General features: G+C 38.8%; 5 protein-coding genes and 1 long non-coding RNA gene across 19 annotated transcripts; 2 read left to right on the top strand and 4 right to left on the bottom strand.

Annotated features, from left to right (window-relative positions):
* Positions 1–566,987: 566,987 nt before the first annotated feature.
* On the bottom strand, positions 566,988–1,083,590 carry LOC138986259 (disks large 1 tumor suppressor protein-like). Of its 2 annotated transcripts, XM_070365272.1 has the most exons (4): positions 1,081,775–1,083,590; positions 1,064,599–1,064,730; positions 748,448–748,593; positions 566,988–567,163 (listed from the first exon to the last, which is right to left on the bottom strand). In XM_070365272.1, the coding sequence occupies exons 1-4, from the start codon at positions 1,081,791–1,081,793 to the stop codon at positions 567,044–567,046; spliced, it is 417 nt and encodes a 138-aa protein (XP_070221373.1). In that variant the 5' UTR covers positions 1,081,794–1,083,590; the 3' UTR covers positions 566,988–567,043. The 2 variants fall into 2 exon arrangements, 1 of the variants encoding a protein (XP_070221373.1); XR_011463121.1 differs by lacking the exons at positions 566,988–567,163; positions 748,448–748,593; positions 1,081,775–1,083,590 and adding exons at positions 1,062,520–1,062,583; positions 1,066,479–1,066,660.
* On the top strand, positions 1,083,460–1,090,332 carry TMEM126B (transmembrane protein 126B). 2 transcript variants are annotated; one of them, XM_005888484.3, is made up of 5 exons: positions 1,083,694–1,083,847; positions 1,087,182–1,087,303; positions 1,088,339–1,088,532; positions 1,089,600–1,089,711; positions 1,089,992–1,090,332. In XM_005888484.3, exons 1-5 carry the CDS (start codon positions 1,083,767–1,083,769, stop codon positions 1,090,173–1,090,175), a joined length of 693 nt encoding a protein of 230 aa, XP_005888546.2. In that variant the 5' UTR covers positions 1,083,694–1,083,766; the 3' UTR covers positions 1,090,176–1,090,332. The 2 variants fall into 2 exon arrangements, with proteins under 2 accessions (XP_070221372.1, XP_005888546.2); XM_070365271.1 differs by lacking the exon at positions 1,087,182–1,087,303 and having other exon boundaries at positions 1,083,460–1,083,847.
* Positions 1,090,333–1,101,984: 11,652 nt separating this feature from the next.
* Positions 1,101,985–1,110,222, bottom strand: LOC138986252 (uncharacterized). The gene is made up of 2 exons (XR_011463112.1): positions 1,110,088–1,110,222; positions 1,101,985–1,108,272 (listed from the first exon to the last, which is right to left on the bottom strand). It is a non-coding gene; the product is annotated as an uncharacterized lncRNA (long non-coding RNA).
* A 78-nt stretch (positions 1,110,223–1,110,300) lies between these two features.
* Positions 1,110,301–1,118,918, top strand: TMEM126A (transmembrane protein 126A). 3 transcript variants are annotated; one of them, XM_005888485.3, is made up of 5 exons: positions 1,110,301–1,110,443; positions 1,113,050–1,113,148; positions 1,116,701–1,116,894; positions 1,118,008–1,118,122; positions 1,118,677–1,118,918. In XM_005888485.3, exons 2-5 carry the CDS (start codon positions 1,113,057–1,113,059, stop codon positions 1,118,867–1,118,869), a joined length of 594 nt encoding a protein of 197 aa, XP_005888547.2. In that variant the 5' UTR covers positions 1,110,301–1,110,443; positions 1,113,050–1,113,056; the 3' UTR covers positions 1,118,870–1,118,918. The 3 variants fall into 3 exon arrangements, with proteins under 3 accessions (XP_005888547.2, XP_070221317.1, XP_014336811.2); XM_070365216.1 differs by having other exon boundaries at positions 1,110,341–1,110,519; XM_014481325.2 differs by having other exon boundaries at positions 1,110,341–1,110,522.
* Positions 1,118,919–1,120,873: 1,955 nt separating this feature from the next.
* On the bottom strand, positions 1,120,874–1,128,461 carry CREBZF (CREB/ATF bZIP transcription factor). 10 transcript variants are annotated; one of them, XM_070365213.1, is made up of 4 exons: positions 1,127,135–1,128,461; positions 1,126,481–1,126,920; positions 1,125,685–1,125,753; positions 1,120,874–1,123,932 (listed from the first exon to the last, which is right to left on the bottom strand). In XM_070365213.1, the coding sequence occupies exons 1-2, from the start codon at positions 1,128,208–1,128,210 to the stop codon at positions 1,126,905–1,126,907; spliced, it is 1,092 nt and encodes a 363-aa protein (XP_070221314.1). In that variant the 5' UTR covers positions 1,128,211–1,128,461; the 3' UTR covers positions 1,120,874–1,123,932; positions 1,125,685–1,125,753; positions 1,126,481–1,126,904. The 10 variants fall into 10 exon arrangements, with proteins under 10 accessions (XP_070221314.1, XP_070221313.1, XP_070221312.1 ...); XM_070365212.1 differs by having other exon boundaries at positions 1,120,874–1,125,753; positions 1,126,481–1,126,595; positions 1,126,843–1,126,920; XM_070365211.1 differs by having other exon boundaries at positions 1,126,843–1,126,920.
* An 11,604-nt stretch (positions 1,128,462–1,140,065) lies between these two features.
* Positions 1,140,066–1,147,031, bottom strand: CCDC89 (coiled-coil domain containing 89). Its single transcript, XM_070365104.1, has one exon. The coding sequence runs from the start codon at positions 1,146,846–1,146,848 to the stop codon at positions 1,145,736–1,145,738; it is 1,113 nt and encodes a 370-aa protein (XP_070221205.1). The 5' UTR covers positions 1,146,849–1,147,031; the 3' UTR covers positions 1,140,066–1,145,735.
* Between the last annotated feature and the right edge of the window lie 6,402 nt (positions 1,147,032–1,153,433).

The following is a 1,153,433-nucleotide window of genomic DNA, read 5'->3' as shown; positions in this document are numbered from 1 at the left end:
GAAAAAAAAATTCCATCTTAATGTACCCTAAGGGTATATAAAATATTTTTGACTATATTATGCTTTTATATGCAAAAGAATCTATGCAAGTGAAAATTCTGAAGTGTAGTAATAAAATAAAGACTAACTTTAAAACTACAAAAAGATAGGGGTTTGTACTCTACTCTCCACTATGAATCCTGTCTTTCTGTATATCTTTTGCTTTAACAACTGTCCTAAATTTTTTAGCGTTCCTTTTATGATTTTATATGAATCCACTCAAAAGATATTGTTCAGATTTGCTTGTTTTCTAGCTTCATGTACATGTTACTATATCAGTTTTCTTTGACTTAGTTTTCCCTATCAATATTGTTTCATTCACATTCATTCATTTTTATTGCTTTATATTATTCCAGTGTGTGAATATACTATAAAATATTTATACTTGAATCCCTTTGTTGATATGTTTTTGTGCTTTTCCAAGTTTTTATATATATATATATATATATATATATATATATATATACACACATATATACATTTTTAGGAACAAAGTTGCTGTGGCCAATGAATATTTAAAAATTTATCATGGAAGAGCCAAATCATAATGTTCAGTTTCATAAAACAGTATCAATTTGTCTTACAAAATTGTCCAGTAGTGTATAACAAACAATCACAATAGCATTTGGTGTGTTAGGCTTCCTAAGAGTATGCTCATATACATGGGTATAATATCAGTTCAGTTCAGTTCAGTTGTGTCTGACACTTTGTGACCCCAAGGACTGCAGCACGCCAGGCTTCCCTGTCCATCACCAACTCAATGGACAGTATGAAAAGGGTATAATATGAATCGGGCTTAATTTGATTTACTACATGGGCAATTTAGTATCTTGTTACATGTTTATTACAACAATGTTATGCTAACTTTCCTTTTTGAAATGTTTAAGGATGTCTCTTGACCATTTTTTCCACATATTGGTTATTTCATTTTTATTGGCCTGTAAGGATCTTTATGGGCTTCCCTGGTGGCTCAGGGAAGATTGGCTGGCAGATTTAAGAATGCCTGGCAACACAGCAGATGCAGGTTTGATCCTTGGGTCAGAAAGATTGCTGGAGGAGAGCAGGGCAACCCATTCCAGTATTCTTAACTGGAGAATCCCATGGACAGAGGATCCTGGAAGGCTATAGTCCATGGGGTCGCAAAAGAGTCAGACGGGACTTAGCGACTAAACAACGACAGAGAGATCTTTATACATTTTTGATAAAATTCCTTGTTGGCTCTTTCTGTTGCAAATCCCATTTTGGGATTTGGATTTCCCTTTGCCTTGTGGTATCTTTGATAAACAGAATTACTTTAATGTAAATGATTTCAACATTCTTCACTTACGGGTTTGTGTTTTGTTTAAGAAGTACTTCCTAAGACAAGATTATAGTGATATTCACTTATATTTCTTCTAAAGTGCTGCCAACCTTGTTTTTCTCACTTATGTATTTAGCCAGCCTTTCGTTTTTCACTGTTTATTAATTGGTCATCACTTCTTAAATGTTCTGCAGTGCTGTATAGGTGACAAATACTTATACCATGTGCCACGTATAAGCGTCTTAACTCAAAGCGAAACTTTTGTTTTACATCATTTTCCCTGAAGCTAGGAAAGACTGAGGGCGTGAGGATAAGGGGATGACAGAGGGTCAGATAATTACATGGCATCATAGACCCAATGGACACGGGTTTGAGCAAACTCTGGGAGATAATGAAGGACAGGGAAGCCTGGCGTGTTGCAGCCCATGGGTTGCAGAGAGACAAGACTGAGTGAACAACGAAACTTTACGTGTTCAGTTAACTCATTAAATCTGCATGATAACCTTTTTAGGTAGGTATTATTTTCATTCCTTTCTTAATAAGAAGAAAACAGAGGCATGGATGAATTAGTAACTTGGGTCAAGAACTGGTACCCTTAACTTCTTGTTTCAAGGTCCTCCGTTTGGTTAATTACTCTGCTTATCCAATTCTAACAATCCACTGTCTTCATTGGAATTGGTTTAGTATATAGTATTTGTTTTCTGGTTGGCCAAGTACCCCACCTAGCTCATCTTTTCAGGAGTGTTTTAGCTATTTCTTATCTTTTACTCTTCTCATTTATATTTTAAATTAGGTTGTCAAGCTTGTCAAAAAATCCTGTTGGGATTTTTATTGAAATTCTATTGACTCTCTGCAGGTCAATTTGGAAGAAATGGTATCTTTATTGAATTTTTAGATCCATGGCATGGCATGCACTGGGTTTAAATCTTATTTAATATATCTCAATAAAGGCTAACACACTTTTTTTTCTGTAAAGATTTTGTATAGATGTTGCTTGATTAATTCTTAAGCACCTGATTTTTTTAATGGTTTTATTTGTATTTTAGGTGGAGGTAGTCTACCATACCGGAGAAGGCAATGGCACCCCACTCCAGTACTCTTGCTTGGAAAATCCCATGGACCGAGAAGCCTGTTAGGCTGCAATCCATGGGGTCACGAAGAGTTGGACACGACTGAGCGACTTCACTTTGACTTTTCACTTTCATGCATTAGAGAAGGCAATGGCAACCCACTCCAGTGTTCTTGCCTGGAGAATCCCAGGGACGGGGGAGCCTGGTGGGCTGCCGTCTATGGGGTCGCACAGAGTCAGGCACGACTGAAGTGACTTAGCATAGCATAGCATAGTCTACCATACTACTAGAAATAGACATTTTTAACTTCTTGATTACTAATTCAGCAGTATCTTATAATCTCTTATTATGATGGTGATTTATTAATTTACCTCTATGCCTTGTTTTGCTTCCCATGAAAAGTGAAAGTGTTAGCTTCTCAGTTACGTCCAACTCTTTAGTAGCTCACTAGGCTCCTCTGTCCATAGGATTCTCCAGGCAAAAATACTGGAGTAGGTAGCCATTCCCTTCTCCAAGGGATCTTCCCAACCCAGGGATCGAGCCTGGGTCTCCTGCATTGCAAGTGGATTATTTACTGTCTGAGCCACCAGGAAAGCCCATATCTTAAGAATATTTTTATTAAGTGTACAAAAAAGTTTAGAATATTTTTTCATGAATTAAGCATTCTATTATTATATAATGATCTTCTTTAACTCTAATAGTCCATTTTATTTCAAAGACAATTTCCTGTATTTATAAACTATCCTAGCTTTTTTTTTTTAGCATCTACATAGTACATACTTTTTTTCATTTATTTACTTTCAAATTTTGGTGTCATATTTTAGGAGTGTCTCTTATCAGATGGCATATTAGGTGGGGTTTTTAAATTATTTAAATGCTAATTTTCCTCTTTTAGTTGGCAGATTTAATCTATTTACCTTTATGTAATTATTGTTATATTTGAAACTGTTTCCTATATTATATTGTGTTTCTCTTATTTTTTTATTTGCTTTTCTGCTTTATTGACTTTTTTGATCAAGATTTATTTTTCTAATTACATTCTATCTCTCTAGTAGCTTGACATTCATATGCTATTAACAATCTTTTAGTAGTTACTTATCAATATTAAAATTGGCCATGAGTAACTTAAAATATAAAGTTTACTGGCTTCTGAACCAACAACCCTGCACTCCCCATATGCACACTCTCCCACTCACACACACAATACAAAGACTTAAAATCCAATTATTCTCAGGTTTAGAGAGAAACCGCGTATTTGGCTTTACACCTTGGGACTCCAAGGCTTATCAGTAAAATCAGAAAAATAAAACTTCAAAGAAATCTTTCTGTAAAGAAATCTGAGTCGTTTTCCTCGGGGTAACTGACCTCCCAGTATCTCATGGATACTGGTTCACCGCTCCCTCTTCCAGCTCAGATCACTGTTATTCTGCTGTACTGCTGGAAGCACAAACCCAGGTGATAGTTTTTTGTCTGTTCAGTTTGAAAGGAAAAACACTTTTGGCTATTTCGATGAGAATGTAGAAAATGGGAGTAGAGTAGCAGGGTAAGAAAATCGTGGGTTTATTTTCTTTGGCTTATGTGTTACGGCTTTAACTAGGCTGAGTCTTTCTGTCACTGATTATATTAATATCTCCACCTTGCAGGTAATTTATGGGGGAACCTCTGATGAAAAGAAGGCTCCCAATTTTCCTCCCTTTCCATCATTACCCCCTGATGCCCCGTATCACATCGCCATACCCCCTCCCTGAGCCAACGCTCATATGAGCACATCCTGTAGAAGTCACTTTATGTATATTTAACAACACATAAATCATGAAGTCTGAAAAATGACAAAAGGGGGTACACTTTACTACATTTACTATGCATTTAATTTTCTATTAAAACAGTAAATTAAGCCTCATGACATGCATAGCCTAATACATAGATGCTTTTCTCTCATGACGTCCATTCTCTTTCATGCAGTTTCATTTCAGAGACAAAATAATGTATTTATTCTAGATAGCAGTTTTAGTAGTTTTTTTTTTTTTTTTTTCCTGGCCTTTAAAAATGCAGTTCTGGCATTTGAATGACCCTAGCACATTTGATGGCTGACCTACTCTAAGCTCCTGAGAGTGGGCAGGTTCATTCCTGGGTCAGATTCACTCCTGCAGGGTTTGGCAAAATACTCTTAGGATTTGGCTCCCATTCTTATGGATCTAAGGAATTCCATGAAAATCAGGTTCATTATGTTACCCAGTCTTTGCTCTTTAGCTCTCTTCTAACTGGTGGAGAATCAATGACCTCGCCATAAGGAAATTGGGGTTGTTTTCCTCTGGAGTCCCAGCAATTCATACCTTCCTCACAGCTCATCCGAACCATTTCATATCATAACTGGCCTTGACTTTGGTTACTCGCTTTGCCAGTGCACTTTCCATTCTGACAATATCCCTCTTCTGTTTAGCAAGCCAATGTGTCCCCCCACTGCCTACAAAATAAAGTCCAAATACGTGAGGATGACCCACATAGCTATGCTGCTTATGGAAGCCCCTAATCCCAGCTTCATTTCCTCATTCCTCCCACATAGGCTCCACATCAAACCTACTGCCATTTCCTGAACATATCTTCCAATTCCAGTTCTCCTAACATTTATTGAGGACCTGCTATGAACCAAACACTGGAGATACAGATAATATGAAGGTATAATTCCATCCCCAATATTTTGTGTGTGACATTCTTCTTACCGGTTACACATCTTTCTATTGTTAAACATGTTGATTTCTTCTGTAGTTATCTACTTAGCTCCCCCTTCTATTTAGCTTCCCTGGTAGCTCAGACAGTAGAGAATCTGCCCACAATGCAGGAGACCTGGGTTTGATCTCTGGATTCAGAAAGATCCCCTGGAGAAAGGAATGGATACCCACTTCAGGCATCACCGACTCTATGGACCTGTGTTTGAGTAAGCTCCGGGAGTTGGTGATGGACAGGGAAGCCTGGAGTGCTGCAGTCCATGGGGCTCAAAGAGTCAGATACAACTGTGCGACTGAACTGAACTGACTGACCCACTTCAGTATTCTTGCCTGGAGAATTCCATGGACAGAAGAGCCTGGTACAGTCGATGGGGTTGCAAAGAGCTGGACATGACTGAGCGACTAACTCTGAACACTTTGAGAACAGAGATCATATCTTAATTATCTATGTCACCTCAGGTCATGGAACAGAATTTTGCTAACCATAAGAGCTCAATAATCTTTATCAAACAACTCTCAAAATGACCAAATGTACATGGAAATAAACTACAGAAATGGAACTTATTTTAAAATCTCATCTCTTATAATACATTTCAACTGAGGTCTTTCCCCATACCTCCATATACAGATAAGACAAATATCACAGTGTTTTCTCACCGAAGCACATTATTTTCCACCATCTGAAATACGTATACAGAGTTAAATGTCTTCTAAGCATGGACATGAACTTTAGAAATATTTGCCTCTAAATATTATCTAAGAAAATGGAAAATAACTTGATATGGACACTTGTATATGCAGTCCTTTGTCTCCCTTTTGGAAGGGCAGTGGTAAGCATCTAGGTTTGCATTTATACTTGCTGTCACACATAACAATCACTGCAGGGCAAATAGTAATTAGTGTGTAATGAACAGTGTCCAATTGGGATCAGCTTCTCAATGACCATCTAAATGTGGTCATGGCAGAAAATTTGCCATGATTATTGCTGCCCAGCAAGTCCCAAGAGAGCCCATTCTTCTTGAGAATCTTAAGATATTTAGCACAATTCTTTCTCTGTTTTCTTAAACTATCATTTATGCCCATATCTCTTGTCTCTCAGTTTGACAAGCTCTGAGGTTAGGAGACATATTCTGAATTCTTACAGATCCCCAACAGCACAGGCCTTCATGCTTTGGAATAGAATAGGTGGGCACTCAGTAAACACAGACTGATGAATCTGACAGCATCCAGGAAAACCAAATTTAAAACAATCTTGTAAAAATATTTGCTTTCCATTTTCTGGAAAGGAGGTGATGGTATGGAGGGAAAAACAAACAGAAAATAAAGATCTAATTATAAATTCTGTGATTTAAGCTGCTGGCAAAGTTTTTCACTTTGGAAGATGAAGGTTTTCATTACCTTTATGCTGCTGATGCCTTCATTCAATAGATGCTGCATCTCTACTCAGCATCTACTGTACAGCCTTGAATAATGTCAGAGTCCTTCTCTCATAGAACACACAATCAATCTTTTTTGGGGGAAGATATACATCGATCCACCAACTAAACACAGAGATTTAAAGCTTGTGATGGGTGATGTGGGCAGAATGATAATTAAGACATGGGCCTCCTCCTGAGGAGTACAAACTAGGAAGAAATTGACATGACAAATCAAATGCAAACTGTATCACGCCACTATCTGATTCAAACACGGAAACCCCTCTCATTTCTCTCACAATAAAATTCACCATTTACTAGTGTCATACAAAACTCTCCAGGTGGGAGGCCCGATCTATATCTCTACTGTTATCTTTCAGCCCCCTCCCTCTTATCAGCAGCTCTGATGTATTGCTGCAATTACCCTGAAGACCATACTGTCATACTCCATGGTTCTGTCATGTTGACACCCTCCCAGCTTAAAAGGACCCTCCACAAATAGCACTCCAGCCTGCCTGACAAATGCCCACCTCGAAAGGCATTTCTCCACAAAATCTTTCTGATTCATCCCATTTCCCCAGCCAGAACTGATTGCAATTTCATTTGTGTTCCTCTTATCCTCTAAGATTTTTAATGTAACTATTGAAAAGTAGAGACATTACTTTGCCAACAAAGGTCCGTCTAGTCAAGGCTATGGTTTTTTCAGTGGTCATGTATGGATGTGAGAGTTGAACTGTGAAGAAAGCTGAGTACCGCAGAAGTGATGCTTTTGAACTGTGGTGTTGGAGAAGACTCTTGAGAGTCCTTTGGACTACAAGGACATCCAACCAGTCCATCCTAAAGGAGATCAGTCCTGGGTGTTCATTGGAGGGACTGATGCTGAAGCTGAAACTCCAATACTTTGGCTACCTCATGTGAAGAGTTGACTCATTGGAAAAGACTCTGATGCTGGGAGGGATTGGGGGCAGGAGAAGAAGGGGACGACAGAGGATGAGATGGCTGGACAGCATCACTGACTCAATGGACATGAGTCTGGGTGAACTCTGGGAGTTGGTGATGGACAGGGAAGCCTGGCGTGCTGAGATTCATGGGGTCGCAGAGTCAGACACGACTGAGTGACTGAACTGAACTGATGCTACACTTTGTATCTACATCACATGTATATTGGTCTTTTTCTAGTACGACTCAAGATTCATCAGGAAGAAGACCATGTCTTTTTTCTTTTTCTTTTTTTTTAGAAGAGGAAACACATTTCTTTTATTGTGGTAGAAGATATATATAGGGAGGACTTCCCTATAGCTCAGATGGTAAAGAATCTGCCTGCAATGCAGGAGACCCGGGTTCAATGCTTGGGTCAGGAAATGGCAACCCACTCTAGTATTCTTGCCTGAAGAATTCCATGGACAGAGGAGCCTGGCAGGCTACTGTCCATGGGGTCGCAAAGAGCTGGACATGACTAAGTGACTAACACAGAACAGATATATACATATATATATATATATATCTATCTCACATAAAAGTTATCATTTTAAACAGTTTTAAGTGTACAGTTCAGTGAAATTAAGTCCATCCACATTGTGGTGTAAGCATCACCACCACCCATATCAGAACTTGCTTCATCATGGTGCTAAGTGAAATAAGCCAGACACAAAAGAACATAAATTTGCATGATTCCACTTGTATACAGTACCTACAGTGGTCAAATTCTTAGACATAAAGTAAAATGTGATTTCCAAGGTCTGGGGGTGGAAGGACATGGGAAATTGCTGTTTGATGGGTACAGAGCAATTTAGGAAAATGAAACAAGTTCCTTTTTATTTCTGTATCTGCAGCACTTAGTTCTGAGGATGAATGAAAGAATGAACTTACACCCTGAGACAACGGGCAGCGGTTCTCAGCCCTGGCTGCACTCAGAACCAGTGGGGGTTATGCATTCCCAAACTCAAGCTGTACCCATATCAGTTAAATCGGAATCTCTTAGAGGTGGGACCCAGGCAGCCATACTTTTAAAGGTCCTCAGAAAATGGCAGAGTGGACTCAGAACTGAAACCCACTGACTCCCAGGTTCAGTGAGTTACAGTAACTTCTCTGAATATGGTTTAATGTACGTGATACCTAGAGAGTTCACTGAGTTTTAGTGTGAGCAGTGAGAAAGTGCAAGGAAGCAGTGCAGACCAGTAGAAGGCTAGTCTGTTGAGAGCTCCCTGTAGCCAATTAAGTCAGGAAACATGCCCCTTTGGTAGCATTAGCACATTGAAGACTGAGCAATCATTCAACAAAGAACCCTGTTTACTGTTGTTTAATTCACTATTTTACAAATTTACATGGCTTCAAAGCACTATATTTTCCTGTCTAACACCTATTAATTTTTCAGAGAAATGACGATAGAGACTTTTTTCCTTTTAAGAAATTAGGTGATAATGGGAGTGAAAGTAATGATACAGCTTTAGAGGAGGAAAGGGAGAGCTGAGAGAAGATTTTACATCTTTGAAAAAGGGAAGATTCAGTCATATTTGCAAAATGAAAGGAGGGGACACTGAGGAAGGAGAAATTGAAAATACTGTAGCATTTATTTAGCATCTTCCCTGTGCCTGGTTTCAATACTCTGGGGATGTAGAAAAGAGGTAAGGACCCCATTTGGGGGGCTGGCAAAGACCTTGACCAAGATGTGACATTTGAGTTGTGTTATCAAAGGCTTCCCTGATGGCTCAGCTGGTAAAGAATCTGCCTTCAATGCAGAAAACCTGGGTTTGATCCCTGGGTTGGGAAGATCCTCTGGAGAAGGGAAAGGCTACCCTCTCCAGGATTCTGGCCTGGAGAGTTCCGTGGACTCTATAATACATGGGGTCGCATAGGGTTGGACACGGCTGAGCGACTTTTACTTTCTTTCACTTTTCAAAGGCTGGCAGAAAAATTACCAGGAAGAAAAAAAGAGAAGATGACAGATATAAGAAAGCATGAGAAAAGAGCATGAGAGAGCAAGGTAGGAGTATAAAGGAAACTGTGGCTAGTATATGGGGTGGGGTGGACTGTCAGGGCACAGGGCTGGGCCATTTGGAGGGCTTTAAAGACTAGTTTGACGTACATGAGACATAAAATAGGGACTATTGTGCTACATTTGTCTTCTAGAAAAATCACTTTGACAGTGACATGAGTTACAAACTGGAGGTGGAGATGCCTGCAACAAAACAAACAGCTCTGATCCTATTGCAATTATAGGACCACTGCAGGTTTCCAGGGATACAAGGAAGCACAGAGACGCAGTAACAGAGCATGGAACATCATATGATCCTTATTAGTTTAAAGCAAACCTCTTACCTCAGGACTCTTGGGCATGTTTCCAAAATATAAACTCAGCATTTAAGTTAACTGTTGCCATGAAAGTTCTTTGGAATCATAGGGATGACCCTTCATGTAAAAAGTAGATCACAAAATGTAGGTCATTCAAAAAAAAAAAAAAAAAACATTTCACAACAGTGCTTTGCAAAATGGAGATTTAAAATGATACCTGTTTTAGGTTTATTCCTTGGGTCTCGTACTTTTCTTGAATGTATAGCTATGATAGACAAATTTTTATTTGGGGGTTTTATTTTGACACACCACCAATTGCATCTTAATGAAAGGCTTGGAAATTTGTGCTACTTCATGTAGAGGCAAAGCTCCTTTGCATAAAGGGAGCATGTGCTCTGCTAATTTGCATGGAACCAATATGCAGCCAGCTGACCCGTATCATGCCAGTCCCTTGGGAGAGCGAGACAGGCTCAAGGACTGTCCCAGATCTGCACTGACCAGTTCTACAAAGAGGAAACACTGTTTGGCACTCAACTCAAGGTAGTAATGACTTCACAGGTTATTCCGGTTTTAATTTTCCCTGAAGTGATTTCAAGCTTTATTCAGCTAGCTGATGAAAACTTAATATGTTTTTTCTTCTAATCATAAACAAAAGAACAAAAGAAGAAATGGCACAGCATTATGTAAATATTCCTGATGCTTTCTTATTTTTTAAGTAACATATGAAAGGCTGATTTTGAATCAGGGAGGTATAATAACCAGAACTGCAATATAGAGGAAAAAAAAAAAAAAAACACCAAACAAATATACATCATAAAGGTAAGAATTAAAGAAATGTTAACATAGAGAAAAAGCCAATGTTGAGGAATTTAAAATAGATATTATAGGAAAAAAGACCTAAAACAATTTTTTTTCTACATGAACACCTATATTTGGCCAGTTTTATGGTGAAGATATTTATTAAACAAACTATCAATGTCTCTTATCAACTCATAAAATCATCAGACTTTGTTGAAATCCCTAAAGAAAGGATGAAAATTGGGTGGTAAATATCCAATCAAACCGGCAGTCTAACGATTTTGCTAGATGAGATGCGCAGCAATTGGGAGGGAGGTGGGTCCTTCTTTGCTGGAACCCCAGTGTGCTGTCTCAGAAAGCATCACGGATGAGCCAGATGACCACTTGGTTCCTTTTAGATTTCGAGATGACATGTTGTCAAAGAGAATCAACTGAGGACTGAGCTCTTACTTGTATTGCAAGAAATCCATCACTTTAATCTTAATCACTAACTCAAAATGCTTTTTTCTGGAAGGGTTACTATGTAGGAGGCTCCACCAAGTTGGTAAAAGTACCAAACTGAAGAGCTTGTGCTCATGGAGCTCAGAGTACAGCCGGGAAGTCGGACACATGGTGCTTTAGTCGCTTAGTCGTGTCTGATTCTTGCGACCCCATGGACTGTAGCCTGCCAGGCTCCTCTGTCTATGCGATTCTCTAGGCAAGCATACTGGAATGGGTTGCCATTTCCTTCTCCAGGGGCTCTTCCCAACCTGGGAATCAAACCCAGGTCTCCTGCATTGCAGGCAGATTCTTCACCGATTGAGCTACCAGGGAAGCCCTCACATATACATTAATTATATACATATTAATTATAAGTAAGGATGATAACACATGTGTGTGTGTGTGCATGCATGCTCAGTCATATCTGACTCTGCCACCCTATGGACTGTAGCCACCCAGGTTCATCTGTCCATGGAATTTCTGAATACCGGAGCGGGTTGCCATGCCCTCCCCCAGGGGATCTTCTTAATCCAAGATTGGACCTGTGTCTCCTGCATTGGCAGGCAGGTTCTTTACCAGGTAAGCCACTAAGGAAGCCCTATGACAGAGGAAGCATGTGTATTTCTCTTCCTTATAATCATCATTATTATTTTTATACAAATACTTTTTTTTTCCTGAAAGATTGATATTGTTTCCAAAGTACTCCATTTTGTTTTCCAACTGGGCTTTACAAATGCTATAGTCCCCAGATCATAACACAGTATTGTGTTAATGAGAAAAATGAGGCCAGTGATGATGGACATAGTGAATAAAAGGTGAGGAATGATTTACACATTCTTGTACAGAGCTTAAACACTCTAGTGTTAGTATTAACACACTTGTAAAGTGCCGATGCCTTTTAAAAGAAGGCTAGAAGATACAGCAATCGTATCCATGAACCTGTTTAAATGAAAAAGTCTATCTTTAAAACCCTGGATTTTATGTATTATAATGGATGGATTAGGCTGACACCATCTCAACCCATTTATCAATAATGGCATCAGTAAAACTGGAACAAAGCATCTTGGGACTCCTGACGTGAAGCTATACCAAGTGGCCAGCACTGCCCGGAAAGTATTCCTGCCCTCTGAACACAGAAAACCAAACAAAACCAGAAAAATCTTCAATGTAATCAGGTCTCTACCCTAATTAGCAAATTACAGGAAACGGGGTTGGAGAGAAGGAAGAAATTAAAAGATAGAACACGAAGATTGCCAGACAACTCCAGCGTCTGGTAAATTATCCAGGGAGTGTATCCTAACTTCTTTAGCATGCATGGGAGGAAAAGGAGGGTGGGGGGAAACTGATAGATTAAGAGACATTTAATCAAGAGATATTTAATCACAGACAATTTGCAGATCTTGACTGAATCCTGATTAGAATAAACTGACTGTTAAAAAGACAGCATGGACTTCCCTGGCGGTCCAAAAGCAGAGACTGCCTGCCAAGGCAGAAGACACAGGTTCCATCCTTGCTCTGGGAAGACTTCACATGTGTCCACCCAGCTAAGCCCACAAGCCACAGCTACTGAAGCTTGCACACTCTTAAGCCCCTGCTCCACAGTGGGAACCACCGCAATGAGAAGTCCGGGCACCGCAGCGGAGAGCAGCCCCTGCTCTCCACGACGAGAGAAAGCCTGAACAAAGAAACGAAGACCCATGCCGCCAAAACGAAAATTTAGAAATAAATTTGAAAAAATTAAAACACAGCTTTTTTGTGGTATTCATTCTGTAACACATTTATGTATCAAATCATTACATTGTACACCTGAAAATTACATGTTAATAATATATGTCAAGTATATCTCAATCAAGCTGGAAAAAAGGCAGTTTTAAGACATTTGGGAAATACTGAACTTGAACTAAATATTAGACATCATTCATGAATCATTGTTAATTGTGCTTAGTTTGATAATTATAGTTTGGTTACATTAAAATAATACTTATCTTTTTGAAAAACCTGCTGGGCTGTTTACGGGTAAAATTATATGACTTAAATTATTCTATCAAACATATTCAAATAAGTGGCAAGGAGCAGACAGATGAAACAAGAATATGAAAATGGGGGTTGATTACTCTATTCTCTTACTTTGGTGTAGCTTTAAATTTTCCATAATGAAAGCTTTTGAAGAACACTTTCCCTTGGTGATAGGGAGATACATCTGATTCTCATACTCAAAGACCAGAGGAAATCCTTAGCTGTAAATATGAAGATTCTTCATCATTTCCAAAAGCTGAGAGATTCAAAAACAAGTTGGTACACAGATCATAACATCAGTTTCAGTAAATGATGGGAAATGAAAACCAGAAGCAATGTGAGGTTTTAGAGACTTGCTTTTAATGGAGTTTTGGTAATAGGGTGTAGAGGCACCTTCTGAGAGATGAAAATAAAGTGATATGGAATACCTGATGTCTGTGTCAAATAATTCATAAGACTCTGACTACAAGACTTGTTTTATACTTTGATGCATTTTAAGTTGATTTTAAAAATTATTTCAGGCACTGTTGTTATTGTTCAGTCACTCGCTAAGTTGTGTATGACTCTTTGTGATCCCATGAACTGCAGTTTGCCAGGCTTCCCTATCCTTCACTATCTCCTGGAGTTTGCTCAAACTCATGTTGATTGAGTTGGCAATGCTATCTAACCATCTCATCCTCTGGCACCCCCTTCTCCTCCTGCCCTCAAGCTTTCCCAGCATCACAGTCTTTTCCAATGAGTTGACTCTTTGCATCCGGTGGTCAAAGTATTGGAGTGTCAGCTTCAGCTCAGTCCTTTCAATGAATATTCAGAGTTGATTTTCTTCAGGATTGACTAGTCTGATCTCCCTGCAGTCCAAGGGACTCTCAAGAGTCTTCTCCAGCACCACAGTTCAAAAGCATCAATTCTTTGGTGCTCAGCCTTCCTTATGGTCCAACTTTCACATCTGTACATGACTACTGGAAAAACCACAGCTTTGGCTATATGGACCCTTGTCATGGCCAACGTGATTACACATAAGAAAATAAAAGTTTTGAGAAGGGAAGAAGAGCTGGTACCCCAAGGACAAGTGAACAGAATCAAGAGGAGAGGAGATGAATTTCTTGCAATGTGATAGAAGGAAAGAAAAGAGCAGACAAAGAAGCAAAAACATTGGTGGGATTGGTAGAAGAAGATGAGGGAGTTCAAAAGAGATGTCTTTCTTAAGGAAGTGGTGGCCTGGGTGGGCAGGGTAAGTATCTGAGAGTAAAAGAAGTGATTATAGTAACGAATGATGGCACCTTGTGGGACAAGAAAAATGAGTTTAAAAGTGAACAGATTGGTACTTAGAAAGTATAGGATTCAATGGATTGGAAGTCTATGTGCAATCAATGAATTGTGGCAATTGAGGGACTCAAGTAAATAGGCTTATAGATAAACCTCTAAATAATTGGGTCTTAATGTAACTTTGCTCCAAATGAGTTAAAGAAAGTAGAAATTTCAGGAAATCTTGTAGGGAAATTATTTTGAAGGCAAAATGATTGTATAATATAAGGAATTGGTACCAAATTTATCAGTTACATAAATTTTATTCTTGTTTAGGTATTGTTTTAGCATCTCCTAAATCAGTGTTACTTAATCTTATCTTCACATTAGAATCACCTCAATTCAGTTCAGTCACTCAGTCATGTCCAACTCTTTGAGACCCCATGGACTGCAGCACACCAGACTTCCTTGTCCATCACCAACTCCCAGAGCTTACCCAAACTCATGTCCATCTAGTCAGCAATGCCATCCAACCATCTCATCCTCTGTTGTCCCCTTCTCCTCCTGCCTTCAATCTTTCCCAGCATCAAGGTCTTTTCCAATGAGTCAGTTATTTGAATCAGGTGGCCAAAGTACTGGAGTTTCAGCTTCAGCATGTCCTTCCAGTGAATATTCAGGACTAATTCCTTTTAGGATGGACTGGTTGGATCTCCTTGCAGTCCAAGGGACTCTCAAGAGTCTTCTCCAACACCACAGGTCAAAAGCAACAATTCTTTGGTGCTCAGCTTTCTTTATAGTCCAATTGTCACATTCATACATGGCTACTGGGAAAAAACCATAGCTTTGATTAGACGGACCTTTGTTGGCAAAGTAATGTCTCTGCTTTTTAATATGCTGTCTAGGTTGGTCATAGCTTTTCTTCTAAGGAGCCAGTGTCTTCTAATTTCATGGCTGCAGTCACCACCTATGGTGATTTTGGAGCCCGAGAAAATAAAGTCTCTCACTGCTTCCATTGTTTCCCCATCTATTTGCCATGAAGTGATGGGACCAGATGCCATGATCTCAGTTTTCTGAATGTTGAGCTTTAAGCCCACTTTTTCACTCTCCTCTTTCACCTTCATCAAGAGGCTCTTTAGTTCTTCACTTTCTGCCATGAGGGTGGTGTCACCAGTGTATCTGAGGTTACTGACGTTTCTCCTGGTGACCTTGATTCCAGCTTGTGCTTCTTCCAGCCCAGCGTTTCTCATGATGTACTCTGCATAGAAGTTAAATAAGCAGGGGGACAGTAAACAGCCTTGATGTACTCTTTTCCCTATTTGGAACCTGTCCATTGTTCCTTGTCCAGTTCTAACTGTTGCTTCTTGACCTGCATATAGATTTCTCAGGAGTCAGGTCAGGTAGTCTGGTAGTCCCAACTCTTTAAGAATTTTCCAAAGTTTGTTGTGATCCACAAAGTCAAAGGCTTTGGCATAGTCAATAATGCAGAAGTATATGTTTTTCTGGAACTCTCTTGCTTTTTTGATGATCCAACAGATGTTGGCAATTTGATCTCTGGTTCCTCTGCTTTTTGTAAGTGCAACTTGAACATCTGGAAGTTCACAGTTTATACACTGTTGAAGCCTGGCTTGGAGAATTTTCAGCATTACTTTGCTAGTGTGGAATTACCTGGGGAGCTTTAAAAACAATCCTGGTATTCAGACTGCATTACAGATCAATTCAATTAGACTCCGTGGGAATGGGGAGCAGAAACTAATATTTTCTAAGGCGCTCAAGCTGGTTCCGTATCACACCCTAGGATGAGCCACTGGTGTTATGATAGTTCTTTACCTAATCCCATTCAACCTTTTTCCATTTTATCTTATCTCATTCATTATCAACCTCTGGGACCTTTTCCCAGTTACAGGGTTTATTTCCCAGGGCTAACCCCTTGTAGCTCGGATAGTAAAGGATCTGCCTGCAATGCAGGTGACTCAGGTTCAATCCCTGTGTTGAGAATATCCCCTGGAGAAGGGAATGGCTGCCCACTCCACTATTCTTGCCTGGAGAATTCCACGGACTGGGAAGCCTGGCAGCCTGCAGTCCATAGGGTCACAAGAGTCGAATACAAATGAGCAAGTAACACTTCCCAGTTACAGGGCCTAATCAAAGCATGAGTGTATAGAAGGGATTTTCTACCTGTTCTACCCATAATTCCATTACCTTAACTTTATTTATTTTGAGTAATCTAATAGGGTAGGCCTGAGGACATGCGTTAAGCCATGCAGGGCTTACGTCCTGTCTAGGGACAGCACCTAGAAGTTTCGCTGCCTCCTCAGGCTCCACGCTGTGGGTTCACCTCGGTGGAGCCCGTCTTCCAGGCCTCCTGGGCCTCTCCCCCTTTTCTTGCTATTGTGCCTTCTGCCTGTGCAGAGCTGAGCGGTGGTCCTGTGAGCCATCTAGGTCTCTCCCTCTCTGTTTTGGATACTCTGACCTGAATTTGAGCGACATATTCAAACATTTCAGTTTCATAAAGGAAAGAACAGGATACCTACATTATAGCTTCAGTTTTAAGCCACAATTTTTTTTTTCTTTTTACATTTTTACCAGACCTGTGCATTGGTAAAAAAAAATCCACCGAAGAATTAAACTTCAGTTATGAAGATGTCCTCAGAAGCCAGGGTAGCTTCTATACCTGTGTGTATGTGTGCGCTGTCTCTCAGTCGTGTCTGACTCTTTGTGACCCCATGGACTCAAGCCCACCAGGCTCTTCTGTCCATAGGAATTTTCAGGCAGGAAAAGTGGAGTGGGTTGCCATTTCCTCCTTCAGGAGATCTTCGCGACACAGGATTAAACATGTGTCTCTTGCGTCTCCTGGAATGGCAGACAGATTCTTTACCACTGCACCACCTGGGAAACCCATGCCTTCTGTATAGATTCCTCCATCAGAAATCTCATGGAAATCTGGGTGAGGTGCCAGTCAGACACAGGGAATTTCCTGGTCCCTGGCCATCATACCATCATTAGGAAAAAAAATTTAAACTAAACCCTATGTATTTGTTATTACTTTGTACATTCATAATTTCTTTTCTTCTTCTTCTTCTTTTTTTTTTTTTATCATTTACTTGCTAGACCCCAGCCACCACAAACTCTCAATAACTCTGTGGGGTCAGCATAATTGTTATTTTCTACAAAATTTTCAGGATTATTGAGGCTACGAAACCTGTTCTATAATAAAATTGGTGATGAGGCCATAACTATAACAAACACCTTGTCATTTTGTGAAACCCATTCTTCAAGAAGGTAAAAAGGGAATTTATCATGTATAAATATAATAGCAAGTGTTCAGTATCAGGACTTCACAGTTGATAAAGTAAATCAGAACTTCTGAGTATCTTTATTCCTAGCCTAGTCTAGGACTCTTGGGTGTTTCTCAAATAACAACAGGCAAATCTTCATATATCACAGGAATCTGTAAAATAAAACAAGGGCTTATCATCATTCATTAAAGAATGAGAGAAAAAAGATGGGAAAGCATGGTCTTTAATCACTTATCTCCCTAATTTGGTATCTGACAGGTGTTGAAGAAACATTTAAATGATTGCTGTAAATGCCCAAAGCTCAAATGTCCAAATAATAATTGGCTTAACAGAAGATCAAAATTCTTATCATAAAGAATTTCTATATTTGACTATTTAAAATGTGACCTTTGTTCACCTCATTATGCTGAATTGTTATAGAGAGGTAGTGACTCAGCTATGCTGAAGCTGTCTGCTCTTATTTTTATGGAGATTGTACACATGCAATCAGCATGTATTATCAAGAAAAGATAATGAGGAATGATGGTTTGTTTGACATGTTATTCTAGAAGCTACAGTGATGCATATACCTCTGAAACAATTACTTTGGAAAAAAGAAAAAAGGAAGAAGTTATCCTTCAATATTAACACATTTTTCTGATAATATTGGCATAAAAAATACACACAGATATTGCTTTTTAGAAAGAAACTGGTTAAGTATTCTAGAAAGACAGTGCTACTGTTAATATTTATTATTTAAGTGCTTTAAAAATGGACCTAACCTTTGATCCAGCTATTATTTCATATCTAATAATTTATTCAGAGTAAATAATCAGAAGACAAGACAGCAATTTTGCAAAAAAAAAATGTCTTGGAGCATTATTTATGAGAGTGAAAAACTGGAAGTTAAATATCCAGCAATAAGAAATGATAAAACTTGGTATCTCTGTCAAACTGAATCCTAACCGGCCATTAAAATGTTTTTAAATGATATTTAGTCACAAGATAATTATTCCTGGTAATGTCAAATGCAAGAGCCAAAGAAGTATGCCTAAATTTTGACACTTTATGTAAATAAATCATAAATCTATATTTTATTCTTAATGCAGGAGACACAGGAGACTCGAGTTTGATCCCTGGGTCAAGAAGATCCCCTGGAGAAGGGAATGGCAACCCACTTCAGTATTCTCGTCTGGAGAATCCTATGGACAGAGGAGCCTGGCTTGGCTACAGTCCATATGGTTGCAAAGAGCCAGACACAACTGAGGCGACTTAGCACATACGCACACACACATACTCATACAATTGTATTCTCCAAATTCTCTTGAATGGGTACATTTAACTACAGTTAAAATGTTGGGAAAACACAGTACTTATTAACATGTGTAAAGTCTGTGGTAGAATACGCGAGGCTGGAGGTTAGAAGGCCTGAGTCCCAGGTGGATCTGCTACTGGTTTTTCATCTTTGTCACTGGAGCCAATTCTGTAACACTTAGGGTCTCAATTCACCCTTTTGTTTAAAAGTGGCTTAGATTGAAGAGGTCTGGAAGTTAACACTTTCAGGGGTCCCTCAGTTAATATAAAGACATAAGGAAAGTCAAGTTCATACATTCATTCAAGAAAAAAATTGAGTGCCTCCATGTCAGGCATAGTACAGGGCACTGGAATTACAGTGGTGGGGGAAACACATGTGGCCAGCTGCTCATACTGCAACCAATCCAATCTTGATAGCTGTCTAGAGGTGGGCGCGTAGGGTGGGTCACAATAAAATGGTCAGATCCGTATTTTATACACATTATCTCATTTCATTCTCTCAATATCTCTATGAGATACCTATTATTTTCTCCATTTCCTCATTTTATTGGTTAAAAAAAATGAGACAGTGATCTTAAATGACTTGCCCAATTTCATAAAGATATTAAGTAATGGGAACTTTTGAAGTGTTGAATTGCAATACTAAGCAATTCAGTAACCTAGTATACTAAGCAACTGCTTCAGTGAATTGAACTGAAATGAATTCAATCTTTCTATTTAACACCAGTCTCTAAATAAGAAAGAGACAAATAAAATATTTTACTAGATTACCATTACATTTCTTTTTCAGTGCAAAAACCTTATGATTCTATTCTCAGTGTAAATTTAGTTCTTTAGATCATATACTGGTGACATCTTCTTCACATATTAGAAGTCTATTGCCTATTATCACCAAAATCCAGGTGTAATTTGATTTTGTTTTCATGTAACTTTGAGGATGCAATGGGGAAATAAAGCAATCAACCTGGGGCTCTGTGATATTCTCATTTGGACTCTACCTTAATTTGCTTTAAAAAGTCGCTTCTTCAACATGTTATCAGCTCTGCAGAAGATATTAAAAGTATGCTGAAAATTGTCACCTCAAACACTAATTCATTCGGTGTTTCTTCACCACAGAGGGCTACTGTTGCTGAGTTAAATTAAAGGAAGAAAGAAAAAGTGCAAAATAATTTACAAAACTAAAAACCCAAAGCTAAATGGTAGACATGCATTAGATAATGTCCTTTTATGAACCCATTGAGAAAATTAGAAAATTCTAATTTAGAAAGTATACCTTATCTTTGAAAGAAATATATTGAAGAAAATTGTGAAAAATGAACAGCATAAAAACCTAGGTCAAATGTAACATTGTCCAAAAACCTTCTTTAAATCTTCTGCAAAAATTGATTGCTCTGTTCATGGTCCTCCCAAAGGATATTATCTGAATCCTTAAGAAGTCTGTCTTGAACTTGTTTAACTGACTTTATCAATAAATAGTGAGCTGTTAATGGCAATGGTCAGGTCCTTTGCAGCTCTATACGCAGATCATGATGTTCTGTTCATTGTAGACATTCTGCATATATTTCTAAATAGGCAAGTTACTAATTTAAATAAAATTGTTTTCCACTGGGATTAGGAATTTCTATTCAAATACAAGTTCAAACAAGCCATTGACCTCTGTACTTCAATTTGCTTTTTGGTAAATTTGCCCTGCTACAACATAAAGTTTTAGATGTCAAAGAATACAATATATTTAAGAGTCCTTCAGGATAGATGTGAAAGCACAAGATAAAAGGTAATTCTTGCTCGTGAACAGGAAGGGCCAACACCGATCATCCATTTTATTCCTCTCTCTTAATGGTTTCATCATTTTTCTATTCCCCAGTACCTGAAACTGAGTCATCCTTAACTCATTCTTTCTCACTCTACTCCGTTGCCAAAATCTGTCTCCTACAAGTTCCTACAATATATTTTAACTCAACTTTATCACTTTATGCCAAGATTATTCAATTCTTCCATTTTACAAACATTTTCAACACTACCTACTGTAGGTGTTGTGGCTTCTTTAACTCAATGGTCTCAGCCTCTGATCCCATGGAGCTTGTATTCTAGTAAGATTCAAGCATATGGGGAATAATACACAATAATTAGTTAGTCAGTAAAGAATAATGGCGCCTAACTCATCCTGGGGTAGGGAAGTTTTCCCCAAAAGGTGGTATCGGTATTAATACAACTACAACACCACAAGCCACTGTCATAATCACCATCATCATCACCCTCATCATTCTAACATGCAACAAACTGCTACTGTGCATCGGAAACTGTCCTTAGTGCTTTTTACGTGTTAAGTCATTGTTCTCACAACAACCTTAGGACAGAGGTACTATTAATTTGCTTCCTGGTGGCTCAGATGGTAAAGAATCCGCCTGCAATGAGGGAGACCTGGGTTCAATTTCTGGGTTGGGGAGATCCCCTGGAGAAGGGCATGGCAACCCACTCCAGTATTCTTGCCTGGAGAATCCCATGGACAGGGGAACGTGGAGGGCTACAGTCCATGTGGTCACAAAGAGACGGACACGACTAAGCACAGCACAGCAACACAGCACAAGTATTTTTACTTTACACATAAGGATATTTAAACAACAACAACAAAACTTGACTAAGTTACATAAGTAATCTGATGTTTACATCCAGAGCCTCTGACCTTAAGCCATAATACTACTTAAAGATACCAGAGGGCTGAGCAGGATAAGGAAGAGAAGAAATTGGTTGATTTTCTAATAAGCAGGAATAACATATACAAAGGTCTGGAAATGAAAGAGAAGGGTATGTTCAGATAAGTGAAAAAAGTTCAATGTACACAGATCCTAGAAGGCATGGAGGTGGGGATGCTAAGATAACAAAGCTAGAGAGGCTGGAAGGAACAAAACTATATAGGGGTTTATAAGTCAAATTATGGTGTTCAAACTTTAAAAGCCAACAATTGCAATAGCTGTCCAACAGGCATTGACTTCATTCCACTGATTTATGTGAGGTTACTGCCATTCAACAATGTTCTAAGTGCCAGAGATAAAGTAAGGAACAAGATAAGTAAGGTCCTTAATCTCAGGAACGTAGTTTAAAAATAAGCCAGAAAGTAAGATATATTTCTAAATACTATAATGGACTGAAAATAGAATCATGTGATAGGAAAATACAAGGTCAACATTGGATGAGATGGAAACGTGTCTCAGAGGACACTGACTTTCCTCTTTGCCCTTACATTCATTCTGGTTTATACTCAAACTTGTAGCTAAAAAATGCTTTTAATCATTTCTTCTCAATAATTTATCAAAGTACTTTAATTTTTTATTTATAATTTTCACACCCATTTAAGAAATGTAGATAGATTGAAAGTGAAAGTGAAATTACTTTTTATTTCTACTCTGAAGTGATAACTATATTTAGCTATTTGGTATACACTCTTCTTGATAAGTTTTTCCATATGAAGTTTTTGCTTTCACATAAATGAGGTCAGTTACTATCTGTTTGGTTTGTTTTTTAACATATGATAAAGATCATTCCAGGTTAATACAAAACAAACTTATCCTTTTGGAAAACCAGTTACAAGCATTTTGTTCAAAGTTAATGCCATAATTTACTTATTGTGTGTGTGTATGTGTGTGTGTGTGTGTGCTTAGTCATGTCTGACTGTTTGTGCCCCCATGGACTGTAGCCCTTGAGGCTCCTCGGTCTATGGAATTTTCCAGCAAGAATGCTGTAGAGGGCTGCCATTTCCTTCTCCAAGGGATCTTACTGACCCAGGGATCAAACCCACATCTCCCATGTCCCCTGCATTGTGAGGCAGATTCTTTACCACTGTGCCACCTGGAGAACCAAATTTATTTATTGGGTTATCTTATAACCCAATTAATGGACATTTCAGTTGCTACGAATTTTGTAGTGTTAGTTAATATGCTATATTATATATATATATATATATTATATGCAATCACTTTTGAGTATCACTCAATTGTGACCTTAGGATATATCTGTATAAGTAGAAATGCCAAATATAAAGGTACCCATGTATTAAATACTAGTGCATTCCACTATGTTGTTTTCTAGAAACTTTATGTCAATTTCCAGTTTCACAATTATGCAAATTACATCAGTGGTGATATCTATTTTTCACTTGTCAGTGCTAACCACTATCAATCTTTTAAAATCTTTGTTTATCTGATAAATGAAATGATCTTGCTTTGCTTTCATCTGCATTCCTTTGTTATTAATGATATTGAGCATCTTTGAATATAAGCACCTCTTTATGAAGATCAATCTGTAAAACACTGCATAAGCATCCATCCATGAAAAAATCCTACAGTTCTTCCCTATTTAAAAATATTTGGAATGTTTGTTTGTTCCACAAAATGCTTGATTAGGTTTTGCATTCATTATGGAGTTGATATTTTTTCCAATTTTACTCATAATATAATTTCCATGTAACACTGTATTGGTTTAAGTTATACAATGTAATGATTTGGCATATATATTATGAAATGATTCCCACAGTAAGCTTAGTTAATATCCACTGCCTCACATACTTAATGTGACATTTATGGTCCTTCGTCTACAACTTATCTTTCTAAGCTTCTGGTCTACAATTTCTTTGCGTGGCTTCTGCAAATAGGACTGCTCAGTAATCTTTGATTATATATTTTGCTTCACATTTCTGCACTTGTATTTACATTTTAGAATTATTAATCTTATCTTTCAATCCCTAGTTCAAGTTAGGCCTCTCTTCATGAGAACTCTCTCATCCCTCCCATCATAGATTCTCTGAAATTCTTCAGTGCTTTTCCTGCTCTCTCCTTAAAGCATTGATTATTTTCCATTTGTCTTAATTTCCCTACTAGATCATTGTCTATCCCAAGTCACCTTTCATAAAGTACCTGGAAGAGAGCAGCTGCTCAAAAACCTCTAAAAGAAATAATCCCACCAAAAATTAGTTCTATTTACTCCACATACATTTTAAAGAAATAACAAAAGCTATCATGCTTCTATAATCAAGAAAAACAGATGCACAGGTACAAGGGAAGGGAAACGGAGAGGAAAAGGAAAATGAACTCTATGTTCTTGCTGTAGAAACGAGGAAGTACAAAGGGAAGGGGAAAGTCATAGGAGCAAACGATGGCTTAAGTTCTCCCTTTTGCCTGTGCAGCTTCTATCCCCAACCCCCACTTTCTGCCCCAGATCTATTAAACACCTCCCCTCCCCAAAAGGCCTTCCTTAAAGCCTCACTGTATCCATCTCTACTTTCTCTGGATTCTATTTACTGCAAACGTCATATTTTAAAGCATTTAATTTGTCTGTAAATCATTTCCACTTTTCTTTATCCTTTCTTTAAATCCAGGACCCAAGGGCATCAAGGGTAGGACCTTCAGACTTTCAGTCCCTTCAGTCTTCAATCATCTAAAACAGCAAGATCTTGTGGGTACTTAGCAAGTATCTTCAAAGGAGCTGCTTTCACCCAAACAGTGGGTCATCAAAATATCTCACTAGGAATGGAGAAGGACTAGAATTTATTCAGCTGTAACTATAATCCAGATAATTAACAATAACATTTTTTATGTCATGCTAACCTCACAAGCAAGGTATCATGCTCTCCATCTGAGAGTCACCAAGCATGTACATAGACAGAACTTAGCTCAACAAGGCTCCAAAGCTCCTGTCTTTCTTCCACAATGTACAGCTGAGAGAGGCAAATAATCTCTCAAATTCTGGATGCATAACTGGTGTAAACCGAACTAAATATGCTATAGTGACTCACTCAAAAGAAAAGGTGTGAGTAACCATTGGATCATAAAAGAAGAGAGGCCATTTCTTCAGGAAGGTGATGCCAATGAACTTCAAGAAACCCCTCATGCTGGCAGTGCCTCTATTAAAGAAGACTCTGGGTTTAGGATTGCTAAGATATTAAATTCATTTTTTTCCCTTAAAATGATCCCTCTAAGGAAATAATTCCTACAGTGGGAAATGCATGAACTTTAGAACCAGAGAGACTTAAGTTGTAATTCTGGGTTCTATCCTTTCCTAGCTCTGGACCTAATCAGGTTATTCTCACCTCAGAGTATTGATCAACAGCAGTTCCCAACCACCTGAAAGATATAATCACCCCACAGGGCTGACTCAAGCTTGGAGTAAGATGACCGTATGACTAACACGGGTCCTGGCCTCTGGTCAGCCACCTCAAAGTGTTAGCCGCCTACCTCTTACACATCCTTTGTCCATTGCAAAGAGAATGGTTCTTCACTGCACATTTTCCATTTGACTCAAAGTGTTAGGCCCCCTAAACATTTTTTTTTTTTTTTCAGTTGGGATGTATAAGGAGAGGCTCCTCAGTCAGATAATGATTCATGCAATTGTGTCAAGTCAGACTTGGGAAATCAACCTCTGACTTCAAGCTGAAGACGGCTCCTCAGAAGCGTTTCTCCAGAGACTGATCAACACGAGACTGTCCTGCCTTTCGAGGCAGAACCAGGGTCAAATTCTTGTTTGTACTCGGAGTACCTAGCACAGAGCCCATTACCAGCTAGTGAGCAATATTAGGGATTCAGTTCAACTCATTCAAAGCTAAATTCCGGCTTGAAGATTTTACAGTATGAAAGACCAAAATAAAATAATCATACCTGATCCTGTCTGTCTGTTTTTCCTTTCAGTATCATTCCCTAGAGATACAGACTTGACCAAGAGCAGAAGTGAACTGCACCACGTCTGCTAACAGTCCTGAAAAGGCACTCTTCACACACTTTTCTGCTGAAGCAGTGACTCATGAAATTCAGAACGTGCTAAGATTTGGTGAGGAGCACTTCATATAAAATTAACGCAAGCGAAAGGTTACTTCAGGGAACAGTGTACTACTTTTTTAGGTGACCCAGTTATGGCTAAATTTGGAAAGTTGGCAAGGCTGGCTCTTCCCTTTAAAGCAGATCTCACAGAAACACAAGATACTACTCAGCCTCAGGGCCCAGATCTTCGCTGGGCCATCAATAGTGGGAAAGGCCTTTGAAAAAGCCAGACAGTGGATGTGCTGGTCACCTCGGCTTACCATTGAGAACACGGCTTCCGAGAGGGTGGTTTGTGAGAGAGGAATCAGAAGAGAACTCATAAACTACAACCTATTTAATAAAACTCACACAGCAGTTAAGTATATGCCAGGCACTATTTAAAGTGCTATACAAATGCTTATTCCTATAACAACCTTACAAGGTGCTGTTATTATCTCCATGTGACGGATGAAGAGGTCAGAAATAGGGAGATTAAGTATCCTGCCACAGGGCAATGCAGCTACTAAGTGGCAGATCCTGGATGCAAGCAGACATAGTTTGGTTCCAAAATCTGTGTTCTTGATTCTTGCACTGCTTTTAATGTTATGCAATGTTACTACATACAGTAAGACAACATCTACTGTTTGCTCTCTGGCACAAGCTACAATTGTGCTCTGAGAGACAACGCTGTGGAAGTTCAGAATGCTGACTCCAAAGCAGACGGCTAGGCTTGCGGCCTGCGTTCTCTGCCCTTAAATCGAGAGTTCTGTGTAACATAGCTAATCTCTCTGTGCCTCAGTTTCCTCATCTGTGTATTGGGTACAATAATAGACCCTATACCGTCAGATTTGGAGGATTAAATAAGTTAATACCTATAAAGTACTCAGAACAGTACCTGACACATAGTGATGGTCAATGATTGTTAACTATGATCATTAATTTAAAAAGAGACACTAGTTTGCTTCTGAGTTACAAAAGAAACACCATCATTGATTTTTGTGAGAGGACATGTATAGATGGAAAAATATTACCTTTGATATGTGATAGACTCTGGTTAAAATTTTACTTCCAATTCAGCCTATAAACTTGGGAAGTTACTTAATCACGCTGAGACTTAGTTTCTTCATCTGTATGATGGGCTAGCATACCCCTGACACAGTTGAGGTATAAATTAAGTGAGATAATGTGTATAAAAATATGGAAGCTGAAACCTGGTCAATATTCAAATGAGATGACCAGATTCCCTGCCTTCCCTTAACATAACTGGCTGTAGTGTTGGAGGATGCTTATTGATTTTACCAGATTCTAACATTTTTTACCAAGCTGAAATATGTCATGACTGGAAGCATATAATTGATAGGCCCAAAGACATTGAAGGACTTAAGGTTTTAGGTTATTTATGAGGCTAAAATTTAGGGACTAAATGTCCAGGGATAGGAGGCAGGGTGGTTAAATGTGTCAACTATATGTTATTTTATGCATGCCTTTAAAATTATGACATTTGTCTAATCCAAATGATTATGCCTTTATAAACTCGCTTTATGTCAAACTAAATCTTGTATGCTAATATATATGTGTGTGTGTGTGTATATATATATATATATATATATATATATATATGACTTACCATGTAGTAATTGTAAAAGGAACAGCTGGAAATGACATTATCTATAAGTAGGACATTGATTAAATATATAAGGGTTTAGACACAATGAGATGTGCAGAGAGACAATACTAAAAGGAAAAAAATTTAACTATGCCACCTCGTCAATAATGTTTGTTTTCTTCTTCAGACTTTGATGATTTTCAACTTTTCTATAATACACATATTAAAACTCCTAAATGATGATACTACTTATTCTATAATTAGCATCTATTACTTTCATTATCAGAAAACAAATACATTACAGAATATTTTTAATATATTTTTACCCCTGATATGTCTTATAAGTCTTTCATATGAAACAAACATTAAAAAGAAATCTTTTATCAATATGGTCATCATCATTAGTTCATGAAAGGTCTCAGATTGTCTCACTATCCTGGTGGAAAGCTCAGGTGGCTTGTTAGGGTCTGAACCGAAGACATGAAGTCCATTCCTTTGCTGTCGAAGAAGGGGAGTGAGGGGTCAGCCAACTGTGGGTAGCCTGAGCCACAAGATCAGTGTCCAACCCTTCTCTGGCCTGGCCCCAGGCCTGCTGACGGTGCCCCCTGCCATCCTTACTCTTACCTCCCTAATCTCGCCAATCGTGCCTGGACAGTGTCAGCCTGCCTATCTCTTCTGAACAGGGCAGCCTTGGCCAAGGGCACCAGCTTGCGTATGTAGGCCTAGCCATTCACTCCCACACATCATAGCCACAGACACACCCACAGAATTTTGAAAGCCCTCCATTCCTTCAAGTGTCTTCTGCATGCTGTTTACATTTCCTGAAACATCCTCTTCCCTCTCTCTCTAAGTTTCATCACCCAACTCTTCCTTTTACAGTTACCAGCTAAGGCGTACTTTTTCTAGAAAGCCTATCTTAAAGCTTGAGGCTGGGATCCATGTGTCTGCTATAGGTTTCCCAATTGCTTATGCCTCTGGTTGGGCCAATCATCCCCTATTCTAATTTATTGTTTACCTACTGATTTCTCAAAAATTACTGTAAGCTTTTGAAGCCAGGAATTATGCATTATTCAGAGCTCTGTGCCCAGTATGAATCCAATGTTTGGTGTTCAGTCTAAGCTCAGCATTGTGTTTTTTTGAATGAACAAATGAATGGGAACTTTGAAGTAAAAAAAATCCATGCAACACCTTTTATACATTCCTTATAGAGTAAACATCACTGACTAAGAAGGAAAGTAAGCACCTAGACGAGACTGGATGAGCCGGGTAATTGACTACTGCACAGAATGGTTCATAACAAGCCACAGAATCCTTCAAGCTTCAACAGGATGAAACTGAGAACTTCCAGATGTACAAGCTGGATTTAGAAAAGGCAGAGGAATCAGAGATCAAATTGCCAACATCTGCTAGATCATAGAAAAAGCAAGAAAATCCCAGGAAAAAACATCTACTTCTGCTTCATTGACTATACTAAGGCCTTTCACTGTGTGGATCACAACAAACTGTGGAAAATTCTGAAAGATATGGGAATACCAGACCACCTCACCTGCCTCTTGAGAAACCTGTATGAGAGTCAAGAAGCAACATTTAGAAACTGGATGTAGAATAATGAACTAGGAATACATTAAGTCTGTAAATTGTCACCTTGCTTATTTAACTTGTGTGCAGAGTACATCATGCAAAATGCCAGGCTGGATGAAGCATAAGCTGGAATCAAAATTGCCTGGAGAAATATTAACAACCTCAGATATGCAGATGACACCATCTTAATGGCAGAAAGTGAAAAGAAACTAAAGAGCTTCTTGATGAAAGTGAGAGAGGAGAGTGAAAAAGCTGGCTTAAAACTCAACATTCAAAAAATGAAGATAATGGCATCCAGTTCCATCACTTCATGGCAAATAGATGGGGAAACAATGGAAACAGTGGCAGATTTTATTTTCTTGGACTCCAAAATCACTATGGATGGTCACTGCAAACAGGAAAGTAAAAGACAATTGCTTCTTGGAAGAAAAGTTATGACAAACCTAGACAGCATATTAAAAAGCAGAAACATTACTTTCCAACAAAGGTCCATATGGTCAAAGCTATGGTTTTTCCAGTAGTCATGTACGAAAGTGAGAACTAAATCATAAAGAAGGCTGAGCAGCAAAGAACTGATGCTTTTGAATTATGGTGCTGGAGAAGACTCTTGAGAGTCCTTTGGACAAAGAGATCAAACCAGTCAATCCTAAAAGAAATCAACCCCGAATATTCATTGGCAGGACTGATACTGAAGCTGAAACTCCAATTCTTTGGCCACCTGATGCAATGAGGTGACTCACTGGGAAAAAACCCTGGTGCTGGATAAGATTGAAGGCGGTAGGAGAAGGGGACGACAGAGGATGAGATGGTTGGATGGCATCACCAATGTAATGGACATGAGTTTGAGTAAACTCTGGGAGTTGGTGATGGACAGGGAGGCCTGGCATGCTGCAGAACATGGGGTCACAAGGAGTCGGACACAACTGAGTGACTGAACTGAGCTGAAGTGAACTGGGTAAGACTGAGGGCAGGAAGATAAGGGGGTGGCAGAGGATGAGATGGTTGGATGGCATTGCTGACTCAATGGACATTAATTTGAGTGAACTCAGGGAGACGGTGAAGGGCAGGGAAGCCTGGAGTGCTGCAATCCATGGGGTCACAAAAAAATCAGATACTGAACAACAACAACTTAGCGACTAAACAACAACAACAGGTCTCAAAGACTCAGACATGACAAGCAGCTTTGCACACATGCACACACAAATCGACAGGGGTAGTTCATGGGGCTCCTGAAACCCAGAGAGGGTTAAAATTCCATTGCCTGGAGATTTAAAATTCCATCTTTATTGGTCTCCTGCTTGAGACTCTTGGTTTAATATTTGTAACTCACTTTCCTCTATGCTACTATTCTTATCCATTACCCAAATGGTGGTACCCCAAACCAGTAATTACAATCATTTTTAAAATGTAACTAGCGAATCAACTATACACACAGTTCCCTTATGCTGCTGCTGCTGCTGCTAAGTCACTTCAGTCGTGTCCGACTCTGTGTGACCCCATGGACGGCAGCCCAGCAGGCTCCTCTGTCCCTGGGATTCTCCAGGCAAGAACACTGGAGTGTGTTGCCATTTCCTTCTCCAATGCATGAAAGTGAAAGTGAAGTCGCTCAGTAAGTGTCCGACTCTTTGTGACCCCATTGACTGCGGTCTACCAGGCTCCTCCATCCATGGGATTTTCCAGGCAAGAGTACTGGCTGCTGCTGCTGCTAAGTCGCTTCAGTCATGTCTGACGCTGTGCGACCCCACAGACGGCAGCCCACCAGGCTTCCCCATCCCTGGGATTCTCCCGGGCAAGAACACTGGAGTGGGTTGCCATCTCCTTCTCCAATGCATGAAAGTGAAAAGTGAAAGTGAAGTTGCACAGTCGTATCCGACTCTCTGCGACCCCATGGACTGCAGCCTACCAGACTCCTCCGTCCATGGGATTTTCCAGGCAAGAGTACTCAAGTGGGGTGCCATTGCCTTCTCCGACAGTTCCCTTATAAGAACACTTAAACTATAAGGAGTGAACTATAAATATTTTTCTGTGTCATTCCTGCCCAAAAAAAGATGATTTCATCATTAGTAGATTTTAAGATAAAGCAAATAATATATGATATCTTTTTGTTGAAGATGTCCATTGCAATGTTGTATATGACAGCAAAATTCTGAAAGCAATCTATATATAAATGAGTGGGGATAGTCTCATTCTTTAGTGAAATTTTTTACCAACACACATAATTTTTATTTTTACAATTTTTTAAATGTATAAATGATGCCACTAGCAAAGCTCTATAATAAACTACACGTATTTAAAGAGTACAATTTGATGAGTTTTGAGCTATGTAAATTTCTGTGAAGCCATCAGTTCAGTAAAGATATTGAACATACTCATCACTCCAAAAAGCTTCCTTGTGAACATCTGTAATCTTTCCTCCTCACCTCTTCTCATCCCTAAGCAACCACTTTTCTGCTTTTTTTTTTTATTACAGATTGATTTGAGTTTTCTAGAATCTCGCATAAATGAAATTATATGGTAAGCACCCCTTTTTGTCCAGCTTCCTCCATTTGGCATACTTATTTTGAGATTTGTTGTTGTATATTATTGTATGTATCAATAGTTTATTCCTTCAAGTGGGAGGGGACATGGGTAAACTTGTGGCTGATTCATGTTGATGTTTGGTAGAAACATAGTACTGTAAAGCAAGTATCCTTCAGTTAAAAATAAATAACTTAAAAAATAGCTTATTCCTTTCTGTAGCTGAGTAGTATTCCACTGTATGGATATATCACAATGTCTTTATCCATATCCCCTGTTGATGGATATCTGGATATTGTCACCATTTTGCTATTGTAAATAAAACCAGTCAAGGCTATGATTTTTCCTGTGGCCATGTATGGATGTGAGAGTTGGACTGTGAAGAAGGCTGAGCGCTGAAGAATTGATGCTTTTGAACTGTGGTGTTGGAGAAGACTCTTGAGAGTCCCTTGGACTGCAATGAGATCCAACCAGTCCATTCTGAAGGAGATCAGCCCTGGGATTTCTTTGGAAGGAATGATGCTAAAGCTGAAACTCCAGTACTTTGGCCACCTCATGCGAAGAGTTGACTCATTGGAAAAGACTCTGATGCTGGGAGGGATTGGGGGCAGGAGGAGAAGGGGACGACAGAGGATGAGATGGCTGGATGGCATCACTGACTCGATGGACGTGAGTCTGAGTGAACTCTGGGAGTTGGTGATGGACAGGGAGGCCTGGCGTGCTGCGATTCATGGGGTCACAGAGTCGGACACGACTGAGCGACTGATCTGATCTGATCTGATCTGAAACATTTGAGCGCAAGTCTTTGTGGACTTACGTAGACATATGGCTTCATTTCTCTTCAGTAAATACGTAGAAGTGGAATGACTGAATTGCTGGATAGAAAATGTCTATAAAATCTCATGCTTATAATGCAATACTAAGTGAAAGGCAGATTTTAAACATAGCCACATGAAAAATGACAAGAAGAAAATACACTAAAATTTAGAGTGGTTGTTTAATTTGTGTGGTGGGAGTATAGGCAACATATTTTCTTTTCTCATTTATAAATGTTTTAAAATATTGTCATTATTTTAAATATTTTTAAATACAGAGGAATGATAGTATATGTTAAACATCCACTACATGTGGGCATATACATAGTGAGATGGATCTCTAGCTATATCTATACTACTTTTTCTTTACAATGACTTTGTGAGCTAATTATGTTGCTCAATTTCACAGATGAATCAACTGAGGCTTAGAAAGATTTAAGTCATCTGCCCAGTACCCCATAGCTGTTAAGTGGCATGACTGCGATTTGAGCCCAGGACCATGCTGCTCCAAAAGCCTTGTCCTTTCAAATCCTTAAGCATGTATACCAGACCATGTACCTTACGAAACGGAGTGCATGGAGGGAATGTTATGCATTTCTGAATGCAAGTACAAGGAGACCAAGATTCCGTCGAACAAGCTCACAGTGCGGTATTCTGTGAGGCAGCCAGGCTGAACGGGAACACGGCAACACGCTGGGGACTGACTTGATCTAATTTGAATTCCTCCAAGCAATACTGTCAGGACAGCTGATCTCTCCTGAGGCACTAAGACTTCACAAAATGTTCAGGATAACCAAATCAGGAAGGAGATATTGGTATTTTATATCTAATCTATACTATTAGGCAGTTTACAAATACCAGATAGCAATTCATCAAAGTCATGCCAGGAAAAGGTTCTCTGGGATCTAAGTCATCAAAGAGAAACTCAGTTCCTGGCACGTAACCTCTAAAATTTCAGACGAAGCCAATGTGTTAACCAGCTCCCTTCAGAGGGGTGAAGTTCTGGCTCAGCCATTCACGAGCTATTTGGCTTGTGCAAGGTATTATATTTCCTCTGAAATTCAACTTCAACTATCAAGTGAGGAAAAGAGTGCCTATGAGAAAAATTGGTTTTGGGAGTTTAGAAAACACATATACCAGTCAACATGATGCTCTGTACAAAGTGAGTGAATAAAAAACTCACTCAAAAAGTAAGTGAATAGTAAACTTAATTATTATAAATTAAGTTTATTATAATTATATTATAAAGTTAATTAATATAAATATTTTATTATATTTATAATATAATATAAATTATAATTTATAATATAATAAACATATATTATAAATATAATATAATATAAATTATAATAAATAATTTCTATAATTGCTTTTGATGCTTTTAATAAGTACAACAGACTAAATGCCTCAATGCCAAGATAAAATGAGCTGAGAAGAGTACAGAACAAAAGTTTTTAATACTGTTTTGGAATTCTTCAAACTTTTTTAGAACCTATTATTCTAAGCTTTCTTATCTCAAGTCATTTCAATCACTGGGGGATATCCCTTGCCCAAGAAGAGCTAAAATGGTCAGATTTAGAGCACTCACAGCAAGAACATACATATTCTCAGGTTCAAGTGACGTCATATGGTCACCAAGCTGGAGGCAGACCTTTATCTTTCCTGAACCTCCCTATTCAGCGTTGTAAACAAGGGCCTGGCCTGCCTTTGCACCTCATGTTATTTCTGTGCTTAGATGGAGTAAGAGGCACAAACACATCTGATCAATTGTGAAGAACTATGAATATGTAACAGCGATTTCAGTTAAAGTGAGGTAGCATAAAGAGCATTATATATTATTCATTCATGCATTAACGTTTTCAATAAATATGTGAAGTGCCTGCTATCTGCCTGAAACTATGCCAGATGCAAGCAAAACAGAAACAAATGGGCACCGAGTCCAGTAAGGAGAAGGAGATTTACCAAAAAAAAGTGCTCTCTTTTGATAGAGAACTATAGAGACTGGGGAGACCATGGAAAAAGTCTTTTGGGGAAGAGCAAGAAGTGTTAGCAAATGCTTTTGAAAGCAAGTAATGTTAGCTCAGCAGTAAAGAACCCACCTACCAATGCAGGAGATGTGGGTTTGATCCCTGGGTCAGGAAGATCCTCTGGAAAAGGACATGGCAACCTACTTCAATATTCTTGCCTGGGAAATCCCACTGACTGAGGAGCCTGGCAGGCTATATCCATGGGGTTGCCAAAGAGTCGGACACAACTTAGTGACTAAACAAAAAATTTTTGAGCTGACATTGAACACAAGCAAACAAAAGAAACAGTGTGAGTAAAGAATGATACGGAAGCCTGACAGGAACACTTGCCAGGGTGAAAGGAAAATGGTTAAAATTAAGGTTGGAGAAGCAAGGAGGAGCTAAACCATGAGATGCCTGTAAAAAAATGTTATAGTATTTGAATGTTAAGTCATTTCAATGAAGGGAAGTAAGTTTTACATAATAGAGAAAGCAAGTTAAATTTGCAATTAGAACAATCTCATGTCAGCAAGGTCAACCGCAGTCAGGGAGACCATTTAGTGTGGAGCCAGACAAGAGCTAACTAACAATTTTTTTTCTAACTAATTTGTTTCCTTATCTCTGAAATACCTTTCAATTTTACAAGTTTAGTCATCTTGATATTATGTGAGTGGAAGTTTTACAAGATGAAAAACACCACATAATGCGAGATGTATAATGATCATTGTTATTCTGTCTTGCCATTTTCACCATCTGGACAATCAATTCAACTACAGGGGTTAAATCAATTGTGCTATAATCTACATCTGCTGTTTTACAGGACTTTCAATGCGGCCATATGAGCCCTGCCATGATTCTTCATTTTTCATGAGTTAATCCAATAAGAAGGAAATAAACATAACTGATTGAACCCTTAAGTGAAAGCCACACTTAATTACTCAGCCAAACTCTCAAGCAAGAGCTCAATTCATAAAGATGATACAGTTGAATGGATTGTTTCCATTGATTTGTTCTGTCACTTCTAATTGCTGTGGGTGAGAGTTACGTAGCATGGAAGGTATTAGGCATCATGATTGTAATTTTAGGGTGAAGAGACCAGTGAAAAATAAGTGTAGTTTAGTTTCATTGGATGAGTTCAGTAGCTGGGTACCTGCATAGGCAGCTTGCACATAGTGGAGCCTCAGTAAACGCAGACTGAAATAATTTGGAGTCACCAGGCCCACCGAACGCCACTCACTAACTGCTGCTCTTGGTCACCCTGAGCGTTAGTTCAAAAAAGTATGGAGTTGTTCACTACCTGGCACTCTCAGTAGATGATAAATGAAATTCTATTTGTGAAGGTGCTTAGTCAATCTTAAATAATTACATAAGTTTAAGCCTTTTGAGAGTTTATTACTGCTAGCCTCACTTTGAAGTTGATGGACTATTTCCCCTTTCTTGCAGAAGAGTAAATACAAGTATAAAGATGTGAAATAAGTTTTACACAGAACTATTGTTAGAAAGGTGAGTCTGATCTCATCATTCAGTTCCAAGAATCCCTTCTTCCTTCCTTTTCTTTTACATTTGCCTCCATTCAACAACGACCTTTAGGGCCTTTATAAAAGAGCCCCCAAAGAGCTCCCTTGTCCCTTCTGCCACGTGAGGACACAATAACAAGATTGCTCTCCAGAAAAAGTGAAGTAGGCTCTCACCAGACAGTGAATCTGTTGGGGCCTTGATGTTGGACTTTCCAGACACCAGAACTGTGAGAAATAAATCTCTTTTGCTTATAAGCCACCCAGTCTAAAGTATTCTGTAATACCCTTCAAAACTAAGAGATTTGCATATTTGATCACCCAAAATATTATGCATTGGAAATAGAAGAGTAAATAAATAAGCAAGCAATAAAGCCTTTTCTTTCAGAGCCTAGTGGGAAAGAACATGAAAAACAAACAAACAAACAAACAAACCAAAAACCAAAACCACACACAGACACACACAAAACCAAGCAAGGAAAGTAGTGCAGTGCTGTAAAAGCTAAAATAAAGGTTATGGGAATTTGGAAGAGGGCACTTATGCTAGTCTTTGGATTTAGAAAACACTTTAAAAAGGATATAATCTGTGCTCTGAAACTCAAAAGCTCAAGTATCCTGATAGATAAATAGTAAAAAGCCTCTGAAGCAGTAGAGTCTTTAAAAAGTGTCATATTCAGGAAACTGTAAACATTTTGGTATAGAAGAGTAGCGGGTCATATGGATAAGTAGAGAGAAAGAAGTAAGAGAGGTGGGAAGAGATGTGACTGTTGGGCCTTAATGTTTTCGCTAAAGAGATTGCTATTAAATCTGAAGGATATTGGAGGATTTAAAGCAGGAAATCAATGCAATCAAAATCTGCATTAAAATGTTCGCACTTCCACCAGTATTGCACACAGAGCACTCTCTCTAGTGTTGCAATATTCTTGTGTCTGATAAATTCTAACCATCACATTTTAAATGAATCACAGACATACAAGAATGTGAGAAAAATCACAAGAGCAAAACAAACCACAAACCATCAAGCAAAATCCTGTCAACCAACACCAGAAAGTGGACTGTAGGAAAATGAAATCCAGGGACATCAGAGGAAAAATAACGTTTTCAGGTCTGAGATCACAGAACATGAAAATCTGGAATTAAAAGGACCCTCGGAAGGAACCAAAGTAGTCCCAAGTCCAAAGAACTCTTTGGCTCTACTCAAAAGCAAAGTCTACTCCTTTCTGGAAGAAAATACCCCCTGGTTTTGACTGTCAGAATTCCCATTATTTAATTTCAGCAAAAACATAAGGTCATCATTAAGGAGACTTAATGAAACAGGCCACCATGAGAAAGAACAGATTTAGACTTACAAAGATTTCAGATATTAAGATTATCAGATAGGTAACTTAAAGAGACCATGTGGAGAGTTTAAAGAAACTCAAGTAGATATTTTAAAATAATAACAAATCCACTATCCAAAAGGGAGGTTATAAGCTGATCATATTGACTTATTGATAGGGTAAATTTGCACAAATTTAGCAAAGGTATAAAATATTTGAAAAGCATAACTAGCAAACTTTATCTACTGAATACAGCTAGAAACATATCCAACAATTAGAAAACACATGTTTCCAGGCAAATAGAGAAGATTTGCAAAATACTGACCACATTTTAGGCTAAAATAAATTTAAAAGAATATTTATTATACAACTTTTCCTAGGCATTATTTTATTAAACTAGAAATCAGTAACAGAAATGGTAAAAATCCCCAAAGTTTGGAAAAAAATTTTTTTAAATCTCTAAATAACTCTTGGCTCAAACAAATCACAAAATAAATTTTTGTAAAAAGTTTTATTTATTTATTTATTTATTTTATTTTATTCTTGTAATTTTATTAACAATGCATAAATGATTAACGGACAGGCATCACCAACTTGACTATCTTACCTACCCTGTTTCTGTTTTACAACTGACCTGATGCCTGTTCATAAGGTTAAATATATCATCTTGGACCCCAGGTTTATACAATAAATTAATCTAACATATAATCAGACATCATATTTTTTTAAAAACCTAAAAAAACATTTTTTAACATTTATTTAAATGTTAATAAAAATACTGCATATCAAATGCTATAGGATGCCAATGTACTAAAACATCTTATGGAAAATGTAGTGAATTAAGGGTAATATAAAGGAAAAGGACTGATCTAATGAGCTAGTCATCCACCTTAGGCACTCCCCAAAATAAAAAACTAAATCTAAACAAAGGTAGAAGAAAACCAATAATAATAACAGCAGAATTATGAAGTTAAAACAGAAATAGAGAAAGAAAAAGAAAGGAAGGCAAGAAGGAAGCAAGGAAGAAAAATTGACTTATATCAGGGATACAAAGTTGTTTTAACTTCTATGACCCAATCAGTGTAATTAGTCACCTAAACAGGGTAAGGGGAAACAATTATATGATCCTTTCAACAGATAAGGGACGAGGTAGATTCTGATTTTAATCTATAACCATAAATGAACATGATGAAAAATCCTACAGCAATTTTTCAGAACTAATGATTTTTTAAAATGTTATTTATGGAAAAATTATAAAACATTATTGAAAGACACGAAAGATCCAAATAATTTAAAAAATGGTCCAGATTTATAGAAGGAAGACTCAGTATCAGACAAAGGTCAGTTTTCTTAAATTAACTTATAGGTTCAGGCAATTTCAATGTTAATTCAAAGAAAATTTCTGCGGAACTTTCCAAGTTCATTCTATATGGCACATGAAAGGGTAAAAGCCAAACAAAGCCAAGATACTCTTGAAGCAAAATAACGTAGAGAAATTTGATCTACTAGACATCATGATTCATTATAAAGAAATCTTAATTAAGACAGTGTGGATTTAGCACTGCTGCTGCTAATTCGCTTCAGTCGTGTCCGATTCTGTGTGACCCCATAGACGGCAGCCCACCAGGCTCCCCCGTCCCTGGGATTCTCCAGGCAAGAGCACTGGAGTGGGTTGCCATTTCCTTCTCCAATGCATGCAAGTGAAAAGTGAAAGTGAAGTCGTTCAGTCGTGTCTGACTCAGCGACCCCATGGACTGCAGCCTTCCAGGCTCCTCCGTCCATGGGACTTTCCAGGTAAGAGTACTGGAGTGGGACAGGGGTATACAAACTGACCAATGAAACAGAGTAGAGAACACAGAAACAGGCCCACAAAGTACAGAAATATAATCCAGGCCCGAGTGATGGTGAAGATAACTAAGGGGAGGAGAAAAGCCATTTAATAAATAGTGATGACAATTATTCATCTGTTAAAAAAAGAATATACAAAAGTCAAAACCAGATTGACTACTTAAGTATATAAAACAACAAAAGTTACAGCTTGATATCTTTATGATCTTGGGATAGGAAGACAGAAAGTCCCAACTGTAAAAATAATAATAATAATAATAATAATACATTTGACCACATTAAAACCAAGGGCTTAATCTACAAAGTAGGAGAAGCTATCTGCAACATATGTCAATAGTGAATCCATATCAAGAAGATATCAAATACTCCTCTAAATCAATAAGAAAAAAAGGCAGTGTAATAAAATATAGACAAACAGCATTGAACTGGCATTTCACAGAAATAGAAACATGAATGTTAAATAAAGAGTAAAGGATCCTCAATACTACTCTTTGTCCAGAAAATGCCAAGTAAGTAAAGCAAAATGCTCAATGACATTTTGCACCTGCTAAATGGGAAATAAGTACACAAGCAAATTGGAAAAGCACTGAAAGCAAGGGCTGCTGGCTGATTCATTGCCCAGTTGGTCAATTCCTACTAACAAGCATTTGCAATTAGCTGGACGAAAGTGAAGGTCAGTCCAAGTGGGCAGCTGCAAATCTTACACTCACCAATGTGGGTAGTAACTCTGTCCTACAGGAACAGTGTGGGAGTGACAGGGTGTGCCGGGGGATAATTGAGGGGCGGGGGTGTTTGCTTAGAACACTCCCAAGCTGAAACCTATCAACATATAGTACTAGAACACGAACTTATTTACCCACCAGGAAGCATGAGGAATCTATAACAAAGGAAGCTGCTTGTTGAAATTGTGCATTAATACAACAATTTTTTGAAGCTGTTATTAGACTCTTAAAAGGCCAACAGTAAGTGAAAAGGTAGGGACCCCTCTCTCCCAGATTATACAGCAAAGGGCATTGTCCGATAGAATCTACCACTCACTGGTTTATCTTCAAGGAATGGACTGCTTTGTGTTTAGGGATTTGGCTACAAAAGCAACCCATGGAAAAGCCAGTATGATTGAGAGCAGAGAAGTGTCTTCCTTTGAAAAAGGAAGAAGTGTCTTCCTTTGTTTTCAGAGAAAAACATTGATATTGTGGAGGTACTTTTATCCTGAAATGACTTCTTTTTTGTCTAACAACTTCGATAGATTAATTGGTATAATTTTCAGTTTATCACCAGAAATAGTCTTTCTTGACAGGACTGTGTGACAACGCAGAACAGTCTGACAACAGCACCAGCTCACCAACATTAGGTATCATAAGAGGGATGAGTCTGATCATAAGGGTTCTCGAATACAGTCCAAAAGCCATCAGGTTCCTTCATAAGAATCTGATACCCCAGTGGACTGAAAAGTCTCAGTGTTAGTACTGATTACTGAGTAAAGCCTAATTTTTGCATATATTGATTTTGGCAAACATGTTAGCTGGGAAGGAGACAGAAATTCTAACGCTGGAGGTGGAGGTGGGGAGCATATAGCCAGGGAAAGGGAAAGTAAAAGTCGCTCAGTTGTGTCCAACTCTTTGTGATGCCACGGACTGTACAGTCATGGAATTCTCCAGGCCAGAAGAGTTCAGTGGGTAGTCTTTCCTTTTCCAGGAGATCTTCCCAACCCAGGGATCAAACCCAGGTCTCCTGCATGGCAGGCGGATTCTTTACCAGCTGAGCCGCCAGGGAAGCCCAAAACTACTGGAGTGGGTAGCCTATTCTTCTCCAGGGGATCTTCCCGACCCAGGAATTGAATCAGGGTCTCTTGCATTGCAGGCATATACCAGGGAAGCCCAATAACAAGGGAGATGACTATTTATCTAGCAATTGAAGGATGAGAACATTCTACATGTGTTGGAATTTGTGTTTCAGATAGAAGAAATAGCATAAGGAAAATGTTAGACATGGTCATGAAATGAGGAATGATTTACTGTGGCAGTAGCGTAGAATGCATTAAAAGGTGAACATGGCACATCAAGGCCTATACTTGGAAAGGTCTAAATGAATGTCATGTTCTGGCTCTATTTTGCAGTAAGTGGAGGATACCAGCTACTATGACACTTCCTCAAAGTTCTTTTGAATCAGTGTTGGCCATGCAGGTGTCAGAAGAGCTTGAGAGATGAAACACTCTCTGGAGAATGAATCATTGTATTATACCCACTTCCTCCTTTCTACTCCTACAGCCTCTAACCAAGTTCAGGATCTTTTAACTGTAGCCTCCTAACTCACTCTGCTCCTCTGATTTCCAGGGCATCCTATCAACTACAGGCAGAACAGTCTCAAGAGAGCTCTCTGGTCATGCTGCTCTTTTGCCTACTGTTGAACGGCTTCCTACTAACGACTAGATATACCCCAAGTAACTCAGTCCTAAGCTTTCCTATTTACATGTATTTACTTACGCCATGCTCCCCACCATGTGGAGAAGCCTCACTGTGATGACCCTACCCCATTTGCAGGGGAAGAAATCGGAAAGTTTCTGACCGCCTCCGCACAGATTCTTCTTCTCCATACACAAATTCTATCATTAAAGCTCAATATATGTAAAAAAAAAAAAAAAATCTTTCCACAAAACCTTCCCTGATCTTTCCAGATACATGTCATAAAAACACGTGTTAGGTAGCACTTTCAAGCTTATACCGCATTTTATAAATTATATAGCACTTAAATCTATGGAAGTACGGCAAAGATAGTGCAGGGAGACTATTACATTTCAACAGATGCTGCTGTTGTTTGGTTGCTAAGTTGTGTGCAACTCTGCAACCCCGTGCACTGCAGCGTGCCAGGCTTTCCTGTCTTTTACTGTCTCTCAGACTTTACTCAAACTCATGTTCATTGAGTTGGTGACTCAACAAATCAAAGTTTTAGTGACTTAGTGTTAATCATGGAACTTCTGACTCCAAATATCACATTCTAACCCATATAATTCTAAACCATATATATATATCATTCCCATCCAGAAAATCCTTAGGAATTTTCCCTACCACACATTGTTCTGATGAGTATTATCTTGATTAACTGTTTTCAATGCATTGCATACAAGGAGTATTTAATAAACTAAAGTCCTCCTAATATACCTATTTCACATGATTAGATCAGTCTGAAATAAACCCTGGTTTTTTCCCCCCAACCACGGCAGTAGGTTTATGGCCTTCCCATCACAATAGGAACATTTTACTTTCCATGTATTGCAAAATTACCTGCAGATTGCAGCGCATGCTACACTGTACTGTAATTCACTTAGCCTCCCATCATTCTATGCCAGTAGTTCTCAAACAAGTTCAGGGACCGCAATACACTCATCTCTAGATCCTCAGTGTCTAGTTGAGTGCTTGTGCACAGTAGGCACTGAAGACACATTAGTTGAGATGCTTACTAGGATGGTGAACTCTGATAGATAATCTTTGAAGAATGTGGCTGTGGTCACATGGTTCTTCTACTTGAGTCAAAGATCTGGGAAAGAGATCAGAAGACAACATCGAGGTTCTAAGGACTGTGGTGCTTTCTCAAAGAGCTTGGGAAAGTTGGTGTGCATATAATCCTGCTGCTCATACTATGCCTGTGTCGACGACACTGAGTGATAAAAACACTGTTACAACATTCTTATTTTTAATGACCACCACCATCACTACCACAAGTAAATCTAAAATGGGGTGATCACAGCATCTTACTTCAAAAGGCTATTTCCATTATTAAAATGATGGCTATAAAGCTTTCACATGCCCAGTAATGTTACTACAGCTTTAACATGCCTCCTGCTTAGTGAACATAGAATGACTGGATGTTCCTATTTTATTTCTGCTATTTTTATTATTGTCACTGTAGAAAACTATCAGAGTGACTACTGTGGCTGTAACTCCTATGATGAGTCGCCATGTATTGAGCAAGTTTTGTTCAGATACTGTATAAGATCTGTCATGCACATTATTGTTATTCCTCACGACAACCCCAGAAGGTCTGCACTGTCATTCCCATTTAACAGAGACAGAAGCTAAGGACTAAAGGTTTGCTCATCAGTATCCTTCCTGTGGCATCCTGCATCTTATTCATCGTTAGCATTTCCAGTGACCAGCATAATTCAAATATGTGTACTCTTCTCTGACCCACACCACGACCCCATCTTAAGAATGAGGTGTGTGTGCATGCTCAGTCAGGTCTGAGTCTTTGCAATGTTATGGGCAGCTGGCCACCAGACTCCTCTGTCCATGGGATTCTCCAGGCAAGAATACTGGATAGCAAGAATACTGGATTGCCATTTCCTCCTCCAGGGGATCTTCCTGACTCAGGGATCAGACTGGCATCTCCTGCAACTCCTGCATTGGCAAGGGAAGTCTTTTACCACTGAAATACCAATATCATCATAAAATTCTCAAGCGACACAACTTTCCCCCCCAGAAGAGATCCATTTTTCCTCCAAGTCAAAAGCCCTTAACAATTTGGAAAACTACAAATCTAAATATCATTCCCCTACCTGAAGCCACTACATATCCCCAAGACACCATTCCACACAAATCCCTCTTTACCAGAGTCTACTTATTCATTCCTGGCAACTGTGCTAGAAACAGGAAGCCGCAACTGGGCGGAATCACAAAGCTGTCTGCTCCAATTTTTCTGTACAAGCTGCTTCAGTATTACTTATGACGAGTTCCCATCAAGAGTGGGCTAATTATGTAGTTTCCTACTCAAGGTTGCTCTATGCGTGTCACCTAGAAACCAAATCACGGCTGGGGTTTCTTCTCAGTACTTGTGCTCCCAACTTCCAGGTACTCTGAGAATACAGTCATGCTATCCACAAAGTAGGTCTTCTAACTAAAAGCCAGACCCCGTTACTTTTGGAGGGAAATTATAAAAGCGCTAAGACTTCACACAGAAACACATTTAGCCTAGAGTAGCTTCACTGAAGACCCAAATGGCAGACAATTTTATAAAAACATCAGCACATAGACAATTTGAAGTCTGAGGTTATCTAAAGTTTTGATTATTTTTCTCAACGTATTAAACCTTGTACCTTTCCCATCGAGAGCCACACCATAGCCTAACATGTGAAAAAAAAAAGCATCTAGGAAAGGCTAGATACTGATTTAGATGATAAGAGAATAATTGCAGCTGCACTATCATATAATCTACTAATGATTTCACTATAGTCTCTTTTCCCTTATATTTTAAATGTGAAATTTAGTAAAAGCTTTAGGGCAGGGATAATGAATGAGATGTCAAACGTAGAACACACAGACTCTTCTTTGTCTTCATTACCATCATCTGTTTCATAATAATTACACCGGTAAGTGCCATTACTTACTGAGGACCGATTACCTGGGGACTAGTCTGGGTGATTTAGATGCTTCATCCTCTGAATACATAAAGCAGGTGTTTCGCCTCCATATTAAATTATGCGTCCCTCTTGCAACTATACCAGGAGATCTAAAAAGAATCCATGCATAACTCATCCCTGGTTTCCAAATTTATATTGTGGGGAGTAGGAGGCAGACTATCTTCTGTGGGGAGCCCTTAATCTCTGGCACCATTGGCAACAAATCCTGGGCAGGATTTCTCATCCCTTTGAAACACCATGCTGTGGCCCTTGAAGGCCGGGGTGGGAGGGGAGCCACGGGCAGCCCTCACAGCAGTGGGAAGGCCCCCTCTATCTGGCATCCTCCTCCACGCCATCGATTCATCCAGCAAATGTGTGCAGTTTTGGAAGCATGTGGGACCTGGGGCGGAAAGCTGGTGGAGTCACTCACTGCCCGTGACTCAGAGGTCTGAAGGCAGCGAAGCTTTTTGACATGTAAGGCTGAAAAAAATCATTCAGCCTGAAACGGAGAGAAAAAGGAAAGCAAAAAGATCACATCCTTATAAAGCCTAAAAGATGAAAAAGATGCTGCTTAGAAATCAGCAACAAGCTTCAGGCTGTGAAAACAGAAAGCCCACACTACACTGGCGGGAAGGAGCCGTGGGGGAGGCAGGTACCAGGGCAGCGAGCCCACCTAGTACTCCCCGAGGTTTTCTAAGCAGTGCTCTAGAAGCACTCTCTTCTCCACGTTTGTTATATTTATATTCTCACTCCCTTTGGAGGCCAGATGAGTCATCAGTTACACATTTAAAATATCCAGAGCACAGTATATCAAGCTATCTAACACTGGCATCTTGAGAAACATTTTCTTTAAAGACAAGGCTGTGCACAATCATTTATTCAAACAATCATTCATTCAATGGTCTCATTTGTTATCCATTTATTTTGTTTCATGTACCATTTACCAGTAGCAAGTTAAATATAAAGCTTCCCCAACCTATTAAATACAGAGGAAAAAAGCTAATTTTCAACTCCTTTTCTGTGAACTTTGACAGAATTTACAACATTTACTAGATAAATTAGCAACTGCTTGTGTAATTCCACATTATTCTATTATTATAAATGAATGTGCAGCACTCTCCACAAAGCAGGGCAGCAAAAATTTCAGTAAAGGTTTTCACCAAAGAGTAGAAATGTAGGCTGTAGAGAAAGACAGATCTAAGTTTGAATCCAGCTTCTGACCATATATTAGCTAAGTCATCAGGGTAAATTACTTGACTTCTCAAAGCCTCAAATGCCTATTCTGAAAAACAAATATATATATATATATATACATACACACATACATACACACACACACACACATGCACATATAGATATAGATAGATAGACAGATATGTGCTTCCCCAGTAGCTCAGTAGTAAAGAATATGCCTGCAGTGCAGGAGACACAGGTTCAATCCCTGTGTGGGGAAGATCCCCTGGAGAAGGAAATGGCAACCCACTCCAGTATTCTTGCCTGGAGAATCCCATGGACAGAGGAGCCTGGTGGGCTACAGTTCATGGGGTCACAAAGAGTCAAACACGACTGAAGTGACAGCACACATGCGCGAGTGCACGTGCACACACACACACACATATATAAATATATATATATATATAATATTTATGATGCTCAGATGCTCAGTCGTGTCTGACTCTTTGGAAACCATGGACCATAGCTCACCAGACTCCTTTGTCCATGGAATTCCCCAGGCAAGAAGAATGGAATGGGTTGCCATTTCCTTTTCCAGGGGATCTTTCCCACCCAGGGATTGAACCTGGGTCTCCTGCATTGCAGGTGGATTCTTTACCAACTGAGCCACCAGGGAAGCCTATTATATTTATATATTGATTTTATATTCTGAAATATATATACATATATATATACCCACACACACATACACACACACACACACACTTTGGCCACTGAGGTGCATAGTTGACTCATTGGAAGAAAATACCCTGAAGCTGGGAAAGATTGAAGGCAGAAGGAGAAGAAGGCAACAGAGGATGAGATGGTTGGATGACATCACTGACTCAATGGACATGAACTTGGGCAAACTTCAGGACACAGTGAAGGCCAGGAAGGCCTGGTGTACTGCAGTCCATGGGGTTGCAAAGAGTCAGAAACAACTTAGCAACTGAACCATAACAACAATTATATACATATATATATATATGTACACACATACACACCCTCATGAGGCTATTGTGAATATTAATTAGCATAATATATGCAAATCTCCTAATACAGGGCCTGGCCTACAATAAGAAAAACTCAATAGTCCTCTATCTTTCTCTTAAGAATTAATAATTCAACATTGCCAAGGATTATTATCTGATTATTCCAAAGTCTTCATTTACGGAGTGCCTATATGTCAAGCACTGTATTTCCTGCTAGCTACGCAAAGAAAATATTTTATAATCTCAGCCCTTGAGGAATTTCAACTATACCTTTCTTAACAAAACTGACCTTTTAACAAATGGTTGATTTAAAAGTCTTTCAATACAGAAGTTAATTAACTTGGCTGTATTCCAGTTTGTGCTAAAATTATCTCCTGCTTCCATCTTCTACCAACCGTGGCTCTATCATACACTCTTACCATGTGCACTGTGAAAACTTCCTAGAATTTTCTGAGTCCTTGATCATCTTCCCTGGTAGCTCAGAGAGTAAAGAATCTGCCCGCAATGTGGGAGACCTGGGTTCGATCACTGGGTCAGGAAGATCCCCTGGAGAAGGGCATGGCAACCCACTCCAGCATTCTTGCTGGGAGAATCCCCATGGACAGAGGAACCTGGTGGGCTGCGGTCCGTGGGGTTGCAAAGAATCAGACACGACTGAGCAACTAAGCACAGCTCACCTTCCTGCCTTCATACAGGCTACATCTTTTGCTTAGAATATTCCTCCCCATTCCCAGTTCACCTGGGAAAGTCTTCCTGGATATACTTCAAGTCTTTCTCTGGAACTTTCTCCAAACTCTTGAGCAATGAAGAGCTCCACCTCCTTGCATTTGTGATTTCCTCTATCAGCTTCTGTCTCAGAAGCCATTTGATTGGGGGGGTTAGGAGGCGGAGGGGTGTCAGCTTGCTGGTCTGTCTCCTCTATAAAATAAGGAGCTACTTGAGGGCAAGAGTTTTTTTATATTATTATTTATCTTTGCGCTTCTATACTCAGCAACATGCCTGGTGAATAGATAGTGATCAATAATTATTAGATTTAGAACTGAATGAAAAATGAATGGCCTGGCTGTGGCCCAACGGAAAGAGAGCAGGTGACTGGCCCAGTACACAAAGCATTTGTCTGTAACAGCATCCCTAGCTTTCTGCAGCAGGCCAGATTTCTCGGACAAGAACATTTGGTTTCCAAATTACATGCTGCACAGATGCCTCCGTCCTTCCCTACAACTGCCTGTTAATTATAGTGTCACCTTTTTTCTGTCTCTTCTTGAATCTCCCAATTCCTGAGACAAGGTAGCCAGTTTACTTAGGATATTCTGACCCTTAAATGCAAGTCCCTCTGCCCCAACCCCTTTTGTGAAAACTATTTTTAAAACCAGAAGAGTCTGATTAGAGTTCGAAGGCACTGACACATTATTAAAAAGTTATTTCAGGGTGAAAAAATACTCCCTTTGCTCCTTATTCGGGCTTCCCTGATAGCTCAGTTGGTAAAGAATCTGCCTTAATGCAGGAGACTCCGGTTCAATTCCTGGGTTGGGAAGATCCGCTGGAGAAGGGATAGGCTACCCACTCCAGTATTCTTCAGTTCAGTTCAGTCACTCAGTCGTGTCCAACTCTTTGCAACCCCATGGACTGCAGCATGCCAGGCTTCCCTGTCCTTCATCAACTCCTAGAGCTTGCTCAAACTCATGTCCATCGAGGAGGTGATGCCATCCAACCATCTCATCCTCTGTTGCCCCCTTCTCTTTATGCCTTCAATCTTTCCTAGCATCTGGGTCTTTTCCAATGAGTCGGCTCTTTGCATCAGGTAGCCAAAGTATTGGAGCTTCAGCTTCAGCATCAGTCCTTCCAATGACTATTCAAGGTTGATTTCCTTTAGGATGGGCTGGTTTGATCTCTTTGCAGTCCAAGGGACTCTCAAGAGCCTTCTCCAACACCAGAGTTCAAAAGCATCAATTTTTCACACTGGATAGTAAAAACTGCCCTGCTTTGGGGAGCAGCTGTGGAAATACAGGGAGCTGTCACTGGGGAGGAGATGCATCTTCAAGTCCTTGAAGCTGACAGCTCTGAGCAGCCAACTGAGAGACTCAACCGCTGACTTCATTTGATCACACTGGCAGAAGTACCTGGGAAAAGTTTCTGTTCTTTGTGCAAAAAAATTTCAAAGCTATCAAATTCTTTCTCAGGTTCTAAAACTTTGCAAGTATTCTGACAACCCTTTTGTCACTCTCTCTCTCCTTTTTTTTTTTTTTAATGGAGAAATACCGAGCCCATCTTATTATTGGTGTCTATGGTACCTAACAGAACTTGACAAAGTAGGTGTTCCCAAAAAAGGCATGTGAAAAGAAAGAGGGAAGGCTGTCACTGAGAGAGAAAGGAAAAGGAGGGAAAACAGAGAGGGAGAGAAAGCTACAGAGAGAGCTGCTAACGGGGAGGCAGGGAGAGGTGGAAGAAAAAAGACAGGGAGACGAAAGGGAAGAGGAAACGGAGGTCAAGTCCCTCCTACCTTTTCCTCATAAACTTGCAACACACTGAGCCTTAAAATAGAAACAAAACAACTCCAAACCACTTACAGTTCCTGTGAGAACAAAGCGTCCTCTCAGATGTTTACTGTCTCCTGGGGGCAAATGGATAAAGATGAGAGACACATTCAAGGGGTCTTGTCCTGCTTGAGAGGAATGAACAATAGCCCTCAAACCTTTCCCTCACTGACCCGTCAAGACAGCCCTAGCTCCATCCCAGGGCCATCCCGGACTATCCTAATAGTCCACAGAGGAGGGGATAGAACTGTAACATCCAGGGCTGCGCTAAGTCGCTTCAGTCACGTCTGGCTCTTTGTGACCCCATGGACTGGAGCCTGCCAGGCTCACTGTCCATGGGATTCTCCAGGCAAGGATACTAGAGTGGGGTGGCCATGCCCTCCTGCAGGGGATCTTCCTGACCCAGGGAATGAGACCGGGTCTCTTAGTCTCCTGCATTGGCAGGGGGTTCTTTACCACTAGTGCTACCTGGTCTGAGTTAATCATCCCGAACTGGCAGCAGGCTATTTTCAACTGTTCGGAGGAGTTTCTCCATATTTCTCTGGGCCTTTCGGAGCCCGGAGGTTAGGTTTTGGATAGTTCTTGCTGTTACTATGATTTTAAGTCTAGTTTTCAACCCAGGTACATTTTGCTTTGGGATTTGCAGCACACAGCCTCTTTTTAATAACAATTTTTAACTATAATAAAGTTCAGTTTTACATGACAAAACAATGAATGACTCCATTATAGAAATTTCACAACAAAGAACATTTTAAAAAACAAAGCATAATCTTATCTTTCAAAGCTAGGTCACTGATAATATATTAGTTCTTTTTATATACATTGAGACATATGTTGATTGTCTTAAGAATAAATTGATATTACACAGAGGTTCTAACGTATTTTAAGTGAAAAATGCATTATGAAAATTTTCTCTCATTAAAAGTCCACCTTAGTATAACTCTGATGGCTTAATTCTTCATGTTCTGCCAATTACCGGTCAGGAAAGGGGAGTGAAGAAACTTCTGGGTTTCAGCAGTTGGCTTCACTGTCTGTTCAACACCTGCATTCACTGTTTCCTCTTTTCCTGAAACATGGTGACAGCCAGTCTCAAGTGGTACCTTATCAATTGTTTGATTCATCTGTTAGTTTCTCCAAGATGATGCCAATCCTGTGAATTCAGTCTGGGTGTTTCTCAAATGCCTTCATCACACAAAAACATGCTGGGTCCCTCCTATGAGATACCCCCATGGAGTACCAAGGCTATCATAAGATGGCAGGTTGCACGCTGCAAATCACCAAGTTGCGTGCGCTCCTTGTAGAGTAGGAACTCATCTTCTTTTATTCTTATTCCTCTCAGGGCCTAAACCAATGATTGGCCCATAAGAGACATTCAATTTGTCAACAAATGCCTGTTGAATGAATGAAAACTAAGTGAATGAACATAAAGAGGCAGTGAAGGAGACTGGACATAAAATAATAAAATTTTCTGACTTTGCTACATGACTTTCAGGAAGAATGAAGTATCCTACACAGAGAACAGTGTAGGATTTAGTCAGAAATCCACTTGAATTGTACAACATCAATGCGGCTTTACTGATCTTCCTTTCTTGTGTATCAAAGAGTCACAATAACTAAGCATCTTCATAGGCCTGTTACAGTGATCAAATGAAGGGATAGCTTCTTATGTCAGAGGAACCTAGAACCTCAGGTTGTCCTAGGGCCTCAGGAAACCATAACCAGTTGCAGGTTCAAAGTTTATGTTACAATAGGACTGGTTCCACTCCAGTACTCTTGTTTGGGAAATCCCACGGACAGAGGAGCCTGGCAGGCTACCATCCATGGGGTCTCAGAGAGTTGGGAGCTACTCAGAGTCTAAACAGCTACAGCATTAACAACTACCCTAACTCCCAGTCCCAATGCATATGTGTAAAACGCAGTGATTACAGTAAAAAAATAATAATAATAATAACTTCACTTACAAGAAAGTTTTTAAATGGGTGCCAAGAAAATGAGCACCAGCTGGGACTACTTCAGATAGCATGAAATAATAAAAAGAAGATGGATTGAGAGATTGACCTGGGCACACATTTTGGTACTGCCACTTCTTCACTATATAATTTTAGACTAGTTGCTTTTCTGAGATACTACTTTTCTCTTTGATAAAATTCTTTTTAACAACTTGTAGTCTTTAGGATTGTTATGAAGATTAAAGAAGGGGTAACTGTCCTAGCATACTTGTTGTTGTTTAGTCATTAAATCACATCCGACTCTTTTCCGACCCCGTGGAGCCCAATAGGCTCCTCTGTCCAGGAGATTTCCCAATAGAGTTGGTTGCCATATCATCCTCCAGGAGATCTTCCCAAGGCAGAGATCAAACCTGCATCTCCTCCAACAGGAGGCCAATTCTTTACCACTCAGCCACCAGGGAAGCCCCCTAGCATACTGTGCAGTTCTGTTCAACTGCTCAGTTGTGTCGGATTCCTTGCAACCCCATGGACTGCAGTACGCCAGGCTTCCCTGTCCAACACCAATTCCTCAAGGCTACTCAAACTCATGTCCATCAACTCAGTGATGCCATTCAACCATCTCATCCTCTGTCATCCCCTTTTCCTTCAGACTCTTTTCCAATGAGCCAGTTCTTCACATCAGGTGGCCAAAGTATTGGAGTTTCAGCTTTAGCATCAGTCCTTCCAAAGAATATTCAGGACTGATCTCCTTTAGGATGGACTGGTTGGATCTCCTTGCAGTCCAAGGGACTCTCAAGAATCTTCTCCAACACCACAGTTCAAAAGCATCAATTCTTTGGCGCTCAGCTTTCTTTATAGTCCAACTCTCACATCCATACATGACCACTGGAAAAACCACAGGTTTGACTAGATGGGCCTTTGTTGGCAAAGTAATGTCTCTGCTTTTTAAGATGCTGTCTTAAGGTTGGTCATAACTTTTCTTCCAAGGAGCAAGTGTCTTTTAATTTTATGGCTGCAATCACCAACTGCAGCGATTTTGGAGCCCCCCCCCCCAATAAACATACTAGGTATTCGATAAGTATTATTTCCCTTATGTTTCCTTGTTGCCATACCGCAGTCCCAGCCAGAACCAATGACAGGAATATATTATTCATACTTAAAACTTTTGCCTAAAGGCTTGCCCACTATCAGACTTGAATGCCAACTTGCCAAACAGAAGTTTTTTTGTGTTGAAATATTTATACCAGACTTCAAATATAGGAACTCAGAGTTCAAAAGCTTAACACTTGTCATCAAGAACAGCAGAGACTCAGGAAATCCTGTCAACGTTGCTTCTTTTCCAAGAAATCAGACAAATCCTCATAGACCATTCCACAGAGGTAGCTCTAACCCTCCAAAATAATATATTTAAAATTACAAGTTATTTTATCATGTTTGAAGGGAAAAATATATTGGAAACAAGAACTTCAATTGAATCTTCTCATGTTGAGGTCAACTGACCTAGGGAAAAAAGAGTGCTCCCTTTCAGTCTAAAGCTTCACTTTTATGAAAAGTAAGAGATAACCTAGATATGGTTTGCAAATACTTCTAAGAGCAACATTTACAATAATAAGGCCTGAAATCAGATTTAAGTCTGAAGTGCTCCAACTTCTGGTGGGAAAGTAAACTGGTGCGGTCACTATGGAAAACAGTATGGATGTTCCTCAATAATTGAGAATTGCCATATGATCCAGGAATTCCACTCTTGGGCATATATTCCCACAAAACTATAATTCAGGAAGATACACCCACCTCTAAGTTAATAGCAGCAATATTCACAATAGCCAAGACATGGAAATAACCTAAAGGTCCATCAACACTTGAATCAGTAAAGAAGATGTAGTACATATATACAATGGGATACTACTCCACCATATAAAAAAATGAAATAACATGGATGCACTTATGTTGCATGTTGCAACAACATGGATGATTTATAGATTATCATACTAAGGGAAGTCAGCTAAAAAGAAAGATAAATACCGTACTATCACATATGTGGAATCTAAAATATGACACACGATGTTATCCATGAAACAGACTCACAGACACAGAGAGGAGAGATCTGCTTGCCAAGGAGGAGGGCCTGGGGGGGAAGCATGGATTACATATTTGGGACTAGCAGATAGATGCAAACTATTATAGAAACAATACAGCACAGGGAACTATCTATATTCAACATCCCACGACAGTAAAAGTGTTGGTGTTCAGTTGCGTCTGACTCTTTGTGATTCCAAGGACTGTAGCCCACCAGGCTCCTCTGTCCATGGAATTCTCTAGGCAAGAATACTGGAATGGGCTGCCATGCCCTTCTCCAGGCTATCTTCCTGACACAGGGATCGAACCTGGATCTCCCATATTGCAGGCAGACTCGTTACGATCCGAGCAACCAGGGAAGCAAACTATTATATACAGGATGTATAAACAACAAGGCCCTATTCTATAGCACAGGGCACCAGATTCAAGAACTTAGGATAAACCATAATGGAAAAGAATATGAAAAAGAAGGTATATATGTATGTATGTATATATATATATATATATATATCAGCAGAAATTACCACAACATTGCAAATTAACTCTACTTGAATAAAATACATTTTAAAAAATGTTAACGAAGTGCTTCAACCTCTACTAAGTGAGTTATGTGAGGGCAGATCATGCAGGCACATTTTCAGATCATTATTCTAACCCAGTTAAGCTATTCTTGAAGGTAAATGTTGAAATTATTTAATAACTAAAGCTTTAGACGCTGGGGCTTGGGCTTTTCCTTTAACTTTTTTTTTTCTTGGATGTTTCTACAAATCTGGTCATATTTTATAGTTCCTTCTAGTTCAGAAAAAGCAACACTCCCAATTTTTTACCTCTTTGCATTTTATTGCAAGTGATTTCTGTCTGGATAATAAAATCTATCCTGATTCACAAATGAAACAACAGAATAAACATACACTTTCTTCAAAAAACAGTAATTATGGAATACTTTTTAAGCAATTCCACAGCTTTTCACTCTGGAGCAAGCTCCGGAGACTTAAACAGGACTCTGCTCTTGAGGTCGAAAGAAGGACTGGCTACACAGAATTCAAATAATGTTTATGATCCATGTACATTAACAGTGTATCCATTTAGAGGAAGTCTGGGACTATTTAACAATAATCATTCTGGACTCTGTCCAATCAGTTCTCCATACTGCAGCCTGAATAATTTCTTCTAAAATGTATAATTGACTGAATTACTCCCCTCTTTAAAATTCTTCAGCAGCTCATCTTTGTGTTTAGAATAAAATTCAGAGTTCTCAGCATATTACACAAAGCTTCTCTTGATCTGGCCCCAGTCTACCTTTTTCAACAGTATCTGCGACTCTTCCTCTTTTCCTGGATCGCTTATTTTAACCACAGTAACTATTGGCCATTACCGTCACTCTGCTGGGCCTTTTTCCATCTTGTTCCCTCTATCTGGGATATTCTTCCTTTCATACCCACCCCTACCCACTGCTACACACTTTTTAAAACTTAAGTATCTCCTACTCATCGATGAAGATACAACTCACTCATTACTGCAGAAAACACTCCTTGTCCCACCTTTTCTTCTTCTGTCTCCAGACACCAATAGGGAGCCTGTCCTCTGCTCTCCCACGACACTGCATAAAAGTTACTATAGCATTTTTTCCACCTTGTATTGTAATTATCTACTAAGAAACAAGTTCCTTCATGGTAGGTTCTGTATCTTACCCCCTATTATACGTCTGTTCTGTACTAAGTCACTTGGAACACTCTTCGTCCCCCTCTGATGTCTATGTCAGAAGCTTTCTCTGTCTCATGTCATACTTTTCACGGAAACATTTCATGCAAAGACGGGCTCAATAAAGGACAGAAATGGTAGGGACCTAACAGCAGAAGATATTAAGAAGAGGTGGCAAGGACACACAGCCGAACTGTACAAAAAAAGATCTTCATGACCCAGATAACCATGATGGTGTGATCACTCATCTAGAGCCAGACATCCTGGAATGTGAAGTCAGTGGGCCTTAGGAACCATCACCATGAATGAAGCTAGTGGAGGTGATAGAATTCCAGTTGAGTTATTTCAAATCCTAAAAGATGTTGTTGTGAAAGTGCTGCACTCAATATGCCAGCAAATTTGGAAAACTCAGCAGTGGCCACAGGACTGGAAGAGGTCAGTTTGTATTCCAATCCCAAAGAAAGGCAATGCCAAAGAATACTCAAACTACCAGACAATTCTACTTATCTCACATGCTAGCACAGAGAAGGCAATGGCACCCCATTCCAGTACTCTTGCCTGGAAAATCCCATGGATGGAGGAGCCTGGTAGGCTGCAGTCCATGGGGTCACGAAGAGTCGCACACGACTGAGCAACTTCCCTTTCACTTTTCACTTTTATGCATTGGAGAAGGAAATGGCAACCCACTCCAGTGTTCTTGCCTAGAGAATCCCAGGGACGGGGGAGCCTGGTGGGTTGCAGTCTATGGGGTTACACAGAGCTGGACATGACTGAAGCAACTTAGCAGCAGCAGCAGCAGCACATGCTAGCAAAGTAATGCACAAACTTCTCCAAGCCAGGCTTCAACAGTATGTGAACCGTGAACTTCCCGATGTTCATGCTGGATTTAGAAAATGCAGAGGAACCAGAGATCAAATTGCCAACATCTGTTGGATCATCAAGAAAGCATGAGAATTCCAGAAAAACATCTACTTCTGCTTTATTAACTATGCTAAAACCTTTGACTGTGTAGATCACAAGAAACTGTGGAAATTCTTCAAGAAATGGGAATACCAGACCACCTGACCTGCCTCCTGAGAAATCTGTATGTAGGTCAAGAAACAACAGTTAGAATTGGACACGGAACAACAGACTGGTTCCAAATTGAGAAAGGAGTATGTCAAGGCTGTATATTGTCACCCTGAATACATCATGTGAAATGCTGGGCGGGATGAAGCATAAGCTGGAATCAAGATTGCCAGGAGAAATATCAATAACCTCAGATATGCAGATGATGCCACCCTTATGGCAGAAAGTGAAAAAGAACTAAAGAGCCTCTTGATGAAAGTAAAAGAGGAGAGTAAAAAAGTTGAATTAAAACTTAATATTCAGAAAACTAAGATCATAGCATCCAGACCCATCACTTCCTGGTAAATAGATGGGGAAACAATGGAAACAGTGACAGACTTTATTTTGGGGGGCTCCAAAATCACCATAGATGGTGACTGCAGCTATGAAATTAAAAGACACTTGCTCCTTGGAAGAAAAGCTATGACCAACCTAGACAGCTTACTAAAAAGCAGAGACATTACTTTACCAACAAAGGTCAGTCTAGTCAAAGCTATGGTTTTTCCAGTGGTCATGTATACATATGAGAGTGGGACTATAAAGAAAGCTGAGTGCCAAAGAACTGATGCTTTTGAACTGTGGTGTTGGAGAAGACTCTTGAGAGTCCCTTGGACTGCAAGGCGATCCTACAGGTCAATCCTAAAGGAAATCAGTCCTGAATATTCATTGGAAGGACTGAAGCTGAAGCCGAAACTCCAATACTTTGGCACCTGATGCAAAGAAGTGACTCATTGGAAAAGACCCTGATGCTGGGAAAGATTGAAGGCAGGAGAAGGGAACGACAGAGGATGAGATGGTTGGATGGCATCACCGACTTGATGGACATGAGTTTGAGTAAGCTCCAGGAGTTGGTGATAGACAGGGAGGCCTGGACAGGCAGTCCATGGGGTCACAAAGAGTCGGACACGACTGAGTGACTGAACTGAACTGATGTCACTCAGTCATGCCTTACTCTTTGTGAGCCCATTAACTGTAGCCCGCCAAGCTCCTCTGTCCATGGGATTCTCCAGGCAAGAATACTGCAGTAAGTTGCCATGCCCTCCTCTAGGGGATCTTCCCGACCCAGGGATCGAACTTCAGTCTCTTATGTCTCCTGCATTGGAAGGCGGGTTCTTTCCCACTAACACCACCTGGGACTGTTACCTAGTAGATAGATGTTCATTGCATTTTCATTGTTGCTGTTGAACGCTGGATGGATGGGTGGTTGGATGGATGCATGGGTGGGGATGTTTGGTTATGGACCAGGTTTATACACTAGAAACAGACAACTTTAGTGCCACCTTTAGGATGTAGGGGCTGAGTAAATCCATCACAGTGGCCTTTTCTCAAGTGTTGTGGTCCTGGTGAATTTGGATTAAGTGGGAGACAAATGGAACTCTAAATGTGAAAAATTAAATAACAATAAAAAGCAAGTCTCACAGGGCAGCGTGCTGCCTCGCCTCAGAAAATGAAAGAGTATAATGGGTAAGCCTGTGTCATTGACACGTTTACCCTTATTCTCCTAAAGAAACACGGATGGGCAGACAGGTGATAAAAGAAACAATGCTGCACACAGCTGCCCTATTGGTGTTTGAGGCATCTGAAGCTCACGCGTTCCAACGCCTGTGAAGAGTGTGTCAGGCCATCTGAATGTGGAAACCTGGGTTACAACGCCTGTGAAGAGTGGGTCAGGCCATCTGAATGTGGAAACCTGGGTTTGCTTTGCTTTTAGTCAGCTCTGCGGCCCTGGGTCCATCATTCTCTCTTCCTCTCAGATGAGGTCATTTTAGATTAAACAAGTATCTTCTCTTTTGACACTGTTTCCCGGGAGAGCACTTGACACACAGAAAGTACTAAAACTATGTGTCAAATGAATGAATGAGTCTCCCTCTCCGAGCTTTCTGGGTTTCACAGTGTGAGCTACAAACTAAGGCTGTGTCCTTCCAGCATTAAGTCTTAGCAGCACCCATTCTTTCCTCAATCTGTTTTATTGTTGTTCAGTTGCTAAGTCATGGCTGACTCTTTGCGACCCTGTGAACTGCAGCATGCCAGGCTTCCCTGTCTTTCACTATTTCCTGTTTGCTCAAACTCATATGCATTGAGCCAGTAACGCCATCCAACCGTCTCATCCTCTGAATCAGGGTCTTTTCAAATGAGTCAGTGCCAGGAGCCACCACGGGAGATCCCACCCATGACAAAGGTCATGCAGAGAGAACCTGACAGGCAAAGGCGGATCGGGCCTTGAGGGATTCCCTGGATCTGCTCGAGCATCTATCCCAAAACCAGAATCTGTCTGTCTTACTATTTTGTGCCTTTCACGAACTCTTCTGACACTAACAGGGGGCTATCCCCGACCACCTTTCTCTGGAAAAAGTGAACTTAGGGCTTTAGTTAATAAGTCTCCTGGGCATGAAAGGAGTGTTTCAATTCAAACCCCTCTGATGGCTTTTAGCTTGGCTGACAGGTTTTTCACAGCCTCCCAACCGTGAGAGACACGGGAAGCCTAAAACATTCTAAAAATATAGAGCCTTTCGAAGAGTTAAAAACTATTAGAGTAGTGCTGGTGTAAGATTTCATTGTTGAGCCAATGCTTGCTGCCAAGTGCCCATATCCCTTATCCATTATGTACCTGGGAGTGCATTGGTTAACATAGTTGCAATGTAAGAAAAACAAGCAGTAGCCTTGGAATTAACCACATCAGACCTTTGAGCTAATTGCGTCTTTCTTTGTTGTAACTCACTGCACCTTTGCTCTGTAAGAATGTAACTCTGTTTAGCACTTTCTGAGGCTGACATAGATTAGAAATGTAAAGAAAAAACACTTCAAGGGAAAACAAGTTTTCTGGCTGATCAACCTTTATCAAAAAAGGGTCATAAAATGTCCACAGGCCTCTAAGGCCAGAAGATATTACACACAACATTGTTACGGGAAAGGTATGCAGAAAATATCCTGGTTTCGATAAAGACAAAACAGATGTACTGTTTGGGCTGACTCTGCATGACTTTGCATCTTTCCTTTCCCTCTATGTAGAAGTCAAGGTATAAAAGTTCCTTTTGAAAATAAAGTTATGGGCCTTGCTCACTGAAGCTTGGTCTCCCCGTGTCATTCTTTTTTTCCTTTTCTTTTTCTCTCTCTGTTCTTCTTTCAGGATGACTCCTTGGGGCACAGGGGCTCTCTGAATTCACTTTTTTGCCTGGGCTTCTAAGACCCGATTGGGAAGGCGCCCTGCGTCTTCACCAGGGAGGGGGCGTCCTGCGTCCTCACCCCACTGAGAGGGCGCCTGTGGCCTTCGTGAACAGAGCAAGTTCCATGCCAGGAGCTTTATTGGCTTTCTGTGTTAATCAAGGAAGATCAAGCCTCTGTTCTTTCCGCTTTGCTATCCTTTCGCCTATGCCGTCATCCTGAGGGTACCCCTGGATCCTGCTGGGACTGGACCCCGGCAAGTCAGCTTTTTGCCATAGGCTGTAGGATAATTATTTCCTATGAACCTAGATGTGGTTCGTAGCTCTATCATAACATCTTCATTCAGTCATATTGAACTGAATGACTGTTTAATTACCTGGCTCTGATGCTAGACAGTGAGGAATTTAACAGCAGTGACTATGACATTCATTAAGATGAATTTCCTGTGTTAGGGTCCAACACAGAGAAGAGGCTCGCTTGACAAACAACCACAGGGAACTGAACTGGATTCACACGGAGCACTGAAAGGGCAGGTGATTAAAGAGCACCACAAAGTAAACCCCAGCGCTGCAGGGCAGAGGCAAGGCCAGTCGCCTGAGATCTAAGGGAGACAATGGGCAGAGAAAGATGATTTCACCTGTTCTGATTGTAGGAAATCTGGATTCAGGGCAAAGAAATGCCGAAGGCAAAAGTGCCAGACAGTACTCTCCAGACACCTCACCTCCCTCTGTGGCCTGAGATTCTACTCTGGTTTAGATCTGGGGTCCGTGGACCAAGATGACTTTAGTGTAAACCTTCCGGTTTACAATGCAGGCTCTTCAAAACATGGCCCAAGGAAGAGGTACGGTTTTCATTCTTATCAGACTTCCTAGAAAAACTCCATGTTTTTGTGAGGTATAGAAAACATTAAAAATTTAAGACATGCCAACATGAAGTTCCTTCAGCCCCTTTAGCACCAACGACACCAGTGCCTTTCTTAACAATACTGTTTGCCTTAGAGTTTCTCAATCTTACGTTTGCCTTAGAGAACTAGAATGGAAAGCTCTTTGCCTTATGTGTGCCTTAGAGAACTAGAATGGAAAGCTCTTTGCCTGGTTGGCTGATATCATCTTGAACAGCTTTAACCTCCACTTTCATTTTGATTCAATATTAGATGTGCTTTTTCAATCCATTGTCTTGAAATCTTGCCAGATTACAAATAAGCAATTTCAACAAGAGTAATAAAAATGAACAGGACATCATAAAGAACATCAGTTGTGACCTTTATTTAACCTCCTACATGGTCCAAGTGTGTCCTTGGCCCCAACTGGAAAGTGAAAAGGAAATATACACAGATAATTTTACTTCCACTAAAATTCAGTGGTTAATAGCACCACTGAAAGGATGGGAAGAAGAAATGAAATCAGTATTTCAAATGTATGTGCCAGGCACTATCCCTGGGCAACAACAAAATAAGCATCACTCTCATTTTTGCAAAGGAAGAAGTTCAGACGCAAAGAAGTTAAGACGAGCCACCACCCAAGGTCAAAAGCAACAAGATAATGGCACATAGACCCCTCCATCTGGATCTGAAGTCCATACTTCATCCTTTATAAAACTGAGCTTAAATTAAATCATAGAACTACTGTATGAACTAGTGGGAAACAGAGGAAATAAAAATTTTTAGAGACTTCATAATTTATCAACACAGATCTTGAGAAATAATTTGTTTCCATATTTTGCTTTCACGTGTGTGTGTGTGTGTGTGTGTGCGTGTAGCAACTAAGAGTTTTGGACAAGCATGTCATCAGCATTCTACTAATGGAATTCTAAGGTAAAATATGACGCCCTCATTAGCTTGGTTGGATGTTATCACCAGCATATTTCTATTGAAATAGTAAAGATAACTCAAGGACTTCCATTGCCACTCAGGGATATCCAACCTGAGGACCACTGAAAAAAGTCTGAAACCACCCAGTGTGATCGCACATCCCATCTGCATGAATATGGTCAGTTTCCGGTCTTACCCCTCTTTGAGTTTTTAATTTAGTTATTCTATCAAAAATGTTATGAGCTCTTTCTTATTTCTTTGAGTTTTCTCCTTTAATAAGCCAAATTTTGTAACGACTGCATCCCAGACCCCAGTATTTGGAAAAAGTTGTTCACTTTAACACTTTATTCTGATACTAGAATAAATCAAAAAAATAATATCATTCTTTTGGAAATTGTTCAACTAGCCATAATTTTTTGCTTCATTGATATTTTTTGGACTGAACATATTCTTTTCACATTTTGAAAGTGACAATATGATTGTGGCATATTTCAGATATCTGTTTTTGGCTAAAAAGTAACTTTTTGATTATCTTTATTTTGTAAAACCAAGGAATTATTAGAAATCATGAAGCCTTCTTTAAATAAACTATAAATGAATAACAGCTGTTATTAACTTACAACATTGACATTTTTAATGTTTACTATAAAGGTTTGCTTGGCCCCAAGGCTTTAAGGTATAAGTGGAAGCATTTGGCCAATTATTTCCAGGGTACCAATGAAGTCACTGGGCTTACTCCTGACACTCAAACCCAGTGTTCTTGGACTTATAGGCTAATGTCTGTCAGCCCCTTGGGGCTAAAGGGAGGCCTTTGGTTGCTCAATGCCAGTGTCCTTCCCCAGAACCAGAGCTTTCCGAGCTCTGTCACCTGGATACATTTACCACTTCCCGGAATAAGTTAAGTCTCTGTCCCAGGGAGCTCACTACACCTCCTCCCTGGGTTTCCCACTCCCCTCAAGTCTGACATCCCTCAACACTTCTATCATTTTCCTGAAGATGAGCCTATGAGTTCTTTTAATTCTATGAGCTTCACTGTATAGCACACGGAACTATACTCAATATCTTGTAGCAAACTATAAGGGAGAAAAATCTGAAAAAGAAAGTTCATGTGTATATGGATGAGTATGTATGTGTGTGTGTGCATATGTGTCTGTATATTTATTTATGGGCTTCTTTAGTGACTCAGACAGTAAAGAATCTGCCTGCAATGTGAAAGTCCTAGGTTCAATCCCTGGGCCAGGAAGATCCCCTGGAAAAGAGCAAGGCAACCCATTCCAGGATTCTTGCCTGGAGAATTCCATGGACAGAAAAGCCTGGTGAGTTACAGTCCATATGGTCGCAAGGCAGTCAGACATGATTTAGTGACTAAACAACAACAACAACACACACACACACATACACACACAGATAAATATGTGTGTGAGTGGTGCACTGGTAAAGAATCTGCCTTCCAATGCAGGAGACACACAAGACATGGGTTTAATTCCTGGGTTGGGAAGATCCCCTGGAGAAGGATCTGGCAACCCACTCCAGTATTCTTGCCAGGATAATTTCACAGACAGAGGAGCCTGGTGGGTTACAGTCCATGGGATTGCAAAGAGTCATACATAACTGAATGATCGAGCATGCACACACACACACACATACACATATATGAAGCACTTTGCTGTAAACCTGAAACTAACACAACATTGTTAATTATACTTCAATAAAATTTTTGAAAAAGTTTATAATTTTCAAAAAAAAAAAATTCTAAGAGTTTTACTCATGATCACTCTTCTCTCTGGGTAAACAGGGCAACCAAGATAACAAACAGGCTGAACTGGCAGAGATGCATGCGGGCTTAAGAGACACAGTCCGTGGTCTCTTTCCTTAGAGATCATAACAGGGTAGTGGTTAAGAGCACAGACCTTGACGCCAGGCTCCCTGAATCTGCACACCAGAGTCTGCCCCTCAGCTGCCCATTCTTCAGCAAATTATTCAACTTCTGTGCGCTTTGGCTTCATCATATGTAAAATAAAGATATGATGATGCATTTTTAAAGGGCTATACTGAAGATGCATGCATGAGTACTAAGTCACTTCAGTTGTGTCCAACTCTTTGCAACCCTGTGGACTGTAGCCCACCAGTCTCCTCTGTCTGTGAAATTCTCCTGGCAAGAAGATGGAATTCTCCAGGCAAGAATACTGGAGTGGGTTGCCATGGCTTCCTCCAGGGCATCTTACCGACCCAGGGATCTAACTCCAGTCTCTCATGTCTCCTGCATTGGCAGGCGGGTTCTTCACCCACTAGCGCCACTTGGAACACCCATATTGAAGATGAAGTAAGTTAATTCACACAAAGCATTTAGAATAGTGCCTAACCCATAGTGAACACTCAATAACTGCTAGCTTTTATTAGCTACTATCGATTCCTTTCTGAGATGCTTTTCTCAGCTGCTCTTCACTTTGATTTTCTGAATCCATTCTTATACTTGCTCTAAGCCTAATGATGAAGCAAGCTGCACACTGCCAGCAGGGAGTCAGCAGTCTTGGGTACTCTGCACACCAGCCTGGCCTTGACTTATCCCTCCTGGGTGCTTTTTCAGTGAGGCAGCATATTTTAAAAGGTTCAAGAGTCAGACTGCCTGCTTGGAAACTCTGGCTCCCTTCTACTTTTTTCTACGCGGATGACCTTGGGCAAGGACTTGATCTTGCTCTGCATAATGACAGCATCAAACTTAAAAGGTTATCATGAGGATTAAATTACTTCAACATTCATAAAATTCTTAAAACCTTACTTGCAAAGATCAAATTCTATATAAGTTGGTTAAATACATACCAATTCTGATTAGGAGAAAGAGAAATTTCATTTCTTACCAAAGAATGAAAATGTCTGGAAGTGGTGTTAAGAAGAATTGATTTCTTTTGGGGTTGCTATAAGAATCCGCCTGTCATTGCAGAAGACGTAAGAGGCAAAGGTTCGATCCCTGAGTTGAGAAGATCTCCTGGAGGAGGGCAATGGCAGCCCACTCCAGTATCCTTGCCTGGAGAATCCCATGGACAGAGGAGCCTGGCGGGCTATAGTCCACAGGGTCACACAGAAACGGACACGACTGAACCGACTTAGCACAGTACAAACTTAAGACCTCGAACTATAAAAATTCACTCCTAAAATACTACCAAACTTTCTTCAATGAATTTCAGATTGCTGGTGCTGTTTAGTCTCTAAGCTGGGTCCAACTCTTTGCAACTCCATGGACTGTAGCCCACTAGGCTATTCTGTCCATGGAATTTCCCAGGCAAGAGTACTGGAGTGGGTTGCTATTTCCTTCTCCAGAATTTCAAATTAACAGTAGTTATATTCAATAAATAATGTGACAGACTTGAAAAACAATTCTTATAGTAAATTAAATGCAACTCCTGTAACTCGGTATATATAAATCTTTTTCTTACCTAAAGTGCATAGGAATAAATTTATATGGGGTATAAATCAAGTCAAGATAAATGTTTCAATATAATGAGATCTTTCATAAGGTTATGAAAGTTATGCACTTTAAGTGAACTTCTGCAATCATTTGAAGATTTTAAAAATTTTATAATGACTACCTACTATGTACCAGCGTGTTAAGTGATGGGGGAACAATGGAGGATGCCTGCCTTTCAATGACTTGCCATTAAGAGTGTAGGAATAACAGATGGCAACAAATAGTCACAAGGTCCCCCAGCAATGAAGCCGGGGACAGGCCACACCTGTGCCTGCTGTGCCACCTGAAAACCACGCACAGCCCTCACTCACCCCACGCCCCCCAGTCTAATCCCCTCTTTACAGGAAGTCTTAGTTCCCTGGTTGGAGTGAGGGAGAGGGACAGACCTGGTGCTTTTCCTTTGGAAATACAATGCACATTGAACTACTGGCAAAGTGTCCAACTTTATAATAGCCTTGAGAAATGACACAAGGAAAAGTAAAGACAAGGTGTTTTCCTTGTCTATAAAAAACCAGACAGGACTTTCAGATTGATTTAGCTATTTAAAATAGAATCCAAAGAAATGACTCTCATGAAGAAGAAGGTTTAAAATATGTTTCAGTTCTTTTTTTTTTTTTCCCAAGAAGACTGTCTAAGCCAGCAGTTAAGAGAGTAAAATATCATTCTTTCTAAACTTAATTCCACTCTATCCAAGTTCTGGCTACAGTGAAATTGACCCTTTTTCCATCACCACATAAACATCTGTTAAACACATTTGAAGGTAGAGTCTCTGAACATCTCTGGGTATACAGTTGGCACTTCTGAAGTTTTGCTTGTTACTTGAGGTTCAGGAACTACTACACAATTGCACTCATCTCACATGCTAGCAAAGTATTTCTCAAAATTCTCCAAGCCAGGCTTCAACAGTACATGAACTGTGAACTTCCAGATGTTCAAGCTGGATTTAGAAAAGGCAGAGGAAACAGAGATCAAATTGCCAACATCCGTTGGATCATCAAAAAATCAAGAGAGTTTCAAAAAAAAAACATCTATTTCTGCTTTACTATGCCAAAGCCTATGACTGTGTGGATCATGACAAACTGAAAATTCTTCAAGAGATGGGAATATCAGACCACCTGACCTGACTCCTGAGAAATCTGCATTCAGGTCAAGAAGCAACCGTTAGAACTGGACATGAAACAACAGATTGTTTCCAAATCAGGAAAGGAGTATAACAAGGCTGTATAGTGTCACCCTGCTTATTTAACTTATATGAAGAATACATCATGAGAAATGTTGGGCTGGATGAAGCACAAGCTGGAATCAAGATTGCCAGGAGAAATATCAATAATCTCAGGTATGCAGATGATACCACCCTTATGGCAGAAAGTGAAGAAGAACTAAAGAGCCTCTTGATGAAAGTGAAAGAGGAGAGTAAAAATGTTGGCTTAAAACTCAACATTCAGAAAACTACGATCATGGCATCTGGTCCCATCACTTCCTTGCAAATAGATGGGGAAACAATGGAAACAGTGAGAGACTTTATTTTGGGGGGCTCCAAATCACCACTGATGGAGACTGCAGCCATGGAATTAAAAGATGGTTGCTTCTTGAAAGAAAAGCTATGACCAACCTAGACAGCATATTAAAAAGCAGAGACATTACTTTGTCAACAAAAGTCCATCTAGTCAAGGCTATGGTTTTTCCAGTAGTCATGTATAGATGTGAGAGTTGGACTGTAAAGAAAGCTGAGTGCCAAAGAATTGATGCTTTTGAACTGTGGTGTTGGAGAAGACTCTTGAGAGTCCAGAGGAGATACAGCCAGTCAATCTTAAAGGAAATCAGTCCTGAATATTCATAGGAAGGACTGATGTTGAAGCTGAAACTCCAATACTTTGGCCACCTGATGTGAAGAACTGACTCATTTGAAAAGACCCTGATGCTGGGAAAGATTGAAGGCAGGAGGAGAAGGGGACGACAGAGGATGAGATGGTAGGAGGGCATCACTGACTCGATGGACATGAGTTTGAGCAAGCTCCACGAGTTGGTGATGGACAGGGAAGCCTGGCGTGCTGCAGTCCATAGGGTCGCAAAGAGTTGGACACGACTGAGCAAGTGAACTGAGGGTCAGGATGGGGGTGGTTGGATTGTAGAAGCAGTCTTTCTGGCCAGGCCTCCTCAGGATTTGGGCTCTTTTAGTAAAGTCACTGAAGCTTTAACTTTCTAAAGGAAACCTCTGCAGTCTAAAAAGAATAATAATGCAGCTTCTGTAACTTCTTCCCTCAGAAACATGCAGAGCAGTTTTAATCATTATACAGGCAGCTGAATCCTAGGCTGTAGAGTCTGATGATCTGGCTCTATACTGCCCAGGTAAGTTACCTTGATTTGCTCACCTGCATTACTAAGGGACCAAATAGATTTTTCTAACAGAAAAAATACCATAATGCAGATTAGTAAAATCCCACTGTACACTGTAAAGTGTTTCTTTAGTTGTTATTCCTTCAAATCTGAAAGAACGTTTCTCTGAATCTGGAAGAACTTTAGCTCTTGTAAAGCAGCGGTTTCACATATACCTTGAGCATCAATTTAAAGCACTGCTGAGCTTTTTTGTTTTTGTTTGTTTGTTTTTTAGGATACAAATTCTCAGTGGATGAACACATGGACAGGTTCTCAACTTGTCTTTCCCTGCTTGGTACAACAGCAAAATGTCTTAAAGCAAAAATGTCTTGAAAGCCAATGGGCATAGGAGGCTGTTTCTTTTCTTTTTTTTTTAATGTTTTATTTTGTATTGGAGTATAGTGAAGGGGCTCAGCCATACATATACATGAATCCATGCTTCCCCAAACTCTCCTCCTATCCAGGCTGCCACATAACATTGAGCAGAGTTCCTTATGCTATACAGAAAGTCTTTGCTGGTTATCCATTCGAAATATAGCAGTGGGTGTGTGTCCATCCCAAACTCCCTAACTATCCCTGACCTCCACTCTTACCCCCTGATAAATTGTAAGTTCATGCTCTAAGTCTAGGAGTCTGTTTCTGTTTCATAAATAAGTTTATTTGTATCATTTCTTTTTAGATTCTGCATAACAGAATTTGCCATACTGAGTGAAGTAAGAAAGCTGCTTCTTATAAGGCAAAGGCAGCTATTCCTTAAATATGCCAAGAAAAATAACCATTAGAGTGACCAGGTATTAAAGCCCTACTAAGCATCCAGACATTGTGCCAGGGGGTTTATATGTGTCACTTTTAATTCTTATAAGCACTCACACAATCATTACTGATCATTCTCATTTTATAAATAAGCAAATAAGCTCAAAGTGTCAGTTTCTTGACCAGGGATACCCAGCTAGTCAACAATGCTGCTGCTAAGTCGCTTCAGTCATGTCCGACTCTGTGCGACCCCACAGACGGCAGCCCATCAGGCTCCCCCGTCCCTGGGATTCTCCAGGCAAGAACACTGGAGTGTGTTCCCATTTCCTTCTCCATAGTCAACAATAGATTGGGAATTTTAACCTTATCTGCCTGTTTCTAAAGATGGAGTCTTTGCTTCCTCAGCAACTGGCCTGCTACAAGTACAGACGCAGTTATGTTAAATCTCAAAAGACAATTCCTGAATTTATCTGGAAGCCAAAGGGTTTTAGACAACAGGCCTATTTGCATGCTCTAGGCCTGTCTCGCTGCTTTACCTCAAATGACAACTCAACCTGATTCAGAAGAAACAGAATTATATCCATGTGAGCACTTCCCTGGGTGAAAGAGGTTCCTTTAGTCCTCCAAAAGTAAGACATTACCCTTACCTCCCTGTCTAACGATGTTTTCTTTCACAAGAATGCCTTCAAAGGGTAGGATTGAAAAAGCACTAAAAGTACATAGAAGATGTCTGATTGGAGTGAAGTAATTTTTTTTAAAGTAGACCAAGGAAAGAAAATGGAGAATGCAGAAAAAGAATCATTACTCTAGATGCTGAACAGTGAGACTAATGTGGGTACCTGAGAAAGGCGTAGGTAAAGCAGGAGATTTGAGTAACTAAGTCAAAGGCTTCCCTCCTGCTTTTTGCCACTAATACAAGATATCCAACTTCTCTAGAATTTGGAACCTACAGTGCTAAGGAAACACAGTTTTCATCTATAGGAAAACCATATTGCACCCAATCCTTGATTATCTGCATCCCTAGAGAGCTGCAGCAAGAGAGTTAATATCCTAACATGGAAAATTTACCCACCAGCTTCTAAACCATGAGCTTTCCCTTCTTACTTCTACCTCTAAAACTGGATAAAGAGGAAGCAGTAAGGAAGAAGAAAGAGGGAACTGGTTTTGCAGGCAGACTCAGTTCATATTCTGGCTCCTCCAGCACCAGTTAGGTGTTTATGGAAAACTTTTGAACTTCATTGAAATTCAAAATACTAGCAATAAAATGGAGCTTATAAGACCTACCTCTTAACCGCTTTTCTAAGGGTAAAATGATACACACAAAATAACTAGCAAACACCTGGGGTGTAATAGTCTACATGAAGACTAGTCATGTTCACCCAGAGGCTCTGTAACAGACTGTACCTCCCTTCATCTAAAAGATTGCGAAACTGTCCCATCTTCAGTTCAGTTCAGTTCAGTCGTTGTCGTGTTCGACTCTTTGCGACCCCATGAATCACAGCATGCCAGGCCTCCCTGTCCATCACCAACTCCCAGAGTTCACTCAGACTCACGTCCATCGAGTCAGTGATGCCATCCAGCCATCTCATCCTCTGTCGTTCCCTTCTCCTCCTGCCCCCAATCCCTCCCAGCATCAGAGTCTTCTCCAGTGAGTCAACTCTTCGCATGAGGTGGCCAAAGTACTAGGGTTTCAGCTTCTGCATCATTCTTTCCAAAGAAATCCCAGGGCTGATCTCCTTCAGAATGGACTGGTTGGATCTCCTCGCAGTCCAAGGGACTCTCAAGAGTCTTCTCCAACACCACAGTTCAAAAGCATCAATTCTTTGGTGCTCAGCCCTCTTCACAGTCCAACTCTCACATCCATACATGACCACAGGAAAAACCATAGCCTTGACTAGACGGACCTTTGTTGGCAAAGTGATGATAACTTTCCTTCCAAGGAGTAAGCGTCTTTTAATTTCATGGCTGCAGTCACCATCTGCAGTTATTTTGGAGCCCCCTAAAAAAAAGTCTGACACTGTTTCCACTGTATCTCCGTCTATTTCCCATGAAGTGATGGGACCAGATGCCATGATCTTCGTTTTCTGAATGTTGAGCTTTAAGCCAACTTTTTCACTCTCCTCTTTCATCTTCATCAAGAGGCTTTTTAGTTCCTCTTCACTTTCTGCCATAAGGGTGGTGTCATCTGCATACCTGAGGTTATTGATATTTCTCCCCGCAATCCTGATTCCAGCTTGTGTTTCTTCCAGTCCAGTGTTTCTCATGATGTACTCTGCATATAAGTTAAATAAGCAGGGTGACAATATACAGCCTTGACGTACTCCTTTTCCTATTTGGAACCAGTCTGTTGTTCCATGTCCAGTTCTAACTGTTGCTTCCTGACCTGCATACAGATTTCTCAAGAGGCAGGTCAGGTGGCCTGGTATTCCCATCTCTTTCAGAATTTTCCACAGTTTATTGTGATCCACACAGTCAAAGGCTTTGGCATAGTCAATAAAACAGAAATAGATGTTTTTCTGGGACTCTCTTGCTTTTTCCATGATCCAGCAGATGTTGGCAATTTGATCTCTGGTTCCTCTGCCTTTTCTAAAACCAGCTTGAACATCAGGAAGTTCACAGTTCACATATTTCTGAAGCCTGGCTTGGAGAATTTTGAGCATTACTTTACTAGAATGTTAGATGAGTGCAATCGTGTGGTAGTTTGAGCATTCTTTGGCATTGCCTTTCTTTGGGATCAGAAAGAAAACTGACCTTTTCCAGTCCTGTGGCCACTGCTGAATTTTCCAAATCTGCTGGCATATTGAGTGCAACACTTTCACAGCATCATCTTTCAGGATAGGCATAAATCAGAGAGTAAATATCCACAATTATATTTAGTAACATCTTTGCATGAGCTGGTGAATGTCACAGGTGAGTGTTTCCTGTGCTTTATTTATTAATTGCCTGTTCCTCAGTGGAGCATGTATCCAGTGGGGGCAGGCGTCTCTACCACTCGGACTGGCATGGGAAACACCCGGCATTCAGACCAACTCACTGAAAAATGCATAAGAGGACAATTTGCCTTGTTTCTTCGACAAAGATAATGGTGTGAGACATCTTCCCAAAAATTTTCAAGAAGACTGTCAGCTTTGAAATCTTTAAAGCTTTTCTGTTTTGATTTTTGTTTCTAGTTTTCCTTGGAAAACAAAGCTGAGGGCCTTAAAAATTCCCAGGATGGGGAAGTGGATGCTATTCTCCAAACATCACAGGCTTCTAGTAGGTGGCAAGAACTTATGCACACGTGGTAGATGGGGAAAAAAAATAACCCCTTTCTCCTAAAACACAGGTTCTTTAAATGCAAATAACTCAGTACATACCATTTGATGCTACAGAGTTTGACCTGTGGCTGTAAATATAAAGGGTCTTGTCGAAAGCATTTGAACCAGGTACCAAATAAAGTGTGCCAGCTGTTTACAGAACCCAGCAGTTAAAATCGTGTCTGTGGGTAAGAAAAGAAAGCAGCTTCTTGACAACTTCTTTGAGCCTTAATTCTTTGAAGTTTATCTGATAGCTCTGTCAGGACCAGGCAGGCCTCCAGAATAACTTCTGAGACTTCTCATCACACAAGAGACAGGCACAGCATGAACCAACTGGATGCTTCAGTCTGACAGAAACAACCAGAATCCAATGCTTTAAGTCACTATCCTGAAAACCAAGGGCCTGGAAGGTCAATTTTGGTTTAAAAACAACAACAGCCATGAACCTCAAGGCATATGATGTCACACTCATAAAAAAGGGAACTAAACAAAAGTAAAAGTATTAGTCCCTTCCTAATGCTATGTACTGAGAGCTTGGTTTAATTAAATCCATCAAACCTTTACTGCCCTGCCTGTATATGTGATATGTACTATGATGGGCCCTGAGACACAGAATACTATCTGGCTGAAGTCTAATGAGAAAACTTGTTTCTCGCACATCAGCAGAGCAAGTTAAAACTAAGGCTCAGTCTCTGTCATTAAAAGGCTCACAATGTATGTCTTTGTGTGTGACCTGTGTGCATAGGTATTGAGACAGAAAGTGAGATAATATTAAACTGCTATAATGCAAATTTATAAATTCTAGACACATTTACAACATATCTAATATATTCTTAACACAGACTCGATATGCACTATATATAATAAATGTGATATGTATTAATGGTATATGAAGAGCTTTAAAAGTCCAAGGAAATAAACAATGAATTCTGCCTGAGTGAACTGAAGAAGGTTTCTCATAGGAGGGACAATCAACTGTACTTAGAATGGTAAGAACATTTTTTCCAGCTGAAGAAATAACAGAAGAGAATGTTTTGATCATAACAATTCTTACACCCATGACCAAATACTGGGTTGGTGAGAAAGTTTGTTTGGGTTTTTCTGTAACATTAGAAAACCCCAAAGGAACTTTCTGGCCAAACCAGTAAATGGTAACAATGACGCTCCCTGTAGATCTACAGCTAAAATCATCACTAAATTAATATCTGTCAATGAAATAGGTAATAATACATATTTGGCTACAATTTAATCAAGAAAATATACAGTGAGATGTGTGTGTGTGCAAAGTCGCTTCAGTAGTGTAAGACTCTTCGCGACCCTATGGATGGCAGCCTGCCAGACTTCTTAGTCAATGAGATTCTCCAGCCAAGAATACTGGAGTGGGTTGCCATGCTCTACTCCAAGGGATCTTCCTGAACCAGAGGCTGAACCTGCGTCTCTTATATTCCTGCATTGGCAAGTGGGTTCTTTACCACTAGCGCCACCCGGGAAGTCCACATAGTAAGATAGACAAGCATTAATCAGATCCTAGGTATGTCAGACCACAGTTATTCCTAACCAGGTATCTGCGATAGATCAGGGGTAGAAATGTTTTGAAAACTAAATATGATAGACATAATTCTGTTCTGTGTAAAGAGAACATTTCTAAGAATAATTCCATTTATCTGTTCATCTACTGCTATATTCTTTCATTTAAAAAGTCTTTATTAAACGCCTACAGGACGTCAAGCAGTCATTAGATAATACTGTCCTTGAGGGCACATTATGTTCTCATCAAACTGTCTGAAATGACTGGCAGGGGAGAACTTACACGTAGTTTGTCACACAGACAGATAAATAACATCAGGTCAGTATGATAAGCTCTCTTGCAGAGGTGTGAACAGTATCTGAGGGACAAAAATAACCAACCACTAGATCTGCTAGCATTTTATTACCCCAAATCCAATGTGCGTATACAGAGAAGTGATCTCCATGTCACTTATTGGGCAGAGCTTTGTGATAATGACAATGCTCATACATTCACTTCATTTCACCCTCACAACAATCCTATGAAGTAGGAGTTATCAGCTTCTTTTACAGATGCAGGAAAATGAGCCCCAGAAAGTTTAGATCATGTACCCAAGGTAACATGGCTAAAAAAGTATGAGCTAGGTTGTGAATAAGACCTTACTTGTTGCTGCCGCTGCTGCTGCTAAGTCGCTTCAGTCGTGTCCGACTCTGTGCGACCCCATAGACAGCAGCCTACCGGGCTCCCCCGTCCCTGGGATTCTCCAGGCAAGAACACTGGAGTGGGTTGCCATTTCCTTCTCCAAGACCTTACTTACTATTGCTAAAATCTGTGCTTTTCTACCTCATCATAGTTGGCTCTTTTGATTATAATTACTGTGAGAGTAGAGGCCACAGAAAATAAGCATATAAGAACTCAAAGGGACCTTAGAGATGGATTATTCACTCTCTTTACTTCACAGAGGAAGGGACAGGCTGGTTCTGTTATCCAGGTAACCAGGGACCTAGTTTGTTCTTAGTGCAAAAGGCGTGTGTATGGGTGAATAGATTTCGTGTAAATACCAGTTCTTTCTTGTTAAAAGCAGAGACCCAAGGAGACGAAGTACATGTGAGAAGCTGAAGTCTAAGGGCAAGACTCTAGCTACTTGACTACCATGTTCTTCTGTTTCATTTCTCTGTTATGTCATACTGCCTCACTTTTGGGTAATCACAATTTCCTATGAATAAATTATTATATTTTCTAAAGCAATCAAAGTTAACCAAATGTAAATTTTTAACCAAAGACACTTAGGGTTTTCTCTGATTTCTAGCCCAATGATTCAGTCTCAGAGCCCTGAAAATACTCAATACAAGGCCTTTGCCTTAAGGCCTTTTGCGAGGGGTAGGGGGGAGGGAAGTAAGTTTGCTCTTTGTTTTCTTCCCTGCATCTTGAGTACTGCGATGTGTTCCAAAGTTCCACAAACCTCTCAGCCCCTGAATATGACTTCTAAGAATTCTCTGATGAAAGAAACATTTGCTTGGTTCCCTAGTAACGTTTCTTTGTAGTGTCACAATGTACAAATATCCCACTTTCAAAAAAGGTTATAATAAAGGATCAAAATAAATTGTGATACTCAACAGAAAATACTCATTATTGATAATGAGGCCAGCTCAACACCCCATAGAATAAAACCCTAAGAGGTAGATATTAAGAGAGGTGCAGAAAGGCAGTGTAATGAGTATGGTGGTAAAAACGTCATGGATTAGATAAAGCCATCCAAGTGTTTGAATGTGCTGTGTTGATGAATTAGGTGTTAATACATAAAGCCACTCACAGTGGCTGTGATTCGTTGAGCTAGTCAGTGTTTTGTATTATGCTTTTAAACAAGGAAATCAAGGTCTTGTTTTTACAAAAGGGAAGCTATACAAAATATCCTCCTCTCTGTCTGATAGATTGAGCTTCCTACTGGAGCTAGCCTGAAGCAGAAACAGTGAGGAAGGGCTGTCTCTGGCTCTTTTGGTGTTGGGTTTCCTCTGAGACAGCCTGCAGCCTGGGTCCAAAGACATGCTCTATACCTGAAATCCTGATTCTGGGGCTTCCAGGGAAAATTGCAGAGCTGCTCTGATGCCATAAACCTACAATTTTCATAATCAGACCTGCTTTTAGCACTGCTCAGAAATTCTAGGCAACGACTCTAGGAAGCCCTCCTTTCTCACGTTTCTTCAGAGACCATCCCAACCAGCATCACACTCTTTGAGTCCCTAACATCAACTCCTTTCTCCTGGGGAGAGCAAATAGGAGGTATTAAGCAGGAACCCTCTTAGCTTCCAGGTATTTTTTCCCTATATGGAGGCTTTAGGCTTGTATAGTAGCTTCTGTTCCAAAATTAATGCATCCCCTAAGCTGAGAACCCTATCCATCCTTTCCCACCTCCTTAGCAACCTCACATCTTTAAATACACCTCTTTCCTCTATTTTAACTTTTCCTTCTACAGCTGCTCCAGAAGTCTTGCCAATGCCTGCTCCATCTCCTCCACACCTCTGACTCCTTGCTTCTCCCCCTACACTTGGGCTCTGCTTTCTCCCCCACTGAAACCAGCTGGTGGAGGTTGCCAGTAACTTCCTAGTTACCAAATGCAAAAGAGCCTGCTCTCTCCCTTTTGTTGTAGGTATCAGTGGTGTGGGAGTCCTGGCATGAGACTGAAGGTTTCAATTACTGAATCTGGAAAAAAATTTCAGAAAAACAAAGGCCAACTTGAGAGTTTATCTAAAACAAAGGAGAGTAGGAGAGGCACAGAGAAATGAAGACACTTTCCCAGGATTCTCTAACTGGTAGGTAGCAGTTCTAGACCAAGAAGCTAGGGCTTCTGCTTGTTTAACCTTTCATTGAACTGCTATTGGTAGTCTCCTGTTTTTTTTTTTCTAACAATGTGCATCAGACTTTCCGCATAAGTACGTATTGATTTCAGTGTTCAACACCCGCATTCTATTCTATTGTGTAGATATACTATACTTACTCAGTCATCCATTGATGGGTATTTAGGTCATCTTCAACTTTTCCTATAACAACAACCCAACAACAACAACAACAACAACAAAAAGATGTAGTAAACTTTCTCATAGATACGTTTTGTGCTCCTGTAGAAGTCTATTTGCATGATAAATTCCTAGAAATGAAATTACCGAGTCAAAGGGTCTATGCTTTACAAAATGAGACAGATACTATCAATTAAAAGATTGTACCAATGTGCATGAAAGTATGACTTTACTCAATATTTCTGAACTACTTGACTTGATTGACTTTCTTCTCTTTCTCAATGCCATCATTTTCGTGGCACTGTTTTCTTTCAGTTGACTCTCTACCTCTCTGGCTATGGTTTCTCCATATTTTTAAGGCATCCTCTTCCTCCGTTTTCTCCTCCAGTGTTGGGTGTTCCCAAGAGTTCTGTCTGTTTCTCTTGGTCTATAGCTTTTCCGCAAGTAATTACATTCATGTCCATTGTTTCAGCTATGACTTTCATGTGCTGATGCTGTTTAAAAAATCTAGTCCAGATCTATCTTCTTGGCTCTGGAATTTTGTATCCCATAGCTTTCCAAAATATCTTTCCTTAGACATTTCACAGACATTTTGATTTCAAATGTCAGAAGCTGATTTCATCACCTTCCTCCTCAAACCTGTTCTCTCCTCTATTTTGCCTGTGACAGTGAAAGCCACAATGATCCAGCTAATCTCTGAGGCAGAAGCCTGTGAATTATTCTAGATTCCCTCCGTCAGCCCACACAGCCGATCCATAATCAATCCTTGTTGAATCTATTTCTTCATTAACTCTCATTTATCTCCCATCCCTATGCCATCTCTTATTGAACTATTACAAAAATCAAGAAACTAAACAACAAAAATACACAAACACCCAGATGTCTTATTTGAAAATGAAAGTGAAAGTTACTCAGCCGTGTTGGACTCCATGGAGTTCTCCAGGCCAGAATATTGGAGTGGGTAGCTGTTTCCTTCTACCCAACCCAGGGATCGAACCCAGTTCTCCCACATTGCAGGTGGATTCTTTACCAACTGAGCACTGAGGGAAGCCCAAGAATACTGGAGTGGGTAGCTTATCCCTTCTCCAGGGCATCTTCCTGACCCAGGAATCAAACCAAGGTCTCCTGCATTGCAGGTGGACCATTTACTAACTGAGCTACCAGGGAAGCCCAAATGTTTTATTTGGGTTTGCATTAAACCTATGACTCACTTTGGAAAGAAGTGACATGTTTACAACATTTACTCTTCCAAGAACATGAGGCATTTCCGCATTTATTCAAATATTTTATGCTTGTTACTAAAATTTTATCACTTTTTTCTAGCCATCATTCTTCTAGGCTAATGCATTTTTTTTTTTTTTTTGCTTTCCCTCTAAAATTCTTCTGCCATATATTAATCCAGTCTTTGCTCATACATTCACTTGGATATTGTTATCTCCCAATGAATTTTTTTCACCTTTTCACAATTATGGCCACTACACTAGCACTGGCATTAAAACTTATATATTCTTATACTTGACTCTCTGGACTCTTAAAACCTATGAAAAACTTACGAGGCTGGGCCGATTTACAGCATTTTTAGCTTCCATGGTGCTTTTTAGGATCATGGTGGCAAGGTTATTGATGTCTCCTATCAAGCTAACCTGATTACATTTTCCCATAGGTTATGTACAGTAAAAAATAAACTTTTCCCCACTAAAAAAATTCCCAAAGTCTATCAGTTAGTTTTCATCGTATAAATGCAAGAACTTACATACCATATTCTGTTATCAAACACCAATCAGTCAGTTCAGTTCAGTCACTCAGTCGTGTCCAACTCTTTGCAACCCTATGAATAGCAGCACGCCAGGCCTCTCTGTCCATCACCAACTCCCGGAGTTCACCCAGACTCACATCCATCGAGTCAGTGATGTCATCCAGCCATCTCATCCTCTGTCGTCCCCTTCTCCTCCTGTTCCCAATCCCTCCCAGCATCAGAGTCTTTTCCAATGAGTCAACTCTTTGCATGAGGGGGCCAAAGTACTGGAGTTTCAGCTTTAGCATCATTCCTTCCAAAGAACACCCAGGACTGATCTCCTTTAGAATGGACTGGTTGGATCTCCTTGCACTCCAAGGGACTCTCAAGAGTCTTCTCCAACACCACAGTTCAAAAGCATCAATTATTTGGCACTCAGCTTTCTTCACAGTCCAACTCTCACATCCATACATGACCACTGGAAAAACCATAGCCTCAACTAGACAGACGTTTGTTGGCAAAGTAATGTCTCTGCTTTTGAATATGCTATCTAGGTTGGTCATAACTTTCCTTTAGCTCCATATTATTCTAGACTCCAACCATCTGTGACCACTTCAGGTAGTGCCAGCTTTAATGAGACAGATGAGGATTGACCTTTACCCTCAGCACATCTTTGGAGGTTTCTGTTTTGCCTGATGACACACAACATCTTCCTAGGAACACTGAAAGGTTTTCTGGATCTGGGTTTTACTGAATTAACTTCTCATCAAGAAGGTCACTTCAGTCCTTTCTTAATGCATTCAGAATTACACAAATCTTACTTAGTAACAGGAAAAATGAAAGTTTTCTAAGACAAAATGAAGTACAGTTTAACTGCTGCAGTTTGTTTTTTAACAGATATTTTAATAAAAAATAACAATAATAATAATTTTGTGACCCAAGTCCATTTCACAGACAGGACCAGGCTCAACTCTTATAGGCATCTTTTATTTAAACCTTTAGCCCCATTTCATAGATGAGAAAAGTTTCATCTTATAGTGAGTTGAAATGAGCTTTAGGGTAACCTTTATTCATAACCTCTGCAATCAATAGAACAAGGACCACAGTCTCATTATGCTATGCTATGCTAAGTCGCTTCAGTCATGTCCGACTCTGTGCAACCCCATAGACGGCAACGCCCTAGGCTCCGCCATCCCTGGGATTCTCCAGGCAAGAACACTGGAGTGGGTTGCCATTTCCTTCTCCAATGCATGAAAGTGAAAAGTGAAAGTGAAGTTGCTCAGTCGTGTCCAACTCTTAGCGACCCAATGGACTGCAGCCCACCAGGCTCCTCTGTCCAAGGGATTTTCCAGGCAAGAGTACTGGAGTGGGGTGTCATTATTTGAAGCCAGAGATCAGTCTCCTTATACTCACCACCAATGATTTCCCTATCACCTCATCGTCTTCTCTTGTTTATGCGTACTTCCTTTGACTGTCTCTTACAGGAACAACTGGACTGTCCCCCTTGGGCCAGCTCCCATTTGTGGGTTCTCCTCTTACACTATGGTGCCAGAAGCAAACTCATTTTGCATTCAAGACAGACTGTCTTGCCCCTTAGTTATAAGTCCTCCCAACTCACGGGACATAACAGCACATGTTTCTACTTATGTCTCAAGAAATTGTCTTCTCCTGCTCTATGTGTCAGGTAAACTCTTGGCTCCTGGATGCCATGAACTGGGTCAGAACTGATGGAAAAGATGGAGCAATTAGTAGCTTCCTGCCTCTTTAAAGCATTTTTAGGGGAGAAAGCATTTTTGCACCTGGATCACTCTGCAGGATTCTGAGACAGCCCTATAGACGGATCTCTAGTTTTAGTTTCCTTATGCACATCTAGCATTAACTATAACTCAGCTGTTCTGTTTGCAGATGGCTGTGTGCATAAACGTAAATGCTTTCTCTGTAGAATGAAGTGGTACCTTGTAGCTCTATCAAGTATAGTACATTACGTCTAAAGCTGTAACATGAGCCTGGGGACCCTATCTTGCAGAGATCTGAATGCTTTCTACTCTACTGTTGCCAGCACCAGCTCCCCCATGGAACCTCTTTTTAATCCCCATAATCCTCTAAATTTTCTGTGACCCTCACTTCATCTCACCTCACAATAAATCTTGGGGACTATCATATCTGTCTAATTCCTCCTCATTTACTATGAACTCTTCAAGGGCAGGGACTACGGGTCACTAATCTTTACATTCCCGAGTATCTAAAAGGATAACTACATAGGCATCCATACTTGTTTGCTTAAGGAACAGGTCACTTTTCTGTGGGGAGGGGGCTGTATGTCACTTGCCAGCTGGGCAGTCTTTGTCAAGTCACTTAACTTCTCTGACTCTGAGTTCTGCACCTGTAATTGGTAATGGATCCAATCGAATAATAAATGTACAGAATAAATCTGGCCCATTTTCACCACTTAATAGACCCTGTTACTCTTACTTCTACAGGAAGACTTGCTGTTTTGTTTCGTGATATCTGTTTATTTGTGTTCCTTTCCTGCTGGCTGGAGAGTCCAAAGTCAGAGCCTGAGTCTTACTAATTTTTGTACTTGGCACAAAAGAAATGTTTTGTTGGGTCAGAAGCTACCTGGCATCAAACTTTGGCTTCATCACGTTTGTTCCCTTACTATTGAAGGTCTCCTGGCACGGGACTCAGAGGGAGAAGCTTGCTGCCCCTCTCCTCCCGGGACTCCCAGGCAGCTAGAGCTCCAGCAGGCTCTCCAGCACTATCTTCCTCCCATTTCCTGTCCTCCGCATATCACTTATCTCCTCACCAGATGGAGCTTCCAAAAAGCTCTATCTTTCCTTACCCTGATTTCTTTAAAATGCATCTTAAAAAAAAAACAAAACAAAAACAAAAAACAAACCTTGAAGCAGAAATATGTCTAAAGCTTCAGAGACTTTCTCAATTTCTGTTCCTTTCCACTGAAGTTCTATTTGAAACAGAGAGACACATAAAGAATGCAACCAAATAGCCCTTGGCAGACAAATGGATAAAAAGGATGTGGTATATCTACACAAGGGAATGTTGCTGAGCCATAAAAATACGAATGTGATAATGCCATTTTCAGCCACATGGATGGACCTAGAGAGTCTCGTATTAAATGAAGTAAGTCAGACCGAGAAAGACAAACATCATATGATATCACTAATCTAACTTTAAAAAAATGATACAACATAAACTTATTTACAAAACAGAAATAGACTTATAGATGTTGAAAACAAATTTAGAGTTACCAAAGGAAAACGTGTATGTGGGGGGGGGGGGGAAACGGCGCATAAATCAAGAGCTTGGGATGAACAGAAACACTACTATATATAAGACAGATAACCAACCAGAAACTACTGTATAGCACAGGGAACTCTACTGAATATTCTGTGATAACCTGTATGAGAAGAGAATCTGAAAAGGAATGAATATGCACGTATTTATAACTAAATCACTTTGTTGTACACCTGAAACTAACATAAAATTGTAAATCACATATACTCCAATAAAGTTAAAAAGAAGAATGAAAATAAAAATAAAAGACTTGCCCTCCTGAAAAACGTGAAATGCTAGCCAGCTATCTCTGATACAAAAATGGTTCTGATCTGCCCCATGCATTGCATCCATTACTAACAGATTTGCAAGGTGACTAGATCCATTTTATCCCCTCCTACTCCACTGCCTCTCATCTCATATCTTACCAAAAAAATAGAAATAGAAGCAGAACATTGATGTATGACCTGGAGTTACTCAGTTTATACAAAAAGTGGCAACAGTCTCAGGACAAGGTGAACATATTTGATTCTGTGCTTTGTAATGTTGAGTAGGGCTTCCCAGGTGGCTCAGTGGTAAAGCGCCAATGCAAGAGACACAGGACACGTGGGTCAAATCCCTGGGTCTGGAAGATCCCCTGGCGAAGGAAATAGGAGTCCACTCCAGTATTCTTGCCTGGGAAATCCCATGGATGGAGGAGCCTGATGGGCCATAGTCCATAGGGTCACAAAAGTCAGACACTACTGAGCATGCCCAAGACTCTAGCCTCTAGAGCCTGCTTGGAGATTCTGAGGAAAAGTTTATTAATTCAATTACGCAAATAATCCTCAACCTCCTCTGAGCCAAGAGCTGAAATGTTCTGTTATCTTGAATGCTTTACTAGGAGTCAGATAAGAAAACAAAGTTCATGAGTCACTGAATGCTATTTATTAAACAACAAATACTGAGCCACTTTCACTTTCACCAAGTCACAGAGAAAATTGGAGTATTCAGAGGCAAAGGCCCAGGTTTGGAGAGAACAAGATGCCCAGAAGACAAAGCAGTAGTGTTTAGAGGCGGGAGATCTGGGTGTGACTTGTGGTTCTCCCACTTCATTTTGTGACCTTGGGCAAGCCACAATTTCTCTGTCCTCTTCATCCTCCATCTGTAAAATGACAACCAAAATCTACATTGTTTCTTTCACGGGGTAGTCGGGAGAATTAGGGGTATATGCAAATGCTTATAAATGGCAATAAACTATGCAAATGTTTCTCTCAGAGTGCCTGTTCGTTCACCCATGCACACGATTCATTTGCCAGGGCTCAAATCTTCTGGATGGCATTTTGCCAGTTCATTTCCATTCACTAAAACAATCAACATTCAACAATCAACAGCAGAATATGGATCTGGGCCTCAGAGGAGAAAGCAAGACTAATTTATTCATGACTTGATAACAGATAAAGAAAAAACTTATTACGGCAGGTCAGTTTTCACCATGCACAAAAAGGCGAGGAGACACATTAACAATAAATCTCACTCTGGCATATAACCTCTGTGTGCAGAGAAACATCACACAAAGAGACGATTGCTGTTCCATATGGCATGCATAGACGGCTCAGAATCATGATACATTCGGTTCCAATTTATCTGTCAGTAGCAAGAAAACTCTTCCAAGTGTATAACCAGTCCAGTCTTCCTAAAGTATCTGGAAATAGATCCAACATCTGTTCAATTCTCTGCAAAAGCATCGAGTAGACTCACTCAAACTAAGGAGGAAAATAAAAATCACCTCAAAATTGTATGTCTGCTTTCTAAAGAGGTCAATCAATACATAAAAAATGTGAATCGATAAAAACAATATAAAACACTGAAAGTTAACAAAAATAGAAAAAAAAAACACTTTATCTTACTAAGAATATTGCTGAAGGCTGTGAAAAGGAAGTGTAAGTTAAATATAACATAGACGAGAGGAGTGAGAAAGTCTTTGGGCTAACTATTAGAGCTCTAACAACCTACCACAAAATGTATTTGGGATCACGGAAAAGTCTCTAGGCTTTACTGTGCATCACTTCCTTAATTGAAAATAGGACAGTTGAATTTAGACAATCTAAAGCATAATGGAACAAGACAGACTGGGATTTAAATCTCAGCTCTAACACTAATGAAGTAACCATGGAGAATCAGAAAATTTTTAGACCTCTGGTATAATCATTTGTTAAGTGGAAATAAGATTAACTCCCTCAAAAGATTGTTACAGATATTAGATAACATGCATTTAAAATACCTGGAGCATAATACACAGTTGAAACTTTTTAATTATCCCCTTCAAGAGTCTATGTTGAAGATGTATACAGACATATGTATCTGTGGTGATCTCTTTGCTCGAAGCTCAGTTGGTAAAGAATCTGCCTGCAATGCAAGAGACCTAGGTTCGAGCCCTGAATCTGAAAGATCCCCTGGAGAAGGAAATGGCAACCCATGCCAGTATTCTTGCCTGGAGAAACCCATGAACAGAGGAGCCTGGTGGGCTACAGTCAATGGGGTGGCAAGAGTCAGACAGGACTTAGCAACTAAACCACCACTATTTATGGTGATCATGTCAAGATCAGATAAAGCTAATAGTTTTGTTTAAAATAATTGCAATTTATTGAGTACCAACACTGGGTCAGGTATTATCTATATCTCTAATCTTAACAACTATTCTGAAAGGAGGTATTATTGTCCCCATTTCACATATGATAAAATTGCAATCCAGAGAGATTAAGACTCTTACTCAGGGTCCTGTGACTCAGTAAAGGCTAAAGCAGATATTCAAAACCAGGCATGACTGACTCAGGTAAATGTACTAGTCCCTTTCCAAGTAGGACTTCAACTAAAAAAAAAAGAGAGAGAGAGAAACATATACACTAACTTAATGTCAAAAAAGTAAACCCTTGGAATGTTTCAGAGCGCTGTAGCTTGTGGAGTACCACATAACTGCATGTGGGCAAACCCAAGCAATGACAAACAGTAATCTGGGACTTGATGACCGTAGGCAGAAATGCTATGAGGAACCACAGCGGGAGCCGGAGCCACAGCCATGGCAGTGGCCAGCCTGGCGCCCTGCCCCTGCAGCAGTCTTCCTACAGAAACAGCCACCTGGTCTATACATCAGGCTAATCTCACCTGGAGGCTCTGGCTTCAGCACAATTCCCTGTCAGGACTTAATGTCGCTGTTCATTGACCCAGCATTGTAGCAGAGGCTGCTAATTATCTTCCTAGAGTAATTTGTTCCTTCTTCCTTAGAATATTGCCACAGTTTTTAACCGAGTACAGGACTGGTGTGTGTGTGTGTGTGTGTGTGTGTGTGTGTGTGTGTGTGTGTTAGTAATTCAGTCGTGTCCAACTCTTTGTGATCCCATAGACTGTAGCCTGCCAGTCTCCTCTGGCATGGAATTCTCCAGGCAAGAATACTAGAGTGGGTTACCATTCCCTTCTCCAGGGGGTCTTCCCAACCCAGGGATCAAACCCGGTTCACTTGCATTGCAAGCAGAATCTTTACTGTCTGAGCCACCAGGGAAATTACAGGGCTCATAACCATCTAAAATAAAGATGGCATTTCCCAGCCTTGTTGGCATCTAGGTATGGATATTGCACTTAGTGATAGACAATGCAGTTTAAGCATACTTGTTCTGTAGAGCAACTATTTCTAAATGGAGAGTGAATATAGCTTCTTCACCCCTTATCCCTCCTGCAGGAAGGAATGTAGACATGATGGCTGGACTTGAACTAACATCTAGAGTAGAAGATGGATTTCTTATGTTGACGCTGGCTGAACAACAACATAGAAAGCGCACAGGTCCCTGATAACCATGTTATTGGCATCCTTGATTGAACTGCTTATTTCTAGGTTTCATTAACATGAGAAGTAAAGGGACTTCTAACTTTTATTTCAAGTTTTCAGTCACTCACAAGCAAAGTGAATTCTAACTGACACAAGTCAACTTGTGGTGACTTTAATCTCATCTTGTATTTTCAGGGTGGAGCTTTGTCTTGATTTTGCCAGCTGTCTTTTGTTTGAAATCCTGTCTGTTTCGGGATCCTGGATCTGGAATGGGCTCTGTAATCTGCTCCCCACCCACCACTGGAACTCCTATAATACTTTCCCAAGACTCCACTTTAGTTTTCTTCGGGTCTAGACTGGAATGACATCTTTTTTAATGTACCTCCTGGCTACCAATGAACTTCTAGATGCAATATTTTGTGCTAGTTTCTGGGTACCCAGGTATGCCCATGGCGAGGGCTTCCCAGGGGGCACTAGTGGAAAAGAACCTGCCTGCCAATGCAGGAGATGTGGGCTCAGTCCCTGGGTTGGGAAGATCCCTTTAAGGAGGGCATGGCAACCCACTCCAGTATTCTTACCTAGAGAATCTTTCCAGTTTCCGGTCCTTGGAATTCTCTGGACATTCATTTTCAGCAGCACATCTATGAGGCAGTTAGGCCAACTATTAAGTTTTAGAGGGCACATGGGGAAGCCCATCCTCCCTTTCAACACCAATTGTAAGCTGGGAGGTTCCCCCAAACCACCCTCAGTTTAGATAATTCATTAGACAGACTCACAGAACTCACTGAAAGCTGCTATAGTAACAATTGTGGTGCATTACAAGGAGAAGATGAAGATCAAAATCAACAAAGGAAAGAAGTCCAATCCATCAAGCTGAGTCCAAATAAAGTATCCAAAATGGCACTTTTGCTATCTTCTCCTTGTGGGGTTTTGGGTGCATTGCTCTCCTGGCACCGAGCTATGATCACACGCACAGAGATTTACCAACTGGAAAGCTCACTGACTTTCAGGGCTCGGAGTTTTGCTGGAAACATACACTGCCCATATAGTTGACCTCTATTCTCCAGCCCTTCCAGAGGTTAAACTGATACTACAGGGCCCCGAACCCTCATTATAAATCACATTGTTAAGGCTTTCTGGTGACCAAAACCCCCAAGCAAAGACATTCTTGTCAGGTATAATATTTGAAGAAGGAAACAGCAACTCACTCCAGTATTCTTGTCTGGAAAATCCCATGGACAGAGGAGGCTGTTGGGCTATATTCCACGGGGTCACAAAGAGTCAGACATGACTGAGCAACTGAGCACACACAATATTGCAAGGCTGAGAGGGCAAAGCTGATCCTCTCCTTGGAAAAGGTTAGATCCTTTACCACACAACACCCCTCTCAGCTCCCAGGGTCCTGGACTTGATATTGGCAACTTCAAAATTTCACTAGACACCCTGACAATCCATTTGGATTATCTTCAGATGAACGCCTGATGTATAGTCTGATATCTCTCTCTCTTAAGTACTAAGGAAGAAATCTGATGGACAAACCAACCTGACCCAGAGTAGAAATACTATGATCTGAGGCAGCAAGAGAGAAGGATCCTTCTGTTGAATCCCAAAGAAAATATTCTTAGCTTTGAACTAGACTATGAAGGAACATGCTGTAAGAGAGGGAAAATGTCCATCTCATACCAGCCTTTTGATCTACGCTTTTTTACATGAAAGCCATTTTCATCAGCGCTATTGAATATGAAGAGATATATAAATACACACATTGACCCAGGCAATGGGAAATATACCACAGATATAGCTCTAATTCCTTCTGACAAGGGCAAGGTGACTGAGTAGGCCAGTTTCTTTTTCTTACTTCCTGAATTTATGCTTTAATTGAAATTGGGGCCATAAAATGTTTCACCGCACGTTATAAATAAACTCTTTGGCCTGAAGGAATCAAATTAACTTCAAGTTGTACATTTCTATAAAGAATACATTACAGTTTAATGTGGGAGTGGGAGGATCTAAATCAATTCAAGCAGTGATGATTAATTAAAGTTAGTCTGCAACATTTCCCAGGGTCTGCAAATGGATCAAAAAATTAAGTTTTATGACTCTGTTACCATATATACTTCTACTCAACTCACTATAGGTAAAGACACTTCGATTTTCTGCGTGTAGAAAACAATACCAGAATACAATGCTTTTTTGTAATTATGTTCCTTGGAGGTAGTATCTCCTTCTTCATGTTCTAGGGATGTTATGAGATGGTTTCCTGGTTTAAGGGCCCTTGAGTAACAATGAACGGTTTTATTTTTTTCTTCTGAGAGCATCAGAAGCATTCACCTTTTAGAATTAAGGAGAATAAGTTACATTCACAAATGTAAATTCATAATTTAGAGAGAAGACCAGATTCAAAGTGGGGAATCTTGAGTTCTACCTTTGAATTAAATGACATATGAACTACCCACTCCAGTATTCTTGGGCTTCCCTGGTGGCTTAGCTGGTAAAGAATCTGCCTGCAATATGGGAGAACTGGGTTTGATCGCTGTGTTGGGAAGATTTCTTGGAGAAGGGAATGGCTACCCACTTCAGTGTTCTGGTTTGGAGAACTCCGTGGACTGTATATCCATCGGGCTGCAGTGAGTCAGACACGATTGAGCGACCTTCACTTTCACATCTGAACATGGGGTTCACTTCAACTCCTGAGCCTCAGTTTCTTCTCACATAAAACTGAAATGCAACCAATGCCTTCCTCACAAGGGATTATAAATACGACATATTTGCAAAGTGAGCCTTCAAACTAGAGTGCCATAAAAGCATTAATGTCTATTATGTCTACTTTTCAGTAGAAATTTATCACCACTTAATAATGCAGTATTTACTGTGGGTCAAGACTTGAGGTAAAAACTCAGGATACAAACGTGAATAAGGCATGATCCCTCCCTGCAAATTGTTCATAATTTAGTATATTTCTGTGTGTGTGTTGGGGGGGTGGGGCTTTATCTAAGATTCTAGAATCTAGAAAAACGACCTGGTAGCATAGTCCTCGATCATTAAAAGTGTTTGATATAAGTGATTATATTTTGATCATTTAATGTAAATCTAGTAATTTCTCAACTTTGCTTAAAGATGAAAAGTATAACGCACACTGAATCAAGGTTAAAGAGAAAGGGAGTATAATCGTATCTAATCCACCTTCATTTTTATTTGATGCATACAAGGCTTTAAATTTTTTTCCTCTAAAATTTCTCTAACTAGGAAACCACAGATGGAAACATATAATGTAAGACAGCAGGGACTCAGGACCACGTCTCCTCAAACTATCTCCCTGTCTCTATGGCCATTCATTCAGATGTCAGTATCAGGCGGTCAGTCCGTAGACTTAATTTTTCTATAAACCTCTTTTTAAAACCTGTCATTTCTGAGAAGGCATGATTTACCTAATGGCAGTCCTGGTAAGACCCCTTTAGTCAGATATAAAACCTGAGAAGCCATGAGTTTTACTCTTAACAAATCGGTACCTTTCCTAAGCCAGTCAGTGAAAGTTAAGTCTCGAGAGGAAACATGGCATCAGGTCACAAAACACCAGCACCTTCTTCCAGTTTCCAAGCCAACAAGAACCCCTGCAGAAGCTGTATTATCCCCCCTGTTTATTACTATAAGGTAGCTTTTCCTCAGTAGGCTTCCTCTTGCACTCCACCACCACCTCCTCTTTCTCTCGCTCTCCCCTGATGCCAGGCTAGACCAGAGGCTGATGCTCTGGGCTTGAGCATAAACAAATCAGAACCTGTTCCAGCCATCTATTAACATGATAACTTGGAAGGCAGGTACCACATCTTATGCATCTGGGCTTCCACAAAGTAGACATAGAAGCACAGCAAATATTTGCTGAATAAATACATGAATGAATGGGACAAGATTACAGGATGGAACTTATGTGTGCTCTCTTTTTCTCTAGATCCTTTTACATCCTGTTTGTCGAGACTGTACTGATATATCTTTCACTCCCCCAAAATGAACAGGTTTGAATGATAAATTTATTTGGATGACAAATGTATTCCTTTTTTTAAGCCACAATCTTTTAAAACACAAAAAGATGTTACAAAGCCTTTTCCATCCCATTTGGAAGACCAGGTTTTGTTAAATGTATGATATCAAAGATGTAACTGTTCAAATCAAATACTAGAAAATGGAAAATAACACAAAATGCCCACTTTTATTAGGGTGAATTTATTTAATCTCAAAGTCAGAATTCATTTAATATCGGCAAATTTTAATTTAGGAGGAAAGCTCAATACCAACTTTCTTTTTTCTGTTAAATACTTTTAAATTAAGGTATAATTCATAGACCATAAAATTCATCTTTTTATAATTCAATATGTATAATTCATAGTTTTCAGCATCTTCACAACACCCTATTTATTCCTGAACCTAACTGTGGATCTTGAACCTTATATGGATCTTGAGTTTCTCCCATCCTTGGACCCAAGTTCCCATATCTAGTTATTGAACACATGCTTACCTGGGGAAAATGTCCTTTATTTCAGCAGGTCCCACCGATCTTATTCTTCCTCCCTGTCTCAGCTCAGTTCAGCTCAGTTCAGTTGCTCAGTCATGTCTGACTCTTTGCGACACCATGGACTGCAGCACGCCAGGTCTCCCTGTTCATCACCAACTCCTGGAGCTTGCTCAAACTCTTGTCCATAGAATTGGTGATGCCATCCAACCATCTCAGCCTTTGTTGTCTCCTTCTCCTCCTGCCTTCAATCTTTACCGGCATCAGGGTCTTTTCCAATGAGTCAGCTCTTTGCATCAGGTAACCAAAGTATTGGAATTTCAGCTTCAGCATCAGTCCTTCCAATGAATATTCATGACTGGTTTCCTTTAGGGTTGATTGGTTGGATCTCCTTGCAGTCCAAGGGACTCTCAAGAGTCTTCTCCAACACCACAGTTCAAAAGCATCAATTCTTCACTGCTCAGCTTTCTCTATAGTCCAACTCTCACAGCCATACATGACTACTGGGAAAACCATAGCTTTGACTAGACGGACTTTGTTGGCAAACTAATGTCTTCTTTTTAATATGCTGTCTAGGTTGGTCATAGCTTTTCTTCCAAGGAGCAAGCGTCTTTTAATTTCATGGCTGCAGTCACCATCTGTAGTGATTTTAGAGCCCCCCAAAATAAAGTCTCTCACTGTTTCCATTATTTTCCCATCTATTTGCCATGAAATGATGGGACCAGATGCCATGATCTTAGTTTTCTGAATGTTGAGTTCTAAGCCAGCTTTTTCACTCTCCTCTTTCACTTTCATCAAGAGGCTCTTCAGTTCCTCTTTGCTTTCTGTCACAACAGTGGTGTCATATGCATATCTGAGGTTATTGATATTTCTCCCCCGCCTTCCTCCCCCTAACTCGATTCAAAGGGATTGCAGATATCCAGACTTGTATCCATGGCGAAGCCATGACTATAGGACTTCTATTTTGAAGTTCCAAGTTTCCTTTATTGACAACCAGAATTTAGCTTTTTAATCCCAAAGTAAAGTTATAGGCAGAGTAGCAAAGGCTCTTTCATTCTTTAAGAGCTTTCCTTCTAAGTGAAGAGAAGTGGCAGCCACATTTCTAAGAAATATTTTAACATTTTTCAGTGACCCTTTTTATTCCATGCATAACCAACTTCCATAATCATAATTTAGTGCCAAGAATCAGCTGTCAATGACATCTGTGTACATATAGTCCCCTTTAAAAAGTTTCAATCAAGGCCTCCTCCTGAAATCTCTCAAACACAGGAAACCAAGCCTGAAATTATTTACTCACTTCAACTGCAAATTTCATCTTTTTCAAATGGCTTAATTATAAAGTCATGGAATATAATGAGACTGACTAACTCTGAGTTAGCAAGTACAATTATAATTAATAGGAGACTTTGACAAATGTTTATAGAGCTTTGAAAACAGGAGATCAAGACATCAATTACAGAGGTAACAGAAACTTTTTTGTTTTCCATTTATAATTCAAATCCAAGTGACCACATATTGTAACACGTGGCAAAGGTCCCAGCTTTTCAAACTTTAGCTTATAGTACTGGTGACTGACTCATAGAACAAAACAGAACACCACGCAGGACAGATTTTCATCAATCTAACAGCTATTTATCCACTAGCCCCCACCCTCACCCCAGGCTTTCACGGACATAGTCGATCCTTTCGTTTATGATGACATCACATTTCATAAGTACTTTTGTTAGTACACTGTTACTATTTTTTAAAATCCTATCTTCCTCTCGAGATGTTGAACTTTTCAAGGGTGGGAGAAATATTTCATTTATCTTTAAGTCCTGAGGGCCAAACAGTGTGCCTGTGACTGTGTAACTGTGACACAGTCAATGACCAGAAACAGTTTGATGAACAAATATAAGAATTTCAGTGGCCAATTTAATTTGTTTTTAAAGCCAACCAGAGAGAAATCTGGGAATAGATGAGCACTCTATTAGTCTATAGTTCTATTTTTGTGACTGAGTCCACATTCTAAAATAGTTACAGTGTTCAGCACATTAAATCCCCTCCATCTGTTGTATGATTTCCTTAGCATGGTGGAAGCTGTTCCCCCCAGCTCCCACCTTCTGAGAATTCCTACAGGCATAACCAGGAATTAGACTAAAGCACCACTACCTAAACCCCTTTCCTCCCACTGGCATTTCTTTGCCTCTCAGCCAGAAAAAAAAAAAAAAAAAAAAGTGGACCCAGAGGACAGTATGTATTTTTTTCAGGAAAGAGAGGCTTCATCATAGACCAATAGAGATTACAGTGGTTAATTTTATGTGTTAGTTGGACTAAGTCACAGGAACTCAGATGCTTAGTCAAACATTATTCTGGGTGTTTTTGTGAGGATGTTGCTGAACGAGATTTAAATCTGTAGACTGAGTAAAACAAACTACTTTTCATTATGTATGTAAACCTCATCCAATTAGATGAAGGTCTGAACAGAACAAAAAGCTGAACCTCCTTCCTCCAAAGAAGTGAATTTGATGAGGTGTCTGATGACCTCTGAAACAGCACTTGAGCTCTCTTTGGCTCTATAGCAGCTTCTGGCCTTTGGACTCAAATAGGGACATTGGCTCTGCAGATTTTAGACTTGCCAGTTTTCATAAACATGTGAGCCAATTCTTTAAGATAAATCTCTCTAGATAGATAAATGCTGCTGCTGCTAAGTCGCTTCAGTCGTGTCCGACTCTGTGCGACCCCACAGATGGCAGCCCACCAGGCTCCGCCGTCCCTGGGATTCTCCAGGCAAGAACACTGGAGTGGGCTGCCATTTCCTTCTCCAATGCATGAAAGTGAAAGTGAAGTCGCTCAGTAAATGTCCGACTCTTCGTGACCCCATGGACTACAGCCTACCAGGCTCCTCCGTCCATGGGATTTTCCAGGCAAGAGTACTGGAGTGGGTTGCCATTGCCTTCTCCAGATAGATAAATAGATAGATATAAATATAATAGATAATGATAGACATGAACAGACATCTCCTATTAGTTCTATTTCTCTGGAAAATTCTAACAAGTACAGGGATCAAATATCTAGAGACCTTCCCATTACCAGTGAACTAATTTGGTGCCAAATGAATATAATTTCCAAAGAGCCACCTCCATTTGCCATTATATGTGTGTTTATACATATACATTGGACTCATTGGAAAAGACTCTGATGCTGGGAGGGATTGGGGGCAGGAGGAGAAGGGGACGACAGAGGATGAGATGGCTGGATGGCATCACTGATTCGATGGATGTGAGTTTGAGTGAACTCCAGGAGTTGGTGATGGACAGGGAGGCCTGGGGTGTTGAGGTTCATGGGGTTGCAAAGAGTCAGACACAACTGAGCGACTGAACTGAACTGATACATGTACATGGTGTGTGCATATACATGATATACAAACATATATAATATATATTTATATTTAAATAATTTCATATATCTCAGACCAGCTTTCAGGGGTAATTATAATTATCCCCACTTAATGGATGAAAAAACAAGGTTTAGGAAGGTTTACTTAAGCCAAGATAGCCAAGAAGTATGGAACTGAGATCAAAGTAGGATCAACATCCAAATTCCATGTGACTCCAAAGGTCTAAGTTATTAATCACTACACCACACTTATTTAAATTATATGCAGAGTACATGTGAAATGCCAGGCTGGATAAAGCACAAGCTGGAATCAAGATTGCTGGGAGAAATATCAATAACCTCATATAGGCAGATGATACCAACCGAATGGCACAAAGCAAAGAGGAACTAAAGAGCCTCTGGATGAAGGTGAAAAAGGAGAGTGAAGAAGCTAGCTTAAAACTCAACATTCAAAAAACTAAGATCATGGCATCTGGTCCCATTATTTCAAAGTAAATAGACAGGAAGAAAGTGGAAACACTGGCAGATTTAATTTTCTTGGGCTCCAAAATGACTGCAGATGGTGACTGCAGCCATGAAATTAAAAGATGCTTCCACCTTGGAAGAAAAGCTGTGAAAAACCTAGACAGCATATTAAAAAGCAGAGACATCACTTTGTAGACAGAGGTCTAATCAAAGCTACAATTTTTCCAGCAGTCATATACGGATGTGGACCATAAAAAAAAGGCTGTGCCAAAGAACTGATGCTTTCAAATTGAGGTGCTGGAGAAGACTCTTGATAGTCTCTTGGACAGCAGGGTGATCAAACCAGTCCATCCTAAAGGAAATCAACCCTGAATATTCACTGGAAGGACTGATGCTGTATCTGAAGCTGAAATCCTTAGGCCACCTAACACAAAGAACTGACTCACTGGAAAAAACCCTGATGCTGGGAAAGATTGAATGCAGGAGGAGAAGGGGAGGACAGAGAATGACATGGTTAGATGGACATGAATTTGAGCAAACTCCAGGAGATAGTGAGGACAGGAAAGCCTGGTGTGCTGAAGTCCATGGGGCTGCAAAGAGTTGGACATGACTGAGAGACTGAATAGCAACACACTAATGAAAAGGCTGTATATTGTCCCCCTGCTTATTTAACTCATATGCAGAGGACATCATGAGAAATGCTGGGCTGGAGGAAGCACAAGGTGGAATCAAGATTGCCGGGAGAAATATCAATAACTTCAGATATGCAGATGACACCACGTGTATGGCAGAAAGTGAAGAGGAACTAAAGAGCCTCTTGATGAAAGTGAAAGAAGAGAGTGAAAAAGTTGGCTTAAAGCTCATTCAGAAAACTAAGATCATGGCATCCAGTCCCATCATTTCATGGGAAATAGATGGGGAAACAGCAGCTGACTTTATTTTTTGGGGCTCCAAAATCACTGTAGATGGTGACTGCAGCCATGAAATTAAAAGACGCTTACTCCTTGGAAGGAAAGTTATGGCCAATCTAGACAGCATATTAAAAAGCAGAGGCATTACTTTGCCAACAAAGGTCTGTCTAGTCAAGGCTATGGTTTTCCCAGTGGTCACGTATGGATGTGAGAGTTGGACTGTGAAGAAAGCTGAGTGCCGAAGAATTGATGCTTTTGAACTGTGGTGTTGGAGAAGACTCTTGAGCGTCCCTTGGACTGCAAGGAGATCCAACCAGTCCATCCTAAAGGAATTCAGTCCTGGGTGTTCATTGGGAGGACTGATGTTGATGCTGAAACTCAAATACTTTGGCCACCTGATGCAAAGAGTTGACTCATTGGAAAAGACCCTGATGCTGGGAAAGATTGAGGGCAGGAGGAGAAGGGGACGACAGAGGATGAGATGGTTGGATGGCATCACCAACTCAATGGACATGGGTTTGGGTAGACTCTGGCAGTTGGTGATGGACAGGGAGGCCTGGTGTGCTGGGGTTCATGGGGTCGTGAGAGAGTCAGGCACGACTAAGCAACTGAACTGAACTGAATGAAAATAAGCATTATTTCATGCAGGTGAAAAAGTATGCATTTCTGTATCTTCTTTAACTCAGTTTTGCCTGAATTACCTGAGTGTATATTAGCCCATATTATTTCACTTAATATTGCTGAGAATTACACCAGTATGAGCATCCATTACATAATCATTATCATGGAGGTGTTTGGGATATACTGCCTCTAAAGGGAGGTCTTTCCGAATACACAGAATTGGGCATTTTCTATCCAACTTTACACATGTGGACATTGAGGCTCAGTTTAGTAGCATGTCCAAGTTCAAGCAGCTAGAAAGTGAGTGAGTATTGAGGGCAAGGGGGCAAAACCAAGTCTGGCTTTACTCTTCTCCTTAGACTGTTTTCCAGAAGTAAGTCCTATAACACTCAATGTCCTCAAATGCTCTTTCACCCAACTACAGAGTTCAGTTCTGCTAAGTTTCTGGATTCAGAGAAAAAACATGGTGGGCTCATATTGCATGGGACTATAGCTTGTAGAGTTAGACTTCTATAGGAAAAAAGAGGGCATGATACAGGCTCCTCCAGAATTATATACACAGATCTGATATGCACTCTAACAGGCAGCACAGGAAGTAGTTAGGAGCATTGACTCTGGAGGACGGTTGCCTTGGTTGGATCCAGTCCTGTCACTTACCAATTATGTGACCTTGAGCAATCTGCTTAACCTGTGCCTCAATTTCTTTAATTGTAAAATAGAGCAATAATGTTGATCCAACAGGATTGTGAAAGTATAAAATGAGTTAATATACATTTTTAAAAGGGAACTTGTGATTCGCCCCTATCAGGCTCTCTGGAAGTGTTAGCTATTGTGGTTAATACCGAATACTTCATTCCTCATTTGCAATTTATGAGACTACTTAGAGAGAAAATACAAATGTGTTTCTAAATTCTGACACCATTTTCACTTGACAGGTAAGTAATCAACATTATAAAGTAGAAACATTAGGCTATCAAGATATTTCCACACAGTGATGGAAACTAATATATCTTGTAAAGGAGAAAGTACCATTATTATGAAGCTAAAAACATGGGTAATATGAAAATATGAAAAATATAAGCATACATATTAAAACACAGTAATGACAAAGTAAAAATTCTTGTCCTATTCTTAGACAAATAGAGTCTTTAAAGTAAAAACTGAAAGAAGTATGAGGGGATAGAACACAGATTGATGCTAATAAGTAGATTCTATTGCACAAAATTTACCTTTGTCCCTACCAAAAAAATTTATTTTGGTGGAAAGAGCACTGAATTAAGAGTCAAACAACTTGAGTTGTTCTGAATATATTTATTTGTGAAGGGTTAATGTTCTCTACCCTTGAGAAAACAAATTGAAATAACATGGACTCTGAGTCTGAGAGTTCGCTGCCACATACCTGCTGCATGATAGCTGCCAGGTAAGAAATCATATTGAATATGGGTGTCAGATGAAGACAACAATGCCTATTCTGCATGCAGTATTTTGCATAGGGTCCAATAGAGAGTACTCTTAATAAATACTTGTACTCTTATTTCCAGTCCTCATTTTCCTCACCTGTAAGTCCTTTCCATTATATTTCCATAATACCACGATCCCCAGTCCAACATTCTAGGCTGATTTTATTAAAGAAGTTGCTACCTGTATCCTTCTGGCATTTTCTATTCCACAGTGCATTTGTTTCTTCTTTAAACAGCTGAGTTTTAAAGACAGGTTTTAGCAAGTGTTTTCAGCATCCCAAATGTATCCTTGAATAATCAAAGAGAAAGAGAACAGCTTCCCAGACACCATTTCTGTGAAGAGAATTGCTCTGATCAAAATGCCGCCTTCACTGAATGACCTTTCTGATAAGACTAAATTGAAATGGCTTAAGTACTCATTATAGCTTTACTTAACTTTGTAGTTGATTCCTGCAAGCTGAATCCATTGGATGTTTGAATGGCATCAAAATCAGCATTCTGGGAAGAAACACTGAAGCTTTCAAAATAGTCCCTGGTGGTTTCAGGTGTGTTCTTTCCAAGCAATAGATTTTTCGCTCTGAGGCTGCCAGTCAAGCCACACCACTACTTACCAGGAATTGTTCTCTGCCTCTTCTTTCTTCCATGTCTATACCTAACTGTCAAACATTTTGTGGCAATATCTTTACGTCCAGTTGTTAAAGTAATATCTTTCACTTTCATGGAACAAGATACACGCAAAGCGCTGGACACAAATGATGGTCATCCATTCAAAAAATAGTTGAATATCTACAGTGTGCCAGGCACTGTTCTAGATGTGGCAGGTGGAAAAAAAAAATAAGCAAAATAGACAAAATTCCTGACCTCATAAGTATATTTTCAAGTGGGAGAGAACAAGTGAATAAACTCATCATGTAGCATATTTCATCTTGACAAATGGGATGGAGAAAAATTACACAGGGCTGGGAAGAGGAAGTCTGGGGGCCAGGGACACACTCACAGAGATAATGATGTTTGAGGCAAGATCTAAACAAGGTGAGGGACAAACATGCCGCTGCTGGTTTTCTCTTTCAAATCAGAGAAACAACAAGGGCCTGAGGCGAATCACATTTGGCATGTTTGGGAAACGGCAAGGAAGCTGAAACAAGGTGGGAAAGTGGCTGGGCATGAAAACAGAAGGTTCTTTGGTGCCCAGATCCTGACAAAAACATTCACCAGTCCTGGGGACTCTGTGTGCCAAGACAGGAGAATGGCAAGCATTGGCTGTTCTCTCTAAAAACCAGGTTGGCCATATTTTGTTAGCAATAATTGATTCTCAAGAGTTAATGCACTACCATCTATTTTGATATTGTACTCATCAAATCTACTTATTTGCTACTTTGTTCTCAGAAAATTCACGTATTCTGACAGAGTATTATAGTTAGCATCTATGGTACAATGTGCTACAGATTTAGAGATGAACAATATGCCCTCAAATATTATGGCAAAGACTCAGGAGACCCAGGTTCAATCCCTGAGTTGGGAAGAGCCCCTGGAGAAGGGCATGGCAACCCACTCCAGTATTCTTGCCTGGGAAATTACATGGACAGAGGAGGCTGGTGGGCTTATAATCCACGCAGTCGCAAAGAGTCAGACATGACTCAGTGACTAACACACCAAACCATGTTTTTCCCCGCCCCCTACCTCCACCACTGCCGAACATAAAGCTTGACTACATTTCCCAGTCTTCTTTGAAGTCAGTAAGGGCCCCCTGCCAAAGTTTTGATCAAATTGAATGTCAGAAGAAGTGATGCATTCTCTTTGCAGGCTTAGCCCCCTAAATAACTCCATGGAGCTCCTCCATGGTCTCTCTCTTCCCTCATCTACTGGAAAGATACAGAGAATCAGAGGGTGACTCTGAGACCCTGGGATGGTTGGAGTCATTGAAAGATCCAGATCTGGGGAAGAATATCTGTATGGAGCAGACTCTATTTTCTCTGCCACTCTCCACCCACCACATAGATCTGGGCTATGAAGAGAGAGAAACAAACTTTACTGTATTAAGCCACTCGACGTAGTGTATTAAGCCACTATTTGTTCAATAGTCTGCCTGCATTGATGATTACAAAAAACTTACCTTTTAGTGGAAAAAAGAACCACTTACAACGTTGGTAATAACAGCTACAGTAAGTGAAGTAGACATTTCTCTAGGATTCAGTCAATGTATTGAAAGGATTGGGGAAAGTCTAAAAAGAGTTTAAGCTTGTGTCATGATTAAAAGAAAGGGTAGCACTGACCTGAGAAAGAAAGGTGAAACAAGGATATCCCAGGCAGAGACCAGCACGTGCAAAGGCACTGAGGCACATACGGTTCCCACCTCCCATTGGGGTGGGAACTCAAAGCAAACGCCCTCTGACTGGAGATTAGGATGTGTTAGGGTGTATGGGGATGGTGGCAGGATGGATTGGTAAGGAATAGATCTTAAAGACCCTACACACCATCCAAAGGAGTTAAGACTTCATCTCGAATGAGCTGGAAAGAGAAATAATATGGGCAAACTCAAATCCAACCTTCCTCTGGATTCTATTTGCACTGTCTCAGCTTCCCTGGTTTTCTCCAAGATTCAGTGCATCTCTCATTAACAATATGTCCATATTCTCCAAAAGGTAAGTTTTCAGAGGGCAGGCTCTCTCTCTTCTTCTAATTTGGTTTTAAAGATAAGAAGTAGGCATTCAAAGTACTTACTGTATTTAAATTGAAAAAGCACTTTCCTTATATTTAGTTTTGATTCATAAGTAAACCATCAGGGGAAAAAAATGAGTTCAGTTGTATATTCTATGCTGCCTCTGCTCCAGGCTGGAGAAAATCAAAGAGTAGGGTGCTTATGATGGGATGTCAGGGTGTCTACCAGAAGCTCCAAAACCTCAAGTCATGGCTATTGCACAACAGGCTCACTCACAATTTCCCATTCTGTTTCTATTGAGTCTGGTAGCATAAGAATTCAAACATCAAATCAAACCATTTCTGATTAAACATATGCTGGGCATTTGCCATACAGTGTCACTAATCACAATACCAGCTGTTACTATCTTCATTTTATAGATGAGAAAACAGTTTCCAGGGGTTTCAAAGTCATATATATATACTAGCAGAGCCAGAATTTGAACCCGAGTCTGCCTGACTCAAAGCCCTGGTTCTGTCACATCCCCCGCAGTCTAATGTTACAGGAGCAGGATCTCTTTGCTTCAGAAAAGTCTGGGGGTTCCGAGTCCAAAGCACCATTTATTTTGAGACTCGTATTTTATCTTAAAATTCCTATGAACTCAGTATGCTTCTTAACGACAAAGCTGACTTTTAAAAAATTACTACTTTCCTGGTTTGAATTAATTACCATAAGAAAAGGATTACACATGTGTAACCTCGTCTCAGCAAGTCTTTAACAACAGTGACTTGCCGTGATTACCTTGGTTTTTATGCTTCTGACACGAGGCCACACACCCCTTAGAGGGTATGCTCCGGAGGTTAAGAAGCCAAACGCTTCATCAGGCAGCCCCATCACCTTCTGTCCAGGGATGTACCTGGGACAATACCACGCTTGACCCTGGAGCAGCAGGGCCTCTGAAGACTTGTAACTCTACAAATGCCCTCTAGTTAGAGGAACAAGATGACAGGTCTGGCGGGGGATGAGCTGTACAGTCTTCTTCTTGGGGGATGGCTTGTCAAATAAACACTGCTGAAAATTCCTATCTTGCTCAGTGTTCCTATCTGTTCACCTCTGCCAAACAGAATGACTTTCGTCTTGGCTATTGTCCATGTACGTCAGTCCTTAGCAGAGATGAAAATAAGATGAAGTAAAAGACGGCTTGTCTAGAAAATTCTGAAATAATTACTAATTCGCAGGCATAGAGCAGCAAATTTTAGTGCTCTTTTTCAGTGACTAGTGTGGGCTTCTCCCCTTGGTTTGATCATGACTTCTAAAAATTCACCTGAGTCAATCACTAATCTGAGAAAAGACTTAAAAGTGACTACAGCAACTTAGCAAGGAAAAAGCAGTTGGCTCCAAGCAGATTTATGAAGTTAGATGCTTTGTTTTGGTTCAGTTTTTTGTCCTCCTGTCTTTGTATCTTTGTTATTTCTTAGTGGAATATGGACTTCAGAGGCAGAGGCTTAGGTTCGTATCAAATTCTGTGATTATGGAAATGTCTGTTAATCACCCATAACATAATGATTAAAATTTTTTACATACTCCATTTAAAGTTATTGCAACATATTCGCTATAATCCCTGTGCTGTACAACATATTCTTGTGGCTTCTTGATATCTATGCAGGAGACATGGGTTCGATCCCTGGGTTAGGAAGATCCTCTGGAGGAGGAAACAGCAACCCACTCCAGTGTTCTTGCCTGGACAATCCCACGGACAGAGGAGTCTGGGAGGCGGGGAGGGGCTGTAGTTCATAGGGTCGCAAAGACTTGGACACGACTGAGTGACTGAGTGCACCCCTCTTAATCCCCTGGCCCTTTCTTGCTATTCTCCCCTTCTTTTTCCGCACTGATAATCACTAGCTTGTTTTCTGTGTCTGTGAGTCCCCTTCTGTTATGTTTGTTTTACTTTTTAGATTCCACATACAAGTGTGATGATGTACAGTATTTGTCTTTCTATGATTGTTTTACTAAGCATAGTACTTCTCAGGTCCATTCATATTGTTACAAATGAAAAATTTCATTATTTTTCATGAATGAGTAGTATTCTGTATTATACATACACACAACATCTTCTTTATCTATTTATCTATCGATGGATACTTAGGTTACATCTTAGCTACTACAGTGAAAGAGGAGAGTGAAAAAGTTGGCTTAAAGCTCAACATTCAGAAAACAAAGATCATGCATCCGGTCCCATCACTTCGTGGGAAATAGATGGGGAAACAGTGGAAACAGTGGCAGACTTTATTTTTTGGGGTTCCAAAGTCTCTGGAGATGGTGACTGCAGCCATGAAATTAAAAGACGCTTACTCCTTGGAAGGAAAGTTATGACCAACCTAGACAGCATATTCAAAAGCAGAGACATTACTTTGCCAACAAAGGTCTGTCTAGTCAAGGCTATGGTTTTTCCTGTGGTCATGTATGGATGTGAGAGTTGGACTGTGAAGAAAGCTGAGCACTGAAGAATTGACGCTTTTGACCTGTGGTGTTGGAGAAGACTTTTGAGAGTCCCTTGGACTGCGAGGAGATCCAACCAGTCCATTCTAAAAGAGATCCGTCCTGGGTTTTCTTTGGAAGGACTGATGTTGAAGCTGAAACTCCAATACTTTGGCTACCTCATGCAAAGAGTTGACTCATTGGAAAAGACTCTGATGCTGGGAGGGATTGAGGGCAGGAGGAGAAGGGGACAACAGAGGATGAGATGGCTGGATGGCATCACCAACTCGATGGACAAGAGTTTGGGTGAACTCTGGGAGTTGGTGATGGACAGGGAGGCCTGGCGTGCTGCGATTCATGGGGTCCCAAAGAGTTGGACATGACTGAGCGACTGAACTGAACTAGCTATTATAGTATAAATAATGCTGCTATGAAAACTGGGTTGTATGTATCTTAGCATTTCTGTTTTCTTCAAATATGTATCTAGTAGTAAGACGGCAAATTAGATGGTAGTTCTATATTTAGGTTTTAAGAAGCCTTCATACTCTTTTCCATGGTGGCTGCATCAATTTACATTCCAACCAACGCTGTGCAAGGGTTTCCTTTTGGCCACGTTCTCTCCCACATTTGTTATTTTTGCTCTTTTTGATAATAACATCCAGAATCTCATTTGAATATTCCCCACATTTTCAGTAAATATTAACTGCATACCAGTTGTATTCTGGACTTGATTTCAAGTGCTAGTAATATAATGATGGGCAAACTAAGGTCCTTATCTTAGGCAGCTCATTGCAATAATAAAGTGTGGAAAACTGCTTTGATAAAAAGACTTAATGAAAGATAGTATGTTAACGCAAATGGGGTGCTTAGTCAAATTATATCTTTCAAAAGTACAGAGAGATCTCTGAGAGAGTTCTGAGTCCACCATAACCTAAACCATGAGTTGGAAAGAGCCAGATGATGTAGCTATGTGTTGAGAAGAGAGGGTAGATAGGAGACACAGGATACAGAGACAGAGAATCACATCTGGCAGGTTAGAAGGAAAGATAAATGAAAAGTCAACAACTCTGAGGTTGTCTTAACTCTGTCTCAGGCTCAATATAAGTTTAAGCCTCAAATCCTCTCATTTCCACCCATCTGTTCATTCACTATGCCAGGAACTATTCTAGGTGCTGGAGTCACAAACACGAATAAGTCATAAGTAAGTGAAAATTGACGGACAGGACTTTCAGAAAAGTTCCTTAAAAAGGCACCTGAGACCTCACTTTTTCCATCCCTTCTAATTCTTCCCTGCCAACTGGAATGTAGATCTGAAGTCTCAGTGGCCATCCTGTGCCATGACGTGATTTTGGGAGAAGGAGAGGACCGGCTAGGAAAGGAGAGCAGGGAGAGTGTTGGAGTTACCTTCCTCTGAATTTCTTCTACATGACAGAGAACATAAATTGTTTTTAGTTAGTATTATTTGGGGGAACTTTCCTGGAGGTCCAGTCATTAAGACTTTACCTTCCAATGTAAGGGGTATGGGTTTGAACCCTGGTTGGAGAGCTAAGATCCCACATGCCTTGTGGCCAAAAAACCAAAACATAAAACATAAGTAATATGACAGTCAATAAATGCTTTATATTTTTATATTATATTATATATATTTTATACTTTATTTATATTTTAAATTGGAGTATAACTGATTAACAATACTGTGACAGTTTCAGGTGGATAGCAAAGGGATTCAGGCATACTGGCCCACATTGAAACAAAATCTTAAAAAGAAATTATGTGGAGGTTACGCTATATTCAGATGATACTAATTCATACTAATTTAGAGAGATAGCATTCCAAAGTTTAAGAAAGAGTAGTCAGACCTGAATTTGAATCCTGAGTCAGCCAAATATAACCTGTTTCCTCCAATCAAAATAGAACCTACATGACAGGGTGGGTAAAGGGATTATAAATATTATAAATAAGGGCCTAACATATTGTAAATATCCAATAAATTGTGGCATTACTAATAAGATTAGGTGGAAATTTTCAAACAAAAATACACCCCAAATCTCTTAGGAGCCACCAAAATCCCTAGATCCTAAAAATCATTCCATTAAAGCAGGGAGGGCTGTGACAGGAATAGGAAAGCTTCTGAGGAAGAACTGGAAGAAAATTTGAACTGAGATTAGAAAAATTACTGAATTAAGTATATTTCTAAGTAAGTGTATCTCTTTAACCAGTATAGGAGTCTGTAAGATATTAAAAGAGATAACTAATGGATTCCTCTTCATTCATTACTATTAATTTATGTTGAAAGTCACACTACTCGCAATGTATTCACCACAACCAAAGCACCATCAGCCTGGGAAAGCAGCAAAAAATGCAAATATTGGTTTGCTCTGTTCTGAGGAACACGGGTAGCAGCTTTCATTTACTTTCAGAGTTAATTAGTGTTGGCCTTAGGCCCAGACCCTGAATCATCAGTTCTTTGCCTCAGTTGCTTGCCAATGAGCAGCAGAGTCCACACGAGGCAGAGGATGATGGCTACATGACACACACGCTCCAGGGTTAGCCCCTGGGCAAATTTTTTGAGAACTGAAAGTTAAAAACAGAGCAGTGCATTACAGGGACAGTGATGAATGCCCCTCTAAATTTTGCCATCTTTCTGAATTCTTTTTAATAAAGACCTGATTATTTGTTCATGATGGGATTGTATTCAACAGCAAACTCTATCAGAGAAATGCATGTGGCCCCGGGTCACTCTCTGATTGGTTAACAGGTCCTCACACAGTCCACTTGATTAAAAAGCTTAAATTACATAAGCCTTCAGGACAAGACATTCTTCCTCTAGGAAAACTTATCATGATTGTAATACCACACGGATGGACACAATGGGCTTCACTCAATAATATTTATTGACTCTTACTTAGTAACAGGCACTGTGGCAGTTTATCTGCTCTTCTAAATTGGTGCTCCTCTCTCCTGCTAACTGCAGACTCATACATTTCTTAAACCTGCTGGGGAAACTGTATTTTCTTTTTCTACTATAGGTCCAGATGTCCCTGGACAATATTCCACACAAGTCTTAAGTGACCATAGTTCCACAGTGATATGCTCTATCCCACTGGAGGGATAGGAAAGACCTTTCAGGAATATCAAAGATTCTTTTGCAACTTCTTATTGATCTCCTTTCAGCCTTTGACTATAAGGACAGAAGCCAGCTCTGAGTTAATCTTCACAATGGTAACACAAGATTCTGTGTTCATATATATGTGTATATTACGTGTGTATGTGTGTGTGTGTGTGCACGCATTTTCCGTACAAGGACTCACCTCTAATCTCTAAGGTCCTGACTTTGTACTCTACTTCATTCAGCATCTGAGCCAAGCTTAAATGAGATTGTCCATATAATGAAGCTTTTCCCAACAGGTAATCAATTAAGTGGGCTGGAAGAAGCACAAGCTGGAATCAAGATTGCCAGGAGAAATATCAATAACCTCAGATATGCAGATGACACCACCCTTACAGCAGAAAGTGAAGAGGAACTAAAAAGCCTCTTGATGAAGGTGAAAGAGGAGGGTGAAAAAGTTGGCTTAAAGCTCAACATTCAGAAAATGAAGATCATGGCATCTGGTCCCATCACTTCATGGGAAATAGATGGGGAAACAGTGGAAACAGCGTCAGACTTTATTTTTTGGGCTCCAAAATCACTGCAGATGGTGATTGCTGCCATGGAATTAAAAGACACTCCTTGGAAGAAAAGTTATGACCAACCTAGATAGCATATTGAAAAGCAGAGACATTACTTTGCCAACAAAGGTCTGTCTAATCAAGGCTATGGTTTTTCCAGTGGTCATGTATGGATGTGAGAGTTGGACCGTGAAGAAAGCTGAGCACAGAATTGATGCTTTTGAACTGTGGTGTTGGACACAGTTCAAACTTGAGAGTCCCTTGGACTGCAAGGAGATCCAACCAGTCCATTCTGAAGGAGATCAGCCCTGGGATTTCTTTGGAAGGAATGATGCTAAAGCTGAAACTCCAGTACTTTGACCACCTCATGAGAAGAACTGACTCATTGGAAAAGACTCTGATGCTGGGAGGGATTGGGGGAAGGAGGAGAAGGGGACGACAGAGGATGAGATGGCTGGATGGCATCACTGACTTGATGGACGTGAGTCTGAGTGAACTCTGGGAGTTGGTGATGGACAGGGAGGCCTGGCGTGCTGCGATTCATGCAAAGAGTCGGACATGACTGAGCGACTGAACTGAAGTGAACTGAATCAATTAAGTTGTACTGTCGATAACTTTGTATTCTGGAATAACCCTGGATTTACGGAGACGCCCCACAGGGAACCTTCTTCGACCTCTACAGCATAAGCCTAGTATATAGCACCTAGCCTTCCACCTCTGCTTCCTCCTGTGCACAAAGCTACACCTGGAGGTTAGAAATAAACCTGACCTGCACGGCAGAGGCTCTGTGATCCAGTCCAGTGCTTCAGCACTCTGCCCAGGGTCTGGATTTTGTTGCCAAGATTTCCAAAACTGCCCCAGTTCCTGATGAGTGAATTTACTGAATACTTGAATTTCAGTATCAGAGGTGCTAAGAACCCTCGGCCAACCACCACCTTCTAAATTACACCCCCTTAGATAACAATGTCAAATCCATTGCATCCCTTTGGACACTGCCAGGCTGGCCTTTCCCCTTGGAAACTAGCCACACAGCTGGCTTAGTTCCTGCTACCCCTGTCTCTTGGCTAGTCATGAGGGGAAAGTTGCATTACGCCTGTTGGCTGAGTCTCCCTGAGTTATGACAAACACACATATGTGGCACTCTATTTATGTTTGCACACCTGAAGAGCTGTAAATATGAGTGTATGTATATGCAAATACTCTGACACACCAATACATATACACACACTCTCAAAAGACTCACAGTATTATGGCAATTGCTTTAGAAAACACCACCTGCATCCCATTGCCTTACTGAAACTAGTCATGAAAATAAGCCTCTTGGGGTAAAAACCTAAAAGAAATTAGGAGAGAGGAGATAAAAATATTACAATGGCTCTACAGAGCAGGTTTTGTCTCCTAGGGAGGCAACATTACATTTAGGAAATAATGTCAGAAACTCCAGGGAGGCTCCCCAAGCCAACGATCTTTCCCAGGGGCTCTCACGTGCCTTTGAATAAGTTAAGTGCTGTCCTGTGCGTAGTCAACTCAGTCATGTCTGACTCTGCAACCCCAGGGACTGCAGCATGCCATGCTCCTCTGTCGATGGGGATTCTCCAGGGAAGAATACTGGAGTGGGTGGCCATGCCCTCCTCCAGGGGACCTTCTCAACCCAGGGATCAAACCCAGGTCTCCCTCATTGCAGGCAGATTCTTTACCAGTGACTGAGCCACCAGGGAAGCCCCAAAATACTGGGGTGGGTAGCCTACCCCTTCTCCAGGGGACGACATTCCACAGGTAGAATTTAGGCTCACAGCCCAAATGCTCCATGGAAACCTAGAGCCTATAAATCCTGGTGACTCCTAGGTGATGTTTTTCTTTTTTTTCCCCCTCCCGTTTACAAAAACAAGCCAAAACAACAACAACAAAAATTTCATCAAATGCATTTTCTGGTTCCCATGGTACCAGCTGCCTGACACAGGTTCACTTCGCTTATTTCCAGAAACTGCCTAATCCCTAACTGAAATTTACTGAGTAACTGACATTTAAAGTAAAAATATTTTGTCCCTTCTTCCATAGTCACAGTCCTAGCTCACTGTCCTTCTATTCCTTTTCACAAAGGAAGACTGAGTTCCTGGATGATGGCGATCAGTCCAGGTTTCCTGAGTGAGTGGTTATTTACCACAGGTCTTGTGCACAAGGAATTTGGCCTCTTTCTCTTCCCTACTCCACCCAAATCAATGAGAGGTATGTTCCTGGGTATGTGTATCTCCTCTGAAGACTCTATGTACCTTGAGTGGATTGTTCGACTATCCTCTTACAGAGGTAGAAAGACAGCAGCCCCATTTGAATCTCATGTAAGAGCTGCCTCTTCCAATCTGCTACTCCTCCATCAGTAGCAAAAATGCTATGATATCTCTCCTCTTGCTGATTTGTTTCTCAATTGACACTGAAACCAGAGAGGGAAGGTGAGAGCTATTTATTGAGCCCAGTAAAGGATATAAGAGCTCTTCCAATGAGAAAAATTTGATGATGGCTTGGGTCTCTGTACCTAAGAGATGAAAAGCCACTGTAGAGGTGGAGAACACTTCAGACAGAAAGGCTGAAAACCTGAAAAAATTAACTTCATAATTAGCCAGCTCCTTCTCTTTTCCCTTTACTTTGGTTTTAAGGGAATCTGTGTTTCTGGCAATTTTTTTTTAATGAAAATTCTTATGAAATGCCTGTAAAGGTAAGAAAACTGAAGCCCAGAAAGATGAGATAACTTTCCAAAGATCACAAAGCAGAGCTACAGGTGGGATCCACGATCCTCTATCAGTATCTGAGGCCCTGTTTTATCAACATCTACTACAGTGAAGGTGACCATCCACAAAACATAAAGGCAACATACTGAATGGAGGATATTTGCAAATGATATGTCCAAGAAAGGGTTAATATCCCACATATATAAAGACCTCATACAATTCAGCAGCAAAAAAAAAAAAAAAGAATTTGATTTAGAAATGAGCAGAGAAACTAAACAGTCATTTTTCCAAAGAAGATATACAGTTGGCCAATAGGCACAAGAAAAGATGCTCAACATTACTAATCATCACAGAGATACAAATCAAAACTGCAAAGACGTATCACCTCACACCTGTCAGAAGGGCTGTCATCAAAATGACAAGGAAATAATAAATGTTGCTGAAGCTGTGAAGAAAAGGGAACCCTGGTGCACTTCTTGTGGGAATGAAAATTGGTGCAGCCACTGTGGAAAACGGTATGGAGGTTCCTCAAAAAATTATAAAATAGAACTACCACATACTCCAGCAATTCCACTCCTGGGTATTTATCTGACAAAACTCAAATACATTAACTCAAAAAATATATGCACCCCAGTGTTCATTGTAACATTACTCACAACAATCAAGATATGGAAGCAATCTAAGCGTCCATTGACAGATGACTAGATAAAGAAGCTGTGGTGTATATGCAATGATTATTGTGCTGTGCTTAGTCACTCAGTCATGTCTGACTCTTTGTAACTCCATGGACTGTAGCCCACCAGGCACCTCTGTCCATGGGGATTCTCCAGGCAATAATACTGGAGTGGGTTGCCATTTCCTTCTCCAGGGGATCTTCCCAACCCAGGGATCCAACCTGAGTCTTCCACATTGCAGGCAGATTCTTTACCAACTGAGCCATGAGGGGAAGACCAGGGGGAGGAGGATGGCAAAAAAAAGTAAAAAAGATGAAGGCAACTGAAAGGTGCAAAGTGACATTTATAAAATAAGTCATAAGGATGCAATGTACAGCTCAGGGAATAGAGTTACTAACACTGTAATAACTTTTTGTGGTGCATATAATCCACAAAAATATTAAATCACTAGATTGTATACATGAAACTAATAGAATATTGTAAGTCAGACATAATTCAAAAAATTAAAACGAACAATCTATCAATAAAGGGAAAGTAAGAACAATACCTATGACAACAGATATTTAAGTAGAAGCACTTCAGTTCAGTTCAGTCACTGAGTCGTGTCCAACTCTTTCCGACCCCATGAATCGCAGCACGCCAGGCCTCCCTGTTCATCACCAACTCCCAGAGTTCACTCAGACTCGTGTCCATTGAGTCAGTGATGCCATCCAGACATCTCATCCTTTGTCGTCCCCTTCTCCTCCTGCCCCCAATCCCTCCCAGCATCAGAGTCTTTTCCAATGAGTCAACTCTTCACATGAGGTGGTCAAAGTATTGGAGTTTCAGCTTTAGCATCATTCCTTCCAAAGAACACCCAGGGCTGATCTCCTTCAGAATGGACTGGTTGGATCTCCTTGCAGTCCAAGGGATTCTCAAGAGTCTTCTCCAACACCACAGTTCAAAAGCATCAATTCTTCGGCGCTCAGCTTTCTTCACAGTCCAACTCTCACATCCATACATGACCACTGGAAAAACCATAGCCTTACTTTATGCCAAATAGTCCTCTAAGTGCTTGATACATCAACTCGTTCATAACACATTTTGTGTGACAATGATAGACCTGATTCTGTACCTCATGCTGCAAAGACAGGCATGGACACGGAAGTGGTCCTTGTCCTTAGTCTAGAAGGAGTGACAGACGTAAGCACGGTGCACTGATTAGCATTTTCTTGGGCTCCAAAGTCACCACAGATGGTGACTGCAGATACAGAACTGAAAGACACTTGCTCCTTGGAAGAAAAGTTATGTCAAACCTAGACAGCATATTAAAAAGCAGAGACATCACTGATGCTGACAAAGGGGCACACGGCCAACGCTATGGTTTATCTAACAGTCACACACAGATGTGAGAGCTGGACCATAAAGAAGGCTGGCACCAAAGAATCGATGCTTTCAAACTGTGGTGCTGGAGAAGACTCTTGAGAGTCCCCTGGACAGCAAGAAGATGAAACCAGTCAATTCTAAAGGAAATCAACCCTGAATATTCATTGGAAGGACTGATGCTGAAGCTGAAGTTCCAATACTTTGGCCACCTGATTCAAAGAGCTGACTCATTGGAAAAGGTCCTGATGCTGGAAAAGATTGACGGCAAAAGAGAAGGGGGTGGCAGAGGATGAGATAGTTAGATAGCATCACTGACTCAATGGACACGAATTTGAGCAAACTCTGGGAGATAGTAAGGATGTGGATAGAACAGGGATTTGTAATAATCAGAAGACAAATTTAGGTGCATGGTTCACAAGGGGTGGAATCAATGATTTTGATTACAGTTTTCATTGAAGCAGGTCATGTAAATGTGGAAAAAGGGGTCTGCTGTAATCTCTTTTTTGAGTGTATTAAGTTAGTCAGCACATCCCCCAAGTGGGTGCATTCCAGGGCATTCTCATAGTTTCAGTTATACTGGACAGGCATTAAATAAATTGGTGGGCTCCTCTAAATACAGTGAAAGCATTATTATCAGGGAAAAGAAAACAATAAAAAGAAAGTAATATTTCTCTAGTGACCAGACTGGAGGAAAAAAGCCTCTTATAACCTAGAAGTTAGAATTACTTACAAGTCATTCTTTATGATACCATTCTTGCATAGAATCATTATAACCTGACATATCTTTCAAATTTTGACCAAACATCATTTCTGACCATTAAAAATTCTGCTAACTCAGAGCACATATACAAATTGCATACAGAAAAATATTGATCTAATATTCATACAAAATAAAACTCCACAGACTGAAGAAGAAATTCCAAAGCTGCTGAATGCCATTAAATTTCAAGGCAACTAATGAGTTGGAAAAATTCACTTGTAACAAATTTTCTGAAGCATTCATTAAAAGACTCCCTAGAAAAGCAGGCTCCCTCCACCAACCACGTTTTCCTCCATCCAAATCCAGATGGTGAGAGCCACTCCAGGACTCCATCATTGCTTCTGTGTTCCCTTCTCTCAGGCTCTGGACAATGTCATCTGTTCCCAAGGGCTTGTGAATCAAATGTGAACTCATGACACATGCATCTTTCCATTTAGCTCTGATTTTTCACCTTGAGTGTTGTTTTGTTCATGAACAAGAGCAACAGCAGCCCCACTTATTCTCAGTCTACGGTACCCATGACTTCACATGGCATGCCAGGGAGAGGAGGCATGCGTCTCATCCAGCCATTAAAGGAGCAGAACGTAGAGGTGATAAAACTGTGGTGTTTAGAGTCCAACAGACCTGAATTTGAATCCCAGTCCTGCTACTCACTGATGGTGTGACCTTTGACATACTCATCACTTCTAGGAGTGCCATTTTCTCCATGTATACATGGTGATAAACCCCATCTCTCATGAGGCTTAACTGAGATCATACATTTAAGATGATGCCTGGCACAGACTAGTATCTGAGAAAATTTAACTTCTCTTATCATTCTTATTAGCTTCCCTGGTGGCTCAGGTGATAAAAGCAACTGCTTGCAATGCAGGAGACAGGGGTTTGACCTCTGGGTCGGGAAGATCCCCTGGAGAAGGAAATGGCAACCCACTCCAGTTCTCTTGCCTGAAAAATTCCATGGATGGAGGAGTCTTGTAGGCTACAGTCCATGGCTGCTGCTGCTAAGTCTCTTCAGTCGTGTCCAACTCTGTGCGACCCCAGAGACGGCAGCCCACCAGGCTCCCCCGTCCCTGGGATTCTCCAGGCAAGAACACTGGAGTGGGTTGCCATTTCCTTCTCCAATGCATGAAAGTGAAAAGTGAAAGTGAAGTCGCTCAGTCGTGTCCGACTCTCAGCGACCCCATGGACTGCAGCCTACCAGGCTCCTCTGTCCATGGGATATTCCAGGCAAGAGTACTGGAGTGGGGTGCCATTGCCTTCTCCGACAGTCCATGGGGTCATTCTTATTATTACTCAATAACTAGCCAGCTTCTGATTTGTAAATATATATTTATACCCTGATCCAATACGTGTGCATGGCAGGAGAGGTTGATGTAAGAGACTAGAACTGAACAGAAACAAGGTCTATTTCCTTGCCCTGTACAGATTGCTACGTGACTTAGGTGAGTTATTTAAAATTTCTGGATCTCATATTTTTTTAATTTGTAATATGGAAATAATAATACCTACTGTATAAGCAAGTATTTATAATTCAACAAAATTTATGACTATATAAACTGTGTATCTACATATAAAAAAAAAAGTTTCTATTTCAGTCAGCCATTCAGGATTAAAGCATACACATTTTCACAGAATGATGGTTACAAAAAGCCCTTAAAGTTTACAAGCTAGCCCACAACAATATATTCACCTCAAGCATAGCTTAAACACCATTCTTTTGCGGTGGAAAAAAATATTTCAAAGCAACAGCAATGACTCCAATAAAAGAAGTGAAGCAAAATAGAATAAAAAGGACAATATAATTGAATAAGGAATGATGTTTTCTATCAAGTGCTGAGGAATGAAAATGTAAAGAAAGGTGTCTGCAGAGATTGATGGAGATGTGGAACTTCTGACATCATTATGGAGTGGACTGTGGAGACTGATTTCAGCTGGTTGTTTCCAAGGACATTTGGGTCATTTTTATTTCTCTTTCTTAATGTTTTAGGGTCCAAAATGAACCAGAGAGACAAACCATCAAACAGTTTTTTGTAAGCTAATAGGCAAGAATGAAAGAATTCAGGAAAGAAACAGTAGGAAAAGTAAGAATACGGATATTTATGTGAAGGTGAATTACCTCAGAAATAATCGCCAGAATTGTGATAAATAATAGACAAACAATTGAAGAATAGAGGAAAAAAAAAAAAAAAAAGTTACTTATTATAGTTAACATTTATTGAAAGTTTCCTTTATGCCAGGACCCATTCTAAATATTTCATGTCTATTAAAGTTACTTAATCTTCACTCTTAGACAAAAATGTGATTATAATCCTTATTTTATAGATGAGGTAACTGAGACCCAGTTATAAATACAGTAAATTGTAAAACCAGGATCTGAACCTAGATGATTTGGATCCAGAGCCCACACTTTCATGATAAGGCATATATATCAGGTTTGGGGTTATTTATTCATGTAAAGTATTTGATATCAGACAGCAAATACAGGGAACTATTCCAGCAATAGTCTGTGCCTTCGTGAAGCTTATAATTGAGCCATCTCAGTCAAACCTAAAGGAAATCAACCCTGAATTTTCACTGGAAGGACTGATGCTGACGTTGAAGCTCCAATACTTTAGCCACCCGATGGCAAGAGCCAATTCATTGGAAAAGACCTTGATGTTGGAAAGATTGAGGGCAGGAGGAGGAGGGGATGAAAGAGGATGAGATGATAGCATGGCACCATGGACTCAATGGACATGAGTCTGAGCAAACTCTGGGAGATGGTGAAGGACAAGAAAGCCCTGACATGCTGAGTCCATGGGGTCGCAGAGCCGGGCATGACCCACTGACAATCACCACAAACTGAGCCAACAGGTGGTCCTGTGCATGGACATAACTTGGTTGCCCAGCAACACCAAGTGAAGGGTATCATCAGCTTTCCAAAGTAGTAATCTGAGAGCCATTTCTAACTCTGCACTTATTTTCTCTTCATGTTATTAGCGTTTTTATCACTCTTTCCCTTGATCTGTTTCAGCATAATGGTCACCGCCTCTGTTTAACTCTGGGCAGCTCCCTTCCTCCTCCTCTTCACTAGTCTTCCTCCAGGCAAGACACCTTGATCCTTGTCAAAGCTGTTTGCCTTGGTCCCATCTGTCTCTTTGACCCTGTAAGAATTCTACTTTGTGCTGAGAAACTCTAAACCACTAAGGGACTAGGCAATCTGCCTAAGGCACTAACTGTTAGTTCAAAGACAATGATAATCTTTTTAAAGACCAACCATTGTCCTCTGGACTAACCAACACCCAGCCTCTTCTCCTCCTCCTCATAACTGCAAGGTAAATCTACCTATTCCTATAGTATGGGTCCTCTCAGAAGGGACACTCTTTTATTATTCCGACTGATCTTGGAATTGAGGAAATTATTTCACTTGAGGGGGTAAGGAGACTGGCATTTCTTCAGTTAAAATTTTTCTTAATTACTTATCTAACTTGATGTGGTGAAGTAGATAATGGCTTTGGATCCAGACACACATAGAATCAAATTTCTGTTCTTCTGCTTTTTTTTTTTTTTTTCTTTTTTGGTGTTTTTTCTTTATTTGCTTGCTTGCTTTTTAATTTTCATGGGAGTATAGTATGGCTGAATATACACACACGCACACGCAGTTGATTGACAAAGTTGTGTTACTTCAAAGTTAAGTCGCTCAGTCATGTCTGACTCTTTGCGATCCCTTGGACTGTAGTCTACCAGGCTTCTCTATCCATGGGATTTTCCAGGCAAGAGTACTGGAGTGGGTTGCCATTTCCTTCTCCAGGGGATCTTCCTGACCCAGGGATCGAACCCAGGTCTCCTGCATTGCAGGCAGACGCTTTACCCTCTGAGCCACCAGGGAAGCCCACCAGGAAAGCCCACCAGGGAAGTGTTACTTAAAGGTATACATTAAAGTGAATCAGTTATATATCCACCCATCCACTCTTTTTTAGATTCCTTTCCCATGTAGCCCTACTGCTAGACAGTAGGTTCTTATTAGTGATCTATTTTAAATTTAGCAGTGTGTATATGTCAATTGGGCTCCCCTTGTGGCTCAGTGGTAAAGAATCCACCTTCCAATGTAGGAGACACAAGTTCAATCCCTGGTCCAGGAAGATACCCCGGAGGAGGAAATGGCAACTCACTCCAGTATGCTTGCCTGGAAATCCCCAGGGACAGAGGAGCCTGGCGTGCCTCAGTTCGTGGGGTCGCAAGGAGTCAGACACGACTTAGCAGCTGAACAACAACAGCAATATTCCAGTCCCAATCTTCCAATTTATCTTCCCCCACTCTTAAGCCCTGGTGACAGAAACTTATTTTCTACATCTCTCTTTTTTACCTGTGTGACTTTGGACAAGGTTAACCTCTCCATAAAGGAGGAGCTAACACCAGAGCTTGTACTGGGTGTGAGAATTAAAGGAAATGAGCGCTAACACCATGCTTGCATGTAATGCTCTCTTTTCAGGTCAATTATCTTGGAATGGCTGTAAACATGATCCTCAGTCTATGAATTTTTAAATGACAGAACTCAAATTGAGCATGCAGAGAAAAGGAGGTACTGGTCATTCTGCCTTATTTAAATGCTTCCAATCGATGCTTTGAATCATGGTGAGTATGTATCATTCGTTAATTTATTCAACGAACATTTATCAAATATCTATTACGTGCCAGCCTCTAGTCAGGACGCTAGGATGCAGTAGCTAACAAGACCCACAAATATCTATAGAACCGCACTCTACACTGGAGTACGTTTTTTCTATTTAATTTACTTTACATTATCGCCTGAACATTGAATGCCTTTCAATATAAAGGCCAATTTGGGAAATGTACCCAATAATCATATTGGAAATCAGTGACTGGCAGTCCTGAGGATCATTTCAAACTGTTCACTCCCCCACAAGTCTTTCTTCCCCTGATAGGAAGAAATAGGGGATAGCAGTGAACATCCGCCTGTCTCTGAATGCTAGGTGATTTATCCCATTTCCTTTTTATTCATTAGTAACTCCATGAAGTAGAAAAATTCACAGATGGACAACCTGAAGTTCAAAATATCAGGTAACTTGAAGGAGGTCACAAAGCTACTAAAAGCCACATCTCCCTAGCTGCTTGCACACTCCTGGTTTGTGAGTTCAAAATGTAGGTACACAATGGTACACTTCAGGGGGTTGAGAGTCTTGATTTAAGTGTTAAGCATGCAATTTTATGCTCACAATGAGTAGTTCAGGGTCTCCTAATGGCAGAATAAAACTTTAGAACACAGAAAGAGGAGATACTGGCTTTTCTAACCATCACCTTTAAATGCTTTCAATTAATTCCTTAGATCTCTGCGGGTGGAAATTGTTGATGAGATGATCCATCTGCAGTCAATAATTACTTCACTTTACCATCCTGGGCCCCTGGCTAGTTGGGGCAATTAGTCCCTGCTGGGCTGCATGCTCAGTAATTCTCACTGCTCACTTACTGGGAAGAGGAGAGACCAGGATGAAAAAAACAGTACATGAAGGAAAGCTCTCCCCTTTCCCTTGCTGACTATTAGGCTTAGCATTTTTGCTAAGAATTTATGGAATACTGCTATTATCAAAGGCTTCCCTCGTGGCTCCAAGGGTGAAGAATCTGTCTGCAATGCGGGAGATGTGGGTTCAATCCCTGGATCAGGAAGATCCCCTGGAGGAGGGCATAGCAACTCACTCCAGTATTCTTGCCTAGAGAATCTCATGGACAGAGGAGCTGGGCAGGTTATGGTCCACAGCGTCACAAACATGACCCACGTGACTTAGCACGCACGCATACTACTATAAAATGAACCTACTAAGAGGCCATTTCCATGACAGATGAATCATAGGGGAACGAATAGATGATAACCAGAGAGAAGCTGGGCTGATAATTCATTAGATTGTGTCATATTGATGATGTCTGCTCTGCAAATGAGTGCAAATAAACTAGGAGGAGAGCCAAACAAGTGGTAAAAGATCTATACCACTCTTTTACAGAATAGACAGAACAACAGAAAGAAGATGCCAGAAATCCTGTAAATGGCATGATGGACACAGACCATGCTTTGTCTGGACCATCATAAAATCCACAGTCCAGAGAAAGCGTAGTTTATGATGAAGACTGTCTATGTAGGGTAAGCTCAGTAGCTGAGTTTTGTTTAAACTGGGATAATGCACAAAATGAGGGAGTGAATAAAACTGCTTAACCCCTACAAACTAATATTTATAGACTGCTTCTTATATGTCAGGTACTATTCTAAGTAAAGCCTGAAATAACTCATTTAATGTTCACTGCATTGTCCTAGGTGATAGATACTATCACTCTCCCCCTTATATTACTGATCTAAAACTGAGACATGCAGAGGTTGAGGAACATATCCCAAATCACACAGACAGTGAGCAGAGAAGCTGAGATTTGAAGTTAGGCAGTCTGACTCCAGAGTTGGGTCAGAGCAGAACTAGACCAAGATTCTGTTCTTGGATCTCTAATGCTAACTGTGCGCTGAAGGCTGGTCCGTTCATGCTGCTAAGACACTATCCTCCTCCTGTGGGACAGACAGATGGAGGAAGGTCATCGCCAGGATGCTTGGGAGATAGTCTGATGCAGTGAAGAACGCACCGAAGCATAAATTGGAAGATTGTCATTCTGGTCCCAGTTGCAGTCACTTGCTGGCTATGTGACACCCCGGTAAATCACTTAACCTCTAGGTGGCTCGAGTTGACAGCTGGAAGCACAAGGAGGATGAGAGTACCTGGTCTGCTGACTTGAGGGAGCTTTTGTGAGGGTCATATGAAGATCTTCTGGTAAAAGTCTTGGAACACTGTCACACAATATGCAAATGGAAGGAAGGTTCTGATTCTCTCCCCCAGGGGCTGGGTGAGGGAACTGCCAAGGGAAAGGTCCCGGAAAGGGCCTGGGGAGGGGAGAGCTCAGATCTGCTCCTCGGCTTGCCTCCTGGACTCTGGATGAGCCTTCGTTGGATTCGCGTGCTGACTAGCATGGGGGCCTACAGCTCTGGGACAAGGTCTCTGAAAGTTCTGCCACTGGACCACGATGCCAAGCCCCACTTCCTGACAAACCCCGTGATCTCAGTGAATGAGGTCTCAGACCAGCCTTGCAGCCTCAGCTCCAGCTCAGCACCAACCTAATATTCATCAGAGGACTCTAGGGAGCCCTAACTCTGGAGCTCAGTGACGCAGCAGTCAGAGCCCCAGCAGCTCTATTGCTCTGATCCCAGCCCCTGTTTCTTGTAGGTCAGAGTTACAAAAAGCAGGAAGTTTGGGCTGTCGAATTCTATGAATGTGGATTCCAGTATCAGATCTGCCATTGGGTCCATTTTAAACAAGCAGCATCAGCTTTCCAAACCTCAGTCTTTATCACGATGCAGAGATACATAGCCGCTACAGAGCAATTTAACTTGGGGGATTCCCAATGGGGTCTCTGAAAATACATGTTAAGTAACATTTAAGCAGGGATCAAACAGGGAGGAAATAAAAAGTATTTCTGGCAGAAGGAGGCACTCTGGGAGCACCAGAGATGACCCCACGTGGTGGCTGAGCAGGAAGACGTGCAGAAAGAAAGAAATGGTCAGGAATCAAGTCTGAAAGGTGCTTCAGTGCTATGATCAACGAGGAGAACTCAAGCAACTTTGAGGTTCGCCCTTATTGAGACTATCCACATTCTCCCAGGCTTACTTTCCTATGTCTGTGAGTTGGTGAATTCAGGAACCCCTGCTACATTAAGCTAAATTTTGCCTCTAAATTTGTGTCCTTTTGAGTTCTTCACTGCTTTACAGACAAGCACTCATAGTCAAGTTTAAGAATCATGGGCTACTATGATCTACTTCTGGGTATACATACAGAGAAAACAATAATTCAAAAAAGATACATGTACTCCTATGACCATAGCAGCTCTATTCACAATAGCCAAGACATGGAAACAACCTAAATGGTCATCGACAGATGAATGAATAAAGAAGATGCAGTACATATAGCCAATGGGATATCACTCAGCCACAAAAACGTGAAGCAATGCCATCTGCAGCAACATGGATGAACCTGGAGATCATCATACTAAGTGAAGTAAGCCAGGAAGAGAAAGGCAAATACGATACGATACAACTCATATGTGGAATCTAAAACACCGCACAAAGGGACCTATTTACAAAGGAGACACAGACTTGCAGATACTGAGAACAGACATGTGGTTTGCAAAGGAGAGGCGGGTCAGGGAGGGATAGATGGGGAGTCTGGGATTCAGTTCAGTCCAGTTCAGTCGCTCAGTCGTGTCTGACTCTTTGCGACCCCATGAATCGCAGCACGCCATGCCTCCCTGTCCATCACCAACTCCCGGAGTTCACTCAGACTCACGTCCATCGAGTCAGTGATGCCATCCAGCCATCTCATCCTCTGTCGTCCCCTTCTCCTCCTGCCCCCAATCCCTCCCAGCATCAGAGTCTTTTCCAATGAGTCAACTCTCTGGGATTAGCAGATGGCAACTAGTATATATAGAATGAATAAACAAACAACAAGGCCCTACTGTATATACAGCACAGGGAACTACATTCAATATCCTGTAATAAACCATAATAAAATAATATATATATATATATTTGAATCACTTTGCTGTATGGCAAAATGTTACAGAAATTAATACAACATTGTAAACCAACTATACTTCAATTTATACATTTTTTTTACAAAAGGAATCATGGGCTAAAAGTTTGATTTCAACCCAAGAATTAAAAACCCAAGTACTCTTAAGATTTTAGAAGAAAAACTGCCTTTGCTATATCAGCTGCTGAAAAGATAAGCAGCCAAGGAACAGGGATGAAATGAGAGTTTTCTACTCAAAGTTTATCAGCCTCCAAGCAACCCAAGCACTGGCGGGTTTGAGGACTCTCAGCTGAGCACGTGCAGCTGGCAGGAAATGAACTGAAGGCACAGCAGCAAGCCTGGATGAGCAGGCACACTGAGAGCACCAGCAAAGCCAGTGAGACGGGGTTCTGAGGGGAGAGGAGGGGTTCCGGGAAACAATTTCATGGTGAAAACAAGCTATGCGATGTCCTATTGCTGAGCCCAGAAGAAAAGGAGACGGCCTCTGATATGAACAAGTAATTTCTTAACACTGTTTTCCATATGGCAAAGTATCCCATGTTGACTTGTTTTTAGAGGCAGGTTTCAGAAAACATCTATACCAACCAAACCAGGAACAAAGCATTTTGAATTTACACATTTCAAGAAGAAAGCATGTGATTTCGCTTGGATGAATACAGCTATTCTGTCCCCAGGCAATTTGTTTCACACTGAGATTCCCTCATGAATAAAATATATTCTGGAAACTCTCTCTCTCTCTCTCTCTCTCTCTCTCTCTATATATATATATAGTATCACAGATATTTAATCAGGCATCAGGCATAGAATAGGGGCAACGTGTAATTATTTCCTACTTTTGCTACAATATCAAGGACTCAGAAAGTACTGGCAGATATGAAATGACAAACCATAGGAGATAATTCCTTGTAACATTTAGCATTTATATTCATTTTGGCCTTTCATTGAGTGTTAATTTTATTCTTCGTCTCAGCCTGAGTGTTCATCCGCTTTCAGTTTGCTCCCCTCACACCATAGTCTCTGTTGTCAGTGTCCTGACTTCCTTTATACCACTTTTCTTGTTCTCTGTCCAGAAATCTGTTTTTAAGCTTCTTTACCCCACTCACCAATACACAGGGTGCCTAGCGCTTCACACAGCATGTCTCAGAGCATGTTTATTGACAGACTACCTAGGTAACAATGAATACAGAACAGGCTTTGCACAGATACTTCTCTGGGGCTTGGTTTCCATGAAGTGTAGGGAAGGTTACCTGAACAGGTAAGTCAGTTCAGTTCAGTTCAGTCACTCAGTCATGTCTGACTCTTTGCGAGCCCATGGACTGCAGCATGCCAGGCTTCCCTGTCCATCACCAATTCCCCCGGAGCTTGCTCCAACTCATGTCCATTGAGTCGGTGATGCCATCCAACCATCTCACCCTCTGTTGTCCCCTTCTCCTCCTGCCTTCAATCTTTCCCAGCATCAGGATCTTTTCTAATGAGTCAGTTCTTCACATCAGGTGGCCTAAGCATTGGAGCTTCAGATTCAGCATCAGTCCTTCCAATAAATATTCAAGGTTGATTTCCTTTAGGATGGACTGGTTGGATCTCCTTGCAGTCCAAGGGACTCTCAAGAGTCTTCTCCAACACCATAGTTCAAAAGCATAATTATTTGGTGCTCAGCTTTCTTTATGGTCCAGCTCTCACATACGGTCCAGCTCTCACATCCACATATGACTACAGGAAAAACCGTAGCTTTGACTAGATGGACCTTTGTTGGCAAAGTAATGTCTTTGCTTTTAAATATGCTGCCTAGGTATGTCATAGCGAGCAAGTGTCTTTTAATTTCATGGCTGCAGTCACCATCTCTGGTGATTTTGGAGCCCCCAAAAATAAAGTCTCTCCCTGTTTCCATTGTTTCCCCATCTATTGCTAGGAAGTGATGGGACCAGATGCCATGATCTTAGTTTTCTGAATGTTGAGTTTTAAGCCAACTTTTTCACTCTCCTCTTTCATCTTCACCAAGAGTCTTTTTAGTTCTTCTTTGCTTTCTGCCCTAAGGGTGGTGTCATCTGTGTATCTGAGATTATTGATATTTCTCCCAGAAATCTTGATTCCAGCCTGTGCTTCATCCAGCACAGCATTTCTCATGCTGTACTCTGCCTAAGTTAAATAAGCAGGATGACAATATATAGCCTTGACCTACTCCTTTCCCAATTTGGAACAAGTCTGTTGTTCCATGTCCAGTTCTGACTGTTGCTTTCTGACCTGCATACAGATTTCTCAGGAGGCAGGTCAGGTGGTCTGATATTTCCATCTCTTGAAAAAATTTTCACAGTTTGTTGTGATCCACACAGTCAAAAGGTTTGGCATAGTCAATAAAGCAAAAGTAGATTTTTTTTTTGGAACTCTCTTGCTTTTTTGATGATCCAGCAGACATTGGCAATTTGATCTCTGGCTCCTCTGCCTTTTCTAAATCCAGCTTGAACATCTGGAAGTTCATGGTTCATGTACTGTTGAAGCCTGGCTTGCAGAATTTTGAGGATTACTTTGCTAGCGTGTGAGATGAGTGCAATTGTGCGGTAGTTTGAGCATTCTTTGGCATTGCCTTTCTTTGAGATTGGAATGAAAACTGACCTTTTCCAGTCCTGTGGCCACTGCTGAGTTTTCCAAATTTCCTGGCATATTGAGTGCAGCACTTTCACAGCATCATCGTTCAGGATTTGAAATAGTTCAACTGGAATTCCATCACCTCCACTAGCTTTGTTTATAGTGATGCTTCCTACGGCCCACCTGACTGCATTCCAGAATGTATGGCTTTAGGTTGAGTGATCACACCACTGTAGTTATCTACACATGGACATCACCAGATGATCAATACTGAAATCAGAATGATTATATTCTTTGCACCAAAGATGGAGAAGCTCTATACAGTCAGCAAAAACAAGACCAGGAGCTGACTGTGGCTCAGATCATGAACTCCTTATTGCCAAATTCAGGCTTTAATTGAAGAAATTAGGGAAAACCACTAGACCATTCAAGGGTGACCCAAATCAAATCCCTTACGATTATACAGTGGAAGTGAGAAATAAATTTAAAGGAATAGATCTGATAGACAGAGTGCCTGATGAACTATGGAATGAGGTTCGTGACATTGTACAGGAGACAGGGATCAAGACCATCCCCATGGAAAAGAAATGCATGAAGACAAAATGTTGTCTGATGAGGCCTTACAAATAGCTGAGGAAAGAAGAGAAGCTAAAGGCAAAGGAGAAAAGGAAAGCTACACCCATCTGAATGCAGAGCTCCAAAGAATAGCAAGGAGAGATAAGAAAGCCTTCCTCAGGGATCAATACAAAGAAATAGATAGAAAAAATAGAATGGGAAAGACTAGAGATCTCTTCAAGAAAATTAAGAGATACCAAGGGAACCTCTGTTCCTCCCATACACATATCACCCTTTGTTTTTCCTTTAGCTCACTCCTTTTATGGTGGGCTGCAGTTTTGTCTTCCAGAGGAATTAAAAGTTTCCAAACAATGAAAGGCACATTGAGAGAACATCAGAAACATGGCAGGATTTCTGAAAACGAAAACACATTTCAAAGTCATCTTTCATTCTGTATTTTCTGTATCCTTTGGGCCAGCCGCAATTCCCACACCCCAGGGAGCCTCTTCATTCATTTATAAGATCTGAAGCACTGAAAAGAGACCTTCCTTCAGGAGCAGTGCCGAGTGCGTCTGTCAGTCATGTTCATGAACAGGAAATCTGGCTCAAGTCAGAAGCAAATGGGCAGCTACTCGGTCAGCCTCCGACTCCAGCCCTGCCTGCTTGTCTGAGGTCAGACAGGAGGCACTGCCTGCGAGCACAGTTCTCCAGGAGAAGATGTCAAATCCATGTTTCTTGAGGTAATTGCCTTTGTCCAAAAATACAGCATGTTTTTATTTTTTTTGGGGGGGGATGGGGGATCATTTTTGAATACCTAGCTTCTTGCTAACAATTGTGTCACGTACTAGGCAACCTTTCCCTAACGTTCTGTACCTGCAGATCTCAAATAACAAATTACCCAGAACCTAAAGCACCTAGAGCTGTTTCTGTTTAACAAATTCTAGAACTTTCTAAAGTAGTCTCTCCTTACATAAAAGAACCCCTCTACTTAATGGCATTTCATTGCCCTTCCCAACCCTTAACCAACCCTCAAGTTTCCATAGTATTAAAAGTCTGAAGAATTAAATTATCATGAAATTGAGCTATGTTTTATCTCACCTCATAACCGAACTCTTCTCTGTGGATCTAATAAACAACTCACCCTGAGGTTCTTTTTTTTTTTCTTTTTTTTATTCCCCTCTGCTACACCATCTGAAATAGGAGAGCCAGAAAAACATCCACAAGAATAACAGGACTTGTGAGGGAATCTCGACCACACCTCCCTTACTTTTTTGTATCCTGTGTGTGTCCTAAGTCACTTCAGTTGTCTCTGACTCTTTGTGACCCTGTGGACTGTAGCCCCCCAGGCTCCTCTGTCCTTGGGATGCTCCAGGCAAGAATACTGGAGTGGGTTGCCATGCCTCCCTCCAGGGGATCTTCCTGACCCAGAGATCGACCCTGCATCTCTTATGGCTCCTGCATTGGCAGGAAGGATCTTTACCACTAGCACCACCTGAGAAGTCCCTTTTGTATCCTAGAAAGCACCAGTAGGGCTTGAAGAAGGGGAAGTCAAAGCTTTTGTCCCAATGTCCTTTTTTGAGGAAAAAAACAAATCTCCAGCAGCATCAGCACCACCTCTTCATTGGCTACAGCTCGGCTGAACAAGCAGACAGTAGTTCCAGATTCCTGTGGTCAATCCCCGCCCCACCCAACCCACCTCCGATCCTCAGCTCAGGAGGGAGAGTCTTTTTCTGCTGTGGTTAATCTCTAGGCTGCCCTGTCATTGCCTGCTTTTTTCCTTCTTGGCTTTTCCATGGATGGTGTAATTTATTCACTTTATTACATTCCTTCTATTTCAAATACTTAAAATTGTTTCTGTTTTCCTCATTGAACCCTGATACGCATTTTATATCATTTGTCCTTGTCTTCTACAGAACACTGTGTATTCCTCATCCAAATTCTAACTAGAGCTTCTGCTGGAAAAAGTAACCAGGCCTGAGTCCTCAGTTTCCTCACTGGTAAACTCTAACACTGTAACATTTTATAGGATTGTCCTGGTGACTGAATGAGAATATGAGTGTGTATAAAACTCTAGTGCAGTTTCCAATAAGTACGTTACTATTCATCTAAACTCAGTTTTTAAACACATGATTGGATACCTAAATTTCATCATTCAACTTTCAATATATTTTCCTAAAAAAATATTTTCTAATTCCTACATGAGCACCTCCATTAGTATCCTTTACTGTTCTAAAAGTCCCTACCTGCTTTTCTCCAATCTGTGCTAGGAACTTTTTTTCAAATTTCCTTGCCTTCTTAAATGAACTCAATTTCACTCTCATGATTCATTCATGCTATAGCCTCCAGGTATTCAAAATGTACCAGGTCATTCTGCACTTCTGAAACATTTTTAATGACTGACATCACCCTGTCTTTTACATACCAGTTTTCCCTCTGACTAAGGTCACAATTAATTTTCCCCTTCCTCATACACATACACATTAGATGTCAAACAACAAGGGATATTCAGTGAAAAGAAAAGGAGAAATAAATGATGCTAGTTATTGAGATAAATATATAATCAGGGAAGCAGTGTTTGCTACAGTTTTGCCCCATTAAGTGACAACTGAGGATGGAAGCATTTCAGATGCAAATGCGCACTACACCAGGTGGTATAATACAGCAGTTCTGCACCTCACACAGGGGGCATTTGTCTGCTGGCAAGCACAGCTGACTGCCACACTCAGGGATGCATTGGATGCATGCGACCCCAGAGGGAGAGTGGAAAACACCAACATGTGTCCCCAGTTCTCAGGTGACTTTGCTAAATGGAGACATCACTGAGCAATAGGAAAGAACCTGCAAACAAGAAATATTATAAAATATACAGATACTTTTTGTTGGGAAAACTGCTAACTACCCTAACCATGAGAAGAACCTGATATAAAGGCCTCTTGCAGCTTCCCTGGAGGCTCAGTGGTAAAGAATCTGCCTGCCAATGCAGGAGACCTGAGTTTGATCCCTGACCTGGAAAGATCTCACATGCTGCGGAACAGCTCAGCCCGTGCGCTACAACTACTGAGTCTGTGCTCTGGAGTCTGGGAGCCACAGCTGCTGAAGGCCGTGCACTCCGGGGCCTGTGCTCCTTAACAGGAGAAGGCGCTGCAGTGAGAAGCTCGCCACCAAAACCGGAGAGGAGTCCCCATTCTCTGCAACTAGAGAAAAGCCCCCACAGCATCGAAGACCCCGCACAGCCAAACATAAATTATTCTTTTTTCAAAGCCTCTTGATACACGGCACAGCACAACTCAGTAGGAAGTGGCTGTCAGTAGCTCCTCCAACTTTCCCATGTGAGAGTGTTACGTCTTACTATGGCTCACAGTTTTTATAGCCAAATGTATATAAAAGAAATCACTATGTCAAAGTTAAGAAAAAGAGAATATATATCTCAAGAAAGCCTTTTGTTTTCCTGGTAAAAAGTTAACTTTTAAAGTGCTTGACATCAAAGGTATGTGATTCAGTTATAAGAAAGATACAATCACATGGAATAATCTCATTTCCTTCATTTCTTTCTTCACATAGGTACTAAGCCCTTGTTCCAGTAGAGATGTATACAAGCACAGTTTGGGGCCACTGAGGGAAGAAACATTTAATATATACCTAAAATTTATCATGTAATCAAGAAACAAGGTCAGAGTGTTTTGGGTTTTTTTTCCATTAATTTGAAAGTTTATCAGTTGCATTGGTTTTCTACGGCTGCCATAACAAAAATACCACCAACTAGAACACCTAGACGGTATGAAGTTCATTTTCTCAGTTCTGGAGACTTGAAATCTAAGATCAAGGTACCAGCAGGGTTTATTTTCCCCACGGCCTCTCTTCTGGGCTTGCAGATGGCTGGCCTTTTGCTGTTTCTTCACATGGTCAACCCTCTGCACAAGAACACCCGTGGTATCACTTCTTCTTACAAATATATCATCTTTATGGCCTCATTTAAAGATTTTTTCTTTTAAATGTGGAAAATCTTAATTGAATTTTTTCAATATGGCTTCTACTTTGTACGTTTTTTTTTTTTTTTTTAAAGCCACGAGGCATGTGGGATCTTAGCTCTTTGCCAAACCTGCACACTGCACACCCTGCATTGGAAGGCAAAGATTCAACCCCAGGACCACCAGGATAGTCCCTATGACCTCACTTAACCTTAGTAATCTCTTAAAGGCCCAGTCTCCAACATAGCCACATTTTCTAAGGTATTGGAGGATAGGGCTTCTAAGTTTGGGGGGGCAGGGGACACAATTTCATCCATGACACAAGATAAAATAATTCTACGTTACATCTTTATTTTCTTAACTCACTTATATAATGCTACAAAGGAAAAGTCACTGGGAGCCAAACCACTGGGCTCTAGAACCTGCCTTTCTTCAGCGTCTGGACATTCAGCCTCTGCCCACTCTGAATGAATATCTCTGCCTGAGTATCTCTCATCAGTATGAGGCTACATGAATATTTCTAAAGTTATCTCTCTAATAGGCTGGGTTTTTAAACAAATCAATTTCAACCAACACATAGGCCATGTAGAAGCCCAACTGTCCATTTATTTTAATCACTATATTGTTTCCAAGTCTACAACTGATCTTTAAAAATACCTCATCTAGAGAGTCATAAATAAAATTCTCCTTTTTACACAATGTGTCAATTCAATGGGCATAAGTCTCTAAGACTGCTCACTGAAGTACCCAGTTACATGGGGCAGTCCCTGCCCGAAAATTCATACTCCAAAAGATTTAGCAGAAACCCTTCCTTTAATTGTTTTATAACGAAAACAATTATCCAGGATAATCAATATTAATAGCATTATGTCATTCCTTAGCACTATGGCATTCCTCTATACACCCAGGTTCTTGGTACAGCAATAATTCAGTGAACAAAAATAATGCAAATATAAGTTCTTATTTGTGGTAGTCATCTCTTAATAAACTCCATTCCCTCTGCCAAAATGTTCATCCTAGGCATTTCTCTCTCCACAGGGAAAAAACCCTTCAGGCAAGATGAGCTTAGATGTGACCCTTCCCGCCTTCCTTGTCTACATATTATTAGGAGTCTCTCCCACCCACCTCCTTTCCCTGATGGATTATGAGATACTCAAAAGCAAAAGGGACAGTATATTACCTGACAACAGTTTCTCCTTACATTAGCTATCTACACAGAAATCAAATGACCCTGGATTTGAATTTCCTAATCTGTAGAATGTAAGATAAAACCTTCTTCATTATGATGCCAAACAGATGAGAGATTATGTATATAAAATCCTAGTGCAGTGGCTGCAGTTCTTCTCAAAGCAGAACCAACATCCAAAATAAAATGCAATAAGAAAAGAAAGACTCTACTTTGGATCCTTTGAATTTTTTTAATGAATGTGTCCATTGAGAAACAAAGTTTCAAAGAAATAGCATGTTAGATACACTGTAGAATTATCCCTCCTCCTCAATAGAATATTTAACTTTAGCAACTATTGAGTCAAAGATAATGAGGACATGACTCACTTCACTGGTGTTAAATATAAGGGATCAAATGAGCAGGTTCATAGGTAATTGTTACTCATTTAAATAGTTAACTACTTTGAGATGAGTACCATGACATTACCTTTCTTGTAATTAATTCTATCCCCCCCCTTGCATACTTATACTATAGAAGTTTAATCAAGTTTCTCATCATTATAATCATAAGATCATAAAAAATCATACAAAATTTTGGTTCTACCGTAATTATATCTAGTCTAATAGGAGGCAGCAGAAATGAATAGCTAATCAAGCACACACACATGCACGCACTTGGACTCACACACATGCACACACCACATATAATTAATCTAGAAAGGGTGAATAAAGACAATTCTAAACTTTGAACAGAGTCATGTAAGTAACATTCAAAAAAGGCACTGGATGGCTTAGGTATGTTAAAATGCAAGTGTATTAGAAGGAGAAAAAAAGGAAGAGGAGTTCAGAGTTTTGCATTCCTTCTTCCACTCTCCCCTTATTTTGTCAAGAAAACTTAGGATGATTATCTTCCCATCCCTTCTCTCACTGAGAACAATGCGGAGCATGGGAAAGAAATTAAAAGGTAATTCTTTCTCAAGACCTATATACCATTTAATGACAGCTGTTTCTTGAACGATTATTTTGTGTCAGCCACAGTGGTAACAGGTACTTTATATTCATTATCTCATTTAATTATTATATCAGCTCTATGAGTAGGACATTATCATTCTTACCACTTTCATTTAAGGAAATCTGTTTTAGAGAGGTTACATGATTTATCACAAATCACACACCTTCTAAGAGGCAGAGCTGGTAATTTGAAGCCAGACTTGTCTGGTTCCAAGGCCACACATTTAAGCACCATACTCATTGACAATGAGAGCATGAAGTGGACAGCGGGCACTGTAACTGTGGTTTATATGATACTTTCCCTTCATATGAAAAGTCACATAATTTTCATGAAATAAATAAATGGCTCTTAGCCACAAAATAAAATGTCATTCATGTTCCACAGGACAGTTCCCCATATCTTTGCTTCTTCTTTATAGTATTGTGCCCTTTTACCTTTAAGTTATTTCCAAATATAAAAATCCTATTCATTCCACTGAGACCCAGCTCAAATGCCACTTTTTCTTTTAAGCCCTCCATGATATTCTCCAGTTGGAAGTAATTCCTCCCAATTTCAAATCCTCATACTTTTCTCTCATGATAACAATTATTGCTCTTAATTGTTTTTAATACTATTATATTTTCACCTCTGCTATGCTACACGCTTCCTGAGGTAATGATCTAAGCCCAAATCATGTTTTTGTCTCGTTGTGAACTACCTATGAAAATATGAACATGTTAAAGAATAAGATGAAAGACAGGAGAAAAGTATTTAATAACTAGAAAAGAAACTGTGCTAAAGCACTTTACATATACTTATTCATGTCAGTCAATAGACAAGTCACTGTTAAATATTTACTGAAGTAGATCTTTGCGTAACACTGTCAAAAGTATATTTAGTATTACTTCTTATAGAAAATTATTTGGCAATAGAAAAATAGCCTATTCTATATTTTCATTCATTCAGTTTAGATTTTTCTAGTTTAAATAGATGTGATGAACACAACCAATAAAATTAGAATTATATGTATACATGTTACTTTTACATACAAGGCTTCTATAATTATAGATTCCCAACATGCATACGCATACACAAAACACATGTATTTTCTACAAAAATAAATATAAAATGTTTTGTATGTGTGTATTTTCCTAGCACACATGTATGTCCATCACGCAGGGGATTCTGAAAATTTAATTTGGGTAGTTATTATAAATGTTACCACTAATTGAAGTAGGTATTGTATTTAAAGTCCAACCGACACAGTATAGCACAAATATCAGCCAATATTTCAGTCCTGCCTCCCTTTTACACTCCTTTTCCGTAACCTCCTCCTTCCCCAGCATTCCATGATATTAGCAAAGCAAACTGATTACAGTCCCAAAAGCTGCCACTCTCTGCACACCTCTGCCTTTTCCCTGCTCTTTGCTGGCTTCCCCTCTCCACAAGCAGGACCCTTCATAGCCCTCTATGGGCACTGATCGCGTGTTCATCTTCACACCAGACCACACACCCCTCCTCCAGCCTCACGGATTAGCAGCACTTTCAGTCTGCAGCAGTCTGTGTGGGTGCTCACAGATGAATTCATGAATGTGAGCCCACTTAAACTTCTCAAGGCTCAGGAATCACGTGGCTGTTGAAAAAGAACACACTTCCCGTTCCTACATCCTGCTGTCTTAAAGGAGCTGTGACTTTCATGTGTTCTGCTATAGAGACTATCCTTGCAAACTGTAAAATTACAGCTATTTCTATAATTAGTTATAATTGGTCACTACACAACTTAGAAGATTCTGATAATATGTATCTGTTCATTGTGGCCCTCCAGGAGCTAGAAATGCAGAAAGACTCACTTTGTTGTTGTAATCATACATCCTCAGTTAAAAAACAGTCTCTGTTCTCATTTTCTCCCAGTTTATACCAGGTGTGTGTGTGTGTGTGTGTGTATACATACATATATATATATATTTACATTTCATTTAGAATGAAAAAGATCTAGTTGTAAATATGTTATCTGAAGCCAGTTTGCTTTCAGGCTTAGATCAACTGCATGGTTAAATAAACAAAAGAATTAATATATAAATGAAGGATCTATTAAGGGTAATTTAAACTCAAATTAAATATTCATTAAGAACCATTAAAATATAAAACATTGTGCAAGGAGCTTTCACATTCATTTGAAATTCTCATCCATGCTTCCCTGGTCACTACATTGGATGTAGTGTATGAAATCACCTGAAATGCTATGCAAATCTTTGTGATACAGTAAATGTTAATGATACATTTACCGCTTAATTAATAGTTAACATTTACAAAGGACTTACTGTTTGCTAGGTACTAAGCCAAGCAGTTTATATTCATTATCTTATTTAATTTTCATTGCAACTCAATGAGGAGATTGAAACTTAAAGAAGTTACATAATTTACCACATACTGATACAAGTTTCAAGTGGAAAATTAACCCAGATCTGTTTGCCCCAAACCTTATGCTCCTAACCACTATGTCAATTGCTTTTAATTTCTGTGGAAATGGCCATAACTTTCATTAGTTTCTCAAATGGTCTGTGAGTTAAAACTGTAAGACTGTCTTAGAAGCATTCATTAGTCAATCCTCAAAACATACCCTTGCTCGGTCGTGTCACTCTCTCTATTAACTGACATGGAAAATTAGACAAACTTAAAACTTGTGTGGGTATCAGCTCAGATCAGATCAGTCGCTCAGTCGTGTCCGACTCTTTGCGACCCCATGAATCGCAGCACGCCAGGCCTCCCTGTCCATCACCAACTCCCGGAGTTCACTCAGACTCAGGTCCATCGAGTCAGTGATGCCATCCAGGCATCTCATCCTCTGTCGTCCCCTTCTCCTCCTGCCCCCAATCCCTCCCAGCATCAGAGTCTTTTCCAATGAGTCAACTCTTCTCATGAGGTGGCCAAAGTACTGGAGTTTCAGCTTTAGCATCATTCCTTCCAAAGAAATCCCAGGGCTGACCTTTAGAATGGACTGGTTGGATCTCCTTGCAGTCCAAGGGACTCTCAAGAGTCTTCAACACCACAGTTCAAAAGCATCAATTCTTCAGCACTCAGCCTTCTTCACAGTCCAACTCTCACATCCACACATGACCACAGGAAAAACCATAGCCTTGACTAGACGGACCTTTGTTGGCAAAGTAATGTCTCTGCTTTTGAATATGCTGTCCAGGTTGTGTGGGTATAGACTTATTCAAATGCAATGCCCCTCTTTAGTGTAATGCAAGGACTGCTTCTCTTGGTTGTTTCTGTGGTTGGTATTTAGAGAGAGCCTTGCTAGCAGCTGGCATTTTTCTGTTGCTGACCTAGCCCATTAGGACAGTGTTGCCAGGAAGTGCCACCATGCAATACCATGGCATAAGACCAAACTTAAGCCCTGTGGCTAACCTGAGATCCACAAGAGAATTCTATAACCTGAAACTTACTCTGAACTATTATTTTTCCTGCCAGATTCTTACAATAGTCTCATAGTTGGTCTTCCTGCCACCAGAGTCTTTCCAAAACAGCACATCCAGTTTCCAAACACTATCAGACGACAAATATTAAAACTTTCTAAAAGCAAGTTAAGGCGTCCTCCTCACTCCAGTATTCTTGCCTGGAGAATCCCAAGGACAGAGGAGCCTAATGGGCTGCCATCTATGGGGTCGCACGAAGTCGGACACAATTGAAGCGACTTAGCAGCAGCAGCAGCACGGTAGAAGAACTTTACTGGCTTATACCCCCTACAGGATAAAACACACAATCCCTCACATCCTTACATCATCTTACGTTCACCACCGCTCTGTGCTCCTTTGCCCTTATGATGACTACAGTTCCATCATAGGGATCTTTGTTTTAATCCCCAGTGATTCTACAGAACTTTAGAACTTCTCATATTCTACTCCTTCCACCTGAACTGTTCTTCATGACTACTCATCTGGAAAACTGATTCATTCTGCAAGATTATATTCAGGTCTTTTCCTCCACAGCTTCTCCAAACTAGACATTCAAGTTAATTCTTGTCTATCCTCACATATCCTCACATAGTCCCATGATGGATACACCTGCCATACCATATGCAATGACCTGAAGTTTATAGCTTCAAATAGGCCACAGGCCAACTAAGACTGTCCCTTATTCATCTCTGTATTATATCACTTGCAGGTATCACAGGGCTTATCACAAAGTGGGAGCCAAATAAATACTGGAGAAAGGAAGGAAGGAAGGGAAAACAGAAAGGAGAAAGAAGGGAAGGAAACCTCATCTGGTTCTCAGGACAGATCAACTGAACCCTGCTATGAGTGTTCTTTTCAAGAAAATTATTATAAGACAACTGTGGTTTTGTGATGTAAGACACAATACCTCGTGTGGTTAGTAGAGCATCTCACACCCAACAGAAAGTGTTCATGTGAGCCCTTGAATGAAAATTTAACAATCTCAGAAATTTGAGATGTGAGTTTTCCAGTTGTATAAGAAAACTGCACTGTAGACACAATTCACCTATTTTCTAAGCATTTCAAAATACCGGTCTCATTGAATTTATGTGATCCGTTCTAGTTCCAAAGTGGGTTATGTTTTATCTTTCTGTAATTGAGAAACTAAGGCAAACAGATAGACTGACAACATTAGCCTCATTCTTTACCTCAGTAGGTCTGTGACATGAATTCAATAAACTTTTTACTGACCCACTTTATTAGAGAATAAGCATAATTTAAAAATCCTTTTTTCTAAACCCTTGGATGAAAGGAAAAAAGACAGAGTGCATACCATGGACCTATCGCCTGATTTTCCTCTCTCTACTGGATCCTCTTTTTATTTCTATTTTATACAATAAATCAGATATTAATTCGGAATCAATTAAGTCCAAATATGGGTTTGTAATACAGAGTGGGGGTAATATAAATGAAACTCCAGAAGAACAGATGGATTTAGCTATTGTTAAGTTAGCAGTGGTTTCCAAGAACATTTTGTATGTTCCAAACTATCTTTTGCATACTGTTTTTCAACAGTTAACACTCAGAAAGTGGTTAAATTATTCACTCCATTGCTGCTGGGCTTTAGGATACCTTCTAGTATATTGATACCCATGAGCAAATTATTATAATACCTTTGTCAAAAATTATGATAGCTTTGTCATACAGCATGAGGTGAGATTTCAACAATTTGCGTGAAATTTTAGCTCAGCTGGTAAACAATGTGTCTGCAATGCAGCAGACCCTGGTTTGATTCCTGGGTCAGGAAGATCCCCTGGAGAAGGGATAAGCTACCCACTCTAGTATTCTTGAGCTTCCCTGGTAGCTCAGATGGTAAAGAATCCACCTGCAATGCGGGGGAACTGGGTTTGACCCCTGGGTTGGGACGATCCCCTGGAGAAGAGCATGGCAACCCACTCCAGTATTCTTGCCTGGAGAATCCCCATGGACAGAGGAGCCTGGCAGGCCGCACTCAGTCCATGGGGTTGCCAACAGTCAGACACAGCTGAGCAACTAAGCACATAGCACATGCATTTGTAACAGCACGGTCTATAATTTAGGCCACAATTACAACAAAGTATTTTAAATTTATTGCACATTTACTATGTGAATGATACTGCTGGACAGTATATCTCTGTTTATAATTTAGTCATAGTTTAGTAGGGAGATCAACACATAAATTATTTATTCATTAATTAACATACATTGAGCAATGATGGTGGTTTAGTTACTAAGTCATGTCTGACTCTTGCAATTACACGGACTGTAGCCCACCAGGCTCCTCTGTCCATGGGATTTCCCAGGCAAGAATACTGGAGTGGGTTGCCATTTCCTTCTCCAGGGATGTTCCTGATCCAGAAATTGAACTCTGGTCTCCTGCATTGCAGCAGACTCCTGCTTTGCATGTGAATTCTTTATCAACTGAGCTGCGAGGGAAGCATGTATGTGTTTTGCAGATACACAAACTAATAAAATATTGATCTCATCCTCACCATACAACCCTTTAATCCCACTATGGGCATATACCTCAAGGAAAACAGAATTGAAAGACACATGTACCCCAATGTTCATTACAGCACTGTTTACAATAGCTAGGACATTGAAGCAACCTAAATGTCCACAGGCAGATGAATGGATAAGGAGGTTGTATATACACAATGTAATATTACTCAGCTATAAAAAGGAATGCATTTGCATTAGTTCTAATGAAGTAGATGAACCTAGAGCCTATTATACAGAGTGAAGCCAGAAAGAGAAAGACAAATACTGTGTATCAATGCACATATATGCTCCTACATGCAGGGCAGCAAAGGAGACACAAAGAACAGATTTCTGGACTCAGTGGGAGAAGGAGAGGGGAAGATGACTAGAGAGAATAGCACTGAAATGCATAATTACCATATGTAAAATAGGTGGCCATTGGGAGTTTGACGTATGACACAAGGCACCTAAAATCAGTGTTCTGCACCAGCCTGGGGGGAGGGCTGCGAAGGGGGATGGGAGGTGGGTACAGGATGGAGGGGACATGTGTATGCTGCTAAGTCACTTCAGTCATGTCCGACTCTGTGCGACCCCATAGACGGCAGCCCACCAGGCTCCCCCGTCCCTGGGATTTTCCAGGCAAGAACACTGGAGTGGGTTGCCATTTCCTGCTCCAATGCATGAAAGTGAAAAGTGAAAGGGAAATTTCTCAGTCATGTCTGACTCTTAGCGACCCCATGGACTGCAGCCCACCAGGCTCCTCCGTCCATGGGATTTTCCAGGCAAGAGTACTGGAGTGGGATGCCATCGCCTTCTCTGGGACACATGTATACCTATGGCTAATTCATGCTGATGTATGGCAGAGGCCATCACAATACTGTAAAGTAATTATCCTCCAAATGAAATATTTTTTAAAAAATGAAAAAAAGAGACTGTACCTTAGTTTTTGTTGTTTATTAAAATGAAATGTTTTTCTGTATCCCAGGCTGCCTGCTCCATAAATACTGCTTAAAATTTTCTTTTAAAAATTCCTAGTAGTTTTCAAGGGAGATCAGCACTGATGTAAATATTCACTCCTTTTTTCCTTCAATAAACATGTATCAGTGATCTATCAAGAGCCAGTCTTCAAACCATGTGCAAGGAATACAAAAATGGATGGTCTAGGAAGAATTTTCACTCTGGTATATGTAAAGTTGATCACAATAAACTGTGGAAAATTCCTAAAGAGATGGGAATACCAGACCATCTGACCTGCCTCTTGAGAAACCTGTATGCAGGTCTAGAAGCAATAATTAGAACTGGACATGAAACAACAGATTGGTTCCAAATTGAGAAAGGAGTGCGTCAAGGCTGTATATTGTCACCCTGCTTATTTAACTTATATGCAGAGTGCATCATGTGAAATACCAGGCTGGATGAAGCACAAGCTGGAATTAAGACTTCCAGGAGAAATATCAATAATCTCAGATATGAAGATGAAACCACCCTTATGGCAGAAAGTGACAAAGAACTAAAGAGTCTCTTGATAAAAGTGAAAGAGGAGAGTGAAAAAGTTGGCTTAAAACTCAACATTCAGGAAACTAAGATCATGGCATCAGGTCCCATCACTTCATGGCAAATAGATGGAGAAACAATGGAAACAGTGACAGACTTTATTTTCTTGGGCTCCAGAATCACTCAGATGGTGACTGCAGCCATGAAATTAAAAGATGCTTGCTCCTTGAAAGAAAAGTTATGACCAACCTAGATGGCATAGTAAAAAGCAGAGACATTACTTTGCCAACAAAGGTCTATATAGTCAAAGCTATGGTTTTTCCAGTAGTCATGTATGGATGTGAGAGTTGGACTATAAAGAAAGCTAAGCACCAAAGAATTGATGCTTTTGAACTGTGGTGTTGGAGAAGACTCCTGAGAGTCCCTTGGATGGCAAGGAGATCAAACCAGTCAGTCCTAACGGAAATCAATCCTGAATATTCTGATGTTGAAGCTGAAGCTCCAATACTTTGGCCACCTGATGCAAAGAGTTGACTCATTTGAAAAGACCCTGATGCTGGGAAAGGTTGAAGGCAGGAGGAAAAGGGGATGACAGAGGATGAGATGGTTGGATGGCATCACTGACTCAATGGACATGAGTTTGAGAAAACTCTGGGAGCTGGTGATGGATGGGGAAGATTGGCATGCTGCAGTCCATGGGTCACAAAGAGTCAGACACAACTGAGCGACTGAACTGATATGTAAAGTCATGGACATAAGCAAGAATGTGATAACATGAGACAGTGTGTGCTATATCAGAACAACGAACTCAAGTCCACTTGTTCTTATTGTTATTCTTGAGCCTTTACTATGAGTCATGCACCGTGCTAAGCATTTACATATGTTGTGGCTTTTAATCTTCACATAATCCCATTAGATATGTCCTATTACTTACACAAATGTATAGGTATAATTGAACCTCAGAGAAGTTGAGTATTTGCCCAAGTTCGTTACGTTAAATTCGGTCATTGGGATTCCCACTTGCACCCTCTTGACTTTAATCTACTAATAGGGTAATGAGAAGGGAGCTTCTAGCTCTGTCAGTGGGGAGCTCAGAAGGTTTTCCAATAAGAAATGTCCTTGAGCTAAGTATGAAAGGTGAACAGAATATGCCAGACAGACAAAGGAGCTGAGAAGGAGGGGGTAGCGGTAACAAGCATGCAGAAGAAACAATAAACACAGGTATAAAAACAAAAACAAGAGCAAATGTCACTAGCTGGGTGAAAAGAAGTTACTTTTTATGTCTACCGTGTAGGATATACACAGAAGAATAATTGAGAAATTTTATTAAGAGATCTTAAATTTGAGACATCCTACAATGTGTCACACAGGTAAGTAAATATTATCTCATTGAGTTTTTTAAAAAAAACAATTGAAATAGGTACTATTATTAATTCTAATTTTACATGTAAGAAAACCAAGGCTAAAGACATTAACTCGCATGAATAAATAACAGAGCTAGGATTGATGACCAGGTCTGTTGACGCCAGAGCCTGAGATCTTCACGGCCGTGAAGACCTGGAGCTTCATTATCAGGGGCTTCAGATTTATTTTTTCTACAGGCCATGAGAAGGCTGTTAATCAGCAAAGGAATATTATCAGATTTCTATTTTAGCAAATCTCCTTGTTACAATGTGGAGGAGAGAGACAAGATTTGAGGCAGATGAGTTAGTCAAAAAGGTAAATTCAGTTCAGGTAAGAGGAAGTGAGTATATAAACTGGGTCAGTGTCTATGTAGGTAAATGGGAAGGAAATAAATTCAAAATATTAAGGAGATCCACTCAGCAAAGCTAGGTACCTGAACAGACTTTAGGGGTAAGGCAAAAAGAAGAGTTGATAATAATTTCCAAATTTTAGCTTGGGCCACAAGAGAAATGAAAACGCTGTTTTTTTTTGTTGTTGTTTGTTTGTTTGTTTTTACTCTGACTGTGTTTATATTGCAAACCAAAGCATCACAGAAACAGCAAGAAAGATATAGAGAACATAATTAGTTACTGGGCTTCCCAGGTGGCTCAGTGGTAAAGAATCCACCTGCCAGTGCAAGAGACGCCAGAAACTCAGTTTGATCCTGGGTCGGGAAGACCCCCGGGGGTAGGAAACGGCAACGTGCTCCAGTACTCCTGCCTGAAAAATCCCATGGACAAAGGAGCCTGGCGGGCTACAGCTCATGGGGTTGCAAAGAGTCGGACACGACTCAGTGACTCAGCATGCGCACACACATAATCACTTACTAGGTTTTTGTTTCCAAAACCTTAAGGGGCAACTACTGGAACGGAACACGGCAATGTTTTCTGTGATTGTGTGACTATAGCTAGATTCCCGGAGGCAGCGTAATCACAAGAATCCAACATGACAAGGCAACATCTCATGGAATAAACCTCTTCGTTCCTAACCTAATTGGTATCCCTATCTCTTCCTAAATATAGGCACATTTTGAATACAAAACAATTTAATGCTGGTGAACTTGGTTTTAATCAAATTCAGCTATAATTATTCAGATTTATAAAACACAATCAGGCAATGATTATTTACTTATTTAAAAACAAATTTTGCTGGAAAAAAAGAAAACACAATAAAACTGCTTTTGTACAGGCCTTGCAGTATAATTATATGGATTTGAAATACAATATACCTCTAATGCTTACACACTGACACATGCAATATGCCTGATGATTTTCATATATTATCTCAATTATCACAACAATTCCATGATTTGTACTATTATTATCTCCGTTATTTTAATGATAAAGAAACCAAGGCTTAGAAAATGTATTTATCCAAAATAATTTCTGTAGAAGAATGAATGTTCAAACTCAAATCCCTCTGCTCAAAAATGTATGTTGCCATCACATGTTTTTCACAGTTTTTCTTTTCAAGGTATTTTTATGATAAGGTGGCACACTAATAAAGAATCCACCTTCCAATGCAGGAGAAACAGGCTGGGTTGAGAAGATCCTCTGGAATAGGAAACAGCAACCCACTCCAGTATTCTTGCCTGGAAAATTTCAGGGGCAGAGGGGCCTGGTGGGCTACAGTCCATGCAGTCACAAAGAGTCAGGACTGAGCACTCCACTCCACGGTAATTTAAAGTGTGAATCAATCAAGTACACAGCAATGATGTTACAACTAGTTGGTTCAGAAATATGAGATATACTTGTTTTCCATTATAAAAAAGCAATATGTTTAGTCATGTTGTTTGACAGAAACATAATTACTCTTATACCAGTAATTTCTACAATGAATGACTTTGAAAATTCAAGTATTCACTTCAATTAGTTATCTTACTTAATGTGTATCATCAAAGAAACAGTATATGTCAGTATAACATTAAACATATTTCACTTGAAATTCTTAATTACTCTAAATATGTCAGGGGATTCAATTTGCTTTATAAAAAACACACAACACTGCTTAAATGGGGCTTCTTCAAGTAACTTACCAAAGAGATGACCTAAAAATATTAGGAGGGCAGAGACTCAAATAGTGAGATACAGATACTACTTCAAAGTTTTTAATTTATAATGTTTTTTCACATGAAAAATTGATTCACTTACTGTTTCTTTTGTCAAATTACATGTTATGATTATACTAAATACTTTACAAGTATCTCATTTACTCATTGTGGCAAAACAATACAGTAGATTTTAAATTGAGTCCCCAAATGAGGAAACTCAGGCTCAAAGAGATTAAGCTACTCTTTAGGTTACATAGCTATATGCAGCAAACACTGCAACCTGGTCATTTAGATGAAAAATAGAGTATATATATTTTTATAATTTTTAAGTAATTATAAAAGACAGTCTATGTAATGTACTTTTAATTTAGAATCTATTTTCTCCTATGTCATAGGTGTTTTAGACTTTGCTCTGAATTCAATTGTTCTTTTATAGCATATACGTCAAGATGCACATCTGAAAAAAATTAAACGTCCTTTTAAAGTAATCACGAGGATAACTGGAATGAGTGACATAAACAAGAATACCTTTTAAACATCCACTGCTTTAAAAATGAGGACACAGTTAATTTCTCCAAGTCAACCAAAAATACTTTGTATTTTTTGTTTTGCCATAATTCATCACTTTTGAATTCCTTTAGGGCATTTGTACTCTTGCCTGGCAAATCCCATGGATGGAGGAGCCTGGTGGGCTGCAGTCCATGGGGTCGCTAGGAGTTGGACAGGACTGAGCGACTTCACTTTCACTTTTCACTTTCATGCATTGGAGAAGGCAATGGCAACCCACTCCAGTGTTCTTGCATGGAGAATCCCAAGGACAGGGAAGCCTGGTGGGCTGCTGTCTATGGGGTCGCACAGAGTCAGACACGACTGAAGCGACTTAGCAGCAGCAGCAGGTATTTGTAGGTAGTCCTGAAAATACTCTGTTATTCAAACATTAAAAATAAAATTTCATCTCCCCATATGCATATTACAGTATAGCCATCAATCTTTGCAGCATTCCTCTTTTTATAACTGAGGATTTATAAGCATCTTATGGATAAAATCCCATAGTCAGGAGGCCATTACAAACTTTATTTTCTTGCCACCAACCTTTGTGTTCCACTCCCTGCCTCCATTTCTTTCCCATCTCACTGCTAACCATTCAGAATTCTCAAGCCCCTGCAGGACTCAGGTGTATAATCTGGATTTCTTCTTGGAAAAGTGCCAATGGATAGAAGTTAGAGCAGGCAGCTTGATGTAATGAAGAGTCAGAGATCTGGGCTTTGTTCATATCAACTGTCAGGGCTTGGACACATCCTAAATCTCTCCAAACGTTTGTGGCTAGGGACATGCTTCATTTGAAGAGATAGGGTAAGGCTTTCCAATAATGTTAATAAAATGTCAGATGCATGGGGGGATTTAATAACTGGTGGCTTTAATTTAATTGCTATTAATATAAGGAAACCCCTTCCAATAATCAGACTTGGGCAACAACATGATGAACTAACTGGTAAGGAGAGATAAACTTGCTGTCACCTAAAGGTCCTTAGAAGAGTTTAGACAATGATCGATCCTAGACTCAAGTAAAATAGTCAATTTAGTTTAGTTGCTCAGTCGTGTCCAACTCTGCGACCCCAAGGACTGCAGCACGCCAGGCTTCCTGGAGCCTGCTCAAACTCATGTCCATCAAATCGGTGATGCCATCCAACCATTTCATCCTCTGTTATCCCCTTCTCCTCCCGCCTTCAATCTTTCCCAGCATCAGGGTCTTTTCCGATGAGTCAGTTCTTCACATTAGGTGGCCAAAGTATTAGAGTTTGAGCTTCAGCATCAGTCCTTCCAATGAATATTCAGGACAGATTTCCTTTAGGATGGACTGGTTGGATCTCCTTGCAGGCAAGGGGACTCTCAAGAGTCTTCTCCAACACCACAGTTCAAAAGCATCAATTCTTCTGCGCTCAGCTTTCTTTATACTCCAACTCTTACATCCATACATGACTACTGGAAAAACCATAGCCTTGACTAAACGGATCTTTGTTGGCAAAGTAATGTCTCTGCTTTTTAATATGCTTTTTTCCCAAGAAGCAAGCGTCTTTTAATTTCATGGCTGCAGTCACCATCTGCAGTGATTCTGGAGCCCAAGAAAATAAAGTCTGTCCCTGTTTCCATTGTTTCCCCATCTATTTGCCATGAAGTGATGGGACCGGATGCCATGACTGTAGTTTTCTAAATGTTGAGTTTTAAGCCAACTTTTTCACTCTCCTCTTTCACTTTCATCAAGAGGCTCTTTAGTTCTTTGTCACTTTCTGCCATAAGGGTGGTGTCATCTGCATATCAAAAATTACTGGTGTTTCTCCTGGAATTCTTGATTCCAGCTTATGCTTCATCCAGCCCAGCATTTCACATGATGTACTCTGCATATAAATTAAATAAGCAGGGTGACAATATACAGCCTTGATGTACTCCTTTCCCGATTTGGAACCAGTCTGTTGATCTATGTCCAGTTCTAACTGGACAAGCAAAATATGGAATGATTATTGGGATTCTTCTAATTCAAACACTTTTGAAGTACTCTTACCTGATCTAGTCCCAACCTAGAGCTCTGGTGTTTAGCTTAGAGTGAGGTTATTGAAAAGGGGCTTTCATACAGAATGTTCCGAGTTCAGCAGAGCAAATTTTATACATTCATGACAGTGGTTAATGGGCTATGTTAGAGAAGGTGCATGAATTTGAATCTAAGCATATGTGGGTCAAACATGGGCTGTTCTATATTATTAGTATGACAGGAAGAAATTTACTTAACTCATCTGAACTTATTTCTTCATCTTTAAAATGGGCTAATACCTATATATTCATTTAGAATATAAAAAATTAAGGTATATAAAACACTTGGGATGGTTCTTTACATATAGTAGATACATAATAAACATTACTTTTCTTCATTTACTTTCTTTACTATTAGTTAAGTGTCTCTTAAACCAGCAAGAGGAACTTGAAGTTGGTAAAACCTCATAATATTTATTGAAAACATTACTTTGTAACCAACTGTATCATTTTAACATGACACTGTATAGTGTAAAGTAATGATATTTATCTTATTCATTACAGCTTCCAGAGAAAATAATTACTTAAGATAATTTGGAGTACAATGAAATACTAGGAGTATCCAGTGGAACCATTCTCAGAATACATAAATTTCTAAGTACAACCAGCAAAAAAGGCAACAACAAAAAAATCTGCCTTCATTATCATGAGCACTATATAAAAATGAATCGGTATTGAGACATTTTGAGAACTCTTTTTATACGATCAGGTTTTTGAAATGAAAGAATACAATTAGTCTGTGAGAAAAGCTGACCAAATACGGCTAACTGAAATAAGAGAATGCAAATTTCCACAGAATCAGGTTTCACTTGAATTTCAGATCAGTAACAATACGGTACAGTCACATTATTTATAAGCTCAGATCATTTCCTTTAACTAAAATAACATTTGCAGTAACCTGCAAGATTGGAATTAGTAGCCCACATGGCAACTGAGAAATCAGACACTGATTGGTTTGAGGCCTTGTTCCAGATCACGCAGTGAGTAGAAATGGTACTTGAATTGGAATCTTGGTCTGCTTTATTCCAGGGCCTCCTCTGTATTTGCATCGTGAATGACTACAGAAGACGCACTGGATAATGTGAGCAAGGACAGGCAGAGGCACCCACGCTAGCAGCCGGCGCCGGCTCCCTGACTCCTGGCCCAGCCCCGCGCCTGCAGGCAGCCCCGGCAGCACAGCGTGCCACCCGCCCCGGGCTCCCACTTAGACTTCCGCCAAGACATGTGTGCCAGCCCTGGATCCTGGACAGGCTCCAGTTCCTGCTTCCCCATTCTGGCTCTCAAGCTGCAGAACAAAATGCCATACATGAGACCAGTCACCGCGCTGGGGCACACCACACACCTGGGTACTGCCCCCCGGGTGGGGCTGTCTTGCCTTTCTCCGGGACCCACTGCCCATCACGGTGGGTCTAGACCTTTATCTCACTCTTCACGGGCCTTTGTTCCCAAACCCCTCTTCTTACTCCCAACATATCGTTTTCTATTTTCTTAAAGAGGCAGAATTCCAGGAGGAGAGAAAACGCTATCTTGTCTTATTTTCATGTCTGCCTGATTTGAATCTCAGCTTTTCCCCTCATTTGCTGGTAATATTGGTCAAATCACTTAATCTTTATGTACGCAGGCTTCTATTTCTTTAACATGAGAATCATGACATTTGCTTCCAAGAGTTAATGTAACTAACAATGTGTTTAGCATAGTACCTTGCTCAAAAGAGCTCTTAGGCCTATAATTATTATTATTGTTATAATATGTATGTTAGGTCCTATGTCCTCTTTCCTACCCTGCTCATCTCCTCTGGAACTTGTCTCCTTAAGTCAATACTCTACTCTCTAGGACAGTTAGAACTGGGAGGGAGTTTAGAGGTGTTTGAACCATCTCCATCTCTTTTTTACTTTTTACTGATAAGCAACATGATGAAGCCCAGAAAATAGAAGGGATGTGCTCATAGCAAAGCTGGTTTGGGAATTTAAGGCTTACGATTCCTAACACTGGGTGGTTTCCTTTACCCCCAACTCCCAGTGGCTTCTTTGTCACCTCTTTCTGCAGCACTGCCTGGGAGCCTCAGCAGAGCTTTCGCTAGGCCTTCCAGACCCCCTAGATCACATCCTATGGTCTCCCTGCTTTTCCTTAAGATTTCCTCAAATAATACACAGCTGTGCTCCTCCTTCCCCTATCCTCTGTCCCCCAAAGCACCCACAACTGAGCTTTCAACCTGCTATCTTGACTGAAATGACCAAATCCCAGTGTTTCTCAATAAGTTTTCTCCTCTTCCAGGCCATACATTTGCTTTGTTCATCGCAATGACCCACATGCCCATCACAACATCGTATGCGGAATAAAGTATTCAATACATGTGATATTCGTAACACTATTCTCCACATCCTCTCCTTACTTTGCTGCCTTGGTACTAAATCTCTCAGTCTTCTTTACTCAGCTTCTTTTACTCACCACCTCTCACTGCAGGGATTTTAAAGCTTCGATCGGGTAGGCCCCAAACCCGAAGGACATTTTGGGTCAGCCCAACATTTCTCTCCGTACATTCCCCATTCTCACGGCATGAACAGTTTCTGACTTTCACATCTGTGTGAACGCTCACTTGCTCCAAGGGCACTGCAACTGGTTGGCCTTCAACCTGGATGGCTCTGTGCCACCTCCAACCTAATGTATACGTGCAAATAAATTCAAATTCCCCCTCATTCCTAATTTCACTAGATCTGTTGACATTAATCCCATCCCCCCAGAATTCCAGGCTTAAAACATGAAAAAGTCCTTTGACTCTCTCCTTGTCTTCACTTCCCTCTTCTGTTTACTTGTCTCTAAGCTTGATGTACTTTGTCCACCTCATGCGAAGAGTTGTCTTTGGAAAAGACTCTGATGCTGGGAGGGATTGGGGGCAGGAGGAGAAGGGGATGCCAGAGGATGAGATGGCTGGATGGCATCACCGACTCGATAGACATGAGTCTGAGTGAACTCTGGGAGTTGGTGATGGACAGGGAGGCCTGGCGTGCTGCGATTCATGGGGTCGCAAAGAGTCGGACATGACTGAGCGACTGAACTGAACTGAACTGAAGGTTGATGATCCCCTCAAACATTTTCTTTGCCTCAACCTCCACCCACAGCCATTCTCCTTGACCTTCCTAATTCTAATTCATCCTTCCCAAATATTATTTCCTCAGTGAAACCTCCCATGAGCTCAGTTTAAACCAGGCTTTGTATAATTTCCTCTTATGTCTTTTCCTTCTTTTTCACTATTATTTTATATGTATTTGTTTAGTCATCTGATTAAAAATCCCAAGAAGGAGACACCATCTCTCTTTGGTATCTCTCTTTTCTTTATCGTTGCCTTCTCAAAGCCTCACAAATCGTCTGTCATGTGCAAAGATCTCCACATGCTTGTTAATAGGAAATTAATAATTATTTCTTAAGAATTTTGCCCAAAGAACTTTCACACCTGTTTTCATTTGGCCCTCATAGTATCATTGAAGCAGGGATGTTTTACATTAGATTTCTAAAGAGCTTCACCAAAAAAAAATGCTTTAAAAAATGTTTTACACACAAAAAGGGGGCTTACTTTATTTGAGGGGGAAAAAAAAGTGCCTAAGTAGAACCTACAATTTCCTTATTATACCAGATGAATGAGGTATTTCTATGCTTAGATTAATTCAGTCATCCATCTTTTAAAAATGAATGTGCCGTCATTACAAGAAAGACTCGAAGGAGCCATAGCTCATGAATCATGGTTTCAACTGTGTCCTTGTTGTAGGCTGACTCAGTTTCTCCAAAGAAAACCCTCTGATGCTGACTTGCTCTAAATCACTGACTTTTCTTTCTTCAAATTTGATTTAAACAAAACGGTAAGAAATGGAAGAATATGGTTTCTACCCAGATAGATGGGGTGCTGAAGCAAGTGGTTCGTCTGGTGGAAAAAGCAGGTATTTACCATTTGCATTTGCAAGGGTCAAGAAACTGCCTGCCGCAATCCCTTCTCCTCTGAGAAAAACAAACAAAGCTCAATCCTATAAAATCTCTCACCCTAAATTACCCTTTTGTCAAAACATTAACATACAATGGGATACTCAAAAGCCAGGGTTAGAGAAAAAGTGGTTTGGGCATACAAAGATGATAACACAAGCAAAGTAGCCAAGTCTTCAATTTGGAGACTATTCTCAGTTACAATGTTGAAGAAGAGAATGAAATAGCTTTGGGGCTAGGAAGGTCCATAACAGCCGTATTTGTTGGTCTCCTAAACTTAAAAGTAGATTAAAAAATATGCCACTTGCATTCAGTTGTGCAATGTTACTTATTTATTTTGGTGTAATCTATTCCCTTGAACAACAATTTTCGCATTGTTTTCTCCTCTGCATTATGTAACAGTTACACTATTAGTCAACATTTCTTAGTATATACCATACTAAATACTTATATATTTAATTTATAATCTCATTTAATTCTTACAATATGTGTTTAAATAAGTCACTAGTATCTCCATTTGGCACCTGCAAACTAGCCTTCAGAAATATTAAACATCTTGCCCATTTTCCTTATATCAATAAATGATGAAGCTGAGTTTAAAATCCAGATCTTTTGAATTTGCAAATTCACCTCTTCTCTGCTATGATACAGTATCTTTGCAAGTGCCAGTTCTTAAGGCATAAAGTGTCTAGACTTGTGTCCTGCAAAGTATATTTAAGAAAAGAAGCAACACTTCAGAGTACAGTTTTCAGAGTTAGACTGACCTGGGTTTGAAGCCTAGCTTAGCCTATTTCTCTCCTTAAATCTGTGGAAAGTTATTTATTTGTATACAATTATTTACTGATAAAGTGGGACTACTATCTTGACAGTTATTCCTTCATTTATACAGAAAATATTAATAAACATCTCCTATGTGCCAGGTATCATGCTGGATGGTAGGAATAGAGTGATACATGAGTAGAAGAGGCCCATGGCCCTCACAGAGTATGCAAGCTAGATTTCCAGAATTCATACCACTGTAATTATTCAAAAACATGGAGTATCTTAATATTCAAATGGTTTAACCACTACTGAGCAAAGGCCTTCCTAATTAATTAGTTAATTTTCCTCTTCTTGAATGGCTCTTCTATGCAGAAGCCCTGCTTAACATAAATCTATAGGTAATGACTCATTTACATATGCATCTATTTAAGTAGGCACGCGAGCATGCACACATGTGCACAGACTCACATCTAGAAAATATTCGAGGTGGCCTGCGAGTTAAATTAAGAACTTCTTAGCTGGTTGCCCTTAGCAACAGTCTTCAGCAGCTCTGCCTAGTTGGCCAGAACAATTCCTTAAAGGGAATGAAGCATTCAAAGTGATTCAGCTAATAAATGGAAGATAAACTACCTTTAACTGGACTTCATTCAGAAGGATGGACACAGGGGTTGATAATTCTACTTTAGTTGGGATGGAGAAAACGCTGGTGCTGAGAAGCTGGCCACAGAGAGGGAACATTTCCAATGATCTCCTTTCCCAGAACACCAAGACTGCCAGATCCCGTGGCAGCACTGAAGCCAGGCCTCATGTCCTAAAAGGACATGACCAGGTCATCTCACAGGCCCTCCGGCCAATCATTCAATTCCAGTAAAGACAACAGACAGACTCTGGATTCTGAGGCTGTCAGAGAGATGAAAGTCGGTGTCAGTTTATAAGCAATAAAAGCAAAAACAAATCCCTTCCAGCTGTTAGGAAATGGTACATTGTTATAAGATGGATTCCAACTAACTCACAGAATAACTTTACCATGGGATGCTGTGTTTACAGTCATTCATTTATCCATTCATTTCCTTACCAAGTACTTATCAACTAACTTCTCGCTGTCGGTGTTAGAAAATGAGGGATTTATTTATTTGTTCATTCAACTTATATTCATTGAGTACCTCATTTTCCCCTTTGCTTTCATGAAATGGAGAAGTTCAGTAGAAATTATATGCAGCTAAAAATACCCTAAAAATAAAATATGATGGATGTCATTTTGAGAGAAGTGAGAAAAGCTTTAACAAAACTAGGACACATCCTTCCTCTTTGAAATTAATAGTAGCTCTCTTTACTAAAAAATTCAACATAAAGATTACATAAACCATTTATTCCATAAACATATATTGAGCATTTAGTATGCTGCAAGCACCATACTACTACCTAAGTGTTAAAAATGATAAGCCCCAGTCTCTGACACCTTGTGGTATTTACAGCCTTGTGACAATTCCGCTTAATATGGTAGAAAGAAATTCACAACTCCATGGGAGCAGACAGATGACGTGCTGGCCAGGAATATTTTCCATGAGAGATGACACAAGAGTCCTGAGGATAAGGAGGGATTAGCCATGCTATTAAGATTTATTTGATCTCCCCACTTAGAACCCATACCATTGTAAGGCTCTGGGTAAGCATAGAAGATGATAAACATTTAATTTACTTACAAAATAAACTAACAATATTCTTCCTGGGCAGGGAAATAGAATGTTTATATGCAATCATTAAATAGCAGTACAAGATGCTAGATGATTCGAAGTCAACAGAAGGTATAAAGTGACTTGAGAGCTCTGAATTGCCAGCCTGCATGCAAGGCACACATTTTAAACTGTTCAAAACTTTAGGATTATTCACTTGAAGGTAAGCAACTGCAGACACGGGCTTCCCAGGTTGCTCAGAGGTAAATAATCTGCCTGCCAATGCAGGAGACACAGGTTTGATGCCTGGGTCAGGAAGATCTCCTGGAGAAAGAAATGACAGCCCACTCTAGTATTCTTGACTGGGAAATCCCATGAACATAACAGCCTGGCAGGCTATTGTAACTCATGGGGTCACAAAAGAGTCGGACCTAACTTAGCAATTAAACAACTACGCACCTGTAGACACAGCATGTGAACCATTTCACTAATATCTTCTGAATGGCATATGGGAACACCTTAATAAGTTCACTACAGCTTAACAAGAATTAGATTAAAGGAGTGGAACTGAATCTGTGACTGCTAATAAACGATCTTCAGAACCATCATCTATGAGGCACAACATCAAATTCTTAACATTAATACTCTGAGACTGATAACTAATTTTGGAAAATCTTCTTTCCCAGACAGGAAGTAATCTTGATATGTACCTAGTTTAAAAAAAAAAAAAAAGCTGAGCCTCTGTAAATCTATTTCAATCCATTCATTATCTCTTCATTTGCTCAAATTTGGTTGTATTGAAACTGAAGTTGCTGAACAGTTCTCCTAAACTGTTCCAGACAGAAATGACGTGAAATAAAATGTCATCAATTAAATGCAAAGAGGACGCATGAACCAATAACTGCAAAAGAAACATTAAGGTTTGCCAGATAGAGCTCTTCTCTACTGATATATATAAAAAAGGCTTCCATACCGATGCCAGTTGCTCATTCAAAATTCAGAACACCTAGCTGTGCTAGAGTAAAATAAAACAGCTAAGGTTGCCCTTTTGGGTCATAAAATTTAAGAATTATCTTCCATATGAGTGGAATGAAAAATATGCACCTGGATTTGGCTAAGCCTAAAAATCAGCTAAACCTACAAACATGGTCATGCAAGCAAACGTTTAGACTATGGTTTTGTTCATAGAAAGTTGGTTTATCTGAAATCAACTTTTTAAGCCATTTTTCTTTGCTTCCTTAGAACACAAAAAGGCTACCACCTAGACCATCTTTACACAGAAATGAAGCTTTTCATCTGTCAAGGATATTACTGCATCCAGAAATCCCTGTAACAGAAGTAGCAGAGCTTTGACACATGCAAATTTTTGTTGAGTTTCTTGGCTTAACATTAAAAGTATAAATATCTGATAACGGAACTATACATGAAACTGATTTAACTGGAAGTAGGAAGGTATGATGGGCTTCCTTTATAGGTCAGTTGGTAAAGTATCCACCTGCAATGCGGGAAACCTGGGTTCAATTCCTGGGTTGGGAAGATCCCCTGGAGAATGAAAGGCTACCCACTTCAGTATTCTGGCCTGGAGAATTCCATGGACTCTATAGTCCATGGGGACACAAAGAGTCAGACACGACTGAGTGACTTGAAAAAAAAAAAAAGAAGGTATGATAACACAGCCTTGGAATTCTTAATGGGAAATTTAAAAAAATTAAAGAATAACCAGAAATGTCTTCATTTAGCTTAACTGTATACCCTCACTTCCACCTATTCCAGGAGTATAAAATGCATTGCATTTCCAGGCTAGGGGCTACCTACAAGAGGTTAGAAATCACAGGAGGTAAGGGACAATTATCTGAAAGTCACTCAACTCTACTTCTGTCCTTACTGTCTGAAATCCTTCCCTGTCTTCAGGGCACAGAGACAATTTTCTTTACTTGACACATATTTGCTGAGTTCATGTACCATACATCTCAGCCCTTCAAGATTCAGTGTAGGTAACAAATATTCATTTTGATCATACAAATGACTTTCAGGGACAAGTACCAGTTCTGCCCTCTGCTCTTGGCAGGATCCCAGAAATGCCTTGGTTGAATGCTTTGGAAGCATGGTCAGTCCCTAGGAAATGCTTAGGGAGAGACAAAGAAAAGAGAGTCTTTCCCTGGGCTTGCGAACAGAAACCTGGGCTTAAATCCCAGGGCCACCACTACATACTTTGTGACTCTGGATAAGGCACAGTGTCATTTAGGAAGTATAAATATGAAAGAGACTAAAAGAATCCCCAGTCCATTTCCAACAAGTTATTTGATCACCTGAATTATATCTTGGAAAAAATCTCTAGCCAGATACTTGAATATCTGTAGTGAAAAAAATTTAAACTCAATATGCTTCAGTTTCCTCCTCTATAAATTATCAACTTCATACAGCTGCTATATTGAGAAATAAAAGATAACTCATTTCAGAATTCTGTCCACATAATGATGATGACTATTATTTTGAAATATGAATGAGATCAAGGTTAAAGTTTCTTTCTAAATAGTCAGATAAAACCATTACAAAGAGTAAGCCCTGCACAGAGCAAGCAAATACACAGTCCCAATTTCCAGCCTCTTAAACCCTCTGACCATCTTCATCTGAGAACTTTATTGGAATTCAACTTAGTACTTTAACAGAAGAACAAGGTACAGTTTGCATAGCCCTGGTTTCCTATTTCTCTACAGTTTTTTTTTTTTTTTTTCGTTGCAAACTTTTCAAGATAAAGACTCAAAACCCCAGAGAATGCCTGGGGTTTTGGAGAATGCCTGATCTCCCTTCAGCCAAAACAGGCATCCAGTTACTACAATAAATGAGATCATAGTTTCCCTAGTCATACTGCTGCAGATAAGAACCTGTCAGCATTTTCATTATAAAACCTTTTTCTTCCCTCTGGCTTGAGAGACCAACCATAGCAATTTGCTGAGGAAATAGCTCCAGCAAAGGGCAATGCACAAAGCTCAAGCACAGGGAGAAAATGTTTTCATTTTACAGAACTCAAGGAAGGTTTATTTGGGAATTAGGCAGGCTGCAGAGTTCCAAGGAGCATTTCCTCCTGATGGTCATTTGGTCTTTTAAAGAAAGAAAATAAGGTTTACTGGTATGTAAAGCAAAACTTTCTTAGGCAATAAATGTTAGGAACAGGGTTATCTACTTAATACCTTCAAGCACCAATATCTCAGGGAGCAACAGCTATGATAGCACACACACATTATCCAATCTGTGCTCACATGGAAGGGACTTTGGGGGTTGAGAACAGTCTCTCACAGACTCTCTGGGGTAAAAACATGGAAGGAAGGTTATGCCAGAACTACTTCTCACAGGAGAAAATGGATTATGCATGTTATAATACACTGGAGATAATAAATAAAATCTTCTTAGAAAAAAATGACGGCACAGTGGACACTCGGTAAGTGTGGGTTGATTATAGCTCATATCTCTTCTGGTTACACAGTAAGTATTTCTTTCCTTTTCTTGAATCCTAGATGTAAAAGTGAAAAAGCCCCTTTCTAGGCTCTTTCACACTATGTTCATATGAACAAAAGTGAGATGGGAAGGGATGGCATCTTCCCAGGGAAAGGAACAAAACTAATATCTGAAACTGAAATATGTTGTTGTTCAGCTGTTAAGTCACGTTCAACTCTTTGCTCCTCTGTCCTCCACTATCTCCCGGAGTTTGCTCAAACTCATGTCCATTGAGTCAGTCGGTGATGCTATCTAACCATCTCATCCTCTGCTGCCTGCTTCTCCTTTTGTCTTCAATCCTTCCCATGAACAGGGTCTTTTCTAATGAGCCAGCTCTTCACATCAGGTGGTCAAAGTATTGGAGTTTCAGCTTCAGCATCAGCCCTTTCCGTTAATATTCAGAGTTATTTCCTTTAGGATTGATGGGTTGATCTCCTTGCTGTTCAAAGGGACTCTCAAGAGTCTTCTCCAGCACCACAATTTAGAGCATCAATTCTTTGCAGCTCCGCCTTCTTTATGGTCTGACTCTCACAGCTGTACATGACTACCAGAAAAACCATAGTTTTGACTAAATAGACCTTTGTCGGCAAAGCACACATCTATTCAATGGCTACAATGTGCCAGGCATATTAATTGCTTTCTCATTTGACTGGTATAATGAACCCATTAAATAGACCATCTCCATTGCATAGATGAGGAAATGAAAGCTCAGAGAACTGAAAGAGTTTCCCTAGCATCACAAAGCTAACGGTCCAATCACAGGACACCTTCAAATACCAATCTCTACACTCAGGATGTGTTTCCTATTTCTGTTTGCCTCCCCAAGGGCACACTCAGGTTTAACTCACCCAGATTTAGCTTATCTCTCTGCTTTACCCAGATGACAGGATAGGCATTACTTTGCCCACAAAGGTCCGTCTAGTCAAAGCTATGGTTTTCATGTACAGATGAAATCATGTATGGTAATCATGTATAGATGTGAGAGTTGGACCATAAAGAAAGCTGAGTGCAGAAGAGTTGATGCTTTTGAACTGTGGTGTTGGAGAAGACTCTTGAGAGTCCCTTTGTCTGCAAGGAGATCCAACCAGTCCATCCTAAAGAAAATCAGCCCTGAATATTCATTGGAAGGACTGATGCTAAAGCTGAAACTCCAATACTTTGGCCACCTGATTTGAAGAACTGACTCATTGGAAAAGGCCCTGATGCTGGGAAAGACTGAAGGTGGGAGGGGAAGGGGATGACACAGGATGAGATGGTTGGATGGCATCACCGACTCGATGGACATGAGTTTGAGTAAGCTCTGGGAGTTGGTGATGGACAAGGAAGCCTGGCTTGCTATAGTCCGTGGGGTTGCAAAAAGTCAGACACGATTGAGCGACTGAGCTGAACTGAGAATAGGATCTAGTCTAATGCGCTTCCCCTCCTCCTCTTCCTTTCTCCCTTCTTCCACCCAGGGAGAAGGTACACCTTCAATGTCACATCATTATCTTCTGCTGTTATGTTCTTTCAACACTCCCAAAGAAGTGCTAGATCACAGATATCAGTAGTAGATGTGAGTTCAAAGCCAAACTCTTTTCTTTCTGACCTAGTTCAAGGTCTTGAAAAGACCAGATTAATTTGTTATCTCCAACAAAGTCTTTTCTAATATCCTAAAGGTAATCATTGATTCGCTGGTCCTCTCAGACAACCCTGTTGTCTGGAGTAGGGTTTCCTGTTGAGGTATAAAACTACTTTTAAAATATAAATGATTTTATGGATCCTCACTTGATATTAGTTGTACATATGAAGAGATGATATCACACATGGATTAATGGTTTTCTTCATAGAGCTATTTTGAGTAGCATGTGAGTTTACTTATGTGAGGTCCTTAGAACAGAACCTTGTGCATGAACATTCAATAAGATTTAACCCAACCTTCTGTGTTTATTGGGCTTCCCAGTGGCTTTCCCTTGTTTTTTGTGTGTATATTTCTTAGTGCTGGTTCAGTAGTTAAACTGAAAGCATCTCAAGGCAGCAACTATATCTTACTGTGTTTGAGTAACCATGAGGTACCCACCAGAATGCTAAATATAATAGGGAGGAGAGAAGTAGTTACTGATTCTGGACAAATGTATCTACCTGTCCTCAAAAATGGAAATTTTTGCAAAACATAAAGAGAATAGTTGGAGACACAATTCCAAGGGGAAAATCAAAGTCTTCTAATCTTAGACAGTAAACCAATATACATGCTAGTAGCTACCAACCATATTATTTGAAAGCTTATGGAAGTGATATCATGAACCTCCATTTACTGCTATCATTATTTGAGATGTAATGCAGTGATATTAACTCCTGGTTGGTTTGGTCTATGCTGTGGATATTAAGGCATTCAGAGTACATCAGACAGCATATTAGAGATTGTGACTATTCTCAGCATGCTCGCTCATCAGATAAAATGTTTTAAATCACCTCAGAAACTTGGATAAAATTTTAATAAAGATAAGGAACATCATCAAAAATAACATATTTTATGTTAGGAGTTACACACACATACACAAAAATGATGCTTAAAAATATTATGCTACTTATGAGGTTTCTAGAAGCTATAATTTAGGGCAATGTTCTTACTTCATTTGACCCACTCATTTAAATTTTCATAGGAAAAATGATTACTGAGTATTTAATCATCACTGCAATGTACAGTGTGTCCATAAGGCTAAAAAGAACATTCATATAGGTAAATAAAGATAGAAATATAGATGGAAAAATTATAAAAGGAGCATTGAATGATTTCTACTGTACTACATCTAGAGTTAAAATCTGTGATTTATATTGAAATAAATCCATGATCTTCCGAGAAAAAAGGCTTAAATGCAACAACATCCTCTTGGCATATTATATTTATAATCTATTAGTTCCTCCATAACTTACTAAACAAGAATGGCTTACTAGTGATGACATATCTAGGCATCTCACCCTAGACAGCAGGTATATCAGTCAGAGTTCTCAGAGAGAGAGAAAGAGGTTGCCTATAGGGAATCAGCTAACTTCATTATGGAGGCTGAGAAGTCCCGAGACGTGCAGTCGGCAAGCTGGAGACCAAGGAGAGCCGACATGTAGTGCTGGTCCAAGTCTGAAGCCCTGAGAACCGATGGTGAGGAGAGTCAGTGGTGCAAGTTCTAACCTAAAAGCCAGCAGACCTGAGACTCAAGAACTGAAATTTCACTTTGAGACCCAAGGTCAGAACAGACTGATATCCCGGGTCAAAGCAGTCAAGCAAAAGAAGTTTCTTCTTGCTTAGCCCTTTTGTTCTATTCAGATGTTCAACTGACTGAATGAGACCCACTCACCCACTTTAAGAAGCCCAATCTGCTTCATTCAGTCTAAAGATTCAAATGTTAATCTCATCCAGAAACACCCTCACAGAAACACCCAGAATAACTGGCCAAACACCTGGGCAGTTCATACTGGCCCACTCAAGTTCATACATAAAATTAACCATCATACCGGGGTAACACGTTGAGTAATGCCTAGTCTATGTTTCCGGGAACAAAAGTTCTAGGAAGTCTGAAAGCACAACAGGTTCTCAGAGGCAAACTGCTAAAGAAAAATGAGAAATGAAATAACAAAAAACACACCACTTATTTTTCAACAAACTCATTCAGCAAATCTTTACAGGGACCCACAGAATTCTCCCAATCATTCAACACATATATATTGGCTGCTTTGTATGGAACAGGCACAGGTCTATTTACTGGATCTTTTAGGTAGTATACTAAATAAATAAATAAATAAATGGCCCCTTACCCAAGGAGCTCATGGTTCAGATAGACAAATAGGATAGGTAAAACTGAATTTGCAACTGAACGTTAAAGTTAAGATTCAAGTATTAAGTACTGAAGGCTGAAGGAATCCAGTGGTAATTTAATCCAGAAGGGACTGGAGATGGTTTTACCGTATGGACTTTGGAACTTTACTTGAAAATCCCTAAGTGAGTAAAAGGTAAAAGGCTTCATAACAAATATAAAGAATAAGTCTGAGATTTTGCAAGATCTTCTAAATTCTAATATTCAACATTCCTTTTTGTGAACATATTTTAGTGACTGCATAACTTTAATCCTCTTTGCCTTTTGTTATTTAGAGTTTCTTTCCCCAAACGACTACTAAAAAATAAAATTTGAAAAGGACCTTGAACTGGCAAGTATACTTTGTCAAATAGGACACAAAGCCTATACAACCTGCTTCTTTGGGACATGCAGGACCTCTTTCATTCATTAGCTCATTTTTCATTTTCTCTTTCTGGGTCAGATTTAATCTAGGTTTTTGTGGGGGTTTTTTTCTTGGTGTGAATTATATAAACTTCTTGATTCTGCCTTCTGTGGCATTAAAACACTTAACAATGTGTTTGGTAGTTTTAAAGTACTCCTCATGTGCTCTTAAGTGAATTTCAAAGTGCTTGATTGAAGAACACTGTTCAGTTGACTATTAACAGTCTCCAAATTTTTCACCAGTCTGCAAAGTAGCCTTAATGAAACAGGAGACAAAAATATGCACTGAATATTTATCACATTTGAGGCACTGTGCTAAATGTTTTCATGTGTGATATATCACGTAAACCTTAAGGCAGTCCTGTAAACAAGCTGTTATTTTTTCCTGCTTTTTACAGATAAAACCTGTCAATTTCTCTTCTCTCACTTTCATTCTCAGAACTTCTAGCTTGTAGTTGGAGGTCATGGCATATAAACATAACACTGAGTTAGAAATTAGGAGACCCGGTTTCTAGCTGTGGCTCTGGGACACAGTGTGTGATCTTTAGAAAGTCACCTCCTGAATGCGTCAGTAACCTTATGTGGGAAATGAGAACATGAAAACTATAGGATATGGTATATTAGATCACACTCTTCTCAAAAAAAAAAAAAAAAAAAAAAAAGCATTTACTATAAGGCTGAATCTTCTTACAGATGTGCTTTGCATTCAAACTCAGAGTTATGCCCAGGAGAGAAGGTATAAATTAAAATTTTTGCAAATTGACTCCTAACATATAGGTCCAAAGAGGAAGTTGCCATTTGAAAGAACCCCATAGTTAATTCTGGAAATGAGTGTATGCTCTAGACATGAACTATTTGGGCTCAAATTTTAGATCTGTTATTTGAAAGCCATGTGACTTCAGGCAAGTTACTTAAACTCTATATGCCTCAGTTTCCCCATGTCTAACATGGAGACAAGTCTTATAACCCATTTCTGAAGATTATAATGAGAATTAAATGAGTTGACCTTTGCAAAGCATACGTAACAGGATCTGAAACATCTGCTGAGACAGGGATGAATGCCTTAACTGTGTAAATAGCTATTAACTTGATGTACCCATTTTGACCACTTGGATTTTTGGCATTTCAGAAATTTTTAAACTGGAATACACCAATATAGTCTTAGGAACTCACACCCCATTAACTCAAAGTCTGATAGAGTTTCAACTTTATTCAGAGGGAAACAAATTGATTACCTCTTATAAATCAACAAGGTAGAGCTATTTAAAGCTGGGGAATGTTATAACATATAATGTAACTTGCCATCACTAAAATGAATGTAGCAGTATCAATCACCAAGAGTCATAAAAGATTTAAAATATATCTCAGTAATTCTACTTATTCTAGACTATACAAAGGAAATAATTTCAAATAAGAAAAAGATTTATTCCTCAAGATATGCTTTTGATAGTAGAAAACTGGTGGGGAGGGGGGCAATTTTATCTTTTGGGCTTCCCAGGCGGCATAGTGGTTAAAGAATCTGCCTGCCAATGCAGGAGATGCAAGAGACCCGGGTTCGATCCCTGGGTCAAGAAGATCCCCTGGAGTAGGAAATGGCAACGCACTCCAGTATTCATGCCTAGAAAATTCCATGGACAGAGGAGCCTAATAGGCTATAGTTAATGGGTTGCAATAAGTTGGACACCTGAGTGACTGAGCCTACAGCACAATATTATCTTTGGGCTGAAGATTCAAAAATAAGAATGTTAATCTGTTATATAGCTATTAAAATATATAAAATCACTCAGTTGTATCCAACTCTTTGTGACCCCACGGCCTATACAGTCCATGGAATTCTCTAGGCCAGAATACTGGAGTGGGTAGCCTTTCCCTTCTCCAGGGATCTTCACAACCCAGGGACAGAACCCAGGTCTCCCGCATTGCAGGCGGATTCTTTATCAGCTGAGCCACAAGGGAGGCCCATTAAAATATATACACAAATTCTAATATTCATTTAAAACATTCAGAAGTAAACACTATGATACAACTAAATTTTTAAATGAAGATATATGTGGACCACCAACAACAAAATAGTACCAGGAAACTAGAAAAATATACATTAAAATATTAGTAGGTTTTATCTCCAGTTGTCTGAGACAATAGTGCTTTCTAAAATTTGTTTTCCTTCTGATTTTATGGTTTTTAAATTGATTTTAATGAACACAAATTATAAAATAAAAACAAAGAATATACCAACATAGACACTGGTAATATTCATATAAATAAAAACTGTTCTACAAACGACCAATATACATAGTGATATAGTGATTATTGCATCCTCTGGGACCACCCCTCTTTGTAACAAAATTTGCTGTTTTAAATAAACAAATGAGCAAATAAAACCACTTTACCACCACAGAAACTTGAAACTGAGGTTTGGAGAGGCTTGGAAACGCCTACAGGCTGGTGGGAACTGTCCACCAGAGAGGTGCTGACAGACTACAACCTTGGGAGCTTGTAAAATCATCCTCTGGATGTTGAGAGGCCACAGACCAGTTCCCTTTCCTCTTTCTCCTCTTTCTGATGTCTTTCTCCCTTTTCATCATCTTGTACTTTTCTTCCTTCCTCTCTGTCTCCTACTTTCTCTGTCTGGTAACTATGGAGATTGGGGTGGGGGCAAAAAATGACCCTTGGAAAGGATAGTATCCTACTATCTAGGAGAGTATCTAACCTTTGTAGATGTTTAATCATGCTGGATTATGTTTTTTCTTTCCTTTTACTTCTCTAGTAAAAATTTCTTCCTTCTTTTGATTCACTCCTCTTTTTCTCTATTTTCTTTCATTTAAATCTCTCTTTCTTAGTCTCATTGTTCTTTCTTTGGGGAGAGTCACCATTTAGACAAGAAAGAGGTTGATTTCTACCAGATGATTCCTTTCCTTTGAGAGATCAAGCATTTTTTGTAATGTCTACACATTCACTAGAAGAAAAAAAAAAAGCAGGTTGCAGGACTCTATAACTTTTCCAAGAACTTCTCTCTATCATAATCTATCAAAGGGGAAATTAAAGGCACTGAATGTGCCTCGGGGTCTTAATGGTTTGATTCTATTGAGTTGTTATATTAACAAATGACTATTTATGGGGAAGAGAGAGGTTCCTTAAGGTATGAGGCATATATCAATAAAATCTTACTTTGAGTTTAAAAGAAAGCAAGGCATAATTGCAGAGAATATAAGACTTTACAAAGCACTTTTATTAAGAAATAATAAATACTAGAGAAATATTAGGGAGTATGAAGATATTAGGAAATATCAGCAAAACTGACATCTTATCTTTTTATGTCTTGCCTGGGAAATGGCGAGAAAAAGGAAAAGAAGGAAAAGGGGTACATGGGGCTGCGGATCCTTGCAATGTAGTCAAGGAAAGAGAGGAAAACTATAGTCTGCTGTGAAATTACATTCAGAATTTTGATCTTTGCAGAGGGAGAAAACAGAGTTACATAAAGACAAAGCTAACGCTCATTTTCAGATAACGACACAGAAACTATTATGAGCAGAAAAAAGCCTTTCAGAAGCCCTCCTTTTCCATGCAAAGTCCATTCTCATAGGCAGCATTATATGGTTATACCATATGGACTGCAGCAAAAAGAGAACTGATGCAATATGAAAACTTTTTTGAACAACTGTGTTTATCTTGTTGTTGTTTTTCAGTCACTCAGTCATGTCAGACTCTTTGTGATCCCATGGACCACAACACACCAGGCTTCCGTGACCTTTGCCATCTCCTGGAGTTTGCTCAAACTCATGTTCATTAATTTATCTTATGAGACCTTAAGATCAGGTGGGACTGTGGTTTCTGTATTTTAGGGAAGGAAGTAGAATCCCTTCTCTCAATAGATGTGTAATTCCTGGAGAGAAGAATGGCATCATACTTATACTTGTATCTCCAATGTCTATCACAGAGACTGGGATAGAGCCTAGCCCAGAAAGACACTTCACATTTATGTTCATAAGTAATACAGTCAGTTAACTAAACTGAATGGTGACCAGGATGCAGCAAGGGTAGGGCTCTGGAGATTGCTAAGTGACAAAATAATATTATTTGGGGTTTTGCCTTGAAAGCTCAAATAACTCAGCACCCTTCAAGCCATTACTCCATTTGGGATAATAAGAATAGTTTAAGTACTTTTGAAACAGTCTGGCTTATACGCAAACAAGGTTTTAGACTTTGCCATACTAACTGTTTTCCAGGAAACAAAATAAATATCCATCCTAATAAACTTATTTTCAAACTTCCTAGATAATATTGAAATGAATGCACTTTCAGAGCCTCCATACTGACATACCTCCATGAGTTTTTAATTTTTTTCAACAGCCATTTAAATCCCACTTTCATTGATAAAGATTCAACTAAAATCATCATTTTATTTGTTTCCTTAAATAATGAATATAGTTAGTAGAGTTTGACTTTGAGATCATGGGGACAAAGCTGTTTATTGTCACAACCATCTTACTGGTTGCTCGGTAAGTATTTATCTTATCGATAAATACTTGTTAGTTGAATGGAACAATGGTATCAGTTTTTCATTCATTTTTATAAACACTTTTTGTTTTATGCATGCTTTACCAATATATAAACTGCTCTTACATTTTATATAAACACTTAGCAAAGAGGAAATAACTTCAGAGAAGTAATAATCGAGCTCATAGCAAAATGAACAATTTATCGAAAGAAATACCCTAAGAGTAAAAGAGGTAAAGAGGATCTTCTTATAATTGATGTACCCACTCCCCACAGTGAAGTTATGAAAATAACCAAGGCCATATAAAAGTATCAATCATTTGATGAATGCATATTTACTAAACATTGGATGGATCTCATTTAAACTGCATTCTTTCAATGAGATAGAAACATGCAATGTGGTAGTTATTACTGTGGCCATTTTATCTGTGAAAAAAACTAAGATTTAGAAAAATCATGTATTTAGTAAATGATACATCTAGTTTTGAAATCCAGCCTATAGGATATGCCACTTTCCCACATTTTGTTCTGTTATTATGTGTCAAATAGTGTTGAAGAACTTCACTGGAGAAAGGCTAGAATAGAAAGCTCCATTATTTCCATATCTAAGATTCCAAGGTGGGGACCTTATATCAGCCAGTAAATAATTAACCAACTGTTAAGTAAGGTTATAATATAATCATCAATCCCATTATACAAGGCTTTTAAGAATTATCTTATTCAAACATACTCAGCAAAATAAAATGGAATAGACCCTCTAAAAGTATTAATTTATTTTCAGAGGCTTGGTTTTTTTCCCAAAGAACATTATCTGCCAACCCACATGATTTAGGTATTTCACTCTACTGACACGGTTTTCTCAGAAATTTGACTTTGTTAAACTGAAACACCAAATGGAATAGAACTTAAAGGAAGTTAAACTAATGTAATTCTCCAGCATTAAAGAAAAAGTGTTTGTAATTATACCAGTTCCCTGCAATACAATCTGAAAATCAGGGAAAACTTAACAACATAAAAGAGACTTCTTTTGAATGCATATTCAACAACATTCTGCACACCAATAGCTTATCTTATTTGATTATTAGCTTGTATTTAATTGCCCCTGGCAAATAATTCACCTTTGTAACTAATCATTTTGCACTGCAAAGCAATTCTCATATATTTATTGGAGTGGATTTTAAACAGTAGCCATCGCTAAGAGGCTACTGGAAATATAATTAGAAGAGTGAGTAGCTAGATGCACGCGGGAAGCGTTGCAAGTTGTGTGAGGAAAGGAGCTAAAAAGTTAGTTACTGGTGCTGTTCAATTACATACATCTTCCGGACAGCGATGAACATGCAAACCTTCAACAACCCTCAGACCTTTTCAGGGATTTTAAAAGGAGCATGAGGCTACTGTTTAGTATGATCAATATTTCTGGAACTAACTCTAAGGTATAGACTATCAGATAAAGTAAAACAAAATAAAAATAAAACATATATCTCTGACAGTAACTTTATTATTAAATGATTAAATGAAAAACATCATAGGAGAATGTTAGGGCTGTAGAGGATTATCTCATCCATATCTTTCATTTTATAGAAGAAAACCCAGGGTCAGAGAAAGGAGATTCTCTAGGCACAGCCAGTATAAGACTTATGATTTTGACTCCGAATTTTTCCACTAAACCTACGCCTCCTCTGAGCATCATCCATGAAGTTGACTGTGTATGTTCCAGTAACCCCACTGCCTAAGGTGCTTGTCAGCATCCTGTGTAGTCAGTCATGTTATCCTTCAGAACAGAAGAGATCGTGTGGCTTTTAATCACTTATAAAAGTGAATTTTCAGCTATTTCATGTGATGTTCTTTCTCCCTCTCTTCCCCTCTCTCCTTAGAGAATCACCATAGTAGCCACAAAAGTGTTTTTACACAAACAGGCAAGACACCCCCATCCCTCACCACCACAGTTTTTCACAATGAGAAAAAAGTGAAGGTATGTCCCTAAGAATAAGAGGACATGAACTCGGACCATTAGGGGGCTGAGACTGCTCAAATTCCTGGCTCTGTAAGTCTTTCTCAGGGAGTGCCAGCTCCCAGAGTCTACCAAAAAAAGTTTCAGAGGCTGAGCAACGAATGGTAACCTGCTTCGGAAACCTTCAAACCTCATTTCCTTGGGAACACCAATCACCTTTACAAAAAATCTGGGGTGGGACAGTTATTCACAAGAAACTCACTGAATAATCGCGCCACCTCTGGATAACATTTCTGAGTGTTGACTTCGAGTGGATTGTATAAGCTCAGAGAAAAATACACAACTGGGGGCAACACGAGCCTGGCTCCAGGTTTTTCTAAAATAAAAATAGGCTCCTCAGTTTGCAAAGTGCCAGATTGCAAACTGATACGTTTCGTGTCATCTCAAGTCCATCCACCACTCCAGAAAAACCCTGACGGCGGGTCCTGCGGGTCCGGGTGAGTTCAGGAGGAGTGACAAGTTCAGGAGCTGGCAGCTCAGCTGTCACAAGCCCAGTCGCCAGCTAAGTATAGAAAGAGATCCCAAGCCGAGAGCCACCTAATGCGTCCCTTTCCGAGGATTTATCTGCTCTTGGAGCCTCTGTGCATTAGCGATCAGGGTCCCGTCATGAGTCACGACCGAGTTATCAAACCCAGCCACAGATGCCGGGACATCACTGAGGTCCCCGGGCCCCCAAACCCAGCCGGCTCCCAGAGAGAGCCGAGCAAGCCTGAGCTCTGTCACTCTCCCAACAGGCAGACACATAAACAAATAATAAAAGGAATTGTTTGTTCCCCTCCAGGGAGGCAGCATGCATTAAAAAAGACATGAACCTCATCCTACCTTGCATCCAAACATCAACGACAAAGTGTTGTTGGTGCAAGCAACTTTGCAGTGGCAAATCATTGGTGTAAAACAGTCAGGGTCCTGAACAACAAGGGACATTCCTTTCGAGCTGCGGCAGTGGCAGCTCGCTGGGGGACCCGACCACGGTGCTCACCCGGCACATGGAGCGACAGCCTAGAGGCGGCGGCCACTTCGATCGCTGGCCCCTGCGCCCCGCGCGGCCATCCCAGCGCCGGGGTAGAAGCCACGCCGCGGGCAAGTACCAAGCGTCTCGGGGTCTCCCTTCCCTGGGGAACGAGGCGTGGGGGGAGGGACAGAAACAAGAAGGGCTTTCCACCCCCCTCCTTTTGGTGAATTTGGGGGAGGGAGGTAAATTAAAAAAAAAAAAAAAATCAAAAAATAAAAATAAAAAGGAAGCCGGGCGCTTAGAGGAGGGTTCAAAGGAGGTGGGGCAGTATTACCATGTAAAAGAATGTACCCGCCTACTCGCCCCAGTCACACAAGATTGTCATGCGAGCTGAAGGGGGCTGAAATTATTCTCCCTGAAGGGGAAAAAAAAATACTGCAGCTCCCGGTTTGGTAAAAAGCCAATGGCTTGCTGCAATCCAGAGTCACCGTGGGGAGCGCTGGCCGGACGAGTGGGGTGGGAGGGGGTGCGCGCGCGGCTCGCCAGCCTCGCCCAGCCAGCCCGCGCGCCCCGGGCCCGCCCCCGCCCCGAGGAGTCCCGGGGTCCCAGTGGGGGTGCTCCGGGCGCTGCTGGGACCCGGAGATCTCACTGGGCTCTCTTTGCCTCTGCTGCCCTCGGAGAGGCGACCTCCGAGCTGTCCAGGTGAGGGGAGAGGCCCACGCGGAGCCCTGCAGAGAGCATCCTCCCCTCCCTCTGACTTCAGCTTGCCTGAGTTGAGGCCGGTACAGGCACCTGGGCCAGAAGTGGGCTGAAAACGGCTTCCGGAGGGCCCTACACCTCCTTGACTTCTGTGTCAGCGAGCCGACTCACGCCCTGGGTGGTAGATTTGGCCTCAGCCAGGGCTTTATCTGATACAACATTTTTTTAAATTCAAAACGGAAGAGTCCGCCCCCTCCCTACCTTGACGTCTTAGGGGCTCTAGGAAGCTCCAGAAGTGTTACTGTTGTTCCGGAAGTATGAATGACAAGATTGGTGGATGCTGTATTGATTTTTTCTTTTTCTTTTTTTAAGTGAGGCTGTCAAAATTGCAAAAGATCAAAAAAAAAAAAAAAAAAATCAGCATGTGGCTGGCCCAGCTGCAAAATTGCTTGTCAGAGACAAAAAAAAAGAAAGAAAGGAAAGAAAATGTGATAGTAGGTTGCAGAATAGGAAATGGGTAGAACTAGCCCTCTCTGGGTGCCACCTGAGTGCTTGGCACTCTGCCTCACAGATGGCTGGCGGAAAGAGAGCAAGTCATCAGGATGTGGAATCAAACTCTGGCTCTGGTGCTGAGGATGGCTTTGTGTAAGTTACAGTGTTTGTGCCTCAGTTTGCTTCGTGGGCTCATTAACTCCTACCTTGCAGAGTTGTCATGAAGACTAGAGACGATAAACAACACCTTCCCGTGGTCAGCCTTGGTAGTCCATGGTAGGTGCTCTGTACTTAAATAGCTTGTTGTCATTCAGTTGCTCAGTCATGTCTGACTCTTTGCAACTCCATGGACACCAGGCTTCCCTGTCCTTCACTATCTCCTGGAGTGTGCTCAAAATCATGCCCATTGAGTCAGTGATGCCATCCAACCATCTCATCCTCTGTTGCCTCCTTCTCCTCTTGCTCTCATCTTTCCCAGCATCAGGGTCTTTTCTAGTGAGTCAGCTCTTCTCATCAGGTGGCCAAAGTACTGGACCTTCAGCTTCAGCATCTGTCCTTCCAATGAATATTCAACTTACATAGCTTAGCTCTTATCTTAGCCTGAGAGGTAGATGTTACTGGACACATGTTTTGTAGAGAAAAAATAATATCTAAGGGCTATATCACTTCCCCAAGTCATACAATCAATAAGCCATGAAGGTAAGATTCAAATAAAATTGATGGAATATAAAAAAGCATTATCACAGGGTACATCACACATCTCTCCAGAAGCATGTTCTAAATTTTCCAGATTTACTGGAGGTCAGGCTTGTCCCATTCACATAAATGTAGTCATTTCAAAAGTCTCTAAGTGGTCCATGAATTCAGATCTCACTTGAAACAAAGCAACTTAGTCCTCAGTATCTATAGCAAGCTCTGCTGGAACCATGCTGTCCTGATGTAGTTTTCCCAAAACACCAGACCACTTGTCCTCTAAATTAATAGAAGTCCAAATACCACTACGGGCTTCAACTTACAAAGTTCCAGGAAGAATAAAAGAACAAAATAACTTGCAAGCTGTCAAGTCAAATGCAGTATCCTATAAAATTTCCCTCACCTGGCAACATCCAAAATAGCCCAGCCTCCCTCCTGTCCCAAGTTAATGGAAACCAAACCAGATCGCATCCAAATTCTGTGGAGTGCTTTTAAAAAGAGAAACAAACAAACAGAAAAGAATGATAAAAGAAAAAAATGCATTCTCAGGCTCACCCCTACGTTCTCATTCCATAAGCCAAGAGGATATCAAGAAATCTACATTTTTAATCAGCCCCCTGATGAGAGGAATATGTGTCCTGCCTCCAAAATGAAGACCTCTTGAAGGGAAATCAATACGGAGCAAAGCATGAGCAAAGATCAGCAGGGAAAGACAGTCGAAGTTGAGGCAAGTCTGGTTCTAACCGAAGAGGGCAGCTGTGTCTAAAGTTTTGTGGTTATGATACTAAATGTAGGCATCCTTACCTAGTTGATTTCTCTAGTAGGAATTGAGGTTAATTCAATCCAGTGCATACCTAGGGCCTGCCAGGACTCAGGCGGTGATACATATATGTGCTCAAACATACCAGGTCACATGGTAGGGGCAGAACTCTGGTCTGGTGCCTGCTGTGTAATCTTAAAGTCACATTCACAGATTAAGTGTATCCCTTAGCATTTTTTCCCTGTTAGCATCAAATGTGTGATTGTGTGAGCACTTCCACCTACAGAGCGTCTATAATTATGGCTGTTTTTCCAAAGGAGAATGGATTCTAAAAAAGTTGTACAATATTTCCCTTATTCATTAGCCTATAATTTAGATTTCAAACACCCCAAAAGTATTGTATGCTCTATATTGTGATGTTCCAATAATAACTAACACAGTCTTTCCCTAATGAATTACCCAGGCTAAGGCTGACCTCCTATTCTAGGGCAGCATTACAGGCTGCTAGGCTCAAGTCATTTCCCATTTTTCAGCTTGTGCTGGTTTAGGTTAACAAAGACAAATGACAAAATATAAAGGAGAGTGTATATTTCATTCCTCAATCTTCTGTTGTTTAATCAATGGAACTTCAGTGATTATACCTCTCTCTCCACACACACACACACACACACACACACACACACACACACACACACGTGTGTCTATGTATATCTGTTATCTGTTCATATACATCTGGCAAAATGCTTTTCCTTAATTCTTGTCTCTTGATAATAGCTCTGGAGTGAAGTGAAAGTGGGGGAGGAGAGAAAATGTTGTTTCCATGACAATGCATTCCTTAGTTACAGGCAGTAACCACTATGGTTAACCAAATGAATCACTGTTACCTTAAGATATGAACACACTGCATTATTGGTCTGAAAAGCTAATTAGGGAGTATACTGCATGGAGGTGTACTGCAGTAATTTTAGGAGAAGATATTACTAGGGAATGCCAGGAGATGATGCACTGATTTTAATAGTCAAAATAACCACCCTTAATTACCTCAGTGATTGGTAACATTTACAGTTCTTCCTAATAATCATCACCTTTGCAAAATAATACATGACAACTACACACTCTTAAACATTTTTCCTTCTTACAACTTTTCTCAAAATAGACTCACAATCATAAATGATCATAATGATAATCAGGATTATCAAAAAATATGATCAGGGTTTAATTTGATTCTTTTATTTACTGCTATCATTATTATTCCCAATCCCAAATCAGGACAAGGCAAGAGGTATTAGCTATTGACGTAGCTTTTTTTCTTCCTTTATTGATCCCATCCACAGCAATTTTTTAAGAAGAGGTGGTTCATGGTGGAAGGGAAAAGCGTGTAATGGACACCAGGAGCCATGATGTTTCTTCCTATTGACTGTGTGACTTCGAGCAAGTTACTCCCTCTCTGAGCCACAGTTCCCTTGTCTGTTGAGATGAAATGGGTTCGCTAGAGTATCTCTAAGTTTACTTTCAGTGCTGAAGTTCTCTGAGTGGTTCTTACAAATAAAGGATCTGAGATGTAAAGGAAATTTGAGAAGCCATTTCTTTCAGTCACCTGTCTCAGAAAATAAACTTTTTGATAGTGCTTACTATTTGATATGCTCTACTATAGTGTTTGCTATATGTAATGTTATCAGTTTGGCAGCGGGCCGAACCCAGATTCTACCCTTGAGAGCCAACTGTACCTAATTCCAACCTTTCATGATATCATGCTGGTAGTTTGAAATCAGCCATGGAGGAAGTATTTCCACATAAATTGGAAAACACTATATACCAAGACTTTTTTTTCCTTCAGAGAAGCATCTATCAGCACAGCACTGGTTTCAGTACTTTATCTACATTAACTTATTTAATCTGCACAACCTCTCAAACTTACACACACACAAAAACAGGAAACTGAATCACATGGAAATTAAATAATTTGCCCAAGCTAACACAATTGATAGACAAGTCAACTAAATGAATCAACTAACAAAAAAGCCGTGATGGCTTTCAATAGCAAATGTTTATTTCTTCCTTATGTGAGACATCCTTCATAGTGTGACCCTGACTCTAGCTCATATTATTCCATGAACAGAAGAGCAGCCTCTATCAGGGGCATGATGTTTTCACGGCAGAAGTAAAAAAATGACCAGTGACTCAGTATGCAGTGGCTCTTAACATTTCTATTCAGCTAGGAACACATATTCCTGTTTGCATTTTATTAGCCAAGGCATGTCATGTGGCCAAACCCAACGCCAGTCAGGTGGGGAAGGATAATCCTTTCACAGTGAGGAAGGAGAACATTTGGGAACAATAATTTACTAAATAACAGCTTAGCTGGGTGATAGAATGGGGATTTGAACCCAAGAAATCTGACATGATAAGCCAAGTTCTTAATAAGTAGGCCATTCTGCCTGTGACAGCCAACACATCTTTATTTTTCACCTATTTTTCATATTAGGGTCTGTTATTTAATAACTCTTTAAGAGAGTGACTCCTATAAAAAAATCACAGTAGATACAGAAAACATATAAGAACTTTGGAGTGAATCAGGTATGCTTGGTTTGGTACTATTCACAATGTGATTTCAACCTTTAAGTATTTTCCCTATACTCCCCATCCCTACAAATGACTGTCCACTTATTTTCACTTAATCTTTAGTACACATGTCTTCAACTAATTAATTTATCAATAATTTCATAACACAAACTACAGTTTTTATTATTGAGCTTCTTGAAATTAAGGTGAAGAGGCATATGAACATGTCTTTCTGCCAAAAATGAGTTTGTAAACTAAGTGAAGATATTGTCATAAAATAAAAACAGTATCTCTGACAGTAAGAAAAAATATATACAATTAAGTACTAAAATGTACTTGAAGTCCATAAGATTATTTGGCCCATCTAGTTAACTTCTCTGAACTATCATTTCTTATTCTTTAACTGGTATTGCTATAAGGCTTAAATGAGATAATGTGTTTCAAAATGTCCACTCCTCTTATCTGGTTTGTGATAAATGCTCAGTAAACTGGAGACACTTTATGTTGATTTCCTGTTTTTTTTTTTTTTTTTTCCCCAATAAAAGTTAACTGGAAAGAATAAACCCATTAGATGTACCCAATACGTATAATCTTTATACAGAACTCTTTAACTTTTCTTCACAATTTTATTCTCCCAAAGACGCTCAGGCCCTTTCTCAGGTTTTCCACATTCCTCTTATTGAGGAACACACAGCTGCAGTGAGGGTTTGTGTTAGAGTCAGGACCCATAAAACCTGACTCTGAAATCCATCACGCCTTCCCCATGATGGCTGCTCCTTGGTCTTCTCTGTAATTTCCGAGTCTTCTCCTTCTATTCACTTGCCGCCAAGTACAGACTCCTTTGGGCCAGTCATGCTTACTGACTAGTTGGCCATTATTTGAGGCATACATGCCATGCTTGGTTGACCTTTACTTGGAATAATGTTCTTATTTATAGTCTGGAATGATCGAGTCAATAAATGAATTAATAAAGAACAATTAAATCTATGGGTTAAGCCAGCCTTTCCACAGCTACAACATAGGCTCTTGGTGAACTAATGTAGATCACTGTTTGTCTTTTAATTCAGTCCTTGGCCCCCAACTTCCTCAATGAAAGGAATACAACCCTTATTGAGAAAATGTCATCCCATTAATTCAGAATCCATTTTACCATTTTGTTTTAGCAGCATGAATTTTGAAATAATAGCTGTCCTTAGCTTCAATAAGATAAGGCACAATTTTGGCTCTAAGATGTCTCATGATATTCCACTTTCACTCACAGTGCCATTTTGAGAAAAGCAACTCCAAAATATCACCCTCTGCACCACCTGTGAAAGTGTCCTAAATAGGAAAAGTCAAATGAAAAAGAATTCTGCCTAGGTCTTTTTGTTTACCAAATTTGGTTTCAGTGTTGAAAGAATAAGGTTTGGGTCTTGGGTTCCAATCTTAGCTTTGATACTTACTATGTCGTTCTGAGTTAACCACTTAGTCTCTTTGACAGTTAATTTTCTCATGCATTAAAAAAGGAGAGGGGTGTTAAATAATAACATCTGTACTACAGGGTTCCTCTGAGAATTAATTAAAATATCATATATGAATGGGGAAACAGTGGAAACAGTGTCAGACTTTATTTTTGGGGGCTCCAAAATCACTGCAGATGGTGACTGCAGCCATGAAATTAAAAGACGCTTACTCCTCGGAAGAAAAGTTGTGACCAACCTAGATAGCATATTGAACAGCAGAGACATTACTTTGCCAACAAAGGTCCGTCTAGTCAAGGCTATGGTTTTTCCAGTAGTCATGTATGGATTTGAGAGTTGGACTGTGAAGAAAGCTGAGCACTGAAGAATTGATGCTTTTGAACTGTGGTGTTGGAGAAGACTCTTGAGAGTCCCTTGGACTGCAAGGAGATCCAACCAGTCCATTCTGAAGGAGATCAGCCCTGGGTGTTCTTTGGAAGGATCAGGCTAAAGTACTGGAACAATGCTCCAGTACTTTGGCCACCTCATGTGAAGAGTTGACTCATTGGAAAATACTCTGATGCTCGGAGGGATTGGGAGCAGGAGGAAAAGGGGACGACAGAGGATGAGATGGCTGGATGGCATCACCGACTCGATGGACTTGAGTCTGAGTGAACTCTGGGAGTTGGTGATGGACAGGGAGGATGGACAGGGGTGATGGACAGGGATGGAATTTGCGTGCTGCGATTCATGGAGTCGCAAAGAGTCGGACACGACTGAGCGACTGAACCGAACTGAACTAAAGTGCCTGGTGTGCATTTTTTTTTTTTTTTTCATTTTCAAGTGAAGTGAAGTTGCTCAGTCATTTCTGACTGTGCGACCCAGTGGACTGTAGCCTACCAGGCTTCTCCATCCATGGGATTCTCCAGGCAAGAATACTGGAATGGGTTGCCATTTCCTTCTCCAGGGGATCTTCCTGACCCAGGGATTGAACCCAGGTCTCCCACATTGCAGGCAGATGCTTTACCCTCTGAGCCACCAGGGAAATTCATTTTCAAAGTAAGCATTTATTTTTAACAGTATTTTTTTCTAAATACAAAACTAAAAGTTTAATATATAAATAATTTGGAATAGAAATTATTTTCAATAGAAAATATTGTCAGGTACAACAAAAGCAATTTAAAAGTACTCACAATTCCATTGCTAGAGGTACCTAATCTTAATACTTTGGAGGATGTGGTATGCTATGCTAAGTCGCTTCAGTTGTATCCTACTCTTTACAATGCTATGGAATATAGCCCACCAGTCTCCTCTGTCCATAGGATTTGCCAAACAAGAATACTGGAGTGGGTTGAATGCCTTCCTCCAGGGGATCTTCCTGATTCAGGGATCGAACCCCTTTCCTGGTGTCTCCTGCATTGGCAGGTGGTTTCTTTACCACTAGTGCCACCTGGGAAGCCCAAAAGAGAGTCACAAGTGTGTGTGTGTTAGTTGCTCAGTCACGTGCAACTCTTTTCAATCCCATGACCTATAGCCCACTAGGCTTCTCTGTCCATGGAATTTTTCAGGCAATAATACTGGAGTGGGTAGCCATTCCCTCCTCCAAGGGATCTTTCCAACCCAGGAATCACACCCATGTCTCCTGCATCTCCTGCATTGCAGGCACATTCTTTTACTGTTTGAACCACTAGAGAAGCCCACTTTGGAGGTTCAGTTCAGTTCTGTTCAGTCACTTGGTTGTGTCCGACTCTTTGTGACTCCATGGACTGCAGCACACCAGACCTCCCTGTCCATCACCGACTACCGGAGCCCACTCAAACTCATGTCCATCACATCAGTGATGGCATCCAACCATCTCATTCTTGTTCCCTTCTCCTCCAGCCTTCAGTCTTTCCCAGCATCAGAGTCTTTTCCAAAGATTTAGTTCTTCGCATCAGGTGGCCAAAGTATTGGAGTTTCCACATCAGCATTAGTTCTTCCAATGTATATTCAGGACTGATTTTCTTTAGGATTGACTGGTTGAATCTCCTTGCAGTCCAAGGGACTCTCAAGAGTCTTCTCCAACACCACAGTTCAAAAGCATCAATTCTTCAGTGCTCAGCTAACTTTGGAGGTTACACTTCCAGTAATGCTTCAACAAAATTGTGTTTAAACTGTGTATAATGGTGCAGGCTAATTTAGAAAATAATATACCTTTGACACCTGCCCATGCTTTTTGGAAGAAGTCTTCCTATAAAAATACTATCAATAATGGCACAGTATATTAATATTGCGTGGCATATTTCACAAGCCCTTTTTTGACAGGGGTCAAAAATATTTCTGAAATCAATATCGTGAGAAAAACGCAAGTGTTCTTGTGAACAAACATTTGCACATATCCATAACAAAATTATTAGGCTAAATCTTATAGATAAGGAATTCTTGGTGTAAAGAGCATGAACATTTAGGCAATTTTAATGTATACTAGCCACTTTATGTTTGTATTAATTTCTATTTCCATTAAAATTTTATAGGACTCATTGTTCTTCTCCATTAATAACACACTATAGGAGTTATTTCAGCCAAACTCTGGTGGTAAGATTTTTATCTGTCTGAAGATGCTATTTTTATTTTATTAGGTTATTTTATTGGTTTGTACATGATAGTTTGTGGTTGTTGTTAACTGCTGAGTTGTATCCCACTCTTTCGCAACCCCATGCTCTATAGCCTACTAGTCTCCTCTGTCCATGGGATTTCTCAGGCAAGAGTACTTGAGTGGGGTGCCACGTTCCTTCTCCAGGGGACCTTCCCCACCCAGGAACTGATGACAGCTTAGCTCAGTATCAATTATAGGCTGCCAGTTATTTTCTCCCAGTATTCTGTAGAGTCAGTTCAGTTGTCTTTTCTCTGTAAGTGCTCAATTGCTTCCTGCTGATCAAGTTTTTTAGTTGTTTTAGCCTTCTGGAGATTTACCTCAATGTAATTAGATATTGAGTTCGCCTTCTTTATCCTCTTTAGGTCTTCTTTTGATTGCTGCATCCTGGGATTCATGTCTTTAATCAATTCCTTAAAAAATGTGGAGGCATACCACTTTTCATTTTTCTCTCCCTCTTGCTATCCTTTCTCCACCTCCACCTTAAACTGCGATCACACACGTATTTGCCGTTTTTGTTGTGTAGTTTCTAAGGCATGTCTGGCTCTGCAACCCTGTGGCCTGTAGCCTGTCAGGCTCCTCTGTCCATGGGATTTCCCAGATGAGAATACTAGAGTAGGTTGCCATTTCCTTCTCCAGAGGATCTTCCAACCCAGGTACTGAACGGGCAACTCCTTCATTAGCAGGCAGATTCTTTACCACTGACCCACCAGGGAAGCCCCACATATATATTTCTTTTCCCTTTTTTCTTATACTTTTTATTTCTTTAGCTTCCCTTGCTGCACTGTGGCTAATTTCTTCACGTATCTTTCTATTTCTTAATTTTGTCTTCAGTTCTTTAAAAAATATTTGTATTGTTTTAAATTTTAGTTGCTATACTTTCAGTTCTGAAAGTTCTGTTGTTTTTTTGAGATATCACTGAGGGGTTATATGTTTAAGGTACACAAGGGGCCTCCATAGTGCCTCAGACAGGAAAGAATCTGCCTGCAATGCAGGAGACCCAAGTTCGATTTCTGGGTTAGGAAGATCCCCTGGAGAAAGGAATGGCAACCCACTCCAGCATTCTTGCCTGGAGAATCCCATGGACAAAGGAGCTTGGTGGGCTACAGTCCATGGGATCACAAAGAGTCAAACACAACTGAGCGACTAAACGTGCCAACACAGACACAAGGTACACAGTGTATTTGTACACATATATTTATACACGTATACACAAATACACAATATATTCGTACACATATATTTATACAGATTGACCTCTGTAGTGTTAGGAACACCTCTGTCACCTCACATAATCACCAGTTATTTTTTGTGGTGAGAACATTTAAGATCTACTCTTTCAATAACTCTCAAGTATCTAGTACAGTATTACAAACTATAATCACCATACTATCCATTAGATCCCCCAAACACATTTATCTTACAATGGAAATTATGTATCCTTTGACCAACATCTCCCCAGTTCCCCCACTCTCCAGTCTCTGGTAACTACTATTCTACTTCCGGCTTGTATGAATTTGGCTTTTTTGGATTACGTATGTAAGTAATACCATACAGTATTTATCTGTCTCTGACATAGTTCATTTAGTATAATGCCCTCCAGGGTCATTCATATTCTTGCAAATGGCAGGATTTCCTTCTCTTCTATGGCTGAATAATATTCTATCACATATATATTCCATTATATATATTGTAGAGAGAGATGTATGACACAGCCTCTTTGCACTAGTCATCTGTTGATGGACACTTAGGTTGCTTCCATATGTTGGCTATTGTGAATAATGCTGCCATGAACATGGGACTGCAGATATATCTTCAATATCCCTTTTCCTTTCCTTTGGATGTATACCCAGAAGTAGGATTGCTAGTAATTCACTTCTTAATTTTTTGTGGAAACTTCATACTGTTTTCATGGTACCTATGCTACACCAACTTACATTTTCATCAACAGTACACAGGGATTCCCTTTTCTCTACATCTTCACTAAGACTTGATATGTCTTGTCTTTTTGATGATAGTGATTCCAACAGGTATGAGGTGATATCTCATTGTGATTTTGATTTGCATTCCCCTAATGATTAGTGATCTTTTTTTAATTTATTTTTTTAATTTATTTATTTTAATTGGAGGCTAATTACAATATTGTAGTGATTTTTACCATACATTGACATGAATCAGCCATGAGTGTACATGTGTTCTCCATCCTGAACCCCCTCTCCCACCTCCCTCCCTATCCCATCCCTCTGGGTCAGCCCAGTGCACCAGCCCTGAGCACCCTGTCTCATGCATCGAACCTGGACTGGCGATCTGTTTCACATATGATAATATACATGTTTCAATGCTATTCTCTCAGATATCCCACCCTCGCCTTCTGCCACAGAGTCCAAAAGACTGTTCTATACATCTGTGTCTCTTTTGCTGTCTCGCATATAGGGTCATCATTACCACCTTTCTAAATTCCATATATATGTGTTAGGAAGGAAAGCTATGACCAACCTAGATAGCATATTAAAAAGCAGAGATGTTACTTTGCCAACAAAGGTCCATCTAGTCAAGGCTATGGTTTTTCCAGTGGTCATGTATGGATGTGAGAGTTGGACTGTGAGGAAAGCTGAGTGCTGAAGAATTGATGCTTTTGAACTGTGGTGTTGGAGAAGACTCTTGAGAGTCCCTTGGACTGCAAGGAGATCCAACCAGTCCATTCTAAAGGAGATCAGTCCTGAGTGTTCATTGGAAGGACTGGATGCTGAAGCTGAAACTCCAATACTTGGGCCACCTCATGCGAAGAATTGACTCATTGGAAAAGACCCTGATGCTGGGAGGGATTGGGGGCAGGAGGAGAAGGGGACAACAGAGGATGAGATGGCTGGATGGCATCACTGACTCGATGGACATGAGTTTGAGTAAACTCCGGGAGTTGGTGATGGACAGGGAAGCCTGGCGTGCTGCCATTCATGGGGTCACAAAGAGTTGGACATGACTGAGTGACTGAACTGAACTGAACTGATACTGTATTGGTGTTTTTATATCTTAATGTACCTATTGGTCATCTGTATGTCTTCTATGATCTATTCAGTTTCTCTGCCCATTTTTAATTGGATTGTTTACTTGTTTTTGTTACTGAATTGTATGAGTTCTTTATATATTTTGAATATTAACCACTTACTAGATCTATGATTTGCAAACATTCCTTCAATTCTGTAGACTGGCTTTTTGATTTGTTGATTGTTTCTATTGCTGACCTGGCACCTACTAATGAATGTTTAACAATATTAATTTGTTCACTCATTCATTCCTTTATTTATTTGTTCATCATATACCAAAACTAGCTAAGAAACTTATCTCAGATACATGGCAACCAGACACAGCAAAATTCCTGTGAAATCACTAATTCTATTTTTATACTATTTGCCCATCTGTGAAACAAAGGCCAATTGTTCATTGTCAAAAAATGCTAAAAAGAGCTCAACTTTGAGAGCAGCAATTCAAGGGAAGAGTGTGTCAAAAACATGGCTCATTTTAAATAGTTTTATACTGCCACTGTGCTTCTTTACTAGAAATAGATTTTCCTTATCGGCTTCCTTTTCTAAAGAATAGATGGCTCTTCTAACTGCAAGAGCTAAATGAGGTGACTTACCCTGAAGAACACAACTCTACTGTGTTGCAAGCAGGGACCCTGAGCTAAACATACACAAACTAATTAAATGATTATACAATGAAACAATTGCTCTCTAGAAACTATGAGGACATTAGATCTCTCTTACAATCTCCAGCTATAAACCAAAGAATTAAGATTATGACACAATTATCTCTTTCTGTCTTAATAAGTTGCAAGCATGCTAAAGTCCTTGATGGCACTGAATTATAAATATTAACTTAATTAGATTTCCATTTCCTGTTTGCTTAAAATAAGAACATTATAGGAAAAGGATCTTGTGGTACAATGTGTGAATTATTCCTATTATAAAAATGCTAGTGTTCTCTTCCTACATTACAAGCACAATCAGTCTCAATATAATGTGTTGGAAAATCTGAATTATGTTTGCTAAAGTTGATAGTATATGACTATAGAAAAGACTTACTAGGTATACGATGTTAAGCGCATTCACCCATTTCCTCTTTTTGGTTCCCAATTACTATTTGATTATTCATGAATTCATTCAACAAATATTTTCATGTCTTTTATATATTAGGCAGTATGCTAACTTTGGAATACAAGTGCAGATCAATCCAGTCTTGGCCTCATGGAGATTACAGACCAGTGAGGAAGGCAGATTGGGATAAGTGCCTTGAGTATATCTACATGACTCTGTGAGAGCATACAGGGGAATCTCATCTAATAAAAGAGGTAAAAGAAGGCATAACTGGGAAAGTGATAACTGAGCTGACATCAGGACGATGACTGGGAATTTACTATACAAATGGAGGAAGGAAAAAGAATCTAAGACAGAAGAAACAGAACGCACAACACTTGGTGCCAGAAAACAGAGTGCAGGAATGAACAGAGATAATCTCAGAGTAGCTGGAACACAGAAAACAAGAGGAAACATCAAGTGAGAAGAGGCTGAAGAGGGCAGAGGTCAGGTTAGGAAGGCTACATTTAAGATTTACGTTATACTCGAAAAGTCTTAGGAAACTACATGAGAGATATTTTAAAGCAGCTTTGCTCAAGTATAACTACAAATATTCAAAGTGTGCAGTTTAATAGGATTCAATATACGTATACATCCATTGAAACCATCAGCACAATCGAGACAGTAAACAAATCTATGACCCTCTAAAGCTCCCTCATTCTCCTTCCTAGACCCTGCCCCTAAACCTCTTTCCTACTTCCCCGTCTCAAAGCAAACACAGATCTGCTCTCTGTCATTATAGATTAATTCACTTTCTAGAAATGTATATAAACGATACTATGCAGTATATGCTTTTTTGTCTGATTATTTTTTCACTCAGTGTATCTATTCTGAGAATCATCTAGGCTGTTGCATCTGTCAACAATTCATTTCTATTTTATTTCTGAATAATATTCCATTGTAAAGGTACACTCTAATTTATCTATCCATGTATCTGTTAATGGATATTTGGGTTGTTTCCAATTTTTGGCTTTATAACTGCTATGAATATTTGTCTACGTCTTTGAACAGATATATATTTATTTTGCTATTGAATTGGCATAAGGTGATGACGTGGCAGATGTATGTTCACATTTTTTAAAAATTGTCAAACTAAAAAAAAAAAAAAATTGTCAAACTAGTTGCCAAAGTGGTTGTACCATTTCACAATTCCACCAGTAGTGTATGAGAATTCCAGTCCATTCAGATCTAAGTCAACATTTGCTATGGTCAGTCAATTTAATTTTAGCCATTCTCATAGATGTATAGTAGTATCTTGCTGTAATTTTAATTTGCATTTCCATAATGACTAACGGATTTGAATATCTTTTCTGCATTTGCTGCTTGTATGTCTTTTTTGGTAGTTTCTATTCAAATCTTTGGTCATTTTTGAAAGTGAACTGTTTCTTATTTTTGATTTTTAAGAGTTCTTTATTTTATATATTCTGGATTTAAGCTCTTGATTAGATATTATGATTGCACATAGTTTTTACACTCTATAATTTTTTAAATTCTGTTAAAATTTTTAATTCTGTCTTTGTCAAATTTATTATTCTTTTTTATTTTATTGTTTATACTTTTGGTGTCCTAAGAAATCTGTGCCTAACTGGAAGGTAGAAATTTTCTACAAAAATTTGTAGAATTTTTTAAGAATTTTAAGTTTATATTTTATATTTAGGTCTATGATAAATCTGGGGTTAACTTTTATATACAGAGTGAGGTTTGAATCCAAGTTTATATTTTTACATATGAATGTCCAATTGTTTCAGCACCATTTGCTGAAATGACTATCTATTTTTTCTCAACTGAATTGTGTGCCTTTGTTAAAAAATCAGTTGTTCTTATACATGTTTTATTTCTGGACAATCAGTTCTTTTCTATTGATCTAAATGTCCACCTTTACACAAACATTATCTTTACATCAGCTTTCTTTCAGGGATCTTTTGAATCTCCTAGATGCTTTGAATATTCCATATGAATTTCAGAATTAGCTTGTTGATATCTACAAGCTCTTCTATTTAAATTTTGATATAATTATGTTGGACCTCTAGATAAGTTTGGAGATAATGAGCAACTTAACAGTATTTTGTCTTCCAACTCAGGAGAAAGGTATCTACTCATTTATTTAGACCATCTGTAATTTTCCTCAGCAATATTCTGTAATTTTTGAATGTATAGTTCTTTTACATCTTTCATCAAATTTAATTCTATTTCCTATCATATTTTATCATAAATGGAACTGCTTTAATGATTTCAATTTCTGACTATTCACTATTAACATTTTGCATGATATATTGACTTTTATGCTGCAAATTTGCTAAACTCACCAATTTATCTGGTAGCTTTTTAAAAATTTTTAATCCCATGAGAACATATCATGTCATCTGCAAATAAAAAGTCATACTTTTTCTTTTGTTACTTTTTCTTACTGAAGATGCTAGTAGAGCATCCAGATACTAGTGCATGGAAGTAGGAAGGGTGGATATTTCTCTGTCTTGTACTGCATCTTAGGGGAGATTTTTCAGTCTTTCACTTTTAAGTATGTTATTGGCTGTATGTTTTTCACAGACCTTTTTTTTTTTTATTCAGTTAAGGAAAGGCTCCTTTATTTTATTGAGAGTATTTTTTTAAACCAGAAATTGATTCTAGATTTTCTCAGATTTTTTTCTACATCTATGGAGGGGATAATTTTTCTTAGTTTATTAAAAGGAGGTTTTTGAATATTAAACAATCCAGTGTTCTTGGGATAAACTTCACTTGGTCACGATGTATTTTAATTCTAATATAGTACTGGATGCTATCTGATAAGGTTTTGTTTAGAATTTATGTTTCTGAGGGATATTAGGCTATAGTATTTTTTTCTTATATTTGTCTGTATATGGTATCAAGGTAATACTGGCTGGGAAGGTACTGGAATGAGTTGGAAGGTATTTTCCCCTCCTATATTTAAACAGTTTGCATTGAACTGGTATTATTTCTTCACTAAATGTTTGGTAGAATTAATCAGAATGAAGCCATCTGGATGAGAAGTGTATCAGTTAAGTTCTGTTCAGTCACTCAGTCGTGTTTGACTCTTTGCAACTCTTTTCAGTCCCCATGGACTGCAGCATGCCAGGCTTTCCTGTCTATCATCAACACCTGGAGCAAACTCTTGTCCATTGAGTTGGTGATGCCATCTAATCATCTTATCCTCTGTCATCCCCTTATCCTGTTGCCTTCAATCTTTCCCAGCAACAGGGTCTTTTCCAGTGAGTCAGTTCTTCACATCAGGTGGCCGAGGTATTGGAGCTTTAGTTTAGCATCAGTCTTTCCAATGAATATTCAGAGTTGATTTCCCTTAGGATGGACTCGGTGTAGTGGGTTTCCCTACTTTCTTCAATTTAAGTCAGAAGTTCATGTTTTGAGCCACAGTCAACTCCTGGTCTTGTTTTTGATGACTGCATAGAAGCTCTATACCCATCTGAATATATTTAGTCTGGTTTCAATATTGACCATCTGGTGATGTCCATGTGCAGAGTCGTCTCTTGTGAGTTGATGTATGTGTGTATATCTTTAGATATACCTTCATAAGTATGTAAGGGCTTTCCAGGTGGTGCAGTGGTAAAGAATCCATCTGCTAAAGCAGGGGACGTGAGAAGGGTGGGTTCAATCCCTGGGTCAGGAAAACCCCCCTGGAGTAGGAAATGGCAACATGCTCCAGTATTCTCACCTTGAAAATTCTATGGACAGAGGAGCTTGGCAGGCTATAGTCCATGGGTTCATAAAGAGCTGGACATTTTGAGTAACTGAGCACACACATACACACACAGGTTTCAGAAGGAATAGGGATATGATATTGTATTTGTATTTCAAGAAAATCATTCTGGGTGCAATGTGGAGGATAGGAAAGGGGCAATAATGTCAGTGGGTCAACCATTTAGGAGACACTTCCAGGAGTGCAAACAACATACAGTGAAGATTTATACTAGAGTAACAATAAAATGGCAACCCACTCCAGCATTCTTGCCTGGAGAATCCCAGGGACAGAGGAGCCTAGTGGGCTGCCATCTATGGGGTCACACAGTCGGATACAACTGAAGCAACTTAGCAGCAGCAGCAACAATAGATGCAAGAGTAAGTGGTTTCTAGTGATTAAAGCCCAACATTTTATAGTTTAAAATTGAAAAATAGTGATGAAGTAACAAGTATGTTATTGAAGAATAAGAATTCTCTGGCTAAGGATTCTGGGACTTTTGTTTGAATGTTGGTAACAGTCTCCATTTCTAACATGTAAGTAGATTAGTAGAAGAAGCTAGGTATAAGATGTACCCATTTCTCATAAAACAGTGCCAAACCTAAATAATAGTACACAAAAATACCTCATTTGTGTGGGCAATACTAATAATATTTTATTTGTGCTCCATACAAGCTTGTCATTCTGAAATCTAATTTCAGGAGAGAAGATCAAGATGACAGAGTAGAGGGATATGGAGTTCACCTCCTCCCACAAATATATCACAAATACATCTACATGTGAAACAATTCTCACAGAATACCTGTTGAAAGCTTGCAGAAGATCACATACAAACAAAGCTACAAGAAAGATCGCTACATAACCAGTTCACCCTGGGAACCTCCTACGCCAGCTGGGAGGTCCACCTGGACAGACAGGGGGTTTCAGAGGCTGGAGAGGAGAGTGCCAGAGCTGGCCTGGGTCTCCACAGGGTAGAAAAGAACAGCACAGAAAAATACTGAAGGAATTAAGAAAGGCTGTTGAAAGAAATGCAGATCACTATGACAATGAATTAGAATTGCTGAGACAAAAACTGTGCTAAAGGCAATAAGCAGCAAACAAATAATGCAGAAGAACGATAAGTGATCTGGAAAATAAAATAATGGAAATCATTCAACCAGAAGAGCAGACAGAAAGACAAATGCTTTTTTTTTTTAATTGAAGCAACACACTAGATCTATAGGATAATATAAAGTGTGCAAATCTACACATAATAGGATTCTCAGGAGAAGAAAGAGAAAATGGGATTGAAAACTGTATCTGAAGAAATCATGGCTGTAAACTCCCCAAACTTAAGGAAATAGATATCTAGCTTATGGAGGCACAGAGGATCCCAAACAAGATGAACCCAAACACACCTACACCAAAAATATGATAATTATTTAATATCATAATTAAAATGACAGAGTTAAAGAGGGGATTCTAAAGGCAGCAAGATAAAAATAAAGAGTCAGTTACAACGGAACCCCCTATAAGGCTACCAGCTAATTTCTCTACAGAAACTTTATAGGCTAGAAGGAAGTAGCAAGATATATTCAAAGATCTGAAAAGGAAAAAACACACAACCTAGGATATTTTACCCAGTAATATTGTCATTGAGAATAGAAGGCAAGAGAAAGAATTTCTCAGATGAACAAAAACAAAACAAAGCAAAACAGCAATACTTAACCTATCCCCAAAGAAATACTGTAAGTTCTTCTCTAAATATAAGAGAAGCAAGAATCTATAGGAAAGGGGAAATCACAATAAGAAAGTTAAAAATATGAAAGGATTGATGATCACAGAAATTAATCATTTTGAAAGGAAAAATATAAAAACTTCTGTAAAAGTGACTATAACTAAAATGAAAAGCAAAAGGCTAAACATGAAGATATAAATAAGACATCAAAAACTCACAAAATGTTGGGGAAGGGAGTAAGAAAGTGCAGATCTTATAGAATGTATTTGAGTAACTATGATTACTAGTTAAAGAGGGTAGATATAGTTACAGATTAACATGTTTAAAAACCAGGGTAACCACAAGTCAAAAACATACAACAGATTGACAAAACCCAAAAGAACCCAAGCATAATACAAAAGAAAATCGTCAAACCACAAAAGGAAAACAAAAATAAGAAGGAAAAAAGAACAAACACAAAATCAATGGGAAAAAAGGTTTAAAGTGGCAATGATACATGTTTATCAATATTTGCTTTAAATGTCAATGGACTAAATTCTCTGATCAAAAGAGACAAAGTGGCAGGTTAGAAAATAAAATAAGAACCTACACTGTGTTGCCTATAAAAGACTGACTTTATGGTAAAATCACATATAGATAGAAAGTGAATGTATGGGAAAATCTGTTGTATGCAAATAGAAATGCCAAGAATGCTGGAGTAGCAATAGTCATATCAGAGAAAATAGACTTTAGAACAAAGGCTATAAGGACAGAAAAGGATGCTTTCATTTCACATAATGAAAGCGGGGTCAATAAAAGAAAAGGATATCATACTTGTTAACATTTATGCATCCAGTATAGGAACACTTAAAAACAAAAAACAAGTACTAATAAACATAAAGAGAGAAATTGATGGGCATATAATAACATTAGGAGACTTTACTCACTGAATTAATAGATAGATGTTCTAGACAGGAAATCAATAAGGCAAGAGAATGACATAATGGAATAGTTAAACTGAATTGACATTTACAGGATACTACATGCAAAACAACTCTTGAGAGTCCCTTGGACTGCAAGGGGACCCAACCAGTCCATCCTAAAAGAGATCAGTCCTGGGTATTCATTGGAAGGACTGATGTTGAAGCTGAAATTCCAATAATTTGGCCACTTGATGCGAAGAGCTCAAGACTCATTTGAAAAGACCCTGATGCTGGGAAAGATTTGAGGGCAGGAGGAGAAGGGGACAACAGAGGATGAGATGGTTGGATGGCATCATCGACTCAATGGACATGAGTTTGGGTGAACTCCGGGAGCTGGTGATGGACAGGGAGGCCTGGCACACTGCAGTTCATGGGGTCGCAAAGAGTCGGACACGACTGAGCGACTGAACTGAACATGCAAAACAACACAACAACAACAGCAAGCCCGTAATACACATTCTTTTCAAGTGTGCATTACCCTTCTCTAGAACAGACCACACACTAGTACAAAAGGTGAGCGCCACCAAATTTAAGAGGATATAAATTATTTCAAGCATCTTTTCTGACCATTATGGCATGAAACTAGAAATCAACCACAGAAAGAGACATGAGAAGGAAGAGATTACATGGAGACTAAACAACATGTTACTAAAAAGGCAATGGGTCACCAAGAAAAACAAAGAAGAAATTTAAAAATTCCTTGAGACAAACAACAACTCTGACCAGTAGAAATGTACCTTACTCTCATAAAGCCATTTTTCCAATGTGGAAACAGACCATTAGAGAGATTCAAGACACAATGGTGTCTCCCAGTTTACTGTATTGATATTTATTTACACTTCTTGTTTACATAAGTCTCTTTCCCACTGATATGTGCTTACTGTAGTGCTAGGCAGAAAGTTAATGCTCGAGAATTATCAGTTTGAACAATCATTTAAATAATTGAATGGGTTAATAAATAGAGCACAGATGACTTTTCAATAAAATTGTTCTCAATGGAAGATTTTGTTGTTGTTGATAAGATATACATAAAGTCTTAAATGTCATGAAGTCCTATCCTGATTGATAGCTCTGATGAATCTTTAAGAGGTCATTTTGTCTGACTACCATCTTTAGTTAGAACAATCTGAAAAAATTTATAATTTGTTTCTATCTACTTACATTCTTATTTAGCTATCAATCCTTTCATTTATTCAATATTCATTAAGTCCTATGAATGTTATATTTCAGATACTGGGCTAGAAACTAAAGACACAAAGATGAATAAAACATTCTCCCGTTATAAGAACTCACACACTAGAAAAGACAAATAGTCACATAAATAAGCAACTTATATGACAAAGTAAGAAGAGGGTTGACAGTGACTGTCCACACGCTATGGGAAAGCAAGGGAGTGGCAACAAACATGCCCTGGAGGAGAAAGAGTGGACTTTGAGTAAGCTCTATTCAATCACGTTCTTGTGAAGAAGGGATTTGCCATGCACGCACATTGTGATGGGCTTCATGTAGAGAGAACAGCAATGCCATAACAGTTGAGTATCCGCAAGGAATAGGGGGAAGCGTCACATGGTTGGATCCCAAGGTGCTTAGTAATGGAACAGAGGTTGACTGGGTAGATTTTAACCAGAGCAAGGAGATTTGATTTCATCTCTTTGTCAATTTATATAATGAAGAACCCTCAACAACAACAACAGCAACAAAGATATAGGCCAGGAATCCTCAATGAACTACTAAATATATTGAACTGAGAGAAAATGAATTATATCGCACTCTCTGTACATCGGACAATATATCATTTCTACACATAGAAATAGCTCAGACGAGGCCTGCCTTTTAACTCTTGCACAATGCGTTTGAGGTGCAGCTGGGGCTGGTAAGTATAGGCCTTGTGACACCTTCTTGAATGTTCTTTCTTATGTACCCTGCTGTGGCAAATTTCAAATAAAACAGATTCTGAAAATTTAACTGTAAAGTGCTTTATGCAGACTCCTCCTGTATGAATACAGCTCTTCAGGAAGAACTCTTCCGTTCTGACTGTACTAATTACAGAATTTATAGTTCTGTGTCCTCAAAAGAAGTGGGGGGCACTTTTCTTTTAAAATGCTAAACATATTTAAATCTATTTTAAAGTTGAAATACTAAGCTAAAATGAAGGAGGCAGGAACAAAGTCAACTTTCCACCTGAGCTAATGTTTGCACATTCTTTACAATTTAAAAAAAAAGTACATGGAGTTTCTTAAAAAGCTTCCTCTCACAGCCAGATACAAATGGGAAAAAAAAAAAATGAGGAGAAAGATGAATCAATAAGTCTAAGGGGAGAAAAATGGAAAGCCCACCTGCATTTTCAGGAAAGAGAGCTATTAAACATGACATTTCTTTAAACCACAAAAGTTTCTACTTTCCAGGTCCTAAAGTTAAAAGAAAAATAAATTCCCAAATCAGACAAATCACCTCTACAAAATACCGTCCTCATCTTTTGAGAAATCACCTCCAGGAAGAATACTTAATTCAAATCCTGAACACTAGGAATAAAGAAAACAACTCTGAAGATTCAAACTGAAATAATTCCAGGTTTACAAATTGGAGTTCACTATTCTAGAATCTATGAAAATGAGACACTCTTAGCCCCTTACTCAAAAACAGTATATTCTTACTTAATGTACAGTTTCAAATGTAAGGTCCATATTAGAATTTAAAGTTTTATTAGATTAAAAAATTAAAACAGATGGATCTTGTGTAAGCAATTATAAAAGAAAACATGGGAAGGTGAATAAATGAGTGAAAAGCAGCTTTATGAATTAAAGAATAACAGTAACTATGGATTAGCCATCATTGTTAAATGTTTGTCAACATGAATAATTTCTGAGTACATTATTATAATAAAATGGTTAAACTATATCCTTTATGATTTAAGAAAATAGAAAACAATGCAATGAATTTACTAAAGATTCTTGTTCAGAAATAAACTGTAAAAGTCTGTGTATTTCAAATATTTAACCTTTACATATCTACACAACTTAGCTATCCAGAATGACTTCTCAAAAATTCCAGGTGGACTGTGGAGGTCTAAGAACATGAACAGACTGAATACTCTGTGCCAGAAATGGGATTCACGAGAATAAGTGAGATACTGTTCCTGCTTTGGGAGAGCTTAGATTGCAGGTGAAGTAGACAGGGGAAGAGATCATTGTTTGTTTGGAGGGCTAATCTTTGTGAAAGAGTCACTGGGAACTCAGAAGAGGACCGCTCAGTTAACCCCAAGTCTGATGGTGACTCTGTGAGGAAAGAAAAAAAGAAAGGCAAGAAAAGAAAAAAAGGAACATGCCCAGCCACTCTTTTCTTTTATTGGATTCTAGAAACTGACTCTCTGAAATAAGTCTTTACTATTGAATAATGGTAACAATTAAGATATTCTATTGTTTACATTAAATATACTTAATTCTACCCTTGCTCTTTGTTTGAGCTTGGTTTAGACTGGATAAAGGGACTTCACAGGTGGCTCAGTGGTAAAGAACTGCCTGTCAGTGCAGGAGATGCAAAAGACACAGGTTCGATGCCTGGGTCAGGAAGATCCCCTAGAGAAGGAAATGTCAACCCACTCCAGTATTCTTGCCTGAAAAATTCCATGGATGGAGAAGCTTGGCGGGCTACCGTCCGTGGGTTTGCAAGGAGTCAGGCAGGACTGAGTGACTAAACAACAACAACAGATGAGATAAAAAGCATCAGATTTTAAATTGGGAGTTAGAAACCCAAAATTCAAGTTATTTAGTAGGATTTGGCTTTGGGCAAGTCACTTAACTCTGAGACTCATTTTCTATGTGTATTTCTTCTTCTAAGTCGCTTCAGTCGTGTCCAACTCTGTGCGACCCCACAGATGGCAGCCCACCAGGCCTCCCCGTCCCTGGGATTCTCCAGGCAAGAGAACTGGAGTGGGTTGCCATTTCCTTCTCCAGTGCATGAAAGTGAAAAGTGAAAGTGAAGTCACTCAGTCGTGTCCGATTCAGCGACCCCATAAACTGCAGCCTACCAGGCTCTTCTGTCCATGGGATTTTCCAGGCAAGAGTACTGGAGTGGGGTGCCATTGCCTTCTCCGTCTATGTGTATAAAATGAGGCTAATAAAAAGAATCTGATGGGTGGTATAGCATAGTGTTAGTCGCTCAGGTGTGTCCGACTCTTTGTGACCCCACGGACAGCAGCCATCCAGGCTCCTCTGTCCATGGGAGTCCCCAGGCAAGAATATTGGAGTGGACTGCCATTCCCTTCTCCAGGGAATCTTCATGACCCAGGAATCAAACTCACGTCTCCGGCATTGAAGGAAGATTCTTTACCATATGAGCTACAGGGAAGTCCCAGATCTGATGGGACATGGTAGATTTCAATGTGTTGTTAATCATAAAATAACATAAAAAGATGATGATCTGATCTAAGAAAAGGAACCAAGCTTATCACATATTGTGTTGTCTGAGGATGTAAGGTAGTTTTATCTTTTGGAAACAAGTTACAGGAAAACCAACTCAAATCTGTTTATACACTAAGAATATTTGTTTGCACAGCATTATGGTCAATTTAATCCAAAGGGTTCAGGACCATTTCCTTGCCAAACTCTTGGCCTGGCCTTCTTCTGTATGGAGATGTGGTAGCCTCAGGCAGTAGCAAGATGGCTATAGCAGCTCAGGGCTTCATGTCTATGGACCACAATGTGAAGAAGAAAGGACATTGGGATCTGGAAGGTGTCTCCAAAAATGAAGAATAACCTTTTCCAGAAATCTCATGAAAATCTCTTCTCACATTTTATAAACTTTAAATGGATTACACGGCCTAGCTAGGACCGAACACTGGCAAGGGGTTAACTTTAGACAAGTTCCACTGGGATGGGATCAGCCTTAGACAAGTCATGTTTGAGTAGATCATGCCTTCCCTAAGGCACATGGGTTTTGCGGTACAGAAATAAATGCTCAAACAGCAGAGTCTATGAGGAAGAAGGCAGGGCGTCCAGTGGATTCTAGGCAGGTAACCAAAAGTGTTTCTGAAAGCTCTAATGGAAAATATAATTTTATTTCTTGTTAGGAAAAACATTCTAATGACCAAAATTATTGGCATAATCTTAAAATTATATAATAATTCATCATATTCATACAACCTATGCATATAATTGGTCTGTACTTACAATAAAAATGCATTTACCATGACAGAACTAAATTTCAACTTTTATACCAAAGGAAACAATCTAATTAGCTTTGAGGCAGGAGAAAGTACATAGACTGTTGTCAGACAAACATGGATTTGAATTCTTCTGTAATAACTAGCTACATGGCCTTGGGAAACTCATGGAGACATTTCAACCCACTTCACAACAAAGTGGGAATGATATTAGCTGCCAAACAGAATTGCTGTAAAAATTAAATGATAAACTATAAAAATACTCTTCCTTGTCCTAAGGTATTTAATAAATATTACTCCCACTGGCTGCCTTTCTCCTCCACCCCTACTGTCCACAGATATCAGTATAGTCCAAATAACTGAAATCTAAATATATCTTATGGCACATGCTATGTTATGGTATATGCACTAATTCAGTTACTGGGTATCCTAAATGGTTAAAACGCAGTTCTTGTCATCAAAAGGTTATTTAAAAAGAGGACACAAATGTCTCCATAATTGATTCTCCTACTAAAGCAGAGAGGGAGGAGTTCTATAACAAAGTAGAAATGGACAACAGCCAGGCCCCATCATTTGTGCTTCTAGACCAGCCCAAGTCATTTCTGTCTCTGTGTGGCCAAGAGCCATGTCTCCACTGTGAGTGCACAACGTAGGCTGCCATTCCCCTGTCCCTACAGTGCTGATGACTTGTCTGCAACCAGCTTCCTGGGGTTTCTCAAGTAGAATCAGAGATAGCTGACAGGGCTACATCTGTTCTCAGGCTGTGCAGCTGCAGGACACTCCCTTTTGGATTCTGGGACAAGATATCATGTATGAGAAAACCTGCTCTTTTGTTTAGACACTAAGTACCTATTGAGAGGCGTCAATTAGATTACCCGCCAACTTTGGCTGTGGCCCCCATCAAGCCAACTGGCATTCACTGAGATCTTCTGAATGACAGGCATCATCAAACCTGAGATAAGGAAGATTTGGCTTCTACTCTTGGGCAATTAGTAGTCACATGTTCAAAAAAGCATGGAGTTATAATATAAATTAAGAACAGTGAAGTGGTATTTAATATTTTCATTTGCATAGCACTATAAAATTTTGTATACTCCATCTCCTCTCTCCTGAGAGATGGGCATGCATTTATGGATTTGTTTACTGAATAAACTTTTATGGAGCCCCTACCATATCTTATTAAGGTGTATAAAAATGAGTATGCCATATATTCCTTTATTTACTTTATTTGTAAAGTATTTATTTGTGTATACCCTTCCTAAAGTGATCCAAAGAATAAATGAATATTAGTCCCATTTTACTGAGCAATGAAGTCAATATCATTCTTGGTTTTAAGTCAAGAAGCAAAGACATATGAAGACTATGTCTTTCATTAATGTTTTCTTTCCTTAATATTTGGCCTCTAAGAAGGCTACTGCCAGCAAAGGTCCGAATAATCAAAGCTATGGTTTTTCTAGTAGTCATGTATGAATGTGAGAGTTGGACCATAAAGGGTTCTGAGAGCTGAAGAATTGATGCTTTCAAACCGTGGTGCTGGAGAAGACTCTTGAGAGTCCCTTGCAGTGCAAGGAGATCAAACCAGTCAATCCTAAAGGAAATCAACCCTGAATATACATTGAAAGGACTGATGCTGAAGCTGAAGTTCCAATACTTTGGCCACCTGATGCAAAGAAACAACTCACTGGAAGATATCCTGATGCTGGGGAAAATTGAAGGTAGGAGAAGAGGGTGACAGAGGATGAGATGGTTGGATGGCATTACTGACTCAACGGATATGAGTTTGAGCAAACTCCTGGCGATAGTGAAGAACAGGGAAGCCTGGCAAGCTACAGTTCATGGAGTTGCAGAGTTGGATATGACTTAGTAACTCAACAACAGCAACAAGGCTACTGAGGCTTCCCTGGTGGCTCAGTGGTAAAGAATCTGCCTCACAGTGCAGGAAACATGAGTTTGATCCCTGGGTCAGGAAGATCTCCCGGAGAAATGGCAACCCACTGCAGTGTTCTTGCCTGGGAAATCCCGTGGACAGAGGAGTCTAACAGGCTACAGTCTATGGGGTTGCAAAAGAGTCAGACACAGCTTAGAGACTAAACATCAACAAAGAAGGCTATAGAGTTCAAAGATTTTATTCTTTCAATAAATCTAGGAAGAATTTATAGTAGAATTTCTGATAGCTTGAAAAATAGATGGTAGAGAAGTATGTGAAATGACCCTTCAAGCTTTATAAGCCAACTCTCCCTTACCTGTACACTGCTCTCCACTAACTAGAAATGTTATTGTTTTTTGAGCAAACCCTGCTCTTCCCTGACCCCAGGCTTTTGCATACACATGTTACTCCATCCATCTAAAAAGTCTTCTTCATCTCAAAAACAAACACAAAACAAAAAAAAAAGTTTCTACACTGTTACAGTGAAAATACAAGTTTCAGTCTTCTTTGCCAGGCCTGATTATAACTGACATTCAAAAACCTCAAAGCTGGAATATATATATATTTATATGATTCTTATTCTAAAAAAATAAATCAAGGATGAGCTCCTACCAAGTAGGATGTTATTTTCAGTCTCTTTGCATTCTCCTTGCTCTTTACTTTACTAGAACTCCAACAGGCATGTCCCAGCTTCCAATCAACATAAGCTAGAAGTTTTAAAAAAGCAAGAATTGCTGCATGCTCTGCTCATTGCTGTATCTAAAATATTGACAAGAGTGTCTAACAAATAATAATGGCTCATAAAATACCTGTTGTTTAAATTACTAAATGAAGATTAATTAAGCTGATTTCTCTAAGAACATACAGCCAGGAAGAAGCTGAGATTTGAAGTCAGGACTTCGAACTTTAGATTCCACTACACCTTGTTATAAGATCTGGTATCAGGTCGGGCATAGCTAAGTACACAAATGTTCCTGTTGCTGACTTTAGAGAGAAAAATCTGTTCAAAACTTTACTCAAATCTTTACTAAATATCGTATATAAATTATACCTCAATAAAGATTGTTTTTAAGTTATACAAAAACAACTGTATACCAAACAATACTCATAGAATTAACTCTTTTTCCAGAAACTTCAGATCTCTGAAGCTGGCTATCAGAATCATCACTGTTTACCAGTGCTATTCCACCAACCAGGGTGCTTTTCAAGAACGTGGAGTCCTTTTTAATAGTTCTATAATGACACAAAGTTGCATGGCAAACCAGAGAAAGTCAAATATTTCAAAACACACTTGGAGGGGCTCCTAGGATGATATGAGTAATTTGTGGCCTTATCACCTGATTGAGTGTAAAATTGTTGTTAAAAAGATCCCTAAGGTAATCCAATTTGCTTTTAGTACCTAATTAACACTTCCCAGTGGTTTCTGAGTTGGATAATTGAGAAATACAACACTTATAAAATTTAAACCAGGCATTGTAGTAGCCAATTAAGCCAAGAATTTCCCTGTTATTGGCAATGTATTTAACTGACAGCAGAGATAGTACCGAAAAAAAGAATGGAATAGATAATTAGAAAAGATAAGAGAATTAGGTAGCTGAATTATCTGCACTTTTAGAGGAACTGACGGCAAATCCATGTTCAGCTCTTATATTAGAACCACATTCTGGAGGGAAAGTTGTAAGTCAGAAAAGGTGAATCAAAGACACTCTAGAGAGAGGAGGGGCTTCCCTAGCAGCGTAGATGGTAAAGCATCTGCCTGAAATGAGGGTGACCTGGGTTTGATCCCTGGGTCAGGAAGGTCCCCTGGAGAAGGAAATGGCAATCCACTCCGGTATTCTTGCCTGGAGAATTCCATGGACAGAAGAGCCTGGTGGGCTACAGTCCATGGGGTCGTAAAGAGTCAGACACGACTGAGCGACTCACACACACAGAGGAAGAGACCAACACTAGTTAATTACCTGGTTCAGGTACTGCTGCAGGGTTATGTACTGCATCCCACAATCTCTGAAAGAACTGAGGTGTAGTAGTATTATCTCCATTTGTTTATTAGAAGAAACTGAGGTTCACGAAACTTGTATAACTTGTCTACGATTTTAGCCAGCTAAAAGGTGACAGTGCTTGTTCCTATCACAAAAACAATAGGCATTATTTATGAGAATTTGTGGAGTACAAGGGCCGGGTTTGGAATAGTTACTCCACTTTTAAAAGAAGGAAAAACCCTGCCCAAGCACTCATCAACATCAGAAATAACTTAGAACAGTGGTTCTCACACTTCTTTCTCTGCGCTACAACCTACATGGGAAAACGTATGGCAATCACAAGGAGGAACAATTTTGTGGCAACCCCTAGATTACGTGGTCCAAACCAGCTGTGGGTACACGCGATTCTCTGAGAACTAGAGCTTAAGAAGGCACACAGAAAGGGAAAAGGACTTAGTGATATTCTTGAATAAAATAATTTGTTTTTTAAGGAAATAAATACTTCCACATTAGTAACAAATTATAATTGATCACAATACACAAATGTGTAGCAACACTGTTGGGAACCACTTACTTAGAAGAGGTTAGGATGCCAGGAAGGGGGAAAACACGTGGTTTTGGAAAGAACAAAATTACATCAATTGACTTGATATTTTATTCTGTGATGGAAAGCTATTGAAGCTGATTTTCTTTTTTAAACAGATCATCCTGATTATTAGGGGGAGATCCAATAGGACAAGGGAAGGAACAGAAGCAGGGAGACCAGATAGGAAACAATGCCCATAGTTTAGATGGTCTGGATTATCTGGCATTCTTTAAATCTAATGCCTAAAGAATTTGCCAGTAGGAGGGATGTACGTTGTGAGCAAAAGAAAATGTTAGTTGCTCAGTCATGCCCGATTCTTTGCAACCTCGTGGACTGTAGCACGCCAGGCTCCTCTATGCATGGGATTTCCCAGGCAAGAATACTGGAGTGGGTTACCATTTCCTTCTCCGGGGGATCTTCCCAACCCAGGAGTCGAAGCCAGGTCTCCTGCATTGCAGGCAGATTCTTTACTGTCTGAGTCACTAGGGATAAGAATCAGAGATCAATTTTTTTGTTTTTGGTCTGGGAAGATACTGAGGGTGGGAAGATAGAAAAGGTTTGTTTTCATGTAAGTTTGAAATCACTATTAGGCATCCAAGCAGAGATCTTGAATAGGCACTGAAGTATATACACACAGAGGTCAAGGGAGAGGTAGAAATTGGATACAGGATATTTAGAATCAAAAACACATGTAGTAGTAACTTACTTAGTTACAGACTTGACCTGCTGGCCTAAGTGAGGATCACTGAAGCACAGAAGAGTTTCCGACGTGTCTTTCAGGATCATACTCAAGGCCATACAGGGAGCTGTATTTAAACCAACATAAATTCAAAAAAAATATAGATCTGAAAAGAATTGAGGAGCTCTAGATGTCAAAGAGAATATCCTATAAGACACAGTAGAGTCAGAAAAAACTTTTGATCCTAAATAAATTGTGCATAGGACCTGGATCAAAGAGGGTACTCAATAAATGTCAGATGAAGAATAATGGACTGAATGAATGGGTGAATTTTTGCTTGCTTGTTGATTGTTAGAAAAAAATAAATTTTCTTATCTTGATAATCTTTATAACATGTCTGCCATCTTTCCTTTTCTTTCCATGTTGACAGGCTAATATTTACTGACCACTCATGCCAATTTATGGGCTGGGCCAGTGGTTCTGGTCATTTCATCTCATAGCCATTTAGATATTCAGTATATATCCCTTACCCAGGCTATGTAGGGTAGGTCAACAGATATCATTGTGAAACATAACTAAAAATAAAAAAGAAACCTGACCAATTTTCAATATTTGCTAGAGTAAAAAGAGAAGGTCACCTCCAGCATAAGATTCGAATGGATTAGCCAATATATCAGAGTATAAGCTTATTGTTCCCTTCATAACTATAATTTTGGATAAAATATTAATATTAATTTTTCATTAGAAATGTGAACATTATTTTTAGTAGAATTACTGGTAGACTCTATAGGTATTGGTTACCAAAAAGATTATTAAAATAATCAGGAAACATATGTGTTGGTCAGGGTATATTAATAAAAGATTAAGATGGACTACTGAATAAAGCTGGGGATATGGAGGACTCTGCCAAAAATGATTTTTAAAATCTTAACTGTATGCAGGTCAGGAAGCAACAGTTAGAACCAGACATGGAACAACAGACTGGTTCCAAATAGGAAAAGGAGTACGTCAAGGCTGTATATTGTCACTCTGCTTGTTTAACTTCTATGCAGAGTACATCATGAGAAATGCTGGGCTGGAGGAAGCACAAGCTGGAATCAAGATTGCTGGGAGAAATATCAATAATCTCAGATACACAGATGATACCATCCTTATGGCACAAAATGAACAAGAACTAAAGAGCCTCTTGATGAAAGTGAAAGAGGAGAGTGAAAAAGTTGGCTTAAAACTCAACATTCAGAAACTAAGATCATGGCATCCGGTCCCATCACTTCATGGGAAATAGATGGGGAAACAGTGGAAACAGTGGCTGACTTTATTTTTCTGGGCTCCAAAATCACTGCAGATGGTGACTGCAGCCATGAAATTAAAAGACGCTTACTTCTTGGAAGGAAAGTTATGACCAACCTAGATAGCATATTAAAAAAGCAGAGACATTACTTTGCCAACAAAGGTCTGTCTAGTCAAGGCTATGGTTTTTCCAGTAGTGATGTATGGATGTGAGAGTTGGACTGTGAAGAATGCTGAGCACCAAAGAATTGATGCTTTTGAACTGTGGCGTTGAAGAAGACTCTTGAGAGTCCCTTGGACTGCAAGGAGATCCAACCAGTCCATTCTGAAGGAGATCAGTCCTGGGTGTTCATTGGAGGAAGTGATGTTGAGGCTGAAACTCCAATACTTTGGCCACCTGTTGAGAAGAGCTCACTCATTTGAAAAGATCCTGATGCTGGGAAAGATTGAGGGCAGGAGGAGAAGGGGAAGACAGAGGATGAGATGGCTGGATGGCATCACTGACACTATGGACGTGAGTCTGAGTGAACTCCCGGAGTTGCTGATGGACAGGGAGGCCTGGCATGCTGCAATTCATGGGGTCGCAAAGAGTTGGACACGACTGAGCGACTGAACTGAACTGAACTATCATGAGTTTTAAAAGTGGAATATGTATTTATAACCAAATTGTAATAATTATAATTAAAAGATGTCATCCTATGCCTTTCTCCTAGTCTCTATGGAAAGCTTTGTCATAACAACATAGGAGAACAAAGTAATAATAAGTGGTTATAAAGTCTCTTGCAACCACAAAATGTTATGCAAATGGTAACAACTATTAAAGGAAAGCATTTTCCTTCAAGAGTATGATACACCCAAGCTGCTGACTATATTTATACAATGATGTGGTGAAAAGAGAAAGACTCTGTAGTTTAACAGACCTGGGCTTAAATCTGTTTAACGACTTTCTAGTTGTGTTCCTTTAGGTAAGTTTCTTTTTCTGGGTTTTCAAAAAATATAGATAGTTCCACCCTCATAAGAGAATTATTATGAGAATTTAATGGAATATTGTGTGTAGAGCCTAGCATTTATAAAGCAAGCACCTAACAGTCATTGGTTTTCTTTCCTCATCTCAGACAAAACATTAACTTCCAGTCCAAAGACTTAAAACCTCATGAGAGACCACTGTTATTTCCTAACTGGATAGTAGAGGAATTAACCTACACTGCCTAGAAGAACTATAATTCCTGGTATGTGTGGTTAGTTTTTGTTTTTTGTTTTTTAAACACAAATCCCTAATTTTAGGTGTCAATAAATAAATAGGTAGGAATAATGACATTTGTTTATGTAACAGTGGACAAGTCCTTGCTCTGTTTCAGGCTTCCTCTCCTGTACACAGGAGGAATGAGATAGATTATTGCTACTCTAAGTGTGATCTGTAGACCTACACTAGTCTGCCAGCTATTTGTTCCCCATCTACTATAAAGTCAGTATTAAAAAAGAGAGTAAGCACTTAGAACCTTTCACAACAGTTTGACAGACTCTTAGTCTTTATGTTTTTGGAAAAAGAAGACTGTATGGGATTGTAATTTGTATTTCTTTCATTTTCTTTCTCTAGAAATTCATTTTCATTACATTTTAGAAATGTATTGGCTTGCAATAGATTGTAAATTTACACACACACACACACACACACTCACACACACAAACACACATACACTCACAAATACATCTTTTACCACAGGAAATTTGAGGAATACACAACTAGATAATCTATAAAATCCCTTCAGCTTTAATATTTCACAAGACTCCATTGTCTGTCCATGTCGCCTGAGGCTGACTCATTAAAGGGCAACGTTAGTCATGTGGGCTTCCTAGGTGGCCCTACTGGTAAAGAATCTGCCAGCCAATGCAGGAAAGCTGAGAGGTTTGATCCCTGGGTCAAGAAGATCTCCTGGAGGAGGAAATGGCAACCCACTCCAATATGCATGCCTGGGAGGCTGACCAATGATAGAAAAAAAAAAGGTGGTTATTGCCAGATGCTCTCCAAAGAGGTGCCTTCCTTCCAGCAAAGAGATGATAATGAGAATGATGATGAGAATTTTAATGACTAAATTCTTGTTTACCATGTGCTGTTCTCTTTACTAGCAGTACACGTTAGTAAACGTTTAATATTACTAAACTATTTTGTAGAATGAGGAAACCAAAACTCTGGAGATTCAGAGAGTAGCTTCAAACCCAGGTCTATTTTAGTCCACATCCACATATTTTCAACTGTACCATGTTGCTACGAAGCTATAGTTATGGCCCAGATGAAGCTGTCTTCCCTTAGCCAGCTCACTCCCAGCTGCCTTAGAACCAACTGGTGATATCAGTGGCCCACAGAGTCTCATTCCAAAAGGCCTGACTTTTGTTCTAAGATCATGGGAGTTTCTCTTTAGCCTGACAAACAGAGGTCCACAAAAATGATACCTCAGGATTTAAAAGTACCTTATGAATTTGGTGGCTCAGACAGTAAAAGAATTTGCCTGAAAGGCAGGAGACCCGGGTTTGATCCTTGGGTCAGGAAGATCTCCTGGAAAAGGGAATGGCAACCCACTCTAGTATTCTTGCCAGAAAAATCCCATGGACAGAGGAATCCAGAAGGGTAGACTCGATGGGGTCGCAAAGAGTTGGACACAACTGAGTCACTAGGAGTTTCACTTCCACTTCACTGTGAATAATCTATCATCTCTAATCCAGTGCTTGGGACATTGCCACAACATTCTTGACAATAAATCTCTGCCTATAAACGTGGATATATCAAGTGAGAGGAATTCACCACACCCAAGGTGGCTCATTCTCTCTCAGGATAGTCTTAGAGTCCAACAGGGATTCTTAAATTAGATTAATCTGAAACCTCTAACTTTCCTTCTTTGGGCCTGATTCTACCTTATAGAGCCATAGAAAACAACCGTACCAGAATTGTTCTACACTGTAGCAACGAACTATATATCCAGATTCCCTACAGGAAGCTACTGAGTTGTTTGTTAGACAGGCATTGGGTTGATTCCTGGTTCTAAGGAGCAGATGAGATTTGAAGTAAGCTGCTTACCCTCAGTTATGTTGCCTGTATGTACACACTGCTATATTTAAGTGGATAACAACAAGACCTATTGTATAACCCATGGAACTCCGTTCAGTGTTATGTGCCAGCCTGGATGGTAGGGATGTTTGGGGGAGAATGGATACATGTATATGTATGGCTGAGTCCCTTTGCTGTTCACCTGAAAATACCACAAATGTTGTTAATTGGCCATATACCCCAATACAAAATGTTTCTGGGATTAAAAATAAAAATTAATTTTTTTAGATGAGACTAATTCCTATATTACAGAATTGTCATAAGAATTAAATGAGATTACAAATGAAAACCCATGGTTAGTACTCAAAAAAGTTAGTTGAACTGATTACTTTTATAATGTATTTTTCTGGTTATTTTACTCTTTTGGACAGTGTATTCTGATCAATTCTGCCTGCTCCTATAGGTTTCTCTGCCCCAGGCCCATTCAGGAATTAAAAATGGTATCATCTAAAATAATTCAACTAATGACAATCATGTGATGCTGTTCAGTTTACAAAATGTTTTCATGTTTTAATGTGAATTAATATTTACATACATTCTGTGAATCTGGAAGAACACAGGCACATTTCGTAGGTGTAAAGTTGAGATCTTTGTGTACAAAGTCAAGTAGACTTATTAGGTGGCAAAGTTCCTAAAGGCTGTTTTTCCTAAGAAATGTGCAAATCAATCAATTAATTTATTTGTTAATTACAAAATTAAGCAACCACTGGTGCTAGATGCCAGACTAGCACCCAAACTTATAGAGGTGAGTAAAGCTGACATTCTGCCAGTCTTTTTTACACCTAAAAAAGAAAGGTATTGAATAAGTGTAATGATTATGAAGCTATGTAGGATGTTAAGGCAAAATAAAACAGGTCAGCCTGGTCCAATTTGGATTTGGTAACTGTTGGCTTATGGTGAGTTATCAATCCCAATCACTGGCGGCTTAAATAACACCATAACTATCATCATAATACCACAGAATAATCTCTCTATCCAGCCATACTTAATTGTGAGACTTGAACTTTGCAATAATCCATGTCCTTTCATAATAAATTTTAAAAACGCTAGAACTTCAGTCAACTGATTCTGAAAACAGATTTTGGAAGGCAGTTATTGAAAATCATGGACTCCCTGCTATTCTACAGTGAAACAGTTTGTTCACACAATAGCAAAAGTATCCTTAGTAAAAACACCATCCTTTTTTCCAAGAGATGCAGGCATGATGACAGATGACATTTTCCCTGTTGCAACATAAATACTTCTCCATATGCTACTGGGGGCTCTACAAAGGAGTTCAGTTCAGTGGCTCAGTCATGTCTGACACTTTGTGACCCCATAGACTGCAGCACGCCAGGCTTCCCTGTCCATCACCAACTCCCAGAGCCTACTCAAACTCATGTCCATCACGTTGGTGATGCCATCCAGCCATCTCATTCTCTGTCATCCCCTTCTCCTTCTGTCTTCAAACCTTCCCAGCATCAGGGGCTTTTCCAATGAGTTGCTTCTTTGTGTTAGGTGGCCAAAGTATTGGAATTTCAGCTTCAGCATCAGTCCTTCCCTTAGGATTGACTGGTTGGATCTCTTTGCAGTCCAAGGGACCCTCAAGAGTCTTCTCCCACACCACAGTTCAAAGGCATCAATTCTTCAGCACTCAACTTTCTTTATAGTCCAACTCTTACATCCATACACGACTACTGGAAAAACCATAGCTTTGAATAGACAGACCTTTATTGGTAGAGTGATGTCTCTGCTTTTTAATACGCTATCTAGGTTGGTCATAGCTTTTCTTCCAAGGAGCAAGCGTCTTTTAATTTCATAGCTTCAGTCACCATCTGCAGTGATTTTGGAGCCCCCCCAAAATAAAGTCTTTCACCATTTCCATTGTTTCCCTATCTATTTGCCATGAAGTGATGGGACCAGATGCCAAGATCTTAGTTTTTTGAATGTTGAGTTTTAAGACAATTTTTTCACTCTCCTCTTTCACTTTCATCAAGAAGCTCTTTAGTTCTTCTTTGCTTTCTGTCATAAGGGTGGTGTCATCTGTGTATCTGAGGTTATTGACATTTCTCCTGGCAATGTTGATTCCAGCTTGTGCTTCATCCAGCCTGGCATTTTGCATGATGTACTCTGCATATAAGTTAAATAAGCAGGGTGACAATATACAGCCTTGACGTACTCCTTTCCCAATTTGGAACTAGTTTGCTGTTCCAAGTCCGGTTCTAACTGTTGCTTCTTGACCTGTATACTGATTTCTCGGGAGGCAGGTCAGGAGGTCTGGTATTCCCATCTCTTGAAGAATTTTCCACAGTTTGTTGTGATCCACACAGTCAAAGGTTTTGGCGGTCAATAAAGCAGAAATAGATGTTTTTCTGGAACTCTCTTGCTTTTTTGATGATTCAGCGGATGTTGGCAATTTGATCCCTGGCTCTCTGCCTTTTCTAAATCCCACTTGAACATCTGGAAGCTCATGGTTCATGTACTGGTGAAGTCTGGTTTAGAGAATTTTGAGCATTACTTGCTAGTGTGTGAGATGAGTGCAATTGTGGGTAGTTTGAACATTCTTTGGCATTGCCTTTCTTTGGGATTGGAATGAAAACTGACCTTTTCCAGTCTTGTGGCCACTGCTGGGTTTTCCAAATTTGCTGGTATATTGAGTGCAGCACTTCCACAGCATCATCTTTTAGGATCTGAAATAGCTCAATGGAATTCCATCACCTCCACTAGCTTTGTTCATAGTGATGCTTCCTAAGGCCCACCTGACTTCAGACTCCAGGATGTCTGGCTCTACGTAAGTGATCCCACCATCCTGGTTATCTGCATCATGAAGATCTTTTTTTTGTATAATTTTTCTGTGTATTCTTGCCACCTCTTCTTAATATTTTCTGCTTCTGTTAGGTTCATACCATTTCTGTCCTTTATTGTGCTCATCTTGGCGTGAACAAATAAGTAATCATTTTTAATTCTGGCAAATTCATTCAGGACAATGATGATCTTTGAAAAGTATATACATAGGGATCCAGGTATCTTTTCTGAACACTTTTCGAACTCACCTTGCAATAACTATTGTTGCAGTGGATATATATATATATATATTTTTTTTTTCTGTTCTAGGTACCCCTACACGTATAGTACATTCACAATGTAATGGATTATTCACATGAATGAATAACCATTAGTTTTGTTTCTTCTATGTAACATGTTATTAAATACATCTCAATATAGAATCCTGGGCATCTCATAAATTACTTTTCTTTCCAGAAGTTTTAGATCAAGAGTGGCCAAAATAGCCCATGTAAGTATACAGTAAGTTTCACTTTTTTTTATTGCTGTGAATTCACTCTCTAGGTAATCAGCCTCTGAATAAATGGTTGTCTCACCATCTCTACCCTGGGCTGACAAGTAAACAAACTGTCCTTTTAATAAAGATTCACCTTCAGCCTCCTGATTCTTCTAATGGGCCTTCCAGACTGCCTGCCCTTTCAGAGATTCATCCAAAGAAAAGGGCAAACTCAGAAAAGAACAAAAAAAAGAGGTCACCATAAACTATTTAGTAAATTGGCTCCATTACCAAATGCTACATGTTTACCAATAGTCTGGGGTTTGCCTCTCCTTGGGGGAGAGAAAAACATGGTGTTTCAAATGCCACTGACTCTTCAATCTCTGCCTCTAATTGGACTGTGGTGCTCTGCACTTCCTTTAATGCATTCTGCACACTGAGTCAGCAGCACCTCATAGCGCTTTGCATGGACCTCTATTACTGTGCCTTTTACCTTATCTTTACATTACTTTTTTATCTACCTCTTTTGTGAGGTGATGAGTGTCTAGATTGCAAGGATAGTACTGGTTCTCTGTGCAGTTCTGTACCTACAGTTAAGGGCATGGCCCTCGCTAAGGGTTGAGTATTTGTTAAATAAATAAGAATTGCATGTTTAGTACCAGAGACTACAATTCTGTCTCAGCACTTTTTAATAACTGACCACTGAGAAGAACTAACTGGGAAGTTTCTGTACAGAAGTACAAATTACAAAATAGTTAAATATGGTCTGATTCTTTAATAACATTGTATCTACCACTTCTATAGTAAAGAAAAGTCATTTGCCTTACATATTACCAACTATAAGCAAACAATAAAAGTCTTTATATTAACTTATGAATGTGAGTTATAGCATAAAATTGTCTCCTTTAGAAAAAAGACTATTAAAAGTTTGGGATTAAAATAATTGCAATATATAGTGGAAGTATGTGTAACCTTGTTCTATATTTTCCAAGTCTCCTACAACAGTGTTATCATACTTTCATAAGTCAAAAAATACAAATGAAAAGTTTGGGGATTAAAAATGTAACAATATTGGCATTCAGACAATATAGTTTATGACCTACTCCATCAAGTACAAACACCTCAGCCTGCCTCTCAAAGCCCCCTTATCTGGTTTTGGAGGACTTCTTCAAACTGATACCCTACTCACAACTTCAGCATCCTATCAGAGTTATTCCTACATTCTCTTTACCCATTCTCTAACTTTAGGATTAGATCACATAACAAATTTCACTCATCCTTCAAGTCACACATGTCAGCATGACCATATTCTTCTTTGAGGTCCGATAGCATTTATATCGGAGAAGGCGATGGCACCTCACTCCAGTATTCTTGCCTGGAAAACCCCATGGACGGAGGAGCCTGGTAGGCTGCAGTCCATGGGGTCGCGAAGAGTTGGACACGACTGAGCGACTTCACTTTCACTTTTCATTTTCCTGCATCGGAGAAGGAAATGTCAACCCACTCCAGTGTTCTTGCCTGGAGAATCCCAGGGACGGGGGAGCCTGTTGGGCTGCCATCTCTGGGGTCGCACAGAGTCGGACACGACTGAAGCGACTTAGAAGCAGCAGCAGCAGCAGCAGCATTTATATAGTACATACGCTTTGGGGTAGGCAGCTCACACCGACCCCTGCAACTGACTAAGGACCTCATCTTCAGACAGGAATCACTACATGATCCCATCACTCAAGGCACACCTGATGGAATTAGAGGTGGAGGTCAGGAACAGAAGCTGCTCAGCCCTACCCATCTCTCTTGCCTTTACCACTTCAGTGTGTCCACCGACCTCTACCTGCCAGTCTCAGCATATTTTTGCCTGAAGTCTTTCTCTAAAGCTGAAGACCACCACTCAAATTGCATAGCAAGCCACAAGTACTGGGGGTTTATCACCCCTTGGTAACAGCCCTCAACCCATGATGGATGGGAGCTGATGTGGTCCTTTGCCGGTTAAAATTGATAACTCTGAGTGTATGTTCTGTGGGGAATCTTTCAGTTTCCACAGTGGATTGCTCTCCAGGTTCCCTCAGCCAGAGCTGACTTAGTAGTGTTCCTTTATTGGATGTCTCTTTCTCCTGTCACACTTGCCCTCGTCCCTGCTAGTGTTCCTTGCACCTCCCCCAAATGATACATTTGCACTGAAACTCTCGTCTCAAGGTCTGCTTCTATGAGAATCCAAACCAAGTCCACACCTACACAAAACTGGCCAATAAGATTCTCTTTCTTGGAATTTTATAACTGAAGCAATGAAATTTTACCTGAGATAGGCTTTTAAATGAAGTTAAGAAAATGTTTTATTTTTTTTCTATTTTAGTCCATTTCAAAGGGTCAATTCTGCCCTTAAGTTCTATTATTCATTTACTAATTTACAAAACACACTCTTCAAGTTTTAGCTAAGCAAAACATTGGGTCCTGCTACTTTGAACCAAACTGTACTATTTTTTATCATTCATTTTTATTTACAGAAACATCATATTTGAAAATAACATAGGACCTCCATTATGTCCAACCTTCATAGTTTAGGTAAAAATTCAAACTGAAATTAATTAACAAAAAATCTAATTTAAACATTGTTAGTATACTTTTCAAGTGTTCAAATAATGTCTAAAAAAATTAAGAATACGTGTTTTTTGATGTCTTAAACATTCTTATATTTCATTTTATCTTCACGGTACCTAACAGTAGGTATTCAGTAAATATTTATTGAATAAATTAAATTAAATTAGTTGGAATCAGGGTAATTGTTGACAAATGAATTTATTATGATCCCATTCTTATATAGTCTTTCCCAAGAGGTTTTAAAGTAGCTTCTAAAGATAATATAGGTAAGGCAGTTAATATAATTTCTCACTTTAAAAAACTGACTGTAAACAAGCATAGCGATGCAAGGACTCCCCTTTCTCTCCCTTCTGTCTCCTTCCTCCCATGCTGGTACTAAGTGCTAAACGAAACTTCATATCTGAGGCCCTGCATCCTTTCACAACATCACTCATCTATTCATCCAACAAAACTCATTGAACGTCCACGTGCCAATCAGCGAGCTAGGCCCGTGAAGCACACCGCAAAGACTGAAATTCAACAAGACTAAGACTGCTCTTCCAACAGAGAGCTCACAGTGGGGGCTGTGACAGGAGGTGAGGAAGTGCAATATGAGAAGTACAGCATCCTGTGAGAGTGAGTAGGAAGAAATCTAACCGAGACCCAGGATGCATGCAATATTTTTTAGAGAAAATGTTGAACTTCATGGCCCATATATGAAGAAAACATTTTACAACAAATTCTGTCCTCCCTGACTATTGAAATAAGTCCATCTGCCTATATCAAGTATCATCTTTTCTTGATGACATTTTCCTGAGCTTTTGACCCAGATGACAGCATTCATTCACAAAGCAATCTGAACATCTTTAAAAGAACATTAACAAGTATTCCCACAACACCTTCAGCTCACTTTAACAGACATCTAATGAGCTGAAATACGTCTTCCGCAGAGGCCTTGAGCATCACGCAAGTCACTATTATCAACACATCCATCCTAGGGTACAAGAACATTTTTGAGATGAATAATTGAATGGTACTATTTATAGAAGACCACTGATCCCTGAAAATGGTAGTAATATTAGCCTTGATGAGTGAAAAGCAAATCTCTATAGTGGAGAAACTTACTGGATATTTTTCTTCCTGGTTTTCATTAGAAGTGCTTTTCAATCCAGATCAGAACAGGTAACCCTGCTATCCACTGTCATCACCTTGTACTTTTCTTCCTTCCATAGTAGGAATTTTACATCGCTCTAAAATTTTCATGAGTACAATGGTCGTGTCTTATTGTTGTTATTATTTTTTTATTTGTTTCTTTAGTTTATCATCATATGCCAAGAGCTCAGCCAGGAGTGATACTCAAAAGAGATAGCAACAGATCTGGTACAGGCCTTAATCTATAGAATGGATGTGTCCTCAGCCACCACTTTGCTGTGTAGGAGTTGAAAATCAGCTTGGTGCCTGGCATAGCAAGTCATCAATAAGCAGTCATTAAGTAATAGATGGATGAATTAACTAATGTACTGGATCAGAACTAACTGCCATCTAGCTTCAAATCACTTAATATTGCAATGAAGAAAGAAAGATAGCACTAAGTCGTGTCCCAACTCTTGAGACCCCATGGACTGTAGCCTCTCAGGCTCCTCTGTCCATGGGATTCTCCAGGGAAGAACACTGGAGTGGGTTGCCATTTCCTTCTCCAGGGGATCTTCCTGACTCAGGAATCAAACCCAGGTCTCCTGCATTGCAGGCAGATTCTTTACTGACTGAGCTACACGGGAAGCCCCAAATATTGCAATACTTTCATTCGATTCAATCAATTACTTTCTTAAATCTCTTCAAAGTAGATACTCTGTCAATTGTTTAGGATAATTAGTGGAGAGGGGAAAGAGGAAGACTAGAAAATCAAATAAATAATTCATGCCCTCAACATGCTTATAATTTAGCATGAGAGATAAGATATCTTCATAAATACCGATGGGACAAAGGTGAACAAAATGTAATGGTGGCTGGCGCTGGGGGACAACTGTGATTTGAGACTACATCTGGGGAATACTAAAGGCCATGTGTTTCCGACTGAGTAAAACATGGGATGTAGAATCCAATAACCTGGGTTTTAATCTTAGCTCCACCGTTTTCTGGTTGGGCAGGTAATCGAGAACATCAGTAAATAATTTTCAGTTTCATCATCTTTAAAATGGGGATGATAGTACCTACCACTCAGAGCACTGGGAGTTTTAAATATGCTAATATTATATTAAGCACAATGTCTGTTCTGTAACAGATGTTAATTAGAGATTAATGCTTTTGCATATGCAAATTCAACATATTTATGTTGGAATACAGGAATTATGATAATCAGGGAAGTATATTCTTTAAGAGAAGGGAAATTATTAGCTTTTAAAAATTCATACTAGGTAGGGCAAAGGCTTAGGAGTCAGAAAAATTGAAAGACAGTTATTCTATGACTTACTATGGCTTGGAACATATTACCTAACATATCTAAATCTCTAATTTCCTCATCTGTACACTGGAGCTACACAGTTATCAACACATCAATCAATCAATAGAATTGCTGCATGAATTTAAATGGAAGAAGATGCTTGTCACACAGTAAATGCTCAAAATGTGATTTCAAAAATGAGGATTCATAAAGGGCCCCGGGCAGAGGTGATAAAAGTCTGCACTTTTCATCCTAAAACTGAAATCCAGATTCCTGAGATTCTTGCCTAGCCCAAAACATGCTTTCTTGCCCACTTTTTTTTTTTTTTTTTTTTGTATTAAGCTATGTGATAGAATGATTGATCTCACTGGAAAACCTGAGATGAAGAAAATGCTCACTGGAGGCTGTTTATGCATTAATGGTCGATCTGAAAAGAAATGTTTGGAGAAGCTAGGAGTACTGTTTGCACAATAGTTGTATCCTGGTCCCCAGAGTAGGCAGTTCATATTTCTACATGCTGGGACTCAAGGACCTGAAGACAGGCTTTACCCAATTGATTTATGGCAGATAGTTATGGGTGTGAGTTTGTTTCCATTTGGCCTTCTCCTAAAATCCTGGTTCTTATATGACAATCTCCTACATGTAATGTCAGAAGCAACCCAGTTCAGGGCAGACCTATACCAACATCAGGAAGAGGGGGCTGGAGTGACGGAACAAGCACAGTGAGAAGCAGGACTTACTTTGAGGATCAAGTCCTGCCACTTCTCAGCAATATGATTGTAGGCAAATTAGTCCATCTTTTAAATCTTTCTTTATTCCACTGGTGAAATGACAATGTAGATGCTTATGAACCCGTCAACTTTCAATGTTGATACATTTACAAGTACGAGTAAAGTTAAGCATAAAGGAAAAGCACACACACAGCCCATTCCCACCCCACCAGAAGATGCCAAATTTGTGGCAATTTTCGTCCGAATCATCACATTATTCCATAGCTTATATTTATTTGCTGTGTTTTTGCTTATTTTGAGGTATTTCAAAAGCATCACTAACCCTACCATGAAATGATTTAACTTTACATTGCTCACTAAATGTAAAAGAAGAGTAAAGTTTAATTTTTTTTTAATAAATATGTTAATTTTGGTTACTTGTATAATGTCATTTCAGAATTAAAATAATGGGATTTTGAAGTAGACTGACTTGTTTGATAGTAGAGGAACTTTGAAATAGTCATTGCTGCCAGACATGCCTAACAGGGCTGTGCAGTAAATAATAGCAGGAATGCCTGGTAAATTAAAAACTATAATCCGAATACATCCACTAGTGTATGTCTACCACACAGAACAGAGCTGGACAGATTCACTGTTACAAAGCAACCTGGAGACAAAAATTAGACACGTGTAAACCCTAGGACAGACTGTGAATAAATAGAACTTTGGAGGGAAACAACTTTTTATTTTAAAAGGGATGAGTCAGTTGAAAATTTCTGCAAGGTGAAGAGTTCTTTCTCATCTGTTTGACTGAATTTCTCACTGCTGGCTCGTGACACTACAGCACCTGATAAGTGTCAGTCCTTCTCATTGTCTCAGTGATTGATGACCAAATCGGCCTGGTTATTCAGTGTGTTGTATTAAAGTGTGTGATCCCTCTTTTCATTGAGGTACACCTTTGTAAGTGTACAATTCTATGGTTTTCAATAAACTTTTTTAAAAGTTAATTTACTTTTAATTGGAGGATAATTGCTTTACAATATTGTGTTGGTTTGATAAAGGACAGAAATGGTATGGACCTAACAGAAGCAGAAGATATTAAGAAGAGATGGCAAGAACACACAGAAGAATTGTACAAAAAAGATCTTCACGACCCAGATAATCACGATGGTGTGATCACTGACCTAGAGCCAGACATCCTGGAATGTGAAGTCAAGTGGGCCTTAGAAAGCATCACTACGAACAAAGCTAGTGGAGGTGATAGAATTCCAGTTGAGCTATCCCAAATCCTGAAAGATGATGCTGTGAAAGTGCTGCACTCAATATGCCAGCAAATTTGGAACACTCAGCAGTGGCCACAGGACTGGAAAAGGTCAGTTTTCATTCCAATCCCAAAGAAAGGCAATGCCAAAGAATGCTCAAACGGAGAAGACTCTTGCAAGTCCCTTGGACTGCAAGGAGATCCAACCAGTCCATTCTAAAGGAGATCAGCCCTGGGATTTCTTTGGAAGGAATGATGCTGAAGCTGAAACTCCAGTACTTTGGCCACCTCATGCGAAGTGTTGACTCATTGGAAAAGACTCTGATGCTGGGAGGGATTGGGGGTAGGAGGAGAAGGGGACGAAAGAGGATAAGATGGCTGGATGGCATCACTGACTCGATGGACGTGAGTCTGAGTGAACTCCTGGAGTTGGTGATGGACAGGGAGGCCTGGCGTGCTGCGATTCATGGGGTCACAAAGAGTCGGACACGACTGAGCAACTGATCTGATCTGATTGTGTTGGTTCCTGATGTACGTCAACATGAATCAGTCACTGGCATACTTATGTCCCCTCCCTCCCGAATCTCCATCGCACCTCCGACCACATCACTTCCCTGTCGTTGTCACAGAGCACCAGGTTTGAGCTCCCTGTGTCACACAGCAAATTCCCATGGGCCACCTGCTTTACATATGGTAATGTCTATGCTTCAGTGCCACTCTCAATCCTTCCCCAGTTGTGTTCACAGGTCTGTCCTTAAAGTCACATCAAAGTCAAGTTGCTCAGTTGTGTCCGACTCTTTGGGACCCCATGGACTGTAGCCTACGAGGCTCCTCCGTCCATGGGATTTTCCAGGGAAGAATACTGGAGTGGGTTGCCATTTCCTCCTCCAGGGGATCTTCCCAACTGAGGGATCGAACCCAGGTCTCCCGCATTGCAGGCAGGTGCTTTATCATCTGAGCAATGAAGAAAGTCCTAAAGTCACATAACCACTGCTATAATCAATCGGGATAGAAAACATTTTCCCCATTCTAATAGTTTTCTAATATCTTTTAATAACCCACCCCCCTCCTAACCTCCAGCCCTCAGCAACCATTGATAAGATTTCTGTCCCTAAAGTTTTCCATTTTCTACAATGTCATAGTAATGGAATCATATAATATATATGATTTTGCATCAAGTCTGGCTTCTTTTAAACAGCAAAATGCATTTGTGATTCATCCATGCTGTCATGTATATCAATAGTTTACTCATTTACATATTGCAGAGAAATATTCCATTATGTGGATGTAATACAGTTTGTTTATCCATTATTTAGCTGATGGATATTTGGGCTGTTTCTAGTTTTTTGTAATTACAAATAAAGCTACCATAAACACTGGTGTACAGATGTTTGTGTGAAGATATATCTTTCAATTCTTTTGGATAAATGTCTATGAATGGAATTGCTGGGTTATATGGTAAGGTTATGTTTAACATTATAAGAGTGGCTGTACTATTTTTGCATCCCCACAAGCAGTGCATATGCATTCTGATCACTTCATCTCCTCATCAATATTCTATAGTGTCGTTTTTAATTGTTGTTTTGTTGCTGTTTGTTTGTTTTGTTGTTTTGAGTTGTTCTAATAGGTATGTTCAGTTCAGTTCAGTCGCTCAGTCGTGTCCGACTCTTTGCGACCCCATGAATAGGTATGTAGTTTGGTTTAACTGGCTTGGTTTAATTTTCTTTTCATTTTACCTGAAAATGTTTTAAATTTTTAGACATCCCCCTGTAGCTCTAGTATCTAAATTTAGTGTCAAATGATATCATTATTGTAAAACTTGTGAATGGATTTAGTAAATAAGTTCCCTCTTCTATACAGAATGTAGCGCTCCTTTTCAAAGATCGTGTTCAGCTCCCTTTATGCCATTACAGCTTTTGGCCACTAGATGGCAACTTCTCAACTGTTTGGAACAGGCTTGCAGCTGAAGAGAAGGAAACTGTAGTATAATAAAAGAATAAAGTCAGGCTATAAATTGTGAACTGCTTTACTCCATGATTGTAAAAGAAAAAAAAAAAAAAAGGCAACACTTCATTGTCTGCCAAGTTAGAGCTCATCATAACCTAATATGTGTGTCTTCTAAATCATTTCAACTAAGTTTGGAACTACCAAATGTGGATGGAACACAGCATATAAAAAAATACAAAACAAGGTGTCTTTTGAACATAAATCAGTGGAATATGGCAAGCAAATACCTTGTAGCAAACACCGTTCAGAAACTTAAACTAGTTTCTCTAGATAGTATATCATTTTCAAGATTATCCTTTAAAATACAGATATTTGTAAGTTTTAAGATATTATGTGCTGTGCTGTGGTTTGTTGCTCAGTCATGTCTGACTCTTTGCGACCCCATGGACTATAGCCCTCAGGCTCCTCTGTCCACGGGATTCTCCAGCCAAGAATACTGGAGTGGGTTACCATGCCCTCCTCCAGGGGATCTTCTTAACCCAGGGATCGAACCCAGGTCTCCTGCATTGCAGGCAGATTCTTTACAGTCCGAGCCACCACGGAAGCCCTAAGACAGCATATTGATACATTTTCTAAAATAGCTATAGACAAACTGAGAAGTTAGGTACAATTTTTCTTTTAATCTTTTTGTTGCTCTTATTTTGGCATTATACAGGACCCTTCTCTGAGTTCACTTCATTCATTAATCAGATATTTACTAAGTTCCTCTTATGACACCAGCTTTGTGCTAGGCATTAGGAATATTAACAGGAAAATGATCTAATCTGTGGTGATGATGATGATGATGATGAAGCAGCAGCAGAGGGGGAGGAAAACAGTAAAAGCAACAGTCCTTTAAATACCAAGACTTATTCTAAGATGTTTATAGACGTTACCTTACTTAACCCTTACTACCACAGGCTTACGAGATATTGTCCCTATTTAGCAGAGGTGGAGACTGAGGCTCTGTGACGATGGGAGTAAGTATAGTTCAGACAAAAATGATTTCAAGTCGGATTTAGGTGAAGAGTGGGCTGGTGATGTCATTGGAGAGTTTTGCAGCTGTGTCCCATGGAAACAAACCAGGTATTGCTAGCCCCTTAGTGCTGGGCAACATTTCAAAGCTGGCTGCCTTCAATCCTACCCTTACAGCTTCAGTGGTGATCACAGAGCAGTGGCGGCAGAGGGGGCTCTAAGCTACAGGCTTAATGCAAGAGAGATCTGCGATGCGAGAGACAGACCTGAAGCACCAGTGGGAGTCAATGTGGAGCCCATTCATGAAGCCCCATTCATGCCAAAAGAAGGTTCTGGGAAGGTCACCAGCCACAATCTATGTCTGGGATATCAGCACAGTTGTTAGAAAGCAGGACAAGAAATACTTCTACAGATACCAGCAAAGTACCAGAGATCAAGACACTCACATGATTTCCTGTTGCTTACTGCCATTACCACGAGCACATGTTACCTTCCCCCAACTCTCAGATACCAAATTCAGAAGGGTCAGGAGGGAAAGCGGAAAAGGTCTGAGTGGAAGGAAATATATAATTGGCTTAATATTTATCCCAAAAGATACTGCTTTAAATACATAACCATACACAGTTAGGGCTTCCCAGGGGGCACAATGCAGGAGCCCCAGGTTCAACCCCAGGGTCAGGAAGATCCCCTGGAGAAGAAAACGGCAGCCCACTCCAGTATTCTAGTCTGGAAAACTCCATGGACAGAGGAGCCTGGCAGGCTATGGTCCATGGGGTCTCAAGGAGTTGAGAAATGACTGAGTGACTGAGAGCGCGTGCGCGCACACACAGTAAATTCTTAACCTTTTAGTTAAGATGACTTTGAGGATCTGTTAAAAGTTATGACACTGATTTCTACTAGCCCACCACCCACCAAACACACACACACACAGACAACAAATTTAAAATATTCATATATCTTTATAGCATACATAGAATGGCTGAGGCTCAGTCGTTAACTCTCTGAAGATCCACGGACACCAGGTTAAGAGATTCTAGTGGCGGAAATGGCACCAGACTTGACTTTTGACCCAGTTGTGTATTATCCACGTGACCCCGAATAAATCAACTCTTCTTTCTGAATTTCAGTTTTCTCACTTGTTTGTTGAATAACCATTAAATGGCGGGTGAAGTAGAGACAGTTACATAAATTTTTAACTGCCTCTCTGTACCAAGTTCTATACTATTTTTATCGACTTATGTCTTATGTGGTCCTATAAAGGTACTTTAGATCTGTCAAGGTAGCTCCTAATCGTGCCCTTTGTCTCCACCCCAGAGCATCAGTGTACTGCTGGGGCAGTCCCTGTGCTCACACACGAGGAGCTGCGGAAACATTTCACACTATCTTGTTTCAATCTTTACTCTTGTACATGAATATAATGTTCTGAATGTACTGCTTCTTGGATAATTCTCCTGCTTAGAACTATACTAAATCTACTCTCATAAGGGATCACATTTAAAATCTAATGGCCTAAGCCTTTCTGTTTTAAATCAACGTGTCTTGAGTATACCTTGCTTACTCAATCTTACCTGCTCAGTACTAATCAGCTAAATCTGACCGCTAAGCAAAAGCTTTCAGAGGAGGAAAAAGTGAGGAAGAGAGTCCTTGGTTCAGCCACTTACTAGCTGTTTTCGTCTCAAGCAAAGCACTTCTTCTAGCAGGGCTCTGGCTTTCTCAAATCTTTCTTTTTTCTTTTTCTTTTTTTAAAAGTAATTTAATTATTTAAATGAAACAAAGATGAATATTTTTAATGATAAAAGGTACAATTCACAAAGAAGACAGACATCATAAACAGACACCTTAACAACAAAGAAACAAAGATACATACAGCAAAAATCATAAGACATATAAGAGAAAAGAAAAAATATGTAATCATAATGACACGTAACATTTCTCTGAGAATATTTTATCAAGTGCAGAAAAAACAAGATTAGGTACATCTTGAACGATGTCATTAATAATTTAAATACAATAGATTCATATTTAATGAATTTATATTAATCATATCCTACATAAATATATTTAAAATTTTGTACCTCATATGTTGTTATTAGATGTCCATAGGCCATTTAGAAAAACTGGCAAAAAGGTAAACATAACTAAATTTCAAAAAGTAGAATTCCTTTTTGTGTGTGGGATTCAGTTGTACATATACACATATAGTAGTTTTGCAATTATTTTCCATTATAGGTTATTACAAGATATTGACTATAGTTCCCTTTGCTATACAGTAAACCTTTGTTGCTTATGTATTTTTTTAATTAGAAATCAAGCATTCTATTCATACTAAATCAAACAAGTGGAATCAAAATGTTATAAATTTTTTAGTTAGGCAAAAATTTATGTTTACTAAAATATATGAAAAGTAGTCAAAGTGGTAGTCGCTCAGTCATATTCGACACTTTGCGAACCCCGTGGCCTCCAGGCTCCTCTGTTCACGGAATTCTCCAGGCCAGAATACTGGAGTGGGTAGCCATTCCCTTATCCAGGGGATCTTCCCCACCCAGGGATCGAACCCAGGTATCCTGCATTGCAGGCAGATTCTAAATGAAATAGTTGAGCTAGACAATTTCCCAGATCCCTCCCAGCTCTGATGTTCTCTGTCTCCATGACTCTGTGGCCCGTGAACTCTCTCTTCATTCCACCCTGAATCCATGCTCCCACTCTGCTTTCTTCCTGAAGTATTTCTTCTGTCAGAGTAAACATCTCTGCTCTCCAAGGTTCAACTTAACATACTTCTTCATTCATGAAATCTCCCTATTCCTGAATCTATGAGAATAATTCTCTTCTTTGAGTTCTCATGGCATCCAAATTCTGTTACTAATCAATGAGTATCTTATGGGAATCTAACACTATAGTTTAACTGGCTTTTACATATATTATTTCACTACAGTCTCTCAAAAACCAACTAAAAGTAACTACTCTTCATACTTAAAAGTGAGACAAACAAAGTGACCAGTCTGAAACTCCTCAGCTCTAAGGCAACTGACCTAGGGCCAGAATTGAAACCTGATTTCTACTTCAAAGTTACATATTTAACATTTCAAATAAGTAGTTGTATCTATAAGTTTTGCATACACAGACATGATTTAATTCAATAAACATGTATTAAACCCCTACTTTGTATAATCTATTTAAACACAAGCTGTAAGATACTCAGGAGGAGGAAATGGCAATGTATTCCAGTATTGTTGCCTGAAAAATACCATACCTGAAGAATATGAGAGCCTAGTGGTCTACAGTCCATGGAGTTGCAAAGACTGGCCATGACTGAGTGATCGAGCATGAGCACACACACACATAACTAAGAGGGATGGGGATCAAGTGGAATTTTCTACCATACTCTTGTAATTATTTTATAATCTTATACCACTTAATAAATTACATAGTCAATACTATGGAGTGTAGAAAATAAGAACAGTGATTATGGAGTGAGAAATACCTAGGTTCTCTTTCCTTCTCTCTTCCTTTCATTTGTCCTCTCTTCCTTCTTTTCTTCTTTCCTTCATTCCTTTATCTCTCTTTCACTTTTCATTAAGGACAAATTTAAGTACATTAAAAGAAGAGTGTGTAGTACTGCCCACCTCCATATATACTCTCATCCTGCTTCAATATGATTAACCTATTACCAAAGTTGTTTAATCCTCTTAACAACTCCCTTATATTATTCTGAAGCAAAATCAGGTATCAACTTTCCTTATTTATTTATCTATTTTTGGCCATACCACTCAGCATGTGGGATCTTAGTTCCCCGTGTGTGCTAAGCAGCTTCAGTTGTGTCCGACTCTTTGCGACCCTATGGACCATAGCCTGCCAGGCTCCTCTGTCCATGGGATTGTCCAGGCAGGAACACTGGAGTGGGTTGCTGTGCCCTCGTCCAGGGGATCTTCATACTCAAGGGATTGAACTCGTGTCTCTTAAGTCTCCTGCATTGACAAGTGGGTTCTTTGTCACTAGCTCCACCCTTAGTATCCCAACCAGGGATCAAACCTGTGCCCCCTCCACTGGAAGCGTAGAGTCTTAACCTCTGGGCCACCAGGGAAGTACCAGTAATTCTTTCTTTTTAACATAACTCCAGTACCAACAAAATTTCTTTCATTTATCATCAAACAACTAATAAGGATTTAAATTTTCCTGATTGCCTAATTTCTTGTAAAAATTTGTTCAAATCAGGATTTGAAACAAATCTATGCATGCCCTACATGTCTCAAGTGTCTTTCAACCTATAGGACTCTACCACCACCCCTGGAACACACATACACACACACACATACACACTGAAATTTATTTGGTAAAGAACAAAGCAAAACCATGTTGTTTGCCCTGTAAAGCTGTCTATAGTCTGGATTTTCTTGATTGTACTGTCTCATGGTATTGTTTCTTGTAACTCCTATGAGTTGAATTCTCCTATGAGAATTCAACCTAGAGACTTGGTCATACTCAAGCTCTATATTTAGGTCAAGACCACTTCATAAATGGTGAGATATACTACCATCAGAAGTCCCACGACATCTGCTTCTCTTTTTATGATGTTGCAGCCACAACAAATATTTTCTAGATCTATGTATTTAAAATGGTGACATTCTGTCACTCCTTCCTAATTTACTAAGCAGAAACTGCTATAAAGACACATTTCCTTTCAAACATTTGCCTACCTTAAATTTCAGTTTGTATAGAACCAATATAATAGTGATTCTTCCCCTTTGTTTAACCAGTTTTCGAAATAATGAATAGATTTCCTAACATTCTGCACAACTGGCAATGAGGTGATTTTTAAATAATATCATTCTGAAATCATGTATTTAAACATATTTGGTGTGTTTTAATTCATTGTAATTGTTTGCCTCATTTTGGCCCATGGAAGCCTCTTCAGATAGCCTTCTGATTTCCTTTTAACGTGGTGCTATCTATCCTGATTTCCTACCTCAGACCGAGAAACTAGCTTTATTCTTGAAAAGTCGTATTTTTATCAGTCGTGTCCGACTCTTTGAGACCCCATGGACTGTAGCCTACCAGGCTTCTCCATCCATGGGATTTTCCAGGCAAGGGCACTGGAGTGGGTTGCCATTTCCTTCTCATCTATCTTGATGGGCATCCCTGTTAGCTTAGCAGTAGCAGTAAAGAATCTGCCTGCCAATGTAAGAGACACGGGTTTGATCTCTACGTTGGGAAAATCCCATGGAGAAGGAAACGGCAACCCATTTCTGTATGCTTACCTGGGAAATCCCATAGGCAGAGGGCCTGGCAGCCTTCAGTCCATGGGGTCACAAAGAGTCAGACACAACTTAGCGACTCAGCAACAACAACCTGTCTCGATAGATACCTTATTTGCTTCAACATAAAATATTCCAGGTTTATGTTGTAGTTTTCCTACCTCAGACCGAGAAACTAGCTTTATTCTTGAAAAGTCATATTTTTTTTAAGAAGCTCCAGCCCTCTTTATTGTGAAATGGTATTTAGAAATCGTACTCAAGCCACTAGCAGTGTCCACAGCTACTCAGCTGTTACTGTCTCTAGTTTTGGAGTGGACAGTAAATACTCTTTTTTGAAATGCAGCACGACTTCTTCTGAATTTACAATTCAAATTTTACTTAACCTTATCAGTCTTACAAAAACCTAGGTCCTTATCCCAGCTCTTCCCATTACCTGAAGAACAAATAATAGAATATGTGATGACGCTAAATCCTCCATTCTGTATCTGAAAAAGTGAAATTAGTACGACCATCCTCACTGAGTACGCAAAAAAAAAAAAAAATGGAGATGATACTTTATTTATCCCTACCATGTAGTAAATATAAATACTGAAATACCATATACCACTGGCTTGTATAAAGCTCCCCATTTGGATTTATTGTATGTAAAGATAGAATATCAAAGCCACAAAATTCCTAATTCCAAACCAGGGACATTCCATAAAGCTACTCATTAAATATAGCTAGGAAGTTCTACTAGAAATTATAGGATGGTGGGTGGTTTTATGACAACCTTGTGTGGTAGAGCACTGACCTCCCTTACTGTTCTGATATCCTTCCAGTCGCATAAACAGTGTCTTCCCAAAGAAAACATCAACTCGATTGTCTGTCTCTCTTCATGTGGGCTCTGAATGAAGCTCCACGGGGCTGAAGAGAATCTTCCCTGAAGCGTTTTCCCTCTTCTCAGCAGGGTTGTCTCAACCGAAGTGTTCCAGTGCCGCTGCAATACAGTAGAGCTGTGGAAAGCCCTTCAAAAACCACCACAGCCGGAGCTCACCAGCATTACGAATATCTGGGACATTACCTCCCTACGTTCAGAAGGACAGGCAAAGCTCTCCTCTTTGTTCAGACTGTCCCTTAATTAGGGATCAGGGGGTCGGGAAAATTCTCTGAAGTAAGTCTTGGCACTGCTCTGGCTTTTGAAGAGTAATGGTTTTGGTGGGGAAGAAATGTTTTTTAAAAATCTAGATCTCTTAACCATGAACCCAAACCAATCTAATTAGAGTGGCTGAGCACTGAGCTGTTCACTAATGAGACTCACGGAACCAACACGGGGGAAGCTGATTTTTTTTTTTTTTGCTCTGGGTGCCCTCAGACTGTCATAGATGTATAAATATGTCCATACTCACTCATGCCCAGAACCCCAGGAACACAGTCATGCCCTCTTCCTAAACCGACTCTCTGTAAAGAGCGCTGGTAAGTTTTCTTTTGGAGGGACGGGGGTCCTTCTACTTCCCGGCGCTTCTGTATTTATCCACTCTATTCTTTTTCCCTTTACTCACTCTTTCACCTGGAATATTACACATTCCCATGGTTTGACTTTTTTAACTTACATCCTTGCTGTTGTTGAGTTGCTAAGTCATGTGCATCTGTGTCCCTAGCCTGCCAGCCTCCCCAGTCCATGGGATTTCCCAGGCAAGAATACTGGAGTCAGTGGCCATTCCCTTCTCCAGAGGATCTTCCCAACCCAGAGCTAGAATCCATGTCTCCTGCATTAGCAGGTGGGTTCTTTGTCTCTGAGCCACCAGGGAAGCCCAGCTTACAACCTACTCTTGTTGTTGTTGAGTCACTCAGTCATGTCCAACTCTTTGTGACCCCATGGACTGAAGCACACCAGGCTTCCCTTCCCTTCACCATCTCCTGGAGTTTTCTCAGACTCATGTCCATTGAATCCGTGATGCCATCCAACCATCACATCCTCTGTCATCCCCTTCTCATACTTCCTTCAGTCTTTCCCTGCATCAGGGTCTTTTCCAATGAGTCGGTTCTCCGCATCAGGTGGCCAAAGTACTGGAGCTTCAGCATCAGTCCTTCCAAGGATCTAGCCAAATCCAATTACTTATTCTTACTTCTGTGCCTTTGTTGATGCCATTCCTTCTGCACTGAAGTCCTTTTTTCTCTAACTAATTCTTTTGTCTAAGCCTTCATAGCTCCTCTACAAAGTTTTTCTATTCTTTTCTTTACTCCATCTCTATCATGAGGAAGAAATGCTCATGTTCTCTGTTCCACCCCTTAACCCAATATATACCTCTATCATCCCACTTGCTATGCAATGAAGCAAAGCATGTATGGATGTCTCCTCCATAGTATCCTGAGCTTCATGAGTAAAGAGAATGTGCTAACTTGTTTTTCTGTCTCCGCTTCCTCTCTCAGTTCCTAGTACATCACAGGACATTCCCAAATATTTGAGAATTTCTCATTAGTGACAGATCTATTACAGAACATCCAGGAAATGAGTAGAGCTATGTTCATAGTTTTTTGGGAATATAAAAAGGACAGAAAATACATCCAAAACACAAGACATAACTAATTAACTTCCAGACCTCAGGACACTCAGGGTAGGAGGCCACAAAGAAGTGGGGTCTTTCTCAACCATATGTCGTATTTTCTCTGTTATGAGAGATTCAAAGAGCAAATCACATTCCATCTAAACTATGATCATTGCCAGCATCCAGCACGTTACTTGGAATATAATAAGTGGTCAAAAGCTATTAATCAGTAAATCCATGCAAGAAGCAAGTGCACCACTTTCAGAAATGTTATTGTGGCCTAAGGGTCATATCATACACTCATGTGATGTGGGTTATTCTCCAGTCTCACTTTCATTTATTTGTTACTTCTATTAATATGCTGTTAAATAGTCAGTATACTATATTTTATCACATATATGAAATGTTTCCCTCCACTGTATATCCACTGAAAACAGAGATTTATAAGTGTGTTATATATTAAATAATAGTTATACGATTATTTGGCTGCCAATCTCGCCTACTACTGTGAAAGTTTCATGAGAGGGAGAAAATTGTCATTGCACTGGTAAAAAAAATTTATGTTCCCTAATAACCCAGCAAAGTTCCAGAGGCAAGGTCATCCCCCAATAAAAGACATTGGATCAATAAATAAACTTATCAAAATTCTTAGATCTGAGCTGTCTGGGTTTCCTCGTATTACGATCATTTGCCAACCTGGTTTCTGACAGACCTCATGGTGACCCAGGGCAGTTCCATTTTGCTCATTGAAGACGGCACTATCAAATGGAGTTTTCTAAGTCCAAAATGAACTTGGCCCTATGACTTCTCTAAAGTATCAATCAAAAGATGAAACAGGAGATTGAAACAAAGAGAGACACAGTAAAAGAAATAATCTTGGCACAATTCCTTGCAAATCAACCTTCTATGCCCTTATTTAGAAGCTGTCCTTAAGGTGGCGGCCTGAAATTCACAGCCATTTTATGGTGACTGTCAGACATTTTACTGGTATTCACTTGACTTTCTTACATTTTATGGCAAAACCAGTAATAAATACCCAGATTCAGGCTTTACCCAGTCCCCAGGCTTTCTTATGATGGCTGCAGTGATCTTTCTACATTCAAAGTTATACAAAGCACTCAAAAATCTCCCCTAAGTCTCAACTACTATTCTTAAAGTCCATTGAGTATGAGGACCATGGTTGCTTAAGTATTTTAAATAAGGCCTTATTTCTAGTCTCCTTTCAATATCTCAGATTCAGAGGAAAGATTTTTTCAGACTCTGTCTTTTCATTTGTTTTCTCTCCCCTTCTTATTTTCACCTGGCAAACTGTACCACAAAGTGTTAAGTCCAGAGATTTTTCATGAAACACCCAAGTGATAGTCTTTTTCTTTTTACCTGCCCAGGTCTCTCTATCTTGGTCCTTTTCACTTGTTTTCTACCTTTGGCTCTATTTTCATTTTTCTTTCTATTTTAAATAAGTAACAGTAATAAATGGGCTTCCCTGGTGGCTTAGATGGTAAAGAAGCCGCCTGCAATGAGGGAGACCTGGGTTTGATCCCTGGGTTGGGAAGATCCCCTGGAGGAGGGCATGGCAACCCACTCCGTATTCTTGCCTGGAGAATCCCCATGGACAGAGGAGCCTGGCGGGCTATAGTCCATGGGGTCGTAAAGAGTTGGACGTGACTTAAGTGACTAAGCACAGCACACAGCACAACATTAGTAAATAATATCCCAGAACCAGTGTACAGCTCAACATTGGGTAATATACTTTCCATTTATACAGTGCTTTTAGAAAGCTCTTTCACACACCTTGTCTGAATCTCAAAGTATCTTCCTAGGATAATTCAGATATAATATAGAAAGTCAGTCAATATCATATGATCTAGTCTGATGAGATGAATGTATTCCTTTTGATAGAAAAACTGAATTAAAAAAAAAAACTCAATACCCTATATTGAGGGGGACTGTGAAATTATACAAAGTTGCAAAAGTTGAAAAAGAGAATAAGAACCAATATATAGCAACATAAAAGACAGCTGTAGTCATTTTTGGAACAGAAGCACAGCTGGTTCAACAGTTACTCTTCCTCGCTCCACGGTTTTCATATATTCACTATAAATACAGATAGGTGTATGTATTCATTTGAGTTTTAAGATTCCCAATATTTAAAGAAAATAACTTTAAAGATAGTGTTTCAAAATACAGTGTTCAGAGCCTCTGAAATACTCAATTAGCTAGTTTTACAATTTAAAAAACTTAGCTAGAAATTACATATTATAATTAAGAGGATTTAAAGTATAGTTTAATAAAACATAAATCTACAAACATTTTAAAATTACAAATGAGGCAGGAATCATACAGATAGGACTTGTACATAAAGATACAGAGGCTAAGAATGATGCCCAAGGCCACAGAGCTGGCAAGTGGAAGGCTCAGACCTAAAAACCATCAATTCTGATCATAGTGCAACATTTTTTTCCACTACCTCCAAGAAGGTATAGTAACTATTATAATAAGAGGTGCTTGATAACATTTTTGACAATAATTTATGGGTTCAGTCTCTTTTCTCTAGTTATGATGGTATTGAACTGGGAAAAAAAGTTACACTTCACAGATTCTAACAATTTTATACATAGAATATTTTAAAAGTTAGTTTCACTAATCTACAAAAATGTTCTAACCTGAAGAGGTCTAAAAATGCCATTTTGAAGGAGTGTATAAAACTTACAAATAATAAGAAAGTCCCTACATGATTTCCCAGGAATATTGTTGCCACCACATGGGGGTGTAGTGTTCTTAAAATACACTTTGCCGGAATTCCGAGCAGCTCCGATGAGCAAGCCTGGGAAGCAGCGGGGAGAGATGAATGTTGTTGGCAAAGACAAAGCAGTCTGTCTTATCTGCACTGAACACGAGGCTGGGGAGGGGGTAGGAGTGAAGTTCCAATTCATCCTGAAAGTGTCTCCAATATGAAATTACCTTCATACTATTAGTATGCCTAAATTGTCCAATCTCAAAAAATATTTCACACTCTGAGTTACCGCTGGTAGGGCAGCAATTCCACTGAAAACAGCCATATGTGTCTGGGCCATGTTCTATCATCCTGTCCAAAAGGTGATTAGAAAACTGCTTAATTAAGCAATAGTTGCTTTTATTGTTGGAATTACTGAGATAATTGACAGTGATAGAAGCTGTGTCCCCAAGCTGAAAGCAAATCATGGGAGCCGAGGTCAATTATCTTATATTAATGCCTACAAAGAAAGGAGTTATTGTGATCATCATAAGACATAACTATACAATATTTGAAGTTTTCAATGGACAAACCTTTTAAACTACATTACAGTGATCGCCTGATGTGGAGAGCTGACTCATTGGAAAAAACCCTGATGCTGGGAAAGATTGAAGGCAGGAGGAGACAGAGACGACAGAGGATGAGATGGTTGGATGGGATCACCAAGTTGATGGACATGAGTTTGAGTAAACTTCAGGAGTTGGTGATGGACAGGGAGGCCTGGCATACTGCAGTCCATGGGGATTCAAAGAGTCAGACACGACTGAGTGACCGAACTGAACTGAACAGTGATTACAGACAGAACATAGTTCAATTAAAGACCGCCACATTGAACTCCCATAAGGATCAGAAAAGTTTCTAACTGTAGACAAATTTGATCCTAAGAATACACCAAAATAATTTCCCATTAGATCATTACATCGGTATATGCAGGTTTTCGGCTTCTGCATCTGTAGAAGGCACATGTATAAACAACTGATCAGTGTGAACAGTCACTTCTTAAATTTATGTTGGTCATTTTCGGTGAGTCATTGACTTTTCATAACTTACATATAATCTGATGTTTTGGGATGGGGGGCATAGTTTAGTTTTAGTAGAAAAAGCTGAGTTTTGTAATCAAGCAGACTGAATTCTGAATTCTAGAAATTTCACGTTTACAACACACTAATTGTATAACTTTTCTACGAAGATCATGGCATCTGGTCCCACCACTTCATGGGAAATAGATGGGGAAACAGTGTTAGACTTTATTTTTCTGGGCTCCAAAATCACTGCAGATGGTGACTGCAGCCATGAAATTAAAAGACACTTACTCCTTGGAAGGAAAGTTATGACCAACCTAGATAGCATATTCAAAAGCAGAGACATTACTTTGCCAACAAAGGTTAGTATAGTCAAGGCTATGGTTTTTCCTGTGATCATGTATGGATATGAGAGTTGGACTGTGAAGAAAGCTGAGTGCCGAAGAATTGATGCTTTTGAACTGTGGTGTTGGAGAAGACTCTTGAGAGTCCCTTGGACTGCAAGGAGATCCAACCAGTCCATTCTGAAGGAGATCAGCCCTGGGATTTCTTTGGAAGGAATGATGCTAAAGCTGAAACTCAGTACTTTGGCCACCTCATGCGAAGAGTTGACTCATGGGAAAAGATCCTGATGCTGGGAGGGGTTGGGGGCAGGAGGAGAAGGGGACGACAGAGGATGAGATGGCTGGATGGCATCACTGACTCGATGGACGATAGTCTGAGTGAACTCCGGGAGTTGGTGATGGACAGGGAGGCCTGGCGTGCTGCGGTTCATGGGGTTGCAAAGAGTCGGACATGACTGAGTGACTGATCTGATCTGATCTACATAACAGTCTATGGGCTTCACAAAGGCAATAAAAAGCAATTCATATGGGATTTTGAAGGTAATTTAATGAAGGGAGGTATGCGCAGGATTAAGGGAAGCTACGGGGCTTCCCCCATGGCTCAGTGGTAAAGAATCTGCCTGCAATGCTGATGAGGATCCAATTCCTGAGTCAGGAAGATACCCTGGAGAAGCAAATGGCAACCCACTCCAGTATTCTGGCCTAGAAAATCTCATGGACAGAGAAGTCTGGCAGGCTACAGTCCATGGGGTCAAAAAAGAATCAGACAAGACTTAGGGACTACAGAAAAAAAAAGGGGCAGCACAAGGAATAATGAGGCGCTCAGGACTCAAGATAGGGAGCAAGAAGGATGAACTTCTCCCCCAGGGCTTTGAGCAAGGTGGAAAATAGAGAGTCTAAGTCTGATGAGAGCTGGGACGGTCACAGAAGTCTTTGTTGCGCAGCAGGAACTACAGTCATGTAGTCAGGTAGACTGACCAACCGCAATAGTCCTAAAGCAGGAAATAGACTCTCCAGTCCTTTTCCTTTTCTGACTTTCTTATCTCTTGCAGAGGTGACCCTTTGTCTAAATTCAACCAGAAACTAGCCAACAAGGAAGCCTAAGTGGATCAGACAATAACGGTCAGCCCCTGGGGCACTGAAAAGAGCAGAGAACAGATCATTGTTCATTGTTTGGGCTAGAAGGATGCAAACAGAGGAAAGCAGCTTCCTCTCTGAGTCTTTTACCCTCCTTTATAAATGAATGGAACAAACCCTTGCCCAGTAAAACTGCAAAGACTACGTGAAATAAATATAAGGTATATAACACAATGCACATCACATACAGATGATCAGTGAATAGAAGCAAGGTCTTATTTTCAACAGTAACTAATCACTATGAAGGGAAGTGTACATTCCCTTTTATTTATATTGGAGTATAGCCAATCACTTCATGGGAAATATATGGGGAAACAGTGGAAACAGTGTCAGACTTTATTTTGGGGGGTTCCAAAATCACTGCAGATGGTGACTGCAGCCATAAAATTAAAAGATGCTTACTCCTTGGAAGAAAAGTTATGACCAACCTAGACAGCATATTGAAAAGTGGAGACATTACTTTACCAACAAAGGTCCGTATAGTCAAGGCTATGGTTTTTCCTGTGGTCATGTATGCATGTGAGAGTTGGACTGTGAAGAAAGCTGAGCACCAAAGAATTGATGCTTTTGAACTGTAGTGTTGGAGAAGACTCTTGAGAGTCCCTTGGACTGCAAGGAGATCCAACCAGTCCATTCTGAAGGAGATCAGCCCTGGGATTTCTTTGGAAGGAATGATGCTAAAGCTGAAACTCCAGTACTTTGGCCACCTCATGTGAAGTGTTGACTCATTGGAAAAGACTCTGATGCTGGGAGGGATTGGGGGCAGGAGGAGAAGGGGCCGACAGAGGATGAGATGGCTGGATGGCATCACCGACTCGATGGACATGAGTCTGAGTGAACTCTGGGAGTTGGTGATGGACAGGGAGGCCTGGCGTGCTGTGATTCACGGGGTTGCAAAGAGTCGGACATGACTGAGCGACTGAACTGAACTGACTGATAGCCAGTTAACATGTAGTGATGATTTCAGGTGAACAGCAAAGGGATATTTGCTATTACATACACAGCCATATATACACATGTATCCATTCTCCCCCAAACTCCCCTCCCATCCAGGCTAGGCACATCTAATTTTATTTTATTTTTTAATTTATTTTTAATTGGAGGATAATTGCTTTACAATGTTGTGTTGGATTCTGCCATACAACATCATGAATCAGCCATAAGCATATATATGTTCCCTTTCTAGAAACTCCATCTGACCCCCACTCTACCCCCCACATCTAGGTTGCCACAGAGCACTGGGTTGAACTCCCTAGAGTCTTTATTAAGATCCAAGAACCACCTAACAAGGTTATCCCTCAAGAAGCTATTTTCTTTCTTTTTCACAGAAAGCTGTCTATTTTCATCCTTGCAAAATAGAGAGACCACAAACAAAGAGATGAAAGCTTGGAAAAATTAATTATCTAGCTGAGCTATTTCAAGTCCTCAGAGATGATGCTGTGCATGTGCTGCACTCAACATGCCAGCAAACTTGGAAAACTCAGCAGTGGCCACAAGACTGGAAAAGGTGTTTTCATCCCAATCCCAAAGAAAGGCAATGCCAAAGAATGTTCAAACTACTGCACAACTGCACTCATCTCACACGCTAGCAAAGGAATAATCAAAATTCTCCAAGCCAGAAAGCTGAAAACTTTCAGATGTTCTGAAAGTGAAGTGAAAACTTCCAGATGTTCAAGTTGGATTTAGAAAAGGCAGAGGAACCAGAGATGAAATTACCAGCATCCATTGGATCATAGAGAAAGCAAGAGAATTCCAGGAAAAAAAAAACATCTATTTCTGCTTTATTGACTATGCCAAAGCTGTTGACTGCATGTATCACAACAAACTGTGGAAAATTCTTTAAGAGATGGGAATAACAGACCACCTAACTTGCCTCCTGAGAAATCTGCATGTAGGTCAAGAAGCAACAGTTAGAACCAGACATGGAACAACAGACTTGTTCCAAATTGGGAAAGGAGTACATCAAGGCTCTATATTGTCACCCTGCTTACTTAACTTATATGCAGAGTACATCATGAAAAATGCTGGACTGGATGAAGCATAAGCTTGAATCAAGATTGCTGGGAGAAATATCAATAACCTCAGATATGCAGATGACACTACCCTTACGGCAGAAAGCAAAGAGGAACTAAAGATCTTCTTGATGAAAGAGGAGAGTGAAAAAGCTGGCTTAAAACTCAACATTCAAAAAAGTAAAATCATGGCATCCAGTCCAATCACTTCATGGCAAATAGATGGGGAAACAGTGATAGACCTTATTTTCTTGGGCTCCAAAATCATTGCAGATGGTGACTGTAGCCATGAAATTAAAAGTCTCTTGCTCCTTGGAAGAAAAGCTATGACCAACCTAGACAGCATATTAAAAAGCAGAGACATTACTTTGCCAACAAAAGTCCGTCTAGTCAAAGCTATGGTTTTTCCAGTAGTCATGTATGGATGAGAGAGTTGGACTATAAAGAAAGCTAAGCACTGAAGAACTGATGCTTTGGAACTGTGGAGTTGGAGAAGACTCCTGAGAGTCCCTTGGACTGCAAGGAGATCCAATCAGTCCATCCTAAAGGAAATCAGTCCTGAATATTCATTGGAAGGACTGATGCTGAAGCTGAAACTCCAATACTTTGACTTCCTGATTAGAAGAACTGACTCACTGGAAAAGACTCTGATGCTGGGAAAGATTGAAGGTGGGAGGAGAAGGTGACGGAAGAGGCTGAAATGGTTGGACGTCATCACAGACTCAATGGACATGAGTTTGAGCAAGCTCTGGGAATTGGTGATGGATGGGGAGGCCTGGTGTGCTGCAGACATGACTGAACTGAACTGAATGCTGTCAATCATATGCTTACTTCAGCTTTGATATGAGAATCCTGCAAAAACTGTTAGTTATATATTTCTGGGGCTTCCCAGGTGGTGCTAAAGAACACACCTTTATATCTTTATAAAGATATAAAGAACACACTTGCCAATGCAGGAGAGGTGCGAGTTAGATCTCTGGTCCAGGAAGATCCCCTGGAGGAGGACATGGTAACTTACTCCAGTATTCTTGCAGAGAGAATCCCATGGACAGAGGACCCTGGCAGGCTATGGTCTATACAGTCGCAATGGCTCCAAAAGAAAGCAAAAGCTTGCCCTTTTGAGGATATGCATATACCTTTAGCCTTTGCATCCATAATTATAAATACACATCAAAGGCACTGAGGTTAGGCAATGCATTTGCTCTTGTGGAAATGCATAGGTCCCCCTCAATCATCCCCCGCTCTCCAGGTATTCTCCATCACACCTCCAGGTTTTATTGTTTCTAAGGTATATAGCTATCTGAAGCCTCGTTTGTTGATTTATTTTTTTATATATTGCTTTCCCATGTAGGTGAGAGGGAACCTAGACCATCTTCTTCTTTATGTCTTTTTGTTTAGTCTCTAAGTTGTGTCCAACTCTTTTGTGACCCCTGGGAGTATAGCCCACCAGGCTCCCAGCGAGAATTTTGGAGTGGGTTGCCATTTCCTTCTCCAAGAGATCTTCCTGACCCAGAGATCATACCAAATCCCACATGTCCAGTAATACCAAGAACAGAGCCTGACAGTGGTTCATACATATACAGCAAAGCCTGCACATTAACATGACTAAGGAAATTAGATTATGTGATGTACTCAAACCACTTTGAAACAAGCATACAGTTTTCATAGCAATTATGATTGCTGTTTTCATTGTTATTGCTACTATTAAGAATAATGACCAAATGGTACACCCATAGTAAACATTATGATGATGATACATATTATTTTCCAGTGACTGGGTCTTGCCTGTACTTAGGGCAAGACTGCCAGTCTTTGTATCCAGCCTGTGACTACTGCCAGCTTTATGTTTACAGTGACATTGCCAGCCAGATTTTGTAGCTTGGAATGGTATCTCTCAAACTGTAGTGGCAGTAATGGCCTAGAGTCCAGGAGAAGTGTCACATGCTCAATTTCAAGGCTAAACAAATAATAAAAGGGAAGTGTACATACTTCTACGTCTGGGAAGCTAAAGTAGAGATGCTTTTCCCAATCCTTCTACTATATACAACTAGAAACCCTGGGCTTTATACATAGAACAATAGAACATACCTAAGACTAAAAGATTAAAAAAAAAAGTAGGGGGGAAAAAAAAGACCAGACAGAGACCTAGGACTCAAGGAGCACCATGGTAGTAAGTTCTGTGGGTTTTCACTTTGTTTCATATATTTCAGAGTTGGGCTTTCTTGGTGGCTCAGATGGTAAAGTGCTAATGCAGGAGACCTGGGTTGGATCCCTGTGTCAGGAAGATCCCCTGGAGAAGGGAACGGCTACCCACTCCAGTATTCTTGCCTGGAGAATTTCACGGACAGAGGAGCCTGGTCCATGGGGTCACAAGGAGTCAGACACAACGGAGCAACTAATACACAGACATATTCCAGAGTTACAGATGAAGAAGCTGGAAACCCAAAAGGCTCTAAGAAAATCCTGTCCTCTCCAGCCAAAGGGCCAGGAAAGGGGCAGCCTAGAAAGACAGAAATACTTAGATTATAATTCTCCTCCTCCTGCCAAGCACCACACACAAATTACAGTCCTAACCCCACGCATATCAGCACGGCCAAGCTGGGAATCTAGACTTCCCTTCTCAGTCTAAAAGGTGGTCAATATTGTGGCCACCTGATGTGAAGAACGGACTCTTTGGAAAAGACCCTGTGCTGGGAAAGACTGAAGACAGGAGGAGAAGGGGATGACAGAGGAAGAGATGGTTGGATGGCATCACTGACTGAATGGACATGAGTTTGAGCAAGCTCCAGGAGATGGTGATGGACAGGGAGGCCTGGCGTGCTGCAGTCCATGGGGTCGCAAAGAGTCAAACATAACTGAGCAACTGAACCGAACTGAACCATCAGCCAATAATGAGGTTTCTCAATACCTCAGCTGGGGTGGGGTCCCGAGGTGCCTAGGGACAGGGCACATTCATCGACATCGGCAGTACTAAAACCATCCCCGTCAACAACACTGTCGTAGCGACTCCTTGGGAAGTGTGACTCCTGTTCTCACCTGACAGTAACAAGGCATCCTCCCCTGTCAGTAGGGTGGCATTAGAGGATGAGTCAAACTTTCATCACTGTCCAAAGTTAATAAGATCACATCCTTCCACCTCCATCCACTTTGATGTCAGTAGGGCTATGAGGTGAGCAGTACCAGATGGGGTTCTCATTCTGTTCAGTCAGGGAAGTATCAGTGGAAGCCTCACAGGGCACTGGAACTCCCAATTCCATTCAGTAATTATGGAGCACAGCCTTTTTGGTGTCAATAGAAGCTGAGTGGGGAAACCTGTATTTCCGTCCCTACTCGGCAGTAGTGAGGGGTGTGTGTGTGCTCGTGTCAGACTCTTTGCGACCCCATGGATTATAACCAGCCAGGCTCCTCTGTCCAACGGATTTTTTAGGCAAGAATACTGGAGTTGGTTGCCATTTCCTCCTCCAAGGGATCTTCCTATCCTAGGGATCAAACCGACTTCTCCTATGTCTCCTGCATTAGCAGGCCGATTCTTCAACACTGAGCCACCTGGGAAGCCCAGTAATGAGGCAGCCCCTCCCTTTCTCCTGCCTCAGTTTTACAGGATTCAATAGAAAATATGCACCACACCAAGAACCAGGAAAATCTAAAGCTGAAAGAAAAAAAAAAAAATCAACTAATACAACAGCAGGATGACAAGAGATGTTAAAAGAATCCTACAGAAATTTTAAAGTCGTCACCATAAAAATGCCTCTTAAGCAATTATAAACATATCTGAAATGGGAAAATAGGAAGTCTCCCTAAAGAAACAGAAAGTCTCAACAACAAAAAATATTCAAGATACGAAGAAGCTTCAAACCGAAATTTTAGAAATGAAAAAATTAAATGTTTCAAATTGAAAATACAATTGACATCAAACTTTAAATGGGTAGGTTTAATAAGGGACTGCAGCAGGCAGAAGAAAGGATCAGTGATCTGGAAGATGAAACAATATAAATTACAACAGAGAATAAATTACCTCAAAATATGGAAAAGGGCTTAAGAGATCTATGGGACTGTTGCTGCTGCTACTGATAAGTCGCTTCAGTTGTGTCCGACTCTGTGTGACCCCAAAGACGGTAGCCCACCAGGCTCCATCATCCCTGGGATTCTCCAGGCAAGAACACTGGAGTGGGTTGCCATTTCCTTCTCCAATCCATGAAAGAGAAAAGTGAAAATGAAGTTGCTCAGTCGTGTCCGAGTCTTCATGACCCCATGGACTGCAGCCTACCAGGCTCCTCCGTCCATGGGGTTTTCCAGGCAAGAGTACTGGAGTGGGGTGCCACTGCCTTCTCTGTCTATGGAACTATAACAAAAAACAAAACAAAAAAATCTAACATTTGTGTCATCAGAATTCCAGAACAGAAGAGAAAGAGGGTAGACTTTAAAAACCACTCAAAGGAATAGTGGTTGAAAACTTCTTAAATGTGGCAAGAACACACCGCGCACCCCCCCCCCCAAAATAGAATCAGGATACCAAGCAAAACCCAAACTCAAAGAAGTCTATACCAAAACCCATCACAGTCAAGCTTAAAACCAACGACAAAGGAAAAAGTTTTGAAAGCAGCAAGAAAGAAATGGCATTGTACCCACAGAGGAAATCTATTTGAGTGACAGTGGATTTCTCATCAAAAATCCCCCAGAGGCCATAGGGGAGCCACAGAACATTCTTCAAGTGTTGAAAAAGAAAAAGAACTATCAGTCCAGAATACTATATTCAGAGAAAATTCTTCAGGAACTAAGAAAATCAAGACATTTTCAGATAGAGGAAAACTAAGAGAACGTGCCTCTAACAGATTTACCGCCATCTCACAAAAAAAAAAAAAAAAGAACTAAAGAAAGTTCTTTAGACAGAAAAGCAATAATAAAAGAATAAACTTTGAATATCAAGAAAGGGAAAAAACTAATATGATAAGGAAAAATATGGGTAAATACAGTAGACTTTCCTTCCTCTTTTGGGTTTTCTAAATTAAGTTTGATAATAGAAACAAAAATTATAATGCATTAAATGTGGTTCTACATGAATATAAAAGAAATCTTTAATGAAGCTACACTATCAGCAAGGAAAAGTAAGGCATATAAATGGAGGGACGGCTTTTTATACTTAATTTTAACTGGTAAGAGGATGGTGTCAAAGCAAACAGAAAAAAGGAATTTTTTTTTTTAAGAAAAAAGGTAAGAGTAGACATCAGTGGAATTCAAAACTGAAAATCAACAGATGAAACCAATGAAACAAAGGTGTGATTGTTTCAAAAGATCAATAAAATTGACAAAGTTTAAAAAACAAAAAAGAGGCTTAAGGCTCCAGATAAATAAAATGCAACTATAAAATAATGAAACTGAATCAACTAACAAAGAAAAGACTGACAAAGAAAAAAAAGAGAGAAGGTATAAATTACTAATATCAGACCTCAAAAAGATAGTAAGCAGTTTTACTTGCACAAATTTGACACCTTAGAAAAAATGGACCAATTTCTCAAAAAACACAATCTACCACAACCAATCCAATATTAAATAGATAATCTTAATAGATCTATAGCAGTCAAGGGAATGACATTTATAATCTTAAACTCTCCCACCTTTTTCCCAATAAAGAAATTTTCAGATCCAAAACTAAAAATGCAATAATACCATTTACAATTGCCAAAAAAAGGTATCCTTAACTATAGATCTAATAAAACAGGCACAGCACTTAGGTGCCAAACATTTCAGAACTTCAGAATGAGACCATCTTTGGAAATATAGTCTAAAATAGATGGAATGTTAGGACAAGGTTATACCAGATCTCACGCTCCTGCTCTGTTGCTCAGTCATGTCTGACGCTTTGTGACCCCACAGACTATAGCCCGACAGGTTCCTTTCTCCATGGGATTTTCCATGCAAGAATACTAGAGTGGATTGCCATTTCCTTCTCCAGGGAATTTTCCTGACCCAGGGATCGAACCCACACCTCCTGCATTGGCAGGCGGAATCTTTACCGCTGAGCCATGTGGGAAGCCCCTATACTGGATCAGGGTAAGACATAGTACAATGACTAAGATCTTTATAAGAGAGAAATTCGCACATGAATTCTGAGAGGTCACTAATCAAACCAGGAGGTGCAACATGCATCTGTTCAGGCCTATTTCTAATGAAACAAAGCTCTGCATGTATTATTACAAAATGAAATCATGTTTGCGCACACTGTTTTGCAATTTATTGTTTTGCCTCTTGTTATTGACATTAGCCCAATGGCACTACATATAAATGTATTCCATTTTAAAAAAAGCTGTTTCATAGCATGTTTTATACTGTAAATCATGACACCAGAACTGAGGCTGTTTATATTTCCAATTATTTCCTATCTACCACTCATCACTCACTATTCCAGGTTAAGATAAGACAAAAGCACTGCAGGCACTGAATATAGAAACAGCTTGATCCAGGCAATAGCAGCACCTCAAATAAAAATACCTAAAATAACTAGCACAAAACTACTTCAAATAAATATTGAGTGAATGAAATAGTGACAAACTCATAGAAGCTTCCCTGGTGGCTCAGATGGTAAAGAATCTGCCTGCAATGTGGGAGACCTGGGTTCGATCCCTGGGTTGGGAAGATCCCCTGCCGGAGGGCATGGCAACCCACTCCACTATTCTTGCCTGGAGAATCCCATGGACAGAGGAGCCCAGTTCATGGGGTTGCAGAGAGTCAGACACAACTGAGCGACTATGCACACAACAGAAGTTTAATTAAATCCTCCTCATGCTGTGAGAGAGACTTAAGACTTAGGACTCCAGATAAATGAAATGCAACTATGAAACAATAAGACTGAATCAACTTCAGAAGCTCACGGACATACTCACACACAACATCACACCTTTATATAGTCATATACTAGGCGAACTGATGCCTGAGATTAGACAGACAGCAACCCTGACAATACAAAGCAGACCCTAGTACTTAATACTTTGGTGTGCACAATAAAGTTTTTAAATCCCTCAGATTACTTAGCCTCCTATGCACAGATTGCACTTTCACTAACACACTCAAATTAGGTATGCAAATCCTGTGTCATGCTATGCCTCTCCACCATATGTGACTAGTTACCATGGCAGTCAGCTTACGTACATACTTCCCATAGCAACCTAGGAATCTTTACTGTACAGAGACCAAAGCAAGACAGAATTGAAAGCAATTTCACAAGCACCATGAAATATAAATGTTGGCAATATCCCCTGAATCTTTTTTTAAAACTACATCACTTAGCATTGACTTTTAAATACCACAGCCTCTGGACGGTTCTCTTTTAGACTCCATCAGCAACTCTTTCCTATTGGAAAGGTAACACTCTTTGAGAACATATATTATTTGGAGGCACAAAGGGGGCGTTTTCTCCAGGCTCATTCTAGGGAGTGGGTGAGTTGGCCTCCATCTACAGTGTAGGAGAATTATAACGAGGGATTAAGGAGTCTAAAAGGTGCTCTCTGAATGCAACCTGCAAACTGAAGTTCCATATGGTGGTGCGGCACGCTTGGCTTTTTCACTGGCTCACTGTTGCTGCAGCTTCCTGCCTCAGACTACAATGCTTGTACCAAACTGAGCTGGAATTTTCCCATGTCATGTTGGTCTTTTGAGAGCAGTTATTCAGCCAGTTATATTAATCTCATCTTTGATCTTTAACAGGAAGACTGCTTGTCCTTAAAAGGCCTCCAGATCCACTAGCATAAATATATACAGAGGAAGTATATTCATGAGAAACAGGATCCCAGTGCTTCATTCATTTATTTCAGGCTTAATGCATGTACAGAATTAACCATACCCACATGCAAACTAAGCCTGAGCAGTGGCCCTGGTATTGGCTGAAATTTACTTGTGAATACCATGACCAAGGGGCTTCCCTGGTGGTTCGGCTGGTGAAGAATCTACCTGCAATGCGAGAGACCTGGGTTTGACCCCTGGGTTGGGAAGATCCCCTGGAGAAGGGAAAGGCTACCCACTCCAGTATTCTGGCCTGGAGAATTCCAGGGACTGTATAGTCCATGGGGTCGCAAAGAGGCGGACACAACTGAGTGACTTTCACTTCACTTCATTTCACCATGACCAAAGGCTGTCATTATTAGAGTACTTATGTGTCAGGCACTGTGTTTGCTCTCTAATGCTAATGCTAAGTCGCTTCAGTCATGTTCAACTCTGTGCGATCCCATAGACAGCAGCCCACCAGGCTCTGCCATCCCTGGGATTCTCCAGGCAAGAACACTGGAGTGGGTTGCCATTTCCTTCTCCAATGCACAAAAGAGAAAAGTGAAAGTGAAGTCGCTCAGTCGTGTCCGACTCTTAGCGACTCCATGGACTGCAGCCTACCAGGCTCCTCTGTCCATGGATTTTCCATTGCCTTCTCCGTTGCTCTCTAGATCCATTATAATAAATCTTCACAACAGCCCTGTGAGGAACTGCAGACTACCTGCGTTTCCTGGATGAGAGAACCCAGGCATCTGTGCAGATACTTATCCCTTCCCCAAAGCTTCCCGGGTGGCGCTAGCGGCCTGCCTGCCAACACAAGAGACATGAGATGCGGGTTCGTTCCCTGGGTCTGGACGATCCCCTGGAGGAGGGCATGGCAACCCACTCCAGTATTCTTACCTAGATAATCCCATGGACAGAGGAGCCTGGTGGGCTACAGTCTATAGAGTTGCAAGGAGTTGAACATGACTGAAGAGATTTGGTGTGCGCACACACACACATACAAAGCTACCTGACTAGAAAATACAGGAGTAGGATCAAAAGCCATACTTGTCAACTCTGAGAACCGACATCATTCCTTTATTCCCTGGAATATAGGGAAAAGAGAAAAGAGTTGAGGCTCAGAAGAAAGAGCCCAGGATGGGACCCAAAGCCATGCCCCAGGTTGATTGATGCTGGACAAGAATGCTAGGTGGAGTAAGACTCTGAGATGATCCTGGGTTGGTCTCAGAATGACATTAGGTCTTTGGGAGATATTGTCTTCAATTAAGCAGTGGCTCCATCCATGGTTCTCCTGGATGCTTTATACATCATATATTGGGTCAGTCAAAAAGTTCATTCCGGTTTTCCCATAATATCTCACAGAAAAATCCAAGCAAACTTTTTGCCCATCCCAATAATTAAACTTTTGTGACAAAATACAATTTCTCTAATGTTGATCACAAACATACCAGAAAACTTTAGCTTTTACTTAGGTTTTCAGTATGTCAGTGTTACATCGCCTCATCTCTCCACCCCTGCCCCCACCAGCACTTTTTTGTTCTTCTAGCATTTGGAAATGTAGGTTGCTGTCTATTTCAGAGCCAGAAGCTACAGACAGGAGAAGGCGGCACAGTTTACTTATCCATGCATTCTTTGCCTGCAGATAGATCCCCTTAGGGGAGGAAAGAGTCTACAGGATCCCTAAAACAGTACTATGAAAAACAGCCCCTTAAAAATTCAGTTTTGTCTTTAGCAAAATAAGCTTATAGAATTTTACACTTGTTTCTCATTGTCCAAGACTCTCCTCAAAGAAAGTTTGTCATGGACTGCCGAGCTGGGTGGAAGGCGAGGGCTCCCATGTGCCATGGCATCTATGTGGGTCAGTTAAGGAGTGTGCCAGGAGTCTCTGGGCCTGACCTCAGCATGCTTGGCACAGGATGGGCAGGCCAGTGTAGTTGATGGGCCATAGAAGAATTCACTAGTGGGATCTCAAACTCTTTCTTTGAAATGTGAAGTGGTTATGGATGAGATAGCAATCTAAGGATTTCCTGTTCTGCATCCCTGGATTACAGATACATATAGCCACTACCAATTCTTAAAGATATGGGCATACCAGACCACCTTACCTGCCTCCTGAGAAATCTGTATGCAGGTCAAGGAGCAACAGTTAGAACTGGACATGGAAAAATGGTCTGGTTCCAAATTGGGAAAGGAGTATGTCAAGGCTGTATATTGTTACCCTGCTTATTTAACTTATAGGCAGAGTACATCATGAGAAATGCTTGGCTGAATGCACAAGCTGGAATCAAGATTGCCAGGAGAAATATCAATAACCTCAGATATGCAGATGACATCACCCTTATGGCAGAAAGCAAAGAGGAACTGAAGAGTCTCTTGATGAAAGTGAAAGAGAAGAGTGAAAAAGCTGGCTTAAAACTCAAATATTCAGAAAACTAAGATCATGGCATCTGGTCCCATCATTTCATGGCAAATAGATGGGGAAACAATGGAAACAGTGACAGACTTAATTTTCTTGGGCTCCAAAATGACTGCAGATGGTGACTGCAGCCAGGAAATTAAAAGATACTTGTTCCTTGGAAGAAAAGTTATGACCGACCTAGACAGCATATTAAAAAGCAGAGACATTACTTTGCCGACAAAGATCCATCTAGTCAAAGCTATGGTTTTTCCAGTAGTCATGTATGGATGTGAGTATTGGACTATAAAGAAAGCTGAGCACCGAAGAATTGATGCTTTTGAACTGTGGTGTTGGAGAAGAGTCTTGAGAGTCCTTTGGACTGCAAGGAGATCCAACCAGTCCATTCTGAAGGAGATCAGTCCTAAATATTCATTGGAAGGACTGATACTGAAGCTGAAACTCCAATACTTTGGCTACCGGACGTGAAGAACCGACTCATTGGAAAAGACCCTGATGCTGGGAAAGATTGAAGGCAGGAGGAGAAGTGACGACAGAAGATTAAATTGTTGGATGGAATCACTGACTTGATGAATATGAGTTTGAGCGAGCTCTGGGAGTTGGTGATGGACAGGGAAGCCTGGCGTGCTGCAGTCCATGGGGTCGCAAAGAGTTGGACACGACTGAGTGACTGAACTGAACTGAAGAGCCACTGCCACGATCAAGCCAAAGCAAAAGTCCATGTCTCTTTGATGCTTTGGCCTATCAGTGGCTCCCCACAGTCTGTGTCAGATCTAAGCTCCGTAACATGATGCTTCAGAACCGCCCTGATTCAGCCCTTCTAGCCTCTCCGGCCTCAGTTGCTACCACTGTCTCCACTGCCTTCTTTTTCTGAAACACTGAGTTTCTTGCAGAACTCAGTTCCTTGCAGTTCTCTCCACAGTGTAAGTATGACAAACAGCAGTGTAAGAGTATTACAAGCACGGAGAAGAGGTGACAACCTGGAGCGAGTGGTGATGCTAAGCAGTGCGTGAGGCTGGCCAGACTAATGGGGCAGGTGAGGGGAGTATAGCTTCTCCTTTGCCCTTGGACGTGGGGTATCTTTTTTTGGCGGTATCAACATTCTCCTGTCGATGGCTGTTCAGCTGCAAGTTGTAATTTTGGAGTTCTTGCAGAAGATGAGCGCATGTCCTTCTACTCCGCCATCTTGGTGACAATTTCTCTGCACATATTACACTGCTTCTCATCTCTGAACATCGGCTCATGTTTGTCCCTCTGCTTAGGCAGACCTACGTCCCTACCCCACCCTCACCTGCCACATCTGTCTGGCCAGCCTCAGTCATTGGTTAGAACCGCCACTCCTTCCAGGCTAAGTCACCTCTTCTCTGTGCTTGTAATGCTCTTACACCGCTCTTCACCATACTTACACTGTTGTATTATAACAGTATGTGCTCAGTCGCTCAATTGTGTCTGACTCTTTGTGACCCTTTGGGCTATAGCCTGCCAGGCTCCTCTGTCCGTGGGATTCTCCAGGCAAGGATACTGGAGTGAATTGCCATTTCTTCCTCCAGGGGATCTTCCCAAACCAAGGATCAAACACATGTCTCCTGCACAGCAGGTGAATTCTTCACCACTGACTCATTGGGGAATATAGCAGTATGGCAAGATGATACTTGGAAAGTCTCTTCCAGTAAAAGATCTGTGTTTTTTTTTTTTTTTTGGGGGGTCTTGTTTGTTTTAAAAAGGCATGCTTTGATAATCCCACTTCCTATGTAGATGGCCAGATGGGGCTGCTTCCTGGGATTCAAGCGGGGGGTGGGGGGTACATGCAGAAGGAGAAAGGAGAAAAAGCTTTAAAAGAGGGAAATAAGTATGAGGAAACCAGCATCAGAGGCAGAGGCGGAGAGGAAGTCACCAAGATAGTAGGAAAATCCATGATCTGAAATGTGTGACCCAGTCAACGTGACTAGGCAATTACTATCCAGCAAAATTACTCAACTCTCAATTTGTTGATTGCAAATAAAATTTGGAGGGGGGCAAACTGAGAAAGAGGTTCTGCTTTATGTTTGCACTAATTTGGAGAGTAAAGAACAGTATCTGTTGATACAGAAACAGTGGCACTCTGGAAACTGGAAGAAATGAAAAGCAAGTCACAGAAACTTGCAGAAAGTTTGAGGAGAGGTTTTGACTGTCTCGGGGTATAGAAACTGTGGTTCAAAGTTTGACAGTATCTCCAGATGGAAAAAGATTTCCCCAATAGTTGCCTTATAAAATTATATGAATTTTTCTGCTTCCCTGACCAGCCTGGGAAATTCCCTCCCTGCTATATTCCCAAGGCTATTTCAACTCGTGGCACACTGCAGCAGTAGGTAAATCAATATTATTAATATTTGATATAAATTAGTGATTTAAAGTAAATGAACAAGAATTGCATCTTGAGAAATTTTCCTGGACCCTAGAGATAGTCAGAGATAGTCTGTTCATTTAGAAGAATGTGAGTTGTAAATTAAGAGCCTAAGCAAAACTAAATTAAGAAGGTCAATTTGTTGAAAAATTCATTTAAGGATTTTCAAAGCCATATATAAATGAGTCTTGGATTATCTGCCCCAGTGCTCACATCTATTAGTTGGGAGAAATGTAGAGAATGAATTATGATGGCATGTCTCCCACATGTGAGGAGATGAGATGCTGCTAAAGAGGTACCATCGCATGTGGGGGACACAGCCAGTTCCCTCTCTCACCTGGAGTTGAAAGTTCATTTGTGGCATTTTTCTTTTAATGCATCAAGTCCCAGTGTAGCAACTGTCCCAGTGGGGAGGACACTGGTATTGCTTGTTACTCTTTCATTTTGCTGCAAGCAGCTTTCAATTTGTCCTGCCAGGCTGCACCTGTCTGGGAAAAACAAAAGCTCTGCATGGTCAAGAGTGACGCCACGGGGCTCACCAGCTCACGTTGGAGGGCTGATATAACACCCTTGTGAACTGATTTGCACGTGTTCTGGCACCTGGAGTAGAGGGACCCTGATTTGATAGTAGGCTGACTTCAGTGTATTAAAGGTGTGAACAGAGGTCTGTCTGGTCCGTCTCCTGAGGAGAAGCAAACAGGGACAGCTGGTACCGTTTTATTGTCCCAGCACCATTCATCTGAGCCTAAACTGGCCACTGGGAAACCGTAGAGTACAAACTGTTAACAATCTTCATCCGAAACCAAACTGGACCAAGAATCTGGTCCAAACTGGACCAGGCCATGGCCACCTGTACCTCCCACATCCCACTGACATTTATATATACATATATATATATATATTTTTTTTTTTCTTAAGGAACATAGAAATATAATAACTTTTCTTCTGCCTTTCCCTATCTCAGTTTTCTCATTTGCAAAACAGTTAAGGTATTTTTTTTTTCTGATTCACAAATCAGTTAATAATAATAGCCATAGCTGCTATCTTTGGGGCATTCAATGGATCTCAGAGGCTGACTAGGTGGCTTCTACATAGGAGCTCTAATTCACACAACAGCCTTGCAAGAAAGCTAGTCTTAGACTCATAGACATAGAAAACAAACTTACAGTTACCAAAGGGGAAGAAGGGGAAAGGGATAAATTAGGAATTTGGGATTAACAATATAAACTATTATATATAAAAAAGACAATAAGGACCTATTGCATAACACAGATAACAATATTCAATATCTTGTAATAGCCCATTATGGAAAAGAATCTGAAAAAAGTTTATACACACACACACACACACACACAATATAAAACTGAATCATTTTGCTGTACACCACAAACACTGTAAAACAACTATAATCCAATTTTAAAATTTTCCTTAAATAAAAAGGAGAAAGCTATTCTTATCCTCACTTTACCAAGAAGGAAACTGAGGTCAATGAAATGAGGTGTCTTTAAGATCCAATACTTTGGCCACCTGATACAAAGAGCTAACTCTCTGGAAAAAGACCTTGATGCTGGGAAAGACTGAGGGCAGGAGGAGAAGTGGGCGACAGAGGATGAGATGGCTGGATGACATCACTGACTCAACGGACAAGAGTTTGAGCAAACTCTGAGAGACAGTGAAGGACAGGGAAGCCATGGGGTCGTAGAGTTGTTCACGATTTAGCGACCAAACAACAACAGCAAGCAGCGATGCTGGAACTGGAATACAGAGTAAACATATTCTCAACCACTATGGCCAACTGCCTCAGAAGTAAGTGCTATAACACACATAAAAGCTTTTTGCAAACTGTAAATCAAAACCAAAGATACTGTGGAAAGAGAGTTATTTATGACTTCAATGGCTTATGTTCAAGCATCAGGACCATTCTGTCATTATATGGCCTTTGCCAAGCCACCAAACCTTCCAGAGCTTCAGTTTCTGCATTGTAAAATAGGGGTGTTGTTACCTATTAAATTATCTCTTATGTTCTTCTACTCACGTTCTACTCACCTGCAGAACTGGTGCTAAGAGCACAAAAGATAATGAATGTGAAAGTGATTTGTAAACTGTAAAGTGCAAGCATGAGGTGCTGTTACTGAAGGAAAAAGTCATAAATTAGGGCACTCAGGGCAATGGAGGCATTGAAAGTGGACAAAGACCCCCTCAGACTTGTGTTTAATCCACTGCCTACTTTGCGGAGGAAAACTATTTCACTTGAACAATTTCAGTATCCCAAAGCAAAGTGCCTTTTCACACAGAGCTGCCCTTTTCCCACAGTGCTGGGGACTGATCTAGCACAAAAGGGCTCTCCTGAGAAGGATGGAGAGCCAAGCTGTCTACTCCCCAAAGACGTGAGTCCTGCGAGAAGCAGCACCACTAGGCTTGGGTAGAAAATCACATTTCATTTTTTCATCCAAGAAGAGGTCTAGATATGCCCAGCATGAAAGCTAACCAATAATATACATTAATAAGCTTGCATCTCAGATTTGTGGGACTGCTTTAGTGGGCAGATCCACAAAAATCCCCTGGACAACTAGCCCGTAAATTCTGATCCTCAGGTTGACCAAGATAACATCTACAATAACCAGTCTGCACCTCTGACCCAGCCACTTCTGGCAATCGGTGGCGTACGTGTGTAGGAGAGAACGATCATCCTGTTGTAGTCTTAGATTAATGTCCGTTATGCATTTTCTATGATGATTTCCTAGTCTAAGTATAGTGACACTTTTATCAATGGGTTATGATCATTACTCTGGCAAAGAGGCATCTTTACCTTGAAATTTCACAGAAAAATCAGCTACTACTCGGATGGCAGGGATTTACCTTGAACAAGACATTTCTGAAACTAGATTGAAAGAAGAAGGGGTGGATGCTATTGCAGATAAATCTGTGGGCAAATAATTAAGTGGGCGATGGGACAGGTCAACTGCCAAGAACATTTTTTCTCCTCCTTTAAGACAGTCATAACAATAACAGTTGGCTTCCCTGGTGGCGCAGTGATAAAGAATTTGCCAGTGCAGGTTTGATCCTTGGGTTCGGAAGATTCCCTGGAGAAGGGAATGGCAACCCACACCAGTATTCGTACCTGGAAAACCCTATGGATGAGGAACCTGATGGGCTACCGTCCGTGGGGTTACAACAGAGTTGGACATAACTTAGAGACTTAACAACAACAATAACCATAAAAGTTTGTATTAATACTAATATTACCACTAACAAATTCAGAGTGCCTCTCTCAATCCTGAGCACTAGTACATACCAAGTAAATGCTTTATACATGAATAAATCTTTCTGATAATCCAAACTGAGCCCTCATGACAACTAAGCTCAGAAATATTTCTGTATGATTTCATGATACTTCTCTATTAGTGAAGAGAATGTCCTCAAGACACATTCCAGAATTCAAAGCTTCTACATGGAAGACAGTGATTGAGGGGCATTCTGCCATCTAGAAATTCTGTCTCTATTTATTATTCATGTAAGCATTGAATAACACTGTTTCACCTACACCAGGTACAGTGTCTGGCACCTACATCCTCACTGAGGATTTATTGTTTTCAAATTCATGTGTCCTGTATAAAGTTAGGGGAAAATTTTTAGGTTTTTTTTTTTTTTTAATAAAAACCTTCAGTGAGTTATATCCCTTTCTTTTCCATCACTTTTCCATTTATCTCCATTATAACTCAGATTTAACTGATGTTAAATCTGATGTTAACAAATTCATATTGATTTTTTCACCAATATATCCAATAAACATTTATTATACCAGTTGTATTACATAAATATATTCATGTTCAAGAAACTCAGGCAAATTTACCAAAAAGCTAATAAAGATCCCTCACTTGCAATGAGACCCTTCTCAAGCCCTATATCTAATTTTGTAATTATGATTTGTGTTTATTTTCTTAAAGTTCTCCCCGGCAAATTATAGTTTGAACCCATAAAAATTGAGTCCATATCTATAAAAACTTTAAGTTTTAATAGTGTAAGGTACATGTACAGACAGAGGACCTGAGAATTATAGAGGTAAACGACTTGCCCAAGTTCTCATCTTGAGTGGCAAAGTCATGAATCAAGTTGAGATCCTCTGCCTCTAAATCCAGGACTTTTTGAAGGCCATGATGCTCCCTTCTCTGATATGAAGAACACTGCCATATTGTATTCTCCAGAGCATTCATTCTCAGCATCACTGAAATCACCTATTTCTCTCAAAAGTGGCCAGAAACTGACATATTTGTTGAGAATCCATTACTCACCAGGCATTCTACGAGGTGCTTTGCATGTGCGCGCATGCACGCGCACACACACACACCATTTCTTTTGATTCACAAAACAACCTAGTAAAGGCATACAAAAGAGCAAAACGTGGTTTCAAAAGGATTGATACATATACACTGCTGCTGCTGCTGCTGCTAAGTCGCTTCAGTGGTGTCCGACTCTGTGCGACCCCATAGACGGCAGCCCACCAGGCTCCCCCGTCCCTGGGATTCTCCAGGCAAGAACACTGGAGTGGGTTGCCATTTCCTTCTCCAATGCATTAAAGTGAAAAGTGAAAGGGAAGTCGCTCAGTTGTGTCTGGCCCTCAGTGACCCCATGGACTGCAGCCCACCAGGCTCCTCCATCCATGGGATTTTCCAGGCAAGAGTACTGGAGTGGGGTGCCATTGCCTTCTCCGACATAGACACTACTATATAAAATAGATAACTAATGAGAACCTGTATAACACAGGGAATTCTATTCAGTGTTCTGTGGTGATCTAAATGGAAAGAAAAATTTTAAAAAAGGGCTGTATGTACAGCTGATTCACTTTACTGTACAGCAGAAGCTAACACAACATTGTAAAGCATCTACAAGTTTCAAAAAATGGGGTGATTTTCTGAAAGCCTCATAATAGTAAGACTCTGAAGACTATGATTCTTCTACGAGGTAAGGCTGGTTCTCCTTTTTGTGCCAAATCTAGACAAAGTAGTCACTTCACAGAAGAAATCATCTCTTGGGCTTCCAGTGCTTGTCAATAATGGTTTTTCTTTAGGGACACCATGAAGCAAAAAGCCATCACCCAGTCCTCTTCAGATTCAAATGTCGCAGGGGAGTATTTGAGATATACAACATCACTCAAATAATCCATCGACTGAAAAAGTGACCTTTTCATGCCTCTATCTCTAGCAATGTTCTGTCTCTTGGACAGGGGAGATAATCCTATAAAAACCTCCCCTTGCAAGCCAAACCTGCTGTTATCCCCAGATCCACTTCTCACATCCCAGAAAAGACAAGCCATCTAAATTACTCATTGGGCTTCCCAGGTGGCACTAGTGGTAAAGAATTTGCCTGCCAATGCAGGGGATATAAGAGATGCGGGTTCTATCTGTGGGTTGGGAAGATCCCCTGGAGGAGGAAACAGCAGCCCATTCCAGTATTCTTGCCTGGAGAATCCCCATGGACAGAGGATCCTGGCAGGCTACAGTCCTTAGGTCCCAAAGAGTCAGAGACAACTGAAGCAACTTAGCACGCACTGCCAAGGAACAGACATCAATTTAATAGGAAACCTTGGATAATCAAGTTACGGTCTCACTGGAGACATTAGAATTGGTGACAGCACATGCCTAGAACGGCCAAATGTCTTTGTAGCCCAGGAACTGAAAGCAGCAGCTGGTGAATTCCACACCTCAAGATTAATCACACTGGGTGTGCCAAGGAAGGATCCCTGAAAATAGCTGTAGGACCACTGCTGTGTGGCATGTAGCCCCCCTTACCTCTAGAGCCCAGCACTTCTAGGGAACCCTGCCCCAGATCAGACCTGCACAGCCTTTCTTGGAGCTTTATAAATCTGCTACAAGGATGGGCTCTCAGTCCTCTCCCAAGAGGAATCATTCTCAGGAAAGCTGGAACCAGAGTTGCCAAAACAAAAATCCTTCTAACTGGGTATAGGACCACCGCCCATCTTGGAATTAAAAGCACAAGGGTCCACAGGAAGTTACATATGTGGTTCAGAACAAGAACTAAATACAACAGCAAGGAAAACAATTCTACTGAGCACTGAAAATACCAGCAGGCCTCCCTTCTCCCCCTCTTCCCCCAAGATTAAAATCTGAGATGTTCAGAACCATTAGTGGGACTCAAGCTGATTCTAATATAAAACAAGAAGCAATGCAATCTATTCATTTCCAATAGTCTCTCTATAACAGCCTTGGTTCACAATGACCCTGGCCTTTCAAGGGAAATATAGTTATAGCCTCATGACTGGTCTCTTTCCAGTTTCCTTCTCCTCCAGTCCACCTTCTACACTGCTGCTGGAGTATTTTTCTAAAGTGCACAGATAACCACGCCTTGCCCCTCTCAGAATCTGTGGGCTTTTTACTGCCTGGTGCATACAGTACAGAAATCCTGGTCTCATGGACAATGCTCTTCACCATCTTCTCTAAACTCACTTTCTCACCCTGATGCACTTTATAGTCTAGTCTCATATTATACCTAATATCGCCAAGACACACCATACTTGATTATATCTCTGAGCAGTGGACCTGGACTTCTGTTCCTAAAGAGGCCTATTCAACTTTTAAGCATGGAGAATTGTGATTCATCCATCAGTGTGTGTGTATATGTGTGTGTGTTAGTCACCCAGTCGTGTCTGACTCTTTGCAACCTTATGGACTGTAGACTACCAGGCTCCTCTGTCCATGGAATTCTCCAAGCAAAAATACTGGAGTGGGGTAGTCATTCCCTTCTCCAGGGAATCTTCCTGACTCAGATATTGAACCCGGGTCTCCTGCATTGCAGGCATATTTTTTACCATCTAAACCACCAAGAGCCCTCATCTATCAGACTCAACTCAAACATCTTTTTTATTTGAGGAACTGAACCCCACCCCATTACCCCATGATGAATCATTCTTGCCTTTCCACTGGGATTCCATAGATTGGCACACAAAACTATGGAGATACATCATGATGCATTTGTAAGCACCACTCATATGAATATTTTCTCCAATACACTATGAACTTAGCAAGAGCTGAATTCTTTTTTATTCTACTTTATATTACTCTGGGTACTTGGCATTGAGTGTGTGTGTGCCTGCTCAGCCGTGTCCAACTCTATGCAACCCCATGCAGACCATCAGGCTCCTCTGTCCATGGAATTTTCTAGACGAAAATACTGGAGTGAATTGCTATTTTCCCTTCCAGGGGATCTTCCCAACAGAGGGATCGAACCCATGTCTCCTGTGTCTTCTGTGCTGCAGGCCGATTCTTTACCACTACAGCCCCTGGGAAGCCCACACTTAACATGGAGTAGGCAGACTACAAATCTAGGTAGATTATAAAAGAATGAATGAATAAGCAATGAACAGACATAATAGAAAAACTGAATATAAGCAAAAACAGAAAAAAAAGCATTAAATATGACCAAGGGGATATAGTATAAATTAGTGCCTTTAAATCTTTTTATATAATGATAATCATTTTTCCAAAGTAATTCATCTGAGTGCTATATCATAATTCTATTTCATAGTAGAAAGAACGATGAGCAACTATTTTTTTTTTCTCCAGAGACAGGTAATTTTACTTACTACACACTCATGATCCATTAATATATAGAACTCTAACAATAGCCTATATCAGGGCTCAAATAAAGCAGAGACAGAAAATGTTTTAGATAAAGTATAGACAGTAAATATTTCAGGCTTTACAGGTTCCATGGTCCCTGTCATTTATCCTTATAGTGTGGAAGAACAAATAGATAATACGTAATTAAATGGACATAGAATGTTCTAATAAAAATTTATGGGCACTGACATCTGAATGTTTTATCATTTTGGGGGTTCACAATATATTTTTTACTGTTTTCCAGATTATTTAAAAATATTAAAAACATAATATATGAAATGAATTGCACAAAAACAGGCAAAATTTGGCCCATGGTCTATATGCCAAACTACCATTTGTAAAAAAAAAAAACAATTTTTTAAATTTGGTTCAAATGTTAGTCATTGTTTTGTGGCACTCTTTCCCAATATAAAGGATTCTTTATCACTCAAAATAATAAACCCTTGAGCATTGCAAAGAGTCTGAAACATGAAATAAAAAGCAAGATGAATGATTTGTCACATTCACCATAAAATCTTCAGCAGTTTATCGGTGTATGCACACTCCAGGATGGAAAATGCTGGTAATTTTTTTTTTTTTCTTCTCAAATTAAAAGAGGCCAAAAGCAGCCTGTGGATAGACTGCTTCACCAACAGATTGGCCGATCAACCTATGTTGATTGTATGACTCTTTGATGAAAAATTCACAGTGTCCTATAAAACATATTCATTGCCAAACATAACTGGGTGTTCTTGCTGAGAGGCGCCACATAACGGTATCACAATCAATATTTTATCAAAGAAAATTCTGAGATAACGAATCATTTTGGAGAATAATTTCCATTGCCTTCTGGAAGATGTGGCCCATAGGCAGCAACTGCATCGCTGCAGTTCAACCCTGTGCAGCAGTCAGATCAAGTCTCCTCTTAGAAGATCCAAAACACTCTATGTGGCAAAGTGCTTTTCAATTATTTCTTAGTTAATTAGACTCTCTAGCCCCTCCTCCCACTCCCAGTGGTGTTGAGATGGCATTTTATAAATGGTGAAATTGAGACATTTATTATCTACAGAAAGTGATTGATAAGATTAGTACATGATAATGGGAAGGAGGGGCAAGGTTCTTTTGTAAAGCAGAATAATGGGCAAGGAGCATAAATAATTAATTAGATAGGGACTGTGAAAGTATTTTAAATGCAAGAAAGCACCAGCTCAATTATTAGGTCCGTTTAGTTATTTTCCCCAAATTTCTACTCCCCCCAAAAGTGTCTAATGAAACATCAGGGGCCATTTTTATCTTCGTTTCATATTAGAAAATGAACGCTGTGGAGTTTAAAGAAACTGTCAGGCTAAAATGGCAGGGTCACGCTGGCTTTCCAGGAATTCAGGGTGGCTAAGATGTGACGATGCCAGTGCTGCTAAACTGCATGATATTTTCTTCCGGAAAGAGAAGGACTGGCACTCAGAAACGTTGACATACGTCTGGACTTTTCAGAAACACAAAGAACACGGGAGAAATCCTGTCACCACAATTATATTTTCAAGGGAAAAAAAATGGGTAAAAAAAAAAACCCTGGCATTTGCTTCTTTGTCAAAATTCCTCTACCTCGGTTGAGCCATGCTACTCACGAACGGACACCCTGTGTGTGGAGTTATCTCAACTCCCTTATGAGACACCAAAACTTTTGAAGATAGACACCATGGTTTACAAATGCTTCTGATGCATCAGTTTCTTCATCTGAAAACGGCAGTATAAATGTACTTTACAAGTCGTGTGAAGGTTATCTAAGAATGCACATGAGACATTTCTCAGTATACAGCAAGTGTTCCACACACAGAAGCTCCAGTTAAAAGTGCTCAGTAAATATTTGTTGAATAAAGAACTGATGAAAGAAGGAGTAAATGAATTCATAAACGAATAGCATCATAGCATCTGATTACTGTAGAGAGTGTGCACATCTTCACTGACTCCTAGGAATCTGCTGAGGAAAGCCATAAAGTCCTGAAGATAAGCACTAGATGTTACAGGAAGTTCATTTCCTGTTACATTCATATTTTTCCACTCCAGACACCCCAGTTTGGCCTGTCTGCTTCTTGAAAATGCCAGAGACTTTACTGCAGCCATGAAATTAAAAGATGCTTGCTCCTTGGGAGAAAACCTATGATAAACCTACACAGCATATTAAAAAGCAGAGACATTACTTTGCTGACAAAGGTCCGTCTACTCAAAGCTATGGTTTTTCCAGTAGTCATGTATGGATGTGAAAGTTGGACTCTAAAGAAAATTGATGCTTTTGAACTGTGGCGTTGGAGAAGACTCTTGAGAGTCCCTTGAACAACAAGGAGATCGAACCAGTCAATCCTAAAGGAAATCAGTCCTGAATATTCATTGGAAGGATGGACGCTGAAGCTGAAGCTCTAAGACTTTGGCCACTTGATGTGAAGAACTGACTCACTGGAAAAGACCCTGATGCTGGGAAAGACTGAAGACAAGAGGAGAAGGGGACAACAGAGGATGAGATGGTTGGATGGCATCACTGACTCAATGGACATGAGTCTGAGCAAGCTCCGGGAGTTGATGATGGACAGGGAAGCCTGGCGTGCTGCAGTTCATGGAGTGGTAAAGGGTCAGACACGAATAAACTACTGAACAGAACTTACCTAAGCCTCTTCACTTGCTATTCTCTCTGCCTTTCTCTGGGTATTACATGTTTGTTCTCTCACCTGCTGAAGTTACTTTCTCACAGAGACCTTCCTGACCACCCTATTTAAAATCGTACCCTCTCTGCCACCTATACATACACTTCCGATTCTCCTACTCTGCTCTGTTTCCTCTGTAGCATATATCATCATGTGATAACAAAATATATTCCTGATTTATTCTCATTTGGAATGCAAACTCCATTATGTTTGGAATTCTGGACTGTTTTGTTCACAACTTTAGAAGAAAAACTTTTAGAACAATGCCTGGTACACAGTAGGTGCTCAGTGATGAAGAAAATGAATGAACCGCCTGCAGCATGCTAAGTGGCTTCTGTCCTGTCCGACTCTTTGCGACCCCATGGACTGTAGCCCCCCAGGCTCCTCTGGCCATGGGATTCTCCGGGCAAGAATACTGGAGTGGGTTGCCATGCCCTCCTCCAGGGGATCTTCCTGACCCAGGGGTGGAACCCGCATTTCTTATGTCCCCTGCACTGGCAGGTGGGTTTTTTTTTTTTACCACTAGCACCATCTGGGAAGCCCAAGTGACCCATATAAACTTACAGATACACCACAAGGAGCAAAGGTAGCCTGGCTCTGCTCATTCATTACAAACATACGGATTGGCAGGAACCGTGAAAAGCACCGGAGTGAGTTATATAGATGAGTAAGACAGTCTCTGTATGGGGGATAGAATTAACAAGCTGGCATCATGGGTTTCAACAGCACTACTTCCTTCTTGCCCAAAACTCAGCTCCTGCTCCCTGCCCCTCTCACCCCTAGCAAATCTAAAAGCCTAGAAATCCTAACAGCCAAACACCCTGCAGGCAGAACTGCATCCTAGCAAGAGCAACACTGACTTCAAGCTGAGCTCCTTTCTGCTCACATCTTCACCAATTCGGGCAGCTGGTAAACATTTAATGAGGTCCCACAAGGTCTTTACTCTTTGCTAGGTACAGCGGGCACACTGAACATTTGAGGAATAGTTGCTGACTTTCACAGGAGAGGGAACAATATTAAAATTATGAACAGGTGACTAACAAAAAAATTTCCAATAACTACAAAATGTTTGATTCCAGGTAATAAGTATGATCAGATTTGCAAGGAAGGGAAGAGAAATCTGTTGTGAGATGATTCCTGGGTATAATTTACTGATACTGGAGGTATAGGCTTCATTCTTGAAGAGCCTGTTTCTATGAAATTAGAAGAAAGAAAATGCCCCAATCCTTATGTCACATTACTAAGCAATATGGCATCCTGTCTAAGTCTTCACATAATCCTCATGACAACTCAGCAAACTTGGCCATATAATTCCCATTTCTTATAGAAAAATTGAGGCTCAGAGAGATTATATTACTTGTCAAAGGCACTGCAGAGTGCCCGGATGTCAATGGCCATGTTCTGAGAACCACAGAGGACTGAGTGTGGCCGTGGACCAAACAGTATGGCTGAGACTTAAGCATTGCAACATTCAAAGCTGACCGTTAGCAGATACCCACAGTGCACGCAGCAGCTCTGGAGGGCTCTGGGGGCAGCAGGGGGCTCCCCCCTCAACCACACCTCCTGTATTTTAAGGACTCATGTCCTCCTTCAGACACCTTGTTTCTATCGAAACTGACCTTGATTGCGGGCTCTTGACATTTGGAATCTTTAAAACCATGAGGAAAAACCAACACGGGTTCGTGAGAAATACCCTTTAAAACCGGTAAATTAACTTACTTCATCATTTATTCATTTTGGTTTAATCTGCTGAGATGGAGAGGCAGTCTCCAGAAGGAAACAATCTGTGGTGGAGAGGAACGAGCTCAAGCTCTGGGTACAGCGCTCTGTGGCCTTTGAACATCGACAAAGAGACAGGGTGACACAGCGCCCAGTTCATTCAGCTTCAGGTCGAGGTAGGAGAAGACCTGAGATTGAATCCCAGCTTGATATTCACACACTGAGAGCCCTGGGGCAAAACCCACCTACCGAGTTCACGCTTGTCCAGTGAGGAGGCGAAGGGAGACAGCGAAGGTACAGCTCCTGCTAATTCTCACGGCCTGAGCTAGACACTCTCAGGGGAGGCTTCTATAAACTGTAAGGACTTTGCAACTTTTCCATCAGGCTCTTGACCTGATCAGATCCTTTGCAACTAAACTCTTTCTCCTGAAAGAGTCATCATCTTTGAGAAATGTGCTATTTAAAAAGCCACTACAAAAAAACAAAAGCAATTAAATCCAGAAATGCAATAAACTGTGATAAAGGTGTGTTCATTGACTCCTGCTGGTGTTTATACTGCGATTTCTCTTCTGCCTGTCAGACTCATTTCAGACTCCTATAATTACTGAGGGCAACCGTCTCATCCAAAGACATCCTTCCAGTTTAGTCTGTTTGAATTAGCAGGTGATTTCAGCAACTTCTGTTCAGCATCCTTATTATTTCAAATCACATTATAAACCAGCAGGATGCAAAATTATACTGACTCATATAGTGTTTCAATTACTGTCTTTTCCATAGAAGTGCAGGCAGCCTCACTCGTTCACCTTCTTCATCAGTTACAGGGTGTTTTCTTTCCCTTCTTTCACTTTCTCTAAACGCTGCTTTGTTACCCTGCCTTGCCCGAGATCTTCTCCAGCCTTTTGCTCATCTCTTAGCTTCTTCTCCCTCCAACCAGGAAAAGATAGGATTTGATTTATAGCATGCATCCTCAGTGTTCAGCTTTTTGTGTTTTGACTTTTTTTTTTTTTGAGTTTTTTTAATTTATTTTATTTTTAAACTTTACAATATTGTATTAGTTTTGCCAAATGTCAAAATGAATCCGCCACAGGTATACCCGCGTTCCCCATCCTGAACCCTCCACCCTCCCCTCCCCTCCCTCTGGGTCATCCCAGTGCCCCAGCCCCAAGCATCTAGTACCGTGCATCGAACCTGGACTGGCGACTCGTTTCATACATGATATTATACATGTTTCAATGCTATTTTCCCAAATCTCCCCACCCTCTCCCTCTCCCACAGAGTCCATAAGACTGATCTATACATCGGTGTCTCTTTTGCTGTCTCGTACACAGGGTTATGTTTCCATCTTTCTAAATTCCATATATATGCGTTAGTATACTATATCGGTGTTTTTCTTTCTGGCTTACTTCACTCTGTATAATAGGTTCCAGTTTCATCCATCTCATTAGAACTGATTCAAATGTATTCTTTTTAATGGCTGAGTAATACTCCATTGTGTATATGTACCACTGCTTTCTTATCCATTCATCTGCTGATGGGCATCTAGGTTGCTTCCATGTCCTGGCTATTATAAACAGTGCTGCGATGAACATTGGGGTACACGTGTCTCTTTCCCTTCTGGTTTCCTCAGTGTGTATGCCCAGCAGTGGGATTGCTGGATCATAAGGCAGTTCTATTTCCAGTTTTTTAAGGAATCTCCACACTGTTCTCCATAGTGGCTGGACTAGTTTGCATTCCCACCAACAGTGCAAGAGAGTTCCCTTCTCTCACACCCTCTCCAGCATTTATTGCTTGTAGACTTATGGATCGCAGCCATTCTGACTGGCGTGAAATGGTACCTCATAGTGGTTTTGATTTGCATTTCTCTGATAATGAGTGATGTTGAGCATCTTTTCATGTGTTTGTTAGCCATCTGTATGTCTTCTTTGGAGAAATGTCTATTTAGTTCTTTGGCCCATTTTTTGATTGGGTCATTTATTTTTCTGGAGTTGAGCTGTAGGAGTTGCTTGTATATTTTTGAGATTAGTTGTTTGTCAGTTGCTTCATTTGCTATTATTTTCTCCCATTCTGAAGGCTGCCTTTTCACCTTGCTAATAGTTTCCTTTGTTGTGTAGAAGCTTTTAAGTTTAATTAGGTCCCATTTGTTTATTTTTGCTTTTATTTCCAATATTCTGGGAGGTGGGTCATAGAGGATCCTGCTGTGATGTATGTTGGAGAGTGTTTTGCCTATGTTCTCCTATAGGAGTTTTATAGTTTCTGGTCTTACATTGAGATCTTTAATCCAAATTGGAAAAGAAGAAGTAAAACTCTCACTGTTTGCAGATGACATGATCCTTTACATAGAAAACCCTAAAGACTCCACCAGAAAATTACTAGAACTAATCAATGATTATAGTAAAGTTGCAGGATATAAAATCAACACACAGAAATCCCTTGCATTCCTATACACTAATAATGAGAAAACAGAAAGAGAAATTAAGGAAACAATTCCATTCACCATTGCAATGGAAAGAATAAAATACTTAGGAATATATCTACCTAAAGAAACCAAAGACCTATATATAGAAAACTATAAAACACTGGTGAAAGAAATCAAAGAGGACACTAATAGATGGAGAAATATACCATGTTCATGGATTGGAAGAATCAATATAGTGAAAATGAGTATACTACACAAAGCAATTTATAGATTCAATGCAATCCCTATCAAGCTACCAACGGTATTCTTCACAGAGCTAGAACAAATAATTTCACAATTTGTATGGAAATACTAAAAACCTGGAATAGCCAAAGCTATCTTGAGAAAGAAGAATGGAACTGGAGGAATCAACCTGCCTGACTTCAGGCCCTATTACAAAGCCACAGTTATCAAGACAGTATGGTACTAGAACAAAGACAGAAATATTGATCAATGGAACAAAACAGAAAGCCCAGAGATAAATCCACGCACATATGGACACCTTATCTTTGACAAAGGAGGCAAGAATATACAATGGATTAAAGACAACCTCTTTAACAAGTGGTGCTGGGAAAACTGGTCAACCACTTGTAAAAGAATGAAACTAGACCACTTTCTAACACCATACACAAAAATAAACTCAAAAATAAACTCAAAATGGATTAAAGATCTCAATGTAAGACCAGAAACTTTTTTGAGGTTTTAATTTTGGTTTTTGATCCCTGGCACACATCTTAGTTTAACTTCTACTAACATCTTCCAGTATTTGACTTCTGGAATTCATTCTGCATGGAGAGCCTTGCTAAAGTGTAAGAGATGGAGTGGGGAGACTCTTGGAGTCAAGATATACAACTCATCCCCATCTCACGGCTTGCAGGCCTCCGCAAACAAATAACTGCAACTTCCTTTTAAAATTGTTCTCCGACTCTTCAGTTTGAGAAACACTTTTTCCTTCTCTCCTAAGCTATAACATCTTTACCTTTATGAACTTTCATATTTATGCTTTAGTTAGTGAGCCCAGTCCGACTGGAGGCCTCAGTGAGGGGCTCAGAAATAGTGCTTTATTCAGTTATGCATGACACGGTCAAGTAACAGATTGTAGAAGCACACGGCTACTGTCCCTGCCATGCCCCAAGTTGTCAAGTCCTCTCCTCAGGACCCCTTCCGCAGCTACCTCCAGCCTCAGCTTCCACTGGCTCTTCTTCTACATAGCAGTCAGAGTGATCTTTCCAAGAGAAAGGCTTATATTTCCTGTTTTCTATTCAAAACCATTCAATATTTCCCCTTTTTATATGATACAGTCCAAGCCTGAATATTCAGTGGAGAATGGAAATAGAAAGTCTTTCTAAAAATACTTTTCTGTAGGACATGGGGAGACTGAATGGAAAAGTATTAACAAAACTCAATTTGTTGACTAATATAGTCCACATCCTTTACAGAAAACCATCTACTTAATCTTTTAATAATTTCACAGGGTATTAATAACCCCACTGACAGATAAGGAAAATGGGGGTGATCATATGAATGATATATAAGTTGACAAAAATTACATAGTGAGTAATGCAGTCAAAATTCAAGCCAAATTTTCCTTATGTTAAAGGTTCAGCTCCTCCCACCACACTGTGTTAGAAGGGGCATGACAGAGTGAGTAGAAAAAAGGATGAACTAGATAGGAAAGTGTTTAAAATCATGAAGAAAAACAAATGGGAATTGACCTCAACTGAAAGCCAGCGAAGAAACAAGCTAAGAAAAACTAAGAATTTTTATGCATGTCAGATGTATTTCAAATATGATTTCACAGAGGGATTTAAAATTCTGAGAAATGTTCAGACTTGACTCTGAGAAACAAACAGCAAACAGAGAAACATGGATAGATTATAAGTTTAGAAAGGTGGCATTGACTGATCAAAGCACAATTTTGGGGAGAGAAATCTGGATGTAGTGGATGTCATTTCTATCTTAGGTGTTAGGAAAAGGAGCGTGCCAGGACAAGCTTGTGCCTGCATGCTGGCACTCTCTGCAATCCATGGACTGTAGCCCTCCAGGCTCCTCTGTCCATGGGATTCTCTGGGCAAGAGTACCAGAGTGGGTTGCCATTTCCTCCTCCATGGGATCTTCCTGACCCAGGGATCAAACCCATGTCTTATGCATCCCCTGCATTGGTAGGCAGATTTTTTACAACTGTGCTACCTGGGAAGCACCAGGACAAGAGCCTAAGACAAAGTTGTGGGACCAGGAGACACTGACAGGAGTGCTGGGGAGACAACAATCCAGGCTGCAACTAAGTACAGATGACAGCGAGGCTCAAACAGAGCCAGGCCAGAAGAACACACCGAGAGACTTCGGCAAAGACTTGAAAACAAAGACAGGGCCAATTTCTTCTTTTGGTTGGTGGGTTCATAGGATTTTATTTTACTGTTATTCTTCAGAATCCAGAAAAAAATGCCATGTGTATGTTTCCGTATGCCTTAAGTACTTCAAACTTTAAAACTGGGATAAAAAAATGTTGATAGATAAGGAGGTGGGGACATGGGAGGTGTTTTGTCATGGAAAGAGGGGGTGTTTGCAAAATTAAACATCCAGTTGCCATGCCAAGATGGAAAGCTGAAGAGAAGCATGGGTCTAAGAGGGCCAGACAGTCAGGGGCAGGAGAGATGGAGCTCAGAGAGGCGTCACCAGGTTAGAGCTCCGGTGTGGGGCTCTCCTTGGAGTTGCCAAGATTTTCTATGTATGTGCTGTGTGTGGTGCTCAGTACCCTGGGTTCTTAAAACTATCCTGTCATTTATTTATATTATTCATGACAAATGATGCTACTGAAGACAGGGAGATAAGTTAGGATGCTTTTATAAAGTTTGACATGTTGAGGCCAGGCCTGGAATAGTTGATGAGACACTGGAAACAAGAAATAAACTGAAGGTTCTATTGTAAAGGGAGAAATAGCAATCAGTAATGATGGAAGCAAAGAGAACTTGTAGAAAAATCACATCAAAGGTTTTTCTTTGATTTTACTCTTCAGTAAAATCTTCCTGTTATTGATCTTTTCACATTCAATCTGCCAATGAAGCCATAGGAGTTCTCCTATCATGGAAGCAGTGAGGAGGAATGAAGATGTGCAGGTGACAGAGATGCAGTAAATGCAGTAAGATGCAGTAAAAACACCTCCATTACACTAGCATGGTGGGGAGTGGAAATGCTCGGTACTTTATCTCAGCAACACAATTTCAGCTCCACTGGCTACTGTAAAAATGTAAAATAACCATTCATCAAATTGCTATGTATTAGTGGGCTTCCCTGCTAACTCAGCTCGTAAAGAATCTGCCTGCAATGCAGGAGACCCTGGTTCAATTCCTGGACTGGGAAGATGCCCTGGAGAAGGGATAGGCCACTGATTCCAGTATTCTTGGGCTTCCCTGGTGGCTCAGATAGTAAAGAATTTGCCTGCAATGAGGGAGACCTGAGTTCAATCCCTGGGTTGGGAAGATCCCCTGGAGGAGGGCATGGCAGCACCCTCCAGTAATTTTTGCTTTAAGAAAACCTATGGACAGAGGAACCTGGTGGGCTATAGTCCATGGGGTCACAAAGAGTTGGACACAACTGAGCGACTAAGCACAGCACAGCACAGATTGCTGAAAGATGATTTAGAGCAGTAAAAGAAATGAACTCAGCAAATGGTGAAACAGTCCCCATATACAAATGCTGTCAACAGAAAGGCCATAGTATCTATACTGATAATACCACAATGCGGCAAATATGCCAAATCAATGGTGAGTCTAGCTGAATTTCTCTTCTACTGAGCTCCTTTTGAACTATCTCCTGCCACCATCAGTGGTGTGTGCTTCAGGGAATACAAATGCATTTTCATATAAGCCTGAGTAAAATAAAATTAGACAAGGAAAATAAATGAATTGCATATAATATCATATATATATATATATATATATATATATATCTCATTATTCTCAAATCATCACCATCCTATATGAGGAGTGTACCTCCTGCCCTGTTTACACTGGGCTTGGCCATGTGATTGGTTTTGACCAACAGAATGTGAGTATCAGTGACATAGAGACTTTCAGACTCAAAGCTTCAAGACTCGTCAGGTAGTTCTCATTTTTGTTATTTTTTCCCTCTGCCTTAAGAAGTTCTCATCAGAACAAAGGGGGCTGTTCTTTTAGACTGGGTCGCAGAATAATGACCCATGATAGATACACAAGGCAAATGAGAAGTACACTTTGCTGTTATAAACCTTTACAGTTTGGGATATCTCTGTCTATACTGACAGAAACAATCATGAATTGTAAAGCCACTTCTACTTTATTCTTAGACATGGAGAGTAAGCTTGGGGTAATGGAAAGACCATGAGTGGGGCAGCTAAACAGCCTGTGTTTGGATTCTATTTTAGCGACTTAACTATAGTTTCCCTTGGTCATTATTTAGCCTCCCTGAGCCCTAGTTTCCTCTCCAGCCCCAAAGTAAATAATGATCTCTCTTTTTGGAAGGGTTGTGAAGGATAAGGTATTACATGTAACACATTTAGTACACACAGGTCCTCAATAATGCTAGTTAACTCAAAAGATGATAAGATGTCATATACCTTTATTACTTACAGAAAAAGTGATCACATTTTCCTGATTAAAATTTGAGACAAATAAATATAGTATTGTGACTCAGGGTTATATTAAGAATCAGAATTCATGTTCTCTAATTTATATGTCCAAAGAAAGGATCTGGATGCTAAGTCATCAACACTGCACTAAAGAAGCTTTCAATGAGGTTGGGTAACTGCTAATCATACAGGAACTACCAGTAAAAAACAAATGACACTATATATAATGTACAAATATCAAACATCAATTCCACTAATAACATTAATATTAAGTACTTTTTATGTCAGGTATTATACTCAGTGATGTGTGTACATATTCCTAAGTGTCTTCTACCATCTGCATATTACAGATAAGGTCACTGTAGCTGAGAAAGGAAAAGCCCAAGGTCATAGGCTAGGAAGTTACTGAGGCTGCACACAAACCCAGATCCAGCATTCTGCAAAGCTTTTAACCACTGCCTCCCTTCATTAACAGCACCCTTGGCTGCCCTGGTATGAGGCAGCAAGCAGCAGTGAAACTTAACTACCCCGTGAGCTGGAGCGAGTCTCCTTCATGGAGGGAAAGTGCAGGAGCTCTCTACGATTTCAAGACTGTAGCATTCCCACCCGGGCTAAGTGAAATTTTAACAACAGCTCTCAGCAACTTTTTGCTTGGCAGGTAGAGGAATGCAAAGGAACAAGCAGAAACCAATCTACAAGGAAAAAAAAAAAAAAGGTCTGGAGGTGAGGTGGGAGAGTGAAGAACAGCATTCAGTTAATTTATCGAAGTTTACCTTCCAGCTGAGAAGTGAACTCTTGTCACCTTGTGAAATCAGGCAAAACAAAAACCTTCCCACACAAATCCCAGGCGACTGCAATATGCAAAGAACTCTCGCCCTTCATTACCTGTGGCATTAAGCTCAGTCAGGAGAAGAAGCTGGCATGACTCAAATGCAGGGGTGCTCTGCCCACACACTGTAAAACTATAAAAATGAGGGGAATTTGGTAATAAGTAAACATATTATTTCCCACTCCAGTACTCCTGCCTGGAAAATCCCATGGATGGAGGAGCCTGGTGGGTTGCAGTCCATGGGGTCGTGAAGAGTCAGACACGACTGAGAGACTTCACTTTCACTTTTCACTTTCATGAATTGGAGAAGGAAATGGCAACCCACTCCAGTGTTCTTGGCTGGAGAATTCTAGGGATGGGGGAGCCTGGTGGGCTGTCATCTATGGGGTCACAGAGAGTCAGACACGACTAAAGCAACTTAGCAGCAGCAGCAGCAGCAAACATATTAATTAGCTTGTTTCTAGATTCCTGGAGAAAACCAATCAATTGGTTTTTGACACATCTGCTTGTCAATTTATAAGATAATATTTAGCCTGGCTTCACTTCAAAAATTACCTCTGTTAATGAAATGTAACAACATATGCAATAAATAGCCATACAATCAGGAATAAAACTTTCAGTATTTCCCAATCTCAAAAAATGAAAAATTTCAGAGTCCTTGAGCAGTCGAAATTCACACCATTAATCACAGGAAGCAGTTTCTCTTCCTCTCTCTCTCTCCTCCCTTTCTGATTCCCTCCCTCTCTCGATCCACTCCCCTAATGACCCACCTCCCCTCCCAATTATTAAAAAAAGGAAGTACTTCACAGCATATTTTGAAGAACTGCAAAGGGGCCATGGTGCAAAGGGTCTCCTAAGAAAACTGTTTTTCTTTGAGAATGCATTTCTAGAAGCTGCACAGATGCAGAATTCTGATACTTCTGAATACCAAAGCAACACAGATACACATATTCGCTTCAACTCTTTAGAGACTGACAGAACAAGGAGACATAAAGGCAATTTAAACCATTCAGAAAGGACAAGCCAGAGATGAGACAAGTTTGGGGCTAAGGTGTATTTCTATTTTGCTATTTCTATGCTATCTATTTCAAATAGCTCCTGCTCCAGGGGCCCCTGGCTTCCCTGATAGCTCAGTTGGTAAAGAACCTGCCTGCAATGCAGGAGGTTCAAATCTTGGGTTGGGAAGATCCCCTGGAAAATGGATAGGCTACCCACTCCAGTATTCTTTGGCTTCCCTTGTAGCTCAGCTGGTAAAGAATCTGCCTGCAATGTGGGAGACCTGGGTACGATCCCTGGCTTGGGAAGATCCCCTGGAGAAGAAAAGGCTACCCACTCCAGTATTCTGGCCTGGAGAATTCCTTGGACTGTATAGTCCATGGGTCGCAAAGAGCTGGACATGACTGAGTGAATTTCACTTTCCAAGGTCTTCACTAAACAGTGGCCCACCTCCAAGGTCTTCACTGAATAGTAAGAAACAGACAAGAAGGTATCACCTATGTCACATCATCTGATTCATCTCAAAAATAAACTTAGATACTTATCATTTCTACTTTGTAGTTTTTGCGAACTGGATAAGGGGGTATATTACCATTTAAAATCTTATCCAAGATCACACAGCAAGTGAGTGAAAAATGTCATGAATTTAAACTAACACCAAAGCCTGTGTTCTTTTTTTGCTTTACAGTGAAGAATTAAAGAAAAAAAAAACAAAAACCCGTTCCTTGTCCCTGCACTGGGTCATTGACAATTTACTGTTCTATGAACTCAACACTGCAAAATGAAAGTCTACACTCTGCATTTCTAGGAGTCTTTACTACCTTGTTCAATAATCGATCCCTCTCCCGTATCTAAATGGAAGACTCATATCCATATGCAATTAAGTTTGCTCTAAGTGAAAACAACAATTTGTTTTAAAATGCAGTTTCACTGGGCACACTGCAACTAATGGAGCGGATGCAGTGACTGCTTGCTCTCAGAGAGCTTGCAATTAAGTTTGGGAAACAGAGCATACGCTCACTCAACAATTAAGGACTTTTTATGAGCCAGACACTGTTCAAAACTTCCAAGAACTGCTGAAAAGGTATTCTGCTTAAACAATATGTGCCATAGATACAGGAGAAGCAAAAGATAATATGTGTCGTATGTTTGACATCGTCATCCAACCCCACGTATAAGGAGGAATTCTGGATTTCTCTTTGCCCCTTCCTTCCTTCCCTCCTCTCTCTCTTTTTCTCTCTCTCTCTCTTTTTTAATCTGTTTTAAATTCACACAAACTTATTCAAAACAAAAACTCCAGAGACAACTCAGAGAGAGAATTTAATTAAATGAGTTTGTTTGTATGAGAAACTTAAACCTCTGGTTAGCACCAGCCTAATACCAAATGCTGCATTAATTGAGACACATCTTCTGTAAGGTTGATTTAGATTCTGAAGCAGCACATCTTTTTGGTCTTCTGGGTGGAAGTTCATTTTACAGGTAATAAAAAGAAATGCTTCTGTAGTAGGACAAACAAAAGCCTGGTTCTTCTAGAAATCTAGGAATGGCCTTTCTGTTCTTCCAAACGGTTATGAACTTTACAACAATATGAAACAAGGAAAACCTCAGGGACAGAGCAAGGCAGGGTACAGTGGATGGCGACCAATGATTCTCCCACAATAAAGTGGAGCAACAAATATGATTCAGTTCAGTTCAGTTCAGTCGCTCAGTTGTGTCCGACTCTTTGCGACCCCATGAACCGCAGCACGCTAGGCCTCCCTGTCCATCACCAACTCCCAGAGTCTTTCCAAACCCATGTCCATCAAGTCGGTGATGCCATCCAGCCATCTCATCCTCTGTCATCCCCTTCTCCTTCTGCCCCCAATCCCTCCCAGCATCAGGATCTTTTCCAGTGAGTCAACTCTTCGCATGCGGTGGCCAAAGTATTGGAGTTTCAGCCTCAGCATCAGTCCTTCCAATGAACACCCAGGACTGATCTCCTTTAGGATGGACTGGTTGGATCTCATTGCAGTCCAAGGGACTCTCAAGAGTCTTCTCCAACACCACAGTTTAAAAGCATCAATTCTTCGGCGCTCAGCTTTCTTCACAGTCCAACTCTCACATCCATACATGACTACTAGAAAAACCATAGCCTTGACTAGACGGACCTTTGTTGGCAAAGTAATGTCTCTGCTTTTAAATATGCCATCTAGGTTGGTCATAACTTTCCTTCCAAGGAGTAAGTGTCTTTTAATTTCATGGCTGCAATCACTATCTGCAGTGATTTTGGAGCCCCAAAAAATAAAGCCTGACACTGTTTCCACCGTTTTTCCATCTATTTCCCATGAACTGATGGGACCAGATACAACGAAGCTACATAATTTTTTATTCAACAGATGGATAATGCAACAATTCTTAGGCCTGAAATGCAACATCAATAAGTAATCATGCATCGTGGAATCAGTGATCTACACTGTCCGATTCTCATTATGAATCACTGACTGTATTATTTATTTATGTTATTTACTGACTTATGATTGAAACCCAAATAGTCTGCAGAGAGTGAATTTCTTAAGCTTACAAAACTACTGAAGTCCACCACTACAGATAGTAATTTCCCCTCCTTTGGATTATATCCATGGCATTTAACAAAGTGATTAAACTGCTAATAGCAGGTTTGCTCAGCAACTTCCACCAGCTTTTACTGTCTGTATCCCAAAGCGTCATTGGTGCCAGGGCGTATCATCAAAAGATGAAGTGCAAGAACAGTATGGTAAATGTAAGGCATATATTGTGCCTAATTGGAAGGCTGAGCTGTGCCTTTTAATGAGGAAAAGTCATACTTTCTGAAATGAACTATAGTAGGATTTTATTAATTTGTTCTCATTGAACCCATTTTCCCAGGGAAGATGACTGAAAGCCTTCTCTACTTAGATCCACTCCAATGAAAAAAAGAGAGTGTGATTGATTTTCCACTAAGTCACTGAGCGCCCACGCCCCCACCTCCTCTTTCTCAGCAAGTTGAAGCTATTGAACTTACGGAGCTAATGAATTCATGTCAGCGGGCAGAGGCAGCTGAAACTCAATGCCTGCTCAACATCTAAGCTTCACTACAGCAGACTCTCTATTTACTGTTTATAGGATAATAAATGTGAATAAAACGGAGTGACAACCAGCATCCATCTCATCTTTACTACATGCCAGGCACTGCTCTAAATCTTTTACACACGTGCTACAGGGGAGGGACTTAGACCACACGAGGTTTGCACATGGACACTATCAACTCTCAGTATATTGGTTTGCTTCGCTGAGGCCCACTTTTCTCATCTTCAAAAGGAGACTGGTTATACTTACCTTAATGGGTTGTTACAAAATCAAACTAAGATAATGGAAGGTTGATTTGGGTCCAGAAGCAGCAAATGCTTGTGATCTCCTGAGTTAAAGCCCACCTTGGAGGCAATAAAAATAACTTTCGTGTTTCACACAGAACGAACTTTAGGTTCTTCCAGAAGTCAGGGGGCTTCTCTGGACTCACAAACGGCTATGGTCTTCTCAGAAACAACTTGCACAAAGCCACATACTCATTCGTCAAGTAGGGTGTAAAAGGAAAGGGCTGACTTTTAATTTCAGCCCTTATCAAGTGCTAATTTCACATTTTACTTTGCTTATAAAATAGTATATGCACAGATTGAAGGGAACATCTTTTGGCAGAAAATAATAAATGCACCTTTCTGAAAAGAAATGGCATTAGATATTCCTCAAATCTCTAATTTTAGGGATGTCTTTTCAGAGGGCCGTGGAAACATTTTAATGTCTGTGTTTCAGTTTTAAGTTTTAATTCAATTCTGTTACAGTATTCTTTCCTCTATATATTTTGGTTTTGTTGGCCAAGAGGCCTGTGGGATCTCAGATCCCAGACCTGGGATCGAATCCATATCCCCCTGCATTGAAAGGTGAAATTTCAACCACTGGACTGCCGAGGAAGTCCCAACATTTCCAGTAAAATTAAACAATTGTTTTAAATAGCAGTTTTTGCTTCAAACATAATTGTCCAACAGATAATGTTTGCTCATATGTGATAAGGAAAACAAATCATTACCTTTAGTAGTTTCAAACTAAAAGTTTGAACTCCAAATCTATTCTGAGAACTTCATAAAGCTAAACAAAGACAAAGGTTAACTGCCTACTGCAGCCCACTCACGAGCCACCAACCCACTGAGGCAGATCTTTTCCCATCTGGGTAAACTTTTGCCTTTTTTTTTTTTTTCTATTTGTTTACAGATAACCTTTAACGTAAACAGCTCTTCTCTCTGCTATTTTTTTATTACCAATGCTATAAATTCCTCAAATTTTCTTTGCCAGTTGGACAACCTTTGGAAACCTCCCCAGCGTCTTTTTCAGCTCCTACCACACAGCTGGACCTGGAATGAGCACACTGGAGGAAAAAGGGATGGTGACATAAGGAAAGAGCTAAGCTTTCCGGAAAGATAGCTTTGGAGGGAAGAGAGGCCAAATGTAAGGAACACACATGAAGCCCTGTCAGTCATGAGCTGGGTGACAAACATTTTTTGGAGGAATAAATAGAAACTGTAAACTCACAGGTGAGCTGTTCTAATATACACTGCATGAGTCTGGAGTGCAGAAAAACATGACCACCAAGGATTAAAGCCCCCCTTTTATTTTCAGAAGAGAACAAAAGGATTATATATTAAAGAATTTTTTTTAGCCCAGCATTTCCTAAATTTCCATGAGTTCCTAAACTCATGGAACCCTGGTGCCCTGATGGGGAAATTTAGGGGGAAAATGTCTGCTTCCAAATAGTTTTAGAAAATGTTAATATTTTACACAGCAGACCTTTGCATTGACTTCAATACACTAATATGTAATGTGCATCTCTAAGATGGGGATACGGCATCGAGCATTCCCAAACTTATTAAAAAGTTAGGACTGCTTTTCCATTTAAAAGTGAAACCTGAAGACATCTTGCTTGTTCCATGGAACATTATTTAGAAAACATTGTCTCATATTCACTCTGGGCTATTTATTATATATATTCTATTTATTCTATATGTAGAGTCAGATTTCCCAGAGGGCAGAGATCTTTTTTTTGTTGTTGTTAGTAATCCCTCTGTCCTCAGGCCTAACATAAAGATGACACTCAATAAGTATCCACAGAGTTAGTGTTTACAGCTCCACCTCTGGAGGTAGGTGGCCACATTCTAATCTTTCTTAGCTATCTGACAAGTGTGAATTTACCTAATTTATTTAAATTTTGAAGGCTCTAGCTTCTCATGGATAAAATGGGGACCAAAATAGCATTTTCTTCAGAGATAAGCATTTAATTGGAACCAATTTATGTAATGCATATAAAGAGCTTATAGCACAATAACCCACAGCTGGAAATTCTACAATAAACGCTATCTTTATTGTAGTTGTTATTATGAATACATAATGATTTGTTTTAGTACATACAGTTTTTCAACATCAAAACCTCTCTGGGAAACAGTCATCTGTTTCAAAGGCTATTACGTTGAATGCATGTTTAACGTTATCTAATCAGTGGATAAAAATACAATAAGAAGGTGGTTATAGAAGTCACAGTAAAGAGTAGTTTTGCTGATGTCTGGTTACCTCTTCTTCCATTTACACTGGAAAAATATAAAACTGAGTTACAAAAACTCACAACTTTTTATTTCTCTAGGCCCCCGAAACATCTCTGCTGCCAACATAGAATCAAGAATTATAGTTTGGCTGCACAGACTGAGAGTAAAGAAAACAGAGGAGCAGGAGTCTGAACTCAGAAATCCAGCTCTCAGTTGTTCCTTCACTGACTTCCCCTGAGGCAATCACACAGTATCTTTAAGCACATTTTTCTCATTATCTCTATAAAATATGCATGATTTTTACAGGATTTCTATAAGGGAATTGCTAATTAATAATTACAGTAGGAAGCTGGAAAATACAGTTTATATTAGTCATAGATTTTAATTCTGCGTGGGTTTTGTTGTTGTTGTTAGGAAACTGCTGGAGCTGGAGTAGGGGGAATCAATATTAACTGAGTTTGATGTGCCAGTCACTGGTTTTCATTCAAATTCTACCACAAAGATCTCAGACAAGGAACAGGATTCAGTCTTTGTTTAATAAACTAGAAAACTAGCTTTCAGAAAAATTAAGAAAGTAGTTCAAGAACACACAGACAGTAAAATCAGAATTTAAAATATCTGATGGACTTCAAACCCCTGTCTTTTCATTATACTCTAACATTCCTTATCATTACTCTCTTCATTCATTTCTCTAACACTTGCTCTACACCAGGGATTACCTTAATCTGGGTTATTCAAAAATTAAGTTAGTTATTCAGCAGTGTGTTGTTCAGCCTCCATATGTTGGAATTTTTACTAGTTTTTCTCCTGTAATTGAGATCTAATCTTACTGCATTGTGGTCAGAAAAAATGCTTGGAATGATTTCTATTTTTTTGAATTTACCAAGGCTAGCTTTATGGCCCAGGATGTGATCTATCCTGGAGAAGGTTCCATGCGCTTGAGAAAAGGTGAAATTCATTGTTTTGGGATGAAATGTCCTATAGATATCAATTAGGTCTAACTGGTCTATTGTATCGTTTAAAGTTTGTGTTTCCTTGTTAATTTTCTGTTTAGTTGATCTATCCATAGGTGTAAGTGGGGTATTAAAGTCTCCCACTATTATTGTGTTATTGTTAATTTCTCCTTTCATACTTGTTAGCATTTGTCTTACATACTGTGGTGCTCCGTGTTGGGTGCATATATATTTATAATTGTTATATCTTCTTCTTGGATTGATCCTTTGATCATTATGTAGTGACCTTCTTTGTCTCTCTTCACAGCCTTTGTTTTAAAGTCTATTTTATCTGATATGAGTATTGCTACTCCTGCTTTCTTTTGGTCCCTATTTGCATGGAAAATCTTTTTCCAGCCCTTCACTTTCAGTCTGTATGTGTCCCCTGTTTTGAGGTGGGTCTCTTGTAGACAACATATGTAGGGGTCTTGTTTTTGTATCCATTCAGCCAGTCTTTGTCTTTTGGTTGGGGCATTCAACCCATTTACGTTTAAGGTAATTACTGATAAGTATGATCCCATTGCCATTTACTTTGTTGTTTTGGGTTCGAGTTTATACACCCTTTCTGTGTTTCCTGTCTAGAGAATATCCTTTAGTATTTGTTGGAGAGCTGGTTTGGTGGTGCAGAATCAAGTGGGCTTTATCCCAGGGATGCAAGGATTCTTCAATATCCACAAATCAATCAATGTAATACACCACATTAACAAATTGAAAAACAAAAACCATATGATTATCTCAATAGATGCAGAGAAAGCCTTTGACAAAATTCAACATCCACTTATGATAAAAACTCTCCAGAAAGCAGGCATAGAAGGAACATACCTCAACATAATAAAAGCTATATATGACAAACCCACAGCAAACATTATCCTCAATGGTGAAAAATTGAAAGCATTTCCTCTAAAGTCAGGAACAAGACAAGGGTGCCCACTTTCACCATTACTATTCAACATAGTTTTGGAAGTTTTGGCCACAGCAACCAGAGCAGAAAAAGAAATAAAAGGAATCCAAATTGGAAAAGAAGAAGTAAAACTCTCACTATTTGCAGATGACATGATCCTCTACATAGAAAACCCTAAAGATTCCACCAGAAAATTACTAGAAATAATCAATGACTATAGTAAAGTTGCAGGATATAAAATCAACACACAGAAATCCCTTGCATTCCTATACACTAATAATGAGAAAACTGAAAGAGAAATTAAGGAAACAATTCCATTCACCATTGCAACGGAAAGAATAAAATACTTAGGAATATATCTACCTAAAGAAACTAAAGACCTATATATAGAAAACTATAAAACACTGGTGAAAGAAATCAAAGAGGACACTAATAGATGGAGAAATATACCATGTTCATGGATTGGAAGAATCAATATAGTGAAAATGAGTATACTACCCAAAGCAATTTATAGATTCAACGCAATCCCTATCAAGCTACCAACAGTATTCTTCACAGAGCTAGAACAAATAATTTCACAATTTGTATGGAAATACTAAAAACCTCGAATAGCCAAAGCGATCTTGAGAAAGAAGAATGGAACTGGAGGAATCAACCTACCTGACTTCAGGCTCTACTACAAAGCCACAGTTATCAAGACAGTATGGTACTGGCACAAAGACAGAAATATTGATCAATGGAATAAAATAGAAAGCCCAGAGATAAATCCACGCACATATGGACACCTTATCTTTGACAAAGGAGGCAAGAATATACAATGGATTAAAGACAATCTCTTTAACAAGCGGTGCTGGGAAATCTGGTCAACCACTTGTAAAAGAATGAAACTGGACCACTTTCTAACACCATACACAAAAATAAACTCAAAATGGATTAAAGATCTCAATGTAAGACCAGAAACTATAAAACTCCTAGAGGAGAACATAGGCAAAACACTCTCCGACATACATCACAGCAGGATCCTCTATGACCCACCTCCCAGAATATTGGAAATAAAAGCAAAAATAAACAAATGGGACCTAATTAACCTTAAAAGCTTCTGCACATCAAAGGAAACTATTAGCAAGGTGAAAAGACAGCCTTCAGAATGGGAGAAAATAATAGCAAATGAAGCAACCGACAAACAACTAATCTCAAAATATACAAGCAACTCCTACAGCTCAACTCCAGAAAAATAAACGACCCAATCAAAAAATGGGCCAAAGAACTAAATAGACATTTCTCCAAAGAAGACATACAGATGGCTAACAAACACATGAAAAGATGCTCAACATCACTCATTATCAGAGAAATGCAAATCAAAACCACTATGAGGTACCATTTCACACCAGTCAGAATGGCTGCGATCCAAAAGTCTACAAATAATAAATGCTGGAGAGGGTGTGGAGAAAAGGGAACCCTCTTACACTGTTGGTGGGAATGCAAAGTAGTACAGCCACTATGGAGAACAGTGTGGAGATTCCTTAAAAACTGGAAATAGAACTGCCTTATGATCCAGCAACCCCACTGCTGGGCATACACACTGAGGAAACCAGAAGGGAAAGAGACACGTGTACCCCAATGTTCATCGCAGCACTGTTTATAATAGCCAGGACATGGAAGCAACCTAGATGCCCATCAGCAGATGAATGGATAAGAAAGCAGTGGTACATATACACAATGGAGTATTACTCAGCCATCAAAAAGAATACATTTGAATCAGTTCTAATGAGGTGGATGAAACTGGAGCCTATTATACAGAGCTAAGTAAGCCAGAAGGAAAAACATAAATACAGTATACTAACGCATATATATGGAATTTAGAAAGATGGTAACAATAACCCGTGTATGAGACAGCAAAAGAGACACTGATGTATAGAACAGTCTTATGGACTCTGTGGGAGAGGGAGAGGGTGGGAAGATTTGGGAGAATGGCAATGAAACATGTAAAATATCATGTATGAAACGAGTTGCCAGTCCAGGTTCGATGCACAATGCTGGATGCTTGGGGCTGGTGCACTGGGACGGCCCAGGGGATGGTATGGGGGGAGGGAGGAGGAGGAGGGTTCGGGATGGGGAACACATGTATACCTGTGGCGGATTCATTTTGATATTTGGCAAAACTAATACAATTATGTAAAGTTTAAAAATAAAATTAGAAAAAATAAAACAAACAAACAAACAAAAAAAACAAACAAACAAAAAAAATTAAGTTAGACACAAAGAAAATTAAAACCTCAATGAGGTATCACCTCGCACATTTTAGAATGGCTGTCATCTAAAAGACAAGAGATGAGAATTGTAGGCATGGGCATGGAGAGAAGGGAACTCATGTAAAGTGATGCAGCCACTATGGAAATAGTATGGAGGGTCCTAAAAAAAATTCCTAAAAAACAAAACTACCATGTGATTTAGCAATCCCACTTTCGGGTACAAATCCAAAGAAAATGAAATCACTATATTGAGGGGATATGTAATAAACCCCCATGTTTATTGCAGCATTATGTACAATGGCCAGAAAAGGAGACAAGCTAAGTGTCTAGAGATGGATGAATGTACACGCGCACACACACACACACACACACAGAGTAGAACAGTATTCAGTCTTGAAAAAGAAGGGAATCTGGTCAGTTGCAATAATGTGAATGGACCCTGAAGGCATTAAATGAAATAAGTCAGAAAGAGAAAAACAAATACTTGGCCACTTGGGTTATTCATTGCAGAACTGTTTACAGTAGCTAAGATATGGAAACAGTCCAAGTATTCATTGACAAGCAGAATATTATTTTTCCATAAAAAAGAATGAAATCCTGCCATGGGTGACACCATGGGTAGACCTTGAGGGCATTGTGCTAAGTGAAATAAGTCAGACAGAGAAATGCTGTGTGATCTCACTTATATGTGGAATCAAGAAAACAAACTCACAGAATCAGTGAACAGACTGGTGGTTGCCAGAGTCAGGGTGTGGAGGTGGGGAAATGAATGAAGGTTAGGCACCCCACTCCAGTACTCTTGCCTGGAAAATCCCATGGACGGAGGAGCCTGGTAGGCTGCAGTCCATGGGGTCGCTAGGAGTCAGACACGACTTAACGACTTCACTTTCACTTTTCACTTTCATGCACTGGAGAAGGAAATGGCAACCCACTCCAGTGTTCTTGCCTGGAGAATCCCAGGGATGGGGGAGCCTGGTGGGCTGCCGTCTATGGGGTCGCACAGAGTCAGACACGACTGAAGTGACTTAGCTTAGCTTAGACTACAAAGGCTATGGTTTTTCCTGTGGTCATGTATGGATGTGAGAGTTGGACTGTGAAGAAGGCTGAGCGCCGAATAATTGATGCTTTTGAACTGTGGTGTTGGAGAAGACTCTTGAGAGTCCCTTGGACTGCAAGGAGATCCAACCAGTCCATTCTGAAGGAGATCAGTCCTAGGATCTCTTTGGAAGGAATGATGCTGAAGCTGAAACTCCAGTACTTTGGCCATCTCACGCGAAGAGTTGACTCATTGGAAAACACTCTGATGCTGGGAGGGATTGGGGGCAGGAGGAGAAGGGGACGACAGAGGATGAGATGGCTGGATGGCATCACTGACTCGCTGGACGTGAGTCTGGGTGAACTCCGGGAGTTGGTGATGGACAGGGAGGCCTGGCGTGCTGCCATTCATGGGGTCGCAAAGAGTCGGACACGACTAAGCGACTGAACTGAACTGAACTGAGACTACAAACTTCTGGTTATAAGATGAATACTTTCTGGGGATTTAGTATACAGCATGGTGACTACAGTTAATGATACTGTATTGTAAACTTGAAGGTTGTTAACAAAGTAGATCTTAAAAGTTCTCATCACAAGGAAAAAAATTATAACTCTATAAGGAGATGGATGTTAATTACTTTTTATGGTGATCATTTTGCAATACATACATATATCAAATCACCTTAAACTAATGCAATGTTGTTGTTTTTTAGTCGCTACCCTTTGGACTGTAGTCCGCCAGGATCTTCTCTCCATGTGATTCTCCAGTATTCTCCAAGAATACTGGAGTGGTACTGGAGTGGGTTGCCATTTCTTCCTCCAGGGGATCTTCCTGACCCAGGGATCACACCCACGTCTCCTGCATTGGCAGGCAGATTCCTTACCACTGCAATGTTACATGTCATATATGTCAACTATATCTCAATAAAACTACAAAAATTATGACAGTGTTTGCCCTCAAGGATCTTACTACACCTCATCTTTGTGCAGTGCTTTTTTGCAATGTTAGAAGTCCTTTGTATTATATCTTCTATTTAGAATAACATCTAATATCATGAGATAATACTAATTTTACTTGTCATTAAAAATCTGTAATACTTTACTTGAAATCTGCCCTATACAAAGGTCTCAAATTAATAACTTATACTTAGTGTCCATAAAAATACCTCTTAGGAATTATATACTTATGAATATGTTTTCCATATACATGAATATATATTTCAATGTTATTTTTATTAACACAAATTTAAATACAAATCACAAAAAGAATTGGTCTAAAATTTGTACCTGCTCAAGTGGCTGGATCCCCAGAATTCCATCTTGCTTCCTTTTTGCATGGTTATACAGAATAATCTCAGTCAAAGGTTCAAAGAAAAAGAAATGACCATCTGACTTTGAGGATGTTGATGAGAAGGTAATGGTGGAAAAGGGAGCAAGCCAGATGACCTTAAATTACACTAAAGTGAAACTGAAATCACTCAGTTGTGTCCGACTCTTTGCGACCCCATGGACTGTAGCCTACTAGGCCCCTCTGTCCATGGGATTTTCCAAGCAATAGTACTGGAGTGGGTTGCCATTTCCTTCTCCGGGGGATCTTCCAGGGATTGAACCCAGGTCTCCCGCATTGTAGACAGACGCTTTACTGTCTGAGCCACTAGGGAAGTCCTAAATTATACTAAGAACACCCTGCAACCCCTGCCCGTACCCCTAGATGGCTCCCAGTGCCAAGCAGCTCCTTACCAGCAAAAGCTGCCCTAAATCTCTTGCTTATTTTAGCTCATTTGGAAACAGAGTCAGACAGACAGAAAGAAGCAGGAAAGTTCGGTCCTTTTGTGATTTCATAAATCATCAGACAAATGTGCTGAGTGAAGAAGGAAGGTAGAACATGCTCCAACTGTTAAAGGATGTGCCACCTAAATAAAGCACAGGAGCCTTCAGTTAAGGTAGCTTACGGCTATGTCCGAGCCTCTGCGAACTATAGACTGTAATCTGCCAGGATCCTCTGACCACAGGATTCTCCAGGCAAGAACACTGGAATGGGTTGCCATGCCCTCCTCCAGGGTATCTTCCTGACCCAAGAACTGAACCTGGGTCTCTTAAAGTCTCCTGCATTGACAGGCAGGTTCTTTACCACTAGAGCCACCTGGGAAGCCCAGGAGCCTTCAGGGTAGCCTCAATATGAAATAAAGAAGAAAATCAGCAAGGTAATCAGTTGAATGATCAGTGTAACCCTGACCATATCCTTCCTCCAACCCCCAAACAGCAATGACATAACAGTCTTGCTGATACATAGGGAACAGTGGTTCACGAAGTGTTTCTCAGACCAGCAGGAAGGGCAACATCATTACAAGAAATGCAGATCCTCAGGCCCCACACCAGATCTACTAAACCAGAAGCTGATTCAGCTCCCAGGGCCTTAACAAACCAAACAGATGATCCTGACGCACACCAAGGTGAGACACCACCCACGTAAGAACAATTCTCCCGACCAGAATACCGGAGTGGGTTGCCATGTCCTCCTCCAGGGGATCTTCCCAACACAGGGACAGAACCCTCGTATCCCACATTGTAGGCAGACGTTTTTACAATCTGAGCCAGCAGGGAAGCCCAAGAACATTTACACACAGGAGCAAAGAGAAAGTTATCTAGTGTATTACCCTGAGTACTTTTTTAATTGGGAAAGAAGAGGAAAGGACACTAACGGAGCTCCTAATGTAACACAGACACCTGCCATTCCATTCAATACGCAAAGCCCCATGAGGTGCGTTAGGACACGCAGCCTCAACGTGAGGAGGTGACCCTCCACTGAAATTACTGTCAATAGTAAGCCTCCTTTGACGTGCCCTCCATGGTTTATTTCTAGTGCCCAAGATGAGACCTCTGTCTGCCTAGGAAAATGGTCTTTCACCAATTACTTACACTGGACTTGAGCGCAGACCCTGTCTTTATTTATTTTCCAAGTCAAGACAGAGTAAATAATTAAAAGAAAAAAAAAAAGGATGCCATGTATCACGCAGGTAAAAATGATTTAAATACTGGTGAGAATGCCATGGAAAAGGCACAGCTGTTGGAAGTGCCACCTATAACAAGCATTTGGGAAGACACCTGGATGGTATGCGTTCAAGGGATTTCACTTTCATGCATAAACCCTAGAAACTCTGGCATAGTTGCACAAGGACCTGTGCACGAGACTGTTCACTGCAGAGCTGTGGGTGATAGCAAAAACTGGAAACAATCAGTAGGAGGAAGAATAAACTGTCTAGTCATTCATTGCAGTATGTGTAACAGTAAAGAGGAGTGAAATAAAATAATCACATAAGGCTCAGCACTACATGATACCATATGCAAAGTTTTAAGACCAACAAAATAATATATGGTTCATGGTTTTCTACATATACATGTGTAGAAAAAATGAAGACATATATAGGTATGATACATAACTACATTATGAGTGCTTTTGTGCAGGAAAGAAGGTGAAAGAGATGAAGGCCTAGCTTTTACTCAGCTGATTTTTGTTTTTGCTTTTTTTTTTTTTTAAGAAATGGAGCTGGGAAGTGAATCAGAAATGTTAACATCTGTTAGCTATACATCCTGCGTACATGGACTGGTACTGTGTTGTTTTCCACGTTTCTCTGAATGTTTTCAATATTGGATAATATAAAAATTTTAATTGAAAATTCAATTACTTTGGACATTGTTACTTTTAAAAGTTTACAAAGTACTCTGAAAACACAAGGTATAAGTATTAAAATTTTTTGCCTCTTTTGTTCACTGATGTATTCATTATTTCATAGTAAGTGACGGGCACTCCATAAACATTTATTCATGAATAAATGGATTTTATTTTTAAACAAATTGAAAAAAAATTTAAACATTTCTTTTAAATCTTATCACATCACAAAACTCTTTTTCCTGCATTCCTTTTTAGGCTTATTCATTATGTATATTATTTTATAGTATAACCAAAAGGCATGTATCATTTTTATTTTTCACTTAATATTAGATAACAAATATAATTTCCTGTTCTAATCTTTGTTCTTCCTAAAAAAACTCCTCATTTGCTGTCTTATAATTTAATTAATCACTCCTCTTGTTGTTATTGTTTAGTCACAAGTTGTGTATGACTTTCTTGCTACCACATGGACTATAGCCCAGCAGGCTCTCCAGTCCATGGGATTCTCCAGGCAAAAATATTGGAGTGGGTTGCCATTTCCTTCTACAGGAGATCTTCTTGATTCAGGGATCAAATCCTGCATTGCAGGTGGATTCTTTGCCACTGGAGCCACCAGGGGAGCCCTAATCACTCCTCCCTAAAGTAGAGGTTTCTACTTTTTTTTTTTACTAGTATAGATAATGTTCTAATAAATATTGTTAAATGAATAGTTTTGTTATTATAGCTTTCTTATCTTAAAGATAAATTTACTTTCTAAAGATAAGTTTCCAGAAACTGTATTCCTGCTTCAATGAGGCTTGGACATTTTCATGACTGTTTTCATGTACTATACTCTGAAGTGGTTATACACATTTATACGGTAAGAATGTACATACTTCTATGTCTTATACCCTGCTATTTATATATCTTGGCCAATTTTTGCTCATATGCGTACACTGAGTTATGGAGTGAATTTGATGGTAGAATACATAGCAAGATTGGTGGTCCACATATATACACATACACACAAACCCACAGAAGTAACTATACAGATATTTATCATATCCTTTCTCTTCCTGACTCCAAAGCTTTAAGGATACTCAATATTACTGTTCTATTCTAAATCTCAGGGACCATTTATTTAGATCTTTTCCTACTGCTCACAATCTTTCTGTAAGAATGGCACTTCAGCTGGTGGATAGGTAGAGCTGCAGAAAACTTCTCTGGTCTTTTTTTCTAACTTTTGTTTATACTGGACTATACCAACTCAATGGACGAGAGTCTGAGCAAACTCCGCAAGACAGTGAAGGACAGGAAAACCTGGCATGCTGCTGTCCATGGGGCCACAGAGTCAGACACCATCTAGCAACTGAACAACAGTAGTTGATTAACAATGCTGTGATAATTCCAAGTGTACGGCAAAGTGATTCAGGCTTCCCTGGTAGCTCAGTTGGTAAAGAATCCACCTGCAATGCTGGAGAACCGGGTTCAATTCCTGAATCGGGAAGATCCCCTGGAGAAGGGATAGGCTACCAACTCCAGTATTCTTAGCCTTCCCTGGTAGCTCAGATGGTAAAGAATCTGCCTGCAATGCGGGAGACCTGGGTTCAATCCCTGGGTTGGGAAGATCCCCTGGAGAAGGGCGTGCCAACCCACTCCAGTATTCTTGCTGGGAGAATCCCCATGGACAGAGGAGCCTGGCAGGCTACAGTCCATGGGGTCGCAAAGAGTCAGACACCTCTGAGCGACTAAGCACACATAGCAAAGAGATTCGGTTATACATATACATGTATCTGGTCTTCAAATTCTTTTCCCATTTAGGTTATTACAGAATATGAAGCAGAGTTCCCCATGCTATACAGTAGGTCCTTGTTGGTTTTCCACTTTAAATACAGTAGTGTGTACATGTCAATCCCAAATTCCCTAATTACCCTTTCCTCCCTCCTACCCTTCTACCCTGGTAACCGTAAATTTATTCTCTATGAGTCTGTTTTGTAAATAAGTTCATTTGTATCATTTCTTTTCAGACTCCGAATATAAGTGATATCATAAGATATTTCTCTTTCTCTGTCTGATTTACTTTACTGAGCATGACAATCTCTAGGTCCACCATGTTACTGCAACTTACATCATTTAATTCTCTTTGAGTACTACTCCACTGTGTCTACGTACCAAGCCTCTGGTCAGGGGCATTTGTTTATGGCCATGTGAAATAAAATAGGTTTGAGAGAGAAGGATGAGCTGTTCATTTCCTTCTGCGGCAGTTAGGAACATCTAGAACTTACCTCTTTGAAGCCACCCTGCCCCAATTGTCATAATATGGGTTCTGCCTTCATGGTTAAAATTTATTGCATTTCACACCTATTATGTGTGACTTGATGGTAAGAATTTGGAATTAGATTGATCTTAAGATTCCCAGGCCACTACTTACTCACTGTATGATCTTAGTTAAGGTTATGTGACTCTTTTTTTTTTTTTTTTTTTTTCCCCCTCACTGATATATCTAATCGTATCAACATCATTGGATTGATAGCCATCACCATAGTCCCAACACATAGTCCCTGGTAGCTCAGCTGGTAAAGAATCTGCCTACAATATAGGAGAGACTCTGGTTTGATTCCTGGGGTGGGAAGTTCTTCAGGAGAAGTGATAGACTACCCAATCCAGTATTCTTAGGCTTCCCTGGTGGCTCAGATGGTAAAGAATCTGCCTGCAATGTGGGAGGCCTGGGTTAGGAAGATCCCCTGGAGAAGGGCATGGCAACCCTCTCCAGTATTCTTGCTTGGAGAATCGTCATGGACAGGAGAGTCTGGCAGGCTACAATCCATAGGGTCACACAGAGTTGGACACAATTAAGCACAGTACAGCCCTAAATTTACAAGCACTAAATTGCTAAACATGCTCTAAATTAAATACATTTTAGCCATCACCACCATTATCATCATCATTATTCATCTGTTTAATAGAGATATAATATATATATATATATATATATATATATATGTATACACACACACACACACCCTACTTGTATAAATAATTTTGCAGGTTCTTGAGTGAGGAGACAGGATACATAAAACAATATATATAAAGTAGTTGGCACAGTGCCTAGCAGAGCATAAAGCCTATACACATGCATGGATCCATCTGGGCTGACACTGGGGTCTCAGGTACACGAGAAGGAGGAGGCCCTCCCCACATTCTGGGATCTCTTTTCATCATTCCAAGGACGGCGCCTCCTCGGACGCCTGACTGTCCTCAGAAGCTGTTTGCCTTGTCCTCATGTCCCTTCAATGTCCCCCGTTTTCTCCTCACCCTCCTTTGTTCCTTCTTCCTTTCTCTTCCCTCATTTTTCTCTTTTTCTGTCAGTTAACTCCTTCCCTTAATGGCTATCCTGTCTCTAGGTCATTATACAGAATAAACTAACTAGAAATTGAAGAAAGCTAAGTAAATCGACTATGTATGAATGGTCTTTTTAAGTAAAGTCTCTTGCATGTTATGTGTATGTTCATTTAAAAAATAATACATATAAAAAGATACATAAGTAGGTTGAATTATCTGTTGTTTTGCAGTTCATATCTTTCAAAGACTGTTTTGGTTATATCATTTAATGTATCCCTTGTGTGAGCAACTTCCCTGTTACCTGAAGTGTAAAATGAATTGATCAACATGTAAGTTATATGCAAATTTTAGATATGCATGTTAATGTTGTTTTGTAGAAGAGCTGCATTTTACGACAGAAAGAACTTCCACAGAAGCAAATACTGATTTTATCATTCCAATCACAGACTGAATCAAAAAGCAGTTACTCTCATGATGACTTTTAAAAATATACCTAATAGTTAATCACAAAAAAATTCCCAGTTAACCTACGATGACATGACAGAACATTTCTAGTAGATGGTAAATAGTTTAGTGAGAATGACAGAGGCTTCAGATTCAGATATCTAGATAGGAAACATGGCTATCAAATTTAGTCTCTGACATTTCTGATCTTTAGTTTCCTTTTCTGTAAAGCAAAAATAATTATATTAACGTCCTAGGATTGTTGAGTGATTAAATGAATGAATGGCATGTATTATGTGCCAAGCAAAATTTTAGGGGTTCTGGTACAACAATAAACAACACAGGAAAGTGTCCCTGCCTATTCTCCTTAGCTTACATTCTAATGGAAAAGAGATATGCAATGAATGCATAAAAATAATACATATCAATGAACAACTTATTAGGATGAAATGAGGTAGTCACTAAAGACACCCAATGGGCATCTCCCTGTCTTTATTTCACAGACTTTTCAACAGAGTTTAAACCAGGCAACCCAGCCCAACAAATGAAAAAGCTTCCTCTCTGGCTTCGGTGAGTCCCACTCTTTTGATTATCATCACACTTCATTCAAAGCTTCTTCTCCATCTTTTTTCCTGACTCCTCTTCTCTCTCCTTACCTTTAAACGTCGGAGTTCCTAGGCCACATTCTGGGCTCTCTTTCCTTCCTCACTTATATTTCTTTGTGATTTCATCTAGAATCATGTTTTTAAGTATTATCCGTAGCTGGTAATTATGAAATATGTATTATGGTGATAATGAAATATGTATTTCTAGCCCTGGCCTTCTTCTCTTCACCTACCTCTTTATTTGAAATCCTTACTTATATTAATGTGTCTCACTTAACATGTCATATATCTCTTAAACTTAAAAAAACAAAATCAGATAAGGTGTCAATGCCTCAAACCTCTTTCTATCCCAGTCTAACCCATCTCAGTAAATGACACCCAATTTTCATTCTGTTGCAAATTCCTAAGAAGAAATCACACTCTAATTTCTCCCTATTATTCATCCTTCACAACCAATATATCAAGACCTTTCAAATCCATTTCCAAATATATCAAGAAAATTACTCTTCTCCGTATCTCCATTACCTCCTCTATAAGAAGCCATAGTTATATCTCATTTATACTACTTAATGGTGCCCCTCAAATTCATTCTCTCCATAACAATCAGAGTAAAGTTTTGGAGACTTAAATCACATCATGTGTGGTAGCTGGGCTCTAAAGATTGCCCCCAATAAACTCTGTTTCTTGATACTCAGCCCCTTTGTAGCCACTTCCACACTGAACCTGGACTGTCTATGGCTGGCTTCAACTAACAAAATATGACAGAAATTACCTTATGCCAGCCAGTCCAGTCTGGACCGAAGCCTTAAGAAAACTTGGCAGCTTCTCCATTGGGGAGCTAAGAGTCTCTAGGTAAGAATCCTGGCTCAGTCATCCCAATATCCCAGTCAAATTGCCAGATGAGTTGAGTCCCAGATACCATCTGAAAACAACTCCTTAAGAAACCCCAAGCAAGATCACAGAAGAATTTCTCAGCTGAGCCTAACTCACAAAAAAATGACAGATAATAATATTGTTGCTTTAAGCCAGTAAGTTTTTGGATGTTTTGTTACATGGCAATAAAAAGCCAAAATAGGAATTGATATCTGGAAATGGACCCTGCCTTTACAGAAACCTAATGTATAGCACTGGCTTTGAAGTGGTGGCAAACAGAAACTAGAGGGGCCTATGTGTGTGTGCCAAGTCATTTCAGTCGTGGCCGACTCTTTGCGACCCTATGGACTGTGGACTGTAGCCCGCCAGGTTCCTCTGTCCATGGAATTCTCCAGGCAAGAATACTGGAGTGGACTGCCATACCCTCCTCCAGGGCATCTTGCCGATCCAAGGATCAAATCCTGGTCTCCTGAATTGGCAGGCAGGTTCTTTACCACTAGCGCAACTTGGGAAGCCCAGAAGGGCCTACAGGAGATTATTAATGAGGTCTGGAAGGAAAGGCAAGACATGACCATTGGAGGCTGGATAAAAGGCAGCTTGTATTATATTAAAGTGGAAATTCTGACATCATCTCCTACATTAACATGAAAACAGAAAACATAAATACTTAACTTATCTATTTGGCTAAAGAGATTTCCAGGAAGAATACTGAAAGTGTCAACTATTTTTTCTTGTTGTTTTTTACCTTTATATTAATAAGTACTAATAATAATCAATCAAAGAAAGAAATGTTCAGTTTTCAAGCAAATATACAAGAGATATCACCAATCCAGAACCTTCTAGCTTGGGAAAGCTCAGCCATTAAAAAGAATACATTTGAATCAGTTCTAATGAGGTGGATGAAACTGGAGCCTATTATACAGAGTGAAGTAAGCCAGAAGGACAAACACCAATACAGTATACTAACGCATATATATGGAATTTGGAAATATGGTAACGATAACCCTGTATACGAGACAGCAAAAGAGACACTGACGTATAGAACAGGCTTATGGACTCTGTGGGAGAGGGAGAGGGTGGCAAGATTTGGGAGAATGGCATTGAAACATGTGAAATGTCATGTATGAAACGAGATGCCAGTCCAGGTTCAATGCACGATGCTGGATGCTTGGGACTGGTGCACTGGGACGACCCAGAGGGATGGTATGGGGAGGGAGGAGGGAGGAGGGTTCAGGATGGATTTTCTTTTAAAAATTTAGAATTAAAAAGAAAAAAATAAAATAAAATAAAATAAAATTAGAAAAGATAATAAAAGTAATCAACAACAACAACAACAAAAAGATTGAGAGCAGGCAGGTCTGCCCTAAAACAGGCAGAGCAGAACAGAGCACCGCTGTGAAGGAAGAAGCGAGCCCAAAACAGGAGACCTAGTGGCAAAAAAAAAAAAAAAAAAAAAAAGTGTTCTTCAAGCCTGCTTCACCACCCAGCAAGGCTCTAAAGTAAAGAATGATTTCAGATAAAAAAAAATAAATCCAGAGCACTGCTAATGAAACATGGCCTTAGGAAAGAGATTAGATCAAAGTTATTAAACCTTAGAAAAATTTGAGGCCATTCCTGGTAAACTCTCTCAGCTAGAAAAGACAGCTTCTAAGGCTCTTAAGGATGTTGTCCCATAGCAACTCTGAGCCCAAAGTTGAAAAGAGCCTGTTTCAGAGATTTATGGTTCTGTCTCATAAAGTACATTTATAATCTGATACACAGGAAGACAACAAAATTTTCAAAAGAATTATATGAGCTTAGACTGAAAGGGACAGAGACTTCTTGCAGGAAAAAAGAGGATAAGAAAACTCCTGAGCTGTAAACATAGGCCATCATTTAGGAAGAAAGATAACCCCAAAGACAGATCCAGGAGTCCAGATAACAGGGATAAGAACTGAAGAGAATAACCTCAAGGAGTACAACCCATTTCTAATCAACGTACATTTTCTGTCCCCAGAAAAATGAAGTGGTGACATCCCTAGCTTGACTCTAGAATTTCTGTAAGTCAGTAAATGCTGGGTGACTCCCCAACACCAGCCTTTTTCATGGGAGTGTCTATCATGGTACTCCCATCTCTGTCTCCTGATTTCACGTGGGGGAAATACAACTTGTGTTCTTGGTTCAGGGTCTTCAGACTTTCTGGAGTCTTATCTATACCCACACCTGACTTATTGGATGACAGATCCTGGACTTTAAGCCTAAGCCTGATGCTTTAAAGGGAACAGAATTGAGGCTTTGGGGTTAGAAGAAAGGGTATTTTGCAGATGGGATAGACATGGATCATTAGGGGCTAGAGAGAAGATTAGAGTAACCAGTCTCCTCAATAAATAGTACTGAAAAAACCTAGATACTCACATATAATAAGAAAGAAAATTGACCCCTATTTTACACCACCCCTCAAATTTAACTTGAAATGGGTTAAAAATTTACCCTTGAGACCTGAAATCATGAAAGTCCTAGAAGAAAACATAGGAAAATAGCTCCCTGACATGGGTCTCAGCAGTGATTTTTTTGAAAACCACACCTAAAGCATAAGCAATAAAATAAAAATAAACAAGTTGTGACTGTGTCAAACTAAAACCTTTTTGCACAGCAAAAGGAGCCATCAACAAAGTGAAAAGACAACCTACAGAGTGAAGTACGCCAGAAAGAAAACCACCAATACAGTATACTAACGCATATATATGGAATTTAGAAAGATGGTAACGATAACCCTGTGTACGAGACAGCCAAAGAGACACTGATGTATAGAACAGTCTTATGGACTCTGTGGGAGAGGGAGAGGGTGGGAAGATTTGGGAGAATGGCATTGAAGCATGTATAATATCATGTATGAAACGAGTTGCCAGTCCAGGTTCGATGCGATACTGGATGCTTGGGGCTGGTGCACTGGGACAACCCAGAGGGATGGTATGGGGAGGGAGGAGGGAGGAGGGTTCAGGATGGGGAACACATGTATACCTGTGGCGGATTCATTTCGATATTTGGCAAAAACTAACACAATACTGTACAGTTTAAAAATAAAATAAAATTAAAAAAAAAATAAAACTGAAAAAAATAAAAATAAATAAATAAAACATAAGAAAAAAAAAGAATGAGGGAAAAAAAATGTGTAAGCCATATATCTGATAAGGGGTTAATATCCAAAATTTAAAAGAACACATACAACTCAACAGCAAAAAAAAGACAATTGAAAAATGAGCAAAAGCCTTGAAGAGCAATTTTTCCAAAGAAGACAAATGAAAGGCAAACAAGTACATGAAAAAAAATGCTGACAACACTAGTCAATAGGAAAACGCAAATAAAACCTCAAGGAGATATCACCTCATGCCCGTTAGAATGGCCATCTTCTATGAAGACAAGCGACAACAAACGCTGGTGGGACGTGGAGAAAGGAATTGTTCCACACTGTTGTGGGACTGTAGATTGATACAACCACTTTGCAAAACAGTATGGAGGATCCTCAAAACATTAAAAACAGAAATACCGTTATGATTCAGTAATTCTACTTCTGGGAATATATACAAAGGAAATGAAAACATTAACTCAAAAAGATACCTGCACCTTTATATCCATGGCAGCATTATTTATAATAGTCAAGAGATGGAAAACACCTAAAGTACCCTTCCATGGGGGAATGGATAAAGAAGTTGTGGTTTATATACTACGGTCAGTGAGATGTGATTATTCAGCTATAAAAGTGGGGAAATCCTACCATTTGCAACAACATGGATAGACTCTGAAGGGATTATGCTAAATGAAATAACTCAGAGACAGACATATACTATATGATCTCTTTTGTATGTGGAATCCAATAATAATTTAACCCCCACCCCCTACCAAACCATTGGAAATAAAGATCAGATTTGTGGTTGCTAGAGTCAGGCAGTGGGGAGCAGGGGACTAGAGGAAGGTGATCAAAAGGTACAAACTTCCAGTTAAAAGATAGATAAGTCCTATGGATATAATATACAACATGGTAACTATAATTAACAATATTGTATGATATATATGAAAAATGTTAAGAGAATAGATCCTAACAGTTTTCATCACAAGGAGAATCTTCTTAGTGTACCAGTATAAGCTGATGTATGTTAACTAAGCCTATAGTTATAATCGTTTCACAATACATGTGCATTAACCTATCATGACATGCAGATGATACCACCCTTATAGCAGAAAGTGAAGAAGAACTAAAGAGTCTCTCGATGAGAGTGAAAGAGGAGAGTGAAAAAGTTGGCTTAAAACTCAACATTCAGAAAACGAAGATCATGGCATCCAGTCCCATCACTTAATGACAAACAGATGGAGAAACAATGGAGATTGTGACAGACTTTATTTTGGGGGGCTCCAAAATGACTGCAGGTGGTGACTGTAGCCATGAAATTAAAAGACGCTTGCTCCTTGGAAGAAAAGCTATGACCAACCTAGATAGCATGTTAAAAAGCAGAGACATTACTTTGCTGACAAAGGTCTGTCTAGTCAAAGCTATGGTTTTTCCAGTAGTCATGTATGGATGTGAGAGTTGGACTATAAAAAAAGCTGAGCACTGAAGAATTGATGCCTTTGAACTGTGGTGTTGGAGAAGAGTCTTGAGAGTCCCTTGGACTGCTAGGAGATCAAACCAGTCAATACTAAAGGAAATCAGTCCTGAATATTCATTGGAAGGACTGATGCTGAAGCTGAAACTCCAATTTTTGGCTATCTGATGCAAAGTACTGACACATTGGAAAAGATCCTGATGCTGGGAAAGATTGAAGGCAGGAGGAGAAGGGGACAACAGAGGATGAGATGATTGGATGGCATCATCGACTCAGTGGACATGAGTTAGAGTAAGCTCTGGAAGTTGGTGATGGACAGGGAAGCCTGGTGTGTTGCAGTCCATGGGGTCGCAAAGAGTCAGACATGACTGAGCGACTGAACTGAACTGAACCCATCATGCTGTACACCTTAAACTTATCCAGTGATGTATATCAATTATTTCTCAATAAAGCTGGACTAAACGTATTTTTATGAAAATAAGGAAGGATAACTTGTCCCTTGGACTGCTAGGAGATCTAACCAGTCCATTCTGAAGGAGATCTGCCCTGGGATTTCTTTGGAAGGAATGATGCTAAAGCTGAAACTCCAGTACTTTGGCCACCTCATGTGAAGAGTCGACTCATTGGAAAAGACTCTGATGCTGGGAGGGGTTGGGGGCAGAAGGAGAAGGGGACAACAGAGGATGAGATGGCTGGATGGCATCACTGACTTGATGGATGTGAGTCTGAGTGAACTCCGGGAGTTGGTGATGGACAGGGAGGCCTGGTGTGCTGCGATTCATGGGGTCGCAAAGAGTCGGACACGACTGAGTGACTGAACTGAACTGAACTGAAGTGAACTTTTCATTTTGTGCATTTGGGAGCTCTAAATCACCATGTTAAGTTGTCCCGTTACCTAACGGGGGAGCCCATCATAAGAGATCACATGGAGAAAGCAGTGGAAAGGAGGTTCTGAGAGGAACTTCATAGAGATGAAGTGAAGCCAAATTGTTCAAGATCTGAATCAACTCATCGAGTAACTTAAGCCCCAGCTCTGTCTGCAAGAGCTTGAAACCCCATCTGAGACCAAAGAACTGTCCAGCTGAAACCAGTCAACTCCTAGAACAGGGAAAGAGAAAACAGCTAATCCTTTAAGGAACTAAGTTCTGGAGTAGTTTGCAATTCAACAGTGAAAGGTGAGAGAGCAATGAAAGATGTCCTTCATTCATCTAAGACCAACAGATTCTCAATATACATAAAGCAAAATCTGAAATCTAAAGTCTTCTTATTACATCTAAGTCACTACAAGATACTACTGCTACTGTTAGTCACTCAGTTGTGTCTGACTCTGCGACCCCATGGACCATAGCCCACCAGGCTCCTCTGTCCATGGGATTCTCCAGGCAAGAATTCTGGAGTGGGCTGCCATTTCCTTCTCCATAATACTGGCGCCTTCCTAGCTGTTGGACCTCATGTTTTGCCACATTACTCTTCATGCAGTCACACAGATGTCCTTTTAGTTTTGTGGACCCTGGTTTTCTGTTTGTTTTTGCCAGTCTCTGCACTTGCGGTTTCCTCAGCCTTGGATGATTTTCCCTTGGCTCTTAGCATGGCTGCTGCTCCTGCTGCTGCTAAGTCGCTTCAGTCGTGTCCGACTCTGTGTGACCCCATAGACGGTAGCCCACCAGGCTCCCCCGTCCCTGGGATTCTCCAGGCAAGAACACTGGAGTGGGTTGCCATTTCCTTCTCCAATGCATGAAAGTGAAAAGTGAAAGTGAAGTCGCTCAGTCCTGTCCGACTCTTCGCAACCCCATGGACTGTAGCCTACCAGGCTCCTCTGTCCATGGGATTTCCCAGGCAAGAGTAGTGGAGTGGGGTGCCATTGCCTTCTCCCTTAGCATGGCTGGTTCCTTCTTATTCTTTAGATCTTGGTTCACATGTCACTTCTCAGATAGATCTTTCCTGACTATGTTTCTTCAGTTACATTGCATTTTCCAGTGTTTTTACTTTATGGTACTTACACAATCTGAGATTGTTACAATTATTTGTTTTTCACTTTGGTAATGTCTCTTCATCTAAGAAAGGTTAAGCTTCAAACAAGGTATGACATTGTGTATCTTTTTCACTGCTGAATACCCCACTTCTGCACCTAGAACAGTCTTTGGCCTATAGTTTGGCAGTATGCTGTTGAATGAATAAATGAATAAAAGCAAAGAAACTGATATAGTATAAAATATATTTTATGGCATTCAACTGTCCCCAAAGAGACTTGTTTAATAAAATGATTATATTTATTGTTTGCTCAAGATCTACCTTGCCTTCTGATTACATATTCTTTGATAATTAATGCAAATCAAAACTACTGTGAGGTCTCAATTCACACTGTTCAGAATGGCCATCATCAAAAAATCTATAAACATTAAATATTGGAGAGGGTGTGGAGAAAAGGGAACCTTTCTACACTGTTGATAAGAATGCAAATTGATACAGCCACTATGGAGAACAATATGGAGTTTCCTTAAAAAACTAAAAAGAAAGCTACCATATGATCCAACAACCCCACTTCTGGGCACATATCTGGAGGAAATGACGATTCAAAAAGATACACGCACCCCAGTGTTCACTGCAGCAGTATTCACAACAGCCAGGACATGGAAGTGATCAAAAGCCCATCAGTGGATGGACGCATACAGAAGACGGAATATTACTCAGCCAGAAAAGAGAACGAAACACTTCTATGTGCAGCAACATGGGTGGGCCTTGAGATTCTCATACTAAGTGAAGTAAGACAGTGAAAGACAAATGTCATATAATATTGTTTACATGTGAAATCTAAGAAAAAGGGTACAAATTATCTATAGAACAAAAATAGAGTTACAGATGTAGAAAACTTACAGTTACTGGGGTAAGCAGGGAGGAAGGAATAAATTGGGAGATTGGGTTTGACATACACACACTACTATATAAAAAGTAGATAACTAGTAAGAACCTACTGTATAGCACAGGGAACTCTATCAGTACTCTGTAATGGCCTATTTGGGAAAAGAAACTAAAAAAAGAGGGGCTATAGGTACACATGTAACTGATTCCCTTTGCTATACCCCTGAAAATAACACAACAGTGTACATCAACTATATTCCAACAATCTGTTTTTAAAAAGTCATGTTTTTCTGACTAACTGATGCACTCTCAACACACATCACAGTACTTGGCACATAGTAAGTATTCAATAAATGTTTATTTAACAAACCCTTATAGTAGGCACTACTTCAGGTGAGTTAAAAATATTAGTTTATTTAACTTTCACAGCAGCTCTAGTAGTCAGTATGTTTTAACACCATTTTAAAGTTTGAAAACTAAAGCACAAAGTAGTTAAATAACTACCCAGATCATAAAACTAGTGAACAGTTAAGAGCCAAGATTTGAACCCCAGATTCAAACACAAAAGATTTTCTTAAAAGATAGCAGTAGCAGCCATAAATGATTGTTTTCTCTTGTTTTCTGCCAAGGAAACAGGAAGTTATCTTCTTAAGAGAAAAGTTTTGTCATCCAGACATTAGGTGAAGTATTGATCTCTCAAAAACTGGATCCTTCTTGTTCTGACCAGTTGGTTACAGCTGCTCACCAACTAGCCTCTCATGCCCATGTTCTATGATTTTTGTGCAATGCTACCTGATGTTTCTCAATACCAGTGGGATTGTTTTGAGACTATTTATTTGGAGCATTAAATGTCAATTTTCAAGTTAAAAGCTATTTAATGCTTCTGATTAAAAAATAAAGAGAAATATAAAGAACACCACAGCATAAATGTCCCCTACAATATTTAAATATTAACACTGTGACATTGTCTCATGCTATTTTTTTAGAATATACTTAACTAGTTGGCTTCACCTGTCCAGAAGCAATATATGTCATTAATATGATGTGTTTCCAGTTTGTATCTCTGAATTTTTAATAAATGAGATTAACAGACATATACTATCATACATAAAATAGATAAACAAGGACCTACTATATAGCACAGGAAATTAGTTATATTCAATATCTTACAAAAGCTTACAATGGAAAGGCTCTGAAAAAAAAAAAATATATGTATATATAACTGAGTTACTTTGCTGTACACCTAAAACTAATACAACATTGTCAATCAAGTATACTTCAATATTTTCTTAATTTTTATATTTTTGAGAATCCCAGGGACGGCGGGGCCTGGTGGGCTGCCGTCTATGGGGTCGCACAGAGTCGGACACGACTGAAGCGACTTAACAGCAGCAGCAGCAGCAGCATAGATGTAGATCTAGTTCTTTTAAGAAATGATTTTATAGTTGTCAGTAAATTTGTGTACTCTAAAAAATTTAGGGTGTCTTTTAAAATTCTATTTATATAGAGAAAAACGCAAACAATAATAGCATACAAGTAGATGAATATTCAAAAGCAAAACATATCACGTGAAGCAGCACCCAGAGGAATAAACAGAACATTATGCTGACCCCAAAATTCCCCCTTATGCTGCCACCCAGTCATTTCTCCCCAAGGGTAACTATTATTATATTGATTAATGTATTAATTGTACCTAAATTTGTATTTTAGAAAAATACAATCATACAATGTATGCTCTTTTGTGCTTGCCTTTTTTTTTTCTAATTTTATTTTATTTTTAAACTTTACATAATTGTATTAGTTTTGCCAAATATCAAAATGAATCCGCCACAGGTATACATGTGTTCCCCATCCTGAACCCTCCTCCCTCCTCCCTCCCCATACCATCCCTCTGGGTCGTCCCAGTGCACTAGCCCCAAGCATCCAGTATCGTGCATCAAACCTGGACTGGCAACTCGTTTCTTACATGATATTTTACATGTTTCAATGCCATTCTTCCAAATCTTCCCACCCTCTCCCTCTCCCACAGAGTCCATGAGACTGTTTTATACATCAGTGTCTCTTTTGCTGTCTCGTACACAAGGTTATTGTTACCATCTTTCTAAATTCCATATATATGCGTTAGTATACTATATTTATGTTTTTCCTTCTGGCTTACTTCACTCTGTATAATAGGCTCCAGTTTCATCCACCTCATTAGAACTGATTCAAATGTATTCTTTTTAATGGCTGAGTAATACTCCATTGTGTATATGTACCACTGCTTTCTTATCCATTCATCTGCTGATGGGCATCTAGGTTGCTTCCATGTCCTGGCTATTATAAACAGTGCTGCGATGAACATTGGGGTACACGTGTCTCTTTCCCTTCTGGTTTCCTCAGTGTGTATGCCCAGCAGTGGGATTGCTGGATCATAAGGCAGTTCTATTTCCAGTTTTTTAAGGAATCTCCACACTGTTCTCCATAGTGGCTGGACTAGTTTGCATTCCCACCAACAGTGTAAGAGGGTTGCCTTTTCTCCACACCCTCTCCAGCATTTATTATTTGTAGACTTTTGGATCGCAGCCATTCTGACTGGTGTGAAATGGTACCTCATAGTGGTTTTGATTTGCATTTCTCTGATAATGAGTGATGTTGAGCATCTTTTCATGTGTTTGTTAGCCATCTGTATGTGCTTGCCTTTTTTAACACATGTTTGAGAACTCCATTCATAGTGTTGGGTATATTTATAGATATTTTTCAATACTGTATAGTACTCCATAATATGACTGTATATATATGTGTGTGTGTGACATGTAGTATCGTGGTCCTGGTTCTGGTTCCTTGCCACATGAGGTTTTCTCAGTTCCTATTAACTCCGTGGAATCATATTCCTGCCCAACGTGGAACCCAGCAGGTTATGGCTTCAGCCCCCACTCATAGCTGCATGTTTCTGTCCCATTTTTGGAACATCTCATAGATGTTTATCAGTCTTTGAGCAAGTCAATGTCTATTTTATTTACTTATTTATTTATATATACACATTTGTTGGAGAAAGAAATGGCAATCCACTTCAGTATTCCTACCTGGAAAATCCCATGAACAAGGGAGCTACAGTCCATGGGGCTGTATCCATAAGAGCTGGATATGACTTAGCGACTAAACAACAGCAACATCCATGTATGTATTTATGCATATACACAGAAACAGATATAGTCTACATATTATAGCCATAGGCTCAGAGCATAAGATGTAAACTCACAGAACCAACTTGGTATTCTCTAATCCATTTTAATTTTGTAGGTGAGCATAACTTTTCAAATTTTATCAGGAAAGAAGGTTCATTTTGTGCTTGTAAGTCATATATATATGTGTGTGTGTGTGTGTACACACACATATTTGAACTTGAGCTTGAGCTATGTCACTTCCATTGTGTCTAACTCTTTGTGACCCTATGGACCATATCCTGCCAGGCTCCTCTATCCATGGAATGTTCCAGGCAAGCATACTGATACTGGAGTAGGTTGCCTTCTCCAGGATATCTTCCTGACCCAGGAATCAAACCCTTGTCTCTTAGCTCTCTTGCATTGGCAGGCAGGTTCTTTACGACTCGCGCCACCTGGGAAGCCTCTCCCCACAACATACCTATATGTATATGTGCTGTGCTAAGTTGCTAAGTCATGCTCAGTTCTGTGACCTCAAGGACTGTAGCTCGCCAGGCTCCTCTGTCCATGGGATTCTCCAGGCAAGAATAGTGGATTGGGTTGCATGCCCTCCTCCTATATATATATATATATATGTGTGTGTGTGTGTGTGCATGTATACACACACACACACATATATATATACTTTTAATCTTAATAACTAAGAAGATATATATAGATCTTCAATCTTAATAATTAAGAAGCTGGTTAGCTGGTTCTATCTTTGTAAAAAAAAAATTACATAATTCTGAAAAGGAAAAAGAGAATTGTCTTCTTGGAGAAAAACTTTGTCTTCCAGACTTTGGGAGAAGTGCTGATCTCTCAAATATTAGAGCCTTTTGGTTCTGACCAATAAAAAAATCATACATAGGTATTTTATTACAAAGAGAGATTAGCTCCTTTGAGTTATTAACAGACAAGGTTTCTAGCTAGAATTTAATCTTATTGTGTAATTTTGAAGTTTTATGTTTGTTGTTATAGTCTATGATGTTCAGTGATGCACATGTTTATCATGAAAAATTGTGTTTAAATAAACTTTAAATAAAATTGAAGCACAGCAAATAAAACTAAATAATAGTTCAAATGGTAAATGAATAATCAAAAATCATGAAGGTGATGAGTAAATTATGTTTGGGAACAATTTAATTAACAGATTTGACAGCTGAACTTTAATTTCTTCATTTAAAATACAAACACTATATTCAACTTCTGGCTCAAAGGCAAGCCCACCTACAACAAACCTACAGCTTTAGCTGCCTCCTCTTATACATCATTCCTTGTCCCAATCCTCCTTTTAATCAGGTTTGATAAACAGTACTTAATCTCATAGGGTCATTATGTTGAAATTTCTATTGGGTAAAAACAGTTTCAAAGACATCCTTGGAAGGAATGCATTGTTAATCCAAGGAAGCTATAAATTATATAATTTCAGGCAGGATATCAAACAACCTTGATAAGCATCTGAACCCCACTCATGATTAAGTCCATGAAAGGCAAACAGATATGAACTTATATGTTAGCAGCAATTTAAGGACAGCTGCTTTCTGCACTGCTGTGTTCAGAAGGATTCAGAGGGGAAAACAGGACTATTAGGAATGAGTGCTATAAGCACAGATGGGCAAAGTATCAGAATTTGTGCTATGCATTTGCCATTCTTGACTAAAATAGCAATACATAATCCTCATCTTCTATGATCTCCAATGACTAAAAAGGAGTCCTTAGAATGTATCCATAGGAATTAGTATATTTAAGAAAATCATTTTAAAATAAAGGGAATAAAGCATGATTTATGGCATTCCAGGTATGTTTATTGGAAAAAGCAACTCTTATCTAACAGCAAAATTAAATGAAAATACTTGAAGAAAACTGATTAAGAGGGAGGGAGTACAAAGAAGTCTGTGGCAGGTATCTGGTAGCTTTTTAATAGAGCAGTTTCATTTTTAAAATTACCATTCTTAGAGAAAATGCCTTTCCAGAAAAAAAAAAAAGTAAGTTGTCATAGTAACTCAGCGTTAGAACCTCCACACAGACCAAATTTAGCAGAGCTATACTTACTGCTTAATTGTACAAACTATTCATTTGACAAAAGGAAAAAGAGACGGGAAATGAGATTTATCTTGTACCTACTACGTGTGAGGTGCTCCACAAAATTTCCTCATTAATCATCATAAGAGAAGGGGGTATTATTACCTTCAGTTTTACAGATGAGAAATTTGAGGTCCAGCTTGGCCACTTACTTGCCTTAGACTTAGGAGTAGGGCTCTAACATAGGTCTCCCAGAAGCCTATGATTTTAAAGGAATATGAATGGCCTTACTCCCTTCCTCACTGAGCCATGCTGTCTTTCTGGAGGCTACACGTAAATGCCACACTTTTTTTTTTTTTAAGCAATTCTATTTTTTTAAAAGGTGTATATTTATGTATTAATTATTATTATTATTATTTTAATTCTTGGTTGCTCTGTGTCTTCATTGTGGGCTCTCTGTGGCACATGGTCTTCACTGCCCCACAGCACGTGGAATCTTTAAGTTCCCTGCTGCTGCTGCTAAGTCACTTCAGTCGTGTCCTACTCTGTGCGACCCAATACATGGCAGCCCGCCAGGCTCCCCCATCCCTGAGATTCTCCAGGCAAGAATGCTGGAGCGGGTTGCCATTTCCTTCTCCAGTGCATGAAAGTGAAAAGTAAGTTCCCTGACCAAAGATCAAATCCATGTTCCCTGCCTTAGAAGGCAGATTCTTCATCACTCAACCACCAGGAAAGTCCCTGGCAGTGATATTTTGAAAGGCAAGTGTGGTCCAAAGAATATCAGGGTCTTTACAAGAAAGTGATAATACAAACTGAAAAAAGCATTTTCTTTGTCAACAGTATTACTCACTGGAGAATTCGTGGACTGCTCCTATTCTTCTTGGGTGACAGTAAGATTCATAGGGAAGCAGCTAGATAATTTTTTATTTGTCTTGTTTAAACTTGTCCCAATATCTACAAAAATTCTCTCAAATCCGACATTTAAAATTGGACACAAATCATTAATTCCCATTTATATGTCCTCTCACTTACTGATATTTATTTAGTGTCACCATGCATCAAGACAGTGCTAGGTCTTCAGGGCTCTGGAAAACCTAGTTCAGACATTAGTAATAATTCTCAAGCTTACCAAAGGCAAACAGCCCAATGAAAACCCCTAGTCTCCCTTCACACATCAAACCATTCACCAATTAAGCTAAATCTTTGCTCAAAAATTGAATCATTTGTACTCAAGAGAAATTCCAATGTGAACCATCTTGAAATTTGGTCACCTGTGGATGTTTAGCAGACAGGGAAGCAAAGCAAGCTGGCTGAATACTAATACAGAATTTGGTCTGAGTGGAAGTTGGATTATCTCTCTCATTTTAGATGCCTTAAAGAATCAACGAAAGAGTGACTTAAAGACCTAGTGTATCCGTTCTGGAGGCCTGTGATTGGCCATAACAGCTGCAGGAGATGGGGAAATCCCATTGACCTAGTTTGCTACAGACTCATAGCGCTAGGGATTAGCCCAGCCATTGCTTACGTGTTGATAGGATGAGGTGAATTGGGTTCCAGCCTAGTTCCCACACAGCATTAAAGACAGAAATGTCTTCGACAACCACCCACAGACTATGGAATAAACCCAAGCTTCCTAATCAAAATTTGGCACCAAATCACTGCCTCTCTTCCAATCTCCTGTTATTCCTCAATATAAACCCTGTGTTATAAGTAGGTGAGTTCCAGCTCTGTGACTGTAGATAAGTTTCTTTTCTTTTCCTTTCTTTTATTTTTCTCTTTTTTCTTTTCCTTCCTTTTTTCTCCTTTCCTACTTCTTTGAGTTTCAATTTCTCCATCTGCAAGATTAGAATGATACTAGTACTTACTCCTCAAGTTCTTGGATGCTTAAATAAGTTAACACAAGTAAAGCGTGATGAAGTAGCAGCTAATACTAACCATCACCACCAATCATTCTATTCTTGGCAACAGCTAGACTTACAGTTCAGTATTATGTTTACCAAAGGCAAATATGTCCACTGAAAACCCGTCTTTTTTTCCACATAGTAAACCATTTCCCAATAAGCCTAAATCTTTGTCCAGAAATTGAATCATTTGTACTCAAGGGAAATTCTAAAGTGAGCCATCCTGAAATTTGATCATGTAGATCTTCAGTATTATTTAAGCATCCCTGCCTCCCTGTCTGATTACCGTCTAAAAATGCTTTCCCATTCTTCATTGTTGACACTAGTCCAAATCACATACTGAAAGCCTAGTATAAATCCTACCCACTCATGAATTCTGAACTGATCTCTGCATTTCATAGTAATCCTTTTATTGTAAAATATCACTTACCTTGACACTCATCTTGTATTTCTATTATATTTTCATACAAAATATGTCTCTCATTGAGAAGATTCAACCCTGTGAGGGCAACAGATAAACTGCCTATTTCATTTTTAAATCTCTCCAAGCATCTACCTAAAACAATTCCTTGAGTTTTCATGATTGTGTTCAGTTGATGAACTCAAAGGGCTTGCTAAGCCTTTAAAACAGTCAAAGAAGCTTATTCATGAGGTTTGAGCTTCAAACAGCCAATCATGTTTTTGTCCCATGTTAACTGCTACTGATGTAAACAAAGAAGTCAGTCATGGAATTTAAGTCTTATGAACATTACTTGTATTTTCTATCATGGACAATATTTAGGTGTCTATTCTATGCTTGTTTCTTTCTATGCTTGCTTCCCTGGGCTCAGGCGGCACAGGATCCGCCTGCAATGCAGAAGACCTGGGTTTGATCCCTGGGTCAGGAAAATCCCCAGGAGAAGGGAATGGCTACTCAGTGCAATATTCTTGCCTGGAGAATTCCATGGACAGAAAAGCCTGTTAATGGGGTCACTGAGAGTCCGACGTGACTAAGGCACTTTCACTTTCTATGCTTACTTGACATTTGGCAACATCCCAGTCCTCCTCTGCCGGCCTTCTTCCTTCCACAAATATTTGTGGAGTGCCTCCCATGTGACGTATAAGATACAATGATGAACGTGACAACCACCGGTCCCGCTTTTATAAACTTGCAGTGCATCTGGGACTAAAAATTAGTAGCAACCCCGACACTCTGAACAATCTCAGAGAGTGACTAAGAATACAATTGTCTTCAGAGAAACTCACACCTTCGGCCTTATTTTTAGCATACAAAGTTGGAAACAGCAATGCACTCTCACCTTTGAAACTAACCACTTTTCAGAGATCATGGAAATTTGCTCGGGCTGCTTCATGAAAAGAACCAGCATGATAACTGTGGAGACTGAATGCAGCTCCTTATTATCTTTATTGACAGAGGTGTCATTTCAATGTGAGTAATGGTAATGCAATCAATAGTTAAGAAATGAGGTGCCTTTCCTTAGACACATAGCAGACAGCCTTGAGACAATATAGCTGGATAGTTAGCAAAATGTCTGAGGTGGGGGGATATCATTTTCCCCCATCTCCCATTGCATCTGGGTTTTCAAAACTCATCTGTATTTTCAGAAGCAAACAATTCCCTTGTCTGGATCATCGGAACAAGAAACACCTTCTCACATAATTAAAACATGCAGCTCTTCCAAGGCGGCCACCCCATGCTAGCTAAGAAAGGCACAATCCATGCTGGAGAAGAATTATGCATGAGCTAGGGCTAAGAGTTACACTTGGGTAAAATCCTCAATTACTGTAGCTTCATTAATGCATTCTCGGTGTCTCACTGCTGAGTGACTGTTCTGAGTAAATTGTGCTCTCATGCATGCACTCAAAGAAATGAAAAAATTCTGAATGAATAAGCAGTCAGCACGCAGGAGAGATTCTTCAGGCTACAGTTACAGCTACAGTTATTCAGAACTTCCTGTATTTGTCACAAGGGGAAGAAGAAGAACATGGAACTTTTATAGAACCACAGACTCTTAGGATTACGACAGAGCCTAATGATCATTTGGTCATCCCTTCCCAGGCCCTCCCCCATTCAATGGATAAATCCTCTCCATGGATAAATAATTCCCGTGAAATGGTCACAGAGGATTGCACCAACGATTCTTCTCACAAGAACCTTGTTACCATTTCTTGACACATTCCTTTTCATTAATCATTACAAAATTTTTTATTTATATTTAGCTACAATCTATCTTCCCCAAAGGTCCTCGTTCTCCTCTTTAGGGCCACAGAAAGTCATTCTAATCCTTCTTCCAAATAATAGTCCTTCTCAATATTTTAAGGGCTGTCACATATTTCATCCTGTGAAATATGGATAACAGTGTCCAGGATAGGGCTGCGAAAAGGTCATGTCACTTCTACATCAGGAAAACTATTACAAAACCATGACAGTTGGGCTTCATTCAGGTGGAAGATGCAGTGATATGAGGCAATCAAGTGAGGTACCCTTTAATCACCAGCTTCACTAACTTCCTTCCTACTGCTGTATCCCAAACGTCCTCCTTCCTCAAGAAATAGCCCTGCCATCTAGCAAGTTGCTCAAACTATAACCTTCCTCTCACCTTTCACATACAATCCATCAGCTATGTTATAAATATACCTTAAATATATTCACTTTTTTTTTATTTTTACTGCTACTATTCTAGTCCAAGTTACTACATTTTAAGCTTGTGATTTCTCATGACTATTCACCCCCACTTCCACACTTGCCTGTCTCTACTCTAACAGGAAATCAGACCACACTACACCCACTGATCCAAACACTTCACAGGTTTCCTGCTGCTCCCAGGACAGAGATCAGTGCTCCTAACACAGCCATTAAGGCTGTGTCCTCTTCCAACCAGTGTCCTTGCTGCTTCCTTCTGTTCTGTCTCCACACGGGCCTTCCTGTTGTCTCTCTCTGATGAGGAAGAGGCAGATGAAACTAATCTGAGGAGACTGAAGAGGGAGAGTCACAGGTGAAACAAGAGAAATGGACAAGCAGCATGTGTTGTCACAAGGAAAGAGAAGAGAGACCTTCTGTAGGGGAGCAGGGTCAAGAAACTCAACCCCTAAAAGGTCAAAGTAAGATGAGACTGGGCATCCATGAAGCCACGGATAGCTTTAATAAAAACAAACTTCTAGGCAAAACTGTCAGTGGCAGAGAGTGCTGAAGAGTGAGGCAAAAAATGAAGGTGAGCCAAGGGAGCAAGGAAGGGAGAAAGAGGCTGGAAGGAGAAATCAGAAGAGAAAAATGTGTTTCTAATGTGTGTTTATGTGAGATGAGTGCAATTGTGCAGTAGTTTGAGCATTCTTTGGCATTGCCTTTCTTTGGGATTGGAATGAAAACTGACCTTTTCCAGTCCATGTGAAACGCTGGGCTGGAGGAAGCACAAGCTGGAAACAAGATTGCTGGGAGAAATATCAATAACCTCAGATATGCAGATGACACTGCCCTTATGGCAGAAAGTGAAGAGGAACTAAAAAGCCTCTTGATGAAAGTGAAAGAGGAGAGTGAAAAAGTTGGCTTAAAGCTCAACATTCAGAAAACGAAGATCATGGCATCTGGTCCCATCACTTCATGGAAAACAGATGGGGAAACAGTGGAAATAGTGTCAGACTTTATTTTTTGGGGCTCCAAAATCACTGCAGATGGTGATTGCAGTCATGAAATTAAAAGAGGCTTACTCCTTGGAAGGAAAGTTATGACCAACCTAGATAGCATATTCAAAAGCAGAGACATTACTTTGCCAACAAAGGTCCATCTAGTCAAGGCTATGGTTTTTCCTGTGGTCATGTATGGATGTGAGAGTTGGACTGTGAAGAAGGCTGAGCACCGAAGAATAGATGCTTTTGAACTGTGGTGTTGGAGAAGACTCTTGAGAGTCCCTTGGACTGCAAGGAGATCCAACCAGTCCATCCTAAAGGAGATCAGTCCTGGGTGTTCATTGGAAGGACTGATGCTGAAGCTGAAACTCCAATACTTTGGCCACCTCATGCGAAGAGTTGACTCATTGGAAAAGGCTCTGATGCTGGGAGGGATTGGGGGCAGGAGGAGAAGGGGACAACAGAGAATGAGATGGCTGGATAGCATCACTGACTCAACGGATATGAGTTTGGGTAAACTCTGGGAGTTGGTGATGGACAGGGAGGCCTGGCATGCTGAGATTCATGGGGTCGCAAAGAGTCAGACTCGGATGAGCGACTGAACTGAAGTGAATGTGTGTTAGTTGTTCAGTCATGTCCGACTCTTTACGACCCCATGGACTGTAGCCCACCAGGCTCCTCCGTCCATGGAATTCTCAAGCAAGAATAATGGAGTGGGTTGCCATTCCCTTCTCCAGGGGTTCTTCCTGATACAGGGATTGAACCCCGTCTCCTGCATCGCAAGCAGATTCTTTACCATCTGAGCCGCCAGGGAAGACCTGTGTTTCTATAAGAAGGTTCTATTAGAAGAGGGAAAGGTTGAAGGCAAAGGAGAAGGGGGTGGCAGAGGATGAGATGGTTAGATAGCATCATTGACTCAGTGGACATGAATTTGGGCAAACTCCAGGAGATAGTGGAGGACAGAGGAATCTGGCCTGCTACAGTCCATGGGGTTCCAAAGAGTTGGACACAGATTAGCGACTGAACAACAACAACCAATTAGAAAGGGCAAAGTTAAGGAAACATGAAAGGAGTTGACTGATTAAACAAGGTTACTGAAGAGGTAAGAAGTGAGATCAAGGTAATACAAACTTACGCAAAATAGCTGGCACCGTGTTTGGTATATAGTAAGTGAGTCTTCAAGGAGCAATTTAGATATAAGAATAATTGGTATTGACATTCTTCTTATGAGAAGGAAAACTAGTAAATTCTGAAGATAGAGAATGATCCTATAGAGAAGGGAAGGAATTCTTATTGCATGTTTAAATAGAAACAGACTATGGATTTAAGGAAGTTACCTGTGAAATGTAAACACAAGTTTAAAACCTTTTAACAAGTGTACTTTTCACACTAAGTCAGTAAGCATTTTCTTTAGTCTTCAGACTTCACCCAGATTCCATTATAAAACCACTCCTGCTTCTCTATGCCTCCCCATTTACCAAGAAAGATACTTCTTAGCATCTCAACATGAATTAATCCCGCACTAAACTGGAGACTCATCTTTCACATTTCATTTTGCCTTAAAGGAGGAATGGAGACTTTGACCCACTGTGTGAAACTTAGCTCACTGATGTCTTATTTAAAGATTTAAATTTGGTGCATTCATGTCAAAAGTGTGTACCAGTAAATCATGTTGCTATTTATCCAGTATCTGAAGCCACTAACTTAAAGAAAAATTTTAAAGTATGCATAGCCCTAAGGGCCAAGTTAGAAATACTACTGAGCTTATTTTACGGTTGCCCAGAGAAGTTATTGCTACTATTTGCAAATAGAAACGTACAAGTCAGCTTCTGATAGGAGGACCTCTGGGCCTCAAAGAGATTAGGCATCTAGAAGGTGATTAACTGTAACTTTCTTGAAAACAACTGCTCTGAAATTTCTTGTCAAAAATTTGTTTAAAATAAGACATTGTATACCTTATTAGGAGAGTTGGACTGTGAAGAAAGCTAAGAGCTGAAGAATTGATGCTTTTGAACTGTGGTGTTGGAGAAGACTCTTGAGAGTCCCTTGGACTGCAAGGAGATCCAACCAGTCCATCCTAAAGGAGACCAGTCCTGGGTGTTCATTGGAAGGACTGATGCTGAAGCTGAAACTTCAGTACTTTGGCCACCTCATGTGAGGAGTTGACTCATTGGAAAAGACCCTGATGCTGGGACGGATTGGGGACAGGAGAAGAAGGGGACGACAGAGGATAATATGGCTGGATGGCATCACTGACTCGAAGGACATGAGTTTGAGTGAACTTGGGGAGTTGGTGATGGACAAGGAGGCCTGGTGTGCTGTGATTCATGGGGTCGCAAGGAGTCGGACACGACTGAGTGACTGAACTGAGCTGAATACCTTATTAGAACTCTTTTTACTAAAAGAGGTAAATTACAAATGTTCCCAATTGTCTCAAGATACCTGATTTCTACTAAATGGTAATTTCCATGAAAACAGTTAATGTCCTTTATTAAAAATTCAAAACTTCTGGCATATGGCAGGGTATTTTACAAATTAATTAATGAAGGAGACAAATGTCTTAAATAAAGAGAACTAGTCAGGTCATTGCCATTATAATAATACATTCCATATATTTTAAAACACTGTGTGAAATAGTAGAAAGAGGAGTGGAAGCAAATAGCTGTAGATCTGAGTCAAACCTTGTACCATTTAGCTATATGACTTTGGGCCAGACACTTGGTCTTTTTGCACCTTAGTTTACCCATCTGTGCAATGTGTTAACACAATTTATTTCATAGAATTACTGAAGGGATTAAATGAAGTACCACATATAAGTACCTAGCACAGCTCTTGTAATATAACAAGCATAAAATAAATATTTGTTACTTTCTACCTCTTCCCTTGAAAAAGTAAAAAAGGGAATTCTTGCTCTCAAAAATCCCACATCAAATAGGATATAAATATGTAAAAATATAAAAGTACATATGATATTGAATAACATCAAAATCAGTTATAAAAATACAGTGAAATACAGATAATGTTAGAGGACTGAAGAATGCTAGATTATAATTTGCGGAAGTAACAAGAAGCAAACACAATAAAATATGAAGAAATATTAAGTAAACATTTCCCTTCTTTTTCTTCCCTCTTTTCATTCTATAAGATTCTTCAATAAAATATGATATCTCTAGCAAAATACCTCTGCTCTCTTCATTCTCCTCTGTGTGTGTGTGCTTAGGTACTCAGTCATGTCCGACTCTTTGCAACCCCATGGACTATAGCCCACCAGGCTCCTCTGTCCATGGGATTCTCCAGGCAGGAATACTGGAGTGGGTTGCCATTTCCTCCATGGGATCTTCCCGACCCAGGGATCGAACCAGTGTCTCCTGCATCTCCTCTTTGGTAGGTAGATTCTTCACCTGCTGAGCCACCAGAGAAGCCTCGCCCTCCTCAGCACCATATAATTTTAGCATCCACTGCTAAGGATAACAGTCATGAACCAGCACAGTCAGTGAGGAGTAGACACAAGGTTAAAAAGGGAAAAAATAAAAATAAATCAAGTAGCTTACTTTCTTCTTGAGAAAAGTGCAAATTAGTCTTCATGATTTAAGACCTGGTCATTTCCTCTCGCAGCCTCCCAGCTTCTCAGAGCCGCAGAGTGCTTCTCTGGCCTCCCTGTGCCCCACATCACTGCCACACGCCGTGATGTCACCTGAGCACGCTGGTTACGCGTCAGTGGCAGAATCTTGTATTAATCTCGGCACCCATCCTCCCCTGTGCCCCCTACCCAGGGCGGAATATAATGTTCTGCACAGAATCAGAAATCAATAAACATTTGTTCAGTGAGAAAACAAATGAATTTCAACTTCCTTTAAATCCTTTAATATTCACTGTCTTGACTCAAGAGTTTGCATTAGAAAAGCATACCTTCTTGTTATCTCAGTTATTTCACCTGTATTAACAGCATCTTTACAATAATACTGTAAGATCCTTTGGGTGTGGTCCTCAATCTATGTTTCTTTGTTTCTGTCACCACCCATCTTTACTGTCAGAGTGTTTAGCACAACAGCAGAGAAAGCTCATTAAGTACTTGCTGGTTTACTTACTCCTAACAGCAAAGAATCCACCTGCAGTGCAGGAGACCATGGTTTGATCCCTGGGTTGGGAAGATCAGCTGGAGAAGGGAAAGGCTACCCACTCCAGTATTATGGCCTCGAGAATTCCACGGACAGTCCATGGGGTCACAAAGAGTCAGACATGAATGAGTGACTTTCAACAACAACAACAGCAGCATATTTAAAAAAGCAGACACATCACTTTGCCAACAAAGGTCCCTATACTTAAAGCAACAGTTTTTCCAGTAGTCATGTACTGATGTGAAAGTTGGACCATGAAGAAGGCTGAGTGCCAAAGAATTGATGCTTTTGAACTATGGTGCTGGAGAAGATTCTTGAGGGTCCCTTGGACTGCAAGGAGAAAAAAACAGTCAATCTTAAAGGAAATTAACCCTAAATATTCATTGGAAGGATTGATGCTGAAGCTCCAGTACTCTGGCCACCTGATGCAAAGGGCTGACTCATTGGAAAAGACCCTGATGCTAGGAAAGATTGAAGGCAGGAAGAGAAGAGGGTGACAGAGGATGAGATGGTTGGATGGCATCACCGACTCAATGGACATGAGTTTGCGCAAGCTCCAGGAGACAGTGCAGGACAGGGAAGTCTGGCCTGCTGCAGTCTACAGGGTTGCAAAGAGTTGGACACGACTTAATGACTGAACAACAAGAGCAAGAAAGTAATTGTCTATCAATTGAAGTGAGAGCTTCATTTGTAGGTGGAGTTTATCTTATGTGTATAGACTAGGATTTTCTATTGTTTTAAAAATAGAAAGCTATCTTAATGGTGCTTCTCTCACACCATTAATCATATTCCCCTTCACTTCCTATCAAAAAGCCATCTCATGTGTACACTGCACTTCCAAGTTGGACTGGTAAAGAAATTCATCTGATGAGTCATCTAATGGTGTCTGCAAAAGAATCATAAAGGACACCCGTGTGAGCAATAACAGCAGATCAAATTCTGCCTTCTTCTCATTTGCCAGTCTACTGGCAGCTTGGCACAGTAGCTGCTATCCTAGAATATTGTGTTTTAACATCTAATCCAAAACACTTCACATGAGATACAAAAGTCAAATAAGAAAAATGAAAACATTAACGAGAAGAGAATTCCCTCTGAAGCCAAATGCGAATTGGTTTAGCCAAGAAGAGAAGAGCTAAGGGAGATATAAATAATAAGAGTAGAAAAGGCACACGCTCTGAGTCAGAAAGCACATTCAATTATTTACCCGTCCAGTACATATTTACTGCACACTTACTATGCGCCATGCACTGTACGATGTGAGAGGGGCAAAACCCTAAAATAGATGCGTCCATGCCTCGAAGGAACTCACAGTTAATACGGAGACAAAAAAGAAAACAAATAACCAGGACTCAGTATGAGAAATACCACTAAGTGGCAGATGGTAGCAGCCGTGGCTGTTACAGAAAGAAAAATTGGGTGCCCATCTCATTTGGAGGGTCAGAAAAGTATTTCCAGGGGTGGTAACCTAAGTCAAGAGCCAAAACATAAATAAAATGGCTTGGTACAAAGGGTCAGGTGAGAAAGGAGAAAGGAGATCAGCATGTGTAGAAGAATCCCAGAAATAAGATAGACTGTGAGATGTATATTCATGAGTCTGAGAAAAGTTCAGCATGGCTGGATTGCCATCCTAGCTCTGCAAACAGCTGTGTCACTTCTGATGTCACGAAACCCTTCTGAGTCTCAGTTTCCTATCATTTCAACACTTCATGGTCATACTACTGACAGAGATACCGGCACCGAGAGGGGGTTTAAGGAATATCAGTTCCTTTCTGTCCTCTTCCTTTTGTGAGCCAAGAGACGACCCCACTCCAAACCCCAAATTCTTTCCTTCCTGAGGAGCTCATTAGCCAATTCACATTGGCTCAAGATTCACCTGACCATTTAAAGAATTGTGCCTTTTTCATGCAAAACTTTTTTTTTTTTTTTTCAAATCAGTTTAGAGCTGATCTTTAGTTTTTCAGGCTTGGCTGTTTATGTGGATACAAAAGTTCACAATTCCATTTTTAAAAGTCTTTAGTCTAATGGAGTATCCAATTACATTCTTCTAATGCTTCGGATCCAGGGCCAAGTCTTGACATTCAGACCTTTCCTAAGGCTGCCTTCTCCCTCTGAAATTCTCTTTTTGAGAAAGTCTGACAATTTTCCTCAATACAGCTCAGTATCTTTTTCTCCTCTTTCTTTATTATCTGTCCTCGGCTAAATGAGTATCTCAGATGGGCTTTCCTTTACCCTTTAACATACATTAATTTGCCCTAGAAAATGGAAACCATCCAAAATGACATCATTATGTGCTTATTAATTCTATTATTTCTCTCTTTCTTTAGTCCTTACATCTCCTACTCCCTCATTATTTACTCATTAAACTAATATGCATACTGTATACCTGCAAAGAATAAGACACTGTGCTCACCCCACGTGGTCTTCCTTAAAGGAAACAGACAGCTAAGAACTTCAAGGAGCTTAGAGTCTAATGAGGGAAATATAACAGGAACATGTAAAGTTAAGAAAATGAAGTAAATAAAGAATGGGGTAAAATAAGTAACAATGAGGTATATAAGCTCAAACAAAACAGGACTTTGCATGAGGATCAAGGTGTAAAGGCTAGCTGTGCTGTTTTGGAGACATATACGATGTGCATTCAATCCCTGGGCCAGGAAGATCCCCTGGAGGAGGAAAGGGCAACCCACTGCAGTTTTCTTGCCTGGAGAGTGCCACAGACAGAGAAGGCTGGCGGATTAGAGTCCATGGGGTTGCAAAAGAGTCGGACACAACTTAGCGAGTGAGCACACACAGACGTCCTATTTTCTGCAGCCTTGAACCACTGGCCTAACTTATCTGAGTTACTCTATACAAAGAGGGAGACAGTCCTATGTGCTTTTTTTTTTTTTTTAATCTCTTTTGGTAAAATGTATTTCATTGAAATAAAGCATATGAAATTTCTCTATAAACTGTAACATTTCAGATGATTTTAAGGGACCTAACTACTAACTGAGAAGGGACACTCCAATAGTGGGCCGGACATATTGCACTCATCAGTCCCTTACATACAGTCCTCATGAAGACTAACTGGCACAGGCAGGAGCGTTCCAAAGGTGATGAGCGTGTGCTCATTCTCCTGGTGCAATGTTTGCTTTGATGTACCCAGCATTTTAAAAAGAGAATTTGAAAGCCCTCAGAAGAGATATGTACTTTCTAGCTTATCTGATCCACCACCTAATTCTCTGAGCAGGTAAGAATTTACTATTGCTGTCAGATATTTGCAACAAAGCCTCGAGTCTCCTGAATATGCCCACCTAGGGCAGGTCAACTCTGTCTTATCACTCTGGGGGTAGGCAGATTCTTTACATACACTTACATGCACTAGCCTAGATGTGTGTCCCTGTCCTGCCTATTAGGGTTTTCCCTTGATCACACCTAGTTTTACTGTTTTCTCTGCTGACTCTGCATTAATTATTTCTCTGTCTTTTCTTTACTCTCTCCCTCTCTCTATTTTCTCAGTCACCACTGTCATCATATTTGCACCCATTGTATTATCTCCAAAGATACTTCAGAAACTCAACAGCTCTAAGTAAGGAACTATGGGTTTTTCTGAACAATGCCTGTCCACCTCAAGCCTACAAACATCTGTCTAATATTCAGGGCTAGACTCTGGCATGTGAACAGGCAATTACAAGCTAATGTGGCAGGTGCAGTGACAGAGATTCAAAGAATTGCTTGGGAGAAAGAAACCTGACTTGTCCAGCCTGCCTGAGAAGGTCACAGAATGCTTTACAAAGAGGAGGCAGTATTTGAGGTAGCACATGAGCCCTGAGAAGAATTTTCCCAAGTGAAGAAAGGACAGTGTTTAAGCAAAGGCACAGGGATTAGAAAATTCAATATATTGGGGAGTGAATTATTTATACACAGAAATAATCTTCTGGAGCAGGTTAATAAACCATATTTGGACTACTCTAAAGAAAAAACTGCCTAAAGGTTCTTTTAAAAGGTTTGACAGAGGCTAGAGGTAACCTGCTTAAGGCTCTACCCATAAAAAATATTTAATAGATTCTCTCTTCCCTATTACTCCTGTGAAGCAACTGCATTAATATAAAACTTTACAGCCCAACAGAGAGGACGGTCAGGGTGTGACCACCCCTGACTCTCGCTGCATCCATGGCACACAATGCCCATCAATCAAGACATTCATCGCTATAAAGTCTGGATACAGCCTCAGAATTTGTCCCAACAGAGACTCCTATGAGGCTCACGATTAACCTGTCAGAGTTGGTACTTGAAATGAAAACTAGTTTGATTTCAGTTCTTGGGCTTCCTGGGCAGCTCAAATGGTAGAGAATCTGCCTACAGTGCAGGGGATTCGGGTTCTATCCCTGGGTCAGGAAGATCCCCTGAAGAAGGGAATGGCTACCCACTCCAGTATTCTTGTCTGGAAAATTCCATGGACAGAGGAGCCTGGTGGGCTACAGTCCATGCGGTTGCAAAGAGTTGGACATGAATGAGTGACTTCCACTCACTCTCACTCTACGATATATACTGAGAGGGAGGGGTGACTCTAAAAGACATATCACAACCCAGAAGGAAACCTTTCACTATATCCCATATCTGGACATGCAGAGCCCACGAGTGCATTTCTGCCCCACCCATCTTAGGCTGTATAAGGCAGTGACAGGAGTGGCCCTCTTTATAGTCTGGACACTAAATATACCCAAGAGAATCATAGATTTCAGTCATCTAAAGTTCCAAATTCCACAAAATTGACTGTAGCTTTTTGAAAGTGATAAGCATTATCGATTTTAAATCGATAAGAAAATGTTAGCCTATATTATTTAACAAACGCATCCTAGCAACACCATTAGTATGGACAGGCTGCATGGAACCAAGCCCCAAAATCAATTCACAAAGCTCCTATAGCATATATATGTAAATTAGCCACCAAAGGCCAAAAATTCTTAGAAAAACATCCACTTTCACATACTGACTGATTAAATGATTTCCTTCATAAGCATAAACAGTTTAGAGAAGAAAAGCCCAGGACTGATTGCTCAGACTCTCCAGGGTGAAAGAAACAAACACATTTTTAAAAAATCCTCAGCTTCTCAAGGTATCCTTTGCCAACCCCCCAAGGAGCAACCTTAGAATCTGCTACAGGCTGCAGCAGCCACCTGCCCACTTTCTCAGCAGTCAAAATATGCTAAGCAGTGATTATCAACAGGGAAGAGGATCAAAAGGTTGAGGCAATGATTAAGAAAGATACCATCCCTTCTAACAGTTTTCTGTAGAGACTGTGAATGATGGAAGTTTGAGTAATTTCAAATTTCAATCAACTCCATGTAAGATTAGTCTATTCTGTGCTCCCCTTTGTGGGAGCTCCTGTGGCTCTGGTTTTCTGGGCACATTGACAACAGGAGTTATCATCAAAGTCAAGTTGATCTGCTACCAGAATCTGAACCTGACCAAGTAAAATCTGTCCATTTGAAACCATTAAAAAAAAAAAAAAAAAAAGCCTACAAACCCATAGTAGGAGACCAAGACAAGACCAAAAAGACTCTCAGATTGTTATGCAAAAACAGGCTTGGAGTAAGTCTTCATTTGGAAGGTATGACCAAGATTACTCTGAAGGAGGCTGACTGATTTTCATCATGGAATCAGACTGTTGGGAGGTACGAGATGGGGACTAGAAATCGCTATGGTTTCATAAATGCCAGTTGGATCTTTTCTTGCTATTTATCGGCTGTATGAGCCTGGATCACTCAACTTCACTGAACCAAACTCCTCCTCTCTGGGTGAGTGAAATCTGTTTCTTGCCCTGTTTATTTACAGGGTAGAGATGAAGGAATAGGAGAGAGGACAGATTATGACAATTACAGGTAAAGTGTATCTCACATGGTCTCCTTTAATCTTCACTGCAATCCTACAAAGCAGTTATTACACCATTTTTTTAAGTGAAGAAACTGGGACCTAGAGAGATTGAGTGACAAGTCCAACATGATCCAGCTAACAAGTGGCAGAAAGAGTTCAAGTCCTGACTCAAAAGCTAACATTCTTTTCACTGCACTATATCTGCCACTTTAGATTATAAAAATTTTAAAAGCAGTAGCTATATCTGAGCTCTCCTTGTATCCCTAAGTCCCTACCACATTTATTACAAACAACCTAGATAGCATATTGAAAAGCAGAGACATTACTTTGCCAACAAAGGTCCATCTAGTCAAGGCTATGGTTTTCCACTGGCCATGTATGGATGTGAGAGTTGGATTGTGAAGAAGGCTGAGCGCCAAAGAATTGATGCTTTTGAGCTGTGGTGTTGGAGAAGACTCTTGAGAGTCCCTTGGACTGCAAGGAGATTCAACCAGTCCATTCGAAAGGAGATCAGCCCTGGGTGTTCTTTGGAAGGAATGATGCTAAAGCTGAAACTCCAGTACTTTGGCCACCTCATGTGAAGAGTTGACTCATTGGAAAAGACTCTGATGCTGGGAGGGATTGGGGGCAGGAGGAGAAGGGGACGACAGAGGATGAGATGGCTGGATGGCATCACCGACTCAATGGACGTGAGTTTGAGTGAACTCCGGGAGTTGGTGATGGACAGGGAGGCCTGGCGTGCTGCGATTCATGGGGTTGCAAAGAGTCGGACACGACTGAGCGACTGATCTGATCTGACTCACTAAAGATTTGATGAATAAATGAAGAATATTTTTAACTATACACACTGATTGACCCCAACCTAGCTAAACAAACATTGACCGAGTACAACCCTATAGTCAGATGTTCTGTTTCTACTTAGGAGGTAGAGTTTCAAAGATAAACAGTATTCACTCCCTGCCCTGAAGGGAACCGAAGAAACAAAATCCACCTTCTACCAGATGAATAGTATTCACTTTCTGCCCTCAAGGGAGCCAAACAAACAAAATCCACCTTCTCCCAGAATCTACCTTTACTTCTGTCTTCTTCAGTATCAGAGAACTTGTGGACTCCATTTTGAATACATGCTAGAAATGTTTGAAGCCATGTCTCTGCTCATCTTTGAGGCGCAACCAGAAGTTAGAATAGGGGCTCCTTTAGCTCTTAGCAGAATGAGGAGCTGTTTTTGGGGGAGAGCTGTTTTCATTTACACTTTAGGAATGTTAGGTAAATTATGTTTGGCCCCCAAGATTCAAGTTTTGGAAGGCATGTGGAACCAAATATTCACTATGCTTTTTATAAGCCAGTTTTTTCTCTTTCCAGTTTGCCTTGGGTATCTTGGGTTAAACAACCCTGATATTATGAAAACAAGGAAGATGCTTGAACAAAATCAATACTTAAAGAGGACTCAAAATGCAGGGAATTAGAGAAACATGATAAACACAAAGTAGTAATGTTATTACCAATTAAAAGGACGAGAGATAGGTGTCCTTGGACTAACATGGGCCGCAAGAAGTCTCTGGCACTGAAAAATCTTTAGGATGTAAAGGATACATCCTAAAGCAAGGGAGTAAGTTGCAGAAAAAGTTGTCAGACTCTTGTCCAATAATGATCATGGAAGAGGGGCAATGACTGCCATGGTACTGAAGACTTGCTATGCTAGCACAAAACAGGGAGGTTTATTAGGTCTGTTCCTGGTCTGGACAGAATATCCAAAAAGGCTATCAAATCTCCTCTTGTTCAAATTCTGGGTTCACCATGTAACTTGCAAGAGTAGAAGGGAATTTTTAAAAAATAAACAACCTTTTAGAACATATGTATTTTCTAATATCTCTCGGCCTTTGCTCCATTCATTCAGCCAGGTCACTCTGTTCACTGCCTCAAGTAAAGGACGACAGCAAAACAAACAAACAAACAAGGTCAAGTTTTGACCTTTGTGTTTTAAAAGTCTCTCTCTCTTAGCTGGAGTAACAGAAAGAACTCCTGTGCATTTGGAAGAACACAGGGTAAATAATGCCAAAGCTTCCTACCTCCATGACTAAATCTCCCCTAGGCGAGGAGGAGGAAGCATTTGGAGGAGAATCAAGGAGTGTGGCAAAGTAACAAACATTTTGAAAAGGAGGGCTGTATCACGCTCAGCATAGCGATGGGTCAAGGGACACAGACCTCCCACATAGTCTGGTATGGTTCGTTCACAGAGAGGATCTTAGAAAGGAACTCAGAGAGGTGGCCAATATCTCAGAAGAAATTCACTTGAAATTTACAAAGGTCACTTACTAGCAAAATGTCTGGCATATAGTGGAAGCAAATAATTATTGAGTATGAATAGAGTCACATCTGGCAATACTATGCTCTTTCAGATACTATATCTGGGGATGAGCTCCTGATAACAGTGACTGAATTAAGATACCAAGCCAGCACGATGGGATATGGAAAATGTTTATCTGTGAGAAATGCTATCAACTAATCAGGGAAAAGCAGAACTACATTATATTTAGGTCTCCACTTTGCTATTTGTTATAGCTGCTGTGAGATCATGATTTCTCTGCACCTAGCTTCACTCTGATCTGTCGGCAGTTCATGCTGTACAGAACTGGACTTACAAGTCACGGACACCATTCTTATTTCTCTCCGAGGCTTCACTGGATGGAAATAGCCATTAGGTGATGACTAGGGAGTAACCTGTGGGCCCGCCAGTGCTGCCTCCTGCTCAGTAAGAGGCTTGCCCTAATTTTAGGATTTTAGATGCAGTGAGCAGCACTTAACAGATAGCTGGGTGTGATGGCTGAGCCTTTTAGTGCCTTCCTGTGTCACAGGCAAGTTGACAAGGTTAAGATAGTTCTGTTTAATGCCATTTTTGAAATCAGTGTGGTTCTGGCAAACTCTGAAAGCTTAAATCTTACATAATCAAAATGGGGAACAAAGCTCCTTCCTCGATTTGGAATGTGCTTCTATGGAATCTATAAGTGTGACATACTTTAAAAATCTGACATATAACCAAAAGCATGCAGAAAAGATGCTATGTAAATCAAAACATACATAAAAAGCTCCTGATAAAACTGCTGCTAAGGGAAACCCTGTAATAAATCACTTTGTATGCAACATTTCTCCCTTTCCTTCTTCTAGAAGATACTCTCCAAGGGGAGGGACTGTGTATTCCCAACTTTTGAACTCCAGTGTCCAGCACCAATGTTTGGCATAATAGGTGCCTGGTAGGTACTGAATCAGTGTTTAGTAACAAACTTAAATAACCAGCCATTAATGTATCTATTTTGGAAATTTTTGATGTATCAAGGTTTTCCTTAAACAGAGTACTCAGAATATTTTGGAATATTTCCTTCAGCTTGGGAGAAAATATTATTTTTAGAAAAATGATGGTGGAGGTGCACATTTCCTGATCATGACAGTGAAGAAGAGAGAATCATATACCTAATGGAAAACCCAGACCTGATGACACAGAGCACTTCTGCTGTACCCAAGGGGCCTATCACTGTTGGAAGAAAAAAAGGGTGGTGTAAGTTTCAGCATAAAGACGGAACTACTCGTTTCTGCTGGTGGACAAGTCTGACGAAAGGCTCCTTGGAGAAGGTGGCTGTGAAGTGTTTCTGGAAGATGAGAAAGTGCCCCTCAGGGGATCAAGAAGAGGCAGGGTGGGCACACACAGGCTAAGGGAGCAGGGTGAGGCACAAAGGTGTGGGAATATGATGTTTGAGGGTGTGCAGAGCTCAGGATACCTACAGTTTGAGGATCAGTGAATACTGAGGAAAGACATAAATCTGGAGGGGTATAAAGAAAGAACCCAAAACTTACAGGGTTTTATAGGTCAAATTATAGATAGACTTTATGGAATGAACACTGGAGGTACTTAGTTTTTTAGTCTCCAGTAGAATCTCATGGTTAGATTTATGCTTCAAGAAGATCACTTTCAGCAACAGAGAAGACAGATTGTAAACCAGGAGGCGGGAAGAATCTTAAAGATACAATTATGGTATTCCCATATGAGGCGCTATGAGTGTAAACCAAGGTGTTCAATAGCAGGGGATGAACAGGAGAGAAGGGAACAGCTAGGTTCAACTTCCTTAATTAAGCAAGTAGAATAAATGGGACTTGGGTTTGAAAGATAGGGAGCAGGAGGAGGGTAGGAAGGTTTCCTAGTTTATTGCTTGAATAATTGAAGACATCAAAGTATAATGCACAGAGCTGGGGAATATAGAAAATAGAGCAGGTGTTGATGGAAGTATATTAAGGACAATTTTATACATGTAAAGTATGGGGCACATATATGGTATCAAGGTTGACATTAAGATTTGTGAGGGGATGAGAGAGGATGAGATGGCTGGATGGCATCACTGACTCGATGGACATGAGTCTGAGTGAACTCTGGGAGTTGTTGATGGACAGGGAGGCCTGGCGTGCTGCGGTTCATGGGGTTGTAAAGAGTTGGACACAACTGAGCGACTGAACTGAACTGAACATTATTTCAAGCATAATATGAATAGATTATATCACCCAAGGAAAATGGATGGAGTTTATCAAGACCTGAGAATAGCAGTATTTTACAGGTAGATGGAAAATGAGGTGCCTCTAAGCAGGATGAGAACAGTCAGAGAAGTGAGCAAGAAAAATGGAAAAATATCTTTTCATTTTCTTCTCAACAAAGATTGCCAGTCCAGGTTCGATGCATGATACTGGATGCTTGGGGCTAGTGCGCTGGGACGACCCAGAGGGATGGTATGGGGAGGGAGGAGGGAGGAGGGTTCAGGATGGGGAACGCATGTATACCTGTGGCGGATTCATTTTGATATTTGGCAAAACTAATACAATTTGTAAAGTTTAAAAATAAAATAAAATTTAAAAAAAAAAAGATTTTAAAAAGTAACCTAGAGAAACAAAGCTTAAGAAATCCCAACTAACTTTACGAATAGGCTTGTTAACAGTTCCTTTTCCTTTTGACAATCATTCCTATTGATCATTTCTGAATCGCTCCTCAAGAAATTCACAATGGTTGTTGACAATAATGAAATGAAATACTATATAGATAGATGGATATGAGTATCTCTATTTGCATATAGTCATCACCATGTGCTTATAATATACACATTATATATTAATATATATACATACATGAAATATTTATGTATATATATACACATATATCCCCACCTCATAATATTGGGTTGGCCAAAAAGTTAGTTTGGGTTTGTCCATTAGATGGTGCAGGAAAATCCAAACAAACGTTTTTGGCCAATCCAATAGTAACTGTTTTGACCCTTCCTAATGGCACCCCACTCCAGTACTCTTGCCTGGAAAATCCCATGGACGGAGGAGCCTGGTAGGCTGCAGACCATGGGGTTGCGAAGAGTCGGACACGACTGAGCGACTTCACTTTCACTTTTCACTTTCATGCATTGGAGAAGGAAATGGCAACCCACTCCAATGTTCTTGCCTGGAGAATCCCAGGGACGGGGGAGCCTGGTGGGCTGCTGTCTATGGGGTCGCACAGAGTCGGACACGACTGAAGCGACTCAGCAGCAGCAGCAGCAATCATAATGTGATGAAATGTACTAAGCTCAGATTGTTAATACCCTCCTCTTACTTCAGGGTTAAACATGCCCTTGACAAAAGAGCCTATTACACCTTCCAGACATTAAGTGACAAAGAAAAAATATCAAACATAAAAAGGAAAGTAAACTAATATTTATTCTGAATCTATTATTAGGAAAAACTATTCTAGGTTCATTAGATCCAGTATGCCTTTAATTATCTTGCAAACTGCACTGGCACTGGAGATTCCATGGATTCCATGGATAATCACAGGTGACAACTGTGTGGGTAACACAGTTTTGTAAGGGTGATAGTTAGGGTACCCTCAGCTTCAGATCTGCCTCATTGCACTGTTCTCTCCTCTCAATTTCAGAACAACCACTCCATGCTTAAACTTAGCCCTGTTTCCAACACTGGCTTTATAATCAGAACTTTATAAAGGATTTGTGAAAACTAATCAGACCTGTCCCCAGACTTCTCATGTAAGGATTTCAGATGGGTTGCTAGATTCTTGTTTTAATAAAGCACCACAAGTAATTCTGATGTTGAATGAGTACTGGAAATCACTGACTGCTGATACTCTCAGGACTTCCAGAAAGCATCTGCTGGTGTAGTCTAGACAGCCATTAAAAACAGAGTGCCTAAAAGACCTTTATATTCTGTTACCCAGATTCTGGAAGCTTAGGAATCACTATCAGTAGCAAACTTAAAAGGCTTTTTTTGTGTGTTTCAATCTCTAGGAATATCGTAAAGCTTGACAAAATTATAAGTTGTTTGCTAAATAACCAAAGCAGTGACGGCAGATATTCAAAAGAAATCAGGATCTGGAAGATGTAACTGCATGCTCATGTTCATTTCATCCTTACCATTTCACAACAGCCAAAACAGGTAAACAACAGAATGTCCATCCACAAATGAAAGTAAAGAAAGTGTGGTATATACATATAATGGAATATTACTCAGCCTTAAAAAAGAAGGAAATTCTGTTGTATGTCACAACATAGATGAATGTAGAAGACATTCTGCTAAATGAAATGATGTGGTCTCACAAGGACAAATACTGCATGATTTCACTTGTATTCCAGTGGTCATGTATGGATGTGAGAGCTGGACTGTGAAGAAGGCTGAGTGCCGAAGAACTGATGCTTTTGGACTGTGGTGTTGGAGAAGACTCTTGAGAGTCCCTTGGACTGCAAGGAGATTCAACCAGTCCATTCTGAAGGAGATCAGCCCTGGGATTTCTTTGGAAGGAATGATGCTAAAGCTGAAACTCCAGTACTTTGGCCACCTCACACAAAGAGTTGACTCATTGGAAAAGACTGTGATGCTGGGAGGGATTGGGGGCAGGAGGAGAAGGAGACGACAGAGGATGAGATGGCTGGATGGCATCATGGACTCGATGGACATGAATCTCAGTGAACTCCGGGAGTTGGTGATGGACAGGGAGGCCTGGCGTGCTGAGATTCATGGGGTCGCAAAAAGTCGGACACGACTGAGCGACTGAACTGAACTGAGGCATCTTAACCTGCCAAACTCATAGAAGTAGCCAATGGAATGATGTTTACCAGGGAGTTGAGAAGGGGAAAATGGAGTTATTGCTTGATGGGTGCTAGTTTCATTTGAATAAATAGATGAATGAATTCTAGAGTACAACAGCATGGTATTGCATACTTTAAAATATATTAAAAGGATAGATTTCATGTTGTGTCCTTACCACAAAACACACACATATACACAAAAGAACAATTTTGGAGATTATGGATATGCTTAGTATTGACCTTGACTGTGGTGACATGCATATATGCATATGTCCAAATTCATCAAAATACATACATTAAATAGGTGTAATTTATGTATATCAATTATACCTTGATAAAGCTTTAAAATTTTAATATTATTTTGATTTGCATAAAAGCAAATTGAAAAGGAGTTATGACTGATTTTAAGCATTCCTGGTCAGATACTGTATTAGATTCACATGTCCTAAGCTGAGCTACAGAACTTTATCCTTACAATTATTTGTTTAGATCTAATTTCTACTCAGTTAATACAGGATTTTAAATTTTCACTAAATCCTTATATCCTATCTTACTCCTTGAAGGCATACTTACTTGCCTGTATACTCTCGAATCTGTGTTCTCTGCCTAATTATGGTTTGGAATATGCTTTGTGCAGAGAAATAATGCCAGGGACCCATCACCAGGAGGGGCGTGTACTCAGATTTGCTTTCTCAAGGACTGAAGTAGATTTCTATTGATTCACCTCTTTGAACCAGGTTCATCGTCGTGTGTCCCTCAGTCAATGATGCAAGATAGCTAGCAAAGAGATGTGAAACAAACCTTCAAAGGAACACGTTGCTCAAAAAGCATCAGTAAAACACCAGATATGTGTCAGACACTATTCTAGGTGGCATTAGGACAAAGAAACACAGAACAGAGTGCTTGTCCTTGAAGCTCTTACAAGTGGTCTGGGAGACAGTCATGATAAACAGATCAAGCGTGCATGTGGTAAATGCGTTAACAGAATGATGAACATGATGCTATCACAGCAGAGAGGAAGCGGAAGCAGTGCCTAGTTCTATCTAGGGAGGTCAGCAAAGATTTCATAAAATAGATAACACTTAGGTTGTATCTTGAAGGTTGAGTTGGACTATATTTAGTTCCCGCTAATTTTTATTGCTTTTTTTGTCAGCGGTAATAAACCAGAATTTCATTTGTTAAGTATGAAATGCATAGTCTCACATTTTTAAACAACCTCACTCTCTTTACAGTGTCACAAGGTAATTTCCATTAGATCAGAGATCTAACTTAAGCTAACAAATGATTACCCTTCACATTTGAGTAAAGATAGGAGCTTAATTAAGGAGACTGATAATAAGCCGCTGCAATATATAGATGGCATTTTACGTAGGAAAATCAAGACCTTAAGTAAGGCACCAAGAGAAAAAGACATGCTATAACTTTTGTTTCTAGACTTAAATCTTGTCTGATTGGCATTTTCAGAAGTATGTATTTAGGTTTATTTCACTGTGGCAAATAGATTAATATCACCCCTTCTTCTCCTGAAAAGATATCCATGTACTCATCTCCAGACCTTTAAATATATTATTTTACATGGCAAAAGGGACTTTGCAGACATGATTAAGTTAAGAAGCTTGAGATGGAAAATTTGTCATTATCCTGGATTAGATATCTAGGTGAGTCCAATGTAATCATAAAAGGATTTATAAGAGGGAGACAGGCAGGAGGGTCTTAATCAGAAAAAGGGGTAGGAGGATGGAAACAGAAATTGGCATAGTGCATTTTGATTGTGGTGGAAGGAACCACAAACCAAGGAATGTAAGTGCCCTCTAGAAGCTGAATAGAGTTACTCCTGAAATCTCTGGAAGGAATGCAGCTTGGCCATCACTGATACCAGTTCAGTTCAGTTCAGTCGCTCAGTCGTGTCTGACTCTTTGCAACCCCATGGACTGCAGGCCTCCCTGTCCATCACCAACTCCCAGAGTTTACTCAAACTCATGTCCATCAAGTCGGTGATGCCATCCAACTATCTCATCCTCTCTCATTCCCTTCTCCTCCTGCCTTCAATCTTTCAGATATCACTGATATCTATCCCTGTAAGACTTGTTTCTGACTTCTGTTTTCAGGAAATTTAAGCTAACAAGTTTGTGTGTTTTAAAGCACTAAAGTGAAAGTGAAAGTGAAGTCGCTCAGTTGTGTCCGACTCTTTGCGACCCCATGGACGGCTCCTCTGTCCATGGGATTCTCCAGGCAAGAATACTGGAGTGGGCTGCCATTTCCTTCTCCAGGGGATCTTCCTGATCCAGGGATTGAACCCAGGTCTCCCACATTGTACGCAGATGCTTTACCATCTGAGCCAACTAATTTTTTGGTAATTCATTATAGCAGCATAAGAAAACTAATACATTTGCTGAATCCATGGAAGGACAATCAAATTAGAACTGTTATCCTGGAAAGCCATATAATCCTCATCCCTTATACAATTTCTACGTGAGACTTCAAAGATTTCCTGAAGAGACTAGGGAGAAGGCTGCTCAGTCCTGGTCATAACTCATCCTTAGTAAAGCTATAGCATCCCTGATCTTTTCCTGAGAATTTTCAAAAACTATGCTGATGTTAATTACATAATATCCACCCTTTGGGCTCCTTACCCACTTTTCCTGTAAAGAATAACTGGGCTTGCCAGGTGACTCAGTGGTAAAGAATCTGCCTGTCATTGCAGGAGATGCCAGAGGCACAGGTTTGATCTCTGGGTCAGGAAGACACCCTGGAGGAGGAAATGGCAACCCACTCCAAATATTCTCGCCTGGAGAATCCCATGGACAGAGGAGCCTGGTGGGTTACAGCCCATGGGGTGGTAAAGATTTGGACATGACTGAACAACTGAGTACACACACATGTAATGTGATGGACAAACCAAATGCTCCTCATCTGAATAAGGTGATCAGATTATCTGACAACTTTATGGGACAACCAATGGTATAATGACAGTCCACGAGACACTGGAATGACGAATATAAGCATGAGAGTTATATCTCAAAGGCATTACCCTAATGGCTTTATCTATAAGTTCAAAGAAATTGTCAAAGCACAAGTGAAAATATGGAAATTTTAAACTCTAGCAAAAACTAAACCCTGGCTTCTGCCATTCTTCCTAGGGACAAGAGCCTTGATGAAAATTCTTGGTTTCAACAACCCAACCACCACTGCCAAGATTCTCAGTCTGTTTACTAAAAATATTACTGTGGTATCAGGTACATAAGGCTATTAATGAAATTAAAAGATTCTAGGAGGGATACCTTTTTGTGATGAGGCTTTATAATACAGAGTGAAGTAAGTCAGAAAGAGAAAACCAAATACCATCCATTAACGCATATATGCAGACTCTAGACAAAGGATACAGATGAACCTATTTTCCGGGCAGGAATAAAGATGCAGACACAGAGAACGAACACTCAGATGCAGGGGTGGGGAAAGGGAGTGGGATGAATTTGGAAATTAGGATTGATGAATATACACTACCATGTGTAAAATAGACAGCTAGTGGTATATAGTGCAGGGAGCTCAGCGATGACCTGGAGGGGCAGAACTGAGAGGAGTGGGAGGAAGGCCCAAAAGGGAAGAGATCGATGTATACATATAGCTGATGAAATCCACTGCATAGCAGAAATGAACACAGCATTGTAAAGTAATTATACCCCAATTTAAAAAAATGACATGGATCAAAACAGGATATTATATTTGTTTGTATGGACGCTTTCAGGACAGTAACTATATACTTTACACAAATATCATTATATGTTAATATTTATGTAGTTATTTATTTGCCAAATAATGCGCTAGCAACTGGAGCTGGAGCAGTGTTTCAGAGAACTTGTCCCTGGCTTCACCAACGTAAAGTCTAGAGAAGACAAAAGAGAACAGACTCTGAAAGGATCTAAAAGAGGAACAAAGGGACTTCGAAAAGTAGAAGGGAAGTCATAATCCCCTCCCCGTTCATTTGCAATCTATCCTTTCTTACTCCTTGATATCTTCCAGAACTTCATACTTCAGACAGAGTCCCTGAAAATGACAGAGTTTAAGCCACTTTCCCAAGAATACAGAGCTATTATAATATTATAAGTAGCTCCTTTTAACAAAGCAAGCTATCACCTCATTATGTTGGCTAATAAGAAATAAATTGTATTTAGTCATCAGGGAAATGAAAAAGTCTTTTCAAAGGGAAAATATAACAAAACAGCTATAAGTCAACATTTTCTATAGAGAACTGGAAGAAGAGAGTGATGATTTTCTTTTTGCCACTGACTCCCTACTCATTCAAAGAAGGGTCCACCAGGCTAAAGCCTGTTAATTATCCCTTGGTGACACAGCAAAGACTAGAATTCAAGTTTTTCCAGAGACAGAAGGAAAAATCAATGTGTAGTTTTAATGCTGGATCACATTTGCAAACTATGAATTGCCAGTTTTTCACTGTTCATCAGCATGAATGTGGCCCTTCCTGCAAAGTACTAAGAATGACCCCTCCACGAAACTGCAGTTGTGAAACATCTTGTGCTCCTTTGGTCTTGGCTGTACGTCTGGTTTTTCTAGGTTCTCAGCCCCAGGGTGAGACAGGCCAGAGTCCCTTTGGGTCTCTGTCAGTCACCACAATGGCCATAAGTCAACAAGCAAAGAGGCTGTTTCCTTAATAACTCCATAAAACACCTTCTCCCTCACAAACAGGATGAAATATCTGGTTCAATTAGATGCTTAAAAAGCACCAGATATTTACTAAGTGCCCAAATCTCTTGAAATATTTGACTACTTAAACTATTAAGAAGAATAAGATAACCCTTGGCTTCTAGAAATTCATAACTGATTGATAGCTCCAGACGGTATTATACCACAGGGCAATAGGGCAGAAGGGCAATTGAGCTCATGCATTTAGGACAGTGGTGAGCGAAGTCGCTTGGGAACAAAGCTGGTCTTGTACGTAGTGTGTACATATGTGTGTATGTTCTAATGCTAAGGATGCCAAGAGGCAGGATGAGGGCCAAGGTACATTTCCAACCTAATTAGGAAAGGACAACATGGTTTGAGGATTATGGAAAGCAGGAAGTAAGCCTGTTTGTGTGAAGCAAAACTATTGGGTTAGAGCTGAAAGTTTCAATGGTTGATATCATTATTTATCAATGATCCCTACGACACCATGACCATGCTTCAGACTATTTTATATGCTATCCACCAAAATTGTGGGGCCACCATTGCCCATTTATTATGAAGTGTTTAATCTATTTTGAAATATGTTTGGGTTTAAAATGCAAAATAGGCAAAAAAAAAATACATTTTAATTCAAGTATATGATATCAAGGGCTTCCCAGATAGCTCAGCAGTAAAGAATCCACCTTCAATGCAGGAGATGTATGAAACACAGGTTCGATCCCTGGGTTGGGAACATCCCCTGGAGGAGGACATGGAAACCCTCTCCAGTATTCTTGCCAGGAAAATCCCATGGACAGAGGAGCCTGGCAGGCTACAGTCCACAGGGTCACAAAGAGTTGGACACTATTAAATTGACTGAGCACGCATATGCTATCAAGCTCCTTCTAATCCAACTTCCTTCTTGTGGCAGTGAATTCTGGTATTCAAATGGACAAAAACCCAATCCAGCATAATTTAGACTGACAGATGTTTCTAGAAAAATTCCAAATCAGTGACATCCTACAAAAATAACCAAATTCAAAGGCTTTTAACAAGCGAGCTGAAAATAAGAGAAGTTTTATGAAGTGATCCCTTTTTTTTTTTTTTGAAGAACAAGAACCATACTATGAATCACTTGGGACAAATATAACGTAATAGTCATAGTAGATGAGAATGAGTGGCGAGGAAGCAGGTCACGGGAGAGGGCAAATGCTTAGCAGTAGAAAGAAATCACTATGAGGCTGCACAAGGAGAAGCCCACGCATGACTAAGGAACATAACAGGTAAAAGTCAGTGGAAGGCAGAATTGGTTTGCCCCTGCCTGTAAGAGAGAGGCAACCTTAAATGGAACTGAGAGCTCACTCAAAGCATCAATTACTGCCAACTGGAAATCCGTATTGAAACTCTCAGACATTAAAGTGACCAGCCCTCTTAGTGACTTATTTCAGAATCTCTATGTCAGTCAGCAATCTTCTCAGCAAATTAAATGGTGAATGAGTTGAGTGTTGAAATAGCCTGTCGCATGATAGCTTTGTCTTGGATTTTGGGGAAGGTATATTTCTATCTTTCCAGTTTGCATAAATATAAAACATTTTAAAAGATAAGGGTGTTGCCTTGCAGATGCTTATCATTTAGATGACGATTTATGGAACAAATGTTTGTTATTGTATAAACCTTATTTCCATGTAATAAGTGCTTTATCATATTTCTTTATTCCAAAGAGGAACATCTAAGAAACTAAAGTCATGGGTACAGCTAAAATTTTAAATTTTAACCTTTTTTCCCCCCATAATATTTAAGAGTATTCAGAGTGCTTGATGCAATAGCACCAGTTGACTCTGAGGAGAGTCCACATAAAAATTCAATATGGCCCAAATAGAATATTTTAGTATCTCTAGACTTACCATGTAAAATAATTGAAGAAAATAACCATTAATTTATTCATTTACTAGGTAATATGTATTAAGCATCTATTACTTAGGCAAGGCAGATTTCTAGATACTAGAGTTACAGAGATAAAAAAAATTAATGGGGCTTACATTAGGAGGGCCTGATGTAACTGTAAATAACAGTATGAAGAATGTGAGAACATATCAAAAATAAAACTGCAGCATATTGCAACTAATTGAAATATATAATTTGTCCTCACCTCATATCTTCAAACTATCTTGGAGATGTTAGGGTGCAACTAAGTTAGGGACAAAAAATAGAAAATGCCTACAGATCAGACCTGGAGACAAAGGTGCCAGGTAAGACCTCTGCCTTAACATTTGCAATGCCTCCTATTATCTCCTCCTGACAAAAGGAGGAATGATCTCTGTTTGTTTCCAAGGCAAACCATTCAATATCACAGTAATCCAAGTCTCTGCCCCAGCCAGTAATGCTGAAGACGCTGAAATTGAACAGTTCTATGAAGACCTACAAGACCTTTTAGAACTAAGACCCAAAAAAGATGTCCTTTTCATTATAGGGGACTGGAATGCAAAAGTAAGAAGACAAGAGCTACCTGGAGTAACAGGCAAATTTGGCCTTGGAGTACAGAATGAAGCAGGGTAAAGGCTAACAAGTTTTGCCAAGAGAACGCACTGGTCATAGCAAACACCCTCTTCCAACAGCACAAGAGATGACTCTACACATGGACATCATCAGATGGTCAATACTGAAATCAGATTGATTACATTCTTTGCAGCCAAAGATGGAGAAGCTCTATACAGTCAGCAAAAACAAGACTGGGAGCTGACTGTGTCTCAGATCATGAACTCCTTATTGCCAAAGTCAGGCTTAAATTGAAGAAAGTAGGGAAAACCAATAGACTATTCAGGTATGACCTAAATCAAATCCCTTACGATTATACAGTGGAAGTGAGAAATAGATTCAAGGGATTGGATCTGATAGACAGAGTGCCTGAAGAACTATGGATGGAGGTTTGTGACACGGTACAGGAGGCAGTTAATAAGATCATCCCCAAGAAAAAGAAATGCAAAAAGGCAAATGGTTGTCTGACAAGGCCTAACAAATAGCTGAGAAAAGAAGAGAAGCTAAAGGCAAAGGAGAAAAGGAAAGATATATCCATTTGAACACAGAGATCCAAAGAATAGCAAGGGGAGATAAGAAAGCCTTCCTCAGCGATGAGTGAAAAGAAATAGAGGAACACAACAGAATGGGTAAGACTAGAGAGCTCGTCAAGAAAATTGGAGATACCAAGGGAACATTTCATGCAAAGATGGGCAAAATAAAGGACAGAAATGCTATGGACCTAACAGAAGCAGAAGATATTAAGAAGAGGTGGCAAGAATACACAGAAGAACTATACAAAAAAGATTTTCATGACCCCAATAACCACGATGGTGTGATCACTCACCTAGAACCAGACATCCTGAAATGCGAAGCCAAGTGGGCCTTAGGAAGCATCAGTATGAACAAAGCTAATGGAGGTGATGGAATTCCAGCTGAGCTATTTCAAATCCTAAAAGATGATGCTCTGAAAGGGCTGCACTCAATATGCCAGCAAATTTGGAAAACTCAGCAATGGCCACAGGACTGGAAAAGGTCAGTTTTTATTCCAATCCCAGTGAAAGGCAATACCAAAGAATGTCAAATTACCGCACAATTGCACTCATCTCACACACTAGCAAAGTAATGCTCAAAATTCTCCAAGCCATGCTTCAACAGTACATGAACAGTGAACTTACAGATGCTCAAGCTGGATTTAGAAAAGGCAGAAGAACTAGGGATCAAATTGCCAATATCCGATGGATCATCAAAAAAGCTAGATTTTCAGAAAAACATCTACTTCTGCTCTTTTGACTATGCCAAAGCCTTTGACTGTGTGGATCACAACAGACTATGGAAATTCTTAAAGAGATGGGAATACCAGACCACCTGAACTGCCTCCTGAGAAATCTGTATGCAGGTCAAGAAGCAACAGTTAGAAACAGACATGGAACAACAGACTGGTTCCAAATCGGGAAAGGAGTACGTCAAGGCTATATATTGTCACCCTGCTTATTTAACTTATATTCAGAGTACATCATGAGAAACGCTGGGCTGGATGAAGCACAAGCTGGAATCAAAATTGCTGGGAGAAATATCAGTTACCTCATATACGCAGATGACACTACCCTTACGGCAGAAAGTGAAGAAGAACTAAAGAGCCTCTTGATTAAAGTAAAAGAGGAGAGTGAAAAAGCTGCCTTAAAACTCAACATTCAGAAAACTAAGATCATGGCATCTGGTCCCATCACTTTGTGGCAAATAGATGGTGAAACAATGGAAACAGTGAGAGACTTTATTTTCTTGGGCTCCAAAATCACTGCAGATGATGACTGCAGCCACAAATTAAAAGATGCTTGCTCCTTGGAAGAAAAGCTATGATCAACCTAGACAGAATATTAAAAAGCAGAGACATTACTTTACCAACAAAGGTTCATCTAGTCAAAGCTACGGTTTTTCCAGTAGTCATGTATGGATGTGAGAGTTGGACTGTGAAGAAAGCTGAGCGCCAAAGAATTGATGCTTTTGAACTGTGGTGTTGGAGAAGACTTTTGAGAGTCCCTTGGACTGCAAGGAGATCCAACCAGTCCATCCTAAAGGAAATCTGTCCTGAATATTCATTGGAAGGACTGATGCTGAAGCTAAAGCTCCAATACTTTGGCCACCTGATGTGAAGAACCATCTCATTGGAAAAGACCCTGGTGCTGGAAAAGATTGAAGGCAGGAGAAGAAGGGGACAACAGAGGATGAGATGGTTGGATGGCATCACCAACATGATGGACATGAGCTTGAGTAGGCTCTGGGAGTTGGTGATGGACAGGGAGGCTTGGCGTGCTGCAGTCCATGGAGTTGCAAAGAGTTGGACACTATTGAGCAACTGAACTGAATTGAACTGACAATAAGTGACCATGCTTGGTCTTGAAAACATTCTAAGATGCAACCTAAAAACTCAAAGTAACTGTTATTCATTTCCAAGAGTTTCAGCACTTTATTTTTTAAAAATTAAGTTGAGGTTTAAAGGAAATAGTTCCATTTTCTTTTCCGGCACTTTGCTATATCAAATTGTTTCTGGAGGTAACAATTATAGATATATAGATATATATAGATTATAGATATTTGGCAGGCCTTCATTCTGTAGGTTCTTGTTTATAGACATTGTTTTAGCAAAAATCTAGAAAATAGTGTATGGTGCTGGGTTTGTAATAGTTTTACATCAGATTTGCTTACATCAACATCTTTTAATGAACTTTTTAAAAATACTGAAATGGGAGACTTTGCAAACAGATTTAAACCATATCAAAAACAATATTTTTATGGGTGAATGAAAATTGAATATGCTTTTTTAGGTTTCTCTCTTTCTTCTTTGACCTAAAATAAGACAAAAGATAACCAGAATTTCCCAAAGTAGATGACGATATGACGACAGGCTTCAAATTCTTAATTAACTGACAGCTGTACAATCTGGTCACTACTTCTGTCAATTTCTCGCTCCTTTCTTCTCTACCTTTTCTATCCCCATGGCTTCAAATTTTATTCTTCTAGCTTCTTTCCTGCTATGCCTTGAACCATCACTCAGATACTCTGTTTCCAAGCCTACTTGCCTCCTACAAGTAACTTAATCCTTTATGAAGAAATTAAATAGCCGTCTCACACATCAGACAGAAATATTTTCTTTATACCTTTCTTTATATAAACACTGCATTTGAAGCATCTTAGCCAACAGTCACCCCCACAACACTGGCGGGCAGTGATGCTTTGTGGCTTCCCTCTGTTGGGCTTCCCTGGTGGCTCAGCTGGTAAAGAACCCTCGTGCAATGTGGGAGACCTGGGTTCCATCCCTGGGTTGGGAATATCCCCTGGAGAAGGGAAAGGATACCCACTCCAGTATTTTGGCCTGGAGAATTCCATGGACTGTACAGTCCATGCGGTCACAAAGAGTCGGACACGATTAAGTGACTTCCACTTCACTTCACTTCTGTTAGGAGACAGTGTAACTAACAGCAATAAAAAAGAAATGATATTGTCATTCATTTTCCTCACCTATTGTGTGAATTTTCACTTTTGTAGTGGGAGGCATCTCAGCAAACAGGTGTATGTAAATCTGTCTAAAGCTGAGTTCTCAGAAGTGTCAGCTTCTCAGCAGAAGGGAATGGGATACACCAAGATAAGAACATTTCCTGAATTTCTCTTTGTCAAATATCCCTCCCTTCTCAGGCTGAAGCCAAATAAGGAAGGTGACAGCCCAATCATTGACATGGGCCTAAAGCACACTGTAAGAATCCAGAATAAATAACATGCTCTAAAGTCAGGAGCCAGCTTAATCAATCCAAGACTGGAGTGCCCACTCTAGAGGCCCAGTGTTTCTTCATGAGATGCTGCTGGCATTCTGGGCAGATCATTGTGCATGTCATCTCATACTTGGCTGGATACTTAGCATCTCTGGCCTCTTCCCATTAAATGTCAATAGCTTTCTCCCAGGCACTGCAACAAACAAAAACATGACCAAATCCTTTTAAAAGCTAGCCAGTGGGAGACACGAACCTCAGGTGTGAGCCCCTGTGCAAGACAGACTGTGAAACAGTGACGATGACGCTTGATGGAGAAATCAGGAAGGTGAGTGGTAAGAAGACATAAAGGAAGCAGCTGGACATAGCACAAAGACTGAAGGTCTATAGCTCTGATGGCGTTTAATGTTGTCTCAGACAGGGATAGTCCAAAATGCCATCTTCTGGGATCACTTAAAGTTTCCAAAATATGACACATGCTCTATCTTCTATTCATTTTAAATGCCATTTCAAAATACATATTTAAAATTTCTGCTATTTCGACTGTGGTCATTGTTTTCACAGTTGAGTTGTCCTTATAGGATACTGGTTCCTTTACAGACTTTCTCATTGACTTTTAAAGAATGATTGCAACCCTTGAAATTAAATGAAACTGTTACTACTCCCATCTTGACATTCTCAAACGAGATACTGAACTTTCCTTAAGGTGAAAAGTCACCGAGGTAACAAAGAATAAGGCTGTGCCCAGATTTGTCCTTTCTGGGCACCAGGATCTTGACTGTAATTCTCAACTGAGTCAACTCAGTTGAGGTATAATAAACCTTTAATAGAATTTACACAGGTTCTTTAACTCAAATTTTTCTTAGGATGACAAAAAGTTTTGTTGAGGATGACTAAACCCACACTCCTAAAGGAGAATCATACACAGCACTTTTAAAGTTCTGTGTATAAAGAAAGTACTTAAAATTCCTTACAAAGAGTATTTACTATTCATTTAGCAATCTCCACACCGCTGTTTCTCTTCTCACTCATTATCAATGATATCCCTTAACCTGTTGTGGCTGGAGGGAAAATTCTCGTGGTTCAAATCCTTGACCTAAATCATCAGTGCTAAAATGTTCACTTCTTACTTCAAAGAACTTATTTAAATCATAGTCTTATTCAAAATGCCATTCATTTAAATGACTTAGTTCTCATCAGTATGTTTCTTCCGAGGCTTTGTTCCTCTCATCACTCTCAGCAGAATGTAAGCATCACCTGCGTGATGCTAAATGCTCTGTGTCACGAACCTGAATGCTCTGTGTCGGGATCTTGCATCGACTCTGTAGAACCTGCGTTCTGTGGCATTTTAATTCCTTTTGGCAGGATAAATTGTCAATTGTGAAGAAACATGGGTACCATGAGATTTCTTATGGCAAAACCTTATATATTAGCTTGGCACCTCAAAGCCCAAAGAGGCTTATTTAACTGCATATGTGCTCTGAATCATGGCACACAGAGGAGTCTATGCTATTTACACATATGATATATATATATTTTTAGACTGTGTGCTATTTTTTCCCCCTAAATCAAAACATGAGCCAGGATAAATACTTGCTTTTCTACTTATCAAAGAAACAATTCCATTGCTGCAGACAATTCTTGGAGAAAAAAAAAAAATAAACAATTTTAATTTCAAGTAACATCATAGTCTGGTGTTACCGTATTCTCAGCTAAGTGTTTTCTGGTTAAGATTGAACCATGTTATCTTCGGGCTATTAGGTCTTAGAGTGATGGACTTGTCTGAAGTGAAAAAAAGAGAGTAACTAAAGTTTGAAAGTGTTAGTTAGTCATGTTTGACTCTTTACGACTCTGTGGACTGTAGCTCACCAGGTTCCTTTGTCCACGGACTTCTCCAAGTAAGAATACTGGAGTGGGTTGCCATTCCCTTCTCCAGGGGATCTTCCCAATGCAGGGATTGAACCCAGGTCCCCTCATTGTAGGCAGATTCTTTGCCATCTGAGCCACCAGGGAAGGTCTCTAAGCAGGCATTAAATTCTAATTTATAAACAGAAGATTAAAAAATGAAAGGGTGATATAATGCTTGGATTAAATAAAAAGGAAATAAAAGAGAAATTATACAATAATAAGTATCTTCAGAGCTATTTAGCAATTTACCTTTGAAGTCCTAAGAAAATTCAAAAGCAATGTCAGGAAAAGATAGTCATTCAATGTAACCTAGATCAACAAACTTTGAACTAACTAGACACTAACTTCAGATTAATTATCAGTAATAGCTTTTAAATTACTCAATACAAAGTTGAAGATGATGCAAAGGCTGCTTTAGGAAGGTTTTGTTCTGATCCTAACTACCAGTATGTGTAATAGTCAATTTCAAGTCAAGATGGTAAAATGGAATGCATACTCATCAACCTCCCAGAGATCAGCACTTTGGCAAAAGGTGTTTGCATACTACAAGGAAAAGATGTTATTAGAAATGGCTTCAAAAAGCTTCATAAATATTCAGAAAACTTAATGAACCAGATTTTCATAAGCACCTAATGATTTCTTGGCATGTATAAAGGACGGTACAGCGTGAGCACACTTGCACCATGGTGCCATGGAAATGAGAGAAAGAACTGCCTTTACCTCTTGGCTCTGCATGTTGCTGGCTCTGTGAGATTAGGCAAACGGCTTAGTTCCTTAATGCCTCATTTTCCCTATCTGTAAAGTGGAGGTAAAAACAACCCATCATAGAATGGACGTGTAGTACAATGCCTGACACATAGTAGGTACTTATTGCACGTAGCTCCTGCTATTAGCAATGAAACCCATCACCACCATAACATCAACCCTATTTAGGACACAATGCCATGCACAGAAAGATTTAATGCTCCATTGGCTAGAAAAACTAAATGGGTTTTCAAGTCATTATCAGGGGGAAAACTTCAGCACAGGCAGAATGACTCAATGATAGTCAACAAATACAAGGAAAGACACTCCACTTGGAAATTCGATTAAATCAACTTCACAAATGTGCGTAGAGTGCCTGCTATTCACTAGGTACTGTGCTGGGTTCAGGAAATTCAAAGATTTGTAAAGTAGGGGTCTTATTCCCAGGGGTTTACAATCTGGGCAGAGAAAGAATGACAAACATAGCTTCAAAGGAAAGGAGGCATCAGCTGAAACTGGGAAGGTCAAGAAAGGTTTAGCGGAGTGGGTGACACTGAACTCCAACCTGGAGTTAGTTGCTGGTGTGCAAAATATTTTTGTCATCAATCTCTTTCAACTGCATCTTCTGCTGTTCCATACTCAAGATATTTCCAAGGACTATTTTCAAATTTCCCAGACATCCCAAGGGCTTACAATTTTATAATGAAGGAAAAAATATCTACCTGTTGACTATCAAAATTAAAGGAAAACAAAAAGATTTTTTTTGTTGTTGTTGTTGTGTACTCTTTTTATGCTTTCCAGATGGTGCAGTGGTAAAGGATCTGCATGCCAATGAGGAGACATGCCAATGAGCAAGAGATGCATTTTCAATCCCTGGATCAAGAAGATGCCCTGAAGGAGGAAATGACAACCTACTCCAATATTCTTTTTTTTTTTTTTTTTCCTGTTCACAGATTTCTATTTTTATTTATTTATTTTTTACTTTACAATATTGTATTGGTTTTGCCATACATCAACATGCATCCACCACGGGTGTACACATGTTCCCCATCCTGAACCCCTCTCCCACCTCCCTCCGCATACCATCCCTCTGGGGCATCCCAGTGCACCAACCCCAAGCTTCCTGTATCCTGTATTCTTGCCTAGAGAACTGCATGGACAGAGGAGCTACAGGTGGTGCACAGTCCGTGTGGTCACAGAGAACCAGAGATGACTGAGTGACTGAATGCGAGCGCACACACACACACTATTTTTTTTTTTAATACCAATCTCTTATGGCTAGAAAACATGAAATAAAAAGGAAGATGGGTAGAAGTTATGTTTATAAAAGGATTCTAAGGCAGATCCTGTATCTGCCTTAGAAAACACAGAGGACAATGCCTACGATTAATCTCAAATATCTGTTGGTACCATTGTCATAAAAGATTTGGATAGACCACAGCCACAACTCACAAAATTACTTTTGTGTGTGCTCTGTATAACATTGGAAAGTCTCTTAAACAGTGTAACCTGGAAGATGCCAAGTCACTTCATTTGCCAAGTACTTGCATCACCTTAATTAAACTGTTCACTTGGTTGGGAACTGATAATTTATACAAACAGAAAATGCATAGTTCAAGGGAGGATAATAAAGAATGTTTAACAGAATACATTTATGAAAAAAAAAAAGAATACATTTATGTCCATTAGTCTTTATATGCAATCTTGTAAAGCATGGTCAATCATCATTGTACAATATTGATCATGTTGAAGCATCATATTGGCATATTTATTAAAGACAGATTATATGAAATTAAAATTTAAAAATAAATCTATTCATCTTTAGGGGATCTCAAGCTTCTAAGAGGTAGATAAGCTCAGATTCTCACTCATGTTTCACTGTCAAACAATCACAAGAATGTTACTGAGATGAAGAGACTAAAACTTCATGAAGGAAGAAGAGTTGATATAGACTAAATTATACAAGTCACTTTTTCTTTTCCATATATTTTCAGTTATACAATGTCCAATTCATATTTTAGGTTCTGCTGTGCAAGAGATATGGAGAACCTTTTAAAAGACATTGAAAAGCACCATCTGTTCATGTAGAAGCAAAAAATTTAACTTGTTAATCATAAAAATTGCTCTACAAGGAAGTAGACTGGAAACATCCGGATGCAGGGTTATAATTTAAAATAATAGCAAAACAGCCGCCCTTAAAAGAAGTAAAACTCTTAATTCAAACTTACTGGAGAGCTGATAATGCGAGTGAAAATGTTGGCATCCATAGATATTGGGAAGTGTTGGGATTTGAATTTTATCATTGACCATCTGGCTATATTCATACTTACAGAAAAAATTTTTAAATAGCAAAGAATTCATTAAAAATCTAAAAGGAGTTCTTACAACTGGGATGCCTTGATTAATTCTGCATCCTCTTCTGATATTGATTATGTGTTTCCAGTGACGACATCATGATAATGCACGTTTGGGGACACACGCCCACTTAACCCAGTCCAGTTCAACTTAATCAGGACCAACAGAATAGGCATTCAATATGTATTTTTCTATTAAGACAGGGCAGTAATAATAATTTACCAAGTACCTCCCTTTGATCCTTACATGTGAAAGAACTGAACTTCAAATAGTTAAATCACTTCCCCATGGCCACATTTCTAGAGACCAGTAGAGCAGGAATTCAAATGTAGGTTTATCTGCCTCCACACCCTATGTTTTTTTCAGTACAGCAGACTGTCTCCTGGGCTACATATGGGATTTATTTGCTCCTCTCAGCTTCCTCAGCATGACTACCACATCTGCTGTAACTAGTAGTCACAGATTAGCCAGTTACATTTAACCAATTCAGAGTTCCCCTTAGCAACCCATTCCCTCAAAACCTATTTCTGAGAGTTAAGAAAGTTTCTCAGGAATAATGTGATGAGTAACAACAATAGCAACAACAATAATACTTTGGCTCTCTTTCATATTTTTCTCTTCTCTTCTTTCTCTCCCCATCTACCCTCAGAGAGCTCACTTCAGGTTGATCATCAAACTTGTTCATTTATTTTGCTAACTTTTACTTATCTTGCTATATGGTGCATCCACCCTCCATCTCTGTATCTCCAAGAAAAATCTGTAGGAATGTCCCCCTTCTTCACTCTTTCCAGGAACTACCACTAATCTTGGTCGACTTTGGCTTCATCTAAATCCTTCTGCCCTTACGTGTTCAAGTAAGGTGAGGCAGTATTATCTGGCGCTTTGGTTTTGAGCCACTGTCTAAGCTTGCCTTGATCATAGCTGAAAAGCTTCTGAGATGCATCTCTGTTTATTGTGAGAGACCGAAACACTTGAATTTTACAGTCCTCCACAAACGAGCAAAGAAGGGTATTATATTTTCTTATATTTTTTATCCATGTCTTGAGGCTTCAAAAGTCCCAATTCAAATTCTAAAGTTTTAAGAGAAAACCACCAGATATATTAGAAGTTAAATACTCAACTCTTAAATATTTATTTATAGACCTTTTCATGGGGTCTAACTATCATGACTTATTACTGATAAAGGTACAAAGAAGTATAAAGACTGGCTCTTAATCCCCACAGCTATTTAAAAGGGCAAGGCAAATACTATAATGTTATGGCAAGCAGTAGCAAAGATAACAAAAGCTCTTGGAATGCATTCGATAGTAATGTGACTGAAGGCTATACAGATCTGTGAAGGCTTCCTGGTGAGCATGAGACTGAAACCGGGCCTTAAATTACTTGCAGGACTTCAGTAAGCAAAAAATTCAGCAATGGGTATTCCAGGATAAAGCAGGCAGCTTTAGCAGAATGAGTATTATTTTGGGAAGATTAACTGGTCTGTATTATAATCAACAACCATTACTGGAACAGACATGACTATAAAGAAGGAAAGGAACTTGAGGAAATAAACATTAGATTTGGGTGAGAATCATGTATCATAGGCACAGCTGGAGCATAGCAAATAGAGAATGATACAATAATATAATTTCTCATATTGATTAGTGCTGACCATATGATAAGTGCTGGGCTATCTAATTTAATTTGTACAATTCCATAATTTAAGAACCATTATCTGTTTTTAGAGGTAAAGAAAGCAAAACTTCCAGAAGTTAAATAATTGCCAAGGACATGCAGCAGGTGAATTCTGAAGGCAAGATTGGAAAACTATGAACAGTAGAGGTTTTCTAAACTTTAAAGGAAATCCCTTGCTGTCATCCAACATGCTGAGAGTAACTGAGACGCTTCCAGGACAGCATGTACAACGTATTTGTCTCCTTTGTTTGGCTGTCTCCATCTCTGATTTGGGGATAGATCTAAATACCTACAAGGGCTTTCTTGGTGACTCAGTGGTAAAGAATCTGCCTGCCAATGCAGGAGATGTGAGTTCGATCCTTGTGTGGGGAAGATCCCCTGGAGAAAGAGATGGCAACCCACTCCAGTATTCTTGCCTGGAAAATCCCATGGACAGAGGGACCTGGTGGGCTACAGTCCACGGGGTTACAAAAAGAGTCAGACACAGCTGAACGACCAAACAACAATAACTAGCTACCTACCCAAGACTGCAGCTTGCTGAGGCAACAGGCAGAGGAGGTGGCAGACCTTTGTGGTTTCCCCAGGCATCAGACTCTGATCTGGCCCTGCATCTACAATCGGTACCTTGGGATAGCTCGTAACCTCAAGTTTTCTCAAAGGTACCACAAGGACAGTGAGAATTAAAAGAAAGCCTGGTGCACCTAAATTTAATTTTTGGATCTACCACTTACTATGTAATACTGGGGGAGTCATTTAATGTTTCTGAACTTATAAAGCGCAGACAATGACTTCTCTATGGAATTGCAATGCAGATTAGAGACAGAAAAAAAAAAAAAAGTCAATTGCCCAGTACAGTATCTAGAACATAGCACAAGCCCATAATCCCCCATCTGTAATTCTTACAGGCAAATATATTTTGGAACACAGAACTTATATGGATTTTAGAAAAGTCAAAGATGCATATACCATATATGACCTAACACCCAAATAGAGTCTAAGATGGCACCTCAGATGAAATAATTAATAGTTCTGCAATGACATATATGGATATTCTCACAACAGTAGGGTGAATAAAGACTACATACATAGTTACCTGTTATTTCAGATCAAGTTTTATTGCCAATCTAGTTTGCTGAAAACTTATGAGACCCTTTTTACTTTTCTAGGTAAATATGGCAAAATGCAAACAATTAATGGATCTAACCAGAGGCTATAAAGGATTGATTAAACTTTCTTGCATTTTTCCCCTAAGCTTGTGTTTTTCTTTTTGAAAAGAAGAAGAAAGAAAACTTTACATTTTTGTATATTGGACTTGTGGTTAAGAGATTACAGATACATAAGAGTTCAATAACTGGTAATTTCTTTCTCTTGTGCTTCAGAAAAAGTACAAAATGTACAAGGTACCTCTCAGATGTCAGGCAAATGATTAATTGTATGGTGGAGTGGTCAGGTCCTCCAGAACACTGCATTTTAGGGACACCTATTAGTCATATTCGTATAAGAAGAAGAGTTTGCCATTTTTAACAGTTTCAGTAAGAAACTCACACTGCCGATCCTATAGCAGTCTGATAAGTGTTTTCTCCTCAGAGGAGATGGAATAGCCTTTGCTCACCTGGCCTCCCTCTTACCCCAACATTTCTCCTGTATTCCTGAATATGAGTGAAAAGTCCCAGAGTTACGGCTTTTCCTCTTTGAGCCTAGATGCTGCCCACTCCAGTGCACTGAAGCCATTAACAGGAAAAGCCAATGACAGCCAGGTCTTGAGAGATCACGCTCAGCAGTTTCACTGTGAGCCCCAGGGGCTCCCCTGAAGGCCTGTCCCAGAGTTGTTGCCTTTTCCATCCATGCTACAGCCTGAGCTAAGGCGAGGGGGCATGTGCTGTGGGCAGCACACTGGCCAGACTTTGAGGCCAGTGTGCACGGGGAGCCTGGCCATCCTCACAAAACAAACACTCAGCACATGTCACACCAGGGGCAGCACAGTGGGGGAGCTGTCTGGAGGTCTCCTCCTGAAATGCTGGTTGCCTAGCAACAGGATCCTGCTTCTCTCCTAACTCCAATACTTGGGGTTGGGGCTCAGTTTAGTCACTTGTGATTCCCAGACTTTTTTGCACCATTCCTCACTCAGGTTCCCAGAAAATACAGGTGCTTCAAAGCCTGCTACAATGTTGTTACTTTAGCTGTGTGTTGTCAGTACACATCTTAGGTTTTCTTTTGGTATCCTACCTCTGTTTTTAACATACCAGCACATCCCTGGCAGTTTTAAATATACTATATCAAATATATATATATATATATATATATATAAACATTGGTTTTCATTTTTGAAAAAAAAAAACAACACACCCAGTACATATATCTATTTATACATCCATATATTAGGTTGGTACAAAAGTAACTGTGGTTTCAGACTGTGAATTTCAAATCATTATAACTAGGCTCAAACACATTTTTATTAATCAAAATAGGAATCATTACAGTCAACACAATTTTGCCAATGAGAAATAAGTTTGTTTATTCCTGTAGTGTAAATATCCACGCTTCGGCATTTTACGGACTCTTGGAAAGCATTTTCTCCCTCTTGCTGGTTGTGGAAGTGTTTTCCCTGGACAAATATTTCTTGTCGAGATGCCTGAAGAAGTGACAGCCAGTTGGCGAGAGAGCAAGTGAACATGGCAAATGACGTAGAACTTCGTAGCCCCATTCGTTCAACTTCTGAAGCACTGGTTGTGCAACACGCAGCCGGGCATTGTCACGGAGAAGAGAAGAGTTGGGCCAATTCTGTTGACCAATGCCGGCTGCAGAAATTGCAGTTTTCAGTGACTCTCATCAATCTGCTGAGCATACTTTTCAGATGTCATGGCTTCGCCGAGATTCAGAAAGCTCTAGTGGGTCAGTGGGCAGCAGACCACTAAACAGTGACCGTGACCTTTCTTGGGTGGAAGTTCGGCACTGGTAGTGCTTTGGAGCATCTTCTCAGACCAATCACTGAGCTGGTCAGCGCCAGTTGTCATATAAAATCCACTTTTCACTGCACATCACAATCCAATCAAGAAATGGTCCGTTGTTGTGTAGAATAAGAGAAGACGACACTGCAAAACGACTAGTTTTTGATCGGTGGTCAGCTCATGAGGCACCCACTTATCGAGCGTTGGCCACCCTTCTTACTTGCTCAAACGCCAAATGACTGTACAATGGCTGACTTGAGTTCTTTGGTAACTTCTTGTGTCATTGCAAGATCAGCTTCAATGACCGTGCGCAGTCGGTCGTTCTCAACTCCTGATGGCCAGTTCCTGGGCCCCTCATCCTCAAGGCAGCCCTCTCCTTTCCGAGACTTCTTGAACCACCACCGCACTGTATGTTTGTTAGCGGATCCTGGGCCAAATGCAAGCTGTCGCTGCTGCTTTACGACCCATTTTGAACTCAAATAAGAAAATCGCTCGAATTTGCTTTTTCGTCTAACATCATTTCTATAGTCTAAAATAAATATAAAATAAACAGCCAGTATAAGTCATTATCAAAAAAACATAGCAAGAAATGAACATTGAAATGATGTGTAACATAACCACATTTATTTAAGAATGTACTCCAATATCAAATAGCCAAGTTCAACAATGGAAAACCACAATTACTTTTGTACCAATCTTATATATATATAAGATTAGTGTGTGTGTGTGTATATATATACAGTGTGTGTGTGTGTGTTAGAAAAAGCCCAAAAGGGTACACCAGAAAAGGAAATAACAATACCTTGTTTTTCATGGTAGGAATATAAGTGCTAGTTTACTATTTTATCTATCTGTGTTTTTAAATTATCTATAATGAACGTGACTTATTTTTTAAATAATGATAAATATTAATACATTTGGTTTGCATACTACTAATCAGAAAACTACAGAAAATTCTTAAAGAGATGGGAATATCAGACCACCTTACCTGCCTCCTGAGAAACCTATATGCAGGTCAAGAAGAAACAATTAGAACCAGATATGGAACAATAACAACTGGTTCCAAACTGGGAAAGGAGTATGTCAGGGCTCTATATTGTCATCCTGCTTGTTTAACTTATATGCAGAGTACATCATGGGAAATTCCAGACTGGATGAAGCACCAGCTGGAATCAAGACTGTGGTGAGAAATATCAATAGCCTCAGAAATGCAGATAATACCACCTTAATGGCAGAAAGTGAAGAGGAACTAAAGAGCTTCTTGATGAAGATGAAGGAGGAAAGTAAAAAAGCTGGTTTTAAACTCAGCATTCAAAAAACTAACACCATGACATCCAGTTCCATCACTTACTGGAAAATAGGGAAAAAGTGGAAACACTGACCGACTTTATTTTCTTCAGCTCTAAAATTGCTGCAGACGGTAAATGCAGTCATGAAATTAAAAGATGCTTGCTCCTTGGAAGAAAAGCTATGACCAACATAGACAGCATATTAAAAAGCAAAGACATTAATTTGCCAACAATTTCCCTATAGTCAAAGCTATGGTTTTAACAGTAGTCATATATGGATGTGAGAGTTGGACCATAAGGAAGGCTGATCACTGAAGAATTGATGCTTTCAAACTGTGGTGCTGGAGAAGACTCTTGAGCATCCCTTGGACTGCAAGGAGATCAAACCAGTCAATCCTAAAAGAAATCAACCATGAATATTCATTGGAAGGACTGGTGTTGAAGCTGAAGCTCTAATACTTTGGCCATGTGATGCGAAAAGCTGACTCATTGGAAAGACTCTAATGCTGGGAAAGATTGAGGGCAGGAGGGAAAGGGTGAAACAGGATAAGATGGTTGGATGGCATCATTGACTCAATGGACATGAGTTTGAGCAAGCTCTGGGAGATGGTGAAGGACAAGGAACCCTGGTAGGATGCAGTCCATGGGGTTGCAAAAAGTCAGACATGACTGAGCCACCGAATAACAATAAAATGTACTTTAAAGTTTACCCAGCCTTTCCTCTGTTCATCCACTCAAAAATCATATCTCTTTATCTATTTTCTGCTTTTATTCATACAAAGTATTGTGGATACAGACTTAGAGTAGTAATTCCCTGTCCTTGATAGGTGTGGTTTAGTCACTAAGTTATGTCTGACTCTTGCAACCCCATAGACTGTAGCCTGCCACATTCCTCTGTCCATGGGATTCTCCAGGCAAGAATACTGGAGTGGGTTGCCATTTCCTTCTCCAGGAGATCTTCCAGACCCAGGAATCAAACCCGGGTCTCCTGTACTGCAGGCAGATTCTTTACTGACTGAGCTATGAGGGAAGCCCTCAGAGCTTCCTTATAGTCCTCAATACATTAGTCTACTAAAAGTCAGAGAAAAAGGAAATAGAAAGAATCATTACAACATTTTCAAACCAAGTTTTTCAATGTTTTTCTATGGATCTTAGAATTCCTTACAATATATTTCTTAATTTTTCATTTGTATAAATATGATAATATATTAAATATAAGTTTTTCAGCATCATCTTGACACCTTTAACTAAAATATGACTTAAGGTTCCATATTTATGCTTGTGATTATAATCGTACCAAGTATTATTTAATTGTTATGGCTAATAAGAAATGAATTTAAATATAAATGCTGTTTAAGCCTCGTGGAAACCAACTGGTATTATGAGATATTTAGCAGTAATATGAATAATGACTAATGGTCAAATAATTGAGTCATCTGAGGATGTATGTTATGGAATAGTTATGTCAAACTCAAAAGCTGTCAAAACTGTATTCATGCTGTGAACAGAAATTTAGTTTTAGCCAAATGTCATTCTTTCATATTAAATAAATGTTGTTAATACTAATTTCATCAAATTAGCACACAACATTATGGGAGGAGGAGCTCTATCTGTCTTATTTGCTGCTGTATTCCAATGTCTGGTTTTATAATAAATGCATATTAAACGAACTCCGGGAGTTGGTGATGGACAGGGAGGCCTGGCGTGCTGCAATTCATGGGGTCGCAAAGAGTTGGACACGACTGAGCGACTGAACTGAACTGAAACATTAGCTGAATGGATGAATAATGGAATGAATGGAGGGAGGTTTTCTAAACTTAGATTTGTTTTCTAATTTTTGTCTGTTTTATAGATGAATAAAAGTCATACCTGGTTTTATACTGATGTGTGCTTAAATAATATTCTATTTAAAAAAATAACACAAGTGACTAGTGAGAATTTTTCTCCTTTAAAAGAAATCTGAATGTTTAAAGGGTGTTGTCAGTTCCTTAAAGTCATAGGGCTAACCCTAAACTCTCCTCTTTCTGTAATGTTCCTTTCTTGACTCTTTTCCTTCTACTTTCAGCTTCCACTAACGTCAAAAATCCCACATGCCCCTTCCGGCTCTCACTCCTTCCCTGCCTGTACCTGTCAACTGCAGCTCCTTCCTCACCCTACTCTCATCACCTAAGAGGAGGAATTAGAGAGAGCATAAGAAACCAGATAATAAAGTCAGTTCTCCAGTGACTAAACAACACTCGAATGAAGAAAAGAGACTCAGGAGTCACACAGACCAGGATCCAAATCCGAATTCTACCACTGATGTAGGACGTGTTAGAACAGGACTAGGCCAGTTAAACAATTTTGATATTTAGTCTTCTCATCAATACAATGTTCTGGCAGTGTGCGTAAGGAGGCCTCATTCCGACCCTTCTTTGGCAGAAACCCTTCCCCATGAGGAATTTTTGGGATTAAGGGGAATGTGCCTATCTGGATCCCAAGCATCCCCCTGCCAAGAACTGAGCCCCGAATCCCTGCCCAAACTTCCCTGCTTCTACACGCTAGCTAAGTCCCTACTAATTCTTTTGATGATACGCTAGCCCACTGATGTGCATACCCTTAAGTGTGAGGCATGAATTTCAGATGCGGTGGCTGTAAGAATGCAGTAGAGTACCTATAATCCTAAATGTGAGTCCTGAGCCAGTGTTGGATAAAGTCTAGGGGTAGAGGGAAGAAAATAAAAAGGGTCTTGGCCCGGGAGCTCGAGAGTATTGTTCTTGTATTAGCTCCTACAGCTAAGAACTCTGAAGGGTCTGAGAATTAATTCGTTGTCTCACTTTGAGCCTGGCCATACATGTTCACTGTGAAAGAATATCTATTGAATTAAGATGACTAACTGTATTGAGCAATGCTTCACTAGCCTGATTTAGAACTTCTAAATATTTAGCACATGGCCTCCCTATGTATTTTTGCTTCAAGAGCTACAAATGTTATAGGTGGATCTGCCTGGGACACAGTAACTGTGCAATGACACGCTATTCCTATTTCACAGAGTGCTGGTATGGCCAATTACTAAGCATTTATCGGAAACTATTAGCTTAGAGTGCTGCCCTAGACACATTTAGGCAATAGACAACAAACAGAAGCAGCAGCCTAGGCTTCTGGGTGCTTATGACTTGATCGGATGTTATAAATCACATATATAGAAACTTTAGAATAATCTCAGAAGTGTCTAGAATTTTATGAAACCAATTTTCTGTGAGGCTTATAGAACACTGTCTCAATTGAATTATAGTCACTAGGGTTCTATAAATCTATGTAAGCAATACCGTCCTTTCTTTGCCTGATTAAATTTTCCCATCTTTCAAAGGATCTCGAGCCTGGCCTCCTGGGCAAAGCCTTCTTGGCTGTTCCTGTCTGACCTCCGTCGCTCTTCTCCGAACTCCTGGAACAGTCAAGGTCATCAGCAAAACTTTGGTTCCTAATTATTCGTTAAGTGTTTCATACTAATTGGTCTGTGTTCCTATGGAGACAGTTTTACAAAGCCAGAAATCTTGTCTTAGATTTCTCTTTACGTAATTTTCTCCAAATTGCCCCTTCTCTCCATTTCCCCACCCCTTCTCCTTTCCACCTGTCTTCACCACACACTCATTGTGTGAATTAATCAGTCCCTCTGCTATTCTTCTACAATGATGTGTTCAGCCCCAAATTACAGTATGTAATTTAGTGAATGCACACACATACATCACATGTGGACACACACATTAATACACAACAACTTTCAGGTGTCCCAGACTTTCTAATTAACAGCACACAATGAAAAGAACTCCACATTCTTGTTCCAATTAAGAGACCAATCAGGTCTGAACAAATATCAGACTATGAAGTGCGGAAGGTTTGGAAGAGGAAAGTAGCCATACTGTAGGAAGGAATGGGAGGAAGTCATTGCTGGAAGTTAAGCCCCTTCATTCTCTGCTTCACATGAGTCAGGTAGGAAATACTCTAACATGCGCCTCTTGGAAGCCTCATGACTTCGGGTACATGCTCAGGATATTGAACCAATCGCCTGCCTCCGACTCAGAGTAAGCGGTATCCCCAACATATGCTGAGGTCTTCTGCACAGCAAAGCCGCTAAGGTCAAGTCCATGTCTTTCTTAGCTGTGTCAGCTTAGTTCTATCACTGTCCTCACAAGGCAGAGGGCTCCGGAGGGCAGGGCCTGCCTCAATCATTCCTGAATGCCTGCTATACAGAGCTGCTGCTGCTGCTAAGTCACTTCAGTCGTGTCCGACTCTGTGAGACCCCATAGACGGCAGCCCACCAGGCTCTCCCGTCCCTGGGATTCTCCAGGCAAGAACACTGGAGTGGGTTGCCATTTCCTTCTCCAATGCAGGAAAGTGAAAAGTGAAAGTGAAGTCGCTCAGTTGTGTCTGACTCTTAGCGACCCCATGGACTGCAGTCTACCAGGCTCCTCCTTCCATGGGATTTTCCACACAAGAGTACTGCATCTGGTAAATGATGAGCACTCAATGAGAAGCAACGCAGTATGCAGAAAGTACACAGGCTTTGAGGCTAGAAAGATCAGACTGGATTTGAATATTGGTTCCATCCATTATAAATTGCACAGCTTTGAACAAGTTATTAAAACCTTCTCACCTAAAACAAAATGTATTATATTGTGGAATTATTATAAAGTTACAGTTACTCAACTTATTTACATGATTTGCCTTATTCTAGAGATAATTTGAGGTAACATATAAGTTTTCCAAATTTAAAATTAGGTGGTTAGCTACTGCATGTATACTAGAGGGACATGAATGTGATTCAAAGCACCCTAATAATTTATGCCCATAAAGGGGGATTTTCCTGGTGGTCCATTGGCTAAGACTCCATGCTCTCAATGCAGGAGACCCCAAGTGCCACTCCTGGTCAGGGAACTAGGTCCCACATGCTGCAACTAAACCACAACTCAGAGTTTGCGTGCTGCAACTAAAAAGACTATGCGCTGCAACTAAGACCTAGCATAGCTGCGATCCAAAAGCCTACAAGCAAGAAATGCGTACCCCAATGTTCATCACAGCACTGTTTATAATAGCCAGGACATGGAAGCAACCTAGATGTCCATCAGCAGATGAATGGATAAGAAAGCTGAGGTACATATACACAATGGAGTATTACTCAGCCATTAAAAAGAATACATTTGAATCAGTTCTAATGAGGTGGATGAAACTGGAGCCTATTATACAGAGTGAAGTAAGCCAGAAAGAAAAACACCAATACAGTATACTAACGCATATATATGGAATTTAGAAAGATGGTAACAATAACCCTGTGTACGAGACAGCAAAAGAGACACTGATGTATAGAACAGTCTTTTGGACTCTGTGGGAGAGGGAGAGGGTGGGATGATTTGGGAGAATGGCATTGAAACATGTAAAATATCATGTATGAAACGAGTCGCCAGTCCAGGTTCGATGCACGATACTGGATGCTTGGGGCTGGTGCACTGGGATGACCCAGAGGGATGGTAAGGGGGAGGGAGGAGGGAGGAGGGTTCAGGATGGGGAACACATGTATACCTGTGGTGGATTCATTTTGATATATGGCAAAACCAATACAATATTGTAAAGTTAAAAAATTAAATTAAATAAAAAAAAAATAAAAAGACTATGTGCTGCAACTAAGACCTAGCATAGCTAAATTAACAAAATTTAAAATAGTAATTTATGACCACAGCAAGGCACAATCAGTGACCTTATTATTAAAAAACAGGCAAAAAAGACCAAGAAGATCAAGGCAAACTAGTCAGGACTCAAATGAGGTCATATAAGTGTTTCTCCCATGGATTCTCATGAAGATAAATATGGTGACAGCCCATTCAGGAAACAAAGAAATGGCTTCATAGCTTTCCTTCTTTTATCATATATACTTATGAAATCATTACAAACTGTGGTTTAATAAAGTAATTCAGCAGTCAGTGGGAAGCACCAATGCTGAATTGAGAGGGAAATAGAGTTTAGGTATCCTAGGAGCTCTGCAGAGTTTCAACACAGTCTTCCAAAATTACCATTTATCTCAGCCATGCTTTAATAGTTATTAAGCATTTATTAAGCTAAGATTATAGTTTAATATGAATTTTCAGAGTTTACGTGCCAGGTTGGAACAGAGATACCCACTTTAATAGGCAATGGAGAATGAGGAATAACTGACGTCTTATGAGACCTGGGAAGTCAGACAGCATAAACAGAACCTGGTATTACAGGTAAGCACTTAGCAGACCACTTGTCACTTATTAAACTTTCAATAAGTAACTACTATCATTAATATTTTGAACATATGAACAGATACACTGTGGATATCTAAAACATATACTTATTTAATGTTAACTTGTTAATTGATCAATGATGAGTAAGCATAGAAAACAATGAATTTCAGAGTAGACTTGAGTTAATTTTATGGTGAAGAGAAAACATAGAAATACTGACACAAGAAATTGTTTAATCATTTAGCTTTAAATACATTTTATAGACTATTTTTTTGAATTCATAAGGAGTATATGATCTGTAATACATTTTGCAAGTAACAAATTATTATCCAAATTTGCATCCAAATTCTGCAAGTGTAGGTTCTATCAAAACTATACCAAACATGAAGATGAAGAATTTAGCCAATTATCCTGATTTTCTAAATAGTTAGATGCCCGTTAAAGACCTAGGTGCTTAAATGCTACACATTTTCCTCCCAAGATTCCCTGCTGTGATGCCATGTCTTAGTCAGTAGTAAGAAATCTGAGAAACACCTAACAAACCTCTGATAGAAGAAGTGAAATACTCATTTAACAAGTATTTATTCAGTAACAATAATAATAGATAGTAATCAGAGTAATACTAATAAATCATTTGTTGAGTTCTTATGTCAACGTTGCAATTTTTATCACAAAATATATGAATATATAAAAAGTATAAAGCACATACATACCTTTTTCAAAATTATAAAATGGATTTCCATGTACCTGCCAACCAGCTTAAGAAATGCGTCATGACCAGTGTCTCGGAAGCACCAAGTGTACGTACCCATATTCAAACAAATCACACACACTCCAGAAGATTTTGTGTTAATCATTCTTTTGCTTTTCTTTGTACTTATTACATACGTGTATATCCCTAAATGAGATGGTTGGATGGCATCACTGACTCAATAGGCATGAGTTTGAGCAAGCTCCGGAAGATTGTGAAGGACAGTCAAGCCTGGCAAGCTGCAGTCCATGGGGTCCCAAAGAGTCGGACATGACTGAGCGGCTGAACAACAACAAAAATATCCCTAAACAAGAGTGCTTAATTTTGTCTGTTTCTGAACTGTACTTAAATATCAAGTTGACCAAAAAGTTCATTCCTATTTCTCCATAAAATCTTAAGGAAAAGCTCGAATGAACATTTTGGCCAACCCAATAGAATCATAATATATATTTTCTTCCCTTTTAAAACTCAATATTACTATTAACATTTACCCATGTTACAGTCTATATGGGGAGTTCATTAATTTTCATTACTGCACAGTGTTCTGTTGTATAAATAAAGTGCATTGTATAGATACTTAGGCTACTTCCATATTGCTAAATGCAATATGGTTAAACATACTTGTTGAATCAGTAATTATTAAATGACTTTATAGTCTTCAGGAGTTATTCAGTGATCCTACAGATATGACATCTTCTTTCTTCTCCCCTACTCTCCAGTGGAAATTTCTTAGGATTAAAATAATCTTTATATTCTTCCCTTTAATCATGTGCATATCCTGGTTTTAGAGAAACCTAATCACTTTTTCCTAAGATTTTTAAATTATATATTCGCTAGAGTGAATAACCTTCTACCGAAAATGCTCATCATTATATCTTTGTGGAACTTCCAGGAAGGTAAAAGAGATTAGATTCCGCTGTGATCTCCCTTAAAAAAAGATAAATAAGAATTAGATGCTAACTTTTAAGGAAAAGAGTTTACATCTCAATCACAGCCTTCTACAATATTGCAACTTTGGGAAACAGGAGTCTCAGGTTTTAAAATATCATAAAAGTAAAACATTTAAGGTAATTCACACAGACTAGGTATCTGGCTGTGTGGAAAATGCTGGGTAAAACGGTCCAGAGATAATGCAGAACTCATACCTACTTTCTGCTCACATGAAGTGTTATTGTTGGGAAAACATATAAGCAAATGTGAAAAAGACTGCAGGGTATTTCCAAATTAACCCTGCTTATTTACCCTCAAGACAGCAAACTTCAAGGTAGGTAAGTTTGAAGGTGGAGCTTTATAATTGTTCACTAACTTAAATCTTCGTGGGAAAAATAATTTTAAATTGGAAATACAGGTTTTTAGGTTGTCAAGGTAAAACAATACAAATGGACACTACACGTAATTGAAACATACGTTTTTTGTTTTTTTTTTCCTATCCAATTTGTACATGACTAATTCTGTTAAATAAGCCAAGCACAGAGCTGAGAGGGGAAGGATAGAAAACCAGAATTTTCAACTAAGCTATATTCAGCCTTTTAAAAATTGTATATCTTCATATTTTTGTTTTGCTGATTTTTTCTCTTGATTTCAAATATCAACTCATCTAATCTCTAAAACCATGCCCCCTCTGCCAGCTACCAGCCTATCAATCTCCTTCCCTGTAAACTTCCTTGCAAAAGCATTCAGTACCTTCTGCATCAACTTCATACAATTCAACTTCTTACTTTACAGAAAACCATTCCCTGTCCCTGTTCTTCTACTAAAAACGCTCTTCAACATTAGAAAATTCCTAAACGGCAAATTCGGAACCATGTCTTCATTGTTATTCCACTTGACGTTTCTGGAGAATTTGACACTGCTGATCATTCTGTCCTGGAAACTCAATTTCCACAACTTTCACTCCCAGGTGTAACAAGTCCTCTTTCTCTTCTGTTCTACTCTATTCACATGACACTCCTTCCCAGAATTTTTCTCACTCTATCCTGTCTTTTCTTCTAAGAATATTTCTACCTGTTTTCCATGGTACAACTAGAATGTTACCTCTTCCATATGTTTTTCTATCAAGGTTTGCACTGAATATAGTTATTTGCCCTTCCATGTTTACCTCTATTATAGTTATTATTACACTGTATATTAAATATTAATTCATATACTTGCCTTCCTCTACTAAATTGTAAAATTCCTTGAGAGTTGCAATTAAATTTTATTCATTTTTTTATCCTTATCATTATTTCAATGGTGAAAACTCATTAAGTGTTTTGTGAATGAATGAGTGAATAAAGAAGCACTGAAATGAGACATGAAAAACGGGCTTAAACTCTGACCAATAAGATGGACTGCTAGGTCATCTGATATTTGAAAAGAGAATTAAATGAACAAAATGAGCTACACTGAACAGAGAAAACACTGAAAACCTATGAAAATGTAAAAATGAAAGTGAGATAGCTCTTTAAGCAGGACACCCCTTCCAGTATCATGTTTCACTACTCTGATGAAGTTACAATAGATCTGAGGAAGATTTACTGAAAGCAAATTTTTATCTGCTCTGGTTGACCTAAAGGAAATCTAATTCTGTAGCAAATGTTAAATCTGAGTCACCGCCACAATTATTTCAACAATGTTGCCTCCAAGCTAACCCACATGACTGAATTAAAAGATAGGAGACTAAAAATGCTGCTACTCTCACTTGTATCTAGCAATTACTGGAGCCCAAGGGATGTAACAGTGGAACAAATATTGGTAACATTCAAAGGCATGTGATTTCCGCCCCCTAACTCCCCTTCTTCCTGCCACCTGCAGCATCCCCTTCTGTCTGAAGAGAATTTCCAAAGTACCGGTATTACTGAATCATATAAGCTATAAGTTAAATGTGTGTGTGTTTATAAAGCTATACCATAATCTATTCCAATTCCCTTGGAAATGGTGGTGAGCAAAAGAGAAGTGAGGAGCATCTTCATGTTCAGAAGTACATTTACCCAAAGAACCAACTGTGTGTGACACAAGGTAAAGCAACGCACTGTTTCCTTTAAGCGTCATCCTGGGGAAATCTACACAAGGCCAGATTTCTCCAACATCTAAACTGCTCTCTGGAAAGACTCAGGCCCTTCTGGAAGCTTCAATAATGGAGTGAGACCACTGGGGTACCATTTGATAAACTGAAGCTTCAGTGCACTCAATAGGACCCTAGTGGTTTCAAAGAGTTAACGTAGCATCTGGAGGCAGATGAACTAATGCCTTGAGAATTAATTCTAGGGTTAAAGAATCTTCCTTAGATCATTAAGAACATTTCCTCTGACCTTCGGCTTTCTACAATGACTGGAAATAAAAAACGTTCTTGCCTATGTTATAGAACTAATAGACTAAATTAATGATTTGTATATTTTATTAGAAGTGATATTGAGTATATTACTGAAAATATTCTTTTCTAAAGAGTAACATACTTCAAAATTCTCTTTCTCAACTCATTTTAGTTCATCAAGAACATTAATATAAACTTAAAAATCTAGAATTATATATAAAACCTAACTCAAACATCAAAATCACTCTTACTCTTAGCAATTAAACCCAAAAATACTCTATACTTAATTATATGCTAAATTCTGTGACAGGCACTGGGAATACAATGGTAATAAAAGAGTCCCTGTCTTCAAGACACTTTCACTCTAGTGGAAGAATAGACAGTTAACTGGAAAATTGCATTTGTCTACGAAAGAAATACATTCTTCTGTATACTTTAACAATTTGAAAATCTTTATTAGTTAACTATGTTATTGATATCATCAGGCTCAATGGTTAAATTTTAAAGAAATCAATTATAGATATAACACTGTATATATTCACTGTATTAAATTTGATGGTTGTTTTTATAATAAGAAACAACATTATTATCATGCATAATTGGATCATAGAAGATAAAACCAAATGAATTTAGCTCTTCAATTCACTTTTCTCACATTTAAAAATAATCTAGTCCAACAGAAATAAAAATCTATTTCTTGGGAATTTTCTCCCCTTTCTTATTTGTCCAACTTCATATCCAAAAGGTTATTAAAGATGTTACATGTTATTTTATTTTAAACCCTCAAGATCAAATCATCAACCTCATGACTAGTCTGTAGTATGGGCTTCCCTGGCAGTCCAGTGGTTAGGAGTCTGCATATCCACTGCAGCGGGATAGGGTTTGATCCCTGGTTGGGGAACTAAGATCCCGTATGCTTCACAGAGTAGACAAAACAAACAAAAATATTTTGGGAGATGAACATATAGGCAATAATAACAAATTATTTGATTTTTTTTCTGAAACCTTAATAAAAATATCTCCAAAACTGCTAATCAACCAAAAATACATCCCAATTTTAAACCAATATGGTTTATGAAAATTTCTTGGGCTTTCTTAGAAGGCAGTTTTGTAAAATTCTTGAATGAAAATCTGGACCCAGGCCTTGTTTCTCCAGCACTCCATGGGAGATGATGACTCAGTGGTAACATACTTGCTTACAGTTACTACAGATTTCCAGATGGCCGATCCATGGCTACAGTTGGAACAAGCAAAACTAAGAACTCTAGTTCCTATTTAGTCTTGACAAAGACTTCTTTTCCCTTAGCATTTGAAACATTATATATATATATATATATATATATATATATATATATATAAATGCTTATAGATTTTCATAGTGCCTCTGAGGTTCAAAAGGTAACCTCTTTGTTTCAAAACATCATGTGGTAGTACTTATCTCCATCCTCTTACAGAAGCTGAAATTCTCAATAATTATTATACGAATAATGATAAGCCCTTATATCTGAAAAGTGCTTTCACACAGGGATCTGATTTCATCTTCACAGTGTCTCTGCCCACAATGCTGGTGTCCCCCAGGGTTCTGTCTATAGTTTTCTCTCTTTCACTCTTCACAGCCTCCCTAGGAAAACTTATCCACACCTGTGGTTTCCACCACCACCTATGTGGTAACGATGCACAAATTTCTATTTTCAGCTTAGTGCTCACAATGGAGGTGCAGATGGACACGTGTACTGAACAAACCCCAGGGGCTGTCTGCAGTAACTGGTACTCAACACATGTAAACTTATGTTCTTTCCCAAGGCTCCTCTCTGTTCAAATTCTCTAGAACAACTAAAAATACCATAATCTATCAGTTATCCAAGCTGCAAATGCAAGTCTCAGCCTCTACCTTTTTTTCACACCTACATAGTAACTAAGTCTTGATGTCTCTTCAGTAGGATTTCCTCTTTCTCATACCAAGATATTTTCACAGCATATGCCCTTACCTTTATCTTTACTGAACAACTAAAAAAATTCCCTACATGTTTCCCCCATTCCTGACTTCATGTCCAGACCACCTTCTAATTCTCCTGCCAGAATAATCCTCCTAATACAAATCCAGTCAGGACATTCCCCTGCTTTAAATCTTAAGAAAAAAATTAAACATGTAATGGTATAAAGCACGGCAATAAGATAAAGTTCAAACTTCCTGATGGAGACTACAGGACCTTAACAATATCACCCCAAATCATATTTTGCTAATCTCACTTTCTCCATACTCTTTACACAGAGATACATTTGCAAGTCCCCAACAAGATCACTGAGTTTCACTACTTTCATGACGTATTCCAATTAACAGAAACTCCCTACCTTCAACTCACGTGCATAACACCAGTGAGCCCCATTACAGTCTGGGCTCCTCAGGGTAAGGACCTCTCTCACTCACCTTCACGTCTCTAGTAGGCGGTGGTGCACATGAACTTGGTTAAATTAAGTGATGGATATGTCTGTGTAAGAGGGTTTCCCTGGTGTCTCAGATGGTAAAGAATCCTCCTACAGTGCAAGAGACCTGGGTTCAATCGGTGGGTTGGGAAGATCCCCTGGAGGAGGGCACAGCAACCCATTCCAGTATTCTTGCCTGGAGAATCCCATGGACAGAGGATCCTGGTGGGCTACGGTCCATGGAGTCAAAAAGAGTTGGACACGACTAACTAAGTACATGTTTGTAAGATATATAGCAATATCTCCACTTTGCAGAGGTTTGGGAAAGCCATATAATTACAACAAATCCAACTGGTTTAATTACTGAATTTAAATCCTGCAGATAAGTCTAGTGCTAATTAGATGTGGAGGGTGTTAAGAGTAAAATGGGTACTAATACATTTTCTATGTAAATGTACATAAAAATATATTGTCAATAACAATTAAAGATGTTCAGTGGCTAAGTCATGCCCAACTCTTTGCAATCCCATGGACAACAGCACGTCAGGCTTCCCTGTCCCTCACCATCTCCCGGAGTTTGCTCAAATTCCTGTCCATTGAGCCAGTGATGCTACCTAACCATCTCATCCTCTGCCACCCTTTTCTCCTTTTACATCTCCACAAAAAACTTTCAAAATGTTAAAAAAATAAGTTACACACTCCCTCAAACAAAATATTTGCAACAAGCAATAGAAAAAAAATCATTAATATCCTTAGTATGTGAAAAGGTTTTACAGATAACTTAAGTTCCTGCTTTTTTCAATGACATGGAAGGCAATCACAAATGAGAAACATAAATGACTATAAGTCTGTATAATGTTCAATACCATTGGTAAACATAAGCAATGAACCAACAATGGAATAAAAATTTTAACCAAATTAACAAATATTAAAATGTTACAGCACTTCATCTTACACATAATGGTGCAAAAAATATCCATATTGTGTAAAGAAGTACTTCTTTGTCTTTAAGTTTACCTTTTGCTGAGCTTCACTTTACTTATGATTATATGCCTCTGTTTATCTAATTATGTTGTCAGATGTACCATGAACAAAGCAATACTCCAAAAAGGTATGTATGCATGGCTGCTGCTCGGTCACTTCAGCTGTGTCTGACTCTGCAACCCTCTAGACTGCAGCCCGCCAAGCTCCTTTGTCCATGGGATTTTCCAGGCAGAATACTAGAGTGGATTGCCATGTTTTCCTCCAGGGGATCTTCCTGACCCCGCAATTGAACCCACATCTCCTGCACTGTAGGTGTATTCTTTACCAATGAGCCTCCTAGAAAGCTCTGTATGCATGGGCCCACTTCTTACTCCAGGTGGCCTCCACGGCTACCTGTATGACTGCTGATCGATGTTCCAACAGCGGCCAAGACGGCTGACTACAATTCAGGTTTCACTTACATTACATTGATATTAGGAGTTTTCTAGGCAAATAGGCAGTCCTTTAAAAAACAAATAAATAAACTAACAATTTGAATTATCGCACAGATAACATGTTATTTTTCTACTCAAAAACCTTCAATAACTTTCCTTACTCTACAAGGTTAAGTGACAGCTTCTCAGCTGGATATTCATAACATGGCTCCAATGTATTTTTTATTATCTCATTCTCTAACAAGATTAGACAGTATATGCATGTGTGCTAAGTCACTTCAGTCATGTCTGACTCTGCAGCCCTGTGGGCTGAAGCCCACCAGGGTCCTCTGTTTATAGGATTCTCCAGGCAAGAATACTGGACTAGGCTGCCATGCCCTCCTGCAGGGGATCTTCCCGACCCAGGGATCGAACTTGAGTCTCTTACGTCTCCTGCATTGGCAGACTACATATGCTGTTTACGAAATGCTCCTGAAGCTTTCTTGCTGTCACACATTGCTACACACTGTTTCTTTTGCTGGGAATGTCTTTTTTGCTGCTCATAAATGAGAAAGTTCAAGTCCTATTTATGCTTTAAATCCAACTACCAAAACTATCTCTTTCACTTAGTTTTCCCACATTGATAAAATAAGCATAATAAATGAAACTCATAGAAAAAGAGATCAGATTTGTGGTTACCAGAGTTGGGGGTAGGAAAAGGAGGGGTGGCAGATAAAGTGGTCAAAATATACAAACTTGCAGTTAGAAGACAAGTACTCGGGATGTATGTGTATGCATGCTCAGTCGTGTCTGACTTTTACAACCCCATGGACTGTAGCTTGTCAGAGTCCTCTGTCCATGGGATTCCCCAGGCAAGAATACTAGAGTGGGTTGCCATTCCCTTCTCCAGAGGATCTTCCCGATTCAGGAGTCAAGCCCACATCTCCTGTATCAGCAGGTGAAGTCTTTACCACTGAGCCACCTGGAAAGCCCACAGGGATGTAATGTACAACATGATTAATATAACTAACACTTAGTATTTATGTTATATATGAAAGTTGTTAAGCGCGTAAATCCTCAGATCTCTCACCACTAGAGACTGTTTCCGATTTCCTTAATTCTGTATGTATATGAGATTACAGATGATCACCAAAATTACTGTATTTATCATTCATGAAATATGTACATCCAATCACTTTGCTATATACCTTAAATTTCTACCACATTATATGTCAATTATACCTCAATAAAACTTGAAAGAAGAAAGAAAACAGAATGGGAGAGGAGAGGAGAAGGGACGGGAAGGGAAAGAAAGGGAAGGGAAGGGAGGAGGAGGAAAGGGAAAAGAGAATAAAAAGAAAAGATGTGTAACTTTTCCTAACAGCTTCATGTATTTGTGTACAGGATCCTCTCTTCCACTACTGCTGTCTCTCCTTCAATGGTAAACATCTGCTCTAAAGTGAAAGAATTTTGCAAAATGTAATTGTCCACGGGGTCACAGAGTCAAACATGACTGAGCAACTAACACACACACACACACATTGTCCAGATAAAGTATTCAGTGCTTTCTCTCTAGGACACTGAAAGGCACTAGCAGAAGCTATCTCCTAACACAATATCCTCTGTGGTCTTTTCATTTGAAATACAAAAATACTGGTAATAAAATTGATTTTTTTCCTGTGTTTTAAAGCATTTTATTGTAAAATAAAGCAGAGATCCAGAAAACCACAGAAAATATAGAATGTGATGAATTATAGAAAGTAAAACCCCTATAACCTCCTCTCAGGTCAAGAAATAGAACTTTGGCAGTCACCACAGAAATCTCCAGATGGTAAGACTTGCTGTACCTCAGGTCAATTAAAATCCCCCCTTTCCCTTGAATGTAATCATATCCTGACTCTTTTAAGTCCTTTCTTTTATTTCTTTATGTTCTATCCAAGTGTGCATTCCTTGACATATAGCTTAGTTTTGTGTCTCACACCAAATAAGTTTCTTAGACCTAAAAGTTTCCCACAGTGTGGACTTTACCCACAGTGAAGTCTTAAATGTCCCTACAGTTGATTTTGAATACAATTTCAAGAACCAATGATTCTCTGAATTATAAGTAAATTAAACCAAATGATGAAAAAAAAAAAAAACTAACTTACCCTGGCCTAGTCCAGGGTAAGACCCCTAATTTTACAAATTCAGCACTAATAATTGGGCTAAAGGAGTCAGACAGGATATCCAAATATTTCACTAGTCAAATATCATTTAAAATAATAGCCTCAGGGATATATTTTGTGAGCTTTATTTTCTTTAATAATAGAGTCATTTTCCACATTTATGGAGAATTAACACTAAAATATATTTTTTGCATCCCTAAAAAATTAACATCTACCAAAATAAGGGCTTCCCAGGTGGTTCAAGTGGTAAAGAATCCACCTGCCAGTGCAGGAGACATGTGTTCAATCCCTGGATCAGGAAAATCCCCTGGTGGAGGAAAGGGCGATATATATACTCCAGTATTCTTGCCTGGAAGATCCCACAGATGGAGGAGCCTGGGGGGCTACAGCTCATGTGGCCATCAAGAATCTGATGTGACTGAGCACACTCGCATACCAAAAGGTAGCGGGCTGGGGGTGGGGGAGCATGCTTGTGACAGGATAGAAGACCTGGTGATCTGACGTATCTTTTGCCTGTTACGCACAACAAGGGTTACACATGCACAGAGCCGAAGGGTAGCAATTATTAGCATGCTCCAGGTCAGAGAAGGGCAGGTGATGGATATATTATCAAACAAAAATACATTATCTGGGACAGGAGACACGATAATTTAAAGAAAATAAGCTGACAGCTTGTAAAAAATATTTGCCTCCTTCTGCCATTTATCATGCCCATAACTCCTTACAACTGAGACATGAAACATTAAACAGGGAATATTGATGTTAGGTTTTATGTACTCTTCATATCAAATTATCACATGCAGTTCTTAAAATATCTCTATGATACCAAATAAACTATCACTGTCTCCATTTTACAGAGTAGAAAATAAAGGATTGAGAAGTTAAGTAGCTTGACTAAGAAATTCTTGGAAGTATAGAGAACTACAGCATTGATGCAGAGTACAGCCAGGGCTCTCCAGCTGGCGTTAGTAGTAAAGAACCCGACTGCCAATGCAGGAGACTTAAGAGATGTGGGTTCAATCTCTGGGTTGGGAAGATCCCCTAGAGGGGGCATGGCAACCTACTATAGTATCCTTGCCTGGAGAATCCCATGGACAGAAGAACCTCGTGGGCTATGGTTCACAGGGTCACAAAAAGTCGAACACTACTGAAGCAACTTAGCATTCCATGCTGTGGAATGGTCCACAGACCAAAAGGAGCAGCGGCACCTTGCCAGTCACTCCCCAAACCTAGAGCATCACAATCTATGGAAGTAGAACTCAGGAATCTGTTCTGCAACAAGCTATCCGGATGATTGTTAATCACAGTAAAGTTTGAGGCACACTGATGTAAAGGGAAGATCAAGAGTTTTAAAGCCAACAAAACTGAGCTTAAATTAGAACTTTTAGAATTACGAAGATGAAGAAATCATCATGTAAGTAAAGCATTTAAGATAGCATTCAGCAGAAACAGTCATGCCTTACACAATAATCATTCCTTTGAACCATCAGTTGATCTACTTACAGGAAGACATCTGGGCTCCTGGGGGAAACAATCAGGTTCCTTCCCTACTCACCAGAATTGAGACCCATAAAGAGTGGAATGAGAGTTCTTTTCCAGACTTAAGGCCAATCCTGTAAGAACATGTTATCAGTGTACTTTATCCACTTGAGGGACCGTGCAGAAGTCATTTAAGCATTCACTTTTATAATATATACTTCTATAGGGCTGTATTTTGTGTGCTGTGTTTAAGGCTGATGCTATAATGTAGACACAACTGGCAAGGTTTCCACCATGAAAGAACTGGAAGGCTAGGTAGGAAATAGATGGTCATCAAATAATCCAAGATATACATAGACTTCAGCAAAGTATGGTAAGTACTCTAAAGGATGGGTCTGATTAATGAGAATTTATACATGGGGCCAGATCTAGAACTGATGCTTTTGAATTGTGGTGCGGGAGAAGACTCTTGAAAGTCCTTTGAACAGCAAGATCAAACCGGTCAATCCTAAAGGAAATCAACCCCAAATATTCATTGGAAGGACTGATGCTGAAGCTGAAACTCCAATACTCTGGCCACCTGATGCAAGGAGCTGACTCATTGGAAAAGACTGATGCTGGGGAAGATGGAAGGCTAAAGGACAAGGGGGAAGCAAAGGATGAGATGGTTGGATAGCATCACTGACTCAATGGACATGAGTTTGAACAAACTCCAGGAGACAGTGAAGGACAAGAAAGACTGGCGCGCTGCAGTCCATGGGGTCACAAAGATTCAGACATGACTGAGTGACTCAACAACAATGAGATCTAGAATATGGGGGTAAGGGTGACCTTTAGGAAGGATGAAGATTTGAGATAGGACCTGAAGGATGAATAGGACTTAACCAGATGAAGGGTTAGTAGGGGTCACTGTAGAGAAAAGACTATCTTGAAAATAAATCGGATGTTTTGAGGCCATGAGGAGGGTGTAGCTCATATAGGGAAAATTCAGAGGGTACAGCGGACGGTGACACTAGAGGAGCAGGCTGCAGTCAGATTACACATGAGCAGGCGAAATATATTTGGAGCAAAGGGGATTGTTTTAAGCATTTAAGCAGATACATGACATTATTGTCAGCTTCCCTGGTAGCTCAGGGGTAAAGAATCCCCTTGTCAATGGAGGAGATGTGGGTTCAATCCCTGGGTCAGAAAGATCCCCTGGAGAAGGAAATGGAAACTCACGCTAGTATTTCTGCTTGGGAAATACCATGGACAGAGAAACCTGGCAGGCTACAGTCCATGAGGTGGAAAAAGAGTCAGACACAATTTAGCGGCTAAACAACAGCAGCAGCATGACATCAAAACCAGAGTTGAAAGCTCTATCTCTGGTAGCATCACAGAAAATAGGAGTAGGTCAAGAATCGATGGAAGAAGCCCCCTTTAGGAATATATTACAGTAGGCCCGCAAGAAAGAAAAGGCATCTTGTGTGTGAGCAGAAATAGAAGAGGTCGAAGAAAAAGCAGGATTTGCAAAAGGCTTACAGACTGCAGGTTATAGTGCCAGACAGTGTCACAGAAGAGCAAGACTCGTTTTGGAACCTCCAAAACTATACACATGGACAGATCAAGCCACTGAAGCCAGGCTTTCCACCTGGACCTACAGAGTTATTAACCTTGATAAAAAACAGAGAGAGAAATGGCACTTTTCAGCTGAGGATGAAATAGAGGTTTGTGCAGATGACAGACAGATACCAGAGAAGGCTTATCTAGCAAGAGTGCCTAAGAGTGTGAGGTAGTGGGGTCAAAAATCTAGTTCATCACTATGTACAGAAAGAGCCACACATCGTTTTTCATACACCTCTTATCCACTGAGGCTCCAACTACAACAGTAACAAGAGAAACCAACATTAACAGTGTCTATTTGGGAACTATTAGGGTGGTTGGGGAGAAATTCCAGGGGGTAAAAAGACACAATAGAAAGAGGCTGGATTTAGGCAGACTTCTGCTTCAATATTTGTTCTAGCACTTACCAACTATAATACCTTGGAAAGTGCCTGTACATTTGAAATTTTCAGTTTTCTCATGTGTTAAAAAGGGTAATTCCAGCTCCCTCTGATTTCTTGTAAAAAGCAGAATTAACATAATTAAAATACCTAGTATAGTAGCTAACTCACAGTGCTAAAAATTATTAATAATTATTATAAGGATGTATAGATGATAATATCAAATATTTACTGGAATCTTACTAAATACCATGTTGTCTGCTAAAACCATAACACAGATTAATTTATATAATCTTTAATATGATCCCATAAAGTGAGTAACATAATTACAGATAAGAAAGGTAGAAGCTCAGTGATAGTAACATGCCCAACATCAGAAAACTATTAAGTTGTAGAATCTAGATTCAAGTCCAGGTATTTTGATTCCAGATTCCTCCCATTTTTAACCACTGTGAGCCATTATCTCTTTTATACTCTAGAGAAATAAGGTGTTACAGAAAGAAGATTTTTTTTGTTTTTTAAGGAAAAAAAAAACAAACATCAAAAAGACCAGTGTTAAGTGCTTGATGTACTATCTACCAGCAATGACTCTGGAGAGAGATCACTTAGTCTCTTTTACTTTTAGTTATCTCAGCTCTGAAACAGGGATTTAAACAAACATTGTATCTGTAGTTGCCCACCTCTGCAGCTAAAACATACTTGATGTCTAATAAATAAAAGTTAAAAGTGTATGAATGAGTCTCCATGATATGACTTAAAAATCTTCTCTTAGCAGTGTGTGTCAATCTGATGGACTAGATCGAGTACAGGTTTCTGCAGCCTGGAAAGTAAGTGTCAGCAGTGAGAACATCGAAGAGTCGGGGCAAGGGCTCCAGCCTGACTTCTGTGTGTTTGGATGGTCTCCTATCCTGACATACCTGCACAGGGAGAGAGCAAGGAATTGAACCTGAGATACAGCAAGCTAAAAACCTCATTCCCTCTTTCTTTGACCTAGTATAGAGTTTTAATGCTAAAATGAAGGTATTGATAGACAAGATTTATGAAAAATTATAATCAATTTTCTGAGGAAATGGAGTCATTTCTAAATCTTACCACAAGAAAGCGAAAAGACCAAAAGACACGTGTCACTAGTAGGGCTACCCATCTGCAGTTCAAGCACAAGCTTCAATATGCAGTTTTTAAACCCAAAGGGAATGCAAAGCTCAGATTTATTTTCACAGGAGGCTAACTGCTGACTGAAGATGTGGCATTTAAAGCATACACCATGGAAATGAGATTGTCTGAATCACAGCTTCTTCAGGCCTACTCAATCCACCCTGATTGACAGGTCCAACTTCATTTATACAGAGAAGATTCCTTTCATGAGAAAATTCAACATATGACTAACTGGGAGATGGGGATAAGTGTTAAGGAATGACATTTCCAACACATGATAGCATTTGGAAAGTACAGATGATTAAAAAATACACACACACACGCAGAGTTGGTTGTAGGTTTTTTCCCTGTTTCCATAGACTGGTCCACAGAATAACACAAATAAGACTGTAAAGGAGAATCTGTGCTGATGTTCAAAAAACAGTTCAACTCAATATATATTTACTGCAGGCTTACCATGCACCAAACACTGGTCTCACAAAACAAGTACTTTGCCTTAAGGGGTTTACATGCGAGTAAGTCAGTATCACAGAGTGCGTTTGGAGCTAAAATTGAGCAGCGTAGACAAGAAAGAGTGGAAGGTGACTAATTTTGCCTGGGGCAAAGAACAATTCACGCAGGAACTTAAACTAGTATATGATTTTGAAGGTCAAATAAGAATTCTCAACAGGGACCACACTGGAATAGAGCAGAAAAGAAGGCTTTCCATTCCAGTGAGACAGGCCTGCACCCACATGGCAGGTGTGTATTCTGCCAAGATGGTATAAATATTTAGGTTCACTGGGGAAAGTGGTCATCATTTGAGAGGCAGTGAACTTCAATGCAGAGGTTAGAGGACAGTTAGTAGTGTGTGTGTGCAAGTCACTTAACCTCCCTGGACCTCAGCTGAGAGTTGAAACTTGGAATCTCTAAGTTCCTGTCTAAGGCAAACGTTCAATGATTGTGTTAAGATCCTAGAAATAAAGGGCTAGACAGCGCCCTATCTATTCATCTCAAAGCCTAGATAGGGAGAGAGACTGCTAACCACACTGGTGGTAAAAACCCCACAGCATACCTTGATCAACGATCTGATTAACCCTGGGAAGAAAGGATCACACCCTAGCCTCTAGGTCAGCACTACCCAAGAGAAATACAATGGGGCCCAAAATGTGAGCCACATATGTAGTTTTAAAATTCCTAGTAATCTGAGCAGAACAAAAATAAATAATTTTAATTTTAATACTATATTTATGCCAGCAAATTTGGAAAACTCAGCAGTGGCCACAGGACTGGAAAAGGTCAGTTTTCATTCCGATCCCAAAGAAAGGTAATGCCAAAGAATGCTCAAACTACCGCACAATTGCACTCATCTCACACGCTAGTAAAGTAATGCTCAAAATTCTCCAAGCCAGGCTTCAGTAATATGTGAACCGTGAAATTCCTGATGTTCAAGCTGGTTTTAGAAAAGGCAGAGGAACCAGAGATCAAATTGCCAACATCCTCTAGATCATGGAAAAAGCAAGAGAGTTCCAGAAAAACATCTATTTCTGCTTTATTGACTATGCCAAAGCCTTTGTGTGGATCACAATAAACTGTGGAAAATTCTGAAAGAGATGGGAATACCAGACCACCTGACCTGCCTCTTGAGAAATTTGTATGCAGGTCAGGAAGCAACAGTTAGAACTGGACATGGAACAACAGACTGGTTCCAAATAGGACAAGGAGTATGTCAAGGCTGTATATTGTCACCCTGTTTATTTAACTTATATGCAGAGTACATCATGAGAAACACTGGACTGGAAGAAACACAAGCTGGAATCAAGATTGCCAGGAGAAATATCAATAACCTCAGATATGCAGATGACACCACCCTTATGGCAGAAAGTGAAGAGGAACTCAAAAGCCTCTTGATGAAAGTGAAAGTGGAGAGTGAAAAAGTTGGCTTAAAGCTCAACATTCAGAAAACGAAGATCATGGCATCCGGTACCATCACTTCATGGGAAATAGATGGGGAAACAGTGGAAACAGTGTCAGACTTTATTTTTTGGTGCTCCAAAATCACTGCAGATGGTGACTGCAGCCATGAAACTAAAAGACGCTTACTCCTTGGAAGGAAAGTTATGACCAACCTAGACAGCATATTCAAAAGCAGAGACATTACTTTGCCAACAAAGGTTCATCTAGTCAAGGCTATGGTTTTTCCTGTGGTCGTGTATGGATATGAGAGTTGGACTGTGAAGAAGGCTGAGCGCTAAAGAATTGATGCTTTTGAACTGTGGTGTTGGAGAAGACTCTTGAGAGTCCCTTGGACTGTAAGGAGATCCAGCCAGTCCATTCTGAAGGAGATCAGCCCTGGGATTTCTTTGGAAGGACTGATGCTAAAGCTGAAACTCCAGTACTTTGGCCACCTCATGCAAAGAGTCGACTCATTGGAAAGGACTCTGATGCTGGGAGGGATTGGGGGCAAGAGCAGAAGGGGACGACAGAGGATGAGATGGCTGGATGGCATCACTGACTCGATGGACGTGAGTCTGGGTAAACTCCGGGAGTTGGTGATGGACAGGGAGGCCTGGCGTGCTGCTATTCATGGGGTCACAAAGAGTCGGACACGACTGAGTGACTTATCTGATCTGATCTGATCTGATATTTAAACCTACATATTCAAAATATTATAATTTCAAAATACAATCAAGAAAAAGTTTGAAATAGTTTACTTTTTTCCCCCTTGGAAAGTCTTTAAAAGCCAATATATATTTGACACTTATTAATAATGCACTTCAATTCAAACTAGTCACACTCCAAGGGCTCAGCAGCCAATGTGACTGACTGGTGGACACTTTTCTGGATAGCACAGCTGTAGGGTGTATCTTCAGAAACTGCTAGACAGCTCCAGGGATGTCCACATTACTCTACCACATGAAATTAGGTTTGAAATTAATTGTTATTGTTGAATTTTATGTCAACTCTCAGGGCTTTGTTTCCTAAGGAGTGTCCCCTGAGAGTAGTAGCATTTTCCTCTACTTTAGTTCAGTTCAGTTGCTCAGTCATGTCCGACTCTTTGTGACCCCATGAATTGCAGCACATCAGGCCTCCCTGTCCATCACCAACTCCCAGAGTTCACACAAAGCCATGTCCATCAAGCCGGTGATGCCATCCAGCCATCTCATCCTCTGTCGTCCCCTTCTCCTCCTGCCCCCAATCCCTCCCAGCATCAGGGTCTTTTCCAATGAGTCAACCCCTCACATGAGGTGGCCAAAGTATTGGAGATTCAGCTTTAGCATCAGTCCTTCCAATACATCTCAGCAAAAGGAAGACTGGAAATTTGCTTTCACACGACATTGGGGGTTGGGGGTGGACGTCACTGGAGAAGGAAGGAATTTACCACTGCCTCAATTTCCCTTCCGTATAAGACACTTTGAAGGGCTTGTAACTATTAGCATACATTAATTGTACAATGGAATCCATGTCTATGGGATAGACATTAGCATCTCATTTCATGGATAAGAAAACTAAGGCTTACACCAAGGCTAAACAACTAGCTCAGACTCACACAGTTATAAAGAGGTGGAGAAGGACTTCAGAATAAGGGTTATGATACTTAAAAGTCTCAGAGATTCACAAAGCTGGAAAGAAGTGGAGAAGGAATTCAACCAAGGGATATGATATTTAAGAGACAGGGTTACTAGAGCTAACCCTGCTTGGTCACATAAAATTTCAGAGCATGATAGTCTGAATAGTCCAGCATCCTGAAATTCCTCTTCTGACCATGAAAGCCCTGCATCTAGGCACCTCTTCACAAGCCTGGGCTAATTCTTTCCTAAGCAGTACTTGACGTTTATGTCTCTCAGTTGCTTTACCTCTAGAAAAGCTAGACAACTAAACCCTCTCTCTCATTTCTTCCTAAGACTACTAAATCAAAACTGGTCCCAACACTTTTGCCCGTAAACCAAGCAGCCACATTTTCACTCTTTCTGATTACCAAAGCTTTTGTATGAACACTCAAGAAGAAAAGTCTGGGGCTCCGCAAAGCAGTATGGTATGGATGGCAAAGACTGGCCCTGTCAACTTCTCGTGTGTGAACTGGACACATTAACGTGCCTCTCTGAGTCTCAGTTTCACAGTCTGTTAAATGAGGGCAGCAGCAATACCTGACAGGCTTGTTATAAGGATTAAAATAAAAGACAATGACGTTCCTAGCACACAGGAAGCACTCCTTGAGTCAAGGCCTTCTTTTCTTTCGCAACACACTGACCATCAATGACCCTGTTATGTTTTGCTGCTCTTTCAACTCATTCCCAATAGTTGGCCTCTTCCCCAGGAGTATTATCTGTCTATGTGCAGAGGCTCAATAAGAAATACACACGGAAATAGGACCTCAGTCAGGCCTTTCCCCCCACCCCAGCTTGCTCAGCGGAACTGAAGCGAAGAGGACAGACATTCATGTGTGTTCTTTTTCTCTGGAGGATATATTATCCCCTACTTAAAATTGTGTCAAAAATACTCTGGCCAGAATGTTCCTGAGGGATTTTACAGCACTGACCATCCCGCTCGCCCAGCCAAAGCTTTACATCCTGCCTCTAGCCATTTCTGTCTTACAGGCTCTGCAGACTGTGGTGCACACCAGGGAACGTGGCTTTGTTTAGCCCTGAAGGAGGGGATAATGAGAGAAGAGGTGAGAATCACCCAGTGCTGCAAAAATTGATGTTATTGACTGTTGGACTCAAGGAAAGAGAAAACAGCCTTGCTGAGGCTGGTGGACTGGAAGGAGGAAAGGAACCAGAAGTGGCAGCAGAGCCTACGTAATGGGAATGGGCAGACAGCACTGACTGAGGGAGTCTCATTACTGAGCAAGTTTGGTCTCAGCAATCCCCACACACCCCCAGTCGGCTTCAACCATTTTGTAAAACTTTCTTCTAACCTATTTACCTGCACTTTAAAACAATGTCTTAGATCTGATGGAAAATGTGAGTGGATTTCATGGTACTGGTTAGGTTTCCATTTTTATTTATTTAGGTTTTTTTTTCCTTATGTGCTATTTGCAATAACTGAATTTTTAGAACTCATCAAATGCTACTCTAAAAGCTTTATTAGAAAATCTTCTTCAGACAGAATGATTTTATGTCAAATTAAATTAAATTCAATAATCCATTACCTAAAACACACAGACATAGATACCGTTTCTTAATAATGCCTCTGTTCCTTGTATAGAATACAGTGTTGAAGAAGATATGAAATTCACATTCTAGTAAAAACAAACAAGAATAAACACCTCCAATATAAGGGATACACATTACACTAGTAATACAAGGTGCTACATTAGTTATACAAAGTATAGCAAGGGTTTCACTAAGAGTAGAAAGTAATATAAAATAATAAACAAAAAACATAGGCAACAGAGAAGTTTCACGTGGGAGAAGATAAGCACTGGCAGAGTCCAGAGGTAGGGAGAGAAATGGTAAGTGTAGGGAGAGAAAAGGCAAATACCTTTCTAAACAATTACAATCACCATTCTAAAAGCTTTAAGGACTTCATTAAATTCTCCTTGAACAATTTAACCTGCATTTATAAATTTAATATATTAAATTTACTTTAAAGTACTTTGTCTGAAAAACAAACTTTCCCAAGTAGTTAAATAATTCCTTTATATCTAGTAAATGCAATGTAAAATATGGGAAGTTTGAAGCTTTATATGTTTCAATGCAAATAAGAAATGGTAAGAGACTCTATATCATTCATCTTACAATCTCAAGTCAAAATCAGTTCCTTGACATCCTAAAAGCGGTGTTAAATACTCTCTCTAAAAAGACAAGTACATACACTACTAAATATATGTAATTATTATATAGCAAAACATTCATAAAAAGGTTTAATTTCCTTCATTATACTATGGAAGTCCCTCAGTCATGTCCAATTCTTTGCAACTCCAGGGACTACAGCCCGCCATACTTGTCTGCCCATGGGGATTCCCTAGGCAAGAACACTGGAGTGGGTTGCTATTCCCTTCTCCAGGGGGTCTTCCTGACCCAGGGGTCTTGCTTTGCAGGTAGATGCTTTACTGTCTGAGTCACCTGGGTGAGCTCATTAATCTATAATTAATCAAAATATTTTTCCAGATTAAAAACCACTGCCCACTAAGGAAGCAATTATTCAAATTCTCTGGTTGATTTCCCAAGAAATTTTAACAATTTCATATTTTGTTGACTGAGGTTGTAAATACGTAGAGATCTTGGCTAGGCAATGTGTAACTACAGTTATTGAGAATGACTTTTCTCATCTCCTCAATGATAAGACTAACTATTGTTTTATAATCACTATCTTATGAACTCCAAAATTTTAGGAAGGAATTTGGTTCTACCTTTTGTCCCCTGGATTCAAAATATATCATAAGGGAATCATCAGCTACACAAATTCACAACTACCAAGTTTAAAGCAAACTCTCATCACTGCTTCAGCTGGAGTTTCATTGACTTTCTTAAAATATTTCAACATCTTTTGAATAGATCCAGAGTATCTCTGAGGCTTTGTCTGTTTAAATTCTTGTTCATGATATTAGATGGATGTTATGATTATCACATCAACTAAGACATTAGAAACTAAACATCAGAAAAACTGATCATTCACCTAGAAGTATAGCAGACTATTTTTCTAAGTGGACATGGATTTCAAACCTAGGTTTTCCACCAAACATCCAGTTTCCACTTCTCCTCTATGTCATGAGGAATGAAGAGGTAAAAGGACACAAGAAGTGGAAGAAATCATTCAAAGGTAGACTCTTTAGGATTTGTGAGCTGATTAAATATCCACCGGGGCTGGAGAGTTAAAAATAATTTCAGTGTTTCTACTCTAAATGCCTAGGAGATCTGGTTGACTTCTTTCTAAAATAGTCACACACACACACACGCACGCATGCACATGCATGCACACACACACCCCCCAACAGCTCAGAGCACATTATTTGGTGGTGTAGGTGTGGAGACAGTGTTAGGGGACTAGCTAGAGACACATATTTGCACTTACTATACATATTTTCCCTGTTTGAAGTTCAATTCAATGATCCTTTTGAAAATCAGACTCACCATATATTTTTTCCAAACTGTATCTCATTTCAAAGCTATTCCAAGGTTGAACTTGAAAGCTTTCTATCCTCTGCTGAATAGTAATGGTCTGAGAAAAACAATGCTTTCAGTCCCTACCTACCTTTATCTATTTACTTAAAAAAAAAAAGTTTCCCACTTATGCAGCCATTTTAAAAGATGCTTATGGAGAATTATTAATGACATGACGATGTCTTTATGATACTGGTATTGAGTGAAAACACAGGATACAAATAATATACCTTAATCCTAGATATGTTCCACACATAAGACATCACATTCATAAACATACACTTACACATGCACATGAAGAAAAAGTGAAAAGAATATAGAACTTCTATAGATGAGTTCTAGGTTATGAGCAAGTATACATTTTTGTCCTTCTTGGTATTTACATAATTTCTATAATGAACATATATTACTTTTATAATCTTAAAAACAGTTGAGGACTTCCCTGGTGGTCCAGTGGTTAAGAATCTACCTGCTAATTCAGGGGACAAGGGTTTGATCCCCAGTCCAGGAAGACGCCACACGCCTCAGGGAAGCTAAGCTGGTATGCCACAACTACTGAAGCCCGTGAGCCCTAGAGCTGGTGCTCCTCAGCAAGAGAAGCCACTGCAATAAGGAACCCACACACACAACTAGAGAGCCCGTGTTCACCACAGCTAAAGAAAGCCCGTGTGCAGCAAGGAAGATCCAGTTGCAACTGTAAAGAAATAAACATTTATTTTTGTTAAGTTCAGATACAATGCATACTTTTTATAACTGATTCCTAAGTTTACTTTTCCTAAAAGGTCTGAAAGACTGCAGGTTATAAATCAATTGACTAAACATGCAACCCACATGCACAGGGCTCTAGAAAGATTCAAGAATCTACGTCAGGAATCCACCTCATTCCCCTCCTTCCAGGCTCACAGCATACTACTTGACCTCACTTTCCTCTTTGAATCCAGGTACAACCTTAAGAAAAGAAACACATCCAGGTAGATCTTAATGAACAAATAAGTCCATGTATACTTTTTAAAAGAATATGCAAGTCTAAGTACACCCATTAGAAATTAAATAATAAAATAAGACTCAATATTTGTCTCCTGCTATTCACCTCAGTTTCATTTTTAAAAGCGTATTTCCTCAGTGTCTTCCAATTAAATTCTGCCTATTTAGAAAGTCCTCAAGCCTTTTATGAGTCTAAAAAAAAGATCTAGTTTACCTCTGAGAAATATTTAGGGCCAGACCTTCTCAGGGTCAAACGTCTCCTTGTTTTATTGCTCATCTTTCCCTTCTCAATTCTTGAAAGCTAGGTTCTCCAAACAACACCAATTTATCCTGGGGAGTTTTATTATCTTATTTACTGAACTAATAACAGGTGCAGAGTTGAGCAAACAGGCCTCTTTCAAAGGGCACCTATACTTCAGTTTGTTATTAATGTCTCTTCAGTATGAGCACCCCTAAATTCATGGGAGGGTACAGGTTACCAGGCCCATGAGAATTCTTCTGGCTGATGGAAAAAAACTATGATACAAGCAAATCAGCGGACACCGGGCTCTGTATCAGATGCTAAATCTAACAAACCAGAGGACAGTTCAACAGAATTACTGAAAATAAGGAGATGCAAGAGGGAATCAAAAGCCAGAGTACCAAGTACCAGAGCAAGGGTCAAGAGCAAGACAGGTGTCCTTCCAGGCACTGCCTGTCCCAGGCACTGGGTCCCGTGTCTGGCATTTATTCTGGTGCTAGAAGTTCCTGCCTGTGTGGCCCTGGATAATTATACCTCTGGGACTGGGTCCCTTTACCTGTAAAATGGGTTTATTAACCAAACTTCTCTTAGGGTCACAGGGAAGATTAGATGATTTGAAGTACTTTGAACAGTGCCTGACCCGTCATAAGTACTCTGTGAATACTAGCTACTGCTAGGAGGCATGCTAAGCTATGCAGATGGATAGGCAAAATCTCAATGGTAAAGTCGCTCAGTCGTGTATGACTCTTGGCTATCCCATGGACTGTAGCCTACCGACTGTAGGCTCCTCTGTCCATGGGATTTTCCAGGCAATAGTACTGGAGTGGATTGCCATTTCCTTCTCCAGCGGATCTTCCCAACCCAGGGATCGAACCCGGGTCTCCCCCATTGTAGACAGATGCTTTACCATCTGAGCCACCAGGGAGGGAAAGAAGTACTGAACCATGAATTCCCAAATGAGGATACTAACTGGTAAATGAACCAAGTTATAGGGGCAGTTTCCCTGTGTTTAGTGCGGGACTTCCACACATTTTCTGCTTACAGTTGACTGGCTATTGTAATTCGTCACCTTTCACTTGCATATTCCTAATTGAGGCTCTGTGTTCCTGAAAGAGGGGAACACATTATAGTGTTTTTCAAATTGTTACTTATGACCTACTCTGTACTCTTTCATGTTCAATAATAAAGGTAAATGAAGAAAACAGTTTTAAAGTAGTCAGTATAAATTATATTTCAACTATTTTTATCATTATAATACATTTAGTAAAAATGTTGATCAAAATTATAGGAAAGAAACAAATCTTTAAAATGTAAAAATAGAATAGAATATACCAAAATGCATATCTTTTGATAAAGTTAAGTAGTGCTTTGTGAACCTTGTATAGAGTTCCAATCTTGTAACTGAGTTATTTTATTTTTAAATTTATTTTTCATTGATGGAAAATTGCTTTGCAATTTTATGTTGGTTTCTGCCATACAACAGGAATCAGAAATCAGTCATAATTTCATATATATATATATATATGTATATACATACACACACACACACACACACACACCCCTTCTCTCCTGATCCTCCATCCCACCGCTATACAGAGATGAAATTTTTGATTTATATTCTTTGTGGACTGCAGTACATAAAGTTTTAAATATTGACTACTTTGGTTATCTATGTTACTTTGACAAATATTAACGTATAACAGTTGCTCAACAAACTTGCTGACTCACTGCTTTTACTCCAAACAAACTATAAGACAGTCCTTCCCAAATTTGTCTTATGATAAGAATCACGTAGGGTCATTTCCAGATTCTCAGAGATTCTGAGTTTGGAGAAACACTATTATTTACTCTCATTAGTTCCATCCCTCAGTCATGTCCAACTCTTTGCAACCCCATGGACGACAGCATGCCAGGCTTCCCTATAAGAAGAGGTAATAACCTGCTATTGGAAAATAAATTTGTTGAAAGCAAAATTTGCTCTCCTCGTTGTATGTCTATTTTTATTTACTGGTATTATACCTAATCCAAAGAGGTACTCTGTAAAATACATCCAGTTGTTTCAACAGTGAACATTCATTTATTCAGCAAGTATTTATTGATCATTTGCAACAAAATCATGTAAGACATGATCCCTGCCCTCTAGTAGCTCAGTGTAGATTTATTTCAGAACTATGATGGGGTCCCCTGAGGATCAGATGATCTTAAGCCAAAAATAAAAGGAGACTTGAATGCACATATGTGACATAAGTCTTGGGTAATCTACCCTTCAGAATGTTCACAGGATTAAAAAGCACTAAAACTGCAATGGATAGAGGAGCCTGGCAGTTGATAGAGGAGTTGATGGGGCTGCAGAGTCGGACACGACTGAGCACATGAGTACGGAGAAACTGCAATGGCAACCACATGCAGAAGCCCTCTTCTCTAGTTAATACCATTCAAATACAGAGGAGCTGAGAACCAGCCCCACACAGCTGAGGAGAACTTGGTATCAGGGCAGGACAGGAGAAAGAAGATAAATCCAAAAGAAAAATTCTTCACAGAACTGGACAGCCTGTCCCCAGTCTTACTGGCACTAACTTGATCCAAACTATTAACTTCTTTCACCTGAATTATCACAAGAAGTTCTAACTGGTCTTCCTCTGCCAACCCTTGTCCCCTTAAAGTCTCTCTTAAACACAGTAGCCTGAGCAACCTTATGACTCCTCCGCTTAAAACCCTGCGAGCTTCCCATTTCACTGAAAGAAGCTGAACCTACAAAGCTTGACATGATCTGCTCACTCTGACATTCTCCTGAACTTCCTCTTGCTAGCCACACTGGCTTCTTAGACGTTCCTTAAAATGTCATCTCAAGGCTCCTGCGCTTTCTGCTACCTTTCCCTACATGGTTAGTCCCTTCACACCCTTTACGTCTTTCATCAAAAGTCCCCTTCCTAGTGAGACAGACCCTCACTAACCACTTCACCTAAAACTAACTTCAGCCCCTTTCCACAGTCACGTTTTTGACTGATGGCCCTTCCATGTTTTGCTTTTCTTTTCAGCATTTATCAGTGGTAGCACGTATTTTACTTAACTGTGTTTTTAATTGTCTGTTTAGCTTACAAGCATGTACATGGTATAAGGATAGGGATTATTGTCTATTTTATTTCACCCTCTATACCTCTGTGTCTAGCTACTGACCTGACACATAACAGATGCTCATTAAATATCTGGTGAATGAATGAATGCAGAATACAGAGAAAAGCCTCATGCTTTTACTCTAACCACCATTTACAAGAAAGAAGAGAAGAAACAGTAAAATCAGACTAAGTAAAACATATGCAATTTTATTATTTACTTACTTCCTTACTTTACTTAAAAAAAAAAAAGATTTGGGGTATGGATGACACATAAATTACAGTGTCACACATCTCTATTATCTATTTAGGAAGGTTTTCAAAAGTTTAGAGTGGAACAGACCTAATTTAAATGTAGGCTTCATAAACACCTAATATTTGTTTAACATTAGATAAGTTATTTTTGTTCCCTAAACTTTAGTTGGGGCTTCCCTTGTAGCTCAGTCATTAAAGAGTCTGCCTACAGTGCAGGAGACCTGGGTTCAATCTCTGGGCCAGGAAGATCCCCTGGAGAAGGAAATGGCAACCCACTCCAGTATTCTTGCCTGGAGAATCCCATGGACAGAGGAGCCTGGCGGGCTGCAATCCATGGGGGTCACAAGAGTAGGACACAACTTAGCGACTAAACCACAACCACCACCACCACCAAACTTTAGTTTTACTCATCTACAAAATAATGATGATAATACTTCTCTCACAGCCCACTGGAAAGAATTTTGAGAGAACAGGTGCAAAGTTACTGGTGTAGTCCTGGCTCGTGCCAAGAGCTTAAAAACGATAGCTATTGTTCATTTTGCTGATTTACTCTTTATTAACTTCTTTATAAATTTTGTTTTGAATTAAAGACCCTCATTAAAAATTATAACTCCACTATTTTGAGTAGATTTAGGCATTATAAACTAAATAACTGAGTAGGTGCAGAACCATTTGGAGACCATAATACAGGGGCCCAGTGAGAGACTAATACATAATTGACCTCCTAAAAGAGATGGTTATTCAATTGGAACCCTGGTAAGATACCACCCCTGATATGGAGAGCTATTCTATAAATTGTCTACACACTCTGATTCATGATTCTAAGCCTTGTCTATAACAAATAATGTTTATTAAAAACATCAATATGCAGGGCTATCGTAGAATCTAGCAAAGAGTAGGTGTCATCAGCATATAAGCAGACATAGTTTCTACAAGTTAAACTTGTAATCGTTCCATCAGTTATTTTTCGAATTCCTAAAATACAAACTAAGAATAATGAAGAAAATATTATTAATATATAGTTCCTGTGCTCAAAATGCTTAAAATCTGCTTGGGGTGAGACAATATCCAAACAAACAAAAAGTAGCTAGCGATGGATAATAATGCAAGTGACAGGATAAGGCAATATAAGAGTCATTGCCATGAATGAGGGAGAAACTTCACTTACAAAATCAAAAGGGGAATAAAGTAAGGGAATTCGTGTGGCTGGCATCAACTTCTTGGAAGACAGATACCCTGTACTATTTTTTAAAGGGAGGATAGAATTTATTTAAGCATGACCGTGCAGAGAAGGGATTCCCATTGCAAGAAACAATTCTAGCAAATGCTCAGAGGCAGAAAACCATGGGGTGCTTGGAACAAAGCAACTTCACTGAGTAAATCTGGTAGAAATGAGCATGATGAATGTCTGCAATCTAGGGTGCTTAGGCATCCAACAAATTGTTTTAGTGTGAATTATTGATTACCTCCAACCTAACTTTACAACCTGGCTGTACAGATGCAAAGGACATGAGTGATAATAAGTGGCTTGTGATCCCCAAATTCAGCATTCAAACCAAAACCTATATGACTTTAAAATCTGTAGTTTCCTTTTTCTCAAAAGAACTTAACAAGCATTAAGGTAATTAAATCTGGGAAGAAGCTGATTAAGTAATTAAGAGAAATCTGGGACTTAGTACAATCATTTAACAAGTATTTACTGAGCACTTACTATGCCTTTGCCATTCTTCCTGATGTTGATGACATAGATATGAACAAAGCAAACTGAACTCTCAGTTCCCAGTTCCATAGTTTATACATTAGCATACGTGATGGTGGGTTTCACGGATAGCTCAGCAGTAAAGAATCCGCCTACCAATGCAGGAGATAGGGGTTCAATCCCTGGGTCAGGAAGATCCCCTGGAGAAAGAAATGGCAAACCATTCCAGTATTCCCACCTGGGAAATCCCAAGCCTACAGTCCTTGGGGTCACAAAGAGTTTGTGATGGTGATGGTAATGGTGGGAGAAGGGATATTATATGTAAATAGGTTTCTCTTCCACTATAGAAATCTTTTCATCGGGTTCAGTTCCTCAAATTTCTTAACAAGATTGCTATTAAAGGCAACTCTGAAGCCTTGCTCCTATTTGGTGGTCTCAATTTTATCAATCATGAATTAAATTAATTGAGCACTTAATACATTCTAAGAACATTTTTACAGTGTTTACGTGTCTTATTTCACTTAATTGTTATAATCCCTAAGAACTATCATTATCCTTATTTTACAGATAAAAATAACTGAACTTCAGGTAGGTTAAGATAATTTCTTATACACAAAATTTCTGGAAATAAATGGGGAAGATAGAACTAAACAGTTCTCTTGGAATCCCCAAAACCCACACTTTAAAATCATTCTGCTATGCTCTTTTCCCAAAGAGCTCTTATATTTACCCTCAAGGAATTTCAAAATGAAAAGAGCAGAATTCTTGAATCCTGGCAGCAGGATTTACTAGAACAAACAGTAAATGAAGGGTCAGGAGGCCTAAGCCATGTATTAGGTGTACTGCCGCCACATGTGGAACATAGAAACTGGTCATTTCCTTTCTCTACCTTAGTTTTCTTATCTGTGAAATGGGTCTAATACCCACCATTCATATTTCAGATATTGTAGATCCACAAGTGTATATAAGTAAGTTTATAGCAGCAAATGAAAGGAGGGAAATAATGAGATAATGAACATAAAATTATTTAGCAAATGAAAAAGTATCATGCAGATGTAAGTCATTATCATCAGTATCATTACTTTCTAAAACTAGATCCCTTTCTATAGATAAGAAGGACATCTGGTACAACAAATTTCCTATGTTTATCAAAGAGGTAGCTTTTGTACAACATAAGCAATTTGAGATGGAAGAAAAATTGTTGTAATGATCATATTATTCTTTTTGTGTGAGTAGACAGATTAAACTGCTCTAAACATATTCTTCTTTAAAAAAGTTAAAAGATAAACCTAAGCCAACATGATATAAATATTTTATCAAACTAAACATCTTTACACTAACAAGAAAACACAGAATATAAATAATGCTCTCTGTCTATAAGTTTTCATTTCCTTTCCTCCTGTAGAAAGTTCTCCTTCTAGAAATAGGTGGCAAATTAACACAATTTCTAAGGAGTTAGATTGAGGTGATTGTTCAGCCAATTCTCACAACACTGGCTTTGGCTCCTATTTATTAGTTTTACCCTGGCAGCTTGTGCTCAGCCTTGTAAGACCTCACACTCCATCCATTCCAACTATTTGCAACTCTCCAAAGGATTCCATGCTTTTGTCATTCTCTCTACCAGGCATGCCTTCCTCACCGCAGGCTCGTTAGCAAAACTCCGTTAGCTATCAAGATTCAACTCTTTGTGACTTCAAATCACAGTGAAAACTTTCTTGACAACTCCAGGCAAAACTGGCCAGTGTTCTGCTTTGTTTTGTCACGACAGTGGCCTGCATAGGTGTCCATTTCTGGTCCTGTAATATTTCAACCCACTTATTTGCTTCCACGCTTGTGTCCTTTCCAAGACAGGAAACTTCTTGAGAGCAAAGCCTGTTTTCATTGATCTTAGTTTCCCAGACTAAGATCACAGTCTGGGAAATCATAATGCATAAATCATAATTGTTCTTCAAAATTTTTGGTAGATAAATGAATAAATGGTGAAACATGAGTCACATTCTGATATCTCTATGTATGTGTATTAATCCTTGATTTTAATGCCTTGATTGTTACATTAAAAACAATACTGTCTCAAAAAATTGTGTTTATTGTACTATGTCATAAATGTCCAAATAATGAAACTATCATTCTAGAATAAAAGACTGTGACCTCAGGGGCTTTTTCTGTGCAGAAAAGCATAAGCAAGAGCTTTTGCTATCCTTTGAATTTTAACCACCTGAAAGTTTTAGGTCACTGTAACACCAATCATGTCAAATCATGGCAACATGAGCAGTGACACACTATAAAAGAAACTTTATCATAACCGAGAAAATAACTTATTCTGGGCACAATGGAAACAGAAGCAAATACTTTTAAAATGTAATATAAAACAAAAATTAAAAATAAAAATAGCTTGGAAGACTTTACTGCACCAACTTGGTAAAATACAGAACCCAAGTGAATTACAAACTCTTCTGCAAAACTTGCTATCTCAGAAGGAAAAGATAACTCTAATATAAAATTATAAAGTACATAATAAAGTACAAGATCTAATTATTGACAGGCATAAGTATATTAAAAGTTGAAGATAAACTACTAAAGCACGGTTAAATATGTTGTATGTGGCAACGTATGCCATCTGAGTTTCCATTGAAGGTGTTATATCGGAGTACAGATTTGCAAAACTACTAAGAATTTATCATTCAAAAGTTATCTGAATTAAGATATTTTTGGTAAAACTCTTTTCATTCTTTTGCTTATGAACTTAAATGAGAAGAGATTAAAACTAAGCCCACAAAGAACACTGACAGTAGTTAATAGCAAAAAAAAAAAAAAAAAAAAAAGGATTTCCCAAAATTCATATTAAAGGAAGTTTGGACTCAAGTTTTCTTGCAATTCTGAAATACAACATCAAATATCAAAACAATCATCTCTTAACCTAACTTTTTAATGGAGATATATCTGAGAACATGTTTCTTCCTCAAAAAAGTTGAGGAGGGAAAACATTTACAATTCATTGAGTTGAGGAAACAATGCATGCCATACCAATAATTTTGAATAGGAGGTGGTGAAGGAGAAATCCAAGCTGATATTTGGGCACACTCTCTAGCTTTTTAAACATGTCTTTTCATACTTTCACCATATCCATCATAGGCATGGAGAAAACTGACAGGTGAAGTTAATCTTAAAAGTAGTAGAAAGTAAATTCTATAGAACTCTGCAAAACGGTCCACAGAATGTTTCCAGGTTGTAGTTGTAAAAGAATTGGTCATCAAAACACAAATACTACCTGTTTGAAATTCAAATAGAAAACAAAGAGGCTTACAAAAGAGTGAGCAGCAGGGAGTTCTTTAATAAAACTTGTAAACACAGAAAATGAAACTTTAGTACCCAGATACATTCAAATATTCCTGCAGTAAAATAAAAGGGGAAATATTTTACATTGACTCTTTTTTTTTTTAGATTTCTATTTTAGCTATTAAGTCTTCATTGCCTTTATAAATATATATATATATATTTGTTTTTTTTTTTTTTCCCTGAAAGGCAATCACATTCCTTTTGGCCTTTCTTCAATAAGACATACAAGTTCAAAATGCTAACAGAGGATACAATTCACTTAAATTATGCAACTGGAATTCCACAGCTGGCCTGTCTGGCTGGCTCAGTGCTCAGTGAACACAGCGTCAGAAACCCTCTCCAGTAATAACAAAGTCCTTCCAGACAAGGGTAAATCTCCCAAACTTAAGCTTAACTTTGGCTGCTCATTAGCTTCAGCAAGTGAATGTCAACAGGGTGACAACGTCAGGGCAGCGGTGTGCCCACACAGCCTAAGCCCGCAGCCCACTCAGCGCTGAGATTTTGTACGATCAATATCAGCAACTTCCAGTGATAATAATTTGTTTATATGAACGGAATGGTCAGGTATCCCACAGATCACATCCTAATGTCATTACAGCCACTGAATTTAATCCCCGGCTCTTAAACAATTAAGCTGCTTGAAACCAGGCAGCTCACAGCACTTTTTAAAAGAGAGACTTTAAATCCTAATCTAAAAGCACGCTCTAGGGCTTTCACCTTCTGATTTCTTGGTTCTGGCCTACTTCAATAATATTCATCTTTTCTTCCCCCCATTGCACCGCCCCCCCCCCCCAAGTGTGAGCGTGAACCTGAATTGCAAACAGTTAAACCTGAAGGTCACTTCCCAGCAGCGTTCCAACATGCTCCCCCGGCGAGGCTGCACGGCCACAATAAAACAAAGCCCTTGCAACCACCTGTAATAATCTGCCTGTTCAGCCAGCAATCCGAAAAGTCCTGAAGCTACACAAGGTAGACATTTTCTGCAGCTGATTTCACATTTATATTGCGCCCAGTTGCCGGCTCGGCGCCTCTTACCTTCACGTTAGTCCGGAGTGCACAGTAGCATGCAAAGAACATTGCAGTGAATAAGGAGCATATGGACCGGTGTTCAGCTTCTCAGCACAGCGCAAGCCCCCACACACGATCCTGGGCATGTGCTACTAAGGAGCATCCGTTCCCTCTGTCAGTTTGAAAATGCATTGATCTCTGTTTTCTCTGACTACAGAACGACATGTCTTGAAGGCACCGAGTGAGGGCTCGAAATCTCTTCATTGGCTATATATAGCATTGTGCCCAGTAATTTCAATTAGCCGAGAATTCAGCATCTGAAAGTTAAGACTTCAGTTGCTTTTCCTTCTAGCATTTTAAATCACTGGGTTTAAAAAAAAAAAAAAAAACGGGAGGGGGGAATGAGCTCAGCCAGGAAGGAGGAGGGGGGGGGAAAGGTGAAGAATTGAAATTTAACCAATGAGTTACTTATATTTCTGGAGAGCCCTGGTACTATCCTATTAGATACTTTACAAGGGGATTGCATCAAGCAGACTGTGAACGAAGAGGAAACCCTTTTCCCTTTGGAGGTTTAATATGAGCTCTGCACTATATTCTAGACTCTTCTGATGCAGCGCCCTGTTTGGCAAACACTACCAATCACTGCAAACGTATCTCATCCTGCTTTCCTGTGTGGAATAGGACCGAGACCAAAGGATCCCTGTCTTCTAAAGTCCCCTAAAATGTAAGATGGGTCCCCTTGGGGTGATCTGCAGTTCCACGGCTGAAAAGTACCACCTTTTCTTACTTTGCTGTCCTGTAATATCTGTTACATCTTCCAGGGATATCTAAAGTTGAGAAGCTCACTAATAAAACTATGCATCCAATTTTCCCAAACTAACCTTTATTGATAGATGACAATCGATAATAGAATATGAGATTGGAATGAAGAGAGAAGATTCCAGGGGAAAACATAACCACAGACTCAGTAGCTACTGCTGCTGAATATAATATGTTCAGCTGGTTCTGGAAGGGAGAGAGCGAGAGAGAAAAATAAAAGCTTCTGCCCCCACGAATCCAGAAGGGGGTAAAAAAAAAAAAAAAAAACAACTTAATTCAAAAGCATCGTCAGATTCTCCTGTCTGTTGTCATTCCTCTCAGACACCGGATGCTGCAAATTAACTCAATTTTTACTGAGTCAAAAGGGCAAAGTACAATTTAAGGTTCTAAACTTATTTCCAGCCTTCGGAAGCCCTAATGCTCAGCTAGAATTCTCAAGCTATTGGCTAAATGCAAGCAGAAATGAACAGTTCTCACTGCAGCAAAAATAGGAGGAGGAAAAAGAGTGGTTTGTCTTTGCACAACGTTCTCCATCGGCTTACAGCAACAGGGAGACCAGCATAACTCACTGGAAAAAGCTGCAGTGACTTTTAGGGTTTTTCTTTAATGTGTTTTGCATAAGCCACCTCCCCTCTGGAGCCTGCAGCGGTGCTGAGGCAGTCAGAGCACTGGGCATTGCTCCTGAGCGGCTTCAGAAGGGAGCAAGGTATTTAAGGCAAAGAAATTAGAAGAAAAAGAAAAGCAGGGTTTTCTATTTCTCTCTTAATGACAAGCATTCAGAAAAGTGTCGTCAGTTCTGACTAAACAGCTATTTTGGGCTGTCATTGTTTGTGCCTTTTTTTAGGATGGAAAAAGGCAATCTTGTCTTAAGCTAGAGATTATTTAGCATCATAAGAGAAGGCATCCACTTAATTTGATTTCCAGTTCCGTCTGTCATATGAGTCTAGGTAATTACAAATTTTAAGCACTTGCAACACAACCAGTGATTTCCAGGACACTAAAAAATTGACAAGGATGCCCAACTCTCATCATTTCACAACTTGTATTAATGGCTTTAAATACAGAACCAAGCATTTGAGTTGAATAACACTTTCCTCTCCTGAGGTCATAGCAGGCCACATTTCCTGCAGCTATTCCCAATAAATGAATCCAAACATAGAAACTCAAGGCCATGGAAAACACAGGAGAATTTTAAAATGACTTTCTTCTTTGGGGGTTCAGAGGATTTTTAAAAATCACATTTTCAGTCTGTGAGTAAGTTCACTTTTTTTCATTAGGAATAGTGGGAAAAAGCAACTGTATGTCTTTTTTTATTATTATCTTAATACATTCTAAGGTATTCGGATGGCCTAGGAGAGACAGAGCAAAAAAGCTGAAAATGTTCTAAATCTCAGACAGTTCACAGGCAAGGGTTAAATAAAAATGAAGTTACAAGTGAAAAAGCACATGTAGGTTTCCTGGACAAGTTAATCAGTGAGGACTTCAGATCTGACTTGAGATACAGCGGTAATAGTTACATATTTCAGAGAAAGGCTCTTCCACTTACAAACCTGCTTAAAACCTCCACAAACACTTATCCATCCCAAAGCATCCCCACATAGACGTGCTCTACCTGTAGATGTATTGCCTTATTTTCTTAAATGTACTAGGATAGCTGACTTATTATTGCCAATTCAGACATGCAGGAAATGAGGCATGAACTACAATGACAATGTTCCACCTAAAAGTATTCCCTATTTGTAGTCAGAGCCTTCAACAGGAGTAATATTTGCTATTGTAAAAGGAAATTATAACTGGTTACATATTTTTAGAAACAATATAGTAAATCTAGGCTGTAGTGCTCATAAGCAAATAGTTGTAAAATATTACTTCCATGTCAGATTCTTTCTTTTACCATTTGTGAAATGAAGATTTCTAAAATAGGAATAATATTTAATTCATAGTGTCATGGAGAAGATAAAAGATGAATCCTATCATCAAAATAGTCTAGATGGATTGAGGACTTAAGTATAAAAATTAAAACCATAAACGTATTAGAAGAAAACAGATTTGGTTTGGGTTTAGATTTTGTATCATATTGACCGGAGAATCCTGAAGCCATAAAGATAAACAAATGTTGAGTATATAAATATATAAAGCTTCTGTTTGGCTAAATTATATGTAATGATAAATGACAAACTGGGAAAATATTTGTAACACATTCAATGGAAATTATTTTTTAAGTAAAAAGAATTTTTGTAAATCACTAAGAAAAAATATAAAACTGAATAAAAAAAACCAGGTAAAGAACATAAAGTGGCAATTTACAAAAAGACCACAAGACACATTAAAAATCCTCCACTTCATTCATATTTAGGGAAAAGCATGCAAATTAGGAAAGGTTTTTAAATTTAACACATTGAGTACTAATGAGAATGCATTAATTTGAGGAAACTTTTTGGAGGGAAATATATCAAATATTTTTAAAAGCACATTACTATCACACCAGACAGAATGGCCATAACCAAAAAATCCACAAACAACGAGTGCTGGAGAGGATGTGGAGAAAATGGAAGCCTCCTACACTGCTGGTGGGAATGCAAACTGATACAGCCACTATGGAAGACAGTACAGAGAGTCCCTGAGAAACTAGGAATAAGCCACCATGTGACCCAGCAATCCCACTTCTAGATATATACCCTGAGGAACCCAAAACCAAAAAGACACATGTACCCCAAAGTTATTGCAGCGTGATTTACAACAGCCAAGACATGGGAACAACCTGGATGTCCATCGACAGATGAATGGATAAAGAAGCTGTGGTACATACATACAATAAAGTACCACTCAGCCGTGAAAAGGAATGCGTTTGAGCCAGGTCTAAAGAAGTGGATGAACCTAGAGCCTATTATACAGAATGAAGTACGTCAGAAAGAGAAACACAAATATTGTATATTAACACACAAATATGGAATCTAGAGAGATGGTACGGACGAACCTATTCATAGAGCAGCAGAGGAGATGCAGGCATAGAGAACAGGCTTATGGACAAGGGTGGGGAGAAGAGGGAGAGGGTGAGATGAATGGAGAGAGCAGCAAGGAAGCATGTACACTAACGTATGTAAATAGATGGCCAACATATGTATATACACACACACATATACATTATAAACATTCATTCGTGCAAGACTTAGTTGTAAGGTGTATATTTATCACAGAATACTATGCAATTATTAGAAAATATAAGGTACATGTACATATTTTGATACTGGAAGATGTCTAAGTTATAATGTTAGATGTACAAATAAGGTTGCCAAAGAGAATGTGTGCTATGAGCCCATATCTGTGTGTATATTCATATACAGTTGTGGTAGGTGTGTAGGTGCGTGTGTGTAAAATTTTGACAATGATCATCGGAGACTGAGACTTGGCTTATGTGAGCAGTATGATATTACCTTCATTTTTCAATTTATATCCCTCCATATACTACAGACATCTCATCCACAATGAGGTGAATATTCTCCTCAGTAAATGAGGGAAATAAAGACAAAAACAGGAAACATTAGGACATGTAAGGGGATTTGCCTGTTCTTGTATTCATTAAGCAGAGGTCACGGGACAATCATGATGTGAGAGATGGGAATCTACCTTCTGAGTTGATCTGAGTTCCCGAATGCCAAGTGTGGTGCAGACATCTCCCTGGAATGCATGTATTTCTAATGCATGTGATATATTTGTTTTGAAGCATGGCCAACTACTTTATTTGGTTCTTAAAATGACTACCAATAACCTCAGATATGCAGATGACGCCACCCTTACGGCAGAAAGGGAAGAGGAACTAAAAAGCCTCTTGATGAAAGTGAAAGCGGAGAGTGAAAAAGTTGGCTTAAACCTCAACATTCAGAAAACGAAGATCATGGCATCTGGTCCCACCACTTCATGGGAAATAGATGGGGAAACAGTGGAAACAGTGTCAGACTTTATTTTTGGGGGCTCCAAAATCACTGCAGATGGTGACTGCAGCCATGAAATTAAAAGATGCTTACTCCTTGGAAGGAAAGTTATGACCAACCTAGATAGCATATTCAAAAGCAGAGACATTACTTTGCCAACAAAGTTCCGTCTAGTCAAGGCTATGGTTTTTCCAGTGGTCATGTATGGATGTGAGAGTTGGACTGTGAAGAAGGCTGAGCGCCGAAGAATTGATGCTTTTGAACTGTGGTGTTGGAGAAGACTTTTGAGAGTCCCTTGGACTGCAAGGAGATCCAACCAGTCCATTCTGAAGGAGATCAGCCCTAGGTGTTCTTTGGAGGGAATGATGCTAAAGCTGAAACTCCAGTACTTTGGCCACCTCATGCAAAGAGTTGACTCATTGGAAAAGACCCTGATGCTGGGAGGGATTGGGAGCAGGAGGAGAAGGGGACGACAGAGGATGAGATGGCTGGATGGCATCACCAACTCGATGGACGTGAGTCTGAGTGAACTCTGGGAGTTGGTGATGGACAGGGAGGCCTGGCGTGCTGCGATTCATGGGGTCGCAAAGAGTCAGACACGACTGAGCGACTGATCTGAACTGAACTGAAAATGACTATCAAGTAAATTTGACATGAGGCAAACTTTACTTTATGCAGGCAAATTTTACTTTATGTACTGAGTTCAGAAACTGCCCTATTCATATATTTAGTTTGTATCTCTCTCTCTCTCTCTTTTTTTTTTTTTGGTTTGCAATGAACATTGCTATAGACCGAATGTTTGTATTCTTCCAAAATCCATATGTTGAAACCTAAACCCCAATTTAGACCTCCGAGAATTGATCAGGTTTTCATGAATGGGATTAGTATCTTTACAAAAGCAACCCCATAAAACATCATTGTCCCTTCCACTACAGAATACAGAGTATATCTGTGAGGATACAGGGAAAAGGCCATCTACGAGCCAGGAAGCTGACACTCACCAGACACCACACTGGACTTATAGACTCGAGAACTGTGAGAAAGACATTTTTTGTTGTTCATAAGCCACCTGGTCTACAGCATTCTGCTGCTGCAGGCCAAATGGACTAAGACAAGCATGTAATACTTTTTAGAACATAACCTAGTTTTATAATTTTTTAAAAAACTATTAAAGAAATATATAATTTATTAACATAATAACATCAACAATGTCTATCGATATATAAAAAAATTATATCTCTTAAAATTTTCCTTATCTACAAAATAAGATTCGGCTATCTAGCCCTTTCAGACAGTAAAATTGGTACTTTTGCTTGCTTTTTGTTTTGTTTTGTTTTATTTAGCCAAGATAGATATGTATGTTTAAATGTTAAGAATCCACTAGTTTGTACTCCAAACCAATTAAATCAGAATCTCTGGGGGTGAAACTAAGGCATCAATATTTTATAAAGCTCCTCAGGTGATTCCAGTGTGCAGCTAAGCCTGAGAATACCGATTCTGTAAAGGGACAGAGAGTAAATATTTTAGGCTTGTGAGCGATACGAGCATGGTCACAACTGTTCAACTTCGACACTGTAGTGAGAAAAGTGATAGATCTTACATAATGTGTCTCAATAAAACTTTATTAACCTTAATGTTTAAATTTCACATGGGCTTCCCTCATAGCTCAGTTGGTAAAGAATCTGCCTGCGATGCAGGAGACTGCGGTTCAATCCCTGGGTTGGGAAGATCCCCTGGAGACAGCAAAGGCTACCCACTCCAGTATTCTGGCTGGAGAATTCCATGGACTAAGTCCATGGGGTCGCAAAGAGTCAGACACAACTGAGCAACTTTCACTTCACTTAAATTTCATATAATAGTCTCATGTCACAGAATATTATTCTTCTTTTGATTACTTTCAATCATTTAAAAAGGTAAAAACATTTCTTAGCTTGTGGTTTGCCAATCTCTGTTCTAGAGTTTTGGGCATGCATGTTCAGTTGCTCAGTCATGTTTGATCCTTTGCAACCCTATGGACTGTAGCCCAACAGGCTCCACTGTCCATGGCATTTTTCAGGTGAGAATACTGGAATGGGTTTCCATTTTCTCCTCCAGGGGAATCTTCCTGACTCAGGGGTCGAACCCACATCTCTTGCATTTTCCTGCATTGGCAGGAGAATTCTTTACCACTGAGCTACCTGGGAAGCCCTGTAGAGTCTTGGGCAGTGGTTCTTAAAGTGTAGTTTTGGGGTAGCATCAGTCTAAGCTGGGAATTTGTTAGCACTTAAAATTCTCACATCATACATCAGATCTATCAAATCAGAAATGAGGAATATGGCTCAGGAATCTGTGTCAACAAGACTTCCAGGTGATTTTCATATAAGCTCAGGTTTGAGAGCCATTATTCTGAAAAGATGAAGAGAGGAAAATGGATACCTAAGGTTCACAGAAAAATTGGAAGGGGTAGATTCCAGTGTATAGGTAGAGGAATCAGCCTTAGAGGGGAAAGACTATAGATAATAGAGAGAAAATAACTATAGGTGCAAGTGAGATAATTCTAGAGTGGAGACTGAAGACTCCAAGATGAATGCCAGTTGAGTAAGAAGTCCCTACAATACCTCAGAACTTAGAATTCTATCCCCTTTAGAAACTAACAGCTCTAAGGCCTTGGAGTAAAAACAAACAAACAAACAACCCTCACAATTAAGTTCCTTTCTGCCACTTACTAGCTGTGTGACCTTGGGCTAGTTACATAAACCTCTCTCTGCCAGAGTATTCCTCTGGAAAGATAACAAGCCTACTTTACAGGCATGCTGCTGCTGCTGCTGCTAAGTCGCTTCAGTCGTTTCCAACTCTGTGTGACCCCATAGACGGCAGCCCACCAGGCTCCGCCGACCCTGGGATTCTCCAGGCAAGAACACTGGAGTGGGTTGCCATGTCCTTCTCCAATGCATGAAAGTGAAAAGTGAAAGGGAAGTTGCTCAGTCGTGTCCGACTCTTCACGACCCCATGGACTGCAGCCTACCAGGCTCCTCCGTCCATGGGATTTTCCAGGCAAGAGTACTGGAGTGGGGTGCCATTGCCTTCTCCTAGAAGGACTAAAATAAATAAGGTATCCAAACTGCTTAGTCTAGTACCTGGTATATAATAATTTATCAGTGGTAGATTTTAATGTAAAGAAGACAAATGATAAAGGTAAGGAGCAAAAACAAAAAAAAAAAGAGATGTTAATATTTCCCTTCACTAATCTCTACCTAGAAAATTTACTGCATGGGTTTGTAAACCTTCTAGGATTTTCCTGGGACTTCCAATTGACACAAAAGGGGATTCTCAGGAAGTTTGCTTGTCTCATTACAACCTTGAATTGATTTTGTATCATTGGAATTTCTTACAGCTTTCTTGGAGTTTTTCTGAGACAATAACAACTGATTTACAAATTACAAAGCACTTTAAACTTCTTAGGATTTTCCACACAAGTGTCCATAAAGGCAGAGAATTCATTTATTATCCTTGGAGGTATACAAACAAAATTGAATGCCTCTACTATCACAGTTATCTTAAAAATCTATATAGATGTTAAATTCAACAGTATCTTTGTATTTATTATAAAGTAATGTTTTGTATTAGTTATTGACCAGTAGATTTAATAAGCCAAGAAGGCTGTGCAATGTTTATCCCATGACTATGACAGCCCTCTGACATACACGCTACTGTATATGCTTAGGGGTACTCTTTTGCTTCACTTCAGAAAGTAGAAATAAATTCCGTTTGATTCTTGATTCTGACTTAAGCCCTGAAGATATTGGCATTACTTCTTGCATCTAGTGAGAAAAAAATAGCAGTGATTAAATGAATTGTTTAGATTTAAACAGAAGCTAGAGGTAGAACTCCGATATTAGGTCTTCCAATTCCAAAGGCCAGAGCAAATTTCTCAAGATCACAGTGCCTGCATAGAAATAACACTCCATTTATATACAAACAGCCTAATGTCTCAATTACTGTCTTGATAGAAAATAAGCAATATAACCTATATTTACAGAGGTTTTAAATATTCAACATAATGCAATATAAAGAAGAAATAAGTAAAAGAGTGGAAATGTTTAAACAGTATATTTCAATGGAAATGCTCAGGGAAAACTCCATCAACAGTATAGTCAAACGATCATGTGCTTGCACCCACACGTTTAGACAAACATGGATATACTGAATTGGTTCCTGAAGCATCTGAAGCAACATTGCTGTTAGTGACATAATATTCTGGACTGTTGAAAACTCTTGGTAAACTTCTTAGCAAAACAATGTCAATGATAGTTGATCAGTTGCTTCTGTATCATGGCTATTGTGAATAATGCTGCAATGAACATGGGAGCACAGACATCTATTTAAAATATTGATTTCATTTCTTTTGAATATACACCCAGAAGTGAAATTGCTGGATCACATAATAGATGCATTTTTAATCTTTTAAGGAACCTCCATACTGTTTTCCACAATAGCTGCACCAATTCACAATCTCATCAACAATGTATAAGGCTTCGCTTTTCTCCACATTCTCACAAAAAAAGGTTATCTTTTGACTTTTTGATAATAACTGCCGTAACAGGTATGAGGTAGTTCTTTCAATGTGGTTTTGATTTGCATTTCCCTAATGATCAGTGAAGTAGGACATTTGTTTGACATACCTGTTGGCCATTTGTAAGTCTTCTTTGGAAAAAAATCTATTTTAGGCCCCTTGCTCATTTTAATTGGATTATTTATCTTTTTTATTGAGTAATGTGAGTTTTTTCATGTATTTTGGATACTAGTCTCTTATCAGATGTAGTTTGCAAATATTTTCTCTGCTTTCAAGGGTTGCCTTTTGTTTTGCTGATTTTTCCTTTGTTGTGCAAAAGCTCTTCAGCTTGATGCGGTCCCGTGCGTTTATTTTTGCTTTTGCTGCATGTGTTTTTAGTGCCATATCCAAAATATTGTCACCGAGATCAAAGTCGAGGACTTTTTCCATGATATTTTCCTCTAGGAGTTTTATAATATCAAGGCTTATATTCAAATATTTAACCTATATTGATTTGACTTTTATATATGGTGTAATATAAGGGTTTATCTTATTCTTTTGCTTGTGGATATATAGTTTTCCCGGAGAAGGCACTGGCACCCCACTCCAGTACTCTTGCCTAGAAAATCCCATGGAAGGAGGAGCCTGGAAGGCTGCAGTCCATGGGGTCGCTGAGGGTCAGACACAACTGAACGACTTCCCTTTCACTTTTCACTTTCATGCATTGGAGAAGGACATGGCAACCCACTCCAGTGTTCTTGCCTAGAGAATCCTAGGGACAGAGGAGCCTGGTGGGCTGACATCTACGGGGTCGCACAGAGTCAGACATGACTGAAGTGACTTAGCAGCAGCATATAGTTCTCCAACATCATTTGTTGAATAGACTCCTCTGTGTTTTTGGTGTCTTCTTGAAAATTAGTTGGGCATATATGTGAGGGATTTATTTCTGGTCTTTCTATCATGTTCCATTGGGCCCTTTGTCTGTTTCTAGGTTTCTGCAGTATGTGAACTGAGAACATCCAGATGTATAAGATGGGTTGCAAAGAGGTAGACGAATCAGAAATAAAGTTGCCAACATTCGTTGGATCATGGATAAAGCAAGAGAGTTTCAGAAAAACATCTACTTCTGCTTCATTGACTGTGCTTTAACTATGTGAATTACAACAAACTGTGGAAAATTTTAAGGAGATGGGAGGACCTGGCCACCTTACCTGTCTCCTGAGAAACCTATATGCTGATGAGGAAGCAAAGTTAGAACTGGGCATGAAAACAATGGACTGGTTCAAAACTGGAAAACAGCATGACAAGGCTGTCTACTGTCACCCTGCTTATTTAATTTATACACAGAATACATCATGTGAAATGCTGGGCTGGATGAATCACAAGCTGGAATTAAGACTGCCAAGAGAAATATCAACAACCTCTTTGCAACCCCATGGTCTGTAGCCTGCCAAACTGCTCTCTCCATAGAATTCTCCAGGCAAGAATACTAGAGTGGGTTGCCATTTCCTTCTCCAGGGGATTTTCCCAACCCAAGGGTCAAACTCAGGTCTCATGAATTGCAGGCATATCTTTCCATTTATTTCTGCTTTATTCTATTTCTTTCATCTAAGTTTTGTAGTTTTCAGTGTAGAGATCAGTCACTCCTTGATTAAATTTATTCCTGAGCATTTTATTGTGTTTGATCCTATGGTAAATAAGATTGATTTTGAAATTTTTTCAGGTTTTTTTTTTTATTAATGTAGAAAAATGCTTCTGATATCTCTATGTTGATTTTGTATCCTGCAACTTTACCGAATTCATTCATTAGACCTAACAGTTTTTGGTGTGGTCTTTAAGTTTTTCTACATAGATCATTTTATCTGCAAAGAGAGGAAATTTTACCACTTCCTTTCTGATTTGAATATCTTTTCTTTTTCCTACCCAATTGCTTGGGCTAAGACTTCCAGTACTATGTTGATTAGAAGTAGCAAGAGTAGGAAAACTTGTCTTGTACCTAATTTTAGAGGAGATGCTTTTTGGCTTTCCACCATTGAGTATGTTACTTGTGGGCTTGTCCTATATGGCTTTTATTATGTTGAGTCACATTCCCTCTATTTCTAATTAGTTGAGTTTTTGTCATGACAAGATATTGAATTTTGTCAATTGCTTTTTATGTTTACACTGACATGATCATAAGGTTTTCTTTCCATTCTATTAGTGTGATGAATCACATTTATTGATTTGTGTATGCTGAGACATCCTTGTGCCCTTAGGATAAGTCCAATTTGATCATGGTATATAACATTTTAATGTGCTATATTTTGTGAGGATTCTTGCATCCATATTCATTAAGGATATTGGCATATAATTTTATTCCCTTATAGTGTTCTTGTCTGGCTTTGATGTCAGAGTAATATTGGCCTTGTAAAATCAGTTTGGACTGTAGCCCACTAGGCTTCTCTGTCCATGGGATTCTCCAGGCAAGAATACTGGAGTGGGTTGCCATTTCCTTCTCCAGGGGATCTTCCCGACCCAGGGATCGAACCCAGGTCTCCCGCATTGCAGGCAGACGCTTTAACCTCTGAGCCACCAGTACATGCTAAACTACTGCTAAAATCAGTTTGGAGTCTTCTTCAATTTTTGGAAGAGTTGAGATGAATTGCTATTAATTCTTCTTTAAACATTTAATATTATTCACCAGTGATGCTGTTACTACTGAACTTTATCTGTTGGGAGATTTTTGATTACTGTTTCAATTTCCTTGACTTGGTATTAGTTTGTTCAGATTTTCTATTTCTTTATGATTCAGTCACAGTAGGTTGCATTTCATTTCTATTTCCCCCTTTAGATTTTAACATTTACTTTAATATTTACTTTATATATTTACATGGCCCAATGTTAGGTGCATATATATTGACAGTTATTATATCCTCTTGATGAATTCATCCCCTTATCATTATAAAATAATGTTGTTTGTCTCTTATTATAGTTTTTGGCTTAAAGTCTATCTTGTGTGATATAGTAGAGTTATTCTTGCTTTTCTGTGTTTCAACTTTCATGGAATATTTTTATCCATATCTTCACTTTGAGCCTATGTGAATAAAACTAATGTGAGTCTCTTGTAGGCAGCAGGTTGGGTCTATTTTCTGTTTGACTATTCAATCACCTTATGTCTTTTGAATCAAAAATTTAATTCATTTATCCTTATCCTTAAAGTAATCATTTATCCTTAAAGTAACTGCTGATAGATAAGGCCTTACTCTTGCCATTTTGTTAATTGTTTTCTGGTTGTTCTATAATTCTTTTATTCCTCTCTTGCTGTCTTCCTTTGTGATTTGATGAAGTGGTATGGTTCCTTTCTCTTTCTCTCTTTTGTGTATCTAGTATAGATTTTTTACTTTGGTTACCAGGCTATTTTTTGTTTGCTGTGATGTGTGGATTGCAGGATCTTAGGTCCTCAATAAAGAAATGAACCTGGGCCCCAACAGTGAAAATGCTGAGTTCTAACCAGTGGACTACCATGGAATTCCTATAACAGGCTATTTTAAGCTGATAGCAATTTATTTTTAATTTAATACAAAAACTTTACCTGTTTATCTCCTCACACATTTTATGTTTTTGAATATGCAACTTACATATTTTTATATTGGGTATCCATTTACAAATTATTGTAGCTATAGATATTTCAAAACTTTATCTTTTAACTTTTATTCTTGAGCTAAAAGTGATTTATACATGCCTATGACAGCATTAGAATCTTCTGACCTAGACTATATCTGCCTTCTGCTAGTGAATTTACTTTCATATATTTTAATATCACTAATTAGCATCTTTTTATTTCAGATTAAATAACCCTTTAGCATTTTTTGTAAGGCAAGTCTAATGGTGATGAACTCCCTAAACTTTTGTTTGTCCGAGAAAGTGTCTGAAGAATAGCTTTGCTGGATAAAATATTCTTGGCTGGCTATTTTTTCTGTCAGTACATTGATTTTATCATCCCATCCTCTCCTAGCATGAAAAGTGTCCACTGAAAATGCTTCTAAGTTTATGGAGCTTTTATTAGCTGAGTCCCTTTTATTAGCTGAGCCTCTTAGCTTGTGCTGCTTTCAAACGTTTTTCTGTCTTTAATTTTTGACAGTTGGATTATATGTGTTTTGGTAAAGATTTCTTTCAGTTGAACCTTTTGGAGACTTCTGAACTTCATGTATCTACCAAATGCCCTATTGTTCCCCAGATTGGGAAGTCTTCAGCCATTAATTCTTTAAATAAGTTTTCTGTCACTTTCTTTCTCTTTGCCTGCTATTCTTATAATGTGTGTGTTGGTTCTCTTTATTGTATCCTATAAGCTGATGGCTACCCTCAACCTCTTTTTCCCTCCTGTTACAAAGGGAGTGTGACTTCCTCTACATGAAGTCACTGCCTCCAAGTGCAAGCTGTACCCTAACCCTCCCCCTCTTTCAGAAGCACCAGCAAATATATTCTTCTCTGTTAAGTTCAACACCCTTCTACTTTCTCATGAAAACTTAAATACATTGAGGCATCTCCCATATTTAAAAAATTAAAAGAAAAACTTCTCCCACTATTCATAACTCCATATCAAGCCACTGTCTTGTCTCGTTCCTTTGCAAACAACCTATTTAGGAAAGCCAGCACCTCACTTTCTGTCCATTTCCTTGTTTGTTTTTTTTTTTTCCACAGCAGCTCTTACTCTCTAATACATGGGCTTATGCTCTCACCACTCCATGAAAACAGACACCATAACCAATACAGCACTCATCCAATATCACTTCTCTAACTCACCCTACCAGACTTCTTGCCCGATTCCCAACAGCTGAGCTATCTCCCCTCTAGAAACACCCTGACCTCTTGGCTTACGTCCTTACTTTGTCTTCTCACTTCAAATTTTCAGTCTCTTTACTGGCTCTTCACTTTCATATCATACTTTTATATGCCTGATTCAGATCTAGGTCCTTCTGATTTTTCTAGGTTTTCTACAGCTTTTTCTAGGTTTTCTTTTTCATCTCCATGGCATTTATTACCACTCCTATAACAATGGCTTCCAAATATTTTTCTAATGCACATCTCTTCTCTGAACTCCAGGTCTACTTATCCAACTGATTGTTGAGTAGTTGAATGTTATTGATACTTTGAACTCACTACAGTCACAATTAAACTTTGAATTTCTGCTTAGAATTCCATCCTCTTTTACTTTTTCTGTTTTACTATTGAATAATACTTTCATCCACCCAGTTTCATAACTCAGAAGACCAGCAGTCATCCCTGACAATCTCTTTTCCATACTTTCAACAGCCAACCAATTTTCAAATACTACTAATTCTCTTAAATACTTCTAGAACCTTTATTGCTTTATTCATCTCTATAGTAATAATCTAAATTCTTATATAGGTTACTTCAGGAGCCTCTTAAATGTTTCCCTCACATATATTCTTAGCCTCTCTAATCCACTTTTGGTGCAGAACCCTGAAAGTGAACTTTTTCTAAACATAAATCTGAATCACACCACTCTATTTTACACAAGCTTTGCTGGCCTCCCAGTGCTGTTTAAATACAGTTCCAAATAATGAACAGAATCTTCATGGTCCTGTATGGTATGAACATTATCTGATTTAGAACCAGTTTTCACTTCATACTCCATGTTCCAGTCACAATGTTCCAACTCATTTCAGTTCCTAGAAAATGTCATACCTCTCTCATAGCTCCTTTTCCATATGTTTAGAATAACAAATCTCAACCAGGGATGATTTTTGCCTCTACCCCATTTGGTTATTATAATGGGGGGCATTATTGCTATCTAATAGGTAGACGTAAGGAATGCTGCTAAACACCCCACAATGTTGAGACTGAAAAATCCTGGTGTGGAAGGCTTTCCCTTCTGCTTGTATTCATGTGAACCGATGTCTAGCTAAAACAAAAGCATACTTACCTATTCTCTCAGCTTAGATGGCCTATAGTCAGAGCAACCCTTTCCTAACTTTTATCCACTTGCTATATATGCTTACCCCATTTTCTTAACTTTTGCAGTCTTATAATAATTTAGAACTAGCTCCTTATTCAGTTAAAGTTTGCTTTCCTTGTCAGGTTTTAATTTCTATGAAGACAGGAACCATGTTCAACACAGTATCCTTGTCACCTAGCTAGACACTCCCAATAATTACTAAAGAAGAAAACAAGTGGGTCAATAAAGCTGTTGTATAAGGACTGTTTGGCTTAGAACCCTATATAAGAGTTCCTGGCATTACTTCCATTAATTAGATATGTCCCTGAACAGTTCCCTTTATCTTTAACTTGGCCTCATTTTAAAATGTGTAAAATAGTGAGAGTAATTCTGACTATAAAGAATTCTAAGAGGATTAAGTATTTTGATAAATTGCAGCACTTCTAGACATTATAGAATTTGGTAGAAGTCCATGGGAGCAAATGTGAGAGATAAATGGAATTACCATCTCATGGAATTTAGTTGTAGATGGGTAGGAAGATTGGCTTCTCTAGAATAGGTTGGATACAGGAATTTTATTTAATTAATGAAGAGACTTGGCAGTTACTTGGTAGAACAAGAGAGACAAAACAGCAACAGAAAACAAAAGTGAGGCTAGAATACTAAAAAAAATCAATATTATTACGGCATACTAGAAATACAAGACTAGTTTCAAAATATAGTGAAAGACTGATAATAGATCAATCTCTTTAGTGTCTTGTGTTCTTAGAAACTGAAAAGCTGAGGGGTAGCAGGGGCCTTGGAAAGTACTTGATAGAATCCCTTCATTTTATAGATGAGAAAATTCTGCCTAGACAAAGGAAATTAGTTGCCCAAAGTCATAAAACAGCTGTAATCCAGTCTCCAGAGTATCAATTCTGTGCTCAGTTCCAAGAAAAGGCAGCACCAAATAGCCTGTTTCTCCTCATAACAATATGAAGCATCATCACTATTTTACACCAACAGTTATGGAGGCTCAGAAAAATTAAGTGCCCTATACAAAACTATAGATCAAAAGCTTATCTAACTCAAAAACCCATAACCTTCCTATAAACAGTGATATTGCCTTATTCTGCTATTGTCTCTGCAGTATGTAATACAAGGTTCCTAGATAGCCAACAATGATCAGTCAAATATTAACCATTATTTATTATTCTTGATAAATAATATAGACAGATTTTATTGATATAGAACACTAAGAACTACAGCAGAGAAAATAAGAAAGTCAAAAATTACCATTTTATTGCATTCCAGTACCAAATACGGCTCACAAAATCAAGAGTTTTTCCTTGATCATTGATCACTAGCTGCCACTAATAAATTAAACTGTTTAGACTTTGAAAATTTTACACTTCACACCAAAGATACAAATTCAGCCGACAGACCCCTATGGACAACGTTTCATCTTGTAAAGACATAAAGATTTACTTAAACTACTAATTAATTAGACTCTTAAACTAGAATACGATCAGAATTAAAGTTCATAAATGTGTTAAGTTTTCCTCCCCTGGCAAAATGACATGGGAGAGTTCAAAGACCATCACATCTACAGCTGCTACCTCATTCTCAAACCACCAGCCGTCCTTTCTAACTGGGGCCAGCGGTGTTTAATTGTGAGGAGACTAAGTAGAAATAGGAGTAACAAGATTATTAGGGGCAGTATTTCATTTTATGGAAGAAAATCTGGCTAATGAGCAGTTTATCTAAAGTCAAGCCCTTTGGATGTGTGCATTTTTGCATCTCTAAAAGTAACTCCCCAAATAAAATTAAACATATTCAAGATTTTTTTTGCATGAAAGATTTGTAGAAAAACAGGCTAAAATTTCCCTTAAGTGTTCAAAGGGAGATAAGTTAGAATGACTCATAAGATATAAAATAATACAGTTATCTACAAGTGATGCAAGTTTAATAAATAATTATTAAAAACACAAAATTACATTAGAAGTGATCTTAGACAATTTTGATAATGTGTCCTTAAAACTCTTCAAAGATATGAAAATAAGTAAGCAATTCAATATGAGACTGGATATACAACCAGACAATGGCCAGACCAAATATGGCAACAGATCTTTCACACACAACCTCTGCATCAACTGGCCCAAAATACCCAGGACTTTGTTAACGACCACAAGTTTCCCTGAATTTTGCCCCTGCTTCCAACTTGGACCAGTAAAAGCCTAAGATTCACTGTAATCACATAATAGCCTGCATCTCTAGCTTCCCCTGCCAACAATCTATAATTGGAGCAGATTTGAACTCATACTTTTTCCCAATATTAAAAAATCCTTTGGAGTTTCTGCTAAATAAACCCCAATGATAGTGACTGACTCTTTTACTATACAGCAAGCTCTGAATAAATAGCCTCTGCTTATTCTCGTTTGGCCAGCCTTGTTTATGGCCATCCCATCCTAAGTGCACCAGTCTCCTCTGGGCCGCCTTTACTTTCACAAACATTTGCAGAAAGTGGGGATTAGTTTTATGTAATGTGACCACTTGTTCCAACTTACCAGGGTTAGCATGGTTTTGTCCTCCTTGCCCCAGTGTAATGAACAGTACTTCTTTTCATCCTAGGGGCTTTCCAGGTGGCACAGTGTAAAGAATTTGCCTTCAAGCAGGAGAATAAGAAATGTGGGTTAGATCCCTGGGTCAGGAAGATCCCCTGGAGTAGGAAACAGCAACCCATTCCAGTATTCTTGCCTTGAAAATTCCATGGACAGAGGAGCCTGGTGGGCTACAGTCCAGGGGGTCGCAAAAGTCGGACATGACTGAGCACGCATGCACAATTTTTATTCTCAAAAAAATCCTGATTTGAATAAATTATCTGGGTACCTTGGATCTAAGCAAACTGTTCACTAGACAAAGGTGTTAACAAGCAAATGGTGTTGGGTAACTTGACCTAGAACAATGGCAGGTGATGATGAAAAAGCAGAGGGGCCATTAGAAAATTTAGTCTGTTCTAAAATCAACTATCAAGTTCAAGGGAAAGGAGTTTCCTCTACTGCATCCAGTTTTCTTTGATGAGATTTCCAGCTTTAGTAAAGGGAGACAGGATTTTAAGAGGTGTCCTCTTTTCCCCTCGAGGCATTCCTGCCACCACTGCAGGATGATGCAAGTGTTGCCATGGCAAATACTTCTCCCACGCTGCTGGAAGACCTTCCCATTGCAGACTAACTTCTGTTCTGTGCTGTTTACATTCCCCCCACCGCCTGCCCCCCCCCCCCCGCTTCTCTGTCTGCTGCATAGTAAGTCACTCTGAGTTGAGATTTCAGAATATAACTTTCTCTCCAGTGTCTTTTCTTTGAAAGCAATTTGCTACTTGCCTGCTTTCTGTAACCTAATGCATTATGTCCAGAGATGAACCCTGATGCAGAAAAAATGTGGCAGACAGGAGACAAGACCAAAGAAAGCAAGGGCCGGAGTCAGTCAACTGAAAGTGAGATTCTTTCAATTTATTGGTCTCAAATATTCTGTTTTCCAATGAAAAGAGAAACTTTTGTAATCTACCTGCCTAGTTTATATAAGGGCCTGCCAGGTGGCGCTAGTGGTAAAGAATCTGTCTGCCAAGGCAGGAGATATGGGTTCAATCTCTGGGCTGGGGAGATCCTCTGGAGAAGGGCATGGCAACCGACTCCAGTATTCTTGCCTATAGAATCCCATGGACAGGGGAGCCTGGTGGTCTACAGTCCATGGGGTCACAAAGAGTAAGACATGACTGAAGCGACTTAGCATGCACACCTAGCTTATTTAAATACATGGCTTTCCCCTAAAAGTAGCATTTTTGGGGTAGAATAATATAAACTTAGGGATTTTTAAGTCAGAAATACCTCAGCTTAAATATGCAAGATCCAAGACGGTGAACATCATTTCTCTTTTGCCCACTACTATAAACTAAGCCTGGAACTTGGCAGGTGCAGAATATCTATATCTCTATACCTATCTATATTTATATCTATTTCTTTCAGTCTATCTATATTTGTTGCCCGAACATCTGATTGACTTGGAAACCACCAGTGATAAGTTATAGGACCTTGGTAGGGCATATAATTTCTCTGAGCCTAAATGTCTTCACGTATAAAATGAGAAAAATAAACCCACTTCATAGGATTGCTCTACAATTTAAATGCAATAAAGTTTGAAAAATACCTAGCAGATGCACCTGATGTGGAGTATATGTATTTGATAAATCGTCACTGCTATTGTTATTTTTTCTGCTGCTGCTACTCAAGGGGTCACGTTTAGAAGGGTCATACTGAATAGACCTTTTAGTAAATGTTTCCAACAATGTATTCTGATTATTTATACCTGGATGACTCTCAAATAGACTACAACATGCTTAACTGTCACTCATATTTATGCATTTTTAAAGTTCAGAGCCTCTGCACTGTGCTAAGAATATTCTTCATCTTTGCTAGATTTCATACTGCTTTTTCAGTGTTCTAAGAACTCCTAATTATGAGAGAATTAATAAAAAAAAATCTTTTGGCTGTCTGTGGGTGTTGCCTGATTTGAAACCCTAGTTAGAGCAATATGGCTATTTCAGTCTCCTTACGAGAAAAGTAAAACAAGGATCTTTTGAAAATAGATAAAACACAGATCTCCTGTTCTTCCTAACTTATGCAGTGACAAAAACCATGAATGACAAATAGACCTACTGAAAGAGGGAGGCTAAGTTAATAGATTCAGGCACACAGGTAGATATAAACCTGTAGGCATTCATTAACGAAGGTTCACTGAGCAGCTACGTGGTGCCCTTTGTGCCAGACACCATAGTAGGCGTTGGGCACACAGGGGCAGCCAAATGGATGTCTTCTTTCCTTTGTGGGGTCAGTCTGTTTCTTTGTTCTTGCTCCCCTACCTGTACCCACACACACACACACACACACACACACACACACACCCCTCCTGTGAGCCCACATGCCTCTGTGTGTGTGCATATACTTTTACATATGCCCCCAAAGCCAGGCCTATAAAATGTGAATTCTCAGTAAAGTTTGTGGGTGGGAGACAAAGTGTATATTATTGAAAGAAAAGGTTGGGTTCAGTAACACTGGGGGTATTCCCTCATGATGTGTTTAATTTCTTACTTTAGATCTATTTTTTTCCAGTTTTATTTATTTTACTTTAGAATATTGTATTGGTTTTGCCATACATTGACATCAATCCGCCACAGGTATACACGTGTTCCCCATCCTGAACGTCCTTCCCACCTCCCTCCCCATCCCATGCCTCTGGATCATCCCAGTGCACCAGCCCCGAGCATCCTGTATCATGCATCAAACCTGGACTGGCGATTCGTTTCACATGTGATAATTTACATGTGTCAATGCCATTCTCACATATCATCCCACCCTCCCTCTCCCACAGAGTCCAAAAGGCTGTTCTATACATCTGTGTCTCTTTTGCTGTCTCGCATACAGGGTTATCATTACCATCTTTCTAAATTCCATATATACACATTAGTATACTGTATTGGTATTTTTCTTTCTGGCTTACTTCACTCTGTATAATAGGCTCCAGTTTCATCCACCTCATTAGAACTGATTCAAATGTATTCTTTTTAATGGCTGAGTAATACTCCATTGTGTATATGTACCACTGCTTTCTTATCCATTCATCTGCTGATGGGCATCTAGGTTGCTTCCATGTCCTGGCTATTATAAACAGTGCTGCGATGAACATTGGGGTGCACGTGTCTCTTTCAATTCTGGTTTCCTCGGTTTGTATGCCCAGCAGTAGATTGCTGGGTCATATGGCAATTCTATTTCCAGTTTTTTAAGGAATCTCCACACTGTTCTCCATAGTGGCTATACTAGTTTGCATTCCCACCAACAGTGTAAGAGGGTTCCCTTTTCTCCACACCCTCTCCAGCATTTATTGCTTGTAGACTTTTGGATCGCAGCCATTCTGATTGGTGTGAAATGGTACCTTATTGTGGTTTTGATTTCCATTCCTCTGATAATGAGTGATTTTGAGCATCTTTTCATATGTTTGTTAGCCACCTGTATGTCTTCTTGGAGAAATGTCTGTTTAGTTCTTTGGCCCGCTTTTTGATTGGGTCGTTTATTTTTTTGGAATTGAGCTTCAGGAATTGCTCGTATATTTTTGAGATTAATTCTTTGTCAGTTGCTTCATTTGCTTTTATTTTCTCCCATTCTGAAGGCTGTCTTTTCACCTTGCTTGTAGTTTCCTTTGTTGTGCAGAAGCTTTTAACTTTAATTAGGTCCCATTTGTTTATTTTTGCTTTTATTTCCAATATTCTGGGAGGTAGGTCATAGAGGATCCTGCTGTGATTTATGTCAGAGAGTGTTTTGCCTATGTTCTCCTCTAGGAGTTTTATAGTTTCTGGTCTTACATTTAGATCTTTAAACCATTTTGAGTTTATTTTTGTGTATGGTGTTAGAGAGTGTTCTAGCTTCATTTTTTTTACAAGTGGTTGACCAGTTTTCCCAGCACCACTTGTTGAAGAAGAGATTTTCTTCTCCTTTGTATATTTTTGCCACCTTTGTCAAAGATAAGGTGTCCATAGGTGTGTGGATTTATCTCTGGGCTTTCTATTTTGTTCCATTGATCTATATTTCTGTCTTTGTGCCAGTACCATACTGTCTTGATGACTGTGGCTTTGTAGTAGAGACCAAAGTCAGGCAGGTTGATTCCTCCAGTTCCATTCTTCTTCCTCAAGATTGCTTTGGCTATTCGAGGTTTTTTGTATTTCCATACAAATTCTGAAATTATTTGATCTAGTTCTGTGAAAAATACCATTGGTAGCTTGATAGGGATTGCATTGAATCTATAGATTGCTTTGGGTAGTACTCATTTTCCCTACATTGACTCTTCTGATCCATGAACACGGTATATTTCCCCATCTATTAGTGTCCTCTTTGATTTCTTTCATCACTGTTTTATAGTTTTCTGTATATAGGTCTTTTGTTTCTTTAGGTAGGTATATTCCTAAGTATTTTATTCTTTTTGTTGCAATGGTGAATGGAATTGTTTCCTTAATTTCTCTGTTTTCTCATTGTTAGTGTATAGGAATGCAAGGGATTTCTGTGTGTTGATTTTATATCCTGCAACTTTACTATATTCATTGATTACCTCTAGTAATTTTCTGGTGGAGACTTTAGGGTTTTCTACGTAGAGGATCATGTCATCTGCAAACAGTGAGAGTTTTACTTCTTCTTTTTCAATCTGGATGCCTTTTATTTCTTTTTCTGCTCTGATTGCTGTGGCTAAAACTTCCAAAACTATGTTGAATAGTATTGGTGAGAGTGGGCACCCTTGTCTTGTTCCTGACTTTAGGGGAAATGCTTTCAATTTTTCACCATTGAAGATAATGTTTGCTGTGGGTTTGTCATATATAGCTTTTATTATGTTGAGGTATGTTCCTTCTATTCCTGCTTTCTGGAGGGTTTTTATCATAAATGGATGTTGAATTTTGTCAAAGGCTTTCTCTGCATCTATTGAGATAATCATATGGTTTTTATTTTTCAATTTGTTAATGTGGTGTATTACATTGACTGATTTGCAGATATTGAAGAATCCTTGATCCCTGGGATAAAGCCCACTTGGTCATGATGTATGATCTTTTTAATGTGTTGTTGGATTCTGATTGCTAGAATTTTGTTAAGGATTTTTGCATCTATGTTCATCAGTGATATTGACCTGTAGTTTTCTTTTTTTGTGGCACCTTTGTCAGGTTTTGGTATAAGGGTGATGGTGGCCTCATAGAATGAGTCTGGAAGTTTACCTTCTTCTGCAATTTTCTGGAAGAGTTTGAGTAGGATAGGTGTTAGCTCTTCTTTAAATTTTTGGTAGAATTCAGCTGTGAAGCCGTCTGGTCCTGGGCTTTTGTTTGCTGGAAGATTTCTCATTACAGTTTCAATTTCCGTGCTTGTGATGGGTCTGTTAAGATTTTCTATTTCTTCCTGGTTCAGTTTTGGAAAGTTGTACTTTTCTAAGAATTTGTCCATTTCTTCCAAGTTGTCCATTTTATTTGCATATTGTTGCTGATAGCAGTCTCTAATGATTCTTTGTATTTCTGTGTTGTCTGTTGTGATCTCTCCATTTTCATTTCTAATTTTGTTGATTTGATTTTTCTCCCTTTGTTTCTTGATGAATCTGGCTAATGGTTTGTCAGTTTTATTTATCTTCTCAAAGAACTAGCTTTTGGCTTTGTTGATTTGCTATGGTCTCTTTTGTTTCTTTTGCATTTATTTCTGCCCTAATTTTTAAGATTTCTTTCCTTCTACTAACCCTGGGGTTCCTCATTTCTTCCTTTTCTAGTTGCTTTAGGTATAGAGTTAGGTTATTTATTTGACTTTTTTTCTTGTTTCTTGAGGTATGCCTGTATTGCTATGAACTTTCCCCTTAGGACTGCTTTTACAGTGTCCCATAGGTTTGGGATTGTTGTGTTTTCATTTTCATTCATTTCTATTCATATTTTACTTTCTTTTTTTATTTCTTCTGTGATTTGTTGGTTATTCAGCAGCGTGTTGTTCAGCCTCCATATGTTGGAATTTTTAATAGTTTTTCTCCTGTAATTGAGATCTAATCTTACTGCATTATGGTCAGAAAAGATGCTTGGAATTATTTCAATTTTTTTTTTTTTAATTTACCAAGGCTAGATTTATGGCCCAGAATGTGATCTATCCTGGAGAAGGTTCCGTGTGTGCTTGAGAAAAAGGTGAAATTCATTGTTTTGGGGTGAAATGTCCTATAGAGATCAATTAGGTCTAACTGGTCTATTGTATCATTTAAAGTTTGTGTTTCCTTGTTAATTTTCTGTTTAGTTGATCTATCCATAGGTGTGAGTGGGGTAGTAAAGTCTCCCACTATTATTGTGTTATTGTTAATTTCCCCTTTCATACTTGTTAGCATTTGTCTTACATATTGTGGTGCTCCTATGTTGGGTACATATTATACCATATTATGTACCCAATATACCATATACATATTATACATATAAATTATATTTATAATTGTTATATCTTCTTCTTGGATTGATCCTTTGGTCATTATGTAGTGTCCATCTTTGTCTCTTTTCACAGTCTTTGTTTTAAAGTCTATTTTATCTGATATGAGTATTGCTACTCCTGCTTTCTTTTGGTCTCTAATTGCATGGAATATCTTTTTCCAGCCCTTCACTTTCAGTCTGTATGTGTCCCTTGTTTTGAGGTGGATCTCTTGTAGACAACATATATAGGGGTCTTGTTTTTGTATCCATTCAGCCAGTCTTTGTCTTTTGATTGGGGCATTCAACCTATTTACATTTAAGGTAATTATTGATAAATATGATCCTGTTGCCATTTACTTTATTGTTTTGGGTTCAAGTTTATACACCCAAGGGCCGAGAGGAGCTACTCCATGTTCAAGGTTAGGAGGGGCGACCTCGTCCAAAGTAAGGAGCAATGGCTGTGCTTTGCTGGAACAGCTGTGAAGAGATACCTTACGTCCAAGGTAAGAGAAACCCAAGTGAGATGGTAGGTGTTGTGAGAGGGCATCAGAGGGCAGACACAATGAAACCATAATCATAGAAAACTAGCCAATCTGATCACATGGACCACAGCCTTGTCTAACTCAATGAAACTAAGCCATGCCGTGGGGGGCCACCCAAGATGAACAGGTCATGGTGGAGAGGTCTGACAGAATGTGGTCCACTGGAGAAGGGAATGGCAAACCACTTCAGTATTCTTGCCTTGAGAACCCCATGAACAGTATGAAAAGGCAAAATGATAGGATACTGAAAGAGGAACTCTCCAGGTTGGTAGGTTCCCAATATGCTATAGGAGATCAGTGGAGAAATAACTCCAGAAAGAATGAAGGAATGGAGCCAAAGCAAAAACAATATCCGGTTATGGATGTGACTGGTGATAGAAGCAAGGTCCGATGCTGTAAAGAGCAATATTGCATAGGAACCTGGAATGTCAGGTCCATGAATAAAGGCAAATTGGAAGTGGTCAAACAGGAGATGGCAAGAGTGAACATCAACATTCTAGGAATCAGTGAACTAAAATGGACTGGAATGGGTGAATTTAACTCAGATGACCATTATATCTACTACCGCGGGCAGGAATCCCTCAGAAGAAATGGAGTAGCCATCATGGTCAACAAAAGAGTCCAAAATGCAGTACTTGGATGCAATCTCAAAAACGGCAGAATGATCTCTGTTTGTTTCCAAGGCAAACCATTCAATATCACAGTAATCCAAGTCTATGCCCCAACCAGTAACGCTGAAGAAGCTGAAGTTGAACGGTTCTATGAAGACCTACAAGACCTTTTAGAACTAACACCCTCAAAAGATGTCCTTTTCATTATAGGGGACTGGAATGCAAAAGTAGGAAGTCAAGAAACACCTGGAGTAACAAACAAATTTGGCCTTGGAGTACGGAATGAAGCAGAGAAAAGGCTAATAGAGTTTTGCCAAGAGAATGCACTGGTCATAGCAAACACCCTCTTCCAACAACAAAAGAGAAGACTCTACACATGGACATCACCAGCTGGTCAACACCAAAATCAGATTGATTATATTCTTTGCATCCAAAGATGGAGAAACTCTATACAGTCAGCAAAAGAAAGACTGGGAGCTGACTGTGGCTCAGATCATGAACTCCTTATTGCCAAAATCAGATTTAATTGAAGAAAGTTGTGAAAACCACTAGACCATTCAGGTATGACCTAAATCAAATCCCTTATGATTATACAGTGGAAGTGAGAAATAGATTTAAGGGACTAGATCTGATAGATAGAGTGCCTGATAAACTATAGACGGAGGTTTGTGACACTGTAAAGGAGACAGGGATCAAGACCATCCCCATGGAAAAGAAATGCAAAAAAGCAAAGTGGCTGTCTGGGGAGGCTTTACAAATAGCTGTGAAATCTCATTTGACACAGAGTTCCAAAGAATAGCAAGGAGAGATAAGAAAGCCTTCCTCAGTGATCAATGCAAAGAAATAGAGGAAAACAACAGAATGGGAAAGACTAGAGATCTCTTCAAGAATATTAGAGACACCAAGGAAACATTTCATACAAAGATGGTTTCGATAAAGGACAGAAATGGTATGGACCTAACAGAAGCAGAAGATATTAAGAAGAGGTGGCAAGAATACACAGAAGAACTGTACAAAAAAGATCTTCACAACCCAGATAATCACAATGGTGTGATCACTGACCTAGAGCCAGACATCCTGGAATGTGAATTCAAGTGAGCCTCAAGAAGCATCACTATGAACAAAGCTAGTGGAGGTGACAGAATTCCAGTTGAGCTATTTCAAATCCTGGAAGATGATGCTGTGAAAGTGCTATACTCAATATGCCAGGAAATTTGGAAAACTCAGCAGTGGCCATAGGACTGGAAAAGGTCAGTTTTCATTGCAATCCCAAAGAAAGGCAATGCCAAAGAATGCTGAAACTAACACACAATTGCACTCATCTCACATGATAGTAAAGTAATGCTCAAAATTCTCCAAGCCAGGCTTCAGCAATACATGAATCATGAACTTCCAGATGTTCAAGCTGGTTTTAGAAAAGGCAGAGGAACCAGAGATCAAATTGCCAACATCCACTGGATCATGGAAAAAGCAAGAGAGTTCCAGAAAAACATCTATTTCTGCTTTATTGACTATGCCAAAGCCTTTGACTGTGTGGATCACAATAAACAGTGGAAAATTCTGAAAGAGATGGGAATACCAGACCACCTGACCTGCCTCTTGAGAAACCTATATGCAGGGCAGGAAGCAACAGTTAGAACTGGACTTGGAACAACAGACTGGTTCCAAATAGGAAAAGGAGTTCGTCAAGGCTGTATTTTGTCAAGTTGCTTATTTAACTTCTATTCAGAGTACATCATGAGAAACACTGGGCTGGAAGAAGCACAAGATGGAATCAGATTGCTGGGAGAAATATCAATAACCTCAGATATGCAGATGACACCACCCTTATGGCAGAAAGTGAAGAGGAATGAAAAAGCCTCTTGATGAAACTGAAAGAGGAGAGTGAAAAAGTTGGTTTAAAGCTCAACATTCGGAAAACGAAGATCATGGCATCTGATCCCATCACTTCATGGGAAATAGATGGGGAAACAGTGGAAACAGTGTCAGACTTTATTTTTCTGGGCTCCAAAATCACTACAGATAGTGATTGCAGCCATGAAATTAAAAGACGCTTACTCCTTGGAAGGAAAGTTATGACCAACCTAGATAGCATATTCAAAAGCAGAGACATTACTTTGCCAACAAAGTTCCATCTAGTCAAGGCTATGGTTTTTCCTGTGGTTATGTATGGATGTGAGAGTTGGACTGTGAAGAAAGCTGAGTGCAGAAGAATTGATGCTTTTGAACTGTGGTGATGGAGAAGACTCTTGAGAGTCCCTTGGACTGCAAGGAGATCCAACCAGTCCATTCTAAAGGAGATCAGTCCTGGGAGTTCATTGGAAGGACTGATGCTGAGGCTGAAAATCCAATACTTTGGCCACCTCAAGGCAACAGTTGACTCATTGGAAAAGATCCTGATGCTGGGAGTGATTGGAGGCAGGAGGAGAAGCGGATGACAGAGGATGAGATGGCTGGATGGCATCACCGACTCGATGGTCTTGAGTCTGAGTGAACTCCGGGAGTTGGTGATTGACAGGGAGGCCTGGCGTGCTGTGATTCATGGTGTCGCATGGGGTCAGACATGACTGAGCAACTGAACTGAACTGAACTCTGTGTGTCCTGTCTAGAGAAGATCCTTTAGCATTTGTTGGAGAGCTGTTTTGGTGGTACTGAATTCTCTTAGCTTTTGCTTGTCTGTAAAGCTTTTGATTTCTCCTTCATATTTGAATGAGATCCTTGCTGGGTACAGTAATTTGGCTGTAGGTTATTTTCTTTTATCACTTTAAGTAACTCCTGCAATTCCCGTCTGGCCTGAAGAATGTCTTTTGAAAGATCAGCTGTTATCCTTATGGGAATCCCCTTGTGTATTATTTGTTGTTTTTCACTTGCTGCTTTTAATATTTGTTCTTTGTGTTTGAACTTTGTTAACTTGATTAATATGTATCTTGGGGTGTTCTGCCTTGGGTTTATCCTGTTTGGGACTCTCTGGGTTTGTTGGACTTGGGTGATTACTTCCTTCCCCATTTTAGGGAAGTTTTAAACTCTTATCTCCTCAAGTATTTTCTCATGGTCTTTCTTTTTGTTGTCTTTTTCTGGGACTCCTATGATTCGAATGTTGAGGCATTTAACATTGTCCCAGAGGTCTCTGAGGTTGTCCTCATTTCTTTTATTTTCTTCTTTTTTCCCTCTCTGTTTCATTTATTTCTACCATTCTATCTTCTACCTCACTTATCCTATCTTCTGCCTCCATTATTCTACTGTTGGTTCCCTCCAGAGTGTTTATTTTGCCTTGTTCCAAATAGGTTAAGGTCCTCTCTACCAGATGACCATGATTACTACATTTCTGTCTCAGTGGAGAGGGTGGGATGGGGGTGAAGGACAGCCTGGTCATGAACACGGCTTACTGGTCAGTTTATCTTTGCCAGAAGTAAATTTTTATTAAAGCTTACAAACACAATCAGGAAATAATTGAGACTTGACAAACTGTGCTTCTATTCACACTGCAAGTCTCCATTACCACTTACATGGTTTCACTATATGCCAGGAACCATACTGAGAGGTTTTAAAGCATTATCTCTCATCCTTACAACAACCTTGCTAACTGCTAAGTCGCCTCAGTCGTGTCCGACTCTGCACAACCCATAGACGGCAGCCCACCAGGCTCCACCATACCTGGGATTCTAATCCAGGCAAGAACACTGGAGTGGGTTGCCATTTCCTTCTCCAACAACCTCATGTGGTAAGAATGATCTCCACTTTACATATAAGAAATGAAGTTTGTATGATCTCAAACTCATGATACATAGCATTAAAAGTCTGAACTTCACCAATTCAGATCACATGTTTACTTTTAAGCTCATAGTGCTTTTGTGAGGAGTAAACGAAATACTAAACAGTTAGTGCAAGTTTGTAAGCAAGAAAATTTCTAATTATTAAGACTGGAGCATAAACAGAAATAAAATGTTTGACTTGCTTGTTATTCTTTCTTGTTATAAATGCTGATCAGTATTCAAGTTTTAGCTATGCATAGGTCCTCATGTATTAAAGTATGTATTTGAAAGGTTTATTTACTCTATCTTTATAATTATGTGTAATTCTTTTCATTTTAAGCATATCAAAGACTTAATAAAGGACACATAAAAATATATGTGACTCATTTTTTAAAATGCATAATTATAGGTAGGTCATTCTGAAATATACATGGGTACTACATTAATATATAAAGAAATCCACTTTCATTCTTCCTGCACTTGCACTTGATGAGTTAAACACTACTACTCTGTCTCTTGAAAATGCCTGACTTGAGCTTTACTTATTGGGAAGCCAATCAGTAAAGATAAGAATTGAGGAAACTGAATAATTATAAATTTTCTCTCAAGTATTCCTCACCCATAGGCAGTAACCTTAAAAAGCTTCTAATGTGTCTTTTTGGAATAAACAACTTAACAATTAAATGCTTTTACTTTTCTCTCAGGGTAGCAGTCCAATTATGTTTACTTCTTCCCCAATGTACTTTTTATCAGCCATTAAGTGCCTAGAAGAATCTAAGAGGTAAAGTGCATCGCCATCTCTAAAGGGTTTACTTGCATGACCTTTTTCATGGTTCTTAAGAATAAATCCAGAACATCATTCAATTCCAAGTTTCACCAAGACTTAAGTGCTGCAGCGTAGTGTAAAAAGTATTGTTCACAAAGTCAGGGATTTGTGGCTAGGCCTCTATCTTCCATTTGCTTAGAAATAAATTAAATAATGGATTGGAGAATGGAAATGAAAAATAGACAAGCTAATTTTTAATGTCCTTATCACAGTTTTATGTTTATGCATTAACAGTCCCAGAGTCACATGGCTTAAAGGGCACAGTGAGAGTTACACAGACTCTCCCTACAATGTGAAACCAATTCAGACCAAAAGGCCATTTTCCCACTTGCCTTTATACTTATTCTAAATTTTAAAGTCAACCGTCTCCAACAGCTTCCAGGAGCTGAGCCTTCTCATCTTCTCAGACTGTATTTCTTTCCAGTCTCCCAAAGTGCTTTCAGTCCTAGAGGGTTCATCTCCTCACTTTATTCACTCCACCTTGTCATTGGATCTCACGAAACCCCACCTCCTCTTGACCTCTCCAGCTACCAGCTTAACTTAGATCATCATAACTCTTTCCTGAACCATTTTAATATCCTACTAATCTTCCTGACAGTAGCCTTATACCCAACAATCATCTCTTTAAAGGAACAAATCTACTCATGTCATTGTTTAAGGTGGGGTTTGAGGGAATTCCATAGTTCATCTGTTTTGCACCATCCAAATATTTTCTAGGTCTTTGATATTCTAGGTTTGTAGAATATTAGACCTAGAATATTTAGACCTAGAATATATTTCTAGGTCTTTAATACCACTATTATTTTTCTAGCTATATCATCTGCTAAGTACCTACTGTCACAGTCATGCTCTCGTTTTTCCATATATAGCGTTCTAGGATGCACTTCCCTTTTTTATCTAGCCAACTAATGTGTCTTTTTGGATAAACAATTTAACAGTTAAATGCTTTTACTCTTCTCTCAGGGTAGCAGTCCAATTATGTTTACTTCTTCCCCTTCTCAATCTTCCCTTACTACACTGTACTGGGGAAGATACTGAGGATTAGCCAGAAAGAGTGTAGGCTATTCATCTCAGCTCACCCACATTTTAGCTTTCACTTAATTTCTCTGAATCTTATCTCCCCTCATCAATAAAATAGAAATAATGACCCCTAATTTGCAGGGCAGGTGTGAATATTAAGTGGAATAATAAAAATTTAGCACCTGGCATGAGGTAGTCATTTTCCCTTTAATCATGCTCCATTCTAATTTACTTTCCACATTGCAGGCAATCTGCACTAATCATACTGCATTGGAGTTGGATTCTTTAACAGCTGAACCACAAGGGAAGCCCAAGAATACTGGGGTGGGTAGCCTATCCCTTCTCCAGGGGATCTTCCCAACCCAGGAATTGAACCAGGGTCTCCTGCATTGCAGGTGGAGTTTTTACCAACTGAGCTATGAGGGAAGCCCACACTAATCATACCACTCCTTTCTTAAAGACCTTCAATAGTTTCTTATTTCCATAGCTTACTTATAAGTAAGCTCCCTTGTTTTCTAATACAACCTTATTTCTCACTACTGCCCTCCTTCAATGCTCGGCTCCAGCCATCTGAAGTGGTTCAAATTTGTCAACTCTCCCAAATTCTCTTACCTCTAGGCCTCAGCATATGCGGTTTCCTCTTCTACAAACACACTCTTCCAATCTGTCTTACTTCATGTGTATCCTGCACAAACTATTATCACATATTCCTTTCTGCTTGATTTTATTGCTCTTTTCCTTGCCATGTGGGTGATAATCTATGTTAGTCTTAATCACTCTCCAGAGCCCCACAAAGTTCTTATCTGTAATCCTCTAATTACTCTAACTAATCCTACCCTTCCAATAAGAACAACCTCAAGCCTCACCTAGGACCTCCACACGGACCCCTACTTTTTCCAGTAGATGCTTTTCACCAAGACACAAAACAGGGTCTTCCACGAGAAAATAGTGATGTGAATTCTAAAAATGCAGAGATCAAGAAAGAATAATCAGGGGGGGCATCTTAGAGGAGGAAAAAACTCAGATCTGAGCACTGAAGAATGAGTGGAATCAAAGAAAGGAGAGAGGATTATCCGGCCAAAGTAAACAGGAAAAAGAATGATGGTTCTTTTATTCATTCCATAAATCTTCATTAAGCACTTATTCTGTGCAAGGCCCTCTGCTAGCAGCATGCTGTACACTAGGTTTGGTGAAGGGATGGGCTTACTTGAGCAGAGGTTTGGGGCAGGAAGTAAGATAGAATGGGTATGAGTGGGGCCTGATCACAGGTGGCCACAAACCCACCAGATATGGCGATGTTACAGCGGCAAGTACTAGGGTTCCCTCTTCACCTTTGTGATGCTTTGCTTATTTCTCTCGTCATTTTATTATCTGTCTTCCCCCCTAGGCTCCTAGTTCCATGTAGATTGAAATTTTCTTGGCCTGTTTTATTTACCATCTATCTCTAGCTCCTGGAACATTACCAAGCACAGGACAGGCAATTGATAAATGCATGCTATGTACTATGATAAACTATCTGCCCTACTACATAAGCCTTTATTAGTTGATATGTTTGTGTTCTCCACTATGCAAAGATGAGAAACTTTTTTCCATATAGGGCCAGTTAGTAATATTTTTGGTTTTGCAGGCCACATGATCTCTGTTGCACCTATTCAATTCTGCTATTGAATTAGATAAAAGTCATAGATAACCTGTAAATGAACGAACATGGCTGTATTAACAGGTTGAATTTGGTTTATGGACCATCGTTTGCTGACCCTTGTACTAGGCTATATGCTTCTAGAAAAAGGAATTTACTCATTTTGTATTGCAGTATTTGCTTAATGCCTGTCACATAACAGGTGCTCAAGAGTAACATTTCTGATCATTTACTCTGTTCCAATCACTGTTCTAAATACTTCACAAGTATGGACAGAGTCCCTCGGACTGCAAGGAGATAAAATCAGTTCATCCTAAAGGAAATCAGTCCTGAATATTCATTGGAAGGACTGATGCTGAAGCTGAAACTCCAATACTTTGGCCACCTGATGCAAAGAACTAACTCATTTGAAAAGACCCTGATGCTGGGAAAGACTGAAGGCAGGAGAAGGGGATGACAGATGATGAGATGGTTGGATGGCATCACCAACTCAATGCACATGAATTTGAGTAAATTCCAGGAGTTGATGATGACAAGGAGGCCTGGCATGCCACAGTCCATGGGGTTGCAAAGAGTCGGACATGACTAAGTGACTGAACTGAACTGACCTGAACTCTTGATCATACTGTTCTTATTTCACAGATGAGAAAACCTTGACCCAGGGAGGATAAGTAACTGGCCCAATATTACATGGCTGGTATGTGGTAGGACTGGAATTTTAACAATTGGGACCCAAATCTGTGTGTGTGTGTGTGTGTCTGTATGTGTGTGTGTTAGACGCTGAGTCGTGGCTGACTCTTTGCAAACCCATGGACTGTGGCCCACCAGGGTCCTCTGTCCATGGAATTCTCCAGGAAAGAATACTGGAGTGGGTTGTTATTTGCTTCTCCAGGGGATCTTCCCTGACCCAGGGATTGAACCCGGGTCTCCTGCATTGCAGGCAGATTATTTACCATCTGTCCTACCAGGGAACCAAGTCTGTATTTCTAGTCATAAAACTATACAGCCTCTCCATAAATGGGAATAAGTAAAGGATTTTAAACTTCATGCAAAAGGGCAGCTCTTTGAGTTTGTTTTTTTTTTTTAAGGAAATAGGGCACTCAGAAGAACTAAAAAGATTATAGATTTAATTTTATAAACTGAATTAAAAAAATTATCCTCAGAAAACAAGGCTATGATGTATCTGGACAAAAAGAATCGCCGATGCAAATACCTCTTGCTTGCCCTACAAATGAAGCTGCTAATCTGAGCTTGGTTGTTTCCAGAGTTTGGGAATATTTACTACTTCTATATTTCTCTGGACATCCGCCAGGACTCTACTAGCTCACAGAGGTACCAAGTGCCAAAGATTTAAGAAATATTGATAGGGGAATAACTTATAAATGGGCACGTTCCATCCATTTGTTTACCTGTGGCTTGCCAGTTGGTTAAAGACATTATTTGACCTTGGTGGAAATAAACACTGGTAACAGCTGAAATTTAATTCTGAGGTTCTGAAAGAATAGAGCAGGAGAATGCTTACCAGGGAATGGGGGCCAGTCCATGTTTCTAGGAGAAGAGGAGCCTCTGAGGAAGACTCTGAAAACAATCAACCAGGCATCAGGCTGTTCACTGAGCATCCTAAGTAACTCTTAATACCAACTGTCACCATTAATCTACATGGTTCTCCCTATTAAGCCTGAGAAATGACTTTACCGGCCCAAACACTTTACTTGAAGTGTCTCTGACTCTGGTAATAATCTCAAGCAGAGCAAAAAGCGAAACACTGTTCCTAAAAATCAACATAGGTGGATGTTTGTATAGAAAGCTCAAATAGCAAACTTTTCATGAGGGAGGCAATACCAACTGGAAAAAATAACAAAGAAGCTCACACTTAGGGAGGATGTATCCTGAAAATTACATTGGTATTGTTAGCTTTGTTTTTATAGAAAAGGAGACTGAAGCTCATTAAGTACGTATAAATTATTCACAGTTCTGCCAGTAGGAGACAGAACAGCTTAGACATGAACCCAGGTCAAATGTAAACAGGAGTGGATTAGGCGCCAATGTCCACTGCTTTTTTCTTCTACCAGAATGAGTTTTGACCAATGTCACAAGCTAAGCCTAAAATCAAAAGTCATAATCTTGCCTCTGTTTGTAACTTTCTAGGACATAATTAGCCTTTCTATGTTTCTAGTTCGTTCTTTCTAAAATAGGAATAGTAACATTGGTCCTTTGCTCCTTGCATGTACTAAAGGAGGAAGCATAACTCAGAGAATCAGTTATAATTCAGGCTAAACGGGACTTTACAATACAGTCTGTCCAACCAACAGATAAGGAAGATGAGGTCTACGCAGTTTACCTAACATGACAGAAAACAGTGTATATTATATGGAGTATATGATTCGAAAATAGTAAAATTTCAAGAGTTGTTTTTCCCTCAAAATGTAAAAGATAATAATCTTTAGAAAGGCAAAATCTAAAATCAGTTGCAGTTCAAACCAATGGCTCAAGAAAATAAGGGATCTTTTCATGTATCTTTATACTAAAATCCAGACACTAATTTCCCTCTTTTAAATATAATAACTAACATCTATTAACATCCAGCTTAAAACTGAATATTAAAAAAAAAAAAAAAACAACTTGGATCATGGCATCTGGTCCCATTACTTCATGGCAAATAGAAGGGGAAAGGGTGGAAGCAGTGAGAGTTCCTCTTCTTGAGCTGGAAAATCACCGCAGATGGTGACTGCAGCCATGAAATCAGAAGATGATTGCTTCCGCTTCCGGGCAGGAAAGTTATGACAAACCTAGTCAGTGTGTTGTAAAGCAGACACATTACTCTGCTGACAAAGGTCCTTATGGTCAAGGCTACGGTCTTCCCAGTGGTCACGTGCAGTTGTGAGAGCTGGACCATAAAGAAGACAGAACACCAAAGAATTAATACCTTCAAACTGTGATGCTCGAAAAGACTCTTCAAAGTCCCCTGGATAGCAAGGAGATCAAACTAGTCAATCTTAAGGGAGATCAACCCTGAATACTCTTTGGAAGGACTGATGCTCCAGTATTTTGATCACCTGATGCCAATGGCTGACTCATTGGAAAAGTCCCTGATGCTGGGAAAGATTGAGGGCAGAAGGAGAAAGGGGCATCAGAGGATGAGATGGCTGGACGTCATCACCGATGCAATGGATGTGAACTTGGGAAAAATTTAGGAGATGGTGAGAGATGGGGAAGCATGGCATGCTGCAGTTCATAAGGTCACAAAGAGTCGGGAACAACTGTGAGACTGAACAACATCTGTTGAGTATGTGACAATACTATCCTGAGCTCTTCATATGAATTAACCAGTTTTATCCTCACAACTCTAAGGGAGAGATGAAATTAGAATTTCTATTTTATAGATGAAGAACATGAAAACAGAAAGATTAAGTACTTGCTCAGACTCAGATGGGAGAAGGCAATGGCACCCCATTCTAGTACTCTTGCCTGGCAAATCCCATGGACAGACTAGCCTGCTAGGCTGCAGTCCATAGGGTCCCTAAGAGTCAGACACGACTGAGTGACTTCACTTTCACTTTCCACTTTCATGCATTGGAGAAGGAAATGGCAACCCACTCCAGTGTTCTTGCCTGGAGAATCCCATGGACAGAGAAGCCTGGTAGGCTGCAGACCGTGGGGTCGCACAGAGTCGGACACGACTAAAGCGACTTGGCCGCGGCGGCGGCAGGCTCAGATAGGAAATGATTCAAGTCTAGGCTTCCTAGCTCCAAAACCTGTGCTCTTAACCACTATACTATATTATCTCAAAACTATGCTTCAGATGGTAAGGAATCCACTTGCAAGTTTGATCGCTGGGTTGGGAAGATCCCCTGGAGAAGGGCATGGCAACCACTCCTGTATCCTTGCCTGGAGAATCCCCATGGACAGAGGAGGCTGGCGGGCTACAGTCCATGGGGTCACAAACAGTCGGACACAACTGAGCAACTAAACAGCAACAAACATGGCACAGCCTCAGTATGTTCTACTGCATTGCTACATGCTTACTAATTATAGCTGCCTGGTTGTACATTACATTCATTCTCTTACCTCCTTTAGTTTATTAGCATTTCTATAAAATTTACTCTACCTTATGGTGGTGGTTTAGTTGCTAAGTTGTGTCCGACTCTTGTGATCCCATGGACTGTAGGCTGCCAGGCTCCTCTGTCCATGGGATTCTCCAGGCAAGAATACTGGAGTGGGTTACCATTTGACATTTAAAAATAAAGCAGTGCTTTATAAAAAAGAATATAATTTCTCTGGTCCACCTTTCAGTAATTTGCATAGGTCCATCTGAAGTACTTTTATTCTGAGCTGATTTCTTCAGTCTTAGAAGGCAGAGGCCAACTCTTCTGTAGTCTGACTCAAATATCCCCTCCTCTTTGAAGTTTTCCTCACCCTCTCAGGCAAAACGGGTCACTCCCTCCTCTGTACTCCCAGGGAGTCGTATTCTTTCATTATATTGAGTTGTTTATGTATCTCTCTGCTCACATGATGAAAGGGTCTTAGTACCTTGCATGGAGCAACAGGACTGGCAGAAATTTGGTGTTCTGAATATATACATTTTTAAGTATAAAATATATGTAAAGATTAGCAATTAAGATCTCTGTTGTCATGATACGATGGTGGTGTACATTTCTGAAAAGCCGCAAATCAGCAAGAGAAATCATACTTCCTAGACTTTGGTGCTCAATTTCCTAAGTGGACTCATGAACGCCAGATACCATGTGCTTGTGTATAGGGAGGTAGTAAAGTTTAGGCTTTAAAATGAGATGAATTTGTGCTTGAGTCCCAGTGGCTCCCTGGTAAATGGAAGATGTTGGAATACTAGAAGTACCTTTATTACTAGGGTGTTTAGGAAAGTGAAGTTTTAAATGTATTATTTGTTTAATATTGAGTTTGAAGCATCAACTCTACTCAACATACATTCAGTTCAGTTAAGTTCAGTTGCTCAGTCATGTCTGACTCTTTGCGACCCCGTGAATCACAGCACACCAGGCCTCCCTGTCCATCACCTACTCCCGGAGTTCACTCAAACTCATGTTCATCGAGTTGGTGATGCCATCCAGCCATCTCATCCTCTGTCATCCCCTTTTCCTCCCCCACAATCCCTCCCAGCATCAGAGTCTTTTCCAATGAGTCAACTCTTCACATGAGGTGGCCAAAGTACTGGAGTTTCAGCTTTAGCATCATTCCTTCCAAAGAACACCCAGGGCTGATCTCCTTTAGAATGGACTGGTACATACATTAGCAGCTATTAATATTAGGACTGCTCTTTGGAAAAATTATGATTTGGATCCTTGAACATCCCTTTCAATGGCCTTTTATTCACACATTCTGCCTCATCCCACAGAGAAGGAAATGGCAAACCACTCCAGTGTTCTTGCCTGGAGAATCCCAGAGATGGAGGAGCCTGGTGGGCTGCAGTCTATGGGTTCACACAGAGTTGGACACAACTGAAGTGACTTAACAGCAACAGCCTCATCCTAATGAGTTTCAATTCTCCATTACCAAGCCCAAGTCTGGGCTTCCCGGGTGGCACAGTGGTAAAGAAGCCACAGGAGACACGGGTTCGATCCCTGGGCTGGGAGGATCCCCTGGAGGAGGAAATAGCAACCCATTCCAGTATTCTAATCTGGAAAATCCCATGGACAGAGGAGCCTCGAAGGCTATAGTCCATAGGGTCACAAAGGGTTGGACATGACTGAGCAACTGAGCATATACAAGCTCAAGTTCATTAATCAATCAGAGAACCCATAGGAACAAATTACGGAGAGAAATAGTAGTGGGAGAGTCCTATAGGAAGATACTTCTATTACTGACATGGAAGACCGGGCTGTGATCATGTAACAGTTGCTAATTGCAGAATCTCATAAGAACCTACAGCATTTATTAGCTCCATTGGTAGAAAACTCTTTCTTGGAACTTAGGGCTTCCAAATTTGCCTCTGGGTTGTTTGTGCTTGGCTTGAGCAAAAGGCTAAGCAAACATTAAGCTAATAAGCTGTGATCTTTCAATCACCATTATCTCCAGTCCCCAAAGTTAGCTCAGTATGCAGCCAAAAAAGACACAGATGTGTCTTAGAGGAAGTAGGAATTCCGTGTCAACAAAACACTGGGGTGATGTAACACGGAGTGCACGCTATTGTAAGCTCTGGCTGGCTATCTGAATTAAGTGTCTTTAAAGGACCTTGTCTTGACTGCAAAATTCCAGGGGCCAGTACCTAGGGTTTCTAGGTACATTATTTCTAGCTACAGAATTTGTATACTGCTTGTCCACTTTAAACCTTGCCAATTCCCCCAAAACAGGCATGGTCCTTCGTAACGGACCACATACCCAAGCTCCAAGCACTGGTCTCCCAGACAGCTTTGCTTGACAATGAACCTATAGTGGATTTCAGTTTAAACATAACAGCCTCCCCTAGACCCGCTTTTGATACCCGACTTTTAGCTAGTAATGCAGGTAAGGGGCACCTACTCATCACACTGGCTCCTGCTTGTGGAGGCCTGGCTTATTGGACTGCCTCTCCACCGAAGACAAGATTATATTTAGCCTGAGTTTGCTTAAATGATTAGAAAATTTCACTTAACAAATGCAAAGGATAGATTCTAAATGAGTCAAGGGCCTGTTTCTATTCTTAGGGTTCCATGAAATTTAGGCTTTACAAAGAAACATACTGGTGATCGGTTTTGGGTAATATTCCCTCTCAGGCATCTAAAAAAGCTATGTAGTATTAAAACTCTGTAAAGAAGAATTCAAAGCAATGAATGTATTCAGTTCAGTTCAGTTCAGTCACTCAGTCGTGTCCGACTCTTTGCAACCCCACGAATCGCAGCACGCCAGGCCTCCCTGTCCATCACGAACTCCCGGAGTTCACTCAGACTCATGTCCATCGAGTCAGTGATGCCATCCAGCCATCTCATCCTTTGTCGTCCCCTTCTCCTCCCGCCTCCAATCCCTCCAACATCAGAGTCTTTTCCAATGAGTCAACTCTTCTCATGAGGTGGCCAAAATACTGGAGTTTCAGCTTTAGCATCATTCCTTCCAAAGAAATCCCAGGGCTGATCTCCTTCAGAATGGACTGGTTGGATCTCTTTGCAGTCCAATGAATGTATAATAATTACTTAATATCCAGCTAGATGTCCTCAGTAAGGAAGTTTACAGAGGAGAAATGTGGAAGGAGACCCTATTGTATAAGAGCATTTAATTTGCTTGGATGAAAGGACATGCATCAGTAGTACATTGCAAATGCCTCCGAGAGCACTCATACTTAGTTATAATTATTTATCTTTGATCAGTTTCCCCAAGAAGACTATGAATTATTGAATACCAGCCTGGGTCTTTTTTACCTGCAGATTCCTAGAACTTAGCATAATACCTGGTACCATGTTTGTTAAATAAGGATAAATGATTTAAAAATCTGTAATAATATGGTATAAATTAGAGGCAAAAATAAACATCTATGGATGCTCAGAGCAGGGAGATGATATTACTCAGTGATCCAAAACAGAATCACAGAGAAAGGAGAACTTGATCAACATGTGGAAGAAACGCTTGGTTGCAGAAAGTGACAGGGTGTATATTCTCTTGAGTATGGGAGAAACAGAGGGAAAAAGAAGAAATGTGGATCACTGCAGCATCATTTGCAACAACTGTGACATGGAAGCAACCTAATGTCCCCAGTGAATGAACGGATAAAGAAAGGATGGTATAATATACATATACATACATACATACATATATATATATATATATATATAGGCTTCCCTTGTGGCTCAGCTGCAATTCAGGAGACCTGGGTTCGATCCTTGGGTTGGGAAGATCCCCTGGAGAAGGGAATGGGAATGGCTACCCACTCTATTTATTCTGGCCTGGAGAATTCCATGGACTGTATAGTCCATGGGGTCGGAAAGAGTCGGACATGACTGAGTGACTTCAAGAAATGGCAAGATTTTCTTTTTTATGGCTCAAATAAACAGAATAAATATCGAGCCATAAAAAAAGGAAATCCTGCCATTTCTGACAACATGGATGGACCTTAAGGGCATTAGACTACATGAAATAAGCCATACAGAGAAAGACAAATATGATAAAATCTCACTTAAATGTGGAATCTAAAAGACCCACAAACAACCACAACCAAAACAAAAAACAAAAACCCAAACTTACAGATACAGAGAACAGCTTGTAGGTTGCCAGATATAGGTGGCAAGAGGTGGGCAAGTTGGATAAGGGTGGTCAGATGGTATAAACTTCCCATTACAGAATGAATAAGTCATGGAGATATGATGCACAGCATGGTGACTACAGTTAGTAACGCTGTGTTTTATGTTTGAAAGTTGCTGAGAGTAGGTCTTAAAAGTTCTCCTCACAAGGAAACATAAAAACATAACTACATGTGGTGATATATGTTAAGTATACTCATTGTGGTAATACTTCACAATATATACAAACATCAAATCATTATGCTGTACACTTGACATATAATGGTATATATCAATTATATCACAATAAAGAAAGAAAACAAGCATAATAAAGTTAACCAAAATTTTAAAAAGTAAGGAACTTGAAAATGTATAGACAATGAGAAACAAGAACTGGCTAAGAAAAGACTTATAAGTTGGTGAGTTTAAGGACGGGCCCTGAAATATTTTCAATGGGAAAGAATAAGCATTTAATGAGTTTCTACTACATATCAGATCTTTGCAAGGCATTTCACATATATCATCCCATTTTTTTAGGGAGGGTTTTATTGTCCACACTTTGCAATGAAGATGCTAATCTTAGAGAAGGCAAATAGCTTATCTAAGGACATGGGGAGCAAGCGTCACAGTGAACAGCTGAACCCAATTCTATTAGACTCCATGCTCTTTTTATTTCCCAACAGTGTCTGTGCAGTATTCCCTCATAAACCTGACAGTCTTCCCTTCAGGTCCTGCACTATCATAAATCACTTCTGATACGCTCTGAATTCCACATTCTCCCCAAATGAAATCAAGGCATCTCAATGTTTGTGCTTTCCACCTACACAGAGATAAACTGAATATTCTCTGAATTTCATCCTCCTTACATTAAAATACAATCTTCTAATTTATTTCTCTGGGCTTCTCTGGTGGCTCAGAAGTAAAGAATCTCAACGCAGGAGCCACAGGTTTAATCCTTAGGTCGAGAAGAGTCTCTGGAGAAGCAAATGGCAAACCACTCCAGTATTCTTGTCTGGGAAATCCCATGCATAGAGAAGCCTGGTGGGCTATAGTCCATGGGGTCTCAAGAGTCAGAGAGGACTTAGTGACTAAACAACAATTTATTTCTCTAACCACATGACAATACTTTTAACATTTCTTCCAAGGATATAACCCTCAACTGTGCATCCATCATCTCTTCTTTTCCCTCCAAGAAAAGAAGTACTACATTGAATTTTGATGATGATGAAGATGATAACCAGCACAATGACATTTTCAAGTTTCTTATTGTCCACAAACTTTGCAGAGTTCTAGATATACAATACTCTAGAGCTAAGGGCTGATAAACACAGTCTTCTAACAAGTTGAGGTTTCTCTCAGGTCAGACATAACTAGCACTGTTCAATATTTATGAAGCAGTATTCCCCTTGTGGAGAATTCACTCTGTTCCTTTGGTGAGAGATATAGGATTGAAATGGGACTTTGGGCAGCATGAGGAGAGCAGGCTCAGGCTCTATGCCTCCTTAATTGGCTGGAGATGAGCAGAGTCTTTACATAAGGCTTTTGTGGTGTTCTGCTTGGTAGGTGCCTGTCACACACTCTGCACAAGCTTAGATGAAAAGGATTTTCAGCATCTGAATAGAATGCATAATTGATAGCATGGGGGGACAAAAATTCCACTAGCTAGGGTCTCACACCAGTGTGCACTACCCACCTCACTAGACTTTTTATTGTGAAAGAAATTTGTAGGAAAAATGCATTGTGTAAATGTAAGACAGAGTGATAGCCTAGCCTGATGTTTAAGGCTTAGCATCCAGCCAGAATTTCATAGTTCCAACCCTTCTCCTTCATCCAACTCACTCTTAGTTCTGGCTGTTGCTTAGTTACTTTCTCTACACCTAATTCTAACCCACGTGTGTGTGTGTGTGTGTGTGTGCATACATACATGCATATGTGCTAAGTCACTTCAGTTGTGTCCAACTCTGTGTGGCCCTATGGACTGCAGCCTGCCAGGCTCCTCTTCTATGGGATTCTCCAGACAAGAATACTGGAGTGGGTCACCATACCTTCCTAAAGGGGATCTTCCCAACCCAGAGATCGAAACCACGTCTCTTAATGTCTAACCTGCATTGGTGGACAGGTTTTTTTTACCACTAGAACCACCTGGGAAGCCATATACATACATATATGTGTGTATGTATGTATGTACATGTGTATGTGTGTGTGTGTGTGTGTGTGTATATATATATATATATATATGCATGAATGCTAAGTCGGTTCTATCATGTCTGACTCTGTGAACCCATAAACTATAGCCTGTCAGGCTCCTCTGTCCCTGGGATTCTCCAGGCAAGAATACTGGAGTGGGTTGCCACACCCTCCACCACAGGATCTTCCCAATCCAGAGATCGAACCCAAGTTTCTTATATCTCTTGCATTGGCAAGCAGATTCTTTACTGATAGTGCATTGGGGAAGCCGATATATCTATGCATATGTATGTATATAAGACTCTTTGAAAATATTTTATTTATTGATTAGTTAATTTTCATTTATCAGCATTTATTGAATCCCTATCAAGTACCCAAAATAATGTCAAATGATTAAATGATGATTCAAATAATAACTGCAAATAAAAGAACTTGAAAATCTCTAAATATATCCCCTCAGCAACTTCCATTAAAGGCAGTGTTTTTCAAACACTTCAAACAGAAGCATGTAGGCAGTCAGTTATGATGACACACAAGCTGAAGGACCAAACCCGAAATGAAAGAAAGGACTGCAGAGCCCTGCGCACCCCAGCCCAGCTCATATCAGATCCTCCAAGTGCATCTTGTCCAATCAGTCCCTCTCCAACCACACCGCAGCCCCATGCCCACTGCATTACTATGCCAATAGCCCCTGCCACTGACAAACGGTACTATAGTCTTCAGATTGAGGACACAAATGAACAAACTGAGAGCCACAAAAGGTTCCAATATTTCCCACCAAGACTATTAATGCCTACAACAGCACCAGCTACTACCTAGGACCCACAATGCGCCAGTTAAGCACAGCTCAGTTCAGTCACTCGGTCGTATCTGACTCTTTGCAACCCCATGAATCGCAGCATGCCAGGCCTCCCTGTCCATCACCAACTCCCAGAGTCCACCCAAAGCCATGTCCATTGAGTCGGTGATGCCATCCAACCATCTTATCCTCTGCCGTCCCCTTCTCCTCCTGCCCTCAATCTTTCCCAGCATCAGGGTCTTTTCAAATGAGTCAGCTCTTCGCAGTGGTGGCCAAAGTATTGGAGTTTCAGCTTCAACATCAGTCCTTCCAGTGAACACCCAGGACTGATCTCCTTTAGGATGGACTGGTTGGATCTCCTTGCAGTCCAAGGGACTCTCAAGAGTCTTCTCCAACACCACAGTTCAAAAAGAACTTTCTAATCATCATCTCACACAATCTTTAATCGCCCTTTGGGGTCAGCATACTATTGTGCTGACTGTATAGGCAAGAACATTGAGGTCCCACCAGGCAGAATAACTTGCTCCAGGTGACACAAAGGTTGTAGAGATGCAGCCAGGACTTGAATCCAAGATAGTGGACTCTACCTTTCTATTGCCATGGACGTAACTGAGGTGAAATGAATTGCATGATGTAGTCAAAAATTGTGAGTACAATTTCTGCATCACTTCTTACTGGATAGGTAACCTTGGGGAAATTATTTTGCTCTTTTGACCCTCAGTCTCCTAATGTTAAAAAAGAAGATACCAAAATAACAAACTTACATGTTCACACTGAAGAGAACCTGAGGCTTACTGACTGCAGAGGCCTTGTTTTTTTCATCCTTGTGTTTCTTGTATGCATAGAATAATGCCAGGGAAGCATTTCAATAAATATTTGACAAGAAACACCACACAGCTTAGCACAGAGCAAGGCACACACGCATGCATGTACACATGGGCTACTTAGTCACTCCTCTCATTCACAGAATTTCCTTTACAAAAATATATTTTAAATCATCTGTTTCAATTCCGTACTTTAATACACTCAAAAGAGATAACAGTGGCAGTGATAAGCTGAAAGAACATGGGAAAGATGGCCAAGGATTCTTCTATTTTTTTTTCTTTAATGCTGATTTTCCCAAACAAAATAATCAACATTTGATAATATATTTCAATTATTAAAAATGAAGTAGATCATTTTTACTCCCCAAATGCAAGGGGGGTAAAAATGATCTATTTCAACTGAAATTGCCTTGTCAAGTTCTCATCTTTAATAAACCCAAAAGACTATCTTGGAGTAGTTAGACAGAGTCATTAACTTTCATCACTTACTTTCTAAATAGTCTCTATAGGAAATTGCAATGACTCCCATAATAATGTGCCACAAGACTCTGAAAGATCATCTCAGGACCGCTTCACAGCTGAAAGTCAAATCTCTAAGTATCTTTCACAACTAAATAATTTCAGAATCTCATAAACACAACTTTTTTGAAAGCTTTTAAGTACTGCTGTGTAATAATGCACCATTGACATATTTAAAGGACGTGTCTATGGTAACATATGCCTATTATTGGAAACTTCTAACACCCACGATAATTCTTAAACATTCAGTCACAGGATCAAATCGGAGGGAAACATATCTGCACTATCTTGTGATTTCAGAACAAAGACAAACAGATCGGCCCTCTCATATGAAGTGTTTTGCCCAAGGTCACATCAGAGTCAGAGCCACCAGGGAGTAAAAGCCCTGGGAATAACCCATTTATCTACTCTACAGCCTGCTTCAGTAAGGCATCTGCAGAGGAACTATGATACCATTATTCATGAACACTTTCAGAGACAACCTAAATTATTATGATAATCTTCTTTGCATTTAGATTAAAAACACATTCCTAGTGAAAGTCGAAAATGTGAATTTTTAGGAAGAGAGAATAACTATATTTAACAGCTTAATTTCAGGATCACCTTGGAGATACGTATATTCAGATGATTCAGGCAAAGGCACTCTGTACACAGGTCTACGCTTTCATAGCACACAGTAAATGCTCAGTCAAAGGGACCATCATCATCTTCGCCATAATCCCCACAACCAAGCTGATGACTCAGCAGGTAAGTTAGCATCAAAGAGAATCTAAACCGGAAGGAACCTTGAAGTTCACTTGGTCTACACCCTAACTTTTCAGAGGGGAATCAGGTGATACCTTGGTGACGGTCAATCAGTAAATTAATGAAACTTTAGGAACCAGGACCTCAATATATTTTAATTAAGCTGTGTTAATTAAAATACATTGATTTTGCAAAAATATATATACTTCCACTCAATCACTCTGTGTTGCCGATCAAAATTTTCTGGAATCATTCTTAAAAGAAAACAGTTATGAAAATGAGAACATACTAAGAAAGCCTAAATTCATTTATTAATTTGTAATTGAAATAAAAAAATTAGGTTTCTAATGTATTTGTTCATCCTCCCCCAACCCTGTGGCACATATCTGAAAAAACAGAAGAGTATATAATTAGAAATCATCTTTGAGACCTCTTTGGCTTGCCTATTAAAATAAAAGCCATCTACAGCATTCAGGAGAATTTCTAAATAATATCTGAACTTTGCCTATTTACTGAATTTCTTCTTCAAATGAGTCACAGTACTTAACTAATGTTTGAACTTTATTCTGCTTCTATTCTTAAGCAATATTTATTGCCATCACAAAATTTTAATTAGTAAATGTATTAACAATGATGAAGACCCATTCCACCTGTTATCTACTGCCTCAGAAATACTCATTTCTAACTGCTATATTAAATCAAGAGTCAAGAATGTCCCTTGTTTTACTATATGTGCAAGTAAAGGACATTTTCTATGCTACAGTATGCTCAACATGCTAGTATTTTTTTCATTCGTTATTGATTATGAAATGTTCAGGCACCACTGTAAGCATCTGCATGCATTTTATTTCATATAGTCTTTGCATATTTTGTATAAGGTAAGATTATATCTATTTTGCAGATGTAAAACTTGGAGGCCCAGGTTAACAGTTGACTGATATAGAAGTCTACTCCAGTTCTTTCAGATTTTAAATCTAATCTAGAGATAGCCATTCAAATCAAAAATAAAATAAATATGTCACATATCCCAATTGTCATAAATAGATATATGAACAAAATACTATGAGAACACACACACACACACACACACACACACACACACACAAGGTGTAGCTAACTTTCTAAAGGATGGTTAGAAAATTATTTTTATATCCATGTTCTCAGTTGGCCCAAATAATTTATAAGCATTCTTGGAAGGAAACTTTGATGTGTATATTTTGGTACTAATTTATACAGTAAAAATTGAGCAGTCTGTACATTATGTAAATATATCATAAGATGCCTAAATCTTTTATAAGATTGCAATAATGTAGCTACTACTATTGGGCAAACTCTGCAAGTTTTCCCTGTATACCCTACATCACAGCTTCTTGGGGGAAAATGTTAAGACCAACTGTATATAACACAGCAGTAAATGAGTTCAGGGGAGGCCCAGGGTTAGGTTTTTGCATCTCCCAAATAACTGGGTGTTTCCAGCACACATCTTTAAACTCTAGAAAAACCTTGTGATATTGTTCAATTACTTACTCTACCCATCATCACATGACTATGATAAGACTGTACAATACACAAACATGATCATATCACCATTTTCCCTCTGTCTCTGCTATCTGTAAGATTCCATCTTTTTAACTCCCCACCTCAAATTCTAGCCCTTAGCAACACTGAATGACTCAAGGTCTCCAAATATTCCATGCTATTCCAGACTTCTTTGTTTGCATGTGTCTAGATTTCCATCAAACTTTTGTCTTTCCTCACCTGTCTTCTAGGACTCAGTTGCTACCCCAAGTATCCTCATCCTTCAAAATTCAAGTGCTGATCCCTTCAATGAAACCTTTCCTTCTTCCTTTGAAAGATTTAAATTCATATCTTTCAATGTTCCCAAAGGAAACTGTCCTTATAGTAATTATATTATATCTTGCATTATTTGTTCCCTTCAGTCAACTGTGGACTCACTGGGGTCAGGGCCTATGTACTTTTAAGTTCGTGGTAGATTTGTTTTCTTGAGGGAATTTTTTAAAAAAACACTAACTACCTATGCTACACAAAAGGGGCATCAAATGTTCTGCCATGATTGTACTTTCAACTTGGTAAGAGGGCTCATCACAGGGAAAGGAATACAGCATCTTTACTAAAGTAGAGGAAAAAGAGAGCCTTGGTGAACACTGATTACAGTATCTGGAGGCAGATGTCTGTGCTGGGCTTAAATGACCCAGTTCAGAAGCATTCAACTGTTATAGACAAAGGGTTTTCAAGAGTGAAGGAATTCTGCCTTTGGAACTTCTCTATTTTGTTCACCTTCTGTTTCTCCACCGTGATCATCAACAAAACCTTAAAGGGGAAAGAGTCAAAGGAAAGTAAGAAGTCAGGAAACTGAGTTCCATTCCACAAGACAGGTGTCTGAGGGGAGATACCTCAAATACTAAGGTGGTCTCTCCAGGTACTAAAGGTGAAGAAACATACCAATAATCCTGGATCTAAGGAAGAAGAAGATAGGAGAGCATGAGGAAGTTGATGTCTAGAAATCTGAAAGAAACATAAAAGGGATTTTCCATCCTCTCTTCTGTTCCAGTCTAACCCATCTCAAGAAAGACATGAGTATTGTGGATAAGGCAGATCTCATTTCAAATTCACTTAATTTTCTTAAATCTGCTCCCTTACTTGTAAAATGGGATAATACATCTTCTTTGCAGGAGGGGAGAAAGGAATAATATTAGTTTTTCACTCAGTAAGTATTTAATGAAATAGACTCTGATATTTATTGATGAATCACATAATAGGTATATGCTGTATGGTACTTGGTAGCAATGGTAACATTTACTCTTGTTTTATAATTAGCTTAAAACTGGAAAAGGTAAGATATGTGTGTGTGTATATATATAGGTATAAAACTGGAAAAGGTAAGAGATATATATATATATATATAGGTCTATACAAAAGAGATTTAGTTAGCTAGTTAGCTATCTCACAGTATGTGCATTAGCACCAAGCCTCACACATAAATCCAACTTTAAAAAAATGAGACTATTCTGATTACAGCGGGCTTCCCACATGGCACTAGTGGTAAAGAACCCACCTGCAATGCAAAAGACCTGGGTTCAATCCTTGGGTCACAAAGATCCCCTGGAGGAGGGCATGGCAACCCGCTCCAGTATTCTTGCTTGGAAAATCCAATAGACAGAGGAACCTGGTGAGCTATGGTCCACAGGGTCACAAAGAGTCAGACACAACTGAAGTGCCTTAGCACACATGCATTCTGATGATTATAGCAGGAGCTCAGCCAGACCCCAGCAGCGTTCCTTTCTCCTCACTCTCTCTCTCTCTCACATGATGTGCTTCCTAAAGAACCAGAAGCAGGTCACTGGGACTCATGAGACCATGGTTTAAAGCCATCATAGAAAGCAATCAACTGTTATTATTTCTGAGGCAGGAAAAAAGGGACTTAGTGGTCCTTCCAAATAACTAGCTGGAAATCGTTATGCATTTATTGGCGGCAAAGAGACCATGTAGAAGGTTATGGCTTACTCTTGGCCTGTGAAGAGAAGGAATAATGCTGGGAATTGAAATTGGAAATTATTTTTGGAGAGGTAGGTTTAGTGACAGACACTCTTGTAGAGTTAGTTACAGTTTTATTTTGGACGAAAAAGTGTGTTCATACATGGTCTTTCTAAAGATTTCATTTCTAAAGATTACATGTGCACATGTAAATGAAGGACATGAATTGGAAATAACATCACATTTCTGACATTTCTGAGACTTACCATGATACAGAGAAAAACAAGACAGGATTTTACACATCCTGAAAATCTGGGGCAGAGGAACATCAAAGATATAGAGGATAAAAGAGAGGCTAAAGTTGTTGGCCTAGAAGACCGGACACTCAGTAGATCAACTGGGAGAAACAGAGAGAAGGTAATGGACAGCCCTCAATTGGTCATGAACATACGAACTGGAGGTATGGCAGGACCTATTGAGCAAAAAACCCAGAGGCAGCTATAGTGACAATAGATAAGTGAAAGAGGAGAGTGAAAAAGTTGCCTTGAAGCTCAACATTCAGAAAACTAAGGTCATGGCATCTGGTCCCATCACTTCATGGCAAATAGATGGGGAAACAATGGAAATGGTGACAGACTTTATTTTGGGGGGCTCCCAAATCACTGCAGATGGTGACTGCAGCCATGAAATTAAAAGACACTTGCTCTTTGGAAGAAAAGCTATGACCAACCTAGACAGCATATTAAAAAGCAGAGACATTACTTTGCCAACAAAGGTCTGTCTAGTCAAAGCTATGGTTTTTCCAGTAGTCATGTATGGATGTGAGAGTTGGACTGTAAAGAAAGCTGAGCACCAAAGAATCGATGCTTTTGAACTATGGTGTTGGAGAAGACTCTTGAGAGTCCCTTGGATAACAAGGAGATCCAACCAGTCCATTCTAAAAGAAATCAGTCCTGAATATTCATTGGAAGGACTGATGCTGAAGCTGAAACTCCAATGCTTTGGCCACCTGATGCAAAGAACCAACTCATTGGAAAAGACCCTGATGCTGGGAAAGATAGAAGGTGGGAGGAGAAGGGGACGACAGAGGATGAGATGGTTGGATGGCATCACCGACTCAATGGACATGAGTTTGAGTAAGCTCTGGGCGTTGGTATGGACAGGGAGGCCTGGCGTGCTGCAGTCCATGGGGTCACAAAGAATTGGACACGACTGAGCGACTGAACTGACTGAACTGAGTAAAACAGAACAAAGACATCCTTTCATATAACTTCCAACAGAGTCAACAGATTATAAACATATTGGCAATTCCAGCTCAATGTTTTTAAGAAAGCAAGAAATCATTTTTTTTTTACTATAGTATGGAAATTGCAAAATCTTGGGCTGTACCTCGCCTTTTAAAGAATAAGGCAACAACAGAGAACACATCATTAAAAACAAGAATTGGAAAGGTCACCTCATAAATGAAATAAATGGTTTGCCAGTGAAAAATTAGCTTCTAAGGAATGGACCATCCACCTGTCCTAAAAAGGTCAAAAATACTGCCAAGATAGCCCTGGTAGGAGAGACTAAAAAATAAACACAAAATGAAATGGAAGATGCTCTCAGGCAAGTGCTGACAAACATATTCAAGCAGGAAACTCATCAAAGGAAATGTTTCCTTATAGCAAGTGAATGCGGTCAATAGAATATGGCTTAATTCAATCTCATTTCAAAGAAAAGACAGCCAAAAATATTACCTTTAAGATTTCTCTTCTGATTCTTGATGTGACAAAATGATACTTTTAATAAACGTTCCTTGAAGAAAGTCTATACCTGCAGGTAGTTAAGACTTAAACCTGAGGAGTCGGATCACTTTGGCTTCCTTCCACTGTTAGGTTTTCACGACTGGAAAATTCTCAAGGTAATTCCCACAGACCGAAAACTGCGTAACTTGGGAAATTCACACAATGTGTTCATTTTTGCAATCATCAAACTCATCGTTTCAGTAGAAAACATATAAATTGAACAGTCATATATTGGAAAGATATTTTTTGAGAAAACAAGGTTGCAAAGAGGTGTTAAAGAGGTGTTGCCCTTCAGATTAAGCAATCTACATTCTGGTGGAATAGTCCAGAAAATCCAATACATGAGAATCATAATTATATTAAATGGCCAAAGAAGTAGTCATCAGGCAATTTTGCTAAAGAATTAAGAAAAGACATACACAAATATTTAGTTGAATAGAAACCTATGAAACTTTACTTATAATAGCAAGGCATTGTGCTATGCGTGCTCAGTCGTGTCTGCCTCTTTGCAGCCGTATGGACTGTAGCCTTCAAGGCTCTGCTGTGCATGGAAATCTTCAGGCAAGAACACTGGAGTGGGTTGCCATTTCATCCTCCAAGGGAATCTTCCCAACTCAGGGATTGAACCCACACCTCCTGTGTCTCCTGCACTGTTAGGCAGCTTCTTTACCACTGTGCCACCTGGATATCCTAAATATTCAACATAAGAAAACCAATGAAAATAGTCTAGGATATCTATTGTACCTGAATACAATACAGCCATTAAAAGCTGTTCTTGAAAATAAAATGATATGGGGCAATATTCATAGTACCTAAATATATATAATAACTCTATTTGGCATAACGCATATTTTATAATAAATATCTGTGTACATGTTTGTATGTGTGTGTAAGTGTGTGCATTGAAGAGGATGGAGGAGTATAAACAAAAATAATACTAGAGGTTGTGTTTAGGGGGTCAGATTCCCCATTGAGAGAATGAGGAAAGCTTTGAATTCTTGCAAAACTGATCCAGCGCGGGCCTTTGGGAGGTGACAGTATTATTAAGATTTTATTTTAGTTTCTGTACTTATACACTTAAATACAATCTTTCTGAAATGTCAGTTATTTTGTTACTAGAAATAGACCAAAAATAATTTTTGAAGGCTAGAGTAGCATTTTATAAATGTTAAAATATGTGAAAGTAATTTTCCTAGCTATTTCTGAGTGCAAGCTAGAAATTGTGTCTTCTATTTTATATATGGGGAAATTAAGGAAAGGACCAATTTTCAGATTTATTCAAGGATACCCACCATGTTAGTGGCAGAATTGAGATAACAACACAGTGTTTTCTAGGTTCTGATTACCCTACAAGGTTGTAATAACTACAAAGTGTTACAATTTTAAAGGTAATTTCAGCATTTCCAAAACCTTTTTTTTTTTTTTTTTACCTTCAATCTTTAGTTCTTCAGGAAAAAACCTTTTTCTGCTGGAGCAAGGCTTTGTTATATGTGTAGAGCAATATGTACACAGTAATTGCTTCAGTTGAAAGCCTCTTGATTTGCAGCCTTGATATCAAAAACTCAAAGAAAACTTTATTCTTCACTTGCAACAAACAAAAACCGTGTAGAATGGTCTTCCCCATTTTTAATTCTAATGTAGAACAAATCAGATTACCCATAATACCTTGACAGAAACTTGGTTCAGGAATTAAAATGATACAAGATTGCTTAGGCAGCCCCATTGAAAAATAATTGGGATTCAGTCACCTTTGCTGCCTTATCTTCTGCCTGAGTGTCTACAGTAAACACAGAGCACTGCCTCCAGCCAGGCGTCAAAGGGCTGGGGCTGCCCCATCTGAGACCACTGCTTATCTCTGCTTATCTCCTCTCCAAAAGCTGACACCCTCTCCTTTTTCTCTTCCAGTACTTTATATAAGAATTATATTATGCAGAAATCCAGAGAATAATCTTGTTTTGAAAATCTCCAACAATTACAAAAGCTTCCAGAATTCGAGACTCCACTGGGAAAGTTTCACTTTATTCCTCTTTGATCTCGAAGGAACACAGACGAAACCATCATCTCAGAAAATATCTTTTATTTTTCCTTCCTTTAGTCTAGAAAAATTAGCTCCCTATATAAGAATACACTCTATGTCATGGTGAAAAATTAGATTTAATCAGATTCAGATATACCAATAAGAAATATGTCTTCTCTCCTATCCCCTCTAGCCAACACAAGGCATAATTGTAAAGTAATTGGAAACAAATCACACTACTTCTTCTTTCAGAGTTTTTGTCATCCCATCTGAACATTACCTTCACTCCTTTCATTCTTTTCCCTACCCTATCCTCTGTCCATGGGATTCTCCAGGCAAGAATACTGGAGTGGGTAGCCATTTCCTTCTCCAGGGGATATTCCTGACCCAGGGATGGAACCCAGGTCCCCTGCACTAAAGGCAAATTCTTTCATGTCTGAGCCACCAGTGAAGCCTCATTGCCATTTTTTATATTCAGTAAAGTGTGTAGTTGAAAACCTGTCCTTTACTGACTTTAAAAGGACAAACATAATCAACAAAACCATAGATATAGGAAAGTTTGAGGTATGCTTAGTACACAGTAAGCAATCTCGTTAGACACATAATATTTCTCATGAAGGAGATATGGGGGGAGAATGGATACATACATATGGATGGCTGAGTCCCTTTGCTGTCCACCTGAAACTATCACAACATTGTTAACTGCTTGTAATCCACTATAAAATAAAGAGTTTAAAAAAGAAAAATAGAGAATAAGATGGAAAAGTAGGATAATGCATTAAAAATCTGCTTTAAAATTTACATAGCATTCATGAATCCATCGTGAGTTATGATAAAAGTTGAGATTAGATTTTGTTGTTAAAATAGAAAGTATTCTGGAGAAATGAGAACCCCAGAACTAGAAACTTAAAGAAGACAGGACAAACTGGGCCCTTTTCCCTTCAGTTTCAATCTCATTGCAGATTAGATTTTCACTTAAGAATCACTGATGAGATTTTCAAATATCAAAAATATATTTATTTTTGGGGAGACAGAGAAACAAGTATTAGAATAATTTCTGAATAGCTTTTTTTCAATGTGTTAAATAATTTGAAGGAGTAGTTTTTTCATGGTGTTAAAGCCCCTTCAGTCATGTTAAGTGACCTTGAGAACAACTTCAGAATTAGCTCAAGACTACATTTCGATATTTGGCAAAACCAATACAATATTGTAAAGTTTAAAAATAAAAAAAGTAAATAAAATTGAAGAAAAAAAAAGACTACATGTCATAATTTTTTTAATTAAAAAAAATTGTTGTACTGAATAAATTAAAGGAAGGTGAAAAGCTTTTGACTTTATGAGAAAATGTAGGCAAGACACTAAAGGAATAATGTAGGAAGAAATGTCTACTAAAGAGAAAAAATAAAGTCCCCATAAAGCCAAGGAAGAGTATATATTTCTAAGACACTCAACTTCATGGTTATGTAGTACTTCAGACAAACAATAAAACGTATTTCTGTTTTTTAACTGGAGTATAACTGCTTTACAATGTTGTGTCAATTTCTGCTGTACAATGAAGGGAATCAGCTATTTGTATACATATATTCCATATGTATACATATATTCCACATGTATACATATATGTATACATATACACACATATATTCGCTCTTGGACCTCCCTCCCAACCCCTCCAGGTCGTCACAGAGCACGAAGCTGAGTGCCCTGTGCTATACAGCACGTTCCCACTAGCCATCTATTTTATACATGGAAATGTATTTATGTCAAACCTAATCTCCCAGTTCATCCCACCCTCCACTTGTCCCTCTGTGTCCACATATCCATTCTGTATGTTTGCATCTCTATTCCTGCCCTGAAACCAGGTTCATCTTGCTATGTGGCACTAATGAATACAAGATGAGTTCTTTTTCCATAGAATCAGAGTAGGGAAAGAGTTCAAGGCATCCCCCAATCAATTATCTCATAAAAGGTCTCTTTACCTGTGCATCTTACAAAATAAGCAAGTACAATTTACAATAAATGAACTAGATTTTCATTGATGATCCCAACATTTCTGATGCCTCATGTTCACTTGGGTTGTATTTAACCCATGCTGTGAAGGAACTGTTTTAGTTTTTTATAGAAATATAGTCTTTCCTATGGAAAACTGAGTCTTTTGATCAATTTTTCCACATTTTCCCATAAAGACAGAGGTCAAGCAATTGAGACAAAACAACAATATGTTTTAAAGTCAGTTTTGTAGGGAGCTATTTTATTACAAGTTGTTTCAAAGTTTCTTTTCCTTGAAGAATTCTTTACTTTGTGGTGATTTACATTAATTTGCTAAACAGCTAGAAACATTTTATCAGTGTTTCAAAAGAGAAATTCTTAAAGTTTAATGGTCTAACTTCTCAACCCCAAATAGACATATCTGATACCTATTCTTGACTTGAACACCTACATTAATAGAAGGTGCTACCTGCCTCAGATTTTATTTTCTTGGACTCCAAAATCACTGGGGGTGGTGACTGCAGTCATGAAACTAAAAGATGCTTGCTCCTTGGAAGAAAAGCTATGGTAAACCTAGATTGAATATTAAAAAGCAGAGACATTATTTGGCCAACAAAGGTCCATATAGGCAAAGCTGTGGTTTTTCCAATAGTTGTGTATGGATGTGACAGTTGGACCATAAAGAAGGTTGAGTGCCCCAAAATTGATGCCTTCAAACTGTGGTGCTGGAGAAGACTCTCGAGAGTTCCTTGGACAGCAAGGCTATCCAACCAGTCAATCCTAAAGGAAATCAATTCTGAATACTCATTGGAAGGACTGAAGCTGAAGCTCCAATACTCTGGCCACCTGATGTGAAGAGGTGACTTATTGGAAAAACTCCGATGATGGAGAAGATTGAGGGTAGGAGGAGAAGAGGTCAACAGAGGATCAAATGGTTGGATGACATCATCGACACAATGAATTTGAGCAAACTTCAGGAGACAGTGAAGGACAGGGAAGCATGGCGTGCTGCAGTCCACGGAGTCACAGAGGGCTGAACAGAACTGAGTGACTAACAACACCCTGCCTTAAAAGATAACCTAGTATGTTCAATGGGCAGATCTTTCAAATATTCTTCCTTATATTAAATTAAAAGCTGCCTTCATACAATTTCCATCCTTCAAATTTGTTCAAAATATGTCCACTCAAGACCCATGCAGTTCAAACTCACATTGTTTCAAGGGTCAACTTATATGATACTCTGTAGAAGGCAAACCTAGGTGACAGCAAAGAGATCAGTGGTTTCCAGATGATTAAGGGAATGAACAACGAATAGGTGGAGCACAGGGGATTTTTAGGGCAGTGAATCTGTTCTGTCCAATGCTATAATGGTGGACCCATAGAATGTACAACACGAAGAGTGAACCCTCATGTAAACTCTGGACTTAATCATATTGTATCAACATTGGCTTATCAACTGTAACAAACGTTCCACCTAAATGCAAGATGGTTAAAAACAGAGGAGTTGGAGTGTGATGGGATGTATTAGAACTCTCTGTATTTTCCACTCAATTTTTCTGTAAATGTAACTTGGTTCAAAAAAAAAAAAGTCTTTTAGACAACATAACAGATGGAGAGATAGCCTATGTTCCTGGGCAGGAAGAATCAATGTTGTACAAATGACTATACTACCAAATGCAATCAACAGATTCAATGCAACCCCTACCAAATTACCAATGGCATTTTCAGAGAACTAGAACAAAAAATTCACAATTCATATGGAAACACAAAAGACTCCAAATAGCCATAGCATCTTGAGAAAGAAAAATGGAGCTGGAGGAATCAACCTTCCTGACTTCAGATTATACTACAAAGCAACAGTCATCAAGACAGAACGGCACTGGCACATAAACAGAAATACAGACCAATGGGACAAGATGGAAAGCCAAGAAATAAACCCATGCTCCTGTGGGTACCTTATTTTTTACAAAGGAGGCAAGAATATACAATGGGGAAAAGACAGCCTCTTCAATAAATGGTGCTGGGAAAACTGGACAGCTACATGTACAAGAATGAAATTAGAACACTTCCTAACACCATACACAAAGATAAACTCAAAATGGATTAAAGACCTAAATGTAAAACCAGAAATGATAAAACTCTTAGAGGAAAACATAAGCAGAACACTTGATGACTTAAATCAAAGCAAGATCCTCTATGACCCACCTCCTAGAGTGATGGAAATAAAAACAAAAGTAAACAAGTGGGACCTGATTAAACTTAAAAGCTTTTACACAGCAAAGGAAACCATAAGCAAGGTGAAAAGACAACTCTCAGAATGGGAGAAAACAATAGCAAATGAAACAACTGACAAAGGATTAATTTCCAAAATACACAAGCAGCTCACACAACTCAATGCCAGAAAAACAAACAACCCAATCAAAAAGTGGGAAAAAGACCTAAACAGACATTTCTCCAAAGAATACATACAGATGGCTAACAAACACACGAAAAGATGCTCGACATTGCTCATTATTAGACAAATCCAAATCAAAACTACAATGAGATATCCCTCACACCAGTCAGAATGGCTTTCATCAAAAAGTCGATAAACAATAAATGCTGGAGAGGATGTGGAGAAAGGGAACGCTCTTGCACTGTTGGTGGGAATGTAAATTGATACAGTCACTACGGAAGACGGTATGGAGATTCCTTAAAAGACTAGGAATAAAACCACCATATGATCTAGAAATCCCACTCCTAGGAATATATCCTGAGGAAACCAAATTGAAAAAGACACATGCATCCCATTTTTCACTGCAGCACTATTTACAATAGCTAGGACATGCAAGCAACCTAGATGTCCATCGACAGATGAATGGATAAAGAATGGTGGTACATATACACAATTGAATATTATTCAGCCACAAAAAGAATGCATTTGAGTCAGTTCTAATAAGGTGGATGAATTTAGAACCTATTATACAGAGTGAAGTGAATCAGAAAGAGAAAGATAAATATTGTATTCTAATGCATATAAATGGAATCTAGAAAAACGGTACTGAAGAATTTATTTACAGGGCAACAGTGGAGAAACAGACATAGAGAACAGACTTATGGACATGTGGAGAGGGGAGGAGAGGGTGAGATGGATGGAGAGAGTAACATGGAAACTTACATTACCATATGTAAAATAGGTAGCCAATAGGAATTTGCTGCATGGCTCAGGAAACTAAAACAGGGGCTCTGTATCAACCTAGAGGGGTGGGTAGGGAGGGAAATGGGAGGGAAGTTCAAAAGGGAGGGGATATATGTCTGCTGCTGCTGCTGCCAAGTCTCTTCAGTTGTGTCTGACTCTGTGCGACCCCATAGACGGCAGCCCACCCGGCTCCCCCATCCCTGGGATTCTCCAGGCAAGAACACTGGAATGGGTTGCCATTTCCTTCTCCAATGCATGGAAGTGAAAAGTGAAAGTGAAGTCACTCAGTCATGTCTGACTCTTCACAACCCCATGGACTGCAGCCTACCAGGCTCCTCCGTCCATGGGATTTTCCAGGCAAGAATATTGGAGTGGGTTGCCATTGCCTTCTCCAGGATATATGTATATCTATGGCTGATTCATGTTGAGGTTTGACAGAAAACAACAAAAATCTGTAAAGCAATTATTCGTCAATAAAAAATAAATAAATTTTTTAAAAAATCAGTGCATTTACAGAATTTTGCATATGAAAGACATGTTATCCAACATCAGTAATAAACAATTTAAATACCTAAAAAAAGATAATAGTCTTTTTTTAATGGGAAGGGAGGACCACAGCCTCTACTATTATGAAGACCTGCAGACAGACAGAAAACAAGGAAACAAAGACAAAAGAGGAACTAGTGCTCTGTGCAATGATGGAAAAACAAACAAGGCAAATGGTGGGCCTGCATTGACGGGTGGTCAGGGAAGGACCCCCTTGAAGAGGAGACATCAAACAGAGACCTGAAGATACCATCATACTAAAGGCTGGAAGAGTGTTACACAGGGAGGGAAGAGCATGCGCAAAGACCCTGAGAAGGAAGGGAAATTTAGAGACAAAAAGAGCTCATACAGCTAACAAATCATGGACTAAGGATTCAGTTCTGCTTCTAATCCCAGTGCCTTACTCCTGCATCTTGTTTAATCAGCCATTGTCTTGAATACTGAGCCTCATTTATTTTCCAGTTCTCACTGTCTTCCTTTCCCTATGGTGTGGTGGATAGTGTAAACATTGCTTATAAATTCTTCTATAGCTGATGGCAAAAAAACAAACGATCACTCACTTTTCTTCATGATATACTCTCAAACATTTAAAAATAGCTCTCATGAACCTGGTTAAGTTGTTCCTTCTCCCAGCTGGTTAATAATGCAGACACTGCGGGAAGACAGCCTGGGTCCAACTTTTCATCTCATGGTAGTCCAGCTGCAACCCAGGGCAAGTCTAAAGCTCAGTTTTCTAATTTCCAGCATGGTGATGTGAGAATATCTGTTTCCTAACGTTGATGTGAGAATAAAATCAGCTAATTCTGGAAGTGCCTGGACCGTAACAAGCATGCAGTCAATGGCTTCATATGTTCTTTGTACTGAATAGCACGCATTGTTCCAAAATCCCTGGTCAGTAGGTTTTCCTTGTCCAATAACTCGTATCAATCTCTCTCTTAATACATGCGGTCAAGAAATGAATAAAGAAAGACTTAACAAAAGGTAAGCAGAGTTAAAAACATTTACATTAATTTCCATTGTTAATTTCAAAACTTGATGAAGATCCCTGCTGACACAGAAGAGTTGAATTTGTTAAGGACAATGTCTTATACTCCTTTGTATTCCTAGCACAGTGTATGAGAAACATAGCTATTAATAAATGGGGCTGGCAAACCTCTCTGTAAAGGGTAGGAAAGCAAATATTTTAGGCTTTGTGGGCCAGATAGTCTCCACTGCAAATACTCAACTCTTCTGGTGCGGTGGCAAGTGTCCACAGACAAGATGTAAATGAATGAGTATGGCTGTGTTCCAATAAAACTTAATTTATGGATTTTGAAATTTGAATTTTATGTAATTTTCATGTGTCAGGAAATATTATCCTTTTTAGCTTTTCTTTCTCAATGATTTCAAAATGCAAAAGCCATTCTTAGCTTGTGACTACATGAAATGCAGTAAGTTGTATTTGGCCCGCTGGCTGTTATTCGGCTATCTCTAATCTAACCTGAAGGGAGAAAAACCCCATATTCATCTACATGAAGAAGGAAAAAGACGATACTATTCTCTCTCTCTCTCCTCTCTCTCTCTCTTTCTCGTGTGTGTGTGTGTGTGCGTGCATGCATGCATGCTAAGTCGCTTCAGTCATGTTCGACTCTGTGCGACCCTATGGATGGTAGCCCACCAGGCTTCTCTGTCTATGGGATTCTCCAGCCAAGTGTACTGGCATGGGTTGTCATGCCTTCCTCCAGCGGATGTTCAAGACCCAGGGATCAAACCCATGTCTCTTACATCTCCTGCACTAACAGGTGGGTTCTCTTCCACTAGCACCACCTGGGAAGCCCCATTACCGACCAGGAAAAGGAAGTGCGAGAGCCAAAGCCAAGGGTGCAGGAGGGCCCAGGGCAAAGCACAGAACCAGCCAACTAGAAAAGAAAAATCTCTTTGAAAGGAAGAAGAAAATGTGGTTTATGCAAGAGGCTATCCTTGTCATAAGTGCTTTAAAAAAATCATTGGTCTTTCCCAGATGTAACATTACTACTTCACCATTCAACTTCCTGGCATGGATTGGTGTGATTTTGTAGTTGAGAACCTGGAAACTGGAATCTACAGCCTTTTGAATTTCAGTTCAGCCAGTTATTACTAATGTGAAACAAAGCAATTTAGTTAACTTCCTAAATGTTCTCATTTGTAATATGGCCATAATAATAGAACCTACCAGTAAGATTGCAATATGATTAAATAAGATACGGCATTTAGAGTAGTTAGCACACTGCATTCCTATAGTAAGGTCTTTACAAATGTTAACTTCGTGGAATGAATAAATGAAGAGAAAACATCATCAACAAGGCATATGCTATATGTCATAAAGCGCCCAGGATTGTTTCCTCAAAGAGGACCATCACATCTCCATCCTCCTTTGCCTAGTTCTTCAAGTGCAATTACTCGTCAGCATAAACAGCATTGTCTGGGGAATTATAAGAACTACAAATTCTCAACTCCCACCCAAGATCTAGTGAATCAGAAACTCTGGGGTTAGAACCCAGGAATCTGTATTTTAATAAGCCCCTAGGTAATTATGATGCTGGAGTTTAATCAATAAATAAATGTTTAATCAATAAATAAATCAATAATCTAGGTGAAATTTGGTTCAAATAAACAAGGGCATTCTTGTAGTTATACACAGTATAGACTTCTTGATAAAAATGATTTAATGGAATTATCACAAAAATACCTAATGTAAGGAGTTTGTCAGATATTATTACTCCCAAATTTTATATAAGGACAATGTTAGTCAGTGAGGGTCAGGGAAAATAGCCAAGTTCTATATTCTAGTTTTGGGCACTTTCCACTTGACTTGATACCAAGGGTGGCAATGGGTAAATAGGAAGACGGGGGTGGGCTTTTCAGCTCTAGATAGATGAATAGGCCACACACAACACAGAACCTTAGGTGGCGGTGATAAAAAACCATATCCCTAGGGTAGCTTCATCTACCGCCTTTTATCTGTGCATTTAAGTAGGTAAATGATGCAAAGAATAGATTTCATATCATTTTTAAAAGACTTTTTATATTCCCCTTTATCAAGTGCCAGAGTAAGCTATTGGCTTTCTTCCAGCCAAAGTCAAAGGGTTTCTTGTCTTCTATTTATTATCACACAATTGCTTTATGTATGCTTTTTTCTATGATAAAAATTCAGTCAAGGAAAGATTCTGGTATGTTGCCAGCTGACAAATTTATTGAGCTACCCTTAACCTTTTAAGTCATAATTTTACTTACTTTTGAAAAGGCACCCAAAGGACTTAAGACACAAATGTATTATTCATGTTTACAACTAATAGCAATATTCTTACATTTTCTAATTTTAATCAATATTATAGGCTATGTCTATATATAGTCTAAGATGCTCTGCATTAATTATCTGTGCAGGAAGAAATAAAATTTAGGCAGCATAACTGAAAAAAATCTTATAGAAGAACAAACACACATCCTCAAGAGGTTGAGAACTGTGAGGAAGATCAGGCCACCCAGCCAAACCCAAACAAGACAAGGGCCTGTGTAAGCAGCACTGAGCAACCCTGAGCAGAGCTGGCTCTGTATCTGGATACGGATGACAGCTGTCACATTTAGATACAGCTTAGAAGAGCCCCTTCTCTTTTGAGCTCTGATTGTAATTCTATAGATCTCTATGTCCCAAGTTCCATGGGATGATTAATATTTTCCGTTTTGCCTGTAAAATAATGTATGGCATTTAAAAAAGTCCTATAGTCCTTCCATAAATGAAAAGTTCTACAGAAGCCCAATAAAGCAACATTTAAACATACATATTCCTTTCCCACTTAAAAAGAAAAAAATGTTCCCTTGACTCCTACATCCTCACCCAGTTACTGCTCTGCCTCTCTCCTCCCCTTCAAAGCCAAAACTCTGAAATGGTTTTCAGCAGTCACTGTTTCTGCTTCCTCACCTCCCACTCATCTTTCACTCCATTCAGGCTTCCGCCCCCTCACTCCACCCAAAGAATGCTCATTAAATTCACTAGTGGCCTCCCTGTCACCAACTCCAATGGATGGTTTAGTCCTCATCTTACCTCTCCTTAAGCACTATTTTTTAATGTTAAAAATTCTTTTTCTTTTTGTTAATACTTTTCACATTTCTACCCTCACTTTCCATAATGCACATTGTCCTAAGTTTACTCCTACTTCTCTGGCCACTGATTTTCCTGTCTACTTTGCAGGCTCTTCCACCCCTAACCACCCATTCATTGTTGGCCCCAATTTATTCTCATGCTATAATTTCTCCCCAGGGATTTAACCAATCTACACAACTTTACTGACTGCCTCAAATGACTCTGAACATAGGCCTCTGCTCTGAGCTCCCAACTGCACATGCGCCATCTCTCCTTAGATATCTTAGAGGTAAGCACCAGGTTGGAGTCTTGTTGTTACCTATTTGGGCAGAGGTGAAAGGGGTAGAGATGCAGTGTTATCTGTGGATCAGGAACTCTTCCAAGGCCTATTTCCCCCTTACTCAGCTTCTTAGGTAGTTTCTCCCCCATTATGGGGGAGATTCTGCTCCACAGAGTCCTCTAAAATGTCTTCAGTGGTTGCCTGCATCTCTGGCTCTGCTGTGATCTAAATGAAGGAGAGGTCCATTTCTGATACCCATGCTCTGACTCAGGCATTATGTCTAAGGACATCCTTAGATATCTCCTTAGGTATCTTAAAGGTACATTGTGTCATATGTGTCATATTCTCGGCATCAGCAACACTTGGGCCCTTTTAAATCAGTGCGTGTGCATGCTCAATCACTTCAGTCATGTCTGACTCTTTGTGACCCTGTGGACCATAGCCCACCAGGCTCCTCTGTCCATGGGATTCTCCAGGCAAGAATACTGGAGTGGGTTGCTGTTCCCTTCTCCAGGGGATTGTCCTGATTCAGGGATCGAACCCACATATCTCATGTCTCCTGCATCTGCAGGCAGGTTCTTTACCACTAGCACCACCTACATCATGTCCAGTACTAAAGTCATGACCCATCCTATCTGCTAGAAACTGATATTTCTCAGCCATTCAGTATACAAATTAAAACCTAGGAGTCATCTCTGACATGTTCTTCTCTCTCAACCCCGCATATTCTCTTATAATATCTCTCAAGTCAATCTGATTTTCTTTACCTCCTTGTTGCCTGTCCCAACTTTAGTGCAAGCTGCTATTAATATCATATCTCATGTGAACTACCCCAGTAGTCTTCTACCTGGCTTCTACATTCAACCTGGAACTCACAAAGAAGAGTCTTTGCACAATGTTAATCAGGATAGCTGCAAAAATCCTTAGTTAAACATTTGCAAATATAATTAAGCAATATATTGAAAAAGAACTGTACAACATAACTAGATAAGGCTTAGCCCATAAATGCAAAGTTGATTCAATATTCCAAAAATCTGTCAATGTAATCCACCCCATAGTAGGCTAAAGAAGAACACGTATTGATTGATGCAGAAAGGCATTTGACAAAATTCAATATTCGTTCATGGTAAAAAAAAAAAAAAAAACTCTTGAATAGAGGAGAACTTCTTCAACTAGATAAAGAACATTGTATCTGATTCTTTGTGACTTCATGGACTGTAGCCTGCAAGGCTTCTCTGTACATGGGGATTCTCCAGGCAAGAATACTAGAATGGGTTTCCATGACCTCCTCTAGGGGATCTTCCCAACCCAGGGATCAAACCCAGGTCTCCCTCACTGCAGGTGGTGTCTTTACTGTCTGAGCCACCAGGAAAGCCCATAGAAAATCTACAGATAATATTATATTTAGTGGTAAAAGACTGAATGCTTTCCCATAAGGTTGAGCATAAACAAGGATGCCCACTAGCATCACTTTTATTCATAATGCGAGAAGTTCTAGCCTGTGGCATAAAGCAAGAAAAGGAAGTTTAAAAATATAGATCAGATAGGAAGAAATAAAACTGTCTCTATTTGTACATGACATGATTATCTATATAGACAATTTAGAGGAAAACATACATATTTTTTAAATCCTAGAACTAATAAATGAGTTCAGCAAGGATGTAGGCTATAATATAAACATATACAATCAATTGGACCTCTATATACTGGCATTGAATATGTAGACACTGAAATTAAAAAATACAGTTTCTGGGAAAAAAAACCCAAAATATTTAGGCACAAGTCTAAAAAACATGTATAGGATTCATATGCTGAAAACTACACAGTGCTTATGAAAAGAAATCTAAGAATTTCTAAATAAATGGAGAAATATGCCTTCTTCTAGACTGGAAGACTCAATGTAGTACATCTCCCAAAATTAATGTATAGGATTAATGCAAATGCTATTAAAATCTCATTATTCTTGGTTTTATATATATAAGCAGTATTATATTAAAAATTATATGAAAAGGCAAAAGAACTAGAATAGTAAAAGCAAAATAGATAAAGAAGAATAAAATAAGAGGAATTAGTCTACCTAATTTCAAGATTTACTGTATACCTAGAGTGATCAATGCAAAGAAATAGAGGAAAACAATAGAATGGGAAAGACCAGAGATCTCTTGAAAAAATTAGAGATACCAAGGGAACATTTCATACAAAGATGGGTACAATAAAAGACAGAAATGGTATGGACCTAACAGAAGCAGAAGATATTAAGAAGAGGTGGCAAGAATACACAGAAGAACTATTCAAAAAAGATCTTCATGACCCAGATAATCACGATGGTGTGATCATTTATCTAGAGCCAGACATCCTGGAATGCGAAGTCAAGTGGGCTTCAAGAAGCATCACTACAAACAAAGCTAGTGGAGGTGATGGAATTCCAGTTGAGCTATTTCAAATCCTAAAAGACGATGCTGTTAAAGTGCTGCACTCAATATGTCAGCAACTTTGGAAAACTCAGCAGTGGCCACAGGACTGGAAAAGGTCAGTTTTCATTCCAATCCCAAAGAAAGGCAATACCAAAGAATGTTCAAACTACCCCACAATTGCACTCATCTCACACGCTAGTAAAGTAATGTTCAAAATTTTCCAAGCCAGGCTTCAACAGTATGTGAACTGTGAAATTCCAGATGTTCAAGCTGGATTTAGAAAAGGCAGATAAACCAGAGATCAAATTGCCAACATCCTCTGGATCATCAGAAAAGCAACAGAGTTCCAGAAAAACATCTACTTCTATCTTATTGACTATGCCAAAGCCTTTGACTGTGTAGATCATAACAAACTGCAGAAAATTCTTAAATCGGTGTACCAGATCATCTGACCTGCCTCCTGAGAAATCTGTATGCAGGTCAAGAAGCAACAGTTAGAATTGGACGTAGAACAACATACTGGTTCCAAATCAGGAAAGAAGTATGTCAAGGCTGTATTGTCACCCTGCTTATTTAACTCCTATGCAGAATACATCACAATAACCTCAGATGTGCAGATGACACCACACTTCTGGCAGAAAGCGAGGAGGAACTAAAGAGCCACTTGATGAAAGTGAAAGAGGAGTGTGAAAAAGTTGGCTTAAAACTCAACATTCAGAAAACTAAGATCATGGCATCTGGTCCCATCACTTCATGGCAAGTAGATGCAGAAACAGTGGAAACAGAGATAGACTTTATTTTGCGGGGCTCCAAAATCACTGCAGATGGTGACTGCAGCCAGGAAATTAAAAGACACTTGCTCCTTGGAAGAAAAGTTATGACCAACCTAGACAGCATATTAAAAAGCAGAGACATTACTTTGCCATCAAAGGTCCATCTAGTCAAAGCTATGGTTTTTCCAAGTCATGTATGGATGTGAGAGTTGGACTATAAAGAAAACTGAGCGCCAAAGAATTGATGCTTTTGAACTATTGTGTTGAAGTCTCTTGAGAGTCCTGTGGACAGCAAGGAGATCCAACCAGTCCATCCTAAAGGAAATCAGTCCTGAATGTTCATTGGAAGGACTGATGCTGAAGCTGAAGCTCCAATACTTTGGCCACCTGATGCAAAGAATTGACTCATTTGAAAAGACCCTGATACTGGGAAAGATTGAAGGTGGGAAGAGAGAGAAACGACAGAGGATGAGATGGTTGGATGGTATCACCGACTCAATGGACATGAGTTTGAGTAAACTCCAGGAGTTGGTGATGGACAGGGAGGCCTGGCGTGCTGCAGTCCGTGGGGTCGCAAAGAGTCAGACACAACTGAACAATTGAACTGAACTGAGAGTAAGCAAGACTGGTACTAGTGAAGGGACAGATACATAGATCAACAGAACAGGGCAGAAAACCCAGAAACATACCCATACAAATACGTCTCATTGATTTTGGGGAAAGGTACAAAGCAACCCCGTGAACGCAGCATTTGAAAGGGGAAAGGCAGTTTTCAACTAGTGGTGCTAGGGTAACTGGATGTTCACAGGCAAAAAGATAAACCTCAACCTGTTTCACACTCTATTCCAAAAGGGACTCAAAAGAGATCAAAAACTTAAATATAAAAAATACAATTAAAAACCTTTTTTAGAAAAAAATATAAGATCTTCAGAATCTAAATATAGGCAAATAATTTTTAGACTTGATGCCAAAATCATAATCCATAAAAGAGAAAATTTATAAATTAAACTTCAAAAGTTAAAGGCTTTTGCTCTGTAAAAGAACATTTTTAGAGGATGATAGGAAAAGATACAGAATTAGATAAAATATTTGCAAATCACATATCCAACAAACGATGTATATCTAAAATATATTAAAAGATCCCCCAATCTCAACAACAAGGAAACAAACTACCCAACTTAAAACTGAGTAAATTTCCTGACCAGATACTTCAGAAAATATAAGGATGGAAATATAAGGATGGAAAACAAGCATGTAAAAGATACCCAGTGTCACTGACCATTAAGAAAATGCAAATTACAATCATGATGAGATACTGCTACATACCTATTAAGATCAATAAAATAATAAGCTCTGACAGTCCTAAATGCTGGCAAAAAATGCAGAAAAACTAGATCACTCCACAATACTGAGGAGAAACTAAAATGAAAACTAGAAAGTTTCATAAAAAATTAGATTGTTAGTTTTTAGGCAGTTTCTTGAAAAATTCAAAATGCGACTATTACACAACCCAAACAATTGCATTCCTGAGCATTTATTTCAGAAAATATTAAAACATATTTACAGAGAAACATTTACATGAATACATTTAGCAGCTTCTTCATAATACTTAGAAGTGGAAACAACCCAGATGTTCCTCAGTGGGTGAATGGTTAAACAGACTGCATACAATGAATCACTACTCCACAATGAAACAACAACAAAAATAAGAACTACTGATACAAGCAACAACTTGAATGACTCCTTAGACGATCCAAACAGTGAAAAAAAGCCAATCCCCAAATGTCACATGTGTGATTCCATTTATATAACATTCTTGAAATGACAAAATTATAGAAATCGAACCAGATTAAGCACATGCTGAGAAAAAGATGGAAGTGAGTGTGACTATAAAAATCAACGTGAGTGATCCTTTTCGGTGGCTGAGTCCTTTATTTTGATTGTACTAGTCTCAGTATACTGGTGGTAACACTGTACTTCATTATAATAATAATATAGTACATTGGAGGAATGAATGAAGGTTATATGTGATCTTGCTATATTATTTCTTACAAATGCATGTGAATCTAGAATTATCTCAAAATAATGTTAAATCTAAAATATCAATCTATAGTATCTCTTCCTATTTTTAAAATATTTCAATAGCCAAAATATTTAGAATAAAGACAAAATTAACTAACTGGTATGGTCTTCCCTGATAGCTTAGTCGGTAAAGAATCCACCTGCAATGCGGGAGACCCTGGTTCAGTTCTTGGGTCAGGAAGATCCCTTGGAGAAGGAATAGGCTACCCACTTCAGTGCTCTTGGGCTTCCTTTGTGGATCAGCTGGTAAAGAATCCGCCTGCAATGCGGGAGACACTGGTTCAATTCCTGGATCAGGAAGATCCCCTGGAGAAGGGAAAGGCTACCCACGCCAGTATTCTGGCCTGGAGAATTCCATGGACAGTCCATGGGGTCACAAAGAGGCAGACATGACTGATCGACTTTCACTTCACTTCACTAACTTGGTATGCAAGTCCTTTTTGGCCTAGAGTCATCTTTCCAGCCTCATCTTACATCTTTCTTTTCTTACCAATTGCACTCTAGCCACACAAAATCTGAAGCTTTGAAACTATTCTCTGACTCACTGAGTCTTTGCACACTCTGTTTCCCTCATCTGAAATGTTCTCATCCTTGCTTCCTTCCTCCCTCTCAACCATCATCTCCCTCTCAACCATCTTTTCTGAGCTTACTCCAGTGCTTCTTTCTTGGGAAAGGCTTCTCTGACCCACAGTTCTATTTAAATTATTTCAATAATTGTTTAAAAAAGTATATGACTCCCTTCAGAGGGCTTGACTGGGTGTGTATGCTGCATGCATTGGCTAGTGTGATTATTTGCTTGATGTTTATTTTTGCTATTAGACCACAAATTCCATAAGCCAATTCTTGTTCACAAATACGTTCCTAGATTCTAACTTGAAATGTAGCTTTTTAAAATTATATTTTATTTTTAATTGGAGGATCATACATCACATGAATCAGCTATAGGTATATGTATGCCCCCTCCCTCTTAAGCCTCCCACCCACCTATCTCCCTATCCCACACCTCTAGGTTGTCATTGATCCCCTGTGTCATACAGCCAATTCCTACTGGCTATCTATTTTACATATGATAATGTATATGTTTCAATGCCACTCTCTCAAATCATCCCACTTTCTCCCTCCCTCACTGTGCCCAAAAGTCTGTTCTCTATGTCTACATCTCCACTGCTGCCTGCAGATAGGTTCATCAAACGTATTTCTAAATTTCATATATATCCATTAATATAGATATATATTTTTTCTCTTTTTGACAGTTCACTCTGTATAATAGGCAGTAGGTTCATCCACCTCAGTAGAACCAACGCAAATGGGTTCTTTTTATAGCTGAGTAATATTCTATTGTATATACGTTCCATAACTTATTTATCCATTCATTTGTCGATAGACATCAAGGTTGCTTCCATGTACTAACTATTGTAAACAGTGCTGCTATGAACACTGGAATGTACGTATGTTTTCAAATTAGTGTTTTAATATTTTCTGAATATACATCCAGGAGTAGCATTGCTGGAATATGGTAGCTCTATTTTTAGTTTTTTGAGGAACATTCATACCGTTTTCCAAAGAGTGGCCATACAACTTTATATTCCTACCACCAGTATACAAGGGTTTTCCTTTCTCCATATCCTCTCCAAAATTTGTTATTTATAGACATTTTTGATGATGGCCATTAAGTCAAGCTGGTTTTAGAAAAGGCAGAGGAACCAGAAATCAAATTGCCAACATCTGCTGGATCATTGAAAAAGCAAGAGAGTTCCAGAAAAACATCTATTTCTGCTTTATTGACTATGCCAAAGCCTTTGACTGTGTGGATCACAATAAACTGTGGAAAATTCTGAAAGAGATGGGAATACCAGACCACCTGACCTGCCTCTTGAAAAACCTATATGCAGGTCAGGAAGCAACAGTTAGAACTGGACATGGAACAACAGACTGGTTCCAGATAGGAAAAGGAGTACATCAAGGCTGTATATTGTCACCCTGCTTATTTAACTTATATGCAGAGTACATCATGAGAAACGCTGGGCTGGAAGAAGCACAAGCTGGAATCAAGATTGCCTGGAGAAATATCAGTAACCTCAGATATGCAGGGAGAAGGCAATGGCACCACACTCCAGTACTCTTTCCTGGAAAATCCCATGGGCAGAGGAGCCTGGAAGGCTGTAGTCCATGGGGTCGCTGAGGGTCGGACACGACTGAGTGACTTCACTTTCACTTTTCACTTCCATGCATTGGAGAAGGAAATGGCAACCCACTCCAGTGTTCTTGCCTGGAGAATCCCAGGGACAGTGGAGCCGGGTGGGCTGCCGTCTATGGGGTCGCACAGAGTCGGACATGACTGAAGTGACTTAGCAGCAGCAGCAGCAGATATGCAGATGACACCACCCTTATGGCAGAAAGAGAGGAGGAACTAAAAAGCCTCTTGATGAAACTGAAAGAGGAGAGTTAAAAAGTTGGCTTAAAGTTCAACGTTCAGAAAACTAAGATCATGGCATCTGGTCCTATCACTTCATGGGAAATAGATGGGGAAACAGTGGAAACAGTGTCAGACTTTATTTTGGGGGGCTCCAAAATCACTGCAGATGGTGATTGCAGCCATGAAATTAAAAGGTGCTTACTCCTTGGAAGGAAAGTTATGACCAACCTAGATAGCATATTAAAAAGCAGAGATATTACTTTGCCAACAAAGGTCCATCTAGTCAAGGCTATGGTTTTTCCAATGGTCATGTATGGATGTGAAAGTTGGACTGTGAAGAAAGTTGAGCGTTGAAGAATTGATGCTTTTGAACTGTGGTGCTGGAGAAGACTCTTGTGAGTCCCTTGGACTGTAAGGAGATCCAACCAGTCCATCCTAAAGGAGATAAGTCCTGGGTGTTCTTTGGAAGGACTGATGCTGAGGCTGAAACTCCAATACTTTGGTCACCTCATGTCAAGAGTTGATTCATTGGAAAAGACTCTGATGCTGGGAGGGATTGGGGGCAGGAGGAGAAGGGGACGACAGAGGATGAGATGGCTGGATGGCATCACCGACTCGATGCACATGAGTTTGGGTGAACTCCAGGAGTCGGTGATGGACAGGGAGGCCTGGCGTGCTACGATTCATGGGGTTGCAAAACTTGGACACGACTAAGCGACTGAACTGAACTGATTATGATGGATGTGAAGCAACAGGTCATTGTTGTTTGGATTTGCATTTTTCTAATAATTAGTGAGGTTGAACATCTTTTCACATGCCTGTTAGCCATCTGTACAACAACCTGGCGAGCTACAGTCCATAGGGTCACAAAGAGTCGAATAGGACTACAGCGACTTAGCATGCACACACTGTTTCTCCTTCTATTATCCATGTCTCTTAACTTCTCCCTTACATTTTCTATTAACCTCTTTCATTATATTCTGAGTGATTCACACCTCTCTATCAATTTACTAATTTTTAAGGTCCGTCTAGTCAAGGCTATGGTTTTTCCTGTGGTCATGTATGGATGTGAGAGTTGGAATGTGAAGAAGGCTGAGCGCTGAAGAATTGATGCTTTTGAACTGTGGTGTTGGAGAAGACTCTTGAGAGTCCCTTGGACTGCAAGGAGGTCCAACCAGTCCATCCTAAAGGAGGTCAGTCCTGGGTGTTGGAAGGACTGATGCTAAAGCTGAAACTCCAGTACTTTGGCCACCTCATGCGAAGAGTTGACTCATTGGAAAAGACTCTGATGCTGGGAGGGATTGGGGGCAGAAGGAGAAGGGGACGACAGAGGATGAGATGGCTGGATGGCGTCACTGACTCGATGGACATGAGTCTGAGTGAACTCTGGGAGTTGGTGATGGACAGGGAGGCCTGGCGTGCTGCGATTCATGGGGTCGCAAAGAGCTGGACACGACTGAGCGACTGAACTGACTGACTGAACTGAAGACCTATCTGTCATTTAACTAACCTATAAAGGATGTGTTTGTTTGTTTTCAATCACTGTATTTCCTTATTCCTAGCTCAAGTAGATCTACTCTTCTTTTCATAATTTCCTACAGAGATGACAAATATCAGTATTATATTCAATTTTAAAAAATTATTACACCTAGTCTGGGGTAGATATAATTATTGCTGGTAGCATACATTAAGAGGCATTGATTATACAATAAAAATAAGGCAATTAATATAAAATCACACCTCTACCTTTGCTACAGTGACACAGACTTGGTTGGGCCTTTCAGGCTATGCACATTTTCAAAATTTACATAACCCATAAAATGTGATTAGAAGTAAGATTCTGAAGTGATAATCCATCAGAGTGCCTTGAAGTTGGTAAATGGTAGGCAAGACATGTTATTTATAAAGTAGTTAAAGCCTAATTCACAAAAGTTACTAGCAATTTATCTTTCTTAAAAGGAGCAAGAAATTAAGAAATGTCTTTAGTTGATACCTGGTCAAGTGGCTGTGCTAGGAAGAAATGTTAGAGTGGTACTATAGGGACCCGGATGGGGCATATGGATTGCTTATAGAAGCACCAACAATCATGGTTTTCTTCTAAATAGAGTAGCAAGACAACCTCTAATTTGTAATCTTAAATAGATTATAGATAAATGAAAAAGGCCAGTAATCATATACTAAGAGTAATAAAAACACATCAAAAATTAGCTACATAAGAACTCATTTCGAAGTGAAGTATCACAAAACAAGGCATGCAGCACTTTTCATAACCTGCTTGCAAACCACCTGTGGTGATTTCAGAAAATACTCTCTATTTTTGGTTTTACCAAAAATTCCAGTTACCCACAGCGTGCATCTGGTTTGCCATACCTCTAGACACAAGTTCAATGTCTCTCACTCTGTCTTGGCTAGTTCCAGCATAATATAATCCTCCTTCAGAAGATGGCTTTTGTTTCCAGTCAAGAATGATGTTTGTACAGAAACGCTTGTTCTCCAGGTCATTTTTTCTTGGAGGTTTTATATCCTACCATGGTTACTAATGAAGAAACACATCAATATAACATCAGTGTCTGGGTGGGAAAAGGACCTCAGCTGCTCCTGACCTTCCTGCCCAGTTGTATCCCCATAAAGCTAACCCCACTAGCTTTTCATTCACTTCAATGTCAGCCATGTGGTTCTCTGGGTTCTTGTCCCTGACAAGACTCTGAGTCAGCCAGTTTTGCCTCAGGCTCCATCACGATGACCTCCAGCATCTTTCAGATGGCATCCATTGATCAGAGAGTGATGTGAGATGGGGACTGTGTGGCAGTTAGGTTCTATAAAGTGTATTAAGTTTGTTAGACAACAGGCAACTTGGTAGCACCTCTTGAGCCCAACAGATATGCTTCTGTCGATGAGGAAATTAGGGGCATCAGTGGCTTGGTAGATAGATAGCACAAGCAAGCTTTTAACTGAAAGACATTTATTTAAAAACTGGCCTTCCCCTATAGCTCAGCAGGTCAAGAAACCACATGCAATGCATGAGACACAGGATATGCAGGTGTGATCCCTGGGTTGGGAAAACCCCCTGAAGTAGGAAATGACAACCCACTCCAGTATTTCTTGCCTGAGAAATCCCATGGACAGAGGAATCTGGGAGGCTACAGTCCAATGGGTCACAAAGAGCTGGAAAAACTGAGCAACTAAGCAGCAGGATTTAAAAACTGCTTTCAAATCATTTTGTTTCTATTTTCTCTTATATTTGCTGCTTATTCTGATTACCTCCTATCATACTAAACTGATATATTATAATTTTTGTCTCCGAATTTACTTTTAGAAATATGTCCTGTTCCTAATGATAGTATTGTATTTGTTGTGGGTCCAAAACAATGGTACCAAAAGAATCCGAGAAGGCACAGAACACTTTCTAACACCACACACAAAAATAAACTCAAAATGGATTAAAGATCTCAACGTAAGACCAGAAACTATAAAACCTCTAGAGGAGAACATAGGCAAAACACTCTCCGACATACATCACAGCAGGATCCTCTATGACCCACCTCCCAGAATATTGGAAATAAAAGCAAAAATAAACAAATGGGACCTAATTAACCTTAAAAGCTTCTGCACAACAAAGGAAACTATTAGCAAGGTGAAAAGGCAGCCTTCAGAATGGGAGAAAATAATAGCAAATGAAGCAACTGACAAACAACTAATCTCAAAAATATACAAGCAACTCCTATGGCTCAACTCCAGAAAAATAAATAACCCAGTCAAAAAGTGGGCCAAAGAACTAAATAGATATTTCTCCAAAGAAGACATACAGATGGCTAACAAACACATGAAAAGATGCTCAACATCACTCATTATCAGAGAAATGCAAATCAAGACCACTATGAGGTACCATTTCACGCCAGTCAGAATGGCTGCGATCCAAAAGTCTACAAGCAATAAATGCTGGAGAGGGTGTGGAGAAAAGGGAACCCTCTTACACTGTTGGTGGGAATGCAAACTAGTACAGCCACTATGGAGAACAGTGTGGAGATTCCTTAAAAAACTGGAAATAGAACTGCCTTATGATCCAGCAATCCCACTGCTGGGCATACACACTGAGGAAACCAGAATTGAAAGAGACATGTGTACCCCAATGTTCATCGCAGCACTGTTTATAATAGCCAGGACATGGAAGCAGCCTAGATGTCCATCAGCAGATGAATGGATAAGAAAGCAGTGGTACATATACACAATGGAGTATTACTCAGCCATTAAAAAGAATACATTTGAATCAGTTCTAATGAGGTGGATGAAACTGGAGCCTATTATACAGAGTGAAGTAAGCCAGAAAGAAAACCACCAATACAGTATACTAACGCATATATATGGAATTTAGAAAGATGGTAACGATAACCCTGTGTACGAGACAGCAAAAGAGACACTGATGTATAGATCAGTCTTATGGACTCTGTGGGAGAGGGAGAGGGTGGGGAGATTTGGGAGAATGGCATTGAAACATGTATAATATCATGTATGAAACGAGTCGCCAGTCCAGGTTCGATGCACGATACTGGATGCTTGGGGCTGGTGCACTGGGACGACCCAGAGGGAGGGTATGGGGAGGGAGGAGGGAGGAGGGTTCAGGATGGGGAACACAGGTATACCTGTGGCGGATTCATTTCGATATTTGGCAAAATGAATACAATATTGTAAAGTTTAAAAAAAAAAAAAAGATGCTGCTATTATACCTTCCAACACTGGATTTATCAGCCTGCCTTCATGGTGTCTCCCTGGATCATATGGACTTTTCTATTTCATGTAAAGAGTCCAATTCCAGCTGCCCATGATGTATGGGCTTTGGCCTAGAGTATGATCTCTCTGAGACATTAAGCCCCATTTCTCGAGGTATGTATCAGATGTTATCCCAGTTTCACTTTCTACTCAGAGTTGGGTTCTCTCTGTTTTTGCTCTTTGAAGATTTTGCTTTTATTTCTTTTTAAAATTATATTTATTAGTTTATTTGTTGTGCCAGGTCTTAGTTGCAGCATGTGGAATCTAGTTCCCTGACGAGGGATTGACCCAGGCCCCCTGCCTTAGAAAAGAAAGAAAGTGAATGAAGTCACTCAGTCATGTTGGACTCTTTGCAGCCCCATGGACTGTAGCCCACCAAGCTCCTCTGTCCATGGAATTTTCCAGGCAAGAATACTGGGGTGGGTTGACATTTCCTTCTCCAGGGGATCTTCCTGACCCAGGGATCAAACCGCAGTCCCCCGCATTGCAGGCAGACTCTTTACCATCTGAGCCACAAGGGAAGCCCAGTGCCTTGGGAGCATGGAATCTTAGCCACTGGATCACCAGCGAAGTCCCTACTTTTATTTCTTTAATCATATTATTATTATTAGATTTTTCTGGAATTTCTATGTGTTCAGAGTGAGAGTACAGAGTTATTGCATCATTTCAGTTTTCTATCTGAACCAGAAGCTTAAATAGATGATCCCTTGATCTCAACTGCTAGTATCAGGAAAGGAGGGGCTGACTGGCTAAGACCTTATCCAGTCCCCCTGGGACAAATCAGTGCTAGTAGTACCACACCATGAAGTAGAAACACGCTTGCCACCTCTGAGAGTGACACGGTCAACCTCCTGATTGGTGGGCAGATAGTCCCGTACCATCTACCACAGTGACCTCAAGGAAGAATTTTATGATTTCTACTCTCCATTTAGACTTATTCATCTAAAAGTTTCAAGATGGAAAATGCTCTGTTTATTACATATTCTAAATCTGACTTGCAACATGCTCAAAAAGACATGTCTGTGATCTTATATAACTTTAAAATCTTTTGCAAAATGAGGAAAATAACCATCTTTAGACATAAAACTTGGATTATCTGATAGCTTGGATATCCATGTAACAAGAATGAGCAGAATGTTCCTATTCCTACTTGATAATTAACGAAAGTATGGAAATAAACAATACAGAAAAGATTGCTCTTAATAAGGTTTGCTGTAGATTTTGCTTGTTTTTCTTTGTTTTAGTCATTAGTAGTAGTTTCAAAACAGCCTAAACAATTGGTGAATGGAAGAGCTGGAATTATATGAAAGGTTCTAGTCATCAAATTAGTTATCATCAGGAGAATGGTTTCAACTGAACATTCCAGAGTTCATATAACTGGATATCACCTTGTCTATAAAAAGAAAACTCATACCTAGAGCCGAAAAATGAGTGTTTGCCTAAGCACTTAAGTAACAGAGCCATAAACCTTGTACACATATAGAGATACCAAGATGCCTTGGGAAACATGGCAGATATTCATCATATTCCTAAGGGGATTTCTAAGTTCATTCACATTGGCAGGCTCTTTGCAAAGCACCTATCATTTAAAGAAATTTAAGATCAACTTCTTAATATCTTATTCCTAAGAACTGAGAATTTTGTCCTCTATTTCTAACATAGCCTGTGCATTTCTTTAATAACACCTAATGGCTTCTGTCTGCTCACCTTAATTTCAAGTGTGCTTAGACGAATGTACTGTTAGAAATTTAAATAAGTCAACAATACACATCAGGCAAAGAGTATACATTCACTATAAGCCTGTAATAACTGACGTTTGTAGAATTATTTTATTTTTCAAAACATCTGCTCATTTGGTCCTCATGGTAATACTATAAGGGTTAATTTTTAAATTTATTTACTTTTAATTGAAGGGTAATTGTGTTGGTCTCTGTCATACATCAACATGAATCAGCCATAGGTATACACAGGTCCCCTAAAGAGAGGGTGACTGATGGAGAGTAGCATGGAAACACACGCACTTACCATATGTAAACCAGAAAGACGTGGGAATTTGCTGTCTGACTTAGGGAACTCACACCTGGGCTCTGTGACAGCCTAGAGGGGTGGGATGGGGTGAGGCATGGAGGGTATAAGGGTCAACTTTTATCACTCAGTCCTGAAAGCTCAGAAGCCTTTAAGGCATTTAATCCACTAACATAATCTCCCGCTAAATATTTATTGAATGAATGAAGTAGTGGGAAAACTAATTTGGAGTTTCATAGACTTATCTGAATCCTGGTCCATCAACTTAATATTTTTCCAACAACAGGTAAGTCCATTAATATTTCTGAATCCCAGTTTTCTCATTGATAAATAGAAATTAATGATACTTGATTCATATATGGCTTTAATGAACTATGGGATGTGAATGTCTCTCGTATAGGATCTGGCAGATGGTATATACTTAATGCAAATTTGTTGAATAACAAATAAGGGTTATCTGACAGTTGTTAACTCCTCCATAGAAGCCTCGGGTTGGTTACAGTGTTTTCAGTTTTCTTCTATGCATCTGATAATTAACAATATGAATATTCTAGCCTTGTTCTCCTTCCTGAGGATCAAAGGTTTGGCTTTACCAATATGGCCATGAGAAGGGTCAAATATATGGAGGAATAAATTAAGTATGCTGATCTGAACACAGTTTCAAATACATTTATTTCATGAATCAACTTCCAGCTACTGTTGGCTATCTGGAGCATTGCATTGGGAATAATTCCAAGCACTATTTGGTTTAACAGGGGGAAAACTCCCATGTGTCTTCAGCAATAACTGCCATGGGTACAGGAATAGAAGCAGTAACCTATCTTTGCCCTACCCATAATGGGACACTGCTATAAAGAGCTTTTGAGCTTTGTATTACATGGGGAACTCTGTTTAATATTCTGTAATGACCTAAATGGGAAAAGAATTTGAAGACTAGATACATGTATATGTATAACTGAATCTCTTTGCTACGTGTGCTTAGTCGCTCAGTAGTGTCTGTCTCTTTGCAACTCCATGAACTCCTCTGCCAGGCTCCTCTGTCCAGGGGGATTCTCCAGGCAAGAATTACTGGAGTGGGTTGCCATGCCCTACTCCAGGAGATCTTCCCAACCCAGGAATTGATCCCAGGTCTCCTGTATTGCAGATGGATTCTTTACCGTCTGCGCCACCAGGGAAGCTCATATGTTAGTCCAGTGTTTGTCATATTATGGTCCTTGGACTCCTGGGTGTCAAGGTCCTTAATTTCTTCACGGTAACTAACCTTAATTTGGTATTTTTCTTTCTGATGATACTACTGTAATATATATGCTGGTTTACCTGAATGAGCACTTGAGTGTGGTGCTGAGATTTTAGTTTCCACATTGGTGTGTGTGTTTATAGCCATATGGATGCCAAATAGTCCTGCTTTAATTGACTTGTGAGATCAAGAAAGAAACAGAGGAGGATTTACTACATAATGAAGCGTTCAAGCCAAATGAAGTACAAGTGATCTCAAGGACCACTACATGGACTAACATTTCACAGTTGTTTGAATACAATACAGATAATAAAGAAAAGTCCCAGCAAAACAGCCCTTATATAGCTTATAGTAATATGCCATGCTAAATTAAAGAGAACAATGCAGAAGCAGTTATTAGCATATGGATATTGCAAGACAATGATTTAATTTCAACAAACATCATTTGTCACACTAAATTAATGACTTTCATTTGGATTGCATTTTTTTGTAGTTTTGATTAATTTAAGGTATAAATCTGTCTTGATTTAAGAGATGTATAGGAGCTATTAATACATGGAGCTTAAACAGTTTAATTTTATGCATATTTAAGTAATACAAAAATAATTCAGTTCAAATTTGGGAGTTCTAGAATTATGTTTCCTCTGTGAAGAGTATATTACTCCAGGTTAACAAACAGTGCTATTTTCTTTTATTCAACAATTGACATTTGCTATTGGTAACAGAGCAGATGGATAATTAATATATTTAGAATGTCAACAGAAGAAAAAGTGGCCCACCTCTACAGAATTTTAAGTCCCTTTCTATTGTTTGAGAATTTAATTTGATTCATTTGCAACAACTGAAAAAGAACTGGTAGCACATAAATGATTTCTAGTAATCATATGATATTTTAGTCTCGTGAAAAGCTTCACAAGTTAAAGCCATGGTTGTAACTAAAGGTTTTTTTACAGCCAGACTACTCTGCATCAAAATTCCTAACGTGTTATTTATACTTGTGTGACCTTGGATAACACATGTACTTCTCAAAGAACCTGATTAATGTATGAAAACAATATGAGCATCTACTTCAGGCTGTTGTTATGAACATTACCAGGTGACTTATGTGACATGATCCAGAAGAGAGAGTAAAGTATGGTTTTCTTTACTGTCCTTTCCTCTCTATGATTTGATAGAAAGTGTTCTAGACTAGAAGTAAGAGATGTGCTTCTCTGTGGCTCTCTAACATAGTTTTGTGAGGCTCACTCAATATCCCAGGTTCCTCATCTGCAATATGAGGTTGTTAATCCAATGATTTTGCTACTTTCTCATGTGGCTAAATTGCTTAGTCCCTTGATATCTCCATGGGAAAGAACATCTATCATTGAAATATAAGTCTATCCTATCCTATCTGAAATTCTGAGAGTCAACTGTGTTTTAGAATTCAGAAATGTTTGCATTTTAGAAAGGTTCACAGTATATATACCAGGTATTAAATAATAGACCCCAACAAGATCTGGAGCAAAAACTTGTAATCAGATGCATCAGTATTTCTGCAATAAAAATATATGAATAGTGATACAAAGTGGGATATATATAAAAAACTATAAATCACCTCATATTTGCTTATGCTGAGTGTTTGCTACTAAATGAGTTTTGTTGAAAAAGCTACACAAAACTTTCGGGTTTTCATAAGTTTTAGACTAGTTACAGATATATGTTTGTGGACCTCTGAATCTATTGTGTCTCTCACTGTCTAGCTGTGTGAAATCAAGTCACTCTGCCTCTACAGACCTCAGTCTCTTTATTTAGAAAATCAAAGTTTCAGTAAGATGTCATCTAGGGTTCCTTTTAAGAGTAATAGTTCATTCATTTTAAATGAAAGGAAACTGTGGGCACTATTCGTTTTCACTATAGTATAACTTGACTCATTCTTTCAATGAACAAATACTTATCAAGACTTTTTACACGTCAGCATGTTTCTATGTCTCATGGACCCTGTGGTGAACAATTCTGTTATTGAACTTATCTTCTGGGTAGAAGGAAGCCTGGCAAACTAACAGATAAGTGAAAAAGAGAGTTTCTAATATTGATTAATGCCATCATGAAATAAAGGAGGATGGCTTTTTAGTGACTGATGGACAGTCTATTTCCAGTTCATTAGTTAGGAAGACATCTGTGGAGGTGACACTTGAGCTGCGATCTGAAGAATGAAGAGTCAATTCCATGAAAATCTAGAGGCAGAGCCTTCAGAAGGAAGAGATGGCCGAAGCCCAAAGACATGAAACAGGCCTGTGGAGCTAAAACATAGGAATCTAAGGAGAGAATGGCAGAAGGTGAAACTATAGGGAAGGGTAGGGGCAAGATGATGTTAGATTTTGCAGGTCATGGTAATGAAAGGATGAATGAAATCAAACTTTTGCTTTAAGAATGCTCATATAAGACCTAATGATTTCAAGAGATCTAACTCAAAACAGAAAAACTTTAGCTCAAAAAGAGAGAAACTATAGCTCAGAAGAGAGAAACTTTTATTCTGTCTCAAGGAAAAGTTAAAATGATAATAGAATGCAATGATACCAAATAAAAACTGCAGTGAAAAATCAAATCAAGAGTCATAAGAAATAAAACAAATGCAATCAATTGTGTATTGATTGGGGTGCTAAAAGCAAATTGCTTCCACTCATCTCTTAGACCATTGTATAGAAACAAACCATAAATATTCTTCATCAGCAACAATGTTAGAACAACTCTTCAGCAGCACATATTCATGTATTACAGGTTAAGTCCAAGATTCAGACAAACAAAAGGAAAAACAAGAAGCAATATTACACTGGAAAGATTTGGATTTTAAACACTGGAAGACATCACTTAAATTCAACGTAGAAAACGTTTCTTCTGCTCTTAATAACACAGAGCTATTAATTCCCTTCTAAAAAACATTTTATTGTCCATTACTAGTATTTATTGAATCACATCAAGTCCACTCATACAGTGCTAAAAACTCATGAAAAATAAAACAGATGTTTAAATGGTCAGAACTCAAAAGATGGGGGCTATCATTGTGAAGCTCTATAAATGAAGCAGAGTTCACACAGCTTTGAAGAGAAACTGACATTCCAGAACCTATTGTTTACAAGATCCTTCCCTAGGGTCACGTGGTTGGCAAGTGACCAAAAGACCAGATTCAAGCCCATCTCTGCTCTGCCATAGTTCCCAAAGGAATCCCCTATACAAAGCTTTTCCCAGAAATCATGTGATTTCTTGAATTAACTTAACTCAAGGAATTCTGACCATGAATCTAGGATTGTTCTCAGCATTATAAACAAGGAAAACAAGCTAGAGTACCTGAAGTCAAAAATATTTAACATTTGAGGCAATAGGGCTAAAACATATGAAACAATGATTGACACAATCTCAAATATATTTGAAGCTTAAAAATGTGACTGTGAGTAAAATGAAGATTTAGACTCCACTTTCTATGCTATAATAGCAACTGATCTTCTCATATGCCTTTGCTTAAAACAAAAGAATAATATATTTTCTCTCTTACAAAGACACAGTAAAAACAATCTTTCCAATCTGTGTTGTTATTGTTGTTCAGTTGCTAAGTCATGTCTGACTCTTTGCAATCTGTACTCACCAGGATGAAGACACACTGATAATACATTTAAGTTCTAGTAATAAAAGGATGTGTCAGCATCCTTACCACCTAAAGACCATAAATAGCACAGCCTGCTCAGTCTCCTGAAAGATGTTCTGAGAGTTCAAACCCAATTCCATTAAGCACTAGTCCCAACCTGATTTATATACGATTAGGAGATACACGTGTCCTTGGATTGTCCTCTCCCTAAAACATATTAATGAGCTTGTAAGGCAGCTCTACATTGCACCTTTCAAACCTTTTCTTCTATCATAATTTCTCTCTCCCTCCTACTTACATTGTCTAAAGGAAGAATAATTTCATTTATATATATGCTGAGCTCTCAACACTGACTCAAATGGATTGCTCCAAAATTCATCCTAGAACTTGATTCAGAGATCTATTTTGCAAGGTAATTCACTTATGGTCTTCCTCAAAGTCTAAATTTTGGCACGATGATTTATTCACATTGAAGGGAAAGAAAACAAACAAATAAGAAAAATGCTAATTGTTTTCTCTCCAAGGCAAAAAATTCTTTTATTTACTTTTTAATCATGTACTGAGACTAAGACACATTTCCTCATGCATTTTGCCTCATGAAGAGGCTTCCGAATTAGAAAAATCTAGTCTCAGAATTTAAAAAAAAATCGCTGATTCTCAACATAGGCAATATTGCCATTTTGGTCAAGAAAATATTTCATTGTGTAAGTTGGTCTCACATATTTGAAGGGTACTTATTTTCCTTGGGCTTTAGCCACTAACTGCCAAGAATGTCTTCAGTCGGGGTGAAAACATACCACTCCCTTCCCACCTACAAAGTACACATTTCAAAACAACTGCACAGGGTTGTAATGACCCAGGTTGAGAACCTTTCAGTTCAGTTCAGTTCAGTCACTCAGTGGTGTTCGACTCTTTGCGACCCCATGAATCACAGCATGTCAGGCCTCCCTGTCCATCACCAACTCCCGGAGTTCACTCAGACTCATGTCCATTGAGTTGGTGATGCCATCCAGCCATCTCATCCTCTGTCATCCCCTTCTCCTCCCACCCCCAATCCCTCCCAGCATCAGAGTCTTTTCCAATGAGAACCTTTACAACTACCTAATTCAGAAATAAAGGAATAGAGACTAGGAAATATCTGATGCTTTACTCAAAGATACAGAGCTAGTAAATATAAAAATGTGACTTTCCATTTAATGTTATTTCTATTTTTCCTGCAGAGAACTAATTCATAAAATCAATCATACAGAGTGAAATGATATCTTGGGATGTAATCTAAGACTGATTCTACAGAGACATAACCCAAATTAAAAATATATCTTCAAAAACTGATGAAAATGTGACTTTTCACTGACTCAATGGACATGAGTTTGAGCAAATTCAGGAGGCAGTGAAGAACAGGGAAGCCTGGAGCACTGCAGTCCAACCACTAAGAGTCAGACAAGACTTAGTGACTGAACAATAACAGAGTAACCTATTTAAAATTAGATTAATAATGAATTGGAAAGAGTGAGAGAACCAGTAAATATAGGTTAGAATATTTTCTTGGACTTTAAGTAGGTGTATGAATTTAAGGAGATCCAACCAGTCCATTCTGAAGGAGATCAGCCCTGGGATTTCTTTGGAAGGAATAATGCTAAAGCTGAAACTCCAGTACTTTGGACACCTCATGCGAAGAGTTGACTCATTGGAGAAGACTCTGATGCTGGGAGGGATTGGGGGCAGGAGGAGAAGGGGACGACAGAGGATGAGATGGCTGGATGGTATCACTGACTCAATGGACTTGAGTCTGAGTGAACTCCGGGAGTTGGTGATGGACAGGGAGGCCTGGCGTGCTGCGATTCATGGGGTCGCAAAGAGTCGGACATGACTAAGTGACTGATCTGATCTGATGAACTTAAGGAATCCTTACATGATTTCTCCAGATCCCAGTTGCTCCATACTAAAATGACACATTTGAGTCATATTATTCTTAAAGACTTGCCCTCTGTTAGAAATGCCTGTCTTTATTCAAGTCTGTCTTATACTATACAAAGATAATTAAGTGAATTTCATATTCTTACAAGACCCTCTATTTATACAAATTTTTCTACTACAGACAGGGAGTAGCTTTCTGGTGAAACAAATAACCTGGAAAACAAGGCTATATCATGTATATCCAATAGTACAATTCATTCCTTCATCAAACATTTGCAACTATGAGTATGCTTTACTCTTGCACGTTGCTGACACACATAGGAATTAGATACTTTCATTAATATCAAGGAAACCATAGCCTAATCAAGGGATTTTATATATATATAAATAAATTACTATAAGGCAAATAAACAGGTATTATAATTTTAAATATAGTTATTATACTAAGCAATACATTGTACTTACCACTAAACATTTATTTGCTGATTAAACAGACACATCATTATGGATATGAAATACTAAAATACTTTAGAAAGAATAATATTCTAGTTAATAAACAACTTAAGGCGATACAACATCCAATGAGCATTTACCCCCATAACTCCTGCCTGCTACAGTGAACATAAAAATAATAATAATTATGGGTTTTAGAGTCAGAAAAAAACTTGGATTGAATTCTAGCTTTCCCATTTAGAAGTTAGGTGGCCTTTGACAAATTCCATCACACTTATAGCTTGTATCATCATTTTTAAAGTAAGGAGAATTGTTGAAAGCAATAAATAAAGTCAATCATATAAAGTGACAAGTTCACAGAACGTCCTTATAAATATTAAGTATCTTTCCTTTTTCAGTGTGGAAAATTTTAGTCTTTCACATGCGTTCAGTAGTAGCATTTTTATGGAAGATTTTATTTTCCAAAAATACTTGTAATCTGTTTCTATTCCACATGCTCTTGTAGAATCTTGTCACTTTCCCATTAAAAAGTAGAGTCTATGTCCCTTTCTCTTGAACTTGGGCAGTCCTCTGTGACATGGCTCAACTAATAGAATATGATGAAAGCGATTCTATATTCAAGACAGTCTTACAAGAAGAGGTAGCTTCTGCCTAGCTTGCTCACCCGCTTAGAGTATGTATCCTTGTACTCTAACAAACAACACATAATATTTTTGATGCCCTGACAGAGCTGTGGTGGAAAGACTGCATGGAGAAATTACATAAACTTAGAAACAGCAAAAGAACACAAGCTAGAAAAAGAAATTCAACAACCATTTTCTGACTTTCAGATAGAAATGTGCAAAACCCTAAATGTTCTCATTGTGATTAACAGTCTAAGTCAAAGCACATAATAACAATAAGAAATAAATAACTCTTTTCACCTAATAATTTGAAAATTATCAGTGAAGATGCTTTAAATAATAAACAATAGGCATATGTGAAAACTTGGAGAATAAAACAAAAATCTTCAAATATAAAAGGAAAGAAATGCCCATAAGAGAAAAAAAGAATTTTGAAACAGAATTGTAAGTTTCTATCCTTTAGTTCATATGTACCTTGCAGCTATTTTGTTAAGATATATTCACTATTGTTTTAGAAATGCAATGAAAAATATAAGCTAACATGATGCACTGAGAGATAATATTTATGCAGGCAGAAGTAGGGAAAATACCGAATTACGAAAAAGTACCCATGTTGTTACGTTATTAGAAGCTTAAAACACTAGAGCAGGTAGTTTTTCTCCTCAAAAAAATTTGGTGGAAAATACACTAGAAGTTTATTACTCATGATGTCAGCACCTTTGCCTAAATTAATTTATATATCAAAATATGGCTTCTCTTCAAAATACAGGAAGCCAATATCAAGAAACCTAGGTATTTTCAATAAAACAAATAAACAACAAGAACAACTATAATAAGAATGGACTGGGAGAAGTACTAAAAATTATAAATTTAGGAGTTAGGCTAGAGTTTAAATTATGGCTTCATTCAATGCCATCTGTGTAGCCTTGGGCAAGCTGCTTAACTTTTCTCAGACTTAATTTCCCACATAAAAGCAGTAAAATAATACCTTTACTCAACAGATCCTTGTAAAGAGTAAGTGGAAAATATATAACTTTCTTTTTTTTTTAATTTTTTTTTTTTTAAACTTTACATAATTGTATTAGTTTTGCCAAATATCAAAATGAATCCGCCACAGGTATACATGTGTTCCCCATCCTGAACCCTGCTCCCTCCTCCCTCCCCATACCATCCCTCTGGGTCGTCCCAGTGCACTAGCACTTAACATAGAATGTAGTACATATTTGGAGCTCAATGTTTTAGTTCCTTTCAAGCTATCTCTATAGACGCAGAGCTAGGTAAGAGTACTGGAGTGGGTTTCCATTTCCTTCTCCAGGGGATCTTCCCAACCAAGGGATCAAACCCGGGTCTCCCACATTGTAGGCAGACGCTCTTACTGTCTGAGCCACCAGGGAAGTCCAGAAAAGGCTAGGTATAACTTAAAAATGACTTTAAGGGGCTTTCCTGGTAGCTAAGCTGGTAAAGAATCCACCTGCAATACAGGAGACTCCGGTTTGATTCCTGGATCAGGAAGATCCACTGAAGGAGGGTGTGACAACCCACTCCAGTATTCTTGCCTGGAGACTCCCCAAGGACAGAGGAACCTGGCTACGGTCCATGGGGTTGCAAAGAGTCAGACATAACTAACCACCGAACAGTGTGAAAAGATGACTTACTTTCACCAGAAACTTATACTGTGTCTAATTCACCAGTGAAACCATCTGATCCTGAGCCTTTTTCTCCTGTTGAGAATTTCTGATTACTAATTCAGTCTCCTTACTTGAAAAGTTCTGTTCAGATTTTCCATATTTCCACATGATTCAGTAAGGTGTATGTTTCTGGAATTTAGCCATGTCTTTTAGGTTATCCAGTTTGCTGGCACAATAGTCTCTCATGCTCTTTTGTATTTCTATGGTATCAGTTGTCATGTTCCTTTTTCACTCATGATTTTAATTATTTGAGTCTTCCCTCTTTATTTTTACCTATCACTTAAAGAAGAATTAAGGCAAATCCTTCTTAAACTCTTCCAAAAATTGAAGAGAAGGAAACACTCTCAGAATCATTCTACAAGGCCAGCATTCTTCTGCTTGAAAAGCAGATAATTATACTACAAGGGAAAAAAAACCTATAGTCCAATATGCCTGATCAGTATAGATGCAAAAAATTTCAACAAAATACCAGCAAACAAAATTCAACAGCACACTAGAAAGATCACACACTATGATCAACTGAATCTTATGCAAGAATGGTTCAGCATATGCAATCAATAAATGTGATATGTCGCATTAATATAATGAAAGGTAAAAATGATATGATCCTCTCAACAGATGCAGAAAAGCATTTGGTGAAATTCACACCCCACCATAATATAAACACCCAAGGAATGGGGTATGGAAAGACCATACCTCAACATAATAAAGCTCATATATGACAAATCCACAGTTAGCATCATGCTGAATGGTGAAAGTGTGAAAGCATTTCCTCAAAGGTCAGGAGTAAGATAAGAGCGTCCACTCTCACCACTCCTCTTCAACATAGTACTGGAAGTCCCAGCCAGATCAAATAGACAAGAATGTTTAAAAGGCATCCAAATTGAAAAAGAAGCAAAATTTCCTTTCTTTGCAGATAATATGATCTTATATAGAGGAAATTCTAAAGATTTCATCAAAAACTATTAGAACTAATAAGCAAATTCAGTTGTTATAGGACATAAAATCAACATACAGAAACCAGTTGTATTTCTACACACTAACAACAAATACCTGAAAAAGAAACAAAGTAAACAATTCTGGGCATTTATCCAAAGAAAATGCAAACATTAACTTGAAAAGATACATGCATACTTGATTTCATTGCAGCACAATTTACAATAGCTAAGACATGAAAATAACCGGTTTTCACTGACAAATCAACACATAAAGAAAATATAATTTATACATAAAATAGAATATTATTCAGTCATAAAAGAATGAAATCTTGACATTTGCGACAACCAAGATGGACAATGAGAGCATTGTACTATGTGAAATGAGTCAGACAGAAAGACAAATACCATATCATCTAAATTACAAGTGGAAATCTAAAAAAAATAACAATAACAACCAAGCTCACAGATACAGAGAACAGTTCAGTGGTTGCCAGAAGTAGGGGTTAAGGGGAAGGTGAAATGAGCGAAGGGAATCAAAAGGTATAAACTTCCAGTCATAAAATAAATAAGTCTAGGGGATATAATGCACAGCATAACAGCTACAGTTAATAATAGTGTATTGCATAGTGGAACACTGTTAAGAAAGTAAATCTTAGAAGTTCTCATAACAAGAAAATATTTTTGTAACTATGTATGGTGATGGATATTAACTAGACTTACTGAGGTGATCACTTTGCAATATACACAAATATCCAACTATTATGCTATACACCTAAAACTAATATAATGCTAACCTAGATAGCATATTCAAAAGCAGAGACATTACTTTGCCAACAAAGGTTCATCTAGTCAAGGCTATGGTTTTTCCTGTGGTCATGTATGGATGTGAGAGTTGGACTGTGAAGAAGGCTGAGCACTGAAGAATTGATGCTTTTGAACTGTGGTGTTGGAGAAGACTCTTGAGAGTCCTTTGGACTGCAAGGAGATCCAACTAGTCCATTCTGAAGGACATCAGCCCTGGGATTTCTTTGGAAGGAATGATGCTGAAGCTGAAACTCCAGTACTTTGGCCACCTCAGGCAAAGAGTTGACTCATTGGAAAAGACTCTGATGCTGGGAGGGATTGGGGGCAGGAGGAGAAGGGGACGACAGAGGATGAGATGGCTGGATGGCATCACTGACTCAATGGACTTGAGTCTGAGTGAACTCCGGGAGTTGGTGATGGACAGGGAGGCCTGGCGTGCTGTGATTCATGGGGTCGCAAAGAGTTGGACACGACTGAGCAACTGATCTGATCTGATATGTTAATTATAATACCTCAGTTTTAAGAAGAAAATAATACCATTCATAATATCCTCAAAAACAATAAAATAATTAAAAATAAATTTACTCAAGGAGGTGAAATATCTATACTCTAAAAACTATAAAATATTGATGGAAGAAATAGAAAGCAAAAATAAATGGAAAGATATTCTGTGTTCATGGATAGGAAGAATTAGTATTGTTAAAATGCCCATACCATCCGAAGCAATCTACAGATTCAATGCAATCCCTATTAAAATGCCAATGGCATTTTCCGGAAATAGAAGAAACATTCTTAATAACTGTATGGAATGACAAAAGACACTGAATAGTTAAGACAATCCTAGAAAATAAGACTAAAACCGGACTGAAAAGTTACAGTAATCAAAGGTATGGTGGCGACATAAAAATAGAGACACAGACCAATGCAACAGAATCAAAAGCACAGAAATAAACAATAATCCCTTGTGTATATGGATAATTTCTATTTGACAAAGGAGTCAAGAATACTCAATGGGAAAAGGATAGCCTCTTTAGTAAATGGTATTGGGAAAAACTGGATAACAACATGCAGAAGAATAAAATTGGACCCTAATCTTTTACTCCTCACAAAAATCAACTTAAAATGATTATAGACACTTAAACATAAGACATGAAATCATAAAACTACTAGAAGAAAAATATAAAATGAGATCATTGATGTTGTCTTGGCAATGATTTTTGGATATGATACCCAAAGCACAAGCAATAAAAGCAAAACTTAATAACAAACTAAAAAACTTCTATACAACAAAAGAAATAATCAACAAAATGAAAATACATCCTACAGAATGGGAACATTATTTTCAAATCATATGTTTTATTAGGGGTTAATATCCAAAATATATAAAGAACTCATACAATTCAATAGCAAAAAATTAAATCAACAATTGATTTAAAAATTGGCAGAAGAATAGACATTTTTCCCAAAAAACAAAAAAAACAAAACTGAGTAGTCAACAGTATTGAGGAAAGTATAGAGAAAAGGGAATACTTCTGCACTGTCGGTGGGAAAATAAACTGGTATAGCCATTTTGAAACAGTATGGAGTTTCTTCAAAAAGTTAAAAGTGGAATTATCATATGATCCAGCAACTCCATTTCTAGGTATATATTCAAAGGAAAGAAAACAGAATATTAATACACCTGCACTCCTGTGTTCATTGCTGTATTACTCACAATATTCAAAATATGGGGAAAAAATGAAGTGTCCATAAGTTCAGTTCAGTTCACTCAGTTGTGTCCTACTCTTTATGACCCCATGGATTGCAGCACGCCAGGCCTCCCTATCACCAACTTCCAGAGTTTACTCAAACTCATGTCCATTGAGTCAGTGATGCCATCCAACCATCGCATCCTCTGTTGTCCCCTTCTCTTCTTGCCCTCAATCTTTCCCAGTATCAGGGTACTTTCTAATAAGTCAGTTCTTTGCATCAGGTGGCCCAAGTATTAGACTTTCACCTTCAGCATCAGTCCTTCCAATGAATATTCAGGGTTGATTTCCTTCAGGATGGACTGTTTGGATCTCCTTGCTGTCCAAGGGACTCTCAAGAGTCTTCTCCAACACCACAGTTCAAAAGCATCAATTCTTCGGTGCTCAGCTTTCTTTATAGTCCAACTCTCACATCCATACGTGAGTACTGGAAAAAACCATAGCTTTGACTAGATGGACCTTTGTTGGCAAAGTAATGTCTCTGTTTTTTAATATGCTGTCTAGGTTGGTCATAACTTTTCTTCCAAAGAGTAGGCATCTTTTAATAAGCAGATAAATAGAAAAAGAAGGTGTCAGGTACACAGTGGAATATTACTCAGCCATTAGAAAGTAGGAAATCCTGTAACTTGCACCAAAATGGATGGACCATGAGGGCATTACACGGAGTGAAATAAGTCAGAGAAAAAGACTATATGATTAACACTTATGTCCAAAACGCAGTACTTGGATGCAATCTCAAAAACGACAGAATGATCTCTGTTCGTTTCCAAGGCAAACCATTCAATATCACAGTAATCCAAGTCTATGCCCCAACCAGTAACGCTGAAGAAGCTGAAGTTGAATGGTTCTATGAAGACCTACAAGACCTTCTAGAACTAACACCCAAAAAAGATGTCCTTTTCATCACAGGGGACTGGAATGCAAAAGTAGGAAGTGAAGAAACACCTGGAGTAACAGGCAAATTTGGCCTTGGAATACGGAATGAAGCAGGGCAAAGACTAATAGAGTTTTGCCAAGAAAATGCACTGGTCATAACAAATACCCTCTTCCAACAACACAAGAGAAGACTCTATACATGGACATCACCAAATGGTCAACACCAAAATCAGATTGATTATATTCTTTGCAGCCAAAGATGGAGAAGCTCTATACAGTCAGCAAAAACAAGACCAGGAGCTGACTGTGGCTCAGATCATGAACTCCTTATTGCCAAATTCAGACTTAAATTGAAGAAAGTAGGGAAAACCACTAAATCATTCAGGTATGATCTAAATCAAATACCTTATGATTATACAGTGGAAGTGAGAAATAGATTTAAGGGCCTAGATCTGATAGATAGAGTGCCTGATGAACTATGGAATGAGGTTCAAGACATTGTACAGGAGACAGGGATCAAGACCATCCCCATGGAAAAGAAATGCAAACAAGCAAAATGGCTGTCTGGGGAGGCCCTACAAATAGCTGTGAAAAGAAGAGAAGCGAAAAGCAAAGGAGAAAAGGAAAGATATAAACATCTGAATGCAGAGTTCCAAAGAATAGGAAGAAGAGATAAGAAAGCCTTCCTCAGCGATCAATGCAAAGAAATAGAGGAAAACAACAAAATGGGAAAGACTAGAGATCTCTTTCAGAAAATAAGAGATACCAAAGGAACATTTTATGCAAAGATGGGCTCGATAAAGGACAGAAATGGTATGGACCTAACAGAAGCAGAAGATATTAAGAAGAGATGGCAAGAATACACAGAAGAACTGTACAAAAAAGATCTTCACGACCCAGGTAATCACGATGATGTGATCACTGACCTAGAGCCAGACATCCTGGAATGTGAAGTCAAGTGGGCCTTAGAAAGCATCACTACGAACAAAGCTAGTAGAGGTGATGGAATTCCAGCTGAGCTATTCCAAATCCTGAAAGATGATGCTATGAAAGTGCTGCACTCAATATGCCAGCAAATTTGGAAAACTCAGCAGTGGCCACAGGACTGGAAAAGGTCAGTTTTCATTCCAATCCCAAAGAAAGGCAATGCCAAAGAATGCTCAAACTACCACACAATTGCACTCATCTCACACGCTAGTAAACTAATGCTCAAAATTCTCCAAGCCAGGCTTCAGAAATATGTGAACTGTGAACTTCCTGATGTTCAAGCTGGTTTTAGAAAAGGCAGAGGAACCAGAAATCAAATTGCCAACATCCGCTGGATCATGAAAAAAGCAAGAGAGTTCCAGAAAAACATCTATTTCTGCTTTATTGACTATGACAAAGCCTTTTGACTGTGTGGATCACAATAAACAGTGGAAAATTCTGGAAGAGATAGGAATACCAGATCACCTCATCTGCCTCTTGAGAAATCTGTATGCAGGTCAGGAACTATCAGTTAGAACTGGACATGGAACAACAGACTAGTTCCAAATAGGAAAAGGAGTTCGTCAAGGCTGTATATTGTCACCCTGCTTATTTAACTTATATGCAGACTACATCATAAGAAACGCTGGACTGGAAAAAACACAAGCTGGAATCAAGATTGCCAGGAGAATTATCAATAACCTCAGATATGTAGATGACACCACCCTTATGGCAGAAAGTGAAGAGGAACTCAAAAGCCTCTTGATGAAAGTGAAACTGGAGAGTGAAAAAGTTGGCTTAAAGCTCAACATTCAGAAAGCTAAGATCATGGCATCCGGTCCCATCACTTCATGGGAATAGATGGGGAAACAGTGGAAACAGTGTCAGACTTTATTTTTCTGGGTTCCAAAATCACTGCAGATGGTGACTGCAGCCATGAAATTAAAAGACGCTTACTCCTTGGACGGAAAGTTATGACCAACCTTTATAGCATATTGAAAAGCAGAGACATTACTTTGCCAACAAAGGTCCGTCTAGTCAAGGCTATGGTTTTTCCTGTGGTCATGTATGGATGTGAGAGTTGGACTGTGAAGAAGGCTGAGCGCTGAAGAATTGATGCTTTTGAACTGTGGTGTTGGAGAAGACTCTTGAGAGTCCCTTGGACTGCAAGGAGATCCAGCCAGTCCATTCTGAAGGAGATCAGCCCTGGGATTTCTTTGGAAGGAATGATGCTAAAGCCGAAACTCCAGTACTTTGGCCACCTTATGTGAAGAGTTGACTCATTGGAAAAGACCCTGATGCTGGGAGGTATTGGGGGCAAGAGGAGAAGGGTTAGAGGATGAGATGGCTGGATGGCATCACTGACTCGATGGACGTGAGTCTGAGTGAACTCCGGGAGTTGGTGATGGACAGGGAGACCTGGCGTGCTGCGATTCATGGGGTCTCAAAGAGTCGGACACGACTGAGTGACTGATCTGATCTGATCTGATGGAATCTAAAACCTAAGTTCATAAAACAGAGTAGAATGGTGGTTGTCAGGAGCTGGAAGGGTGAGAGAAATAGGGATATGTTAGTCAAAATGTACAAACTCCCAGAAGATAAGTAAGTTTGGGGGCTGTAAGGCCGATTATAATTAACAACATTGCATTTTATCCTTGAAAGTTGCTAAGAGAGTAAATCTTAAATGTTCCCACCACAAAAAAGAAACAGTAACTAGTGTGGTCATGTTGATATTAGCTAATGTTAAAGTAGTAATAATTTTTCAATATATAAGTGTATGAAATAAACACACAGTACTCCTTAAGCTTAGACAATGTTATATGTCAGGTACATCTAAATAAAGTTTGGTGATTGGGGAGAGGGGGAAGTAAAAAAAGATATAACAATAATATGTATAGCTTCACCTGTGATATCTTAATTCAATCCCTCTCTCCAGCATGCTCTGGAGAGTCACATGAGTCCTTTTCCCCAATATTTGTGACTCTACCCATGTGAAAGGGAGAAATCCCTATCCAGACATCAATAATGCACTACTTACTTGCTTCTTTCTTTGTTTTTTCAGCTTAGATTCCCATAAGAGATAAATAAGTAAGTAAAAGGATTTATACTCAAAAGCCTCACCCTGAGCTCTAAGATCTCTTGGCTCCATATATCTCTCTTGGTGCACCCAATCCTATCTTGATTCCATAATCAGCATTCTCTACCTCTGTGTCAGGACTATTCTATGCTGTTGGAGAAAAACCAATGAATGAAAATCAAGTGAATTCAAGAATTCATTAGAAATTTGCACCAGACTTAGCCCCTGCCCCTGCTAACTTCAGTGCGGTCTCCATCACTGACAAGGGATCCTGAGTCTTCTATTTCAGGCCTTCTGCATTTCTCAGAAGATAAACTACACTCTTTGAAGTTATAAGGCAACTTCCTGCTTCCATACCTACATATCCATCCACACCCACAATCGTATGTAAATCCTTTCTACTGGATTCGGAACAATGCTATCTATCTTCTTCCTTAAAGAGAGTTAAAACTTTTATTTTCTGAAAATTGATTATTTTTAGCCTCTAGTCAAAATAGTGTCAGAGGACATTGGTAATGCTTAGGGAAATCACCAATAAGGCTGAAAATGATTGAAATGATTATTTGTTAAAGTTACAAAAGGAGTAAATGCCAAAATCAAGTGTAAATTGACATTGTTCTTCAGATTGGCATGTTTAAAAGTATGTCCTTCTGTGACATGGTCCATTTTACCTCTGAAAATTCTTATTTATAATACCCACATTCATATACCATTTTACAATTCGATAAATTTAATTTTCTAAATACATTATCCTATTTGTAGTCATGAAATTTAACAGTTTATATTGCTCCAACATTTAATGTTTAATTATAGAAGACTATCTAAACCACAAAATTCTATAAAGCAATTATCCTTCAATTAAATTTTTTTTTAAAAGACTCTGATAAAAATGTGTTTATTTCAATGCGAAACTAAACTGTGGTATTTTTTTAAGCCACCTCCACTTGCTGTGCCAAGTAGCTGTTTTCAAGTGCCACCTTTCATAGTTTAGGACATTAATTACTTGACCTCAAAACATATGTAAGACATTGTCTTAAATTCATAGGGTGGTGAGATAATTTATCATGCTTGATAAAAGGGTGGAAAGAATATAATTTACAAATTTTGGCAAAATTTAGGTCTCCAGCTTCAATAAACTTTCCCAAGTAAGATTATGAAGCTCAAAATGCAGAGCTTGGCATTCAGAAAACACTAAGGAGGTATACTAAATAACTAGCTATTTTTCTTCTATGTCAAGAATTTTTCCCCAGTTTTGACCAAATGTTAAATGGAACTCCATACCATGAATTTACCTCTGGATAATCTTAAATTCAAAACTCTTTTCACACTTCATGGTAACTTATCTCAGGGAAATAGTATGGAATAACAATGTTACTTTATTGACTCTATGAAATAAATGAACTAGAAATACAAATTAAGAGTAGCTCTGAAAAATTACATTGTAATGAAACAATTAAATTTATGATTAAAAACTAGTTTATTTCAGAAAGGAATTTTAAATAATAAAAAAGTTTTTTAAAAACCTATAGGTAAAATAAAAAACTACAGGTAAGTATCATTGCTAAATTACCATGTTGTTCTTACTGAAATTAATTCAGGATTACATCATATAATAATTACATTGTCAATGATTTCTATTCTTAATAGCCAAAATTCTAGAAGCTAGGAATATATAACTTGTGTAAGTATTTATTTCTTTGACATTTATTTCATTATCAGTCTCAGGCAGTAAGCTTAACTCAGGACAGCAATCTATCAAAAACTGTGTGTTGAACATTTACTGTGTTATTGTACTATTTTTCCCCTCAATCTCTTAACAGTTCACTCCTTTTTTCACCTTCTGTTCTTCAGCCTCACAAAGATAGATATCTAGTGCCTTAATCTCTTCACTTTCTCTCACTTTACAGGTCCCTTTTGATCTTTTTCTTCTTATCCAGCTTGAACTTAATGGCTTTTCATTTGAACTATTGTCTCACAAATATCTCTGATTCATGTTAGTTCAAATGTATCTGCTCAGCAAAGCCCAAACCCTCAGATCATTGATGTAACTGCTTTTTCCACCCAGATGCTGAAGTTTTGTGGGAAAGGGAATCACCCTATTCTGCTAATAGTAAACTCTACAGAGTCTTAGCTTTCATAACCAGTTGGGCACTATCTTTATCAGCTTTCTCTCTCATTTCCCTCAAAACAAACAAACAAAAAAAGGTTTCTAAATAATTACCATCTTCCCCCAAGTCCTTAATCACCATACACGCTCATTTTGACATGCTAGAAAGTCCTCTCCCTTGCTGAGAAAACTTGTGGCCATTAGCTGTGTTCTCTCTGCACACACACACCACACTCAGACCTGGAAAGCTAACGGATGGCCACAGTCAGCCTCATCATACTCCCTTCCGTACTCTCTTCTGTTCTCCTCTGCCTCTCGTATTAGAGGCTGGCAAACTATGACCCATGAATCAAGTCTGGCTTGCTGCCTGTTTTTGTAAATAAAAATTTTGAAAGTAGCATGCCTATTTTTTTTTTTACATATTATTTATGGCTGCTTTTATTTTATAATGACAGACTTGAGTGGTTTCTACAGAGACAATATGGCCTGCAAAGCCTAAAATATTTATTATCTAGCACTTTATGGAAAGTTTGCTGCCCTCTGATTTACATAGTCAACATCTTCCCCTATCTGGATCTTTTTAATTAGCCTAAAAATATGGTCCATTTCTTTTCTAGTCTAAAAGTGTTTGTTTGGGGGTAGGGGAGCATTAGCTCAAAGTCTCTACAGTGAAAGTGAAAGTCACTCAGTCGTGCCTGACTCTTTGCAACTCATGGACTATTCAGTCCATGGAATTCTCCAGGCCAGAATACTAGAGTGGGTAGCATCTCCCTTCTCCAGGGGATCTTCCCAACCCAGGGATTGAATCCAGGTCTCCCGCATTGCGGGCAGATTCTTTACCAGCTGAGCCACAAACACTCTGCAGGCATATACCAGTTTCTCTCCTCCCTTTCTAAAGAAACAAAGAACACTCAGGAAGAATGGCACATTCTCTTCCTTTACGTTTTTCACTTGTCCCTTTGCCATGTAATCTGACTTTTGCCCATACTCCCTTTTTGAAATTAATCACACGATATTAATGATGACCTTCTACACGTCAAGCTTAAAAAAAATCAACTTTAATAACCCATCTTTAGGTATTTCCCCTTAAAATTCTGTAAACCTAATATTCTTAACAAAGAGTGCGTATCAGGGTCATCTCTACAGGCATCCACACCTATGTCACAAACCAGAATTACTCTTTACTGCATTTTATTGCCTCTCAGGTAAGGAGTTAATAATACTATTCCAATTGGGGAAAAAGTAGTCAAGTAACTGCAACAAAATACTGCAGAAAATAAGAGAAGAATATCTAGCCTAGATATCTGTCAATATACAATCTCCATCCTGACCATATACGATGCAAACAAACACTTGCTCTTGCAGAATACGTCCCCCTTGACCACTCTTCCTTCTCTCTCTTCTGAGTTATCAATTAATTAATAAAAAATAAAAAGAAAAAAACTGACCAAAGGAAGTCTAGGACATCTTGGAGAACAAGATTTCTTTTCCATCATCTCCTGGAATGAAGAATAACGACATGCTGCTGCTGCTGCTGCTGCTAAGTTGCTTCAGTTGTGGCCGACTCTGTGCGACCCCATAGATGGCAGCCCACCAGGCTCCCCCATCCCTGGGATTCTCCAGGCAAGAGTACCGGAGTGGGGTGCCACCCCCTTCTCCAGAATAACGACATATAAGGAACAAAAAGCCTTGTTTCTCTTAAAAAATTGACACTCCCATAGATTAATGCCATACATGTATTTGGCAGGGATATGAAATACCCTTCCAAGGATCTAGATAATTTATCAAAATGTTCACTCCTCATAATGACATTTGGTCTAGGATATGTTCATAAAAATTAAATCTCTATACCAATAATACATGCACACTTATTTCATATGTGATTCCCATATTTCTCCAGTTGAAATGAGAGAAGACATAATGAAGAAACAGTATGTGCTTTCTTTTAGAGTAGGAAGGTGAATAGTCAGTAGGAAATTGAGATGATTAAACAAAATTTCTATTTCTCATGATGTTGATTGGTACAGGATATGCACACAGAAATTTTCTATTAAAGTGGCCATAAAAACAAAAAAGGACACACAAATATACAAAAGCACTGATACATCAACCAATAATTTACATCTAGGTAAGAGGAAAATATTCTCTTTATAGTTTCTAAATGGTGAGAATAGATTGAGTAACTATCTCTATTGACATATGCTTTGACTTCTAAAACAGAACAAAATCAGATTAAAAAATCTGGTGGAAAGACACATATTTCAACTTCTACTCTGTATCTATACCAAAGATATGTGAGTCTGTGCCTCTAAGGAAATCACCAATCTCGCAGAGGAAAATTCTTTAAGAGTAGATCAGATTTATATCCTTTCCATACCTCTGCCTTCCAGTCTTTCATTCTCAAAATCGTAATTTTATTGGGATACTTTAACATGCATCATTATGCTCTGTTGATCCAAGCAAGTAAACTTAAGAGTTAAAGAATTGTAACAATACAATCAATAAGACAGATTTAATAAACAAAAATAAATTTTTTATCCCACAGAAAACATCCCTTCTTTAACATATTAATTGAACTCTACTAAAGTTTATTACTTATTAGACCACAAAAATCAGTTACTTTAAAATGTAAAACTCATAAAGGCAATATTCTCTGATTGCAGGACTTCCCAGGTAGTACCAGTGGTAAAGAACCAACCTGCCAGCACATAAGGAGACATGGGTTTAATCCCTGGGTCAGGAAGATTCCTTGGAGGAGGGCATGGCAACCCACCCCATAGAACCCCTTGGACAGAGGAGCCTGGATGACTACAGTAGTCCACAGGGTTGCAAAAAAGTTGAACATGACTGAAGCAACTTACCATGCAGGCACAGTAATTTAAAAGTGAAAATTAAGAACTAATGCATAGGAATAAAATTAAACAAGGGTGGCCTTTTCAAAATGAAGAAAAAATTTGAAACATTATTAAAAATTGTAACTTTGTATGATGACAGAAGGTAACTAGATTTATCACCATGATTATTTTATAATGCATAGAAATAAATCATCATGTTGCATACCCAGGAACTATCATTGTATCGTAGATCAATGCTAATTCACAAGCCAACCAAATAACTCTTAGAAAAAGAGACCAGATTTATGGCTGACAGAGGTGGGGAGTGCGGTGTATGGGAAATTGGACGAAGGCAGTCAGAAATAAAGTAAAATAAGTAAGTACTAGGGAGGCAAAGTACAAAGTGATAAATATAATTAACACTGCTGTGTGTTATATGTGACAGTTATCAAGAAAATAAATCCTAAAAGTTCTCATCACAGATATTTTTTCTAGTTCTTTAATTTTGCATCTATACTACATGATGGATGGCCACCAAACTTACTGTGGTAATCATTTCATGATGGATGTAAGTCAAATCAATGTGCTATACACCTTAAACTTACACAACCCTGTATGTCAATTATATCTTAATAAAACTGGAAGAAAAATATTATATTATAGGAAATAAAATTATTATTCCAGGCCATTTAGAAAAACCATAAAAATGGGAATATAATGTATGACTTTTATGGAGTTCTTTTAAACATAGTCAGAGATAAGTTAATAGGCTTAAATGATTATTTTTTTTAAAAGAAAATAAGATGTATTTATATTAAGATGTTAAGAAAAAGGCACTCAAGATAAAAATAAAATGAAAAGAAGAAAATCCCAAAAAGAAAATCAGAAACTAATGGGAACATAGAAAACCGATAAAGAAATAAAGCACTTGGTTCTTGGACTAGATAATAAAATTGATAAATGTATGGCAAATGTAATCAAGAAAAAAAAAAAGAGATCATACGTTTCAGCACTAAGGAAAAGAATATAACCATAAACACAAAAAATGATATGTAAAACTATAAGAGAATTGTGTACATGTTACTGTCCCCATAAATATAAACAAGTGTAAAGTAGGCATTTTGTCACCAGATTAAAGACTTGTGTTTGAATGCAGACAAGACGGTGCAATAGTTACATAATCTTAAATTCCCTAACTGCTGTAAACCACATTTCATCCATCTATAAATGGGAACTTAAACTATACAAAATAAATAGAAATGTTTTGAAAAGTATTGCTTATGTTACTGTCATCACTGCTGTCATGCCCTCTTCATCCTCACTATTAATACTATCTCTGATTAATGCTTAATATGTATCTAAACAACTTAAAATATGAAAGATTTGCTTTTCTATTCCAATCAATATTTTAATCACTCCATAACAACCAGGCTCAGAACAGGCTGTTTACTTTATTATTAATTTTCCACCGAATTGCAAGTATTGGCAACATTCATTACTTCAATAACATATCCTCTGGGCCAGGGGTGGGGCAAGTAGAATCTTACCCGATTTACAAGACCTATAAGGGTTCATAATGTAGTGCTTTTAGACAATTATGTAATTGTCATTAAATAAATACACAGGCATCTAATTTATGAGAAAATAAAGAACTTGGGGTAAATAAATTTGATACAAAAAAAGTCAGGAATATTTTTTTCTCATTTTTATTAGTAAACAGGAAGGTCTCATATAAACCTACGAGATCTGAAAACAAGAAGAGTGTTGTCCTTTTAAGTTCATAAATCTTAGAATGAGACAAATAGAAAACCATTAAGACTGGATCATATATATATGAAACATATATACACAGAAAATGAAGGTTGAACACCAAAAAATTGATGCTTTCAAATTGTGGTGCTGGAGAAGACTCCTGAGAGTCCCATGGACTGCAAAGAGATCAAACCAGTCAATCCTAAGGGAAATCAACCCTGAGTACTCATTGGAAGGACTAATGCTGAAGCTGAAGCTCCAAAACTTTAGCCATCTGATGTGAAAAGCCAACTCACTGGAAAAAACCCTGATGCTGGGAAAGATTGAGGGCAAAAGGAGAAGGGGACAACAGAGGATGAGATGGTTGGATGGCATCACCAATTCAATGAACATGAACTTGGGTAAATTCCGGGAGATGGTGAGGGACAGGGAGGCCTGGCATGCTGCAGTCCATGGGGTCACAAATAGATGGACATGACTTAGCGACTACATACATATATATATATATATATAGTTTTTGTGCAGTATATTACTGTCACAGCTACATTAGGTGAAAAAGTAAGATATAAAATTAAATTTCCAACTTCTGATATTCTCTTATTTCAGGCCAAAATAATAATAACTAGCTTAAAACTTGTGTAATGGAGTTCATCAGGGGCAAAAACAAGTTGTTTTGTAGCATAATTGCAAAGTGCCAAAATAAAATACCATTGACCTTTGAATAAAAAGAGGATTAGGGGTACAGACCCTCCACACAGAGCAAAAAGGGGATTGGAGATGCTGCCCCCTCACAGCTGCAAATCCATGTATAATTTATAGTCAGCACCTCTCATATGCAGGCTGTCCATATCTAGGGCTCCTCATATCTCTGTTTCAGAGTCCACAGATTCAACCAGTCACAGGTCAGGTAGTGCTATAATATTAACAATTGAAAAAAATTCACATATAAGTGTATTCATGCAGTTCAAATCTTTGTTGTTCAAGGGTCAACTGTAAAGCAAAACCCCACAGAACAAAAACTGGTAACTATGCCTACCCATCTTCTCGGATTATACACAGCTTAAATTCATTAACACAGTAAATATTTATAGCACATAAAAAATCCAGAGCTTAAAATAAATGCAGACACAAACAGTCTTCTACCCTCAAAGAACTCACTGTCTGAAAGTTCAGAGGAAGAGTATAAAGATGAACAATTACAAAACTATATGATAGATGTATGCTCTACCTATACATCTACTCTGTATCTATAACAGAGATACACTGATAATACTAGTAGTTTATTGAGCATCAACATAAATTGCTGGATAATTTGAAAGTGAAAGAAAGTGAAAGTGAAGTCGTTCAGTCAGGTCCGACTCTTTGTGACCCCATGGACTGTATCAGGCTCCTCCGTCCATGGGATTTTCCAGGCAAGAGTGCTGGAGTGGATTGCCATTTCCTTCTCCAGGGGGTCTTCCCGACCCAGGGATCGAACCCAGGTCTCCCGCATTGCAGGCAGACCCTTTACCATCTGAGCCACCAGGGAAGCTGGACACTTTATCACTTTATAATTTTTGACATCCTCTCTAAACCTTTCTGTTAAGGAGTATCATGCCCATTTTACAAAGATAGACTTGAAGTTTATGGAGTTTAGATTGGTAAACAGGTGAAGGCCTGATTAATGTTTTCATTAAATTGAGATATCTGAGAAATAATCAGCATTTGAAGTGAAAACAGAATGCACTGGTCTAAGGTTCTGAACTCGCCACATCTTGGTTTCTTCTGAAAGCTGTCACTAATCAAATTGGTCTCACTGATTTCATTAAGTTTTGGGGGAGATCAAATATGATAATTTATGACAAAGTTATTGAAAAGTAGACAATATTACACCATTTATAAAATGAGATACAAGGTTACAGAGATGAAGGTCTGCCGGACTTTAAGAATCTAGATCAAGCAACTAAAGAACCAGGAACTAGTACAGGATGGGAAATGAATCAGAAACAATTTTATTTATGTAAAACAATTTAAATATTACAGCCTTTGCAAAACAACCTCAAGGTAAATGGCACTGAAACTATGGTTTTTCTATTTTATTTGCGCTACAGTAAAAATTAAAACACAAGCCAAGTAGAAAACTATCTAATTTTTCCCTCTTAATTCAATCAGCAAAGACAAGAATTTACATAATGTAGGCCCCCAAAGCAAAATTTTCCTTCCATAGTGTATTCCTGAGCCCAAAGAAAATGAATAATTGCCTTGACTCCTCACTGCATCTTGTCTATGCATCCACCATCTGCCTTTAACATGCAGAAAGAGTCACTTGTAGTAAAATAAAATCATCTAAGAGCTTTATAAGTAATTTTTTTCCCTCTCTATTTCTGTTGTTACACACTCTATACATTAGCTTAAGTTTCCTGAACTTACTGTCTTTGGAACTCTGACTTTTCTGCAAACATTTCATTCTAAGTTTTGTTTTAGGATTCCTTAACATATTGTCATAAATTCAGGTCTCTCAAAACGTCTGCAGAAGGATCTGGAGATACTCTTTCCATGGGTCAAGATCATTCTGTCAAAACAAATTATACACCAGAAACTAGAGAAATAAGAAAAATTAAACAGCAAAATATACCACGGATTAAAAAATAATAATAATGTTTACTCAATTTCATTAAGTCATTACTTTGAAAACCACCACAGTACTCACATGCAAGCAACTTTTAATTATTCGGTCCTAAATTAAGTCCATATTTAGTTGTGAATTAACAACCATTGAGAAACATTTTAAAAGTAAATGCATTCTGTAACTGTTGACGGATTTTCCACTGTGTACAGAACACACACACATACACCCACTATACCATGACAATACCACATCTTTTGTATATTTAAGTATACAAGGAGTATTGGCAAATTCATTTAATACAGAGGACAATAAGAAATTTCTTCCCATTGATGCTTCAATTCTGCACACATAATACTGTTGACATCTGGCCTCAGGCCCTGACTAGAACAGTTATCATAAAAAAATGTTTTTGGAGTTTAGCTTTCCTCAGTGAAATGTTAGAATCACAAAAGTCTAATAAAGCTTCATGTATGATTAAATGCTAATAGTTGTAACTAAGGCCAGTCCACTTTGATACAAAATAATAATTTAGGAAATTTAGTTCCCCTAAATGAGGAAAACTATAACTTTATTGAAAGACACAAAATATGTAGAGACATAACATATTCTTATATAATATTACTTAACACAATTAAAATGTCCTTCATTACCAATTTAAAACATAAAGCTAATTCAACTCTAATTAGAATTGCAAAAATACTTGACAAAATCATTCTGAAATTCATAAGAATAACTGGTAACTGCAGAGGACTTCTGTAAAAGTAGATAAAGAAGAGGGTTTTTTACATTTCAGTATTAATCTTACTCAAAAGCTACCTTGCTTAACTAGTATGGAACAAAAGTATATCCATAGAACAAAATTTAGAAATAGTTCCAAATGTAGGTCGGGATTCAACATATGATTTGATGTGAATTCCACCCTGGACTGTGAAAAGATGATTTACCCAATAAAAGTTTTAAACACACATAGCTATCTATTTGCTATAGACAAAATAAGATACTTGACACTTAATTCAAAAAGAAATTTAGGATGATTTAGTGATCTAAATGTAAATAATAAGACAATAAAGATTTTGAAATAAATGCCTGAAGATATTTTTATAATCTTGGTGGCATAGAAGACTGTCTTAAACATAATTAGAATCCAGAAGCGAAAAGAAAAATTAAAATGTACACATTTGACTACATAAAAGTTAAATTTTTCTGAGTTTAAAGTAAAAGGCAGTAAAAATCAGGTCAAACTACAAATAACAAACTGAAAGAAGCTACTTCTCAAACTTACAGTAGTTCAAAATAGTAAGAGTCCTAATACCAACAACAGGGCAAGTTAGAAAAGAAAACTCTAGAAAAACAGAGAAAAGATATGAACAGAAATTCTGTAATAAAGAAATTATGGCTCCCAAGCACAATTATAGCAAGATATGTGAATTAAAATACTATAGTACTATTTTCTTAATAAAAAATTTAAAAACATTAGTTGCATCTAGCATTCTAAGAAATGTATAAAAATGAAAACTTTCATACAGCTTTAAAGTCTTATTGAAGGACAATCTGATAGTATCTTTTAATATTTGAAAACAAGTACACTGACCTTGCAGTTTCGTTCCTAGGAATATGCTTTATGAAATATTTTCCTATAAGCACAGAGCTGTAATTCTATGTTCAATATGATATTGTTCCCAACAGCAAAGCATTATGAATAATATGTGCTCACTAATGGAGAAATGTCTGAATAAACTGCAGCTTGTCCATATAAAATAGTAGGTAGCTACAACTAAAAGAAAGCATAGGACTAATGACTTTAAAAGAGGTCTAAAGTTAGAGAACAGCAAATCTAGTATGATCATGTAAATTTTATTTATTTATTTATTTTTTTGCCAAGACTATATCTAGTGAAGAACTGGGACATAAAACTGCATAGAATTTGAAGACACATATGATATATACATGGAGAAGGCGATGGCACCCCACTCCAGTACTCTTGCCTGGAGAATCCCATGGACGGAGGAGCCTGGTAGGCTGCAATCCGTGGGGTCGCGAAGGGTTGGACACGACTGAGTGACTTCACTTTCTCTTTTCCCTTTCATGCATTGGAGAAGGAAATGGCAACCCACTCCACTGTTCTTGCCTGGAGAATCCCAGGGATGGGGAAGCCTGGTGGGCTGCTGTCTGTGGGGTCGCACAGAGTCAGACATGACTGAAGCGACAGCAGCAGTAGCAGCAGCATGATATATACAAACCTTGAAAATAATGTTAATAGATGAAAACTATTAATGTCAGAGTATTGAATTATTTGCATATATTCATTTTTCTTCATCCAGAAGCAGTAGACTTAATCAAAAGTTATTAATATTTACTACTCTAACAGGGACAGCAAATACTTTAGTATTAGCTAAAAGGTCTTACAATTATCAGAGTTAAGGGCAGGGGTAGCACATGAAAGTACAAAGCAATTAGTTCAAGTTTCAATTTGTTGGGAAATAAATATCTACTAGGAAAAGATCACTGAAATTCACCAGGTTATCACTAATATTTTTAACAGGTCCAAGATGATTTGGGGGTCCAGTCGACATTGGAGAAACATCTGCTGTGAAGGGACATGGTTAAAGTCAGAACCCTTATGATGTCTGTGGCAGATGTGCTGAAGATTGATAAATCTGTGCCCATTCAATATTGCAGGTAAACAATGCAGGGCTTACCATGCATTCACATTTCTTCATTAGCAATTACAAGACAGAAACACAGAAAGGAGTGCTCTAACCTCCAACAGAAATTTAGATTGCAAGATGAAAAAAAGTTTGTTAAAACTGTTAAGAGACCTACACAAAATATAATTGTCTAAATATGAGATTCAGGAGCCAGGTCTAGAAAATATCAGAAAGGAGAGTCAAGTTACCAACATTTGTGAGGCTCCTGCAATATGTGAGGCACTGGACTGTAGGTCTATGCTTATCTTTTCATTTGATGCTTTTTAAAGGTTCACTTACTTGTGGATCAGGGAGGTGAAAGGGTATTTTTGTTTGCTTATTTATTTTATTGCATAGGTATGTGATGCACAATACTGGATGCTTGGGGCTAGTGCACTGAGACGACCCAGAGGGATGGTATGGGGAGGGAGGAGGGAGGAGGGTTCAGGATGGGGAACACATGTATACCTGTGGCGGATTCATTTTGATATTTGGCAAAAATAATACAATTATGTAAAGTTTTAAAATAAAATTTAAAAAGAAATAAAATAAAATAGACAAAAAAAAAGGATATTCAATTTTTATTGTTTTAGTTTGTTTTGATGTTATGTTTCGACTCACTAGTGACTCTTTTGTATAGCTAACTCATTTGTTTCATAGTGTATTCCTTTGCCTTTCTTGGAATTTCTAGTATTCTGTGGTGTCACCTGCTGATAATGCTAAAGTGAAAAGTGACAGTGAAGTCACTCAGTCATGTCCGACTCTTTGCGACCCCATGGACTGTAGCCTACCAGGCTCTCCCATCCAAGGGATTCTCCAGGCAAGAATACTGGAGTGGGTTGCCATTTCCTTCTCCAGGGGATCTTCCCAACCCAGGGATTGAACCCGGGTCTCCCGCATTCCAGGCAGACGCTACTGATAATGCTGTTTCCTAATATTTAAAAGTTATACTGCTTATGCCATTATGATGTCTTACTGCATGAATTGAAATCATCAAAGCAATGATGACTAATAGTAGAAGTGGTCAGTTTAATTTTTTCTGATTTTACTGCTAGGGCTCTAAAAGTTGTACAGCTAAATCTACTATTTGCTGTTGTGTTAAATAACTGGTCTTCATCACAGTGAAAAAGTCTCCTTTAATACTATTAGACATCACATTTAAAAAAATCAAGAATGGTCCCTTTTTAACTTTTTAAACGTACTTGAGTGTGTAGTTGTTTCATCTTTCTTGTTCTTAATACTGTGTTTTTTGCTTTCTTAATGATTGGCTAGTACCTTTATATTTTATGTATTTTCCAACATATTTACCAGTTTTACTACTGTTTATGTTACTGGTTATTTACTTGGTTTCATTTATTTTCTCATATTGATTTCACCTTACACTGATATATACTAATTTTTCTCATATTTCATTTTTATTCATTATTATTTCTTTTCCTTTTTGGTTTAAGTTTGGCTTCATTTTCAATTTTTATTTTTTAAGAGTAAAACCATTTGTGTTCACAATTTTCTCTGAGAGCAGCTTTAGCTATACCATAAGTTCCTACGTAAAGTGTTATCCTTTAAGATTTCTGGGTAATCTATAATTTCAGATTTGTTTCTCTTTCATTTTTATATATAACGGCTATTTTTTAAAGTGTTATTTGTTATTTCATTTTCCAATAATTAAGGCACTTCGTTTGTATATTTGTTTGGGGCTTTGTATTATTTTGTTTTATTTGTTATGCTATTTTCCTTTGGCCTTGAAATCAAACTGATCAGACAGTAATATTGCTTTTAGTTTGCTATTACCTGATATGTTACCTGCCTACACTTTTGTTAGGGAGGAAATACTATGTCATTTTTTTTAAGATAAGTTTGTTTGTAAGCAATGTATATGCTAAGTCACTTCAGTCGTGTCCGACTCTGTGTGACCCCACAGACGGCAGCCCACCAGGCTCCCCCGTCCCTGGGATTCTCCAGGCAAGAACACTGGAGTGGGTTGCCATTTCCTTCTCCAATGCATGAAAGTGAAAAGTGAAAAGTGAAAATGAAGTTGCTCAGTAGTGTCTGACTCTAGCGACCCCATGGACTGCAGCCTACCAGGCTCCTCCATCCATGGGTTTTCGAGGCAAGAGTTCTGGAGTGGGGTGCCATTGCCTTCTCCAAAATGTATAGATGAATTTTATTTTCTAGACAAATCTTAGAGCTTATCCTTCCTTCCATAAGGTACTAACTCAACCCACTCACATTAATTTTGGCAACATACATGATGCCTTTATCTTTTTTTATATTTTTTATATTTGTTTTCTTATCCTTTCTTTTTTCTGCTTCCTTGATTTTGTTAGAGTCTTCTTAAGTATGCCTTTTGTTTTCCATTATAGTCCAGGAACTGTACCATACATCTCAGTTAAATATAAACAATCTTTAATCTTTTAGTCATCATATTAAACCTGTGGTCACAAAGAAATAAACTAGTAGCCACACTTCTCTACCAACTGAATACTATTCCTCCTTTTCCTTCACCAACCAACTCTTATTTCACTAAAATAATTTAGAATTGGTGTCTCTCTTTATATTTTGACTTCCGAGAAATACTTGAAGCAAACTTTCTTGAAGCTATACATATTTCTGAAAAGAAAATGTGATTAGGGCAATTCCTATCATTTTAGAAAATGCTCTCAAGCATTATCAATGTTGAAATAGTGCCTAACTTTCTTCCCAGTGTTCATTCACTGTTGTTCCAACAGTAATAATGCAGGAGAGTTCACAGAAGAATCTTCCAGACTATTTCCTTTCAAACTTTTCCGTTCATCATTCATTTTCACCCAAACATTTTCTATTTGTTTCCCTGCCATGTTTTATGCAGTTTGTTGAGTGTTTTCCTTAACTATGTAGAGAAAAGCATTATACATAATTTTCACAAAACCAACATTGTATCTTTCAAATAATGAATTCTAAAAAAAGAAAACCACTTGAAATCTCTAATTTGAAAGATGAATATTTGCCAAATAATAACATAATCTTAAAGCGATTCTCAATGATTTTCTGCTTGATGCTCAGGTTATATATTATTTCATTAGAGTATTACAATCTTTCTACTTTGTTCTTTATCATTAAATAACTAAAAGCAAGACTATTCAGAACTTCAAACATATTTTATCTAAGAGGCATGAAATTATAATATTCATTTCATCAGAGGCAATATTATTAGCTATCCATTTAAGTGATTAAAAGAAATTATACTCCACCATTTCTAATTTTGGCCTTCCCTTGTGGCTCAGCTGGTAAAGAATCTGCCTGCAATGTGAGAGACCTGGGTTCAATCCCTGGGTTGGGAATATCCCCTGGAGAAGGGAAGGCTACCCCCTCCAGTATTCTAGCCTGGAGAATTCCATGGACTGTATAGTCCATGGGGTCGCAAAGAGTCGGACACGACTGAGTGACTTTCACTTTATTTCTAATTTTAACCACCTACATGGATGTGTACCTTAAAAATAAGTTTAGAAAGAGCAAAGATAAAAGAAAAAACTGGATGAAGACCACACAGTGAAACAGTCAGAAGGAGGCAACCCCTGCTTACTTTTAATTCAGAGAGTGATGGGTGATGCCTCAACAGCCTACTCAGGATCAATTTCCTCACAAGGCCATCTCTAATGCCTTAAGAGCATCTGGCATCACATGCCCTATCAAATATGCTAATAACTGAGAAAAGAAAGCTTTCTGAATTTCATACATTGCATGCCAAATGGAAAGCAAATCATGCTTGATCTTGCAAAATGCAAAAGCAACAAAAACAATACTATTTATGTGTGTTTCAGTGTACAAATCTCCCAGCAGATAAACACTAACTGGGTTGTGAAGAAAATTATAAAATAAACAATTGAGGTTATCTATTTCATTACTGCAAAGAAATCCAGGTCTGTTAAATTTTAGTATTTTCAATGGAGGGAGGCAAGTTTCTCATTAAAAGATTTCACTTGAAGACTCTGATTCTCCTTAGTCAGAGACATCCCCCAGGAAATACAAGCTGCTATGTGCTCCTTATTACGTTTCAAACAGTATATCCTAGAAAAAAAATTCATACCAGCACTGGGGAAAAGTTAAAGAGTAGAAAATAATTTTATAAAACTGAGATCACCTCTACCAATTGACAACATCATTGCTTGATTTTGTGGTTTGATGGTGGTTTACTTGCTAAGTTGTGTCCTACTCTTACGACCCCATGAACTGTAGCCCACCAGGCTCCTCTGTCCATGGGATTTTCCAGGCAAGAATACTGGAGTGGATTGCCATTTCCTTCTCCAGGGGATCTTTCTGACCCAGGGATCAAACCTCCATCTCCTGATTCTCCTGCACTGCAGGTGGACTCTTTACCACTGAGCCACCAGGGAAGCCTGATTTTCGTTGTTACAGTCCTCAAATCCTGTGGCAATTGGAGACTCAGCCTTTTAGGGAGTCATAGTAGAGTAAGAAAGTCCTCCAGTGAACTCCACACAGACTCATAACTGCTTGACCTTGGAAGAATCATTTAATCTCCTCTGAGCTTCAGTTTCTAAATGTCTAAGGGAAAACCATTTGAAATATTTTACTTAAAGGATAAATATATGGCAAATAAGAATGAAAGAGAAAGAGCAATACTTAATGAATATTTGAAGCTTAGGTGATGTATTATTTGACTGGAATGTAAGAATCTTTCTATTTTTTTCTTTATCAGTAGACAAGTAAAAGATTTTTTTTAATCAAACATATTTTACCATGGTAAGAAACTTTAATTCTCATTTTATCAGAAGTTTTACTCTTCACAGATTTTAGTTTAATTGACGTGAAGGACTTTGGAGTATTATTGTTTCCATCTCTAGGCACAGGAGAAAGCCCTTGGGTCCAGCTAATTTTGTCCTGGAGAGTAGCAGATGTCCTCAGTTTCAGGCACAGAACTAAAGATGCAGAAGCAAAATACTCTTTGAGTTTTCAGGTCCCAAGGTAAACAGTATGAAGCATGATACTGAATAATCTGATGGTAAATTGGTAAATGAGAAAGGTAAGCCAAGATGAAATACCTAGAGTATTTTAAACAAAGAAGTCAAGGCAGGAAGAGATATTTTGAAAGCAGAAAGAAGGTGAGGGCTGGCAGAATTCCTAACAAGTTCATTCTGAAGAAGGGAGAATGGCTCTTCAGGAAGGTCTCAGAGTCTGGTTCTGAAAACGGACTGGAGCAATGTCCAGGGAGAAGTTAAAATTGCAAAAGGAATATGTTCTTGCCTTTTCTAAGCCTCCTCATAATCTACATCTTGTGACTCCCCTTTCCTGAGGCTTTAATTTCACAGCTAATTCATGGTCAAGTTTCTGCCTTTAGAGGTCATCAATGTACTTCTACTTCCCAACTAAAGAAGAAATACCCCTTGCAGTAACTTTAATAAGAACTTCTTATCTCCATTATCCATTTATTTCCCTGTGCTATCCATGTTTTTTTTTTTTTTAATCATTGGAATTCTACATATATTAGGGCATCTGTATTTACTTTAAAGTAAACTTCTAGGCCTCAAGCCAAAAAACTCTCAGTTTCAATGAGACAGCCACTAGAAAAATAAAAACAAGTCTCTCTATCGATATGGTATTTTCCTTTCTGTCTCTCACAAAATACAGAAGCTGCTTTAGGGACATGTCTGCCTCTTCCTCTAATCCTGGCCCTGTGGTTTTGTCTGTTTAGCTAATAGCAGTCAGCCACGTAATCTTTTGCCCTACCTGTTTAGAATACTTGGCTAACCTCAGAGATAAATGGATTTCCTTAGATCTGGTTGGAATCTTACAAATACTTTCAGAATCAGCAAGTAGAAGGTGTTGATGGGAAGCCAAAAACTAACCCCTTTATTTATTTACTTACTTATTTTAATGGAGTATAATTGTTTTACAATGTTGAGTTCATTTTTGCTGTACAAGAAAGTGAATCAGCTATATATACTCATATATCCCCTCCCTCTTGAGCCTCCCCTCTACCTCCCTCCATGCCCCCTTCTAGGTCATCACAGATCTCCAAGCTGAGCTCCATCTACAACTTTTTTGAAAAGTGTTAGTCACTCAGTCATGTCCAGCTCTGTGACCCCATGGAATGTAGCCCACCAGGCTCCTCTGCCCATGGAATTCTCCAGGCAAGACTACTTGGAATGGGTTGCCATTCCCTTTTCCAGGAGTCTTCCCAACCCAGTGATTGAACTCAAGTCTCCTGCATTGCAGGCAGATTCTTTACTGTCTTATCCACCAAGGAAGCCTCCTACAACTGTGTTAAATAGCACTATTTTTTTACAGACAACACCAACAAACCAGCTCACTCAAACATTATCTGTGTAAATTGACCCTAAAAATTGATCAGGATCTGCAAACTCCAAAATGGTCATTATCATAAAAATTTTTTAATTGGGCTTGATGAGGCAGCTGTCAACTCAACAGCTTTGATTAAGCTAACAGTGTTGTCTTGAATTTTGCTAAGCTATCCACCTCTCATGCATATTTGGCTTCCAAATGTGTAGAATAATCTTAAAGTAAATTTCTTTACTCTACTTGAGCTTTTTAAGTCTTTTTGAGAATAAAGAAGGTTTTGAAATAAAAAGTTGATGATTAGAACACAGGTTTAAATATTATCTCTGTCATTTTCTAGTTATTTGATACTTGCCGTTTTCTGTATGATTTACTGCACTTAATATGACAATCTCCAGGTCCATCCAGTGTTGCTATAAATGGCATTATTTCTTTCTTTTATTATGGCTGAGTAATATTTCACTGTGCATACGTGTATATTATATATACATATATGTGTATGTATCAGATCAGATCAGTCGCTCAGTCGTGTCCAACTCTTTGCAACCCCATGAATCGCAGCATGCCAGGCCTCCCTGTCCATCACCAACTCCCAGAGTTCACTCAGACTCATGTCCATCGAGTCAGTGATGCCATCCAGCCATCTCATCCTCTGTCGTCCCCTTCTCCTCCTGCCCCCAATCCCTCCCAGCATATATATATATATATATATATATATATATATATATATATATATATGTATATCTCCATTCATCTGTTGATGGACATTGATTTGATGGACATTTAGGTTGTTAAAATGTCTTGGCTATTGTAAATAGAGCCGATGTGGACACTGGGGTATGTGCATTTTTTTGAATTACGAGTTTTGTCCAGATATATGCCCAGGAGTGGGGTTGCAGGAGCATACAGCAACTCTAGTTTTAGTTTTTTAAGGATCCTTCATACTGTTCTCCATAGTAGCTGCCCTGATTTACAGTTTTACACTGTACGAACAGTGTACAAAGGGTTCCTTTTTCTCCACACCCTATGCAACATTTATTGTTTGTAGACTTTTCAGTGATATCAATTCTGACTGGCATGAGGTGTTACTTCATTGTAGTTTCAATCTGCATTTCTGTAATAATTAGCAATATTGAACATCTTTTCATGTGCCTATTGGCTATCTGTATGCTTTCTTTGGAGAAATGTCTATTTAGATCTTTTTTTTTTTGCTTATTTTGTTTGGTTTGCTATTAAGCTGTATGAGCTGTTTGTATATTTTGAAAATTAATTTCTTGTTGGTGGCATCATTTGAAAATATTTTCTCCCAATCTATTGGTTGTCTTTTCATTTTATTTATGGTTCTCTTTACTGTGAAAAGATTTATGTGTGACTCAGTCCCATTTGCTCAATTTTATTTCCATTACTCTAGGAGATAGAGCCAAAGAAAAAAAAATATTGCTACAATTTATGTCAGTGAGTGTTCTACCCTTGTTCTCCTCTGGTAGTTTTCTGGTCTCACCTTCACATCTTTAATCCATTTTGAGTTTATTTTTGTATATGGTATAAGAGAATGTTCTAATTTCATTCATTCACATGCAGCTTTTCACAGCACCAGTTATTAAAGAGAGTGAGTATCTTTTTTCCCCACTGTATATTCTTGCCTTTGTCATAGATTAACTGACCGTAAGTGTGTGTGTTTATTCCTTGGCTTTCTATTCTGTTCCTTTGATCTAAATGTCCGTTTTTGTGCCAGCATCATACTGTTTGCTGACTGTAGTTTTGTAGTGTGGTTTGTAGTCAGGGAGCACGACTCTTCTAGCTCCATTCTCCTTTCTCAAGATTGTTTTTGCTATTTGGGGTCTTTTGTCTTTCCACGCAAAGTTTGAAACTTTTCCTTCTAGGTCTGTGAAAAATGTCACTGGTAATTTGATAGCAATTGCACTTAAATCTATGGATTGCCTTGGGTAGTATGGTCACTTTAACAACACTGATGCTTTCCATACAAGAACACAGTCTATCTTTCCATCTTTTTGTGTCATCTTCAAAACCTTAGGTAGGTTTATTCCTAGTTATTTCATTCTTTTTGACATGATGATACATGGGATTGTTACCTTAATTTTTATTTCTGCTATTTTATTTTTAACACTTGGTTTCCTAATAACTGAAAGACTGAAGGCAGAGTGGTTCATGCTTGCCTGCTCCTCTGAAGTGCTTAGCAGCCCTTTACAGTTAGGATAAATGACATCTGTTACTATCAACCAACCTACCTGAGCATAGTTTTAGCATGCTATCAGTTCCTGGTCTTTGCTGTCCTAAATTCATTGGATAAGGAATTATACAACCCAAAATGTCACTTTGCTAGGTCTCTAGAATTCTGGTATGGTAGAAAGTGAATAGGCTTTGTAGTTAGGCAAATCTGAATTCGAGTACTGGCTCATCACTCATCTGACCACCAGCAAAAGTTTTACCTTCTGACAGTCGGTTTCCTTTTCTATAAATTGGGGGTTAACATGCTTAGCTCAAACTTTTGTAGGTATTAATTAAGGGTCTGATGCTTGACGTAAAGTTAATGGGGTGAACCTCATCAGTTCTTTGTCATTGCTTCAGAAAAAGATTCATCTATATGGATATAATCTCAGGAGAATGCAATGACAGCACAGTTTTGTGAGCACTGGGTCTTCTTATTACAAATATTGTTTGAACAATGCATCCAGGAAAAACTAATCTGGGTGGTATCTTAAAATGTAAACCCACCCTTTAGACAAAAAATTAAAATGTGATATTTTTGGCATTTATTAATTCCTGATCATAGCAGCTTGGAAAAATAACTTTAACCCAGTTAAAATATATGAGAATCTTAAAATTAACCTAAATTTACTGGTGAGGGAAAGGAGTTTCTAAAATAAGTAAAGACATATTAACCTTGTTTGTTAATATAGACTGTATATTTCTGTCTGAATACATAATAGATCTGAAAATGTCAAAAAATAATATGGGTCAAGTCTGGGTATATGGTATTTTAGATATAATCTGGTTAATGAGTCAAACCGATCCTCAGTCAACAAACATACATGGAACAAAATTGCTAGGCTCCAAATTAAATCCCTCCAAAGAGGAATCTGGATTCCTTACTTGTCAATGAAAAATCATGTCAAAGCAGGTAAGTATTTTCTGTGTAAAGTCTGTATGTTATGACAAAGAAGCAAATCAAGGACAAGAATGTTCATGGGATATGATGATTTCAGACATCATGATTCATTTCATACTTCGAATAGCCTGGGAAACTGGGATAACTATCAGCCACATCCTTCAGAAGAGTAAAAGATTACTTTTTCATGCAAAAAGGAAAAGTGATATCTACTGATCCTTCAGAGAGCTAGAGAAATAATGGATCTTGTCTTTTTGAAGATCCTTGAGATATGTGAAATCACTTTTATGTGAAATCACCAAGTCACAATTTTTGTTATAGAAGAAACACAACCACATTTTAAAAGAAAGATAGTATATTTATTATAAATAGTAGTTACTACTTGTTTTTTTCTGAATTATGTACATGCATTCATTCAGATAATTTCATTTAAGCCTCATAATAACCTTGTGAGAGAAGTATTGCTAGATTACATAGACAGATGACGTTAACTGAGGTACGGAGATGTTAAAGCAGAAGAAAGTATCAGTGTTCATACCCACCTGTGTCTTTTTCTGTATGACATTCCTGATTGTATTATGCATTATCTAGAGCCACTATATCCACCTTACATAAGAACTCAACAAATTATTGCTTGGGAACACTGTTACTTTTAAGTGTTGTTTTATTTAATTTAAAATACTTTTTTAATATCTCAAAAGGAAGGTGTCAGTGAGGTAAAAAATTTAGAGACAACAACTAGCAAAAGAACTATGTTAAAAGTTTCCATAAAGTAGATGTTACTACTCTGTAAGTTTCAGGTTGAATGAAGGTTGTGGAACTTAGTTGGACAAAGTCCAATTAAATTAGACATTTGCCATATGGTTAGAAAACCAAACTAATATCCAGTGTATCCTTTAGGTTAAAACATAAGAAATTTCCAATGATACAAAAAAACAGTATTTACTCTGCACAGTGCCCCCTGGGACACCTGGGAATTGTGTGGAATTTGACAATTAATACTTGTTAATTCCATAATATCACTGTAAAAATAAGGCTAGATATATATTTACATAATTCTTTTCTCTCTTTTGTAAATTTTTGCCCTCTTTTAAAAATCACTTGTAGAATGATTTTAAATTAAGTAATCATTTCACATTCTACTAATAGTTGTGCATTGCTTGCCCCCAAATGTTGGAATTTTTGCTCTCTCCTTGTTTGCTGTCAAGTTTAGGTTTATTCACAGCAAGAGGTCTCAGCCTGGGGATTTTCTCCCCAGTAATTCTTTCTCTATCAGACTTCAGAGGCATTTATGAAATACCGTCAAAGACCTATCTTCATTTCTAAACAAGTTCCACTCAAATGTCAAGATTCCCTCAATTCTGGGAAAGTCTGCCATTTCCCAGAATTCACCTGATATACCTGATATCTAATTCAGGCAATTAATCAGTACCAACCAAATAATGAAATAGTTCTTTACTTATAATATCTAAATACGAAGCAATGTAGCACTGTTATTATGAACAAGATCTTGGGCTTTAATTCCTTCTCAGTTCTGAGCCTGCTTTCCTCCTCTATATGGATATTAATAGCACCTACTTCATGGAGTTATTATGAAGATTAAATAACATATTGTATATAATAGCGCTCCAAGCATGAAATCTGCAACACAGTAAGTACTCAATTAGTGTTAACCATAGTGGTGATGATGATGTTTAAATTAGCATAAGAAACAGATGTTACATGGAAGAATGCTGGAAAATGGAAAAAATGCAACAATTTGGGTTTTCTTAATCACCTTAACTCATTTTATAAATATATTGCAAGTTCCCTGAGGGTATGTAACACTTCTTATTTGACCTTGAATCTCCAGTATTTATCACAATGCCTGGAAACCAGTAGGCATTCAGTGAAGGTTGGTTGAATGAATAAATTCTCATGCTGCTGCTGCTAAGTCACTTCAGTCGTGCCCAACTCTGCGCAATCCCACAGACGGCAGCCCACCAGGCTCCGCAGTCCCTGGGATTCTCCAGGCAAGAACACTAGAGTGGGTTGCCATTTCTTTCTCCAATGAGTGAAAGTGAAAAGTGAAAGTGAAGTCTCTCAGTAAGTCTTCGTGACCCCATGGAGTCTACCAGGCTCCTCCGTCCATGGGATTTTCCAGGCAAGAGTACTCATAGGTGTTGTCTAATTCACCTTGGCAGTACTTAGAAGTTCAAAGAACAAGAGTTATGCCTCTCTGAATTCCCTCTGGAAGATGATGAGATCACCTTAAGAAGGGGACAGGACAGGGGGAAAGCAGGTGAATCAGTGTTCTAGAGCAAAATCCTGTTGTATATCCCCAATCCAATATATGCTCTATAACACTTCTTATTTTGAAATCTCATTCCATTTTCAGCTTCTGAGACAGCTCCACAGACCACTTACTTGGAAAAAATTATACATTGTAACTCTATGAGAGACTAATCCTCAAAAAATTACTGGGTAGAATTTTCCCTTTGGAATCTACTAAGGATGAAAAGAGTTGTTGAATTTTCCTAAAGATATCAATATTAATACACTTTTTAACCACTTCCTGCATATATTCAAGTCAAAGTACAACAAAAAAGTACAAACAATAATACATGGTTCAAACATAACACAAATACCTATTTCATTGCCCACTACACCAGGTAATATCATGCTATTCTCAGTGCGAGACAGAAGTACAAGTCACATCTCACTACATGTGGTTCAAGCCAGGATATCTACTCATGGCACAACGGTATCTCAGCAATGCTACGACCTTGCCAAAGGAACATTTCAGAGGGTGACCAGAGAGTGATGCTTTCTCTAGAGGAATCTCTCATAAGATGAGTAGCAACTGACACACAGGCTCACACAACACACTGTGCAGCTATTGCTCTGCCCTGTCAACTTTCAGAAACTTACTACATATGCACACTATCAATCTCGTAACTGGGACCTGTTTAGAAACAAATTTACAGCCTGTCTCTCAGACAGTATAAAAGTACTAGTGCCAGAACTATTTTAAACACTTTAAATATGTTTGTTTCTCTAATCCTCATTTTTCAATCTCTATTTCATCTTTCCCTCCAGCATACAAACTCACTAAGAGGATTATATAAGGTTCTAAGTACAGTGCCTGAAATTTAGTTAGGGCAATTAATTAGGAAACACTATTATCCCTATTTCATAGATAAAGGAACTGAGAGAAAGAGATTTTTAAAATTGGCTCACAATTTTGCAGCGAGTAATAGGCAGATTGGCTTGGGTTCTTAACTATCATTATATTTCCTCTTGGCTTCATGGCATACATTTTTAGGGAGTATCTCTTTTTCAAGGTAATTCTATGTCCCTAATTTTATTTTTATTTTCATTTTACCTAGAATTTTAAAATTACTTCTAATGTCCTGAGTGCTTCCTTTGTAGCTCAGTCGGTAAAGAATATCCCTGCAATATAGGAGAGCTGAGTTCGATTCCTGGATGGGAAGATCCCCTGAAGAAGGAAATGGCAACCCACTCCACTTCATGCCTGAAGAAGCCCATGGACAGAGGAGCCTGGCAGGCTACAGTCCATGGGGTCACAAGAGTCGGACATGACTTAGCTACTAAACCACCACCACTAATGTCCTGAATATTCACTGCAAGGACTGATGCTGAAGCTGAAACTCCAATGATTTGGCCACCTGATGCGAAGAACTGACTCACTGGAAAAGACCCTGATGCTGGGAAAGACTGAAGGCAGGAGGCGAAGGGGACGACAGAGGATGAGATGGTTGGATGGCATCACCTTTTTGATGGACATGAGTTTGAGCAAGCTCCAGGAGTTGGTGATGGACAGGGAAGCCTGGTGTGCTGCAGTCCATGGGGTTACAAAGAGTCAGACATGACTGAACTGAACTGAATTAATATGATCTTGTTAAAATTAAATATATCTTTATGCAGAACTCAGAGGACTTAAATAGCTTTTATTTGTTTAACAGTGGTATAGTAGCGGAGATATAAAATGTAGAAAGAGCCAGACTCCTTTGAGAAAAAGATACTTACTATGGAAATAAGTGCCTCTTCATTGCTAGAATTTATATTTCCGAGTTTCTGCTCGGTCAGCCTATCGGATGCACTGTCACTAATGCAACACACTAAGCATAGCACTTTGACTCTCAGGCTTATTTCACTCTTCATAAAATACAGAAAAGGCGTGTCAATTTCATGGAGATGTGAGGATTAAACAAGGCAAAAGAGATTTTTAAGCAGCAGAGTGACATAATCAGCTTTGCATTTTAAAAGAACACTCTGGGCCTCCACAGAGGAACTGTATTTAGAGAATAATACATGAAATAAAAAGTTAGATTCAGAGATAAGTGACCTCAGTGAAAGATGAGGCTGATTTGCAATAGAGTGGTGACAATTAAGTTGGAGTAAAAATAATGGGTGCAGTTGGACATTTATATATGGAGTCAACAGCATTTAATGATTACATGGAGTGAGGAAGAGAAAAAAGAAAAGACCCGAAGTTTCTGATATCAGCAACTGAGTAAATCAAGGAACCAGTTACTATCCCTGGGATGACGGAAGGAAGAACAAACCTCACTGGCAAAGAATCAGATTAAAAAATCAGTTGGAAACATGTTGAGTTTGAGCCTACAAGGTGTGATATCAAGTACATCACTGGATAAATGGGTTTAAAGCTCAAAAAATGTATATATCTATAGCTAGATATACTTGTTTGGTACATTAGTAATATTTCAGGCCATGAAAATAAATGTGATTTCCTAGAGAAGACATAGCTTGAAAAGAGAAAATAGAACCTAGCCCTGGGAACTTCAAACTTTGTTGTTTTACAAGTTTCTAATAGGTATTCAAAACTCACTTTGCACTAGGCATTATATTAAATGTGTAACAAAGGTTACCTGAATCACAACAGTCTAATTTTAATAGAAACTAAAACTTTAAATGGGTTAGGTGATCTACTTAAGGTCATGTAGCTGGTAACTGAAAAAGCAGGGCTTTGCTCTCTGAAAAATGACTTACTCTAAGTCTTGAGAGTTCCTTGGACTGCAAGGAGATCCAACCAGTCCATTCTAAAGAAGATCAGCCCTGGGATTTCTTTGGAAGGAATGATGCTAAAGATGAAACTCCAGTACTTTGGCCACCTCATGAGAAGAGTTGACTCATTGGAAAAGACTCTGATGCTGGGAGGGATTGGGGGCAGGAGGAAAAGGGGACAACAGAGGATGAGATGGCTGGATGGCATCACCGACTCGATGGATGTGAGTTTGAGTGAACTCCAGGAGATGGTGATGGACAGGGAGGCATGGCGTGCTGCGATTCATGGGGTCGCAAAGAGTCAGACACGACTGAGCGACTGAACTGAACTGAATACTAGAGGAACTGACAAGACATTAAATAAAGTATATGAAACTCAAAGAAGAGTGGTTGGTTTATGTTGGGTACTTGTAAGTTATACTTACTGTTACTCATTTTTTAATATGGTAGGAAGTAAGCAAAAATGGATTGATCATATTCATCAGAAATCTATCATGCACTGTATAATTACCTGCATATATGTAAATGTTTTATCATCCCAAATAGATTGCTAGTTTAAAGATAGATTTAAAGTCAATTAAAAAATATACAAAGTTCAAATAATACTGTGGCATCTATTGAAGATATTTTAGAAAACAAAGAAGGAAAATAACCAATCCGATCTCAAAGCAAAATCACATTTTTTGCAACCATTCTTAGTATTTAGTACATTTTCTGTTTTCTATAAATAGAACTTCTCTGAAAAATAACTGGAACCATATAAAACATATAATTTTATATTTTTCTTTTTAAAACTTGACATTACATGATAAGCCTTTTCTATTTATTATAGAACATAATATAATATGTTGTTATAATATGAAAGTAAATATAAATATTATATAAATGTAATATGAAAGTTATATTTCATTCCTATACTAACAGATTTCTCTAGTTTAATCATTAGCTTCTTCTTGTACATTAAGGCTATTCACAATTTTAGAACACTATACACAATCCTGTTATAAGTAACTTTCTCTGTTTCTCTCTCCACCTGTCCCTAACACCTCTTTCTCCTTCCTTCCTTTCTCTTTTGGTCTTTAACATTATTTACTCAAGAGAGAGTTCAGAACTCTAATTACTAACTAAAACATGTGTGATTTATTCTAGAATCTTGTACATGTTATACTGAGCTTACTTGTATTCCCCACAGTGTCTTATATAGAGTCACACATAGTAGGTGCTTGATAAATATATGTTGTTTAAATGACTAATAAAATAGATGGGAAAACTTCAACAAATGATTACTGTCACACTGGTTTAACCTATTGGCATAAATCAAATTGACAAAGTAAGCATCGTTGTAAATGTGTAACACAAGAAGACCACAGTAAAATAGAATATAATGAACTATATGGGCTTCCCAGGTGACACTTGTGGTAAAGAATCCTCCTGCCAGTGCAGGAGTTGAGGGTTCGATCCGTGAACCAGGAAGATCCCCTGGAGAAGGAAATGAAAACCTGCTCCAGCATTCTTGCCTGGAAAATCATATGGACAGAGGAGCCTGGTGGGCTACAGTCCATGGGGTCGCAAAGACTTGGAGCGACTGAGCACACACAGCACATAATGATATATAGGCACACAAAATGCTGTAATTTATATGTTCGGTTCTCTGATTTCTAGTGTGTAGACCTTTAGCAGAACAAACAATACTCGAGCCTTTACAATTCCTTACAAATGGGGAAAAAAAATATTCAAAATAACATAATTAAGTGGCTTTTCATGAAATACTTTAAAATAAATGTTAAAATCTACTTTTAAAAGCTCTATTTAATGGAAAAATCACATGTAAAGTATTGGTTTAATACAAAATGAAAATGAATATTCAATTTCCCAAATACTATGCTCCAATCTTGTCTTCATCCTCCTATCAGTTCCTCACAACCTAATCATACATTCTCATTGGTATATAAATCAGTTATATAGTCAGAATATTTTGAATGAACACTGATCATATTCCAGGCATTGTACTAGAAACTATTTCTAAACTAACTGCAAGTTCCTAAATGCCCCCGGCCCTTTCTCCTCTGGACTTCTATACGCACACTGCCACTCTGCTCCCCTCCTCTTGTTTAAGTGGGTAACTCTTACTTTTCTTTCACTTTAAGTTTCCATTAGATGTACTCTCTGCTACAAAGCTGCCCCTTCCACACCAAGAATGTGTTAGATGCCTCTCATGCTGTGCTCCTTCAACATCTGTGATTATTCCTTATCATATTATGTCATAAATGCCTGTTAACTTTTGTGTCTCCTCCTCTAGACTATACATGCCTAGAGGATAGATGTTCTTATAAATTAAGAGGATTTAAATTATCTTGATAATGTACTCTCTTGTGAGTGTGTTTTGCTTATAAATGCTAACTGTCTTAAGACTAGCTGGTATATATAACTCAGTTTCACAATAATAATTGCCCCTAGTTTCCTAAGTATTATATTTATTCCTCTGATTAAACTGAAAACTCCCTGGGGTCAGGGTTCTTGTCTCAACCTTCTTCTGTAACCTCCAGAGTACTAGGAGAGAATTCTCATTAATTAATTATTCATGAGTGGTTACACTGGACACAATCACAACTCTAATACAACCGTCACTGGTTTATAGTTTATAGAAGCCCAGTTTACTGGAAATATAATAACACGATTCTTCTCTAGGAACCAGGAATTTGACGGCAAGGTAAATGGTGTAACCCACAAGAAAAGCAATTTCTAAATATTTTCCAAGGAACCAAAAAATCCATAATTCAGAAATCTGCTTTCTCAGATCTCTCTAAAAACATAATCTAAAACCCATAGACTACTATTGTCAATTTAAATAAAATGTACAACGTGAGAATTGCAAGTTTTATTTGGGGCAAAATGAGGACGGCAGCCTGGGAGACAGCAGCTCAGATAGCTATCTGGGCTCATAAAATCAACACCTGAAAATATCTGACTATCTGAAGACCTGACCTGTCAGTTTTTCCCCAAGTGCAGGGGAGACCCTAGCCCTAACCCTAATTTCTGCCTCATTTCTGCCCTCCACCCTGAACTCCTTTCAGCGGGTACTGAAGGTCTGCAGCTAGAGCAGGACATTATTTAATCCTTGCAGAGGTAGATGGCGAGTGCAGATTTGTAATTGACACTATTTTCATGAAGATGTTTATAACAGTTTTATTCTTTTAACAGTTAAAGCTTAACCAAATGGAAGATGACTTATTTCCCACATAGTATTTTTCTTCCTGTGTTCAGATCCCAGTTGATATAAGTCCTGGCCTTTCTCCGCCCATTAGTTCACCCCACCCTAAATGAGGAAGAAGGATGACTCACCCGTCAGTTTTGGCAAAAAGTAAACTAGGCATGTTTAGCCCACGGGCACCCTTCTTCCTCTTGGGAGCAAGTGGGCCATAGAGAGCATCTTCTCCCCAAGGGTACAATCTTCATCACTGTTGAGATAGGTTATTGTCCATGACTGGTTGTAACTGGGGAGAAGATAGCATGAGGAAGGAGTCTGCGTAATTGCAAGGTTTAGTGAGAGACCCAGCTGGCTCTTACGGTAAGCTCCATGTTCCAACCTGGGCTTAATCAGTAATAAAGGTAATATTTTGGCTCCATCTGCCACTCTTTTGTTTTATTTCTTCAATTATTCAAAGCCCAGGCAGAGAAGAGGAATGCCATTTATTGGCTCCCTTCAGAGAGCAACAGATGGGGATACACAAAAGTGAAAATAACTTTACTGTTACAGTAGTGAAATATAAGCAATACTTACCTTCTACTTTCCTAATTTTCATTATTTTGTTATAGCATTATTTTTTTTAAAGGGGTTGCAGGAAAGCTAATGTGACAACAAAATCAACAAAATCAAAATAATTTCTGTACTGTATACATATCAGTTTAATCACTTATCACACCTGCTTGAAAATAATTAGGCTGAATTTCAAAAGTAAAACAACATAATAAAAACAAAATTTTAAACACACACTAAAAGTGCAAAAATATTGTCTACTTTTAAAGTCCAAAATGTCTGAACTTAGGTGCTATATGTAGTCTCAATTTTTCAAAAGGGAAGATGAAATGTGATAATTCTTTTTTAACAATTCCAGAAGGCAAAACTTTTTGGAAGAAAAGGACCACTTCTCTTAGAGATATCCGTTCTTCTCAGCAGGATTTTAAATATCATTATCGCTAGTTGGCAGAGAAAGGCTCCAATATGTCACTGGAAAATATGTCCCTACATGAAGCAAATGATAGCAGAAGAAGTTTGGTCTCAAACCAGACCTGCCGTTTGGCTTCCCTGAGGCTCAGGTCTGGTGGAAGAGCCAGACTTCCACGCTAGAACTCATCTCCCACAGCTCCTCTGCTTTCTCCATCTCATTAGCGTCCATAACCCCTCTTTCTGTGTCTTGAAAGTTTGACAGCTTCAGTTCACAGGATCTCAAAGAGAATTTACAAAAGTGTAACCCAATCCCTTCTATGTTAAAAAAGAAACCATTTACTGAGAGCTGTGTATTTACCACAGGGAAGGGGCTTTAGGCAGAATCCGCTTAGCAGTATATTGACATTTATCATACAACACTCCTTTATGAAATAAATCCCAGCAATTTTATTTCGCGTTCTGATACAAGAAATACAATTAAATACATTTGAGCAGAGCAATGGAAGTATGAGAATAGGCTATAAACCTTTCGGATAGACAAGTGATTAGATTTTCTTGACTGGTGAAGAAAAAAAATTTATGAAAATATACCATACCCTGGCTTTTGAATTTTTATTTCATATTTGTGCTCTTTTAATCTGGTAGACCACCCCTAATATAATCCATCAAGGAAGGCATTTTGTCTGCAAGTATCAGCTTCATCATCTATGAAATGGAGACAGTATTTCACAGTGAGGTTTAAACTAGGCAACTAAAGAAGGGTGGTACAGTGCATACCTAACAGAAAAGACCCCAAAGTTCCCATTATTATTTCACAATGTATAGGTGGCTTACTTTTGACCATCATATTAATACAAATGATTTCCATAAGCTTCATATAACCTAAGTGCTACGCACTTGCATTTCAAATCACTTTAAGTTCTTAACTCTTTTTCTACTGTATCCTTAATATATGGAGAAAATATATGTGTAATTACCTACATGTCCTCTTCTTCTCTTGGAAACTCACAGTGTATCTTAGCATATTAAATGCTCAGAGAGGCTCTGTAGTAAAGAAATGTGCCTTTTTGTGTGCGGTTGTTTAAATTTTATAAGAAGGCCTATTATAGTATCTCCTTGGTTACTTTTCCATAGAACACAGTAGAAAACAAGACACTAAAATAAGGAAGAGCTAAAGTTATAGTGGCAGAACTGTAGATGATTTTTGTTTTCTGCTTTTGTCTTTTTCATAATTTCCCCCTAAATATTAAATTTCCATAAATTTACAATCAGATATATCATTATTTTAAAAAAAGAGATACACGGCACGGACTATATTTGCCAAGTGTTTGTTATCCTTATATCTCTGTCCCTGGATCTTAGTAGCTTAGTTTCCTCATTGAGTATCTTGGGCTTTTCATCAGTACAATGGACATATCATTTTCATAATACTTCTCAGGGTAAACATCTTTAAAAGCCAGTACAATGAAATGCTAACAAACAGAAGCAGAGCATTTTGCTCTTAAGACTCCTTTAAAACTTTAAATCCAGGAGTCTATATGCACAGTCATTATACTAAAGAATGATCAATTTGACTTTTCCAGGTTGAGGCTTTCTAATTCTGACTTCACAGCTCTTGGACTGACAAGATTTAGCCTCTACGAATACTTGGGCTACTTCTCAGTTGTGTGATCTAGAATATAATGTATTGTGTAATCTCCCTAAGGATCTATTTTCTTATCTGCAAAATGGGAACAAGGTCACTCATGCTTTAGTGTTATTAACAAAATGGGATAAGTCTCTGTGGAAATGCTTTGTAAGCGGAAGTACAAAATTCTGTACAGAAATTATTTTTTTTTAATTCTCTCCTTTTAATATCAGGCAGAAAAAACTAAATGAAAAACACAATGCCTCATGGTAACACTTGCATGTCTTAAGTATATGTCCTAAGTACAGTCTTGCAAAAAATCACCAGTAGGTGTTAGAAAGACATTTCTTCTCTAACTGAAAGACATCCTGATTATTAGTAGATGAAAATGTAGTTTCCACTAAGTGAGATATTTGCTTTTATCTCCACGCACATCCCTACCCTTGTTGGCTTAGAGGTCACTCTCCACTTTCATTCATAGTCAGTAAAATGTGCAAAAGGTGCCTTGGTAATAGTCTACTAACTTATTTTACTAAAGACTGATGATAGTTTTCTCAGCTTCCATAGTGTTTTCTCACTTCTCATTAAGCAATACCTTTTCCTGACCTTTAATACATAATACAAAGCACTTTTTTGCTTTTCCAATATAAAAGCACCTATTGTCAAGCTGTCAGACTAATAGACTAGATTCTAAGATTAACGAATGCTAATGAGAAAGCTAGCAGTCTTTCTCCTCTTAATCATCTTTTGCAACATTCATCTTTCTTATAGCATGCCAAACCATAAGCCTAAATTCCTCGGAAATGGGTATATCCCATAGGCAACACAGGAAGTACCCAGGAAATCCCACCAAATTAAAGGAAGGATGGAGAAGAAAATACCACTTACTATCATGGATTCTACTGCTAAGGCTGACCAGAGAGAGGCTTGGTGATGCCTTCAGAATATGCAGTGACACACTGTCTTTTCTATTCTGTGGATTCCACAGAAATGTGAGAAATGACCTTTAGGCTTTTCTATATTAATTATACATCAATTTTTTAAACCATTAGACAACTATATGTGTTACTCTGTAATTACTTGGTTAACCCATTCCACATCTCTGGTTTTGTTTTTACATCTATAAATATAAAGAAGTTATAAATATCTATCAATAGAAAAAAAGTTTTATGTAAATTAAGGTCATTCTATAAAGTGGAATTTTAAGGAGCCATTAAAAGTGATAAGTGAAAACTCCAACAAATGGAAACCAGACTTTTATGGGAGAAAAATCAGGATAAAAATTGCCTGTGTATTAGTTAGAATTATATATAAATGCATAAATGTAAGATAACAATCTGAAGAAGAATATGTAGAAATGAATGTTTTGTCATTTTCTCTGTTGCTACTTTTATAATACCTAATACCTAAAGATCTTCCCCTTATCCAGTAAAATTAAATAAAGACATTAAGCTACTATGCTTAGGATTAAAATTCCATGACCCTATACTACAATGATGTGCATACATACAGTAGTTATTAATAACTCTCTATATTAACTATGCTTAAGGATTTTGCATGCATCGATCTTTCCCTATGAATGCAGTGTGATGATATTAAAGAAGAAATCCACGTGTTTTACCCCTTTCAATCCTCTGCAACACTACTGAGCATCCTACTGAGAAAGCTAATTAGATGAAGGCATTCAGGGTTTGCAGCCTTCATCCTATGGTGACTTTTATTATTGACAGTTCCCTGGTACCAGTTCATATCATATTTCAGAAGCCAGATCATAACCTTGTTTAAAAAAGGAATTAGCATATTTTAGCAGCATTGTTTGTTTAATGTATGTATCCCTAAAGAAGTTAATTTTCCATGTGGGTAGAGCTGTACCTGCTGCTGTATTATTAGACTATTGCTAGCATTTAGCACTATGTCTGCAATATGGAAGACTGGCCACAAGTATTCACTGTACCACTGAATCTAAGTTTTTAACCTGAGCACTACTGATGTTTTTGTTTCCTGTTGTGTGTATGCTGGGGGCGGGGGGTGGTGTATGTAGCTTGTTTAGCAGCATTTCAGGTCTTTCCTCACTAGATCCTACTAGGTTCTCCATAAACATCTAGTAATTGTCAAAATTACCAAAAATATTTGGTTGTGATACACAAGTGGTTGCAGAAGTGCTACCAGTACTTTCTGATGGCGTGCAGTGGTAGATGATACAAGCAGGAAAGTGAGCTAATATTTGCAAATGAAAATCCCTGCCATCCCACTTGGTGGGTTTAGGCACCCACCAGGTACTCACACTTTAAACAATTTCTACAAAGTCTTTGCGGTGGCTCAGCAGTAAAGAACCCGTCGGCAACGCAGGAGATGCAGGAGACTCGGGTTCGATCCCTGCGTCAGGAAGATCCCCTGGAGAAGGGAATGGCTAACCACTCCAGTATTCTTGACTGGGAAATCCTATGAACAGAGGAGCCTGGAGGGCTACAGTCCACGGGGTCTCAAAGAGTCAGACACAACTTAGCAACTGAACAACAAAGGTTTTAAAGTGTCTAAAGAGAGCAGCAGCAACAAAGAGAAATAAAGTTTGTAACTTAAGAGAAAAAAAAGGTGGAGGAAATATAATAAACCTGGCTATTTCAAAAGACTATAGTTAAAGGATTATAACAAGACAAAAAAAGTCATTAACTGACTAATATCAATTTACTGCCAGATGTCTAATCACCATAATCACCTTTTTATACATAATTCACCTACTGTGAACCTGCACACTTGTGGTGGGAACCTTTACCCATGAGGAATTGTTAGGAGTCTCTCCTCACCTTAGATACACATTCAGCCTTTCCAGTAATTAGTGCCTACATGCTTAAATTTTGGCAGATAAAGATCTTTCAGCAATTCCATCCTTCATGGGAAAACAGAACAGATTTGGTATTGTCATCACATACACACTACAGAAATACCATACCAAGGGTAAAAAGGTTCTTGAAGACTGTATTGAGGACAAAGAATGAATTAACAAGGCATGTTTAAAAACATTCCTAATAGAGGTCTCTCCTAAAGCCCTGCCTGCCCTTATACTCTGGTCACCAGGGCTAGGTATCCAGAAGAAAAACATCTAGACTCTTCTTTTCCTAACCCAGAAAACAGCACTTTGGACCTAATGAAGGAGGCTTTGTCTTTCCTTTCTTTGAAGTGAAGTGGCTCAGTCGTGTCCGACTCTTTGCGACCCCATGGACTATAGCATCCGTCCATGAGATTTTCCAGGCAACAACACTAGAGTGGGTTGCCATTTCCTTCTCCAGGGGATCTTCCCAACCCAGGGATCGAACCTGGGTCTCCCGTATTGTAGGCAGACGCTCTTACCGTCTGAGCCACTAGGGAAGTCTTTCCAGAGTTATAGGTACCTCCCAAAAGAATGTTAAGCCAGAGCTAAGTTTCACCTCCAAAATTTCAGAGAGAGGGACAAGAAGCAAGCAGTTCCTTTCCAAAGGTTTCTGAATCCACTCCTCTCACCGAAGGCTTCAAACCCTCCCTGAAGGAGGTGGGGGAAGTTTCGTTCAATATGGGATCATTATTTGTAAGAAGTGTTTTGTGAACCCTCCTCTTAGAGAAAGGATTAAGAGGGAATCAAAGATGTTTACCAAACAATACTTATGCGTGCTCAGTTGTGTCCAACTCTTTGCAACCTCATGGACCGAAGCCCTCCAGGCTCCTCCGTCCATGGGATTTTTCAGGCAAGGACACTGGAGTGAGTTGCCATTTCCTTCTACATAACAAAACAGACATGAAATAATGTTACGTGTTATGCCCCCAGTGACGTGAAAGTGTTAGCTGCTAAGTCGTGTCCAACTCTGCAAATCCATAGACTGTAGACCACCAGGCTTCTCTGTTCGTGGAATTCTCCAGTTAAGAATACTGGCGTGGGTAGTCATTCCTTCTCTAAGGGATCTTCCCGACCCAGGGATTGAAACTGGGTCACCCGTCTTGTCGTCAGATTCTTCACCATGTGAGCCCCCAGGGAAGCCCCTGTCCCTAATATATATTAACATCAACTGTATCATCACTGAATTTCCACCTGGATTTCAATCATGTGTAAATGTCGAAAACTGACTCATGCTTTTTCTACTTATCCCAGTAACTTGGGGTAAAGTTGAGCATTTAGCCTCTTTTTGTTCAGCATTAGCATTATTAAGAGGCTTAATAGGTTTCTCTTTTCTTAGGTAGCTGGCCCACGTGCCCAGTGACAGGCTCAAGCCACGAGTGGCCATCATTAATGCCACAATGATGAAGTGAAGACAGCCAAATACCAGTGCACCATGAAAAACAACAGGAGATTTCAGTTATCAACTCTGAGGCAACTGTCGTGCTTCTTGAAGAAGGCAAATGCATTCAGTTCCTATTATTTCCACATTTTGCGGGCAAATGCAGGCAGCTATTTCTGAACCTTCAGTCATGCCTCAGAACCTTAACTGGATGTTAGTAATGATAATTATTACTTTGTTACCAATTTCAGTCCAACAATACTGACTTAACTCTATTAGAAGAAATACATATTTGCAGCAAAACCAGACATACCTATTTTTAACTCTGCAAAAAAGTAGGCCATTGACATTTCCAAGGAACATCAACTTATCCACTTGTAGATACATATACCATGTAAATTCCCCCTTAACATAAAGCTTAATAAATTTAAAAAGTAGTTCATTTATTAATTCATCAATTCACTCATCTTACAAATTGTATACATGTTTAACTATGTGCTAAACACTGTGCTAAAGACTAGTAATGAACAAAATTGACCCAGTACTCTGCTCTTGTTATAGCAAGGAATACAGACAGGTAGGTATGGCTGAGAAATTAGACTTGGGTTCAAATTCTAATTCCCAAGTTTATTACCTACATAAAATCAGCTAGTTTTTCTAAACCTCTGTTTTCTAATGGTTAAAATGGAGCTAATCATATCTTTCTCAGGGCTTATGGTAACGTAAGGAATACATTATACTGTATGTGAAAGTAATTAGGTAGAGTGAGTGACTTCACTTTCACTTTTCACTTTCACGCATTGGAGAAGGAAATGGCAACCCACTCCAGTGTTCTTGCCTGGAGAATCCCAGGGACGGGGGAGCCTGGTGGGCTGCCGTCTATGGGGTCGATCAGAGTCGGACATGACTGAAGCAACTTAGGAGCAGCAGCAGCAGCACCTAACAGACACCCAGTAGGGCTTCCCTGGTAGCTTAGATGATAAAAAACCTGCCTGCAAGGTGGGAGACCCAGGTTCAACCCCTGAGTCAGGAAGATCCCCTGGAGAAGGAAATGGCTACCTACTCCAGTATTCTTACCCGGAGAATTCCATGGATAGAGGAGCCATGGGGTCACAAAGAGTCTGACACAACTAAGCGACTAACACTTTCACTTTTCAGACACCCAATAAGTGTTGCCAGCCCCTCAAACCATCTGCTAACTCATGCTTTTTGAGTATCATTTGGGAACTCAATAGCTTTTGTGCTATAACAGATCAATCAAAATGGTTAATAAGCAATACATTTAAAATCATAAATAATTAATGCCACAAGAGCTAGAAAAAGACACTTCTCAGGAGAAGAAATTTTAGAATGGTTAGAATGTAATTCTCTGGGATCAAGAAGAAAAGATTGAGCATGCTTGCTGTAGGACTGAAAATCAATACACAAAAAAAGCAAAGACAATGTTCCTTGATGTTGAAAATGTCATTATAAAGGCCAACGAGGTATAATGAAGGTTCCTAAGTGACAAGAATCAGATGAGCATGGGAATGAATGGAAAAATGAACAAGCACTGTCCTCGGGAGTTCATAGTCTATTTCTCAATATGAAAATTACATTCTATAATATAAAAACGAATCTTAATAACCAAAAACGGTTGTTTTTGAAATCATGGTAATCTCGGCCTTAAAACTCACAAAGAACTTAAATGTTAACTGACAAAACAGACAATTAAAAAATATATATATAGGCCTATATGGGGCTTCTCAGGTGATAAAGATTCTGCCTGCCAATGAAGGAGACACAAGAGACACAGGTTCGATCCTTGGGTTGGGAAGATCACCTGGAATAGGAAATGGCAGCCCACTCCAGTATTCTTGCCTGGAAAATTCCATGGACAGAGGAGCCTGGCAAGCTACAGTCCACGGGATTGCAAAGAGCTGGACACGACTAACTGACTGAGCACGTACACAGGCCTATGTGAAGAGACATACTTTTTACACACTTTTTAAAAAATGGACAATATTTGTTCATTTTAACCAAATAAGCAAAAAGGAGATTTGGTAATAAATTTATAAGATATATTGGTGAATGTTTTGATTTACTTACAATTATTTAACAGCTGTTACAATGGTTTGGCAGTATAATGATTGATATAAAAACTAAAATAAATAATACTTATCTACTAGTATGCAAATTACTTAAGGAGGAGCATACTTTTGAATCATCATTCCTTTGTGTTGCTGTGAGAAAACTTTTTAAAAAGCAAAAATTCATAAGCTTTCCAATTATCATTTTGGGAGAGCTAATAATCGCAATGTAGAATCTTCAGAAGTACACTAGCTCTAGCTGCCTGTGACCTCTCAGGTAAACGGAATTCCCAAAACCTTCCTTCGTTGTCTGTTCCTGTGTTTAGTTATCTTTGGAGTTCAGAATCACTCTCTTGTATCTAAGTAAAGCCCTCCTTGAATCAATTTATTCAAGACTCTAAATTACATTCTACTTGGCCATATTGATTCCACTACATTTAGCTTTAAAAATTTTTATCTACATTGTCCTTTGTGTTTTTGTTTGGCTTTATTCCTAATAAAAATAGTGAAATGAATCAGGCCTAAGTTCTAGTACCAATGCAGTGATCTAGCAATGTGACTCTGAGTAAGCCACGCACCTGTATGGCCACAGTTGTTTCTTTGTAAATTGACAGAATTGAACTAAATCATAATTGGGATGCCTTTCAATCCTGTCATTCCAAGATTTCCATAAGGCTTGATGAGTTGCCATCTGCTTTAGTAGCAGGGAAAAAAGATTTTCAAGAAAGAGGTTGCAGATTGTAATACAGGCACCGCTAACTTGGAAAAACTGTGTCACCTCTCTGAGAATAATTTAGCTCATTTCTCAAATAAGCATAATTAGGCCTGTCCTCTTACTTCACAGGGTAGATGATTCAGTGAGATGAAACTTCAGTTCACTTCAGTCACTCAGTCATGTCCGACTCTTTGCGACCCCATGAATTGCAGCATTCCAGGCCTCCCTGTCCATCACCAACTCCCGGAGTTCACTCAGACTCACGTCCATCGAGTCAGTGATGCCATCCAGCCATCTCATCCTCTGTCGTCCCCTTCTCTTCCTGCCCCCAATCTCTCCCAGCATCAGGGTCTTTTCCAATGACTCAACTCTTCACATGAGGTGGCCAAAGTACTGGAGTTTCAGCTTTAGCATCAGTCCTTCCAATGAACACCCAGGATTGATCTCCTTTAGAATGGACTGGTTGGATCTCCTTGCAGTCCAAGGGACTCTCAAGTGTCTTCTCCAACACCACAGTTCAAAAGCATCAATTCTACTGGTTGGTAAAAAAGATAAACTTTATCTTTACCACTCTTTTATTACCTGACAAATATAGGTAGGGGAAAACATAATAAGTAGAAAAACACATATTAGAGAGTACAATTGAGGGAGAATCACAAAAATCTGGATCAATTAGCTAACAAAAGAAGAAATTAATTTATCTCCCAAATGCCTGATACACATTTGAACATCTTAACTGCATTAAAAGTAAAACAAGTTAAGTTTGACATCTGAGTATAATAATTGGAAGAGCAAAGAACAATGGACTTGATTCTAACATTTTTTTTTTCATAAATTAGATGAATGAATGATTTTGACAAAATCATACTCTCATGTTCTTTTGTCAAACATGGACATTTAAACTTATATAATCACATCTAGAAGAAAAAATTTCTTCATTATATATTTTATTTTTAAGTACACGTTTTTTAAATTTGGAGAGACAGAGGGAGATAGAACTTCCATTTTTGACTATGATGGACTAGTTTATAAATTCCAAACCTCCTGTTGGGAAACATTCAAAAGGCTATATTATTATTTTTTTTTTTAAAGGTGTTTGAAGTCTTCAAAGAGCCACCAAGGCATCCAGGACTTGATGGACCAGAATCCCTGAGAGAAGAAAACTTTGGTGGGCTCAATACTTTTTTTCTACTCAAAGCATTTTCCTATTTGTAACCAGGAGGCTGAGGAACTAAACAGAAAGCTGTGCAGAAAATATCTGCTGAGTAAAGTGTTTCACAGTCTCGAGAAAAAATGGAGTTGAGGGTTAAAATAAAGCTGGGACTTGAAGATTCAAGATTCTGCACTAAAGGAAAGAGCAAAGAAATAAAGTTAGTACTGGGTGCTAGTTTTTTCTCTCAAGGCAATGCCTCAGCAGAGCAGGGACTGAGACTAAGAAATTGAGAAGAGAGAAGCTTCTGAGAAGCTAAAGCAGAATTTTTAACAATCACACAGTGCTGGGGAGGCAAAAATTGGGGTTCAAGGCTCACCAATGAGGGACTGCACTGATAAACACCATAGGGTTAAGGTTAGGGTTAGGGTTAAGGTTATGGATAGGAATAGAGGCAAACTGAAAACAGAGCACCTTCATAAAAACTAAAACTTTGTCCTCTATTCAGCACAGTCCATAAATGGATGAAAATGATAGACACCCAATCTCCCTATATGTTAAAAGCAGAAGTAAAAGCTAATGGAAGATGACGTCATTCAGATTATCTATAATTCTTCATATATAATAACTGTCATTCATGGCAAATAGATGGGGAAACAATGGAAACAGTAACAGGCTTTATTCTCTTGGGCTCCAAAATCACTGCAGATGGTGACTGCAGCCATGAAATAAATGACGCTTGCTCCTTGGAAGAAAAGCTATGACCAACCTAGACAGCATATTAAAAAGCAGAGACATTACTTTGTCAACAAAGGTCTATCTAGTCAAAGCTATGGTTTTTCCAGTAGTCATGTATGGATGTGAGATTTGGACCATAAAGAAAGTTGAGCACCGAAGAATTGATGCTTTTGAACTGTGGTATTGGAGAAGACTCTTGAGAGTCCCTTGGACTGCAAGGAGATCAAACCATTCAATTCTAAAGGAAATCAATCCTGAATAGTCACTGGAAGGACTGATGCTAAAGCTAAAGCCCCAATATTTTGGCCACCTGATATGAAGAACTGATTCACTGGAAAAGACCCTGATTCTGGGAAAGATTGAAGGCAAGAGGAGAAGGGGACAACAGAGGATGAGATAGTTGGAAGGTATCACCAATGGACATGAGTCTGAGGAAGCTCTGGGAATTGGTGATGGACAGGGAAGCCTGGCATGCTGCAGTCCATGGGGTCACAAAGAGTCAGACATGACTGAGAAACTGAACTGATTCAATAAAAAATTTAATATCCTGCTAATAAACAAGAATATAGGAAAAAGTAGAAAACAGAACATACCCACAGTTTATCTAGATATTAGAGTTCTTAGAAATGGCACTTGAAGTAACAATGGTTGATATGTTTAAGAAAATAAATGGTACTTTTAAGATGAGACACTTTCTATGTATATATTGTATGTCAAATAAAATGCATTTAAAAGATAATTTTGAAACATGAAAAGATAGAGAATTCCTCCATAGTACACTACATGTATGAAATCCTCTCAGATTCAGTGAAGTGAAGTGAAGTTGCTTAGTCATGTCTGACTCTTTGCGACCCCATGGGCTGTAGCCTACTACGCTTCTCCATCCATGGGATTTTCCAGGCAAGAGTACTGGAGTGGGTTGTCATTTCCTTCTCCAGAGGATCTTCCTGACCCAGGGATGGAACACAGGTCTCCCGCATTGTAGGCAGACGCTTTACCCTCTGAGCCACCAGGGAAGTCCATGACTGTCTCAGACTCAGACAATACTATAAAACTATAGTAATCAAAACATCATGGTCCTGGCAAAAAAACAGACATATGTATCGATTATACAGAATAGAAAGACCAGAAACAAACCTATACACCTATGGTCGATTAATCTTCAACAAAGGAGAAAAGACAGTCTTCTTCAGTAAATGGTGTTGGGAAAGCATGACAGCCACATGTAAATCAATTAAGTTAGAATACAACCTAACACCATACACAAAAATAAATCCAAAATGACTTGAAAACTTGAATATAAATAACCATAAATTCCTGAAAGAGAACATGGGAAAAACATTCTCTAACATAAATTGTACCAATGTTTTCTTAGGTCAATCTCCCAAGGCAACAGAAATAAAAGCAAAAATAAACAAATGGGACGTATTCAAACTTCTGGGCTTTGCACAGCAAAGGAAACCCATCAACATAATACAAAGACAACCTACAGACTGGAAAAACAATTGCAAACAATATAACTGACTAAAGGTTTGTCTTCCAAGATATGCAAATAGCTCAGATGACTCAACAACAAACAAACAAACAAAAACAACCCAATTAAAAAATGTATGTGCATGTGCTCAGCTGTGTCCAACTCTGTGCAAACCCATGGACTATAGCCCACCAGGCTCCTCTGTCCATGGGATTCTCTAGGCAAGAATACTGGAGTGGGTTGCCATTTCTGTCTCCAGGGAATCTTCCTGAACCAGGGATCAAACCCAGGTCTCCAAGTCTCCTGCACTGGCAGATTCTTCTACCACTGCACCACCTGAGAAGCCTCAAATGGGCAGAAGAGCCAAATAGACATTTCTCCAAAGAAGACGTACAGATGACCAACAGCCACAGGAGATGATATTCAATATTGCTAACTATTAAAGAAGTGGAAACCAAAACTACAATGAGGTATCACTTCAGGCCTGTCAGCTGGCCATTACTGAAAAAAAAAATCTGGTTGGATTTTTTTATCCAGACTGGTTGGAACTCCTGGCAGTCTAAGGGACTCTCAAGAGTCTTCTCCAACACCACAGTTCAAAAGCATATTGGAGTTTCAGCTTCTACATCAGTCCTTCAAATGAATATTCAGGGCTGATTTCCTTTAGGATGGACTGATTGGATCTCCTGGCACTATGGTTTTTCCAGTGGTCATGTATGGATGTGAGAGTTGGACTATAAAGAAAGTTGAGCACACAAGACTTGATGCTTTTGAAGTGTGGTGTTGGAGAAGACTCTTGAGAGTCCCTTGGACTGCAAGGAGATCCAACCAGTCCATTCTAAAGGAGATCAGTCCTTGGGATTTCTTTGGAAAGAATGATGCTAAAGCTGAAACTCCAGTACTCTGGCCACCTCATGCGAAGAGTTTACTCATTGGAAAAGACTCTGATGCTGGGAGGGATTGAGGGCAGGAAGAGAAGGGGACGACAGAGGATGAGATGGTTGGATGGCGTCACTGACTCGATGGACATGAGTCTGGGTGAACTCCAGGAGTTGGTGATGGACAGGGAGGCCTGGAATGCTGCAATTCATGGGGTCACAAAGAGTTGGGCACGACTGAGCGACTGAACTGAACTGAACTGAACTGATAGAGCGTCTCCATCTTTGGCTGCAAAGAAAATAATCAACCTGATTTCATTGTTGACCATCTGGTGATGTCCATGTGTAGAGTCATCTCAACAATGGAATCCTACTCAGCCATAAAAAATAATGAAATAATTTCATTTGTATCAATATAGAGGGACCTAGAGATTATCATACTAAGTAAAGTAAATCAGATACAGATACATCATACAATAGCACTTACATGTGCAATCTTAAAATAATGATACAAATGAACCTATCTGCAAAACAGAACAGATTCACAGACCTAGAAAACAATCTTATGCTTACCAAAGGGTAGTGTATGGGTCAGGGGGAAACAGATATAACCATATATACACTACTATATTTAAAAGAAAATACATAGGTAAATCTAAATGAATATTGGGTACATGAAACAATAATTGTTACTTTAATTCCTTAGAAGAAAAGTTACAGCTTTAAATATATACCTTTTTTTAAAAGTCTGAAAAACCAAATTTTCCAACTCAGAAACCTGGAAAAGCACAAGAATTAAAACCTTAAAAAAAAAATTGAAGAAGGTAATAAGGATTAAAAAGAACAGTGACTAATGGAATATAAATGTAGAATTAAAAAAAAAAATCAAGACAACCTAAAGGTGGTAATTAGAAACGATTTTAAATTAAATTTATAACCACTTAGTAAGGCTGAGAGCCGAAGAATTGATGCTTTTGAACTGTGGTGTTGGAGAAGACTCTTGAGAGTCCCTTGGACTGCAAGGAGATCCAACCAGTCCATTCTGAAGGAGATCAGCCCTGGGATTTCTTTGGAAGGAATGATGCTAAAGCTGAAACTCAGTACTTTGGCCACCTCATGCGAAGAGTTGACTCATTGGAAAAGACTCTGATGCTGGGAGGGATTGGGGGCAGGAGGAGAAGGGGACGACAGAGGATGAGATGGCTGGATGGCATCACTGACTTGATGGACGTGAGTCTGAGTGAACTCTTGGAGTTGGTGATGGACAGGGAGGCCTGGCATGCTGCGATTCATGGGGTTGCAAAGAGTGGGACACGACTGAGCGACTGATCGGATCGGATGTGATCTGATCTGAGTGTGACTGATCCAGAAAATAAATGTGACAAATTACTAATATATGGAATGAAAAGTGGAACGTCATTTTGGATTTTATAGAAGACACTATGAACAATATAAAGTAAAGTAAAGTGAAGTCACTCAGTCATGTCCAACTCTTTGAGATACCATGGACTGTAGCCTGACAGGCTCCTCTGTACATGGGATTTTCCAGGCAAGAGTGCTGGAATGGGTTGCCATTTCCTTCTCCAGGGGATCTTCCCCAACAATAAACTGCCAATTAAAGCTCCAAATTTAGTGAAAATGGAGAAATCCTCAGTGGGAAAAACTTATCAAAGCTAACATAAGACTAAACATAAAATGTGCATTTTCTGATATCTAATAAAGAATTTGAATTATTAATTTAAAGTCTCTTTTAGAAAGAAATTGCCAACCCAAACTACTTCAAAGGTGAATTCTTTCAAATATGAAAGTAAGGATAAATGCCAATTTTAAACAAACTTCAGGAGGACAGGAGAAGATAAAACATTTCCCAATTTATTTTGAGGCCAGCATAACTGACACCAAAATAACAAAATAAAATTAGAAAAAAACAAAAATCACAGGCCAATTTTTCTCATTAACATGGAAAGAAAAAAAAAAAAAGCAGGTCCGAAACATGTACATATAACACTTCATGACCAAGTTAGGTTTATTTAAGAAAAACACAGCTTGTTTCAACTTTCAAAAATCAACCCATGCAATTAACAGAACAGAGAGAAAAAAAAAATATGGTCATCTCAATAGATGCAGAAAGTGTATTTTATTAAGGTCAATACTCATTCATGATTTTTTTTTAATCACAGTAAACTAGAAATAGAAATGAATTATATTAGCCTGAAAACACTTTTAAAACATTAATGTGAAATATTGAAATGATCTCTCTCAGGATTAAATGTTTGCTATCATCATCTCTGTTCAGTATTATACTGAAACTTTAGCTGGTGCAGTAAAATTTAAAAAGTAAGAGAATGAGAAAGAGAAAACAAGACCATCAGTTTTCTCAACTAATTGGATTATGTAATAATAATCTACTTTAGATATTTATGTAAGTGGAATCATGGGATATTTGCCATTCTGTGATTGGTCTATTTCAATTAGCATAATGTCCTCAAGCCTCAACCATGTTGTAGCATATGACAGAATTTCCTTCTTTTTTAAGGCTGAATACTATCCCATTGCATGAGTATCTCATATAATCCTTATCCGTTCATTCATTCATGGGCATTTCAGTTGTTTTCATGTCTTGGCTCTTGTGACTAACAATGCAATAAATATAGGGGTACAGATACCTTTCAAGATTTTGATTTCAATTATTCTGGATAAGTACACAGAAGTACTGTATCATATGATAGATCTACTTCTTAAATATTTTGAGAAACTTCATACTGTTTTCCATATCAGCTTCATCATTTTACATTCCCACCATCAGTGCTGAAGGAAGGGCTCCTATTTCTCTCACATTCTCATCAACACTTGCTCTTTTCTGGGATTTTGTGTTGCTTTGCTTTTTATAACATCTGCCCTAACAGGTGCCAGATTATATCTCATTATGGTTTTGATTTCCTTGATGATGTTGAGTAGCTTTTCATGTGATACTCACTGGACATTTATATGTCTTATTTGGACAAAGATCTGAGTCCTTTGCCCATTTTTCAATCAGGTTAGTTTGTTTTTTGCTATTGAGTTGTAGGAATTCTTCATATATTTTGGATATTAACCCATTATATCAAATACATGGTTTACAAATATTTTCTCTAGTGTTTTCCCCACTCTGTTGATTGTTTCCTTTGCTGTGTAGAAACTGTTTAGTCTGATGTAGTCCCATGTGACTATTTTGTCTTTCTTGCCTGTGCTTTCTTATTTAATTGAAATTTCTCTCTGGCTCATTGTGATTCTTCTCCTTCTGTAATGGCATCCCTTTTCTACAAACATTTTCAAGACTGGATACAAATGATTTCAATTATTTTGCTATGTTTTTCCCCACAAATGACTTGATCTGAAAAGCTGGAACTACACAATTGGCAACTTAAGCTTTGACCCTAGCAACCAATACCCTTCTTCTGAGATATCTCTCACGAGACAAAGTGTCATATTGTTTGAAGGGCAACAAGTCAGTCAAATCTTAAAAGAGAAAGGCAGTAAAAGCTGTAGAAATTAAATATTTCCTTCCAAAGGAGAAGCTGATGATTAGGATGTAAATATTTCACATTTTTGTCTTTCCTAGGAACACATATATAATTTCAAACCTCACTAACATGAATCCTGTTGGTCAAATTCTGAATAATTGTGAGCAACAAATATTATCATTAAGTTATCTCAATACATTTAAAATACGTTTCTCTATTGTATTTTTCTCATTTTTGTTTTGGTAGATAAAAAAAATGTTAGAAAGTCTAAAGCAAAAAGTAACTAGGCATTGACCCCATTAACTTTCCCAACAGTTTTGCTCTCTGAGTATCATTTCAATTCACTCTATTTTATAATTTCTTCCTCAGGCACTTTGCTTCTAACATATCACATGACACTAGAATTTTTCCCCATTTGGTACTTAGATGACTCAGATGTAGGGTTTGAGGTTAGTACAACCAGATGATTGAAGACAAGCATAACTTATAAAAAGAGGGGTCACTCTGGAGGTTATAATATTTGCTGTTATTGTACTGATAAAACCTGAAATGGCACCTTTTTCAATTTAGCTATCTGAAATTAAGCTGAGTTCAGACTCCATGTTTGTATAATGCTCTCTGAGCAATTCAGAACATAGGATAAGACTCTTCTATGTCACGCATGCTCAGTCACTTCAGTTGTGCTCGACTATTTGTGACCCTATGGGCTGTAGCCCCCAGGCTCCTCTCAGTGGGATTCTCCAGGCAAGAATACTAGAGTGGGTTGTCATGCCCTCCTCCAGAGGATTTTCCCAACCCAGGGATCAAAGCCCTGTCTCTAGCATCTCCTGCATGGGCAGGTGGGTTTTTTACCCCTAGAGCTACTTGGGAAGCCCCAAAGATAAAGTTTGTTACTGACGGATGAAATCCTATATCAATGCAACAACTGAAAAATGTAGGAAACAATTAAGGTTTAATTCATGTTTGATTACTACATTCCAGCTATAAAAGTAATAAAATATCTTGTATTTAAATAGTGTCTTCTACTTTACAGATGCGTATGCAAATTAAGGCTAGTGGTTCCCACCTCACTCGGAACACAGGGTTGTTGAAAAGATAATAATAATACAAGCACCTTTTATTGAAAGCCTATTACGTGCTAAACACTGTGCTAAATGTTTACCTCTTTGAGATAAGTAATATTACAGACCTGTAGAAAAACTGAGATTCAGAGAAGGTAAGTTATTATGCAAGGTCATACAGCTTGTTAGCTTGTATTTGGATTATTCTTGCTTTATATGCAAATCCATGATATTAATTAACTCTTACTTCACAGAGATCTAATAAGGCAATAGAAATGAGTGCTTTGAAAGTTATATGTCACTAAATTAATTGAAGAGGCAGATCTGCTAAAATAAAAAGGGCATAGTACATGGACCTGCCTTCTAACACTTGAAGCCAGAAGTTAGAAACAGTGAATACTCTCATCACAACTAAGCTGTGGCTTCTGATCTGAGTAATCCATATCACAGAAAAATAAGGACCCAAGCAACAGATCTACAGCAGTATACAACAGTTCAAAATTTTTTAATAAGTCTACCAGAAAGGGGTGGAAGTGGAGATGGAATTGGAATAATACATCATGAAATTCATTTATACATACATTAAATTAATTCAATACACATTTTAATCAAAGCATCTAGGCATTAGACATGGAGAAGGAAATGACAACCCACTCCAGTGTTCTTGACTGGAGAATCCCAGGGATGGGGGAGCCTGGTGGGCTGCTGTCTATGGGGTCACACAGAGTCGGACACGACTGAAGCGACTTAGCAGCAGCAGCAGACATTACACAAGTGAAAATCCTATATTCTAAAATAGAGATTCTAAAATCTAAAATTTAGAATCTAAATTTCAAAAAATTCTAAATTTTAAAATTTAGATTCTAAATTCTAAAAATTATAAATTGGAGAACAATGATAATTATACAAAATTTTGAGGATTTGTGGTAAAGCACAGATGTATACTGCATTCTAAATTCAGGATCAACACACTCATTCCCCCAGATGATAGGAGTGTTCATTTGCTAAGGTTCACAGCTGAGTTCTCTCTCTCTCAATGATGTTACCTTGACAAAAATTATTTCCCCACCCCTAGGCAACTTGCATCCAATTACTAGCTGATGTGGCAGTACAATGACTCAGCAGCAAACCTTGCTTGATGATAACATGGCTTTGAAGAGCCGTTCCAGGATCAAAGCTCCCTGGAGGCTAGGCCAAGGCCTCTGTTACAACTGGATGCTGGTTCATCTCCCTTTGCCTAACTCTGGGTCCCTCTCCCCTTCCAGGTATAGTTCCTAGAGCATTCCCTCATAAACTCATGCATACAGATCTCAGAATTTTTGAGGCTCTTTTCTGCGGAACCTGACCAATGACCAAAACTAATCCTGAATTTTTCTCTCGCCCACAGCTTAAAGTTCTTATTATTATTACAAAATATACATTCTCTTTCTATTTTCTCAATGTCAAGTGACAGAGTAGTAAATCTTTTACATGGAGCTGATATTACTTTGTGGAACTCCTTAAAAGTTTGATATAGATTCCACATATAATGAGGCTATCATACTGAAAAATGGCACACTTACAACCAAAATGATTTTAAAGGCTGATGTGAATACCAGCGTAGTTATTTCTACAAAACAAAACAGTTTTAAGTTATGAAGAATAGACTTCAGCACTAAAAGGCTATATATGGCCCTCTCTAACTTACAGGCCATTCAATGAGCTTTTCCTGTTCTTTCTTGAGTAAAATGTAAAATCTAGGCTGTGTTTTGGAAATAACCCCCCATGCTTCACATATGTATAAAAAGTGCTTTGATAAGAAACAGTGCTTTGTACTCATAGAACTTTCACTTGCGTCACAACTTGCACTTCAACAAGGATTTGACATGTATTTGCTTCCCTGATGGCTCAGTGGGTAGCGAATCCACCTGCAATGCAGGACACAAGAGATGCAGGTTTGATCTCTGGGTCAGGAAGATTCCCTGGAGAAGGGAATGGCAACCTACTCCAGTATTCTTGCCTACAGAACTCCATGGACAGAGGAGCCTCGTGGGTTACAGTCCATCAGGTTGCAAAGAGTCAGACATGACTGAACAATTAAGCACACATATGCAAGGCACTCATCTGGGTTCTTTGGAAACAAATAAGATGATTTTAGACCCTAAATATTTGTTGACTCAGTTGTCACTATTTCTTTCATTCATGAGCCCACAATTCAGTTGAGAAGCAAGCAATATAAAAAGGAATACTGACAGCAAGTTGACAGTGGTTAGTGCACATGCATGTTTGTTAGCAAGATAAATATGAGGATGAAATTAAATGTCTGCAACAAAATTAACACTTTTGTTCTCAGCAGATATATCCTACTGCATGTATCCAAGTAGTCGAAATATAATAGAAGCAAGAAAGTATTTCCAGAAGCTCTTTCAGACATGGATGCTAAATGTGAGGAAGGTAATGGCACCCCACTCCAGTACTCTTGCCTGGAAAATGCCATGGACAGAGGAGCCTGGTAGGCTGCAGTCCCTGGGGTCGCTGCAAGTTGGACACGACTGATTGGCTTCGCTTTGCACTTTAATGCACTGGAGAAGGAAATGGCAACCCACTCCAGTGTTCTTGCCCAGAGAATCCCAGGGATGGGGCAGCCTGGTGGGCTGCCGGCTATGGGGTTGCACAGTCGGACACGACTGAAGCGACTTAGCAGCAGCAGCAGCTAAACGTGAGTAAATCACCCTATCACTGAGTTTATATATAAACCATTTTCTCTTTTCAAAAGATTTTCTAATAAATTTTATTCAATTCCAGGTGTAACCATCAGAGAGACTTATGAATAAAAATGCTAAAGTATCAATGTAAAATGCACAGATGCTTGTATATAAATCTCATTACAGCCCACATCAAATCTACCCTTTTTTGCTTCTCCTGTCTAGGTGAATCGCACCATCATCTGCTCAGTTGCTCAAGTTAAAAATCTGGAAATCAACTCCAGTGTCTCTCTATTCCTTTCCTCATATGTTTGATCAATAAATTAATCTAATATATAGTACATCCTGCTATCTTACCTCCTAAACCATGTATTCTCAACAGGGGTGATATCACCCCCAAGGGAGTGCAAATTGGTTCTTGGGGAGAGGGAGAGTGATGGTTAAATTTATGTAGCAACTTAGCTAGGCTATGGTACCCAGTTATTTGGTAAAACATTAGCCTAGATGTTGTTGTGCTTATAACATTTATAATCAGTTGACTTTAAGTGAACAGTTTACCTTTATAATGTGTGGCCTCATCTAATCAGGTGAAGGCTTTAAGAGCAAAGACTGAAGAAGAAATTCTACCTCAAAATTGCAACACACACATTCAGTTGCTGACCTGCCTTACAAATTCCAGACTTGCCAACTCCCACAACCTTGTAAGCCAATTTCTTTAAATAAATAGATCTCTCTCTCTCTGTACCTACCTAATAAAAAGGATAAAAAGTATTCCCTATATAAAACACAATATTTATATTGTACATAAATAGATATTGTAGTATACCTGTAGTATTAACATTTCACTGAGCAGGAAGTCAGTTAGGATAAAATGTCTAAAAAGTCTCCTAGTCTCCTATGGTGGGCAGTGATAATGAACAAATAGCGAGAAACACTGTACTACATATTTTTAAGCATGTCCTCTATTCTATATCTTTTATGCCACCACACTAGGGGAGGAAACTATTCATTATCAAGAACATTGCTTCTCCAGGCTCTCTGGGAATATATTTGCCCCCTCAACTACATCTTCCACACTAGTAGATTTTTGTAAACTGTAAATTTGATCATATCTCTCCCTTGTTCAAAACTTCTTGCTGGCTCCAGGTTTGGAACTTCTCATCTCTGCTTCCATAGAAACCCACAGGCAGGGCAAGTGCCCTCTCATCACAGAGGAGAACATGAGATCCAGTTAGCTGAATGGCTTGCCCAAGGTTGCACAAGATGCGGAGGCAAGTTCAGGATGTTAAACCAGATACTGCAATCCAGATACCCAATTTTCTTCAGAGAACATGCTGTTTTATCACCAGGCTCACCAACATGTGGATACTCTCTATCTACCAACTAGTTTATGAGACTCTGAGCAAATTACTATGTAAGAGAGTTTAAGCTCCTAATCGGTAAAATACAGATGATCTCCTCCTCTAGAAATTGATACTGGGATTAAATAGGCTAAGAGATATACCCACACATACACACACAAAGAAATATATATGGGCATACATATGTACATGGATATACATAAATACCGTCCCAGGTGGCTCAGTGGCAAAGAATCCACCTGCCAAGCAGAAGGCGCATGTTTGATCCCTGGGTTGGGAAGATCCCCTGGAGAAGGAAATGGTAACCTACTCCAGTATTCTTGCCGGGGAAATCCCATGGACAGAGGAGCCTGGTGGGCTACAATCCACAGGGTCGCAAAAAAGTCAGACAAGATTTAGTGACTAAACACCACCACCACCATGTATGTTTTTATGTGTACACACACACACACACACACACACACATATGTAGAGAGAGAACACATCTAGAATATAATATCTGGCATTTTGGAAGTTACTGAGTAAACAGGTAGGTGGGGAGTTCTTTACCCTGTTATGCTACCTCTATCACAGGTTAAGATTAAGAACAGAGGTAAGCTATCATGAAGTTCAGCTGGATTTTTTTCCTTTTTCCTAGCTTCATGCCAAAAAAAGAATAGCCTTACCCTCGCTCCCACTTAACCTGTCACTGGACAACAATTAACCTGGACTAAAGTCAACACTAAGTCAAGCTTATTAGGGATGCCTCTTCCCATTCGCCTCCTTTTTTTCCTCTCTGAATTTGCTCATAAACAAGACTGACTCTCCACACTCACTACTTTCCCCATCTTGGTTCAATGAAATCACCCCAGCCATTCTGAAATTACTCCAGCCATTCTGTTTCAACTGAAAATGAATACCCTTTTCTCATTATCCTTCTCTTATCTTTTTCAAATACTTGTTTAGTTATTTCAGGAATACCCACCACTTCGTTCCAGGCAATCAGCCAAAAAGTCTAATCACGCTATAGAGTTTACTGGGATCCTATAAATCTTCAGTTCTCCTATCCACAAAGTAAGTCTCCTCTCTCCAGTATTTTAAGAAGTGTTCATCTCAACCCTTCTAGAATGTGACCAGTTAAGAGAAGTTCCCCATTCATTAGAGAAATTATTATCTATACTGAAAACACAGGATTTTTCATCCTTTTGTTCCCTAGATCATGCAGAATAAATCCTTCTCCTCTTCCACATAACACCCCTGAACACACATTTACATCTTCTCTAGAATAAACACCACATTCATTCTATGACTCTTTTGCCTCATGGGATCCAATTCACATATCCTGTTGTCAGTTTTCAGGATATACCCCAGTTTGTCATCTGTTACTCTAAAAATGCATGCATGCATACTAAGTCACATCAGTTGTGTCCAACTCTTTGCGATGCTATGGACTGTAGTCCACCAGGCTCCTCTGTCTATGGGATTCTCCGGGTAAGAATACTGGAGTGGGTTGCCATTTCCTCCTCCAGAAGATCTTCCTGACCCAGGGATCAGACCTCGCCTCTTATATCTCCTGCATTGGCAGGTGGGTTCTTTACCACTAGTGCCACATGAAAATACCATACCTAAATAGCAACGCACTGGTATCATTGATCTTAAAATGTAACTGTCATTTTTTAAAACACTGGCAAGAAGATAGATAAATATTTTGAATAATTAGTAAGAATTTTTTCACAATTATAGCTGAAATTATCACTTCTAATATTTGCCTTTAAATATTTACCTTCAGCCATGTTTTGTCCCTGGAACTCCAACCATATATTGTAAACCTCCAATTCAATATTTTTTATTTGCTTGATTATTTTGTGGACTCAAGTTGAACACCTCTCACATAAAACTAATTGTCCCCCTAAAGGTCAGATCTTCTTCCTGACTTCTCTATTTCTGTCGGCCCAGCAGTAAATCACATCCTTGTTGCCGTTGTTGTTTAGTTGCTGAGTTGTGTCTGATTCCTTGTGACCCGGTGGACTGTAGCCTGCCAGGCGCCTCTGTCCATGTGATTTCCCAGGTAAGAACACTGGAGTGGGTTGCCGTTTCCTCCTCCAAGGGATTGTGCCAATCCAGGAAATGAACTCGCATCTCCTGCTTGGCAGACAGACTTTTTACCACTGCACCACCTGGGAAGCCTATTTTCACCTAGATGGTCATAAATTTTCCCATCCAGCTGTCAGGATTCTAAAGGCATCTCACCAGATTTCCTTCCTTTCAACTATGCTTAGCTTTTGCTGCCCATCCTATCTAACAAATATCCTGGCCCTACCCTCTCCCTGAGTCCTCTCCAATTTATACTGTAGACTGACAGCACTTTATTCAGAAACATAACTTTCACACGTTGTTGTTTAGTCGCTAGGTCATGTCCGCCTATTTTGCAACTCCATGGACTGTAGCCAGCCAGGCTCCTCTGTCCATGGGATTTCCCAGGCAAGAATACTGGAGTGGGTTATCATTTCCTTCTCCAGGAGATCTTCACAACCCAGGGATCGAACCTGTATCTCTTGCATTGTCGGGCAGATTCTCTACCACTGAGCCAGCAGGGAAATCCCCCTACACACACACACACACACACACACACACACACGCAGAAACATATATATCCTCTGAGCCACCAGGGAACACACACACATATATTTATATACATAGATATACCCTGATGAATACTACTACCACTTATAGTAATATTAATACATAATGTTAACTGACCTTTAAGTATGTGTCACAAACTAGGCTTAAATTTTTACATATTTCATTTTACTTAGTCCTCATTTTATGGATGAGAAAACTGAGACAGAGTTTACACCACACGCCCACACTCAAGTTATCTAGGGAGTAAGGGGTTGAACCAAATATATCTGCCAAGCCCTAAACTTAAGCATCAATACACTTCTACTATTCTCTGATCCCAAACCACGTTTTTACGTCTCTCCATTATTCCCATACAGATCCTAGCTATTCCGTTACATCAGATGACCTAGCCTCTCACATGATTCTGGAAGCATTTCTGCCTTCCCGATTTTTCTGCCGGCTGTTTTCCAGGATCCCACCCATCTTTCCATCCCCAATCCTTCCAACTAAAAATAAGTCTTGTGAGATAGGTACTGTTATTAATATTTTATAGTTGAGAAAACTGATGCTATTTGCATAAGGTCCCACAGCTATCTGTAGGGACTGGAAATTGAAGCCAGGTCTGTTTTACCCCAAAGACTTTGCTTCTTCACTGCACTGAGCTACGTATAGTCAGTTACTATTCACCCTCCAGGGAGCAAATCTTCTATCTGGTCTATCCCCAAGTTACTTTCCTTGCTCTAAATCTTTACAAAATTTATAACTTTTACTTTGTGAAATTTCTAATAGTGTCATCAATTTTTAACTTTCATGTTGGTCAGAACCAGGTTGGAGAGGACCACAAATAGCAATGAAGAGCATGGACCCTGGAGCCAGCTTCCTAAAAATCTAATCTTAGCACTACTGTTTTTCAGCTGTGTGATCTTGAGAGAATTTCCTGATCTCTCTGCAACTCTCTTTTCTCATTTGTTAAGCGGCCATAATACTGCTTAATGCACAAAGTTCTTCGAACACTATCGAGCACTATCGAGCAACTATTCACTTAGCTACCAAGGGCAGGAATCTATTCTTACCTTCATCTCTTATAATACTACTTTCAAAACTTGGAAACTAGACTTTATCCTTCCGTGGCAGCCTAGGGTATGTGTATAAAAGTAGAACTGATCATTAGAATGACACAGGCACGAAGATGGGGATTACTCTTACTCTTACGCTGACTCCAAGCCAGGCCAGGCAAAATGTCTCAAGGGTAAAGCAAACTTGACTGTGGATCAGTTAAAAAGAACTATTAGCTAATAAAATATTGAAAATGAAAAAAAAAAGAACTATTGTTTTGATCAAATGCAACGTCTGAAAAACCACACTATAGATAGTAACATGGTAAATAAATGTCAACTATTCTGTGAAAGTGACAAGATGATAGACATCTCAAGAACTGGATGTACTTTATTTATATAAATGCATCCAATTCTTAAACGTTACCTTCACTGAAAATGTGCAGCTGCTTCACTGATGATGTTCATGGGCATGCCAAATCATTCCTATAAATATGTGAAAAAGAAAGTGAAAGTGAAGTCACTCAGTCGTGTCCAACTCTTTGCGACCCCATGGACTGTAATCTATCAGGCTCCTCTGTCCATGGGATTTTCCAGGCAAGAGTGCTGGAGTGGATTGCCATTTCCTTCTCCAAGGGATCTTCCTGACCCAGGAACCGAACCCGGGTCTCCTGCATTATAGGCAGACACTTTACCGTCTGAGCCACCACAAATTCACCTGCAAAAAAAATTTTACTGTGTCTCTACTAAATGGAAGCAATCCAACCATAAACTGATCTCCATACTTGAAAAAAAAAAAAAAAAACAAGCACTCTAGGGAAGGAACATGCCTTAAAGTCCAATTTCAAAAGCAATTTAAATTCTGGAGATTCCTGTTTGGAATAGACTGGACTAAGCCTTGAAGCTAAACAGTTGCATTAACTATCCTCACAATCTCTCTCCTTTACACAGAAATGGAAACGGTTTCTCTAAAAACATATTTCTAAAAAGAAGCAAGACATCCAACACTGTTTTTATGTGATCCACCACACAGATGAAAATTTTCTCTGCACATAGTTCAGTCCACACCAGAACAAAAATGGAGCGGGAAGACATTTCACCTTAGCATCTCTACGTCACTCAAAGAAGGGTTTACGAACATTGGTAGATTTCCAATAAAATAGGAATAGAAAATTATCTGCAGCTCACTCTCCTCAGAGCAACAGTTGTACCTGATACAGAAGAAACAGCTGTCGTTCTCTTTCATTCTGATTTTGAGAAGTTAAGATCCTGTTCATGCCCTTTATCCCTAAGGCAGGTCATGGCATATGGCAGGCATAAGGCAGTCACTTATAAACGCGGCTGAACCAGAGCGTAAGGCACTACTTCTCTCACTCTTCCCAGGGCTGTCCTCCTCAAACTTTGGTGTTCATGAGCTCTGTGAGTGAGTGCTACTGTGCAAATCCTATGCTTACCCTCCCTGCAGAGATTCCGAATCGAGAGTTCTGACTGGCACCCAGAAATTTGATTGTCTAAGCAAAGATTCTAGTCAATCGTCATGCAGGTGTTCCAGTGACTACAGTGTAAGGACACTATCCTTCAGTTAATTTTTAAACTAATAATAATGATAGCTGAGATATACTGAGCACACTCTTCTTGCCAAGGGCTCTACAGGCATTCCCTCATACAATCCTCAAAATATTATACAGAATAGACTTTGCTCTCATCATTTTTTGCAATGAGGAAATTAAGCCATAGAGAAGTCAAGTGATCTGTAGGAGGTCACAAGGCTCACAGAGGAGACAGGATACAAATCCAAGTCTGTGTGATTCCAAAGCCCATGCTTCTAACAAACACACCCTGTTGCAAAAATAAAAGTCTACATGCTGCTAGTTTTTTCTTAGCAGCATATCAGTAAATGCCACGCACAAATGTGGCTAAGAAAATTAATCAGTCATTCATATATATGACATTTGATCATTTGAATATCATCTTCAAATATTCTGGGTAATGGGTCACAAAGGTTTCATATTTCGTCAGGGCGCAGAACAATCAACAGCCTAGCACATTCAAAATGAAAACATTCATTTCATGTTAATGTCAAAAATGAGAGCTTTTTTTTTCTTTTGAAATAACAGAACTATTTTTAGATACTAATGTGTATTCTTCTGACTAAAACATGAGAGAAGGTAACGAAAAGAACAAAACTGATCATAGATGTATTAAGTAAATATATTTGTTTCTAAATGTAAAAAAAAAAGATACTTTTTCCTTCTGCAACATTAACCAAGGAGAGAGAAAAACAGATACATCATGAAGACTATGGGCCCCTAGTTTACTTTTCCCACCTTCTGTGTGGCCTTAGAGTCTTAGGAAGACCCAGCATATGCAACAGAGTGGCTTCTCTGCCAGGTCAGTCCAGGAGCCCTCAGTCTCCTCTCTGATGGTGGCACTAATAGTGGATTTTCAGCTTCCCCAGCAATAGCCCAGAGGAAGAAGCCAGACAACAGAACCAGACAGACCTGCGTTAAAAGCCCATCTTAACCACTGAGTAGCTATATATCCTTTAGCAAGTTCTTGGCACCTCACTCCAGTACTCTTGCCTGGAAAATCCCATGGACAGAGGACCCTGGTGGCCTGCAGTCCATGGGGTCGCTAAGAGTCAGACACGACTGAGCGACTTCACTTTCACTTTTCACTTTTCTGCACTGGAGAAGGAAATGGCAACCCACTCCAGTGTTCTTGCCTGGAGAATCCCAGGGACGGGGGAGCCTGGTGGGCTGCTGTCTATGGGGTCACACAGAGTCGGACACGACTGAAGTGACTTAGCATAGCATAACCTATCTCAAGTTCATTTTTCTCCTCTGTAAAACTGGAATATCGATATATACCTTACAATGTTACCATGAGGATGACAGAGGCAAATACAGACAAAACTCTTTCCAATTCAGTTCAGTTACTCGGTCATGTCCGACTCTTTGCGACCCCATGAACTGCAGCATGCCAGGCCTCCCTGTCCATCACCAACTCCCGGAGTCCACCCAAACCCATGTCCATTGAATTGGTGATGCCATCCAACCATCTCATCCTTTGTCATCCCCTTCTCCTCCGGCCCTCAATCTTTCCCAACTTCAGGGTCTTTTCCAATGAGTCAGCTCTTTGCATCAGGTGGCCAAAGTATTGGAGTTTCAGCTTCAGCATCAGTCCTTCCAATGAACACCCAGGACTGATTTCCTTTAGAATGGACTGGTTGGATCTCCTCACAGTCCAAGGACTCTCAAGAGTCTTCTCCAACACCACAGTTCAAAAGCATCAATTTTGCTGTGCTCAGCTTTCTTTATAGTCCAACTCTCACATCTATATATGACCGCTGGAAAAACCATAGCCTTGACTAGATGGATCTTTGTCGGCAAAGTAATGTCTCTGCTTTTGAATATGCTGTCTAGGTTGGTCATAACTTTCCTTCCAAGGAGTAAGCGTCTCTTAATTTCAGGGCTGCAGTCACCATCTGCAGGGATATTGGAGCCCAGAAAACTCTTCCCAGAGTTCCTGGTAATAAATGGGTAGTGGATATTTTCTTCTTGTCTTCACATCCATGTGGCTCTGTTTGCTGTATGCATCTCATTAGCATCACTTGTAAATCTGGTTTGAGTTGTGCTTTCTTGAACGTATCATGTTCTGATATACAACATGGCAATGAACACCAGCGGCACTAAACTAAATGCTTGACCAAGTCTTTCTGGCACAGAACATTCCCTCTAAAGTTTTACGACAAAGGATCTTTGGGTTACCATTTCAACCACTCTGCTAGTGAATCAGCAAGTGCTTACAAGCAGAAAGTGATGGCTTGCCTTATACATGATTAACTGGGGCAAAATTGCATCCTTAAGGATATAGGCTGGAATCATGAGATAATTTAACTATGCTTCTTTTTATTGGTTTGGGCAAAAAGTTTGTTTTGGTTTTAAGCAAAAATAAAAGGCACATTTTTCATTTTCACAAAGAACTGTCTTGAACAATGTACTCACTAAACAAATGAACTTTTTTGGCCAACTCAATATTTTGTAAATTCATAATAGTGATAAACATAACTTCCAGCAAAAGATTCATTCCCCTCTCTATATATATATCTGAACAGCCTTAAACAACAAACATAAGACTGGTATTTATGTTACTGGTAGAAAAATACTGCATCTTCTTTTGGAGAAAAAAATGAGTAAAACATCAATAGCTTTGTAAAAGTTAGCAACGTTACTGTGAGAACTACAGTCAGGAATGTGGAAAGGAGTTTAAGCCGCTAGCTGATGCTTCCTGCTCAGTGTAAGCTTTGCGAGTGGAGAAACTCTGACTGTGTCCTATTATTACCCCAGACCCAGCATATGCTTGACACACAGTGTGTGTTCAATATGAATTTGACTAATAAATGAAGGAATAAATGAACAAATAACCAAGAGGGAAATGCTCCATGGAAGAAGGTTAGATTAAGGATTGAGGACTGAGGTTGGATTAAACCTAATTGAGCCTAAATTGAGGTTGCCATGTGCTCCTTTCACTGTTTATTAAGTTAGAACTAGAAAGGAAGGCAGAATACATATGGAAGAGAAAATAGAACTAGGAAATAAACACCTGAGGATGTTCAATCTTACAAGAGGAGTATTCTAAGATAAGTGAATTAAAACTCTTGTGGGATGTCATTTCACCTAGTCAAATTTGCAAAAATCAAAAACTTTTATAAAATAAAATTGTGGTAAGGCTTTGAGGAGGAGAAGGCGATGGCACCCCACTCCAGTACTTTTGCCTGGAAAATCCCATGGACAGAGGAGCATGGTAGGCTGCAGTCCATGGGGTCGCAAACAGTCGGACACGACTGAGCAACTTCCCTTTCACTTTTCACTTTCATGCATTGGAGAAGGAAATGGCAACCCACTCCAGTGTTCTTGCCTGGAGAATCCCAGGGATGGGGGAGCCTTGTGGGCTGCGGTCTATGGGATCGCACAGAGTCGGACACGACTGAAGCAACTTAGCAGCAGCAGCAGCAGCAGCAAGGGTATGAGGAAGTATATATTGTTCATACTGTTAGTGGGAATGCTCATTGGTATTATCCATTTTGGATAATAAATTTGGTAGCAGCTCTTAAAACGTTAAATATGCACACTAAGGGATCTAACAGTTCTAGCTCTAGTTCTAAAAGGAGAAAACCACGTACATAAGTATGCGTGTCTAAGGATGTTCACTGCATCATTCCTTAAACCTTTGAAAACTTAAGAGCAATCTGAATTGCTTTCAATAGGAAATAGGAAATAGGTGTTAGGGCTGTACTACTTAGAATGGTATGTATGTAGTCAAAAATAATGTATTAAATCCAACTATGCCCACATGACAAGATCTTAAACACACTATTGACTGAGAAAAGCAAATTAAAAAAAACATAATAATGTACTACCTTATTTAAACAAGTTAAACACGCACACACACATACAACTTCACTATATATTTTATAAGGTGATACACATACACACACACACACACACACACACACATATATCTGTACACACATGCATACAAACAGCTGACCCTTGAACAGGGTGAGTTCAAACTGTGTGAGTCCACTGCACATGGGTTTTTTCAATACTAAATACAGTACTACGTAATCTGTGTTTGGTTGAATTCCCAGATGCAAAATGGCAAATACAGAGGGCTGACTATGGGATTGACTAATGCTGATTTTGTTATCTGCCACAGGTCATGTAACCAATCCCTCACAGACACCAAGGGATGACTATATATGTTAATTTGCAAAAACCAAGGTATAGAAGAATACATACCAAACTGGTAATAATGATATCTCTGGGAATAAAACTAATTAGGCATTCTAGTCAAGAGGGCCTTGACTGTAGCCCATTAATTATTACAAGGCAGATGTTTTCATGTGTTAGTTTATGAACTAAAAATTGCACCAAAGAGGATACCAGAACACTCACACCCCCTTGCCATTTCACTTAGTAATTTCACTTAAAATATCCCTCCCTCTGTTAATCTCATCTTCACGTAAATGAATGTATTCATTCATACATTTGGCCTCTTGGTCACTATTTCATCAAAGTAGTTAATGACTATTTTCCATGTTACTAGAAAGTATGGTATAGCTGAGTTATACAAATGAGTAAGGTGTATCTAGAATCTCAAAGATCTTGGCAGTTTTACAAAGATTTATGGATTCCATTCAAAATATGCAGGAATCACAGTATTTTTCTTCACTGTGCTAAGAGACAACATGGGTTTGTCTGGATGGGCTAGTCAGGAAACTGTTGATTAAATGCACCTTATGAAATCAAAACAGCTTAATTAAGAATTAATAATATCTGAAAATGGGTACACACTGGGAAGCACTTCCTGATTTCAATTTTCAGGCTTCTGTCAGGAAATAGCCAATTAACTTTCCAAACTTTCTTCACCTACCGGGAGGTGACATCCCTGAAATGTTTTGACAAATCCTTCAGGCACCAAACCTGTCCCAAATTTCAAGAGTAATTTCATGTGTCATGGACATGTAATCAAGGTGAGCAAGAGAACTGACATAAAGCATCAGCCCGTAAATGTGGCCCCTCCTCAGTGAAGCTCTGCATCTGCTGGGCAACTAGTCATACCCTGGTTCGCTCAGCTGCTCAGTCTAGAGTATTTTTCTGCTAGTTACCTACATATGAAAACACACAAGAAAAGAGTCTCCAGAGAAACACTGATAAAAGTTTAATTTGAGCCAAGAGGCCTTATAGATTCTCTGCTCAGTTTCTTTCTTTACTGTTGGCTTGTCTGAGAAACCAGAATGGATGATGGCTCTTTACTGCCCACTGTTTACCTTCCACACAACATCGCTGAGCTTTCATTATGTGCCAGGCAACACTTTAAGCTCTAGAGACACACTGATGATTCTGTCCTCAGGAACTCCTGCTCTAACCAGGAGACTTGTCCATTTATTCTGCATATATTGATTTGGATTTCCCTGGTGGCTCAGACGGTAAAGTGTCTGTCTACAATGCTTAGGGTTGTGCTAATTACCAGGCATGGGGCTTCCTTCCCTGGTGGCTCAGGGGTAAAGAATCCACCTGCCAATGCAGGAAACAGGGGTTTGATCCCTGGGTCAGGAAGATCCCCTGAAGAAGGAAATGGCAACCCACTCCAATACTCTTGCCTAGAAATTTTCATAGAGAGAGGAACCTGGCGGGCTACAGTCCACGGGGTCACAAAAGACTCAGACACGACTCAGCAACTAAACAACAACAATCATCAGGCATAAAAAGGTAAGAGCCTCTGTCACTGAACTTCAAAGAACTCACAGCCTAGTGAAGGGACAAAGTTACTGGGACCCACAGTCCTAGGACAATGCTCAACAAAGATGCAACAACTCAGTTCGTTGATATATATCAACATAGCCAAGAAACTTTATCTTTACAAAAACATAATCAATAGGATGTTCACCATAATGATAGTATGAAAAAGTGTTGTCGTTTAGGGTTAGGGTTTGAGAGAAAAGAGCTCTCACTTCTACCTATGGAGAAAAGCGACAGGGAAGACTCCTCATGGGAGGTTAAAGTTTCATCTGGGACATTATTTATTTTCAGGAGCCCCTCATAGGAAATAAAAGGAGTGCTAGGAACAAATGTGGACCAGGAAATTGCTTTAAAAGCCTATATTGCTGGAGCCATTGGACAATAAAATTTTCAAATGCCTATTTCCTCAATTTTTTTTCCCTCTAACTTCTCTGCTGGAATTTAAAGGAAATCAGCTCCAAAATTAAAAGTACAAAATTTAAATGCCACTGAATTCAAAGTTAAAGCCTCACTCAATATTAATGCAAATCTATAGGTTAAAAATACATTTAACATCATAATTGTCAAAAATTATACACAAAAATGAAAAATGTGCTACTGCACATATAATGCCATCTTTCAAGTTCAAAGCTGACACTATTTTTATCTCTGTGTGGGGAATATGTTAAAAAAAAGAAAATCCAACATTTTTTTTCCCCTGCCTTACATATGTAGACCAGTTCTTGGCTTGCAATTTCTGTTTCTATTTAGAGGGATAGTCTCCATTTTGTATGACTGAGACATGCCATCTCTGATTTCCCCGAGGCAAGGTTGGATCATCTATAAACATTATTTAGCAGCATTCCACAATCATGCAGGATCTAAGAAGCAATAAAAGCCAACGCACTGTGGGCCTGCAGGTTTTTTAAGTGGGTTAATATATATTATATGGCCCCCCTGGTGGTGCAGTGGTAAGGAATCTGCCTGCCAATGCAGGAGACACAGGTTTGATCCCTGGGATAGGAAGATCCCCCGGAGAAGAAAATGGCAACCCACTGCAGTATTCTTGCCTGGAAAATCCCATGGACAGAGGAGCTGGGCAGGCTATCATCCAGGAGGTTGCAAAGAGTCAGAAATGACTGGGCAACTGAACAACAATATGCAGTATATTATTTTACCACCACTCCAGTGTTGATGCAGATATTACTAACTTAATTTTAGAGACTTATTCATTAAAAAATCTATTGAACACTTGGTATGATTCAGGTACTATTTCATGCCCAGGGTTAAAACTATATGAAACGGTGAATCAAATCACTGCCCTACAGTACTATACATAGTATAGTACTCTATTGTGAAAAGTGGTTAAACAAACATATAAGATGATGGTAGTGATAAATGCTATGAATGAAAAATAAAGCAAGCTAAAAATGACAGGCAGCATGTGTCTGTTTATGTGTGGAGGAGTACTACATAGGGTCACTCAGGAAGTCCTCTCTAATACCATGTAATTTGATCTGATCAGAAGGAAGCCAGAGAATGTGCCATGTGGGTATCTAGAGGAAGAACATTCCAGGAAGAGGAAAAAGCTTTAGGAGGGTATCATGCCTAGAGTATTCTAGAAGGACAGTGGTTATAGTGGAGTGAAGGAAAAGGGAAAATAGTAGATGAAGAAGGGGTATGTGCTGGGCTATATAAACGACTAGAAAGGCTTCAGCTTTGGCCTCCAGTGAGATTGGAGTCCAGGAGAGGATTTACAGAGGAGTGCCATAATCAGACTTTCATTTTTTGCAGGAGTACAGATTGTTGGAGATGAGCAAAAAAAAAAAAAAGTACTTTTTTATTAAAAGTTAGGATGCTACTACAGTAATCCAGAAAAAGATGGCTTGGGCCAATGTGAAAGAAGTATAGATGGTAAGAAATGTTCCAATTGTAGAGACATTTCTAAGGTAAAGCCACCAGGGTTTGCTGACGTACAGGGTGAGAGAAAGAGAGAGGGCAAGGATGACTTCAGTATTTTTGGCCTAAGCAAGTAGAAAGAAAGGTTATCATTTACTAATATTTGAAAGACTGTGAGAGAAATGAATATAGGAGAAAATACCCTAATTGAGTTTTGGACAAGTTTGAAATGCCCGTTAGAGAGGCAAGAGGAGATGTGCAGTAGGCTGTTGAATATATAAATCTGGAGATCAAGTGAGCAGTCTAGATTGAAAACATAAATCTGGGACTTACCAGTTTATAGACAGAATTTAAAGCAAAGGGACTAGGTGAAACATCTAGGGAATGAGCTTACATAAAGAAAAGAAGAGGTCTTAGAACTGAGCCTTGGAGTGTTCTGAAATTTAGAAGTAAGGAGATGAGGCAGAACCCCTGAAAGAGACAGAGCTACAGTAGCTACTTGGGTAAGAAAAGAACCAGGAGAGACAGAAATACCTCAAAGTAAAATGAAGAAAGTCTTTCAAGGAAGGATACTGAATGCGAGTAAGTTAAGAACTGAGAAGTCATTCATTGGATTTGTCATCATGGAAATCCTTGGTGATCCTGTCAAAAGTGATGAGGCAGCATATCAGAAACAAAAACCTCAACTGAGTCAGTTCAAGTAAGAACAGGAAGACAAGAATGAAATATATAGAACAGAAGCATGGATACTTCTTGTGGATTCCGCTACAAAATGAAGCAGAGAAGTGGGGCAGCAGGGGGGAGGGGATACAAGATAAAGTGATTTTTTTAAATGAAAGATATAGCAAGTATCTAAACGACATCCATAGAAAGAAAAAAATTGATGCATGAGAGAGAAAGAGTAGATAATTTCCAGAGAAACTGTCTTAAGGAAAGAGGAGATGAGATGAGATCTAGCAACAAGGGGTAGGAGGTGACCTCAAGTAGGGTCCTAGAAGTGAAGTTAAAATATGTGGGTACAGATGAAAGCAGGTCAGAGAGTTTGGGAATAGAACTTTGTGAATGTTTTCTGGTTGTTTCTACTTTCTCAGTGAAAAAGAAAGCAAGAATGTCAGTTGAGAGTGAGAATGGAGTTTTGAGGAAAGTGGAGAAGTGAAATAGTCATTAGAGTTGAAAGTGAATGGACTAGGAGTATATAGTAGAATTAAGGGTGGCCTTCAGAGATCCCTTGATATAAACAGTATGAATAAAAAGTGAAATCAGTCATCATGGTTTGAGCAGATGAGAAGTTTATGAACTAAATCTAAGCGACACAACTGGAGGTCAGCTATCTGGATGCCTCTCTTGGCAGGGCAAGTCCATGTCTTTACCCATTACCCTTCGACAAAAGATAGGCATAACCTACCACTCCACCTCTGATGGGGAAAATGTCAACTCCTTAACTGTAAGGACTGGCTCACCATGATGCTTCTAGTGACCAATACTTAGCATGTGAAAAAAAGTGAGTGTGAGTCACTCAGTCATGTCTTACTCTTTGCGATCCAACAGATTGTAGCCCACCAGCATCCTCTGTTCATGGAATTCTCCAGGCAAGAATACTGGAGTGAGTTGCTATTTCCTTCTCCAAGAGATCTCCCCAACCTAATTATCAAACCCAGGTCCCCTGCACTGACAGGCAGGTTCTTTACCACTAGTGCCACATGGGAAGCCTGTTTCGCACATATGTGTACTCAATAATATCTGAGCAAGGGACATTTTGTTTAGAAAGAACACGAACTGATGAAAATGATATGCTCTTGAATAACCAAATGAGCCCCTCAAAGCTCCGCAAATATCCTCAGAGCTACTAAAATAATGTGTTCTATGTAAATTGCTAGCTCGGTCTGGAGCGTGAAGGCATGGTGATCCCTACCATTCAGACTTTGGATATCTACCTGCCAAGAAACTTTTGACTCTTAATTCTATTGGTTACTTTTCTACAATTTTACTCCCAGATAATTTTTTAGGGACTAAAGTAGAAAGGAAACAGGATGACAACACTGTCCACTGCAATTAAGAAATACATGGCAGCATTTAGCATCCTTGCTCTGGAGCTGTACTGTACCTTGCCTGGACTGCCATCAATTCGTAGTGTCATCCTAACTCACGGAAGCAGTCCATCATTTCATACAAGTCTTTTTAGTTATGCATTTCTAAAATTAGTCTTAGGAACATAGAAACTCCTAGATCCTATCTCAAGGGCATTTGATGATACTGAGAAAGTGTTCTTTCCTTCTCTGAATATCTGCAGAAAAACTGTCCATATTTTTCTTTTGAAACTTAACATTTCCTGCCTATGATTTTCTTTATTTCTTTGTATTTTCATGTTTTGCCCTCTCAATTAGACCACAAATTTCTAATATGGTAGATATCTAAGAGAGTCGTTGTATGTAATTTGCTGAATTATTACTTGTTAAGACACAAATTCTGTATCCCAAGGCCAAATTTGCCTGTTATTCCAGGTGTTTCTTGACTTCCTACTTTTGCATTCCAGTCCCCTATAATGAAAAGGACATCTTTTGAGGGTGTTAGTTATAAAAGCTCTTGTAGGTCTTCATAGAACCGTTCAACTTCAGCTTCTTCAGCCTTACTGAAGAAGGTTCAGGTTGGGGCATAGAATTGGATTACCGTGATATTCAACGGTTTGCCTTGGAAATGAACAGAGATCATTCTGTCGTTTTTGAGATTGCATCCAAGTACTGCATTTCGGACTCTTTTGTTGACCACGATGGCTACTCCATTTCTTCTAAGGGATTCCTGCCTGCAGTAATAGATATAATGGTCATCTGAGTTAAATTCACCCATTCCAGTCCATTTTAGTTTGCTGATTCCTAGAATGTCGATGTTCACTCTTGCCATCTCCTGTCTGACCACTTCTAATTTGCCTTGATTCATGGACCTGACACTCCAGGTTCCTATGCAATATTGCTCTTTACAGCATCAGACCTTGCTTCTATCACCAGTTACATCCACAACTGGGTATTGTTTTGCTTTGGCTCCATCCCTTCATTCTTTCTGGAGTTATTTCTCCACTGATCTCCAGTAGCATATTGGGCACCTACTGACCTGGAGAGTTCCTCTTTCAGTATCCTATCATTTTGCCTTTTCATACTGTTCACGGGGTTCTCAAGGCAAGAATATTGAAGTGGTTTACCATTTCCTTCTCCAGTAAAGCACATTCTGTCAGACCTCTCCACCATGCCCACCTGTCTTGGGTGGTCCCACAGGGCATGGCTTAGTTTCATTGAGTTAGAAAATGCTGTGGTCCTAGTGTGATTAGATTGACTAGTTTTCTGTGATTATGTTTCCGTGTGTCTGCCCTCTGATGCCCTCTTGCAACACCTACCATCTTACTTGGGTTTCTCTTACCTTGGATGTGCTTATTTAACTTCTATACAGAGTACATCCCGAGAAACGCTGGACTTGAAGAAGCACAAGCTGGAATCAAGATTGCCGGGAGAAATATCAATAACCTCAGATATGCAGAAGACACCACCCTTATGGCAGAAAGTAAAGAGGAACTAAAAAGCCTCTTGATGAAAGTGAAAGTGGAGAGTGAAAAGGTTGGCTTAAAGCTCAACATTCAGAAAACGAAGATCATGGCATCTGGTCCCATCCCTTCACTGGGAAATAGATGGGGAAACAGTGGAAACAGTGTCAGACTTTATTTTTGGGGGCTCCAAAATCACTGCAGATGGTGACTGCAGCCATGAAATTAAAAGACGCTTACTCCTTGGAAGGAAAGTTATGACCAACCTAGATAGCATATTCAAAAGCAGAGACATTACTTTGCCAACAAAGGTCCGTCTAGTCAAGGCTATGGTTTTTCCAGTGGTCATGTATGGATGTGAGAGTTGGACTGTGAAGAAGGCTGAGTGCCGAAGAATTGATGCTTTTGAAGTGTGGTGTTGGAGAAGACTCTTGAGAGTCCCTTGGACTGCAAGGAGATCCAACCAGTCCATTCTGAAGGAGATCAGCCCTGGGATTTCTTTGGAAGGAATGATGCTAAAGCTGAAACTCCAGTACTTTGGCCACCTCATGCGAAGAGTTGACTCATTGGAAAAGACTCTGATACTGGGAGGGATTGGGGGCAGGAGGAGAAGGGGACGACAAGATGATATGGCTGGATGGCATCACTGACTTGATGGATGTGAGTCTGAGTGAACTCTTGGAGTTGGTGATGGACAGGGAGGCCTGGCGTGCTTTGATTCATGGGGTCACAAAGAGTCGGACACGACTGAGCGACTGAACTGAACTGAAGACACAAATTAGCAACTGAACAATAACAAAGAGGGATCTACACCATTCCCCATCCACACCCCCAAGCAAAGTAAAAGACTATGCTATCATAATAGCCCAAGATATAACATGTTTACATCCCTCTATTGAGAAATACATGTCCAATTTTAGGAGAGTAAGCCCACAAGTTTTTTGAAACACACAAGCAAAGGAATACTGATATAGAGGACATGGCAAAACTCCCTGCATTTATTCTCTGTCTCTCTTGATGAAAAGCCAACACCAACTTCAGGCACAGTGCTCACTGCTGGGCAGTGATTCCAACACTGCTCAACCAAGGATGCCATATCATGACACAAATTGCTGAGGTGAGCTTAATGTATTTTCCTCTCATGTAATTTGTACCATGTATAGTAGAGACATCTTAGTTATACAAAGCTGTCCATAATTTTTGGCTCCTATATGTCCCTTCTTGGCAATCTCTGCAATTTTCAACCTTTGTTCTGGGTACTTAGAAAACATGCAGTTCCTTGCTCTGCCATGCTACTGCAGGCTCTTGCAGGCCTTCATGGATCACGAATAGACTGTGTTTGTATAGACAAAATAACAAGGACTAATGGGCATAATATGTGGTTGCAAGTTTGGGTTCAATATTAGAGTCAACAACAAAATGGCTGCCTTTCAAAGTGCTATCAGAGGGACAGGGTGATCAGCTTCCACTGCCTTGTCTTATGCATCTTCTCAATACATTTTTTCAACTATATATACATCAAAATTATTTAACTTAAATTTTATAATTATGATCTTACCATGAAATGTTACCTTTCCTAAAATAACCATATTTATTTAAAAAATAGGAATAAGCAAATGAACTAGACTAAGAGTGATTATTGTTTATCAAGTACTTATTCATGCCAGGATCTATGTTAAGAGTTTTATGCAATGTAATTTAATTGCATCAATGTGAAGAAAATATTTTCTTTCCATCTTCTTAACTCTTTCATAAAACTTAGCACATAGGTGAATTAATAAAATTACATAAAAGATTAACTACAAGTTCAAGAGAAGACTCTACACATGGACATCACCAGATGGACAACACCGAAATCAGATTGATTATATTCTTTGCAGACAAAGATGGAAAAATTCTATATAGTCAGCAAAATAAGACTGGGAGCAGACTGTGGCTCAGATCGTGAACTCCTTATTGCCAAATTCAGACTGAAATTTAAGAAAGTGGAGAAAGCTACTAGATCATTCAGGTATTACCTAAATCAAATCCCTTATGACTATACAGTGGAAGTGAGAAATAGATTTAAGGGACTAGATCTGATAGATAGAGTGCCTGATGAACTATGGACAGAGGTTCGTGACATTGTACAGGAGACAGGAATCAAGACCATCTCCAAGAAAAATAAATGCAAAAAAGAAAAATGGCTGTCTGAGGAGGCCTTACAAATAGACCTGAAAAGAAGAAAAGCAAAAAGCAAAGGAGAAAAGGAAAGATATACCCATTTGAAAGCAGAGTTCCAAAGAATAGCAAGGACAGATAAGAAAGCCTTCCTCAGAGATCAATGCAAAGAAATAGAGGGAAATAATAGAACGGGAAAGACTAGAGATCTCTTCAAGAAAATTAGAGATAAGAAGGGAACATTTCATGCAAAGATGGGCTCAATAAAGGACAGAAATGGTGTGGATGTAAAAGAAGCAGAAGAGATTAAGAAGAGGTGGCAGGAATACACAGAAGGACTATTCGAAAAAGCTCTTCATGACCCAGATGATCATGATCGTTTGATCACTCACCTAGAGCCAGACATCCTGGAATGGGAAGTCAAGTAGGCCTCAAGAAGCATCACTACGAACAAAGCTAGTGGAGGTGATGGAATTCCAGTTGAGCTATTTCAAATCCTGGAAGAGGATGCTGTGAAAGTGCTGCACTCAATATGCCAGCAAATTTGGAAAACTCAGCAGTGGCCACAGGACTGGAAAAGGTCAGTTTTCGTTCCAATCCCAAAGAAAGGCAATGCCAAAGAATGCTCAAACCACCACACAATTGCACTCATCTCACACACTAATAAATGCTCAAAATTCTCCAAGCCAGGCTTCAGCAATATGTAAACTGTGAACTTCCTGATGTTCAAGCTGGTTTTAGAAAAGGCAGAGGAACCAGAGATCAAATTGCCAACATTCTCTGGATCATTGAAAAAGCAAGAGAGTTCCAGAAGAAACATCTATTTCTGCTTCATTGACTATGCCAAAGCCTTTGACTGTGAGGATCACAATAAACTGTGGAAAATTCTGAAAGAGAATGGAATACCAGACCACCTGACCTGCCTCTTGAGAAACCTGTATGCAGGTCAGGAAGCAACAGTTAGAACTGGACATGGAACAACAGACTGGTTCCAAATAGGAAAAGGAGTACGTCAAGGCTGTATACTGTCACCCTGCTTATTTAACTTCTATGTAGAGTACATCATGAGAAACGCTGGGCTGGAGGAAGCACAAACTGGAATCAAGGTTGCCGGGAGAAATATCAATAACCTCAGATACGCAGATGACACCACCCTTATGGCAGAAAGGGAAGAGGAACTAAAGAGCCTCTTGATGAAAGTGAAAGAGGGAAGTGAAAAAGTTGGCTTAAAGCTCAACATTCAGAAAACGAAGATCATGGCATCTGGTCCCATCACTTCATGGGAAATAGATGGGGAAACAGTGGAAACAGTGTCAGACTTTATTTTTTTGGGCTCCAAAATCACTGCAGATGGCGATTGCAGCCACGAAATTAAAAGATGTTTACTCCTTGGAAGGAAACTTATGACTAACTAGACAGCATATTGAAAAGTAGAGACATTACTTTGCCAACAAAGGTCCATCTAGTTAAGGCTATTGCTTTTCCTGTAGTCATGTATGGATGTGAGAGTTTGACTATAAGGAAAGCTGACAACAGAAAAATTTATGCTTTTGAACTGTGGTATTGGAGAAGACTCTTGCGAGTCCCTTGGACTGCAAGGAGATCCAACCAGTCCATCCTAAAGGAAATCAGTCCTGGGTGTTCATTGGAAGGACTGATGTTGAAGCTGAAATTCCAATATTTTGGCCACCTGATGCGTACAGCTGACTAATTTGAAAAGACCCTGAAGTTGGGAAAGACTGAAGGCAGGAGGAGAAGCTGATGACAGAGAATGAGATGGTTAGATGTCATCAGCAACTCAATGCACATGAGTTTGGGTAAAATCTGGGAGTTAGTGATGGACAGGGAGGCCTGGCGTGCTGTGGTTCATGGGGTCACAAAGAGTCGGACACTACTGAGCGACTGAACTGAACAGGTTCAAGGTCAGAGCTAAGAGGACTCTGAACTATGACTCCAAAGTCAGTGCTCTTAAAACACTTTATTACACTACCTTCCTTAAAAAGTCCTTTGTTATAACACGTAATTCATATATGTCTACTGGATGAGTGAAAAGTCTCATGGGCGTTATTGTGAATTTTGTATGACTGGGCTGCAGAGAAAAAGACTACAATTAAAACAAATCATGAGTATTTTCTATTTCATAATGCCTTCGTCAAAAACTCTTGTGCCTTTAGGACAACAGAAAATAATACCCTTATCCAGCTATGTGGATAGGTGAAGGTGAAGGTGGAGTCGCTCAGTCGTGTCTGACTCTTTGTGACCCCGTGGACTATAGCCCGCCAGGCTCCTCTGTCCATGGGATTCTCCAGGCAAGAATACTGGAGTGGGCTGCCATTTCCTTCTCCAGGGGATCTTCCCAACCCAGGGATCAAACCTGGGTCTCCTGCATTGCAAGTAGACGCTTTATCCTCTGAGCCACCAGGGAATCCCATGTGGATAGGGTATGCTTTTAATGCTTTTAATTCATCAAAGTATGTTACATCCAACTGCCTGGATTTCCATAATTCTGACATTCTCCTCATAGCTGAGGTCTAATTCAGGCTACAGTGTAAATCAGCAGAACCAAGATTCTGGAATTCATCAATTATAATAAATTTGAGCCTATTCTTAGTATAATGGAGTTGAAGTCACTTATCTACTTTTGTTAGGATTTTCCTCCAGTTCTTATACCATGCATAAAATTGTATTGGTCATGTAAGCTATTCTTAAGAATCCATAGTTTACAGAACACAGGATGAGAAACTATAGTTAAGAAGAATGAGAAAATTATTAGCTTTTCGATAAAAATAGTACATTAGGTGGCCTTTGATATGAAATTTCAAAGCAAAAGCAAATCTAGACAAAAAAGAAATGAACAATTGAGTGAAGAAAGAAAAACCAAGAGAAACAATAATACCAAATATTAGTTGTCATGAAGACATAGTAGCTCTTATGATCTAGCTGTCTAAAGATAAACAATTCAATTAAGCTAAAGTAGCACTCCACACATGCACTCCACATTCAAAAAGAAAAGGTACATCACACCTGTCTGTAAGATGCACACATCTCAACAGTAATAATATGCATTACCACGCACACACACACACAGATACACAAGTCATCCAAAAGCCATAGGGTTTGACTTTTATTAAGAACTTTGTTTCAATTAATTAACTATGGTATATCAATAGCCTGCTTTTGAGCAAGAGTGACAAGAAAATCTATACTGAAAAATGCTCTAAATCTTTATTCACAGCACAAAAACAAACTAAAATATGAAGCAATGAATCCATCCAGGATTTGGCATATTTAACGTGTAAATACTTAATAATAACAAATAATTTGCTCTCCAAACTTCTTTATGTTCATTTCTAACATATGTTATCCTTTCAATTACCCTGTGAGGTCAAGCTATCTTATTCTGCCTGCTTTATTCATTTACGCATTCATTCATTCATTCTTATAAACTCATTAGACGCATCCAGGCAGTCATTCCTCAAACAAATATATAATGAACTCTATGCCACAGATATACTACAGTAAATAGAATAGACAAATTCCTGTCTGTTACACAGCTTACAATTTATAATATAATAAGGAAGCAAATAATACAGAAATTGTGATAAGGGTTTATGAAGAAAAACAGTAAGTAAATAGCAGTAGAGAGAGAGAGAAATTCCCCAGGAGAAACCCTTGGAAGAAGACATCTCTGAAAAAGTAATGTTTAAGTTGAAATGTAAAGACCAAGGGGAGCTGGTCGATAAGTGTAAAAGAATGTACTGGGTACACAAAACAGTGATGACCAAGTTTCTTAGGCAGGAAGCCATTGGAGCCTTCTTAAAAAAAAAAAAAAAATGAATCATTGTAGCTAGAGCCAGTAAGTGAGGGGAAGACTGTCAAACTGGCGACAGGCAAAAGCAACACTATGCAAGGACTTGACACTGCATTAAGGAGTTTGAAATACATCATTAGTGCAGTGGAAAGCCATTAAAAGGTTTTGAGTATAGAAGGGGAGCTGAGATAATTAGAACTGTATTTTTTCAGATTATTTCAGCTGATGTGTGAATATTAGCTGGTTGGGGGATGAGCAGATGAAAATGAAAGATGAATTTAAATTTTTGCAGTCCAAGTAAGATTACGGTGACCTAGACACTGATGGTATCAGCAAAGTTGAAGAACTAAATTCTAGAAATATTTTGGAGGTAGATTTGACTAGAATGATGATGGATTGAATGTGGAAGGTGAGAAAAAAGGAAGAATTAAAGGAAATTCTCAGTTCCTGGTTTAAGCAACTTGGTAAATGGTAAGAAAGAGAATTGAGAGAGAAACAGGTCTTCCTGGAATTGAAGTTAATCATAAGAATCAATATTGATTTCGGTTGTGTTCCTCTTTTGAATTCCATGCATCTGAATTTCAAGAACTTCTAATGAGCATCTTGTATACACTAGGCCCTAGGCAAGTCTTTGGGAAATGAAATCTAAGTAAGATTCAGCTACTTTGTACAAGTAATCAGACCAATGGGGAAGAGAATCATATGAACATTGAAATGTTCTTCAGTGAAAAATGCTATAATAACTCTGGTGGGAATCAACGACAGTACTTGAAGGTTAGGAGAGGCTTCAAAGTGACAAGTCATAGACCAAGTCTTCAAGGATAAAAAGAATTCATGTTTTCATTGAAAAAGGTGGGGACGACCAGCTCTGTATTTTATTACATAAAACCATACAAAACAAAAGTGAAAGTGGAGAGTGAAAAAGTTGGCTTAAAGCTCAACATTCAGAAAACGAAGATCATGGCATCTGGTCCCATCACTTCATGGGAAATAGATGGGGAAACAGTGGAAACAGTGTCAGACTTTATTTTTGGGGGCTCCAAAATCACTGCAGATGGTGACTGCAGCCATGACATTAAAAGACACTTACTCCTTGGAAGGAAAGTTATGACCAACCTAGATAGCATATTCAAAAGCAGAGACATTACTTTGCCAACAAAGGTCCGTCTAGTCAAGGCTATGGTTTTTCCAGTAGTCATGTATGGATGTGAGAGTTGGACTGTGAAGAAAGCTGAGCACGAAGAATTGATGCTTTTGAACTGTGGTGTTGGAGAAGACTCTTGAGAATCCCTTGGACTGCCAGGAGATCCAACCAGTCCATTCTGAAGGAGATCAGCCCTGGGATTTCTTTGGAAGGAATGATGCTAAAGCTGAAACTCCAGTACTTTGGCCACCTCATGCGAAGAGTTGACTCATTGGAAAAGACTCTGATGCTGGGAGGGATTGGAGGCAGGAGAAGGGGACGACAGAGGATGAGATGGCTGGATGGCATCACTGACTCGATGGACATGAGTTTGAGTGAAGTCTGGGAGTTGGTGATGGACAGGGAGGCCTGCGATTCATGGGGTCGCAAAGAGTCAGACATGACTGAGCAACTGAACTGAACTGAACTGAATTGATACATAAAACAAGGACTCATGTCTTTGCTCTGAGGTCACAGTATAGACTATCCATATTTGACATATGCTTAATAATCCCCTTTAGATTTACAAGCTCTAATAATCCTTATTACAGGCACAGTATTCTATTAGGTATCAAGGAGCCATGTTTTGTGCCCTTGAGTTGCCTTCTTCTGTTGCAGAGATTAGACATGCATGTGAGAAACAGCCAGAGAATCATCCAGTATGTGACAAGTCAGTTGGTATGATGTGATCAAGGCTGCCTCTGTAGTATAAGAGCTCTGTATTCAAAACTGTGACCACCGTGCGGAGTGGGTTTGGTCAGAAAGCACCTTCCTTAGAGGAGTAAACTTTTGCTTGCACCCTGAAGGAACTCTAGGCAGTCTCACTTCCTCTTTCTGGTTAGTCATCCTCCCGTTCTCTGTAGTAGCAGGTTCAACATTTGATACTCTTCTCGCCACCTCTCCTCTCACTCTCAGCAAACTGATCCCTTACTTTCTATTTCAGAGAGAAAACAGGAGCCATCAAACTGAAATTTTCTCAATTTCCCACCATAAACATGTACACATAGTAATATCTGCATACATTATATGTAAGCATATGCACTTAAATAAGCGATCAACCATGGCACACTGTTTATGGATCTCATCCATCTCCAGCTTCTCAGGAAACGTTTATAGTGATTAGGCTTTCTCTCTGACACATTTAACTCTCACTCTAATAATACCTTCCATCAGCATTTTTCAATGAAGCACAAGATTTTATTAGCCTAAAGCATATATTGTAAACATCCTAATTTTCCAAAACTTCTTCAACACCAACTACTTTATTGAAACTACTCTATCAGTGACCTCCTTATTGAATAATATACTAAATTCTATTTAAATTGGAAAGGTTCTGCACAGAAAACAAAATCATGAACAAAACAAAAAGTCAACATACAGAATACAAGAAAATATTTGCAGACAATGAAACTGATAAGGGATTAATCTCCAAGATATACAAACAGTTCATGTAGCTCAATTAAAAAAACAAACAAAAAAAAATGGGCAGGAGATCTAAAAAGATCTTCCTCCAAAGAAGACATATAGGTGGCTAATAAACACATGAAACTATGCTCAACATTGCTAATGATCAGAGAAATGCAAATCAAAACTACAATGAGGTATAACCTCACCTCAGCCAGAATGGCTATCATCAAACAGTCTACAAATAGTAAATGCTGGAAAGGAGGTAGAGAAAAGGGGACCCTACTACCTCGTTGGTGGGAACATAAACTAATACAGCCACTATGGAGAATAGTATGGAAATTCCTTAAAAAAAATAAAAATAGAGTTGCCATACAATCCTATGAAACCACTCCTTGGCATATATCCAGAGAAAACATAATCTGAAGAGATGCATGCACTCCCAATGTTCATAGAAGCACTATTTACAATAGTCAAGACGTGGAAGCAGCCTAAATATCCATCAACAGATGGACGGATCAAGAAGATGTGGTATACATGTACAATGGAATATTATTCAGCCAAAAAAGAATGAAATAATGGCATTTGCAGTGACATGTATGAACTTAAAGTTTATCCCACTAAGTGAAGTAAACCAGAGAAAGACAAATATCATATAATATTGCTTATATGTGGAACCTAAAAAAAGAAAGGAATACAAATGGACTTATTTACAAAAAAATAGACTCATAGAATAGAAAACAAATTTATGGTTACCAAAGAACAGGGAGAAAGAAGGACAAATTAAGAGTTTAGGATTAAAATACACACATATATAATTTAAAATATAAAATGTATATTTTATATATAAATATATATTTTGTATACAGCACAGGGAGCTATACTCAATATCTTTTAAAACCTATAATGGAAGAGAATGTAAAAAAAAGCATATGTATATATAGATAGATGTGTCCATGGGGATTCTCCAGGCAAGAATACTGGAGTGGGTTGCCATTCCCTTCTCCAGGGGATCTTCCCAACCCAGGGATCAAACCCAAGTCTCCAGCATTGCAAGTGGATTCTTTACCATCTGAACTACCAGGGAAGCCCAAGAATACTGGAGTGGGTTGCCATTCCCTTCTCCAGTGGATCTTCCCAACCCAGGAATTGAACTGGTGTCAGCTGCATTGCAGGTGGATTCTTTACCAGCCCTATCAGGGAAGCCCAGATAAGCACAATGGAAGAGAATGTGAAAAAAGAATATGTATATACATATAGATAGATATATCCCTGATAGCTCAGTTGGTAAAGAACCTGCCTGCAATGCAGGAGACCCCAGTTGGATTCCTAGGTCAGGAAGATTTGCTGGAGAAGGGATAGGCTACCCACTCCAATATTCTAGCTGATAAAGAATCCACCTGCAACATGGGAGACCTGGGTTTGATCCCTGGGTTGGGAAGATCCCCTGGAGAAGGGAAAGGCTACCCACTCCAATATTCTGGCCTGGAGAATTCCATGGACTCTATAGTCATGGGGTCGCAAAGAGTTGGACACGACTGAATGATTTTCACTTCACTTCACTTCACTTCAGATATTTACTGAATCACTTTACACTTGAAACTAACACTTGTAAATCAACTATATTTCAATAAAATTTTTTAAAAACTGAAAACTCCACCAAAAAAATTTTTTAAGTAATGAACAATTCATTACAGTTATAGTTTACAAAGTCAACAAACAAAAAGTCAGCCGTGTTTCTATATACTAAAAACAAACCATCAATAAACTAACCCATATACAACAGCATCAAAAAAATAAAAGAGTTAGCGATAAATTTAACCAAAAGATGAAAGATGTGTTAAAAAATAAACACACACACATTATGGTACTGGCACAAAAACAGACACATAGATGAATGGAATAGAATAGAGAGCCCAGAAATAAAACCATGCACCTATGGTCAATTAATCTACAGCAAAGAAAGCAAGAATATACAATGGAGAAGCACAATCTCTTCAGTAAGTAGTGCTGGAAAAATTGGACAGGTACATGTAAAAGAATTAAATTAGAACATTTTCTCACATCATAGTAACAAGAAAAATCTCAAAATGATTAAAACCCTAAAAGTAAGACCTGAAACCATGAAACACCTAGAAAAGAGTATCAGCAGAACACTCTGTGACATAAATTGCAGCAGTATATTTCTGGATCTGTTTTTTAAGGCAAAAGAAATAAAAGCAAAAATAAACAAATGAGACTTATTTAAATTTAAAAGCTTTTGCAGCCAAGGATTATCATCAACAAAATAAAAAAACAACCTACTGAATGGGACAAAATAACTGCAAATGATATGACCAACAAGGGGTTAATATCCAAAATACATAAACAGCTCATACAGTTCAATATCAAAAACAAATGACCCATTCAAAAAATGGGCAGAAGACAAGAATAGATACTTTTTCAAAGAATACATAACGATGACTAACAGGCATGGAAAAAAAAGATATTCAGTATCACTAATTATCAGAGAAATGCAAATAAATCAAAACCACAATCAAAAAACACCTCAGATGTGTCAGAATGGCTATCATCAAAAAGTCTACAAATAACAAATGTTGGAGACACTGTGGAGAAGCCTTGTACAATGTTGGTAGGAATGTAAATTGGTGTAACTATCATGGAAAACAGTACAGAAGTTCCTTAAAAGAAATAAAAACAGAACTATCATATGATCCAGCAATTCCACATCTGGCTATATATCCAGAAAAAATGAAAACACTAATTCAAAAAGATACACATACCCCAATGTTAACAGCACTATTTACAAAAGCCAAGATAAGGAAGTAACCTGTGTGTCCATCAACAGATGCATGGATGAAGATGTGGTATGTGTGATTGTGTGTGTGTGCATATAACAATATTACTGAACCATTAAAAAGAATGAAGTCCTGCCATGTGCAACAACATGAATGAATCTAGAGGGTGTTATGCATTCAGTTCAGTTCAGTTCAGTTCAGTCGCTCAGTCGTGTCCGACTTTGCAACCCATGAATCGCAGCACGCCAGGCCTCCCTGTCCATCACCAACTCCCAGAGTTCACCCAGACTCACGTCCATAGAGTCAGTGATGCCATCCAGCCATCTCATCCTCTGTCGGCCCCTTCTCCTCCTGCCCTCAATCCCTCCCAGCATCAGTCTTTTCCAATGAGTCAACTCTTCACATGACGTGGCCAAAGTACTGGAGTTTCAGCTTTAGCATCATTCCTTCCAAAGAAATCCCAGGGCTGATCTCCTTTAGAATGGACTGGTTGGATCTCCTTGCAGTCCAAGGGACTCTCAAGAGTCTTCTCCAACACCACAGCTCAAAAGCATCAATTCTTCAGCACTCAGCTTTCTTCACAGTCCAACTCTCACATCCATACATGACCACTGGAAAAACCATAGCCTTGACTAGATGGACCTTTGTTATGTGTTAGGCTTACTGAAATAACTTGGACAAGTCAAATATTTAATCACTTGTATGTGAAATCTGAAAAATAAAGCAAATGAAAGAATAACAAAACAGAAACAGACTCTGGATTTAGAGAACAAACTAGTGGCTACCAGTGGGGGAAAAGCATGGACGAGGAGCAAGATAGGGGTAGGAAATTAAGAGGTACAAACTACTATGTATTAAGTGTATAAGCTACAAGTATGTATTATACTGCACAGGGAAATAGTCATTATTTTCTAATACCATTAAATGGAGTATGGTCCATAAAAAAGTTGAATCCTTATGTTGTACACATGAAATGAATATATTATAAACCAACTGTATTTCATTAAATAAATGAATAAAATGAAAGTCTTCACACTTAAGTTATCCAGAATGTATATTTTGATCTTCCTACAGAAATAAAGATTTTGTAGAACACTCAAATTCAGTAAATGATACTTCTACCCAATGTTTCACATAACACAGGTAATTGGGAGTCAACTTTGACTCTTTCTTATCACTCCTATAAGCAGTTCATATCTATGTCCTGCAATGTTCATACCTAAAAATCTCATATCTGTTCATTGTTTCTCCCTCTCCACCACCACCCTAATTCAAGCTACCACCATCATTTGCCTGGATTCCCATAAAAGCTTCATAAGTAGTTTTCTGTTTTGTTTTTAACCAGCAACTTTTTCCCCATAATCCTATGTGTTCACATAACATCAAGAGTGAGGATTTCAAAATTCAAATATGACCATGTTACCTGCTTCACTCCCCTCTCTTCAATCTACTTAAAATAATTCAATGAAATCGTTAATATTAGATGGTTTGTGTCTTCTTTTCCAATCTTCTCTTACCAAGCTGCCCCTGTATTCTCTCCCTCCAGCCCTGTTATACAGCTCCTTTCTCTTCTGAGACAGGATCCTTGTATATATGCTTCCCTTTTCCCAAATAAATCTCTTCTTCTTCCTTCCCCAATTTTGATCCTACTTTTAAAACTTAAGCTTAATTAGCATACCCCTGGATGGTTAGATAGCATCACCTACTCAATGGACATGACCTTGAGCAAACTGCAGGAGGTAGTAGGGAACAGGGAAGCCTGGTGTGTTGCAGTCCACAGGGTCACAAAGAGTCAGCCAACTTAGCAACTGAACAACATTAGCGTCTCCTTAGGGAATGCTCCTTTGACTTCCCTCTCTACATAAGGATGTCCTCAAAAGCTTTCCCAGTGCACCATGTACATCTTCTCTGTAGCACCCACCCAAATCACTTTATCTTCATTTACAAGATTCTTTAATGTATTGCTGCTCCCTCCTTGAGGGCAGGGACTGTGGATGTTTCCTCACACTATGAATTTACAGGACTTAATACAGTGTCTGGGACATAGTAGGCACTCTGTAAATATTTATGGAATTAATGAAGGCAGATGGATAAATAGGTTTTGACGAGCCTAAAAAATAATGGAGATGTGGTACAGAAGACTGAGGCTTGTTTAAATAACATGTTCAGATAATGAACTAGCTCTTGTCAAGCTCTTCTGACAACAGAAAATTTAAAATTTTCCTTACTTCCAATTGTTTTTTCTTTAAATAGACAGTTGTAAAGAGAACATTTCACTTTATCTACAAAAGGCCACATTTCTGTTGCCATGGGATTTCCTTGACAAGAATGCCTGCTCATGCTGACTTGCTGGGCAGTGCGGGCTCCTGTCTACATAGTTTAAGACTACAGAAAGCAAAGGAAGTCCCCAGACTAGGGTTTGGTGGGGAATAAACAGGTGATTTTCTGCCTACTTTCTAATTGTGTGACATGTCCTTACACTCTTTAGCCGTGACCTAATTCATTAGAAGGACTGATGCTGAAGCTGAAGTTCCAATACTTTGGCCACCTGATGCAAAGAGCAGATTCACTGGAAAAGATTCTGATACTGGCAAAGATTGAAGGCAAAAGGAGAAGGGGGCAACAGAGGATGAGATGGTTGGATGGCATCACCGACACAATGGACATGAGTTTAAGCAAAATCTGGGAGACAGTGAAGGACAGGGAAGCCTGGCTTCTTATAATGCTGTAGTCCATGGGGTTGCAGAGTCAGACACGACTTAACAACTGAACAACAATAACAAACAATGGAGTAACAGCAAGTCAGTGGTTTTGGAAAACATCACAAATCATGAGAGAAGAAATTGAAGGGTATGCAGGAGTTCTGTGTGTCATTTCATTCAGTCCACACACATGGCTTGGAAGGAATTTCCCAAATCAAGTAAACAGTAAAGGCAGGACTCTAACCAGTTACAGGAGGTGCCAGAGTCCACGATCCTTCCAGGATCCTTCAAGCAGTGCAACCAAGAATAACGCTATGTACCCTGACTCTCCAGCACAGTGTCAGAAGAGGTTGGGTTCCCTTCCACAGCCTAGCTTCTTTCCCAGATTCTGTGGGCTGTCTTGATGCACAGAAATAGATGAGATTCTTTTGTTGGTGGCTTATAAGTCTTCCTATAGACCTCAAGCCTTCACAGAGTCATAAAACTTCCGTTCTGTGTGTACTTAAGAAAACTGTTTTTGGATAAAGACTTTGGACATTAAGTCTTAGCTCAGAAGATGTTTCTGCTTCTGAGTTATAGACAGATCACAACTTTTTAATGAAAATGCTGACACAACCTAAAGAACAACAGTGTATGACCAAATACATTGCAGAAACAAACTGATTCTTTCAACAACATTAGGATTAGCATATTTAGAGAGAAGATATTTATAGGATGTTTTAATTAAGCTGTGGATATTAAATTATGTAAATTTTTTACTTCACCAAAATGCGATCTAAAATAGCCTTCAAGATCAGTTAGCATTTCTTTCCCTGTGGTCGGGAGATTTAGCCAATCCAAACTTGAATGGCATTGATTTTTTAAATGAGGTGTTTGTTCTGAGTTGGTTGAAAATATATGGGTCAGTAAATGAAGTACTCAAATGTTTGTATACATTCTCTCTCATTGCTATAAAGGAAGAGTGGTTGGTATGAAATCGGCTCCTTTGCCACCTCCTTCAGCCATGCTTAGGTTTGGGGTTCTGATTAGATGCATTTGTTGTACCTTTTGTTGCTGAAGCCAGTCCATTAATCCAGGCTGGGAAGGGCTGTTTGTATGAGGCTGTCAGGAGACTAATGCTGCCTGCTATCAACAGGACCTCCTTGAGGAGCTGCAGCAATTAATGTTCCATTTCTGTGTCAAGCACTGTTAAAACTTTTCTCCAGGCCAAGTTTGTCCAAACATGTGTACAAGTCCACAGAGATCCGAAGTCGCTGGAGGCTGCTTCAAGAGGTTTGTCACTGACACCCGCTCTGCACTGGATGTAGGAAGCTGGCTGCTGCTACAGACGTGGCCTCATAGAATAGCTTCCCCTGTTTGGACTACCTGGGGCTAAATCTAATGAGGCAAGTCTGAGCAGGAGACAAGCACAATCAGAAGAGCAGCACAGACAGTCAGAATGGTAAGCAGGTGTAAGAAAGTCTTTGACAAAAACACCTTCATATCTTCTTTGTGTAATTCAATTATTTAAATAACATTGCTTTCTTGCTATGTCCTCGGATTTCTAGATTCATGAAAAATAATTTGTCTGTGTCATGTCCAACTCTTTGTGACACCACGGACTGTAGCCCACCAGGCTCCTCTGCCCATGGAATTCTCCAGGCACAAATACTGGAGTGGGTAGCCATGCCCTTCTCCAGGGGATCCTCTCTACCCAGGGGTCAAACCTGGGTATCTCACATTTCGGGCAGATTCTTTACCATCTGAGCCTCCAGGGAAGCCCAATAAATAATTTTTAATGTACAAAAAATACACAAAGAACAAATATTTTTAAAAGCCTATAAGCATCACTACATGGAGTACCCTCCTGCTCATGTGTTGTATGGCCTTCATTTAAATTTGTGCAATATACCCATCCCCTGAATCAAGGAGATGTGTGCAGTATGAGGTTTTCAAGGCAGGATTATTCACTTGGAAGAGCTTGTCATTCATGACTCATAACTGTAGCCGGTTTATGAACAGCACCAATACCCAAATCAATACTTGATAATATCTCTATTTGTTCCATGTGATCTAAAAACATCAATTAAAGGGGATAATATGATAGCTAGGGAAAGGAACCTAGAGGAGTTCATAAGACACTCATTTACCTTGTTACTGGAAAAGGAAGGGAGATTTCATCATAACTGCACGAGACAAGCCCTCCACAACCCAACCAATCATGCATGTTTTAGAGGCACCTGCACCCCTCAGTGCTGAAGCCCATTCTCTCATCATACTTTTTAGGAATTCAAGTGGCCAAAAAATAATATAGCAATGGTACTGAATTCACAACTTTCAAAGACATAGAAATCATATTAGAAATCACTGTCAAAAAATCAAAGCTTTATGCTTTTTAAAATGAAATTCACTGATTTAAATATTCAAACTCTATACCTTTTCAATTACATCTAAAATCTGAGGTACGAAGAAAGTAGGTCATCCTATTGAGAGTTCACAGCTCAAAGGCCTTGGTGGGATAAATACAGATCTCAAGCTGTAACCATTTTCAGAATCCTACCATGCCAAAAACAGGAATGCCATAAAATAACAAAATCAACATACATTTGAGTGCCTACTATGTGCTAACATAGTAGACACTAATTTAGGCATATTGTATATATTGTCTTTAATTCTGAAAATAGTTTTGCTGCTGCTACTGCTGCTAAGTCGCTTCAGTCGTGTCTGACTCTGTGCGACCCCAGAGACGGCAGCCCACCAGGCTCCCCTGTCCCTGGGATTCTCCAGGCAAGAACACTGGAGTGGGTTGCCATTTCCTTCTCCAATGCATGAAAGTGAAAAGAGAAAGTGAAGTCGCTCAGTCGTGTCCGACTTCTAGAGACCCCATGGACTGCAGCCTACCAGGCTCCTCTGTCCATGGGATTTTCCAGGCAAGAGTACTGGAGTAGAGTGTACAGGGTAGGTATCTATTTATTGTTCTTACTTCACCTATGAGGTAAGGGAGACAAAGAGTTGTTGAAATGCTTACTGAAATTCATATGGCTAGTGAGAGAAAGGAGATCTCAAGCTCTTCCTGACTCCAATATCCATGAGCCTGTTACTATGTAACTAACACTGCTTCCTTAAGTAATGAAGGCAAAGTTCAGTAGGAAGAATGCTACCCCCACTGAGAAGCTCATGTAATGCCAACATGTGCCAAGATCTTATACCGCTAAAAATCAATGACGCTAGAAAACCCAAGGCATGTCTTTCACGCATCACCAGGGCTCCTTGCTCTGCTGTCAGGCTCTCTGACTCCCTCAATGCCACTCTGCCTCCACTACAAACTCAAATGACTAACTCAACTACTTGAGAAGAGAAGAATCCACTGCCCTGACAGTTTGTACACGTTGAAGCATGCCAGCTCCCTGCTCATCAACAAAACCACCAAAGAAAGAGATGTTTTCAAACATGAATCTACCAGATAATTAAAGTTTATCCTCTGCAGCATAATGTGTTTTTGTATTTTGAACATTTTTAAAAATTTGCAAATGTTTTAGTAACTGCTGTTAGAAGTCACAAAGGTAATTCTTCTCCAAAGAAAATCATTGGATATAATTTTATATTTTGACTCCTGGCCAACATTTATGAACATCAATTAAAATATCAAGTTGCAAAGAACCCAAGCCCCACCACTCAGTTACCTCATAGAGTTTACGGGCTTCTGCTTATTCTTAATGTTTACTTCTTTCCTCACAGTTGTCTGACACTCCCCATGGATCCTAATATACCAGGCTTTATTAATGCTTTCTCCTGAATTTCCATATACCTGTTCTAATTATCTGGACCTTCTAATGGTTTAGACAGTATGTAGCCAGGATTATTAGGGTTTCTCTTGTGGCTCAGCTGGTAAACAATCTGCTTGCAATGCAGGAGACCTGGGTATGACCCCTAGATTGAGAAGATCTGGAGAAGGGAAAGGCTACCCACTCCAGTATTCAATAAGCCAGGATTATTAGAAATGTATCTAAATAGGCTCAGAAAAAAATGGTATAATGGGTCTCTCTTGTTCAAACACAGGTGCCTGAGAAATAATAAGAAGCTCACACAGTGAAGTCACAAATAGGTAGCTGCCCTGTAAGTGAGCTGTGAGCTTTGAAATACTGGTTTAGTTGACTTCAACACGATATTTACTTCCAGATGGTTCTCAGTTTATATACATAATTGAGGTTATGGGAAACTAAGTAAATAAAATGCTGTTCAGCAGATACAGCTGCAGCTTCCTTAAGCCAATGTCAGAGGGAACAAAAAATTTTCCAGGGGCTTTTCTGAACATAGAGAAAAAGCCCTTGAATTAGAAAATACCTAGACCTATCACAGGTCTAGGTATTTTAATCATTTAAGTATAACTCTTAATCATTTAGAAATAACTGAAGCACCATATTCTATATTAGCATCCCTCTACAAGTCTGTGACAAACAACCCTGCAGCTTATAGATCATGGAACGATCTCTGAGAGAAAATTTCATATTTAATTCTTACGTCAAATGATGAAACCAAGAAAAAGAAAGATAGAGCCTGGAAATCCTTTTAAAGAAAATCCATTATTAAAATTTCATTAGCTCTGAATGGAAGGACATAACTAAATTCCTAAATGGTCAGGTTTATTCTAACTCTGTCTATAGTGGTTATCTATGTTGTGTTCTTCTCCAAATAAGTCATATGAGAATAGACATCCTGCTGGTGCTGTGAAGGAAGACCTTCAAATGTGCTACTGTGGCTGCCAATATGGATGTCCAGCAACGCCGTGTTATCCAGCATTCAATGTACAGAATCCAGGTGGCGCCTTTCATGACATAAGGCATAGATACTAAAAAACCAGTCTCTTTTGAATTTATTATTGTTCACAGATGGTTGGATGGCATCACCAACTCAATGGACATGAGTCTGAGTAAACTCTGGGAGTTGGTGGTGGACAGGGAGGCCTGGTGTGCTGCATTCCATGGGGTTGCAAAGAGTCAGACATGACTGAGTGACTGAACTGAACTGAATTGTTCACAGCAAACTCAAGAGAATATATTTGCTCAGGAGAGACAGTGAATTATGTCAGAAATAGCACCAGATTGGGTACTTAAAAATACCAAAAAATATTTTTTTGCAAGGTCAAAAAAATATTTCACTTCTCTGAGCTTCAGTTTTCTTACCTGTCAAATAAGGGAAGAATTATCCTTTGGCAAAGCCAGGTGTAGACTATGAGTAGGTAGATTGTACTTGTAGGAATCCTAGACAAGTTTTGCACAGTGTTCTCAATAGAAAGTCAAGGCATTCTTACAGCACATGAAAATTTTAGGTATTAAAAACAAATGTCAAAAAAAGCACACAAATAAACAAAATCCCTCTTTCAAGATAAAACACTCAACAAACTAGGACTCAGAGGGAACTTCCTTGAGCTGATAAAAGCCATGTATAAAAATCCCACAGCTAATAATATGTTTAATAATGAAACACTGAACTTTCTCCTAAAAGCAAGAACAAGACAAGAATGTCTGCTTGTCCCAATTTTATTTAATATTGTACAGAATACTCTTGCCAAGGCAAGAAAATGAAATAGAAAGCATCCAGATTGAAAAGGAAGAAGCAAAACTATCCCTTTTTGCAGATAACATGATCTTGTATACAGAAACTTCTAAGGAATTCACTGAAAAGCTATTAGAACAAAGAGGTTCAACAATATTACAGGGTACACAAACAGTAAGTAAATAATTTATTGTATTTCCATACACTAGCAATGAAGAATTTGAAAGTGAAATTAAGGAAACAAACATTTTATAGCATAACAAATAATAAGATGTTTGGTAACAAATTTAACAAAAAAAATGCAAAAACTGGTACTTTGAAAACTATAAAACACTGTAGAAAGGAATTAAAGACCTAAATAAAGAGTAAAGCATTCACTGGATCAGAGAATTTAGTACTATTAAAATGGAAATATTTCCCAAATTAATCTACAGATTCAGAGCAATCATTATCAAAATCCCAGATGATTCTTCTCTAAACTGACAAGCTGATTCTAAATTCATATAAAAATGCAATGGACCCCAAATATCCAAAACAATCTTGAAAGAAGAACAGAATTGAAGATGTACACTTCTCAGTTTCAAACTTACTACAAAGCAAGTAATCAAGACAGTATAGCACTGGAAAAAGATATAAATCAATGGAATAGAATTGAAGATCCAAAAATAAACCTTTACATTAATAGTCAATTGATTTTCAACAAGGATGTAAAGGCAGTTCAGTGGGGAAATAAAATACTTTTCAACAAACGGTTCAGGGACACTTGGCTATCCATATACAAATATACATAAAAATTAACTAGAAATAGGTCATAGACATAAACGTAAGAGCTAAAACTATAAAATTTTTAGAAGAAAAGACAGGAGTAAATTTTTGTGATCTTGTTACATGAAGCCTCCTTAGATATGACAGGTGACATGAAAAAAAAAGTAAACTAGATTTCATCTATTTAAATTTTTTTGCTTGAAATGATGCAATCAAAAAATAAAAAGACAAACCATGGGATAGTACAGAATACCTGCAAATCATGTATAAAATAATGAACTAGTAGCAAGAACATATAGAGAACTCTTATGAAAGAACTAAAGATCAAAAAAAAAAAAAAAAAACCACCACAAAATGAAACAAACAATATAAACAACTTAAATAGGCATTTCTCCAAAGACAAATGAATAGCCCAAAAGTACATGAAAAGATGCTCAGCACATCACTAATTATTAGAGAACTGCAAATCCCAAACCACAATGAGATACTACTTTATACACACTAGGAAAACTACAATAAAAAGGAAAGGTAAGAACAAATGCTGATGAGGATGTGCACAATTGAACCTTCATACATTGCTGGTAGGAATATAAAATGGTAAAACAGCTCTGCAAAACAATCTGGAAGTTCCTCAAAAAGTTAAACACAGTCACCACACAAGACAATCATTCCTCTCCTATATACTCAAGAGAATTAAAGACATATGTCCATACAAAAACTTGCATGTGTACTCATGGCAGCATTATTCACAATATTGAAAAAAGGCAAACAACACAAATGTCTACCAACTGATGAACAGATAAACAAGATGTCAGACTTGGTTCCAATAGGAAAAGGAGTACATCAAGGCTGTATATTGTCACCCTGCTTATTTAACTTATATGCAGAGTACATCATGAGAAAAACTGGGCTGGAAGAAGCACAAGCTGGAAGCAAGATTGCTGGGAAAAATATCAATAACCTCAGATATGCAGATGACACCACCCTTATGGCAGAAAGTGAAGAGGAACTAAAAAGCCTCTTGATGAAAGTGAAAAAAGAGAGTGAAAAACTTGGCTTAAAGCTCAACATTCAGAAAACCAACATCATGGCATCTGGTCCTATCACTTCATGGCAAATAGATGGGGAAACAATGGAAACACTGAGAGACTTTATTTTGGGGGGCTCCAAAATCACTTCAGCCATGAAATTAAAAGATGCTTTCTCCTTGGAAGAAAAGCTATTACCAACCTAGATAGCATATTAAAAGCAGAGACATTACTTTGCCAACAAAGGTCCATCTAGTCAAAGCTATGATTTTTCCAGTGGTCATGTATGGATGGGAGAGTTGGACTATAAAGAAAGCTGAGCACCAAAGAAGTGATGCTTTTGAACTGTGGTGTTGGAGAAGACTCTCAAGAGTCCCTTGGACTGCAAGGAGATCCAACCAGTCCATCCTAAAGGAGATCAGTCCTGATATTAATTGGAAGGACTAATGCCAAAGCCGAAACTCTAATACTTTGCCTACCTGATGTGCAGAAATGACTCACTGGAAAAGACCCTGATGCTGGGAAAGATTGAAGGTGGGAAGAGAAGGGGATGACAGAGGATGAGATGGTTGGATGGCATCACTGACTCAATGGACATGACTTTGAGTAAACTCTGGGAGTTGATGATGGACAGGGAGGCCTTGTGTGCTGCAGTCCATGGGGTCGCAAAGAGTCAGACATGACTGAGGACTGAACTGAACAGACTGAAAATTAACTAAGCTGGATAAAGTGGGAATTCTAGGGAAATATTAAAAGGTTCAGAAAGAGGAAGCTTGGGACACCAACTTTGCTGGCTCCAGTTTTACTGTGGGCCTGCCTTTTGTTCCCAGATGGTTACATACCATTCCTCTATTTAGCTTCTCAGATCTTGCCAGCAACCTCAGGACGTGAAACCTTCATCTCTGCACAGGCATTCTGGGTACATGTTTACATGTGTTCTGTTCTTTACTCTGTGTAGTTTTTATGTGTGCTCACTGGAAATGCCCTTTCCTCTCTCGCATGAACCAACAGCCCCCCCAACCCCATAAATACCATGGGTTCCCTTTCTGAGTATGTTTCAAAGATCAGTGTAACAAAGATTGAAGGCAAAAGGAGAAGAGAATGGCAGAGGATGAGATGGTTAGATAGCATCACCTACTCAATGGACATGAACTTCGGCAAACTCTGGGAGATAGTTGAGAACAGGGAAACCTGGTGTGCTGCAGTCCATGGGGTTGGACTTGACTTAGCGACTGAACAACAACCACAACTGCAGTTCCCAGAAGGCTCTTTCAAACCCAGAGAGGAAACTTATAAGCTGAAAGTACTGTAAAGGCCAGAAGAGAGGAGGAAAAGGAATGTCTCCATTGTGTCAGCCTAGTCCTCCTCATACTGTCTTGATTCAAAGCCCTAACTTCAACCAAGTTGGAATCAGAGCCGTTGCACAGAGCTGATATTTCTTAAAGTGCATTGTGATTTTTCTAAGATAATTTCCCCTCTGGATTCTTTTCTAACTCCATGGCTACCACCCCTATGGCCAGATGCACTCTAATCCCAGTGTAGACCAATTTAAGGCTCTGTACTCTGTAATTTTCCATAATTTTCTTAAAGCTGTGATCATCTTATCCTAACTTTTTGTTCTGTAAGGGAATTAACCACTGATAGTATGAAATCCCTGTCCTAAGAAATAAAAATCACATCCAGTCTTTGTAAGACAGTACCCATCTAAGCCATCCTGGGTGAAATTTCCCAGCAGCAGAGTTGGCCAGCAGGTTCTGAGTGTTTCTGCAAACACTCAGAAAACAGACACAACATTTTTTATTTTATGACTGGGTTGGACATTTCTTAGTGCCATGGTCTGTGTATTTACTTGGGAGGTATACAAAATGAAGTCACATAAAGAACTGTGGAGGAAAGAAAGGGGGAAGAGAGGAGCTACCAAAACAAAGTGAATAAAAGCTTTACACTAGTATAGCAGAGCTTATGCACATTGTATTAACTGGTTTCAATTAGAGCGTATGATCCAACTGTGGGTAATGGGAGGCGGACTGGGAGAACATGCTGAAACAATTAACACTTTAAAAGAACATCTCCTCTGGTTTCTTAGAGGAAAGTCTGTTTTTATTGATTTCCCATAAAACAGAAAAATTACTTTCATAATCTAGAGAAGCATGGTAGGGAAATTGTTCATATGCTTCTAAATTAAAGAGAGTATCTGGCCCCACTCTTCAAAAATGGCTTTATATTTCTCAAAATACAAACATCTCAATATTACACTCCATATCATCAGTTCTTTCCTGTCACAGGGCAAATGTTTATCTCCAAGAGCTTCAAGATTTCTTTTTTTATAGTCATAAAGAGTTGTGTATTAACTCATGGAAACTTCATGTCCCAGCCTGAATTCCTTTCAAAAGAAGGTATTAGCCACTCAGTTGTGTCTGACTCTTTGCGACCCCACAGAGTGTAACCTGCTAGTCTCCTCTGTCCATGGAGTTCTCCAGGCAAGAATACTGGAGGGGGTAGCCACTCCCTTCTCCAGGGAATCTTTCCAATCCAGGTATCAAACTCGTGTCTCCTGCATTACAGGAGGATTCTTTACTATCTGGACCACCAAGGAAGCCCTTCAGAAAAAAGAGCCCTCCTAAATAAAGAGCCCTCAGTTAATGATGATTCCTCACCAGTTTATCCCCCATCACTTTCTTCTAAAATGACCTATCTTTTTTTTTTTGTTTCCTTTTACCAGTTTTCAACCAATTACCATATGCCCGGTGTGTATTAACACTTGCTATGCATTATCTCATGTAAATCTCAAAATATCTTGTTACAGGTGCAAACTCAGAGAGATTAAGCAAATTGTTCAAGGTTATAAAGACAAGCAAGTGGCAGAATTCATATTTTAACACAAACTTTGAAGTGAAAACAGCAAAAGTGAGTCGCTCAGTCATGTCTAACTCTTGGTGACCCCACTGCAGGCAGATTCTTTACCATCTGAGACACCAGGGAAGCCCAACACAAATCTTATTCAGTTCTAAAGCTTTAATACTTAACTATCATCAAATATTGCACCTTCTCTCTTCTAAAATCCATCTTGAGGTAAATCTCCATTTGGAGAATTTATAGTTTTTTCTACAGACCATGGGCTTTCCAGGTGGTTCAGTGGTAGAGCATCCCCCTGCAATGCAGGAGATGAGGGTTCAATCCCTGGGTCAGGAAGATCCTCTGGAGAACGAAATGGCAAACCACTCCAGGATTCTTGCCTGGAAAATCCCATGGCTAAAGAGCCTGGTGGGCTATAATCCATGAGGTCAGAAAGAGTTGGAAATGACTTTTTGACTCAGCATGCACTATAGACCATTATATAGCAAGTATTACCATTATAATGATTATATGCATGTATTTTTCCCCATTCTATCCCAGGGAATTGAAGGGTCAGTTACAACTTATAAACTATGCTCAGTAAGTGCTTCTTGAATGAGTAAATAAGAATTGATATATTCAGAGTACAGTGTTCTAATATTTGCAAATGCTTAAATGATTTTTGAAAATATTTCCCATATCTATTTATAGGTGAATATTATATAACAATAGAGATATGTAGATATAACGATATCCATGATAAGCTCCATAATAGCAGAGGTTTTATTTTCAACTTAGCTTTTCAAAACTCCTCTCATGATACTCTTTTTAAATTTCCAGGAATTAAGGGGTGTGCAAGCACACAATTATTCTATGTATCGATACACCACATGTCCAATCAATAAAATAATATGTTACAGCCATTTCTGAGTAATGGTTAATAATTAAGGATTGTGTTTAGGGACATTCCTCAAGGTGACCTAACCCATGCATAGGCCAGAGTCAAACTGAGTGGACCAGAGACCTGCCCTGAACAGCAGCAGCTGGTCAAGTCAAAGGTTCTTTATTTCCAACAGCCAAAAACTAATTCTTAGCCTATTTCACTCCAGATTCAGAGACCTGCCTGTCTTCACCTGAGTCCCAGAACCTATGGGTCTCTTCTCATTTGTCAATAAGTGGCAGGGTTCAGGTAACCACTGTGTTCATAGTTGTGATCATACAAACCAATGTGCATACAACCCAACTAAATTTAAAGTACAGAGGTGAGGAAGGCTATCATTCTAGTGTTTAATACAGCCGTACAAGGAGAGTTAAGTAAACAATAAAACTGTCACACTTCTCACTATAAAAGATATTTCACTTACAAGTATTCAGGAATTATAAATGTGTCCAGGTTTCTGTATAATTACTGGAGGTAAATTTTCTATCCAGCTTGAATCACAATCTGTACACTGTAATTGTATCTAAAAGGAAAAGTCTTTAAAAATACTTCTTGGTCCCATTATTACAGACATGTGGAGTGCCAAAAAAGAGAGCCTCCTAGAAGAGAATGAGCAAGACGTAATAGAAGTCATTTTTGAGGCAATAGGTAGCTGTTGTTAAGCATCTGCAAAGCAATTTGGAGGGATAAATTTTCTTGGAAAAACCAGTGACAAAAGCTCTGCATTTAAAATGAACCTGAGGGCAAATGAACACACAAAGATCAGGACTGTTCTGAAAAAAGTAATGAAGCCCAATTATAAGGATACAATCATCCCAGAACAAAACACCAAGAAAGAACGAGGCAATAGGGATAGAAATGTAGGAAAGAATCAAGTGAATTTTAAAAATGCACAAAGATAACAGAAACTATCTATTTATTATGAATGCAAGTATGTATTCATTTATTTATAACCTGCTTCAGCCCATGGGGGATTTGAGGCTAATAAGACATTCTGTTAAACACAGGAGACTAAGAGTTTCTCTATCTCTTGAGAGATGAGAAAATGAAAATTAATACCAGAACTACTTTACATATCTTATACAGTTTTGTTATGTAAAGATGCTTTTCACTACTGTATAGTTAACTATCCATACTTTTCACTTTAGAATGTGGATTAAGTCATTACCAAATTATCCCTTGCTCATTTTTATGTACCCACCTATTGTATATAACCAAATACCGAAATGGATGGACTATTATAAATTATCAAAATCCCACGATTCTGAGTACTTCTTTCTGTCTGAGACTACTACTCATTACATCAACTTTAACTCTAGCGGGAGCTCCATAAATGTTGCTGACCAGGGGATACTAGTTAAGGGAGTTTTATTTACTTTTTGGCTACAAATAAATCAAAGAACAATAAATTTCTCAAAACAAACAAAGTAAAATCTAACATGGAACTCTGCTCAGTGTTATGTGCCAGCCTGGATTGGGGTGGGGGGCAGGTTTGGGGGAGAATGGACATATGAACATGTATGGCTGAATCCCTTTGCTGTTCATCTGAAACTACCACATCGTTAATCAGTTATAGCCCAGTACAGAATAGTTTATGGTTATCAAAAAAAAAATGTATACAACTTAATGGGAAAAAGTAACTTACTGGTTATCAGCAGATTATTGGGACCTTTTCACAAAATCAAAGAGAGATTTGAGGGAGCAAAACCTCAAAGGGCAAATACTTGGCAGCTCAAGGAATTTTAGCAACTGAAGTTCACAGGTTGTTTCCCAAACTATTGTCATTCATATGATTCAATATTGATGGCTATCAGTTTCATATCTCTCTGGTACAGATTTAAAATACCCAGGAGACAGAATCCAACTGGCTCATCTAGAATCAAATATTTAGCTCTGGATCAGTCAGTCATGGCCCGAGATAGACTCAGAGAACCCAAACATGACTGTGAGGTGCCCACCTTTGCAGAAAGGAGTTACTGAACAAAGAAAGTAGAATCATTATGGGTTGCGCAATTCCTGCAGAAAGTGTCTGCCCCACTAGGAGAGGTATTGGTTTGGCCAAAAAGTTTTTCTGTAACATCATATGGAGAAATCCAAATGAACCTCTTGGCCAGCTCATTATTACCTTTAAGTAAATGGCAAAGGAAATCCATGTAAACAGTAGCTCCCAATTCTAAAACAGGAGCAAGAAGAAACATCTTTTTGACGCCCTCACCTAACCATAGAACTGAACATCAGATTTCAATGTTGGCCCTTCACACTTGTGATCTTCAGGAAGGATCTTAAATGTAGTCATCCCCATATTTGATCTTTAGTGTCCTACAGCAGGAAGACAATCTGGGATTCTCAGATCCTCAATGGTCCATCCCCAAGGCAATAATGAAGGCTCAACTGTTTTGTTAAACCATAAGACACAGAATTCTAATAATGGACTTTCCTGCAGTAAGACTATACAAAATAACTATAATGTCAAATTTATTTTATTTGGAGCTGGAATTATCAGTATTCTGGAGGATCAGCTATTAACTGGAATACATGAATGTATTTGATAAAATGCAATCACTATCTTATCTTTCATCTTTAGCAATTGCCACAGTGCCTGGCACAGCTGAATCAAATGACAAAATTTTGTTTAGTATGAGAACAAAATTCCTCAAAACACACACTCTGAAGGAAAAAGTATAACAGGACACCTGAAGGTCAGAAATGGAAACCATCTAAGAAAGTAAAATATATATTTATTCTTCTTCAGCAAGAAATATGAGGGCTGTAAAAAATTTACTAAAGCTTATATTATAAAGAGGAAATCAACAGGTTGAAGATGCGTTTATTAAATCTACACTCACAGAGCTCCTACCATGAACTCAGGGATTTACCTAGATGTAGGTATACTAGGACCCTGAAGAGTACATGATTTCCTTGGAGAAACAGACATATAAATCAGTAATTGTGAAATACTATCATCAGGGATACAATAAAAGCAGTGATTGATGAAGAAATAGAATTATTAAAGCTCATCTTTTCTCTGGCATCAGCAGAGTCCCTAAGCATACACTCCCTTCTGACCATCTGCTCACAAAAGTGTGACATTTTTATTCTCCGAGTCTCGAGCAAGTCTCAGCTGCTTCCACACTGCCAAAATGCCTCCAAAATTTACCACCATCGTCTCTCCTTCATTAAAGCTTACCCCACCATCTCATCTTCCACAGATAAACAAAAGACAGAGACAAGCTTCCGCTTTCTCACACGATCTGTGAGAAACAGGCTCCCTCAGACCTACTGCCTTTTAACAGAGCCATCAGTCATGCTATGATAGTGCAGCTGCTCCTTTCAGAAGCCTGTACCTCAACAAAAGATGAGGGTATTTATTAAAGAGTTCCACATATCACTTTACACTGCCTGCAAGGTGGGTCAAACGAGGGGAATGTCTCAAAAGGAACCTTTGAACTTTTTGTCCTCATCACACACAAATTATTTCATGACTTGCAAACTGTCAGTTACAGCACACACAGTTCCCAGAGGAACCACTGTCCTTTCTATCGGGCAATGTATGTATAAGAGAGAATCATATGAATCAGTCACTTTCTTCACTTATTCAGAGCACAGCTTAGCAGAGTGAGTTCACGAAAGGACAGTCAGGGTGTCCAGAATCTATTCCCAGACTTAGAATTCGTGCACTGTTCTTAGTTCCTCTGCATTTAAGTCTTCCATTTGCTACACAGGAATAATGACATAGTACCTGTTTGTTTCTAAGGCACTTGAAAATTCTGTGATGGAAGATTTCACACAAATGCAGAGTCTATTATTATAACACGAAGAGTTGAAAATTGCAAATCCGTGTACTCATCACTATTAAACAGTCAACACAAGAATGAAAGAAGAGAAAGAATCTTTCTCTAAGGCATCTAAAATCAAGTATTCATGAATATGCAGCTACTGAGAAAAATAAATGGGCAAATATATTCATTTCAAAGACTATTCAATTGTAAACCATCAATAATCCATTTAGAGAAATCCTTTGCAATTTGCTTTCACTCCAAAAATAAATACATAGAATCCCTGATCACAGGTGTTTCTTACAATGAAGAGCGTTCTGAGGAGACATTCTTTCTCCTTTCAAAAGGTCTGCTGAACTCTAGAATTTCAGAGTGTTAATTCTAGCACATTCCATGAAGGTTGTTCCAAAATATAAAAATAATTATCTCTTAACCTGGCCAATCTTAGAATAATCCAAGTAACTTACAGTACAGTGGTGAACAGGCATCCAAGCAGGACCTTCCACCGAACAGTTCTGGGCTGGACACTTGCCTTGGTTTTGCTGCAAATAAATAAAACTGATATTATGTTCTATATACTATGTGCAGCAATATACGCCATTGATAGGTTTATCATCAACGTATTTATTGCCATATTTACAAGTACAGGAGAAATCTTTGAGGATGATTTTTTGGTGCAGTGCTGAAAGAAATGAGGTATGTTATTTCTACTCTTACCAAGGCCAAAGAAACTATTCTTTGCTTTGTTGTATTACTCTAAATCCTGGGGTTTTGGAATCAGGCTTTCTCAGCAGCTGGTTTTTCAGATCCCGGTAGGAACCATCTGAGAAGCCTCCAAAGCCAGAGGCAGACCTGGTCTCTCCTCTGGGTTCCCCGAGGACCCTGATACATCCTGTATCCCTGTGAGACCACTTGAGCCAAGTAACAGAAAGATGTGTTTACTTATCTCCCCTTCCAGACTGTGAACTAGTAGTGAAGATCTCTCTAGGGCATTTCATAGAACCAGAGAAAGTAAAGTTGGACAAGATAGATTTTAGAGGCCTTTCTTGTCAGATCAGAGACTGAGGTGCAAAGAATTGAAACCAGGAGCACAGAGATTTAACATTCTAAACCATTTGCCAGGCAGTACTTTTCATATAAGAGATATTTCACTTATGAGATACATAAGAAATGTCTCAGGCTAACCTATTCTTTTGTTGTAACTCCTATAAATTCAATGCTAATTGGCCTTTTAGAGAAAATGAAGTGCTTTCTTTTAACCAGCAATACAGCTCCATCCTGTAATAAGAGCTCTGATTAGTGCTAAAAGGGGAGGAAATGATTACAACAAAACTTTTTTATCTCTTATTTTATTGCACACTCAAGTATAATACATAAAAATTACTAACAATATTAGCAATAATCATATAAACCACAGATGTGATTTACTGAATTACTAAATATGCTAAAGATTATTCTGGATTCAGTATTTTATCACTCATTGCTAAAACAAATATGGACAGAAGTATTGTTATGCCCATTTGACAGAAGAGAAAACTGAGGCTCACAGAGGGTAAAAAACTCATCTATAATTTATCCTACAGGAAAGCAGCATAACTGAGACTGCAGCAAAAATCTGACTGACTCTGCAGCCCATGCATGCTCCTTCTATGAGAAGCTCGTATTTTCATTTTCTGTTTAATGGACCTTAAGACATGTCATCAACTAACATGATTTCATCTTATCAATGATCCTAACATGTCTAATTTAACTGGAACAAAGTATTGGATTCAGTACTTGTGCTAAGAATCTTATTTTGTGATTTGTAAGCTTTTCAGAGCAACCTTTATTTAGGTGATTTATTTTTAAGGCATCACTAAATTCTGAAACGCTGTTTGAGTGATTATTGATAAAGTCACCATAAAATACACTTAGATCATCAATCTCCAGGCTCAGTATTCTTGTTTAAATCAAAATATGAAATAAAGTACCAACAGGGTAGATAAGGTGCCCTGGACTGGTGTCAGGTGACCACAATTTCAAGCTAAGCTCTACCACGTGCCTGCTGCCAGGAGGTGCTGTGAGTCTGGTAGTCACATCCGTAAAACAGAATTAGTATCTTGCCTAATTCACAGGGCTCTCCAGGTGGCTCATTGGTAAAGAATACTCCTGCCAGTGCAGAAGATGCAGGTTCAATCCCTGGGTCAGGAAGATCCCCTAAACAAGGAAACGGCTAATCCACTCCAGTATTCTTGCCTGGAAAATTCCATGGACAGAGGAACCCAGTGGGCTACCGTCAATGGGGTCACAGAGTCAGACATGACTGAGTGACTCAGCATATACAAATCCATAGGACTGCTCTCAGATGATAAAGATTTGCTTCAGATAACTATCACAATTTGCAAGGACTTTATGAAAAAGGACATGCAAAGTAAAAGGACAATTTTATTTTCCTTTTCTGATAGGATAAGTCAGATAAATATAATTTACCTACATATAAAGATAAGCTTTTTGAAATGTGAAAGCATTATTAAAATGCTAGCTATTATTTCTAATTATGAGAAGTCATATCAAATAATGTTAGTGGTGAAGAATGTGTCTTTTGTAGTAATTCATAATAGTTATTAGTAGTAATAGTAGTAATAATAAGCTCTTTTTATATCTAGATAATGTATATTTTTATGGAGCACATGGTAAAGAGGCAAAATTTAATAAATAAGTGAGCTGTGCTTAGATGTAGGAATATGAGTACTCATAAAATGTGATGGGGGGCATAAATAAGGAGTGTTTAAACTTCTATGGATATATACCATGGAGTAAAGAAAGACAGAACTCTCTCGGAGTTTCTTGTCTCACTATTACCTGAGTTTCAGATATTAAGGCCTTCTCATTGCTGTTTTGAAAGTGAAAGTGTCCAACTCTCTGCGACCCCATGGGCTACTGCAGTCCACCAGGCTCCTCTGTCCATGGGCTTCTCCAGGCAAGAATACTGGAGTGGGTTGCCATTCCCATCTCCAGGGGATCTTCCTAACCCAGGGATCAAACCTGGGTCTCTTCCATTGCAGGTTTCTTTAACGACTGAACCACCAGGGAAGCCCATTGGTGTTTTAACCATGAAAATTAACAATATGATCACACACAATATGTGATCATATTTTTAATTGGTGCTTTAATTACGAAAATTAACAATATGATCACACAGGGACAGATAACATAAAAAGGCCTACTGAAGACAGATGCTATGAAAATATATATTATTTTGTAATCTACAGTGTGTGACTAGAAAAAAAAAGATTGGAATAGAAGTTGGGATCTTAGATTTCATTAGTGTCTCCATGAATCTATTTGTGGAACTTTGGGAAAGTTACTTTAACACTTCAAACCTCATTTTTCTCACTTATAAACTGAGAGGATTTTATTTGATCCACTCCTATATCTACCCATGTGAGTGCCGCATGTGTGCTCAGTCACTTCAGTCCTGTCTGACTCTTTGTGACCCTATGGACTGCAGCCTGCTAGGCTCCTCTGTCCATGGATTCTCCAGGCAAGAATACTGGAGCGGGTTGCCATCCCCTTCTCCAGGAATCTTCCCAATCCAGGGATCAAAGCCTGGTCTCCTGCATTGCAGGCAGGGAGTTCTTTACAGCTGAGCCACTGGAGAAGCACATAGCCACCTATATTCCTCCCAATAATCTAATCTGTTTCCTCCTCCAAAGAGGCACATCCTCAGTTGAGGATCCCTATCATTCTGATCCACTGTTAGCACAGGATGTGGTTACTTCTCTGTGAGTTTGCATGATAATAAAGGTTAAGAGCTACTGGACCAAACACTCTCACAAGAGTTTTCCACTCAGCGTCCTTACTGAAAACCCCAACCTCAGGTTTTACCTACCCCTTTATTCTACTTCTAAAGAAGACAGAATCTAACATGGGTCAAGGGAACTGTCACAGCTAGGGAAGAAAAAGGTTAAAAATTCTCTTTTTCTTCTCCATCTTTAGTATTTTCTCTCTAATATTTAATGCGGGAAACAAAACAGAGTTTGGGGTTATTGGCTATGGGCTTCCCTGGTGGCGCAGAAGGTAAAGAATCCACCTGCTATGTGGGAGACCTGGGTGTGATAACTGGGTTGGGAAGATTCCCTGGAGGAGGGCATGGCAACCCACTCCAGTATTTTTGCCTGGAGAATCCCCAGGCAAAGGAGTCTGGGGACAGAGGAGCCTGGCGGGCTACAGTCATAAAGAGTCAGACACGACTGTGCGACTAAGCACAGCATAGCCCTTAGAAGGCCAGCAAGAATCAGTATAAATACTAGGGGAAAGGACACTCTCTAGTCTATTTTTAAGTTAATTTCTTAGGTCAAAAATCAAGAGGAAACATTAGAATTCCCTCAATGGCCAGTCTCTCTCCAAGTTAGAGTTTAAGGTAGAAGTTGGTGACAAATTACCCTAAAGACAGATTTCACTTTCCCTTCTCCCTCTCATCCATCGACACTGAATATTTATGCCTCTAGACTGTTGATATATGACTTGACCAGAATTTAGGGATTTGAAAAGCTAACTCTGAAAAACATGTTTTCTTAAGAGCAAAACTATCTATTGAGTTTTGGTCTTTTTAAAATATTATGCTGTCTCCAGCTCTCTCATCTTCGTTGGTTGTCTTTTTCTGACTTTAATTATCTTGACATATTTCATTCCAGAATATCCTGAGCAAATGAGCCAAATATGCTGGACAATTACATCTCAGATTGATTATATAAATATCTAACCACAAAGAATTTCAAGAAAATGATATAAAGATTTTTCACTCAACCCATTCCATCCCCAGAGAGAGTAGAAATTTTTTGTGTATCAGAGGCTTACATTTGTTACAGTGTTTTGGAGTTTAGATCAGTCCTGGGCATTCACTGGAAGGACTGATGTTGAAGCTGAAACTCCAATACTTTGGCCACCTGATGTGAAGAGCTGACTCATTTGAAAAGACTGATGCTGGGAAAGATTGAGGGTGGGAGGAAAGGGGGACGACAGAGGATGCGATGGTTGGATGGCATCACTGACTCAATGGACATGAGTTAGGGTAAACTCTGGGAGTTGGTGATGGACAGGAGGCCTGGCATGCTGTGGTTCATGGTGTCGCAAAGAGTTGGACACGACTGAGCTACTGAACTGAAGTGCCTCTATGGGCTTCCCCAGTGGTAAAGAATTCTCCTGCCGATGAAGATCTGATCCCTGCGTCAGGAAGATCCCCTGGAGAACCAAAGGGCAACCCACTCCAGTATTCTTGCCTGGGAAATCACATGGACAGAAAAGCCCGGTGGGCAACAGTCCATTGGGTCGCAAAAAGAGTTGGACACAACTGAGCAACTAAACAACAACAAAGTGACGTTTTAGTCATTTAATTCTCAGAACAAGTTTGTGTGTGGTAGAATAAGAATTGATATACCCAAATAAAATTTTGACCTAAATGCTTCATTCAAAACAGCATGTTCTTCTAAAAGCAGAGAAAAAAACTAAAAACCTCTGTTGTTCTATTCATAATAAAATGATTCTCATAATCATAGAATTTTTTCCTGTGTTCAGAAGCGTCATATAATAGTACTATATACATATTCTTCACTTATTTACTCAGCCACTCATTTCTCATACATGCTTGGTATATATAGAGATAACAGAATTTAGAGATATTAAAATTTAAATCCTCTCTTAAAATGCACCCAATATTTTAGGAGATATAATGCAACATGTTACTTTTAAAACAGGATTAAAAACTAGGACCACTCATTCATTTATTCATTTAGTCAACAAATATTCATTATAAATTAGTTATTGTATTATTTAGAAATAAGGATATATCAAGACTCAGTCTATGTCTAGAGAAGTGCTCAACTGAAGAAAAAGGGCCACTAATAATCATGAAATTATTATATAATGAAAGCTGGTATATGGTATACCATATGATATAAATAAAAAGTGACATGGACAGAGGAAAAAGATGTATCTCATCCATTTTTAGGATCAAGAGTAAGGGATGAGCAAGGACCCTGAAAAATGGTGCAGAGAAACTGAGGCCAAAGGCTAGACTCCTGAACTGTGACTGACTGAGTCAGGTATGGCTTTATAGAGAAGATACTTCATTTTTCTAGTGAAGATTTTAGGAGTGAAAGGATGAGTAGAGGGCCTTCCAGGAAAAGGGATGCCATGCACCAGCTGATAGTGAACCAAGGTGTCCTTGGACTTGGTGAGGAAACCCCTTAATTTTGGGTCACAGAAACCTTGGAATGAGGGCAAGTATGATTCTATGCTACAGGGAAAGCAGACTTTAGCCATTCCCCTGGTTTATTTCTACTTCACAGCTTATGGACAGCAGGGAGTCCTGCCACAGAGTGGACCTAGAGGGATCCAGGCTTGATCCTATAAAAACAAACAAAAACTCAAGAGGTTCTCCTGAGTTTGGTCTCTGGAAAAGCACATAAGGTATCTTTCCCATCTTTTCCGAAACTCTCAGGTGTTTGACAGATAAAGAAAAAGAGATTAAAACATGATGTTTTCAAGGGGCAAAATTAAGTGCCATGGCAGAACTAAAATGACTGTACTACTGTATTTCCAAATACATTGTGAGATGTAAAGTATGGTATAAATGTAAGGAATAATTACATTTAAAGGATGAATTATTGTAAACATCATTATTTAAGAATTAATGCTTAGTCCATTCTAAAGGAGATCAGCCCTGGGTGTTCTTTGGAAGGAATGATGCTAAAGCTGAAACTCCAGTACTTTGGCCACCTCATGTGAAGAGTTGACTCACTGGAAAAGACTGATGCTGGGAGGGATTGGGGGCAGGAGGAAAAGGGGACGACAGAGGATGAGACGGCTGGATGGCATTACCAACTCAATGGATGTGAGCTTGAGTGAACTCCGGGAGTTGGTGATGGACAGGGAGGCCTGGCATGCTGCGATTCATGGGGTCGCAAAGAGTTGGACATGACTGAATGACTGAACTGAACTGAACTGAAAATTACTAGAAAACACATTTGCTGACTAGTGCTGCACTCAATATGCCAGCAAATTTGGGAAACTCAGCAGTGGCCACAGGACTGGAAAAGGCCAGTTTTCATTCCAATCCCAAAGAAAGGCAATGCCAAAGAATGCTCAAACTACCACACAATTGCACTCATCTCACACGCTAGTAAAGTAATGCTCAAAATTCTCCAAGCCAGGCTTCAGCAATACGTGAACCGTGAACTTCCAGATGTTCAAGCTGGTTTTAGGAAAGGCAGAGGAACCAGAGATCAAATTGCCAATATCCACTGGATCATTGAAAAAGCAAGAGAGTTCCAGAAAAACATCTATTCCTGCTTTATTGACTATGCCAAAGCCTTTGACTGTGTGGATCACAATAAACTGTGGAAAATTCTGAAAGAGATGGGAATACCAGACCACCTGACCTGCCTCTTGAGAAATCTGTATGCAGGTCAGGAAGCAACAGTTAGAACTGGACATGGAAAAACAGACTGGTTCCAAACAGGAAAAGGAGTACATCAAGGCTGTATATTGTCACCCTGCTTATTTAACTTATATGCAGAATACATCATGAGAAACGCTGGGCTGGAAGAAGCACAAGCTGGAATCAAGATTGCCAGGAGAAATATCAATAACCTCAGATATGCAGATGGCACCACCCTTATGGCAGAAAGTGAAGAGGAACTAAAAAGCCTCTTGATGAAAGTGAAAGTGGAGAGTGAAAAAGTTGGCTTAAAGCTCAACATTCAGAAAACGAAGATCATGGCATCTGGTCCCATCACTTCATGGAAATAGATGGGGAAACAGTGGAAACAGTGTCAGACTTTATTTTGGGGGGCTCCAAAATCACTGCAGATGGTGACTGCAGCCATGAAATTAAAAGATGTTTACTCCTTGGAAGGAAAGTTATTACCAACCTAGATAGCATATTAAAAAGTTATGACCAACCTAGATAGCATATTAAAAAGCAGAGATACTACTTTGCCAACAAAGGTCCATCTAGTCAAGGCTATGGTTTTTCCAGTGGTCATGTATCGATGTGAGAGTTGGACTGTGAAGAAAGCTGAGCACCGAAAAATTGATGCTTTTGAACTGTGGTGTTGGAGAAGACTCTTGAGAGTCCCTTGGACTGCAAGGAGATCCAACCAGTCCATCCTAAAGGAGACCAGTCCCGGGTGTTCGTTGAAAGGACTGATGCTGAAGCTGAAACTCCAATATTTTGGCCACCTCATGCGAAGAGTGAACTCATTGGAAAAGACTCTGATGCTGGGAAGGATTGGGGGCAGGAGGAGAATGAAGGGGATGACAGAGGATGAGATAGCTGGATGGCGTCACCGACTCGATGCACATGAGTTTGGGTGAACTCTGGGAGTTGGTGATGGACAGGGAGGCCTTGCGTGCTGCAATTCATGGGGTCGCAAAGAGTCGGACACACCTGAACAAGTGAACTGAACTGAGTAATATATGCTTTAGTATAGTTACATAAATTTCAAAAAATTGGGGGAAAAACACAACTCTTTGGGATAACTTCAAATCATTGCAGCTATATAATGTGTATGTATACATTCATACATACATACATATTTGTGTATACACATATGTATATAAATAATTGTACTTAAAGAAATAAAGATTTTCATCCAATTAGTTTCCTAATATGCCATAAAGATGCTTTGCCACCCATGAACTACAGCTTGCCAAGCTCCTCTGTCCATGGGACTTCACACTCAGGAATACTGGAGTGGGTCACCATTTCCTTCTCCAGGGCATCTTCCTGCCCCAGGGACAAAACTTGTGTCTCCTGGCATTGGTGGGCAGATTCTTTACCAGTAAGCCACCAGGGTAGCCCCACAGGAAATTTGGGCAGGCCCAGAAAGAGAAACTCCCTAAGACCAACAACAGTGATGACCCAGGGTCTATTACTAAACTCTCTTGTCTCAGTTATGACGATTAAAAGAATTAATACAAGTGCTTAGAATTATTTCTAGACATAATCAACATTACATAAGCGTCAGCTATTTTCTTTGTTTTTGTTATTATCATTATGATGATGTCAGGCTCAGAGAGCAAAAAATATGACAATCCCAGGGTAATAACTTTCCACTCTCCTTTTTTTAAATTTCCCTACCGTACTTCAAATCTGGAGGGATCAACAACCAACTAGCAAATGAGAAAGAAGAAAAAAAAAAAAAAATACCTAGCCCTACCTATAGCATTACCCCAAAGCAGACACTCTATCTGAAGACCCCATAGTAAGAAAAAGAGAATATTTAATCAGGAAAAGTGTTCAGAGTTCTGATTACTATTTGAGACTGGACAATTTTAATTACTTAATTGAGGCTGTATTTGTGATTTTAAGTGGCTGTAGGACTTTTAATTCTTTGCAAGTACCTGGAAAGTCATGGACTGCTTGAGTTTTCATCAAGACAGCAAAGTAGGGATCACTGACACTAAGAAGCTTTAAATAAACAATTTTGTATAAAATAAGCTACAAGGATATATTGTACAATACAGAAAATACAGATAATATTGTATAAAAACAGTAAGCAGAGTATAATCTTTAAAAATTGTGAATGACTATATTGTACACATATAATACACAATATCATTCATCAACTCTACCCTGATTTAAGAAGTTTTAAAGTAACAAGAGAGAGCCCAAATAAGAAGATTTCTAGTACTACATCCTGCTTGTTCAAGATATCTACTACAGATAATAAACCCGCTCATGGTCAGCATTAACATTTGTCATTAAATTTGGGGCTTAATTCCTCAATATTCAACTTTATCCCTTCCTGGGCTTATCTTTGTACTCACTTCCTTTCATTAATATTTTCTCAGGTGTCAAAGATGTTTAAAATGAGTTGGCCTAACTAGTTTCTTAAGAAATCCTTAGTAAGATTAACATTGTGCTGGGAAATCATGCATTCAGCTCTTCTGCAAATGAGAAAAATGCTGCTGACCCATTCTCCAAAGGATGCTGAATGCTGAGAGAGAGAGTTTTTCAGGAGACAGTGATGGCAATGCTGAGTCATGATCACGTTTTCCAAAATCTCTTGTGACTCTCCAAGCAGGCATTTGCCTGGGTTAGCAGAGGTGCTAACCAGTACATAAGAGGATGAAATATGTCACGTTAAAATCTTTTCTAATCATTTGGCTACCTGGATAAATTAACTATGATGAGTTATATAAGCTCTGAATGTTCAAAGCAGACCACATTTGAATATTTATCATATATGAGTGTCACTGTTGGAACTTATTTTATGGCATCAATGGAGAGAGGGCCCTGGAAGAAGGCATTTCCCAGGTCTATAATAAAACAATATTTATTGAGTACTATTAGATGCCAGGTACTTGAAGTGAGTTGTTAGTTCATTCTAATATTAAATTACTTATCCTGAAAAGCAGTGGAAGAAAGCGTTTAAAACAATGAGGAATCCAAGGTTTTAGAATCCATATTTAGAATGCTAAATCTGTCACTTTTTAGCTCTGTGAATAAGTTTCTTAGACTCTGTGAATTTCAGTTTTCTCATCCATAAAGTGGAGAGAATAATACCCAGTTTAAAGGATTATTATTAGGATTATATAAAATAATAATGGAATATATTTAACCCAGGGTCCAATATACATTCTAATCAGAAGTGTATTTATTTGTATAATAAAATATATTTATTAATTAGAGACATATAAGTTAATAAGATTAATACTTATTAAACAGAGATTTTCCCCCTATCCCACTTGGCTTCTCTAAACCTATTTTCTCACCCCAAGTATAAAATAGTATGCATCTCACAAATCTCACATGTTCACTATGAAAATTAAATGAGAAAAACTATGAAAGTGAAAGTTGCTCAGTTGTGTCCGAGTCTTTGCGACCCCATGGACTGCCCATGGAATTCTACAGGCCAGAATACTAGAGTGGGTAGCCTTTCCCTTCTCCAGGGTATTTTCCCAACCCAGGGACCAAACCCAGGTCTTCCGCTTATACAAAAGTACTTTACACACATCAGGAATTTTAAATCTAAGTTTTCAATTTAAGTTGGAAAGAACATCTGAAATACTGCAACAGTTTTAGGATGACTAAATTTGGGAGCTAGAATTGACTCTGCAGTCTGGAATCACATATTTGAAATAATTGGTCTGTAAATATTTCTAAGAAATATATTATATTACAGAATTTTGTGGAAGCATCTTCTGATAATCCCTGAAGCTCTAGAAATCTCCAAAGTTGAATTATTCCTACGTAGTTAGATTCAATAGAGTAATTTAAGCTTCTAAACACGAGATTAAAAATACAGTCTTGTAAAGTACTTTAAATGACATTGATATTTGCATGCTGTCACTGCATCCTACTGACATAATAAGATGAGACAAGCGAAATGAACTACAATTGTAGTTTTCTCCTTGCAAGAAAGAAACTTTGAACATTATCTACTACCATAGTCAATGAATACTTTTCATTGGTAGATCTATTATATCATAAACTACAAACTCCTGTGGAAACAAAGCCTGTGATTTTTAAAATAAGCTACATTTTTCTTCCTGACACATTTTAAAATTCATCTGTAAAAAACACCTCGTTTGAATAAACAGCTAATGAAAAATATCTAAAATCTCAGGTCTACCAAATAAGGCCCATCCTTTGAGGAAAGAAATGCCATTCAGAAACAAGATCAAAGCAATTCATTTCTATTTTCACTGCTACCATAGAGACAAAGAAAAAACAGTGAAGAGTTTTAGCTGACTTAATTCTTCCTGAAATTTATAATTAACTACACAGGAAAGGGGACAATTACCATATTTCTAAAGAATAAAGGATTTAAAAAGTTGAGCTTTTGATAAGACATAATTATAACCTATTAAGTATGCAGTTCATATCAATTTGTTCTTATAATCTTCTTGAGTTTCCAAAAATTGCATTTATATTGGACAGTGTTTTATGAAAAGTACACACAGAATGCCATCACTTTAAATGTAGCTAGTTCTCTCTTGTCAGAGGTTTTTCTCAGATATTAAAAATTCTGCCAAAGCCTAACACAAAGATAAGGGGGGTAGATGGATATTATTTTTGTATGTGCCTTGTCTTTCTGACACCTATGAATATATGTTTTTGGACAAATGTTAATCAATGAAAGAATGTTCAGGCTTTTGTAGATCAGGCACCATAGCCAACATCAAGCAGTCAGCCAGGAAGAACTAACAATTAGACCTGTCCTCGATTTAAATAGAACTTCAGATTGCTAAGCAAATTACATGTGTGTTAATTCAGGACAGTTTTATTTTAAAGGACTAGCAAGAAAGCACTATAGCTTGAAATCCTAGAGGAGTCATAACAAAGACCAGGGAGGGAGAATTTCTTTTTTTTTTTTTTCCTAAAAGTATGTTTTCATTTATGGTGTCTTTAGCAAAGAATTTTCAAGTACTTTTTATTAGCAAGAAAATCTCTAACTCCTCTTCACATTTTCTATTTAGAACTATATTTTCAAATAAGTAATTTTTTGGAGATACCATAAATACAATGTGATAAATTATATATCTCTTTGTAAAAGTATGAACTATAGGAGAGGTAAATTTTGTTTTAATACTATTATTTCAACTGTGTCTTATGGACCAAAACAATTCTTGCTGATATGGGTAATAAATGATATGACTTGTATCTTTAAAATTGACTTTTGGAATTTTAAAAAATATGTGCAAGTGGTCTTCAGGGAGAATCTCTGTTGTCACCTTTATTGCTACGTGGAAAAGTGATATATTTGATTATTCTGAGGCATTTCTGTCTAGGGTTTTCAGAATAATTTAAGAACATATTTGAAAATGACTAAAAATTTTAACTCCTATCTCAACCACAAAATAACAGAATACCTATTTGGGGCTCTGTTTGCATAGTGCTGATGTCATCTTTATAGTTCGTTGGATAAATTCCAAGCAGTAATCATTATTATGTTTTTTTAAGTTCCTTTTAGAGGCTACTTGGGGTAAAACCATTCAATGGTACTGATACATTTTGTTCTCTAAAATGCAAAGCAATGCTAAAAAAAAAAAAAAGGCAGAAGTGCTGTGAACTTACTTTCCGTTCCTAGACAAGTTTGTACCCTGAAAGCTGAATGCAATCTAATGCATCCTGCTTTGGGGGGGGAAAAAACAACTTTTATTATTTCTTCAATTTTTTTATGACCAAGTGATTTAGGACAATAAAGCCACTTTTAAATTTTCTATTGTACAACTTTAAGACAAATTGTAATGTTTTATACTAAAATATACTATATAATCTAAAAATTATTAGACCTTTATTAGTATAAATGTATTATAAATACTAAATATAATTTCCCCTAAAACTAGGTTAAGTATCATATCATATAGAATCTCTGAGAAGCTAAACAGATATAAGTTGGCCTTTTTTTTTTATCAAACTGAAAATCTGATCTGGCTGCTTTAGCTTTTATGTAATATTAACACAAATGTGTTACTGACCTACAAGTATTTTAAATTTGACACTTAAAGGTTTAAATGATGCTCATTTAAGCTGCTTTATCAGAGATGTGATACAGTTGCCATTATTCTTGGAGCATGTGAGGACTTTTACCTCTTTTATCCCATTTCTTTTGTACTAAAATGACATTTCAAGTATCATTTCAGGTCTGGCAATCATTCACAGAGAAGTTCACCAATCACCTGTCAACTGAACATTCTATTGATCAGAATACAAAGATACCTTTCACCAGTATTTCTTGTGAAGTACATGCTATATAAACATACACATATGTGTATGTATAAGTTGTAGGAAGGAAGTGCTTCCATCCACTTCCTTCCTAGTTCATTTACTTAGTCAGCAATGTCTACCAAATGTCTGTTACATGAAAGAATCAATCAACACTTACAGTATACCTGTCAGCACCATACTAGATCAGTGGCTATAAACCTGACTAATAACTTCCCCATCACCTTCAAAGACATCACATTTTAGCAAGAGATAGGCACGTGTAAAAACTGATTGTCCTGGATGATGACTATTACTCAGATAGGGGCTTCCCTTGTGGTTCAGCTGGCAAAGAATACGCCTGCAGTGTGGGAGACCTGGGTTTGATCCCTGTGTTGGGAAGATCCCCTGGAGAAGGGAAAGGCTATCTGCTCCAGTATTCTGGCCTGGAGAATTCCATGGACTATACAGTCCTTGGTCAAAGAGCTAGACACGACAGAGCGACTTTCACTTTCACACAGACACAGATCTCATACTTAGGACACAAAGATTGACTAGCTCAGTTCAGGAGAACAGTATCAAGGAAGATATTTACAGAGAAATCTGCATTTGAGTTGAGTCTTAAAGGTTAAAAAAAGCTTATTAAGAAACCATAGGCTAGAGAGTTGAAAGGCATTCTAGACAAAAAGAAAAGCAGGTATATAGAAACAGAATAGAATTCAGATTGTTTGGGGAACTAAATATAATTGACTACAGTTAAATCTAAGGCATGAAGAGTGATGGGATCAGAGACAGGAAAGTTAGACAAGGGCCAGAGGAAAGAGGCCCATGTATATGAGGTTAAGCTAGTAAACTTTATCCAATAAGCCAATTCTTAAATCCAAGGGTGCAAAAGCAACTGAGTATACAAATCATCTAGTTATCTTGCTAAAACACAAGTTCTGACTCAGTAGTTCTAGCAAGGGACTCAAGATTCTGCATTTCCAACAAGCTCTGAAAGGATGCCATTGAAATTGGTCAACAGACCACACTTTGAATAACAAGGAAGTAGGGTACTGGGGGAGAAGGCAATGGCAACCCACTCCAGAACTCTTGCCTGGAAAATCCCATGGATGGGGAGCCTGGTAGGCTGCAGTCCATGGGGTCGCAAAGAGTTGGACATGAGTGAGTGACTTCACTTTCACTTCTCACTTTCATGCATTGGAGAAGGAAATGGCAACCCACTCTAGTGTTCTTGCCTGGAGAATCCCAGGGACAGGGGAGCCTGGTAGGCTGCCGTCTATGCGGTCACACAGTCAGACACGACTGAAGTGACTTAGCAGCAGCAGCAGCAGCAGGGTACTGGGAACTCCTGAAGGGTATTAACCAGAATTGCAACATATATACAAAGTATACACACAGGTATGTGTGTGCATGTATTTTTATTTTGTAAGGAAGGTCCCAGTTAACAGTGTAAAAAATGTAGAGGGGTAAAAGGAGGGGCAAGGTAGGAAGAATGAATGGGAATTGGGATAGATTGAAATTTAGGGGAAAATAAAAACCAAGATCAATTCCCACTTTTCTAATGATGACAATTGGGAAATGGCATTGTGGTAGGATAGAACAACTTGCATTTATCTAACCATAACAACTGAGAAAGGAGCATACCATTCAATGAGCAGATAATAGAGTGGGAGAATGATTTATGCTCAGAGGGCTCCAAAGAATGGTGGTTTTCCTAGAACTTTTGACTTAAGATTACTTAATGGGTAAATAGAACTCTAAATTCTAAGAATTTATTCATTTACTGTCAAACCACTTTTTCACAAAACCTGGTGTCTTCTGAAAGTTTAGTTCAAGAACTGAATTACTTAGATGCAAAGAAATGGATATGTGTATGCAGGAATATTGGAATAGAGGTATTTGGGGGAGAATATTTTCATAGGATTTCAAATCTGGTACTAATTTTGAATGTACACGAGAAAAGGTTAAAATATCTGGTCTCTTTTTCTCATCAATAAACACCTATTAACCTGGGAAAGATTCATGAAAGCCCAGAGGAAATCCCCATTACCATGACTATGTAATAAAAGTTTGCCACTACAGTGGTAACTGACTTGTTGAGTTAGTGATCATACTTTGAAATTTATCCTTAAATGTCAGATTCCCTAAATAAGAGAAAAGGAAAGAGGAAAATAAGGAGGAGAAACAGGAAAATTCGCATCTATACGGTGACCATACATTGTGTATAGCCGCTATACTAAGCCCTATGTGTATGTTTATACTTGCTGTCTCGCTTGCCAACAATGTTCTTCCCAAGATCTTCATAAAGCTGGTCCTTTCGAACTTCTCTGACCACCCTATCTAACATAGCCCTGCTCTCTTTTATACTCATCTGTCTCTATATTCCACTTCTCAGCTTTTTAAATTATAGCAGCTACTGATGCCATGTTTGCTATCTGGGCGCCTATTAAGAGCCAGTCTCTTCACTCTCACGGAAGTTCTCTGAGGGCAGGGTCCCTGTCTGCTTTATTCACTGTTCCACCTCTACTGCTTACAGTACTGCCTGGCACATGTATGCACTCAGCAAATATTTGTGGAGGCAATGAATATTGTATTTAATCTTCACAACACCCCTTTGAAGTGCTTATTATTATTTCATTTTACAAATAAAGAAACTGAGATTTAGTTTAAGTAATTTGGCCCAGACAGCAGAACTAGTAATTGGCAGAACTAGGACTCCAGCAAGAATCTGACTCCAAAAGCTATGCTTCTGAATCCTATACTGTGCAGCCACTCTAAGCCAAATTGTTGTACATGTCAAATGCTGTCCAAATACCCAATACTCAGTTTTCTGGGATACCTAATAATTATAAGGCCAATTTGCTTGGGTCCCTGTAATTAACATAAAATTAGTTCTAACACATAGATGGATACAGCTCTCATTTTTTTCCACCTCCCAGTATGTTAATGGTATAAAAGATTTCAATTTACTCTAGGATTTCCTCCTTTCAATAATTTTAGTCATCCTTTCCATATCTAAAGTATTTTATAATTTTTAAATAAACTCATTTGATTCTCTACAATAATCCTGTGAAGGAAGTACGCATAAGTCAGTTTTATTATCCCCATTTCAGACTTGAGAAAATAAGACTCAGGAAGAGTAAACTGAATTTTCTAAAGTTGCTAACATAATAAATGGCAAATCCACATCTATAACTTTATTTTCTGAACCTGGGTCAAACACACATTCCCAAATTGCCTTTGGTGAAACATGCATATGTGCAATGAGATAGGTCTCTCAGAAAGCTGTAATCATTGATAATCTGCTTTAAGAAAATCTTATGTACAAACATTCAGATGAAAAAATGGGTAAATAATAAAAGGAAGTGATAAATTACCTTATACTTTATAAAGACAGTTATGCATTTAAAAAATTTTGAACACAATAAATGTACGTAAATGTTATTTGACTTGCAAAATGTGATTTGCACTTGTTTCCTTTGCAAACCCACAGTTATCTCATAAAATAAAATTTACCTAAATCCTCCCAAACTCACAGCTCTTCATAACACTCATAGCTTTTACTCATAGTGTCAAGAAAGGGCTGATGTTGTGAATAACATCCTGGTAATCAGGTTTGGCAGGAAAGACTATTTACTACAGCTGTATCAACAGATGACTGGTATGATTCATATGGTACATTCTTATTCCATTTCTAAAAGTTTACTTTTACAAGCTAGATATGTGTCCAAAAAATACAAACCTACAATTAATTATGAATAACTTTAAATTAACCATTATGTGGGTGCATTATTTTTATTTAATTAGATGTTTAGGTTGAGAGGAACCAAATCCAAAATGTAGTATCACGAGTATGTTTTAACTACATTATAAACGTGAAGTTACTTAACCAAGAGACACTGACAGTGGATAGGAGCACGGACGTCAGTGACAAAGACCTGGGTTTGAATTCCCTCTAGGAAACGGCCTTGCTGTTTCTTCAACGGTCTAAGGAGTAGAGGAGTTAAGTTGTCTCCGTGTCAGAAATATGTCCCAGGTATTACATATACCAAATCTAACTGGAGATTTTAGGAAAGGTTATGGCATGAACAGCCAGACCTGGAAGATAAGTAAGACTGAGACAGATGGCTGAGGCCATCTAGACAGAGGACTAGGAAGTGCAAGTCTCCAAAGCAGAAACACGGCTAACGCCTTCAAAGACCAGAGTGGAGCCAGCAAGGCCAATGGGCAAATGAGTTAAGGAAGGACAGAAAAAGTAGCGTAGATATAGAAGTAGTCTGGTCCATGAATTTTCTTTAAACATTACTGGAGTATAAAACACAAAGAAGAATAATGGAAGATGAGACAGGAAAAGAATTGAAGTGCTAGGTCCAGGGAGATCTACAAACTAAGGTAAGAATCTGGACAACCACTCATCTTGAATTCAAGCAGGGCCTCCATGTGAGAGTTATGCCATTGGGTGTTTATATTAGATTGATCATTCTGGGAGTTGTATGGAATACTTAATAAAGGAAATTTAAGGTATTATATTAATGTAATTAATATGCTAAAGTGTTTTATGCAATTAAAATGGTTAATCCCAGGTTACTAATGTAGTCATAAAATCTTTTCACATTGGCTCTTGTCCCTTCTTTTCTATACTAAAAGGCCAGAGTTTATTAAAATTTCCCTACTATTAGCTGTATTTCTGCCTCTCTCAGCCACCCAGCAGATTTTTCCTGATCCATTAAGCCTCCTGTTCCAATTTCCGCTAAGTGGGCCTGCCACATTGCAGATGCTTGGTTGAGATGTTATGTGTCAGGATCAATGTCACTGGCAGGAAAGATATGAGAAGAGCATCATGAAAAGACAAGAAGATGGGGAGACTGCGGCCCTTCACAGGGCCCCCCACTTGCACCATAATTAAATAAAAGTAACGCACCCCTACAACATAACATGCTAAGTACTCTGTAGTTCTTATTGTCAAAACAATCCTGAAGATACGGACCATTTTATAGAAGAGAAAACTACATTTCAGAGAAGGTCATCTAGTTACTGAAAGGTAAAACCACTATTTTTACTGAACAGGCGTAAGGATGGGCAAAGGGGAATGTGGCAGATAATAGGAGAGAGCTCAAATCGGAGAAATAAAATGGGTGAGAAGTCAGGGCAAACTGGGATTTGAGACCAGGGTTAATGATGGAAGGAAAATTCTATTTCCTTTAAGATAATATCTCAACTTGATTTTTATAACTGGGCCTCTACTCTTTCTGCATCCTTTGTTATCTTGCTACTCACCGTGGATACCGTACATCCAAGCCACACTGGGATATGCCATTCTCCCACTTTTCTCTCTTCTAGCAATCTGTCACATCTGGGACTTGACCTAAAACACTATTTCCCCCATTGTTTCCTCCATTCTGCATAATCAGTCTAATTGTCACTTCCTCAGAAAACCCTTTCCTGATATGAAACCCCTACCTATCCTGTAATCCAACACAGCAGATTCTTTAGGTAGCCCTGTGCTCATTTCAAAGCACCCTACACTTACCTCCTATCACACATTGGTATTTCTATAATTGGTTGTTTTCCCATTAGACTAAAAGTTTCACGAGAACAGATTGTTCATTATATCCCCATGCCTTCCAGTGTCAGGCATATATTAAGCCTTCAATAAATACTTGTTAAATGAATAAGATGAATGAATGGATGTGCTGCTTCTATAGCTGCATGAGAGCAGATGCAACTATATAACCACATGAATAAATAGCTTTCTCGATGAAGACAGAGCCACTCAGAAAAAACATTTGTTGCCTCGGTGATTTGTTTCATTTCCTCTACATAGAGCTCTTCTGGAAAACAAAAATTATTTTAGTTGCCCAAAAAAAAAAAAAACCTAAAGTTGGGAATACTTCCATGATTAATATACTTATAAGAGTACAACATAACCCCTTTTCTATTAAAAATAATAAATAATACATATTAGCATTAGCAAAAATATCTTTCAAATGGCCAGCAACAGCTATTCCCTTTTAGAAATTCTAAAGGACTGTAACTCTTTTAAAAAGATGGTGGGTTGATGAATACAAAAAGTGTTATTTACAGAACAGATGTAGTATTGACATCAATAAAACCCTCTTTTACGCTGCCTGGTCCACATTTCATTCTGCTATTTGAATTTTATTATGCACATCAACCTGTTACATATATTAACAATTGACAGTACAATCATGTAATTATTTTTTAAATTACAGGAATAACAACATGGGTGTGAGTGCACGCACAGTTGTGTCCAACTTTTTGCGACCCTGTGGACTGTATCCCACCAGTCTCTTCTGTCCATGGAATTTTCTAGGTAAGAATACTGGAGTGGGTTCCCATTTCCTACTTCAGGGGATCTTCCTGACTCAAGGATTGAACCTGTGTCTCCGGATTGGCAGGTAGATTCTCTACCACTGAGCCACCACATTGCAACTATCTTTATAGATTTTTAAAAAAATTTTTAAATGTCTAATTAATGGACACTTGAAATATGATTCACCCACTACTACATTTTAAGATACTTAGTGTACATGAATAATTTTAGTTGCAGAGATAATATACTTTAGAATAACATTAGATTAAGATAGAAAAAGGAAGGACCTCAGAGATGCATTAATATACACTGTTTTACAGGAAGGAACACTGATGCCCAGATGCCTTTAGGTGTCCAAAGTTACAAAGTACAGATTTACTTTGATTTTTTCACAGTTCCACATTTCTTCTGTTCTTGTATCAAATCCCATATGCTATTACATATGATTCTTGAGAATTCCTACATAGCAAGAGAAAAATTCTACCAACTGTTCATATTTTATTAAATTTAGCCCAAAATATTCTGCCTACTATCCAGAACTGATGTCCTATTGACCAATCATCTAACAGCATGTTTCTGGCTTAACAGAGGCTAACATTATTTTCCTTGTTTTCTGAGTGTTAGGTGCTCAGTGGTGTCTGACTCTGTGACCCCATGGACTGTAGCCCACCAGGCTCCTCTGTCCATGGAATTTTCCAGGCAAGAATACTGAAGTGGGTTGCCATTCCCTTCTCCAGGGATAATGGAACCCAGGTCTCCTGCATTTCAGGCAGATTCTTGACTGACTAAGCCACCAGGGAAGCCTTGTATTCTAGCTATTATATCCCCATCATTGGGATTATTTTATTTTAATTATTAAAGACATATTTAAGAACTGTCCATTCTATAAAACATGTTATATCCAGTTACTAAATTGTGTTTATTGGGATGACCACATTTTTCTCAATGACCATATTCAAAGAAAGGGATAAATTAAAGGTATATCTTGGGAGTTGATCAATAAATTATCCCTTAGGTGATTTTTTCACTATGCCAGATATTGTGCTGTGTACTTTCAATACTCTCCTGCCACGCTGCTTACATATAGGTAATATCATATCTTTTTCATAAATGAGGAAATTGAGATTCAGGTAAGTTAAAAACTTATTCAAGTCCTAAAGTCACTATGTGTGAGAACAACGATTTAAATCTAAGTCTTGCACCAGAGTTCTGCTCTTCAACCAAGTCGTGTCACTTCTCTTTCCTCAGTAGTGACATTTGTGACAAAAGGGCTAAAACGGAACCTGAACAAAAACACTCAAAAGAGAAGATTCAATCTTATACAAGTGACTTAACATCAGAAATGACCTTGGGATCCACATGAAAGAAAATCTGAGTTTTCAGTTGCTCTGATGATTTTCTGGCCGAAAATATCTTACCCCAAAAGTATAAGGTTCTGCAAATCAGTCTGGTCAGACTGGAGCACTTAAGACCTTAAGCAATCTGAGTCATATGGGTGAGATCTAGGATTACTTTATTGGGGGGGGGGCAGGGAGAGTTAGATTATTATGAAACAGGCCATAATCATTTCCTGCCTTTTACATGCAGAAAAACGGAGAAGAAAAACACTTCTCTGGTATGTCTAATGGATCCTTTTATATTGCCATTTTGCAGTGCCTTGTCTCGATTTGTCATAATCTCTCCTTTCATTAATCTTCTAACATTATTCTTAAGACTATACAGCAAGCTATGAAGAGGAATTTATTTCCATGGTGTGTACAACAGAAGGGAGAATGGAGAGAGACCCAAGAGGTCATAGGATGTAAGACGAGAGTTAAGTGCATTTCATGCCAAGATGGGAAGGAAAGAAGAGAGCCCGTGGAAGCACCCATGCTTCCTGCCACTGAGCACTCTGATGGGAGTGGTGGTCACATGTGCTCACTGAGTTGAGATAGATGAGGTTGAACCTGGACACACCAGAGAGTTAGTCAGCAGTTCCAGTCTCGCAGAAAGTGTCAACAGAGCAAAACTTGAAGAAAACCTCTCAGCCAGAAGTGCTAGAAGGTGGACTCCTTGTGGAGAACAACGTGATGGGGGCTGAACTGAGAAAGAATGAAAATTTCCGAGTTGTTGGCAAGTTTCCTGCCAAAAAGTCCCAGGAAAGTGAAACAAGGGCATCCCGAGTACATAGTCACTTGGGGGAAAAAAAAAGAATATCAGTGGAGGTGGCTGAAGTGAACAGGATTTGCATTCTGAAGTCCCTGAGGAGCTCTCCTCACCCATATGCAGCTTTTAAATCAAGCATACATTAATTACCATTTAAACATTATAATAGGACTTTCCTGGTGGCTCAGATGGTAAAGCGTCTGCCTACAATGAGGGAGACCCGGGTTCAATCCCTGGGTTGGGAAGATCTCCTGGAGAAGGAAATGGCAACCCACTCCAGTACTCTTGCCTGAAAATTTCCATGGACAGAGGAACCTGGTAGGCTACAGTCCATGGAGTCTCAAAGAGTCAGACATGACTGAGCGACTTCACTTTCACTTTCAAACATCATAATATAACTTTGTTGTAAGTAGTTCTGTCCTAGAGAAGTGTTACATGTGCCACCCTAGAAATAGTCATGAACATAATTAATTCAGAATATTCATGAAATCTCACATGGATATTTATCCTGTTGAATTGTATAATTTACATGATAACTCAAAATGCTGTAATAATAACTTTTATTTCTGATACAGCATTTAAAGCAGAATAATAATGTTTCTTACCTTATACCTGTAGTCATTAATATTCTGATAAATGGATATATAGCACATGACATGTTTTTTAATTAGCTTATATTTTTCAAATTGAAACAGATTTCAGTGTTGATTTACTTTGTTTAATGCAATAGATTTCCAGTTTTGAGTTCTAATTAATAAATTTTCATAACATTTTTAAAGTACTACTTATGTTTTATAGTATTTTCAATTATTCTGATTTTGAAATAATTATGAAATATATGTAGGTCAGATTTGACAGCATTCTCTCAAGAAAAGTAACACCAGGTGTAACACCTCAGGAAAAGTAAAACATATTTCAGAGACTATTTCCTGGATTAAATACGGAAATACAAACTCCCACTTACCTTTTCTAAAAAAATCATTTTAGTTTATTTTCATTGACAATTGGAAAAACTGAATCAGACACTTGGCAATTTTTTTAAATAAAAGAAGGTATTCATCTCACTTTAAGGCCTGGTCCACTAACCCAACTGGCAGTTTTAGGCTTCAAGTCCATTACCATCATCTGAAGCTACCATGTGATACTAGGCCTTATAGGAAGATAACCCTTAAGGTTTTCTGAAATATAATCTGTAAAAGTAAAAAATTTAAGGTCATACTATGGAGAACTTGGTTGGTGGGTTCAAAGTTAAATAATCTTTTCTTTAGCAATGAAAGGGGATCATAGCGAGAAATCCATACTTATGAGTCTCATGCACTAAGTGATTGATTTTGTCATTTTTAATGGATGCCCAATCAATGTGAGATACTAAAAGATATAGCTCAAATTAACTCATGTTATGCTTAAATGCAGAATGAAAAGGGAGCTAATGAATTAATGTGTTTTAATTAGTTTTTTTCTAAAAATAGTAATTTCTATTCAAATAACCAATGATGATAAAACTGAAATACATTGTTCAGGACTGATAGAATAACAGAAAATGGGCTTGAAGTGTTTAGCTACTTTCTGTAAACCCATAAGAGAATTGCCTATTGATTTTATTCCACTCCCATTTTTGTTGCTATTTCTCATACTACAAATAATTTGCTTCTTAACACAATAGAAGCATTTCAATATTAAATATTGTGTTTGTTTGTTTCAAATCAGAATCTAAAGAATTTTTCCTTTAAAAAATCACTAAAATGCAGAATATCAGAGTTCTCCAATCAGAAACAATATGTCAAGCCACAGTAAAGCTGATTGGCTTCCTCAAGCATAGAAGACATGGTCTTTAAATGAAAAGCTAATTAACACACTCAGAAAGACTACCCTGATATGTTAAAATGATGTCTGAGCTACAATACTACTACAGATATTTTAATATTGAGCTATAAATAGATGCAAAAGCAAATCCTGCCGTAAAAAGCACAGGCACATTCTCCTTTCATTTGTACAAACACACAATATCACTTTAAGAAGTTGAAAACCAATAAAGACAGGACCCTCAGACCCTCGTGGGGAACAAAATGCCCAGCAAAGTAAATTATACTAATTATTTTATCTCATGAACTGGCAGCACCAACCAGAGCTGTTTAATCACAGGACCAGAATAAGAATAGAAAAATGCTGCACACGACAACAGCTCTGCTTCCTATCCTACCTTTGTGGTGACAATGCACAGGCAATCCATCCTGGATCCCTACACAGGACTCAGTGCATGGAAATCACACCAGCAAACCAGCAAAGGTGAGAAAAGCCTTTCGGTAAAGAGCACACAGAAAGAAGCAGAGCCTGGATTCTGCACAGACGGCTTTTCCAAGGGGCCCCCTCATGGGAAACTCGAGCCCTCCTCCATAGAGCTCAAGGCATGCAGGATTCTCCTAGGCACCGGAAAATCCCCTAGAAATCAGCTCCGGCAAAACTTCCCGACGGCTTTCTGGGCTCCGCGGCTGCATGGTCCTTTAGTGGATTCCGTGATCGGAACAAGGCTCCCGGAGCGCCTCGCACAGTTCTAGCGTGGAGAGGAGTGTTACACCAAGCACCAGAGAATCACATTTCAGCTCTCGTTCCCGTTTCTGAATTCTGATCTGCGCCTTCAGTCTACCCATAAGATCTCCTCTGCCAAAGTCCCCCCTTAGCTGCCTTCCTCTTTGCTGCTAACAACTCTGAGTAAGCACAACACAAAAAAACTCCGCGGCCCATCTATCAGAGGGCTGGCGTTCTGCTGCCAGAACAGCGGCTTTGGGTAATAAAAAGCTATTTATTATGAGCATGATTCCCGGCAGTCTAAATGACTCGAAAGATGACTGAAAAGCGAAGGTGCGTGCGGCGCTGCATGCATCACATCTCAACTCACTTGCAATTACAAGGGCAACAGCTTACAAATGACTAACAGCTGGAAAAGGTACCGATTTTTAAAACTGAGGGTTTGAAGGCTTCACTTAGAAAATGTCAGCTTTCTTCTTTTATTTGTGTACCCATATGTGCCTTCTCTGACATATGAGCATACACAAACAATCTGAATATCTCAAAAAATAAGTATATTAGAAAATCGAGGTGGGAGGAGGTTTCAAAGCGTTTACAGAAGTTCCACAATCTGAGAGACAAAAAATGAGTTTTCCCAAACTTTTCCCTCTTCACTAGCTGCCTGCAGGCACTTATTATGTGGGCAGAGCTGTGTGTTCCCTTCTGCGGGTTTTAACAGCAAACGATTAACCCTCCCCCTTCGCCCCAAATCCCTCCCTTTCTTCCAGTGAAACTGCTGCAGAGATTGCCTCTGAGGCGCTTGACAAGCATCACTCTGGATAATAATATACTTTTTTTTTTTCATTCTCAGACACAGAGGCAGAGACAGACTTGAAGCAGAAAGAAACAGGGTAAAAGAGAATAGGGGGCGGGAATGAGAGAGAAGTGAGTGACAGAATGGAGAGCACGGACTGACCAATAAACATGGAAAATCAGTTTTTCCTCTCACTGGGGGGGAAAAAAAGTCAACGGGCCCATGAATGACAATAAGAGAAAATGTCTTGGGACCCCCGTATGTTAGGATCGCTTCTTTAAATAGCAGAACCATTCCCAACCCTCCCAATCCCTCTTACTTTTTTATAAAAAGTGTATTTCCTACAATAAATAATTTGAAAATGTGTGAACGTGTAAGACTCTTCTACCTTTCATGAATTTTTCAGGTTCTCATCTCAATATTCTCCTGATTGCTAAACAGATGAATGTCTCAGAAACTGACACGCCATTATCTTACCAAAATGAGAGCACTGTTTCTAAAGAATTCAAAATTTTTAAATTCATAGCAAATCGAATATGCGTTCAGAGAAGAAAAATGGCACAAAATTATCTATGATTAAAAGACAATTTCCTCTGAACTGTTACCCTACTGGTGTAATAAACTTTAGATAATTTTCAAGTTAAACAACACAAATAAAACCCATGTTCTAGTCCATTCAATTAGATAACTGTCTTATAGGGTTCATTTATATAGAAATACTAAAAAAGTACCATGTTACCTATGCACCTCATTTATTACATCACCATGATGCTTAATTTAATTCAATACTTTCTAAGCTTGTCTCAGAGTATGTATAATGTCACGACCTTGAGCATTTCCAAGTATCAAAGTGCTTCCCTGATATAACCAAACCATCTAATATGCAGTTGATACTGATTATCAATTCACCTTCAAACTAATCAGGCTTTATGTTCCTATTGCACTTTAAATTTGCAAAGCACTTGTGACCTTCTCTGGTGAGAATGTCCGGCTTGAAGGCTTAAATGACTTCCCAAGGACAGGTACCTAGTAACTTACTGAAAGTCCAGGGCTTTGTAAGTCATGATCAGAACAGAGACTGTTGAAGATTAGAAAGACAGAGAAAGTAAATTGAGTAGCTGAGGAAGATAGATATTTTACAAGATATCCTTGGAAGAAAGGTACCTTTAGAACTATATTCCATTTTCTTTTAATAGAGAAACTGCTTCCCTAGTGGCTCAGACGGTAGAGAATCTGCCAGCAATGTGGGAGAGCTGGGTTCGATCCCTGCATTGGGAAGATCCCCCAGAGAAGGGAACAGCTACTCACTCCGGTATTCTGGCCTGGAGAATTCCATGGACAGAGGAGCCGCAGCAGGCTATAGTCCATGGGGCCGCAAAGAGTCAGGCATGACTGAGCGACTTTCACTTCACATATAGTACAGAAAGCTTAAGAAATGGGCAAACTAGCACAGGAAGCCTGACGATTCTTTTGACCCTGGCTGATCATAAATGAAAACACTTTGTAAACTATAAAGACCTGCAGAAAAGAAAGGCAATTCATCCAGCATAGCTCCTGACATACCATATAAACTTCCTAAGTCATTCCTCCAACACACGTTTGTTTGATGAGGACTCACTATATGATTTTCTTTTTATTAATGTCTGTATCACCTACTAGACCATGAGCTCCTGAGCCTTGTTTCTATATCCCCTTTCCCACAGTATGCACTCATATGGGGACACCAGGGTGAGCACAACCCAGCAGAATCCTTGCCCTCAAATGATTCAGCAGCTAAAGTATAGTACGGCAAGCACTTTGGGTATTTGAGAACCACAAGTACAAGTATTCAACCCAGAGTGAAGGAGTCAGAAAAGGCTTTCTAGAGAAGAAACTTTGAGCTGAGTTAAGAAGGACCCACAGGAGTTAGCTAGAAGTTGTGAAGAAGAAGAACTCTCTGTACTCTATTATATTTAAATGGAAGTGAATCAATAATATCGTTCATCTTTCTGCAATCAGCTTACATGAACACATATCCAGATGGTTTTCATTAAATAAAAGTACTTTAAAGCAGGCATGTCACAAGTTGAATACGCAATCTCTGCTGGGAGAAAAAAAAAGAGCAGCATATATATATATTTTTCTTTTTAAATTAATTTTTATTGGCGTATAATTGCTTTACAATGTTGTGTTAGTTTCTATTGTGCAGCAAAATGAACCAGCCATACATATACATACATCTGCTCCCTTTTGGACTTCCTTCTCATTCAGGCCACCACAGCGAGATTAAGCAGCGTGCCCTCTGCTATGCAGTATGTTCTCATTAGTTATCTCTTTTACATGGTGTCAATGGTATATATGTATCCATCTCAGTCTCCCAATTCTCCTACCCTGCTTGAACTTTTGTTCTTAAAAAAGTACAAATGTGCTATAAAAGCATATAGAATATATATGTTCTGTAGTCATTAGGTTGCACTTACCACAGGTGATTAGTTGGATAATGTCTGTATGTTTAGACAAAATTAAGTAGGTAACATTTTAAAGTGTAGTTCTACTTATGCTGCAGTTTTCTATTTTGTGTATACCTGCCTTCAATTGATTTTTCTCAGATATAAAGATGATAGAAGATAATTTACTCCACCTCAAGGGAAACATTCCTTTATTTTTAAAATTAACAAGGCATCAACTTGAAGCACTTCTTTTTTTTTAAACTGATACACAGCTCCATTGGTCCCATGATTTCACAAGGAGTGTTTGGCAAGATATAAAGTCATAGCCTGCAAACTGCTTTACTTGATATTCTTTAAGGTTAAGGTTCCTGGTTAGCAAGCCAGGAACATATTGATTTTTAGTAAAACTTACCACTGGAAGTCTAATATCAGAAAATTACTATTATAAATTACCTGCACTAAGTCTATGCTTTAGCCAAGTAAATGCATTACTTTTATTTTGTTTGTTTCCAACAAGGAAAAAATACCTTGTAATAAAACATATTCTGTATTTATTCTCCTAGAATCTAACTCCTCCGAGGATAGATATAATGTATATCTCTGGCACCTAACATGGTACCTGCACTTAAGAGATACAAAATAAATATTTAGGGGTGAATCAATGATCAATGATCACAGCTCCAGTTATATCATATATATATATATATAGGCTTATATGGGTATGTGTATATATATATATATATATATATATATATGGGCTTCCCTACTGGCTCAGTAGTAAAGAATCTGGCTGCAATGCAGGAGATACAGATTCAATCCCTGGGTCAGGAAGATCCCTGAGGAGAACATGGCAAACCAGTGCAGTATTCTTGCCTGGAAAATACCATGGACAGAGGAGCCTGGCAGTCCATGGGGTTGCAAAAGAGTCGAATACAAGTGAAGTGACTGAATAGTATATACATACATACATATATACATATATATATATATAATATACACATATATATATATGCATACATGAAATAAAAATATATAATAGATAATAAAATAAATATACATATATATTTAAGGAACAATTAGATTAGTGCATGTAGCTGAAGATATATGCAACTACAAATATATTTTTTGGGAAATCCAGTCTGATGCAAGAATATTGGTTTAGAACAATCCATTTATAAAGCAAAACGGCAATTTCTGGCTAAAGCTGCAACAGCCACAGCATGCTGCTGAAACTAGGCAATTGCCCTCGTGATAGAAAAACAATAATAAATAAAAGTATTTTATTGCTAATAGCAATAATTTATCAAGTGGCTATTATCTGAAGTACTGTGGCAGATACATTATGCATATTATCTCTGATGGTCAGAGCACCCTGCAGAAAGGAAATACAATTCTAATTTCATAGATGAAGAAACTGAAGCTCCCTGAGATTATACAATTTTCCCTTAATGACACAGCATCTACATGACTCCAACTTGAAGTACAAAGTCTTTGTGCTTTCCAGTTCATCATACCTCAAATCCTGAGGCAGTTTCTGCCTCTCAGGATCCAACTTTAGAGTATGGCACAGACAGAGCCAAAAGTCCATCTCTAGCCAAAGGTTTGCTGACAAAGGTCCATCTAGTCAAAGCTATGGTTTTTCCAGTAGTCATGTATGGGATGTGAGAGTTGGAACATAAAGAAGGCTGAACGCTGAAGAATAGATGCTTTCAAATAGTAGTGCTGGAGAAGACTCTTGAGAGTCCCTTGGACTGCAAGGAGATCAAACCAGTCAACCTTAGAGGAAATCAACCCTGAATATTCATTGGAAGGACTGAAGCTAAAGCTCCAATACTTTGGTCACCTGATGCAAAGAGCCAACTCACTGGAAAAGACATTGATGCTGGGAAAGACTGAAGGCAAAAGAAGAAGGGGGATCGCTCAGGGATCCCTCTCTCAGGGAATGAGATGGTGAGCTGGCACCACCAGCTCCGTGGACATGAACTTGAGCAAACTCCAAGAGATAGTGAAGGACAGAGGAGTCTGGTGTGCTATAGTCCATGAGGTGGCAAAGAGTAGACACAACTCAGTGACTGTACAATAACAACAAGACAAAGGTAGCCTGGACTCCATGTTGACTAATTACAAACAACTTGCTGCTGCTGCTGCTGCTAAGTCGCTTCAGTCATATTCGACTCTGTGCGACCCCTTAGACGGCAGCCCACCAGGCTCTCCGTCCCTGGGATTCTCCAGGCAAGAACACTGGAGTGGGTTGCCATTTCCTTCTCCAATGCATGAAAGTGAAAAGTGAAAGTGAAGTCGCTCAGTCGTGTCCGACTCCTAGCGACCCCATGGACTGCAGCCTACCAGGCCCCTCCGTCCATGGGATTCTCCAGGCAAGAGTACTGGAATGGGGTGCCATTGCCTTCTCCAAACAACTTGCAATCCTCCTAAAAAGACAAGTATGTCTCAGGGATGCTATACTAAGGCTTACATAGCTTATAAGGTCTTTGGGAGCAACCCGGAAGGAATGGATTTCCCAAAAGGAAGATAATCTCTAAGAAAAACAACTGAAAAGAAAAGAATCTACCCCTGTAGACTCTCATCCCACCCTCTCTGTCCCCCATTTGCCCAGGACAGCAGGCACACAAATGACGTCTGCAAAGCTTGTTAACTTAGCAAAATAAATAGACTGCAGGCGGGTCATGGCAACGTGCCTGCCCTCATTTCCAAAATCTCCAGAGGCAAATAGGAAATTAGAGTCAACTGGAAAAGGATTGTTTTCCAAAGAATTCCCATGATGAAAAAAAATCTGGATAGTACTGGATCCTGAAATTGAGTCACAGAAGGCCTGAGTCTCTGTATTCTACATATGTAAAATGTGTGTGATTTTTTGGTAAGAGAAACATAAAAGCTAAATAAGAAAAATTTTGAGTGAATCAGAAATCAAGAAATGTTCACTTTTTCACCTACTTTCTAACGTTTTTTCATTGAATAGACCAGAAAATGAATTGGAAGGTAGCTAATTGATAACCATGTAACCCCCTTCACGATAGTCACCAAAATCCAAAACACCTTTGGACTTTAGATACTTATGTATAGTAAACTATAAATCATGAAGTAATCCTATAAAAATTGTTCCCATAACAAATCAGCTTATAAAAATGTGTTGAATATCATGTATATTCCTTATGAGACAATTTTTCCCACAATATCTAATGTTATGAGTTGAACAGAGTACAGAAATTCAAACAGTTGTGCACAGGCCACAAATCAAAAAAGCTACGTGGTTTGAAATTCAATTTTGCTTTCCAATTAATATAAATAACCTCAGTGCAACTGCTAAATGCCCTTCCACACTCCACCTCCCTACAGTCCATTACACTGGCCTGCTATCTCTTCCTGAAATATGCATCTCACTCTCATTCTTCCTCAGGGCCTTGAATTTGTTGTTCCTTTTGCCATAAACTGCCCTCCCCTGGATCTTCATATGGCTGGCTCCTTCTCCTCATCCAGGTATCTGCTTAGATTTACCACTCCAGTAAAGCCTTCTTCACCTAAATTCCTTAAATTAGATTCCCTTCCATCATTCTCCATTAAATAATCCTATTTCTTTCCTTCTTAGAAATTACCACAGTCTGAAATTACATTTTTTACTCTTTTATTATTTGAAACTTATTCCTAAGAACAAAAAGTTTGTCTGTCTTGTCCATGACTGCATCATCAGTGTTTAGAATAGTGCCCAACGCACAGCAGATTCTAAATGTAGATTTTCTGAATGAATGAATAAAATGATCCTATGGTTTTTCCTGTGGTCATGTATGGATGTGAGAGTTGGACTGTGAAGAAAGCTGAGCGCCAAAGAATTGATGCTTTTGAACTGTGGTGTTGGAGAAGACTCTTGAGAGTCCCTTGGACTGCAAGGAGGTCCAACCAGTCCATTCTGAAGGAGATCAACCCTGGGATTTCTTTGGAGGGAATGATGCTGAAGCTGAAACTCCAGTACTTTGGCCACCTCATGCAAAGAGTTGACTCATTGGAAAAGACCCTGATGCTAGGAGGGATTGGGGGCAGAAGGAGAAGGGGACGACAGAGGATGAGATGGCTGGATGGCATCGCTGACTCGATGGACGTGAGTCTGAGTGAACTCCGGGAGTTGGTGATGGACAGGGAGGCCTGGCGTGCTGCGATTCATGGGGTCGCAAAGAGTCGGACACGTCTGGGTGACTAATCTGATCTGACCTGACTGTAAAAAAAATTTAACTAATTTTTAAAAAAAATACTTGTAGTCAGGAGTCAACATAAAACTGCAATCTATTGCTTTTAATATAGCTTATTTTCTAAAAAAGTGATTTACACTAACCACAGAATAAATATATATAATATAGTTTTCAGATTCAGCATTAACTTCTTATTAAGCAGGCTGTGACTAGACACACTTATGTACCTATTATCATTAAGTATTTACAACCAGCAAATTAAGTTTAATTTTGCAGGTAATGGACCTAAGGCTTAGAAAATTGACTTGCCCAAATTTAGATATGTGCTGGGTTGGTAAACTAGTGCATGGTAGGTATTCCCTTGACTGAGTGGATAAGCCAGGATGTGAACCTTGATCATTTAACTCCAAGTCCCATCTTACTATAGTTTCAATGGTGACCTATTACACTTTCAAAATCTCTGAACTATGAGCCAGACAGTAAATATCATAAATTCCAAGTATTTACCTCTGTGTTCTTTATCTAAGTAGAGTACACTTCACTGTTTCCAAACATGTAGAACCTAGGCTCCTAAACACAGATACATCAAATGATCAGAATCTCATTTCTGTAGTCTTGTGGACTAACTAGCCAAAAACAGTTTTATGCCTATGTCACAGTTGCTGCTGCTGCTGCTAAGTCGCTTCAGTCGTGTTCGACTCTGTGCGACCCCATAGACGGCAGCCCACCAGGCTCCCCCGTCCCTGGGATTCTCCAGGCAAGAACACTGGAGTGGGTTGCCATTTCCCTCTCCAATGCAGGAAAGTGAAAAGTGAAAGTGAAGTCGCTCAGTCGTGTCCAACTCCTAGTGACCCCATGGACTGCAGCCTACCAGGCTCTTCCGTCCATGGGATTTTCCAGGCAAGAGTACTGGAGTAGGGTGCCATTAGTTATCAAAAAAACCCAATAACAAACAAACAACAACAACAAAAAACCCTGATCTGAAATGCTGGTACAGAAGTCCAGTCATTAATCTTTAAAAGGCAGAACACTGACTCTGAGGCACTACAAAATGTTCAAAGACAAAGCACAATATCTTCATCAACCTGGAAATGAGGACTAATTACACTGCATGCTTTAAATTAGTACACAAAATCAGCCAGACTTAACCACACTATTCCATTAAATAAATAAATTAAAAACTTCCCCATTAATTGTAGATACTTAAAAAGTTTGCCTCTTAACTTTCACTAGCACTGGAAAATAGAAAATACAATTGATGCTAAAATAGCTTGAACATCATATCAAACCAGTCAATCCTAAAGGAAATTAAGCCTGAATATTTATTGGAAGGACTGACACTGAAGCTGAAGTTACTATACTTTGACCACCTGATGCAAAGTGCCAATTCACTGGAAAAGCCCCTGATGTTGGGAAAGACTGAGGGCAGGAGGTAAAGGAGGCGACAGAGGATGAGACGGCTGGATGGCATCATCAACTCAATGGACATGAGTTTGAACAAACTCCAGGAGATGGTGAAGGACAGGGAACCCTGGCGTGCTGCAATCCATGGGGTCACAAAGAATCAGACATGACTAAGCAACTGAAAAACAACAATAGTGAGTTTAATAAGAATAACCACATAATAGTTAAACATGCCAAGATGGAATGAATTACTTTGGGAAATAAATATCCTAGATATATAATAGATATATAACCGAAGATGTTCCAGCAGATGATAGATTCTCTTTTAGCAGAGCAGCAGTACACAAGATTTTGTTGTTGTTGTTCTGCCACTCAAATATGTCTAACTCATTGGGACCCCACGGACTGCAGCATGCCAGGCTTCCCTGTCCTTTACCATCTCCCAGAACTTGCTCAAACTCATGTCCATTGAGTTGGTGAAGCCATCCAACCATCTCATCCTCTGTCATCCCCTTCTCTTCCTGCCTTCAATCTTTCTCAGCATCAGGGTCTTTTCTACTGAGTTGGCTCTTTGCATCAGGTGGCCAAAATATTGAAGCTTCAGCTTCAGCATCAGTCCTTCCAATGAATACTCAGGACTGATTTCCTTTAGGATTGATCTCCTTATAGTCCAAGGGATTCTCAAGAGTCTTCTCCAATACTATAGTTCAAAAGCATCAATCTTCAGCATTCAGTCCTCTTTATGGTCCAACTCTCACATCCATACATGACTACTGGAAAAACCATAGCTTTGACTATATAAACCTTTGTTGGCAAAGTAATGCCTCTGCTTTTTAATATGCTGTCTAGTTTTGTTCCTGGAGAAGGAAATATCAACCTACTTGAGTACTCTTGCCTGAAAAATCCTGTGGATGGAGGAACCTGGTAGGCTACAGTCCCTGGGGGTCACAAAGAGTCAGACACAACTGAGAGACCATACTTGTCTTCCAAGGAGTAAGCATCTTTTAATTTCATGGCTGCAGTCATCATCTGCAGTGATTTTGCAACCCAAGAAAATAAAGTCTGTCACTGTTTCCATTGTTTCCCCATCTATTTGCCATAAAATGATAGGGCTGTTTGCCATGATCTTCATGTTCTGAATGCTGAATTTTAAGCCAGCTTTTTCACTCTCCTCTTTCACCTTCATTAAGAGGCTCTTTAGTTCCTCTTCACTTTCTGCCATGAGGGTAATGTCATCTGCATAACTACAAAAGATTTAAAACTGAGGAAAGTCACTGCCCTGGATTACCACCAAAATTTGAATTCTCTGATTCTGTGGTATTCTTTTTTCTTTTTTAAATTATGAAAGTATGATAACACACTTACAGGAGACTTGGAAAATATAAAACAAAGTTACATATAGTTCCACTATGTGTGCATGTGTGTGCTTAGTCGCTCAATCATGTCCAGACTTTTTTCGACCTCATAGACTGTTACCCACCAGGCTCTTCTGCCCATGGATTTTCCAGGCAAGAATACAGGAGTGGGTAGCCATTTCCTCTTCCAGGGGATCTTCCTGACCCAGGGATCAAACCCAGGTCTCCAGTGTTGCAGTTGGATTATTTGTTGTCTAACTCACCAGGAAAGCCCACTATATATTACTTTTAAGTAGATAAATTCAGATTTTTAGTTAGAATTTCAATAACAAATTCTCAAAAATTAATAGAAAAATAGAATGATATCAGTTCAGTTCAATTGCTCAGTCGTGTCCAACTCTTTGCACCCCATGAATCGCAGCACGCCTGGCCTTCCTGTCCATCACCAACTCCCGCAGTTCACTCAGACTCACGTCCATCGAGTCAGTGATGCCATCCAGCCATCTCATCCTCTGTCATCCCCTTCTCCTCCTGCCCCCAATCCCTCCCAGCATCAGAGTCTTTTCCAATGAGTCAACTCTTCGCATGAGGTGGCCTAAGTACTGGAGTTTCAGCTTCAGCATCATTCCTTCCAAAGAAATCCCAGGGCTGATCTCCTTCAGAATGGACTGGTTGGATGTCCTTGCAGTCCAAGGGACTCTCAAGAGTCTTCTCCAACACCACAGTTCAAAAGCATCAATTCTTTGGCGCTCAGCTTTCTTCACAGTCCAACTCTCACATCCATACATGACCACTGGAAAAATCATAGCCTTGACTAGACAGACCTTTGTTGGCAAAGTAATATCTTTGCTTTTCAATATGCTATCTAGGTTGTATAGTAGACCTTAAAAGCACTATGAACCAATTCAACGTAATTAAGGTTTATAAAATTTTCACACATCACCAGGATACAAATTCTATTCAAGTTCCCATAGACTATAAATCAGGAGTCATTGAAACATATCCAGGGACATATAACAAAGTGTAATAATTTCATTGTCTAAAGGTACTGAAAACATACAGAGTCTGTTCTCTTATCACAGAATTATGTTAGAAATCAATATCAAAAGATATTTGAAAATAACCCCCAAAAATGTTTTCGAGTGCAATGTGACATTTACCAAGAGAGATATTTGACTTAGCCATTGAAAGCTTCAGTAAAGTTAGAAGCCTGAAAAAATAGAGGGTGATTGCAGAGAAAAAAAGCATTTAAATGAGAAATTAACATCAAAATGAGATATTAATATCAAAGATACTTTAAAAATTCCATGTATTTGGAGATTAAACGTCCATTTAAAAATGATGGTTGTATCCAAGAAGCTATAATGAGGAAAATTAGAAAATATTTGTAACAGAATAAAAATGAAAAGAGAAAATAGCAGAATTTGTTGCATTCAGCTGAAAGTGCTCAATGCAACTGAATATAACGTGGAATCTTGAATAAGGTATGAAAACAAATAATGGACACTAGCATAAAATGTGAAATGTGAACGAAATCTGCACTTTAGTTAATACTGTATCACATGTTAATTTCCTGATTTTTGTTTACAACATAGTATTTATTTCTTTATATTCTCAGAATTGGATTAGAAGTTTCAAGCTTCATTTTAAAAAAAATTACTGAATAGAATGCTAGATTTCTAATTTATATTCACTCAAAACTTGGATATAGTTCCAGTTATACTGGCATCTAGTATTACTGCTAAAACTCTAGAAAGCTTATTATTTCTGTGGTATTTTTCACCTTAGCCTTCTAGGAAGATTAACTGAAAACCATCATTTTAAAAATAAGGATAATAGAAAGCATCTAATGTACATGAAAAGTGTTCTCATTTCTGAAAACAACCATCAGAAACCTTCTTTCCCATGGCAGAGTGGCATCAATAAAAAGAAGTTTCCTTATAAATATGGGCAAGGACAGAAAACAGAGAAACATGGCTGAATTACAAAATTATTCTTAATAGGATGGCATGGATTTTCAAAAAAGTACATTAACACTTACATTTTAGTCTAAAAAAATAAGGGCAATGTTGAGATTCTCTAAAATTTATAACTTCCTTATTCTATCGAAGTGTTATTGTAACTTGAAAGGACCCATATATTATTTAGTCTAAGTCCTTCTCAGGAAGCTGAGGCATAGATTGGCCAAGTGATTTTCCCAACTTTCAATTGCATGTTATCTGCATCCAGCAGATATATATAATAATCACAACTATTCTTTTGTCAGACAGATTTTTTTCTTAAGATGGTTAACAAATTCTCACTGATACTTATTTTAATTCAACCAGAAATTAGTTTAAGCAGTAAAAAGTAGAAATCTGCAAGGAGGAGCTTCTTTTCATCAAGTGGCTTTCGGGGAGGGGGAGGGGGAGGAACAAAACATTTCAGACTCTTTGTTTTATAATATAGGCATGAATCCAAGCAAACCCTAAGAACTATTTCTAATAGAGCCCAATAAAAGAAATATAAGACTAGCAGTTCATTGCAATAGAATGAAAATTATTTATCAGACAGTACTAAATCCATTAACAATCATGATTTCATTAAAATCTCTTAAGTACCCTGTAAGATAAAGAAACTAAAGTTTTTAGAGTTTAAATAGCATAGGCTAGGCTGGCAATATGTTTTCCCATAATAAAAACACAAAAGATTTTCCTAATATACTTCCCAGCACTTATTTAATTTCTCTGTTGGACAAGTTGGCACATCTGTATCCTACTAAAGCCTGATGACTTCATTTTCCGGAAGCAAAAATACAAATATCCTCTTAGATAGCCAGAAAGTCTAAAAATTTGTCTTCTAAGTATTAACAAGTTCAGTGTGGACATCTACCTTTCTTCTCCCCCTGTGGAAAAAAATAGTTCCACTGCCAAATTAGATGATTTCCTTTCCTGGAAGCACATTTAGCATATTACAACAATCTGAAATAGTTTAAGTAATACGTTTTGCATGTGCACATGTGTGCTAAGCCTCTTCAGTCATGTCTGCCTCTTTGTGACCCCAAGGACTGTAGCCCACCAGGCTCCTCTGCCCATGGGATTCTCCAGGCAAGAATACTGAAGTGTGTTGCCATGCCCTCCTCCAGGGGATCTTCCCAACCCAGGGATGGAACCTGCATTTCCAGTGAGTTCTGCGCTGCAGAATGTATTCTTTAGTGCTGAGCCACTAGGGAAGCCCAAATAACACCTTTTATGTTAAACAAAATAATTTTTCAACAGAAACAATGGTCCTTAATACAGACATTCCATAAACAGGCCAGTAGTTAAATTTAGCTCAAGTTCCATGATTTTTTTTTATAAGAGAAGAACAATTCACCATACAATCTTTCTTATTTTACTAAATTCCTCCAGCAATTATCAAAATTCATACTCAGAACAAGCTCAGAACTCTGTCCAATGCCAAGCCCAAGTTAACACCAGGAGGCTCATTCAATTGGCAGCGCCAGAAAATTAGTCCAGATTATAAACAATAATCAACAGAGAAACTGTTCCTTCACTGACATTTACCACTCAATAAATGTCATAAACATATCACTCTGTGTTTGACTGCCACTTGATGACATATGGAGCCATAATGACAACTGCCTTTGCTTGCTAACAGAAGCTGTAGAAGAAAGACAAGGCGAATCATCATTGAAGGGATATTTCAAGAAGTCTCAATAAATGAAATTCCTATGAAATAATATCCCTGAAGAATTTTATGAGTGCCTTGAATATTTAATACATGTTCATAATAATATTTATAACTTATTTTCATTATTTTCATGATTATTTGAATGATTATTTGAATGATTATTTGAAATCATGATTTCAAATATTTCATGATTAAATTCATGTCTTTATAAATAAAAGGAAGAATGGAAACTGACTTTACATTATTTGTTTTGTTTAATCACTCACTCATGTCTGACTCCTTGCAACCCCATGAACTGTAGCCCATCAGACTTGTCTCTCCATGGGATTTTCCAGGTGAGACTACTGGAGTGGGTTGCCATTTCCTTCTTCAGGGGATCTTCCTGATACGGGGATTGAACCTGCGGCTCCTTCATTGCAGGCAGATTTTTTACCCACTGAGCCGTCGGGGAAGCCCTATTTCACATCATTGGGCAACAGTAAATAAGGGCCACCTTGTGACAACTGATCAGAGATAAATTAAATCTGAGATTGCCAATCAATAAAATACTTAAACTAACTTTCCTTGGGCTCAAGTTCTTCTTGGTTTTATCACATAAAACACTATGACCTCTTTAACATTACCCTGTTACCTGACTGATTTTGATTCCTGTCTTGAATAAATATACAAGCTGACAATCACACACACACATACACACACACACACACACAAATGACTGGAGTGTTTTCAGACTGCTTACGGGAACCTATTGCCCCCAAAGCCCAATACAACCTGAAAACCATCACCAAAGGAGAGTATGAGGGCTTTTCTGGAAGGTATGAACCAGGCAGGAAAAAAGAGAAGGAAAGCAGTGAAACGGAGCAGGACCATATGGTCCTTCCCCTCCCCACCCCATGTCCTCTGCCTGCCTTTGTCTGTGGAGAACTTTAAAGAATGAGTAATCAGAGAAATGAGAAATGCTAAACAAAGGAAAACAGAGAAGACTAAATAACAATAATGTAGTCATTAAGTTTAGTCAAGGACCTTTAGTTCTTTCTCAAGGGCGATAGATAATATTCTCAGCCATATTCTATAGATGCCAAAACACCAGGTGAAATTAACTTTGTGATGACCAGACTGTACCCAGGACACGGGCTGCCACAATTCTGAGAACTGAGAGCAAAGAAACGGAAACAAATGGACCCTGGAACTAAAGATTAACTGTACCTAAGGCAATCAAGATGATGCGGGTCAGACCATGGATGACAAGTTTGAAGATGACTGTTAGAGATGACCATGCTGTTTCTGCACATAACCCCCCTCACCTATGTCTATAAAAGCTCTCACACCCTGCTTGTTGGGGTGGGAGTTGGCCTTTGGACAGATGTCCTCCACCCTCCCTTTGCCCCTCCCCTAGATTCAGCCAGCATCTGAAATAAAGCAAACTTTCATTTCCACTAACCTGGCCTGTCTATTGGCTTTTGAGCAGTGAGCAGCCGGATCCACACACTCCTTTCGGTAACAGTAGCTTACAAAACGGTTGGTGATCACCAGCAACTTAAGAATACACATTAAAACTCAGAAAACAACATTTTCTAAATGCACATACACAACTACTCAAAATGATAGACAGCTGATGTCAGCTCAGTAGCAGGAGAAACCAATATGTTGATCAGGCCAAAGCCAGGAATTAGATTATACTCTACAGAAAACAAGGCATATCTTGCCTGTTAAATACAGAAACAAAGAAAATGCTCTAACACTTACACTTGTCTTTTTGTCAGTTTGCAAAACATTGATTGTCTTTTATTTTGCTCAATACATGAAGCATTTTCCTTTGGTTCACTGCAAACTGTAAGCTAAAAATAAAGTTTAAAATATCAATACTTCTTGCTTTCTACAATGTGAATTTAGTGTTTTACAAACTTTTAACATGCACATTAAAATGTCTAAGACCTGAGTAAATATTATTAGATACTGCTTAGGAGACCCCGGTTCAATTCCTGGGTCAGGAAGATCCACTGGAGAAGGGCTAGGCTACCCATTCCAGTATTCTTGGGCTTCCCTGGTGGCTCAGCTGGTAAAGAATCCACCTGCAATGTGGGAGACCTGGGTTGGGAAGATCCCCTGGAGAAGGGAAAGGCTACCCACTCCAGTATTCTGGCCAAGACAATGCCATGGACTACAGTCCATGGAGTCACAAAGTGTTGGACATGTGACTGAGCGACTTTCACTTTCTATGTCAGTTTAAGATATGGCTGCACTGTCTAATCCATTTTCATCTTGTTCCCAAAGAGGACGCTTAAAATGGGAGAGTTATTGAAAGGAAAATTTATAAACTTCAAAGTTTTTTTTTTCACCAGGGAGTGTTGAATTTGGATTATTCAAGTGTAAATTGATGATCTGTAAAAGCTGCACCTGGCTAATGGGAAGGTAAAGATAGAAGGGTTGATCTCAGCTTCTGTAAGTTCCACACTTGCAGGAATCTCTATGGTACCTATTGGCACCCTCAGAACAAGCAGAGGCACTGACTGTCTTTTCTTCAGATTGTCTTCCCAAGAATGTCTATCTCACTACAGCATTGGGTGGTAGAAATAAAGTCTACTTCCAAAGCTAAGTATAGTTTTCCTTACTGACCTGTGTAAAACGTCTGTGTTCCCTGAACTGTGATTCGGTCTCCACTGTGTTCAAATGTGATGCTTAGCCATCTTTGCATTGCCCTGTAGGAATGGGGGTTTGAGGAGCCCATTCAAGAAAACACTGTCTGGCTACTGCTCTGGTGGCAAATAAAGTCCTTTGTCTTTGCCCTGGGATCTTCTGAGAGCATCCATGAAACTGTAACAGGGTTCTTGGCTTGCAAGCTGGATAAAATATTAGACCCTTCACAGTTTTCAATAACTGTGGTGGACAGGATAGAATGCTGACAAATTCATGGTTTTCTGGAAGAGAAAGAATCAGAGACCTTCAGGGTGATAAGGATGACTTCTGGGCCATCTCTGGAAATTGGTAGCAAACATATTGAGCAAATTGTATGTTTAACGGCGTAATGATGGTCTTCTGCTTTAATGCCTGTTAATGGGGAAGAAGTTTACAAAGTGATTGCAGGCTGAGTACTGGGAAATAAACTCAAAGACACTCCCTAAACTGTGCCCTGGCTATGACTAACTTTTTCGAGTGGGTGAGCAGAAACTGATGACTCCTTTCAGAAACAGTTATGGAGAAATGTACCTAGACTAATTATTAAAGAAGAGAAATTTGAAACCATGGTGAGCAGAAATCACGATTGTAGTGTGGCTATAGATGCTCCTCTTCTCTGTCCCCATTATTGATATCTGTCACGTATATATCACTGTCTGTCCTGTGGGAGCTCCTTGGAGGACTGACAGTATATCTTATTATTTTTCAATTTTCAGGGGTCAGGCATTGAGGGCAGGAGGAGGGGGGCAACAAAGGATGAGATGGTTGGATGGCATCAGCGACTCCATGGACGTGAGTTTGAGCAAACTCCAGTAGACAGTGAAGGACGGGGAAGCCTGGTACGCTGCAGTCCATGAGGTCACAAAGAGTTGGACACCACTTGAATGAACAACAAATAAATATTTGTTTAATAAATAAAGAATAAAAGATTAACTTAGATGACTAGATGGATGTTTAGATGGAGGAACAAACATGGAATAAGGGGTCTGATCTGGCTAAGAGGAATGTCAAGCTCAACCTCTTGAGGATACCCAAGGAAACTCTGACTCAGAAACAGTCTTTGACTTTGTTCTCAGCCTGGGACGGTGACTCTGCTACCATGTTTGGCATGACGATGACCACAGGCAGCAGTGGTGCCCACAGACTCATTCAGCAGCTTAACTCCAGGTGGTCTTGTCAGGCTCTTATGCAGAGCCTCTAGATGCAGCTCTGTACAGCTTGTGTGGGCGGGCGTGTGTGTGCCCAGTTGCATCTGACTCTTTACGACCTCGTAGACTGTAGCACAGGAGGCTTCTCCATCTATGGAATTCTCCAGGCAAGAATACTGGAGTGGATGGACATTCCTTTCTCCAGGGGATCTTCCTGATCCAGGGATTGAACCCACATCTCCTGCACTGGCAAGTGGCTTCTTCACCCCTGCACCTTTATGTCCCCAGAGCAGCAAGTGTTTAATCTGCCAGTCTGTAGACTGCCAGTATTGATGGCAGTGCTGCTAATATAAGACTTTGGGTGGATCACGGGGTTCATTTCACTGAGCTGCAAACCACCTCCACACCAGCCATAATCAAGGGTAAATGTGCCTTGCATATTGCTACAGAGCTGCTCTCACTCTCCTTCCCTTTTACTTTCACCTCAGATGCTTTGAGAGGAAAAAAGATTATGAGTGGAGTTAAAAATTTCCTTGCTCCCAAGAGGAAATAATAGTCATGTATACCTGTCCAAGGGCTTCCTAGGTGGCTCAGTGGTAAAGAACCTGCCTGCGAAGGCAGACGATGTGGGTTTGATCCCTGGGTTAGGAAGATCCCCTTGAGAAGGAAATGGCAACCAACTCCAGTATTCTTGCCTGGAAAACCTCATGGACAGAGGAGCCTGGTTGGTAGGTTGTGCTCCATGGAGCTGCAAATGAGTCTGACAGGACTTAGCGACTAAACAACGATGTTTCTCTGCTCTCAAGAGGGAATAATGATCATATGCATATGTGCTAAGTCATGTATACTTGTTCAAATATGCTAAGAACTCTGAGAAGGGTAAGAACTTAAAACTTTACAATTCTGTCCCTTAGGCAACCAAATCACAATCTGCTTGGACGGAGACAGGGGCAGCAGGATTCAGCTGTCTGAGTTCAGCATGGGGAAGAAAAGCTAAATGACCCTATGTATGCAGCCCTTGGCAAAACTCTATTAGTCTTTGCCCTGCTTCATTCCGTATTCCAAGGCCAAATTTGCTTGTTACTCCAGGTGTTTCTTGACTTCCTACTTTTGCATTCCAGTCCCCTTTAATGAAAAGGACATCTTTTAAACAAACACCCTCTTCCAACAACACAAGAGAAGACTCTATACATGGACATCACCAGATGGTCAACACTGAAATCAGATTGATTATATTCTTTGCAGCCAAAGATGGAGAAGCTCTATACAGTCAGCAAAAACAAGACTAGGAGCTGACTGTGGCTCAGACCATGAACTCCTTATTGCCAAATTCAGACTTAAACTGAAGAAAGTAGGGAAAACCACTAGGCCATTCAGGTATGACCTAAATCAAATCCCTTATGATTATACAGTGGAAGTGAGAAATAGATTTAAGGGACTAGATCTGATAGATAGAGTGCCTGATGAACTATGGAATGAGGTTCGTGACACTGTAGAGGAGACAGGGATCAAGACCATCCCCATGGAAAAGAAATGCAAAAAAGCAAAATGGCTGTCTGGGGAGGCCCTACAAATAGCTGTGAAAAGAAGAGAAGCGAAAAGCAAAGGAGAAAAGGAAAGATATAAACATCTGAATGCAGAGTTCCAAAGACTAGCAAGAAGAGATAAGAAAGCCTTCTTCAGCGATCAATGCAAAGAAATAGAGGAAAACAACAGAATTGGAAAGACTAGGGATCTCTTCAAGAAAATCAGAGATACCAAAGGAACATTTCATGCAAAGATGGGCTTGATAAAGGACAGAAACGGTATGGACCTAACAGAAGCAGAAGATATTAAGAAGAGATGGCAAGAATACACAGAAGAACTGTACAGAAAAGATCTTCACGACCCAGATAATCACAATGGTGTGATCACTGACCTAGAGCCAGACATCCGGGAATGTGAAGTCAAGTGGGCCTTAGAAAGCATCACTACAAACAAAGCTAGTGGAGGTGATGGAATTCCAGTTGAGCTATTCCAAATCCTGAAAGATGATGCTGTGAAAGTGCTGCACTCAATATGCCAGCAAATTTGGAAAACTCAGCAGTGGCCACAGGACTGGAAAAGGTCAGTTTTCATTCCAATCCCAAAGAAAGGCAATGCCAAAGAATGCTCAAACTACTGCACAATTGCACTCATCTCACACGCTAGTAAAGTAATGCTCAAAATTCTCCAAGCCAGGCTTCAGCAAAATGTGAACCGTGAACTTCCTGATGTTCAAGCCGGTTTTAGAAAAGGAAGAGGAACCAGAGATCAAATTGCCAACATCTGCTGGATCATGGAAAAAGCAAGAGAGTTCCAGAAAAACATCTATTTCTGCTTTATTGACCATGCCAAAGCCTTTGACTATGTGGATCACAATAAACTGTGGAAAATTCTGAAAGAGATGGGAATACCAGACCACCTGATCTGCCTCTTGAGAAATTTGTATGCAGGTCAGGAAGCAACAGTTAGAAGTGGACATGGAACAACAGACTGGTTCCAAATAGGAAAAGGAGTTCGTCAAGGCTGTATATTGTCACCCTGCTTATTTAACTTATATGCAGAGTACATTATGAGAAATGCTGGACTGGAAGAAACACAAGCTGGAATCAAGATTGCCAGGAGAAATATCAATAATCTCAGATATGCAGATGATACCACCCTTATGGCAGAAAGTGAAGAGGAACTCAAAAGCCTCTTGATGAAAGTGAAAGTGGAGAGTGAAAAAGTTGGCTTAAAGCTCAACATTCAGAAAACAAAGATAATGGCATCCAGTCCCATCACTTCATGGGAAATAGATGGGGAAACAGTGGAAACAGTGTCAGACTTTATTTTTCTGGGCTCCAAAATCACTGCAGATGGTGGTTGCAGCCATGAAATTAAAAGACGCTTACTCCTTGGAAGAAAAGTTATGACCAACCTAGATAGCATACTGAAAAGCAGAGACATTACTTTGCCAACAAATGTCCATCTAGTCAAGGCTATGGTTTTTCCTGTGGTCATGTATGGATGTGAGAGTTGGACTGTGAAGAAGGCTGAGCGCCAAAGAATTGATGCTTTTGAACTGTGGTGTTGGAGAAGACTCTTGAGAGTCCCTTGGACTGCAAGGAGATCCAACCAGTCCATTCTGAAGGAGATCAGCCCTGGGATTTCTTTGGAAGGAATGATGCTGAAGCTGAAACTCCAGTACTTTGGCCATCTCATGCGAAGAGTTGACTCATTGGAAAAGACTCTGATGCTGGGAGGGATTGGGGGCAAGAGGAGAAGGGGACGACAGAGGATGAGATGGCTGGATGGCATCACTGACTCGATGGACGTGAGTCTGAGTGAACTCCAGGAGTTGGTGATGGACAGGGAGGCCTGGCATGCTGCAATTCATGGGGTCGCAAAGAGTTGGACATGACTGAGCGACTGATCTGATGCAGCCCTTTGGGTTGAGTCAATGTATCATTTATGGGCTTTCACTGCTGAAGATACTATGGGTATTAACATTTCAATGCAAATTTCATAAAGTCCAGAGGGGATTCACCGGATCAGGGTGAGTTAATGCAGGGAAATGCTAATGGAACATGTAAATCACTCCCCAATTCTTTTTTTTTTTTCTATTTTCTCTCAGATAGTCCAGCAGAAACAACAGACTCTCAGGAGAAAAAGGTGAAATCACAGCCTCGAGGACTTAAAAGCCTGCAGGGATGGCACAAGATACAGTATCTTAAAATAACAGCCAAGTTTGGACACCAGAAAAGGCTAATGGGAGCTGGAGGCTTACAGTAGATGATTGCTAAGTGGCTTCAGTTGTCGATCCTATAGCCTCAGCTGTTTCAAACATTGTGAGTGTACACGCTAAGTTGCTTCAGTTGTGTCTGACTCTCTGTGACTCAATGGACTGTAGCCCACTAGGCTCTTCTGCCCGTGGGAGTCTCCAGACAAGAATACTGGAGTGGGTTGCCATGCCCTCCTCCCGGGAGCTTCCTGACCTAGGCATAGAACCTGCGTCTCTCACAGCTCCTGCATTGGCAGGTGGGTACTTTACCACTAGGGCCACCTGGGAAGCCCATTCCAAACACTAACTGCAACTAAATCCACGTCACTGACTGATGGCACTTGGTATGCTATCTCTCCAACATCTTTTTTTTTCTGTTCCACTGGCATTCAAGGTCCGAGACCAATTTATATTCATATGGCAAAGCCTTTAATATGTTTACAGTGCCTCTTCAATACTTGAATTCCTCTACTATTTGCCATGAAGATTTAGCATGGAGTGGCTTTACTTTCCGATGTTCAAAGTTGTTACTGTATAGATGATACGTGCTATTAGTGAACAAATCAGAAAGTTCAGCCAGCAGGAGTGAATAATGAATTCTGACAAAATTGAGGAACTATCTGGGCAAGTTTCCTCTAGCAGTCAAGGAAAGACAGCTATTTCTTTAGTCTCAAGCATTATAGGAGGCTCAGCACCTTAGTGGACTCTGAGTACTAGAGTATGGTCTTACTTGGACAGTTGACTCAGTCTCCATTATCAGCCAACACACACATCAGTACCCTTAAACTGAGACCCAAATAACAGGCTATGTTGGAAGTTCCTGGCAAGCTGTGGTCCACTGTCTACTTTTGTAGCCCCACAACTTTAATGACTCCTCTGAGATACAGGTCTCTGTGATTGAAACAGGCTGATTCACCCCTGGCAGAGAGGCAGCCTCCACCCAAAATTCCCTGAAGTAAAGCAAAGCTCCAGTGAGGTCCTCAATTCATGGAAGCTTCACCAAATACTGGGGCTTGCTTCACTAACAGTTTAGCTAAACTAAAACCAATGGTGTCAACTAGGATGCTGATGCTGTTGGTCCTCAGTTCCAGCTTCACAGAAATGAAAACAGATGTGTTCTCTCCACTCAGGGGCCAGATCTCAAGGTCATTCACGAAACTCCAGCCAACATGCTCCCTGATGTGTGTGTCTGTGTGTTAGTTGCTCAATTGTGTCCGACTATTTGCAACCCCTTGGGGACTGTAGCCCACCAGGCTCCCCTGTCCATGTAAATTTTCAGGCAAGAACACTGGAGTGGGTTGCCAATCCCTTCTCCGGATGCTTCCTGATAAACCCTGCTATATCCCCTGACTCTTGGGATGTTGTCAATGACCTAAATGTTTGGTCTTCCCCTTGGAATGCTACAGACTGACAAACGAAACACACGCCTTCCTGGAGGCATGAACTGTTCAAATCAGAGCTGCCCATAATAAGGATCTGAGGAGACCAACCGGAATCAAGCTGATTGAGGCTGTACTGTGGCCATTGCTGCCTGTGCTCATCATACCAAACACCGCAGCACATCCATCATCCTGGACTGAGCACAAAGGAAATGACTGCTTCCGACACGGGGCTACCTGAGTATCCTGAGGTGGCTGAGTTCGACATCCCTCTGAGCCAGATCAGAGTCCCTTTTCCCTGTTTGTTTGCTCCTGCATCTATCTAGGCATCCATCTATTGTTTCATCTAGCTTAATCTTTCATTTTTCTTTTTACCTATTAAACAAACATTTATCAACCCCTAGAAATTCAGAAACAATCAGATATACTGTCAAGCCTCCAAGGAGCTCTAACAAGACAGATAGATATATAAGTATGTAATTTATAATACAATGCGCTAATTATAATAATAGATGTAAAGTATAATAGGATCATCTATACCAGACTATGCAATCAAAGGAGGCTTCCTGGAGGATATGACATTGAAATAATTCTCAGGACAAGGAGAAGTTATTAAGAGAAGCAAGAGTATCTGATAGCAAAAAATGTAGCCGTGAAAGTCATCATGCTCAGAAAGAAAGAGCTTGGGTCTTAGAGCAAGGAAGAAATGAGTTTTTACCTCCATCCTCTAGCTGTGTGAAATGGAACAATATTTACATTTTCTGCATCTCACTTTTGTCATCTAAAATATGGAGATAATGACAACCAGTGCATAAGGTTTCCCTTCTGTCAAGCACCCCAAAGCTGAGTGGGATGCTATGACTCTCCAATACTCCTAACTCATACCAGTTGGTGTCCCATATATACTTCCTAATTCTCAATACCTTGACTGCATTTCTATGCTTCTTTTTATTTTTCTATTCCTACCATTATTCCTTCCACTGGTTATTTCCCATCAATTTGGCTATGACAGAAACAGAAATTTTCTCACATACTTCTATACTTCCTTCATTCTTAAAAAAAAAAAAGACCCTGATCACTCTTGCTCCAAAATGAATAATGTACCCCAGACCTTCTCTTCCCCGGAGTCAATATTCTTTAAAGACATAACAGCAGCAGTAATAGCAACAACTGGAAAAGACCATGATGCTAGGAAAGGCTGAAGGCAGGAGGAGAAGGGGAAGACAGAGGATGAGATGGCTGGATGGCATCACTGATTCAATGGACATGAGTCTGAACAAACTCTGAGGGATTGTGAAGGACAGGGAAGGCTGGAGTGCTGCAGTCCATGGAGCTGCAAAGAGTCAGACACGACTGGTGACTAAACAGTAACAACAGCAACAATACAATAGAATTATTTAATGAAAAGTTACAATAAGCTAGGTGCTTTGAGGATATTCATACATGTTTTACATTCATTATCTCATGTAAATTAGAACAGAAGTCTATGAAATAGGCTCTATCATCCTTATTTCCTGGATTGAAAAGATGAACCAAGTTCTATGTGAACACAAAGTCTATGCACCTAACCACTGCACTAAATTTCTGAACTACTTCCTTACAATTTACCCTTTAACATTTCAAACTGGTCCCCAGACCAGCTGCAATAGCATTAGCTGGAAACTTGTTAGAAAGAAAAATTCTCGAGATCCACCCTAGACCTACTGAATCAGAAACAACAGGTGTAGGGTCCTGCAATCTGTATTTCTTGTGCGACTTTGACACAACCTATTCTGAAAACCACTGATCTAGATGTCAAAGTGGCAAATAATTTCATGTGCTTAAAATAAGCAAAATTAACCAGGTATAGGCAATATTTGGGAAGACATGGATGATCTGCCAAAATGGGGAGCTCATGACCTGTCTAATGGGTGCAGTCTCTAGTCATTTTCAGGCATTTCTGTTGCAATGAAGAAACCCAGACCCAGCATTTCCAGATGTTGAGAACTTTCAAGAAAACGTGGAAGTCTGAACTTGGATGTGAAGTATCTTTATTTTTTTTTAATATCGGCAAAAATCATATGTCTTTAAAGTTTTGTTGAGCTACCATGGAATAGACCAAACAAAATACAGATTTAGACACAAGTCTGAATAAGAACAGCAAGTTTGTAGCTTCTGTTTTAATGCCTGAATGCTATTTCTTCCATGAATTCTGCACTGTTCCCTGGTGGCACTAGTGGTAAAGAACCTGCCTACCAGTGCAGGAGATGAAAGAGACTCAGGTTCGATCCCTGCATCAGGAAGATTTCCCTGGCAAAGGAAGTGGTAACCCACTCCAGTATTCTTGCCTGAAGAATCCCATGGACAGAGGAGCATGGCGGGCTACAGTCCATAGGGTCACAAAGATCTGGACATGACTGAAGCAACTTAGCATGCACAAAACTCACCAAGGACTTCCCAGACCTCACTGTCTTCCATTTTGTCTGGCACATCATACCATTAACTGCTTCTTCCTTCTGGAAACTGTTACCTCTATATTTGAAGCACATCTCTCTCCTAGTTGATACTCTGTATCTTTAATTGTTCCTTCCCTTTCATCTTCTGTCCTCTTTTTAGCCTCCCTGAGCTCAGCTGTTACTCCAAAATTCCTTTCATCTAATTCTTCCTCTATACTCACTTCCAGATGAGTCAAATCTAGAGGACCTTTTTTCCAACTTCTATTCCTACATTTTCAATTGCTTGCCTGTATTCTCTCTAAAAATCACATTGATACCCCAAATCTGTTCAATCTAAATGGAATCATGTTCTCTTCAGAACCCACTTCCACTCCTGAGTACCCCATTTCTGGCAACGCCACTACCCATTTCCTTAAGGACATATTCCACTGTCTTCCACAAAGCCAGTGCTCCCTTAATCCAGCTATATGACACACTCATGCCATGATGCCTTCAGGATATATACTTTCCCTGTACATCTTTAATAATGGTTAGTCTACCCAGTTTGCTTTAAGAACAACTTAGAATATAAACCAAAGGAAAACTTAACATTATTTATAGTTTTATCTTATCTACTCAACTATATTTTAATACCCTTGAAAGCAATGAGTGTACTACTAGCTCCATATCCTTCATGAACACAATAAATATACATAGGTATTTACTGAATTATTTAATTACACAATGTTTACACAGGTTTATTCTTCATTATACAGTATCTCGACAAATATTTACCAACTTTAAACAGATTTATCTTTTTATATATCAGAACGGTTTTCCGTTTAAAAGAACTGTATAGTAAATTTCTTTTTTAAATCAGTAAAGTAAATAAAAACTGATCATATTTAGCTGTTTTGTAGATCTATTTGCTTGGTCTATTTATTTTATTTATTGATTTATACTATTTTGCTCAAACCTGAAATTTTTTTCTGCGAAAATCAGTGTTAATACTGGTGAGCATCATGCACAAAATCTGTGTCAAGGACCAAAAGCCTTACAGACTCAAAAAAGTAAGTTAAACCGGTTCACAGACACCAGGCCTGGGCAGCACTGTCCTGTCTTATCCTCTATGCACGCAGATTAGCCTGAGACATATCACACTTGGGCTCTGGAAGAGCCCAATCCTATTTAATATTTTCTAGCCTTTGTATATATAAGGCGTCTAATTTTACTTCCCTTTGCAATATCCTCTTCAGATATAAGCAGCACCACAATCTACGGAAGTGTGTGGCTGAATATCCTTCAGGTCATAGGAAACATCACGCTGCTGCCTCACAGAATCTCCCTCAGCGCTGCAAACAACTGATGAATTTAAACTAAGTTATTTTCTTTTGCTGGAGAATAGTGAACTCCACTGTGATTGCCCTGAAGCTAAAAGCCTTACAGTTCCTTAAAAGGTGGCCAGGAAGAAACAAAACTAAGTAGTACCTAGCTCAAGAGACTAAATACTCAGTTTTCAAAAAAAAAAAAGGTCCTCAATCTTTTTGTTGATTCTACAAACATATTTTAAAGTTTATTACATACAAGGTATTGAATTAGATGCTATGAGAAAAGCACAAAGAGGTGGTTCATAAACAAAAAAATTAATATAAGAAAGGAAGTGCGATATATACAAAAATCATTGTAAATCAGGTAGAAGACTTTGCATATCAAAAAAGAAATACAGATAGTGTTCTGGAAATTCAAAACAGGTTCAGTTCGATGAATATTTAAATAATGTTTACTATGCCAGACCTTTAAGAAACAGAGTGAAGTAGATGAGTCAATTATATAAACTGATAATTTCAATTTAAAGTGTTAGAAACAAGCAAAGGATGCCATGGAAAAATAAGTTGCCAGATAAACAAGACACAGGACATAGGCCAGACATATGCTGGCATGTCCTATGCCAGACACAGGACAATGAAGCAGGATGAGGTAGCTGGAGAACCTAGTGCCGCTAAACCATGAGGCAAGGAGTTGTAAAAAAGAAAATAGAAAAAAGTAAGCAAAGGCGAGTTTAGAAAGGTTTTACACATCAAGCCAAAGAATTTAGATTTTCTCATGGGAAATAAGAAGCCAAAGAAGGGTTGAGGGGAGATATGATAGGGAAGCAGAGGAGTCAAAATGGAGAAATATTTAAAAAATAAAGCTCACACAGACATATTGACCTTATTTATTTACTGCTCTTTTTTTACCCTTAATTTTAAAACATATTTGAGAATAATTTCAGGCTGATATAATGTTGCAAAAATAGGACAAAGAATACCTTGTTTCCCTCAAACGTGCTTCCAAAATATTAACACTGTAAAAACCAAGAAAATGTCATTGAAACAATATTACAATCTAATACATGGACCTTATTCAACTTTTTTCCTATTGATGTTGTTAGTTTTTTGTCAAGATCCAATCCAGGATCATTTGTGACATTATTTTTGATGTATTTTTACTTTAATCTGGAACAGTTCAGTCTTTCTTTGTCTATTAAGGCCTTGATATTTTGAAGAGTACTGGGCATTTTGTCAAATGTTCTTAATTTCGGTTTAGCTAATACTTCCTTATGAATAAATTCAGATTATACATATTTCATGAAATTATCCCAGAAGTGATAATGTGTGCTTCTCAGTCTGCCACTTATCCAGAGGCACATGCTGTCAGTTTATCCCACTGACTGGCAGTGTTACTGTTGATCACTTGAGTAAGATGGCTCTGCCAGGTTTCTTCCCGGTAAAGTTACCTTCCCCTGTATAATTAAGAATCTTGTAGAAGATACTTTGAGCTTAGATAAACATCCTGTGTTTCACTCACATTCATTCATTCATTTTAATATTCACCGATGATTCTTGCTTGAAACAGTTACTACGATGGGGGCTGCCAGTGGTGGTTTTCTAAAAACCTTCATTCCTTCTATACTTGTTAGTTGGCATTCTCCAGTAAAGAAGAGTGTTTTCTTCTCCTTTATTTGTTTATTCACTCATATATATATATATATATTTTACCAGTATAAATGCATGGATTTTTATTTTACTGTATGGATTATAATCTGTTACTGTATTTAATTACTTTGTTGTTCAAATTGTCCAAAATTTGGCCAATGGTATTCTCTTCAAGTTGGCCCCTGTGTCTTTTGGAATATTGTCATTAAGTTTTGAGCATTTTCTTACTTCCCAGTAGAGCAAGATTTTCCATCACCTTCTACTTTTTTTTCTTTGTCTCAGCCTTGGAATCAGCCATTTCTCCAAGGAGCTCCATTCGATAGAGGCTGCTATTTAGAAGCCAAAATTTGAGGCCCAGTTGTTCTCACTATTACTGAGCACCATTGCTTCTACACCCTCTTAGAAGACACAACAAGAGAAATTTTATAAATTTATGAATGCACGTGTGTACATTCAGAGAGACAGAGAGAGCTCTTATTGATCTTCCTCCTCTGTGTAATATCCACAATATACTTATTTATTAAATCTTGGAAAACCCATAAAGCATCTTTGAAATTGCTACCTCATAGCCTTATAAAAAAACAACAATTAAAAAAAAAAAAACTAACTAAAGGTTCATCATTGTACCATTGACCTTAGTGAAAATGTATAGAACAGTCTTATGGACTCTGTGGGAGAGGGAGAGGGTGGGAAGATTTGGGAGAATGGCAATGAAACATGTAAAATATCATGTAGGAAACGAGTTGCCAGTCCAGGTTCGATGCATGATGCTGGATGCTTGGGGCTGGTGCACTGGGACGGCCCAGAGGGATGGTATGGGGAGGGAGGAGGGAGGAGGGTTCGGGATGGGGAACATATGTATACCTGTGGCGGATTCATTTTGATATTTGGCAAAACTAATACAATTATGTAAAGTTTAAAAATAAAATAAAATTGGAAGAATAAAAAAAAGAAAAAAAAAAAAAAACAAAGTTAATTCTTTTCTTTCTCTCCAAGAGGCTTATATCATTCATCTGTAACAATTAGGCTCATTTGCTAGTTAATAGTACATTTTGGTTTTATTTAATCTTATATGAAATATTAATGAGCTTCTAAAATTCCGAACTATATAAAAAAGTATAATCAGAGTTACTCTCCTTCTACTGTTTTTATTCCAACATAACCATACTTTGACCAATACCAATTATGTCTTTTAAGCAAAACCATTAACATCTGACTTATTCTTCCTATTTTGACTATTACACGAATGAGGAAATATATACATATGTTTTTATTTCTCCTTTTTTACATGAAAAATAGCATTTTATAGATATTCTTTGACACTTTGCTTTTTTTCACTTCTACGATATATCCTAGATATAACTCTATATTCATTCATAATTTTGTTCTTTTCTGTCAAACAACCCCTCTAGGTTGAGAGGGGGAGGGAGATGGGAGGGAGGTTCAAGAGGGAGCGGATATATGTATACCTATGACTGATTCATGCTGATGTTTGACAGAAAACAACAAAATTCTGTAAAGCAATTGTCCTTCAACTAAAAAAGAAATAAATTTAAAAAAAAGTTTCTCATTTTTTGACACCCGCATTGCAGTCAGACTTTTTACAGTTTTACAATGACAAAAATGTCTGTTTGCAGTCATAGTGTAACACCTAGTACTGGATAAGACTAATTGCCATAAACAACTGTAAAACTGGACAAAATATATGAAGCAACACCTCAGATTCTGGACAATATGCAATACAGGACTGTGATTCCCTGGGCAAACAGAAACTTAGAGGTGAGCCACACAATTTCTCTTTCTTCTTGGAGTTACTCTCTGATCTGAGAAGGTAGTAGACGACAAGTAATGAACAGAGCCCACTCTGGGCTGAAATTCAGAGCTGTTAAAGGAGAAATCTCAGAAGGTGCTCCAGAATTTGTGTAGGGTTTCCATTCATTCTTTCTAATTTTTGTTTTAATTGTTGTAAAAGTCACTTAAAAGAAAACATGACTATTTTAACCATATTTAACTCACAGCTCAGTGGCACTAAGTGCGTTCACATTGCTGTGCAACTCTCACCATCGTCCATCTCCCAGACTTTTCACCTCCCTAAACTGAAACTGTCCCCGTTAAACATTAACTCCCGTCCCCTCTCATGCCCCATCCCCTGGGCCCTGTTATCTAACAATGTACTTTCTAGACTCTAGGAATTTGTCTATTCTAGGTATCTTGTATAAGTGGTATCAAATAGTATTTGTCAGCATCTATGTACAATGGAATGCATTTTCCCTTAAGTCTTTGACTTACTAAAATGAGTCCCATGCAGGAGAAAGAGAAAGAGAGAGCTTGCTGTACACCTGAAACTAAGAGAATGTTATTAATCAAATATAGTTCAGTATAAAATAGAAAAATGTTTAAATGGAAAATAACTGTGGTAAAAAATAAATAACTTTTTAAAAGCCTTGGAAGGAACATGCTCACTTGTCAGTAAATTAACTGCCTGCCAGAACTAAAATCCAACACTATTTAAAGGAGGATAACAAAATCCAAACCGTCAGAATGAAGAGTGCACAGTATGCTGTGTGCAATCAAAATGTACAAGTTATGTAAGAAGAAAAAACACGTGACCTATAACCAAGAGGCAAAAGCCAAATCAACACAAAAAGTTCCAAATGTGTCAAAATATTAGAATTGACTAAAGAAGATTTTTTACACACTGATAACAAATATGTTCAAGAATTTTTCATAAGCTAAATACAATGAGTGAAACAGCTGGGAGAAAGTTAACAAAAGAAACTTTAAAAAAGACAAACAAACTCAAAATATTAAAAAAAAACAATATAAAATACTGAAAAAAAATGTTGAATGGGGTTAACAGGAGATACTACAAAAGAAAATATCCATGAATTTGAAGATATAAATGTAATTGAAATTTCAGAACAAGAGTAAAGAAAGATTAGGGAGAAAAATATTTAAAGAACTAGTGGCTAGATTCCATATACATGCAATAGAATACGATATTTCTCTTTCTCTTTCTGACTTACTTTACTTTGTATAATAGGTTCTAGGTTCATCCACCTCATTAGAACTGACTCAAATGTGTTCTTTTTTATGGCCAAGTAATATGATACTGAAGAATTTATGTACAGAGCAGCAGTGGAGAAACAGACATAGAGAATAGACTTACGGACATGGGGAGAGGGGAGGAGAGGGTGAGATGTATGGAGAGAGTAACATGGAAACTTACATTACCATATGTAAAATAGATAGCCAACGGGAATTTGTTGTGTGGCTCAGGAAACTCAAACAGGGGCTCTGTACCAACCTAGAGGGGTGGGGTGGGGAGGGAGATGGGAAGGAGGTTCAAAAGGGAGGGGGTATATGTATACCTGTGGCTGAGTCATGTTGATGTTTGACAGAAAACAGCAAAATTCTGTAAAGCAATTATCCTTCAATAAAAAATAAATAAAATTTTTAAAAAAGGAATAGTGCCGAATTTTTTTCCAAATATGATGAAAAATATAAACCCAGATACCCAACTGTCTCAACAAACCCCACACAAGATAAATACAATGAAAGCTATACTGAGGCACATCATAGTCACATTAATGGAAACCAAAAATGAATTTTAAAATCATAAAAGCAATCAATAAAATAAACACATTTCATAATGATGAACAGTAAGCAATACAGAATACAATGAAACAATACTGTTAAGGTATTGAAATAAAAGAAAAAATCCTCATATTCTGCAATTCTATATACAACAAAAATAGTATTCTCAATATGGAAGCATAGTAAAGTCATTTGCTCATAAGAAAATTTGAGCAAACTCATCAGCAAAAGACCTTAACACAAGAAATATTAAAGAAAATTCTTTAAACTGAAAAAAGATGATATAAAATGGACCTTCAGATCTACACTAGACAATGAAGAATGCCAGTCATAATAAACATGCAGATAATTTGTCCTTCATGTCTTACTTTCTTTAAACTTTTTAAAAACAAAATAGCAACAATGTATGTGTGGGTTTACAGTATGTGTAGAAGTAAAATGCATGGCAATATTGGCACGAAGAACAAACAGTGATAAATGGAAGTTACACGGCTGTAATCGCCTTACATTGCATGCGAAGTGGCAACATATTAACTCATAATAGTATGTGTGATCAATTAAGGATTCCATATTTTAAATACTTAGGTCAACCACCTATTGGTGGGTAAACCTAAGAGAGATAAGAGACTAATACAATATTGTAAAGTTTAAAAATAAAATAAAATTAAAAAAAAAAGAATTCCAAAAAATGTTCAATTTATTCAAAAGAAGACAAGAAAGGAAAAGAAAACACACCATCATCATCATCAATAGAAACAAAGATGGGCCACGTGGGAAAGTAATTTTTATTACAGAATTTCTGACCTTATTCTATCACTAACAAGAATAAAGGAAAATATTAATGACTGAGACCTAGTTTAGACTTAAAATCTAAAAATGATTGCTTCATCGGAATTTTTAAATTTGTTTATTCAATTGATATATATTGACCACCTACTCTGCCAATCATAAGAAAATCACCGTTCAGTAAATCAGGGTCACAATGCTTAAAAAGGTCACTTTCTTTCCTTGCAGACTACCTAATTGAGAAGACAGACACTAAACAACTGGCTACAGAATTCAGAGCTGGAAACTGAGAATAATTCTTCTGGGACAAGAGAAGTATCAGGAGACTAGCAAAATGTCTTATTAAAGCATGCGTAGAACATTTAACAAAATATCCCAAATAATGGTCTTTAGTTATCACATATTATTATCACACACAAAAAAAATAATTCAAAGCAGTGTTAGCAAAAGCTTGAGGGAGAGGTTCTATTCTTCATAGTGAGTTGGAATATAAAGTGGTAGAATAACTCTGGAAAGTGATTGGAAATATCTAAAAAAGTTTTGGAAATACAGGTAATCAAGATGGTGTGATCACTCACCTAGAGCCAAACATCCTGGAATGTGAAGTCAAGTGGGCCTTAGGAAGCATCACTATGTACAAAGCTAGTGGAGGTGATGGAATTCCAGTTGAGCTATTTCAATCCTAAAAGATGATGCTGTGAAAGTGCTGCACTCAATATGCCAGCAAATTTGGAAAACTCAGCAGTGGCCACAGGACTGGAAAAGGTCAGTTTTCATTCCAATCCCAAAGAAAGGCAATGCCAAAGAATGCTCAAACCACCACACAATTGCACTCATCTCACACGCTAGTAAATAATGCTCAAAATTTTCCAAGCCAGGCAGGCTTCAGCAATACATGAACCATGAACTTCCAGATGTACAAGCTGGTTTTAGAAAAGGCAGAGGAACCAGAGACCAAATTGCCAACATCCACTGGATCATGGAAAAAGCAAGAGAGTTCCAGAAAAACATCTATTTCTGCTTTATTGACTATGCCAAAGCCTTTGACTATGTGGATCACAATAAACTCTGGAAAATTCTTCAAGAGATGGGAATACCAGACCACCTGACCTGCCTCTTGAGAAACCTATATGCAGGTCAGGAAGCAACAGTTAGAACTGGACATGGAACAACAGACTGGTTCCAAATAGGAAAAGGAGTACATCAAGGCTGTATATGTCACCCTGCTTATTTAACTTATATGCAGAGTACATCATGAGAAATGCTGGAAGAAGCACAAGCTGGAATCAAGATTGCTGGGAGAAATATCAATAACCTCAGATATGCAGATGACACCACCCTTATGGCAGAAAGTGAAGAAGAACTAAAGAGCCTCTTGATGAAAGTGAAAGAGGAGAGTGAAAAAGTTGGCTTAAAGCTCAACATTCAGAAAACTAAGACAATGGCATCCTGTCCCATCACTTCATGATAAATAGATGGGGAAACAGTGGCTGACTTTATTTCTTTGGGCTCCAAAATCACTTCAGCTGGTGACTGTGCCATGAAATTAAAAAAACACTCCTTGGAAGGAAAGTTATGACCAACCTAGACAGCATATTAGAAAGCAGAGACATTACTTTGTCAACAAAGGTCCATCTAGTCAAGGCTATATGGTTTTTCCAGTGGTCATGTATGGATGTGAGGGCTGGACTGTGAAGAAAGCTGAGCACAGAAGAACTATGATTTTGAACTGTGGTGTTGGAGAAGACTCTTGAGAGTCCCTTGGACTGCAAGGAGATCCAACCAGTCCATCCTAAAGGAGATCAGTCCTGGGTGTTCATTGGGAGGACTGATGTTGAAGCTGAAACTCCAATACTTTGGCTACCTGATGCGACGAGCTGACTCATTTGAAAAGACCCTGATGCTGGTAAAGATTGAAGCTAGGAGGAGAAGGCGACGACAGAGGATGAGATGGTTGGATGGCATCATCGACTAAATGGACATGAGTTTGGGTAAACTCCAGGGTTGGTGATGGACAGGGAGGCCTGGCATGCTGCAGTTCATGGGGTCACAAAGAGTCGGACACAACTGAGCAACTGAATTGAACTGAACTGACTCATAAGTTCACTTATAGAAATATCAATATATCCTAAAGAAGTAATTAGATATGTACATTATATATATATATATATATATATATATGAGATTGTTCATTACAATTTTATTAATCATGGTAAAATAATCTATACATCCCTAAATACTGAAAAGACATAATAAATAATAGTTGTGCTTCCTGTCAAGATGACCTAGTGATTGTATATTTTCAACATACATTCACTGTTCTAAATATCCAGGATTAATAACTACTAAAACAAAAGGAATAGGATCTGAAACAATATAAACACCTTTGTGGATCAGAAATGAAAAAAATAGTCAATGCAGTAAAAAGATCTCAAAGATTACCTTGTCACTAGCAATTGAGTCAACCCGAATGCTGGCTCTAAATTTCAATTTTTAAAGCCTTTGTATTAAAACACAGAGAGAAATACAATATAGTTTTAAGACCTGATTCTGAACTGGAAGCCCAAGAAGCCATAGCAGGGACAACCACAAAACTCCATGCAAGATTTACTTTACATGAATTTGTATTGGTGAAAATAAATAAACAAATCAACAAATGAGGGAGAAGGGAAAGCTATTCCTTGTAGGAAAATGCCAAATAAGATAGTGTAGAAGAATTGAAAAAATAAGAAAATCAATAACTGTCAACTTCCATAGGAATAATTGTTTCAAGAAAGAATGATCACTGATTGCCAATTTAGTGAATAGAAGTGGGTAAAACAGGATATTTATTCAAAATCAAAGTATCTCCTACCAGATTCTAACTACTCACTCAGGAAAAATAGTAAGTTTATACTGAAGAATCTAAAAGCTACTTTAATCAAGTTAACGAAGTTAGCATGGCCAGTGGTTGGACAAATAAATATTTTATACACCTGAAAGATACTGAGACAGACATAATCTTTTGTAGTTCTTCTGCCAGAAATGCATAATCTGAATCAAAGAGTAAGGAAACACCAGAAGAACCCAAATTAAAAACTGTTTTATAAAATTAATGTTCTCTGATAGAAAATCTCTTAAAGAACTGGCCAAGATAAAAATAAATATCCACTCAGACATATGGCAGTAAAACTGAAAATTATTAAAGATAAAGAGAAAATCTTAAGAGTTACGAGAGAAAAAGCTGGATAACTATAGGAAAAAAAATGATAAGCAGAGTTTCCTCAGCTGAAGCCAAAAGACAACAGAATATATGTTCACAGTGTCAAGAGAAAGCAAGTACTAAACTATGTTGATATATAGTTAAATTGTCATGCAAAAGTGGGGATACTGGCACACAAATGTTAAGATAATTAATAATCAAGTACTTTACAAAAAAAGTATTAAAGGATGTAGTTAAGCAAGAAGAGTGAACTCAGAAATTAATACAGTTTATCATGAATTTAATAAGCCATTGATCTTAAATAAAAAAATAATTTTTATGTTCAAATAAGGGTAGAAAATTGGGAGAATGGAGTGTTCAATAAGTTAAAGTACATTAAGGTCCTTGTCATTTTTCAGAGAGAATCATACTAACTTGATATTTCTTAGAGTAATTTATATGTATATGTCAAAAAGATAACCAATAAAAAATAGAAATACAATCAACAGTTTCCAAAACAGCAGAAGAAAAGATAAAAAGCAAATACATAAGCATTTTCAGTACAAAAGGAGATACAAATGAAAGATAAGAGAGAAAAAGGATTGTCAACGAATAAAAAATTATGTCCCCAAATGGCAGGATATGTTTAAATATGTTGGGACCTACAATAAATGCAAATAAACTAAGTTTACCTATTTAAAATAGATACCAGACTGGACAAAATAAACATTTAGAATGATAATTAATATTTATTGCCTGCCTTGCCTCTAGATGGTTTATAAGAATTAACTTACTGAATCATCACAGTATAAGTCTAGCAGGTCTTATACTATTATTGCATTCATTTTATAGATCAGGAAATTGAGGTTTGGGAAGTTAAATAAGTTATCTGAGAACGTATAGCTAGTAAAGAGGTGTGGCTGTGTTTTCTACCCAGTCCTACTCCAAAGTCCATATCCTTAAGTGACTGTTCTATTCTTCAGTGAATCAGTATAGTCATATGATAAACTGTTGTATATGTATTAAAGGTTATACTTTATAAACATAAAAAATGTTGGTGGAAATATTTTATGAAAAAAGTATGCTACAAAAGAACATATACTAATGATACTCAAAAGTCTGTTTATACACACTGCTGCTGCTACTGCTGCTAAGTCGCTTCAGTCGTGTCCAACTCTGTGCGACCCCATAGACGACAGCCCACCAGGCTCCCCCATCCCTGGGATTCTCCAGGCAAGAACACTGGAGTGGGTTGCCATTTCCTTCTCCAATGCATGAAAGTGAAAAGTGAAGGTGAAGTCAGTCAGTGGTTTTCTACTCTTAGCGACCCCATGGACTGCAGCCTACCAGGCTCCTCCGCCCATGGGATTTTCCAGGCAAGAGTACTGGAGTGGGTTGCCATTGCCTATTCCAGTTTATACATACACAAATATTGAGAAAAAAATCCACCAAAATATAATTGTGATTACCTCTGAATACTGTGACAGTTGTTGTTCATTTGCTCAGTCATGTCTGACTCTTTGTGACCCCGTGGACTATAGCATGCCAGGCCTCCCTGTCTGTCCATCACCATCTCCTGGTGCTTGCTCAAACTCATATCCATTGAGGCAGTGATGCCATCCAACCATCCAATCCTCTGTCATCCCCTTCTCTTCCTGCCTTCAACCTTTCCCAGCATCAGGGTCTTTTCTAATGAGTTGGCTCTTTGCATCAGGTGGCCAAAGTATTGGCACTTCAGTTTCAGCATCAGTCTTTCCAATGCATACTGAGGATTGATTTCCTTTAAGACTGACTGGTTGGATCTCCTTGCAGTCCAAGGGACTATCAAGAGTCTCTCCAACACTACAGTTCAAAAGTCATCAATTCTTTGGCGCTCAGCCTTCTTCACAGTCCAACTCTCACATCCATACATGACTACTGGAGAAACCATAGCTTTGACTAGATGGACCTTTGTTGGCAAAGTGATGTCTCTGCTTTTTAATACGCTGTCTAGGTTGGTCATAGCTTTTCTTCCAAGGAGCAAGTGTCTCTTAATTTCACGGCTGCAGTCACTATCCACAGTGATTTTGGAGAACAAGAAAATAAAGTCTGTCACTGTTTCCAATGTTTCCCCATCTACTTGCCATGAAGTGATGGGATCTTAGTTTTTTGAATGTTGAATTTATGTTACTTTCATAGTAGATGATTCATATATATCTATATTTTTCACAATGAGTAATATTGTATGTTATTTTATTAAATCCTTGTTTAATGAGCCTTGTACAGTGCCTGGCACAAAGTACGTGCTTTATTATGTTCAAGAAAAAGAAACAAAACCACAAAGTCCGGTCATTAACTAAGGACAAGGGCAAGTTAGAGTACTGGGGATACTCTGTCACCTGACTATCAACACTCAGATCTTAGGGACAAATAAACTGCATATTTTCTAGAAGATACAGTGCATGCAGGCTAAGTCACTTCAGTCACATCCATCTCTGTGACCCTATGGACTGTAGTCCACCAGGCTCCTCTGTCCATGGCGATTCTCCAGGCAAGAATACTGGCATGGGTTGCCAAGCCGTCCTCCAGGGGATCTTCCTGACCTAGGGATTGAACCCGTATCTCCTGCGTCTCCTGCATTGCAGGTGGATTCTTTACTGCCGAGGCACTGGGGAAGCCTAGAAGATACAGTAGTGCATGGCAAAGACCTGAAATCCTTATAAGCTGCCCTCTCTTGCTACCTTCAGGATCTGATTTCTGGATCCAGTCTAAACTGTGGCTTCAGAAGAAGCCTAAAAATAAAGCCATTAATGACTTTAGCTGCAGCACTGGAGTAAATTATCAGCACTCAGTAGAACACAGAGCCTAGGAATATTAGATCTGTAGGTATATGCTCATGGTAACCGCCACCTGGAGACTAACTCCCTCCCTTTTTTCTCCATCAGAGAAAAAGCCCCATAGAGGCAAAAGCATTTGTCTAATTTTACACAAAGTTTCATATCAGAACTTACACTGGAATTCATTTTTCCTGTCTCATATACAGAAACTGAGGCCTATCGGGATTGAATTATTTGCCCCAAACTATTCAGCTACAGGATTCTAATTTGGTTTAATTATATTCCAAAGTTTATCTTCTTTCTGAATTATAACCAAATAATTCTTCAATTGTTCAATGGAATATTATTTGATTGATAAATCTGTCAAATACTATTAAATCATTTTATTCACTTAACACCTCTATCTTACTAGCACTAAAGGAGAAATTATTTCTCTTCTTATACTTGTTTTCCCTGTTACAAATATATTTTTAAAATTACTATAATTTGAATATTATTTCTTTAAGAATTTTCCTTGTGATCGCTTTCTTTTTACTTTTATATGACTCTCTAAAAGACTTAATACCTTTAAAAAGCAGGTGCCGTGTCATATAACTGCAGTTTTCCTTTTAAAGTTTAATTTTGCTTCTATCCCCTAGTTATTTCTTTGCTGTCAATACCACACACAAATGCATAACAATAGCAGCACTCACAGATTGACAAAAGCCCTTTGCCTGCATGGCTAATGTTATTTTCCTGCTGCCCTATAGCCTCTGATTAAATATATTTGTATATTTAGGATGTTCTTGTAGCACAGCCATTTTCCTACATGAAAGGGAAATTTCGTTGTGGTGGTGACTATTGCTTTTCAGCAGATAAAACAGTTTCTAAATAGCCTTGCTAGGTCAAGGTAAAGACCTAGGTCAGGTAAAGACCTAGGTCAGGTAAAGACCTAGGTAAAAGACTGTAAGTGAATGTAACAAGAGGTCAGCTGCCCTTGGAGACTTTTGGGAAATGCCTTTTTCCATTGTGAGTTATGTACATGGTGAGTATCCAGGCAAGGAAACTACTATTTGCCTCCCACATTGTCGTATTTAATTCATCTTTGTGATGTGGAAATGTGTGTGTTAAAAAAAAAATATGTATTCATCTAATGACTGAGATCAGAAGAGATTTTGCTTTTCAAATACATTCTGTTAGTTGGTTAGAGGTAAAAAAAAAAAAAAAATTAACATTTCTTTATAACGTCCTAGGACCTATTCGGAGAAGGCAATGGTGACCCACTCCAGTACTCCTGCCTGGAAAATCCCATGGACAGAGGAGCCTGGTAGGCTGCAGTCCATGGGGTCACTAAGAGTTAGACACAACTGAGCAACTTCACTTTGACTTTTCACTTTCCTGCATTGCAGAAGGAAATGGCAACCCACTCCAGTGTTCTTGCCTGGAGAATTCCAGGGACGGAGGAGCCTGGTGGGCTGCTGTCTATGGGGTTGCACAGAGTCGGACATGACTGAAGCAACTTAGCAGCAGCAGCAGGACCTATTCTGGAGAAGGAAATGGCAACCCATTCCAGTATTCTTCCCTGGAAAAATCCCAAGGACAGAGGAGCCTAGCAGGCTACAGACCATGGGATCTCAAAGAGTTGGACACAACTAAGCATTTGTCAACAGTAGCAGCAGAAACTACTCTAGGTAATCCACCTCTCCAATCTCAATTTATTTCTTCCAAATATCATACAAGGGACCATCGACCCATTTTCACTTGCAGCTCAGAGTGGTCAATTAGCTTATCCAAGGTTACACAGGTAAGAGATGACTAGAATCTGAATGCAAGCCCAAGTCTCCTGTTGTTCTTTAGACTGGAAGCATACGTCTCATCACAATGTAAACATGTTAAAGTCAACAAGTGGAGGGAAAAAATGCAATGAGAATTACACTGTTTATTCAGTCTACTACACTGCAGTTGCTACGGAAATGTTAAACCAGTTAGCTGTTTGAGGAATGAACCACTTACTCCACAAGTTTTATTTAAGATATACAATCTGCTTGTTCTTTTTTTTTTTTAAATGGAAAGGCTTTAGAAATCTATCCCTTTTCTAACATAATTATTTGGTGCTGGGTGTGTGTGTGAGACAGAGAGAAAGAAAGAAAAAGAGGAGAGGATAGGACAGAGAGAGAAAAGGATTGACTTACAAGCACAAATGTATTTTAAAAAGGAAAGAAAAAAGGGGGGGATACAAAAGATACTTCAAAGCAAGTGCATCAAGTTACCATGGCAACCTGAGAATGTGGGTTGAAATTTATATGTCTCCATTGTTCCAGCAGAGAGATTCTAAATGACACCCTAGTGGCCTGACAGAGTCGATGCATCTCCCTGAATGCTCTGGCTTATTACTCGAGAGTGCTTTAGGCATTGAGAGGAATAGTTCATAGCAACTTGTCAGTTCCAGCCTCCTCAGTCCCTCTCAAGTGAAGATACTTGTTTCTTCAATCTGGAGACACAGCACTTTCATTTCTGGAGTCAGTCTGGACCAAGCCCGGCAGAATATTATCATTTTCACATTCACCTATGAATGAACATGGGCAAACTGCAGAAGATAGTGAGAGACAGGGAGGCCTGGCGTGCTGCAGTCCCTGGGGCTGCAGAGTCTGACATGACTTAGCAACAACAACAATTCACCAGTGACTGAAGATGGCAGACATTTGCCTTATTGTCTTAAGTCCAAGATTCAGTGTGCCTGCAATCAGCTCCGAGCACTCATTTGTTCTCTTAAATCCCTCTTTTTTTTCCCTGAAAGGATAGAAGTCTGCACTGCTTCCCAGGCAAGTAAGCCAGAGTCCCAACACTGCCATTCAACATTGTCATTATTATTAATACCACCATCAGCCACAGTAGTCTAGTATTAAAAACATTTATTGAAAGTGAGTGAAGTTGCTCAGTCGTGTCTGACTCTTTGCGACCCCATGGAGTGTAGCCTACCAGGCTCCTCTGTCCATGGAATTTTCCAGGCAATAGTACTGGAGTGGGTTGTCATTTCCTTCTCCAGGGGATCTTCCCAACTCAGGGATAGAATCCAGGTCTCCTGCATTGTAGACAGATGCTTTACAGTCTGAGCCACCAGGGAAGTCCAAAGTATGTTACATTTATTACCTGTGACACTAATGAGGTGAAAGTGTTAGTTGCTCAGTTGTATACAACTTTTTTCGACCCTTTGGACTATAGCCCACCAGGCTCCTCTGATCGTGGGGATTCTCCAGGCAAGAATACTGGAGTATGTAGCCATTCCCTTCTTCAGGCAATCTTTCAGACCCAGGGATTGAACCTGGGTCTTCTGCATTGCAGGCAGATTCTTTACTGTCTGAGTTACCAAGGAAGAAACCCTAAAGTATGTGTTATCTATAGGTGCTCAATTAATATTTTGATTAATACATTACATATATATGGAACACTGAGGTTTTAAGAACTTGGGTGACTTTTCCAAGATCTCAAAATAGAGCCAAAAACTGACTCCAGATCCAATGACAATGAGCCTCCCTGGTGGCTCAGATGGTAAAGAATCTGCCTGCAATGCAGGAGACATGAGTTTGATCCCTCGGTTGGAAAGATACCCTGGAGAAGGGAACAACTACCCACTCCAGTATTCTTGCCTGGAGCATTCCATGGACAAAAGAGACAGGTGGGCTACAGTCCACGGGGTCACAGAGAGTCAAACACGACTGAGCCACTTTCACCAATGACAAAGCCTTTTGCAAGGAGGATTTCTCTTATTACATAAAACATCAGATTATGATTGGGTCCATATTCTAACACAAACACCCTTCAGTTCAGTTCAGTTCAGTTTAGTTGCTCAGTCTTGTCTGACTCTTTGCAACCTCATGAATCGCAGCATGCCAGGCCTCCCTGTCAATCAGCAACTCCTGGAGTTCACTCAAGCTCACATCCATTGAGTCAGTGATGCCATCCATCCAGCCATCTCATCCTCTGTCATCCCCTTCTCCTCCTGCCCCCAATCCCTCCCAGCATCAGAGTCTTTTCCAATGAGTCAACCCTTCACATGAGGTGGCCAAAGTACTGGAGTTTCAGCCTCAGCATCATTCCTTCCAAAGAAATCCCAGGGCTGATCTCCTTCAGAATGGACTGGTTGGATCTCCTTGCAGTCCAAGGGACTCTCAAGAGTCTTCTCCAACACCTCAGTCAAAAGCATCAATTCTTCAGTGCTCAGCTTTCTTCACAGTCCAACTCTTACATCCATACATGACCACTGGAAAAACCATAGCCTTGATTAGATGGACCTTTGTTGGCAAAGTTATGTCTCTGCTTTTCAATATGCTATCTAGGTTGGTCATAACTTTCTTTCCAAGGAGTAAGCGTCTTTTAATTTCATGCCTGCAAACACCCTTACAAAAACATAAAACACTGAATACTCTGGCTTCCTGGAGGCTCCTGCTACCATATCCCTCATTTACTGCACTGAGCAGGCTGAGATATCAAGAACAACAATTCCCGTCCAAATTAACTTCAAATTCACCAGGCTCCCTTTACCTCTCAAAATTAGGTTACTGGTTGAGAGAGGAGGCTGCTCCTATACTCATGACATTACTGGAATGTCACTGGTCTCTGCTTCTCATTCTCACTGGCCTCAGTAGAAGGGAATAGGAGAAGAGGCAACAAAGACGTTTTGAGCAGATATTATGATATTATGTGCTGCATATTATTCTAAAGGCCTTTTGAGGCTTCCATGGTAGCTCAGATGGTAAAGAATCTGCCTGCAATGCAGGAGACCTGGGTTCGATCCCTGCATCAGGAAGATGCCCTGAAGGAGGAAATGGCAACCCACTCCAGCTTCTTACCTGAAGAATCCCATGGACAAAGGAGTCTGGCAGGCTACAGTCCACAGGGTCACAAACCGTCAGACACGACTGAGCAACTAACACTTTTTTAATATAGTCTCTCTGAATTTCTTTCCTAAAGATCTACAGGATAATTATTTTCATTCCTGTTTTGCACTTCTGATAACTAAGAATCAGCAGATAACTACCCAGGGTAACATAGCTAGTAATTATTAAAGTCTAACCAAGTCTCTGACCCTAGTCACTTGCCTTTTTGCCCTTACACTCTGGCATGCTTCCCAACCCAGCCTGTCCAAATTGTAACAATTGAGTTAGAAGGGACCAGAATATCATCAATATTAAGAGATGTAATTAGTTGTTTTCATGAAAGTATCATTAAAAGCAAAAATACAGCAATAAAAATAGAGGAAGCTGTGGGTGTTAGCTAAACAAATAGAAATAAACATATGTAAAGTCCTATATCCTCAATACCTAATCCAGGACAATAAGACTTTTGATAGAAGAGATTTTTTTTAGAGGCGGGTCAGCATAGATTGGGCTTCCCTGGTGGCTCAGTGGTAAAGAACCTGCCTGCCAAAGCAAGAGATGCTGATTCGATCCCTGGGTCAGGAAGACCCCCTGGAGAAGGAAATGGCAACCCAGTCCAGTATTTTTGCCTGGGAAATCCCATGAAGAGTGGAGCCTGGTGGGCTATAGTCCATGGGCTTGCAAAAGAGTCGGACATAACTTAGCAACTAAAACAAAAATACAGCATATATTAGGGATTGCTACTAAGTCAGGGTTCATTGTTTGTAATAAATGAGCTCACATTTTATAGTGAGGCAAGGTAGTTACTAAGGGAGTCAGCAATTGCAGTTCTGATGTGACTATTTCTTGAAATGACCAGTTTCCCGGAACTAAGACTGGATGAAATCATGCCTGGAAATAAATTACAACTCCAACGGTCTATTTCCCTCACCCTGCAGGAAAGGTGGGTTCTTTCTTCAGATTAGAATGAAAAAATCACTACCCATCTTCCATGTCACAAAGGTAATAAAATCTGGGCATAAATTAATGCACATAATTAAAATTTTCATATTAACTTGTATTAGAATTTAGGCCACTATTTTCCATATTACACTACTATAATATGAGCTTCTTCAGAGAAAAATAAAAGTAAATTACCAGTTTCCAGTAGAACAAAATGTGAATAGAATAAATTTAACAACTATACTGTTATCCTAGCAACCAAAGTTTAAAAAAAATTGATGTGATAAAAAATGACACAAGAGAACAAATGCATCAAGTTGTTATGGCAACTAGGGAACGTGGGTAGAAATTTATGTATTTAGAATCCAAGAGAATATTCTAAGCAACTAAAATAAACATTTGCTTATTAAAATATCCTCCAAATAGTACTTATCTATAAGCATTAAAGTGTTTTCATTATTTTGCCTGCTTTTTCTTTTATTTCCAATGGGTGATTTTAAATTGGGAGCATCTGTATTTTCAGTTCAGCTTGCTTTTTGGCATGGATACACCAAGATGCAATTTAGTTTGCAGGAAATGGTGCAAAAGCCAATTTCAAAATAACATCCTCAATCATGTTTAGGTTTCTTTTATTCTTTTAATCTTCTTTTAACAAAATGTCTATTTGCTTTTTATTCTTAAAGAAGTTCTCCCTTACTTGATGAATCAAATTTATTATGTTCTTTTTACCTCGTTTTGGAGGTTGGCAGGGTGTGAGTTGAAGCATATGATAAATTTGGGTATTTAGAAAGTCTGATATTATAAGCGTGCCTCTGTGTGCACGGGCACACACACACACACACCACTTTTAGCAGCATAACTAGGTACTTGGAGCTGCTTTCTAGTGGCGGGCTTCAATTTTCCTTATCACTTTTCTTATGCTTATGTTGAGTATCTCACTGTGGTCTGGGAAGGTGAGCTTTCTCATGACTCCATGCATTTTTGTAATAATTTTTCCCACCGCCACTCACACTTTTCCCTTGTTACTTCTTTCTACTTGGTTGGTTCTTAACCATCTTTCTTTTGTGTGTGTGTGTGTGTGTGTGTGTGTGTGTGTTTTAATTTTATTTTATTTTTAAATTTACATAATTGTATTAGTTTTGCCAAATATAAATGTAGTTTAGAAGTCATTTTCCATGGTCTACCCATCTGATCCATGTGTCCCTCACCTCTCTCCTCACACCACTGTGTACATACTTACAGCTAAGTGCCGTAATTCTCATCAAAACAACATAAATAGCACCGTCATAACAGCTGTTACTTATTAAGCATTATCCATATTCCATTGACTCTGCTAAGTATTTCTCAAGTACTATTTCAATGGTGATAATTTAGTCGCTAAGTCGCGTCTGACTCTTGCAACCCCGTGGACTATAGCCTGCGAGGCTCCTCTGTCCATGGGATTCTCCAGGCAAGAATACTGGAGTGGGTTGCCATTTCCTTCTCCAGGGACTCTTCCCAACCCAGGAATCCAACCGGGGTCTCCTGCACTGCAGGCAAATTCTTTACCAACTGAGCTACAAGGGAAGCCCTTGTATTTCAATAAACGGTCACAAAAGCTCTATCAGGAAAATGGTAAAAAGTCATTTTACAGGTAAGGAAAACTGAGACCCAGTGATTAAGTCACTTGATTTAAATCACATACTAAGTTATAGAAAAGAGACTTGAATTCAGGTCCAGTGAAACATCAGAGTCCATTTTTTTTTTTTTTTTTGCTTTTTTTTTTTTTTTTTTCTACTTTAAGTTTATTTATTTTAATTGGAGGTTAATTACTTTACAATATTGTATTGGTTTTGCCATACATCAATATGTACCTTGCTTTTTATTTTTTTTATTTTATTTTATTTTTAAACTTTACATAATTGTATTAGTTTTGCCAAACATCAAAATGAATCCGCCACAGGTATACATGTGTTCCCCATCCTGAACCCTCCTCCCTCCTCCCTCCCCATACCATCCCTCTGGGTCGTCCCAGTGCACTAGCCCCAAGCAGAGACAGCAAAAGAGACACTGATGTACAGAGTCCCTGTTTTTTATCACTTGGCCAGTCACTGAAAATTTTTCTTTGGCTTGCTCCCCCTTTAGAGTATGAAATCTTTGGTAACTCTTCTGTGCCTGCACTGTAGTTGTTGACCAACAGAAATATAATGTGAACCACAGACTTCAGCCATATAAAAATTTTAAAATTTTACAGTAAATACACATTGCTGTTGTTGTTATTCAGTTGCTAACTCAAGTCCAACTCCTTGTGACATCATGGATTGTAGCCTGCAAGGCTCCTCTTTCCATGAGATCTCCCAGGCAAGAATATTGGGTTGGGAGTGGGTTGCCATTTCCTCCTCCAGGAGATCTTCCTGGATCAGGGATCAAACCCACATCTTCTGCAATGGCAGGCAAATTCTTTACCACTGAGCTACCAGAGAAGCCCAGATACATGTTTAAAAGGTAAAAAGAAATAAAATTAATTTTAAAGTAGATTTAATTAAAACTCCTTGGTGGCTCAGATGGTAAAGAGTCTACCTGCAATGCAGGAGACCCAGATTTGATCCCTGGCTCAGGAAGATCTCCTGGAGAAGGAAATTACAACCCACTCCAGTATGCTTGCTTGGGAAATCCCATTGATGGAGGAGCCTGGAAGGCTACATACAGTCCATGGGGGTCGCAAAGAGTCAGACACGACTGAACAACTTCACAAATTTTAATTCAATATATTTTAAAATTACCACAATTTCTACATGTAATCAATGTAAAAATTATTGAGATATTTTACACTTCTTAGTACTAAGTCTTTAAAATCTACAACACATTTTATATGTATTGACGTCTCAATCCATGTGTTTGTGATTACTATATTGGATAAGGCAGGTTTAACCCATTACTGCATATCTATTAAGTACACACACAAAGAGTACTAAATTAAAAAAAAGGATGTTTGCATAGGTTTAATAAATGAAATAATATAATAAATAATGTAATAAATAAATAAATGCAAAGCACAGAAGGGGAAAACTGCTGATTTGCATTATAAAAAAGTTTAATTCACCTTTGAGGAACATTTAAAGATCTATTTGTGGAAAAGTTAAAAGGGGCTATTTCTTAAAAGAGTATGCATAGGTATTAATGTACACATAATAGTACCAGTATTATTGCCACATCCTGACCTATGATGAAGAATTGTCTCTTAGCCTTGTTTTTAATCACACCTATAACAGGGTCAGGCTTCCCTGGTAGCTCAGCTGGTAAAGAATATGCCTGCAATGTGGGAGACCTGGGTTCAATCCCTGGGTTGGGAAGATCCTCTGGAGAAGGGAAGGGCTACCCACTCCAGAATTCTGGCCTGGAGCATTTCATGGAGTGTATAGCCCATGGGGTCACAAAGACTGGGACACGACTGAGTGACTCCCTTTTCACTTTTCACTTTCATAGCAGTGTCTCAGTCAGTTCAAACTTTAGCCTCCCAATTATAAATCACACTTACTCTTGGGTTCTAGGTCTAAATTAATTATATATTTCATTTTCAAGTTGATGTAATCACTTTAATCAATAACTATTAAAGATAGGTAAAGAAAACATAGTTTTAAATTATACCAAATCAAATCAGCACATTTATATAATTATTTTAAAAGTATATATCAAAGTATACCATGCATTTTCGTAATAAAGCAGGATTTTTTGAACCCATGGATATTTTGATACTACAGCGATGTTACTGGTAGAAATAGTCAACATTTTTAAAAGCCATTGACAGGATAATAGCTAAGATGAACACTGCAGTAACTTTTAGATTCAAAAACTTTTAGATTCAAAAACTGACATGGACTCACATCTCAACAGTAATATCGAGTATTAGTAAATCTGATCTTGGTGGGGGGAAAATATTTAAGAGTGACAATTGCTAAAATGCCCATAATAAAATTATTCTTGCCTTAAACTGAAGAAATTTAGATCTATAAAATTTGACATGGTAAAACTGACTTAAAAGAAAAAGTGGTACATGCTCACAAACAGCAGCTTAAATTCACCACAACAGAGCTATAATCTGTACAATTTTACATGGACAAGAAATATAAATGAGTCAAATTTTTGTCTTGAAAGTTATGAGAAAAAAAATGATTCAAGTTAAAATAACTTCATTAAAATAAGAATAAAATTTAAAAGGTTAGAAATGGAGGCAATGAAACAGGAGGGAAGGGGCCAGGCACAACATAGAAAAGAATGACATCGACCTAGGACAGGTCATAAACTGATTAGGACCAAATAGGGACAAGATGGCAAATGAGTTAACTTCTACTAGACCTTGAGCCTTGGGCTTCCCAGGTGGTGCTAGCGGTAAAGAACCTGACTGCCAATACAGAGAAAAGAGATGTAGGTTCAATTCCAGGGTTGGGAAGATCCCCTGGAGGAAGGCATGGCAACTCATTCCAGTATTCTCACCTGGAGAATCCCATGGACAGAGGAGCCTGGTGGGCTACAGTTCATAAGGTCACAAAAAGTTGAACATGACTGAAACAACTTAGCATGCGTGCACACAGAACTAGAGCCTCAGTATACACTTATTGTTAAACATCAAAAGCTAAATGACACACCCACAGGCACCATGACAGTTCCAAGGCCAACCATAAACACCAAAAAGTGGGCAGTGGCCCAATTCCTGGAAATGCCCAACCTATTCTCCCATGCAACTGGATGGAATACCAATTGAGCTATTTCAATCCCTAAGAGATGATGCTGTGAAAGTGCTGCACTCAATATGCCAGCAAATTTGGAAAACTCAGCAGTGGCCACAGGACTGGAAAAAGTCAGTTTTCATTACAATCCCAAAGAAAGGCAATGCCAAAGAATGCTCAAACTACCACACAATTGCACTCATCTCACACGCTAGTAAAGTAATGTTCAGAGTTATCCAAGCTAGGCTTCAACAGCATGTGAACCTAGAACTTCCAGATGTTCAAGCTGGATCTAGAAAAGGCAGAGGAACCAGAGACCAAATTGCCAACATCCATTTGATCATCAAAAAAGCAAGAGGGTTCCAGAAAAATATCTACTTCTGCTTTATTGATTACGCCAAAGCCTTTGACTGTGAAGATCACAACAAACTGAAGAAAATTCTTAAAGCGATGAGAATACCAGACCACCTGACCTGCCTCCTGAGAAATCTGCATGCAGGTCAAGAAGCAACAATTAGAACCAGGCATGGAAAAATGGATTGGTTCTGAACTGGGAAAGGAGTATGTCAAGGCTGTATATTGTCACCCTGCTTATTTAACTTACATGCAGAGTACATCATGAGAAACGCTGGGCTGGATGAAGCACAAGTTGGAATCAAGATTGTCAGAAGAAATACCAATAACCTCAGATATGCAGATAATACCACCCTAATGGAAGAAAGTGAAGAGGAACTAAAGATCCTCTTGATTAAAGTGAAAGAGGAGAGTGAAAAAGCTGGCCTAAAACTCAACATTCAGAAAACAAAGATCATGGCATCCTGTCCCATCACTGCATGGCAAATAGATGGGGAAGCCATGGAAACAGTGACAGACTTTATTTTGGGGGGCTCCAAAATCACTACAGATGGTAACTGCAGCCATGAAAGTAAAAGATGTTTGCTCCTTGGAAGAAAAGTTATGACAAGCCTAGATAGCACATTAAAAAGCAGACACATTACTTTGCCGACAAAGGTCCATCTAGTCTAAGCTATGGTTTTTCCAGTAGTCATGTATGGATGTGAGAGCTTGACCATAAAGAAAGCTGAGTGCAGAAGAATTGATGCTTTTGAACTGTGGTGTTGGAGAAGACTCTTGAGAGTCCCTTGGACTTCAAGGAGATCCAACCAGTCCATCCTAAAGGAGATCAGTCCAGAATATTCACTGGAAGGACTGATGCTGAAGCTGAAACTCCAATACTTTGGCCACTTGATGTGAAGAACTGACTCATTGGAAAAGACCCTGATTCTGGGAAAGATTGAAGGCAGGAGGAGAAGGGAATGACAGAGGATGAGATGGTTGGATGCCATCACCGACTCAATGGACAAGAGTTTGAGCAAGCTCTGGGAGTTGGTGATGGACAGGGAAGCCTTGCATGCTGCAGTCCATAGGACTGCAATGAGTCAGACATGACTAAGCAACTGAACTGAATTGATTCTCCCACTCATTAGCTTATGAAATTATCAACCCCTATAAAAACTGACAACCCCATACCCAGGGACCACTCCTGTCTTCTGAGATGGCCCATATTGTACATAATAATATTATTTAGAGATTAACATTATTGGTCTTTATCAGTTAATCTTTAAGTAAATCCATTTCCTACCTATTTTACCTATTACTTTATCTCTGACTGAATTCTTTCTGCAATGAGACATCAAGAACCTAAACTTAATTAAGTCTTGGGACTAGGTATGTACTGTCAGTTAAGACACTGTGGGTTCAAGTCCATATCTGGGTTTTGGCTGGGCCTGAGTCCCAGCATAAGGGTTAAAGTCTCAGTCTGAGTTACACAGTTTCAGTGGGACTTCTAGAATAGTGAAGTGCCCTCTTTACAAAGCAATGATGAAACTAGACAAAACTGCTGAAGATGACCATTTTAGTACTATGGAATTGACTAAGGGCATACAAGTTGAGAAATGCCTATTTATAATTTGAAAAATAAAAAACCACTCAACATGAGATAAGAACAGTAGAAATTAGTACCACTCGTGCCTGGGTCTACTCCCATCTCTACTTCTCCCAGCTCAGGTAGTTTACTAGTTCTAGCAGAATGGGAAAAGTTATTTAAAAACAAGAAAAAGAAAACAGTATCTTTGCTACCCAAAGGGAATCACTGAATTTGGAATAGAACATGAAAAAAATCCATACCCAGCAACACTGGTAGTAGTAGCAGCAATCTCTGTAGCAAGGACTGAGGCTGAAGCTGAAGCTCCAATACTTTGGCCACCTGATGAAAAAAGCCAACTCATTGGAAAAGACCCTGATGCTGGGAAAGACTGAGGGCAAGACATGACAGAGGACAAGATAGTTGGATGGCATCACTGATTCAATGGACCTGAGTTTGAACAAACTCCGGGAGATAGTGAAGGACAGGAAAGCCTGGTGTGCTTTAGCCCATGGGGTCACAAAGAGTCAAACACAACTTAACAACTGAACAACTGTAGCAAGTAAACAGAGAAAGCCAGTAGCTTGGCTAACCTGAGGCTGAGGTACCACCTTGGGTATGCAAAACAACAGGAGACTAGTCAGAAGTTTAACAGGAAGATCCAAGGAAATGAAATAGCCATAGAGGGCTTTGAAAAGCTATTCATACAGCCTTGACTGACAGGAAAGCCTTGCAAAAGCCTATCTTGGGTCTGCTCACCCCTGTGCAGTAAAGCCAATCTATTGACACCCATTTGTGGTGAAGGAACATATAGCCTTTACTACAGGGCACCAACCAAGGAGTTAGGTGGTCAGTGCCCGAATAGCCTGCACTCCCCAAGGGGTTTCAGCAAAGCATTTTTTAAAGGCAAGATGAGGGAGGGGAGTTTCAGGGTATGTGATCAGCTTCTGTGCAATTCTCTGACTGGTTGGTGGTGAGGGAACACGGCAGTGTCACAGGGTTGATATTAATCCTTAGGCACTAGTAGGCCTGGGAGCTACTGCTTATGGTCATCAAGTAGCTAACATCCTCTGTTTGGTGGGGGTTTTCAGGTCCGTAAAACAACACAAGAAATGTGCATCGGATACTATTAACTGGAATTATTAAAGAGGAGTTACAGCAGAGAATATGGAGGAGGAGTCTCTCCCCAAAAAGTCTCATAGGGTCCAACTCAGTGACAAGGGCAGACCAGACAAGGCCCTGGCCTCTCCAACCACCCCTGGCTGAATACAGAGCACAAGTGCGGAGGAGATAAGAGAACGCTTGAAGAAAGTAAAACTTGACACTGACTTGTAAACTGCTTGAACACTGAATGGACTGCTCAACTCAAACACAGATCCATCCGTGGAGGGTACAAGCTTTATGGACTTAATGAATTTAGACTTGAACTCTAACCAGATATTGGGGTGATCTATAAGAAGCCAGGCTTCAAAACAGAAGCAAGAATTAAAAAGTCTAAGGTGAGTTTATACATATATGACAACAAAAGCCCAATTCTTAAGATAAATACTTGATAAATTATTGTTGTTTAGTCGCTAAGTCATGTCTGACTCTTTTGTGACCCTATGGACTGTAGCCCTCCAGGATCCTCTGTCCACGGTATTTCCCAGGCAAGAATACTGGAGTGGGTTGCCATTTCCTTCTCCAGGGGATCTTCCCAACCCAGAGATTGAACCCACGTATCCTGCCTGGCCACCTGGGAAGCCCATGTGACAAATTAGGCTTTACAAAAATTTAAAGCTTCTATTCTCTGAAAGACTATTAAGAAGATGAAAAACAATACACAAATTAAGAGAAAATGCTTGCAAATCACATATCCAACTAAAGGGCTTGAATCCAGGATACAGAAAGTATCTGTATACAGAATCTGGGATACAGAAACTCCCCAAACTCAGTCTTAAAAATGGACAAGTGACTTGAACAGTTACTTACTTCACCATAGAAGATAATATGCATAGAAAATGATCACATGAAAAGCATCATTATGCATCAGGAAAAGCAAATCAAAACTCAATGGGATACCACTGCCTACCTGCAGACCTATTAAAATAGCTAAAACAAACAAACAACACCGACAGCAGCCAGTCCTGGTGAGGATACAGTGCAGAGCAATTACATCTCTCACGTTGTTGGTTGGAAGGCAAGATGTCCCAGTCTTCTGGAAAGAGTCTGGCAGTTTCTTATAAAGTTAAATAAACATTTATCAAATGACCCAGAAATCCCACTCCCAGATATATAGAGAAGTGAAAATTTATATTTATACAAAAGTTGGATGTGGCATTTTATAAATGCTCTATTCATAATCATCCACACTGAAAAAATACAAATAGTGGGTGGGTGAATGAATAAGCAAACTATGGTACCTTCATTCAATGTAATACTACTCAACAATTTAAAAATTCAAACTGTTTATACACACAATAATGACTGTATCTCAAGGCATTACGCTGAGTGAAAGAAGTGATATATAATATCTTTGAGAATACCACACTATAGCAATGGGGAATAAATAAATAGTTGCTATAGACTAGAAGGAGGGAGATGGTGTGACTATTGAATGTTAAGGGAGTTTGGGGGGTAATAGAATTGCTCTGTATCTTGATTATGGCAGTGATTACATGTATTAAAATTCATAGAACTGTATACCAAAAATTTCATACTTACTTTATGATGATTTGAAAAATTATTATAAGAAAACCATCATTAAATTATATATCACAATGGATTTCATGGTATATATATATATTAAATTTCAATAGCTATAAAAATGAAAGTTGGTGGAAAACTAAAACTATCTAACGTATTCAGGACTGTTAAAGGTACAGACCTTCTAGGAATTAAAGTTTGGTTCACTCAGCAAACATGGAACCATTAATAGTTCAGGTACTAGAATATATATATATATATATATATATATATACACACACACACACACACACATACAGTATAGAAAAATTCACAAAAAAAAGATTAAGTTGGTTTAACAGAGTTTACTCCAGAAAATTCTTCCTTGAGCAAAATTACTGGTGTAGTCCTATTAAAAGTATTCACATTCATATACCAAATGTTTAATCATTCTTAGACTCAGAAAATCCAGACCTAAGTATTCCCTGAATCAAAATTGTATGCATAACTTTCTATACTCTTTGCCAAGACACTTTTGGACCCTGTAGTGCAGCCGAATACCAGAAGTTAAATCTGTTTCCTTTAACCAATACCATGCCATCTGTGTCATACCCTGCCCCCACCACATACACACACACACACACACACACACACACACACATCCATGCACAAACATGCTTCTACATGAGGTCCCTTCAAGTTCTGCTGGCCACAAAGATCAATCTCTATGAAATACAAGGAAGAAAAAAGTCCTAATTAGGATGAAAAATTTATTGACATGCTCCCAAATGAATTCATGCCAAGAAAATCTTTATCCCATCACTAATTTCCAGTGTATGGAAATGGCTTTCTCAGGGGTATTGAAGGAAACCTTGGGACTGTGACAGCAAGTGGCTACAATGAGACTTCTCAGCCTTTCTCCCTCAAAGCTGTATCTCCCACAGAGTGTATGACCAAGTATGTGGATTTGTCATCCATGTTTTTTCCCCAAGCACAGACAGGATTGAAATAGCCTTACCATCAATAGATAGGCAGACATTCCAACACACTTGAACTACACATATTGAATACCTACTATATGCCTTACACACGTTATTTAATCCTTAAAATAAGTTTGAGAGGTAGCGATTATTATTTACACATTATCCTAAGCCTTGTGAGACTCAGAGGTATTAAGTTTCCCAAAGTAACATAGTTATCTTAAAATATCCCATGAAAAAATTATCACTGACATTATATATGTGACAGAAGTAAAATAACTTAGCCAACAAAATAGAAATAGGAAGGGGATGAAATAGAATTAGAATGTAATTTGATTATTCCATTTAATAATCAAATTAATGAAATTGAAATGAATGAAATTTGTTCAAAAATGAACAAATTTATATGTTTAGTAAGGCAGATTAGAGGTGAGACAAATACAGGTCTAATTATTGGGGAACACTATAAACTGAGATTATGAAGAGGATATCTCTTGGTAAATGTCATATTACACTTGAAAATATGTGGGTCACCTTCAAACACCTTTTGATATTGCCTTTTAACATCATTCCACAGTGATAAAAGAACAGACTCTGTATGACTTCAATACCTCTAGGCAGTCAAATTCTTGCACCTTGTTTTATGTGCTTGGATACGTTCCAGTATCTCCTAGTTTACAGTCTATGGGAACTTGTATAGAATTTGCATCCTACTGTTGTGCGAAAATTATATAAATCTTAATTATGTTGAACTGATTCACAGTGCTTTTCAGGTCTACTATATCCTTCTACTTTTCTGTATAATCATTTTATCAATTTTTGAGAGTTTGATATTGAAACTCCAACTAAAAATCCTAGTTTATCTACTTAAAAAAATTGTAATATATAGTGGAACTGTAGGTAACCTTGTTCTGTATTTTCCAAGTCTCCTGTAAATGTGTTGTCATACTTTCATAAGTTAAAAAAATAAACATTAAAAAAAGAGTACATTTGGAGACAAAATGATTTAGGGTGACAACCCATCCTTTCCACTTATAGTACCATGTATGACCTTGGACACATGAATTCATCTCTTTGTGCCTTGGTTTCCTCACCTGTAAATGATAATAATAAAATCTACTTCAAAAGTTTTAAGTGTGAAAGATATAAAGCCTGTACTGTGTTTGGTACATACTAATTACTTCATAGAAATAGCAGTTACTACTACCATTATAAACTTGCACAATTAACTTCATCCACAGAGGATCTCTGATGGGATGCGATGCAGTATTAGTTATCTTTAAAGAATGGGGTATGGAGGTCAAGTGCACAAAACAAAGGGGACAGGTGAGGAACCACAGGAGTTCCTGAATGGCCAGGGACTACAGTGACATATCCGAGACCCTTGAAATGAAAGTAAGTGGAACAGTCATTGTGGTAGGAAGTAGAAAAGAATTTTAACATTTAATAGGCACTTATTCAATGCTTAGAACTATGATAGCTATCTTACATTCTTTACCTTTTTTTAATCTGGAATCAGGAGACCCAAATTTTTCTTCTAATTTCCATTAGAGTCCAAGATAATATCAAATCCTGTTCTTTTTTTTGTTTTGTTTGTTTTTTTGTTTTTTAAATTTTTATTTTATTTTTAAACTTTACATAATTGTATTAGTTTTGCCAAATATCAAAATGAATCCATCACAGGTATACATGTGCTCCCCATCCTGAACCCTCCTCCCTCCTCCCTCCCCATACCATCCCTCTGGGTCGTCCCAGTGCACTAGCCCCAAGCATCCAGTATCGTGCATTGAACCTGGACTGGCATCTCTTTCCCTTTGAAATTTCTCTGAGATTCCTTGCCTCCTGTCATTCCTCTCATTCCTCCTGCCATCTCCCTGAATCAAGAACTCATCCTCTTACACTCAGATGCCTGAACTGGCATAAAAACACTGCACTCTCTGTTCTCCACTTCAATTTACCCAAGTTCCTTAGATCAGTGTAGAAAGCAATAAGCCTTTGTGTAAAGACAGGACTGTGCTTTTTCTGTTTGTTTTGTTTTTCCCAGCTGTATGGAGGTATAACTGACATATAACATTGCATAAGTTTAAGCTTTACAACATATGGTTCAATCCACTTACGTATTGCTAAATGATCACCACCACAGCATTTGTGAGCACTGACATCACATCACTAACTACCACTTCTTTTTTATGGTACAAAGATCTACTCTCTTAGCAACTTACAGGTATATATTATAGCATTAATTATAACACCATGCTGTATATTAAAAGCCCAGAACTTACTTAGAAAGTGGAAGTTTGTATTTGCTCTTTGACCAATACCTCCCCATTTTCACGGCAACCCGCTCCAATGTTCTTGCCTGGAAAATCCCACAGACAGAGGAGGCTGGCGGGCTACAGTCCATGGGGTCGCAAAGAGTCGGACATGACTGAACGACTAACACTGTCACTTCTTTTCTTTCCCCATTTTCCCCACAGCCCAGGTTCTTGTTACCATTATCCTACTGTTCCTATGAATTTGTTTTTTTTTTTTTAGATTCCACTTATAAGTGAGATAGTATCTATCGTATTTGTTGATCACTGATTGACTTACTTCACTAAGCAGTATGTGACAACATCCATGCTGTCACAAATGCAAGATTTCCTCCTTTCTCATGGCTAAAAACAGTCACATATGCTCCTGAGCATGTTTAGAGCTTCTTTGCTTGCTATAGTCCTGTGGGACTCCTAAATAAATCCTCATGGGCTATCAGAGCCAGGCGATCCAGGGATCCATCCCTCAGGCAACAGCCAGAAGAGCCAGAGTGCCAGAAGTAAATACAAGCTCCTCCCAGGGAGATACTAGTTACTTAAAGCAGGCTAAAGGGGGAGAGCACAAGGAGGGACGGCAGCAAGCCCCTAGATACTCACTAAATTAGAAGGCTGGCCCCTTGGATAGCAGCTTTTAAAGTAAGCAAGTAAACACTAACCAGAGAAGAACTGGGAGATGGGCTTTTTTTGCCTACTCCTGAGCTGAGCCTAAAAAGTGCTTGAACTCCCATGAATAACAGCTCTTTTGTTTACTATAGTCCTCTGGGTCTCGGGGATGCAAGCTCCAGATGCAAGCTCCACTGGTTTCAGAACTAGGTGTTTTGGGGGTCCATCCCTTGGGTGGGAGCCTTAGAAGTTGGAGCTCTATATGTGAGGTCCTAACCCTTCACTCCTCAGGGAGAAGCTAGAGTTGGGGTTCCCTCTCAATTGAATGACATTGTGCCAGAGGTGGGGCTTACAGCTAGAGTATGTCTTAGTACTTCTGATCCACTTCAATGTGTGCATTTTTTCACTCCCCAATATATAGGAGCCACTCAGGTTCTGGATGTCTTTTGGAGGAAATGACATGAACTATTCATTCAGTGTGTACCCGGGAGGAGGGCAGTTCAGGAGCCACTAGCCATCTCTAAAGACTGCCTGTTTTCCTTTTTAAATTGAGATATAATTCACATACGAAGTAGGAAATGGCAACCCATTCCAGTACTCTTGCGTGAAAAATCCCATGGACAGAGGAGACTAGCAGGCTACAGTCCGTGGGGTCACAAAGAGTCGGACAGGACTGACTGACCAATGATAATGACAATTCACATATCATAAAATTTGATCTTTTGGTGTGTACAAAGTAGTGGTTTTTAGCGTATTCTTGTCACCACTATCTACTTCCAGAACATTTTCATTAGCCCAGAAAGAAACTCTGTATCCATGAGCAGAAAGGATTTCTTATCCTTTCTTCCTCCAGTCCCTGGCAATCTACTTTCCTATCTCTCTGGATTTGCCTATTCTGGACATTTCATACAGATGGAATCATACATGTTTTATATGTCTACTTATTCCACTTAGTGTAATGTTTTCAAGGTTTATCCATGTTTCAGCTTGTATTAGCACTTCATTCCCTTGTATGGCTGATGAATATTACATTGTATAGATATAGATATATATCCCACTTTATCTTATATAACTGATTCTGCAGCTACTCCTGCCCACATTGGTTCTTCCCTTCTCTAAACCTTTCTGAGCTTATAATCAAACAATACATTGGGACTTTATTCACTGGCTGCTTCACCTTAACTCCTTTGTTTCCTTGAGTTCAGGGACCACAACTTATAGCTTCTCTGCCTCCCTCCACCATCTATAGTTGAACTGAACATATAAATGAAGCGGGTTTTAGCTTATAATGTGTACAATCAGACACCTATTCTGTGTATACTTTTGGTTAAATCATTTAACCTCTCTGAAGCAGTGGATCAGAAAAGCGAGACTCATGGACGAAATCATAAAGCATATTTATAGTTTCTCCTATTTTCCCATTAAACTTATGCAATGTGGGAAGTTTTTTGCCATTGGACAGAAACTCAGGCAGTCCCATGACATTTATGCTCACTCTTTGGTAATTAAAAAAAAATTCTATAGTCACTTTAAATGTCAACATTGTGTCAGTTCAGTAATTAAATCTCATCTATATAATAAAATTAGCTTCTGCCAAAGTTTCTAACCCCTTCACTGTTGGAGTACAGAAAGGAGAAATGGAGAGTTTAGTAAAGTTTCTCCTTAACTAAAACTCTCACTAGACTAGAAGACCTAGAGGAGGCTGGAAGGAATAAAAAAAAATATTTCTCCCCAAATCTTTCCCAATCTCCAGCTATATAGTACTCATAATCATAACTTCTGATGTAGGATAGTCATCTAAGTGGTTCTCAGGCATGGTGTTCAAATAACTCACTTTTCAAATGCATCATTTTAACATCCTTTACATACACCTTATTCTGGAACTTGTTTTCTCATCTGTGGAATGATTGTAATAAAATTTACTTGTATATGAATTAAGTGAAGTTGTTTAGTCATGTCCAACTCTTTGCAACCCCATGGACTGTAGCCTGCTAGGCTCCTCTGTCCGTGGGATTTTCCAGGCAACTATACTGGAGTGGGTTGCCATTCCCTTCTCCAGGGGATCTTCCCAACCTAGGGATCAAACCTGGGTCTCCCACACTACAGGCAAGACTCTTTACCATCTGAGCTACCAGGGAAGACAGTGTATATGTATTTCTTATATATGTATATTATATTACATATGTGTATATTACATCAAATATAATATGTATATTCATATATGTATATGTGTATTGTATGTATATGTATATTATGTATATGTATATTACATCAAATGTCATATTGTATACCTCAAATATATACAAATTTTATTTGTCAATTATACCTTAATAAAGGTGGGGAGAAATCTATTTTGTATGATTTTTGTGATACACAAGTGAAATAGGGATTGTGTGGTCTGGTCTCCTGCATTCAAGCATGTCCAAGGTGTATTTTTTATCATTTCTGTAATCAAGGTCCAACTATCCACCTCCTCAGTAGGCTGCTTCAGTAATTCCACCACTCTTGCATTTAAAATGTTTTTGCTTAAACTAGTTAGGCAGGGATTTTGAAAGTGCATTTCCTAGAAAGGGGCTTCGGTGACAGCTCAGTTGGTAAAGAATCCACCTGCAATGGAGGAGACCTCGGTTTGATTCCTGGATTGGGAAGATCCCCTGGAGACAGGAAAGGCTACCCACTCCAGTATTCTGGCCTGGAGAATTCCATGGACTGTATAGTCCATGGGGGTCACAAAGAGTTGGACACCACTGAGGGACTTTCACTTTTACTTTCCTAGAAAGTGTCTGATAGGTTGTTGCTGCTGCTGCTAAGTCACTTCAGTCGTGTCAGACTCTGTGCGACCCCATAGATGGCAGCCCACTAGGCTCCTCTGTCCCTGGGATTCTCTAAGCAAGAATACTGGAGTGGGTTGCCATTTCCTTCTCCAATGCATGAAAGTGAAAGTGAAGTCGCTCAGTCGTGTCTGACTCTTCACGACCCCATGGACTGCAGCCTACCAGGCTCCTCCGTCCATGGGATTTTCCAGGAAAGAGTACTGGAGTGGGGTGCCATTGCTTTCTCCACTGATAGGTTGTTATGCACACTTAATTAGAATTTCATGAATGCATAGGATGATGTGAAGGATATTATTCCTAATCTCCTACTTCAAATTATGATGTTATTGAAAGTAATCTTATTGTTTATTGACTGACTTTATAATAAGTAATTCAAGATGAATTTATAAAATAAATTTGTAATAATAAAAATATCACTATTTTGTGTTTATTTTTGTTCCACAAAAAAAATTTTTTTTTTAAAAAGGGTACGATACTGTTCCCTCATGGTCTTGAGACTATGAAATCTATTATCACTAAACAAGTATTAATTATTTTAGGTGAAATATTAACCTGTTGTAAAGTGAATGTGAAAGTCACTCAGTCATGTCCGACACTTTGTGACTCCATGGACAATACAGTCCATGGAATTCTCCAGGCCAGAATACTGGAGTGGGTAGCTGTTCCCGTTTCCAGGGGATCTTCCCAACCCAGGGATCAAACGCAGGTCTCCTGCATTGCAGGCGAGTTCTTTATGAGCTCAGCCACCAGGGAAGCCCAAGAATACTAGAGTAGGTAGCCTATCTCTTCTCCAGGAAATCTTCCTAAACTAGGACTCAAAGTGAGGTCTCCAGCATTGCAGGCAGATTCTTTACCAGCTGAGCTATCAGGGAACCTCAACCTGTTGTAGCATGACTCTAAATACTCATTTTTCCTTTGGAATGAGAGCTATTATACTAGTCCTTCATAAGGACTAGCAAATGCTACCCAGTTCTACCTCCTTTACACTTGGAGAAACTGGAGCACAGAAGGTGAAGTGATTGTTCAAGGTCATAAAATCAGTAACAAAGAGGAAATTGGAATCCCAAACCCTTGACTTCTATTCCAGTGGTACTTCTATCATTTTCCAATTTGACAACAAATGAGAAGTACTTGACACAGGCACTTCACAGACCGTAACTTTCTTCTGTGTTAATTTTTACAGAGGTAGAATTTAAGAAAAAAATATTCAAACTTTGCCTTATTTTGAATTTCCTCCAGGGCTTGCTAATTAGATAACATGCAAAGTGTGTAATTCTAACTGAGAAAATATCAACCAAACAGGGGTGTGCTGGTCAGTGTTGAACAGTGCAGTTCCCAGTGGATAGGAGTTCTGATTAACAGTGGTGGTTGCTTATCTTCATGGTATAAATACTCCCACCATGACCAATTTCAAGCTACCAACATGATGCCAAGCAGGTGGCAAAACTCCTTGAAAATTTTAAAAATCAGTTTCAAGAGCTGATGACAAGTGAGATTTAGAGCACCACTGGAGCCAACATTTTTTTTCTCCAGAGCGGAAGCTGACTTGAACATTTACTTGTTAGAATTCAGGAGGTTTCATTGGTAAAATAAGCTGAAGTGTTTTAAGAACAGCTATATAGTTAATATGGATAATTATCATGAAATTAGAATATTATATCTAAAATGCAAGGAAAAAGTAGCTTTCTCTCGCAATTTCCCCTAACTAGATACAAGAGAAAGTATTCAATCTTCATACACACAATTCTCTGGAAAGAAGTAATATTTGAGAGAGGACAGAAATCAAGTGTAAGCATCGTTCTATGAGATCCACATTAAAGCAATCAACTGTACCTATTTCATTTTGTCACCTTATATTCCGCTTATAAAACACAATAGAATGGCTATGTCTATACAAAGTCTGAAAGTTTCTCTCTGCCTTGTAAAGATCAAAGAAAACTGAGGGTAGATTTAAAGCAGCTTGTGAAACGTAGTTATGGCAAAGTACAGGAGTACTAAATTGTTAGACCTCTATGTAAGAAGAGAACCATATAATTTGGTAGAACTTTTTCAGATATAATCGAACCTTACTTTTTACAGCTGACATATTACTAAAATGATGTGTGTATGTTACACTGTGAAAAGTCAAGTCATATTTTAGATTCAAGGCTCTATTTTTTCCTTTCTTGCTCTTAAGACATCCTTGAAAATCTAATAAAAACTCTGAACTCTTTCACAGAAAATACATATAACTGCATACATAGAAAATTTTGCATAAAATATTAACTCAACCATTGGCTTCTAGACTCACATGAAGAACCTATATTTTCAGTATAAAGGAAATCTGGTTATTCAATGACAACCTAAGACTATTACTTAAGAAAGGCGAGAGGATTAACGGGAAAAGAAAACAACCATATTAATTTATATTTTCCTTAAATTAATCTTTTATTTATGGAGCTGAAAGACAAAGTCACAGACATAAGGAGATAAGGGATTTAAGGGTCAAATACCAAAATGAAAGTCAAGTCCTTCATTTTGCAAATGAGGAAACGGAGGCGCTGAACACTGAAGCAACTAGAACGGTCTCCATGATTGGAGGCTTTAGGCCATTGTGTGAGATAGACAGCCCTGGGTGTCAGGAGCCCTGAATTTCAATTAGGTCCCGACATTTATGACCTACAGTGTACTGGGCATATTGTTTAGCTTATTTATAATGCAAAGCTGTTCAAAGAATTAAATAAGGTACTTATCAAAACAGTGAATATTAAAATATCATATAATAAGGTAAAAGTTTCATAATTATGCTATGGAATAGGAGAATATACTGATATCTAAAAATCACATATCTGATAAGGGGTTAGCATCCAAAATATGTAAAGGCTGCACACAACTCAATAATAAAGTTATAAACAATTAAACTTGGGAGGAGACCTGAATAGACATTGTCCCAAAGAAAACAAGAGAGATGGTCAACAGGTACACAAAGAATACTCAACATCACTAATCAGAAAATGCAAATCAAAACCACAATGAGATATCACCTCACATCTTTTAGAATGGCTACTATCAAAAAGACAAGAAATAACAAGTTCTGAGAAGGATGGAGAGAAAAGAGAATACCACTGTTGGCAGGAATGTAAATTGTTGCAGCCCTTATAGAAAGTATGGACACTGCTCAAGAATTAAAAATAAAACTACCATGTGTTCTGGTAATTCCACTTCTGGGAATTTATCTAAAGGAAACAAAAACACTAACTTGAAAAGATATCTGTACCCCCATATCCACTGCAGCATTATTTACAATAGCCAAGACATGGAAATAACCTAAATGTCCATCAATGGATAAATAAAGAAAATGAGGGAGAGATATTATTCATATATTTAGAGAGATACACATAAAATATCATTCAGCCTAAAAACAAAAGAAATCCTGTCATTTTCAAAAACGTTTGAAGCCATTATGCTAAATGAAGTAAGTCAGACAGAGAAAAACAAATATCATACAATCTCCCTTCTATGTGGAGTGTAACAAATAAACAAACTGAACTCATAAATACAGAGACAGATTGGCGTTTGCTGGAGTAGGGGTGGAGACTAGGCAAAATGGATGGGGGTGGTCAAAAGGTACCCAATCCTGGGGGGCAATGTACAGCATGATGACTATAGTTAATAAACTACATTGTATTCATATATCGGAAGGCGGCTAAGAGAGCAGATCTTAAAAATTCTCACAACTAGAAAACAAATTTCTAACTATGCATGGTAATGGGTATTAACTAGACTTATTGCGGTAACAATTTTACAATTTACATATAATGAATCATTATGCTGTATGCCTGAAACTACTATAATTTTATATATCAATTATAGTTTAACCAAAACAATAAAACATCAGTAATATCCAGTGTTGGCAATACAGTCATGGGTACAATTTCTTAGGAGGGCTATTTCTACTAAAATCTTGACTTCCTTTCTGGTTACCTATCCTGAAAAACTACTCACATATTGATTTAAGATACCCGATCAAGGTTATTTATTGAAGCATTGTTTGTAAGAGTGAAAAATCAGATGTAGCCAAAATATTATTTTTCTAAGAAAAATTGCTCAAATAAATTAAGGTACACCCTTATACAATGATGCACAGCTTTTAAAAAGAATGAGGTAAAATTATTTTTTAAAAGATTTTAAATGACAGATGAGCCATATTTTTTGTGCATATGAATCTTATTAGACTCAGGCCTAGCAAACATCTGAGATAAAGTCTTCTATAAAGAAAAAACGTGCAAAGGTGCTGGGATTAGTGGTCATAGAAGGACATCTGTTACAAAGCAGGATAATAGAAAGAACACTAGATTAGGAGTTAAAGGATCTAGGTTCAAGTTCTTAATCTGCTATTAACTAATAAAACTGGCAAATCACTTCAGATCTCTAGGTCTCCTTGGTCATGTTATAACACATATTATTTTTTAAACTGGAATATAATTGCTTTATAATGTTGTATGAGGAGCAGAGGTTCTTAAATATTTGCAGACCCCTCAAGAACACAATGAAAACTTAACATGTGTGTGCTATTGTTTAGTCGCTAAATCCAATCCGAATCATGAGATTCCCCAGGTAAGAATGCTGGAGTGGGTTGTGATTTCCTTCTCCAGAGGATATTCCTGCATTGGCAGACAGATTCTTTGTCACTGGGCCACCAAGGAAGCCTGTAACACGTGTATAACCTTTGGCAAGTTGCTTAACCCTTCCGAGCAACAGTTAGTTAATTCATCTGTGAAATGTGAATAATGCTATATTCCTCAAGTTTGTTGTGAGACTCAGATGGGATAATGAATAAAGCATTACCATAGGGTAGGTGTGCAATAAAAGGAGTTCTGTCATAATGACAGCGTTCAGGTACTTTCAGGGAATCTGTACCCTTTCACAAGGTTCTGAATAAACCATTTGAAGGCCCAGTGGAAAGGAAATACTCCTTCTGGAACTTTTGTTGGAAAGATCAAACTATAAACTTCTGTAAGTCTGTCTGCAGTTTTTACTAAGTCAATATCTAGAGCTGTGCTGTCCAAAATAGTAGCCACTAGTCACATGTGGCTATTAAACACTTGAAATGTGGTTAGTGTGGCTGGGGAGCTTTACTGAACTGTACTGTAAGTACAAAACAGATACTGGGTTTTAAGGACCTAATAAAACAAAAAAGAATATAAATGCCTCACTATCACTGGTACTGATTAGGAATGCATGTTTTAGTCACTTCCTAGGCATGTAACACTATCACTAAAGAGCAGGTCTTCAGCAATCTGATTTTTCCTGTGTCTTTTTTTTTTCAAAATTAGTGACTTTTGTCAAAGTAATGGTATACAAAATGCTAAATAGCTAATATCTACTTCATACACTTGAACCCAAATTACAGACATAAATTAGATCAAGAGTTAAAAGTAATAATAACCCTCTAAGTCTAAGGTAAACAGCTCAATCACTGCAATTAACTGTTATCAAATAAAGTCATTTTCTCTCTCAATTCAGAGCTATTCCAAGGTATAGCTCTAACCTACTTTCTGCTTCCCTCTGTCCTCTCATGCCTATCAGAATGTAGATATTAATTGTCCACCATTTTAACAGAGCATTCTTTTATTAAATTGATTTGTGATTAAAAGATGGAAAACTATTTTAAAAATTTTGCTTTAAAAACATGACATGCATTTATAATGCATTAAAATGATTAAAATAAAAAATACTGACTATGCCAAATATCAACAATGTGGAACAACTGTAACTCTCATACATGGCTTCTGGGAGTGTAAACTGGTACAGTCATTTTGGAGAATTACTTGGCAGTTTCTTGTAAGTTAAGTATACATCTATCCTATTGTTGTTCAGTAGCTAAGTCATATCTGACTCTTTGCAATCCCATGAACTGCAGCACACCAGGCTTCCCTGTCCTTCACTGTCTCCAGGAGTTTGCTCAAATTCTTGTCAGTTGAATCAAGGATGCTATCTAACCATCTCATCCTCTGCCACCCCCTTATCCCTTTGCCTTCAATCTTTCCCAGCATCAGGGTCTTTCCCAATGAGTCAGCACTTTGCATCAGATGGACAAAGTACTGCTGTTTCAGCATCAGTCCTTCCGGTAAACATTCAGGGTTAATTTCTTTTAGGATTGACTGGTTTGATCTCTTTCTAGTCCAAGGGACCCTCAACAGTCTTCTCCAGCATCACAATTCAAAAGCATCTATCCCACAACTCAGGAATTCCATGTCTTGGTAGTCACCAAAGAGAACTGAAAACTCAGGTGTATGTAAAGTGAAGTGAAGTGAAGTCACTCAGTTGTGTCTGACTCTTTGCGACCCCATGGACTGTAGCCTACCAGGCTCCATCCATGAGATTTTCCAGGCAAGAATATTGGAGTGGGTTGCCATTTCCTTCTCCAGAGGATCTTCCCGACCCAGGGATCGAACCTGGGTCTCCTGCATTGCAGGCAGATGCTTTACTGCCTGAGCCACCAGGGAACCAGGTGTATGTAAAGACTTGTACAAAAATGTTCATAGTAGCTTTATTCATAGTAACCAAAATTTGCAAATAGCTCAACAACAGATAAATGAACAAATTGTTTTATATTAACACAATGTAATATTACTCAGCAATAAAGAGGAATAAAATACTAATGCATGTAAAAACATCAATGAACTAAAGGCACCATGTTGAGCAAAAGAAGTCTAACACAAATGCACAGATTCTATATGATTCCATTCACATGAATTTCTAAAAGAGGCACAACTAATCAGCTGTGACAAATGAGTCTGAGGGTTATAGGTGAGGTGACTGGATGGAGGGGACAGACAACTTTCTAAAGTGATAAAAGTTTTGGAGAGTGGTTTTGAGTGTATACAAATAACAAAGTTTGTTGAACCAAGTGTTTAAGAAAAACGTATTTTACTGTAGGTAAACTATGACTCAGCTATTATTTGACTTAGTTTTATGAATATTAGTTCAAGTTTTATAAATATTAGTTCTAAAAACCTCCCTCTCTTGTAATAGATCTACTTTTTAACAACTACCAAAGGCGTCTCTTATGTAGATGGCTCATTGACCTCTCTATGGAAAGCACTATCTATGAGGGATTAAAACTTGTCCTTCCCCTAATATTATACTTTCCATAAAATAATAAAAACAAAAAAATAAAATAGAGCTTTTACCATGACTCTAGGAAGCTGCACATACAATGAGGCACAAGTAAGTAGAAACAGTAAGCCACTCATTACATGGCTACCTTGTAGGTCCCAAACCTGGGCGCACCTCACAATCAAACAGGCTACATAAGAAAATATATCCCATATTGTACCAATAATGCAGAATCTTTCTGTGGTGAGCCCTGAAATCTGTACTGCTAAAAGTTCACCCAAGGGATTCAAATGAGCAACCTAATTTAGGAAAGGCTGATCCAGATAGTATTAGCTAAGAAAGAAATCAAAGTGTGGTTTAGTCATCTGTTCAACTATGTATTTTCTTTGTAGCAGAGAGATACAGGCCTAATCTTTTTATTCTCAATTTTGGAAAACATAATGCCAAATATTTGCATTCCTCTTATTCAATAACCAGTAGGGGCAATGGTTTATAGTGGAAAGACCTAAGAATTTTAAACCAGGTAGACCTGAGTTGGAATTTTAGTTCTGCCCCCTTCAAACCAAGTGACATCAGGAAAATCATTTATCTACTTTGAGACTCAAATTCCATTTTGGCTAAAATGGAGTTTTTGATGTTGCTTTGACTTAATGATAGTGAAAGCAGCAAGTACATGGAATATAAACAGTAAATGTTTATTTCATCCCAATAAATGTTGAGGAGATATTTTCAGGCTTCATAAAATAAAATGGGAAACCAGCTGATTTCATAAATGGATAGATTTATATTTTGGGCTTCCCCAGTGGCTCAGTCTGCTGACAGTGCAAGAGAAGCAGGAGATGTGAGTTTGATCCCTGGGTTGGGAATACTGAAATGGCAACACATTCCAGTATTCTTGCCTGGAAAAATCCCATGGGTAAAGGACCTGGTGGGCTACAAAGGAGTCGGACATGACTGAGCACACACGCACCGCACTAGATTTATACTCTACTCCTTCTTAAATATCGGAAAGTTCTAGTCTTTTATTATTATTATTAAAGTTCAATAGCATCACATTTATTCTTGGTCATGTTATAACATTTATAATTTTTAATTGGAATATAATTGCTTTATAATGTCGTGTTTCTGCTGTACAAAAATGTGAATCAGCTATAAGTATACATATATATCTTCCCTCCCACCCCAGCAGCCCCACCCCTCTTGGCAACAGAACAGCCTCCACTGGCTATCTATCTCACACGTTCACCTATGTAATTTCAACTTCTTTTTGGCAGTTGTTTTTCACAGTTACAGTTATCATAGTTCTAGTGGGATAATTCTTTATCTTGTCATTGACTGGACATTTCATCAAACACATTTCACTGTTGAGACAACTTGTCAGTGCTACTCAGTTGACTGTCTCATCAGCAATACAGTGTATAGTAATTAAATTTTTATCAGGACAACATCTCATCCCTATTGCTCATGCATAAGTAATGTCTCATATGCCAAACATCAACCACACACGTATTGTGCTAATGAGCATAGAAAATAAAGTTTATACTCTCAGATGTCTTCTCCGACCATACAAACAATTGCATTATTTTTCTAAGTATAGGGCTAGCCAAAGGTGTAACTATGAAGCAGAAGCCCCACCTCCTGGCCTACCTAAGGATCTTTCTAGGTACCAAAGCTATTCAAATCACATTCAACAAATTCCCTCTAAAATATTAACAATTTTTAAAAACATTTGGGAATTCTATTCATCTTTTAAGCTCTAGCTCAAGCAACAACCCTTCCACTGCACAGTTTTACTCCCGTTGTAACACTTGAAGTACTCATTAATGGATTGGCTTTCCCATTATCCTGAGTTTCTTGAGGCAAAATTCAATCCCTTTCATTAATTACAGTTTTCTCAGTGATTAGCACCATGCTTGGCACACAAATGTATTAAATTTAACTGATAATTGAATCCATTTAAATTAGATTTATACTGATCAATTATACATTCTGAAAGAGCATTTGCACTCATATAAACAATCCAAGTTTATACTCCACACATGCATATGTTGGACTTAAATGAAGGAGATATTTATAAGTAGGGTGAAAAGTACAACTTTCCTATCACTACTCAAGTCATGAAAGTGGAAGTGAAAATGTTAGTCACTCAGTTGTGTCTGACTCTTTGCTACCCTGTGGAATGTAGCCCACCAGGCTCCTCTGCCCATCGGGTTCTCCAGGCAAGAATATTGGAGTGGGCAGTCGTTCCCTTCTCCAGGGGATCTTCCTGACTGAGGGATTAAACCTGGGTCTCCTGAACTGCAGGTGGATTCTTTACCATCTGAGCCACCTGAGAAGCCCATATCAAACTATAAATGAACTGTTTCACCCACTCATCTATCCTTCCATCCTAAGCTTTATACCTAGCCTCCAGCCAAACTAATGCCTCTGCCTGATTACTCTTCCATGTCCTCTGCCTCTGGCAAATGGCTTCTTATTAAACCCTATATCAAAAATCACCTCCTCCAAGATGCCCTCTCTGATTTCCTCAGACATTTACTATCTTCTCTGAGTTTCTACAGTACTCTGTTTATACTAATACTACTAGAAGGCAATGGCACCCCACTCCAGTGCTCTTGCCTGGAAAATCCCATGGATGGAGGAGCCTGGTGGGCTGCAGTCCATGGGGTCGCTACGAGTCGGACACGACTGAGTGACTTCACTATCACTTTTCACTTTCATGCATTGGAGAAGGAAGTGGCAACCCACTCCAGTGTTCTTGCCTAGAGAATGCCAGGGACGGGGGAGCCTGGTGGGCTGCCATCTATGGGGTCGCACAGAGTCGGACCCGACTGAAGTGACTTCGCAGCAGGAGCAAAGGTGCATAGCTACAAGTAATGAAGTGTCTACTGTGGGTAGGCCTTGTAATTAGACAGTTTTTTAAAAATGTACTTACTTTTATTCTTGCAACAACCATATAAAATAAGACTTTCATTTCATTTTTGAGAAAAGCAGAGGTTCAAAGGAATTCAGTAACCTACCTAAGGTCACACAGTAGTAATCTATAACACAAGAATTCAAACTATACACTCTTGACTCCAAAGCTCATATCTTCACTGTATGGCACAGCTCCTGAATAAATAAATAAATGACTGACTATATGTGACCTTGGCAGAGGATAGCATATTCTCATGAGCACACAAGTAACTAAGATAAATAAATTTCCGATTTCACCTTCCTTTTCACATATACTGTTTGATACATTCGCGTGCCATCAAGATGCCTATGCTAACAAGCATGTGGCAGAGAACACATCACAATTTGAATGTAATTTCCTTGGAATCATGACAAAGACCACCTACTGCAAGTGAGCATTTTAGAATACGGTTTCCCAATTCGAAATCCCAGTGTCAAGCCAGCTTCATCATATATTATTTCCATTTAACCCCATACTGATCACATTTTCCTGGGTTATCAGTCCTAGTGGTCCCCATAGGGCGATGACATACATAAAATATCTGCTGAGCCAGGTTAAATGAATTTCACTTAAGAGAATAATATTATTAACATTATATGATGATTCACAATTATCAGTCAAATAAGATCAGTTACCAGAGGATGAGGGAGGTCTTAATAAGAGGTGAACCACAAAACCAGCACACTTTCCACTCAGTGAGTTTATAACCTAAATGGGCAATTGTCAGCAAGGGAGGAATAGAAGGGCTCTCCAGGGAGAGGTGAGAAAAAGGAGTCAGCCAATTGCTCTAGTCCTTAATGAAAAAGGCTGATGTGAAAAACAAGCTCATCTGCACACGCTCATCTATCCTCCCACGATATGCACTAAACCTCTCTGCAAGCACACTGGGTCAACCCACAGGAGGAGAGGCCGCTGTGGTGCAGAGTTCTAATGCAGGCCCCAGTCTCAGGTCTGCCACAAACGGATTCTGGGACCTTGGTCTCTCTTTTTCTCATCAAGCTCCTGTTTCTTAACCAGTAAACTTAAAAGATCATACTTCTTCAGTCAAAGATCCTTCCAATTCTAACACGCAATACTTTATCACTGGATACAAGTACCTGCCCTGTTAAGTTCAATTTCCCCCACTCTCTGTTTCTAAACTGACATTACTTTTGGCAACCTGCCCCAGCATTGAGCCTTCCTGTACCAGGCAAAGCTGCTGCTACACGAAGGCACAAAAATCTAGGGAGCAGAGTCAGAAACGACTGAATAACTCACACACACACACACACACACACCACACACACACAGCACTGATCCTTCATGTACCAGGCAAAGCTGCTGCTACACGAAGTCATGAAAACTAGGGAGCAAAGTCAGAAACGACAGAACAACACACACACACACACACACACACACACAGCACTGATCCTTCCTGTACCAGGAAAAGCTGTTGGTACAAGGAGGCATGGAAAACTAGGGAGCAGAACTATTTCTACAATTTTGATTCAGTGTCCCCGGGGCTTCTCTTTGCCTATGGCACAAAGAAACACGCCCCCTTACCTGAAATTCATTTATATGATCTAGAAGCTCTTCAGAATCTGGCTTTCCAATACCTCTCTGATTTCATCTCCTATTTCCCCTCACTGACTCCCGTCTTCATTCACCCAGACCTCCTGACTGTTCTTCTATCATACGAGACAGACTCCCACCTCAAAGTTGTGGGTTTTTTTTTTTCCTGTACGTGGAATATCCCTCTATTTCACAGCTGCCTAGTCTGCTCTCTCACTTTTATCAGATCTTTATTAAAAACTCACTTTCTTAATAAGGCCTGCCCTACCACTCTCTCCATCCACTCAACATTTCATATCCCCCATCCCGACTGTACTCTCTCTCTCAGCATTGATCACTATCTAATTGATTACGTTGCTAATTGCCTGTCTTCCCTGGTAGGATTTAAATCCAGTAAGGGAAGAGGATTTGGAGCCTCTTTAGTTCCTTTCAGTATCCCCAGTGCCTCGAAGAGTGTCCGGGACAGAACTGCACCCAATAAATATTTGTTGAATGGATAAATACAATCCCTTTCGCCATCTCTCACTCTAATCCAGACACACTGATCTTCTCCTTCCTTATTCATGAAATCCAAGGACACTCCTCAGCACCTTTCTTTTTGTACTTCCTTATGCCTGGAAACACCTTAAAAACATGTCCACATGGTTCTTCTTATCTTTTTACCCAGATTTACATCCATGTGTTATCCTGTCCTAAAGGCCTTCTCAGTTCAAACAATCTAAAATGGCAACATTATTCTTCATACATTTTCTTACTCTATGTTTCCTTCACAACTGTAATGGTGGTACAAGCGAGCCACTCACATCTCCTTCAAGCGAAGTTTCCAGGAGAGCAAACTGACTGGTACCTCCAGCTGTCTGATCCTACTCTGTGATGTCTGAAGCCATGCTTCCCCTGGGCTGTTCCCAGCCAATAACTGAGCAGAACGATACTAACGGCCGATTCCTAAGGGGCTCAGAAATCCTGTAGCCGGCAACTTTAGTTCAGAGGCTCTCCACTGACCTTGCTGAAACTTTCTTAGAACTGCACTGTACTCTCTGATTCTTCCTCCCCAAACCTCATAACTTCCCCCTTTGCTTTCACAGTTTTCAGACCTGCATCATTACCTGAAGGTTTTCCCTGTCCATTCCTATTCCCTCCCCTTATTCCTCACAGGTTGCTATTCGTTGTTCAGTCGCTAAGTGGTATCTGATTCTTTGCAACCCCATGGACTGCAGCACACCAAAGTAAGATTCCCTGTCCTTCACTATCTCCCAGAGTTTGCTCAAACTCATGTCCATTGAGTCGGTGATGCCATCCAAGCATGTCATTCTCTATCACTCCCTTCTCCTCCTGCCCTCAATCTTTCCCAGCATCAAGGTCTTCACAGGTATTTCCCCCACAAATTCTCTTACACCATTTAATCCTATCTTAGTATGTATTTTTTTCTTATAGCACCTGAACTAACACAATAAAACTTATAACATGATTTATATCTAGATCATATAAAGCAATGCTTGCAAAGCATCGTTTAAAAATAACTTTTAATGAGAAATATCACTGGGCTTCCCAGGTGGCAGTAGTGGTAAAGAATCTGCCTGTCAATGCAAGAGACGTAAGGGACGCGGGCTTGATCCCTGAGTCGGGAAGATCCCCTGGAATAGGAAATGACAACCCATTCCAGTATTGCCTGGAAAATTCCATGGACAGAGGAGCCTGGTGGGATACAGTCCATGGGGCTGCAAAGAGTTGGACACAACTGAGCACACATAATATTGCCTTCTATTAATTTACTTTATTCATGAAAGAAAATACTGAGAGTCTACTTTCCTTTAGGCACTATGCTAAGTACTCAGTAAATCAAGGATCTAGAAAACAAGATAAACATCTGAATAAGTAATTTAAATAAACTATGCCAAGGCATTATTAAAAGTATTCACAATGTATGGTTCACGAATAACACTGCATAAACATGTAAAATTTTATATCATATACATATTTATGATAAAGCATTGTGAATATCCCATGAATTATACAAAGGGTAGTTCAACTTCAATAAAGAAGGCTTCCTGACTTTGCCCTCAAGATCAATTTCTTCAGGTATACAAAGGAAAGTGAAGACTATTTCTTACTGTACAGTAGTACATGGCTCAATATTACACTGATAAACTAGGCAAAAGTGAAAATGAATGTTTTTTGAAAGGCTATGGCTCTAAGCCCTAGGAAAACAATGTGTGAATCAGTGATATTATTAAACTTTTCTAGCTCAATTCTGTAAAAATAGTCCACCTCAGATTCTGTCTACTCTATGCACACTTGTCTGATTCCCTCAAGACTAAGCTAGGCCCTTGGGTCCAGTTTGCTTTGTTTTGTTTTTTTGCTCAGGGATTGAACCTGTGCCCCCTGCAGTGGAAGTGTGGAGTCTTAACCACTGGACTCCCGGGGAAGTCCCAGGCCCTTGTTTTATATGCTGTCAAAGCACCCTGTACTTTTCCTTCTTAGAATTTACCAAAAGTCTAATTAGTCATTTGTGAATGGTCTCATTAGTAGACAGTAAGTTCCATGAGAGAACCACATCTGTTATACTGGCTACTGTATCTCCAGCACCTGACGAGAATACAGTTTCAAACAGTATTTCTCAAATGGTTTACATGGAAGAATGGATGAATAAATTTAAAATGAATGAAGCAAAATATTTTCCCTCATATACTCAACTGTTAAATTATCTCCCATATCTGGATTTTCATAGCATTTTAAATATAGTTCTTACACTCCTTCTGTCCATGTATCCGCTCATGATGTAGGTGAAAGCTTTTCAAAGTAATGAAGAGTGGTACATGTTCACAGACAAGTATGAAAACCTTTGGACTCAGTTGCTCCTGAGATCAGTGACTCAGTAATCCCAGATCTTAACTGAGCTTAGATTTGGACACAACAAAAAATGATCCTCTTATTTCCATCCTGGCAGACTGGTCACCTCTCCTGTTTCTTCTAATCACTCTGGCTGGGCTTCTTTTCTCTCTAGCTCTGGGTAAGCCCAGACCGCAGCAGTCATTGCTTGAGAAGCCTGCCTTCTGTTCAAGAGACAGATGAGTTAAACTCCTTTTAATGAAAGTTGTCTTATATCTCTTCTTCCCCCCTTTTTTTCCCCCTAACCCTGTCCTACCAGGCACTTCTGTCTCCAGAGAGTCCTTTAAAATCCCTTTTGTCCATTCAGTCATCCAACTTCTATCCATTTTATGCTACATTCTTCTACATTATAACATGTCACACAGATTCTATCTTGAATTGCAGTTATGAATGACCATGTTTGGGGCTTCCCAGGTGACTTAAACCATAAAGAAATCTGCCCACAGAGCAGGAGACCCCAGTGATCACTGGATTGGAAAGATCCCTTGGATAAGTGTATGGCAACCCATTCTAATATTATTGCCTGGAGAATCCCATGGACAGAGGAGCCTGGCAGGCCACAGTCCATGGGTTTGCAAAGAGTTGGACACAATTGAGAAACTAACACAAACACACAAAATGACCATGTTTAGCTCTCTAGCTGAGCTCTAAGTATCCCAAAAAGCATGTTTTGGGATACAAGACTTAAAAAGAGTGCCTTGCACAAAGTAGGGAATCAGGTATTTTTATTTACTAATCATATATCTAGTTCAGGTTCCAGATAATCCCCCACTTATTTCAATATAACCAAATCCATTCTAAAAAGGAGCAGTTGGCCTGATTCTGTCTGCTTCCCCAGCCTCTCCTCTAACTTCGAGCTGTCCTCTCCCACTGCAGCATGGTGCTCATTGCCAGCTGATGCCGTGGTCTGACTCAGGAGGGAAACAGGAATATCTGGAGAAGTGCCTGCATAATGGATCAGGGAGGTGCAACTTCAAGCAGTTGAAAGAAAAGAGATAAGGCTATGAGAAACCCCAAAATACAGCTGCTACAAGTGATACCAGTTGCTGGAGTGAGTCCCTGGAAGATAGGTTAACGGGGCCTGAGATGACAGGAGGGTGATTTTCATGCACAGGTGAAGAGCATGGTTTTAAGAAGAAGATTAAAAATTCTTCAAACAAGCCTCTTTTAAGCAAGGAGAAAAAGAAAACATAAAATTATTATATTAAATTTCTACTATATCAACCCCTATAAGTTAGCAATCACCATCCATACTACTACCAACTTATATGAAACAGAAAAATGAACAGAAAGAAGATGGGGAAGATGAATGTGGTTAAAGGGATGGAGAAGGGAATAAAGAAATGTTAGGAAAAGGGAAGGGGAGTTGATTTTAGTTTATAAAGTTTCGAGTGTGCATTTACGTTTTTGCAAACATTCATTTTCTGTCATACACACACGCGCGCGCACAGACACACACACACACTTTACAAGAAGCTATGAATGCAAAAGCACCATAAAAAGAGAATGGACTTTGAGTCAGAAGTGTTGCCTGGGTCTGAGTCCCATTTCTATCTCTCATCACAACTGATCTGATCACTGAGGACAGACTGTACCGACTTACAGGAAAATAACCACTAATGCCAGGAAGAGTGTAGAGTACAAACAAATCTGTGGTTGAGTAAATCAATCTAACCTGAAAATCTGCCACAATCAGGCCTTCAGAAGTTACAAAACACACTGCTCTGCATTTCTGCATCGGCTCTCAAAAATTTCAAAGCACTCTCCACATCTATTATCTCTTTATTTTCCTGCACTACAAGCCTTTTGGACTGGACATCTAAGACACTGAGAAGTTAAATGTCACTTAAGTCACACAACTAATTGATGACTGCTATTTCTATTTAATAGGAGGGAGGGACACTGGATCAAATAAAAGACTTTCTCACAGGACTACCTCAATTGTCCCTTTGTGCCTTCAAGGTCTGAAATTAGCAAGTAACCTGCCAGAATAAGGTGAAAATTGCTCACTGCCCCCTTAAAAAAGGTAAGCTTGGCTTTAATTATGTAGAGTTCATATCTGTTAACTTCCTTCCTTATTTCTTTGTTGTCTGGATATTTACTACTGTTTTATGTGACCTCACAAGCAAGGAGTAAATAAAAGGGAAAGAAAAAAATGTAGATAAATATCAAAATATTAGGACTTGGCACAATGATTCCAAAAGGTCTCTCAGAGTGGAGTATTTATATATCTTCAGATGCCCTGGAAGGAGTTTAGCTTCCTGCCCATGAAAGGATCCTCAGAGCAGAAGCTTACTTGCATGAGGAAGAGTAGGATAAAGGTAGAGTTTGGGAGGGGAGACAATATATCCTGCCTTTGCCCTCAGTTTGTATTTCCTTGGCCCAAGTCGAGTCCAACCACCAACAACAAAAGAGGATATAAGCTCTGCATCCCAGGAGCTCTTTTTGGAAATTCATCGTCCCATCAGAGCTTAGCTGCAGGACTGTGCTAAAATCTATGGCAAAACAAGAAAGGTAGCTCTGCCCATGAGGCTCACTTCCATGTCCTTTGGGACCCCATAAAGGCTGAAGTGGAGATTCCCCTCTGCCTAGTCTCCAGCATCTGCCCCCTCCGTCCACTCCCACCACTGCCTCTCTGGTTCAACTCCTTCTGAGCTCTGACCTTGCCTACCAGGGCAGTCTCATAGTTTTTCCTATTTCCTCTGGTCTCAATCTCTCAAATCCATTTTTTCACATATTTCAGAATTCACACCCCTAAAGTAAATAGCTCTTCCCTACCACACCTTGCAAAATCATTCCAAAATTCCTCCACAACATAAAGAATAAGGTCAAACTTCTCCCCTGCCCATCTCACCCTGCATCTCCCTGCCAAATTATACTCTACTATGGTTTATCAAACTCACCAACCTGACTCCTATTTTGTCACCTAGCACCAGTCTCACACTTTTTCTTAAGCCTAGAATGACCCTCCCCAATTAATTACTTCCTCTCTTTGTGACATCTGTTTCTTCTCCCACCTGAAATTTCACTTTGATTTAAAAAATTTCCTGTGTTAGGGAACTCTGCCCAATCCTCTGTAATAACCTAAATGGGAAAATAATTGGAAAAAGAATAGATACATGTATACGTATAACTGAATCACTTTGCTGTACACCTGAAACCAACACAACATTGCTAATCAACTATATTCCAATACAAAATTAAAAAAAAAATTTTTTAATTCCCTATGCTAGTCTTTAGGACTTCTTAACCACAGGCAACAAGACTTGGCTCAGCATGTTGGAGATTCCCATAGAAGTACCTTTAAACTTTTGCCGAATATATCTTTACAAATATGGAAACTTGCTTTGTTTTCTTTTTTGAACACAACTAAGAAATACTCCATAATAAATATTCAGCTACTAATAGATTTGTGGCTAAGGTTTTTCAATTCCCCTTGTCTAATTGTTCTGAGTGATAAATTTCTTATCATATATAGACAGGTTTATGGGTAAGATAAACTGCACTATAATATTTTTACAATGAGAACTTATCCAAATCAGATCTAGCCCCAAATACCAATTATGTATGTATTTCTGTTCTGAAAGACCTATCACAGTGACCTATTTTCACAGCACAGACTGAGTTAAGAATGTGATTGCTTTTTTCAAAGAACTAAAATAAAAATTCCAAGAATGGTATTAGGAGCAATGAATAAATCAAACATGATTTTCTGTAAACACAGATTTATAACACCAGCCTGCTGAAACATTTGAGTATTTTTAGAATTTTTTTTTTGGGGGTGGGGGGCATGTTTGATGTTAAGTCTATTGTGTACATACAAAACTCATGAACCAATTCAGTCTTTATAATGGTAATATGGGTGCTTAAGTATTGTTTACTGAGGAAACCAAATTTAAAATATAAATGTTTGTTGAATCCTATAAAAATCTTTTTCTCAAATAATTTCATTTCATTCATTCAACAACTATATATGATGAATACATTCTATGAGCCAAAGACATAAAATATAAACAGAAACAAAACACAATGCCTATCCTTTAGGGAGCCTAGAGTCAGGTGAAGGAGAAGAACAATTAAACAGATTATGATATAAAAATAATTTGGAAGTTAAGAAAAATAGAAATAAATAAGCAGTTACAATGCAATTTTTTTAATGAGAAAGACAGCAGGATAACACAAGAGCATATAACCAGCTAGTCTTGGTCACTTCAGACTTTACATTTTTATTAGTTTTTAGCAACAGCAGAAAATAAATCTTAAGTCATAGAAATAATAATGTAGATGACCTGAAAGGATTCAACAGTCTTAAAATCCAACAGTGCAACTACAAAAATGTTTAATGTCACTAATTTATCTTTGTTGTTGTTCATTTACTCATGTCTCCAACAAAGGATTTTGAGCAGAAATTTTGTGCCAGGTTTGTGGGAAGTTATGAGAAAGTCAGCGGGAAGTTATTCAGCTTCCCTGTCTCAAGTTATTTAAAATCTTGTATACCTGTGGCGGATTCATTTTGATATTTGGCAAAACTAATACAATTATGTAAAGTTTAAAAATAAAATAAAATTAGAGAAAAAAATAAATAAAAAATAAAAAAATAAATAAAAAAAAATAAAATCTTGTAGGACTTCAGGTTGATTTTCATGGCACTAGAATATTTGGAAAATAATGACAAAGTACACTGATTTAGGTGCTTGCCTAAATAGAAATGTACATCATCGCATCTTAGAATTGGTTGCCTAGTTGAGAAGCCCCCACTGTGGTTGAAGTATCTTATAATAATTCACATTTGTATACTGCTTATTGGAGAAGGCAATGGTACCTCACTCCAGTACTCTTGCCTGGAAAATCTCATGGACGGAGGAGCCTGGTGGGCTGCAGTCCATGGGGTGGCTAAGAGTCGGACACGACTGAGCGACTTTTCACTTTCATGCATTGGAGAAGGAAATGGCAGCCCACTCCAGTGGGCTGGAGAATCTTCTTGCCTGGAGAATCCCAGGGACAGAGGAGCCTGGTAGGAGGCCGTCTATGGGGTCGCACAGAGTCGGACAAGACTGAAGCGACTTAGCAGCAGCAGCAGCAGCATACTGCTTATTAAGAGTTGAAAACTCTTAAAAAAGAGTTGAAAGAATTTTTGAATACTTTATTTCATTTTATCCTACAATAACTCTGTGATATTAGTGAAACAAATACTAACTTTCAAAGGAGACTAAGACTTCAGAAGATAAAATTATAAGGTTCAAAAAGAAACATGACTGTGACATGAGCTCAGACTCAAGACAGAAATCCAATGCATGTTTTACTCCCACACTGTCTCTTAAATATCATGTCTTTAAAACAGGTATCTGTCAGATTCTATTACCCAGCATCTCACACCAACACACACACACACACAAACTGAATCACGTACACTGGCTAAAAGTTGTAATTCTGAATTACAAGCTTTTACAAAGGATCCTACCTTAAAACATCCTTTTCTCACCATTATCCAGAACCAATCCAACTAAGCACCAGAATCAAGATAACCCTAGAATCCTACATTGCTCTAAACTATTAGTTTATTTCCAGAAGAGTTTCCTACCCTATTCTAGTTAGAACTCTCTTTAGGTATCACTGAATTATTACATCATACTCCCACTGAAACATACTCCATGCAACCACTCCATCACAAGCAACTACAGCAGAAATCAACTTCAGGCACGTCCTAAGTTACACCACATTCTCTTCTGCTTCTGTCCCTTTGTATGTGTTTTTCTCTGTCTACAAAAGCTATTCTATTTTCTGTCTTACAGAATAAGATTATTCTATAATCTTATTCAAAATTACCCCTTTAGAAGAGTCTTTTCTTACGCTCCCTTTCCCCAGGCTAGATTAATTATATGCTCATTTTCTGTACTGTTTGATTCACTCTCCTATAGCACTTTCATTACAACAATTTCCATTTATTCTTGGTCTCAGACACTCAACTATGAGCTCCTTGAGGACAGGGAGAAAACTGGGTCATTTATCATCGCTTATTAGCACAAGGTCTAATGCTCAACAATGTTTGCACAATGAATTAAGGACTGAATGAATGTACCCTATTTCTACGTGTATTAGTTTCCTTGGGCTGCAATAACAAATTACCACAGAATTGTTGGTTGAGAACAGCAGAAATTTATTTTCTCATAGTTCTGGATGTTAGAAGCCCACAGCCAGGGTGTCAGCAGGGTTATGCTCTCTTTAGAGGTTTTAGTGAAGGATCCTACCTTGCTTTTCTTTAGTTGCTGGTAGTTATTGGCAATCCTTGGTATTCTGTGACTTGTAGATATATCACTCTAATCTCTGCCTCTGTTTATCACATGGCATTCTCCCTGTGCTGTTGTTTAGCAGCTAAGTGGTGTCCAGTACCCCATGGACTGTAGCCTGCCAGCCTCCGTTATCCATGAGATTTCCCAGACGAGAATACTGGAATGGATTGTATTTCCTTCTCCAGGGGCTCTTTCTGACCCAGGGATCAAACCCACGTCTCCCGCATTGGCAGGCAGATTCTTTACTGCTGGGCCACCAGGGAAGCCCCTGTGCATCTGCATCCAAATTTCTCTCTTCTTATAAAGACATCAGCCTATGGTCCTCAGTTGCTAAGCTGTGTCCAAGTCTTTGTGATCCCATAGACTACAGCATGTCAGGCTTCCCTGTCCTTCACTATCTCCTGGAGTTTGCTTAAACTCATGTTCATTGAGTCAGTGATGCCATCCAACCATCTCATCCTCTGTTTCCCCCTTCTCTTCCTGCCCTCAATCTTTCCCAGCACCAAGGTCTTTTCTAATGGGTCAGCTCTTTGTATCAGGTTGCCAAAGTATTGGAGCTTCAGTATTAGTTCTTCCAATGAATACTCAGGGTTGATTTCCATTAGGACTGACTGGTTTGATCTTGTAGGACAAGGGACTCTCAAGAGTCTTCTCCAGCACAATTCAAAATTATCCATTCTTCAGCACTCAGCCTTCTTTATGGTCCAACTCTCACATCTGTACATGACTGGAAAAATGACAGCTTGGACTATACAGACTTTTTCAGCAAAGTGATGTCTCTGCTTTATAATATGTTGTCTAGGTTGGCCACAGCTTTTCTTTCAAGGAGCAAGTGTCTTTTGGAAGTGTCTTCTCTTCCGAGGAGCAAGTGACTGCCATAGCTGCAGTCACCATCTGCAGTTGACTTTGGAACCCAACAAAAATAAACTCTGTCACTGTTTCCACTTTTTCCGCATCTAGGGACCACCCTAATCCAGTATAACTTCATCTTAACTACATTTGCAAAGACCCAATTTCCAAATAAGATTACATTCACAGTTCTTGATGGACATGAATTTTGGATGAGTGGTATTTAACCTAGTCTATTACATTACAACTGGAGAGAGAAATTTTTTTCTGAATTCTGCATTTGGAGCACAGAACCTAAGTAACCTGCCCAACCACATTTGATCTGACATGTAGGTCAAAGACTTATTTATGAACCAGGAATTTCCCACAGGAAACTACAATTGTTTCTTTTTTAATCTTAACTTGGAAAGCTCATTCATTCATTCATGAAATATTTACTGAGTGCTTATGACATGCCAGGCACCATTCTAAGGGTTAGGGATATAACAGTAAACAAAGCAAAAAAAAGTCCCTGCTGTTATGAAGGTGACACTGAAGAGGAAAGGGGAGACAGATAATAAACAAACAAGTAAATTCTGCACATACTATCAAATTTTGGTCAGTGCAGTGGAGAAGTATCAAGCTGATAATGGGGATGGGAAAACTGAGTAGAGCTTGGGATACTGTAATATTAAAAGAGATGATTAAAGAAAGCTTCACCAAGGTGATATTGAAGCACCTGAAGGAGGGATGAGAGGTTAGCCATATGACTAATTGGAGGAATACAGTCTAGATAGTAGAAACACCGAAAGCCAAGGCTCAGGGAGAGGGGGGTGCTTGGGGTGTGAGAGGTGCAGCAGGTGGCTGGGGTGACTAGTCCAGAAATAAGGGGAGAGCAGTAAAAAAGTGAAGGGATAATGGAGGAGACCAAAGAGATCAGCATGTTCTTCCTCTCTCCATTGTCAACTAAGTGGTTACTTCAGAACACATTCCTGGTTTCTACAGAAGGAATATTTTGAGTTCTTAAGTTTCTCCAAACAAACAAACAAAAAAATTTGCTATGCTCAACAAATATAAAAATTCAAGCCTTTCTTAGTGTCCTTCAACTCTGCACCTTATCATTAGGAAAGCAGAAACAATGCATGTATTTGGACTATAATAAATTTTAGTTTTTAGACAAATCACACTTCTATCAATTAAAAAAGTTATTTTGTAGGACAGTATATCAGTCTAGCTATGAGATTTGAATTATCTCAACTTGTTAAAACCACCATCAAATTCCTTTCTTCAAATAAAAATTTTATTTCGTGATTCTCTTCAGTCTTGTCTAAATGTTGAGGATACCATTAGGCTCTTATTTGGTGCCACTTAATGGAAGAATTTAAATAAAAAATGTTCTATTTAATAAAATGTCAAAATCGGCTTTAATGGTGACCTCAAGCTTACAAAGTCCTTTCCCATATTAACAAACTATTTTAAGAAAACAATGTTCTAAGTATATACATGTGTCATTTCATCCTTACCCTCTGAAATAAAAATTATGATCTCCATTTTGCAGATTTTAGTGATTTATTGAAGGTCATATCTAGTTGGAGAATAAGATTCAAACCTATTCGCACCTGACCACAAAGCCTCTGCTCTGAAACTCTGGGCTCTTGTGCCTCCTTTCTAGTCTTATCCCATGAAATTCTTTGGCAACCCTGTGAATTATACGTTATATCCCAGCACTCATTTTCAAAGAGGTTAAATAATGTGTCCTAAGTCACACAGCTATTTACTGGTAGATTCAACTTTTATTTATTCAACCAATACTTATGAAGACTCTACACTACTCAGCACTGGACACACCTAGTAAACAGAATACCCACTCTTCTGGACCCCACAGTCTAAAGAGAGATATATTCACAATGGTAACTCACACTTATTAAGATCGTAATAAGTACTATTCTAAACATTTTACTGGCATTATTTTATCTGATATTCATACCAGCCTTATGAGAAGATTTTTTTTGGGGGGGGAAGTAAAATGAGCCCCCAAATAGTTAACTGGATCAATGTACAGATTGTAAAGGGGTGAAACTGGGCTTTGAACCCAGGAAATCTAACTTCAGAACCTGTGCTTTTACAGCTATGCTATATTTCTCATAGAAATAGGGAGGGAAGAAAAGGAAGAGAGAGGGAATGAAGTGAAAGGGGGAGAGAGAGAGAAGGAGGAGGAGGGAGGCAAGGAAGAGTGGCAGTGAGAAAGGCAGGGAGATGTCATCATTTTAAGTTGTGATATGGATTCAATGTGCCAACTCCCGTTCACCCAAACCCATGTCCACTGAGTTGGTGATGTCATCCAACCATCTCATCCTCTGTTGTCTCCTTCTTCTCCTGCCCTCAATCTTTCCCAGAATACCTTTACTGCTCTCTTTTTTTCCATCCAGCAGCTTGTGAGAACCCTGAACATAGCACCAGTGTGCAATCCAGAGTTCTCAATGCTAGAACCAACAAGCAACCATTCTAAGCCTAGAAACTAAACAAGAAGCAGTCAAAGAAGGCAAGAAAGACAGCACTGAGTGTGTCTAGGCAATCTGATAGCAGGAAATGAGATTTGCTGGTAATTTAAAAATACAATTTGCATTTAATTTCTACAAACTATAAACTATTCAGTTCAGTTTAGTTCAGTTGCTCAGTCGTGTCCGACTCTTTGCGACCCCATGAATCGCAGCACGCCAGGCCTCCCTGTCCATCACCAACTCCCGGAGTTCACCCAGACTCATGTCCATTGAGTCAGTGATGCCATCCAGCCATCTCATCCTCTGTCGGCTCCTTCTCCTTCTGCCCTCAATCCCTCCCAGCATCAGAGTCTTTTCCAATGAGTCAACTCTTCGAATGAGGTGGCCAAAGTACTGGAGTTTCAGCTTTAGCATCATTCCTTCCAAAGAAATCCCAGGGCTGATCTCCTTCAGAATGGACTGGTTGGATCTCCTTGCAGTTCAAGGGACTCTCAAGAGTCTTCTCCAACACCACAGTTCAAAAGCATCAATTCTTTGGCACTCAGCCTTCTTCACAGTCCAACTCTCACATCCATACATGACCACAGGAAAAACCATAGCCTTAACTAGACAGACCTTTGTTGGCAAAGTAATGTCTCTGCTTTTCAATATGCTGTCTAGGTTGGACATAACTTTCCTTCCAAGGAGTAAGTGTCCGTTAATTTCATGGCTGCAGTCACCATCTGCAGTGATTTTGGAGCCCCAAAAAATAAAGTCTGACACTGTTTCCCCTGTTTCCCCATCTATTTCCCATGAAGTGATGGGACCGGATGCCATGATCTTCGTTTTCTGAATGTTGAGCTTTAAGCCAAGTTTTTCACTCTCCTCTTTCACTTTCATCAAGAGGCTTTTTAGTTCCTCTTCACTTTCTGCCATAAGGGTGGTGTCATCTGCATATCTGAGGTTATTGATTAGAAGTAGCTAAAGGCTATGGTTTTTCCTGTGGTCATGTATGGATGTGAGAGTTGGACTGTGAAGAAAGCTGAGGGCCGAAGAAATGATGCTTTTGAACTGTGGTGTTGGAGAAGACTCTTGAGAGTCCCTTGGACTGCAAGGACATCCAACCAGTCCATTCTGAAGGAGATCAGCCCTGGGATTTCTTTGGAAAGAATGATGCTAAAGCTGAAACTCCAGTACTTTGGCCACCTCATTCGAAGAGTTGACTCATTGGAAAAGACTCTGATGCTGAGAGGGATTGGGGGCAGGAGGAGAAGGAGCCGACAAAGGATGAGATGGCTGGATGGCATCACTGACTCGATGGACATGAGTCTGGGTGAACTCCGGGAGTTGGTGATGGACAGGGAGGCCTGGCATGCTGCAATTCATGGGGTCACAAAGAGTCGGACACGACTGAGCGACTGAACTGAACTGAAAGAATTATTTATAATTTTTAAGGACATAGGGCTAAACAGCCATGCCATAAGAATTTTTAAGCTTGGAAAAGCAAGAAGCACCTAAATCAAGCTAGTCCTTTTCGGGAAGATGAGATGACCAGGAGAATGGCAGTTAATATAAGAATCTAGAATACAGAGAAGATTACACTCTTAGACTTTACCAAATGATCTGGATCACTTCATGGTGACAATCAAGAAAATTTAGAAAGCAGTTGTGTTAGTTGCTCAGTCATGTCTGACTCTTTTGTAACCCCATGAACTGTAGCCCACCAGGCTTCTCTGTCCATGGAAAAATACTGGAATGGGTAGCCATTCCCTTCTCCAGGGAATCTTTCCAAACTGTGGATCAAACCGGGTTTCCTGCATTTCAGGCAGATTCTTTACCATCTGAGCCACCAGTGAAGCCCCTTTCATAATACCAAGGTTCCACGTTAAAAGTGGAGTGGGGGTAGGAATTGAGAGAATTTTAACCAACTCTCAAGCCACACTAAATAAACATTCTAAGCAAAATGTCTTCTTACAATATAAACTCAAGGCAAACCACTTAGCTACTCTTCCAACCGTTTATTGTGCAGGAACTCTGAACAGGATCCTGAGACAGACTACTTAAGTCTGAAACTCAGTTCCTCTATTTAAAGAATGTGATCTTGGCAAATTACTGCATCTCTTCATGCTTCAGTTTCATTATTTTCAGAGTGGGAATAATAGCACTATCTATCTCTCAGTTTCATTGTGAGGAGCAAATAAAATTAATCTATGTAAAATACTTAGAATACTGCTTGACACATAGACAGTACTACGTCAGTGTTTGAGACTATTAAACTCCTAAGAGTTTCTCCTCCTGTATGAAATGCTGGAGCCACAACTGCCTGAGGATACAACTGACAAAAGTCAGCTGTGGAATCTGAAGCAACAGGGGAGGGGAAGGAGAATAGCTCTCACATTCTTGGTAAGAGCTGGTTTCATGTTGCTTGTTAAGTGTACTTTACAATTGTTCAAAGACATAGCAATATTTTTGTTTAAAACAAGCTAACAATGCCTCCTCCTGTTCTTGAGTCCTTATATGGGTGTGTTTAGTTTTCAGTTATGTCCAATCCTTTGCGACCCTTTGGACTGTAGCCCACCAGGCTCCTCTGTCCATGGGATTTCTCAAACAAGAATACTAGTGTGGGTTGCCATATTCTCCTCCAGAGGATCTTCCCAACCCTCCTGTGTCTCCTGTGTCTCCTGCATTGCAATCAGATTCTTTCCCCACTGAGCCATCTTGAGTTCTTACCTCTACCAGTTGGGTGTGGGGGAAACGTAAGGCTGATTGGGCTCTTTGTAGTAGCTGCACTGATTAGATTTTCTCCAGGTAAAATCCTGTTATGGTCCGTGCTGTTTAAACTTCATGAAGAAGAAAAACTGGGATCAAATACTAGCAGGAAAGGTTGCTAGAAAATGTTTTCTGAAGGGTGACATAAAAGCTTTTATCAAACCCTTTAGGATAATATCATCCACTGAGAAAATGATTATCAATACATTTTTCTTTCAAGTACTCTCTCTAAACACAATTGTATTTGTCTGCTTGCTTATTTTACATGATTGTGCTAATCATAGATTAAACTCCCTTGTATCCTTCTCTTTTTACCTTTTTGTCATTTTAAAAATCTTTTTATTTTTCTTTATTCTCCAAGTTTTAAACAATGAACACATGGTTACTTTCATTAGAGAAGAGTGTCAATTAATTAAAACATAAAACCTCAAGTAGATTTATGTTAGGTGTCTGAAATACAAGTCTTAGTTTTTCTTCTGCCTGAATTAGGCTTTAAATTTACTGGAAAATTATTTCCTGCTCAAACTATAAAAGAAAAAAAGCAGGCAGGAGGGAAGAGAGGGGCTGTCACAGAATGATGGAGTGAGAAAAGAACAAGTTATTTACGGTCGCCAGCCTCTTCTAGGCTTTCAGACCTGCCCAGCAATCCTTTTAGTTTTCTCTAGTCAGCCACTTCTCCACACCCGAAAGTGGCCATTATAAACCTTCATCATTCTCATTAGATCTTGTCGCAGCCCACTCTCTGCCAGTGACCTTCCTTCCTACTTCATTGACAAAACAGCAGTCATAAAGCTCCAAGTCCCTCCTTTTCCATCCCCCAGCTTCCATCCACACCTTGCCCATATCTTAAAATCTCAGCCCTCGGGGACCAGTCTATCCTAAAGGAAATCAGTCCTGAATATTCATTGGAAGGACTGATGCTGAAGCTGAAACTCCAGTACTTTGGCCACCTGATGACTCATTGGAAAAGACTGCGATGCTGGGAAAGATTGAAGGTGGGAGGAGAAGGGACGACAGAGGATGAGATGGTTGGATGGCATCACCAACGTGATGGACATGAGTTTGAGCAAGTTCCAGGAGTTGGTGATGGACAGGGAGGCCTGGTGTGCTGCAGTCCATGGGGTCACAAAGAGTCAGACACGCCTGAGCAGCTGGACTGAACTGACAGGCCTTACCTCCTGGTTTCAGCTTTTGTGCCTTTCCCGGGTTTTTAGTCTCTTCTCCACTGATTCCTTCCCTCCATGCTGCTGCTGCTAAGTCGCTTCAGTCGTGTCCGACTCTGTGTGACCCCAAAGACAGCAGCCCACCAGGCTCCCCCGTCCCTGGGATTCTCCAGGCAAGAACACTGGAGTGGGTTGCCATTTCCTTCATACTCTCTGAGTTTTCCTCAGGCTACTGCTTTCTCTTTCTTTTTCTTCTGTTTTTTTACAACCCAAAGCAGTTTCACACTGATTTGGGCCAGATATTATTTCGCTGCTAGCTTCCCAGGTGGCTCAGTGGTAAAGAAACTGACAATGCAGGAGACACAGGTTTGATTCCTCAGTAGTAAATGGCAACCCACCCCGGTATTCTTGCCTGGGAAATGCCATGGACAGAGGAGCCTGGAGGGCTACAGCCCAAGGGGTTGCAAAAGAATCAGATATAACTTAGTGACTAAACAACAACAACCCTAGACGTGGTCTCAAACATCCCTATAGCTTCTCAGCTTCCATCTGTCAATCTGATTCCCTTCTCTCTGTCTCAAATCACAACCCTCTTTGAGCTTCCAAACTGTTTTCCTAAGCATCTCCATCTGAATATCTCGTACTTCCCTACTCCTCAATGCAATTACCAACCAGTTACTCATTGTTGAAATCTCTGAGTCATCTCTGATTCATTCCTCATCTGCTTCATTCAGTAAAACATGAATTCCCATTATTTCAAATTCTAACATATTTCTTGAATTCAACCCCTGCTCTGAATATTCACTGTTAGTTTCGGTCCTCTCATCTGAAATAACTTCTTGGTAGTCAGCAGACCTTCCCTCAACTCATTTCTAATCCATTCTTCACATGTCTTCATTGTCATTCTAAAGCATCATGTCACTTATCTGCTTAAAAGCTTTCAACTGTAACCCATGGCTTAGAAAGAATTAAAATTCTTTACATAACACGTAAGTCCTTCTCATCCTGGTACTCATGTTTCACCAAATTCCTCTTCCTTCCTTTCTGTGATGTTCCTTAAGATATAGCACAATGAATGTGCTGTCTGCCTCCATGTCCTGTGCCTCTGCATGTGATTGCTTTTCTGTTTAAATTGACTTATCCACCAGGAATCCACCTGCCAATGCAGAGGACTCAAGCTCGATCCCTGGGTCGGGAAGGTCCCTTGGAGAGGCAAATGGCAACATACTCTAGTACTCCTGCCTGGGAAATTCCATGGACAGAGGTGCTTAATGGGCTACAGTCAATGGGGTTGCAAAACAGTCAGACATGACTTAGCAACTAAACAATAATCATCTTCACCTACCAAAGTGTTCTTTAAACCAACTCTTCTCAAATTTTATTGTGCTTACAAGTAAGCTGAGGATCTTATTAAAATTAAATTCTGACTTCATCAGTGTGGCCTGGGGCCTGGGAACTGCATTTCCAACAAATTCTCGGGTAATAGCTGGGAACAGGTATTACTACTACTAGTCTATTGACCACCTTTTGAGTTGCAAGAACCAGGCCCATCTTAAATATGACCTCACCTGAAGGCTTTCTGTCTCCCTCCTGCCCTCGAGTGAGTCAGTCCTATCCCTTGGTGGCTGTCAGAACATTGTACGGATCTCTCTTACAGTTCTTTCATTTTGTGACATAAACGTCTGTTATGTTTCTTTATCTCCCACTAAACCACAACTCTTTGAAAGGCAGAGACCATCCCTGTTCATTCTCACATGCTAACCTCTAACAGCGACTGGCCTATAGTAGACACTGATTAAACATTTGTTAAATGAATTCATAAGTGAATAAATAAAAATAGAAATATTGTTGAAACTAAGTTGCAATGGATTCAAAAAAATCTTTGTTTTAGCTGTAATCAAACCACAAACATTTATGAAACACCTATAGTTCTCATTCATTTTGTATCAAATTTTATAGCTCAGTGGCTGAAATTTAGTAAAACTACATAGCATATTTCCTAGACAGGTGGCTGGCTGGATGGCTGACTGGATGGATGGATGGATGGCTGAGTAGCTAGATGGCTGAATGGATGGATAAATGCCCCAATAAAGGGAAGACTGTAAGAAAAGCCAGCATGTTGTCCATAATCATTCACAACAAATCAGCAAGAAGATGAAAAATATTTTTATGATAAAATAAGTGATTCACTAAAGTTTCTCTTTTTGAATATTGCAGGACAAAATACTGAGATACAGTAACACAATTTAGATAAATATGCCACAAATTCATAAGTGCAGAAAGAGGTGAATACACAGTTCAGTTCAGTTCAGTTCAGTCACTCAGTCGTGTCTGACTCTTTGCAACCCCAAGAACTGCAGCACACCAGGCCTCCCTGTCCATCACCAACTCCCAGAGTTCACTCAGACTCACGTACATTGAGTCAGTGATGCCATCCAGCCATCTCATCCTCTGTCGTCCCTTTCTCCTCCTGCCCCCAATCCCTCCCAGCATCAGAGTCTTTTCCAATGAGTCAACTCTTCGCATGAGGTGGCCAAAGTACTGGAGTTTCAGCTTTAGCATTATTCCTTCCAAAGAAATCCCAGAGCTGATTCAGAATGGACTGGTTGGATCTCCTTGCAGTCCAAGGGACTCTCAAGAGTCTTCTCCAACACCACAGTTCAAAAGCATCAATTCTTTGGTGGTCAGCCTTCTTCACAGTCCAACTCTCACATCCATACATGACCACAGGAAAAACCATAGCCTTGACTAGACGGACCTTTGTTGGCAAAGTAATGTCTCTGCTTTTCAATATGCTAACTAGGAACTGGTAAAATACACTTGGGAGCATGATGTGTTGGGATGAGTGATTAAAGTAAATGAGAGTAACATGACGGAAAGAGAAGGCTTGTTCTTGAGTTCTGAAAATTCTTATCTTATGATTTGCAACTGTGAACACTTCGGAGGTTGCACCCTATCCTTGCTCTCCTAGTAATAAAAACTTATACAAAAGACTCTTCAGAGCTAAAACTGAGTTATCAACCAAAGACACTGCCTGTGATAGTTAAAAAAAACAAGGAGCTTATACATCAAAGTTACAAGTCTTTGGTGAGGCTTTTAACTCTTCTTAGTCAATAGTTTATTTAGACACCTTGGCTTCTTTCTCAAGCAGCTGAAAAAGACAGAACAGTGTCAGAGAGGAGCGTTGGAGTGGAAACAACACTAAGTGAAAACCATTCCCAATGTCCGCCTTATCACAGAAGCTTAAAGGCAAAACTAGAAACTCGAATAAGACAGGAATAGCATCTATTAAAGGAAGGTTGATGGGTCATTCTAGTGATAATCAATCAATTGAGACTATTACCAGAACTCCTAAAGTCAAGAGAAATAATAAGCTGTTACAAATAAGTTATAAACAAAGTTAATTATGCTTTAAGCAAAGATCACCTGCTTTTAATCTGAAGCTAAGTAAAAGAAATTTTAATGAAGAAAAAAGTTGTAGGTATTCCTGTCACAGGTTTAATGGATATGTGTTTTTGTTTTGTTTTTCCATTAACTGTAAAAATACGCAATGCTTACTTACCTCTTTAGTCACTCATAAGACATATGGCTATCTTAAAAAAAATATTTCAGTAGATGAATGTCAAAGATCTTTCTGAATAGCTCAAAGGATCACTAACAGGGCCCATAAAAGGCATGGACATAAATCTACTTTGGGGGACAGGCCAATAAATCTGTAGGTATTTTCTGTCTGCCTTGCAAAACCCTTTCTCAGCTACCTTAAGGGATAAGAAATTCAATCTGTACATTGCAGCCAGAGTGATACCAGAGAAAATGTCAGAGAGTGTTACTCCTCTGCTCAAAACTCCCTCCAACGGCCTCTCAGTCCATGACGAGGCATCCGCAATCCGGTGTGTGGCCCCCCGCCCCTCTGGCCTCCTCTGCTATGAGCCTGTGTCTGTTTCACTCCCTTCTGGCCACTCTCTTATCCTATCTGTCTCACAAAGTAGCCAGGTATACTGCCGATTTAGCTCCTTTGTACACGTTGCCTCTACTAGGATGATCTTCTCCCAGGTATCTGAAAGTGCCACCTCACTTTCTCCAAGTCTGCAAAGATGACACCTTTACAGAGATGCCTTACTTTACCATACCTTCATGACATTTCCTAAATACCTAATTTTTTTCTATTGCATGTGTAACTTCCTGGCATGCTCCATATTTATTTATTGATATTCTGTTCCCTATCCCCTATACCCCAGAAGGCACTTTATTCATAGTTGTATCCTCAGGGTCTAGAGCAATGCCTAGTACTTTATAGGAGCTCAGTAAATATCTATTGGATGACTAACGGTGGTAAAGGGTTAAATACGATGAAGTCAACAGAAGGGACTTGTGAGGTCTGCTTTATAACTGAGCTGTTCCCTAAAGGAAGAACAGGGAGGTTGTCACATAGCAAAGGGGTTGAGGGAGGAGACACAGCATTTTACCTGAAAAAATTGCATGACAAGAATCAGAGAAGCAAATATGAAGGAATGTTTTTTAAATGTTTAAACCCAGTGGAGCAGGGAAATGGGTATTTTAAAATGCTTCTCATTTAAGATGACGGTTTTTCAGTGACTCATTTACCAAAGGTTCAAGACATCTGAGACATTTTAATTTCCCTTTGTCATCATGAAATTTACCTATCTCTAGTAATACTTCTTATATTTAAATCTCTTTTGATTTTTGATTTATGTATCTTTGCTTCTTTGTTGTTAGGTGTCTAATATTTTATCATGTTTATCTTCTTTGTGAATTGCACCTTTTATCATTAAAAATAGTCATCTTTCTTTCATTTAATTTTAAAAAATAATAAATAAATCCATTGTGTCTGACATTAATATAGCCACTCAACTTTTCCTTTTGGATGGATGTTTGCATGGTTTATCTTTTTTTCTCATATTCTTATTCTTATCCTATTAGCATATTTATATTTAAACTATTCTCACTAAAAAAAAGACATATATGGGTCTTGTTTATAAATCAAATTTGACAATCCTTGCCTTTAAATTATGGAGAAGGCAATGACAACCCACTCCAGTACTATTGCCTGGAGAAACCCGGGAATGGGGGAGCCTGGTGGGCTGCCGTCTATGGGGTCGCAGAGTCAGACACAATTGAAGCAACTTAGCACCAGCAGCAGCCTTTAAATTATAGCTCTTAGCCTGTTTATACCTAATGTGATTATTGATATGGCTTGATTTAAGAATACCATTTGCTGTTTGTTTTCTATTTGTCTCACCTTTGTATTTTTGACTTCTCTTATTTGTGGTTTAAATAATATATATAAATAACATAAATAGTATTTTATTTTATCTCCTCTATTATCTATGTTCGGAGAAGGCAATGGCACCCCACTCCAGTACTCTTGCCTGGAAAATCCCATGGATGGAGGAGCCTGCTGGGCTGCAGTCCATGGGGTCGCTAGGAGTCGGACATGCCTGAGTGACTTCACTTTCACTTTTCACTTTCATGCATTGGAGAAGGAAATGGCAACCCACTCCAGTGTTCTTGCCTGGAGAATCCCAGGGACGGCAGAGCCTAGTGGGCTGCCGTCTAAGGGGTCGCACAGAGTCGGACACGACTGAAGCGACTTAGCAGCAGCAGCAGCATTAGCTATGTTACTATATCTTTTTGTATTTTTAGTTACTTTAGGGATCATAATATCCTTCCTTAAACTATCTGTGCTGTGCTAAGTCGCTTAAGTCATGTCTGACTCTTTGGGACACCATGAACCACAGTCCGCCAGGTTCCTTTGTCCGTGGGATTTTCCAGGCAAGAATACTGGAGTGGGTTGCCATGCCCTCCTCCAGGGGATCTTCCTGACCCAGGGATGCAACCCATGTCTCTTACGTCTCCTGCATTAGTAGGCGGGTTCTTTACCACTAGCGCCATAGTCTACATCAAATTAATATTAAACTATCTCACAGATGAATGTAACAACCTTACAATAGTATACTTCCATTAACTCTCTTTCTGGCTTTTATGTTCTTGTTTTTTATACATTTTTCTGTTTTATGAATCGAAAACACATGATTATTATCTTTGCCTTAAAGAATTAGTAGTCCTTTAAGAAATTAAGAACTGAGACAAAATGTTTTATATTTACCCACATTTTTACCATTTTGAGTCCTCTTCATTCACTTACGGATTCCTGAGCTTCTTCCTGGTGTCATTTTCTTTCATTCTGAACAAAGTACAGAGACACTCTGAGCTGTTCTCTACCAGGCCTCAGTAAATGTCACCCTGCATGACTTTGTGGTATTTCTCATGCAGATTTTTGAAGTTCCTTCTCAAGGTAGTTCTCTCACTTCTAGTATTTTACCCTGCAAATTCTATCCACTTCAGCAGAAATAAGCTCCAATATCACTTTTTTCTACTCTTTAAAATTGTTACTGTCTGCCAGGCAGAATGTTGGGATTTAGGTAAAACTCCTCTGTTTTTGGATTACTGTCTTGTGTGGTCTGTTGCCTAGTGCACCAAAACGGCAGCTTTAAGCCTTTTGTCCAGTTTTACAATTGTTTCGTGTTTATGGCACAAAGGTAAACCTGATACTCATTATCTATCACCTATGAACAATATTTCTTTGATAGCTTATGTTTTCTTCAAAGTCTTGGAATGAAATTAGCCCATTTCAATTAATGGGAAATGTTCACAAAACAATCTAATTAGCAAAGTCAGTTATTATCAAACCATCGGTAAATCATATTTTCTTTTTCTCAAAAGTCTGAACTTATTTTTAATCCAAACAAAGGGTTGGATTAAACAAATACACCAATCAAATACACCTTTCCAGGACAACAGTCTCACTTCTTCATTCAAAGAACATTGGCTAGGTAGGTAGGTAGGTACAGAGACAGATAAGCAGGCAGGCAGACAGAATTCAACATTTCCATGAATGTGTTATCTAAATACTAAATATCAATACCTTCGATTTTTCTTATGGATCCTTTCTTTACTTTTTTCTTATGATAGTAATTTACCTTTTACAATAGTAAAGGGATAGAAGTAGTGAAGCTATTAAACAAAATTGACATCACTCTCACTGTCTCTATCTATAGTATATCTGAATTCAGAATATTGCAATATGTAAAAGTAATCTAACTACCTGGATTTTTCCATAACAGAAATGTGTTATAGACATGGAAATACAGGAAGTCCTATCACCCTATCACAGGCTTATGAGGCCTTAAATAATAGTACTTATCACAATTTCCAAAACTACTTTTATTTGGTGCCCCAGGTAATTTTATAGCTGAGCAATATAACATAATAAGTCTCTAGGTGAAAAAAGAAAAAAAGTAAAACAGAAACTCCAGTCTGGAGATCTTGATTCTGCACAACATAAATTTCTTTATGCCAATGAGCTATATTTAATTCTACTTTGAATTTTTGTCTTTTCATACCTTTAATTCCTTTTTGTTGTAGTTGAGGAGCTTACCATTTTTTAAAATGGCATTCCACTGATCATTCTCTTTGCTCTGATATGATGGGGAGGACTTCTTGGTACTATATCATCATTCTTGTCCCTAGGTACAGTATGAGTTCTGGATATTTCTTATCATCAGGGGAACAAAAGAAACAGGAGAAAAACTAGACTATGCAGAGTGAGGTTTTGGAGTAAAACTGATCCTTCTCTCTTCTGAGATTTTATTAAATATCTTATCCTAAGATGGCCTTTTCCTAATTTTAATGCTACATTTCATATGGTTTCCCTAGAATCCTTGACTTTCCACAAAGAGAGCCAGCCTAGTGTTTACTTTAACATTTCAGCAGTTTCTCTTCAGCAGCTATTTCCAGTAGCCTTTGCTTATAACTTACTTAATAATTAGGTTCTTACTGGAGATAGGGGTGACAGTGTAGGTAAGACTATACGTAAGGGGTTTGGATGTCGCCAGAGGCCAAACTCTGCAGCATATCTGTATTCCACTCTAAAACCTTTATTGCCCACCCTAGGCCATTAGTACCCCAAGACTGTTACCACAGAGTATCCCCTTTCCCTTTGTTTGGTGGTGGTGGGGTGGTGGGTGTGAATGTCAGTGCTGAATAGTTTTAACTGTTTGGGGCTTTAGCAATTAGTACTGGGAAAGGGAAAATCTGTGCTGTAGCTTCAATATGCTATCTTCATCTAAAGGCAACTTTTACTTGATTTTTGTAATAATTCCGAAGACTATTAGCTTTGCCATTTTAAAATGCAGAAGATCAGTATGTCAATGAGAAGATTAAGGAACATTGTAAATTTTTCATTACTTAATATTAGTTGAGTTCCTACAACATGCCAAACACTTTGCTATATAATGAGGATATAGAAAGAAACAAGATAAGACATAGCCGCTGTCCTAAAAAGCTTACCCTCTAGTTGGAGAAACAGACATGTAAACACCAGTAAAATAAGCCTGATTCCCTTGTAGGTCAGTTGGTAAAGAATCTGCCTGCAATGCAGGAGACCTGGGTTCAATTCCTAGGTCAGGAAGATCCCTGGAGAAGGAAATGGCAAACCACTCCAGTATTCTTGCCTGGAGAATCCCCATGGACAGAAGAGCCTGGTAGGCTACAGTCCATGGAGTCACAAGACATGGGACATGACTTAGCAACTAAACCACCACCACCACCAAAATAAATTCGGTGATAGAAGAAGGTATCAGTCAGTTCAGTCACTCAATCATATCTGACTCTTTGCAACCCCATGGACTGCAGCAAGCCAGCCTCCCTGTCTATCACCAACTCCTGGAGCCCACTCAAACTCATGTCCATTGACTCGGTGATCCCATCCAACTATCTCATCCCTTGTCATGCCCTTCTCCTCCCACCTTCAAACTTTCCCAGCATCAGGATCTTATTGAAATGAGTCCGTTCATTGAACCAGGTGGCCAAAGTTTTAGAGTTTTGGTGCCAGCATCAGTCCTTCCAATGAATATTGGGGACTGATTTCCTTTAGGATGGACTGGTTGGATCTTCTTGCAGTCCAAGGGACTCTCAAGAGTCTTCTCCAACACCAGAGTTCAAAAGCATAAGTTATTCAGTGCTCAGCTTTTTTTAATAGTCCAAATCTCACATACACACATGACTACTGGAAAAACCATAACTTTGACTAGATGGACTTTTGTTGGCAAAGTAATGTCTCTGCTTTTTAACATGCTGTCTAGATTGGTCATAGATTTTCTTCCAAGGAGCAAGTGTCTTTTAATTTCATGGCTGCAGTCACAATCTGCAGTGATTTTGGACCCCCCAAAAATAAAGTCTGTCACTGTTTTCACTGTTTCCCCATCTATTTGCCATGAAGTGATGGGACCAGATGCTATGATCTTAGTTTTCTGAATGTTAAGTTTTAAGCCAACTTTTTTCCTCTCCTCTTTCACTTTCATCAAGGGGCTCTTTAGTTCTTCTTTGCTTTCTGGCATTAGGGTGGTGTCATCTGCATATCTGAGGTTACTGATATTCCTCCCGGTAATCTTGATTCCAGCTTGTGCTTCATCCAGTCCAGCATTTCTCATAATGTACTCTGCATATAGGTTAAATATACAGGCTTGACGTACTCCTTTCTGGATTTGGAAACAGGCTGTTCTATGTCCAGTTCTAACTGTTGCATCTTGACCTGCATACAAATTTCTCAGGAGGCAGGTCAGGTGGTCTGGTATTCCCATCTCTTTAAGAATTTTCCACAGTTTGTTGTAATCCACACAGTCAAAGGCTTTGGCATAGTCAATAAATCAGAAGTAGATGTTTGTTCTGGAACTCTCTTGCTTTTTCAAGGATCCAGCGGATGTTGACAATTTGATCTCTGGTTCCTCTGCCTTTTCTAAAACCAGCCTGAACATGTGGAAGTTCACGGTTCATGTACTGTTGAAGTCTGGCTTGGGGAATTTTTAGTATTACTTTGCTAGCGTATGAGATGCGTGCAATTGTGCAGTAGTTTGACCATTCTTTGGCACTGCCTTTCTTTGGAATTGGAATGAAAACTGTCCTTTTCCAGTCCTGTGGCCACTGCTAAGTTTTCCAAATTTGCTGGCGTATTGAATGCAGCACTTTCACAGCATCATCTTTTAGGGTTTGAAAGAGCTCAACTGGAATTCCATCACCTTCACTAGCTTTGTTTGTAGTGATGCTTCCTCAGGCCCACTTGACTTCGCATTCCAGGATGTCTTCACACTCATTCTAGGTGAGTGATAACACCATCATGATTATCTGGGTCATGAAGATTTTTTTTGCATAGTTGTCATATTCTTGCCACCTCTTCTCAATATCTTCTGCTTCTGTTAGGTCCATACCATTTCTGTCCTTTATTGTGCCCATCTTTGCATGACAAGTTCCCTTGGTATCTCTAGTTTTCTTGAAGAGATCTCTAGTCTTTTCCATTCTATTATTTTCCTCTAGTTCTTTGCATTGGTTTCTGAGGAAGGCTTTCTTATCTGTCCTTAGAAGGAATACCTCATAACAAAGATGCCTTACATAATGTCAGTGGGAGTTTTTCAAGTTAATAAAATACAAAGTCCAGTATTTAGGATATAGCAGATACTCAGAAAATGTTCATTCTCTACAATGAACTGAATGATTGTGTACTGCCAACATCACATACTGAAACTCTAATTCCCAGTGATGATATTTAGAAATTGGAACTTTGGGAGGTAACTAAGTCATGAGGGTAAAACACTTACAATGGAATTAGCACCTTTATAAGAAAAGGCAGGAGAAATCTTGCTTACTCTAATTTCCACCATATAACAAGACAAAGACTATCTATAACAAGGTAGAGGGTCTTCACCATGATCTTTGTCTCTACAGCCCCCAGAGCTGTGAGAAATAGTGTTCGTTGTTTAAACACCTAGCTTGTGATATTCTGTTATAGCAACCCAAGCACCTTCCTGAACCTCCAAAACTTTTCAGAACACAATGGCATTCTGTATTACCTACTTCTAATGTTGTTGGAAAGAAGCCATTAGACAGTGTGCAAAGCAAGAATATTTATTATCTCTAAGTACAAGCAGATGAGAATGAAATTCTGAAATACAGACCCAGATCATGCAGGTTAAGGGCAGGATCTGCTTATACCAAGACACTGTAACTTGAGAGTTTAGAAATGTACCTGCTATCAGCAGGAGAGGAAACACTTAATGATGAGTCTTAAGTAAATAATTAAATGAGGCATCTGTGGTTACCAGACAGAGAAATAAAGATATTTTCTCCCATTCTTTCCCTGGCCATTAAAGTCTTAAGTCCATAGTTCTATCTACTAGATGATGGTCTCAGCTGAATGAAAACATAGTCATCATAAGACCTTGGGTTAAGATGTTCAGCCCAAAACCATCCCTTGGGGTTAGAAGTAATGTTTCAGATTCTCTTCCTTCTGGAAAAAATTTTTAAATCCATCAACAGTCACTGACAATACAACCCTTCTGGTTTTAATGGAATTCATTATCCTGCACTCTGTATTTGCATGGAGTCTTTTCATCAAGGGGACAAAAATCATTACAGGGACTAATTAACCTTCCCAATGTCCCTTTCAGAAAAGAAAATTACAATGTTACTATACATGCATCTACCTAACTACTGAATCAATTTCACAAATATTAGGGAAGGCTAAAAACAGGTTCAGCTCAGTATTTTAATAAAAACAAACTTTCAAAAATTCTCAATTTCAATTTAAGCACTAGGCATGTAATAATGCAGATGCAATCATTTCTAAATCAATTTTGACCAGTATATTTAAGTAGAAATCAGAGATAAAGAGGAAAAATTATACTATTAGGTCATTCACTGAAAGCAATAATTTGTTTCAAAAGTGTGTTATCTTTTATGGCAATTAGAATTTTCAAGTGTTTTTAAATAGAATATAAAAAATGTTCTTGGTAAAATGATAGAAATACAGGTACACAGATTGTAGGCCTGTATGTTCTTCCATCCATCTTTTCATTCATTGATCTATCCATATATCCATGTTTTATGCATTCAACAACTCTTTAAAGTCAACAATCATAGTAACAAAAATCCAAAAGTGCAAGCAAAACTCATTTTTGTTTAAAATTGTTAAGGAAAATGTCAAAGACCAAATGAAAACTAATAAACAATTAGGGTTTTAATAGGGATAGATAAACATAGAAAGAATTACAGGTAGAAGGAAAAGCCTGGATCAAACTACATAAGAAAAGAGAATGTTCAGGAGAAGATCAATGAATATAAGTAAGCTAACATAAAAACTTATGATCACTTATAACCATTTATAAGTGGAACAAATAAGCAAATTTGCAATAGGAAGAATTAAAGGATCGAAACAGAAAAGGCAGTTAGGATCTAGATTTTTGAAGGCTTTGAATGCCAATACAGATAACACAGAGATCATTTCATTGTTAATGATGAGCCACTAAAAACTGCTGAGCAGTAAAATAATCAAAGGATCTCTTCTGGAAGTCTAGTCCCGGGCAATATATAGAATATATTGTATGAGACATTGATTGAAAGCAGAAACACAAGTCAAGAGACTTCTTCAGTACAAAAAAGTCTATACATATATCAATTGCTGCTAAGTCGCTTCAGTCGTGTCCGACTCTGTGTGACCCCATAGACGGCAGCCCACCAGGCTGCCCCATCCCTGGGATTCTCCAGGCAAGAACACTGGAGTGGGTTGCCATTTCCTTCTCCAATGCATGAAAGTGAAAAGTGAAAGTGAAGTCGCTCAGTCGTATCCGACTCTTAGCAACCCCATGGACTGCAGCCCACCAGGCTCCTCCATCCATGGGATTTTCCAGGCAAGAGTACTGGAGTGGGGTGCCATTGCCTTCTCCAATACATATATCAATTACTTATGTTTTTAACACTTGTGTACTGGAGAAGACTCTTGAGAGTTCTTTGGACAGCAAGGAGATCAAGCCAGTCAATCCTAAGGGATATCAACGCTAAATATTCATTGGATGGACTGATGCTGAAGCTCCAATACTTTGGCCACCTAATGTGACGACCTGACTCATTGGAAAAGACCCTGGGAAAGACTGAGGGCAGGAAGAGAACCTGGCAATAGATGATGAGATGTTTGGATGGCATCATCGACTCAGCGGACATAAGGCTAAGAACTTTATATGTATTGACTAATTTAATCCTTGAAACTAACTATAATGCAGATATTATTCACCCCAACTTTACAGATTAAGAAACTGAAACAGAGAATTCCACACCAGGCTTGCTGGCTCCAAATCCAACATTCTAAAAATTAAAATAAAAAGAAAGCTTCTATTTGTTGAGTGTCAACTATATTAGTTTGTTACAGATTCCATAACAAAATATGAATGACTGGGATGCTTAAACTACAGAAATTAATTTTCACACAGTTCTGGAGGCTGGAAGTTCAAGATCTAGGTGCTGGCAGAGTTAGTTTTTTCCGAGGTCTCTCTTTTTGGCTTTTAGTCACTCTCCTCTTGCCTACTTGCGCAGCCCTGGTGTATCTTTGCGTGCTCAAAATTCTCCTTCGAAGAACATCTGTCAGATCAGATGAGGGACAACGCCCTTGCCCTCTTTAACAGCCCTATTTTCAAGTACAGTCATATTCAGAGGTACTAGAGACTAGGACTTCAACATAAGAATTTTGGAGGGACACAATTCAGTTCATAACACCCACTATGTGTTAGATATTTTATGTATGTTCTTAATTAAACCTCAAATAGCTATACAAGATTCATCCTACCACATACATTTAACAAATGAGGAAATCAAGGTTCCAAAATTTTTGATAACTTGTCCAAGTTCACATAGAAAAATAAATAGACTGAGATTTCATCCCAACTCTATCTGATCTTTCCACTTCAGGAATCTAAAAACTGCACTTACAGGAAAATATTTTTGTGAGGACACAATGGGTTAAAATTAAGACACATACAACCTTTCCCGTCAAAGTTGCCAAGAACCAGTGAAAACTCTTGTTTAAAGATTCCTAGAAACTACATGAGCGTATGTGGAGATGTATAGCCCATAGAAGCAAAACTTGATGAGAGTCATGTGAATCTCACACATTCATCCATTGCTAAAACAGCATTCCCAGCACCTGAAAAGATGCCGCTGACTAAGCAAAATGTCACCAACGAAGTGCCAGAGTCAGATCCAACAATAAAGTAATTATTGCTTCCACAGCAGAAAAGAAATGCAGACTGAGCTTTCATAAATTTACATGAAAGTTCTCACAGTGTCCGTCCTTTGATAAATGACCAAAAAGGGGAGAAATAAATGAATTTTCTGATTAATTAGTAGAGAAATAAGTGAGATGCTTTAACAAGGAAATTTTTACAAAAACCCTTTAAAGAGCCTGAGCAGAGGAAAACGTAATTAAAACGTGTGTAACAGGTGAGAACATGGCTAGTTACCATGTCAGAGACAGGCTGAAATAAGAGGAAGCTTTGTTTTTTTCATTTTTAATTGTTGTCCTTTGGTTGACTGATCTGCCACTAACAGAAGAAACAGATATTAAATCTCTGATGTCAGCCTAAAAGTATGCCATTATTTCACTGAATTTGAGTAAACTCTTGAAGTCATGGGATATTATTAATTAATTACAAGCTCTTCTGGGATACCCAGGTGGCACTAGTAGTAAAGAACCCACCTGCCAATGCAAGAGATGCAGGAGACGCAAGTTAGATCCCTGGGTCAGGAAAATCCCCTGGAGAAGGGCATGGCAATCCACTCCAGTATTTGTGCCTGGAGAATCCCATGGACAAAGGAGCCTGGTGGGCTACAGTCCATGGGGTCGCAAAGAGTCGGGCATGACTGAAGCAACTTAGAATGCATGCACAAGCTCTTCTGCCTTACTTAAAGTTATTAATACTTAAGGTCAAAATGATGCTTTACAGTAATTGGTTTGTTGGCTAAAGTCCCTAGCATATAATGGCTCAAAAATCTTTGTTGAACAAACAAATTAAGACTCCTTAATGAATTTTTGAGCATGTGCCTTTAGGATATCATGAAGTAAAATGAGACATTTACCCTCTTTATCCTGTTCTTTGCCTGACTCTTTCTTCCTGCCTGTCTTAAAGAACTTCTCTGAGACTAAGGAAGATCAGCCCTGGGTGTTCATTGGAAGGACTGATGTTGAAGCTGAAATTCCAATGCTTTGGCCACCTGATTCGAAGAGCTGACTCATTGGAAAAGACCCTGATGCTGGGAAAGATTGAGGGCAGGAGGAGAAGGGGACGACAGAGGATGAGATGGCTGGATGGCATCGCCGACACAATGGACATGGGTTTGGGTGGATTCCGGGAGTTGGTGATGGACAGGGAGGCCTGGCGCGCTGCGGTTCATGGGGTCGCAAAGAGTTGGACACAACTAAGCGACTGAACTGAACTGAGACTAAAGATAAAAGAAAAGAGAAAGGAAAGAATAAAAGAGGGCCATGCATATAGTAATGTAAGTTTCCATGTTACTCTCTCCATACATCTCACCCTCTCCTAGCCTCTCCCCATGTCCATAAGTCTAGTCTCTATGTCTGTTTCTCCATTGTTGCCCTGTAAATAAATTCTTCAGTACCATTTTTCTAGATTCCATATATATGTGTTAAATAGATAGCCAACAGGAATGTGCTGTGTGGTTCCGGAAACTTAAACAGGGGCGCTGTATCAACCTAGAGGGGTGGGATGGGGAGGGAGATGGGAGGGAGGTTCAAAAGGGAGGGGATCTATGTATACCTGTGGCTGATTCATATTGAGGTTTGACAGAAAACAACAAAATTCTGTAGAGCAATTATCCTTCAACAAAAAATAAATTAATTTAGTAAGAGCAATTATCCTTCAACAAAAAATAAATTAATTTAATAAAAAAGAGGGGCATGCAAAGACCAGGGATGAGAATGTGTCATGAACCAAGGATTATAATTAATCCAATTTGTGGTACTTGAACGGAGAAGGCAATGGCACCCCACTCCAGTACTTTTGCCTGGAAAATCCCATGGACGGAAGAGCCTGGTAGGCTGCAGTCCATGGGGTCGCTAGAGTCGGACACGACTGAATGACTTCACTTTCACTTTTCACTTTCATGCATTGGAGAAAGAAATGGCAACCCACTCCAGTGTTCTTGCCTGGAGAATCCCAGGGACGGGAAAGCCTGGTGAGCTGCTGTCTATGGGGTCGCACAGAGTCGGACACGACTGAAGCGACTTAGCAGCAGCAGCGATGGTACTTGAATCATACACATACACACAAATCTCAAATAATGGTATTTGCCATGAGATGAGTAAGAAAAAGTTGTGGGAGTATAGCAAAGGAGCACTTAATTCAAAATGATGAGAAGAATCTGAAAATAGCCTCCCAAAGAAAGGGGTTTTGAGCTGTAGTATTGATGGATAACTTTCATTGTCTATGGTCTATGTGTCAGACACTGTTCTAAGTATATTATGTGTGCTGATTCATTTAATCCTTACAACCCTCCCATCTCCCTCCTCATCCCACCCCTCTGGGTTGATACAGCACCCCTGTTTAAGTTTCCTGAACCACACAGCACATTCTTGTTGGCTATTAAATGGTAAGGATTAAATGAATGATGGAGAGAATCCTTACATCATTCATTAAATGAATGATGGAGAGCATCATTCTTGATTTTTTTTCAATAAAAACAGATTTTCCCTGACAAAATAGGGATATGACTCCTTAAAACAGCACTTCTCAGAAATTTTATAGGATTTCTCACAGTGGGTTATGATCTTTGTGCATTTCTTTGGAAGCAAATATCTTGCATTATAGCATATTGTTAATATGTTAGTCCGTCTCTGTCCCCTCACCAAAACAAACAAAAATGACTATAGAATCTTCATTCATTCATATATTTATTCACTCATGATATGAACACTTAGTGCACACATAACGTGTTTCAGACCTTGGTTTAGGTCTGGAAATGAACAATGAATAGGACATGGGTCATGCTGCCAAAACCCTCAAACTTTGATGAGGGAAAAATAAATTAAAATGAAATCCAATAACAATAATAATAATACCATGCATGTGGGAGAGAAGAACCATCTCAGAGACTAATAGCCACTTTTAGGTTGACTGACATCGTGACTTAAGTGATCTGTACTTGTTAAAGTAAATGTGGTAATAGTACCTATCATTGTGAGGATTAAGAGTCAGAACATATATTTAGAATAGTATCTGACACTGAATGTGCACAATAAAAGTTATCGATACTATGGCTCAGACATCCTCTTTTGGGGGAGCTATTTCCACTTTCTTCTTTCATCCACTTTGGATGAAATTTTGCTTCCTGTACTCCCGTAACAACTTGTACTTACTCATTTCATAGCAAATAATGCTATGGTATTTTAGGTTTGTGTGTATGCGTGTGATTCAAGTATCCCAAATTAGATTGTTTACCATCATTGGTTCATGACACGCTCTCATGCCTGGTCTTTACCTGGCCCTCTTTTATTTCTTCTTTTCTCTTCTGTAATACAATATCAGCAAACAAACATGAAATAGAACCTAGAAAATCTTCAATAACTTCTGTTTACTTTGGGGGTTGTTCACAATCTCAGCCCCTGAAACTTCTGACTACCATCCTGAACTGTATAATAGGTTTCCTTGGCTTTATATTTAAAGCTGCTTATTTATATGTGGTTATTTACATATATTTACACATAGACTTTCATTAAACATGTATATGTGTATACACATGCACATATATAAAATTGTATATTCATGTATATTCTGAGAAAAATGTATCATTTAGAATTACGCATATATATGGAATTTAGAAAGATGGTAACGATAACCCTGTATACGAGACAGCAAAAGAGACACTGATGTATAGAACAGGCTTATGGACTCTGTGGGAGAGGGAGAGGGTGGGAAGATTTGGGAGAATGGCATTGAAACATGTGAAATGTCATGTATGAAACGAGATGCCAGTCCAGGTTCAATGCACGATGCTGGATGCTTGGGGCTGGTGCACTGGGACGACCCAGAGGGATGGTATGGGGAGGGAGGAGGAGGAGGGTAAGAAAAAAATAAAATAAAATAAAAAAAAATAAAAAAAAAAAAAAAAAAGAATTACTGGGTTTTTATTTTATGAAAGGCCTTTATATTTATGCCATCTTTGGGACTCCCTTTTTAATTCAATAGTACATTATTAAAGTTAATTCATATTTTTGCTCATGCTATAGTTTAATTTTGAATACCATTTAATATTTCATTGCATGAACATAACACTATTTTCTTAGGCTTCAAAATCACTGCAGATGGTGACTGCCGCCATGAAATTAAAAGATGCTTACGCCTTGGAAGGAAACCTATGACAAGCCTATACAGCATATTAAAAAGCAGAGATATCACTTTGCCAATATAGGTCTATATAGTCAAAACTATGATTTTTCCAGTACAGATGTGACAGTTGGAACATACATGAAGCTGAGCACCAAAGAATTGACACTTCTGAATTGTGGTGTTGGAGAAGACTCTTGAGAGTCCCTATCAAACCAGTCAATCCTAGAGGAAATTAACCCCAAATATTCACTGGAAGGACTGATGCTGACACTGAAGCTCCAATACTTTGGCCACCTGATACGAAGTACTGACTCACTAGAAAAGACCCTGATGCTGGGAAAGATTGAAGGCAAAAGGAAAAGTGGATGGCATAGGATGAGATGGTTAGTTAGTATCACCGACTCAATGGACATGAACATGAGCAAACTCAGGGAGACGGTGGAGGACAGAGGAGCCTGGTGTGCTACAGCCATGGGGTCACAAAGAGTCAGACACAACTTAGTGACTGAATAACAGCAACAATAATCCCCATTCTTCTGTAAATGGGCATTAAGGTTATTTCCAGGTCTTTATTATGGTGGCATACTAAGAATATTCCTGTAAATGTCTCCTGTACGAAATTCTCAAAAGTTTCTTTACAGTAAATACCTAGGACTAGAAACAACGGCCCACAGAATATGTAAATATTCAATTTTATGAGATAATGCTAAACTGATTTTCTATGCCAATTCATGCTCTCACCAGCAATACATGAGATCCTGCTACTCCACATCCTCTCTATCTGGTATTGCCAGTCTATTTTTCCCACCTAAATGGATACAAAGTGGTATTTCATCTTAGTCCTGTTTTGCTTTTCCCTGATTATAACAAAGCTTAATATTCTTTCATATACTTATTGACCACATGTGTTTCCTTATCTGCAAAAAGTCTGATTTTGAGTCACTTAGCATTTATCAACATGTTGTTCATCAAACATTTGTGAAATACATCTTGTGTTAATTATGCATAATGTACACATCTTGCAGTTTGTAACTTGGTTTTTCACTTTAACTTGGCATGATGAATAAAAGTTCTTATATTTTAAGGGCAAGTTTATCACCTCTTCCACATGGCTAGCTCTTCTTGTATTTTAAAAATCATTCCCTATCTCCAATATTAGAGCAGTATTCTAAATATTTTATATATTAACAAAACATATATATATATATGTATTTTAAGGTTTTAAAGGTTTGCTTTGATATTTAAATTCTTCATCCATGTGGAATTGATTTTGGTGCATGGTAGATAATAAGGATCTAACTTTCTTTCCCATGTGTATAAAAAATGTATTGAGTAACTCCTCCTGTCTCTATTGATCTATCGCACTGCAAGTTCTATACATGAAAGTTTCAGATACATAAGTGTTTTCAGGTTATCCTACATTCTTAGTCAATCTGTCAGTACTGGGGACAGTAACGTGCTCTCTTAATTATTATAACTTCTCAGTGTCTTGTGGTAAGAGGCACCCCCTCTTTCATCTTCTTTATAAGTATCTTGTCTGTTCTTGACACCTGCTATTCCATTTAAAATTTTAATCAGGTTATTAAGTTTCAAGAACAATACTGCTGGGAATTTTGTAAATGTCATTCTCTATATAGATCAATTTGTAGAAAAGTTGACATTTCATATTAAATATTCCTATTAATAAACATAATAGATATCTTTACTTATTTTTTATTAATGCCTCAATAAAGTTTTATAATTTTTGCATACTTTTTTGTTGCTATTATTATAATAAATAATGCCTTCTAAAATTATGTGTGTGCTTGCATGCTCAGTCATGTCTGACTCTTCATGACTTCATGGACTATAGCCCACAAGGCTCCTGTGTCTATGGAATCTTCCAGGTAAGAATACTGGAGTGGGTTGCCATTTTCTACTTCAGAGGATCTTCCCAACCAGGGATTGAAACCACATCTCTTGCATCTCCTGGATTGGCAGGCAGATTCTTTACCATTGTGCCCCCTGGGAAGCCTTTTTAAAATTATATTTTCTAGTTATTTGTAACTAATGTTTATATATACAATTGATTTTTGCTTACTGATTTTATATTCAGACCCTTACTAAACTATTATTTGTATCAACTTGTTATAGATTTCTTATATAGAGTTTGTAGTTAGTAGTAGACAATCGTATCATCTACCAAAAATTTTTAATTTCCTCCTTTCCAAACTTTAGGTCCTTAATTTCTTTTTATTGTTTTATAATTAGGTAGGACCTCCTATAACACTGCTAACTAGAATTGGTGATAATGGCCATTCTTGTATCAATTCTCAACTTTAAAGGGAATGTTTCTAACATTTCTCAATTTAGGTCTTGTGTGTGTGTGTAAGAGGAATCTTATCATATTTAAGGATATTCTTTTCTATGCCTCTGATGATTAGGTGGGGATATAAAATTCTAAGTTCTGTGGTAATGTAAAGAATCAGCAAATCAAACTCATAAGACTCTCTTATCCAGATCTTATCCAGTACTGAGCTTTTCTTTGCTTGGAAGAAAAGTTATGACCAACCTAGACAGCATATTAAAAAGCAGAGACATTATTCTACCAATAAAGGTCCGCCTAGTCAAAGCTATGGTTTTTCCAGTAGTCATGTATGGATGTGAGAGTTGGACTAAGAATTAATGCCAAAGAATTAATGCTTTTGAACTGTGGTGTTGGAGAAGACTCTTGAGAGTCCCCTAGACTGCAAGGAGATCCAACCAGTCCATCCTAAAGGAAATCAGTCCTGAATATTCATTGGAAGGACTGATGCTGAAGCTGAAACTCCAGTACTTTGGCCACCTCATGCAAAGAGTTGACTCACTGGAAAAGACTCTGATGCTGGGAGGGATTGGGGGCAGGAGGAAAAGGGGACAACAGAGGATGAGATGGCTGGATGGCATCACAGACTTGATGGACGTGAGTTTGAGTAAACTCCTGGAGTTGGTGATGGACAGGGAGGCCTGGCATGCTACAGTCCATGGGGTCGCAAAGAGTTGGACACGACTGATCTACTGAACTGAACTGAGCTTTGCTAATAATTTTAAGGATGGAAGCAATCAAGAGGCACAAGTAAATCAAGGAGAGATCTAGGACATCCCATGTGGCTCTTCAAATCCTTACTTCTTGCCAGAATGATGAAGTGCTTAACTAAAGTTTGTGAGACTTAAACATGTTTAGGTTCTAAAACATCCATTTTGTACCCCCAGATAATTATGGGGCTTACATGATATTTTCTGAGTAGCCATGTCTCAAATATTGATAGATTACAATTTATTTACCATAAGCAATCCTATCCCAGAGACATACTGAAAAGAACATTCCATATATAAGGACTCTCCTCCTAGCAAATATCATTTCTATGTCTACTTATTAGAAGGTCAGTTACCAGACATGTATAAATGGGTATTAGCTTGAAAGAGAAATAGATTATAGACCCGTACCTCAATTTCATACTTAGCTCAAAGTCTTTTCTTGCATCGAGTATTGCTATTGACAACGTGATCTACTATTTCTCCTTGGAAATCTCTATAGACTGCCTTTTGTCTTTCATGTTATTTTTCTGTAACTTTTTTGATGTGCATCTTATCTTTTCAGTTTGGTATTTCGGACCCATTATTCTCAGGTTTGTCACCTTTCTTAAGTCTCACTTCTGTGGAATCTACCTCCATTACTTTCTCAAAAATCACCTCTGTATTTTTAGTTTTCACTTTTCTCAAACTCTTACTGTCCACATGTTGGCACTTCAATTTCTATCCTCTACTTCTCTTAATTTTCATTTACATATTCTGTGTATTAAGCTGTTCATGCTTCTTCCTTAAACAACTCTTTGCTTTCAAGTTCCTAATCCATTCATTCCATTATTTATCCCATTCTACTTACTGGGCTCTTTATTTCAAGTGTTATATTTCTGATACAAAATATTTGGATCCTTTTATATTTTTCTTACAAATCTAAAATTTTAATTTTTTACTGGGTTTTATGCTTATCTGAAATTCTTGTCCTTCTGTTCTAACAATTCTGCTTTGCATGACATTTGTAACTTATGTTTGTAGCCTTTTTTCTTTTCTTTTAAAGAAGTTATGCTCCTCAGATGTCTCATTGCATTTGCCTGTGAGTTTATATTTCTGCTCTGGGTATCTAAGCACTACCCCAAATTAATAAAGCTCCAACCCCAAGTAAGTGGGTATCAGAAGTCTGAGGTGTGGCTGTCAAGCCCCACAATAACCAGTTAGGTATTGGAGGTCCCAAGACAAAGGTGGAGAAGAAGTAAGAGCAGAACTCAAGTGGTTTCCTACCCTAGTTGAATCTCATATAGCCTCACTGGCCAAACCTGGCCTAGGCTACCACTATCTCCCTACCATCAACAGTTAAAACATCCATCTGCTCACCCAGGGGTTTCTTTTAATTTTTATTATCTCTTGACCTTGAGGGAGTAAATGAGAAGCCTATACCAATTTTGTATTTATCAGTTACAGGATTCAAAACTATAATTGTTTATTCACTCCTCTGTGTCTTCTATTCTGACAAGACATTGAGCTTCTTAAATTGAGAAATTATCTTAATTTTACATCTTTAGATCTATATAGCATATGGTGTATAAGCTGACATTCAATAAATAATTCTGGGTTGAATGAATAACCTCTTTACTTAAAGTTGGAAATATTTCACTAAAAATTTTCTCCAGTGATCACAAGTTACCACTGGTCTCTTCTTTTATGGCAGCTTATCATTTATTAAACATCTATGTTTCCCTGGAGAAGCCACACAAGCTCGCCAGCCCTCTGTTTTCTGTCTAAAGGATTCAGTGCAGCAGTAGCCCTTACCAACACATGAAACAGGTCTTTTACTTCAAAATTAAAGAGAAAAGCGCCACATGACAAACAGTCAAAGAGCATATTTATTACCAGAGTTGAGTTGTTTCATAATTTTGTCGGACTCTTTGTGACCCCATAGACTGCAGTACGCCGGGCCTCCCTATCCCTCACTATCTCCCAGAGATCGCCACATTCACGTCCATTGAATCAGTGATGCCAGTTTTACTTACTTTCCATAATTTTACTAATTTATTTTTTGAAAGCAAGGATCAGGTATTTCCAGGGGGAGGGGAATCAAATTATGAAATTTCCTGTAATTTCAAACTAAGGGTAAATTCTCAGTATTGTGAAGTATAGAATTTTACAAGGAGATAGAATAATGTAGAAGATAGGACAGCCTAAAGAGACTTGCTTTTAAATCCAGCTCTTCCATAAACCACCTGCCTGACTTTAAATAACTCACTAAATATCTCTAAATATTTCCCTCAATGCTAAGGTGAAAGAATCGAAAGGCAGAATGACACAGAAAATCAGCTGGGGTTGAAACCAAGTCACCCACTTTCTTACTATGGTACTTACATCGATTTCTTAAATATTTTAGCTTCAGTTCCCTTGAAAATAAACAGCATCATTTCTTTCTTATAGTTGCCATAGTTTCAATGAAATAATATATGCAATATACCTTGTACAGAGAGGTTATATATGAATTGTTTCTAAAATGTTAGTTTCTTCCCAACAACCCCACATTTTTTCAGGTGGGATATAGCTTTCAGCTTTATAAAGTTACAAATCTAGATGATTTATTTAAACTAAGCTCATTTCTCTAATCTAAGACAGAGGCCTACCCAAGTTTCCATATTGTATTATTTCTCCTGAAAGCTAACAATTTCTTTTAGATCTCAACCTTCAGTCATAAATGATCTAGAAGTTACATAGGTGTACTTCAGTTCTTCTAGATGTTAAACATTCAGTCATCATTCAGTTCAGTTCAGTTCATTCGCTCAGTCATGTCCAACTCTTTGCGACCCCATGAATTGCAGCACGCCAGGCCTCCCTGTCCATTACCAACTCCCGGAGTTCACTCAGACTCACATCCATCGAGTCAGTGATGCCATCCAGCCATCTCATCCTCTGTCGGCTCCTTCTCCTCCTGCCCCCAATCCCTCTCAGCATCAGAGTCTTTTCCAATGAGTCAACTCTTCACATGAGGTAGCCAAAGTACTGGAGTTTCAGCTTTAGCATCAATCCTTCCAAAGAACACCCAGGGATGATCTCCTTTAGAATGGACTGGTTGGCTCTCCTTGCAGTCCAAGGGACTCTCAAGAGTCTTCTCCAACACCACAGTTCAAAAGCATCAATTCTTCAGCGCTCAGCTTTCTTCACAGTCCAACTCTAGCATCCATACATGACCACAGGAAAAACCTTAGCCTTGACTAGACGGACCTTTGCTGGCAAAGTAATGTCTCTGCTTTTCTTTTTTTTTTTTTTTTTAAATTTTATTTTATTTTTAAACTTTACAAATTGTATTAGTTTTGCCAAATATCAAAATGAATCCACCACAGGTATACATGTGTTCCCCATCCTGAACCCTCCTTTGCTATCTAGGTTGATCATAACTTTCCTTCCAAGGAGTAAGTGTCTTTTAATTTCATGGCTGCAGTCACCATCTGCAGTGATTTTGGAGTCCCCAAAAATAAAGTCTGACACTGTTTCCACTGTTTCCCCATCTATTTCCCATGAAGTGATGAGACCAGATGCCATGATCTTCGTTTTCTGAATGTTGAGCTTTAAGCCAACTTTTTCACTCTCCTCTTTCAGTTTCATCAAGAGGCTTTTTAGTTCCTCTTCACTTTCTGCCATAAGGGTGGTGTCATCTGCATATCTGAGGTTATTGATATTTCTCCTGGCAATCTTGATTCCAGCTTGTGCTTCATCCAGCCCAGCGTTTCTCATGATGTACTCTGCATATAAGTTAAGTAAACAGGGTGACAATATACAGCCATGATGTACTCCTTTTCCTGGTAAAAGTCAACGTAAGGAGAGGAAAAGCAAAGGAATGTGCTTTATATTTTTAGCATCAGCAACTGCTTCAGTGAAATATTCATCTACCAGTGATATACTACAGAATTATTTACGCACTGGGGCAACAACATGGAAATCAACATCTGTGGTTTAAAAAGAAATGTATGTGTCATTGCTTATATCTGTGAAATGAATGAACACCCATAATGGGACAGTGTAATGAATTTATGGCAAGGGCCAGAGGAAGGAAATGATAATCATAGTCAGATTGCTATGGAGGTACCTTTGCTTTTGGCAGCAAAAATAAATATCTATTAACTATACTAAAATGAAATGTGCTTGAGTATAGCATGAAGAAAACAGATAACTCCAGTTAAATTATTATGTGTGTCAATGATCAGAGACAAATGAGTCTGTGCCAGGAAGTCTCTACTGAGCAACTTATGTAACAGAGCCATCAAGTAAGTGATATGACTTGATGGTTTCTGTGAAATTAAATACTGTATCATGGTAGTTGTATCAAAGTAAGAGTAATCAGAACTCTTGCCAGTGATCCAAGTGTTGATCATGGGACAGTTTCTCATCTTTCACAAGGGCTCTTTAGGAAAAGGTATCCCAAAGGATTCAACCCATTCATTTTTATTTATCCTGAAAAGCCTGCAGCATAACGTCATAGACAGGCTTCAGGGTTTTGAATTAAATGGGATTATGCTTCAAAAATTTACTTGTTCTAACAATGAAAGTAAATAAATTCATTCATCATTATAAAATTTAAGAACCCTACAATAAAGACAAGATTCTAGAGATAAAAATAGGGCATCAAGAAGGGAATGAAAATCTCAGACACATATTAGCCTTGAACAATAGTTTGGCTGAGTATACCCAACCAAGTTCTTAACATCGTCTCTTGGACATCTAGTAGGAATTCCATGTTCAGCCATAGATACTGGAATGCCATATCTTCCCCATCTCCAAACTTGCTCTAATCCTGGCCTCCTCCACTTCAGCTGGTGTCCATTCCTTCTTTCTATTGCTCATAATGGAAATCCTGAAGACATTCTTGACTTCTTGCTCTCTTTCATAGCCCAGACCAAAAGGTTAGTCAATATGCTAACTTTACCTTCAAAATATATCAAGGATCCTAACACTGCTCAAAACTTCCATTGCTACCACCCAGGTCTAACTCACTAACAGTCCCTACCTGGATTGTGCAATGGTCTAATCTGCCTAGACTGCATTTACCCTCGGCCTCTATAAAACTATTCTCCACCCAGTAGCCAGGGTCATCCTTTTAAATTATGGCAGATCACATCACGTCTCTGCTCAGTACTCTGCAATAAATACCCATGTGCTCAGAGCAAAAGCCAGAGTCAATAAAATAACCAATAGAAACAAGGCCAGATGACCTCATTCTCCATTTCCTGAGTTCACCTCCTAGACTCACTGCTTCTACTCCCATCTCCTCCACTCCAGCCTCACTGTCCTCTCTGCTTCCCCTGACACAGAGAAGGCATATTCCTAAGAATTCTTAGACTGGTTGCTGTCTCTGTTTGCAAAGCTCTTTCCCTAAATAACTACACAGGTAGTTCTTTCACCTGCTTCAACATTGCTCTTTTTTTTATATACTCTACAGTGCCTACCCTACCGTACCTAAAATTGCAACACACTCCACTCAAATACTGCTCACCTTTACCTGCTGTACTTTGTTTTTCCATTGCCATTTCCTTCTCCAATAAAAATTTTATTTTTTCAACAAACTATATTATTTATGTATTTATTACTTTTAGTGTGTCTTTCCCTACCCACGGCCCATCCACCTGGCTAGAATACAAACTCCAGAATAGCAGGCATCTTTGTTTTGCTGAAGGATCCATTTTGAATGCCTATAACATTATCAACAAATGTTTAAAATTCAAAAAATATGTAGTAAGAAAGTACTCAAGAAACAAAGAAACGGATATTGAATTCATGGTTTACTCACAAAAGGAACAAACATCAGACTAGACTCAATGAACACTGGAAGACAGTGCAGCAGAGTTATTCGTTTCTGAAGAAAATTAACCTTGACTTCCATACCGAAACATTCAATAAATGAAGAGAGTCACTTTTTAGAACTTTGTATTTTGAGTTTCATATCATACTTAGTGAAACACTGCAAGATATAATACAAGGGATTCTCATATACCCTTCATGCAGATTTTCCAAGAGTTACCATTTTATGATGATTTTTCTCTCTCTCTCTCAATTATATATGATATTATCTAGTTCTATATACTGGATAAAATAAAGCAAACATGGAGGTTTAAATGAGTATAATGTAGAATCATTAACTAAATTTATTGAAATCATTAACTAAATTAACTAAATTTATGATGTATCTTCATGGGAATACTTGTTTTTGATAGTAGTCATATAATAAATACATAAGATTTGCATAAATTTATTATACTTGTATAATTATATATTTGGATAATAAATTAATTAATGAGTCTATATCCAAACTGAAGATAGAAAATATTAATATATATCAATATCTAACACATGTATCAGATTAATATTATACAGTAACTAGGCATTTATTAATAGTATAATTAAAGAAGACAGTTAATTTTAGCTGGGGAGTCCAGTAGAGTACCACTCAAGAATCTCTTCTAAACATATGTAAGCTGGAATGTCATTCTGAACCTCATGTATATCAATCACTAAAATAACAAAGTACATATTTTATGCTAATAAAATTTAATGTTCAAATCAAATAATGTTTATTCTGCTTTCTGGTATCACCATTTGTAAAAATAGAAGTCCTATTTAATTGCATTTTTAAAAAATCATTGTATACAGTTTATCCAAATTATCCTAAATATAACTTAAGGGTAGCCCTTTTACTAGGCATACCATTGATAAAATATTAAAAGGAGAAACAGTGCAGAAAAAGAAAAAAAATGTTTTTATTTGTTTGTAATATCAATGGTAATGCTACTACTGCTACATCCACCCACCCCCTCCTGGACCTGAGATCAGTAAAATTAGTAGAGGAAGGAATGAAGCATGACTCATCGGTGGACCATAAAAATATCCTTTAGGTCTTTACCATCTTTTCAGTGAGTCCTGCCTGACCATTCTATTCAAAATTACATAGATACTTGCTATAGCCCCTTCCTGCTTCATTTTTTCCCTTATCATTCATCACTAACAAATTATATGTTTTACTTAGTCAATCATCTTATTGTTAATTCCTAACACCTATACTTCAGGTGACAAAGAGCTTTCCAGACTTTGTAGAGGGATGCAGTTTTTTCCTACTCATACCCAAAGGCTGCTCTTATTTCAGAGACAAGAGATAGCCAAAGAACTTACAAAAGAATATTTTCCTGCTCCCTAGAAGTTTGCTTATCCCAGTTTAACAAAGAGATTGAAGGCTTAGCTTGATATCCTAAGCATGAACATTAATATACAGACTAGCTCATCATCTTTTTAAATCACAGGACTATATATTATATTGGATACTTCTGTTGGTCCCTGAATTTCAATATCTCAGCAACTCAAACAGCATTTTCCAATCGTTCCTTTGGTCTCTTTCCAAATTCAATTGTCTTGACATCATTCATCATTTTCTGTAACCTGCCATCCTAAAGAAGCTTAGGACCTTATTTATTTCAGCTCTCTGATCTCAGATGCCAACCTTCTGTATATTATTGCCGGTGGACTCCCTGGCATTCCAACCTAGAACTATAGACCAGATACATAGTCATCACCTTTCATATCTGTGCATCACATTTTTCTTTTCAAAGCATCTTCATTCTCAATATCTCACTAGACCATGTGAGATAGCTAGGATGAGCATAATGCCATCGTAATTTTATGACCAAGAGTGTCTGCTCAGTCGTCCAGTTGTGTCTGACTCTTTGCAGCTCCATGGACTATAGCCTATCTGGCTCCTCTGCCCATGCAATTTTCCAGGCAATAATACTGGAGTGGGTTGCCATTTCCTCCTCCAGGGGATCTTCCCAACCCAAGGGTCAAACCCGCATCTCATGTGTCTCCTCCATTGGCAGGTGGATTCTTTACCACTAGCACCACCTGGGAAGCCCTACAATCAAGGGAACTGAGGCCTAATCTGCTCAGTGCCTCACCTAGGAAAAGGCAAAGCTTCTGCCCGTGTTCTCACTGCCTTGTTATTTATCTCTGATGCCATTCCGGCACGTTTACACCGTTTGGTTGCAACCACTTTTGCAAAGTCCATTAAGACTACTATTAAAGTTGTAATATGCTTACATTCCTGACTTCATTCAGTTAAAAGTTCTCAACATGACATAGTAGGGATAGGCTACCCACTCCAGTATTCTTCAGTTTCCCTTGTCGCTCAGCTGGCAAAGAATCCACCTGCAATGCAGGAGACCTGGGTTCAATCCCTGGGTTAAGAAGATCCCCTGGAGAAGGGAAAGGCTACCCACTCCAGTTATTCTGGCCTGGAGAATTCCCTGGACTGTGTATAGTCCATGGGGTCACAAAGAGTCAGACACGACTGAGTGACTTTCACTTGACTTCACTTCAACATGACAGATTTTTTTGAGTTAAAGCTTTTCTCCGGTTCAAAAAATTTAGAGTATTTAAAGACATGCTTCAAAAGTGACACAAAAATTTCTGGCCTTTCTCCTGGCCAGCCATGTCGCAGGGATATGAGTTAGAGTGCAACAGCTTACAATCACAACTGCACAGTATAGAAGATGTAGACTGGGAGAGGAGCAAAAGTGAGGGTGGAAATGGCAATGTGAGAAGAAAGAGACAGAGATTCCTAGTGACTTTGTTCTAAAGATATGGTCATTCCATCAAAAGTAGGCAATCTGAAGCAAGGTTACTAAGTCCAACTATGGAAAGATAAGTGGATGTGCTTACGGGTGAGAATGTCAGAAAGCTAAGCAAGGAATAATTACCAAATGAGAATACAGAACTATAGCATGATTTTGCATTATTCCTACAGCCACACTGGAGGGCTTAAGGATAATCTGATAACCAAAGACAAGGTGTCACAGATTCAGAATGGGGGCTCTTTCCATCAGAGAACAAATTCTAAGGATAATATTTGGTACACAGGTTTGTCAATAATGTTGGAGAATATTTTAAAATTTCAGAAGTATTTAGTGAAATTAGTTCTAGGAAGTGTGTTCTAGCGTGTGGACACTGTAAGTATTAAAAGAAAAAGCAGTTCCACCATTAAATGTTGGAAATACGCTTTATGAATGCCTTAGGTTCGACTGATTCTCCTGGAAACTACTATATTTACTGCTTTATTTCTAGAGTTCTTATGTTCTTTTGGAACCATGTGTAATTTTTTCAGATATATCATAATAAATGGTCATGTGCCATGAGACTGAAAACTAGTTACAACTCTATATTAATCAACGTCTTTTATGATGCTGGGAAATATTTACCTGTGAGCATAGCTGACACGACTGAAGCGACTTAGCAGCAGTAGCAGCAGCATAGATGTAGCTTAAGTAACAGCATTGGAATGTGGTACATTCAGATTGAGAAACAGTATTCAGCACTTATAAGAAAGAAGCTGTCATACTATGAAAAGACATAAAGGAACCTTTAAGTGCACACTACTAAGTGGAAGAAGTCAATTTAAGAAGGCTAACTACTGTAAGATTCCAACTATATGACACTTGGGGAAAAATTATAAATTTATAAAAATTATAGATACAGTAAAAAGACAAGTGGTTGCCAGGAGTTAGGGTTGGTTGAAGGGGAGAATAGACAGAGCTCAAGGATTTTTTAGGGCAGTGAAAATACTCTGTATGGGTGAATAATAAACATATTTACTGTCTATGTGCTATTCATCAGTCACTGGATTAGCTTAATGTACAATATATTAAAATATACATCTTTATTCTGTTTAGCAAATTATCATAACAAAGCGCCCATCTCAAAATTTGTACTCAATTAGGGCACTGATTTTTAAAGAAATTACCCTTTAAAAAGTTTTACATGCAGCTGAGACTCTGCAGCATTGGTTTCATAAAAAGTTATGCATGTGCTTTTCTTGTGGTAAATCACAAGAAATTCACTGCCCAGGATTAGAGGAGAGTCTCATGCTGACTGATTGCATCCTATAGTAAGAAGAATACTTAAGAAGAATAATAAGAATAAGAATACTTAATAAGAATAATAAGAAGGTACTATTCATGCAATACTTAAAAGATAATTATTTAGCACTTCCTATGTCCCCAGACCTCTTTTAGGCACTCAAAGATAAAAAGATGAATAGATACTGGAGCTTACAATTTAGTGGAAGAGAAATATAAACAGTGAACCAAAATTAACTTTGATAAGAGAAATAATCAAAGGTACAGCTAGTAAAGCTAGTGAACTTTAAGCTTCACGACACTTCTCTGAGATGAGCTTCCGCCAAGGCCTAGGAAGAATCCTAAGACTATTCCCATGGTCATGCTTTTGTACAATTTATAAAAATATAAGATGTTTTAACCATAAATGTTTAAGATTTTTGTGTTTTTCCACTCTAGTTTCTCCATTATATTCCCCATGTACAAAGTATCACTAGAATGACCAAAGGCATCTTGAAAATTTAGCAAAGGAATTACTGAGTCGGGAACACATTTAGTTTGAATTTAACAGACTTGACTTAAAAAGTTCAAAGTCACTTCTATCAAGAGTTAGGGTGTTAGCTTTCTTGGGATAAAAATGGTTTCTAGGTACACTCCTACCATCCTCTGTGGCAGGGCCACAGTAGTATAAGCATGTCCTGTGATGCCTGGAACCAGAAGTGTGCAAAAGATAGAAGTAAAAAGGTCTGAATACATGATATCAGAACCAGTCTGTGGAAAAGACTTCCAATCATTAGACATGTAATATGTATTCAGTTTTAAGTTTTCATTAACACCTAGTCAAGATGAAAGTTCTTACTCTGCCAGGTTTGTACTTGAAAATGCAGCAAAGACAATTACAAATGGTCCATGCTTTTTTCTTTTTTATAGGAATAAAATGAAATAGACATTATCCGAATCCTTGTGCTTAAACAGTACAACTCTGTTTAAGCAAATACAATAAATCATAAGCATGTCTCTAATAGCTCATACATGAAAAAATTAATACATTTTCCCAAATTTGAAGATTTTAAAATGTCCTAAATTTTTACTAATATCAAATTATAAATAACTGATAAAACTGAAAGAAACTTTTCAAAATTATGAACAAAAAATCCAAAGTCTGACCAACCACACCAAAGAAAAGATGCTTCAACTCTGTTATAGAAATAATATTACAAATTTGGGATCTTATTAAGAGTATTGTTGCTGAGGATTTAGCGAAAATATAAGAGGGCAAGTTATTATAGAAGTGTGTGCGTGCTAAGTTGCTTCAGTTGTGTACGACTCTTTGCGACCCTATGGACTGTAGCTCGCCAGGCTCCTCTGTTCATGGGATTCTCCAGGCAAGAATACTGGAGTGGGTTGCCATTTCCTCCTCCAGGGGATCTTCCTGATCCAGGGATCAAAGCCAAGTCGCCTGCAGCTCCTGCATTGCAGGCAGATTCTTTACTGCTGAGCCACTGGGGAAGGGTGATAGAAGTATGTTAAGTCACAATTAATTAAAATATCATGTACTATTTCATGATTTTGTGATATTTACAGTTACCTTCCACTTTCTAATGTTTATAATTGATTATAGTACATCATTATACTCTTTATTCTATATACATACTCATTTTTTTAACCTAATGTCATATTGGTAATTTTATATTCTTTACATGAAAGAGAGGCTCCCAAACTACAAAATCTTTAGGTCATACAAAACCTGGATCTGCTATAATACTTGCTTCTTCATCTAAATTTTCCTGTCTAGTAAGAAAGCAAAGACCAGTGCCCAGTGATGGAGTTCCAACAGCTAAGGCTGGTGGAAGGAAGGAATGCAGAGACAATGAAAATAAAAGGCACTGATATCTGAACCTTAATTGAAATGGGGAAGTCAACCCAACTGTACCGCCAGCACAAGAAAGTATTCACAAATGGATGTAGAAAGTTTTCAAAAATGGATGTAGAAAGTATTCACAAATGGATGTAAAAACTAAAGTTTCTGAGTCAGGGTTACCAGAGTAGCAGCACTCAGTCAACTGAATAAGACGGAGAATGGTCTCTGGTTCATGTCCAGAGAAGCTGTTGCAACTCATTCTGATGTGGCAGAAGAAATAATGGCTAAGAAATAATGCTGGAAAAATCATTCCAATATATATACTAAATTCTTGCATGTCAATTTGCACAGTAGAAGTCAGTGGCCAAGAACAAACAGCAAGAGGAAAACAAAGCATGAACTGGTTAAGAGTATGTGAGTGTGTGTGTGTGTGTGTAAAGGAAAGCATGAACTGGTAAAGAATTGTGGGTTTGTGTGTGTGTATAAATACCAGACTTTGAATATCTAGGTTAAACTATGGAATCTATCACTCTAGCAATTAAAACTGTCTCAGAAAAGAGGAACTGTAAAAACTAACCTAGCTTGTTTCTTAAAATCTGAGAAAAACAGCACAATCTAATGGAAGTAAAAATTAAAGACATGGTTGGCCCCAGAATTCCACTCCTAGGAATTTATCTTGGGAAAATAATCATATATGGAAATAACCACATATATCAAAGTTGATACGTAAGAAATGTTATGGGAGGATTATTTATAAAGTGAAATATTGTAAATAAATGCAATGTAATGGGAAACTGGTAAGATAAAGTACCTATTATCACAATTATTACTAACTCATTAAAGATCATGTGGAAAAGAATATCAAAATGGAAAATTATCAAAAAATATGTATAACATATTACTAAGTTAAAAAAGAGATACAAATCAGTATATGCAGTATACAATTTTGTAAACAAAAATATGCATATGTTTACATGGGAAAATTCTAGAAAGACATCCCCTAAAAAGCATACTGTGGTATGGCACTATTAGTGATTTGTTTTGTCGTTCTGTTTTTAATTTAGGCACATTAATATTTTCTAAGTTTTTATGTTATTACATAATGTTATTATATTGTTATTAGAAAAAAGTCTTAAAAATAAGGGGAAAAGTCATGAAATAATTCTTGAAAATTTGAAAACAGATAACTAGCTCTTGACTACATGAAAAAAAAAAAAAAAAAACAGTGAGAGAGCCAAAAAGTTGGCTTAAATTCAACGTTCAGAAAACTAAGAACAGGGCATCTGGTCTCATCACTTCATGGCAAATAGATGGGGAAACAGTGGAAACAGTGTCAGACTTTATTTTGGGGGGCTCCAAAATCACTGCAGATGGTGACTGCAGCCATGAAATTAAAAGACGCTTACTCCTTGGAAGAAAAGTTATGATCAACCTAGACAGCACATTAAAAAGCAGAGATATTACTTTGCCAACAAAGGTCCATCAAGTCAAAACTATGGTTTTTCCAGTAGTCATGTATGATGTGAGAGTTGGACTATAAAGAAAGCTGAGCGCTGCAGAACTGATGCTTTTGAACTGCGGTGTTGGAGAAGACTCTTGAGAGTCCCTTGGACTGCAAAGAGATCCAACCAGTCCATCCTAAAAGAGATCAGTCTTGAGTATTCATTGGAGGGACTGAAGGTGAAACTCCAATACTTTGGCCACATGATGCAAAGAACGGACTCATCTGAAAAGACCCTGATGCCAGAAAAGATTGAAGGCAGGAGGAGAAGGGGATGACAGAGGATGAGATGGTTGTATGGCATCACCAACTCAATGGACATGAGTTTGAGTAAACTCCAGGAGTTGGTGATAGATAGGGATGTCTGGCATGCCACAGTCCATGGGGTCGCAAAGAATAGGATACGACTGAGTGACTGAACTGAACTGAACTTGACTACATGACTTCAAAGGAATCTTGGTATAGTTAATTACTGAGGAACTTTTTTTCCTCAAACATCAGTTTTTATTTGTATTTCTAATAAATATAATTATTTGTAATTCTTTTGGTTGGGGGGTCTTAATTTATAAAATTGAATCAAACAAAAATTAGATTAAATAACTATCTTTTGGTACAAGTCACAATGGCACCCCACTCCAGTACTCCTGCCTGGAAAATCCCATGGACAGAGGAGCCTGGTGGGCTGCAGTCCATGGGGTCCTAGGAGTTGGACACGACTGAACGATTTCACTTTCACTTTTCAGTTTCCCACATTGGAGAAAGAAATGGCAACCCACTCCAGTGTTCTTGCCTGGAGAATCCCAGGGACAGTGGAGCCTGGTGGGCTGCTGTCTATGGGGTCGCACAGAGTCGGAGACGACTGAAGCGACTTAGCAGCAGCAGCAGCATATACTATAGTCAATAAATATCTCAAGTACATTTTCTATAACATGGTCTTAAATTTTCAACATAACCTTTGTGGGTTTATAATAAAAAGGCTTCTTATTAAATCCATTGAAATCACAACAATAATAGATATTCCAAAAATCACTGCATATGGTGACTGCAGCCATGAAATTAAAAGATGCTTACTCCTTGAAAGGAAAGTTATGACCAACCTAGATAGCATATTGAAAAGCAGAGACATTACTTTGCCAACAAAAGTCCATCTAGTCAAGGCTATGGTTTTTCCAGTGGTCACGGACTGTGAAGAAAGCTGAGCGCCGAAGAATGGATGCTTTTGAACTGTGGTGTTGAAGACTCTTCAGAGTCCCTTGGACTGCGAGAAGATCCAACCAGTCCATTCTGAAGGAGATCAGCCCTGGGATTTCTTTGGAAGGAATGATGCTGAAGCTGAAACTCCAGTACTTTGGCCACCTCATGCGAAGAGTTGACTCATTGGAAAAGACTCCGATGCTGGGAGGGACTGGGGGCAGGAGGAGAAGGGGACGACAGAGAATGAGATGGCTGGATGGCATCACTGACTCGATGGACGTGAGTCTGAGTGAACTCCAGGAGTTGGTGACGGACAGGGAGGCTTGGTGTGCTGAGATTCATGGGGTTGCAAGAGTCGGACATGACTGAGCGACTGAACTGAACTGAATGTTTGCTAGTGTTTTGATTCTTTTGATATTTACCATAATTAATGCTAATACATTAACAGAAAGGAAATTACATCCACAGCCAAACATGTGGATATTCATATCCACACATTCAGAACACATACTGTTGTTGTTGTTCAATCACTGAGTTGTGTCCGATTCTTTGTGATCCCATGGACTGCAACATGTCAGGCTTTGCTGACATTCATTATGTCCTAGCTGCTGCTGCTGCTAACAGTAAGTCACTTCAGTTGTGTCCAACTCTGTGCGACCCCATAGACGGCAGCCCACCAGGCTCCACTGTCCCTGGAATTCTCCAGGCAAGAATATTGGAGTGGGTTGCCATTTCCTTCTCCAATGCATGAAAGTGAAAGTGAAGTCACTCAGTCATGTCTGACTCCTAGCGACCCCATGGACTGCAGCCTACCAGGCTCCTCCATCCATGGGATTTTCCAGGCAAGAGTACTGGAGTGGGTTGCCATTGCCTTCTCCCTTATGTCCTAGAGCTTGGAGAAATTCATGTTCGTTGAGTCAGTGATGCTATTTAACCAACGCATCCTCTGCTGCCCCATTCTTATTTTGCCTTCCCTCTTTCCTAGCATCAGGGTCTTTTCCAATAAGTCAGTTCTTGGCATCAAGTGGTCAAAGTATTGGAGCTTCAGATTCAGCATCAGTCCTTTCAGTGAATAGTCAGGGTTGATTTCCTTTAGGATTGACTGGTTGGATCTCCTTGCGGTCCAAGGGACTCTCAAGAGTCTTTTCCAGCACCATAGTTCAAAAACATCATTTCTTCAACATTCAGCCTTCTTTATGGTCTAACTCTCACATCTGTACATGACTACTGGAAAAACCATAGCTTTGACTAGATGGACCTTTGTCAGCAAAGTGATGTCTCTGCTTTTTAATATGCTGTCTAGGTTTATCATAGCTTTTCTTCCATGGAGCAAGCATCCTTTAATTTCATGACTGCAGTCACTGTCCACAGTGATTTTGGAGCCCAAGTAAGTAAAATCTGTCACTGCTTCCACTTTTCCCCCCTTTATTTGCCATAAAGTGATGGGACCAGATGCCACAATCTTACTTTTTTGAATGCTGAGTTCTAAGCCAGATTTTTTACTCTCCTCTTTCATTCTCATCAAGAGGTTCTTTAGTTCTTCTTCACTTTCTGCCATTAGGGTGGTGTCATCTGCATATCTGAGGTGTTGATATTTCTCCCAGCAATCCTGATTCCAGTTTGTGAGTTATCCAGCCCATCATTTCACATGACATACTTTGTACAAAAGTTAAATAAGTAGGCTGACAGCATATAGTCTTGTCATACTCCTTTCCCAGTTTTGAACGAGTCAGTTGTTCCATATCTGGTTCTGTTTCTTCTTAACCAGCATTCAGGTTTCTAAAAAGACAGGTAAGGTAGTCTGGTATTTTCATCTCTTTAAGAATTTTCCACAGTTTGTTGTGATCCACACAGTCAAAGGCTTTAGCATAATAAAGGAAGCAAATGTTTTCCAGGAATTCCTTCTTTTTTATGATCCAACTGATGTTGGCAATTTGACCTCGGTTCCTCTGCCTTTTCTAAGTCCAGCTTGTACATCTGGAAGTTCTCAATTCATGTACTGCAAAAGCCTAATTTGAAGGATTTTGAGCATTACTTTGCTAGCATGTGAAATGAGTCCAACTGTATGGCAGTTTGAGCATTCTTTGGCATTGTTTTTCTTTGGGATTGGAATGAAAACTGACCTTTTCCAGTCCTGTAGCCCCTGCTGAGTTTTCCAAATTTGCTGGCATATTGAGTGCAGCACTTTAATAGTATAATCTCTTAGGATTTGACGTAGTTCAGCTGGATATCCATCACCTCCACTAGCTTTGTTTGTAGTGATGCTTCCTAAGGCCCAGTTGACTTCACACTCTAAGATGTATGGCTCTAGGTGAGTGATCACACCATCAATGGTTATCTGGGTTATTAAGACATTTTGTACATAGTTCTTCTGTGTATTCTTGGCACCTCTTCTTAGTCTCTTCTGCTTTTGGAGTACCCAGGCTCAGTGTTAAAGAATCCACTTGCCAAGCAGGAGGTGTAGGTTCAATTCCTAGGTCAGGAAGATCCTCTGGAGAAGGAAATGGTGACGCATTCCAGTACTCTTGCCTGGGAAATCCCATGGACAGGGGAGCGTGGGTCACAGAGTCTAATACAACCTAGTGACTAAACAACTGGCTCAAAGCTATGAACATGTTCATGAACACACCTAAATAATTATGTATATAAATTTGCATCAGAGAATGCTTTATATTCCTTAAAATGCTTAAACATTTAAATTATTTTCACTTAAAATTCTAAACCTTTAATTTTCAGAGAACTGAGTAGGAAATTAGAAAGTTACTATCTATTTGGAAACATTCAATTCTGTCACCCAATTTTCTAGTTACATCTTTCACTACTTTATGCTTCTGATAATATCAGGCAATCTAAATTAACAGAATCTTAGGTACATCAAAAGAGCAGTATCAAACCTTAGAATGCAAACATATCTCTTAAGCTTCTAAATTTGAAAATACCTTTTAAACTTGAAAATGATTTCCAATGTCTCTGCACTGAAGGACAAATTTAAAGCTATTTCACTGCTAGAAGAAGGAAGGAAGGCAGATACACTGAAAGAAATACAAAAATAAAGAAGAATAAAGGCAAAAAAAGGGAAAGTCAGCAGAAAAAGGAGACAAAAGCAAAAAAAAAAAAAACATGCTGCAAGTAACCAAGCATCCTGGATATCTCAGACCAGGCTTCCCTACAATTGCTATCACTGGTCATCAAGAGTTATGGGCAAAGAACCTTCAAGAACATTATCAGCATCTACATCTAAAAAGGAATGACTAAGGAAAGTGCCTTATACTTTTTGACCATTTAAAAAAATTATTAATAGAATCTTTACAAAAAAGTGTGGTGTATTTAAAACCAGTAGATATAAGTATATGTCAATATATACAAACCCCATGGTAATCAGAAATCAAAAAACTAGAATAGACACACAAACATTAGAAGGGAGCAGCATACTACTAAGAAAATCATCAAATCACAAGGAAAAAAACAAAAAGAAGAAATGGAAAGAAAAGAACTATAGTAACTGGAAAACAAGTAATATAATGGCACTAGATACATACTTTTCACTAGCTACTTTAAATGTCAATGTAATACGTGTTGGCAAGGATGTAGAGAAAATGGACCTTACTACACTGTTGTTGAAATGTACATTGAAAAAAAAGAAAATATACATTGAAGCAGCCACTATGAAAAACAGTATGGAGGTACCTCAAAAGCTAAAAACAGAACTATCATATGTACAGCAATTCCACCGGAGTATATATCTGGAAAAAAATGAAAACTATAATTTGAAAAGATATATGCATTACAATGTTCAGAGCAGCACTATTTACAAAAGCCAAGTCATGGAAACAATCCTAGTGTCCATTTACAGATGAATGGATTAAGACATGGTGTACACATTGATACACACATATACACAATGGCTGGGGCAAACTCCAGGAGATGATGAGGGGCAGGGAGGCCCGGCATGCTGCAGCCCACGGGGTCGCAGAGTCAGACACAACTGGGCGACTGAACAACAACAACATATATGATAAAGTGTTACTCAGCCATAAAAAAGAGTGAAGTTCTGTCATTTGCAGCAGCATGGATGGACCTAAAGAATACTATGCTTCATGAACTAAGTCCGACAGAGAAAGACAGAAACTGTATGATTATCATTTATATGAGGAATCCAAAATTAGTAGAAATGAATGTATATGCAAGACAGAAACAGACTCACAGATACAAAAAATAAACTGCTGCTGCTGCTAAGTCACTTCAGTTGTGTCCGACTCTGTGCGACCCCATAGACGGAAGCCCACCAGTCCCCCGTCCCTGGGATTCTCCAGGCAAGAACACTGGAGTGGGTTGCCATTTCCTTCTCCAATGCATGAAAGTGAAAAGTGAAAGGGAAGTCGCTCAGTCGTGTCCGACTCTTAGCGACCCCATGGACTACAGCCTACCAGGCTCCTCCATCCATGGGATTTTCCAGGCAAGAGTACTGGAGTGGGGTGCCATTGCCTTCTCTGAAAAATAAACTACTGGTTACCAAAGGGGAGAAAGAAGGAGGGAAGGGTAAATTAGGGTTATGGGGTTAAGAGATAAACAAACTACTATGTATAAAACAGAAAAACAAAAAGATATATTGTATAGCACAGGGAGTTATAGCCATTATCTGGTAATAACATTTATATAAGTATAATCTGTAAAAATACTGAATCCCAATGCAATATACTGCATCTAGTATAATATTGCAAATCACCTACACTTCAACAAAAAAAAAGTCTTATGTATAATTTTTGTCGCCATTTCTTTGTTGGGTTTGGTGTATTACTTATATCAAAGCTCTCAATACTATTATGTGCAACAGTTCCTGCAGCAGATCAAGAGACAATCAGAAAAAATCTGTATTCAGATAAGCTACCTAATATGAAATAATTTATAATTACCTGAATGATTATAACAACCTAACTCAAAATTCTTCAGGTGATTAAATAGACTAATGAATGCAGTACAATAAATTAATCCAGCTGGGAAAAAAAAAAAAAAACAGAAACAAAGTACATGTGACTTAATTTAGAAAATTAAAAAACAGGGAAAATGAAAGTGAAGTCACTCAGTCGTGTCCGACTCTTTGTGACCCATGGACTGTAGTCGGCCAGGCTCCTCTGTCCATGGGATTTCCCAGGCAAGAATACTGGACTGGGTTGCCATTTCCTTCTCCAGGGGATCTTCCTGACTCAGGGATCAAACCCCAGTCTCCTGCATAACAGTCAGACTCTTCACTGTCTGAGCCAACGGGGAAGAAAGGAATAAAATGATCTCAGCCATTCTGGATGTAAAATAAAGATTGATGTGGGCTATATACAGCACATATGCCTAATGATACAAAAAGTACATCCTGAGCTATCTAGACAAATTTGCTTATTTCTGAGAACCCCAAAATCATCACTGTTCTGAAAATAGCCCTGAGGTAAAAATCACATCCCATTTATTGGCATGCAAATGTGCACATCAGGCTTGAAAAGGGTAATATTTCTTGGTCAAATGAAATCTCTTCAAAATAGAATGAAAGAAGTTAGGCTTAGAAGTGCCTTCTAAATAGAAGTACATGCAGAAGGGAAACATGATACAGTTGCTTATGAGAAACAAAATAGACATTTTGAGAATCAGTGTTAGATTTTTTATATCTGGAGTTTCTGAAACAAGATAAACTAGATAAATACAATACAGTTGTGTCTATGAGAGATGTCACAATCATTCATCATACTTTCCTATTGACAAAATGTGATTAGATTTTTTAAATAACGATGAAATAAAGCTTGTTTTAATAAAGATAGGGATGAGAAGGATCAGAGCTTGCTTCAGACTTACACGTAAGTCTGAGAAATGACCATGGAACTACATAGGCAATATTCTCCTGAATCTGCCTGTACAATAAGGTGGTAGATGAACCAATGTCATCTCATGTTAAACGCGGACTCTCTCAAAGCTGTGGTTGAGTTTATCTTCCCAGGAAAGGAACTCTTTCAGAAGATTAAAACAAAAACAATATTGTAGAGGATTTATGTTTATAAACTGCATTCATACATAATATTGTTTGATCCTTTAAATAATTAAACAAACAAGGACATTGAGGTTTGGAGAGATTAAGAAATATACCAGAGGCCACTAGACAATATATTATTAAGTCGAGATATAAATGAGGTTTTGAATAGCTGGTTCTACAGAAGGGCTCTTACATGTCTTTTTACTCTGAGGACCCAGGAACTGACTGTGGTGGTCTTATGAACAGTCTGAGACACCTCACATTAACAAAGGAGTGTCTTCCTCCTTTTAAAAAATTAGGTCTCAAAAGACCAAATTTAGAGTAAGACATGCTTTGTGGTCTTCCACCACTTTCTTCCACAGCAAACACATTTTCTGAAAATCTTTTCTTGCTATAGGAATACTAGATACAGATGATTTTGATTCACCTATATAATATGTCCCTCTCTATCATTCTTTATCCCTTTCAAACTGAAACTGAAAAAAATATAATCTTGTATTTCCTATTATTTGTGTAAGTAATATTTAAGTTACAGGGATCAGTAAACAAGAAATGGTCGAGGTATAATCTCAAACAGGTTTTTAGAAAAATATTCAACCCAAAATATCATACCTATTAAAAGTATCCTGCTTAAAGGACAAAATTCAAGGAAATGGAATGTTATTTCTTAGGCTATGTGACTTTGCTGTTAGAATGCAAACCCCTGAGGATCTTGGATTACCACAATAAATTTCAATACACCTTTATAGAACTGACTTTTAAGATAAGTAGTCACCCAGTTGTGTATGTTTAATGTTTATAGGAATGTACCAGGTAATAGTTCTCAGAAAACCTCTAAGAAAAAATAATTAAAAGATCAATGTTCCCTTCTCCCTAAAATTCTTCTATAATAGGCAATTGTGTTCTACCCAAAAGCCTGGATTTATGAAACCCATAAAATGTTTGAGTTAACAAAACACGCAGAAGCTCTTGAGGATCAGGAAGGATCAGACACAGAAATGTCTCCACTCTAGAGAGGCCACCCCACTCCACATGGTCAGGGGGTGCAGAGGAAAGAGGTAGGGTGCAGATGAAAGGGATTAAAAGCTGTTGGATCCAAATGGTGTCTTTTTATTTAAAGTCTCTCTTGAGGTTTTCTCTTTGGGAAATTCACTGCAGGTAGAGTCTCTCATCTCATGCAGCAGGTGCAGTTACAAAAAAAAAAAGCTTGTAATCTCCACTTTCTTGAAAAGAATATCACCTTCCTATCCCTTGGCCTTTGGAAATCAAGCAGAAACCAGGGATAAATCTCAGGAGAAAATCTCAGGAGGTATAAATATCCAATTCAAGCTTGATGTTCTAGGCCTTATGGAGATACATTTTCCTATTCTTTGGAAATTTTTCCCCATAGGTTTACCTAAAACTGCCTCTTCTCATCATAAAATAATAACATCTCAAGGTCTGAGATGCAGATGAAGGCCTTAAACAAATATACCTGTTCTTATCCTTCATGCGTCTCTCCTGTCAAAGGAACTTCAAAGATATGAAAGCTACCACAACAGGTAGCTAATCAATAGGATAGACATTTAAGATGCCAGCTACTTTTCAACATCAGGTATATTTTTGTTTGAAAGTGATTAATACTCAGCTTTGCTACACTATATTCACCAAACCCATAGATAAGCACTGTTGATGGTGATTAATATGGACAGGATACCATTTTAGCTAAAAAGACCAAAGCCAAGCCAAGATTACAGTACTATATCCATATGAAATCTCTCAAGGCCTCCAAGAGAGTGGCCCCTTCTGAGACTACAAGGTACTAGAGAGAATGCCCTTTCAAAATCAGTATTTGCAACTGGGATTTCTCACAAGGAAAGTTACTTTTAGGGGGTTTGTTGTTGCTGTTGTTTTAGGCCTCATGGATGTAGGTTCCTAACAGTCCACATGCTATTATAATTGAACTGTGTTGCTTTTGTGCTTAAAGTCTTTCCATTGCTTACCACTACCTAAATCCATAGAATTCATGTAAAGTTCTTAACAATCTGGTTCTATCCACACTCCATCAGACAGACAGACACTCTGTGCTCAAGCTATGCAAAAGGAAAGCTATGACAAATTTAGACAGTGTATTAAAAAGCAGAGACATCACTTTATCAATGAAGGCCTGCACAGTCAAAGTTATGGTTTTCCAGTAGTCATATATAGATGTGAGAGTTGGACCATAAAGAAGGCTGAGTGCCAAAGAACTGATGCTTTTGAATTGTGCTGGAGAAGACTTGACAGTCCCTTGAACTGCAAGGAGATCAAACCCATCAATACTAAAGGAGATCAACCCCAAATATTCATTAGAAGGACTGATGCTGAAGCTGTAGCTCCAATATTTTGGCCACCTGATGCAAAAAGCCAACTTACTGGACAAGACCCTGATGTTACGAAAGACTGAAGGCAAGAGGAGAAGTTGGCGACAGAGGATGAGATGGTTGGATATCATCACCAGCTCAATGGACAGGAGTCTGAGCAAACTCTGGGAGATAGTGAAGGACAGGGAAGCCTGGCATGCTGCAGTCCATGAGGTCACAAAGAGCCAAACAAGACTTGGTGACTGAACGACAACCACAAGGGGGAAAAAAGATATGCTTTCTCTTTCAAATGCAATACCTTTGGAAATAGTGCTCCATCTACTAGAAATTCCACCCACTCTGTTTACTGCCATTGCAATCTTCAAGATTTTTCTCAAATTGCCTGCTCTACGAAGCCGTCTTTTTTCTAGATAGCAAATTAAGCACTCCCTAAGAATCTGCCTGCAAAGGCAGCAGACACAGATTCAAACCCTGGGTCAGGAAGATCCCATGGAGAAGGAAACGGGAACCCACTCCAGTATTCTTACCTGGAAAACCCCACAGAGAAAGGAGCCTAGTAGACTACAGTCCATGGGGTGGCAAAGAGTCAGACATGACTTAGTGACTAAACAACAGTTAATGTTAAACTGCATTGATGCATGCCCCACTGGATAAGCTTCTTAAAGACAAACACTGTCATGTACATAGGTCCCCTTTTTTGAGCATGTACTATGTGCCAAAACCAAAACAAATTTGGTATTTTACTTCTACAGCTCCACCTTTAAAACAATTATGAAGGCAAATATTTGTATTCTCATTGTACAGGTTAAGAGGAGGAGGTTCAAAATCACGTTGCTGTTAAGTGGAGGAAGCAGAATTCCTGTATGATCCTTTTGGCCCCATGTCAGTACTCCTTCCATAAGCAGCACTCTAGCTCCCACTACAAACACTGGAGTCTCATCCATCTTGTATCCTTAGTATGGGGCACAAAGTGAGAACCTAGATACCCAATAAACATGTGCTGAAAGAGTGAAGAAATGATTGCTTAAGTGTTTCTTATGCCCACTTTGCTTTCTGTTACTCAGAACGAATCAACTGTGATGAAAAACTATTTGTCTCAAGACAGAGTCATTTCTATCATAGTTCCGCAAAATGTTAGAAAATAAAGTCATTTGATGTTGCACTTCAAGTTCTAGAGAGCAAGAACTTTCAGTTCTAGGTAGTAACATTTTTTTCAGGATTTCTTTGGCAGCAGTTACATAATTCATATTTAATAAGCCTGCTCTGTGTTCCCATAAAGTTTTGCATCCATCTCTACTTTAGCACTTGATATTTAGCTACTTGAGTGCATATCTGTCTTCCTTCTAGATAATTACCTACTTTAGGGCAAGGATCTACTCTCACTCATTTCCCCATACAAGATGCTCCTGTTGTTGTCAAAAAATCTGACACAGTAACACCAAACCAATCCAAGCCAAGCAAACAGCAAGCTATCTAAAACCATGTGGAATAATCATTTTACAGAGTTTCCCAGGTATCTTTGAGTTTAATCCTTTAAAATAAAGATTTCAGTTTATTTTGCATAGAAGCCTTTCTAAAATGTTTGTTCCTTTCTTTTTAAAGAAATCACACTTAAAATAATTTAAACTATTTTAAACATTCACTATTTTTCTACTCTAGGAGAATAATTGCTTCAGACAGCTAACCCTATGCACCATAGTCTCAGATGATGGCACATTTTATGCTTTTATGTTCGCTTTTTGCTTTGGATTTTTCTTTCCCTGGCTTCTTTTACTATCAAACTAGGAGAATTCATTTCTCAGGATCATGAGTGTGTCTGCCAATAGAAATTTCTCCCTATGGTTAATAATTTTCATTTGGGGGGAGGTATTTACTGATAAGCAGTATGCTAAGCACTTTATTTCCATCATTTAACTTAATCCCAACAAATTTCCAAGAGACTGTAGAATTGGCTCTGGCTGCTCAAAGCACTTTTTCAGTTTTTACTGACGTGTTCCTCATGAGTAAAGCTGCATGCGTGTGTACGTGCGAAGTTGCACAGTCAAGTCTGACACTGCAACTCCAAGGACTGTAGCCCTCCAAGGCTCCTCTGTCCACGAATTTCCCAGGCAAGAATACTAGAGCAGGTTGCCATTTCCCACTCCAGGGATCTTTCCAACCCTGGGATCAAACCCGCATCTCTTAGTGTCTCTTGCGTGGCAGGCAGGTTTTATACCAGTGCGCCACCTGGGAAGCCCCATCCAAATAGCCCTTCCAAAAGCTGTATTTTAGGGCTAATATCGGACCACCTGATCTGCCTCTTGAGAAATTTGTATGCAGGTCAGGAAGCAACAGACATGAACTGGACATGGAACAACAGACTGGTTCCAAATAGGAAAAGGAGTTCGTCAAGGCTGTATATTGTCACCCTGCTTATTTAACTTACATGCAGAGTACATCATGAGAAATGCTGGGCTGGAAGAAGCACAAGCTGGAATCAAGATTGCCAGGAGAAATATCAATAACCTCAGATATGCAGATGACACCACCCTTATGGCAGAAAGTGAAGAGGAACTAAAAAGCCTCTTGATGAAACTGAAAGAGGAGAGTGAAAAAGTTGGCTTAAAGCTCAACATTCAGAAAACGAAGACCATGGCATCTGGTCCCATCACTTCATGGGAAATAGATGGGGAAACAGTGGAAACAGTATCAGAGTTTATTTTTGGGGGCTCCAAAATCACTGCAGATGGTGACTGCAGCCATGAAATTAAAAGAAACTTACTCCTTGGAAGAAAAGTTATGACCAACCTAGATAGCATATTGAAAAGCAAGACATTACTTTGCCAACAAAGGTCCGTCTAGTCAAGGCTATGGTTTTTCCTGTGGTCATGTATGGATGTGAGAGTTGGACTGTGAAGAAAGCTGAGTGCTGAAGAATTGATGCTTTTGAACTGTGGTGTTGGAGAAGAGTCCCTTGGACTGCAAGGAGATCCAACCAATCCATTCTAAAGGAGATCAGCCCTGGGTGTTCTTTGGAAGGAATGATGCTAAAGCTGAAACTCCAGTACTTTGGCCACCTCATGCGAAGAGTTGACTCATTGGAAAAGACTCTGATGCTGGGAGGGATTGGGGGCAGGAGGAAAAGGGGACAACAGAGGATGAGATGGCAGGATGGCATCACTGACTCAATGGACATGAGTTTGAGTGAACTCCAGGAGATGGTAATGGACAGGGAGGCCTGGCGTGCTGCAATTCATGGGGTTGCGAAGAGTCGGACCCAACTGACAGGCTGAACTGAACTGAACTGAACTAAATGTGGCTAAGTTGTTACCATCCCTTTTTTCGGAAGGCCCCATCCAAATGGTTTTATTTCAGTTAGCATCATTACAGCGTGGGTAGATTCTTCAGTTTATCAACCTATTCTTACACTCTTACTTAATGTTTAAAATAGCACATAGTTGGGACTGCTAATGTCTCTCAAAAAGCTCTATATGATACCTATATCAGATAAAATACTTGGTAGGAAAGGTTAAGAGTAGAATAAGGGGATGTGATGGTTTTCAAATTGATGGCAAAGAATGTGTATTTGCTCTGTGTTGCAGAATTACAAGTGATGGTAGAATGTTAAGAATGCATGCTTTTTATTGCATCATGGCAGAACTCCCTAACAACTAGAACAGTCCCATAATGGAAATAGTAACTCTACATCTCAATCTTACACTTTAGGGTAGCCTGATGTACCAACCCTACAGCTACTGGCCTATTAAAGTGTCCCAGGCACTTTATTCTTGTTCATTCTAGTTCTCACTTGGATCTTTTCAATTACAAGCCCACTATTTCTTTGATGAAATTTTATTTGCATTGTGTTGCTCAGCCTCCTGGCTTTCAACTTCTTCCTTGTAACCTTCAGCTTGGATCTGCTCCACCTACACTCTCTGCTCTAGACTGCCTCAGAATGCCTCAGAAAATACCTCTTGGTCCAATCATTTAAACTTTTGCACCTTAACTTATTCTTCTGTAAAATGAGAGTAATAATACCTATCTTTATATGACTGCTATGAGAATTAAATGACTTAATATATGTAAAGTGCTTAGATAAATGCCTGGAATATAATAAGTGCTACCTAAGAATTAGCTGGGCATCACAGGTGGCTCAGTGCTAAAGAATCCATCTGCCAATGCAGGAAATGCGGGCTCCATCCCTGGGTGGGGAAGATCCCCCAGAGGAGGAAATGGCAACCCACTCCACTATTCTTGCTTGGAAAATTTCATGGACAGAGGAGCCTGGCGGGATTCGCAAAAGAGTTAGACAAAACAACGAAAAAAAAAAAAAAAAAGAATGAAAACAAAGTGACAAAGCCTTTATTAAATGTGTTATTCTATCAGTTAGGGTTCTCCAGAGTAACAGAATAAGACAGAAAGACAGAGATACAAAGAGAGATTCATTTTAAGGAGTTGACTCTTGGAATCCTGAAGACTGGAAAGTTTGAAATATGCAGGGCAGACCATCAGGCTAGAAACTCAAGGCTTGGTATTGCAATCATGAGGCAGGATTCTTTCTCTGAAAAATCTGTTTTGCTTTTAAGGCCTTCAACTATTAATAATTTCATGAGGCTTACACCCATTATCAAGAGTAATCTCCTTTACTTAAAGTCAACTAGTTTTATGTTAACCACGTATACAAAATACCTTCACAGCAACATCTAGATTAGTGTTTATTAAATAACTGGGTGCTACAGCCACCCGCTTCCCTGGTGGCTCAGAGGTTAAAGCGTCTGCCTGCAATGCGGGAGACCCGGGTTTGATCCCTGTGTCGGGATCCCCTGGAGAAGGAAATGGCAACCCACTCTAGTATTCTTTCCTGGAGAATCCCGTGGAGAGAGTAGCCTGGTAGGCTACAGTCCATGGGGTCGCAAAGAGTCGGACACGACTGAGTGACTTCACTTCACTTCACAGCCTAGATAAATTGGCACATAAAACTACCACAGTACTGTAAAGAAATCTTCTGAATATTCTGTGTTTTATACTTCTTTAAGAATCAGGGTAGCCAATGACTTGAGGCATTAGTGGTTTGGAGTTTATGACTCACTTACTCTTGTAGATTCTGTACTAGAGAACTTCTTGTTTTCCTGATGGAATGACACCTGGTATTATATTGATTCATTTTTCATCACCTTGTGCAAGATGGCCATGACAGATTAAAATAAAACAACTTTCCTTCTTTAAATAAGTAAGAAGGGGTTATTCATATGTTAAGCCATGATCTTGTGTTATTTACTTTAAATCACATCTGCATACATACAATCATGTTATATATAATTACTAATAATGAAATAGCTGAGAACAGTAAAATGCATGAAATTTCATAAAATGTTTAATAGTGCATTCACATAGATTTTTAATGTCCAAGACACCTTAGAATCTGTTCTTGATCCAGTGTTACAAGTTGGATAATCAGAAATTTTCTGGAACACTCTCAATTGAGGCTTCCCAGATGGCGCTAATGGAAAAGAACCTGCCTGCCAATTCTGGAGACATAAGAATCGTGGGTTCGAACCCTGGGTTGGGAAGATCTGGAGGAGGGCAGAGCAACCCACTGCAGAATTCCTGACTGGAGAATCCCATGGACAGAGAAGCCTAGCCAGCTACAGTCCATAGGGTCACAAAGAGTCAGACACGACTGAAGTGACTTAGGGTGCATGCTACTGCCCAGTTTCATATTTTTATATAGCTTCAAAACTATAGGGCTTTTAGATAAGACAATAATATAGTCACTTTATATATTGCATGAACATTTACTAAATGGCTATTCTATGCAGGGATGTGAACTAGTACTAATACAGGGATATAAGCCATATACACAGAACACTTCCTGAGTCCATAATATTGTAAGGGACTTCTACTCTGCTCCCAAATAACTATAATACAATGTGGAAAGTTCTAAGCTCCCTAAGAGAAAAAATACTAAGCTAATTCAAAGCAATACTATACTTCTTGATAAAAATAACAAATCCTTTTAGGTTTCCACATAAACTCTCCATGGACAAAGTATTATGTAGATAGACTTCCTTGGATCTAATGTTATATAGGTTACACCTCATATTATACACCTGTAAATGACATCAAACTTGTAGAGTATCAATATTTGAAATATTTTTCACAGTTACATTTTTATTATCAAGTTACTGATAGTTCTACCTCATGAACAAACCTCATTCTCTGACCATAATATCTTAGAAGTGGATTGACCCCTTACATATACTGTAAGCTCCTTTCTCTACGGGAACAAAATTTGAGAGAATGTGAAGACATCTATATCTTTTTTGTCAAGATACTCTGCCTGTTGAATAAGCATTGTCATTGTAAAACTGCATAATTGCAAAAATGGCAAAAAAATGAATTTTTAAAGAGAACAAGTTATTAAAAGAGGTGTGCTATCAACCCAAATCAAGTCTGTAGCAGGAAAGAGAATAGTTCCTCCAACCTAACCATTCTCTCCAAGACTGCTAATGACCCAGTAACATCACTGACTCTGATAGCAACACAATCTGCTAAAAGATTCATGCATAGGGAAAGATGTAGAACTACACAACACCATTTTAAGCCCATAACTGCCTTATATTCTGCCACACAATAATTACTTTAAAGGACACAGTAAGCTGTTAACCACCATGACTCATTTTTATACTTTTAACAACTTCCTTATCTAGGACTAGTATCTTTTCCCTGAATCAACCAAGAAATTTCAAGACATGCTTCTAGTATGACATACATACATATAGAAATGTACATATATATAGTAATATATGCAGGAATATATAGTAGTAGTACATTACTATCTATATTATATATAGACAGAAAAACATCACATTTTTCTCATGTATCAAGGAAAATATAGTCAATCACCCACTCAATAAACATTTATTGAATACATATCGCCTAACAATCTGTAGGAAAAAAAAAAAAAAAAACAATATAGTTAGTTGTACGGTGGTTTAGTTGCTAAGTTGTGTCCAACTCTTGTGACCCCATGGACTGTAGCCCACCAGGCTCCTCTGTCCATGGGATTTCCTAGGCAAGAATATTGCTATTTCCTTCTCCAGGGTTCTTCCTGACCTATGGGTCAAACCTGGGGCTTCTGCATTGCAGGCGGATTCTTTACCAACTGAGCCAGCTGGGAAGCACCATAGAGAAATTTAATACTTGTTATCAGGCTGCTTAAAATCTAACAGGTGAAGCATTTGAGCAACTAGTTCTAATAAAATACAATGAACAATCTAACAGAGGCCTTGGGCAGCACACAGCAGAGAAGAATCTGTTCTTCTTGAGGTCATTAGAAGACTGGTAATAGACAACTAAACCTTTAAAAGATTAAAGTAGGACATTTCCAGATGAAAACAAAGGGACGAATATTCCAGACAGGAGAAATAACAAGAACAAGGCTTAAGTTAGGCTTAACTTGAGTTTGGGCCAGACTATTAAGGCTATACCAAGGTAAATGCTATGTTAAGGAAATGGAACAACAGCCAGTAATCAATAAGGGTCAATAGGTAGTTTTTAAACTGTTGCATTATGGGGGTTGAGCTACAAAAGGAAAGACTAAATTATGAGGATCAATTTGAAGCCTGTTGCGAAATCTCTTAGCAAGATTCTGTGAAAGACTGAATTGGATCAGTGGCATTGTGAACAGAGAGAAAGATAAAACTTAAAGAAATTTCAAAGTGACGAAAATTAGTGGAATTTTATAGTTAAATATCTACACACTATCTCAATAATATATCATTTAAGGTCCAGTGATTCTAGTAAGTATGAATATGATCCACTTTCACTACATTTGAGCAATATTAGGTAGAAAACTGAAGTACTTTTGCTGTTCTGGATCAGATTATTGGAAGATTAGCTAGAATCCTCCAAAGAAAAGTATTACTTTAAATTCTGCAGAGATAAAAGCTGAGCTAACATTGAACCTCAGCAAAGTAACCACCAGCTCTGTAAGTTACTCACAGGTTTCCCTAGGTAATTAATTTTGCCACTTGGATTGTCCTTTCTATTACAAGTTAGTTTGACTGCATTTTCTAAATTTGACATAATTTTGTTCTTTAGAAGTCAAGTTATTACCCAGGAGAAATGATGCTTGTAAAGAAAAATTCAGTATTCTTAAGAAGGGAAATGCATAATTCTCCAGGTATTCAGTTGAATATTTTCTAGTGCAGCAGCCACCTAATTGGTCTCCCTGTCATCAGTTTCTCCCTTCTCCAGTCTACCATGTGTGATGTTGCCTCCTCAGCATAGCTGATAATGCTACTTCCTTACACAATAACTTTCTATGGCTCACAGCTGCCTAAAGAAGAGTATCTAAACTCTGTTTAATTAAAGCTTTCAATCAGCTCAAATCACCCATCAGTCAGTCTCACCTCCCCTGTCTGCTGAACCTGACTGCTCATAAAGCCCTTTTGCTCTCTTCTAGGAAGGGACATGGGATGTCAGGCACGTGTTTATTAATCCTCACAACACCACAGCTGATGTTGATCAAGTTATTTAACTTTTCTGAGGCTTAGTTTCATCTTCTGCAAATTAGAAATAATAATATCGACCTACCACCTCAAATTCTATTTAAAACAAGATGAGCAATCAATAAAATGCTTACCTTGCTGGATTGTTATAAAGATTAGAAAATAATACATTAGAAGTGCCTAGTCTGGGCCTGAATTATAGGGAAAAGTCTTATTACTCTTCCAAGTTTTTAAACAGTTTTCTATATCTGGAATACTTGTCACTTCAACCAAAGCCTTAAGCATAACACAAAGACCACTGCTAAAGCTAACTAGCCATGAAACATTTGCAATATTCTAGTGAAAACTGCTCTTTTTCTCCTGTAGTGTCATGGGGAAATCCCTGCCTTGAAGTCAAACTCCTAACTGCCTCACTTTCTAACAACATGTGCCTAAGCACAGCTTTCTCATTTCTAATATGGACGGTGACATCAACTTTACCTGGCTCACTAAGCCATTATGAGAATCAACTAAGATAAGTGATATCTTCAAACACGCAATGGTCTACATATAGGAGACACAGTTACTCCTACTGAAGTAAAAGATCAAATAAGGACTCTGGTCTTCCTCATCTTTGTAACTGATATAAAAAAAAAACAGGGATTCCCAAGTGGCACAGTGGTAAAGAATCCTCCTGCTGATGTAGGAGACGTGGGTTAGATCTCTGGGTGGGGAAGATTCTCTGGAGTAGAAAATGGCAATCCATTCCAGTATTCTCATCTGGGAAACTCCATGGACAAAAGAAGCCTGGAAGGCTCCAGTGTAGAGTTGGGTCACAAAGAGTCAGACATGACAGAGCATGTATGCACGGCCACCACTACCAAAGAAAGAGATCAAGCCCAAGAAGAGAATAACTAGAAGACTGGAAGAAACAATCAAGTGTTTCTTGAGCAAAGGGAATTGGGTAGAACTGAGGCTATAAAAAAGGTGTTTCTGAGGTTCACTTTTATAAACCAGTTGTGTGCAAAGGCAAGAGGCAGCTTAAAGACACTACACACAGCAGATATTCTATAAGTGATAGGGAAGGGAAGGAAGAGGGGGGTGGGGAGAAAGGGAGAAACAGGATGCGGAACAGGAGGGAAGACAGTTTCATTATTCCTTACAAGTGCTCATTTCTGTACCTCTTGCCAAGGTGGTATAACAAAAAGATTAACTAGTAGTTTAAAGCTTATGTGTGAACCTTTAAGATTCCTTCTAATTCTGCCTCTTTTCTCCACTCTACGTCTCTCCCATTCATCGCTAATTCCCATTTATCATCATTTATCCCCTCTCCACCAGGTTCCCCACCCCAAATAATTACTCCTTCTCCACTGTCTCAAAGAGATAAATGAACAAAAGAAAACAAAAACCTCTGCTCTTATTTAAATGTCAATATGGAGCTCTGACAAGCTCTGCAAGAGCTTGCTAACAGCTGTATTGTCTTAATTGTCTTACAGCAAGTATGCATATTTTAACAGGAATTACTAATACTCTCTTTCTCCTCTTCAGCCCCAACAAAAAACCCAGAGAAAGAATTCCAAGTAACAGCAATGGGCATACGAGAAGATATTTGCAAGACATATAGTAAAATTATCTTATATTCACATAATACTTCTGCTTTGTAAAATACTTTCTCATCTGTTATTTGATCTGAATCCCCAGGGAGGAATGATGAAAGAAAAAAACAAAATCCTATTTTTACCACACATTTTAACATAATGCAGTTTTCAAAGTTTTCTTATATATATCCTTTCATTTGCTTCTCCCCCATATGCAAGGGTTAGATGAGAAAGAGGAGAGTGAAAAAGCTGGCTTAAAACTCAACATTCAAAAAATGAAGATCATGACATCTGGTCCCAGCACTTCATGGCAAATAGATGGGAAAACAATGGAAACAGTGACAGATTTTATTTTCTTGGGCTCCAAAATCACTGCAGATGGTGACTGCAGCCATGAAATTAAAAGACACTTGCTCCTTGGAAAAAAAGCTATGACCAACCTAAACAGCATATTAAAAAGCGGAGACATTACTTTAGTGACAAAGGTTCATACAGTCAAAGCTATGGTTTTTCCAGTAGTCATGTATGGATATGAGAGTTGGATCATGAAGAAAGCTGAATATCGAAGAATTGATGCCTGTGAACGGTGGTGTTGGGAAAGACTCTTGAGAGTCCGTGGACTGCAAGGAGATCAAACCAGTCCATCCAAAAGGAAATCAACCCTGAATACTCATTTGAAGGACTGATGATGAAGCTGAAACTCCAGTACTGTGGCCACCTCATGCGAAGAGTTGACTCATTGGAAAAGACTCTGATACTGGGAAGGATTGGGGGCAGGAGGAGAAGGGGACGACAGAGGATGAGATGGCTGGATGGCATCACTGACTCGATGGACGTGAGTCTGAGTGAACTCTGGGAGTTGGTGATGGACAAGGAGGCCTGGCGTGCTGCGATTCACGGGGTCGCAAAGAGTTGGACACGATTGAGCGACTGAACTGAACTGAACTGATGAAGTAAATGAGACTCAGAGATGTGAAAGGACTTTCCATAAGCTCATATCAAATAGCTACTATTTATGGAGTATTTCCTAGGTTCAGGAATTGTACTAAGTATTTTACATGCCTTATGTATTATTCATACTTCACAACAATCTTATGAGGTAAGCATTATTATTATTTTAACATTCTATAAAGGAATTGACGTACACAGAGGTTAAGTAATTTGGCCATGGCCACACAATCAACAAACAGCAAAACCAAAATCTAAACACCGAGTTCTCAGATGGCTCGATTTTTCTGTTTTGCCAAGCTGCCTCCTTCCCAGCCCAAGGCTCTTACTGCAACATGTTTTAGTAATTGTTCAGTAATATAAAAATGCTTTCTTACTATTATCAAGTTAGAACTGAAGGCTTCAGCTCAGTCACACAATCTCTGTTGAAAAAAATAGAGTGTATAAAAAATAATATACATAAACACTTAAAGCAGAAGTGGGGAGGATGTTATGTCCACTTCTTTCACAAAAGAATCAAAGATAGAAAACTCACCATACCTGGGAGCTAAAATCAGTGAAAACAGTGTTAGCAGGTAAGAGAGCAATACTGCCTCAGCATAAAACAAAATAGAAGAGAAAGAAATCACTTACGACTCAGGAAAAATCACCTAAGAAACAAACAAAATCTAACCACAGATTATATGCTTATTTTAAAATATTTAAAACAAGGAATGTCTTTGTTGTATTCCTAAAATAAAGGCTGAGTAAATAATTTTCATCTGGTTTCAAAATTTCAACAACTCAACACAGAACAGCTCTGCTACAACTTGGTTGCTGCTGCTTGTGATACCAACTACATGTTTGCCTAATAGCTCAGTCGTGTCTGACTCTTTGCAACCCAATGGACTGCAGCCCACCAGGCTCCTCTGCCCATGGATTCTCCAGGCAAGAATACTGGAGTGGTAGCCATTCCCTTCTCCAGGGGATCTTCCCAACCCAGGTATTGAACCCAGGTCTTCTGCATCACAGGCAGATTCTTCACTGTCTGAGCCACGGGAGAAGCCCCATCAACACACATTACAGGGTAAATATTTTAATGGGGGTGGCAGCAGCCAAAAAAGAAAAAAAAGGTCTACATTTCCAAAAACCTTCTATAAATCAGACTTTATGTTAAACAGGTAGAATTTTATCACATGCATGCTGAGGAAGTGAGAAGAGAGATCTCTCCCTTAGGCACCCAAGATGACATTTCAAGAACTAGCAGGTGAAGCTTATGTTTAAAATGATCCAAGGCTGAACACAAACAGTAAATGTCATTTTATCTCAAGTCAAGAAAACTCTAAAACCTTGACCTCTAGGTCTTTTTAAAACTATATACTATTAAAATTATGTCAAAGCTTTTACTTTGGGGCTCATCTGATTTTGTTTCAAGGGAGAAATCAGTCATCGGGACATGACAGGGACTTTATAGGATCCAAAACGGTGACTCCATTGTCCTTGCTACCCACTCCTAGATACACTAAATATAGAGGTACAGGAAAGAAGCCTGTGGAAACTAAGCCAACCCAGGCCAAAATAAAATATATTTCTAATTTCTAAAAACATAAGATTCTGCATGGCTTTGGGGAAAGTCAAATTAAGTCTCCGATATGTTCAAAACCTTCTGATGGTTTCTCACTTCTCTCAGAGTAAAATGTTCCCAATAGCCTACAAGACTGTATACAATCTGGTCCCCTATTATCCCAGCACCCATTTTGCTGATTTCTACATACTCTATCCGTCCTTCAAGGCAGTAGTAATAGTAGATAAAAATCACTGAATTCCTACTGTGTATCAGACTCTCTGTAAACACATCACTTGGATAATTTAATGTAATAATTTCAAAGCTCTTAGGGAAGGTACAAATATTCTCCCTGCCTTATTAAGAACCTACAACTTAGAATGGTTGAATAACTTATTCAAGGTCATATAACTTGTGTCAGGAGTAAACTATAACAACCTGTTACCTAGTCCAAGCTCATTCTGCTCGCAGCACAATAGGCCAATAAATCCAAGAGATGAGGTGTTGAGGCAAGGAATATGATTTCAGTTGGAAAACTGGCTGACCGAGAAGATGACGGACTAAAGTCTCAAAATAACCATCGTGTAGGGCCCTGGTTGGGCTTTCCTGGTGGCTCAGCTGGTAAAGAAATCGCCTGCAATGCAGAAGACTCCTGTTCAATTCCCAGGTTTGGAGGATCCCCTGGAGAAGGGACAGGCTACCCACTCCAGTATTCTTGGGCTTCCCTTGTGGCTTAGACGGTAAAGAATCTGCTTGCAATACAGGAGACCTGGGTTCGATCCCTGGGTTGGGAAGATCCCCTGGAGGAGGGCATGGCAACCCACTCCAGCATTCTTGCCTGGAGAATCCCCATGGACAGAGGAGCCTGGCGGGCTACAGTCCATGGGGTTACAAAGAGCTGGACACAACTGACCAACTAAGCACAGCACAGGGGCCTGGATGCCAGGTTCTTTTATGGGTCAGAGATGGGAAGAGGTGAGGAAAACAGAGTAAAAAGACCATTTAATTCTGGCAAATATCTCCTAGAATGGCAAGCTTCAGGCAGGGGGATATGTTTGTTTCATTTCCTTATAGCCATTTCACAGGTGGTGTGAAATGGAATATCTCCTGCCGTATCAATAAACAAGGAGGTCACAGCTATCCTTGATTCTGGCCCTCCCAATGTGAGTTTCTGAGGCAAGCTGACAAGGCACCACTCCCTATGCAAGGAACTTAAGGATGTCACAGTTCTTCACAAGTGGGCAGGGTCGGGTTATTTCCCTGTGAGCTAAACAAAAGCACTTTAGTTTAAGGGTCAGGCAGAGGGGGACAGGGTTCCCTGAGGCAGGCCATTGTGTATGCTTATTGTTGGGGGCCAGAGTGAGGTACTCCGCCCGTGACAAAGGTCATGAGGAAGGAGGCTTGACATACGCAAAGGCGGGATCGAGCCTTAGGAGTCCCCCTGGAACTCCTCGAACATCTACCCTCATAACCAGAGCCTGCCTACTTTACTACTTTGTGCTCTCACCTACATCTCTGATTTTACGGGGGGCTGTCCCCCACCACCTCTTTCGGAGAAGGAGTTAACCTAGAGCTCCAGTTAATAATAATTCCTGGGTGTGATAAGAGTGTTTTAACCTACAAACTCCTCTGAAAGTTCTCTAGCCTGCCTGACAGGCTTGTCCGGCCACATGTGATTGCTCACAGCCTCCCAACTGTGAGAGGCACGAGATGCTTCAAACCTTCTAAAAACAGGTTCCTTAGAAAAGTTAGAAAACTATTAGTATAAGTATAATGGGCTGATTAGAAATTGTATTGGTGAAGGGTTTTTCATTTGTTGAGCCAATGTTTGTTGCTAAGTCTCCACATCCCCTGCCCTTACACACATTAATGAATATATAGAAGAAATAAGTATTAACCTTTGATATTAATCACGTTAGACCTTAGGCTAAGTAAATTCTTTCCTTAACTAAAACCCACTACACCATCACCCTGTAGGAATGTAACTTTATTTGGGTGGTGTCTGTTTTAAGAATAATCACCCCTGGAGAAATAAGTGTCCTGGTTGACTGACTGTTGTCACAAGGAGAGGGTCATAAATTGTCAGCAGGCCGCCTGGCCAGAAGATGATGTAACACCCCTAAGACCTCTGTATACATTTGTATGAAGCACCTGACTTTGATAAAAGTCAGGACTGCTGACCCTGCGTGACTTTTGCATAACATCTCAGTGTATAAAAGTAGACCATGGAAAATAAAGAATTGGGATCAGTTTCTCGAAATACTGGTCTCCCCATGTCGCTCTCTCTCTCTCTCACTCTGGTTGAGTCTCCATCTGGAGCACGGAACCCACCATGCTTACTAATTATGCCTGGGCTTCTAAGATCCGACCGGGGAGGCCTCAGTGTCTCCTCTCCTTCGGGAGAACGGAAGGACGCCTGCGGCCTATGTAAGTGGTGCAAACTTCTTGTCTTGAAGTTTTATTGGTCTCCCGCGTAAACCAAGCTACTCAGCCTCTTTTCTCCACTGAATTTTCCTACTGAGCTATCCTCATTCTATTACCCTTTATATCTTTGATGAATATTTAAATAGTCGCCTAAGCCGTCTCCCCTTCAAATACCCTGGATCAGCCGGGGCTGGACCCCGGCACTTATAATAACAAAAGCACCAAAACAAGGGTTAAAGCCAGAGAAACAGATTCAGCATGGAGTCAAAATTAACCCTTCTCAGTTACAAACCTAAATATGTTTGACTATAAAGTTAGTGCTTCAGTCGCCATCCCCATGGAATCATCCTTAAAAGCCCAGACATTCAACTGGGAAACAAGCCTCTTGAGGTTGGAGTCAACAGGGAAAAAAAAATCTATTTTTTAAATTTCAGAGTCTCCCAGTTAATGTATCTACCACAGAGTCTAACAAAAAACAGTAGCTTAGACAATAAATATTTAAATGAAAGAATTAATGGATGAGTGAGTCATTCTATCAACTGTCGCTTGCTCTATGCATTTGTTTTAAAAATACAGCTAGCTGTCATGGAAGATTCAAATGGTCCTGGCTAAAAAGGTGGAGCAAACTTTTAGAATATTTGTTCTTAGGAAAACTTGCTGTAAGCCAAAATCATAAAGCTAAACTTCTCAACAAGTAATTGATAAAATGAGAGAGATATTCTAGGTGCTAGAATAAAAGCAAGAAACCAAATAGACAAAAATCCTTGCCCTCGTGCAGCTAATATTTCATTGTGAGGGAAAACAAAAATTTAATTCTTATGACAACTGCATTTTAGAGGAAGAAGCTGAGATATAGTGGGATTAAGTAATTTCCTCAAAACACTCAGCCAGTAAGTGGTAGAACTTGGGTTCAAACTGAAATGGTCTCACAGTAGCTAGCTCTTAACAACAACATAACGCCTCTCTGATGGATAATGAAAAGTGCTATGAATAAAAACAAAGCAAGGAATGATAACAGCGGTTCTGGGCATGTGAAAAGGGTATTTTTAATAGAATGGAGTGGGAATCAAGGAGAAGGTGACATTAAAGATTTGAAAGAGGCAACTCCCTTTCTCCATGCAGCTCTATGGAGAAATTTCATTTCAGCCTAAGGACAAAGCAAGTGGAAAAATTCAAAGCTCTAAGTGTCTGAGCAGCAGTGAAGAGGCTATGGAGGAGGGACAGGAGTGAGTGAGGAGCAGGGTTTAGATCTGAGAGGTAACTGGGGTCACAACTCTTAAGGAATATAACCTTTACTCTAGTGAGAAGATCCCGGGAGGTTTTGACAAAGGAGTTTGGCAGTCTGTCTTATGTTCCACCAGCAATGCTAAAGCCCTCACCTCTGTGAAGGTTTTTAGATTTCTTGTACACTGTTTGAAAACAGAGCAGTAGAAAGTCAGTCACTTAGAATTATATTAAATATGACACAGTGTCACACCACATGCTACAAAATTCCAGCCTTATTTTTCCATCATTTATGACTTATTTTATAGCAAAAATTTTGAAGTAGAGAATAACACAGAGTCCAAAATATCAAAGAACTACTGAGTCAAATGGCAAGGCAAAATGTGCGGCATTTTTCACAATTATCTTTTAAAAACAAAGGTTTCACAAGGTACAAACTTCCAGTTAGAAAATAAATAAATACTGGGGATGTAACGTACAACATGATGACTGTAAGAAAGACATGATCTCTTCTATCAAAGGAGAAGTTATAAGAAATAAAAGGTGATTCATTCTTAGATACAGTTGAACAGAATAGAAGATTCGACTCAACATTCTTAGAATAGTTGAACAGAAAGGTATATAGCTGGCTTATAAGTAAGATTCCAAAAATGGCAGCTAGTTGCCAATCCTTTGTTCTTTTCACTTTCTGATTCTCCTCCCTCACAAGACTGTTTTGGCGGTCTAATTTAGCAGGCTTTGTCCCGGCAGGTGAATCTTGTGGGCTTTATCTTGGACATGCACAAAGAACTAAAAGGATGGGAAAATAGTTAATATAAATCACCCAATCAAAAATTTAGGTGACATCCAGGAAGACTGTGTCTGTGACTCCCAGCCTAAGAGGAGCCGGAGGAGGAAACCTGCGTCTCAGGAACAACAACAGAGGGGACTTCCGCTCTGCGTGCTTACTCCCAGACCTTTGACTGCCGGGCACCCTTCTGCAGAAGTAAAGACTGCCTTGCCAAGCCATCTTTCATTGTCTGTCTTATTCCCAAGACACCTTTTGAGAGCATTTCCAACATGACTACAATGTAATGCTGCTATATGGTACATCTGAAAGTCGTTAAGGGAATATATTCTAAGAGTTCTAATCACAAGAACTGCTTTTTTCTTTTTTTGGGGGGAGGGTAGTTATATAAAGTAATGGATGTTGACTAAATTTATTGAGGTAATCATTTCACAATATAGGTAAGTGAAGTCATGCTGTACACATTAAACTTAGTCTGTATGCCAATTATATTCCAATAAAACAAGGGGGGCAAAACTGTTGTTGAGACTTTTAGGCTTCGTTTTATTTTTTTCCTATTTTTCAGAACCTGATTAAGAAATTTCTATCTACTGTCCTTTTTTCTTGATAGCAAGTTTTCCTGCAGCAAGTCAGGCATTAAGATTCAAGTTTTAGGATATGCGCTACAACCAATGAAGAAAATCTTTGCTGAAAGATTTTGCATCTGTTGCAGAAGCATAGAATGACATTAATAATGGGTATTCCTCACCAATTCTTTTTACCCTAACCATTCCCACATTTGAGTTGTTGTATTAGAGGTCTCCAGAACTTCCGGGGGTATAAGAACAGAAAGCACAGACACTGTATTTTTGTTTTTAAATTCAAAGCCATAGTCCAGGCAGAAGACTGGATTTGTAAGAATATGCAGTCAAATGGAATCTGTTTCTTCCCAATTACATATACATACTCCACCTCTCTCTGACCAAAAATATTCACGTGAAAGAGTGAGAGAAGAAGAGAAAAAGAAAACTTTTATTAGAATCACTTCAACTTGCATCCTTCTCCCAACTCTAAGCCTGTAAAGAAGTTGCCTGGCACCAAAAGGGCACAGGAGAATAAAGCAGAAACAACAGTAGAGGAAAATCCAGAGAGTAAATCCTGAGCAGCTTCACAAGATCCCACTGTGCCCCCAAAGAACAAGAAACAGCCAAATGTTCATTTTGCTGGTTTTCACCCATGTAGCTATGAGATGTACTGGTGGTGATTTTCTTTTTAAGTGAAGACTCTTTGTGGTTGGAATGAAGAGGAAGAACAGATGGTAAAGTGAACCTTAAAGCTGGAGACCAGGTGGAAATATGCATCTCAGCTACAAATGCCAACTTAAAGGAGTGATGGCTACCAAAGATTAGGAAGGAAAAGCCCCAGTGGGAATTATCTCATAACAGACGCTGACTGATGACCATGATGCCTCTGAAGTCAAATTTGGCTCTGTACCCTGTTGCTGCTGCTGCTAAGTCGCTTCAGTTGTGTTCGACTCTGTGCAACCCCAGAGACGGCAGCCCAAGAGGCTCCCCTGTCCCTGGGATTCTCCAGGCAAGAACACTGGAGTGGGTTGCCATTTCCTTCTCCAATGCATGAAAGTGAAAAGTGAAAGGGAAGTCGCTCAGTCATGTCTGACTCTTCACGACCCCATGGACTGCAGCCTACCAGGCTGCTCCATCCATGGGATTTTCCAGGCAAGAGTACTGGAGTGGGGTGCCATCGCCTTCTCCGCTGTACCCTGACACCAAATTAAATCTCACACAGAGTTTTGGATGAAGTAGAGAAGAATAGCTTTATTGCTTCACCAGGCAAAGGGGGCCACAGCAGGCTAGCGCCCTCAAGACTGTGTGTCTCAACCTAGAGCAGGTACCAATGAGAAGTTTTAAAGAAATGGATCAAAGAGGGAGTGATCAGCTCATGGACATTATTCTGATTGGTTGGTAATGAGGTAAGTGGAAGTCAGCAACATCAACCTTCTGGTTCCCATTGGTCTAGGGCTTACTTGCTTGTGGATGGCAGACCATTGTTAACTTTAACTTCTCCCACCCTGTGGGGATTTCAGCAACTACAAAACAGCTCAAAGATATTGTATCCCTTGATGGAGAAGCAAGGCCTTGCCCCAAGGCTGCACTATTGCTTCTCTTGACTGCTCCATGCCTGTCTTACATTTCCTCCCTTCCCTAATTAACAACTGTTTGAACCTGCCTCTTAGAACTCACAGAATGCCATGGAGGCTGAATTAAGCCTATTTCCTATAATTGAAAAATTAAGGACACAGGTAGAGTTCTGTGCCCAGGAGCCTCCACAGGGTCCTGCTTAGTATCACTTCCTTGCATGTCTCTTTCATCAACATTATTCAGTCCATCAATAGTCACTGAGGCACTCTCAACACACTGAGGTACAATATTACACAATCTCTCTGCTCTGAGATGCAGTGGCGGACTATGTGCCCCCAGGGAATTGTTCCCTCTGAGAAAAAAACAGACTGTACAGGAAAAGTGGGGGAGTGATTAAGTATAAAGCGGGAAGCCTTTGAGAAAACCTAGAATTGACTAAGATTATATTTTCTGCCTCTTGGCAGATTTAAGGCTTCATACCAAGATCATGTTGATCTACAGAAAAATAAAGTGAACATTTCCACGTCCTATCATATTTCTTTAATATTCACCTGCACCAGGCACTGTGCTAGACAGCCTACAGTGGTGTCCGTCCTTGAGGAGCCTTCTACTGGGATGGCAACACTTACTGGCAATAAAGTAACACTGACATATTGTAGTCAGATGTCTTTAAAATATCCAATCCAATGGTCATTTGCTCTGAAATATTCATTCTCATGCTACCAGATTTTGTCTTTACATTGTCAAAATACTTCAAGAGATTGATTTGACTCCACTAAAACAACAACAACAAAAAAATTAGTTAAATACTGAATCCATAAAAAATAATTATTTCAACCACTATTCTTGACTTTTGCCTCAGACTGATAGACCGCAGTGGTGAGAAGATAGCTCCTTTTGCACTTTCTTCCATTGTCAAAGATTTTGAAAGGCTATGGATGTCTAAATAAAATCTTTTGAAAATAAGTGTACTAGTACATATATGTGTATGTATGCTCAGTTGTGTCCAACTCTTTGTGACCATATGGACTGCAGCCTGTCAGGCTCTTCTGTCCACGGAATTTTTTCAGGCAAGATTACCTGAATGGGTTGCCACATCCTTCTCCAGGGGACCTTCCCAATCCAGGGATCAAACCTGAGTCTCCTGTGTCTCTTGCATTACAGGCAGATTATTTACCACTTGAGTCATGGGAGAAACTCCTAATCAGGATATTACAGAAAGCAATATCCTAGTGGTAAGACCTTTGACTTTTGAAATTTCTGTTTCTAGAGCCAATGTACCAGTAATATAGGTATCATTCTTGTTGATTCAGAAGGTACTATCCATGACTTCCTTTGTCAGCTCTGATCAACTAAGGTACACCAATTTATTCTCCACTGTAGTCTACATCATGGGGAGACTCAACTAAGAGAACGGAAAAGGAGAAGCATGATGGGATACACAAGGCGTCTCACGACCAGACTGAAACTAGGAACCAGAGGATGCATAGAGGGACTTTCTCCTGGTTTAAAATATACTTCTTGAGCCTATTATGTGACAAACATTCTTGTGGGTGCCCAGGAATCAGAGAAAATGGAGATTTATGATTGCTGTCCTTACAGAGCTTATCTCTTTCCCAGCTGCTTTAAATAAACCCAGTTTGTTCACAGGAGGGAATACAGAGTGAGAATTAAAAAGTATGACAAGTATTTGCACTCCATCCTCAGCATCTACTTAATGTTAGTCTAAGCTGTTCTGGTTATGAACTCCATTTTCCCTTCCATTTCTCAATTGCTATTCTTCACTTAGACTATTTTAGCATCAATTTAATTTGGACTCACTTTCTAAACCTAGCTTTTGGAAAGCTGACCGCCACAGGGCAAGATCCTTAGTTATCCTGGCCCAGGTGACAGAAATCCCAAATAAAGATACTTTACCCCTCTTCCCACTTCCATCTTCAGTAAGACCTGTCATTTTGCCTCACATACCCCATTAAGGAAGAGCAATCAATCAGACTCACCTAAGAAGCATACTGCCTGGAGTTAATGTGTGTTCATGTTCATATATTTTGGATATAACTGGCCAATATCCAAATCACTATAGACTGAGAACTTTCCAACAGGGGATTACAAGATATGCTGAATTGCATTAAAAGAAATGCTAAAATTGAATGTGGAAAAACCTGTATTATATTAAATATATTTTGCCTATCTTAATTTTGATGTTGAAAATGACTAAGTCTAATTCCCAAGTGAATTTTTTCTCATTATTCTTCCTTATATTGCTGGCGTCTGTTCACAAACCAATTATAAGTCCTGATTTATATCAACTCAATCAAATAATCTTATAGATAACTGCTGAATAAACAGCCTAAAGGTTTTATTTTAATAAGTTTTCTAGCTGATGTATTTGTTGAAAGGATACTAATCATAAAACAAAGACATTACATGTATGTATCAATTCGTGGAAAATGTTTATCCCTAAGAAAATCTATATACGGCAATATTGTCTAAATTGAATAATTTGAATATACAAAAATCCCACACAAATAAACAGAGATAAACAATAGAATAATGAGAAAAAGAATATGAATAAATTCATAGAATAGCAGACTAAAATACCCAACAAACATATGAAACAATGCTCAAATTCACCAGTAGTCTGAAAACTGGAAATTATGTTAAAAATGAACTATTACTAAGCTTATTAAACTGGCAAAAATTAAGAAGAGCAGTAACACCTTCTGCTGTGAAGGATGTGAGGTTAAATTGTACCAACATGCAGTGTCAGCAGAAATGTGAAAGGTGAAATCAGTCCAGCAACATTATTTAAATGAAAAATACACATAACATGAAGCCAATAATACCATCCCTGAGAATCTATCCTATAGATACAAAAGCATCAGTAAGTTTGACTGTACATGCAATCATCAGATTGCAGTACTATTTATAGTGGCGGAAAACCGGAAACAGTAAATTACCATTAAGGGGAATGACTGAAGACATATTCACACTACGAAATTATGCATCCATGAGAAGAATGAATGAAAGCTATGCCAGGCAAGTTGAAGAAGCAGTCAAATAATATGAAAGTTTTTTGAGAAACCATTATTGTGCAAAATTCTATGTGTATATATGTGTGCATGTTTCAATACAGATATATATACACACATATAATTTATATATGAATATATATAATTTTTATGTTTATATATGAATACACATTACATGACTGAAGAAGGATTAAACACACTAAGTTATTAAGATGGGTTACCTTGTATGTGGGGAGGGTAGAGCTAATGCAACATAGGAAGGAAGCAGGTAAAAGAGGAGACATGCAAAAACAAGAAAGTTCTTTTTAAAAAGGAACTTAAGCATATCTTTGATATTTTATACAAAACTAGGTATATGTCCTGGACTAGGGATCTAGAGATTTATTAAAAATAATTTTTAAAAATTCAAAAGAACAAATATCAAAGCAATAACAGACCACAAAAAAATAGAATAGTTAACTAATCCTGGAATGGAGAAGCAAAAGCAAAGAAAGAAGAATAAAAACAAAAAATGTGCTCAATTTTATCAAATAAAAATTTTAAATAGTTTGAATGCCAAAAAGCATATAAGTAAAATTATCAGTAATCAACAAACTAGAAATACTGCAAGATGACATAGTTCATAAATAAAATGCTCTTATAAAACTATAAGAATTCTAGCACCACTCAGGAAAATGGACAAAGAGCTTGAATAAATCACAAAACAAATACAAGCCAATAACCATAAGAAAACACAGGTCAGTCTCAATTGCAATGTAAATCATTATGTACCAAATTTTATCTTTTATTTTGACAAATATTTTAAATAACTAATGCTACTAAGAATATAGGTAAATTTGTCTTTTCTAACATTGCTGATAGCGCTTCTGCAGAGCACTTTGACAATTTGTAACAAGAGCCTTAAAAACGTCAATATCCTTGGCCTCAGTAGTTTCATTTACAAAAATCAACCCTAATGAAATAACTGGAAAAAACACAAGGGTTTACATACACAGATAGCCATTACACATTACTCATGGCACAAAACTGGAGATAGCCTCAATTTTTAATGGAGAACTGCTTAAGTTCCAAATGGTAGAATATTGTATAGTCATTAAAATATTTTCAAGAATATTTATTGATGTTATATGGATAAATACTATTAGCACAGCATTCAATTTAAAAGTCATCAACACACCCTACAAGCTGTTGTCCTAGTTTTCTGTACATATATTTGTACAGAAAAAAAGATTAAGAAGTCAAGTTACTTCTAGGTATTGAAATTAAGATGTTTTAATGCTTTTAAGTACTTAAGAAACCTCACATAGTAGGTATCTATGCATTGACACATTACTGTCACTGTTAACTTATACTTCAAGGAATCAAGGTGATCATTAGCTTCAGTCTTATCCAGTTTCCAAATAAGTTCTGAGCAGGCTGGAAAGTGTATCACAGGTCTCAAACTTAACAATTCAAAGACTCAGCAATCAAAGCGCCATTGATTCGCACTAGGATTCAATCAGTTTCCAAATCGGCTCCACAACCCCAATTTTGACAGATTGTGTGTGTGCATGTGTGTGCAACACACACACTACCTGCCTTCAAAGTACCAACTGCCACTTAAAAACATCATTAATCAGTTCCTGCCACCATATTGACCCTAGCCTATGAAAACGAGACATACCTCAACTTGCCTTGCTCTTTGGTAACTGCTAAACCCAACAGTAGTCTTCAAACTTTTGATTTCATAATCCCATCCACAAAAAACCATTTGAGCATATACAATTCTAATCAGATCAGATCAGATCAATCGCTCAGTCATGTCCTAATAGCTTTATATTTATTCTTAAATGTAGATGTATGACTGTTAATGTTATAAATTATCTAAACATAAAAGATTGTAAAGAACATAATAAAAAGCAATATAAATGAGAGTTCTATTATTTTGTTCCTATATCCCAATAAATCATTTTATTTGCCCCAGGATACCTGACTCTACTACAGAGATCATAGTCTCAGACCATACTCTCCAACCTCGCTGTCCGTCTCCTTCCCGCATTGCATCAACACATGTTCTGAAATTCCAGAATGCCTGATACTTGAGTCAGCTCAAACAATGACAATATTTGTGACAGAACTCATTTATATAACATGAAGAATCATGTTCTTCCTATACCTGGTTTTATCTTTTGGCAAAATCTGAATTTTCATATGCAAATATTATATACAGTATGGTATGTAATGTTGGTATGTAATACTGGCACTATAGTATGTAACTAAGTTTCTATTATTATTGTTTGATAACGTTTGTTAATAATCATTACTACTACTAAAACTACCACTACTAATAACTACTACTTCTTTATTGGTATAAATAATTTTGGTATTTACTGGTATAAATAAATATTTAGTACTTTCAAAACTTTCAATAATGTACCTCTGCAGACTTTTGAAGGTTGTCATGGCATGAAGCAAGAAAGGATGTCTTCTCCCACTTCTGTGCAACTTGATTGGCTTCTTCTATCTTCTGCTCACAACTTTTTTGAGAATTTAGCAATGTTACCTCATAAAATTCTTGAATATCTGTAAAGAAAATGCAAGAGAAAAGTCAACATGTCATGGATGACCTCACAGATAGCTTCTTCATGCACAAGTATATGGAAGATTTTACTAATTAAAAAGAAACCACTGCAACCATTTGCTGCAACTAGAAAAAGCCTGTGCACAGCAATGAAGATACAGTGCAGCCAAAAATAAATACATTAATTAATAAAAAAGAACTACATAAATATGTATGCAAAGAGAAACAACAAAAATAGAAGAAATCCTAAAAGTTGCATTTTTATCTGTATGAGAATTCTTATAGCAACTTTATTTAGAATTGCAAAAATTAGAAGTAATCAAGATGTCCTTCAATTAGTGAATGGATAAACAAACTGCAATACATAGAATACTATTTAACAATAAGAAGAAATGAGTTATCAAACTATGTAAAAACATGGATGAGCCTTAAATGTATATTGCTAAGTTTAAAAAAGCCAGGCATGTAGCCTCTGCTGCTGCTGCTGCTAAGTTGCTTCAGTCATGTCCGACTCTATGCGACCCCATAGACGGCAGCCCACCAGGCTTCCCCATCCCTGGGATTCTCCAGGCAAGAACACTGGAGTGGGTTGCCATTTCCTTCTCCAATGCATGAAAGTGAAAAGTGAAAGTGAAGTTGCTCAGTCGTGTCCGACTCTAGAGACCCCATGGACTGCAGCCCACCAGGCTCCTCTGTCCATGGGATTTTCCAGGCAAAAGTACTGGAGGGGGGTGCCATTGCCTTCTCCAAGGCATGTAGCTAGCCTCCATATTAGAGGATTCCATTTATATAATTTTTGGAAAAAAAAAAACAAACAACTAAAGAGACAATAAAACTATCAGTGACTTCCAGAAGTTCTAGGAGAATAGGAGGAGGGTTGAATAGGTAAAGCACAGAGTGAGGAAAATATTCTGTAATGATACTATATTGGTTGGCACCTAACAGGAAGCATCTGTCAAAATCCAAAGAATTTTACAGCACAAAGAATAAACCATAACGTATGCAAATTTTAAAAATCATTTAGGAGCCCAGGGAATCCCAAAATGAAAAGTAGACTGTGACAAAAGAATCTAACTATATCACAGATGAATGAAATAATGTCACTGAAGGTGGTAGGAGAAAAAGATGATGACCTGAATATCAGTAGAGACTGTAAAACCAAAGACAAAGAAACTTATACAAAAGCATCCTAGTCTACACTCTAGTTGGTAAATTTGTTTCTCGTGGAGTACAAGTCAACAATTTTGAAGTCACTGTATGTATATAATCAGAATTGAACAATTAAGTAAATGGATGGTAGATGGTAGGAACCAGGTTTCTCACTGGTGGAGTAGGAAGTTACAAACAAAAAAGTGGGTGGGTAGGGCATTGTACAACGAGTCATATGATTTTGGATTAAAGACATCATTACAAACTCCTTTTTAGCTTAATAGAAATAGGAATGAATACATATAGAAATACTTATACGTATGCATATATACAGGTTAGTATTTGTTATTGTTCAGTCACTCAGTCATGTCCAACTATAAAAACACATATTCCCTCACCCTGTCTGATGAAAGGGCCTACAATAATGACTTTAGCATTATTGTATATAGCATTCTCCAACAAATAGCAGAGGGTAAGAATAAGTACAGTGGTATTAAGTTAGAATTGGGAGTATCTATATGAATTCAGAAGTTTGGAAGGAAAGACGGGAAGGACAAAGAGAAGGATAGAAATAAAGAAAATATGAATAGAAATAGAAATCAAACATGTGTATTAATATTTCCTAGCTGCCATATTTTTCTAGATTGAGAGGGCCTAGCAGCAAGAACACTCCAACAGCAACTGGCACACATAGGAACCAGATCTTGGTTTCAATAAAGGAAACCAGAGCTTTGGGGGGAAATAGTTGATCCTAGTACTGGGGCAGAAAATATGACAAGATGAGCCTGGAGTATCTTGAGAATAAACTCCTCAACCCAAATTTTAAAAATTTTGCTGCAATGGGGCATGTCAAAACAACACAAAAATTATGAGAAAGAGCAGCCAAACATGGCCAAAATTGGAGCAATTTGAGTAAATATATATGTAACATAGGATTGGATTATATCCAAAGTATAAAATAAATGTCCAAGAATCTATATTGGTATGAATGAAAGAAAATATGTCATTATTTTAAAAATACTCAATGGATGGGTTAAACAGCAGACTAAACAAAGCAGAACTGGAAAATATACCCAAAGAAGTTACCCAGAATGCAACAAAGGAGAAAACAGAATGGAAAATGTGAGAGAAATATTAGAATATACAGAGGATAGATAAGAAGGTCCATTACTTTTCTAGTAGATGTCTTCAGGGGAAAAATAAAATAAATAACAAATGACATTTAAAGGGCTATGGATATCAAATTTTTAGAATTTATAAAAATATGAATTCTCAGGTCCTGAAAGTAACAGTTCATTTCAAAAAAAGAGAATAAATAAAAGCTACTCTGGCAACCTGATGCAAAGGGCCAACTCATTAGAAAAGACCCTGATACTGGGAAAGATGGAAAGCTAAAGGAGAAGGGGACAAGAAAGAACAAGATGGTTGGATGGCATAACTGACTCAACACACATGAGTTTGAGCAAGCTCCAGGAGATGGTGAAGAACAGGGAAGCCTGGTGTGCTGCAGTCGATGGGGTCACAAAGAGTCGGACACAACTGAGCAGCTGACAACAACAATGCCTAGGCCTAGACATAGCACAATAAGCAGAACACCAAGGACAAAGCAGACATCTTAAAAGCAGTCACACAGAAAAGACTAATCTCAGTAGCAATAATGGAGGCTGGATGACAGAAGAACAACTTAAAAATCTTGAAAGAAAACTACTAAGGGGGGACTGCATTCCTTTGCAAATCACATATATATATATATATATATATATATATATATATATATATATATATATTTTAGGTTTGCATCTAGAATCCATAAAGAACTCTCAAAACAAAAAGAAGCCAAAGAATCCAATTGAAAAATGGGTAAAAGATTTGACCAGGCACTTCACCAAGAAAGTAAGAGGTAACAGATAAGCACATGAAAAGATATTCAACATCATTAATCATTCAGTCAGTTCAGGTCAGTCGCTCAGTCGTGTCCAACTCTTTGCGACCCCATGAATTGCAGCACGCCAGGCCTCCCTGTCCATCACCAACTCCCAGAGTTCACTCAGACTCACGTCCATCGAGACAGTGATGCCATCCAGCCAGTGATGCCATCCTGCCATCTCATCCTCTGTCGTCCCCTTCTCCTCCTGCCCCCAATCCCTCCCAGCATCAGAGTCTTTTCCAATGAGTCAACTCTTCACATGAGGTGGCCAAAGTACTGGAGTTTCAGCTTTAGCATCATTCCTTCCAAAGAAAGCCCAGGGCTGATCTCCTTCGGAATGGACTGGTTGGATCTCCTTGCAGTCCAAGGGACTCTCAAGAGTCTTCTCCAACACCACACTTCAAAAGCATCAATTCTTCGGCGCTCAGCCTTCTTCACAGTCCAATTCTCACATCCATACATGACCACAGGAAAAACCATAGCCTTGACTAGACGGACCTTTGTTGGCAAAGTAATGTCTCTGCTTTTCAATATGCTATCTAGGTTGGTCATAACTTTCCTTCCAAGGAGTAAGCATCTTTTAATTTCATGGCTACACATTAATCATTAGAGAAAGAAAAATGTTAAACCACAATGAGATACTACTACATTTTTCACTACATATTTATTAAACTGGTTACAATTTTTAAAACTGATCATCCCAAGAACTGACAGTGATCCTAAAAAACTAGAACTCTCAATTGCTGATGGTGAGTATGGAAAACAGTACAACCAGTTTGAAAAAGTTCGGTAATTTCTTAAAAAGTTAAACATATAGCTACTATATAATCCAGCCATCACTGTTCTAGATACTTACCTAAGGAGAAGGAAATATACATTCATGTAAAAAGTCGTATTTGAAAGCAATCCAAATGTCCATCAGTAGATCAATAGAGTATACCCATACAATGGAAGACTACTCATCAATAAAAAAACAAAAGCAAACTGATACACACAACATGGATGAATTTCAAAATAATGCCAAGTAAAAGAAGTCAGAGAAAAATAAACATATCTTTTATAATACCAGTTATATAAAATTCTAGAAAATGCAAACTAATCTATATTGACAAAACAATTCTGTAGTTGCCTGGGAATAGGACTGTGAGGTTAGGCAGGAAAGGGTGAGTGGGAGAGTTTATAAAGGAGTGTGTGCATATATCAAAACATTAAATCATTGCTTCACATATGTGCAGTTTATTATATATCAATTACACCTCAATAAAGAAAGTGAAAAAGACAAGATGAAATTAACAGAAGTTATCTTCATATCAGACAGGCAAAGCGACAGTATCTGGGTGTGTAAAAACCAAAAAGGAAGAGACATACAAACCAAAAGAAAAAAAACTGGGTAGGAAAATATAAACAGGATATTTCACAGCAAACATGTATCACTGATAAATCTGATAAGGGAAAAGATTCTCAATCTCATTTGTGATCATAAATGCACAGCAAGATCATAACCAAACACCACCTACACCAATAATATTGGCTAAAATATTACTGTAGTTTAGTATATCTTGAAGTCAGGGAGAATAATTCCTCCAGCTCTATTATTGTTTATGATTATTTTGGCTATAATGTATTTTGTGTGTGTTTCCATACAAATTTTAAAATTATTTCTTCAAGTTCTGTGAAAAATGTCATTGGAATTTTGATAGGGATTGCATTGCATCTGTACGTTGTCTTGGATAGGATGGCCATTTTAACAAGGTTAATTAATAACCTTGGTTAATTCTTCCAATCCAAGAACACAGTGTGTCCTTTCATCTGTATGTGTTGCCTCCGATTTCTTTCAACAGTATCCTATAGTTTTCCAACTACAGATGTTTCACCTCCTTAGGTAAGTTTATTCACTCTCAGATATAGAGAACAAACTAGTGGAGAATGGGAAGAGGAGAGGGGCAATATACTTGTAGGGGATTAAGCTACAAGGATACATTGTACACCACTTGTAATATAGACAATATTTGATAATTATAAATGAGTATAATCTTTAAAAAGTATGAATCACTACACTGTATACCTGTAACATATAATATTACATGTCAACTGTGGGCTTCCCAGGTGGCACTAGGGGTAAAGAGCCTGCCTGCCAGTGCAGGAGACATAAGAGATGCAGGTTTGATCCCTGGATCTGGAAGATCCCCTGGAGGAGAGCACGGCAACCCACTCCAGTATTCTTGACTCGAGACTCCCATGGACAGAGGAGACTGGTGGGATACAGTTCACAGGGTTGCAAAGAGTTGGACATGACTGAAGTGACTTAGCACAGTACATGTCAACTATATATTTCAAATAAAAAAGGAAAAAAACCTATGAATGAATGGTAACATTTATTCCTGGTGAGTCTGAATTGCCACGACCACTTTAGAAAATAATCTTGTATTGTCTTGTAAAATTCACCCTTTTTTTTTTTCTGTAATCCAGTATTTCTTCTACTCAGTATATATTATAGATAAACCCTTACACATACGCATCAGGACACAAACCAAAATGTTCATAGCAGCACAGATTATGGGAGCAAAAAATTAGCAAAAAATCTCCATCAAAAAAGTAGATAAATATGGTATGTTCTCAGAATGGAATTCATGTAACAGCCAAAATGAATGAACTATAGTATCACAAAATAACATGAACAAATCTTAGAAACATAACGTTGAATGAAAAAAAAGTCTCAGTACAAAAATATTTTTTTAAAGTTCAAAAACATGCAAAACTAAGCTATATATTTTCAGGCATACATAAAAATATATGTGAAAAAAAATAGATCAAAGCAAAGAAGCACATGAAAAGTTGTAATTACAACAGTGCAAGGAATGGGGAGGAAAATGGGATAAAGGAGGAACATACAGGTTTTCAGTTCCAGATCTGGGGGCTTATTTCAGAAATGGTTTTTTTTATTACCATGCTACATATATATATAGTATATATATATACATATATGTGTATATATATACTCTTTTACATGTATAAATATTATACTTTTTTTACATATTGAAGAAAAATTGAGTATTTCATAAATATTGGTTTATTCTAAAAAGTTACTCTCAAATTTCATGCACAACTACAAATTTATTCTGCCACTAGCAGTAAAGAGGCTGTGAAGTCATGTATGTAAAATGTGTAAGAGTAGAAGGTAAAAGTCATACAGATATAAAATCATACAAATATTTTCCAAACTTTTGAGCATTCTAAGGGTTGGTATATTGATAGAAGCAAGGTCCGATGCTGTAAAGAGCAATATTGCATAGGAACCTGGAATGTCAGGTCCATGAATCAAGGTAAATTGGAAGCAGTCAAACAAGAGATGGCAAGAGTGAACATCGACATTCTAGGAATCAGCGAACTAAAATGGACTGGAATGGGTGAATTTAACTCAGATGACCATTATATCTACTACTGCGGGCAGGAATCCCTTAGAAGAAATGGAGTAGCCATCATGGTCAACAAAAGAATCCGAAATGCGGTACTTGGATGCAATCTCAAAAATGACAGAATGATCTCTGTTCATTTCCAAGGCAAACCATTCAATATCACAGTAATCCAAGTCTATGCCCCAACCAGTAACACTGAAGAGGCTGAAGTTGAATGGTTCTATGAAGACCTACAAGACCTTTTAGAACTAACACCCCAAAAAGATGTCCTTTTCATTATAGGGGACTGGAATGCAAAAGTGGGAAGTCAAGAAACACCTGGAGTAAGGCAAATTTGGACTTGGAATACGGAATGAAGCAGGGCAAAGACTAATAGAGTTTTGCCAAGAAAATGCACTGGTCATAGCAAACACCCTCTTCCAACAACACAAGAGAAGACTCTACACATGGACATCACCAGATGGTCAACACCGAAATCAGATTGATTATATTCTTTGCAGCCAAAGATGGAGAAGCGCTATACAGTCAACAAAAATAAGACCAGGAGCTGACTGTGGCTCAGATCATGAACTCCTTATTGCCAAATTCAGACTGAAATTGAAGAAAGTAGGGAAAACCACTAGACCATTCAGGTATGACCTAAATCAAATCCCTTATGATTATACAGTGGAAGTGAGAAATAGATTTAAGGGCCTAGATCTGATAGACAGAGTGCCTGATGACCTATGGAATGAGGTTCGTGACATTGTACAGGAGACAGGGATCAAGACCATCCCCATAGAAAAGAAGTGCAAAAAAGCAAAATGGTTGTCTGAGGAGGCCTTACAAATAGCTGTGAAAAGAAGAGAATTGAAAAGCAAAGGAGAAAAGGAAAGATATAAGCATCTGAATGCAGAGTTCCAAAGAATAGCAAGAAGAGATAAGAAAGCCTTCCTCAGCGATCAATGCAAAGAAATAGAGGAAAACAACAGAATGGGAAAAACTAGAGATCTCTTCAAGAAAATTAGAAATACCAAGGGAACATTTCATGCAAAGATGGGCTTGATAAAGGACAGAAATAGTATGGACGTAACAGAAGCAGAAGATATTAAGAAGAGGTGGCAGGAATACACTGAAGAACTATATAAAAAAGATCTTCACGTCCAAGATAATCAGGATGGTGTGATCACTGACCTAGAGCCAGACATCCTGGAATGTGAAGTCAAGTGGGCCTTAGAAAGCATCACTATGAACAAGCTAGTGGAGGTGATGGAATTCCAATTGAGCCATTTCAAATCCTGAAAGATGATGCTGTGAAAGTGCTGCACTCAGTATGCCAGCAAATTTGGAAAACTCAGCAGTGGCCACAGGACTGGAAAAGGTCAGTTTTCATTCCAATCCCAAAGAAAGGCAATGCCAAAGAATGCTCAAACTACCACACAATTGCACTCATCTCACACGCTAGTAAAGTAATGCTCAAAATTCTCCAAGCCAGGCTTCAGCAATACGTGAACCGTGAACTTCCAAATGTTCAAGCTGGTTTTAGAAAAGGCAGAGGAACTAGAGATCAAATTGCCAACATCCGCTGGATCATGGGAAAAGCAAGAGAGTTCCAGAAAAACATCTATTTCTGCTTTATTGACTATGCCAAAGCCTTTGACTGTGTGGATCACAGGAAACTGTGGAAAATTCTAAAAGAGATGGGAATACCAGACCACTTGACCTGCCTCTTGAGAAACCTATATACAGGTCAGGAAGCAACAGTTAGAACTGGACATGGAACAACAGACTGGTTCCAAATAGGAAAAGAAGTTCGTCAAGGCTGTATACTGTCACCCTGCTTATTTAACTTATATGCAGAGTATGTCATGAAAAACGCTGGGCTGGAAGAAGCACAAACTGGAATCAAGATTGCCGGGAGAAATATCAATAACCTCAGATATGCAGATGACACCACCCTTATGGCAGAAAGTGAAGAGGAACTCAAAAGCCTCTTGATGAAAGTGAAAGTGGAAAGTGAAAAAGTTGGCTTAAAGCTCAACATTCAGAAAACTAAGATCGTGGCATCTGGTCCCATCACTTCATAGGAAATAGATGGGGAAACAGTGGAAACAGTGTCAGACTTTATTTTTGGGGGCTCCAAAATCACTGCAGATGGTGACTGCAGCCATGAAATTAAAAGGCGCTTACTCCTTGGAAGGAAAGTTATGACCAACCTAGATAGCATATTGAAAAGCAGAGACATTGCTTTGCCAACAAAGGTCCATCTAGTCCAGGCTATGGTTTTTCCAGTGGTCATGTATGGATGTGAGAGTTGGACTGTGAAGAAAGCTGAGCACCGAAGAATTGATGCTTCTGAACTGTGGTGTTGGAGAAGACTATTGGGAGTCCCTTGGACTGCAAGGAGATCCAACCAGTCCATTCTGAAAGAGCTCAGCCCTGGGATTTCTTTGGAAGGAATGATGCTAAAGCTTAAACTCCAGTACTTTGGCCACCTCATGTGAAGAGTTGACTCATTGGGAAAGACTCTGATGCTGGGAGAGATTAGGGGCAGGAGGAGAAGGGGACAACAGAGGATGAGATGGCTGGATGGCATCACTGACTCGATGGACATGAGTCTGAGTGAACCCCAGAAGTTGGTGATGGACAGGGAGGCCTGGAGTGCTGATTCATGGGGTCACAAAGAGTCGGACATGACTGAGCAACTGAACTGAACTGAACTGAACTGAAGGGTGAGTAGGATATTGAGTTGACAAAAGTAAGTGGAATACGGAATTTTTTAAATATAAAATCACCAAAACAAGATATGTTTACATTACCTGGTTTAAAGTATTAATTAAAAAGAAACAAAGAATTTCTATAAAAATCTCATCAGAGACACATTTTCTAAAGAATAATGACATAATGAGTAAAACAATGTTTGCAGGTAGTCAAATTTCTAGATTCTTTTTCTTTGCATCAATTTTGAGGATATAAACACTGTTTCATAAGCAGCATTTCCAAGCTGCCAAGTTTTGAAATATTAGGTGTATAAATTTTCCAGAAATAGAAGATGTATCGTATGAATGTTAAAAGATTCATACAAACAAGTTACACCTTGACACACAATGGATACCAGTAACTTGTTCACATTTAGGAAAACCCAACAGACAGTATTTTAATACCTAATTTGAAAATCTTAATTATTACCCTAAACCTGATGAAGTGTTCGGTCTATTTCACTCTTTTGTCTATTTATACTTCCTGTCTAAGCAACTACTAGAGGGGAAGAAAGGCGTTTTAAGTCACAGATTACTTAAATTGGAAGCTAATTCTGCAACCGTCAAATTTTACTTCTGAACAGTATTATTTTTTTGAACACCTGGTATATATCAGTGTGTCATTTCCAGGCATCTCTTTTTGGCACCCTCTTGTTTCCCCAACACCACAACTACCAACACCACTTCCTGACTCTTCCCAAGGCCCAGAACCCTTTTCGTACACATCGAAATCCTCTCTCTGGGTACCTCTCTTCAATACCCAGTCCCAGTACTATGCCTTTATAAACAGGATATTGGAAGTAAAAGATCTAAACGTGAAATGCCATCAGAATAGAAATTTTTCTTACTAAAGGTGAGTTCAATTGAGTAGGACATGTGAGAGTAAGAACACCCAAACAGCAATCACCATAAAGAAAACCATTTGTCTCTGAAGACAAAGGAATGCCAGGGAGAAACTTACAGACAGGCCTTTTTGATAAGTCTTTCCTAGTTTGCTACAATGACCTCCTAACTCCTTAACTTATTACATTTCCTTTCTGACTGTCCACTCTTCATCAAATCCAGCATAAAACACCCAGCTCTAACAGCTTCTGTGGGTTTTCACTTCCTAATGAAGACTTGCATGTCATGTAAAACTTAAATAAATTTGTATGCTTTTATCCTGTTTAAAAAGAAAAAGAAAAATATTTCTCTTGGGAATTGTGGGGGGTGGGGAAGGTAGACAATGCCACTTCTTTCCTCACATTCCCACAAAATATTGCTCAAATCTATTTAATAGTTATTTTTTATTCTACCTTATAGTAGAAGTACTTGTTCACCATCTATTCTCAATTCAACATTTCAATTTAATAAGTAATTTTTCAGTAATGAAGGTCTTTAGGAATGAAGACAATGTCAGAACCAGCCATATATTCTCTACTATTTAGCATCATTCTTTGCACTAACACACAATGAAGGCTTACTAATTTTAGCTTATTTGCATTACCTCTCTATTTAAAGCTCAAAGAGAAGAAAAGTCAGTGAATAAAGTCAAATCTTTTCACACTCAGGACTGCAGAAAACCTGCACATTATTTGGATTATGCTTCCATGTGATTTGACTACTTGATTACAACTGCTAGCAGTTTTTATTTTGCACTGTCCTCCCTCAAATGAAAAAGTTTTTTCCACCTCTAAGGATACATTCTAAATAAATTCCTCCAGTTCTTGAAGGCATACCCATATTAACCTCACAGTTATTTTTTAAATAGTCTATAAATTACTATCAAATTTACAAATGAGTGTTTCTCCATCTCTGACATACACATGAATCTCAATCACCTGGAGATTTTGTTAAAATGCAAATTATGATTAAAGTCAGGAATGGAACTTGTATCTCCAGCTCTAACAAGCTCCCAAGTGATGTCACTGGTTTCTGATTCACCAGTAACACTGGGCTTAAGAAACAGCACCTCTGTGATTAGAACCCAAGGCTTCATCCCTCACTGAGTTATTACAATTCTCTTTTTCAGAGTGAGGGGTCGGGAAAAATCCCAGCAAGAGAAGCAAATTGGCTTCTGTGGATTGAAAAGTAATAATAACCACTTAGTGAACATTATTGACTAATGGATTCAGATTCAATTAGCTAGAAACTCGAAAGTAACTATATTACAGTACTCTGCCTTTAGGATGCATTAAAACAGGGGGAAATAAAATCAACTTCTAAATGGTAGCTGAGTCAGTCTCTATTCAGCCCAATCTCCTGCTTTTGTTTTAACCTACATTCCATAATGATGAGATCTGGCCTTTGAAAAGATGATTCTGGCACAGCCGGGTCTTCAATTGTCAAACAGCATCATTAAGGGAATCCAAAGTAAATAGGACTGTCCTTTTAAGCATACCCTTAAAAACCCATATACTCAAAAGATTTTATCTTTTTCCAGGCAGAGACAATCCAACATGACATACTTATTTCAGTGATAGTGCTATGTCATCAAGTGATCCTTCGAGATCCCAAGATATGCCTTCCAGCATCTGAGGAACTTACTTTTAATATCCTCAGAAGTGGTGAATCTTGTTTCATTTGAAGGAGATTTGACTTTTTTTAAGATCCAAATTCACTGGACAAACTATAAATATGGTAAATGGTGGAGAAATGGATTTCCTTTTACACAACCTGAATTAAGAAAATATGACTTAGATCACAAGATTATTTTCCTTGTAGGACTCACAAATTACTCTGCAATTACCTACTTAACCACAGTAAAACAAAGTAACCAAAATGCAAGATGTTTAAGGCTGAAATAAAAGTGACTGGGGAGACTCTTTTTTGCTTTCCAACCTTAGCTTTCATGATCCTAGACGTAGTATTCAAGGGAAGAATTACAGTCACCACTCCGGCCTGCCAATCAGAAACCTCTTTGAAGCTCATTGCTATTGGCTCATTTGGTTTTTTGTGATTAGAAGATACGGTTATAACTCACCAAAGCTGTTTAACCCCAAGAATTCACTGAAATCAGCTGAGGATTCTCACACACAACTTCAATATGGAGATGGTAATCTTTATAAACTGTGCCTTCTTTTAAAACATATGTTTTAAATATGCTTCCAGCATATCTTTTCTCTGCAGGATTTTCCATACTTACACCTGATTATGAATTCAGCCAAAAAGTGTAACACAGTTGACTTTGCTATATTTAAAGATGTTACAAAGTGCAACCTTGGTGTTTCATTAACCTTTCCTCAACATTTGGTTCTATTTGGGGAACCAGATAAATGCTCACATCCAATATCCTTATGTTGCATCCAGATACCATGCTTTTACAAAGTAAAAACTCATCATTGCCTGGTCCATTTGAGCCCAACTACTAGACACAGAGGCACAGTAACAGAATTTCTAATAAAGGCTTTATCAGCAAAGTAAATGTCCTATCTTAGGTTGGCAGCCAGTCAAGATTCTTTAAGGATATTACCTGGGACCAGAAGAATAAGTATGAAAATGAGAGTGGGCTAAAGTTAAATGTGGATGAAAAGGAAATGTAAGTTAAATTTTGGAGCCAATAAAAAAGAGTGAAAGCAACGTCAATGATAGGTACCAATCAAGTACCAAGTTAGGGGACAAAAGAGCCCACAGTTAGCAGGGATGAGCATGAAACTCAGCGTCCATGGACTAATATGAATACATGATCAATCCAATACATATTGAAGAAGCAAGACCAGAGAATCAGGAAATGCTTGCGTACTAAAGACTCAAAGACATTTCCACAATGTTCTGATATGATTGGGCTTCTTCTATGCCTGGACAAAACACTGGAAGGAAGGAAAGTAGGAAGGAAGGAGGGAGGGAGAGAGGGGAGGCAGAGAACGGAAAAGAGCAAGAATAGAAAGGAGGGAGGAAGGAAAAAAGGGATGAGAGAGGGAACATTGGTTTCAAAATACTCTGTTCTGCAAAAAAAGAACCAGGGTTTTTGGATGAAGGCTCACTCTAGGGCTAGAGCAGGGAAACTGTAAGGATGAACCTGGGACTTTATGTTTCACCAGAAAGTAAGGAAGTGCTGAAAAATCCTGTACTGTGCTTAGTTGCTCAGTCGTGTCTGACTCTGTGCAATCCCATGGACTGTAACCCACCAGGCTCCACTGCCCATGGAGATTCTCCAGGCAAGAATACTGGAAGGGGTTGCCATGCCCTCCTCCAGGGGATCTTTCTCAACCCAGGGATCGAATCCAAGTCCCCACATTATGGGTGAATTCTTTACCATCTGAGCCACCAGGGAAACCCAAGATATTGGAGTGAGTAGTCTACCCCTTCTCCAGGGGAATTTCCTGACTCAGGAATCGAACCAGGATCTCCTGCATTGCAGGCAGGTCCTTTACCAGCTGAGCTACCCAGGAAGCCCGAAAAATCATGGGAAAGGTCAAAAAGACATAAAAGCCATTTTAAAGAGGCTCCTACCAACCAAATCTGGAACAATTTGACCATTAAAATAAATTAATAGTAATAAAATATAAAGAAAATCCAAAAATGAGGGGTATATGTATATAGTTAATTCACTTTGCTGTACAGCAAAAACTAACACATCATAAAGCAACTATACTCCAAAAAAATTCATTTAAAATTAATTAACAGTAATAGATTATAACCTATTGAAGAAAATAAGAATATATGAGTTCATCCTAAAAAAAAATAAATGAGTGATTAAATGGAGGAGAAGGGAAATCTCTTCCTTATAGGAGAATTCCAGCTAATAAATATGGAAGAAATTATGGAATTAGAAAATCAAGAATGGACGCTGCAAGTGGTATGTAAAAATTTGGCAAGGAACACAACATTGCATAGTCTCAAGTTGTCTCCCCACAAATTAGAACAAACTGGCCCTGGGGGCCTCCTATTATCAACCATCAAGATGGATATAGCATCATTTGTGTCACTCCCCCGCAAAGTGCATAAACTGAATCCAATCATTAGAAAATGTCAGATGAAACCAAATCATAGGACAGTCTACAAAACATCTGACCTGTAATCTTCAAAAATATTCTGCTAAAGAAATTGCAGATTACCAGCAATCCCACTGCTGGGCATACACACTGAGGAAACCAGAAGGGAAAGAGACACGTGTACCCCAATGTTCATCACAGCACTGTTTATAATAGCCAGGACATGGAAGCAACCTAGATGTCCATCAGCAGATGAATGGATAAGAAAGCTATGGTACATATACACAATGGAGTATTACTCAGCCATTAAAAAGAATACATTTGAATCAGTTCTAATGAGGTGGATGAAACTGGAACCTATTATACAGAGTGAAGTAAGCCAGAAAGAAAAACACCAATACAGTATACTAACGCATATATATGGAATTTAGAAAGATGGTAACAATAACCCTGTGTACGAGACAGCAAAAGAGACACTGATGTATAGATCAGTCTTATGGACTCTGTGGGAGAGGGAGAGGGTGGGGAGATTTGGGAGAATGGCATTGAAACATGTATAATATCATGTATGAAACAAGTCGCCAGTCCAGGTTCGATGCACGATACTGGATGCTTGGGGCTGGTGCACTGGGATGACCCAGAGGGAGGGTAAGGGGAGGGAGGAGGGAGGAGGATTCAGGATGGGGAGTACGGGTATACCTGTGGTGGATTCATTTTGATGTTTGGCAAAACTAATACAATATTGTAAAGTTTAAAAATAAAATTAAATTAAAAAAAGAAATTGCAGATTAAAGGCGACAAACACTATTACATGGGCTTCCCTGGTGGTACAGTAGCAAAGAATCTGCCTGCTGATGCAGGAGATACAGGTTCAATCCCTAAATTGGGAAGATCCCCTGGAAGAGGAAATGGCAACCCACTCCTGCATTCTTGCCTGGGAAATCTCATCAAGACTTCCTCACCAAAGGAGACTAGTGAGCTACAGCCAGGGGTCGCAAAAGAGTTGGACCCAACTGAGTGACTGAGCATGCACACACGCATGCATAACACTGCTGTATATAAAATACACAGCTAATAAGAACTTACTGTATAACATACGGAACTCTGCTCAATACTCTGTAATGACCTATATGGGAAAAGAATCTAAAGAGTAGATATATGTATATGCATAACTGATTCACTTTGCTGTATAGCAGAAAGTCACAACATTGTAAATCAATTATACTCCAATAAAAATGTTTTTTAAAATAAGATAAAAAATAAAGGGGACTAAAAAGGCATGACAAGTAAGTATAATGTGTGATCCTGGCTAGATCCTAGACTAGGGAAACAGCTATAAAAAACATTTTGATGACCACTGCTGAAACTGAATATGGACTGTGCATTAGAAAAGAGTATTGTATAGTGTTGGATTTCCTGATTTTGATAACTGCATTATTTAAGAAAATACTCTCATTTTTAGGAAATATACATTGAATTATTTAGTGATACAGGAGCCTGAGGGCCCCAAATCATTCTCAAATGGTTCATTAAAAATATGTACATGTAAGTATTATGTATATACATATAGAAAGAATGAGAGACACACATAGTTAAAGAATGATAAATCGAATAAGACAGAATGTAAACAATTAGTGACTCTTGAGTAAAGATACAGGAGTTCCCTGTACTACTCTTGAAACTTATCCACAGGCTTGAAATTGTATCAAAAGATAAAGTTTTAGAAGACTGGAAGGTGACTAGTAGATATTAGGGATAAGTATAGCATTGAGAAATATCCAGGAACATTTTAAGAAATATGCAGAGGAAAAAGACTCAAAGAGGAACAAAGTAAGTGCAGAATGTGACGGGAGAGGCATATCAGTTGTGCATAAGTGAAGTGGTACAGCAATCTAGAAGTTACACAAGAGCGCTGAAGTCAGGCCCTGACTCTGCTACTTATCCGAATGTGTAACCTGTGACGGGACATTTAAATTTTCTAAGCCTCAGTGTCATTCACCTAAAAAATTGAGTATTACTCAGCCATAAAAGGAATGAAACTGAGTCATCTGTAGAGACATGGATGGACCTACAGAGTGCCACACAGAATGAAGTAAGTCAGAAACACAAATATATATTATTGCATATATGTGGAATCTCAAAAAATGGTTTAGAAGGTATTGTCTGCAAAGTAGAGAGACTCAAGATGCAGAGAACAAATATATGGATACCAAGGGGGAAAGTGGGTAGGGAAGGAACTGGGAGACTGAGATTAACACACACACACTATTGATACTATGTATAAAAAAGATAACTGAGGACGTATTGTATAGCACTGGAGTCTTGCCATATCTCACTGTTCGCTGAACCCCGGGTAGGCACGGTAGCCAAGCTGAAAGAAGATGCGCAAAGCACTAGGAACTGCAGACATTCTTTATTCGCAGCAGCAAGAGGGACATCTTTACTCTCTAAAGGCTGACACAGCAGGAACAACGACTATGCAACTCAATGCAACACAGAATCACCTTGACCCTGACTTGCCAAGAGCTTTTCAGGGGGTCCTTATATAGACCCGCACAGAGAAGGCAATGGCACCCCACTCCAATACTCTTGCCTGGAAAATCCCATGGATGGAGGATCCCGGTAGGCTGTAGTCCTTGGGGTCGCTAAGAATCAGACACGACTGAGTGACTTCACTTTCTCTTTTTCACTTTCACGCATTGGAGAAGGAAATGGCAACCCACTCCAGTGTTCCTGCCTAGAGAATCCCAGGGACGAGGAAGCCTGGTGGGCTGCCGTCTATGGGGTCACATAGAGTCGGACACGACTGAAGTGACTTAGCATAGCATAGCATAGCATATATAGACCCACACCACGGTGCGCATGCGTAATGCCACAAATGAGCCCGGCTGTGGGGCACGAGTGGAGCGGGGCGAGAGGCCTTGAGCACCCCCACCTGCCAATTGCTCTCTCCCTACATTCCACTCCTTCGGGGTCTCTCACCTCACAGTCTACATGAGCACCTTCCGCAATATTCCTTTGGCAAGCAACGCTGAACCTCGGCGCAAGAGCAATAGAGGACACAGCCTTTACAGAACGAGGTTCTAAGTCTACATCACTTGCTGCTGCGAATAAAAAATGTCTGCAGTTCCTAGTGCTCCACGCATCATCTTTCAGCTCCCCCACCTTACAGCCTTTACAGTACACTGCTCTCACAGGACACAGCCTTTACAAGATACTATTCCAAATCTACAGCTTTTACAGTCACAAATGAGCCCACATTTGCATCTGTGTAGCCTGGATGGGGCCCCTGCCACCTCAGGCTCCCTTTGGGGTCTTCACACTTTCAAAACTACGTCTCACATGCCATCCCTATTCAGTTCAGCTCAGTTCAGTCGCTCAGTCCTGTGCGACTCCTTGGGACCCCATGGACTGCAGCATACCAGGCTTCCCTGTCCATCACCAACTCCCGGAGCTTATTCAAACTCATGTCCATCGCATCAGTGATGCCATCCAACCATCTCATCCTCTGCCGTCCCCTTCTCCTCCCGCCTTCAATCTTTCCCAGCATCAGGGTCTTTTCCAATGAGTCAGTTCTTCACATCAGGTGGCCAAAGTATTGGAGTTTCAGCTTCAGCATCAGTCCTTCCAATGAATACTCAGAATTGATTTTCCCTTAGGATGGACTGGTTTGATCTCCTTCCTGTTCAAGGGACTCTCAAGAGTCTTCTCCAGCACCACAGTTCAAAAGCATCAATTCTTCAGAGCTCAGCTTTCTTTATAGTCCCTCTACTTCTCTCAGAAAGGATCTGCAAACCCCCCCAACAGGCATCAGATCCACCACTTCAAAGAGGGGATTTTTGTGGCATTCACAGCCCACATCACGGGTCTGTATCTTCAGGGTCACAGCCCACATCAGCATCCTTTATTATTTCACTGTCTGAGGTGCTGGGTTCATCAACGCCATGCATTTCTTGCTCCAGCACATGCAGACACTGTTTCTGAGGAGCCTCAGGCTCCCCTACCTGCTGGGTATCCTATCCTGTTGACTACGCAGTTGTCTTGCTGAATCTCACTGGTCGCTGAACCCAGGGTAGGCAACACATGAGCAGGGAAGGTGGAAGACGATGTGAGGAGCCTTGGAGACAGAAGACATTCTTTATTCACAGCAGCAATGCAGACATACTTAACTCCCAAACCACCACCAGGTGTGTCTTATTCTATATCTAAAAGATAATTAAACTTCAATTTCACATTGATCATCCAAGATAAAGGAATGTTTTTGCATCCTTTTTAAGCTCACAAAGGTTTACCATATAAACTTACAAATCTCAGAAAGAAAAGTAACTATAATCTTGCATGAGCTTAGTTTTAAACTACATATTTTTAAATAAATTCCACATTCTCTCCCCACTACCATGTATCTTCCAGTCTGTGATAAAGTATTGATTTTGTGTATTGAAGGAGGAAAGGAAGAAATTAGCATTTGCCACTTCTCCACCATATGTTAGGCAGCCACACTTTAAAGCATCATTTATTTCACTTAGTCTTTGTCATCATATCATGAGGCATTATTATTATTCCACCTATTTTAAAGATGGAGAAACTGAGACTTATTCAAGGTCACAGGGCTATGCGGCAACCAGACTAGGATTGGAATCCAGATTTGACACAAAAGCCACAGCCTTTTTGCTACAACGTGCTCAGTAATATGCCTACTGGAACACAGGGGTTAATTGAATGATATCAATGCTAAAACAAGCATATCTTATTATAAACGCATGACTAAAATATCATTTAGGAAATTCTACAGATCACCAGATGGAAGGAAAATCAAACCGAAGAAACTCAAAAACTTTCCAAGGCCTGTTACCCAGAATACTTTAATCTCAACTGTACACTACTAAGCAGAAGTTATTGAATTTCTCTCCCCATCAGCAAAAACTCAAACAGAATGAGAGTTTGGGCTTCAGGAACCACATCTTCCTAGCTGATATAAATCAAAGGGAGGCAAAGACAGTTCTCCATAAAGGTAACAATAGACAGTCAACATAGTTAAGCTTGGAGACAATGTTAAATTTTGAACGTTATAAAAACAGGTTACTACAGATTACATAATTAGCATCAACAACTCACTTTTGCTTTACACACACCATGAATACAGGGTATTCAATAAATATTAGTTATCCAATAATATTGTAACAATTTTTCCCTGTAAATTGAAGATGATTTTAACAGAAAATCACCAACTTGATGGACATGAGTTTAAGCAAGCTCCAGGAGTTGGTGATGGACAGGGAAGCCTGGCGTGCTACAGTCCCTGGGGTCACAAAGAGTCGGACACGACTAAGCAACTGAACCGAACTAAAGAAGGAGAAAAGAAAAAATGGCAAGATAGGCATGACATAAGAAACCAGACTGTGGTGGAAACTTTACTGTCAGGCACATAAGTATAGATTTATTCAATATTCTATTTAGTGGTAATTTCATACAATTTTATAATCAATCCAACTAACCAACTCAGTGAGGCCAGAAAGTATTCAGTCTACAGACAGAGTTATATCTAGAGACATGTGTTAAGTAGGAAAACAAAATTCTGTCTCTGATGTGCTAAAAGACAGTGTCCCTCTTATCTCCTTAAGTCTGGTATACAGAGGTTCTTACTACAACTTGCCCAAATAATTTTTTTTGTAGTTTTCAATTTGTTTCATTTTGTTCTTTACTTTTTTTTTTAATTGTGGACATACAGTTCTGAATAACACAAGACGATATAGATAGAGCTTTACTGATGAATACCAAAAGCTTAGTCTTTTCCATGTGTAATATGAGGTGAAGGGTGTTTCTTTGGCTGATTAAACACCTAATGTCAACTACCACTTGAGAAAAGTATCACATTCCTCTCCTCCAAAAGGACTGATTTAAATGGCAGACTGTAATCATTTCATTTGGAATTGCTCCAAGAAGTGACAGCTGATGGCTAATCATAAAAAGAACATTGCTCTGAAACACCGGTGTACTAATATATCTGAAAGACCAATTTTAGATTGTAAAAAGTATTGAAAATATACCCCTATAAAATTTATAACATTTTATTATAATTATGGTATCATTTCCATTATATATAATTATATTATTATATATAAATGATATAATTATAATTCATTAGAGTTGATATATATTAATTATGTACAATTATCATATGTGCATATTATAGCACAGGTATAATCATCTCCATTATATTAGGTCAAGCTTATGATCTACTGTGCAAAGTAATCCCATTAAAACATACTGCTTAAATAAAGTTGTAGAAAAATAAAATCTAGAAACATTGAACATGTCACCTCCCTTTTGTCTCAACTTCCTCAATATATAAAAGGTTTGCAAAAGGAAAAATCATATGCCCAAATACAAAATTACAGGTTAGAAAACCTGCTACTTTGTATATGTTGTTTTTTAGTTGCTAATCTGTATCCAACTCTTTGCAACCCCATGGACTGTAGCTTACTAGGCTCCTCTGTCCATGGGATTTGCCAGGCAAGAATACTAGAGCGGGTTGCCATTTCCTTCTCCAGGGGATCTTCCCAACTCAGGTATCAAACCTTCAGAATCTTTACCACTGAGCCACCTGGGAAGGTCACTCTATATATAGAAACTATTATTACCTTACTTTTATATTGGCTAAATAAAGTATACTACCTTTTATTCTGAAGTGAGAGTGGAAAGGCAACTTGTAGATAGCTATAATACAAGAACTATCCAATCCATTTCAGTCTACAAGTGTGACAGGAAGCTGTGCTGTTCTCTCGTAGACTAACTAGTGTTGTGTAACAACCTTGAAACATCTGGACAGCCATACAGACCCCATAATCAAACCAGAAGGCTGTCCTGCTTGTTCCCAGAAGAAGAAAACTTCATGCTAGTAGTTCTATTCACAGTCTTTGGAAAATAGTATACTTACTCTTGCTTTATTGAAAAATACATCTATGATTTCTTATTTTCCTCCTCTTCTCCCCATCACCTTTCTCCTTTCCTTCCCCTTCTCTCTCCTTCCCTTCCCTCCAAGACAATTCAGTTCTTTTTTTTAATTTTTTATTATGACGGTAATGCATACTTTTATGCATTTTTAATGGAACCAAGGAAAATTTGGTTCTAAAGCCATTAGGTAAAGTAGAGCAAGGTCTGTTCTGGTGGTGCAGGAGATTGAGCCAAGGAACTAGGTGGCTCAAAGCAGGGTGCCAGAACCCAAGCAGAGTGAGGAGGGCATCTACATGTGAAGGTGGCCCAAAGCAGTTACAGAGTCAGACAGACTGAGGAAGGAGTTCTCACAGAGAGGTAGCCAGATGTGAGCTGTTGGAACCAAAACAGGTTGAAGAGGGTCAAACGGTTTAGATATTGTTGGAGTGGGTCAAAGCTGACTTCTATGAGGAGGGCACCCAGGCTGTGGGTAGAGCTTGGGATGCTTTATCTCAGCTACATAGGGTGAGAAGGTCAACTATGGGAAGGGATGGCCCAGTGAGGCTTTTGAGAACCTAAGTTTGGTAAGAAGTGTGTCCTCAGCAGTGATAATGGGACGACTTACAAATAAGGAGACTGACCAAATAAGTAAATAAAATAAAGATGATGAGAATTTATCAGAAAAGAGAGTCAAAATATGGAAATGGAGAAACTACAATGCACTATATTGGTACTGGATTGAAACTGGAAGTATCAGTGTGATCTTACGGTTTTTAATAGACATAAATATTCACATAGATGTAAACACATATTTATATAAACAAACACAAAATGGAAAAGAAGAACTTCACAAGCGCAAAAGCTGGAACACAACATCAATCGAGTGTTCAAAGTAAACATCACGACTAAATGGAGCAAATACAATCATGAGACACCTGATAGGATACAGGAAAGAGAACACAGCCTTGCTTATGTGATATTCTTATCTTTAGAAGCGTCCAAGTCACAAAAAATAATTCAAGGCTGAGGAAATGTTCCAGAATTAAAGAAACTAAAAAGACATGACACCTAAAGGCTATTTGTAGTTCTAAACTGAATTATTCAGTATAACACAATATTGGGATATTTGCTAATTTCCTGATTTTGTTCATTTCACTGCAGTTACATAGGCAAATGCCCTTGTTCACTGGAAATAAGTACTAATGTATCAGGAAGTAATAGAACAGGTTGACCAGTTACTCTCAAACGGCTGAAGGGATTAAAAAAGCAATACAAAAAAAAATTTTTTTTGTACTGACCATTCAAGTTTGAGATTGTTTCAAAGCTTTTTTAATGTCTTAAAATAAGTATTAAGAATGTTTTTTAAAAATAAAAAAGAATGAAAATTACATCTAGGACACAGAAGATGTAAATTCTTCCTGGTTGACTGGATGAAGATCCCTTACACAACTTTTAAAATTCAATAGTTTATTTCTGTGTTAGTAATAATAATTACCATTTATCAAGGCTTTACCATAGCACATTAAGCATTAAATGTACATTATCTCATTTACTATTCTCCAAAATCCTATGACATAGAACTATTCTTTTACCCACTTTACAAAAGAGGAAACTCAGAGAGAGAGGTTAAGAAATTTGCCCAGCTAGCTTAGTATATAATTTTTGGAGCCAGGATAGGAACCCCATATGTCTAACTCCAAAGCGTGTGGTCTTAATTATTACAAACTGACCTTTTATGTCTAGAATAATTGTAGGATTTTCTTTGTTTTGCTCTGGATTTGCAGGGATTTTGTTTATTTTGTTTTTCTCTTCATCTGGAGAGTTTTATGGACCATGACTCAGCAGTTCCAGCTCAAATGTTCTTTCTCCCTGAAGCCTGTTCCACAAGTCATTTCATCCTTCCTCCCCTTTATTGCCTTTGCACTTTGCATTTATCTTGTGATTCTTACAGTCTATGTCACTGATATAAAGGCTTAATCTCCCTACATCTAAGCTTTGCAAAATTATAGGCCAATTCACATTCCACTTTTTAATCCCTTATGAGCAGTGGTGGTCAAATTTTATCATGCACCAAAATTACCTGAAGAGCAGATTTTAAAAACAGATTATTGGTCACACAACTAGAATTTCTGATTCAGTAGGTTTAATTGTGGCCCAAATTTTACTTTTCTAATAAATATACATGTGATGCTGATACTGTTGATCCAGAGGCCAGATATTCAAGAAATCCAAAAGAGAAAGAGAATGGTATAAGATGAGACTGGAAAGTCAGGCAGAGATATGGCTGTATTCTGAGCTAACTTTTACGATCTTGAAAGCAGACAGCAAGTCAGTAAATTCTGCATCATCACTGCTAGTAAAATGACTTACACTCAATAAGTATGGAGTTAGAGAATCAATAAATGTAAAGATGGATACAGAAGTTAATGAATGAATGAGCGAAGAATGTATATGGCTCAAAAGACAGAAGCATAAAACTGCAAAGCAAGATCTAGAAACAGAAGGTTAAATGGACCAATACAAAAAATAAAAGAAGTTATGAAACTGAATCATGTGCTGCTAGAACTGTGAGAGGGATGAAAATCATCTAATTAACTCCTCACTGTACAGATGATGAATCTGGGGCTGGTGAATTATGGTGACTTTGCCAAGAACACAAAGCTAGTCCTGACTCAACCAGGACTTGAATTTTCTGATTCTCAAAGAAGTTTTCCACTATAGTCATGACTACATTCATATCTAGAAACATAGGGATAAACCTCTAACCATCACTCTGCAGTCCAATGCCAAGTACGTCAAAACTTTATCTCTACCGGATACAAAACAACTATCAGCTGTCACAATTCTTCCAGTTGGAGTTTTAGGACTTGGCTTTGTAGATTGAAGAAAAATGTCCATTTCTCCCTGTCATCAAATTGATTCATTAAAAAAAAAAAAAAAAAAACCAAGGTTACCATTTATTTTTCTACCTTTAGCCTAAAAGAATTAATGGTAGAGTAAAAATGCTCAGCACAAAATGATCTTGAGAGCTCTTGAGGTCAGTCATGGGCAGAAATCTCTCCAAGTGCTGCATAACTACCTATAATTTACAGGAGATTAGAGTCAATAGATTTCTGAAAGGCTGACTCCACATTCTCTTCCTCTTTAGGTAACACTGCGTGTCAGAAACTTGGACAGACTCTTGTCATATATCACAAGAAAAGGTTTTGCCCTGAGTGACCTGTGTTTGATCTGTTGTTTTATTTCCAAACTTCTTTTTCCTGGCTGCCCAAACTCACTAATAATGCTATTACCTAAACAAACACTTTATCTTTGGTTCATTTAATCACCATATTTGTTACTAATCAAAGTATTACAATTTGGCTTTTTTTTTCTGTACTCCCTTTCAAGCCACATTGAAGGTACGAGCTTGCCCATCCTCTCTGGGAAGCATCAGAATGCCTGCCAGACCTGCATTCCCCTTCTGAGGGATTTCCTGCTCACAAGCTATACCAGCCTGCCTGGTGATTGTTGAGGACCTGACCCCAAATCAGCCAACTGCTAGACTGGCCAGTAGGCTACGAAATGACCTAGGGTAAGAACTCTGCCTTATTGGGGTGGTGACAGACTAAACCAATCAGTTCCTCTCACTTAAGAGGTTTGTTTGTTTTTTAATAAAGTAGAAAGAGCCAGTTAATATAATGGTAGAAGGAACAGAAGCCAAAACAGAAAGTTCCATTTAGCATGGTAGTAGAGATCAAAGTTGGGAGCGTTGCCACTGAGGGTATGGTGGGTAAAACCCAGTAGATAATAACAACAACAACAACAAACAATAATGGCTTACACTACTGAGCCCTCACTATGTTCCAGATATGGTAAGAAATTCACACATATTATTCCATCAAACCTTACAACCACCTATGAGTTTAGTTCTAGTATTATCTCCATTTCACAGATGAGAAAACTGAGGCAAAGAGAATTTAAGGAAACTGCACAAAGACTCCTTTGTGGGGGAACTGGAATTCTCAACCTACATTTGTTTGATTCTAGAATCCTTGCTCTTACTCACTATCCTGAATTAGATCTTGATTTGTCTTGAATGGTATTTCAGACTTCATACAGTGTTTGAGATTCCAGCCTATTTTACTTGCACCTGAATTTGTGCAGCAAACCTTCATTACTTAAGGAAAACTGAATACAGGAAAAGTGGAGCTGTGAACCTTAAAAGTACACTCAGGGTTGATACTGGAATCCCAAGGGCTAAAGTTATGTTTTCTAAAAACCTCTGAAGTGTTGCTCAGATTTATTTTAATCATATCCCTGGCATCTCACTGTGTATTAGCTTCATAATCTTTCTTCATTAATTTTGACCATAGGGAATGGTAATAATAACACAGGGAGGAGAAAAGAAAATGAGTGTGGGGACATATATGTAAATATCTTGGTCTGTGAGAAACGCTGGACTGGAAGAAGCACAAGCTGGAATCAAGATTGCCAGGAGAAATATCAATAACCTCAGATATGCAGATGACACCACCTTTATGGCAGAAAGTGAAGAGGAACTAAAAAGCCTCTTGATTCAAGTGAAAGAGGAGAGTGAAAAAGTTGGCTTAAAACTCAACATTCAGAAAACTAAGATCATCACATCTGATCCCATCACTTCATGGCAAATAGATGGGGAAACAGTGGAAACAGTGTCAGACTTTATTTTGGGGGGCTCCAAAATCACTGCAGATAGTGATTGCAGCCATGAAATTAAAAGACGCTTATTCCTTGGAAGGAAAGTTATGACCAACCTAGATAGCATATTCAAAAGCAGAGACATTACTTTGACAAAGGTTCATCTAGTCAAGGCTACAGTTTTTCCAGTGGTCATGTATGGATGTAGGAGTTGGACTGTGAAGAAAGCTGCTGCTGCTGCTAAGTCACTTCAGTCGTGTCCAACTCTGTGCGACCCCATAGACGGCAGCCCACGAGGCTCCCCCGTCCCTGGGATTCTCCAGGCAAGAACACTGGAGTGGGTTGCCATTTCCTTCTCCAATGCATGAAAGTGAAAAGTGAAAGTGAAGTCGCTCAGTCATGTCCAACTCTTTGCAACCCCATGGACTGCAGCCTACCAGGTTTCTCTGTCCATAGGATTTTCCAGGCAAGAGTACTGGAGTGGGGTGCCATCGCCTTCTCCAGTGAAGAAGGCTGAGCGCCGAAGAATTGATGCCTTTTGAACTGTGGTGTTGGAGAAGACTCTTGAGAGTCCCTTGGACTGCAAGGAGATCCAACCAGTCCATTCTAAAGGAGATCAGTCCTGGATGTTCTTTGGAAGGACTCATGCTAAAGCTGAAACTCCATACTTTGGCTGCCTCATGCGAAGAGTTGACTCATTGGAAAAGACTCTGATGCTGGGAGGGATTGGGGGCAGGAGGAGAAGGGGACGACAGAGGATGAGATGGCAGGATGGCATCACTGACTCAATGGACACGAGTTTGAGTAAGCTCCGGGAGTTGGTGATGGACAGGGAGGCCTGGTGTGCTGCGATTTTGGGGTCACAAAGAGTCAGACACGACTGAGCGACTGAAGTGAACTGAAATGATGCAATTCAATAAATATTAAGTGCTCTCTATATCCACATAAATGTACACAAACCCCTACGTATCACCTCCTGTACTTAAGGTACATTATTAGCCAGATTGATACAAAAGTCACAAGCATGAAGCAGTGACTTCATGATTCAAAGCTGGTGTTCTGGGATAACCCAGGGGATGCAGTGGGGAGGAAGGTGGGAGGAGGGTTCAGGATTAGGGGGACACATGTGTACCCATAGCTGATTCATGTTGAAGAATGGCAAAAACCATCACAATATTGTAAAGTAATTATCTTCCAATTAAAATAAATAAATTATTTTAAAAAAAAAAAAAGATGGCAAAGGAGGACTCTGAATCACTTCCCTTAACACACACATCAGAAATACACCTACATGTGGAGCAACTCTTGCTCTGGATCCACACCCTTAGCAGGGGACAGAAGAGGAAGGGGATATTGCAGGTTCAGTTATCATCCATAGGGAGTGAAAGGTTTGAGCCACATATTAGGTATCCCACCCAGGGGTTCACCACTAGGAAGACGAGTACCCTTAGCTGGTTGTAAAACCAATGGGACTTACCAGAGGGCTGTGAGAAACCTAGACTCTGCTCATGATGCAGACTACATGCTTGCTTACTCCTGGGAATAGTGCAGAGGAAGCAGACTGAAAACTGCCTGGACTCTGCCTTTCCATGACTGCCCCAGTGTGCTCCCCAGTGGGCTCTAGCCCCTGTGGCTCTGATGCTGCTCTGCATGAGAGCAGAGGTACCATTGCCAAAGAAAGTGCACACAATTAGAAGGAATGAAATAAGCTCAGACCTAGCCCTCTGGTCTTCTGCACCAGGATCTTGGGCACCGACTCCACTCCCAGTAGGGAGGGGACAGCCTGTGAGCACAAGAGAAGCCCTGGCTTCTACCTGGCTCTGACTGTAGCCCTTCCATCTCCAGGCCTACCTCCCATTAAGGTGGGATTAACAGTTTCCAGCACAACCCAGGTAAAGATATTACCCACACTCACTTCAGATCCAGGTCTCCCACCAAAGCCACTGGACACATGCAAACTGAACAGGGATGCTCCCATAGAAGGACACCCTTTTAAGACTGGAAGAGGTAACTGTTTCACCTAATTTCCTAGAGACAGAGAAAGTTAAAATGAGAAGACAGGAATATGTTTCAACCAAAAGAACAAGAGAAAAGACCCTGAAAAACACTACAAATAGTTTACCAGATAGAGTTCAAAGCATTAGAAATAAGAATGCTGACTGAATTTGGGAGAAGAATAGATGAACACAGTGAGAATTTTAACAAGGAACTAGAAAATATAAAAGAGAACCCATCAAACTGAAGAATATGATAAATGAAATGAAAAGTACACTAGAAGGACTTAGTATCAGACTAGATGATACAAAAGGATGCATAAGCAATCTGGAAGATAGGATAATGGAAATCGCCCAATTAAAAGAGCAGAAAGAACAACATATTTTAAAAATAAAGATAACTGAAGGAACCTCTAGGACACAATCATACTAACATTTGCATTACAAGGGCCTCAGATGGAGATGGGAGAGAAAAAGGATAGAAAATATATTTGATGAAATTATGGCTGACAAATTCCCAAAGATAAAAAAGGAACTAGATTTTCAGATGCAGGAAGTACAGAAAGTTCCAAACAAGATGAATTTTAAAAGATCTATACCAAGACATATTATAATTAAAATGGAAAGAGTTAGAAAAAGATTCTAAAGGCAGTAAGAAAAAAACAAAGTCACCTACAAAGGAACCCCCATAAGGCTACTAGCTGATTTTTCTGAAGAAATGTTGAAGGCCAGAAATGAGTGGCATTATGTATTTAAAGTGCTGAAAAAGAAAACCTAAAACCTAGGATACTCTACTAAACAAAGTCATCACTGAGTTCATCAATATTAACAAGTTTTATTTAAATGGAAAAGAAAAGGATATACATAAGAAGTATCTATAGGAAAGGGAAAACCCATAATAATAGCAAGTATGAAGTAAAGGCAGTAGATCAACCACTCAAATAAGCTAGTAAAAAGACATAAAGATAAAAATTTTAAAAACAACTATACTTATAAACGGAGAAGGCAATGGCACCCCACTCCAGTACTCTTGCCTGGAAAATACCATGGATGGAGGAGCCTGATAGGCTGCAGTCCATGGGGTCGCTAAGAGTCGGACACTACTGAGTGACTTCACTTCCACTTTTCCCTTTCATGCGTGGGAGAAGGAAATGGCAACCCACTCCAGTGTCCTTGCCTGGAGAATCCCAGGGATGGGGGAGCCTCGTGGGCTGCCGTCTCTGGGGTCGCACAGAGTCGGACACGACTGAAGCGACTTTGCTGCAGCAGCAGCATACTTATTTAAACAGTAAGGGGTAGACTTAAAGATGTAAAATAGGACATCAAAAACACAAAACATGGGGGAAGGAAGTCAACAAAGTATAGCTTTCAGAATGTGTTTTAACTTAAATGACTATCACTTTAAAACAAGTAGATATAGGTCAACCTATATTAACCCCTGGTAACCATAAGAGCATAACACTAAAAAAAAAAAAAACATGGGAGAAACTAAAAGAAGAAAAATCAGGGAAGAACTACAAAAACAACTAGAAAACAAGCAACAAAATGGCAATAAGTTCATACCTACTCTTCAATAATCTCTTTGAATGTCAAAGGACTAACTGCTTCAATCAAAATACATAAAGTGGTTATTAGATAAAAAATAAGACCAATCTATAAGTTGCCTACAAGGGACTAACTTCGTGTTAGCCCCTGAGCTAAAGGTAAACACAGACTGAAAATGAAGGGATGGAAAAAGATATTCCATGTAAATGTAAACGAAGAGAAAGCTGATCATATAGATAAAGTGGTCTTTAAAACAAAGTCTGTGACAGAAGACAAAGAAGGACATTATATAATGATTAAAAAAATACAAGAGACTATTACACTTATTAACATATATGAATATAGGAGAACCTAAATATACAAAGGAAATATTAATACACATAAAGGTAGAAACTGACAATGATAAAATAGTAGTAGGGGGCTTTAGCACCCCACTTATATCCATGCACAAATCATTTACTGAGAAAAGCAATAAGGAAATAGTGGCTTTAAATCCACATTAAACCAACCAAACATAACAGATTTCCTATTGGACATTCCATCCAAAAACAGCAAAAAAACACATTCTCCTCAAGCACACACAGAATGTTCTCTAGGAGAGATTGCATGCTAGGCCACAAAATGAGACTCAACACATTCTAGAGGACGAAAATTGCATCAATCATTCTTTCCAACTACACTGGTAAAACGTTAGAAATCTATTACAGAAACAACCTAAACTACCCATCTAAGGTACTTAGAAAAGAAGAACAAAGTCCAAAATCAGCACAAGGAAGGAACTAATAAAGATCAGAGAGGAAATCAATAAAATAGAGATTTTTAAAAAGCTGAAAAGATCAATGAAACCCAGAGCTGTTTCTTTGAAAAGATAAATAAAACTGATGAACCTTTAGCCAGGCTCATTAAAGAAAAGAGAGAACCCAAATAAAATAAGAAATGAAAGAGGAAAAATAACAGCAATAGCACAGAGATACAAAAAGTCATAAGAGAATACTATTAACAGATATATGCCAACAACTTGGACAGCCTAGAAGAAATGAATAAATTCCTAAAAACATACAATCTTCCAAAAGTGAATCAGGAAGTTCTGAACAGGCCAATCACTAGTAGTGAAATTGAATTAGTAATCAAGAAACTCCCAGCAAACAAAAGTCTAGAAGTGGATGACTTCACAGGAAAATTCTACCAAATATAAAAGTAGAGTTAATACTTCACTTCTCAAACTATTCCAAAAAAATGAAGAGGTGACACTCGTCAATTCTTTCTACAGGGTCACCATTACCCTGATACCAAAACCAGGCAAAGAAATCACACATACAAAAAAAAAAAAAAACTATAGGCCAATATCTCTGTTGAATATAGACGTAAAAATCCTAACAAACCAAATTCAATAATATATGAAAAGGATCAGACAACGTGGTCAAGTGGGATTTATTCCAGACATGCAAATATAGTTTAATATATGCAAATCAATGTGATGCAACACATTACAAAATGAAAGTGAAGTGAAGTGAAAGTTGTTCATTCATGTCTGACTCTTTGCGATCCCATGGACTGTAGCCTGCCAGGCTCCTCTGTCCATGAAATTCTCCAGGCCAGAATATTGGAGTGGGTAGCCGTTCCCTTCTCCAGGGGATCTTCCCAACCCAGGAATCAAACCCAGGTCTTCCACACTTCAGGCAGATTCTTTACTGTCTGAACCACCCAGGAAATCCATGATCATATGAATAGATAAAGAAAAAGAATTTGACAAAATTCAACATCCATTCATTACAAAAAACTCATCAAAATTGTCATAGAGGAACATATTTCAACATTACAAACAAACAGCTGTCAGCATACTCAGTGATGAAACACTGTAAGGTTTTCCTCTAAAATCAGGGTCAAGGCAAGGAACCCCACTCTCATCACTTCTATTTAATACAGTGTTGGAAGGGCTTCCCTTGTGGCTCAGCTGGTAAAGAATCCACCTGCAATGGGCGAGACCTGGTTTCAATCTTGGGTTGGGAAGATCCCCTGGAGAAGGGGAAGGCTACCCACTCCAGTAGTCTGAAGAATTCCATGGACTACATAGCCCACGGGGTCGCGAAGAGTCAGACACAACTGAACGACTTTCACTTCACATCACTTTTGGAAGTCCTAGCTGAAGCAATCAGGCAAGAAAAAGAAAGCATCCAAATTGAAAGGGAAGAAGTAAAATAGTTACAACATGCAATAGACATAATACTATGAGAACCCTAAGGTTTTCACTATAAAACTATCAGAAAAAATGAATGAATTCAGTAGAGCTGCAGGATTCAAGATTAATATATAAAAATCTGTTTCTTTCATATATACTAATGAATTATCAGAAAGAAAAAACATGAAAACCCCTTTTAAATTAGAATAAAAAAGAATAAAAGGCCTAGGAATAAATTTAGTCAAGGGGAGGAAATGGAAGGGAAGGGATAGGAATGGGAGAGGGGGTGAGGAGAGGAAGGGAGAGAAGAGGAGAATAAGGTCTGTTGAAGAGATGATAGAGGGAGCCTAGCCATCAGACACATCAGATGCTGCCTTGGTCAGATTTGTGAAACCCGACAATTTCGAGGAGCACAGTTTAAAATCAAAACTATATATGTATGACTGAATCCCTTTGCTGTCCACCTAAAACTATCACAACATAGTTAATCAGTCATACTCCAATACAAAATAAATATTACAAAATTAATAAATATTAAAAAAAAAAAAACTATAGCAAACCAGAGCAGAAACCAGTTGGTCAAGTCAAGGTTTACAGAAACAGAAAAGAACCTCTGCTCTCAAGTTGTTTGCAGTCTCCCTGAAGAAATTTGGCATAACTTTGAAACTTATTTTAAGAAAACCATAAAGCAATCTGGGTAAAGAACAAAAACCTAGGTTCTGAAGAAATGCATAGTAGAGAATGACTCGATGTCCAAGAATGTTATTTAACACAACTCAATATTAAAAAAAAAAAAAAAAAAAAAAACTTTAGTACGAAATGCCTATTGAGCAAAATACATAAAGACAGTAAAGCAGCCAATGGATTTGGCAACACTGAGGTTATTACTGACCTTAACAACATTAGCATCAATGGAGTGCTGAAAATGATTTATTTCCCCCCAGCACTTATTCAATATGTAAGCACTTTATCGTCTGTCTTCTCCCTATCAGAATGTTAGCTCCATGAGGGCAAGGACCTTGCCAGTCATGTTCACTGCTGTAAAACCAATGACTGGAATTGTAGACTCTCAGTAAATAATTTGTTGGATGACTGAATGACTCCTGCACCCTGACACTATCTATACCCCTTCCCCAGACCCTGACACCATCCACTCAGCACCCTTGCAGGCTGACACCATACATATACTAGGTATCAGGAGGTGGAGTAGGGACTGTAAAATGAGTATCACATGGATTCTGTTTTTGAGAAATTTACGATCAAATGAGAGACATATACTAGACCACAAGCAACTATATCACTGCTTTTCAAAGTTGAATAAAGTGTTATCTATTTTAAAAGAGAAAAATTGAAATAAAAAACACTGTCATGTTGACAAGACTTTTTATTATAGAATCATTTAAGAACACACAAAGATAAAATGAGACATAAACTACTTATGACTTTAACTCCTGTACAACCACAAAAATTGAAAATTACAAATCAAAACACCAAAACCAATAAACTTCAAATTAACATTAACCCGATGTGATGAATGATCATGTTTTGCTGAAGCTAAGCTGCTACTTTCAACTAAAGGTGACTCACTATTATGGGGAAAATTCTTTTGTTAACCATGCCTTGATATCACTTGGCCTTAGCTTGGTATAAAACAGTTATTATGGAATAAGTCCACCTCTGTTCTCTTTACAATAGGCTGTGATGTTTAAAGAGTACCACTTGCCTTCAATGAAACTATAAACACAAGCACAAATACAGGCCTTCCAGGAAATCATTCAGCAGTGCTCAGTTATAAAGTGGTTATACACCAAAAAGGTTTTAAATTTGTTTCTTTTATACTATGATTGAAAGAAAAAAACAAACATGTTTTAAATGTCACAGAAAATCTGAGCTCTTAGTACATATTTAACTCCCCCTTCACCTATAGATCCAGTTCCCTTATTTCATTTATTCCTGGGTCATAAGTAAGGAATATAGAAGAGGAAGAAGATACACATTAGGATCAGCCAAATAGGTTTTAATTCCACTTCTGCCACAAGCTGGCTGTGAGCTCTTAATACATATTTAACTCCCCCTTCACCTATAGATCCAGTTCCCTTATTTCATTTATTCCTGGGTCATAAGTAAGGAATATAGAAGAGGAAGAAGATACACATTAGGATCAGCCAAATAGGTTTTAATTCCACTTCTGCCACAAGCTGGCTGTGTGATTTTGGCCAAGTTACTTAGCCTTTATGAGATTCTATTTCCTCACATTAAAAAGGGAAATCTCATAGGATTATTGTAAGAATAAATTAAATTATATATAGAATAGTAACTGGCACATAGTGGTTCATAAGATATGAGTTTACTTCCCTCTTTCCTGGTTTTGTGCTCTTCTATAAGTCTCTCTGATACCATCAATATGGATGATACATTTATTCCACAAAAAAATATTTATTACTGAGCACTTTCTATGCAACTCTTACTGTTCTATGTACTATCAAAGAACAAGGCTCCAACTCTTGTAGAATTTATGTTCTATGAAATGCTTAAGAAGGAGCAATAAGATAAATATTTGAGATGGATATTAAAGAAATATGGTTAGTACCAGGCCCTAGGCTTTAACTGCAAACTGTACAAATTTACTTTGTTTTCTGTTCAGTGGGCCCAAATAAACCTTCCAATCTTTTGGAAACTGTAAGTAAAAATCTGGCCACATGCAGGTCAGTAGTTGGTCTTTTTAAATGTTAGCACTACTTTCAACCTGAAAAGCTAAAAGGGTCCTTAGCTCTAAATTTGACTAATCTAGTGAAGAAATGGGCCCTTTTATACAAATGAGTTATAAATTCAGGAATTCATGACAAAGTAATACAATCTCAAGAAAAAATTCAGAGATGGCAGAGGGAGAAATAAAAAATACAACCTAGAAATTAGCAAAACAGAAATGAATAAAATATTACATGTAAAGAAAGATAGGTTGGTCATCCACTTAATATAATGAAAGCAGACGCTGCCCTGTCTCCAGGGCTCAAGGCATGTATTCCACTGCTGCTACTGCTGCTAAGTCACTTCAGTGGTGTCCGACTCTGTGTGACCCCATAGACGGCAGCCCACCAGGCTCCCCCATCCCTGGGATTCTCCAGGCAAGAACACTGGAGTGGGTTGCCATTTCCTTCTCCAATGCATGAAAGTGAAAAGTGAAAGGGAAGTCGCTGAGTCGTGTCCAACTCTTCGCAACCCCATGGACTGCAGCCCACCAGGCTCCTCCATCCATGGGATTTTCCAGGCAAGAGTACCGGAGTGGGGTGCCATCGCCTATTCCACTAACATTTGTTAAATAGATGAATGAATGCCTGTGACTACGATCTGTCAGAATAAGTATCCCCCTCCAAAACACACACACACACAAAACCAGGACAGAATAAAACTAAGGAAGAAACAAAAAGTATATAACACATAAATCTAAGAAACAGAAGACAGTCTTGAGACAAATAATAGAGAGTCTTAGAGCTACAGAAAAAATAACAATAATACTGTGACAGCCTATACAGAATAAAAAAGAAATAATCAAAATTTCTGCACAGATTCTAAATACATGAAAAAAAATTCTTTCTAGTTAGTATAGTATTTAAATATGAAGAGAACTACTTTTACAGAAATACTTTTCTAGCATTTTTCAGCAGATTTTGGCTAGCTGACAGCAGAGATGGGCCAAATGCATTATGAGGTCCTTTTTCTCTCAACCACGATGATCTCTCTGCTCAATTTCACAGGTATCTTAAATCACACCACAGCACAAAATAATTTCTAAAAGCCATGAGGGAAGAAGTGTTTTCTGATTCTGCAGCAGTAATGATCCAATTTCAGAACTGTGAGAAGAGATTCTCTACTGATTCTGTCCCTTATCCATGTGCTGTCTGGGCTGGTCCCTTATTCAGCCACAATTTTCTCTGTTTAGTTGAATAATGAAACCACTGACATTTTAGGCTTATTTTGTTTTTGGTACTGATATTCCTCACAACAAAATAAAAAAAGAAGAGAAAGCAAAAAACTTTTCCAGTAAGATAGATTCTAATTACAAAAAAAAAAATACTAAAGAGAAGAAAAGGGGTATTTTTCATTTGAAAACTCACTGACTCAGAAAGCATGCTGGTTATCCTGTTTGCTGCTTCACAACCATTCTCTACTTTTCTCTTCCTTGCTCTGTAACCCAGAATGCTGACTTCTAAAGGCTAACTCATTAAGATTCCTTGCCTTTTGGCTTCTGGCTGAGATCAGCTAATGTGAGGCTATGGCAGAAAATCATAGAACAAGAGGAGAGAAACTTCAAGGTATTTATTCCACCAGCTCCCTCTCTGCCAGGCCAAGATTTGGACAATTGGCTGTGTTCTTTTCTCTAAGACCACAGCTCCAAAGAGGCAACATCTCTCCTACAGCTGAAGTTGTTACTGAATCCTGGTAAAATCTTGTCTCACAGGCCTATTAGTAGTAGTAGCTTCCAAATTTTTATGATTTCCTTTAAGCAGGCTTATCTCTGAAATAATCCACCCAATAAATTGTCTTCACTCCAGTCTTTGAGAATGCCATTCATTTCCTCTCAGAACTGACAAATACAAAAAATTATTCAAATTTACTATCTAACAAAAAATAAAAAGTTCAGTTTAGTCAATGAACTGTCATGCCGACTCTTTGCGACCCTATGGACTGCAGCACACCAGGCTTCCCTTGTCCATCACCAACTCCTGGAGTTTACTTAAACTCACGTCCATCAAGTCATTAATGTCATCCAAACATCTCATCCTCTGTCGTCACCTTCTCCTCCTGCCTTCAATCTTTCCCAGCATTAGAATCTTTTCCAGTGAGTCAGTTCTTCACATCAGGTGGCCAAAGTATTGGAGTTTCAGCTTCAGCATTAGTCCTTCCAATGAATATTCAGGACTGATTTCCTTTAGGATTGACTGATTGGATCTTCTTGCAGTCTAAAGGACTCTCAAGAGTCTTCTCCAGCACCACAGTTCAAAAGCATCAATTCTTCAGTGCTCAGCTTTCCTTATAGTCCAAATCTCACATCTATAAATGACTAATGGAAAAACCATAGCCTTGACTAGACAGACCTTTGTTGGCAAAGTAATGTCTCTGCTTTTTAACATGCTGTCTAGGTTGGTCATAGCTTTTCTTCCAAGAAGCAAGCATCTTTTCATTTCACGGCTGCAGTCATCATCTGCAGTGATTTTGGAGCCTAAGAAAATAAAGTTTCTCACTGTTGCCATTGTCTCCCCATCTATTTGCCATGAAGTGATGGGACCAGATGCCATGATCTTCATTTTTTGAATACTGAATTCTAAGCCAACTTTTTCACTCTCCTCTTTCACTTTCATCAAGAGGCTCTTTAGTTCTTCTTTGCTTTCTGCCATAACGGTGGTGTCACCTGCATAACTGAGGTTATGGATACATGTCCCGGAAAGCTTGATTCCAGCTTGTGCTTCATCCAGCCCAGCATTTCTCATGATGTACTCTGCATAGAAGTTAAACAAGCTGGGTGACAATATACAGCCTTAACGTACTCCTTTCCCAATTTGGAACCAGTCTGTTGTTTCATGTCCAGTTCTAATTGTTGTTTCTTGACCTGCATACACATTTCTCAGGAGGCAGGTAAGGTGGTCTGGTAGTCCCATCTCTTTAAGAATTTTTCACTGTTTATTGTGATCCACACAGTCAAAAGCTTAGGCATAGTCAATAAAGCAGAAGTAGATGTTTTTCTGGAACTCTCTTGCTTTTTCAATGATCCAACAGATGTTGGCAATTTGATCACTGGTTCCTCTCCCTTTTCTAAATCCAACTTGAACATCTTGAAGTTCTTGGTTCACATACTGTTGAAGTCTGGCTTAGAGAATTTTGAGCATTACTTTGCTAGTGTGTGAGATGAGTGCAATTGTGTAGTACTTTGCATATTTTTTGGCATTGCCTTTCTTTGGGATTGGAATGAAAACTGACCTTTTCCAGTCCTGTGGCCACTGCTGAGTTTTCCAAATTTGCTGGCATATTGAGGGCAGCACTTTCACAGCATCATCTTTTAGGGTTTGAAATAGCTCAACTGGAATTCCATCACCTCCACTAGCTTTGTTCATAGTGATGCTTCCTAAGGCCCACTTGACTTCACACTCCAGGATGTCTGGCTCTAGGTCAGTGATCACACCATCATGGTTATTTGGTCCGTGAAGATCTTTTTTGTGTAGTTCTTCTGTGTATTCTTGCCACCTCTTCCTAATATTTTCTGCTTCTGTTAGGTCCATATCATTTCTGTCCTTTACTATGCCCATCTTTGCATGAAATGTTCCCTTGTTATCTCTTATTTTCTTGAAGAGATCTCTAGTCTTTTCCATTCTATTGTTTTTTTCTATTTCTTTGCACTGATTGCTGAGGAAGGCTTTCTTATCTCTCCTTGCTATTCTTTGGAACTCTGTATTCAAATGGGTATATGTTTCCTTTTCTCCTTTGCCTTTAGCTTCTCTTCTTTTCACAGCTATTTGTAAGGGCTTCTCAGACAAACATTTTGCCTTTTTGCATTTCTTTTGCTTGGGGATGGTCTTGATCACTGCCTCTGGTACAATGTCACAAAACTCTGTCCATAGTTCTCTGGCACTCTGTCAGATCTAATCCCTTGAATAATAATAATAGCTGGCAATTATTAAAAGCTTTTTATATGACAGATTCTATGCTGACTAGTTTACATATGTTCTTTTTCATTTAATCCTCACACAAAAATATTAGTTCCATGGAAGTGAGGGGGTTGGACTGATTATATCTTAACAATAATCTAGTCTTACATAGCAACAGTAGTATTTTTATATGAGGATTATTCTATGCTAACTAGTTTACCTATGCTATTTTTCATTTAATCCTCACAAAGGAATACTGTTGTTGCAATTAGTATTATTGCTATGTTAGACTAGATTATTGTTAAGATATATTCGCTCCATCTTCCTCACTTCCATAGGACTAATAAGCTACTTAGCATGCATGCACTGTGGAGAAGAGTATAGAGGTTCCTTAAAAAACTAAAAATAGAGCTACCATAAGACCCTGAAGACCTGGGAATATATCCAAAGAAAAAAATGATCTGAAAGGATACATGAACCCTAATGTTCATTGCAGTACTATTTAAAATAACAAAGACATGGAAACAACTTATATGTCCATCAACAGAGGAATGGATAAAGAAGAAGTGGTATGTGTATACAATGGAATATTACTAAGCCATTAAAAGGAATGAAATAAGGGCATTTGCAGCAACATGGATGAACCTAGAGATTATACTGAGTGAAATAAGTCATAAAAGGAGAAATATCATATGACATTCTTACATGTGTAATCTAAAAATAAATGATACAAATGAACTTACAAAAGAGAAAGAGACTCACAAACTTAGAAAATGAACTTCTGGTTGCTAGGGGGAAGGAAGGAGGAAAGGATAATTAGGGAGTTTGGGATGGACATATACATACTGCTATATTTAAAATGGATAACCAAGGGCCTACTGTATAGCACAGGGAACTCTGCTCAATGTTATGTGGCAGCCTGGATGGGAGAAGAGTTTGGGAGAGAATGGATACATGTATATGTACAGCTGAGTCCCTTCACTGTTCACCTGAAACTATCATAACATTTTTAATTGGCTATACCCAATACAAAATAAAAAGTTTTAAAACAAAATTTAAAAAGTCATCCTTTAGTAAAAGAAAACTATTAACTATTAAAACATTGATCTGCAGAAACAACTTACCCCAAGGGAAGTTTCCCAACTGTCATTTAGATGAAACATGAACTCATTAACATAATATATGCATCTTCATAACTTGGCCACTGCTCACATCTTTATTCTCCCAGTCTGGCACCTTCCCTACTTGAGTCACACAAAATTATTAGTAGCTAGCTGGGCATGCTATACCACCTTCCTTTACACATACTGTTCTCTCAGCCTGTAAAGTTTTTCTCCTTATTCCCGAACTCCTCCAGTATCATTTTACTCTAACTTCTGCTAGCTGAGGCTGCTGCTCTTGTTCAGTGTTCTGTGCATGTCTATGCTCTCTCATAGTCATTTTAGTACTAAATTTAACTGAGTTCCTTGAAGGTCAGTAATATGCTTTCTGTTCATCACCATATTCCCACTGTCATAACCTGACACATAGTAGGCTCTAAAATGTTCACACAATTATTTTAGAAAGCTACAAACTATCCAGTTGCATTGGAGGAAACAGTGCATTGGTGAAGAATAGAAAAGGGAACTGGGGAGTAAGAGTTTGTCAGTCTTAATTCAACACTATCTAAACAGAAAAGTTCTTTGATTCCTGAGTCTTGATTCAAATATCCCTAACGTAGAGAAAAGCAACCCATCAGGCTGCCTTAGCTTGAGGTACATATTCCTTAAGAATATCTAACCCTCTTTGTCCAATTCTTTGCTAACTAAGCAACTTGTGCTAACTTGGTTTCCTGGGTGGAAATAATATTGGTGGCAGCAGGACAAGACGTGGGTGCAGGGAAATGCGAATAGTGAAAACAACGTCCTATTCTGGAGCCGAGCACACTATGGAAATAGGTTAGCAAGCATCTATTTCCAGAATTTAATCTGCTTTGAAAGAATGAACTAAAAATTTATTGTAGGATTTCCAAAGCACGGAACGAATCATGACCTATAAAAAGTCCACCAAGAGACTGTCCCCTCACCCCAGGAGGCCTGGCCTGAAACAACCAGCACATGTCTTTGGATATCTCTGTCCCTACAGTACTCTACAGTGGTAGCAACTGCTAGGGGAGAGAAAAGCTGGAAAAATCAGACTAGTGGGATAGCAAACCCAGATGCTATCTCCCTGTTGCTAATGGTAACAGGATTAGACTAGATGAGAACTGTAATTAGGCTCTTGGCTTTTATATCCGACATGTTTACAGCCATCATGCTATTCTGGGGCTCTTACATAACATTTATATCTGATGCTATAATAGGCATTTTTGTGATTCTACTTTCTTCCTCTTCAATCTAAGTAGCTCCATCAGGCAAGCACTTCTTTCCTCATCCAAGTCAGGACCTGCAACATCCCACTCATACATGTATGCTCTGTAAATATCAGTATTTTCACCTTAACTTATTAATGGACACAATTGCTTTCTCTTAACTCTATGCTTCTTAGTTATTTGGTTAATTTTTCTATTTATATACATCAGAGGTCAGTAGCCATATGCCAAATCTGCCTCACAGTCCTACTTTCGTATGAACTAAAAATGGTTTTTACATTTCTGAAGTGTTATAAAACTACAAACAAACACAAACAAAGGGCAATATTCAACAAAGTCTCTTAGTGAGCCACAGACGCTAAAATATTTGCTATCGGGCCAGTTACAGAAAATGTTTACCAATATTTGCTCTTCATCAGTGCTGTCCATTACAGGTCATAAGTCACTAAACATAACAAAGGCTCATTTATCAAGCATCTAATAATGATTGGTGTTGGGGAGAGGGAACTTCCCCCTCTACCCATCTTGAGTTCTTGTGGCTGGAATAACAAGAAAATTGACATAGATAAACAGGGGAAAAACAAATTTAACTGTGTGCACAAAGGCCTCACAGATGGAACTTAAAAAGTGGGCAAACAGGCAGTTTTTTATACTTCTTAAATAATAAATTTAAAAAATAATAATAAATTTGTGAGGAATTGGCAAGACAAGGTAACTTGGGTTTTGGGTACTTAGTGAAGAACCTAAACAGAGTTTGGGTTTAGGGTACTAAATTAAAACAACAAAGTTCATTTATATAGGCTTCTTAGCCCCCAATTTCCTGTCTCTGGTGAAAAGTGGATCCTTCTATTAATACTCTAGATGCATGAAGAGCACCTTTCACCTGGGTGGTTTATTTCCCACTTTCAGGGAGACAGAGAAGGGTCAGAGTTTTCTTCTTGCACTGGCTATTTCTCAAGTAACTTACAGTTCAAAATAATAATTATGCCATTGTGGAATATTTGGGGGAGGCTTGTTCTGAGCCACAACATGATGATAAGAATGATTAATATTTATAGTATGTTTACCTTTTGCCAGAAACTATGCTAGGCATTTTACATAGATAATATCAGTTAACTTTCAGGAACACTCTTCGAGGACAGTATTATAATATCTTTATTTATAGATGTGCAAAGTTTAAATCACTTGCCCCTAAGCCACACCTATAGAAAGTTGCAAAGTCTGGATTTGATCCACACAGTCCAGTTAAAGAATCCAAGTTACAATACTTCCCAGAATCATAACACCTTAGATTCAACATACAATCCCCTTTATAATAATCTAACAAAGGATTATCTGCCTTCTGGTCATCCACAGTGAGGTGAAGTGTGCCAGCACGTTGGAAGTCTTGCACATTTTAAGATGAAACCTCAAGATAACTTGCATCCTTTAGTCTTGTTTCCTCTGGACCATAAGACTAAATTTATATCCTTTATTTAATGTCCTTTATTTCAGGATAGCTCACTCACATCTTTCCAAAGTTGTATTTCATCCCACACATCCTCCCAAAACTTTTCAAGCAATTTTCATTATTTTTTATTTAATGGAATTTCAAGACCTTCTCACAACCCAAGTCATATTCCTTGGTTAGGACTGCATCTTAGTGTATGTTGAGGCATACTGAGAACTGTAAAATACCAGTATCTCCACTGTTCTCTAGCTACCTGGATGGAGTCAACATTCACTAAACACACCATTCTCTTTCATGACTTAGACTTTTGTATATACTTTTTATCTCTATTTAAAAAAAAGTCTTTTCCCTTTCCATTGTAGATCAAACTTCTGATCACCTCTCAAGACAATTGTATCTGTGTTTTAACCAGACTCTTGTTAATTCCTCTTTAGTAAATGTGCCAAATGGCATTGTATTTATTAACTGTCTGTCTCACATACAAGTTTCAGTCTTGTTAAGAGAAAAGACTGTCTTATTAATTTTTGTATGAATAAATACACTTATGAATCAAGAATAGATACTACCACAAACTTGGTTGTAAGATGATATGGTCTGAGGATTTAATATATAACAAGACAACAATAGTTGATAACACTATATAGTATAATTAAAGTTTGCCAAGAAATAAGAACCTAAATATTCTCTCTGGAAAAAAAAGAATAACAAACCTATAAGGTGTTCATTAGCTCTTTCACAAAACATATATACACATGATGTACACTTTAAATGTCTTAAAATCTTATTGTCAATTATACTTCAAAAAAGAGTAAAGAAAGCGATTCATTCTTATATGATACTATACATGTTTCAATGCCATTCTCCCAAACCATCCCACCCTCACCCTCTCCCACAGAGTCCAAAAGACAGTTCTATACATCTATGTCTCTTTTGCTGTCTCGCATACAGGGTTATAGTTACCCTCTTTCTAAATTCCATATATATACATTAGTATACTGTATTGGTGTTTTTCTTTCTGGATTACTTCACTCTGTATAATAGGCTCCAGTTTCATCCACCTCATTAGAACTGATTCAAATGTATTCTTTTTAATGGCTGAGTAATACTCCATTGTGTATATGTACCATAGCTTTCTTATCCATTCATCTGCTGATGGACATCTAGGTTGCTTCCATGTCCTGGCTATTATAAACAGTGCTGTGATGAACATTGGGGTACATGTGTCTCTTTCAATTCTGGTTTCCTCAGTGTGTATGCCCAGCAGTGGGATTGCTGGGTCATAAGGCAGTTCTATTTCCAGTTTTTTAAGGAATCTCCACACTGTTCTCCATAGTGGCTGGACTAGTTTGCATTCCCACCAACAGTGTAAGAGGGTTCCCTTTTCTCCACACCCTCTCCAGCATTTATTGCTTGTACATGTACAATATCATATAAGAAACGAATCACCAGTCCAGGTTTTATGCAGGATACAGGATGCTTGGGGCTGGTGCATGACCCAGAGGGTTGGTACAGGGAGGGAGGTGGGAAGGCGGTTCAGGATGGGAACACATGTACACCCGTGGCAGATTCATATTGATGTATGGCAAAACCAATACAATACTGTAAAGTAATTAGCCTCCAATTAAAATAAATAAATTTAAATTAAAAGAAAAGAATGCATATTAACTTCTGCATCTATAGTCTGTCCATGTTATTGAGGCAGCCAATGTCAAACCTACATAAGGAAACCCTAAAATTGAGATATCTACTGGATTTGTAAAACCAGTAATTATAATTTATAAAATTATCATAGTTGACATTCTTTGAGGTGTTGTAAATATTCAGTTAGATACAGGTCATTATTTTAAGATATGATTTACTCATGTTGACACAGGAAAGAATTCCAAATTCCTAAGTTTCCATATCCTAAAGTTGCAGTTTCAGTCTGGTAAACAAGAATTCAAACTATTTTAAAAAACCCATCCACTTATTAAAAATATGTTTTTACCCACTTAGGAGCTTTAAAAATCAAATATTTTAGAGTCAAAAAGAAAAAAAAAATCACTCAAGATACATCAACCCTCTAGAATTTCTTTGCCTATGAAGCCTGATACCCACCTCATTTTGTTTTCATAGAGCAAGCAGCCTTTACCATTAAATTGATAAATGTAACTTAGAAAGAAGAACACTGGGAAAATGTTGAGATATGATTAATCTTCAAAAATGCCCTCAAATCCTTTAAGATCTCATGCTCTACCAACTGAGCTAGTCAGGCTACCCTCTAATACTTTAAGATTGACACTCTTTAAGAACTGTGAGTTTGCCAGTCATACTAAAATCCTTTTGAACACACAGCCATATCACAATTTCCAGCTTCCCTGGCATGTCGACATGGCCATATGACTTAGTTCTGGCTTGTGAAATGGGGGTGGGAATTATGCACATCGTGTGCATGCATGCTACATCGCTTCAGTCATGTCTGACTCTTTGAGACCCTATGGACTGTAGCCCTCCAGGCTCTTCTGTCCACGGGATTCTCCAGGCCAAAATACTGGAGTGGGCTGCCATGCCCTCCTCTGGGGGGATCTTCCTGATCCAGGGATGAAACCTGCATTCCTTAAGTCTTGTATTGTCAGGCAGGTTCTTTACAATTAGCACCACCTGGGAAGCCCCACTTCATCTAGACCTGGCCAATAGTAACTTTTTGCAAGTGACTCCCTTCTTTATTTACCCTTTTGCTGGCTAGAATGGAAATTATCCAGCAGATGACCATAAGAGTCTCCCCCAACTTCCTGCTGAAGATGGCAAATGGTGGAATGACATGATGAAAGAAGACTAAATTCTTCAGTTAATTCTGGAGTGAAAATGACCTAACTATGTACATCTCCATTAGTCTTTGATGCAAAAAAGAAATAAATGCTTATAATGTATAGCCCCTGAGATTCCGGAGTTTATCTGTTACAGCAGCTAGTGTTAACTAATGCAAGGACAGAACAGCTTGTAGAATTTCCCAGCAAAGATCTCCATACTTCTTTATGAACATTTAAATAGAATTAGAGATTGAAATTGAAGAAGGCAAAGGCACCCCACTCCAGTACTCTTGCCTGGAAAATCCCATGGATGGAGGAGCCTGGTAGGCTGCAGCCCATGGGGTCGCTTCGCTTTCACTTTTCACTTTCATGCAATGGAGAAGGAAATGGCAACCCACTCCATTGTTCTTGCCTGGAAGGCAGAGCCTGGTGGGCTGCCGTCTATGGGGTTGCACAGAGTCGGACACGACTGAAGCGACTTAGCAGCAGTAGCAGCAGCAGAGATTGAAATAATAGTCTATATCAAATAGTCAAGATGTTTATAGTGTTTTTCATGCAAGAGCATCCCAATAAGGGTACTACCTGAAGTATAAAATAATCTTTAATCTTTAGCATTTAAATGTGAATGATTCTATTGACTCATCATTCCAAATTGCAGCATCCTTGAAACTAAAAGAATTTACTTCTTGGTTGGTATTTGTTGATACAGGCCTAATGATGTGTCTTTTAATATTCAGCAGCTGAAAAATCTTAAGCAATAACTACAATCCTACTGAGATAATACCTTTCTCCAAATACATGACCTCAATTGTAAAACTCACTGGGTCTATCCAAAGTAATTTAAAAATCAATCTGATCTATAACAAGAAGTCAACAAAATTCCTGAAAAACTTAAATAGCACAATCAACTCCCTCTGGGTTAAACATTTCAATAGCAAAAGTTGTGTATAAGGAGGAGCTGCATAGAAAACTTATGAAATGGTCCAAAGTGGGGAAAGAAACCTAAAGAAGAACAGAGTTGCTTCTGTATTTTAGTGGCTTGATATTATTATCATTCCTTCATTCAAGAAACATTTATTGAGAACATGCAATGTGCCAGGCTCTGTGATAAGCAATATGATGAATATAAAATCAGCTCCTAATTTCCAGGATATATAAAAGATAAAAACATAAGAATTTTTTTATTTAGTTCTAAAGTCCAAAATATTTTTTAAAAAGTCTAAAATATTTGTGCATGATTTCATAGAAAAATGAAGCCAACTCCAATCTCACTGATAATAAAGCAACTTTTGATACCAATAAAATATTGTAAAGTAATTAGCCTCTAATTAAAATAAATAAAATTTTTAAAAAAAGAAAATGTCAATATATGTGGATAGGATTAGATGTTACATGGAGGAGAGAATAATATACCACCTAGGAAAAGATCCAACAATACAAGAAGAGAATAAATATTTGTAAGGGAAATGATATATATCTTAATTTTGCCAAATTTCAGATGATAGTATGTCTTATGTCAGTTCCTCTAGAAAGCAGAACTTGAGAGCTGTTAAAGGACTGATACTTTCTTTAGAAGATAAAAGCCCTTTAATTTAGGGGGAGCAGTGAGAGAAAACGGGAAGGGAAAGCAAGGAAATATGCAAGGCAGTGCAGTGTAATGCATGATTACTCTAGCTTCATGAAGAACCCTAAGTAGGTCCCACACCACAGGGTATTACTTTGGAAGATTTGCAAAAAGAAATCATACCACAATGTCGTTCGCTGAGTTGTGGCTATTTAGTTGCTAAGTCATTCCGACTCTTTGCAGTCCCACGGACTGCAACACGCCAGGCTTCCCTGTCATTCACTATGTCTCTGAGTTTGCTCAAACTTAAGTCCATCGAGTCAATGATGCAATCTCATCCTCTGATGTCCCCTTCTTCTCCTGCCCTCAGTCTTTCCCAGCGTCAGGGTTTTTTCCAGTGAGTCAGCTCTTTGCATCATCAGGTGGCCAAAGTATTAGAACTTCAGCTTCAGCATCAGTCCTTTCAATAAACATTCAGGGTTGGTTTCCTTTACGATTGAGTTGTTTCATCTCCTTGCTGTTAAGGGGACTCTCAAGAGGCTTCTCCAGCACCACAGTTTGAAAACATGTTAATATCTGTCTGATAATTCACCTCTATCTCCCATCTCACTTTCCCACAGAGCTAATTCCTCCATAGTTCTGTGTCATATCATCCAGTTCCCAGTGGCTGCTTCAGAAGCCAGAGCCCAAACTCTTTCTGGGCCATTCCATCTAAGCCTGGGAAGTCAAAAGTGAGTCAGGACACATAGGATTGGCAAGAAAGACTTACAGGAATATAAGCCTGGAGGTCCAGTCTTCTAGGGTTGTTGTGAGGATGTGAAGCTATGTATAGAGTGTCTGTCATAATAAGCATGCAAAAAATGCTAAGAGCTCCAACCTGGGAAAGACATTCCGGGGAGTAGGAGTAATATCGCTGGCAGAAGAACAGTTTTCTGGGAGGATCGTCACTGAGCTTCCAACTTCTCCAAGTACTCGCCACTATACATCAGAGTCCCACAGTAACACTGCGATTCTGTCAGTGTCGCTAGCTTCTCCTGTCAGCATGTGCCAAGTCTTTCCCCATTCAACTCTGTCTTACCATTCTGTTCTTTTTTTTTTTTTTTTCTGATCACTTATACTTTATTAAAATTTAAAACTTCTCTCTTGAAACTGTTAAGGGACTGAGAAGACAAGCCACAAATTGGAGGAAGATATCTGGAAAACATGTATCTGATAAAACAAAAAAAAAAATTACTTGAAACCAAAATATACCCCAAAAAGTCTTAAAACCCAACCACAGAAAAATAGACAACTCAAACAAAAAATTGGGGTAATAATTGAACATCTTCCCCAAAATATATATGGACAGTAAATAAGCATACGAAAAGCTATCCAATATTGTATGCCATTATTACCACCCTGTTCTGTCTCACTGATTCTTTAATCAGTTTGGTAAACAACCATTCTAGCTGCGATGACTCCCGAGGTACAATCACTTGTGAGACAGCCTCATAAAAAGCTCAGCTCTGCTGAACATTTGGAATGGGGTTGGCAGGAGGGCTCAGCAGTGGCCTGACCCCAGAGTCTTAACAACCTGGGCTAAGATTACTCTGCAACAAGCCACTTCCTATTCCTGGATTGCTCTACACTGATAGAGGCACAGTGCCATGCATCAGGCTACAGCAAAGGAGATGTCAGCATCTCAACTCAAGACAGGGCTGGAATACCTCTTAAGGCAGTCCTGTGGCTCTTCAAATCAAAATTATCCACCTGAGCTGCTTACTCCATCGCTGTCTTATTAGTGTGTCAATTCTCCAGGACTCGAGGCACAGAAGGATGAGGCCACTTTGTTTCCTATTTCCTCCAAAAGACCATGCAAGACATTTGGAAACTGCCTCTCCACCTTCCACAATCAGAAGAGTAGAACAACATTCAGAAAAACACAGGGACTAATAAAATGTTCACCGGTCACACTGCGGAAGGCTCTCTTGCTTCTCTTCAGCTCACACCCCACCTGACTTCTCTGTCAGTTCCCAGCTATGTCCTTTTTCACTCAGGAGATGATTTTGACCCCAATTCAAATGAGGAAAAACTTTAAAGGATCAAATTACTGCTCAGCACTTATTACCTAGGCTTGAGCTTTAAACAAGTTTAACAGAAAAGGGTACATTTTTTTTGATCTGTGAATCCAGTCAGATATATCTACAACATAAACTATTATTATGCAACAGATAACTGTTTCTAAAGTGGTATACTCAATTTCACTAGTTCATTTAATATTACTTCTATTTATAAATAGTCCTTCATTAACTAGAAGGATTGAGTTCTGTAATCTAAGTATTAATTTTAGCATCCTGATGTTCAGTTATTTGGGCCTTTGGTTGGCCAGAGTTCTAAGAATTATATTTCAAAATATCTGGTACTGTTTTCCACCGGGTAGGAGGAATGTTGGCATTGAGACAATATCTTGAAACCTCAAAGTGGCAAAATAATGGGCCAGGAGGAGTGTACAGGTAGCAAGAAAGAGGAGGAATGAGTGTGTATTACAGATGATGCAACAGAATATGAACCAAAAAAACCTTTCTTTTTCCTGTGCCTATTTCCTGCTCAGCCAATGCCTGAGAAGTACAAAGGTTAAAGGGGATGCAGATAGGGACTTGAGCAGGGCAGCCAGAATGAACTCAGTCCTATCTACACAGAAGGCCTTCCCATTACATTTATGGGAAACTCTGCTTTGCCGGGGGGGGGTGGGAAAAAAAACAAGACAAAACACAACTGAGTTTTCATTTCTTCAGTACCATTTTAATGAACTGAGTTGAACTATTCAAGACACAGGGGATAAAATGATAAAATAATGGCCCTTACCTTCCTGGAATTTACGATCTTGTGGGAGAAACAAAAATAATCAAATATATAAATAAATGAAAACTACAGTAAGTGCAATGTAGAAAAGGTAAAATACAGCACCACTGAGGGACATGACCATTTGTGGGTTATCAGGAAAGGCCTCCCTGCTCCCGGGTGAGAGCTAAAGAATGAATAACAATTTTCAAGGTGAAAGATGGCAGATGGGCAGAATGAAGACAGTGGAATTATATTCCAGGCAGGGGAAAGGGAAGCAACACGGTTCCATTGAAGATCTGAATGAGTGCCAGTGGCCTAAGAGAGGAGAGCATGTGATAAAAGCTGTAGGAGGAGCCACACATCTTGACGTTTACTGGAAAAGAATCCAAAACCACTCAAGTGTTTAGTATTACTCCTTTACTCTAAATAAAAATGACTGAGAAACCAGCACTCCACCTTCTCCATCTGTGAATACAAAGAACTGAAAAGAATCAACATCCATAGAACCTCTAAAATAAACCACAGGAGCCCCAAATTGGGAAGTAGAAGGGATCACAGCTCTGAAAGAAGCTTGATGATATGGTTCTGTGCCTGCAAAATATTTGTTTCTCCATTATGTAGTAGACCCTAAGCTAGAAGAAAATGAAAGGAGAATTCAAGGATCTTCTCTCAAGAATCTCATGGCTTGGTGGTAAATGTAAGTTCCTATCTGAAGAAACTACTGTGACTGCTAAGTAGGTACTAGATGCAATGAGAATATGGTCTCTTTCCCTTCCTCTTTTTCCTTCCTAAAGGAGAAGAACTGCACATTTAGGAAGTTCTCATGCACTTGCCAATATTTCTAGGGACTCAATAAAGAATGAAGTTAATAAACAGCAATGGAAGCATAATTTAATTTGAGTGGATTATCAATAACCTGCAGTTTTATAAAATATATAGTTTTAAGGTCAGCTGTATATGAAATAAACCAGCTTATTGGCATCCCTAAATGATCACTGAATCAGAGAACTAATTCTTCCCATGGTCAATGGAATCCTGGTAGACAGAAAGGCTAATGCAGCTTTTCAGGACAGCCAAATCAATCCCCCAAAATTATGGTTTGAGAACTGGAGGCTCTGGCTCAATATTAGTCAAGTGCTTAAAAAACATAATCAAGTACCAGAAGCCCAGCAGACTTGTGATATAAATAGTCCACAATGCTAATGAGTAGGAAGAGGATGGAAGTCCATTTTTTAATATACTGGGAAAGCAGCACAGAAAAGAAATCAGGCAGCTTTACCTTGGCAAAGTTCTCATCTTTCAATATCTCTGAACTGATAAAATATTTCCTGAAAGACTCTAGCTTATACTTGGTTGACATACAAGGAGAAAGAAAAGATAAATATAAAATCAACTGGAGTAGAAAAGAACAGAGAAGGAAAAATTTTGGCAGAAAGCAAACAGAAGAAAATTTTCTAAGAAAAATAACTTCATGATTCCAAAAGTAAAGGTAGACCACAAGAAAACATGAAAGTTGGATGTGGTTGGGGCATCTTTACCTTCTGTCTCCTCCCCTCCCCACTCCTGGTGCACCACCCCTTCTGGCCACCCTCTAAACACTTTTGCCAACTAGGGCACCCTGTTGGGGTTAAGAATCCATGGCTGGGCACTTCCCTGGTGGTCCAGTGGCTTGTACTCCACGCTCCCAATGCAAGGGTCCCAAGTGCGATCCCTGGTCAGGGAACTAGAGCCCACGTGCCACAACTAAGATCCAACGCAGCCAAACAAATACAAATAAACATTTTTAAAACTCCATGTCAATTGTAGATTAAAGATACTAAAGTTTATCACATCATGCAAATGATTTACATGATCATTTACCACTGTTTATTTTTCCCACAAATAAAGCCATCATTAACAAAAGCAACACAAGTTAATCTCCACTATTCTGCTGATGACAGCAAGTTATTTCAAACAAGAAACACTCAAATGACTAATTACATTTTGATTTTTAAATAAAAAATGGTATTTTTCTAATGACTCTAACTTAATGATCTGTTTCTTTTTATACACCCCTACTTCAGGATAATGCACAGCTAGGCAATTCCTTTAAGCCCAAAATAAAACCATGTAATATGTTATTTCTTAGTCCCAAACCACAAAGGCTTACAACCTTAAAAAGTAATGGAAAAAATTCAAGAATGTTTTAAAATCTTTCCTTTTTCCAAAACTAAGTTGAAAAACAGCAATGTCCCTTCCAAATCCATCCGAAACTATTAATACTGAAGTTTACCAATAGTGAACTTGGAGCATATTTATATGGGCCATTAACTTTATGAAATGTTATAATAAGTACTTCCTTCATTGTGATTTTCTTCACTGCTTTCAATGTGTGGTGCTTAGTCACGCAGTCATGTCCAACTCTTGCAACCCCATGGATTGCAGCCTGCCAAGCTCCTCTGTCCACAGGAATTCTCCAGGTAAGAATACTGGAGTGGGTTGCCATGCCCTCCTCTGCTTTAAATAGTACAAATATTGATTCTGTAATTCTGGGACCTCGTTTTATCAATGTTTATTAGGGCAACATAACACAATCTATTTAAATACTGTCATCTGTATTTTAGAGAAAAGCCTCTCAAGGTGAAGTTTCAGCGATTTATGTGAATTATGAAGTTTGTGTTGTAAGGAGCTATCACCTGTAAAGCTCTGTAGAGAAGAGAAATGGAACACAGTAGTTTAGACATTTTTAAGGAAGAAACAACCAAAGAGTTCTGATAAGAGAGTTCACAGAGGCACCATTCATGGAGAAAGTCTAGTTTGCATTCAATAGCACAAATAGCATACCCAGGACAGTTTTTTTTAATATAAATTTATTTATTTTAATTGAAGGTTAATTACTTTACAATATTGTATTGGGTTTGCCACACATCAACATGAATCCACCACAGGTGTACACGTGTTCCCCATCCTGAACCCCCTTCCCTCCTCCCTCCCCATACCATCCCTCTGAGTTGTCCCAGTGCACCAGTCCCAAGCAGCCTGTATCATGCATCAAACCTGGACTGGCAATTCGTTTCATATATGATATTATATATGTTTCAATGCCATTCTCCCAAACCATCCCACCCTCACCCTCTCACACAGAGTCCAAAAGACAGTTCTATACATCTATGTCTCTTTTGCTGTCTCGCATACAGGGTTATTGTTACCATCTTTCTAAATTCCATATATATGCGTTAGTATACTGTATTGGTGGTTTTCTTTCTGGCTTACTTCATTCTGTATAATAGGCTCCAGTTTCATCCACCTCATTAGAACTGATTCAAATGTATTCTTTTTAATGGCTGAGTAATACTCCATTGTGTATATGTACCACTGCTTTCTTATCCATTCATCTGCTGATGGACATCTAGGTTGCTTCCATGTCCTGGCAATTATAAACAGTGCTGCGATGAACAGTGGGGTACACGTGTCTCTTTCCCTTCTGGTTTCCTCAGTGTGTATGCCCAGCAGTAGGATTGCTGGGTCATAAGGCAGTTCTATTTCCAGTTTTTTAGGAATCTCCACACTGTTCTCCATAGTGGCTGTACTAGTTTGCATTCTCACCAACAGTGGAAGAGGGTTCCCTTTTCTCCACACCCTCTCCAGCATTTATTGCTTGTAGACTTTTGGATCACAGCCATTCTGACTGGTGTGAAATGGTACCTCATAGTGGTTTTGATTTGCATTTCTCTGATAATGAGTGACGTTGAGCATCTTTTCATGTGTTTGTTAGCCATCTGTATGTCTTCTTTGGAGAAATGTCTATTTAGTTCTTTGGCCCATTTTTTGATTGGGTCACTTATTTTTCTGGAATTGAGCTGTAGGGGTTGCTTCTATATTTTTGAGATTAGTTTGTCAGTTGCTTCATTTGCTATTATTTTCTCCCATTCTGAAGGCTGTCTTTTCACCTTGCTTATAGTTTCCTTTGTTGTGCAGAAGCTTTTAAGTTTAAGTAGTACAGTTTTAAAACACTAGGTGTCTGAGGACTTCAACTAGAGCTTGAAATCTGGAGTCTACAATCATTAATTTTGTTCATTTATAATTAGTGGTGATTTAAATCATTCCTAAGTCAAAATTTACAGCTTTACAATATTAGTTGTTGGGGAGGGGGGTAAAAAACATAGTTTCAGGGTAGTCAATCATAGTTCATTCCATGGGGAAAACCCAGGGCACTGATGTAGGTAGAAGTTCTTAGACAATGTTCTGAGAGCTTCTCATATATTTTACAGCTGCCTGAACAATGAAGCCATTTACTACCAGCCCAGGCCGCCTTACAGAATGACTCCTCAACATCGGCCCACAGACACCTTATCATATACTGTGACCAAAACATCTGGGAAAGAATCAAAAGAATGAAGACATATAGGATCATAAGCACCACTTAGGAAAAGTAAAGTCCTTAGATTGTTTATAGTCCAGCTGCCAAAATTTATAGGTAACAAATCTGAAGCTCAGAGAAATTAGACACTTGCCTAAATTTTAAGAATTTATAAATATCAGAGGTAAGCCAAGACTTCAGATTCTTCCTACTCTTGATTCAGCGTTTGTTCTTCCATTTGACGCAGCCTCTCAATAAAAAAATATATTTATTCATTCAACAGTAGTTGGTTGAGAAGCACAGAGATTATAGGAGTGAATGACAAAAAAGACAGATGTAGTCCCTACTCTAATGGAAAAGTGTGTCAGTCACTCAGTTGTGTCTGACTCTTTGTGACCACATGGACTGTAGTTCACCAGGCTCCTCTGTCCTTAGGATTCTCCAGGCAAGAATACTGGAGTGGGTTGCCATTCCCTTCTCCTGGGGAGCTTCCTGACCCAGGGATCGAACCTAGGTCTCCCACATTGCAGGTTGATTCTTTACCATCTGAGCCACCAGCGATACCAGATACCTAAGTGCCTACATTCTAATGGAGCTTACATTCATATATGAGGGCAAAAAAATGTAAGAATTATATAAAATAAATTAATATATGATATGTGTCCAGTGGTGATAAGTGCTCTGGAAAAAATAAAATAGGGTAAAAGGATTAGGAATTTAAAAAATACTATTTTATATCAAGTGGTCAGTAATGAGGTGAAATCTGGGCAGACATGTGAAGAAAGAAATGGAGGCAAGTCATGTAATTATCCAGAGGTAAAGTATTTCAGGAAAAGAGATGAGAAAGTGAAAACATGTTAGGAAAAGAATGCTTTATTGCATGTTCAAGAGTCATCAAAAAAGCCAGAGAGGCTACAGAGTGTTTTTAAGTCTAAAAAACTGGAATAATTGAGTCACTATTTATTAAAATGGAGATGACAGTGGGAGAAGCGGGTTTGGACCAGAGCATGAAGGATGCAATATTGGACATGGTAAATTTCAGATGTATCATACTGGACTTCCATCAATAGCTATAGAAAACCTTTCTCTTTCTCTCCTCTCGTCCCTTTCTCTCTCTCTCACCTCCAGGGCTTTGACCTAATGTTAGCATCGACTCTCTTCCCACCATAACCATCATTAACACTCTCCTAAAATACAGCCAGCTGAAAAATTAGCGCCAAAGAATCCCTTTCCTAACTAGGTAAAATAGGGTAACATCTTGTGCTTCCCTTCAGAGTATTTGTGGCACATATAATTATTTGTCCAACTTCTAACTCTCTGCCTGTTAGACTGTAAGCTCCATGAGGACAGCTTTATAGTCCTGTCATCATTACACCCTTAACTCTTACTACACAGTGGGCATTCAGTATGTATGCATGAGTTGAATTTAATATCTACTTTATCTTCAATATTTTTATGCAAAATTAAGGAAAGAATGAAATCATCTGATTGTTGATGCATTATAATTTTTAAAACTCCAAAATCTAGATTTTTTTTTAAGTTTTAACAATTTCTAATAACTTTAAAAGTGCTGACTATAGGAAAAAAGTACAAAAGGAACTTAGAAGTTTGCTGTATTTCTGAATAATGCAGGACACAGAGAAATTATTTGTAAGGGACTGATGGTGTACCTGAAGAAGGAAGAAAAAAGAGAAGTAAAATGTTTTCATTTGTCATATTCTACTCAAATCCTTACACACAAACCCCTATTTCCACCAGGTGGTTTCCAGCAATGTAGAAGCACTGCTCTTTCCATGTATACTAGTATTACTACACCTAAAATAAATCACTGACAGGTAAGATGACAAAACACGTGTTTTCTATATAAGACATGGTGCCTGTCTGCATTCAGCTTACAAGCTAGTATGTCTGAAAGATTTAAAATGAACACAAAAATAAACCCATAAAATTGGCAACTCACTCTACCTTTTCCAAGCTTGTAGGTTCTGTTTTATGAAGATCTGAACCTAAATTTTATGTATATTGCCACAGTCTACAGACAGGTAGCAATGGTTTCTACCAGGAAGCCATAAGCTCTTTTCCTAACAACACTAATATCTCCAAATACGCTAATAGATTTCTCATTAAAAGAGCCTGCTGCTGCTAAGTCGCTTCAGTCGTGTCCGACTCTGTGCGACCCCACAGACGGCAATAAATAAATAAATAAGGCATATAAATACTTAATATATATTTCTCTTGGAGAATAAAGATGCATATTCACTTCTAAAGACTTTGAAGACAATAAAACCTTTTAACTGTACTGAACCCACTGTTGCACAGAAAATGGATTCATTGTTCATAATTAACAATGAATCCATTTTCACACAAATCAGCTATTAAAATCTCATATGACACCCCTGTGCATCTATAGGCTTTAAGAAATGCTGGCTTCAACTATAGTCATGATTTGCATAGTTTGACATACAAACTTTTATTTCCATCCTTTATTAAAATAAAGAAACAAATGAAAGGCAAAAATATAGCTATTCATTGAATCAACTGAAAAAATCTTGAAGAGCTGAATAAGAGAGGAAGTCCTAAAGGCTAGGACACTGAAGTGAATAAGACATACTAGCCTGAACTATTATTATTAATAGTTTAATTTATCCTGAATTTTATTTCCAAGCACAATTAAAATACATCTATATCACCCTTGGAGATATTCTGACTTTGATCTAGTATATACCCTTCTGGATAATTATTTTCAAATTTAGTGTTCATTATAGTTACCAGGAATGCTCATTCAAAATGCAATTTCCTGCGATTCACACCAAAGTTACTGAATGACAATTCATCAGTGTAAGATTCAAGATTTTGCATTTTTAGCAAACAGCCTAAGTGTCCACCAACAGATGAATGGATAAAGATGTAGTATATATACATATAATGAACTACCACTCACCCATGAAGACTAATGAAAGTTTGCCATCTGCACCCACACATTAGTGAATATTACAAAAAGAAACAGATTCACAGACATAGAGAACAGACTGGTAATGATCAGTAGAGAAAAGGAAGTGGGGAGGGGTATTTAGGGGTGGGGTTAAGAGTACCAACTATTATACATAAAATAAGCTATAAGAATATATTGTACAAACAGGGAATGTAGCCAATCTTTTATAACTACAAATGAAGTATACCATTGTGGATCACAATAAACTGTGGAAAATTCTGAAAGAGATGGGAATACCAGACCACCTGACCTGCCTCTTGAGAAATTTGTATGCAGGTCAGGAAGCAACAGTTAGAAGTGGACATGGAACAACAGACTGGTTCCAAATAGAAAAAGGAGTAAGTCAAGGCTGTATATTGTCACCCTGCTTATTTAACTTATATGCAGAGTACATCATGAGAAATGCTGGGCTGGAAGAAGCACAAGCTGGAGTCAAGATTGCCGGGGGAAATATCAATAACCTCAGATATGCAGATGACACCACCCTTATGGCACAAAGTGAAGAGGAACTCAAAAGCCTCTTGATGAAAGTGAGAGAGGAGAGTGAAAAGGCTGGCTTAAAGCTCAACATTCAGAAAACGAAGATCATGGCATCTGGTCCCATCACTTCATGGCAAATAGATGGGGAAAGAGTGGAAACAGTGTCAGACTTTATTTTTTTGGGCTCCAAAATCACTGCAGATGGTGACTGCAGCCATGAAATTAAAAGACGCTTACGCCTTGGAAGAAAAGTTATGACCAACCTAGATAGCATATTCAAAAGCAGAGACATTATTTTGCCAACTAAGGTCCATCTAGTCAAGGCTATGGTTTTTCCAGTGGTCATGTATGGATGTGAGAGTTGGACTGCGAAGAAGGCTGAGGGCCGAAGAATTGATGCTTTTGAACTGTGGTGTTGGAGAAGACTCTTGAGAGTCCCTTGGACTGCAAGGAGATCCAACCAGTCCATTCTGAAGGAGATCAGCCCTGGGATTTCTTTGGAAGGAATGATGCTAAAGCTGAAACTCCAGTACTTTGGCCACCTCATGCGAAGAGTTGACTCACTGAAAAGACCCTGATGCTGGGCAGGAGGAGAATGGGACGACAGAGGATGAGATGGCTAGATGGCACCACTGATTCGATGGACATGAGTCTGAGTGAACTCTGGGAGTTGGTAATGGACAGGGAGACCTGGCGTGCTGCAATTCATGGGGTTGCAAAGAGTCGGACACGACTGAGCAACTGAACTGAATGGAACAGATATCATACATGTGTAACTTACATAATATTATACATCAATCATACTTCAAATTTTTAAGACTAGAAACACCCTAGATGATTCAGAAAATTCTGTCTCTAGAACCTTAATCTCTTTGGGTCAAAACCATTATTTCAGGTGCTTTCAGATAACAGGAGTTTTCTCCTATCATAACTCCAGATTGTCTAAATCCATCTGCTTATGCTGATTAAGCTCAATAAAGGAGAAAGTCTAGATTAGCCATTCCAGATGTTTTACACTAAGAAGATAATATTTCCTCTAATATATTGGCTTCTTACTCCATACACCCAAAACAAAAGAGAAAAAGTACCACTCTGATACTCTCTTTTAAATTATTGGCAAGAAACTAAAGGTCCTTTTTTGCCATCAGAAAAGAGTATTTTTCTACTTTCAAAAGGAATTAAATTTCCCCTCCATATAGCATCCATTCATTCTCTATCTTTGATACTAATAGTTTAGGTTGCCTTTATGAACTAAATTTCCAATTAGTCTCTGTCAAAAATAACTGCTGGAACAGTATGAAATGTGTCCAAGCAGAACCTTCTACGCTTCCAATTTCACTACACTGCTTCATTCTGCTATTTTAACTCTATTATGTTAACTCTGAATACATTTTATTTCTTCTGTTTGACCCTTCTGTTTATCCTTTGATACACCCACCAGTGTGAGCATTTAGTATAAGGTGAAGTGACAATTGATCAATTGTGTCCAGTCTTTGTAACCCCATGGACTGTAGCCTGCCAGGCTCCTCTATCCATGGAATTCTCCAGGCAAGAATACTGGAGGAGGTTACCATTCCCTTTTCCAGGGGATCTTCCCAACCCAGGGATCCAACTCAGGTCTCCTGCATTTCAGGTAGATTACCATCTGAGCCACACACACTGATTAGCAGAATATGGAAAAACAAGTATTAGCAACAAAATGAACTAAATCATTCTGAAATAACTGAGAGAAATGGCTCTCAAGATTTGACTAAGAAACAAGTACAAATTATTTTCTAATTAATTTATCCAACAACACACTACTACTGGTAAGAATAATTCAAAGAGCACAAAATTGACAATGGCTGAACTTCAAAAGGTAAACATTAGACTGCAAAATATTTTTTTTTAGATCGCAAAATTTGAACTCAGTAAATTGTGCTTGTTAGAGACAGTGACCCCAAAGGAAAGCTCACAACTGAAGGTATAATCTCATTGGGGGAAAAATAATTAATTTGCAATCAAAGTGTCTTTGAAAAGATAAGGTAGAAAAGGAATGATTTTGATGAGAAAGTTTCAGTAGATAAAAATTTGAATTAAAAAAATTAAAAGTTATTTAACTTAAATATAGGACAGATTGACTAAGATACCTTTTCCAAGAAAAGTTTTCAGTGTTGATTTAATTCTGACCAAAAAAAAAAACTTATAAATTACAATAAAGTCAACATTATCTTTAGAGTTAAAGTGGGGAAGTCAAATACTTACTGGGTTAAAATGTCAGGGTAAAAGCATCTTACATCTATACACTGAACACTGCAATGAGTGTTTTCTAGAACAAACTGTCACAAGGTTTTAAAATAGAAACTTAAAATGATCTAATTGAGCATGTAGTTCCATATGGCAGAATGAGTGCATTGACCTCTTCTTCCTTTAAAGACCTCTTGAAATGAGAGTGTGTGTGTGTATGTGTGGAGAAAGGGAAATTTATGTGTATAAGAAATGAAACTACATATATATATATATGTATAAATGGATAAGGAATGAAACTATATATATACATACATACAGGGAGGGGAGAGAAAGAATTTTATATACATACATGGATAAAAAAAATGAAACGACAACAATAACACAAAATAAGAATGAGAAATGGGGTCTACATTTCCTTCATTGCTCTAAAACAAAAAGGAAACTTTCATACCATGCAGTAATTCAGATGAGAAGTCCAGAGAAATCTCTCAATTTAGAATAGAAGAAAATGCTGGATAGAATTCTTTTCACTTTCTTATGTTTGTAAGAGTGAAAAAAAACCTCAGAGGGTAGAAATGAAGAGAAAACAAAAATCCAGAGAGGTAAACAAGCTCTGAAGCTGGTATTTATCACAGGGATAAACCTACCAATCCATGGTGCCCTAGGGCTTAGGTTTTTTACAGAAGACACACTTGGGCCACATACAAAGTGAAAAAGAAATATTGATCCCTGAAAACAAGACAGATTGGATTGAGACACTGGAACAAATACATGACCATCCAAAGGCAATGAAAAAAATTAAAAATAACTCATAAGGGGAAGGAGATGGTGAGAAACCTGTATCCTTTGGTCTTAAATCTTATGGATGGGGAAAAAATGAGGGGGAAAAAAACATGTCTTCCTGGAGAATTCCTAAATGCAAGCCTACACTCATACTGGTTTGGGGCCAGAATTTATGCTACCTATATAAACTCAAAACTAAAAATGTAGCTTAAAGTGGTCCCAGCATTATAAAGCCCCAGGAACTTGCAAAGGGCCAACTCATTGGAAAAGACAGATGTTGGGAAAGATGAAGGGCAAGAGGAGAAGGGGGTGACAGAGGATGAGATGGTTAGGTAACAACACCGACTTAATGGACATGAGTTTGAGGAAACTCCTGGAGACAGAGAAGGACAGGGAAGCCTGGCATGCAAAGAGCTGGACACAACTTAGAGACTGAACAACAAGAACTGTCAGAAGCAAACACTAAAACCTCTTTGCAAGAATGCACTGGGACGGCCCAGAGGGATGGTATGGGGAGGGAGGAGGGAGGAGGGAGGAGGGTTCGGGATGGGGAACACATGTATACCTGTGGTGGATTCATTTTGATATTTGGCAAAACTAATACAATTATGTAAAGTTTAAAAATAAAATAAAATTAGAGAAAAAAAAAAAAGAATGCACCAACAAACCAGGCCTCAAATAATCTCTCCAAGGAATATGAGCTGACAATTATTAAAAATCACTAAAAACCTATAAAAGCAAATTACCATAAGCAAGAGCCAGCAAAAACAACAAACTCCAAATAACTGTACAAATTCCACAAATATCAGAATTATTGTGTGTAAAATATAAAATAATTTAAAAAATAAAAGAGGGGTAGAAAGCATAATGAAAAACGACAGCACTATCAAATATGACCAGACAGATTTCTCAAGGGAACCAAACAGAATACCCACAACTATTAAATATAATCATTAAAATTAAAAATAGAAGACTAAATGACAGGTTGGATATAGCTGCAGAAATAATGAGTAACAGACAATAGAACTGAAAAAATTAACTAGACTGAAACATAGAGTGATAAGTATTAGAATGTACAAAAGATATTAAGAGACAGAAAAATACATCAAATTGGAGTTCCTGACTCTATTCAATATTCTATAATAATTTATATGAGAGAGAAAAGAATCTTTAAAACAGGATGAATATATATATATATATGTATAACTGAATTGCTTTGCTGTATACCTGTAACTAACACAATACTGTAAATCAACTATACTCCAATAAAATTTTTTAAATGAGATCAGAAACTAAAAAAAAAAAAAAATTGGAATTCCCAGAGAGGATAGCAAGAATAAAAGAGATACACTGTTTGAAGAAGTAATGGCAGAGAACGTTTCCTATAAATGCATCTTAAATGAAAATTATACTTGAGGGTTCATTCTAGGAGGAAAAAAAAAAAAAGAATACAAAAGGGAATATGACATAAGACACAAGAAATAGCAACTGCCAAGTATTACCAGAACAGAAAAGCAAAAGAAAAGATTAAAAGAATCTATCTTTTAGATAGATAAATAATAAAAGAGAATTCATTTGATCTTGACACTTAGAATACATTTATGTATAACTCTTTGCTCTTCAGCCTTAGAGGATCCAAACAAGATGGTTTCCACAGTTGCTTTATTTCCTATCCAGTTCAATGTAGTTGGGTTATTCACTTGTAGTAAGTTAGGTTAACTTGTTAGGTATACCCCACTTTTAGAAAAGTTTCAGTTAGGCCACTTTACTTTTACCAAAGATCTTACATTAGTACCTGTTTTGTTTTGTTTTTAATTTTATTTTATTTTTAAACTTTACATAATTGTATTAGTTTTGCCAAATATCAAAATGAATCCGCCACAGGTATACATGAAGGCTATCAGTTCTGGGTGTTCACTGGAAGGACTGATGCTAAAGCTGAAACTCCAATACTCTGGCCACCTGATGCGAAGAGCTGACTCATTTGAAAAGACCTTCTGATGCTAGGAAAGATTGAAGGCAGGAGGAGAAGGGGACAACTGAGGATGAGATGGTTGGATGGCAACACCGACTCAATGGACATAAGTTTGGGTAAACTCCGCAAGTTGGTGATGGACATGGCGGCCTGGCGTGCTGCGATTCATGGGGTTGCAAAGAGTTGGACACGACTGAGTGACTGAACTGAACTGAAAGAAATCTGAGGGTTTCCCAGGTGCTTAGTGGTAAGGAATCTGCCTGCAGTGTGGGAGAACTGGGTTCGATCCTGGATCAGGAAGATCCCCTGGAGAAGCAAATGGCAACCCACTCTGGTATTCTTTCCTGGGAAATCCCAGAGACAAGAGGAGCCTGGTGAGCTACAGTCCATGGGGTCTCAAAAGAGTCAGACACAACTTACCAACTACAACAACAACAAAAGAAATCTGAACAGGATTTTTGATTTTATGAAAAAGTTAATTGCCATAATAATGTAGGTCTTTCATAAAAGCAGTGTGAACTTTTGGAAAGTGGGGGACACTCTTTCCTTTTTGCCATTTTGGTTTATGAAAGTTTTCATAGGAATGCTCTATTTCCAAGAAAGGAGAAACCTATATTGTTGTTCAGTTGTTAAGTCATGTCTGACTCTTTGCAACCCCATGGACTGCAGCATCCCAGGCCTCCCTGTCCTTCACTATCTCACAAATGTTTTGAGGATAAGTGAGGGTATATGAAATATTACTATAGTTCTAAGAAAGCTACACAAAAAGATGAACTCAATGAAGCATATTATATCCCTATTACCATTCCTCACTTCTTTCCATCCCATTCCCATTCACCCTCTGTAAATGACAATCTCTTTCGTTTCTGACTTAGCCTATCTATATTTATTCTGCACATAGAGCAAATATCTGTGTGTTTTCTTGGATCTCCTTTGTTATATGAAGGATATAATATTGTTGTTGATATTTAGTTGCTAAGTTGTGTCCAATTCTTTGTGACCCCAAGGACTATGACCAGGCTCCTGTGTCCATTGGATTTTCCAGGCAAGAATACTGCAGTGAGTTGCCATTTTTGACCTTTGGTTTGTTTGTTTTTTAACTAAACAGTGTGTCCTGAAAAATCATACTTTGTCAATTCATAGTTATCTTAATAATGTTTTAACAGATAGAGTATTTCATGTGGAAGTACTATAACTAAGTTGTTAAGCACTGTCTTCTGTATGGATATTGTGTGTGCGTGCCAAGTCGCTTCAGTCATGTCCAACTCTGTGACACTATGGACTAGGCCACAAGACTCCTCTGTCCATGGGATCCTCCAGGCAAGAATATTAGAATGGATATTATAGTTGTTTCCAGTATTTTTCAGTGACAAACTATGCTGTAATGAATAACCTTCTGCACAAACAATTTTGGTTTTTCAGAGGATAACTTTAAGATAGATTCCTACAAGGCAGATAGTTCAACTGAAATACAAATACAATATAATTGTGTTGGGTATTGACAAATTTCCCTCCAGAAAGGTGGTATCAATTTGCATTCTCACCAGCAATGTAGGAAAGTGCCCATTTCTTCACAGTTTTGTTAACAAAACATGTTGTCATATTTTTTTCAATGTTTTCCAGTCATAGGGGAAAAAATATTATTTCGGTGTAAATTACCATTTCTTATCCCTTTTTTATGACTTTTCTGTTCATGTCTTTTTCCCATTTTTACTGGGTTTTACAGTCATTTGTTCCTTAATTTTTGAGAGTCCTTTATGTATGAAAAACATAACCCTTTGTCTATGGTACAGGTTGTGAATATTTTATCCCAGTATGTCAGATGGCTTTTAACTTTGTTTATTAGTTGTCATCATTTATTTTTATGTAGTCAAATTTATACACCTTCTTTTTATTGTTGATAGAATTTGAGTTAAAGTAGAAAGACTTTCCTAATATAAAATGAAAAAGAAATTTGTGTATATTTTAATTTTGTACTTATATGACTTCACATTTTATGTTTAGATACAAAATCATTAGAAATTAATGATTTTGTATGGTGTGAAATACAGATCTAATTTTGTCTTTTTCACAGGGCAGTGATCCATAGTGAAGGGGCTGTGATCCATGAAGTGTAAGTACCGCCATGTTAAAGTACTTGGGGCATAATGTTGCTTACCACCCTAAAGAAGAACACTCTACAACTGAACAGAATAGGAAGGTACAACAATTGTCTCTCTCACTGTAACTTGAGAGAGCCTTCAAGAAGAAGAGGAAGTTCACGTGTTTTTTAAGTACTGCTAGATGTCAAGTAGTACATATTTTTTCACATATTATTTATTTTAAATTTCACAACAATCTTATGAAGAAATTGAAGCTAGGAGTGTTTCCACTGAAGCTTCAAAGTGAAGTTTCATAACTATATGATTCCCAGGGTCATAAAGCTAGAAGAATGGAACCAAGATTCACACCAGGTCTGTGTGATAAATCCATGCCCGTTCCATCAGCCCATGTTTCATTGGTGTACAACTCTTATTCCCATAAAATAGCTCAATTGGTCTAAGAAGCAGCAACTACTCCTCTTCCATCGCTCTTTCTGCTTACCTGAAATTCTTACCTCCACTGACCTGATGAAAAAATTAGAAGACAAAGCTATATAAAGAAGACCACAAAGATATGTTACCCTGTAGAGCAAGGACTGTTTCCCTACATGGTGTCTTCTCAACAACAAAAGTTATTTGATCACACATGATACACTATTGCTTTTAAAAATACCAGATTTGGTTTTTATGATTAGACAGATAAGAATTCATGAGGCTGCAGTAAGATATAAAAAACAGTAAGTTATATCACAGACAGAGCAAATAGGGGTGAGGCATCCATTCCTTAAGAGGCTAGAGGCAGAGAGTGAATGAACAAGGCAGACAGCGGGGCAGGAAGTTACAGGAAAAGACAATGAAGCCAAGAGGACAGAGCCCAGGAAATATGGAAGCTCTGATCAAAGGGCAGAGAAGTAGGTGAGTAATCACAGAGGTGCCATGGAAGAAAATTATTTTCAATAAAATACAATCACACATAAAAAGGGATGTCAAACCACCATTGCTCATCTCAGATTTAAAAAAATTTCAAATCAAAGAAACAACATAAATATGCATGTACATGATTCACTCATTCTTGATCTATTTTGCCACTATTGGTTTTTTCCCATTGGTGGCATGGTATAGTAAGAAGCATTCTGAACTTATAATCAGGAACCTATACCAAGGCATTTGACTATTCAACATGCCTAAAAGTGAAGTTATTGTTTCTTTCCTCTCCTCCAAGATTTTCCCATAGCAGCAACCTACTCCTTCAGTACTTCCCTTCTCTTGGAGACATGATTTCCATTCTTGAGTAACCCAACTATCTCTAAGCGTCTCTCCAACCCTCCCTTCATCTCTATCTCCATTAATACATCTTAATTCAGGTTCTCATTATTTTTCCTTTGAATTATTTTAATGCTTCCACACTGCTGACAGTGTTCTTCTAACATGCAAATCTGATCCATTTATTTCCCTGTTTAAAATCCTTCAGTCAGTCACCATCCCTTTCAAGATAAAATTCCAACTTCTGAACATGACATACATTGTCCTTCATTGTCCAGTTTCTACTTGGCAATTCAGCCTCATCTGTGACCACAAAGACACATACTCCAAAGGAGCTATACAAAACTGTTCACACTTCAATGGACACAGCAGATTGTCCTTTATCCATGTCCCTTTACTTTAAAAGTCATGCTAACTTCAACCACCCTTTCTGCTTGTCCTTTAAGATCCACCTTAATACCTGTGCTTAGCTGCATCTAATCTCATCAAATTATAACTAATTCAATATGTATTTGTGAATAAAAGAGTGACTGAAAAAAATCTAAAGTGAGGTCCTGATTCTGTCACTTACTAATCCCAGCTCACTCCCTGGTGGCTCAGACGGTAAAGCATCTGCCCGCAATGCAGGAGACCTGGATTCGATCCCTTGGTCAGGAAGATCCCCCAGAGAAGGAAATGGCAACCCACTCCAGTACTCTTGCCTAGAAAATTCCATGGATGGAGGAGCCTGGTGGGCTACAGGAGTCCATGGGGTCACAAAGAGTCAGACATGACTGAGAGACTTCACTTTTTTTCTTTCTTAACCTAGCAGAGTCTACATTTTCTCAGTTGGAAATAATTGCAGAAGTTACATCCCAGGGAAAAAATCACTGCATGCATTTGTGACTCAGTGAAACACTCCGTGAGACAAGACTACTTCCCTGGGTGACTGCTTTCAGAAATCCTTGGAAACAATTCCTTGAGAGTCCTTTTAACCAATACTCAGTCCCCACTTCAGCCAGTTCAACTCTGTCATTATGTGTATTTCTTTTCATTCATACTGATTGCAACTGCCTCAAGATTGTTACCAATTTCTATACAACCTGAATATGGGAAGAAATTCTAGACAGCAATTGCAACCATCTTCAAATAACAATGTAAATAAACTCGCTATAACTCTCTTCAATACAGTGTGCTAATTTTTTTTCCTCTGGAAAGGCAATCAGGCCCTTCTATAACAAGAAAACTTAGTTAATTGAGGAATGTTAGGAAACATAGCCCTGATGGCTGCTCTGATGATGCATTTTTGTGAAAAAGTCTAGTTTTGATTCTGCTCAAGCCTCTCTCTGATATCTTGGATCATTCTCCCCAGTATAAGACCTGCTTTCTTAAAAGTTTATTACAACCATCATTCCTTCTTTTCTCAAATATCAACTGCCATACATTGAGTTATCTAGAAGAAAAACCTTAGGGGAGGACTATTATTGTTGTTCAGTAGCTAAGTCATCTCCAACTCTTTTGAGACCCCGTGGACTACAGTCCACCAGGCTCTTTTGACCACGGAATTTCCCAGGTAAGAATACTGGAGTGGGTTGCCATTTCCTTCTCCAGGGGATCTTCCCGACTGAGGGATCAAACCTGTGTCTTCTGCATTGCAGTCAGACTCTTTACCACAGAGCCACCTGGGAAGACCAAGAGGAAGATTAGTGTCATGCAATTTATTAAGTTCTTTGAGGAATAACCAGTAGCAGATCAGAGAAAAAAGATCAGGGATGGACAGGCAGTGTGAAAGAACATGTTGGATTATCCCCTACCAGAAAAACAAGGGATGAGAGGAGGGCTTCAAGGTGAGCTGTTCAGATGGCCCAAGGGTAATGGTTCTGAGAAGGTTGCAAGTGTGAGATATAAGTTCACTGAACCTGCATCAGATGCATGATGGGCACAAAAATCAAAATAATAGAAGAATTCCCAGATGACCTGTGTGGAGCAACAAGTCATCTACTTTTAGACCTCCAACATCTTCTTGTATCCAGTAGATACTCAACAAAAATTAGCCAATAAAGGTCAAACTATAATCAATCAAGTCTCAACTAACAAAAGAATAGAACCCCTTAACTAAGTTTTTAACTTCCCAAAAATGTAACTAGATAACACAATCAGACAGCATTTCAAATTTAAATGGCACTTGCAATATGTATGAGTACAACAATGTCCATAATACAGAATGTCTTCTCTGATGTCTTCCTCTAAATAATCCTAAAAGGTTAAATGTGCCTCATAATATATTTTCATTTATTTCTACATAAATTAAGATGATATATGAGCTTCCTAAGAGAGCTTTGGTCTTAGAAATATAAAACAAATTCTAAAATTGGTTAAAGCAAAGAAAAAAAAAAGAGAAATTTAAGTGAGGTTAGAACCATGATTTGCACTTTATCAAGATAAAGCTGGCTACTGCACATAGGGTTTAAATAATCACAATTCTATTCTAGAATGTACTTTCAATTCTATTCATAGTTCTCTTATACTTACAGTAAACTGGAGATCTATCTTCTTTATTGCCAAATTTGAAAAAAAAAATAGATTAAAAAACAGTAAAATACGCTGACTCTTTCAGCTCATAAATAAATTTAGTTTTAAAATTCTTGCATTCATTTGCAACCTGTATGCCCAAAAATTCAAATTAAAGGGACTATTAATTAAAATGACACCCCAAGGAAAGGCAGTATCAAGCCATTCACCAGAACTCTACTGATGTGTAAGTAAAAGCTAAAAAAAAAAAAAAAAAAAAAAAACTCTGCTCTCATGCTGCTGCTGCTAAGTTGCTTCAGTCGTGTCCAACTCTGTGCAACCCCACAGATGGCAGCCCACCAGGCTCCCCCGTCCCTGGGATTCTCCAGGCAAGAACACTGGAGTGGGTTGTCATTTTCTCCTCCAATGCATGAAAGTGAAAAGTGAAAGGGAAGTCGCTCAGTCGTGTCCAACTCTTAGTGACCCCATGGACTACAGCCTACCAGGCTCCTCCGTCCATGGGATTTTCCAGGCAAGAGTACTGGAGTGGGGTGCCATTGCCTTCTCCAGGTTATTAAGGCTATAAGCAGTAAATTAAATTTTAGATATATTTAAAAATTGAACTCTACCCCCTTTTATGGACAGGGATGGTACCCTTCCCCATGCACTGTTGATTTCCAGGGCTTGTCACAGACCTGGCACGTAGTGGCATCTCACTGCATAGTTCTTTAATCAATGCTATAAAAATCAAATATCTGCTGAGTTACATTATACACAGGACTATATTAGTCTTCTAATATAGAAGACTGCACATTTATTAAAGACACAAGAGGTACAGTACACACACAAAGGAAACAGTATCAAGCTTACAAGTATATATACTCAAGTGCTATGTAGTATAATTCATATCTTAAAAGTCTAAGAAGGGACCTCCCTGGAGGTCCGGTGGTTAAGAATCTATCTGTCAATGCAGGGGACATGGGTTCAGTCCTGGTTTAGGAACTAAGATCCCACATGCCAGGAGGCAACCAAGTCTAAGTTCCACACAAGAGAAGCCCACACACCACGACTAGCAAAGCCTGTACACTGCTGAGCAGCCACTATGCCATAACAGAAGCCAACACCTCGCGACTAGAGAAAGTCCACACACTGCAATGAAGAGTTAGTGCAATCAAAATAAGTCTAAGGAAAAACGGAATAGTATACATGCTAGAACTGTTCAGAAAGGCTTTATAGAAAGGGACTTGAAGACTTGTAGGGGAAGGAGACGGTGGGATGAACCGATAGAGCAGCCACAGGGAGTAAAGTCAAGTCGCGCAGTCGTGTCCGACTCTGCGACCCCATGGACTGTAGCCCACCAGGCTCCTTCATCCATGGAATTTTCTAGGCAAGAGTACTGGAGGGGGTTGCCATTTCCTCCTCCAGGGGATCTTCCCGACCGAGGGATCGACCCGAGTCTCCCATATTGCGGGCAGACGCTTTACCGCCTGAGCCACCTGAAACATATATATGACCATATGTAAAATAGATAGCCAGAGGGAATTTGCAGTATGATGCGGGGAGCTCAAACCTGGTGCTATATGACAACCTCAAGGGGTGAGATGGGGTGGGAGGTGTGTGTGTGTGTGTGCTGTGTGTATGTTGTGTGCGGGGGTGTGTATGTGTATGTGTGTTAGTCACTCAGTTGTGTCCAAGTCTTTGCTACCCCATGGAATCAAGCCCCAGAGGTGGGGTTGAGAGGGAGGAGACATATGAATGTCCTATGTCTCATTCATGTTGATATATGGCAGAAACCAATACAATATTGTAAATCAATTATCCTCCAATTAAAAATAAATATTTTTTTAAAAGAAAAAAAGAAAAAGAAAGGAACGTGAAGGGTGAACCAGATTTGGAATGAGAAAGAGGGATGATTTGAGAATTCCATGGAAATGCTTGATTATAACATACCAACTGGGAAGAGTATCCATGCGATCTACCCTCCTCACTGCTACAAGAGTGATGTTTCTAAAGTACAAATATCCACCCTTTTGGACTCCCCTATCATTTTCCATCCTCAGGACTCCTATATTTGCCCTAATGCACCAAGATCATTTGCACTTGAACCCTTCACTTTCCTCAAGCAGTACATGCCATCTGGAGAGTCTGTTCTCTCATCAAGTCTTAGCACTAAGACCACCTAGAGACTACATTGCAAGAATCAAGCCAAATATGCCTCATTAGTGAGACCTTTGCTTACCTTCCCATAGGAGATTTGACCCTGTCCCCATGTGGCCCCTTAGTATCTGTCATTATCCTATTATAGCACCTATACTATGTCAGAACATTAAACTGTTTAGATCTGTATCTCTCATTAGATCACAAGCATCACAAGGACTCATTTTTGAATCTTTAACAAGGGCATATATAAGTGTTTATACAAGTGTTACTTATACAAGTGCTTATAGATGTCTGGTAAAAAAAAAAAAAAAAAAAAAAAAGAGGTAACTGAAAGGAAAGAGTGACAGAAACGAGACTAGCTGAAGAAAAGCATTTATAATAGAGAAGGAGAACAAACAGGGGCATGTATTATGGAAAGTTCTGAATTTCAGACTCAGAAGTTTAGACTATTTGGGCATTCTGAACCAAGAGTATAGAAAGATGAAGGGAGAGAAAAATAAGAGGGTAGCAGTGCACTGTGGAAACTCCAGAGAAAAAAGACACCAAAGGATGAGAGAGGAGGCTGATGCAGTTGAATTTTAAAAGCTTACAAGAAAAGACTCCCTTCCCCATTACAGACCACTGGACTGTGGTCAAAGGAACTGTACCACTTGTGAACTGAACTCCAGTTTAAAGAATCAATTGCATTTCTGTGAGAAAATAAGATTTGCATTTATTTTCACTTTCTTCTGAAATAAGAAGTTGGCAATGAGCTTTTCAAAATGCATAAATTTACAGAGATAAAGAGAATAGGAAATGAGACAACAGACACGAAATTGCAGATGCCAGAAAGCAATAGGATAAACAGTAACTGATCTAGAACACTTAATGAAGGAATGGGAAAAAAGCAAACAACCAAATTCATCTTGCAGAATCTTCAGAAGTATCAGGAATTACCAGCATTGAGTACTTCTTAAAGTAAAGGGCTAAAACAGAAGAATCTTTCTGAAAACCTATCTGAGAAGCATTTAGAACCTTAGATCCCTTCCCCAATGCTATGTACCAGACAGCTGTCCCTCCCTACTAGCAGAAAATCAGAATTTATTCTCTGCATGGAAAAACAGGTTTTGGGGATGAGAAGACATAGATAAAGGTGAGAGTGAGATACCATAAAGTAAAACATAGAAAATAAATGAACATTTGCACACCTCAGGCCCAACTACCAGAACACCAGAAAGGCTTGTACCTTTCAGGAAAAGTACTGGAAAGTCCTTCTCTGCAGAATGTGATCAGCGCCCCCAAAAAAGATCAGAAGACGCTGACACTGGAGTTTCCCCAATTAAACAACTCCACCACAACACCTACCGTGAAGCCCATGATTAGCAAGTTATATTCAAGGGTTCTCTCCAGGTTTTAATGCCCTGGTTTAAATACAAGCAGACAATCAAAGATCACCAAACATCTGATGACTGTGTCTGTAAGACAGACCATAAAAACACGAGCAAAAAACGTGGATGTAGCAGAGATCAAATAGGAAAAAGGAAACTTCAAAAAATAATCATTGGGAGCCTCTGCAAGATGAGAACATACTGCATTAATAAAACAAGAAGATTTTATAAATTTGGTTCAAAGAACAAAAATTATCTATAACATGATGACATAAATCAAAGGCTGAGTAGAAAGACTGTAAGATTAAGTGAGAAAACCACTCATACAGTAGAACAAAAAGAGATGGAATCCAGAAAGAAAACCTAAGAAAATCAAATGACCCATCCTGCAGGTCCAATATCTGAAAAACAGAATCTCTGGAAAGATCAGAAAAGATAGAGGAAAGAAGATCATTAATAAAATAATTTAAGGCACCTTTATAAACTTGAAGGGCATGTGTTTCCAAACTTAAAGAGCTTGCTCAAGTATCCAGCCAATGCATAAATACACACACAAAAAAAAATTATAAAATTCTAAAGTAGTAGTGACAAGAAAATATCTTACAAGCTTCCCAGAGGAAGAATGAAGGACTTGGAGAGGGATAGATTACATACAAAAGATCAGGAATTATTAACATAAGAACACAGAACAACATCTCACAGAACACAGACATCTCTATAGCAACATTTGAAGCTAGAAAACAGTAGAAAATGCCTTCAAATTTCTGAGAAAAAATATTTCAAACTTTCAATTCTATTTCAATTCTATACCCAGCCACACAAATAAGTATGAAGTAATTTAAAGACATGAAAAATATCACAAAATGTACCTCATATTAATCTTTTATATAGAAGTTACAGTATGTTCCTCCAAGTATAAGAATAAATCAAAAAGAGGGAAGAGATAGGACACAGGAAATAAGAGCTCCAACTCAAAGGAGAGGTAAAAAGGAATCCCCAGGATGATGGAAAAGAAAGAGTCCAAGAAAAATTGTAAAACAGGGATAAAGAGCAATGAGTCTGCAATGGAAGATCCTTCAGATCAGAAAGCTACTGAGATGGCATCAAGTAGATAAAATACAATAGAACACCTGATAAGAATGTACTGATACTGTTAGAGAGTTTGGATTTAAATTAGTGATTGGTACATAAAATAGCCAGCAAACAAAAAAAAAAGTGAAGTATTAACTGAAAGGAAAACAAAAAAGTCAGTGGGAACATTCAGTTCAGTTCAGTCACTCAGTCACGTCGGAATCTTCGCGACAGCATGGACAGCAACACGCCAGGATTCCTTCTCCATCACCAACTCCCGAAGCTTGCTCAAACTCATGTCCATCGAGTCAGTGAACCATCAAACCAGCTCATCCTCTGTTGTCCCCTTCTCCTACTGCCTTCAATATTTTCCAGTATCAGGGTCTTTTCCAATGAGTCACTTCTTTGTATCAGGTGGCCAAAGTATTGGAGCTTCAGTTTCAGCATCAGTCCTTCCAATGAATATTCATTGACTGGTTCTCTCAAGAGTCTTCTCTAACACCACAGTTCAAAAGCATCAATTCTTCAGTGTTCAGCTTTCTTTATAGTCCAACTCTCATATCCATACATGACTACTGGAAAAACCAAAGCTTTGACCAGACAGACCTTTGTCAGCAAAGTAACGTCTCTGCTTTTTAATATGCTGTCTAGGTTGGTCATAGCTTTTCTTCCAAGGAGCAAGCGTCTTTTAATTTCATGGCTGTAGTCACCATCTGCAGTGATTTGGGAGCCCCCCAAAATAGTCTGTCACTGTTTCCACTGTTTCCCCTTCTATTTGCCATGAAGTGATGGGACCAGATGACACGATCTTTGTTTTTTGAATGTTGAGTTTTAAGCAAACTTTTTCACTCTCCTCTTTCACTTTCATCAATAGGCTTTTTAGTTCTTCACTTTCTGCCATAAGGGTGGTGTCATCTGCATATCTGAGGTTATTGATATTTCTCCTGGCAATCTTGATTCCAGCTTGTGCTTCATCCAGCCCAGCATTTCTCATGATGTATTCTGTATATAAGTTAAATAAAGCTGGGTGACAACAGATGCTCCTTTCCTGATTTGGAACCAGTCTGTTGTTCCATGTTCAGTTCTAACTGTTGCTTCTTGACCTGCATACAGATTTCTCAGGAGGCAGGTAAGGTGGTCTGGTATTCCCATCTCTTTTAAGAATTTTCCACAGTTTTTTTGTGATCCACACAATCAAAGGCTTTGGTGTAGTCAATAAAGCAGAAATAGAGGTCTTTCTGGAACTCTCTTGCTTTTTCAATGATCAAACAGATGTTGGAAATTTGATGGAAACATTCAAAGTAATTAAATTATACTACATAGCTTAGCTGTATATGAGGCTTACATACACACACACACACACACACACAAATATTGATTTGACCTAACTTAAAATGTACCCTTATTCAGAAGAAAAGTTCCTACTGTTTAGCCACTATGTCATGTCCATCTCTTTTGCCACCCCATGGACTGCAGGCCACCGGTCTCCTCTATCCATGGGATTTCCCAGGCATGAATAGTGGATTGGGTTACCATTTCCTTCTGCAGGGGATCTTTCCCACCCACTTATTGAACCCAAGTCTCCTGTATCTCTTGCAACTGGCAGGCAGATTCTTTTCCATTGAGCCACCAGGGAGGCCCCTCTGAATCCTTATTCTTCTTCTGAATCCTTGTTGAGAAGAAGTGGATAGAAACAAAAAATGAGTACATGTGTATTTGGGGAAGAAATTTCTATGAAGGAGGGTAATATCTCCACCTTCTAGAGTAGAAAATTAATAGACAATCCTTTTAAAAAGACAAATAAGATATGAAGTAGATCTAAAAGTGTGTTACTCTGTGATAAATAGATAAGATAAATTTTAAATATTAGCCATCGCAGTTAAAACTGGTAACTTCTGGTGAGCAAGAGATGACAGAAAGAAGGGTCAAAAGACCACTGTAGACATGAACTTGTAGAATGATCTGAATCATTAAACAATGCATATTATAACTCAGATTTTTTTTAATCCCACCCTCTCCCTCTCCCAGAGAGTCCAAAAGACTGTTCTATACATCAGTGTCTCTTTTGCTGTCTCTTATACAGGGTTATTGTTACCATCTTTCTAAATTCCATATATATGCGTTAGTATACTGTATTGGTGGTTTTCTTTCTGGCTTACTTCATTCTGTATAATAGGCTCCAGTTTCATCGACCTCATTAGAACTGATTCAAATGTATTCTTTTTAAAGGCTGAGTAATACTCCTTTGTGTATCTGTACCACTGCTTTCTTATCCATTCATCTGCTGATGGACATCTAGGTTGCTTCCATGTCCTGGCTATTATAACAGTGCTGCAATGAACACTGGGGTACACGTGTCTCTTTCCCTTCTGGTTTCCTCAGTGTGTATGCCCAGCAGTGGGATTGCTGGGTCATAAGGCAGTTCTATTTCCAGTTTTTTAAGGAATCTCCACACTGTTCTCCATAGTGGCTGTACTAGTTTGCATTCCCACCAACAGTGGAAGAGGGTTCCCTTTTCTCCACACCCTCTCCAGCATTTATTGCTTGTAGACTTTTGGATCACAGCCATTCTGACTGGCATGAAATGGTACCTCATAGTGGTTTTGATTTGCATTTCTCTGATAATGAGTGATGTTGAGCATCTTTTCATGTGTTTGTTAGCCATATGTATGTCTTCTTTGGAGAAATGTCTATTTAGTTCTTTGGCCCATTTTCTGATTGGGTCATTTATTTTTCTGGAATTGAGCTGTAGGAGTTGCTTGTATATTTTTGAGATTAGTTGTTTGTTAGTTGCTTCATTTGCTATTATTTTCTCCTGTTCTGAAGGCTGTCTTTTCACCTTGCTTAGAGTTTCCTTTGTTGTGCAGAAGCTTTTAAGTTTAATTAGGTCCCATTTGTTTATTTTTGCTTTTATTTCCAATATTCTGGGAGGTGGGTCATAGAGGATCCTGCTGTGATGTATGTCGGAGAGTGTTTTGCCTATGTTCTCCTCTAGGAGTTTATAGCTTCTGGTCTTACATTTAGATCTTTAATGCATTTTGAGTTTATTTTTGTGTATGGTGTTAGAAAGTGTTTGAGTTTCATTCTTTTACAAATGGTTGACCAGTTTTCCCAGCACCACTTGTTAAAGAGATTGTCTTTAATCCATTGTATATTCTTGCCTCCTTTGTCAAAGATAAGGTGTCCATAGGTGCATGGATTTATCTCTGGGCTTTCTATTTTGTTCCATTGATCTATATTTCTATCTTTGTGCCAGTACCATACTGTCTGGGTGACTGTGGCTTTATAGTAGAGCCTGAAGTCAGGCAGGTTGATTCCTCCAGTTCCATTCTTCTTTCTCAAGATTGCTTTGGCTATTCGAGGTTTTTTGTATTTCCATACAAATTGTGAAATTATTTGTTCTAGCTCTGTGAAGAATACCGTTGGTACCTTGATAGGGATTGCACTGAATCTATAAATTGCTTTGGGTGGTATACTCATTTTCACTATATTGATTCTTCCAATCCATGAACATGGTATATTTCTCCATCTATTAGTGTCCTCTTTGATTTCTTTCACCAGTGTTTTATAGTTTTCTATATATAAGTCTTTAGTTTCTTTAGGTAGATATATTCCTAAGTATTTTATTCTTTCCGTTGCAATGGTGAATGGAATTGTTTCCTTAATTTCTCTTTCAGTTTTCTCATTATTAGTGTATAGGAATGCAAGGGATTTCTGTGTGTTGATTTTATATCCTGCAACTTTACTATAGTCATTGATTAGTTCTAGTAATTTTCTAGTGGAGTCTTTAGGGTTTTCTATGTAGAGGATCATGTCATCTGCAAACAGTGAGAGTTTTACTTCTTCTTTTCTGATCTGGATTCCTTGTATTTCTTTTTCTGCTCTGATTGCTGTGGCCAAAACTTCCAAAACTATGTTGAATAGTAATGGTGAAAGTGGGCACCCTTGTCTTGTTCCTGACTTTAGAGGAAATGCTTTCAATTTTTCACCATTGAGGATAATGTTTGCTGTGGGGTTGTCATATATAGCTTTTATTATGTTGAGGTATGTTCCTTCTATTCCTGCTTTCTGGAGAGTTTTTATCATAAGTGGATGTTGAATTTTGTCAAAGGCTTTCTCTGCATCTATTGAGATAATCATATGGTTTTTAGTTTTCAATTTGTTAATGTGGTGTATTACATTGATTGATTTGCGGATATTGAAGAATCCTTGCATCCCTGGGATAAAGCCCACTTGGTCATGGTGTATGATCTTTTTAATGTGTTGTTGGATTCTGATTGCTAGAATTTTGTTGAGGATTTTTGCATCTATGTTCATCAGTGATATTGGCCTGTAATTTTCTTTTTTTGTGGGATCTTTGTCAGGTTTTGGTATTAGGGTGATGGTGGCCTCATAGAATGAGTTTGGAAGTTTACCTTCCTCTGCAATTTTCTGGAAGAGTTTGAGCAGGATAGGTGTTAGCTCTTCTCTAAATTTTTGGTAGAATTCAGCTGTGAAGCCATCTGGACCAGGGCTTTTGTTTGCTAGAAGATTTTTGATTACAGTTTCAATTTCCGTGCTTGTGATGGGTCTGTTAAGATTTTCAATTTCTTCCTGGTCGAGTTTTGGAAAGTTGTACTTTTCTAAAATTTGTCCATTTCTTCCACGTTGTCCATTTTATTGGCATATAATTGTTGATAGTAGTCTCTTATGATCCTTTGTATTTCTGTGTTGTCTGTTGTGATCTCTCCATTTTCATTTCTAATTTTATTGATTTGGTTTTTCTCCCTTTGTTTCTTGATGAGTCTGGCTAATGGTTTGTCAATTTTATTTATCCTGTCAAAGAACCAGCTTTTGGCTTTGTTGATTTTTGCTATGGTCTCTTTTGTTTCTTTTGCATTTATTTCTGCCCTAATTTTTAAGATTTCTTTCCTTCTACTCACCCTGGGGTTCTTCATTTCTTTCTTTTCTAGTTGCTTTAGGTGTAGAGTTAGATTATTTATTTGACTTTTTTCTTGTTTCTTGAGGTATGCCTGTATTGTTATGAACTTTCCCCTTAGGACTGCTTTTACAGTGTCCCACAGGTTTTGGGTTGTTGTGTTTTCATTTTCATTCGTTTCTATGCAAATTTTGATTTCTTTTTTGATTTCTTCTCTGATTTGTTGTTTATTCAGCAGCGTGTTGTTCAGCCTCCATATGTTGGAATTTTTAATAGTTTTTCTCCTGTAATTGAGATCTAATCTTACTGCATTGTGGTCAGAAAAGATGCTTGGAATGATTTTGATTTTCTGAGTTTACCAAGGCTAGATTTATGGCCCAGGATGTGATCTATCCTGGAGAAGGTTCCGTGTACGCTTGAGAAAAAGGTGAAATTCATTGTTTTGGGGTGAAATGTCCTATAGATATCAATTAGGTCTAACTGGTCTATTATATCATTTAAAGTTTGTGTTTCCTTGTTAATTTTCTGTTTAGTTGATCTATCCATAGGTGTGAGCAGAGTATTAAAGTCTCCCACTATTATTGTGTTATTGTTAATTTCTCCTTTCATACTTGTTAGCATTTGTCTTACATATTGTGGTGCTCCTATGTTGGGTGCATATATATTTATAATTGTTACATCTTCTTCTTGGATTGATTCTTTGATCATTATGTAGTGACCTTCTTTGTCTCTTTTCATAGCCTTTGTTTTAAAGTCTATTTTATCTGATATGAGTATTGCTACTCCTGCTTTCTTTTGGCCCCTATTTGCATGGAAAATCTTTTCCAGCCCTTCACTTTCAGTCTGTATGTGTCCCCTGTTTTGAGGTGGGTCTCTTGTAGACAACTCAGATTTTAAAAATAAAAACTTAATTAAAAATGACTGACAGAAACAATTATGTACCTAAATCTATAACTGATAACAGAACATTGCTTGTGCACTGTCACTTATAAAAACTAAACCATGACAGAGTCACTACTTCACTTGGAGGAGTAAGAGGACTGTTAGGTGCTCTCCTGTTATTCATTTTTTCTCTAGCCTCCTCTCCTCTGTCCTCCCACCACTATATATCCAAAAAAACCAAAGGGAAAAAAGAAAAGTTACTGTTGTTGTTCAATCGCTAAGTGATTCTTTGCAACCCTGTGGACTGTAGCACACCAGGCTTTCCCATCCTTCACTAATTCTGAGTTTGCTCAAATTCATGTCCATTGAGTCGGTAATGCTATCTAACCATCTCATCTTCTGTTGCTCTTTTCTTCATTTGCCTTCAGTCTTACCCAGCAGGAAGGTCTTTTCCAAAGAGTCAGCTCTTCACATCAGGTGGCCAAAGTATTAGAGCTTCAGCATTAGTCCTTCCAATGAATATTTGGGGTTGATTTCCTTTAGGATTAACTGGTTTGATCTCCTTGCAATCCAAGGGACTCTCAAGGGTCTTCTCTAGCACCACAATTCATACATTAATTTTTCAGTACTCAGCCGACTTTAATGTTCAAACTCTTATACATCTGTGCATGACTACAGGAAAAACCATAGCTTTGATTATACAAAACTCTGTCATCCAAGTCATGTCTTTGCTTTTTAATATGCTGTGTTTGTCATAGCTTTCTTCCCAAGAAGTAGGCATTTTACTTTCGTGGCTGCAGTCATTATCCACAGTGATTTTGGAGCCCAAGAAAATAACATTTGTCACTGCTTCCACTTTTTCCTGTTCTACTTGCCATGAAGTAATGGGACTAGATGCTATGAACTTAGTTTTTGAATGCTGAGTTTTAAGCCAGCCTTTCACTCTGGTTTGATCTATGGTTCCTCTTCCTTTTCTAAATCCAGCTTGTATATCTGGAATTTCTTGGTTCATGTACTGTTGAAGCCTAGTTTGAAAGATTTTGAGCGTTACCTTGCTAGCATGTGAAATGAGCACAATTGTGCAGTAGGTTGAACATTCTTTGGCACTGCCCTTCTTTGGGATTGGAATGAAAACTGACCTTTTCCAGTCCTGTGGTCTCTGTTGAGTTTCCCAAACTTGCTGGCATATTGAGTGTAGCACTTTAACAGCATCATCTTTTAAGATTTGAAATAGCTCATCTGAAATTGCATCATTTCCACTAGCTTTGTTCATAGTGATGCTTCCTAAAGACCAGCTTGATTTCACACTCAAGGATGTCTGGCTCTAGATGAGTGATCACACCATCATGGTTATCCCAGTCATTAAGATCTTTTTTGTATACCTTTTCTGTGTATTCTTGCCACCTTTTCTTTATCTCTTCTGCCTCTCTTAGGTTCTTAACCATTTCTGTCCTTTATTTTGCCCATCCTTGCATGAAATGTCTTGAAGAGATCTCTAGCCCTTCCCATTCTATTGTTTTCCTCTACTTTGCATTGTTCATTTAAGAAGACTTTCTTCTCTCTCCTTGCCATTCTCTGGAACTTGGCATTCAGTTGGGTGTATCTTTTCCTTTCTCCCTTGTTTTTCACTTCTATTCTTTCCTCAGGTATTTGCAATGTCTCCTCAGACAATCACTTTGCCTTTTTGCATTTTTCTTTTTCTTTGGGATGGTTTGGGTCACCGCCACCTGTACAATGCTATGAACTCTTCTCTATAGTTCTTAAAGCACTCTGTCTACCAGATCTAATCCCTTGAATCTATTCATCACATCTACTGCATTACCATAGGGATTTGATTTAGATCATACCTGAATGGCCTAGAGGTTTTCCCTAGTTTCTTCAATTTAAATCTGAATTTTGCAATAAGGAGCTATGATCTGAGCCACAGTCAGTTATAGGTCTTGTTTTTGCTGACTCTATACAGTTTCTCCATCTTTGGCTGCAAAGAATATAATCAAACTAATTTATCCAGTGATGTCCATGCATAGAGTTATCTCTCATGTTATTGGAAGAGGGTGTTTGCTGTGACCAGTGTGTCCTCTTGACAAAACTCTGTTAGCCTTTTACCTGCTTCATTTTGTACTATAAGACTAAACTTGCCTGTTACTCCAGGTATCTCTTGACTTCCTACTTCCTGCATTCCAGTCTCCTATGATGAAAAGAACATTTTTTGGGGGAGGGTGGGGGTGGGTAGGTGTTAGTTCTAGAAGTCTTATAGATCTTCATAGAACTGGTCAACTTCAGCTTCTCCAGCATCAGTGGTTGGGGCATAGACTTGGATTACTGTGATGTTGAATGGTTTGCCTTGGAAACAAACTGAGATCATTCTGCTGTTTTTGAGATTGCACCCAAGTACCACATTTCAGGCTGTTTTGTTGACTATGTGGGCTATTCCATGTCTTCTAAGGGACTCTAGCCCACATTAGTAGATATAATGGTCATCTGAATTAAATTTGTCCATACCTGTCCATTTTAGTTTACTGATTTCTAAGATGTCAATGTTCATTCTTGCCTTCTCCTGTTTGACCACATTCAATTTACCTTGCTTGATTCATGGACCTAACATTCCAGGTTCCTACGCAATATTGTTCTTTACAATGTCAGACTTTACTTTCATCATCAGACACATCCAAAGCTAAGCATCATTTCTCCTTTGGCCCAGCCTCTTCATTTTTTCTGGAGCTATTAGTGACTGCCCTCCACTCCTCCCCAGTAGCATATTGGACACCTTCTCACCTGGGGAGTTCATCTTTCGGTGTCATATCTTTTTGCATTTTCATACTGTTCATGGGGTTCTTGCAGCAAGGATATTGGAGTGGTTTGCCATTCCCTCCTCCAGTGGATCCTATTTTGTCAGAACTCTCCACTATGACCCATCCATCCTGGGTGGCCCGTCACAGCATGGTTCATAGCTTTATTTAGTTATGCAAGCCTCTTCGCCAAACATGGCTGTGATCCATGAAGTGTAAAAGTTATTTTCAACTTTTAATCCTTAGGTAGCACAAAATTTTAAGGCCAAAGCAACCAACCTCTTGTCTTGAGATAATTATTCCAAGACATAAAGTAAAAATATGATATAAATTACAACTAACTTGACAAAATGACTTGTGTTTATTAATTCCTATATGCCAACCACATTAAGCATGATATTTATTTTTATTATATATATAATTGCTGCAAACCCAGATATATGAAGGCCACTCTTCCACCTGAAGGGAACAAAAAGGAAGTCAACAAATGTCCACAGCTGCACCTTCTCATAAAGTCATTACTTCTTTCCCCTTCTTTCCAGAGGCATTCCATGCCTCCAACTTTTATAATTTGTGGGCTTCATCTCATGAAGGCACCAATACATTTAGCTTTTATGACAGTTATGTGTCATATTCATTATCTGAATTGGTTCTGATTTCCCCAAGGGCTGAATATAATTTTTGGTCTTTGGCTTAATTCTTGGCATGCTGGCATTGTGTTAAGTAACTGTTAAATCATTCCCAGGAGATGCCGCATTGACTGGTCACTGTTTTCACGTTTTCCTCTCACCTCCCCTTTACTCCTCTCCTCTCTTCTCCCTACTTTCCCCCACTTTTTCCCCTTCTGTTGCTTCTTCTTCATCTTCTCCCCCACCCAACACACACATTAATGAATATTCACTCCTCAAATATTTTGGGGTAGTCTCTTCCATATTTCACACATGTCTTAGAACAAAGACCACTACAAAACCGAGAAACAATTTACTCATCTCTTCCTTTAACAAATGAGAAAAACAAAACAGAAAGAAAATGTCCTGCTCAAAAATTATAACCCAGGACTTTGAATTTTCAGCCTAGTACTCTATATCATGCTACCTATCTTGTTTTTTGCAAAAGGTATTTTGAGAATATGTTTTATACTCACCATTGAATAAGGAGGCTTTTATTGAATACATTATACTCCAAAACTTTAGTAACCAGCACACAGGAGATACTCAATAAATACTGACTGAATGAAAGGTTGAATATATACTGAGTTTCAACTACATGCAAAGTATTTTTCTAGGCATTAAAGATTTGACTAATGTATTAATGAAATTAAAATCTAATACATGGTGGATGATCATTCAATTATTTTAAAACATTCTGAAATGGGGTGGGGATTATTTTGAGTAATCTTTTATTTTTCTTTACTATTTTGCTTTTTTTCCCAAAATACCTAACTTGAAAAATAATGGTCAAACATAATCCTTGAGAACTTAACATATTAAAGAATACTTAACAAAACTCTTCCTAAAATTTTATTTGTTACTTGCTATTTTTGAAAGAAATAGGTTTCTCAGAAGAGCTTAGTTGCTGACACAGTAAAAATAGATTTTCTCCTGGGACATGGTGGTGAGATTTATGTGCATAACTATAAAGGAAAAGCTGTACTTCTATTAGAAGCATGAACTTTAAAGACAAAAAATTGTATTTTTTATTTTTAAAGAAATGTTTATGAAATTTTCTAGATAGTACAGTATCAATCCATCCCACACCTCAGCTCAGCTAAGCTAAGGATAAGAAATTTTCACAATGCCTTGCTAATGTGGCCCTGTTTACTATCCAAAGCTGAGAATTTAATCTCCATGTTTAGTCACCCTTGGGTTTCTCTAAAAACAAAATTGTTAATGAGCTAGCTAATGAGATTGTCCTTTCCCACCATTTATCAGTTTCCCAGTGATCTATCTATCTGCCTTTGAGAAGCTGGGCCGTGACCCATCTTGCACAGATCACCAAACACCCATCAGAGAGTAATAGCTTTGTCTCTTTAGAACCAGAAGCTTAGAGATGAAAGAATCTGAATCTCATTACAAACCACTTGGCTATCCATTTAGTCATATCAAAGCCAATTTCATATTTCAGACAAGTTACAAGGAAAAGAGGCAGGAGAGCCACAAACTCCACATTTGGTGCCTTTTTCTGAGAAACTATGGTATAAATACACAGAATCCTCTTTATCTTCATCTGCTGTAGCTCATCGCAATTCTACAGCATTTCTTGCTCTTGTTTATATAAAGCCCTTGCTGAATAATTTCTCCTGTTCAGAAGCATTTTTACCATTAACACAGTGTGATACTGTGTAGTCTGAATTGCTTCAAACTGAGGAATAACAGAATTCATCCTTTTTTAAGCATAATGAGGAAGAAAGGGAATTATATTTGATACTGACAGATAAGAATCCAAGTAGAAAATTTAAGTTCCCAGAGAACAAAAAAAAAATATTTATGGAATTATTATGACATAGAGGTCCATTTTTGCAAGTCTGAAGTAGATCTATTCTAGTGAGTCATTCAAAATAAGAGAATCACAAATTGTTTATTCATGACAAAGAATGGTGCGAGTTTCTGTTCTATGGGAACAATTTATTCCTTGAGCATGTACTAGAGATTGATACTCTCACATTTTCTTTGTATCTACAAAAGAGACAGCATTCTTTTCTTTGTACCTAAGAGCTCCAGGAGAACAGGAATCATGCCTATTTGTTTACTATGCTATGCCCTATATCTAGAGCAGCACCTAGTACATGGTAGCCCCTAAATTAAAATTTATTAAATGCATTGGGTTGGCCAGAAAGCTCATATGATGTTACAGAAAAACCCAAATGAACTTTTTGACCAATCCTATATACTCATTCATTGAGGCACTTGAAATATTTCTGAAACCAAAAGAGAATTATAGATTTTATATATAACATATATAATTATTATTTTCACCTTGTCCAGTAAACTTTATTTCAATCACTCCTCCCCATTCCTGGATAGTGTGTTTCCAGAATGTGGTTAAAAGACAGGAAACGAGGCCTTCAGCTGGAAATTTTGTGGGTTCAGAAGTCAGTCTCTAAGTTATGCTTCAGATTCCAATGTGTAATATTTGGCAATTTACAGAACTTAATTAGGCCTCATCTTCCTGTGAAAAATGGCACCAAATAGGCACTCAATAAATTGCAGCTATTAGTACTACTATTTGATGATTTTTTTAAATGGGTAGGTGGGAAGGCAAGTTACAGAGCAGCCTGTTTCCCTCTCCCTATGTACAGCCCCAAAAGGGTGAGGTTTGAGAGCAACGTTTTTAGACTCCTTTCATCTCCCCTCTCTATTAGCTGGAGGCAGCACTACTGAAATTGGTTTTATTTCTCTCTTATGACTATAACTCTTTTGATCTAGTTTACTGGCTTCCTCTTTCCCTGACACTCTTACATGTCAATAATGGATAATTCATAATTCAGGTAAAAGCTCTTTCTTGTAGGATTCACAGAATATACAACAACTGTGTATGTAGTCTTTACCACATACCAGGCACTGTTTTAATGACTATTATATTTGATCCTCCCAACAAACCTGGGAAGTAAATACTATTACCCCCACCACCTCCAATTTACAGATGAAGATAATAAGACACAGAAAGACCCATGGTTGCAAAGCTAGCAAATAGGAATTTCAGGATTCAAACCAAGCAGTCTGGCTCAAAATTCTATCTATGTTCTTAGCTACTATAACAAAGGTTACCTCCAAGAAAATAAATAGAGAAAAAGGATCAGTCTCTGAGGATTAAACCCTGAAATGGAGATCAGTGGATCATAAAGAGATATGAAAAAGTACTTGAAAAGAAGAAAGGAAAAAAGGAGAGAAAAGAAAGAACAAGGGAATGAGGAAAGAAATGATTTCTAGAGCATGGCACTTGACCATAAATTACTTCTTAAAAATAACAGAATGAAAGTTGTTAGCTAAAGAAACATTAAAAAAAAAAAAAAGGAATCACAGAAGTAAACACTGGCAGCCACCAACTTTCACTTTAATTAGACAGTCTTCATGTAATATGACGGATGTATCAAGGTATTTTAACCTGATGCCATTAGACATCTATCTCCTCTCAGGAGTCAGTATAATGTAGTGGCTTAGACCTTGGTCTTTGGAGTTTCACTATCTGGACTTGGGATACCAGCCTTACCACATTTTACCCCTATGATCAATTGGCTTATCTATCTAACCTGACCTTTCCTCCACACATATAGGATTAATAATGGTATCTACCACATAAGAAAGTTGTAAGAATTATTTTAAATAATTATAATTAATTATATACCTATATGTTACATTATATGGAAAGCACTTAGGATGAAAAGTGAAAAGTGAAAGTGAATTTGCACAGTCATGTCCGACTCTTTGTGACCCCATGGACTGTAGCCTACCAGGCTCCTCTGTCTATGAGACTTTCCAGGCAAGAGTATTGGAGTGGGTTGCCATTTCCTTCTCCAGGAGATCTTCCCAACCCAGGGATTGAACCCGGGTCTCCCGTATTGTAGGCAGACACTTTACCATCTGAGCCACCAGGGAAGCTCTTTCTTAAAGGATTCACAGCACTTAGGATGGTGTCTGATATATAACTAAGCCTCATAATCTCATTCTCTCCTTCCTCTAAGAACATCAAGTTCTATCTTAAAATCATAGGGAATCATTAAGGGCTTTTAACAAAGGAATAATTTGATCACGATTCTGTTTTACAAAAACTACTCAACTGACAGAATAATTGAAGTATAGGGGATTGTCAGACTACATGAATGAAATACCTTATAGAATATTTTAAAGAAAAGAAGCTACTTATTTTCCTTCATTCAATTGAGGTATAGCTGGCATACAGTCCATGAGATCACAGAGTCAGACACGACTGAGTGACTGAACAACAACAACAGTAATTATACTACTTTTGGGTGTACAATATAGTGCTTCTCCTTTTATATAACTTAAGAAATGATCACCTTGATAAGTCTAGTAACCATCTGTTATACAGAATTGTTATGATACTGTTGACTATGTTACATATGTTATACATGACATTCCATGGCTTACTTATGAGTGGAACTTTGTATCTCTTGATCCACTTCACCTATTTCATCTATTTCCCTTTCCCTTTCCCTCTGGCAATCACAATTTTGTTCTCTGAATCTTTGAGTTTATTCATATTTTGCTTCATTTGTTTTGTTTTTTAGATTCCACATATATGTGAGAGATGATACAGTATTTTTCTATGTCTGACTTAGTTCACTTAGCATAAATTCCCTCTATATCCATCCATGTTGTTGCAAATGGCAAGATTTACTTTTTAATGGCTGAGGAATATTTATATTCCTCATGATAAATATATGAATGTACTATACATACACACACACACACATCTTCTCTATTTATTCACCTATCAATGGATATCTATGTTGCTATTGTAAATAATATTCCAATGAACATAGGGGTACATATGTCTCTTTCAATTAGTGTTTTTTTTTTCTAGCTAGATACCCTGAAATGAATTTGCTGGATCATATTGTGGTTCTATTTTTAATTTTTTGAGGAACCACCATTTTTCACAGTGGCTAGCACAATTTACATTCCCAACATAGTATACTGGAGTTCATTTTTCTCCCCAACTTCCCAAAGACTTGTTTGTTGTCCTTCTTTTTGATGAAAGCCATTCTGACAGGTATGAAGTGATATCTCATTGTGGTATTGATTTGTATTTCCCTGATGATTAATGATATTGAGGATCTTTTCACGGGTGTGTTGGGTCTCTGTATGTCTTCTTCAGAAAAAAAAATATGTATTCAGGTCCTCTGCTTTTTTTTTTTTAATTTGGTGGTTGTTTTTTTGTTTTTCTGATACTGAGCACTTTGAGATTTTTTTCTATATTTTGGATATTAAAATATACCACTGGATATCTTGTATCAGATATCAGACATATCATTTGTAAATACCTCTTCCCAATTGGTAGGTTGCCTTTTTGTTTTGTTAAAGGCTGCCTTTACTGTGTAAAAGCTTTTATTTGCTATAGTCCTATTTGCTTAATTTTACTTTTGTTGCCTTTGCTTGAGGAGAAAGATGCAAAAAGACATTGCTAACACCAATGTCAAGAGTTTACTGCCTATGTTTTCTTCTAGGAGCTTTATGTTTTCAGGTCTTATACTGAAGCCTTTAATCCATTCTCAGTTTATTTTTGTATATGTTATGAAAAAGTGATACAGGTTTATTCATTTGTGTATATCTAACAAGTTGTCCCAACAGGACTTGTTGAAGAAACTGTTTTTTCCCTATTATACAGGTGACATTTGAACCATAACTTTGAACCATACAGGATTGAATGGTGTAGTTCTGTTTAAATATGGATTTTTTCATTAACTACATACTACAGTAGTGCACTATAAATGGTTGAATCTGTAGGTGCAGAACCACAGACACAGAGGGTCAACCATAAAGTTATACTCAGATTTTTGACTGCACAGAAAGCTAGTGACCCTAACACCCCACACTGTTCAAACGTCTACTGTATACTCTAGCCTCTCTGTCATAGATTTATTGATCATGTAAGTGTAGACTTATTTCTGGGCTCACTATTCTGTTCAATTGATCTATGTGTCTGTTTTTCTGCTGGAATCATACTGTCTTGTTTAATACAGTTTTGTGGAGAAGGAAATGGCAACCCACTCCAGTGTGATTGCCTTGAGAATCCCAGGGACGGGGGAGCCTGGTGGGCTGCCGTCCATGGGGTTGCACAGAGTCGGACATGACTGAAGCAACTTAGCAGCAGCAGCAGCATAGTTTGAAATCATTGAACATGATGCCTCCATATTTGTTCTTCTTTTTCAAGACTGTTTTGGCTATTCAAGGTCTTTTGTGACTCCATACAAATTTTAGGACTTTTTTCTAAACCTGTGAAAAATACCATTGGTATTTTGATAGGGATTATATTGCATCTCTAGGTTACTTTGGGTAGCATGGACATTTTAATATTAATTGTTCCAATCCATAAGCAGAGTACAATTTTCTGTTTGTGTCTTTAATTTCTTTCATCATTGTCTTAAAGTTTTCAGAGTACAGAACTTTCATCTCCTTAGGTAGGTTTAACCCTAGCTATTTTTATTCTTTCTGATGCAATTGTATGTGGGGTTGTTTCCTTAATTTTTCTTTTGATAGTTTATTATTAGTGTTTAGAAATGAAACAGATTTCTGTATATTAGTTTTACATCCTGCAACTTTACTGGATTCATGTATTAATTTTAATAGCTTTTCAGTAGAGTCTTTGGGGTTTTCTATATATAATATAATGCCACCTACAAACAGTTACAGTTGTACTACTTCTTTTCCAATTTACATGCCTTTATTTCTCTTTTCTTGCCTGATTGTTATGGCTAGGATGTTCCATAGTATGCTGAAAGAAGTGGCAAGAGTGGGCATCCTTGTTTTGTTCCTGATCTCCTGATCTTAGAGGGAAACCTTTCAACTTTTCTCAGTTGAATATGATATTAATTGTATATTTTTTACATATGGCCTTTGTTCTTTTGAAATATATTCCTCTGTACTCACTTATTGGAAAGTTTTTATCATAAATTGGTTTTGGATTTCATCAAAAACTTCTCATGCATCTGTTGAGATGACCATATGATTTTTATATTTCATCTTGTTAATGTAATGTATCATTTTGATTGATTTGCAGATACTGAAACATTCTTGCATCCCTGTGATAGCTTCTACTTGATCCTGTTCTACAATCCTTTCAATGAATTTTTAGTTCATTTGCTAGTATTGTGTTGAGAATTTTTAAATATATGTTCATCAGTGATACTGGCCTGTAATTTTCTTTTCTCATGGTACCATTTTCTGGTTTTGCTATCAGGGTAATTCTAGTGTCATAGAATAAATTTGAGAGTGATGGTCCTTCTTCAGTATTTCAAAATAGTTTGAGGAGAATAGGTATTAATTCCTCTTTAAATGCTTGGTAGAATTCACCTATAAAGTTGACTGGTCCTAGCTTTGTTAGGTTTTTTAAATTATAGTTGATTTACAATATTATACTAGCTTCAGGTGTACAGTATAGTGATTCAGTATTTTTGCAGATTATGCTGAATTATATGTTATTACAAGATAACAGCCATAATTCCAGGGTTTCCCTGGTAGCTTGGCTGGTAAAGAATCCACCCTGGTTCAATTCCTGGGTCAGGAAGAACCCCTGGAGAAGGGACAGGCTAACCCACTCTAGTATTCTTGGGCTTCCTTGGTAATTCAGACAGTAAAGAATCTGCCTGCAATGCAGGAAACCTGAGTTTGATCCCTATGTAGGGAAGATCCCCTGGAGGAGGGCATGGCAACCCACTTCAGTATTTTTGCTAGGAGAATCCCATTGGACAGAGGAGCCTGGCAGGCTATAGTCCATGGAGTCGCAAAGAGTCAGATACAACTGAGCAACTAAGCACAGCACAGCACAGCCATAATTTCCTGTGCTATCTCTCTTGCTTAACTGTTTTATACCTAATGGTTTATATCTATTAATCCCAAATCCCTAACTTGTCCCTTACCCCTTCCCTCTCTCCTTTGGTAACCACAAGTTGCTTCCAATGTGGGTGAGTTTGTTTCTGTTTTGGAGCCTGTTTCTCTTTCACATATAAGTTCATTTGTATCATTTTTTAGATTCCACATATAAATGATATTATATAGTATTGTTTTTTCTCTGACTTACTTCACTAAGCTTAGTATTCTCTAAGTAGAATTTCATTATTTTTATGGCTGAATTATACTCCATTGGGTGCACGAAGCACGGCCGAGAGGAGCTACCGCACATCCGAGGTCAGGGGCAGAAGCTGGGAGGACCCCATGCCCGAAAAGCGGCGGCCAAGAGGAGTTACCCCATGTCCGAGGTCAAGGGCAGCGGCCGAGAGTGCCAGACTGCGACAGCGCAGGAACTGCCGAGAGGAACTACCCCACGTCTGAGGTCAGGGGGGGCGGCTGAGAGGAGATACCCAGCGTCCGAAGTCAGGGGCGGCAATGAGAGGAGTTATCCCACGTCTGAGGTCAGGGGCGGTGGCTGGGTACAGCAACTCCACGCCCGAGGCCAGGGGTGGTGGCCGGGAGGACCAACCCCATGCCGTGGCTACACCGGCACAGGAGGGCCTAGAGGAGCTATCCCACGTTGAAGGTCAGGAAGGGCGGCGGTGAGGAGATACCCCTCGTCCAAGGTAAGGAGCATTGGCTGTGCTTTGCTGGAGCAGCCGTGAAGAGATACCCCACGCCCAAGGTAAGAGAAACCCAAGTAAGACAGTAGGTGTTGCAAGAGGGCATCAGAGGGCAGACACACTGAAACCATACTCACGGAAAACTAGTCAATCTAACCACACTAGGACCACAGCCTTGTCTAACTCAATGAAAGTAAGCCATGCCCGTGGGGCAACCCAAGATGGGCAGGTCATGGTGGCGCGATCTGACAGAATGTGGTCCACTGGAGAAGGGAATGGCAAACCACTTCAATATTCTTGCCTTGAGAACCCCATGAACAGTATGAAAAGGCAAAATGATAGGATACTGAAAAAGAAACTCCCCAGGTCAGTAGGTGCCCAATATGCTACCGGAGATCAGTGGAGAAATAACTCCAGAAAGAATGAAGGGATGGAGCCAAAGCAAAAACAATACCCAGCTGTGGATGTGACTGGTGATAGAAGCAAGATCCGATGCTGTAAAGAGCAATATTGCATAGGAACCTGGAATGTCAGGTCCATGAATCAAGGCAAATTGGAAGCGGTCAAACAAGAGATGGCAAGAGTGAATGTCGACATTCTAGGAATCAGAGAACTGAAATGGACTGGAATGGGTGAATTTAACTCAGATGACCATTATATCTACTACTGCGGGCAGGAATCCCTTAGAAGAAATGGAGTAGCCATCATGGTCAACAAAAGAGTCCGAAATGCGGTACTTGGATGCAATCTCAAAAATGACAGAATGATCTCTGTTAGTTTCCAAGGCAAACCATTCAATATCACAATAATCCAAGTCTATGCCCCAACCAGTAACACTGAAGAAGCTGAAGTTGAACGGTTCTATGAAGACCTACAAGACCTTTTAGGACTAACACCCAAAAAAAAAAATGTCCTTTTCATTATAGGGGACTGGAATGCAAAAGTGGGAAGTCAAGAAACACCTGAAGTAATAGGCAAATTTAGCCTTGGAATACAGAATGAAGCAGGGCAAAGACTAATAGAGTTTTGCCAAGAAAATGCACTGGTCATAGCAAACACCCTCTTCCAACAACACAAGAGAAGACTCTATACATGGACATCACCAGATGGTCAACACCGAAATCAGACTGATTATACTCTTTGCGGCCAAAGATGGAGAAGCTCTATAAAGTCAGCAAAAACAAGACCAGGAGCTGACTGTGGCTCAGATCATAAACTCCTTATTGCCAAATTCAGACTGAAATTGAAGAAAGTAGGGAAAACCACTAGACCATTCAGGTATGACCTAAATCAAATCCCTTATGATTATACAGTGGAAGTGAGAAATAGATTTAAGGGCCTAGATCTGATAGATAGAGTGCCTGATGAGCTATGGAATGAGGTTCATGACATTGTACAGGAAACAGGGATCAAGACCATCCCCATGGAAAAGAAATGCAAAAAAGCAAAATGGCTGTCTGGGGAGGCCTTACAAATAGCTATGAAAAGAAGAGAAGCAAAAAGCAAAGGAGAAAAGGAAAGATATAAACATCTGAATGCAGAGTTCCAAAGAATAGCAAGAAGAGATAAGAAAGCCTTCTTCAGCGATCAATGCAAAGAAATAGAGGAAAACAACAGAATGGGAAAGACTAGAGGTCTCTTCAAGAAAATCAGAGATACCAAAGGAACATTTCATGCAAAGATGGGCTTGATAAAGGACAGAAACGGTATGGACATAACAGAAGCAGAAGATATTAAGAAGAGATGGCAAGAATACACAGAAGAACTGTACAAAAAAGATCTTCACGACCCAGATAATCATGATGGTGTGATCACTGACCTAGAGCCAGACATCCTGGAATGTGAAGTCAAGTGGGCCTTAGAAAGCATCAATACCAACAAAGCTAGTGGAGGTGACAGAATTCCAGTTGAGCTATTCCAAATTCTGAAAGATGATGCTGTGAAAGTGCTGTACTCAATATGGCAGCAAATTTGGAAAACTCAGCAGTGGCCACAGGACTGGAAAAGGTCAGTTTTCATTCCAATCCCTAAGAAAGGCAATGCCAAAGAATGCTCAAACTACCACACAATTGCACTCATCTCACACGCTAGTAAAGTAATGCTCAAAATTCTCCAAGCCAGGCTTCAGCAATTTGTGAACTGTGAACGTCCTGATGTTCAAGCTGGTTTTAGAAAAGGCAGAGGAACCAGACATCAAACTGCCAACATCCGCTGGATCATGGAAAAAGCAAGAGAGTTACAGAAAAGCATCTATTTCTGCTTTATTGACTATGCCAAAGCCTTTGACTGTGTGGATCACAATAAACTGTGGAAAATTCTGAAAGAGATGGGAATACCAGACCACCTGACCTGCCTCTTGAGAAATCTGTATGCAGGTCAGGAAGCAACAGTTAGAACTGGACATGGAACAACAGACTGGCTCCAAATCGGGAAAGGAGTATGTCCAGGCTGTATATTATCTCCCTACTTATTTAACTTATATGCAGGAAATGTTGGATAAAGCACTAACTGGAATCACGTTGCCAGGAGAAATATCAATAACCTCAGATATGCAGATGACACCACTCTTATAACAGAATGTGAAGAACTAAAGAGCCTCTTGATGTAAGTCAAAGAGGAGAGTGAAAAAGTTGGCTTAAAACATAAAATTCAGAAAACTAAGATTATGGCATCCAGTCCAATCACTTCATGGCAAATAGATGGGGAAAAAATGGTAATAGTGATAGACTTTATTTTGGGGGGCTCCAAAATCACTGCAGATGGTGACTGCAGCATGAAATTAAAAGATGCTTACTCCTTGGAAGAAAAGTTATGACCAACCTAGACAGTATATTAAAAAGCAGAGACATTACTTTGCTGAAAAAGCTCCGTCTAGTTAGTCAAAGCTATGGTTTTTTCAGTAGTCATGTATGAATGTGAGAGTTGGACTGTGAAGAAAGCTGAGCACCAAAGAAATGATGCTTTTGACTGTGGTGTTGGAGAAGACTCTTGAGAGTTTCTTGGACTGCAAGGATATTCAACCAGTGAATTGTAAAGGAAATCAATCCTGAATATTCATAGGAAGGACTGATGCTGAAGCTGAAACTCCAATACTTTGGCCACCTGATGCAAAGAACTGACTCATTTGAAAAGACTCTGATGCTGGAAAAGACTGAAGGCGGGAGGAGAAGGGGATGACAGAGGATGAGATGGTTGGATGGCATCACTGACTCGATGGACATGAGTTGAGTAAGCTCCAGGAGTTGGTGATGAACATGGAAGCCTGGTGTGCTGCAGTCCATGGGGTCTCACTGAATCAGACACAACTGAGCAACTGAACTGAACTGAACTCTTTACTGAAGTTCTCACTGTGTTCATCCATTCTTCTCCCAAGTTCAGTGAGCATCTGTATGATCATTACCTTGAACTCTATTGGGTACATTGCTTATCTCTGCTTCATTTATCTTTTTCTTGGGTATTATCTTGTTCTTTTGTTGGGAATATATTCCTCTATCTCCCAATTTTGCCTAATTATTTGTGTTTATTTGTATGTATTAGGTAGATCTGTATGCCTCCTGGTTTTGGAGAAGTGACCTTATATATATATGTATATATGTCTTCCCTGGTGGCTCAGATGGTAAAGAATCCTCCTGCAATGCAGGAAACCTGGGTTCGATCCCTGCAAAGATCCCCTGGAGGAGGGCAGGGCAACCCACTCCAGTATTCTTGCCTAGAGAATCCCCGTGGACAGAGGAGCCTGGCAGGCTATCGTCCATGGGGTTGCAAAGAGTCAGACATGACTAAGCAACTAAGCATACATGGGACCCAGCAGCATGTTCCCCTCTGGCCACTAGAGTCAGATGTTCCAGGATTATTACCTATGTCAGCTGTGTGCTTCCTTCTCTTGTTGTGGAACCAAATGCTGTGGGCATGCTGGAAGACAGGACTGGCCCCTGGCCAGTGGTTGCTGCAGGCATGGTATTGGGCATGATAGGCCCCAACACAGCTGGCTATGTGGCCAGTAAGTGACTTCCATGGGAACAACAGTGGGCAGGCAGGCCTCCGGCACTAATAGACTAAAGGGAGGATTCCAAAATGGTTCGCACCAGCATAGGTGTCAGCCCTATAGAACAAGATCACAAAAATTGCTGCCACCAGCACCACATTCCCTGGGAGGACTCCCAGCTGCCCTTTGTCTCTCCAGGGACTCTCTAAGATCACTAAGTGGGTCTGAGCCCAGCACCCTTCAAGCTCCTGGGACTCAGAATGTGTAGGTTTGGGCACACTTTTAAGAGTAAAGTCTTGGTTTTCTATTGCCCTTCAGCTCTCCTGCATATAAGCTCTACTGGTTTTCAAAGAAAGATATTTTATGTGCTCATCTTCCTATTATAGGTCTCAGACCCCTCATTCCTCAGAGAGAAACTGCAGAGTTGTGATATACCTTGTGGATTACCACAATGGAGGGGGGAAAGCTACAATTCAGACAAAGATATGAAACCAAAATAAATATGGCTTTATTATTATTAAGCCTGTAGTGCTGTAGTTCTGAGAATTTTCATGGACAGCCACAGCCTCCTTAATGTGTTTGCCCCATTTCTACTAAAGTTTTGCATGTGGCTTTCAATCTAATTAGTACTTTTACTGACTACTCCAGACCCCATCAGTTCAGTTCAGTTCAGTTGCTCAGTCATGTCCTACTCTTTGTGACCATCATGGACTGCAGCATGTCAGGCTTCCCTGTCCATCACCAACTCCCATAGCTTGCTCAAACTCATGTCCACTGAGTTGGTGATGCTATCCAACCATCTCATCTTCTGTCATCCCCTTCTCCTCCTGCCTTCAATCTTTCCCAGCATCAGGGTCTTTTCCAAGGAGTCAGTTCTTCGCATTAGGTAGCCAAAGTATAGTAGCTTCAGCTTCAGCATCAGTCCTTCCAATGAATATTCAGGACTTATTTCCTTTAGGATGGACTGGTTGAATCTCCTTGCAGTCCAAGGGACTCTCAAGAGTCTTCCCCAACACCACAGTTCAAAAGCATCAATTCTTCTGTGCTCAGCTTTCTTTATGGTCCAACTCTCACATCCATACATGACTTCTTGGAAAACCATAGCTTTGACTAGATGGACTTTTGTTGGCAAAGTAATGTCTCTGCTTTTTAATGTGGTCTAGTTGGTCATAACTTTTCTTCCAAGGAGCAAGCATCTTTTAATTTCATGGCTGCAGTCACCATCTGCAGTGATTTAAAGTCCAAGAAAATAGAGTCTGTCACTGTTTCCATTGTTTTCCCATCTATTTGCCATGAAGTGATGGGACCAGATGCCATGATGTTCATTTTTTGACCCCATATTCCCCTCTAATTTTCTATAGTCTTTATATTCTGAGTCATTCATTTATTCACTCACTTGGATAACATATAAATGAGCATAACTATCCTTCATGCACTGAATATGACTGTGACAATAAGCAAGAAACAATGAAGTGTTAAACTAAAACAGCTAAAGGAATAATAATCAGAGCCAGTATAATGTAGCATTTCTATATACTAACTTATAAAGTTCACTGTTGTTTCAAGTAATGTCTTCCCACTAAACTGTAAGCTCCTAACTGGAACCTGACATTGGATCTTCAATTCTTTTGAACAGTCAGCATAGTTGTGGCTCTTATGTAGTAGGTATTTACTAAATAATTGTTAGTTGAATGTGCACAGATACAACTTAAGGAGGGATTGTACTTCTCTTAGTAACATAATAGCTGAAATATTAACAACTTCTTGTTGGCTGCCTTGGTTGTAAAAAAAAAAAAGGCACTGTTTTTTCAAAGTTAATCACTGTTTTTCGTTTCTGTATCTAAGTCTCTATTTCAGAACTAACTACTCTGAACTTTAGTAGTGAGTTCAGAGTGTTAACTAGACAAACTCGGCTAGATTTTTCCATTTGCTTGTATAAGAATTAAAAATTTAAACTTTCAAGAATGCAATTTCAGCAAGTTACTGAGTAAAAAGCAGATGACACCTTGATCATCTTCAGACTATGCAAAGGTATTATTACACTAATAATTTAACCATCTCATTAAGCTGGCTTTTAACCTGATGTCCCAAAGAGTGAAGTTTACTTTAGAATCTCTTTAATGAAATACATCTTCAAGCTCTAGAATAGTTCAATGATGGGTGGTAATTAGCATTAGATGAACAGAAAAATCCCCACTCAACAAATGAGTCTTTACTCTATAAAATTCCACAAAGTATCAAGTATAAGCAGATTAATTTAAGGCTTTCAACAAGCAATTAACAAAACAAACCGTAAGTCTTCAAATTCAAAGAGGAAAATAATTATTCTTTTAGGAGATGAGGGCATGATAAGATTAGGGAAAAAAACCTTACTCAAATATATGCCCTTTTAATATGAATCTAATCACAATAATTTGTTTAAGAAATATTTAATCATATGCCAAATCCTATGTTGAGCACCATGGGAAAGACAAGATCAGTAAGTCATGTATCCTCCCCTTAAGCACCTCACAATCAACTAGAGGTAACATGCATAACAAATAATTGCTTAACGTAGTTGTAATTATGCTGAACTATAATCAGAGAACTGACAGCTTAGACAATACTCTTCACTAATAAAGGACATAGTATGACAGAGGAAATATTATAGGGAAGGGAGAAACAGGTGAACAGAAGAAGGTGAAATTCTAATGATTTTTGAGTTGGGGTGGGGTGGGGAGAGTAATATAGAGAAGTAAATTAGTGGAAAAAAAGGAAAAGATGCCTACTAGTTGCCCCACCCCCGCCACACACACACACAAACACAAAACTCCATTTCCCCTTTTTTTCTCCTATTAAGTTTACAGGAAAAACAGAAGATTTCAAATATCTAAGAAGGCAAGTACACAGACAAGGATACAGCCAGTTTCCTCTGGGTCCTAGAAAAACCACAGATGTTACTCATATCTGAACTCTCAGAGAAGAAGAGCCAAGGTTCCAAGCTAGCTAGTTCACAGCACAGGCCAATGGGAAAGCCAACTCATAAAGATACCCACTCTCAGAACCCTCCCACACTGTTGGTAGGAATGTAAACTGACAGAGCCACTATGGAAAACACTATGGAAGTTCCTTAAAAATCTAAAAATAAAGCTACCATATGACCCTGCAACCCCACTCCTGGGCATATATTGGAGGAAAAAAACATGGTACAAAAGGATAAAGCACCCCAGTGTTCACTGCAACACTGTTTACAATAACCAAGACATGGAAACAACCTAAATGTCCATCAACAGAGAAATGGATAAAAAAGATGTGGTATACATATAAAATGGAATGTTACTCAGCCATTAAAAGGAATGAAATGCCATTTGCAGCATTAGGGATGGAGGTAGAGAGTGTCATACTGAGTGAAGTAACTCAGAGGACAAATATCATATGATAATCCTTATACATGAAATATTTTTTTTAATGGTAAAAATGAACTTATTTACAAAACAGATACAGACTCACAGACTTAGAGAAGGATCTCATGGTTGCCAGAGGGAAGGATGGGAGGACAGGATAGTTAGGGAGTTTGGGACACACATGTTACACTGCTATGTTTAAAATGGATAGCCAACAAGGACCTACTGTACAGTACAGGGAACTCTACTCAATGTTATGTGGAAGCCTGGATGGGAGGGAAGTTTGGGCGAGAATGGATACATGTATATGAATGGCTGAACCTCTCTCCTGTCCACCTGAAAACTATCACAACATTGTTAACTGGGTATTATACTACTACTACTACTACGATGATGATGACGACGACGACGACAATGACGTCACTTCAGTCGTATCGGACTCTGTGCGACCCCATGGACTGCAGCCTACCAGGCTTCTCCGTTCCTGGGATTCTCCAGGCAAGAACACTGGAGTGGGTTGCCATTTCCTTCTCCAGTGCATGAAAGTGGAAAGTAAAAGTGAAGTCACTCAGTCGTGTCCGACTCTTAGCGACCCCATGGACTGCAGCCTACCAGGCTCCTCCATCCATGGGATTTTCTGGGCAACAGTACTGGAGTGGGGTGCCATTGCCTTCTCCTAACTGGCTATACTCCAGTGTAAAATAAGATTTAAAAAAAAGAAATCTGCAAAAAATAAAACATACCTCCTCCCTTTGCCTGAGATTTGATTCCCCAGAAGTAGACCCTGAAAATAGAATTCATGTGAAAATTAGTTACTAAAAAGTGTGTTCTTAGAAAAGCATTGTAGAGGAGTAGGAAAGCAAGACTTGAAAGAGGCCACACCACAAGAGTACAATATTTAGCACAATCTTACAGGTGTTATCTTTAGTTGAAATCCATGGGGGGCTCTGAAAACAGTACAAAAACATGTATGGAGTCCTTCCAAGGGGTCCAGGGCCTGAAGTATTTATAAAGTCACATTGTTAAGTCACTGGTTAAGAGCTGCCTCCAGTAGGAGGAAGGAGCAGAAAGGAGGTATCCAACAGGCTGAGGGCAGTTCTCCAACAGGTGACGGACATCAGAAATGAAATAACAATAACAGAAGCATTAACAGTAGCTGATACATTCTAATTGCTGTGAGTGGTGAGAAGGACATCCAACAGAGTGGGATTTGTATAAAACGAGGAATCACAGTTTCTATATTCAGTTTTTCTCTTAAACACACTAGTATCAGTTTTCATGTATACATTTTTTTCTGCTCATTAAATTCCTATTTAAATAGGGCATTAATAAGAGGGTTGAGAATTCAAACTCAGACAATTTTCAAATGTTCCCATGATGGTGGGAAGGTAGGAAACTATTTCAGTAAAGCCAGTTCTATTTATTCATCCATTATTCAATTCATTCAGAAAATGTTTACTGAATACCTACTAAGTGTCACATGTTGTTGTTTAGTCACTAAGACATGTCCAACTCTTTTGCAACCCCATTGACTGTATCCTGCCAGGCTCCTCTGTTCATGGGATTTCCCAAGCAAGAATACTAGCGTGGGTTGCCATTTCCTTCTCCAGGGGATCTTCCTGAAACAGGGACTGAACCTGAGTCTCCTGCATTGCAGAGGGATTCTTTACTACTGAGCCGCCCAGGAAGCCCAAGTGTCACATACTCTTCTTGAAAAGAATTGATCCATGAACAAAACAGACAATATTCCTATCCTCTTGAAACTTACATTCTATATGTGAGACAGATGGCAGACATAGAAATGCATTAATACACAGCACAATACCAGGGAACTATATAGTTTAAAAAAAAAAAAAAAAGAAAGAATTTGAGAGTGATCTAGGGATGCTGTTTCACTAGGATGGTCAGACAAGGCCTCTCAGACAATTAATTATTAGTGTAGGTGTCAAGTAAAATCAGGGGCAAGTCAAAAGGATATCTGGAGGGGGCAGTCCTAAGATGGCGGAGGAATAGGATGGGGATACCACTTTCTCTCCCACAAATTCATCAAAAGAACATTTGAACGCTGAGTAAATTCCACAAAACAACTTCTGAATGCTGGCAGAGGACATCAGGCACCCAGAAAAGCAGCCCATTGTCTTCGAAAGGAAATGTTTTATCAACGGTGCTGTATAGATGGAGAAGTCCTGAGGCTACTGTAAAAATAAGACTGAAAACCAGAAGCAGGAGGCTTAAGTCCAAATCCTGAGAACACCAGAGAACTCCTGACTCCAGGGAACATTAATCGACAGGAGCTCATCAAACGCTACCATACCTACACTGAAACCAAGCACCACCCAAGGGCCAACAAGTTCCAGAGCAAGACATACCATGCAAATTCTCCAGCAACACAGGACCACAGCCCTGAGCTTCAATATACAGGCTACCCAAAGTCACTCCAAATCCACTGACATCTCATAACTCATTACTGGACACTTTATTGCACTCCAGAGAGAAGAAATCCAGCCCCACCCACCAGAACACCGACAGAAGCTTCCCTAACTAGGAAATCTTGACAAGGCACCCATACAACCCCACCCACAGGGAGGAAACTCTACAGTAAACAGAACTCCACAAACTGCCAGAATACAGAAAGGCCACCCCAAACACAGCAGTATAAACAAGATGAACAGACAGACAAATACCCAGCAGGTAAAGGAACAGGATAAATGCCCACCAAACCAAACCAAAGAGGAAGAGATAGGGAATCTACCTGATAAAGAATTCCAAATAATGATAGTGAAAATGATCCAAAATCTTGAAAACAAAATGGAATCGCAGATAAATAGCCTGGAGACAAAGATTGAGAAGATGCAAGAAAGATTTAACAAATACCTAGAATAAATAAAAAAGAGTCAATCTATAATGGATTATGCAATAAATGATATAAAAAACACTCTGGAGGGAACAAATACTAGAATAACGGAGGCAGAAGATAGGATTAGTGAGGTAGAAGATAGAATGGTAGAAATAAATGAATCAGAGAGGGAAAAAGAAAAATAAAAGAAATGAGGACAACCTCAGAGATCTCTGGGACAATGTTAAATGTCCCAACATTCGAATCATAGGAGTCCCAAAAGAAGACGACAAAAAGAAAGACCATGAGAAAATACTTGAGGAGATAATAGTTGAAAACTTCCCTAAAATGGGGAAGGAAATTATCACCCAAGTCCAAGAAACCCAGAGAGTCCCAAACAGGATAAACTGAAGGCAAAACACCCCTAAGACACATATTAATCAAATTAACAAAGATCAAACACAAAGAACAAATATTAAAAGCAGCAAGGGTAAAACAACACATAACACACAAGTGAATTCCCATAAGGATAACACCTGATCTTTCAATAGAAACTCTTCAGGCCAGCAGGAAATGGCAGGACATACTTAAAGTGATGAAAGAAAATAACCTACAGCCCAGATTACTGTACCCAGCAAGGATCTCATTCAAATATGAAGGAGAAATCAAAAGCTTTACAGACAAGCAAAAGCTGAGAGAATTCAGCACCACCAAATCAGCTCTCCAACAAATGCTAAAGGATCTTCCCTAGACAGGAAACACAAAAAGGGTGTATAAACTCGAACCAAAACAATAAATTAAATGGCAACGGGATCATACATATCAATAATTACCTTAAACGTAAATGGGTTGAATGCCCCAACCAAAAGACAAAGACTGGCTGAATGGATACAAAAATAAGACTGCTATATATGTTGTCTATAAGAGACCCACCTCAAAACATGGGACACATAGAGACTGAAAGTGAAGGGCTGGAAAAAGATATTCCACACAAAAAGAGTGGGTGATAGACAGGGAGGCCTGGTGTGCTGCAATTCATAGGGGTGCAAAAAGTCAGACACGACTGAGCAAGTGAACTGAACTGAACTGAGAGACCAAAAGAAAGCAGGAGTAGCAATACTCATATCAGATAATAGACTTTAAAACAAAGGCTATGAAAAGAGACAAAGAAGGTCACTACATAATAATCAAAGGATCAATCCAAGAAGAAGATATAACAATTATAAATATATATGCACCCAACATAGGAGCACCACAATATGTAAGACAAATGCTAACAAGTATGAAAGGGGAAATTAACAATAAGACAATAATAGTGGGAGACTTTAATACCCCACTCACACCTATAGATAGATCAACTAAACAGAAAACTAACAAAGAAACACAAACTTTAAATGATACAACAGACCAGTTAGACCTAATTGATATCTATAGGACATTTCACCCCAAAACAATGAATTTTACCTTTATCTCAAGTGCACACAGAACCTTCTCCAGGACAGATCACATCCTGGGCCATAAATATAGCCTTGGTAAATTCAAAAATACTGAAATCATTCCAAGCATCTTTTCTGACCACAATGCTGTAAGATTAGATCTCAATTACAGGAGAAAAACTATTTAAAATCCCAACATATGGAGGCTGAACAACACGCTGCTGAATAAACAACAAATCAGAGAAGACATCAAAAAATAAATCAAAATATGCATAGAAATGAATGAAAATGAAAACACAACAACCTAAAACCTGTGGGACACTATAAAAGCAGTGCTAAGGGGAAGGTTCATAGCAATACAGGCATACCTCAAGAAACAAGAAAAAAGTCAAATAAATAATCTAACTCTACACCTAAAGCAACTAGAAAAGGAAGAAATGAAGAACCCCAGGGTGAGTAGAAGGAAAGAAATCTTAAAAATTAGGGCAGAAATAAATGCAAAAGAAACAAAACAGACCATAGCAAAAATCAACAAAGACAAAAGCTGGTTCTTTGAGAGAATAAACAAAACTGACAAACCATTAGCCAGAAACAAAGAAACAGAGGGAGAAAAACCAAGTCAATAAAATTAGAAATGAAAATGGAGAGATCACAACAGACAACACAGAAATACAAAGGATCATAAGAGACTACTATCAACAATTATATGCCAATAAAATGGACAATGTGGAAGAAATGGACAAATTCTTAGAAAAGTACAACTTTCCAAAACTGGACCAGGAAGAAATAGAAAATCTTAACAGACCCATCACAAGCACGGAAATTGAAACTGTAATCAGAAATCTTCCAGCAAACAAAAGCCCAGGTCCAGACGGCTTCATAGCTGAATTCTACCAAAAATTTAGAGAAGAGCTAACACCTATCCTGCTCAAACTCTTCCAGAAAATTGCAGAGGAAGGTAAACTTCCAAAGGCATTCTATGAGGCTGCCATCACCCTAATACTAAAACCTGACAAAGATCCCACAAAAAAAGAAAACTACAGGCCAATATCACTGATGAACATAGATGCAAAAATCCTCAACAAAATTCTAGCAATCAGAATCCAACAACACATTAAAAAGATCATACATCATGACCAAGTGAGCTTTATCCCAGGGATGCAAGGATTCTTCAATATCCACAAATCAATCAATGTAATAAACCACATTAACAAATTGAAAAATAAAAGCCATATGATTATCTCAATAGACACAGAGAAAGCCTTTGACAAAATTCAACATCCATTTATGATAAAAACTCTCCAGAAAGCAGGAATAGAAGGAACATACCTCAACATAATAAAAGCTATATATGACAACCCCACAGCAAACATTATCCTCAATGGTGAAAAATTGAAAGCATTTCCCCTAAACAAGACAAGGGTGCCCACTTTCACCATTACTGTTCAACATAGTTTTGGAAGTTTTGGCCACAGCAATCAGAGCAGAAAAAGAAAAGGAATCCAGATCAGAAAAGAAGAAGTAAAACTCTCACTGTTTGCAGATGACATGATCCTCTACATAGAAAACCCAAAAGATTCCACCAGAAAATTACTAGAGCTAATCAATGAATATAGTAAAGTTACAGGACATAAAATCAACACACAGAAATCCCTGCATTCGTATACACTAACAATGAGAAAACAGAAACAGAAATTAAGGAAACAATTCCATTCACCATTGCAACAAAAAGAATAAAATACTTAGGAATCAGATCAGATCAGTCACTCAGTCGTGTCCAACTCTTTGCAACCCCATGAATCTCACCACGCCAGGCCTCCCTGTCCATCACCAATTCCCGGAGTTCACTCAGACTCATGTCCATCGAGTCAGTGATGCCATCCAGCCATCTCATCCTCTGTCGTCCCCTTCTTCTCCTACCCCCAATCCCTCCCAGCATCAGAGTCTTTTCCAATGAGTCAGCTCTTCGCATGAGGTAGCCAAAGTACTGGAGTTTCAGCTTTAGCATCATTCCTTCCAAAGAAATCCCAGGGCTGATCTCCTTCAGAATGGACTGGTTGGATCTCCTTGCAGTCCAAGGGACTCTCAAGAGTCTTCTCCAACATCACAGTTCAAAAGCATCAATTCTTCGGTGCTCAGCCTTCTTCACAGTCCAACTCTCACATCCATACATGACCACAGGGAAAACCATAGCCTTGACTAGACGAACCTTTGTTGGCAAAGAAATGTCTCTGCTTTTGAATATGCCATCTAGGTTGGTCATAACTTTCCTATATACTTAGGAATATATCTACCTAAAGAAACAAAAGACCTATATATAGAAAACTATAAAACACTGTTGAAAGAAATCAAAGAGGACACAAATAGATGGAGAAATATACCATGTTCATGAATCAGAAGAATCAATATCGTGAAAATGAGTATACTATTCAAAGCAATCTATAGATTCAATGCAATCCCTATCAAGCTACCAATGGTATTCTTCACAGAACTAGAACAAATATTTTCACAATTTGTATGGAAATACAAAAAAAACTCGAATAGCCAAAGCAATCTTGAGAAAGAAGAATGGAACTGGAGGTATCAACCTGCCTGGCTTCAGGCTCTACTACAAAGCCACAGTCATCAAGACAGTACGGTACTGGCACAAAGACAGAAATATAGATCAATGCAATAAAACAGAAAGCCCAGAGATAAATCCACACACCTATGGACACCTTATCTTTGACAAAGGAGGCAAGAATATACAATGGAGAAAAGACAATCTCTTTAACAAGTGGTGCTGGGAAAACTGGTCAACCATTTGTAAAAGAATGAAACTAGAACACTTTCTAACACCATACACAAAAATAAACTCAAAATGGATTAAAGATCTAAGCATAAGACCAAAAACTATAAAACTCCTAGAGGAGAACATAGGCAAAACACTCTCCGACATAAATCATAGCAGGATCCTCTATGACCCACCTCCAAGAGTATTGGAAATAAAACCAAAAATAAATAAATGGGACCTAATTAAAATTAAAAGCTTCTGCACAACAAAGTAAACTCTAAGCAAGGTGAAAAGACAGCCTTCAGAATGGGAGAAAATAAAAGCAAATGAACCAACTGACAAAGAATTAATCTCAAAAATATACAAGCAACTCCTTGCAGCTCAATTCTAGAAAAATAAATGACCCAATCAAAAAGTGGGCCAAAGAACTAAACAGACAATCTCCAAAGAAGACATACAGATAGCTAACAAACACATGAAAAGATGCTCAACATCACTCATTATCAGAGAAATGCAAATCAAAACCACTATGAGGTACCATTTCACACCAGTCAGAATGGCTGCGATCCAAAAGTCTATAAGCAATAAATGCTGGAGAGGGTGTGGAGAAAAGGTATTCCTCTTCCACTGTTGGTGGGAATGCAAACTAGTCCAGCCACTATGGAGAACAGTGTGGAGATTCCTTAAAAAACTGGAAATAGAACTGCCATACGACCCAGCAATCCCACTGCTGGGCATACACACCAAGGAAACCAGAATTGAAAGAGGCACGTGAACCCCAATGTTCATCACAGTACTGTTTATAATAGCCAGGACATGGAAGCAACCTAGATGTCCATCAGCAGACACATGGATAAGAAAGCTGTGGCACATATACACAATGGAGTATTACTCAGCCATTAAAAAGGATACATTTGAATCAGTTCTAATGAGGTGGGTGAAACTGAAGCCTATTATACAGAGTGAAGTAAGCCAGAAAGAAAAACACCAGAACAGTATACTAACACATATATATGGAATTTAGGAAGATGGTAATGATAACCCTGTATGCAAGACAGCAAAAGAGACACAGATGTATAGAACAATTTATGGACTCTGTGGGAGAGGGCGGGGGTGGGATGATTTGGGAGAATGGCCTTGAAACATGTATAATATCATATGTGAAATGAATCTCTAGTCCATGATGCATGATACAGGATGCTTGGGGCTGGTGCACTGGGATGACCCAGAGGGATGATATGGGAGGGAGGGGGGAGGGGGGTTCAGGATGGGGAACATGTGTACACCCATGGTGGATTCATGTTGATGTATGGCAAAACCAATATAATATTGTTAAGTAATTGGCCTCCAATTAAAATAAATAAATTTATATTTTTTAAAAAAAGGATATCTGAAGGAAAAAAAATCATCCAGGCAATGGAAACAGAAAGTAAAAACTGAACTGTAAGAATTCCTGGCATGTTCAAGGAGCAAGAAGAAAATCAGAGCTGTTGAAGCCAGTGAGAGGGAAGAGCAGGAGATAAGCTATAGGAAGCAGTGGGGTTAGGGGCAGGGGTTGCTGATGTATACTATTTTATTTCAGGAAACTCACAGAAGTCCCAAGTTACTATGTAAAGTTAAAATGGAAACTGATTATCATCATGGGGGGTCAAAAAAGACTGCAGAGGAGATACAGCACTTAATTGATCTATGTGTGTGTGTGTGTGAGTCACACAGCTGTGTCCAACTCTTTGCGATCTCATGGACTATAGTCCACCAGGCTCCTCTGTCCACGGAATTCTCCAGGCAAGAATACTTGAGTAGGTAGTCATTCCCTTCTCCAGGTGATCTTCTCAACCTAGGGATCTAACGTGGTCTCCTGCATCGCACGTAGATTCTTTACTGTCTGAGACACTAGAGAAGCCTAAGCTGAGCTTTACAATGACAGAATTTGTATAAACAGATATGATTTCATTGCCGTTCAGTGACTAAGTCATGTCCAACTCTTTGTGACAAAATGGACTGCTGCAGCATGCCAGGCTCCCCTGTCCTCCACTATCTTCCAGAGTTTGCTCAAATTCATGTCCATTGAGTCCATTGAGTTAGATAATACTATCTAACCATTTCATCCTCTGTCGTCCACTTCTCCTGCCATCAATCTTTTCCAGCATCAGAGTCTTTTCCAATGAGTCAGTTCTTCTCATCAGGTGGCCAAAGTCTGGAACTTCAGCTTCAGCATCAATCCTTCCACTGAATATTCAGGGTTGCTTTCCTTTAGGATTGATATGGCAGGAGGAGCTATCACAAGACAATGAACTACAGGAGCAGTGACATAAGAGGCATTAAAACATTTAGGGTCAAGAGGGAGCAGGGTCAAGTTTAGGCTACCTGGCGTGTGAAAAACCACAAAGAGAATTCTGGATGCCATTCTAAAGGCCAGAGTTTCCCAACCCCCCAAAATTAAGGTTTTTAAAAAAACTTTATATCATTTGTATACTGCCATTACAATAATCTACCATAATGACTTGCATTAGTAAACTTTATAAAAGAACTAATAACACATTAATTAGAAGGAAATGCTGGTTAATTAAAGAAAAACACCACTATATTTTGTATATTTACTACTTTCTGTTTCTCCATATATATTATTTATTTTACAGGGAAGTAAAAACAAAACAAAAAAATACCTGGTTGTCACACTGTTAGTAGATGGTAGAACTTAGGTTGTCTGACTCATTGTTACATGGCTCCACAGTCTGCACTTGTAGATGTTAAATTGTTGGAATGTAGATATTAGGTGATTGGAAATTCATAACCAAACACATGTATAAGGACAGTGAACAGCCTGTAAAGATTATTGGAGAAATCTGAATTTGTTTTTGTTTGACTAAAAAATTAATACCTTCTAAAGAGATGAAAGATCTGACTGAAGACACTTAAGTTAAAGATCTTCAGATCAATTTATTAAAACCATGACACAACAGATAAAAATGATTACTTTAAGACTCAAAACATCCCCACCCGTGCCAGGTATGCCAGGCAAGGTGAAGACATCAGAGATGTCTGAACAAAATCTACACATTTTTGTATAATTTTTGTATAATTCTATGGAGTTTTGCCAGTCTTCCACCCAAATGACCACTTAACAGAGACTAGATTTTGATTCATTTAAATCTAAGCACTAGATGAATCCTATGGGAAGTAATACATCTGAGTGAAAAAATCTTCATTGTTAAATCTGTTAAAATCACCGTCCCAAGTCCACTAGTACAGACTTACTGAATAGCAATACTATGACAACCGCTGTTTTGAGTTCCAGGGCTACAACAGTGAAGAATACAGACAAAGAAAAAAAAAAAAATTCCTACCTTCATGAAACTAACATCCTTGTCAGGGACAAGGATCAGGGACATAGGACACAGACAATAAACACATAAATAAGTTAAACACATCAGTGAGAGTTGGTGTTACATCATGAGGAAAAACTCAAGCCAGGAAGGGATGTGGAGGGTATTGGGGGAGAGAAGAAGGATTAGGTTAGCAATTTTAAGCAAGATGATAGCCAGGGAAAGCCTCATTGAGTAAGGGATATTTAAGTAAAGATCTAAAGGAGGTAAGGAAGTAAGCCATGCAGGTAACTGAGACAAGAACCAGAGTAAGGTGGAAATTTGCCCTGTGAATCAACGAGCAGTACAGTCCAAAGTGTCTGGAACAGAGCAAACAAGGAAGAGAACATAAGACATGAATTTAGAGAATAACAGAGGATAAACTGTACATAGTGTTTATTGACCATGATAAAATTATGGATTTTGCCCTACATGAGGTGGGAAGCCATCTAATAGCAATGCACCAAGAGATTAATCTATATTATCTCATTTAATCTTAAAATCTACATGAGTTTGTTATAAGATAGACATTAAAATTAACTCCATGCACTTAATTAACCATTTACATAAAATTAACCATACACATAAAAAATTTTTTTTGCAATTTATTTATTTATTTTTTTTAATTTTATTTTATTTTTAAACTTTACATAATTGTATTAGTTTTGCCAAATATCAAAATGAATCCGCCACAGGTATACATGTGTTCCCCATCCTGAACCCTCCTCCCTCCTCCCTCCCCATACCATCCCTCTGGGTCGTCCCAGTGCACTAGCCCCAAGCATCCAGTATCGTGTTATCGAACCTGGACTGGCAACTCGTTTCTTACATGATATTTTACATGTTTCAATATCATTCTCCCAAATCTTCCCACCCTCTCCCTCTCCCACAGAGTCCACAAGACTGTTCTATACATCAGTGTCTCTTTTGCTGTCTCGTACATCGGGTTATTGTTACCATCTTTCTAAATTCCATATATATGCGTTAGTATACTGTATTTATGTTTTTCCTTCTGGCTTACTTCACTCTGTATAATAGGCTCCAGTTTCATCCACCTCATTAGAACTGATTCAAATGTATTCTTTTTAATGGCTGAGTAATACTCCATTGTGTATATGTACCACAGCTTTCTTATCCATTCATCTGCTGATGGAAATCTAGGTTGCTTCCATGTCCTGGCTATTATAAACAGTGCTGCGATGAACATTGGGGTACATGTGTCTCTTTCCCTTCTGGTTTCCTCAGTGTCATACACATAAAATTAACCTCATTTTATAGACAAGGAAAGAGAAGTTTAGAAAGATTAAGACATTACTTCAACTCCTAGAAAAGGGGATTACCAAAATCCAAAGGCAGTAATCTGATTCCTAAGTCCACTCTTAACTACCATGATTACTGCCTAAGCAAGAGTAGTAGTTTCTTTTTCAGACAACAGTATTCAGATGAAAAGAGCACATCATCTTACTCTATACAGCATATACCACACTCAAAGTTCAGTTTTGAGTACAACACTTCATAAACTTGGATATATCAAGAAGAAAGATACTAGAATGATTACCAAGAAAATACATGAGGAACAACTGATAGAACTAAAGATACTTCAGTTGAGGGAAGAAAAGACTTGAGAAGGAAGAAATGAGAGTGAGAGCTATAATGTGAAAGAAGTAAATTATACAACCAGATATTCTCTAGAAGGTGGAACTTAGAGCAGGACAGATACTTTAGCTCAACATGAGGAAAACCATCAGAGACACATCCCCTCCATACGAGCTCCTTGTTTGTACTAAAACAGAACAAAAGACTATATCCAGGGCATTATTATACAGAGGATTCCTGAACTTGCACAGAGGATTTGGTTAAATGGACAAAGTCCTCTCTCAACTCAAAGATCCCATGATCTAATTTTCAACACAGGTTTCAAATAAATTCAGAAAATAAAAGTTTTAGAATAAAAGTATACAGTGCTTGGAGGTGCTTAGCTGTTCAGTCATGTCCAATTCTTTGTGGACCTTTGGAATGTAGCCTGCCAGGCACCTCTGCCCATGGGATTTTCCAGACAAGCATACTGGAGTGGGTAGCTATTTCCCTCTCCAGGGGATCTTCCCAACCCAGGGATTGAAGCCCGATCTCCTGCATTGCAGATTCTTTACCATCTGAGCCACCAGGGAAGCACCACCCTCTCTCTGTAATCTGTAAATTGCCCAGAAAGTTTAATGAGTTATTCTCCTATTAAGCAAGCTGTCAAACCACTAGCCTAATAAAGGGGAATGGAAAGGAAGTGAGGCTTGAATAGATAGAGGAATAGGTTTAGAGAGAAAAACAAGTATCTAAAGTATCTGAAGATTTCCTCTGCATGTAGGATATTCCAATGGTTAAATATGTTGTATAACATCACTAAATGATTTAACTTATTTATCTGTGCCAAAAAAACACACAGACATCCGTCTAGCTAAAATACTAAATCAGCACTGACATGTTGTAGATACTCAATATTTGCAGAATAAAAGAATAGATTAATCTAATCCATAGAGTTCAGTGCTAATGGAAATTGAGTTTCAAAAAGTAACTTATAAGTACCTACTGTGTACCAGACATCATGCTAGCATGTAGCCACTTGGAACAATTTTTAAATGTTTTAGAATGTTAATGCTTATAAAACATGGAAATGTTCATTTATCTTTTCATACGGTTGTCAGAATATAACAAGAAGCAATTGAAGATAAATTCAGAGTCCCTTTTCCCATGCAATGCAAGGAAATTCTAGTTTGTATATTACAAGTTGACAGTATCATTTTTCATATGGTTTACAGATGACTGGCTCATAAGATTAAAAATAAGTCTAGTCCCTTCTGATCTTAAAACAAATCATGTTCCCCATTATTAATAGAAGATTTACCCACAAGCAGAAACAATTGTATTAGCAATTGTTTCTGAGAACCAATAATTTATAGATGAACTAGTTACAGCAAGATGATTTCATGCCTTCAGTTAATAAGCATCTTGATTGAGGTCCAGCTAAGCTGCTTCTTCAAATTCTCCTTAATAGATAAATATTGTGATGAGATTCTGTTGTTGTTATTCTACTAACAGGAAAAAACTAATAACTTGTCAAATTGTGGATGTCATCTATTTAAAAAGATGTTGTTAGGATGGTGCAGCAGACACTCAAAACCCTAACCATATCCCCTCTGGCCTCATCATTACGGTGCAAGTCATTCTTCCAAAGGACTTCAGAAGTTTTCTGGAACCAGCACCCCCTCTGTCACTGTGGAGGACAGGCTGAGAGTGCCAAAGAAACAATAAACATTCATTAAAGAGCAAACCTTAACTATCCCTTAGCAACAGAAATTGGTATATAAATATTCTAGCTGCTTTATCACTGGAGGAGGTAACAGAGAATAACTGAGGCTGGCTGATGCTACACTGACTCCTGAGTTCCTCACTGTGACTAAGAAAGCAGCTTAACAATGCACCCTTTACTGGTACCTACCTTCCCTGTCTTAACTTCCTCACTGTTCTTGTGGGGCTTCCTGGGATCATCTCCCAAATAAACCACATAAATGGAATATGAATTCTATTTTTTCGTGCCTCCTCTAAAGGGAACATAAATTAGACAAAATTATTTAGCCCTTCAATATTCATTATTTCACCCTATCTTTACAAATACCAGTTCCATTCCTGTCCAACTTGTTTCTCTTATACCTCATTCCATAACTAAAAGCAATGACTTATTTCTTCTTTGTTAAAAAAAAAAAAAGATAATAAATGACTATTTAAAAGAAAAATTATCAACAAAATTATTTACTCTAGAGTGTTATTATGCCAAAATCAAATAAAACTAAGTCATAAGTTTGAAAGAGACATTAGAAACAGGAGAAACTCAGGACAAGAGTCCAATCTCAGTCAGTGTCTTTATTAAATGAACACAGCCCATTAAATGAATGTATGTGTTTAATCGCTAAGTCATGTCCAACTCTTTGTGGACATGTAGCCTATGGACCTCAGATATGCAGATGACACCACCCTTATGGCAGAAAGTGAAGAGGAACTAAAAAGCCTCTTGATGAAAGTGAAAGTGGAGAGTGAAAAAGTTGGCTTAAAGCTCAACATCAGAAAACGAAGATCATGGCATCTGGTCCCATCACTTCATGGCAAATAGATGGGGAAACAGTGGAAACAGTGTCAGACTTTATTTTTGGGGGCTCCAAAATCACTGCAGATGGTGACTGCAGCCATGACATTAAAAGACACTTACTCTTTTAATTTCATTTTATCTAGGTTATGACCAACCTAGATAGCATATTCAAAAGGACCTTTGCCAACAAAGGTCCATCTAGTCAAGGCTATGGTTTTTCCTGTGGTCATGTATGGATGTGAGAGTTGGACTGTGAAGAAGGCTGAGCGCCGAAGAATTGATGCTTTTGAACTGTGGTGTTGGAGAGGACTCTTGAGAGTCCCTTGGACTGCAAGGAGATCCAACCAGTCCATTCTGAAGGAGATTAGCCCTGGGATTTCTTTGGAAGGAATGATGCTAAAGCTGAAACTCCAGTACTTTGGCCACCTCATGCGAAGAGCTGACTCATTGGAAAAGACTCTGATGCTGGGAGGGATTGGGGGCAGGAGGAGAATGTGACGACAGAGGATGAGATGGCTGGATGGCATCACTGACTCGATGGATGTGAGTCTGGGTGAACTCACGGAGTTGGTGATGGACAGGGAGGCCTGGCGTGCTGCGATTCATGGGGTCGCAAAGAGTTGGACACAACTGAGCGACTGAACTAATTAAACTAAAGCCTATGGACCGGAGAAGGCAGTGGCACCCCACTCCAGTAGTCTTGCCTGGAAAATCCCATGGATGGAGGAGCCTGGTGGGCTGCAGTCCATGGGGTCACTAAGAGTCGGACACGACCGAGCGACTTCACTTTCACTTTTCACTTTCATGCATTGGAGAAGGCAATGGCAACCCACTCCAGTGTTCTTGCCTGGAGAATCCCAAGGACAGTGGAGCCTGGTGGGCTGCCGTCTATGGGGTCACACAGAGTCGGACACGACTGAAGCGACGCAGCAGCAGCAGCAGCAGCAGCAGCAGCAGCAGCAGCCTATGGACTGTAGCCTGCCAGGCTCCTCTGTCCATGGGACTTCCCAGGCAAGAATATTGGAGCGGGTTGCCATTTCTTTCTCCATTAAATGAATGTAGCATAATTTAAAAACTAATAACCTGCTGTTCAACATTCAAATAGTGTTTAATATTAATTACTATTATAAACAAATATGCTTAAATTAGCATTCTTATGCATAAATGTTTGCTCTTAACATTAATTTCTATGGTATTTGTTGGATAAGAGACTTAAAGTATTTTTAAGTTTTTTATTTATATATAACCAGAATGTTGAACTTATTTTCATTCCCACCATCATGAAAATTGTTTATGTTTTAATATATTTTCACTCATGGATCCTTTTATTTTCATAATCTTTGAAAAATACAATTATTAAAGATGTATTTATTAAACTGTTTTGAAATCACCAATTAATTTTTTTTTTTTATAAATTCACTCTTCATGATTTCATCTCAAGTGTGAATCAGTGTGGCTTTCCTCTTCTCACAGAATAGCTTTCACATCTTTTATAGTATATCTGCAGAAAAGCTGTTTTAATGATGGTGTTCATTTAATGTAACTATACCCTATTACTAAATTTAATGTTAATATAATTAGTGTTTAAAAAAACTCCAGGAAGTAAAATATAGTAAGTAATTTTTTTTAGATTTTTTTTAAAAAATAGTGTAAGGGAGAATCCCTTTAACTTAACATAGATTTTGGTTGATTGGTTGGTTTTGCATTGTTTTCTTTTGTTTATCTATAATGAAGGTCAAAGTGTTTCAGAGGTGGTATAATAGCTGGTATGAGAGTAGATTACATGGATCAAATTCTCACTCACCATTAAGTATGGGGCTGATCTTGAGAAATTTACTTAACCTTTATCTTATTTTCCTTATCTATAAAATGGGAACAATAACAATAATATCTGCATCATATCATTTAGAGAGAATGAGTTAATGCAAAGTGCTTATAGTAGTGTGAGGCACATAGTAGCCACTTGATAAATGTCAGCTAATTATAAACAGTATAGCATTATTATTGTTATTTATTGGGAGGCAACCTAGCACAGTGCTTTAATATTACTGGTATTTTTCTGTTTATAGAATTTGAGAAAGTTACTAAACCATTTGCATCTTTCCATTTTTCTCTTTTAAAATATGAAGATAAAAAGACTATCTTCCTCATTAGGTTTGTATGTAAATTATATACATCATTTAAAATAGTACTTAAAACACAGCTCACTACAGGATTCAAAAAACATAAGCTAGGATTACTACCTTTTAAACTTGTTTCTTATTTTCTTTGTGCCATTACCATTTTACACAATAAATTTCCTAATAGTAACTACAATTGCATTTGCAGAATAAATCTTCCTTGGTGTTTTTTACAGTTTACTTTTCCTCCCAGCTTTATTGCGTGGAGAAGGGAAAGGCTAACCACTCCAGTATTCTGGCCTGGAGAATTCCATGGACTGTATAGTCCATAGGGTTGCAAAGAGTCAGACACGAGTGAGTGACTTTCACACCAGCTTTACTGAGATATTACTAACAGATAATATATGTAAGTTTAAGATGTATAATGTAATGATTTGATACACATATATAGTGCAAAGTGACTATGACTATAAGGTTAGTTAACACCTCCATTCCCTCACATAACTACCATTTGTATGTGTGGTGAAAAATTCAAGACAGTATAGTATTATTAATTACAGTCATCAGGCTGCACATTAGCTCTCCAAGATTTATCATCCAGTAATTAGAACTTTGTACCCTTTCACCAACATCTCATTTTCCCTTCAGCCTCCAACACCACCATTATGCTCTCTACTTCGGAGTTCAGCTCTTTTAGACTTCACATATAAGTGAGAGCTACCCTGGTGGCTCAGATGGTAAAGAATCTGCCTGCAATGCAGGAGACCAGGGTTTGATCCCTGGGCCAGGAAGATCCCCTGGAGGAGGAAATGGCAGAACACTCCAGCATTCTTGCCTGGAAAATCACATGGACAGAGGAACCTGGAGGACTACAGTCCATGGGGTTGCAAAGAGTCAGACATAATCGAGTGACTAACACACGTACACATAAGTGAGAGCAACAGTATTTGTCTTTTTCTGTCTGACTTATTTCATAGCATCATTCACTCAAGCTCCATCTGTGTTGTCACAAAAGGCAGGATTTCCTTCTTTCTTATAGTGAATAATATTTCATTATATATCCTCTCTATTGATATACACTTAGGTGGTCTTGGATACTGTGAATAAAGTTGCAACGAATATAGAAATGCAAAGTCTTCTTAAGAGACTGTTCCCTCTTCACAGCTAACATCGTATTCAATAGTGAAAAGCTGAAAGTATTCCCTCTGAAATCAGGAACAAGACAAGGATGCCCACTCCTACCACATTTATTCAACATACTTTTGGAAGTCCTAGCAATAGCAATCAGAGAAGAAAAAGAAAATCAAATTAGAAAGGAAGAAAACTGTCAATGTTTGCAGATGGCATGATACTATACATAGAAAATCCTAAAGACACTAGCAGAACACTACTAGAGCTCATTAATGAATTCAGTAAAGCAGAATAAAAATTAATACACAGAAATCTTTGGCATTTTTATATACTAATAACAAGATATAAGAAACATAAGTTAAGGAAACAGTCCCATTTATCCTTACATCAAAAAGAATAAAATAGCTAAGAATAAACCTATCCAGGAGACAAAAGATTTGTACTCTGAAAACTGTAATACTCTGACAAATAATCTGAAGACAACACAGATGGAAAAATATACTGTGTTTTTAGATTAGTAGAATCAATATCCTTTAAATGACCTTACTACCCAAAGCAATCTATAGGGATTGCATTGCAATTCAATGCATCCTTATCAAATTACCACTGGCATTTTTCACAGAACTAGAACAAAAATTTAACATTTGTATGGAAACACAAAGATCCTGAACAGCCAAAACAATCTTGAGAAGGAAGAACAAAACTGGAGGAATCACATTTCCTAACTTCGGACTATACTACTACCATAATCAAAACAGAATGGAACTGGCACAAAAACCGACACCTAACTCAACAGAACAGAGACTCCAGAAATACACCCATATGCTTATGACAAATTAATCTATGACCAAGGAGGCAAGAAGGTACAGTGAAGAAAATACAGTCTCTTCAATATGTGGTGCTGGGAAAATTAGAGAGCTACATATAAAAGAATAAAATTAGAACATTCTCTAACACTATATACAAAAATAAAGTCAAAATGAATTAAAGACTTAAATGTAAGACCAGATACTATAAAACTCCAGAGAGAAAGATGGGCAGAATACTATTTTACATAAATCACAGCAGTATTTTTTGAACACATCTCTTAGAGTAATGGAAACAAAAGCAAAATAAATGAATGGGACCTAATTAAACTTAAAAGCTTTTGCACAGCAAATAAAATTATAAACAAAACAAAAAACCTAAATAACAGGAGAAAAATATATTGCAAATGATGCAACCAACAAGGGATTAATATTCAAAACATACAAACAGTTCATATAGCTCAATGTAAAAAAAAAAATCAAAAAAATGGGCAGAAGCACTAAAGACATTTTGCCAAAGAAAACATACAGATGGCCAACAAGCACACAAAAAGATATTCAACATCACTAATTTTAAGAGAATTGCAAATCAAAACTACAGTGAGTATCAACTCACATCAGTCAGACTGGCCATCATTTAAAAGTCTGCAAATAATAAATGCTGGAGAGAGTGTGAAGAAAAGGGAAACCTCTTACACTGTTGGTGGGAATGTGAATTGGTGGTGCAGCCACTATGAAGAATAGTATGGAGGTTCCTTGAAAAAATTAAAAACAGATTTACCAAAAAAAAAAAAAAAAAAAGACACCAAAAGATCCAGCAATCCCACTCCTGGGCATATATCCAGAAAAACTAAAAACTCTAATTCAAAAAGATATATGCACCCCAATTGTTCACTGCAGCACTATTTATAATAGCTAAGACATGGAAGTAACCTAAGAAGTGGCATATATATGTGTGTATGTGTGTATTCGTATTTATACACATACATACAATATAATAATACTCAGCCATAAAAAAATAATGAAATAAAGCCATTTTCAGAAATATGGATGGATCCAGAAATTATACTAAATGAAGTAAGTCACACGGAGAAAGACAAATTATTATATATCACTTATTGTGGAATCTAAAAAAATGATACAAATTAACTTATTTACAATACAGAAGGAGACTCTCAGACACACAAAACAAACTCGTGGTTACCAAAAGGGAAAGGTGGGGATAAATTATAAGTTTGGGATTAAGAGACACACTACTGTATATAAGATAGATACATCTTATACATCAACAAGGGATGATACTTGGAACATGGAACTATATTCAATATCTTATAATAACTTATAATGAAAAAGAATCTGGTAAATTATACACACACACACACACACACAGACATATATGTATGTGAGAGAGATGAGATGAGCAAAACTGCACAGGCTATGTGTAAAGGACACGTGTGCATACTCCGTCACAAGTTCAGTTCAGTCGCTCAGTCGTGTCCGACTCTTTGCAACCCCATGAATCGCAGCACGCCAGGCCTCCCTGTCCATCACCAACTCCCAGAGTTCACTCAGACTCACGTCCATCGAGTCAGTGATGCCATCCAGCCATCTCATCCTCTGTCGTCCCCTTCTCCTCCTGCCCCCAATCCCTCCCAGCATCAGAGTCTTTTCCAGTGAGTCAATTCTTCGCATGAGGTGGCCAAAGTACTGGAGTTTCAGCTTTAGCATCATTCCTTCCAAAGAAATCCCAGGGCTAATCTCCTTCAGAATGGACTGGTTGGATCTCCTTGCAGTCCAAGGGACTCTCAAGAGTCCTCTCCAACACCACAGTTCAAAAGCATCAATTCTTCGGCGCTCAGCCTTCTTCACAGTCCAACTCTCACATCCATACATGACCACAGGAAAAACCATAGCCTTGACTAGACAGACCTTTGTTGGCAAAGTAATGTCTCTGCTTTTGAATATGCTATCTAGGTTGGACATAACTTTCCTTCCAAGGAGTAAGCATCTTTTAATTTCATGGCTGCAGTCACCATCTGCAGTGATTTTGGAGCCCAAAAAAATAAAGTCTGACACTGTTTCCACTGTTTCCCCATCTATTTCCCATGAAGTGAAGGGACTGGATGCCATGATCTTTGTTTTCTGAATGTTGAGCTTTAAGCCAACTTTTTCATTCTCCACTAAGTCATATCCAACTCTTTTGCAATTCCATGGACTGTAGCCCTCCCAGCTCCTCTGTCCATGGGACTTCTCAGGCAAGAGTACTGGAATGGGTTGCCATTTTTCTCCATATATATATATATATATATATAAACCACTTGATGTATACCTGAAACTAATACAACATTGTAAATGAACTATAGTTCAAAAACAAACAAAAAAAGTGTTTTCATTTTCTTGGGATATATACCCAAAAGTGGGAGTACTAAATGTAACAGCAGTTCTATCTTAACTGTTTGAGGAGCCTCCATACTGTTTTCCATAGTGGCTGTACCAATTTGCATCCCCACCAACAAAAACAGTGCACAGCCATTCCCTGTTTCTCCACAGCCTCATCAATCACTGTCTCCTGTCTTTTTGATAATAGGTGTAAGGTAATATCTCACTGTGATTTTTATTTGCATCTCTACAATGATTAGTAATTCAAGTACATTTTCATGTGCCTGTTGGCTAGCTGTATGTCTTTTTTGGAAAACTATTCCTTTGTCCACATTTTAATTGTGTTGTTTGGTTTTTATCCTATGGAGTTGTATAATTTCCTCATATATTTTGGATACTAACCTCTTATCTGAAATACTGTTTGCAAATCTTTTCTCCCATTCCACAGTACGCCTTTTAATTTTGCTTATTGTTCCCTTTGCTGTGTGGAAAATGTTTAGCTTCACATAGTCCTACTTGTTTATTTCTTCTTGTGCCCCCTGCACTTTTTTGGTCATATCCAAGAAATCTTTACCAAGACCAATCAAGAAAACTTTCCCCTATGATTCCTTCCTAGTTGCTTTACAGTTTTAGTCTTCATTTTGAGTTAGTTTGTGAGAGATGTAAGGAGTTCAATTTCATCCCTTAACAAGTAGCTATCCAGTTTTCCCAACATCATTTATTAAAGTGACTATCCTTTCTCTACTGAGTCTTTTTGGCTCTACTGCCAAACAACAGTTGATTGTATATATATGGGCTTATTTCTACATTCTCTATTCTGTTCCATTGATCTATGCATCTGTTTTTATGCCAGTACTATACTGTTTTAATTGCTAGAGAATTGTAAAATAGTTGGAAAGCAGAAAGCGTGATGCCTCCAGGTTTGTTCTTCTTTCTCAGGACTACTTTGTCTATTCATGATGGTCTTTTGTGGCTCTACATAAATTTTAGGATTACTTTTTCTACTTCTGTGAACTATGTCACCGGAATATTGATAGGGATTGAATTGCATCTATAGATGGACTTGGACATATGGACATTTAACAACATTAATTCTTTTGATCTATAAATATGGAATATTTTCCATTCATTTGTATGTTCAATTTCTTTCACTAAAGTGTCCTAATTTTCAGTGTACAGATATTTCAACTCCTTGGTTAAATTTATTTCTAAGCATTTTATTCTTTTTGATGATTTTACACATGGCATTGTTTTCTCTATTTTTCTTCAGTAGCTCATTGTTAGTGTATAAACACACAAGTGACTTTTGCATGTTGCTTTTATATCTTTCGATTTTACTGAATTCACTGATTACCTGTAACAGTTTTTTCTAAGAGTCATTAAGATTTTCTGTATAAAAGGTCTTATCACATACAGAGAGAGTGTTACTTTTTTTCTTTCCAATTTGATTGCTTTATATTTCTTTTTCTTGCCTATTTACTCTGGCTAAAACTTCCATCCTCTGTTGAATATGAATGGTCAGTGTAGGCACCCTTGACTTTTTGTGATCTTAGTGGAAAAACTTTTAAACTTTAACTGTTGAATTCGTTGTGTACCATAGGTTTCTCATACATAGCCTTTATTATGTTGAGGTGCATATCTTATTTTTGGGGCTCCAAAATCACTTCAGATGGTGACTGTAGCCATGAAATTAAAAGACGCTTACTCCTTGGAAGAAAAGTTATGACCAACCTGCTGCAGCATATTAAAAAGCAGAGACATTACTTTGCCAACAAAGGTCCATCTAGTCAAGGCTATGGTTTTTCTAGTAGTCACGTATGGGTGTGAGAGTTGAACTATAAAGAAAGCTGAGTGCCAAAGAATTGATGCTTCTGAACTGTGGTGTTGGAGAAGACTCTTGAGAGTCCCTTGGACTGCAAAGAGATCCAACCAGTCCGTCCTAAAGGAAATCAGCCCTGAGTGTTCGTTGGAAGGACTGATGCTGAAGCTGAAACTCCAATACTTTGGCTACCTAATGCAAAGAACCGACTCATTGGAAAAGACCCTGATGCTGGGAAAGATTGAAGGTGGGAGAAGAAGGGGATGACAAAGGATGAGATGGTTGAATGGCTTCACCAATTCAACGGACAAAAGTTTGAGTAAACTCCGGGAGTTGGTGATGGACAGGAAGGCCAATGGTGCGGCAGTCCATGAAGTCACAAAGATTCGGACACAAATGAGTGACTGAACTGAACTGAATTGACATACCTTCTATATTTAGTGTGTTGACAGTGTTTATCATGAAAGGATATTGAATTCTGCCAAATGATTTTTCTGCATCTATTGAAATAATCATGATTTTATCCTTCATTTTGTTAACGTTGTGTATCACATTTACTGATTTGCATATGTTGAATCATCTTTGCAACCTAGGGATAAATCCAACTTGATCATGGTGTTATTATCCTTTCAATATACTATTGAATTCAGCTTGTTAGTATTTGTTTTTGAGAATTTTTGCATCTATATTCATCAGGAATATTAGCTTGTAAAAGTTTTATTTTCTCATGTCCTTACCTGGTTTTGGTGTCAGGTTAATGCTGTCCTTATAAAATTAGTCTGGGAGTATTCACTTCTCTTTAATTTTTTGGAAGAGCTTAAGAAGGAGTGGTGCTAATTCTTCTTTAAATGTTTAGTAGAACTCACTAGGACACGATTTGGTCTGGGCTTCTCTTTGTTGGAGATTTTTTTTTCTCTTACTAGTAATTGGTCTGTTCAGATTTTCTATTTCTTCATGATTGTATCTTGGCATGTTGTACATTTCTCTGCATTTATTAATTTCTTCTAGGTCATTCCAGTTTTTTGGCACATAACTGTTCATAGCAGCCTCATGAACCATTGTATTTCTGCTGTATCAACTATAATGTCTCCTCTTTCCCTTCTGATTTTGAGTCTTCTCTTTGCTTTTTTTAGTCTAGCTGAGAGTTTCCCAATACTGTTTATCTTTTCCAAAAAACAGCTCTTAGATCTATTGATCTTTTTCCTCTCTCCATTACATTTATTTCAGGTCTGATCTTTGTAATTTCCTTCTTTTTGCTAACTTTGGACTTACTTTTTTCTTTCTTATTTCCTTGAGGCGTATAGGTAAGTTGCTTATTTTAGACCTTTCCTTTTTCTTAATCTAAGAATATATCACTAAATGCTTCACTCTTAGAACTGCTTTTCTAATTCCCATAAGTTTTGGTATGTTGTATTTCTATTTTCTTTTGTTTCAAGAATTTTTTAATTTCTTTTTAATTACTTTTTTGATCCATTGATTATTCAGGAGTGTGTTGCTTGATTTCACATATTTGTGAACTTTCCAGTTTTCCTGTTACTGATGTCTAATTTTGTGCCATTTTGGTTGGAAAAGATACTTGGTGTGGTTTCAATTATCATTCATTTGCTAAGGCTTGTTTTCTGGCTTAATATATATTTATCCCAGAGAATGTTCCCCATAAGTTTGACAAGAATGTGTATTCTGCTGCTGTTGAATGAACTGTTCTATTATATGTTCATGACTTCCATTTGGTCTAACATACAGCTCAAGTCTAACATTTCTTTATTGATTTCCTAGTTGAATGATTTATCCATTGTTGAAATTTGGGTATTGAAATCCCTTGCTATTATTGTATCCTTGTTTATTTCTCCCTTTAGATCAGTTACCATTTATGCCTAATATATTTAAGCACTGTAATGCTTGATGAATACATATTTATAATTATATACACTCTTGAATTGTCATTATATTAATACCTGTCTCCTGTTACAGTTTTTGACTTAAACCATTTTGTCTGATGTAAATACAGGTATTCATGCTTTCTTTTGTTTTCTATTTGCATGGAATATCTTTTCCCACCTCTTCACTTTCAATCTCTGTGTGTCCCTAAAGCTGAAATGAGTCTCTTGTAGAGACAGCATACAGTTGGGTCTTGTATTTTAATCCATTCAGCCATTTTATGTTTTTTGATTACAGAATTTAATCCAATTACCAAATACACTGAAAGTAATTACCTATATGTACGGTTGATTAATGCCATCTTATTCTTTTCTGGCTTTTTGTAGTTACCTTGTTTCTGTCTTCCTATTGTACTGTCTTTCTTTCTAGGTTGATTTTTTATTTTTTTATTTTTATTTTTGTAACTGCATGCTTTGATTCCCTTTTACTGGAGGTGTGGGGTCTTCTGCTGTCATTTAGAAGTTGTGCTGTAGGATTTGTTTTATATTCTGATGAATTTTTGATGTATTTATGGGGAGGCAGGTAATCTCCCCATCTTACTTCTCTACCATCTTGAGGACATTTTCTTTATCTTGTAATGCTTTATCTACTGAACATTTTTGCTTTGTAAGCCATGAGGCTTATATAAAACATCTCTTTAGTTACAAAAATTGACTTTATACTAATTACAATATAACTTTAATCACATACAAAGCTTTATCCTTTTTGTCTTTAATAATTTGTTTTAATAATTTACCTTTTCCTATATTATTTATCCATTTACAAATTATTGTGGTTATAGTTATTTTTAATACTTTTGTTGTTTAATCCTTTACACCAGAGTTAAACGATTACTATCCCCACCTTTTTACAATATTAGAATATTCTGAATTTGACAACAAATTAACCTTTACCAGCATGATATACTTTCTTGTTCTCTTGCTACTAATTAGCACCCTTTAATTTTAGCTTGAACAACTCCTTTCAGCATGTCTTGTAAAGCAAGTCTAGATGTGACAAACTCTCTCTGCTTTTGTTTGGGAAACTATCTCTTGCTCAATTCAGAGAGACAACTTTGTTGGGTAAAGTATTCTTGGTTAGCTGTGTGGTTTTTTTTTTTTTCTTTCAGCACTTGGAATACATCACCTCACTCTGTCCTGGCCTGAAAGATTTCTACTGAGAAATCCTCTGGCGGCCATATGAATATTTCCTTTTATGTGAGAATATTTTTTCTCTTCCTGCTTTTAAAAATTCTCTCTCTGTCCCTGATATTAGACAGTTTTATTACAATGTACCTTAGTGAAAACTGTTTGGGGTTGAAATTTTGACTGATTAGTTTTATGAACTTGAATACCTAAATTTCTCCCCAGATTTGGGGATTCTCAGCTATTTTTTTTTTTTTTAATGAACTCTCTTCTTCTTTCCCACTCTCTTATTCTAGTGAGACTCAAGTAATATCCCAACTGTTTCTTTACCACTATTCCATATCTTCTCTCATTATATGATTTCAAATAACTTGTCTTTAGTTCACTAATTCTTTCTTTGGTTTGTTTAAGTCTGTTGTTGAAAGCCTACATTAAATCCTTCAGTTCTGTCATGATAATCTTCAACTCTTAGCTTTCTGCTTTTTTGTTTTAGTGGTTTTTATTTCTTTGTCAAACTTCTCATTTTGTTCACGTATTTTTTTTTTCTAATTTCATTTAGTTGTCTGTGTTTTCTTTTAGTTCGCTGAATTTCTTTAATAGGATTATTCTGAGCTCTTCAGAATAATCAGTCAGCTCATAAATCTCTATTTCTTTAGGTCAGTCGCTGAAATTTTATTAGATTGTTTTGGTGATGTCATGTGTCCTTGATTATTCAAGATCCTTGTGGCCTTGCATTGATGTCTATGCATTCAAGAATCTCTTCTATTCTGTACAGATTGCCTTCAGTAGGTGAAGCACTTCATCACTCAACTTGTCCAGAGATTCTGGGTAGGCAGTCTGGTAATGTCTGAAAGCAAGTTTGCTGCTGGAGTCCGTGGGAAGTCCAGTTCTGAGGTGAATTGAAAGCTTGAGATAGTGGTAATCACCCTGCTGCCAGACCCCACAGACACCCTGGGTTCAAAGTGTCCTGGAGCCTAGGTTTGCATGCATTAATTGGGAGTCTGAGGGCACAGTTTTCTGCCACAGCCAAGGTAACCAACGGCCAGTACTGGGATGGGTCATGAGTCTGGGTTTGTGGAAGCCCACTGGAATCCTGGAGCTTAAGAAACTGTGTGGAACTGAGAGCCACCTTGTGTCACTGAGCTGTCTGGGACTGCTGGAGCCAGCCAATACCTCGGATAGATAGGAAGCCTGAGTTCACAGGAGCCCTCTGAAAGTCTGGACCCATTGGAACTGCTTATGACACTGAAGCTGGTAGATACCAAGGTCAGTCATGTGGTCATGGTTCACATGGTTCAACAGTTCATGGGACTCCACTAGGAGCCTAGTCCTATAGTATCTTCCAAGAGCTGCAGGAGCCACCCTGGACTGCTGGAGCAAACAGGAACAAGGGTGAGCCAGGGGCCTGGATTCACAGGAGCTCATCTTCAGCCTAGTGTCACTGCTTGAGGCTACTGGAGCCTACTGGGGCTGCTGGAGCCAGCAGGCACCAGAAGGAGAAGTACCTGGGTTCCTGGGAGCCCACAGAGAGCCCAATGCCATGGGACCTGTCTCTGGGCTGGGCTGCTCTGGCTTCAGTTCAGTCACTCAGTCATGTCCAACTTTTTGTGACCGCATGGACTCCAGCATGCCAGGTTTCCCTGTCCATCACCAACTCCCAGAATTTACTCAAACTCACATCCATTGAGTCGGTGATACCATCCAACATCTCCTCCTCTGTTGTCCCCTTTTCTTACCGCCTTCAATCTTTCCCAGCATCAGGGTCTTTTCCAATGAGTCAGTTCATCACATCAGGTGCCCAAAGTATTGGAATTTAAGCTTCAGCGTCAGTCCTTCCAATGAATATTCAGGACTGATTTCCTTTAGGATGGACTGGTTGGATCTCCTTGCAATCTAAGCAACTTTCAAGAATCTTCTCCAACACCACAGTTCAAAATCATCAATTCTTCAGTGCTCAGTCTTCTTTACAGTCCAACTGTCACATCCATACATGACTACTGGAGAAGCCATAGCTTTGACTAGATGGACCTTTGTTGGCAAAGTGATGTCTCTGCTTTTAATATGCTGTCTAGGTTGCTCTGGTTTAGGGGAGGGTTAATGGGTATGAATCTCTTTCCTACCCCTCTCAGTATGTTCTTTCTTATTTCTGTGCTTCATCTAGGTGCTATAATATATTCCTTCATCTAGAATCCTTAGCTCCTATGAAATTATTTCATGTGTAGACAGTTATTCAAAATGATGTTTCTGGGGGAGATGAAAGTAGGAATACCTTTGCTAGCATTTTGTTGACATCTTCGATATACTCTTGAGTTAGAATTTATTAGTACTTTGTTTAGGATTTTTCATTGACATTCGCAAGTGAGATTAATCTGTATTTTCTTCTTTTGGTGTTTTCTGTGTTCCGTTTAGATATCAGACAGAGTTAAGCTATTTTCTTAAAGCTAGAAAGATTTCCTGCTATTCCACTCCTTTGGAAATAGGTATTTTTCATGAGAATTACCTATTTTGGAAAGTTTTAAAGTATTTAATCCTACCTAAGTTTATTTCATTAAAAATAAATAAATAAAGATAATTCTTTGACAAAGTTTTATTTCAAGGTTATTAGTCTATTCCATTTTTAAATTTCTAATTCGATCATTTTGGCAATTTATATTGTAGAAACAGAAAGTTACAAGCCCATATTCTTTTCAACTAGAAATTACTTTTAAAAGATGCTATATTCTTCAGCTAACACAACTGCTTTAAAGAAACAAAATACACTAGCCATCACTTCTCATTAAATTGATGAGGCAACTTTATTCTTACAATTGTTCAGGCCATAATCTTAAAAGACAACCTTTATCCCTCTCTCCTCTGACATCTTATCCATCATCAAATGCTTTGAAATATTATATATCCCAATCCAACTACCTCTTGCTATCTCCACTGTTTTCCCAAACTCCAGGGTATCATTATCTAAAGTATTTCACTGACCTTTTGATAGGTCCTCCTACTTTCTCTCTTACATCTTCTAGTGTAGACTGTAGTGAACAACCTACATCTCTCCATCAGAACAAAGGCCCTCAAATCTCCAGCTGCCAGTTTTGTTGACTACTAACAGCTCACATTTGAGTCCCTTCCTAGAAATTGCCCTCACCTCAAAGACAGCTCTCTCACTCAGAGTCACATCCCTTCCCCACAGGTATCCAGTATCCAATGACTGGTCAAAGTGTGATCTGGTCACCTTGCCTCAATTTAGGATAAGCTAAAATCTAAGCTCCAAGGCTCATAGTCATCAACTGAGAACTGTTTAGTAACCACTTATCAGTTCAACTCATCACTTGCCTTCTTATGTCCTTACTCCCTCATAAGTGTATTCTGAGAGCATGCCTCAAGAAAGTTTCTGATATGAAAATTCTCAATCCCTTAATCTGTTTCCTGGGGCCACTGACTTAAGAGAGCTGGCACAAGGGGTATTCTAAAAAAAAAAAAAAAGTAAACTATAAAATTGAATTTTTGAGCTGTAGCACCCACCAGCCAGCTGGCAATGAGAACATCAATACTGGAGGCAGGTAAGCAGAATAACTGATAATAACTCCTGGAATTGTTAAAACTTTCACCTGTAGTCAGCTGGCATGAAAAACCAGTGGGAGGAAATACACTGGCAGGTACAATATCTCAGTCTTGCAAGAGGTTTAGAGGAAATAATAATTATAAGAACAAAAGATCTGAATGGATGTTACTGAGTGCAATCAAAGCTTTGAAGAAAGACAATGCAAAGCTCAGAGTCATTAATCACAAACTAAGACAAACTGTGAAAGCCAGAAGAACTTCCTAGCAATGTAGAAAGACACTCTCATCTCCTGCAGCTAGAAGGCAGAGATTGGTAAGAATCAAGTCAGGACATAATTATATAAGAATTGCAGAAATTCAGTGAAGGTTCAATCCACTTCTGGAGCAGAGAGAGAAAGGTAACTGGGAAGGTGAAGTCTCCTGGAGGTGTGGCATTATAAGGAAAGAAGGAAGCAAGTGGTGTAAATTAACGGCCCTATACAAACAAAAGAGAAGAACAAAATCGGAAGTACACCAATCCCACCCCTACCCCAAACAAAACACCATTTTTTTTTAATTGAAGTATAGTTGATTTACAATATTATATTAGTTTCAGGTATCTAGCATAGTGATTCAGTATTTTCACAGGCTACATTCCATTAAATGTTATTACAGGAAAATGGCTATAATTCCCTGTGCTATATATCTGTGTTGCTTATCTATTTTATACATGGTAGCTTGTATTTCAATCTCAAATTCCTAATTTGCCCTCCTCCATTCCCTCTCCTTTTTGGTAACCGCTAGTTTGTTTTCTTTATCTGTGAATCTGTTTTGCACATACATTCATCTGTAGTACCAAATACTTTTAAAATGCACTTTGTGCTAAGTAGCTTCACATGCCCAACTCTCTGTAATCCCATGGAGGAAGCCCCAAATGTACTCTACTACACCAATAAATGAGGGTACCCAAACACAGGAATCTAGCAATGTACCCAAGTACCTACCCTGCCTATAAAGAATCCTCTGTCGTTGTTGGTCCAAGAAAACATAAAACATTTCAAAAATGAAAAAAAAAACCACAAGCAATAATCATATACATCTATAAAAAGGAGAAAACGGAAAATGTGATCAAGGTATTCTGACAGAGACTTTTGTATACTTAGGAGATACATGCTGGAGCATTAAGATGTCATGATATCTGCAATTAAATTTCAAATTACTCAGCAAATATATACACAAACAGAGAGAAGGCATGCTTTGGCCAAATATTAACAATTGGGTAATCTAAGAATGTGCTTCCCAGATGGTGCTAGTGGTAAAAACCTACCTGCCAATGCAGGAAATGTAAGAGATATGGATTTGATCCCTGGGTTGGAAAGATCCCCTGGAGGAGGGCACAGCAATCGACTCCAGTATTCTTGCCTGGAGAATCCCATTGATAGAGGAACTTGGTGGGCTATAGTCTTTAGAGTCGCAGAGTCAGACACAACTCAAGGGACACAGCATGCACACGTGTACAATCTAAGAATGTATATGTGTGTTTTTTGTGCTACTCTTTTAACTTCTCAGTACATTTTAATTTTTTCTAAATCAAGAATTGCAAGGAAATCTGAGCTTGAAGTATAGAAGCTAAAAATTCTTTGTTGTTTTTACAGAAATTTCAGATACAATGAAGCATTCATGTCACTGTAGAACAATGAGGAACCAGTGCAGTATAGATATAGAAGGCAAACAATAGGAATGCAAGGTAAAACCTACATCAGACTAATATAGTGCCATTTTTCTCAGCCAGACATAAATATTTTCACCAATTTCTTGGTGGAAAATAAATAACATTACATAGCAGAACCCCCATACATATTATTTAGGATTTAGTGTATATAATTATATTAAACTCTGTAATAAATAATTTATCCTTCACATCCCATTGAGAGGGAGTTATTTTTATTGACTTTATAAATTCTAAATTACTAAATGTCTCTAACGAGCAAGATTTCATGATGGATTAGACCCTAACTGAAAACTTCAATTAAATGTTATTGCCATCATCAGGAAGACCAAATAAAGAGCTTTCCACTCACTAGCTGTGAGATCTTCAGCAAGTTATTCAACTTCTATATTTCTTCATCTACAAAATGGAAATAATAATAGCAACTACATTTCAAGGTTGTTGAGAGGATTAAATGTAAAATGCTTACAGTACTGTGTTATATAAACTCCTAATAACTGTCAATTGTTAAATATGGTTGTACTATTTCTTTTATGCACATACATTCATACACATATAACCCTCTGAAAACATAATCATCAAACCCAAAATACTCTTCTATTTTAAGGACTTAGATGATATGTTAGGCCTTTTGAGCTGATAAGATTTCATTCAATCATTTACAAACATTTAAACTTCACATATCATATACACTTTTAGTTTAGAACAAATTAACAAATATAAACATCCAGGCCCTCTTTTCACTTCTTTTCCTTTCTTTTCCCTTTGTTTCCCCTTTGTTTGTTTCCTTTCTTTTTTATACTTTTATTTTTATATTTTAAAACATATTTTCTACATTCACACATAAAGGTCTTGCTTCTCTAACCACAATGAGACTTAATAAAAACATCCTTATGTCTGACCAAACTGATCAAATTTCACAGAAGAGTAACTTTAAGATCTTATAATCTTAAGACTTAAACTTAAGTTTAGATCTTATAATCTTAAGACTTAAAACTATAAGATCGTAAAATATTATAGGACAGGCAAAATCTATTATCTAACTGCCAGGGGATGATATAAAAAACTTACATTAAGTTTAATACCCATAGATTTTCCCCAAATAAAAAGAAGTGATGTGAAAGTTTCTTACATAATGGACTTAGACCAAACGGCCAAATTTAAAACTACTCATTTCAGTTATAATTCTAGGGAATAAAAACTGTTATGGATTCAACCAGTGTGGTTTTGTTTTTCAATAGTTTTGAGCAGTCTATTGTAAGAGCATTCATACAAGTGTTTCTTCCTTATTCTACAAGGCTAGAAATCACTGGTCTGATTATTTAATTCAATTTATCAAGGACAATATAACTTGCATGCAGACATTTGATTATTTTTGACTGTGCTCTTGTACAGCAGAAACCATGACGATTTGATTTGGACAGTAGTTAGGACAATACAACTTGCATTCAGGAACCTAATAAAAATTTAATCATGCTCCCAGTTGATGCTTCCCAAGATAAGGTATTGGGAGATGCAGAGAAAAGTCTGATTAGACATGGAATTTGCATTACTGTAAGTTAGCAAATAAACCCATGAGAAAGAGGAGTTCAAATATAAGTAGATATTAGTCATATTTTACATTTGTATATACTTCAGTTTACAAAGTACCACTGCATAAATGTAATAGAGCACAGACACAAGGCACTATATCAGACAGCTTATGGAAAACAAAGAGGAATGTACACACAAAGAGCTTATAATCCGGTGAAAGATATCACCTGTTTGATTCAAAGAAATGGAATACTGTAGAGATGAGAAGTGCTATAGGAATACAGAGACAGTAGAGATGTAATCTAACTAATGGGATCAGAGAAGGCTTCACTGAGATGGTGGTATTTGAATCTGGGCCTTGAAAAAAATAAAGTATTATTTGGTTAACACCAAACATTATGAAATAACCACAGCAGTCACCATTATGTTCTTTAACAGTTCAGGAAATTGAGACTGAAAGAGGCTTATAGGACTCCCTCCTCCAAGAACACACAATGGATAAATGTCAACTGAGACATGAAAGCAGGTTTTCTGATTCTAAGTCCAATGTTTATTCACTATATCACCCATAAGACACAGCTTAATTTTAGGCAAGACAATACGTGTTCCTTCAAGGTAATGTAAAAAAATACTAACCCCTGCTATAATAATAAATTTGGTTGTCCTGTGAACACCATATGAAAATAAATGCTCTTTTCCTCTAAGTATTCATGTTATTTCCTGCTTTAAATACAGAAAATTCCTTGTAGTGTAAGAACTGAAGAAGTCAGGTATTTGTTTAAAGATTAAGAAACCTGTTAGAAAAGAGTGAAAAATAACTTCATCATGATAATTAAATAGAGATTGTAGTATGCAATGAGAGTGATACCCTGCTTGTCTTTGTCTCTCCAGAGGATAGACCAAGAGTGGACAACAAGATTAAGCTCCACTGGATACGAGAAAAAATTTTCCCAGTGGAAATTAACACTCAAGGTAATAATAATAATGCATGTGAGGCTTACTGGATGTTAAGCACTGTTCTAAGCCCCTCATGTTTACTTGGTCTCAACAACTCCATGAGATAGGTATTATTACTACCGCCACTTGTGGATGATGAATCTGAGCCATAGAAAAACCTCAGCCAAGGTCATGTGAAGTAGCAGAGCTGGAATTTAAACTCTGAATCTGGCTACAGAATCTTCATTCTTAACCACTCAACTGTAATGTGTCAAAAATGAGACTGCAGTCTCTCTTTTTGTAGAGGGCTTTAAGATACTAGTACAAATTACATCCGTAAGATGTGAGTTCATGTTCTAGAAAGCAGCAGTGTGGTGTGGCATCTAAGAACAAAAATTCTAGCATCAAGCAGACTAGGCTTTAAGACCTTCTTCAGCCATGGCATATCTGTGTGAACCTGGGCCAGTTACTTAACCTCTTAAAGCTTTAATTTCCTTCTTTCAAAATAAGATAGCAATTACTATTTTGAGTTGGGAACATAAGCAGCTCAGTGTGATAAGAGAAGCACTGAACTTGAATGTCAGAAGACTCAGGTTATAGCCTGAGCCACTGTCAGCCATGTGAGACAGGGCAATCAATCCATCAATCAGCAAATATTTATTAAGCCTTATACATTTAAATGGAGAAGGAAATGGCAACCCATTCCAGTATTTTTGTCTGGAAAATCCCATGGAAAGAGGAGCCTGGCAGGCTACAGTCCATGGGGTCGCCAAGTCAGACATGAGTGAGCAACGCATGCATGCATATGAATTTGTTACAAGTACTTTGGGAATAGAGCACTAAAAAAGACATTGTTCCTTACTCTGAAAGCAAATTCATTCAAATTTGTTCATTTTCCTTAGTGACTGAACTAAGTCCCCAAAGGAGGTACTTTCTGCATCAACATTCTAAAAACAAATATCAATATCATGATGCTTCTGTTTCTTTGCTAAGTACAATGTGTGTGTGTGTATGCACACATAATTAATTCCTCCTTTTTATATACAAAGGGGATATATGCAGAAAGAAGGGGCTGAACTCTGAGGCTTGTCTCATTGTGTTTACTACCTACAGCTGCCATTCCCAGCTGTTCCCACACATTCTCTCTATGGGGCACATTTTTCTGGAATGTAGATTAATACATGATGCCACTATCGCACCACTGTAAAGACAGCAGAATCAATATGATTTACAGAAACCTGATGGAAAATGTTGTCCTTTCTTCTCTGCCTCTGAAATGAGCTTAGTGACAATTCCCAACAATTCAAACAGAAGCTGAAGAAACAATTTCTACATCCTGAATGTGTTTCCATTCCTTTGGTTGACATGAACTCGCAATACTACTGTGTGCCGTGTGATTATTCATGGAGTACAATCTATTAACAGTTAATAGCGTCAACTTTGTGATCAGGTTGACAAACATATAGATAGGGATATAAATCCCACTCTAGCATGTATAAGTTGGGAAACTTTAAGTGTTCTGATCTCAATTTCCTCATATATATAGTGAAAATTATCACTTATCTCCTAAAGTTACCAAATGAGATAAGCTACATAAATTATTCAGTATATTTATAGCACTTCATTTAATCACTAGTAATTAAAGAATGATTAATTATCAAGTTCATCACCATCCTGAGCTATTAAAATAACTTTATATATGTTAGAAGAAAAAATATGAACTTATGTTAGTACAAAGAAAACTAGCTACTTTAACTAGTTTGCAGCTACTTTAACTCAATCACATAGGAAACATCATTTTAGGAAAAAAAGACATTTTCTTTCAAGTTCCTAGCTAGGCAGATCAATATTCAATACATACCATTAAGATATTTTGCAATCTAGTACTCAAATCACAACAAAATTGCTAATCAGATTACAAGTTTGTAACACATATGAGTTTTAATGTATCTTTTCATGAAGTTACTAATCAAATTAAAATACAGGCATTTTCACAAGAGAAATGCACATATATAATTTCTTAGTAAAGCTCCAAGTTACTACAGAATTTTTCAGCTGCCTCTCAGCACTTAAATCCCTGATTTTATAATCATAAATGTAAAAATGGTTTTAGTTAGTACAGAGAACAAGCAAATCAACAATATATGAGCGTGCCAGGACTCAGTATTTGTCAGCATATGATCAAGGTAATATTTCAAATTACCAGCCATGTCCCATTTACCATAAGTAGGTCAATAGAAAAATAAATTAACTTACAGTGAATGAGAACTTCCTTGGACTCCATGAAAGTGCTTAGAAGAATGGGATGAACTTGTACTTCTAAACTGAAATATCTGCTACTAGTTGATTGAATCCCCAGCTGTGTCTCTTGCTCCCACCAGCTTACCAAACATATGACCACAGACACTCCTTCCTAACAGCTGACTTTTAATCCTGTCTTTAGGTTTAAACAAGATCTTTTCAAAAATATGTAGCATGTAATACTGAAATCACCAAAAATAAAATTAATTTTAAAAATCACCCCCTTGCTCTATCTCCCTACATGTTCCTCCAAAAAGAAGGCTGGCTTAATTTGGGAAAGAAACTATATAATTTGCTTTCACACCAATTGCTCCATGGAATATATGACGGCTACCCAGCACAATTCTCTTCTTTGAGCTCTAAGATGTGCACTCTGGGATGTAACACAAATGTCAAAGCCATTTAGGTGCCACTGAGGATGAAACATAAACGTTATAAAGGCAACTGGTGCAATCAGGGTATATTACTTCCAGGAAATAAATAAAAACTATCTAATTCAGGCTCTTCCACAACACAGAAGCCTAGAGTCAGTGGTTGGCAAAGATATTGTAGACATTCCAAAGATATCTCCTGGCCATTATTTCCCTCTGCAACATCATATAGGACATGACAAAGAGTTTATCCTCACCTAACTCCCTAAAACACTAAATATTAACAGCCATAGGTTTCACCTACAGAAAATATTTTTAATTAAAAAAATCAGTAGCTCTTTGTTTTACTATGTCACAAAATACCAAGTTTTCTGCTTATTAGCCCTATCACCTACAGGTAAACATTATTTCCTACATATCATCAAAACATAGAAGTACTTCATTTGATTTTTCATAAACTATTGTCCCTGGAATTTTACACACATAAGAAATCCTCATCTACATACTACCAACAGGTAATATACACTCAACATAAATTTAGTGAGGCAACCAAGTGCCAGACACTGTGCTAGATTCTACAGATATAAAAAAGATAGACATTTTCTTTGCAAAAAGTTTACCAGACATAGAGTGGTTATTCCAATGATATACTACAATGTTACTGCATTCAAATTCTCCCTCAATTTTTGATTTTTACAAATCCCTGCATCCAAGTGAATTCCATACAAGTTTTCTTTTTCATGAAAGTAAACTCTGGTCAATGATAATGAATGCAGGAATATTTAAAGTTGACTATAAAAAAGAAAGGTACAAAAAAACATTATACATTATACATCAAATTGTATTTGCACACTGAAAGCCAGTTAATTTCTACAAAAGTTACTGAGGATAACCTTAGTAATGACTCAATTCATAGGTGTCCAGAATTGTTACTAACTGATTTAAACTTGTAAATTATCCAGATCTCTGATCAAAATAAGAGATCCCCTAATCCAACTGCCACAGACACAAAGTTAAAGAGTATAGCCATTCACCTAAAGGAGGCCCTAGTCATTGCAGCCATGTATAGATGTGAGCCAAATGTTGTCACTGTTATATCTTTTGTCACTTTTATATCTTTTTGAAAAGATATATCTTTTCAAGAGAAGCCATAAATATAGATTTATGTCTGAAAACTCCAATTTTTACATGTCACTTCAATGTTTTTTTTTTAAAAAAAAGGGGGAACTCAAAAAAAAAAAATCAAGACCTAGCTCCTTTAACATAAAGAGTACCCAGGAAAAACTCACAGCTAACATCATACTTATGAAAGATTTTTCTCTAAGACCAGGAATAATACAAGAATGTTTATTCTCTCTTCTATTCAAAATTATGCTAGAGGTTCTAACCAAGGCAAGAAAAAGAAATAAAAGACATTCAGATTGAAAAGTTGGAAGTAAAATTATCTCCAGCAACAGGTGACATGAAAATCCTAAGGTACACAGAAAATCCTAAGAAATTCAAACACAATAAAACTGAAAGAACAAGTTTAAAAGTTTGCAAGACACAAGATCAATATATAAAAATCAACTGCATTTCTATAAACTAGCAATGAGTAACATGAAAAAAAAGTTTTTAAAATTCCATTTGTAGAGAATTACAAAACATTGTTAAAAAAAATTAAAGAAATGTAAAGACAATTCATATTTATGGATTGGAAGACATAATACTGTTGTAATGGCAATATTCCCCAAACTAATTTTCAGATTCAACATGACGTTATACAAATCTCAGATTTGTTTTGTTTTGTTTTTTGCAGAAATTGACAAGCTGATTGTAAAATTCAAGTGTAAATGCAAGTGACCCAGAATAATCAAAATAATCTTGAATAAGATTGTGGGGAGAATAGCCTTTCCAGCAAATAGTCTTGAGAAAGCTAAATGTTCACAAATAAATCAATGACTCTAAACCCCTAACCTCACAACACATGTAAAAATTAACTCAAAATGGATCAAAGACCTACATGTAATAACCTAAACTATAAAACTCTTAGAAGAAGACCTAAGTATAAACCTTGATGACCTTGGGTTAGGCAATGGTTTCTCAGATATGACATGAAAAGCACAAGCCATCAAAGGAAAAAACAAAAAGACTTCATCAAAATTTGTGCTTCAAATGAAAAGATCAACAAAATCAAAATGCAACACAGATGGAAGAAAATATTTACAAATAATGTATTTGAGTAGGGTACATTATCAAGAATAAATAGAGAACTATTACAAACCAACAACAGAAAGACAAACAACCTGATTTTAAATGGGCAAATATTTGAACAGATATTTCTCCAAAGACATACAAATGGTCAACAAGTATATGAAAGGATGTCCAACATCATTAGTAGGGAAATTCAAATCAAATGATGATAAGATACACTTCACACCAAAAAATTATGGCTACAATAAAAGATGAGCAAAACTAAGTGTTGGTAAGGATATGGAGAAACTGGAAAGACATTGGTATGGGCAAAAAAGCTGCAGCCGATTTGGAAAAATATAGCAGTTCCTCAAAATGTTAAACAGAGTTACCAGGAATCCTACTACTAGGTACACACTTCAAGAGAAATAAAATTATATGTCCACACACAAAACCTGCACACAAATTATTATTCATAACAGTAAAATTTTTTAAACAACCCAAATGTCCATCAATTAATGAATGGATAAACAATATGTAGTATATCTATCCATTAAATAATATTTTGCAATTAAAAAGACTAAAGTGCTAATGCATGCTACAATGTGGATGAACCTTGAAAATGTTACGCTAAGTGAAAAAAGCCAGTCATAAAAGATCACTTATTAAAAAAAAAATCACTTATTAAATGACTCCATTTATCTAAAATAGACAAATCTACAGAAAATGTTTAGTAGTTGCCAAGGTGCTGAAGAAAGGAGTATGAGTATTTCTGTGAGGAATGATGAAAACGTTCTGGAATTAGATAGTGATGATCGCTGTACAACTCTGTGAATATTCATAAAATCATTGAATTTTACACGTTAAAAGGTGATTTGTATGGCATATGAATTATATCTCAATAAAACAGCTCTAGGGGGGTTTCCTGATGGCTCAGCAGTAAAGAATCTGCCTGCAATGCAGGGGACCCAAATTCAATCCCTGGGTAGGGAAGATCTCCTGGAGAAGGAAATGGCAACCCATTCCAATATTTCTGATGGGAAAATACCATGGACAGAGGAGCCTGGTGGGCTACAGTCCAAAGGGTCACAAAGAGTAGGACACAACTGAGCAACAGAGTACGCATGCAAAGCAGCTATTTAAAAAAATAGGCCCAGCTCACCCACTTTGCATTTTTTGCCTAAAAAGATTTCTAAATCAAAATGGCTGTTACTAATATTTAAAAGGATCTTGGATGGGTGAAGGATTCTGCAAAAACTAGAACATAGTAAGTAGAGTGTCCAATTTTCTAAAATCAACCAGCACACATGTCCTATTTCAGTATTTCAAATAAAATTTAATACTTAAAATTTTAGTAATAACAATGTGTTTTAGAAAAAGTCAAATAAATAACCTAACTCTAAACCTAAAGCAATTAGAAAAGGAAGAAATGAAGAACCTCAGAGTTAGTAGAAGGAAAGAAATCTTAAAAATTAGGGCAGAAATAAATGCAAAAGAAACAAAAGAGACCATAGCAAAAATCAACAAAGCCAAAAGCTGGTTTGTTGAGAAGATTAAAAAAATTGATAAACCATTAGCCAGACTCATCAAGAAACAAAGGAAGAAAAATCTAATCAACAAAATTAGAAATGAAAATAGAGAGATCACAAAGGACAACACAGAAATACAAAGGGTCATAAGAAAAAGAATAGCTCAAGACTAGTAATAGTTTCCTTCTGCTTGCAGAATAAAGCTCTATCTCCTTTTATCCACAGCCTAAAGCTAACTGATCTTTCCAATCCTACAGTTTATAAGGTCCGTATGAGATCCCTACAGTTCAACCAAATTAGACCCACTCTTTGCCTCGAAAACCTCTCATGCTTTCTTAAATATGCTACTTCTATTTCAGATGCTATTCTCCCATATCCAAATTCTCCCAGACTTTCAGTGTTCAAAATGCTACCTCCTTTATGAAGACTTTCCTGGTTCTCCCCTTTCAATCAGGATCAGGCTGAAGTAAACTTTCTCTTAGAACTTTTATCTCTTGAAGATACTTCTTATTAATGGCTCTTAGTTATATGTGCACTTGTGGTTTTTTACCCCTTGCTAAATAGTGAGTCCCATAATGATAATTTGTATGAAATTTCAACAGAGTACCAAGTACATCAACTTTAATGCTCACAACAATCCTAAAAGATATTATTCCTCTTGTAAGATGAAGAAACTGAGGAGTGAAGAGAGTAAATCAATGGTTCAAGGTCCAACAATAAGTGGAAAGTCTGAGATTTTATGCTAGTCCATCTTTGGTGGTATCTCTGTTTCCCACAAAGTGCTTTCTAGACAGCATTGCATGAAACAGGTCCTCAAAGACAACTGATTAAACAATTAATTGGAACTAGCATCAAAAATATTCATCACTCATCTTGAGTGACTTGCCTTGGTTAAAATTTCAACTCCTCATTTATAAATCAAACAGTGGGTGGTCCTAAGATGGCAGAGGAATAGGACAAGGAGACCGCTTTCTCCCCCACAAATTCATTGAAAGAACATTTGAACGCCAAGCAAATTCCACAAAACAACTTCTGGATGCTGGCAGAGGACATCAGGCACCCACAAAGGCAGCCCATTGTCTTCGAAATGAAGTAGGACAAAACATAAAAGATAAAAAGAGAGACAAAAGAGGTAGGGATGGAGATCTGTCCTGGGAAGGGAGTCTTAAAAAAGAGAGAAGTTTCCAAACACCAGGAAACACTTTCTCTGGTGGGTCTGTGGTGAGCCTTGGAAACTCAGAGGGCAAAATAACTGGGAGGAAAAATAAATAATTAAAACCCACAGATTACCTGCCTAACAGCAACTCCCAGCAGAGCAGCAGCACAGACGCTCAATTCCTCACTAGCAAGCACGGGCTGGACAGGGAGGCGGTGATGTCATCCAGCCATCTCATCCTCTGTCGTCCCCTTCTTCTCCTGCACCTAATCCCTCCCGGCGTCACAGTCTTTTCCAATGAGTTAACTCTTCACATGAGGTGGTAAAAGTATTGGAGTTTCAGCTTTAGCATCAGTCCTTCCAATGAACACCCAGGACTGATCTCCGTCAGGATGGACTGGTTGGATCTCCTTGCAGTCCATGGGACTCTCAAGAGTATTCTCCAACACCACAGTTCAAAAGCATCCATTCTTCAGTGCTCAGCCTTCTTCACAGTCCAACTCTCACATCCATACATGACTACTGGAAAAACCATAGCTTTGACTAGATGGTCTTTGTTGGCAAAGTAATGTCTCTGCTTTTTAATATGCTGTCTAGGTTGATCATAACTTTCCTTCCAAGGAGTAAGCATCTTTTAATTTCATGGTTGCAGTCACCATCTGCAGTGATTTTGGAGCCCAGAAAAATTAAGTCAGCCACTGTTTCCACTGTTTTCCGATCTATTTGCCATGAAGTGATGGGACCAGACGCCATGATCTTCGTTTTCTGAATGTTGAGCTTTAAGCCAACTTTTTCACTCTCCACTTTCACTTTCATCAAGAGGCTTTTGAGTTCCTCTTCACTTTCTGCCATAAGGGTGGTGCCATCTGCATATCTGAGGTGACTGAGATTTCTCCCAGCAATCTTGATTCTAGCTTGTGCTTCTTCCAGTCCAGCATTTCTCATGATGTACTCTGCATATAAGTTAAATAAGAAGGGTGACAATATACAGCCTTGATGGACTCCTTTTCCTATTTGGAACCAGTCTGTTGTTCCATGTCCAGTTCTAACTGTTGCTTCCTGACCTGCATATAGGTTTCTCAAGTTGCAGGATATAAAATCAACACACAGAAATCCCTTGCATTCCTATACACTAACAATGAGAAAGCAGAAAGAGAAATTAAGGAAACAATTCCATTCACCATTGCAACAAAAAGAATAAAATACTTAGGAATATATCTACCTAAAGAAACAAAAGACCTATATATAGAAAACTATAAAACACTGGTGAAAGAAATCAAAGAGGACACAAATAGATGGAGAAATATACCATGTTCATGGATCAGAAGAATCAACATAGTGAAAATGAGTATACTACTCAAAGCAATCTAAAGATTCAATGCAATCCCTATTAAGCTACCAATGGTATTTTTTCACAGAACTAGAACAAATAATCTCTCAATTTGTATGGAAATACAAAAAACCTCGAATAGCCAAAGCAATCTTAAGAAAGAAGAATGGAACTGGAAGAATCAACCTGCCTGGCTTCAGTCTCTACTACAAAGCCATAGTCATCAAGACAGTGTGGTACTGGCACAAAGACAGAAATATAGATCAATGGAACAAAATAGAAAGCCCAGGGATAAATTCACACACCTATAGACATGTTATCTTTGACAAAGGAGGCAGGAATATACAATGGAGAAAAGACAATCTCTTTAGCAAGTGGTGCTGCGATAACTGGTCAACCACTTGTAAAAGAATGAATTTAGAACACTTTCTAACACCATACACAAAAATAAACTCAAAATGGATTAAAGATCTAAATATAAGACCAGAAACTATTAAACTTCTAGAGGAAAACACAGGCAAAACACTCTCCAACATAAACCACAACAGGATCTTCTATGACCCATCTCCCAGAATATTGGAAATAAAAGCAAAAATAAACAAATGGGACCTAATTAAAATTAAAAGCTTCTGCACAACACAGGAAACTATAAGCAAGGTGAAAAGACAGCCTTCAGAGTGGGAGAAAATAATAGCAACGAAGCAACAAAGAATTAATCTCAAAAATATACAAGCAGCTCCTGCAGCTCAATTCCAGAAAAATAAATGACCCAATCAAAAAAGTGGGCCAAAGAACTAAATAGACATTTCTCCAAAGAAGACATACAGATGGCTAACGAACATTTGAAAATATGCTCAACATCACTCATTATCAGAGAAATACAAATGAAAACCACAATGAGGTACCATTTCATGCCAGTCAGAATGGCTGCAATCCAAAAGTCTACAAGCAATAAATGCTGGAGAGGGTGTGGAGAAAAGGGAACCCTCTTCCACTGTTGGTGAGAATGCAAACTAGTACAGCCACTATGTAGAACAGTGTGAGATTCCTAAAAAACTGGAAATAGAACTGCCATATGACCCAGCAATCCCACTGCTGGGCATACACACTGAGGAAACCAGAATTGAAAGAGACACGTATACCCCAATGTTCATCACAGCACTGTTTATAATAGCCAGGACATGGAAGTAACCTAGATGTCCATCAGCAAACACATGGATAAGAAAGCTGTGGTACATATACACAATGAAATATTACTCAGCTGTTTAAAAGAATGCATTTGAATCAGTTCTAATGAGGTGGGAGGTATTGGGGACAGAAGGAGAAGGGGACGACAGAGGATGAGATCGCTGGATGGCATCACCGACTCGATGGTCATGAGTTTGAGTAAACTCCGGGAGTTGGTGTTGGACAGGGAGGCATGGCGTGCTGCAATTCATGGGGTCGCAAAGAGTCGGACACGACTGAGCGACTGAACTGAACTGAATGAGGTGGATGAAACTGGAGCCTATTATACAGAGTGAAGTAAGCCAGAAAGAAAAACACCCATATAGTATACTAACACATATATATGGAATTTAGAAAGATGGTAACGATGACCCTATAAGCGAGACAGCAATAGAGACACAGATGTACAAAACAGTCTTTTGGACTCTGTGGAAGATGGCAAGGTCAGGATGATTTGGGAGAATGGCATTGAAACATGTAAATTATCACATGTGAAATGAATCGCCAGTCCAGGTTTGATGCATGAGACAGGGTGTTCGGGGATGATGCACTGGGATGACCCAGAGGGATGGGATGGGGAGGGAGGTGGGAGGGGGAGGTTCAGGATAGGGAATACATGTACACCCATGGCAGATTCATGACATTCATGTCAATGTATGTCAAAACCAATACAATATTGTAAAGTAAAAAATAAATAAATAAATAAAACTGGGAATATGTATATATATACATATAAATAAAACAGAGGTAAACTATTGAATCTTAATTTCAGTCACCTCATTTCTAATATGAAGATCATAATATTTAGGTAACTGGATTATTGTGAGAATTAAATGAGGCCAAAAATGCTAAATTCTTAGCACACAGTAAGAACTCAATAAATGTAGGTTTTCTCCCTTTTCACACTCTTTCCCCATGCCCTGCCCTCTATTTACAATGGCTTAACAAAATAAATCTGTTCTTTATGTCAACAAATTTGTTATAGTTCTACAATGCCTTAATTTCCTGACTTATCATAAGTAATTTACTGGCCAAATTTGAGTTTCAAGTTTTGCATCTGTGAAAATATAGGATAACAAAACTGTCTTATACAGGAATGGTGATAAATATATTAACTAATCTGACTCAAACAATATTTTAGCAGAAAACCCTGATGGAGTTGTTTTTTGGAATCCCAAGATGTGCTTGAATTGGAGATAAGAGATGAGCGCTGTAGTCCAGGCTGCAGCACACCATTATGCACCACAGGCATTTCTTTCCTGTCAGTGGAAGGTGCAACTGAAATGGCTATAAAGCAACTATTTATTAAAAAAAAAAAAAAAATAGGTCCAGCCCACTCACTTTTTATCCTTCACCTAAAAGGAATTCTAAATAAAAACATCTCTTACTAATATTTAACAGAGTCAGGGAGTTATTTCCTCTAAATTTTATAAAGCTCTGTACAAGGATGAACAAATAGAAATGAGAATTATAACCAAAACTGATTTCTCCCTGGTAACTCAGCTGGTAAAGGATCCACCTGCAATGCAGGAGACCCCAGTTCGATTCCTGGGTCGGGTAGATCCACTGGAGAAGGGATATGTTACCCACTCCTGTATTTTTGGGCTTCCCTGGTAGCTCAGTTGGTAAAGAATCCACCTGCAATGCAGAAGACCTGGGTTGATCCCTGAGTTGGGAAGATCCCTTGGAGAAAGGATTCTAGCCTGGAGAATCTCATAGACTATACAGTCCATGGGGTCGCAAAGAGTCGGACATGACTGAGTGACTTTCAGTTTCACTTTCACAGCAAACCTGTAGGTAAGGAACTTCCAGTCTAATGATGAACACACTGTGCTCAGATGCTCAGTTGTGTCTGGACCTTTGCAACCTCGTGGACTATAGACCACCATAGGCTTCTCTGACTATGGAATTTTCCAGGCAAGAATACTGGAGTGGGTACCATTTCCTCCTCCAGAGGATCTTCCAGACCCAGGGATCAAACCTGTATCTCTTGTGCCTCCTGCAGTGGCAGGGAAGCCACCTGGGAAGCCTCAATGATAAACATCAGAATTCCAAAACGGATTTTAATTGCTCACACAAGATCCAACCAAGGTGAAGTGAAGTGAAAGTCACTCAGTTGTGTCCAAGTCTTTGTGACCCCATGGTCTACAGATCCAGGGAATTCTCCAGGCCAGAATATTGTAGTGGAGAATACTCCAGCCTTTCCCTTTTCCAGGGGATCTTCCCAACCCAGGGATCAAACTCAGGTCTCTTGCATTGCAGGCAGATTCTTTACCAGCTGAGCCACAAGGGAAGTCACAAACCAAATATTCTGGCCTGTTCACATCATTACATTCTTTATGACTTCATCCCTAAAATACCTCTTAGGCAAACTGTGCTGAGGCTGTGAAAGTGGTGGTTTTAAAAGGCTATCCCCATGACACCACCACCACTGAGGCCAGAAAGGATTTTTGAAAGAGAAGAGAAAGAAAGCAGACCCATAGAAATAACAGGTGCTCTGAACAGCTGGGGAGAGAAAACTAAACTCAAACTCAGGAAGATCCTAAGAACTAGCAAAATTTCAAATCCCTATTGAAGAAGAAACATAGTAATTCACTTTCACAATAACAGTTCCTCTTCATTCTACTCCAAAGTCCCTGAAAAGCGACATGTTCACAGCTGCTTAGTACTAATAGGCCTTGAGATGCCAGAGTTCACTCCCAAGGAAAAGTAGTCCTTTAAATTAGAATCTTTTTATAGATTTTTTTCTTCAACAAATAAACAGAAATTTCGTCAATCATTGACAATTTCCCTTTTTAAATTCTGTGATCCGATCGGATATGTCTGGGAAGCAATATAAAATTGTGAAAGAACCACAGGCCTTGGAATCCTAAAACTGTGGCCTACTACTTTCTAGCTGTTTGATTTCAGGCTTGTAATAAAAACACTTACATAACACCTGTTTTTCTAACCACTTTAATATGTTAACTTGTTTAACCCTCATACTAACTCCACGTATAAGTATTACTATTGATTCCACATTAAAAATAAGAAAACACATTTAGAGAGATGAAGTAGCTTGATAAAACACCATGGATAATAAGTGATAGAATTGAGATTTGAATGCAGGTACCCTAGTTCCAGAGACAGCACTCCTAATGACTTCTAATGTGCTTTTTCTCATTTTTTCCTTCACTGTTCTTTAACTGTAAAGTAGAATGAATTCATAGGGACATTGTGAGATTAAATAATATATGTGAAGCACAATTCCTGGCACCTAGTAAATGCATGATAAATAATACATAGAAACTATAATGACTATTGACATAGATCAGACTGTTAAGATCTAAAATTAAACTACCCCCATTATTTCTCCCAGATATATTTCTCCCTCTCTCTATAGATACACAACATACATACATTTATACATGCATACACACACATGCATGGTGAGGGAGAGGGATAAATCTCCTGTCAATATCTGGAAAACACATAATTTCACAATACTTAGAGAACAATATAAAGAATTAAGGAGAATTCTAGTATCAACTACTGTGCAGTTTGTGTGTATGGCTGAACATTAACAAATATTACAACCACCTTATGTTTTAGCTTTCTGAGTTATGAGTGATAAAATAAGAGAGACATAAGAATATATAAGGATTATTTACTTCAAACTACAAGCCAGAGCAGAAATATATTCTACAGCATCCCAGGCCAACAATTTTCAAAATTCAATTTTCATACTTCCATCGTATTCATTATGATACTCATCCCATTGTTACATACTCTTACTTTTTGAAAAGTAATATCCTCTAATGAAATAAAGTAAGTTTACTTCTATCTAGAACTTCTATATAAAGAAGTTTTAGCTTAAAAAATGTTTTTAATAATTAAACTACATTAAAGTGACCTCTCCACATCACTATTCTAGTTTGAAATATATTAGATGTGGGGGAAGTTTTAGAGTCAGCCCACATTTAAAACTCTCCCTAACACTTGGTTCCCACTTTGTCCACTCTTCTACATGATATGTATATAGGCCTTTTTTTCCCTCATTAAATTATTAGATCATTTAAAAGGAGGGAGTTTATCTTTTTATTTGCCCTTGTAACTGTCACAGTGTCCAATACAGTGACTAGCACACACACAAAAAAAGATTATTACTATTTATGAAAAAGAAGGAGGGAAAGGAAGGAACTATAATGGGAGGAAAGAGAAAGGGCCAGAAAGAAAGCAGAAAGGCGACCAAACTAACCAAAAAACAAAAAGTTAGTGAAAAGTCTTCAATTTTAATGGAAACATTTCCTCTTTGTGAAGAACTTTCCAGCACATCAACTATTGCAAAGCTTTCTCCATAATTTTCTCACCACATTTTATTAACTGCCTTAGTTTCAAGCAGTTTTTCTAGTAAGAAAACAAAAGATGGTATTTAGTCCATTTCACCTCAGAATTAACCAGTCCAAAAATCAGGCAATACTTTGGACCAGGAGAAGTTCTCAATTTATCTGAAAAATCATAAGTGTTAGGTTTAGTTTTCCCACTTAAATACATATGCTACTAGTGAGCTCTCAATTTAATTGTAATCAATGTATAACATTCTCAAAAATAAGTTTTAGGAAGGGCACTGTATGAATTCAAGCTTTGTCAGCTGCCAGTAACCATTCTAAGTCTGGCAGCTGTGGATGGTGAACAACGTAACTTATGCAGCTGTCAGGAAGCCAAGTATTTTGTTTATGACCTCGATAGTGAATCATGAATATCGGCTAATTTCTGACCAACACGTGCAAAAGGGCAAGCTCTTACTGCCTCTCAAGCCAGTAATGTTGGAAAGGGGCCATGTTATTCTGAGCTCAATAAATGCATAACAATGGGTATTAAAATCTAACAATGTTTAGAACATACAAATTCTAGAAAAAAATTCTATAAATGAGCATAAGGCAGGTTGTTTGCTCTGCTTCTATGTCTTTTCAGTTCAGTTCAGTTGCTCAGTCATCTCCAACTCTTTGCGACTCCATGAACTGCAGCACACCAGGCCTCCCTGTACATCACCAACTCCTGGAGTCCACCCAAACCCACGTCCCTTGAGTCGGTAATGCCATCCAACCATCTCACCCTCTGTCGTCCCCTTCTTCTCCTGCCCTCAATCTTTCCCAGCATCAGGGTCTTTTCCAATGAGTCAGCTCTTCACATCAGGTGGCCAAAGTATTGGAGCTTCAGCTTCAACATCAGTCCTTTCAATGAACACCCAAGACTGGTCTCCTTTCAGATGGACTGGTTGGATCTCCTTGCAGTCCAAGGGACTCTCAAGAGTCTTCTCCAACACCACAGTTCAAAAGCATCCATTCTTCAGCACTCAGCGTTCTTCACAGTCCAACTCTCACATCCATACATGACCACTGGAAAAACCATAGCCTTGACTAGATGGACTTTTGTTGGCAAAGTAATGTCTCTGCTTTTTAATATGCTGTCTAGGTTGGTCATAATTTTCCTTTCAAGGAGTAAGTGTCTTTTAATTTCATGGCTGCAATCTATCTTTTGCTTAAAAGTTCAAAAAAACTATTAGACTTGTATACTTGAAGGTAGTTTAAAAACAAATGAAAGAAACAGATTAAAAAGCATTAGCCCATCTAAAATTTTTTATAAGCCACTGAGCAGAGCAATAGCCAATTTCAGATGAAAAGCGTGAAGCTTTGGGAGCTAAAGCAACACACAGCAGGTGAGTGACAGCAAAAGACAACATTGATGTCTGTGCCACCCGCAGCAGATGTCAGGCCCTGACCCTGCCAAAACACAGAAATGTGTGAGCATCTCCAGCTCAGCGCTAAAGAAGGTTCAAACAATTGTTAACTTCTCCAAAAGCTGAGAAAATGTAACTTAATATGCAGTCACTATATTATTAATTCAACAGACATTTATTTAGCAGTAAATCACTGAATAAGGCCTGGGTATTGAAGAACATATTAAAGCAAGTTCCATATTCTCAATAATCTAGTGTGAAATAGATACATGAACACAATTGGATAAAATGTTAATAAAGAACAGAGTGATAGAATAGTCAGGAAAGATTTCATGAAAGAGGTAACATTTAAGTTGGGTAGAAAAAGCTGAGAAGGGCATAATAGGCAACTGTGGGAAATTCTGAAAGAGATGGGAATACCAGACCACCTGACCTGCCTCTTGAGAAATCTATATGTAGGTCAGGAAGCAACAGTTAGAACTGGACATGGAACAACAGACTGGTTCCAAACAGGAAAAGGAGTACGTCAAGGCTATATATTGTCACCCTGCTTATTTAACTTATATGCAGAGTACATCATGAGAAATGCTGGACTGGAAGAAGCACAAGCTGGAATCAAGATTGCTGGGAGAAATATCAATAACCTCAGATATGCAGATGACACCACCCTTATGGCAGAAAGTGAAGAGGAACTAAAAAGCCTCTTGATGAAAGTGAAAGTGGAGAGTGAAAAAGTTGGCTTAAAGCTCAACATTCAGAAAACGAAGATCATGGCATCTGGTCCCTTCACTTCATGGGAAATAGATGGGGAAACAGTGGAAACAGTGTCAGACTTTATTTTTGGGGGCTCCAAAATCACTGCAGATGGTGACTGCAGCCATGACATTAAAAGACGCTTACTCCTTGGAAGGAAAGTTATGACCAACCTAGATAGCATATTCAAAAGCAGAGACATTACTTTGCCAACAAAGGTCCGTCTAGTCAAGGCTATGGTTTTTCCTGTGATCATGTATGGATGTGAGAGTTGGACTGTGAAGAAGGCTGAGCACCGAAGAATGGATGCTTTTGAACTGTGGTGTTGGAGAAGACTCTTGAGAGTCCCTTGGACTGCTAGGAGATCCAGCCAGTCCATTCTGAAGGAGATCAGCCCTGGGATTTCTTTGGAAGGAATATGCTAAAGCTGAAACTCCAGTACTTTGGCCACCTCATGTGAAGAGTTGACTCATTGGAAAAGACTCTGATGCTGGGAGGGATTAGGTGCAGGAGGAGAAGGGGACGACAGAGGATGAGATGGCTGGATGGCATCACCGACTCGATGGACGTCAGTCTGAGTGAACTCTGGGAGTTGGTGATGGACAGGGAGGCCTGGCGTGCTGCGATTCATGGGGTTGCAAAGAGTCGGACACGACTGAGCGACTGAACTGAACTGAGAGGACAAAGGCAAATGAGATAACAGGCAAATGAGAGGACAAAGATATAGACACAGAGCATAAAAGAATCTGGCTTGGGGGAAAAGTGAATTTGAATGGGATGACAGTCTAGAGTTTATGTTGGTGCTATATGGGAAATGCAACTGGAGAAATACGTTAATATCACATGGTGAAAGGAAGAAGTGAAAACCTACAAAGTTCTTTCAGTAGGATGATGGCTTGAGTCTATTGGTTTGGAGAGACAGTGCTTCAGGCAGACGTGTGGAAGACAGACTGCAGTGGGAAGAAGCTGCTGGCAAAAAGACCAAGTGTGATAAGCCATTGCAATACTCCAGGCCAAAGGAGAGAGAGATGGACTTCCCTGGCAGTCCCGTGGTTAAAACTCTGTGTTTCCACTGCAGAGGGCCCAAGTTCAATCCCTGGTCAGGGAATTAAGATACTACATGCCACATGGCCAAATAAAAAGGAAGAGAGAGGCCTGAAAAAAGACACTGGCATGAAGATAGAGAACTAGAGGTCAAGGCAAGAGATATTTCTAAGGTTTTGATGAGTTATGGGATACAGTGGGTGACGGGAGAGAAGAACTATATAAAGCTTCAAGCCTCTGATTGCTCATTTTCAGCTTGGCAGTAATAGAGGCTTATAGACGTAAAAAGAAAGAAACTGAAGTGTAGCTTGAACAGTTTTATTAAAAAGGAAGCTCTGGAGCCCCTAAATTACTCTGGATTAAGCACAGGGGGAGGATTCAGGTTAAGATACCTAGAAGATAGAAATACAAATTTGACCTCAGGTGAGAGATAAGTATTAGAGATAAATATATGAGAGTTGTTGGCATATATAGGAATAAAATAGAAGAAAGTAAGATGACTCCAGGAGACTACATAGAGGTGAATTCAGAAGACCAAAGGTGTAGGTCCTACAAACACTCTCACTGAATGGCTTAAAAGAACTGTAGCCTTCAAAGGAGACTGCAAATGAACAAGAATTTATTTATATTAAAGTTTCCAACTATTCCAATTATTCCACTCTTACTGAGCCATAATTTTGCCAGAGAGTAAGGATATAAATATTAATATGATAGTTTCTGTGAAAGGAATGCTGTCAAATGGAGTCCACAGACTAACAGACACTTGCAAAACTGTTACACAGGTTCTACAATAGAGGAATCCATATGTGTGAGGAGACCACAGGACGGCACCTATTTAAAGAAGACCTAAGAAAAGTTGTACAAATGAAAACAAGAGAAGAGAGATTCTCAAAAAACAGGACAGCAAAATGGTGGAGAAAATATAGAGAAAAGCGAACCCTCCTGCACTGTTGGTAGGAATGTAAATTGATATAGTCACTATGGAGAATAGCATGTCTAAGAGGCTGTAAAAAAGGAAAACAATTCTTGTTATATAGATTCTACACCCAAATTAACAATCTTAGGACTGTAAAGAGATCCTCTAAGAAAGGACTATAGAAAATCCTTGGAAATTCAAGAGGAATTATATATTTTCCGCCTAGATGGAGAACAGTGCTGGAAGAGGGAAAACAATGAAAAATTCAATGCACTTTAAAAACTGCTGAATGACAATCCATGTATTCTACCACTGAGTTTCCTGAGTAGGTAGAAATACAGGTAGTAGATTAAGATAGTCCTCAGAGTACATCATGAGAAATGCTGGGCTGGAGGAAGCACAAGCTGGAATCAAGATTGCAGGGAGAAATATCAATAACCTCAGATATGCAGATGACACCACCCTTATGACAGAAAGTGAAGATGAACTAAAGAGCCTCTGGATGAAAGTGAAAGAGAAGAGTGAAAAAGTTAGCTTAAAACTCAACATTCAGAAAACTAAGATCATGGCATCTGGTCCCATCACTTCATGGCAAATAGATGGGGAAACAGTGGAATCAGTGGCTGACTTTATTTTTCTGGGCTCCAAAATCATTGCAGATGGTGATTGCAGCCATGAAATTAAAAGATGCTTACTCCTTGGAAGGAAAGTTATGATCAACCTAGACAGCATATTAAAAAGCAGAGACATTACTTTGCCAACAAAGGTCCATCTAGTCAAGACTATGGTTTTTCCAGTGGTCATGTATGGATGTGAGAGTTGCGCTATAAAGAAAGCTGAGTGCCAAAGAATGGATGCTTTTGAACTGTGGTGTTGGAGAAGACTCTTGAGAATCCCTTGTATTGCAAGGAGATCCAACCAGTCCATCCTAAAGGAGACCAGTCCTGGGTGTTCATTGGAAGGACTGATGTTGAAGCTGAAACTCCAGTACTTTGGCCACCTCATGCAAAGAGCTGACTCATTGGAAAAGACCTTGATCCTGGGAAAGATTGAAGGCAGGAGGAGAAGGAGACGACAGAGGATAAGATGGTTGGATGGCCTTACTGACTCAATGGACATGGGTGTGGGTGGACTCTGGGAGTTGATGATGGACAGAGAGGCCTGGTGTGCTGCAGATGCAAAGAGTTGGACATGACTGAGCAACTGAACTGAATGAAGCATCGTTTGCTTTGAACTACTTCTTCCACTTTTATGCTGGATTTTAAATTTTTCTTTCCTAAAATGGGTGATATGAATAGAATGCCCTAACATGAGTCTAACTTATATAAAGAAGAGACCATGGTCTCTAAAGAATAAGCAACTAATAAACAAAAAAGTACAGCATAGACAAGAAGTCCCTATGCCTAAGAGTCTGTCCTCTGATTTATTTAATAACTATTCTATGTAATAACACTTAGGGACCTAAAAGCAAATAAAAAACATGGGCAGGGGGGTGGGATTAAAGTTTACATGGAGAATGGAGAAAGCATGCAGATTGCTCCTAGTCAATACACACGTGTATTCTGTGTTTATATTTAAAAACAACAAGCATTGAATTCTTCAGTTCAGTTCAGCCGCTCAGTTGTGTCCAACTCTTTGTGATGCCATGGCCTGCAGCACACCAGGCTTTCCTGTCCACCAACTCCCAGAGCTTGCTCAAACTCATGTCCATCGAGTCAGTGATGCCATCCAACCATCTCATCCTCTATCATCACCTTCTTCTCCTGTCTTCAGTCTTTCCAAGTATCAGGGTCTTTTCCAATGAGTCAGCTCTTCACATCAGGTGGCCAAAGTATTGGAGTTTCAGCTTCAACATCAGTCCTTCCAATGAACACCCAGGACTTAATTCCTTTAGGATGGACTGGTTGGATCTCCTTGCAACCCAAGGGACTCATGAGTCTTCTCCAACACCACAGTTCAAAAGCATCAATTCTTCAGCACTCAGCTTTCCTTATAGTCCAACTCTTACATCCATATATGACTACTGGAAAAACCATAGCTTTGACTAGACAGACCTTTGTTGGCAAAAATGTCTCTGCTTTTTAATATGCTGTCTAGGTTGGTAGCAAGCGCCTTTTAATTTCATGGCTGCAGTCACCATTTGCAGTGATTTTGGAGCCCAAGGAAATAAAGTTTCTCACTGTTTCCATTGTTTCCCCATCGATTTGCCATGAAGTGATGGGACCAGATGTCATGATCTTCGTTTTTTTAATGTTGAGTTTTAAGCCATCTTTTTCACTCTCCTCTTTCACTTTCATCAAGAGGCTCTTCAGTTCCTCTTTGCTTTCTATCATAAGGGTGGTATCATATGCATATCTGAGGTTATTGATATTTCTCCCTGCAATCTTGATTCCAGCTTGTGCTTCATCCAGCCTGGCATTTTGCATGATGTACTCTGCATAGCAGTTAAATAAGCAGGGTAACAATATACTCCTTTCCCAATTTGGAACCAGTCCATTGTTCCATGTCCGGTTCAACTGTTGTTTCTCGACCTGCTTACAGATTTCTCAGGAGGCATTCCTATCTCTTTAAGAATTTTCCACAGTTTGTTATGAGCCACACAATCAAAGGCTTTGGTGTAATCAATAAAGCAGAAGTAGATGTTTTTCTGGAACTCTCTTGCTTTCTCTCTGATCCAACAGACTTTGGCAATTTGATTTCTGGTTCTTTTGCCTTTTGAATTCTTACCATCTGCCCAACACGATGTCAAATATTTCATATGCACTGCTACTAATCTCTGTAACAACTCAATATAGTAGGAATCATTATTATTATTCTCATATTACATACAAATAACAAAACTGAGACTCAGGGAGGTTGAGTAATTTGTTCAAGGTTACAGAGATAATCACTGACAGAAATGGGTTCAAATACAATTTATCTGAATCCATAGCCCATGACCTTCACCATTTCAAGCACTATATCTATAAGTTAGGGTAACTCCAAAGGAAAATGAAAGCAAAGTATTGAGTCCAGAATCATACCAACTGATGAAAAATTATGTAAGTGAATCAGAGAAAGAAAGTTTAAAAAAAAAAAAAAACTAGATCTGAAGGTGTGATTTAAAGTTATATTATCAAAATGTACTACCACATTATCAACCTAAATGATCCAAATGTGTTTCATTTTCAAGGAAAAAAAAAAAAAACTAAACTGAATATATCCATTTTAAAACAACAGTTCTCATCTACTCGCCACAGTAAATTGTACTTCATAGGTCATAGGCAGTACTGAGTTTCCACACAATTTATTCTTCAATTATAGAGTTACACAATGCATACAGAGAGGACAGATTGATGAGTGCCAAAACTCAGGTTCTGAATGGAAAACTTATTCATGAGACCATTAGACAATTATACCCAAATATCTGTGACAGGGTATGAGAAAGCAGATTGAAGTGTAATAAATCCTCTCTGACAGAGACAGTGAGAGGAAAAAGAAGGAGAAAAAAAAACCTGAGGTGCCTGAATAAGTTGAGATAAATATCACTAAGAAAAGAGTCAAGCTGCATGAGAGAATCTGAGAGTCAGCATTCAAGGGAAGTGGAAGAAAGTCTCAAAGGAAATTCTAAAAGCCCAAAACAAATTAGAATACTGAAAGCACACTCAACAGCACTGGACAGCCTATCATAACTGAATTCTCTTAAGTCCAAGCAGCTGCTGTAATGTGTCATCATGTCACTGAGACAGAAAACCCAATTACAGCTTTAATGGGTAAACCATAAGGATACAACAACTGGTCAGAGCCAGCAAAAAATGTTGAGATTCAGAAAAACTACTTGGTAGGGAATCTCTACTCCTCTGGCATTCAATGATAATACTCATCAGCATGAATCTTATTCATTCATCATTCAACAAATATTTACTGAGGCCACTGTTTGGGGCACTAAAAACACAGTAGTGAATAATAATGTTCTTGTAAGAGCTTACATTTTAGCCCAGTAAAGAAGTCTTTAAAATGAAATATAGTATATCAGAAGATGTTAAGTAGTATGGAAAAAAATAAATAAATAAAACAAGAAAGGGAAAATGAGGAACATGGGAGACTAGCACAGGGAAAATACAGTTGTAAATAGGATTGCGAGGGAAGGCCTCACTGAGCAGGTGACATTTAAGCAGAAACATAAAGAGACAGAGGATAAGCCATGCAGATACAGGCTTAAGAACACAGAAGAGCAAATGCAAGGGTCCTGAGGCATGAGAATGGTTAGCAATTTATAAGAAAAGCCAAGAAGCCAGTATGCTTGGAGCAAAGTGAGGGAGAGAAAAATCATGGGAAATGAGGCAGAAAGCCAAATCATGTATAACCCTATAGCTATTATACGAACTCTCAGTTTTACTAAAGTGAAGTGGAAAACATTTGCAAATTTCTAAGCAGAGTACATAATTTAATCTACAATACTCAAAGATAGTAGAACCAAGAGTAGAAAACACTAGTTAGGAGGCTGTTCTTCTGAGTATATTTCCAAAGGCATCAGTATTTTAAAGCTCAGGCTATGGTGCCAAGGGCTTCCCTGGTGACTCGGTGGTTTAAAAAAAAAAAAAAATCTGCCTGCCAATGCAGGAGATGTGGGTTCAATCCCTGGGTCAGGGAAGATCCCCTGGAGAAGGAATTGGCAACCCACTCCAGTATTTTTGTCTGGGAAATCCCATGGACAGAAGAGCCTGACAGCCTACAATCCATGGGGTCACAAAAGAATCAGACACAACTTGGCAGCTAAACAACAAGAGTGCTTAGTTGCTCAGTCATGTCCAATTCTTTGCAACCCTATGGACTGTAGCCTGCCAGGCTCCTCCGTCCATAGTGATTCTCCAGGCAAGAATACTGGAGTGGGTTGCCATGCACTCCTTCTGGGGATCTTCCCAACCCAGGGTTCAAACCCGGGTACCCCGCACTGCAGGTAGATTCTTTACTGTCTAAAACAATAACATGGAATCAAACCTATGGGTTCAAACCCTTGCTCAACCACATACCCAATCTTAGATTTTCTTCTATATAAAACAAGAATCCGAATGGATATAATGAACAACTACTGTAGGTCAGACCATGCTCTTTCACATGTAACTCTGAGCTTGCCTCAGAAGTAGACCAGGAGAAAAGAATAAGAAGGCGATTTATTTATTAGGGCAGTATAGAGAGTGACACAGGCAAGGAAAGGCACCCTATAAAAGTATGTCACCAAACCAGCTACTGCAGTGAACAACTGGAGCTTAATCATACAGGGAAACAGACCAGAACACAGAAATGTCCCACACAAGGAGCAAGGGGGATGGAATAATATACTCCAAGTCGGATCAGTCGTGGCTTAAAGGCTGCTCCTAGGAGGTGCTAATTTCCAGGCACTTCCAGCCTGTCCCTGTCTCTTTCCTGAGCAGAGCAGCCTTCTTGTGGCTCCTAAAAAAGCCATCAGGACAACAGCACACACATAAAAAGAGGCATACATTGGCAGTTGAAAGTCTTCTGGCACTCAGTGAAACAGTCTGAACGGAGGAATACAGGTGGGGTACTGACAGCAACTGCTTCATATTCATAAGAGCAAAAAATACCTGACAGTGTATGCCACAGAATGTTAACAGTGACTATTTCTGAATGGTAAAAATTATATGTTTATTATCTTCTTTTTTGTGCATCACTCATCATTAAGATTCTGCAACAAATGTTACTTATATCCAATGTCTGATATATAATGTCTAATATGTATACAAATCTTTAACAGCATCTTATCTGTTCTTAATAAGTTCTTATAACAATTTGGTGAAGAGTATGTGAAGAAAGCTGAGCGCTGAAGAACTGATGCTTTTGAACTGTGGTGTTGGAGAAGACTCTTGAGAGTCCCTTGGACTGCTAGGAGATCCAACCAGTCCATTCTAAAGGAGATCAGCCCTGGGTGTTCTTTGGAAGGACTGATGCTAAAGCTGAAACTCCAGTACTTCGGCCACTTCATGCGAAGAGTTGACTCATTGGCAAAGACTCTGATGCTGGGAGGTATTGGGGGTAGGAGGAGAAGGGGACGACAGAGGATGAGATGGCTGGATGGCATCACTGACTCGATGAACGTGAGTCTGAGTGAACTCCGGGAGTTGGTGATGGACAGAGAGGCCTGGCGTGCTGCCATTCACGGAGTCGCAAAGAGTCGGACACGACTGAGTGACTGAACTGAACTGAACTGAGGGATAATTATTTCCATTTTACAAAAAAAAAAAAAAAAATGAATCTTTGAGAAATCGAATGGATTACTCAAAGTCACACCATTGGTTATTTGTTAAGAAGCCTTATAGAGTGTAGATGTCCTAGTTCTAGGACTTTTTCCTACCTATGAACTGACCATCTTGAATGTACATACTAGTTAAATCAAACTTTTATCTTACATATGAGAAAACTAGGACATAATGTAATTATCCCAAGACCACACAGTCACATAAAAGAGACTCCTTCAGAGTCCTTCTTTAAGTAGAATTTTGTTCACATATAGTACAAAGTGTAGACTTCCCTTGTGGCTCAGCTAGTAAAGAATCCTCCTGCAATGTGAGAGATCTGGGTTCAATCCCTGGGTTGGGAAGATCCCCTGCAAAAGGCTACCCGCTCCAGTATTCTGGCCTGGAGAATTCCATGGAATGTATAGTCCATGGGGTTGCAAACAGCTGGACACAACTGAGCGACTTTCACTTCATAGTACAAAGTGTAAGCACATGGAATCTATACCTACACTGAAAGTAAAAATGTTAGTCACTCAGTTGTGTCCAACTCTTTGTGACTCCCTGGACTGTAGCCTGCCAGGCTCCTCTGTCCATGGGGATTTTCCATGCAAGAATACTGGAATGTGTTGCCAATTCCTTCTCCAGGGGATCTTCCCAACCCAAGGATCGAACCCAGGTCTCCTGCATTGCAGGCGGATTCTTTACCATCTGAGCCACCAGGGAAGCCTACAATACTTGAGTTCAAAGGCTTCTAAGGTCCACTTTAGTTGTATGTGACTTTGGGTAGTTTCTCCTCCCTAAAATGTGGACTATGAGATCATCTAAGTCAATATAATGGTGGGCATTAAAATAATTAATATCTGAAAAATTTGGTTGGGAGAAAGCGGCATATAAAAGCTTGCTATTACTATCAGTCTGAATTTTACATTGAAGAAAGAGAAAACAAATAGAATAGAGAAAAGAACCTACATAAAAGGAATGAAATGTGTTAGAAGGGAAAGTGTTATAACAATTCTAGTGTGTGTGTGTGTGTGTGTGTGTGTGTGTGTGTGTGTGTGAAGTCGCTCAGTCGTGTCCGACTCCTTGCGACCCTGTGGACTGTAGCCCGCCAGGCTCCTCTGTCCATGGGATTCTCCAGGCAAGAATACTGGAGTGGGTTGCCATTTCCTTCTCCAACAATTCTAGTATAGGCCTGTTTATATGCTAAAGAATCTTGAAAGCACTTTCTACAGTTTTTATTAAACTTATCAAGAATAATGCCAGTGGGAGGCAGTGTATATTTAGGGAGAAAAATACAGGTTGCTGGGTTTGAACTCTAGTTCTGCCACAGCTATCTGATCTTTAGAAAATTCTTTGAACTCTCTATGCCAAAGTTTTCTCATATACCAAAGAATATAGGAAGTAATCTCAGAACATAGGAAGTAATCAGTAAATGTTGCTCATTGTATTACTGGATGTAAGTGAAGTGAAGTTGCTCAGTCGTGTCTGACTCTCTGCGACCCCATGGACTGTAGCCTACCAGGCTCCTCCATCCATGGGATCTTCCAGGCAATAGTACTGGTGTGGGTTGCCATTTCCTTCTCCAGGGGATCTTCCTGGCCCAGGGATCAAACCCAGGTCTCCCACATTGTAGACAGATGCTTTACCATCTGAGCCACCAGGGAAGTAGAACTGCTCAATTAAATGCATATTAAACTGGAGGAGAGAAGAGATGGACAGGTTTACATCTTGGTACCAAAAGATACAATCTGACCCTAGGTGGCAATGTTTATGTGAATGGGTGTGGGTTTGGGGTATATGGTATGGTGTTAGCCCTTTGTATTCTCAGTGGCATTGATATGTATATACTCAAATGAATGACTACTGCTATATTGACTGACACATTAGACAGGAATAAGAAGCTGGCAAGGGAATTCCCTGGTGGTCCAGTGTTTAGGATTCTGTGCTTTCACTGCTGAGGGCATGGGTTTGATCCCTGGTCAGGGAACTTAGATCCTTGCAAGCCATGCAGCAAGGCAAAAAAAAAAGTTGGCAAGTCAATGAAAATAAAGAAGAGGAAATCATAAATGAAGACAAATGGGGCAGAAGAGGCTTTTTCTCACAATAGAAGAATCAGTCCCTCATTTTTTAAATTAGTGATATGCTGCATTTCTCCTTCTTCAAAGTATCAGACCTGCCTTCAGCAAAATAAACCAGATGCAATCTTCGGAAACAGGTTTTTAATAAATACAGATTAAATACAAATCAGGGACTCACATGGCACTTCTGAGTAAACTTGAAAAAAGATGCCGTCTTCTCTACTTTCATCTGTTGGAAAATTGTCGTAATCCAATGATTTTTCTTATAACTAGATGCTTTACTACCATCTGCTAGGAACTATAATGAAAATACCTATTTAAAATGTGTGTGATATGAATGGTGTCCCCTAGGGTTGTGTAGTACAAACATGCACAACTGTACATCAAAGGCTCTACTTAATGTATATTTAGCAGGGGATGTATTTGTCATAAAAATGTACTGTGATAAAGGCTAAAAAATGTAGATGTTTAAGAAAACATAGTCTCAAGCCCTCACAAAAGTTGTAATCAAATAAACAAATAGTTAGACTTCTGTGGACTAAGCACTGTGTTAGAGATTGATAGAGGGTGTTAGTGGAAGCATAAAGGAGGAACTCCTAACGCTGCCTGATGGAGTCTGTGTTAACAGATTTACTCACACGTTAATGGTAGTGCTTATAAAAACTAAAACAGCAAGCTCCAGTCATTTGGAGCAGGTTGATGCTTATCATTGTCACTCTGCTTCAGCTGAGGGATGCTATGAACTGAGGAAAACGAGCCAGAGCAGGTTTGCTTCCAGAAGCAAACCCTCCTTACAGCTAGTGGCCCTCCTAGGGAGGCAGAGATCATTTATCCACTGGAAAGAGAGAATGGGAAAAGGAAATTGGGAGGGAAATGAAAGGAAGAGAGGTGATAGAACACTCTACAGAGCAGAAAACAGAAAAGTAGATGTTGAGAGAATTAGTACAAAGGGGGATGAACAGCTGGAAAGAAGAGAAAGTGACATAAGTAATATAATACAGTGCGTGGAAGGTGCAACTATAGAAGATTTAAAGTAAAGGAAACAAAATGGAGATAAAATCAGAAAGCATAAAATGAGAAAGGAAAGAGAAAGCTTGGAAATGAAGAGGGGGAAAGTGGCATTCAAGACACCTTTAAGAGTAATCTATAAGGGTCTTGCAATACAAGACCAGAGACTTTCTTTTGTCCAGGTCTACATGGAAGGAGTGATTATACTCATAGTATAAACAGAAAGAAAAACAAACAGTAGGTCCACTTGTATACCTGCAGTTGATGTAAACTGTGTACTCATTCACTCATAAATTATTTATTCATCATCTACTAGGTACAAAACAATGAAGCATAAAAAGATATTTAAAATAATTCTGCTCTGCGAAAGCTTAAATAATGATAACATGTCTAAATGACATAAGACCATTTAAAAGGGATCCCAGTGGCAAATCTGGGACAAGTTGAACATGAAAATAAATTATGTTAGTGCTCAGTTGTGTCTGACTCTTTGCCATCCCATGGGCTGTAGCCTACCAGGTTCCTCAGTTCATGGAATTTTCCAGGCAAGAATACTGAAGTGGGTTGTCATTTCCTCCTCCAGAGGATCTTCCCAACCCAGGGATAGAACTTGAGTCTTCTGCAGTGGCAGGCAGATTCTTTACCACTGTGCCACCTGGGAAGCCCTAATACTGATTACAAACCATAGAATAAAATGAGAATCATAAATAAGTACATAAATAACTGAGGGGGTGAAAGTTGTTTCATACAGTAGAAGGCCAACTAACAAATGCAGAAGGATTTATAGGATTAGAATATCACCATTTCAACCACTATATTAGTAATTTTTCCAGGCAAAAATTACCAGTGGATGCTGAAACTTGTAGGAGAAAGTTTGACAAGAAACATTAATAGGATACTAACATAGTCTCACGGAGAAGGTGATGGCACCCCACTCCAGTACTCTTGCCTGGAAAATCCCATGGATGGAGGAGCCTGATAGGCTGCAGTCCATGGGGTTGCAAAGAGTCGGACACGACTGAGCGACTTCTCTTTCACTTTTCACTTTCATGCATTGGAGAAGGAAATGGCAACCCATTCCAGAGTGTTCTTGCCTGGAGAATCCCAGGGACAGGAGAGCCTGGTGGGCAGCCATCTATGGGGTCACACAGAGTCGGACACGACTGAAGCGACTTAGCAGCAGCAGCAGCAGCAGCAACAACATAGTCTCATAGTATCTCCTCATAAAATACTTATGAATGAAAAAAGGAAAAATAGTAACCTACAAAAACCTGACATCATTTTCACCAAGTGATCAATGTTTACATCATCAGTGATGGCACAAATTGATATCATGCGCCTCCTTATGTGATACACTGAGAAGGATACATCATTTTTGTTGTATTCCTGCCCAAAGTGCACAACCTAAATTTAATCATAAGAAAAGATCAGACAAACCAAAACTGGAAAAAATTCTACAAAATAAATGACCTACATTCTTCACAAAATGTCAAGGTCATAAAAAACAAAAGAACCATTACAGATTAAAGAAAAATGGAGAAACTTAACAAATAAATGCAATATGTGATCCTGGGTTGGATTTTGAACAAGACTTTCTTTTCTTTGAACATAAAGAACATTAGTAAAGTGACTGAAAAATCTGAATAAGATCTGTGAATTAGAAATTATTAGTATATTAAACATAGAAGACGACTTGAATGTCAGGTTAAATTAAGACAGTCTTAATTTAACCTGACATTCAAGTAAATCTTCTATGTTTAATTTTCAATAAACTTTTTTATTTCTCCTATGATACTGTTCACTTTCTAACTTCAATTACAAGTATGTGTTCAAAGCTATTTACCTCTCCTAGTAGCCTAAAAGATTGAAAGGAGAGCACCTAAGTTTTAGTTATGGAGCAGGTTTTACTTAGACAAAAATAGAGATTCCATATTGCTGATAACAATAATAATAGTAGTGGTAATAAAAGTAATAATAAAAACAGCAGGCATTAACTGAGTGCCTACATGCCAGGTACTGTTTTTAGCACTTTACAAGATCATAGTAATCTTAAGGTAAGTACTATTGTTATTCCCATTTTGTAAATAAGGAAATAGAGATTTAGGATTAAAAAATTTATCCAAGAATAAACATACAAAAACAGATGTAACAAACTCCAAAGCTCATAATCATCCACCATAGCATGCTGCTAGCTTGGTTGCATGGCTGTCTTTATCCACTGGACTTAGTTCTTCTAGAGCACAAAAAAATGTAAATCCATACCTTACCCCAGAAACCAGAAAAAAAATCCAAAAGTGAGTATCAGATTGCAAATTACAGAAACTGGAATAGACTGCTTCCAGGTCTTTTGATAGATGTTTATTTTCTAAGGTCTAAAGCAGAACATCTAACAAATAAAATATTGTTAATTACATTAAATATAAAACATTAGTATTTTTTAAATAAAAAGAAAAAAAACCAAGCTGGAAAACATTCAGTTTATAAACTATAAAACTTTAAAATCTAAATTTTAAAGTAGCTTATTTAATACTGGGCTATCTTAGTCAGCTGCTAGAACAAAATACCTTTGACTGGATAGCTTACAAATTGCAGAAATTTATTTCTCACAGTTCGAGGATAGAGGTCCCACAACAGGGTGACAGAATGGTCAGGTTCTGGTGAGAGCCCACTTCGGGGTTGCAGAATAACAGTTTAATTGTACACTCATATGGCAAAAGGGGCAAGGGAGCTTTCTTGAGCTTCTATAATAAGGGAACTATTAATAATTCCATTCATGAGGACTCTGCCTTCATGACCTACTCACCTCTCAAAGCCCTCACCTCCCAACACCATCACGCTGGCATTAGGTATTCAACATATAAATTTGGGAGGGATACAAACATCCAGTCTACAGCAACTGCATATTAAAATGACATGGAGATGTTGAAAGTTAAAAGAACAAGGATATAAATAAAAATTTACCAAAAAGGAAATACCTATTATAAATAGTCAATGTTTAATTCTTAACACTCAATCTTAGTGAGGTTATGGTAAAATTAGTATACTAGTACACTGGTAACACTTTAAATTGAAAAAAATTAGAATATAACTTAGCAATATATTGCAAATTTGGAAAACTCAGCAGTGGCCACAGGACTGGAAAAGGTCAGTTTCCATTCCAATCCCAAAGAAGGGCAAGGCCAAAGAATGTTCATACTGCACAATTTTGTTCATTTCATATGCTACCAAGGTAATGCTCAAAATCCTTCAAGCTAGGCTTCAACAGTATGTAAGCCAAGAACGTCCAGATATACAAGCTGGGTTTTGAAGAGGCAAAGGAACCAGAGAGTAATTGCTAACACTCATTGAATAGTGAAGAAAGCATAAGCATTCCAGCAAAACATCTACTTCTCCTTCATTGACTCTGTTAAAGCCTTTGACTGTACAGATCACAACAAACTGAGGAAAATTCTCAAACAGATGGGAGTACCAGACTACCTTACTTCTCTCCTGAGAAACCTGTATGTGGATCAAGAAGCAACAGTTAGAACCAGACACAGAACACCAAACTGGTTCAAAATTGGGAAAGGAGTATGACAAGGCTGTATATTGCCACCCTGCTTATTTAACTTACATGCGAAATGCCAGGCTGGATGAATCACAGGCTGGAATCAAGATTGCCGAGAGAAATATCAATAACCTCAGATATGTAGATGATACCACCTTAATGACAGAAAGTGAAGAGAAACTCAGGAGTCTCTTGATGAAGGTGAAAAGGAGAGTGAAATTTATTAAAAATTTAGTTTTGTAAAATTTTATTAACATGGGGAGATACTCATGACGCAATACGATCTAAATTATAAAATGAAGCAAAATTTACAAATTCTGGATTATCCATATAGCTGCCAAAATATTTGTCTGCTAACTCAGATTTAACCTCATGTCACTGGGTTTGGGTGCAAATGAGACGAAACTGTCAAAATACTATGGTCTATGTAAATATATAAACTCTATTCAACAATCCAGTTATTAATTTCCTCACATGATGCTTCAGAGCACAGATTTTAGAGTGAAACAAACCTAGTTTGTATTTTGTAACCAGACAGATTCAAGTTTTCTTTATAAAAGAAAAATTAATTAATACAAATTAATTTAGAAAAAAAAGATACACTCAAATAAAAGAAAAAGAGAAAGGGAAAAAGAAGAAGAAACCTACTCACAATTTTATAATTCTTCATCTATAGATAACTATCATCAATATTTTGTACTCACCCAGAGTACCTTCTGCTTCCCTAGTAGCTCAGACAGTAAAGCATCTACCTACAGTGCAGGAGACCTGGGTTCGATCCCTGGGTAGGGAAGATCCCCTGGAGAAGGAAATGGCAACCCACTCCAGTATCCTTGCCTGGAAAATTCCATGGACAGAAGAGCCTGGCAGTCCATGGGGTCACAAAGAGTTGGACACAACTGAGTGACTAGCACACACAGAGTATCTTCTAAAAATGTTTAAGCATATATAAAGCTAATACTTTTTTAATAGAATTTTCTTTTTATTTAACTACTGTTGGACTTCTCGTTTGTCTTCTTTTCTATAGGACTTCCCCGGTGGCTCAGATGGTAAAGCGTCTGTCTACAATACAGGAGACCTGGGTTCGATCCCTGGGTCGGGAAGATTCCCTGGAGAAGGAAATGGCAACCCACTCCAGTACTCTTGCCTAGAAAATCCCATGGACGGAGGAGTCTGGTGCAGGCTACTGCCCATGAGGTTACAAAGAGTCGGACACAACTGAGCGACTTCACTTTCTCTCATGCCCTCACACATTTTTAACTGAAACTTTGATTGACACAATTGCATTTAAGAAATAATATGGAGATGTTTTGTGTATTACACCATTTCCCCCAACTGTAGGTAAAAATCAACAGTGCAATACCACATTGGAGAAGGAAATGGCAACCCACTCCAGTGTTCTTGCCTGGAGAATCCCAGGGACAGGGGAGCCTGGGGGGCTGCCGTCTATGGGGTCGCATAGAGTCAGACACGACTGAAGCGACTTAGCAGCAGCAGCAGTAATACCACATATGTTACAGTGTCAAAACCAGGATATAGACAATAATACCACCAACTGATTTTATTCATATTTCCCCAGTTTTACTGGGAGAAGGCGATGGCACCCTACTCCAGTACTCTTGCCTGGAAAACCCCATGGACAGAGGAGCCTGGTGGGCTGCAGTCCATGGGGTTGCAAAGAGTCGGACATGACTGAGCAACTTCACTTTCACTTTTCACTTTCATGCACTGGAGAAGGAAATGGCAACCCACTCCAGTGTTCTTGCCTGGAGAATCCCAGGGACGGGGGAGCCTGGTGGGCTGCCATCTGTAGGATCGCACAGAGTCGGACACGACTGACGGGACTTAGCAGCAGCAGCAGTTTTACTGAAACTCACCTGTGTGAGTTCATGCTCATGCATGCATATTTAATTCTATATAATTTTATCACATGTGCAGGTTTCTGCATCGACCACCAGAGTCAAGATACTGAATCACCACAAGTATCTCTCATACCCTTCCTTTTACAATCCCTCACCTCATTCCATCCCCATCACCTCCATCCCTAACCCCTAGTACCACTCCTCTGTCCACTTCTAAAATTTTGCCATCCCAAATATATTATGTAAATGAAATCATACAGTATGTAGCCTTTTGATATTGGCTTTTTTTTCACCCAGCATAATTTTCTGGAGATCCAAGCTATTGAATCTCCTAGATATTGTGTTGTGTTTATCAGTATAGTTCATTCTTTTCGTTGCTGAGTAGTATTCCATGGTATGAATACGTCACAGACTGTATAATCTACTGAAGGATATCTTGGTTGATTCCAGATTTGGACTATTACAAATAAAGCTGCTACAAACATTTACATGTAGGATCTTGGGTGAACATATGGTAATTTCATGTTTAATTTTATAAGAAGCTACCAGATGCCCTCCCAGAGTGGCTGTGCCATTTTACATTCCCACCAACAATGTATGAGTCACCCAAATCTAGTCTTGACTTCTGGATCTGCTTCATGTTTACCATATGAACTTAGGCAAGTTACTTTATCACTTTATAAGTCTCTGTTTCCTCAGTTAACACAGATGATAATTTTATGGAGCTGCTGCTGGGATTAAAGGAAACAACATGTATTAAAAAAAAGTCAGCTAGTATTAACAGAGTATAAAGTAATAGTTAAGAAGACAGATTGCATATTAGAAAACCTTGTTTTATAAATACTTAGAGCAAAAAAGAAACTGCCTGGAGGCAAGTGAGAACTGGATATTAGAAGGAAGGAGAATGGAACTACAAGTTAGTGCCCTCCTTTCCTTTCTTTATTTTTTTATTCATGGAAGTGAAAGTGAAAATCTCTCAATCATGTCCAACTCTTTGTGACTCCATGGACTATACAATCCACGGAATTCTCCAGGTCAGAATACTGGAGTGCATAGCCTTTCCCTTCTCCAGGGGATCTTCCCAGAACAAGGATCTAACCCAGGTCTCCCACATTGCAGACAGATTCTTTACCAGCTGAGCCATAGGGGAAGCCCTTACACATGGAAAGGCATTTTATTTTATTTATTTTTTATTTTTATTTATTTATTTAATTTTATTTTTAACTTTACAATATTGTCTTGGTTTTGCCATATATCCACATGAATCCACAACAGGTATACACGTGTTCCCCATCCTAAACCCTCCTCCCTCCCGTACCATCCCTCTGGGTCATCCCAGTGCACAAGCCCCAAGCATCCAGTATCGTGCATCGAACCTGGACTGGCGACTCATTTCATTTATGATATTACACATGTTTCAATGCCATTTTCCCAAATCATCCCACCCTCTCCCTCTCCCACAGAGTCCAAAAGACTGTTCTATACTTCAGTGTCTCTTTTGCTGTCTCGTATACAGGGTTATTGTTACCATCTTTCTAAAATACAGCAGCATGTACATGTCAATTCCAAACTCACAATCTATCCCTCCTCCCAATCTTTCCACCCAGTAAGCATAAGTTTATCCTCTAAGTCTGTGAGTCTCTTTCTGTTTTTTAAATAAGTTCATTTATATCATTTTTTCTTAATAAAACAATAAGCATGATGCTTTTGAACTGTGGTGTTGGAGAAGACTCTTGAGAGTCCCTTAGACTACACGGAGATCCAACCAGTCCATCCTAAAGGAAATCAGTCCTGGGTGTTCATTGGAGGGACTGATGTTAAAGCTGAAACTCCAATACTTTGGCCACCTGATGAGGAGAGCTGACTCATTTGAAAAGACCCTGATGCTGGGAAAGATTGAGGGCAGGAGGAGAAGGGGATGACAGAGGATGAGATGGTTGGATGGTATCATTGACTCAATGGACATGGGTTTGGGTGGACTCTGGGAGTTGCTGCAGTTCATGGGGTCACAAAGGGTCGGACACAACTGAGCAATTGAACTGAACTGAAATCATTTTTTCTTAATAAAACAATAAGCATATGGCAAAAGCATTTTATCTTACTAGGTAAAATGCAAAGGCTCTGAGTTTACAGACTTGAATTCCACCTCTTCCTCTTACTGTTCAACTTGGAAAAGTTAATTATCCTCTTTGTGCGTTAAGATCCTCATTTTGTGATATTATTTACTTTATCACACTGTTGTGAAAAAAGTTTTGATACATATAATGCATTTAGAATCATGTTCACCACAAAAATAATTTCTAGTCATTATTATTTCTAATAGTCTGCTTTTTCTCCCTTCTATTGTCAGCCTTGGGCAAATCATATAACAGCTGCTGGATCTCAGTTTCCTCATCTGTACAAAAAGAACAGAACTTTATAGGACTATGATAAGGATCAAACAAGAAAACATATTTAAGATGATTGGCACATAGCAAATGTGAGATAAATGTTCATTCCTTTCCACTTCTAATCACCAATTACTTTACTATATCGTTAAGACATTTTTGTTACTTCTCCCATGAGACAGGCTGTTGTGTGTCATTTTCCTAAGAATATGTTCTTGAGAAGCTATATGTTGCATAAAGTTTCTAATGCAGAAGCTTTACATCAAACTACAGTTTACTTTAGTTTGATGGACAGGGAAGCCTGGCATGCTGCAGTCCATGGGGTTGCAAAGAGTGGGATATGACTGAGCAACTGAATTGAACTATAGTTTACTAGCTCAGAAGTATCTTTATGGTCAGTTCTATTGATTTTTTTTTTTTTTTTTGAAAATAGATTTCTAAAAACATTGGTCTCTCAATGAGGACAAATTTTTTATGGTGATTCTTTAAGAGTGAAATAAACAAGTAAACACAAACACAGTCTCATCCCATACACTCATCTCTAACAACATATTAGGAGATAGACTTGGCCTCTCTATATGTGGGTATAAAAGCACAGCAGGCAGAATGGGGATTTCTGGAAAAACCTACAGACACTGGTGTTATAAAGTCTATGAAACGTTGAGTCTAGGTTACCCTATGAAGTGGATAATTTGGTTCAGTAAACTCAAAGCTAATAAGATCTCAAGTAGATACCACTGAGAAGCACAGTGGCATCCTGACATCCATTTAACTCAGGAGCTTTCATTCAGGGACATTTTGGTATTGGGACATTTTGACCCCCTCCTAAAAGCAAATTATTAAGCTTTCAGCTTTTATGATTACTGTGTACTATGTGTTAAGATAGGTACATCATCCCTAAGTCTCAACTCTTTGAGACAAGGTCAAGGATGGGGGTGGGAGACAAAGAGTGGGGTCAGAAATTGATTAAAATTCAGACTGGTTTAAATATGGAGATAGAATAAGTGGGTAATTTAAAGATGAAATAAATCTCAGAAATGAGAAGAGATTCAGGGAGGAAATGAGGGACAAACAGAAGGATGAGAACACTATCTAGCAAATAAGTTACAATTGAAAGGAAATCATGTTTACTCTGGGCATGTCAGAAAGGGCTACTTGTCATTTTAAGTAGAGTCTATGCATTCACTTGCATCTTGAATAGCACATGTTTACATCTCAAAATGTACCAGTTCTCCTTTAATCTGCAACAGGCATTTATAATCCTTTTAAACCGTGTGTGTGTGTGTGTGTGTGTGTGTGTGTGTGTATGACTGCTTAGTAATGGGACTTTTCCCATCTTCCATTAAAAAATCTAAATAATAAAACAAAAGTCTCCCTAACTAGCAGTCACAAAGAAACACTGAGACAGAATATAATCAGTGCAATGGGGCTTTTTTTTTTTTAAAAAAAAGAGGAAAGTTCACACCTGGTTGGAAGAGGATCAGAACAGGTATCATGGAGCAAGCAGCAATAATGAATTCCACCCTTGTCTCTGTCACTAAGTAGCTCCCTAATCACTCAAATGGAATTGTTCTCATATGATCATCAATAGATTTGAATTTTAATTCCAATGAACATTTTGTAGTTTCTATTTATTAAAACTTTCTGTATCATTTGATACTGTTAACAATCACTCTTTCATTCTTGCCATTTCCCCCCTCAGCTTTCATGATACAGTCCCCCTCCCTTTTCTCTCCTCCTACCACACTAATCTATAAAGCCAGTTAAACATCTCTCCTGAGCACCTATGTATCTTATTAATATTAAAATTTCTGCTGGATAATGTATAGGCATCACAAGCTCAAGTGCAAAGTTAACTCACCACTTTTTTCCTTTATCTCGCCTCCCTTCTTCACCTTATCCAGTCTACTGTAAGCCTGTCTTCCCTATTTTTGTAAATGTAAATCTGCACTCTCACCCAAACTTTGACCCTTCATTTTCACAACCAATGCTTTACAATAGGTACTGAGTCTTCTCCAGAACATCTCCTGTGTTTTTGTTTTTGTTTTTTGTTTTTCTTCTTCATTGTTTTATCTTTTTGCTGAACCACATGCATCATGCGAGATCTTAGTTTCCCCCATCAGGAATTCCACCTGCAACCCCTGCAGTGGAAGCTGGGAGTCTTAATCACTGGACCACCAGGAAAGTCCCTCCTACTCATTTCTTAAATCTCTCATTCTCTTCTGCCATGGATTTTGTTAAGGGCCTCGTTGTTTTTCAATTGATCATTGCAATAATCTCCAAAGCAACCTCTTTGACTCTTGTCTCAATCAACAAACTGGTCATTTATTCATTTAGTCAATAAATATTTATTAAATTCTTATTATATGTTAAACTCATAATATACAATGGTAAGCAAGGCAGGCATGGTTCCTACTATTGAGGATCTTAAAGGTAGGTTCCTACTATTCTGGAGTTTACAGTTTTCAGAGAGAGATGAAATATTAATAGCACAAAGTGGGTATATGCTATGATTCAGTCACCTAAAAATATTAAGTATCCAACAGTATGTGAAGGCACTCTTCTAGTTTCTGAGAATATTACTAAATGAACAACAGACAAGGATCCTGCTCTCAGAAAAAAATTTTTTTTAATTTTAAAAACAGGATAATTTCAAAAAATGGTAGGTTCTGTTAAAATATAATCAGGGATACGATAAAGAATGGTTTGTCTTGGAAAAGAACAGAGATCATTCTGTCATTTTTGAGATTGCATCCAAGTACTACATTTCAGACTCTTCTGTTGACTATGAGGGCTACTCCATTTCTTCTAAGGGATTCTTGCCCACAGTAGTAGATATATTGGTCATCTGAATTAAATTCACCCATTCCAGTCTATTTTAGTTCACTGATTCCTAAAACATCAATGTTCACTCTTGCCATCTCCTGTTTGACCGCTTCCAATTTTCCTTGCTGCATGGACCTAACATTCCAGGTTCCTATGCAAGATTGTTCTTTATAGCATCGGACTTTACTTCCATCACCAGTCACATCTGCAATGGGGCATTGCTTTAGCTTTGGCTCCATCTCTTCATTCTTTCTGGAGTTATTTTTCCACTCTTCTCCAGTACCATATGGTGCACCTACCGACCTGGGGAGTTCATCTTTCAGTGTCCTATCTTTTTGCTTTTTCATACTGTTCATGGGTTTCTCAAGGCAAGAATACTGAAGTGCTTTGTCATTCCCTTCTCCAGTGGACCACATTTTGTCAGAACTCTCCACCATGACCTGCCCATCTTGGGTGGCCTTACACAGCATGGCTCTTAGGGCTGTGGTCCATGCAGTCAGTTTGGTTAGTATTCTGTGGTTATAATTTTCATTCTGTCTGCCCTCTGATGGGTGAGAATAAGAGGCTTATGAGAGCCTCCTAATGGGAGAGACTGACTATGGGGAAAACTAAGTTTATGCTGATGGGCCAAGCCATGCTCAGAAAATCATTAATTCAATTTTTTTGCTGATGGGTGGGGCTGTGTTCTTTCCCTGTTGTTTGACCTGAGACCAAACTATGTGAAAGTCGTTCAGTCGTGTCCAACTCTTTGTGATCCCATGGACTATAGTCTATGGAATTCTCCAGGCCAGAATACTGGATGGGTAACCTTTCCCTTCTCCAGGGGATATTCCAAACCCAGGGATTGAACCCAGGTCTCCCATATTGCTGGCGGATTCTTACCAGCTGAGCCACAAGGGAAGCCCAAGAATACTTGAGTAGGTAGCCTATCCCTTCTCCAGCGGATCTTCCTGACTCAAGAATCGAACCAGGGTATCCTGCATTGTAGATGGATTCTTTACCAATTGAGCTATCAGGGAAGACCCAACTCATAAGAAACCAAACTATGGTGGAGGTAATGAAGATAATGGTGACCTCCTTCAAAAGGTCCCATGCACGCACTGCTGCACTCAGTGCCCCCGACCCTGCAGCAGGCCACCGCCAACTCACACCTCCTCTGGAGACTCCTGGTCACTCACAGGAAAGTCTGGCTCAGTCTCTTGTGGGGTCACTGCTCTTTCTCCTGGGTCCTGGGGTGCACACGGTTTTGTTTGTGCCCTCCAAGAGTCTGTTTCCCCAGTCCCATGGAAGGTTTATAAAATCCCACTGGCTTCCAAAGTCAAATTCCCTGGGACGTCTCAGTACCTTTGCCAGATTCCCAGGTTGGAAATCTGTTGTGGGTCCTAGAAATTTCTTAACAGTGTGAGAATTTATTTGGTATAATTGTTCTGCAGTTTGTGGGTGGTGTACTTGGAGGCTCTTTGGTGGGGTTAATGGAGACCTCCTCCAAGAGGTCTTATGCCACATGCTATGAGACCCAGGTCTGCTGCACACAGAGCCCCTGCCTCTGCAGCAGGCCACTGCTAACACATTCCTCTGCAGGAGACACTCAAACACTCTAAGGCAGGTCTGGCTTAATTTCTCTGGGGTCCCTTGGTCCTGGTCACACAAGATTTTATTTGAGCCCTCCGAGTATCTCTGGCGGGTATGAGGTCCTGATTCTAAACATGATTTCACCCCTCCTACCACCTTGCTGGGGCTTCTCCTTTACCCTTGGATATGCGGTATCTTTTTTGGTGGGATCCAACATTCTCCTGTTAATGGTTGTTCAGCAGCAAGTTGTAATTTTGGAGTTCTCACAGAAGATGAGCGCACATCATTCTCCTCCACCATCACAAAAATGACAAAATGATCTCTGTGCATTTCCAAGGCAAACCATTCAATATCACAGTACCCAAGCCTACGCCCCAACTAGTAATGCTGAAGAAGCTGAAGTTGAAAGGTATTATGAAGACCTACAAGACCTTCTGGAACTAAACCAAAAAAGATATCCTTTTCATCATAGGGGACTGGAATGCAAAAATAGGAAGTAAAGAGATACCTGGAGTAACAGGCAAGTTTGGCCTTGGAGTACAAAATTAGTTCAGTTCAGTTCAGTCACTCAGTCGTGTCCAACGCTTTGCGACCCCATGGACTGCAGCAAGCCAGGCCTCCCTGTCCATCAGTAACTCCCAGAGTTTACTCAAACTGATGTCCATTGCATTGGTGATGCCATCCAACCATCTCATCCTCTGTCGTCCCCTTCTCCTCTCACCTTCAATCTTTCCCAGCATCAGGGTCTTTTCAAATGAGTCAGTCATTCACATCAGGTGGCCAAAGTATTGGAGTTTCAGCTTCAACATCAGTCCTTCCAATGAATATTCACGACTGATTTCCTTCAGGATGGACTGGTTTGATCTTGCTGTCCAAGGTACTCTCAAGAGTCTTCTCCAACACCACAGTTCAAAAGCATCATTTTTTCAACACTCAGCTTTATTTATAGTCCAACTCTCACATCCATACATGACTACTGGAAAAACCACAGCTTTGACTAGATGGACCCTTGTTCATGAAATAATGTCTCTGTTTTTTAATATGCTGTCTTGGTTGGTCATAACATTTCTTCCAAGGAGCAAGTGGCTTTTAATTTCCCAACTGTGTCACCATCTACAGTGATTTTGGAGCCCCCAAAAAAGTCTCTCACTGTTTCCACTGTTTCCCCATCAATTTCCCATGAAGTGATGGGACCGAATACCATGATCTTAGATGTCTGAATGTTGAGCTTTAAGCCAACTTTTTCACTCTCTTCTTTCACTTTCATGAAGAAGCTCTTTAGTTCTTCTTCACTTTCTGCCCTAAGGGTGGTATCATCTGCTTATCTGAGGTTATTGATATTTCTCTCAGCAATCTTGATTCCAGCTTGTGCTTCATCCAGCCGGGAATTTCACATTTTGTACTCTGCATATAAGTTAAATAAGCAGGGTGACAATATACAGCCTTGATGGACTCCTTTTCCAATTTGGAACCAGTCTGTTGTTCCATGTCCAGTTCTAATCTTTGTTTCTTGACCTGCATACACATTTCTCAGGAGGCAGTTCAGGTGGTCTGGTTTCTCCGCTTTTGACTGCCCCTCTTCTCCTCCTGATCATCTCTATCTCCCTTTTCCCTCTTCTCTTCTCTATGTAACTCCGTGAACCTCTCTGGGTGTTCCAGACTGTGGAGAGCTTACAGGGAATTGATTACTGGCTAGATTTCTCTCTCCCTTTTTGATTTCCCCTCTTCTCCTCTTGATCACCTCTATGTCCCTCCTCCCTCTTCTCTTCTCCATGTAATTCTGTGAGCCTCTCTGGGTGTCCCTCACTGTGGAGAATCTTTTCACCATTAACCTAGATGTTTTATCATCAGTGCTGTATGGATGGAGAAGTTTTGAAGCTACTATAAGAATAAGACTGAAAGCTGGAGGGAGGAGGCTTAAATTCAAAACTTGAGAACACCAGAAAACTCATGACTCCAGGGAACATTAATCGACAAGAACTCATCCAAAAGCCTCCATACTTACACTGAAGCCAAGCTCCATCCAAGAGCCAAAAACTTCCAGAGCAAGATATACCATGCTAATTCTCCAGCAACGCAGGACCATAGACCTGAGCATTAGAATACAGGCTGCCCAAAGTCACACCAAACTCATAGACACCTCAAAACTCACTATTGGACATTTCATTGCACTCCAGAGAGAAGAGATCCAACTCCACCCACCAGAACACCAAAACAAGCTTCCCTAACCAGGAAACCTTGAAAAGCCACTTGTCCAACCCCACCCACAGGGAGTAACCTCCACAATAAAAAGGAAACACAAACTTCCAGCATACAGAAAGGCAACCCCAAATAGAGCAATCTAAACAAAATGAAAAGGCAGAGAAATATTCAGTAGGCAAAGGAACATGATAAATGCACACCAAACCAAACAAAAGAGGAGGAGACAGGGAGTCTACATGAAAAAGAATTCAGAATAATGATAGTAAAGATGATCCGAGTGCTTTTGATCTCAGTTATTGCATTATTCATTATTGATTGACTCTTTTTTATTTCTTCTAGGTCCTTGTTAAACCTTTCTTGCATCTTCTCAATCCTTGTCTCCAGGCTATTTATCTGTGATTCCATTTTAGTTTCAAGATTTTGGATCAATTTCACTATCATTATTCGGAATTCTTTATCAGGTAGATTCCCTATCTCTTCCTCTTTTGTTTGGTTTGGTGGGCATTTATCCTGAGATCAAAAGCACTCTGGAGGGAACCAACAGTAGAATAACTGAGGGAGAAGATAGGATAAGTGAGGTGGAAGATAGAATGGTGGAAATAAATGAAGCAGAGAGGAAAAAAGAATTAGAAGAAATGAGGACAACCTCAGAGACCCCTGGGACAATGTTAGACACCCCAACATTCGAATCATAGGAATCCCAGAAGAAGAAGACAAAAGAAAGGCCATGAGAAAATACTCGAGGAGATAACAGTTGAAAACCTCTCTAAAATGGGGAAGGAAATAGCCACCCAAATCCAAGAAACTCAGAGGGTCTCAAACAGGATAAATCCAAGGCAAAACACCCCAAGACACATATTAATCAAGTTAACGAAGGTCAAACCCAAAGAGCAAATAATAAAAGCAGCAAGGGAAAGGCAACAAATAACACACAAGGGGATTCCCATAAGGATAACAGCTGATCTTTCAATAGAAACTCTTCAGGCCAGAAGGAAATGGCAGGACATACTTCAAGTGATGAAAGAGAAAAACCTACAACCCAGATTACTATACCCAGAAAGGATCTCATTCAAATATGAAGGAGAAATCAAAAGCTTTATGAACAAGCAAAAGCTGAGAGAATTCAGCACCACCAAACCAGCTCTTCAACAAATGCTAAATTATATTCTCTAGGCAGGAAACACAGAAAAGTTTTATAAACTCAAACCCAAAACAATAAAATAAATGGTGATCATACTTATCAATAATTACCCTAAATGTAAATGGGTTAAATGTCCCAACCAAAAGACAAAGACTGGCTGAATGGATACAAAAACCAGACTGCTACACATGCTGTCTACAAGAGACCGACCTCAAAACAAGGGACACAAAGAGACTGAAATTGAAGGGCTGGAAAAAGATATTTCATGCAAATGGAGACCAAAAGAAAGCAGGAGTAGCAATACTCATATCAGATAAAACAGACATTGAAACAAAGGCCATGAAAAAAGACAAAGAAGGACACTACACAATGATCAAAGGATCAATTCAAGAAGAAGATATAACAATTATAAATATATATGCACCCAACATAGGAACACCACAATATGTAAGGTAAATGCTAACAAGTATGAAAGGGGAAATTAACAATAACACAATAATAGTGGGAGACTTTAATACCCTCCCCATACCTATGGATAGATCAACTAAACAGAAAATTAGGAAGGGAACACAAACTTTAAATGATGCAATGGACCAGTTAGACCCAGTTGATATCTATAGGATGTTTCACCCCAAAATAATGAATTTCACCTTTTTCTCAAGTGCACATGGAACGTTCTCCAGGAGAGATGACATCCTGGGCCATAAATCTAGCCTTGGTAAATTCAAAAAAATTTAAATCATTTCAAGCATCTTTTCTGATCTCAATGCGGTAAGATTAGATGTCAACTACAGGAAAAAAAAACTATTAAAAATACAAACATATGGAGGCTAAACAACATACTTCTGAATAATCAATAAATCACAGAAGAAATCAAAAAAGAAATCAAAATATGCATAGAAACTAATGAAAATGAAAACACAACAATCCAAAACATATGGGATTCAGTAAAAGCAGTGTGAAGGGGAAGGTTCACAGCAACACAAGCTTCCTGAAGAAACAAGAGAAAAATCGAATTGGTAACCTAACTTTACACCTAAAGCAATGAGAAAAAGAAGAAATGAAGAAACCCAGGGTTAGTAGAAGGAAAGAAATCATAAAAATTAGGGCAGAAATAAATAAAAAACAAACAAAGGAGACTATAGCAAAAATCAACAAAACTAAAATCTGGTTCTTTCAGAAGATAAAATAGACAAACCAATATCTGGACTCATCAAGCAAAAAAGGGAGAAGAATAAAATCAACAAAATTAGAAATAAAAATGGAGATATCAGCAGACAACACAAAAATACAAAGGATCATAAGAGACTACTATCAGTAACTATATGCCAATAAAATGGATAACGTGGAAGAAATGGACAAATTCTTAGAAAAGTACAACTTTCCAAAACAACCAGGAAGAAATAAATTTGAACAGACCCATCACAAGCACGGAAATCAAAACTGTAATCAGAAATCTTCCAGCAAACAAAACCCCAGGACCAGACAGCTTAACAGCTGAATTCCACCAAAAATTTGGAAAAGAGCTAACACGTATTCTACTAAACTCTCTCAGAAAAGTGCTGCTGCTGCTAAGTCGCTTCAGTCATGTCCAACACTGTGTGACCCCATAGACGGCAGCCCACCAGGCTCCCCCATCCCTGGGATTCTCCAGGCAAGAACACTGGAGTGGGTTGCCATTTCCTTCTCCAATGCATGAAAGTGAAAAGTGAAAGGGAAGTCGCTGAGTCTTCTCCGACTCTTAGCGACCCCATGGACTGCGGCCCACCAGGCTCCTCTGTCCATGGGATTTTCCAGGGAAGAGTGCTGGAGTGGGGTGCCATTGCAGAAAAGTGCAGAGAAAGGTAAACTGCCAAACTCATTCTATGAGGCCACCATCACCTGCCGGGGTCCTGCCCCGGCTGATCCAGGGTATTCGAAGCGGGGACGGCGTCGGCGAGGGTCAGGATACAATAGCTTCAATTAGATATTAATTAAAGATATAAAGAGTAATAGAATAAGGATAGCTCAGTAAGAAAATTCAGTGGAGAAAAGAGGCTGAGTGGCTTGGTTTACGCGGGAGACCAATAAAACTTCAAGACAAGAAGTTTGCACCACTTACGTAGGCCGCAGGCGTCCTTCCGTTCTCCCGAAGGAGAGGAGACACTGAGGCCTCCCCGGTCGGATCTTAGAAGCCCAGGCATAATTAGTAAGCATGGTGGGTTCCGCGCTCCAGATGGAGACTCAGCCAGAGTGAGAGAGAGAGCGACATGGGGAGACCAGTATTTCAAGAAACTGATCCCAATTCTTTATTTTCCATGGTCTACTTTTATACACTGAGATGTTATGCAAAAGTCACGCGGGGTCAGCAGTCCTGACTTTTATCAAAGTCAGGTGCTTCATACAAATGTATACAGAGGTCTTAGGGGTGTTACATCATCTTCTGGCCAGGGGGCCTGCTGACAATTTATGACCCTCTCCTTGTGACAACGGTCAGTCAACCAGGACACTTATTTCTCCAGGGGTGATTATTCTTAAAACAGACACCACCCAAATAAAGTTACATTCCTATAGGGTGACGGTGTAGTGGGTTTTAGTTAAGGAAAGAATTTACTTAGCCTAAGGTCTAATGTGATTAATATCAAAGGTTAATACTTATTTCTTCTATATATTCATTAATGTGTGTAAGGGCAGGGGATGTGGAGACTTAGCAACAAACATTGGCTCAACAAATGAAAAACCCTTCACCAATACAATTTCTAATCAGCCCATTATACTTATACTAATAGTTTTCTAACTTTTCTAAGGAACCTGTTTTTAGAAGGTTTAAAGCATCTCGTGCCTCTCACGGTTGGGACGCTGTGAGCAATCACATGTGGCCGGACAAGCCTGTCAGGCAGGCTAGAGAACCTTCAGAGCAGTTTGTAGGTTAAAACACTCTTGTCACGCCCAGGAGTTTTTATTAACTGCAGCTCTAGGTTAACTCCTTCTCTGAAAGGGGTGGTGGGGGACAGCCCCCCGTAAAGTCAGAGATGTAGGTGAGAGCACAAAGTAGTAAAGTAGGCAGGCTCTGGTTATGGGGGTAGATGCCCGAGGAGTTCCAGGGGGACTCCTGAGGCTCGATCCCGCCTTTGCGTATGTCGAGCCTCCTTCCTCGTGACCTTTGTCATGGGCGGAGTACCTCACTCTGGCCCCCAAAAATCACCCTAATACCAAAACCTGACAAAGATGCCACAAAAAAAAAAAAAAACTATAGGCCAATATCACTGATGAACATAGATGCAAAAATCCTCAACAAAATTCTAGCAAACAGAATCCAACAATATATTAAAAAGATCATACATCATGACCAAGTGGGCTTTATCCAAGGGATGCAAGGATTCTTCAATATCCACAAATCAATCAATGTGATACACCACATTAACAAATTGAAAAATGAAAGCCATATGATTATCTCAAGAAGATGCAGAGAAAGTCTTTGACAAAATTCAACATCCATTTATGATAAAAACTCTCCAGAAAGCAGGTATAGAAAGAACATACCCAACATAATAAAGGCCATATATGATAAACCCACAGCAAACTATCCTCAGTGGTGAAGAATTGAAAGCATTTCCCCTAAAATCAGGAACAAGGCAAGGGTGCCCACTCTCACCACTATTATTCAACATAGTTTTGGAAGTTTTAGCCACAGCAATCAGAGAAGAAAAATAAATAAAAGGAATCCAGATCGAAATAGAAGAAGTAAAACTCTGTTTGCAGATGACATGATCCTTTACACAGAAAATCCTAAAGACACCACCAGAAAATTACTAGAGCTAATCAATGAATATAATAAAGTTGCAGGGTATAAAATTAACAAACAGAAATCCCTTGCATTCCTATACACTAATAAGGAAAAAACAGAAAGAGAAATTAAGGAAACAATTCCATTCACCATTGCAACGAAATGAATAAAATATTTAGGAATAAATCTACCTAAAGAAACAAAAGACCTATATGTAGAAAACTATAAAATGCTGATGAAAGAAATCAAAGATCATACAAACAGATAGAGAAATATACCATGTTCATGAATTAGAAGAATATAGTGAAAATGAGTATACTACCCAAAGCAATCTATAGATTCAATGCAACCCCTATCAAGCTACCAATGGTATTTTTCAGAGAACTAGAGCAAACACCCTCTTCCAACAACAAAAGAGAAGACTCTATACATGGACATCACCAGATGGTCAACACAGAAATCAGATTGATTATATTCTTTGCAGCCAAAGATGGAGAAGCTCTATACAGTCAGCAAAAACAAGACCAGGAGCTGACTGTGGCTCAGACCATGAACTCCTTATTGCCAAATTCAGACTTAAATTGAAGAAAGTAGGGAAAACCACTAGGCCATTCAGGTATGACCTAAATCAAATCCCTTATGATTATACAGTGGAAGTGAGAAATAGATTTAAGGGCCTAGATCTGATAGATGGAGTGCCTGATGAGCTACGGAATGAGGTTCATGACATTGTACAGGAGACAGGGATCAAGACCATTCCCATGGAAAAGAAATGCAAACAAGCAAAATGGCTGTCTGGGGAGGCCTTACAAATAGCCATGAAAAGAAGAGAAGTGAAAAGCAAAGGAGAAAAGGAAAGATATAAACATCTGAATGCAGAGTTCCAAAGAATAGCAAGAAGAGATAAGAAAGCCTTCTTCAGCGATCAATGCAAAGAAATAGAGGAAAACAACAGAATGGGAAAGACTAGGGATCTCTTCAAGAAAATCAGAGATACCAAAGGAACATTTCATGCAAGATGGGCTCGATAAAGGACAGAAATGGTAAGGATCTAACAGAAGCAGAAGATATTAAGAAGAGATGGCAAGAATACACAGAAGAACTGTACAAAAAAGATCTTCACGACCCAGATGACCACGATGGTGTGAGCACTGACCTAGAGCCAGACATCCTGGAGTGTGAAGTCAAGTGGGCCTTAGAAAGCATCAATATGAACAAAGCTAGTGGAGGTGATGGAATTCCAGTTGAGCTATTCCAAATCCTGAAAGATGATGCTGTGAGACTGCTGCACTCAATATGCCAGCAAATTTGGAAAACTCAGCAGTGGCCACAGGACTGGAAAAGGTCAGTTTTCATTCCAATCCCAAAGAAAGGCAATGCCAAAGAATGCTTAAACTACCGCACAATTGCACTCATCTCACACGCTAGTCAAGTAATGCTCAAAATTCTCCAAGCTAGGATTCAGCAATATGTGAACCGTGAACTTCCTGATGTTCAAGCTGGTTTTAGAAAAGACAGAGGAACCAGAGATCAAATTGCCAACATCCGCTGGATCATCGAAAAAGCAAGAGAGTTCCAGAAAAACATCTATTTCTGCTTTATTGACTATGCCAAAGCCTTTGACTGTGTGGATCACAATAAACTGTGGAAAATTCTGAAAGAGATGGGAATACCAGACCACCTGACCTGCCTCTTGAGAAATCTGTATGCAGGTCAGGAAGCAACAGGTAGAACTGGACATGGAACAACAGACTGGTTCCAAATAGGAAAAGGAGTCCGTCAAGGCTGTATATTGTCACCCTGTTTATTTAACTTATATGCAGAGTACATCATGAGAAACTCTGGACTGGAAGAATCACAAGCTGGAATCAAGATTGCCAGGAGAAATATCAATAACCTCAGATATGCAGATGGCACCACCTTTATGGCAGAAAGTGAAGAGGAACTCAAAAGCCTCTTGATGAAAGTGAAAGTGGAGAGTGAAAAAGTTGGCATAAAGCTCAACATTCAGAAAATGAAGATCATGGCATCCGGCCCCATCATTTCATGGGAAATAGATGGGGAAACAGTGGAAACAGTATCAGACTTTATTTTTGGGGGCTCCAAAATAACTGCAGATGGTGACTGCAGCCATGAAATTAAAAGACGCTTATTCCTTGGAAGGAAAGTTATGACCAACCTAGATAGCATATTCAAAAGCAGAGACATTACTTTGCCCACAAAGGTCCATCTGGTCAAGGCTATGGTTTTTCCTGTGGTCATGTATGGATGTGAGAGTTGGACTGTGAAGAAGGCTGAGTGCCGAAGAATTGATGCTTTTGAAGTGTGGTGTTGGAGAAGACTCTTGAGAGTCCCTTGGACTGCAAGGAGATCCAACCAGTCCATTCTGAAGGAGATCAGCCCTGGGATTTCTTTGGAAGGAATGATGCTAAAGCTGAACTCCAGTACTTTGGCCACCTCATGCGAAGAGTTGACTCATTGGAAAAGACTCTGATGCTGGGAGAGATTGGGGGCAAGAGGAGAAGGGGACGACAGAGGATGAGATGGCTGGATGGCATCACTGACTCGATGAACGTGAGTCTGAGTGAACTCTGGGAGTTGGTGATGGACAGGGAGGCCTGGTGTGCTGCGATTCATGGGGTCGCAAAGAGTCGGACACGACTGAGTGACTGATCTGATCTGATCTGACAGCAAATAATTTCACAATTTGTATGGAAATACAAAAAACCTCGAATAGCCAAAGCAATCTTGAGAAAGAAAACAGAACTGGAGGAATCAACCTGCCTGACTTCAGGCTCTACTACAAAGCCACAGTCATCAAGACGATATGATACTGGCACAAAGACAGAAATATAGATCAATAGAACAAAATAGAAAGCCCAGAGATAAATCCACACAACTATGGACACCTTATCTTTGACAAAGGAGGCAAGAATATACAATGGAGAAAAGACAATCTCTTTAAGAAGTGGTGCTGGGGAAACTGGTCAACCACTTGTAAAAGAATGAAACTAGAACAGTTTCTAACACCATACACAAAAATAAACTCAAAATGGATTAAAGATCTAAATGTAAGACGAGAAACTATAAAACTCCTAGAGGAAAAGGTAGGCAAAACACTCTCTGACATAAATCACAGCAGGAATCTCTATGACTCACCTCCCAGAGTAATGGAAATAAAACCAAAAATAAACAAATGGGACCTAATTAAACTTAAAAGCTTTTGCACAACGAAGGAAAATATAAGCAAGGTGAAAAGACAGCCTTCAGAATGGGAGAAAATAATAGCAAACGAAGCAACTGACAAAGAGTTAATCTCAAAAATATACAAGCAGCTCCTGCGGCTCAATTCCAGAAAAATAAATGACACTGTCAAAAAGTGGGCCAAAGAACTAAACAGACATTTCTCCAAAGAAGATATACAGATGGCTAACAAACACATGAAAAAATGCTCAACACCACTCACTATCAGAGAAATGCAAATCAAAACTATAATGAGGTACCATCTTGCACCAGTCAGAATGCTGCTGCTGCTGCTACGTCTCTTTAGTCGTGTCCGATTCTGTGTGACCCCATAGACAGCAGCCCACCAGGCTCCTCTGTCCCTGAGATTCTTCAGGCAAGAATACTGGAGTGGGTTGCCATTTCTTTCTCCATGCCGGTTAGAATGGCTGCTATCAAAAAGTCTACAAACAATAAATGCTGGAGAGGGTTGGTGGGAATGCAAACGAGTACAGCCACTAGGGAGAAGAGTGTGGAAATTCTTTAGAAAACTGGAAATAGAACTCTGATAAAACCGAGCAATCCCACTGCTGGGCATACATACCGAGGAAACCAGAATTGAAAGAGATATGTGTACCCCAATGTTCATTGCAGCACTGTTTACAATAGCTAGGACATGGAAGTAACCTAGATGTCCATCACCAGATGAATGGATAAGAAAGCTGTGGTATTAAAGAGAATGCATTTGAATCAGTTCTAATGAGGTGGATGAAACTGGAACCTATTACACAGAGTGAAGTAAGTAAGAAAGAAAAACACCAATACAGTATATTAACTAATATATATGGAATTTAGATGGAGAAGGCAATGGCACCCCACTCCAGTACCCTTGCCTGGAAAATCCCATGGACGGAGGAGCTTGGAAGGCTGCAGTCCATGGGGTCGCTGAGGGTTGGACACGACTAAGTGACTTCACTTTCACTTTTCATTTTCATGCATTGGAGAAGGAAATGGCAACCCACTCCAGTGTTCTTGCCTGGAGAGTCCCAGGACGGGGGAGCCTGGTGGGCTGCCGTCTATGGGGTCACAGAGAGTCGGACACGACTGAAGCGACTTAGCAGCAGCAGCATGGAATTTAGAAAGATGGTAACAATGACCCTATAATCGAGACAGCAAAAGAGACACAGATGTAAAGAACAGACTTTTGGACTCTGTGGGAGAAGGTGAGGGTGGGATGATTTGAGAGAATAGCATTTAAACATGTATATTACCATATGTGAAATAGATCTCCAGTCCAGGTTTGATGCATGAGACTGGGTGCTCAGGGCTGGTACACTGGGATGACCCTGAGGGATGGGATTGGGAAGGAGGTGAGAGGGGGGTTCAGGATGGGGGACACGTGTACACCCATGGCTGATTCATGTCAATGTATGGCAAAAACCACTAGAATACTGTAAAGTAATTAGCCTCCAATTAAAATAAATTAATTAATTTTTTAAAAAAAGAAAATTAGAGATACCAAGGGACCTTTTCAGGCAAAGATGGGCACAATAAAGGACAGAAAAATTATGGACTTAAGAGAAGCTGAAGATATTAAGAAGAGGTGGCAATTATACACAGAAGAACTATGCAAAAAAGATCTTCATGACCCAGATAACCATACCATCCTGGAATGTGAAGTCAAGTGGGCCTTAGGAAGCATCACACAAATAAATCTATTGGAGGTGATGGAATTCCAGTTGAGCTATTTCAAATCCTGAAAGATGATGTTATTAAAATGCTGCACTCAATATGCCAGCAAATCTGGAAAACTCAGCAGCAGCCACAGTACTGGAAACAGTCAGTTTTCATTCCGATCTCAAAGAAGGGCAATGCCAAAGAATGTTCAAACTACTGCACAATTGCACTCATCTTACACGCTAGCAAAGTAATGTTCAAAATTCTCCAAGCCAGGTGTCACCAGTACATGAATCGTGAACTTCCAGATGTTCAAGCTGGATTTAGAAAAGGCAGAGGAGCCAGATATCAAATTGTCAACATCCGTTTGGATCACTGAAAAAGCAAGAAAGTTCCAGAAAGATATCTACTTCTGCTTTATTGACTACACCAAAGCCTTTGACTGTGTAGATCATAACAAACTGTGGAAAATTCTTCAAGAAAATGGGACATGACTGAACAACTAAACTGAACTGATGACAAAGAATGAATGGAAAAGTCAGGAAGTCTAAATAGTCTGAGAAGTTGAAGGCTTTCTGATTTGAATTAAGATCAAAATGATAAGAAGGAATCATCCTTGAAAATATCCAGAGACAGAATATCCTATGCAGGAGAAAGAACCAGTGTAAAAAACCTCAGATAGGGACAAGCTGAAGCACACTGAACAAGAAAGGAAGAACTGGTGATGAAGTCAGAAAGCTTGGTAGTGAATTATCAGGTAGAGCTTTGCACAACATGGTAAAGTCTTGAAATTTTACCCTAAATGCAATGGAAGGCCATGGAAAGTTTAAGCCAAGAAAATAAAATGATCCAATTTACATTTTTAAAGGAGACCTCATGCTACTGTGAAAATATCGATTCCAGGAGCAAATGCATAATTAGACAGACCAGTAATGCAACCACAAAAGCAATCCAAGCAAGAGATAATGGTGGCTTGGACTAGAGTAGTAGCAAGAATATGCAAGAAGTATAAATATATGCAAGGTATATTTAAAGGCACAGTCAGTGAGACTTGATAATAGATTGGATGTGTGAGGAGAATGAGGAATTTAAGTTGATCTGTCAGCAGTTAACATGAGAAACCTGAGTGTATGGTGGTACCATTAACTGGGATGACGAAGTTAAAAAGAAGATGTGAGAGTTAACAAAAGGGAAATCAAGGGTTTTCTTTCAGAGTAAGATATAAACTGATGTACCAGGAAAGACTTCCCATAAGGAGAAAAAAAAACTGAAATGTTCTGAATAGAGAAAAGCAGGAGGGAAAAAATCTCCTTATTACAAGTATAATCTTTATAAAATACAAATTGGATTAGAAAATTCCCCTGCTTAAGATCCATCACCAAGTCTTGATCAACTATTCTCTTAATATTCCTTAAGATGTCAATCTCCTCCATCAATCTCAAACCACATGTCCATTGAGGGTAAAATTCAGTTATTCATTCAGAATTTAGCACAATAACTGGAATATAGTACTTATTACATAGGACATAAAACATATCTATGTGCTAAATGGGGGAACAAGGTGTGTAATAATCAAGTTATTTAGTCTGAGTCTCATTTTCCTCAGTTATAATAGAGAGCCCCTCTTTAAGATCACTTCCAACTTTAGTAGTCTGTGATTAAATTTTATCTATGATACATGGAAACATTAAGCCTAAGTCAGAGGCAATCCATTAAATTGCCATTCCAGATGTACGTGCTACACAGTCAACACACCTCTGTTTCTTCACGTGTGAAATTAAAATTAAAATATTGTTCCCCTTCATAAAAAATCACACTGATGATGCAAACCATATTTAAATGTCAAATGATTAGAATAATAAGCAAAGTTCTGTAAATGAGGGAATTTTTTCTAAAGTGATTTCTAATAAGAGATGAGGCTTGTTACCTGCTAAATTATGCCTTACTGCATTTTGAGAGGATATGTTCATACTAATGATTTTTTTTGTTTGTTTCATCTTTCATCAAGCTGTTCTTTTGTATGTGAATCATTACTAGGACAACTCAAGGCTATAACCTCTTCTAGCTCTTTACATTCCTACTACCAATCTGCTATTATATCAAATCTCCAATTTTTAAGTATCTACCAATGGTTAAGTGTAATTTGAGAATCAACCTTTCAAGAACATATCCCCCATTATACAATATTGATGAATATTCAGTGCTTCTACATCATTCACCTATTAACTCAAGCTGTTTTACAATGGAAAAATTTTTATCCCAATTTAAAACTTACCAGTATAGAAAATCTTTTAGAATCACAAAAGTATGTGATGAAACCTAATTAAAACATATGAAACATAATCTAAAAATATAAAATGGAAAAAAATACTGAAATCCAATAAAAAGGGCTGGTAGGGAGCACTGGTGGGAAGTAGGCTTGACCAAACATTTGCAGCCACTGCTACACAAGAAAAAAATTAAACCAGTGGAATTACTCTTTGCCTAAAATGCAACATATCAAGAACTGGAAAAGATTCATTTCTTTACAAGATAATGTGCCCTTTTAATTTGTAGAGACATTTTGGCAGAAATCAACTACATGCACACCAAACCTATTACCTCTGCTTCATCAGGACACAGATTCCATTACCAAGCTTCTTTTGGAGTTAGATGCAGCCACATGACTAAATTGTTACCAGGAGGATATGGATAACCCTTCTCTTCCATAAAGAAACAGATGCCCCTCCCCCAAGAGCTGCCCCAACCTCTTCTCGCTGGCAGAGCAGTAACTAGCAGTAAGCCCAATTAATGACATCCTGAGCCTGGTAAAGGAGGAAAGAATATATGTAAAGAATCATAAGAACTAGCTGGCATACTCTAGCAGGAACCAAGGAAGTACATCTGGAATTAGATTTTGAGAGTACTTGATAAGGAGGCTAGAATGTTACAGTAGATAAGAATTCTTTGTCTTGGAGACACCGACATTAGCTTTAATAATGTAACCAGTAACTGCAGGAATGGGGGCAAACTTTCATTGGCACTGAGAAGCTTGGGAAAAACAATAATAACTTTCAGTAAAACAGAAATGCCTGTGCTTCCCTGAAAGAAAGCAGAAGCAGGCACAAAGAGGTTAAGGAAAGTGAGCATACTGGAACATACATATTTTAAAAGGCCAGTGAATTCTGGACTATGTTCCACACAAAGGCCCACAGAACACATCATTCAGTGAGGCCGTCAGCAAGGTACTAGTAAGAGGGGCATCAGCATCACTAAGAAATTCAGTAGTGGTTCTTCGCAGGGTTGGAATAATGAAAGGCTAGATGGTCACAGAGTTGGCAGAGTGGCAGCATGTAACTGCCAGAAGGCAGGAGGCAGCAATTACTGTAATGAGTGACACTGTCAGAGGAACAGCCAAGGGGCTGGACACACAGGAGGTTTGGAGGTGGTTAATAGAGCATGGTGTCCACAAAGGCAAAAAGGAGGGGGTGCCAGTAAGAATGCTGCCTATCATCAGATCAGATCAGATCAGTCGCTCAGTCGTGTCCGACTCTTTGCGAGCCCATGAACCGCAGCACGCCAGGCCTCCCTGTCCATCACCAACTCCCGGAGTTCACCCAGACTCACGTCCATCGAGTCAGTGATGCCATCCAGCCATCTCATCCTCTGTCGTCCCCTTCTCCTCCTGCCCCCAATCCCTCCCAGCATCAGAGTCTTTTCCAATGAGTCAACTCTTCACATGAGGTGGCCAAAGTACTGGAGTTTCAGCTTTAGCATCATTCCTTCCAAAGAAATCCCAGGGCTGACCTCCTTCAGAATGGACTGGTTGGATCTCCTTGCAGTCCAAGGGACTCTCAAGAGTCTTCTCCAACACCACACTTCAAAAGCATCAATTCTTCGGTGCTCAGCCTTCTTCACAGTCCAACTCTCACATCCATACATGACCACAGGAAAAACCATAGACTTGACTAGACGAACCTTTGTTGGCAAAGTAATGTCTCTGCTTTTGAATATGCTATCTAGGTTGGTCATAACTTTCCTTCCAAGGAGTAAGCGTCTTTTAATTTCATGGCTGCAGTCACCATCTGCAGTGATTTTGGAGCCCAGAAAAATAAAGTCTGACACTGTTTCCCCATCTATTTCCCATGAAGTGGTGGGACCAGATGCCATGATCTTCGTATCATACATAATCACAAAAAGCAACAACAGAGAAGCAGGAGGCTGAAGGTGGTTTCTCCAATAAAAAGCCAAACTCTCTTCTCAGTTCTCAGACTTGAGCCAATTTTCAGATCCAAACTCATTAGCTACACATAGCAACTGTAAGGCTTTTGCATTTGCTATTCTCTTTGATTGGAATATTGTTCTCAGACACTCACTTGTTCACTGCCTCCTCTCTTGTAGGTCTTGCTCAAAAGTCACTTTTTCAAAGGTGAGACTTTGCCAAACCATCCTATATTAAATTGCAATGCTCCTCTCAACCTGGCACACTGTCCCTCTTCCCTGCTTTATTCTTTAAAGCCCTTATCACCATCTGACCTTTCATATATTTTACTTATTTTATTGCCCATTTTACCACTAAAAATGTAATTCTACCAAAAATTTTCTATGTATGTTGTTTCCTCGCCTAAAATAATACCTGATCTTCATGTACATAAGAAGTGCTCAAAAAATTCTTGATAATGAGCGACTTCAACTAAGAGGTTTGGTACAAATAAAATCTGAGTTGTCTGACTAAAGATAGAATCTCAACTTATGAAAACACATCCAATCAGTTGGGAAAAGAGTAGAGAGAAGAGAGCACTAAGACTCAAGGATCATTCATATTTGAAAAGAGAATAGAAGAGTGGGAATCTGCCCAGGAAACTAAGAAGAGCTCTGTGAGGCTGGAGAAAATCCAGGAAATTTTGTTATATTGAAAATCAAGAGAAGAAACTGGGAAACAGGAAGTTGTCAACCTGACAAATGTTTTTATAAGTGCAAGATAGATGAGGACCAAAACCTATGTATTAGATTTGGCAATGCGGAATTCATCAATGAATCTGTCACATGCAGCTGTTGCAAAGAGGGGCAGCATCTTCCTAGTCATGGTTTAGAGGTATGCTTGCTTGCTTGCTTGCTAAGTCGCTTCAGTCGTGTCCAACTCTGTGCGACCCTATAGACGGCAGCCCGCCAGGCTCCCCCGTCCCTGGGATTCTCCAGGCAAGAACACTGGAGTGGGTTGCCATTTCCTTCTCCAAGAGGTATGCTTGTGTATGGTCAAAGTCAGATGCCTGAAATGGGTGGCTACTGTACCTCTTTCTATCAGCTTTCTCATGAAGGTCAGACCAGAGATCTTTTCCAGAAAATCACTCCCTGCCTACCATCTCCTTCTGGATTAGGGTATGCCATTGGCACAGTTTCCTCAAAATCTAATGGCTACATCTGTCAAACAGCTTGTATTTCATAACATTCAATGCCCAGTAGAGGTCTAGAGTATGTGGGATGTCGGAAAGAGGCACTGCTACAATAAATCAAGTGTGTCTTCTGCACAGAAAGAATAAGCCCTGCCCTGAGGAAACTAAACCCCTGTATCTGCTGAGACACCTGGAATCTGATGAGTCACCTGCAGTGGTGCTTTTTAAAATCCCTTCTTTAAAGTGATGAAATATCTATAAGAGAGAGCCAGGGGAAACAACAGAAACCACCAGGAGGAAGACAGCCCCTGATCACCCCCCTTCTTTGTACACAGTTCCTCTTTTCCACCATCCTAAACCCATGCTTTAGAGCACTTAACAAATAAACTTCAGAGTAAAATAAAACATAAAAAGAGAAGGTAAATTAAACATTATATAAATTCAATGTTGAGAAAAAACAATGAACTAGAATGAAGCAAAAATAATGTAGGCAAGATAAAATAAGATCTAGACATGAGTGTTTTCCTAAAGTGAAAATTTTTAAATAAGATGAAGAGAAAGTAAAGAGATGCAATAAATCAGACTTAACCTAGAAGTATTAAAGTGTAAAAATCAATGAAATAAAAATTTAAAAATGAATTTACTGAAGGTAAAATATCACAATAAAGAAAATAAATAAAGTATATAGTGAAAATTCACAGAAATGCAGACTGAGAAGGAAATTCAAAGGCTATAAAAAGAATATAATATAAATACAATAATATAATATAAAGAATAATATGTTTATGAGAAAATAAAATGGACTGTAAGGCAGAATTTCAAACATTAAAGCAAAAACAGAATAAGAAAAGCAAAAGAACAGATAAAACACCAGGAATCCAGGGAATAAATGTGGACAAAACAATGATGGATAACCTGTACAAATTTCCCCAACAAACTCTGTACTTGGTATGTCTTAAACAGCATGTTACTGAGAAATTCAGTGTCTTGAAAGATTGTATGTAATGGGAGCACTGCACCCACTCTACATGAAGGGGCTCAGAGATAATACACAATTTGCCCAAACCCATGTGGGCTTCCCAGGTGGCACCAGTAGTAAAGAATCTACTGCCAAAGCAAGAGACTCAGGTTCATTCCTTGGGTTGGGAAGACCCCCTGGAGGAAGAAGCGGCAACTCACTCCACTATTCTTGCCAGGAGAATCCCATGGACAGAGGAGCCTGGCAGGCTACAGTCCAATGTTGCAAAGAGTCAAACATGACTGAGCATCAGAACAGTACACATGTACCATTTCTTACAATATAACTTGTGACTTTTTAGAAGAATTCCTTACCCCTTGAGTAAAAGAAAAAAATTTACCTTACAAAGTATCATACTTCTTAATTCATCTGTTTGAAAAATAGTATAGTGTTTAGAGCTACTTTAAAGTGAAACACATTAAAGACAAAATGTTTGAGAACATTTAAAGATCATTTAACTCCACTAGGCAATTCTAGTCTGACAATTAACATGCCTCCACAAAATGCACAATCCATCCCCTCATGTTAACACATCAAATCCAAAATACACTCTATTAATTAACACAGGAAATAGTAGGTCATTGAATGTTAACTTTGAAGGTAATTGTTTATAGATTTTTTTGTTATAGATTTCTAAAGAAAAGTAGTCACATTTTACTTTTAGATTGCAAAATGTTGCTCAGAGTCTTAAAAAATTAATTCTTATTATGATAAAGATACACTGCTTTGAAATTCTCATAAAATTGGTTAAAAACAATTATAATAATAGTTTCCATTTATTTAGTAAATATTATTGATGAGATAAATGTTCTGAGCACTTTATAAGCATCTTATCTAATCCTCCAACTCTGTAAGACAGAATAGAATTTTTCACATTTTACAGTCTCATAAGGCTTAAAAAACTGAACTAGCTCATACAGTGGAGAAGGCAATGGCACTCCACTCCAGTACTCTTGCCTGGAAAAATCCCATGGACGGAGGAGCCTGGTGGGCTGCAGTCCATGGGGTTGCTAAGAGTTGGACACGACTGAGTGACTTAACTTTCATGCATTGGAGAAGGAAATGGCAACCCACTCCAGTGTTCTTGCCTGGAGAATCCCAGGGACAGCAGAGCCTGGTGGGCTGCCATCTATGGGGTTGCACAGAGTCAGACACGACTGAAGTGACTTAGCAGCAGCAGCAGCTCATACAATATAAATGATGAAATCACAATGCAAGCCCAGATGGATCTAACTCTAATGACCATGCTACCTCCACTGATGGAGCCACATTAGAAAAGGTATTACTCAGTGACACCAGTTTGGGGTGTGAAGGAAAGATAGAAATTTCCCATATACCTCTTACCTTCACACATACATCAGATCAGATCAGTCGCTCAGTCGTGTCCGACTCTTTGTGACCCCATGAATTGCAGGCCTCCCTGTCCATCATCAACTCCTGGAGTTCACTCAGACTCACGTCCATCGAGTCAGTGATGCCATCCAGCCATCTCATCCTCTGTCGTCCCCTTCTTCTCTTGCCCCCAATCCCTCCCAGCATCAGAGTCTTTTCCAATGAGTTAACTCTTCACATGAGGTGGCCAAAGTACTGGAGTTTCAGCTTTAGCATCATTCCTTCCAAAGAAATCCCAGGGCTGATCTCCTTCAGAATGGACTGGTTGGATCTCCTTGCAGTCCAAGGGACTCTCAAGAGTCTTCTCCAACACCACACTTCAAAAGTATCAATTCTTCGGTGCTCAGCCTTCTTCACAGTCCAACTCTCACATCCATACATGACCACAGGAAAAACCATAGACTTGACTAGACGAACCTTTGTTGGCAAAGTAATGTCTCTGCTTTTGAATATGCTATCTAGGTTGGTCATAACTTTCCTTCCAAGGAGTAAGCGTCTTTTAATGTCATGGCTGCAGTCACCATCTGCAGTGATTTTGGAGCCCAAAAAAATAAAGTCTGACACTGTTTCCACTATTTCCCCATCTATTTCCCATGAAGTGATGGGACCAGATGCCATAGCTTCTCCCATTATCAATATTCCCCCATCACAGTAGTATATTTCTTACAATTGAAGGACCAACACTGATACATCATAGTGACCCAAAGGCCATAGTTTACATTACTGCTTACTCTTGGTGTTATACGTTCTATGAGTTTAACAATAATTGTACAATAATGTACAATAATGTACAATACAGAGTATTTTCACTGTGCTAAATATATGTTTTAATTTAGAATATAAATTTATTTCTAAATTAAAAAACTTTTCATAAAATACTTTTTCATACTAAAGACTTTTTCTGCCATTTTAACAAAACTTTTTGAACTAATGAATCATGGCAATTTTACATTATTTAGAGAGAAGACACAACAGAATGTGCATTGATTATATAAAAAGTCAAATTGTAGCATAATTATCAGTAGGTAACTGCTCCACTTAATCTTTTATGCATAACAAAATTGGCTTCTAAATTTAACTATTCATATGAGAAATTTAGCCCTTTGTTTTCTTATTTCAGGTAATTTGACTTTGCTAAGTAAAACATAAAGATTTGACTACACACTAATTAGAAGGAATATAAAAGTGAATGGCTGAAGTCAGAAATGGTTGTTCCAAAAGCTGGAAGATCACCTTAAACTATCCAGTTTTGAGGGAAGGAGTCCCACTAACTGACAGTATCTTGGCTGCTATTGAGTATTAAGTGTACAATGTCCTTGCCTCAAAAATAACACTGGAAACTTTATAACCAAATAGTAATTAAAATTCTGCTACTATATGCTTTTTCTCCCCATATCCCAGTTAACCCTATATAGAAGTTCTAATCAGCCATCCAGTTGACTAGTTGCCTAACTAATTGTGCAGCTCTCATTTTAAGTCTTCAGACCTCTTACCTTGATAATAATTTTCTGTTTTTTCATTCAACAAATACTAAGTCCTAGAAATGGATAGAAATACAATAATAAACAACACACTTGTTAGGAACTGAATTGTGTTCCATCAAATTCTTATTTGTAAATCCTAACTCCCAGTACTTAAAAATCTGATTTTGGAGACAGCTTTCAAAGAGGTATTAAAGTCAAATGGCTTCCCAGGTGGCAACAGTGGTAAAGAACTAGCCTCCCAATGCAAGAGACGTAAGAGGCACAGGTGACCCCTGGGTCAGGAAGATCCCCTACAGAGAGGATGGCAACCCACTCCAGTATTCTTCCCTGGAGGATTCCACGGACAGAGAAGCCTGGTGGGCTGTGGTCCATAGGATCACAAGGAGACGGACATGACTGAGCAACTAAGCACTCATGCATGCACAAGGTCATTAGGGTGAGCCCTAATCCTATAAGAGGAGTGTCCTTATTTCTAAAAAGATTAATATACATACACACAGAGGAAAGACTACATGAAGACAAAGAGAAAAGATGGCCAACTGAAAGCCATGGAGTGAGGTTAGGAAGACATCACCCTTAATGGCATTTTGATCTTGAACATCTAACCTCCAGAATTATGAGAAAATTCTGAAAATTTCTGTTGTTAAAGTCACCTAGTTTGTCTCACCTGTTACAGCAGCCCTGGAAAATGAATGTACATTTATTATTTATTTGTGGCCCCTCACTCATTACTCTAAACCCCCACATGAAAGTTTGAAGCTTAAAACAAAATTATGAACATGGTTAAACACTAAGGGTTGGAGGACCTTTGAGAATTTTCATTTAGAACTTTAACTGAAATCAGAGCTGTACAAAAATGGGGAGTGGAAAAGAACAATTTTGAGATAGAGAAACAAAAAACAAGCATACCCCAAATTGATATCAACCTTGCTCCTTGCAAATGTTTTCCCAAATGTCCAACAATTACAGGAATTATTTGAACTTGAAGGCAGCATGGATCAACAGACAAATAAATCATAGAGCTTAGAGACAGATAAATCTGTCTCTGAGCAATTACTTAGCCTTTCTTAACCTCAACTCCTAACATGAAAATTCAGAAGTTCATAGCGAGAATCAAGTGATACAATCAAAATTAAACCAATTTGTACACTCGAAAGCACATTACAAAGATGAGGACTAATTTTCCAGATCTACCCATCTAAAAATCCCTATAACAAAGGATATCAGTGAATTTCCCATCAAGAATATTGACAAGGAACAACATAAAGTTTACTAGTTTCTGGAAACTATTCTCTTTAAAACTATTAAATTCAATATTCTGGCATTTCCTCAATTCTCCTTAAACTTTCGAAAGATAAGTAGAGGCCCTGAGACCAGATTTAGAGTGAGAGAGTGAAAAAAAAAAAAAACAAATCCAGACACCACAAATTCGCCGTCATTCACCTCAATGGAATAATAGACCCAGATAAAGCCTGCTGCAAACTTAATAGGAAACAATACTTCTCCCAAGAAAATGCTGCAGCTATAACGGATCATAACAACTCCTTTCTTTGAATGACGACCATGTTCTTATTCACCAAGAAACTCTGTACTCTAAAATCACAGATGATGAGAGACTGCTTTTGAAATTATATCAGTAAGAATAAAATATCCCACTCTTGCCTGGAGGATTGAAATCACTTCCATACAAATAGGACGCCTCTATTTGGGACCCAGGCAAACAGCTTCAGATAAAGGAATGGTTGAAGGACACAAGACTCCAAATTTATCTTAATTGCTTTCAGGGAAACAGCAACATAAATCCACTTTACATCTCTACTTGAACCATTCACACTCAGCCTTGATCCTGTCTTTCCTTTTAGTTTATCAAACCCTTACACATTTACTTCCACATTTAAAGCAGTTTGAATTATTCATTCCTAAATTCTTTCTTCTGCCTTGCTTGCTTTCTTTCCCTTCCCCTCTCTCTTTCCCTTCCTCTTTCGTCCCTCCTCTCTCCCTCTCTGTGTTATTAAAGTGCTCAGAAACTGATTGGCTTTCATCTTATCTTTATTCTGTTTGCCTTCTTTTCCAGTATATTCTCCACTTTATTATTTCCTTCTTTTTCACTTATTGGGTTTATCCTATTATTTTTCTAACTTCCTAAATTGGACACTTGGGTCATTAATTTACATCCTTTCTTTTGTCTTGGTTGGGATTTCTTATGCTCCCTGAAACAGAGAATTTTTATGTCTTCCATCAATTCTGAAATATTCTCATCCAGGTCTCACAAAGTGCTTCAGCCACATTTTCTCTAGTCTCTTCTTCTGGAATTCCAATGAAATACGTCAGATCACCTCTTTCTAACCTCCACATCTCTTAAACTCTTTCATGTTTTTTTATCTCTTTGTGATAATTTCTCCAACTCCATTTTTTATTTCATTAATTTTTAATTTTAGTCTAATCTTCACTTATGTCATCCACTTTCTAATTGCAATTATAATTTTCACTTTTACAAGTTCCATTTTATATGTCCTAATCTGTTGAACCTTTATTATTGAATCTGTCCATTTCTTGGAGAGTCTGTCCTTTATTTAAACATTATATGAAGAGCTTAGGAATACTGTCCACTATATCTCACTCATGGCAACTTGTTTCTCAGCTTTTTGTAGTTTGGATTCTCAATTCCTATTTTATTAAAACTTTTTCTGAAGGACAAGACTGGACTGAAGCCACATTCAATGAAGGATGATATGCATCTGCTTCTGCCAATCACCTAAGAGTGCGATCAAACTGGAACTATTTCAAGTTTTGTTTGCTTGTTTTCTCAGCTCTAGATTGCTCAGACCACAAAAGGGACACGAATTCCAACTTGAAACTGATATGAGCAGTTATCAGTTCTCGAGGCAGATATTTCTATTGTTTTCTTCTCAGAGCCCAAGCCAGGAGACAATTTGCCTTCTAATCTTCCTTAGTTTACAAGGAGGGTTATTTTTTTCGACTTTACCCTCATATTAATCATAAAGTAAAAGACATGGTCTTATGTGTCTTCTCCCCACCTGTGTGACTGCAGGGCTTTTTCTCCTGCATTGCTGTGGTCATTAAAAGTAGATTATTGAACTTCCCTGGCGGCACAGTGGTTAAGAACCCACCTGCCAAAATAGGGGACACGGGTTTGTTTCTGGTCAGGGAAGACTTCACATGCCCCAGAGCAACTAAATCCATTTGCCACAACTACTGAAGGCAGCGCGCCCCCTAGAGCTCACGCTCTGCAACAAGAGAAGCCACGCACACAACAAAGAGCTGCCCGAGAGCATCACAACTAGAGAAGGCCCGCACGCAGCAACGAAGACCCAGAAGAGTCAAAAATAATTTAACTTTTTTAAAAAAATTAAAGAAAAAAGTAGATTACCAAATCAGCAAACACCTACAACTTTGATTTCCACCTCTTTCTTCTCTTGCCTCCAGGGACTTCCCTTATTTAGGATGAGCTCACTTGTGCATTTAAAGTCTTGCTGCTATGCTACCTAGTATTTGTAAGTATTTTACATCTGAGGTTTTATCAGAACACCTTATCTGCAACTTTGCTGCTAAGAGAACTCAGTTACTCCTCAATCTACTCCAATCATCCCACCATGACACTGAAAATATTTTTCACAAAGGTCTAACTTATCTACTATTTTCCATAAGTCTTATTTGACTTATCAGTAGCTTTCACTTCTCTTTGTCTCTACCACCAACCTAAGTCACCACCACCATCTCCTACTTCACATTACTACAACAGACAATCTGATTTCACTGTTCACTCAGTAACCATCACTCACTCCCTAATCCACAATAGCCAAATTAATCTTAAAATATTAAACTGGATCATGTCACTCTCCTGCTTCAAGATTTCCTAATGCCCTTAGGATTAAAAAAAAAAAATTCCTTACATGACATAAAAAAAAAGTCTTATTTATCTAGCCTTGCCTACTTCATCAGGCTTGTTATTAAACATCAGTCACAATGGCTTTCTTTCAGATACACCAAACTTTCCCCAGCCTTGAAACTTTACACAGGAGAACAGGTTCGATTCCTGGGCTGGGAAGACCCCCTGGAGTAGGTAATGGCAACCCACTCCAGTATCCTTGCTTGGGAAATCCCATGGACAGAGGAGCTTGTTAGGCTACAGTTCACGGGGTCACAAAGAGTTGGACATGACTTAGCAACTAAATGCTTCCCTTATGGCTCAGCTGGTAAAGAATCCACCTGCAGTGCAGGAGACCTGGGTTTGATCCCTGGGTTGGGAAGATCCCCTGGAGAAAGGAAAAGCTCTTTATTTTCTTACACTCCAAAATCACTGCAGATGGTGATTGCAGCCATGAAATGAAAAGATGCTTCTTCTTGGAAAAAAGCTATGACCAACCTAGACAGCATATTAGAAAGCAGAGACATTACTTTGTCAACAAAGGTCTGTCTAGTCAAAGCTATGGTTTTTCCAATAGTCATGTGTGGATGTGAGAGTTGGACCATAAAGAAAGCTGAACACTATACTTTTGAACTATGGTGTTGGAGAAGACTCTTGAGAATCCCTTGGACTGCAAGGACATCCAACCAGTAAATGAATATTCATTGGAAGGACTGATGCTGAAGCTGAAACTCCAATACGTTGGCCACCTGATGCAAAGAACTGACTCACTGGAAAAGACCCTGATGCTGGGAAAGACTGAAGGCAGGAGGAGAAGGGGAAGAGAGAGGATGAGATGGTTGGATGGCATCACCAACTCGATGGACATGAGTTTGAGCAAGCTCCAGGAGTTGGTGATGGACAGGAAGCCTGGCGTGCTGCAGTCCATGGGGTCATAAAGAGTCAGACACGACTGAGTGACTGAACTGAACTGAACCCATTCCAGTATTCTGGCTTAGAGAATTCCATGGACTATACAGTCCATTAGTCCAGTCGCAAAGAGTCGGACACAACTGAGCAACTTTCACTTAGCAACTAAATAACAACAACAAAACTAGATAATACATATATAGTACATAGCACAGCATCAATTATACAATAAGCAACTAGTACATTTAGATTTTACTTTTTTATTTTGATGATTTTTATGTAGTTCTGAATGGAAACTGAGAACAACTGGTTATACCATAATTCCTTCTATACCATTCACTCTGGGCCTTAGCATATTGAAAATGTATATTCTTATTTTACAGAATCAGCCTTCACTTTTCCATATTTTGATCAGTCTGAATTGTCTTTGCCCTAATTTGTCACAATTGCTCTCCACTGAAGGATCACAAAGAGAAGTTCTAGTTGCCTGTTCTTTATGGAAAACCTTGCAAGTTCCTGCTTCTAAAAACTAAGAACATAACTAGGTGTTTCGTGAATTTATGCTTATTTGTGAAGCTTGTTATTGGTGTTGCTAGTGGTAAATTTTTATTTAGGAAGGAGAGAAGGGGTTGTAAAGTTTCATTTGTTTGGTTTCGGGTTCTTTTCTTTTACTCTAACTTAAATTTTGGTAGTGCTTATTTGTTGTACTAAGCTAGAAAATGAAGAGTAATTTTTCAAAGAACTTCCACAAATACATTTTTTAACAGCTTCTATTTCTGAACTTTACTATTCATACAGAAACAGAAGTTATTTAAGTTGAACTTGTGTTCTTATGGAAGTTTTATATACTAGGGAATCTAGCATATATAAAGACAGAAAAGCTGCAGAATAGAGATATATTAAGATCATTTCTCCCTATTTGATGTAAAATACCCTTCCGGTCATTTTTCCTCTCTTGGATTTTTTTCAGCCTCAAGTTTATTATATACTCCATTTTAATGTGTCAGGATGCTAGACAAAATGAATAGAAGAGGGAAAAAAGGATATAGCTTTTTTCCTATTAAAAAAACATATTTTTCCCTTACTTCAGGTTTATTGACAACTGTGACAAAACTTATTTCTACAAGGAAAGATAAGACAACAAAATGTGACTATGGGCAAAAAATAATTTAGCAGTTTCCTGGGTGATCTGTATTACACTTAAATCTGGGTGTGCTACCATGCTGAGAGTCTATATCATAGCAATGCTGTTAGAGAGAGAAGTCCTTGATCACCTGGAACAAGGGAGGCCAGAGATGAGAGGGACTGCACTACTTTTTAATGGTTTTACTGTGTTTACTTAGACCAGGAAAAGTATTCCCTGATTCTTACCTCCAATACCTCTGTCTTCACTTTTCCAAGCCATACTCAGCCTCGGAAAGTTGATGGAAAATGCTATGAGGACGTGTCAATCTAGCATTTGATAACTGCCTGCTTTGGACAGAATGTCTGTGTCCTCCCCAAATTCATAGCCCTAACCCTCAGTCAGGCTGTATGCAGAGATGGGGCTTTTAAGAAGTTACCAAGGTTAAATGAGGTCATAAGAGTAGAGCCCTGATCTGACACTGTAAGTATCATTAGAAGAAATTTTTTCTTTTCTCTCCCTCTTCGAGAACTAAAAGGAGGTCATGTGAGCAGACAGCAAGAAGTCAGCTCTCTGGAACCCAAGGGGAGAGCTTTCACCAGACACCAACACTGCCGGCACCTTGAGCCTGAACTTTTAGCCTGTAGAACAGTAAGAAACTAAACTTTTGTCATTTAAGCCGCCTCATCTTGTATTTTGTTATGTTAGCCCTAGTAGACGACTACTCTCCTCAAAATGAAGAAATCTGTTCTATTCTTTGTATCTCCAAGAGTGACAGAGGTTCTGTAGCTACTGGGGAGAGGAACTGAGAGTTAAGTTAGTCCTTCCCCTCCTCTGTGTGTGTCCCCATCACCTTACATTTCAACTATTATTATCAGTTTGTCAGCAGTTCTTTTCATAATAATTTCCGCTTTTCTCCTTTACTAGACTATGGAAAAGGGAGGGACTGTACCATTTTTAGCCTTATATTGTTCCAGTGTTAAGCACAACATAGGAGTAACAAACGCTGCCAGTTACCTGCCCAAAATCCATTTTTCTGGTTTTTTGCCTGCTAAAATATTTTTCTAGATGGCCTTTCAGATAGAGGAGCTATGTGATTGTGATTCAGTTCTAGATAATGGACACAATAAATGATTTTGTTTTCCTCATTTATTACTGACAATTTTTTTTTCCCCTTATTTATTACACTCTGGGCAGCAATTTGCATGTGACACTGGAGTAGTAGCTATCTTGCTTCATGAGATGATAGGCCTGAAGACAAAAGCTACATATTATCAACAGTGGACTAGAAAGATAGTAGGAAGCTGGGAAATTGATAAAATAATGGAATCATTGTATCAGTCCTGGCTTATTTTCATCTGGACTTGTTTTGAAGGGGAAAATATTTTATTTCATCAAGCCCGATATTGAGATCTCTATAACTTGCAGATGATGGAATTGGTAACTGACACTAGCAGATCAATAAACGTTTATTGATTTGAACTGAATGGATATGGACAGTATTGCCAAAGCTTATGAGTTAAATATCCCAGTTAGATACATTCACCATATGTAGAATTTGGGCTGGAGTGGGTCATGCTTTGGAACTAAGAATAAAAAACAATCTGGATGATCTATAGAACACCTAAGATTGAATATTCTTTGTTTCAGGGCCCTCACGCTAATTTAATAAGTCAGTAAAAATTGCATGGTGATAAAAAACAAAAATTTAGTCAGGAGAAAAATAGGCAACACTGTTTTTCTTGAACATCTCTCAGAATTTTGAAGCATCATTAACAGATAATGTCTACACAAACAGAAAACAGCAGAAGATTCATAGTAGATTAATATACCGTGCAAAGGAGAGAAAAAAGGAAGATACAGACATGAGAAATGTGTGGAGCAGATAAAAAAGAAAACAGAAATCGCCCCTAGATATTGGCACTGACTATACCAGAGGTACAAATGGAGAGGGCATGAGCATGCAATAATAATGTCAGGTACTATCATCTTGGAATGTCAGTTGGTTCAGTTCAGTCGCTCACTCGTATCTGACTCTTTGCGACCCCATGGACTGCAGCATGCCAGGCCTCCCTGTCCATCACCAACTCCCGGAGTTTACTCAAACTCATGTCCATTGAGTCGGTGATGCCATCCAACCATCCCATCCTCTGTCGTCCCCTTCTCTTCCTGCCTTCAATCTTTCCCAGCATCAGGGTCTTTTCAAATGAGTCAGTTCTTCACATGTACTGTAATGCAAGTATTCTACTATGTATTTAATATACTCTCTTATTCAAATCTCAGAGAAACCCTTGAGAAAGCCGTTTTGTACCCATTTTTCAGATAAGTAAGTTGAGTCTTGTGTGGGTGTGCACTCAATTTTGCCCCATCCTTTGCAACCCCGTGGACTGCAGCCTGCCAGGATCCTCTGTCCATGGAATTTTCCCAGCAAGAACACTGGAGTGAATTGCTACTTCCTACTCCAGGGGATTCCCTGACCCAGGGATCGAATCCGCATTTCTTACATCTCTTGCACTGGCAGGAGGGTTCTTTACCACTAGTGCCACCTGGGAAGTCCATCTAGTCTTACAGAAGTGAACAAAATAACTTGTTAAAGAAACTTTAGATGAGGATTCAAACCTATGTCAGCTATATCGCCTCCCTGGGTATATCACAGCTCTCTCGTGCCCAGCAAAAAGTGCTTCACTTTAGATACTGAGGCTACCACTGCTACAACTGGTTAATAGCCACAACTGTTTAGTTGAATGAACTGTAGACTCGATTTAAATCATGGCATCATAGCTTACTAGTTCTGGGACCTAGAGCAAGATTCTTCTGATCTCAGATCTGTCTTAGCTAAAACATCTATTAATAATGCTTACCCTAAACGCTAATAGAGTTTTGCCAAGTGAACGCACTGGTCATAACAAACACCCTCTTCCAACAACACAAAAGAAGACACTACACATGGACATGACCAGATGTCAACCGAAATCAGATTGATTATATTCTTTGCAGCCAAAGATGGAGAAGCTCTATACAGTCAGCAAAAACAAGACCAGGAGCTGACTGTGGCTCAGACCATGAACTCCTTATTGCCAAATTCAGACTTAAATTGAAGAAAGTAGGGAAAACCACTAGGCCATTCAGGTATGACCTAAATCAAATCCCTTATGATTATACAGTGGAAGTGAGAAATAGATTTAAGGGACTAGATCTGATAGACAGAGTGCCTGATGAACAATGGATGGAGATCTGTGATATTGTACAGGAGACAGGGATCAAGACCATCCCCATGGAAAAGAAATGCAAAAAAGCAAAATGGCTGTCTGGGGAGGCCTTATAAATAGCTGTGAAAAGAAGAGAAGCAAAAAGCAAAGGAGAAAAGGAAAGATATAAGCATCTGAATGCAGAGTTCCAGAGAATAGCAAGAAGAGATAAGAAAGCCTTCCTCAGCAATCAATGCAGGAAATAGAGGAAAACAACAGAATGGGAAAGACTAGAGATCTCAAATTTAAATTAAAAAAAAAAAAAGAAAATTAGAGATATCAAGAACATTTCATGCAGAGATGGGCTCGATAAAGGACAGAAATGGTGTGGACCTAACAGAAGCAGAAGATATTAAGAAGAGGTGGCAAGAATACACAGAAGAACTGTACAAAAAAGAGCTTCAAGACCCAGATAATCATGATGGTGTGAAAACTCACCTAGAGCCAGACATCCTGGAGTGTGAAGTCAAGTGGGCCTTAGAAAGCATCACTACGAACAAAGGTAATGGAGGTGATGGAATTCCAGTTGAGCTGTTTCAAATCCTGAAAGATGATGCTGTGAAAGTGCTGCACTCAATATGCCAGCAAATTTGGAAAACTCAGCAGTGGCCACAGGACTGGAAAAGGTCAGTTTTCATTCCAATCCCAAGAAAAGCAATGCCAAAGAATGCTCAAACTACTGCACAATTGCACTCATCTCACACTCTAGTAAAGTAATGCTCAAAATTCTCCAAGCCAGGCTTTAGCAATATGTAAACCGTAAACTTCCAGATGTTCAAGCTGGTTTTAGAAAAGGCAGAAGAACCAGAGATCAAATTGCCAACATCCGCTGGATCATCGAAAAAGCAAGAAAGTTCCAGAAAAAAACATCTATTTCTGCTTTATTGACTATGCCAAAGCCTTTGACTGTGTGGATCACAATAAACTGTGGAAAATTCTAAAAGAGATGGGAATACCAGACCACCTGACCTGCCTCTTGAGAAACCTGTATGCAGGTCAGGAAGCAACAGTTAGAACTGGACATGGAACAACAGACTGGTTCCAAATAGGAAAAGGAGTACGTCAAGGCTGTATATTGTCACCCTGCTTATTTAACTTAGATGCAGAGTACACCATGAGAAATGCTGGGCTGGAAGAAGCACAAGCTGGAATCAAGATTGCCGGGAGAAATATCAATAACCTCAGATATGCAGATGACACCACCCTTATGGCAGAAAGTGAAGAGGAACTAAAAAGCCTCTTGATGAAAGTGAAAGAGAAGAATGAAGAAGTTGACTTAAAGCTCAACATTCAGAAAACTAAGATCATGGCATCTGGTCCCATCACTTCATGGGAAATAGATGGGGAAATAGTGGAAACAGTGTCAGACTTTATTTTTGGGGGCTCCAAAATCACAGCAGATGGTGACTGCAGCTATGAAACTAGAAGACGCTTACTCCCTGGAAGGAAAGTTATGACCAACCTAGAAGCATATTCAAAAGCAGAGACATTACTTTGCCAACAAAGGTTCATCTAGTCAAGGCTATGGTTTTTCCTGTGGTCATGTATGGATGTGAGAAGTTGGACTGTGAAGAAAGCTGAGCACCGAAGAATTGATGCTTTTGAACTGTGGTGTTGGAAAAGACTCTTGAGAGTCCCTTGGACTGCAAGGAGATCCAACCAGTCCATTCTAAAGGAGATCAGTTGGGTGTTCATTGGAAGGACTGATGTTGAAGCTGAAACTCCAATACTTTGGCCACCTCATGTGAAGAGTTGACTCATTGGAAAAGACTCTGATGCTGGTAGGGATTGAAGGCAGGAGGAGAAGGGGACAACAGAGGATGAGATGTCTGGATGGCATTACTGACTCGATGGACATGAGTTTGAGTGATCTCCAGGAGTTGGTGATGGACAGGGAAGCTTGGCATGCTGTGATTCATGGGGTCACAAAGAGTCAGACATGACTGAGCAACTGAACTGACCTACTGACTGCATGTCTCATACAACCGTGAACTTACTCTAAATGCTAAGTAATTTTTTTAAGGGGAAAGGATTATTATCAACTGGAGAAGATAGAAACTGAGTGAAAATTTGCAGTTCTCTGCAATATTTGCACAATAAAATTCCTTTTGACAGAAAATATTTGCTGTATTGAATATTGAAAGATTAGTCTCACTGTGCTAAGACCGTAAGCACAAAAGGACAAAAAGTAAGCATCTCCCAATCCAAAAAAAGGTACAAAGACAATTTAGTCAGTGTTCATGGTGACACTTCTGCAGTGCCTAAAGATCAAAGTATATCACATTCATCCACCTCTTCATTCCTACATCCATCCATTTATTCAAAATACATACACATATATACACAGAAACAGAGATATAGACAGGAAGGCAGACACACACAGACTAAATTATATACACGGAACTACATTCATTGCTAGATACACATTGGTGAACTCTGCCTTCCTGGAGCTTGTAGTTTAGTTACCAAAAACATATTGATGGTACAAGATCTTGTGTTTACACACATTTTTTAATCTTCTACTCATTTTCCTTTATTCTTTTTACTTCATTTTACATCATTCAATATACATTTAACTGAGTGTGTACACTCTTCTCACCTCAATAAACGGGACCTCAACTTCCACCAACTGGGCAAAACAAGAACCATGAAATTTTAATAACTCTTCTCTTTCTCTCTCTTTCATTTCATCAGTAAATCTTACCAGCTCTTCCTTCTAAATACAGCTCAAATATGACTGCTTCTCATTACCTCTGCCCCACCGTCTTCGTAAAAAAAGCCACCCTCTCTTACCTGAGTAATTTCAATAGCTACTTTATTTGTCTCCCTGCTCCTACCCATACTCCACCCTTATCCCACCCTTTGGGTCTTGGTCATGAAAACAAAAGCAAGCAATCAAACACCAAGCCTTCTAAAGCAGTTTTTATTTCAGGAAATTTACAGCAAAAGAAACTAGCATGTGTGTTAGCATGAGTTCCTCTTTGCCCACCGAATTTTGAGGTAATGAACTAGGATCTAACAAACTCTAGGACATCAAACTCTAGCCAGCGGGCTGGAGAACTTTTAAGGTACCTAATTAGGAAGGCACCAATCTCTACCCTGGTACGATCACAGAGGGATCCAAATACAGTAATCATATCATGGCAGAAACTTGGCCTTCAACCCTCTTCCATCAACACCAGCATTCTTCAGTTAGAAGTCAGCAGCCTCTCCTGTAGGGGTAAGGGTGTGAGGTTTGTAGTTGTTATTATATGATGTGGCAAGCTAGTGACCTATTTTTCAACTAAAGCATTCAACAAGGATTGATTGCCTTAAGTATTTGGTTTCCATGGAGCTCTAAAAGAAGTCAACTTCCCTCTTACCAGCTGAAAGGAATCAGTATTGTGCATGATAATCCTACCAGCTATCCTTCTGTATAACCCACTCTAACACAACAGTGAAAGTGACCAATTTAAATCAAAAGTCAGATTGCATCCCGCCTCTGTTCCAAGTCCTCCTGTGGTTTCCCTTATTACTTTGCATAAAATTCAAGCCCCACAAGCTCCACCTACCTTCTCACTACCTCTCTAACTTCATTCTTGCCATTCTGTCTGTCCGTCACTCAATCCCTCTCCAGCCACAGGGCCCCTCGCAAGTTTTGCTTTTGCAATTCCTTCTGCTACAGCATTTTCTCCCCAGATATCCACAAGGAAGGTAGAGTGCCTCAGATGAGAAATCACAAAGGCATGGAAAACAAATTAAACTACCTGTTTTTCAATAGAAATCCCCAATCTAACTTAATACACACACACAAAAATCCTGGCTCAGTGATATCCCTGGGGCACTGGGAAGAAGCAAAAGCAAAACCATTTCAGATACAACTTCTTATAAGGTAGGCCATGTGGGATCCCCACAGGAGCGGGAAAAAAAAAAAAAGTTCCACTGAAGATGTTATTGCCAGGAAATGAGTATTTTCATGTTTCTACATGGTTAGGGCTTTCTGAGCAAATTTTACTGGATGCTGAGTTAGATACCAAGCCTTAGAAGTTAAATGATGACTGAGTAGTGAAAGGACTCCTGAGAGATTTACCTTCCTGGAAATATGTGTTCAGCTTTCAGAGCCAGATGAGACATAGAAATATTCCAGGCATTGTAAGCCCAGGGACAGTAAGTAGCCTTATCTTCTCCCTGGAGATATGTATTTACATTCCAAAGGGTAAGAACCCAGAAACCTTGCCTTTCTCTTTCCTTTCTTCTTGTTTACATTAGAGAGATTAGGTTTCTAACCCTCTCTTCCACCAGGGAGTGTGACAGCTATAAATATCTAAACCATCCTATATAAAGGGCTAGGATCATAACTAAAGAGTTTCTCTCCTGCAGTACAGACTTCAGTACATGTAGAGTGACTCTGGCTCTCATCACCTCACCCTGCTGTTGCTCAGCTGCTAAGTAACTGACTCTTCACGAGCCCATGAACTGCAGCACATCAGGCCCCCTTGTCCTTTACTATCTCCCAGAGTTTGCTCAGATTTAGTTCCATTGAGTCAGTGATGCTATCTAACCATTTCACCCTAGGAGGAGGAAAGAACTGGGGCAAAGAGAACTAATGCAGTTACTAATAAAATAAGTAACAGCATTGAAATTAAGAAACTTTTTAAAAAAGAAATAATAGCTTTGATCTCTGCTCCAGAAAACTCATGTTTACATTCAGGATAGTATTTATAAACATAGATTTTAAAATCTATCATTTAACATCTAAGTTCACAAACACACGGGAAAATAATCCACCATGGAAAACAGCAGAAACACACCAAACAGGAGGATGAGCTCCCAGAACTTGAGAAAAGAAAACAATCTGAAATTGATTTTTAAAATAACAGAATTTAAATTGATTAAAAAGATAAAAGAACTTCTAAAACCATAAAGAATAAATAAGATGGCATGAAGAAAAAAACAGGAAAATTTAGAAAAGAGAAAAAATGAATAAAGAGACAAACCATAAATAACAAAGTTTTTAAAAATTAACTTTTAATTAAAAAAAATTACCTACCATGAACCGTAATATGGCTTCTTAAGAGCAAGAATAGACCCGAGATGATTTAGTATCTACAAAATGAGGGAAAATACTACTCAATACTGAAATTTGTGCTTGCTCATTTACATAATGATGTGAGGGTACAGAAAGAAAGAAAAATAGCTGCAAACAAGCAAAGGTAATGTTTTCCATTAGTGTACACTTACATACTTGCTAAAACAACTATTACAGAAAATACTTACTGAAGAAATAAATTGAAGAAAAGAAAAAAAGAGGCCAGAATGAAGAAATAACAAACACGTGAGTAAATTTGAAAAAGCACTGACTGTAAAAGCATATTATTAAAATAATGACTTTTTTTTTTTTTTTTTTTTAGCGCATATGCACACATGTGCACACACGTGCGCACACACACACGCACACACAGCTTCACTTGATCTTTCTCCCTTCTTCTCCTCCTCCGGAGCCCCAACAGGCTTTCCCACCCATTATCTCAAATGCACTCTGGGTTTGTACCCAGAAGCTTAATTTCACATCTGGCAGGAAGCAATTGCACAAAGTTGCTGAATCCACCACCCCCTTAGGGGGTTCATCAAACCCCATCATCCCAGAAGTGTCAAAATATTTTCCATTCCCCAGCAAAAACAAAAGTAGCACAGAGTCGGAACGTCCATAACAATAAAAACCCTAAAATCAAGCAGCTTGAAAATAAATTTCTCCTTTGGGGATATATGGGGTTATAGGTTTTGCCCAAAGGGGATGTGACTGGCAAAACCCATGTAGTCAATACCTGACATCAACTAAGGTGAAGCTTTGGAAGAGGAAGCATTCTAAAACCCACACCAGATGGAGAGGGCCACCGGTCGGCATGGTTTTATGAGCTCAGGGCAGGATGGGGCTGCAGAAAGATTGGGGAAAGATTTGCTGAGTGTCTTCTCCTGCAAAATGCGTATAAGTAGCATCACTGAATCCTTACAACACCCTAAAGTCTGATCCATTTTACCTATTTTATACGTGAGGATTCTGGACTAAGAATCTAAAATTCAGAGATTTGTGTCCTAGGTCTGCTACTAACTAGCTATGCAGCCTTAAAGCAAACTGTAGAAATCTAAATTGGGCTTTACAATCATCAGCTGTTTCCTGAAATAGTGAGTACTCAGCCTATGTCTGAGTTTTTAAGGGCTTAAAAACTGAGGTGAAAATAATATAAAAGGTAATTTATGAAAGGAGCAATAAAAAAGATGAAGTGTTGTATAATTTAGGAAAAGGGTAGAGATTTTGGTTGAACTGAGAGTTTATTGAGTGAAAAACACATGTTAAAAATTAAGGATGACTTTTTTAAACCATTTTTTAACTGAAGTATAGTTATTTTACAATGTGTTTATTTCAGGTGAATAGTAAAGTGATTCAGTTATATATATTATTTTTCATGTATATACATTCTTTTTTTTCATTTTCAATCATTTCTTTATTCCACCATGGAAGCCTACCCTATTCTTCCTATCACCCTAAAGTATCCACCTGTGACAGCCCATCTCTCCTCAGCCATGGCAGTTCTGAAGAGGTGGGCGGCTGGCCACAAGTGGGTGGGTTCTCCGAGGATGAGTCTTGGATCCTGGCTCCTATATCTATAGCTCTATGAAAGCATGTGGGTGTATACATGCATGTGTGTGTATATACACACACATACATAGACAGAGAGAGATTTTTCCAGATTCCTTTCCATTAGAGGTTTATACAAGATACCAAATACAGTTCCTTGTGCTCTATAGTAAGTCTTTGTTGTTTTGTATCTCTTAATCTCAAACTCCTAATCTATCTTTCCTCTCTTCCCTCTCCACTATTCCCTTTGGTAACCATAAGGTTGTTTTCTATGTCTGTGAGTCTACTTCTCTTTTGTAAATATTTTCATTTGTATCTCTTTTTTTTAGATTTCATGCATAAGGATGTCACACAATATTTCTGCTTCTCTGTTTGACTTACTTTACTCAGTATGATACTCTAGGTCCATCCATGCTGCTACAAATGGCATTATTTCACTCTTTTTTTCAGCTTAGTAACATTCCATTTCATACTGTTCATGGGGTTCTCACAGCAAGAATACTGGAGCAGTTTGCCATTCCCTCCTACAGTGGACCACATTTTGTCAGAACTCTTCACTATGACTCATCCACCTGAAGTGGCCCTGCACAGTATGGCTTATAGTTTCATTGAGCTAAGCAAGCCCCTTTGCCAAGAAAAGCTGTGATCCATGAAGGGAATTACAGCCAAAGGATGTTCAAACTACCGTACAACTGAGTTCGTTTCACTTACTAGTAAGGTAATGCTCAACATCCTTCAAGCTAGGCTTCAGCAGTATGTGAACCAAGAACTTCCAAATGTACAGGCTGGGTTTAGAAAAGTAAGAGGAATGAGAGATCAAATTGCCAACATTTGTTGGATCACATGTACTTCTGCTTCACTGACTATGCTATAAAGCCTTTGCCTGTGTGGATTACAGAAAAACTGTGGAAAACTCTTTAAAAGATGGGAATACCAGACTACCTTACCTGTCTCCAGAAAAACTTGTATGCAAGTCAAGAATCCACAGTTAAAACCAGACATGGAACAACAGACTGGTTCAAAATTATGACAAGGCTGTATTTTGTTGCCCTGCTTATTTAACTCATATGCAGAGTACATCACGCGAAATGCCAGGTTGAATGACTCACAAGCAGGAATCAAGATTGACAGGAGAAATATCAACAACGTCAGATGTGCAGGTGATACCACTTTAATGGCAGAAAGCAAAGAGGAAACTAAAGAGCCTCTTGATGAAGGTGAAAGAGGAGAGTGAAAAAGGCTGCTTAAAACTCAACATTTACAAAAACTAAGATCGTGGCATATGGTCCCATCACTTCATGGCAAATAGACATGGAAAAGGTGAAAACAGTGACAGATTTTATTTTGGGGACTCCAAAATCACTGTGGATGGTGACTGAAGTGACGGATTTAAAAGATGCTTGCTCCTTGGAAGAAAAGCTATGAGAAATCTAAACAGTGTTCTAAAAAGCAGAGACATCACTGTATGGACAATGGTCCATACAGTCAAAGCTCTAGTTTTTCCAGTAGCCATGTATGGATGTGAATGTTGGACTATAAAGAAGGCTGAGTGCTAAAGAATTGATACATTTGAACTGTAGTGCTGAAGAAGACTCATAAGAGTCCCTTGGACAGAAAGTAGATCAAACCAGCCAATCCTAAAGGAAATCAACCCCAAATATTAATTGAAAGGACTAATGCTGAAACTAAAGCCCCAGTACTTTGGCCACCTGATGCAAAGAACCAACTCATTGGAAAAGACCCTGTTGCTGGGAAAGATTGAGGGCAGGAAGAGAAGAGGGCAACAGAGGATGAGATGGTTGGATGGCATCACTGACTCAATGGACATGAGTTTGAGCAAACTCCAGGAGACAGTGAAGGACAGAGAAGCCTGGAGTGCTGCAGTTCATGAGCTGTAAAAAGTTGGACATGACTGAACAACAACAAATACTCTAGTTATATAATTTTTTAGTTATAGCACATAATCTAGGGCTTCCCTGGTGGTTCAGATGGTAAAGAATCTGTCTGCAATGCAGGAAACCCAAATTTGATCCTGGGTCAGAAAGATCCCCTGAAGAAAGGAATAGCTACCCACTCCAGTATTCTTGCCTGGAAAACCCCATGGACAGAGGAGCCTGGCAGGCTACAGTCCATGGGGTCACAAGAATCGGACACAACTAAGCAACTAACACTTTCACTTCTTTCTTTTTTCATCATATAATCTGTGAACACAAGGATGCTTTGTCAATAAAATTACTGTAATTTCTCCAATCAATAAATTAAAGAAAAAAACATATAGAGTTATCTCAAAAAGATAATAATACCAGATAACAAGATTGCTGACTGTGTTCCAGCCAAAGTTCCAAGGTTATAACTATAAGCTTATATATATAAGCTTATTTAACATTTACAATTACCTCTGATGTATTTTCATTCTTATTTTGCAAATGAAGCTGTGGACTAGAGAAGCCCAATAACACTCACCTTATAAGCAACAGGGTTTGCAAATTCAAACAGGATTTGAATCCAGACAGTCTGATTGTAAAGACCATCTCTTAGCTACAGTACATACCCCTTTTCAAACCCCAATTATTTGGGGAGAGGAAGGAAGATATTTTAGCAAATGAGGAAATATTCTAATACATAAGAAAGTGAATCTACTAGCAAATATGCTACCTCATGCTCAAAGCTTGTGAAAAGTTAAAAATATGAAAGTGTTAGTAGCTCAGTCATGTCCAGCTCTTTTCCACCCCATGGACTGTAGCCCGCCAGGCTCCTCTGTCCATGGAACTCTCCAGGCAAGAATACTGGAATGGGTTGTCATTCCCTCCTCCAGGAGATCTTCCCAACCCAGGGATCAAACTTGAGTCCCCTTCATTACAGCTGGATTCTTTACCGTCTGAGCCACCAGGGAAGCCTGATAAAAGGTTAAGGTATCTTATTTGAGGAAGTGAACAAGAAAGAATGCCTCCTATATGATATGGCTGTCTATATGATAAAATATAAAATCAAAACAATACTTTCATACATAGGTAAAAATATATTTTGCATGGATTTAAGAGACCTGTGTTTGAAAAGCAAAACTTTAAAAAGTTTAAGGGAGGATACAATAGAATATGTTTTTTATTTGAAGGCAGAAAAGTATTTCTTAAACATTTAATACACAAAAAGTATAAGACAAAAAAAGAAACAGTAAATTCAAATAAGGTCAAACTCAGAAATCCCTCTACTATGGAACAAGAGAACAGATGTTAGAGAATAAACAGTAGCAGCAGTTTTTCTGGCCTTCCCAGGTGGCACTAGTGGTAAAGAACTCGCCTGCCAACGCAGGAGACTTAAAAGATGCATCCCTGGGTTTGGAAGATCCCTTGGAGGATGGCATGGCAATCCACTCAGTATTCTTGCCTAGAGAATCCCATGAATAGAGAAGCTCAGCAGGCCACAGTCCATGGGGTGCAAGCAGTCGGACGTGACTTAGCACTCACGCAGTAGTTTTTCTACAGATGTTGGCGAATAAAGAGTATTTACTAACCTGTGTTTCCAATTTCTTTTTCTTGCTAGTGCTTTTCAGTAACAAATGTTAAATTACTACATGATATTTTGGGGGGTTTTATTATTTTGTTTTTTGTGATTTCAATCTTTTTTTTTTTTCTTTTCAATAAGGAAGCTACAGAAATAGGTCACCGTCTAACTGTATCCATTTAGCATCCCTGCTCCTTGGCTAACCAGGATTAAGAGTCTCTACCTAAAATATATCATTCTCACAAGTGACCTCTGTGCCACAAGAAAAGCTCCAAATTATGCTGTTTCTGTCATGAGACACTATCAGGATGCCAAAAAAAGAGTGATATGTAGCTATCTCAAACTATCTCTACAAGCTTTAGTAGGATTATACCATAAAAATAATAGAAAACATTCTTAAAAATCTGTCTCTAGCACTAAATAATAACTTATTTATGTTCTTTCATTCTTTCAAAAATATTCCATATTCAGTTACTAAACATAAGGTATCTATCACGCATTAAGACAAGTATTTAAAGAAATAAACAAATAGTCCTCTGACCTAGAGAAGTTGCAGTGGGGAGGGCCAGGTGGGACAAAAGATATTTTCAATAACTGTAATTGCCCTAGTAGAATTAAGTGAATGCTGCTGCTATGACAAAGGGGGAAAAAATCTATTTATGTCTGAGGGTGAAAGCACTACTGGTGAAGGGTTTCAAAAAGAGCATTTGTACTGGGTCTTAAATGATGAGAAAGAAATTTCTGTATAGAGGTAAGTAAACAGCAGCGCAGGTTACAGGAACAGCACAATCAAAGTCAGGGAGGCATTAAAGAGTGAGGCATATTCTAAGGAAAGGCATGAAGATTATTATAGTTGACATATACATTAAGCTGGTGAGAAGAGAGTGCTCAAAATACTTCTGACTGATGAATGAGCCATTATATATGCAGTCAACACTGTTTATAGTCATTTATTCATTCAACAAATTCCAAATTCTACAGATACAGCAGGAATAAAATCCCTGACATTTGGGTGCAGGGGGAAAACAAAGATGCAAAATACAGACTGACAAATGTGACAAACACTGCATAGAAAAAGCATTGAAACATGTATATTATCATATCTGAAATAGATCACCAGTCCAGGTTCAATGCATGAGACAAGGTGCTCAGGGCTGGTGCACTGGAATGACCCAGAGAGATGGGATGGGGAGGGAGGTGGGAGGGAGGTTCAGGATGCGGAACACATGTACACCCATGGCTGATTCACGTGAATGTATGGCAAAAACCACCACAATACTGTAATTAGTCTCCAATTAAAATAAATACATAAAAAAAGAAAGAAAAAATAGCAAAAGAGAATAAAAGTTTCAAGAAGGAAACAATGCAATTTTAAGTAGGTGATCAGGGAAGGCTTCATGTCAGTCATATTTAAACAAAGACCTGAAAGAGATGAGGAAGAAAACCATACTGCTATCGGAAGGAACAAAATTTCTAAACAGTAGAAATAAGTCAAAAAACCCAGGATATATGAAGAACAAGAAGGCCCATGTGGCTGAAGAATGATTAAGGAATGAGAAGGACCTAGAGTTAGGATAGTAGGAACTCAGTTAAGGGAAGGTAACAGGGGTTGGGTAAAGATCTTGGCTGTTAAGATAAGCAATGGAAAGATCTGCTTTTCATTTATCCCAGGGATGCAAGAAGTCTTCAATACATGCAAATCAATCAATGTGATACACCATATTAACAAACTGCAAGATAAAAACCATGTGATAATCTTAACAGATGCAGAAAAAGCCTTTGACAAAATTCAGCACCCATTTATGATTAAAAAAAAAAACAACAACTCTTCAAAAAATGGCCATAGAAGGAACCTACTTCAACATAGTAAAGGTGAAAACTGAAAGCATTCCCTCTAAAACCAGGAACAAGAGAAGGGTGCCCTTTCTCACCACTGTTATTCAACATAGTTTTAGTCCTAGCTAAGGCAATCAGAGAAGAAAAAGAAATAAAAGGAATCCAGATAGGAAAAGAAGAAATAAAACTCTGTTTGCAGATGACATGATACTGTACATAGAAAACTCTAAAGATAGTATCAGAAAATTACTAGAGCTAATCAGTAAATTTAGCAAACTCACAGGATACAAAATCAATACACAGGAATCACTTGCATTCCTATACACTAACAACGAAAAATCAGAGAAATCAAGGACTCAATCCCATTCACCACTGCAACAAAAAGAATAAAATATGTAAGAATCAACTTAGCAAAGGAGACAAAAGAACTATATACAGAAAATTATGACACTAATGAAAGAAATCAAAGATGACATAAATAGATGGAGAGATATTCCGTGTTCCTGGGTAGGAAGAATCAGTATTGTGAAAATGACTATACTACCTAATGCAATCTAAAGATTCAATGCAATACCTATCAAATTACCAATGGCATTTTGCACAGAACTAGAACAAAAACATTTTACAATTCATATGGAAACACAAAAGACCCCAAAAAGCCAGAATCGTGAGAAAGAAGACTGGAGCTGGAGGAATCAACCTTCCAGACTTCAAACTATACTACAAAGCTATAGTCATCAAGACAGTTTGGTAATGGCACAAAAACACAAATATAGGCCAACAGAAAAAGACAGAAAGCCAGAGACAAACCCATGCACCTATGAGTACCTTATTCTTTACAAAGGAGATAAGAATATACAATGGGGCAAAGATAGCCTCTTCAATAAGTGGTGCTGGGAAAACTGGACAGCTTCATGTAAAAGAATGAAATCAGAATACTTCCTAACACCATACACAAAGATAAACTCAATATGGATTAAAAACCTAAATGTAAGACCAGAAACTATAACACTCTTAGAGGAAAACAAAGGCAGAACACTCGACGACATGAATCAAAGTAAGATCCTCTATGACCCACCTCCTAGAGTAATGGAAACAAAAACAAAAATAAACAAATGGGACCTAATTAAACTTAAAAGCTTTTGCACAGCAAAAGAAAAAAAAAAGAAAGAAACTATAAACAAGGTAAAAAGACAACTCTCAGAATGGGAGAAAATAATAGCAAATGAAACTGACAAAGGATTAATTTCCAAAATATACAAGCAGCTCATACAACTCAATACCAGAAAAACAAACAATCCAATGAAAAGTGGGGAAAAGACATAAACAGACATTTCTCCAAAGAAGACATACAGTTCAGTTCAGTTCAGTCACTCAGTCGTGTCCAACTTTGTGATCCCATGAACAACAGCATGCCAGGCCTCCCTGTCCATCACCAACTCCCAGAGTTTACCCAAACTCATGTCCATCGAGTTGGTGATGCCATCCAGCTATCTCATCCTCTGTTGTCCCCTTCTCCTCCTCCCCCTAATCTTTTCCACCATCAGAATCTTTTCCAATGAGTCAACTCTTTGCATCAGGTGGCAAAAGTATTGGAGTTTCAGCTTCAGCATCAGTCCTTCCAATGAACGCCCAGGACTGATCTCCTTTAAGATGGACTGGTTGGATCTCCTTGCAGTCCAAGGGACTCTCAAGAGTCTTCTCCAACACCACAGTTCAAAAGCATCAATTCTTCTGTGCTCAGATTTCTTTATAGTCCAACTCTCACAATCCATACATGACTACAGGAAAAACCATAGCCTTGACTAGACAGACCTTGTTGACAAAGTAATGTCTCTGCTTTTTAATGTGCTGTCATACAGATGGCTAGCAAACGCATGAAAAGATGCTCAAATCACTCAGTATTAGAGAAATGCAAATAATGAGATATCACCTCACACCAGTCAGAATGGCCATCATCAAAAAGTCTACAAACAATAAATTCTGGAGAAGGTGTGGATAAAAGGGAACTCTCTTGTACTATTGGTGGGAATGTAAACTGATACAGCCACTACGGGAGACAGTATGGAGATGTCTTTAAAAACTAGGAATAAAACCACCATATGACCCAGCAATCCCACTCCTAGGCATATAACCTAAGGAAACCAAAGTTGAAAAAGACACACGTACCCCAGTGTTCTCTGCAGCACTATTTACAATAGCTAGAACATGGAAGCAACCTAGATGTCCATCGACAGATGAATAGATAAAGAAGTTGTGGCACATATATACAATGGAATATTAATCAGCCATAAAAAGGAACACATTTGAGTCAGTTCTAATGAGGTGGATGAACCTACAGCCTATTCTACAGAGTGAAGTAAGTCAGAAAGAGAAAAACAAGTATCATATACTAACATATATATGAAATCTAGAAAACTGGTACTGATGAAATTATTTGCAGGGCAGCAATGGAGACACAGACATAAACAACAGACTTACGGACATGGCAGGGGGCAGGAGGAAGGAGAGGGTATGGAGAGAGTAACATGGAAACTTACATTACCAAATGTAAAATAAATAGCCAATGGGAATTTGCTGTATGATTCACAGAACTCAAACCAGGGTTCTATAACAACCTAGAGGGCTGGTATGGGGAAGGGAGGTGGAAGGGAGGTTCAAGAGGGAGGGGACAGATGTATATCTATGGCTGATTCATGTTGATGTTTGGCAGAAACCAACACAATTCTGCAAAGCATTTATCCTTTGATTAAAAAATATATTAATTTTTTTAAAAAGATAAGCAGTGGAGAGATTTGCCTTTCATTTTATTGTGATCATTCTGTTTGCTCTTTGAGAACTAATAGACATAAAGGAGGAAACCAGGAGACCAGTCAATAAAATATGACAATAATACAAATGAGAGATAATGATGGTTGGATTAGGGAGGAACTAGTAGAAATGCTGAGATATCATCACATTTTTTAAGATGTTTCTGAACCACTGCCTAACAGATTGGATCGAGGTTGTAAGAAAAACTGAGGGAGCAAGGAAAGATTTGGCAAATATAGTGTGGAACACCATAAACTCTCAATTATATTATTTAATTGAATCTAACATTCAACATAATTTAACTGCAACCTACATGTCCAGTCTTAATTCCAATAATTATTCTCTACTAAAGCAAACTTAAAGAGATGGGAATATAAGACCACCTGACCTGCCTCCTGAGAAATCTGTATGCAGGTCAAGAAGCAACAGCTAGAACTGGACATGGAAAAACAGACTGGTTCCAAATAGGAAAAGGAGTACGTCAAGGCTGTATTTTGTCACCCTGCTTATTTAACTTATATGCAGAGTACATCATGTGAAATGCGGGGCTGGATGAAGCACAAGCTGGAATCAAGATTGCCGGGAAAAAACATCAATAACCTCAGATATGCAGATGACACCACACTTATGCAGAAAGCAAAGAACTAAAGAACCTCTTGATGAAAGCGAAAGAGGAGAGTGAAAAAGTTGACTTAAAGCTCAACATTCAGAAAACGAAGATCATGGCATCTGGTCCCATCACTTCATGGCAAATAGATGAGGAAACAATGGAAACAGGGAGAAACCATTTTGGGGGGCTCCAAAATCCCTGCAGATGGTGAATGAATCCATGAAATTAAAAGAGGCTTGCTCCTTGGAAGAAAAGTTATGACCAACCTAGATAGCATATTCAAAAGCAGAGACATTACTTTGCCAACAAAGACCATCTAGTCAAAGCTATGGTTTTTCCAGTAGTCATGTATGGATGTGAGAGTTGGACTGTGAAGAAGGCTGAGCACCTAAGAATTGATGCTTTTGAACTGTGGTGTTAGAGAAGACTCTTGAGAGTCCCTTGGACTGCAAGGAGATCCAACCAGTCCATTCTGAAGGAGATCAGCCCTGGGATTTCTTTGGAAGGAATGATGCTAAAGCTGAAACTCCAGTACTTTGGCCACCTCATGCGAAGAGTTGACTCATTGGAAAAGACTCTGATGCTGGGAGGGGTTGGGGGCAGGAGGAGAAGGGGATGACAGAGGATGAGATGGCTGGATGGCATCACTGACTCGATGGACGTGAGTCTGGGTGAACTCCAGGAGTTGGTGATGGACAGGGAGGCCTGGCGTGCTGCAATTCATGGGGTCGCAAAGAGTCGGACACGACTGAGTGACTGATCTGATCTGATCTGATACTACACATGTTTTAAAAAATGCCACATGCACATTTAAGAAAAACTTCTTAGAAATATTCAACACAAGATGGTATAGTAAAAAGAAACTTTTCAATATACTCAGATCTGGGGCTTCCCTGGTGGTACAGTGGCTAAGAATCCACCCTGCAATGCAGAGGATACCAGTTCGACCCCTGGTCCAGGAAGATCCTTCATGCCTCAGGTCAACTAAGTCCGTGTGACAGAACTCCTGAGCCAGCCCTCCAGAGCCCATGAGCCACAACTACCGAAGCCCATATGCTGTGGAGACCGTGCTCCACAATAAGACAAGACACTGCAATAAGAAACCCACAAACCACAACTAGAGAGTCGCCCCTACTCTCTGTAACTAGAGAAAGCCCACCTGCAGCAATGAAGATCCAGCACAGTCAAAAATAAATAAAAATTTGAAAATAAAAACCATTTAAGATTCTTCATTAAAAAAATTTACTCAGGTCTCTGTTGAAATCTTGGCTCTGCCTCATTGGGTGTGTGATGATAGTAAGTCATTTAACCTAACTCAACCTCATTTTCTTCATTTATAAAATCCTATAAACTTCCATCCTCTCATTTGTAAAATTCCTACTCAATCAAATTCTGAAAAGGTTCATGTTTGTGTTTCATGTCTGGCACAATAGAAGGTACTCTAGCCTGTATCAGTAGAGTGATGTCTCATAGATACAGTCAAAATTAAGATGAAAAGTGCTACTCATTAAGCTGTTTAACTACATTGTTCATTTGTAACTGAATATGAACTATTCAAATGGATGAGGATGTCTGGACAGACTCAGTTCAGTTCAGTTCAGTCGCTCAGTCGTGTCCGACTCTTTGCGACTCCATGTATCGCAGCACGCCAGGCCTCCCTGTCCATCACCAACTCCCGGAGTTCACTGAGACTCACGTCCATCGAGTCAGTGATGCCATCCAGCCATCTCATCCTCTGTTGTCCCCTTCTCCTCCTGCCCCCAATCCCTCCCAGCTTCAGGGTCCCTTCCAATGAGTCAACTCTTCGCATGACACTAAGGTGTAGTAAACATACTGCAGTACAGTTCCAATCATCACAGGCATGAGTAAAGTAGCCCCCACCACTCATCTGTATTCCCATTTGCCTTTAATACTGATACTCTACATTTTTAAAATTTGTGTTACTTTTTATTATCTCAAGTTTCTTTTTTTAAAGTACAGAAAATAAATATATAAAAATAAAATTAAATTTCTGATTGCCTTTTTCCATGTCATATGAAAGCAGTTAGGCCTTATCACCAAATTTGTAGGGTATGCTTTGGATGGTATGGCTACATAGCATACTAAAACTCACTGAGTGGTCCGGAGAAGGTATCTACTTCACATGAATAAAGTCATCTTCTTTTGGCAGCTGGGTGAAATACATAAGTGGCTCAAAAAACTGCTGATAGAGGGAAACAGGCCACATTGTTAAGGTATAGAAAGTAAAAAAAGACAAGGTTCCAAATATGTGCCCCAAAGTAAAAGCTTCGATGTCAGGCATTCCAAACTAATGATGCTGATTTTTATGGGGAGGCTCCTCCATGAGACAATTCTAAGTTTCATATCCCAATGTCAAAATAATAAGGATTAACTTAATTGACCATGGTTAATGACTTCCTTTAGTCATACTGACAGGTCAACAATAAATAAAGACATCAATAAATAATAGAAACAACTATTAAGCAGGAGGCTTATGAACAGGCTACTGATGAGTTGGTAAAAGCACTTGAGAAAGATTATATGATGGCAGTATATAAGCTGTATCACATTAGGTTTTTTGGTTTGTTTTTTAAGAGGTTTAGAATTGATTTTGAAAACAGTTTCAAGTAGAAACTGAATAAAATTTACAACTGCATTCCACTCCAGCCACATTACTTTGCTCATTTCCATCTTAGAGCATTTGAAGTTGCTATTTCCTCTGCTGGGAACTCCCTTCTGATCTTCTCAGGTCTCAAGAGTTTCTGTTTAAATGTCACCTCCCCAGAGAAGTCTTCTGTGACCCTGTCTAAAACAACCCCATCATTCTTCATCTTGACCTATTTTCTTATCCTTTATAGTATTTATTGAGTTTTTAGTAAATTATCCATACTCCAAATGAGGGGAGAAATAAACACTTAGAAAAAAATACTTTTTCTTGAAATAGTAATTTTCTGAGCAAAACAGCTCTCTTTGTTTAGTTGTGGGTTGATGTGGGTACTGGGAAAGACTGAACTACAATTTTTAGTTCATATACTTCATTGCTTTAAGTTAAAAAAAAAAAAGCATACACAAACAAGAAGATACGATGAAAATAAGCAGAGCTTGAATTTAGAAAGAAATTTTTTAATCCTCAAAATGAGACAGTGTCCTGGATTAGGTTGCTGACATACTTTCTCTATATTACATAAGCTTTAAAAATATCCCTGGAAAATGTCTTCAGTGTATTTTATCTTTAGAGAGTCCAAAGATTAATGAAACTCATAAAAATGATAAATTAAGTATTTGAGAAGCACATTTGCAAAATAAACCATTAAAGAGTTTGGACATAAGAAAAGGTTAAGCCTAAATGTGCAAGATAAATTTATTAAGTAAGCTCTTTAAAGAAATATAGGAGGACATACTTAAGACCTCAGGTTGTGGAAAATATTTTAAACAAAACACAATAAGTACCAACCATAAAGTAAAAGAGATATTATAAAAATAGTGAAAAACATTCCATGGAATAGAATACCTTTCTTATGTATAATAATGAGCTTAATTCATGGATTTAATAACCAACTCCCACAAATCAGTAACAAAAAGACAGCCCAGTGGAAAAGTGATCAAGAGGCTGGTACTGGCACTTTACAAAAAAAACAATATACTAACAGCCGATAAATATGAATGAATTCTTAACCTTGTTTGTAGTTAAAGCCATGCAAATTAAACTACAAGAAGGCAATATTCATCCACTAGATTAACAAAAATATTATTGTGTTGATGCAAAAGTACTTGCAGTTTTACATTGCTGACCTTTGCCATTTGATATTGGAATACGTTCTTAAATAAATATGGTTATGTTGTACATCATTTTGGACTTCCCTGGTAGCTCAGACCATAAAGTGTCTGCTTACAGTGCGAGAGACCCAGGTTCAATCCTGGGTCAGGAAGATTCTCTGGAGAAGGAAATGGCAACCCACTCCAGTATTCCTGCCTGGAGAATCCCATGGACGGAGGAGTTGCAAAGAGTCGGACATGACTGAGCGACTTCACTTTCACTCACTTATACATCATTTTAATGCACATTTCTCACTTTATGTTTTTTTTGCTAAAGAATATTACTTGCTATTTATTTTATATTTATTTTAGACTACAGAAATGATTTTATTCAAAAACCAAATCCGAGTAATTTTTCTATTTGAGTTCAAAATGGCTTGTAAAGCAAGAGAGACAACTTGCAATATCAACAATGACATTTGGCCCAAGAACTGCTAACATACAGTGCAGTGGTGGTTCAAGAAGTTTTGCAAAGGATATGAGACCCTTGAAGATAAGAAATGCAATGGCCGGCCATAGGAAGTTGACAACAACCAATTGAGAGCAATCATCGAAGCTGATCCTCTTAAAATTACACCAAAAGTTGCCAAAGAACTCAACACCAACCATTCTATGGCCATTCAGCATTTGAAGCAAATTGGAAAGGTGGAAAAGCTCAATAAGTGAGTGCCCCATGAGCTGATCTAAAAAAAAAAAAAAAAATCATCGTTCTGAAGTGTCATCTTCTCTTATTCTTTACAGCAACCACCCCCATCTCTTGCTCGGATTGTGACATGGAACAAAAAGTGGATTTTATATGACAACTAGAGATGACCAGCTCAGTGGCTGGACCAAGAAGAAGCTCCAAACCACTTCCCAAAGCCAAACTTGCACTAAAAAAAATGGTCATGGTCACTGTTTGGTGATCTGCTACCTGATCTGATCCACTACAGTTTCCTGAATCCTGGCAAAACTATTACATCTGAGAAGTATGCTCAGCAAAACAATGAGATACACTGAAAACTGCAATGCTTGCAGCCAGCACTGGTCAACAGAATGGACCCAATCCTCCGTGAAATGCCCAACTGCACATCACTCAACCAACACATCAAAATTTGAATGAATTGGGCTACGAAGTTTTGCCTCATACATTGTATTTACCTGACCTCTCTCCAACTGACAATCACTTCTTCAAGTATCTCGATAACTTTTTGCAGGAATAACATTTCCACAACCAGCAGGAGGCAGAATGCTTTGCAAGAGCTCACTGACTCCTGAAGCACAGATTTTTATGCTATAGGAATAAACAAACTTATTTCTCATTGGCAAAAATGTATTGATTGTAATGGTTCTTATTTTGATTAATAAAGATATGTTTGAGTCAAGTTATAATGATAATTCATGGTTCAAACCACAATTATTTTTGTACCAACCTAATAATAATATAAGTTTGGGTGAAGATGTAGAATAATGTGAAATCACTGCTAAATTGGTACAACCACTTTGGAAACAGCTTAGCAATACTAGTTAAGTAGAAAGATCACTTATTCTAAAATCCAACAATTCATCTCAGAAAAATTACCTAGAAAAATCCATGTGAACCAGGATACTAATACAGAAAAGTTCACAGCTGTCTGCAGCTGAAGAATGGATACATTATGGCAGAGTCATACAATGGAATACTACACAACAATAAAAATGAACAAACTAACACTATCCCTACAATACAGATGAACCTCACAGACATAATCCTGTATGAAAGAAAAACCCAAAAGAGTACATAAAGTGTTATTCAATTTATATAATTTTCATAAACAAGCTAACTAAATATATATTTTATAGATGCATACATTAGTGATAAATGTTTAAAGAACAGCAAGAAAGTGAGAAACGTAAAACTCAGAATAATGGATGCTTCTACGAGTAAGAAAATAGGAATGGGGAAAAGACAAAATGAGGCTTTGGGGCAGTGGTAGTGTTCAATTTATTGTGTGTTCTGTTTATGTGCGACTATTTGTATGATAGTTACACAGATGTTTGCTTTAATATTAATATATAATATCTAGCTACGTTTTATACTTCTTTCCATTTTCAACTTCTTTTAAATTCTAAAAGACTGAGAATAAAAATAAGCTTTATTTGATACTTCTCTTTTTCTCACTCTCCCACTTAGGATCCTTTAGCAACTCTCAATGCCTCATTCATCACAATATATCCAGCATCTAACTACTTCTCACCTCTTTGGTCTAATTCGCCATATTCTCTTTCCTGTTTCATTAAAGTAGGCTCCTAATTGGTATCTCTACTTGTACTTCCTTCTGTATAGTTTATATTTCATGAGTATCCAGTGTGGGTCTCTTAAAATACAAGTCAAATCTTGTCACTCTTTGGTTCTCTTGCAGCCACACTGACATTCTTGCTATTTCTCCAATATGTCATGCATACTTCTGCCTCAGGGCCTTTGCATTCCCATTCTCTCTGCTTGACTCACTCTAGAACCATACCTAGGCTGAGTTCAAAGTCACTTTTTCAGAAATGTCTTCTTTCTACCTTTTATAACAATTTTTAGCTCCCTATTTATATTTTATTGTGCATCATCTGATACATTTAATATTTTAGCAAGTAGTAAGCACTCAATATTTATTGGATTAATATGAAAATGAAAATAAATGAACCAAAGCTTTAACAGCTTTAACAGTAGTTATACTTGGATAGAATGTAAATATCTTTCTGTTTTCTTTATTTTTTCAAATGGTCTACTTTAAATGTGTATTAATTTTATAACCAGAAAAATAAATTATACCAAGGCAGAAAAACAGTATCCAGCTTAATATGACTAGTAGTGGAAAATCAATAAACACTTTAATTGTTAATTAATCTAGATATGAAAGGCTAACAATGCCTCACTCACATATGTATACATACTATCTTTATGTTGAAAAATATAAAAAGTAATATAGTTTATGTAAGGTCTTTAATTTGTACATTCCCACTATTTGCATTGCTTCCTCCTAAAACACAAGAAAGAATAAAAGTAGGGTTTTACTGTGAAGTAAAATATTTATTTTACTTCCAAGAAATATTTATTCCATATTAATGATTTGGAAGCTCATGGTTTAACTTATACAAAACAATGATTTTCAAGATTTACAGAAATGGATTTCTCTTCTTCAAAAGATAGCCTATATGGAAGTTAAATTAGTGCATGTAGAACAAACCAAAAGCTTAAAATATCACACTCTAGAGACTAATTCAGCTCAAAAAAGCTGCATCTTATTCTAACATGGATTTCTAAAACCTAAAGGCATTCTGACAATTTTGGAGCATTATTTTCAGAACCAACTGCCTCACTGTACAAAGCACATTGACTAACATAAATGCATGCAGAGGAGCAGTGAAGGGCTATGGTTTATCACAAGAAAGACAACTTAAGGACAGGGAATGTGCAACTTCTGAAAGAGAAAAACATTCTAACTGTCTTAAAATTTTTGAACCATCATCACACAGAGGAAGTGAAATTTTCCTATGTAAGGTATAGGCAGACCTATGATGATTGCATTGAACAAATATTTATTTCACACCTGGGAGCTAAGTGCTAACCACATACCATGAACAAAAACACAAGGGTAATAGGTCAAAAAGACAATCATCTACTAATCACTGATTAATTAAAATCACAATTAAGGTACAAAGAAGAGGTACAGAGCACTATGAATACATATAACTGCAAGGGGAGGGGGTTATCTAATCAAGAAGGTCATGGATGTATTCACTACAGAAATAATTGTGCTGACATCTAAAAAATAAAGGTTAATTTAGTGAAAGATGAAAGGGGACTGGGAAGAGAGCTTTCTAGGATAAAGTAACATCATATGCAGAGAAATTAAGGAATAATAAAGCAAAGAAAGGAAAACTAAAAATCTACTGTAGCTGGAACTATTGTATGATAAAGAATCATAAAATAAGAGGCTGAAGACGCGGGCAGGGGTCAGACATGAAGAACTGGTAGGCTATGAAAAGGAATTTGTCTTTATCATAAGAATAAGAAGCCAATAGGTTAGAGTTATTAACATCAAGAATTCAATATCTACCTAAGAAAGATTATAAGAATTTAACCACTAAATTAATCTAACAATAAAATAGGCTTCCTCAGAGACTGAGCATCCCATTACAACTAGTAATCAAGTAGAATCTAAATGATCACCTTTCAGAAAGGTCTACAAGAGATTATGCACATCTTAACAAGCAATCCCTAAGGTTTCATCCCTCAGGTTCAATGAGTCAATTATTTAAACACCAAAAAGGGACTTCACAAAACACTTTAAAACCCAAAGCTTTTAAATGAAGTATTCATTGCTCATACCAATGTGCAGAATTATACTCAGCTACTGTTTTCTGATGTTCCCAGGAGAAGATCATAACATTACAAAATAGGAGATTCATTTTCAGTTTGTACAGCAATCAACAAGTGTCCAACCTCAAGACACAAGCAGAGTGTAAGTGTAGGGAAAGAGTGCTCAAAGTGAAAGACAGCTGTGGGGACAAGCCTGAAGGAATCAGAGAAATGATATGACAAAGAACTCTATCCTGGAGCAGAATAAACTATTTTACTGGCCATACTGGTATTCTCATCTCTGCTGCTGCTGCTGCCACTAAGTCGCTTCAGTCGTGTCCGACTTCTAGCGACCCCATGGACTGCAGCCTTCTAGGCTCCTCCATCCTTGGGATTTTCCAGGCAACAGTACTGGAGTGGGGTGCCATTGCCTTCTCCATTCTCATCTCTACCTCACAGCAAAGTAAATAGAGGACATTAGAAGACATTGGTAAGTATTTTGAAAGTGAAATGTCAAGTCACTCAGTTGCATCCCATTCTTTGTGAGCCCGTGGACTGTAGCCCTCCAGGCTCCTCTGTCCATGGAATTCCCCAGGCAAGAATTCTGGAGTGGGGAGCCATTCCCTTCTCCAGGGAATCTTCCTAACCCAGGGATCGAACCCAGGTCGATCCCTTGCATTGCAGGCAGATTCTTTACTGTCTGAGCCACCAGGGAAGCATTAGTTGCAGTGAATATATATGCTAAAGTTAACTGTAGAGTAAAATGTACAGAGTTCTTATTCTAGAACACAGGTTGAGATATTAAAAACTAATATTTTATTATCTTCACCAAGTGGATGATACTGTATCTATAAACAATATAATATGACCTATTACTATAGATAACAGAACCATATTCATACATTACATACCCTAAGTAAAACAGCGTCTACTCTGCTATCACCATCAGAAGTGAACAAAACTATCACTTAATAAAGCACTGTCTTTGGCTTCTCTCTGCTGAATGTGATACGTGTTACACATATCATACTCTTAGAGTAAATACACAATACTTGGAATACAAGGAAGTCTATGTGACACTCACTTCCAGTGGGTTCTCCAGTTGGCACACTGACATTTGACAACCCTTTAGTCCTTGGCTTCTTCTCATTTTAATGTCAAATGCTTCTCTATCATATATCATGTGGTATCTATAAATAGCCCATCAAAACTTGAACTTGTTCCATTTGAAATTTCTTTCCCATTTGGTTGGAACCATCTGCATTCTAACCCAGTGCTCACAATGATCCACTTGTGTGTGGATCAAATGTCATCCACAAATTTGTTGTTCATGGTCTCTATTCCATCACTTAAATCACTGAAGAAAATTGCAAAGAATCAGGCCTAGGACCAGTATCTTGCTGTCAGGCCACTTAAGAGAGACTGAATCACTTTAGAAAATGTATCAAAAGCAGTATCAGTGCCATGAATATAGTAATACATGGGTCAGAGATATTTGTTCTGCACAGTTGGAGAAGTCACAGGAATGTGTCAGGAAATAAATACTCACCAGCTCAATTATAAGCCTTGCTCAGAAATAAGCTCATTTTTGTTACTGTCTATTCATCTGGATAATGTTGGAATTACTTTTGTTCTAAAACACTCACATACTATAACCACAGTAAATCTCTTGGTTTATAGATTAAACATGTCTACAGAAAGCAAATATTCAAATTCAGATCTCTTATTCCTCTATAACACATCTAACATTTTATATGACCATTACTAAACACAGTAACATTGACATAGGTCGATGGTCCTTGAAGTTTATAGGAAATAACTTTAAAATTATAAAGTCTAAAAACTGTTGTAAGATAGAAATTACTATTCATTTTATTACTAACTACAGTATAATATAACCCCAAAGCTCACATTCAACAAGAAAGAATAAAGACTCCCTTACACAGCTGTTTCTTCTTTCCCCATCTCATCTTCATTTCTTTCCTTCTTTGGGCCTCCCTGGTGGCTCAGCTGGTAAAGAATCTGCCTGCAAAGTGGGAGACCTGGGTTCTATCCCTGGGTTGGGAAGATTCCCTGGAGAAGGGAATGGCTACCCACTCCAGTACTCTGGCCTGGAGAATTCCATGGACTGTACAGTCTATGGGGTCGCAAAGAGCTGGACACAACTGAGCAACCTTCACTTCACTCACTTTGTCCATCCCAGAAGGAAAAATCCCATAAGGAGAAACAGTGGCCTAAAATGGAAAGCTAAACTTGACACAACTATATTAGGCTGAGCTGGAATTAATATTAGGTAAGAATCCATCCACCAACCCAGCTCTACCCTTTTTCAAAGTTCTAAAATCTACATTTTTCTGTCTCCCTCAATTCTTGTGTCTTCACATCAAACACCTCCCATTGAACTATCAGGCTGCCTACCTCTCTGTACAGTTACCACCTTAGAAAAGCTCACCCACTACCTGTGCCACTCAGCAGTCTCTAGTCCCCATGGCTCCTTTCACTCTTACACCACTGCAATTCACTCTACGCACTTCAGCCAAACTGTTTAAGAAAAAAAGAAACCACTGATGACATCCTTCCCTTGCATACAACTGATCAATAGCTTCCTAATATATTTAGAATAAAATCCAAAGTAATTAACACTGCAAACAGGATCCTGCAAGATCCTACATTTGCATATCTCTCCAGCCATATTCAGCTCCTTGTCCTCTTTCAACCTTTCACTCCAGTCTGGCCTTTTGTCACTTCCTAGAATATTCATTCAAAGTTTTCCAAATGAAAGACCTATGTATTGACTGCTGCCTAAGCTGAAGCATGTTTATCCCACTTCCTCATCTGGCTGCTGCCTGATTTTATTTTATTTTGTTTTTAACAGACCAAAACTGGATTCAATACAATTTGTGATCCATGTCATATTCTCATTATTGGCCCATGCAAAACCTTCTTTACTCATTTCGTTTCTGTTTATTTGTTTGCACATAATAAATACCCATGAAAGCACCATTAGCATGGAAACTAGAACACTGACAATAACTTGCGTCTACCTAGATGGTCTTGCCTCATTTTGTTCCCTGCCTGCTCCTGGGCAACTTAACCACTATTCTAAGTCTCTCTTAATCATTCCATCATTTTTACTGTGCATATCTAAATATAGGTGTGAATTCTTACAAAGTATCTTTTAACTTTAAAAACCATGTAAAAACGCGCATATATTTATTTTTTCATTCAAAGGTATATTGCTAAAAGATTCATCCATATTAACACATAATAAATATATGATTATATTGACAGATATAATTATGTAGCTATAGATAATTCATTTTGAGTAATGAATAATATTCCATGTGTGACTTGAACAAATTGCTTTTTTTTCACCAATTGTTTAAGAATTATTTATATATTTTTGACATTCATTGCTGATAATAAGTATCATAAGTATCTTTTCCAAGTGTGTAACTTACATTTTCACTTTAAGATTTCACCTATAATACTATACATAGTTTTCATTATATTTGATTATAATTCACTTAGGGGGACTTGTTGGGTCAAACAATATATTAATATTTAGATTTAACAGTTAATAGTACCATCAGACAGGCTTCTAATGGTTGTCCCAATTTATATTTCTTACCAGCCAAGTGATAAAATTACAAAAATTTACAAGCATACTTTACCATAATTTGCTTTTCTTGTTCACACTATTATTTGCTATTCTAGGATGTGTCTAGTAGGATCTGCTTGTGATTGACTTTGCACTTTCTTGAAGAGTAATGAAGGCAAATATATATTCATATGTTGATTTGCAAAAAAATTTCATTTGATAAAAGGTCATAATCTAAAACCTTCCTTTAATAATGAACATTCTTTGTGATTTTAAGATAGCCTTCCATATCATAAGTTTCAAATAATATGCCCAGTATTTTTCACTGAACATTTTAAAGTTGGAATTTGATATTTAAGTCCTTGATGAATCTGGAGTTTTACTTTTGTATCTGGTATGAGATAAATATATAATTACTTTATTTCCATAAAGTAAATCAGGTTTTTTTCCTAGTTATGTTTATTGACTAGTCCTTTCTTTCCCCATTAATCTGCTGTACCACTTCTGTTCCACAGGTGTGAGTCTTGTTTTGGGTTTACTATTCTATCCCATTGGTCAATGTGTCTATCTCTGCATCTCTAATATACTATCTTAATTATTTATATTAGCTTAATATTAACTTGTGTTAATGTGTATTATGTATATATTAACTATGTATAATAGTTAATATATTAGTTAGTACATATTAATTATGTATAATAGAGCAAGTCATCTTTACTATACTTACTCTTCTTCAGCAGTGTTTAGCTATTCTTGGCCCTATAATAGTTTATATATATTTTAAAATCAAATCACCAAGTAACATAAAAATTCTTTTGAACTTTTCATTGGAAATACATTGAATTCATAGACAAATTCAGGAAGAACTGATATTTTTATATTGCATTTTCATACCATAAAAGATACATATCTCCATTGTTTAGGTCTTCTTTAATCACCTTTAATTTTGTAATTTTCCTATAGAACTGGTGGATGTTTTTTCTTATATTCACATCCAGATACTTAACACTTTCTTCTACTTAAATCCAGATAGTTAAAATCTTATTTACTTAACAGAATATAAGCTTATCCCAAAAAGAAATTAGTAAAATAGATACTTAATATAATGGTACTATCAAAAATTCAACTCCAAGATATAAAAAGATTAAAAATATGAAAGCAAAGTTATAGGTTATGAAAATAAAAGAAGAAAATCTAACATGTCTAGCTGGAGTTCAAAAAGAAATAATAGGAAAGAAGCAGTATTTGAAGAGATAAATCCTAGTAATTTTCCAGAATTGATAAAAGACAAGAATCCTGAACATGATACATTACTTTAAAACTGCAGAAAACCAAAGACAAAAAGAAAATATTAATAATAAAGAGGAAAAACCTACATAAAAGAAATAATTTCTCAACAGCAACAAAAAAAAATAAGAAAAAAAATTAAATATATCTTTAAAGTGCTAAGAGGAAATAGCTGCCAAGCTAGAATGATACACTAAGATAAATTATCTTTCAAGAGAGTAAAACAAAACTTCGTAGAGCAAAATTTGAGACAGTTTAAAAAAAAATCACACACAAAAAGAAAATATAAGGTTCAAGAAAGAATGAGGACAAGGAAAGCCTACAATTGGAGGATAAATCTAAGTAAAAATAATGATGATCACTATGGTCCATCATTGCTACATAGGATGGTCCTGAACTCAACTCTCCCATGGACACATTAAATCTACAGCTACACACAGAACAATTCTCTCTTAAAGAAATCCAGAATCTAGAGAGGACTGACCAAAATGGTGAAACAGGAAGATCCTGAGCTTACCTCCCTCCACAGGCACACCAAAATCACAATTTACAGAACAACTACCTATGAGAATGACCTGAAGACTAACAGAAAAGACTTTTTACAACTTAAGATAAAAAATGGAAATTACAAAAAGAGTAGGAGGGGTAGAAATTCAGTACCGACTCACACTTTCAAGATAGGCAACTCACAAATGATAGGATAATCACAACTGCAGAAGTTACCCCCAAAGAGTAAGGGGTTGGAGCCCCACATTGTGCTCCCTTTAGGATTCCCACAATGGGAAGACAAGCCCCAAGAATGTCTGGTTTTGAAGGCAGGAGTGGGGCTTTGTGTATGGGAGAGCCACAGAGTCATAAGAAATAGACTCTGGTTTTGAAGGGCACACATAAAATCTCACATGCTCTGGAATCATCAGAGAGGTAGCAATTTGAAAGAAGCCTGGGGTGTACCCACTTGCTGATCTTGAGAGTCTCCCAGAGAGGTAGGAGACAACTGGGATGCCTCTTGGGGACACACAATGAAAGCAGGGATCTCGTTCTACCACAAGGACACTGGTGCTAACAATCATTTTGTAATCCTCCTTCTAGCCCAACAGTGCCAGGTGGCCCACCCACCCAACAGCCCACTAGCACCAGTTCTGGGACCCTTCATACCAAGCAGCTAGGTGCATGGGGACTCAGCCATTTCCACTAGTGGGCCAGTATTAACCCCAGGAACCCCCAGGCTGCACTGCCAATTGCAAAGGGACTCAGTTCCACCTACCAGCAGAAGGAGGTATCACAGTCCCTGATTTCAAACTATACTACAAAGCTATAGTCATCAAGAGGGTGTGGTACTGACAGAAAACAGACACATGCATCCACGAAACAGAATAGAGAGCCCAGAAATAAACCCACACTTATAAGAGCAATTAATCTATGACAGAAGGAACAAGAATATACAATGAAGACAGACAGCCTGTTCAATAAATGCTGTTGGAAAAACTGGACAACTACAGGCAAAAGGAAAAACAGACTACTCTCTCACACCATACACAATAATAAACTCAAAATGGATTAAAAGTTTAAATGTAAGACCTGAAGCTGTAACATTCTAGGCAGTAGGTTCTTAATACCAGTCTTATCAATATTTTGTTAGCTACACATCCTCAAGCAAGAGAAACTAAAGCAAAAATAAATAGACAACATCAGCTAAGAAGTGTTTGCAAAGCAAAGGAAACTATCAACAAAACAAAAAGGCAGCCTACTGAATGGGGGAAGACATTTGCAAATGATATATCTAACAAAGGGTCAATATTCAAAATAAAGAATTCATACAATTCAACATCAAAAAAAAAAAAAACTCCAAACCACCAGATTGAAAAATGGGCACAGGACTTGAATGGGATTTTCTCCCAAAAAAGACATAAATATGGCCAATAGGTTGGAGAAGGAAATGGCAACCCACTCCAGTGTTCTTGCCTGGAGAATCCCAGGGACGGCAGAGCCTGGGGGGCTGATGTCTATGGGATTGCACAGAGTCAGACACGACTGACGCGACTTAGCAGCAGCAGCATGGCCATTAGGCACATGAAAAGATACTCAACATCACTAATCATTAAAAAAAAAAAAATACAAGTCAAAACTACAATGGGATACCACGTCACACATGTCAGAATGACAATTTTCAAAAAGAAAACGAGAGACGTGAAGAAAGGCAAATTCTCCAGCACTGTCAGTGAGAACACACATTGGTGCAGTCACTATGGAAAACAGTATGGAGGTCCTCAAGAAGTAACTGTGTCTGGACCAAGAAATTCCACTTCTGGGTATTTTTTCAAAGAATGCAAAAATAACAATTCAAAAAGATATATGCACCCCAATGTTCACTGCAGCATTATTTACAATAGCCAAGATACAGAAGCAACCTAAGTGTCCACTGATAGATGAATGGATAAAGATATGGTGTATATATATAATGGAATATTTGTTGTTCAAACGATAAGTCACGTTCGGCTCTTTGTGACCACATAGACGCAGCATGTCAGGCTTCCCTGTCTTTCATTATCTCCTAGAGTTTGCTCCACAAACTCATGTTGGTGATGCCATCCAACCATCTCATTCTCTGTCGTCCCCTTCTCCTCCTGCCTTCTATCTTTCCCAGCATCAAGGTGTTTTCCAGTGAGTTGGTTCTTGGCATCAGGTGGCCAAAGTATTGAAACTTCAGCTTCAGCATCAGTGCTTCCAATGAATATTCAGGGTTGATTTCCTTTAGGATTGACTGGTTTGATCTCCTTGCTGTCCAAGGGACTCTCAAGCATTTTCCCCAACACCACAGTTTGAAGGCATCAATTTTTGGTGCTCAGCCTTTTTTATTGTCCAGCTCTCTGAGTAACAAATACTTAGTATTCTGAGTAATGGAATATTACTCAGACGTTAAAAAAGCAATGGCATGGGTAGACCTAGAGGGTATTATGCTAAGAGAAACAAGTTAGACAAAGAAAAACAAATACTGTATTATTTCACTTTTATGTGGTAACTAAAAAAGCAAAACAAATCAACAAACATATAGCAGAATATACAGAAATATGGAATTACTATATTGTGCACCTAACATAGTTTTGAAGGTCAGTTAATTTCAATTAACTAATTAAAATAGAAAAAGAAATCCAGAAACTAGCTGAGTGACTCCTACAAATCAGACATGAAAAAACACACTGAAACAGGGCGTGCAGAGTCAGCAGACAAAAATGCTCATCTCATTCTTTCCCTGAAAGAGGTGTATTAGCATATCTTAAAAACTAAAAGCCTGAGATTTAGACTCATAATTAGCACAGGTCAACTGTGATCTTCCCCAGACATCAGGCAAAAATACTGGTGCTATCTCCACAATTTCCTGCCCTACTCCAGGTCACTGATACCTCCCTAAAAGGAGTTTGTGCACTACCTGTCTGGAGCACTAGCTTTTGCAACTGGTGCACATAAGACACACCCCCTGATCACTTGGCTTTGGTGGCCAGCAGGTGCCTGCCTTCACAGGTTCAACGGGGCTACAGCAAACAGTCTAGCTATTCCAATCTCAGCACAGAGGCAGCCGTCAGAAATGCCTATCTCTGAGTCTTTCCATGAAAGAGACCAATTTGCATATCTTAAAAGCAGAAGCCTAAGAGTCAGGCTTCTAATTCAACATACATGTGGGAGTCAACTACCGTTCTCTCCAGACCACCTCCATGGTCATACACTGGCCAGCCAGCGGTTACCAGAGTCCTCCTGAAACATGTCGTAGTCATGTCAGGAGTCCCTGGTTTTGCAGGCGCCACCCAGGAAATGCATCCCTTGATCATCTGGTCAACAGGACTTGCGTTCACAGGTACAATAGGACTGTAGCAAACATACTTCTTAATCAGATATCACTCCAGGGCTCAGTAAGGAGGGAGCAGACAGAAATGGCCATTTTCCAGTCTTTCCCTCACAGAGATTTACTTGCATATTTTAAGAGCTGTTGCCTCAGGGTATGGCCTCAAGGATGGACAGCAAGGACATAAAACCAGTCAATCCTAATGGACATGAACACTGAATATTCTTTGGAAGGACGGATGCTGAAACTGAAACTCCAATATTTTGATGTGAAACTCCAATATTCAGATGTGAAGAGCTGACTCATTGGAAAAAAGACCCTGATGCTGGAAAAAAAGAAGACTGAGGGCAAGAGGTGAAGAGGCCAACAGAGGATGAGATGGTTAGATGGCATCACTGACTCAATGGACAAGAGTCTGAGCAAACTCAGGGAAATAGTAAAAGACAGGGAAACCTGGCATGCTGCAATTCAAGGGGTCACAAAGAGTCGGACATGACTTAGCAACTGAACAACAAAAAAACCTAAATCCTGGTGTTACTAAGATGTTCCCCTTTGGAACATGACAAGTTGTGATATTCCAGCTATCAGAATCTATTAGGAGTCACTAAGCAAATAATTAATGAAAGTCGCTCAGTCGTGTCTGATTCTTTGTGACCCCATGGACTATACAGTCTATGGAATTCTCCAGGCAAGAATACTGGAATGGGTAGCCTTTCCCTTCTCCAGGGGATCTTTCCAACCCAAAGATTGAACCCAGGACTTTGGCATTGCAGGTGGATTCTCTATCAGCCGACACAAGGGAAGCTTAAGCTAATAGCTATATATATTTAAAAGATATAAAACCCACACAATTAAATGGTAGAAAACAATCTAACTGAAAAAAAATGAGCAGAGAAACTGAATAGACATTTTTCCAAAGAAGACATACAGATGGTCAATAGACACATGAAAAGGTGCTCAATATAACTAATCATCAAAGAAATGCAAATCAAAATGATAATGAACCATCACCTAACACCTATTAGACTGGCTGTCATCAAAATGACAAATGATAATAAGTGTTTGTGAGGCTAAAGTGAAAGGGAGCCCTTGTACAGTTAGTGAGCATGTAAACTGGTATAGCCCCAGTGGAACAATATGCAGATTCTTCAAAAAATTAACAATAGACCTACCATATGATAAACCACATCCGGGTATATATCTGGAGGAAAAGAAAACAGGATATTGATGAGATATATATACTCCCATGATCACTGCAGTATTATTCACAATAGCCAAGCCAAGGAAATAACCTATATCTCCATCAACAGTAGAATGGATAAAGAAGACATGCACACCGGAATGTTATCCATTCAGAAGAAAGAAGGAAATCTTGTCATTTGCCACAACATGGATGAACCTTGAGGGCATTACACTAAATGAATTAAGTCAGACAAAAAAAGACAAATACTGCATGATTTCACTTAAATGTGCAATCTAATTTTTTTAAGTCAAGCTCAAACTCATAGCAGCAGACAGAAGAAAAGTGATTCCCAGAGGCTGAGGATTGGGAGAAATAGGGAGAAGTACATAAAAGGATATAAACCTTCAGCTATAAAATGAATAAGTTCTGAGCATGTAAGGTATTACACGGTGACTACACTTGATAACAATGTATTGTAGAACTGAAATTTACTAAGAGATTAGAACTTAAATGTTCTCATTTAAAAATAAAATAAAATTTAAAAAAATAAAATTGCCAAAAAAAAGTGTATATGTATACACACACACACATTTATGAGTGTGTGTGTATATATTGTGATGGATATATTAGTTATATGGAGCTTCCCAGGTGGCTCTCGTAAAGAATCCACCTGCCAATGCAGGAGACACAAGAGACTCAGGTTCAATCCCTGGGTCTGGAAGATCCTGTGGAGGAGGAAATGGCAATCCACTCTAGTATTCTTGACTGGAGAATCCCATGGACAGAGAAGCCTAGCAAGCTACAGTCCATAGGGTCACAAGGAGTTGGACACGACTTAGCACACATACAAATATTAACTAATTCTTTCACAGTGTACACATATATCAAATCATTACAACATACACCATGAACATCTTATAATTTTGTCAATTATACCTTCAATAAAGCTGAAAAAAAAAATTTAAGGTTTAAAAAGTTGCCTCTTACATATGGGTCTAGGATAAAGAGATATGGTACAAGATAAAACCAAAGCTTAGCAGTCCAGACTATATATACCCCAACACTGGCTAACTATACTGGCAGTTTTTCCATAGCATGCTTGAAATATTAATACATTGACTATTCTTTGTATTTGGTTTTGATACTTTTTAAGGACACATATGAAAATTGTCTGTGTGTGTATATCCATACACACATACACATACAAAAGGAAAAGAGCAAGAATCAAATATGCATTAAAAAGATACCTCTGGGAACTTCCCTGGCAGTCTAATGGTTCAGATTCCATCCTCCCAATGCAGGGGGCATGGGTTCAATCCCTGGTCAGGGAACTAAGTTTCATACGCCACACAGCACAGGCAAAAAAAATACTTCTGTCTACAGTGTAGAAAATGCTAAAAATTATCCCTATAATTCCAGCAAGAGATGGAAAGAGCCAGTACATTGTTTTACATATGCTTTTTTCCTCAGATATAAACATGAGTATCAAATCAACTCATCTGAAATGAAAGTATTGGGATAGTACATGGAAACATATTTCTGTTTCTTATATAAAATGAAATTTCACAGAAAGAACAGCCAATATCTGTCATCCACAGATAAGATAAAACAGACATTAAACCATGGATGTCAATTCTATTTAAGTGTCTACATCCATCTAACTCTATTTTACCATTGCTCATGATAACATTTCAATGAACCATCATGATTAGATGTAACTATGGGCTGGAACAAGCACAAGCTGGAATCAAGATTGCCAGGAGAAATATCAATAACCTCAGATATGCAGATGATACCACCCTTATGGCAGAAAGTGAAGAGGAACTAAAAAGCCTCTTGATGAAAGTGAAAGAGGAGATTGAAAAAGTTGGCTTAAACCTCAACCTCATTAGACTATTCAGAAAACTAAGATCATGGCATCTGGTCCCATCACTTCATGGGAAATAGATGAGGAAACAGTGGAAACAGTGTCAGACTTTATTTTTTGGGGGGCTCCAAAATCACTGCAGATGGTGACTGCAGCCATGAAATTAAAAGACGCTTACTCCTTGGAAGGAAAGTTATGACCAACCTAGACAGCATATTAAAAAGCAGAGACATTACTTTGCCAACAAAGGTCCGTCTAGTCAAGGCTATGGTTTTTCCAGTGGTCATGTATGGATGTGAGAGTTGAACTGTGAAGAAAGCTGAGTGCTGAAGAATTGATGCTTTTGAACTGTGGTGTTGGAGAAGACTCTTGAGAGTCCCTTGGACTGCAAGGAGATCCAACCAGTCCATCCTAAAGGAGACCAGTCCTGGGTGTTCATTGGAAGGACTGATGCTGAAGCTGAAACTCCAATACTTTGGCCACCTCATGCAAAGAGCTGAGTCATTTGAAAAGACCCTGATGCTGGGAGGGAATGGGGACAGGAGGAGAAGGGGACGACAGAGGATGAGATGGCTGGATGGCATCACCGACTCGATGGACATGAGTTTGGGTAAACTCCGGGAGTTGGTGATGGACAGAGAGGCCTGGCATGCTGCAGTTCATGGGGTCACAAAGAGTCGGACACGACTGAGCGATTGAACTGAACTGAATGTACTCTTAAAAAGGACTTTTAAGAACAATAATGATAATTACTAAAAGTACTAATTTATCTTCTACATCCACTAATTAAGAGCACATTTTCATTCATTCATTTCCTATCCATTCTCCACATATATATATGCACACTTGTCCAAAACTTCACTCATCAGTAAACATGTATTCATCAGTCACTATACTAATATAAATATAAATAAGCGAATACTCTGGGTCTTTATATACTTATACTCTAGTGCTAAATTTTGTCCAAATAAGCTCTATTTTAAATTCAAAATAATACAGAAAGATATACAGTATAAAATGAATCTATAACATTCAAGAGACATAAAAGGAGAACACTGTATGTTTAAATAGGGATAGAAAGTCAGTGAGTAAGTAGATTAACTTTCTTCCCCAAGATAGAACAGAAGAATAACATGTTTAAGCTTTCTTCCTTGATTAAGCCCTCCATTGATATTTTTCCCCTAATGTTCACAAAAGGCCAAATTATATTAAGATTTAATAGTGAGAATCAATGTGTTTGATTAGAATACATAAATGGAAAATAGAATTCAATCAGTACAATTATTGGGATTTCACCCTACAAATTACAGAAATTTTTAATGTCATTTTAAAACAAATTACATAACCTTACTCTGCAATTAAGAAAAGTTGATTTTTTTTCTTTCTTGTCACTTTCTATAAGACTTGAACTATATCTAGACTGTGATAATGATTTATCATAGAGCTTTCAGTTCAGTTCAGTCACTCAGTCGTATCCAACTCTTTGCAACCCCATGAACCTCAGCACGCCAGGCCTCCCTGTCCATCACCAACTCCTGGAGTTCACTCAAACTCATGTCCATTGAGTTAGTGATGCCATCCAACCATCTCATCCTCTGTCATCCCCTTCTCCTGCCCTCAATCTTTCCCAGCATCAGGGTCTTTTCAAATGAGTCAGCTCTTCACATCTGGTGGCCAAAGTATTGGAGTTTCAGCTTCAACATCAGTCCTTCCAATGAACACCCAGGACTGATCTCCTTTAGCATGGACTGGTGGGATCTCCTTGCAGTCCAAGGGACTCTCAAGAGTCTTCTCCAACACTGCAGTTCAAAAGCATCAATTCTTCAGCGCTCAGCTTTCTTCACAGTCCAACTCTCACATTCATACATGACCACTGGAAAAAGCATAGCCTTGACTAGAAGGACCCTTGTTGGCAAAGTAATGTCTCTGCTTTTTAATATGCTGTCTAGGTTGGTCATAACTTTCCTTCCAAGGAGTAAGCGTCTTTTAATTTCATGGCTGCAATCACCATCTGCAGTGATTTTGGAGCCCAGAAAAATAAAGTCAGCCACTGTTTCCACTCATCACAAACCATATCTCCCAAACCTAAATTCTTATTACCATTTGCGGACAGAATATTCACAAAACCTCATAAACTTCTACTAGTCAAGTGACAGCCTAACAAAATAACTGTGTCCCCATCACACAGAAACAAAACTAACACCATCATAAAACAGAAGCAGCTAACTAAAATGTTCCGTGTTCATTCTTTTCTTCAGATCCTCTTCTTACATTTATTTCACTAACAAAATAGCTGACAGGTCCCACATGCCAAGTCCCAGTTGGTTCTTTCCACTTCACTGAGGAGTTAACATATGAACAACTGCTCTACAGTTTGTTAATAATAATGGTAATTCCTATCAGTTTGAGTACTTCCTACGTGTAGGGTATATAAATTACACATTAAGATAAACAGTGTTATTATCCACATTTTATAAATGAGGAAACAAAAGCTTAAAGGTTAAGAAGTTTACAAAACTGAAGTGATGGTTTAGGACTGTCAAATTTTACATAGCTTGCAAGTGGTGGAACAAGTGTTCACTCAGGCCTGACTCCAGAGCCCAACTTCTTGACCACATACTAATTACACCTACCCAGCTTCTCTCCACCATAAAATATCTAGGTTCTCACTACCATAAAATGTCTAGGTCCTCTGCCCTACAGGATCTGCTTTAGTTAGAGAATTCATATTCTTTGACCTTATCCCTTTGTATAAACAAGATATTGTTTTCAAGTTAGGATAATCTAGGTTTATTAAGAATATTTTTCTTACTGGATGGACCAGATCAAGATCAGTAAGTGAATTGCAAACATGACTTCACATGTTGTCTTCTATATTTTAACAATCAAATTATACTTTCTACTGTAATTCAATAATCTGAACATAGTCAGGCCACCAAATTATTCTCAATATTGCCTTGAGAGTCCACCTTGTCACAAATATAGGTAACTCTATGGATTGTTCCTGAGTCTTCGCAGCACCTTCAGAAACCTTCCACCCAAATGATTCAAAAGGATGACAGATGTACAACAAAAGTATATTTTCCATGAGTTTCCTTAGTATAGAAAATGTGACTCACGGGTTTCTTCTCCTCAAAGTCTCTCCAACTTCTCTGGTAGTAGGAAGTCTAGGAAACTAGCCCCATATGGGAACTGTGACCAGTAAGAAGAGTGACTCTGACCCAAAACTCAGGTACATTGAAATAAAGGGCATGTGAAAATAAAGCTAAACCACAGAAAGAGACACCACCCAAACTTTAAACATGTATTCATCAACTCTATTTAAAATAAATAATGCATAGTTTAAAAATGATAAGGAATGATAACTATCCATTGTGAAAGCGCTATAGGAAGAATATGTAAAGTATCTATACCCAAAGCACTTTCCACCATGAAATTTAGAGACGGCTTCAAAACATGAAATTCAAATTGTCTTGGAAAAAAAGTAAAAGTGCTCTAGGCATTCAGAGGGGGAAAAGAGCAACCAAATGGATAAAACAATACACACCAAGGAAAGGTCAAAAGTAACAGAGCACTCAAGGCAAGACTGTAAAGTGTGCTGTATGCTCAGTCACGTCCAACTCTTTGTAACCCTGTGGACTGTAGCCCACCATGCTCCTTTGTCTATGCAATTTTCCAGACAAGAATACTGGAGTGGGTTGCCATTTCCTCCTCCAAAGAATCTTCAAGACCCAGGGATCAAACCCGTATCTCTTGCGTCTCTTAAATTGGCAGGTGGATTCTTTACCACTGTACCTCCAGGGAAGCCAAAGACAGTGAAGAGCACTGGTTAAATCAAGCTGAAGAGGCAGATGAGGACCAGATCACAGGGGCCCAAAATACCGTGCCAAGAATTTTGCACTTGATTTCAGGGGAAATAAAAGAAGCATTGAAAGCTTTTTAGTGGAGGATTTCACACATATGTGGTTTAAAAAGAGCATTCCGACAGATTCTAAAAGCAACGGGTGTTGCTTAGTTACTAAGTCCTGTCCTACTCTTTTGAAACCCCATGGACTGTAGCCCACCAGGTTCCTCTGTCCATGGGATTTCTCAGGCTAGAATACTGGAGTGGAAAGCCATTTCCTTCTCTAGGGGATCTTCCGGATCCAGGGATTGAACCCACATTTCATGCATTGTAGGTGGATTCTTTACCACTGAGCCACCTGGGAAGCTGATAAGCAATGGGGGAGTCTTCAAAATAAACATTGTCTTTCAATGATTGAAGAGGATGATAAAGTTAATTTTTTAATAAACTAATATTTGGGCTAGAATGAATGTGAGGTGTCTATAACTGCATTTAATACATGTGAAATATTAAAAATTGAATGAGACTAAAGTGTTTGCAAATCCAGTATGATGCTCATTTTCCATAGCAATTTAGCATTAGATACTAATTGGGGCTCTACACTGAATATTTCAAAAATATGTTATTGAGATAATGCTTCATTGAACAAGCTTACATTAATTTTAAAAGAATTTTTAATATTACTTTATGTTCAATTGACATTGAAATTAGAAAATAGCTCTTTAAACATTCACTAAGTGTTATGATTGACAAAACTGTTTCTCAACTGCCTGCCTTGTTTGTACCATGGATCAATTAATTATTTTGTAACACTTGTATCAATCTGTGTGTGTGTGCGTGTGTGTGCGTGTGTGCGTGTGTGTGTTACTTTGTGCTCTCACCTACACCTCTGACTTTACGGGGGCTGTCCCCACCACCTCTTTCGGAGAAGGAGTTAACTTAGAGCTCCAGTTAATAAAAACTCCTGGGTGTGACAAGAGTGTTTTTAACCTACAAACTCCTCTGAAGGTTCTCTAGCCTGCCTGACAGGCTTGTCCGGCCACATGTGATTGCTCACAGCCTCCCAACTGTGAGAGGCACGAGATGCTTTAAACCTTCAAAAAACAGGTTCTTTAGAGAAGTTAGAAAATTATTAGTATAAGTATAGTGGGCTGATTAGAAACTGTATTGGTGAAGGGTTTTTCATTTGTTGAGCCAATGTTTGTTGCTAAGTCTCCATATCCCCTGCCCTTACACACATTAATGAATATATAGAAGAAATAAGTATTAACCTTTGATATTAATCACGTTAGACCTTAGGCTAAGTAAATTCTTTCCTTAACTAAAACCCACTACACCCTCACCCTATAGGAATGTAACTTTATTTGGGTGGCGTCTGTTTTAAGAATAATCACCCCTGGAGAAATAAGTGTCCTGGTTGACTGACCGCTGTCACAAGGAGAGGGTCATAAATTGTCAGCAGGCCCCCTGGCCAGAAGATGATGTAACACCCCTAAGACCTCTGTATACATTTGTATGAAGCACCTGACTTTGATAAAAGTCAGGACTGCTGACCCCACATGACTTTTGCATAACATCTCAGTGTATAAAAGTAGACCATGGAAAATAAAGAATTGGGATCAGTTCCTCGAAAGACTGGTCTCCCCATGTCTCTCTCTCTCTCAAATTCTGGCTGAGTCTCCATCTGGAGCATGGAACCCACCATGCTTACTAATTATGCCTGGGCTTCTAAGATCCGACCAGGGAGGCCTCAGTGTCTCCTCTCCTTCGGGAGAATGGAAGGACACCTGCTGCCTACGTAAGTGGTGCAAACTTCTTGTCTTGAAGTTTTATTGGTCTCCTGCGTAAACCAAGCTACTCAGCCTCTTTTCTCCACTGAGTTTTCCTACTGAGCTATCCTCATTCTATTACTGTTTATATCTTTGATGAATATTTAAATTGTATCCTGATCCTTGCCGACGCCATCCCCCTTCGAACTCCCTGGATCAGCCGGGGCTGACCTGGCAGGTGGCGAGACAATACCCTGGATAGCAGAACAATTTGGGCTGGTTTTCCCCCTCAGAGCAATTAGGGCAGGCCCCCCCCAAAACAAAGACAGCCCTGTTGTTTCAGAGCAGTTTGGGTCATCAGCCCTATTCCTCCCCCCAGTGTTCAGCCCTATTGTTCCCCAGTTTGGGGATGGATAGGACCCCACTCAGGGTGCCACAGACCCCCTGTAGGATAGACAGGGCGAGAGGAGTGGGAAGTGTTGAAAGTGTTAAAGAGTTAGAGTTAGAAAAAAAAAACGGTTTCTAAAGTTAAAAGGACAAAAAAGGCCTGATCTTTTGATAGCTAAAAGCAAAATCTTCTATTATACTTAATTTTCTGACATGGGTAACACTGAAACTAAGAATGGCAACTCTTTATACAAGTAATCTTGAAACTGTTAAAGAGGGTACTGTTAATTTAGATACTTGGGTGAAGGTAAAAAAAAAAAACTAAACACTTATCCTATAAATATGATTAAAAATGTTCTGGACCCCCTGTCATGAGGCTGTGGGATAACCTATGGGAGAGGCTATAGCGGTGGATGGTAGTGGGTCTCCACCTTCTGTGCAGATCATTTTTCTGCCATTGATGAAGAAAAGGAGACTGTGCTCTACCTCCCGAGGAGTGAGAGGGCTTACAGGACGCTGTGGCCAGGTGCCCTGGTGAGCCCCTCCTCCTCTACACAAACCTTTAAAAATTTATCCAACAATTTCTGATTTAAGGTGACTACCCCACCTCCGCTTGCACCTCCCAGGGCCTAATAATTCCCCAGTTTACATCCAAAGCCTCCCAGAGCATTGCCTAAGGCTGAAAAAGATAAAAAGTTTTCTTTTAAACAAAGGAGCTTTTAAAAAATACACAATATACAGAGCCTGCTCCTTGCAGAAAACCCCCTCAGGGGGACCTCACCCAAGCGGGAAAAAAAAAAAAAAAAAAAAAAAAAAAAAAAAAAAAAAAGTGAAAAAAAAAAAAAAAGAAAAGAAGAGAAAGATCTAAAGATATAGAAAAAGAGCTAAAGAGTGAAAAGGAGAGAGGAAACAGAGGAGGAAGGAATCAGGGAATGCAGCAAGATAGAGAAAGGAAGAAAGAAAGTTAGAAAAAGAGACACAGAGAGAAAGAGAGGGAGGAGGGAAGAAAAGTTAGAGGAAAGAGGGTAAAGGGAAAGAAACGAAGGAAAGAGAAGGTAGCAGAAAAAGGAAGGGGGAGAGAAAAGTGAGAAAGGCAGGAAGAGAAGGAGAGAGAGAGAGACAGTAAGAAGGAAGAAGGGAGAATGAAAGAGGGAAACAAGAAGGAAATGATAGAAAGTAAAAGAGAAGAGGAAGGAAAGAAGATAGAGTGTGGGAAAGAAAACTTGAGAAAGATTGAAAGAGAAGAAGAAAGAAAAAATCAGCAGAGGAGAGAGGAGAGGACTTACAGGACACTGTGGCCAGGCACCCTGGAGAGCTCCCTCCCCCTCTGCGCAAACCTTTAAAAAACTTATCCACCACTTTCTGATTTAAGGCGATAGCTGCCGCCTCCGTTTGCACCTTCCAGGGCCCAAAAGTTCCCCACTTTGCCCCCAAAGCCTCTCAAAGTGTTGCCTAAGCCTGAAAAAGATAAAAAGTTTTTTGAACAGTGGAGCTTTTAAAACAGACTGCCTGCACAATATGCAGAGCGTGCTCCTTACAAAAAAAAAAAAAAAAAAAAACCCTTCAGGGGGTCTCACCCAGGCTAAGAGAAAAGCAGAATGGTAGGGATTTAGCAACAATATTAACCCCTGACGAGCTGGTTACTCCAATTCCAACGGGAGTGGCTGGCCCCTACCTGAGGGCATTGTGCTAGGGCTAGCTTCTTTAAAAAAAAAAAAAAAAAAAAAAAAAGAAAAAGAAAAAAAAAAATTTCAGTGGTGCATGGTGTAGTAGATTCTGATTATATTGAAAAATTAAAGTTTTGATCTCACCACCTACAAAACTGTGCAAATTAATAAAGGTCAAAGAGTAACACAGCTTTTGCTTTTTACCTTACTATCAGACAAGAAAAACCTTGACTTCTCAGGCTAGGAGCCACAGAACATTTGGATTTAGTGATCTAGCCTTTTGGGTGCAGGAAATTACAGCTTCTAAGGCCTTTAAATTTTTTTTTTTTAATTCAAGAAAATAAAATGTCAGGGCTGTTAGACACAGGAACAGACATCTCTTAACATTGCTGGGAAAGACTGGCCCAGTTCCTGTCCCATGCATACTACTGAAAATGAGTTGGTGAGATTAGAGAAAGTGGTATGCGGAGTGGGAATGCTGTAGAGAAAAAGGTGAGGGAAAGTTTAAAACCTTGAAGAGTAGTGAGTTCCCCGTTGCTGGAGGTATTCAAGCAAAGATTAGATGGTTGCTTGTCATCTAAAAAGCTATAGACCAGATTTAGGTTACAAAACGATAACTGGAGAAGCTTATAAAGATGTTGTGCAACACCTCTTTACTTGCTTCTCATATTTAGGTCTGCCAAAAGTTTTGATAACTGCCCCTTTAAAGCTGCAGAGAGATTGTTTACTAACTTTAAATGATTTCCAAAAATTATTAGGGACATTAATTGGATATGCCCACATTTAAAACTGACTACTGCAGATTTAAAGCCTTTGTTTGATTGCTTAAAAAGCAATCCTAATTCCAGTTCTAAGAGAAAGTTGACTAATGAGACAGAGTCGGCTCTTGTTAAAGTAGATGAGACTTTAAATGATCAGTTAATTAGGATTAATATTACCAAAAGATGAGATTAAATTATTCTTGCCACAAAACATACACCTACAAGGTGCTTGTGACAAAAAGGCCCATTGGTTCCATCTACCAGTGACCCCAAGAAAAATAGTTTTATCTTATCCCAGCTTGGTGGCACAATTAATTATAAAAGGAGGAAAAAAGAAGTGTGGAACTTTTTAGAAAAGAAGTAGCAAATATAGTAATTCCATTCAATAAGGATCAACTGCAAGTCTTTTACAAAATAGTGATGATTGGCAAGTTGCCTGATAGATTTCAGGGTCAAATTTTGTTTCATTTGCCCTCAAGCCCCACAGTAGTTAAAAGTTCAAAAAATGTTAGATTGGCAGTTTGAGGATACCTGTGGAACTTTCCAACCCTATGTAGTTCCTACGCTCCCCTTTACCCTATGGGGGAGGGACGTGCTATCTCAAATAGGAGATACTCAGAGAAGGGTTTTCTCAATTTCTTAGTTATCAACAGGTGGTACAATTAACAATACTTTATATATTGTTATAAATACATAATATAAATATATTTGCCTAATTACAGTTTGCCTAATTAGATATGGGTATAAATAAAATATAATAAAGGTATACCTAATTCTATTTATAGATCTATACTTAATTAATTTGTATATAAATTAATATGTATACTATATATGCATATTATATATATACTGTATAATTAAATGTATATTGCAGTAATATAATGTGTGTGTGGCTGATATTAATTGGTATGGATTGATGTGCTGTGATGATATATGTTCTATATACTGTATAATTATATTATATATGTGTGACATGTATTATTACAGTACATTGGTTTGTGTTGGTTGGTATTAGCTGTGTACGTGTTGTATTGCTGTAATATATATTAATTAATATATTAATTATAAAGATTAATTCAAGTATATTGATTCATATATATATATGTCAATAAGTTTATACTTGTTGCCATATATAAATATATAAATACATTTTGCATTTAGGTATATCTGTATACAAAAATGAGATAAGGAGTTTATACATTTATTATTTAAATTTATACAGAGACCTAAACTAAACATTAGACCTAAATTAACATATCCCTAAATTTATGTTGTTAAAATGTAAATTTTAAAAATTTTAAAAAATTAAATTGACAACTGCTTGACAATTCCTTTGCCATAAAACCCCATAGGTGTAATTGGGGTAGCCAGACAAAAAATTGGTTTTATGACAAAACGGCCCCTAGAGTGGGTCCATCTTCCCACTCAAACTTAAAATGATATTAAAGGAAAGAAGCGGCATTAAATTATCCAAGAAATTGATAGCTACTTTGATATTAAAGGAAAAAAGCTGATCATTGAATTATGTTTTTGAATTTTAAAGAGCCATCAGAAATTGTAATTCCAGTTTTTATAATAAAGAAAAATCACCAATGGTTTCTAATGATTTCAGCTCAAAAGCTGAAATAGAGCAGTTATAGAGGAAACTATGTTTGCAGATGAAGAATTTAACATTATTTGATTCTCAGTATTTTGTCAGGTTGTTTATTTCTTGAACCTGCGGTTTTTCCCAGAAACAAAAAGTTCCATATTTCATTTGTTAAGTAATTTTGTAGCAAAAATTTCAAAAAAAAATAAAATATTTTCTTATTGGACACAGGGACAGGCTCATTCTAGATAGAGCACCTTTAAACTTTAAACTTGGCTGACTTGTTAACAAGAAATACAGTGGGAAGGTGACTCAGGAAGCCAGAGCCTCTCTTTACTTCATCATCAAAATGCTACTGCTTTAACAATATCAATTCCAAATGGTGAAAGAGAAACTGCTAGGAGACAATGCTCTTGGGTCACTGCCCCATTGTTTATAATAGTCTAGGATATGCTTGGAGTTTTTCCACAGGTGCAGATTCTCAATTTAGATCCTGGCAAATGGATGATTAACCATATTGCTTCCCCAGAACCCGGTTCCCCTTTGTTCATGTAACTGTAGATACCTTTTCTCATGTCATTATTGCAACTGCTCATACCGGAGAGGCAGTTAAAGATGTTATACAACATGGCTTTAGGGGTTTTTTCATATCTAGGTCTGCCAAAGCCCTTTGAAAACTGATAATGCACCTGCTTGGCCGCAGCTGAGTCTAAGTCTTTTCAGAATTTTGTTTACAGTTTCAAATTAAACACAAGACAAGCATAAACATATAATCCCAGGGACAAGCCATTGTGGAAAGAGCACATCAAACATTAAAGCTTCAAATTCAAAAAATTAAAAGAAGGGGAGTTTAAGTATAGCTCTCCCCATCAAATCTTGCAACATGCTCTTTTTGTAATAAATATTTTAAATGCTGATTCAGCCGGATCTACTGCAATGCTTCGCCATTGGTGCCCAAGCAATTGAATGCAAAGCCATTAGTCAAATGGAAGGACCTCCTAACGGACAAACAATGTCCTGACCTTTCATCTTGTTTAAACCCTCAATGTAATGTTTTTTTCTCCTTTGTGATTCTCCAATTTGGGTTCCTATCTTATTGCCTCGTAATGTCTATGGCCCTTCGGTTACAACAACTGCAGGATTTAATGCGATCACGACAGTTGGTGGCCCCCTCTGCCTTTAGAAATATCAGCCAGCACGGGAGATTACTTGTTACTGACATCAAGATCATTGACTCAACAGGGCATACGGCCCAATAGGAATTGATACCATGTCTAAAAAGATTTTTTAACTCTAGCAACTCAGAAGCTATCCCCCCTGAAATTCCCTGAGTAGATGCATTAGAAACCATCCCATATTGGGACTAACTTAGGCGAAAGGTGGGGAATGCCCCCATACCCACTTGGGGACAAATAAAAACACTCTGATTCACCAGGCATCTTTGAAGGTAAATGAGACAGATTATGAAGGGATCTCCAAATATTGAAAAATGTTTATCTCAGGTGTTTGGAACAGTTCCTGCCATATTGGCCTGGACTTCCAGCTAAGTATTAATCAAATACAGACCCTCAACACTCTCGACTGGATTTTACCACCGCTGGAGCAGCTAATGACTTTTTTTCACACCTTCTCTAACTTTATTTCTGGAAAAAATATTCTGTCTAATATCCCTAGTTATGCTGTCATTGGTGCTCTAATCCTACTTCTCATAATCACTACTATAGGGCCAGACTGGGACTACAACACAGCTAAAGGAAGATGGGATCAGAGTCATTTTGTTAGATGTATTCTTGAAGGACCTAGGCATGTTCTAAGCCTTTAAACTATGGCAAATTGGCAGACATAGAACAGGAAGAGAAGGAAGCTCCTGGTAAATTCCTGGATAGATTGAGAGAAGGCCTTCACAGATTCACTGAGATTGATCCCGAAAGTGAAGAGGGAGAAGTGATCTTAAAGGATAGAGTTCTCACTCAGTCGGCTCCAGATATCTGCCGCAAGCTATTAAAATGGGCGTATGGACTAAATCAGTCTTTACATACTCTGTTACAACTGGCTCAGACAGTCTATTATGGTAGGGAATATTAGGAAAAGAAAGAAAGGCAAAAAAAGACAAAGGAAAAGGCAGAAGCCTTCACTTCTGGCTATGAAAAACGTTCTTAAACAGCCTGAGAAAAATGCCCAGAGGGGCCCAGGTGAAAAGGGATGGGCTTGCTATTACTGTGGAAAGGAGGGGCACCTCAAGCGGGATTGCCCTCGGGCATCTAAGCCGCCCCTGGCTCCATGTCTGGTCTGCAAAGGACCACACTGGAAGAGAGACTGCCCCCAGAGGCATAGGTCTCGGGGGTTGGACTCTCAAGACAATCAGGACTGAAGATGCCCGGGGGTCCCCACACAAGCTCCAGTCCTAATTACACCTGAGGAACCCCGGGTATTAATAGTTGTGGGGGGCCAATCCGTCGATTTCCTTTTGGATACTGGGGCAACTTTTTCTGTGTTTACTGAAGCCCCTGGCCCACTTTCTTCCCCATCCGCTTCTGTAATGGGACTGTCTGGACGAACCAGAAGGTATTATTTCAGTTATTCTTTATCTTGCAACTGGGATTCTGTGCTGTTTTCACACGAGTTTCTGATTGTGCCAGAATCTCCCTCACACCTTTTGGGAAGGGATATACTGAGCAAGGTCCATGCCTCTGTTTTCATGAATATGGAGTCCTCCCTTTCTCTCCCTTTAGTTGAAACACCCACCGGGAGAAATAATCAGTCTGTGAGAGTTAATAAGCCTTTCTCTTATCAAGAAATACAAAGAATCAAGGAGGATCTGGGAGACTATTTAGAGGACCCAGAAAAATATATTAGAGCTTTTAAGGGTGGTACTATGCTTTATGACCTCACTTGGAAGGATGTGATGTATATCTTGGGACAAACGCTGACTTCCGAGTCAAAGACTCGAGTTTTGGGAAAACGTCCTTGTATTGTCAGGATTCTTTGGCACAGTATTCGGAAGCTCGCGACTGAGCTGCATCTGGCTGTTTTAAGAAATAAAAAAGGGGGAGATGTTGGGGGCCAGAGTGAGGCACTCCGCCCATGGCAAAGGTCATGAGGAAGGAGTCTTGACATACGCAAAGGTGGAATCAAGCCTCAGGAGTCCCCCTGGAAATCCTCGAGCATCTACCCCCATAACCAGAGCCTGCATACTTTACTACTTTGTGCTCTCACCTACACCTCTGACTTTACGGGGGGCTGTCCCCCACCACCTCTTTCGGAGAAGAAGTTAACTTAGAGCTCCAGTTAAAAAAAACTCCTGGGTGTGACAAGAGTGTTTTAACCTACAAACTCCTCTGAAGGTTCTCTAGCCTGCCTGACAGGCTTGTCTGGCCACATGTGATTGCTCACAGCCTCCCAACTGTGAGAGGCACGAGATGCTTTAAACCTTCTAAAAACAGGTTCCTTAGAAAAGTTAGAAAACCATTAGTATAAGTATAATGGGCTGATTAGAAATTGTATTGGTGAAGGGTTTTTCATTTGTTGAGCCAATGTATGTTGCTAAGTCTCCATATCCCCTGCCCTTACACACATTAATGAATATATAGAAGAAATAAGTATTAACCTTTGGTATTAATCACGTTAGACCTTAGGCTAAGTAAATTCTTTCCTTAACTAAAACCCACTACACCCTCACCCTATAGGAATGTAACTTTATTTGGGTGGCGTCTGTTTTCAGAATAATCACCCCTGGAGAAATAAGTGTCCTGGTTGACTGACCACTGTCACAAGGAGAGGGTCATAAATTGTCAGCAGGCCCCCTGGCCAGAAGATGATGTAACACCCCTAAGTCCTCTGTATACATTTGTATGAAGCACCTGACTTTGATAAAAGTCAGGACTGCTGACCCCACATGGCTTTTGCATAACATCTCAGTGTATAAAAGTAGACCATGGAAAATAAAGAATTGGGATCAGTTCCTCGAAAGACTGGTCTCTCCATGTCTCTCTCTCTCTCAAATTCTGGCTGAGTCTCCATCTAGAGCGCGGAACCCACCATGCTTACTAATTATGCCTGGGCTTCTAAGATCCAACCGGGGAGGCCTCAGTGTCTCCTCTCCTTCGGGAGAACGGAAGGATGCCTGCAACCTATGTAAGTGGTGCAAACTTCTTGTCTTGAAGTTTTATTGGTCTCCCGTGTAAACCAAGCTACTCAGCCTCTTTTCTCCACTGAATTTTCCTACTGAGCTATCCTCATTCTATTACTCTTTACATCTCTAATTAATATCTAATTGAAGCTATTGTATCCTGATCCTTGCCGACGCCATCCCCACTTCGAACTCCCTGGATCAGCCAAGGCTGGACCCCGCACATATGATATATATATATATTGATATATATCAATATATATATATTGATATAGATAAAGCATATTGATATTAAGATATATATATGATATATATATATTGATATAGATAAAGCATTGATATATATACATAGATAGATAGATAAATATTGATAGCTAAACAGATTGATATGCTTTAATACAAAAACTTCCCCCATGTAATTTCCGTCATGGAATATTACCAATGGACATATCCCATGACCCTTTATTGGTTTCCTAGTGCTCATAGAGGAGAAGGCAATGGCACCCCCCTCCAGTACTCTTGCCTGGAGGGTCCCATGGATGGAGGAGCCTGGTAGGCTGCAGTCCATGGGGTAGCTGGGGGTCGGACATGACTGGGCGACTTCACTTTCACACATTGGAGAAAGGAATGGCAACCCACTCCAGTGTTCTTGCCTGGAGAATCCCAGGGGCGGGGGAGCCTGGTGGGCTGCCGTCTTTGGGGTCGCACAGAGTCGGACACAACTGAAGTGACTTAGCAGCAGCAGCAGCAACAGTGCTCATAGAAATATTTTAAAAGTAATACTAATGCACAGTTACACCAGTTACATCCCAGACACTGTGCTAAGCACTTTACACGTACTATGTCATGTAGGCCTTGTAGCAACACGATGAAATAAACACTATAATTATCCTCTATTTTACAGTAAGACTTAGGTGGTTAACCAACTTGCTGAAGGATACTACATCACAAGTGATAAGGCTTCCCAGGTGGTGCTAGTTGTATAGAATCTGCCTTCCACTGCAGGAGATGGAAGAGACATGGGTTAGATCCCTGAATTGGGAAGATCCCCTGGAGGAGGGCACTGCAACCCACTCCAGTATTCTTGCCTGGAGAATCCCATGGACAGAAGAGCCTGGTGGGCTACAGTTCATAGGGACACAAAGACTGAGACACAACTGAAGCGACTTAGCACTAAGGCCAGTATCAGAAACAAAAAGACTAAATTCCAGAGCCCATGCTTTTAACTACCTGTCCCACACAGTTAAATAATTTAAATATACAAAACATACTCTACACTGTATCTCTACCAGATAGACAATATGTAGATTCGAAGTGATCTTTAAAATTCCCATTCCCATCACTTGAAATCATTCATTCAGCTATCATTTATTTAATACTGTATTTGTATATCTGTTATAGGTCAGGCAGTGCTCCAAGAACTAGCTGTACAACGATGAACAAAACAGGCAAAATACAGTCACCATTCTAGTGGGAAATACAAATGATAAGCAAAACAATATATAATATGAAACTAAAGAAACCATAAATGGCATTTTGAAGAAAAATAAAGGGTGCTAGGAACTGCCATGCAAGTATTTTCCTCAACAGAGTGCACACACCACCAGAATGGCAGTGACCAGCCACACAGGCTACCATAGCCACCGCCCTGCTCTGAGGCCCATTCTGAGCTGCAGAGTCTGGCTGCCTAAGCCAGCCTCCTTCTGCCAGCCTCATGACACCCCATCCTCCCTCAGAACCCTCTTACTTCCATTTTCCTCCCCCTTCCCCACCTCAACCTTTGGGGAGATTCTTGAAAACTGTGCGTCATCTTTCATGACTCAGATCAAATCTCATTCTTCTGTGTGAAGTCTCCCCTGACTCACCCACTCTCACTTCCTCCTCTGCACTTAAAATTGTATGTACTACATTCGATTTGTTGGTTCACATCTCTTTCCTCTACTAGACCGTAAGTTTACTCATCTTGTTACATCTAGTACCCTAAATAATCCCCGTCTCTAAATAAGCCCTGTCTCTAAGCAGGTACTCAGTAAAAGTTGGAGAATGACAGGCTTAACATTGCAGTGTATGGCACAATAAAGAAAATAGCATAATTAGCAGAACAGGCTGACAAGGTAGATAGGAGTTCAATCATCAAAATCCTCATACGCTAGGCCAAGGAGTTAATGTTTGCATCCTAAAGGGAACAAACTACATGGACAGAAGAAAGGTTTAGATGTATGTATATCTAGGCCCTATTTCATATCCACCAGTCATATGTACAAACTTGAGATTATTTAACCACCAGGAGCCTTAAATTTCTTCATCTGTTAACAGAGATAATAGAACCTCCCTCACAGATCTGGTATCAGAATTAAAGACAATGTTTATAATGTATATAGCAAAGTGACTCACACACACACACACAAACAATAAATGGCACCTATCATTATTATAAATGATATAAGGACAGGAAGGACATTAACAAAATCTGTGTTCTAAACACATCACTCTGTGAAGGTATGAAAGACACATTGTCAGAGAGAAGAAACTAGTAGTTGGAAAGACCCAGAAGGCTATTTTTAAATTCTTCCAAGGAAAACAGTTAAATATCTCAATTAAAGAGGGAACAATTAGGATGGGAACCAGAGGAAAAATATGAAAGATACACAGAAAAATAATTGGTAAGACTTCATAACTAATCAGATATGGGAGACTATTATATAATGATGAAGACTAGTTAGAAAAATCGATAGGTTAAAGATAAGCTATGTCAAATAAATGACAGCTTCTGTAATTAAAAAAAAAAGAAGAAAGAAAAAGATACTTCTAAGAGCATCACAGTAAAAGCAGTAATGTGAGCAAGGTGAATGGTATGAGCCTGGAGTAAGGTGTGCAGATCTAACTAGAGATCAAAACATGAAAAGAGATATTAGAAAGCACGGGTTTATACCTTTTTGAGTTTAAAGAGGCAAAAAGACATACTAGTGAAATAGAAGTGTTCACTGAAGACATTTCCACTAATAAAAAACTGGGTAGAACTAATCAGTTTTGAAGTTCCAACTGATAAGTTCATGTCAAATGCTATTCGTTTGATTAAGTCTTGATGTCTCCAACTTGACTCCTCAAGCAAAAAATCTGGCCTAAATTTTTTTTAAATCCATGATATTTCTCTCTTTTTCTTTTGGTTCATATTCAAGACTACATTTTTTAGGCTTGGGTTTCATGTGGCTTGGGAAAAAAATAATAAATATTAATAAAAAGGAAAAAACTTAAATGAGTGAATTTCTCTTTGTTTGAATTCTATTAGTTCAAGTGATTGCCCACATTAGAAGTGAAAAAAAATATGTTAAGGAATTAAAGTTTTTGAAGAAAAAAAGATCAGATAGAATTTTTGAGGAAATATGTAAAGGAGTACAAACATATTTCATGATCATTGGTCAAAAACTGGGAATCCACTCAACGACTTACACTTATCTGTGCTCTAATAAAGTGAAAAAAACCTATGGAGTAAAGGATTGAAACTTAAATAATAATTTATGCCTAACAATTTAATTCCCTTGCTACCTACTTCAGGATTAACAGCTAGTGATTTTTCACTTGAAAATTTCAAAGAACAGGAATAATGATGTTAATAAATCAGTAAACAGCCTTATAGCTTATTAATAAACTATAGAAAATATATGTAATCTTGTACGACCTTGGACAAGTTATTTGTCCTCTCTGTGCCTCAGTTTCTTCATATGACTGTTGACCTTTAAAACTCCTTCCAACTCTAATATTCTATGAACCTGTCAAATCATAAATTATATACTATACACACTATTAAATGTTGAGTTCAGAGAAGCATTAATCTGGACTGAAAACCATGCTGTAACAGAAAGAGAGAGGTCATAGAGTAACAAAAACCATAGCCAAAGACTGAATATATGTCAAGACTATGCAAAGTACTCTACAGTCATTATCTGACTTTTTGAAATAACAGACTTTATTTTTAAAACAGTTTTAGATTTAGAGAAAGATGAGAAAAAAGTACAGCGAGTTCCATATATTTGCTCACTCCCTGACTTAATTTTCACATACAGACACATACTATGAAGTTACTGTTATTATGTCTATTCAGCTGATGAAGCTGCCACAGCAGGCAGACATGGTTAAGGCTGGATTTGTTTTCAAGTGCAATCCCCACCATTAGGCTGCACAGTCTTCCACAAACACCTGGTTTTAAATTACTGCTCTGCAACTTACTGCAAAACACATGATATGACCTCTCTGATCATCATATTCAGAAAATGTGAGGAAATTAAATAATGTGTATAAAGTATACTCATTAGTTAGTTCCTTTCTTTCTCTGAAGTAAACTGAGTCTCAGGAAGGAGATAATATTTAATCTGTGCTTTCAATTATCAAAAAAAAAAAAAAGCATATACCATTTTGATACAGAAAAGTTGTTCACAAAGACACAGAAAATTTTTCATTTTTCCTTTATATATCAGGGATAGTGAAGGGTTTTGAAAGAATGATTGACAAAAAAGAAATAATACAGAACTAAGAGGAGAAAGGACCACATTTCAATAAATCAATATCTGCATTTAAATAAACTAAAGAGAAGGAAAACCTCTTCATAATAGATAAGATAAGAGCTCCATAGAACAAAGCTCTTTAAAGAATACAGGAAAAGATTGGTCTGGGACTTCTTTACAAAAAAAAACACAAAACAAAACCATAAAACCTCTATTCCCAAGCAAAAGTATACTAAAAGTTACATAACAAACAATTCGGCAAACACATACTAAGTAATTACAAAATACAAAGCTCTCTGATAGTTGCTGAGGTAGACTAAATGAATGTTAGTTTATATGAATGTTACTTTATATGATAAAAAAAACTTTTCAAATGTGATTAAAGATAGTGAGATAGGAGATTATTCTGGATTATTCAGTGGGCCCAGTGTAATCACGATAGTCCTCATAAGAAGACTACAAGGCATGTCAGAGATGGTACCAGAATGATGGAAGCACAAACCAGGGGGATGCAGTTTAAAGATGAATTAAGAGGCCACAAGCCAAGGAACAGAGAAACGGATACTCACTTCAGAGCCTCTAGGAAGATCACCATCTGCGGACACCTTGACTTTAGCCCAGGAAAACTAATCTCAGACTTTTCAAACATCCAGAATTATAAGAAAATTAATTTTGTTGTGTTAAATCACTAAATTTGTGGTAATTTATTACAGCAGCAATAGAAAACTGTTATAGTTGCAAAACAAGAAACCACTATACATTAAGACTCTATTATGTACTAGGCACTATAATAGGTACTTTCTCAAGACCTGGTTTTTGCTTACTAAGAAACTACCATCTAATTGAAGCAACAAAAAGGTGTTCAGCTCATTATGTGATAAAAAGCTATAACTGAATAAAAGTCTTACAGAAACATAGAAATTTAGCCCTAAAGGATAGGAACAAGGCTTTAAGTTTATGGCTTGCTTTTATAGATCTCCTCATCACTTGGGAAATATTTCTAAGACACAAAACATCTTCCACTCTCTGTTGACATGAGAATTTTATAAGCCTCAAGCAATCTCAAAATTGAGAGTGAAAATCAGGAACTCATTTGGTTGAACCTTTTTGGTAGGAGATGGTTTCTAACTTTCAGATTGTTACAAAAATCTTTCTAAGTCATAGTGCCTGGGGGAAAAAACGTCTGCATATAATTGGTCTTAGATCAAAACTCATAAAAAAAAGTATTGTCAGATCAAGTGGTTTAAATTTAGGATACAAACAATATGATACAGGTGAATAGTGATGCTCTTGATACAATATAAAAGGTATTTATTTGCTGAAGAACATCTGGAAAAACAGAAAACTTGCAGGCACTGTGGGAAACAGCAAACTGAAAATACAAGCTAACAATAGCGGAGATGTGTGGAGAGTCCCAGACCAGTTCACTGTGTCTGAAACCTCTTCAGTGGGAGAAACAACAGTAATGACTCAAAGTTCTAAATTAGCAAGAAGTCTAGAAAGGAGGAGGACTTCCCTGGTGGTTCAGATGGGAAAGAATCTGCCTGCAATGCAAGAGACCTGGGTTCAATTCCTGGGTTGGGAAGATCCCCTGAAGAAGGAAATGGCACCCCACTCCACTATTCTTGCCTGAAGAATCCCACGGACAGAGGAGCCTGGTGGGCTGCAGTCCAGGGGGTTGCAAAGAGTCAGACATGACTGAGCAACTAACACTAGAGAGAAGGATCTTTCAGGCACAAGAAATCAGTGACCATAGATACTCTGCTTCCTCCTAACCCTGAACAATTATACTGAAGTTCTTTTGAATGAGCCAGGCCTAAAACTGACAACTTCTTGGCTGTAATTCAGTCTCATACATCTGATACTGTACAAAAGTTTTCTGCTTTAATTGCGGTGCTCCTGCAATTAGATATCATATCAGGGAGCAGATGTGCTTCCCAAGGATTAAGTCCATTCTGCAAATATATTTTTAAACACAAAAATAATAGCTCATGTAAATACATCAGCTTAATAGCAGATTTTCACACAACCTACTTGTAATCACTTATTCACTGTTTATCTACCACCCAGAACATATGCGTTTCATGAGGGTGGGGACCTCGTCCATCTGACTCCCCACTGAGTTTTCATAACCACACACAATGTCTGGCACACTGTATGGTTCCAAGCCATGCTTGTGCTCAGTCATGTCTGACTTTTTTGTGACCCTTTGGACTGTAACCCACCAGGCTCCTCTTTTCCATGGGATTTTTTAGGCAAGAATACTGGAGTGGGTTGCCATGCCTTCCTCCAGGGGATCTTCCCATCCTAGGGATCAAACCCACATCTCCTCTGTCTCCTGAATTGCAGTCAGATTCTTTACCACTGAGCCATCTGGGAAGCCCAGTATGCTTCTAGTGGAGTGTAAACTAGTACAACCGTCTTGTAAAACTGTTTGGAAACCACTTGTAAAGTTAAAGATACACCTACCCACTAACTAGAAAGTCTTAAGGGCTTCCATTACTTTGCCAACAAAAGTCCATCTAGTCAAAGGTATGTTTTTTTCTGTAGTCATGTATGGATGTGACAGCTGGACTATAAAGAAAGCTGAGCACTGAAGAATTGATGCTTTTGAACTGTGGTGTTGGAGAAGACTCTTGAGAGCCCCTTGGACTGCAAGGAGATCCAACCAGTCCATCCTAAAGGAAATCAGTCCTGAATATTCATTGGAAGGACTGATGCTGAAGCTGAAACTCCAATATTTTGGCCACCAGATGCAAAGAACTGACTCACTGGAATAGACCCTGATGCTGAGAAATATTGAAGGCAGGAGGAGACGGGGATGACAGAGGATGAGATGGTTGGATGGCATCACCGACTCAATGGACGTGAGTTTCAGTAAACTCCGGGAGTTGGTGATGGACAGGGAGTCCATGGGGTTCATGGGGTCCCAAAGAGTCAAACACGACTGAGCAACTGAACTGAACTGAACTGAAGGGCTTCCAGAGACGTGGGGCTTTCTTCGCTAAAATGAAGGTGATAGTTTCAAGCACACCAGGGTGGCTGGATACCCTGCTTATTAGTGAGCAATTCTCTTCCTTGAAGTATACTCAAGATAACGAAAGCATACATCCACAAAAAATTAACAAAAATGTGCACAGTGTATTTATAATAGCAAAAAAACTGGAAATGATCCAAATTTCCATCAACAGGAAAATGGATAAGCAATTCGTGGTATAGTCACATAATGAAACCCTATTATAAAATAAAAAGGAATAAAAATTGATATATGCACCAACATGTTAATCTTAAAAAATGATATACTGAGTTAAAGAAGCTAAATGAGTACACCTCTTTCAATCATCTGACTTGTGTTCAAAATCTTCCAGAAGTTTCCAGGTTTTTTCCAGTTAAAATAAAAACAGTGCTCTTTCAATGGTCTGTAAGACCTTATGATATCTCACTCAACTACCTATCTGATCTCATTTCCTCCCACACACTCCTCCATTCTCCAACCACAGTGGCCTTCCCTGTTGCCCAGTCAAGATAATCACATTCCTGCCATTTGTATTCGTTTTTTCCTATGTATGGTGACAAGAAAGAGGTCCAAAATAAAAATTTTAAATGAAAGTTCAAAATATAAATGTAATAATACTTATTGATTCTAATTTAGGCCTTTTTCACTAGAAAGTAAATCACTTTTTAAATGAGCAAATTAAAGCTGACAGGAGACAACCAAGAAATATATACATACATACATACATATATATATATATATATATATAACCTATTGTTTATTCTGTGGTTTTCCTAATTGACATTGTTAAATCAAAAAAAAAAAAAGCCAAGATTCTTAAATAAGGGCTTCACCAAAGATATACAAATGAACAGTAAACATATGAAAAGGTGCTAAACTTCATTTATCATTCAGTACAGTTCAGTTCAGTTGCCTCCGACTCTTTGCAACCCCATGAATCACAGCACGCCAGGCCTCCCTGTCCATCACCAACTCCTGGCGTTCACTCAAACTCATGTCCATCGAGTTGGTGATGCCATCTTAGGGACATGCAAAACAAAATGCAGTGAGATATAATCAGACCACACAAGGGTGTCTCAAATTTTCAAGATTGGCAATGCTGTCAAAGATGTGAAACAAAGGGAATTTCCATACATTGCTGAGAGTACTGCAAATTGGTATATTTTGTCATATAATCCAACACTTGAATTTATGCATAACTTATGAACCAGCAATTCTACTCCTAAAATCCCCATGAGTAATGCTGCAGCAGTAAATAATTCCCCAAAAACCAGCACTTTCATGGGGATGTAACCTATGCAGTCGCATAGGACTTTGAACCTAAATGGCTCCCTGTTTAGCATAACACACTGCTATAGCTATCTTGAAACTTTAATAAATGTTAATCAGTAGATTCCACATTTTCATTCTGCCCTGGTCCCTACAAATTATGCAGCTGGTCCTTTTTCCAGAGAAGGCAATGGCACCCCACTTTAGTACTCTTGCCTGGAAAATCCCATGGACAGAGGAGCCTGGTAGGCTGCAGTCCATGGGGTCACTAGGAGTCGGACACGACTGAGTGACTTCACTTTCACTTTTCACTTTCCTGCACTGGAGAAGGAAATGGCAACCCACTCCAGTGTTCTTGCCTGGAGAATCCCAGGGACGAGGGAGCCTGTTGGGCTGCCGTCTATGGGGTTGCACAGAGTTGGACACGACTGAAGCGACTTAGCAGCAGCAGCAGGTCCTTTTTCAAAGCACATAAATAACAAATGTATGTGCATGTGTCCACTAAGGGATATGTACAAGTATATTGTTAGCAACAAAACTAGAAACAATTCACATATTTTTTTTTTACAAGAAACTGAATAATTTGTGGGATATTCATACCACAAAATACTATGCAGTAATGAAACTATGTACAACAGAGGATGAGATGGCTGGATGGCATCACTGACTCGATGGACGTGAGTCTGAGTGAACTCCAGGAGTTGGTGATGGACAGGGAGGCCTGGCGTGCTGCGATTCATGGGGTCGCAAAGACTCGGACACAACTGAGCGACTGAACTGAACTGATAGCTATTAATATATAGATATAGATATAGATACACCTACACAAAGAATCACTCCCACCTCCACTCCCTGACACTTTATAAATATATATTATTAGCAAAAAATAAACCTGTGGTATTTGAAACTATGGAGGTCTGAGAAATTATTTATTGCTGAAACAGTACCCAGCCTAACATGACTAATGTACAAAGTCCATTACCATTATACTGACCATTACCATTATTAATCTACTTAAATCCACCCTGAAAATATCTACAGTTTCATCTTATTCACCTGCCACAAGTATAGAGTCCCACTGCATCTGGTATTAAAAGGGAAATGTTATTTTTCTAGAATGATTTTTATTTTAAAAAGTTCTCCTCAATTATAGCATTCTTTTTTTTTTTTAATTATAGCATTCTTGATTCTGGTAAATAAGTCTACTCATGCTCTTCATACCCCTTACAACACTAATGACTATGATCAATGCCCACAAGTCATCTTTCCATTTCTCTATTAAAATACCTTCACACATAAAACCCTCCATCCCTTGGATTATTTTGCCAACTTCCCTTTTCTCAAAGATTTTAGGTCTAGCCTCTCCAGGGGCATGTATACAGTTATGCCTTTTATACAAAATACAAAAGCTCCCAGACAGGGAGATAAGGACTTTGGACTTTGTCTACTACTCAAGTAATGCAAGGATCTCCCTGGACTGCAAGGATATCAACCAGTCAATCTTAAAGGAAATCAACCCTGAATATTCATTCGAAGGACTGATGCTGAAGCTCCAATACTTTGGCCACCTGATACAAAGAGCCTACTCAATGGAAAAGACCCTGATATTGGGAAAGACTGAAGGCAAAAGGAGAAGAGGTTGGCAGAGGATAAGACAGTTTAACAGCATCACCGACTCAATGGACATGGGTTTGAACAAACTCCAGAAGACAGAGGACAGGGAAGCCTGGCGTGCTGCAGTCCATAGGTTTGCAAAGAGCTGCACATGACTTAGTGATTAAACAAGTAATGCATCCTCACAAGACTGTGGCAGGAGGGCTGTGATCCATTTTCTTTACACAAAGTTACCAGCTTCTCTTAAAGTTAAGTACTATTATGGGAAGATTAACCCAGAGAGGGTTTTTTCCTAATGCACACATTTCAGCTAGCAGAGATCAAGTTTGTTTCTCTTTAAAAGCATTGTACATGCCAGGTATTAATACACCAAAGTTTGCTTTGGGTCTGCTTCATTTAAGCTACCATTCTCAAAGCACTTCCATTTTTAGCCTCAATAGTTCATGGCCAAGATTGCTTTCCTGAGTCTACTTACCTGAAGCTATGTGTTAGAGGCAAAGTTAGACTGCTTTGTCCTTCTGTGCATTACACAACTCTTACACACTACCATTTTTAAATCCAATCACTTGGATGTAGTTGTATTACAATTTCCTGAACTTGATCCCTTGTGTGGGAAAGGCTGGGGGACAACTCAGGACTTACTCATCTTCATGACTTCTTGCCCTCCCCTTACTTCCATCATACATAAAATTTTTTAAATTAGATTTAAAAAAATATGATAAAGTAAAAATAACTCTTTGAATAAGATGTTCTCATATTTTGCTCTTTAAAAGCATTTGTAAAAACTAGTATCATCATTTTAAAATGCTAAGTGTATACAATCATTTGTTATAAATATAAGTAATACCAATTATGACCCAAATTTTAAAACAAGAATTATAGAACAGTGATATTCCATTATAATTCCATTATCCTGGATTCCAAAATAAGCAGTATACTCAAGGCCTGCTGTCGGAGAGGCCCTTTCAAGTGTTGCAGCACGCGCATCATCACCAGGCTCTCAGTCCAGGACCACGGGACAAGTGCCAAAAAGAACTGAAAACAATAAAAAGTGCCAACCCTAATTTCTGCAACCCCAGTAAGCCAAGCCAGTATTTAACTCAATTTTTTTAAACTATCTGCTTTGCACAAGCACATCAGAGCATTCAAAAATGAATCATATCTGAAAAAATTAAGAGTCTCTCACCCAAAAGCTCACAATCCAATAGAGCAAATGAAAATAGACTATATGTTAATTTTTGGATATTCATTAATCTTCACAAAACCAACATGTGCTAGAGAATATTATACATTTTAAATATGAGGAAACTAAGTGCAAAAAGTTTATATGCATATAAGAATTCTTATTCATTCAAAAATATATGTTAAACCCATACTTTGAGTCAAGCACTTCTCTCCTTTTATCTTATTCTCTCTTTACTCTTCTACCCTCTTCCTGTTTCTCTTCCCTTCCTCCCTTTCATCCTTTTCCTTCTTCTTCAGACAATAAAGAAATAATGCCAGACTCAAAAGCAAAAAAAAAAAAAAAGTAGACTGATTGTTGTTACAGGAGAGGGGCTTTTAAAAAGCAATGAAAACACTTGAGAAGCCTAGAGACATAGGATCTAGTGGGAGGAGAAAACATGGTCTGAGACTGTATGTAACAGGAAGGAAAGAGGAAGTGTAAACCTGTGAAAGCATGGAAGTACAATAAAGTGAGCCTGTGACTGAATCAGGTTTCATGGAGGCAGAGGAGCAGGGTGAGACACACAGAGATAAAATTAGAAAGAAAGACTTATTCTGCACCTTGGATTTGATAAGTCACTATTAAACAATTTTTGAATGAATTACATTAAATCTCACAATAACCTTACTAGAAAGATGCTGATATGGTACCCATTTTATAGATAAATAAACTAAGGAAGAGAAATATTCACAAACTTTCCCAAGGTCACACAGGTAGAATTCTGAAAGACATGGGATAACAAACCCAAAGAATCTGACTGCAGAAGGTGGATATTTAACCACCACTGCTAGAGAGAGCCAATATAAAGAAAAAAAGTTATTTTAATATAATTTACATACAATAAAAGATTTTTCCATGTCTCAATCCCCAGCTTTTCTAGGTTCTCACTTACACGGTCCTCTACATTATATAGCATAAAAAAAGAAAAGGAAAAAAAAAGAAGAAAGTGCTCTTAAATATGAATTAAAAGCACAAGTTTAAAAGTAAACTAAGGTTTAGTATATCTTTTCATTATTATAATTCACTCAGAAATTCAAACATCCAGGAAAAAAGACTACAGAAAGTTTGTGGAAGCTAGCAGTTTCTTAGAAGATTTTTCCAAGACAATTTCCCTGATTTTGTAGAAATTCTCATTTAGAAATATTATGTATTCATTTACTTTTATATCCATTTCCTCCACCAATGAACAGAAACAATTCTAGGCTTCAAGTATATGAGTGTCACAGACAAATTAGCCACTGATGCCCATAAGAAATGGTCTACAGATAGCACAGATCATAATTTCCAGTAAAGGAGCATTTAGCGCTGTCTTACCTCATTCCCTTTCTGTTTTAACCTGGTCTATTAACACCATTTTTGAAAGAAAAGACTCTCCCAATTTAGAGAGCAAAAAGCTAAGTATTCTTTTTTTATTTTTTTTTAAACCAATAAGCCTACTGAAACAGGAGAGAACAGAGTAGGGCAGAATCTTTAAAAGAATGACACAGCCATGCTGCTGCTGCTGCTGCTGCTGCTAAGTCGCTTCAGTCATGTCCGACTCAGTGCGACCCCAGAGATGGCAGCCCACCAGGCTCCCCCGTCCCTGGGATTCTCCAGGCAAGAACACTGGAGTGGGTTGCCATTTCCTTCTCCAATGCATGAAAGTGTAAAGTGAAAGTAAAGTCGCTCAGTCGTATCCAACTCTTAGCGACCCCATGGACTGCAGCCTACTAGGCTCCTCTGTCCATGGGATTTTCCAGCCAAGAGTACTGGAGTGGGGTGCCATTGAGTTAACTAGACCCAAGATGGTGGAAGATTTCACTTCCAGTGGACTGTGAGACTCACTATACTCATTGTAATACGGTATGCTAAATGACACACACCCCCAGCACCATGACAGTTCTGAGGCTAATCATAAAAAGGCCAAAAAGTGGGTGGTGGCTATGTTCCTGGAAATCCCCACCCCTTCCCAGAAATAGTTGGAATAATCTTCCCATTCATTAGCCTATGAAATTATCCAGCCATAAACACTAACCACCCTATAAAAACTAACCACCCCATGCTTCAAGGCCTCCTGCCTTCTGAGATGGCCCATTCTCTGTGAAGTGTTTCTTGCAAGGCTGTTCTCAACTTTTGAGATGGACCACATTCTGTCTATAGAATGTGTATCTTTCTAAATAAATCCACTTCTTATCTATCATTTTGTCTCTCACTGAGTTCTTTCTTCAATGAGACATAAAAGAACCTGAGCTTGGGTTCAAGACCCAATCTGGGTTTAGTCTGGGTCTGAGTCCCATATGTGGGTTCAAGTCCCATCTGAATTGTACGGTTTCACGATTAAAGAGGACCCTTAATAGATATTTAACCCCAGTTATTAATTTCTCTCAGAAAGGATTACAAATAAATTATCCTGAAACTAAAGTCACAATTTTGATGCCCATACCTTTCCCCCAACTTTATCTTATGCTAAAAGTCCCACAAAACAAACAAACAAAAACAAAACAGGGGACTTTGTCGGTGGTCCAGTGGTTAAGAATCTGCTTTGCAGTGCAAAGATTATCAGTTCAATCCGTGGTCTGGAAAGAGCCCACATGTTGTTGTTGTTCAGTCTCTAAGTCGTGTCTGACTTTTTGTGACCCCATGGACTGCAGCATGCCAGGTTCCCTGTTCTTCACTATTTCCTGGAATTTGCTCAAATTCATGTCCTTTGAGTCAGGGTGATGCCATACATCCATCTCATTCTCTGTCGCCCCCTTCTCCTCCTGCCCTCAGTCTTTCCCAGGATCAGGGAAGATCCCACGTACCATGGAATTAAGCCCGAGCACCACACTACTGAGTCAGCACTCTATAGCCCACATGCTGCAACTACTACAGTCTGCACGCTTAGCACCTGTTCCACAACACAAGAAACCATCACAACGAGAAGCCTGCACACCACAATGAAGAGTAGCCCCCACTCGCCTCAAATAGAGAAAGCACCATGAGCAGCAACAAGGACCCACCACAGTCAAAATAAAGAAATAAAAATAAAAAAATAAATGCATCTTGTTATTTAGAATATACTTTTTTTACAACCAGGTTATCTTGAAATATATGAAAAGAAATTATGTAGCTCAAAGTCAGAAATGCCAAGCTAGATCTACTGTGATTTTAGTTTTAATTGGCTAGTGTGTGCTTTTGGTTCCACCTGCTTTTAAGTAGAGGACAGAAAGAGGGTGTGACTCATGGCGAGAAATGGTTAAGGGGAAGAGATCATAGACAGCTTTGTAGGCTATGCTAAGGAATTTGGAGTTTTTTGTCTGCTTTGCAGTGTGGTGCTGTGGAGTGTTTACCTAACTTTTGTGACCATAGGAAGAGAATCACTTCAGATGTCAACGAAAAATTAATCAGCTGATCTAAAAAAGAAAGGGAAAATTATATTCAAGTCAAATGTGAGGATTATAACCTGGGGAAAGCAACTCACAAAGCTCCAAGAACTGTTTCACTCATTAGAAGTCAAGGCACAGTTATATAAGGATTTTGAGACAGAAGGTTGTATATTAAATGATATATTATTGATAGTTCACACAATCCAGATCTAAGCATAATTAAACAGTGATGATGGCTCCAATCCTCTGTGAATACAGCATAGTAAAAACCACCTATTATACACTTTAAAAGGTTGAATCTTATGTATGTGAATTATATCCTAATAAGCTGTTAATCAAAACATAACCATTAAAAAGAGTTTGATATTCCTGTAGCATAGGGGTTTTAATTAAGAAGGCAAGAAAGACAAGTTGGGGTTATATTAAAGAAAGCATAAGTTGCTCAAATGTGCCATCTTAAGGAGTTCTGACCTTGTCTTACGAAAGGTAGAAAGCTAACAAATAATTGTATCAGATTCAGAAACTATGATTGAGACCACCACTAATCTGAATGGAAAGGATATAACTGTAACCAGGAAGGGTTAATTTTGACTCCATGCTGAATCTGTTTCTGGGACTTTAACCCTTGTTTTTGCCATTTCTGTTATTATAATCATACATAATGACCTGCCTCAGAGAACCCCGCCCCTTCTGCCTTACCCTTAAACTAAAGTGTTTTAGTTTAGCTCACAGGGAGATAATCTGACCCTGCCCACCTGTGAATGACTGTAAGGAAATGAAACTAACACATCCCCTATCTGAGGCTTGCCATTTTAGGAGATGCTTGCAAGAATTAAATGATCCCTTTACTGTATTCCTTCACTTCCTTCCATCTCTGATCCATTAAAGAACCGGGCATACAAGCCCTGACAAGATGGTTATTTTTGAGACAGTAGTTTGCCATCTTCTCCGTCAGCTGGCTTTCCAAATAAAGTTGTATTCCTTGCCTTAACACCTTGTCCCTTGGATTTATTGGCCTCTCATCCCAAGGACGGGGGAGCCTGATGGGCTGCCATCTATGGGGTCGCACAGAGTCAGACATGACTGAAGTGACTGAATTGACTTAGCAGTAGCATGCAGTGAGCAGAGTGAGCTTGGTAACATAATATCTATATACTTATAGCCTTAAATTACAGTGGATTACTTTTATTTACATATTGGATTATTTCCCTCATTTTTAATGACTTCACAGAACTTAGAACTAAAAAGGATATTAGAAATAATTTAGGCTAATTTCTGAAACTGAGCAGGAACCTGTGGGGCCCTCCTGGGTACAAAAGCCTTTCCATGTCTCCCACTTCTTGTTTGTAGGAAAAAGGCTTCAGCCTCTGAGACTTCCATGAGTCACAAAGAGCAGATTCAAACAGTTTCTAATCAGAGAAGTAAGGAAATGCAGAAACAAAGGAGAAGCAATCAAGAAACAATAGTGCAGCAATTAAAACAGGGTACTGGTTCCACCCCAAGGAATACACATAATGTCTGTCAGATCTTCTGCAGGAACAAAGGCCCCCACCCAGGTGGAGGACAATAACTTCACGCTGAACACAGGATTCCTGGAACACTGCCCCGTTAACACCACCAACCAATCAGGAAAAAAGTCACATACCCTGCAGCCCTCACCTCAAATTTTGCCTATAAAAACACTTCTCTGAAAACCATCAAAAGTTCAGGTATTTTGAGCATGAGCCACCTGTTCTCCTTGCTTGGACCTGCAATTAGCTTTTCTCTGCTCAAAAATCTGAGGTTTGTTTGACCTCACTGTGCATCAGCACATGAAACTGCATTCAACATTTCTTCATTTAACAGGTAAGGAAACTGGACCTAAAAAAGTAACATATTTCTCCATTGTCATACAGCTAATGGGTACCATTGTTTATAAATATCTAGTTAATATTCAATAAATATCTATTATTATAAGATACACTAATGGGCTTTGTGAAAACTGGGTCAGTAAATGACTTATAAAATGTCCCTCAGATCCCTTGAGATGGTTTATAAAACTTCTACTGATTTGACATTTGTGATGGAACAATTAGTAGATTAAGTGTAAAAAATACTCAGTTTTGAATCCACAGAAATTACTTCAAAGGATTAAAATTTTATCCACCACCTTCTAATCACAAAAAACTGATCATTTCGGCTAAATTCTGCATTATGAATTCAGTGCCCTTTTACTTCTATCCTTCCCATTCTTTTGTAATTACTCCATATCTCCTAATACTAGGCTCCTTATTGAATTGCTAATAAAATCTAGAAAATGCCCAAAGAATTCAATTCAGATGTAAATGGAATTATTTGGGTTGCTCTCTGTCTCTGCTTTTAAAAAATCATAATATGAAACAGTGTGCTGTTACTAAAAGTCCCACAGACTTCTCAGCTTGATAACTGAAGTAATTTAGAAAACTAAGAAAAAAATCTGTGACTGCTTTACAGCTAATTTATTTACAACAACTTCAGGATTGTGAAAACTCACCCACACATGTATACCTACAGAGAAAGAAAAATAAATTCTTTCTGAAACAGCAGCTACTTTTTAGTCCTGCTGGTGCTTTCTTCTCATTTCTTTTTCCTTACTTGCTCCTCATTTTAGGTTAACTTCAATAAGATGTCAGTTATAAATCTAAATTTACTTCTGAGTTCAACCTAACTAAGAATTACAGCAAAAGAAAAGTGGTACCTCCTCCATTACTAAGCCATCTTCTGGAGATGCATTATGTTGAAGAACCACCCGCCCCCCTCCCCCCCACCCCCGGTTGAAGAACAGACCTACACAAAATTGGGTATTCAAATTAAATTGTAAAAAATTTGGGATAAGACCTATGCATTTGACTAGTCAATGAACTATGCAAGATGCTTTGAAGTTACAACAGAACAAAATGAGGGATTTTAGTTTTTATGGAAAGGAAATTCATGAGTGAGGCTTCATCTTTTAAAGTAAATGCTCCTATCTTCAATAACAGCTTTTTTTTCTTTTGTAACTCTGCATAATATATGACAACATGGAGACTGGAAAAAATGCTGACCTGTCAGCTCTGGGTTTTAGAGTAGGACTTAAAGTTCTCAAAGGTCTCTTAGATCTTATATGCTATAATCCTATGATTCTTTACTCTTCCTTTTTGTGTCATAGCACAACCATTTGATATGACATTCTGCAGCCTAAAATGTCAAAGTAAATAATTTCAACATTGAATTAATGTTTCAAAAAGTCAGTTCCAGCCCAAAGGCATCTAAAAAGAAATGAAAATAGTCAAATATATCAGTCAGATAGATAAAAGATATATATGTACCTATGTGTTAGTATATATGTGGAGTTAAATGTCTGAAAGAATATCCATCAATATGTTACTATGTCTAAGTGATATTATTGTTAAGCTTAGCTACAGGTGATTTAATCTTCTTTATGTTTTTCTAGGTCTGAATATTTCACAAGAAAAATGTAAATTTTATAAATATGAAAAAAATAGCATTTCTATTCTAAACTACAAAGAAAAAGACTTAAAAAAGGTACAGAGTAAAACTGTCATCTTTGGTGGGCATGTTCGCCACCCACCAAGATGGAGCTTGTCCATGAGATAGAGATGGTCAATGAGGAAGTTAATTTTGAGACTGTCTCTTGGGAACTTGATAGTTTGGAGGTACTGGATAGGTTGGAGGTAGAGAGCAGAAACAACTGTATCCATTTTGACCTTCTAGGCTCTGTTGGGTTGTCTGGCATGCTACTAAATGCAGTAACACCAGAAGTCCCCGAGAGTCATGGATAGGGATTAAATGGATCAGCTAGATGACCCACAGAGGTGGAATTGGATCAAAGCTGAAACACCAGTGTGAAATTTTCCCTACCAAGAATAGCAACTGGCTGGTTTGGGTAAGGTAAATCCCTCCCTGCTATTCTGCATCATAAGAGGCCCACTCTGGATAACACCCAAGTTCAAAGTTGGTTCCTCTTTACTGTAAACACTGAAAATGCTTTCCCTTGAATCCTGCTGCTTGTCATATTCAAGGCCATATCCTCTGACTTGATGGGCATTAGAGTACTGAAAGTCAAATGTCTAAATAGAAGGATAAGTAAAATCACCTGTATGCTACAAAAAACTTCAGAAACAATGGTCTTAAAGTCATGAGAGAAAATATAAACAAAATTGCTACAAGCATATATCTTAAATCCTCACTAGCCTCTTGTTAGTTTCGAGATGAGATCCTAAATGCGTTATCAGTATGTCTGGAGGAGGTGAAGTATAACTGATATGTAGAAAGACTAGAGATCTCTTCAAGAAAATTAGAGATACCAAGGGAACATTTCATGCAAAGATGGGCACAATAAAAGACAGAAATGGTATGGACCTAACAGAAGCAGAAGATATTAAGAATACACAGAAGAATATACACAGAAGAACTATTCAAAAGAATACACAGAAGAACTATTCAAAAAAGATCTTAGCGACCCAGATAATCACGATGGTGTGATCATTCACCTAGAGCCAGACATCCTGGAATGTAAAAGCAAATGGGCCTTAGGACGCATCACTATGAACAAAGCTAGTGGAGGTGATAGAATTCCAGTTCAGCTCTTTAAAATCCTAAAAGATGATGCTGTGAAAGTGCTGCACTCAATATGCCAGCAAATTTGGAAAACACAGCAGTGGCCACCGGACTGGAAACGGTCAGTTTTCATTCCAATCCCAAAGAAGGGCAATGCCAAAGAATGCTCAAACTACCACACAATTGCACTCATCTCACACGCTAGCAAAGTAATGCTCAAAATTCTCCATGCCAGGCTTCAACAATACATGAATTGTGAACTTCCAGATTTCAAGCTGGATTTAGAAAAGGCAGAGGAACCAGAGATCAAATTGCCAACATCCATTGGATCATAGAAAAAGCAAGAGAGTTCCAGAAAAACATCTACTTCTGCTTTACTGACTACACCAAAGCCTTTGATTATTGTGGATCACAACAAACTGTGGAAAGTTCTGAAAGAGATGGGAATACCAGAGCTCCTGACCTGCCTCTTGAGAAACCTATATGCAAGTCAGGAAGCAACAGTTAGAACTGGACATGGAACAACAGATTGGTTCCAAATAGGAAAAGGAGTCCATCAAGGCTGTATATTGTCACCCTGCTTATTTAACTTAGATGCAGAGTACATCATGTAAAATGTCGGGCTGGAAGAAGCACAAGCTGGAATCAAAATTGCCGGGAGAAATATCAATAACCTCAGATATGCAGATGACACCACCCTTATGGCAGAAAGTGAAGAAGAACTAAAGAGCCTCTTGATGAAAGTGAAAGAGGAAACTGAAAAAGCTGGCTTAAAACTCAACATTCAGAAAACTAAGATCATGGCATCTGGTCCCATCACTTCATGGCAAATAGATGGGGAAACAATGGAAACAGTGACAGACTTAATTTTGGGGGGGCTCCAAAATCACTGCAGACAGTAACTTCAGCCATGAAATTAAAAGATGCTTGCTCCTTAAAAGAAAAGTTATGATCAACCTAGACAGCATATTAGAAAGCAGAGACATTACTTTGCCAACAAAGTTCCATCTAGTCAAAGCTATGGTTTTTCCAGTGGTCATGTATGGATGTGAGAGCTGGAGTATAAAGAAAACGGAGCACCGAAGAACTGATGCTTTTGAACTGTGGTGTTGGGGAAGACTCTTTAGAGTCCCTTGGATTCCAAGGAGATCCAACCAGTCCATCCTAAAGGAAATCAGTCCTAAATATTCATTGGAAGGACTAATGCTGAAGCTGAAACTCCAATTCTTTGGCCACCTGATGCGAAGAACTGACTCATCTGAAAAGACCCTGATGCTGGGAAAGACTGAAAGTGGGAGGAGAAGGGGATGACAGAGGATGAGATGGTTAGATGGCATCATCAACTCAGTGGACATGAGTTTGAGTAAACTCCAGGAGTTGGTGATGGACAGGGAGGCCTGGCGTGCTGCAGTCCATGGGGTCGCAGAGTTGGACACAACTGAATGACTGAACTGAACTGATGTTTTGAATAACTTTCCCAAATAATTCTGAAAAAATCAGTGCTCATTCCTATGGGACATTAGTGATGCAGTAAAATATTAATAAATGTAAATACCAGATATACTGTATATACTAAACAGTGTATACCTTAAAGACAAATTTGCTATAGGTATAGAAATATGAGAGAGTAATGAATAAACCATTATGTTACCCAAAAAGATGAATATACAATTATCAGTAAGAGCTAAGAGAAAAATCAAAGTTTAATGTAGTACAAATGTCTCCAAATATAAATTTTTTCATCACAATTAGTGCAGTATTTCTCAGATTTAAGTCTTTTAAATGAAAAGTAATTATAATTGACCTCCAATGTTTATTTAAATATTCATATTTAATTCAATCTAAGTACAAACAAAATTAGACAAAATGTTAGGCATATGGTTCCTTCATAAATACATTACACAAATCTATGAATTAAAAATACATATAGCTACAAAACATTACCATGCAAATTAGTAATAGTAATTTTATGACACATGATATTGTTTAACTGAAACTAATGTGTTGATGTTGCACATAACAGTAGGAAAAAATATAGCAAATTCAGATTTCCATTTAATTTCTAAATTTTTTTTTGTTTGTTTCAATACTACGGTATTCCTATGCAAGACCTGCAGTGTAACAATGTGCCAGATTGAGCAACTGCAGATATTATTCTGGGGGGAGGAGCCAAGATGGCGGAGGAGTAGGACGGGGAGAACACTTTCTCCTCCACAAATTCATCAAAAGAGCATTTAAACGTCGAGTAAATTCCACAAAACAACTTCTGAATGCCGGCAGAGGACATCAGGCACCCAGAAAAGCAACCCAATTCTTCGAAAGGAGAGAGAAGAAATACAGCTCCACCCACCAGAACACAGACACAAGCTTCCCTAACCAGGAAACCTTGACAAGCCACCTGTACAAACCCACACACAGTGAGGAAACGCCACAATAAAGAGAACTCCACAAACTGCCAGAATACAGAAAGGACACCCCAAACTCAGCAATTTAAACAAGATGAAGAGACAGAGGAATACTCAGCAGATAAAGGAACAGGATAAATGCCCACCAAACCAAACAAAAGAGGAAGAGATAGGGAATCTACCTGATAAAGAATTCCGAATAATGATAGTGAAATTGATCCAAAATCTTGAAACTAAAATGGAATCACAGATAAATAGCCTGGAGACAAGGATTGAGAAGATGCAAGAAAGGTTTAACAAGGACCTAGAAGAAATAAAAAAGAGTCAATATATAATGAATAATGCAATAAAGAAATTAAAAACACTCTGGAGGCAACAAATAGTAGATTAACAGAGGCAGAAGATAGGATTAGTGAATTAGAAGATAGAATGGTAGAAATAAATGAATCAGAGAGGATAAAAGAAAAATGAACTAAAAGAAATGAGGACAATCTCAGAGACCTCCAGGACAATATTAAACGCTACAACATTCGAATCATAGGGGTTCCAGAAGAAGAAGACAAAAAGAAAGACCATGAGAAAATACTTGAGGAGATAATAGTGGAAAACTTCCCTAAAATGGGGAAGGAAATAATTACCCAAGTCCAAGAAACCCAGAGAGTCCCAAACAGGATAAACCCAAGGAGAAACACCCCAAGACACATATTAATCAAATTAACAAAGATCAAACACAAAGAACAAATATTAAAAGCAGCAAGGGAAAAACAACAAATAACACACAAGGGAATTCCCATAAGGATAACAGCTGATCTTTCAATAGAAACTCTTCAAGCCAGGAGGGAATGGCAAGACATACTTAAAATGATGAAAGAAAATAACCTACAGCCCAGATTATTGTACCCAGCAAGGATCTCATTCAAGTATGAAGGAGAAATCAAAAGCTTTTCAGACAAGCAAAAGCTGAGAGAATTCTGCACCACCAAACCAGCTCTCCAACAAATACTAAAGGATATTCTCTAGACAGGAAACACAAAACGGTGTATAAACTCGAACCCAAAACAATAAAGTAAATGGCAACGGGATCATACTTATCAGTAATTACCTTAAACGTAAATGGGTTGAATGCCCCAACCAAAAAGACAAAGACTGGCTGAATGGATACAAAAACAAGACCCTACATATGTTGTCTACAAGAGACCCACCTCAAAACAGGGGACACATACAGACTGAAAGTGAAGGGCTGGAAAAAGATTTTCCATGCAAATAGGGACCAGAAGAAAGCAAGAGTAGCAATACTCATATCAGATAAAATAGACTTTAAAACAAAGGCTGTGAAAAGAGACAAAGAAGGTCACTACATAATGATCAAAGGATCAATCCAAGAAGAAGATATAACAATTATAAATATATATGCACCCAACACGGGAGCACCACAGTACGTAAGACAAATGCTAACAAGTATGAAAGGAGAAATTAACAATAACACAATAATAGTGGGAGACTTTAATACCCCACTTAACACCTATGGATAGATCAACTAAACAGAAAATTAACAAGGAAACACAAACTTTAAATGATACAATAGACCAGTTAGACCTAATTGATATCTATAGGACATTTCATCCCAAAACAATGAATTTCACCTTTTTCTCAAGCGCACATGGAACCTTCTCCAGGATAGATCACATCCTGGGCCATAAAGCTAGCCTTGGTAAATTCAAAAAAATAGAAATCATTCCAAGCATTTTTTCTGACCACAATGCAGTAAGATTAGATCTCAATTACAGGAGAAAAACTATTAAAAATTCCAACATATGGAGGCTGAACAACACGCTGCTGAATAACCAACAAATCACAGAAGAAATCAAAAAAGAAATCAAAATTTGCATAGAAACGAATGAAAATGAAAACACAACAACCCAAAACCTGTGGGACACGGTAAAAGCAGTCCTAAGGGGAAAGTTCATAGCAATACAGGCACACCTCAAGAAACAAGAAAAAAGTCAAATAAATAACCTAACTCTACACCTAAAGCAACTAGAAAAGGAAGAAATGAAGAACCCCAGGTTAGTAGAAGGAAAGAAATCTTAAAAATTAGAGCAGAAATAAATGCAAAAGAAACAAAAGAGACCATAGCAAAAATCAACAAAACCAAAAGCTGGTTCTTTGAAAGGATAAATAAAATTGACAAACCATTAGCCAGACTCATCAAGAAACAAAGGGAGAAAAATCAAATCAACAAAATTAGAAACGAAAATGGAGAGATCACAACAGACAACACAGAAATACAAAGGATCATAAGAGACTACTATCAACAATTATATGCCAATAAAATGGACAACGTGGAAGAAATGGACAAATTCTTAGAAAAGTACAACTTTCCAAAACTCGACCAGGAAAAAATAGAAAATCTTAACAGACCCATCACAAGCACGGAAATTGAAACTGTAATCAAAAATCTTCCAGCAAACAAAAGCCCGGTCCAGGCGGCTTCACAGCTGAATTCTACCAAAAATTTAGAGAAGAGCTAACACCTATCCTGCTCAAACTCTTCCAGAAAATTGCAGAGGAAAGTAAACTTCCAAACTCATTCTATGAGGCCACCATCACCCTAATACCAAAACCTCACAAAGATCCCACAAAAAAAAAAAAACTACAGGCCAATATCACTGTGAACATAGATGCAAAAATCCTTAACAAAATTCTAGCAATCAGAATCCAACAACACATTAAAAGATCATACACCATGACCAAGTGGGCTTTATCCCAGGGATGCAAGGATTCTTCAATATCCGCAAATCAATCAATGTAATACACCACATTAACAAATTGAAAAATAAAAACCATATGATTATCTCAGTAGATGCAGAGAAAGCCTTAAACAAAATTCAACATCCATTTATGATAAAAACTCTCCAGAAAGCAGGAATAGAAGGAACACACCTCAACATAATAAAAGCTATATATGACAAACCCACAGCAAACATTATCCTCAATGGTGAAAAATTGAAAGCATTTCCTCTAAAGTCAGGAACAAGACAAGTGTGCCCACTTTCACCATTACTATTCAACATAGTTTTGGAAGTTTTGGCCACAGCAATCAGAGCAGAAAAAGAAATAAAAGGAATCCAAATAGGAAAAGAAGAAGTAAAACTCTCACTATTTGCAGATGACATGATCCTCTACATAGAAAACCCTAAAGATTCCACTAGAAATAATCAATGACTATAGTAAAGTTGCAGGATATAAAATCAACACACAGAAATCCCTTGCATTCCTATACACTAATAATGAGAAAACTGAAAGAGAAATTAAGGAAACAATTCCATTCACCATTGCAACGGAAAGAATAAAATACTTAGGAATATATCTACCTAAAGAAACTAAAGACCTATATATAGAAAACTATAAAACACTGGTGAAAGAAATCAAAGAGGACACTAATAGATGGAGAAATATACCATGTTCATGGATTGGAAGAATCAATATAGTGAAAATGAGTATACTACCCAAAGCAATTTATAGATTGAACGCAATCCCTATCAAGCTACCAACAGTATTCTTCACAGAGCTAGAACAAATAATTTCACAATTTATATGGAAATACAAAAAACCTCGAATAGCCAAAGTGATCTTGAGAAAGAAGAATGGAACTGGAGGAATCAACCTACCTGACTTCGGCTCTACTACAAAACCACAGTTATCAAGACAGTATGGTACTGGCACAAAGACAGAAATATTGATCAATGGAATAAAATAGAAAGCCCAGAGATAAATCCACGCACATATGGACACCTTATCTTTGACAAAGGAGGCAAGAATATACAATGGATTAAAGACAATCTCTTTAACAAGTGGTGCTGGGAAATCTGGTCAACCACTTGTAACAGAATGAAACTAGAACACTTTCTAACACCATACACAAAAATAAACTCAAAATGGATTAAAGATCTAAACGTAAGACCAGAAACGATAAAACTCCTAGAGGAGAACATAGGCAAAACACTCTCCGACATACATCACAGCGGGATCCTCTATGACCCACCTCCCAGAATATTGGAAATAAAAGCAAAAATAAACAAATGGGACCTAATTAACCTTAAAAGCTTCTGCACATCAAAGGAAACTATTAGCAAGGTGAAAAGACAGCCTTCAGAATGGGAGAAAATAATAGCAAATGAAGCAACTGACAAACAACTAATCTCAAAAATATACAAGCAACTCCTACAGCTCAACTCCAGAAAAATAAACGACCCAATCAAAAAATGGGCCAAAGAACTAAATAGACATTTCTCCAAAGAAGACATACAGATGGCTAACAAACACATGAAAAGATGCTCAACATCACTCATTATCAGAGAAATGCAAATCAAAACCACTATGAGGTACCATTTCACACCAGTCAGAATGGCTGCCATCCAAAAGTCTACAAATAATAAATGCTGGAGAGGGTGTGGAGAAAAGGGAACCCTCTTCCACTGTTTGTGGGAATGCAAACTAGTACAGCCACTATGGAGAACAGTGGGGAGATTCCTTAAAAAACTGGAAATAGAACTGCCTTATGATCCAGCAATCCCACTGCTGGGCATACACACTGAGGAAACCAGAAGGGAAAGAGACACGTGTACCCCAATGTTCATCGCAGCACTGTTTATAATAGCCAGGACATGGAAGCAACCTAGATGTCCATCAGCAGATGAATGGATAAGAAAGCTGTGGTACATATACACAATGGAGTATTACTCAGCCATTAAAAAGAATACATTTGAATCAGTTCTAATGAGGTGGATGAAACTGGAGCCTATTATACAGAGTGAAGTAAGCCAGAAGGAAAAACATAAATACAGTATACCAATGCATATATATGGAATTTAGAAAGATGGTAACAATAACCGGTGTACGAGACAGCAAAAGAGACACTGATGTATAGAACAGGCTTATGGACTCTGTGGGAGAGGGAGAGGGTGGGAAGATTTGGGAGAATGGCATTGAAACATGTATAATATCATGTAAGAAACGAGTTGCCAGTCCAGGTTCGATGCACGATACTGGATGCTTGGGGCTAGTGCACTGGGACGACCCAGAGGGATGGTATGGGGAGAGAGGAGGGAGGAGGGTTCAGGATGGGGAACACATGTATACCTGTGGCGGATTCATTTTGATATTTGGCAAAACTAATACAATTATGTTAAGTTTAAAAATAAAATAAAATTAGAAAAAAAAAAGATATTATTCTACCTATAAACATATATGAAATGCTGCATAAAATATAGCTCCCAAATATTAAGGATGTATCAAAGTTAAAAAAAAATTTTTTAAAGGAGGAAATCCCCAACATACAAGAAACAGAGGGAACTCAATCATAGCAATAATTATAGATGGCATGACTTAAGTAGTCAAAGCAAATATCATACCCAGATAAATATAATCCAAAAGCTTGGGGTCACAATTGTAATGCCTACGCAGGGACTGAGGCAAGATCTTGAAATGAAATTTCCTTTACTAAAAAGTGAAAGTTTCCTATTCATGAAATTTTTTTTTTTAAGCCTAAAGCTTCCAGCCCAAGGAAGTGATGAGAATTTTACCACTGCTGAGTGCTGATTAGAAAGGGGAAGTCTCCCATGAGAAATCAAAAGTACAATCCTGCACATTAATGAGAAGCAAAAAAGTCCCAAACCAAGAAATTTTTAAAAACTGACCTTAGATCAGTAGGACTCCTAGAGCACCCAACAAAAGTAAAACTCATCTCTAGAGGTATTTCTACAATAAATGTAATTCTCATGGAAAAAGCAAGTGCTGATAAAAGGATATAAGTCATATGAGGACTTGATTCACCATAATGGAGAGTCAACAAATGAGTACAAACAAATGAAGACATAATGAAGAAGACAATTTTTACCCTTCCCCCTCAAAAAAATAAATAAAACTTAAAAAAATAAAACAATCTTAGATTTAAAAAAATATTCTTGGATATATTTTAAAAGATAAAAGAAGAAACAGAAACAAACTTTTAAAAGAAGACATCAGAATCTTATGATAAAGAATAAGTGATTTAAAAAAAAACTTCTAGAAATAAAATATCACCAACATTTTAAAATCTCAATGTATGGATTAATCAGATCAGATGCAGCTGAACAGAAAATTATTATATGGGAGGATGGATTTGAGAAAATTACTCAGAATACAACACAATAAAGAAACAGAAAACACAAACAAAAGGATGAGAGTCATGGAGAATAGAATGAAAAAGGCAATTATATGTCCATTTAAATTGGAGTTCCAAAAGAAAATAAGAAAGCAAATATTGAATAGATGATAGATAAGAATTTGCCATAATCGATGAAAAACAAGATCAGATTGAGGAAGCAAATGAATCCTATGCAAAAATTTTTTAAAGAAATCCTTTTTTTTTTTTTTCTGATACATCACTGGGATGCAATACTGAAGATAATTTAAGACCAAAAAAAAAAAAAAAATGCTAAGAGCAAACTCACAGAAAAGACACACTGAATGCAACAGAAAACAATTAGATAAAAAGTAACCTAATTATCGGAGAAGGCAATGGCAACCCACTCCAGGACTCTGGAAAATCCCATGGATGGAGGGGCCTGGTAGGCTGCAGTACATGGGGTCGCTGGGAGTCGGATACGACTGAGCGACTTCACTTTCACTTTTCACCTTCATGCATTGGAGAAGGAAATGGCAACCCACTCCGGTGTTCTTGCCTGGAGAGTCCCAGGGACGGGGGAGCCTGGTGGGCTGCCGTCTATGGGGTCGCACAGAGTCGGATACAACTGAAGCGACTTAGCAGCAGCAGCAGCAGCAACCTAATTATCATTTCATTAATTCACTAATATTTATTGAATGCCAGACACTGTTCTAGGCCCTGGGGATACAGCAGCGAACAAAACAATTCTTGCTTTCACGGAGCCTACATCCTGGTGACAGGAGACGAATAATATCTACAAGTAAAAATATAAAATCAATATAAACCCAGAATCTAAGCTACTTTTTCTGTCAGTCAGTGATTACTATTAAATACTTTTTACCCATATACTTTTCATGTGTCAGATACTCTTCTAAGTGTTGGGATATATCAAATAACACATTAAAACCCCAGCCTTCATGCAGAGGAGAAATTTTTAAAAAGTAATATCTCAGAGGATAAGTAATAACATAAAAATATGTAAAATGCATAATATATTACTATAATAAATGCTATTTTTTAAATTAAGACAAGTGAGGTAGGAAGTGGGAGACAGAGCTAAGGTTAGAGAAGGCTGCAAATTCAAACAGGTTAAAATTAAGCCTCAGGTGACTTTTTAGTAAGGACTCAGATTTCTAGCTAAACCAACATTCTATAATAAAATTAAAACATTTTCAGATTAAAAAATTGACATTGATAAGCTGTAAGATACTAAATGACGTGTGAAGGAAATGACATACAAAAAAGAAGTGGAATATAAAAGGCAGTATTAAGGAAAAATATTCCTTTCATGTGCACATTAAGCAGTCACAAAAATTATCCACATAAAAGATTATAATCATTTCTCTCAACAAACAGCAAACAACAAAAGTTAGTGTGCAGAACAAATATAAAGCAATAAAATTGAAGATCAAAGAGAAAAAGAAATTCAACTTTAAAATTACCTTAAAATTTTACCTTAAATTATATTATATAGAAATTATACAGTTCACTATTTAAATTTCTACTTCATTATAGATATATCAAATATCTACCAATTAACATGACATATGAATGAATATATGTGGGTTACAGATAAAGTGAATTTAACAGGGAAACTTATAGTTGCAACAAACATATTAGAGACGGAAAAACTCAGAAAACTATTAGCCAAGATTTCAACTCTAAGAATGTGAATCAAATTTGATAAAATAGAAAAAGCAAAGACGAATAGAGAGCAGATTAACAAAAGCAAAAATATATGTCTTTGAAAAGAATAATAACGTTGTCAAACTTCTGATCATATTGATCACAAAAAAAGATGAGAGAAAACAAAAATAAACAGTACTAGAAATAACAAATAGACTTCCTTATAAGTAGAGATTTAAGATCATAAGAGAACAGTATGAACTGCTTTAAGCCAATAAATTTGAAAACATGGACAAGGGGGACAATTTCCTGGAAAAACAGAATTTACTTTAACTAAAGAGAAAAGTACAACTTAAACAGACCTATAACCATTTTAGGATACTGAAGAAGTCACAAAACCAACCTACAAAGACACCATAGTAAATGGTTTCACAAACAAGTTTTATCACACCTTCAGGGAACTAAAAATTTCCTCTTTCTGTACAACATGCCCTAGAGAACAGAAAATAAAGCTTCCCTAATTCTTTATGAAGCCAATGAAAACTTGGCACAAAAACCGGACAAGAACAGTATGAGAAAATAAAATTATAGTCTAACTTCACACATAGACACCAAAATTCTAAATAAGACATTAGCAAGCCAACTCCAAGACTGTATGTTTAAATTACATCAGAGAATTCTTAAATTCTTAAGTATACCTTTTATACAGATCTATATCATTAGTAACTTCAAGTTGTTCTATATTAGATATTTATATTAACCTAACTAAAACATCCAGCAAGCAACTCTTGAAACTAATGATAATGAGTTGTCACATAATAATTTTGTAACAATTTGTTGTTCACTTAAAGGTAAGATTTGCACTGAGATGTTATTGAAATAGGAATTATGTGTATATCTAATGCAATATTCTGAAAATCAAATAAAAAGTCTCTTTACTGTGTATTTACTATTACATTTATACAGAATTTCATGATGTAAAAGCCAAGAAGATTTACTCCAGTTAAAATTAGATGGAAAACCTAGCTTCTCATGGCTTAGCATTCTCCCTATCACTCACCCACTGACTCCAGGATTCTAAAAAATTCAATTTTTGAAAACCACTGTAATGGATCAAAATTACTTTTAAACAAGATTATATTATGGTTTCTTCATAATTTATAACTTCCCAGGCATCTCATAATAGCATATTATATCAGTCTGAAATTGTTGTTCTTTACAAGTCAAATTGGTTTTTATTTTCCATGAAATCGTCTTAGTGTTTGCAAATTTAATTTTATAAACATGTCATCAGGCCTTTTGATCTTAAAGCACTTCTTCACACTAACAGTTTTACGTTACCTTTTGTATAATTAATGTTCTAACTAAGAATTGTTTCTCTAAAATTAAAAAGCCTAAGGGAATCTAGAGCACAGATGTGGTAGCAGATGTGATGACCTGGACAGCTGATGAGATTTAACAACTTAAATATTATAAGCCCACCCATGTGCGCTAAGTAATCAGAATGACGGCAAAATAACAGAAAAAGCCTCACAATATCACAGTACAGCCTTCATATTTTTCTATAAATGAGTTAACTTCGGGCAAAGCTTCCCTACAAAGTGCATTCTGTCTTACAGTTATCTCAGTAGAGAGATTTTAAAAATACATTTTATTAGATTATTAAATTCACTGAAAAGCAAAAACTAAACAGCAAATTGTATATAATAGAAGCTCAAAACTTGGCATAACTATTTTAAGTAGGTAAATATATAAAATGTTTTTTAAACACTGAAGCTACTAGATGTAAAGAAAACCAACTCCACCAAAAATCAAGGTTTCTCAAATCTCAAAATCTTAAACCTTTTCCAAAAAAACCTCCAGTGTGGTAATGGGGAGAAGTTTTTTTTATCAGCCTCAACAATATCAAAAGTAAAATGAAACAGAACACATTTAAGAAGGAAAAAAAAAAAAAGAATAAAATTATAGCCAGGGTACTATGAGTTGCCATACTACAGTGGCAAACCTAGACAGTGTTCTGAAAAACAGAGACATTACTCTGCCGATAAGGGTCTGTATAGTCAAGGCTGTGGTCTTCACAGTGATCACATATGGTTGTGAGAGCTGGACCATAAATAAGGCAGAACACCAAAGAATTGATGCCTTCGAACTCTGGTAATGGAGAAGACTCCTGAAAGTCCACTGGACAGCAAGGAGATCAAACCAGTCAATCTTAAGGGAAATCAACCCTGAATATTCACTGGAAGCACTGATGCTGAAGCTGAAGTTCCAGTATTTTGGTCATCTGATGCAAACAGACGACTCATTGGAAAAGTCCCTGATGCTGGGAAAGATTGAGGTCAGAAGGAGAAAAGGGCATCAGAGGATGAGATGGCTGGAAGGCATCGCTGATGGAATGAACATGAACTTGGGCAAACTCCAGGAGATAGTGAGGGACAAGGAGGCCTGGAGTGCCACAGTCCATGAGGTCACAAAGAGTTGGACACAACTTGGTGACTGAACAACAACTATGAGTTAGCAGGAATACAGCTGTGAGAGAAGCACTGTATAAGAAATGTCGGTCTATTCTCACATAGTGCATGACATCACAAGTTTATGTATTAGAAACTAAATCTAAAAAGTATACAAAGGCGTTACTATCTACCTGAAAGACAAACAAGTCAAGTGAATGTGTGTATATATATATATATATTCACACAATCAAATTGCTCTGAACTTCAAATAAATTATCCTTTGATTAAATATAAATAGGTTTGCTTTGCTCTTAAGTAGAATATTATCTTAATACTGGAATTCTAGAGTCTAAATTCTTATGACTAGGTCAAAAATAACAATCAGTTTTTCTAATTTGTTGACAAAGTTAATTGTTATTTAAATAATCATGTGGTTGTGATGTGTATTTCCTAGACACATCATAATCTGGAAATAGAAAAGCCTTTGAAATCTAAACTGAAAAATTAGTTGTCAAGGTCTAGAAAAGACCAGAGAATATTGTTTCATTCTTCCAAGAAATAAAATAGATGTCTATTTTACAAGGTGTCCAGGCAATTCAATGAGGAAAGAACAGTCTTTTCAACAAATGGAGTTGAGACTATCAGAAATTCATAAGGAAAAAGGAGAGGGGGAGGGAAGGTATTAGATCCTTACTTCACATGATACATAAATCTTAATTCAAAATGGATCACAGACCTGGGAATTCCCTGGTGGTCCACTAATTAGGACTTGGCATTCTCAATGCTAGGGGTCCAGGTTTAATTCCTGGTTAATGAACTAAGAACCCACAAGCCATACAGTGCAATCAAAAGCAAAAAAAACAAACAAAAACCAAAATGGATCACAGACCTAAAGGTAAAAGCTAAAAATAAAAGTTTAAAATGTCTAAAAGAAAGAAAACATTCAACATTTTAGGTTAGGAAAGAGTGTTTAGATATGATACCAAATACATGAGTCTTTAAAGAAAAACTCAATAAATTACACAATTAAAACCATAAACCACCTTTAATGCACACCGTTGTAAAAAAGAAAGACAAGTTAAAGACCACAGAAAATATCTGCAATTATTTCATCAGGAAAAAACTTGTACCCAAAATGGAAAATAACAACTAAAAATTAGTAATAAGAAGACAGACAATCTAATTTTAAAATAGGCAAAAGGGTTTTAACCTAAGATGGTAACATAGGAGGCTCCTCAGTTCACCTTCTCCAGTGGACACAATGAATCTACAACAACACACAGAATAATTCCCTTTAAAACATTCAAAAGCTAGCTGAGTGCTTACCACATATTGGGAAAATGAGGGGAAAAGTCACATTGATCAGGTCACCAGTATATCCCTGAAAGGAACTTGTGCACATATCTGGCATGTGGCTTTTACAGCTGTGGTCAAAGGACTTACCCTTTGATCACCTGACTCTCTGGTGGATAGTGAGGCTTCAATTTCAGGCTCAAAGAACTTATAACAAATAAACAAACACTTCTTAAATCAATTATTCTCCCATAGCTTGGTGCATAAAAAGCAAACAGAAACGTTCATTTTCCAGTCTTTTCTAAAAGAGGCCTTAAGCATACCTGAAAAACTGCTGAGGGTCAGATTTGTAATTTAGTATGTATCTAGGGACAGACTCAGAGAAGGCAATGGCAACCCACTCCAGTGTTCTTGCCTGGAAAATCCCATGCATGGAGGAGCCTGGTAGGCTGCCGTCTATGGTCACACAGAGTCGGACACGACTGAAGCGACTTAGCAGCAGCAGCAGGGACAGACTATGCTTCTCACCTGAGATCTGAGAAGCCAGCAGACAGCACTCTGCCTTCTACCTGTAGCCAGCTTCAAATCACCATTATCACTCTACAAAGAGCTTGTACACATCTGGCATGCTGGCTTTTACACTGCTGCAAGAGATACGCACTTTGATTTCCTGGCTCTGGTGAACAACAGGGACGGTGTTTGTGGGTCCCACAGGACTGTAGAAAATACAAAAGCAATTCTTAATCTACTATCCCCCTGGGCTCTGGACAATGGAGCAAACAGAAACTCCCATTTTCCAGTCTTTCCCTGCAAGAGACCGACTTGTACACATTGAAAACTGCTGTCAGAGGGTTCAGATTCTAATCAGCTTGCAGCTAGAAGCTGAGATCCCCACTTTTCGGACACTGGAAGTTCTCAACATACTCTCTTCTACTGAGAAACACTAAGAAAAACAAAAGCAACTTCAGTAATCACAAAGGTTTGAGACTCAACCAAGAGCTAAGAGCCAGGCTGAATGACAAGGTTCATCTTCTACATGAGAACACTCTATAAAAGACTGAGAGAGGTGGATGTTTCTCTAACACAGAGAAACTAATGCAGGAAGGCAAGGAAAATACAGAAACAGAAGGATATGTTCCACACAAAAGAACAAGATAAAAGTCCAGAAACAGACCTTTAAAAAAAAAAAAGAAGAAGATAAGTGATATACGTGATAAAGAGTCAAAATAATGTTCATAGAGATCTCACCGAACTCCAGGGAACAGTTCATGAACAAAGAATTCCAACAAAGAGATGTAAAATATAAAGAAAGTCCAAACAGAAATCACAGAGCTGAGGAATACAATAACTGTGCTGAAAAATTCAATACGGGGATTCAATAGTAGACTTGAAGACAGGGCAATGGAATTCACTCCATCAGAGAAGCAAAAAGGAAGAAGAACAAAAGAGAATGAATGCAGAGTTCCAAAAATAACAAGGAAAGATAAGAAAGCCTTCCTTAATGATCAATGCAAAGAAATAGACGAAAACAATAGAATGGGAAAGACTAGAGATCTCTGTAAGAAGATTAGAGCTACCAAGGGACCATTTCACGAAAAGATGGGCACAATAAAGGACAGAAATGGTATGGACCTAACAGAAGCAGAAGATATTAAGAGGTGACAAGAATACACAGAAGAAATATACAAAAAAAAAATCTTTATGACCCAGATAACCATGATGGTGTGACCACTAACCTAGAGCCAGGTATCCTGGAATGCGAAGTCAAGTGGGCCTTAGGAAGCATCACTACAAACAAAGCTAGCGGAGGTGATGGAATTCCAGTTGAGCTATTTCAAATCCTGAAAGATGATGCTGTAAAAGTACTGCACTCAATATGCCAGCAAATTTGGAAAACTCAACAGTGGCCACAGGACTGGAAAAGGTCAATTTTCATTCCAATCCCAAAGAAAGGCAATGCCAAAGAATGTTCAGACTACCACACAATTGCACGCACCTCACATGGTAGCGAGGTAATGCTCAAAATTCTCCAAGCCAGGCTTCAACAGTACATGAACCATGAATTTCCAGATGTTCAAGTTGGATTTAGAAAAGACAGAGGAACCAGAGATCAAATTGTCAACATCCGCTGGATCATCAAAAAAGCAAGAGATACCAGAAAAACATCTACTTCTGCTTTATTGACTATACCAAAGCCTTTGACTGTGTGGATCACAACAAACTGTGGAAAATTCTTCAAGAGATGGGAATACTAGAACACCTTACTGCCTCCTCAGAAATCTATATGCAGGTCAAAAAGCAATAGTTAGTACCAGACATGAACAACAGACTGGTTAACTAGGAAAGGAGTACATCAAGGCTGTATATTGTCACCCTGCTTATTTAACTCAGATGCAGAGTACATCATGTGAAATGTCGGGCTGGATGAAGCACAAGCTGGAATCAAGATTGGCAGGAGAAATATGAATAACCTCAGATATGCAGATGACACCCTCTCTTATGGCAGAAAGTAAAGAAGAACTAAAGAGCCTCCTGATGAAAGTGAAAGAGGAGGTTGAAAAGCTGGCTTAAAACTCAACATTCAAAAAATGAAGATAATAGCCAGGACATGGAAGCAACCTAGATGTCCATCAGCAGATGAATGGATAAGAAAGCTGTGGTACATATACACAATGGAGTATTACTCAGCCATTAAAAAGAATACATTTGAATCAGTTCTAATGAGGTGGATGAAACTGGAGCCTATTATACAGAGTGAAGTAAGCCAGAAGGAAAAACACCAATACAGTATACTAACGCATATATATGGAATTTAGAAAGATGGTAACGATAACCCTGTATATGAGACAGCAAAAGAGACACTGATGTATAGAACAGGCTTATGGACTCTGTGGGAGAGGGAGAGGGTGGGAAGATTTGGGAGAATGGCATTGAAACATGTGAAATGTCATGTATGAAACGAGATGCCAGTCCAGGTTCAATGCACGATGCTGGATGCTTGGGGCTGGTGCACTGGGACGACCCAGAGGGATGGTATGAGGAGGGAGGAGGGAGGAGGGTTCAGGATGGGGAACACATGTAAAAAAAAAAAAAAAAAAAAAAACATGTGCCCAGGCTTCTAGTAAAGGCAGTACTCCACACTTGAAAAATCATGTTTTGACAAGGCTTCCTGCCATATTTTCCTCAAAAAAAAAAAAAAATGAAGATCATGGCATCTGGTCCCATCACTTCATGGCAAATAGCTGGGGAAACAATGGCAACAATGACAGACTTTATTTCTGGGGGCTCCAAAATCACTGCAGATGGTGACTACAGCCATGAAATTAAAAGACGCTTGGCTCTTTGGGAGAAAAGTTATGACCAACCTAGACAGCATATTAAAAAGCAGAGACCTTTCTTTGCCAACAAAGGTCCATTTAGTCAAAGTTATGGTTTTTCCAGTAGTCATGTATGGATGTGAGAGTTGGACTATAAAGAAAGCTGAGTGACAAAGAAACGATGCTTTTGAACTGTGGTGTTGGAGAAGACTCTTGAGAGCCCCTTGGACTGCAAGGAAATCCAAACCAGTCCATCCTAAAGGAAATCAGTCTTGAATATTCACTGGGAGGACTGATGCTGAAACTCCAATACTTTGGCCACCTGATGGGAAGAACTGACTCATCAGAAAAGACCCTGATGCTGGGAAAGATTGAAGGCAGGAGGAGAAGAGGGTGATAGAGGATGAGACGGTTGGATGGCATCACTGACTCAGTGGACACGATTTTGAGTAAACTCCAGGAGTTGGTGATGGACAGGGAGGCCTAGAGTGCTACAGTCCATGGGGTCACAAAAAGTCAGACACAACTAAGCAACTGAACTGAACTGAGAGTAAAAAACAGGACTTTTGCACGTGTTTTAACTTGTTATCTGGAGAAGGCAATGGCACCCCACTCCAGTACTCTTGCCCGGAAAATCCCTTGGACGGAGGAGCCTGGTGGGCTGCAGTCTGTGGGGTCGCTGAGAGTCGGACACGACTGAGCGACTTCATTTTCATTTTTCACTTTCATGCATTGGAGAAGGAAATGGCAACCCACTCCAGTGTTCTTGCCTGGAGAATCCCAGGGACAGCGGAGCCTGGTAGGCTGCCATCTATGGGGTCGCACAGAGTCGGACATGACTGAAGCGACTTAGCAGCAGCAGCAGTAACTTGTTATCAGCTTAAAATAGAACTATTATAAGATATTTTATATAAGCTTCATGATAACCAAAAACCTATAATAGATACACAAAGGACAGAAAAATAAATCTAAGCACAGCACTACAGAAAATCATCAAGTCACAAAGGCAGAGATAAAGAGAAGAAGGGGACAAAAAAGGAATTCCCAACAGCTGGAAAACAAACCAAATGGCAACAGTTAGGACAAATGAGCCAAAAATACACAACGAGGAAAGGATAGTCTCTTCAGTAAATGTAAAACTGGACAGCCACATGTAAAAGAATGAAACTGGACTCCCGCCTTATACCATATACAAAAATTATTTCAAAATGACTAAAGACTAAAGTTTAAAATCTGGAACTATACAATTCCCAGGAGAAAAACAGGGGGGCTAAGCTCCTTGACATTAATCTTGGCAGTGATTTTTGGATCTGACACAACAACCTAAGGCAACAAAAACAAAAATAAACAGTTGAGACTACATCAAACTAAAAAGCTTCTCCACAGTGAAGGAGATAATCTATAGCATGAAAACGTAACCTACTGAAGGACAGGATTAATACCCAAAATATATAAGACACTCACACAACTCAATATAAAAAAACCAATCTGGTTTAAAAAATGGGCAGAGAACTGAATAGACATTTTGCAAAGGAAAACATACAGATGACCAGCAGGTTCACAAAAAGGTACTCTGCATCACTTATCATCAGGGAAATGCAAATCAAAACCACAATGAGATATCACCTCATAATAGAATGGCTATTATCAAAAAGACAAATAAGTTTTAGCAAGAATATGAAGAAAAGGGAAACTTTGACCAGTGGGCACTGTTGGTGGGCAGGTGAACTTGTATAGCCACTATGGAAAACAACACGGACGTTCCTCAAAAAATTAAAAATAGCATTATCATATAATCCAGCAATCCCATTTCTGGGTATATATTTGAAGGAAATAAAAACAGGATACCTGCAAGATAACTGCGCTCTCTTGTTCTTGTAGCATTATTCACAGCATTCAAGATAGATATGGAAACAACATAAGTGTTAATCCACAAATGGATTAATGAAGAAAGAAGATGTGTTGTGTGTATAATTATTCATCCATAAGAAAGAAGGAAATTCTGCTGTTTGTGACAACATGGATGAAACTTGAGGACATTATGCTAAGTGAAATAAACCAGACAGAGAAAGATAAAATACTACATGGCATCACTTATATACAGAATCTGTTTTTTTAAGTCAAATTCATAGACATGGAGAATAGAAAAGTGGTTGCCAGGTTTCTGAGGGAAAAGGAGGAAACAGAGAGAGATTGGTAAAAGGTTATGAATTTTCAACTATAAGATGATTAAGGTGCAAGCATCTAATGTATAACATAGTGACTATAGTTGATAACACTGAACTGTATATTTGAAATTTGCTAACAGAGCAGACAGCAAACACCCTGTTTTTGCCAGTCATAGAAAACACCCTCTTCCAAAAACACAAGAGACAACCCCACACATGGACATCATCAGATGATCAAAATCAAAAATCAGATTGATTATATTCTTCACAGCCAGAGATGGAGAAGCTCTATACAATCAGCAAAAAAACAAGACCGGGAGCTGACTGGGGCTCAGATCATGAATTCATTACTGCCAAATTCAGACTTAAATTGAAGAAAGTAGGGAAAACCACTAGACCATTCAGCATCTTTTTTCAGATGCTTTTTTCTCTCATCTCATGTTCCATTTTTGATTACTAAGTATTTTTAGAAATCTACTTTATCTTCACAATTGGCTTATTAGCTATATCTGTTTTATTATTTTAGTGGTTTCCCTAAGTTTTAAAATATACATTTTTATCACAGTCTATCTTCAAATATTATTGTGTCGCTTCCAATATAGTATAGAACTTACAATGGTTTACTTTCAATTCTTTCCTGTGGTCTTCCATAGTATTACTGTTATATATTACTTGATATACTACTATGACTTTTGTTCTGGATGATCAATTATCTTTAAAGAAATTTTGAAATAAGGGGTAATTTTTTTCCCATTCATTTAATATTTTGCTGTTTATTTGCACAGATCCAAATTTCAATTCTGTATTACTTGCCTTCCTCCCACAGAATTTTGTTTGACTTTTCTTACAGTGTAAGTCTGCTTACAATCAATTCTCCCAAAATTGGTTTTGTTTGTCTGAAATAAATCTTTATTTTGTTTTCATTCTTTAAGAATACTTCTATTGAATAAAGAATGCTGGTGTGACAGTTTTTTTTCTTTCATCAATTTTTAACATGTCATTGCATTGTCTTCTTCCTTACACAGTTTCTGACAAGACATCTGTGTTTTTGTTCCTCTGGCTACTTTCCAGGATTTTCTCTTTATTGCTGCTTTTTAGCAATTTATAATGTGCCTTATTGTGATTTTCCTTGTGTTTATTCTGTTAGGGTTCATTGAGTTTCTCGGCTTAGAAGTTTATGGTTTTCATCAAATTTGGAAAATAATAGTATCTGTTGAACACTGTTTTAAGACTTATCAATAATTCTTGTAAGAGCTTAGAATAACACCTTGCATATTCAAGGTACTCAACAGTGAAATTACTTTTAGATCTGTGCAAAACACACAGTGAGAAAAAGAAAAATAACGATAAAAATCTGCCCTCCAAGATGTTAAATCTGTATTTCTTCAAAAAGTCCCACCTTCTAAAAAATTTCCCACATTTTTACCAGGTAGAGATTGTTTTATTTTCTCTCCTTCTTTTGCCTCAATTTCCACATTTTCCTCCTTGCCCCCTATATATCATCCTTTCTTTAAATAACCAAGAAGTTATATCCCACTCAAGTCCCTTTCATAACTTCCTTCTGGGAAGCCCTCCACAATTTTCTCTGAGAGAAACAGGAGTGAATGAAAGAAACTGCACCCAAATGAATCAGTCCAATTAGGAATATACAAAATGCACATATGCACACACCTCAAACTTCTATGCTGCTGCTGCTAAGTCACTTCAGTCGTGTCCGACTCTGTGTGACCCCATAGACGGCAGCCCACCAGGATCCCCCCTCCCTGGGATTCTCCAGGCAAGAACAATGGAGTGGGTTGCCATTGCCTTCTCCAATGCATGGAAGTGAAAAGTGAAAGGGAAGTCGCTCAGTCTTGTCCGACTCTTTGCGACCCCATGGACAGCAGCCTACCAGGCTCCTCCGTCCATGGGATTTTCCAGGCAAGAGTACTGGAGTGGGGTGCCATTGCCTTCTCCATCAAATTTCTATAAACTTCTATAAGCTACCTCAATTCACTGCATGTGTTGTAAGTCACATTCATCCACAACCAATATTACAATTTTTGTCTGATTTCAGATAACCATCCTTCTACCACTTATTTCATAATGACTCACAAGCTGCCATCCTTACAAAATTCATTTCGACAAGCAAACTTCATGTCTTTTTCAAGGTAGAGTGTCGGTAGAAGTAAAAAAAATCCATTTTTTTCCCTTATCTCAACACTTTAAATATTTCTAGACTCCAATTGTGAGCAAGTTTTCCACATCAAGCAACTAACCAATTCTCTGTGAACACTAACCAGTGTCCTATAATTCAATTTGACACTATCTACTGGCAAGAATACACAGAAGAACTGTACAAAAAAGAGCTTCAAGACCCAGATAATCACAATGGTGTGATCACTCATCTAGAACCAGACATCCTGGAATGTGAAGTCAAGTGGGCCTTAGGAAGCATCACTACGAACAAAGCTAGTGGAGGTGATGGAATTCCAGTTGAGCTATTTCAAATCCTGAAAGATGATGCTGTGAAAGTGCTGCACTCAATATGCCAGCAAATTTGGAAGACTCAGTAGTGGCCACAGGACTGGAAAAAGTCAGTTTTCATTCCAATCCCAAAGAAAGGCAATGCCAAAGAATGCTCAAACTACCACACAATTGCACTCATCTCACACGCTAGTAAAGTAATGCTCAAAATTCTCCAAGCCAGGCTTCAGCAATACATGAACCGTGAAATTCCTGATGTTCAAGCTGGTTTTAGAAAAGGCAGAGGAACCAGAGATCAAATTACCAACATCCACTGGATCATAGAAAAAGCAAGAGAGTTTCAGAAAAACATCTATTTCTGCTTTATTGACTATGCCAAAGCCTTTGACTGTGTGGATCACAATAAACTGTGGAAAATTCTGAAAGAGATGGGAATACCAGACCACCTGACCTGCCTCTTGAGAAATCTGTATGCAGGTCAGGAAGCAACAGTTAGAACTGGACGTGGAACAACAGACTGGTTCCAAATAGGAAAAGGAGTATGTCAAGGCTGTATATTGTAACCCTGCTTACTTAACTTATATGTAAAGTACATCATGAGAAACGCTGGACTGGAAGAAGCACAAGCTGGAATCAAGATTGCCGGGAGAAATATCAATAACCTCAGATATGCAGATGACACCACCCTTATGGCAGAAAGTGAAGAGGAACTAAAGAGCCTCTTGATGAAAGTAAAAGTGGAGAGTGAAAAAGTTGGCTTAAAGCTCAACATTCAGAAAACGAAGATCATGGCATCCGGTCCCATCACTTCATGGGAAATAGATGGGGAAACAGTGGAAACAGTGTCAGACTTTATTTTTTGGGGCTCCAAAATCACTGCAGATGGTGACTGCAGCCATGAAATTAAAAGACGCTTACTCCTTGGAAGGAAAGTTATGACCAACCTAGATAGCATATTCAAAAGCAGAGACATTACTTTGCCAACAAAGGTCCATCTAGTCAAGGCTATGGTTTTTCCTGTGGTCATGTATGGATGTGAGAGTTGGACTGTGAAGAAGGCTGAGTGCCGAAGAATTGATGTTTTTGAACTGTGGTGTTGGAGAAGACTCTTGAGAGTCCCTTGGACTGCAAGGTGATCCAACCAGTCCATTCTGAAGGAGATCAGCCCTGGGATTTCTTTGGAAGGAATGATGCTAAAGCTGAAGTTCCAGTACTTTGGCCACCTCATGCGAAGAGTTGACTCATTGGAGAAGACTCTGATGCTGGGAGGGATTGGGGGCAGGAGGAGAAGGGGACGACAGAGGATGAGATGGCTGGATGGCATCACTGACTGGATGGATGTGAGTCTCAGTGAACTCTGGGAGTTGGTGATGGACAGGGAGGCCTGGCATGCTGCGATTCATGGGGTCGCAAAGAGTCGGACATGACTGAGCAACTGAACTGAACTGAATTGGAGTTAATGTCAGATCCCATAGATTAAAGGCTCAGTCCCACAATATTCACCAATCCAGGAGCTCTCCAGTGCCAGTGCTTTAGGGACTTCTATGGAGGCTTTGGAGCAAGATCAAACCATTCCATCCTACAGGAAATCAATCCTGAATATTCACTGGAGAGACTGATGCTTAAACTGAAGCTCCAATACTTTGGCCACCTTATGTGAAGTGTTGACTCATTGTAAAAGACCCTGATGCTGGGAAAGATTGAATGTAGGAGGAGAAGGGGATGACAGAGGATGAGATGGTTGGATGGCATCACCAACTCAATGGACATAAGCTTGAGCAAGCCCCAGGAGATGGTGAAGGACAGGGAAGCTGGTGTGCTACAGTCAATGGGGTCACAAAAGAGTCATACATGACTGAGTGACTGAACAACAACAATGGAGGCTTTATTACACAGGCATCTTTGATTAATCATTTCCCACTGGCATGTGCATGGTAAATTGCTCCAGTCAGGTCTGACTCTTTGTGACCCCATGGACTCCTCTGTCCATGGGATTCTCCAGGCAAGAATACTGGAGTGGGTTGCCATGTCCTCCTTCAGGGGATCTTCCTGACCCACGGATAGAACCTGCATCTCTTACATCTCCTGCATTGGCAGGCAGGTTCTTTATTACTAGCACCACCTGGTAACTGAACTCAATCTCCAGCCCTTCTCCCCTTTGCAGAGGTCATGGGGTAGGGCTGAAGGTCCCAGCCCTCTAGTCTGAAAACTGGTTCCTTTAGCAACCAGCCCCCATCCTGACGCTATCCAGGAGTCACTAGCCATTCATCATTTCATTAACAAACAAAAGGACACATTAGTTTGGAGATTCCAAGGCTTTTATAATCTGTATAATAAGGAAGGGGGGAAAGAGATCAAATGTTTATATTATCAAGTCACACGTATATTTACATATTTCATAACCAAGCAAGGGCTTTTAATCTTCATATAGTGACTCAGTAGTACTGTGCTTACAAAGTCGCTTAAGTCATGTCTGACTTATTGCGACGCTATGGACTGTAGCCTGCCAGGCTCCTCTGTCCATGAGATTCTCCAGGCAAGAATACTGGGTGCCATTACCTCCTCCAGGGGAAATTCCCGACCCAGGGATGGAACTTGCATCTCCTACGTTTCCTACATTGGCAGGGGGATTCTTTATCACTAGCACCACGATGGGGCTTCTCTGATGGCTCCATCAGAGTCATGGGTAAAGAATCCTCCTGCAAAGCAGGAGACACGGGGAGATATCTATGATCCCTGGGTTGGGAAGATTCCCTGGAGAAGGAAATGGCAACCCATTCCAGTATTCTTGCCTGGAAAATCCCATGGACAGAGGAGCCTGGTGGGCTACAGTCCATGGGGTCAAAAAGAGTCAGACACGACTAAGCACATATTAGCACTGTGTACTGGGATGGTCAAAAATAGCTTATGATGGCTACGGAAGAATGAAGAGTGTAAGGCACAGTGACGAGTATTAAAGAGCCAGTCTAGCTCTATGATGGCTAATAATCACTGGTGTAGGCAAACAGCCAGTATCCTCTGAACACTCTTTCTGTTGATCTTGACTGTGCTTCCTATTTCTTGGTTCCTACCTATTTTCTGAGTCTGAGCTCCAGCCTTCCTATAGTTCTTATAAGATATCTTATATCTTTACAATAAACCCCTTTTCTATGTAAGTTACATAGTGTTTGTTATTTTCAGTCAGGAACTCTAATTTCAAGAGTCATCTATTTCTATCTTAATTTCTGTCACATTAGAAATTATCTTGATAAATCAATTTCAGAAGGCTTAAAAGTTAAAACATATTCACATGGGTGTCTAGTAAGCACCTCAAATTTCACATCTCCGAAATCTGACTCCTGATATTCCACCCCACCCACCTAATATGCTGCTTTCCTAGACATCCTCACCTCTGAAAATGGGGATGTCATTTCTCCAGATGCTCAGGCAACAACAAAAAAAGATTCCTCCTTAATATTCCAATTTTTCTCATTCCTGACACCAATCTATTACCAAATCTCACTAGGGCTACCTTCAAAATCTAGAATCTAACCACTTCTCACCACTCTTCCTGCTGCCACACCCTCATCTAAACCACAGTCATCTCTACCTGGAATATTAAAATGAACTCTGATTTCATCTTTTCCATATTCTTCCTTGCATCCTGTCAGTTCTCAATGTGCAAAATTAATCATTTTAAGTATAAGTCAGATCGTATCATCTCAAAACTCTCCAACAGATTCATCACTCATTCACAGTAAAAGTCAAAGTCTTTATAATGACCAACAACCTCCTCCACAATCTGTCCTCTTACCATAACCAAGCTCATTTCCTATCACTGTCTCTCAATCAAGAGTGACTGAGTCCATCACACAGGATCCCATTATTCCTGGGATAACCTATGCATATTCCTACCCCAAAGCCCTATGCACCTGCTCTTTCCCCTGCAGATAGACATATGGCGACTCAATCCCTCAACCCCTTCAAGTCTTTACTCAAATGTCCTCCCAAACAAGACTTATTAACTACTGTATTTAATACTAACCCTTCTCCTCTTCCATAAACACACACATCAGTAACATAAGTCTACTGAGAACACGGTGTGTATGCATGCTCAGTTGCTCAGTCTCCAACTCTGTGACCCCATAGGCTGTAGCCCACTAGACTCATCTGTCCATGGAATTTTCCAGGCAAGAATACTGGCATGGGTTGCCGTTTACTTCTCCAGGCAATCTTCCCAACCAGGGATTAAACCCATGGTCTCCTTTGTCTCCTGGGTTAGCAGGTGGATTCTCTGCCACTGTGCCACCTAGGAAACCCCCCTCCTCCTCCATGGTACACTTCTATTACCTTTCCCTGACTATTTTTCTATATGTTATGTTTGTGTACTACTGATATTTTGACACTTAACTATAAGTTCTGTGAGATCACGAATGCCTGTCTTGTTCACTGATACCATTTAGGCATCTACATCAGTGTTTGACACATATAGGTGCTCCATATCTATTTGTTCATTTAACAAATACATTAATGAAAATCTTGGGAAAATACATCATAAAGAATAATAGTATCAGTAAATAATTTTTAACTGGTACTTTTACATTTCTCAAAACAGAAAAGGAAAACAGTATCTGAAAGGTCGTCTACCTTAAATACTAGAAACTAAGTCATATTATTAACAGAAATCCATGTTTTTATTCTGTTAAATTTTCACAGTGAAGAAAATATCATAAATTTCTTTCATATTATCAGCAGTAACCTCAAAAAAGAGCAAGACATGTAAACAAGTAAAATTTGCATGTTTTAATAGGTCTAGAGATTTTATTTTTTTTAATTTTATTTTATTTTTAAACTTTACAATATTGTATTAGTTTTGCCAAATATCGAAATGAATTCGCCACAGGTATACATGTGTTCCCCATCCTGAACCCCCCTCCCTCCTCCCTCCCCATACCATCCCTCTGGGTTGTCCCAGTGCACCAGCCCCAAGCATCCAGTATCATGCATTGAACCTGGACTGGCAACTCGTTTCATACATGATATTATACATGTTTCAATGCCATTCTCCCAAATCTTCCCACCCTCTGCCTCTCCAACAGAGTCCATAAGACTGTTCTATATATTAGTGTCTCTTTTGCTGTCTCGTACATAGGGTTATTGTTACCATCTTTCTAAATTCCATATATATGCGTTAGTATACTGTATTGGTGTTTTTCCTTCTGGCTTACTTCACTCTGTATAATAGGCTCCAGTTTCATCCACCTCATTAGAACTGATTCAAATGTATTCTTTTTAATGGCTGAGTAATACTCCATTGTATATATGTACCACTGCTTTCTTATCCATTCATCTGCTGATGGACATCTAGGTTGTTTCCATGTCCTGGCTATTATAAACAGTGCTGCGATGAACATTGGGGTACACATCTCTTTCCCTTCTGGTTTCCTCAGTGTGTATGCCCAGCAGTGGGATTGCTGGGTCATAAGGCAGTTCTATTTCCAGTTTTTTAAGGAATCTCCACACTGTTCTCCATAGTGGCTGTACTAGTTTGCATTCCCACCAACGGTGTAAGAGGGTTCCCTTTTCTCCACACCCTCTCCAGCATTTATTGCTTGTAGAGTTTTGGACCGCAGCCATTCTGACTAGCATGAAATGGTACCTCATAGTGGTTTTGATTTGCATTTCTCTGATAATGAGTGATGTTGAGCATCTTTTCATGTGTTTGTTAGCCATCTGTATGTCTTCTTTGGAGAAATGTCTATTTAGTTCTTTGGCCCATTTTTTGATTGGGTCATTTATTTTTCTGGAGTTGAGCTGTAGGAGTTGCTTGTATATTTTTGAGATCAGTTGTTTGCCAGTTGCTTCATTTGCTATTATTTTCTCCCATTCTGAAGGCTGCCTTTTCACCTTGCTAATAGTTTCCTTTGATGTGCAGAAGCTTTTAAGGTTAATTAGGTCCCATCTGTTTATTTTTGCTTTTATTTCCAATATTCTGGGAGGTGGGTCATAGAGGATCCTGCTGTGATGTATGTCGGAGAGTGTTTTGCCTATGTTCTCCTCTAGGAGTTTTATCGTTTCTGGTCTTACGTTTAGATCTTTAATCCATTTTGAGTTTATTTTTGTGTATGATGTTAGAAAGTGTTCTAGTTTCATTCTTTTACAAGTGGTTGACCAGTTTTCCCAGCATCACTTGTTAAAGAGATTATCTTTAATCCATTGTATATTCTTGCCTCCTTTGTCAAAGATAAGGTGTCCATATGTGCGTGGATTTATCTCTGGGCTTTCTATTTTGTTCCATTGATCTATATTTCTGTCTTTGTGCCAGTACCATACTGTCTTGATAACTGTGGCTTTGTAGTAGAGCCTGAAGTCAGGTAGGTTGATTCCTCCAGTTCCATTCTTCTTTCTCAAGATCACTTTGGCTATTCGAGGTTTTTTGTATTTCCATACAAATTGTGAAATTATTTGTTCTAGCTCTGTGAAGAATACTGTTGGTAGCTTGATAGGGATTGCAATGAATCTATAAATTGCTTTGGGTAGTATACTCATTTTCACTATATTGATTCTTCCAATCCATGAACACAGTATATTTCTCCATCTATTAGTGTCCTCTTTGATTTCTTTCACCAGTGTTTTATAGTTTTCTTTATATAGATCTTTAGTATCTTTAGGTAGATATATTCCTAAGTATTTTATTCTTTCCGTTGCAATGGTGAATGGAATTGTTTCCTTAATTTCTCTTTCAGTTTTCTCATTATTAGCGTATAGGAATGCACTGTGTGTGTTGATTTTATATCCTGCAACTTTACTATAGTCATTGATTAGTTCTAGTAATTTTCTGGTGGAGTCTTTAGGGTTTTCTATGTAGAGGATCATGTCATCTGCAAATAGTGAGAGTTTTACTTCTTCTTTTCCTATTTGGATTCCTTTTATTTCTTTTTCTGCTCTGATTGCTGTGGCCAAAACTTCCAAAACTATGTTGAATAGTAATGGTGAAAATGGGCACACTTGTCTTGTTCCTGACTTTAGAGGAAATGCTTTCAATTTTTCACCATTGAGGATAATGTTTGCTGTGGGTTTGTCATATATAGCTTTTATTATGTTGAGGTGTGTTCCTTCTATTCCTGCTTTCTGGAGAGTTTTTATCATAAATGGATGTTGAATTTTGTCAAAAGCTTTCTCTGCATCTACTGAGATAATCATATGGTTTTTATTTTTCAATTTGTTAATGTGGTGTATTACATTGATTGATTTGCGGATATTGAAGAATCCTTGCATCCCTGGGATAAAGCCCACTTGGTCATGGTGTATGATCTTTCTAATGTGTTGTTGGATTCTGATTGCTAGAATTTTGTTAAGGATTTTTGCATCTATGTTCGTCAGTGATATTGGCCTGTAGTTTTCTTTTTTTGTGGGATCTTTGTCAGGTTTTGGTATTAGGGTGATGGTGGCCTCATAGAATGAGTTTGGAAGTTTACCTTCCTCTGCAATTTTCTGGAAGAGTTTGAGCAGGATAGGTGTTAGCTCTTCTCTAAATTTTTGGCAGAATTCAGCTGTGAAGCTGTCTGGACCTGGGCTTTTGTTTGCTGAAAGATTTTTGATTACAGTTTCAATTTCCGTGCTTGTGATGGGTCTGTTAAGATTTTCTATTTCTTCCTGGTCCAGTTTTGGAAAGTTGTACTTTTCTAAGAATTTGTCCATTTCTTCCACGTTGTCCATTTTATTGGCATATAATTGTTGATAGTAGTCTCTTATGATCCTTTATTTCTGTGTTGTCTGTTGTGATCTCTCCATTTTCGTTTCTAATTTTATTGATTTGATTTTTCTCCCTTTGTTTCTTGATGAGTCTGGCTAATGGTTTGTCAATTTTATTTATCCTTTCAAAGAACCAGCTTTTGGCTTTGTTGATTTTTGCTATGGTCTCTTTTGTTTCTTTTGCATTTATTTCTGCTCTAATTTTTAAGATTTCTTTCCTTCTACTAACCCTGGGGTTCTTCATTTCTTCCTTTTCTAGTTGCTCTAGGTGTAGAGTTAGACTATTTATTTGACTTTTTTCTTGTTTCTTGAGGTGTGCCTGTATTGCTATGAACTTTCCCCTTAGGACTGCTTTTACAGTGTCCCACAGGTTTTGGGTTGTTGTGTTTTCATTTTCATTCGTTTCTATGCAAATTTTGATTTCTTTTTTGATTTCTTCTGTGATTTGTTGGTTATTCAGCAGCGTGTTGTTCAGCCTCCATATGTTGGAGTTTTTAATAGTTTTTCTCCTGTAATTGAGATCTAATCTTACTGCATTGTGGTCAGAAAAGATGCTTGGAATGATTTCTGTTTTCTTGAATTTACCCAGGCTAGATTTATGGCCCAGGATGTGATCTATCCTGGAGAAGGTTCCATGTGCACTTGAGAAAAAGGTGAAATTCATTGTTTTGGGATGCAATGTCCTATAGATATCAATTAGGTCTAACTGGTCTATTGTATCATTTGAAGTTTGTGTTTCCTCGTTAATTTTCTGTTTAGTTGATCAGGTCTAGAGATTTTAAATGATGCTGTTTTGATCACTGCACACCAGCAAACTCCAAGTGATTGCCTGACACCACAGTAGCATAATTAACCTAATGTACTTTTCTGACCTCTTAAATCACATTCTTTGATGCCCTGAGCTCTTGGCACAAAAAAACCCTGAAAACAAATGCAAAATCCCAACTGTATTAACTATAAAATATCGCAAATGCAAAAGGCTCTTTTAAATGAATATCTTTCTCCACACAGTACTTTTCACTTAAGAATCTAACGATTTTGACTTTAAACAAAAAGCAAAAATAAAGAAAAAGTTAATGCAGTTATCTTGCCAAAATTTGAAAGCTGACCATCAACAGTAAATTAGCTTTTCCTTCACGCACTACATTATACTCGCTTTTATTATACTCCATAAACTTGAGTAAGCATTGGGATCAGAGGAGTGAACGAGATAACCAAATCCCTGGCCTCAAAGAGATTACATTATAGTTGGGAGGCAAAGATCAGAAGTAAGTAGCACAAATAAATATATGTTGGTAAGTACAATAAAGAAAAATTCACTAAAGTAATTTTTAAAAAAAGCAATGGGAGGAGAGTGGCTATTTTAGAGCAGGGGTTTGGGAAAGGCCAATTGGACAGCACTTGAACAAGTGAGAAAGTGAGCAGACATTTGCAGGCAGAGGAAATAGCAAGTGCAAATGCCCTAAAGCAGAAAGCTTATTCAAGGAAAAGTTCAAGGCCAACATGATTGGAGGGGAGCAGGCAACACTGAGAATGTTAATAGAAGAGGTGAAAGAGGTAGACAGGACTCAAATTATATAAGGCCTTCCAGTCATGATAAGGAGTTTAAATTTTGCTTTGAGAGTGACAGAAAACCAATGGAGGGTGTTTAAGTAGTGAGATAAATGATCTTTTGTTTCAAAAGGTCACTGTGGATGCTATGCAGAGAACAGACTGGGCCGAGAACGAAAGCAAAGAGATGTCAGTCAGGAAACTACTGCCGTAGACTAAAGAGACTAAAGTGGCTAAGACCACAATGGGATACTGGAGATGGTAGGAATTGGTAGGATTCTAGACTTAATTTGAAAATTTGGCACAAAAACTTGTAGATGGACTATATTAGAATGTGAAAAAAAAGAGAAAAACCCATGATGACTCCTAGGTTTCTGGGAAAACAACGATGACATTTACTGAGATGGAGACGATGAGGAGAATGTAGTATATATGTATACATGTGTATAACTAAGTCACTTTGCTGTACAGCCAAAATTAACATTATGTTGTAAATCAACTCCAATAAAAAATAATTTAAAAATAAAAAACAAAGTTTGAACAATACAATCAGCCATAAAAATACTATTTATCTTCACAACAACCCTATGAGGTGGGTACTTCTGCTACCATCCTTATTTTAGAGACAGGGGAATTGAGGCACAGAGCAGTTATCAAATCTGCTCAGAGTCACACAAATAGTAAGTGGCAGAGGAGCCAGGATATGAATCCAGGTCATCTGGCTTAACCCTTACTCCAAAATGTTCCTTTTAAGAGGAGACATGTGTATGCTAATAAGAGTAAATGAATAGAAAGGTAAGTATTAATTGCAAAAAGAGGAGGAATAATTACAATAGCATATTCTTTGATTCTTGTCTAGATTTGAAAATCTAGACATAACATGGCATGAAGCTTCTCTGTTTGCCCTTCTAGGTCATCCTTCTTCCCCTATTAACCCCGCACTGTGTCCTGGGAAGCTGACCTTAACAGACTCTGTTACTCAGCTCCCTTGTCCTCTGGCTTTCTATTGGGGTCCACTAATAGTAACCAGCAGATGACTAGGGAAGGGAGGAAAAAGGGGTTGGGATGTTCATTTGTCCAGCTCTCTCCTTGCTGGGTGGTGGTTTGGCAATGGCTATCTTCTTCCTAAGGCCATAGCTCCTCTCAAGCATCCCTTCTAATAATTATAGTTCTATCTGTGTTATATTAATAGTTCACACGCTTTCCCTGTTCCTTCAAGATTCCCACTGTTCCTAGTCCCCACGTGCTTCCATTCCTGGTTGATTCCCTTAATTCCTCCCATCTCTTTGTAAACAAATTTGAAATTAAACTCTGTTTAAGAAGGCTTTCTGTTACCTTCCAGGACACTAATACTCTATCCAAGAAGAGGATTTAGTCTTAGATAAAAGGAGAGATAGTCTATCCACATTAATAAAAAGCTAAACACATAGATACAGATATAGGCAGATCAAATACTGAAAAGAGGAGGAAGCTCTCTGATTGTTTTTATTGTCTCAATAAAGTAAGAAGTAAGATCAGCAGCTAAAGTTTAAGAAGGTTCAGTGTACTACATTTGAAGAGGAAGAAGAGATATGAAATGTTCTCCCTGGGAACAAGAAAGTGAACTGTCCAAAGAACCACAGTAGGCTTTTTGGTCATAATTTAAAGTGGAACCAGCTAAAAAGGTTGTATGTATTTCTCCAGCTACAGTTAGTTGGAATGGAGCAGACATGGAATAGACAGAAGTAAGTTTAATGAGAGGTTGATTTTTGCCAGCAGATGGACAGACAACAAAGAAATTGAAGATGTATACAAAATGATTAATTACAGCAATGAATCATGTTATTTTAAGCTGGACCTGAAGACTTATGGTTGCTAACAGATCATGAAAATAAAACTGTGGAGTCATTGATTTAGTAGTGCTTATGGGATCAAAACTAAGATCATGGCATGTGGTCCCATCACTTCATGGCAAATAGATGGGGAAAAAGTGGAAACAATGGCTGACTTTATTTTTGTGGGCTCCAAAATCAGTGTAGATGGTGATTGCAGCCATGAAATTAAAAGACGCTTACTCCTTGGAAGGAATGTTATGACCATCCTGCTGCTCCTAAGTCACTTCAGTCGTATCTGACTCTGTGTGACCCCATACATGGCAGCCCACCAGGCTCTCCTGTCCCTGGGCTTCTCCAGGCAAGAACACTGGAGTGGGTTGCCATTTCCTTCTCCAATGCATGAAAGTGAAAAGTGAAAGGGAAGTCGCTCAGTCATGCCCAACTCTTTGCGACCCCATGGACTGCAGCCTACCAGGCTCCTCTGTCCATGGGATTTTCCAGGCAAGAGTACTGGAGTGGGGTGCCATCGCCTTCTCCATGACCAACCTGACAGCATATTAAAAAGCAGAGACATTACTTTGCCAACAAAGGTCCAGCTAGTCAAGGCTATGGTTTTTCCAGTGGTCATGTATGAATGTGAGAGTTGGACTATAAAGAAAGCTGAGTGCCAAAGAATTGATGCTTTTGAACTGTGGTGTTGGAGAAGAATCTTGAGAGTCCCTTGGACTGCAAGGAGATTCAACCAGTCCATTCTAAAGGAGATCAGTCCTGGGTGTTCATTGGAAGGACTGATGCTGAAGCTGAAATTCCAATACTTTGGCCACCTCATGCGAAGAGCTGACTCATTGGAAAAGACCCTGATGCTGGGAGGGATTGGGGGCAGGAGGAAAAGGGGACAGAGAATGAGATAGCTGGATGACATCACCGACTCGAGTTTGAGTGAACTCTGGGAGTTGGTGATGGACAGGGAGGCCTGGCGTGCTGCAGTTCATGGGGTCGCAAAGAGTTGGACATGACTAAGTGACTGAACTGAACTGAACTGACGGAATCAAAGAATGGTTTGTATGGGAGATACATAAATGAACTGTATCAATAAAAGGTGATTAGTGATGGTCACAGAATGTTTACAACCTGACATTTTTTAGAAAAATGTGGTTATTAATTATATTAAGATGTACAGAGTAAAATTTAACAATGGGTGGTTGAGATACAGTGAAGGAAGAGATTACTACTAGAGCAGAGATCAAGAATCTGATGCGAGGAACTGGACTATCCAAAAACAAAGGCAAAATAATGACAATCATTCAAATTTGAAAGTATGAAATTATTATGTAGAAAACTGCTGTCCATGTTCCTATATACATCATTCAATATGCAGTCATATTCCTCTTCATAATCATACATGTTTATAAAGAAAGTCATTGCATTAGTCCAGCTCTTCCAAGTTACAATTATAAACACTCAAACTCAGGAAATGGAAGTATCCTGTACCAAAGTTTGTTTAGTACCTGCAGAGAGCCCTACTAAATATATTAAATTTTCTATATCTCCAGGGCTTCCATTTCTAGAAAACATATAGTTAAGAAAATTAAATTTGTATAAGGAAGAAAGCAAGAAAAAAGTGAACATATATTCAGAAAAATTACTAACTGGAGTCCTGCACCTTAAATAAACAGGTTTTGCTGACGATATTAAGTACCCCAATTAATGAAATCTAAGTCACATTTGACTGAGTGACTGAAGTCACATTTATATATGTATATAATTACTGTCCTATTTTGATCAATTGAAGAGCTCTTAAACCCGTCTTCAAAAAACTCCTGCAGCAACTATTTCTAAAGAACAAGGTTTATTTTTGAATAGTTTATTTTCGAATGGTTTATTTTTAAAACCAAACATGTTTCTGAATGCATTATTTAATATTCAGTATAATTTGTTTCTGTCAATTTAAAAATGCTTTAAATTTTTAAGGGATTCATGATTAACTAGATTTGTAAGAACTGGCATGCCCACTTGAGTTTGGTGGTTCTAGGTACATTTGATGACTCAATATGCATGTATATGGTCCTGCAAAGAAAACTCTAATCTTACAGTTTTATGAAAATTTACTATTTTGACAGCAAACTGGAAACTGAATATAAGGTAAAACTTACAGTCTCTGAAACTAGGAACCAAGAAAATTTATGCTTTGTGGTATCTGTAGGTTATTACTGCAATGTTTGGAATTCCTAATATTGTCTAAGAAGTTCTGTAGTTTCTGAGCAAGAAATAAGGTGGAGAAGAAATGTTTTCTTAAGCAACTCTTAGGAAAGACTCATGTAAACAAAGGTAGACCAATGTTCCTCACTCTCCACCACTTCCATCTTTTGCCAGGGACCAGAGCTAACAGGATGAAGGCAAAGGCTTCCCTCTTTTTGCCTTTTTATACAAAGGCAGAAGGAGAAGAGGGTGACAGAGGATGAGATGGTTGGATGGCATCATCAGTTCAATGGACATTAACTTAGGCAAATTCTGGGAGATGGTGAGGGGCAGGGAGGCCTGGCATGCTGCAATCCATGGGGTCCCAAAGAGTTGGACACAACTTGGCAACTGAAAAACAACAACAAAAAGATTTCCCTATGAGATGTGCATGCATGCTAAGTCACTTCAGTTGAGTCTGACTCTGGGTGACCCTATGGACTGAAACCCACCAGGCTCCTCTATTCATGAGATTCTCCAGACAAGAGTACTGGAGTGGATTGCTATGCCCTCCTCAGGGGATCTTCCTAACACAGGGACTGAACCCTCATCTCTTATGTCCCTTGCATTGGCAGACAGGTTCTTTTACCACTAATGCCTCCTGGGAAGCCCCTTTCCCTATGAGATACTTGTGATTTTTTTTTCCATTGTTCCTACTTGTGGTTAATATTTTTCAACATTCAATACCAAACTGGAAAGTAGTATGAAGTAAGAACCAACACTGAGATCTATGGGTCAGTATTGCAGGATCACACGTGCAAATTCTACCACACGATGGTATAAGTGGCATGGCGGCAAACAAAATATATAGCTCTTCACTGTGTCTATGTTTTATTCAACTGCTTCAGAAGCCTTCAGTCACCAGCTAAATGGGAAAAGTGGCCACTCAATCCAGTTTAAAGTGTAGTCTGGCTCAATAATTTAAAGTCTCATATAAAACTGTTCATTCATATAGCCTACCCTCCTCCTGCTTCTCCTAAAATAATGCCTAGAAGTGAAAGTGGAGAGTGAAAAAGTTGGCTTAAAGCTCAACATTCAGAAAACGAAGATCATGGCATCCGGTCCCATCACTTCATGGGAAATAGATGGGGAAACAGTGGAAACAGTGTCAGACTTTATTTTTTGGGGCTCCAAAATCACTGCAGATGGTGACTGCAGCCATGAAATTAAAAGACGCTTACTCCTTGGAAGGAAAGTTATGACCAACCTAGACAGCATATTAAAAAGCAGAGACATTACTTTGCCAACAAAGGTTCATCTAGTCAAGGCTATGGTTTTTCCTGTGGTCATGTATGGATGTGAGAGTTGGACTGTGAAGAAAGCTGAGCGCCAAAGAATTGATGCTTTTGAACTGTGGTATTGGAGAAGACTCTTGAGAGTCCCTTGGACTGCAAGGAGATCCAACCAGTCAACCCTAAAGGAAATCAGTCCTGGGTGTTCATTGGAAAGACTGATGCTAAAGCTGAAACTCCAGTACTTTGGCCACCTCATGTGAAGGGTTGACTCATTGGAAAAGACTCTGATGCTGGGAGGGATTGGGGGCAGGAGGAGAAGGGGACGACAGAGGATGAGATGGCTGGATGGCATCACTGACTGGATGGATGTGAGTCTCAGTGAACTCTGGGAGTTGGTGATGGACAGGGAGGCCTGGCATGCTGCAATTCATGGGGTCGCAAAGAGTCGGACATGACTGAGCGACTGATCTGATCTGATCTGATCTGATATAAGCATAGACAGTTCTGGGGGGAGACAGCCGTTTTCTCTGCCGTCATAGTCGTGGGGTAGAAACAGGCTGGGTTCACTGGATCAACACACTGTCATTCAGCTCCTCTGGTCCTTGAGCAATGTCCCTGTCCATTTGCTCATTGGGCATACTCCCAGCCTCTGATGCAGAAGTCTGCTTGCTGGTAACTGGGACCCATTCTTTTGGCTTAGGCAAAGTTCCAGGTGCTCTGCCTGGCTGACAACACCTGCCCTGGGCTCTACAGGCACTACGCTCCTTCCTGAACTCATGTTATAATTCCCAGTCATAGAGACACCAGCTGGACCTTCCCTGTGATGCTCACTTAGTGCTAGCAACTGCCTACATAAAGAAACAAAAACAAAAAAAAACTACTTATTGAAGATTTTCTCTCCTTTCAAATGAGTCTAACTTAAACAGGAATCTAACAGAGACCTAGGCATGCAGCCAACATTCATTCATTCAACAAATATTTATTTCATGGCTATTATGTTCTAGGCACCAAGCTAATATAAAAGATACAGCAATGATTATGACAAGCAGGATGGCTGCTCCTACAGAATTTACATTCTAGTGGAGAAAGCCACACAAAAAATACATAATAAAATTTCTCATAGTGATACATACAGTGACAAAAATAAGACAGGTAATGTGATAGATGTGACTTGGGGGTGGGACAGAGGTGAGAAGTGAAATTAAAAGGCATTTTCAAAGCACTGCGACCTAAACGATGAGATAAGCGAAGTTAGGCAAAGATCTAGATAGAAAGTGCTCCAAGCAAAAGGGAAGCATGTAAAGTGCTTTGGGGCAGCATTTGGAAGCAGAGAGAAGGCCATTTTGGCTGGAATATAGAGTAGGGAAGAGTGCTAAGAGATGAGAGGTAGGTAGAGGTGATAGGGAGCCTTATAGGTGAGAAGTTCAAATTTCATTCCAAGGATAACAGAAGACTACTGGAAGGTTTCCTTTAACAGATACTATCTAAACATTTTTAAACAAACACAATCCACAATAATATGAATTATATTAGTTGATGTAATTCCTTATTTTACTATTTGATCCAAATAACTATTTCAAAGTATTTATCACAGCTGTACTTATTTAATTGTCTGATTCCCTCAGTAGACCCTGAGTTTCATGACAATAGGGTCTACATCTCTCTTCTTACTGACTCCCCAGAGCCTGAGTGTCTCTTAAATAGGACATGTTCAAGATAGATTCTGTCAAATGAATAAATTTAATGATGAACTAGTCCATGGCAGACACTGCTACACACTGAATTAGAACCAGTTCCTGTATGCAAGAAGCTCATAGTCTATTGAGGGAGGCCAACATGTAATCAATTAATAATAATACAACAGAGTAACTGCTACACCAGAAATACTAACAAATACTATAGGGACGTAAGAGAGAAAATAACTAATTTTGCTTAGTGTCAGGGAAAACATTAAGGAAGTTTTTAACTAAGAACAAATATTCATTTTCTTGGGATAAATATTTATACTAAGAAAGAATTCTATATCATGTTCTATTAATCTTATTAGTTCCACAATTCAAGAGAACATATACTCTATTGACAAAATTATTTAATATACTACTACCATGATATTTCTAAACATCTTGAAAAGGCTTATTTCTAAAACAACCTTTTAGAATCTTCTCTGTATTTTTGTTATTATGCATACCAACTCCCTATATATGAAAGTTAAATTCAAAGCTAAAATATTTATAATATTACTAGCTCTGGGAAAATCTAGATAGGGTAGCCTATTGTGTTCTGCTTTTTCACCAGATTCCATATATCAGTGATAGTGATCACCACCAAATTTTCATTTATTATGTACCTTATCAGAAATTACCAGATGCTTTCAAGCTCCCAACAAACTTTTGGGGTTTCATTACCATACTGTGTATAGAAGTCAAATATGCTATCAAAAGAAATTAATTTGGGGCTATTTCTATTACAGCACAAATAAAAACATTCTTCATTTGAAAACAATCAGCCTTATCAGCATCCATAGTACATAAATTTAGTTAAATGGTGCCATCTGGTGACATAAATCCTGCAACAAATATAAAAGGTCCAGAGACAAACTTCTTGGATTTGGCATCCAACTGAAAGTGTCAAAATTAACTTAAGAAATATTTGATCCTGCTTGACATAAAGCACACAACTAATCACACTCAGTATATAGCAGTTTAACAAAGGGAATTATAAGAACTGTTTGGGCCCCATTTTCTGCTTACCACTCTTGTTTCTCAAGTGTATCTTCAAATTTAAACAAGTCTCCAGAAAAGATTTAAGTCTAATACGATCCTTTGGCCAGCTCTGAGAGAACATTTTTAAAGTATAAATATCAAGAATATCTTGAACGTTGTTTAAGTCACATCTATTTCCTCACTCTCCTTCTGATTTCTATGAATCTGTTTGTTATCACCTCAAATGCCACTTCCCTAAGATAGCTCACCCTGATTCCACTGCTAAAGTTAAGCTTCTCACCCACAACATTCTCTACTTCACCACTGTAGCATTTTTGCAATGGTAAATATAAACTATTCATGCAATTTAATTTAATGCTTTTCTCTACAGTTTTATATCTGGCACAGTGTTCAGTGTTTGAATGAACAAATGGATACATGGATAATTAGATAAATGGATGAGGAAAAAATGTCCTTTTCTATCCTCTTCTTACCCAAATCCTGTCATTGACAAGATCCAGCTCAAGTTTACATCTTGTAAAAACAAATCTTCCCCAGTAACACCAATCTACAATGAATCCATGCTTCTTTGGACTCCTACAGCACTTTGGTCTAAGCTCCAGAGTTTAAGCCTCGGTTATATTCTACGTAATACTTGTTAGTATATATGTGAATATTACCTTCCTAACTGATCCTAACATCCTCAAGGGTAGGAATTTGGTTTTTAATAATATCCACCTGCACATGTCCATGTAAGGAGGTAAATACCTCATAAATAACTTATTAATTATTATTACTAAATTGTAATAACTGAAATACCTGCATTCTTTCTACTGAAATGGGTATTGTAAACAAATTAACAAGAACAGAGTAGATCTCAATATTTAAGAACCTAACATTCACCTTCCTTGCAGTCCAAGGAACTCTCAACAGTCTTCTCCAACACCACAGTTCAAAGCATCAATTCTTCAGTGCTCAGCTTTCTTTATAGTCCAACTCTCACATCCATACATGACTACTGGAAAAACCACAGCTTTGACTAGACAGACCTTTGTTGGCAAAGTAATGTCCCTGCTTTTTAATATGCTGTCTAGAAGCTGAAGCTCCAATACTTTGGCCACCTGATGCAATGAACTGACTCATTTGAAAAAATCCTGATGCTGGGAAAGATTGAAGATGGGAGGAGAAGGGGACGACAGAGGATGAGATGGTTGGATGGCATCACCAACTGGATGGACATGAGTTTGAGTAAGCTCCGGGAGTTGGTGATAGACACGGAAGCCTGGCATGCTGCAGTCCATGGGGTCGCAAAGAGTCAGACACAATTGAGCAACTGAACTGAACTGAGCTTCGCATGTGCCAACAACGGCATCTCAGTGTAGCTTATTTGTTCTCTATTCACAGTTCCATAGGTAGAAACTACCATGAAGTATCCACAGGGAAAAAATCCACTTCAATGTTTCAGATACACTATTGTATATCCCAGAATGATAATATAATGGCTCATTATATTTGACACAGATCAAACTAAATTTTTATAAAACTCAAGAATGAAGAAATGCCACCATCATATTTTCCCAAATTTATTAATGCTGTTCACATACTATATTTCTTTCCCTGAGTGGCCAAATTTCTAACTATTTAGAACACAAGTTCTCAAACTTTAGCATGCCTCAGAATAGCCTGGAAGGCTTATTGCAACAATATTTGCTGCACCCTGCTTTCAGAGTTTGTAATTCGGTAAGTCTGGAGTGAGGCCCAAGAATTTGCAATGCTGACCAAATTCCCAAGTGAAGCTGATGCTGCTGATCCAAGAACCACACTCTGAGAACCTCTGCTTTGGAGGATTAGAGTCAAGTTGTTCCAAATTTATATAACCATTTCACTATAATCTACAAAAAATTATTTCAGTTTCTTATGATCAGGTGGCAAAAATTATTACAAAAACAAATTAAGACCAGAATAACTATGATGTTTGTAAATAGATATTACTTTGAAATAAATAACAAACCAAAAAGTTTGTTAGGATTTTCCATAAGCTGTTATAGGAAAACACAATTTTTTTGGCCAACCCAACATGTTAGAATTACTACAGTGAGAAAAAATGCAATTTTTTTTTACTCAAACTAAAATCTGATAAAACTCTCATGCAAATCAATTTTATAATACTAATCACTATTATATTTAAATGACTCACTAATCACATACCTAATATCTCTTTTCTCCACTTGATTTCTCTCACCCATAAAGGCAAGCACTATTCTCTCCTCTACAGTTTACTGACGTGATGAACACAAGTTTGAGTAGGCTCCAGGAGTTGGAAATGGACAGGGAAGCCTTCAATCCATGGGGTCGCAAAGAGTCAGACACTACTGAGCAACTGAACAGATAGTTTAGTGTTATATCCCTATTGTCAAGCATAATGTGTAACACATAACAGGTATTTTTTAAGTAATTGTTGAATACATAAAATGTATTGATGACATATTATTATTAAAGCCCACAAACTGAGGGTACAAATGTTATATAGATATAACCTCAACTCTCAAGCTATTACATTCTATTGAGGGAGTAGTAATATACTCAATTTGTCATAAGGCAACATAACAAGTGCTTTATAGTAATATGAACAAAGTGCTATGAGACATAACGAAAGGGCTGGTTAAAGCTGCTAACAGGTAAGGACATGGTAGAAGGCTTCAATAGGTAGGGACAGGTAGAAGGAGATGATAAATCCCAATATGTAAGTATATCTACTGTGTCACCTCTATTGCTAATAATTCCATATGGTCTATACTTATGTTTATGAAAATAAAAAATATTTTACTCTAACACAAAATCTGACATTCAGCCACCATAAAGCAAGATAAGTTCTTTTCTAAGATGTTGCTATGCTACCAGCAGAGTTTTTAGGAAACAATCACTACTACCCATTCTCTTCTAAGGCTTCCCCCTAGGTTCCCCCTCAAACACTGAAGTGAAGTAAGAGAAAACAAAATTAGATTAAACAATGCTAACAAGATTTTAGAAGGGGTTGAAAGGTACTAAATATACATACATGTTCTGTCCATACTGGTACATAAAAGTAATAAATAAATAAGGCAATTTTCAATAAGATATCAAAGCAAAGAAATTTCATGGTACATAACTCAAAAATGAACTAACCGATTACATGATTTAAATGGTCTTTACAGATAATTATGGTGCTAACACAGATCGTTAAATTTTCAAAGTAGATCTGGCAGAGACGTACAAAAAGGAAAACATTCCATCTTGCTCCTAAAAAAAGGATAAATAATCTAATACAGTCCCTTGAAAATCTGACTGCTTTAGCTGTGCTAAATGAAGAGACTTAAGTTGTAAAATATCGTGGAATTCACTTATATTCAAATTCTGAAAAGTGCTAATAGTGCAATCATCATAAAGCCATCCACTGGAGAAAACATTTTCCTTAGTATTTCCACAAGATGTCACCCTAAGCCTAACATCGAAGTGTGCAGCTTTACTATTTTAGGCATTTTTCTTTTTGTGTATTAATGAACATTAATTACTAACTTTTTAAAAATTAAGGTCTTTGTGTTTATACTTTCAGTTTTCGTAAATGGAAAATCAAAACAGAATACAGGGCCTAAAGAAGCAAGAAAGAAGAAAGTTAATCAAACAGTTTATCATTCACACTGTTTATCACAAGAGAAATTTTCTTTTATTTTGAAAATGTTCCATAATTAGCATATATTATGCTTATAATCAGGCTTCCCTAGTGGCTCAGGCAGTAAAAAATCCACCTGCAATGCGGGAAACCTGGATTCAGTCCCTGGGTTGGAAAGATCCCCTGGAGGAGGGCATGGCAACCCACTCCAGAGTTCTTGCCTGGAGAATTCCCACAGACAGAAGAGCCTGGCAGGCTACAGTCCCTGGGGTCGCAAAGCCTCGGACACGACTAAGTGACTAAGCACAGCATACTTATAATCAGATAAAGTTATACCTTAAAAATAAAAAAACAATACCTCTGCTATCACTCCCCATCCTATTATCACAGAACCCATTTATAAAATGCTTTTACACACTATAATAATGATCAAAGCTATGGAGACAGAATTCTGTGCTCAAAGATTATACCATCTAAGATAGACTAGTGTTTGCATTTTCTTTTTTCACAAAAGAAGGATATTATTTATTTTCAAAGTGATGCTTTTCATTTACTGAGACAAGGCCTGGTTTCCGAGTCACCTGTAAATGATACAGCACATTCTGCAATAACAGTGTTTTACCCTACTATACACTTGTATTGGATTTTCTGCACTATGAGTGCCTCCTATTTTCTTCAGTTGAGATTCATGCAAGGCATTATTTCAACATACTATCTGATTATCAGAATAATGGGCTAAAGCCACTATTTTCCATTATGTGCAGCAAAAAAGAAGGGGAAGGGAGGTTGGTTGAAACAGAAAGCAAAATACCCAGTAAAAATAATCCCCTGTTTATCAATGGTTCCCTACTTATCCTTTTATAAAGATACAATCCCCTTCAGGATACAAGGGCTATGTAGTTTTTCCTTTTTGGGTCCTTAAAAAAAAAATGCACAGTGAGACCAATAAAATTCAATAGAAAATTATGTTGCATTGTATAGCATTGCTCCATTCTTTGCAGTCTGGTTTATTCCAAAATGACTTAAAAGACCAGCCAAAACAAATCTATCCATTCAAAGCTGGGCATCAGGATTACTTATGTAACAGCTTTTTACAGATTACTGTGACCTCTCATCTTATTAGAGAAATTCAACTACTCTATAGGCTTTCTGCCAAGTTATCTATCACTCACTTTAAACAATGGCAAAATACAACTCTTTGTCATTCGTCTTTTTATTCCTCATGTAATGATGCTGCACTGCCAAATGAATACATTATTCTGGTAGAATTATCTAAAGCATTCAACAATATTCTTCCTAAATAAAGTTCTTAAAAACTCAATCAAAAGACATAGCCCAATCTTATCTAAGCACATCATACAAATCTATTTAGAAGTATGGCCATTCAGTTAATGGTCTTAATAAAACTATTAATTTTTAACTGAAAAATCTGTTGCTTAAAAAATGTTCTCTAAAATACTATTCTCTAATGACAGGGTTTATTTAAATTTCGTTAAGAGTCCATTTAGAGTTGTTTTTATTTAATACCAACTAAGATGATTATAGTTATGTGTGTCATTAATTCTTACTAGCCATAAAAGAATATTTCAAAGAAATTAATCCACAGACAAAATAATCCTATAGAGCTTTTACTATTTTTACTCAATAGATTGATTTTCAATTTTTCAAAAAGGAATGGTTTCTTAAATATAAACCATAGAGTTGTAGTTTTGTCAATAAGTATAAACATTTATTATAATAAAAGCACAAAATATTTTCAAGACTAATTCTCATAAATTCATGTTTTTATTTTTTATATCAGTAACCATCAAACCTGGAAAAAGTAGTAATAATGTCTAGTAGATGCAATTATTTCTCTAAAATATACTGTTTAAATTTAGCAGAATCTATAATTGAGTCCTTTTTAAAACTGTTGGTCACTTTTGTTGGGGGGAGGTATTTGTATCTTTACTAGTTTAATTCTAAAAAAAGAATTTAAAATTATCTGCATAAATGCAAAAATGTATGTATAAAGATATACATAAATAAACCATAAATTCAAGAATAAACAGAAGGTTAAACATTATGTAGCTCAATTCATGAAAAACTGACAAAGTATTGAAATTTTCATCAATAAATTTTTCAGTGTGAATCATGAGATTTTTTGAGAGAAGCAAAAAGATGAAAAATAGTGTTTTAAGTTTTGTCTGAAGAAGGTAAGACTAGAACTATAATCCTAGCTGAATAGAATGTGACCCATCACTATTCATGTCAGGCAAGTCCTTCTCCAGAAGGAAGCAACTTCCTTCTCTAGCACATTTTTCCTCAATTTTTGAAATAAACTACTCCAGCTTTTTCCTGTGTTTACTTGTCTTCCTATACAAAACATTCTTTCAATAATTTTATTTTTATTAACATATACTTATTTCCATCTTATAGCAGTTCTTTTTTAAGATAAGCTGAAATAAGAAAATGAAAAAAAATATTTTCTTCTACCTGATATCAAGAAAAATATTTCAGTTTCAAATTTGGTTAATATCAGGTTCTCTGACAACAATATTCAAACAATTAAGCCCAATTCTAATTGTGAAGATGATGAATAATTTTTAATACCTACCTAGCAAAGCTTGGAATAAGCTGCTCTTAAAGATACCCATCACCTTTTTAACAGCATTTTTCAACTGCTGCTCCTCTGGTTTCCTTAATTTTTTGCAGTATTCTTCCAGTAATGACAAAGCTCGGTCAGTATCTGAAAAACATGATTTTAAAATTCTATCTTATGGTCTCAGAAAAACAGTAATCTAACATTAAACTATTGTCTAATGGTATTCCTAATTTCATAACACAGAATAATAACTAATCAGGAATTCCATAAACTACTTTTAAAATTGATAATTACAATGAACTCAATTTTAAGAACCCACTTTTATTTCTATTGTCTTCCAAAAGAATTTGCAACTATGAAACAAGGCAAAAGTCCATATGGAATGCCGACCAGTTGATATTCACACAGTAGATAAGACTCTGTCAGGAAAACTATCTTAAAATTTGTGACCTCCTACAACATAATGTCCAGATTCCTTAATGTAACTTTTGAGACCACCATCCCATAAGCTGTTTACAAGCTATATTTTCAGTCTTTATTTCCCACTATATATTATTTCACCCCCTTCACACATTTACACACAGTGCCAAAGCCACAGTGGATTACTCACTTTCACTCTCCACTCTGCCCCCCACACACACATACGTACACACACACACTTTCTATACCTGTGTAGTTTTCTTTGCTCCTCCTGCTCTCTGTATTGGAATATCCTCCCCCATAGCCCTCTCTCCTCCTTGAATTAGTATGCTACATTAGAAAGAGTTTATTGTTAGCTGGGTCTGGGTCTGAAACCTATTTGCTAGCTGTGTGGTCGTCAATAAGTTACTTAACCTCTCTGAGCTTGTTTCCTTACAGGCAGCAGGATTAAATTACAAAATGCTTAGTACAATACCTAGCGCATAGAAAGTAATCAAGAAGTCAACTGAAAACTTATCTTCCCTTAATTTGGACCTAACTCAAATGTTCTCTGGAGAAGGAAGTGGCAACCCACTCCAGTATTCCTGCCTGGAGGACTCCACAGACAGGGGAGCCTGGTGGAATACATACAGTCCATGGAGTCACAAAGAGTCAGACACAACTGAACGACCAACACACACACACACACACACACACAAATGCTCTCTATTTCATAAAACCATCTCTGACAGTTAAAAGTAATCACTGTCACTCTTCTTCCAAACCACTTTGCCTACACAAATACTACAGGCATTCTTAATATGCACTGTTATACTATGGCTTCTTGAACTGCTCACATGACAAAGTATTAGTTACCCAGACAACAAAATATCCCTGAAAAAGTCACCAAAGTGGCAGTGTCTTTGTGTGTAGTAGGTGACAATTATTTTTGGAAGTGAGAAGACTCAATTTAGTTGTTCCAAAATTAAGTTCTGTTTGAAAAATGTCGTTACATATTTTTAACCAGTAATACTTATGAATGTACACTGAGAATATAAAATACAACACTTCCTCAGACCTGAAATGCATTATGAGAAAGGGCAAGAGTCATCTTAACAAATGAACAACTGCTTTCATCATCGACTTGTATTTTATAAAATTATGTTTTGAAAGCTTCTGAAGAAAGTGGCAACAAAGTTCAGACCATAATCTTAAATATTAAATTGATAATTTTCCTCTTTATATGATTTATATAATTTTATATTTGTTCTGTTTGAGGAGTTCCTGTCTGAGGAATAGCATACAAACTTTTCATAGAGAAGACACATTATGAAGTTTCTTATTAATATCATTTTGGATGAAAGCTGACTGGAATTATTGTTCAGTCACTCAGTTGTGTCCAACTCTTGTGATCCCATGGACTGCAGCACGCCAGGCTTGGTTTTCCACAATTTTATCCTTTGCTCAGATTCTGTCATCAGTAAGAGTTTTACCTTCAGTCAGTGTCACTTCCTTCAAAAGTCTCTTTAGGAATTCCTGGTACTTCTCCACCTGACCAGAGCTCTTCTTTTGTTATTGTGTATTTTTTAATCATACGAGGAATCTTCATCAAAACTTCCCTGCTTTGAGATTCATTCTTTTTCTCCCAGCTTTACTGAGGTCAGATTGACAAATAAAAATTGTATACAGTTAAGGTGTAAAACAGAAAGTTTTGATATATGTATATATTGTGAAATGATTACCACAATCATTACCACAAAGACAACTGTCTTTGAATTTTAATAGCCTTTCCCCCTTCAAATCTACCACTTTCACAGACTAAATATCAATTATAACAATAATTCATATTTTCCTATTGAACGTTCCAATTCTCTACCCCTACAGCCATCCTCAGCTGATGATCATGTTTTCCATTTTGTGGAAAATCAGAAGAGAAATTACACAATCTCCTAATCTAATATCCACTAGGTTATCTGTAGCTGCTCCCCTATATTCTGTCTTCCCCGTTACTATGGATAAAATATTTGTAATGCCAACTCCTCTACTTAAGCACCTAAGCCTATTTTCTTTTGCCTACACTGCTTCATCATCAACTGTTTTCCTCTCCAATCCCTCCCTTTAGCATACAAATAAAACTGTAAGAGCAGTGATTTTTAAAAACCTTCCTTTACCCTTAATTCCTCTAACTACTGTCCCCAGTTCTCTGTTCCCTTCCATAGCAAAACTCCTTGAAATGCTGTCTACACCTTCTTTGCTTTCATTGTTTCTTATCGTTGCTGTTGTTCAGTTGCTAAGTCGTGTCCGACTCTTTGCAACCCCATGGACTGCAGCACACCATGATAGCATTCCCATAATCACATCTACAGATATAAGTCACTAGGTAAAGGGACTTTAACTAATTCCTTCAACACATATTTATTGAATGACTACCCAGGGAAGACACTATCAAAAGCATCTAGATGGCCTCTAAACCAACAGAATTTATTATGTCTCTCATTTCTGTACAACAAAATACTGACACATAAAACAAAAAGGCAGAATACAATAAAAATGGTCAAATATGGTCAAGTCTGTCTTAGACAACTTAGGTTTATGCATGCCAGCATCTAATGATGGAATTGCGGTTGCCTTTTCAAGGTTCTTTTTGACATCAATGATCACCATCTGGTGTTAATTCTATTTCTGATTAAATTCTTGTTTCTGATTAACAAAAGCTTGAATGTGAAGATAATAGAAAACTACATAACTATACAAAGATGGTAAATAAAGAAAACAAAAGATAACAAGGATCTTGTTGTATAATTCAAAGATCCCTAACCAGATGTTTAATAAAGTGGAAAGTTGAGAATTACCCAAGTAAGTTGGGACTAATACCTTGACTGCTGTTCAAATTAAACCAGGTATAAGTGGAGATATTTTTTCACCTGAACTGCCAATACAATGATCTCAATTATCTTATTTTCTCTGTTAAAGGAAATCTGTATTCATATGACTCCAGAGTCTACTGAAAGGACAAAACTAAACTTGGAATACCTGAAGGCAGATACAGAAGGAAATAACAGGGAAATCATTTTTAAAAATAAAAATTTCAGATGAAATATACAATCCAAAGGATATAGTGAATGTTACATAATTGGAATCACAGGTAATCCCATGTCTGTTAATTAAGGTTCAACTCTTTTGTCTTTGGTTTAAGAACAGCATTGCCAAAAAGTTATAATTTGGGACAGGTGATTTAATTTGAAACAGTAATATTGCTAACATGAATTTTTAGATAGGAAAAAGATAACAAAATTATTTGCCACAACTAAGAAGAATTATAGAACATGTGATGGTATTGTTCAGAAAACTAAGATCTAAGTATAATAAAGGAAATGGTAAACTAAACACACAAATCATTTCAAATCTTGAAATCCCTTTAAATACAATCTGACTGCAATGCAGGAGACCTGGGTTCGATTCCTGGGTTGGAAAGATTCCCTAGAGAAGGGAAAGGCTGCCCACTCCAGTATTCTGGCCTGGAGAATTCCACAGACTGTATAGTCCATGGGTTCGCAAAGAGCCAGACACAATTGAGCGTCTTTCACTTTCACAGTTTAGAAAGAACTTTCCCATGCATTATCTGATTCCCACCACTGAGAAGTTATATTGCCTCTTATACATGAAACTGGGGCTTCCCTGGTGGCTCAGATGGTAAAGAATCTGCCTGCCATGCAGGAGACCTAGGTTCGATCCCTGAGTCAGAAGATCCCCTGGAGAAGGGCATGGCAACCCACTCCAGTATTCTTGCCTGGAGAACTCCATGGACAGAGGAGCCTGGCGGGCTATAATCTCTGGGGTCGCAAAGATTCAGACATAACTGGAGGACTAATACACACGCAGGCAGAAAACTGAAGTTCGTAAGTGACTTGCCCAAGATGACAGAACTACTGAATAACAAACCTGGAGCATAATCCTAAAGCTTTCGATTCTGAGTGTTCTCTCCACAGTACCACCCTTAATCCTCCAGAAACAATTGAGCATATCTCTATGGGGGAAAAAAAAAAAAACTTGACCAATCAGACATAACTTTATCACTAAATTTTAGAATCTAGGGTTATAAGTTGAATCTCTATTTTTACATGTGCTTATTAATATAAAATAATAATTATAACATAAATTTAAATGGTCCTACCTTTAAAATCTAATAGAGCTACTAAGTTCTTTCCTTCATTACTCAAATATTTATCTTATGATGCTCTAGACTTTGGTCGCTCAATACTAAAAAAGATAAATATTCTACCCTCTCAGGGATGTCTTCTGTCTGAAGGTAAAGATAATTAAGTAGAAAATTTAAACACAGTAAAAGATTAAAACAGAGTGTGGTCATGCTATGATGAGGTACCAGGTGCCAAGAGAACAGAGAAGTAAACTGATACCATACAGATCACACTGGCCTTTTCCTGAAGAAGAATAAGAAGCCATGGAAAAATCTTTAATAAAGATGAGCACGACCATTTTTAAAGTTTTATAAAGATCATTTTAACTACAGTATGCTATCTATCAATTGAAACAAGAAAGAATGATGACAGTTTCCGCCCCCATGTCATCTGAAGTGAATATATGCAACATTGAACAGTTTTTGATCATTACTTATATACCATTATGACCAGCAAATTAGAAAAAAAAAAAAAATTGTGGCCAAGCCATGCAGCATACAGGATTTTAGTTCCCTGACTAGGGACTGAACCTGTGTCCCATGCACTGAAAGCTTAGAGTCTTAACCACTGAACCACCAGGAAGTCCCTCAAATAAAAGTGTGTGTGTGTGTGTGTGTGTGTGTGTGTGTATGTATATATAGTCTTCTTTGGGGAACTATATATGCTTAATTCTGTTAACATTATCATTTTTGTTATTTTGTAAATTAAGGATTTGTTGTTGTTTTTGGTAGCTAGGTTATGTCCAACTCCTTGCAACCCCATGGACTATAGCCCCAGGCTCCTCTGTCCATGGAACTTCCCAGGCAAGAATACTGGGAGTGGGTTGCCATTTCTTTCTCCAAGGCAGCTTCCCAATCCATGGATAGAATTCGAGTCTCCTGCCTTGGCAGGCAGATTCTTTACCACTGAGCCACCAGGGAAGAGCCCCATATAAAGAATACTCATATGAAAATAATAAAATGATGAAGACTCATGTGAAAACACTAAAATGATGAATGCCAACATAAAAGTTATCCTGATACTAGGCCTTTAAAAAGATGCTTTAATATTAAAATATAAAGCCCAAGGTGATAAAAACAAAGGTATCATTTTATAACTAATAAAATTAGCTGTTGAGTAATGCTAAGTATTCTGCATAGATCACTTTATTTAATCTTCCCAAGTACCCCAAGAAATACACATTCCTCAAATGAGGAAACAAACTGAGAAATGAAGTAACTTCATTTCTTCCAAGGTGACACAACCAGTAAGTGCTGGAACCACGACGTAAACCATGGTCCATCTGGCACCAAAGCCCATACTTTTAAGTATTATGCCATACTGAAATTCAACTTACTGGGAAAGGATCACAGTATTTCTTTTTCCTGTAATTGTCCTTTTTTATGTAATTTTCTGTAATTATACTTTACTTCTCCCGCTTAAACTTTTTAAATATACTTCAACAAGCATCTGTTGATGAGACTCTCCACTACTGCCACAAAAAGGTAATAAACTAAAATGGTGAATTTATGTTGCCACCTTTCAGATAAGTCATTCTTTCAGCTTTTCTATAGAATTACTGAAGAGAAAATGAGAAAAGTATATGCTTAAAATAGTAACAAATAGAAAAGACAGCAAACTGCATCTTCAGCAGAATACTAAAAAATGCCTTGTTCCAGTTGTAACACACTAGGGGAAACAAAGATGAAAAAAAAAAAAATAGAAAAAACTTGGAGTTTAAATTGTGGGGAAAATGTATGGCCAGACTTAATGCAGATCAAAATACTGCAATCATTTCGTAAATATTGAATGGTTTAAATTAGTAACATTGAAAGAGAAGAAATAACTCATAAGAACATCATCCTAGTCTATCAAAAAGTAGAAAGCATATCGTGGCACTTCTTTGCTGTAACCAGATGTGTACCTGCCACATCTGGGCAGGCTTACTCCAGGAGCTGACCAGGAAGCTGGACTCAAACAACTGATGGAAAGAGATTCTGACTCTGAACACAGCTTTCCTCTTCCTTGTAACAAAAAGTAAAGGTATCCTGCTAAGCATTTGTCAGTCAGTTCAGTTGCTCAGCTGTGTCCAACTCTTTGCAATCCCATGAATCACAGCATGCCAGGCCTCCTGTCCATCACCAACTCCCGGAGTTTACCCAAACTCATGCCCATCGAGTCAGTGATGCCATCCAGCCATCTCATCCTCTGTTGTCCCCTTCTCCTCCTGCCCCCAATCCCTCCCAGCATCAGGGTCTTTTCAAGTAAGTCAGCTCTTTGCATCAGGTGGCCAAAGTATTGGAGTTTCAGCTTCAGCATCAGTCCTTCCAATGAACACCCAGGACTGATCTCCTTTAGGATGGACTGGGTGGATCTCCTTGCAGTCCAAGGGACTCTCAAGAGTCTTCTCCAACACCACAATTCAAAAACATCAATTCTTCGGCACTCAGCTTTCTTCACAGTCCAATTCTCACATCCATAATGACCACTGGAAAAATCATAGCCTTGACTAGACAGATCCTTGTTGGCAAAGTAATGTCTCTGCTTCTGAATATGCTATCTAGGTTGGTGATAACTTTCCTTCCAAGGAGTAAGCGTCTTTTAATTTCATGGCTGCAATCACCATCTGCAGTGATTTTGGAGCCCCCCCCCCCCAAATTAAGTCTGTCACTGTTTCCCCATCTATTTCCCATGAAGTGATGGGACGAGATGCCATGATCTTAGTTTTCTGAATGCTGAGCTTTAAGTCAACTTCTTCACTTTCCTCTTTCACTTTCATCAAAGGGCTTTTTAGTTCCTCTTCACTTTCTACCATAAGGGTGGTATCATCTGCATACCTGAGGTTATTGATATTTCTCCCGGCAATCTTGATTCCAGCTTGTGCTTCTTCAGCCCAGAGTATCTCATGATGTACTCTGCATGTAAGTTAAATAAGCAGGGTGACAATATACAGCCTTGATGGACTCCTTTTCCTATTTGGAACCAGTCTGTTGTTCCATGTCCAGTTCTAACTGTTGCTTCCTGACCTGCATATAGGTTCCTCAAGAGGCAAGTCAGGCAGTCTGGTATTCTCAGCTCCTTCAGAATTTTCCATAGTTTATTGTGATCCACACAGTCAAAGGTTTTGGCATAGTCAATAAAGCAGAAATAGATGTTTTTCTGGAACTCTCTTGCTTTTTTGATGATCCAGCGGATGTTGGCAATTTGGTCTCTGGTTCCTCTGCCTTTTCTAAAACCAGCTTGAACATCTGGAAGTTCATGCTTCACATATTGCTGAAGCCTGGCTTGGAGAATTTTGAGCATTACTTGACTAGCGTGTGAGATGAGTGCAATTGTGCAGTGGTTTGAGCATTCTTTGGCATTGCCTTTCTTTGGGATTGGAATGAAAACTGACCTTTTCCAGTCCTGTGGCCACTGCTGAGTTTTCCAAATTTGCTGGCACTTTCACAGGATCATCTTTCAGGATTTGAAATAGCTCAACTGGAATTTCATCACTTCCACTAGCTTTGTTCATAGTGATGCTTTCTAAGGCCCACTTGACTTCACATTCCAGGATGTCTGGCTCTAGGTCAGTGATCACAGCATCGTGATTATCCGGGTCGTGAAGATCTTTCTTGTACAGTTCTTCTGTGTATTCTTGCCATCTCTTCTTAATATCTTCTGCTTCTGTTAGGCCCATACTATTTCTGCCCTTTATCAAGCCCATCGTTGCATGAAATGTTCCCTTGGTATCTCTAATTTTCTTGAAGAGATCTCTAGTCTTTCCCATTCTGTTGTTTTCCTCTATTTCTTTGCATTGATCGCTGAGGAAGGCTTTCTTATCTCTTCTTGCTATTCTTTGGAACTCTGCATTCAGATACTTGTATCTTTCCTTTTCTCCTTCTAGAATGTTGATTTTCACTCTTGCCATCTCCTATTTGACCACTTCCAATTTGCCTTGATTCATGGACCTAACATTCCAGGTTCCTATGCAATATTGCTCTTTACAGCATTGGACCTTGCTTCTATCACCAGTCACATCCACAACTGGGTATTGTTTTTCACTTCTCTTCTTTTGACAGCTATTTGTAAGGCCTCCTCAGACAGCCATTTTGCTTTTTTGCATTTCTTTTCCATGGGGATGGTCTTGACCCCTGTCTCCTGTACAATGTCACGAACCTCAGTCCATAGTTCATCAGGCACTCTATCAGATCTAGTCCCTTAAATCTATTTCTCACGTCCACTGTATAATCATAAGGGATTTGATTTAGGTCATACCTGAATGGTCTAGTGGTTTTTCCTACTTTCCTCAATTTGAGTCTGAATTTGGCAATAAGGAGTTCATGATCTAAGCAACAGTCAGCTCCTGGTCTTGTTTTTGCGGACTGTATAGAGCTTCTCCATCTTTGGCTGCAAAGAATATAATCAATCTGATTTCAGTATTGACCATCTGGTGATGTCCATGTGTAGAGTTTTCTCTTGTGTTGTTGGAAGAGGGTATTTGCTATGACCAGTGCATTCTCTTGGCAAAACTCTATTAGCCTTTGCCCTGCTTCATTCCATATTCCAAAGCCAAATTTGCCTATTACTCCAGGTGTTTCTTGACTTCCTACTTTTGTATTCCAATCCCCTATAATGAAAAGGACATCTTTTTTGGGTGTTAGTTCTAAAAGGTCTTCTAGGTCTTCATAGAACAGTTCAACTTCAGCTTCTTCAGAGTTACTATTTGGGGCATAGGCTTGGATTACCATGATATTGAATGGTTTGCCTTGGAAATGAACAGAGGAGCTACCCCATGTCCGAGGTCAGGGGCGACAGCTGAGAGGAGCAACCCCACATCAGAGGTCAGGGGCAGTGGAGAGGAGCAACCCCATGTCCAAGGAGTGGCAGCTGCACGGGCACATGAAGGCTGAGAGGAGCTACTCTATGTTCAAGGTCAGGATGGGCGACTTGTCCAAGGTAAGGAGCAACAGCTGCGCTTTGCTGGAGCAGCTGTGAAGAGATACCCCATGTCCAAGGTAAGAGAAACCCAAGTAAGATGGTAGGTGTTGCAAGAGACATCAGAGGGCAGACACACTGAAACCATAATCACAGAAAACTAGCCAATCTGATCACATGGACCACAGCCTTGTCTAACTCAATGAAACTAAGCCATGCCATGGGGGGCCACTCAAGATGGACGGGTCATGGTGGAGAGGTCTGACAGAATGTGGTCCACTGGAGAAGGGAATGGCAAACCACTTCAGTATTCTTGCCTTGAAAACCCCATGAACAGTATGAAAAGGCAAAATGATACGATACTGAAAGAGGAACTCCCCAGGCTGGTAGGTGCCCAATATGCTACAGGGGATCAGTGGAAAAATAATTCCAGAAAGAATGAAGGGATGAAGCCAAAGCAAAAACAATACCCAGTTGTGGATGTGACTGGTGATAGAAGCAAGGTCCAATGCTGTAAAGAGCAATATTGCATAGGAACCTGGAATGTTAGGTCCATGAATCAAGGCAAATTGGAAGTGGTCAAACAGGAGATGGCAAGAGTGAACATCAACATTCTAGAAATCAATGAACTAAAATGGACTGGAATGGGTGAATTTAACTCAGATGACCATTATATCTACTACTGTGGGCAGGAATCCCTTAGAAGAAATGGAGTAGCCATCATGGTCAATAAGAGTCCAAAATGCAGTACTTGGATGCAATTCAAAAAAGCATTTGTAGCACTTCCCTATTCTCAAAACAATTTTCACATGGGCTAGGTATATTTGATTATCTCAAGAATCCTAAGAGTTGAGTATTACTCTGTGTGTGTTCAGTTGCTCAGTCGTGTCTGACTTTGCGACCCCATGAACTGCAGCTCCCCAGGCTCCTCTGTCCATGCAATTTTCCAGGCAAAAACACTGGAGTGAGCTGCCATTTCCTTTTTCAGGGGATCTTCCCAACCCAGGGATCAAATCCATGTTGCTTGCATCTCTGCATTGACAGACAGAGTCTTTACCACTGCATCATCTGGGAAGCCCCTTGGGTATTATTTGTGGCAGTTATAACTTAAGATGAGAAGTTTGAAGTTCAACCTGTTGATTTTTAGATAACATATCCAGCTGATGGAAAAGGTAGGATTCCATCCCAGGGCTCTCCTCCACTTCCAGGGCTCTCTCCAGTCCCAGGGCTCTCCTCCCCTGCACCATGACACCATTCAGTGGATCTAAGAACACCACACTCATACAGTGCAAAGAACAATGGATAAACTTCCTGTCCTAATTCTATCACTAACTTTATTTTATAAAAATAAAGTTCATATACATTAACTTATTTGATGAGGAAAAGAAACAATGTATTACTAATGTTGTTTCAGAAAAGGAAACTGAAGTTCAGAAAGATGATATGATTTTCACAAGGTCACCTGGTGGCACTGTCATAAGAAGGCACATGAAGAAGCACACATGGGAGACTGGTACTTTGAGATCTTAACTTTTTCTCTCTCTACATGTTCCCATTTCCTTTCTTTTCCTTCAAGCTGGTAACTGATTTTGTATTGTATTGCCTCAGGAGAGGTATGTACTAGGACAGAAAATTGAGGGAATTTTAGTTATTCCAGTTTTGCTTTCCAAAAGCCTAAACCCTCTGAATAAAAGAGTTTGTTTCAAAGATCAAAGAGAGATTCTCAGGTACATGCAGAGAGAGAAACATCTTCCAGCCCCTCCCCAGTCTAGGAAAAGATTTTCTCAGCTGAAAACTAAGAGAAGTTTTTGGAACCCAAGGCCGCAGGTATCTAGGCTATTTCCTGGCAGCACTGCCTGAGAGGCAGAAAGACCCCAGAGAGGAAAAGCAACATTATGCAGCTAGGCAAACAGAAACACAGAAATTCTGTGGGGGCCGGGGAGGGGTGGGGAATGTTAAATCCATGTCTTGGAAGTAGTAATTGTAGCTAGACAAGAAAGAACTATCTAGACAAAACAACTCATGACTCAGAGGTAAACTGTTACACTCAGATGATCAATGACCAGAGTAGATCCCGTGCCAGATGGAGCCCTACTATAACCCCAGGAAAGACAGAAAACCTCAAAATGGATTGGAGTGATTCTGCCCATAACTTAGGAATTACGAGTCAGAAACAAAGCTGAACTGTGGAAAATGAAGATATTTCTTACACACCTAAATCTACAGAATAGGAGTCCTGGTCAATGATTATCTAATCTTGTCCCTTCTTCTGGAAGCCAGGTCTTCTGAGCCAGGTCTAGGTTTCTCCCACATCACTGCAACTGATGATGATGGAGGACATGGTTCAAAGAAATGAACATGAAACACAACACTGAAATTGCCTCTTTCCCTATCTGTCTCCTAATAAATTTTAAGCATCATAAAGTCAGACTGAATACCGTTTGCCACTGCAAAACATACACCTAGCACAGTGCCTGTGCCTATTAACAGGCACTCAATAAATCTCCGTTGAATAGATAAATGATTGAATAATTAAATGGAAAGAAAGCTATTTCCTTAAATACGTACACAAGTTTACCTTCTAAAATAAATTTTTAGTTTATTATCTATATGGTATTTTAAATAGAACACGACTTAACAGGCTTATTTCAGGTCTCACCACACATTCAATGATAAAGATGTCACAGCTCTCCAAAATGACAGATACTCTACAGACCCCTCAGAGCCTTGTGCTAACAGACCTAGGGCCTTAACGGCTGGTAAGATGTGCCATCAGGAGAAATAAGATACACAATCTTACTCATAATCTTTGGAAGTTTTAACTTAATAATTTATTTTCACAGGATTTTCTACTTTATAATACATCATTTCCACTTGAATCTTCAATCCTAAAACAAATGAGGTCAGGAGAAATGTTTCATAATGGAGGTGATTGGGCCATAATTCTTGAAATAGCTTTGTAAAACTAAAAACTAAACCTATGCAGAAAGCTTACTACCTGGAATTCAGAATGACTGAGGTAAAACTCATGATCCTTTGCTGACAAAGCAACCTACATTGAGGATACAGAGCCCTCGTGCCTTGACTGCTACAAATTCCTGAGCAGGAATTATAGCTCGGGGACACGTCCTCTTGCCCCAGTTTAAAAAAAAAAGATTTTATGCACCTCAGCATTATACTAAAAACATATGTTTTGTAGCCACTTGTGTGGCTACATGGTAAATATTAAGAAATAAGAGAATATAATGAGAGTATATAATTAAGAAAGAGAAAAGAACATTCTTACAGTTTACGGAATGTATTGTTATAGAAGAGTGAGGAATTAATTGTTTGGCAAAGGCATAAATGAGTGAAACATGTGAATTCAATGTTTTAAAAGTCCAATATTTTGTGTACATCTTCTCATGGACTAGACTTTTCTATCCAAAGATGTAACCAATCAAAGGCCTAAAAGAAAGATCAAATATTCTATCATGAATGGAGCACTTGGACAGTTTCCCAAAAACCTAACAGTTCAAATAGTGTATGGTATCAATTTATTAGCATATCATTTGCAACTTTCCCTATACATAAGAACTACAAAATAAATTCAATTAACAATTTTAGAACGATGCCTGCTGTTTGCTTCATAACATACTCTCAATCAGTACTTTAATACAAAGAATATTCTTCTATTTTTCTCTCCAGAATGATCTCTTATCATTCCAAGATGCCTCCTGGATTGATAATTATTTTCCAACATCAAGAGTCTGTGGCTTCATGACTTTTAATAACTCTCTTAACCAAGGTCAAGATGACTCTTTTGAAGGATTTCAAATTTAAGAAAATCTTTAGGAAGTTATCTTATTTTAATTTACAGAAATTACAAAAGTCTGAAAACTGCCTTTTCCCATCCCTCTCTGGGAAGATTTGGGGCTTAACTCTTGAATTCTACTAGCTTGGAAAATGAAAAAACAAGTTTTTCTGAAATGGAATAAAGTATCTGGATAATAACCCTGGTATGGCAAACACAAAAATTCAAACAAAAACTTGGTGAAGTATATACAAAAGGGATAAAATAGCTACTCACAGCCAATAAATTTAGTTACATATTTTCCCCTTTTTAGAGAATCAAATGAAATTATTTTAATAATTGAAGAAAAGCTAGAAATAGAAAAAGAGTATGCCCAGATTATTATTGTTGTTTAGTTGCTAAGTCATGTCCAACTCTTTTGCAACCCCATGGACTGTAGCCCACCAGGCTCCTCTGTCCATGGGCTTTCCCAGGCAAGAATACTGGAGTGGATTGCCATTTCCTTCTCCAAGGGATCTTCCTGACCCAGGGATCAAACCCCCGTTTCCGGCATTGGCAGGCAGATTCTTTACCACTGAACTACCAGGGAAGTCCATACCCAGATAATGAAAGGCAAATATAAAATAGTGAGATCCTACAAAAATGAAGTTAAGCCACAAAGTGCAGGAAACAAGTAAGAAAACTTTAAGGAAACAATAAACTTAAGAGTTATAAGTTTCCTTCCCAGGAGGAGGGGAAAGGAGAAAAACAGAAATGACACTTTTATGAAGTATACAGTCAACCAATAGGAAAGAGTGTAAGCCCAGGAAACAACAATCTCAATTTCAAGAATGATACATGGCATGATACATGGCAATATCATCTCTTGGGATTCCAATTACACAACATTCTTCAACTTCCTTTAAAAAGAACAATGTCTAAACAATGAATTATGAAAATGATCATGTTTAAGTTTCACTAGATAGCATACATACTCCATTACATCACTAAGAACAGTTGCAAAAGAAGTCGTCAAAGGAAATAAAATGTCATGTATATTAATAACATCAGATACACTTCTATACCAATTTAAAAGAAGCACAGAATAGCACAATATTTTAAAAACAGAGAAATGAAATAAGCATTGGTCTCAAAGTATTAAAAGCACTGATTTTTTTTCCCCACATGTTTAGTGACAATAAAGGGAACAAAAAAATTGCTCAAAAAATGTACTGCAATGTACTAAAAAATTCTGTTGAAACATATGTTATCATTAAAAAAGCAGCTTTCTGCAAAAAGCACAGGGTATAACACAGCTATCATTAACTTTTATTTCTTGCATCAATCTAACATGAAATCAGATCAATTCATAAGTCTTGCTGAAATAGCCCCTTACTATACATCATGATCTTGCATCATATCAGAGAATGCTGATACAACTTATCTTGGATCAGCCCTGAATTTTCAGAATTTAAAATAGGTCAAAGATATCAAAAAGGCTTAGCTGGGAGCAAATCAAATTACTACCATAGAAAAAAGAATTCTGAATGAAAAGCAACTGTTGGGAGAAAAATATCTCTGAAGAAGAAATGACATGTTCTGTTGATAAAACTGAAATCTATAAAAATGTGAAGCAAGTGAGTGTAAGATGTAGTTAAGTAATGTCATAAAACAAACTAGCAGTGAATATAGGGGTTTGAGATACAGTAGCTTTGGCTTATCTAAGAACAGTCAAGAATAGCAGCTAGAAATGTACTTAGGGGCTTCCCTGGTGGCCCAGGAGTTACGAATGCTTCTACTGCAGGGGCATGGGTCCAATCCCTGGTCGGGGAACAGCAAAAAAAGAAAAGAAAAATGTACTTAGTGAGATGTAACACCCATTCCCACTTCCCACCATGGTTCACGTTACCAATCAGAGCAACCACTCTCTACTTTCACAATAACATACAAAATGTTTCACAAGTGAGAAATCTGTCTTATGAAATTTTCTTATTGTAGTAAGAATATATTCAACAATGTATAAACATGGTTCTATGAGGATAGTTATTGCTTAAAATTACATGAAGCCAACTCTTCCATCCTAGCTACATGCAACAACAATGAAGAAAGAAAAAAAGATTTAAGATGACAGAGGACTGTGCTCCCTGCAGAATAAATCTAGGTTATACTTTCAAGTATTTGTTTTACGTATGTTATAGAACAGTACAGACAGTAAGCTTAGCTAATTAAAAATATAATGTACCTGTCCTTACTTGTTTGGTTAGTGGTCTATAATATTTAAAATATATATCTTAGTACTAACAGTTTTAAGAGAAGAGAAAGGGAGGAAAGAAGAGAGAAGGAGGAAGGAAATAAATTATTTCTCCTAAAGTAGTTTTCAATAATGGATCAGCAATTTTTATAACTTCTTTTAAAGGTAGGAACTTTTAACAACCTCAGTCTGCTGGGTTTAGAAACCTTAAGTTCACCCTGATTAGTTAAGTTTTACCTAGAATATCAGTGCCCTTCTTCATCTCTCTTCCCAGATACCTTTTCACCCCCTCATTCTCCATACACACACCACACACGCACACATACACACCACACACACACACACAGTGTTTAATTCAATTACTAGTTTAAAACAAATCCAAAAGGAATACTAACTACAGCACAATAAATGGTAGAAAGAATAAAAATACCCTGCATGCCAAATAAGTCAAAGAGACATACCATTTATTGGCTATATTTCCCAAACCATCCTTGTTCTAAATAAACCAATGATGTCAAGTCTGGGCAAAAGTAGCTCCAAAACTTCGTGGAGAGTTTACTTCTCTCAGTAATTATGGAGGAGAGCAAGGGGAGGAAACAAGCCCAGTCTTAAAATCCCAGTGTACTAGATGTCTAGGTGTTTCACAGGTATTATATATCATTGCCCATCTCCAGAGACACCAGTTGGATAAAGAATCTGATTTTAAGTTTCCTCAGTACACCTTCCAAATCCACAGGTATGATTAAACATCATACAGAGCCAGGTTGTACCTTAACCTTCATCCTAAGCTTTAGTTTTAGACTGCAGGAACTCCCATAACCGGTCAACATTTGGATCTACACTAGTCTACTACAGTGGAGTTCAAAGTGTTGATACAAATTTTAGTTTAAAACTATTAAAAAAAAAAACTATTTTATAGTCAATTTGGTTTTCTATACCACGTCAAAAAAAAAAAAAAAACCCTAGGTTCACAAGGATCCTTAGAAATAAGGTTCACCTGAGGTAGATCTAGGCTAAAGAGAATCCCAAGGTGTATATAGGATACTTCAGCAACTCACCAGATCTTGATCAACTGGTGGGGGAGGAGTCCAGTGTTTACCTCATTTGGGAAATTTGCCACTAATGTTATTGGATAATGTATACACAGCAGTTACCAAAGTTGTGATTTACCACAAAAGGGAAGACTTACACCAGAGTAAATCCAAACATAAAATCTATTCTTAATCAAAAGATAATCTACAATTGTGTACACTGCAAGCAACTTTGTTACCTTTTACAACTATGTAATTCACTTGATAAATATTTAAGCCATAAAGAAGAGCTGCACTGTGCATGTTTCTTTTTTAAAGACCGTGTAAAAGTCATCTTTAACAAGTTAAAAAAACAAGGGAAAGAAAGTCCCAAACCTGTGGTATCAAATTTTCGCTGATTACAAAATGGTGATTTAGACCACCTGATTTGGAAACCACAAATGTCTATAATTAAATAGGACAGCCCTACTTCACTTTCTTTTAGCAAAACAGTATTAACTGAATGATGCACCACATAAAAGACATTATTATAAGAACTACACCCCAAGCAAAACTTTACTCTCAAATGGAATACAATTTAAATTGCAAATACCAGAACCAAGAAAAAGGACAAACATATACAGGAAACCTCATAGCCCACCTTTCTTCTTGACTGGCATTCTTGGGTCTTTCCAATGCCACAGGATTCAAGAGCTCTTTTCAGGTCTCGACTTGATCCAGCTGGATGGAGGCCAAGGGCCAGGTAACTGTTGCAAACCTCTTGGTTGTTTGAAATCCAGGCAGTCTTCTCTTCCAAATACAGAAAAAATGATGTATTTTTTCCCACAAACTTTGACAGTGCCCAAGGAGTTTAAAGAAAAACAGCTTTTGAGTTTTTCAAGTTTTTCAATGCTTCTAAAATAGTTATTCTGCTTAAAAAGAAAATTATTGTAAGCATAGAAAACATTATTAAAACTCCTCTTCAGGCAGCAATATCTCTGGAGTTCAATGACTAACTCAATTAAGGCACAAAACAAATTTACACAGCTGTCTCATTACTCAACACATGATCAAAGATGAACTGGTTGATGATAAAGACCCTCAAATTCTTTAGAGAAAAATTTTAAACCCTCACCTCTCCAAAATACTTTTTAAAACCTCTTTAATGGTCTCTAAAATAGGTGGGGTGAGTTTGAACAGTTTTCTGGGGGCAGAACCCAGACTGAAAGGCCCTTTTCTATTTACTGGACCCGAAGTTCCGGATCTCACCCCCTCAGTGAGACAGGATCCAGCTTGCTGTCACTTTCATTTTTTTTTTTTTCTTCTGTGCTCTCCAAGCCCCTCAGGCTTGATCCTTAATGCCCCTCTGATTCTGATCCTCCCATGTATTAACCGAGAGGATTGGAAAGAAGGAAAGCAATCCTTTGGCATGGAGACATTAAAGTGACAGTGCTACTCAATGGGCACTTGATGCAGGATGAGTTGGCGAAGATCTCTTCACACTGGAGTCAGTCAAATCATGCCATCTCTTCGCATCCAGGCAGCTCCCTATCCGGCGAGGAAAAAACAGTGAGACTGCTCGAGACAAGTCAGACCTTCCCCCAAAGGTGTTTTCTGAGACGCTGTAGTAGTATTAGGCATGTGAGCATAAGCTGGGCAAACGGTTTGCGGTTTCCTAAATGGGAGAGAGTTCGGCTGCGTGGCTTCCACATCCACCCTTTTTCTCTCAGTCTCTCTCTCCAAACTACCCACCTTCCTTTCGCAGAAAAGACCAGAAATCCCTCTGCTACCGCCGGCCACCCCTCTGCCCACACCCCGTTCTTAGAGAGATGAGCACAGAAACGTCCCGCACCCCTCCACGCGATGAAGTGTTTCCTCAGGCAGGAGAAACAGCAACACTAGAAATTATATAACTCGCGATTCTGGCTTCTCTAAGACGCGGAGACGGGAGGGTCGGGGGTTGCTGGTCTGGGAGACACTGCCGGGCACTGAACGTGCACAAAAGGGGCCAGGCCTTCGCGCAGCGCCCCCTTCACCCCCACCTCGAAACATCGGCTGGCAAGGGGGGTCTTCTAGGGGAGTGGAGGGGCAAATTTCTCTCCGGCCCCTTCCCAAGCGGGGTAAACGGATGGCATGTGAGGGGACTAGAGACTGAAGAGGAGACGCTGACGGCTGTGAGGGGAGGAGGCTACTCGGGGCTGCTCCGGCGGCCGGTTGGGGGCTCTAGGGAGGAGGTGCCCGAGAAGCTGGAGCCTTAACACACGGGCTGGGCCAGAGGGGCGAGCACCCTGAAGAAGTGAAGGGGGCGGGCAGCTCGGCCACAGCTAACGGAGTTGTCCTGAGGAGAGAAACACGCGCAGCCACATTCGTGTGCGAGGACGGGCCCACGTTTCCCTCAGAATGCGAGAACGAGGGAGCCAGGCTCACAAATAGCAGAAGCCGGGGATGAGGGCCTGGCGGGGGGCGGGCCCACGGGCGTCCGGCTCTCCTTGAAGCCAATGAGCGCCTCCAGACACCGCGCCCAATCACAACCAGGACGGAGGGCGCGGCTTTTGACTGGGCCGGGGCTGAGGGCGGTGGACGTGAGCCCGCGACCCTTCCGGACCCGAGAGCCCTGCGTCCCCGCCCACCGCCAGTCACGTGAGTCGCCAAGATGGCGGCGCTCGGGCGTGAGGCTGGAGACGACGTGCGGGTTGCCGGTGTGGTGCCGGTGGGAACTGCGGAAGTGCCTAAGGTAGGCGGAAACCCAGGGTGCTGAGGCCCGTGATTTCTGCGACCTCAAGTGCTAGCGCACTCTTCTGAAATGATGCGCATAAAAGGAACCTGAAAGTCTAAACAGGACAGTTCCCCAACTCCATGCAAGGCACGTTTAAATCCCCAGTTGCTGTGAAAAGAGGTGCGGAGAAAGAAGGAGACCTAAACTTTAGTCCTGAATGATGGAGCCTGTTTTCTCTTGCCTGGGGCCTTTGTACTTTAAACCCCCTGCCATTCTATCCTGACTTCTGCCCTGGTAGTGGGTTCTGAGGACAAGACTACATCTTGCTTAACTGGGGGACTTTCAAATACCAGGTGAATGTTTGAGCAAAAGATGAATGATTGATGAATAAAATTCTCAAAGTCAAGTGAATTGATACACATAAAAGCACTACAAAACCATAAGATACTTTGAAAGTTATAAACTTGCACGATGCAGTATTACTGGTGTAATTGAATCGTGGTGACCAGTTGAGTGGCCTTGAACTCGTTACTTTTTAGATGAAATGTGCGTTATAGCAAAATCTGTACATTTCAGTACTTGTAAAACTTGTCAGGAAGTTATCAGTATATTTCTCTGCTTTAATAACAGTGCCTTAGGAAAACTAGGTATCCAGTAAACATTTGCTGTCCTGTTTCAGTATTTTAGGATCCTAATTCTGGATGTTTGTGTTCACTATATACTGAGGTAGACGAGATAGGAAGTTGGTACACGGCATTGTCTGAAAGTTTTGTGAGTAATAAGGGACTTCAGTGAATTGGATGACAGGGAAACAAAAAGTTTTCCCAAGTTTCTGGTTATCATGCTACTGACATCTGCCTTCATGTACATTAGATGGATTCGATATAGAATCTTTCTATATTGCTATCTTGTTTCTTCCATTTGCCATTTAGATGTCTGAGAGGCAAAAGATTAAATCTAGTTTGTGAGAAATTGGAATTTATAAAATATTTTTTTTTTCCTGTCTTCCCAGATAATTTAAAGAAAAAGAACTGGCTCGATTATAGTTCTTCACTGATAGGGAAATAAACTGGTCCATTATTACTCTTTGTTTAATACCATACAAATATTCAAGAGAGCCCATACCTTCACGAAGTTGATTGTTGTCGTTCAGTGGTCAAGTCGTATCAGACTCTTTGCGACTCCATGGACTGCAGCACACCAGGCCTCCCTGTCCCTCACCATCTCCCACTTTGCCCAAGTTCATGTCCATTGAATCGGTGATGCCATCCAACCATCTCATCCAGTCGCCCTCAGGATGTTGATATGTTTGAATCGACCTTTCATTAGTTAAGTTCAGTTCAGTCTCTCAGTCATGTCTGACTCTTTGCGACCCCATGAATTGCAGCATGCCAGGCCTCCCTGCCATCACCAACTCCTGGAGTTCACTCAAACTCACGTCCATCGAGTCAGTGATGCCATCCAGCCATCTATCTCATACTCTGTCGTCCCCTTCTCCTCCTGCCCCAGCATCAGAGTCTTTTCCAATGAGTCAACTCTTCGCATGAGGTGGCCAAAGTACTGGAGTTTCAGCTTTAGCATCATTCCTTCCAAAGAACACCCAGGACCCATCTCCTTTAGAATGGACTGGTTGGATCTCCTTGCAGTCCAAGGGACTCTCAAGAGTCTTAACACCACAGTTCAAAAGCAACAATTCTTCGGCGCTCAGCTTTTTTCACAGTCCAACTCTCACATCCATATCACTATTCAGGAAATGAATATTACAGTGATGTTCAACATGTGTCCATTTGACTACCAGCATCAGAATCACTGGTGCAGATTTCTGGACTTTACTCCTGCTGAGCCCAGATATTTCAATAGGGAGCTCAAGAGACAGCACATCAAGTACACTGCTCATGTGATTCTTGTGCACACGAAAGGTTTAAAATCTTACTAAGTCTCTTCTATGTCCTTTATGTTTAATCCACTCTGATTCTCTTGCCCAGGACTCCTGAAATTTGAGACTTATGAGTCTGCCCTTGACCACAAATGTTGTTAACATAGGGATTCATATAAATTGTGAAGGACACAGATTTTTTTAATCTATTCACTAGCTAATCTGGAATCCCATAATGCCAGTGTGCCAAATGATGTAACAAATACTATTAAGACTTTTCACAAAAATCTGAGAGTCTTACCCAGAGCAAAATATTTAAAAAGGGTCCTTTCTGAAAGCCTAGTTTTGTTTTGTTTTTTTTTTAACTACTGGTTTCTGTTAAGATGGCTTCCCTGATAGCTCAGTTGGTAAAGAATCTGCCTGCAATGCAGAGGACCTCAGTTTGATTTGTGGGTTGGGAATGTCTGCTGGAGAAGGGATAGGCTACTCACTCCAGTATTCTTGGGCTTCCCTGGTGGCTCAGACAGTAAAGAATCTCTGCAATGCAAGAGACCTGGGTTTGATCCCTGGGTTGGAAGATTCCCCTGGAAGAGGGCATGGCAACCCACTCCAGTATTCTTGCCTGGAGAATTCCATGGACTGTATAGTTCATGGGGTTGCAGAGAGACACGACTGAGCAACTTTCACCTTATGTTAAGATGCTACTGGCCAAACCTCATGGTCCCTCAATATTAGCAACTGTCTATGCATCACACTTGGGAGACAGGAACTTTCCAACCTTGGAGTCCAGTGCCTTAGGACCAGGCCCCCTGATATTACCATGTAACAGTTTCCAGCAAAGGCCCTACTTCCGCCCCAGGTGCTCCTCACGAGCTAGATATGTAACTTACATAATCCAAGGTAGCCATCCACTGCCTCTTCCTAGTCTGGAAGGTGTCCCTCCTCCTGATGTTCTCTCTCACTGGTTTCCAAAGAAACTCCTGCTCCTACCTCTCCAACAAACCCAGCATAATCCCCAAAACTCGGGCTTTCATGAGACAGAGGATAAAAATGGTTGTCAACAGGTAGCTACTGTTTACTTTCAGCTCTGAAAAAGCTACAGTGTGGAGAACTACAACAGGCCTGGCTACCTTCAGGGAAAACTGTAAGGAAAACAAAAATACCTGAGTAACTTAATCCTTCTACATCAAGTCCTAAGGCAAGTCAACCTCTCTGAACCTTGTTTGTCTCATCCATAAAAGTAGAGATGACCATTTTCCTACCAACTTCTCAAAGTTATTACATGAATCAAAAAACCATTGTCTAAAAGATAAGAGCCCACTAAACAATGAATGAATTAACAAAGGATGTGAAAGCAGATGACAGTACTTGATACTTTACTAGGGTCTAAATGTTTTTTAATCTGAATCTGTAGAATTTATAAGATTTACTATTAACATCATTAGCTATTATGGTTCTGAATTTTGTGTTTTCCAGGACATCAAGATACCAACATACACACATGGTCAGTCCAGGCCTTCTCTAGGAGATGCAAAACTCAGCAAACCAGTAGTCATCGAAATCATAGAAAAAAAAATTGAATGCCTTAGAAAAGAAAAGTAAGAGACACACCCAGACTGAAAGTCAATAACTTTATTTGTAGATCTTCTGTATTGCCATGGTTTCTAGGTATCTAAGATCCTATTAACTGTACTGAGTTGGTTATGAAGAAAGCTTTTTTTAAAAAAAGAACTGGAGGGAAACATGAGCAGATGAAAATAGCCGTTTGTTACAATACTGAGACTGGATAATTTCTTTTGTCTCTTGAAATTCCTTTGTTTCTCAAATTGTTGAAATGTTATCTGTGCAATAAGCATATTTTAATTAAAGGTAATCAAGAGAACACCATTTGAGGACTACTTACATTAATTATCGATTATAATTAAATTCAGTTTAGAATTTCTTACTTCAGCCACACTGCTGAGCTCAGCAAAAAGGAATACAGGATTCCATGATGTACATATAGTCTCACATTACCATTCTGACTTTTAGATTTTAATAGAGCTCAAGAATAAAATCAATGGACATTAATCTGAATTGTTCAACATTTCTGGATTTAGGTATGAGTCAGAATAAGCAAAACTAGATCTTTCAAGTTTATTTGAAGTTTTGGAAATACTTTAAATGTATCTGGACTACTTAAATAGTTATTTTCTAGAAGACCTAACCAAATGTCAACAACTTTTTTCAGATGACCTTAAGCAAATTAATTCTTACAGTAGAAAGAACAGTATTCTTGGATTTAGCTAGCTTATAAAATTTGGCTACATTGGAAGTACTGATCCTTATTTTTGGCCAAAATTTATTTCTCTTTAAAAGAGCTCCATCTTAGAACCACACTGTTCTCAGAAAGAGAATTATATTATCCTCTCATTAGAACGCAATCTCCATGAGGGGTGGGATTTTTTTGTTTTTTTCCCCGCTTTATTCACTGCTCCAGCCTTAGCACAAAGAAAATACCTTTCACAGAGTAAATGCTTAAGAAAAATGTGATGTTGCATAAATATATAATAACAAATGACTACACAGGAAAGGATATATCTGTTAGAAGAGTATTATGTTGAACTTAACTTTCACTCTGTTTTTCCAATTAGGACTTTAAATATATATGGAACACTGACCTTTGGAACAACAGCTGCTTTCTCTGGAATGTTGACAAACTTCATTTTCAGACATCGCTTCAAGGTCACGCATGATGTTTTGAAGACATATGCATCATTGACTGCACTTCCATTTTTGTCTACCATAGTTTCTTATAAGCTTCTTGTAACAGATGCTTTGTGTTCAGGTAATTTTAAATTCATTAGCATATCATGTGTTTATATCTAAGTAAAATTACTCATTAACATATACTGTTGCTACTGCTGATAATAATCCCTTACATGTGTATATTTCTTTACCACTAACAAAAGTACCTTCACATATATTGTCCTGTTTAAATGCCACAATAGTCTTCCTAATCAGACAGGAAAAATAGTATTGTGGCTTTTTTTTTTTAACAGGTAAGATACTAAGCTGAGACAGGTTCAGGTACACTAAGAAGCAACATAATGTACTAGAAAAAAAGCAGGCTTTGGTATACTACATATTTCACTTAAGTTTTGTGACACTGGGCAAGTCATTTAAGAGACATGCTTGTTTTAAGAGACTCAGTTGTTTTGTATCTATGAATTAGGACTAATAGTACTTACCTCAGGATTGTTTTAAAAATTAAGATAATGTATGCTGAATGCCTGGCATAGTATCTGGTATATTATGGGCGTCTGATGTTACTTCCTGAGGAACTTCAGGAACTTCCTAAGTTACTTCCCGTACTTTAAGTTTCACAGCTAGTAATTGATGGAACCCATGATCCCTGTTCATCAGGTACCTGCTTAAATACCTCATCTCCAGGGAAATCTCTGATTCCCTCAGGTTAAGTTTCTCCATACATTCTCTATTCATTTTACCTTCAAAGCATGTGCACGTTTAAGTATTTGTCTAATGCATTTCTTTCTTAGTAGACTTGACCTGAAGATCAGTGGTTGGGTCTGTTGTGTTACACTGTATCCCTAGCACATGACTGATATACAGACAATACAAATGTACTAATCTGGAATCCAGATATCTGGTCTGCTAGTTTAATATTCTTCATTGTGAAATTGCTCTTGCACCAGCTGTATAAGTAAGAAGTGAACTTATCCTTATATAAAGTGTAATAAAAACATTTAAAATTTTTGATGCATTCAGTATATTGTACCATACACTGAATTTCTAGCATTCTTTCAACTATTTTGCTGTGGTTGAGGACAATGCAAATAAGTACAGTATAAGAACCCAAGACTCTTAATAGCCAAATTTACTTTTGTTTTCCAGGTAACATAAGCCAGGAAAATTGTGTTCTTAGAAGCTCACTGATTGGCATAGCATGTGGTGTTTTATATCCCACTGCTTTGGCTTTTTCTAAAAATGGACGTCTGGCATTCAAGTAAGTCCATCTTCTTGTTCCTTCTTTTCCTTCTCCTCCCTTCCCTACCTCCATACTTCCAAATTTTTTTTTTAATGTTAATAAATTCTCCTTATTCTTTAGCTGCCAGTGACACATTTTAATTAAGATATCATGGTTTCATATTTCAAATAGCTAATTTTAACCCTTTTTGCTTTCTACATGAAAGATCTAGAACAGAAATGATCAGTTTAGGAGAAATCAACAAATGTTCCATAGAATTTACATCCAGACGAAGTCCTTAACTCTTTTTCCTTTTTAGGTATCATACTGTTCCCATGCCACCAAAAGGAAGGGTTTTACTTTATTGGCTGCTGCTTTGTCATACAGAGATAAAAGCAATGGTGATCCCTCTCATCCTTCAGACAACCTTTGGAATATTTCATGGTCTGCAGCACTATGCAATATTTGAAAGTACACTTGAGAAAACTGTTCATGAAGATTAACTGAAGAATGAATGGACACTAAATCAGCTGAATGAACTTTTTTATAAGGACTCAGGCATTGCTGAAAGAGTTAAAAAAATAGTTCTGGATAGACAGTTTGTCTCTTTTCCTTTTGCCCAGTATACAGCAGGTGCTCAATAAATAGTAAATAAATGTAGATTTTGTCTCTGTTTCGTTATTATATATGGAAATGGGCTTGAGGCCCCAGGGTCTAATCTATACATTTATATATTTATTCATTCATAAACATGGAGCACCTGCTAGGTCTCAGGCATTGTGTTACTTTTAATAAGAAATGGCCCTTACCCAGAAGAAACTCACAATTAGAAATGTGAACACACAGCATGAGAGGGTTTGAGAGGTATACCTGTAATTGTGTGAGCATACTGAGGATGTAGCTGTTAAATACTTGTGCAGAAGGGAAAGCTATGGGGAAAAGTGACATTGTCCTAAATTTTGAAGGGAAAGTTGAAAGTTCACAAGAAATCAATATAGAAATAACGTAACAGCCCATTCCTCTGAACTCTCATTCAGTATGCTTAGTAGCTCTTAATCATTAACAAATTCACTATGCTATTTAAAGAACATTTATTGGGACTTTCCTGATGGTCTAGAGACTTTTAAGACTCCATGGTCCCAGGGCAGACAGCCATTGGAATATTTCATGGTCTGGGTTTGATCCCCTGGTCAGGGAACTAGATCCCACATGCTGGAACTTAAAGAGTTCACATGCCATAACTAAAGGTCCTGCTTGCCCCAGTGAAGATTAAAGATCCTATGTGCTGCAACTAAGCCCCAGCACAGCCAAATAAATATTTTTGAAAGAAAGAACATTTATTGAGTATCTATTTGCTATTAATATTGGTACCAGGGGTACAAAGATTCAGTCCTTGCCCTCAAGAAGGTTAATCTAAAGGAGGTCACAGCATGCTGCTTAAGTCTGCTACAGCACTCCTGAGCTACACATTTAATTAAGGAAACTTAGTACCAGAAATGAACACTGATGAACAAGACACGCAATGGAATCTCATAGCTTATTCTCTGTCTTAATCATGTTCATCTTGAGATTTAAGGATTTGGTCATCTGAGGCCCCAGGCAACCTACAGCAGAAATGGAAATCTTAACAAGGTGCTTTACAGCATCAAATATAACAATCTGAAACACATACACTCCTACTAATTAAAAAAAAAATGGCCAGTAAGCCATTCAGCTTCTATTCTCAGAATAATTCATGATACTTGAAACTGAGGAAAAGGCAGGTGAAGGGAGGGAGAGAGGGAGCCAAGTCAAGCAGATAACTACATCAATGGTATTAATATTAACTCTTAAAAATTATTAAGCAACAAGTACATGAAAACCTCATTGTGAGATATTCAAATGATCCAGAAGAATAAAAAGTGAGACATGAAAGTCCCCCTTCACACCCACTCCATCCTATTTCTACTCCATTCTCCAGGGGTAACTACTAAGTTAGCACGACTCTTTCCTTATAGTCTTCCTTTGTAATTTACATATTTTTAAATAAATGGTATTATCCATACATATACTGGAAATTTTCACTTCACTGTATATCTTAGCTTTCCAACTCATTTCATATAAGTCTAATATGTGCTTTTTAGTGACTAAAAAACATTCTTAGTGATTCCAGTATTCACATAGGTGACCCTTTCAACACCTTGGTGTCTCTATCATACCACTTATTCCCATGGTCATACTCTAGACCTGTGCCATCCAATATATAATAGTCATTAGTCATTTGTGGCTGCTGAGCATTTGAAATGTGACTAGTCTAAATTGAGATACATTGTAAGTGTAAAATACGCATTAAGTTTTAAAGATTTTCTATGTAAAAGAATGCAAGATATCTCAATCTTGATTACATGTTGAAATGTTACTCTCTTGGATATACTGGGTTAAATAAACACATTAAAATTGATTTTATCTGCTGTTTTTTTTTTAATCTGGCTACTAGGAACTCTTAAGTTACATACACATGTGCATGCTAGATCACTTCAGTCATGTCTGACTCTTTGTGACCCCATGGATTGTAGCCTGCCAAGCTCCTCTGTCCATGGGATTCTCCAGGCAAGAATACTAGAGTGGGTTGCCATGCCTTCCTCCAGGGGATCTTCCCAACCCAGGGATCAAAGCACATCTCTTAGGTCTCCTGCATTGGCAGGCAGGGTCTTTACCACTAGCACCACCTGGGAAGTCCTACATAAAGTGGCATGTATTTTTATCAAATTGTTTCTCTAGACCTTATCGTTATCAATAAACTCAAATTCTTCACATTGTCAGTTATAAAACTCCATGTTCTGGTCACTACCTCCCGTCCTTCCCATCTTTTCCTCCTCACACCACATACTTCGCTTTACCAGAATCTATAATCCATCGATCCCACTACCTTTTCACTGTCTCTCACCCCTCTACCTCCTGACTATCCCTCTCCAGTTTCAGCTACATCAATCTTTTTAAAGTTTTCCAATCTTGAGGAAAAAAGCATAAAAATGAATCTAGCTAAATTTGATTATGAAATAGAGGTACTGGCCTCTTGTTTTCTTTTGTGAATTTTCTGTTCACGCCTTTGACCCATTTGATTTGTAAATCAAATAAATTCTCTGTAAATTCTGGGTATTTTGCTTCTTCAGATGCCGAGATAGTCATCTGGGAAATAGCAAGATTGACTTATATGTTCACTTCCCTTGCCAACTGAAAACAGAAGAGATTTGTCCCTTACTCCATGACTTCAATTTGCCTTTTATACAATAGAAAATGTAGGGAAGTATGTCAATATTTTCCTCTGGCTTTGGGAAGCAGTACTTGTCAAAGTCTCTGTAAGAGGCCATAAAGGGGAATTAGGGAAATCTTGATCTGAGCCTGAGCCCAAAGGTAAAACTAAGTGAACCACAGTGAAGAAAGGCAGCAAGTCTCTAGAGGCAAGATAGTTCAGAGGTGTGAAGTACAGCCTGGAGCTCCCTTCTCAAAGTTCAGATCCTGGCCTTACTATGCACCAATGGGATGACTTTGAATAAGCTATTTTACCTCTCTGCACCTCAGTTTCCTCATCTGTAAAATGAGAAATAAAGACTACTTACCTCATAGTGTTGTCAGGACTAAATGAGTTAATACATGTAAATCAAAATTGTGGCCAACTCACAGGATGTTACTGCCATTACCACACACCAGTTTACCATTTTTCTAGGAAATATTAGAAGCACAGCAAAGAAAATCTGTAACTTCCATTTGAATACATATTCATTCATTCGGCTAATATTAAGACGTAGTGTATGAAAAACATTGTAGACCACATGTTGGGCAATTTACCTAAACTTTCTGACTGCTTTGCAGTAAGGTTATAAAAATGGAACCACACCATACCTGGCCTATAGAAGGTGCTCAATAAATGTGTTTACATTTGTCTGTTTTCCCTGATATTTTCCCTGAGTCATATAACAGTGACTAAGATATGGTCCCAACTATAAGCTCTTACCTTCTCTCTTGGATTTTTCCCCCTCCATTTCCTCCAACTGCCTTATTGGCCATGTGATTATCCTGTTTTGTGTTTACTGTATCACACTGTATTGCTTGCAGTGTATTGTATAATATTGATTTTCTTCTTGCTTTTGAACAATTATATTGGCATGTATAAACTATTGAGCATTTTAATTTCCAAGCTTAAGCAGTAATCTAATAATGAGGAAATTATATTCTACAGATGTGGCTGAATTTCATAGAACCTGTTCACTTACTTTCCTAGGCCTCATTTAAAAAAAAAATTGTTCCAAATATACATAACGCATATTCCTCTACTTTCAACATCTTATCCTCCTCAAAGTCATACTATCATTAATAAGTATGAATAATTGAATCTTGGTACCCCTGAATACCACCAGCTTCACTAAAGTAACAAGGCCCCCTAAAAGCCTCCCCAAGATTAGACATAGCAGAAGAGTAGTGAACTTAAAAGACATAACAATAGCAACTTCAAAATAAAACTGAAAAAAACTAGCGTAGTATTAGCGAGTAGACTTATATATCTATAATTTAAGACAAAGAAGCAATTAAAAAAAATGTTTGAAATAGTAATGGCCAAAACTTTCCAAATTTGATAAAACCTATAAAACCAGGTTCAATGATTTCCAGATCAAAATGGTGACACAACAGGCCCTTAAACTCATCTCCTACCATAAACACACTGAATCTATAGCTACACATGAGCAAATCCCTCTAAAAGAAATCCAGTGGCCAACAAACACATGAAAAGATGTTCAATGTCACTAATTATTACAGAAATGCAAATCAAAATTACAATGAGGTATATCAGCTCACACCAGTCTGAACAGTCATTATGAAAAAATCTACAAACAATAAATGCTGTAGAGGGTGTGAGAAAAGGGAACCCTCTTACACTGTTAGTGGGAATGTAAATTGATACACCCACTATGGAGAACAGTATGGAGGGTCCTCAAAAAGCTAAAACTAGAACTAGCATATGACCCAGCAATCCCACTCTGGGCATACACCCACAGAAAACCATAACTCAAGAAGATACATGCACCCCAATATGCATTACAGTACAATTTACAATAGCCAAGACATGGAAGCAACCAAAATGTCCATCAACAGAGGAATGGATAAAGAAGATGCTGTACACAGATACAATGGAATATTACTCAGTCATAAAAAGAACTTGGGCAATTTGAAGAGAACCTGGATAGACCTAGAGACTGTCATACACAGTGAAGTAAGTTAGAGAAAAACAAATATCGTTTATTAATGCTTGTATGAGGAATCTAGAAACATGGTAGAGATGAACTTATCTGCCAAGCAGAAATAGCAACAAAGATGTAGAGAACAAACGTATGGATACCAAGGTGGACAGAGCGGGTAGGATGAATTGGGAGATTAGGATTGACATATATACATTGCTGCTGCTGCTGCTGCTGCTAAGTCGCTTCAGTCGTGTCTGACTCTGTGTGACCCCAGAGATGGCAGCCCACCAGGCTCCCCCGTCCCTGGGATTCTCCAGGCAAGAACACTGGAGTTTAAATAGATAACTAATGAGAACCTGCTGTACAGCACAGAGAACTCTACTCAATGCTCTGTAGTAACCTAAATGGGAAGGAAATCTAAAAAAGAGGGGATATATGTGTATGTATAACTGATTAACGAGCAGAAACTAACACAACATTGCAAAGCAACTACAGCCAATAAAAATTAATTTTAAAAAAAGAAATCTAGACAACTAACTGAGCAACTACTACATATTAGGCAAACAAGAAGAGGTACACAACAAAGTATGTAGGAAAAGCTGAGAAACAGGCTTTCCATAAGCCCCACTGCCAACCGAATAACACACTATCGGGGGAAACTTGAAAATCCCAGTTCCTTCCTGAGGAGAGAAGGATTTGGACCCAACACCTAGTATTCCAACATTTGAACTTCACCTGAAAGGACTTGTAAAATGACTAGACTTGTTTAATTTTCCTATTATCCATCTGTAAAAGAAGAGTAATATTTATGTCTTGAGGATACTGTAAGAATTAATTAAACTAACTAAATGTCCATTCACAGATGAATGGGTAAAGAAGATGTGGTACATGTATACAATGGACTACTACTCAGCCATAAAAAAGAATGAAATAATGCCATTGCAGCAACATGGATGGACCTAGAGATTATCATACTAAGTGAAGTAAGTCAGACAAGATAAATATATCACTTATACGTGGAATTTAAAATATGACACAAATGACCTTACCTATGAAACATACTTACAGACAGACAATAAACTGGTGGGTGCCAAGGATCTGGGCCTTGGGGAGGGGTAAATTGAGAGTTTGGGATTAGCAGATGCAAACTATTATAGAATGGATACAGAATGGATAAACAATATGGATACAGAATGGATAGACAACATGGTCCTACAGAAGAGCACAGGAAACTATATTCAATATCCTGTGATAAATCATAATAGAAAGGAATATGAAAAAGAATTTAGAAGGCAAAGTGGTTGTCTGAGGAGGCTTTACTAATAGCTGAGAAAAGAAGACAAGCAAAAGGCAAAGGAAAAAGGGAAAAATATACCCAACAGAATGTGGAGTTCCAGAGAATAGCAAGGAGAGCTAAGAAAGCCTTCTTAAGTGAACAATGAAAAGAAATAGAGGAAAACAATAGAATGGGAAAGACTAGAGATATCTTCAAGAAAATTAGAGATATCAAGGGAACATTTCAGGCAAGGATAGGCATGATAAAGGACAGAAATGGCAAGGACCTAACAGAAGCAAAAGAGATTAAGAAGAGGTGGCAAGAATACACAGAAGAACTACACAAAAAAGTTTTAATGACCTGGATACCACAACAGTGTGGTCACTCACCTAGAGCCAGACTTCCTGGAGTGTGAAGTGAAGTGCCTTAGGAATCATTTCTACCAAAAAGCTACTGGAGGTGATGGAATTCCAGCTGAGCTGTTTCATATCCTAAAAGATGATGCTGTTAACGTGCTACATTCAATATGCCAGCAAATCTGGAAAACTTAGCAGTGGCCACAGGACTGGAAAAGATCAGTTTTCACTCCAATTCCAAAGAAGCAAATGTCAAAGTGTTCAAACTACCATGCAACTGCACTTATTTCACATGGTAGCAAGGTAATGCTCAAAATCCTTCAAGCTAGGCTTCAACAGTATGTGAACCAAGAGCTTCTGGATGTACAAACTGCCTTAGAAAAGGCAGAGGAACCAGAGATCAAACATCCAACATTCATTGGATCACAGGGAAAGAAAGGGAATTCCAGAAAAACATCTACTTCTGCTTCACTGACTATGCTAAAGACTTTGACTGTGTGGATCACAACAAACTGGGGAAAATTCTTAAAAAGATGACAATACCAGACCACCTTACCTGTCTCCTAAGAAACCTGTATGCACATAAAACAACAGACTGATTCAAAATTGAAAAAGGAGTACATCAAGACTGTATATTGTCACCTTGCTTATTTAACTTCTATGCAGAGTACATCATGTGAAATGCTGGGCTGGAAGAATCACAAGCTGGAATCAAGATTGCTGGGAGAAACATTTACAACCTCAGATATGCAGAAAACACCACTCTAATGGCAAAAAGTAAAGAGGAATTAAAGAGCCTCTTGATGAGGGTGAAACAGAGTGAAAAAGTTTACTTAAACTCAACATTCAAAAAACTAAGATCACGGCATCTGGTCCTAACACTTCATGGCAAATAGATGGGGGGAAAATGGAAATGGTGACAGGGTTTATTTTTTTGGACTCCAAAATCATTGCAGATGGTGACTGCAGCCATGAAATTAAAAGATGCTTGCTCCTTGGCAGGAAAGCTATGACAAATCTAAACAGTGTTTAAAAATAAAATAAAATTTAAAAAAATTAAAAAAAAAAAACAGTGTATTAAAAAGCAGAGACATCACTTCGCTGACAAAAGTTCTTAATAGTCAAAGCTATGATTCTTCAAGTAGTCATGTACACATGTGAGAGTTGGACCATAAAGAAAGCTGAGCACTGAAGAACTGATGCTTTCTAACTGTGGTGTTGGACAAGACTCTAGAGAGTCCCTTGGACTGCAAAAAGATCAAACCAGTCAATTCTAAAGGAAATCAACGCTAAGTATTCATTGGAAGGACTGATGCTAAAGCTAAAGCTCCAGTACTTTGGCCACCTGATGCAAAGAGCTGATTCACTGGAAAAGACCCTGATCGTGGGGAAGACTGAAGGCAGGAAAAGAAGGTGACAGAGAATGAGATGGTTGGATAGTATCACTGACTCAATGGACATGAGTTTGAGCAAACCCTGGGAGAAAGTGAAGGACAGGGAAGCCTGGCATGCTACAGTCCATGGGGTCTCAAAGAGTAAGACATGACTTAGCAACTATACAACAAATATATATATATATATATATAACTATATGTGAATAAAATGACCTTTTTGAAAAAGACCCTGCACCCCAGGTGCACACCAAGCCAACTGTCTCAAAGTTGGCAGGAAAATTCACTGCACTTTCTCTTGCCAGAACCCTTACTGCCCACACAGTGTGGTACCATTAGGAGGAAAACCTCAATTCGCATACTCTTCCTGGTGAGAGAAACAAGTAGAATTTATGTTCAAAACTCTGACTTTTAAGGGGGCTGCCTGAGGGACCATTCTCCATCTCATTTGAATCCAAGTACCGACAGAAAGGAAGGGGTCAGATTAGGGATATCTAAGAACTCAACCATCATTGTGCACCAATCTCCATTACCAGACAGACTAGGTAGAGATCCAAAACTGGAGCACCAAAGAGGACACGGTATCAAAGAGACCCTCCAGCAGGAGCTTTCAAGAAGAATTAGCAAACCTCTTAAAGCACAGAGAGTATGTGTCCTCAGAAAATATTTGAGTGGCCTCCAGAATCACTAGCCAGGCTAAGTGGAAAAAGTTCTCCCTATACAATTGCAGATTGAAAAATCTGGGAGTGATGCCTGATTTTTCAAATGCTAAAGTCCCAATGAAAAGTAACAAGCCATACAAAAAAAAAAACAAGAAAAAAGACACATTTAAAGGAATAAATTAAATCTCCAGAAACTAACCCTAATGAGACAAACAGAAATGTATTAATTACCAAAAAAATAAAAATTGTTACAAGGTTGCTTGATGAATTAAAAGAGAACACGGACATCTAACTGAAATCAGGAAATTATGCAATGAACAAAATGCGAAAATCAATAAAGGAAGGAAACTATGAAGAAGAACCAAACAGAAATTGTAGAACTTAAGAATGCTGTAAATATCTAGATTGAAAAATTCACTAAAGGGACTCAAAAGTAAAGGCAAGAAATCAGAAGAAATAATCAGTGAACTTGAAGACATAACTTTCAAATTTGGCGGGGCGGGGGCTGGTATAGCTCAGGGGTAGAGCATTTGACTGCAAAAGTTGTTTGGTTTTTTGTGGGTTTTTGTTTTGTTTTTTTTTGCAGAGGAGAAAAGGAAAAAAATGAACGATGAAAAATGAAGACAGCCTACAGCACTCTGGGGTCATCATCAAATGGAACCATATATGCATCATGTGAATCCCAGCAGGAGAAGAAAGGAAGAAGAAATAATGGTCAAAATCTTACCAAATCTGAGGAGAGAAGTGGACATACAAAATCAAGATATTCGAGAAACTCCAGTTAGGAAAACTCTAAAGGGATTTGCAATGAGAGATGTTGCTGAAAGAGAAAATCAAGAAGACATGACCAGAGAGCTGGATCAGGGCAAAATGGCTTCTCTTGCACTCTCTGTCCTTAGAATGCTCATTCTGCCCTTGAAAATGGTAGGAACCGTTTTCAAGGACACAGCCTTGAGACAGCAGTATTGTTGAGACCATCCAGATAGCATACATATGACTGAACCCAGTTAAAGCCACTCTGTAAACTTAGAGATTCTGACAGGTGGTGTGGAGATCTACTCACCTTGCAGCTGCCCAAGATAAGCCCTGTATGTAAATTCCCTTGCTTAATAAAACTGCCACCCACCAAGATGAAGTTGTCTGCTTCATTCATCAGTCTCTCCTTGTCCTCCTTGTGTAGAGGCCAGTTTGCAAATCTACAGACATTATAATCAAACTGTCAAAAGTCACAGGCAAAGGATCTTAAAAGCAGCCAGGGAAAAGCAACTTGTTATGTACAAAGGGGCTACTAGTAGATTATAAGCAGATTTCTCAGTGAAAACTCTGTAGGCTGGAAAGGAGTAAGATGATATATTTAAAGTACTGAAAGAAAAAAATGCCAACCAATAATACCATAACTTGGGGAACTGTTCTTCAAAAAACAAAGGAGAAATAATTTCCTACAAAAACCAAAGTTGAGGACGTTCCTTACCACTAGACCTGCCCTACAAAATGCTGAAGGGAATCCTTCCAGTTAAAGCAAAAAGACTATAAGCAACAACACAAAACCATCCAAAAGTATAACACTCCCTGGTAAAGGTAAGTATTCTGTAGTGTGATAATGTATATGTGTAAATCACTTTACAATCTAATATAGAATTTAAGATACAAAAGCATAAAAATTGTAAATTTGTTACTGGTATGCAATATAAAAGAAGTAACTATCATCAATAACATATATAAGCATACCTCATTTTATTGCTTTATTGTGCTTTGTAGATACTTTGTTTTGTACAAATTGAAGATTTGTAGCAACCCAGTCAGACACCATTTTTCCAACAGTATTTACTCTCTTCATGTCTTTCTGTCACAGTTTACTAATTCTTGCAATATTTCAAACCCATCACCTGAAAAAGATAATTCACTGAAGACTCAGATGATAGCATTTTTCAGCAATAAGGTATTTTAAGACATGTACATTGTTTTTAAAGACATAATACTATCGCACACTTAACAGACTATATACAGTGTAAATGTAACTTTAATACGCACTGGTAAACCAAACAATTTGTATGATTTGCTTTACTGTGATATGTGCTTTATTAAGGTGGTCTGGAACCAAAGTCACAATCTCCCAGGTGTGCCTGTAATGAGAAAGGAAGAGATATAAAGGAAGACAGATTTTATAGGAAACTGAAGTCAGTATCAGTTTAAAATAGATTGTTATAATTTTAAGATGTTTCAAGTCATTGGAATGGTAATCACAAAGAAAATACCTATATAATTTACAGAAGGGAAAATGAGAAGAGAATCAAAATATAAAAACATTCTCAAGACAGATAACATGTTAAACTACAAAACAGGCTTTTACACAATTAAGAAGACTGAAATTATACAAAGTATCTCCTCTGGCTACAATGAAATGAAACTGGAAATAAATAGTAGAAGAAAAACAGGAAAACCACAAATATATGGAAATTAAACACTGTACTCTTTTTTCAAGTTTATTATTCAATATATATATGTACATTACCCAAACATATTCTGTCAATACATATTCAGTTCAGTTCAGTTCACTCTTTGCGTGTCCGTCTCTTTGCGATCCCATGAACCGCAGCACGCCAGGCCTCCCTGTCCATCACCAACTCCCGGAGTTCACCCAGACTCATGTCCATCAAGTTGGTGATGCCATCCAGCCATCTCATCCTCTGTCGTCCCCTTCTCCTCCTGCCCCCAATCCCTCCCAGCATCAGGGTCTTTTCCAATGAGTTAGCTCTTCGCATGAGGTGGCCAAAGTATTGGAGTTTCAGCTTCAGCATCAGTCATTCTAATGAACACCCAGGACTGGTCTCCTTTAGGATGGACTGGTTGGATCTCCTTGCAGTCCCAGGGACTCATAAGAGTTCCAACACCACAGTTCAAAAGCATCAATTCTCCAGTACTCAGCTTTCTTCACAGTCCAACTCTCACATCCATACCTGACCACTGGAAAAACCATAGCCTTGACTAGAAGGACCTTTGTTGACAAAGTAATGTCTCTGCTTTTTAATATGCCATCTAGGTTGGTCATAACTTTCCTTCCAAGAAGTAAGTGTCTTTTAATTTCATGGCTACAATCACCATCTGCAGTGATTTTGGAGCACAAAAAATAAAGTCTGACACTGTTTTCAATATATATTACACTAAAATTAAAGTCTGTTTCATCAATAGGTATAACTAAAATCCCTCAAATTTCAATCCAAATATATTCACTTTGTTTAGTATAAACCAAATCCTTTGTACTGTACTTGAACCAATTCATGTCACTGTTGGTAGAAGTGAAGCACCACACACCCTCCTGCACGTCCTTGCTGCATATATCCAACTGCAAGACTTACCTCTCCTCTGACGCTCCACCCTTTCTATGGCGAGTTACACAGAAGTCACATTCACCACAGCTGACAAAAACAGTCTTTATTTTTTTCCCCTCTTTGAACACAGAAACTCCTATGTATTTATATTTTAGGGTAAAAGACAAAGTTTTAATCATGTATTTACACTTTGGTTTCTCTTTTCATAACGACAAAATTTACAGTATCATTATTATCATACTAAGTAAAGTCAGAAACAGAAAGACAAATATCATATGATATCACTTCCATGTGGAATCCAAAACAATGATACAAATGAACTTATTTACAAAACAGAAATAGACTCACAGACAAAAAACAAACCTATGGTTACCAAAAAGGGAAGAAGAGGAGGAATACATTAGGAATTTGGGATTCACAGATACACACTACTATATATAAGACAGACAGACAATGAAGAGCTATGGCAGAGCACAAGAAGTCATAGTCAATATTTTGTAATAAACCATCGTAGAAAAGTATTTGGAAAAAAAAAGTATTTGGAAAAAAAGCATGTATGTATTTATTATATATGTATAACTGAATCACTTCACTGTACCTGAAACATTGTAAACTATATGCAGCTAAAAAACTTTTTAAAAAAGACATAATTGACATACAACATCATATTAGTTTCAGGTACACAACATAATGATTTAATACATGTATATATTTCCAAATGATTACCACAATAAGTCTAGGTAATCTCCATCACCACATACATGTATAATTTTTTTTCTAGGAATGGGAACTTTTAAGATTTACTTTCTTACCAACATCACTTCCAGGTATACAGCTCAATAGACTTCAGAGCAAGATGCTGAAGAGATATTTACACACCAATATCCATCACAACATTATTCACAACAACCAAGTGAAGCAACCCAAACATCCATCAAAAGAAGAATGGATAAAGAAATTGTGGTGTAGTGACTTCCCTGGTGGCCCAGTACTCTGTGCTCCCAATGTAGGGGATCCAGGGGCGATCTCTGTACAGGGGCATATTGTTGTCATTCAGTCACTAAGTCATGTCCAACTCTTTGCAACCTCATGGATTGCAGCAAGCCAGGCTTCCCTGTCCTTCACTGTTTCCCAGAGTTTGCTCAAATTCACGTCCATTGAGTCAGTGATGCTATGATCCCACATAACTAAGCCCATAAGTAGCAACTAGGGAAGCCCACACACCACAACAAAGAACCTACATGTAGCAACGAAGACTCAACACAGTCAAAATAAATAATTTTAAAAAGATATTGTGATATATGCATACACACACACACATATATGCATAAACTATAATACTGAAAGTGAAGTTAAAGTGTTAGTCGCTCAGTTGTGTTGACTCTTTGTGATCTCATGGAATGTAGCCTGCCAGGCTCCTCTGTCCATGGGATTTCCCAGGAAAGAATACTGGAGTGGGTTTTCATTTCCTTCTCCAGGGGATCTTCCCAACCCAGGGATCGAACCTAGGCCTTTCACATTGCAGGCAGATTCTTTACTGTCTGAGCCACCAGGGAAGCCCCAAACTGTAATATTATTCACTCTTAAAAAATGATGGAAATCCTGTCACATGCTATAAAATGGATAAAACTCAGGGACACTGTCCTAAATAAAATACATCAGTCACAAAATGACAAATAATGTATGATTCCACTCACATAAAGTATATAAAGTAGTCAAACTCATAGAAACAGAAAACAGAAAGGTAGTTACCAAGGGCTGAGGGGAGTGAAGAGGAGTAATTAGCATCTAGTGGGTACAGAGTTTCAGGGTTGCAAAATGAAAAAGTTCTAGAGATATATTGCTTAACAATGTGAACGTACCTAACGCTACTAAACTATACACTTTAAGGTGGAAAACATGGTAAATTTAGTGATACGGTTTTTTACCACAATTTTTAAAACTAGAGCCAAATACTATTTAGACTTGCAAAATGTGAAAGATTTCACCACCAAAAGATTTGCTTTCTAAAATAATACTTTGGATAGAATGATACCAGATGTAAATAAATCTATTAAAAAAAAGAAAAAGAAAAACACTAGAGATTGAAAATATGTGGATAAATATAAATTTTCTTAGTTTTAAATTTATTTCACAGACAAATCACTACTGACATCAAAAAATGGTTATGTGGTGTGTAGTTTATAACATGTATGGAAGCAAATGTATGAAAACAATAATACAAAGACTGAGAAGAAATGAAAGTATACCATGGTAACATTCTCACTTGTAAAGTGGTAAAATATCACTTGAAGATCAGTTCAATTCAGTCGCTCAGTCATGTCCAACTCTTAGCAACCCCATGGACTACAGCACGCCAGGCCTCCCTGTCCATCACCAACTCCCAGAGTTCACTCAAACTCTTATCCGTCAAGTCAGTGATGCCATCCAACCATCTCAGTCTCTGTCGTCCCCTTCTCTTCCCGCCTTCAGTCTTACCCAGCATCAGGGGCCTTTCAAATGAGTCAGTTCTTCGCATCAGGTAGCCAAAGTATTGGTGTTTCAGCTTCAGCATCAGTCCTTCCAATGAATATTCAGGACTGATTTCCTTTCGGATGGACTGGTTGGATCTCCTTCCTGTCCAAGGGACTCTCAAGAGTCTTCTCCAGCACCACAGTTCAAAAGCATCAATTCTTTGGCGCTCAGCTTTCTTTATAGTCCAACTCTCAAATCCATGCATGACCACTGGAAAAACCATAGCTTTGACTAGATGGACCTTTGTCAGCAAAGTAATGTCTTTGCTTGTTAATATTTTAATATGCTGTCTAGGTTGGTCATAGCTTTTCTTCCAAAGAGCAAGTGTCTTTTAATTTCATGGCTGCAGTCACCATCTGCAGTGATTTTGGAGCCCCAAAAAATAAAGTCTGGCACTGTTTCCATTGTTTCCCTGTCTATTTGCCATGAAGTGATGGAACCTGATGCCATGATCTTCATTTCTTGAATGTTGAGTTTTAAGTCAACTTTTTCACTCTCCTCTTTCACTTTCATCAAGAGGCTCTTCAGCAAGTTCCTCTTCACTTTCTTCCATAAAGGTGGTGTTATCTGCATATGTGAGGTTATTCATATTTCTCCTGGCAATCTTGATTCCAGCTTGTGCTTCATCCAGCCCAGCATTTCACATGATGTACTCTGCATAGAAGTTAAATAAGCAGGGTGACAATATACAGCCTTGATGTACTCCTTTCCCAATTTGGAACCAGCCTGTTGTTCCATGTCTGTTCTAACTGTTGCTTTTTGATGTGCATACAGATTTCTCAAGAGGCAGATAAGATGGACTGTGACAAGTTAAATATATTGTTGTGAGTTGATTTGTGATCCCCACCCAAATACATTTTCAAGTTCTAATCCCCAGTACCTGTGAATGTATCCTTATTTGGAATTAGCATCTTTGAAGATTTAAGTTAAAATGAGGTATATTGGATTAGGGTGAACACTTAACCAATGGTGTCCTTATACGATAAGAGAAATTTGGGTACACAGACATACACAGAGGGAAAGGCCATAGTAAGTCACAAAGACACAAGGAGAACCACCATATGAAAATAAAAGCAGAGATTGTGGCGATACTTCTACAGGTGAAGAGACACTAAGCATTGCTAGAGACCACCAGAAGGAAGGGAGCATAGAACAGACTGTCCTTCAGCACTTCCAGAAGGAACTAACCTAGCCAATACACTGATTTCAGACTTCTAGCCTCCAAAATAGTGAGTGAATACATTTGTTATTTTAAGCCACAAAGCCTGTGGTACTTTTCTGGTAGCCTGTCTAAACTAATAGAGAGGTAGACAGTATATGCTAAAGCAACTGCTACCAGTTTCTAAAAGAATTATACCTAATAGGCCAACGAAGAAATAAAATAGAATTTTAAAATATTCAGTTCAAAAAATAAAGGCAGAAGAAAAGGAAGGGGAATGTAGAACATATGAAACAAATAGAAAACAAATATTAACAGCAAGATGATAGATTTAAGACCCAAGAATATAAAAATCATTTTAAATATAAATGGCTTAGACACCTTCTTCATTAAAAGTAAGAAATTGTCGATTTCAATTTTTAAAAAACAATATCCAATTATATACTATCTACAAGAAGCCTACATTAAGCATAAAAACACAAATAGATTAAAAGTGAAACAATGGGAAAAGCTATGTCATGTTCAGTTCAGTTCATATCAGTTGCTCAGTCGTGTCCGACTCTTTGCGACCCCATGAACTGCAGCACGCCGGGCCTCCCTGTCCATCACCAACTCCTGGAGTTCACCCAGACTCATGTCCATCGAGTCGGTGATGCCATCCAGCCATCTCATCCTCTGTCGTCCCCTTCTCCTCCTGCCTCCAATCCCTCCCAGCATCAGGGTCTTTTCCAATGAGTTAGCTCTTCGCATGAGGTGGCCAAAGTATTGGAGTTTCAGCTTCAGCATCAGTCCTTCCAATGAACACCCAGGACTGGTCTCCTTTAGGATGGACTGGTTGGATCTCCTTGCAGTCCAAGGGACTCTCAAGAGTCTTCTCCAACACCACAGTTCAAAAGCATCAATTCTTTGGCACTCAGCTTTCCTCACAGTCCAACTCTCACATCCACACATGACCACTGGAAAAACCATGGCCTTGACTAGACACTAATCAAAAGAAACTTCTTGGAGGGACCTACCTGGGAGTCCAGTGGTTAGATTCCATGCTTCCAGCACAGGGGGCACAGGGTTCAATTCCTGGTCGTGGAACTAAGAACCTGCATGCCACGTGGTGTGAACAAAAAAACAAGAAACAAAAGCTATTGGAGTGGCTATGTTAATGTTAAATTAAAGTGCAAAGCAAAGCATATTACCAATTATTAAGAAGGTTATTTCATAATGATACAGAGATAAATGTTTATTCATATAATAATGAAGCTTCAAAATACATAAAGCAAGAGCTGATAGAAATGAAAGGAGAAACAGAACAATTCCCATACTAGAGATTTCAATAACCTTCTCTCAATCATTGATAGAACAAGTTGGTTGAAATTCAGAAAGAATAAAGAATTCTTCACTATCAATCAACTTATGGTATTGATGTTTTTGAAAATTTGGCACAGCAGCTGCATATACATTCTTTTTAATCACATATGAAACATTTACACAGATGGACCAGAATCTGGGCTATAAATACCAATAAATTTAAAAGGATCAAGTCATACAAAGTATATTCTCTGACCACAGTGGAATAGAATTAGAAATCAATAACAGAAAGGTATTCAAAAAATTGAACTATTAGGAAAGTAACACACTTCCAAGAAACTCACAGGACAAAGAAAATAGAAGAGAGAATTTAGAAATATTTGAAACTAAACTAAAAGAGTGAACAGTGTTTCAAAATCTGTTGTTGTTTAGTCACTAAGCTGTCTCCAACTCTTTTGGGGCCCCATGGACTGTAACCTGCCAGGCTCCTCTGTCCACAGGATTTCCCAGGCAAGAATACTGGAGTGAGTTCCCATTTCCTTCTCCAAGGGATCTTCCCAATCCTAGGATCAAACCAGTGTCTCCTGCATTAGCAGGCAGATTCTTTACCACTGAGCCACCAGGGAATTAAAGCAGTACTTGGAGGGAAATTCATAGCATTAAACTCACATATGGAGTAGAAAAAGATTTCACACCAATGATCTTAGCTTCCTCCTTAAGAAATTACAAAAAGAGGACCAACTTAAATCTCAGGCAGGAATAAGAAAGGAAAAAAGATAGAACAGAGCAGAATACAATCAAATTGAAAACAGAAAAAAGCAAAACAAACAAATCAATTAAATATGAAACTAGTTGAGAAGATTAAAAAAATTACACACCACTAGCCCAACTATCAGACATAAAAAAGAGAAGACACAATGACCAATAATAAGAAAGAAATGTGGCCTCACTACAGATTTTAGAGAAAAATAAAAGAAAAACTATGAACAATTTAAGACAATAAATCTGATGAATTTGACATTTCATCCTGTCTTGAAAGAACAGTTTTTTATAAAATCTCAATGAAAAAAAATTGCTTTTATTAATCTAGAATGGCTTGCTTCAGATATTGTACAGCACTCACACTTATTAACTTCAAATTAGCTTAAAACCATTGAAAATTACATTGGAATAAGAGTATAGAGTGTTAGGGGAAAACGCACTCGCATGCACACACACACGTACACACACACACACACAATCTGGTTTTCCCAAACTTTCTCACTTACCTCGTAAACTTTCCAGCTGGGATGCACACCCACTTTCCACCTCCATATATGAGGGCCTGTTTTTATTTTCTGGTTCACTGACAAGCTACAGTTTGACAGTAGATAAAGCCCTCTCCAGATGTTCAAACTGGTTTACAGAAAAGGCAGAGGAACCAGAGATCAAATTGCCAACATCCACTGGATCATCAAAAAAGCAAGAGAGTTCCAGAAAGACATCTATTTCTGCTTTATTGACTATGCCAAAGCCTTTGACTGTGTGGATCACAATAAACTGTGGAAAATTCTGAAAGAGATGGGAATACCAGAGCACCTGACCTGCCTCTTGAGAAACCTATATGCAGGTCAGGAAGCAACAGTTAGAACTGGACGTGGAACAACAGACTGGTTCCAAATAGGAAAAGGAGTACATCAAGGCTGTATATTGCCACCCTGCTTACGATAAGAGTACATCATGAGAAACACTGGGCTGGAAGAAGCACAAGCTGGAATCAAGACTGCTGGGAGAAATATCAATAACCTCAGATATGCAGATGACACCACCCTTATGGCAGAAAGTGAAGAGGAACTTGCTGAAGAGCCTCTTGATGAAAGTGAAAGAGGAGTGAAAAAGTTGGCTTAAAGCTCAACATTCAGAAAACGAAGATCATGGCATCCAGTCCCATCACTTCATGGGAAATAGACGGGGAAACAGTGGAAACAGTGCCAGACTTTATTTTTGGGGGCTCCAAAATCACTGCAGATGGTGATTGCAGCCATGAAATTAAAAGATGCTTACTCCTTGGAAGGAAAGTTATGACCAACCTAGATAGCATATTGAAAAGCAGAGACATTACTTTGCCAACAAAGGTCCATCTAGTCAAGGCTATGGTTTTTCCAGTGGTCATGTATGGATGTGAGAGTTGGACTGTGAAGAAAGCTGGGCGCCAAAGAATTGATGCTTTTGAACTGTAGTGTTGGAGAAGACTCTTGAGTCCCTTGGACTGCAAGGAGATCCAACCAGTCCATTCTAAAGGAGACCAGGGTGTTCTTTGGAAGGACTGATGCTAAAGCTGAAACTCCCAGTACTTTGGCCACCTCATGCGAAGAGTTGACTCATTGGAAAAGACTCTGATGCTGGGAGGGATTGGAGGCAGGAGGAGAAGGGGACGACGGATGGCTGGATGGCATTACCGACTGGATGGACATGAGTTTGGGTGAACTCCGGGAGTTGGTGATGGACAGGGAGGCCTGGCGTGCTGCGATTCATGGAGTCGCAAAGAGTCGACACGACTGAGCGACTGAACTGAACTGAATTGAAAGCCCTCACAGCGAACGGGGTGAGGAGAGGTCTTCTGCTCAGGTCTCCTATTAAGTCCGCCCCCCTCCTTTATCTTGTATACCACTTTCTCCTTAGATAAAGCTCAATTATTTTCCCAACAATTTCGGCAAGAGCTTTAACAGGATCCTCACAGGTTTACAAAATAACCAATGAGGCTGTTTCCCCTCCTGCTTTTTAACAGAGGAAAGAGCCCTGCTCCTGCTTGGTTTGTGAGGAAAGAGGATGCGAGGAGACAGGAAACAGAGGCCTTCAGAGGTTTGGTTCAAGACTTTCGTCCTCAATTGTCCTGACTGATGGAGCCACAAGACTCCTTTGCTCTCTAGTTTTTCTTTTGCCTCATTCACCTAATCCTCCTCTCATAAGCAATACAGAGAAAACAAGATCCTGCTGCTCTTCAAGGCGCTCAGATTATGGTGGCATGATCAGCCAAACCGCCAGAGGAGCTCAAGATCCAATGGAGAACGTAAAATCGATGGAGCAAAGAAATCTCAGGTAATTTTAGACTTCGTTTTAACCCACGACCTATCTCGTATGCTGAGGGCTGTGCAATTTCATATATATATATAGCCCTCATGTCAGTACACGACATGTAAACTATTGGCCAGGAAATTTTAAGGAACGTACCCAAGGTAAAAGTTTCAACTAATGGGGCGGATTTCAGGTCACTCAGTTTTCACATTGAAATCTCACAATTTCCAGTCCGTATCCTGAGAAGTGCAGACAGGTTGTAACCGGTACCCTCCGCGTTACCCAAACCGCCGGCCTCTGAGGCGGAGCACCGCCCACTTGCGGGAAGGCCGAGCGCAGCCTCGACCCCGGAAACCCAATCCGCCGCCGGCTCCGACTCGGCGCCCGCCTCGGGCCGGTCACGTGGCGCCCAAAATGGCCGCGCCCGGGCGACTCGAGTGGAGCGTGGCGTGAGCCCTCGCGGGGCCGGAGGAGACCCGCGGAGGCCGCGGCTGCACCGAGGAGCGCGTAAGGTACCGGCGCTCAGGAAGAGGGGCGCCGGCGGGGACTGAGAGATGCGCAGCGGATGACGCTCTGTTCTGCCGCAGCGTGGTAATGAGATCCCAGGACTGAGTCACAACGAGAGGAGGGGAGTCGGTTCCATCGGTCCGACCATCCCTATACTTTCCACCCTAGAAGAAAAGATCTATTTAAATTAAGCCTCTGGCGGCAGGGCCGGGGGAGGGGAAGAGGTTGGAAACCCGTGCTTGAACTTAATCCCAGGTTTACTGCCAATTTACCGGGTGACCTTGGCCTAATTTAATTTTCATCGGCCCCACTTTCCTCATTGTCTGTCTCGGGAGCTATCTTAGAAAACTAATGCAAAAGGCTTTCGAAATGTTTGTAATATTTAAACGTGGCACTCATTGTCGTAGGTGTGGATATATTATTAATAACCAGGATACATACAGTGACCTATTGTGGACCAAATTAAGGGTGACTTTTAATAGCCACACTTTAGAAATGGCTAGCTCACAGCAGGAACCTCAGCAGTATGCAGAGCATAGATCAGAAAACTAGTGATAGCCTTAGGCGGGACTTTTTGGGGGAACATTTCAGACATACACACTGTACACCTTGTATATACTGAATTTGATTGTTTTTGTATCTCTTTCCACCACCCCGCCAACATAAAATTATTCAGCGTTCCTGTAGATCAGAGATCATGTTACTGTAACCAAGGCCCTCAAAAAGTTTGAGTCCAGGAAATCTAGACATTAATTTCCAACCCTGCACTGTACTTAGGATAAATTCAACTTTGTTTAGTTGCTACATTGTGTAGCCTGCCAGGCTCCTCTGTTCATGGGATTCCCAGGCAAGAATATTGGAGTGGGTTGCCACTTCCTCCTCCAGGGAATCTTCTCCACCTAGGGATCAAACCCACATCTCCTGCCTTAGCAGGTGGGTTCTTTACCACTGAGCCATCAGCGAAGCCCTAACTTGAAGGCTATGAAATTCAGTGCACTCAACATTTCCCAAGGCATCTAATGGCTACCCAGTAATATTTGTTAGTGTTATAAATTAATCTTCTAGCAAATGAATAGTGAACCAAGAAAACTACTTAATAATATAGTACATTCTTTCTGAACTTTTGCTTTTCTTAACTCTGCTGCCCTGAAATATGAGCTAAATCTAATGAACTAAATCTTCAAGCTAAAATTTATCATTCACCCATTCCCTTACTCCCTTACTCACTTCAACTAGTGCCTAAGTCAACAAACTACCTGCCTGTGGACCAGAGGAAGGTTATCATTTGTTTCTTTGCAGCCAGCCAGAATGAGTTTTATATTTTTAAATTTTTTAAATTGTTTCATTTTTCTAAGTATGCAACAAAGACCATTATGTGACCCACAAAGCCTAAAATATACTATCTGGCCCTTTAGAGAAGTTTGCTGACCTCTGCTCTAGGGTATAGGTGAAATTGCTAGTGTCTTCTACCTACTAAACAAATGCTTTTCCAAAGTGGTTGTAATGAAAGTCGCTCAGTCATGTCCAACTCTTTGCAACCCCATGGACTGTAGCATACCAGGCTCCTCTGTCCATGGAATTCTCCAGGCCAGAATACTGGAGTAGGTAGCCTTTCCTTTCTCCACAGGATCTACCCAACTCAGGTGTCCCGCATTACAGGTGGATTCTTCACCAGCTAAGCCACAAGGGAAGCCCCAGGGAAGCCCGGTTGTACCCAGATTGGATAGTTTATGCTTCTGGCAGCATATGAGTTTCCGTTACCCCACATTCTTAGCAGTAATTGAAATTTAATTTCTATTTCCCTGATTATAGTGGTTAAGCATATTTTCCTATTTATTGGCTGTTTGGCTTTCCTCTTTGTTACAACTTCAAATTCAGGATTCCCTGGTGGCTCAGCGGTAAAGAATCCACCTGGGAGGCAGGAGCCATGGGAGACACAGGGTCAACCCCTGGGTAGGGAACATCCATGGGAGGAGGAAATAGCAACCCACTCCAGTATTCTTGCCTGGAGAATCCCTTGGACAGAAGAGCCTGGCACGCTACAGGCCTTAGGGTTGCAAAGAGAAGTGCCTATTAACATCTTTTGTCAATTTTTCTATTGAGTTGGTTGCCTTTTTCTTACAGATTTCTAGTACTTTGCATATTCTGAGTACCAACAACGACTCCTTTGTCAGTTATATTGCAAACATTTTCTCTACCACTGGCTTATCTTTATGGTATCTATGAATGAGTTCATTTTAACTGGTTAATACTACTTTAAAATTATGTATTTTATGGTTAGTGCTTCTTGCAGATTTGCAATATTTTTAAGGGTCACAAAAATGTTCTGTGTTTTCTGAAAGTTTCATGTGTTGTCGTCCACGTTCTGGTTTCTGTTTCACATAGAATTGTGGGGGTTTGGAGGCAGAGGTGTTTATGCTAATCAGTTTCATAATCAAATTGATGATTATCAAGCTATGGCCTGATAATTAGCCATAACATCCATTAGCCATAATAAGCTATGGCTGATTTTTTTTAAACTAAATATTTATGGTCTTCAGAAGGCTTTTATAAGCCCTTTTGCTGTTTTTCTATAAATACACATTATTGAAAAATGACATTTTAATTTAAGGCTCAAGATGGAAAATCATGAACCAGATGGTACTATCATCAAGGAGAACTTAACTGATATCATAGCCAGAAAAATTAACCAACTCCCAGAAGCAGAACGGTAAGATCCCTTCTTATACTTAAAAAAAACTTGTTATCAGGTGGATTTTCATCATTGATTCATTTCAATTTAGTTTGACTATAAATAACATACACTATCAGAAAGAAACTGAGATTTTTCTTGCATTGATGAGAAAGGCAGGTCCAGAAAGATTAGCCATTTTACTTGAAGTCAAGGCTAAAATTCGTTTCTTTGGATATCTAATAGTTGTTTTTCCATTTGGCTTAGAGACAAATGTATGTATTTATGGATCTAATTTAAATAACAAAATTTTAGATTTTAAAACTGTGTTCTCAATTCATTACCACTCTTATCAGACTCAATTCATTACTACACTTACCAGTCTGAGAGTGCCATGTAACATACATAGCTAGACAAGAAATTTCAGAGAAATGGGATCATGGCTAAAAGATCATTAAGGCATTATTAATTTATATAGGAAACATGCTGATCTTTGAAGACAACACTGAATGAATTGCAGTCCCTACAAACTGTTCTTAGATCTCCTTCGGAGGCAGCCACTCTAACATTCCATTTAAGCTGAAGCTCAGAGAAGGAATGGCATATGCACAGGCAACAGGACAGCAGTCTCTCATATTTGAGAAACCAGTGTTGCTAAAGTATTAGGGAAGTGGGCATAAGGTTGAAGAAACAGAGTTTTGACAGGGAATGACCCAGCTAACATTTCCAAAGAACATTCCAGTTGTTTTCTGGAAAACAGATTTCAGGTAGGAGAGAAAAGGAAGACCAGTAGGAAAACTGGCATAGTAATCCCAGTGAGTGGTGGTGGCAGTTTGAAGTGAAAAAAAGGATGGATTTGAAATACATTTTGGAAGTATAATCTTACTATCTTGCACAAATTCCAGTCTTGCTGACACCAGCTAAACAAGGGCAGTAATAAGAACTTAAGTGAGATTTTTTTTAAGCTGTATATCCAACTCTCCTCCCCACCACCACACACACACACACACACTGATACTGTTTTCCAGAGATAAACAGAAAACCTTTTTAAGCAAATAAAAGATACGTACCCATGTTTCCAGGCCAGTAAAGAAGGGAAAGCCACACTGACTGACACAAAGACGGGTAGATGTGACAGCCTTGAAGAGAAGGAAGTAGGATGTGCTATTGGGACTTTCACCAAATTAGAATAAGCAATGGGGAAGTGAGCTAGAACTGCAAAGCAAGCTTTAGTTTAGAAGTAAACTGTTTTCAGTCCCTGGCACCTGAGCAGGGCAAATGGCAGCACCTCCTTATCTTTCCCTTGTTCCCTATTTTTCCTGTTTCTATTTTATGCATCCTAGTTCTGTTTGAATCCTTATTTCTTATATTATCAGTTGTTGCTTAGTCGATAAAGTCATGTCCAACTCTTTCCAATCCCATAGACGGTAGCCCCCCAGGCTCCTCAGTCCATGGGATTTCCCAGGCATGGGTTTGTTATTTGAAAAGTTCTTAAGTGTATTAAGCTTGAATATTAAACACTACACTTTCTAATCTACAAAATAATTTCATGTAACAAATTTCATTGCCACTTGTTATTTCTGATCTTATATTTCATTTTATCATGTATCTAGTTATTTTTTATCTTTCCAAAAAAATCCTGAGTTCACGTTTCTAATTTGTATTAGAAACTTTTTGGAAACAGTGACCAGCTATGGCGCTGCTAGGTAACAATTTTCTATTGAATTATTAACTAAACAACATGACTTTAAGCCACAGGAAATTAAAATCTGGTTGGGAGACCACAGACTGTGCTATTCATATTCCAGTTACACTCCTTGATATATTTAGGGACTTATTTATGTAATTTTTAATATTTAACATTAATATGGAGAAGGCAGTGGCACCCCACTCCAGTACTCTTGCCTGGAAAATCCCATGGATGGAGGAGCCTGGTGGGCTGCCGTCCATGGGGTCGCTAAGAGTTGGATACAACTGAGCAACTTCACTTTCACTTTGCACTTTCATGCACTGGAGAAGGAAATGGCAACCCACTCCAGTGTTCTTGCCTGGAGAATCCCAGGGACTGGGGAGCCTTGTGGGCTGCCGTCTATGGGATCGCAGAGTCGGGCACAACTGAAGTGACTTAGCAGCAGCAGCAGCAGCATTAATATATCAACATATTATAATGTATATAATAATTATATATATGGGCAAGTTATTTACCTTAGTATTTGTTCCCATGACTAAAAATGAAAATAATAGGTATTTCACAGTGTTATGATGAAAACAGTATTTTAGAGGAAATGCTTAAGTTTCCCACTCCCTTAGCTCCCACAAAAATACACAGGTCTTTTCCTATTCATGTTTTATGTTACTGTTCAGTAGTTCTCCAGGCCCTCATCACAGATATTGTCTTAATGTACCCTAAGTTTCTAAACTGCCTCCTTTGTACTGCCATCTGTTTTAGTACACTTCTGTTAGATTTCAAGTGTATGTATCTTTCAATCTTCACTAATAAACTATGAAGACACTGAAGGTAGATAATTTTTGTACCTTCATAGCCAAGTGTGCTGTATGCAGTAAGGTGCTCAGTGACTAAATGCCAAGTACCATTATGATTACAAAGTGACCAGTAAGAGAAGTATTATCGTATACAATGTAGAAAGCTCAATTAGAAATTCCTAGAAAAGCCGTCTTGAGTGTTAACCATAGTAGTGAGGGTATTGTATGGTCAGTCTGGCTAATTAAGAATAATAATTGAGAGACTGAAATGCCTGTTACAGGTGGCAAGGCAGGTGGTAAAAGAGTTAAAACTATAGTTAAAACTCAGAAGAGTCTGAATTGGAGTATTTCAATATTCAGCAGTTTTAGGGTTATTTTTTCCCCGGAAACTAAAGAATGGATAGAATGTGCACTTTAAAACTTATACATACCATGCTTCAAAACCAGTTTTACCATTTACTATCCCAAAGCATCATTTTTATTTCAATGAGTTCTTGTGATGTGCCTGGCATAGAGGATCCCTTAAATGTTAGTACTGTTCCAGCCCCCTAACCCTGACTCTAATGCTTCAAGGAAGATTAATAGGGAACATCAATTCCACCTTATTGAATGCCTTCTGTGTGTCAGGTGCTGTTGAAACCAAGATACTTGTATCTTTGTAGCCAGTCTTCAAGTTGTTTACAGGCTAGTTGGGAAGGCTGACATGTAAATCTATGATCAGACAGTACCGCTTTATAATGTGTTGTGCTACAGAAGTTAAGTACTGGGCGTTGTAGGAGCCTAGAGAGGCATCTAAGTCAGACTCTTCAGAAGTTCTTCCCTGCTATACAGGGGTCACAGGGCAGGGGGAATTTCCATACCAATACCCTTTACAAAATCACAAAACAAATTGTACCACTGCATCCTTAATGTGTTGGCCAAATTCAGAACCTTTTGGAATAAAAATCTCTATGTAAGACAGTGATTTTAGATTTGTTTTACAGAGCTCTAAGATATAAATATGATCCTAAAATCCTGATTAAGTTCTGTAACACATGCCAGAATTGTTCTTGGAGAGCTTACATACATGATAGAGCAAAAAGTTACTGTTTTTTCTCACCCATTCAGGAATCTGCTTGAAAATGGATCAACATATGTTGGACTTAATGCTGCTCTCTGTGGCCTAATAGCAAATAGTCTTTTTCGACGCATCTTACATGTGACACAGGCTCGTATAGCTGCTGGCTTACCAATGGCAGTGATCCCATTTTTGACAGCAAATGTATCTTACAAAGGTTTTGTAAGTTTACCTTTGAATACAGGTAAGTTCTATTTCACTATCACCAGTAAGTTCACTTTGGTATAGTTTGTACCTTATGTCAATCCTTAAAGTAGCTATATGATTTAAGGTAGTCACGGCGTACGTCTGTCAGACTTGGATGGGTAAGACTGAACCTTGCTAGCCTCTATAACGCAGCAATTAATTCATATTAGCATGGTCTACCAAACAAGTAAAATAGATATACACAGTAATGCTAAATACTTTCCTTTATCTAACTTATCTTTCCCACAGTGCTTAGTAAGAAATACTTGGAAACTTTTTTTAAAATGTTGACTGCCTTAACATTATAGGAGTTTCTTAAAGGGAAAAAAAATTTTGTGGGAACAAGACTTTATGTAGTAAATCAAAGAGCACCAAATGTGTGTATGTACAGTAGTTATCAAATACATGGAGACTTGATTTCCTTTGGACAGTTCACAATATTTGCTGAGTACTCCAAGTACAACTAAATCATGAAAGGATTTATGATTTCAAAAAAAAAATTATCACAGGTGGTAGTAGGGAAGGAGGCAGTCCATTTAAATTCTCTTAAGTGGTACTTCAAATTTGTTTACATTGGATGAGTATTTTGTTTGAATCCCTAAGATCACTGTGGAAAGAATTTTGATATGCAGGGAAACAATGAAGTGAACAGAATGAGTGAAAACATAAGTTAACTTTCTAGCACCATGTACTAATTTGAAAATGAATAATTTTATAAAAATAAAACCAGACTATATAATGTAAAAATTTAAGATGAATTAAATTGTTAAAACAGATTTCCCATGGGTTTAAAAGTTTCTTAAAGACAAAAATACTAGCCCGGGTTTGCTAATACAAATGAAGAAAACCAGAGGCAGTGCAAACTATTACATTCAAATAGAAAACAAATTAGGGAATTTTCCCTAAAATGGTTTTATCAGTTACTTTTTTTAACTACTCATTTATCAGTTACTTTTTTTAATTACCCATATGTATACCTTTTAACATGCCTTGAGAAATGCATTTACTGTATTACTGCTTGAAATTGCCTATCTTTGATACATATAAGGGGACCTTGAGTTCTTTACGTGTTTGCTTGAATATCCATTTGCGGAACTAATTTGTTTCCTAGGTGATCTGCAGTGTGAAACCTGCACCGTAACACGAGGTGGACTGGTTGGTCTTGTTTTCGGTGGCCTGTACCCTGTTTTCTTGGCTATCCCTGTGAATGGTGGCCTAGCAGCTAGGTAGGATTATTTTCCATAATTACTGAAAAACTTAAGTACACTCTATTTTTTAAGGAATGTTACCTGTTTGATTTGAAAGCATTAATGAGACTTGTTTTTTCCAAGTAATCAAAGAATATTTTTCAAGAATTTGAAAACACTTCTGGAAATTTATTTCACTAACCTCTTGGGTGTGAGGTTCAGGTTTAAAACATAAAGCTGCAAACAGTACTACTGTGACTAGTGTGAAAGCTACATTATATGCATAATGTTCTTAAGAGTTTGTGTACTTCTTCTAAAAGAAAATTCCATCAGAAAATGTGTAGCTATAAGCCAAAATAACTCAGTTATCCTCTGATGAACTCTTCCAGAGGTGAAATGGGAAAAAATTAAAAAAGGACAAAAGAAAACAAAAGGCCAGTTTTTAGGACTAACAGACATTGAAGAGAATGCTATTACCTTAATCTTTACCCTAAGCTAGTTTTAAGACTTCTGGAATTAATATATGTTGTACATAAATACATCACTTAATACAACTATCTTTTCTAGTGAACTGTCTCAATGTTTTCTTACAGGTATAATTCAGCCCTGCTACCAGAGAAAGGAAACATCTTAAATTACTGGATTAGGATTTCTAAGCCTGTCTTTAGAAAGATGTTATTTCCCATTTTGCTCCAGACTGGGTTTGCTGCATACCTCGGGTCTAGACAATATAAACTACTTATAAAGGCTCTTCAGTTACCAGAACCTGGCCTAGAAATTGAGTGATTGTTAAGCAAATCTGTACACAAAAATAAAACTATAAAAATAACCTACATCTGATTATGAATAAACAGAGACTTGTACATAAGGTACAATTCTGGGATCTACAGTAGTCAACACTGTCCACTTAGGTAAGAACCTAACTTCCTCATTTTCCCAGTACTTTCTCCCACATTCACTTGCTCTACTCCTTTATATTAAGCACTTTGGTTTGTAACACAGGAAAAAACTATACAGTAGTTTTCATTAAAAACCTCATAAAGAATCCAAACAGGAATGGAAGTGGGGGATGGGGGTGGAGAGGTATGAACATACTACAGAAATAGTATTCATTTTCTTAATTCGCTGTTTTCCATAGGTATTATTCATAGACTCTTAGAGCGTATTTTAAAACATTCCTGGGACTTCTCTAGCAGTCTACTGGTTAAGATGCCACACTTCAAACCCTGGTCAGCTAAAAACAACAAAAACTCATTCCTCACAGTGATCAATTCCAATATTCTTGCCAGGTGATTATTCAGGCTTAGCTCAAGCTGTCCTAATGATAGGCTTCCCTGGTAGTTCAGTGTTAAAGCACCTGACATCAAGCCCTTAAAGAGTAGCCATGCTCTTCCTATTATTTCTGGTTTTGTTTTTTTAAGTATCAGTCTATTCCTGACTTCCTAAGATTATTTAAATTTTTGAAATGACCAGTTGTTTTCCCTTCCTAAAACTTTTCATCTCCAGTTCTTGAAACCATTTTATTTGACAGCATCTAAATCAGCATTGAGCTTCCCTGGTGGCTCAGCAGTAAAGAATCTACCTGCCAATGCAGGAGATGTGGGTTTGATCCCTGGGTCAGGAAGATCCCCTGGAGGAGAAAATGACAAGCCACTCTACTACAGCCTGGGAAATTCCATGGACAGAGTAGCATGGTGGGCTATAGCCCATGGGATTGCAAAAGAGTCGGATATGACTTAGTGACTAAAAGACAGATCACCACTGGCCAACAAAACTATGATGAGGAAATATCTTTATACTGTACATGACTGATAACATGTTAGCACTAGCCATATGTGGCTACTGAGCACCCAAAATGGGACTAGTGCACTGAATAACTGAATTTTTTATTCTGTTTAGCCATACCTAGCTAGTATCCTTGGCATTGAACAACGAGGATCTATATCAACACTTGCTTTGAAACAAGCCAGGCATACTAAATACTGTCACCCTAGAATATTATTCACAAGCATCTTAACTATTCCTTTTCAAATACAGTGATACATCTGTTAGTCTTATGCTATTTAAAATTATATAAAAACATTTAGCCTGTCGCCTAAAAAAAGCAGCTTTGAGTGGGATAGACTTTGAGCGTCCCATAAAGAAAGCAGTACAGCCAAAGATTTAAAATTCAATTTATAAAATACAAGGGAATTCCCTGGCAGTCCAGTAGTTAGGGGAGCTTCCCTGGTGGCTCAGCAGTAAAGACTCCACCTGCAATGCAAGAGCTGTGGGTTCAATCCCTGGATCAGGAAGATCCCCTGAAGGACACAGCAACCCACTCCAGTATTCCTGCCTGGAGAATCCCATGGACAGAGGAGCCTGGGGGGCTATAATCCATGGGGTCACAGAGTTGAACATGACTAAAGTGACTTAGCATGCACAAACACCAGTGCTTTGACTGCTGAAGGTGTAGGTTTATTAATCCAGGGACCAGCAAGCTGTGTGGCAGGGCTAAATAAAAACCAAGTCAAAAACCTAATAAAAACAGATTATGTTCAAAAAAATTCCCTATCAAACTACATTTGATAAGAAATTAGAATATATTTTACTATGGATATTCTCTGGGTTACAGAATTATGGCTGATTTTTCTTTTCATCTTAATTCCTTTCTGGATATTCCCAGTTTTCTGTAATGAATATGCTTTACTTTTACAACTAGGGGGAAAAAAAATATATATATATATGGCTAAAAACAAAACAAACCCTTTATAAGCTAAAATATCTAGATAAAGCTCTGACCCAAAGATACATATTTTATATGCATTCTCACTTTTATTGATTGAAAGCATGGTTCTACTCATCACAATAGAAAACCCCAATAAAACTCCTGACTTCAAAAATAAGAAACCCAAATTACTGAATCAGACCTCTTAAAAACAGCATGGTGTAATGAACTTAGTTCAAAACCCACTGATATAACTATATTGATAGTTTAGTACAAATGGTTTCCTTACTTAAACATTCCCGCAGTACTTACTCCATAGCATACAACCATCTGTAAACATACAACAATTTACAATGGTTTCTGCAACCAAAAATGATTCTTTCTTACACCTGTCCTCTACCATATTTTTCTTAAATCATCTTCTCAATTAGTAGAAATGGGCAACATAGGCCAAAGAAACTGTTATTTTAAGCCTATTGCTACAAATTTACTTTACCAAAATTTCTGATCAGGGGCAAATTAGCAAGAACGTTCTATGATCTGCATTACAATTTAAAGAAAGTCATTTTTAGCTAAGACCTAAAGAACACTGCCCAGAGAGGAAAATAGTTTATCAGTTCTGTCACAATAAAAAAAAAAAACCTATTTAAACTTTTCTTTGTTCTGTGTAGTTATTTGGCTTTAAAAAAGAAGGCTCATGTTATACTATACTTAAGGTATTAATTTATAAACCCCAGACTGTGGTACATTAGATGCCAAAAGGGTCCAGGAACTATAAAGGAGAGATACAGAACTTAATGGCACATTCTAAAGTATGCTCAGCCACCAATAAAATTCAAATCTGTATATATCAACAGCTACACAGATGTTCAAAACACCAAGTGGCTAGATTTTTAAATCAGATTAACTGAAAATTGAGCAAAAGATTCTCAACAAATTTGGGGTCAACAGAACTACAAAAAACTGGGAATTCTCAGGCAGTCCTGTGGTTAAGACTCTACGCTTTCACTGCTGAGGACCTGAGGTTGGATCCCTGGTTGAGGATCTAAGATCCCACAAGGCTGCACAGCAAAAAAAATATATATATATATATATATATATATATATAATTACAAAAATTTTAATAAAGCACTGTGATCTGCTTTTTAAAAAGTAGGGAAAATGGCTAACAAATCTTGAACGTACAAATTGGAGAAAGGTAAAAAAATAGGAATAAAAACACCATTATCAGTAACCAAAGCAATGAAAAGAACAACTTTCTATTAACCTTTTTAAAAAATACATAGTTTTCCTTACATGATTTGTTGCTAATGATAAAGTAATTTACTTTTGGAATAAAATTTAAAGTATCTCCAGTTTCATTTTTCTGCACTTTAAAACTGAATGTCAATAACCGCTTGCTGTCTAGGTTAGAGCTCTGAGCTCAGTCTGTTATAAGACAACAGGGAGTAACAGGCAAATTATTGAGGTATTCAAGTTCAAATATGTACAAAATACTATGCTAGCTAAGCAAACACTTTACAACTATCTAATAGAGGACATCCCCTTTTTGATTCCTGGCTTAGATGGTAACCACCTGGTTTCTCAATAAAAAACAGCACAGTAAAATATAAAAACAACCATTTGTGAAGGTCTCAAAACTTTTGTGTCGATAGCCAGGGGGGGAAACCAAACACCTGAAAATATTTTACAACCTATTCAACTTTAAATAGTCATCAGAATACTTAGCTTAAAACTGTGACTAGACTAGTGAAAAACTATACCTCCCAAATGCAGAACTAGATAATTATGTATTTTAAAACATTCACTCATTATCAGTGAATTATCCACTCTATTCTATCAAAGCAGCACTTATGGTCACCAAATAGTGTTGATGCCTACCTGATTTTGGTTACAACACAACTAACTGTACTGTTCAACACGTAGGAACATCCATCAATCACCTAAGTATAACTGAGAACGCTCTTTGCTGCCTGGCATCAGACTCTGAATAAACTTGAAACTGAGTGAATTTAATCAATCTTGTGTATCACCATACAATAATCAAACTGAATAATTATGATGATGAATCATTTTGGAGAGAGAAGAAATAAGAGCCTATCTCCTACTCCCTCCCACTTCTACCATCTGCACACCTCCGAAATGAGTAAGATAAAATGACCCAGTCTAGACCAGGTGAAACAATGTATTAACATAATCCAACAAAAATGAAATAAAACAATCAAGAGTTTTGAGTGTTTTTTCACACTTGTAATGAACTGGAAAAATGTTTCAAATAAGTAAAACAACCATATTCTGTTTTTAAAAAAAAACCACTCCCATCATCCAGAATGCTAAAAAGCCTTTCATACTAGAGAAATTTTAATACAAAACAGTAGAAACTAGTATACCATTCATTAGAAACCTCAAAATAATTTTAATATGTCTTCAGAGGAAGCTCAAGAAGCCAAAACCTCAGAATCCACACATCTTGGCATTACCCTGAATTGCAATTAACTACCCACACATTTAATCATAATCCATTTTTCAAAGATATACAGACAAATCAATGCATCTATTTAAAAAGACTATTCTTTATAGTTAAAGACTTTACATTAACTTTTATATTCTACTCAGCAAGGTCTGTCTATACTTCAGATTAGCTCTCATGTTCCAGGAAATAAATACAAACTCATGATATGGCCTTGTGATCACTGATGGCCTGTTTATGTAATTCTACTGCACTAAATGTAATTCCATAAAAGGTGCTCTTGATTATGAAAAGAATCTAATATTCCTTGATGAAATACTATCAATCTCTTCTCCAATGGTTACAATTTTTAAAAGGTATGCAAAGAACTGAGTATCACTCCCATGAAAGACAAAAAATGTATAATTTTGTTCCAAAATTAACTTAGTCTCATGTATTCCTATTAAGTCTTTCAAGGATTCCAGACAATCTTTTCATATCTCCATTTCTGGAAAGTGAAATCTGGAAAGTGAAATCAGTATAGAAGTAATTTGGGAACTTGAAAATGGCATTCATTTTTTTCAGCAGATGCCAAATTTTTGACCGACATGGCTCCCACAATTACTTTGTTACCATCAGTCCAGTCAGTTAACAGGTTGTAGGAAAAGATTCGTTTTTGCAGACACTGCTAAGCTGTTTAAAGAGAAGAGAGAGAGATTAATTTAGTGATTATAAAATGAACAAATATTTAAAATATTTTGAACACTTTTTGTTGGATTATATCAGAGGTGTGATTACATTTTAACAAACGTGGACTCTTTAGTTAGGTCAAGGAAGTGCAGAAACATTAAGTCAATATGATAGAAACAGTAGGTCAATATGATGTGTTAGTTCAATTAATGTATGAATTCCTGTCACAATCAGAAGACAACTATTAAAAGGTACATCTTTAGTTCTTTCTGTATCATTTTGCCATAGAGGCACAATTAGAAAAAGAAAAAAGACTCCCCAAATACTAAACTGCTTTCATCCATTACAGTAAATAGAGCCAAACCTGAAAATTTCTAAACAATCCGTATTATACTCCAGAAATCTCCTTTATCCAGCTACTAATCATTCAGAACACAATTTTCTAAAAATAGTAAGACAACAGTTTCATATTAATCATAACTTTTTTAATTAACAAGTAGTGAATAGGACACTTTAAGATATTGTTTACTACACACTGAAATAAACATATCTGTTGTAAATTCAGAAACCCAAACATTTACAGTAAAATGTGTTTACACATAAATATGACCAAATTTATTTAAAGTCCCTGTTAGGTCTTAAATACATGCAATACCATGTAAAAACAAGACTATGACGTTGATGCAAAAAATGACAAAATCACTATAAGTCACCAAAATTTGAAAAAAAGAGAATGAAATGGAAACTAAGAAAGACAGTTAAAACATAAGGAACCTAACAAAGCAGCTTTTAAAATAGTTGATACTAATCTCCATTTTCAAAAGTTCTTAATCAAGTATTTCCAAAAACTGCCATTTATAAAATGACATTCTAAAAATCTATACTTGGAATTTCAAAGCATCCCAATTCAGAAAGCTTTGACTGTTTCTCCCCAGCCCCCAAACTTCAAATAATGCAGGAAAATCATTGACGTTAGGAAGAAAATATTCCAAAGGAATGGTTTAATTTTTAGAAAAACGCACTTACTGCTTCCAGAACCTAAGACCCACAGCATTAACAACAATCATTTTTCCTATTTTCATCCATTGTTTTCCAATGTCATGTTAGAGATGAATAAATTCTTTGAGCCCATAACTGAAAGATCAACAAACCTGATTTTATTATGACACCATATTTTTGTCATTGGTACTGCACAAAATTATATACAAAGATATATATATATACAAAATGTTCAAGTATTAATTAAATTTCAATTCAAGGCTTCTGTTTCAAAAAGCTACATTTAACATATTCCATAAAGATAGCACAAATTAGTCATTTCAAATAATTTTTCCAACTACTTTTGGTTTATATATATTATATATTATTCAGTAGGCACTAAAAATCCATGCAGCTGCATTGTGAGGGGCTTGCTCCTGCACTTAGGTATAAGCAGGTTCATCACTCCAGGTTGTGAGTTTGGCTACTATCCATATTCATGCTCAAGTGCAGTAGATGATTTTACAAAATATGCTGTAATGCACTGGAAACCAGAGACCAAGTTAGGTCTCAGAGTGTATTATCTAGCAACAAAACATTTACAGTTGTGCAAGAACAAGATTCCATTTTCATAACCAAATAACAACAAAATAAAACATTTTATGTGTAAGATAACTTACATCTTTGGACTGCTGGAAAATACTTTTTAATTATGAACATTTTAAAATAAAAGCAGAAGCCCTGATATTACCTCTTTTTCCTCATTTCTTATACTACCTTTTAAAATAAAGCAGGAAATGTGGCCAGCAGCTGGTCCCGTCTCTTCTGCCCCAACAGCTGTATCCACTTTAGCACAAAGAAAAACAAGGATGCTAAATACGTATATACTTTATCAAACAGTGATGTTTCACAAAGAATTTCTTCATGTCCCTTACACTGAAGGACATCATGGTTCAATCTATATACAATCACACAACAGAGTACTTCAAAGGAAGACTACGTCCCAACTTTGGAAAAGTGTCAATTGTGTCATTAAGTAGCCAGAATCACTCAATTTTAAAACTCATTTTTAAACAGGACAAATACCTTTGAAATATGGAGAGTAAGATTCTTTGTGAAGCCTCACTTTACACGTTTTCATTCACATTTCATAACCTTCAATATCTAATCATACATAAATTTAACCTAAAAATTTAATACAACAAAAATAAAGGTGTTCAACAATTTATTCATACTCAATGATAGGGTAATCACTGTGCTGGTCCTCAAAGAAACATTTCATTAACCATTCTTATTTCTCCTTCAAGTAACTAACACAGGAGTCTGGTATGCATGTTAATTTTCAACTTCTCTAATGTTGAGATATAAAAATCTATTAATCTGAATAGACTGTATGTCTAGATCTATTAAAACTAAAAGGCATTCTTATATTTAAGATTTCTGTCATCTCCAGCAAAGTAACTATCCCATTTGTGCATGCCCCAAGTACTTATTGTCAACCTCTGAAAAGTTGCTCTAAAATTGGAATTCCAATTTGCACCTTGTACAACTCGGAACTTCCATTCAACTTCACCTGTGTCACTGTCTCCAAACTGTATCTCTATTAGCAGCTTTCAGTGTACAGTTGGAACCGATGTCATCCAAGGCCATGTCCACACTGGGGACAGAAGAGCTAGGTACACGCAAGTCTGAACAAGGGGACACATTAACAGCTATTTCAACCAGAAGAAGCATCTTGAGTACATTATTGACCAGCACAAGTCTGTTTCCAGGGTGGACAGGGCCCAAATTAGATTCCCCTCCCAACTTCCGAAAAAGAAAACAACAAACAAACAAACAAACAAAAAATCACACACACGCACAAATTGAGATGTTGCCCATTAAAGTAGACTAAGCAGCAGAGCATGAGCGTTACGTGAAGAGATGGGTCCTTACCAGGTGGTGAGGCGGGAACGACTGTTCTGTAACCCCTACAACGGAGCCTGGCAGGAAGGAAATCACCTAAAAAAGAAACTGTCAGAGAGATTTAATAGTCACATGTTATCATTAGGAGTTGGTTACAGTGTCACATTCATGCTTTTAGCTAAACACTTAAAGATTCAATATTACTTTTTTTTTTCCTCCTCTGAAATGTGTCCAGTGACGATGTCCCACTAAGGTGTTTTACATGATGTAAGGGAGTTGAAAGGGGATAAACGCGGATAAAGAGCAGATTACTTGACCCTACATTTTAAGAGAAGACGACGCCTTCCGGGCGCACGCCGAGCAGAACTCCACCGACACCTTATCCTTGTCCACATGCAGACACACTCCTCCCGCCGAGTCGTCCTGGTCTTCCAGCGGGTCCGGCTGCTGCTTCCCCACGGGCAGAGCGTAGTCGTGGTCCCCGGCGGGCGAGTCCCTGAAGAGCGAGGTGGTCAGCCGCAGTCCCACGCCGCTCAGCCGGCTCAGCAGGCGAGCCAGTCCGGTCTCGTTGGCTAAGACGGCCCGAAGGTAGCGACTCTCCTCCTGCAGTGCCTGCACGCGCTTGCCCAGCTCCCGGTTCTCGGCCCGCAGCTCCTGGTTCTCGGCGGCCAGCCCCCGCACTCGGCTCTCCAGCCCCATCACGTATTCCTTCTTCTTCAGCCGGTTGAGGCGGGCAGCCGCCGCCGCCGCCTTCCGGGGACTCTTTGTCGCCGCCTGGTTGCTGTCGTTGCCGCCGCCGCTGCCTCCGCCGCCGACGCCGCCGCCGCCTCCCGGGGACTTTCTCCGCCTCTTTTCGCCGCCGCCACTGTCACTGCCGCTGCTGCAAGCTCCGATGCCGTTTAACAGCCTCTGCAGCAGGTCCGAAAAGCGCTGCATCTCGGCAGCCGCGGCCTCGTCGTCGTCGTCGCCTCTCCACAGGCCACCGCTGTCCGAGCCTCCGCCGGACGAGGAGAGGGGCCCCGGCGAGCTGAGCCCGGGCTCCAGGTGCCAGTCCGGCTGCCGGGGGTCCAGCAGGTCCGCCAGTTCCAGGCCGGACAGAAAGTCCATGTCCTCCGTCTCCTCCCCGGGGGCGCTGGCCATCGCCTCCTCCTCCATCTCCTCAGGCGAGGGCGCGCGCGCGGCCACGCCGCCGCGGCCCCCCCTCCCGGCCTCCGACTCGCCCTCGTCGCCGCGCGGCTGTCTGCGGCCGGGAGATCCGGCCGCCGCCGTCCCCTCGTCCTCCGCCGCCCCGGTCAGGTCCGGGGGCAGCGAGCAGGTCGCGACGGGCGCCGGGCTCTCACTACGCGTCGGGGAGTCGCTGCCCGAGGCCGCCAGCAGTTTAGTCAGGCTATGCCTCATGGGGCCCGGCGGCGGGCCCACGTAGGCCCCGGGCCCTCAGACCGGGCCTCGCGGGTCCTAGGGACCCAGAGCGGGTAGCCGGGGAGCAGGCCAGAACGAAAGGGTTAGGTCCGCGTCGCCTCCCGCCCCCGCTAGGCTGGTCGACCCCCCGCGCCGGGGCGGGGGGCTGGGAAAGGAGATGGAAGCAGCAAGGCCCAACGATGACTCGACCGCGCCACCCAGACAACGGCCTGGCCGGAAATCAGTCGATCTCGCTCCAGCCCCTCCCACCGCATTTCGCGCTCCACCGGGCTCTAGTATCGCGAGACTTCGGTAGACCAGGCGTAATTCCAGACCTCCAGTGATGTCATAGTAACAGCGGCAAAAATAACAACAAACCAGGGATTTATTGGAACGGTGGTCTACCCTATCGGCCCTCGCTTCTCTATCCTCTGTATTCCAGCTTCCACCTGCAGTGAAGCAACTCTCGCTCAAAACTGATCGATACCACATTTATGAATAATCAAAGTTATCCTGGAATTTAAGACTGCTGATCAAATCCTTTTTGAAATTGCCCGGCTCCCTTACGCTATAGTACAAGATGGTTTCATTCAAACACTTAAATACTACTAGAAGAAAAAAGAGATAAGTCATTCATATGTAATTTTTCAAAATCGTTTAAAAAATTTACAAATATGCAGAATATGTGAAAGAGTATTCTAATTCAACAATACAACTCAATACTCAGACTCAACAATTAACCGTTTGCCATATACACTTTATCTGTATATAAATGTTTGTAAAACTTTTTTTTTTTTTTTTGCTGAATTATCCCAAAGTTTGAGACAAAACACACCACCTCAACATGCTTCCGTGTGCATCTTTAAAAATAACATTCTCTTTCATAATCGTAATACTATTACCAGGTCTGGAGAAAATTAACAATCTTGTTAATAGTACCTATTACTTAGATCTCATTCAAAATTCATTCAGTTTTCTTCAAAAATAATCTTTTGTAGCAGATACGTTCTTTTGAGCCAGGATCCAATCACAAACCACTTCTTGCATTTGTTATGTTCCCCTGCCCCCCATTTGTCAAACTAGAACACCCCCTTTCACATTGGCTTTTTGAAAAAAACAAGGTCACTTGTTTTGAAAAATGCACCACAATTTGGATTTGTCTGTTTCCTCGTGGTGGTGTTTATATTGTTCCTTAAAACCCACAAGAATTTCAGGTTTGAAGCAGTTCACAAATACACTAGAAAACAATGAAATAACTCACATTTTTACAAAGCAAGGTCAGTGAAAATACACATGAAAAAGATAAGGAGTTCTAAAAGGAGGAAAGGTTTGTTTCAGAATTGGATGGACATAAAATCTTACAGTTACTTAAGTTGAGCTAACAGTAGACTAAGCTTCCTGGTAACCCAAACAAACAAACGTTCCTTCATTTGCTTATGAGTAAAGTATACATGAATTCCTTAACTGTTTTTCCTGTTCTCACGTCTTAAAGAAACTTTTCAGTGGGATACTGAATAAAGTAGCAGATAACCTCACCAATAGCTTCCTTTATTTGGCTGTTTCTTAGAAGGATTGAAAGCAAGTTCCAGGAAATTTGGACACTGATAGGTCCCAAACACAGGGTAGGCTTTGATAATTATTTGTTGAATGAAGGAAGGTCTCCAACTTTTAACTGAAGGCACTGCACTAAAACTCAACTCAATGAAAACGATTCTGCAAGGGACACAAATAAGCATGACCTATGGTATCTAGACATGAGTTTGAGCAAGCTCCATGAGTTGTTGATGGACAAAGAAGCCTGGTGTGCTGCAGTCCATGGGGTCACAAAGAGGCAGAAACGACTGAGCGACTGAACTGACTGATGGTATCTAGAAGAAAAAATGAGTGGCCTCCAGGTAACTCCTTAACCTTCTCATTAGGAAAAGAAATGAAAGAGAAAATGAAGTCACTCAGTCGTGTCTGACTCTTTGCAACCCCATGAACTGTAGCCCACCAGGCTCCTCTGTCCATGGGATTCTCCAGGCAAGAATACTGGAGTGGGTTGCCATTTCCTTCTCCAGGGGATCTTCCCGCCCCAGGGATTGAACGCAGGTCTCTCACATTGCAGGCAGATGCTTTACCCTCTGAGCCATCAGGGAAGCCCCAATAGGAAAGGTTTTGCAAAAGTAGGACAGCAAACAGTTCGAGATGATAAATTTTCTAGCATACTTTGATTTAACAGGTGTTTTGTGTGGCTGGTCATCCAATCGAACTGTATTTTCTCCTAAGGCAAAATCAAGACCATGAATTGATTTATCATTTTTTCCCTAAATTACAAGATTTTGGTTTAAATATACATGGTTTTGGATAAGGAAATGGCAACCCACTCCAGTACTCTTGCCTGGAAAGTCCCATGGACAGAGGACCTTGGTAGGCTGCAGTCCATGGGGTCACTAGGAATCGGACGCGACTGAGCGACTTCACTTTTTCTTTTTACTTTATGCATTGGAGAAGGAAATGGCAACCCACTCCAGTGTTCTTGCCTGGAGAATCCCAGGGACGGGGGAGCCTGGTGGGCTGCCGTCTCTGGGGTCGCACAGAGTTGGACACGACTGAAGCAACTTAGCAGCATACATGGTTTAAGACCCTCTATATTGAATTAAGAGAAAAGTAAAAAACTGAGAGAGGGGAATTTTTACAACTGTAGCCTCAGAAGACAAAAAAGCAGCTGAAGCAGAAACGACCTTCCCTCCCTTTCATCATTCCTCTCCTCTCATTCTCTCCTTCTTCACGGTTTTTTTTTTTCTTTTCTGGTTATAATGATCATTGTAAAAGATTCAGATAGTGCAGAAATATACAACTAAGTAGAATATTACCCATAATCTAACTACCCCAAAATGAATTATTAGAATTTTGATGTTTAATATAAAGAGTTTTTCTATGTATGGACATATGATATAAATTGTTTTATTTCTCTGAACTCTAATGTTTTGATGTGAATATTTTGTGGACATATTTTATACTACCAAATATATATTTGCATGCTTATTTTTGTTGACTGTCTAGAATTCCATTTCAGGAACTTTCCAACTTTGAATCAACCTCACTGATAGCACTTAGGTTGTATTGGATTTTTCACTGTTATATACCACACTAAAATGTTGCACAAACATCTTTGTTCACTTATCCTATGATTTTCTTAGGACAAATTATTGGAAGTAGAATATTTGTCTACAATTTTTATACAGACTCTTATTACTTATGGGAAGGTATCTGTCACCAAGGGTTTTCACAGTATTTAATTCCTATGCACTCATCAAAATGGATTTGTTCTTTTTAAAATGTGCTAAAAATAAAAAGGGGCATCTTTTTGTGTGAATGTGCATTTCTTTAATTATTAGCTTGAATGTTTTTCACATCACCAACTGATTTCTAATGTGAATAGTCTTTTTACCACCTAAGTCCATTTTTCTTTGAAGTGAGAGATTTTCGTCAAGAAAGATATTTGTCGTTTTCCTTCTTAATTTATATGAACCCCTTGCATTATAAGAAAAACATCCCTTTGTCTCATATATGTTCCAGTTTTTCCTCTAGTTGATCATTTATTGGGGGGGAGGCTAAAACTACTTGTTTTACTATAATTTCTAAATAGTCTATCAAACTTTTCTTCATGATTTCTGGCTTTGATGTTTAGCTGAAAAAGCCTTTATTAAACTAAATAATATTGATATTTACTTATGTATTTTAGAGCTCCTTTAATTTCTTCCATTTATAAATTACTGAGCTTTTTAACAATATGAGTGATTATTTCACTTATTAAATAAGATCCAATTGGAATTTATTCTAGTATAAAATGTGACATAAGAATATAATTTTCAAAAAGTTATCTGCCACAATACAGTTTATTGAAGAATCCATACTTGTACCCACTGATGTCCTAACATTTGTGCCATATATTAAATTCTTATATATAGTTGGATCTATTTCTGGTGGTTTTCTTCTATTTAATTGATTAGTGTATCCATTCTGGAAGCAAAATCAGTATATTTTTATTGCAGTTTTATATTTGAATATGTCATAGGACAAGACTTTTTAGTCTTTCTCAGAATTTTAAATCTGTATTTGAATATTTATTCCTCCAGATAACTTTATAAAATTTTCCAAGTTAAAAAAAAAAAGCTGTAATTTTCATGGAAATTGAATTAACTTTATTAATTTATTTTCCTCAGTTACTTTATGCATGTTTTTTGGCTACTGGACTAGATTATTTCTTCTTTTATGCTTTCTAAATGGTTATTGTTGCTCCATTGGAAAGCTACTGATGTTTTTGTTAAATTTTTAACTGACTCACTCACTGAATTTTCATTTTTTCCAGTTTCCATCAATGTAGTTCAGTTACAAGGACCTACAAGGCAAGGATCATTTTAGTAACTGTAATATAATAGTAGTAACAATAGCTGCTAGTTAGGAGCCCTTATCAATTACTGGGCATATATAGGACTTTACACATATTATTTCCTTAAACATGATAATAGATTTGGGAGGCCTCCCCAAATGTACCAGGGAATCACTGTAGGCTCTCAAGTTGTACTGTTTAGTTTCTCCCTAGAAATGATACATTTTGAAAAGGCTATCTCCAGACCATTTTCTACCAGATTCTTTCCAGTTCAGTTTTATTCATCTTTGATGCTTCATGTGGCAGAGTAAATATGTATAATGAAGACTGAGTTTATCTAGATTCAATGGCTGAACTTTCTTAAGTCTTTGTTTTTAGTTTATTCATTCAAATTTCCTTGGTAAACAGTTATACATCTTATTATATATAATGACAATTTTACTTCCTTCTTTGCAATACTTGTTTTATTATCTTGACTTATAATTAAATAGCACTTCCAGAGTGATGCTAAATAATGCTGTGAATAATCAGTTTCCTTGCCTTATTCCTGAACTTCACAGGAATGCCTCTAGAGTCTAGCTACTGATTTGAAATGGGTATCTTTATTAGGTTAAGCCCAGTTTCAGGAAACAGAAACCACTTCAGCTATTTTAAGCAGGAAAAGCTGTAATACAGAGAAGATACAAAGTAATTGGAAGGACTAGAAGAGTGGGCATTAGGCCAGGTGATCAAGAATGCCTCTCAGTGCAATGTGGCCTAACAGGCCTGCTAGGGTGCTGTTATCTCTGCCCAGGTTGGGATAGTTGTAGATACAAAGCTGGAACGTTGCTTCAAGATCACTGCTTCCAGGACTCTCAACCCCATTTATTAATTATGTACTGCTGCCTAAAAAGTTACCCAAAACCTAAAACAAACAAACAAAACAATAAATACATGCTTATTGTTGTGGCTTAAACTAACAATAAACATTTCTTATCTCTAGCAGTTTCTGTTGGTCAGAAATTTGTAAGTGCCTCACTTTGAAACTCATGGAACTCAGCCAGATTTTGACTGGGCTGGAGTCATCTGAAGGCTTGGCTGAAACTAGAGCACCTATTTGTAAGGTGGCTGACAGGTTACTCCTGGGGTTCCTTCTCCTTGTGGGCCTATCCACAGGTTGTGTGAGTGTCTGCACTGCCATGTAGCTGGCATCCCCAGAGTGGACAATCCAAGACACCAAGGAAGCATCAGCAAATATCTTATGACCTAGCCTCAGAAATCACAATCCCTTCTGTAGTATTCTGTCAGTCATATGAGTCAGACCTTACTCACTATGGAAGGATATGAACACACAGAGACAAGAATCATTAGGTACCATCTTGGGGGCTGACTACCATATCTCATAAAACTAGTGAATGGACAGCCACACATACAAGAAAAAGATTAGAACATTCTCTAACATCATATACAAAAATAAATTCAAAATGAACTTAAAGACTTAAATGTAAGAACATAATACTCCTAGATGAGAATACTGGCAGAACATTCATTGATACAAATAGTAGCAAGCTTTTTTGGATCTTTCTCCTAAGGCAAAAAAAGTAAAAGCAAAAATAAACAAATGGGACCTAATTAAACCTAAAAAGTTTTGCACAGCAAGGGAAACAACGAACAAAATGAAAAAACAATCTACTGAACTGGAGAAAATATTTGCAATGATATGACCAACAAGCAGAGAAGGCAATGGCACCCCACTCCAGTATTCTTGCCTGCAAAATCCCATGGATGGAGGAGCCTGGTGGGCCTGCAGTCCATGGGGTCACTAGGAGTCGGACACGACTGAGCGACTTCACTTCACTTTTCACTTTCATGCATTGGATAAGGAAATGGCAACCCACTCCAGTGTTCTTGCCTGGAGAGTCCCAGGGACGGGGGAGCCTGGTGGGCTGCCGCCTCTGGGGTCGTACAGAGTGGGACACAACTAAAGCGACTGAGCAGCAGCAGCAGCAGCATGACCAACAAGGGATTAATATCAAAATATATAAACAGTTCATACAACTTGATATCAAAAAAACAACTGATTACAAAATTGGGAGAAGACCTGAATAGACTTTTTTTTAGAGAAGACATACAGTTGGCCAAGAGGCACATGAAAAGATGCCCAACAGTGCTAATCACTAGAGAAATGCAAATCAACCATAATGAGGTATCACCGCACACATGTCAGAAGGGCCATCATCAAAAAGTCTATACATAACAAATGTTGGTAAGGATTGGAGAAAACAGAACCCTTGTATGCTATTGGTGGAAATGTAAATTGGCAAGTCATTATGGAAAAAGAGTATGGAGCATCCTCAAAAAAACACAAAAATACAACTATCACATGACCCAGCTTCTGGGTATATATCAAAAAGAAAAAAAGGATGAAAGAAAGAAAGGGAGGCAAAGAAAGACGCAAGGGAGGCAGAGGAGGGAAGGGAGGGAGGGAGGGAGGAAACACTAATTTGAAAAGATACATGCACCCCATTGTTCACAGTAGCATTATGTACAACAGGCAAGATATGGAAGCAACCCAAGTGTTCATCAACATATGAATGGATATGTATATAATGGAATATCACTCAGCAATAAAAAGAGTGAAATTCTGCCATTTGCAACAAAGTGGGTAGACCTAGAGAGTACTGTGCTTAGTGAAATAAGTGAGAGAAAGAAAAATACTGTATGTTATCACTTATATGTGGGATCTAAAAAAATAAAACAAACAAATGCATATAACACAGCAGAAACAGACTTACAGATATAGAAACCAAGCTAGTGGTTACTAGTAGGGAGAGAGACGGGGAGTGGGGAAAGGTAGGGGTATGGGATTAAGAGATACAAACTATTATGTATAAAATAGATACACACAAAGGATATACTGTACAACACAGGGAATTGCAGTCATTGTTTTGTAGTAACTTTAAATGGAGTATAATCTATAAAAATATTGAATCATGATTTACAACTAAAACTAATACAATATTGTAAATCACCTATACTTGATAGATAGATGATAGATAAAACTAGTGAATGAATACTACTATGAAAACTCAACATCTCCAAGAATGTGCTTGGGAACAACAGCAGCCAAAGCAGGGGGAAAAGATGCCTGCCACATTTGTATCTACCAAATATAACTGCAGAGGAGTCTGAAAATACAATTTTGGGGTGTGTGTTTCTTTTGTTTTAGCTTTTCCATTTGCACAATACAGAAAAGCACATTAAAAACAAATTAAAAGAGGGATTGAAATGGATGATGAGCACCAATCTATTAAATCCTCCACAAAGATCATGGCTTTATACCTCATCACCAATACATACATCTATTGGATTTTTCTATAATGGGAGTTGGAGCAGAGATGGTAGGTAATGCAGCGGAATCAGGGCTGAGGTTTCGCTGAATGGATACAGCAGAAGGATGAGTGCTACAGAGGCCAGAGTGTTTATTTTAATATAATTTGTCTGTGCTCCCGTGAAGTATAATCCATAAAAGTCAGGAACTATAACCATGCGAGTATTTTTACGATTGGATGAAAACTGAAGACTCAAAAGGTTGGCATTGTCTAGGGTACTGTATTAGCAAAATGTGGTTCAGATGGTAAAGCATCTGCCTGCAATGCAGGAGACCCAGGTTCGATCCCTGGGTTGGGAAGACCCCTGGAGAAGGAAATGGCAACCCACTCCAGTATCCTTGCTGGAGAATCCCATGGACGGAGGAGCCTGGTAGGCTACAGTCCACGGGGTCACAAAGAGTCGGACACGACTGAGCGACTTCACTTTCACTTTCTTTCAGGGTACTGTAGGATTATGTTTACAAGCACTATATACTTGCATGGATTATAAGCTGTTCTCTGTGTTCTGGCTGTATTTCCATTCCTTTCATCCGAAAAATGCATTTGTGAATGCAAATTAATGAGCTACGGTATTGTGGACTAATCTGGGATCTGATTTATTTTATTTAAAAATGACCACCATTTGTAACCAATTAAAATAGTAAGAACTTACCATGCTGCTGCTGCTGCTAAGTCGCTTCAGTCGTGTGCAACTCTTGGCGACCCTTGGACTGCAGCCCACCAGGCTCCTCCATCCATGGGACTTTCCAGGCAAGAGTACTGGAGTGTTATTGCCTTCTCCGAAGAACTTACCATGCCTCCCAACTAATCAAGCCACACAGCTGCTGCCCATGAAGGTGAGATTTGCTGCTCTGGAGAGGAAGGGACAACCGGTGGAGAAGTTTGGGCATTGGAGACTTGCAGGATTTTCCTGTTCTGATGAGAAGGACTCCACTTCTCAGATGGGAAATTGTCTTATCTCTCATCCCAGGAATCTCAGAGTCAGAACTTGGCGAAGTTGCTCTTGCATCCCATTACCAGTTTCAAATCATTTCTCTTCCTCCTTCCTTCACAAATCTCAGCTCTTCATTAACTTTTTTTTTAATACTGAAAATCTGCAATCATACACAGAGCTAGAGAAAACAGTACCCTGAATCCCTTATATACTCCTCCAAATTTAAGACGTATCCAAATTTTGCCACATGTGCTTCATCCCTCTGCCTTTTTTTTTTTTGGCTGAAATATTTTAAAGTGAAAATCCTGATGTAGGGCTTCCCAGTTGGTCTATTGGCTAAGAATCAGCCTGCCAGTGCAGGGGATACTGACTACAGATGGCTTTATTAAATAAGGATCCAAACAATTCTATACATTTCCTATTATCTCTGAAGCCTCTTTTAATCTAAGACAGCATCCCTCCACCCCTTTTCACCAATGCCATCTAATTTTCTGAAGAAGCCAAGTGAGCTGTCCTGTTGAGTGTCCCATTATTCTATATTTGTCTGTTTTCTTTCCTGCGTTGTTTGACTTTTCCCTCAACCCTGTATTTCCTATAAGCGGGAAATTAGTTCTTAGGGTTTATTTAGCTTAAGGTTCAACAGTTTTGGCCAGAATACTTGTTAGAAGTGCTGTTTCTCATGGCACATCACCTCTGTGTGTGTATGTGTGTGTGTGTGTGTGTGTGTGTGTATGCATGCACGCGCACGCACGCACATGCTCAGTTGTGTCTCTTTCCAACCCTATGGACTGTAGCCTGCCAAACTCCTCTGTCCGTGGGAATCTCCAGGCAAGAGTACTGGCACAGGTTGCCATTTCCTACTCCAGGGGATCTTCCGTGCATACCCAGGGATTGAATCCACATTTCTTGTGTCTCCTGGATTGGCAGGTGGATCCTTTACCACTAGCATCAACTAGAAGGCCTACAAGGTCTAGCTTCCCGTCTTTAGTGATGCTAAGATTGATCAATGTTTTCAAATGGTGACAGTAAAATTCTCCATTAACCTTTCTCCTGATGGCTTCATCTAGTGATGATCAGTGCCTGAATAAATTATTTCACTACATTTTTTGCTGGGATTCTTCTACCATATGGGATTCTTCTGTGAAAAACGACTTTATCTCATCACAAATGGGCCATTTTGTCACCCTGAAATATAGGATGAGTTAAAGTAGGATAAATGCTCAGTCAGTAAAAATTTTAGCTCTCCAATTTCCTCTTCACCCAGTAAGATCTTATTTAAGGACACCCAGTAACGAGATTTGAAACCAGGCAGTCTGATACCAATGTACCCCTTCACTCACTGCACTTAGCTAGTTTGCTGATCATAGATTTCGGATTCTAAAGGGCCTAGTGAAAGGATGTGAATGTGGACAGGGCACGGGGAGGCTTAAGCCAGATTATGAAGACTCAGATTTCTAACAGGAGTGGAGGTAAATATGGATGTGTGTATAACTGGATTAATCTCACCAGTCTCTTGTTAGAGTCTACTGAGTGCTTATTCTACAGCCCTGGATGGTGTGGTTATTGTGAAAGCAATTTTCTTAAAGAACAGGAAGTCCTATGAAGGATTCTGAACTATTTTTATGTTTTCCTCATCTCTACTCTTTGACAATTCTTACACATGCTACCCAGGTAGCTCAGTGGGTAAGGAATCCATGTGCAATGCAGGAGACGCAGGTTCAAACCCTGGATTGGGAAGATTCCCCTGGAGGAGGGCAGGACAACCTACTCCAGTGTTCTTGCCCAGAGAATCCCATGGACAGAGGAGCCTGGAGGGCAACAGTCTGTGGGGTCGCAAAGAGTCAGACCCAAGTGAAGTGACTGAGCTCTCACATACACAAAATTGCTTTAACTTAAAGCACATTAAAACTTTAACTTAAATGCCACTTCTAGGAAAAGCTGTTTCTTACCTCTTCTACCTTAAGAAACCCTGCTATGCACTCTCATGTCATCCCATCCTTCAGCATTTTCTTCTTACCTACTAGGATGCAGATTCAGTGAGATCGGGCCTCCTTGTTGCTCATGTTGTACCTAGCACTTAACACAGTGCCTAGCCAATAACAGGCTCTCGGTAAATATTTGTGACATAAATGAGATAATATTAAATCAGTTATTAAAGTTGGAGGATCAGAATGGCTTGGCCTGCTCTTCCTCTACCATCTTTCTTCATCTGTTAGAGTAAAACAAAAAACCAACACCCAAAGCCTAAAAACTTGAAGATACGAGAAAACAGGCTTTCCAAAATCTAAAATTTAGGTCTCATACAGACATGTGAAAATCCATGAGAAAAGTTAATATAGTTAAATCTTTAAATTTAGGAGAGAAATAGAAATCATTAGGAGGTACTCCTTATGGTAGAAAAAGATACTGTCATTAGCCATGTGTGGCTGAACATTCATGAGAGCAGCAGCTTCCAGATGAAGAGCCTGACCCGGATCTGTCAAGCCGTATTTGGCTCCATATAAAATGTCTTGTCTATGCAGTTCTTGGGGAAGGAAAAATCTGTAGGCTTTTTGAGTCATCTACACAGAAATACAGCTTACTAGGAAATAATTATGTGGAAGATACTTCCTTGTTTTTAATTTTACTACATACATGTTGTACTTGCATGTTGCATAGCTTGTGGGATCTTAGCTCCTGACCAGGGATTGAACCCAGGCTCTCAGCAGTGACAGCACAGAGTTCTAACTACTGGACCATCAGGGAATTTCCAATTTTACTATATTTTTAAAGAGGTGATATAGTCACATGGTGGGGCTTCCCAGGTGGTGCTAGTGGTGAAGAATCTACCTGCCATAAGAGACATGGGTTTGATCTCTGGGTCGGGAAGATCTCCTAGAGGGGGCATGGCAATCCACTCTAGTATTCTTGCCTGGAGAATCCCATGGACAGAGGAGCCTGACAGGCTACTGTCCACAGGGTCGCAAAGAGTCACACATGATGGAAGAGACTTAGCACTCACAGTCACAGGATTCAAGAGTCAAATGATATAAAATGGGATAAGTTGAGAAGTTTCTTTCACATCTTACCCCTACCCATCCTTGTCCCCACATTCCTCTATACCACCAATAAACATTTCTCTCTAACATTTCTTTTTGAATATTTATTTATACAGATGGGAGTACATATGTTTATATTCTTATTCCCCATCCATTCTCTCTCCCTTGCACTAAGGTAATAAACAATAGATATTCTGCACTCTGTTTTCCCTTGCATATATCCTGGAAATATTTTTGTATTAGCACATAGAGAGCTTCCTTTTTCTTTCTGCCTTTTTTTCCCCCTTTGCAATGTATTCCAAGGTATGGAGGGCCCATGATTTATTTAATAATTAATTAGTTCCTTATTGATGGTATGTAGGGTAGTTCCAATCTTTTTCTATTACAAACAACTCTGTAATGAATCATGTTAAACATGAAAGGGAAGATTATTTTACATTAATGCAAGAAAAAGCAGATCAGAACATTAAAGAGGGAGAATTTGGCAAAAGCGAAGTTTCTTTGGTGAACTGGGGAGTGAGGGGGCTGGGAAAAGGGTACTGTAGTTAGTTGAGTGTGTAATGAATGACCAGGAAGTTCTGTCCAAGGGAAAAGTTTTTCTTGAATTAGTTTTGCCAAGTAGGATAAACAGAAGTTTGGAAAGAACGTCAAATAGGGAGACTCATCTGTATAGCCCTAGACCCTAAACTTTAGTAAGATGCTCTTAGCGTTTGGAAAATAATATCCAGTTTGTTCTTAAGGAGACGGACAACTGATTAGAAAAATCTTCTCTTGGCCATCTCCCAAAATTCCAACAACTTTTTTAAGAGGCTGAGATTTTAAAAAAAATAAAATAAAAATTCCCAGCCTGAGAAGGCCCTGTCAATCTAAGTAGTTGTGGTACAGCAGACATTGTTGGTGACCCACCCAACATCCATCTCCCTTCATCCTTGCTGACAAAGTCATACTTTTGTTAGGTAGCCCCACATACTATATGTCACAGAGACTGGCTTAAGTCAGTCCTGGTAACAACTTTGCCCATGGAGACGTTTGGTTGAAATGTTTGCATATGGCCCAATTTTGGCAAATGATAATGGAAAATAAGTCATCTGGTCAGCTTTGGGGAGACTAGTTAGGGTTGTGGTCCTCTTTCCTTTATTTGTGTGGCAAGAGATAGTATCTCAAAGGTCTACTCAAATCTTGTCATGGTGGGGAATACAGACTCATTCCCGCCTTGACCCAGTCACAGCCACTCCACAGGTAGCTGAGTCAACAGGGGCTGGATAGAACAGCAAGCACCTGGGCAGGTATTCCTTCAAACAATGTTATTTAAAGGTTTAATTTCCATGTAGTGGAGTTGGGGAGAAATAGATTTTTTAACAATACTTTGTTTACTAGAAACAAATTAACTTCACTTAATTTTCACGAAGTGAAAGAGAGTCGATATTATGAAAACATCAGCCAGGCAGTTCATTCTTCCTGTAGTTCTCCTTTCTTTTCTATTTCTCTTGGAATTTTGGGAACCAAAGAAGTTCCTCAGAGGCACACCGACAGGCTTACAAAGTGGGTAACACAAAAGATCACACTTATCAGCTACACAGCTACACATATTAGTTGGTTTTCAAATCTCTGTTCTAAGGATTTTCATCTTAGGCTTACTGCTTGTGGAGGCCACAGACAAATTCACTAGCAATCTAGGTCTGCTTTAGATAGGAGTTCTGTTGCTCTGTTTTTTCAATTTCCCCTCAAGGGCAGTAATTTGAAAGTGGTTGGTTTACACATTGTCAATTTGTTGTAGTGATAAGCATCACTACAGATCAGCATCCCACAGTAACTAGTCACCCATCCTCTAATCCGGTCTGAGTCACAGATTAAATTACAAGATAAACACTGAAAGAGTAGAATAGAAAAGTGCTGTGAAGCACAAAGGAGGGGAAAGAAATCAGTGTCTTTTTGTGGCTGGTTAGAAGGTGGTTCAGAGAAGGCAATGGCAACCCACTCCAGTGTTCTTGCCTGGCAAATCCCATGGACGGAGGAGCCTGGTGGGCTGCCGTCTCTGGGGTCACACAGAGTCGGACACGACTGAAGTGACTTAGCAGCAGCAGCAGAAGGTGGTTTTTATACTGGGGAAAAAGCATGGGTTTTATAGCCAGCAAGCAGGTGCAGCTACGTTATTTGCAGTGCCCAACATGAAAATGTGGAGCCCCTTGCCATACAATTTATGATTCTCAAGGCAGCAGCAGTAGAACCAAGTGCTTGATTCATGGGCAGGTGGCACATGCCTAAAACGGTCCTGCCAGAAGAGCTTAGGTTCAAATCTCACTCCTGTACCCCAAGGCTTCCTGGCTTTAGGCAAGTCACCCTCTCTGGTCTCACTTTTTTCATCTGTAAAATAGTGATCATTGCACCTCCCTTGAAGAGCTGTAATGAAAGTGACATGAAAAGCACTTGACACATGATAGGTTCACATTCCTCTTAGTTTGTGTTGTGGGTTCTTTTTCTCAGCTGTTCTCTAGGCAGCCATCCATCTTTGACCTTCTAATTCTCATTACGCATCTTCTTTCCAGTATCTTTCAAAAGGGTATTGACTTCGTCAGCAAGGATGAAGGGTACTAGAACCTATCTCTCAGTCGTGTCCGACTCTTTGCAACTCCATGGACTGTAGCCTACCAGGCTCCCCTGTCCATGGGATTTTCCAGGCAAGAAGGCTGGAGTGGGTTGCCATTTCCTTCTCCAGGGGATCTTTCCCCACCCAAGGATCGAACCCTGGTCTCCTGCATTGCAGACAGATGCTTTACCATCAAAGCCACCAAGGAAGCCCTGAAGGGTATTAGAGTGAGCATTATCAAATGGCCTGTAGCTATTCATTTGTGACCTACAGAAATGAAAACTATATATGGTTCAACTTAATAGGAACTCCTCAGCATGACTTTGAATGGAATTGTCCTTAGACCCGGAGAACTCAGACCCTTCCTTTGCGCCCATCTTCTGGGGAGCATGTACCTTACCTAATAAGGAGGTATTCCCCACCTAATAAGGAGTCCCGAAGGCAAGTCCTGCACTAGCCAACACTCCTCAACGAGGAGCCCGGTATTCTCTGCTCACATGGCCCTCAGGTGGCTTCCAGGAGCCTCTTTCTTCTCCTCACATGCTGGGCAAGAAGGGTGAACCCGAGAGACCTGCATCCCACCTGACCCTGACTGCGGTTAGGGCAAGTGGGCGGAGCTTGCACGGGCGGGGCAGGAAGAGCCGCACAATCTCCTCATGGCTCAGCCTGAACCCACGTGGGAGGCAGAGGAAGCAGGCGGGCCTGTGGGTCCTTGTTTGTGCCCTTGCTAGTCTCCTCTGCCCTCTCTCCCCTTCCTTTTAATTGTAGACATGCTTCTCCCTCATCTCCTCATAGCCACTTATGCTTTACCCAAATATCCTGGATATATTTTTTTTTTAATCTCCTTGACTTTCTACACAGTGCTGTCTCAAATCTTTTCTCCACTTTACAAAATTCTACTAGTTGTTTAAAGAACCAGCTTATATGTCAACTCCTGTGTTAGTCATCCCTGGCAATCCTCTCTTCCATCCCAACCCTCACCCTCAGGCGTGTAACTGCTCTGTGTGTGTGTTTTACCCACTATGATCTCATAACACCCCTAAAAACACATTATTACACTGTTGTGACTGCTCTTTTGCCCCTAGACCGTGTGGGAGCTCTTCTGGGGCAGAAAACATGCTTTTTCATGCTTATTCTCAGTGCCTACCCCACTCCCTAAGCTTACTCAACAGTCAGTCAATAAATCTTTCAGTGTGATGTCATCAAAACCACTGCTCCCCAGTGACCATGAGCAAATTACTGAATCTCAGTTTTCCTCTTTTTTGAAATAGAAACGAACACTATTATCTTCTTCCGTGGTGTGAACTCAATAAAAGGTAACCATAATTAGCTCCTATATTCTGATTCTTGATAATGTGTAAAAGGAAGTAAATAATCCTTTCAAGCCAGCAAGGTGGATCCTTGGAAACTGTATTTAACACCACGATCTTATTAAAAATGTGAGAAAATTGGTTTTAAAAATTGCTTTAGGTTAAAGCAAGCGTTGCTTAAAATCGTTTATGAAAAATGTACCAAGTAATATTTTTTTAACAAATCCATATCATTAGGTATCTCTTGGCACCCTATACTAAATGAGTGAGAAAAATACTATATAACAATCTGTCTTGGGAAGTAGTCATAATAATGCTTCTATGTCAACTAAATACTGAGAAATAAGGAAGCATAAAGTGTATTTTTATATCTACCTCTTTAAGAACTTTGTATAAATATATATAGTTTTATCATTACACATTTGAGTATTCCTACAAAAATGCTGTAAGTATACATATATACTTCCCATTTTTTATTTTACAGAAGGAAAGGGTTTCAAGAAAGTAGCTAATAGAAACAAAGCAATCACTCTGTGTTGCTTGTATGTATCATATCCAGTGTATGACCTGTTACCTAAATTGGGGACTTTTGTTAACATATTGTGAAATATTAAATGAAGCTACTGATACCTGCTTTTTTATAACCCTAAATCCCTGGTGGCTCAGACGGCAAAAGCGTCTGCCTACAATGTGAGAGACCTGGGTTCGATCCCTGGATTGGGAAGATTCCCTGGAGAAGGAAATGGCAACCCAGTACTCTTGCCTGGAAAATCCTATGGATGGAGGAGCCTGGTGGGCTACAGTCCATGGGGTCACAAAGAGTCAGACAGGACTGAGCGACTTCACTTTCACTTTCAAATCTTATTTTTATTAAGGGGGGGCGGGGAGGGGGGGTAACCAGAAAATGGAATGGGATCTAAGCTTGCAGGGAAAATTTAAAGGTGGATTTTATTTATTTGAATCATATTGCTCATATAGAATGGCTATAATAAACTTTACCTACTTTGGAAAACAATGAGCTTAATTTTTGTTCTCCAGGCTAGTGCAAATAAAATGATATTCCATAAAGCAGGTAAGTAATTGGCCAGTTAACAAAATCAGACACTTTTCTGCAAGTTATTCATGCTATTAATATACTATTAACTGTTATAGCTTACAGTCTCAATTGTCGGAGATTACAATCCTATCTGTTTACAAGGGCTGCTGCTGCTGCTGCTAAGTCACTTCAGTCGTGTCCGACTCTGTGCAACCCCAGAGACGGCAGCCCACCAGGCTCCCCGGTCCCCCTGGCATTCTCCAGGCAAGAGCACTGGAGTGGGTTGCCATTTCCTTCTCCAACACATGAAAGTGAAAAGTGAAAGTGAAGTCGCTCAGTTCTGTCCGACTCTTAGTGACCCTATGGACTGCAGCCTACCAGGTTCCTCTGTCCATGGGATTTGCCAGGCAAGAGTACTGGAGTGGGCTGCCATTGCCTTCTCCGATACAAGGCCTAACTGTGCTATTTTTCACAATAATACATCCCATTGCACTTATTCACAATAATACATCCCCCATTGCACTCTGAAAAGTAAGAGCTGCTAATTTTAAAACTTAGGACAGCTGAAGATATCTGAGGTTGAGAATGAATAAGTTATAGGAGAGGTGGAGATACTGATAGCAAACTTAGGAAGATTTCAAAGGCACACAACGAAATTTGGTAAATCTCGTGTATTCTAGGTGGTAGGACTGAAAAATCAGTGTTACCCTTACAATGGCACTGTAGTAAACAACATCACTGTAGTAAAGTAGCTTTTCTTTGGTCTCTCGTACTTAAAAGTAGAATAAATGGAATGCCATCTTGACTCTCGCCATAATAGTAAGGCACAGATATCTGATTTCTTCATCGGAGGCCAGAGGAAGCAGAAACCTCCTTATGGAAAGAGATGGCGGAGTTTGGCATTGAGTTCTCTCTCCTTGCTTAAAAGATCCAGGCTGTGCTTTTTGAAAGCTTCGGACTGCAGCCTGAGTTCATCATAGGCGGCCTGGATGCCATCCACCCTGCGCTGAAGCTCCCGGACTCGCAAGTTGCTGTTCACGGCCACGGCCTCTTGCTCAAAGCGCTCGAGTGCGTGCCTCCTGGCCACGTCGGCCATCTTCAGCTTCTCCTCCAGCTGGCGGATCTCCGCTTGCTTGTTCTGAAGCACCTTGCCCCTCTCCATGGACAGCAGCAGCAGCTCCTCTTTCTCCCGAGTGACTGTCTGCAGCCGGGCCCGCAGTTCCCGGTTCTGCTGGCTGTGTGCCTGCTCCGCCTTCGCCGTCTGCTGCAGGGCTTCCTGCTGCTGCTGCTGGAGGCTCTGCAGCTGCATGCGCAGCTGCTCGGTCTCCTCAGTGTGGGCGCAGGCCTGCCGGTTCTGCAGCTCCAGCAGCTCCTGCTCTCGGGCCTGAGCCTGACAGACATCATGGGCGTACTTCCGTTGCAGGGTCTCCAGCTCCTTGGCGAGGGCCTCGCTCTGGGCTGTGAGCTGCACCACTTTGGCCTCCTGGGCCTTCAGTGCTGGGCTGAAGAGCTGATCATTCTCCAGCCTCAGCTTCTCGTTCTCCTCTCGCAGCTTGGCGTTCTGCCTTTTGTGTTCATCCTTGAAGCGGATCATCAACTCGTGGTTGGAGGCCAGGGTCATAAAGCGTTCCTCCAGCTTCTGGGCCTGCTGATTTTTGGCCTTCAGCTCCTCGGCCTCCAGCAGCCTCTTCTCCTCCAGCTCGGTGTTGAGCAGTTCCAGGGTCTGGCAGCGCTCCAGGGCCTCGTCGGATCTCCGCTTCAGGATGCAGATGAGCTGGGACTGCTCCTGGATGCGGGAACACAGCATCGCCCGCTCACTCTTGTCCTCCTCGGACAGCCCCCGGAGGTTCGCCAAGGCTTCCCTCAGACCATCCAGCTCCTTAAACCCCATCTCCTCTTCCTGGTCTTCCAGTTTTCTGTTTTGCTTATCTAAGGGTTCTTCAGAGGATGGGGTGTCCATCCTGGGAACCGACTCTTCCTGAGGCATTGGCACGCTCCTCTACTGACTGCACAGCTGACTGCACAGCGCCCCACCGTCCAGATTTCAAACGCCACGGTGTTGCTAGGGTCTCCCGGCAATCTCCCGCAGTTGCTCGTGCACCCAGTAAGGAGCCCTGTGATTGGTGGACCGGTCTTCAGACTGCTGTGGAGTAACAACAGGAGGGAGTCCAGAGCCAATCATGTCAGGTTATGCTTGCCTTTCTAGCCAATCACAGCCCTCTGCTAACAGCCCAGGGTCTGGCATGTACTATACAGAGACGCCAGCCCCACTTGATTTCCAGCCAGCATCAGGGGTAAGAAACCTGACTCCACCTAATCTCTTGTGGGAGTAAACAAATCAAGCACTGGTGACATAGTCCTCCTCCCTGTCCCCACTTCAGTGGTCATGAGAATAAAGTCCTCTGCATGGAAACCGTTGGCTCTGTAAAGAAATTTGTAATCTATAAATACAAAGTAGCAGAAGGACCCTGAGAACAAGGATCCTAAATGGCTGTGACTTTGTACCTGTAGTGATTAACACAGCTCAGTGAAAGAAGAAACCCCAGGGAAATGTCTCTTGTTTCTTGAAGCACTGTCCCCAGCTGGGAATATATTTATTAGCTAGAACTCCCTTTTTACCCATTAACACAATAGGGTTACAGAGAAAAGCCTAATGGACAATATAGGTGTGATAAACATTAAAACACACACACAAAAGTTCAAATGAGGCTTACCTTATACACACCAAAGTCAGTTTCAGATGGATTAAACATCTGAAATGTTTAATGTTAAATGTAAGGACTAAAATGAAAACAAAATATTAAACATGGAGGGACGTCCCTGGTAGACTGTTGTTAAGAACCTGCCTTGCAATCCAGGGGACTAGGATTCGATCCTTGGTCGGGCAACTAAGCCCCTGAACAACTACTGAGCCCACGGTGCCTCAACTAGAGAGAAGCCGGAACGTGGTAACAAAGAACCTGTGCTCCGCCATGAAAAGACCCCTATGCCACAATGAAGATCCTGCATGCTGCAACTAAGACCCGACAGAGCCAAAAATAAAATACTTTTTAAAAATGGAAACTAGAGGAAAATAAAGGTAAGCATTGAAGCCCTGGGTGAGGAAGGACTTTCTTAGCCTACATATTATGTAAGAGACGAATAAGGTAAAGCTTAATTGGACTAAGTTGAACATCTAAAAGATATAAAAGTTATATATAATTTAAAAACTGTGAGACTCTGATGTCTCTCTATCATTTTCTTCCTCTGGACCTGCCTGCTGCTTTATTCCCTAACCTAACCTAGCTATTGAAGTTTCCTTTGTTGGCCCTGTCTGTTGATGTCCTCTCTGCCTGAAATGCTTTTTTCCTACCTTGTTACTTTAGTCATTAACTCTGCATTTTACACTCAGTTAGGAATCACCTCCTTCATGAAACCTTTCCTGGCCCCTAGAAGGCAATGGCACCCCACTCCAGTACTCTTGCCTGGAAAATCCCATGGACGGAGGAGCCTGGTGGGCTGCAGTCCATGGGGTCGAGAAGAGTCGGACACGACTGAGCGACTTCACTTTCACTTTTCACTTTCATGCATTGGAGAAGGAAATGGCAACCCACTCCAGTACTCTTGCCTGGAGAATCCCAGGGACGGGGAGCCTAGTGGGCTGTCGTCTATGGGGTCGCACAGAGTCGGACACGACTGAAGTGACTTAGCAGCAGCAGCACTACATGTACATACATGACCACTCACCACTTTTAGAGCAGTCACTCTAGCCTATTTGAACTTCTAACAGAGCATTTAAAAGCCTTATTACACTCATCATTTATGCCACTGCCTCCCACTATTAAACTCTGAGATCCTTAGGGGTAGGGACTGTGTCTGTTTCATCCTTAATGATTAGATCAATGCCTTGGGGAGACTCAGATGTGTGTGTTGGATGGATGTTGAAGTCAAAAATCAAATGGAGAAAAATATTCACCATAAATATGACAGACAATAGATTTACATTTTTACAAAGAGCCTGTACAAATCAATAAAGCATTAACATCTTAAAAGAGAAATGAACAATTCACAGATGAGGGGGATGAAATTGCTAATAATCAAACCCCATCGGTGACCCAATAAATGTCAGTTATAAATAAATACTTCATCTATCAAATTAGTCAATAAGTTTCCCCTTATTTTTAAGACAATCCAGGACTGATAAGGGTATAGTGAAATATGTACTCTTCTACTGTGATCAAAGTCAATTGATGGCATGTATTGCGAACTTAAGACATCTTTATGCCTTTTGAATTAATGATTGTCCTTCTGGGGACTTCTTTGTTTTGGAAGAAATAGTCTGAAAGAAAAAGTTTTATTCAAAGTATGGTTCATAACAACTGAAATTTGGAGACCTAAATGTCCAAAAAAGAGAAAATGTTAAGAAAATTATGATATCCTCATATATAATAAAATATTATGTAGACATTAAACATTAGCATGTTTATAGGTAATTTAATGGCATGGAAATGCTTGTGTTTGAAAGATAATTGAAAAAAGCAAGATTTAAAAAAGTTAAAATTTAGAATGATCTGAATGATGTGAAAACTTAAGCAGAGAGCAAAGAGCTAGCTATTCCTGTGATCACTATTTCTGGTGGTCAGACTTAAACTGTCAAGTCATGATGATAAGGAAAAAGTCTGGGGTGTTACTTATGGATGGATGGATTTTATAATGCTTCAGATTTCATGTAGAGCAGAATAGATCTGAAAGAAGAGTCTGAGATTTTACTTCTGGTCTCAGAGATCAAGCTCTCTTGTCCCCAATCCCGACTCTGATGTTTATGTAGAGAAAACAAGAAAGCAAGGCTGAGGACTGGGGAAATCTCCTGAACTAAAATTTTAGCAACAACTCAGATTGTAGGATATTTAGGGTTTATGAAAGTGGGTTCCAAGATTTTTAAAAACATAAACATATTTTAAATTTCCCTCTCACACCGCTTCTTCGCTGTTCCTTAAATTTCAAGCTTCACACACTGAAATAAAACTTGTAAGACTGAAGGAACTGATGCTAAGGAACATTAATAAATTAGACACAGCACTCTTCTCAGAGGACTTGCAGTTCAGTAATAATGACTTTTGATTCCTCTCTGCCATGATTGTTTTCTTTATTCTACCTTTTTTCCCACCTACCTGTGATCCTGAAGGTGTTCAGTATATTCCCTTCCAAGGGAGGTCCAAGTCACAAACCTTGGCCAACATTCTCCCTAGTGGTATCCAACAAGTACCCCCACCCCCAACCTGCCTTTAAGTTTTTAAATATCTCTTTTGTCTAAGCTACTATTAACCTATTAACATTTACAGAGTTCTTCTATACACCCTACATGAAAGTGAAAGTGTTAGTTGCTCAGTCATGTCCAACTCTTTGTGACCCTATGGACTATAGCCCGCCAGGCTCCTCTGTCCATGGAATTCTCCAGGCAAGAATACTGGAGTGGATTGCATTTACTTTTCTAGGGGATCTTCCCCACCCAAGTATTGAACCCAGGTCTCCTGCATTGCAGGCAGATTCTTTTTCATCTGAGCCACTGGGGAAGCCCTATATACCCTATGTAATAGTAGGCATTTGTACATCTTTCTTCATGTAATTCTAACAGTATTCTGAAAGATAGGCATTTTGATCCACATTTCATAGTTGGCAGAGAACAAAGAAACTAAGACACAGAGAGGTTAAGCAAGTTGTCCCAAGTCACTCAGAGAGTAATAGAGACAGAATTCACATCCAGATCTTTTTGATACCAAAGCCCATCGTCTTTAGTTCATCATTCATTCAGTTGTTTAATCATTCATTCATTCATACATTCAATTCATATGCTGAGAAACTGTTATATCCAAGGTTTGCAGTCCTGGCCCTTAAGATGACTACAGTAAAATGGTAGAGACAAATAATAGAAAAATGGCTATTAGATGTTATCACTGCTAACAGAATCATGGATAAGTTAGACATACTACTCTTCTCAAAGAATAAAAACAGGGGTGCAGTGATCTGAAGTCTGATCCCACATCCTGACTGAAGTGCTGAATGTGGAGAGTGAGAGTCTTCTTTTTTAAGGCTGAAGGAGAGGCAGTTCTTTCGGAACAAGTCAGCCAAAGAAGTGGAAGGAATGTGTGTGACTGGATCACATGGGTGGGAGCATTTGTTTTGTAAAACAAACTAGGGAAATTAGTGAATGAGTCTAGGAGGGGGTGGAGATGGGTGAGCAATCCCAAAATCAGAATGGGAAGAAGAGTACAGGAGAAGGCAAATGTTGAGGGACTTTTAAACCTAGATGGTGAGTATGGATGAGAGATATGCAAAGAAGTCCATGTAACTTCCCTAGAAGTGAGCCTAGGCTAACTGTAATCCTGCTTTGATGGATGCCAAGGCCATGTGACCAGGTTATACAGTTCCCAGGATCCTTACCACCTATTTAGAAGCTGCAGCAGTCACGGAGGGTATAGAAATGTTGGCTTCTCTGGGAAAAGCCAGCAGTGACTTTTCAAAATATTACTTCATTTTTAAAAGAATGGAATTTGAAAGTATTTTCACCAGAAGGGGATACAAATTGCAGTGGCTACCTAGCTCTTGATTTTTTCAGTGCCTGTCTATATAACACCCCATTCTTCTGAAAATGGATCACTTCTCCCTGGCCATAGGGTGGGCACATAACTCAGGTAGGACCAATCATAAGAGCTTACCCTATCCGTTCCTGGCCACTCTGAGTGGTGCAGCAGGTGAGGACATGACCCAAGCTCAGCCAGCTTCTCCCAAAGTTCTCTCAAGCTGAACCTAGGAAAGAGGAGTGCTTTAACTGAGAGTTTGTGACGTTGGAGCTGTCTTTGGTGCTATTTCCTACTCCCAAGGAAGTCAGGGGATTCCCTGGTGGCTCAGTGGTAAAAGCAACCACCTGCAATGCAGGAGACCATCAACAATGCAGGAGACGCGGGTTTGATCCCTGGGTTGGAAAGATCCCCTGGAGAAGGAAAATTGCAACGCACTCTAATACTCTTGCCTGGGAAATCCCATGGACAGAGGAGCCCGGTGGGCTACAGTCACAGGGTTGCAAGAGTCAGACATTACTTAGGGATTGATCCACCACCACCAAGGAAGAAAGAGACAGTATTGGAGTTCCTGGGAACTCATGTTTCACCCATGAGTCCCTAAAGTCATATATACTAACAAAGTGTCATACATTAACCTAGTGTATTTAGGTTTATTTCTGATTGGGTTTCTGAAAAAAAGGAAAAGAGCCCTAAAACATGCAGTCCAAAGAAACACCTCTAATTTAAGAAAATGAAAATTTTCAGCAGGAATTTTGCCAAAAAATCCCACTGAATCAAAAGTCTGCCAACCTGAGTTCACTAAAGAATTCAGGTGGCCCACACTTTATAATGCATGAAAATCCCATTTAGACTTTGTCTTACAGCCAGGTGAGATTAAAGATTTATACTTCTTTTTTCAGAAAAAAAAAAAAAAAGAAAAAGTGACATGACATCTCCCTGGACGTCCTGAGGCAGTTGGAAGTTCTTTGGGTAGATGCAAGGATGGTGCTGTTGTCCACTCTGGTGTTTTGCAAATTTGGGGCTGGGGGAGGCAGGCAGTCCTAGCCCTGGATGGGGAGATACTAGAAGCGATCTCATTAGTGCTTCTGAGATGGCTAGATGCTAGCAGATGGTTAAGAAGGTAACTGGAAAAAAAAAAAAAGGGCTGAGAAAGTAGCTTGTAGTATGAAGTGACAGGGGCTGAAACAGGGTCTGTACGTCTGCTATGGTTGCAGGCCAACCTCGGAGGTGTGTGTCTGGTCACCTGGTCTTGCCCTTGGCTGCAGTCAGAACAGGAAGAGGAAATACAACTAGATAAACAACCTCCTAAAAGACCTCGAAAGACAGTGGGGCAAGGCTGTTGTTCTAGGTTAGTTGCTTTTACTGGCCAGTGGGTCAAAGGTTCTAGCATTTGTTTGGGGGAAGAGGCAAGCACTGGAGCTGTTTTCAATGACATTTGTTAGATACTTGTTTTAAGATCTCACTGTCTTGTCACCATCTAGGCTTCCCCTGCCTGCGTGCTTAGTTGTTCAGTCACGTTCGACTCTTTTTGACCTCATGGGCTGCAGGCTCCTCTGTGATTTTTCAGGCAAGAATATTGGAGTGGGTCGCCATTTACCCCTCCAGGGGATCTTCCAGACCCAGGGATTAAACTCATCTCCTGTGTCTCCTGCATTGCAAGCAGATTCTTTACCCGCTGAGCCATCATCAGCTTGTTTTGGGAATGACGAGCTAGTGGAGTTCTAACAGGGAATGATGATTCGTGTATTAAATGACCCAACAATGTCTTTGTGGAAAACTTTAAGAATAAATGACAACTTACCTTCAAAGCTTTCAGCTACTTCTACAAAATAAAAGTTCTACTCTTAATAACATAGCTGAAGCTTCCAGTTTAGAGAAAATCTTGCCCAGAGTTGCAGCAAAGACTTTGGAGAAATATTATCCCAGAAGTTCTTTAGCCTGGCTTGTGAATTTAGATTCTAGAATTCCTTCTTTAAAAGAAGTTTTTTAAAATTTTTATTTATTTATGTTTG

The sequence above is a fragment of the Bos mutus genome, chromosome 29, assembly GCF_027580195.1.
Source record: "Bos mutus isolate GX-2022 chromosome 29, NWIPB_WYAK_1.1, whole genome shotgun sequence".
NCBI lineage: Eukaryota > Metazoa > Chordata > Mammalia > Artiodactyla > Bovidae > Bos > Bos mutus.
This window is presented reverse-complemented; position numbering and strand designations above follow the sequence as displayed.

Bases quoted from the DNA above. Each gene is read 5' to 3' on its own strand.
- CREBZF (XM_014481332.2), bottom strand. From the start codon at position 1,128,210: ATGAGGCATAGCCTGACTAAACTGCTGGCGGCCTCGGGCAGCGACTCC.
- TMEM126A (XM_014481325.2), top strand. From the start codon at position 1,110,497: ATGACGCTCTGTTCTGCCGCAGCGTG. The intron at 1,110,523-1,113,049 runs GTAATGAGATCC...TTTTAATTTAAG, and splicing joins CTCTGTTCTGCCGCAGCGTG to GCTCAAGATGGAAAATCATG. The intron at 1,118,123-1,118,676 runs GTAGGATTATTT...GTTTTCTTACAG, and splicing joins AATGGTGGCCTAGCAGCTAG to GTATAATTCAGCCCTGCTAC.
- LOC138986259 (XM_070365272.1), bottom strand. The intron at 748,594-1,064,598 runs GTAGGTATTAAA...TTTTCTTTACAG, and splicing joins CTTATTCCAAGCTTTGCTAG to ATATTCAAGAATTTTATGAG. The intron at 567,164-748,447 runs GTACATTATTGA...ATTTATTTGCAG, and splicing joins ACCTTCAAAAGTCTGCAGAG to CAAAACCAAGGCAAGTGTCC.
- CCDC89 (XM_070365104.1), bottom strand. From the start codon at position 1,146,848: ATGCCTCAGGAAGAGTCGGTTCCCAGGATGGACACCCCATCCTCTGAA.
- TMEM126B (XM_070365271.1), top strand. From the start codon at position 1,083,612: ATGAGCGCCTCCAGACACCGCGCCCAATCACAACCAGGACGGAGGGCG. The intron at 1,083,848-1,088,338 runs GTAGGCGGAAAC...TTTTCCAATTAG, and splicing joins GAACTGCGGAAGTGCCTAAG to GACTTTAAATATATATGGAA. The intron at 1,089,712-1,089,991 runs GTAAGTCCATCT...TTTCCTTTTTAG, and splicing joins AATGGACGTCTGGCATTCAA to GTATCATACTGTTCCCATGC.